The sequence below is a fragment of the Camelus ferus genome, chromosome 7, assembly GCF_009834535.1.
Source record: "Camelus ferus isolate YT-003-E chromosome 7, BCGSAC_Cfer_1.0, whole genome shotgun sequence".
Lineage (NCBI taxonomy): Eukaryota > Metazoa > Chordata > Mammalia > Artiodactyla > Camelidae > Camelus > Camelus ferus.
Window position 1 is genome coordinate 79,191,311 of NC_045702.1, and position 975,175 is coordinate 80,166,485.

General features: G+C 40.9%; 5 protein-coding genes, 2 long non-coding RNA genes and 3 other non-coding genes across 17 annotated transcripts in view; 7 read left to right on the forward strand and 3 right to left on the reverse strand.

Annotated features, from left to right (window-relative positions):
* Positions 1–52,844, reverse strand: part of AMPH (amphiphysin) — a 146,875-nt gene extending 94,031 nt beyond the window's left edge. The window contains exon 1 of one of the 2 annotated variants that reach the window (XM_032484251.1): positions 52,391–52,844. In XM_032484251.1, the coding sequence (XP_032340142.1) occupies positions 52,391–52,459 (69 nt within the window). In that variant the 5' untranslated portion in view covers positions 52,460–52,844. The remainder of the gene's footprint in view (positions 1–52,390) is intronic. The other variant, XM_032484252.1, reaches the window with a different exon arrangement.
* Positions 52,845–52,938: 94 nt separating this feature from the next.
* Positions 52,939–61,201, forward strand: LOC116665053. The gene is made up of 3 exons (XR_004321639.1): positions 52,939–53,792; positions 54,152–54,224; positions 60,960–61,201. It is a non-coding gene; the product is annotated as an uncharacterized LOC116665053 (long non-coding RNA).
* Positions 61,202–146,188: 84,987 nt separating this feature from the next.
* VPS41 (VPS41 subunit of HOPS complex) lies at positions 146,189–324,651 on the reverse strand. Of its 4 annotated transcripts, none has more exons than XM_014559811.2 (30): positions 324,600–324,651; positions 317,885–317,923; positions 289,200–289,307; positions 282,722–282,799; positions 251,511–251,585; positions 240,107–240,169; positions 238,294–238,359; positions 220,190–220,309; positions 218,905–219,051; positions 212,712–212,778; positions 196,654–196,751; positions 191,663–191,792; positions 190,087–190,202; positions 188,758–188,814; positions 186,262–186,323; positions 184,757–184,838; positions 181,962–182,054; positions 175,435–175,562; positions 173,786–173,930; positions 171,865–171,906; positions 171,667–171,717; positions 168,584–168,721; positions 163,162–163,216; positions 162,325–162,465; positions 160,885–161,021; positions 149,145–149,244; positions 148,997–149,041; positions 148,453–148,508; positions 147,471–147,550; positions 146,189–146,966 (listed from the first exon to the last, which is right to left on the reverse strand). In XM_014559811.2, coding segments are annotated over exons 1-30 (2,541 nt in total). In that variant the 5' UTR covers positions 324,621–324,651; the 3' UTR covers positions 146,189–146,965. The 4 variants fall into 4 exon arrangements, with proteins under 4 accessions (XP_014415297.1, XP_032340145.1, XP_032340144.1 ...); XM_032484254.1 differs by having other exon boundaries at positions 148,402–148,508; XM_032484253.1 differs by having other exon boundaries at positions 148,380–148,508.
* A 59,616-nt stretch (positions 324,652–384,267) lies between these two features.
* POU6F2 (POU class 6 homeobox 2) lies at positions 384,268–807,743 on the forward strand. 2 transcript variants are annotated; one of them, XM_014559834.2, is made up of 10 exons: positions 384,268–384,439; positions 466,306–466,477; positions 571,187–571,278; positions 574,422–574,650; positions 695,372–695,721; positions 756,764–756,910; positions 781,988–782,194; positions 792,479–792,647; positions 801,373–801,541; positions 805,095–807,743. In XM_014559834.2, the coding sequence occupies exons 1-10, from the start codon at positions 384,335–384,337 to the stop codon at positions 805,597–805,599; spliced, it is 2,145 nt and encodes a 714-aa protein (XP_014415320.2). In that variant the 5' UTR covers positions 384,268–384,334; the 3' UTR covers positions 805,600–807,743. The 2 variants fall into 2 exon arrangements, with proteins under 2 accessions (XP_014415320.2, XP_032340148.1); XM_032484257.1 differs by lacking the exon at positions 384,268–384,439 and having other exon boundaries at positions 466,144–466,477; positions 805,203–807,743.
* Positions 690,216–690,287, forward strand: TRNAA-AGC. The gene has a single exon. It is a non-coding gene; the product is annotated as a tRNA-Ala (tRNA).
* Positions 745,335–883,876, reverse strand: LOC116665054. 3 transcript variants are annotated; one of them, XR_004321640.1, is made up of 6 exons: positions 883,783–883,876; positions 881,837–881,899; positions 849,794–849,991; positions 759,128–759,209; positions 756,170–756,283; positions 745,335–748,762 (listed from the first exon to the last, which is right to left on the reverse strand). It is a non-coding gene; the product is annotated as an uncharacterized LOC116665054 (long non-coding RNA). The 3 variants fall into 3 exon arrangements; XR_004321642.1 differs by lacking the exon at positions 756,170–756,283; XR_004321641.1 differs by lacking the exons at positions 756,170–756,283; positions 759,128–759,209.
* Positions 786,809–786,880, forward strand: TRNAA-GGC. The gene has a single exon. It is a non-coding gene; the product is annotated as a tRNA-Ala (tRNA).
* A 3-nt stretch (positions 883,877–883,879) lies between the features above and the next one.
* YAE1 (YAE1 maturation factor of ABCE1) lies at positions 883,880–887,838 on the forward strand. The gene is made up of 3 exons (XM_006185293.1): positions 883,880–884,065; positions 885,496–885,617; positions 887,237–887,838. Exons 1-3 carry the CDS (start codon positions 883,937–883,939, stop codon positions 887,664–887,666), a joined length of 681 nt encoding a protein of 226 aa, XP_006185355.1. The 5' UTR covers positions 883,880–883,936; the 3' UTR covers positions 887,667–887,838.
* Positions 885,599–974,338, forward strand: RALA (RAS like proto-oncogene A). The gene is given in 7 exon segments (XM_006185292.3): positions 885,599–885,617; positions 946,457–946,531; positions 956,450–956,602; positions 958,906–958,950; positions 958,952–959,115; positions 964,848–965,022; positions 974,087–974,338. Coding segments are annotated over 5 exon segments (621 nt in total). The 5' UTR covers positions 885,599–885,617; positions 946,457–946,531; positions 956,450–956,488; the 3' UTR covers positions 974,210–974,338.
* Positions 938,508–938,614, forward strand: LOC116665134. The gene has a single exon (XR_004321697.1). It is a non-coding gene; the product is annotated as a U6 spliceosomal RNA (small nuclear RNA).
* Positions 974,339–975,175: the final 837 nt, after the last annotated feature.

A 975,175-nucleotide genomic window follows, 5' to 3' on the forward strand; every position in this document is an offset into this window, starting at 1 on the left:
AGAAAGGAGTAACCGATAAATGCTTTCAAATCTTCTTACTGCACAGCAAGCTTTCAAGAGTAAGTTAGTCCTACTGAGGAGTTTATCAAGCAATAAGTATAACCGATTGTTTATTTGATGGAATTCTTCCATCCTGTTCTCGTTTCTGTCTCTAAATCCTTGCCACTCAAAGTGGGTTCTCATGCCTCACCTGGCAGCTTGCTAGAAATGCAGAATTAAGGGCCTATCCCAGACCCACTGGGTTGGAATCTGCAATATACCACCATCCCCAGGCAACTCATGTGTACATCCAAGTTTGGAAAGAGATGCTTTAAAAATTACAAACTCCACGTCACACCCTACAGGATAAATGAAAAAATTACAAACAACATCACAGCCTACTGGTAAATGAAAAAAACAAAATCTTCACTCTGGGCATTTGTTGTAAACATAGGAAAAAAGCCAAGATGGTCAGATTGAAGTTGTAACAATCATAGGATACGCCACCTTGAATGCTGGCTATTTAAAACAAATGCATAATCTCTATTCAGTGCTTCCTTCATTCTCTTAAAGCAAACAGCTGAAAATTTTCCAAATGGTTAAACGTGCTGGATAGTTGACTGGATTTGGGTTGTTTGCAGTTTAATTTGCATTTTAATGAAGTCATCACAATTAGGTTTTTATAAAAAGGTGGTTCTGCAAACCACTCCATAGGAAGTGGACTCGTTTCGATTAATCACGTTTTTATCTGCAACATGTGAATTAAACGTTGAGTTTCTGTCTCAGTAACAGAGTGACTTCATATAAATGAAACAGGAATGCCCATGAAGGTTCTCCTGGCCATCCCCCCAAATGACAAGTAAGCATTGGCCGGCCCCGAACCCCTGATGGGTGCTCCTGTCTTTCACGTGGAAACAACTGAAATGACACGAGCAGCGTCTGGGTTTGGATCTCAGAACCAATGTTCCAGGCAACTCAACCTGCAAGCAGGGGATTTTAACATCAGACAATCACAAATGTAAATAAGCAAATCTATTTCTATGTCAAATGTTGCATGATGGGTTTTTTGATTAAACCGAAGTATAGCCAGTTTACAATGATGTAACTGCTGGTGTACAGCATAGTGATTCAGATATGTAGATAGATAGGTATATCTGTCTCTATATGTTCCTTTTCATATTCTTTTTCACTATAGGCTGTTACGAGGTACTGAATATAGTTCCCTGTGCTCTACAGTAGGTCCTTGCTGTTTATCTATTTTACATACAGTACTTAGGATCTGCAAATTGCAAAATCCCAATTTCTCTCTCTGCCACCATTTTTTCCCCCTGGTAACCATAAATTTGTTTTCTATGTCTGTGAGTCTGTTTCTGTTCTGTAAATAAGTTCATTTGTTCTTTTTTTTTTTTTTAAGATTCCACATATAAGTGATATCGTATGGTATTTTTCTTTCCCTTTCTGGCGTACTTCACTTAGTATGACGATCTCCAGATCCATCCATGTTGCTGCAAATGGCATTATTACATTTTTTTGTGGCTGAGTAGTATTCCACTATTTAAATATACCCCAATTTCTTTATCCAATCATCTGTTGATGGACATTTAGGTTATTTCCATGTCTTGACTATCATAAATTGTGCTGCTCTGAACGCTGGAATACGTGTATCTTTTCAAATTAGAATTTTCTCCAGATATATGCCCAGAAGTAGGATTGCTGGATCATAGGGTAACTCTGTTTTCAGTTTTCAGGGAATTTGCATACTGTTTTCCATAATGGCTACACCAAACTACAGTACTACCAACAGTGTAGGAGAGTTCCCTTTTCTCCACAGCCTCTCCAGCATTTATCATTTGTGGACTTTTGATTGATGGCCATTCTGACTGGTGTGAGGTGATACCTCATTGAAGTTTTGATTTGCATTTCTCTGGTAACTAGCGATATTGAGCATTTTTTTCATGTACCTATTGGCCATTTCTATGTCTTCACCGGATAAATGTTTGTTTAGGTCTTCTGCCCATTTTTGGATTGGATTGTATGTTTTTTGTTATTGAATTGTATAAGCTGTTTGTATATTCTGGAAATTAAGCCCTTGTCAGTAGCATCATTTGCAAATATTTTCTCCCTATTACATATGTTGTCTTTTTACTTTATTTATGGATTCCTTTGCTGTGCAAAAGCTTGTAAGTTTAATTAGGTCCCATTTGTTTATTTTTTATTTTACTTCTATTGCCTCAACAGTCTCTTCGACAAGGGGTGTTAGGAAAGCTGGACAGCTGCGTACAAATCAATGCAACCAGAACACCCCGTCAAACCATACACAAAAATAAACTTTAAATGGCTTAAAGACATAAACAAAGGCAAGAAACCATAAACCTCCTAGAAGAGAACATTGTCAAGTGCATTTTGACTCTTCAAGAAGGAGGTGCAGTATGGAGTGTTGTCCAAAATTTTCTTGACCAGAGAACCTTTTAGTCCAAGGAGTTTCTCTCGAGACTGATGCTCCACCAAATGTACCCGGCGGAACCCTGAGCCACACCACAGGGATCGAGACCCTGGGGAGCCCCACACCTCTAAAACAGAGTTCCTCAACCTGGCTGGCACCAGGATCACCTGGCAGGCGAGTGTTGTAGCAAGTCTGCAAAGATCATTTTGATGATCACAGATTTGCTCTGATTTGTCAAATGTGGGCAAAGCCTTGAGCTTAGTCCTAAGGAGTGATTATTTTAACGTAATATCAGATTGACATAACACGCTCAGAGCTAAAGCATCTGTCAGCAACAAAAACAAATCATTAGAAGTCCTGGTTCAGCCAGGTGTAAACTCCCTTAGCCTGCATAAGTCACTGGGGCGCTGGGAGTCTCCCTTCCCTGTTTCTAGCACCCCGAGGCCCCACACAGGGTCCTGAAGATCGCTTATTCCCAAACAGAATCCCTGCACTGTAACTCCTGCCAGGTGTAGCTCAGGTTACTGGGATACATACATCAGCACCATTAATTGCCCTGTATGAATAATTCACTGCAAACCAAGGCTGAAGTAACTGGGGGCAGAGGGTTGATAGGACTCTGAGGGATTTTCTGCAAAGCTGCTACATTATTCCCTTGAGTCACCAAGGGAAGCTAAAATTAAAATGAATGAAAAAGTTGCCAAATTTTGGTGAATCCTGGAAGTACTGACGGGGCCCGAAGAAGGCTGGCAGAAACCAGATGACGGTAAGCATCGTTACCAGAGTCAGCTCTCCCAGATCTCTGTGATAACCCATAGAAAGAGAAAAACAAAATATGTTTTGCACCCTTTTGAGGGATGCCTCTTGAGTCAAAGGGGTTGTTCAATACTGCCAAAAATATTTACTGTTTGTCCCTGCTAAAAGTAGCTCTGTGGTCAGAAACTGGCCAAACTGCAGAGCCTGATGGAAAAAAAATTTCAGGCCTCCCCCCTAAGCTAAAATAAAATGACGTACCCAGAGAAACAGAAAAACCTTCTAAAGCCCTTGTAAAAGGATTTACGGGTGGATCAACGTATGATGTCATTTAGGCGGACAATTCTCTGAGGAGTTAATTCTCTGAGGGAGCTGTCCTTATCTCAAAAATCTTTGAAAATCTTAGAAATGTCTCCAGATGCAATTCAAAGCTCGCCTATCCCTATTTATCAATCCCCAAGCCCCTCCCATTCATTTCATAAGGCGTGTAAAATACTGATCTTAGGAAACCAGTCCTTCTTCGAGAAACTTACACTCTTTGCCCGTTCTCGGAGGTGTAAATGTGAAAATACAAATTTCAAGGAGGTAGTTTTCAATCAGGAGGAAAACAAAATGAGGAAAAGGTCATTTGGAACTTGGGCAAAGGAGGAATCTTAAGCGTGTGTTCTGTTTGCATCTGTCTGTTCACGCGTATCTATGTGTTTGTGGTAGATGTGTGGTGTTTTCTACTTCTAGATGATAGGACCAGAATTAACTTGTAAAAGAGCTCTACTTAATTGTCCTGAAGAAAATAAAGATCTTACATAAATTATGTGCTCTAAAATTCTTGAAAATGTAATAGAAACTAACCCAAATGCTTTTCAGCTTCACATGACCTGAGATAATCTTTAGTAAATAAAACCTAGTCTAAATGTCTTGGTTTCATTAAGACAGACAGGTCTTTAAGGTTATCAACATTAAAATTACTGCAGACATATAACTTGTATTCTATCGAGGTTTACTAAAGGTCAAACAAGTTCATGGTATCTCTTCCAAAATCTGTCAGCAAGAAAAACGGTTTGGTTGATGAATGACTTTGTCAAATGTCTCATAAAGCTTTTATGGGTAACATAAACATAATTGTTAAGAACAAGTAAATTGAATCGATTTAAGTAGGATAAAAAAGTTTTTAGGTGAGCCTTCCAAATCTTTTCAGTAACCTGAGACCTTAAAGTTTGCAAATTAAATTAAATGGTGGATAGTCATTAAGTATCTAGATCATTTCCAAATGAGATGAAGTAGTGAAAAATTAATTACTGAACACAGGTTTATCCACTTTGAGCTTCCTTTTACAAAGAAATTAAAAGATATTTGGGTTTACTAGCAAACATATTTTGTGACACCCTAAAAAATTTACTATGAGAAAGCATATGTTTCTAGAACATATGAAAGATAATTGTAAATTTGTCAAGCCATGGAATAATGTAAAAAAACAGTTCACAGTTGTTCACCTCTTATTTTCACTAAAAATTCAGGTTTTTAGGGTTAAAAATTCTAATATTTATAATTAAAGCTACTATAAATAATAAGGAAAACATCTCCGTATACAAGGGAAGTAGAATATATGATTTCAATAAGAAATGATATGAGGAATGGAGGTACATTTTTTTAATGGAAAAGAAAGTTATTTTGTCCTAAACTACTTATTTCAGAATGAGGAAAAAAGATAATTTTTTAAAAATTGGGAAAAGATAAAGAGAGAGAGATTTTCACCTTGTGGGGTCAAGCTGGCTAAAATCAAATAAATTTATTATAGGGGTTATAAAATTAAGCTTTAAAACCAGTAATGTACTTATGTAAAAACTAAACCTTGTTTTTCTTTCATCTGCTGAAAAGACACATTTTATTGGATTGTTGATCTTCTCTTAGTGAGAAATTGTAAACGAAGGTTTTTCTTTACCTTTTAAATGATCTGCCTAGAAAGCAAAGACTGAGCTTCATCAAAATAATTTCCTGTGTTTACTATCATTATAAAGTCTTTCATTACTTAAGTAAAACTAGCCTTCTCCATGAAAAGAGTTAAGTTTTTCCTTTTTTTTTTTTTTTAACAATCATTTAACATTTAATCATTTGTTTTGCCTTCAAAGTCTCTAATTGTCATTATGGTTAAATAACTAATTATTTTTTTCACAGTGACCTGTGATCCTATTTGACCAAATGTTTTGCAAGTTTTTTTATATTTTAGACAAGCTTCTCAAAAGTCAAATTCTGAATGAAGTCTTTTTGACCTTGAACTAACATTGAGATTTTACAGAACATCTCAAACGATTTGTTCTCTCTCCTTATGAAAGAGCAATATTAAACTAAGCAGGCTTATTTGATATGTTAAATGACACAGGAAGCATTGTCAAATAAGGGATGATAAACATTCTTAGGTTATATCGTATGGGTGAATGTTATTAATATAAGTGTTCTAGAAATTATACAAAATTCCTAAAATTCTGGTACGTCTTGGTATAATGCTATCAGTCATAATTCTGGTTATTATCTTAAAATGTTGTATATCACAGAAATAACCAAATTTCCTTGTCAACTGCATTGTAAAAAATGCTAATCACATCTTTAGCCATGCAGTTTGTAAGTCTTTTATCATTTGCAGACAGTTATTGCTTTACTCTAACGGTTTTGCAGGACAGTTCCTGAAAAAGTACTTCATTAGAAAGATTCATGGAAAGAATTCTGACAAGTACTCTGGAATACAGGTTTCTGATCACGTTAATATCATAAAATTAAACTGCAGAAAAATTCCCAGAACTACCAGAAAAAAACTGGATTCAAGCAGAATGAGTATTTATTACATGGGACTGAAGAAAGTGAGGAGAATGACTATGATTCTTACAAAACATTCAGAAATTTTGAGTCCTCTTTTCATGACAGTACAGTCAGCTATTTGCATAAGTTCAGTAAGAACCTGTTCTCCTAACAGGCCTTAGAAAAACTGACCCGGCACCTTGCTTAAAAGGTTCCAGCACAGCAGTTTTAAAAAGAGCTTATAAGGTCAATCACTATTCTTGCTACATTTACGTAAATAATCAGGCCAAGTATAATGCAAATGAATTAGTTTTACTGTGACTATCCTTTTAAAAAATAAATGGGGATAATTGTAGAAAGAAAAAAATACGTTTGCACCTTTGTCTATATCAGAGTCTAATTCTGTTAATCATCTCTGAGGTTTGGTTATAAATCTGTAAACTGGACTAGATCCTCAATTCTTCCAGTTTCCTCAAGTATCTGGTCACAACTTTCCAAACTGATGTTTGCAGTTTTCTCCCACTCTTCTGATTGGGAATCACTAAGAACATAGACTGCCCTTGAATCTCCTTGGGAGGGAATACACCAGGTCCTCCTCCCTACCCAGGTGGGAGGCAAACTCTAAGGACTTCAACTTTGATGCACACCACACAGCTGAAGAAAGCTCCACCTGACACCTGGCTGTGTGCAAAAGCTGGAGACCCTTTCCAAATCAAACTGACGAGGAAGAGCAGAAGCCAACATCAAGGTAGACCGCTTCCTCCGACACATCAGACTGAGACTTCATACTTTAACTAAACATGAAATCTTTTTCTTTTTCTCTTTCTGTCCTTTACTCTGGCATTGGTCTGGAAAAAATGACACCACCATTCATATCTCTCAGGCCATTGCTAAGGGGGTAACCTTTCAGACAACTGGATTTGTCATTAAAATAAAAAACAACTGAACTGTCCATGATCCTAGAGACCCCCTGGCTCCCCCTGTGACCAATTTCTCCTCCATTCCCAATGTCACTACAAACTATGATTGGCCCCTCCCCCTTAGAAGTCTCTTACAGAGTTCAGCTTTTATAGCCAGAACATCCTGTGCATCATTCTTACCTTTCTCCAATTACAGCTGCATGTAACAATTTGATACAAATACCTACGTATAGCTTAGTACACTTGCACCCTCACATTCTTGTGATTATCTACACAAGATGTTCCCCTTTTCACTAAAAGATGCCACCGAGAGCACCCATCTTTGTAAGGTACTCAGAACAACTCCATTGCAGGCTAGGAGAACACTGGCTGATTGCTGGCTTGAACAGGCATCACTAACAGTACCATCTTGAAGGAAGTGGTCTGTGACCCCAACAAGGTTTGTCTTTGTGGTGGTTATCATTCTCCTTGGGCTTATGAATGCCTGGATGGCTGGCACGTAGCCAGGCAGTGCCTCTTACATTACCTAACTGAGCCCCTAACTTTCCACAAACAAAGACACCTCATTGGTTGACTCCCCTAGATTTACATCATTGAGTTAAAGAGGAATTACCAGAGAGGCATTCATGACTCAGGATCCACTTCCTTTGGTGGGGCTGTACTTCCCTGGTTAGGAGTAAACGTAAATGAGAATAAAGTCAGGAATCTCTCCTTAATTCTGTAAAGTACTGCAGAATCCGCTATTCAAGCAATAGCTGCCTGACAAAAATTCCTAGACTCTCTGGCCAAAGTTGTTCTTGATAATGCCCTTGATTCTCTTTCAACTGAGCAAGGAGGTGTCTGTGCTGTGGCCAACACCGCCTGCCGCACCTGGATGAACACTCCTGGGGAAACTGACGGTCAGTTATATAAAATCACTGAGCAAGCAAGCCACTTAGCTTGAAAAGGTGACTCCTTCCACAAGGTCTTTCTTTGACTAATTTGACTTTGATTGATTTGGGTCTTAGGGACCATGGATGTGAAGTGCACTCCTGATACTGGGAATTATCCTGTTTATAACAGTCATTATGAAAGTCTCCCTGGTGCACTATATTCTCTCAAAAATTTTAAATGCACGTTTACAGCCACTAACCACCAAGCAAATGATCTCCCGAAGACTAAAACATCAGAAAAGGAACGAAGAGAATGGCTAACTTAAAAATTATGAACCTGAAGTCATGGCCCATGAAAATCACAGAGATAAAGCAAAAAAAAAGTCACGACCTATGAATACCACACAAAGGATCACCAGAAGCTTCAAGAACTACAGAGCAGTAGCTGACAGCGGCACTAATGCCTTAAATTCTGGTCACATCTCTCAGTTGGGCTGAGAGTCTGATCGCAACGGAGGAATTGAGACAACAGGTCCAAAATGGAGTCACCTGTGCTAAGTCCCACAGCAGCAAACCAAGACCTAATCCCTAACGCAACTGCAGCTTCAACCACCCTCAGGAAGGTGATCTGAACTGGTTAGCACTAGTGAAGTGATCTGCCCTAGTGGAACCTTTCCATCCCCCTTAGGAATATGCTTTTCCTTGAAACGATGCATTCTTTGCTAACAATTTACTTTTTCTGCCCCCTTTCCACCTTTAAAAATCTTTCCTTTTCTACAGCTCAGAAGAATTTCTTTCTGTTTGCTAGATGGGATGCCGCCTGATTCATGAATCATTCAATAAAGCCAATGTTCTCAGTTAAATTTTGGTTATTTAACAGCAGAGAAGAGAAAGATTCATAAAACATTTAAGAGGCTAAAAATTGCAAGACAAGGTGACCACTAGGCTGCCTAGGGACATTCAGAATGCTCATTGTTGACTTCATTGACTGAAACAAATAATGTATTTCTTGAAACCTTTCTGAGCATAGATCCTAGAGAAAGCCCATCCAAACAAATGCTTGTGACAGATGGCCCAGAGAAAGGCTTCCACAACACACAGCTCAAGGGCAGTGAGCAGACAGGTATGGGCATTGGTGGTTTGGGGCTGTCGTATGATACCTGGGGCTCTGCACCACCCAAATGTGATAAATGCAGGTGGGGGACACTTGGCGAAAAAAACGCTAATTGGGACTCAAAGGAGAGATGCCAGCATTTTGTAAGCAGCTTTTGGCAGGAAAGAGCTCTCTGCAGGAGGCCCCTTCTGTCTTGTCACTTTAGCAAAGCAATATTGTCACTAACCTTAAACCAGGCACCCCTACCCTCTACTCACCCCAAGCACACATTTCAAATCTTTGGATCACATGACTTGGAACTTGCTTAACCTGCTAGTTCTCTCCATAGATCAAGGAAGTAAAGTAAGTAAGTAACAGACAACCAGATCTCTTCCCCAGCTTCCCCCTCAGTCCTCTTGCAAACAAACGTTGTGAACAAGACACCATCTAAAGAAAGATCACAAGAAGCCAACAAACCTGAACGCAGTGGGAGACGGCGATGGGTCTGATCCCCTCTCTCTACAATTAACTGATATTACTTCCCCTTTTCCCTTTAAAACCTTTCATGACTGGGTAGAATCTTGGGAGTTGGTTCTCAGGGACTTGAGTCTGCCTTCTCCCCAGACTGCCAGCTTTTCTGATTAAAGCAACTTTCCTTTCCACCAACACTTGCCTCTCAAGTATTTATTTTTGAGGATTGAGCAGCCGGCCCCGATTTCAGGAAAAATTTGACAATTTAGTCCCGCAACTAGGGGTCTAGTTTTAAATTTCTATCTTGGTTTATTCAGAGAACTGAAACTTTTCTGGACCTAAAAAGTGGTCTCCATCACCAAACTTTCCTCAGATTAAATCCGAGAAACCATTTTAAACACTTTGATTAATGGTATTTTTAGTCCTCGGGGTAGAATGAAAGGCAAAGTTTCACAAAAGGAGTGGGGAGGCTGGGTGGTAAGCACCTGGGTGAGAAAGACATAAAGCATTTCCTTTTAAAGGAACGTTTGTAGGCTAAGAGATGCGAAACCACATGTTATATAACAATTTTCACATCTCGAGGAGAGTTGCCTTAAAAAGATAATTGGTGAGTGATGGGTGTTAATCCTATGACACTTCACAGCCACACTGGGCTCCAGTCACCGCAGTAGTTCAACCTGGGAGCAGAAGACGAAACACAATAACAAGGCTCAATCTTCTTGTCACTGGCAATACATGACAAACAGACTTCCGCATCCAGAAGCTTATTCTGCCTTCTTCCATTTGTAGTCACTGCACTTAATTTATCGTGGAGTGACACGCCAAGCAGGGAACAGTGAGACAAAAGGAAAGTATATAGATTCTGAAACCAAGAGCAGTTTGTTTAATGAAAAACTAAAGTCACAGAGGAGATGCCCTTCACATGTTCACGTTGTCAAACTGTATAACTCATGTGCTTTCCAGCCTCCTTAAGTTCCTAGCGGGCACAGTATATGCAGCTCGCCAGCTGCCAGCATTTTGTAATCCGGCCCATGGGCAAACCCAGCAGGCATACTACTGGAATCACGATCAGGTACCCAACCATATTTCCTCAGCTCCTCTCTTGAGTATGAAAACAGCAAATGACAGAGCAGTCAAAGGCTTGCCGATTTTTCAGCTCACTCACGCAAGGTGAATACAGATGAAGGACAAAGAGATGCAAAGCTAATTTTCTGGCTGGGGAACGAGAGACAGTAGCTTCTACAGAATGTCCTGGAAGAAAGCCAGACCTGTAGTTTCAGCTGCACTGGGTTTCCAGTGCAATGGGGAGCCAGGGATCCTAGCAAGATGCTCAGTGGACCATCACTGACAACACGCTCAGGGGCCCAGCTGGAACCCTGAATCATATTAAATGGGAACTAACAGGGGTCTGGGTCTTTTACTCACGCTTCCGCCTTTGTGTGTCTCTGCTCTCATGCAGCTCAGAGGCATTCTCTCCCCAGTTCTCCCCTCTTGTGCAGACGAGTCACTTAGTGCCCAGTCCCTGCATCTGAGACACTCACAATGACAACGACTATTACTCTATTGCCACTAGGAGATAAGTGTTTTAACGTTACACTTTAAAAGGGAAATACGATTTAGGAATCCAACCCCCATCTATTTTGGCTGATAAATACAATCTGCATAATATGATCACTGAGAAATAATTTATATCACCTAAAGCAATGGTTTAAATCCCAACAATGACTTTATGCGCAGATATCTTCATCATCATGTTATTTGTAAAAAGAAAACAAAAATGCCCCCCAAGTGGGGAACTGCTAAACGAAGTTCAATGCAACATCATGCATTTTATAATCATACAAAATAATCTTTTAAAATCACCATACACTTAAACAATTTCTAATACTAGGTAACATTTTCATAACAGTGGCTTAAGTTTATATGTGTATTTGTGCCTACTTGTACTGCAAATACTGTATTTCTTTTTTTTTTAACATTTTTTATTGATTTATAATCACTTTACAATGTTGTGTTAAATTCCAGTGTTCAGCACAATTTTTCAGTTATACATGAACATATATATATTCATTGTCACATTTTTTTCTCTGTGAGCTACCATAAGATCTTGTGTATATTTCCCTGTGCTCTACAGTATAATCTTGTTTATCTATTCTACAATTTTGAAATCCCATCTATTCCTTCCCACACTCCAAGGGGGTGGAGGGTGGGAAGCAAATACTGTATTTCTGTGTTTATACATTTGTCCTAAAGAAAATAAATACCAGCTCACATTTTATGTAAAACAGAAGTGCCTGAGAGAAGCATCTGCCATTGGAGCAGAGCACACTTGAACTGCAGTGGGGCCAGGGGAGGGGAAGAACCAGGCACCATAAGGAATAGCAATGGTGATGACAGTTTCTTCCACTTTCTAATAAAGGAATATTGCTTATATATGAGGATTTAGAAAAGCTCTTTTTTTTTAAGATATTTGCAGGGAGGTCAGAATTCAGAAAGGCTTGGAATAAAAATCCAATCAAGGATTTGCAGATACTAACTACTATCTATAAAACAGATACACAACCAGCACCTACTGTACAGCACAGGGAACTACATTCAATACCTTGTAACAGCCTATAATGAAAAAGAATATGAAAAGGAATATATATATGTATAACTGAATCATTATGCTGTATACCAGAAATTAACACAACATTGTAAATCAACTATACTTCAAATTAAAAAATAATTAACTTAATTCAATTAAAATTTAAAAAGCAATCAGGCACAAGGGTCTGACAGATGGGGAGATATAAACAGATTAATCACTGTGAGAAGTGGGTTATGAGTGCCCATCCAAATGGGGAAACCACAGTATTCAAGGTAATAGAAAAGCTGCATCTATGTGTCTTTTGAGGTGTCCTTTATTTGTTCTTTTTTTTTATTATTAATATAGAGACGGAAGCAATTTTCAGAAAACCGAAAAACCAAATGTCCCAATTATGTTCCATTTGTAAGGCCATAAGTTTCCTGGAAATAAATTACTAAAACAAATGAAATACATTTCTTCAATCTAAATGGTAATTCTCCACGACAGCACATATTTTACATAACTCTGTGCCCAGTGCAAGTGGATGTCCAAGCAGATACACAGCAGCCTGGCTGGAAATTGCTCTAATGAGTCCTGGAGATTGGAGGTCCCGGACTTTGAGCCGGTTGGCAAGGCTGAATCAACCCGAGCAGCCCCTCGGTGAAGAGAGCATACTCACAGGAGTAACACAAAGAAGAGGTGATGAAGAGTAATGGAGCGCCTGTTAGCTGTGGGGACCAGGCTTCAAGCTTCTCGTTTGTTTTATTATGTTGATTAGTGAGACAGCATAGCATCATCCAGAATCCAGCCAGATCAGCTGAGACCTGATGTCTGTATGAGTCAGAAATCAGAAACTGCTTATTTACCACCAGGGGCTGCAGGAGCTGAGACGCCAAAGGGCACAGTGAGGTGTTCCACAGACTAGCAGCCGGGGGAGAATGCTCCCACACCCAAGCTGGAGAGAGCCCAGGGGATAAGGTCACATAGCAGAAGCCGGCACCATCGTCGGCCAGTCCCCGGGGAGCTGGACCCAGGAAGGACTCACAGCTGCAGCGCAAGTAACCACCCCAGGTGAAGTGGAAGGGTCAGAAATACCCTGGATGCTCCCTTCCACCCGCCCTCCAATCTCCCAGCAGTGCCTCCCCATGGCCAATCCCAGCTGGAAGCCAACTGACGGAGCCTGGGAAATACGGCCTGCAGGGTCCGGCCCCCTCCAACGCAGAGAGCAGGTGAGGGGCATCGCCTGCCCCAGAGAGAGGACAAGCAGGCCCAGGACCCTTGCAGCACCTGGACTGCATCACAGTATCACTGTCCTCAACTCCAAGAAGTGACTTTCCTCTAACCTGCTCTGCTGTGGTACCACCAGCTGACACCAGGACAATGAAGTGCATAGCCTACGGCGGCGGCAGCAGCAGTGCAGACAAAAGGGTCTTCAGATTGCTGTCCATTACATAACCAGTAAGCACGCTCTTTTGAAGACTCCAAAGAGAATTTTTTCCACTGTTCTCAGAATCAAAGTGATGTGGACGTCCCTTGAGCGATGATGTAGATTCAGACTGATGGACGCTGGATGGTGAAACTGCTCAGCCTCCCCACGTTGCCCTGTCAATCCCAGCTGCACTGTGACTCTCCCACATCCTTCTACACTGTTTCTACTTCTTCTTCTCTCTTATTTGTAATATTTGCTATTTTGCACCTTTTACAGTACTGTAAGCTGACATGTATCGTTTATGGAACAGGCAGGAAAGAAACACATACAAGTACACAAACACACACAATCCACTCATAGAAGTGTGTGTGTATAATTTTGAACATGGGCTAATGGCAATTATAACAGAACATAAACCCAAGGCATGAGCTTTGGTATCCTGCCGAATTGCGTTGGAAACCTATCACCTCTTCATTTGTCAGAAGTGTTGCAAATACTTGCCATCTACTAATTACCATCCCCATTTTACAGATGAGAAAGTGGAGGCAAAGAGAAGTGAGGGAACCTGACCAAAGTCTCTGAGCCAGGAAGTGGCAGAGCCGGGATCTGAACCCATGCAGGCTGGCTCTAGGCCCTCAGTGCTTCAATACAACACCGCACTGGCCCTGGGATGGACTGTGATGTGAAGTGTAAGGCAAGGATCTCAAGGTCTTTTGTTTTCTTTCCTGAGTAGTCAGCTAGCACCCTAGCAACATTACTGAATCAGCCTTACTTCCCACAGTTAGTAACGTCAACTTGATCACACATACTCTTATTTTCCTTGTCTTCACCAGGTGCCAGACGACAGGAACGAAGCAGGGCCTTGTTGTTCCCCTCATGCACTTGCAGATTCCATAAGGACAACAACTGAAAAGCTGAGTTATCAAAATTCCACGACTGGAGACTTCTGCCCCACGGCATCTGGCCAGCAGACACATCAGCCCCTGGTGAGGTCCACTCAGACAGCAGGATCTTCAAGACACCAGTGAACACTCCAAACAACACTAAAGATTAGAATTCCAGCCAGCCATCGCTCTCTCATTAGGATTCCTCTAATGACAAGATTCAGGAAACTGAAATGGGAGGCCCAGTCAGCAGCTGATCTCACACAGCCTCTGCCACTTACAACTGAGAGATGGCTGGCCTGAAAATTGTGACAAAGCCCAAAAGCCCACTCATTATGAACATAAATATTGATGGGACAGATAAAACAATGATAAGCAGCAATTACCAGCATTATCTTTACGTGATAGGCCTAGGGGAGAGTTTTTTTATTCTGTTTTTCTAGGCCTTCCAAATGTCTATAATTAGCATTCATTACTATTACCTAAATAAAAAATCATTATTAAAACACTCCCCAAAGGCTGAATAGTGTAAGTAAATCCAGACCCCGGGTGTTCTGCGGCATCCTTCATCTGTGGACAAAGGTGCTTTCGGCCCTACTCTGTGTGGACCCTCGATCGCGCACTGGGCACAGAAAACCAGAAAAATCTTTAGTCTTCTCTGTAATTGTTGGGTTTTTTTGACCTGGAAAATATAGTCATGAATATCCGTGTGGTTAAATGTTAGTTGTTTTAATGTTTATACATGTACGAAACGGAGAGTGAACATTGTGTGTCAGAGCCAGGATTCTAAGGGAAGCCCTCAAAAGGCAGTCTGATGCTCTTTCCACCTTGCCTGGCCATCACTTCTCCACTGCCCAGCCTCTACTACCCGCCCTCCCTCTGTTCTTATCTGACATTCACCTGGGATCAGAGCCAAAGAGGGGAGGTGGCTGCCCCACCAGTCCTCTCTGAAGCTGACAGGGCCACAGCAACAGAAGAATCACCAGTGACCTTCTCTAGCCACTGCTGTAGCTTTTATTCACCTTCCCTAAAAACCCCTTACAAAGGAACTTCTACAGTGATGAACATTTTAGAAGCGTCCGGTCCTGACTGCCACTCGAATTTCTAAACACCCTGAGATGTGGCACTGTGTAAGATCCCAGTTCTAAACCGATCACTGAGACACGCCTTCTCAGAAAGGCTGTGAGATGGCCACCCAGTGCTGGAGAACTCAAACATTCCAGACAAGCCCAGACCACTTTGGAAAAGTCTAATGGGAGGGAGGGAGGGAGGAAGGGAAACGGGGATGGGGAAGAGGGAGGAAGAAACCAAATAAAAACTTCTTAATACTGAGCTCCACAATTCATGCTTGTAATTTCTCTTTATTGGTTCTCCTAGTTCATTGCTTTAGGGCAGAACGAATCCCTTCGCGACATGACAGCCCTTCAAATGTTTGATTTAATATCCTCAGATATTAAATTAAGACAATTTTCCTTATAATGTGTTGCTGTTCTGTCTTCATTATTTTTCCTTGTTTTTATACTTATCCACCTGAGAATACCTAGCACGAACCATCTGAGGTCTTCCAGGAAATCACCTGGTTATGAGAATCAGACGCCCAGACAATGCTGCTCAACCCAGAGTCGTTTATCAACTCAGAGGACGTTAAGACAAAGGGCAAAAGAATGGGGCGCAGAGGGCTGTCCATTTTTCTTGCTCATTTGTATTTCTAAAGGAAAGGTTTAAGGATGGGACAGAACCCCTAGCCTCCTGCCTGAGGGGTCTTCACTTAACTCCTTCCTGGGTGTAAGCACAAGGAAAGTGAGGGGAGTAGAGAGAACACAGCAGTAAATAAGGACTTGGAGACAGAATCTGGATTCTGCCATGTAATGTGACCTGGAGCAAGTCACTGACCCTTTCTGGAATCTATCTCATCTATGAAATTGGAATGATCAACTCTCCCTGATAGGGCTGTTCTGAGGAACCAAATGAAATAACACATAAAGAAAGGGCTCACAATACACACTCCATAACTAGTCATTATTATTTCTTGGAGAAGATCTGTCTGGGGTTCTGGCTTATTCTCATTCTCGTCTGGTCTACATACAAATCACCTTTACCAGGGTACAAGGAAGTATGGAGATAGATGTTTAAGCAGAAGGAATAGGCAGAAGATATGCTGCTTGCAACATAAAACTTGGGTTCTGCCCAAGTCCCTGGACCACACACTTGGAGAACTATGACTCCAAGTCAACCAGGGACGAAAGGAAAGACTATGACACACCCAGCAGAGGCTGTGCGGGCACCCACTGCTCTGTCTGGCTGGTCCACAGTGTGCAGAGTGACTCATCAGTCACCGCCTCTGACAGGAGAGGCAGAAATGGCCATTCGTCTGCAGTCCGGCCACTCTCCCCTGGAACACTGGTTGCCACAAAAAAATTGGCCAGATCCTCGCACCACCTGTTGGCTTTACTTTCACCTGCAGCACCATTCTTCAGAGAACAGTGTTCTTAAGCCTCAAGGCAGGAACGGGTGACACCTTCACTCCCAAACCAACAATTCCTAAGGTGTCTCTTAATATAATGTACATCAAAGGTAGGCCTGTCTTGTACTGCACAGTGGTTACAATTGTTGGGGTGTATTATCTTGATTTATGTTCAGTGATCAGTGGGCAGTCGGTAGCTGCTGAGATATCAAAGGACAACTTAATAACCTAAGATTTAAGAAATCCCTGATCTAGAACTCTTCTTGCAAAGGAGCAAAAACTGTGTGATGAATATAATAACATTTGTCAATGGTTATACTCCCAGAATAATTCTTTACGGGAGAAAGGAATAATCAAAATCAATTAGGGGAAGACATGTTTTCTATTTATAGCCAAATCTGAAGTAATGACCTTAACACCTACACCTAAATTGAACTTCTGACTCCTCTGTCACCAAACCTTTTAAGTAAATTATGCATGACGAAAGAGAAGCACGAAGGACCCAGAAAAATGCACACACTGTAAACCAGCCCCTGAGTTACAAAAAAAGTTGATGCAAAAAGCTAGCCTAATGTGAACTTCCAAAAGGTTCAGCTGACTTTCGCTGCTCATACGCTTTTACAGATTCTCATCAGAGCACTGGTTTAGTGCTATGTGAATAAAACCCCCTCCTGGACTTTGTCCTCATTTTGGAAGAAACATTTAATTATAAGAACTTTCTACTTAATTTTTATGTCTTTCTCTTCCTAGCATTGGAGGCCAGAGGAAAGATGAAAAAATGTAACATATTCCAAACAGAAAAGGTCCCTTACTATGTTCACAAATTTCCCCCAGTGGGATGCTGCCCGAACAAAAGGGTTTGTATTCCAATACGTGTGAAACACAGGATCCTGTGTCGCCTTCTCAGAGTTTACCACATACAAGTGCAAAATAAAGGCCCTGGGAAAAGTAGAAAACTTAATGAGTTACTTCCCGAAGTTATTTTATCTTGAACCTTCCCTGTTTTTGCCAAACCCTCACAGCTGTCTGTATATCCTTCAGTATCAAACCTGGGGTTGCCAAATCCCAGGGGTGTCCTGCGTGGGGCCCTGGGGGGATGGACCAGACCTGCACCTGGGGTTGTTTTTCCTCAGCCCGTGTCCTAAGGAGCCTGAGATAGTCACCCTCCCGTTATTAACTAGTGTCACCTCTTGTTGTTACCTGTGCTATTATTATCTGAGTGCGAGAAGCTGCAAGATGAATGGAGTAAGGATGCTAATCATGCTGATTCGGCCCTGAGAATTCCCAACTAGCTGCACTTGTTTTCAAAGAAGAGGCCCACACCCAAGTTCCCTTAGGACACAGTCAGGTCATGCCCGAGGCACTAACCCGGGAGGTATGAGACTGCACTTAACCGCAACACAAATTTGGGCCTTCCTAGGATCAAAGTCATGGCTTATTCTAAAAGACATTTTTTTTTAATTACACATTAGCTGGGGAGGGTATAGCTCAAATGGTAGAGTGCATGCTTAGCATGCATGAGGTCCTGGGTTCAATCCCCAATACCTCCTCTGGAAACAAATAAATTAACCTAATTACCTCCCTCTGCCAAATAAAACTAAAAAATAATGGAAGACAAAAAAAGTTAACATACAGCATACCAAAAATTTTTTTAATTAAATTATATATTACCTTGAATACTCTGTGAAAATTTAGAGTTTAGAATTAGTTAATCCTACTTTATTTCTTTGATATTTCATGAATTCTTTCTCAACCTGAGGAGAGGAAACAGACTGTTTGGTTCCCACCCTTTCAATTATTTAACAAATGTTTCCTGAGAGTTGAGGATCAGCCAGGCACAATCTAGGCACTGAATTACAAGAGAAGAAACAGACAAATACACTGCAGCCTTAAGAGATTTTTCTGCCGTGGTTGGAGAGGAGAGACAGTTTTTTTTAAAGTAATAAATAAAACATATAGTATATTAAATGGTGCAACATGCCACGGAGAAGAATAAAGCAAGAAGTAGTGTTGACAAGAAACTTGAGAATGTGATATTTGAATAACGTCCAGCATTGTTTTGGGACAGCTTTATTGAGGTAGAGTGGATATACAAAGAACTGGACATATTTAGGGTGTACAATTTGATATTTGGACCCACGCAAACACTCTGGAGACCATCCACAATCAAGATCAGAGACATTTTCAACACCTCCCAAAGTTCTCTGGCGTTTTTCTGTTTTTTTGTCCTGTTCTGTTTTGATATGTTACAAGTGAACCTTGCAGACAAATGGGCGGCAGCGGGGCACTTTAGAAGGAGGATGCTGTGGGGCAAAAGCCCAGAGGTGCCCCAGGGACATCAGGGTGGGGGAATGGGAGTGAGCCAGGGAAAGAGGAAAGAGACAATGGAGCTTTGGGGGCTGTTTTTAAGGACTCTGGCTTTCTTTCAGAGAGATGAAAAGGCACTTGATCGCCAAGAATGCAAGAGAGGCATGTTCTGATTCACATTTTAACAGGAACAACCAGATCGCTGTGTGAAGACGACGTTACAGTGAAGCGAGGGAGGGGCCAGGGACAGCTCAGAGGCTTTGCAGTAACTTGGGCAGGACATTATGGGGGTGGAAACAGATGATGGGGTGAAAAGTAGCAGGATTCTAGATCTGTTTTAGAATTTGAGCCAGATGAGACTGGCTATGGGACCCAATGAGGAGTGTGCAAAAGAGGGGCTGAGAATGACTCAGTAAACAAAGAATGCTGAAGCCATCAAGTCATCAGCGGCTGCCGCCACCCCCCAGTGAGGACGGGCCTGCAGCCCAGCCTCTGCAGCCACTCACAGTGGTGTACCCTGAGGGGACTCAGAATAAGAAAGGACAGAATACTGGCCCCAGATAGCTATGTGCTTGTCAAAGGAATGAATTCAATGAGTCCAAATGTTTGCTTCCTTCTTTAACTTGAGATGCCTGGTTTTCTTCAGATAACAAGTAATCTTTTATTGTTCCGACTACCTGGTCTTTGCTGTAAAGCTCCTATATATCCTAGCTCCTCCCTACCTCTTTGGAGCAGTCCCTCAGAGCCATCTGAGAGGCTGTCATCCAGGCTTGAGTCCTCCCGCCAAATAAAACATAACTCAACTTTTAGCCTGTGCATTTATTTCAGTCAACAACTCCAAGTTTTTCGACTGAGCAACTCGAAAGATGGGCATTTGCTAAGATAAGGAAAACTAAGCAAGAATGTTTATGGAAGGAGCTGGAAAGCTCAGTTTTGCACATGTGAAGTCTGAGATGCTATCAGACTCCAAGGAGAGAGGTCACGTACACAGTTGGATATACGGATCTGGAGTTTAGGAGAGAGGTCGAGGCTGGAAATAATAGTTGGGAGCATCTGTACAATAAATGGTATTTTAAAATATGAGATTGGATGATGTCCACACCAAGTGAATAACATAGATTTTTTAAAAAAGAAGAAGTTCAAGGATTGAATCATGGGGAAAGCCCAGTGAAGGAAATGTTTCAAGGATGAGTGAAGGATAAACTGTGTCAAATGGTTCTGAGAGATCGAGCAAGGTGCTGACTGAGAACTGGCCACCGAATTAAGCATGTGGAGAAAACTGACGATCTTGACACAGCAGTGCAGGCAGCCTGGTCAGGGAGAAAGCCTGACTGGAGTGGCTTCAAGAAAGCAGAGGAGAAACAAAAAACACACAGATCAGAAATGACCAGTGTGCAGTCCAGGCACCCCTGAGGGGGTCCTCAAGACCTTTCAGTGGGTCCACAGGGTCAAAAACACCCTCACCCTTATTCTCTCGTGAGGGTGTAGTGAAGTTTTGCAGATTCCATGTTGTGTGACGACATCTTTGCTCTGACAGCTAATGGTACGTGTGCCTGTGTATTCTTATGCTTTTATAATTGTTCTGCTTCAATTTCTAATATGGGAAATATCAATGAACATAATCCAAATAAACCACAACTCTTTGGGGCCATCAGGTGTTTCTGAGAGCACAAAATGGTACTGAGACCAAACAGTTTGAGAACCTCAGACATAGACAGATAGATAGATAGATAGACAGACAGACAGATGATAATACACAGAGAGATGTAAACTAAAAGTGTGAGTGAGCGTCATGCTCCTCCAGATGGTGCCTCAGGCTGCACCTCCTCCCAGTCCCACCGTCTGAAGTTAAAAGTCACCCAAGTGCTTTTCTCAAACTACTCATCTGCCATCAGCTTGGGAGGACCCAGTGGCCCCAGGAGTCGGCACACGACACAGCTTCAGCCCAAGGGGTGGGATGAAGAGCACAAAGGGTGCCGTCAAAAGCAGACTGAGTGCAACCTGCTGACTGTCTGAAAGGCTGCATTCTGAAAAAACGAAAAAAATCTTGTTTATTCAGGGCCCTGATTTTAAAATGCATGTGATCATCCCACACTCAAGCACAATTTGGCACATGGATTCAAACTCTTTATCTTCATTACGTTTTTGTCTAAGGGGAAATTTACCTTTGAATGGTTCTCCATACATAATAGTAAACAATGCATTGGCAAGCTAGCGCTTTATTACCAACAGGAATAGGGAATTCTTGCCATAAAATGTCAGAGTGAAAAGAATCACCACTGTCCTGTTTGTTCATTCTCAAGGATGAAATTCAACAGCGCTTCCTTTCACTCAAAACATCCATGAGCCCAAAATTACCTTTCTGTATCTCAGTGTAGTAAAAAGAGTACAGACCTTGGAGGGCCACAGACCTGGGCTCCATACTTCCACGCTGAGTGACTCTGGCAAGTTACTTAACTTCTCTGAGGTTAATCTCCCATTTATAAAATAGAGATTTCAGAATGGTGGGAAGGTCAACAGAATGAAGCTTCACAAATTGCTAATTTAGAGCCTAGTAAATAGTAGATATTAAGTAAATGATAGATTTTTTTTTTTTTTTTTTTAGTATTTCAGTAAAAGAGCACAAGATATACCTTTAGGGGGGAGGGTATAGCTCAAGTGGTAGAGTTCATGCTTAGCATGCACGAGGTCCTGGGTTCAATCCCCAGTACCACCTCTAAAATAAGTAAGTAAACCTAATTACCTCCCCCACCAAGTAAATATATAAATAAATAAATTTTTTAAAAAAAGATATACTTTTAACACAGCAAAATCATAATAACAGGACACACTTATAAAAAACAAAATAAAATACAAGAAAGGACGTATGTAAATATTCCTATGAGGCTTCCTGGATTCTTTAAGGATGAGGGCGTATTCTATTAGGTCCTTACTCATTAGATACATGCTGACTGAGAGCTACAATACGCCAGGTACGTGGCAGACAACCAGAGGACTGAGGACAATAAATCAGAGCCCTTGCCCTTGGGAAGCTCATGGTCTAATAGGGAAATAGCCTTCAACACAAGTGCCAGCGCAGAGGGATATGGCTGTGAGGGCCATGCACCGGCACCCTGGAGACAGAGGATGGAGTAGCCAGGAGTCCCCACGCTGCTCGCTGCCCACCAAGCCCTGCCGTCTTCTTTACATGAGTAACAACCCTTGAAAGCTGTCCCTAAAGAACTCCCCTTCGCGCCATCACCACGGCCACACCCCTCGACGCACTGGGTTCTGCTCTGGAACAACCAAGTCAGAGAGAGCTGGGATTGTCCTTGTGTTTTGAGGGTTTAGGATTTGACTCTCATTGGCCTGAGTCCATGACAGATGAATGACTTGGTGACAACCAATTTAGTTTTATGTGTGCATTTGTTTGTAAGCATTTTTAGGATCATTATAAAAGCCCATTCGTTTTCACGTATTTGGTGTGTTTTAATTTATCAGAGTCAGTATCCTTTCGATGTTCTCATTGTGACGTCTCAGGTCACTGGGAGCTCTTCTGAGCCGGCATCTGTTTCCTTTGGAAGTGACCCGTGAGTCTTGAGAGGATGACAAGATAGTCCAGATTCATCTTGGACATTTGCTGCCTACATGTGGAATCAGGAATTTCTCCCAGCAGCCCTGGCAGTGGGACATTTTAGTAGGAAATGTTTCTTAGTAGTGGCATATGTTGCATGGATGTCCCTGCTTCGAGGCCCCTTCCTTGGACAGCAGTCTGTCTCTCTAGATGTGATCACATTCCTAAGGTGTCCCTGCGGGCAGGTGAGCCATTCACTAACACCTAGAACTTTCCTTTTCAGACAATACCGTTCATGAGGGACCCACTGCTGGAGGCAGTTATTCTGCAAAAATTAAAGCTCCCCTTAGAGATGCACTGTTCCTTCTCTGGTGGGTAAATCTTGTCATTCGACCATGAATCATGCCTTGGGGTAGAAGAGGAAAAGGCTCTCCTAGGAACTTGAAAGACAGGGCTTAGGAAGAGAGAACTGGAAAATTGACATTCACAGGCAGCAGGCTTCCTGGAAATTTTCTCTCTGAACTCTCTTGGGTGCACGGCCTGATTGCACGGCTGCTCCGGCAGAGACCTGAGCAGATGGAGCTGCGTCCTCACGACTTCTACTGAAATAAAGTGGCCATTATGTAAAGATCTGGGCTTGAATCCAGTGTGCAAGGGCATCTGGGGACTTTTGCCACCCAGCCACCAGGAATACCTTTTCCCTCTCGGGTTTTAGATCGACATCTCCTCTCCCTTCCAAGTAAGAATCACGAAATGCTCATCTTTGAATTCTCTGTGACAACCAAGAAAGATGACAATTTCCAACTCTGGGAAGCAGCAAGCTTCATGTTCAATCGCTCAGGCGTCTAAGCTCAATGATTCATAGTCATAATAATAACAACAGCTCACACAATTATTTATTGGGTGCCAGTTTAAGCAAGGATCTGTATCTTACTTCCTTTTACAACAGTACTATTCAGTAGACATCAATGTCCTTCCTATTTCACGATGAGGACCTGAGAATGATGACGCCACGTGGCACACAGCTACTAAGAGGCAGTACCAGATCTAAACCCAGGGCTGTCTGACTCCAACCTCCAGGCTCTAAACCATGACTTGGGGGAAGAGTGAGCAAACATCCTTCTCCCACGGAGCCTGTCAGAGGGTATAAGCTGACTGCTGGCTTTCAGCTAGAGGGAAGGAGAGATCATAAACCCTGCTAACTATAGGCACCTGCGAGGGCCTCAGTCAGGATGAGGATGCAGCTGATGGTGAAGGCGAGCCCTGAGGTCATCTGTGGCACCAGGTCCTGTAGACACACACCTGGCTTAAGAAAAACACGTTCTTTTTACACATAGGAATATGTGAAGAAGCAACGTGACAAACACACTTTATGCCAGGTTTTGATGTTGCTTTACACACCACGGACCCAAATGCAGCCTAAGCTTTTAATCCGTGGATCTATTAAGTAGTCCACTGTGCCAGTGGAATTTTCCTGTCTGCTCTAATATGCTATTTAAATGCAATGAGGGCTATTTTTGAACATCCTTCATCACTTAAGAGCCATATATGGCAGAGTTTCTAAATCTCAATAATGCTTCAGTACTGATTATTTCTCCTGATGGGAAAATTAAATATAAATGTATGCTTAACTACGGAATCTGGCCACAGAGGACTTCACTTATGTAATCCTTAAACCAGAGGACAGTGAGATTGCAGTCATCCAGAAAGACTTTCTTTCTAAGCTTCCTCTATTTGTACTGAGAGAACGTTCTCGCATTTCTTTTGGAATTAGATGTCCTCTTTTTTACCCTTTTAAATCATCTCATCCTCCAAATAATGACCCAATACATTAAGCAACACCTAAAAGATGGCTGTATCCAGACATGGGACTAGAACATGACTATTATTTCCAAATACAGGAAGGCAACCATCTCAGAATTTTTTAAATGTGGAAAATTTTTATTATGGGAAATTAACCACAGACATATAAGTAGACATAAGGATGTAATGTAATATGCCCTCCTGCACCCACCACCCAGCTCGGCCATTCTCGTCTCATGCGTCCATCTCGTTCTCAGCAGAAATTTTTTTAAAGGGCATCCTTTGAGCAAAACAAACCGTACATTAGCAGACGAGTGGAGTCAGAAATTTGGTGTCTTGTAGCAGCGTGATGTGAAGCGACAGTACCAGACGTCAGTCCTGTGGTACCAGTCATGGGGTGTCTCAAATCAAGAGCATCTGCTCAATTTCAAAACTACTCTAGACAGTAACTCACGCTCCCAGCAAATCAAGAAGTGGAAGTGCTAATTGCTAGTGAGTCAGCGCTCAGCAACACACACCGATCTCTTCTCGTACATTTACCGCACTCACGCGAAAACGCAAAGCCTAAGGTGGAAGACGTGGTCTGGAGCCACCGCGGCGTACAAGATGAAAGCACAGAACCCAAACCAGGAGAATAAATACATCAATGGTCTACATGCTACCACACCAGACTTGACACCACGGGTCCCAGTTTTGCTCATCCTCATCATTATCCCCGCCATTACCATTTACTGCCCACCTACCCTATCCTGCATCCTGTGCTAAGCGTTTCACACATCTCTTTAATCCCCAACAGAATAGGCAGGCACTTTAATCATCAACTTGCAGATGGAGAAATGGAAGCTCAGAGAGATGGGATTACTTGTGTGTGCAACAGAGTCTCCATTATAAACCAGGTCCTCTTGACTTCCAAGCCTACGTTTCTTTTCCCTGTAACACACTTTGGTCCCAAATAATATTGACCCAAGTATCATTAATTAAAATAAACAAATACCCACATATACATGCGCACACATAAGTAAAATCCACAGCTACTCTGAATCTCTAGGGTGTTAATGAATGGAACGATCGATACCTGTCTAACGTCTGGTTAAAATCTGAGTCTAGGACGTCCTTTACCAACTTTATAATTTTTTTTACGACTCCTTAAGGAACTAAATAAATCAAAGAGCTGAAGCCACACCCGTCTGTACGTCAGGCTCCACACCCTTTGTTGCAACTTCAGACCATCTTACCTATTGGGAAATTATTCTAGGTGCCCGCGTTTCCTAGAGCAGCTGGGACACCAGGTTGGGCAGTTGTGACTATTTAGTGCCATCAAAGAACAACCTTGACATCAACCTCGAAGTGCTTACAAGGAGGAAGTGCTTTCAGGGGAAACTGTCAAACTTCCTGAGTTATTGGCGGTGCTTAAGTCCAGGTAATAAAAGACCCTCTGATACCTAAATAACATTTTGTACTAAAATCAACTGAAAAGGGATTTGGAGAGACTCTGACAGTTAACTGATGGAAGCTTGCCAAAGAGAAAGCACTCTGTTATAACCCGAGATATTCACTGGGGGCTGGCAAATGCAAAGCAAGGTCCTCCGAGCTTAATTCTTTGAACAAAATATTTAATGAGCAATTTTTCTCAAACAATGAAAGAAACCTTCAAATGGCACAGAAAAAGTGGTGTGCAGGGATGACCCTGCTTTGATGGACTAAAACATCAGATCAGAGATACACACCTAGATATATGCCAGCGTCTTTGGCCCATTCCAAAAGAAAATTTTCTCAATTATCATGACTGCCAATCATGTTCTCTAAGCCACGAATCACAATTTTTACTCTAATATTAAGCCTCTATATAGTCTTGAGTAGTGAACTAGGGCTTCTCAGCTTCAAAATTCTGAACTTCAAAGCAGCTCATTAATGATCATTTTCTGTACTACTTTCCATCTTATCTCAAATAGTCCTTTCCTCCCACCTTCAAGCCCACACCACTCTCTCAGTCACCTACACATAATGGTGTCTCTTATTACCTTGAATCTTGTCCATTGAATTTAGTTTCCCTAGATATAAAAAAAAAAGCAAAGCAACTCCAGGACATGTTTAATCGTTATTCTGTTCTTCCCTCCTTGCTGAACTGATCTGGGTACGCAAAGGGCACTCTGATTTATGATTTTCTAAATGTTTGCTGTATGTTACAGGTCTGTTAATGCCCCCACATCAAAATGGACCTGTCAAAATGTAAAGTTCATTTTTTTTTTTTGCCAATCAGTATGCCCTACTCGCATTCCTGACTTTATTCTGTGCCCAATCGACTCTCAAATTATGCGGGGCTATGTTGGATTATTACAGGTATTTATTATTTCTATAATCAGGGGGAAAAAACCAGATACATATTTTCAGAAAACCTGTTGGAAGTGGCTTTAATTCTAAAGACTATTATTTCTTTGCTGCCAAGTCATCAGTATAAAGAACTCTTGTGATACTAAATTTAACACAAAATTTCCAGAGATGATTGGTGCAATTGTTAAAATTTAACTGAAGACTTCATGGACATCCTGAGTTCAAATACCAGTTGCAAATGACTCTGAAAGAGTGTTGAAATGCTCTGGGAAACTGAGGCAGAGAATTCAAAAGGTGGCTCCCTTGGGAACAAAGATGCTGAGGTCAGAAATGCATGGGAAAGGCTAAAAAATCGTTTCATAAAATGTAAGAGTAAAAAAAGCTGTGTATCTCTAAGGAAAGATCTGATTTCATATGAGATTTTTAAATATATGTTACCACCTTACTCACTAATCTTATAAGTTGACATTAACCTATTTCAACTACAGCCTTACATGTTTATATATATATATATATATATATATATATGGCAAAAAAATTTTTTTGAGAGTGAAATCTTCTCGCTGTTTGCCTTATATAAAGGAGAACATGATAAATATCACTCTCATCATTTTAGAGAGGGCAAAACCTACCACACGGCTACTTACTGACAGGGTGGGGGTCGACACCCAGGCTGATCTGGGTCCAAAGCCCAGGGAGGTCTTCCCACCAACCGCAAATGAGTTCTTCCAAAATGACGTCCCGTTCTCTTTCTCTCTCTTGTGTATCGGGCTAAGTCATCAGGTCTTCTGACTCCCATCAAGCCCTCTAGTTCCTAAAGCTAAGACAATTTCCAAGTAAAAATGACCCCAGCCGAGAGAGAGAACAGCATACAAATCTGGAAAGCCTGAAGTCCCCTTTCTCTCAGCTGTGCTCTCGTAAGTTTGAAAGGGTCCCCAAAGTAGGGAAATACTGCAAAGTCCCCCGAACCCTCGCCATCCTTCCCGGGCCCCGCCAACAATAAACTCATAGCCAAAGCCGGCATGCCCGCTCCCCTACTCCCGCCTGCTCACTACCCTGACACAGAGGTCCTTCTGAAGCCAGTCCCTCCCTTCCGCTTCCTCTGAGGTCTCTCCCCGCAGACATAATCTTCCCCCTTCATGAACTACAACATCTTCTCAGCTGTGTTTGAGCAGAAAGAGAAGTGACCTTAGGATCTAATGACCTTGGGGCCCAGCAACCTTGATTCAAATTCAGTATCTCGCACTACAGGATCCTGCCTGCACGCTCTCGAGCCCCTTACTAAGCGCTGTGCACCTCACTGCACTAACCGGTGAGCGGGACCAGCAGCACCTACCGGCAGCTGAGTAACTAAGGGCTCGTGCTCTGACCTACCCTGAGGGTGGTGTCTGGCAGAGTCTAAGTCCCCAGTGATGGTCAAAGCTGCATCTCTTTTCCTGTCCTTACACACCTGCTCTTGTAGCTGCCTGTGACTCTGCATTCTCTCTCCCCAACTGGATTGCAAGTTACTGAAGTGCAAGTGCAGACATCGGTTTGATCCTTCTCTTTATATCTTACAAAACACTTGGCACACAGCAGGGACATAACAGACATACCGGCTAAAAGATCTCAAGGAAGGGCTTTCTAGAGGAAGAAAACCATAAAGCAGCTTAATAGTGGGTCAAACATTTAATTATTTTTCTGTTGAAGGATCTATCTCACTCTAGTGAAATAGATTCTATTCTTTCAGTACAGGAACATATTCACTAAATTGCTTTGACATTCTTCCAAAAAAAGAGAAAAAGGAGCTGCCGGGACACCCTGGTGAACGTGTGTTCTGAGAGAGCAAGCACTGCTGAATTAACCACGGCCACATTCACAGCACCAAGGGATACACGCAGGCTCCTGGGCGGCGCCTACCTTTAATCAAAGAAGGATGTTCCAGGACCTATCATTTTCCCTCTATTTAGTTCTGTCCCAGGGGCTACCTGCCTCTATAAAAATAGCAGGTGTTCATTTGCTGTGTTACTTTGGACAGAAGAAGGTAACATGAGCTCCTCCATTAGCTTCTGTTCCTTCCTCGGCAGACATTTGGGGGGTACCCACCAAGCGCCAGGTCCTGCCCTTGACTCTGGAGTTCCAGCAGCGAACACACAGTCAAAAATAAAATCCCTGCCCAAAGCATACATGCAACTGGGGAAAGGAATCATAAGGTGAACACATTAAGTAGGTAGTGCGTTCAAGAGTAGGGATGCTCAAGATGCCGTGCAGAACCCAGAGAGGAGAGATACGGAGTGGAGAGAGCCGGGGAGGGTGGTTAAGAAATGAGGCCAGAGAGATAAGCAGGAGCCAGGTCACGAGGACCTGTGGGACGTGGCAACCACAGTGACATGGGGTACCGCCACTGGAGGGGAGTCCAGACTCACTCTGAGCTTAGCACTGGTGGTCTCGAGGAGAATCAGATGCGGGGGCCCAGGGCACAAGCGGGAAGCCAGTTAGCAGGCTGGTCCCATCCCCAAGTGAGAGAGGAGGGTGGTCTGGGGCAGAGGGAGAATCGAGGAGGCTCCGATTCCAGGTAGGTTCTGCAAGTCGAGCTGACATGACTTATTGATGGACTGGAAGTGGGGCAAGAAGGAGAGGAGCGTAGGGTGACACGGTTTGTGCCAGGTCTGCACACAAGAGGCCTGTGTGATCCCGGTGAACGCCAAGCCCCTTCCAACACCTCTTCCCAGGCCCCCAAAACACCTTCCCCAAACACACCATCTCCTCTTAAGCCCGTGAACTAGCTCTTTGGGGGGCGGTAACCCACAGAGCTGGTCTACTTCACATCAGACACTGTGCTTTGGATGCACAGACTCCACACTAAAAATGTGTGAGGTGGTGATTATGATCCCATTGTCTGGTAAAGAGACCTGAGGCTCAGCAGAGGGAGGTGATCCGCCAGACAAGAGAGGACACATCTAAAGGGCGGGGCAGCGAATCGATTCTGCTCCAGGAATTTGCTGCCTGGAGGCAAAGCCGGCCCAGCATTGCTCGTCTTCATATTTCTCTAGAGAAATCCGAAATCCAGAGCAGTATGTGGATTCTCCTGATATTTTAATGTGTTGTTTTAAAAAAAAAACAACACGACACGGGCTAAACAAACACACCTGTCTGCTAAATCTTCCCGAAGAGCAGTCCATCCCAGCCAGACAAAGAACGCAGTGTTGCCAATTCTCAACTATTTCTACACTTTCTTATCAGCCATATTTTTTCAAATGATCATCCTAGGTGATACAGAGGCAATTAAAGACTTTAAGAAAGAAGGGGTGGGTATAGCTCAGTGGTAGAGAGCATGCTTAGCATGCATGAGGTCCCAGGTTCAATCCCCAGTACCTCCATTAAAAAATTTTTTTTAAAGAATCTAAGAAACCTTTGAAAGAAATACAAGGCAGGGATGAGACTAGTCCAAAAAAAAAAAAAAAAAGAGTAAGAATATGAAGACTGATTTTCAGGCCACTGTGGTAGACTGTCCAAAAGAACAAGGACACAGATGGCCTCTGCCCTCCAGGAGAGACACTTGCCATGTCAAAGTGGGGCAAGGCGTCTGCTAGCAGCCGGCGCTCTGTGACTGCAGAGCGATTGGGGAGCAGCTTTCCAGCTACACCTCTGACATAGTGACTCTGACCCCAGCTTTCTTGTGGAAGAAGAGTGCTCCCCGGGGCTCCACACCCGCGTTTTCCTCCCCTCCCTCCATGCCTCCCTCTGCTTCCTGCCTACCCCTCCGCAGCAGGCAGACAGGGGGCTACAGGCACATGGTCTGTGCTGCTGTCCAGGGTGCGAAGCTCTAGGAACGACAAAGGTCATGTTAAAAAACAGGTTTATGAAAAGATCATAGCTGGAATCTGGGCTGGAGAACTCAGCGGCGATAGGACAGTCCCTGACGTGGTTCTCCTGCAGGTAGAAATGATATCAGACTGGCCAGTGAAGCCCAAACACAGAGCGGAGGCTACGGAGAAGAGCAAGAATCCTCCCGCATAATCAGGGTGTCCAGAAAGGTCCATCTGGAATTTGGATGTGAGCAAGTGGGGAAGAGGATCCCCTGACGTGCTAGGAAGGACGAGGGGGCACTTGGCTGTGGGAGACAAGGATGAGCAGACAGAAGGGCAAAACCTGTACACAAGCCTCCACCTTCCCCGAGCTGTCAGTGGGAGCGCCCTGTAGCCTCTTGCCTCAATTCCAGCTCCAGGTAGAGCATCCAGGACCAGCCATCTAGACATAAGGAGGGAGCCCAAGGATGTCTTAGGCCATCAGAAAGAGGGCCCAGGCAGGAAGTGTGGGAGGCAGGAGGTGACAGTGGGATCTGTGGACGTACTAACAAGGTGGGGGGACATACTGCCAAGAGTGAGGAGGGCACGTTCACCCCTGATCTTATGTTGGGACGCTGTGTTATCAACAGGCTCAGAGCGTGTCTTCATGTTGTGACTTCTGACTCACGATGCAGTCAAGCAGGATCAGATGAACTTGAAACCACTGACGGGAAGGGAAAGAGAAGGGATGGGAGTCCTGACTTCCTCCTTCTATATTTACTTTCTCAAGTCAGAAATCTGCAATTGCCCTTGATCATCCCTCTTGCCCACTCCCACATACCAAGTCCTGCCAATCCTACCTCCCAAAGGCCCCTCAATCCTGTCCACCCCTCTCCAGCCCCCCACCATTCCTCCTGGTGGATGGCCTCCACCCCCGGCCCCCTCCCCTGTGCACTCATCTGTCTGTCAAGTCCTCCTACCCCTCCAATCCATCCTCTACACCATGGTCCAATCGACCCTTTAAACACTCACATCTAATTGCTGCTGCTTCAACCATTTCCCATTGACTTTAAGATCAAGTCCAATGTTGCCTGGCCCAGGGCAAGAACACAACAAGTAATCACTGAGTAAGTGAAAAGTTCTATTTTAGATCATTTCTGTGCCTGCTACTCCTTTTTCAGTCTTAGTAAAACCTCCTTCCGACAGCTCTAAAGGAGAATCTGTTCAATTGCCTTCTCCAGCCTCAGGAGGCTGCCCACATCCCTTGGCTCAAGGTCCTGCGTCCTTCCAACCTCTGCATCCTTCGTCACATCTCCGTCTCTGACACTCTTGCCTCTCTCCTTCCTGTATCAGGACCCCTGCATTACACTGGGCCCACCTGGATATTCCAGGATAATCTCCCCACCTCAAGATAACCTCACTAAATCACATCTGTGAAGTCCCGTTTTCCAGGCAAGGTAAGATATTTACAGGTTCCAGGAATTAGGCTGTGGACATCTTGAGGGCGTATTGCTCTGCTTACTATGATCTCCAAGACACTGACGTGACGCATCATGACACTCCGAGAACACTGCATCACTTCTCTGCTATTCCTGCCAAAACCGTTGAATCATGAGAAACCGAGCCTGCCAAAACGGAGGGGCCTGCTGTAAAGTCACTGGCCTAGATTCTTCAAAACTGTCAATATCCTGATACGAAGAAAGGCTGAGCGTTGTCTGAGATCAAAGGAGACAAAAGTGATGTGCGCTATAAGGACACAACAGGCGAAAGCTGAACCAGGTCTGTAGACGGGATGATAGCACCGTATTGATTTCCTGATTTTGAATATTGCCTCACTTTACAACTTTTCTATAAATCTGAAATAATATCAAATAAAAAACTAAAATAAAATAAGGCAGAAAAACACGACATTTTTAAAAAATCACATTGAAAGACATAGTTTTCATTTCTGAGAATTCCAAAGCAAAAGAGCAAGCTACTCAAACCAGTTTTGAAATCCTTTTCTATTCTCTCAGCCTCCTTTGGACTCCACAGGAGCCAGATTCTTCCTAGTGCCTCCACCATTTTTGGCAGCAAGCTTGGCACAAGTTACAGCTACAAATGCACATGCCTAAAACGAGTGGCCTAAAACGAGCATAGTGGTTGGTTTCTAAAGCCCCTTGACTGTGTGCCATTGAGTAATTAAAGCCACCAGAAGAGCCAGGCCTCCATATCTATCCTCCACGCAGGCTCTGAAACCTGACGTGCCAAGAGACTCAACAAATCCAGGCTGACAGCTCCTCGCTAGTACCAAGCCTCGCACAACTCCAGCTTTCCCTGCGCATACAACCCGGTCACTTATGAGACACCACCCTGAGGACCAAGACTGTTCCTAGGCCCCAGAGCGAGAGAGCTACCAAAAACAACTCCAGCAGAATTGTATTCAAGCTCTGCTCCCATCCTAGAAACAAAAACAAGAAAAAAGATGCAGATTTTGACAAATCTCACAAAACACTGGAGTATGCAAAAAAAAAAAAAAAAAAAGAACATAAATACAAACCAGAAACAGGCTCATAGACATAGAATACAAACTTGTGGTTGCCAAGGAGGAGGGGGTGGGAAGGGACAGACTGGGATTTCAAAACGTGTAGATACTGACAGGCATATGCAGAATAGATAAACAAGATTATACTGTACAGCACAGGGAAATGTATACAAGATCTTGTGGTAGCTCACAGAGAAAAAAAACATGACAATGAATATATGTATGTTCACGTATAACTGAAAAATGGTGCTCTACACTGGAATTTGACACAACATTGTAAAATGACTATAACTCAATAAAACAATGTTAAAAAAAAAACACTTGGAGTATGCAATGCATGGAAGACATCGGTTATACAGCAGAAAGCATTAGCTCGATGTGAGAATTGCTTCCTGTGCTAATTAAGATGAGTTGAGGGAATTTCCAGAAAACTTCAAAACTAGGCAAATAAGTGCAATTGTACCTGTCTGGGCTGATGTGGGCATTTATGAAGACCACGGCTGACAGATGAAATTTCATTGATGGACCTCATTCACCTGTGCACTCAAAATCTTTCTAAATAAAAGAAGAGGTATCTGCACTGTCCCCAACACACAGGAAAAAACTACAGTAAAGAGATCCACAAAACCAAGAATAATCACCTAACAGGTGGCAGCCGAATCTGAACTCCCAAGACCTGAGAGACAAAGGTGGGGAACAAGTGGAAAGACCATACCCAGAAGCACAAGGGTGTGTGAGCCCCAAGAAGTCCTTGATAAACAAGGCCTTCTGTCGGTGCTGCTGGGCACCTTGCCAGGTGGTCCACAGCAAATGCCCCCAGCAGGTAGCCCTCCTGCTAAAGGCTCCAAGCAGAGCCTCAGAAGACAGGAGAAGCTGGTACAAAAGACAGCAAGACAGAAATTTCAACAAGAGCAAAGGATGCAGTAATAAACCTTCCAACCTCGCACAAAGCCTCTGCTCCTTCTGTGCGCCCACCATGTGTGCAGGGGAGCGTTCAGGGTGTGGGATGGAGAAAGTCATTTTCTTAATGATGAATTCCCTTGGAAATAAATTTCCAAAGCAGAACACCCTGGAATAATAAAATAGTTCGATGGACATTGGGTTATATATTGATACAGGTCCAGTTTTTGAAAGCAGAGTGTTTTTATGCAGTGTTTCGAGCGAACATCAGAGAGGCTATCGCGGTCCAAAGCGGGAGTGTGAGAAGGCCCCACCAGAAGCCACTAGGGCCTCCAGTGAAGCAAGAGCTACAGATCGACGGAGGAGGAGGTGATACAGAGGGTCCAGAAGGGCTTGTTTCTATTATTGGAGAATGGCCCCACGTCTGCTAAGCCGTCTAGTTTGCATGACTGCACAATAAAATGAAAGTGTAAAGGGTCTAGATGCTTCAAGGAGGAACGCCAGGAACTCGCACAGTCTTCCTGGTAACGGGCATTACTTTAAATGCATACACCGCTAGCGCTACTGGAAATAGGAACTAAGACTTCCAACATTCGGGCCTTTGGGGCACTAATTCTTGATGGTCCAAACACTGACTCTATTAAAAATTCCATTTATAAAGCATTATGGAAATTTACTTAAGAGATGAAACTTTCTTATATTTTCCCCTTTGGTGGAAAGTCTGCTATAAATCAGGGATTTTTTTGTGTCTATTCGTAAAATCCCTGTGGTCAGAGCTTCTGCGGGGGTTCGCTTGCATAAGACACGAGCTTTGATGGCGTTCAGGACTGTGGGCGTCTGAACATGAATCCGTGGGCCAGCTCCCCTCAATGCTGTCTCACGGCCACTGCCAGCTGTTCTGATTATCCTCCGCTTTCTCTCTCTGCATCCTTGATGCCCTCCTCTGAAAATAAGGGTAACGCTCTCTATCTCCAATCCTGTAGTGAAAATGAAATTAGATACATTTCCTCTCTGGCCCCCTTCTACTTCTCTTCTTCACTGAGTAGCTCCCCGCCTTCCTAATACAAGCCTGTGATCTCTGTCCAGGCTTTTTCAGCTCCACAGCAAAGGTGATTACCCTGATCAGCACCCCAAGAGCCCCCCCGCCTGAAAAGAAGAAAGGGTGACAGTTTTATCTCTGCCGTGGATCTCCCCAATCCCCTCAATATATTGATGCCACTAATTGTCACTACCGACACCAACGATCAACACTGACATCAAGCCAGAGAAGCAGAGCCCAGGGCCTCCTGGAGAGAGAAATCGGAGCGGGAGGTCCGCTCACCAGATGCTGTCATCGGTGGATTAAAGTCTTGTGCTCGCCTCTCTCTCATGCGTGAGGAAAATGCCTCGGCAGCAAATCATTTTAATCCATGCGTCCAGCCTCGGTCGGCAGTCAAAACCGTGCACTGACCATTTTCTTTCAACCTGTCCATTTCACTTCCCCTCCCCAGGCAAGCTAGGTCAGGAATGCTCCCACAAAAGAACAGGAGACAAAGAAGATGTGTGTGTTCTGAGCAACACAACGGGCAGCTTCCATGAGCTATAGCCTTTTTGTGATGGTATGGACCGTGCTTTAGCTAGTCAGTAATCAGCCATCATGAAGCAGGGGGCATTATTTTAAGCAAAAGCCAAGTTCTGGTATAAGACCAATGGGCTCTTGGCACCAACTCCATTTGCTAGGGATTTAAGTGGTGAGAGGAGGCTAACCATCAAATTACAAGGCTGCGGGAGAGGCAGGCTCCTGAAATCAGCCCTCTGCTTTCAGGCTTGACTTTTTTTTTTTAATTGTTTTATTATTATTATTATTATTTTGGTAGGGGGAGGTAATTAGGTTTGTTTATTTATTTATTTTATTGGAGGTACCGGGGCTGGAACCCAGGACCTTGTGCACACGCTCTACCACTGAGCTGTACCCTCCCCTCCGCAGGCTTGACTCTTAAATGAGAACTATCCTCAATGCCGATGAACAGCCTCAAAGTCGGCAGAACTAGTGACATGTGCACAGCACACGAGGACAAAGGCACAGCCTCCCCTGGAGGAACAAGGGTTCTGTTCTTTGATGGGGATTTTCTTTTATTTCTGTTTGACCCAGGTGCCAGTGAAGCCCCTCAAAGCCAACGTGAGAGGCATCCTGATGCGGGATGGGACCCAGACATCCTCCCATCTGAGCTCAGTTGCAGTGGCCACTGGCTCAGACTATGCATTTACCGTGCATTTTGTCAGAAATGCCACGCCTGGCGCACTGGAGCGCCCAAGGCCCTCCAGGGAATTCCATGAACACAATTGGTGCTGAATCTGGTTCAAACAATAGCACATCCTTACTGCAGCGAAAAAGCCACATTCTCCAAGTGCACTGAACCAAGAAATGGTGCTAAGCAAAAATCAAAACACACACACACAAAACCCCTCGAAACACTGGGTATAAAGCTATGGTCTGTATAATCTCAATTTTTTAAATTTCTCTTCTTTTGAAAACAAAATTGGGATCATATGGTAAAAAATATATACACATTTAGAGTGGTTATCCCTGGGGGATGGACTGTAGATGATCTCCAGCAATAAACACCTGTTACATTCATATTTGTAAAGTAACTACTTCTATAGAAGGAAACTTAGTTACAGATCAGATTGGAAATACTCTATAGATAATCATTAGTTCATCCATTCCATAGCCATTTTCTATTCTGCTCAACAAAACCAATGAAAGGGAGGAAAGAGCATAGCATAAAAGAAATCCAGGGACTCCAAAAAAAAGGGAAAACTCCTAGAAGGGCACATTCAAGTAAACACCAACTTAACTGAGATTTTATTCTAAGAACAATGTCAAATGTCCAGCTTACATCGATTATAAAAATAGCACCTGCCATGTATGGAAAACTTACTCCATCCCAGGCCCTGAGCCAGACATTTCACTTGCAATATCTACTAATCTTTTCAGTAATTATTTAGTGTAAGTGTTTTACAAATTTCACAAAGGAGGAAAGTGAAACTGAGGGAACCTAAGTGACTCTCCCTGGCCAAACAGCAAGCACCTGGAAGAGCCACGTTTTAAACATGGGTCTGTCCATCTCCACCTGCTTTATAAATAAATAAAAAGGGGACATAAAACATTCAGTAATAAACAACAAATAACATTTACCTTTGTATTATGTGCTCATACAGGAAAGATGCAAGGAGTATAAAGACACAGCGGGAGAATGAGAGAGGAGACGGAAATGAAACAGAAGTGAGGCAGATGATACCCAGATGTGAGGTCAAATATCAGGTTGTTTTTTTAACCGAAGTATAGTCAGTTTACAATCTAAAGAAAAAAAAAGACAAATATCAGGTTTGACCAATGATCCAGAAATCCTCCTTCTTAATCCCCAAAGGGCTGAAATCAGGATCTGGAAGAGGTCCCTGCACCCCCAGGGCTCACTGCGGCTCTATTCACAACAGTCAAGACGTGGAAACAACCTTAACATCCATGGGCAGGTGCCTGGATGAGGAAAATAAACACAATGGAATATCAGCCTTAAAAGAGAAGGGAATTCTGTACTACGAGACAGCACGGATGACCCGTGAGGACACGAGGCTAAGTGATGCTGAGTGAAATAAGCCACTCGCAGGACAAGTGCTGCATGATTCTACTCCTGTGAGGAATCGAAATAGTCAGGTTCACAGACTCAAAGAGTGGAACCCTGGCTGCCAGGGGCTGGCCGGGAGGCGAAAACAGGCAGTTGCTAACCAACAGGGGTAAAGTTTCAGGTCAACAAGATGAGTTAGTTCCAGAGACGTGCTGTACAACACTCCCCTCTACTTAACGGTACTGCATACCTAAAAATGTGTTAAGAGGTTAGATCTCACATGTATTGTGTTCTTACCACAATAAAATATGTTTTTTTAATGTTTAAATGAGGTAAGCTCTTACATGGGCCCCAGGATCATGTTTGTTCTACAAAATGATGATCATGCGACTAACCCCTGTGTACAGCTCTGATTCCTAGACCTCCAGCCTCCACCGTGGAAGGCATCAACACAACGGGAAGTATCCTTTTTACTCTGTACCCTGCCTGGTGCAAGGATTCTGCAGCTGAAATGAAATGAAGAGAGAAATGAAACCAGCAGCTGAATTCTACCTGCTGGCCCCAGGCTGTGTCACCTAAACGTGCCTGCTTAGATTAGCGCATCTTATCTACAGGTGTGCCAAGTCTACTTCCTATGCACGGGGCTGGAACAGAGGTTTAACTACTTCCTTATTCCAGAAATGTCAATAAGAAGAGTTAATTAGTAAAACCTTAATGATGCTGATGAGATAGCCAAATCACAGGAAGAGATGACCCTAAGTATTGTACATGAAATAGATCCCAAACAGATCCGCTACACAGCTGAGACCGAGCGCTAAGCCAATGACCTGGGGCCTGAGGACACACCTTCAGACGTGTCCCTTCAAGCTCTAAAATTCTGAGTCAAAGTTCAACGAAGACCCTAGTAGGACTGTTTTGTACCATTATCACCATGAAAAGATCTCTAGAGTTTCAAAGGGGGCTTCAAGAGTTTGCATAGAGGGCAAAGCGGATTAATCTTACACATGGGATCAAGTTCTTCCCTACAATCTGAACAGTTTTCTCAAAAGCACTGATATGCAGAGAGCTCCGAGAGAAAAGAAAGAGAGGTGTCTTTCTATCTTGGTTGTGCCAAAAGCTGCTTCTCTGCCTGGACCAGGATCAGGATTTTCAAAAGCTCCCATGGGTCTGTGGCCTCATGGCTGAGAAGAAGGGCCACCCTCTGCCTGAGAGGCACCCGAGGGTGGGCAGTGACAGCAAGCAGTCTGTCTCCACCTGGGGCTCTGGTCCACACCTCTTTAGCACACTTGCATGTGACCAAAGGATACATGCATTATGTACCAGGTTTTCTCAGTTCAAACAAAGCACTTCCCAATCTGGCCTGATGTGTGGAGTATATACTTAGATCCTCTTTTTGCCATCTATTCTAAAGGAGGGTTAGAGACCATATAAATAGAGCACTAACTTACCACCTCGAGAAAGACATCAAAATCCAAAGGAAATAAAAACAGCTACCATTTATATTCCATGGGACTACTACATACTGCCCAAATGTTTACAATATTAGCACAGATTCTAACCACAGTCTGAAAAATCAACATCATTATCTGCATTTTACTGAAGTGGAAATATAGGTTCGAGGAGACTTGCCCCAAGACTGCACAGCCACGAAGTGAGATCAGGATTCGAACCCACAACAGACTAATTCCAAAATCCCTTCTCAGCATTCCGAACTGCTTCCAAATCCTAACAAAATCTTCCTGTGGTCCTAGCAGTCTAGTTCATCTTTTACCAAAGACACACCAGCTCCAAATAGTCCAGAGAGCCTCACCAACGCCTGCCCTTCACAAAGGATCTGATACAGGCAGACCATTCACATCACAATTCAAGCAAAAACCACCACTCAGGGGTCAAGCCTTAAAGCCATCCATTGATACTCTCAGCTGCTGGGGTGGCTGCCTTCCAACTAATTAGAATTAAAATATCTTATGACGCTTTCAGGGAGGTCTTCACTAAAGAGATCAATGTTTTCATCAGATAGAATCAGGGTAATTTCTAAGTAATCAGGCACCTACTCATCATCACCTGTTCTGAACTGAGAGTCTGTCTCCACAGTGTCTGAGTCATCCGTGCACCTTCCATGAAACACTGTCTACTTTCACAGTATGTGTCCTCAGATGGTAGGTGCAAGATCCAAAGGAAAAAGAATGATTTAATGGATGTGTAGTCTTAAGTTGAAGTCTATGAAACTGATACCTGACAATTTTTTGATTCACAAAAAATGGCAATTTCAAACAGTTCAATCTAAACCTTAGGACAGAGGTTCAGCTGCAGGAATAAAAGCCAGAAAACACAGTAGCTTCTGCAGAGACAGAATTTTCTTGCCTTGCCGAGCAACTGTGCAGCCCTGTGCTAGGGTGTGCGTGGTGGACCTAGGCTCCTGCCATCTTATTTTCCTGCCACACTCAATGCTCGAGGTGGCAAGATGTGAAGTGTAAGGTCTCAGCTCCACCTCCCACCATTACATCCAAATTCCAGACAGCGGGGACTGAGAGGTGGCAATGGGACCCAAACCCCTACGCTTAAAATCAAGATCTAGAAGTTCTATGCACACTTTCTGTTCATCTCCCTCTGGTCAGAGCTTACTCCCAGGGCCACATCGAGCTGCAAATGAGAGTGGGAAATGCTATCTTTAGCTGGATAGCCAGGAAAAAGGAAAAATGGATACTCAGGGCAACCTGAAATGTCTACCACCTAATGGAAGAAGAAGTAGGAGCTGTCAGACAATGCTAGAGAGTTTCTATGATGGGTCATAAAAATTTTACTGACTGGAGAGGGTTTGGAAAAGCATCTGGAGAGATGAAAATGGAGTCATTCACATGAGCTTAAATTAAGAGGAGATCAACATTCTTAGCATATGCAAGTTCCTAAGAAGCAGACATGGAACACATATCAGTTCACTGATGGCTCAGGAAAAATCTGCCCTTTGTGGGAAGCTGCCTTTGTCAATCTGTGACAGCACACATGTTCAGGCTCTGTTTTGGTCCCCTTCTGTGAGGTCACATTTAGTGGTACATCTTTCTCTTACTTCTCCTGGTGCTCAACTTTAGGGTGAGCTGCAAAGATTTTACGGGATGTTCATCTTGTACGAAATGAACTTAGATATCTGATCATTTTCTGCAGTTTTTCCAAACCCATCTCTTGAGGCATTAAGACCCCAAGTTACCAGTACCTCCCTGCCAGGTCCTATAAGCCTGTGAGCACCATGTGTATTAAAGCAGTTTGAGCTGCTGAGATGAAACTGCCATGTCACCAAAAACAGGAGATTGTCGCCTTGGTTTGACTCACTCGAAGAAAATCCAACATATAAAATCCAAAAGTTAAGAAGAAGATAGCTGAGGTCCCAGGAATATGATCGCCACACATAAGGCAATGAAATGACTCATAAAGGAACAAAACCATCTTAGGTACCAGACTACATGGAATTTCCCCCCCACCCGGAGCCACTAGAAACCTGACATTATGGCATTCCAGCCAGATGGTAGAAAAACAGATAGGGTGAGAGGAATCCACGGTGAGTAGGAGTCAGCTGGAGCACAGCATGCCCCTGGGCCTCGTGTGAGCCAAGGGATGCAGGTCAAAAGTTACTGAACCAAATACACCTGCAGAGAAAGCCACTCATGTGGACCAGAGATGCTGATCCCAGCGGACAAGAGGCAGAATATAGCACCCTGAGACCGTTTGCTCCACAATCCTCCTGCCCCTCGCCCCGTCTACACCCGCACCCTCTGTACATTTCTTGCACACGTGTGAGTTGTAGTGTGATTTAAAAATGGTCACCACCCCTCCACCACCTAATTTAAATACTTTACACTGACTGGTTCTTGAGAGAGAAATGTTCCTATGACCATGTGTGAAACTAGAAGATAAGCTCAGTTGTTCATTAAACAAGGAGTCCTGTGCGGATGTAGCAGTGATCAAATACAACTCAGTTTGCAACGTCAAACTTACCATTTGAAGATCAGGCTTTCTGAATTCTCACAATTGCTGACAGGAGTGTAAATTGGATACACCACTTGGGAAAACTGGCCCTATCCCCTAAAGCTAGATAATGCCTACCCTAAAGAATCAGTAATTCTACTCCTAGGTGTTAACCCAAGAGAAATCAGTGGTTTTGCCCACTAGATGACATATATAAGAATGTGCTAGAGAACCAGAGAAGAACTCGCTGAACAGAGTGCAGGCAGGAAGTTGATATGTAGGTAAAAAAGGCAGGACTGTTTGTACAGATCTCGCAAATATTGAGGAATGATAGGGTCTGAGAGAGGTATCACACTGTTCTAGGCTGTGCTACTACAATGGGGGATCCTCCTAAGACTTGGGCCATCTCTGCTTTTCAACTGTTAACAACCATCCTTAGGGACAGGAATGCCTACAACATAACAAAGCCAGGTTGGTGCCAGCCTTACCCACGTGTGTTCCCTCTGTTCTCTCGCACGCGCCCATTAAAAGCTGAGATTCCAACTGCATTCAAACCTTTTAAAGACAAACTCATCTTTCCAGATGTGTGGTGTTTAAGAATTTTATAAGGGCTTTCATGTTTATTTTGAATTTCTGACGGTTTAAGATAAGAGACCAACAAATCTATGAAAGCCGATCGGGCTGGGATTTACTGCTGTTGTACAAATGGATCTTCGTTTGCCTGATAATTCAGAGGGCAAGTCAGCTCTGAACGAGGGTCCTGCCTCTGTATTAAGAGGGAACTCTGCCCTACAAGGACCCTTCAATGTGTGAAAGCAAAATCTGATCACACAAAAGAGGGATAGCTACCAGAATAGGACCACCACAATTAGGGTCCACTTTGCCACTTTGATAAATATTTAAATGGTACAAGAGATCATTTGTAAGGCCAAGGCCAATGCCAACAGTTGATATTTATATTCTACACCTTTTATTTTTATCTTATTTATCTTGAATAAGGGCAAAGGGTCTGATGTTTGGAATGCATACCGACTCCTATAATCTCCAGACCCTGGATAGCTGCAATTCATCCTTTAGCATCTTAGCTTAAAACCTACCTTCTTCAAGTAGGTGTCCCCATTCCTCTCACTCTAGATGAGTTCCCTAATTACATTTATTTTTTTTTTCTCCTCAAAGAATTGTTATGATTTTCCATTAACAGCGACGTAGTTATTAGTATGGTCAAGGTTTATCTCTCTACCAGCTCCTGCGGGTCTGTATGCTCCGCCAGGACATCTGTGTTGAACGCGATATTACAAGTATCTAGCGAGTGCCTTTTGGGCATTAGATTCTGAATAAATGACTCTAAATGAATAGCTGAATTTTACCAGATTGACTTCACAATGGAATACATAACTATTGGAGTACGTAAACGTAGCATCCTTTCACTCAACAAATGTTAGGTGCTATAATTAAAATGCATTTATGTGGGTCCATGAGTATTTTATTAAATCGTTATAAACACTTTAAGATAGAAAAAAGTATATATATGTTATATAACATATTATATATAATATATTTTTTCAGGTTCTTCCCACTTACGAACTAAACTTTCAGTTAAAAACTTTCAGTTAAATAATTACATGAGAATAAAATGAAAATGACCAAAATGGGTTTTTCTTTCTGATTTTTGTACGTCTGTTCTAAGTAGCTTAAGGGTAATCAAGATTGACATATAAGTATAGCATAGCAAATATTTTAAAACTAAGATCTTGTTAATGGCTTTATCCCACATTATTCCTAATTAGAGTTTCCCTCAATATGTACTCAGGAAGTACATCTACTTAAGCACTACACTTAAATTTAGATTGTGAATCAATAAGAATGCAGCCTCAGCATTACTATATTAAAAGTTGGCCCATGGAAGTATTCTCAGGAAATCATGATTACTCTCATGTTAATTTTGCACAATGCTGGGTATACAGTCTAACTATATACTTTCATGAGTGAATTCCTCGAACTCTGTGATGATGACACTTTCATTCTGTAAATATTAGCCATTATGGAGTCTATCTGGAAAATTTTATCTGCAACACCAGAAATCTTAACATCTGTCATCCCTTCACAGAAGCCCACGGGCCAACTGATTTCCCTAGGACCTCTACTCAGGTGGCCCCTAATTTAAATAGCTAGAAAAATAAAATAAGAAATTGTGTTTGAAGAGTCAAGTGGAAAACTCTCAGTGTTCAAAAAGTCAGAACACACCATTTCTTAAAATATTCTTTGCCTTCTCAACCCATCCTCCCCAAAGTGCTTCATGATACTTTTTGTTTGAAAGTTCACCACAGACACACACACACAGAGACGTCCACATAGCTTTGAATGGACTGAAGTGGCCCAAAAGAAAGTCAGCTTATAGGGAAGGATGCTGGAGGTCCTCTACAGTAGTATTTTCAAACTGCAGGGTTAAACTCAATTTGATATGTCCCCATGAGTTTGTTATTAAAAACAGAACAGAGTGGAGGGGAACAGAATGGGATGGATAGTCAGTGATGGCTGATATCAAGTATCCGAACTTAGGAACCCTGGCGTGATGGGAAATTGTGGAAAGAGAAGCTGTGAGTATATGTGCAAGTGTATTTGGAAATGATAAGCCCACTGATAAAGAGCTCAGACATTTGAAGCTCAGGCACCCTGTGGCACAGAGTGAGCACAGCTGAGTACAACCCTGCAGAGGAAGGCTTCCTGGCCCTGTCCTCACTGTGAGAACCATCAGTGGGGCCACCATGTTCCTCGTGCACTGCAGTGCTCACCCAGGGGACGAGAGTGACATCTGAACACTGGACTCCCTTTGGAACCCTTTTCCTCAGGCCAGAGTGAAAACCACAGACTCCCTTACAGAAGGGAAACTCCCCCCAGGGTTTCTGAACTGCTCACGAGATAGGGACCCCAGGGGGGGTGGGAGATTCTTATGATACGTTGGTTGTGATGTTGGAAGCATTTAACTTGAATATTCAAAAAAAAATGGGACCTAATTTCATACCCCAAGTAAAGCAGACCATTATTATTCATACAAGTATTTCATGTATCTTAGGTTGTATTGGTTCATAAACAAGCTGACTTTTAAACTATGATTTATGAGAGGGGAGGGTGTAGCTCAAGCGGTAGAGCGCATGCTTACTTAGCATGCTCGAGGTCCTGGGTTCGATCCCTGGCACTGCCTCTAAAATTAAATAAATAAACAAATAAACTTAATTACCTTGACCTGCCAAAAAAAAAAAAAACTGATTAAAGTATGACTTATGGAACACACACACAGTATGCTATGTTGTAAAGGATAATGGTAACTTGTACTAGTGTTAAAATCCTGGTTCCTACAGCTCTGATTCCCTATTGTACTCATTCCTGGAGAAAGAAGGGTGCATGGAGATATGTGTGTTTGTGTGTAAAAAAAAAAAAAAAAAAAAATTGAAGGGAAAAAACCTTACTCTGTCAGGAATGTCCTCACAATTATTTTTAATTTCGGCAGTTCCTAATGCAGCCAGTGGAAATGACCTTAGTGGAAGAGAAGGTATAAGCTTGTACAATGGAGAAGCAGACAACAAAGAAGTCTTCAGATGATCTTAAAAGGGAAATCCTGGATATGCCTCAGAGACTCAGTCTCCAAAGTGTCTTCAGATGTAAACATGGTCATAGAAGCTACTCTTCCATGGACAAGGCTCTGGGCCCCGTGGAAAGAGTCTCCTGGTCAGAGCAGAGTCTTTCTTCTCTCATTCAATTTACATACAAACATCCATAAATGCACACACGCACATGCACAGCAGCACATGTACACACAACCACCATCCACATGTTTCCTTTTGAGAACAAACCTAGATGTGGTCATCAGTAAGGCAACAATTAAACAAAACCCCACAAATGTCACATACTTAGGCAAGGAAGGAGACTACACTGTTTTTCTTGCCATATCACACAATCAACATTGGGTTGACCTACATGACTTTACCAGTATTTGACTGTTTGCTTACAAAATTAACAATTTGGCACAGTTCAACCTAATACTGACAGAGTCACTACCATCTGCAGGACCCATAAGGTTACATATACTTGATATGCTACCTCCACAAAATGACAGTTCAGGTGACAATGATACAAAGTGAAACTTTTATGATAATTTCACAAAAGTCTGAGAAAGAATAATGTTTAAGGATGCTTTAAGACCATGTGTTTGCAGGGGCAGGAAGTCAAATAATACATCAACACTGGATACACACAATTCAAAAGACATTTCTTCCTTGTCCTCAAGCACCTACAATTTACTTGGGAAGACATAATGCATGAAAAAACTCACACATAAGGCTGTTATATAATAATCACTTGGAGCAGATAAACTGGCACCAAAAATATCAAACAGCACGTGTCCTTAGAGTTTAAATAGTGTAACTCTCTTTTTTGGGGGGAAGGATTAGATTTATACATTTATTTATTTATTTATTTACTTATTTACTTATTTACTTATTTATTTTAATGGAGGTACCGGGGATTGAACCCAGGACCTCGTGCATGCTACGTATGCACTCTGCTACTGAGCTGTACCCTCCCCACCTTAAATAGTGTAACTCTCTTACTAAAACAAAAACCAAAAATCTCATGCTGAAAAAGGTTAGTATTATAACATACCAAAGGTTTCCCTCCTAACTAGAGTCATGTTAAAAAAAAGTTTAAATCTTCAAAAACGTTTAAAGTGCTCCACTAATTTAAATATTGCATAGAGGTCGAGGAGGGTTAAGGCCACATAAATGTCACTGGATTTCACAAATGAACAAAGATGGACCCCAAAAGTCCCAGAGGAATTAAATATTTAAGTAAAAAGGCCTCTGGATAAACAGACAGGCTGACAGTATGTGCTTATAATCATCTCCTCCCAAAACCCAACAAAAATGACAATAAAGGGGAAAAAAAGGTAGGAACATATTAGGACAAAAACAGGAGAGGTATTATTAATGAATGAGAGAGTTCAATACATTTTATAGAAGCAGAAGATAGAAGAATGGAAACAATTCAGCAGAATCAAGAGAAGTACATTTTAAAACTGCCTGACTCACAGACATAGAAAACAAAGTTATGGTTACCAGGGGGGAAGGGGGTGAGAAGGGATAAATTTGGAGTTCAAGATTTGCAGATACTGACTGGTATATATAAAATAGATAAATAAGTTTATACTGTATAGCACAGGGAACTATATTCAATATCTTGTAGCAGCTCATGGTGAAAAAGAATATGAAAATGAATATATGTATGTTCATGTATGACTGAAGCATTGTGCTGTACACCAGAAATAGACACAACATTGTAAACTGACTATATTCCAATAAGAAAAAAGTAAAATAAATAAATAAATAAAAGTGCCTGTACAGGGCAACCAATGAAAAAGCAGCCAATTCTCACTGCACAATCACACACACACACACACACACACACACACACACACTGTCTAGCTTAGAACCTGGTTCTACCAAGTACTGCAGAAAGTGAGGATAAAGCACAACACTGACAACAGGGGACAGTTTGAAAGCCTGGGATTATAGAATAGATGAGCCTTAAACATTGGCAAGGAAAGACCCAGGCTGACAGCTCTGTATCAGGCCTAGAAGAAAATCAGCCCAGATTACAGCAGAAGGGCAGAGGCTCCAAAGGTGGGGGAGGGGTCCTTCAGTTGGAGAAAATAATTACACTATATGATATACTGAACCTTTGACAATAATAGTAATAGGCATCTGACAGATCTGATAAAGCAGGAACAAACAATTCTAAACAGTTCATAGAAAAATAAGCAAATGGAAAAAAAAAGGCTATTATTAACTATAGGGAAACAAAAAGCAGTATGAAAAATGTAATCCTCAGATAAGACTTCAAAAATATTTTAAACTTCAGCTCGTCAAAGGGCACCATTAAGAATGTAAAAAGGCAAGCCACTTTCTGGGAGAAAATATTTGTAAAACATCTATCTGACAAAGGACACATATCCTGAATACATAAAGAACTTCTACAAACCAATAAGAAAATAAGCAACTCAAAAAAAAAAAAAACAGATAGGCAAGACACTTTGTTAGACACTTCGCAAAAGAAGATATCAAAATAACCAATAAATACATGAAAAGATGCTCATCAGGGGAATGATGGTAAAGGAATTAAAAACATATAAATATAAAACAGATGAACAGGAGAGGCACGAGGGATGACAATGTTCTATAACTTGATCCGAGCAGTAGCTATGCAGATATCCATACACACAAAAATTCACCAAGTTGAATACTTAAGATTTATGTACTTTAGTCAATAAAAATTACACTTTAATTTTTTAAAATATCATCCTTAGCGATCAGCAATTTTTGCTATAAATATTTTGCGGGATATAGAAGCAGAAGGGTGAATGCAAGAGAGCTAAATCTTTACCTGTATTTACCAAACATGAAAAGATAGATCAAGAAGTAGTTTTGAGGGGAGGAGGGTATAGCTCAAATGGTACAGTGCATGCCTAGCATTCACGAGGTCCTGGGTTCAATCCCCAGTATCTCCTCTAAATAATAAATAAGTAAAACCTAATTACCTCCCCCAATCAAAGAAAAAAAGAAGTACTTTTAGGTATATTTTTGAGAGACATTATGGTTAATAACAGCTGCCTCTGGAGAAACAAGACTGGAGGCTGAGGAGAACAGGGACAGGGGACTGCTATTTTTCATAAGCCTTTTACTAGTATTTGATTTTTAAAATCTCTGCATGTATTAATTTGATAGGAAATTTTATTGAATATTAAATTTTAAATTATTAACTATGTGATTATTTATGTAGACATGGGACAGAGAAGGCCATTTAAGTAAGCCTCAGTGGATGCCTTTTATTTGGCCAGCACGACACCCGTTCCCACCTTCACCATCAGTCCATATGGCCTGGGGAAATTTCTCCACCCCCAGCTTCAGCAGAGGCCTGTGATTCAGGCCCAAGCCAACCCACGGTCCTGGCCCTTGGCCAGAGATTGTTTTTCTTCCAGGGGTAGGCACAAGCCCCCATCTGGGCCAGTGAGGGCTGCACTGTGGAGTTCTCTGCAAATGGTGACATGCTCTTGGCTCAGCTGCTGGTGACCATCTTGCCACCGAAAGAGAAGAGCTTGCCCAGGAATGGGGCTGACAGGATGGGCAGCAGAGCCGAGAGCTAAGGAGAAGACACCTTGAGCCCTCATGTCTGGGGTTGGGCCGAAGTTTATCCACCCCTGCCCTTTTCATAATTAGAAGAGGCAGTATCAGGTCATGAAGAAGTACTGGACTGCTTGGGTTCAAACTTCGGCTTTACTACGTACTGTGTGACCTTGGGCATGTCACTTAACATCTTCTTCATCTATAAAATAGGGGTAATAATAGTACTGGCCTCATAGAATGAAATGAGTTAACACATATAACACACACACGTGCAAATATTTATGTATATATATATATATGAATGTATATGTTCATAGTTTAATTCAAATATATATACATATATTAAAATCGCATTTAAATTTACACTTGAAAGAGCCATATTTTTATTTTCAGTAATCAAATCCCTTTTTTGACTTAAGCCAGTGTGAACTGAGTCTTCTGGTAAGTGGCAGGATCCGAACTCATTCAACAACCAAAGGAGAAACCAGGCAAAACCAATCGATAGATTTAAGCGAATATATACATAACATAAACCTAATATAAACATGAATATGCCCTTTAGCAGAAAGAAACCCTCAAACAATTAAAAAGTAAACAGAAAAGGAAGAAATAATGTTTGTAACCTTTGGGATTGATGAAGTTTCTGCCCTTACAAATAGCAAGATGGAGATGCTACATAAAATGGGCAGAAATATAAACACACAATTTGCAGATGAAAAAAATAAGAGTGAAAAAAAATAATGTTCGGTTTTTAAAAACCATATCAGTGAGATAAATAGGAACTAATTTTTTTCCAATGATGTACCCCAAGAGTGTTTTAATTTTTATTAGCTGGTCTTGTCAAATGTCTCATGGACTGCTGGTGAGAATGTAAATTGATACAGCCTTTCCAAAAGGCAGTCTAGCTCTAATTAAAATAAGCTTACCTTTGACACCATCATTCTTCTAGGAATTTATCTAAGGAGATACTTAAAAGTGTGGGGGAACATTTTCCCTGTAAGTTTTCTTACTGATTTGCAGTTATATTCAGAAACAGTGGGAACTGAATGTCCAAAAATCAGGGATTCATTAAAATCCAGACATTCCAATACTGTTCAGTCACTAAAAATGGTGATGGAAAATATGTACACGTAGTGAGGAATCCTCATGATTATTATATGAAATAAACAGATTACAAAGCCACATAGGATAAGCCTGTTTTCATTGTATAAATATATACATACACATAAGGAAACAAAATCTAGCAGGATACACATCAAATGACTGTGAAAGCTCTAGGTGGTAGAATTTATGAGGGTCCAAATTTGTGAGTGGGTTTTCCCCCCTTATATGTGTATTTCATTCTTTCTCCAATGAATCTTTACAGGCTTTCAATAATAATACTATATTTTATAATAATAAATGTATTTTAAGTTCACAGAAAGCCATCAAGTTACCTCTACGAGTAGTTTCAGTCATGTGTTTGAAACCAAAATGCATGCACGCTGTTAGGTGGAGCACAGATGATGAGAAAGTCGAGGGAGTGGGCTCTCTTTTGAGAAAATTCGGTGGTAAAAACAAGGAACAAAGGGTCTCCAGAACATACGTGGCACAGAGTGACTGCAATGGAGTGTCTGGAGAAGAGGAAGAGATGGAAGATGCAGAGAGAAAGAATCATCAGGAGAGATGTCTAAACCTGCAACAGCAACACACTGCTTTCCATCCTCCACGGGCTCCTGCCCGGGCTCAGCTGGGCTGCCTTACCTGGATTCTTCTGTGTCCTTTTCCCGTAGTGCTGCGCAGGCTCAGGGAGGGCCCAGAACTTACCCGAGGGCAGAGCCCATGCTCTCAGCCTCTTGGTGTCTTAACCCCCTAAACTAGGTACAACAGACACTTTTCAGCAGCAGCTTTCCCCAGGGAAGAAAATAGGACCCCTGAAGCCCTGTACAAGCCTCCCCCCCGACGGCTGCTCCCACAGAAGAGTAACCACTATCCACAACTATCATCATAATACACCCTTGACCTTAATCATGAAAAAGTGAGTTTTCAACACTTCATAAGGGCTTGAATGCTCTGTAAGTCAGATTACATTTTCTTTTCATTTATTTTTGGCATATTAACAGCTGGTGACCTAGATTAAGAAATAATTTAATATGTCAAAAGGCTGACTTTATCACTATATTCCTTCACAGATGGAAAGTGGATTCAATGAAAAGCCTCAGACTGAAGATTCAAGTAATTACTTGGGAAGAGGGGGAGGAATACCTACAAGCGGGTACTGTGAAGTACGGAAAAATGATGACAAAACCTGGCCAGGATCCCAGCAGACCCTGACTACTTTCTGGACAAGTAGCCAGGAACTGGAAGAGGGGCAGGAAGCCTTGCTAATTTAGCTGCTGAAGGAGCAACAGGGGGAGGATCACGTTGGTCCAGGATGAGCTTGGGTAGATATTAAAAGAAATACAATCCTCTTACTGCAGTGTGGTGGGAGGGACTAGAGGCAGTCACAGAGCCTCTGGCCATGGGGACAGGCAAAAGGATCAGTGCCCCCTTCTGCTCAGTTGCTCAGGGTCAGTGGGAACTGGGGGGCAGCCTGAGTCTGGGTCCAAAGAGGGAAATTCACTGTCATGGCGAGCAACGCGCCAAACTGACTTCCAGTAAAACAAGAAAATGCTTAACATCCAGAATTCTAGGGATAGCAAATACTTCCACGTGAAAAAGAACACAGTTCAACTGACACAAACCACAGGGCACATTAGCTGGTGTTCTTTTTCAAGTGCAATGCTTAAGCGACAATATGAATGTCCTTTGCCCGGGACACAAATGAAGACCTCAGTGCTGGCAAGGTCTTGATGACAAGTATTTGTCAGGGAAGCCAGGCAAGCCCATTGCCTGGTACAGCACCTCTCCAACCGCTCCAGGCTGTGCTTTTATGGACCTAGGATTCATTTGTGCCCACCTCTGGGAGAGAAAAATAAATGGCAGTGACCAATTTACTGAGGGGCTTGTAAAACACCAGGGAACCCAATCCGTACAATATAATTCTTTTAATGCAATAAAACACCCTCCTTTGTGCAGAAATGTACAGAAAACTGTTAGGTTCAAGTCATATTTATCTTTGACCTTCCAGAGAAGGGCACTGGCGTCAAAAGGGACACACATACAAAGAGACCCCCCTCAAAAAAAGACTGGAAGAAAAGAGCGTGTATCTAGATTTCTGTTTTGAACTCCAGGATTCACTCCCCAGTACTGTATGAAAGCCGTTGGATTTTCTCCATCAGCCTTCTTGATCCAAAGAGATTTGTGGGGTAGCTTCTGTGCTAAATCTCTCATTTCTGCTGCACCCAAGTAGCCAGGAAATCCCGCCGGAGGAAGGAGAGCCGCCGCAACCTCCCGCCCGGACCCGCGGGCCGCGTCCCTGCCCGCCGCCTGCCCGCGCGCGGGGAGCGGGCGCCAGGAGGGAGATGCGCTCCTCCGCTTCGGGAGCCGCGGGCGACCCGCCGCACCTGCCACTCCTGGTGCCCGGCTCCCGCCCCGGAGAGCGGGGAGCGCGGCCGGCCGCGTGGGGGACCAGGGAGCGGGGAGACCCGGGCAGACCCTGAGGCGCTGGGGACACGGTCCGCGCGCCCCCGGCGCTCCCGCCTACCGGCCGGGTCCCCGCAGCGCGGGGTGCCGCTTTGCTGCAGTGGCTGCGGCGGAGAGGCAGGGCGTCCCCCGCGACCCCGGCCCCCTGCCCGGCCTCCTGCGCTCCCCGGGCCGGCTCGGCCCTCCCCGCCGCGGCCCCGCCACCTGCCCCGTCGCCCTCCGCCCGCTGCTGACCTTTTCCTGCGCGCGGTTGAGTCGCTTCTGGACGTTCTTGGCGAAGATGCCCGTCTTGATGTCAGCCATGGCTGCAGGTCCGCGGAGGCTGCGAGGAGCGGAGCGGGCGGCGGGCCGGTGGCGGTGAGGAGGAGCCCGAGAGGAGGAGGAGGAGGAGGAGGAGCGGGAGTCCAGGAGGAGGAGGAGCGGGAGACGAGGAGCGGGAGCAGTTTTAGTGGCGCGGAGCAGCCGAGCGCCGGGAGGGGTGAGGGGGTGCGCGGCGGCGGGGACCCGCTTAAAGCGACAGAGCGAAGGCGGGATGCACCAGGCCTGGCAGTGACACGAGGCGGGGTGGCGAGCACGAGAGAGGGAAGAAGCCAGAAGTCAAAATGCCCGGGTAGTGCCCACGGTGATGGAGAGGAGCCTGGAGGAGAAAGGGAACAGAACCGAGCAGCCAGCCCCAGGGCCCAAGGCGGCTCTGGGGTTCTTTTAGGGCGGAGTTTGGGCTGGGGGAGGGGGGGCCATTTCTTTCCCTCAAAACAGAGAAGATGGAGAGAGAGAAGGGGGAGTCCTGGGAATGTGGACTTGGAGCAGCGCTGAAGTGGAAAGGGGTGGGGCTGGTCTCCCAGGAGGACCTGCTGGACCATCCCCTGGGCAGAGAGCGCACCCCTAGATTATCTGTGGGTTCTGGAAGAACCCCTGGGCCTCGCCCTGCCCTCCGGAGGCTCGCAGCATCACGAGGAGGAAAGCTGACTGGAAAACTGAGCCCAGGCAGGGGTTAGAGCTGCGGCACAGGCAGTGAGAGAGGAGAGGAGGGAGGGCTCGATTCTGGCACTTGTATGAACTTAAAGACAAGACTTGGGGCGAGGGCGGGAGGCCCTTTGCCGAGAACCCTCGGCTCCTTTAAGGCAGGGGCTGTGCTTTGGCGATCTCCGTAATCCCTGCGCAGAGCGGAGACCCCGGGCACAGGCCCATCCAGGAAGCGGTGCAGGAAGAGCCGGGTCCTGCCTCACACCCACAGGGAGAGATCCAGGGCCTCCTAACCTGTTGCTTCTTCCCCACCTTATGGCAACTTTCACAGGCATGCACCATCCTCAGGATACTTAGCAGAAGTAAGAATAATAGGGATACATCAAACTGTTCATATTCAGTTCTCTCTGAGAGTTCGAGAAGAGTAAGGCGGGTGGCCCAGCAAACGGGCCAGAAGTGAAATCAGGCACCTGAATCCAGCATCTGAATCCTGTGAATCCGAGAGAGCATCTCACTGCATCTCTGGAGTAGACTGTCACCTTGGCAGCCCCCAGTGAACTGCCCCTTGGTATCCACTCCTAGCGTAGTCCCCTCACCTTGATTCTAGAAGGCGCTGTGACTGACTTTTACCAATAAGATACAGCGGAAGTACACCTACGCCTTGAGAAGCCAGGTAGGTTTTGCACTCACTCCGAGGAGCCCTGTGATACCTTGCAGAGAGGTTCAGCTACCCTGCTGTAAAGCCCCTTGGAGAGGCCATCTGAAAACGGAGAAGCACTAGATTATTTGGACCGGGAGCAAGGCCCGGTTATCCCTGAATCCCGGCTGAGACCAGCCTCCAGGCGACACACTGGCTGGATGCAGCCACACAAATAATTATCAGCAAAACCAGCAGAAGAACCGCCCAGCGCATCCTAGCCAAGAGAGTGGAATGATGGGCAAACAAAATGATACTTGTTTTGAGCCAGTAACTTTTGTGATGGTTCCGTTACCGAAATACCCAGTCTATTCACTTGGCTCTTATTTTCTTAGGATGACAATGCACCCCAGTATGCCCAGGAATGAAGGCATTTCCAGGACACAGGACTCTCAGTGCTAAAACCAGGTAAGTCCTGGGTCAACTACCTGAGTTGGTCACCCTACTTCCAACATCCCAGGTAAACAGTTTACTTCCGAGCAAAGAGAAACTTGATTCCTCTCTTGCTCAACATTCAGCAGAAAAGACTGTTCAGAAGCCAGGAATTTGAGTCAGTTCTGTAAAACAAAGGGCTTCTGAACCTTCACCCTGCTTCGCAATCTTCGCCATGAGAATACAAGCCTAAGAATGTTGGAATATACCAGAACATTCTGGAGCATATCAGTCCATGGTGACTCTTATACTGTGAGCTCCAGAGCCCCCTCTGTTCCCTTACTGGGCCTGGCTACAGCCCCCATTGCAGAGTCACTGCCCTCTTTCTGACAAACAAGAGACCGAGTTCCAAGCAGTGGGTTTACCTTTTCTCTGCTTCCTTAGAGCCCAAGCCATTCATTTCCTCTGTATCAGCTCTTCTCTCTCCTGGCAGTTACTCCCCCACCGATTTTTGGAACACAATGAATATTTTTTGAAAATGGTTAACTTTTCTTATCATCCAGATGCCCAAATCTAGAGCTGTAACGTGGGTGGAAAGGGAAGCTTGTCATTTCTTGATAATTCTATTTGGAATACATGCTGAGCATACTAAAAAGTTATGTGCAAACTATTATCAAATTCACCAATATCCATTTTCAGGTTGCCATGTGGCTCTCATTCTGGCCACTCTGGACTATTCATGAAGCACTTTAGCTGGTACTTATTAGGTGCTCTGTAAATATTTGTTGAAAAAAATGCAGCCATGCACGAGACTGCATTCTTAGCTCATAATTCTGCAACAATGCTAGTGGAAGAGGGATGGGAATAGGGGACCCCAACCAAAATGATGTTTTGTCCTTAGGATAATTTTTTATTGAAATGTAGTTGATTTACAATGTTGTGTTAGTTTCAGGTATACAGCAAAGTGATTCACTTACACATATATATTTATCTGTTCTTTTTTAGATTCTTTCTCATTATAGGTTATTACAAGATACTGAATATAGTTCCCTGTGCTATACAGTATGAACTTATTGTTTATCTATCATATATATATGTTAGTGTCTGCAAATCACGAACTCAAAATTTATCCCTTCCCACTTCCTTCCCTCCCTGGTAGCCATAAGTTTGTTTTCTATGCCTGTGAGTCTGTTTCTGTTTTGTAAATAAGATCATTTGGCTTTTTTTTTTTTTTTTTTTAGATTCCACATGTAAGTGATATCATATGGTATTTTTCTTTCTCTTTCTGGCTTACTTCTCCTAGAATGACAATCTCTGGGTCCATCCATGTTGTTGCAAACGGCATTTTTTATGGCTGAGTAGTATTCCATTGTATGTATTTACCACAACTTCTTTATCCAGTCATCTGTCAATGGACATTTAGGTTGTTTCCATGTCTTGGCTATTGTAAATTGTGCTGCTATGAGCATTAGGGTGCAGGTGTCTTTTCAAATTAGAGTTTTTTCCAGACATATGTCCAGGAGTCAGATTGCTGAATCATATGGTAAATCTATTTTAAATTTTTTTAAGGAATCTTCATTCTGTTTTCCACAATGGCTGCACCAAGGTACATTCCTACCAATAGTGTAGGACGGTTCCCTTTTCTCCACACCATTTTGTTTATTCATTTTATTTATTGTTTGTGGACTTTTAAATGATAGTCATTTGACTGGTATGAGGTGATATCTCATTGTAGTTTTGATTTGCATTTCTCTGATAATTAGCAATATTGAGCATTTTTTCACGTGCCTATTGGCCATTGGTATATCCTCATTGGAGAAGTGCCTGTTTAGGTCTTCTGCCCATTTTTGAGTTGGGTTGTTTGTTTTGGGTTTTGTTGTTGTTGCTGTTGTTAAGTTGTACGTAAGAACTGTTTGTATATTCTAGAAGTTAAGCCCTTGTCAGTCACATTTGCAAATATTTTCTCCCATTCCATTGGTTGTCTTTTGGGTTTTTTTTTTTAATAGTTTCCTTTGCTGTGCAAAAGCTTTGAGGTTTAATTAGGTCTCATTTGTTTATTTTTGCTTTTATTTGTATTGCTTGGGTAGACTTCCCTAGGAGAACATTACTAAGATTTATGTCAGAGAATGTTTTGCCTGTGTTTTCTTCTAAGAGGTTTATAATATCTTGTTTTATGTGCATGTATTTAAGCCATTTTGAGTTTATTTTTGTGTATGGTGTGAGGGAGTGTTCTAACTTCATTGATTTACACATGGCTATCCAGTTTTCCCAACACCACTTGCTGAAGAGACTGTCTTTCCTCCATTGTATATTCTTATCTTCTTTGTTGAAGATTAATTGACCGTATGTATGGGTTTATTTCTGGGCTCTCTATCCTGTTCCACTGATTCATCTGTCTGTTTTTGTGCCAATACCATGCTGTTTCGAATACTGTAACTTTATCTGAAGACTTCAAAGGTTATTCCTCCAGCTTCATTCTTTTTCTTCAATATTGCTTTGGCAGTTCTGGGTCTTTTGTGGTTCCATATAAATTTCAGAATTATTTGTTCTAGTTCTGTGAAAAATGTCATGGGTAATTTGACAGGGACAGGATCCATGCGTTTGTGTGTATTTCCTTCATGCCCAACACCACTGGGCCCTCCCACCAACATTCCTTGACTGTGTCTTTTCCATATAATGTCATCCGTTTTTCCCCTCAGTCAATCAAGGAATAACATGGCCTTTTCAGTTCCATGTAGATGTCACAATCAATGAAAAGTAACCCCAACTCTCTCATTTCAGGGACAAGCTTAGGTATCAAATTATATTTAATGATTATTCAGGTAAGGGTTACCCAACCTTAAAAAGCATTCTGACTCCAACCCCAGATCTTCATCTGAACGAGGCAGAATTCCTGAATTAATTCCTACTCCCAGCTCACCTTCCTTCCTTCTAAATAGCACTTCAAATTGGTTGATAAGTCAAAAATATCATTATGATAGGTTTTGGTAATTTGTAATAGTCCCAGAATTGTCACTATATTATCACAAAACTCATTTTCCAGATGTTTTAATGATACAGAAGTTTATTTTTGCCTATATTTATATCTTGTAAGTCCCATTTAGACCCGTAGGGAAGGAGATTTCTAGATCCAGTTTTTACCTGTCTACCTCTTTGCTAGCACTCATATGAGTTAAAGCATATACTATATACCCTCATTAGCTACAACTTCTTTGCATCATTATACAGATAATTAAGGAGCCATTCCATTTAAACACTTGGTGGAATCTAACTGGAATTTTGGTCCCATACAAATTATGACTAATGCTTATACTTGCCTCTTTGTTTAAAGACTCAGACAAAAATTTTATTGTTTCTCACAAATGTTGAAAGAACAGTGAAAGGAGGATGTGCTGTTAAAAAAATGTTTTTTGACTGATCATCTTGTACATTGCAGGTGAAAACATTCAACTTTTCCAAGCCAACTATTTACATTTTAGTTCCACATATATTTTTTACTAAATTGCATGGCTACCCTTTTCCTTTCCTAATTTAACCAAATCTAAAAATAAAAACCTCCTAACTCTATTAATAATGCATCACTAATGTATCCCAAAATACTGCACAGGAGGCAAGAGCTTTGTTTTAATAGTTTGAGCCATCGGCCACTAAGGAAAACAATAACATTGTATTAAATTGCCTAATAACTTCAAAGCATTTCAACACCATCTGTGATGCCTTTATGCAAAATAGATGCAAAACAACTTCTATACCCCACGACAAATTGCTTGAACATCATTTAATGGCTTACAAGCCAATTGAGAGGTCAGGGAGCAAAACAAAATAGAAACTCCAATTAGCCACAACTCTTTCTGAAGAAAGGGACAAGTCCCTGCAAATATTTTAAGTTATTTCCTATCCACAAACAAGCTATAAAAATTCCATGTGCAATGTGGGAAACAGCACATTTGTTGGGGCTACAGAGAGCACCCTCTTAATTGCTTGTATAGCTGAACTGTTTTATGGAGAAGTTTTCCAGCTTGGACAAACCCCAGCTTTGTCGCATTGTTCTACTTCAGAACCTCTTAACAAGTGCTTAACTTCGTCATGTGTTGACCCAAGACCCTTTTAGTTCAAGGAACTTATTTTTGATTAAATTTGTCCATGTTTATGTTTTACATGAATATAGCTGTGCACATGCGCCCGTCTTTGGCTGCATAACTGCTCCCCGACCTTCACCCCATCTTTTGCCACCCCCCACCTCTCTGCCGACATAGTAGAGGTATTCCCTTGGACCACGGGATCCCCCACCGCAGTGTCCCTCCACTCCAAGCCCACGCTTCCATCAAAGCCCCTGGCTAAAGAGGCCAGGCCAAGGTCCTGGTACAATTTTACACGCAAGAAGCCTAGACTCAGCACTGTATCCTCTTCCCTAGCAGTACAGCCTCCTTCTTCTCCAGAGACCACACCTTCTGCCTGTTCTTGCTACCTAGTCCAAGCCCATGCTGCTCACTGCACGACACGCCAAGAAATCAAGAGACGAGGCATTGGGGCAGGAATAGCGACTTCATTAGGAAAGCCAGCAGACCAGGAAGATGGTGTGCTAGTGTCCCAAAGAATCACCTTGCCCAGATTTCGATACTAGATTCTTTTATAGAACAAAGAGGGAGAGGTGAGGAGGTAAAGTAGAAAAGGTGATAAGTTGTTGCAAATATGTCCTGGTTCCGGCCAGAGTCCAGAGGGGATGTGTTAATTTCTTCTTTCCTGCAGCCGATCACAAATAGGCCTGGTCAGGGTGTTTCCTGTGAGCTTAAACAGAGGTATTTTAGCTTAACACTCAGGCATGGGAGGCAGGGTTCCCGTAGATGGGCCATCATGTCTACTTTAAGCTATAGGCAGCATCGCTTCAGTGATTAACGTGTAGCAAAAGCAATAGCATACAAAGGTTAAAGTAAAAGAAATAGATCCAATATGGAGTCAGACTGGTTCTTCCCCATTGCATTCTCAGATCTGAAATTCCCTCACTCTCTCTACTTTTCTTCACTAAGACCCCCAACAGGCTACTGCCTGGAGCCATCTCCAAGGAATTAAGTGAGTTGGGTGGTGATGTTAGAAACAGTGACTATCAGTCTGACTTTCCGCGTTACTGCAGTAGTTCAGCATTATTGGGCTTAGATCAGCTTCAGGAAGCTAGTCTGGGACACATCTGCCATAGACTGAATTGTGTCTCTGTGATATTGTGACTTATAATAAATACTGTTTGGTGTTTGTCCCTGTTCTTGCACAGAGCTCCCCAAACCATTGCAATTTCCCACGTGATTAGAACAATAAAGGTGCTTTTTTGCTATTTCTGAGAAAGCCCCTTTCAATCATACCTGAGTGTGTGTTAATGAGGTGAATTTTGGAAAGGTCTCAGGGATGAGGGTTCCTTGCCAGGGGAACCAACCTAGTGATTAAAAGGTTGGAACTTTCAACCCCACTCCTGTTTCACCCCCCTACTCCTCACATCCCTGACCTCTCTGGAGAGGAGAAATGCTGGAGATTGAGTTTAATCACGGATGGCCAATGATTGAATCAACCATGCCTATGCAATGAAGCCTCCATAAAAAAAAACAAAAGGATGAGATTCAGAGAACTTCCGGTTAGTGAACATGTGGTGACGTGGGGAGAGTGGTGCCTGGGGGCGGCACAGAAGCGCCTCATTCCTTCCCATACATCTTGCCCTATGCATCTCTTCCATCTGGCTATTCCTGAGTTATATCCTTATAATAGACCTGTAATCTAGTAAGTAGACTATTTCTCTGCATTCTGTGAGCTGCTCTAGCAAATTAATTAAATCCTCAGAGGGGGTCATGGGAACCTCCAGTTTATAGCCAGTTGGTCAGAAGCACAAGTGACAACCTGGACTTGCACTTGGCATCTGAAGTCGAGGCTGGGAGTGCAGTCTTGTGGGACTGAGCCTTAAATGATGGGCTCTGACACTGATTCCACGTAGGTAGTGTCAGGACTGAATTGAATTGTAGGACACCCAACTGGTGTTGTAGAATTGCTTGGTGTGCAGAAACCTAACCCTTCCCCCTTGGCATTTGGTGGCCAGAAGTATTGAGAGTGTAGAAGAAACACACAAGAGGAGTTTTTCTTTAAAGTCCCTGAAAGAGATCACTGAAGTCCTAAACCCTGGATCCTGTGAATATGACCTTATTTGGAAATAGGGTCTTTGCAGATGTGATTAAGATATAAATTAGGATGAGGTCACACTGCAGTAGGGCAGATCCTTAATCCAATAGGACTAGTTTCTTTACTAGTAAAGGAAGAAGAATTGGAAACAGACACACACCAAGGAGACTGCCATGTGAAGACCGACACAGGGAAGAGGGCCATGTGATCACGGAGGTGGGGCGTGGAGGTCCACAGCTGCACACCAAGGATGTGGCAACAGCCAGGGGTGGACAGCCACTGGAGAAGCTGGGAGAGTGAGCGTGGCCCCGCTGACACCTGGCTTTCAGATGTCCCACCTCAGAAGTGAGGGAATACATTTCTGTTGGTTTAAGCCACCCAGTTGGTGTTACTTCGTTACAGCAGGCCTCAGAAACGCGTAAGAATCCAACATCTTTCTTCAAAACAGCATGCATCTCAGAAAAATGTATCCCCCATTCCAAATCACTGACAAACAGATTTCCAAAAACAAGATTTTCATTAGCTGGAACAGCCTGGGTTCATCTGTTGCTTTGTTTTAAAACAATTGTATTTTTGTAAGTGTCTGATTTGTCCTTATTTTCCTTCTTAATTTAGTGAAAAAGCAGTAGCTTTTGAGCGAGCCTGTTGGAGGCTGGGTTCTAAGGAAGCAGAGGCTGAGTTTGGGGTGCAAGCTGATTCAAGATCCACGGTCATGGTTCTCCACTCCACGGCTACTATTTTAACACTTGTAATAAATAAGAAGTTTGTGGGTAGACACTCCAAGACTGCGTAAATACCCTGCTTCTTATCAAAATCACCCTCCCCCAATTTGGTGTGCATAATGGTTCTTGCCTAAATCTGTCTTACTGAGATGGTTTTTAAATGGTGATTTTCTGCAACAGTATTTTTTAATCAGCATTCTAGTGTTTAGAAGAGCTTTCTCTTTCTTCCCATGTATTTACTAATTTATTATCTATTGTCAGTATTGACTCATGGGTTCTTATTTTATTCATTCTTTTATTGTTTTCATTTACCTTGATGTTTAAACTATCCCAGACTTGGTCAGTGAAAGCCCCTTCATTTTTTAATATATCCTCATCATTTTTCAAGGCCTTCCTTATTTTCTGTCACAGTGAGATGTTCAAGGCTCATCTTCTATTTTCTCTGCCCCAACCTTTGAATAAACCATTTCTCTGTTCATTCTCTTCTTCATCTTTGCAGAGAATTGTATTTAGAAACCAAGGTCTAGATTCAGGCTTCATTCATTACAAATGAGTGACTGAACGTCTTTGAAACAATGCATTTATACTGATAACACTAAATGAAATCCAACCTAGGTTCTTGCTTGCTTTTCCCCATTCCATACTTGTATCTCCCATCTTCCATATTGCTCTGGCTCCCCAAAACCTTACTGTATTCACTCATTTGCTCAATTCCACAACACCCACAAAACAATTTCATAATATTCATACCACTATTGAGAAGAGTTCAAGATTTGTTTACCTTTTTTTCCTTTGGACTGAAGTCAAAGTACTATCTTCAAAACTTACTTGGGATACTGGCATAAAGACAGACCAATGGAATGGAACACAGAGTCCAAAAATAAACCCTCACAAATATGGTCGAATGGTTTTCAACAAAAGTACGAAGGCCATTTAACAAAGAAAGGACAGTCTTTTCAACAAATGGTGCTGGGGAAACTGGGTATTGCATGCAGATAAATGAAGCTGGACTCGTATTACACCATGTACAAAAATTAACTTGGAGTGGGTAAGGGACCTAAATGTAAGACCTGAAACTGTAACACTCATACAAAAACATAAAAGGAAAGCTTCACAATATTGGATTTGGCAATAATTTCTTGGATATCTCACCAAATGCACAGACTACAAAAGAAAAATAGGTAAGTTGTACCACATCAAAATTAAATTCTTTTGTATATCAAAGGAACCAGTCAGCAGAGTGAAAAGACAAACCATGGAATCAGAGAAAATATTTGCTTACCATATATCTTAAGGGTGTGATATCCAGAACATATATAAAGAATTCCTATAACAACAAAAACCAAACACTCTGATTAAAAAGTGGACAAAGGGCTTGAACAGACATTTCCCCAAAGAAGATACACAAATGGTCAATAAGCACATGGAAGGATGCTCAACATCATTCATCATCAGGAAAATCAAAATCAGAATCACGGTGCAATACCGTCTCATACCCATCGGGTAGCTACTCTCAAAACCAGAAAATAACAGGTGTTGGTGAGGATATAGTAAAATTGGAACACCTGTGTACCTTTGGCAGGGACTAGAAAATGGTACGGCCACTACAGAAAACAAGGTTGCAATTCCTCAAAAAATTTAAAATGTAACTACCATAGGATGCAGCAGTACCACTTCTGGATATATACCTCTTCAAAAATTGAAGCAAGGTCTCTACCAGTGGGGAGAGGGAAACGGGAGGGGAAGATGGAGGTGGAGGATTAAGAGGTACAAACTGTCAGGTATAAAATCAGCCAAAGGATGTATTGTACAACATGGGGAATACAGCTAATATTTTATAATAACTATAAATGGAGCATAACCTTAAAAAATTTGTGAATCACCATATTGTATACCTGTAACATATAATATTGTACATCAACTATACTTCAATTTAAAAAATATGATACTGTAAAATAAATGCATAAATAGATTTTTTAAAAATTAAAGCAAAATCTCAAAGACATATTTTTACACCCACCTGCACAGCAGCATTATTTGTAATAGCCAAGGGCAGAAGAAACTCTAGTGTCCATTGACTGATTAATGGATAAACAAGTGTGATATATTCATATAATGGAATATTATTCAGCCTTAAAAAGGAAGGAACTACTGACACATGCTACAACACAGATGACCCTTGAGGACATGATGCCACATGAAACAAGCCAATCACCAAATATTGTATGATTGTGTTTATATGAAGCACCTAGAGTAGGCAAATTCATAGAGACAAAGTAGAATGGTAGTTACCTAGGACTGGGAGCAACAAGATATTGTTTAATGGATATGGAGTTTCAGTTTTGCAAGATGAAGAGAGTTCTAGAGATGGATGGCAGTGATGATTGCACAGCAATGTGAATGCACTTAATCCCACAGAACTATACACGTAAAAATTTTGAAATGGTAAATTGTATGTTATGTATATTTTACCATAATTAAAAATGAGAAACGTCAGGCAGATCACCTTACTCATTGGAAACAGTTAGGTTTGTTACTGTTTTCATTTAGCTTAAGATTTTTCCCCATCCTTGTTAATTTTATTTTATTGGATATGTAAAATATTAATATGAATCAAAAAGTCAAAACTGTATAGAAAGGTCCACTGAGGGAAGTGTCACTCTTTCCCCTGTCCCTTCAACCTCATCCCTCATCTCCATTCCTTGTGGTTAACCAAGTGGATTGGGTTTTTGTATTATCAGTCTTGTGTTTCTTTTTCAAAATTGTGTAAGTGTGTATGTTTTCTTAGTTTCTCATATTTCTTACTAAAATAAGGTAGCATACTATATATATTATTCTGCATTTTTTTACTTAAAATATTTTCTAGAAATTACTCCCTTTCAGTTTGTAAAGATTTCCCTTTTTTTTTTTTTTTTTCCAATTTATAGTAATTCAGAGTGTATTCCAGGCCTTCCCATCAAACATGGCTGTCTTTTAAACTTTCCGGCCTTACGTAGTCAATCCAGCACGCCCACTTCCCTGGGTCCTCAAACCCCTTCCTCTGCTGTCTGCCACGGTACTTCTGGTATTTTTCCTCATTCAGTACAGGCCATTACTTTGCTCATGCTTCAGGGAGCCATCCTATTAGCTGGTTGGAGTCTTTAAAGTGTTAAACCCTTTATCTTGGAAAAGTGCAACTAATTTATAAACTTTGCATTATCCAGTCTAATGTTCTGGGCCCCGTTTATCAAGCACACTCAGATCTAGACCCACACAGACTCCCCCGGTCCTGCCCGTACCCGCCAGCTGGGACGGGCAGCCCTTTGTGGTACAGGCCTTCTCCTCCCTTTTCAGCCCCTGTGTGTTGCTGGTTGGGACATCCTGTGACTTCACCCAAGTTATGGGCCTCGTAGCCAGGAAGTGAGGGGACTTCCTGGCCTTGCAGGGGGAGAGGCCTTTAAATTGTCTTCAAGAGAACAGAGTGCTAGCTCTTGATGGGGAGGGAACTGCCACTTCTGAAGGCTCAGAAGTTTTAGGAAAATTTGTGGATCTAATATTTTCAGAATCCTCCAATAAATGCTGGAGATGCTGTGGAGAAAAGGGAACTCTCCTACACTGTTGGTGGGAATGTGGTTTGGTGCAGCCACTATGGAGAACAATGTAGAGGTTCCTTAAAAAACTAAAAACAGACTTACCGTATGATCCAGCAATCTCACCCCTGGGCATATATCTGGAGAAAACTAATTTGAAAAGACACACGCACTCCAATGATCACAGCAGCACTATTTACAATAGCCAAGGCAAGGAAACAACCTCAATGTCCATTAACGAAAGACTGGATAAAGAAGATGTGGTGTATATCTGTATGTATATATATATATAAAATAATGGAATATATATATAGTGGAATGTTACTCAGCCATAGAAAAGAATGAAAGAATGCCATTTGCAGCAACATGGATGGACCTAGAGATTATCATACTAAGTGAAGTAAGTCAGACAGAGAAAGACAAATATTATATGATATCACTTACATGTGGAGTCTAAGAAAAATGACACAAATGAACTTACTTACAAAACAGAAACAGACTCACAGATGTAGAAAACAAACTTACGGCTACCAGGAGAGAAAGTGGGTGGAGGAATAAATTAAGTGTTTGTGATTAGCAGATACGAACTACTGTGTCTAATGCAGATAAACAATAAGATCCTACTGTACAGCACAGGGAACTCTATACAATAGCTTATAAAAACCTATAATGGAAAAGATATAAAGAAGAATGTATATTTATAAATATTTAACTGAATCACTGTGCTCTACATCAGAAACTAACACAACATTGTAAATCAATAATACTTCAATTGAAAAAAAAGATTTTCAGGGTTTTCAACCCAGGTATCCTTATCCCATGTGTCACCGTCCTGTTCTTTCCATAACAAGGCTCTGATCTTGGCATCGAAGTCCTGCCGTGGCTGAGAGTTGAACGTTGAAACTACTCTGGTGGTTGAGTCCTGGGCCTCATGCTCAGATGTCTCTGCACCCTCACTGCAGATACTTTTCAGAGCCTCTTTGAAATCTAGCAGAAGGTACTCTGACTGCCACGCTGCTTGCTGGGCTTTCAACTGCCAGGTAGTTGCTTTTAGTTCCTTATCTTTTCCTAGAGTGTCAATATGTTTAGCAGTAGGCAGAAAACTCCATAATCTTTTTAGTTACTGTTTCTCCCATATTTTTCTTTTTTTAATCTTAATTTATTATGTTAAGAATACTTAAGGGGGAGGGTGTAGCTCAAGTTGTGGAGCACGTGCTTAGCATGCACAAAGGTCCTGGGTTCAATCCCCAGTACCTCCTCTAAACATAAATAAATAAATGAACATAATTACCTCTCCCCCCCCAAAAAAACCTAAAAAACAAACAAACAACAAACAAACAACATAAAATCTACCCACTTAACAGATTTTTAAATGTGCAATAGTGATGCTTGTACGATGTACAGCAGATGTCTAGAACTTACTCGTCTTACTTAACTGAAACTTTGTGCCCGTGGATTAGTAACTGCCCCCGCCTCCCTCCCGACCCCCACCTCCTGGCAACCACCATTACATTCTCTGATTCAATTAATTTTGCAGTGCCAGCGGCTGCCTGCCAAGGTCCTGCGACCCCCATTCCTGGGCTCTCAGGTGTCCACTTGCAATTCCTCCGAAAAAAAAAAAAGTACACCCTTTCCTAACGTGTTTGCCTTAGCAGAGTTAACAGCCCTGAGAAATGGCTAACGTCACTGCAGCTCAGGCTGACCTGTCTCAGCCCACGTTTCCTCCTTAGCAGAGCCATACATCCCACTGGCTTGCTCGTGTCGGCCCATGACTCCACCTTCCTGGAGTCGTAAATCCACTATCCTCCCATGTACCAAAGCCCCTTACCTCACTTACATCCAATCTGAAATCTGTTCCTCCATCCTTTTGTGTTCACAGCCCCTTCCCCAATAAAGGACCCTGCACATTCACGCTCAGTGCCTTTGTGGCCCGCTGTTGCCTGTGACAGTGAATCTATTAAACCTTCCTCTGTTCTTAAACTCTCCCTTGCCTTTGGTAAATTCTTACCAACCCATGTCACAGGCCCTGCCAAGTGTCCCCCAACAAATTTGACTGTTCAGATACTTCCTGTAAGGAGAATCATGCAGTATTTATCTCTCTGTGACTGGCTTATTTCCCTTAGCATGATGTCCTCAAGGTTTATCCATGTTGTACATATTGCAGAATTTCCGTACTTCTTTAAGGCCGACTGGAATTCCATGGTATGTATACGCCACATTTTCTCCATCCATTCCTCTGCTGATGGGCATTTAGGTGGTTTCCTTATTTTGGCTATTGTGAATAGGTGCTGCAGCGAACATGGGAGTGCTGATATGTCTTTGAGATTCTGATTTAAATTCTTCTGGTTAAATACCCAGAAGTGGAATTCCTGGATAATATGGTAGTTCTATTTTTACTTTTTTGAGGAATCTACATACTTTTCCCATAAGGCTGCTCCATTGTACATTCTCACCAACATTGTACAAGTGTTCCCTTTTCTCCACATCCTCATCAACATGTATTGTCTTTTATTTTTTTTATAATAACTGTCATTACAGATAGGAGATGATATCGGAGTTTTAATTTGTATTTCTCTGCTGATTAGTGAAGTTGAACTTTATTTTAATATAAGTATTCACCATTGTATGCTTTCTTGGAGAAATGCCAAGTCCTTAGTTCATTTTTAAATCAGGTTATTGGTTTTTTGGCTATTGAGTTGTTGGGGTTCCTTATATTTTAGAAATTAACCTCTTATCAGATGTATGGTTTGCAAATATTTTCTCTCATTCCTTAGGTTGCGTTTTGCCTCTATTGATTGTTTTCTTGGCTGTGCAGAAGGTTTTTAGTTTGATGTAGTCCTACTTGTTTATTTTTGTTTTTGTTGCCTGAGCTTTTGGTGTCATATTTGTGAAATCATTGCCGAGATCAATATCAAAAGGTTTTTCTCTGTTTTTTGCTAGTTTTATAGTTTCAGGTCTTATGTTTGACTTGTTAATCTATTTCAGTTGATTTTAGCATGAAGTGTAAGATAAAAGTCCAATTTCTTTCTTTGGCATATTACTATTCAGTTTTCTCAATGCCATTTTTTTTAAAGGACTGTTATTTTCCCACTGTGTATTCTTGACACCTTTTTCTAAGATCAGTTGTGTGTATATGCACGGATGTATTCCTGGGCTCTCTCTTCTACTCCATTGGTCTATGTCTGCCTTAAAATACCATACTCTTTTGATTATTGTAGCTTTGTAATATATTTCAAAATCAGGACATGCGATGCCTCCAACTTTGTTCTTCTTGCTCCTGATTGTTTTGGCTATTTGGAGTTTTGAGGGTTTCATATGAATTGTAGAATAATTTCTTCTCTTTGAGTTAAAAATGCCTTTGGGATTTTGATAGGGATTGCATTGACTCACTAGATCATTTTGGGTAGTATGAACAATTTTAACAATATTAAGTCTTTTGATACATGAACATGGAATATCTTTCCATTTGTTTATGTGTTTTATAGTCTTTAGTGTACAGGTCTTTCAACTCCTTGGTTAAGTTTATTCCTAAGTATTTTATTCATTTTTGTGCTCTTGCAAATGGAATTATTATCCTCATTTCCTTTTCAGATAATTTATTGTTAGTGCATAAAAATGCAGCTGATTTTTGTATGTTGAGTTTACTGAATTCATTTATTAGTTCTAACAGTCTTTTTGCAGGTACCATACTATTTTTCGCAGTCTTTTGGGTTTTCTATATATAAGATCTGTCATCTGCAGATAGAGACAATTTTACTTCTTTATTTTTGATTTGGGTCTCTTTTGTTTCTTTCTCTTACCTAATTGCTTTGCCTAGGACTTCCAGTACTATGTTGAATAGACGTGGCGAGAGTGGGCATCCTTACATTGTTCCTTATCTTAGAGGATAAGCTTTTAGTTTTTCACCATTGAATATGATACCAGCTGTGGGATTTTCATATTTGGCCTTTAATATATTGAGACACTTTCCACCCCATGCTTTTCAAACATTGACTGATACCTTTCACCAGCTAGTGCATTCTCTTTCACGTACACCATCAGCACTCATCACTGCTGAAAGTTTTAACAACTGTCTTTTTTCCACTTAGCACCAGTGATGAGGTCTTCAGTGGCAGCTGGGCAGAGAGTAATCTAGCTCCAAAACCCCAATTTAATGTTCACTTTTTTGGCCACTTCTGGCAGATCTGTCCATAGGTGGAGTTCTCCAGGCAGCAGTCTGAGATAGAGACAGTGTGTTTATTAGAAATCAACATCTATGGAAGAGAGAGAGGAAAGAAGCAAAGAGGTAAGTCACAGTTGTCCTGTGCTGAGCCTAAATGCCTCAATCAGGCAGCAGATATAAGCTACCCCCAGAAGGGTATGACTTTGGGTCGGTTGCTTTCTGTAGTTGAGGCAATCACTGATGGGTTTAAAAACCAAAGGCTGGCTTCTGGTACATTCCCAACACTGAGCCAACAAGTTTTTTCTTGACGTTTTTGAGTGGCACATCCATGCTTCCAGAGAGGACCATGACTCCCGCATGTAAAAATGGCTGCCAGTCATTCCTCACTTGGAAAGGGCTTGCCATGTTCTGCAATATAAATCATTTAGATTTTATGGTTTCCACAGGTCTTCAGTGTCATTTTAATGTCATTTTAAAATTTTTTTAATTTTTTCTTACTTTATCTGATATGTTGTTTGGGCAGGAGCAATGGTGTTTCACAACTTCAGCAGTCTAATCAGAAGTGAAACTCCTCCAATTTTGAATGCTAGGTATTTGTTTTTTGTTTTTTGGGTTTTGTGTGTGTGTGTGTGTGTGTGTGTGTGTGTGGTGGGGGAGGTAATTAGGTTTATCATCTATTTATTTTATTTATTTTTTAATGGAGGTACTGGGGACTGAACCCAGGACCTTGTGCATGCTAAGCATGCGCTCTACAGTGGAGCTGTACCCTCCTTACCTGCAACCTTTGAATTCTTAATTTCAGTTATTTATCTTTCATTTCAGGATAACCATTTGATTTTTCTCTATGACACCCAGTATATGCTGAAATCCACCATCTTGTCACTTAATTTCTTGAGCATATTAATCACAACTATGTTAGTGTTACCTGATTTTTGAATTTCGCATCCAAATATTTTCTTATCTTTTTTCTCTTTCTTTTCATTCATATAATTTTTCTTTCCTTTTTTCCCTTTTCTTTTCTTTCCTTTCCTTCCTTCCTTCTTTCCCTCCTTCCTTCCTTCCTTTGTGCAGGCCAGGGCAGGTTGTTTTGATTGAATGTCAGGCATTGTATGTGATATATTGTTAAGATAAGTTGAGGCTCTCAGTGATATCTTCCTCCAGGTAGGACTTACTTTTACTTTTGGTGGGAAGTTAGAGGAATGAGAATGAAGGTCATCTTAATCCCAATAGAGATTGAGTTCATTCAAACTTGTTTTTTGGTGAAGGTTGGGCAATTTATTTTTATTTTTATTTTTTTAATTTTTTAAGTTTTTTCATTGAGGTATAGTTGATATACAATATTATGTAAGTTTCAGGCATACAACAGTGATTCACAATTTTTTAAAGGTTATACTACATTTATTATTATTATTATAAAATGTTGGCTGTATTACCTGTGTTGTACAATATATCCTTATAGCTTTTTTATTTTATACATAATAGTTTGTACCTTTTAATCCCATAACCCTATTTTCCCCCTCTTTCTTCTCAATGCTAGTAATCACTAGTTTGTTCTGTATACTGTGTCTGTTTCTTTTTTGTTACGTTTACTAGTTTGTTTTATTTTTTAGATTCCACATATAAGTGATAACATACAGTATTTGTCTTTCTCTGACTTATTTATTTCACTAAGCCTAACACCCTCCAAGCCCAGCCATGTTTTCCTTCTTTTTTATGGCTAAACAGTATTCCATTGTACCTACACAAATGTACCACATGTTCTTTACCCACTCATCAGTTGATGAGCACTTAGGTTGCTTCCATATCTTGGCAATTGTAATTGATGTTGTTTTGAACACTGGGGTACACGTATCTTTTCAAATTAGTGTTTTTGTTTTTTTCAGATATATAACCAGGAGTGGAATTGCTGGGTCATATAGCAGTTATATTTTTAGTTTTTTGAGAAACCTCCATACTGATTTGCATAGTGGTTGCACCAATTTACACTTCCACCAACAGTGTACTAGGATTCCCTTTTTTCCACATCCTTGCCAACATTTGTTATTTGTGGTCTTTTTGATGATAAGGGCTGGGCAATTTATACTTCACTCTAATTTGGAATGTCTGTTTTTAATACCAACTGAATGCTTTTGCTACAGCTCTTCCTTTTTTGTGGGCTTGTACTCCAATTTTTATATCCAACCCTCATGAGACTTTCAGAAGTTCTATTTAATCTCTTCATAAGTCACAGTTTTCTCCTCAACTTCTTAGCCTTGCAGCTGTCTTTTAATCAGTAAAAGCTCCCAGGTAAGAGCTGGGAGTAAAAATGATGCCAGATGTCATTTTCAATTACCTGGCTTCCCTAATTTATGCAATTTTACCATCCTCAGGTCCTCACTGGCTTGGTAGCTCTCTGATGCCTTCAAATGGTGTATGTGTGTGTTTGTGTGTGTGCGTGTGTGTGTGTGTATTTAACTCTGTTCAACTTTTCTGCACATTCTCAGCCAGGAAGGTTGGTCTATTACAAGACAGTTCATCACTGTCAACAGCACAATTCTAAACTTCACTTTTATTGAGTGTATGTTTTTAGTAACTTGTTTTACAGTAAAAAGCAGCTCTGAGGACTCTCCCTCTGTTCTTTGAGTTATGTTTTTATCTGTGTTGGGGTCTGTCTTCTGTGTGGCACTTTTACCTTATCTTTCCTGTGTATGTTGACAGGTTGCTGTTCTGTTTCTTTTTATCTTAATTATGTTTCCTTGGCCCTTCCCTGACATCCTCTTTCCTTTTCTATTATGTGGGTGGATTCTTTCTCTTCTTCATATTGTATGCAACGCACTTGTATTCTCTTAAAATTTCAATTTGAGGGCTGAGCAATTCATGTTTTACTTGCTTTTCTAAAGCCAGAAGTAGCAAGGGTGAGAGGGTTTCGAGGAGGCGCTGTGAAGCCTTGGTTTAAGTGCTTGAGATCTTCACTCATTCATTCCTTTGATAAATACTTTTTTCATTGTCTATTATGTACCAGGCACTAATCTAAGTACGTGGGGTCCATTAGTGAACAAAACATACAAAAATCCCTGTTTTGTGCCTTGTATGTTAGTGGAGGATATCTTTATTTCAGGCTTTGTGGAAGTGTGATTTACAAATAAAATTATGTATATTTAAGGTACACAACTTGACGTTTTGATTTACATATACATTGTGACATGATCACCTCATTCAAGCTAATTGTTATATCCATCACCTCACATAGTTACCGTATTCTTTTTTTGTGGTGGGAACACCTAAGATCTACCGCAGAGCAAATTTCAAGTGTACAATACAGTATTGCTAATTGTAGTCACCATGCTGTACCTTGGATCTCTAAGGCTTGCTTATCTTACTTAAACTTTCTATACTTGACAAACATCTTCCTATTTGTCCCAATCCCCAACCCCTGGCAACCATCATTCTACTCCTCTGGTTCCATGAGTATGACTATTTTAGATTCCACATATAAGTGAAGTCATGCAGTATTTGTCTTTCTGTTTCTGGTTTATTTCACTTAGCATAATATCTCCACGGTTCAACTACATTGTCACAAATGGCAGGATTTCTTTCTTTTCTGTGGCTGAATAATATTCCAGTGTGTGTTTGTAACATCTTCATCATCTATTTATTCATAAATGGATATTTAGACTATTCCCATATCTTGGCTGTTGTGAATAATGCTACAGTAAACACAGGAGTACTACAGTAAACACAGGAGTGCAGATACCTTTTTTAAGATCTGGATCTTGTTTCCTTTGGCTGTATTCCCCAAAGTGGAACTGCTGTATAGAATGATCATTCTATTTTTAACTCTTTTAAAGGAATCTTTGCACCATTTTCCATAACGGCTGTACCAATTTACATTGCCACCAGCAGTGCACAAAAGTTTCCTTTTCTTCACATCCTTGCTAACACTTGCTATCTTTTGATTTTTTTGATAATAGCCCTCCTAATAGGCATGAGGTGATATTGTGGTTTTGATTTGCATTTCCCTGATGATTAGTGATGTTAAGTACCTTTTTATACACCTTGTTGGCAGTTTGTATGTCTTCTTTGGGGAGAAGCTTATTCAGGTCCTTAACACATTTTTATTTGGGTTATTTGTTCATGTATTATTTTTCTGATTTCATTGAATTATCTGTGTTCTCAGAACTTCTTTAAAACAATTACTTTGAATTTTTTGTAAAAGATCTCATAGATTTCCACTTCTCTTGTGTCAGTTGCTGGGAATTTATTGTCTTCCTTTTGTGGCATCATGTGTACCTGATTTTTTGTTTTCCTTGTAGCTTTGCATTGGTGTCTTCACGTTAGAAGCAGTCACTTCATCCAGACTTTATTGACTGGCTTCTGTAGGGAAAGATCTTGATTTCTGAGTGGGTATGAGGGCACTAGTGTTACCAAACTAAGTCTATTTGCCCAATGCACAGGAAGTCAAACTCTGATACACTGAGGTTTACAACCAAGATAAAGTTTATTCACAAGGCAGCCAAGTGAGAAGAGAACAAGTCTCCGATCCGCCTCCCTGAAGGCTACGGGGTTGGGGTACTTACTGGGATAAGCAGAATAGTCTTAGGTGTGGGCAAAGATGATTAGAAGTAGGGGGAAAGATGAGGTATTCAGTGTTCTGAACAGGTGCATCTGGATTACATGCTTCTGTGCATTCAAAATGGAGGCACTTAGCTTGATCTAAGGGTTGAATGTTCTGGCTCTGACATCAAAAAGTCACTCATCGGACATGCAAAGGCCCAGTTTTAGGGTGGGCGGTCCCAGCCAGCTCACATTGGCCAGGAGCTAACTCCACGTTCCTGTAAAATAGTTGGGCTGTGTGAAGCTGACAAGGTATGTGATTAAAAATAGGAAAAAAGAAAGAAAACTAAAGTGAACTTAACTCCACATAGGCAGTTTACAAGGAGGGGTTTGAGCAGCTGTTCGCTTATTTGTTGTTCTCTAAGACAGGTTCAAGCATTTCTATTAGTTATGAACTTTTGTTAAGTCTATGGGGAACAGTATCCCTGCCTCAGTGGGGTGCGCTGTTGCGGCAAGTCTGGTGCTGGGTCCAAAGTCATGTGGGGAGGGCAATTCCAGGTGCAGCGCATACAGTGTGTGCATGCGCAGTGGTGCCCCTGGGTAGGTAGAGGCCAGTTCCGGGTTCACTGGCTACAGGGTGTGCATGCGCAGTGGATACAGTGTGTGCATGCGCAGTGGTGCCCCTGCGTAGGGGGAGGCCAGTCCCGGGGTCACTGGCTGCAGGGTGCGCATGCGCAGTGGTGCCCGTGGTGGGTGGGAAGACGCCAGTTCCAGGTGTAGCGGATACAAGGTGTGCATGCGCAGTGGTGCCCCTGCGTAAGGGAAGGCCAGTTCCGGGTTCACTGGCTACAGGGTGTGCATGCGCAGTGATGTCCGTGGTGGGTGGGAAGACGCCAGTTCCAGGTGTAGCGGATACAAGGTGTGCATGCGCAGTGCTGCCCGTGCGTGGGTGGTGGGCGGTGCGTGGAGACGCTGGCTGCAGAGGAGCGCGGTGGTGTGAGCTCTGAGGAGCTCTGCGACTGTGGTCCACGCTGGTGAAGACACCTCGGATTCCCAGTGCCAGAGGCTGAGGGAGTCCACAGCAGCCGTGAGCACTTTTGGGGTCCTCAGTGGTGAAGGCTCCTGGGGTTCTCCCGCTCCCCGTTTCTCCTGTGGAAGGAACGCCTGAGCAACGGGATTTGCTGCGCTGGAGTGAGGCAGGTAAAATTCTACCCTTTCTTATGTGGCCTTCCTCTGTTTTTGTGCTCCACTGGGTTGTGGCAGTTTCTTAATTGGATTCTGGAGCTCTTTTCAGTGCTATTTCAGCCTGTGGATAGCTGTTAAATCATTGGTTTTCTGGAAAGACGCTTTCTGGGACTTATTTCCCTACCTTGCTGACATTGTTACCGACCTGGTCTCTGGGCTCTTTAATCAGTAGAAATTGGTAACAGGCCGGTGGAGAAACTCAGGCAAGGCCTTATTGGGACTCGTGCTACAGCAGGAGGGGGCGAGAACAAGTAACAGGTGCCCTGACTGGCTCTCCTAGGTGGGCGGGCTGATTCCTTAAATGGAGTGAGGGGTAGGCCCCTACTGTCAGGTCGGGCCTGAAGGGTGGCATAGGCGGTCTGCCCACCCCCTTGGTGGTGGGGTGGGGGGGGAATCATGTGCAGAACCCTGTTTTTGCTCCCGGCGCCTCAAAAGTGGCAGTTGGTTTCTGGCATTTTTGTATCTTACGGTTCGTAACTTGCCCCAACTGCCTTGCATGCAGTTATCTTTAGTCCCTTGTAGTTTGGTTGTATTCTGTTGCTCGAGGAGACGTTTGTCCAGGTGCAGGCACTCCAGTAAAGTGTCCTAGGTCCCAGCCTGTCTCGACATCACTCTACATATCTTTATCTTGATTTACACAGACGGTCACTACGTACACTGTCCTGCACCGGGCACTGTCCACTTCTGATACTGGAGAAACCTCCATAGAGGCGCATATACATCTTTCTCTTTTCCTTATTTCTCTCCTTTCCTTCTTGCTTCTCTCCAGCCCTCTCTTACCTTCTTTCTTCCTACCCAGAAAAATTAAGTCTGGTGTGTTTTTTTTCCCCCACTCATACTTTACAGAAAGTGAAGGAGAAAAGTTAGAAAGTGATGCAGTTTTTCTTTTTTTTAATTCAGAAAATTCTACTATAGCAACACCTGGGTTTGTTTCTTTAATGTCATTCAAAAACTTTCTGATAACATATGTGATACCTTCTCATTGCCACAAAATAAAGCAATGTGGGAACGTTTCATTAACAAGGACTTCTACGCTACTTGTTACCAAGTCCAAGCTCATACTGCTCGCCACAGGGCAGGCCAGCAAATAAGAGATGACTCGTTGGGGCAAGAAATATAGCAACTTTATTTGGAAAGCCAGCACACCCAGAAAATGGGAGACTAGTGTTCCAAAGAACCATCTTCTGGAGTTAGAATTCAGGCTGCTTTTATACTAAAAGGGAAGGGAGTAAAGTTAGTTGTTGCAAACTTCTTGGTGTCAGAATCCTTTGTTCTTGCAGTTGTCCATGTAGATCTGTTCAAGGTGTTCCTATAAACTTCCAGTAAGACAAGCATTATTCTCTGTTCTGCAACTTTTTCTCTATGTGAATGGAAAAGAGGTATACCTTTAGAGGTCAGGGCCTTGAAAATGGGCTATCCTGTATACTTCAGACTATAGGCAACATTCTTTTAGTTATTAACTTGTAGCAAAAGCAACAATACAAACGTTGAAGCAAAAGAAACAGATCCAATATGAAATCAGATTTGTTCTTCCCTATGACACTTACTGTGTGCCAAGCTCTGTTCTAGGTGCTTTAAATATTTTAACTTCTCATTTTATTTAATTCTTCTAACAAGTCTGTGTGTTAGGTATTAGAAATCCATTTGACAAATAAGGAGACTGAGGCACAAGGAGATTATGTGAATTTCATAGTTGCAAGCAGTGGTGGTGGACTTCAGATCCAGCCTGACTCCAGAGCCCAACCTCTCAGCTACCGTGTTCTGTGGCCTGTCCCCAGACTTAAATGACACTAGAGTCACTTTGAAACTTCATCAAACCACTTTGAAAGGTGACCGCAGTGACCTTCTGGAGACCATACTTTCATGATCCTTTTGTACATATATTTATGAACATAGACAATTTTTACATACGTAAACCACACAAACACGCAATACATACAGGTATGAAGTCAAAGTATGGGGCTGTATTTTATATATCCTCCGCTAGCATTCCTAGTTTAACAGCTTCAGGAATTCCTCCAAGTCAACTAGTGAAACTCTGGCTGATTCTTAACTGCAAGATATGCCTTGATTAGATACACCTCAGTTTATATAACCATTCTCTCCTTAATGTGTATTCACTTTGTTTCTGGGAGTTTTAGTACAGTGAAGAATGCTGAAGCAAACATCTGAGTACATGTTTCTTTTTGCATTGCTATTTTTATAGCTAAAGATTAGATTTCGTGGTTTTAGATTGCTTTTTATTTTCTGTAACAGATTTTGCTAGATTGATTTAACAAAAAGTTAAAACAATTCACATGTGAATCAGTGAATGAGCACCCACTTTTCCTGATGGTAACAGTAGGTGAAATTCCTTTTTCCTTTTGAATGTTTGCCAATGTCATTGGTGTACAGGAGTACTTCATAATTACTTTTATCTACTTTCCCCTGACTCCTAGGAAGCATAAAGACCTTTTGTTGTTGGTCTTGGAAGCCATTTGGAATTGCTCTTCTGTGACCTGCCTATTTCTAACCTCTGTCCATTTTTCTATTGAGTTGTCTTTTTAAAGATGTGTTTATAATTTGTTACAGTTGTATGTATGTAACCTATTCTTTAGCTGTTACATCCATTGCAAATGTTTTTTGTAATTATTGTTTATGTGACAAAATAATAGAAATGTTGTATATTAGTTATACTTTTTAAATGTCTTAATATTTGTAAAATCAAATATGACTAATTTTTTCATAGCTTATGAATTTCCTTCCTCCCCAGCCTCTAGCTTGCATCTGTGGTCTCCTATACTTTCTTTTAAAATGTATCATTTTATTCTTTACCTTTAAGATTTTACTCCATCTAGAATTTATTTTTGTATGAGAGACAGGAGTCTCATTTATTCTTTCCCAATGCATAGCCAATTTTGCCAGTATTATTTATTAAATAAAACACTGTTCCCTACTGAATTATAAAATATTTTCCTATATTAAATTCCCGAAGGCAATGGAATCCATTGTAGGGGACCCTATTCTAGATAGCTCCCACTTGTCTTTTTGCTTATTTCTATGCTAACATTATACTGCTTTTATTACAGAGGCTTCACCTGTTTTAATATCTTATAAGGCTTTCTTTTTCAAAAATTTCTTGACTGTTCTTGAACATTTATTTTTTCCATGTGAACTTTAAATTCATTTAATCAAAACAACAACAACAAAAAACCGTACAGACCACAGTTCTAATTTGGATCGCAGTGTTTTCTGCATGAATGGGACAGTTCACATTTTCATGATATTAAACTTGCTCATTTGGGAATGTGGTGCAGCTTTCTGTTTGTACATGCTTTATTTTATACCCTTATATGGAGCTGTCCTCTATATGCTCTCATATGAAGCCATGAAGGGTAGGCTTGTCAGAACTCTTTCCATCAGATTAACCCTGCAAAAGGCGGAACTCTCCACGTACTTTCTGCATCTGCCACGTGATGTCCCTAATGGCATGACTTAGCTGATCTCATCCAAGACCCTCTTGCCTCTTCTAAGACACTTTTATCCACTCTCATCTTTCGTTGTCTCTGAGTATGGCTCCCTTCCTGGCACATTCTAATCCTTAGGACTCATTCAGATCTCTCCTGGTCCTTGTCTTACAGCCACCACCCTGCACTCTTTCACAGCTCCCTCTAGTGTGTTCTGTAAAGCCCTGCAGGCGCTCAGACATCCACTCTTCCCAGGAAGTCCGTCAGGAGCCACAGCATTGTCCGAGTGAGCCGCTTTCAGTGGTCCCTACCCACATCCACAGGGAGCTTGGAGAGTGGAATGGCTCTGACCCTGCAGACCTTCAGAGGGATCCCCACATTTGCACATTATCCCTGCTGTTGTCCCACAGTGTTCTCTGGGAAGTTCTTATCTGGATCTCTGGCATCCTGTTTACTGAGCTGCCACAGGATCCTTCAGCTGTCATTCACTGATTCTGGGGGCTTGAGCATTTGTCCCCCAACTTTTCAGAACCTAATGCATTATATTCTGAGACTATGTCTGTTTTCACTAACACATAGAACTTTGTCCTCTTGTCAGTCCGCTTCAATTTTGTATCCTGTCACTTGATAAGTGACTCAAATTAAACTAAGAATGTCCTTTTTCTCTGTGCACCGTTTCTCTACAAAGAGGAGAACGGTCTGCAGTAGTGTCATGTTTTCTGAGACACACATAGCTGATGGTCCAAATGGTCCTTGAATCCAGTGGCCATATGGTCAGGATCCCTGTGTAGTACATCAAGGACCTATGATCACAATCTCTCGATACTCCCAGATTCCACCCTACCCCAATTTTTGAAAATAAAAAAGTTCAGTCCCACCAGGGTCCATCAGTCTCATCCTGGAGGCCAGCATGGATTTGGTTTATATCTCCAGTGTGTTCCGAAGAGTCTGCAGATTGTTAAGATGTAGACAGATGGATACACTCACCCAAAAAGTAAGCAACTTTCAAAGGAGACAGAGTTACAAACAGCAGTGGCCCCGTCCCATTAAGAGTCAATTCTTTGTTGTCCTTAAAAACAACAAAAAAAAGTCGATCTTAATTCTGGACCGGTTGGCCAGTTTCCTCCCCCCAGTATTATCTGTTCATTTTATGGAGTACAGGATGCTTTTTTCCCCATGTCTAAATGCATTTTCTGTTGAAAAAGCTTATAACCATGGCACAACATTGATCATCTTGGGCAAGATACTCAGCTCCTGCTGCCCCCGTTCCCTCATCTCTAAAATTGGGATAAAAATAGTACTTCTTTGATAAAACTGTGTGGAGGGTTAAAATAGTATATATTAAACCTTGGGAAAAGTGCCAGAATCATGGTCAGTGCCGTGTAAATGTGTGTTAGCATCACCCTGATCGTTACTGAGTTTCACTCCCTGTTCTGTCTGCTCAAGGTGGAATTCTTGACTTTGTCAGCCTCCTAACCTTGGCTTTAATCCACCTCTGTGACCGTTGCCAGGATGCTGCTTTTGTGGTCTTTCTGGGATCCTCTGGGAATGGACAGAAAAGAAAGATCAGTCTGCTTGTAAAAGCTGGGAACACTCTTGGGTTCCTCATGCGGTTGGTCCTTCATGTGCAGAAGAGTAAGCACTGCAACATGTAAAGCCTATCTCAGAGGAAGGGCCTTACACCCAAAGTTTACGTAGACTAAGCCCCTGTCTGCATTGTCGTGCCATCTTCTAAACCACCTCCCTGCCTCCTTGTTACCACAATAACGCATATTCAATAATATAATTTTAGCTTTTAGTGAGAGAGGCTTTTAAGCAAGAGAGGAAGGCCATGGAGGCTTTTGATGTTCCTTTTCAGAAGCAATGTTCTTAATGTTCTTCCTGTGGGCTCCTAGCATCTTATCCTGCAGAGTTATAACAATTCCAGGTGCGGCACAGTGTACAGTAGGCCACTGAAATCCACAACTCTCTGGACATTGTGTTTTATTTTGTTGTGTGGCCAAAGTAAAACAATACAGACCTTGAAATAAAATAAGCACCCAGATGACTTAACTCTAACTTAGGGGGTGAATTCTGTCATACTACATGCTGATCATTCATTTGTTTATGATTATACACCCACACTTTAAACATGTTATTGAATGCCTGCTCCATGGGTGTCCTAGACTGGACACCAGTGACATACTGGAGCGGTAACAAGGGTAGTTCTGTGAGGGAGGTGGTGAAGAGCCCAGTGGGACCCCTAAAGATTTACTGAATAATCCCGCTAATTAATAAGTGCAAACATTTGAATTTAGGTAAGTGCTCCAGTGAAAAGGAATCGAACATAGAAAGCTGACTTAGACTCATGGGACATGGAAGGTTTCTCTGAGGAAGAGACATTTGACATAAAAAATGTCTGCAGTTACCTAAGGCAGTAGAAGAACATTCCAGGCAGCTAGATGGAGATGTGCAGAGGTCCTGTGGTGGGACAGAAGATGGCCAAGAAAAGATGCCTGAGGCATCCACGAGAGAGGGATCACTGGCAGAATACAAGATGTGGCTGGGGGTGAGGAGGGAAGAGCCTGGTTTGGTCTTGGGCATAAGATGTCTGAAGATCCTTCGAGATATAACAATGAATGATATTAAATAGGCTGTTGGATATATGGATCTGGTACTCAAGGAAATGTGTGCAGCTAAGATACAATTGGAGGTAAATAGCTTAGCAATAGCAGTTAAAACTAATGATCTCAGATGGAGTTGCCTAGAAACAAAGCATCTATTAAAAAAAACCAAATACCTAGGCCTTGGCAAGCTTTGAATCTAACGCTGAGTAAAAGATGTGTCCACAAAGTAGGCTGAGAAGGGGCAGGAAGGGAAACCAGGAGGAGTTGCAAGAAACTGGGAGTGGTTAATAGCATTCAAGAACACTGCTGAATTGTGCAGTAAGGTAAGGTCTGAGCAGTGCCCGCTGTTTGAGGACAGGGAAGTCGTTGTTGACCTTATCAGAGCTGATTCAGAGGAGTGATTGGGGGACGGGGGAGAGCAAGGGACCAGAACACCCAGCCTGGAATAGATTGAGGAAAGGCTGGGAATTAGAACGCAGAGACGGAAAATACAGAAGTCGGGTTGTGAAAGAAAATAGCGATACATGGCGCAACAGTATGGTGGTGGGATTAAATGAGATTGCGAGGTTTGGTTTGGTTTTTCCTTTTCAATTGTGAAAAATCCATATATACAGAAGTGCCTATGTAATATGTGTGTATGTCTATACACCTACACACATACAGAGTTTAAAGCATAAAATAAACAAATGCACATGGACTCACAGTGAACTTCAGGAGAAGAGCATTACCAGAATTTTAGACTTCCCTGTGATACCTCCCCAGTCACATCCTGCTGAAGAAAGGTTGTTTTTCAAAGAGACTTAAGCATATTTAAATGGTGTTGGGAAGGGTCTAGTTTGGAAGGACTGGTTGAATATACAGAAAGAGAGAAGGGATATTTGATAGGAGTGATCATGATAGCAGAAGCAAATAGGGTCCAAGGCACAGGAGAAGGTGGGTGCTGTATCCAGGAAGAGGGACATCTGTGATGATGGGTGCAGATGTGGGTAGGTTGTATAGGTTTACTATCAGGAAGTTGAAGGAGCACCTGCTGATGGCTTCACAGTTCTCAGTAAAATGGGAAATGGTCTCATTTGCTGAAAACCAAAAGATTTCAAGAAAGGATAAGGCATGATTTTAAAGAGCCATTTTTGAGAGCAAGAGAATGAGTTGATCGGAGAAATAGTACTGCTGGTCAGCGTTGAGGGTGTATTCGAGGCTGATTACCATGTATTTTAAATATGTGCTCTGTTATTTTTCTCCAGGAGTATTTGGTCGTTAGAATGTAGGTGCAAAACAACCCAGAATCTCCCCCTCTCCTATAGTGGACACTTTTTTTTGTTTATCCTTTTTTTTAATTGAAGTATAGCTCATTTACTATGTTGTGTTAGTTTCTTGTATACGCAAAGTAATCCAATTATACATACACACACACACACACACACATATACACACACATTTTTAGTTATTTTCCATTATAGGTTATTACAAAATACTGGATACAGTTCCCTGTGCTATATGGCAGGTTCTTGCTGTTTATCTGTTTTGTATATAGTAGTGTGTATATGTTAATCCCAAACTCCTAATTTATCCCTCTCTACCCTCCCATCTGGTAACTGTAGTTTGTTTTCTATGTCTATGAGTCTGTTTCTGGTTGGTAAATAAGTTCATTTGTGTCATTTTTTAAAAGATTCTGTATATAAGTGATATCATATGATATTCTCCTTTCTCTGTATGACTTGCTTCAGTTAGTATGATAATCCCTGGGTCCATCCATGTTGCTGCAAATGGCATTACTTTATTTTTTATGGCTGAGTAGTATTCCATTATGTGAATATATTTATATATACTGGATCATCTTTATCCATTCATCTGTCCGTGGACATTTAGGTTGCTTCTGTGTCTTGGCTATGGTAAATAGTGCTGCTGTGAACATTGGGGTGCATGTATCTTTTTGAGTTATAATTTGATCCAGATACATACCCAGAAATGGGATTGCTGGGTCATATGGTAACACTGTTTTTAAGGAGCCTCCATACTATTCTCCATAGTGGCTTCACCAAATTACATTCCCACCAACAGTGCAGGAGGCTTCCTTTTTCTCTACACCCTCTCCAGCAGTTATTATTTTTAATGGTCATTCTGAGTCGTGTGGATTTGGATTTCTCTAATAATTAGCAGTATTGAGCATCTTTTCATGTGCCTGTTGGCCATCTGTATGTTGTCTTTGGACAAATGGCTATTTAGGTCTTCTGTCCATTTTTTGGTTGGGTTTTTTTTTTTTTATGTTAAACTGTATAAGCTGTTGGTATATTTTGGAGATTAATCCCTTGTCGGTCGCATCGTCTGCAGATATTTTCTTCCTTTCTGTAGGTTGTCTTTTTGTTTTGTTTATGGTTTCCTTTGCTGTGCAAAAGCTTTCAAGTTTAATTGGGTCCCATTTGCTTATTTTTGCTTTTTGTTTCTGTTACTCTAGGAGATGGATCCAAAAAAAATATTGCTGCAATTTACGTCAAAGAGTGTTCTCCTATTGTTTTCCTCTAGGAGTTTTATAGTAGCCAGTCTTACATTTAGGTCTTTAATCCATTTTGACTGTTTTTTACATGGAGTTAGATAATTTTATTCTTTTACATGTAGCTGTCCAGTTTTCCCAGCACCACTTGTCCTAATTGTGTGTTCTTACCTCCTTTGTCATAAATTAATTGATCATAAGTGTATGGGTTTATTTCTAGGCTCTCTATCCTATTTCATTGATCTGCATGTCTGTTTTTGTGCCAGTACCATACTGTTTTGATTATTGTATCTGGAATAGTCTGAAGCCAGGGAGTGTGATTCCTCCAGCTCTGTTCTTCTCTCTTAAGATTATTTTGGCTATTTGCGGTCTTTTGTGTTTCCATACAAATTTTAGAATTATTTCTTCTACTTCTGTGAAAAATGCTATCAGTATTTTGATAGGGATTGCATTCAATCTGTAGAGTGCCTTGGGTAGTATGGTCATTTTAACGGTATTGATATTTCCAATGCAAGAACCCAGTATATCTTCCCATCAATTTGTGTCATCTTCAGTTTCTTTCATTAGTACCTTAGTTTTCTCAGTACGGATCCTTTGCCTCCTTAGGTGGGTTTATTCCTAGCTATTTTATTCTTTCTGATGCAATTGTAAATGGTATTGTTTCCTTAATTTCTCTGATAGATTTTTGTTAGTGTATAGAAATGCAGGAGATTTCTGTATATTACTTTTGTATCCTGCGACTTTATTGAATTCATTGATGAGCTGTAGCTTTCTGGTGGCGCCTTCAGGATTCTCTATATAAAGTATCCTAGAGATACTGTGACAGTTTTACTTCTTCCTTTCCAATCTGGATTCCTTTTATTTCTTCTCTGATTGCTGTGGCTAGGACTTCAAAACTATGTTGAATGAAAGTAGCATGAGTGGTCATTCTTTCCTTGTCCCTGATCTCAGAGGAAATGCTTTCATCTTTTCACCAATAAGTATGTTAGCTGTGGGTTTGTCATAGACAGCCTTTATTATGTTGAGGTATGTTCCCTTTATGCCCACTTTCTGGGAACCCTTTTGTTATAAATGAATGTAGAATTTCATAAAAGCCTTTTCTGTATCTATTGAGATGATCATATGGTTTTTATTCTTCAATTTGTCGATGTGATGTATCACATGGATTGATTTACAGATACTGAAAAATCTTTGCATCCCTGGAGTAAATCCCACTTGATTACAGTGTATGGCCCTTTTAAGGTACTGTTGGATTAGGTTTGCTAGTATTTTGTTGAGTTTTGCATTTATCAGTGATACTGGCCTGTAATTTTCTTTTTTTGTGATGTCTTTGCCTGGTTTTGGTTTCAGGGTGATGCTGGCCTCAAAATGAAATTGGAAGTGTTCCTTCTTCTGAAATTTTTTGGAATAGTTTGAGAAGGATAGGTGTTAACTCTTCTCTAAATGTTTGGTAGCATTTACTTGAGAAGCCATCTGGTCCTGGGCTTTTGTTTGCTGGGAGTTTTAAAATTACTGATTCAATTTCAGTACTGGTAATTGGTCTGTTCACATTTTCTGTTTCTTCCTGGTTGATTTTACCTTTCTAATAATTTTTCCATTTCTTCTAGATCATCCATTTTATTGACATATAGTTGTTCATAGCAATCTCTTGTAATCCTTTGTATTTCTGTGGTGTTTGTAGTAACTTCTTTTTCATTTCTGATTTTATTGGTTTGGGCTCTCTTTTCTTGATGAGTCTGGCTAAAGGTTTATCAATTTTGTTCATCTTTTCAAAGAGCCATCTTTTAGTTTCATTGATCTTTTCTATTGTTTTTTAAGTCTCATTTACTTCTGCTCTGATCTTTATGATTTGTTTCCTTCTACTAAATTTGGATTTTGTTTTTTCTTCTTTCTCTCATTACTTTAGGTGTATTAAGGTTAGGTTGTTCATTTGAGATTTTTCTTGTTTCCTGAGGTAAACTTGTATGGCTGTAAGCTTTTCTCTGAAAACTGCTTTTGCTGTGTCCCAGAGGTTTTGGATCATTGTATTTTCATTTTCACTTGTCTCAAAGTATTTTTTATTTCCTCTTTGATTTCCAGTGATCCATTGGTTGTTTCGTAGCATATTGTTTAGCCTCAGTGTCTTTTTGATTTTTGCGGTTTATTATTCTTACAGTTGATTTCTAGTCTCATAGCGTACTGATGGGAAACGATGCTTAGGTGCTCCTGTGCTGGGTGCATATATATTTATAATTATGCTCTCTTCTTGGATTGAGCTGTTGATCGTTATGTAGTTTCCTTCATTGTCTCTTATAGCAGTTTTTATTTTAAAGTCTATTTTGTCTGATATAAGTATTGCTACTGTGACTTTTCTTCCGATTTCTTTTTGCATGAAACACCTTTTCCTATCCCCTGACTTTCAGTTTGTGTGTGTCTCTAGATCTGAAGTATCTTATAGGCAGCATATATGTGGGTCTTGTTTATTGTATCTATTCAGCCAGTCTATGTCTTTTGGTTGGAGCACTTAATCCATTTACATTTGAGGTAATTATCAGTTTGTTCTTATTGCCATTTTGTTAATTGTTTTGGATTTGTTTTTGTAGGTCTTTTTTCTCCTTTCTTCTTTTGCTCTCTTGTGATTTGATGGCTATCTTCAGTGTTATATTTGGATTCCTTTTTCTTTCTTGTGTGTATGTATTATAGATTTTTGGTTTGTGGTTACCATGAGATCTGTGTATTAAGTTGCTGATCTCTTAATTTCAAATGCATTTTTAAAACCCTGCTTTTGTACTCTCCTCCCTTCACAATTACTGTTGATACCGTATTTTACATCTAATTGTTTTGTGTATCCCTTAACTGCTTATTGTGGACATAGATGATTTTACTGCTTTTGTTTTTTGACGTCCCTACTGGCTCTGTGTGTGGATGATTTCCTGCCTTTACCAGTGAGCTTGTTCATTTCATAATTTTCTTGTTTTTTAATTATGGCTTTTTCTTTTTCAACTAGCAGAGTTCCTTTAACATTTGTTGTATAGCTGGTTTGGTGGCGCTGAACTCTTAACAGCTTTTGCTTGTCTGTAAAGCTTTTGATTTCTCCATCAAATCTGAATGAGAGCCTTGCTGGGTAGAATCTTTGGTTGTAGGTTTTTGCCTTTCATCACTTTAAATATATCGTGCCACTCCCTTCTGGCCTGCAGAGTTTCTTCCTAAAAAACAATCAGCTGATAGCCTTGTGGGAATTCTCTTGTATGTTATTTGTTGCTTTTCCCTGGTTGCTTTTGATAGTCTCTCTTTATTTTAAATTTTTGTCCTCTTAATTACAAGGTGTCTTGGTGTGTTCCTATGTGGGTTAATCCTGTTTGGGCCTCTCTGCATTTCCTAGACTTGGGTGACTGTTTCCTTTCCCAGGTCAGGGCAGTTTTCAGCCATTATGTCTTCAAATATGTTCTTGGGCCCCTTCTCTTTCTCTTCTCCTTCCAGGACCCCTATGATGTGAATATTCGTGCACTCGATGTTGTCCCAGAGATCTCATAAACTGTCCTCATTTCTTTTCATTCTTCTTTCTGTTCAGTGGCAGTGATTTCCACTACTCTGTCTTCCGGTTCATTGATCTGTTCCTCTGTGTCATTGAGTCTACTGTTGATTCCTTCTAGTGTGTTTTTCATATCAGTTCTTATATTCTTTATCTCCATTTGGTTGTTCTGTACATTTTCTAACTCTTTGTTAAAAACTTCCAGCTTCTTGCTCTGTGCATCCATTCTTCTCCCAAGTTCTTTGATCATCTTGACAAACATTACTCTGAACTCTTTCTCAGATAGATTGCCTGTCTCCACTTTGCTTAGTTCTTCTTCTGAGATTTTATCTTGTTTGTTTCTCTGGAACATGTTCCTCTGTCACCTCATTTTGTCTGAGATGCTATGTGTATTTTTATGCTTGTCATTGGCTAGTTATGTTTCTCCACCTTGGAGTAGTGGCCTTCTGTAGGTGACAGCCCATGCACTCCAGCGGTGCACTCCCCTCCCGTCACCCAAGCTGTGTGCTCTAGGGGTGACCCTTAAGGGCTGTGAGGGTCCTTCTCTTGTGGTGGGCTGACTTTGTGTGCTGCTGGCTTGCTTGGCCCTGGCCTAGTTGGTTGCTGGGACCCACCTTGTGTGGATGCTGCTGGTTAGTGAGGCCTGGTCATGAGGCAGTCGCCTGCAGAACCCTAGGAGGCCCTGGGCTAGTGCTGGCTCACTGGTGGGCAGAGTCAGGGTCCAGAAGACTCCAGGGCTGTTGCCCATCCACTGGTGGGTGAAGCCAGGTCCTGAGGTTAGTGCCAGCCTACTGGCAGCCAGAGCCAGGTCCTGGAGTCTGGGGCCAAGGGATCCCAGAGCTAGTGTCAGATCACTTGTCGGGGGACACCAGTTTCTGACACAGTTGAGCATAGGTTCTGGGGTGTCCTGAAGCTTACGTTGGCCTGCTAATGGCCAGCTGGTCCCAGCATAGGGTCTGGCCTGCTGTGGACAGGCTGGGTCCACAGGCTGTGGGATTATGGTTTTCTTGCATCTGGTGTCTGCCCCTGGTGGGTGAAGCTGGTCTAGAGGAAAATGCAGGCTTCCTGGAGGGCAGGGCCTGTGCTTTGTGCAGTGCCCAGCCACTGGTGGGTGGGGCTGGGTCTTGGCCCTCTGATGGGCAGGGCCCTGTCTAGAGGCATGTCTCTGGATGGCTTTGGAATCAGGAAGTCTTTAGGCAGCCTGTCCACTGATGGGTAGGGCTGTGTGCCATCTGCTTAGTTATTTAGCTTGATGCGTCCCAGCACTGGCACCTGCAGCCTGTTGGGTGGAGTCAGGTCTTGGTGCCAGTGAGCTAGAGGGAGGGTCCCAAGATGGCGGCCGCCATCAGCAGTGTTCACGTGGTAGAAAGCTCCCAAGTATGGCTGCCACCAGTGTGTCTACACAGGGTGAACCGCAGCCTCCCTCCCCTCCTGGCCACCTCGCCCCTCCAGGAGACTCTCCAAGGCCAGCAGGTAGGTCTGGCTCAGGCTTCTGTCAAATCACTGCTTTTGCCCTGAATCCTGGTGTGTATGAGATTTTGTGTGTGCCCTTTAAGAATGAAGTCTCTTTTATCCCCAGTCCTGCGGGACTCCCCACATTAAGCACCAGTGGTCTTTGAAGTCAAATGCTCTGGGGGTTTGTCTTCCTGATGCAGGACCGCTGGGGTGGGGAGCCTGATGTGGGTCTCCCAACTCTCTCTCCTGTAGAAGAAATTCTGCAATGTAATTATTCTCCAGTTTGGGGGTTGCCCACTTGGGGGTATGGGACTGATTATGAATCTACCCCTCTCATTGTGGTTCTTTCTTTATGTCTCAGTTGTAGAAGATCTTTTCTGGTAGGTTCTGGTCTTTTTGATCAATGGTTCTGCAGATAGTTGTGACTTGGTGTGCTCGTGAGAGGAGGTGGATCTCAGGGTCTTTCTACTCTGCCATCTTAGCCAGTCTCTGCCAAGGTCAGTACATTTTAAACATTACCCTCAAAGAAGATCTGGTTCATTTGAGGTTTCAACTCTTTCCTGCTGCCAAACTTGAAATATTGCAGGGAAACTTTTTCAAAGATATTGACCACCAAGCTGTTATTTTTGGGCAACCTTCTAGTCATTCCTGTTTTAAAACTTCATCTCACTCAGATAAATACTCAGCTGAAGTAAAGTATTACTTCAGTCAGAGCTCAGAGCTCCCTCTTTCGGGCTCTTTCCCATTCTAAGGTCTTCATGTCACCTCCTGTTGAGCCTGCTTCTCTTTCCGCAGACTTTCGGGTTCCCATCTCTGGGCAGTATCAGGAAGAAGAAAGAAGTGTGTGTTTCTGTGGGTAACACACTTAGGTGGAAATATGGGAAGGTCACGTATATCTTTGTTTTCATCATATGTGCTTGGCCCTGGTGCCCCACTGCAGCTGATGGTTGCTGTCAGCTCCGTTATGCTGGATGTACCCAATGTTGGCTTTTCTTGTGGCAGTTAGATGATCTTCAGGGACCTCGGTGGGCCCTCCTGCAGCCTCGTCGCTGAGTGATCCTCTGGAGACATGACTGCTTCCTCCCACACTCCGGTGCCGGGTCTGTCTGAGAGTTTTGAGGTCACTTAACCTTAGCAGCAAGGGCTGCCTGCAGAGTCTGCCTGTCAGCAAACCACAGCGAGAAGCCAGCACTCACTGGTCCTTTGTTGTCTTGCGTCAGATTCCCTAGAAACTAGACTTACTGGGGTGATCATTTCACAACATACACAAATATCAAATCATGTTGTGCACCTGAAGCTAATATAATGTATGTCAGTTACACCTTAAAAAATTCTCCAGGAAAAGGCTCTGAGATAAGAAAGAATTTGAGTGCAAGTGATTCGTTAAGGCAGTGCTTTCAGAAAAAGCCAGCAAGGGAGTAGCAGTGTGGACAGGGGTGAAGGGGAGGAAGGTAAGCGAGGGTGAGCTTCCAAACGGATTCTCAGGGAGGGTGGCTGCAGCCTGATGCCTCAGAACTCTGAGCCTCAGAGATGCCTGGACCTGAGCAAGGTCACCCCCACCCCCAACACACTTCCATGCATGCGTGCACATCAGTCCATCTGTGGTGAAGGGCCATGGGGGTGGGGCCACCTGGGCTCTGTGCTCCTGCAGACAGAGTCAGCTCCAGGAGGCTGAGGATGTCTTCTGGAAAAAATCACAGGTGCAGAGCTCTGGAGGCAAGAACAAAGGGAAGCAGGGGGGAAGGGTGCAGAGAAAACAGTTCCCGGGGCTGGGCAGAGCACAGATGATGACTGCTACATCTGTATTTAGAAGTGCTTTCAAACTTGAGGGGAGAATGTCTTTAGTTCCTTCTGGATCCTCTACAGAGGGCAGGAGCCGCACGCGATGCTCCTCCCTGCCCCACAACTCCTGTTCCCTAAGTGGTCCCTCTTCCTCTAGCTCCTCCAGCCTGTAGCTCAGCTCCAGCAGAGCCAGATGCGCAGTTCTCCTGGTCTGTGTACCCGCCACCCGCCAACCCTTTCATCTCACAACTGGCCGTTTGGCCGCTGCCATCCCTGTCATCTTTGTCATGTCAGTCCTCAGCTTTGTGTGTGTGTGTGTCCACATGTGTCTTTGTGCATGTTCATACACATGTGAAAGCACGAGTCATGGGGAAAAGGGAAGCAACTCACCATTTTGGTCTCAAATGATCAACTATTCATATCTTTCCATAAATTAGGTGTGTTGCCTTTTTGAAGCCCATCTAGTACTTTGCCTTCCTCATCCTGTGTCAGCTCGTTGTAGCCCAGACTGCTGGGCAGGGCCGCAGGCGGGGCTGGCACGTTCCCCTTAGGCTACTGGACCTTTCCTTCTGCTGTCCACACATCCTATTCTGCCTGTCACAGACACCCCCGCTGGCTCCCTGTTCCTTCTGGCTGCACGCTGGGTCTCTCTGGTTCCCTGCTTATTTCTTGGAAAACTGCCTGTAGAAATACCAGTCACTCCTGCTCACCCCTCTAATTGGTTGAGGGATAGTCAATTACATGCATGTTGTGAGTTAAGTGACCAGACATGAGATTCCTCAGATCTGCCCTACTGGTCACACCCTCCTCCCTTCAGAAACGCCAAGTGTACCCACGAGGTAGAGTAGCGGGAGGACAAGGGGAGTGCCACTGTGCTAGCAGATGTGGGGTGGGCATGAGAGGATTAGCCACGGAGTTTCCTCCGCCTCCCTGTGCTCTCTCGTCCCTGAGCCTTATCCGCCCACCAGATGGGGCCTCCAGGGCTGCAGGAGGACTTCTCACTGCAGAAACAGCAAAACAAGGCGTCAGTGTTTTTAACTAAGGTATACTTGTTTTATGCATTACAACAGAAACTAACATGACATTGCAGATCAACTGTACTTGAATTTAAAAATTCCAGTGGAAAGTAGTTGATTTACAATATTTTTTTGAGGTATAGCTGATTTGCAATATTGTGTAAGTTTCTGGTTTACAGCATAGTGATTCAGTCATGCATATATATATTATTTTTCATTATAGGTTATTACTAGATACTGAATGTAGTTCCTTGTGCTGTATGTCACAACCTTGTTGTTTACCTATTTCATATGTAGAAGTTTGTATCTGCTAATCCCAAACTCCTAATTTATGCTTTCCTCACCTCTAACCCCTTTAGTAGCCATAATTTTCTTTCCTATGTCTGTGGGTCTTTTTCTATTTTGTAAATAAGTTCATTTGTATCATCTTTTTAGATTACATATATCACTGATATCATGATATTTGTCCTTCTCTTATTTACTCCTTTTAGTATGAGAATCTCTAGGTCCATCCATGTTGCTGCAAATGGCATTATTTCATTCTTTTCTATGGCTGAGCAGTACGTCATCTTTATCATTCATTTGTCAGTAGACATTGAGTTTACTTCCATGTCTTGGCTATCGTAAATAGTGCTGCTATGAACATTGGGATGCATATATCTTTTCGAGTTACAGTTTGATTCAGATGTATACCCAGAGGTGGGATTGCTGGATCATATAATAACTATTTTTAGTTTTTTAAGTAGCCTCCATACTGTTCTCCATAGTGACTACACCAAATTACATTCCCACCAACAGTGTAGGAGGATTCCCTTTTCTCCACAGCCTCTCCAGCATTTATCATTTTTAATGATGGCCGTTCTGACTGGTGTGAGGTGATACCTCATTGTAGTTTTGATTTACGTGTCTCTGATAATTAGCAATACTGAGCATCTTTTCATATGCCTATTGGCCATATGTATGTCTTTGGAGAAATGTATATTTAGGTATTCTGCCCATTTTTTGACTGGGTTTTGCTTGTTTGTTTGTTTGTTACTGAGTTGTATGAGCTGTTTATATATTCTGGAAATTAAGCCCGTATCAATCACATCATTTGCAACTATTTTCTCCCATTCTGTGGGTTGTCTTTGTTTATGGTTTCCTTTGCTGTGCAAAAGCTTGTAAGTTTGATTAGGTCCCATTTGTTTATTTTTGCTTCTATTTCTGCTACCTTGGGAGACCGACCTAGGAAAACATTGCTATGATTTATGTCAGTTACCATTTATGTCAGGGAATGTTTTGCCTATGTTTTCTTCTAGGAAGTTTATGGTGTCTTGTTTCATATTTAAGTCTTTAAGCCATTTTGAGTTTATTTTTGTGCATGGTGTGAGGATGTGTTCTAACTTCATTAATTTACATACAGCTGTCCAGCTTTCCCAAAATCACTTGCCAAAGACACTGTCTTTTCTCCATTGTGTATTCTTGCCTCCTTTGTGGAAGATTAATTGATCTTAGGTATGTGGTTTTGTTTCTGGGCTCTATTCTATTTCAGTGATCTGTATGTCTGTTTTTGTGCCAATACCACACTGTTTTGATTACTGTAGCTCTGTAGTTTTTCCTGAAGTCTGGGAGGATTATGCCTCCGGCTTTGTTCTTTTTCTTCATTATTACTTTGGCAATTCTGGGTCTTTTGTGATTCTGTATTATTAGGATTATTCTAGTTCTGTGAAAAATGTCCTGTGTAATTTGATAGGAATCACATTAAATCTGTAGATTGCTTCGGGTATTATGGCCATTTTAACAATATTAATTTTTCTAATCCACAAGCATGAGATGTCTTTCCATTTCTTTAAATCATCTCTAATTTTATCAGTATTTTAAAGTTCTCTGCATATAAGTCTTTCACCTCCTTGGTCAGCTTTATTCCTAAGTGTTTTATTTTTATGTTTTTGATGTGATCTTAAAAGGGATTTCTCGTTTTACTTTCCTTTTCTGATATTTCACTGTTAGTGTAAAGAAATGCAACAGATTTCTGTATGTTAATCTTACATCCTTCTACCTCGCAGAATTCATTCATCAGCTGTAGCAGTTTTTGTGTGGAGTCTTCAGGGTTTTCTATATATGGTATCATGTCACCTGCATCTAGTGACAGTTTTACCTCTTCCCTTCCAATTTGGATCCCTTTTATCTTTTTATCTTGTCTGATTGTGGTGGCTAGGACTTCCAATACTATATTGAATAGAAGTGGTGAGAGTGGGCACCCTTGTCTTGGTCCAGATTTTACTGGAAAGTCTTTCAGCTTTTCACCGTTGAATATTATGCTGGCTGTGGGTTTGTCATAAATAGCTTGTATAATGTTGAGGTATGTTCCCTCTATATGCACTTTGGTAAGAGTTCTTATCATGAATGAATGTTGAATTTTATCAGATGCTTTTTTTTTTTGACGTCTACTGAGAAGATTGTGTGGTTTTGCTCTTTTGCTGATGTGGTATATTGCTTTGGTTGATTTGCATATGTTGAACCATCCTTGTGCACTGCAGTGAAACCAGCTTGATTGTGGTATATGATCTTTTATGTGTTGGTTGGTTTGCTAATATATTGAAAATTTTTGCATCTATATTCATGAAAGATACTGGCCTGTAATTTTCTTTTGGTAGTGTCTTCATCTGGTATTGGTATCAGGGTGATCGTGGCTTCTTAGAATGAGTTTGGAAGTGTCCCTTCCTCTTCAGTCTTTTGTAGCAGTTTGAGAAAGAGTGGTTTAAGTTCTTCTTTGTATGTTTGGTGAAATTTCCTAGTGAAGACATCTGGCCCTGGACTTTTGTTTGCAGGGAGGGTTTTTCTTTTTTAATTTTTAAATTAAAAATTTTTTATTATAAATTATAACTCTGTTCAAATATTCTGTTTCTTCTTGATTGAGTTTTGGTAGGCAGTGTGTTTTTAGAACTGTCCATTTCTTCTAGGTTGTCCAATTTGTTGGTACATAATTGTTCATAGTATTCTCTCTCTCTTTTTTTTGTATGTGTTTGTTATCAGTTGTTATTTATCCTCTTTCATTTCTTATTTTGTTTGTTTGGGTCCTTCTCTTCTTGCTGAGCCTGGCCAGAGCTTTGCTGATTTTGTTTACTCTTTCAAAAAAACAGCACTTGGTTTTACTGAGTTTTTCTTACTGTTTTTAATCTCTTATTTCCTCTCTGATGTTTATTATTTCCTTCTGATTTAGGTTCTGTTTTTACTTTTCTAATTCTTTTAGGTGGTAGGTTGGGTTGTTTATTTGAGATTTTTCTTGTTTTTTTGATGGGGGCCTGTATTGCTGTGGACTTCCTCTTAGGATTCCTTTTGCAGCACCCCACAGATTTTGTGTGGTTGTGATTTACAATATTGTGTTAGTTTCAGGTGTACAGCAAAGTGATTCAATTATACATACTCCATTTTTTCAGATTCTTCTCTATTATAGGTTATTATGAGATCCTGAATGTAGTTCCCTGTGGTATACAGTAAATCCTTGTTTATTTTTATTGATGTGTATGTGTTAATTCTGTACTCTGGATATACCCTCACCCTCCCCTTCCCCCTTTGGTAACCATAGGTTGTTTTCTATATGAGTGAGTCTGTTTCTGTTTTGTAAATAAATTCGCTTGTACTATTTTTTAGGTTCCACATATAAGTGATATGTAATTGTCTTTATCTGACTTACTTTATTCAGTATGATCATCTCTAGGTCTATCTGTGTTGCTGTAAATGGCATTATTTCATTCTCTTTTTTTTTTTTTCTTTTTGGCTGAATAGTATCCCATTGTATCATATATATATATATATATATATACAACACAACTTCTTTATCCAGTCATCTGTTGATGAACACTTAGGTTGCTTCGATGTCTTGGCTATTGTAAATAGTGCTGCTGTGAACATTGGGGTGCATGTATCTTTTCAAAGTAGAGTTTTCTCCAGATATATGCCCAGAAGTGGGATTACTGGATCATGTGGTAACTCTATTTTTCATTTTTTAAGGGCCCTCCATACTGTTTTCCATAGTGGCTGCACCAAATTGCATTCCCACCAGCAGTGTAGGAGGGTTCCCTTTTCTCCACACCCTCTTTAGCATTTATTGTTTGTGGGCTTTTTAGTGATGGCCGTTCTGACCAGTGTGAGGTGATACCTTGTTGTAGTTTTGATTTGCAGTTTTCTGGTAATTAGTGATACTGAACACCTTTCCACATGCCTGTTGGTCATCTGTATGTCTTCTTTGCAGAAATGTCTATTTAGATCCTCTGCCCATTTTTTTATTGGGTTTTTTTTTTTTTTGAGTTCTGTGAGCTATGTATCAAATTCTTAAATTCTAGTCTTAGAGTAACTTGTGTGCCTTCTGTAATAGTAGAAAGCTATGCTTTTTGATGCCTGTTTTCTTACAACATTGGGATTAACCTCTAGAGTCCAGATTCCTTCTACTGTTTTCCTACTCTCTTCAGGCAGACCCAGCTGAGTATAAAATCTAACCAGCTTGTACAGCAGTCCTGTTTCCTCTCTAGCACACGTAGAGCAAAAACTGTGCACTAGACCAGAGTACTTTTTATTCGTTTTCTTTTTGCTTCTGGGCTTAAACATTTGCTTTCTTAACCCAGTCATCTATAATCTATTTTCTGGGGTTCTCCACAATAAGAAATGTAAATGTACCAAGTGCTGAATCTATTACAACATTATTTCTAAAATCATGTCCACCTTTACTCTTCTGTCTGTCTAAAAGAGGCAGTTTTACCCAGGTAACATACTCTGATTACCCCAACATCTAACTCAGGCTAGGACTACATTGTTATGGTCCTGGCTGGTTTGTCTTTACGTGTTTTTCATCCCATTCTTCCCTGGGAATCCCATAACTGAAGTATACAAGCACCCCTAGATTTTATTTCTAGCCTTTGAGTTTATGATAATTATGTGTTAGTCAGAATAGGTTAAGTTATAGTGTAGTAACACACAACTCCAAATCTTAGTGACTTACAATGATAAAGGTTTATTTTTCACTCATACCTATTTATTGTGGTACATTACTATGGTTTTGCTCCATGTCATCTTCATTCTGAAACCAGGATAGCAGAGCAGCCTCTACCTGAAAAATTGCCAGTTGCTGTGGTGGAGAGAAAAGAGACATAGAGAATCACCTACTGGCTCTTAAAGCTTCTGCTTAGAAGTTTCTAACACATATTACTTCTGCCCTGTTTCATTGGTTACTGCAAATCACATGGCCACTTCTGTATCCAACTGTGTAAGAATGTGTAAAACTCTTGCAGAAGCATCTAAGGAAGGAAAGCTAGAATATTTGGCCAACAATAATACAATCTGTCAGAATCCACCTTAACTCAGGGTAACGTAGTCTTGTATAATAAGGTCCTCAGGCGTCTTCATCTATTTATTGGTAAAGTAAATTCCATCATCCACTGTGATTGAAACTGCAGTTTCGGTCATGAAATGCTGAACACAATTAAAGGGTGTATAATTAGGCATTCAAAGTTCAGTTGATACATAGTGAGGAGGAGGTGGTGCATCTAAGGAACTTCACAAGCTGCATGAATCCAAGAAATTAGTCACACCATGGTTCCCTTCATGGCTCTGATACACAGGGTGGGCATATGGAGCCAGAGCCAAGGCCTGTGCCTGGAGCTCGTGAACCAGAGGCCCTGAGCATGACACACGAGAGCCCTGAGGCGTACGTGGGACGGAGGTGCTTTCTGCGGTTTACCATAACTGTAGGCTATCCTGGCTGAGAAACAGGTGAAAGGGGAAAACAAGCTGTGACAGCAGAACAGCATTCTCCCCCAGCTGCCTGAAAGCCTGTCGGAAGCACTGTTTGGAAGTCAGCCTTAAGTGGAACTAAAAGAATCTCGTTTCCCAATAATCTTGTTCCAGCCTGAGCCACCCCATCGACTTGGCCAGTGGTAGGAGTGTATGTTTAGCATGCACAAGGTCCTGGGTTCAATCCCCAATACCTCCATTAAAAAAAAAAAAACAAACCTAATTACCTCCCTCCCAAAACAAGCAAACAAAAAAAGTAACAATAAAAATAAATAAAATTTAAAACGTAAAAAAAAACGTTCGGAGGGGAGGGTATAGCTTAAGTGGTAGAGCACATGCTTAGCATGCGTGAGGTACTGAATTCAATCCCCAGTAGCTCAATTAAAAAAATAATTAAATAGACCTAATAACCCCTCAAAAATACTTTTTTTACAAAATAAAGTAATAAACTTCCATATATATTAAAGTAAATTTTATTTTTAAAAAACCCTTCACATTGATTAAGCATTTGAAATAATATAAGTGAAATAATCATTCTTGGCACAGATTCATTTACTTTAATATGCTTCTCAGTCATAGCTTTTTCTGTCACTGTTATTTTTATTAAAATTTTTTTTCATTTTTCAATTGAAGTTTAGTTGATTTACAATATTGTGCTAATTTCTGGTGTACAGTGTAGTAATTTAGATATATATGTTTCCTTTTTATATTCTTTTTCATTATAGGTTATTACAAGCTATTAAATATAGTACTCTGTACTATACAGTAGAAACTTGTTATATATCTATTTTATAAATGGTAGGTAGTATCTGCAAATCCTAAACTCCCAATTTATCCCTCTCCATCTCCCTTCCCCCAGTAACCTTAACTTTGTTTTTCTGTGACTTTCTCTGTTTTATAAATAAGTTCATTTGTGTCCTTTGTTTCAGATTCCACATATAAGTGATACATGATATTTGAATTTTTCTATTTGACTTACTGCACTTAGTATGATGATCTCCAGATCCATCTATGTTGCTGCAAATGGCATTATTTTATTCTTTTTTATGGCAGAGTAATAGTCCAATGTGTGTGTGGGTGTGTACACATATATATACACCACAACTTCTTTATCCAGTCATCTGTTGATGGACACTTGGGTTGCTTCCATGTCTTGGCTATTATAAATAGTGCTGCTCTGAACATTCGGGTGCATATATCTTATTGAATTACAGTTTCTTCTGAATATATGTCCAGGAATGGGATTGCTGGATCATAAGGTCTTCACTTACTTTTTAAATGATTTAAATTTTTTTTCAAGAAATTGCCAGATATCTTCCTCAAATGTGCATTTTAAGGTTAAAAAATTTTAAATTGTTCACACCTTTCGTTTCTTGGCATACTATAATCTATATTTTCAATTGAGAAAATATGATCTTTACAGGTTCTAACATGCAAGTAAGTGCAAAACAAATTCTGCTCAATGGAGAATATGCTCAATTCTAATTTTCTTCGTTTTGAAATATGTAAACATTTCAGCCCAGATAGTCTCACAGATCTTGTCCTTTGCTTCCATTCAAAGTATCTTTCTGCAGTTTTTAAAAAATTGTGGTACAGTATACATAAAGTTCACCATCTTAACCATTTTATGTGCAAAGCTCAGTGGGATTAAGAACATTCATATTGTTGTCTGACCATCACCACCATCCACCTGCAAAACACATTTCATCTTGCAAAACTGAAATTCTGTACATGTGACACAATAGCTCCCCATTCTCTCATACCTCCAGTCTTTGGCAACTCCATTGTAATTTCTGGCTCTAAAAATTTGACTATTCTAGGTACGTAATACAAGTGGGATCATAGAGTATTTGTCCTTTTGTGACTGGCTTATTTCACTTAGCATAATATCCTCAAGGTTCATCTATGTTATAGCATGTATCATAATTTCCTACTTTTTTAAGCAAAATAATAATATTCATTGTATGTATATACCACTTATACTGGATATTTCGGTTGCTTCCACCTTTTGACTATTGTGCATAATGCTGCTGTGAACATGGGGGTGCAAATATCTTTTGGAGTCCCTACTGTAAATTCTTCTGAGCATATACCCAGAATGCAAGTTGCTGGATCATATGGTAGTTCTATTTTAATTTTTTGAGGAACTGACATGTTGTTTTCCATAGAGGCTGTACCATTTTATACTCCCACCAACAGTACGTATGTTTTCTAGTTTCACTACATCCTCACCAACACTTGTTATTTTCTGTCTTTGATAGTAGCTGTCTTCATGGATAATAAGGTGGTATCATTGTGATTTGGGTTTGCATTCATTGATTAGTTTTGTTGAGTATCTTTTCATGTGCTTTTTGGCCATGTTGTATATATTCTATCAAGAAATGTCTATTCAAGTCTTTTCTCCATTTTCAAATTGGTGTTTTTGTTATTCAGTGGTAAAAGTGCTTTATATATTCTGAATATTAACATGTTATCAGGTAGATGATTTGCAAATATTTTCTCCGATTCCCTGAGTTGCCTTTGTAGTATGTTTATTGTGTCCTTTAATGCATTGAAGTTTTAAATTGTGATGAAGTTCAGTTTATCTGTTTCTTAGATGCTGCAAAATTAATACTCTGTCTACAAATCAAGATATTCCAAAGTAGAATTACAGAATCTCAAAATTAAATCTTACACCCGCTTTGCACTCTCTTTGTTAGTTTGTTCAGTTTCTCTGTAGCTTTAGTAGAGATACATGTCAACAGCTTCCTTTCTACAAGTGTTGCTTTCAAACTGCAGTTAAGAAAAAAAAAAAAAAAACTTCAGATGTTGAGATTTTGAGGATTACATTTGTTTAACATTTTAAATACAATGCAGACAAGCTTTACTCAGTTACACAGACGTTCAATACCACTTGACCCTGAATTGGATTTACAAAGTAAGTCTTCAAAGACTCAGACATTTCTAAACTCCAGTTGATGCTAGGCACCAGAGGTAAAACCTTGCATTGCACTCCATGAGTGTTTTCAGTGTCTCCTCTCAGCTTCCACCCCCCCCCCCAAAAAAAGGGTTCAGTTTTACTGGTTTATATAAAAGTGTTTAAAAAATTTGACAAGCACAGCTGCTATTTTGATTGCAAGGTGTTTGTAGATACTGCAGAGGTTTCTTAATTTAGTAAGAACATTGTTTTTGTTTTTACCATGACTGTGCTGCATCAAAAGTTGTATTTTATATTAGTCTAGTCAAAAAAACAAAAACAAACAAAAAAACAACCCCAAATAATGCTGTCTCTTTCCTACTTGCATTTCCTCAGAAACAGACACTGAGGCTAGCACTGAGTGCACATCATTTATTTGGTGGTTCAGGAAACCATAAGGAGAGTGGGAAGGTGATATAGGACAAGGAAGGAATGCATTAATAGGTTTGTTCCTAAACCAGTTAACCTGGTGGCCTAGTCTGGTGGGGAGCTTTAAGGATCGCTGCAAAACACATGTCTCAGAATTACCCCAGCCAAGGGAGCTGGAGTATTCATACTGCTGTTCCCTTTAATTGTTGGTCATGTGATACCCCGAGGGTAGTGCCCCAGTCTTCTGGCCTTGTGTGTGTGGGCAGAGTGAGTTGGAACAGCCTGAAAGCAGTCTCCTGACAAATCTGCCCTTGTGGAGAGCACATGAACTGAGAATACGCCAGCAGAGCCCTGACAGCTTCTGCCTCAGTTGTCAGAGTTGAACCTGGGGCAGTCAGAAGACAGAAATCACACAGTAATTTGAAGAAGTTTAATATAGAAGTTGGCAAACTCTGCCCCATGGGCCACATTCAGGCCTGCTTTTATCCTGCCAGCTCTGTTGAGATACAGGTGACAGAAAACATAGTGTCAGTTTTAGGTATGCAGTGTGATGATGTGTGAAATGATTATCACAGTAAGGTTAGCTCTGTGAACGTTGTAGCCACTCCAGTTCACTGTGTATAACCTGTGGCTGCTTTGTGTTACAGCTGCGGGGGTGAGTAGTCACAGAGATTGTACGGTCTGCAAGAGTCTAAAATATTTACTCTTTGGCTCTTGACAGCAAAAGTTTGCCTGGTCATGATTTAATAAGGAATTATTAAGCTATGATAGGAGAATTAATTTGAAGGTATGAGACATCTAAAGGGCTGAGAAAAAATAGATAAGGAAGAACAAACTTGGAAAGGGCCCCATCTCTAAGACTAGGCTCAGAATTCATTGAAGAGGGTGTGGATGACATATAAGTGGCTGGATTGCCTGGGACAGAGCTGGTCCACAGTTGCTGGGCAGTTATGGACAACCTTCTGCAGGGAGGGTACAGCTCAGTGGTAGGGTGCATGCTTAGCATTCTGGGTTCATTCCCCAGTACCACCATTAAAAATGAAATAAAATAGAGTAGAATAAAATAAAATAAAATTTAATTTGAAAACCTAATTACCTCCTCCCACCAAAAAAAAAAAAATCCAAAACAACCGTCTGTGTGCACATGAGTCAAGGCAGGTCGACAAGTGGGCGGAGAGTGTGGACAAGTCTGCAGGAGCAAGACTTGGCCCAGGTGGTGTTTGAATCCAGAAGGCCACAGAAACAACTCTCCAGGGAAAAGCTGGGCCAAGGCTGATGTAAAACACCTGGAAGGAATCGGGGCACCTGCAGGGAGCTGAGGCAGCCACCCTCTGCAGGAGCCTGGTGCACCTGTGTGTATGGCTTGGGACGGGGGGGTTCCTGGCTGCATGGGTGGGATAGATGACCAGCTCCTTGGGACCACATGTGTATACAGAGTTGGGGCTGAGAGGAGGGTGCAGGGAGCAGCAGACTCGGCTGGGACACAGGTCCACACTGTGGCTACACTGCCACTGCCTGAGTTGAGAGATTCGGACAGCACATGGCAAACAAGTGCTAGAGAAAGTGATGTGGGGAGGGAAGAAAGTGCACTTTCCAGGAGGGAGTGAGCCACGCTGGGCCCAGGAAGGCAAACCCCTTCCTCCTGCCGTCTCCAAGGCAGTCTGCTTAAAATGCTTAACATCACATCACATCAGCTGGCAAAGCCCACATCCACTATCACAGAGCAGGCAGAAAGGGTGAATCCTGAGTGAGAGGCTAGAATCTGATAACCAGCACAAGGCTGATGCTTTTTCAGCCGACATGGCTTCTGGTTTCACTCCGTCAGGGATAGCACCACAGCCCACGTCAGCAACAGAATTTTGTGTAAACCACACGTTCACTGTCAATGTTCCTAAATGGAAATCCAGCACTTAATTTTTCATGGAATATGTACCTTTTGTTTTCTTAGGTTGGTGCCAATACTTTTTTGATTAAAAAGCATTACTAAATATTAAAGTTAATGAGATAAAATCACTGTAGCAAGACCACCCAGACTTGTTTCTATGGGTACTCTAGCAGGACTGCTAGCTTCTATTCCTACACATATTTCCCGCATTTTCCCCTACTTTGACAACTGGTCACCTGGGAGAGTTTGTGCGATGTACGCTTCAAACCATGGGCCAAGGCACAACTCGCTAGCACACCTAGAGACCAGCAGGGCCAGCAGCATCCAGTGCATCACCGTCTCTGAGAACGGAAGAAGTGGGAGCTGTCGCTCGCTGCTTATAGCCAGACACACTGTCTTATCAGTGAACACTGTACATACTGTCATCGAGAAGGGGTTGTATAACGAAGACATCCAGATGGCCAACAGGCACGTGAAAAGGTGCTCAGTGTTGCTGATTATCAGAGAAACGCAAATCAAAACTACAATGAGGTAACACCTGACACCAGTCAGAATGGCCATCGTTCAAAGTTCCACAAACGACAAATGCTGGAGAATGAATGAAACTGCTTACATACAGGCAGAACCTGCCCTGCCATGCTTCCTGTAAGTAGAGTGGCAGAGAGCTTAAGAGGAGTTGGGTGAAGGGAGAGAGAGAGAAACAAAGAAACAAGTTCATTTTCCTCTTCTAAACGCTGGGTGGGATAATTCCCCCTTAGCCTGGTTACCAGCGAAGGGGGAAGGAGATAGGTGGAGAAAAATCCTAGTGTTGTCTAATGGAAGTTCCTCATGAAAAAGTACGGATTTGGGAATAAATGCCCCCTTAGCAGTACTGTAACTATTTTTATATAATCATTTCTCATTCTGCCTCTCTAGACCCCTAAAATCCCAAAGATACTTTTGTTGATTTTTGCATTTCCCGTGGCTGGTACTAAGCTCAGTAAGTATTTGTTTGATGAATGCTTAATCCTGAAGTGGTTTTTGACACTTTAGATTTTACCGATAGTCATAGCTCAGATACGTCAGTAAGAGAGCTTCTAGTACTTTCTAGTTCCCAGCAGTCTCTTTAACATCATTATATGTTTTATTAGTCATGTGGACATGTCTACAAGTGTTATTTGTTGTATAATTTTCTTCCGCCAGTAGCTGAGACTTCATCTATTTTTAGTTGCTTAATTTAAATTCAAACAAGACAAAAGCTAGCATCCAATGTTACTGAGGTGTACAGAGTTTAAGAATGATTTCTAAATATTTGCTGGCCTCTGTAAGAAGAAAAAAAGACCTGTGAGGCATCACTGATCTAGCTTGATTGGAACCGGATGAGAATCATATGTTCCTTATTTCTAGAATTCTTCACATAGGAGATGGGATGACAGGTGACAGCTGAAAGATACCCTTCTGATAGAGGGAAACGATCCCCAAGGCAGACTGCAGATATGACTGTTTAGTCAAGCTGTGGAATAGTTTGGGCATCAGTAAAGGCAGAAAGAGGCTAAAACAGACCTTGGGCATTGAATGAAGTGGGAAGAGCAAAGGCATCAAAACCAGAGACCCTTGGGTTGGAACTTGGGTGGGTTGCTTGCATTTCAGTGCTACAGTTCCTTCATCTCTAAGGGAGGTTAATACCACTTTTGCTGGGCTGGCCGTAAGTTCTGAGTGAGGCCATGTGTGGTACATAGGGGAGCAGACATAGTCATTGTCATTTGTACATTAGGGAAACCTGTATCATGAGGCATCGCCCCACTTCTCTGTTAGCTCTGTGGACACAGTGCTGGAGGCATTTTCTGAGCAAATTTATTTTTCAGAAAACTCCTTCTGAGGCATCGCCTGTATGTTCCATGGTTGATTTTTTTCCTTCATTTGTGCAAATGTAAACACACATTCAAGTACTTTCACCACATTACCATCGCCGTATTGTTTACCTTTTTTGCTCGAACACAAGCTGTGAGTTTTAATGCTCATCTGGTTTACTTGGCTAAGAGGATCCAACTTTTATGCCACTTAGGAATGGTTGACATTTAAATCTTAGCAGTAATTCTTGGAACACTTCCAGGTTAATTTCAGAAAATTGATTTAAATCCAATTTTTTTCTCTTTCTGAAAGGAATCATAAGAAACTATTAACAGTGGTTACTTGGAGGCGAGAGGGTCCTGGGGGCATCCTCTAAGATGATCTGCCTCCTGGTATTCACACCCCTGTGTTATCCTCTCCTCTTGAGTGTGGGCTGAACTTACTGACTTCTAGTGGCTACAGTTCAGTGGAAGCGATGGTGTCACTGTCGTGATAAGGTTATAGAAAGATTGTGGCTTCCATCTTGGCTGTTTTCTCTGGCCATCTCGCTCCTCAGCTCACCAGGAGGGAAGCTGATGGCTGTGTTGTGAGCTGCCCTCTGCATAGGTGAGGCGGGAAGCCCCATAAAAAAACCGGCAGGACCCCTAGGCAGGGCCGCTGCTCTCCTCCCAGCACCGCCCGGTTCCCTGACCCGGAGGCTTTAATCTCACTTTTTGCCTCTAAAGTGGCTAACTTACACCTAGAATTCTATTGGTTCCCTGAGCTCACTTCTGATTGGTTATTACTCTCACTCCTGATTGGTTATTACTGTCACTTCTGATTGGTCCATTTGCAGTACTTCATTTGCATGGAGCTCACTCCTGATTGGTCTGTTTCTACAAAGCTTGTTCCTGGTTGGTCAACTTCCGTTGTACTTTATTTGCATATGATGTTGCAAAGTGTAAAACTGGCAGCCTATAAAAGGCCTGTGTAAACCTACAGATGGGGTCCAGAGCTTGAAGTATTAAGTCCTCTGTCCCCGCTGGCGTAATAAACCTGAGTTCTCCAACTCTCTGAGTGCTGCTTGGTCTCTCGCCCGGATCCAGGTTGCTGTCACAACTGAGCTGTAACACATTTTTCCGCAACATAGGCTCATGGGACAAGGAACCAAGGGAGGCCTGCAGCCAACAGTCAGTGAGGAACTGAGGCACTCAGTTCATGGCCTGGGGAAGGCTAAATGCCGTCAACAGCTATGTGAGTGAGTTGGAAGATCTTTCCCTAGTTGAGTGTGTAGATGAGACTGAAGCCCTGTCAGCAGCTTGACTGCAACATGAGAGACGTAGAGCCAGAGACAACCAGCTAAGCAGCACCTAGATTTCTGACCTGCAGAAACTGAGGTAAGAAATGTTTTGTTTTGTTAGATTGCTATATTTTGGGGTAATTTGTTACTCAGCAATAGATAACTAATACAGGAAGTGAGGATGGAAAAGCATTATAAGAAGCAGCTTTTACCTTTTAATTTCTATACTGTATGAATTTTCTATTTGTGTGTGTGTGTGTGTATATATACATATATAATTTGTACTCTTTAAAAGTACTGCCAACAGGTGCTATTTAGGTAGGTAGACTATGGCAAACTCTGCAAATTGGCTCACTCAACACAAATTTCGACACCCTCTACTGGCTTCCTGTAGTATAGAAGCTGGGAATCTATAAAAGAGAAGCACACTTACATTTGCCAGACTCTCTTGCTGCTGGGGACCCATATGTGACCCAGTTTTCACCAAGCAGACATACTGTTTGTATGTTGTAAAACTTAGAAGAAGGAAATTCACAGCTTGAGATGGTGATGTTTTCTGGCAGATAGGTGGAGATGCCTATTATTCTGCAGTAACTGTGGCAGAGGTTCTGTGGTCTAGATGCAGGTAAGACAATAATCCAGAAGTGTCAGTGTTTAGGGTTTGGAAGAATAGTTCTATAGAACAATTGGGTGGTGTTCATTTGGTGCCATTGTTCCTGGTGGGGCAACATTCCAAGATAAGGATTTAACTCAAGTTATTTATTTATTTATTTATTTATTTATTTATTTATTTATAATGAAATACAGTCAATTACAATGTATCAGTTTCTGGTATACAGCACATTGTCCCAGTCATGCATATACATACATATATTCATTTTTGTATTTTTTATTAATGGTTATTACAAGATAGTGAACATAGTTCCCTGTGCTATACAGAAGAAATTATTTTAAAAAATCTATTTTTATATATAGTGGCTAACATTTGTAAATCTCAAACTCCTACATTTATCCCTTCCCACCCCCTTTCTCCGCCAACCATAGATTGTTTACTATGTCTGCAAGTCTGTTTGTTTTCTAGATGATCTCATAGTGTCCTTTTTTTTTCTTTTCTTTTCTTTTTTTATGTTCCACATATGAGTGATATCATATGGTATTTTTCTTTCTCTTTCTGGCTTACTTCACTTAGAATGATGAACTTTAGATCCATCTGCATTGCTGCAAATGGTATTATTTTATTCTTTTTTATGGCTGAGTAGTATTCCATTATATAACTATACCACAGCTTCTTTATACAGTCATCTGTCAATGGACATTTAGGTTGCTTCTGTGTATTGGTTATTGTATACAGTGCTGCAGTGAACACTGGGGTGCATGTATCTTTTTGAATTAGAATTCCTCCAAATATATACCCAGAAGTGGGGTTGCTGGATCATATGATAGATCTATTTTTAGTTTTTGAGGAATCCCCATACTGTTTTCCACAGTGGCTGCACCAAACTACATTCACCACCACCAGCAGTGTAGGAGGGTTCCCTTTTCTCCACACCTTCTTCAGTATTTATCGTTTGTGGACTTTTGTATGATGGCCATTCTGACTGGTGTGAGGTGATACCTCATTGTAGTTTTGCGTTGCGTTTCTCTGATAATTAGTGATACTCAGCGTTTTTTCATGTGCCTATTGGCCATTTGTATGTCTTCACTGGAGAATTTCTTCTTTGGATCTTCTGCCCATTTTTGGATTGGGTTTTTTTTTTTTTGTTACTAAGTTGTATGAGCCATTTATAGATTCTGGAAATTAAACCTTTGTCAGTTGCATCATTTGCACATATTTTCTCCCATTCTGTAGGTTGTTGTGTTGTTTTGCTTTTGGTTTCCTTTGCTGTGCAAAAGCTTATAAGTGTAATTAAATCCCATTTGTTTATTTTTGCTCTTATTTCTACTGCCTGGGTAGACTGCCCTAGGAGAACATTGCTAAGATTTATGTCACAGAATGTTTTGCCTATGTTTTCTTCAAGGAGATGTATTGTGTCTTGTCTTATATTTAAGTCTTTAAGCCATTTTGAGGTTATTTTTGTGTATGGAGTGAGGAAGTGTTCTAACTTCATTGATGTACATGCTGCTATCCAGTTTTCCCACCAGCACTTGCTGAAGAAAGCGATTTTTTCCATTTTATCCATTATATATTCTTGCCTCCTTTGTTGAATATTAATTGACTACAGGTCTGTGGATTTACTTCTGGGCTCTCTATTCCTTTCCCTGATCATATGTCTCTTTTTATGCCAATACCATGCAGTTTTGATTACTGTAACTCTTTAGAATTTTCTGAAGTCTGGAGAGGTTATTCCACCAGCTTTGTTCTTTCTCTTCAGTATTGCTTTGGCCATTCTGGGTCTTTTGTGATTCCATATAAATTTTAGGATTGTTCTAGTTCTGTAAAAAGAAAAACAAAAAACAAAACATCCTGGGTAATTTGATAGGGATCACCTTAAATCTACAGATTGCCTTGGGCAGTATGGCCATTTTAACAAATTGATTCTTCCAATCCAAGAGCATGAGATAACTTTCCATTTCTTTAAGTCATCTTTAATTTCCTTAATCAGCGTTTTGTAGTTAGTGCTCCATGTATAAGTCTTTCACCTTCTTGGTCAGATTTATTCCTAAGTACTTTATTGTTTTGGATGCAATTTTGAAAGGGATTGTTCCTTTACTTTCTTTTCCTGCTAATTCATTGTTAGTGTAAAGAAATGCAACTGACTTTTGTATGTTAATCTTGTATCCTGCTACCTTGCCAAGTTCTTTTATCAGCTCTAATAGTTCTTGTGTGGAGTTAATCACTTTAACCCTTCGCTCTCCTCTCCCTCTACTCCTTCCAAAATTTTATAGTTAAGTTACGTTTAACTTTTCTTTTGCATCTTCAAACCTTAAATACTACACATAAAACTTTACTTTTATTGGTTCAAATTTTTTTGATTTCCTTTAACTGTTGGTCTCTACTTTTTCCTCCAACTTTTTCCCCCTTAACTTCCAGTAAAACATTTTTGAGTGTAAAAACAAACCGAAAAAAAGGAACTGTGAATAATTACACTGGAACAACAGGTGTGACCTAATAAACCTTTGGTCATGCCATATAAATAGAGTTGTATTCCTGCCAGATCTCTACACCTGACTTGGAACATGTAAAAATAACTTTCTGTGGAAAATGTAAGACCCAAATTGAATTATATAGGTTTTTCTCTCAACCAGTTAAAATAAATAAAAATATATGTAAAGGAATTGGACAGAAATGCAAGCATTGGTTACTTCCAGATGGTGAGATGGGGGGAAATTTTTATTTCCTATTTCCCTGTTTTCCATGCTCTTTTAATCTTCTCTGTTATACATGAGTTATTTTTAAACTAGGAAATAAAAATTTCCTGAAAAATTAAAGAAGTTAAGCCTTCCTTACAAACCACCTAAATGAACGAACATTTTAATGAATTGTTCAGAAAACTTTGTTGAGAAACCAAACATTTTCCATAACAGTGCCTAACAAAATATCAAAAAAAATTGCTAATAGATTATTTACTTTTGACTAAGTTGAAGGAGGAATCAAAACACAGTTCCACTATTTTAAGAGTGTGTTGTAGGCAGTGACAGGAAAAGAAGCACAGGAATTTTTGAAGGAAATTTTGAACTCCGAACAGGTCTGCTCAAGTGTGGTCTGCAGACTGGCAGCTTCAGCATTCCTTGGGATCTTGGTAGAAGATAAAATTCTGGACCATAGACAGTCTGATTTCAATTCTCTGCAGGTGGGCCCAGAAATCTGTGCTTCAGTAAGTCCTCTAGGTGATTCTGATGCTTGCTTAAGTTTGAGAAGCAGTCCTCCAGAGTTTTTTAATAAACTCAGGGCAACTCATAAATTCTCCACCATATTCAACTATCAGTTACATGCAAAAGTAACAGACAACCATCTCTTGTATGTAGAGACCCAGGAAATAAATTTGTCATGATTTTTTGAGACGGGGAGTTGAATGAAGAAAATCAGTTCTACAGTTGTAGGAGCTGATAAGGATCAGTGAGACACTTCAAGTTGGGCAACAGCAAGGTTCTTTGCAGGTAGAACAAAGGAACCCAGAGGCCAGAGTTACAGGAAGGAAGCTAATCCTGGCAGACCTGTCTAGCAGGAATGCAGATACAATAGGCATTCCTCCTCTCAAATCCACAGTTTCTTTTACCTGCAGTAAACAGCAATTCGAAAATAATGAATGAAGAGTTCCAGAAATAAACAGTTCATAAGTTTTAAACTGCTTGCTGTTTTGAGTAGCATGATGAAATCTCACACCATTTCACCTAGACCCACCCAGGACATGAAACATTCCTTTGTTCAGGATATCCCGCCTGATAAGTACTTAGTAGCGTCTCAGTTATCAGACTGACTGTCACAGTATGGTAGTGCTTGTGTTTTACTTAATAATGGCCCCAAAGCACAAGGGTAGTGATGCTGGCGATTCAGATATGCCAAAGAGAAGCTGTAGAGTGTTTTCCTTTAAGTGAAACGTCCTTGACTTAGTAAGGAAAGAAAAAAAATTGTGTGCTGAGGCTGCTAAGATCTATGTTAAGAACAAATTTTCTATCCCTGAACTTGTGAAGAAGGGAAAAGAAATTTGTGCTAGTTTTGCTGTCCCATCTTAAAATGCAAAAGTGAGAGCCACAGTGTGTGATAAGTGCTTAGTTAAAATGGAAAAGGCATTAAATTTTTAACAGTGAGACAGTTTGAGAGAGAAACCATATTCACATAACTCTTATTACAGTATGTTGTTATAATTCTATGTTATTATTCATGATCGTTTTTAGCCTCTTCCTGTGCCTAATTTACAAATTAAACTTCATCACAGGTATGTATGTAGAGGAAAAAAGTAGTATATATAGAATTTGGTACTTCAGTCTACCAAATGATAAAACAACTAACAGATGGGGAAGAGCTATGAAAAGAGTAAAGAGGACTGTCTTTATGGACTTTAATGTCTGTGCAGTCACCCCGAGCCTCATGCTTAAAACAGCCCCACGTGGTTTTACATTCTGCTCTCGCCGTCTTAAAATTCTTGATAATTTTAAACAGAGGGCTCTCCATTTTCATTTTGCACTGGGCCCTCCCTACAGATACGTAGCTGGCCCTGACTGATAGTAAACATTAAAATTTTAACAGATTAATCATATTCATGGTACACTGTGTTGATGCTACCCCAATTTACAGAGAAGCCCCATGATGTTAATAATCACTTAACAATGATAGACAAAACAAAAGTCCTAGGATACCCCTCCAAAAACTTGGAGCTGGTATCAGAAGGAAGTTGAGGTGGGCGAATTCCCTTTTCTTCCACAGGAAGAAGTGAATGGATTTTGTTTTGCTTATGAAGTTGAAATATCCACTTGAAGTATCCACATTTACTTAACATTGAAATAAGATTATTCTTAATAACTTGCAAATTACCCCAGGGAGAAGAGTGAAATAAACTCAAACAAAATAGCAAAGATAGGGAACAGGAAGGCACCGTCACACAAATGGGGCGGCGAAACTGCCTGTGATAATAACACACGTGAGTGGTGTTGACGCAAGTCTTGCATCACAAATCTAAACCAGTGAATTAACGTCTGTAAGAGATACAATTAAAACAGGAGGGCTACAGACATTAATGTCTACAAGACATACTCTTAAAACAAGAGCAATCCAAATTTTAAGATGAATACGATATAGAAAGGAAATGCAAACAAAATAGAACATGGGCCACACGATTACTATCAAGTTAAAGTCAAGCAAAGAGCATTAAATTTGCGTTGTGTCAATTTACAGAAATGATGAGTAAAGAAGTTCACGGCACTTATGAAAATGTAACGTGCCAAAGCTAGACAGTCCATTAGGTTACAAGGGGAATTACATTCCAGGAGAGCTAAAATGTGGAAAGATTCCTAGTTCGTTACCTTTTAGCTCTGCCTCACCCATTACGATAGCCACTGATCTGAAGTGAGACACTGCAAGTGTAAAATAAATACTAGCTTTCCAAGTCTTAGCCTGAAAAATATGTATATAAATCACTATATTAACAATTTTTATATTAGTATATGTTGAAATAATGTTTTGGGTATATGTATTGGGTTTAAGTAAAAATAATTATTAAATTAATTTTTTAAATTACTTTTTTAATGTAGCTACTGGAAATTTTTGAATTACCTATGTGGCTTGTATTCTGTTGGACACTACTCTTCAACATAATCTATATATATTACTACAGTTTTGATGTAATTCATCTAATTTAATTTTGCTTTATTTGCATAATAAATGCCTAGTTGATGCTGAGGATTTCCTCCTTTAGGTATATTTGATGAATTCCATCTTCACTTTAGTAGAATTAATTTATTTTTATCGTTAACACCAACCCACTTATCTTTCCATGTTTTTATTATTTTTATAAAATAATAAGGACAAAATACAATTAATATTCAGATACTTTCATAAGATAAATTTGTAACAATACCGAAAGTGGACAGTTGGCTTGCCAACAGGCCCCAGTCCCCACTACCGTAAAAAAAAAAACTCAAGAGCTTTTCGATCAACTCAAGGAGGCAAGTTTGAATCCAGTACATCAGAGCTGACGTGGAGGAATCAGCAGTCATTTAAAAATGAACAAAAGTTCGACTTCTATGAAACTCAAATGTAAAAAGTCAAAAATTACCTGTAAGAAAAACTAAAAAATATTAGAGACTGTGACAGAAATATAATAATGGAGACTTAAATCTCTTCCGGTCATTGGCAGATCATGTAGACAAAAATTATAGCTGAATAATATAACTAATATATATGTATATTCTATCCTTTGTTTTGAAAATACATCTCCTTGAAGAAAATTGTGAACATATCTTCTGATTGGAGCCAAAGATTCAACATTGTAGAGACATCAAATATCTTTCCAAATCTGTCAATGAATTAAATGCAGTTGCAAACAAACAAAAAAAAAAACTTTGTGATTTGGTCAAATGATTTAAAAGGTCATATAAAGAAATCCTCAGAATAATGAGGTCATTTTGCCCCATGCATGAGAATGTATGAAGCTATAGTAATAGTACAGGTAAAGAACTAGATAGAACTAGATAATGACTAAATCACGGGAAATTGGTCTGTGATAAGGATCATTAGTAATCAGTGTGGATGTTCAGTCAATGGCTAACTACTTGGGAAAAATAAAGGTTAATTCCCGCTTTACTCAGAGCAAATAAAATTCCAAAATGGATCAAAATTTGTATGATAAAAAACAAAATCATAGTATGTATAAGCACTGATCTGCATTATGTTGCATTACTTTTATGGTTTGTGTTCTATGGCTTGTTCATACTTACATCTTTAATCCATTTAAAATCTAACCTCTTCCAGTGATATAACTATTCCTGTCATTATAGCTTATTATAATGCATTTTAATTTCTGCTAGGGACAGTTCAACTTCATTACTTTCTTATTCAAACATTTTTCAAAAAGTTTCACTGATTTATTCTCTATATTAATTTTAGAATTAATTTTTATGAATTTTTTATAAGTAATCTTCTGGATTTCAGCTGGAATTATGCTAGCTACACAGATTCCTGTGTCTTTATAGTTTTGCTGTCTTTATAATTTTGAATGTTCCCATCCAGAAATCAGAGCTGTCTCTCCATTTGTTCAGTGATTCATGTCTCCATACATTTAGTTGTTTTATTTATATTGATCATTTACATTTCTTTTTTACATTTGCTTCTAAGTATCTTACAATTTAGGTTCTTATTATAGTTTCCTCCTGGCAGCTTAGTTGCTGAGGGTTGAGTTAATCATGCTCATCAGTCCATTGACCTGCACAAGGCTTCATACCCACTTGTATTTTTTGTTCTTTTGGTTATTCATCTGTTATCAGTTGCTGGACCATTTTGTGTGCATATATTTAATTAGACTAGGCAGTGCTGTCTAGAATGGCTGTGTGGGTGATGGTCTTCCTGGTGTCACACTCTGCAGTGTACACCGTTAGGGGTCATCAGATGCTCAGTGGTGAATTCAGTGCAGGTATGGAACCCCTTTCTCTGCAATTCCTTTCCTCCAGGATCTTGGTTCCTCAATTCCTGGCTGCCTGGGTAGACCTGAACTCCCGTTTAGGTCTCCCCAGTTGAGTGAGATCATGTCAACCCCTAGTCCACCTTTGATTCCGTTGAGCCTGTATTGCCTTGCGCTGTGAATCAGCAAATGTTCTGTGGCTTAAAGCTCTGAAAGAGGTCCAGCTCACCCCTGGGAGTCTCCTTTCTCTCTCCAAGGTGCTGACTACCTTGGTTGCCCTCTGAGACTTTTAGACGGGTTTGTTTTGTTTTTGTGGAGGTATTACTGTTTTCCATGTTTTTTTGTTGGGTAGGCCAGGTATCAGCCACTCTGCCATTGCCAAGTACAAGTCCTTCCAATTAGCTTTTGATTAGTTAAACTACACTGTATCTTTTCACTTGGAGTCATGGTTGTGATCCCATTTTTATCACTTGGGAAATTGAAGTTAAGGAAGTAGTCTTAAAACGTAAAACCTAGATAATGTGATCCAGATTGCATGACTAGGCAGACATCTGCTTTAAGGATTTGGGATTTTGGAGAATATTTATTAATTGAAAATCTAACCTTATGGGATAGGTCTCTACCCTCTTCTCCCCCGACCAAATCCACTTTTTCCCCATGGTCCTGACAGGTACTAAGGCTCATGTGACAGAAGCAGGCTTCTGATCTGAAACTCAAGATGTAGAAAGGGACACATACTCTTTTTCATGTGATAACACAGAAGATGTGCCTGGGAAATGACGAAGGCGAAGTGAAGGACTTAATTATCTATTAGGTAACCAGCCCTGCTCCATTCTCTGAATCTGGAGGGGTTCCTCTCCATTGTGGCCGAAGCAGTGGAGCTGAATTGCAGACAGCTTCTGTTCAGAAGCTGTGCTCAGGCCCCCATGGTGTGGGTGGTTAAATGAGCCCCACTGGGGCCTGGGAAGAGAGAGGTTGGAGGCGGCTTCCCTGCCTAGTGTGGTAGGTGGCCGTGTGTGACCCTGGAGGGATTAGCTTTAGCAAGTTTGCTGGAAATCAAACTATTGCAACCTAATTGTATGAACTAGGAAGACAAATTGGAGTAGAGAAGCATGTCCACATCTCATCACGGCAGGCTCTGCATGGCTGGAATAAGCCAGCTGAATTCTAAGTCAAGGATTGGGTACACCTTCTGTATTTCCTGCACACCTCACTGGCTTTAATGACCATGGGATTTGGACAGGACTATCCTGGGTCATAATCAAGCCATCTCATGAGTGCATCTAATTGGCAGGCTATGGCGTTTTTCAAAGTCTATCTTGGGAAGGCAGTCTTTCCCTTTCTATGGCAGGGAACTGTCCAAACGTGGAGAGGGTGCTCATGAGATTTGGAGCACTTGTGAATGACAGATTGCCCTTGGGTGGAGACCTCAGGGACAGAAAGCAGCGAAAAGCCGCTGCTCCTGGTCTTAAAAGAGAAAGGAAGGCAAAGAAAACGAATCTTAAAAACCTCCAGAAACACATAGGCCATGGGACTTACCTCCTATTGAAGAGTTATCCCGTGCTAAGCCCCGTAAAGCCTCACCACTACCTTTGAATGTGGGCATTACTGTCGTGGTTTATCAAGAGGTGAACTAGACTGTCCCATGTCCCACAGGTTGTGCATGGCAGAACCAGGTCCTCCTCCGAAATCAGGGCTCCTCAGCACCACACCAGACCTTCTGTCCTTCTTGATATGGACCTCAATGGCCTGAGACTTTCACTGTTCACTGCTAGTGTTTAGAATTATGACAAAGTTAAATGATGTCTAGTGATTCTGACAAAAATGGCCAGCAGATATACCATGTATGGGCAACTTTTCACTGAATGTTTTTTTTTTTTAGTTTTTGCACTTTTTAGAGAAAATGTATTTTTAAAAAATTCATGTATGTGGATAGCTTCATTTTTATGACAAATGAAAGCATGCCCCATGATTGTTTTATGAATGCACATGAGCTGTGATGTTTTATATAAGTTATATTGCAGCCGAGACTCTCACAAATAAGGGAGGGGAGGTGACTGGTGCCCATGGAAAATAAAAAGACCTTTATTTTGCTGCCCTAAAGCACTGGTCCCTGTATAAAATTTCATTCCATGTGGGTCATCATTAAGCAACAGCAGCATAGGAAACAGCTGGCAACAAGCCCAGACCTTAAGATGGCACATGAAATACATGAACTTTCTCAGGCTCTCTGCAAAATCTGCCCATTAGAAGCTAAAATGCCCCACTGGTCCAATTTTAGAACTTCTCTGAGGCTTTACAAAATGCCAGAAAGGGAGAAAGGGGGGGCTACAGGGAGCTCTGTCTGACCCACAAGTGGAGAGGCACTCAGTCTGGCCCTCATCTGGTGCTCGTTAGCCTCAAGGATTTTCTGGCCTCAGTTATTCCCCACTATTAAATAAAAGTTCATGTGACATAAATGTCTTACTGCCAGGCTGTCAGGACTTTCAATACGCTAATATGCTTTTTTAATATACGTGTGGCAGGGGCAAGAGTTTGTAATTTTTCCCAAACTTACCTCCCCAGAAAGGCCCTTGCTCTCTGAGCTTGAAGAGAGATTGGTGTTCCATGGAAGAATTTTGGGAAGCAGTGGGCTGCAGGGAGTTCTAAAGACAATTCGCATGGTCTACATTTGTTCTAGGGGTGATAGTGTCCTTCCCTTTTTTATATTCAGAACCATACATCCTGTACTGTGACATGCTGTGTCTGCTCCGGTAAGAAAAACCCAGTAGGAAGCAAAGGAAAATATTCACTCATTCATTCAACAAACATGCAGCCCGCTAAGAGCCATGTATCATGCCTGCTCTTGGAGTTAGACTATAGGGACATGAGTCACAAGACTGCAGTAGTTGCTTACCATCTGTGATTTCCGGGGAGTCCTGAGTGCCCAGTCTGTGAGATCCGTTACTGGGTTGAATAGGAAAGTGTGCTAGGGCAGTAATTCAGCAGTGTCACAATATTGCATGTTGAGGGAAAACTGGAAAACTTTATTCCAAGTTGTTAATAGTGGTTACCACAAAGTGTTGTAATTATGCATTGCTGTTAAGATTTTATTTTTTTAATTCTTTTCTTAAATGAACATGTATAGCTTTTGTAATAAGAGAAACATAAAATGGCTTTATTTCGTGTTTTGAAAATTATGGCGAGGACGTTGATCTAAGGGACAAATCCATTACAGCCTAATGAAGTTTCGAGGGAAAGCAGAGTTAGGGGAGAGGGGAAATGATGGCACATTTCATTTTTAAGTAGTGAGAAAAGAGCAGGGAGATAAAAGATTTGGTACTCTTACCTGAAATCCTACCAGAGTGTTTACCAGTGGTGCCCCAAAAGGGTAGGCTGTCATGATGGAAACTTTTTTTAAAATATATTTTTATTGAAGTATAGTCAGTTTACAGTGTATCAGTTTCTGGTGTACTGCACAGTACTTCAGTCATATAGGAACAAACATATATTCGTTTTCATGTTATTTTAAACCATAAGTTACTGCAAGGTACTCAGTATAGCTCCCTGTGCTGTACAGTATAAACTTGTTATTTATCTATTTTATATATAGTAATTAGTACCTGCGAATCTTGAACTCCCAATTTATCCCTTCCCACTCCCTTCCCCCCCGCCAGTAACCATAAGTTTGTTTTCTATGTCTGTCAGTCTGTTTCTGTTTTATAAGTAAGTCTGTATTTTTTTATCCCTTAGATTCCACATGTAAATAGTATCATATGGTATTTTTCTTTCTCTTTCTGGCTTACTTCACTTAGAATGACATTCTCCAGGTCCATCCATGTGGCTGCAGATGGCTTTATCATTTTTTATGGCTGAGTAGTATTCCATTGTATAAATATAGGAAAATTTCTTTATCCAGTCATCTCTTGATGGACATTTAGGTTGCTTCCATGTCTTGGCTGTTGTAAATAGTGCTGAATGAATAGAATGAATGGTGGAATGGTGGAATGGTAGAATAGACTAGAATGAATAGTATGAATATTGTGGTGCATGTATCTTTTTGAATTAAGGTTACCTTTGTATATATGCCCAGGAGTGGAATTGCTGGATTATATGGTAAGTATGTTTTCAGTCTTTTGAGGAATCTCCATTCTGTTCCCCATAATGGCTGCACCAAACTACATTCACACCAATGAGTGTAGGAGGGTTCCCTTTTCTGCACAGCCTCTCCAACATTTAGCATTTGTGGACTTTTGAATGATGGTCATTCTGACTGATGTGAGGTTGTAATTTTGATTTGCATTTCTGATAATGAGTGATATTGAGCATTTTTCCATGTGCCTATTGACCATTTGTATGTCTTCACTGGAGAATTGCTTGTTTAGGTCTTCTGCACATTTTTGAATTGGGTTGTTGTTTTCTTATTAAGTTGTGTGAGCTGTTTATATATTCTAGAGATGAAGCCCTAGTCAGTCTTCACTTTAGCAAATATTTTCCCCCATTCTGTAGGTTGTTGTTTTGCTTATGGTTTCCTTTGCTGTGCAAAAGCTTGTAAGTTTAATTAGGTCCCATTTGTTTATTTTTGCTCTTATTTCTGTTGTCTGGGTAGATTGCCCTAGGAGAACATTGCTGACATTTATATCAGATGTTTTGCCTGTGTTTTCTTCTAAGAGGTTTATTATGTCTTGTCATATGTTTAAGTCTTTAAGCCATTTTGAGTTTATTTTCGTGCATGGTGTGAGGGAGTGTTCTAACTTCACTGATTTACATGCAGCTGTCCAGCTTTCCCAACAGCATTTGCTGAAGAGACTGTCTTTACTCCATTGTATGTTCATGCCTCCTTTGTCAAAGATTGACCAGAAGTTTGTGGCTTTATTTCTGGGCTCTCTGTTCTGTTCCATTGATCCATATGTCTGTTTTTGTACCAATACCATGCTGTTTTGATTACTCAGCTCTATAGTATTATCTGAAGTCTGGGAGGTTGTTTTGCTCCAGCTTCATTCTTTTTCTTCAGTAATGCTTTGGCAATTCTGGGTCTTTTGTGATTCCATATAGATTTTAGGATTATTTGTTCTAATTCTGTGAAAAATATCCTGGGTAATTTGATAGGGATCACATTAAATCTGTAGATCGCTTTGGGCAGTATGGCCATTTTAACAATATTAATTCTTCCAATCCAAGAACATGGGATATCTTTCCATTTCTTTAAGTCACATAATGGAAACTTTACAAGGGCTTTCTCCCCGACATTGGCTGAATCCCCTAAAGGGACATATGTGCTTACAGATACGTCGGCATTTACAAGTTAGACAATTTTTTTTTTACTACTTTTCCCCCATTTTTGCTCATTCTGTGTGGTCTACTTCAGTTGATAGTTGCAACCATAGCAAGTTAGGGAGTTGTCTCCCACGTACCCTCTCATGAGCCACACCACCCACAATGTGGGTTTTGTTTCCTTTTCTGGCCTCTTTCCTTCACTTGGGTAAACAATACTTTTTTTTTTCAGTCAAAAATGTTCTTATTTTTTTGATTCTCTGTGGCCCTAGGAAATGAAACATATTCTTCCTACTGACTTACACCAGGAGAATCATCTCTCTGTGACTCTGCCGCCGCCCAGAGCACAGACACCCAGCACACCTACCCAGATAATGTTTAGTCATCCTCTGCCCCCCTGTCTCCTGAATCTTCCCTCTGGGCACTCTTGAACCCTGGTTCCATGACAACTACATTCCTCTACGTCCTAGAAGCAGTCCTTCCACGATCCAGCCACATCCTGGCCCATCCTCTCCCCGCCCACATTCCCAGGAGTCCTCACCAAGCAGGCAGCTGCTCTCAGCCAGCCCTCCCTCCATGCCAGGAGGAAGATCCCACGAGTTCTGTCCCCACCCACAGTGATGCCTGCTTCTCATCCTTCCTCAGTGTCCCAGTCAATGTCGAAAACCTCACACGCCCATCTCCCAAGACCATTCCCTCAGCTACCCACTGTCAAGGCCACAATGAAAACCTTGCAGTTACTTGGAGTTACTCATCTCAGAAGACTGTAACTCACACACCCTTCTCTGACCCCTCATCCTCCTCCCAGCCCAGCACTCCTCCTTTCTCTTCTCTTTGGCTTCATCACAGCCTCCATGTTTGGTCTTCCCCTTTGTCAGCTGTGCCCTAACCAAAGCCATCTTGCCCCTCACATTGGCTCCAATAGCCTAGACCTCTCTGTTAATAGTCCACCTCTCTCCTTCACTGTCCCAGTCTCCAGCCAGTCTACAGAGAAAGTCACACAGCCTCACGGAGTGGTGGGTTATAGACTCATGTTCTCTGACCTCAATGGGCCCCTCAGCCAGCCTTGCGTGGCAACTCCTCTTCCATTCCTTGGCAGAAATGTGAAATCCTCGCCACCTGAATAAAGCCATAAGCACTCCTTTACCCTACTTTGTTTCTAGCAAACAATGTCCTTTCCTCTTTTCAAAAAAAAAAAAAAAAAAGAAGAAGAAGAAGAAGAAAAAAAAAAATTAGCAGTCATTGGGCAGAATCACTCACCTTTTTGCGTCTCCCTCTTTTGGTTGATCTGAATCCCTCACCCTCACACCACCATCTCCTCTGCCCACCCTCCAGACCAATTCACTTACGCCTCCCCTCCACCTCACTGCATCTGTTTGTCTCTCATGTCTCCAGCCACTCCTTCCTGCAAGCATTAAAGATACTTCAGCTTTTCCCATCTGAAACAAATTCTCTTTTAAGTCCATGTCCTCTTCTGGTTATCACCTGTCTCTGTCCTTGTCCTATTCTTTGTGTTTTAGACACAGTTTGAGGTGACTGGGGAGGGGCAAATGGATCTGTTTAGTAGGCATTTGGATCTGTGAGTCTGAAGTTTCAGAGAGCTATCTGAGCTAAAGGCATGAATTAAAGTACGGAGTCTAGAGCAGATGGCAAACTGAAGAGCATCTTTGAAGCTACAAGGGTGGAGGTGATCGCCCAGAGATGGGGTTTAGAGAGAGACAGGGGGTCCAAGGTGGAGGAACCCCTCAGATGCTACAGTTTCTCTGCTGCTTGGGAGCCACGAATGCTGGGTAGTTTCTAAAAATGATAAGAACTAAGATATGTTGAGCAGTAAGTATTTGCCACTTGTCACTCTAAATGCTTTATAACCCTCACAACAACTCTAAGAGGAAGATGCTGTCAACATCGCCTTTTTACAGAGGATAAAACCATGGTTCATAGAGGTTGTGTAACTTTGAAAAAGTTGCAGCTAAGCAAATATTGGGACCGTGTCGTGACATTCTAAAATCTGAATATTTAATCATATCCTGTATCCTGACTTCTTTTTGACAGTGAGTAGAGAGATGATATGAGAGGTCGGGAGAGTTTGTATGTCTGTACAGACAAGAGTTAATGATAAAAAACTTAAAAAAATTTTTTTTTACTGAAGTACAGTCAATTACAATGTGTCAGTTTCTGGCGTACAGCACAACGTCCCAGTCATGCATATTATACATATATTCATTTTCATATTCTTTTTCATTAAAGGTTATTACAAGATATTGAACACAGTTCCCTGTGCTATACAGAAGAAACTTTAAGAAATGTTTTAAAATCTTTTTTGCTTGTTTGTTTTTTGGTTTGGTGGGGGGAGGTAATTAGGTTTATTTATTTATTTATTTATTCTTGGAGGCGGGTACTGGGGATTGAACCAGGACCTCATGCATGCTAAGCATGTGCTCTGCCACTTGAGCTATACCCTCCCCCTACAGAAGGAACTTTGTAATTGATTTTTGTATATAGTGGCTAACATTTGTAAATCTCAAACTCCCAAATTTACCCCTTCCCACCCCCTTTCCCTGGTAACCATAAGATTCTTTACTATGTCTGCAAGTCTGTTTCTGTTTTGTAAATGAGTTCATAGTGTCCTTTTTTTTTTAATTTTTTTTTTCAAGATTCCATGTATGAGTGATATATGGTATTTTGCTTTCTCTTTCTGGCTTACTTCACTTAGATTGATGATCTCTAGGTCCTTCCATCTTGCTGCAAATGGCATTATTTTATTTTTTTGGCTGAGTAGTATTCCATTGTATAAATATACCACAACTTCTTTATCTAGTCATCTGTCGATAGACATTTAGGTTGCTTCCATGACTTGGCTATTGTATGTAGTGCTGCTGTGAACATTGGGGTGGATGTATCTTTTCGAATTAGAGTTCCCTCCAGATATATACCCAGAAGTGGGATTGCTGGATCATATGGTAGGCCTATTTTTAGTTTTTTGAGGAATCTCCATACTGTTTTCCATAATGACTGTACCAAACTGCATTCCCACCAGCAGCGTGGGAGGGTTCCCTTTTCTCCACACCCTCTCCAGCATTTATCGTTCATGGACTTTTGCTTTGCATTTCTCTGATAATTAGTGATATTGAGCATTCTTTTCATGGGCCTATTGGCCATTTGTATGTCTCCACTGGAGAATTACTTGTTTAGTTCTGCCCATTTTTGGATTGGGTTGTTTGTTTTTTTGTTATTAAGTTGTATGAGCTGTTGATATATTCTGGAAATTAAGCCTTTGCCAGTTGCATCACTTGCACATATTTTCTCCCAATCCATGGGTTGTCGTTCTGTTTTGCTTATGGTTTCCTTTGCTGTGCAAAAGCTTGTAAGTTTGATTAGGTCCCATTTGTTCATTTTTGCTCTTATTTCTACTGCCTGGGTAGACTGCCCTAGGAGAACATTGCTAGGATTTATGTCAGAGAATGTTTTGCCTGTTTTCTTCTAGGAGGTTTATTGTGTCTTGTCTTATATTTAAGTCTAAGCCAGTTTGAGTTTATTTTTATGTATGGAGTGAGGGAGTGTTCTAACTTCATTGATGTACACGCTGCTGTCCAGTTTTCCCAACACCACTTGCTGAAGAGCCTGAGAAAAAACTTTTCATAATATAATCGCTTGTAAGAATTTATTTGCCAACGATCTCATTGATATGTGCACTACAAAGGGCCACACAGCTGTTTTTTAAATTGCTTACTAATTTATTCAGTAACCAGTGAGTCTCTTTCTTGTGTTAGGTCTGATGCTGGATGGCAGGAATGCAAACTTGGATGAAAGATGGCCCCAGATTTCCAGGGCTCACTGCTTTGTGACGGATACAGCTTGAATGCTCACTGCAGTGGGGAAAGGGCTGTAAAAGAAGTCACTGGAATCCTGTGTTTGGGCTTCACCGTCAGGTGGATTGAACCTTGGTTGCTTGATCCACAAAAGGGGGATACTGAGTCTCATTAGGACGTTGCAGCGAATCTGTGAGATGGTGCAGGCGGAACCCCCAGCACCGCCTGGGAGAGGACTGGCAGTCTGAGAGGTAGCTGCTGCTTTATGATGATGGTAAAAATAACGATCACTGTCATTCACCAGCTCTTCTTGGAGAGTGTCAGGTAGCTTTCTTGGAAGAGGTGATGTTTCAGATGCCACTAAAAAGTGGGAGGAACTTCACCCAGCAAAATCGGAGGCCAGCTAATTCTAAGCAACAGGGACAAAATTTACAGAAGTGCCAAAATGAGAAAGAATATTTCACATATAAGGAAAGTGCTTGGAGCAGAGGGGGTTGCAGAGAGGTGGGAGGAGAGCCCAATCATGAAAAAAATTCGTGAGGAATTTGGATTTTTATTCTTCAAATCGATGGATGCCAAAGTAAGGTACATGACCTCTTGGAAGTTACCCAAAATGACTCACAGGTTTGCTGGAAAATCCAATGAGAATTTGTCAGTATGTAAAAAAATTTCATCCTTTAAAATTTTTACTTTTTGCATGTTTTGAGATGAACATGCTGGTTTTGTATAGTAGTACATTTATGCAATTTATAAGTAAATATATTGGGGTGGGTTCTAAAATTTTTATGCAGACGGGTATGTGAACACAAATGAGAAGCTACTGAGGAGTTCTAAGCGGGAAAGCGATGTCAAGAGTTTTGGATTTCTGATGGATCTCTGTGATGAGAGGAGGAGCACAGAGAGAATGCAGCAAAAACAAAGGCAGAGGCAGTAAGAAGGGTTGCAAAAGCCCAAGTAGTGTTTCCAAACTCCCAATGATTAATTGTGGCATTTGTGAATGAAAAGGTGAAATTCCTAGAAATTTTCCTGAATTCCCCAAATCACAAGCTACTCGATATTTTTCAAAAAATTACATGCTTTTAAATAATAATGAGTGGCCATGATAATAATTGTAACTCATTTTTCTGTGATGTGGTTATATGTTTAAAGTTTCAATTTTATGCTTAAAAAAAGATACAGTAATAAGTGAACAGTTTTTCTACTGCTGACTAATATATTGTGACAGGATGACATATTTCAATAATGTGCAAAAATAATCCCTACCTGATAGAGATATCTGATAATAAAAACATTATAAGGTGGGAATATTAATATAAAATAAATGCCAGCTAAAATCATTTAAGCAGCTTGAAACACCATATTTAATATCTATCAGTTATCCATTCTTAACATGAAAATTTTAAACATACAAAGTACCATTGCCGTATCCTATAGCTTTGGTCTTTGTTTCAGGAAAAATATCCCAGATGTAAAAAAAAAAAAATTTCTTTCTTCTCACAGTGATTCCAGGCTGAATTGTTGACAGTGCACCCAAAAGCATCTTCATGTTGGGCATTAGGGTACTTGCTGCTTCATTATGAGCTTATCACTTTTTACTGATGAAATTATTTTGTCTAGTTGCCCTGATTTGGGCTTTGCTGTCAAAAATATACAATCTCTGTTGCTTTGCTTGTTCAAATATCTGTCAGTTTCTAATTTCCCATTGGAGTATTCCACAATAACATACATGTCTCCTCTTTGAATTCATTCTATTTAAGTATTTACAAAGAACTGTAGCTTAGATGTTTGCCAGAAAATGCATAGTATTCAACTAGCAAACATTTGGAAACCTTAGCAAGGCTTGACACCCCTAGGCAGAATCACGTGTTGAAATTGGTGATTTAAGGATTTATTTTGCTTCTAAAATTTGTTATTTCTTGGAATCCTGCATCTAGGATTTATATGAAGTACACCATATGTATAAATGTATTACTGTTTATTGTGTTTGCAAGAATGACTCATTGTTAGCAGCAGACAGAACCACAAACACACGCTTACAACATGGTGACAGTTATGAGCAAGGCTGTGTGGTTAGATGGCGAACTCTCCTCGGCTCCTGAAAATGTTGACTGTGGCCTTTGAGTCTCCTTTCAGGGCTTCCTGCCCTTGATGCCAGTGGATTTCCTTAAAACAGTAACATCTCTGTGACTCTTAAGCTTTAATCATCACAGAATTATAATACTTTTTCCATTTTCCCAATTTCTTAATGGATTTGTCTCCAGATTTGCAAAAACATAAAGAAGTTTTGCAATCAACACAAAGAAGGAATTCCTGCATGGAAACCCTAAATCCAACAGCCATAGTATGCTGGACAGTAGGGCTGAATTTGAGCTTACTTTTAAAGGAGGTAGAGGCAAGAACATTTAGCATCTGCTAGGAAATATGAAGCATAAGTGAGAGACTGTTCTAGAATGACTAGAATAATAATTTATCTGTGTACAGACAGGGCTGTCTGTCCTAGGCAATGCTCGGGAGAAATGTGATTAATTAATGTTCTGATTATATATTTCTGTGTAATTAATCATCCTAAAAGTTAGTAGCACTCATTAGGGTAATGCAGATCAAAACCACAGTAAGATACCACTTCACATCCATTCGGCTGGCTATCATAAAAACAAATAAACAAGCTTAATCAGAAATTAGCAATTGTTGTCAAAGATGTGTAGAAATTGGAACCCTTGTGCATTGTTGGTGGGAATGTAAAATGGTGCAACCATCGAGGAAACCATCTGGCAGTGCCTCAAAAAAAGCTATAAACATTAGATTAGCCTATGATCTAGAAATTCTGCTTCTAGATATATACCTAAGAGATTTGAAGGAGGGACTTGACCAGATACTTGTACACCAATGTTCATGGCAGCATTATGCCCGATAGCCAAAAGGTGGAAACAATGCAGGTGTCCACTGACATGAATGGGTAAAGAAAATGTGGTATACACACACAATAGAATGTTATTCAGTCTTAAAAAGGAGTAAAATGCTGACAGCATGGATGAACGTTGAGGACGTTATGCTAAGTGAAACAGGCTGCTCCCAAAAGGGCAAGTGCTGTGTGAATTTACTCACACGAGGTACTTGGAGTGGTCAGATTCAGAGAGACAGGAAGTAATATGGTGGGTGCCAGGGCTGGAGGTGGTGGGGGGATGAGTTACGTTTCCTGGGTACAGAGTTTCAGATGGGAAGGTGAAAAGTTCTGGACATGGATGGTGGGTGATGGTTGCAGAACAGTGCGGTTGTACTTAGTGCCACAGACTTGTACATTTAAAAATGGTTAAAATATACTCCTATCAGCTGTGTTTTAGACCATGAACATAACCCTCAATCATTAGTGGGCCTGGAATAGAAAACCAGTTGGTTTGAAGAGGTCGGGGAAGCCTTTTGGAATCTAGAGATGCTGTTTGTTTTACCACCCTCACACAAAGAAGACCAGAGCAAACTGATGTTCCTGACCAGGGTCAGGACCCAGCCATGAGCCGTACCTTGTGGCCTCCACCTGTACCCGGTGATGAACAGGGATTTAAACTTCTGTTGCCAGTGCGGCTTTCCCCCAGGGTGCTGGAGGGGAAAGTCTGTCCCTGGCTGGCTGTGTGGGCTGGGCAAGCTACTTCCAAACTCTGCCACAAAGCAGATGGACCAGACGGCCTCCCAGATCCCTCTGGGACCACACTGTGCCTTTTCCAAGGGACAGGCCACTGTGAGGTGGTGGAGAGAACAGGTTCTAGACTCACTTGGATTCGAACCAGCTGCATGACCCTGGCAGCATTACTTAAGCACTCTGCCTCACTGGCCTCACCTTTAATCATAGGATGGTTGTGAAATTTAAAAGACAAATGCATATATAATGCTTAACAGGGTGTGCCACATAATAATTGCTGAAGAAGTATCATTATTACTACTTAAAAAAAAAACAAACAATCCTAGTGGCTCAAAACAGTAATAGTCACTTTCCTGTCTCTCCTGGTACTGGGGGGTGGGTGATGGGGCTCAGCGAGGCAGTTCTCATTGGAGTTGCGCTCACAAGGTGGCTGGGGCTGGACTCACCTTGCAGCCTTCCTCACTCACATGTGTGATGGTTGATGCTGGCTGTCTGATGGGACCTGAACTGCAGCTGTCATCCGGACCACCTTACGCAGAGACTTTTTGCGCCTGTGCCTAGGGCTTTCTCAGAGCATGTGAGTGAGTTTTAAAAGAACAACATGGAAGTGCATGGCATTTTTATGACTAGTCTTGGTCACCTCTGCCAAACATACGCTAGAGGTCCCAGCAGTCACGGTGTAAGAAAAATATGTGAGTTACACTGAGGTGCCCTTTCAGTAATATTTGCTAGTAATTCTTTTTTCTTCCTCGGTTTTCTTTGATTAAATCCCCTGAGCCATGAAGTGCTTGAAAAAGGCAGGGAATAAGGGACTTTCCCAGATCATAAATTGTCCCAAGTATAATGCTCGTAGCCATTCCTACTTTGAATGTATTTCGGTGCGCCTGCAGTTTTGTTTACATAGCTGTCAATGGTAGCAATCTGTATCTAAGTATGAAACGTGCTCATCAAAGTCACTCAGAACTTCTGCAGTTGGAGCAAGCAAAAGAGCTTAGACACGTCCGTATCTTTTCATATGCAGAGACCAAAGAGCTGCCGTGAATCTTTTCCCCCCAAACCACTGCAAAACACTCTTTCATCCAACACTCGTATCTGTGGTCAACATATTGGAGTAGACCTTCTCTCCTCCACTCTCATCTTTAGAGATCTTCTGTAGATTTCTTTCAGGAAAATAAGATCCCTGTTCATATCATGATCTTGCCTGCCTGATGGCATTTTCTAGATTATCGTCTTTAAAAGACTACAGAAACATCTTGTAGTAACCTATAATGGAAAAGAATGTGAAAAGGAATATATGTATGTCTATGTATGACTGAAACATTACGCTGTACACCAGAAATTGACACATTGTAAACTGACTGTACTTCAGTAAGAAACCAAAAACCTCAAAAAAAAAAAAAAAAGACTACAGAAACATGATTTTGCCTTCTCTTTTAGTTTAGCTTAGAAGTAAAATAGTTTTTTTTACCATTGATCCTAGCAATTTTCTCAGCACTGGTCACAAGATGCAGAGACTGAGAAAATAAAATCACGCCTTTCAAAGGAAGGCAAGCCAAGATTTGCCGCCTTCTTAAAAAAAAATGCATCACCCACAAGCCTGATGATACAGCAGATCCACAGCTTGCGTTGGCTCTGAGAAAATGCTCTGGAAGATTCATTCTAAAAGTGTGTCTTGACCTTATTAAGCAAGACAACAAAGTCACAGAGGTACCTAAACACGTCAAAATGGTAGCTGATGTGAACATTTTCCTTCGGTGTCATTAAGAAATACACTTACCAGTGGCACTCAATATGAGTCTTTCCAGGTCAGGCTGAACTTGGAATGGAAGTGTTTTTGGAAGAACTGGTGACAGTGTTTGATTTCTTAGTCAAGTAAGATACTGAAGGACCTACTATAAATTAGAAGATGCAAAACCACAGGAAAACCCTCCTTTCAAGAGGAAGAGGTTCAAAGAGGTAGACCCTCCTTACTGATAGAAGGAGGCTCATGACTGTGAGAATCATATCCTGCTGCTGATCATTTTAAAATTTGGTATAAAGTACTTTTTAGTCACCCGAGTAATGAGTTAGTACATTCTTACAAAAACAGTACAGACAAAGCCAAAAAGATCCTCTTCCCAGTTCTTTCCCCAAGGCATCTCCCCATTCCAGAGGTAACTTAATGCTGTTAGTTCTGAGCATTTACCTGCTGATGGATGTACTGAAGAACATGTGCTTTGCTTTATTGTACGTTAGTGGAACTATTTTGTGCGTACTGTTTTGCAACTTTCCTACTTAAACGTTACAATGTGTCGCAGAGACACCACTGCACCGAGGCTGAGCTGTGGAATTCCAGTGTGAACCATGGCTTATGGAGGACTTTACTGACATTTACAGTGACCATCACTGGTCATGCTTTGTGTGCGCAGGTGTGAGAATTTCTCTAGGGTGGATGTCTGTAAGTTGAATTACCATCATGAGGCTATCGGTAGTTTTCATTTTATTTAATATTGTAAAATTACCTTCCAGAGAAAGGTGACTAATTTACACCTCCATCCTACAGTTTATAAAATGTGTCTACTCCCGGTACCCTTGCCAACAGGCTTGGCATCCTTCCCTGCCTTCCTCTCTGTCAGTTAACGTTGGACTTTCTCTCTTTTTTGCCAGTTGTCTTTGTCTTCAGTGAGTTGCTTCTTCCTATTTTTTGTCTGTTTCTTCCTTGGGTTGTTTGCCTCGTTTCTTTTTTCCTTCTTAAAACGGATCTTAGTTGATTATCTGCTCTAGATATTTAGAGGAATTTCTAAACTTCTGGAAGGCAGGAATCATGTCTTAATCTTTTTGTATTCCTTGGACCTACTGCTGTGCTAAATTATATTTCTGTGGCGTTGATGAAATTAAAGACTGTTTCTGGTTAAGCCTCAACCTCTTGTGACATTCCAAAAGCCACACCAAAACTAGACATAAAATAGTGACTAGACTCAAAGTTGATATCCTGACAAGGGCCCCCAGTGTGCAGAAAAATCCGGTCAGGAAATTTGAACACATTTTTATGAAGAAATTGGCACATCCTTTATTATTATTATTATTATTAGAAATTCAAGCAGGAACAAGGGGAAAAAATCCAAAAAAAGCTGTGTCCAAGGACAGGCTCGCAGTCTGATTTGAACCATCATGAAAGCTCCTGGTTCGATGGATGGGAGCTGCCTGGAACGGCTTTACTTCTCAGTTGTCAAGACAACTCTGTTCCAGCAGGCTGTGTCAGAAAATTTCTTCAACAGTCCTCAGCTTCCCAGTTTACAAAGGGCTCTGTCTGACTGTTAGTCTCTGTACTCAGTAGCCCACATTCTCTCATGGCTGTTCACTCGGAGTCCTGTGACAGGACAGCCGACCGTCTCCCTGACTCACCTACCTGCCCATCTCCCCCACCCCTCACCCCGTTCCCTCTGCCTGTCCCTCCGACATCTCAATTCCAAAGGCTTCCTTGACCTTTCCAAACCAATCGATTTTCTGTTCCAGGCCCACTAATCATTGACAATGCGGTTCCTGCTCTCAAACATTGCTGGTGAGCGTACAAATTGGTAATGTCTCTCTAGAAGGCAGTTTGGCAATATGTTTCAAAAATCTTAAAAATGGGCCTATCATGGGCTTAAAAGTGATTTCTGTCTTGATCAAGAGCCCACTGGTCTGCTAACGCCAAAAAATACTCCCCTTGGTGGGGCCTTGGGCCCTGCATCCACAGCTCCTTGAAGCTCACAGACAACCCTGACTGGGCAGGGACCATGCCCGCAGGGTCTGTGGCTTTAGCCCTGAAAGGGTGAAATCAGCATCTCTTGTCCAGGAATCCTGTCACCTTCTCCATTCGCTTGCTGTGTCGGTGTATGGCTAATCCATGTGTGTGTCACCATCCAGGGGAGACGTCCACCTTTTAAAGGTGAGCATTAGTTCATTGAAGACAAATAATTGTGGGCATGTGTTCCACCATCATCCATCCTCAGGAATCTCAGGGTTATCTCTCAGCCCCACATCCGCCCTTCTGTACATGTCTGGGTTGGAAGTCTGTCAGTTACATTTCCTCAGCTCTCTCCTTGGCCAGATTCTTATACGTCCCACCAACAGAAAACATCACGGAGAGATCAGAAGGCGGGAGGAAGAAGAAAAATCTTCCAGTGTCTGGCTCCAGCAGTGTGGGAGTTGCTGGCAGCAGCTGGCATTAGCCTGTGGCTGCAGGTGCTGCCCTAGTGATGCAGTGCAGTGCTGTCCGGACACAGCGCAGGGCCGGGGTGAGGCCAGCCTTCAGCGGCACCTGTCAGCAGCCTGCTGCTGGCCTGTGCAGCACCGTGTCAGCACATCCAGAACTGACTGTAATTTTCTCACAACAGACCGGCCCCTCTCACCTGCCTCAGGGACTGCAGCCCAGTGCTGTTAGTAGTTTATTTTTCACAGGGGAGTAGGGGATTAAGTGTATTATTTACTTACCTATTTTTAATGGCGGTACTGGGGATTGCACCCAGGACGTCGTGCCTGCTAGGCACCCACTCTGCCACTGAGCTCTGCCCTGCCCCATCAGCTCCTCATCTTTGGGTGCTCCTGCTTCCCGCTGGCTTCTTGAGACTCCTTTGTTCTTTTTGCTTTTTTAGTCTTTAGAGCATCCTTGTCAGTACTTCCCCACGTTACAGTTCCTCTGCTTGAAATACTTTACGGGGGCTTCTGTCTGAGAGACACTCTGACAAGTATTGTCACTTGAGGTCCGGCGCTGCCTTACCCATCTTTTCCTTTAGCCCTGCCGTCTGGTGCACCGCATCCCACACAGGAGTCTTGTAAGTGTGGGGATGTGGACTGTGGGAAGTTCTTGGGGAGTTTTTTGCTTTTGTTGTGTTGGTAAATGGGTTTATGCAGGTTATCTAAGTGTATTAATATATTCACTTTATTTTTCAAAATTGAAGTATACTCATATATATACCTACATTTATTCATTTTCATATTCTTTTGCATTATAGGTTACTACAAGGTATTAAATATAGGTCTCTGTGTTACACAGAAGAAACTTGTTGTTTAAAAAATATATTCACTTTAGTGCTTCCTCCTAAGCCAGCCCCCTTCCTACTCCCAGTCTTTGTGCTTTGGTTGGGAATGACCCCCATCCAGTGGCTCCAACTGAGTGCTCAGGAACCAATTTGGGCTGATCACAGTCAACAGAAAGAATTTTCTGGAACTATTGGAAGAGAGGCTCTTTTTCCTCCGAGTGGTGCCTCAGATGGACTCTAACTGCATTTCTGGAAAAACCCTTCGCTCAGTTCTCCTGAGACCAATATGTCTTTGCCATTCAGAAATGTCACCATTTGTTACTAAAAAAAAAAAAAATGAAGTTTCCATTATTTTTGTGGCCACAAAGATTATATTCATAAAATCTGAGCTGTGGATACTGTCAGTGACCAGCTGCTGAGATTATTAAAGTCATTTTTCTATATTAAATGAATATAAGAAACTGTAGGCACTTTGGGAAGAAAAGTACAATTCAGTATGTTTCCGTCAATCTTGAAGGAATGGCCGAACCATGTAGAAGAGTGCAGCCTTGAAAACAGGGTCATCTAAAGGCTATGTGGCAGGAAACTGAAGATGTTTCAGCCAGGGCTGGGTGTAGAGGAGAAAGTGAGAGAAAACCAAACAGTTTCGTTCCTTTGTGGGTCTTCTATACTGTGCATCAGACACAATGGCGCCCCTTGGGAAACTGCCAATTTCATGAACACGTTTTGAATGACCATGAGGTTGAACCGTTCTTCCACTGTCTGGCTGTGGTTCTGGATCTGGTTAGCAAGCTGAGAGGGCTAGAGAGGGACAGCCCTTAGCAAAGTTGGGTCAGCTCCTGTCGGGAGAATGTAAGCCAAAGAAGGTATATATTGAGAGCCTCCTCTGTTGAAGACACTTTGTCAGGAGCTGAAGCACAGAATACGCTTCATCTTTCATTCTTCATTGTTTTTTCCTGGGATAGGATGGCACATTGATGGAGATGAAAAGAGGCAAAAAGAAGGACCATATGAAAATGTAGAGCTTGCTTACAGCTTCTGACTCTGACACTTTCTGACTTGAGCAAGTCATTCTTACCTGTTTGGGTCTCAGTAAAGTGAGGAAAAGAGCATTTACCTCATGGGATTGTTATAATGATTACATGAGATAATATATGTGCCTGGAAGATGGAAGTGGATGTTAAGGGACATACTAATTATGCACTGAGGGGCCAGCCTTGAACAAAGGATCATCTACAGTCCAGCAGAATACACCCAGCTATCTTTGGTACCATTGACTTCTTTAGGGTGAGCTAGTCCATTTGCAGTGGACAGTTACATATAAATCACATATTTTTGGCTTTCAGAGTTCCCATCCCACTGGAGCAGAGGGATACTTGGATAACTGTGATGTCCTATGCCAAAGAAATGTGCCAGGTGCTAGGTGAGCACAGAAAGAGGAGAGGCAAATTCTGACTTGTTCTGGACCTAGAGAAGCCAGAGGTTCTGGAAAATGGCAATTTTAAGGAAAGTGAACCCCTTTATATAACTGCTCTACCATCAAAGTGTTACAGCTCACAAGATGCTGTTCTCTTCACTTACACTGTAGAAGTCCTTGACCTCCCTGTTCTCAGGCCAGTATTATTTTTCTCTGTTCCTTTTCCTTCTCCACGTTCTCCATCTTCCTCTCCCTTCCTCCTCCTCTACCTCCTGCTCCTTTTTTAACCTCCCCACAGCACAGGGGGTATCATGTCTGATTCTTTGGACTCTCTCAAAATCACAGTGGTGACGGTGCTACACTTGACCACTTGGAACAGAGGGGAAGGAGAGACTGAATGAAGATCGGTCCACGATTAGGTTCTGCAGAGGCTACCATGTCTGCCTTCAGCCGCTGGGTCTGGGCTAAGCAGGCTGAAATCAGTGCAGAGTTAACTTACCCCCTGGACAGTGAATTGGGGTGCCTTTCATATGAATCCCAGGCATGCAGCCAGGGACTGGGCATAGACATAGAATTAAGGATCCTCCTTCCTATCTAGGGATTTTAATAGTCTAGTGGGAATCCAATTAATAAATAATTTCAGGAGTTCAGAAGTCTTTGGAGAAGTCCAGGTTGCTCTGGAGGCACTGGAAAGGCAGAAGGGGCCTGTGGGTGCCACCTTCTCTGGAAAGTCAGCCTTTTCTCCTTGGGTTGCATGAGGGTTTCCTTTTCTGACAGAGCACTGGCCTTACCAGAGTCCCGGCAGCCTGGGCACACTTCTCCCACGTGTAGCTAAGAGTCTTGGCTAAGCCAGTCATGTCACTGGATGCTTGTATAGGTGAAAGTTTCTATTTTGAACCTAAATCTCTGCATCAACATTTATTAAATGGAAGCCAAAAAGAATCTTTCAAAAGCTCCCTATGCTATAATGAGCTTCAAATTACAGTAACATCATCTCCAGTTTACCGAGCTCTTAAGAGGACCTGATTTTTGGAATTAGAAGCTTTTGTTCTAGAGCTCCTTCTCACTGTTTCAGTAATCCATTCCTGCTGCACCTTCATGAGTACATTTTGGTGCAGAAGCCCGGCACTGAAGAATCAGAAAGGATGATAGTACCTGGAGAAATGATGATACACGCCACATTTTGAGGGGAGAGCCAGTGTGTGAGTGGGCTCGGTGGCAGGCCTGGGGTTTATCAGACACGCAGGGGCTGTTCCCTGGGGCGGGGGGTGGCCGCGTGTTCCCAGTGATGTCAAGGCAGAGTCCGTTTACAGAACAAGGAATTGTCCTGTTGCGTTCATTTGCTCAGGCTGCCGTAACAGAATACCACTTGACCGAATGGCTTGAACAATTGAAGTGTATTTTCTCACCATTCTAGAGACTGCAAGTCCAAAACCAAGGTGTCAGCAGGTTTGGTTCTTCTGAGACCTCTCTCCTTGGCTTGTAGGTGGCCACCTTCTCACTGTGTCCTCACATAGCCTTTCCTCTGTGTGTGCACATCTGTGTCCAAATGTCCCCTTATAAGGACACCAGTCATCTTGGATTAGGGTCCACCCATATGACTTCATTTTACCTTAATTACCTCTTGAAGGGCCCTCTCTCCAAATACAGTCACATTCTGGGGAACTGGGGGTTAGGACTTCAACACATACATTTTGTGAGGGACACAGTTCCACCCAGAACACACATCGAAACATACTGATACTCATTTTCCTTTTAGAAAAGTACAAGAAATATTAGCTGCTCTGTAAGAACTAGCATATTATAAACCAAAGACTATACGTTAAATTGGCAAAAAGTAAAAGGCAGCTGCAAAATGGTCAGATGGGAGAGACAAGTGGATCTTGCCTGGTGGGGAGGATGGGAGTATGGACCCGATAGTGACACTGAATTAATAAGCCAGCCAAAGACGTGGGTATTTAGACGCACGACAGATGGGCATGGGATGTGAGTATAAAAATAACAGCGTGAGAGAAACTGATAAAATGTGCTGTTTCTAGAGGGATTTAGATATGCTTAGTTAGAGTGGAAAGGGGCTTTACAGACCAGCTACTCTAACAGGCAGCCTGGAGGTCAGCCAGCAGCAACCTTGGTGGCACCAGCCCCTCTCCTCCAGGGCGTGGCCGCACAGGGACACAGGCATCCGGTGCTGACATCTCGGGCATTAGAATGTTCTCTAAGGTTGAGTTTACACCACTCTGGCTGTAACTTCCACTAACTAACCTCAGCACTTGGACTTCTGAAGCAACATGAATGTATCATCTCTTTCCCTTTGTGCGTGACATCCTTAGCTTCCAGATCAGTATGCACCTCAATTTTCATGTCTTTGAAATAAGGTACTCTCCAGTTCCTTCTCTTGTTCCTTAAATGGTACAGCTTCAGATTGTGTCACTCGTCTGGCTCCTCCTCCATACTCTGTCAAAATCACTGTTAAAAAATGTCCTAAACAAAGTGCTTGCATATGGAGAATGCTGCTTTCTGTGAGCAGGACAAATAGTCCCTGAAATTGTTGCATTAATTATTTTCAGTAGTCACTGATGGTCCATATCTGAGGGCAAGCAACAGCAAGCAGGCTAATGATTACTAAGCACTTGCTACATTAGCTATCTACTGCTGCATAACAAATGATCCCCAAGTTTAGCCACTTAAAACAACAAACATTTATTATCTAAGTTTCTGAGGACCAGGAATCCCAGAGTAGCTTAGGTACTGATACCAGCTCAGGGTCTCAAGAGTTTGCAGTCAGGTTGTTGGCTGGGGCTGTAGATTCCAAAGATCTGATGGGTGCTGGAAAATCACATCCAGGCTCCCTCACATGCTGTGGGCAGGGGCTTTGGTTCCTCACCAAGCATGCCTCTCTGTCCACTACCTGGCTTTCCCAGGCCAAGTGATGTCAAGCCAGCATCTTTTATGACCTAATCTTGGAAGTGAGGCACCATCGATTCCGCTGTGTTCTGTTGGACACAGACCAGCCCTGGTGGAGGTGGGGTCACGGGAGCCATCTCGGAGGCTGACTTTTACAAAGCATTTGCCTACGTACTAGTTACTTTTCTCATGTTTGTACTGGTTGACACTGTCCATGCATCACTTCACACTCTCAATGTCCTCCAAAGCAGATGCTCTTATCATCACCCCATTTTATGTGTGAGGTAACTGAGGCTTAGAAATGTTAATCTACCCAAAGTGTTTCTTAGTGACAGAGCATGGATTAAAACCGAGGTCTAACTTCAGAGCCAAACGTTCCTGTTTTTCACCTGAGGCCTCTTTTCATTTGGAGGAATACCCACGTCTCTCCTGACCCATCCTGGTACAGATCATTTTTCTGAGCATAACTGAGGACTTTGCATTCCACCCCTGTTCCACTGGGCATACCTCTTAAATATTAGAAGGGACTTTTCACTCTTGATTCTCTCATTCGTGACTTCCTTTCATGGCACCCGTACCATCTACAAATCCTCCTGTTTGCACAGAACATGGTGGATAACAACCTTGAAGAAACCAGAATGCACAGATGTGTCTATGAAACAGGACACGTGTTAGGATCAGAATAAAAGCCTGGTAACAAAAATGTACGTAGTTTTTGAAGTAAAATGATCGGAGAGATTGAAGGTTACATGTGCACTCCATACTTGAATTTTGTCCATACAGATATGAATATGGAACTCAACATGGCTCGGGTCCCCCAGTCTGTCCTGTGACATTTGTATCTATTGTCTCAAGGCCTTTAGCCATTTCCTTTGGGAAGGCCAGTCTTCTCCCAGCATTTCAGCATGTTGCGGGGTTTTAATATTCTTGTTGTCAGTTGAGGGTCTGAACTCCTGTCCCCAGTCAAGTTCAGCGTCTGCCTCCTGCCACTGTTCACATGCGTCTGCTCTTCCCAGTCCTGGGTGGAGAACACAGCTCCTCTGTTTTCCCTAAAAACTACCCACGGATGACACTACTTATGTACCAGAATTACCGAGCGTTTCGGGGAGATGGAAGGAGTCAGCACTGACACAACATAAAAATAAATGTTAGACTTTCCTTTTCTTAAAGGTCCATCGATCATCCAGGTTGCTTGGTTGCCTCGTTCCCTAACGCCTTCCCCTATCCGTCCCCCTCCCTTTAGAAAGCGGAGCAGCTTGGTGCTTCTTTCCTGCGACAGAGCGCTGGGCTGATTTCCTTATCTAACAATTCAGTGATGTGCTCTGCTTTGCAGCGGGGAATCTGAAGAGGATTGGAAGTTTCAGTGTCCCCTCTCTCCCTCTTGAGCCTCCATCTCTCTCATCTCACAAGTCTTTCTAAGTGGAAGTGAGCAGAACATTTATTAACGGGTATGACATACAATTTCCCTTCAAAGGCAGGACCTGGTATCGGTTTTGGCTCTAAGGGACATTATTTTCTTCCTCCGTTACAGGTAGGATGGAACTGTGGTACTGAGTCATCAAGAAGGTGACCTCATTCTTAGGTTGCCAGGCACCGTCCTGTTGGCTGGGAGTAGCTTTGAAGAGCACCCCATCGTGTTCTCAAAATGCCCTGGCTGGGAATTAGAAATTTTCTGATTACGTTCTGGTCAAAGAGAAGCTACTGGAATTTAGGAAATTATATCACTGATGTGCTAACACCAAAACAAAAGGGAAGACTGAGGCTCTTTGGAATAATGGGGGCCAAAAGCTACATTCGTTTTAGAAGAAAATACTTTCATTTATTTGAATACACTGACCTGTGATAACCTGACCTACTTCAGGCATTTATAGTGTCTGGAGCTGACTTCCCAGTGTGTCTGATGATTGACAGTGAATAAAGCTCATTTTTAGGAAGCCACAGCGTGAAAAGGGATCCCGAGAAAGTGCATGCACCCAGGGAACCATCAGGTTTCAAGGATACATGATAGGAGCTGCCCAAGCCAACAAGGCTCCCTCTGCTCGCTCCTTACCAAAGTGTTCCCAGCACTCCTTCCTGAAGACAGACTCCCACGTCCAGAGGGAGAATGAGGTCTCGCTCGGTCTGTCAGGGGACGTTTAATGAGTGCCCTTTCTGTAGTGTGCCTTTGGAGATTCCAAGAGATTTGTTTCCTTTGGGAAGCAGTTCACTTGAGGGGACAAGGCATGTACAGTGGATAACGTAGCACATAAATGGCTTTGTTATGTTTGTGCCACAGTAATGGGAGGTCGGAGTGAAATTGCTTGAGGTTGAGGGCAGAGTATGTTGAGAAAGACAAGGAGATGATACAAAATGAAGCTAGACTTTGAAGGCTGGATGGGCTTCAAATTGATGAGGAGGTGGAAGAAGGGACGTGAAGACTTGGGCAAATGTATCAGTGGAGATTCCAAGCACTGTGAAGAGCAGAGTATCTGGGAGCTTGATTGAATCAGTCTGGAAGGAAGATTAATGGAGAAGCTGGTTGCAGAATAAATCAGGGAAGTGTGGATACTGGAGGCAGGAAAACTGGGAAGAAATTGGTTATAACCCATCAAGGTGCTAGGTAATAAGACCTGGGCCCAAAACAGTGGCAGTGAGAATACAAAGGATAGTGTGACGGCGAGGAAAGGCGGTGGACTGAGTGGGGACCCAGAGGAGGAAGAGTGTTTGATGAAGAGCTTGCAGGTGGGATGGACTTGGGAAGTAAGAAGCCACACACGAGACTTCTTTGATGGTGTCGGGGAGGCTCCAAAGGGAGGAATGTGAGGAGGTGAAATGACAGTCTACGGATGAGAACACCCACCGGGAGAGGGGCGCATTTACAGGTCGCGTTACTGCTGCCACAGATGCCGCATGTATGAAGTGTACCTCTGTGTATCTTGAACAGGGGAGAAAGACTGGCTTACTTTCATTCATTCAGCAGACAATTTCAAGTGCCTCTTTTGTGTCACTCCACCTTGGGAAAGGTGAACACAGTCCGTTCCTTGTCTTTCCTGAGCTCATGGTCCCCAGGACAGGATGGACAGCGTAAGTGGAACTGGCAGGATGTTACTCTGATGTCGCATCCAAGGTGGGTGTTTCCCCCCTCAGGCTTTCTGCTGTCTCTCCCTTGTTCAGACGGGACAGCCACAAGGGCAGGGGTGGTGCAGCAGAGGGGGAAAGTTCCAAGACAGATGCTTAAAAATTTACAGTCAGTAGTCCGCAGGAGCTCAGCCTTTGCAGTACCAGCACCCAGAGTGGACGGCGAAGACAACATATGGTGCCGTGAAAGCCCGCTCTGCTGCCCCCGCAGGGAAGCAGGACGGGGGGACAGGCTCCCGGAGACGAGAGCTGAGGAGGAAGGGCTGAGCTCTCGGGTGGGGACGCGGTAGAGACAAACTCTGCAGGTAGGTTTGGAGTTGTGAGCACAGAAGGGTCTCCCTTTCTCTGTCCTTTGAGACACAGCAAGTCATAAACCAAATACCCACCTCCTCCAACCCTTCTCCCCTCCCCTGCCCCACACGCTCTCTTGGGCAGGGTGAGGAAGCCACAGAGAAAGGCCAGCTTGGTTGGCAAGTCTGATCCCCTCGTATGAGAACCACAAGGCAGACAGGTGTGGGGGTGCTGGGAGAGGCTCGGTGGAAGGAGCAGTAGGGTCAGTACGAGGACTGAGGACATCTGAGATGCCGGCAGCAGATGCAGGCAATGGAAGGCTGTGGGGATGATGGCATTTCAGCCAACGCCAGTATGAACAGAGGTCAGTGGATGACCCAGATGCCTCATTGATACTAGACATGAGACCATCCCTCCCTCCCACCCCAAACTCAGGCAATCTAGGAGAGGAGGTTTCCTTGAACAAATCCAGAAAAGCCTGATCTATCTGAGTTTACAGTGGACAGGGAGGGAATGCATGCCACTGGGTAGGATATGTACTCGGGGGAAGATGTAAGCGTTACTGTTCTGCAGACCTGAGTTTGTGGACTGAGATGGTAACTTGCTACACAGACAAGAGCAGTGTCGTGTGACAGGCAGATGGAGGGCTAGATGCGACGTGAGGACAAGTGAGGGATTTCCTCCCCCCAGTCTAAGGAGGTCAGAGCGAGTGGGGGGTTGCACCGAGCAGAGTATTGCAGGGTGCAGGACAGTGGCAGTGGGGTGACGGGCACCGTAAGTCAATTCGTGACGGCCAGAGAGGCTGAATGCGGTGGGTGGGACACGTCAGGCCAAAACCGAAAAGCCCTTTCATGCACGAGGCATGGGGATTCCTGAGGGTTGAGAGAGAAGTAACATGACCACGTTTCCACTTCAGAGCCACTGTTCTGGGTGCATGTAAAGAAAGGCTGATTGGCTGGCGCCGGGGTCCCTGCTTCGGGAGGCTTGAGCGTTTCATTCTCGCTCCTGGCTTCTCTTGGCGGCAAACATCACATTGAGTGTCATCACCCCCAAACCTGCACGGCATGAGACAAGAGGAGGCCGTTTCTTGCCAGATTTTATAATGTGCCAATCAGCTCCCTGTCCGGAGTAAGTGTTTGGGAAGGATAATTTACTGTTTAGTATCAAATCTGGTGCAGTCTGATGCTGTACACCAGGAAGTGACACGACATTGTAAACTGACTGTTAAACAATTTAAAAAAAAAAATAACAAACTGGTACAGTTTCAGTAGCCTAAGTCTTGATAAGAGAAGCCAGAAATAAACTGGTGTGTTATTTAGCACATAGAAATGTCTCTGACACAAAGCTGTATGTATATGTTCCTTATTTAGTGTTATTGAGCATGAACTTGAAAAGAAGCTGAGAATTGTGTATACTTTTATTTTCACAAAGTTTACTTAAAAATAACGATTCACACTGCTCTCTGCTGCCCATCCTGGGGTCCCTGGCAGCCCAGTTCTGGGGGGCTGGGTGAGACCCCGGGAACCTCCCACTGTGGTTTGTTTCTTCAGCCCTCTTGGTGATTCTGTAAGTCATTCGATACTTTATGATAAATGTCTTTCTGCTGCTGGATTTATTTCTGGGCTCTCTGTTCTGTTCCCTGATCCATACATCTGTTTTTATGCCAGTACCATGCTGTTTTGAACACTGTAGCTATGTAGTATTGTCTGAGAGGGTTATTCCTCCAGCTTCATTCTTTTTCTTCAATATTGTTTGGCTATTCTGGGTCTTTTGTGATTCCCCAAATAAATTTTAGGATTGTTTTAGTTCTGTGAAAAATGTCCTGAGTAATTTGATAAGGATCTCAATCTGTAGATTGCCTTGGGCAATATGGCCATTTTAATGATACTGATTCTTACAATCCAAGAGCATGAGATAGCTTTCTATTTCTTTAATTCATCTTGAATTTCCTTAATCAGTGTTTTTTATTTCTCCATGTGTAAATCTTTCAGCTCCTTGGTCAGATTTATTCCTGAGTATTGTTTTAGATGAGGTTTTAAAATCATCTTCCTTTTAAAAGGAAGGATTGTTTCCTTCCTTCCTTTTCCTGCTAATTCATTGTTAGTGTAAAGAAATGCAACTGACTTCTGTGTTAATCTTGTATCCTGCTACCTCGCCGAATTCTTTTATCTGTTCTAGTAGTTTTTGTGTGGCGTTTTTAGGGTTTTCTATATATAGTATCATGTCATCCACATACAGTGAAAATTTTACCTCTTCTTTTCCAATTTGGATCCCTTTTATTTCTTGCCTGATTATTGTGGCTAGGACTTCCAAGACTGTATTGAATAGAAGTGGTGAGAGTGGGCATCCTTGTCTTGTTTAAGATTTTAGTGGAAAGGCTTTCAGTTTTTCACCGTTGAGTATTATGCTAGCCGTGAGTTGGTCATAAATAGCTTTTATTATGTTCAGATATGTTCCCTCTATACCCACTTTACTGAGAGTCTTTATCATAAATGGGTGTTGGATTTTATCAAATGCTTTTTCTGCATCTGTTGAGATGATCATGTGATTTTTGTCCTTTCTTTTCTTGGTGTGGTATATCACACTGATTGATTTGCGTATGTAGAACAGTCCTTGTGTCCCTGGGATGAATCCAACTTGATCATTGTGTATGATCTTTTTTATGTGCTGTTTTTTTGCTAATATTTTGTTGAGGGTTTTTTCATCTATGTTCATCAGTGTTATTGGCCTGTGATTTTCTTTTTAGGTAGTGTCTGTCTGGTTTTGGTATCAGGGTGATGGTGGCTTCATAGAATGAGTTTGGGAGTACTCCCTCCTTTTCAGTCTTTTGGAAGAGTTTGAGAAAAACTGGTATGAGTTCTTTGTATGTTTGGTAGAATTCTCCCAGTGAAGTCTTCTGGTCCTGGACTTTTGTTTGCAGGGAGGTTTTTATTGCTAATTCTATTTCATTTCTACTTAATGGTCTGTTCAGGTGGTCTGTTTCTTCTTGATTCAGTCTTGGTGGATTGCATCTTTCCAGAAACTTGTTCATTTCTTCTAGGATGTCCAATTTGTTTCCATATAGTTGTTCATAGTATTCTCTTATGGCTTTTTGTAGTTCTGTGGTATTTGTAATTTCTCCATTTTCCTCGCTTGTTTTGTTTATTTGTGTTCTCTCTTCTTGGTGAGCCTGGCCAAAGGTTTGTCAATTTTGTTTACTCTTTTAAAAAAACAGCTCTTGAGTTGATTGATTTTTTTCTATGTTTTAAATCTATTTATTTCCTGTCTCATCTTTACTATTTCCTTCCTTCTGCTGACTTCAGGTTTTGTTTGCTCTTTTTCTAATTCTTTTAGGTAGAAGGTTAGGTTGTTTACTTGAGATTATTCTTTTTGAGGAAGGCCTGTATCATTATGAACTTCCCTCTTAGAACTGCTTTTGCTGCATCCCATAGATCTTGTGTGGTTGTGTTTTCATTGTCGTTTGTCTCAGAGTATTATTTTGTTTCTTCTTTGATTTCATCCTTGACCCATTGGTTTTTTAGTAGCATGTTGTTTAATCTCCATGCTGTCGGTCTTTTCTCCTTTGTTTTTCTGTGGTTGATTTCTAGTTTCACGGCATTGTGGTCAGAAAAAGGTGCTTTTAATAACTTGTATCCTCTTAGATTTGTTGAGGCTTCTTTTGTGCCTGAGTACATGTTTATCCTAGAGAATGTTTTTTGCACACTTGAGAAGAATATATATTCTGGTTTTTTTGGAATGTAATATCCTAAAAGTATGAAAGTCCAACTGTTCCGTTGTGTCATTTAGTTTCTCCATTGCCTGATTGATCTTCTGTCTGGAAGATCTGTTCGGTGATGTTAAGGGGGTGTTAAACTTTCCTATTATGATTATGTTCCCATCAGTTTCTCCCTTTATGCTTGTTAGTATTTGCTTTATGTATTTAGGTGCTCCTATATTGGATGCATATATGTTAACGAATTTAATATCCTCATCTTGTATTGCTCTTTTAATCATTATATAGTGTGCTGCTTTATCTTTCTTTATGGACTTTGTTTTAAAGTCTGTTTTGTCTGAAATCAGTATTGCTATTCCTGCTTCCTTGTCATTTCTATTTGCATGAAATATCTTTTTCCATCCTCTCACTTTCAACCTATGTGTGTCCTTCTCCCTAAAATGGGTCTCTTGTATGCAGCATATTGTAGGGTCTTGTTTTAGTATCCAGTCTGCCACTCTGTGTCTTTTGTTTGGAGCATTTAGTCCATTGACATTTATGGCAATTATTGATAGATACGTATTTATTGCCATTTTGAATTTAAGTTTTCCAGTTGATTTGGTATTTCCTCTTTGTTCTGTTCTTTTTCTTTTTATGATATAATTTTCTTTTGCATTATCTTGGTTTCTTTTTGGTTTTTGTGGCTCTATTGTATGCTTTTGACATGTGGTTACCCTATTTTTCAAGTATATTAACCCAATACTATATCTGTTTGCTTTAAACTGATAGTCACATAAACTCAAACACATCCTAAAAAGAACAAGAAAAAGGAAAAAAAAGTCTTATTTCCTTGCTCCCTTCTCTCACCTTTAGTGATTTTGATGTCCTCTTTTATATCTTCATGTTTATTCTGTCGCAACTCATTGTAGTTACTGCCTTTCCAATTATGGTTTTTCTCCTTTCTATAGTGTCCTGCTTCTTTTCTATTTAGAGTAGACCTTTCAATATTTCTTTTAGGATATGTTTAGTATTGCTGAATTCTTTGTTTTTGCTTGTCTGTGAAATTCTTTCTCTCTCTTATTCTAAAGGATAGCCTTGCTGGATAAAGTATCCTAGGTTGCAGCTTTTTTCTCATTCAGACCTTTGAATATATCTTGCCATTTCCTTCTGACCTGCAGTGTTTTTGTTGAGAAATCAGCTGAAAGCCTTATGGGGGTTGCCTTGTAACTAACTCTGTTTTCCTTTTGCTGTCTTTAGAATTGTTTCTTTACCTTTGGCCATCTTACCTTGGCCGTCTTAATTATAATGTCTTAGTGTAGATCTATTTGGGTTCTTTTTATTGGAGATCCTCTGTGCTCCCTGTACTTGGGTATTTTTTTTAGGTTTGGAAACTTTTGTCTTGATTTCTTCAAATACCTTTTCAATCCCCTTTGCTCTTTCTTCTCCTTCTGGGACCCCTATTATGCATAGTTTAGGACGCTTTATATTATCCCACAGGTCCCTTATTTGCATTCGTTGGTTTTTATTTGCTTTTCTGTCTGTTGTTCTGGTTGGATGACTTCTGTTTTCCTGTCTTCTAAGTCACTTACTTGTTCCTCTGCATTGTCTAGTTTGCTTTTGATTGCCTTTATTTCGGCTCACATCTCAACCATTGAGTTTTCTGTTTTTAATTGGCTCCTCTTAATAGTTTCAATTTCCTTTTTATAGTAGTCTCTGTCTCTGTTCATAGCCTCTTACTTCCTTCAGTGCTTTGATCACTCCCTTTTTGAAGTCATGGTCTAGTAGACTGTTGAGGTCTATTTCATTGATCATTCTTTCAGGGGACTTCTCTTGTTCTAATTGGGAGTGGATTCTCTGCTTCTTCATTTTACTTACATCTCTCTGGCACTGTGGATTATGGAGTATTAGTTATCTGCTATGGTCCTGATGGGATGTTTTGTTTTTTAGGAGGATGTGTTCCTGTGTAGTCTGTGTGCCCCTAATAATTGTGTTGTGAGGTCTGTCTTTAGTATTGATGGTTGCCAGGTCTTCCATGTGTGTTGGCTGTTATCCCTCTGATGGGGGGTGTGGCCAGTGTTCTGGTGATCAGAGCTGCCCTGGCTGTTGAGCAGGGGCCTCCTTTTTGTTCTGTGGTTGTAACAGCCCTGACAGGGGCTGGCTCTGTTCCCCTTTTATTGGAGACTTTTCATTGGAGGCTTCCAGACCCATTTCTGAGCTGCAGTGGATGGTAGGCAGGGTTGGAGAGCTTTGAGTACCCTGTTGACTCTGCCCTTGTCCCCACTTTAGCCATGGGAATGCCATTGCTCTGCTCTGGTGACCCCCAGGTTCTCTGCCCTCAGAGCTACCAGTGCATTTACTCCAACTTCTGGGTCGCACACCTGGATCGTGGTGTTGTCGGGTCAGCACCGTCCCCAGCACCAGGTGTTGCTCCTGCACTTGTCCTGCCGCACGAACTCCGCTCGTTTGTCCCAGAGGCCTGGTAGGGCCCCCAGCCCTGCAGCGACCATGTGGTGGCACCACCTGGTCAGCGCCGTCCTCAGCACAGTGTCCACATGGTAGGCAGGCTCACAGGAAACGGCCGCACCAGCCCTCACCCCTGCTCTGTGCCGGAACTCCGCTCCTTGCTCGTTTGTCTTAGAGGCGTGGGTCCACGGAGGCACCCATGGAGCAAAACGGCCCCCTCTGCCTGGTGCTGAAAACAAATCTCAGCCCTGCCTATGAATTTGTGGAGCCCCTGGGCATGGATCCAGGTTTCCACCCCACCTCTGCCTGGAGCCGTGCACACGCACCAGCAAATATGGTGGCTATGGCTACGACCCAGCCCCCGATGGGCACCACTGGTCTTCCTCCCTCCCTTCTTTCCTTCCTCCATCCCTCCCTGTTTTGCATACACTCCAGCCATGTGCACAGCACACTCCAGTCCCCTGACAGGCAGGCAGTCCTGGCCCACTCCCACAGTTTGCGTCTAGGGCTGGGGCTCGCAGGGTCCCTTTGTGCCTGTTTCACTTAATTCTGTCGGCCAAGGGCTGCTGTGCACAGATCCAAGCCTCAGAGGCTCCCCTCCGTCCCCACTGATCTCTCCATTGGAGGGGGAGACCCAGCGTACGAGCACTAGTCCTCATTTGCCACTCCTTCCCCACGAGACAGGCCCTGCACTAATTTCCTTTTTCTTTGTTTTTTCCTCCTACCAGATTTGTGATGAATTTTGTCTTTTGAAAAAGGCGATGTTCTGTCAAAGTTCAGCAGGTGCTGAGTGAATGGGTGGGTCTGTGGGTGTCTCTCTTGCTGTATTCATGGGGGAGGGAGGGTGAGCTCAGAGCTTCCTTCTGCTTCACCATCCTGCCTGCTCCCCTTTCCAGTTCCAAATATTTAAGAGTAACAGAAAATGTCTGTTGCCGGCTACCGAATTTTTTTTTAACTCCAGTGTGAAGAGATGTTCTTTGTATTTCCTCCGAACTCGGCCCTAGGCTTCTTTAAGGCAGAGCTCTGCTCTGAAGTGAGGCGGTCACACCCGAGCCTGTGGTAACATCTCTGCATTTTGGTTTCTCGGTCAGTAAACCCAGGGATATAATGTCTTCTCCCTTGGGGTCCGTGAGAATGAAACGAGATGTTGCTCAGGGGACTTACTGAGCCTCGTTCAGTGGTTGGTACGTCCTTGGTGCTCAGTTAGCATCCCACCCTCTCCCTCAAAAGACACATGCAGAACGCTGCATTTATTCCTTTATGGACAGTGAGAGTGGGGCCAGCAAGTATGCTTTTCACTGGTTAGAGGATGACGGTGCATCCCAAGGAGACAGGGCACGTGTCTGGTTCTCTTCCTCTATCCTGTGTGCTCTGTGCTCTGCGAGGACAGCGGAGCTTCCAGAGGCGGCGACAGGAGACGTCATTACGCCCTCCCTCTGCATCACAGTCCCCTAGTGTCACTTATTTCCTCCCTGCTAGCAAAACCTAACCATTGTCCCTCCCACTCTGGGTTCTAAGACTTTTCCATTCCTCTGAGGCCGCCAGAGTGTGTGATTAAAGAGCAACCCAAGAAAAGCGAGTCTTTCACAGTAGGAAGTGCTAACATTTATTCAATCAACAAACGTTGGGTGCTTGCCAGGGCCAGACACGGCTGGTTATTGGGACACACACAACCTGTAACTAGTTAACATAAAACTGCATGACGTCATCAGACTGCTCACATCATTCTCAAGACATCACTGAGTGAGTGACGGTAGTGTTTCACTCAGTGCCTGTTAAGGAGATAACCACAGTGGATGACATTAAAAAAAAAAATGCCAAACCCAGAATTCGACAACTGTTGCCAACAGAGAGGAGGGAAACAAGGTCCAGGGTGCGGCAGGGCTGGCTGGACAGCCACAGTGGTCATGCGCTCCGCCAGCTGGGATGACCCTCAGGGGTCCACGTTATGGCTGGACAGATTTCCTAGGACCTAAAAAGTCATTTCCGACTCTCAGACTGATGTTTCCACTCCTAAGGAAAGGAGCCAAACAAATAAATGATGAAATACTGACTGTGAACCCACATAGTTCAAGACATGGGTGGGGAAAACCCTAATTTCTTTATCAACTACAAGGAGAAACGTGGAGACAGGTGGAGATAAAGCAGCTTTTTTTTTTTTTGAGCAGAACATAAATATGGACAAATCTCTCAACAGCACTGCTGTCAACAAAAGCTTCGGTTGCTGCAAAAAGTCTCCCAAGAGCAGCGGCGAGGAAGAGGCGGACAATCGGAACGAGCTATTTCTTCATCTCCAGGATGGCGCTGCCTGGGCCCCGGTGCTTGGCGCTGCAGATGTTACAGAACTGTGCAGGCGAGTTCTAAACATGTAATGAGAAACGCAGATTGTAAGAGGACATCCTCTCTTTCTAATCCTGTCTTTGGAAATATGGGAGCACTGGCGGGGCTGGGGGCGGGGGGGAAGAAGCTATGAAGTGTCACTCATTTTCCTGGAGACGACCCCTGCTGCACACAGGAGTCCGTCTACACCAGCTGTTACTCTGTGACTTGAAGAAAGTGTCATACTGCAGAAATCAGGGTGAGAAAGTTATACAGAATTGAGGATGGTTTTCTCTGTGTGTCACATCTCTATAGCTCAACAGTCATCAAGTCTGCCTGAACAATTTCACTTGAGTCGATATGGGTTTACGATGTTTAGGACACTAAGCGTTTTTGCATCGGAGAAGTAGGCATGCTCACTTTTGCGATGTGACATCTAACTGTGAGGACCCGCAGAGCCGCAGGACCGTGGTTAGGATTTTGAGCACACCCCTCTGGACGTGCCAGGTTCTGTCTAGCTGGCGGTGGCCAAGCCGCGAACTCACCAGGCTGGGCACGGGCAGGCACTCCTTGTGGAACATGTGCCGGCAGTGGAAGACCACCACGCTGAAGGGCTTCGCCGCGTCTGGGGGGCAGGGCAGAAGAGGGAGGAGAGTTCAGCGCAACAGCAGCAGTTTAATTTTCCAGCAAATGAGCTGCCTTGGGGGATTGCTGATTTACACACGCACTCCTGCCAGGGGACGTGGTTGAACGCGGGGCAGGCATGACAGTCGTGTGGCTCTGGTTGTCCCAGCTCACCTGCCTGGCCCCCGAGTTAGTTACTGCAGCTACGCGCCGGGGACAGTTTCACGGCACAGGCGACAGCATTTGTTGTAAACACGTGCATCAGGGGTGTATGTGCCTGGCTTTCCCTCCCCCAGCCCCGCCCACACCATCATGATACACTCCACATACTCTAGTCGATTGTAGGATGCTTTCTGCCAGTTACCTGCTGCCTTTGCCAAGATCACCCACTGACGTCAGGGCAGAGCCGCTAAAACCCTAGGCTGCGGCCCGTCCTGGCTCAGTGTGGCCAGCTTGGTTCCGGTAAGACTGAGAATCCCTCACAGATTAGGAATCTGAGCCGACCACGCAGTGCGGGGCACGTGGGCTCTTTCAGTGAAAACGCTACAAAAGCTCACTGCTTCCTGCGCCCACTGCGGTTTTTAACCTCCAGCAAAGACCCGAAGTGGAATGACTTCTTGTGCTCCTGCCCTGCTGCATAACCCCTCAAAGCTCAGTAAATGGGCAGACAAGGTCTTTTGGTACTCCTCTAGGCAGCCCTTACGTGCAAGAGGCATTTTTTAGCATCCTGACGACAGTGCTTTAATTTCTGCTTTCAAATTATGAAATTTCCTCTTTTCATGTCTTATGATCCTTAACAAAAAATGCTTTGATTATGTGAAGATCTGTACCGAGAACTGTAAATAAACAAACGTGTATGTCTTTTTCAGGAGTCACCATTCCAGTGAGATGGCAAGTAATTACGTTTTCGTTGAAATGCGAGATAACTTGGATGCCTGGAACTACACAGCAGTGAGAAGCTGAAAGAAAAAGGACAGCTGCCTACAGAATTTCTCTCAGGTATGCACACGGTTCTTCTACCTTGGAATCTACATACGTCCATGGTAAGTTCTCTTTTTGTTTGGTTTTACACTCGGGAAACGGTCCTCAAAGACTGGCCCCTGAACTAGGTGCATCCTCGCCACCTGGGAACTTGTGGGAAATGCAGATTCTCAGTCCTGCTGTGGAACTACTGCACCGGCATGTCTGGGGGTGGGACCGGCAAGCTGAGCATTAACAAGCCTGCTCGTGGATGTTGGGCTCCCCCCGGGGATTGGGAACCTCAGCTCTAAGGCATGGGCACCGCCGGCATGCAGCTGACCAGGGGCGTGGGCTGGAATTCTTCTCTGAGCGGGATTATTCCAAAAGTTACATTATTTTCTAAATCGTAATTAGCTAACTTCAAAATCTTCGTTCCCCGCACCACTAACACATCTGGGGACCGTTCTGCCCCCGCCCCCGAGCTTACCTGACGGAAGAACAGGGGACAGGCACGACTCACAGATGTTCTCCTCTGCGGGGAAACACACGCTCGGGGTTACACAGCGCTGCTCTCTGCTCTGTCCCTTCTGAGAGCAGGGCGCGCGGCGCGAGTAGGACTCTTGAGTTTTACCCACCGTCGACCAGCACGCCTTTCATCTGAGTTCGGTGCATCTTCTTGAGTAAGGAGAGAGAGTCAGCTACGAGAATCTTCTTGCAGCCTTCACGAAGCAGAATCTAAGGCACACATTGTAAAAGCCACCTTAGAAAGGCTCAGGTGTGGGAGGAGGGGAGTCCCCTTACTGGGACATTCAGAAAATTGTTGTTTGAAATACTCCAAAGAGGCGCTCGCTGGTCCCCTGCCCTCAGTCCCTCCCTTCCAGCTACTGTCGGACCAGCCTTTCCAGCCACAATTCTGTATTTTTTGCTTATAAACATGTATACAACGTAGGTCTGGCCAGGAAGACCCTGTGCCAACTAACCCTGTCACTGCCGTATAGGGCTTCCTAGCACAGACTCTGGCAGAGTCTGGGCCCTGCGTGATCTGCTCATCCCAACCTCCAGATCTTTGCCCAGGATGGGAAACCTGCTGCTCCGAGATCACCCAATTGCTCCGTAAGTCCATGGATTTACCGCACAAATATATCCTGGGTCCCTGTCGTGTACAAAGCACAGGGCACAGACTGATAAGCTAAACAGACGTTGTCTCTGTCCTAAACCCCCTCCAGGGTGTGGTCTGTCTTCCTTTTCTTGCGATCTGATCCAGACCATGTAGCAGAGTGCCATGAATGTGGTGTGTAAAGTGTGGACTGACTACATGAACCCTCACATTTGGTGACTCTTAAGGGACCGATGACTGAAAAATGAGCAGATATTAAATATTCTCTCGCAAGATCCATCTTAGTCTTTATCCTAGAACTCTACTTTGCTCCTTTCCACATTCTCTCTGTTACTGTGCAGGCTGACTGATCCGCCCCCCCCACCCCCCGCCTGGAGGATCACTAGAGGGAGCGACACCTCAGCAAGTAGGGGTCACCTGAGGAGAACGGACGTGCCTCGTTGGGACGACGGCCCGTTGCAGGTTAGAACCACTTGGTGTCTCCCAGCTGAGAGCGTGACGGAGACAGAGGCTGCCTGCCTGTTCTCAGGTGGGGCACAGCAGGGAGCGGCAGCCCCCTTTACCTTTCACACCCATTCCTCTGGCCACAGTGTGCGTGTCCACCCTTTTCTGTTTTTGTTTGGTATTTTATTGGAAACTGGGAAAGGCTATGTGAGGTGTGCCAGACACACCTTTTTCACTAGAACGCGTTGCTGCTCTACAAAGAGGGAGACGCTCAAGGCAGGAAGGACCCACAGCTTCCGCTCCTGGTCCAGTGTGTCTCACTGCACGTGCAGCTCGTGGAGCTGCCGTGACACTCACACAATGAGGACACTGCAGCCTCACTGCCACTCGGCAGGACACAGCAAATGCTATCGGCGATGCCACATCCCACCTTTCTTCACACCAAAGTCACAACTCTAAAACCTACATGGACATTCTGCTTTCACATGGTGTCAATTCATGCCCCCAGGGGAGGGAAGTGGGTCCTCCATCCCTGACGTTTGTAACAACAAACGCTCCTTTCAAATCCCCACGAACCTGGGCGCTGGGTGAGGGCAGCCAGAGGGCTTCCCCCACTAGGTATATGAAGGCAAATAGCCAAGAAAACAGAACTGATAGCCAGAATAAAATTCTGTACCCACCATTTGTATTATTGATGATCAGGAAATTACATGATTTTACTGTTTCCACATTAATTGAGAAACAGTGAAGTTTTATTAAAATGCTGCTAGAAATTGAAATTTTCTGATTCATCTTAAGAAGATATTAAAACTTTAACAGACATCATGAAAGCATACAGGAAGAGAAAACAAATATAGTAAGAAAGATCTCTAAGAAATACTGATGTTGGTAAGAAAATTTGTAAGCAAACGTGTTAAGCTGCTCAGCCACTAATACTAAAATAGAAACTTAAATAGTGTCAATCAGCAAAAAGTTTCAAAAAGAGCTGGCTCTGGCCCTCAGTGGGTGTTCAAGGCCCACTGTGTGATTAATCCAGGAGACCTGTGGACCTGGCATTCCAGGCAGAAGCCACAGAGTCTGCAAATTTAAAAAAGAAAACAGGAAAAAAAAAAAAAAAAAAAAAAAGCAAACTAAGAAGGAACCGTTTCTTCACCAGGCTTAAACTTTTCTAAAAGAGGTACGACCTGTCTGCCCCCAGAAAGTACCTTCTAGGAAAACGTGAGTGCAGAGGCAACAAGAACAGCTTAGCATGTTACTCCCTACTTTATCTGAACACAGCGCAAGGCTCCAAATCAGAAAAATATGAAAGCGTTCTAACTTTCATTTACAGGATGCTGGGCAGGAGGCGATCACCTGCGCAGGAGTCACTTATCCTGTAAAATGTGCGGCAGTCCGGAGGCCCTCGGAGGTGGTGATCGGAGGGCTGTACCAGGACAACGCAGCGTTAGGTAGGTGCTGTGTTCGGCACCAGACACACGGTGAGGCATCGGGTAGCTGACTGTGGGTTCCCAGGAGCAGCTACATCAGTGACTCATCAGAAATGTGCTGTTCTGGACACCAGTTTCACCCTCAGCAGTTCATATAGTTGTCCCTCCATTTCTGTGAGTTCTGCATCCATGGATTCGACCAACTACAGATCCAAAATATTGGTGGGGGAAATTTCAGAAAGTTCAAAGCAGCAAAAGTTGAATTTGCCCCGCATGCGGGCAACTGTTTACACAGCAGTTACATTGTATTGGGTATTGTACGTAACCTAGAGATGATTTAAGGTATCCAGGAGGATGTGCATAGGTTATATGCGAACACTGCGTTGTTTTACATAAGGGATTGCGCATCCTTGGATTTGGGTATCCGTGGGAGGGTATCCATTCCCCCCCAGATAGAGGGATGACTGAGTGCATTTGGTATTTCCCACTAATGCCTTGACTAAAACACTTGACGCCTGGAAGTCAGACCCAATAGCAGTTGGGTAAGAGAGGTTTCCTCTGATGCTTTCTGACTTTCACACGTGATTTCCGACGTCTTCCATCTTCCAAGGTCATCCTGCCCAGCCTGTCTTTCCAGCTGTGGACTCTCACCTTCCACCTGTCTCCTTTCTTTTCTCGCAAACTTGATGTTATTCACACATTCCAGGGCACATGCACTCTCTTCTTCAAGGACCAGAATCACTGCGACTCACATCCTGAGTACCTTGTGCTGTTTTTCTTGTAAAAACATGAAATGCTCCAACCATGCAGAATAAAATAACATACTCAAGTCTTTACTACCTAGATTGGACATACCTTACTGTTTTGCCATGTGCTTCAGGTCTGTTTATTTTGGAAAATACAGTACTACAGATACAGCTGACACATTCTTGCACCTTTTCTCCTCCTCCTCTACAGACACAGCTCTGACTTTGTTTAGTGTGTGTCCAACTAAAATACACAGTGGGCTTGCACTCCTGGAACATAGATGTGGTCAGTGAGGTCAGCATGGAGCCTGAGAAGGCATCCCTTCCCAAATGAAGAAACAAAGCCTCATTAGGAAAAAGTCCTGCTTCCGCCATCTTCTGCCTGCAGTGTGGATGGGAGGCCTGGAGATGCAGCGTCTGCTTTGTGACCAAGAGGCAACTGTCAGAGGTACATTCTCCTGTTGATGGACATTTAGGCTGTTTCCACTGTAGGGCTATTAAAGATAAGGCCACAGAGGACACTCTTGTACAGGCAGACCTCATTTTATAGTGCTTTGCTTTACTGCACTTTGTAGATATTACTTTTCTTTTTTTTTTTACAAACTGAAGGTTTGTGGCAACCCTTCGTTGTCAGATGACACAGAGCAATTTTTTTTTAGCAATTAAGTATTTAAAAATTAAGGTGTGTACTTTTTCTAGACATAATGATACTGCAGACTTACATAACTGTTTTATGTGCTGGGAAACCAAAAACTTCGTGTTAGTTTTATTGAGGTACTTGGTTTATTTCGGTGCCACGAACACAGTATCACTGAGGTCTGCCTGCACAGATCCCTTTGTGGACCCACTCTTCATCTTTTGGGTAAATACCTGAGTAAAATTGCTGGGTTATGGAGTAGGTGTATGTTTAATTTTTTAAGTAACTGTCAATTTTCCAAAGTGGTTATACTATTGTACATTCTCACATATTAAGCTTTGATACCTGGTAAGTCTATCCTCTTTATTCTCCTTTGATAATCTTAGCCTTTTACTTTTGATATAAAATTCAGGATGATGAAAAATTCTTTTGGGACTTTGATTAGAATTTTATTGAATATATGGATGGTGGCCACTTTGGAGAGAACTGATAACATTTATGATGTGAGCCTCTGAATATAATTGGTCAGATTCAAGTTGCTAATGATTGATGTAGAATTTTTGCATTTGTGTTTAAAAAAAGGGGGGGGGGGTTATAATTGTTGCATATTGCCCTCCCGCGATCTGGCAAGGTTAGACCAGCATCCCATGAGAAATTGAGGAGCTTTTCCATTCTATTCTCTGGAAAAGTTTATACAAAACAGGGGTTGCCTGTTTTTTTAAGTTTTGATAAAACTTTTCTCTAAAAGTTGTGGAATAGTGCTTACAGGTCTGTTCTACTAGCTCTTGAATAAATTTGGTAAACAGTTTTCCAGGAAAACATGAATTGCTTGAGTTCTCACATACAGTGACAGAAAACTAGCATTCACTTAGTTTTTAGATCTTGTCTGCATTCCCCCTTGTTAGCTCCTAATATTTACTTGATTGACTTTGTGAGAGATTTTCCTAATTTATTGTTAGTTTTTTGATTCTTCTGGAGCTCCTTTGATGAGACACTTTTATTCTAACCTCCATGTCTCTGTTAACTACTCTTTTATATTTTCTGTCTCTTAAGTAGTCTGTGCTTCGTGCTGAACGACTTCATCAGCTCTGTCTTCTGGTTCTTTAATTCTCCCTGTTAGCTGTGTTTAATCTGCTGACTGTATCCACCGAATTGACCATTTGTATTGGACAGCCTCTGATAGCAGTTCCAGAAACTAAAATCAGCTTGAAACATCTCTGTCTCGTCCTCTATGAAACGTCTCCACTTGGTAAGGCAGAACCATGTTCATCTTTGCTCTGTGATCTCTATCACCGAGGTGAGTAAACCAGTGTCTGGTCTTTTCTTTCTTCAACTTCATGATGGTATTAGTTTTCATCTCACGAGGTATTTATAGATACACCTAGCAAGTACAATGCTACCTTGCAAAGATGAATTTTCCTAATGGGATGTTCCCTTATTTTTCCACGATTATTCAAATCAGTGGGCTAACTTCTTCCTAACATCCTTCTCAACCACTCTCATTTTCTTGATATTACGTTGTTTCCCTCCTTAGGTCTGTGTTTCTAAACTGTTTTTCATTAACATCACCTTTATTCTTTTCTTGTCATCATTTTCAAGACAATCAGTTCTAGCTTCCAGAACCACTTACAAGCACACTTTGTTCTATTATAAATTTAAATAAGAATGTATTTATAAGATAGCTGTTGAAAATTAACACAAGACTCTAGATTCTCCCTATTTTTCCTTCCAATTTCTCTGCAGTTCATCATTACTGATAATAATCTCAACCAGAAGCAAAGCACCAAACTCACAGATACAGATACGTTACAAAGCAGTAAAAGGACTGCACATCAGCAAAGTTATCATGGTTCGTTAGAAACAGCTGCTGTGGGAAAAAACGCCATACAGAACTGCCAAGTCCCTGAAATTTTTATTTTAAACGAGTCTTTGATGGAAGTATAGTCGGTTAACAGTGTGGTGTTGCTTTCTGGTGTGCAGCGTGGTGACGCAGTTATCTACACATGTAGTCCTTTTCATTCTTTTCCATTATAGATTACAAGGTACTGAATATAGTTCGCTGTGCTCTACAGTAGGCCCTTGTTTATTTTATACACAGCAGTTAGCACCTGCAGCATTGTAAACCAACTCTACTTCACTTTAAAAAGAGTCTTTGAATGTTGGAGTTTTGCTGACATGGCCTTGTTCCTACCACAGCGCGTATCATTAGCGCTGCAAATGGCGCGCAGCTACCTGGTTTTACCAGCCCCCCAGTGTGACACCAGGGTTAGCCTGGGAAGCCGTTTTACCTAATTTCTAATTCATCATTTAATTCAGCATGTTGTGGGATTTGAATTTTACCTGAAAAGGCTTTGCTTTTTGTTGCGAACATTACGGCCCTAAGGCCGGTGTTGGCACTCCAGCACACTGTTACCGGCACCATCATACTACATTCACAGCAGCACGAGGCCGCGTGCATGGCCCTGACCAAAGGGGCAACAGCTGCTTGTCACAGACCACCTGTGTTCGCCTAACAGCTGTGACGAGGCCAAACTGACAGTAATGTAAAAGGAGGAAAATAGGTTTTATCTTGAACGTATCTTTCAGCGGAAATGAAGCGCTTATATACTGTGGGTCAAAAAGAAATCCACGTGGGCCGAAAAAAGGGCAGGTGAAAAAGAAGTCCCTATTTCCTCTCATTTGTCTCTGGACTTCAGAGTGGAGGGAGATGAGGAAGGAATATGGGGATGGTAGCAAATGTAAATATGGGAAAAGAACTTTGAGAGACACAGAGATGTCTGGGGTCGGTTTACCTGTGTGTGTACACGTGTGAAGTTTAACAAGATGGAGATGTTAAAACTCTTTGCTTCTAGAAACAGTAATTCAGATGGTGAGCTGCTCGAGCACACGGCTGCATCCTCCTCAGCTCCTGCCCTCTGGGACAGTATGGGGAGGCCCTGTAAGTACCCAGCGCAGCATCTGACACAGTAAGCACCCAAATATTTAAATATATGTGTTTATAAACAAACGTATTGCATTAAAAAAGTTATACCTAAAAATCTAAGCTACTTTATAAACAGATGCCAAACTAAGTATTAGGAGCGATTTATACAGAAATACTAAATTAACACTAAGCAGCTGCATTCACTATAAAAAGGTGTTATTTATGAAAGGACTCTACTGAGAACTTACGAGAAGGAAGATACTTTAGACATCATCTAATCTCGAGGTTCCTAAATGTCAGTACCACGCAGAGTGTATAAGAAACACCACGGTAGTTTAAGGACATAGCCCCTCATCCTCTCCAGCAGATCTGGGGTGGTCCCTGAAACTAGGTAACTTCAAAAAGAACTCAGATAATTTCGGTGCAGCAGTCAGGCTGAACAAATGCTGATTTAATCTAATGGGAAATTGAGATCCAGAAAGTTTGTGTCCTCCCTATGATCAACAGGCTTGTTAATGGCAAAGCTAGGACTAGAATCTAGGTCTGCAAACATGATGTCCACAGCTCTTTAAACAGGCCCACCTGTTCATCTTCCAGGCCACTCCTCTCTATTCTTCTGTTGTAACCTGCCAGTACAATGAATGCACCTCCAGAGACCAAGGGGACAACCAGTGAAAAACATACAAGACAGAGCCAGAGGATCCAGATTCAAACCCAGTTCATCACCTTCCCAGACAGGCAAGTCATTAACTTCTTGAGACGCTGTCTTCTTCTATGTAAGATGGAGATGACAGTTCCTTAAGGACAGTTGTGAAGATGAAAATGACTGTCAAATAAGACTGTCAAAAATGCTAAAATTCTTAAGAGGAAAAAAAAAGCAATAGAAGTGTATACAAATGCTAAACTTATAAATAACCAATGTTTTACAAATATAAACAGCATAAAAATAATTTGGAAACTGGTCAGTGTAATGTAAAGATGGAAATATAATTTATATCAAAACAAATGCTATTTGTCCTTGAAATCATACCTAGAAACTGAAGTATGACATGGGCTGCTTTTTTCTTACTTATAAAGCTTTTGAGTTTTGTTACATTACACTAACAACGTAACAAGGTATAAAAACATACGAAAATAAGTTAAATTTGAAAAATTTTAACAGATAATGTGGCTGATTAATGGTGTCATAGACGTGTAACATGCCAAATGCTATACTTCAATTGAGAAAAGTTGCTGCATGAAACTTTAAAAGCAGAAGAGATGCTCATTTTAAGTTTCTTTCCCCCACAGCTCTCTCTCCGCCTTCTCTCTTTGCAATTAGCAATTCACTAACGAGTCATCTCTCAAAGCATTTTCCACGGCCAAGTAAGTTTTAAAATGCTGTGTCCGCTCCTGTAAATCTGCCCTTAGTTTCCCAGTGCAAATTGGCAAAATAAGGTGCTGAGAAGCCCTGTGATAACCTTTCTCTAACATTTGACTACAGATCCCTTTGTTTACTGAATGGTTTTTTAATGTCCCTCAGGGTCATTCCCCCTGCCCCCATGCACAGTAAGCTCCAGATTCTTGCAAATTCATGAACCTGCAAAATTTTCTCTAAATTTTGGGGGCTAAAAAACATATGAAAATCAACTAGTTTTATGAAAGGAACAAAAAAAGACTAAACAGGTTTTTCTTAAAAGGGTGGAGCCTTTCTGTAAACTTCAAGCTCCTCTATAAATCTCTATAAATAGAGTGGTTATTTTACAGTGATCCCTAGTAGGTTGCCTAGAGAAAGAATATAAATGATCACTAATGAAAAAAAGTAGCCTTTTTCAAGGAAAATAGTTCCAAGCTTTCTTCATATGTAAGGAGGAAGTACCTCCTGGAATTCTTTGAACCTGCCCCAGTGCAGCATTTTCTCTCTGCATCCGCCACCAAGGAGACTCCAGATCCAGCTGTTCCCACAGGCCGCGACGGGGTCCGGGATTTACAGGCAGCCGCCACTCCTCGGACCCACTGGCTAAATAACTCCTAGCCTCCTGAACACACCACCACTCTTGTACTGAGTCAGTACATCTTAAAAGTTACCCACTAAACAGCTGCTAAATCAATATTTTATCCTCTTAATTATATTTTATGTTGAATTCACTTGGCACCAAATAATTATTTTTACTCCTGGCTGACTCAGAACTATGCAAATATATTCATAAAAAATGAATGAGCAGTAAGACCCAGTGATGCCCCAGAGCTTGGTTCTCTGGAAAGAGCCTAGGAAGAGGGAGCTATTAGGTGTCTTTATAGGCACTGCAGAGGCTGAGAAAAAAGTAAGGCACATTTTTCAACCTAGAGGCTACGCTGCACGCACAACAGCGGGAGGAGAGAAGGGGTAGTTATTTCGTCACCTGCCCTGGGGTAGAGTTGTTCAGAGACACTTTGACTTCTCAACGAATTGGAATTTGCAACGTGGAGCACGTCCCTGGCAGACCCAACCTCACACCCAGAGCTTACAATGTCTGACACCGAAACCACTTTCCCGAAAGCCCAATTCAGGCTGCAGAAGTAAGTGACTCAGTGTCTGCCTGGACCACTTTCCCACATCCTGTGGGCGCCGCACAAAATGCAGGCCCCTCCTGTCACCTCTCCTTGGCCATTAACCCACTCCCACACTTCCCCTTCCTTCCTTGCCTTTCCCATCCCCCCTTCAGTAGCCTCCCCCTGGTGCACCTGTTTGTCTGGCACCACTGGGCAGAGCAGATCTTCCGCCTGCTTGTCTGAACCAGATTCCCGTTTCTCCTCCGCAAGCCTCCTGCGTGAAGGCTCTTGTTTTCTTCCCTCCCACCTTCAGGAAAACCTCTTCTTTCATGCTGTGTCACCCAGGGACACCGCAGTCGCCTGCTGAAGCTGACTGCCCAGTTCAAGGAGGATGCTGGAGCCAGGCTCACGGCCGCCTTCCCCTGCACGCCTCAGTGCCCTCTGCCTTCACCCCACTTTCTGAATGTGTTGACAGTAGCTCCTTTAGAGATTTAACGTAACGATGGCCCACTCCCTGGCCACCAGCTCTTGGCCCTCGAGCTCTGTCAACCCTTTATGACTCTCCTTCCCTTCTTGATACTATCTTCTGCAATCTGAGGCTGCCACCCCGGGTTCAGCAGGCAGCTGCTACCCTGCGCCCTTCAGGGGGTGACGGGGTGACGAGCCCACAAACCCTCATCACGTGCCCCTCCCCACAACCTTGTCTTTCAGCTCTACCTGCACAATCTCTGTTCCCATGAAAGCAGTTTTATCCACAAAAACTCATTTTCAAAAGATCAAAAAAGATCAAGAAGGAACCGTCTGAATATTTAAAGAAAGGCGCTTTAAATAGTTTCCAGTTCTATGAAAGCTACCAGCATTCTGAAATACCGTCATTGTTAGAGGCTTTTTAAGGAAAAGATCAGGATGCTTTGTGATTTACATATTCATTATTTACATGAAAATAATGACGTCCCCCCTAAAATCTGGAATAAGACAAGGCACTGTAAACCTCTTAGAAGAAAACACAGGCAGAACGTTCTCCGACATAAATCTCAGCAATGTTCTCCTAGGACAGTCTACCCAGGCAACAGAAATAAGAGAAAAAATAAACAAATGGGACCTAATTAAACTTAGGAGCTTTTGCACAGCAAAGGAAACCACAAGCAAAACAAGATGACAACCTATGGAATGGGAGGAAATATTTGCAAGTGATGCAACTGACAAAGGCATAATTTCCAGAATATATAAACAGCTCACACAAGAAGAAAACAACCCAATCCAAAAATGGGCAGAAAACCTAAACAAGCAATTCTCCAATGAAGACATACAAATGGCCAACAGACACGTGAAACAACGCTCAGTATTGCTAATTATCAGAGAAATGCAAAGCAGAACTACAATGAGGTATCACCTCACACCAGTCAGAATGGCCGTCATTCAAAAGTCCACAGACACTAAATGCTGGAGACGCTGTGCAGAAAAGGGACCCCCCTGCACTGCTGGTGGGAATGCAGTCTGGTGCAGGCGTTATGGAAGACCATAGTGCGACTCCTTAAAAGACTGAAAAATAGACTTAGCGTATGTTCCAGCACTCCCACTCCTGGGCATATATCGAGAGGGAACCTTAATTCAAAAAGACACCTGCACCCCAGTGTTCATAGCAGCACTATTACAGTAGCCAAGACATAGAAACCACTTAAATGTCCATCGACAGGGGACTGGATAAAGAAGTTGTGGTATATTTATACAGTGGGGGTATTACTTAGCCATAAGAAATAATGCCATTTGCAGCCACATGGATGAACCTGGAGAATGTCATTTGAACTGCAGTAAGCCAGAAAGAAAAATACCATATGATATCACTTATATGAAGGATCTTTAAAAGAACAAATGAACTTATTTACGAAATAGACTCAGACATAGGGAACAACCTTATGGTTACCAAAGGGGAAGGGGGGGGTTAGGAAGGGATATATTGGAAGCTCGAGATTTGCAGATACTAATATATAAACAAGTTTATACTGTATAGCACAGGGAACTATATTCAATATCTTGTACTGTCCACCAGAAATTGACACATTATAAATTGACTATACCTCAATAAAAATATATTTTTAAAAAATGAGTTCCATTGCTCCTATCACAAATTACTGGGAATTACTGTGTATAGGAAAGTTGTAATACTCTAGAAAACAGACACAAGCTGAAATAAAATCCTGGACAGTAGCATCTTTCAGCCTGTAGGTTATCGAGTGGCTTCAAGAAAATTACTGAATTATTTGAGAAACATTTTAATTCCTCCAAATGGACACAATGCTCATGCTACTTAAAAATGGCTTGGATGGCCTGAGCTAACAGCCCCTGTAATTAGTCATGTACCTCCCCGAGAACATGCTACACTTACCACAGTAAGAATGACTGCTCGTCAAGAAGAGGAAATCTGGGGAGGGTTAAAAACATGATGGCTTCCTTAAAAGGGCCTAAGTAAAATGTGACTATCGAATTGGTATCTAAAATAAACCCTGCCCTGGATAAACATGTCAGTCAGCTCACTCAGTAGGCTCAGTTGTCCAAGAAAGGAGACTTACTTGTAAGTTGTAGTCTTGCAGAATTTTAACCAAGGAGTCTCTCAAATTGGGAATCTCCATTCCTTCCTTAATGCGGTGAATCAGGAGAATGGGGTCAACATGCGTGCCAATGTTGTTGAGCAAGCCAGTGATAAACGCTGCAAGACAGCACGTAAAACAGCACATAAGCAGTGCAGGTGATGCAACCTCCAGCCAAAAGTAACTCAAAGAGAAAAGTTACTTCCTTTAAGGAAGTGTTAAAACCATCTGAATGTCTAAATCCTCCCAAGAGGAAATCTTCCTTTACTTTCCTCAACAGAGAAGCTAAAGAAGAAACAGTCGGAAAACAAATGATTGTTTCAGAATCCAGTCTGATGTCAAAGGTGCAACCACTATTTTACTGAGCACTGACCAGCTCAGCTGTCACATACTTTTCTCCAGTATTCTGCAAGGATAGGAGTGCTCCTTGTTCCCATTTTACAGGAAAGGAAAGGAAAGGAAAGGAAAGGAAAGTGGGGGTGGTTAACTAATTCATCCAGGGTCACAGCTAGCAGTTTTCGAACTCAAACACAAACCCAGGCCAGGCCCAGGTTCACAATATGTTTCATTATCCCCACTTTGTCTCCTTTTAGAGCCTTAAATGAAACTGTCATGCTGACCCAGATTTTTAAAGATACACGCGCGTGTATGTAAGTACCTTAATCTGAAATTGACTTGAATAACATTATCCTCTTGTATCTCTTACTAAAAAAGAAAACAGTCATACCAGCAGTTTCTAGAACTTGAAAATCCTGGCAGAGATAAGCCTTCCCAAAAAGGGAAGGGAAAGATCTGAAACCATGACTGCTAGTTTCTGAGTCATTCCTACATCTGTCTTCAGGAAGGACGTGCGTTACTCTTAGGTGACTGCTTTTCCTTCCAAAATGGGAGCCCCAAGGCAGATGGCCAAGAGGAGGCAGCAAATACACAGTCCTGGTGCTGCACTGATAGAACAGGGCAGGAAAGACACTGAACACGATGGGAGCAAACCTCCAAACATGGCCAATGGCCAGTGTCCAGTGCCGGGTAAGGAGTTCTGTACGGAGGCCTGGTGAGAGCTACACTGTATACACTTTGAAAATAACTGTCCCCTGTGTACAAACAAACCAAAATCAGCACTAAGCCAGTTCACGCTGATTCCATTTGGGTGCAGTAGGTAAAAAATACACTCCTCAGAGCACAGGTAATAGGCTCACGCCAATCACGTGCTCTCTGTCACCTCCGGGTAAGGTGACATGCTGAGGGGCCGGCCTCCCGGCACAGGAGAAGGGCTGGACATCGCTGCTGTGCACCTGGCCTACTTTCATTATAGATACTTCACCGTATTTTTAACTCGATGCACTTGAGATAATTCTTACTCTAGACACAACCGGCTAAATTGAGAGACAAAGGGTTACAATCGCAGATGGCTTTCCTGCTTACGTGGTTTGTCGATGGAATATAAAATCAGGTCTTCCCAGAGCTCCCCATCGTCCTGCTCCTTGGCAAATTCAATGGCTTTGTCAACATCGTGTAATTCCTCCATGATCATCTTCAGGGCACTTCGGCTATTCCCCATGCGGCCTAGCAAAGTGTGAAAAATCCTGTATTTAGAATACTTAAATAAAACACTTTCAGAGAAATAACATCTCTCTTCATTTGTTCACACAGCCGGACAGCTATGACAAAAGCGTATTTCCTTATATGATGCCCGTGTCTTGGTAAAATAAGTTTCTCCTACTTACCGGGTGTTTACTTTGTGCCCAGTACTCACGTGAAGTGATGACTAAGTGATGTAATTCACATGAACACGTAACACTCCTAGGAGGTATGTTATGTTCTACTAATGTTTCTGTTTTATAAAAGAGGACATAGAAATGCTGGTAATTTGCCAAGATCATACAGCTACTAAGTGGGCAGATATGGAATCCGAATCCAGGTCTATCAGAGTCTACCTTCCTTCTGATGATAATTTAAAAAAAAAGAATGAACTTCCCAACTCATCTATAATTTGTTTTGATTATGTTGTAAGGTGTGACTGTTAGTGTTGTTTATTACAAAATACTAGTATGTTACCTCAACAGCATTTATTAAATAATGCTTCCTTCTCTACTGAGCTGTGAAGTCTCCTCTTCCATATATTGAATTCTTATACAAAAGAGGCTGTCACCTCTGTGTTACTTTGGTCCACAGCCTGCGTCCAGTCTTAGACAATTTACATCACGTTGCCATCCCCATTTCTTAGTCTCTGGGGAACCAAAATGAATAAAAGCTACTTACTCAGAAGATAAACTGTCTCTTCCACAAAGTTTCTCTGTTGACAGATCTCAAGAGCCTTCAAGTAACACAGGGTAAACATGTTACTAAGGGTTACCAGACAAGAACAAATTATTAATAGAGTCACTTTTAAAGATACATGCTTGAAAGAATTTTTCCATTGCCTCCCTTTAAAAACAAAACAAAGCAAACCTCGGGTTGTGCCAGTATCCATCCTCATCCACCTCTCAGAGAGGTGAGGTGCTGGACCCTACACAGCTGAACTGCTAACTCAGAACATTCCACGAGCAAAGGCAGAAAAGCAAGATGCTGAGAGGCCTTTTTTCTTTATTCTATGTGATATTTCTTCATGTCACTGCCCCCACCTAATTCACAGCCACTGGTTTAAGCCCCTTTTCCCTCCAATGGATTGTAAGCTCCAGGAAAAGACTACTGTTCACTGCTGCACGGTCCCAGTATGGGGCGTCCCATAGCTCAGTGGACCTCTGTTACATAAACAAACACACACTGGGAATATTTCTATTGCTGGCTCACAGGGTCTAAGAGAGAACTCTGCTCAAGGATCTGTCAAAAGAGGAAAATCGAAAAGCTATGTGTACCCCAGTGTTCACTGCAGCACCATTTACAACAGCAAGACATGGAAGCAACCTAAGTTTCTATCAACAGATGACTGGATAAAAAAGATGGGGTACGCACAGGAATACCACTCAACCATAAAAGAATAGATTTTTGTCATTTGCAGCAACATGGATGGACTTGGAGGGAATTATGCTAAGTGAAGTAAGTCTGTACAGAGAAAGACAGATACTGTATGATATCACTTACATGTGGAATCTAAAAAATAGTATCAGTGAACTTATTTACAAAACAGACTCACAGACATAGGAAACCAACTTACGGCTACCGAAGGGGAGGGGGAGGGATAAATTAGGAATTTCAGATTAGCAGATACAAACTACTATATATAAAATAGATAAACAACAAGGACTTACTGTATAGCACAGGGAGCTACATAAAAAAAAGTAAAAGAGAAAAAAAATCTGACAATCAAGAAGAAAAAGGGGGAGATCAAGACATGAGGGACCACACAGATGACAGCATCTCCTTAAGTGTAAGAGAAAAGACATTCTGTGTATACAGAATTCAGTAACCCTGGATGAAATGGCGCACCCTGACTGCACCCAGAGGGCTGGGCTGGATGGAGATGCAAAGAGAGTAACAAAAACACTGCTGCCGCCCGTGTAAGAGGAGGACCACGGGGAGGAGGGGGAGGAGGAGGCTCAGGAGCAGAAGCATGCGCTCCCCCTAAGGGCGCAACGTCCAGGGAGGGTCACCGTGACGCGACAGCAGAGAATCCCATGGCCAGGGGAGCGTAAATGGAGGGTCATGTGCACGGATGGGGACATGGGCTCTGATGTGGCCTCTTGTAAAAAGTTTCGTAGAAGGGGTGGCACCCAAATTGGGTGTGGTATGGTGAGTAAGGGTTCACCAGGAAACCTCATCTCACACCCCGCCACGTGACCTTCCTGCACCACGTTCCTCTGACCTGAAGCCCAGAATCTTACCTGTGGCTTCTGCCATCTGGCCCCGCCTTTCGGTGCAGCTCGATCCATGCCCTGCCCATCCCTCTGCTGTGGTCCCTCGGCCTGGAATGCTGCCCCCGCTCCCCACTCCGGCAGGTCCTTCGGCAAGCACTCACTGGACCCCACTCGGGTCAGATCCCAGGTTCTTAGTCTTGTTGCACCCGGCACCCTTCACGGGTGCAACGAACTGCCCCCCTAACTGTCGTGGTTTCTGTTGGCTGGGGCCACGTGTGCTCTCAGCCCCGGGCTTCTGCCTGGCTCACAGTAAGTGTGCAATCAATGTTTTTAAATAGATGAGCAGCCAGAAAAGGTTTCGGAGGAAGATTCCTGAGTCACATAGTTAGCAGAGTCATTTAAAAACAACCAATCAAAAATATTTTAGAAACAAGAACCAAGGAGATGAAAAGAACAGTCCAAGTTCACTGGCTCTCTCAGCACCATGATCTGTCTTGGGAAATAACAGTTGGAACTAGTTTTGACATTTTTGATTTTGATTTTAAGTATTTGTGCAGAATATAACTTTAAATCTGTGTCTCTGGTTGGAGATTAACAGCTAAAAGGGAAGAAGAAAAAAACCCAAAGACTACAGAGATCAAGGGAAAGGGGAAAAACCCAAACTAAACATAAAGGGCAAAAATTACAATGCACCTTACTTTAGAATTGCAGTGAAGCTAAGATAATGTTTCAAAGTGCACAGTCATTTCAATGAGATGACCTGGTTGCAATGAGGAAGAAACTGCTAATTCGATTATTCACACGATTCCTTTAAAAATTACCTGGCAGAAATAGCTGGTTGTCTCCCAGTGTCCTTTACCCATTTCTTCTATAATAATAAGATTTTAGGTGGGGGTGTGACTGCCTAGAATTAAAACCTCCAGGTCACCCCCGTGGTATGAGAACCACGTGAGTACAGTCCACCAGGGAGATGACACAGAAGGGTGGGGCGGAAGCTTCTGGGAATGTCCTTGAAGAAGCAGTGCACATGAACCCCTTGCTTTCTTACTTTTAATTCTTTCATCCAGACCGCTCCTGGAAACACACGATACTCCTACATCATGAGGTTGAGGTCATACGAGGTGGGGGAACAAGAGAACAGAGCCCAGGTCCCTGATCCCATGGCCTGCCGCCACTAGCAGGGCCCCTCCAGTGTGACTTGTGTGTGACAGAACTGAACTGCTCCTCTGTTTAAGCCACTACTAGTCGGGGATTTTCTTTTTCTAAAATCACTCATACCAAACCTAATTCTAACTAATACTTGGGAAATTCTCACTCATTCTGATCTAAAAGATGGTTTCCCAATCTCTATATGGTCACACTTGTAAATCACCATCATAAAGAATGGAACTTTCTTACCAACTCTGAACTCTCCCAGAATGACACTAGAGCAGAGACAGGATGTACATGTGAGAAGTTTAGCAGTAACGGGAAAAGCAAAGTATCTGAAGTCAGAGGACCTGGGACTATTCCAAGAGGAAAATGATTGGGAAACCAGCTGAGGGCTTAGATGTGTGCTCACTGCTGGAGACACAGATGGGCGAAACAGTTTATGGTCTGGGAAGACCACATCATTCAGGACAAACAGCAAACAGTAACACAACTGGCCAGGTAGAACGTTTAGAGAAAGACAATGTGCACAGAGATGAGTGTAATGCTTACAGTGGTTTGTTATTAAATTTCCAGGCACAAAACTGCCTGCAAACTTACCCTTTAAAGTCCCACTTAGAAGTTTCAAACAGAGCCATCCTTTTCCTGAGCACACGAGGATGCTTGAAAACATGCGTGTCTCAAACCACAAAGAGGGTTTGTAGTCTGAAGGCTCACCTGAGCTGTGCAAGACCGTAGCCACTTGCTGTATGTGGCTATTTGCATTTAAATTAAATGGAAACTTCAGTTCCTCACCATCCATATGTCAGATGCTCAGTTGCCATGCTGTGGTTAGTGGCTACTTCGTTAGAGAAGCTGGTAGCCCATTTCCACCACTGCACCACATTCTACGGTATAACGTTGCTGGGAGCTGTTTAGGATGCTATCGAAAATGACGATTCATGTGGGAAGAAAAGTCTGCAGTCAAGAGTGGTCTGGAAGGCGAGCAGGTGTGGAACACCAAGCGCAAAGAGCACCTGAGTCTTTGAATTTCACAGATTTTTAAACATTTTATGAGTTGTTTCTAACAGTATCTTAAATTATCCTTTGCTCATATAAGAGAAAGTCGAGGAAGACCCTAGACTCTAGAAGTCTCTGGAAATTTTGAGTAAAATGTAAGAAGAAAGTATTTCTGGTACATAGGATTTTTCTATGATTGACAAAAGCACAAAAGCCTGTTTTCTTATTTTAGATTCTCGACTGTTCCTGGGCCACAGTGCTCCCTCTAGTGGAAAGAGTAGGGAAATTAAGATTTTTAAAGGCATATAGAGACACACATGTGTGCACAAGCAGAAAATTATAGTAGAAAACATTGAAGTGACAAGACAGAATAATAACAGGAGTTGAGTGGAAAATGATGCAAAAATAATATTTTAAGTTTCCTTTCCCTGATTTAATGTAAACGTAAGGAACAGAGTTAGAAATTTGGAGGGAAGTAACAGAAACCTGATCAACTATAAATTATGTAACAATTTCCACCTAGCCTTGACTCTGTAATCCTCGATCCAGTCTTGTTAAATTTTTTCAATGAAAAAAAAATCTATAAACTTTGCATCTCCTGGTTTTATTCCTCCAAATTCATAAACACTGCCACCTTGTGAATGCCATTTGATATGAGACAGGTCATAAATTCAGGTCTTAACTTGCTGGAGCTATAAAGCTGCTATTCTTAACTATTCTAGGCATAAGCAAATAAGATCTGCGAATGAAAACTAGTGCCCAATGACCACAGCTGGGAATTATGGAAGGACGGACAGTTTAAAGACTGATGCACAGTTCTTGCAGTACTAAGGAATATCTGTTATTATCATCATTATTATTATTATTTTAATTAACTTTGTAAACCTGAAAAATGATTCCTCACCATCGTGGAAAGAATATGAGACCGGAAATTAAGAGACCCGGGGTCCCGAGTCTTAGCCCTTTGACTTATTTATTAGCTCTATACTTTGGGTTGTTTCTTTCCACTCCTACAGACTCAGCTTGTCACGTATAAAATGACTTTATCCACCTCCCTGCACGTTTGTAGAGATTAAATAAAAATAAGGAACTTTCATGAAAGCACAGCACATCTGATAAAGCACAAGAAACACTTCCGGGAGACTGCTGTCTTTTTTAAAGACTATCGTCTTTTCAAATTGTGGTAGGTGTTATAAATTCTTACCAACCCTGTCTCTCTTTTAGAATGAACAATTTCATAAAAACTTGCGTTTAATTTTGGAATTTAAGAGTTGTGATTTTAAAGCCTGAACTCTGGTCTTCGAGAAGACTGAGGGATATCAATCAATTCAGCATAAGTCTGACCTGCATTCTTGAAGATTCCAAGCACCTGCCATTTGAGATGACCCCGTCTCTCAATGATTACCTAGTCCCAGCAAAGGCAGGTGACCAGAAATGATGACAGAGCTGTATTCTGGCAGAAGTGAAACTGTCAATGATAGTGAGTCAACGTGCTCTGAATGCCTTGAAACTTTAAACACTTTCCATTTAAAATAAAAACAAACACCAAAATATCTCCTAAGCATCTATCAGCCTAAACAATCCATAAACTCTTCTGAAGTAGAGACTTCTTGGGTGTGGATTAAGAAGCTGACTGGTTACACGATGGATGAGCAGAGACAGGAAGAGGGAAACCAAGAGCTCACCAACAAGGACAGCTCGGTCACCTGCAGTGTGTGGCCAGGGCGTCTGTGACTTACCTTCTCAAGGGGGCAATGGATGCTGTCTCGGAGAAATGGAAGCAGGTTTGGTCGATCGTATTCCGCGTAGAGGCTGATCTGCTTTTCATGGTAGGCCTGCCCCTTGTGATGGTCTCTTTTGAACAGCTTATGCAGATACTGAAAAGAACAAAGGAATAAACCATGAATATTGAAGTAAGAAAAGCAGTGCCTGTTTAACATTGCTATTTTCAGTTCGAAACAGCTTCCATGAAGAGGTTGAGGGAAAAAGTCTCTAGGTAAAGGGCAAGTAGAAAGGAGAATGTCCTCTCTAAAATGGCCCGAGTGAGCTGGCTCCGTCACTTGCCGACCACGTGACCTGGGGCAGATCACTAACCTCTCTGTGACTGAGTTTCTTTATCTGCAGAAATCTCATGGGGTGGTTGTGAGGAATGAGTGAGTTAGCACCTGTAGACCCCTCAGAACCACACCTGGCACATACTAAGAAGTGCAAAAATGTTACTGATGGGAGTTGTTAGTATCACCATCATCTGCTTCACCTCAGAGAATGAAATGCTTGATGAATTGTGTTTCTAGATGAGAAAATTCTCATCCTTCCTATTTATATAAAGGAGGCAGAATCATGGGGCAAGAATATGTTCTTAAAAACTCAAGCAGCAAGGGCTAAATTAATTCTCATACATTCTGCATCTCCTCTCTGCTAAGTCTTACTGAGATCTGTGTTTGCAATGAAATGCTGCCTGTAGTGGCAACAATGAAAACAAAAACAAAAAGTAAAAATCAAGAAGAGTACGGGTGTTCAGAACCCATTTTCAAAATCGATTCCTTTTTCTAACCTTCTGAAAAAGTTACTGGACCTCAAAGGAAGCCAGTAATTCCCTTTCTACTTAGGGGCAAGGTGAAGTCTGCAGATGACGCAGAAGTCACAAGTCGATGTTGGATGCTTTGTTGCTGTTAGATGGAAACAAACACCCGGTAACCCAACTGAGGCAGAAAGACTTACACACGGTGCCTTCGCACCTTGAGTGGCCTGGGTCTTCAGGAGCACAGAGCATTGGCCGGCCCCCGAAGCTGGACTGGGAATGAGTTCACTGAAGACGGACATGCGGGACTGTATGTGGTCGCTAAATAAGCCTAACCGGGACACCAGCACATTGGGAAACCACTCCTTGGGTTGGGTTAGCTGTTCCCCTCTCCCTCAGGTAAGAAGAGGGGAGAGCAGACAGACAGACAGACAGAAGTCCACACCAGGCTGATGAGGGCCCCGGCCAGTCCACTGGCGCGGGGCTCAGTGTGTGAGCTGGACACACACCACGCTTTCCCAGAGGCGGAGGCCCTGTCACTTCTGCGGGGGCAGATTTATGGAGACGTTACCTTGCCTGACGGGGGAGATGAGCCGCTTTAGTGTGAGTCCCGCCACCGCTGCCCCAATTACAGGGTCACTGGACGCCTCCCGCCTGTAATCCAGTCTTGTGGCTCAAGGAGGCCAGAAATCACTGCTTTATAAACAAATCCCAAGGAGGCCAGCGCAGAGGTACCCTGCTTGGATAAGCAGGTGATCTAGAGACTTCCAATCATCAACAATACAGCAAAAGCATCTGTACAACCTCTGAGCCAAAAAAAATCCCCCAAAATCCAAAAAAAAAAAAAACAACCCTAAAATACCTTCATACTCCTATCTTGGCGACAAAACTGACTTGAATAAAATACTCTGTTCCCTGGGCCTCCTCCTGGGGTGCAGAGGGGTGGACAGAGACACCAGAGTGCTCCCTGAGTCTGATGCCCAGAGCCCTACCGCAATATCCCATCTTTTCACTGAAGACTTTTGTGTAATTTTGAAAGGACATAGAAAACACCATCTGCTTTCCTCCCACGATGACAAAATGCAAAGTCAAAGCAGCCGCCCTCCCGGCAAAGGAAACCTAGACTAAGGGGCCTGCGAGACCACCACAGGACCATACGGAAGGAGTGGGCACAGCGAGCGTCCGGGTGGAGGACAGACAGACCGAGGGTCTGCTCTGTGATCAGTGTGGTCCTGGACACGGAACAGCTGCGTGGCGTTTCCTTGGCAGGAGTACCTGGTATGTGCAGCACCCAGGTCAGGGCACCGGCTCGCCTGTAATTTATGCCAGAACTCTACTGGATGGTAGCTACAGACGTGCAGACAAAAAATATTGCCAGCCGTTCTGGTTAACGATGAACATTTCCTGCCATCAAGCCTTCAGCCACTGCAGGCGTCCCCCTGATGGGGAATTCAGGATGGAGAAAAACGGGATACAAGCCCTAGACAGTTAAGATGCACATCAAAGGAATAATTTCCGTGCACCCAGACTCTCAAATCTTCCCATACACAGGAAGGTGCCAAAATCATTAACCTGAGATGTGTCTGGGGGTTGGTTTGTTTATTTTTTGTGTGTGTGGTTTTTTTTTTTTTTTTTGATTAACAGTAATCTTTGGATGTTTGACTACATGGTTTTGTTTTGTTTTGTTTTTTTCCCAGCAAAAACTCCTGTGTATCCTGGCTGCTCCTTTACCTCTTTAAACAGCCCCTCAGAGCTCTCTGAGAGGCTGCCTTCCCAGGCTACCGTCCTAAGTAACGTCCTTGAATAAAACATAATTTGCAACTTTTAGGTTCTGCATTTTTTTTTTTCAGTTGATGGAAGGTACTTACTCCCAAGCACAGTTTGAAAACACAAAAATGAATAACTTTTTTTTAAAAAAAGTCACAATTCAATTGTGGGTCAAAGTGCCTGATCTGTTATTAATCCCTAGGTTGGATTCAGAGCATAAACTGCATTATAATAATTTGAGAATATTATTTGTGGTCAAACCTCCAATCTGAATATTAACCTGAAATGTTCACTCCAGTATTCTCACACCAGCACTGGAAGGTGATTTGCCTCACTAATCAAAAGGCAAAATTGTGGTAGCTCACAGCAAAAAAAAAAAAAAAGTAACAATGAATGTATGTATGTTCATACGTAACTGAAAAATTGTGCTCTACACTGGAATTTGACACAGCATTGTAAAATGACTACAACTCAGTAAAAAAAAAAATGTTAAAAAAAAAAAAAAAAAAGGCAAAAGAAGCCTGTCATGCTTACCACGTGCTGCAACTCTGGTCTGTCTTCTAATTCTTCCACAACCTTTTTAATCTACAGAAAAAAAGAAACTTGAATGTTGCGTTACGTGGACACAAACACAGCTGCAAAATTATCTGATAAACATCTCTCTTCTTTACAGCGATAGTGGTCCCAGACACTCATCTGTTTTAACCCACATAAAAAACAAGAGACACTCACTGAAATTTTATCCTCATTGTCCAGAAGCATGTCAACAGCTTTCTGTAATATGAGAAAAAAAAAAAAAAACAAAAAACCACAGTCACTGAAATTTGCCAAAGAAAAAGAGAACAGAAAAAAACAAATGTATATGGTATTACCATTAAAGGTAGAGGCCTTTTTTTATGCACCTAAGGAGGTTCATAGCTTTACAGTGGTCCTTAGGTGAGATGTTTCTAAATGTGTTTGAAAATGGGCTTCAATCTGAGGTCTACGTGCTTTTGCATATGACTTAAAAGGACGCCTTGCTACCACTCACTAATACAAAACACCTTGACTGCATATATTCTAGGCTCCCCGATGTCCCAGGTGTCTTTGTAAGTTCTCGTGTGACTCTCAGTAGTTCCGGGGAGCGTACCGTGCACAGCACCACAAAAATGAGCGGTGCTTCTGGCCACCCGAATATTCAGTGTGTCCCCTACAGATTCAGAGTCCACAGATATAAGGAGCTGGTCTTACGTGGAGCAGAGGACAAACAAAAGGAAAAAAAAAAGATATTTTAAGTTTCATAATGATACAGTTTCTGGATTTTTAGAATTCACTTTCGCCACCTCTAACATAACCGGATGGCGTTTGTGACGAGAGGTGGGGGGGAAGAGAGCCCACAACACTGAGGCTCCTTCACACCCCTGAGTCTTGGTCTCGACTCTGCTCTGCCACTGCCTCCCTGTCTGCTTTTTTCTCTCTGAAGTATTAGGATGTTGAAAGAGATTATCCTTAAATTATTTCCTAATTATGAAGTACTATGATTCCTTAACTTTGGTTCATGCTCTTGAATAGCGGTTACTTTGAGCTCATTCATCTTCTATCTGTGGCTCCATATGCAGAACTAGGCTCGTGAGACACGTGGTGGGGGTGGAACAGATGTAAGGGGAGACTATATATGGAGAAATGTAATTAATTTTTACATAAACTTCTTATCCTCGTAATCATTTTCTGTCCTGTACCTGAACTTCCTCAGAACCGCACTAATTCTTTTTAGATCTGTGGTCCCTAAGGATTTGATTCTTCCAGTGCGAAAAGTAGGCTAAAAGCATCTTTCAGAAAAAAGAGGTAGATATAGCTCCTATTTACATTAAGTTTAAGTGCATGAAGTCTAATATATAGCACATAGTAGATATATAACATAGCACATAATACCCCCAAATATAGTAAAAATACAAATTTTAAAAAATCCAGGTAACTCTTTTGCAGCCTTAAGGGTGTTACTCTTAACCTAAACTTTCAGTTTTTGGAATAAGAACTGTTTTTATGCATCCCCCTCCATCATGAGCACTTGGCATTAGCTTTCTTTTTTGAGACACACACACAGTTTGTATCCCTTTACAAAGAGCCACTGTGAGCTGTGGAGGTTGGGTGCCCTCATCAGACAAGCAGTCCGCTATTCAAATCTGTCCTGTAATAAGATAACCTGGACCTGAAGTAAACTGTCCTGGACCTGAGCATCACCTGAGATCAATGGAAACTCCACATGCTAGAGCTGTGAATGCCAAGGGAAAAGAAGGCAACAAATGGATCAAAAGAGTTTACTTAAAATTTTAAATCTGAGACATACAGTTAACAGGGTTGATGAGCTAAAGCATATGGCTGGATTCTTTGTTTCTGTGAATCATATGAATTGTTTTACTAAAAAACTATTTCACACACACACAGCTTAAAAAGTTCCACATCAAATTATGATTGCTTTTACAGAATAACCGCGTAAGTAAAGGATTCCTGAGTGCCAGCTACTAACGTAACATCTAGTGGGGGTCAGGGTGTTCTGAACATCATCAGCCAAGTCACATGACTGATTAACGCCTCCAGCACATGGATAAATGTCTCATCAAAAATTTGGAATAGCACACATAATTGATCAGCATTCAATTAAGAAACACATTACCTCAGAATCAAAATCCATTAATAAGACAATTTTATCCTTGATAGAACTGAAAAGATTATGCTTGTGGATCAACTGGAAAACATCCTTATGTCTTAACGTCAAGTATATTTCCAGAGCGTTGCCATAGTTTTTGTCATAGGTGTACCTGGTAAGACAAAAACTTTCACATTAACGTTCACCCATGCTTCTGATTAAACACACACTATACACATGTACAGATCATGTTTTACCTTAATGAAAACTGAAAAACTTGCCTGGAGAGAAAAGTTCACTTTATTTAAGAAAACTGTTCTTTCAGATTTAACTATAACGCGACCAATAAGTATTTCTTTCTCAGAACCTTGCTTCCCATCTCACCAAAGTTTTAGAAAATTTTTAATACCCAACTAATAAAAATTTTCCTTTATAGAAATTCTCAAAAAAATTTTTATAGGAATTTGTATATCACATAAAGAATGACACAGAATGAAAGACATTCTTATTCTGGTAATTAAAAAAAAAAATCAGTAAAAATTCTTACAAGCATGACCCAGAATGAAAGACATTCTTATTCTGGTAATTAAAAAAAAAAAAAATCAGTAAAAATTCTTACAAGCAGGGTTCAGCTGACAAATGGGTGACATTCCAAAAGCTTATTCCTAAGGAGGTTATATAAAATGTAAATGTGCTTTTCTGTTGAAACAGCGTTTTTCACATTGCTTAATTCCCTAAGCCGGCTTCCTAAAAGCCAACTGAACCTAAATTGCACTGTGAGTCCATTATTAGCCCTACAGAACTATTATTAGTACAGTGTCAGTCCTACAGAGTCCAAGGGAAACCAGAACACTGTTTCCAGAAGAGATCAGTGCTCCACAAACATGACTCCTTTTGTGGAAAGCCTTAAACAGCCCTGAATTCCAGGCCATTCTGGTGTCGGAGGAAAGATGTTAAGAAGCTGATGGAGCGGGTTGCCTGAGGTTGGGGGTGGTGCAAGGAGGGGCCGAGGCAAGACGGTCTTGCTGAGATTTCCCACACGCAGTGTGCTTGTTCCACTAAACCAAAGCCCCTAGAGGGCCTGCGTGTGCCTTACCCGCTCCTGCACCACAGGCATGTAGCACAAAGCCCGGGACCCCGACAGTGCCCAATAAGAAAAGCATCAACCAAGCTTCCATTTTCTGAGCCCTGACTCGGTCTCAGGCATGGCACGTCGTTTTTGATTATGAAGTTTCATAATCGTTTTGGAATTATGAAATCCATCCCATGAAGAACTGTGTTATCACCTGGGATCTCATGGATGAGGAGTCTAAGGTTTGAGAAATTTACCGGCTTGCAGATCCAAGGATGACGGCACCCAGGGCCTCACTGGGAAACTGATCTGGGCGAGGATCTAAGACCCAGTCCCCTTCCCCCACCAGGCCACTGCCTCTACCCAGGGCTGCTGACAAGGGTTCCTCTCCTCTGGGATCACATTACCACTGTACCGTTTCATACTTTTTCCTTCCCTTCCCTGCCGGCTGTCCACTCAAGGTTTATGAAAGGTTTTTACTAAGAGTGAATGTGGGAAAATGGTATATAAACTTTGTCCTTCCCATTCAGTTTGCCAGATTTTAAATACGAACAACTTTTCATGTAGATTGATTTGGAAAAAGCAGCGCTAACAGGATACTCACAGTTCTGCCAGGGTTTTAAGTAAGGTCCTGTTCTGACTGTCTTTCTTCAGATGATCTCGGACTGCTTGAACCATCACCGAATTGTTGTACAGATCTCCGGGCCATTCCCGGATCAACGTGGCAAAGCCCTAACCCAGGCGGGGAAAACGGACGAAGAACACTCTTTAAACAGGAAAATAATCCAGAGAGTTCCAACAGTGCCTCAAAGTATTTGTGGAAAACAGACAAAACCATTTTACGATTAAAACACTGGTCCATGAACATATTGTCAGTTTTCAGACTGCGGGCCTGGGGATGGCGAGGGGAGGCAGAGAATGACTGCACATCTCCACTCGCCACTCCTGGGGAGCAGGCGGGGCCACCACTGCTCCACCTACTGGGTGAAATGCACAAGGAAGCAAGCCCCCCTGGTCCTTCCGTAAAGGGCCACTGCACAAAGTTCAGGTCTGATTCGCTCTTTCCTCATCCTGGACTGACTCTAACATTTGAGGTCGTCTTTAACATCTCACAGATACTGTCCAAGTCAGCTGCCCTCCCCACCACCATCTGTGCCCTTGAGGTCTGGGCTGCCATGTGCACTGGTCGTGAAGTCGTCACCGCGCTGCCAGCAATACGCACGTGGCGGCTTTGCTCCCACGGCGGAATCGCCCTGCATCCCACCTTCAACAAGTTATCATCTCTGTTCTTCTTCCGTTCCTGCCTCTAAATCTACTTTTCTTTGGGCATTTGGGACTTTGGTTCAAGTCTTATCCCCTGCTCCTAACCCTGGCTATCTAAGGATCTCAGATTTTGTGGTTCCGATAGAAAACTCCAGATCCCCTGACTGGATCCTCTTTTCCTCCATGGCTGATTCTTGGCCAGTGTCCTGGGCAGCCTCTGCCCTCCTGAATCCTAACTTTAGCTCTTGTAACTCAGAGTACTTGTAACTTTAGCCCCTGTAACTCAAAGCAGTTTCCTTACTGATCCTTGACAACTTTCAGCTAAAAAACTTAGATGTTTCCAAAAGATAGCAAATGTTTGAAGTAAATATTTTTCACATTTTTGAAAAAGATCGTATTACCAATATTAAATAACTCAACTAATGCTTTAATGAACTACTATGAATCGGTTTAAATGGTATTTAGAAATGAAAACAGTGTGGTAGAATTTGCTTCTGTAAAGTACCAGGATTTGGTAAGAAGAAAAATCACCAAAGAATCAGGAATATAGTTTCCATTCAGTTCCTACCCACTTTGTACTGAAGTAACCCCTACAAAGGGTGATGGCAAAAGACCAGAACAACACGCAAACACAACGCACATTCTCCAAACTGCAGCCTTCCTTCATATGAGCATGGCTGCAATTTGACTGGAGAGATTTGGGGAGAGGCTTCAATAAGTAAAGATGATATATTTTATATAATGACTGAATCAGAGCATTAAAATGTTCTCTGAATCAAAATGATACTTTGGATGATGTTTCTGTTTTCTTAAGACTCTGAAATTTATAAGATTAAAAAAAGTCTTGAAAAGATTTCCACTCCAACACTGGCAGCTCTCAGTAGCCTTGAGACCAGGAATAATACTGTTCAGGGAAAGAAGAAACCTTGGCTCCTTTCCCCCCTTTTTCTGATTCAGGCAACAGCCTTGCAGTACTGCCAACTTCTAACACAAAATAAGACAAAATGACCGGTCATATTGTGCGATAAGAACATGATGACTCCAGTGTAAACTGAAACAAACATTTATCACATTTCACGTTAGGCTTTTCTCTGCTTAACTGGCTTTGTGCACCCTTGAAATAAATGTGCTTAGAAAATACTGATGAGCTGCCACTTTGGAAAACAGTGTGGAGACACCTCAGAAAACTGAAAATGGAGTTACCATATGACCCAGCAATCTCACTCCTGGGCATATGTCTGGAGAAAACTCCAATTCAAAAAGATACATGCGCCCCAGTGTTCACAGCAGCACTATTTACAATAGCCAAGACATGGAAACAACCTAAATGTCCATCAACAAATGAATGAATGGATAAAGAAGTGTGGTGTATGTACACGTGTACACACACACACACACACACACACACACACACACACACACACAATGGAGTACTACTCAGCCATAAAAAGGAATGAAATAAGGCCATTTGCAGCAACATGGATGGACCTACAGATTATCATGCTAAATCAAGTAAGTCAGAGAAAGACAAACATATGATATCACTCATATGTGGAATCTAAAAAAATGACACAAATGAACTTACTTACAAAACAGAAACAATCTCACAGACATAGCAAACTTATGGTTACCAAAGGGGTTTGGAGTGAGGGATAAACTGGGAGTTTGCGATTAACAGATACACACTACTAGATATAAAATAGATAAACAACGAGGTCCTAATGTATAGCACAGGGAACTATATTCAATAGGTTGTAAAAACCTATAATGAAAAAGGTGTGTATATATATATATATGTGTGTGTGTATATATATATGTGTGTGTATATATACACACACACATATTCTTTTATGTATGTGTATGTGTGTGTGTGTGTGTGTGTGTATATATATATATATATATATATATATATATATATATTTGAATCACTATGCTGTACACCTGAAACAAACACAACATTGTAAATCAACTATACTTCAATTTCAAAAATACTGATGAAATCACCCATGGGGCCTTTATTATTAATTAGAGGACACAGTTATCAGGGGACTGTCATGATCAAGTGGGCAAAGTTACAGCACCCCTCAGTGCCCATCAGAGTAAGTAAAAGTTTAAAGAGTAACCAGTAGGATGAGGGGAGGGTGTAGCTCAAGGGGTAGAGCGCATGCTTAGCATGCTTGAGGTCCTGGGTTCAATCCCCAGTGCCACCTCTAAATAAATAAATGATAAACAAACCGAATTACCTCCCCCAACCACAAAAATTTTTTAAAAAAGTAGTTTTTGGATTTGGAGTTTATGAAGCCTTAAAAAAAAAAAATACGAACCAGTAAGTGAAATGCCACAGAAACCATCCCACTTTTAACATGCTTATACATTTGCCATTAATATTATGAAGCAAAGCTTAACTCTTTGCAGTAACTCTGCTGTTAGGGGAAGGGTATAGCTCAAGTGGTAGAGCTCATGCTTAGCATGCACAAGGTCCTGGGTTCAATCCCCAGTATCCCCTCCAAAAATAAATAAATAAATAAACCTAATTGCCTGACCCCACCTTAAAAAAAATAGGAAAAGTAATTCTGCTGTTATAAATTAAAAGGCAAGGTGATATCCATTTCAGTAGAAACCCCTTACAAATGAGTCATGAAACATCAGTACCTCCCAGGAAATACTGTGACTTCATGTCTTTTTAGGAAGAAGAGAAAATTCCTGAGAAATACAATTTCTACTTTTCTCCTGACCTTTAGTGCTATTTAGTGGCACAAAATTTTCATCTATTTTATATGTGATCAAACGTGTTGCTTTAGAACACTGCTTTCTGATCAATTATGTGACAATTTAATTCAAAGTTAAACATGACAGAGAATGACAGAAGCTAAAATATGAATTATTTATAAGAGCTTATGACAAAAACAAATTATTTATAACCTTTTTAATAGTACTGATCAGGCAGACACCTTCAAACATTCAGGAAAAACATCTACAAACTCTAAATTTAAGTCATGCTTATTTCTTTCAGTCTCAGGCAAAAAGCCTTCCAGATATGAAGTAGCTGGGTAACTTTAATGAAACAAGACTGAAAACAGTTTCTTGAAAAAGTAGGAGTTAAATCATGTGGAAGAATCGTAACAGAATCATAAAAATAACAAAATCGCTTTTCTTCCCCCACGGTTAAATTACATTACGTTAAAAAGAGGACAAGAATAACTAAGCTTAGGTATTTCTAAATAAAGGCCATACTCTCCCCATCATTTTTCACAGAACACTCATAAATCTCTTTCTTTTGGGAAGATGTACAAAGATGGATTATTTATGATAGCCGCTCCGTGTACTCAGAACATACTGGAAGGAAACAGAAGTCCATCACGAGTCTATTCACTCAAGAAACCTTTTCCAATAACTATGGCCAATAACTGCCTCTCACTAGATCTCTTATAACACATAGCTCTTCCTGTCTTAAGTTATTTTCTAGTTGCTTAAAACTTATTAATATGGTCTCCCCAGTCATTCTTAAACGCGTGTAAGCCTAGGGCTGTGTTTTGATTTCTCTTGGACCCAACTGAGTTCTCAGCCCAGTTCCAGACCATGGCAGGTTCTAAATGAAGATACACTGAATTGAACAGGATGGGAAATGAATCGGAACCATGCTTCCAGATGACATCAGTTGGTACCCAGCATTAAATGACAGAAACTATTACCATAAACTCGTCTGTACAGCCCTGGAAATGAACAGGCCCAGGCTGGCAGAGAAGACTAGATTATATTAGAACATGGGCTAAAAAGAGAGGACGATGAGGAAATGTTGCCTCCATTAGTATACACGATTATTAAAGAAATATTTTGTTCCAGTTTAATTCATGCTGAAGCACTTAATTCCTCCCTGCGAGAAGAACAGACTCTTTAACAGTAAAGGAACTGCGCAGGTCACGTGTGCATCAGGATGCTTGAGGCTGACGGATCCAGAACGGCTGACAGTAACTGACCAAACACTGGAGTTATCAGGGTAAACATTCACTATCTGAAAGGTCCCTTGAGATCTTAAGCTCTAAAAATAGTCTCAGGGTTAAAATGCAGTATTTGCGTTATTACCCCTCCTTAACTTGAATCAATTATCGGTATTAAAAAGTAGGCACCCCAAACATAAGGAGTTCCTTTTCTCATTCCCTCTTTAGTCTGATCGCCTCCTTCTGTTTCTTTAAAAAATATTTATAATTAATATAAAATTAATTAATATAATTATACTTTCTGCAAGACACCCCACATTCTTACAGGCAAGAGGAAAGTTGAAAATAAAGTCTTCCTTATTTTTAAAACATAACATCAGAATATACAGAGGCAGCGACACCTTGCAACAGACAAAGGAGGCACCAAAAATGAAAACGTATCACTGGGTTGGGCCCCTGAACTTTATAAGGAGCTGAAGACATTGCCCCTTTTATGAAAGGCTGTGAAGGCTGGGCAGAAACTGGAGAACAGCAGCCCGCGGCCCGAAGTCTCCTGGTTTATGGATCTTTCCAGCACCGGTTACGGCTCTGGAAAACAGCTTCCCACCCTCGTCCAGAACCTGCCTGCAGGAAATCTCATTTTTTCCTCTGGTCAGAAGTGGGAGGAGGCTGAGTCTTTACCACACTTCATTTGACAGCTTTATTAGAGCTCCCAGCATATTATGTAATAACATCTTTTTTCTGTCTTTCGTGTGTGTGTGTGTGTATGGGGTAATTAGGTTTATTTATTTACTTATTTTTTTTAATGGAGGTACCAGGGATTGAACCCAGGATCTTACGCACCCTAAGCACGCTCTCTACCACCGAGCTATACCCTCCCACTAACTTATCTTTTTATATTAGGGGTTCTCAACCTCAGTAGTGTTGACATTTGAGGACAGAAAATTCTTCAGCATTGGGGCTGCCCTGTGCCCTGTAGGATGTCCAGCAGTATCCCTGCTGGCGTCTACCTACTAAGTGCCAGGAGTGCCAATTCCTCAGTTGTAACAATCAAAAGTGCCCCCAGATACTGTCAGAGGCCCCCGGGGTGGGGCCAGAATCCGCCCCTGTTGAGAACCGCTGGTTTGCGTGCCCGGGGGTGACTGAGACGAAGAGCTGTCGCTGAATGAGCATCACTTTGTCCACGCTGGCGTGCCGAGTGCCTGGCATACTCCTAGAGCCTAGGAGGCACTAAACATTTTCTGAATAATGTTAAAAATTATAATCCATTTAGGGTGCATATAAACACCAAATTTAAAATCTACGCAGAACTATTTTTTAAATGGATGGCCTTGGGCAAGCTATTCAATTTCTATAACCGTCAGTTCCTCTGTAAAATTGGGTACTACTATTCATAGTGCTGTTGAGAGGATAACACTAGAGCACGCATGTTAAAAAACAAAACAAAACACAATGTAGGGCAGATGAGCAATTCAGGTACCACCTTCCTCCTTAATCAATAAACAAACAGATCACTTCCAATCCCCGTCCCCACTCCTGCCTCCTAATTTCTCTTTAATCCTCCTTTGGTGAACTTAGTTCTGAGACCCATGCTTTAGGAAGTTCTGAATTCTTTCGGGGTAACAACCATCAATGGCTGCTGCAATTCTATTTACGAAATTCCCCAAATGGCAGCTGGTCCTTTTCCTTCAGCTCTATCAAGGAGGCAGCTTTAAGGAGTCCGTCAAAACGTACATTTATTAGACATATTCACTAATAATGTCTACGTAACCATTAGCTGACATCAGAGTGCATCTACCCCAGTTTCCCCTACTGCGTACAAACTGTGAAGCTGTTTCCTTGAAACCAGTTGCTCCACTGTATGACTTCTAGATTTCTTAACATTTTCCCACTGGGAACAAGTAAATAGGATGATGCTAGAACGTCATACCTCATAATCGCTTTCCAAAAATTCGTGTAAGATCATTTCATAGATGAGTGGTTTCAGAACTGGATCCCCTCTTGGCAAATAAGGACTGATAGCCTAAAGTAGGAAAAGGAAACAAAAAAAATTTCTTTGCAAAGTAGCAAAACAGTTAAAATGGCCACACTACCCAAAGCAATCTACAGATTTAATGGGATCTCTGTCAAATTACCCAGGAGAGTTTTCACAGAACTAGAACAAATAATCCTAAAATTTACATGGACTCACAGAAGACCCAGAATTGCCAAAGCCATACTGAAGAAAAAGAAAGAGGCTGGAGGAATAAACCTCCCAGACTTCAGACAACACTACAAAGCTACAGTAATCAAAACAGCATGGTATTGGCATAAAAACAGACATATGGATCAATGGAACAGAAGAGAGCCCAGAAATAAAGCCACACACCTATGGTCAATTAATCTTTGACAAAGGAGACAAGAATATACAGTGGAGAGAAGACAGCCTCTTTGGCAAGTGGTGTTGGGAAAGCTGGGCAGCTGCATGTAAATTAATGAAGTTAGAACACTCCTTCAGACCATACACAAAAATAAACTCAAAATGGCTTAAAGACTTAAACTTAAGACACCATTAACCTCCTAGAAGAAAACATAGGCAAAGCCGTCTCATATAAATCGTAGCAATGTTCTCCTAAGGCAGTTTCCCAAGGCAACAGAAGTGAAAGCAAAGATAAACAAATGGGGGGGGAAAAAAGTAGCAAAACAAAACTCTACTCCAAACACGCAGAAAAGATAAAAGTATACATTTACTTTAAAAATTTAAGGCAACAAAATACTTTGGAAAATTAATAATCAAGAGAAAAGATTCAAATAAACTAGTTCCTTGTAACATATTACAATATATTCTAAAAAGTTATATGAGGTGTCTACATTGTATGAATGAATGAATAAAAAATTGCCTTGGTTAAGTTAAACTTTCTCTGGTCTTCCTTGATGAATGAATGAAAGTCTAAGTAATAGGAGGGAGAATGTTACAGACGATAAAAGTCAACTTAAGTGATCAAGGAGTTATAGGTCATCTACGCATCTCTTTTTCCCCCTTAAAATGGAACATGTCAACCTTTAAAAACTCATAGCCATTGTCTGAAATGGAGGGGAAATGCAGCTTGTGTATTAACACAGCTATTTCAGTGCTGTGTTAAGTGTCGAGTTTCCAACACTGTAATGACTCTGAGTCACCAATCACCACCCTCTGTCCTGGGGACCCAGAGCTCAAGGCACTACCCCCAGGGGCTCACAGCCTCAGAGGGAAGACACGCAGATTTCTAAACAGTGTCACACAGAAGGGTTAACGAGATGCTGTGGCGAAGAGAGGTGGATCCTGGGGACTGAAGCAGAAATGACAGACGCCAGGGGTTGGTCTATCAGGCAAAGAGAGAACGGGAAGGGCACCCCGGCAGAGGGAACAGCAGGAGCGAGGGCACAGAGCCATGGATGTTCACTCTGCATGCAGGGAGGTCAGAGTGGCTCCAAGATGAGGGACGGGGCCACAGAAGGGAGATAAGGCTGGAGAGGAAGCTGAGGTGGGGTCATGAAAGGAACTCGGATCTTATACTCTGAGTGGGAGGGAAATGAGAGGAGCATATTTATTTTTCAAACAGCTAACTCTGGGTTAGGGTTGAACACAGATCTACCAGGAGGCCCGTGCACTAGCTCAGGCGGGACCTGAGGCAGCGGTCCTGGCGGGGAGGAGAGGCTCAGCTGGTACTGCCAAAGTAAAACTGAAAAGCACTGGAGATAAAACAGTGTAAGGAGGTGAGTTCGATGATTTCATCAAGACAGTGGCTTTGAGCTATCAAGCAGGGAAGGAATGGGTATGATTATGAAGTCATACACATAGACTCAGAGGGGCGGGACCAAACTTGGGAAGGAAATGGATCCACGGTGATTTGAGTAATCATTATCAGTAGCATACACAAGGGAAAATGGCCATCCCACACTTCCAACACAGATAAGGAATTCAACATAGAGGTCTGGGTTCTAGAGCCATCGCGGTAAACATGGCCATAGGGCTGGGTAAGATTGTCCAAGGTCAGCCCAGTAAACATGGAGGGAAGTGTCCCCGAGGGTCTCCCGGGGGAGAAACATTTTTGGAGCAAGCACAAATGGAGTCATAGGGCGGGCCAGCTGAGTAACTGGGATTTTTACAAACATGTTCATAACTCCAGGACAGGACTGACAAGGCTCCCAAATACTGAAAAGATTACAAAAAAAAATATTTTAAACAGACCTGCAGACATACGAGTACCTTACTGATTAGTCGATATTGTACACTAAGTTGAAAGATGGAAAAAAAATGAAATACCAAAAGTATTTGTTGGAGCGACCTGGTCAAAATTTTCCATCTGTGTTCTGGCAAGTAAAATATTTGAAAATGCATGAATTTGCCAGTACATCTGGAAAAAAGCCTTGTGCTTTATAATCTACTGGATGAGACTATATCTTTGTTGTATATTCATTAAAAAGAACATGAAAACTTCGTCTGATCACAGAGAGAACTGGGGGCAGATAAGAAAGTCAGCACATCATACATGCAATATATATATGCATATATTTTATACACATAAAATACAAGCCAGATTTGTATTTTGTAACTAATTTCTAAAAGTTCGATTTTTCTTTCCAGCTGGGACAGTACTCGCATCCCAGTAAAGAACTGATTACTACTGTCTTAATTTTATTTCCATTTCAATATTAATATACTACATATAAAAATTTAAGACTTAAAAATAAAGTTATGCTCACCTTAAGCTGTCCAATTTCTTTAAATTTATAAACTTCGTATTCCCAGAGCGCTGCATTTTTCCCAAGAATTTTCTGGCATTTGCTGGAAGTAAAAACATCCCAGGGAGAAACAAAGTATAAATAAAGAAAATAAACAGAGACAGAATAAGCAGACATTTCCCCTAGTGGTTTAGATAAATCTCTTCTCCCAGAATTTTGACAAATTTCCATCTCAAGTGCCAATGAACATTAAAGGTATTTACTAGTACTCCCTTAATTGCATATATAAAGTTGATGGAAATCATGAAAATTAATACACAATACTTATAAAGATGAATCCGTTTGAGAAGACCTCAGTTAGGAGGTGTCCACAATGATTTTCCTGTTCTGAGTTTCCTGCTTAGCCAGATGAGCACTGCTAGTCTAGGGGACCCTTCTTGCCTTGAGGAAATGTCATCATACCCCAAAGTGCCAATTTAAACCACTTCCTGAACAGTTTTAGATAACAGAGTACAAAATCAGATTTCGGAAAATTAGAATCCTACCAGAGTCTATAATCTGGAGAAATATTTGTGTGTGAATACAACCTTACTTGATTTACACATCAAAGAAACACATTTCCCTAAAACAAGAGATAAAAAGCAGATGAAGACTAGCTTCCCGGGCTGCCATGTGGTCCTGCCGACCACGCTGCACAGCTCGAGGGGGAGCCACTCACAGACCCACACGACCACTGTGCACCGTTTATGTTTCCTGTCCACCACACACCCCTGCAAGCCATGAGCCTGGGGTCTGATCACTTAACTGCCATTCTCTTGCTGGGAGACAGTTCTTCTCGAATTGTGAGCAGATCCACTGGCTGCCTTTATTCTGGACTAGCCTTTCGAGGATGTCGAGTGAACAGCTCCGGAGGGCAGAGGACACAGATGGTGTCTCCCTCCAGAGCAAAGGGCAGGTCTGTTTACCGCCCAGTAAAATAAAAAGAATGTCTTCCTCTAGAGTCAAGGGCAGGCGGCCATACGGCCCATTATAAAAGAATCAGACGCCCTAAGCTCAGGGCCCCTCTCCTGTAACACAACCCACGGCCTGTGCAGGGCCGCCCCGCGCTCCCCGCATCGTGCTGTGAGAAGCGGGTCTGTGGGATCGGGCGCGGGGAGTGCTGGCACCAGGGCCACAAGTGCCGCCGCCGCAGACAGTCCTGTGTCTCTGACCCAGAGTGTCGCATCTTCTGCCAGCACCCTTGAAACTAGCAGGCTAATTTGTTAGCTCATTAAAAGGGGAAGATCGCAGTGTTTTTGACACTTTTTTCATTAAATAATGAGAAAAACATTTTGCATTTGATGAAAATGACACAGTAGGTGGGTAAATAACATATCAATCTGTTCTGTGGTTAAAACCATTAATATTAAAAAAACACTGTTAGAAAGATGTAACAAAAAAGTCCATCAGCTGCAGAGACTGATCTATCTTTATTGTTAACACGGCTTAATTCTAATAACAAATGATTGTGAAAACGTCTTGATTACCGTGCCGCTACGTCATACTCTCCTTTCTCCACCAGGTGGTTTACATACGCCAAGCCAATGTCCTAGGGAAAATTAAATGATGGTATTTCATAATTAACTGGAATGAATGGAAAGCCGAGTCTCAATTGCTGAGCCAAGCATGAGGGTCTTATTAACCCTGCTGCCTGAAAGCTGCTTATCCACCTTAGTTATTAGCTTTATGTAATTATGCTCATGTCTTTCTTGAGCATATCTAAATGTACTTATATTTTCACACATTTCAGAGTTCACAATTTTCAAAAAAGTTACTACTTGAAAGGCTCCTAACCTGCCCTCTTCTAGAACATCTTCTACAAAAGAAATCTCCGCTACTGGAAGCATGAGCCAACGATTTCACGTTGTCACTGGATATAAAATTGGACCTTGTGCTTTCCTCTAAAAAATGTGGGCTGTTAAGGAAAATGAAATGACAGCACATCACATTAAAGGGACATATTAAAAAATTAAAGCTAACGTTCAAGTGAAAATGAGCTCTGAAAAACAGGTCGTTCAAACCCATGGGTTTATAGGTGAGGAAACTGGGGCTCGAAGCAGTGAAGTGAGTGGCTTCACTGGTATCCGTGTCCATCCACTTATCCTACTTTGGTTCTGAAAGGATTCAAGGCGGTCTGTGTCACCAGAGACATGGGACCTCCTGCTTGATCCTGGCTCTTATGAAAGGTGATTTCACTTGAAAGCGTTTTCATGAGAAGCTTAAACTCAGTGTACAGAACAAAACTTGGACTTCAAGTTCTACTTTATGCGCAAAGAAATTTCTGTGGAACTTCTTCCTGGATGGCAGACATGTAGGAACCCATTTCTCTCTCTGCCTGCCTTGTCCTAGGAGAAAAAAGTCTAGGCATAATTAACACATAGGATGTGCCCATTTCAAGAGTAAAGGGAAATACTCTTTCTAAAAGAATTTTTTTTTTAATTTTCTTTTTTTTAAATGGAGGTGCTGGGGATTGAACCCTGGACCTCGTGCATGCTAAGCACGTGCTCTACCACTGAGCTACACCCTCCCCCAAGGGAAATACTCATCGTTCTTAGCTTATCAGGCTTCTTTACGCTAAGAAAGAAACTATTCTGTAGGAAATCATATTTCAAATCTACTGGAGCTATGGAGTGAAGAAAGGGTGCTTAACTTTATTTCTCTGAAAACAGATCGCATAGCACAGGATCTATGGTGAGTCTTTCTGTCCAGGTTCAGAGAAGTGATGCTTTGTGTGCAGAAGTCAGTTTCTCCGACCCTTCTCCCCAGGTCCATGCCCCTCCCCACTGTGGAGCTTACTTGCCCATGCATCCTCTTTCTCTGTGCTCCATTAACCTCCACCTGACTTTATCTCTTTTCTCTTAGCATGAGCACGTTAAGTCTCTCTCTTACACAAAACACCCACCATAACCCACAGTCCTCCCACGATGTCACGGTCCCCGGCCACAGTCTTCCTCCTTTCCACATCACAGCTAGCCTAACAGTCTATATTCAACTTGACCTCATCATCCCCTATTCACTTTGACTCCATCAAGCATGTTAAGAATAAATAAAACATATACGGAAAATGCACTCATCAGTTTCCTATCACCAAACCCAACGCACAACTGACTGGCTCAGCCTCTCGTTACTCCCGACCTGCTTGCTTCAACCATACTTTTCTACTGGTTGGAATGCCTTGTACTCCGTTTCTAGAGAATCCTTCCTTATTCTCTGCAATTTTGAATGAATAATTAAAAAAAAAACCCACAAGATGCTCTAGTTCTCTCCCTCTTTCTCTTCCTTTCAGTTCCTGGGTGATTTCACTTACATACTCTTTGGGAATGAGGCTTTTCTGAGGAATTTTAAAGAAAGGTCTACCTAGGTGGGGAAAGTGTAGGCAGAAGGGATTTGTGCTGAAACCTGAACAGCCGTAACGGACTAGGCTTCCATTTTTCATCTGTAAACCAGGGTCCTGGGCTAAATGATCTCTAAGGACCCTTCATGCTCAGAGGATAAAGTTTCTTTTCTGCTGTCCATCTGCACATTCACTGTTACAGTTAGCAAAGAAATGGGCTTCCACTCACTAAATTTTTCCAGAGTCCAAAATGTAATAGAAATGTATTCGATGTCCTAGATTAGCATCCGTAACAGAGTCAGCTGGGTCGTTATTACGGATTCACGGAAGCAATCTAGTTTTATGAAACCACTCTTTTGATAAGTTTCAGGATAATGTGATTTTACCCATGATTTAAAGAAACGTAACTGGAAAACTTTGTACTGAAAGTGTCCTTCACAAATCCAGTTTCCAAATTACCGAAATTTCCAATTTACAAGCAGAAACTGATTCAAGACAATGAAATATTTTGACCTCACAGGTTAGAGAATTAGTTTGAAATAAATTCTCCGAAAGTAGGAAGAATCTGTTCTTTTCAAATTCCTTTCAGTCTTACGATAACTTATTGAAAGGTAAAGTTATGTTTCAAATAATAAAATTACACACTTACCAGAATCTTATGTCTTTTAATGTTCTTCTGGCTAATTTCAGCTGCCATCAGAGCTTCCTGTATTTATGTATAAGCATCATAAAAGGAACAGAAGAGGAGGGAGGGAAAATGAGAGGGAGTGGGAGAGAAAGATACTGAGGTTATAAACACTGTATTTATTATGTTTGAAAGTTCTGAGCTTACATAAATAAAACCCCATTTTCCCATGGCTTTTACTTCAAGCACAGGAATTTTTAATGTTATGGTTGAGTGAACCTCACTGAATTCAAACTCAAACAAAAGCAGTCAACCAAAATGAAGACTTCTCTTATTTCCATTTGAATTCATTTCCACATTAGGATATTGGAATCGCATTTCAGACACAAATCAAAATAGAACAAAATCTCCTCGGTTCAAACAAACAAACAAACAAAAATCCATCTGCCATTCTAAATCTGTATGGTATATATTAACAAAGGGGTGCTTTGCCTTGATCAAACATAAAAAGTAAACTACATGTATACATTTAGGTGTATCTACAGTAAGATTTTAAAAAGCTCTAATTTTCTTTTTCCTTTTATTTTGGTAAGTTTACACTTATTACTCTAACACAAATGTTTGAAACACAAAATTATTTCTTTCAGAAGCTACTGGATCTAAAGCAATAATAATAACTGGGGTATGAACTTGGTATCAATGCCCGGTGTTTACACTTAAAGCACCACATAAATGGACTATTTTTTGTTTGTTTGTTTTGGGCTGATTAGCATTTAAGACTAGCCAGATAGTTTCTCTAACTAAACCAACACAATAATGACTTTGTAGCTGTTGAAGTTAAGCAATGCTCTGCTTTTTTAAAAAAAGCCATGATGGGACATTATCTACTCAAATTCGTCTGAACCAAGACTTAACGAAATGGATATCATTCTACCAGAGCAGGTAGTTCAAACCATCCTGAACGAGTATAAAGTGACAGCTTTACTTTTACACGTGAAATAAGCACAAATAAATGATTTCACTAAAATATCCAAAGAGATGATTCTGAAATATTAACTCTATTTTATTTTCCTTGAAGAACCACCGAATAAACATGGCTATTGTCTGGACCTAACCCACCTCCTTCCTCCATCAACAACTCCTCTTCCGTTGAACAGTAAAGTCAAACAAACTCCTTGGAATCCTTTCCCCCCCTAATTTCTGCAAAGAGTGTTGGAAAGTTGTTAGCCTCCTACATACTATTAGCTTAGAACATTCTAATTTACCTACAAGAAAGATTTATTACAAAACCCTTTTTATCTTCTCTATGTTATGGACATGTCAATACTTTAAAGAAAGTACGAGCAAAACTACTTCGTATTTCTTCTTTTCAAGGAGCCAGTCGATGTGGTCGTCTTGGTCCCGCTCCTTGGCTACGACGACATCTCTTGGGCTCACGATGTAGAAGAGTGACTCCCCTTCTGAGTACTCTAGAGACGAGGGAGGAGAGAGCAACTTGTGACTCAACAGTAAAAAGCTCAGCAGTGGTTTTGGGGGACCTGGTTAGGATGCTCAACTTAAGAGGGAACAGAAGACTCTCCTCCCTTTAGAACAAGTGTGTTTGCCTGTGTCTGGAGGGAGGAGAGAGAGACAGGGTAGAGAATGACAGGCTATAGTCCAGCGCTTAAAAAAACATTTGCATGTAAAATTATTTGAAAGAGAAAAGGAAGGGAAAGAGAAAGGGAGACAGAGAAGATGAGAAGGAAAAAAGGGAGAAAAACACCAAAAAACTTAAAAAAAAAATCAGGTAGGCTTAAACATTCTGTGTTTCATACATTAACATTCTGACCTCAGCTGAAAGATCGTGCACAAATTCTCCGTGTCTACTGCATATAATTCATCTACTGTATATAAACTTTATCTATGGCCATTTACAGTGCTGTTCTATTTTTACAGAACAATTACACCCCACAGTCGGCGATAAATGTTTCCTCCTCATCAAGGTCAAGGCCATCTAAAGCATAAATGACAGACGCCCCAAGCCCTGGGGACATCATCTGTCATCTCAGCATGTTGTACACAATGCTGATCGTAAGGGCTTCCTGCAGAATTCAATTATAAGCCCTGTTCTGAAGGGTTTCCAAGGGTGTAGCAGAGTTTGCTCTGAGCAAAACACCCCGACTGGCTGCTTTCACTGGTGAATCACATTTGCTTTTTGGTAAGTCCAGAATACCCACTCACATTTCTCAGCTGATAAAGGACTTCATATAAAACTGCTCAAACAGATGTAGAATATTTCTTCACTTCTTTTGACAAAATGAGAACGGAAAATATTCTCGAAACATGTCAATTGTTTTTAAAGCAGAAAGGAAATTCTGTTTTATTTTCATCAATATATTTTTCAAGGGTATGATGACACCCAAACACAGATGCCCCCGGTATGTCTATATAGCAATGGTTCTCCTCTTTTTTTCTGAGTGATGACTAACTATTCATTCATCTACTCAACAAATACTTAGTGAACTAGTTATGTACCAAGCACTTTTCCAAGCTCTGAGTATCTGGTCACAAACAGGAAGCCCACGTTTCTGTCATCCCAGAGTACACTTTCTAGGGACATCAAGTTGGGAGTGATGTGGTGACCACAGAATCAGGCTGCCTGACATCAGCATAAGTCAGGGGTCACATTAAACAGTTAGGACAGTAGACCACACAGCCCCCTCACCTCGGTCCTGGCCCCATCTCCACCCCTCCCTCCAGCTGCGGGAACCCAAGCAAGTTCTGTGGCGTCTCTGGGCCTTGATGCCCTCGTCATTTTCAACATATCAGGCTTGCCCAGAGAGTCTCGAAGAGCCTTTCAGCAACTCAGTTTACGCTCCTGGTTGTGCTGCTTGAGCGGAGGGGAGGAAACGTAAGAAATAATGCAAGTCAGGTCCCTGATCACTCTCACCTAAGTGATAATCTCTGCATTCATTCTCCTGAAAGCCTCTCACTGTCAGAGCATCAGAAGAGATCTCTTCACACGTCTCGGGAAGTGGCTGGATAATATCCAGTCTGGGCCTGGCGCAGTATTCTCTTTCCTGGTTGGGGAAAGAGAGGGAAAAGGCTTGTTTTAATTACATTTCTATAAATGATACAAATTAATTCTAGTTAGCCATGATTAAACGCTTTGGTTTTGTAAGTTTGTAAATCCTTCTAACCACCTGTCGTGGATGGCTTCACAGCAGTGGTTTATTTTGACCTTTTTTTGTTTTTAATTGAAGTATAGTTGGTTTACAATGTGAATTTCTGATGTACAGCATAGTAATTCATACACACATATATATATTATATATATATATAAAATATACATACCTTTTCATATTCTTTTTCATTAAAGGTCATTATAAGGTATTGAATATATTTCCCTATGCTGTACAGTAGGACCTTGTTGCTTATCTATTTTGTATACAGTAGTTAGTATCTGCAAATCCCAAACTCCCAACTTATCCCTCCATCCCCCTTTTCCCCACCAGTAACCATAAGTTTGTTTTCTATGTCTGTGAGTCTGTTTCTATTTTGTAAATTAAAAAAAAAAAAAAAAAAAAAAAAAGACACAGATGAACTTAAGATTCCACATGTAAGTGATATCATATGGTATTTTTCTTTCTCTTTCTGGCTTACTTCACTTTAGTATGACAATTTCCAGGTCCAACCATGTTGCTGCAAATGGCATTATTTTATTCTTTGCTATGACTAAGTAGTATTGCATTGTGTCTATGTGTGTGTCTATGTATTTATGTGTATCCAGTCATCTGTTGATGGACATTTAGGCTGTTTCCTTGTCTTGGCTTTTGTAAAGCAGTGCTGTTATGAACATTGGAGTGCACGTATCTTTTTGAATTAGAGTTTCCTCTGGATATATGCTCAGAAGTGGGAATGCTGGATCATATGGTAAGTCTAATTTTAGTTTTTTAAGGAATCTCCATACTATTTTTCATAATGGCTGCACCAAACTATATTCCCACCAACAGTGTAGGAGGGTTCCCTTTTACAGACAGAAAATCAGTAAGGCAATGAGATACTAAATAACACAACAGAACAGTTAGACTTCACTGATATTTTCAGGACATTACTTCCAAAAAACCCAGAATTTACATTCTTTTCAAGTGCCTGTGGAACATTCTCTAGGATAGACCACATACTTGAACACAAAATAAGCCTCAACAAATTTAAAAGGATAGAAACTATTGCAAGCATCTTTTCTGACCACAATGGTATGAAACTAGAAATCAACCACAGAAAGAAAAATGAAGAAAACACAAAAGCAAGGAGACTAAACATGCTATAAAAACCCCCAGTGGGTCAATGATGAAATCAAAGAAGAAATTAAAAAAATATCTTGAGACAAATGACAATGAAAACACAAAATCACACAAAATCTACGGGGTCCAGCAGAAGCAGTCTAAGAGGGAAATCCACAGCAATACAGACCTTCCTCAAAAAACAAGAACAATCTCAAATAGACAACCTAACATACAACCTAAAAGAATTAGAAAAAGAACAGACAAAACCTAAAGTTGGCAGGACAGACATAATAAAGATCAGGAAGAAAATAAAAAAAATAGATTAAAAAAAAAAAAAAAAAGTCAATCACACGTATGTAAGAGAGACGCCCCGGGCAGGCGCCTCTGCGCCAGGCCAGCAGCGCGTCACCGTAGCCCTTTCAGCTCCAAGGAGCGGCTGCTACATCCCTAGACACCTCTGCTACATCTTCCTACAAGTGTGGGAGTCAGAATTACATCACAGCCTGCTCCGTTCCCCAGACCACTGCCGCTACTAGTAATTCCACTGGTAACGCCGAACAGCCAGAGACGATGGGGATGGTCTCTGTCTGCACTGCCCAGCGTGACAGACGTGAGTCACAGGTGGCTACCGAACACCTGAGACGTGACTACTGTTTGACTGAGAAACTGAATTTTAAATTTTATTTGATTTTCATTAATGTAAATTTAGACAGTCACACATGGTTAGTGAATACAGTTCTGGACAATGCATTTCTAGATCAAGACAGAAGGGGCAAAGATGCTTTGCTGAGGGCCTATGACAGTTCCACCAACCTAGCAGGTGATTGTACACACATCATTCTGAGTCCTTAAACCACCCCTCAGTAAGTATTGTTGTTCCCAATTTTGCAGATGAAGGGAATTAAAGATCAGGGAGTTTACGAGGTCAAAGTTACGTAAGTAAACGGTGAGCCAGGAGTTTGTGGGAAAAGTGGGACTATGGATTGGAAATAAAATTTGTTTTAGCTTAGAGCTCATGCTTCTTGAGCACATGAAACATATACTCGACCCTTTTCCAAAGCAACAAACCTAAAGCAGCGTAACACTGGTGCAGAAAACACAGATGAAAGGAACAGAAAGAAAGAAGTCCAGAACTGTCCCCTACTCTCCAAAGTCCCTCAGCAGAACAGTAGGCTTCAAAGATTCCTTTGATCGATTTTGTTAGGTTAACGGAGAGACAGTTACGTTAGCTTTGCATCTCATAAATTGAAAACATTCCAAAAGAGCAACTATGGAGAAATGAGAACTGTCTCAATCTGAAAACAATGATAATAAAGAGAGGAAAAAAAAAAAACTGGAAGATTTGAACATTTAAAAAATCGACTGCTGTAACAATGACAAAAATTAGCAAAATTAGAATAGCAAAATAGAAAAAAAAAATTGAACCAAATAACGTTAAAAGAAAACCACCTCGCCAGACCAATATAACGAGCTCCCTCATATGTGTAAGAGCTCCACCAGCAGTGTGAGTCGGCTCAGTATTTACGACTTTTGCTCGCTGGGCAGACAGCCCTGCCTCTGTGTGAACCTCCCAGGAGCAGGAATTTGGTCCTGTTGGTCTCTGCTCCTCAACCCTCAGTGCAGCTCGTAACACACACGCTTTAGTGACGAACGAAGGGAAAACAAAACGTTAGGGGAACGGGCTCATCAGTTCGGTTCTATCAACCAGATGAAGTAGCTCACAACCACTCTATGCAAGGATGGGCGGCTGTACAGGCAGAGGGAGAGAGAATGGAAGATGCGCCTAAAAACACGGCAACGCAGGAGAGCTTGTAACTGTGGCTGCAACCGTGAGGAAACGTGCACGTACGGAAAAGGGATAATGGGGGCCATGTGCCGGGGGATAACATTATGACTGATAAAAAATGAATTTTGTTTATGTAAACTGTCTTTTTGATACAAAAAAAAAAAAAAAAAGAAAGAAGGGGGACATGGCTGACCCCAAGCTTGCTTCTTTATTCCTTCTGTCTTAGTTTTACCAGTTCATTCTGTGTTTAAGGATTTCAGCTGTACTTTATAGTGTGACAGAAAATGAATAGTTACATACGCTGGCACATGCATTTTTTCAGACATTCTGATAGCCTTCTTCTAATTTTTTTTTATTTTAATGGAGGTACTGGGGATTGAACCCAGGACCTCGTGCAAGCTAAGCATGCTCTGTACCACTGAGCTATGTACCCTCTCCCCCGACACATGCACTTTTAAGTCACCTTCAAGACCCTCACGTCTTCCTCGGAAAAAATTCCATTTTCTGATTTGCCCTATAAGGTTGGCCTTTCTTGGTGTGCGCTCCTTTGCAATACTCTCTTTTATTAACAAAGGTTTCCTTTCATTCATTCTCTTGCTGGTCAATTGCTTATTAGGCGTTCCCTTTTTCATTTCGCTGCTTCTTTCCTTCCGTCTTTCAATCACATTCTCAATCCCCTCCACATTCCTCATCAAAAAGCATTGTATTTACTCCCTCGGGAGCCAATGCTTGCCTTTATTTTCAAAAAAATAAATAAAATAATAATAAACTGATGTCCTGCAACAGGGCTAGAAGCCAGCCCTATTGATTTTAGCAGGTTGGAGTGTTCACTTATGTCTACAGCATCCCATTGCCTAGCAACATGGGCACCCAGAGCTCCAGGTTACTATAGCGATGGTTTCTTGATGCAAGTGCTCGCTCAGAGCAATGCTGGAGAGCAGCCACCTCCTCAAAACTGGGACTCCCTGGGTTTTATCTCCCCATTTTATTCCTTGCCACTTGAAAAGAAGGGGGTAAAAGAAGGAGAGGATACAGACAAGGAGAAGCTACTTACTATAAAGGGTAAGACAATCAATTGCATTTCTTTTGTACACAGCATCCCAAAGAAAATCCTTTACAAAAAGCTCTCCTTGTTTACGCCTTGAAGCCACCCCAAACCCTTTCCTGGCAGGACCCCTGGACTCCGACAGTAAAGATAAGCTGGGAGTGGGGCTGACCAAGGCTTCCAAGGAAGACTGAGTATGCAGGCCCCCCGCACCGGCCCGTAAAACAGGCTTCATTCCACAGTCACGTATAATGAAATTCCAATTCTCCCCTGCTTCCTATGAGCCACACGTTTCATACCATCATCTGCGTGGGTAAGTGAGACTTAGCAACGATCTCTTTCAAAGCAAGAATCAGGCTACACAGAATCACTGAGCCGCTGGGAAGTAAACAGATATGTCTGGACCACAGGAAATAATGGGCCGCCCTCTGTAATTCACTCTGACCACAGGGACCCCTGCTGTGACAGCAGATCAACTCCACTGCTGTCATTTCTGCTAATGCACAGAGTCAGCTCGGTTTATTCGCCTTTCAGCAAGAGGAATCCTTCATTTCTTTTGACTGAAATACCAAGAGAGATGGAAACAAAAAGAGGGGGAAAAAAAGACTCCCTTTTGCTCAGTGGAAGGTACAAAAGCAGCCAATGAGTGGAGCTTCTGAAAGATAAGTATGTCAGGGCTGCAAAGCAATCTCTGCCGACCTTGTTTTATAGATCAGGAAGTTCTGCTCAGACTGTAGCTGAGTCTTTTCATGGGCAACCTGACCTGGGTAAAAGGCTACAAATGAATCCACACCTCTCACTGTATGTGCGGTGGGAAAAATTACCGTTTTCTCTGAAACCTCCTTTACGTAGGAAAGCACAACGAGCTGATCGCAGAGAGGTGCCAGTCCGCTGACGTGGAATTCAGTTTCAAACTGAGACGCTGCAAACAAAAGGGACAGAAGATTCACCATTAAGAGCAGCAGAAAGCAGCACACACAGGACACACTGACTGCGTATGCTGGGCAGACTCATTTTAGAAATCTAACACAAAGATAAACATACGTTCTTGACAACAATCAGTGCTGGAAAAGAGTATCTGGGAACTTACACTGGAAAATTTCTATTACAGGGCATAGGGTAGAGCTCAAGTGGGAGAGCACAGGCTCAGCATGCGTGAGGTCCTGTGTTCAATCCCCAGTCCCTCCTCTAAAAATAAACAAACCTAATTACCTTCCCACCACCAAAATAAAATAACACAATAATAAATAAAATATTTTAACATTTTCTATTACGAACAAAAAGCAAACTTGACAATAGCAGTAGCATGAATGGTCAGGAGTGATACGACCTAGTTTAAAAATGACATCGTTAAATCCCACCAAGACACTCTGAAATCCAAAAAGCCCAATGCAAATACTCATTAGTAATGATAATAATTTTACATTTTTAAAAATTAAATATTTTAAATAAACAAGTTTTTCACAATTAGGACATTATGGTGGTATGATGGTCACAAAGAATGCTATTTGTAATTATGAAACTATTATTATTCCTTTTGTTGTAACATTTAATAAACATTTTCTCCAAAGACATTTATCTAAGTATTTTAATATTTTATCTAAAGTAAAAAAAAAAGTGTGTAAGTACAGATTACATTATGACGAAACACTGTTATTTCTTAAGTGAAATGCAGGTCAAAGTAAATAAGAAACTTCTCTTTCCTTATTAAAGATAGTCATTAAAGCTTAGAAGAACTATTGCATCACTTAAGACATATATACATTTAATTACAATGGACCGCAAAGATCTTATAGAAGGCTCAATGGTAGAAGAGAAAACATTGCTATAGTATAATTCTGATGATTAGCTGTTGTAAAATATTTTAAATAAGTGACTGTTGTTTTAAGCAGCTAAGTTTTGGGGTGGTTTGTTATGCAGCAAAGGTAACTGATACAGTAGTGGTGCCGGGAAAAGTCTCTTCCAGCAATCATACATGGCACTTACAGATTCATTTGGGAGTAAACTCTCATTTGGACCCACCACATTTTCTAAGAGTTTCTTGATTCAGTTCTTCTCCACCGTTCTGTGGTATCAGCTTAAGGTTTAGTTAACTTTTACCATACAATGACCATCTTTTCCAAACCAGGGGAAGTCAGTATAGCACATTACAAACAATGCTGAATGTGGAGTCAGGAAATCTGGGTTATAACTGCAATTAACTGAACATTGAACCATCCATTTCGATTTCTCTGGGTATAGCTTTTCCCATCTACAAAATAAAGGAATCAGAGTAGAAAGAAAACCCCTAACATGGATGAAATGAGGGGGGAATGAATTTTAATTCCTCCTCCTCTCCTTCTCCTTGCAGATCACTTAGTGTTACCTAACTCTGCCTATCTTTAACGGCTGCTCTTTATACAACTGTTTTTAAAACTTACTTTTCACACCAAGATGACACTGAGGATAATCAAAAGGATGCTAAACAGGCAATAACCTAAATGTTAAAAAGGGTAGTATTTCTTAAGCCTTGTCCCTGGTTGGATGGCACAGGTGGCCAAGGTGCTCTGGGCAGGACCACAGGATGGAAGTTCAGAAAGCGACACTGACACTTTCTCCTGAACCTCTGCTCAGCCTGAACTCCTCACTCAAGCACTGAAGAACAGTTTCGGTAAACTGGTGACATGATACATGTTCACAGGAATCACATGAGTAGAGAACTATTTCCACCACAACCACATGCTCAGAAATGAGCACTTCCAAAAAAAAAAAAAATGGATATATACAGTTTTATTGTGCCTTTTAATATACTTCTAAAAACCATTTTTTAATTGTAGTAAGATACACATACAAAGAATTTATCATCCTAACCATTTTTAAGTGGTATTAAATACATTCACATTGTTGTGCAACCATCACAACCCAAACCCATTCTCTTTTCATCTTGTAAAACTGAAAAATTTATTAAATTTATTAAAATTAAAATTAAAAAATTATTAAACTTACTAAAAATATTAAAAATTCTCCTCATACTCCCTCCCCCCAGCCCCTATCACCACTCCACTTCAACTTTAAGATTTTTGACTAAATACCTCATGTAGGTAGAATCACACCATATTTGTCTTTTGTGATTCGTTTATGTCACTGAACATAATATCCTCAAGGCTCACACATATTTAGTGTATTACAGAATTTCTTTCCTTTTAAGGATGAACAATATTCCATTGTATGAATGGACCACACTTTGCGTATCCACTCATCCATCACTCCTGGGATTGCTTAAACTCTGGACTTGAGTTCTGTTTTACTAAATCACATTCCATCATTGAAATGCTACACGTACAGTTCCCTTACCAGCAACGTGAATGAAGAACAATCAGTCAGGGAAGCCAGGGTCTGTTTCACGGGATTCACATGAGGCTTTGGTGTGTTTGTCCACAACAGGCACCCAAGGGAGAGCATCGCGCAAAAAGCAGTGGGGGAAGGACGTGCTTTCCCCGTTTGGGATGCCAGTGAGCTGCCTAGGCTCACTGACAAGGAGCATCAGACAGTCACCCCCTAAAGGTAACCAAATACACATCAAAGCCTTGGTTTACATGAATGAGCGATACAGAACAGAGAAGCTAGAAAATAATTCTTCGCAAATCTTTCCTCCTCTACACCCCAATTTCTGTCCTCAACAGCTTGCATTAACAACAGAAAAATTTTCATTCTTTAATTAGTAACGTGATAGAAAACCTAACGTGTTAAAGAAAACAAAGATGTGCAGAAGTATGTATCTATTTTCTCAATTCCACATCCTGTAATAGATGCTTTTTGGTTAAGTATTAAATCCTAGCACTTTCCTAACTGAAAATTAGTAATAATTTAGGTAGAAATTACATGAAGTGATTAAGCTACAAACAACAAAAAAAGCTTTTTATGAAGAAAAGATGTGATATATAAAAATAGCCCTGTCAAGACTTTCAGAGGCACAGTTAAGCAAGGTATCAACATTCAGATAAAGTTGCAATTAAATAATTCTTTTCATTTTATTGAAATGACTTAATATCAACAGAAATCTTCTTACAGGAAACAGAATTGCAATTGTAGTCATACCCAGTATGAGTCACAGATTAAGAGTTCTGAAATAATGACTGTTTCTCTTACCTCTGAATATTCTACCATTTAGAAATTCATCTCCATTAATACCTATCAGAAATGATGTCAGGTGAAGAAAGGACTCACTCCCTAATGTGAGTTCCTAGTTTAGGGAAATGTCTACAGTTATTCTGCATTTAAAAAAGGCATTTCACTAATCAGCCATAAGAAAGAATAGACTAATGCCATTTGCAGCAACATGGATGGAACTAGAGATCGTCATTCTAAGAGAAGACAGAAAGAGGAAGAAAAATACCGTATGATAATACTCACATGTGGAATCTAAAAAAAAAAAAAAGAAAGAAAAAAAGAGGACACTATGAACTCACCTACAAAACAGAAACAGACTTGCAGACATAGTAAACAATCTTACGGTTACTGAGGGAAAGGGGGTGGAAAGGAATAAATTTGGGAGTTTGAGATTTGTAAATATCAGCCACTACATATAAAATTAGATTTTAAACCCCAAGTTTCTTCTGTATAGCACAGGGAACTGTATTCAATATCTTATAATAACCTTTAATGAAAAAGAATATGAAAATGAATATATGTATGTATGTATATGCATGACTGGGACACTGTGCTGTACACCAGAAATTGACACATTGTAACTGATGGTACTTCAAAAGGCATTTCAGAATGAACGGTGCAGCTGTTTTTCCATTACTACTTTCTAATGCAACAAGATTGTTTTAAAATCTATGATGCCGTTTATTTCTTCCAATGCTGAATCCATGAAGGGCTGGTTGGAGACTGGTGTCAGAATGCCCATGAAAAGTATTAAGGAATATTCTTATGAACAGATAATAATGAAAAGATTTAAAGTAAGAAATGCTGAATGGTAATATTGATCCTTCTGAAGAACATACGCAAATTATGTAAAAGTTTATGAGCTGACTCTATATCTTCAAATAATTATTGCCTTTCTATTTCAAAATTTCAGTGAACCAGTTGAAGTTGCAGTTGATTTATTTTCCCTGAAATTCTAATTTTTTCCACATAACAAACATTTTTAATAATTTTAATGAAAAAAAATTTTGTCTAAAGGGAAACCAGTTGAATATAGGCAGTTTATATATACATCTCATATCACAGAAGCTCACCTTTCCATTATCTGGAAAAGCTAAATCAAAAAGAAAATAAAAACAAATTCTGTTGGAGAGCACTAAAACGAAACAGAAAGTGAAAGCTAGAGGCGAGGAACAAAGGAGAGAAAAATGCAGAATTTCTAGACGGAGTCACTAAAGACAGTAGCTACACATCAGATCAAAGGGTTCTGGAAAGTGAGTCAAAGGCCCTGGGATCCCTTAGGTTACAACAAGGTTAGCAAGGCTGCACGTCACAGCTGCAGCCCAGTCTTCATCCTGATGGAGAGGATAAAGCATTCCTAGACATGCTAAACAAAATAATTCAAGGAAAAAAGCGAGATTCTAAGCAGAGAAAGATTCTAAGCAAGTGAGAAAGCGGAAGCAAGTTCAGTAGGACTATTCACATCCAAATTCTACTCAGAGAGGTCCTTTGGATCCAGAAAGGGCAATTCAGTACACAGCCCTGATCCAAAAGGGAGGCTTGAGTTTCTCATCAGTGTGTCCAACAGAATATTACTGCAAGTCAAACACACAGCTTAACGTGTGTAGTTTCAAATTTTCTAGTAGCCACATTAAAGAGTAAAAAGAGGTGAAATTTTAAAATTTTATGCAATGCAACATATCCAAAATGTGATCATTTCAACATGTAACAACATAAAAAGTTATTAATAAGATACTCTATTTTAAATTTTCATAGTAAGACTCTGGAATCCCACATGCAGCCCCTCTCAGCCCCGACACACACCTGCCACATGTCACTCAGTGCTTACCAGTGGCAAAGTGGTTACTGCACTGGACAGGGTGGGGGTCGGTCTAGACGCCCTCCAATTTTTTTCCCCCATCTTTAAAGTCGAGTAATTTCACTCAAATACATTTTGATGACGTTCTTGGGTGATCATTTTCAGATACACACTGTACACTTCTAACTTACAGTCTCTAGTTTTGTTTCTCTGTACTTTCAGGAAATTTTTCTTGAATTACTGTTTTTGGTATTGATTCCATTCCCTCGTTTTGTCTTGTTTTGTTTTCCGGGACTCCTACTTGTCGGCGGAATCACCTTTGCCTGTCTTCAGTACTGAATCATACATTTTTTCCCCCTTATTTATTTGTCCTTCACACAGTGCTCCTCTTCTGTTTCTCTTACAGCATTATCTTTGTGTCTGTCTGCTCCTGCGTCCCTTCCAGTCTAACCTTCATTTCTGAAGTCATCTTTCATCTATCAATATTTCCTGAGTTCTGCCGCCTCATTTGAGATTTTTCAATCCTGATTTTTGCTGCTCTTCCAAGCCTCCCATCCCTCCTTTAAAATGTCTTGTAAGCTTGTTCTGAAACGGCTGTAAATTACAGCTGTGATCTATTCGGTGGGCATTTCTTTCTGGTGGGCTTTCATTGCGTTTTCTTAAACCTTAGTCTGGGATTTGACCTTGGTACTCTTCTGTGCTTGTTTTTCGGTGCAATCAGTCACCGATCTCTCAGGAGGAGGTAGGAACTGGGATAATCACTCTTCCAACCTTGCAGGATGCCCGCATCTGTAGTTTTCACTTGGTGTTAGAACAATCTGGTCCCTTGCTTCCTGAGACCTCCTGGCCCTGTCTCCTCCCCGCTTTCACCTGGGCCTTCTCTTTCTTTTGTTTCTATCATGCCCATCCTGCCCAGGATTCACTCTCCCGCATAAGCCCGGCCCTGTGTGAGTTCACGGGGACGGCAGCGCTGCCGAGCCCCTCACGCTAACCGCAGCCCTGCACCCGCCCCTCTCAGAGCGGCCTGTGGCCTCTTCCAGAAACACCCGCTGGCTGTTCTGGAGTTCTGGTCTCCAGGGCACCAGATGGCCCCTGTGCTTTCTCTCAGATGCTGGAACCACAGCGGGGCCTGTGGCCGTTGGTGGCTTCTGCCATTTGCTAGTACCTTGAGGCTCTTAGGACTCCTGTGTCACTGGTTTTGTTGTAAATGTTGTCTCTGGGCTTTCGGTTGTGTGATCGGGCTGTTCCATTTCGATGAGAGGACTCGGGAGGGTGGAACCATTACACAGTGGCTACCACCATCTTCCCAGGATCCTCCAAGCACAAAAAGGTAACGCATCAGGGCCATCCACCAACCTGATATAATCCAGGGACAAGATCACCATCACAAATACATAAATACTGTTGGGCTGTCAAAAGCATACACACTATCAGTTTCTCAATGACTCATGTGACTGAAATAAAAACGAACGAGAGAGAGCTTTCTTGGACCCTGGGACTTACATCCCTGAGGGTTATCAACAACTGAATCCAGTAAAGAATGACTGAGCACCAATTAGGCACAAGACATTCTTCTAGAAGCATCGGGATGACGAAGAGTCCACCTCTGACTTAAGAGAGATTGTGAGTCTCGATGCTAAAGAAATAAGTAAAATACCACAAGCTATGCAAGAACGGAAACGGGTACAAAGCAAGAAACAGCACAAAGTAGGAAAATTTACTCCTGGGGGTGGGGGTAGGGTGGAAACAGTGGGGACAACCATGACTATATGCCTGTTAAGGGCAGGACGGTGGTTACACATGACAGATGTTTCCTTAAACATCCAACATTCTTTCACAAAAAGACAAACTTCATTTTTAAAAAAGATTAAAAAAAAGAATGTAGCATAGATTGTAAAGATTTTATTTGGGCCTGGATAAAAAGACCATCTCCAAATAATTCAAAACTAGATTATCCTGCTTAATACCATTATATTCAGTCCTATACGATGAAATTTAAATCAATAATCTTGATTATTACTTGTACCTATGAAATGTATGATGTATTAACTTCTTCAGAATAATTTAGTAAATCCTTATTTATATCTTTCCCCCAATTCTCTTTCAATTGGTTTTATGGAACACAATGTTTTAGTCTACTGATGGTTAAAAGAAACCATTGTTTTTCTCTTTCACTGAGTAACAAAATATAATAGCAATATTAACAATAGGTCCCCTTTAATGAGCATTACTATGCTGACAAGCAGTGTGCTAATAAATATTTTACATACATGATCTTTTTTCAACTTACACTTATTTTAAAGGCTCAGTGATATAAAGTAACTTGACTAAGGTCACTAATGTAGAAGGCGGCAAGAGTAGGAATTTGAAGTTTGACTTTTCCCAGATAGAAGCCACGTTAGAAAACATAAATCAGAACACAGAGGGGCTCAGGGTAAAAGTGCACTACATTACTAGCAAGATGGCAAGTGAAGGGCTTGACAACTCTCCGGCAGCTCCGCTGCATGCAAGGCCCGGGGGCCTGGCTCTTCTCTTGCATTTCCCGCGGTGCTATGACAAGGTGAGAACACTTCAGTACACAGAAATTGTGCTGCTTTTTAATTTGGGGCCCTTGTTTTCCCTTTGCTGGTTGTAAAATGCCCATTAGCTAAGTGTGACCCACAAGGATTTGGTATCGTCACTGCAGCTAAATAAAGTGATACCCTACAGATTTTAGTTTCTATGATTCTTTTATAAAAAAAAGTTTGTTACGCAATTTATAAATAAGAACAAGTATCTTCCATTGTCTTATATTCATGTATGGAAAAGCATCGAGGTCCCTTTACGACCGTGCGTATTCTCAAGAGAATCTGACCCCTGAGTCATGACGTGTTAGTATTTCATAACCAACTGGGTATAACGTCCACAGCCTTTTTGAGAAGTCTGGACACTTTGTCAGCATGACCACTTACCTAGGAAAATATATTTGGAAATCACATTTCAACATCTTCAAAACTGCTATGGAGCAGATGCATTAAAGCATGTGACTTTACGATGCCTTACATCAGCAAGCTAAGGAGAAGACGTAATACACACGAATGAAATAGAAAAGAATGGCTACAATAGTAAATATATAATAAAATAATAAAAACATTCCAATCGGGAGCCAATATTACACGTAAGTCAAAGCCATTTAAAACAAGTTTAACCTGTAATTTAATTCCATGTTTGCTAATCAACAGTCAGCACAGAACTGTGAGCAATGACAAAGCTAAGTAGATGTGATTCTCTCATATACTAAACTCCAGCCCTCACGAAGCAGCACGGATGAAGAGAGACTGAATGAGAAGCTTACAGCACACACACTGCTGCTTACGTGACAGAAAAGGTAATGGTTATGGACCTCTGGGTCAAAAGGTTCAAATCAGTTATACTTTAAGTTGTAAACAGGCTATTTTTTTTTTAAAAGACAAGATGGTAAGTGTTGGTGAAGATGTGAAGAAGTTGGAACCCTAGCGCACCATTTGCTGGAACGCAAAGTGTGCAGCTGCTAAGGGAAACAATACGGAGTTTTCTCAAAAAATTTAAAATAGAACCACCATATGATCCAGAAACTCCCTTCTGGGTAAATTTATCCCAAAGAATTGAAATCAGGATCTTGAAGAGACTTCAGCACTCTCACATTCACTGTAGCATTCTTCACAACAGCCAGGAGACGGAAACAACCTAAATGCCCATCAGCAGAGTGATGGGTAAAGACAGTGTGGTGTATGCATAAAATGCAACGCTATTAAGCCGCACACACAAAAAATTCTGCAGTATGCAACAATATGCATGAACCCTGAGGATGCTACGCTCAGTGAAATAAGCCAGTCACAGAAAGACAAATACTGTGTGATTCCACTTATGTGAGAAAGCTAAAATAGTCAAACCCATAGAATCAAAGAGCAGAATGGTGGTTGTAAGAGCTGGGAGGAGGGGAAATGGGGTGTTGCTGTGGGCATGAAGTTTCAGTTAAGCAAGTTGGTAAGTGCCCGAGATCTGTCCTACGACATTACACGTATCATCAGTAACAGTGTATCACACACTTAAAAATGCATTAAGAGGGTAAATCTCATGTTCAGCATTCATTAACACAATAAAATTGAAAAACAAATAATTTCAGAGACCTAACTCCCCCCCCCAAAAAAACCCTCAAAACTACCTTGATACATCAACTAAACTTAGCTCAAACACTAAAAAGTAGCACAAAGACCTTTTCTTCTTTTTCAAAGGGCTGGATGAATCACATCACAGTCCGAGTTTGATTTCCTCTCCTTAGAAACAATTCTGATAGCTATCCAAGGCAACTGGGTTCTAGAGATTCCTAACCGTGTGGACAGCGAACAGTGAAGGGCCGTCAACCCCGGAATAAAACGCGGACGTCAAACCGCTACTTTCCTCAATGAGATATTTCACGGAGCCAAAATTGAAACCAAACTCGACTGCATTTCTATTTCATCTGGCTGTCTAAAGAACAGGTAAGCAGACATCATCCACGGCATGTTTAAAAGTCTTCAGGGTCTAGAGAATTTCTACCCCCATGGTTTTTATCTGCAAGCTCAGCTGCTTTTCTTCTCATGTTTTTTTTGGCGGCGCATGAGGGCCAGGGGTTAGGCAAAGGGAACGCAAGGGAAGAACACATGGTGTTAGGAGCAACAGCTCTGAAACCAGGCTCCTCTGAGTTCAAATGCTCCCTTCTTTGCTTTTGAATGCCATCGTCCTGCGCAGGTGACTTGACCCCTCTGAACCTCAGCTTCTTCACCTATAAAACGGGAGAACAGCCCCGACCTACTGGGATCACTGTGAAGATTAAATGAAATTCTGGTTGGAATGTATTTAGCACATGCCTGGTGGTGGTTGTTACAAAATGAACAAAATATATTTATTACTTCGGGTGCTTCAGATTTCTCACTACTTATTGTGCAGAAAATTTATTAACTCCACTTCCAACAAACATTTGAGTTTCCAGCACTGAGTGGGAAAGAGGAGGAGGAACAGACGTGTAATAAAAACAAGTACAGAGGAAGAGACATGTAATAAAACAAGTATAATAAAATCTGAATTGCAGAATCAAGGAGATGAGTAAACAGGTATTCACAGTAATATGAGTACACACACAGTATTATGAATAATTTTCATAATAAAATGTTGGGGAAAAAATTCAATGCAGAACAGAAGAATTAATAGATTATAGAGAATCAGACTGAAAACCATACATAGCAAAGCAAAAAAAAAAAAAACAAAAAAACAAAAAAACTAAAACCAAAAACATCTTGAATGCTATCAGAGCAGTTCTGATTCCTGCTGAGACTCAGACACTGAGATGAACTCCGTCACTCACATGCACAAGAGAACTGTCCCACTGCTAGAACCTGCGTGTCTGGGTCAGAATGCTAACAGGTGGGTGGAGAGAAAGACACTTAGATTCAAGAAAGGCATTGATTTCACAGCTCCCCTCCACCATGTAAACAGGTCATCAATTTCTAGGTCACTGTTTTCCCCAATCAAGTGGCTGAAAACAGCACAGTGTGTTCAATTCTAGGAGCCACAGCACAGCATCCACTGAAGATATGGACGCTGCTTAATTAAAGTGGAAAAGATGTCCCTTTTTTTCCCCCTCCTCCTGCTCTTTTTTCCTGGCTCCTCTGCCATTTGACACAGATTCCCGTATACCTTTCCTTTTGATTCTTCTTATTTTAAAACAAACTTCCATGGGAAATCCAAACTAGGAAGTCAATCATTAATTCCTTGCATGTAAGTTATCCACCCCCAGCAGTAGGTGCCCCCCAAAATGACACACAAATATCGGCTTCATTATCAGCTCCCAACTACCATTCCGTCAAGACCATGGAAGACTTTGGCATAAAGTGCCAGAGGGTTAGGGAGTCCTGTGAGAACAAGAAGCCCAAGTTAGGTTAAAATAAATACAGCAGGCACGCACCACAGCCTACTTTTAACACTGTAATCTGGAAGAAATGACATCCCCAGAGCCTTCTGCGACCTTATGTCATCATGGGTTAGAGATCGACAGTAAGCTTCATCTTTATTGCCCTGATTAGCTTTTATTTTCAAGAATAAATTAGTGTCCTATTAAGAGGAATAACTTTTGCATTGTTTGAGATTCTGAGTTAAAAGAAAGAGTTATAAACATGTGGCTTCTAAGAAATGTAGAGTCACAGACATTTCTTTCATCTCAGTGCCATTTTCACCTCATTTACTAAAGAACAATGGCTCACCTTCTAATATTTCTCTTTTCCTTTATCCTAGTCAAGGACTCTTTTCTAAACCACTTTGCCTCCTGCTGTGGAAATGGTTTGTATTTGTAAAGGTTTGCTCTCAAGAGGGGGAGAAATGGTACTTAACCACTAACCACAGTAGTAAAATGTCCGTAATGTGATATGTTAGTACCCACACGCGATCTATTTCAAGTAAATTGTAGTACAGATGAACTACACTTTAATAATGTGATCCCAGGGCTCCAAAGCCACGACTGGGCCAGTTACGAGCAGTCACGGAGCTGGGATGGAAGTTGGCGCGGTTACAAGAGCCACCAGTGAGCACCTGCGTTACAGCCCTTACTGACATTAAGTCTAATTCTCACCACCACCCAGAAAGGCAGGCATCATCGTCTCCATTTTACAGGTGAGAAAAGTCTGGCTCAGGAAGGTGATGCAACCTTATCGACATCAGACAGGAATTTGGCAAACAGCCTGATCTCCTTGAAGGCGAAATCTGGTGGTTCCGCGGAATTAAGAGTCTATCCAATTTAATGCCACGCCACTAAGACCTTGGGCAAGCTACTTCCCTCCCTAAGACTCAATTCTCTTCATCAATAGAATAAGAAAATATTCCTTGCCCTTCAAAGGTGACAGTAAAGCGAAATAAACCAGGTAATGTACATAGCGCAATGCCCCGCGCCTGGTACAGGAGCAATAACCACCAGCTAAGAAGATGACAACTGCTACATTTTTGTGCCTTTCTGGTAATTTTTACTTCCTAAAATTCCCAGAGTTTTGCTTTTTTCTTTTAACTCATCTGTATTTAAAATATTCTAATACTTATTTCTCAGGACACAACGCATTGAGATGTCAGGTTTGGTTTTTTTTTGGTTTTTTTTTTTGTTTTTTTGATTGAAGTGTAGCTGATTTACAATGTTGTGTGCTTTTCTGGTGTACAGCACAGTGACTCAGTTATACATATAAACACATATTCCTTTTCATACTTTTTCATTATAGGCTGTTACAAGGTATTGAATGTAGTTCCCTGTGCTGTACAGTAGGACCTGGCTGTTTATCTATTTTATATATATAGTAGTTGGTATCTGCAAATCTCAAATTATCCCTCCCTACCTCCTTTCCCCCCTGGTAACCATAAGTTTGTTCTCTATGTCTGTGAGTCTGTTTCTGTTTTATAAATAAGTTCATTTGTGTCATTTTTTTAGATTCCACATATAAGTGATATCACATGGTATTTTTCCTTCTCTCTCTGACCTCCTTCACTTAGTATGGCAATCTCCAGGGCCATCCATGTTGCTACAAATGGCATGATTTTATTCTTTTTTATGGCCTACTAGAAAAAACCTGAAGAGATATTCATGGTTTGGTTTTGTTTTTTTTTCTGGTAGGCAAGGGAGAGGCAGAAAAGAAAAGAGAGATACTCAAATTCTCATCTTTATCTCCCAGTTCTCAGTCTTAATATCTTGTTCCTCAGTTTTCTCAGTACCATTATATCCTGCGTAGACCAGTTTTGCCCATAGTCCATGCAATCTGAACTATTAATGTATGTATTTATTTATCCTTCTAAGGCAAAAAAAAAATTATTAAAATCCTACCACCAACTTCTCACTTCAAGTATAAAATAGCTCAGATTTCAACATTATAACCATATTAGCCTGGTGGGTAATTCTTTCTGTTTATAGAAATACAGTCATGTGCAAATGATTTATCTCAGCTTCACCTTGTTATAACAAGCTATCAAATTTATATTCCCTATCTGCCATCCAGATGGGTAAATAAACTTGTCAGCTGATTTATAATATAGCAGAGTTTATTTTGCCACAAAACACTGTCTCCTGTTGCTCCGTTCTAAATAATACAAAAAGAGCTTTTACTATGTCTGTTTAATTGACAAAGGTCAGTCAATTTTTTATCCTTTCTGTCTGAACAGCTTTTGTACCAGGTCATAAAACTAAGTTAGAAAATAGTGGCAAAACATTCTTGGCAAACTTTTCCTGAACAGTTGTTTCCCTGAGTCACTGATTCATTCAACACAATATTATTTAGCACCTACTCTGTGCTAGGTATTGTGCCAGATCCTTGAGATAAAAACACGGAGCAAAAACAGACCCAGTGTCACAAAAAAAAAACCCCTGATGCCAAAGAAATTCCATGGGAAAAGAACAAAGTTGGAGAAATAACCCTCCCAGACTTCAGACAATACTGCAGAGCTACGGTAATCAAACCAGTATGGTACTGACACAAAAACAGACATATGGATCAATGGAACAAAATAGAGCTCAGAAATAAACCCACACATCTACAGTCAATTAACCTTTGACAAAAGAGGCAAAAGTATACAAGGGAGAAAAGACAGTCTCTTTGGCAACTGGTTTTGGAAAAGCTGGACAGCTGCATGTAAACTGATGAAGTTAGAACACTCCCTTACTCCATACACGAAAGTAAACTCAAAATGCTTAGACTTAAACAAAAGACAGGACACCATAAAAATCATAGATGAGAACATAGGCAAAACTTTTTCTGACATAAACTGCAGCAGTATTTTCTTAGATCAGTCTCCCAAGACAAAAGAAATAAAAGCAAAAATAAATAAATGGGACCTAATCAAACTTACAACCTTTTGCACAGCAACCCATAAACAATGAAGGGACAACCCACAGACTGGGAGAAAACATCTGCATATGACGTGACCGACAAGGGCTTAATTTCCAAAATATACAAACAGCTCACACAAATCAGTATCAAAAAAAGCAAACAACCCAATCAAAAAATGGACAGAAGACCTATATATACATTTCTCTAAAGAAGACATCCAGATGGCCAACAGGCACATGAAAAGATGCTCAATATCACTAATTATTAGAGAGATGTAAATCAAAACTACAATGAGGTATCACCTCACGTTGGTCAGAATGGCCATCATCAGAAAGCCTACAAATAATACATTCTGGAGAAAAGGGGGAACCCTGCAACACTGTTGGTGGGAATGTAGTTTGGTGCAGCCATTATGGAGAACACAGAGGTTCCTTAAAAAAACGAAAATACAGTTACCATATGATCCAGAAATCCCACTCCTGGGCATGTATATGGAAAACATGAAAACGCTAATTCAAAAAGATAACATGTACCCCAATATTCATAGCAGCACTATTTACAGTAGCCAAGACATGGGCAACCTAGGTGTCCATCAACTGATGACTGGATAAAGAAGACACAATGGAATACTACTCAGCCATAAAAAAGAATGAAATAAAGCCATTTGCAGCAGCATGGATGGACCTGGAGATCATCATACTAAGTGAGGTAAGCCAGAGAAAGACAAATATTACATGATATCACTCATATGTGGAATCTAAAAAACAGCACAAGTGAACTTATTTACAAAACAGAAACAGACTCACAGACGTAGAAAACAAACTATGATTACCAAAGGAGAAGGAGGGAGAGGAATAAATTAGGAGAATGGGATTAACAGACACATGACTGTATATAAAATAGATAAACAAGCACACGGAGCTACATTCAATATTTTGTAGTAATGTATAATGGAAAAAAATTAAAAAAAAGAAAAAATATCTAACTGAATCACTTTGCTATACACCCAGAACTAACACAATATTGTAAATCAACTATACTTCAATGAAAAATGTTTTTAAAAAACCAAAAGACAAAACAAAAGGACAGATCCAGTGTGTGCTCTCATGGAGGTTATAGTCTGGTGGAAAAGACAGAAACACACTGAAGAATCACACGATCACTACAATTGAAACAAGAGTTAGGAAGAGGAGGCATGCACGCCTCGGCCAGGGCTAGAAAGGCGGGTATTCTGCAGGCCTAACATGGCACGACCCAACAAGCTCAGGGAGGCCAGTGGGCCTTCCCAGGAAAGCAACACGAGCTGAGGCATGATTAAAGATGCTCAGTGGTCGAGGAAGTGAAGAGAGGCACGAAGAACATTCTAGAGAGAGAGAAAGCATGCCACATGGAGGAGGCCAGTGTGGCAAGAGCTGAGAGACTGAAGAGAAGCTTGTCATCAGCTGAAGCTGGAAAGGCAGGTGAGCGCCGACGCAGATCCCTGTGGTCACGTTACGGAGACACATTTCTATCCTGAGACCAGTGGGACAGGACTGAAGGGTGGTGATTCGATCTGCCTTGTATCCTGTCTGCAGTGGGGAGACTCTACAGTAATTCACAGTGGAAAGAGATCAACCAATTAGGGAGCAGCTGCAGAAAGATTACGGCAGCCTGGACCAGACCAATGATGAGGGAAATAAATATTTGGAAGGCACAGGTTGACAGGACCAGGTATGAGTACCGCGCTCTGCACGTGAACCCTAGGAATCCTCATGAACACCTGTGGGGCAGATATTCTTTTCTGCATTTTACAGGTGAGGATACTGAGGCGTGCGGAAACCTGTCCAAAGTCCAGGTGGTAAATAACAGAACCAGAACCCAAAGCCAAGGTTATATGACTTCCAAGCCAACTTCAAAATTATTGTCTAATTGTCTAAAAAGTAGAAATACGTTTGAAAAAAAGAACCTCCACAGCAAAGTTTCAGAATTGAAAGCAAAAGCTTCTCGATCTAGTTCATCAAGGTACCAAGTGATGAGCCATGGCATCAGGTTGCCCCTCAGTGACGTGCATTCCCTCTGTAGGCTGACACCACAGAAGGCTTACCTATTTCAACGTATCGACTTGGCAAGTCCCTCATCTCACTGGCGTGCCGTTCCTTCACCGAGCAAATCTAGAAAAGAAATCCAAGGGTTATTTCACTCATTTGATGGAAAACTCTTCAGGACATTTCATCCACTGTCTGATACTTTTGTTAAATTCGCCGCATAGCACTGAAGGCAGAGGGCACAGATTCTACCCTATGACTTCAACGATAGAAATTAATTTCAATGACATACAGCAGCCACGCTTATATCCTCTGACATGATTCCTCAATAAAGTCTTACTCGAAGGCAAAGAAAGAAAGGAAACTATAATTTGGCTTTAACATCTTTCCAATGAACCATTCGCTGCAACTCGACTTGAAGACTACTTCCCCATTATCCAAATAAAGCTCCAGTGGAAGCACAAAGCCAGATGCCCGGCAGCTAATCTGGGCAACATTCACATTAGGTCTTTTCTTTCTGAAGATACATTATTGATTATTTCACGGCTGCTAAATAATACTTTGCAAAAGTGGCACATGCTCCTCTTCTCTCGAGTATATTAAAATCAATATATTATACAATTTAAATCAAGGTTGGCAAACTACAGTCCAGCTCCTGGTCTGTGTTTTTACGGCCTGTAAGCTAAAAATACTTTTTGTATATTTAAGGGCTTGAAGGGATGAAAAGGAAGAAGAAAGGAAGGAAGGGAGGGAGGGAAAAACAAAAACAGAAATTAAAAGAAAGAAAGAAAGATAGACAGATAGATAGATTCAGCAGAAATGGCACATAGCATGCAAAGTTTAAAATATTTACTGCCAGCCCTTTACAGAAAAAGTTTGCCAGCCCTGTTTTAAATTATATGTACACAACAAATTATATGTAATTTATCACATTATACACACACAGATAAATATATACACATACATGTATTTATCACTCATACAACACGTGTGTGTTAGCAATGGTTGTTGTAGAGCAATGACTATGAATACTTTCTACTTTCTCTTCTGTACTTTCTTTCTTTTTTTTTTTTTTACTTATTTTTTAAGTGGAGGCACTGGGGATTGAACCCAGGACCTTGTGTATGCTAAGCAGGCACTCTACCACTGAGCTATCTCCTCGCCCTCTGCTGTACTGTCTAAAGTAAGCATAGTCTATTTTGTATTGAGAAATAAGAAGAAATTCACAAATGCTCAGCCATCCAGGAAAGACTGAACCTCAAAGTTAAGTTCTGATCCTATACAATTTTCACCAGGGATCAAGTTTTTTTTTTTTTTCCATCTTGCTTGCAGATCGTACTGAATGTGTTATTTCACAACTGCAACCCTAAGTATAGTTAAAATATGAAAAATTCTAAAATACTGACAAATCCAAAGGAAAAAAACAAGTAATATTGGTTTTCCCAAAACAAAGTGAACATTACTAACAATCCTTTTTGGGGGGGAGAAGCTATTTTTATTAACCTAACAATACTACAGATAATATAATACATTACCTAAATATTCTTATATAATTCTTTAAAGTCCTTACAGTATTTCATTACATGAATGTACTAAAACTTATTTACTAAATCCTCTTTTGGACATTAGATTTTTTGCTTCTATCTCTAATACAAGCAATAGTGGGAACAGCACACTTGTGTATAAGACTTTTGGACTTCAGTTTCCTTGGCATGAATTCCTGAAGGAGGAGTGGCAGACCAATGGGGATGCACATTTTCACAAGGTTTGGTTTTGCCTGTTTTATACACATGTCCAAACTGCTGTCCAGAAATGCAGTGACTACATGACAGCACCGTCACCCCCGGTGTCCGGGGGACTGGTTCCAGAACCCTCACGGACACCCAAATCCACGGACGCTCAAGTCCCTCATATAAAATGCCACTGTATTTGCATATAACCCCCGCACATCCTCCAGTGCACTTCCAGTCATCTCTAGACTAGTTATAACACCGCATAGAGTGGAGGTGCTGTGTAAATAGTTGCCAGTGTGCAGCAAATTCAAGTTTTGCTTTTTGGAACTTCCTGGAATTTTTTTTTTTCTGAATATTTTCAATCTTGCTGATCAAGGCACACAAAGGGCAGGCTTTCAAAGGGTTTGAAGGAGAATAACAATAAAAAAAATAGCAATATTACTTAGCACTTTTGAGCAACTACTGGGCACCAGTCTTGAGTTAAGGGCTTTGTAAATCAGAATACAGCTCTGTGCTTAGGAAGATTATGGGCCAATTGGGGAGACACAATTTACAAGGCATTCTCCTCAAGTGCGAAGGGGAAGTGCAGAAGTATACAGCAGGGGCATCTGCAGCAGGGATGAAGGCTTCCTGGAAGAAGTGTCGTGTAAGTTAAAGTAGGAGATACAAGACAGGTGCAAAAGGGCCACTGGACCACATGGGGCTCTCAACTGCAAGGTACTCAGACAGAAGCAGAGTGTGTGGGGGAAGGAGGGGACAGAGTTGCAGATGGAGAGGGACACAGGGCAGTGGTGGTGGGGATCATGCAGAAGCTTGGAAGCCAGGTCAAGAAGGAGGATGTCACCCTATGAGCAATGAGGATCCCTGGAGGGGTTTAAAGAGGGGACTGACATCATCTGCTCTGCACTCTGGAAAGAGCATCCTGGCTGCACAGAATTAAGGTGGGGGCAAAACTAGAGCCAGGGGGACCTGACAGGGGGCTGGAGAGAAGTGCAGAGATCTGAGAGATGGTGACAGAACTTGAGGACGACCCAGGCCTCTTCTAATCCTCCGACAGCCCTGAAAGGTGATGCCATTCACCCTGATCTAGAGGCTCTGAGGGCTGCCCAGGGCCACAAAGCTGGAGGCCTGACGGTGTCTCTGGCCATGCCACAGCCTCTCTCAAGACAAGGACAAGTGACACTCCTGGCAGCCGGGTCATGGCCTGTTGTACCCCGCTCAGCGCTGTGGTCTGAGCGCTCATCCCAGGACCTGCCTCACAGACAGCTGGGAGCCCCTGCCGCTGGATGGGGTAAAGGACCACCCTCCGCTCACGTGCTGCGTGAGAGCAGATGGATGATTTCAGGATCCTTCACATCGACAGGTTCGTTCTCATCTGCGAACTCTCGTGTGCTTCGTCCAACTGTCTCCCCAGCTCCTCCCCTCCGTGTCTAACAGGAGCTCAAGTGCACACATACCAAACCACCTCTGCCCTTTCTCCTCGGACCATCTCCATCAGCAGCCTTTCCCATTTCAGCAGAAGGCAGCTCCGTTTTTCAGTGGCTCAGGTGAAAACAAAGCTGCCCCGGGCATCTTTCTTTTTCTTACATCCCACATCCCATCATCAGCAAGTATCGAGGGGTCAACTGGCAAAATAAATGCAGAACCCAGCCAGTCCTCACCAGCTGCACCGGGCTGAGCCAAGACGCTGTGATCTGTTTACCCGACGTTACTGCAGCAGCCTGCTGACCAGTCTCCCCTGTTTCCTGCCCCTCAGCTGCTGAGCTCCACATAGCAGCCAGAGTGATCCTTTCAAAATCCAGGTTAGGTCATTTGACTAACTCCGCTGCTCGAAACCCTCTGCGGGCTTCCCATCTCACCCGAATCAAAGCCAACGATTTCACAAAGCCCCGTGAGCCCCTACAAGACCTGCTCCACCACGACACCCCTCGCTACCTCCCTCCATCCCCCTCCTCCTCGTCCAGCCCTCTCCTTCACACCTGCTCCGCCTGCTCTGGCAGTACTGGCTCCCTTTATGCTCCACAAAGACTCACCCATCACACTCCTGCTTCAAGAATTTTTGCTGGCTGCTCCCTGTGCTGACACCCTCCTCCCCCAGAGCTGCATGGTGTCCGCCCTCCAGATCTCTGGCCAGATGACGTTAGTTACGAGAGATGCCTTCCCTGGAATGCCCTATATTAAACGGCACCTGCCCAGACCCCCTTTCCCTGTTTTACTGCCCTCCTTGGTATTTACCACCACCACCATGGCATATTTACTTGCTTGTCCGTCTTCCTTCACTAGAATGCAAATCTGCCCAGAGAGGGAAGCCGTCCATTGGTTTAATTATGTACCTGCAACAACAGAACCTTGCCTGGCACGCCAAAGGAACCCGGGTGGCACGGACGAGCAGGTGGAATGGCCAGCTCTCATCACACCTCACTACGCTGTTGTGGTCATTCCTCCCCAGGAACCCGCTCTCTGTGCCCTCTCTCCTCTTCCCTCAGCGGAACACTGTAACATTCTGAACTGAGAAGTGCTCAACGGTGCTACCAACTGAGTCTGAACAAAAGGAATTCCCAACATAATTAACATCTGGCGTGAAAAATTATACGTGAGTTGGACCGTGATTTGGGCACAGCAGAAGCGCATTCGTTTCCCATGGCCGCTAACAGATTACCCCAAACTTGGTGGTTTAGAGCAACAGACATCCATTCTGAGTTCTGGAGGCCAGATGTCTGAAACCAGCTTCCCTGGGCCAAGATCAGGGCATCGGCAGGGCCGCGCTCCCTCCAGAGGCTCTAGGGAAGAACTGCTTCTTACCTCCTCTAGCTTCTGCCGGCTGCCGGCATCCTTTGGCGGCATCGCTCCAGTGCCCGTGTCCGTGGTCACACTGCCTCCTCCTCCTCCGTAGCTCCCTCTTCTAAGGACACTGCGTTTAGTGCCCACTCAGAGCATGCAGGCTCATCTCCCCATCTCAAGGTGCTCGATTAGTCACATCTTTTGCCCTACTCTTTTGCCACACAGAGAGACACCTAAGGTTGCGGGAATTAAGACCTGCTATCTTTGGGGACCATTATGCAGCCTAATGGTAGCATTTCCGGTAGCAATCTGCAAACTTCTTACATGGTCCCTACAGGCTAATTTCCTTTGTCTTTCACCAAAAAAAAAAAAAAAAAAAAAAAAAAAGAAAATCACAAGTTTAAGACAAAGAAAAAAGCCACTTGGTCCATTTAAGAAATTTTTAAAATATCAAGAAAATAATAAGTTTATGGGGTCAGTAACTACACACATGGGATACAGAGACGGGGGATCTTTTTTTGTTTTTTAAATCCTAGACTATGGGGCACGGCCTCCTTCTTGACACCCTAAGCGTGAATCATGTTGTGTTCACTTAACCCAGGAAAACACTTACCACACGTTCAGTGAAGAAAGAGCCTGAATCATGTCAACGTGCAGGCCCGGAGGACCTGGCCTCAAACTAACAATGCTTATCTTGGTCATAACAATCACTGCATTAGTCCTTTTTAATGCTTTCTTCTCCCTAGAAGAATTTTAAATGGCCACATCTCGCTCATGACTTTTCTAGAATTTTACAGCACAATGGCAGCTGATGGCTATTGAGCACAATATGTCAGATTCTATGCTATGCTTTTCATTGAATCCCCCCAAGACGTGTGATGACACAATTAGTGTCCCCATTTTGCAGATGAGGCGAGTAAGGCTCAGAGTGGGTCCCACAGGCAGTAAGTGGATACGCTGGAATGGATCCCAGGTCTGTCTGACTCCAAAGCCTGAGCTCTTCCGTGAGACTACTGCTCGGATAGTTTCTCACACTGTTTTTAGCTCAGCTAAGTTTTAGCTGACTTTGTTTACATGAAGCTATATATTTTTTTAAAGGGACACAAACAACTTTTGGCTCTGAATTATCTCATGCAGACAGGCACTAGTAGGCATGAGATAAAGGTGAATGAACTTTGGGCCCCCTTTTGCAGAACAGCTACATTTCATTTACCCAGGCACATAAAAGGCAGATAATTATGCACGATTCAACAGCCCTAAATCTTATCATCAATAGTAAGTCTGGTCCTCTACTCTGCAAAACAATTAGCAAGCAGGCAGGATGACTTAGTGTCAACCTTCTTTCTCTACCATTAGGTACTAATGAAGAAGTTCGGGATCAAAGCTAAGGGAAGTGGACAGAACAAGAAAGCAAGGGACGCAGGTGAACCACAACACTAACCACATGCCCTATAAATTGCTAAGGCCAACCAGGTTATGGGGGAAAGAAAAGATAGAAAAGGCAGCACCATTCTGGACACAACAAAGTTCACGATGTGATCTGCATGGCATGGAAAAGGGCAGATCTTAAAAGTTACACCCATAAAAGAATTTGAATATTAAATGATTATCACAGGACGATAATACGCAGGCGAAAATATTCTGGCTCCGAGAAACCATTCGAGAACTCATGTTCCTCTGGACCACCTTCAGTAGATCTACAACCGCATGGACTTATGAAAAAGACGAGCAAAGCCACCTTGACAGACGTCCCCCAGCCGATAATCAGGGTCACGCTGTCCTTCCAGCAGAGGCTGCAGGGGTACATATCGGGGCGCAGACTTATATCATCCCGGGGCACGTTGGTGATTCTCTGTTTGGAGGTGATGTCAAAAATCTTCACACCCTGGAAAAGAAGACAGCATTCAGCAACCTCTACTCGGGAGGAGGACAGTAAAAGAGAAGTTATTAACGACCACCAGTCTTTCCGCCAATGATACCAGCACTGCAAAGCACTGACAGTATTTACTGAGCACTGCGGGGAGCTGTGCTGCTGGGAGCCGCGCAACGGGAACGTTCCTCCTCCACACGAACCTGGGAAAACCCAAAACAAAAGAAAACCTCCATCCTTCTTTCCAGGCAAACAAGACTTTACGAGTGGATGGCGCGGGCGACTCTAGTCCAACACACGTGTGATATGTACAGATATCAACAGCTGCATTTCCAAAATGACAGACAAGTGACGTTTCTAATCGTATTGTTCCACCACAACTGTGGGGTTTGGTGTTCAGAAAAGCTTTGAATCCAAAAAGTCACTATGGAAAAAAAAAAAACAACTCCACCTGACATTTTAAAGTACTCAGATGGAAACATCAAGCCGGCAGCGAAATGAAAATAAAGCAAGAGGCCACACGTCTTTACCTTGACTGCGACCCAGGAGAAGTAAGAAAAGTCCTGACTAGCACAGTAGATTCTGCGAGTTTCTAGCCTTTAAAACTGAAGAGAACTGATTTGCTAAATGATACCTCCAAATTCCAAAAGAGGGGCCAGACGTCCAAATGGAAATTTTTAAACTTTCAACTTGGCCGTGACTCAGACTTAGTAAACTTGAAATAAGTGAAGCACCAAAAATGAGGATCCACTTTTTGAAAGGCCTGGGAGTAAAAGAAAAGGCAGCAATATCCTGCCCTTGTTTCATATCAGCTGGCACTTGCCCTTGGCTAACAGGAAAATGGTATTTTCAAGACCACGTTCCCCATGCAGCCTTTCAATTATTAAGATGCCTTTTCATTTTCTGGGCTGTTCTCCATGCCTTGGGTTTCTTACTCTAAAATCGAGTCCAGAGTATGTTGGCAATTACTCTCTAATGAAAGCCCAAAGCAATCTCATTTCTCTCCCCTTCCGGGTATGATCTCCACCGCCACGTGTATCCTTCAGAAACGGCGGCGGCAGGGGTGGCAGCTCCTCCCTGGGTCACGGCCCTCTCGGGTCGCCCGCCCTCCCGGCTCTGACCCAGCACCAGGGAGACGGAGGCGCGGTTTTACCATATTATTGGCCCAGGCGATCAGATGGCCTCTCCACTTCACACTCCTGATGTTCCCTTCCCCTTCGTGCAGAACGGAAGACTTCCACCTGCTCATCCAAGAGCGCTCGAAGAGCAGCAACTGAGGGCAAATATCATGACACAGAACTTTAGAACCCGAGAATCATACATTAAACTCCTTATTACTTTTGTCTGCCCATACACCACATAACAAGTCATTCTCAACACTTGAAATGTAGACTTACAGTAGGACGTGATTTGCATTTTGGAAAGTATTTCCAGTCTCTCTTATCTCATCCAGGACACTGATTAAGAATGTGTGAGTGCTGCGGCTACTACCAGGTCCCGCCACAAGATGGCACCAAAATACCAAAATTCATGGAAAATAATGTCTATTAGATTTTTATCACAGAAGGTTCTTCAAATAATTGATCAAGAATTTATTTAGTAAATTGGGAAATCAAAGCCTTATCATTTTTCCCCTGAAAATAAGATATTAGCCACAGATTAACCTGCAGTAATTAGAAGTGGTCTGTCTTACACTTAACCCAAGAAAAGGAATTTAACAATGACTTTTGAGCAGTAATTCAAGTAAGTCATAGCGTAAGAAAATTTTGCTGTAGGATTAAACTTCTTTAAAAATTTGAGAATAGCTACTGTCTTTATTTTAAAAGAAAGAATCAATAATAAATCTGCTGGGGTGGGGAGGGCATAGCTCAAGTGGTGGAGCATATGCTAAGGTCCTGGGTTCAATCCCCAGTATTTTCTCTAAGAATAAATAAATATAAGTAAACCTAATTACTTCCCCCTACCAAAGGAAAAAGAAAAAAGAAAAAAGAAAAGAAAAGAAGTCTGCTAAATAAGTTTTACTACCAAAAATAACTGGTCGAAACCACTACATAAAGATATAGTTCTAATTCATGCATTATTAAGGATACAACAGAAATTTTTGTCTTGATCTATCCAATTTAAATCCTATAAGGAAAGACCTTAATACAATATATAAATTAATATATACAAGATATAGTTTATACAATGTATAACTTATAATATACAACTTTAGACATGTAGTCCTGAAATACAAGGTTATTTTTAAAGGTAAATACTGATGAGAGAGTCCATAACAGAACTTTTTACATTCCCATCCGAAGAGTCAATTTCCATGTACCTTGGTATATCCCACTCCCCCAAAAAAGGGGGAAAGCAGGTAATAGTAGAGACTAAATTCACATTTTATTTATATTTCTTTTATCTCTTTCTCAATAGTTAGGCTCCTACAGTCAGAAGGGGCAGAAAAAGGAGAAAAACACCCTAAAATTAATGAAGTGCCCATCTTCACAAATAAGCCAAGGTTAGTCACTTTAAAATGCCGGAAATGTTTCCAGTTCTCTGTTACCCATGCAAAAGCAAGGTGGCCTAACAACATGCACAGGGGAGACCGGAGGCAGAGCTTTTACTGAACAGAGGTGGTACTGGGTTCCCATCAGACAGTACTCCTCTACATACTCAAAGACCTTCTGACCATCTCACCCTCCCCTGACCTAGGAGCTAAGGAATCACCACCACCGCACCTCCCTGCCCCCCCGTGAGCAACGCTTCCGTACGGCCTCCATCCGTCACTCATCCTCTCCCTTGGTCATCACGCAGAGAACAGAGCCAAGGCGGCCGCTGACTGTGTGCGGTATCGTTGTGAAGGGATAGGTCTGAAATTGGGAACGGAGGTAAAAGCCTCAAAACATCACCCCTGCCACACACAAGATCACACTCCGTTAAAGACAGGTGCTAAAGACAATTGTACTAACCATGAGGAGGTGATCTGATCAAAATGTCATCTTCCATTTGGGTCAGGCCGAGGGGACTGGTCACCTGTTGGCAGGGATGGGTGGCTGCATGGCCAGGGGGAAAGTGGTGGAACATGGGGGGCATCAAACTCCCCGCCCTCACCGATACCCACCTAGAAATGACCAACGCAGCATTAAAAGGGGAATGATCTGCACCTGCGTGAGAAAAATGAACTCTACACCCAATTTTAAATTAGAAATTCTGTAAAATAGGAGAGAAAGAAGAGCCCAGGGGAGGCTGTGACCCAATTCATTACAAGATAAAGCTCGCCTCGGTCAGGTATACAGCAGAATGCCAAGATGCACCCACGCTCGGCACAGTGGGGGCTGGAGGTGACAGGAGGCTCAGGGAGAATCTTGGCCAGGGACTCACGGGCCTTGATCGGCAGTGACCACGTCACAGCTGAACAGCCCCTCCTGCCATCACTTGGAGACAGCTTGGAAGGAAAAAGCAGGCAGGCTGGCACAAGAGGGCACCTACCAGGGGCAGGTGTGCCAGTTATGTGAGGTGGAAACTGCAAACTGCCTTCATAAACACAGAAAGCAAGCTTTTTTTTTTTTTTAATATCATCAGTTTACAATGTTGTGTCAATTTCTGAAGTACAGCATAATGTTTCAGTCGTCCATATACATACATATATTTCTTCTCATTATAGGTCACTACAAGATATTGAATATAGTTCCCTGTGCAGAAAGCAAGCTTTAAAGAAAACACAGCACTTTTCTGCAGCACCAATGATTCCATTCTTTGGTAGCCATTTCCCCAACAGACAACTGTGTTCCAATTCAGCCGAAACAAAACATCAAACTTCCTTCTCCCACACTTGTCCAGAAGAAAAGATCTGGACAGATTCTCACCAAAATCTGCAGACAAATTCACAGCAACTTCCAGTAAATACTGAGCTAACAAGAAGAAACACTACTGAATGGAATGGAAAAATTTCAGTCCTTGAAAACAATAAAACTTATCTAGGGAATAAGAACAAATCTTCCCTCCCACTCCTGACTCCACATGAATGAGACCTTCCAGAAAGCAGAGAACTTAAAAAATAATTCTCCTTGGTCTCAGGTGATGAGAAAATTAAGCAAGAAATTAGTAACAAAGGATAAGAAAAGCAAAGCAAAACAAAAGACAGAAAAAAATAGTCTCTCACTGGGTAAAAGAGGAAATCAAACTTCAGCCAGAACATTTTGAAAATGCAAATACAAACCCCACAAACCTACACTTTAGGGGGCGCAATCAAAGTTGTAAACAAGGAAAGCCCGTAGCTCTAAAAGTCAATAATGAACAAGAACAGATGTGCACGTACTAGTTACACGGCGAAAACTAAAACACTTCACTGAGGGGTGTAAAAGGAGAACTAAATAAATGGAAAGATGCATTATATTCCTGGAGAAGACTCAAAATTCTCACTGAAAAGCTTAAGTCTTACTAATAAGTTCACTTCTGATTTGAACGCAAAGCCAAAGAAAATCTGAACGGAATTATTTCTAGAACTTCCAAAATGCTATGAATTCATTTGAAAACATGTGACAATCACCAGAGTATTTTTGTTTGTTTCCTGTGGGGGAGGGAGGTCATTAGGTTTATTATTTTATCTATTTTCGTTAACGGAGGTACTGGGAACTGAACCCAGGACCAACTGCACGCTAAGCACGTGCTCTACACCCTCCCCACAAAGAACATTTTTTAAATTAAGCAATCTGAAGGCTACGGTGTGGAGCTGCCCTGCCAGACAGTGAAACAGTTTATGAAATGAACACCCCAAACAGTAGAGCTGTGGTCCTAGAATTGACAGATAAAGGAAAAAGGAAAGAAAGAACTGACAAAGATGAATCAAAATGATAAGGTCAGACACTGGGAGTGGAGGTGTCTGTGCGTGTATGTGCACGCGTGTATATGCATGTGTGCCTGTGTGCCTATGTGTGTGTGTGTGTGTGCGTGCGTGTGTGCGCGCGCGCGCGCACGCGTGCGTGCGTGCAGGGAACAAGGTGTCCTCATGTTACCGAGCAGTACCGTCTTACCATCTTTCTGGAGGACCCTTCAGCATTATGGACTCAAAGCTTTAAAAATGACCCTAGAAGTCCACACCTAGAGATGTATGCTATGAAGTGATCGGATAGGTGAGTAAAGATTTATGTCAAGTTATTTACAACAGCCAGAAATGGGCTGAGTAAAATGTGGTGGCTTGGCAGCTGAAGAGTAGGCAGGCATCCGTCTTTAAGTGATTTTACATACGTACACTTTTTAACAGCGTATTAACTAAAAAAGCAGATTGCAAAACAGTATTCAACAGGATGACCTTTAAATAAAATGTGTATGTACATCATATTTTAAAAACCCAAAAGATACATTACAAAGTAATCACAATTCATTGCAGATAGAAGGGATAGGAGATTTTCTATTATTCCTATTTGATAATTACTCTGCACGGACCACATGAATTATTTTCATAATGTTAACAGATACGGGGATGAAAATCCATCCTCTGATTTTTCACAGTCAGGATAACTTAGGGGACTATCTGAAATAAGACAATAAAACTACCCAAGATTCACAGGAACTGAGAGAAAGAAGGAATGTCTGAGAGAGACTGACTATGCAGTAGAATTAATTCACGTAAACTCTTCCTACTTTTTAAATAAGACATTAACTTGTTCAGAAAATTGTTAGTAGGGTCTTGTTGCAATTCCAGTCACAAGAAAACTCACTCCAGTCCATCCTTTCTGCTGTGGTGAGTGTGCTTTTTGTCATGGGAGGAGGTGGAGGGCACTGGACCCTGGTTTCCCTTTGTCTCCTGCTCCAGCTCCAAGGAAACTTCCAGCAGAGGGCAGGAAGAAAAGGAGAGGATTCTGAATTCCATCTGAGTTTCCAGACTTCTATTACAATAAATCTCGTGTACCCTGCTCTGACATGAGTCAAAGGAGCAGAGAAGCTTCTCTCTTAATGTTATTTTTACAGTACAGACGGCACAGGACGTTCCACGCCACTGATGGATGCTCAAATGCAGGATGGAGGGGGGGATATACGAACTTCTGTAAGTGAAATAAATTTTAACTCATTTCCATTACAATTTTAGACGTGATTTATGTTATTTTCTCATAGTTTTCAAATAGCAGTAGTTTTGTCAACTTTAACTTTGTTTCTGAAAGATAAGAAATAATCTGTAACCAAACAGATATTTCTTTTAAATCTATTAGAGAAGATCGTCACCTTGGAGAATCCTTTCGTAAGTCAGATAATTTCCCCCTAATTTCCCAGTTCTATATACGTTTTCACGTCATGCTGGTTCTCAGCCATGGGATAATGAGGACCATAGTGTATCTAGTTCACTGAGATCCATGGATTTACTCCTCATCCCCCCAGCAGACTGTAAATCCATTGGGGAAAGAAACCACATCTTAAGTGGACTTTGTTAGACACACAAGGAATAACAAATATTAAGCAGAGTAGGCTTTCCTCGATCTGCTAGGCATGGCCCCATCCTTGTTGTCCAGACACATCACGTATTTGCTACAGGAGGAGCTACGTCATTCCCAAATCCTCAGCACACCTTTAGTTGCGTCCCTAAACTATTTTAGACATGTTGGAATCTGCCTTAATCTCACAAATCTAAAGGAAAGAACTGTGGGACTGACTCATCCACTGAATACATCCACACTGGGAGAAAGGGCTCATTTATACTGACGCCGTGTCCTACTCCTCAAACGTCAGTCTCTTTCCCTCTGCTCGATGCCAGAGGATGTAACTTGTGCACCACTTGTCAAAAATAACGTTAGTCCTTCCCTATTCGGTTTGGGTAACCGCAGCTCCTTGATTCCAAGGATGCCCACTGGCCTCTCGCATGGCCTGAGCAGTGAGTCCCTGGGATGGGTCTGGACTCCTGCATGAGGCTCTCTGGTTTGTCACAGTGCCTGCTTCTCCTAGTTGTCCCCCCACCACCACCACCGCCCCCACCCTGCCTTCTCTCCCCGATGTTACCTGCCTGGCCCCTTGGAGCATTTATTTCTGCCTTCCCTCTCCGCTTTATTGACTCACAAGTCCTACCTTCTAATACCTGCATAGTATAAAACCTTAAATGTCACCTGGTGATGATGGAATTATTCCCATTACTGTCCTTGGAAACTTTCTCAACACAACTCTGCTGTCCATGCAGGATTTGATGGATAACATTCTGCAGGATGTACAGTTTCACACAGAAGGGTTTAGGATTTTTGAATCCCAATCTATGAGAATTTCTGGTAGAAACACACTGTCTGGCAGGAATGCCAAGGAAAGTTCTGCTTCAGTGATTTAAAAAAAAATGCTGCTTTTCTTACAAACGTGCTACGTAAATCTAACTACCACCAAACTATCTGCCTGTATTTCGCTGACATTTAATAAAATCCATTTCTTTCTTCCAGCCATAAAACTGCCTGGAGACCTACTGAGCACGAATGTTCTACAAAGCATTTTAGAGGGTAAGCCATTGAGTGAACTGCCCTTAAAAGGAACTGGTTAAGTTACCTGGTTCGTCTTCCACCTCCTGGAATATTGAATTGTCATTATCACAATATTGAGAGCCATTTAAGCTCAATGGGAGCTAAGCACAGAGAGAGGAAAAACTGTTTCCAAGAGGTCTATTTTTTGTGGGAGAGAGTATTTCAGGGCTTTATTTCCCATAAATCCACATTCTGGCAGTCAGCACTCTCGGTACTTATATTTCAATAGGAGCCCTCACATCCTCAGCAATATACTTTTTTCTGCTACGTCCTGGGTGGATAAATCTATCTAGTACTTTTCCTACAGCAGAGTGGTTAGGATGTACATCCCAGAATCTTCCACCCATGGGGCAGGGCTCCGATCGGGCTATAACCCAGCTGATGACCTGGTGGTGTTAACACCCTCCTTGATGGAGGAAAGGGAGTGTGATGGGCCCCTTTTTAATCGTCTTGTGGTCTTTCAAGTACATAAATCACTTGAGTCAGTTGCCCTCAATACCAGCAACCCCGCCTGCTCTGAGGCTGGGGTATAAGCCCACGAGAGAGCAGGGTGGTGGCTGGCTGCTGGCAGCAGATAACAGCCTTGGATCTTGATGGAGACAAGAGCGATGAAGAAGAACCCCGCAGAGCAGGGAGGGCCTTTGATTTGCTTCCTTCTTTGGCTCAGTACCAATGTTTAAAACATAGCTTTTCTAAACGTACATGCACCCCAATGTTCATAGCAGCACTATATACAATAACCAAGATATTCAAACAACCTAAATGTCCATCATCAGAGGACTGGATAAAGGAGCCGGGGTATATATAAACAATGGAATACTACTCAGCCATAAAAAGGAATGAAATAGTGCCATTTGCAGCAACATGGATGGAACTGGAGATTGTCATTCTAAGAGAAGTAAGCCAGAAAGAGAAAGAAAAATACTATATGACATCACTTATATGTGGAATCTAAAAAAAAAAAAGAAATGAAAAGAAAAAGAAAAAGAAAAAAGAAGACACTAATGAACTTATCTACAAAACAGAAACAAACTCAGACATAGTAGACAAACTTACAGTTACTGGGGGGAAAGGGGATGGGAAGGGATAAATTGGGAGTTCAAGGTTTGCAAATATTAACTACTATAGATAAAAAAACAAATTTATTCTGTATAGCACAGGGAACTATGTTCAATATCTTGTAGACCTATAATGAAAAAGAATATGAAAACTAATGTATGTATGTATGACTGAAACATTCTGCTGTACACCAGAAACTGACACGTTGTAACTGACTGTATACTTCAATAAAAATAATAAAATAAAAAATTAAACACATGGCGTTTCTAAACACCACAGAGAACATAAACCACATAGGAAGAAATCAGGAATTTCTCAAATATGTTACATGGCTCTAAACTCGGTGGTTATTTTCTGGACAAGTTATAGTCCTTCCATCTCCTTTCCCTAAAGGTGATCTCACATGTTTCAAAGCAGGTAAATACAGGCCAAATACTGCTGCCACAGAAAGTGTCTGTACACAGATGGATTTCCAGAGCCCCCCTGAAACGCCATTTGCTTCCAAGCAATATCGGAATAAACATAACTGAAAGGCAACACAGGTTTTGAACAAATCCTTGAAATGAATGAATCCTGTGAAAACCATGAAGCCAGAACAATGCTTTGAAATTTACACAAGACCACATTAACATAAGGTACAGTCAATTTAGTGACCAAGAAATCCAAGCTACGGGTTCAATGTGAACCAAAGATGAATGCGGAGGTGCCACCCAGGAGCAGTCTCCTTTATAAATATATATAAACTAGCAATGACAGAGATACAGATCTATGGATCTACCCACCCAGCTCTATGGGTTTAGTGTCAACTCTAGCCAGCATGGGAGGTAGGCTCCTACTTAAACTAGCAATCTGCAGTTTCTGCATGTGTAACTCACAACTGCAAATGTGATTTCAGAAATGAATGGGGCATTGTAAAAATAATTTAACCACACACACACACCCCCCAAAAAAATAGAAAGAAAAAGAAAACCAAAACTTCCATTGTGGATCCTGCAGACTTAAGAGAGCTAGTTATTCATGATAAACACCTTGGGTCTGTTTTTCAGATTGCAGCTGTCTGAGGATGTATTTCCTGAGGCTGGGTTCAAGGTTAGACCCCTCCCCAGCAAATCAGAGAAAACACAACAGTCATCCTCCGGGTGATTAAACTTGAATTAATGTTCTGTGTGATGAACATATATCTCTAATTTTAACTATACCTAATCTTAATCGTAGACAACGGGTGGGAGGTGGTTTTAAGATCTTTGCATCATAAGGTGATTAAAAAAGAAATACAAAACTGCTAAGTCCTGAATAACAGTGTCACCTGAACACACAGGTTTATGTATCTGAAAAAGCACTTCACTCAAATTAAGATAGAGCAAAAAGGGGGAAGAGTAAAGATCAGGACACTGTCTGCAGAAGAAACCAGGTCAAATGAACTTGCCTTCAAGCGGGCACCTTGGCTTGTCTTTGAGAGCCTCCAAGGCAGCGGCTGGACTGACAGTCTGGGGAGACTCACATCTCCAGAGTACCACGTATTCGCCCTCTTTGTACACAGCTCAGTGTCTACTCTGAAGTCTCATTATGACTCCTCGATAATGCCTCCCTAGAACAAGAGTAATTACTTGAGGTTTAGCCAAAATTGGAGAAAAGGCTGCAGGCCATTCAGTAAGCAGCAGTAATTTGCGCTCAAACTGACAATAAACATCAGATGGACAAGCGTCACTGTTCTGGCTTCTATGGTAATATTAAAAGCTGCCGCAAGCAAAGAATACAAGCAGAGAAATCACAAACGAAGAGATGGAAGTGACTAGTAACTAAAAATGCTCCCAATCACTAATAATTCAAATAAGTTACAAAATAGATGGAATATCTTTCCACGTGTATCAAATTGGCAGGTAGATACAGTGAAACAGGTCCTCTACACAGCTGGTGTACGCGGGTTATGTTTTGTGGAATGCAGCTTTACTTGGCAGTATGTATCAAAAGCCTAAAAAAGAATCAGAATCTTTGACCCAGTAATTCCAATCTTAGGAATCAGTGCTAGGAAAACATTCAGAAGCACAGACAAAAATGTTCATGCCCAAAGATTTCTAGCTTCATCACTGCATGATTTATGATAACCCCAAACCGGATACAATCTCACGTTCCAATAACATGAGAATGATTAAGAAAATTAAACAGACCCACAGGACAGAATATTATGGAACCAGTAAGGAATATCTGAGCTAAGATTAGACTTTAATCACGTAGGGAATTTCGTATGATTTGTGATGCTAAGTTGAAAAGAGAACCAACATAGTTGAGATTACTTTATACATTCTTTTATTATTGCTTTTTCTTATTATAAAAGTAAGGCATGTTTCCAAATAAAAAAAAGCAGAAAATAAAAGCCAATGAAGGCCAGAAAGAACACTAATAATCCTGCCCAGATATTATTAAAAACATAACGTTAATATTACGAATATTTTGGTAGCTAGCCTTCTATGAATACTGCTACATCATACGTTATTATATTTCTACCCAAAAACCGAACTCAGACTATACATCTATTTTCATAAAATACCTCATTAGAAGCCATCTAGCAAATGTTGGGCACTTGTCATAATGGAGAAAGAAGAAAGCCGACATGCAGGAGCTGGCCTGGCACTCAGAGCTGGGCCTTGGTGCTCTCTGCATGAATACAAACGATTTCCCAGGACACCAGCATCAGACAAGGCCCCGTGACCACGAGGTGGAGGACAGAAACAGGACCACTCCATAATCATACGGGAACACAGGACAAAATGTGAGCATTTCTCCAAGCCACATAAATGTCCACCCCCCCCGCCCCAACCCCATCCTGGCTAAAACGAGAGACTGCTGCTGCTTTACTGATGATGTCTTCAGCCTTGATATGGTCCTTCCTCCTTCTGGTTATGATTTATTAAAATGCCCAGTGGTAGAATCGCTCTTGCTTCTTGATGGCGCCGGATCTAGAGGGAAGTTCTGCTTCCTCAAACCCTCCCAAACCACCTCTCGCCAGCTCAAACCCTGGAACATCTTCTTTCTAACACACCTGCTTCCTCCTACCCTACGGGTGTGTTCCTGGTGATCTTGGGCCACGGGGCACTGACACAGCCAGGTCACTACTGTTAGACACCGAGTTTGTCCAAATTTGCGCTGTTACCAACATCAATGCCAACGTTCATTGGCTAAAAATGAATTAGAAAACTGAAAGGGAAGCAAACAATGGGCTGGGGGGTAGGGGAAGCCCAAAATGCTTAAAGACGAAGGACTACGAAATTACCCCATGGTGATACATACATACATACAAATTTTTTTCCTCTCAAAAGACTTGGAATACTCATTTTCCTACCCAATCACCATTCTGATGAATGGTCTGATGGACTAACTACTTTCCACAGGCAGCATTCCACCTATCTGCTTTTGGAAACGTCCCACTGTTCCTGAAATCAGACACTACGTGTTCACAGCACCCGATGTGGACCCTCCTACAAAGCTGTGTTCAAGAGGCAGCACTATTCAAGCCACAAAGTCCCGTGAAATGACTATGATTTCGTCTGTACTGGTGACACCAACTCACAATTGCTGCAAGTGTGACCCCCTTGTATATAGAGCCTTATCTTAAAAAAAGAAAATGAAAGGGAAAAACTTAAAAGTTACTTATATAGCCTTATCTGAGACAGAGAGAGCGAGCAAGCGATCAAGCAGGAGAGAGAGAGAGAGAAAGAGCTTCCCAGTGTCCATGACAGTCCACTGGTATTAAACCCCACAAGAATACAGGATGAGCATTCTGAACTACACAATGATTTCTGCACAGGCAATAACTATTCAAAATACTTCAGAGCAATCACAGTGCTCTCAACGCACACAGGAAGATACTTTCAGCAAGAAGCAAAGGATGGTTTGATTGCTCTAGGAAGACAGATGATGCACTTCAGAATTCAGGGGGAAGTTGAAAACAGTGTGGAACTATTACACGGGGAAAAGTTAGGTGAACTCATTAAAAAAAAAAAAGGCTTCTATTCTCAACAGGTTTTGGATGGCAATGATAAACAAGGGGGATGACTATAGAAAATGCATCCATCTCAAGGACTTTGGGAGCTCTAGAAATTGACATCAAAAAGGCAATTAATGTTTGAGACAAATGAACTTCCTCTTGAAGATGACGAAGAAAACCCATTGTTGAGATTGAAAATGATTTCTGTTTTAAGCCCTGGATTTCTGTTTTTAGCTTCAACCAGCTAAGTCCACCGAGGTGACGAAGAAAACCCATTATTGAGATTGAAAATGATTTCTGTTTTAAGCCCTGGATTTCTGTTTTTAGCTTCAACCAGCTCAGTCCACTGTACCAAAATAAACTTGTACAGTACATCCATTTTACAACTTGGTTTTAAATACGTAAAAAACATTTGTAAAGGTTACATTGTGTTCTCCTTCTTACTGGTGGGTGGGTTTTAATCAATTTTGGTATGTTTACAGCATGAGATGAATTTCTAGGGATGGAAGGAACCACAATTTATAACACAGTGCCCCAAAGAAATGAGGGTGTTTATTTACACTAGGTCCTACAGGCAAGCACCAGGACATAAATTTGGTGGTTGCCTGGGGAGTAACGTGTGAGAATAGTTTGCATGTACAAAGATGCCTAAGAGCAAATACCTGAGTGCCTGCAGAAATACAGCACTCTGAAGATTCACTGGGCAGCAGAACGTGTCGGGTAACTGATGTCAAATTCTTTTTGATCCCAAGAACTCCCAGCTTCAATCTGACCGGCAGATAAACACATGAGGAAGCACCTCTCCATTTCACGTTTAGTGGTCACAGTGGCTCGCTGGGCTGTCTGGCTTCTAAAAAGATTTGCATTATTCCAGAAAAGCTGCTTTATTGCATCCTCTTCCAAAAAGAGGCTGGCTGTCAGAAAATGCAACGTGTTGTTCGCTGGAAACTGAGAAACTGGTTGATACTACTGCCTTTGTCCTTCAGGTAGAATCTGCCACAAAGCTTTCAGCCCTGAGCAGTCAGGCGCTTTTCCTCATTTCATGCACGCAGGTCCTTTCGTGGTTTGCTGACTGACACTTTCCCGCTTACAAAGCAACCTTTCTCCGCGGCCAGGGCCCCTCCTCCTCGCCCACCACAATGCCAAACAGCTGACTACCTCCTTTATAAAAATGAACTCCGTGGCAAACAGCATTGCGACAATTTAATAATTTGTCAGAGGAGGAGAACTAGTTATTATAAAGTGCATTTCAGAGTTCAAAGGTAAAGGTCGTAGGGAGCTAAAGTTTATCTGCTGACGGAGAAAGTTGTGCAATTTAGAAATAAAAAAAAAAAATCCAGAGCCAATCTGTTTGGCAGACTTGTTTCGAAAGCAGATACCTCATTGCTATGCTCTGGCATTAGAATTCTTCCTACACGGGGAGGTTACACTTAAAATAAACAAACAAAATCCATCGATTCATGTGTTTGAAAGCTCTCTCCATTGGTACTCTTAAGACAGGTGCTTTTTCTTTTCTTTTCTTTTCCATAAGGAAACAAAACAGAATTTAGAATAAGCTTTTTATGCTCATGTGTCAAGCAGCAGAATCCATAAATCCAGCGATGGCATTCAACTACTGCGAGGTTACCTTGAAAACCTAAAATAAAAGTTTATGCCAGACTGAACCATAGCCTCCTCTTCCTAGTCCCGCGTGGGTAAGGAGCTACCTCCAGAGTCCTAAGAAGCTTGAACCTTAAAAAGGAAATATCAACAAAAGTGTCCAACTACAGCTGGTTTTTTTCCGCTCCCCTGCTGTTCTGCAGGGCTATTCTGCAAGGTGTGTTCTGATTACTTGAAAAAAAGATGTATTTTTTTACAGGAATCAAAAGTTTTAATAAAATCAAATCAAGTAAAATATTAAGTTAGACATTTCTGTCAAATATCCTTATGAAATGACAGCATGAATATCTCCTTGTAGGACTTCCGTCTTTCCTATTTTGCTTTTGTAGTTGCTGTGCTGGTTCCATTGTTTACAGAAGGTGGCATGTAACTCCAAAATGCATCTGGCTGTCAGTCTAGGGAAAATCAGTGTTCTTAAGGGTTAAGAATGCCTTTTTCCCGTATTACACCTTCATCTGGCTAGTCTTTGCTCCAGTTTTTTTCTTTTCTTTTTTTGAGGGGGAAGATTAAATTAATTCTTAAAGGCAGAAGGTCATAACCTTTCAGTTACATGATATTTATCTTTGCTCTTTTCCCCCATATGATCTGCTATCTGCTCTAAACAGAGAGGTCTTGATATCTACAATATATGATTATTGCAAGGTTATCACCATTTGCTAAATATTGGACTCTTCAAATTTGTTCTGCTTTGTGGATGGTCTGAGTTGAAAACTGCAGTTGGAATGATCTGAGTTGTGATTGGGCCAATGCAGTATTTGTTCTTCTCATTTTTGCAAGGTACAAAAATGCCATAACTTGGTTATTCCAAAAAAAAAAAAAAAAAAAAAAAAGCTCCTAAAGATTTGCTAACACCTTAAAAATGAAAATAATATTTTCACAATAGTATCTTTCTTACTGTCACCTGAAATCAACATGAACTCAAAACAAACAAAAACATTTCCTGAAATACTTTCAACTAAATAAATCTATTTTAAAACAAACAAAACACAGTAATGTCAAAAACAGGCACATACAGAAGGAAGAAATCTCTCTAGAAATTTCTGCAAACCACACTAAGCCTGTGCACATTTTGGAAATCTCGTGCACATCTTGGAACTCTCTAGTTATTTAACTCTATACATAGAGGTCACTATAGTTTATTGAATAAACACTACTTTTTACTACTTGTTAAATACATATTTCCACAATAAACTTTAATGAATCCAGAGAAATCAGTCAATAGTTTGTGCATTAAGAGTCCCTGAAGAAAGGACACATTTACATACTAATGTTTCTTAAATCTCTAACTTAAGTAGGAGAAATTACAAGGGCTTTTGAAAGGGAAAGAACTCAACATCAAAATGCTGTAAAAGGAGTTAATTTGTTTGTCATCCCAGAAGTAACTGCAGTGAAATTAATGGCTCTGAAACCTAAAAGGGGTACTGGTACAGGGACAGATACACAGATCAACACAATTGAAAGTCCCGAGACAAATCCTGGCATTTATGGTTAACAGAGTTTTTAAAATTTGAAGTATAATATTGTGTTAGTTTCTGATGTAGGCACAGTGATTCAGTTATACATATATATACATTCTCTATCATTATAGGTTATTACAAGATATTGAAGGTAGTTCCCTGTGTTGTACAGTAGGTCCTTGTTGTTTACCTATTTTTATATATAGTAGTGTGTATCCCCTAATCCCAAACTCCTAATTCTTCCTGCCTCCCCCTTCCCCTTTGGTAACCACAAGTTTGCTTTCTATGTCTGAGTCTGGTTCTGTTTTGTAAATAGGTTCATGTGTCTCATTTTTTAAGGTTCCACATATAAATGATATAATATGTTATTTGTCTTTGTCTGATTTACTTCACTTAGTATGACAGTCTCTAGGTCCATCTATGTTCCTGCAAATGGCATTATTTTATTCTTTTTTATGGCTGATTAGTATTCCATTGTATAAATATATTACAACCTCTTTATCCAGTCATCTATTGATGGACATTTAGGTTGTTTCCATGTCCTGACTATTGGAAATACTGCTGCTGTGAACACTGGGGTGTGCGTATCTTTTTGAATTAGAGTTTTCTCCGGATATACGCGCAGGAGTGGGATTGCTGGATCATATGGCAACTCTATTTTCAGTTTTTATAGTGGCTGCACATGGTTAACTGATCTTTGACAAAGGGGCCAAGACAACAGGCACAGGAACAGACTCTTCATCAAACTGGTGCAGGAACAACTGGATATTCATATGTGAAAGAATGAATTTAGACCCCTACCTTACACCATACACAAACTTGAAGTAGATTTTAGAGCTAAATTTAAGAGTTAAAATTATAAAACTCTCAGAATAAAACACAGGCATAAATCTTCAATACCTTGGAATTGCCAAAAGCATAAGTGTCAAAAAAAAAAGAAAAAAAAGGAAAAAAATGGCACTTCACCAAAATTAAAAACTTTTGCACTTCAAATGACACCATCAATAAAGCGAAAAGTCAAGTCACAGGCTGGGAGAAATTATTTGCAAATCACAAATTGATAAAGACCAGAGTATATAAAACAATTTTACAATTGTGTAATAAAACGACAAACAGTCCCCATCAAACAAGGGGCCAAGAGTCTGAATAGACATTTCTCCAAAGATAGGCAAATGGCCAATAAGCACATGAAAAAATGTTCAACATCATTAGTCATTAGGGAAATGTAAATCAAAACAACGAGATGCCACTTCCCACTCAGCAGATGGCTGTAATCAAAAAGACAGACAAAAATGAGTGTTTGGGAGAATGCGGAGAGTGTCAAACTCTCACATATTGCTAGTGAGAATGCAAAATGGCGCACTCACTTTGGAAAACAGTTTGACAATTCTTCAAGGTGTTCAACACAGTTACTATATGATCCAACAGTTCTGCACCCAACAGGAATGAACGATCACGGCTGCACAGTTATACACGAATGTTCACGGCAGCATTATGCATAATACCAAAAGGTGGAAACAACCCAAATGCCCATCAGCTGATAAATGGCTAAGTAAAAGATGATACATCCATACAATGAAAAAGACTTAGGCCGTAAGAAGGAATGAAGGCCTGACACATGCTACAACACGGATGGATCCAGGAAACTCCTGAAAGAAACCAGACACAAAGGCCATGCACTTATTGTATGATTCTATTTACATGAAATACCCAGAACATATAAGAAGTAGCCAGAATAGGCAAATTTATAGAGAAATGAAACGTATTAGTGGTTACTTAGAGCTGGGAAGCAGGGGAAGGGGGAAAGGGGAGTGACTGCTAATAGGTACTGGGTTTCATTTCTGAGATGATGAAAATGCTCTAACCAAAGTGATTTATCAACATTTTAAACTATTGAGATTTTACGACGAATTCGTATTAAGAAGGCAGCAGACTTCTACGAATCAGATTCTCCACCCTAGCCCAGCCTTCAGATGAGTGCAGTCCTGACCACAATCTAGACTGAAGTCTCATGAGAGACCCTGAGTCAAGACTCATACAGGAAAGCCACTCTCTAATTTCTTGGAACTGTTAGATAAATAAAGTTCGTTGTTTTAGGCTACTTAAAAAACAAACAGAAAGTGACAGCATTCTAATATATCCCCACTGATTTTTACATAAAAATGCATGGATTTAAATTATGCTAAGTAAACTTATCTTATAGCTCACATAAAATTTCCTAACTAGAAAACTGTTTAGTACAGAAATACTTTAACAAGAGGAAGCTACTCTTTCCTGAAGACAAATACAATAAAGTAGCTATTTTTTTTCAGGAGTCAATCAGCTGCAGGTCTAAGATAGAGAATGTTACTTTGAAGCTGTAATTCCCACAGATTAATCCCACAGACATGTGTACGTGAGGCTAATGATGCTAGATTGTACGGATAATGGCGAGCTGTAGCGAGGGCGGGAAGGAGCTGGCCCTCAACCAGAAACCAGAGCTGGGGCGGTCTTGGCTTCGTGCCGTGGCGTGGAATTGGGATCTACAGGACCTGCCAGTCAACCATTGCACTGAGCTAAAACCAGTGCTTGAAAAACGCTGGGTGAGGTAATGGCCAGTGCGCTCTCCTGTTCCATCATTCTCAGAAGCAGCAGATCAAGGGAAAACGACACAGAGCTACAACAAAACATACGAAACTATTTGGTAGCTGGGCCTCAAAGTAGCCACTCCACAGCAATGCCCGGCTATAGAAATAACCATAGATACAGCCTCCTGTTCGCTGAGCCCTAAACTGAATGAGAAATATCTTCAGAGTTCCAGTACAGTGGTGGTGTTTTGTTGTAAAAATGGTTTTAAAAAATCACTGGTTAAAAGGATGGAAGGATGGATGGATGGATGATAGATAGATAGATAGATTTAAAAGAAAGGAAAACAACAACAACAAAAAAAACACTGGTTAATAAAAATAGAAAAAAATTTAACTCATTCTATAAAAAGAAAGATTCTTTCCTTTTGGAATTTACTGGGGGGGGGGGTGCAGCTCACTGGTAAGAGCATGTGCTTGGCATGCACGAGGTCGTGGGTTCAATCCCCAGTATCTCCATTAACAAAAGCGAAGAACAAACAAACAAAAAAAGAATTTACTGTATCTCCAAACATGTCAATGTACAAAAGGATTATTTTACCTTTTATTTTTTAAATAGCACTAAGATCATAAAATATGATGGGAACATGTCAGTTAAAAAAAAAAAAAAAAGCCGTAATTGTTCTAAACCTTTATCAAGGCCTGCAAGAGATTTTCCACAAGGAGAAAAAAAATGCTAGCTTAATCACTCTTTTGTTATTTTTAAATACTACCTCTTTTTTGTGGCAGGGACAGCATTTCCAAGCACTAGGTGACAGTTTGGGTCACATCTCTGTTTCTCCTGTCCTACGTCTATTCCAAAGGAATGGCAGGGAGAAGCACTGAGGCCACATCTCCCTCAAGAGATGATGGTCTTATAATTTCACTACATTGTGACTTTTGGCTTTCTCAAATTTTCTGCTAATAAGTAGTCAGAGATTAAGAATATTAAAGATAAATTAAAGAGCAAACTGAACCCCCTCAAAGGCCAGCGGTGACAGCAGACACACAGCCCCTACCTTCTTCCCTCCGGTCACAAACTGCTTGCAGCTGGATCTCAAGAAATGCGGGTGTACAGCGATGATCTGCAAGGGGACAAGGACCAGACTTGGTTTAGGGGTCACCGCTACAGCACAAAATGAAAGCCCTTTGTATGCATCAGGCAGTGTCATCTAAAAATTAGTATCTTGGTAGGAAGTAATCTATTTCAGGTAATATTTTGCACCGACTGAGGATGACTTTTGTTCTGGTGTGAAAAGATTTCTTCTACGAAGCCAGGGCAAGGCTAAAACATGAGCGTGAATAGTTCTAATTTCTGACTGAGGGGGACCCTCTGAGTGGGCACTTCTCTTTAGAGACAGCAAGCGAGTTCAATCAAGGCAGCAAGATGTCCCAAATGTTTGTAGCTGAATACATTTCGCAGAAGAAACCCTGAGAAAGAACCCGACTATCTCCTTGTCTGGGTGCCTTACTCAACTGTGGTTATCAGGCTTGTGTTTTTAGGGCCAGTCTCCATTCTGAGCTCCACATGCACTCAGACAAAAGCCTCCATGACATTTACACCAGATGTGCTCTGGTCGTCCAGACTCTAGACCAACGTCCTCACTAAAACCATCCCTCATTGCAGTTGGTGGCATCCCCACACACCACTGCCAAAGCAAGAACCTGGATTTACCATCAGCTCCTCTACTTTCCCCCTCCGCAGCCAATCCATCACGGAGGCTTATTAAGCCGACCTTCTAGAGGCTTTTCCAATTCATTTCTTCCACTCCCTGCTGAATCCTCACTACGGCCCTTTTTTTATTGAGCTCCTGTGACGACGCTGTGCCTAGACTACTGATTAGCCTTCTAAACTGTCTCCTGTCCCCAGTCACTCTCCTGCTTAAATCCCCCTCCATTCTGGCACGGTTGGCTTTGGAAAACACGCATTAGATCCTGTCTCTCCTTTACCTGTTGATCAATAAATGCCTGAATAAACATGTGGGGAAAAAAAAAAAAGAATGACCTCTTCCTTTAACAACTCTAACAGCCACTGTAACTACCGTTACTGTCACCTAAAACTGGTCCTCCTGCCTCGTGTCTATCAGCCTTCCAATCTGTACTGTGCAGAGTTGCCACGTTAATTTTCCTTAAGCTTAGCTCAGTTGATGTCACTTCTTTGCTCTTAAACAGTCAATAATTTCTCCTTATCTACCAGACGGAGTCCAAGTTCCTCAGCCTGAATATAAAGCCAGTCTCAGTCTGCCTGTACCGCTCTCCTGCCAAGTCAGTATTTCATGCACCGTCTACACTAGACCATTTGCCACTTCCTGAACACAGCCTGAACTTTCTACCCTCTCCGTTTATATTATACTGTTCTTCCACATGGAAAGTCAGCTTTCTCCGGCTGCCCTGTCCATTTATTAAAGTCCAATCACACATCACTCCATGTATGAAGCCATCACTACAAGAACAGCTGGAAGTAACTTCTCTCAGCTTTAGACTCCTTAATATTTTTTCTTTTTTACCTCTTTGGATCTTTAATCACAGATTGTGTGCATGCACGCATGTGTGTGTGTGTGTGTGTGTGTGTGTGTGTGTGTGTGTGTATCCCCTCACCCACTACAACAAAAGGTCCATCCTTTGGACGGGCTGAGGTCAGTCCCAAAACATACATTCTGTCCTTCACAGCATCAAACAGCACCTGGTACATTGTAAGGGTTGAATAGACGCTTACTGATGTAATTTCATCATTGGTAACTTATGCAAGACTGGTAGTGTTCAAAGCATTCTGATTCATACTGCCTTTGTTGAGAAAATCCTTAGAAAAATTAAAGCTTCCTGAATACTTACTTTAATGGGACAGTCAAAAGTCTCGTGAAATTCTTCTCCAGAATACAGTCCAAACACCTGCACCTAAAAAGTAAACGGAGCCTGTCAGTTCACCATGACAGTATCAAAGAAGGCTGCTGAGTCATACTATCAGTAAAAAATAGAATATTTAGTCATCTAAGGCCCCTGTAATCTCTATTAAACAGCCAATGAAAACAATTCTATCAGGGTGAGACTATGCCACTGCAATTAAGTTTTATAAGCATCTCATAGATAAATTCCCTTTGCACACCACAAATTTGTTTTATTAAATGGATGCCAACTTTTAAAAATGAAATAGATAATGAGTAGGTTATTAACACTCTTTTATGAACCTCCCAGAGGTAAAGGAATTTTTTTTCCTTTCTCTGAAGGAAAAAGGAGCTTCTTTTTTGAGTCATTCATACATAAATCGACGATGCAGATCAAAATGGCAAGAGATTAGGTGAATTTCACTTCATTTACAATTTTATCTTGAATCTCTTAAGAACGCATAAATGTAAGATTTCAGTTTCCACTTATCAGGGCCACCCTTATAGTTGTTTAACCCCTAATCTTTTTTCTGAGTGATTTACTTTTTAAATTAAATAATAACGCATATACAATTGAATAATGTGCATAAAAAGTACGTATCATAAATTTAGAGCTTGACAAATGTTTATGATATGAACGTATCAGTGCAACCAGCACCCAGATCAAGAAACAGAACCCAGGAAGCTCTGCAGTATCCTCCCACAGATGAACTGCTCCTCTGAAATGTACCACATAGAGAAATGGTGCTGATGTTTGGATTTTTATATAAATAGGATCATAAACTATTTCACTGGCTTCTTTCACTCAACATTTTCTTTCTGATGTTTATCCAAGCTGTTACGTACAGCAGTAGCTGTTTCTCTGCCGCTGTTGTATAGTATTTCAATGTATGAATACACCGCAATTTACGAAGCCATCTTCCACTGATCATCTGGGCTGTTTCCAGATTGGGGCTATTATAAATAATGCTGCAATGAACACTCCTTACAAATCTTTTGATGCACTTATATACCCATTTATGAAGGGTATATAAATGGGAATGGAATCGTTGAGTCGTGGCTTATGCACCTGTTCACATTTAATAGACAGCCAAACTATATCACCAAGTGGTTCTCATCAATTTACACTCACGCCAGCACATCATAAGAATTTCAGGAGCTCTCAAACGCTTGGAACTAGCTATTACGGGCACTTAGAACTATTTCCCAACACTTGGGATGTGTTCACTCTTCTAGTCTTTAGAAGAGTGGTATGAATTTTTCTTTAAATTTGGTAAGAATTCACTAGTGAAGCCATCTGGGTCTAATGGCTCTATGTGAGAAAGTTTTTCATTACAAATTTAATTTTTTAAATAGATATAAAACTACAATTTCAAAATTGTAGAACAGATAAACAAGATTATACTGTATAGCACAGGGAAATATACACAAGATCTTATGGTAGCTCACAGAAAAAAAATGTGACAATGAATATATATATGCTCATGTATAACTGAAAAATTGTGCTCTACACTGGAATTTGACACAACATTGTAAAATGATTATAAATCAATAAAAAATGTTAAATAGATAGATAGATAGATAGATAGATAGATAGATAGATAGATAGATAGATAGATAAAAACTACCTAGGCTTTTGATTTCTTCTTGTTTTCATCTTAGTAAGTTGTGAGTGGTTCATTTGTGCAAGTTCAGGGAGGAAAATTGACTCATGTGATGATATAATTTCGGGGGATAAATTCTCGCATTAAAATATAAAATCCTTAGAACATTTTCCGTTCATTTTGTGACTGCTGTTTTTATACCCTTGTGCCAAGTATGTTGTTTGGGTTCCAAGAACAGCACGTTGTACAACGTAAGACAGAGGGAATCTGACTGACCCCGAGGTAGTCTGTTAGAATGCATTCTTGACACAGCAAATACACGCAGGTCCCACTACCACCTTGCTTCTCATCAGTCAGAGGGCAGCACGTCACGGCTTTTACATAAATGTATAAGCATAGGATGCGCTGAATTTCTTATAAAATGGTGGCTGAAAAGCTCAAAAGAAAATCACTGCATTTGATCATACAAGAATATTATGAAAAACTATATGGAACCAAAATGGATAACCTAGAAGAGATGGACAAGTTTCTGGAAACATACTGTCCACCAAGACTGAACCAAGAAGAAACTAACCACTTGAACAAACCGATCACTAGAAATGAAATTGAAATAGCAACAAAAATCTCCCTACAAATAAAAGTCCAGGACCGGACGGCTTCACCAGGGAATTCTACCAAACATACGAAGAAGAACTCATACCAGTCCTTCTCAAACTCTTCCAGAAGACTGAAAAGGAGGGAGTACTCCGAAACTCATTCTATGAAGCCACCATCACCCTGATACCAAAACCAGGCAAAGACACCACCAAAAAAGAGAATTAAAGACCAGTATCACTGATGAACATAGGTGCAAAAATCCTTACCAAAATATTAGCAAATAGAATCCAAAAGCACATAAAAAAGATTATACATCATGCTCAAGTGGAGTTCATCCCAGGGACCCAAGGGTGGTTCAACTTACGCAAATCAATCAATGTAATACATCTCATCAACAAGAGAAAGGACAAAAACCACATGATCATCTCAATAGATGGAGAAAAAGCATTTGATAAAATTCAACACCCATTTATGATAAAAATCTCTCACCAAAGTGGGTATAGAGGAATCATATCTCAACATCATAAATGACAAACCTACAGCCAGCATAGTACTCAACAGTGAAAAACTCAAAAGCTTCCCACTAAAATCTGGGACAAGACAAGGCTGCCCACTGTCACTACTCCTATTCAACACAGTCTTGGAAGTCCTAGCCACAGCAATCAGGCAAGAGAGAGAAATAAAACGGATCCAAATTGGAAAAGAAGAGGTAAAAGTGTCACTATACACAGATGACATGATACTAGATATAAAAAACCCTAAAAGGTCCACACAAAAACTACTAGAGCTGATCGATTCAGCACGATAGCAGGTTCAAAAATCATTGCATTTCTTTACACTAATGATGAATCAACAGAAAAAGAAAGTAAAGAAACAATCCCCTTTAAAACAGCACCCAAAGTAATAAAATACCTAGGAATAAATCTAAGTAAGGAGGTGAGACTTATACAGTGGAAAACTATAAAACACTGATTAAGGAAATTAAAGAAGACTTTAAAAAATGGAAAGATATTCCATGCTCTTGGATTAGAAGAATCAATATTGTTAAAATGGTCATACTGCCCAAGGCAATCTACAGATTTAATGCAATCCCTATCAAATTACCCAGGACATATTTCACAGAACTAGAAAAAAATCATAATAAAATTTATATGGAACCATCAAAGACCTAGAATTGCCAAACCATTACTGAAGAAAAAGAAAGAGGCTGGAGGAATAACTCTCCCAGACTTCAGACAATACTATAGAGCTACAGTCATCAAGACAGCATGGTATTGGTACAAAAACAGGCATATAGACCAATGGAACAGAATAGAGAGCCCAGAAGCGAACCCACAAACTTTTGGTCAACTAATCTTCGACAAAGGAGGCAAGAATATACATTGGAATAGACAGTCTCTTCAGCAAATAGTGTTAGGAAAACTGGACAGAAGCATGTAAATCAATGAAGCTAGAACACTCCCTTATACCATACACAAAAATAAACTCAAAATGGATCAAAGACTTAAATATAAGGCAAGATACAATAAACCTCCTAGAAGAAAATATAGGCAAAGCATTATCTGACATACATCTCAAAAATGTTCTCCTAGGGCAGTCTACTCAAGCAATAGAAATAAAAGCAAGAATAAACAAATGGGACCTAATGAAACTTACAAGCTTCTGCACAGCAAAGGAAACCATAAGTGAAACAAAACGACAACCTACAGAATGGGAGAAAATTTTTGCAAATGAAACTGACAAAGGCTTGATCTCCAGAATATATAAGCAGCTCATACGACTTAATAAGAAAAAAATAAACAACCCAATCCAAAAATGGGCAGAAGACCTAAACAAGCAATTCTCCAAGGAAGACATACAAATGATCAACAGGCACATGAAAAAATGCTCAGTATCACTAATTATCAGAGAAATGCAAATCAAAACTACAATGAGGTATCACCTCACACCAGTCAGAATGGCCATCATTCAAAAATCCACAAATGACAAATGCTGGAGAGGCTGTGGAGAAAAAGGAACGCTCCTACACTGCTGGTGGGAATGCAGTTTAGTGCAGCCACTGTGGAAACCAGTATGGAGATTCCTCAAAAGACTAGGAATAGATTTACCATAGGACCCTGGAATCCCGCTCCTGGGCGTATATCCAGAAGGAACCCTACTTCAAAATGACACCTGCACCCAATGTTCATAGCAGCACTATTTGCAATAGCCAAGACATGGAAACAGCCTAAATGTCCAACAACAGATGACTGGATAAAGAAGAAGTGGTATATTTATACAATGGAATACTACTCAGCCATAAAAACTGACAGCATAAAGCCATTTACAGCAACATGGATGCTCCTGGAGAATGTCATTCTAAGTGAAGTAAGCCAGAAAGAAAAAGAAAAATACCATATGAGATCACTCACATGCGGAATCTAAAAACAAACAAACAAAACATAAATACAAAACAGAAACAGTCTCACAGACATAGAATACAAACTTGTGGTTGCCAAGGGGGCGGAGTGTGGGAAGGGATAGACTGGGAGTTCAAAATTTGTAGATACTGACAGGCATATGTAGAATAGATAAACAAGATTATACTGTATTGCACAGGGAAATGTATACAAGATCTTGTGGTAGCTCACAGTGAAAAACAATGTGACAATGAATATATGTATGTTCAAGTATAACTGAAAAATTGTGCTCTACACTGGAATTGTAAAACGACTATAACTCAATGAAAAAATGTTTAAAAAAAAAAAAAGAAAGAAGGAGGGAGGGTATAGCCTAGTAGTAGAGTGTGTGCCTAGCATGCACATCCTGGCATGCACAAGGTCCTGGGTTCAATCCTCAGCACCTCCACTGAAAAAATAAATAAATAAAACCCTAAATACCTCACGGAAAGGAAAGGAGAGGAGAGGAGAGGAGAGGAGAGGAGAGGAGAGGAGAGGAGAGAGAAAGGAAGAGAGAGAGAGAGAAAGAAAAAGAAAGAGAAAGAGAGAGAAAGAGAAAGAGAAAGAGAGAAGAGAGAGAGAGAAAGGGAGAGAGAGAAAGAAGAGGAAGGAAGGAAGGAAGGAAGGAAGGGAGGAAGGGAGGAAGGAGGAAGGGAGGAAGGGAGGAAGGGAGGAAGGGAGGAAGGGAGGAAGGGAGGAAGGGAGGAAGGGAGGAAAGCACTGCATTCGGAGTCTACCTCAGGGAAGTTTAACTTGGATGAGCTCAACAAATCCAAGACAATGGGGTGAAGGCAAGACAGGGACTGTATCACCTTAATCTTTTTTTTTTCCCATTAAACTATAGTTGATTTATAATGTTGTGTTAATTTCTGGTGTATAGCACAAGTGATTCAGTTATATATATGTAATACATATTCTTTTTCATTATAGGTTATTAGAAGCTATTGAATATAGTTCCCTGTGCTCTACAGTAGGACCTTGTGGTTTATCTGTTCTGTATATAGTAGTTTATATCTGCTCATCCCAAGCTCCCAATTTATCCCTCCCCACCCCTTTCCCCTTTGGTAACACTAAGTTTGTTTTCTATGTCTGTGAGTCTCTTTCTGGTTTTATAAATAAGTTCATTTGTGTCATTTTTTTTTTAGATTCCACATATAAGCAGTATCATATGATATATGTCTTTCTCTGACTTACTTCACTTAGTATGATAATCTCTAGGTCCATCCACATTGCTGCAAATAGCATTATTTCATTCTTTTTTATGGGTGAGTAGTATTCCATTGTATATATACACCACAACTTCTTTATCCAGTTATCTGTTGATGGACATTTAGGTTGTTTCCATGTCTTGGCTATTGTAAATAGTGCTGCTGTGAACACTGGGGTGCATGTATCTTTTCGATTTGGAGATTTCTCTAGATACATGCCCAAGAGTGGGATGGCTAGATCATATGGTAAGTCTATTTTAAGTTTTTAAAGAACTGTCCATACTGTTCTCCATAGTGGCTGCACCAAATTACATTCCCAGCAACAGCATAGGAGGGTTCCCTTTTCTCCACACCCTCTCCAGCATTTATCCTTTATGTATAACCTGAATCTTAACAGAGTAAATTAATAAGCAGGCAACTTACTAAAGTTACATTAGTACAAACTCACGCTAAACTAGAAGTTTAAATTCTTCTAATCTAAGCTACTTCTGTTTACTACAACAATGTCACAATGTGGTCCTGTGTCAAATCTTACACTACTACTACTAACATGTACCTCTAAATGCTTCCACATGCTTTACCTCAGTGGTTCTCAAATCTAATGGCACGGTTAATATCTCTGGACATTAATGGCCAGACTCCACCTTAGATAAATTAATGCTAATTTATTAAATGATAAAATGGTATTTCTAAAGGTTCACAATTGACAGCATGTCACCAGCACTGAAAACCACACCCTGCCTCATTTGGTCCTTGCAGCGGCACCGCTAGGTGTGGGAGCAGGTACCACTATGCTTAAACAGATGATTCTGCAGAAAAACAAATGACTTGCCTAAGGTTGTAAACATCAAGACTGAGTATTTCCAAGCCCTGCTGTTCTCCACAGTGTCATTACATAAGCTAGCCTAAAATGTGCAAATAAGAAAGATATCTTTCTATACAAAGCGTTAAGCAAAGTAGAAGAGGAAGAAATTCAAAAACCGCAAATATTTGCCAAACTGAAGGAAAGTGAATACAGACTGTGAATTAGGCAACTCTATCAGGGAAGTCGCAACTCAATGGAGCAGACTGTTCATTCAAATGGAGAAACTTCCTTCTGCCTATGAGACGATAAAGATGATTTTTGAGGATAAAAGTGACACGACTGTTGTTGTGGGGAGAAGTATATGAGATGTAAACAAACCAGTATGAGCCTGTTGAATAAGACTGAGGGAGCAGTGAGTGAGAAGATAAATATTAGAAATATTATGAATCTAATGGAGAAAATTAAATTATGAATTTCCAGGGATACGTGTGCCTTTAAAAATTATGAATCCATATAAAGACATAAGAGTAGGGTGTCATGAAGGAGTACATTGGAAAGAGAACAAATTGTAGTTCTTAAACAGGCCCACACTCATTACTGTCCTTGAGAACTAGTCAGATGCAAAACTGTCACTATTGTACCCGCAACAGGGGCTGCAGGAGTGTTTGCTGAAGGCCGCGGAGCAAGATGAGAACTCTCGGGTTAGTCTCCATCACTATGTTCAACGAACAACATTTTCCTCAGTTGTCTCGACTTTCTCCTTCAGGATGGAAAACACCGAAATTCACAAGACAAATCTGGTAAACTGCGTCAGGACGAGTAGGGCAAGTTGTAAAACCTCTGATATTTCGCTTCATTTCACTAATATGACACTTAAATTAGTTGCTCACAACTTAGACTACTAAAACTAATACAATCCAAAACAATTCTCATTCATTTTCTCTCTCTCCATCTTTATTTTGTCATTTTCTCAGTGAGTATCATACTTGTCTGTGAAAAGAATCTGTTGAGTGATTGCCTAGAGAATTTTGGCTTTGAGGAAGATCTCATCTGAGACAAGAATCATATATTTAAAGGTTAAAATAGAGAGGATGATTAACAGTTAACAATTACTAGGATTCTTCTGTTCCAGATAATATTCCAAACTATTTACATGAATTAACTAATTTATTTCTCCTAATGATGAATGACGCAGGTACTGCTACTATCCCCACTTTACAGAGGAGGAAATTTTGAGGCACAGAGAGGGATGGAAAACTAGGCTGACAACACACAGCTCAAACGTGGCGGGGTAGTTCCTCTCCCAATCACTATACCTCTAAGGCACTCTAAGACATGTAAGAAGTAGTAGTAATCTTAAAAAACAAATACACACACACACATATTAGGCTTATGTGAAAATAGAGCAGGAAGAGAAAAAATTTAGGAAAATTAAAAATGCAAAACAGACTAAAACTCTACCCCAGAAAGCAATATTGACATTGGCAGAAAAGTAAATCAGCAAAAGGACCAAACAAGAAGAAGTGAGAGGTTGAAGGCCAGCGAAAGCAAAGCGTGTGTGTGTGTTTATGTGTGTGTGTGTGTCTATCTGAGAGACACAACATGACCAATTTTTCTTATATTTTCGGAAGAGAAGAAGAGGGACTAGGGCTTATCCACTCATCCCCTTATCTTGAAAAGGTTACGTACAACAATATGGAACCGGGGGCTGGGGGGGAGAGGTAAGACTACAAGGGTTATGTGAAGGGTTAGCAATAAAGACAGTATGAAATGGAGTTTCCCACCCACCCAGCATCAGCCCTGCCACGTGCCCATCCGGGCCCCGCCCCGGGCCCACTGCCCCCCCCTGGGGAGGCACCGGGCGCCAGGTAACACTTCCTGACCCCACACCGCACAGTGGGGAAGCCGCCGGGGCAGGCGCAGTGCAGAGCGATGCTCTTGGCTTCTGCGAGATACCGCCTCCAGCCCAAGTATTATTGCGTCTCTTGGAAGAAATGAGAACACGTGGAACTGAAGCAATAATCAAAATCAGGACTGAAGGAAACTTTCCTGAAATGAAAACAATACTTCAGTAGATGGATCAAAAGGACTTACTCTGTTCCGGACAAAATGAATGAAGACAGACCCGAACAACACGTTAACTTAGCAAACTGAATTCCAAGGGCAGCTCACTGCTGCTCTGACTCCTGTTATTAGTATTAGTCTGAGCTCCCAGGCAGGACAAATAAACAAATAAGTGAAAAATAAAAAGGTTTTGTGAAAGAACTAAAGTAGGCTGGCCTCTGACAAGCCTGAAAAAATAAAGCCTGGACAAAAGAGAACCAGGTCGCCAAAAATTTTTAGGAGAAAATATTTCCCCCCAGAATTGTATACTAAATTGATCCTAGTTTCTGTATGGAGGCAACATATGCAAGAGATCAGAAAATAAATCTTGCATGTACTTATCCTGAGAGTTGCCTAAAAATGTATACCAGTAAACTGGTAAATTACCAGTAAACTACACACACGTGTACACACACACACACACACACACTATATATATGTGTGTGTGTATTTCAAAATCCAGAACTCAAGCTTAGGGAAGCCATAGAATAAAAAGAATTAGAAGTAAGCACCAGCTGAATGAACAGTCAATTTTATACAACTGTTAGAATTATGATTTTAAAACTGAATACAAGTATTAATGTTCATCTCGGAAACAAAAGATAATTATTTAATCCAGGAATCTTAATGCACGAAAGAAAGAAAAAGCACAGCAGCCACGTAAAGATGCATTAGATCTCGATACCTGGAGATTACCTTTGTAATCACCTTACTGCTACCTTCACTAACCACCTTCCAGATCATTCTATAGTAGCCTCTCAGTTTTCACAATACTGACTAGCCCATGGTAAGGGCTAGCTTACATAAATATGTGTGCTGAAATATTTATTTTCAATTCTGTCAATGCGGATAAAATATACAAGAAAATCTCTTTTTTTTAAATGCATTGTGGGTCCACAACAAAATACAGCAGTTATAAAATCTGACTAAAATTGGAAAACAGAGGGGTTTGCCAAGAAGTGTACCAGGAAGATACCTGAGGGTCATCACATAATCCACCAAGCATAGTATTTAAAGAGTCCCACTTTGCCACATCAAATAATAATTCTTCAAAATTGAAACTCTGAAAATTCCTAGATGAAGTATCTTAGTAAAAGTTCTTTTTCAGTTCAAAAAACAATATTCTGGGGTGAGGATATATACAGCTCAGTGGTGGAGCACATGCTTAGCATGCACAAGGTGCTGGGTTCAATCCCCAGTTCCTCCATTAACAAAATAAACAAACAAATAAATAAGTAAACCTAATTACCCCTTACAACCCCCCCCCAAAAAAACCCTTCCAAATTCTTTCAACAAATTAGTTCAATTAAACTGGCATTAGCCCAGAAGGAATTCCTCCTCACCTTTCAGAAAACAAAACCAAAAATGGTCTTTCTTTACAAATCCAAAATGCTTCAAGAGTTTGGCTAATTCTCCATTTCTGCACATACCAGCTCCTCCCTGATCTCTCCTTGACAGTCTGTTTCATCTCAGAATTTCAGAAAGTACTGTAAAATCTGACAGAGCTTTTTGAGAAGCATGAGTGTTCCAACGACTGTTTCAAAAGACTTTGGGCGACGTTAGGTTTAGATATATTAAAAAATGCATTCTTGTATGTCAAGAGGACTTCAGCTTTCTTTTGTTAACAGATTAAATGGGTATAAATCTTTAACACCGAGCACATTGTTTTTAATTTACTCATCCTAATGGCCCATTGAATTTAGATTGTGTTAAAAAAAAAAAAAACAACCCACAAAATTAGATTAGGAAAACCGCTCTTGAGTCAGTCAGGAATATGTAAGGTTTTGCAATGATTCTTAATGGACTCTCTTTTTAAAGTGTTATTTTAGAAGAGCAGCTTAAATACACTGCGCATTAGAATTTTATCATTGCAAACCAACACTAGAAAAGACTTCCATCGACTGAAAAACAAAAAAGACATTCTTGTAAGTGGAAAATCAATCACCACCACCATTAAATGTCACAGCTCAACATGCGCAAGCAGCAGCGATAACTGTTAGTTAAACACTGCACAAATGATGTATGTCCTCGGTCAAGGAAGTGGGTGCCAGGTTTTTAGAAAACTGTACATATATTGATTTTACATTCATTTAATGTGGCCACTGTAAGACACTTTATTCTTCTGATAAACTATGATCGCTTATCAAAAGATTCTACAATTCAAGAGAAACATTCATAACTTGTGTGTGAAAATGAAAACCACCGGCCCACAGAAATCATGCCCACAAAATCCAATTTTGTGGATTTATGGCAGAAAGGCAGGAAACCACTGTCTTGCACGAACTGTAGACCAGTCGCTGAAGTGTAAGTGGCAAGGCAGTAATGATTAAGGTGACACGTCCCCCCGCCACAGCTGTTAATCAGCTTAATACTAGTTATGTTATTGACATTCTTGTAATTACTTTTCCTAAGGCACATTTGGGCAAAATGTATTTTACTTTAATTATGTGCAATTGGAAGCAAGCCCGATACTCAAAAAGAATAATCAGGTTCTCCTAATGCAGGTATGCAGTCAGCAGAGCGCTGTTCTGAGCATCCGGAGTTGGGTACCATCACAGTCCTCGGGGCTGGAGCAGATGTGACCACGTCACCCCCCTACCTTGCCATCCTCTGAACACACGCCCATGTGTTCTCCACTTTCATCCAGGCTAATCTGATTTATCTTCACAGGACTCTGTTAAAAACAAACAAACAAACGTGTAAAACTTTAGGAATATATACATCAAAAATCAAACGCCTTGGCTCTTCGTAAAATATAAGTGATACAAGTTGCCTGTTAGTTTAGACACATGAGTTCAAGACAAATTTTGTTTTTGCAAATGAAAATGGTAAAAACATAGCTTAATGGTAAAACACAGCTTTGTTCCCAGACATGTAGTAAGCCCAGAAACCTAAGATTTCCCCCAGATCATCTATCTCACATCCTCAAAGCCCAGCCAAAATGTTATTTTTCTTACCTGTTACGTGCCTTTTTATTTATTCTCTTCTATTTACTCCACACTCCTAAAATTCTTTCCCAGCCAAGTTCATTAAAAGAACAAAGCAAAAAACCAAAATAAAAATCATGATGTCAAGAAAAATTTTAGTTGTTTGAATTCGGTTCATCAGCCAATCTACTTATTTTTCTCTTATTACTAAATCAACTGCTTATACTTTATGCTTAGTATTTTCTGGAGGAAATCCACGGGGTCTAGTTGATATTAACTAACTTTGTCAGCCTCCATTCTTCTGAGGAATCTCAAATTTAAGAATCTGTGAAGATAGGAATTAGGCATCCTACTTTGGACGTATTTTCCCAAGAGTAAACATACAATGGTACTTTTAAGACTTTTTAAGTTTCTCAGTTATCCAGGTAGTCAACCGTTTACTTACTAAAATATTCATACAGGTGGATTTTCTACTAGAAGTCAAAACTGATAACGGCTGACAACATTCAAAAATGGCAAACTCTTCTTTTTTTTCTTCTTAAATAATGACAATTCCCAACTATTTTACTCAAAACATAATAGAACAGATTAAACATGAAAAGAGAAATAAGTCTCCATCAGTTATAACATGAGCCTGCAGTTTAGTTTTTTTAAAATACTTAACCTTAAAATAATTTGGTTTGTGGCAAATAAAATAGAAAGACACAAAACTGAGTGTTCTGTGCCCAGTGCAAAGTATCTCCAAGCTAGTAAGCTAAGGCCAGGGCAGACCGAGACCCCCAGACAGAAAGCCACCCACCGACTGATGCTGCTAAGAGAAATTCCCATGTTCAACGTGGAGACAGCCGGCTACAGAACCCTTTCTAGGTCACACAGAACAACACTCCTGAAATGCAGCTCAGGAAGACCCAAGCTATCTGCTTAAAAGTTTGTAGACTGTTGGAAGAGGTAAGGACCTCGAAGAGAGAGATGTGAACCATTTACAGGAGCATAAACCAACACCCATGGATAAGACTCACAACAAAGGGCAGAGCCAGGGCTCTGACCTCGAGAGCAGTGAAGAGAACGTTGTGATGGGTGACAAGGAACATGCAAAAGCAAAACTGAACTGGGAAAGCACTGAGGCCGCTGTGCTGTGTCTGGACTCCTGGCTAAGTCTGAATGCTAAGTCTTCTTCGGATAAACGTTTTCTTCACTGAGTATCTTCTGTTACCAATTTCCTTATTCTGATCTTTGGTCCACCAAACAACATCTTAATACCCATCTAACTCTTGGCAAACGTAAACCCCGCACACCTCTGACTGTAATTGAATTGGCATTTGGTTATACGCAACCTCAGATGATAATTTAATAGACGTGTGTAGCCTGATCACTGCCAAGGTTTCCTGTATTGTCCAGTATGGTATGATCCACATGAGATTGTTTATGCAGAAAGTTAAATTAGTTTCAACTAATCACAATTAAAAACCCATTTCCTCAGTTGCACTCACACGTGCCAAATGTTCAATAGCCACGTGTGACCTTGACGAAGAGCTGCTGTATGAGGAAGCACATGGATCACGGAATGTTTTCATCATTCTAGAAAGTTCTAAGGGACAGTGCTGTTCCAGGCCTACAAAACTGAGCCCCAATGTCCAATAAAATCCTTCTTCACAAGGCTCTTCTGTCCAACTTACATTCAGAAGTGTATTTTCTCCCCATGTACACGTCAAATTGTACGTCATTTGTTCTCGGGCTCTGTGCTCGTGGCCTGCTGCTAAGATTCTCTGAATCACACTGTATCATTTCCAAAGACCTGGCATACATGTTAGCTGATCCTCACAACTCCAGGGGAAAGCAGTCAGCATGGGATTGTTATTTCCACCTCACAATGAGAAAACTGAGGCCTCAAGAGTTTACATGAGCTGCTGAGAGCCTCAATACTACTAAAAGGCTAGGCCACACCGTGGTTATTCTAAGCACAAATGAACCCAATGTTTCATTACAACATGTTTCTTCCTGAGTAGAAATTAATTGGTACCAGCACATTAGCAATAGTACGGTGAAAAAAAATAAAAATTACAACGTATAAGAATCCTTTTTTCCCCTCATAGCTCTGTTGGTAGTAGTTTGTAACCTTTTTTTTTTTTTTGGCCAATGATCAATATTCATTATTTACCCAACTACTAACAAGTTAAGCATTTTTCATAAGCCTGTTGGCCAATTAATTCATTCTTCTATATACTGCTTTGTTCACATCTCTTATTTTTTCTATTAATGTTTGTTATATTCTTGTCTATTTTCTTTCTTCTTTTTTTTTTTAAGGGTATGAGGTCTTGGTATAATACCTTACCCAGACATTGTATGTGAGGTCTCCTGTATTTTTTTTGCAAGACAGTTATTGCTTTATCTCTTATGTTCTAGTCTTTCATACTTTCAAGATTCATCTTATCTTCCTCCAAATGAATACCCATTTGGGCCAGCCCCATTCGACTAAATACCACACCCTTCTCCTTCTGAAGAAAACTATGTTTATTTTATAATAAATATTTATATACACTGAGACAACCTTCTGGGTTTTCAATTGCGGTCTCCTGGTTCATTGCTGCATTGTTTTGACATTGATTTAATCACAGAAGGTGCATATAGCATGTTCTGATATCTGGCAAGCCCCACTCACAATTCATCCCACTTTCCTTGGCTTTTCTCAAGTATTTATTCTTTCATGAGAATTACGAGATAAAATGACCCCCGTGTGGCCACATATAATGGTCATCGTTCAATCCTAACTTACATTACCTAATACAGGCCTGAACACCATTGACAACTCCCTCCCCCTGCTCTTGGCTTCCAACATATCATACTTGTCTGGTTTTGCTTCTGAATTTCTGGTTGCTCCTTCTCATTCTGTTTGGTTAGATACTTCTCATCTCCTGACCCCACACCTCACAGCTCGGTCCTGGCACCTCCTCTATTTCACATCTACACTAGCGCTCTCTCTTTCAGGCCATGGAATGACTCCTAAATCTCAGTCCCCAGACCAGACCCCTCCCTGCTCCAGACCAACACCTAAGACTGCCTATTTTACATATGTACTTGGGTGCTTAATAGGCATATCAACTAAAACATATCCCAAACTGAGAGCCTGATGTTCCCCGCCTGAAAGGGCTCTTCCTGACACCTTCTCCATCTGTAGCAGTTACTACATTTTTCTCGTAGCTCAGGACAAAAAACCCTGGAGCCATTCTTGACTCCTGTCTTGCTTCCACATTCTATATCCTATCTGTCAGCAATTCCTACCATCTCTTCCCACAAAATTCATGCAGACTTTCACCACCCCTATAGCTGCCATCCTGGTCCAAGCTACCATCATCTTTATCTGGATTATCTTAACAGTCTCCTAACTAGTAGACCTCCTTCTGCCCAACTCTCCTAGAAATCTAATCTCAATAAACCAGCAGACTATACTGGTAATACGTGGATCAGACAATGTTACTCCTTTGCTTAAAATCCTCCAATGTCCTCCCACCTCAGGATAAAACCCAAAGCGTTTACTATGACTTGACAGTCTTAAATGATGTGGCTACAGCCCTCCCTCCCTTACCTGCTCTCTGCCTTGTTCTCTCTCCTCCAGCCACAGTGACCTTTTTTGCTGTTTCTCCAGTCTTAGAGCCTTTGCCTTTGTTTGCTGGTGCCTGGAATGTCTTTCTGCCAGCTCTTTACCACAAGTCATCTGCTCAGTGACACCCTCTGGCCACTGGATTGGAAATTTCAACACTGCACCCAAACAGTTCATAGCTACCTCACTGCTAGGTGTATTTGTTCTCCTTAGCACATACCACTATCTTACTATGCATTTTACTTATTTATTGTCAAACTCACTCACTATGATATTAACTTCATGAGAGCTAGTTCAAGAACACAAACTTCCAATCACACACAAATTCTTTTAGCGAACAGCAATAAAAAAGAAATGCTCTTCAACTCATTTTACCAGGTCAGCATAACCTTATAGCAAAGAAAAATCCAACAAGTTATGATGTTAAGAGAAAGAAAAAGTACAAGTAAATCTCAATCATGAACAGATACAGAAAAATCCTAAAGAAAATATTAACAAAGTCAGCATATATAGAAAAGACAATTTTATTTCAGAAAGACAAGGCTGCTATAACACAGGGAAATTAATATATTATAATTTGTTGCATTAATAAAAGAGAAAAATCATAAGATCACTTCAAGAGGAAAGTCACAAGATCATCTCAACAGATGCAAAAAGTGTTGGATGAAACTCAACACTCATGGTAAAAATTCTTAGCATATTAGGAGAAAAATTCCTCAATCTCCCTTAAGGTGAAATGTTAAGAGCTTTCCCTTTGATATCTTTACAATATTGACTCTTCTAATCCATAAACATGGGGCATTTCTCCATCTATTAGGGCGTCTTTAATGTCTCTAAAGAAAGTTTTCTGCTTCTCCTTAGAGGTCTCATACTTTGTTTCATTCTGGGAGTAGCAAGGACAGTGAGCTGACTTCTATGATTTTAACTTACACAACCTACAAAAATAGGCCAAACTACACCATGGTGTACAGGGGGTGCATATAGAGAGCTATAAAATGAAAAGGCAAAGCTAGGCAGTTATTACTATAAAGGTCAGTACAGTGGCTCCCTCTAAGGGAACTATAAGTGAGAGGTAAGAGCGGGGGAGTCATACGGTCTATTCTTGCCAGAGTGCTAGTTACTATTTGTTTTATTACTATTTGTTCTACTGCACATTTTAAAATGTACTTTAAAAGTTATATTTCAAAATAAAAACAAACATTAAAGGTTTTTAAATAAAATTAAAAAAAAAAATTTGCCCATGAAAATGTCTGGGATCTATACCTTCAATGGGTTAATTCTTGGATTACGTTTTTTTACCCAACTGTCAAGCTACTCAAATGTCCTACTTCTATTCTGGTCATTTATATTTTCCCAGAAAATTATGCACTTCATATTTTTTAGTAATGAAATATTCTTATTTTGCTTTATATTCTTTTACTATTTTAATAATACTAATGATATTACTACTAATAATACTACTACTAATGATATTACTACTACTACTACTAACACTAATGATATTACTACTAATATTACTACTACTAATAATAATACTAATGATATTACTGCTAATAATAATACTAATATTACTACTACTAATACTAATGACATTACTACTAATACTAATGATACTACTACTAATACTAATACTAATGATATTACTGCTAATAATACTACTACTACTATTACTACTACTATTACTGCTAATAATAATACTAATGATATTACTAGTAGTAATACTACTACTAATAATACTAATGATATTATTGCTAATACTAATATTACTACTAATGCTAATGACATTACTACTAATACTAATGATACTACTGCTAATAATAATATTACTACTACTAATACTAATATTACTACTACTAATAATAATGATATTACTACTAATAATAATATTACTGCTAATAATACTACTAATGATATTACTAGTAGTAATAATATTACTACTAATAATACTAATATTACTACTACTACTAATACTAATGACATTACTACAAATAATACTAATGATACTACTGCTAATAATACTAATGCTATTACTGCTAATAATAGTATTACTAATAATAATAATGGTATTACTGCTAATAATAATACTGATATTACTAATACTAATACTAATGACATTACTACTAATGATACTACTGCTAATAATACTAATACTAATGATATTACTACTACTACTACTACTACTGATATTACTACCAGTAGTAGTACCAGTACTACAACTACTCCTACTAAGTTAACATTTACCATGGGCTTATCAGGCATCGGTCTCTATCCTAAGAGTTCCATACATACTATATAATTTAATCCATCACAGCAATTCTATGAGGTAGGTTCTATCCTTTTTCCTATTTGGAAATATGAAAATATACACATAACACTACCTCACATGTATATAGATATTTTATTTCCTTTTTTTCTTTGATTATCCTTATCAGACATTGATCAGTTGTGCTGGCCTTTTCAGAGATGCAATACTGCCACCAATCAACTTGCTGTATTTTTTTTAAATGTTTTCTATTTTATTAATTTCTACTTTTATTTCATATTAATTTTCCCCTTTTGCCTTAGAACAATTTCATTGACCTCACTCTAAATTCCTGGCATTAATATATTGCCTATTAGTTGTAACTGCTCATCTGTTAATCATAAAATTATCAAATGCTTTGCAGTTGCCTTTAGGTATACAAGTGCCCACAAACCAGAGACTAGAAAATACTGTGCGATCGGAATAATTACATTCCCTTTGAGAAAAGCAACAGTTTGTTTTGTTTCATTTCTACAGATGGGACAGATGGTGTTATTTGTTTATTTATCGAATTATTAATGAACTCTACTGAGACTACAATTGTGGTTAGAAATGTGGTTTTTTCCTATTTGTTAAGTTAACTGGTTGCTCTTTGAAACCTCAGATACCATGTTGAATTCATATTCTCTGTTTTGGGGTTCAAAATACATATATTTTTAAGCATATATATTATTTAATTTTGATATATTCTTGCTTACTTTTTTCTTCTTGATCTAGCAAGGATTTACAGAAACATACTTCAAAAACTTCCCACTACAATTGCAGTTTTGTCCATTTCTCCTTAATTTTCAAATACATTTTGGTCCAGAATTAGATGACCTATAATTGGCAAATCAAAGGATATAATTGCTGTATTTTCCTTTTAACTTCTACATGTCATCAATATAACATGCCTTCTGCTGGATAATGCTCTTTTGCCTTAAACTCTATTTTTTCTCAGATTTTTTTTTTTTTTACTGCCAACATGCTTAATTTTTGTTTGGCTTGTTATTATATTTTTTAAAGTATATTTTTGCTCACATCTTCATTTTTCACTGCCATCATTTTGTGGGATATGTGTCCTTCAAAATAGAGGCTATCTTTCTTTTAGTAACAGAACACGTTGTTCATTTAGCATTCTTAGTTGCTAAATTATTTTATACTTTTAAAAAGTTATGCTTCTCCATTTCATTATTATTCTTTTGCTATATTACTCAAATTCTTTTCTCTTGATCTAAGAAGAATTTAGATGTTGTTAATTCTATTTTTATTTTATAGTGATTATTCTTAAATTACTACAAATTATACTTGAATTATGTCTCTGCTCCCCGCCCCAAATCAATGCAATTGTATTAACTGATTCATTTGGAAGATGGGGTATTTAGCACATGTTTATTTACTACCTCCTTCCTTCCCTATTTTAAAATAAGAGCACAAATATTTTCTATTTCTAAGGTCACTTCAAATAGATTTGGAAAAGGGAATCCAGTTAATACATCAGTAAACATCGCAATCTTAAACTATAAGTTCTAAGCGTGAATCCAGAGGAAGAAATTGTTTTGCTAGCAGGGTGTCCATAATTTTAAAACTGATTCACAACAGGTCATTATAGATTAGAGATATTTACCCCTTATCATTAACACTGCTAACAACTTTGCAGCTTACCGAACATCTTAAAATATGCTTTAGTTTTTGAAGAAATTTGGATCTTTTTACTCTTGTAAATCAAATCAAGTAAACAGTCAACTCACAAAAGAAAGAAATTCTAGGTGAACAAAATAAAAGTCAACCACAGTAATAAGAAATACCTGAAAACTAAAGCAATGAGATGTTTCACCTATGGAGTCAACAAAGATTTTCAAATACCCAGTTTTAGTGAGGAAGCACAAAGGCAGACACTCCTCTTAAACTGCTGGTAGTAATTCAAATTTGGAGACACTTTCCAAAGGATCATTTGGCAATACATATCATAATTATTTAAAATATGCATTGCCTATCAAAACCAAGGAGAAGTAAGAAGATTATTTTGCAAAAAGATGCTTTCTACAGCAGGTCTCTTTTGTACGACACTGAGAAATGGAAATTACCTAATTTCTAAAAGCTAGGAATCTAAAGGAGAATTTTTTTAATTAAATTTAAAAAGAAATATTACATAGAAAAGAATCTGGCCTTGGCCAAAGAGAAGTCTAGCCTCTGCCCTCGGCTTCTGAGAAGTAACCTATGTCACATCTGCTCACCTGATAGAAATGTCTTATGGGGGGGGGGGGCGGGGGATTAACCCTGGGATTTAGGGTGCGGGCTTTGGGTCACAGGGCGATCAGCCGAAATGGAAGCTGAGATCAATCATGTAGACAACCCATCAACCAATCATGCCTCTGCAATAGAGACCCAGTAAAATTCTTAGCACGGGGCTGAGCTGCCCTGGTCAGTGCACATCAACGCCAGTGTGAGCAACACGTCCTGATGACGGTGACAGCTCCAGTTCTGAAACCACCCCAGGCCCTACCCTTCTCCTTTGGCTGAATTCGTGCCCCGTATCCTTTCCCTGAAATGAACCGTACTTGTGAGTATCACAGCTTCAGTGAGTTCTATGAGGACTTTAGCTAATTATCACACATGAGGGTGGATCTGGGAACCTCCAGAACTTGCCGTTGGTGTTAGAAGTCTTCAGCAGACTCGGCAGCCTGGAAGACTGTGCCCTCAAACCTCGTAATTTGGCTCCTCTGGGTAAGTGCCACCCAACGTATGTAACTCCTACTCTATTCACTTGTATGTACTGTCTGTAACCAGAGGTAGATACCCCAAGATCTTAGCATTGGTTAGATCGGGCTGCTGACACACAGTGATTGTTCAGGTTGTCCCACTGTAGGTTTTGCTGACTTTCTACAAGTATGTATTTTCTTTGTAATCAAAAGATAAGTATTCTTGAAATGACTATGTAGTAAATCCACAAATGGGAACACAAAAAGAAACCACGGTGAATCTTAACTCGGGGGACCTACAGCACATATTTTTCTCTAGAGTGACAAGAACTGAGTATCATCGCGGTGCATATCCGTTTCCGTAACAGTCCCACAGCATTTAATATAGAATATATAACAGTATTTCAATAGTGACAGCTGTCAGTAGGACACACTCATTTCTCTCAGAATCAAAAATAACCGCCCTACATACATCTGCCATTTCTATATACCAGAAATAAACAACAAAACCACAAAGAAAGAAAGGGTACAGGAGGGAAACGGAAGTGCAAGATTCTGTCTTTCTTCGGTACTGATTTTTCCAACTGCCTGTTTTACACACACAGTCCAGGGGGTACGATGTGAAGATGGGACACCGGAGCAGACGTCGACAAGGGTAAGGAACCAGAGGAGAGAGAGACCCGGGAAACATGGCCTCAGCTGTATTTTCCAGTAGCCACCATTTTATTCCTAATGGAGACACATTTGGAATTCTGGACAATATAAGTGAGTTTGTTCAAAAATCAATAATGTCAAGCTGACACTACAGAACATACAAAAATGTTTCCTTAATGGAACAAAACCAGAAGCCCGAGTAAGCAGGAGGGGTCAAGGACCAGCACATACCTTCCAAATCCAAGTCCACGACAGGCGGTCTCAAGGTCTTAAATGTAAAGAAAAGGCAAGAGCACCGATGCGTCCACCTCATGTGATAATCAATTGCCTAATGTACAGTGTTGGAAATAAATACACTTAGTATGGATTATGTCAGCTCTTCAATTAGGAATAAATTCACGGTCGTTGCAAAAGCTGCTTTTAATGGGGTTCTTTGCAGCGACTTCTTCTCCCCTGACACTCCTCATCATCCCACCTTATGCTATCGGTCCCCCCACGTGAACCTAAGAAATCAATCTGCTAATGTATAATTTGTAAGGCTCCTCTGACTAACAAATGGATAATTGATTCCTTCACAAATGCTGCATCCCCGTGGACCCAGGGCGGAATGAATAAGGAACAGAAGACGGGATTTCATTTTCGTTCTCTCGGAGATGGACCAGTTAGCAATCCTGACAACCACAGGGTGGGCTGTGCGTCTTTGTGCTCTGAGGTCACACGAGTGAGCAAGCCGGCTGCACTTCTCATCACACGTGTGAAAAGCAGACGCCTGTCTTTCCAGACCTGGGAAAAGCTCATGGTACTGCTTCTTGTACTCTCCCCTGGTGATACATCCTGAGATAGGCAAGAACTCCATCCGGAGTTAAGACACCTCTGAAAAAAAAAATTGTACCTAATTGTGGGTTTTCTACAAATCAACCAAACAAAACAAACATTTCGTGTCTCCTTGACTCATTCTCTGGCCAAAACGGCCTAAGCTTTAACAATAAACATTCAAATCTTCCAATTGCTTGAAGATTTCATCTCTAGGTGTGCACCAAGTCCGTCTCTAAATCAAGATTGAGTATAGATTTATCAACAGGAAAGCCTGAAGTTGGAGAACTTTTGTGGAGCTTTCTTGCCAGTCTCAGAATATGGTTTCAGTCAAAGCAAAAGAGATATGAAGGCTCCAGCCCATGCTCAGGAGTTCTTCTTAATGTCCCCACGGCCTCATACCCCTCTCTGTCACTTCTGAACACCATGGCAACCGGCCGTGACCATCTTCACTGCCGACCGCTCTCCCTTGGGCCACCAAGACCTTCCCGGGGCTGAAGCAGCGGGAACACCTCCAGCCTTACTCTGCTCGGCCACTTTGTGACAACTGACCCTACGCCCACTGCCTCCTTCCAACCTCCTCCGCCCTCAGCAGTGCTGACCGCATCCTCCATCACTGAACCTACCACCATGGGCTCTAAAAACACCGCTGAAAAACACAATAAACAAACAAAAAGGATAAGCACCCTTTTTGTTATGTATAGTCCTGGGACAAGAGCAAAATACGTCATTCTTACCTCAGACATCAGTTCCAAAAATAAAAGGCTATGGAAAACATGAACCCAATTGTCTGTTGTTTGGGAGAATACTAGCATATGTTTTCCTTTAAGAAAAGTGGGCAACCCCCCCCCCCCGCCAAAATCTTAAAATCTCAAGTGAATATGCATGACAAATACCAAAGGGAGAGACTGAAAAACATCCTGTAAGAAAAGATGAAGGATATACTTATAGTCTGACTGCGAAGCAATATTCAATTCTGGATATGTAATAAATGTTAAATGAAGTAAATGAAGATTTCAAAAATCTTCAACAACAGCAAAACATATAAACCACGATGAGTCAATACATGCTAAAAAGCTGGTTGAGGATTAAAACAAAATACTGCAAGATTGAACGCAACATTTAAAATAACAAGATCCAATGCCTTTTTCGGGAAGGCTCCTAACTCCCTTTTGGCTGGGTGGGATACCCCTCGTGTGTGTCCCAGCATCACCCACTATCAGAGCACATCTGTTTCAGGACAAGAACTCACTCTGTCGCCCGCCTCTGGCGCTGAACTTGAACTCCTAGAGAGCAGAAATCTACTTTAAACCCAGCAGCTGGCCCAGAAGAGCTCAGAGAAGCTGCTGGAAGAATGGAACCCCAGACTTTGAGTCTGAAGGCTCTGAGCCAGAAAACGGGTCAAGTAAATTAATAAATAAATTGTAAGCGGACAACTAACTAACAGCAGAATAGACAGAGTGAAGAGGAATTTTGTTACAATTTGTTATTTTCCTAACAATAAGACGTTTTAAAGGAGGGTAGAGCTTCCAAGTAAGTTGAATGGGAAGAGCTCAATTCTAGCACGCCCCTGCTCTTCTGGGACCCGAGGTTTTCAATACTCATTATCCGGCTTGAAAAACCAAAGGAGTTGATCATTCATGTGGCAAGCATCTCCCCAAGGTACTAACTATATTTCATAGTTCAAATGAATATAGAAGAACTGTGTCTTCTTTAAGTTCTTCAACCTGAGGTTTTAAAGACGACCCTGTGGGGAGGGTATAGCTCAAGTGGCAGAGCGCATGCTCAGCAAGCACGATTGGGTTCAGTCCCCAGTATCTCCGTGAAAGATAAATAAACCTAATTACCTCCCTACCACCAAAAAATAATAAAATAATACAGTAATAAGTAAATAAAGTATTTTAAAACAAGATGACCCTGCCTCGCTAAGATTTAATAACGACATTAATTTGAGGTTCTGGAAGTGATAATCCAGCTTTTAACAGAAGCTGTTTCAGCAGATGGGGGAAAATGCTTTCTTTATCAGTAGCAACGTATTCCAACTTGAGAAATAATCAGGACATTTAAAAAGCTGCCAAGTCACTTATTTTCCACTATGAATAAACAGAAGGCGTAGTGGTGAAATGTGGCAGAGCTGCGTGTAAGTTTCATTCAGAATTTTGCATAGTAATGTGGCTGAAATACCGCTCACTCCACCAACAACTAGTGATGACCTTTCGCAAATTTACACTTTCCAAAGTAAATTCCTTTGCACAGAAATAGAAAAAAAAAAATCCCTAAAATTCAAATAGAATCACAAAAGACCCTGAATAGATCAAAGTGATCTTGAGAAAGAGTAAGCATGACACTTCCTAGTTTCAAGCTATATTACAAACCAATATAATCAAAACAATATGGTATTGGCATAAAAACAGACAGACTAACGGAATAGAATCAGAAGCCCATAAATAAACCCACATATAGATGGTCATTAATATTAGATAAGGAAGCTAAAAGTATTCAATGGGTGAAAGGACAGTCTCCTCAATAAATGGTGGGAAAACTGGTTATTCACATGTGAAAGAATGAAACTGGACCTTTATCTTACACCCCTCACAAAAATTAAATGGCTTAAGGACTTAAAGATAGGATCTGAAACTGTGAAACTCTCAGAAGAAAACAAAGGGAAAAAGCTCCTTGACAATGATCTTGGCAATGAGTTTTTTGGATAAGACACCGAAAGCACAAAAGCATAACAAAATCAAAAATCAAACACGTGGACTACGTCAAACAAAAAAGCTTCAATGCAGCAAAACAAGCCAATCAACAAAATGAAAAGACAGCCTAAAGAATGGAAGAAAATACCTGAGAAACATGTATCTGATAAGAGGTTAACATCCAAAACATATAAGGAACTCATACAACTCAAAGCAAAAACAAACAATTTGGTTAAAAAAATGGGCAAAAGACTCGAATGACATTTCTCCAAAAAAGACATACAAATGGCCAACAGGTGCCTGAAAAGGTGCTTAACCACAACAGTCATCAGGGAAATGCAAATCAAAACCACAATGAGATACCACCCCTCTCCTGGGAGGATAGCTGTCTTCAAAAAGGTAAGAGATAAATGTTGATGAAGGTGGGAATATAAATTGGTACAGCTGCTAGGGAAAACAGTATGGAGATGCCTCAAAAACTTAAAACTAAAAGTACCATATGATCCAGCAATCTCACTTCTGGAGAAATATCCAAAGGAAATGAAATCAGGACATCGAAGAGCTATCTGCACTTCCATATTCCTTTCGGCACTATTCACAACAGCCAAGACATGGAAACGACCCAGGTGTTCACTGATGAGTGAATAAGGAAAAAGAAAGGAAAGGAAAAAGAAAGGGAAGGGAAGGAAAAAGAAAGGGAAAGGGGAAGGGAAGAAAAGAAAAGAAAACAAGAAAAGAAAACAAAAGAAAAGGAGGGGAGGGGAGGGGAGGGGAGGGGAGGGGAGGGGAGGAGAATGTTTTGGCCATAAAAATGAAGGTAATCCTGCCATTTGCAGTTAACATGGACGGACCTTCAGGGCATCGTGCTAAGTGAAGTAAGTCAGACAAAGATAAATACTGCATGATCTCACGTACATGTGGAATCTAAAAACACTGAACTCAGAAACAGTGGAGTGGTGGCTGCGGAGGCCAGCGGGTAGGGAAATGGGAAGATGTTGGTCAAAAGGTACAAACTTTCAATTACAAGTTAACTCAAGGGATCTCAAGCACAGCATGGTGACTGTAATTATTAATACTGTTCTCACCATCACAGTAACAGCAAAACGGTAATTATGTGATGTGACAGACGTGTTCACTAATATCATGTAATATGTCAATTATATCTCAATAAAGCCGGAAAAAATAAACTAAAAATGCCACATTTTTCTTAAAAAGTATAGTCTATTTATATAGGCAGAGCTGATTTCTAAGTGAAAAGGACTTATCTGAATGGCCTACATGTTAGTTAAATATTGACCATACCAATGTTGTGGTTTTAACAATATGAAACAATTGCATGTCTGTGATTTCAGGGGAGGTCTGCTGCACACCTTATACAGGAGCTCGAAATACTCCCCAAATACCACGTTATGTATCACAGTCTTTAGGTCCTTCATCCATTTTGAGTATGATTCTCCTCACAGTGATTTGAACCAGCACGGGGCTTCAAGTAGCTTTCTGGTTCATCACAGTTTTCCCCGGATGTTACAAAACTTATATGAATAAGATGAAATGATTACTTCAAGGTACAGAATCCACTGTCTCCATTTTTTATCAGACAGCCTTCATATTCTGTAACTTCCACCAGAATACTGTTTGTAGGAAAAAATAAATTTATTAAGCATCTCTAACTCCACACTTCAACTTCTCTTCCATTCTAACGCTCAAATCATCAAATTATCCTATTAGAAAATGAATTCTTTGATTTCAACTCTAACCAATATCCTGAAAATAATCCAAAGGAAATCAAAGTCATGTGGGAATGAGAAGAATGGAAAGAAGCTTTGAGGAAGAGTTACTTTGCTTGGAAGAAAATAGTTTTGTTTGTCCGCTGTCATCACTGTTTCAAGTCAACACTTGAGCTTACATTTTCTGTCTTTGTAAGACTGCTTATAAATCAGTCCACACTAGTCACTAAAACATTCCTAAATACTTTCTTTTTTTTAACTTTTAAAAAAATATCCCCCAACCAAGAGTTTTTAACCACCTGCCCCTTAGCACACTGGGTGTGACTTAGATGCTGGAAACTTACAAGGACCATCTGCAACCTCCTCTGACCCCTCACACCCTGCAGCTCTCCCTGCCTGGTGCCCACCCGCGTGCGCGGCAGACTGCTGAAAGGCTCAGACATCACCCGAGACTGCACCTGCCAGGACGCACAACCTCAGCAGAGGGAGGCTCGGAATGGCCTTTCAGCCTGCAGAAGACTTATTAGATAGATGTTCGTTTTCTAAATCCTAACAACCTTTAAAAGCACAAGGAGGATCTGGAAGGGATTGCCTCCTAAGAAGCGGGCACACTGCTGATTCCTAGAGCCGTTTTCCTTTTGTTAAATTTCCATCTTCTGTCGCTGTTTGTCACATCCCCCTGGACAATGCTCGTAGAAGGCTGGCTTGCACACGACATGTACTCAAGACAGCTAGTCACCATCTGGGCACCACTTAAACCGCTTACTTTGATAAGAGGCAAAAACTAGCCTTTTGGTCCACGTTCCCTATTTAATTTGTAAGCAAGGGGCTGTCCTGGATGTCAGGTGCACATGGTGAACATGTTAGATGCGGTCCTCGCCCTTAGGAAGCTTGCAAATCACTGGAACACTGTTCATGGTTCAGACAGTGGCCTTCTGGGGATGCAACAAACTGCAGTAGTTCTCTGCAGTGAGACAGATGAGCAGCAAATCAGAATTGGAGCTCACTCTCCCCATAGTTTGCAATGCCCGTTTGCTTAACAGTTCAGAGTGGACACCTTGCAGAAGCCTTCCTATGATGCCTTCGATGGTTGTCTACAAAATGAAATTTGGCAGGTGAGCGAGAAAAACTTTAGGAGAAACTTCTAAGTAAATCAATCTGAGCAACAACAGAAGGAGCCAGCAAGTTTTTCTTTCTAGTGTTCGTCCCAGAATTACAGCACACCTGCCACCTCCCAGACACTGTGCCAGCTGGTGAGGCCGCTGGAAAACAATCTGTTTTACTGGAAAAGCCATAAATAAAACAATTAACATTTGTTCCATACAGAAAGGACCTGAAAAGAAAGACAACTGACAGTTTTCAAAATGCTGAAATATAAGGTGTGAAGTTTGAGAAAATGATCTGTTCTTAAATGGATTCAGTATTTCCCTTGTTTATGCATGTATCCAACAAAGATACAAAAAGGAGGAGTGATAGGAAAAGGAAAGCAGAGTCATCAGAGGAACACAAAGTCACCCGATTATTTCCAGGACATAATGCAGCAGAATCATTTGCTAATAAATGCATTTCACAAATGAGTAACCAAGATCATCAAAACCTCTACGGGATGCACGGAGGATTAAACAAACAAGAAAGGCGGGAAAACAAAGCCTGCCTTCAAGGTGTTTGTGTGCAGGGTCTGTGAGCCCCGCCCTTTGTATAACCTCGATTTTATAATTTAACACATTCTGTTACAGATGGTGGTTTATGTGACTAGCCCTGAAATGCGTTCCAACTGGGAACAGGGACTGTGTTTTATCATCCTTTACATCCCTTGCACATCCTTACAGAATGCTGGCTAAAGGACTAAGATGCAGCCTCTGATGTCACCAGGAAGGTATCACAGAGAGGGAGAGGCCCCGAGCATTTCCACGGGCAGGGAGAGCTCGGTTCTGTTTTACAGGCATCAAGGAGGCCCTCGAATGTTCTCAGTGAGGGGAGTAACAAAATCCCACCACCCCTCTGGGAAGACCACGTGGGCAGCTGTGCAAAGGATGGACTAGGGGAGGCATGAGATGGGCAGATCCGGGGGGGTTCGCTGCAATAACCCAGGAGAGGTTCAGTGAAGACTTGAACAAGGGCGGTGGCGACATAAAGAACCAGCGAGGGGATGAGCTGAAAGACGCATCTAGGGGGATACACGGGGGATAATGGAGGCAGAGGACGGAGGATAAATGCCACAGGACAGCTGTCAGCCCCAATGAGTGGAAGGGATGTTATTCATCAGGGCCCTGGAAGAGCTGAGTCTCTGAAACTAGGCAAAAATCAGCTTTTTGTTGGTACCAGTATATAGATTCAAAACTAGATTTATCTTTGTCTGGCCTGCTAGACCCCAGTGATAAAGAAACCAGGACTCAGGAGAGATGCCTGGTATAATTCAAAGGCCGGACCTTGTTGAGATCAGTTTAGTGCTGCCAATCCAGGGAGCCCAGAGCTCAGCAGAGAAAGCAGAGTGCGGGCCCTTCTGTCCAATGGTAAGTCACAGCACAGACGTTTCCACACCTCACACAGCCCCACTTGCTAAATTATTTCAAATAATAATTGAGCTCAGAAATAAACACGGATGTTTTAACACCCAAATGGTTTTGACTGAAACGTGGTCTTTGTGAACAAGGTGTCCTCTGCAGCTGGCCACGTCCCCAGGATCCCCAGCCTACAAGGTCCTAACAACAATTCCAGAAAACAAAATCCCTTTTTTCCCAGAGAATACTGCCCTAACTGCACGTAATACATTTTTTTCTATACGAGTTAAGGCGACAGAAATGGAGTTGGCATCCCTGAGACCATGTAACTAGAAAATGAATAAGCATATTCTTCTTTTTTCTTATTAGTATTCATTAAAATAAAGCCCCGCACGCTCTCCAAGTCCTAAGGCCCTGCCACGCCACTGCTTGGCCACCTTGGAGAACAAACTTCTTCGAACTTGGAGAAAAGCGGCTCAAGAAAGCCGAACACAGCGCAAACCCACGATGGCTACAGAGTTACGTGAACATCCCAAGGTCCCCAGACACCCCTGATGAATTTCTCAGTGTAAAGTTAACGGCACCATCAGTGATAGAGGAGGAGTCTGTTAGGGATATTAAAGCTCTTACTTCCTCCTCTCACTGTTATTTATGACTTGATAGCAGCAGGGATGCTAATGCATCCTATTTATCTCAAACCAACTTCTGAGAAAGTGAAGTCTTTGTGTTTCCACAGGTTGGGGAGGAAAAAAAATCACTTATCTAAAAAGGGCACTACGAATAGTTTAAATAGCTGAGACCAAGTCATTAACCAAATGGAAAATGCCTCACTTACTTTTCCAGACATCAGATGAAGACAGACCACTTAAAACTTCACCAATTCAGCTCTATCTTCACTGCAGAAATTAATGTTATAATGCTCTCCGGTGTGAAATCACTGCATTATCAATTCTCCATTAAGTCATCTCCCAAGTAGGCTGAATTCTCTCAACAGTTCTCAAGAGAAGCATCTTGGAAACTGAGCTGCAATGTCTCTGCGCTGAAAAGAAATTCCTGAAGTCAACTAACTAGAGCTGCACTGAGATCCATTTCCAGAACCCAGTTACATAAGTAAACGTGTTCTTAAAACGCCAAGGAAGTAGAGCTGCTTGTGCCCTGTGAGAAAAGATACCCACTGCTCAACTAAACAAAGGGTCTGATGGAGCAGGGGGCGAACCGGTGGCGGACAACAGGTGTGTCACAGAAGCTTCTCTCTTCTTCCCTTCTTTCTCCTTTTTTCCTTCCTGCCACCCTCCCTCCCTCCCTAAGTTCATCTGCCCTGTACACAACATACATTATGAAAGCCAACCGCACAAATGAATTCAAAAATAACAGCTCCCCCTTGGGAAGCATCGTAAATGCCTGTGATCTGACTCGACTTGATTCCATTCCTCATAATGGCTATCAGTTACTGAGCCTTGCACTAAATATTTTATCATAAATTGAATTATTTTACAAATAATCTTTCAAATAAAACCACACAAATCAGGGATGTGACTGTGTTCGACATTTTATAAAGACAGAAAGTGAAAGAGAAGTTAAATAATGAATATAGGGCAAGGGCTGGAAGCCAGGAGCCTGATCTCGAGCCTGGCTCACAGCCACAGACACACTGCCCGACCCCCACCTCAGGACCACAGCCGGCCCACTCCAGAGCCTGGCCAGCCACCCCTCTGCTGGGCATCACTGCCCCTTCAGCCTTCATCTCCAATCATCCCATCAGCACTTCTCTTTCCACATCCCTTCTGGAACAGCTGGATTTCCAATAATGCAACTGAGTCAAGACCTGAAGTGGGGTCAAGGAAAGAAAATGGGAAATCAGTAGGTTCAGGAGGTTATAAATTTTGTGTCATTTTGTTTTTCTGGCAAGACGGGAACTTCAGACGCCATCATGATATCAAGGAATAAATCCTCCTCCTCGCAGTACAGTGTAGACTTTTTTTTCTTGAGTAAGAACGAAGACTTAAATGCAAAACGCAAAACTCTTAAAACTTTTGGAAGAAAATACAGAAGGATCTCTTTACAACTTCGTAGAAGCAAAAAAAATTTTCCCACAGAAGACAAAAAATATAAACCATAAATGAGAAGACTGATAAATGGTTACTGCATTTAAATTAAAAAAAAAAAACTTCTGAACAAATAAAAATATCATAAATGAAATATTAAAGGATAAATCATAGACCAGAAGACATCTGTCAGTCTTTCAACAAGAAGTGTCTGGGCTTTACACGCCCTCCACCACCGGAGGAGAACCCAGTTCTCTGGCCCACCACCAGGGTCTGCTCTCTGGCGCTGATCAGACTTTTAAACGTTTGTCCAACTGACGGGTGTGAAATGGCATCTCACTGTCGGGTTCACTTCATGTTTCCCTGACGACTCTGTCATTACTAGAGAAAGCGAGCATCTTTTTTATTGGACACATTTGGTGTTCTCCATCTGAGAACTTTCTGATCATACTGTTTGCCCAATTTCTTTCTGGGTTGCTTGCGTTCTCCTTATTCATCTGTATGAGTCTGTTATATAAGTAACATTTTAAAAAAATATGTGTTGTTAAAACTTGCTACAAACACCTTATGATTACAGCTTCCGTAGCACTTAAAGAATCAAAACAAATGAACAAACAAAAACAATAAAGTTCAGATTTAAAGTATTAAATTTAAAATGGATAATGAAAATGGATGTTGTCCTAAAAGTAAATCATCACTGTTTTATTTAACAGTATAAAGATTTATTTATAAGCATTAAATTTGACTTGCTGGTGACTTCTGATTTTGAGCCATCGCATGAGTCACCCAGACTAACGTTGTTATTTTTGCTTGTAAACAATGAACTTTTTAATTACAAATCAGTTTAGAGCTTTACACAACACTGACAAATTATTTGAGCTAACAATTCTCAAGAGTACACAGCCTCATTAGTCAACAACAACCACCAAAAAACCCCAAAACAAAAAAACCAAAATACACTGAATCCATAAATTCCCATTAGTAAGAAATCGAAGCGACAAAGAATTTTTGAATGCTAACAGCCAATGCTGCTGAAGAGATATAGTGACATATTCTCATACAGTGCTGGTGGGAATATAAATCGGTACCTAAGTGACGTGAAACACAGCAATATGGAACAAACTTGAAAATGTTCAGTGTCTGCCCTAGTGATTTCCCCTCCAAGGCTTTGTTTTAAAGAAATAGTCACAAGATGCCCCAGCCGACGCAAGGATGCTCATCCCTGAATCACTCCCAGGTTTCGCATCCTTCACTGGGTGTACAGGGCACTGGGAAGTTGGCTCCTGGACAGCTCCAGGCACTTACAGACCTGCTTTTTTCATTAAGAAACACATTCTATATGATTAGAGGAGGGGCTCGCACCCCTCCCCTAATCCCCACCTGCAACTCAGTACTGGCCAGAGCATCCTACCAAATGACCCAGAGCAACTGCTTCCAGTAGAAATACGTACCCCAACCAGGTTCATCACAGTCATCCCCGGCAGGCTCTTGGCAGAGTCACTGAAGGAGTCCTACCTTGTTTACGAGCATTATGGTCCTGTGGCACCACTCTCGAGCTGTGTGACCATCATGCCCACAGGACAAAAAGAGCCTATCCCAGAAATGGGCCCTCTAAGACCCTGTCTGGACCCCGAAGCCCCACTTGACTTACAAAGGAGCCAGGAAATCCCGCTGTTGGTTAAGCCCAGCTGAGATGGTCTGTCACTGAGCAACCAAAGTGCCTGGATTAATATATTCATTATTTTTACACTAAAGTAAAATGGAATCAAACTTTTATACCACCTCACAGGGCATTTAATTCTCTCCTTCTGAGATGAAACTCTTTTGGAAAATCTAACAAAATTCTGGTAGACTTTCTGCTACCAGGCAGATGTACCCAAACGAGATATTCTGCCCAGAAGTTATTGCAAACAAGTCCATTTTTCCTGCCTAAAATACAGTGCCCATATCCTTGGGAAACCTAAAAACAAATCTGAACCTATCCAGTTACTCCACTCCCAGTCATTATATCATTTCCATAAAAGGTGGAGCTTCCCCCAAAAGCGATATACAATACAGAACACGCATCACTCATGCAAATATAGAACCGAAACAGGAAAAAGATACTGATAATATTGGTAAAATCCTTCCACTCTCATGTAGGCTGCATTTTTGGTATGTTTCCCAACTATATTTCATCGGTCAGAAACAAGGAAAATGGTAAACAAAAAAATTTTAAATACAGATTTTTTTTTTTTCCTTTTGACTCACAACCTAAAGAAAGGCCAAAGAAATCAGCAACTAGATAATCCAATCCCATCCTGTACGGGTGTCATTTATAATGCCCAGTACCTTAAAGAATACACAGCAGTTTGGGCTTACACAGATGCAAATAATGTTAAGTATTTTGATGGGTAAACATCACCTCTGGGAACATGTTATTCTATTATTTCCGTAGCTTCTCATTTTTATTTTTTAAAAATTGCTTTATTGAGATATACTCGACATACCATAATGTGCAAATATTTAAAGTGTAAATTTGGCTAAGTTGTGACGCATGTATGCACTCATGAAACCTTTGCCACAACTGATATAATAAATACATCTATCAGCCCTGAAAGCTCCCTCATGCCGCTTTATAATCTCTGACCGTCTCCAAGCAACCAGTGATTCGCTGTCACTATAGATTTGTTTGCATCTTCTAGAATTTTATATAAATGCAGCCACATAATATGTAGCCTTTTGAGTCTGGCTTCTTTCATTTAGCATGGTAGATCTGAGATCCATTCATGTTGTGGCATATATCAAAAGTTTGTCCCTTTTTTTTTTTTTTTTTTTTTTACTGATGAGTAGAATGGCACCATAAGGATATATCACATTTTGTGTATCCATTCACCTGTAGATGGACCTATCCACTTTGGGGCTGTCATAATAAAAACGACGTGAACATTCATGTACCAAGTCTTCCTACGAGCATATGCTTTCATCTCCTAGGGGTGAAATGGCTGGACCACATGGTAGGTGCATGTTTAATGGTTTTAAAAAACTGCTGAACTGTTTTCCAAAGTGGTCACACCGTTTTACATTTCCACCAGTAGTGGACGAGTTCCGGTTTCTCTCTGCCTGTACAACACTTGCTATGGTCAGTCTTTAAGTGTAATTTTAGCTACTCTAAGAGGTGTTTAGCAGTATGCATCGTTCCATTTTACTTTCTTATGTTTTAATATGAATTTTCCCCCTTTCTATCAATTAAACTAACAAAAGCTAAAGTTTGCCTTCTAGCAAGTGCTAAGAGTTAACAGCTGCCCGGAGATAATGGATTACTTTTTACTAGAGGTTTAACTAAGGATCAAGTGACAGGAATACAACAGAGGAATTCCATGTCTTGGATGGATAGATGAACGAAATCTCCTTTAAGTTCTCATTTATCATAATATATCATGATTCTATCAAATCAAGAAAACTTGGTCATTATAGCCAAAGAAATAATTTCTAGAGAAGGCTAATAAAATAAAGCTATTCAAATCAAAAAACAGAGCTTGTTTAAGGAAGAAGTAATAATACTGTATTTTGAAACATACTCTGTCAGGGTTTCCAGAGACTAAAAAGGCTATTACTGACAAAACAAACTCAAGGTATAATTATTTGTTATTAAAATATATACAAACATTATGGAGATTCCTTAAAAAATTAAAAACAGTTACCATATGCTCCAGCAATCCGACTCCTGGGCATATATCCCAGGAAAATTCTAATTCAAAAAGATACACGCACTCCAATGTTCACAGCAGCACTATTTACAATAGCCAAGACACAAAAACAACCTAAATGTCCATCAACAGATGACTGGATAAAGAAGTTGTGGTGTATATGTACACAACAGACTAATATTCAGCCGTAAAAGAATGAAATAAAGCCATTTGCAGCAACATGGATGGACCTGGAGATGATCATACTAAGTGAAGTTCCAGAAAGAGAAAGACAAGTATCACATGTTATCACCTATATGTGGAATCTAAAAAATGATACAAATGAACTTATTTACAAAATAGAAACAAACTCACAGACACAGAAAACTTATGGTTACCAAAGGGGAAAGGGGTGGGGGAAAGATAAATCAGGTGGCTGGGATTACCAGACACAAACTACTATGCATAAAACAGATAAACAACAAGGCCCTGCAGTACAGCACATATATTCAATACCTTGTAATAACCTATAATGAAAAAGGATATGTGCGTGCGTGTGTGTGTGTGTGTGTGTGTGTGTGTGTGTGTGTATGTGACTGAATCACTATCCTGTACACCAGAAACTAATACAACACCATGCATCAACTATACTTCAACAGCAATAACAACAACAAAAATAAACAGACGCTCATACCCACATATAAAACTCCTACCTTCTGTTCCATGACATCTGATTCCCATCACTGTTCTGGTTTGACCTGCTTCCCTAAACACTCGGAACTCCAAAGTCGGTCACCATGAAGACACTCATGAAAACACTCCTTTTCTTTTTCCTTCGGTTCTTCTGCCAGACCTGCTGCTCACGTCCCCTCTCACTGCACCTCACTATCCATTCTCTCCTCTCCAGTCCCTTATTCTCAAGCAACTGGAGAAAAACCAAAAGGGATATGTAGATAAAAAGTCTATGATCAACATTCCTTGCCCTTTCTGATTCTCTGCTTCCCAGGAAGCTTGCATCACCCGACCCAGACTCATACCAACAATTGAAAAATGCTCATTCATCCGTCAAGATTCACCTCAGCTTTCGCTTTCTCCCTCTTGCAAAGCTAAGCACTCTGCCTCCGAGTCTCCACGGTGGTCCTAGTCCTTTGACTCTTCTTACTTTGTGACAAGCCCCTGACCCCCAAAGAAAGAAGCTCCAGCATCAGGCTCCCCTTCTACAGAATGAGTCCACAGGCTCTCTGGGAGTCAGGCCCCAGTCTACTACCCAGTTCAGAGTCAAGTTCCAAAAAGTTACCGACACTTCAACCTTGACATTGAGGTATGTGGAGCACCAAGGTAATTTCATTCAGTGAAGACATATTTTATTGTATTTTTCAGTTGAGTTATTTGATATCTTATTTCTAAAATGTGTTAACGCTGCAGCCACCTCGGGGAATTTTTTTAATTTTAGTTATATCAGAGATAGTTGCCCAAATGTAGTTACGACTTAAAGGCCAGGTATGACAACATTCTGTAAGCATGACGCTTTCGCTATTTTCAATGAGAGGAGCATCCTTAAAGCTGAACATGCTTCTTAGCCGCCTCCGTACATAGATGCTACCAAAGTTATCAAGCTACCTATAAACCACTTAATCCACACACTGGAGATTATTTCAGAAAAAGAGGCAGAACACTGGAAATACGACTTTCCTTGGCATCATTTATCAGAAGTTTGATTTCCACTTAAGTAATTCTCAGCTCATTTGACATATTTCTTATCACTCAAAATACTGAGTCCAAATATAGAAAACTGATTCTTTAAACACATAAGAATCTGAGGCCTGTCAATCAGCCTTAGACAGTACAGTACAGACAATGGCACATCTGAGCCAACAAGGTACCACTCGGATAATCTCAAAAGATACACGCCCTGCTTCCCAAGTGAGGATGCCACATCTGGATCTGCACACTGTCGATGGGATGATAAATAAGTACCACATGACCAAGAGTAGAGCAAAGTTTCTTAGTCCAGGATAGAGAGCTTAAGTTTTTAGATCTGCTCCGAGAATTCTTTGAATGAAGAGTAGTCACCCCACACGTTATCCTGGCTACATTATGAATGAGCCTAACAGAGCCGAGCTTTTCGGTAATAATGAAGGCCTGGTATCTCGGTTTTAATCTCAGAGATGGCCATGCCCATGTGATTCCCCAGAATGTGCACAATTATCTTGATGTAGGAAAGCAAGGTGCGAAACCCCAATTATCTGGAAGAGTCCAGATACACAGAACTTTACAGATTTGGAACTATGAGTTCAGCCAAGTTCTATCGATTTTTCACTATTTATGAGCTCTTGTGCTGAGCACCAAGGATGCAGAGAGCAATCACACACAGCAACTGCCTTCAGGAGGTGCACATTCTCTGGAGAGACTGACACAGATGCAAATAACCTCAACAAAAGTACATTTTTCTGGAAGTGGAGGTGACAGGCAGAAGGAAATGATTATACCATGTGAAGGACAGTAGAGGTGTTTGTGCAGATTAAAGATGCAATCAAGAAGCTTAAAGGAACACTCAATTTTCAGGATTATATTGGCAAAGAGGGAGATGAGAGAGAAGACAAGTATTTCTTTTGCTGAAACATAAAAATAAAAGACGGGCGATGCTATAAACAACACTTACATCTCAACACAAAAGGAAGAGAAAAGAAGAGCTGATTTATATTAGAGATGAATTCCTCTAAGCCAAAGAGAGCAGCCAAAGGCCAGGAATGCAATCCAAAAACGTGGCTGAGTCCCAAGGCCCAGAGAGAGAGAGAGAGATGAAACCATGGTCGCTCCCAGGTAGGCTCCAGTCACAAAAACATCTTTTTAAAACTTAGGTGAGGGCAATGTCTAGATACGTGAGGAAGGCCTAAATGAACCAGCAGAGGTGGGTAGAAGAGTAAGCAGGCAGGAAACACAGAACCAAAGCAGCTCAAGCCCAGTGTTCCTCAAGCTTACTGACTAAGCACCTTTTATATCTAGAGTGCTTTCTAACCTCTCCTCAGCTTCTACACTTTGATGACTTTATGAATCCCCATAGCAACTAGGAAAGGTCTAAGTATATCTTGAAAACCTGCTAAGTATCACAGAATTAAAGGCTTACTTTCCATAAGCAGGAGCTAAGGTTCTGAACTCCATATAAAAATCTCTAATTATCAATCCACTGGGGAGTTGAGGGTTGAATAATACACAGGAGAGCAGAGATTTGACTCCCAGGGACCTTCTTGAGAGACTAACAGATAAAGAACCAGCTTCATGGATATGATTCAAGATGATTTCAGCCAATATGCTTACTGGGTACCAAACAGCCCCAGAGAAAAAAGAGGGGGAGAAAAAGGGGGAGAGGTACAGCGGGAGATACGACCCAGACCTCCCAAACCTTGAACATGAATATGAATCGACATGATGAGGGACTAACACTGCAAGCGAAATAGCGATAATTCAGGAGTTCGGAGAAAGGAGAAGATATCTCAGGACAATAATCCAAGGGGAAGCACGTGAAGGAAAGAACACGGTTTCACGGAAGAAGGGCATTCTAGAAAAATGTGATTAAAAGGTTGGAAAAAGCATGTCCAAGTCAGTATCTGAAGACAGTGAATAGCTCAGAATGACCGCAGAGCTAAGAAACTAAAACTAAGATTGGGAAGGTAGGTTTCGGCCAGACAACAAGGGTCTTGAATGCTGAGCTGAAAACCAGGACCTGATCCAGGAAGTTGTGAGGAGCTGTCCAGGGTTCTCAGAGACACTGTGATTAGATAGATGGGTGGGGAGGACAGGTGGAAACAAAGAGACCTCTTAGGACGGTGCTTAAAAAACTGCACCGTGAGCTAACTTTCACACAAATCTGGGTTTTTAATACCATTCGACCATAAGGAAGCATCGAAGATCAGCAGTAAGGAACAGAGTGTACTTGTTTAAAACCAAATCAAAAACAGGAATAGAGTATTAACAAACTCTGCTATCTGGAATTCGAGGAGAGTCCTGAACCCATGGCTTCTTATAAGAGATTAATTTCCTAAATTTCATATTTATCTTAATATAAAATGCCCAGTAAGCCCTTGTTCTATTTTGTTTTCCTCTCTCTCTCTTTTTTTTTTTTTTTTTTGTAACTCTCCACTTTTCAGGTATTATCTAATGTCACCGTGATGGCCAATCCTTTTCGTTTTCTATTTTCAGCAAAGAAAGAAGACACACAGAGGTAAAGAACAGAAATCTGTCTGGTCAGTGGAATTCTCTGGTCTTCCTCCAGCACACTTAGAAAGAATAAAGGTTTAAAACATATGGAATAGTGCTCCAAAATAATTTGCTCAATGCTTCAAAGTAAGTACTCCCAATTAGTAAGCTGTAAATTACTATGCTTAAGGAAAGTGGAGGCTCTTAAACAGAGAGTACTACCGTGATTAATGACACTATATGGGCAGAGATGCCAAGCGGGAATTTAAAAGGAATTTGAGATCCTCTGAGGATTTTGAAGTCACATGTTACACACCGTGTTAAGGAATTAAGACAACCATTATCCAGGAGACTACGACCTGATATATATTCAAGGGGGCAATTTTCTTAGCAACTTGAGCCTCTTTACATGAGAAACTGGGCCTATTTTAATTTCAATCTGTGATTTAAGTAAAAGTGAACTGTATCAATTAAATCAGAATTAACAAAGTTCTATCCAGAAAAAAAAAAACTTTAAAAAATATACATGTGTGGCCAAAGCATTTTAATGAACATATATTCTGAGTATCCTTTCAGCTGTATTAAAATCTGAGTACCAACATGCAAAATAAATCATCACCCTAGTGGTTTTCACTTTTGATCAACAGAAGAACAGTCATAGATGGCTGAATAGCACAGAACCCTCTCTATCAACCTTTTCATGTAATTATAGAAGAATATACAACTGTAAGAATCATCTTAGTGGCATGATTCATTTAAACATAGATCCCTGAACAAGACACCAAGCCAGGGATGTGCTGGTATTTAGAGGTGAGCAGAAGAGACATAGGACAATCTGAGCATTGCTCAGGGTCAAAGACACACGTGTATTTCTGTACGTGTGTGTGCGTTATTGAGGTATAACTCACAAAGAATAAAGCTCACAAATCTCAAATGTGCAGTTCAGTGATTTTTACATACGTACATACCTGGGAAACCATCAAGACAGAGACTTCTCAGCACTTCAGAAGATTCTTCCTGTGCTCTCTCCCCGGTCATTATCTGACCTCCATCATCACAGTCTGACTGTGCCTTCTCTTGACCATCATACAAAAGGAATCATACAACATGTACATATTTGTGTCTAGCTTCTTTGGCTAAACACTAAGATAGTGAAATTCATTCCTGTCTGTTGCCTGTGTCAATAGTTTGTTCATTAATTCAACTTCTAAGAATATACCACCATTCATTTACCCATTCTACTACTGATGAACATTTGGGCTGTTTCCAGTTTGGAGCTATTACAAATTAAGCTGCTATTAAACACCCTTTCTACACATCTGTATTTTTGGTGGATATACGCACTGCATTCAGTTTTCTTGAATATATACCTAGAAGCGGAACTGCTGGGTTATTAGGCAGATATATGCTTGGCTTGTGTAGCATCTGCAAAACAGCATTTCTCCTGAAATATTAATGGGAAAACAAATAACTTTCTTCAACATACAGAATGATTTATTTAGTTATTTTTTCTTCTATATCATATATATTTAAAGAAAAGTTATACAATCTCTAATGCAATGATTCCGTTCCAACACAAATAGCAGAACCATCTGGGAAACCTTTTAAAAATGAAGATTCTTTACGCCCCCGCCTTCTGCCAAACAAAACCCTACTGACAGGTGAGAATTTTGAACTTCTGCTTCGTAACTTTACTACTACAATCAAAAACTTCAAATGCAATAAATGGGTTGAAGAGATATTTCTTAGGAAAATTTAAATGTTATGCAAATATAAGGTATTATTACTTTACCTAACTTTAATTTGTTTAAATTACTGTCATCTAGAAGTAAAAACCAAAGTCAGGGGTGTTTATTCACTAACTTTTTTTAATACTTGTTTCACTCCCACTGCACTTCTAATGAAGAAAACAGTTCTTGATTGAATACGACAATCATTAACATCCAAAGAAATTCTATAAATTCAAGTCATAACAATGATTTTTTAGATTTGAAAGAATCCTTTTTTAAGAGGAATGAGAGTCCCACAAAGCAACCACATCATCAGAAACAAGAAGATAAAATAAGAAAGGAAAAAACTCATCTGAGATGAGAAGCTGAAGGTTAGGGCTCCTTTCAAAAGATACTGGCATTCTGAAATTTGTCACCTGAAAATCACATGCTTAATATGGTAATGGTCATGCAGACCCAGGGCCTCACAAAAAACTTTTCCACCACAGACGATTAAATTCTTGTGTGAAGGAAACAAACAAAAAGAGCACCGAACCATCTTCTTCTCCTGCCAAAAAGTAAGTGCAAAGCTATAAAGAAGTTAATTTTCAAAGATGTCATAGAGGCAGGGCTGAAAAAAAACCAAAGAACCAGAAATTACCTGGGAAAGGATGTAGGATTTACCTAGCATAAAACTGACAGGAGAGAAGATGTAAGAAGGCTTATACTGAGAAGATTCAAGGACTGCATGAATGAATGAATGAATGAATGAGTGAGTGAGTGAGTGAGTGAGTGAGTGAGTGAACAAAAGCATGAATAAACTCCTACAGCATTTCCCTTGGCTTCTCTGTTGGCCACGGAACCAGCAGTGTATGCATGCCCTGTGAACCTTAGCAATCAAGCAATTTCTATACAATATTAAAAACAGTTACTTAGAAGCAGAGTGTAACAGAATCACTGAACTGGAGCTGGAAATTTAAGAGACTAACCAGGCAAGCTCTTTTTTCAAGGTGAGGAGACAGAGGTAACGCCACGAAAAAGAACTCTGTCCAGCACCAGCTCACGTTTTACTGGAGGGCAATGGAAAGACTAAATGCTTACTAAATCATCAAAATGGGTGTCCAGTGTCTAGGAGGGAGAAGAGGGAGGGGCAGAAGTGTATCACTCCTGTCTGAACGGGATGCTGAATCGAAACAAGAACCCACAATTTGCCGGACGGATCAGTGTGGTTACAGTGCGTAATTCCCTTCCTGGACTAGTCCAAAGAGTCTAAGGACTCTGTCATCATTCTGTGGTTCCATTTCTTTTCAGCAAAACAAAGCAACCAGTTTCCTTTCACAAACAATGTGTCAGCTTTAGAAACTGTGGTCTCCTTTATGAACTACACCAGGACCTTATGACAGATCTTTCAACAAGTGCTGATGCTTGCTTCAAAAAAGGAGTATCTGCTCCCAAAATGATCACCTTTCTCATCCCAAAGGTTCATATTCACACAACCACGGACACTTCTGATGCTTTCAAGGCACATCTTAAACACCAAAATCAAGCTTCAAATTCAACGTTTCCTTCATCTGTGGTGATTCCAAATCACAATTAAAGCAATGAAGAGCCTGGCTCTTCTCTTTCAGTCAATGTAATCCCCTAAGAGTCCAAGCCTCTAGACATTCACATAAAATATTAGCTTTATATATTTAGAAGAGATAAACTAACCCAGCAAGGTTATCAATCACTTTTCAATTTCATTTGGCATCTGGAGAAGATGATGGGGTACATACTAACAACTGACATTAGTCATCAAATGAGGAGGTTCACACTTAAAGGATTCCACAACCACCCCCCAAGTATGTAAGTTAGCACCAGTAATCACCAATAAAAGCAATTATTTTTTCATTTAATGACAATTCACCTAAACGTTCTACACCGTTACAATTTAAAATGAACACACATAGGAGTACTTTAAATGCTCCATTTAAAGCCAAATGGATGACTATAATTAGAGAATTGCAATTAAACAGATTTATAAAAATAAATTTTTAAAGGCGTTTACATATAAGACACCCACTGAAAATATATAATGTGTGTATATACATATATAGACCTTTTCCTTTAAAAGTTCACCATTAAAATTTTTAGCATAAGGTATAAAGTTCAGAGTTAATCGCTTAGCACTCTGCTTTAATTGGTAACGATCCTTTCTTTAGGCTATTAAAACCCATGGCTAAAACAAATACCCTAAAACATGAATTTCTACATGAAATTTAGCTCACACCTTATTTTGTACTATATACTTACCACATCGAACTTCTGAGTGATATTCCCCTGGACGTCAAGTAAATAAACCTTGCCATAATGTGTGCCCAGAGCCAGGAACTGTAAGAAGAACAGAGGGGTCAGTTTCTTAATGTACCATGAACACACAATTAGTAACCAAACCACCTTCGAAGTCAAGACCCTGAATGCCTGAGTGATCTGCGATGCCTCGGAAGATAACGCGTTCCTTCGAGAAGGCTTGTTTCCAGCTTTGAGGAAATAACAGAACAGGGCCTATTTTATTGCGATTGTGCAAGCTAGCTGTCAGAATGACTCATGGGGACCCTTGTCTACTGACAACTAATGGTGTGTATGCGGTCTGTACACAGTGCCCGATGGACTGAGGCAGCAAATTAAAACGCAGCCGGGAAAGCACGGTCAACCTACAGTTGCATTCGGTGTCTGAAGGGAACGATTAGGAAACTTCCCTTAATGTATGGCAAATAAATGTGCAAATCTGTGCTCTCATTTATGAAATACGCACACCCAGACGACAGAGTACTATTTTTTGGAAAGGAAACTCCATGCCATATTGAGATGAAAAAACTCTGCCATCATTAGAATGCCTCTATAAAAGTAAACGGATAATATTAAGTGTCAATGTTTTCTAATGGAAAAAAAACCCTCTTTTCTGTCACACAAAAAACTGCTGAGCTACATATTCATTTTACGACATGAAGCTAGTTCATAACTCCCACTCTTTCATTAATTCTTGGAAGTAACACGAGACAGACGAGAAGAAACTTTTTAGGACTACCTGACATGGAACAAGAGCTTTCTCTCCCTTTTCCTTTCTCTAAGCATCACTCAAATAGCTCCAAATTCTATTTCACTGCAGGTGAGCATGCTTCGTCGCAAACACTAATGAAATGCTCAAATCTACTGGTGCTACTGAGCGTTTCAGGCAAGCAGCACCATCTTTAAAATATACACATAAATAAATAACCTTACGGAAAGTCAAGATTTAAAAGGATTTAGGAAACTGGAATTGCTTAAAATGAAATTTCAGATCAAGCCCTTAAAATATGAAGCCACATAAAACAGGAGTCACAAAAAAAAAAAAAAAAATGGGGGGAGAGAAGGGGTTCATTAGAAATTCATCCCCTGCAATGCCTTTCACTCCTGCAAGGTTGCCTTTTTTCAAGAAGAAAAAAGTCCCCCGGGTGAGAAAATCAATACTAGTTAATAAAACATCAGGTGTGCAGACATAACTAGGTACGACCATCCCGCTGCACAGGCCTGCCTGAATGCACCAGGTGCCAGGCCGATTAGTCATCCAGGGCCAACAGCGAGCCGGGTGAAAACGGATGCCTGCGCCCTGCAAAGGGGAGGGGACGAGGTAATTCTAGGGGGAAATTAGTCGGAATATTTAAACCCAATGGGGAGGTCTCCTCTAAAGCAAAAGAACATTCTAATCAGAAATAGAGGACTCAGATGGTTGTGTTTTGTTTTTTTTCCACCCTCAGCATAGTGACACTCCAACATTATCTGCAAAGAAAAATACCACGGAATACTAGCTACAAACAATACTCCACTGCATTCGGGGGCTCTCTAGCCGAAAGAACGGGTCTTCAAAGTTCACTGCACCAGACCTGACTATTTGACGGTATTGATTCCCCTCATGAATACTGTATTTAGTTTGTAAGAAAACGAAGGGGGCTTGGATCCTTAAGATGCTTTCACTATTGGGTCATTCTCCAATACCTCTATGAAGGCCATTCTGGAACTTCCAAATCATACTTTATTTTATAAAAGTTTTAAAGGTTCTATGCAGACTATCTTATCAAAATATTAATTCCTTCCTCCCCTCCTTTTTTTCCCCCAAAATTACTAGTTTCTGTCATTTAATATTTAGATAGAAAGGAAACATAAATAATTACTTTGATTTTACAGTTTCAACCTAAAGCTAAAATTACTTTAGAACATCTTTGAAAAAAAAAGAATGCAGTGGTCTTTATGACAAGCTACCTTTTGTTTAGGAAAACATTTCATCCTTTGGATTAGATAAATTATTGCTGTTCCCTTTTAGAAACAAATAACTTCAAGTGCTCTTAAATCAAGTTTGATAAGGCAACCGTATAGATCTTAAAAAATTTATTTAACCGCCAAAACTATCAGTCATCCTTTCATTTGCTAATGCTTTCGATAAGTTAAAATATAAGAAAAAAATGCAAAATCACAAGCATACATATAAATCCTTTAAATATGACTATCCTTCCAGATGCTGAAGGCCTTGCGCTTTTTTTAACTTAATTTTTTTTTTTTCTTTTAACCTGAGAGCACTTAAAATCCAGGGTGGGCAAAGAATAAATATAATTTTATTAGCTGCTTTTATGTTTAAATACAGAAACTTGACTCATTTTATAAACTATCATTTGGGCAACCAATCCTTCTGAATCATCCACTCGCACAACTGCTTTTACTCTGAATAACTGGACGTTTTGTAAGGAGAGCAGAAGAAGCGATAAGCAGTGTTTTCGACCCCACGGAAGAAACAACAATTAGCATATTTCAAATGTGCTCAGCTGTACAGTGATACCCTCTGTTTCACACTGCACTTCATAGTATCCAAAGCATTAGAGCAAAGGAGGGCCTTCGATTACACACAGGAAATAAGTTCAGGGAGTTGATGTGACTTTCCTGGAGACAATCAATGAGTGGCCAGAGAGCTAGGGCCAGCTAAAATATTCTCAACCCGATCAGAAGCCTGGGACATAGAAACAAGGGCCTCAGATCAAGAGCGCATGTTTGAGAAGTTAGCACTGTTTACAGTTCCCACCGTCAGGTTCCTTGGCCAAGTTGGATTAAATATGTTGTTAATAAAGTTTGGTCTCTGGGGAGGCAAACTTTTTTCTCCAATTCATCCATTCAGTGGTTTATTCGGCAAACACACAAAAAAGCACCTATAATGTGCTTAGACAATAAGTAAGAGTGACTTAAAAGGCTGATGGTATAATGATGGAGACTGATACAAAAAATTGGCTAATTAAAATTAAATGTAAAGTGTGTGTTTAAATGTTAAGTACAAGCGACCCTCGAACAACACAGTTTTGAATTGTGAGGGTCCCTGATGCCTAGATTTTGTTCAATCGTAAATAGCTGGCCTTTGAACAATGTGGGGGTGAGGGGTACCAACCCTCCCTGCAGTTGAAAATATGCATAGAATTTACAGTCGGCCCTGGGGATCCACAGTTCTACAACTGGGAATTCAACCCACCAGGGACCACGGAGTACTGGAGTACTTACTATTGAAAAAAATTCACAAATAAGTGGACCTGCGCAGTTCAAATCTGCCTTGTTCTGGGATCAACAGGCCCCGTGGAACACCAGAGGTGTCAGCTGCACTGAAGGAGGAGGCAGGCAGTAGACCCTGGGGCAGATGGGGGAGGCTTGCGGTAAAGACCACTTTAGGCAGGGTGGATACAACTTGCATGAAGGCATGGAGTCACATAAAAAGCAGAACAAAGTCAAGAAATGACAAGTAGTTTTGCATGGTGGAAGCAGCCAAGGGAGAAGACAGGCAGTGAGACTGGAAAGGTTGGTTAAGAGGAGGCATTTGGATGTTTATGGATGAAAGGAAGCGAAGCACGGGAAGGCGGGGGAGGTGCCTGAATCATGGAGACATCAGGAAGCCAATAAAGAATTCCAGGCAGCGGGGAGTCCACCATCAGATGTGAATTCACGGAAGATTATTTCAGTACAAGGAAGTGTTATAAATGGACTAGAATGAAATCAAATCTGAAGGAAAACAGACTGGCTCACAGTGCATTCGTTAGTTCCTGAGAGAAATGATGAATGCCCCAACTAGAAGGTCTGTGGCGCAGGATGGGAGTGGATTTGAGCAGGCGACTGCGGGGAGAGGGGGGATCCAGGCAGAAGATGCTGTAAGAAGAGCCAGGGGTGGCTGCCAGGCCACCACACCTGCGGTAGAAAGTGGTCAGACATCGGGCCAATTACACAAGGAGACAAAATCTCAGAGGGCCTTAATCACCACACTGAGGAGCCCAGACTTCATTTTGCAGATGATGAAAATCAGACCAGGGTAGAGAAGATGAGTGCATTATGGACATGCTGAGTTTCAGGTAAAAACAGAACAAAAGGTACGGCTGTGTAGGAGCCCCTTGGATAAACAAGCATGCTATTCTGGGGAGAGCTGGGGTGTAGGTGGCCACAGAAATCATGAAATTTAAAATCAAGAGGAGTACAGATTGAGAAGACACATAGACAATGGGACAAATCTTGAGAAAATCAATATGGAAGGGAAGGTAGAGGTAAAAGAAAATGAAAGAACCAGAAGAGAGTAAAAGAAATGATCAAGAAAATGGTGTCAAGATAGAGAAATTTTGAGGTGAGGTCCCAAGTATCAAAAGCATCGAAATGTCTGTGAACTGGTGAATGAATAGACAAAGTGTGCCCTGTCCACAGAACGGAATACTACTCAGCAATGAAAAGGAATGAAGTACCGATATATGCCCCGTCATGAATGAACCTCAAAAACTTATCATAAGGGTAAGAAGCCAGACACCAGAGACCAAACAATGTATGATTCTGTTTATAGGAAATAACCAAAGTAGACTCATCTCTAGACACAGAAAGTAGATTGGTGGTTACGTGGGGCTAGAGTTATGTCCGCTCCGTGACAGAGCACAAATCACTGGAGAAAAGGGAGGAAATGAGGTGAGGTGAAGAACAAAAGTGAACAGAAAGGTCCTTAAACAGGAGGGAGAAACGCTCCCGTGGGTAAGGATGGGCATGGATTCAAATGAGCTGGGAAATGGCTCAAGGATGGAGGCTGATTCTGCCTGATAGTTTCAATTTCTTAATTAAACAGAAATGACATCGTCCTCTGAGAGTGAAGGGATCATGACTGAGGAGGCGGGCTGAAGACTAACGGAGCTGATGAAGGACAAATAAGTATCAGCCCTTGTAGTGACACGCGCACCACGGCACATGCGATGTCCCCGCACACGGCCGGTGGCCCTGGACGTTAGAGTGCTGACTCGGGGCTGAGAGTGTAGCTGGGGGCACAACGAGGGTCAAGGATGTGAGAGAACTGAAGCTACTGGCAAAGTTAAGTTAGGGTAGTTGACCACTCGACAGAGACAGAAAGGAAAAGAGAGAATGGATTAGTGATCAGGGCTCCAGAAAGTCACAAAACAGGGTTAATGGGAAGATGAACCCAAAAGCTTGAAGGATAAATGGGTAACAGAGAGCACATTGAGAGATTCTTAAGTTTCAGGGACGGACCCCTCCAGAAAGGGTCCTCCAGGGTGGAGAGATGAAACAGGGCAGAAGTGAAGTCGTTGGTATTCAATTAGGCTGAAAAACTGCAAGGTCAGTCTTCAGTGAGTGCAGGAAAGTGACAAGGAAGCTGATAGGTGGTGGCAATGGGGAAGGCTGACGGCAGGCACCTCCAAGGAGGAGGTTTCTGGTAAACCAGACGGAGAGCATGTGTTCCACCGGCACACTGAGCGAATGCAGGACAGTTTACCATGGAATGAAATCTGTAGCAAAGAGGAACCAGGTGGAGGCAAGGAGGCTGGGAACAATGAGATAAAGCCAGGAGATGGATCAGAGCTGGGAGTCTGCCCTTGGTGGAGGTACCAAGGTCACTCATAGGGCTCAGAGCAGAGAGAGAGCACCGGCTCAAACTGCCTGGCCTCCAACATTCCAATTATGAGACAGTTTTGCTCCAAGAACAGGCTAAGGGTCCCATACTCAGAAAACTGGTGGGGGTTTGTTACAGCAAAGACCCAGATGTGGAGTGTATTAATTCATTAACATAATAGATAATTAATTATTTGGGGCCTTTCAACTGATTCCAAGGCCTCTGACGTAATCTCTTCTACTCTTAGAAAAGCAATGAGCTCCACAATGTTGCTAGTCTTACCACTTTCCTTCTCTCCTACTCTTAAGATTTGAGGAATCAAGCGACAGAGTTTCCAAGAACCACTTGCTACAAACCTTTCACATCCATCGTCCTCTTTCACATCCATCGTCATCTAAACTCTACCTGATACACCCTTGCAGGGTGTGTGTGTGCACAAATACAGATATATGATATCTCTGGTGGTTGTTTTGATTTTTTGTTGGTGAGGAAGAAAAGAGAAAGAATGGTAGGGAGACACAATTACTGTTAAAAACAAAAACAAAAACAAAAACAAAAACCAAAACAAAAACAAAAACCAAAACAAAAACAAAAACACCACCACCAAAAGCACCTAGACTCCGAAGTATAAACAAACTTACAACAGAAACAATTTCTGGGGGGAGGGTACAGCTCAAGTGGTAGAACACATGCTCAGCATGCATGAGGTCCTGGGTTCAACCCCCAGCACCTCCTCTAAAAATAAATAAACCTAATTAATCACTTCCCCCCAAATAAAATTTAAATTTTTTTTTTTTAATTTTTAAAAAAAGAAATGATTTCCAGAAGCATCCTCTACAAGGGCGACCTTACCTTGTCATGGACTGTCATGCAGCTGGCGGCATCCTTCTGAAGGATTTCGGTCACCCCATTGGAGAGCCTTTCATACTTAAGTTTGGGCTCCTCTTCGCTCTCTTCTTCCTGCACAGAAAGCAGAAGGAACGACGGCCGTCAAAGACTGATCTGAAATAGTCAAAGACTGAAAACACACGTCTTAAGGGGGAACCAGAGACAATTTCCTCAATGACTGTCAACAAGCACAACTACAGTTAAAGGTGAAGATCCTCATGTTTCATTTTTCCAACTGGTGTGTCAACTGCTACAACTTCAACGGTAGAATAAATTCAAAAGCCGGAAACAGGACTATATAAACTTACTGTTGACAGCAATCAACTTTGGCATATTAAACACCAAATTGTACCCCTATGCAGACAAATGCCAACAAAAGGTGGGTGGGCAAAATGCTTGCCCGTGTGACCTCATGGGCATAAAACACAGCAGCAAGATAAGACTATAATAAACCTCTAAAAGATGTGAATTTTGCATTTCAAGAGTGTAAATATTTTTGTCAGACTGGACATCTCATTTTAATTAGAAAAAGATAGTTACAAAAAACAAATCAAAGTCAAAACAATTGGAAATTTGACATCAAGTGTATACTTACCTTTGAGATACAAATATTTTCGTATTTATCTTAAAGAGTGAATAAACTATGAACAGTCATTACTTAATTTATACTATACTATGCAGTTTACTTTCAACTGAATAAACCTACTTATGCATTAAAACTTTCTTAGTCATTTTGTCTGTACTATTACTAACTTCATGTGTGCAACCTCACTGTTGATACAGCATCATAAGACATCCTTAATCCTCAGAGTTATAAAATTAGGAATCTATATTGATTATAATGGGCATGAATTAATAAATCAAGGATAGCTATACAAGTTATTACAATGATTCAGAAAAATATTTCATTTTACTGCATCAATTTGTAATGAGAAAAGAGAAAACATGCATATACCAACCACTGTGATAGGATAAAGCTGCCAGAAGTTCACAAAAATAACTGACTCACTGACATTTCCTTCAGTGATAATTGTGGAGTCCTCATCTTCCAGCTAACATTTGGGTAGCTTGAGGCGCATCAATGCTCCCACCCAGAAAAACTAGAAAAGCTTAATGAAATATAGAGCAACACCAGAATAAGGCAACCTGAACTAGAACAGTCAGGATTCCAAGGTGATGGAGAAACCGTGGAGAGGCAAGCTGGCATTCCACAGCCTCCTCCCTGGAGAAATTTATCAACAAGAAGCTGAGAACCCAATCTCTGCCTGAAAAGATAGTCACTCCTGGGGGCAGGGAAAGCAACAAACCTTCTGGTACTTGTGGGGATAGCATAACAAAATTGGAGACTTGATGGGCTAAGGCTCTGGTCAAAGAGAGAGCCAAAGAAGTGAGATGGTTACACAGCCACTTTCCCCAAGGGACAACTGCCGATTTCCAAAGCAACATGAGGTACGAGGCAAAAAAGAAATCCTCAAAATTGCAGAATTGCTGCCTTGATGTGCTGGGAAGAGAAGAATGAGAGTTCAGGAGCCATCAGGAAATGAATGACTGAATAACTACAATGAATAACTACAGGCTCTCATTTGGGACTCCTGGTCCCCAGGCGACAGGACCAATAGCTTACCAAAACTTCCATCTAGCTCTGACTCAGCTCAATCCCCGACTGGAGTAAAGAACATATAATCTCTCTCTATAAAAATAAATAAAAAACAAATTTCTTCTCTATAGCACAGGGAACTATATTCAATATCATAATAACCTTTAATGAAAGAGTATAAAAACAAATACGTGTGTGTGTGTACACACACACACATACATATACATCACTGGGACATTATGCTGTGCACCAGAAATTGACACATTGTAACTGACTATGTGTCAATCAAAAAAAGAACATATAACCCCTATTCCATCTGTCCAGGGAAGGAAAAGGTGACTCCTTGGAGAAAGAGTACTACTGGGGCTTCTACAATTCCTCACTTATGATACTGAGAATTCAATAAAAAGTGACCAAGTACGCCACACGACAGGACCAAATGACTAAAAATCAAGGAGAAAAAAAGACTGTAAAAACAGACCCATGGGTGACCTCGATACTGGAGTTAGCAGAAAAGGACTTTAATACAAAACTATAACAGGAAGGAAGGGAGGAAGGGAGGAAAGAAGATGCATAAAATAGATGAAAAGATAGATATTTTTAACACAGATCTGTAAAAAAGAATTAAATGAAAACTTCAGAACTGAAAAATGTACCTGAAACTAAAAACTCAATAGCTGGCTCGACAGAAGATTAGTGAAGCAGAAGACAGGATTAGTGAAAAAGAAAACAGGTCAAAAGCTATCCAAAGGGAAGCCCCAGAGAAGAAAAATGGTCAGAAAATACAGAAAAATAATTACGTGGAACACGGTGAAAAGAGCTAACATACAACACAGTCCTGCAAGAATAGGGAGAATGGGAGGGAGAGGGGAGAGGAGCAACTTTTACAGAGGTAACAACTGAGAATTCTGCAAAACTGTTAAGACATCAAGCCACAAACTCAAGAACCTCTGCAAATCCAAGCAAGGGGCAGTAAGAAGAAATTCACACATACGCACATCACAGCAAAAAGAAAATGATGTAAAAGAAACCTGTAGAGTAGGAAGTACTGGGCCTACTGAAGACTGTAATACTGGTAAGCAACACAAATGGTCAGAGACCACAAACTTAGATGCTTACAGAAGTCTTTATCTCTGGGGCAAAGAACTACATCTTCACATGCAAAAGAGCTAATTTCTGGATAAACAGAAAGGATGAGCTACATCGAATATCCTACTATAGACTTAACATTATAGATCTCATTTCATCCTAACTAAAAAATTCTGATGAGTTGAATATAATTACCCCATTTTACAGATTTTCAGTAAAAACTGATGATCAGTTCAGAAACTGATTATTTTAGGTAATTTCATTAAGACAGTGCATAGAAGGTAAAGTCAAAATTCAAATTCAGCTATGAATCCTCTAACGTCAATGTCTTGTATAATATACTACCCCAAACTCCTACGGAAAGTACACCCCAAATCACAACAGATACATCTACAATTTTTATGCTTGCAAGAAACTATAAATTAGGTGTTCAATAGGAAATGTTTAAAAATGTGTTTATTTAGCAGGTACATTAGTTATTTATAGATGTATAACATAGGACTCCAACATTTACCAACTTAAAATAACAATAAATATGGATTATTTAACAGAGTTTCTGTAGTAGACAATACAGAAGTGGCTTAGTTGGGTGGTTCAAACTCAAGGTCTCTGATGGGGTTGCAGGCAAGATGTCAGCTGGGCATCTGAAGATGTGACTGGAGTTAAGAGTATTGGCTTCCAAGATGGCTCACTCCAATGCTCCAAGTTGATGCTGGCTGTTGGCAGGAGGCTTCAGTTCCTGGACTCCTGGACCTCTCCAAAGGGCTGCCTGACTGTCCTGTCCTCAGGACATGACAGAGGTGGCTTCCCCCAGAGTGAGTGATCCAAGAGAATGCATAGTGGAAACTCTACTGTTAGGTATGACCCACCCTCAGAGGTTACACACTGACATTTCCCCAATATTCCGCTGACCATACAGGCCAGCCACGACTCAGTGTGGGAGGGGAGGAATAATCAGAGGTGAGGATCACTGCGAGCCATCGTGTGGGCTAGCTACAAGAGAAGTAATAATATTTTAAGAGCAATAAACCTGGTTTAATAAAAAATCAGTATTACATGTCTACCAATGAGCTGTCTTAAATTTTCTTCTCCAAGTGTAAACAAACTATTAGTTGTTCATTTAGGAAAAGGGTGTTAAAATTAAAGATGGCATGCCTACTATTAACTTTCTAAGAATAACCCTAAGAACTAATAGCAACAAAAGGAAATAAAATGTGCCTGGTTATTTAAAAGAACTACCTTCCTTTAAAAAGGTACCTAACGGTAATCAGCCCAACCCAAGAAGCTGCTGCATGTCCACAAATGACCTGTTGTCAAAATCAAATATGAAATAGCTAATTAACCAAACCTAAAAAACGGAGAAAAAGGAAAATTACAAAAAGCAACAAATAAGCACTTCGGCTTACGTATCTACCAGCAAGAAACAGAAATCATTACAAAGTTAACACTAAATGTAGCCCAGATGATGTGTGCATTCTGAAGTAAATGTGTTAAATAAAAATTGAATCCTGAATGTTAGTCTTTATAATAAGCGCCACATGTTGTTCAAGTCTGGACATCAAATGTGCATCCAACGTGAAAAGTTAATTCTAGCCTCTTGACAATTTTGCATAAAAGCACTCATCCACAGACCATTAGATAAAGTTACTGTAAATAAGGTTCGCCTGTCCTATTTATAAGTGAAAACTAAATAATTTCTCTCACATAAATATATAAAAACAAATACTTTCACAACGCAGTTCACTGAAGCATCTGTGCTAGGCTTCGAAAACCAGAAATAAAATGAAAACTCCAACATTAGGCATTTGATGTAGTATTTCACGCTTTTCTGACAGGTATCTTTTATGTTAAGTTAAAAGCAGGCTAAAGGTGAATTTTTAAGGTGTTTCCTGCTTCCTGTAAACAAAGAAAATGGAAAGTGATTCAAAAATACAATTTGTGGAGGTTATCCCACTGCTGTAGACTATATATCACATTTTAAGTAGGAAAAAAAAACATTTCAAAAAATCAGGTTAGATTTAATATGGAGTTTCACTGTAGAAAAAAATTAAACAACAAAAAAAGACTTTTCATGCAATTTGAACTTCTATGGCAAACAAGCCAGTGTTAATAAAAAGCAAATCAATAATTTTTGTTAAATTTTAATAATCTTGCAAGCCTACAAATAAAACCATCAACAGTCTGAGTTGAGATGACAGTTAACTGCGTTTCTATGACAACCTAGAGGAATGGTACAAGTTCTGACTTGCAGCTAAGCGAAGATATGAAAAGAGTGACATTTACCCGTACAAGAAAAATTTGCAGCTTTCCTTTACAAAGAATCAATTCCTCAACTAACATGGATTTTCACTAAGTGTATAGCACGTTTAATTAAAGACAAGTCCTTCAGATCATCCTAGACAATTCTCAAACACTATCTGAAAATAAATTTTTTATCACAGTCATTTTTACTGAGTTTTAAACCTAAAAGTGAAAAACTTGCTTTTAGGGATAACAGATTAAGGGCAAATTAAAGACTCCTGTCTGGCGAACTAGCTAGTAATTTGTTACTAACACCATAAGGCAAATTTTCACAGCAGAAGTCCTGTCACCTCACTTAAGACTTACATCCCAAGAAGAATATTGTACTTTTCATATAATTTAAATTTTGTGTACAGAAAACAATTTTTGGTGTTTATAACCGATTTTTCACCCTGTTTTAGCTTTACCCACATCTTTCACACACCACTACATTTTAGGTACCACTCTGACAGTTCAAATGAAGACCTGAATTTTACTTAAAAAAAAAAAAAAAAAGTGTCATGTGAATTCAGGGGGTTAACAGAAACATCATTACATTTTCTATTGTTTCTATTAAGATAAAACTTAAATTTTTATTTCTGGATATCATTTATTAAAATACAGCTTTGTCTTATCTGGTTCCCCCCACCCCATATTTTCTACATATATGGAAGAAGTTGGGTGAGAGATTTACAAAGCCCACGTTAAGCCAGTGGAAAATACCACCAGTGGAGGGCTCCTCGGCAATGCACAGCCTCACTCTACAGAGATGCCCTTCATCTCATCCAGCCTCACCTACAACAAAGACCTCAGCTGAACCTCCAGGAATTTTAATAAGATGATAGGTTTAGTTGATTTCATGTCATCAACTATGTATGACCAGGGGCAAATCCTTTTAATAAATATCCAATGTTTTAAAGCTAGATACTATAGGGAACACTAACATTCCCAAAAACAAAACAAAATTCTGTTTTTTAAAAAATTGCAGTTTGAACTTCCATAGGAAAAAAAATCAAGTGTTTAAAAAAAAGCAAATCAATAATCAACCATTGATCTGAAGGTATGAAGTAAAGGCTTTTCTCCTCTAGAACACTGTCTCTAGAATTCTAATTACCTTAATAAGAACTGAAATACTCAAACTTGGTAGTCACCCTTATAAGTTTAAGATATTTTTAAAAAGCTATCAAAATCTAGTGTCAGAATTTCTGAATTTTAGAAAATGTGTATTTTACAACATTTTCTCTCTCAACAAATAATTCACTTCATAAGAATCTCCATGATATACTAAAATATTTTCTTTTGGATCACTATTTATCAGAGTAGATTGAGGAAGAAGAGGAAAATAAGATAAAACACAGTAGGTGCCAAATACAGATAAGAATTTTTTTAAAGCATGAATGAAATTACACTGCTAGTCAATCAAAACACATAATCTGACTCTCAAAAACATAACTAACAGTTTTTAAGGAACAGATCTATTCACTACAACAATGGTAGCTGTATCAACTTTATTATCAACAAAGGTAATACAAATAGTCAAGAACAACATATTATTATGCACATACATTTATTTGAAACTACGTTACCAGTAAACATACATGGACAACAAAGGGCATCTCCTATACCGTATCAGTCTTAAACTTTTCCATAGAACAGGAAACTGTACAAACGACTAAATGTAAGATTCAAAATTAATCAAGAACTAATGACTTTTATTAGCTTTGTATTTGCTCCCCGCCCCCACGAATGCCACCTCCTTAAAAGGGCAGGAGCAACTATTATAGGATAGATACAGCTCTATTACAGAAAGATGATTTTATTTACACACAAAGATGACTATCTGGTAGGAAAGATGGCTTCATACATCCTTCTAAAATGTCAAAACATATCAAGAAAACTACATAAACAAGCCAAGAGAGTAACTTCTGGTTTCCATTAATAACACAAGGTATTATAGCTGCCTCAGTGACCAAACTTTTTAAGAAAATGACATGGAGATAATGGAATTCATCTACAATAAAACAATGGTGGTCAAAGCTCCCAGGATGCCTTCCCATTGGACTGGTGACAGACAAGCAATTACATTCTTATATGAATGCAAATAATATTGTTACATTTCTTTGCTTTCAAGCAACACTGCCATTACTGAAAACATATATTAACCAAAGGAAAAAAAGAAAGAAAGAAAAATTAGAAGCTGATAAATGTAATCTAGATGACATGGATCTACTTTTTCACTTATGTAGAAAATTCAGATGAGTCCACTCAGATCCATATACTATTTTTAAAATCTTAAAATACCTATGGTTAAATAAGTGGTTCTCAACTGGAGGTAATTTTGTCCCCTCAGACATTTACTTGACAATTCTGGGGACATTTTTGTTGTCACAACTGAGTTGGGGGACAAGGTATCACTGATACCTAGTGGGTGGAGGCCAGGGGTGACATTAAACTTTTTTTTTAACTTTTTTTTATTGATTTATAGTCATTTTACAATGTTGTGTCAAATTCCAGTGTACAGCACAATTTTTCAGTCATACATGAACATATATATATTCACTGTCACATTTTTTTCTCTGTGAGCTACCATAAGCTCTTGTGTATATTTCCCTGTGCTATAAGGTATAATCTTGTTTATCTGCTCTACAATTTTGAAATCCCGTCTATCCCTTCCCACCCCTCACCCACTTGGCAACCACAAGTCTGTATTCTATGTCTATGAGTCTGTTTCTGTTTTGTATTTATGCTTTGTTTGTTTGTTTGTTTTTAGATTCCACATATGAGCGATCTCATATGGTATTTTTCTCTTTTTCTGGCTTACTTCACTTAGAATGACATTCTCCAGGGACATCCATGTGGCTGCAAATGGTGTTATGTTGTTGGTTTTTATGGCTGAGTAGTATTCCATTGTATAAATATACTACATCTGCTTTATCTAGTCATCCGTTGATGGACATTTAAGCTGTTTCCATGTCTTGGCTATTGTAAATAGTGCTGCTATGAGCATTGGGGTGCAGGTGTCATCCTGAAGTAGGGTTCCTTCTGGATATATGCCCAGGAGCGGGATTCCTGGGTCATACGGTAAGTCTATTCCTAGTCTTTTGAGGAATGGCCATACTGTTTTCCACAGTGGCTGCACCAAACTGCATTCCCACCAGCAGTGTAGGAGGGTTCCCCTTTCTCCACAGCCTCTCCAGCATTGTGACATTAAACACCTTACCACGGACAGGACAACCTCCCAGAGTGGAAAATTCTCCGGCCCAACACACCAATAGCGCCAAGGTCAAGAAACCCTGAGTTGGGGGAGGATATAACATGTTCAAGCGGTAGAGTGCATGCTTAGCGTGCACAAGGTCCTGGGTTCAATCCCCAGTACCTCCTCTAAAAATAAATAAGCCTAATTATCTCCATAAATAAATAATTAAAAAAGAAGCCCTGGGTTAAAGAAATTTCACGAGATTAAATATCACACAGCCCTTAAAATCCATTTTCAAAGACTATTTCATAACAAGGGAAAATGTTCTCAAAAACGTCTTTAGGTGAACAAGTGGGTCAAAAAACCTGCTTTGCATGATCCAAATGTTATTAAAGAAATTTATATACCCGTGTGGGGGAGGGGGGGGTGATGAGAAGAATAAACTCCACAACAGTAACCTTCCTGAGCTTCGGTTTCCTTTTCTCGCGGGTGGGAAGATAACAGGACCCGCATCGCAGGGCTGCTGCAACCATTACAGAAGAGAGCAAACAAAAATCACTACCCTGAGCTACTGCCAATATTTTCTAAGTTTTCTCAAATAAGCATGTGTTATATTTATTATAGCCATAAACGCTATTTTGAAAGCCATTGTTCAACATCCTCTCCAAAACTTCCTATCTACTGGACTAAGATGCTTATCTCTCAAAGCTGCTTTCCTTACCGTGTGTTTAACACTTGGACTAGAAAAGTGAGAAAAAGTTGAGCCTCTAATAATTGAGGAGCTCTACTTAAGATTCACAAGATATGCAGTCTTCATAAACCCTGCTCTCTCCTTTGCCCCGTAGTATCAGCATTTCATGTTCAATTCAAGGAGGGAAAAAATAAGGTGAGGGTTTCCATGCCCTGAGCCACACACCATAAACAGGATCAACTCCCATCATTTATTTTATATTGGGAAAGCGGTAAGAATATAGAGAGGAGGGGGAAAAAAATGAGAAAAGCAAATAAGCTTTTCATTTCCTTCCAGCCACATGGAATAACCTTACCAATCTTCAAGACATGCCATTCAGGTGGACAATTTCCGCCACTAAAGCCACCATAACCCTCTTTTTTGTGTCTTCCCAATATCCCCTGCTGATCACAAGATCCTAAGAAGCAGAGCTTATGCCTTTTCATTGTTCTGAACTTCACCTAACAAAACTGTGGGTACCTAATAAAGACCAGTGAAAACAAAAGTACATCGTAACGGCAGACCGAGTTTAGTAAGAAGCTTTTCCAAGACGTTCTCATTTAGACTTCCACGCAGGAAAATCCAAATCATAGAATAGGGGCTAAAAGGAACCTCAGAGACCATCTAAATCACGTGTGGTTTTACAGACACCGAAGTCGGGGAGGGAGAAGGGGCAGAGGGAGGGAGGTGGAGGTACCAAACATAGGAAAAAGCAAATAGAAGTAGTAGCAATAGAGGTCCTGCAAACTCAATTTTCATGAAACATTTTTATTTATTGATAATTTATATGTTTCTTGTTATATGAAAAAGTAAAGTGCTACAGCTCTTGAGATTATTTTGTTTTAGAGGAGATTAACTACCTCTTAAGCATCTTTCAATCATCTATTCCAGATTCCACGTGCAAAGAAGCACCTTGCTAGCTACTCCCCGCAAAGCCTGACGGCTTCATAACAATTTCCATGAAGAAACAGACACAGATAAAACCCCCAAATAGCAATCAAAATTAACATAAACTATTATCAAAGTCAAGGAGAAGCTGATACACACATTGAATACGAATTTGAACTCATGACACATCTTGATTTGTTTTAAGAAAACATAACCCACCCACACAAAATGTAGAAAGATGCTTTTAGCTCTTCCACCAAACTCCGTGTTGGTGACTTGGAGCCTGCCCCACTCAACAGAGCAGACACCTACCTCACCCATTAGGGATTGTTTTCTCCAGAAGGAGGCGACCATTTGCAGCTTCTGCCCACTGCTTTTCCACACCCGCACCCTCAGCCCTGGCCATCTGCCTCCATCTCCCTCCTACAGGCAGAGACCGTAAGCCCCCAACACCTGGGTAGCACATTACTGACAGGCTAGGAGTCCCGGCTGTAAGCACTGCAGTACCAAGAGAACGCTGGTACCCGGAAGGTGGGCAATGCAGCAAACCAGAGAACACGAATAAAAGCAAAAATGCATTCATAAACCAGAAAACTGAATAATTAATAAGTCCAAGGGTTAGCACTTTTTAAAAACAAACAGAATAAGATAACCACAGAATAAACACAGAAAACAAAAGTCATCAAAGTACAACATATCTCCTGCAGAAAGGTACCCAGGCTACACCGTTTTAGTAGCAAGTTCTACTAAAAACCCTCAAAGAGTAGAAAATTCCTAAGTTATTTAAATTATCCCATAATAGTGAAATGTCAAATACTTTCCAACTCATTTTGAAAAGGAGGCATAACCTTTAATATCAAAACTCCCGAGGAATACAAAGGGAAAAAAACACACAGTTAAGTCATCTGATGCAAGTATTTAATTGCAGAAATTCAAAACAGAATATTACAAAGCAAATCCTGCATACATTAACGGAAAACTCAGTGATCAAGCAGATCAAATATTGTAGAAATGCAAAGACTGGCTATTGAGAAATCTGATTTCATCATTTGATAGGTCAAAGAAAAAAATTCCACAGGCCCACACTGACAAACCAAAACAGCATTTATAAAATTAAATGCTCATTTCTGATTAAAAAAATTTTTTTTCAATAAATAAAAAGAGGTCTACTATCACTTTATTTTTCAAAACTGACTTAGAAATTTTAGCCAAGGTGAAAGACAAGAAAGTGAAAATAAAACATACAGTTGTCGGTTTGATCTTATTTGAAGATGACGTGTAGAAAGAATAAAAACACTTAAATAGCTTGTAATGATTAATTCTGTGTCAACTTGACTGGGCCTCGGAGTGCCCAGATATTTGGTCAATCATCATTCTGGGTGCCTCTGTGAGGAAGATTTTTAACATCCAAATTGGTAGAATGGGTAAAGCAGATAGCTCTCTCCAATGTGGGTGGGCCTCATCCCATCAGTTGAAGATCTAAATATATCAAAAAGGCTGACTATCCCCCTAGTAAGAGTTCTTCCTGCCTAAACAGCCTTCCAAGTGGGTGACTTTTTTCCTGTCTTAGCAGTTGAACTGAAACATCAGCTCCTTCTGGGTCTCCAGTTTGCTGTCCCTGAAGATCTCAGGACTTGTCTGTCCACATGAGCCAGTTCCTTACAAGAAATCTTTCTCTCTTTTTCTTTTAGATCCTTTTAGTCTCTGTCAGATCCTCTCTCAAATTCTATGGATCTCTCTGAGATCCTCTCTCTCAAATCTCTCCCCCTCTCTGCCTTTTCCCCACCCCACCCCTCTCTCTCACAGATCCTGTTGGTCCTAAATAGATGCCATTGGCTCTGTGTCTCTAGAGAACTCTAACTAAGACATAGCTCTTGCCAAGACAGAGAGAGCGTGCCTGGGTTGCTGGCCCCCTTCCCCAAAATCAACCCTGGAAGCAGTATAAAAATGTGTAAAGAGAGATTCCAGACTAATATCCCTGAGTGAGAAAGTTGAGGCAAGTGAAACCATCTCGAAGGGGGAGCTGTTTATAGACCCGGTACCCACCTCTCCCTGAAGGTGCCTAAGGTTTTGCTGCTCTGTTCAGCACAGGGAGCAGCAGGAACGATGTAGCCCTTGCAGGGGTGAGGACTGACCTGCATTCACTCCTCTGTCTTTTCTATTCCTCCCCCTACCACGTAGAGACGACCACCTCCCAGTGCTGCTTCCCTGCAGATCTGCCTCAAGGGCACTTTACAACGGCTCAGGAGACTTGTGGCACCAATTCCCATACTGAAACGTTATTTTTCGAGAAGTATTCAAATAGAAAGAAGAAAATCTAGGAGATGCTATAAGAGATATGAGAACTAAGGATGATCAAAAAGTCTTAGTGAAGTTTACTAACGTCATGTGTTAAAAAAAAGGACAGGGGAAGAAAGGAAAGAAATTTTTCAAAAACCTATTGGCATTCATAATCAAGCAGCCTGTCAGAAAATAAGCTAAAATAAAGTTTTCTTATGCCAGTTCCACCATACACAGTCCTAATATTTTGGGTAAGTTACTTAAAACCTCAGTCGCCTCATCTTCTGTGAAAGAAGGATGATAATGTGTACTGTATAGGATTGTTGTAAGAATTAAATGTAATAAATGTATGTATGTAAAGCACAAAGCACAGCATCACGTAAGTATCCGGTGAGTATCAGTTACTAAAGACATTACCATCATTTGCACTCCAGACCCCAAGTCTAAACTGTGCAACTCCTTTTCTCCCTTTTGAGTTGACTTCCAAACATAAAATTGAGTAAACATAGTATTTCTCATCTAACTATCTCTTTGTTTTATACTACTTACAAAAAATAAAGATATATTAGAGTTTGTTACATCACATAAAAAAAAATGTCGTCAAGCACATCTAAGTGTGAATCTTGTTATTAAAGAAAGTAAAAGGAAATGCTACAGTCCCCTACTCTTGAAGCCAAGTCTCTCCTGGACGCCTATGAAGACCAGAAGTAGCCCATCGCAGGCCAAGTATCTCAAAAATGCCCAGCCACTGATGGAAATGATGACAACAAGACTGAAGTCTTGAGCTTTATCAGAGGTTTCCCGACTCCCATTCCTTCTGATACTATTTTGGGAGATTTATAACCCACTGAGGTCTTGGAGAAGAGAGTCATATCCTAAAGTAAAGAATGATGACGACACAGATGCCTGTGAATCTCTGTATTTAAAACTAGTTGCACTAAAACTGAAATAGCTCATGGATGAAAAGAAATCTGTGTTATTCAGATTTGTTATAGCATTTCTCGAGTCTGCAGAGAAAGGAATGCCTTGAAACCTTCACAGGGTAAAATCAGGCCTGAACTGTCAAATAGAATTTTCCTTTAAATAACATTCTTGAGCAATTATCAGAAATGACAGACACGTTCTTATAAGTATAGCTCCCGACAGTATTAGCAATTTCATTACAATTATTTTCTGTATGTTTTAAAGACTCATGAAAAGTGCTAAGAAAACAAGACCATTTGATCACATTATTTACTGCATTAGTTTACAAATTACCATAAACTCAGTGGCTTCAAACAACACAAATTTGTTGTCTCAAAGTCCAATACAGATCTCACTGGGCTAAAATCAAGATGGCAGCAGGGCTGCCTCCTTCTGGAGGCTCTAGGGGAGAATGTGGCTCCTTGTCTTTCCCAGCTTCTAGAGGCCATCTGCATTCCTGGGCTGTGGGTCCCCTCCTCCCTCCTCCATCTTCAGAGCCAGCAAGAGTAGGTCAAGTCCTTCTCACATCACATGACTCTGATCTTCCCTACATCCACTGACCACTGGTAAAGACACTTGCGACCACACTGGTCCTATCTGGATAATCCAAGATAATCTTCCGATCCCCAAATCAGCTGATTAGCAACCTTAATTCCATCTGCAACTTTTTAATCTTCCTTGTCATGTAACAAAATATTCACAGCTTCCAGGGATAAGGATGTAGACATCCATGGCGGACCGTTACTCTGCCTACTATGGAGACTGGTATCAGGATCAGAGAGGATAAAGATGATGGTGGGTAATGAAGCTGGGTCCCCAAGCCAAACCTCAAACTAAAAGGTAGTTCTCACTGCTTGTCCCTAAATTAGATCATGATCCTTCTGAGGACACAGTTTGTGATAAAACAGTTCTCAGCTTGAGTCAGGAGGCCAGAGGTGGTCCTTGGGATATGGTTTTGACAAAGAGGTCTCTCAAGAGCCCTGGTTTCACCACTTCAAAATAAAGATATAATGCCAGCTTCATATAATTATTGTGAAGATCATGAAATCAATTCATTTATTCACTCATAAGCAGTTCTGCTAGTGAAAACCTAGTGACAGGGCTCCTGCCCTCTTGAAAGTACCTGGCATAACAGGAAACTATATTCACTATCTTATAGTAACCTATAATGGAAAAGAATCTGAAAAAAAAAATATATATATATATATATAAAGAGAACTGAATCACTTTGCTATATACCTGAAACATGGTAAATCAACTATACTTTATTTTTAAAAAAAAAGGAAAGAAAAAGAAAAAAAGGGAAAAGAAAGCACCTGGCATAGAACTGGACAACAACAGAGCAGCAGTAACGTGCTTACTGAACACCTTTTAATGACAAAGTGCTAAATACATATCATCTCCTTCAACAGTCACTAAGCAAATGTGTCCTTTATGAGCCTTCTGGATATCACCATTTTGTAATACATAGTACAAGAATTTCTGCAAGCATCAGAGACATTCTGCCAACTCAATCTCTCATGACTCCATTCCAGCCAGGTCCCACCACCACCACCACCATGACTGCTCTTATAAGGACCACCAATGGCCTTTATGGATCCAAGGGTGAAGCCCTAGACCTCATCTTGCCCCTCCTTCCAGCAGCAGTGTAACTGACCATGCCTCATTCCTCCTGAGATGCATTCCTGGCTTGGCCTCTGGGATACTGCTCTCTAGTGGTTCACTCCCTACTTCACTGGCATCAAGATGATGATTTCTCCAAAACTACATGAGGTATCACCTCACACCAGTCAGAATGGCCATCATTCAAAAATCCACAAATGACAAATGCTGGAGAGGTTGTGGAGAAAGGGGAACCCTCCTACACTGCTGGTGGGAATGCAGTTTGGTGCAGCCACTATGGAAAATAGTACAGAAATTCCTCAAAAGACTACGAATAGACTTACCGTATGACCGAGGAATCCCACTCCTGGGCTTATATCCAGAAGGAACCCTACTTCAGAAAGACACCTACACCCCAGTGTTCATAGCAGCACTGTTTACAATAGCCAAGACATGGAAACAGCCTAAGTGTCCATCAACAGATGACTGGATAAAGAAGATGTGGTATATTTATACAATGGAATACTATTCAGCCATAAAAACTGACAACATAACGCCATTTGCAGCAACATGGATGCTCCTGGAGAATGTCATTCTAAGTGAAGTAAGCCAGAAAGAGAAAGAAAAATACCATATGAGATTGCTCATATGTGGAATCTAAAAAACAAAAACAAAAAAAACAAAGCATAAATACAAAACAGAAATAGACTCATAGACATAGAATACAAACTTGTGGTTGCCAAGGAGGCAGAGGGTGGGAAGGGATAGACGGGATTTTAAAATTGTAGAATATATAAACAAGATTATACTGTATAGCACAGGGAAATATACACAAGATCTTATGGTAGCTCACAGAGAAAAAAACCTGACAATGAATATATATATGTTCATGTATAATTGAAAAATTGTGCTCTACACTGGAATTTGACACAACATTGTAAAATGACTATAAATCAATAAAAAAAATGTTAAAAAAAAAAAAAAGATGATGATTTCTCTTCACCCCTGGGCCCAGACATCAGGCCTCTTATGCATCATGCCCTAAATGATCTTATCCAGTTCCAAGGTTTTAAACACCATCTAAACGCTGACTGACTCACAAATTCTTATCTTCAGCCCAGACCTGCACTAGTCTTCTTCATCCAACTACCTACTTGATATTTCCACCTGGATGTCTTACCGACATCTCCAACTTAAAATACCCAAAATGGAATTTCTGATTTACCTCCCCCTCTCCAACTACCACCAACACCAGCTCTAGCCAGAGTCTCCCCCATCTCAGTTGACAACAACTCTTATCATTCCAGCTGCTCATCCTTGATTCCTCTCTCTCCCTCTTACCTCTGCATCCTAGTCAAGAAATCCATTGGGTCTACTTTTAAAAAAATACCCTTAATCTCCATCACCTTTAGCTAGAGCTTTTACCAAAGCCTCATAATTGTTCCCGCTGCTTCCTCCTTGGACTCCTTTCAAACATCATCCAAAGTGATCTTACTAAAGCAGCTTCACATCTTACTTACAGTAAACACCCAAGTTCATAAACTGACTCACAGGCTCTAGTTCTTGGCAACTCATTACTTTTCAGACATGATTTCTCACCACTGTGCTCCAGCCGTACTCGTATCCTCAAAGACATCTAGCATGGCCTCGCTTCAAGGTATTGGATTTGTTCTTCCTTTTACCTATGAGATCTTTCCCCTGGAAGTTTATTTAAATGTCATCTTATCAGAGAGGGCTTCCCTGACCACCCAGCGTCCCTTGGTGCACTCCACAGTCCCTTATCCAATGTGATTTTATTTTTATCCACAACATTTACTACCAACCGACATACACGTTTTTGTTTATTGTCTACCTCCTTCATCAAATGCTGGTGTTTCCTAGCACCAAAAACATAATAGTATTCAATAAATATTGGTTGAATAAATAATCAGTCCATCTTGGGCTGCCTAAAATAATTTTTCTCCTAGGTTAGTGAGATTATAAATTCTGTTCAGATGTATATCATACCAGAAAGAGTCATGTTCATCTTCTCAATCTCTAACAAGTGGCAGAAGTGCAGGTTCACAAATCCGGCATCCAGTAAGTTTCTATTAAGTTTCCAAACATATAATTTTTATAATATATGCTTCAAAGGGAATGTTTATCCTTGCCTGAATGATGCAATAATCAGCAGAACCTGTTAATATTAATAGCTCATTAAATGAAAAAGCAAAATTTTAATCCACGGGCTGCTTCGAAGGATATAATATTATAACCCCGTGCCCCACTCTTCTCAGCAATCAATCTCATGACAAGGTACATTACCATTTTAGTTACTGGTTGCTATAAATTTGTTTATTAAAATTAATAGATGTAAAGAATCCATTTAAGTTTCAATAAATGATTCACAATGTTCTACCCACCAGGTAAAATAAATTATTTTTGTGGGATGCATTTACTGATTTTAAAAAAGCTATCTCCTGATGTCCGCAAAGACTGGTTTTCATTTTAACAAAACTGGAAAAGAATTCTCCTTGTGGCTGATGCACCCAGGAGGTGCACTTTAAAATTAATTTCTCATTCAACATAAACTGCATATAGGTTTATTTTAAATAGGTTCAGCTATCTGTTAGTCCTCTTGGTTTATTAAAATTAATATAGCTAAGATATTCAAGGCCTCCTAAGTATGATATTTACAAGAATTAAGCCAGATCTGAACAGGCATCACTTAGGAGGCACGTTTATTAATAACGGAAACAAAAAGTATAAAGGTACGATTGACACCAGTTAACTTTCTGTTCTTACACGCCATGGACCAGGCAATGTGATTTACAGGAAATCCTTGCGGCAAAGGAACACCCTATCGGCAGAATAAGCCTTAGTTTAGCCAGTTACCTGCATTCGTGAATAACAAAAGGTCACTGGAACCCCTACCTGCAGAAAGCAGACCTCACTACCTGTCACTTCCCATTTGTTGCTCTTCTCTTTCCTTGCCGCCCCGCTTTAGCCTGATGGTTTTCCGCTTGTATTCTCCACTTTGCTGTGCAAATCTAATCTTGAAATGTCAGACTAACAATTTGATGCTTCTATTGCAAAGTTCTTTGTACAATCCACTAAACTCTAGAAAGGTAGAATATACTTCTAAATAAACAGTACACCAAGAACCTATTCAAAGCAGGGTTTAAAAAAAAAATACAAATCTCCATGAAGCAGAACTGCTTCAGTTTTCAGCTCTATGACCAAAGTATTCCACAGCACATTGTACCTGGTCCACAAATAGGAAAGACTTTATGGAAGACGATGACATTCCTGTATGGTTAAGGCCTTAACTTCCCCTCCCTGCACCACTGATTCTATTCAGAAATAAATCTGTGCTGTGTGAAGCCACTACAATTTTGGAATTGTCTGTAGTAACAAGCACTTACTACAGTAACTACAAACAGTTACATTAGGCAGACTTAATGGGACTGTGGTCCAAATTCAATTAAATAATCCATGTAAAGCACTGAGCACAACATATGGCAATAAGAAGTGAATCTGAAAAAATGGAAGTAATTGAGGATTCTTCATGATTTAAATCTGCCATTAAAATGTGTAAGAACAAAATGAATCAGATGTTGGAATTATCAGGCAAGGATTTTGGAACAGCCATCATGAAATTGCTTCAACAAGCAATTATAAATTCTCTTGAAACAAATGAAACAACAGGCTATTTTGGCAAAGGAACAGAAGCTATTTAACACATGGAAACTTTAGAAGTGGAAGGAAAAAACACCATCCAAAAGAAATATCTCATGGGTTGGACTCCACTGTAGAGAGGGTAAGGACAAAATCAATGAACTTAGGGACAGATCAATAGAATTTACCTATCTAAACAACAGAGAGAAAACAGACTGAAGAAAATGAACAGCCTCGGAGCTGTGGAACAGTAACAAAACAGCTAACATTCATAGTATCGAAGTCTCAGAAGGAGAAGAAAGTGGAACTGAAAAAGGATTTGAAGAAACAATGGTTGAAATGTTTCCAAATTTGATGACGGACATAAACCCACAGATTCAATCAGCTGAGCAAATTCCAAAGAAGAGAAACCAAAGAAATCCACACCAAGAGACATCATAATTAAACTTCAAAAAACAAAAGTAAAGAAAAAAAAATCTTGCACATAGCCAAGGAAACATGACACACTACTTATAGCGAAGCGCCAATTCAGATGACAATAGATTTCTCATTTTAAATGACGGAGGCTAAAAGGAAGCAGCACATAATTTCTCAGGTTCTGAAAAACAAGAACTGTCAACCACAAATGTTGTATCTGGGGAAAATATCCCTCAAGAATGAAAGGGAAATAAAGACCTTCTCAGATGAAGAAAACCTAAACGAATCTGTGGCTTGCAAATCTAACCCTAAAGAATGGGCTAAACAAAGTTTTCTAAACAAAAAAGAACAGAAGACAGAAGATAACAGAAAGGCTTAGAACTTTAAAAAGTAAACATAAAAGTGAATGAAAATAGCAATAAGTATAGTAACTCCCTTTTCATGAGTTTCTTAAGTCGTATTTGATGGCTGAATTAAAAAGTTTAATACCAACTGATGTGGTGCTCAATGAATGTAAAATAAATACGTAAGACAATTGTATTTAAAAAATGGGAAGGGTAAAGGGACATAAACAGAAGGCTTCCACATGTGACTAAAAGCAGTAAGATGTTGTGGATACCAGGAGACTGATCAGGTATGTACACATATTTTAACACCCAGAGCAACCATTCAGAAAAACATACAAAATAAGATACTCAAAAACACTACAAATAAATCAATATGGAATCCCAGAAAAATATTCAAGCAACTCACTGAAAGGGAAGAAAAGAAAAACAAGAGAAATTAAAAACAAAGGAAACAAACAGAAAACAAAAAAATGGCAGACTTAAGCCCTAATGTGTCAGTAAGTACCTTAAATGTGAATGGTCTGACCACACCAATTCAAAGACAAGCGTGGCAGAGTATAAAAAAGTCAATTTTTAAAGGTCAACGCACTCTATGGCTCCATCCATATAATATGCTTGAAATGACAAATGCCAGGGGGTGGGGATGGGGGAGGGAGTGGCTTTGACTATAAAGGGTAGCACAAGGGAATCTGTTCTTCATCTTGTGAGGAAACTGTTCTGTATCTTGACTGCACTGGTGGTCACACGAATCTTCATGTGATAAAAGTGCATATAACCAACTACACACACAGGAATGCAAAAGAATGCACACAAAACTGGTGAAATCTGAATAAGGTCCACAGATTATATCCATATCAATCCCATATCACTTCACATCCTGGTTGTGATGTATTAGAGTTATGCAAGATGTGACCCCTTGGGAACTAGGCAAAGGGTATCAAGAATCTCTCCGTGCTATTTCTTATAGCTGCATGTGGATTTATAATTATCTCAGAATGTTTAACTTTTTAAAAAATCTCAAGAAAAAAATGTTTATTAAAAACAATTTGGCTTTATATAAAATCTTAGATAAAATAAAGAGGCCAGGAAATAAACCAAAGCTTTTCCCTAACCCCCGTTAGAGTTTGAGGTAGGGAAGGAAGGACATGTAATTTCATTCTGGGTTCCACAGCCCTGCAACCCAAAAGCTCTGTAACATTGTAACATCAACTACTATAATATGTACAGAGATGAATGTTTTGTAAAAAAAAAAAAAAAAAAATAGTATTAACTGTATTATTTTGCTAAGTATATAAGTAATGCATACTTGTTATGAAAAATTTAGAAAATGAAAGCAGATGATAGTAAATAAAATAAGAATCACATGACCCAGTGATAACATGGTCTTAGAGTCTTTTTTTTTTTTCTGTGCTCATATGTGGACTTTGGAGTGTAATTCAGGATTACACTCTGAATCAGGAATCAGCAAGCTACAGCCCACGGCCAAATCCAGCCTGTTTTTGTACAACACACAAAGAAAGAAGGGTTTTTACATTTTTATACAGTTACATACCTACTTAATATCCTCAATATTACCTCTTTGATGGCAAAGCTTAAGTATTTACTATCTAGACATTTACAAAAAGAGCTTGCCAATCCCCGCTCTAAATAGCATTTTGTACAAAGCTTTTTTCAATTTAAAAGAGAATACAATTCCTTATTTCTAGATACTTAGCCTATTTCCAAATTTTTATATTATCAAAGTTGTAATGAACATTCTTGCAGCTCAATTTCTGCACAGACAAGGATATACTTTTCAATGATGTAACTTACAACTAATATAATTTTATAAGTATTTTGTAAATATGTTTATAATGATTAGTTTGTAAATAAATAACAGTATTTATTTTATGATAAAACAGAAGTTTTATCAGAATTATTGTCATATGTAAATTAGCTAGCAATCCTCTATTTCCCAGAACAGAAAGCAAGTCTGAAACTGGTATCTTATCCTACTAGTTGAATAAGCCACAATCTGTAACACCACCCAAAATATCATTTTATACATAGGCAGGAGTTTCAAGGAAGATTTTGTTTTTTAAGTCCTGTCCAGTTCTATAAAAGTACATAGAGGAAGAGTCTGGCATAAAGTTAGAGGTCACAGTGAAGTCAGAGGTAACACAACGAGGCTCCTAAGACCAGGCTTTGGAGTCAAACTGCTGATTCAAATCGATTTACGAGCCAGATGACCCTGGGCAAGTTAACTAAACATCTTAAGCCTTGTTTCTTCATCTTAAAAACAGAAGCAAAAGGGCTGATTAATATATCGAAGCATTGTTTCCTACACTGAATGTGTTTGCTTTTGTAATGATCCTCATTATCAAAATAAATTCCCAACACTGTGCTCATTTCACGACGCCATCTTTGCTCCACGGAGCACTCAGAACCTTCGTCTACAAGCAATGACCTGTAGGATTTTAAAAATAAGATAAAATCCCAGATATTAGTTTGCTCACTTGCTCTTGTTTAAAGATATACATTATATGAAAGTTTATTACTCGTTTCAGCCAGAACAAGCCCATTATAAAAGGAGTCACCAAAGGATGAAAAAGTACCACCTTTATTTGCAGGTACCAACTAATAGGTATAAAATAGATAAACAACAAGTTCATACTGTAGAGCACAGGGAACTATATTCAATATCTTGTAGTAACTTTTGGTGAAAAAGAATATGGAAACGAATATATGTATGTTCATGCATGACTGAAGCGCTGTGCTATACACCAGAAACTGACACAACATTGTAAACTGACTACATTTCAATAAACATATAGACGTACAAAAATAAATAAATAAAAGCACCACATTTGAGAAGAAAAAAAATCATCTGAATGTAGAGGTATTGACTTTTAGGCTTAGAATCCTTCCTCTCTAACTCTCTAACAGTGGAGTTTCCTGCTTCCTACAACACAGCTAAGCTAGATACTTCGGCAATCTTCTTGACTCTCCCATCTAGCTCATCTCCCACAAACCACCCCACACTTCCTGCTCCTTGAATTTGAGAAGTGTTTCCTCCTGGTCTTCTTCGCCCAGGCCCCTGTCCCTGTCTCTAATGGGGACTTCCACGGGAACTGCCTGCCATGGGTTTCTCCCTCCAGCTCATCGTCACCAGCCCCTATCCCAGCCCCTAACAATCAAGGCTTTGGCTGCCGACCCTCCGCCCCACTGCCATGTCCACAGGGTCAAGTCCAAACTGTCAGGTTAGGCACACGGGCAGTTTCACACTCTTACCCTGGTTTGCTAGTCTAACCTCACGTCCCCAGCTTCCTCCTGTGCTCCAGCCACACAGAGCACATCACAGCCGGCTGGGCGTGCATGCGCTTCCACGACCCAGCCTCTGCACGTACGTTCCCTCCCTCTGAGGGACCTGTCCAGCCTCTCTGTCCAGCTCCATCTTCCATAAGAAATCTTTTCTTAATTTTTATATAATTTTTAAAGATTCCTTTCCATTTACAGTTATTACAAAATATTAGCTAAATTCCGCATGTTGTACCATGTATCCCTCAGCTTATCTTACACCCAATAGATTTGAAAACTGCTAATGAAACTAATCCTGACTAACCATCCACTCTGTTCCCGCAGCACTCTGCTACACCTATACGCAGCAGCAGCAGCCAGCCCGAAGTGCTGACAAGGTAGATCTTAGAGCTTCAAAATGGGAATGAAACCCTTTTGAAGATGATACACTTCTTTGTTATGCTCTTCAAGAGAAACACCATCGAAGAAATAGTCTGGCTCATCATATCAAGGCAGGAAAAAAAAAAACAGTAGAAGCTATATTAAAAACAAAAATCCTAGGTTGGCGGTGGGTATAGCTCAGTGGAAGAGCACATGCCGAGCATGCATGAGGTCCTGGGTTCAAACCCCAGTACCTCAATTAACAAAAAGTCCTAGATATGATGACCAGTTTAGTTATCCTACAAAATTTGCCATGATTAATTAAGTACTAACAAAAATGCAAGATCCCTAACTATGGAGCTTATTAAATAACATTATTTACTATCTCGGGTGTCATATGGTTCTGAATTTCTACTTGAAATGCAAAGAACAAGTTACAATTCTTAAAGTTTTACATCCTGACATGAACACCATTTTCAAGCATTTAAATTATACTACTCACAGCAATTTCATTTCGTTTGGCTGCAGTATTCAAGATTAATGAAAAACATGGACAATTTTGAGCATTCAAAATTCTTTTCTCAAATACATATTAAAGTAAGAATTTTGAAGAAAACAAGGGGAAGCTTTGTGACATTGAACTTGGCAATGATTTCTTGGATATGATATCAAAAGTACAGGAAACAAAAGTAAAAGTAGATTAATTAGACTACATCAAAATTAAACACCTCTATCAAAAGATACACTCACAACAGCCAAGACATGGAAACAACCTCAATGCCCATCGACAGAGGACTAGATAAAGAAGCTGTGGTATATTTATACAATGGAATACTACTGAGCCATAAAAAAGAAAAAATGCCATTTGCAGCCACATGGATGGACCTGGAGATTGTCATTCTAAGTGAAGTAAGCCAGAAAGAGAAAGAAAAATACCACATGACATCACTCATATGTGGAATCTTAAAAAAAAGACAAACAAACTTATTTACAAAACAGACACAGACTCACAGACATAGAAAACAAACTTATGATTACGGGGGGGGAGGGGATGGGAAGGGATAAATTGGGAGTTTGAGATCTGCAGATACTATTATATATAAAATTGATAAACAACAAGTTTACACTGTAGAGCACAGGGAACTGTATTCAATATCTTGTAGTAACTTATGGTGAAAAATAAGAAAACAAGTATACGTATGTTCCTATATAACTGAAACATTGTGCTGTACACCAGAAATTGACACAACATTGTAAACTGACTAGACTTCAATAAAAATATTTCAAAAAATAAATTTTTAAAGTAAATTTATCTTTGAACCTTTAAAAAAAAGATACACTCAACGGAGTCAAAAAGCAATCTATGGAATGAGAAAAATTTTTTTAAATATTTGCTAATCACATAATTAAAAAAGGATACACAGATATAGATACATTAAAATATATTCTTTACACATATTATTTATATTCTTTATATAGAGAGATATGGATAAATAACATATAACTCTACTCTACAGACCTATATGTATTCATCTATCTATCCCTCTATCCATTCATCCTATCCACTGGTTGTTGGGTTGTACCTCTATCTACCTGATATAGATGAACGCTGGTTAACATCCAGATATCTATCTGATATTCATACCTATACCTGAGAAAGGGTTAATACCCAGAATATATAAAGAACTCAACTCAAAAAAAAAAAAGCCTTGATTAAAAAATGGGCAAAGTCTTAAACAGACACTTCTCCAAAGATATACAAATGGCAAAGAAGCAAATGAAAAGATGCGTAACATCACTAATCAGTAGGGAAATGCAAATTAAACCATAAGAAGATATCAGCTCACACTTGTCAGAATGGCTACTATCAAAAACAAAAAGGAAAATAACAAGTGCTGATGGGGATGTGGAGAAACTGGAACTCCTGTGCACAGCTGGTGGGAATGTAAACTGGTGTGACTACTATGAAAAACAGTAGAGTGGTTCCTCAGAAATATAAAAATAGAATTAGTATGTGATCCAGCAATTCTGCTTTTGGGTATAAATCCGAAAGAACTGGAAGCAGGGTCTCAAAGAGATATTTGTATAACCATGTTCACTTTAGCACTGTTCACAACAGCCATAAGGTGGAAGCAATCTGGGTGTTCATTGATGAACGAATGGATAAACAAAATGTGATAGGTACATGCAATGGAGTACTATTCAGTCTTTAAAAAAGGAAGGAAATTCTGACACGTGACAAAAGAGATGAACCTTGAAGACATTATGCTATGTGAAGCAAGCTAGTCATGAAAAGACAAATACTACATGATTCCACTTATATCACATACCCAGAATAGTCAAATTCTGAAACAGAAAGTAGAAAGGTGGTTGCCAGCCACTGAGGGGAAGGAGAATGGGTACAGTGTTTCAGTTCTGCAAAATGAAAAAGTTCTGGAGACAAGCTACCCAACAATGTGAATATACTTAACGATACTGAACTGTATACTTAAAAATGGTTACAATGGTACATTTTATGTTATGTATGTTTTACCACAATTAAAAATTAATCAAAGACACAGAATACAGACTTGTTTGTGGTTGCCGGGGGTAGGGAGGTGGAAGGGATAAACTGGGAGTTTGAGATTTGCAGATACTGGGAGGTATATATAAAACAGATAAACAAGTTTATAGCACAGGGAAATATATTCAATATCTTGCAGTAGCTCACAGTGAGAAAGAATATGAAGACGAATATATGTATGTTCATGTATGACTGAAGCATTGTGCTGTACACCAGAAATTGACACAACATTGTAAACTGACTATAACTGAATAAAAAAAAGGTGAAAAAAAAAAGCGCATCAAAGCAAATAAAGTAAGCCCTAATGAGCGCACACACACACACACACAAAAAGCCCCGTTTATATGAAATGCAGCATTTCATAAAGTGATACAAAAATAAACTTTTATAATACATGGTTGAAAACACTAAATATTGCTGTTCAAAGAAACAGAAATCATCTGAGCACCCGAATAAAGAAGAGGTGTATGTACATAAAGGAAATGCCTGCTCTGAGAAAGCTTAATTAACAGTTATAAAACCTAATGGGAAGAAGAGAGAAGGAAGAAGAAAGATTGTTTGGCAACCAAGTAGGGTCTCACAATATCTATCCTGGAAACCCAAGAAAAACTTCACCCAAGACTGGAATGTACACCAACTCATCATACCCAAGAGTCTAAACTCAGCTCTAGCACCAGCCTGACTACTTTCCTTGTCTTATCAACTCATCAGAATCAGTGACATCTGGGAGGGTAACCACTTTCCTAGAGCCACTGCGGAGCCTCTCCCAGCCCTCAGGTAGAAGCATCAGGCTGTAAAATTAGCTACCTGCATCGTATCTAAAATATAAGCAGAGCATCACTAATATTCAGAGTGCATCCCATGTGCAAGCCGCTGGACAAGATGATTTGAAAACATCAATCTTCTCTAATCGACATGAAGAAACTGAAGAATAGAAGGGCTGAGTGCTATGCCCCATGTCACAGCAGAGAAGGAACCCGAGGCACCATCCTGAGCAGACGGCACCAGGGCTGGAAGGCAAGATGACCGAAAGAGCCCAGAGTCTGGGGACTGGAGTCTGGACCCATTCCTCCCACGAAGCCGCTACGACACTGGACAGTCAGGCTACTTTTGGGGTCTCAGTTTTCTTCACTTCAAAGTATCTTTTCCTTCCGTTTCTTTCCTGAGTGTAGTCAACTCTTCTTCCTTAACTTCCCAGTTTTTTGTCCATTTCTATTTAGAGATTCTAAATTTCCAAGATAATTTAAGATGGTTTTTCATATCTGCAAATGCTGTTTAAGTCACGGTGGAGCGTTATGCTGAGTGTTCTCTTTGAAAAGGTTTGATTCTCACTTCAGGTTTTTTTCCTCTAGAAGTTTTGTATGGATGTTACCTGCCATTTGAGACCATTTTTAACTGTCTTAGATTTCCTCAATAGTTGCTCCCATGGAGGGGTGAGGTACTTGGGGGGGGGGGGTTACTAGGTTTCTTAGTTACAATGGTAAATGAAATGCATTTTCATTCATAAGTGGCATCCTTTGTTGGTGGTGAGGTGAGAAGATTAGGTCAATCTCCTGCTTTTAAGATACTGTTTGTTTCTAAGCACCCTTAATTTTCCAGTTTTTTTCTTTTTCCCTTCACCACCAGGCCTCTGGGGAATGCCTCCCCCTTATCTTCAGGAACAACCTCGTCCCAACACTGTCACCCCTGGTTTCATGCCTTTTCAAACCCCTTCCTTTCAATTCTCCAATAGCCAGTGCTCAGACCCACCAGTGTCAGATCTGTTCTTGCAACTTCCCCGTTTAGGGTGGGGCCCCCTCCTTCCTGAGAGTGAGTTTCCTCTGTGTTCTGCCAGCCCTGGGGCTCAGCTGCCAGCTGCACTGTCCTCATCCCCATCCATCTGACGCTCAGCTCCAAAGTCCCTCCGGAGCTGGCTCTGGTAATTTCGGATATTTATTTCCCCACTTACACTGAAGTGTACAGCACTCCTTGTTTCCTAATTATGCTGGAGGCGGGAGTTCACACATCCTTCTGTTTGCCTCTCCTGTGGATCCGTTTAGGATCTGAAGGATGTGTGGAAAGACTCAGATTCAGGTGGTTGTCAGCATCCTTCTCACTTCTGAAGTGCAATTTGTGGACGGGGCTCTCGCTGTGCGGGATTCTGAACCAGTGATCCCGAGAACACAGGGTTCTCAGTCAAGGGAAGCTTTCCAAAAATAAGAATGGTGATCTGAAATGCTTTCAACATTTTGTTAAAAATTAACAACTATTCTATCCTGTCTTTAAGCAAATTCAGTAAAGCCTTACCAGGGGCCCTAAAGCCTGATTCAGAGATCCTTAGCAGACAGAACATTAGGAACCACAACTCTATAGCCAAACTACAAATGCATGTTGACATAGTCTATAAGATGGTCTCCAGAGGAATATGTGTAAATGCAACATTTTCCCCCAAAAGCAAACTATAACTATCTGCAATATCAACCCAAATTTAATAGATCATATTAGCTACAGTCACATTGCTGTGGATTTCCAAAAGATTATCATAATCACTCTTACATTCCTCTAAGCCAAAGGAAGCACTAAAAGGAAAAAATGCAATTATTACTGAGTCCATCCATAACATTAATAAGCTAATTAATCAGTGTTATGCTTAAACTTATTTTTTAGGCACAACCTTGAGAAGAAATTTTTTAAAAAGCCTTCTCTTACATATTACTTTTTCTCCTTAAAATGCAATCTTTAAGACAAATGAGCTCCCTAAGAGTTTTTAAGGTACTTTCCTTTTTATTTTATGAAATAAGCTATACTTCCTTTTTTAAATTATATTTTGTATTGAAGTATAGTTGATTTACAATGTTAGTTTCAGGTGTACAGCAAAGTGATTCAGTCACACATATACACATACATATGTATTTTCTTTTCAGATTCTTTTCCATTATATCTTATTATAAGAAATTGAATATAGTTCCCTGTGCTGTACAGTAGGCCCTTGTTTGTCTGTTTTATGAAATAAACTATACTTTCAATGATTCAGATATTATACCAATGAGCATGCCATAGTTATTAAAAGAATAGAGTAAATACCGCAGACCTTACAGTGGTTATTTTTAAAAATAGGTTTTTAAAGTGTCCAGATCAGTTTGTAAACTTTGCATCAATTTCCTCACTGCCAACATGCTCCAGGTGAAAATATTGTTCAAAATGAGGAAAAACCTTTTTGTTCCTTTTCCTTTTATTTTTAAAGCTAATCCATTTTGTATTTTCAAAGACAACCAGTTCTTCCCCAAGGCTTGATCATATGGCTCTCCTTTACCCCCCGAGGACTGTTGCATTTAGCAAGGCACAACCAGCTTGAGATAATGTGGTTAGCTAGAAATCTCAAGGCTCCTGAATCACCACCTTACCTCAGACTCATCTGTAGATTCCTCGAGAGACCCGGTTTCCTACAAAGCATAGAGAAAAACTGTCAGAATATATGACACAAGAAGAAAAAATATCTTCAAGGAAAAAAAGTCCTCATGTCCCCACCACCAGAACCCATCTGCCCTTTTTGGAGGTAACTGGCAACTACACTTTAAAGAAATCCACACGGTCCAACTCCTGCAGGCTCCTACAACTTCTCCACACCCTGCAGGGCTGAGATGGCCACTCTAGGGCCACAGGGACCCACTGCTCCTGCTGACCTCGCTCGAGGGGTCAGCAGGTTAACAAATGACCCCAGGAACTTGCCATGTGAGTACACGGAAGGCTTTTCCATTACAAAAGACGGAAATCCGTCTGGCAAAGCAGGCTTACTGATCTCAGAAGGAAAGAGGAAAATACCATCTCAAATTATCTCTGAGCCAATGTTTATACTGCAAAGCTCTTGTGCTCTTAATTATTATGCTATTAATCTGGCTGAGTCAAAACGATCGTCTGGTTTAAACAGCTTTTACAAAAGAATTCCCCTAGGGTGGTACCTATCAGGCACCCTGCAAACGAGCGGTGTAATTTACATCCCCTCTTTAAACCATTAACCGGAAGACAAATTCTGCCATTTAACACAGTTCCCCTCTTGCTAGACGATGAATCTTGCTGCTCTGGAGAAAACAAAGCAAAAAGGGGGAGGGAAAAAAATGGACTTCATCCTGCTAATCTCTCACCTGTCCACTGAAAGAGAGAATCTGCTGATGCCATGCATCCTCAAAGAGGTCAGCAAAATGAAGATTTACTTAACGTGCGTATAGATATCAACAGCAATAAAAGGTTACAACTAATGTGCTGACACCGAATGGGGGCATTCTGCAACAATCCACGAGATGGAAAAAAAAAAAAAAAACCAAAACAATGGAGCAAGGACATTTTAGATACAACTAATATTTTTTCAGGACAAAAAACATGGAACATTGTTAAGAAAGCTGGGTGCATGTATCACCCAATACACAAAATGTACATTGGATTGCAGGATAAACACAAATCGGGTGTTTGAAAATGTTAATTTCATGCCTCGAAAATCAGAGGGGGGAGAAACTAAAAACTCAGGCTGCTTCCAGAACAGCCTTGTGGATAATAGTCACTGCTCTCAAAGTTCATCGGTAAAATGGGCATGTTACTTGTAACCAAGAATTTTATTATAGTTAAGTCATTAGCCACGATGAATATGAGGATCTCCTCTCCATCCCAAGGCAGCATGTTTAGTTTCATGGTAATCTAAGTATTAGAAAGTCTTTATTAATGTGGAGCTACAATCTCTCCACAGTAACTTTTTGTTCTTAGCCCTAATACGACCCCTAAAAAATCCAATTCTACTGCTTGACAGTTCTCCAGATAGTTAATGAAATGTAACATGCCAACCCTTCTAAATTGCGCTAACCATCCCCAGTTCCTGGTTTTGTCCATCTACCAACCTGATCTAACTATTTTGGACACGGACACAGTCTGCCTAATACTAATAGTCACTATTCCGACGTCTTTACTGAACGTCTATTATGTATTTCTCGTGACGCTGAACGTTTTACACGGAGCATCATGAAATTTCCCAAAGACCTGTGAGGAAAAACACTGAGGCTTAGAGGTTGAACTTAAATGACTTCTAGCATCCCTTCCGTCCCTGACAGCTCCTGCACTTTATTAGCTCAACGAAACAAGGCTTTGCCCACTGAGCCACTAAGCCACAGCTAGATTCCTATTTCCTCCTACCTCTCAAACTCTACAAGAACACTTGACTATTCTTTTCAAAAAATTACATTAAATCTAAGGAAAAATTTTTCCTACACCGGAATCCATTCACATAGGCACATGGTGGATAAGGGCAAATGTCCCACTTACATGCTTCATTAAAACAAAAATGTTAAGTCTCCCACTAGCAATTTCAATTCAAAAATTCAAAACCAAATCACACTTGCGTTCCCCACCAAAAATCATGCAGTAGTAGAATCTGATACCTCAAGGAATGCACATCTCAGAAACCTGGGACTCCCAGAAAAACCAGGCTCTCGGAGCAGCCTCCTGTGGCTACTGGTATCAATCGAGAACATTCACTCCAGGACATGCTGAGACTTCCTCTCAGCACCAGCACATACCTCCCAAGCCCAGCTGTGGCCTGAAAAAAATTACACTTCTGTCCACAAGGCTACCAAAGCAATGCATGGCTACCTTCAGGAATGAGCCTGGTCTCTTACCTCTTAACATCATTCACTCATCAAGCCCCTCTAGCGACATCAGCCTCTAGCCAACCAACTCGGAAGAAGACGAGAGGAAAAACTCACAAGGTAATAAGCACTCCCAGCTAAACTAATTTGTGACTATGCTTTAGTTACGTGATGTATAAAGAGTGGGCCATCTCAAAGTTTCTCTAATCCTGCAAGTTCTTGTTCAAGGCTTTGTTTTTCATTTAGTTATTTATTAGTAAAGTTGCTTTTAAAAGATCTGTCTTGACCAAACTTTATGAAAAGAGAACTGTGCACACTTAAGCAGAGTCCAAGGTTGAGTGATAAATCACTGTCCTATTTACAAGCCAACCACTTCGGCCCAGCACTCTAACATACTTTATCTCATCTCATACAACAGTCCTGGTGAATAAAATCCCCAACCTACAGGCAAGAAAACTGCAGCTCTCAAATATTTGTTGACTTGATTTTTACTTTATACACAGCGCATAATCACGTGGGGGTATACATGTTCATGAATGTACCTTCTGATAATCCTAAAATCCTCTCCGATACAGACAGAATGTCCCTAATTTCTCAGATGTAGGGGGAAATTCAAAGTAGGAACTCTCCTATCTGGTCAAGGAATAGATGGTCTGAGTGACCAAATCTTTTAATGGACCGGGTTCCCTGCTGGTTGGTAGGAAAGATGAAAAGGTTACCAAAAGGAGCTGGCCAAGGCAGGAATACAAGAAGTGTAATCTACAACTCATGTGAATTAGTAACTTTCAAAAGTTTCAAGTAAGATAAAACAAGTTAACACAAATTCTACCTAACCTAACGTAAAACAATTTGACATTTTCAATTCAGAAGGCTATTCTCCCCCTAATAAATCCATTTAAACGTTTTATTAAGCACCGAGTACCTGGAAAGCACTGGCGCTGTGAAAGATACAGACATAAGTAAGCTCTGTCCTTATTCCTGAGGACTCAGCAATCTGCAGGAGAAATAAGACGAATACAGAAACAACCAGACTTCTGCTGTTCAGAGAGAGGTATGGACAAATACTGTTGGGTATCTATCCATGATTATGAAGGTCAAGTATAAATCATTTTGGAGCTGGGTAAAAGGAATTGTTAGAAGATTTCCAGGCACAATGCCAAGTACTAGTTCTGGGAACTATATAATACATATGCAGTAATTTTCACTAAAAACCTTAATCATACTCAGCATAGACAAGGATTTCTCAATGACTTTTTAAAAAAAAGTTCATCCATGTCCAAAAAGTGATTTTCAGTTTGAGAGTCTGTGAATTGTTTTCTGCTATGTTAACTCAGTACAGAGCTCACTATTTTGGCTCTTCCTAAAATTAAGGAGGGTAAGAGGGCAATCACCAAAAATATGATGCTCAGAAAAGTCAAGAGGACATGTTTAGTTTTGTCTTGTTCATCTTGGAGGGCTGTTTGCATTGACGGTACACAGTGCCAAGGGAAAAAACTTTACTTTGCCCCAAGCTGTTCATCATAGTTACTGTTAATACCCATCTTGGTTCTTAAAGCATTCAGGGAGGCATAATGACGTCTAAATGGTTCAAAGAAGCAAAACGGAACAATTAGCACATTTATTTAACACGACTTTTGTGCACTTTTAGCTTTCAAAAAACTAAATAATAAAGGCCTACTACCTTGGTCATATTTTAATGGCTTCCTATGTGAAATGCAAAAATGCACAAATCAAGCAAAGGGAGAAAAGTCTAATCATTCTTCATCTATAATGTACTGATAACATAATGACAATTATTTACTAGCTTTCTTTAAAAAAGTAAAAAGAAAAAGAACAACTTGTTAGCTTCTTTCTGCTGTTGACAACAGACTACTGGTCTTTTTGAGAATGACACTGCCACCACTGGGGCACAAATGTTGGCTCTAACCATATACTGGCTGATAAGCATCACAGGCGAAATAATGACTTGGAGGAAACTCATTAAGGTGATAAGAACTAACTCCACTTTACAAAGTAAAAAATGATTTAGAATTCGGTTCTTAGGTATTTTTTAAAAAGCAGGGTGAACAAGGACCTACAGTATAGTACAGGGAATTATATTCAATTTCTCGTCATAACATATAATGGAAAAGAATCTGAAAAGAAAAAATATACATGTAGGTACATGTATAACTGAATCACCTTGCTGTACACCTGAAACCAACATTGTTAAATCAACTACATTTCAATAACATTTTTTAAGAAATAAACATAAATAAAAAGCTCTAGAGACAAAAGACTAGAGGTTTACTACAGACATCAGCCTGAGCAAGTTACTTAATTTGGCTGAATTTCAATTTGCTTATCTGTGAAATGTGATCATTTAACACATGTTGAGAGCCAAGCGCTTTTCTAGGCGTCAGGCATACAGCAGTGAACAAATCCTTGCCATTGTGGAGCTTACGTTCTACAGGAAAAAATATACAGAAATGAATACGGAAATATACAGAAAAAAGATTTTAAAATACAATATATTAGACAGCAATGAGCGCTAAGGAGAAAATAATGCAGGAAGGAGGTTTCAAAGAACAGTCAGGGAAGGTCTCACTCAAAAAGATAACACTTGGACACAGACAGGCAGGAATTGAGAGGGAAAGCCATGTTAATATCTGGGGTCAAAAAATGAAGCAGCATGTGCAAAGGGCCTGAGGCAGGTACATGTCTAGCTTGTTGAAAGAATAAGAAAGCCAAGATATCTGATGCAGAATGATAGAAAAGGAAGAGAGCAGCGGAAAATAAGGTCCAAGAACAGAGTTGGGGAGCAGTGTGGCAAAGTCCTGTAGGGCAACAAGACTGTTTATTGTAAGGACTCTGGCTTTTCCTCAGAGTGCAACAGAAAGCCACTGGAAGGCTGACAACACGAGAGGTGTCTGACTGAACTTACGTACCAGAATAAAATTTACCAACAGATTCTTTTGTGAGGACCAAATGCAAGGTGAAAGGGTTCTTTAAACTAGAAAGTGCTGTAAAAATGTAGAGCATTCTTATTATATCATTAATTTTCTAAGTCTCTTTTTATATCAGCTTTGCCAAACTCATCTGCACAAACAGTAGTAAATACGAAGAACAACTCTCCATTTCTACTACACTATTTCTAAGCACGTAGGAGCTTTGTTTTTTGCTTTTAAATCAAACCACCAAAAAATGATATTAACATAAAAGATGAACAGTGTGAAAACCAATCTCACCCTATCATTAAACCCAGCAGTGAGTCATGTGCTTAATGAGCATCTCCCTTTGCGCTGCTTGAAATGGAAAATGGAGGCTCCAGTAGTAGGTAGGAGATTCTCCTGTTACCACAATGATGACCCAAACAATTTCCCCCTGGGGAAGTTTCTTATTTATTGGCATACACCGAATGCACATGGGGCAAGTTTTCATTATGTAAGTGAAGTAGGTTGCAAATGTTACAAATTATTAAACTAAATAAATTTCTTATTATGATACCAAACAGCTCACCATCAAGTCACTGTTTGGAAGCAATTATGGAAAATGATGGCCCTGTTAATTTGTAAGGAAAAACAGTGCTAAGCTGAAAAGACACTGGAAACGCAAATTTAAGGTATTTCCCCCAATTCTGGCCTTCGTTTTTTTCAGGCTTCTTGGTGTTACTTTGTCATTTCAGCTACTGTCTGGCTATCACTATTAACCATATGAAAATAACTCTATTGCCATCCCTAACTTCTCTTAATCCCAGTGCCGCATGACCGAACATTGCCATCTGATGTCCTGCCAGCAACAAATAATCTCACGCAACTTTTACCGAGCCCAACTTTTCCTCAACACTTTAACTTTGTGTGCTAACTCGTCCCATCTTACACCACCCTGCGAGGACGGTACTATTATTACAGCCATCTTATATTTAAAAGTTAAGTAACTAGCCCAAAGTCACATACTAAGAAACACAACCAGCACTGCAGCCTAGACATTAACGCTCCGCAATTGACGCACTTAACCACTGCCGGTTGCAACAATGACTTAGCTTTGTAACTAACTGAAACAGACCCGAAACAAACTCATCCTCGGTTCTCTCCTAGCCCTCCGGCAAATCAGCTCTTCTGTCCTACCTCGAGAGGAAAGGAATGTAAATTACAGTCACCTGACTTCAAAACTCAAGTCCCTGACGCCTCTCACGGGCAGTCAGTCCCTAGGAGACCCCCCAAGCTGCCCTGAAGCCCAAATTTCTCGGAGCACAGGCCGCAAGGGCAGCGCCAAAGGAAGGGCCGCCCCGGGAACGCTGGGGGTGTGTCGGGGCGCCGTCCCAGCGTGTGGTCCTGGAGCCCCCATCCCTCCCGCCTCTCGGCTGCCCGAAACAGCCTTTCGCCGTCCGCCCGCCCCGCGCCGGCCCGCCTCGCCCCGCAGCAGCCCCCGACCTCCGCACGCAGCACTCCCCGCCCGCAGACGCCTCCCCCTTTCTCCCCTTCCCCAGCCTGGCAGTTGCAGGCTTTACCTGCTCCTCCGCTTCCGCCATGGTGCTGCCGGCGAGTCACGTGACACCCCCGGAAGTGAGAGAAAGAGAGACGCTGGGCCCGGTGCCTGCTGGGAAGTGTGGTTTTAGGAGCATCTGAATCGTGTTTTCTAGCTGATGAACCTATGGAGCCTCGTTTCAGCTGACTCTCCAACCTAAGTGGAATTGTGCTTTGGAGAATCCAAACATAACCGTTGTCAGTCTATGATTTATTTTATTGATGGTCTTATTGTTTCCGTTTTTACTATGTATTTATTTATATTCACTGTATATGAGACCCTGGATTTATAGCATTGCATGAATTATCTCATTTCATCCTCCCAGCAGCCCTTATTATTATTACCATTTATAGAGAAAAACATTTTGGCTCACAGGTCACAAAGCTAGTAGAATACATAACTAAGATTTGAATTTGCAGAAGACAGCAGTTACCAAATCCCGCTTAGTCTAAAAGTGTCTTTTTTTTTTTTTTAGTATATTATGTAAATATAAAGCAGTCTTTGAAACAGAAAACCGGAGACAATTTATACTTCAAAAATATTTAGCTCCTACTGTTTGATGCTACTTTGTTAGTTTCCTCTTCTGGCATCTGGACGTTGAAATTTTTTTTAATTGTTTAATCATTTGTTTAAATTTTTGTGGAGTATATCCCATAGGTAAATATTCAAGATAGAATATAAATTTATCCTCGGTAAAATCTGTGAAACTACTGTATTACTTCCATCCTTTAGCATGAATGATACCCTCTCCATGTTTGTGGGTGTCATGAACTCCCCTTCCTTATCCTTGGGAATCTGCAGTATCCTGTCAAAGGCAGGCATTTACTTCTTTCTACTCAGCTGCAGTAGATTGAAACTGGCAGAGGGCTTCACAAATGGCAGCACGTGGTGGGTACCTAGTACTTTATTGACCCCTGTGTTGCACGGACTCTGACCTAGTAGGAAGTCGTGGACTCGGGACTCTGTGCCTCCCAGGTCTGCAGCTGTAACCTGCTCAACTCGTGGTTCCTCAATGGCCAGGGTGACATCATCTGAGACACCTGTCTTCTCCCCAGGGCAGAAAGAGCCTTAGCTCCATCCTCTTCTTCCAAGTCTTGGTGGGGGGGTTCCATCTTCTAGTCTGCTGATCACTTAGTCACGGGGAAAAAGACAGACCAACTCCAAGGTATCTAGGTATACAGAGGCAAGCACACAATACTCAACCGTTCCAGTCCAAATTTCTAAGATCCTCTCTTGCATAACAGCTTGGGACCAAACGTTGCTCGTGACTGACTCCAAGTCCCACAGGGATCCTTATACCAACCAACAAGGCTATGGAAGCCCCCAGTCCAGTCTCCACAGGAAAAAGAAATAAGCCTGGCCCCTCTCCTTTTCTGACTTTCCTCACAAACACTATAATTTTCCCTTTTCCATTAGGAGCTAGCCCCAGCCATAAACTTCTAGGACTATACCTTCTGCAAAATGACAATCTCCTCTGCTTTGATAAAACACAGGCTCAGGATTAGGAAGGAAAACAGAGGATTATAATCAGTCTTCCCCGTCGGGAGTTTTTTATTGTTCAACCCTATTGTGATGAGAAGTCAGGCAACGCCTCTAGAGAAAGAGTGATTAAATACTGAGAAATAAGTAGGAAAGTCACCCTTGAAATTCATAACAAAATCCTGTTCTTGTTCTTCTCAAATTCTGCTTTTCTTTCCCAACAAACAAATGTGCACCCTCAAAATTCTGAGGACTTCACACCCTGGGGAGGTGCTAGCTTCTCTCTCTCTCCTTCTGGGCTGGAAGTCCTCCTTCTAAACCCTTCTGGCCTCCAAGGCCAGACCACTGTCACCTAACCCTGTGCTGATGGTAGAATTGTAAGTGGGGATCACTAAAAAGCCTTTATCGAAAGGGTCTTAGAGTCACAATCAGCTTCTTGCCGGGGCTGCTGCTCCCCGATTTCACGGCTGAACATGCTGTCTTTTCTTCTCTTGGAGGCTGGAGCTGCCTAAGTTTATATGATGGTTTAGTCTTCTCCACAAATTCTCCAAGGGACACGTTCCTTTCATCTGCCACACAGGTTCTGCTCTAGGGGCCCTCCTGGTGGAGGACAGGGGCCACCCAAGCAAGCAGAATTGGAAGCTGGCCATCCACTCTGAGGCTTCCTGATCTTTCTGCTTTTCTGGAATGCAGATTGTTCAGCCTCTTTCTCTTCAAAAAAAAAAAAAAAAAAGTGATATTGGCCTGATTGAAGATGTACTCAAAGTTTACTGCTGATTCTCCTCTGCTCCTCAACCTGCAAAACGCTGGATTCCCCAAATCTGTTCCCCATTCAGTATACTGTATTGACTCAATGAGTATTGGAGATATTACTGTTTCCTCTTGAACAGACTGGAAAGTGAAGTGACACAAATGTGGGAAGATGAATTCGAGGAAGAAAGCACGCTACAGGCTGCCAGGTTCAGACAGTGCCTGTGGGCAAGATGAAATTCACATGTGACCTCCGAGCCCTGAGTCTTCTCACGTGAAATGACAGTTAGGGGCTCTCTTATCCAGGAGGTCCTGCTCCTCAGAGCGTGGTCCGCAGACCAGCAGAATCATTACCTGGGAACTTGCTAGAAACAAAGAGCTTAGGGCCCTTCCAGAGACTTACTGAGGAAGCATCTGGATTCGGATAATACCCCCAGGTGATAAGTATGGACATTAAAGTTCGAGAAACATTCAGCCTAACAGTCTTTCATTTTATGACAAATCACCTGTTTCCTTTTTGTTCCTCATCATCAGTTCACGCTCTCCCACCTTCGGGCTATGGAGGTCAAGGTAAGAGTCAACGTCTCATTCTCAGTCTGTAGGATCTAGTTCCGTGAATAGTTTTCAGAAACCAGACCTAAGACCTTATAATATTTGTAGCAGGTTCACTGGTTTTAAGGCTCTGTCTCATAAGTTTGCTGTATAGGTCTGAAACTATTTACAAACTCAATAAATTTAGTCATTTTATTCATGTTAACAACCTATTTCATTGTTTAAACAATAATGAAGGGCTTCAGTATTTTCCAGTATAAGACAGTATTTCTAAATGTCAGAAACTTGAAAAATCATCATAGTGGAAAGATGAGTTAAAAAAAATTCACCCCTTTATCCCTTCTAATTAGATGGCGCTTTATAGATTATTTTCCCAATCTTTAGCTTCCATTCCTTCTTAGCTTGCTAATTTTTTCTGTCCAAAGGTCTTTCTTGACAGGAAGTGACAAGCCAACTTGTACCACATTATACTACTGACTGAGCCCTGATATTAATCTTTCTTTAATTAGCTTTCTCTCCCAATAGCTAAAATAATATTTATTTTATCATTAGCAATTTTGGCAAGCCTCATCTTATTTTGCAGTTTGGTTTTTCAGAACCTGTACCACTGAAACCTTCTAATATTTCAGATGCTATTTTAAGATATAGCTTATTGTAATTTTCCCTAAGCAAGCCATACTAGATTTTTTAAAGGAACATTTGTCTAATTACAAAAATAATACATGTATGACTGAAACATTATGCCGTGCACCAGAAACTGACAAAACATTGTAAACTGACTAGACTCCAATTAAAAAATGTATATTCATGATAATTGGAAAAATACAAAAAATTATAAAATAAATTCAACTGCTACTCATAACTTCTCCAGATCATTACTCTTGGATACATTTGCCCTCTCTCTCTCCCTCTCTTCCCTGTTTGCTTTCTGTGTTTAAAGTTTTTAAACAAATATCAAATTTTGTCATCTGCTTTCTTCACTTAGTTGTTTTCCAGTAACACTATAAAATGTTCTAAAATATGGTTTAATGGTGCACATTAAAATTGCATTCTGTGAAAATACCATAATTTATATAATTAACCCCTTTTTGATGCATACTTTGAGTATATCTAACTCACATCCCTGGGCATAATTTTGGCAGGTACTTTAATGAAAGGTATCCACTGTAGAAATGAGTAAAGCCAACCAAATGAAAAAAAAAAAAAAAAAAAAAAAAACCAGGGCTGTTTATTCAGAACCTGCTCCAGCATAGAAGTCAACCACCATCATCTTGACAGAGACTCAAAGGTGGGCAGAGGAGTGAGAAAGCTTTATGACGGGAAAAGGGGGAGGCTTTGGGAGCGCCCTGATGAGAGGCTGTTGGCGTGGGGAAGCATAGTGGGCAACTGGGGGCGGAGCATGCTGTGTGCTGGGCTGTGGGTGCATATTTTGCTTTCTCAGGTCCTAAGTTGGAAGCAAGGACAAAATTCAGAGAAGCTGTCAGTTATTAATCACATCCTAGCCACTCTGGGCCAACTGTTACAGAAGTTACTGTTTAGCTTCCCGATTGCTATTAAAGATGGCAGTCTGACTTCCTACAAGTCTGACTTATAGCAGCCTGGCTTCCTGGATGTTATTATAGATAAGGGGTTGATTTCCTGCGCAGGTTTGCTGCAGGTTGTGGGTCAGAGTTCTGTTTCTGTATCTAGTCTGGTCATTGTCTGTAGATCCCATCGCTCACAATTTATATTTCTAAGAGTTATGTATGTGATCTCTATACTTTTCTACCATAAAACATTAGATATTATAATTTTCTTAAACATTTCATCAATTTGGTTGGAGAAAAAATAGTATTTTACTTTTTGTCTTAACTTGTATGTTTTTTATTTCTGATGAGTTGATATTTTCCATACACTTACTCACCATTATTGATTGTTTTCTGCATTTTCCACTCTTGCTCTTTACTTATTTTCTACTGGGAAATTGATCTTTTTTTCTTATTGACTTGAAACAGAATGTCCAGCTGACATTTGGTTATTTGGTTTTGAAGCTAAGAGAAATCTGGTGCTGGAGATAAATATTCTGAGATCTTCAGCATGCAATGGATATTTATGGACATTTGAAGTCTGGGAGTACTAAACAATAAAGGGAAAATGCAACCTGAAATATAATCTTTGGGAATATGCAAATTTGAAGAAGCAATGAAGATGAGGTAGTTTAGATTCAGTATGGTAGTTCTCTGGCTCCTGCAAAATTAGTGTGCCCTGATTTGGATCAAAGGGTTTTATTGCTAAAATTAAATAGTCACAGCATTTCCCCAATTCACAGGAAAAAATTAATTAATGGGGAACATACACCATTTAAAACTCTTCTCTTAAATGTTTTCTTGGAATCTTTGATTTTGCTATTGCTTAGTGACAGACAAGCTAAGACCAAAAAAATACATTAAAAATTAGTAAATAAATCCTAGCAAAACAATCAGAAAGAGATGATCATGTTTGCTTTGACAGCTCCTTAGTTTTTACACAGTTTAATTTCTTTTCTACTGTTTGCTTTTTTTTATTGAAGTATAGTTGATTAACAATATTGTGTTAGTTTCTGGTATACAGCATAGTGATTCAGTTATACATATATATGTTCATTTTCATTATAGGTTATTATAAGATATTAAATATAGTTCCCAGTGCTATACAGTAAGACCTTGTCATGTATCTATTTTATATATAGTAGATTGTATCTGCTAATCCCACACTCCTAATTTATCCCTCCCCCACCACCACCACTTTCCCCTTTGGTAGCCATAAGTTTGTTTTCTATCCTTATTTTTAAATAAACATGTGCCCAGCACCTAGTGCACTACCCGGCACATATTTGGAACTCAATAATTATTTACTGACTGGATCAATGAATTAATTAGTGAATTACTTGCATATAGCTCCATTCCATTATGTTTTCCTAAGTAACAGACTTTGGTGTCCGGCCACCATCGGTTCAGTGAGAAAGTAAGGAGACATGGGTGGTTTAAGCAGAGCACGTTGGAATAGCATGATGAGGGTGGTGTTTGGGAAGTTTAAGTCAGAAGTCGTGGGAGGCTTCAAAGGTAGGAGCAATCTAAATTAGTTTGGAACTCTCAGAAGACTTCATGGAGGAAGCACCACTTCAGGTGGTCCTTTAAAGATGGATAAGAGGCTGATGATAGAAAGAAGAGGAAAGGGAAGAGATTCCATGTAAAGAGAATGGTATGAGAAGAGACATAAAGATGTGAAGTAGCATCCAAAGAGTCGGATATAATACTAAAGATGATGCTAGAGTCTGTCGATACCAGACATTAATTTGTGCATAATTTCACAGGCAGTGGTGGCAGATTGCTAATTTCCTGTCTGATATCCATTCACTTCTGCTTCCTTAGTAAAAGAACTCCTATAACACTGGGGACAGCAATTCTCTTAGATAAAGGACTACATTTCCTGGCCTTCAAAACTTAGGTGTGCCTCCATGATTAAGTTCTAGTCAATGATCTATAAATGGAAGTGTGATGTGCCTTCCAGCAGAGACTCCTACAGAGGGACAGACAGTTAGAGATACCCTCTTTCACCTCTTCTGCTACTAGATTCTGCAGCAACCATCTAGGTCCATGAGGTGGCCTTGAGGATGGAAACCACATGCTAAGGATGAAGTAGAAAGATAGAAGGAGCCGGGGTTCCTGATGACTTTCGGGAGCCACCATACCCCGCTAAACTGCCTGCTTCCACATTGATTTGGAATGAAAGAATCCACCCTGGTGATATTGTAGGTTGTCTACCACAGACAGCCAGACTGAATCCTGACTGATATGATGGTGGAGACACACTGAGGATTTCTGAGACTAGAAATGACATGGCCATAAAGACATCACCTCCTGCACAGGAGTGAATTATTATTTTCCTACTTGCACATTGGAGAAAGGGAGAAAAGGAGAGATCACACATACGTATGTGTGAGAAGGACAAACTTCTGTATTCTAAAGATTTCAGATCTTGGAACACAGGGCTAGGACAGTGTCCCCAGGAGCAAATTTGCCTTTGGCTCTTTCCAGCTCATTGGGATGTTTAAGAGCTTCAGCGATCAGGACTCAAATCCCATCTGTGCTATTTCCAGTGCAATTCAATAAAAGTACAAGTTAACTTTCCTAAGCTCCAGTATTCTCAACTGTCAAATGGGCTAATAGTAACTTCTTCCAAGGGTTATTGTGAAAAATAAATGAGGAAATGTATCTAAAGCTCTTATCAAAAAGCAGGGGCATAGTTGTTTTAATCATTGTCACGCTGCGATTGTGTTTCCTGCACTTGAGTATCCACATGACAAACAGGGCAATGTCCTCTCCAGGCTTCATTTCTCCTGATCCTCCCTTAGAAGCTCAAGACCATTCTCCAGCCTTACTTGTTTACAATGAGGAGAAGAAAAAGAATTCTGGGGATGTGCAGAACACACACACAACAAGTAACAAGCTGAACAAATGGAGAAATCAACACTCTTCTAGGAGCTGTAAGAGAGGAGGGCACATGGAAAACTCCTGTCCGCAAGATCAGAGAGACTGACAGGGGAATACAGGGAGTCCCAGCATCCCAGAGCAGAGACCCGAGACCCACAAGGAGAAACCACTGTGGAAACCAGTGCCAGGGTAGGAAAACCTCAACTGTACTTGACGCAATGCTGGAGGCTCAGTGTGGGCAAGCCTGAGATTTAGAAACTCGAGGGGCATCTGGATTGAGCCCCCTCAATATTGTGAGATTTACCTCCAGGAGCTCCACCAGGTTCCCATGGTAAATATTGGAGAAAAATCCCGATTTACTTCCAAGAGGAGGAGGGGAAAAGAAACTGTTGTGAAATTAGCCAGAGACCTTGTTCTTAAGGAAGCCTGCCCTCAGGGCAAAGTAGTTAACCAGAACCTAACTGACCTGGGAGGAGGGGAATGCCCAACTGCCGCCCACTCTAGCCATCTTGCTCCGTCTAAGAGGGAGAAAAAAAAATGAGAAATCCTTGTGAAGTTCATAGTCCAGTGGCCCAGGCTCACTAAAAGACTGAAAACATTTTTAAAAACACTATGCCTTATATGCTAAAAAAGGAGAGAAAATGGAATTCTATAAAATTTACAATTAAAATCACAAAAGGCAGGAAAAAAAAAAACAGGAAAGCAAAAATAGGAACGAAGAACAAGGACAACAAATAGAAAGTGGTCACAAATATGGTAAATATTAATCCAACTGTATCAATAATCACTTTGAATGTCAACAGCCTAAATGCATGTTGAAAAGACAAAAGCGTCAGGGTAGATCAAAAAGCACCACTCAACTATATGTTAATTATAAGAAACTCATTTTAAATCTAAAGATACATTAAAAGTGAATGGATGGAGAAAAACAAAGCAGGCTAACACTAGTCAAAAGAAAGCAGGAAGTAACTATATTAATTTCAGACAGAGCAGACTTCAAGATAAGGACAGTTATCAGGGATAAAGTGGGGCAATACATGATGATAAAGGGGTCAGTTCTCCAAGAAGACAAAACCATGCTTAATATGTATGTGCCTAACCACAGGGTGTCAAACTATATGAGGCAAAATCTGATAGAAATGCAAGGAGAAATAGATGAATGCATTATCTTAGTTGGAGACTTCAATTCCCCTCTATCAGAAATGGACAGATTGAACAGACAGAAAATCAGTAAGGGCGTAATTGAATTCAGCAGCACCATGAGTCAGTGGGTGTAGTGGGCACTCACAGACTACTTCATCCAACAAGAGAATACACATTTTTCTCAAGCTCACATGGAACATTCACAAAGACAGACCACATTCTGAGCCAGAAAATACACCTTAAAAAATTTAAAAGTTACACAGAGATTAAACAACACACTTCTAAATAACACATGGGTCAAAGAAGAAATCTCAAGAAAAATTTCGAAATATTTTGAACTAAATGAAGATGAAAACACAATTTATTACAATTTATAGGATGCAGTGAAGGCAGTGCAGAGAGGGAAATTTATAGCATCAAATGCATCTATTAGAAAAGGAGAAAAATCTAAATCCAATAATCTAATGTTTCTAATTTAGGAAACTAGAAAAAGATGAGCAAATTCAATCCAAAGTAATCCAGAAGAAAACAAATAATAAGAATTAGAGAAATCAATGACATTGAAAACAGGAAATTAATAGAAAAAAATCAACAAAACCTTAAACTGGTTCTTTGAAAGATCTGTAAAATTGATAAGCCTCTAGCCAGGCTAACTAAGAAAAAGAGAGGACACAAATGACTAATATCAGAAATAAAGTGGGGGGGCAGGGGCATCACTACAAATCCTATGAACATTGAAAAGATAATGAAAGAATGCTATGAACAGTTCTATGCTAGATGAAATGGAGCAATTTCTTGAAAGATCCAGTCTGCCAAAACTCACACAAGAAGAAACAATCTGAATAGGCCTAAATCTATTAAATAAATTGAATTAATCAATAATTAATAATCTTCCAAAACAGAAGGCACCGAGCCCAGACGGGCCCAGACTGGTGAATTCTACCCAAGCACTGAGGGAAGAAATTATACCAATTCTCACCAATCGTTTGGAGGATAGTCGCAGAGGGAATACTTCCTAATCCATTTTAGGAGGCCAGCACTGTCCTAATACAAAAACTAGTCAAAGAGATTACGAGAAAACTACAACAAAAACTACAGACCAATGTCTTTCATGAACATAGATTCAAAAACCCTAAACAGAATTTTATCAAATCAAATCTCCGAAAGTATAAAAAATAATTATACACTATGATCAAGTCGGATTTATCTCTGGCATGCAACATTTCAAAATCAATTAATATTAATTAATTAATTAATACATCTAATTAACAGATTAAAAAAGGAAAATCACATGATCATATCAATTGATGCATAAACACCTACACATGATAAAAAAAAATTCTCGGTAAACTAGAAATAGAGAGAAATGTCCTTAACTTGATAAAGACCGACTACAGAAAGCTAAAGCTATCATCATACTCAGTGGTGAGAAACTCAAAGCTTTTCACATACAAGGTAAGGATGTTCCATACAGTAAACAAGACAGTGTGGTGCTGGTGAAAGATCAGATAAATAGATCAGTGGAACAGAATAAGACATGATCCACAAAAGAAATAACAACCTGGATTTCATTAATATGAAAAACTTCAGCCCTACAAAAGACAATGTGGAGAGAATTAGAAGACAAGCCATACTCTGGGATAAAATATTTGCAAAAGACACATCTGATAAAGGATTTATGTAAAATATGCAAAGAACTCTTGAAACTCAACAATAAGAAAACAGCCTGATTGAAAATTGAGCCAAACTCTAGTTTGTTTACTACGTCTGTGAGTCAGTTTTTGGTTTGTAAATACCAAAGGGGAAAGGGCAGGGAGGGATAAATTAGGGGTTGGGGATTGACAGACACATTACTATACATACTCAATTTCTTATAATAATGTATAATGGAAAAGAATCTGAAAAGAAAAAATGTATGTGTATGTATATGTAACAAGTGAATCACTTTGCTGTACACCTGAAATGAACATTGTAAATCAACTATACTTCAATACAATTTTTTTTAAATAAATAACTTAAAAAAGACAGAATTAAAAAAAATTAAGCCGAAGACCTTAATAGACACCTCACCAGAGAAGATATGTAACTCACATATCAGCATAGAAAAAAGATGCTCCACATCATATGGCAGCAGGGATATGATGCAAAGCAAGTGAGATATCACTACACACCCATTAGCATGGCCATAACTGGGACACTGACAGCACCAAAGGCTGGCAAGGATGTGGGCGAATAGGAACTCATATATCGCTGGAAGGAATGCAAAATGGTACAGCCACTTTGAAAGACAGTTTGGTAGACAGTTTTGAAAGACAGTTTTCTCACAAAACTAACCATACTCTTATGGTACTATCCAGAAATCTTGCTGCTTGGTATTTACCCAAAGGAGTTGAAAACTTACGTTCATACAAAAACCTGCACGTGGATGTTTATGGCAGCTTGATTTACAACTGCCCAAGTTTGGAAGCAACCAAGATATCCTTCAGTAGGTGAATGGATAAATAAACTGTAGTACATTCAGCTAATAATTTATACAGCAACCCCCTACTTTTGAATATTTAAATTGCTTTCAATTTTTTGCTACTAAAACCATATGGTGATGAACACTGCAACTTTGTGTACTTGAACGATTTATAAATAGTTCCTTAGAAAAAAATTCAGAAATGGAATGGCTTGGTCAGAGGACCTTTAAAGTTGTCATAAAAGTTCATAAACTATCAAGAAATGCCTAAAAAAAAAAAAAACCCTACCTTTTGAATACTCTAATATGGTAGTTTTGAATGATTTAGGACATCTTTTATTCATTCTTTGGATTCCTGTTGTACGTCTTACTAACAAATATTTCAAAGACCATCTCTTTGGGTTTTCCCCAGACATAGGCTGTTTATGTTCAATCCATTTACTGAACTTCCTTCATATTTTTGACAGAAAAGCACAAAACTAATTTTTTTTAACTTAAAGCATGGATGCAATCTGTTCAGTATCCAGGTGTTTAGCTGTGCCAAGAAAACACTATTTTATAGAGAATCTTTTCATTTTCAATCAAAATTTTGAAACAAAATACTTAAACACATCCTGCCATTGGATCCAAATATCATTTGTGAAACAAGGTCCATTTGTCGGCAAGAATCCAATTTCAAGGTATGTTTGTGGAGCAAGAGACTTTCTCTTCTATATATTTGAGCCCTTCAAACACAAAGACATTACAAATTGAAGAAGAAGAGGAAGAGAAGAGAAAAGACGGAGGAGGATCGGTCTGCTGCACTAGGACAAAGCAATGGAACCTCAGTTAGGTTCCGAAATTTAACATAACCAGTATGTTAATTGGTTGAAACTTAATTGTCACTTTTCCGTATAAACAGTAACATAAATGTTTCTTAGCCAGAAAATTATTTAATCCACATTGAATCTGTGAATCTGCACACGTTACGACAAATAGAAAACGTTACTGTTGCATTACCAGTAATAAAATACAGTATGACGTTGGTTTAATGGTTTTGTACTGATGTTGAATATTGTTTTGTGAAGAAAACCAAACATAATCATCATGTGGTTTTATTTTTTCACTTTATTGTGTTTCTGCAGGACTCCGATCACTTATTGAAATGTGACAACCAAGGAGCTTATCTACCATTTAAGGCATCGTTATCATAGGATGGTACCACCTTCCTTATAGGTCCCTGACCCAGAAATGGGGCTTAGAGCCTTTTGATTGTTGTTTTAAGGAGAGAAATGACTTTAACCATCACTAGAGAAGCCTTATCTAACCCCACCCAAAAGACCTCTACCAAGGAGAATACAAGAAAGAAGGAGGTTTACAAGATGAACATGAAAGATAACATTGCATCCTAAGGTGAAGCCAGACCTGCATCTTTAGGTAATCCTTGTTAGATTTCCATGTGACATTTCTAGCCTGTTTAACAGCTACTGGAGAAAAATTATTCCCCGAGTCCCCACCACACCCAAGTAGCAGCACAAGACCCCAAGACCTGGCCTCTCTATTTGATGTATCGCTAATGTCTCCTTTGACATGTAAATGCCTGGAAAGTACTGAAGGAAACTCCCCTGCCCCATGTCCCCACCAGCCACCTCCCAAGACCATCTAGAGTGCTCTTCCCTTCAAGCCTTTCCCTCACTCTGCTTCCTGCAGATCCTACTTCTAACTGGGGTGTTCTAGTCTTGCTGTTCCCACAAGCCAGGTCCTATCCTGACTCCCTTATTCCATTCTAGGGACACTGCCCCCCCCCACCCCTTTTCACTGTGTCTCGATGTTTGACATTGGTGCAGGTGAGCGGAAAGGTCTTTCTGACAGGATTGGCCATGGGGAAGAAAACCATGTCTTACTATAAGTTGACATAAATGATGGCCTTCTCTCTACCAAAGCTGACCCTGGTTATCTCCATCTCTGGAGTCTTGGTTGCAGTTGAGAAGGCCTGATGGTACAGAAAGCCTGTTTCAAGTATTTACGGTATGTTGTGGTAGACATTTGCTGGAATGTCTGTCCAGCACCCTTTCCTAGGGGTTGCCTCCCTACCTCCGCATGCCCCTGGGCTGCCACCCACATGGTACTTCCAAAGCCCTTCCACTTCCTGGATATGGTTTACTGATCTCCATCCCTTCCCTGGGATTTTGGGAAGACTGAAAGTGGTCAAAAGGTTTTCCTGATTCTGTGAGATACCCCAGGAATCTTTTTTGTCGTTGAAATAAGTTTAAATGAGTTTTCTGATGCTGACAAGGAGTCCTAACTCTTTTATCTGAATATGTACCTACACACAAACACACACACATTCACATATGCGTGCATGCACACACGCACAGTTGGCTCTCCCCTCTAAGCAATCTTTATGTCATATCTTCCCTGCCCTTTGCTCTAGTAAATGGGCTTTGGTAACCAGGGAAACAGTCTCGATTCTTAGCCCTTAGGGATGAAGGAAACATCTCTCAGCATAAAGACAGGGCTCAATTTTCTGCTCTTTGGATGAGCATCCAGTCACCACTCCCATTTCTCCATGATATGTTCCCTCACTTGCCTGCAGGACTTTGGCATCCTCCTGATGCTAGCTGAATTTCAGCCAGTACCTGATTCTACCAGGCCTTCTTTGCTAGACTTCAGGTAAGCAATTGCAGATGAGCCAGATATAGGGCCAAGAGCCGTATTAAAAGACAGTTTCAAGTTCAGGAGAAACTATGATACTAAGCCCCTCAAAGATACTGGCTCAATTATCCGGTTCAGGGACTAAGTCAGTAAGAGTACTAGCCTTGGGTTCCCATTCCTGGCTGATCTGGAAGTAAGATGACCACGAAGGAGAGAGTGTTCAAGGAAATCCTCATGCCAACCAGGCAACCAGCCAAAATTGCCATAAGAGGGTGTTCCTATTGTAATAAGTATATTCTGAGTTCAAATGAACAGATCTCCTCTTATGTAAGTGGCATGTGGTTAGACCACAAGGCTCCTGCTTGTCAATGGGAAGGAATAAAGCACAGAACAACCATGACGGAGACATGCCTTTTTACAATACAACCCTTCCTACATAAGAACAGTCAACTCAGAGCATTGGATTTCTAAGATCCCCTTTCCCTCTCAGAAATATTAACTACATATTATTATATTTCGTTGTTTTGAATATAGTTCAAAAGAACTCTACCTTCTTTGAGTTCTCATCTTATCATTCTTAAAAATCTTTCCTCTTCCACAAACAAACTGAAATGAATGACGGGTTTTTGTCTTTCAAATGATGTAAAATATTGCTTAGTTTGCACTCTGGTCCACAGTTTGTAAATATTATCTAAGATGCTTCTTTTATGCTGAACTGAAGGATTGAAAAAAAATATTCGGACTTTAATAGTGATAGTGTTTGCAGATCTGGTGTAATGGCAGTGTAGTTTCACCCCTGGGAAAGGAGTCACCGGGAACAGTTACATCCTGTGCTCTAAGTGCTGTGTTGCTGCAAATGGCTGGAGGATCAATGCTTTGACTGCATCTACAAACCCCAAAGTCATTTCATCCTACAGCGGTGGCTCTTTTCTGTATTTGCTCATCCTGCATTCCATGAACTGGGCTAGCCTAGTGGAAACTCTTAGAGCCATGCCATAATGACTCCAGGTCCACTGGCCGCTCGCGATCTGTGCTACCTTGTGAATAACACGCATTGCAAATGGAAAGCTCTCCCCCAGCGTTATCAGGATGTAGACTCTTGCGAGGTAGAGGGCTGTTGGCTCCTCACTTGGCACCACCCCCACTTACGGTGCCAGGAGGTTCTCTTTCACCCCACGTGTGAGATACTGGCATTTATAATACGTGAAATCTGGTGACGTGCTGTTAACAGTGTCAGAGTAAAGCTTGCTTGAATGCGTTATCTCATTGTTTCCTGCAGGAAGGTTTCTGGGAGGATTTTTATTCAGTCTGTTCAAAGGATTTCATTGGGCAGCAACTGGTCTTAGAGCGTCCGTGAGTTTGTTCTTGAGCCCTTCACTGGACTCTTCCAACCATGAATTGTAGCTAAGATCCCCGTTTCCCTCTCAGAAATATTAACCACATATTATTGTATGTAAGTTGTTTTGAATATTGTTCAAGAGACAAGGTTTTTATTCTTCATTTATGTAGATGGTACTCAGTCATTTAACAATTAGCTTGTAGCAAGGGTGGACTTGTGAACTCAAAGATTAAGGGATGGTTCTTCCTAAGAGTAACTACCCCAGAGTGTAAGAATATTCAGTTAAATTTACAGAGACCCAACTGCATTGCAGGCATACGATATACTTATTACCAAGTCTTTCTCTTCTCCTCTCCCTTTTTTGAGGGTATGCCCCAAGCTGAATCGATTACCTCTTCTCCAAGACCTCCTCCTCCTGAATTTTCCTTCTCTGTAATTGGCACCACTGTACACACAGCTGCCCCCATCAGAAAGCTGGGTGTTCTCTCTGATTTATCTCCTTCACTTGTATTCCCAGATCTCAACAGGTCACCAAGTCTGTTAATTCAACCTGTCACCATCCCTCTCTGTACCCTTCTCTCCATCCCCATTATGTCTTTTCTAGTTCAATTCTCCACCAACCCTCCCCTAGATTGTTGTAACAACTTCCCAACTGGTCTCTCTGCCTCCATTCCTGTCTCTCTCTACTTCTGTATTCAAGTTGCAGCTACAGTGACATTTTAGAAAGAATACAGGATTATAAAACTCCTCTGCTTCAAGCCCTCCATCGGCTGTCTGTTGTGCTTGGGATAAAATCCAGCGGTGGTACATGCATCACCTCTCCAGCCTCACATGCCACCAGTTTCTCTCCCACCTCCTTCTCCAGCCATATAGCATCACTTGCAGTGCCTTATTTCTCATTTCCAAGCCTCTGCACGTGCTGATCTCTTTACTTAGAATAATCTCTCTGTTCCCCGTCCCTCTACCAACTTCCATTCTTGATTGCTAAAGCCTCAGTCTTCAGAACCGTCACTCCTTATTTCCTTAACAACAGCAATGAAAATTTTTAATCTTTTCTCAAGGAAACATACTTTCTATTTTTGGTTTGTACTTACAGAAAATTTCCCAGGATTTTAGATCACCTCCAGCTGCCATATTCTATGCCTGGTTATCATGAAACTATAACATTTTTTTGCAGCCATAGAGTGGTTCTTCTATCCCAGGCAGGTGAATTAGGGACCCATCAAAACTAAAGCTCATCTAAGCCACTAGGGTATTATTCCGTAAACAGATGACTACTTCAAGTTGAGTATGTTTCTTTCAGTGTCTGATATTGCCTATAACAACTTTTCTTCCTTCCAGGCTATCATTTGAAGATGAAAACAACTTATATTTACTATATGTCTTCCATCCAGTAAGTTATAAAATAACTTATAAAAGAGCTTAGCCCTCCAAACAAATCTCTGATTCTTGGAACCTTAGCTTAGGTTTTCTGAATCCTTGCAGATTGCTGTCCTGCTTTCTGAAAGACACCCAGTTCTGATGCTGCTTCCCCTCCAGCTCTTATAAAATATATTTGATAAATACATTTAATAAAATGTACTATTTGTGTTGTTCCACAGCCAGCTATGTGGAGGGCCTCTGAGGTTCTGAGTTTATAGTACCTGATCTAGAACATTCAAATCATGGGCAATATAGTTAGGGCTAAAAAAACTTTGTTTCATTGTTTCATGACCAAGGCTTTAGAAACATATTGGCATAAACTCATTAAAAAATGACAGCCTAAATGTCCATCAACAGATGACTGGATAAAGAAGGTGTGGTATATTTTTACAATGGAATACTATTCAGCCATTAAAAATGACAACATAACACCATTTGCAGCAACATGGATGTCCCTGGAGAATGTCATTCTAAGTGAAGTAAGCCAGAAAGAGGAAGAAAAATATAATATGAGATCGCTCATATGTGGAATCTAAAAAAAAAAAAAAAGAAGAGGAACATAAATACAAAACAGAAACAGACTCATAGACATAGAATACAAACCTGTGATTGCCAAGGGGGAGGAGGGTGGGCAGGGACAGACTGGGATTTCAAAATTTGTAGATACTGACAGGCATATGCAGAATAGATAAATAAGTTTATACTGTACAGCACAAGGAAATATATACAAGATCTTGTGGTAGCTCACAGCAAAAAAAAAAATGTGACAATGAATATATGTATGTTCATGCATAACTGAAAAATTGTGCTCTACACTGGAATTCGACACAACATTGTAAAATGACTATAACTCAGTTAAAAAATGTTAAAAAAATGAAAGCAACTTTGATTTCCTAATGGGAGTATTTAATCTTCCCAAGTGCTAAGTAGAATTAATTTTCATCTTTCAAGAAATTAAGAGTGTGCTTGAAAGTCTCACTGTGAGGTGGATTAGCTCACGGTATCTTAAAGGTTTTTATTTGTTTGACGTTTTGTTTGGTTTTTGTTTCATTTTCTTTGGTTTTCTGCCTACAGCATCCCATAGGAAGAAATTCATTTTAGTTTAGCTAGATATATTCTATATGTAATTAGATAGACAGATAGACAGACAGGTAACAGACACACACAGTTGAAACAAAATTTCCATGAAATATCCTTAGTTTATGTGCTCCGCATTGACATCATACATTTTTTCCATCCTATCTAATCCTATGCTATGCTACCTTACAATATTCTGATCACTACCCATTAAGTTGATTCCATTATCTGCAACTGAGGTGCAAGCTTGCAAATTGAAAAGCACTGGATTATAATTTTTGGCAAATAGAAAAAAGGCAAGTAAAGTAGACTGGATGAATGCTAGTCTCTGAATTTCTAGAATATTTTCCCATCCTTTCTCCTTTGATCTCTAGATGATCCTGGTGGGGTTCAGTCACACTAGCTTCTTCACCATTTCCAGCCTTTAAGGTGAGCAACTCGAGTTGGACCAATTATAATACATTTCCTCCTGAACACAGTAATCCCTCCAGGTAAGGAAAGATGTTTAACCCAAAGTGCATTGATCAAAACTTCTCTGTTGGAATGAATGTGGAGGATAGTCTCTTTCTTCTGGGGTTGCCGAGTCGTAGGGATGTGGGTGTGGGGTGCTGACAGACATCTTCATCTTGCTGGAGAAAGCCTGAATGAAAAAGGAAGCCACGTTCTATCGAGGGATGGCAAGAGACAGGGAGAGCCCTGGAGCAATGTTTGGGCAAGTGGATCAAGATGTTAGGAATTCTATCTGTTGCATTTCTTTACACTAACAATGAAATATCAGAAAAAGAAAGTAAAAAAAAAAAAAAAAAAAAAAACCTTTAAAAATCACATAAAAAATAAAAATACTTAGGAAAAAACCTGACCCAGGAGGTGAAAGACTTATATGTGGAGAACTATAAAACATTGATTAAGGAAATTAAAGATGATTTAAAGAAATGGGAAGACAGCCCATGCTCTTGGATTGGAAGAATTAATATTGTTAAAATGGCCATACTACCCAAAGCAATCTACAGATTTACTGTGATCCCTATCAAATTACCCAAGACATTTTTCACAGAACTAGAACAAATACTCCTAAAATTTATATGGAATCATAAAAGACCCAGAATTGCCAAAGCAATCCTGAGGAAAAAGAACGAAGCTGGAGGCATAACCCTTTGGACTTCAGACTATAGTACAAAGCTACAGTAATCAAAACAGCATTGTATTGGCACAAAGACAAATATATGGATCAATGGGACAGAATAGAGAACCCAGAAATAAACCCACATGCCTATGGTCAATTAATCTTTGCCAAAGGAGGCAAGAATATACAATGCAGAAAAGACTGTCTCTTCAACAAGTGGTGTTGGGAAAGCTGGACAGCTGCGTGTAAATCAATGAAGCTAGAACACTCCCTCAGACCATACACAAAAATAAACTCAAAATGGCTAAAAATTTAAACATAAGACAAGACACCATAAATCTCCTAGAAAAGAACATAGGCAACACATTCTCTGACATAAATCTTACCATGTTCTCCTACATCGGTCTACCAAGGCAATAAAAATAAGAGCAAAAAGAAACAAATGAGACCTAATTAAACATAAGCATTTGCACAGCAAAAGAAAACATAAATAAAAGGAAAAGATAACCTATGGACTGGGAGAAAATGTTTCCAAATGATGCAACTGACAATGATTTAATTTCCAGAATATATAAACAGTTCATATAGCTCAATAACAGAAAAAAAAAAAAAAAAACAAATAACCCAATCAAAAAATGGGCAGACGACTAAATAGATATTTCTCCAGTGAAGACATCCAGATGCCAACAGGCACGTAAAAAGATGCTCAATACAGCATATTATCAGAGAAATGAAAATCAAAATGAGGTATCACCTCACACTAAGTCAGGATGACCATCACTACAAAGTCCACAAATGATAAATGCTGGAGAGGGTGTGCAGAAAAGGAAACCCTCCTACACTGCTGGTGGGAATGTAGTTTGGTGCAGACATTATGGAAAACAGTATGGACATTCTTAAAAAACTGAAAGTAGAGTTACCATATGATCCAGCAATCCCACTCCTTGGCATATATCCAGAGGAAACTCTAATTGGAAAAGATGATGCACTCCAATGTTCACAGCAGCACGATTTACAATAGCCAAGACATGGAAACAGCCTAAATGTCCATCAACAGATGACTGGATAGAGAAGTTGTGGTGTATTTATACAAAGGGATACTATCAGCCATAAAAAAGAATAAAATAATGCCACTGCAGCAACATGGATGGACCTGGAGATCATCAAACTAAGTGAAGTAAGTCAGACGGAGAAAGACAAATATCAAATGTTATCACTTATATGTGGAATCTAAAAAAAAAAAAAAAAAGACACAAGTGAACTTATTTGCATAACAGAAATAGATTCACAGACATAGGGGAAAAAAAAAACTTATGGTTACCAAGGGGGAAAGGTAGGGTGGAGGGATAAACTGGGAGTTTGGGATTTGCAAATACTACTTTACATAAAATAAACAACAAGGTCCTACTGTACAGCACAGTGAACTACATTCAATACCTCGTAATAAACTATAATGAAAAAGAATATGAAAAAGAATGTATGTATAACTGAATCACTATGCTGTACACCAGAAACTAACACAACATTGTAAATCAATTATACTTCAATTAAAAAAAGATGTGAGGAATTCTAGATGTACTTCTCAAGTACATGAGATAATACAGTTTTCTTTTTCTTTAAGCTGTTACTGAGTTTTCTCACCTGCCAAGTGGAAGAAGTCCTGATAATAAGGTAAACCAGATGGATACAGAGGGCTTGCTATTTGTGATGTGAGTGCAAAGATCACATACTTGCCTGTGTCCATATTGGAAATATTAATAAAGGCTATTTCTGCCTCCCTTCTTACATCCACAGAGAAATGGGTGTTTTTTTTTTAATGACTTACGTGGCTGGATAATCTGTTTTTAGAGTATTTGAAGTGTTAATTCATATGTCCTTCTCCCCACCAGTTCTATCTTTTCTCCCATTCATTCAGCTTGGCATTCTTTATCCTCAGAAAAGGGATGACACAACAGAAACAGAGTCTTGGCTTTTAATTTTCCATTGCCTGGGCTTCAGGAGAACATAAAGGAGGTGTGATGAATAAGAAAAACGTTTTCTAACTGTAAGACCGATAAGGAATACCCAGGCTGAGGGGAGAGTGAAAAGAAGGGGACATGGGTGGGAGAAAGTTGGTGGAAACCCCAGGAAAATTCACCTAGTTCTGTTCTGGCAAGTAGTCCCAGGACCAGGGTCTACCGCCAACGCCTGGGGGGCTTCCTGGCTCCGTTTAGGTGAGGACCATGCATTCCCTGTGCTGAGGAGTTGTGTTAAGTAGTCATTCCTGCACCGAGGCACAGTGAGAATGTCCCTTCCCTTGCCATTACCAATGGCCTGCTGAGTGTCTGGTAGAAAGACTGCCCTTCTCTTGTCCCTATGCACCCATCCCTTCAACCCTGGTTTCATCTGGTAATTATTATTTTTTTACAATAATCATATATTATTTTACAATATATTATTTAATAATAATATAATAATTATTATATACCATTATATAATATTATGTATAATTATATAATAATATAATGATGATATATGATTAATTTTTTTGTCAAAAATGACCCTGAGTTGTCACCATTTTCGTTTCAGTTTAGCCATGAACATTCAACCTGTATAGTTCAATAAAGTTGTTTTCCTATAATACTTCTCGAGGGATAAAATTTGGCATTAATTACAGTTTAAATAACCCAGAGGACATGATGCACAGATGCGCCTCTGATAGATTGCTCTCCCCAGCTTTAATTGATAAATTCTGACAGAAATGGGTAGGGCCGGTTCCATCTGCTGCGAGTGCTTTCCACGGGGTCTGGCTCCTAATCATGGCCTTGCCAATGGGATGGCCTTCTTCAGTACAATTTCTACTCCAGTGCTGTATCAATTTTCTCCTCTTCATAGAAATAGGCTGCCCTTCCTATCCTGTCCCTTCCTCCCCACACCCTGTCAATAACAGGCTAACCCAGAGCCAGCACCTTTGGGCAGTCCTTGATTAAGAAGCCACTGAGTGGCCACGTGCCCCGTCAGAATCCTCGTCTCTGCAGGTCAGCTCCATGGCATTAAGTGGTGCTTGAAAGGGGCTGCTTAAGTACATGGCTTTGTGCTCCCCACTTCTTCTTGCCGGTGAGCTTTTCTAAAGAAATACATTTTGAGCTAAGAGCCTCTTCCAGGGAGGAGAGTATATCTGTAGGTTTCAAGGAATTAAAAATCAGCCTCCCCCCACCCCAAACCCCTGGCAGGATAGTTAAGGTGGAGACAAACAGCCCTCCTGCAGGAGGCGGCTGCCTCTTGTAAGGAAGTCGACCACCTTCCTAATCCATGGGAGAGAGGAATCTTTCAGAAATGGAAGACACATGCTTTTGAAAAGACTGCCTGGCGTTCCAAAGACAGACACTTGAAGTCAAACATTCTAATTGGGTGACTGTGTTACAGGAGAAGTCAATAACTGAACTGACTACATCTTAAGAATAGGCAAAGCGTTTCCTTGGAAAATGGTTTTTCTACATTCTTTTCATTTTGGAGACTCAGAGAAGGTCTTTTGATGGATCATAAGCCCCTTATGAACTCCTGACCCGGACTTGGAAAAGCTGTAATTACTGCATGCCGACTTTCATAATAAGCCCACCCCTTCCTGGCTTCCAGCCCCAAATGAACTCCAAAGGGTACACAATCCAGAAATCAGGAACCGTGTGCACTAGAAATTATGCCTTCAGGCAAGAAAGGTTTACCTCTGGCTCAGTTTCCAGTTTCTAATTTCCTGTTCTGATTCTTCCCAGTATGATGAACACGTAGGAATTTTCTTCTTCTAGTGGAAAATGTATTTCTGAACAACGGGGAGTAGTCTTTGTTTTATCCCCAAAGGCTATCAGTTATAACACCATAATCTGATATCACAATAAGAGATAGTGGTTGGGTCTTTTCTGCACATGATCACCTGTAATGAATCACCTATAATAAATAGAATCATGGTAATTTGCTGTTCACATAATATCCTGTTCACATATGGTTGCTTCTTAAATTCTCTCAACACACTGGTGAGTTAATCATGATCATGCCCTTCCCCTACTCAAATATTCCACTAACTCCCCTTACACTACAAGATAAAGTCTAAATTCTTCAGCATGACATTTAGCATCTGACAAGAAGTAGAATGAAAAATAAAGGAACAAAGCAGAACAGCCCTCTAGTGTTTTATTTGTGGCCAATTCCACTCTAGATTGTGGTCTTCAAGTGCATGATTACATTCCAATCCTGTCTCTGTCTATCCTTGTGACTCAAAGAAACAACTCAGCGTTTCTATGCAGGAGACTGGGTTTCAGAACCATTAACGATGGAATACTACTCAGCCATAAAAAATAATAAAATAATGCCATTTGCAACAACATAGATGGAACTGGAGAATGTCATTCTAATCGAGGAAAGCCAGAAAGAGAATGAAAAATACCATATGATATCAGTCATGTGTGGAAGCTAAAAAAAAGACAAGCAAACTTATTTATAAAACAGAAACAGACTCACAGATGTAGAAAACAAACTTACGGTTACCAGAGGGGAAGGGGTGGGAAGGGATAAATAGGAAGTTTGAGATTTGCAGGTGCTACAAAATAGATAAACAAGGTTGTACTGTATGGCACAGGGAACTATATTCAATATCTTGCAGTAACTTATGGTTAAAAAGAATATGAAAATGAATATATGTACGTTCCTATATGATTGAAGTATTGTGCTGTACACCAGAAATTGAAGACTAGTCAGTTTACAATATTGTGTCAATTTCTGGTGCGCAGCATCATGTTTCAGTTATACATAAAGGTACACATACTCATTTTCTTATTCTTTTTCATTAAAAGTTACTACAAGGTATTGAATACAGTTCCCTGTGCTACTGTATAGTTGTGCTACAATATAGCTACTATATTGTTTATCTGGTTCTGTGAGGATTCTCCTTGTATTTCCGATGCAAGAGATATTCTGCCAAAGTTCAGTAGGTATTCTGTGAGAACTGTTCCACATGTAGACATAGTTTCTGTTGTAGTTGTGGGAGCGGGTGAGCACCAGGCCCTTCTACTCTGCCATCATGACCAACCTCTCTCCCAAGTTCTTGGATTCTTATTCCACTGTTCTTACCATGCCACTCACCAATTACATATTTAAAGATACAATTAGGAAGAGGTATAATTAGAATAAAAGGATAAATATTTAAACTTTCTCAGAGAAGAGATTTCTGGGAGAAATCTTTACCTTATTCCTCTAGTGGCAGGATTGACAAAATATCTATTATTTTCAAAGTAACCCATTATTGTACTTTTAAAACAGAATTTTAAAGGAAAATCTATGCTCTGCCTATAGATGAGTAAAGCCAGATTTTAGCAGTTATGCTTGAAGGTGCCCAAAGCAGATTTATGATAAATAGAAAGGAAATCTATTTTTATTGACTCCATCCTTAGGATATCAGAAGGTGTATGTGTGTGCTTACCTATGATTCTTCTAATCATTTTTGCTTCCCTTCGATGCCCAGGTCATCCTACTTGAAAACAGAGCAGTGTGTGGGGGGCACGTTTCTAGCATTTACAGTAGATTTCTTAGCCTGTGACATGAATAGAATAAAGGCACCACCTAAAAAGTCAAATGTGGCCCTGGAAAAAGCAAATATATTTGTTAGGTTTTCTGTTCACTGCTCTTTTCAGAAACTCTTACCCATCTAACATTGAAAATGAAAATAGCTTTAAGCTTAAAAAAAAAAAAAAAAGAAAGGAAAATAAAAGAAAGAGAATATTCCCCTCCCTAGGGTTGAAACAGCCTATTAAGAGCTTGAGAGTAAAACTTCCTTCCCTATCAATGTTTTCCTTTTCTATTAAGCAAATATTGATTTCCCCTCCCCCGCTTTTGATACAGGAGTCCAAATGACCCCAGCCGGCGCTTCTGGTTTGCTCCCTTCTTTGTGTGCAGATGACTGACAAGGCTGTATGTTTATGACCTGCCTGCTGCCAGGCAGCCAACAGGGGGTGCTCACTGCATATTTGGATGAAGGGAAAAAAGATTTGATGCAAAGCAATCTCCGGTTTTATTTGCCTTCACATTCATTGCAAAAGTAAAGACTATAGTTCTCCCCACATACGAAGGTTTTGCAAATACATTCAGAAGCAAAGTGAAGAGAGGCAGCACTGGTCAGTGGAGGGGGCGTTATGAGAGCGACGTTTCTACATGAAGTGGCGATTGGGGTACTGAGGGGCTTGGGTCCCTGAAGGATTGGGGTCATTGGTCATCAATTACACCTGAATTTTCTCTGCTATAATGACTGACTTTATTGGATAATTTATCAACTTCTTACTTTGTGTTCATAGAAGCAGAGTGAGTAGAGAGAAAATATGTTCTAATTTTGCTTTTCCCCAGTTACTCTCAGCACATCACTCAGTCTCAGCTTCTCCATGTATCGAATGCAGATGGGCTTGTGGGTTCCTACAGGACAGTTTCTCCTATGAAAAAACTTCTTGATGTCTGAATGGCATATGAAAATAATAAAGACATTTTGGTATATAAAATGTTGAGGGCAACCGTGTATTATAAGATGAAGGAACTGGAGAGGTGCTAGTGATTCGAAGTCGTTCTTACCTACTGAGATTCATATTCAGTTTGAACTTATAAAAATCCCCCCAAAATAAAAATACACCTGGCCAATCCAAATACTGTCCGATTGTAGTGTTTAAAGGATCAAGCTTAAATTTGAAAGGAGATGAAAAAGAAGTTGCTTGAATAGCCAGACAAATGCTGATAGATACAAGTTCTTTTGAATCATTCACCTCTGAAGACAGACGAAAAAGATCAGAAGCAGCTCTCATTAGAAGAAAATAAAGCGTGTGGCAAGTCCCATAAAAATGATCCGGATCTATCGTCAAGAAATACCAAAAATCACAGGTATATTTTGAGATATTAAAAAACCATTAATAAATAACTTTTAATGAAAAAGAATATGAAAATGAATATATATGTATACAAATGACTGGGACATTGTGCTGTCCACCAGAAATTGACAGATTGTAACTGACTATACTTCAATTTAAAAAATTTTTAAAGTAATTAATATTGCTGACTTTTTAACCAGACTGGTAAATAAGGTTTCCAATCGAATTATTAAAGCCTTCATTTTGATTTACACAGCAAAGACTTCAGAAAGAGTGATGGCCTTGCTCATTATTCCACAAAAACCACCAGGAAAAAAATGTGCATCTTAGAAACCTACTTTGTTTTCTCTTTCTGGAGCCCAAACAACTTCTAGCTAAAAGACATATTTTGATTAAGATAATATTTTTCCCTAATCAATATTTTTTACCTCTGGGTTATTACTTCCTTGAAGGCTTCTCTGCCTTTTTTTTTTTTCCTTTCTAAATTAGTCTATGTGGTTTATGAGAAATCACCAGCACCCCCATATGCTGCCGTTTACATTAAATCTTTCCCTGCGTATTTACTGCTGGGTGGCAAGGCTTGTCTCTCGCCCTTACGGTTTGGCAGCAAATCCTGAAATGTGTAATTTATACTTAATTGGAATGGGGATAGGAGGGCAGGAGCAGAATGAACCATTAATGAAATAAGACTCCTCTCAACCAACATTCACCAGCTTCCAACTTGGTCAGTGAAACGCCTGAGCGCTCCTTGGTGCAAAGCCGTATCCAGTATCCAGTGTGATGCACTTGCTTTGCGCATGTGCCTAGAATCATATACCGGATCTGTACCAAATAGCTTAAAAAAAAAAAAAAAAGGTATCTCAATGCCTACTCTGGGTTTATGTACTTGTCTCATTGCAGACGGGCGACAGTGGTTTAGGGACCAGCGCTGGTCTGCGCGCCACGCTTGGAGACCACTGGTCTGGGTGTGAGGGGGGAAGGGGATCTTGTCATCCCCTCCAGTGCCTTTTGTTCCCCTAGACACTCAGTAGCCGCACAGCTCCACCCGACTCCTCACCCCAACATATCTAGGCACAGACGCACACACGGTGGTTTAAGGCGTGAAATTAAGGTTCGCATTATGTGCTGCCTTGACATCTGGTAAAACTGGAAGGGCCTTGAATGGCTTAACCAACAAGCTCCCCTCCTCACTCTGCTCCCGCAGATACAGTGACCTCTGAAATAACCCTCCTTCCCAGAGGGCCAGCACCATTCCTGGTGTTCCTCACTGGTGGGTTTCACTTCCCTGCCAGCGCATGGAATTATCCAAACAAGCCAATAGTGTGCTCTTGTAGGAACCAGGGGCACCTCACCCTTTTGATACGACTAAGACTGCTGCTCACAGCTGTTTTTTTGGGGGGGAGAGGTACAGAATGTAGATTTATTAGCTAATTACCCCAGTGTACCTTTTTCATGCTCTGGGTCACCCTCTAGGTTGTCCACTCTGTCCCTGAGCATAACCCCTACGTGGCCCTGCATGGAGTGTGGTGTTCTTCTGATTGTGAATTCATGTAACAAATAAACTCTAGTTGATCTCATTTGTCCAGAATTGGCATTATGTGTTCAACCAATGCCTGCAATCCTAGGGTTGGGGATCCCTTCCTCATCAGTGGGGTGAATAGGAGGAAATTAAAACACATGTGCACACACGTAGACACGCACACACACATGCACACACACAGCGCTCCTGTGAAGGAAGAGGTTTACTCTAAGCTGGATTTCTTAGGACAATACCTTCAATTACAGTCCTGTCCCTGGACTATTGCTCTATAATCAGGGTTTGCACTTTAAAATGAGGAGGGGGAAGAATTAGGAAGAGAAGGAAGTGGGTCACCAGGTTTGGAATCAGAAGATCTTAAGATGAAAACGAAAAGCATCAAAAATACCCCGCATATTAGCTTGAAAAAAATGTGCATTCTTTCCCATTCCTTCCCATTCCTTCCATGACATCACTGTGTGATCCAACGTGACACTGGATGTGTGTAGTTTTGTAAAACGTGGTATGTGTATTTTTAAAAGGGGAGGAACTGGTCTGAGGGGTTGTTTTGACCATGAAGAAAGAGAATTAAAGGAGTTGCATTTGTGAAATGCCCTGTGTGACTGTGTGCCTTTTTAGTTATCTCTGCCAATGTAACAAATTGTTCCAAAACCTGGTGGCTTTAAACAATGAACATTTATTTTATGGATCAGGAAATGTGGTTGCCAGTTAGCTCTGTGCCTCTGAATCACCCTGTCTCATGAGATGGCAGGCAGGGAGGCAGCCTACATTGTATCTAATCTGAAGGGTTGACCAGAGAAGGATCCACTTCCAAACTCGCATGGAGGTCCACAGGGTTCAGCTTCTCGTGGGCTGTTGAACTCAGGGTTTCTGTTTGGTGCTGGTTATTGGCTAAACCTCAGTTCCCTGCCACATGTGCCTCCCCACTAGAGCAGTTCACAACATGGTAGCTGACATCCCTCAGTGACTAAAAGCCAGTGTTTTGGTAACATAATCTTGTGACATTCATTCACTGCTGATGCATTCGATTCCCTGCCAGCAAGTCACAGAATCCTTCACATACACAAAAGAGGACACAAGAGAGTGAACAGCAGGAGGCAAGGATGGTGGGGACCATCTTAGAAGGTGCCTACCACACAGTCCAAGTAGACAACTGTGGGCCACACAGATTTGGGAGAGAGCCATTCCTTCCCCATGTCTGACACCACTGCAGGCCACAGAGGGCTCAGGGCAGTCTTCAGCAAGGGGATAATCATAGAAGTGCAAATAGCCCAAGAATTTGGGAAATTGCATATTAGTGGCAGTGGTTGCAACAGATGAAAGGATTCCATCAGGAAGAAAGCACCATTCATAAATGGGGAGACTTAGGGAAGAATGAATTCTAGGAGCTATATATATATAGTGTGTGTATACACACACACGTCTCCAAATCATCTGCCACCTCCTTGGTGAAGCTTCAGATAAAACGTGTACACATTCATATGAGTGTGTACAATTAGAACAAAAATTTTCACCGAGAACTATAAGCTTACAGGCTCTGGTTAGTTAGTCAAGAGATATGCTGTGAGTGACGAAGCTTATACCAGCCACCTTGCTTTGTGGAATCATCCATTCTCATTGTCAAGTTGAGTTGATAAGAGATCTCCAGGAACCCAGCCAGAGCAACAGGCGCTACCTGAGCAACTTCCCAGTTCATCGTTGTTGTTGACATTCAGCATGGCCAAAAGAAACAGAGCTGTAGTTAAAGACTTACACTGCTCATGCCCATCTCATTCTCCTCTCCTTCGTGCTCCTAGACATGTACCTTGTACTGCCACACCTCCTTGCCACGTGGGGAGTCTTGTGGCTAGGAAGCAGAAGTGACACCCCCACTGTCTGTCAGGATTCTTGAAGCAGAGGACGACTAGTTCCTTGCTATAAAACACCTTCCTTTATTTCAAACATGTGAGTCATCCAATAAATTCTTGTCTTAGGCTATAATTATATAAATCCTGTCCATACAAAAAATGTCCAGAGGTACCCAAAAAAGTGATCATTCTTTTATCATGGGATGAGATTACAAGTAATTACTTTTTCTCTTATTGCTCCCCAATACAAGCCATTCTCTTTGTAAAGGGTCTTCCACAGCACTAGATTTAATCAGATGCGAAAATAGGCTTTTTAATCATGAAGATAAAATTTACGATTCTCCTTTCAAAAGTTAATGTCTTTTTGACTAGAACATATACTCAGAGGTTTTAGAAAACCCGCGTACATAGCAATTTCTACATTTTATACCAGCTGGCTTTAGGAATAAAATCTAGTAGCTCATGTCTTTTGAAGTCAACCTGAAGATCAGAGGAACAATTTTGTATCATCTCAAAATAAAAATCACAAACTTTTCTGTTCAGAGACTGATAATGGCATTAAAACAGCAGTAGAATTACAGACATGCCAAGCCTCTCACCACTGATTTTCCTGTTTCCATGATGTAACTACGATTCTGGCTCAGCTGTTTTGCATTTAAGCTGTGGCATTTGCATCTCTGTCTCCTTGCACGGGCATACCTATGAGCACAACAAATGTGCACCATTTAGGATTCGTATGGCTCTAATTTTTAAGTGCCTGTGAAAGCTCATTACACCGTCTTCACAGAAGCCTATCAGACTAGTCTTGGTTTCAGTGACAAATATTTTAAGATAAATGTTGCCAGAAAAGGACCACATCGGTCCAAGAGACTGGCTTCCTTCTATATCCAAGGCTGAGTATTTGCCCGTAACTCTCTAGTTGTGCTGTATCTGAACCAAATTTTTCCAACTAAATTTAAGACTTCTCATGAGAAAGGATACAATTTTTGGGCTTCTTTTGAATAACCGTAAATCTTAACGGAATGCTTTCATGATGATGGGCACTGAAAAAAACGTGATGAATAGCACCACTTGGATGTATATGTCCAATAAAAAAAAAAGATCGCTTGAAACAGACTACCTTCAGACATCTTTTTAAACTTTGTGATTTAGATCACCATGGTTATGACAAGCTTTGTACAAAGTAATGGGTCATTTGTGAAGGGTCTTCAAACAGTGTTGTAATAAGTGCCATGCCTCCTTGACAATGAAGGGACATATTCACCAGCTGTGACACCAAGGCTAAGAGATGCCAAATATATGCAAACTGGAAGCATATCATTAGGGTCTACATAAAAAGTAATGCAAAAATCAGCTTAAAGTGACATAGGGGTCCAGACTTGCAAGATTCAATGGTGACCAAGTTTAAGGCATAATTTTTCCAGAGAAAGTCATAACTGCAAGACAATCAAAAGTTGTCAATGGAGAGAGGGAGCACTGGCTATCAACTTGTGTTCCATTGTCAACACTGTCCCTAAGGAACAGATAGATAAGATCAAACATTGTAACTTAGGGGTTAAATATTTCATTTGTTGATGCATCTACTTAACTACCCATGTTTACCAGATAACTTTCTTATTTTAACTTATCTTTCCATTAAGGCTCTTTTATGGGACTTTCCTTGGATACAATGATGCCAGAATTCTGGCTTACGTGACCTTTGTTTCTCATTATAAATCAACAAATCAGTAGTGATGGTGCCAAAACTTAGTTTTTCAAACACTTTAGTTTTGCAAAACAATTTCTTGGGCCTGATTACTGCTACATGATGACAAGAGTGTCGAATTCAGGTAACTCCTTGAAAAGCCTGTCCTGATCGACTCAGCCTCCTGATTTCACCTCTATCTTGTCCACATTCAAATTTCTACATGACACACCAAAGCGACACAGTGAAACAAATGTAATCCATTTTCTTCTTCATTCCCATCTCCCCAGTAGCCTAGTTAGATTTATGGCGTCCCCTCATTACTCATTCATTCAACAGTTATTAAGCACACAGCGCATGCCCAGCTCTGTGCAGCACGCTGCCAGAGCCCACACTGACCATGGCACACGGAGCTCTGGCTACTAGAGGGTTTCGAACCCACCTGAGTCATTTTGATCACGTGTCACTGTTGGGTTCTTTTTTGTAGATATTGGTAGCCACTGACAGCGAAACTCTGATCGTTAGCTAAATCTCCACAGTCTGGTTTTAATGAAAGCAGTATCTCAGAACACATTCTAACACACATACAAATATTTATCAGTAAATGTGTTTTAGCAAGCAGACACATAAACCATGATACAACTCAGTCTGCAAGTTCCAAGTTCTGGCTCTCTGTTCTTCGTGTGATCTGCAAACACATGGAAGGAAAGTTCATTTGGAGCAAATGTAGCCACGGTCCAAAAACAGAAGTTAATTGACCTGATAATCGGCAACAGAAAACCATTAGCCTTTAAAATAGAGACTGGAGTCATACCCAGGTGCCATCTTGAAGATTTGCCAGTTCATGCAAAGACAGGGCAAACGTAAGTCATTTGCTCAGTCTATGTATCACAAATGCCACTTGTTTAACTAACTTAACCATTTCTAAAATTCTCTGCCCTAATGATCAAGCCAGTAATTTTACCAATGCGAATCCATTTCAATCCTCAGTATGTAAATTAGCAAAGTGTCTGGTTTTGATTGAAGATAAAGATAGCTGTAGCCTCTGGATAGCTATGGCCTTTCGAATTAAATGCTGTCTGAACCCCTCCTTTGAGTGTAAATTCCTGATTAGGGTAAGTGCCAGCCCCTGGGGTGTGGATTAAAATTAACACACACATCCACTTACGTCATGCTGTCTCCGCTGAAGTATTTTTAAGCAAATTATAGGCATTACAACACAGGGTTTTAAGATACATACAGTTCTTACACCATTTTCAGTTTTTTCCAAATGGTATTTAAGCTAAGGAGGAACTTGAGAAGAATGGAGTTTTGGCTCCTTACCTGATATTATCTGTATTAAATATAGTCCTTAATGACTACACTACTAAGATAGGAAAAATGCTATTTTAAATTTATTTGTTTACTTGTCTGTTTTTTCAGTTTACATCTTCAGGTGCAAGAGAAAGGCAGAATTCCTCTTAGGGTAAAAACTTCTCTTTTCTAGAATAAACAGCTAACTTGACACTGAAAGTCTGTAAGGCAGAGTCTGGAAAGTTAAGACAGAGGCCAGCAGAGAACTGAATTACTCAGCGTTACAAAGTAATGGGATTTTTTTTCCCCTTGGATAAAAGGAGTCATTAGGAGGCTCCAAGCTTGAGTGGTAGTTGGGGGCAAAGAGAGACAGATGGAGAAGACATGTTATAGCTGAGAGTAGGGACCCAGGGATATGGAAGCAAGTAGAGTCTGGAGGGGAAGAAAGAACCACAAAAAATCATCTGCAGTAGAGATGACCTCTGGATCACAGTGACGTCTAATACTCAGTTTTATGTGGTTGCCAATTCTAACCCGTCTGTACGTAATTCACTTCTGTTAGCCTAAGCCTTCAATAAAATGTCTGCTACACAGAACAGCTGTGGTTACTGGTCCTCTGAGGAAATGAAAGAAAAGACGTGGGGTAGAGTATGGATTAACGGAGTTCAGAGAGAGGACAGCAACCCACGCATTGACCAATGAGTATTGGTCTCTCTCTGAACTCAGTTGACCAATTAAGAATTCAAAAAAGAGCCTACATTTAGAGTGGGAGGTGACCGTGAACTGTAAAATCTTGAGGAAGGCTCAAACTTCCTACAAGACCTGTAGCGTGAGTTGGTGCCATCCTGCTTCAGCTATTAAAGGAGAGGAGAGCCCCAGGAGACACCCAGACCAAGAAGCTGGTATTAAATACACGCAGAGTCAAAACTAGAATGCACTGCTTGATGTTTATTTGATGCACTTGTTACATTTAGCCATAGATGACTAAGTTGAACTTACAGTAGAATCATGAGAAAAGTTTCATCTGATATGGACCGTCCCCAAATGCAGGGAGTTTATCGAGGAATTTTTGTTTATTTAACTGTGAAAATGGAATTGGAAAACTTTTTTTAAGGCAGCAATATTCTTGATTCTGTGATTTAAAATATGTCTTTATTCAAAAACATTTTTTGATGCCACAATGACTTGGTGTTTAAAGCAAGATTGTAACATAAATCATAGCTTCTGTGCCTCTATGCCCTGCCCAGTATCACAGGTCTGGCATGATATGAAGGGTGGAAGGAACACAGAGAAAAACACGGTTGTGGCCATCTTCGAGCATCAGAAAAGTAAATACTACTGAATTTAAGGAAATCTGATTATTCTTTATTTAACCTGAGCAGCCTTTCAAAACTTAACATGCTGACTTTAAGATCCTAAATATACCTTCCTCTAAAATGTATACCAATGAGGTTGTTTTTTTTTGTTTTTGTTTTTGTTTTTTTAACACTGTGGATATTCAGGGAAGGCCCAACCCTAGATTCTGATTCTGAGGAAGCCAAGTTTGCCTCTGAGATGAAGATTTATTAGTAAACAAACCATTTCTGTGCATCACTCCCCACCCCTGTCCAAGGTGCTGCGATGGTTCTTTAGGCTAGTGATCGTTTTGGGCTTTCCATTGATCTTATTTGGGTTTTAACATGTCTACAAACATTAGGCTGACTGTGTTTGCCTGACTGCAAAAATCTTATTTTTTTTAATCTCACAGGCACACTCATGGTTGGTTCCAACACATCCAGCATTCAGGCTCATAGCGAAAGAGAATGCGACAATGAATATATGTATGTTCATGTGTAACTGAAAAATTGTACTCTACACTGGAATTTGACACAACATTGTAAAATGACTATAACTCAATAAAAAAAAAGTTACAAGAAAAAAGAGGTAATTGGAAACTTATTTGACTTTCTGAGATGTGAGTGATATAATCCAAAGGAAGTCAGAGGAGTTACTTTTGTGGTGTTGGGGCCCTGAGTGGGACAGGTGTTAGTCATGATGTGGAAGAACATTTAACACACTAAGTGTGAGTATTTAGAATGGTAACTTTTAGAATAGAGATGGGCAGACTGGGAATGATTAGATAAAAATGTATTTGTGGTTGGATATAAAGTATCTCTAACAGAGTACAAAAGAAGCATGGTACCAAGTGGTTTTTAATTAAAAACTCTTGTCTATTTGCCTTTCACATATATTAGTCAGGATATTTCACTAGGACTTCACATCACCAAATAGCTAAGTGTGTTCAGAAAACTAGTCTCCACAAATGAGACTGACAAGGGCTTGATCTCTAGAATATATAAACAGCTCATATGACTTAATAAGAAAAATAACAAACAACCCAATCCAAAAATGGAATGGGCAGAAGACCTAAACAAGCAATTATCCGGTAAATACATATGAGTGATCAATAGGCACATGAGAAAATCCTCAATATCACTAATTATCAGAGAAATGCAAATCAAAACTACAATGAGGTATCACCTCACACCAGTCAGAATGGCCACCATTCAAAAGTCGACAAATGACAAATGCAGGAGAGGATGTGGAGGAAAGAGAACCCTCCTACACTGTTGGTAGGAATGCAGTTTGGTGCAGCCATTATGGAAAACAGTATGGAGATTCCTCAAAAGACTAAAAATAGACTTACCACAGGAGCCAGCAATCCACTCCTGGACATATATCCAGGAGGAACCTCAATTCTAAAAGAAACCTGCACCCCAATGTTCACAGCAGCACTATTTACAACAGCCAAGACAAGGAAACAGCCTAAATGTCCATCAACAGATGACTGGATAAAGAAATTGTGGTGTATGTGTGCACAACAGAATATTACTCAGCCATGAAAGAGAATGAAATAATGCCATTTGCAGCCACATAGGTGTCCCTGGAGAATGTCACTCTAAGTGAAGTAAGCCAGAAAGAGAGAGAAAAATACCATATGAGATCACTCATATGTGGACTCTTTAAAAAAAATGAACTTATATATGAAACAGAAACAGACTCACATAGAATACAGACTTGTGGTTGCCAGTGGGGAGGGGGGTGGGAAAAGATAAACTGGGAGTTTGAGATTTGCAGATACTGACTGGTATATATAAAATAGATAAACAAGTTCATACTGTACAGCACAGGGAAATATATTCAATATCTTGTAGTAACCTACAGTGAAAAAGAATATGAAAATGAATATATGTATATCCATGTATGACATTATGCTGTACACCAGAAATTGACACATTGTAAATTGACTGTACCTCAAAAAAAAGAATGAAAAAAATTTTAAATAAATGTATATATGTAATAAACATAATTATAAATATAACCTAGAATAACATCAAATATGAGGTTCATGTTTGTTGAAACTGAAAATGACAAACTGCAAAACCCCATCAGTTGTGCAGAGTTGTTATTAATTATTATTATTATTATTGATTCCAAAATGGAAGAAAGGAAGTGGAAGGAGGGAAGTGTTAGGGGACTTGACCTGGGAGCATTCTTTCAAGCAAGTCTGACCTAAATACATGCCACCCATACTGTATGGCTCACCATTTCTTGCATGTGCTAGTCATCTTTATGTCTCTGTACATCGACCTGGGTTGCTCTTTCTAACATGTATGCTATTCCCTGCTTAATAAACGTTCCTCATCTTTGAGAAAGAAAGGAAAGAAAGAAAGGAAAGAAAGAGAAAGAAAGAAAGAAAGAAAGAAAGAAAGAAAGAAAGAAAGAAAGAAAGAAAGAAAGAAAAGAAAAGAAAAGACAAGACAAGACAAGACGGAAAGGAGGAAAGAAAAGAAAAGAAAGGAGGAAAGAAAGAAAAGAAAAGAAAAGAAAGAAAAGAAAGAAAGGAAAGAAAGAAAGAGGAAGAAAGGAAGGAAAGAAAAAGGAAGGAAGGAAGGAAAGAAAAAAGGAAGGAAGAGAAAAGAAAAGAAAACAAAACTAGTTTTCACAAGATCGAGGAATTCTCTAGTTGCTTTATCTGACCCCAACTATCACAAAACTCCTTTTTACAGCCTGGCCCATCGGGGAGGATAGAAAACAACTGCTTTCAGCATCAGATGAAGACACAGCGTGGTCTCACACTTCTCCCAGGTCAAGATTACAGCTTGAAGATGGGTTTTATAAAGCTTTTTTAGAGATTGGATCTTTTTGCCAAACTGTTGGCAGGGTTGCATCTGAGCAGTGAGTGGTGGAGGAGAGAGAAGTTGAAAGTGGGGAGCTTTGACATTTTGTTCTCTATTTTTAAACAATTCTTTATATTGAAAAACTACAACTTGTATGATTTCTTTTACAAAATTAATTTTTCCCTCATGAGTAAGTATGGAGCAAAAGTAGAAAAAAAAGTTTATAAAATATCTGTTGAAATGACAATCTCAGATGTGTATGCACTTGATAAGAAACACTTCAAAATACATAAAATAAAAAGACAGAACTGATCGATCCATAATTACAGATTTTAACGATCTCCCATAATTACAGTGATTTTAACAATCTCCTAATAGCATAACTTGACCAAAAAACTCCAGAAAGCTATAATATATGTGAATAATACTGTCAGCCAACTTAACCCAATTTTCATTTAAAGAACTCAATAGTCAACAATTGCAGAGTATATCATTTTCAAGGACACAGGGAATGCTCATCGAGAGAAACTATTCTGTGGACCATAGAACAAGTCTGAGTACACTGAAATCATGGAAGAATTGAAATGACTCAAGGTATCAACAGAATTAAATCAAAACTGGAAAAAGAAGATATCCAGGAAAACCTTCAAATATTTGGAAATTAAACAACATAGATGTTTTATTAGGGGAAAAAAAGGTTAAAACCAACGATCTAAACTCCCATTTTAAGAAGCTGAAAAACATCAAGTTAACCCCCAAATAGAAAATGGGAATTAAAGATAGTAGACATTTCAATTAAGTGGAAAATGAATAAATGGCAAAAAAAAAAAAAAAAAAAAGCAGTGAAACTGAAAGTTGGTTTTCTGAAACCCTTCTGATTCTGGGCGGCGCTAGCTCCCAGTCAGCCTCACCATCACCATGAGGGTCCACTCACACTTAGCACCGATACACTTACAACTACTCTGTACTCAGACAACCATTCTGTTTTTCACTTTCAGAAGTATTCAGTAAGTTACATGAGATATATTCAACACTTTATTATAAAATAGCGTTTGTGTGAAATGATTTTGCCCAACTGTGCACTAGTGCCAGTGCTCTGTGCACATTTAACAGTAGGCCAGTCTAAGTTACGATGTTCGGCAGTTTAGATGAATTAAATGCATTTTTGACTTATGATATTTTCAATTTACAGTGTGTTTATCAAGCTGCAACCCCGTCATAAGCTGAGTAAGGTCTGTAAACCTACTTTTAACTTGACTAAATAATGCCAAGTTGTTTTCCAAAGTGAGTGTATCAATTTGCACTCCCACCAGCTTTTAACTTTTTGTTTTCTAATGTGTTTAGAAATACTTTTTTTATTGATGAAGTAAGTACTGAGTTGTAAGTGCTTAGTTACCAACTCATACTTTAAATTTTTTCATATAAAGATTGAGATCAACCTTAAAAGTAATTTTTTTCCAAGGTAATTAGGACTTCAAATATTTACTCCAATTATTAGGAGTGCTTTCTAAATTAAATTAGATTAAAAAAATAAAAAATAAAAAAACCCAAGTCTATTCTTGGAGCAGATACATTCAGTTCTGCACATGAATACCCGCCAGCTTTTTAGAAGGTTTCCAGGTAGTTCACATCCTTGCTGAGACTTGGAGACAAAAAGCAATGGAAATTTGGGAACAGAGAGAGAGAGAGAGAGATGCAGAGGCAGTTTTTGGCTAGGTAGCAATCTGTGACCATATCTGAGGAAACGACTGAGACTGAGGACAGGTAGGACCCCTGGAAAGGAACAGGCAGAATAATCTTGAGCGCTCAGAGAAGGCCAGGGTGGGGGTTGTTTTCACCAGCCAGGATGCCAGAATAAAAAGACGCTTTATACGCAAGGTATCAAGTAAAGTTCTCAAAAGTGTATTTGTCAGCAGTAGGGCCAAAGTTTATCTAGTCTGAAGGCTGTTCCGCAGACAAAATGTAACACGGATGCTTGTGAGGATCAAGCTGATTCCAAGTAACTTAACTGAATTCCAGAACAAAAGCCAAAATTACTTAAAGGAATAACAAACATAATTTAAAAAAAAGTCATTAAAAAAATGAATACATGTTCAAGAGGGTAGAGGAAAGCATAAACATAAGAAAAAACAGCGAAGTCAAACTTTAGGAGATTAAAAAGTATAATATCGTAAAAAGTAAAATTTTAAAACTAAGAGAGAGGAGTATCAACAGGTTACATGCTACAAAAGAAAAGATTAGTGAACTTGTAGACATAGACATGGAAACTATCTCAAATTAAACCCACAGGTTAACAAGAACAGGAAAGAAAAAATGAATAGAGAACCTGAGAGAACTGTGTGATCATATCAGGTGCTCCGGTATACATGCAACTGAAGTCCCAGAAGATGAACAGAGAGAGCAGGAGGTATTAAAATATATTTAAAATATTAATATGGATAAAAATAATTTTTAATAATTGAAGAAATCATCTCCAAGCAGAACTATGAAGAAAACTACAGCAACACACACCAGAATCAACCTACTGAACACCAGTAATAAGCAGAAAACCTTAAAAAGCCACTGGAGGAAAGGACAGATCAGGCACAGAACACAGATGAGAACGAAAAGCAGATTTCTCACTGGAACCAGCAATGCAAAATAGAGGACAGGGAAGCATCATCTTTGGAGTACTGAAAGAAAAAGAAGCTATAAACTTAGAATTCTCTATCTAGCAAAAATGCTTTTTCAAAAAGTAAGGCTGAAGACTTTTTCAGACGTACGAAAGCTAAGAGAACCCAGCAGTGCTGCACTGTATGAAGTTTTAAAGGAAATCCTTCTGGGCGAAAGGAAAAATGATACCAGCTAAAAAAAATCGGGTCCACTTAAAAAGAATGAAGAGTACTAGACATGGAAAATATGTGGGCAAATTAAAAATGTACAAGACTTTTTTGATTGCTATTTAAAATCTCTGTGAGCTTAATTAAGGCAGGGAGCGTACGTGCCTTGATTACCGTACATGGTACCTGTTACGCATTTTATAAATATTATTGAATGACTTAAATGCTTATGCAAATGAGTGTTATCTATGCAAACTATGATTTGCACTATGAAATAAAAGTACAGAATACTATGAAAGAAGAGGAAAGCGTAATTCCTGACTTACAGGGGTAGAGACATTCAAGCTGAGACCTTGAAGACGGCAAGGCTGGGTGGGTAAAGCCATCCAGGAAGCTCCTGCAGAAAGGATCTCAGCACTTGTTAGTAACTGAGAGGAGACCAGTAAGACTGTAGATTAGTGAGCAAGAGGGAGAGTCACAAGGGAGGGGGAGAGAACAATCGGGGACAAAATTGTCCCCCACCCCAAATTCACATTTGGACGTCTTAACCCCCTCCACCTCAGGACGTGACTATATTTGGAGATAGGGCCTTTAAAGGGTAATTAATGTAAAATGAGGTCAAGAGGGTGAGCCCTAATCCAAAACGACTGGTGTCCTTATTAGAAGAGGAGATTAGGGAGGTTTTTTTAAATTACATACAGAGTCTATTCTGTTCTTCTAGTTAATTGGTCTATTCAAATCATCTATTTCTTCTTGATTCAGTTTTGGTGGACTGTGTGTTTCTAGAAACTGTACGCCAGAAAGTAATAACATTGTAAATCTACTATACTTCAGGAAAAGAAAAAAAAAAGGGAAAACAAATTACATGCAGGAAAAAAAAAAATGAGAAAATTAGGACACACACACCCTCAGAGGGAAGACCATGAGAAGACACTGGGGAGAAGACGGACTCCTGCAAACGGAGGAGAAGGGCCTCAGAAGAAACCAGCCCTGCTGACCCTCTGGTTATGGACTTACAGCCTCCAGAATTGTGAGAAGACACATTTCTGTCTTTTAAGCTATCCAGTGTGTGGCACTTTGTTACGGCAGCCCTAATTAATTCATACAGGAACTGACAAATTGTGATTTACTTTAAATCATTTAATGTTGATCCCCTCCTGGAAATCATGCTGGCATTCAAGTATGGGTCAGATAAACCTTCAGGGAGTTATTTGTTTGGAATAATAAACTGGTAAATAATCCAAAGTTGGTGTTTCAATCCTCATATTACCAGATATGTACCAAATAAAAATGTTTTCCTCTGACCTTAGTTATGGGTGAGATAGGTAACGAAAAAAGCCTCTATAGCATTAGCTTCTTCTACGCTGGGCTGTCTATTTAAAGTTTATTTCAGGATGCATTCAATAGTTGGTAAAGTTGCCCAATCAGGTGTTTTACTGGGTAGCTCATTTCCACTTGGTGTCTGTGGACTGGTTTCAGTCTGCTGTATTGGCTGACGCTCATATTTTAAAAGGCATACATGGATCACATCTATTCAGACTCTTCTGGAGGAGCTGGGCTGGATGGTCTATGAAATTTCAGATTTCTTTCACATGCAACATTAGAGGATTCTGCTGCTTCTTAATCTACTCTGTTTACCATGTTCAACATTAAGGCTCAGGATACTTGAAATTGCAAATACTTTCTCACGTAGGAATATTAACCTTCAGATACACGCGGTTATAAATAAAAACTATTGTCTGTTTAGCTGCTGCATAACTATGATTTCTTGACATCGACTTCACAGCATCGGACTGTTAAAACAGTCCTCTCTGATGCATTCTCAGCCAGCTGTTCAGTAAGACATAATTGTGCCCATAGAAGAAGATGTGTTGAAAATACTCATAGCAGGATATACTTAAAGTAACTCAAGTTGAATGGAATTACATTATTCAAACTGAAAACTCAGTGAAAAATTTGTTACAGGGTCTTTTAACAAGATAGATGTCTCATTTGCAGGGACATGATAATAATTTGCCATTTATCATGAAGTGTGCCTTTTATATCAGTAATTGAGTAAAATAAGACAGCAAGAGATGTTTTGGATCAGAGTTTTTCAGAATAGCAGTCAGCAACTTCAAACACGATGTTAGTCATTTGCTCTGGCTGGAATGCAAGAAATAACAAAATATCAAAGGCTTTATTTTGACATATGGTTTCCAGCTAGTTAACTAGCAAGCTTTAGATATTCAGGGTTTGGGAGTGGAGAATCAAAGGATGAAGTTAAGAAAAGGTAAACAGCCTAGTTTAGGAGGATTCAGAAAAATAGATTTGGAAGAAGAGTGCAATCTAGCCAGAAGGTCAAGATTTACATATCTCAAAAAAAATTCTACTCACAATAAAAACCTAAACCTACTCAGTGAGAAACTTAGCAAGAGTTGCGAGGAAGTTATAAGAAGAAAATTATGAAATTTTATTGAAACTTAAAAGTAGAAAAAGTGGGAGTCTTAGATGAGTAATTAAATATAGTAAATGATGTCAATTATTTGTAAATTAATACAATTCTAATAGATACATTAGGGATATATTTATAGTGATTTCTATTCTCTTAATTGTGCTTTTCAGGAGGTGCTAAACTTTATAACAGAAGTGTATGTGTGTGTATATATGTGTATATGTATTTTTTTTAATCAGCAAAGTTACTAAAATTTTACTCTGTACGTTTTAAGTGCCAAAAAGTACCTTTGCATGGTGAATGGCAGCATTTAATTGGTGATCTGGAGTGGGTTGTCTTTGCTTGACACTGCAGGGATGTGTATTGTGTATCTCTGGGAGTACAATTCTCATCAGTCTATGTGAACAGCACTCTCCGGAGTTACACAGTGCACAACCTAAGCTATTGTACAGAGCAACCCAACCCTGTATATTGAGAGATTTTGGTTCTTGCTTTTCCCCTAACTCCAAGGAAAATGTCCTATTCTTTTCCTTAAAAAATAAACAAACAAAAACCCATATATTTTTAGGAGTGTGAAAATAAAGGAAACCTCATTTGAGATGGGAGTTGGGAAGTCCTGAAGGGAGAGCTCTGAAGCATTACCACTCATGGCCACCAACACTCCCCAGCAGCAAGAAGCCTACATTTCACACCCCAGCAGGAAGATTGTCTCCTAGCTCAGCAACAGCCCAGCCTATGATAAGCCTCTACCACCCTGAACTTCCATTTTCGTCCATTGAACTTTCAATCCAAATCTCCTCTCCCGGCTTCCTCCTTTCTTCTGTAAAAGGATGCTCCTCTCAGTTCTCTGGACTGGCCCATGCTTTGCCATAGTTTGCATGTCCTGAATTGCAATTCCTCTGCTACTCCCTAATAAACTCATTTTGCTGGTAAAATAACTGTCTTTTTTTTTTTTTTTTTTTTTTTTTATGGTTGATAATAGAGAACTCAGCTCACCTGAGAGGTCACATCTTAGAAAACTTATTTAAGCATTCATATCATCAAGTTGCAGAAACGTCACCAGACTGAAAGCAGGATGTTCTTAAACCTCTGTAGATATTTTAAAGCTCTCTGCTGTTTTAATGAAAAAGCAGCACCCACCCATCAAGGAGTTTCTGAACCCTAGCCAAAACTCTTCATCTAAAAGGGGATTTCAGTGTTGGCATATTAAAAAGTTGGTTATTAACTGCCCATCACTCAGCTGACTGGTATAGCAATGATGCCAACGTTGATTAGAGCTTGTGCTATATAGAATGACAGATTTTAATTTTAAGAAACCCACCAAACCATTAACTTTTGTTATTTAATATATATTGCCACACTACTTTGCAAAATCTAAATATGCAACACAGTGCAAAATTTTTGGTTTTCGCTTATTAAGTTCGAAACAGTGCTGTTTCATATTTCTTCCAAATAGCAACAACAAATCCACCATCCACACTGAGCACTTTGCATAGATTTCAGCAGAGGCTGCACTTACGCTTTTTTTTTTTTTAAATAGGATCAGAGATTTAACTTAGCGAACACACTGTTACCTGAATAATTCTGTGAAGAAACAAACGGCATAGGAAGCAAGTATTATCCAGCAATGTGTTTCATGTCATCTCTAGAAGATGAGACTGAGTATAAAATGAAAAAAAAAAAAAAAACTTCACAAAAAAGAGATTTGGATTTCCCCTCTCAAGTTTTTCTATTGAACGTTTAGGTCTTCAAACAAAGATGAGGTTTTAAGAAAAAGATTTTACCACTTTAACATTTTAGCACCTTGTTGTCTAATTTGTAATTGAACTTGGGGTTTTGGTTCCAGTTCCCAGTACATATCTATTAATTTTAACTTTTTGACTCCGCCATAATTACACTAAATTCCTGTGCTGATTATTTGGAGAAAATTAAAAAATCCTTCCCCAGCTACAGTGAAATTATAATCTGAATTTTTTTTTTTTTAAAGAGGAACCTTAAGGGTGTCCCTCCCTCACTGGGGTCCCAGTTTGGTTCAGCTGTGGGCACTGCCAGTGGGCTTCAGGTGGACCTTTTGGGTCTGTTAGATGGAGCTGGTATGCTTCTTCCCCGGCCTTATCAGTGACCATTCTCCTTTCACGTTCTGTAAGCATCAGATTGAGAAGGATGTCTGTCTGCCCATGACGAGTGGTGGGTAGCAAAAAAAACAAAAACAAGTGAACAGTTCTGTTATTCGGAAAGGATCCTCCATATAAGGAGAGTTGCAATCTTTCCAAACAAGTCAGAGGTGGAGAAAGGACTATGCAGCCATAGAAACTCAGGCGGCTGGCCATTTGCATTTAGATGCCCCACAGGATAACCATGTAAGGAAAATTGCCCTGTCTCAGGAGTGGCTCTTGGCCCAAATCGGGTGCCTGTAGGGTCTTAGATGGAGACACCAGACCAAGTCCCTGTACCCCCAGGAACTAACATAGGATTTTCTAATTGATCCCTTGCAGGATGGGGAGCCAGTTCCAGTGTTGAGAGCCCCAGTGTTGGGAACTGGGGCTGGATAGGAATGGGAGGCAGTGGAAGGGTGGATACATTGGCCTTATGGCTGGGACAGCCAACTCGGCCAGGGCCAGAGGTTGGAGTAACGTATCCTCAGCCTCGTTCCCTTACTTTTCTTCCTGTAGGGCCCATTTCCCTTCAGGTTTCTCGCACCGTAAGGTGACAACTGTCTGACTTTTTCCCACCGTGATCTAATAGTGTAAATGCTTGTGCATATGGAATCTTATCATTTCCTCCTCCTCTTTCACAAAACAATTCCAGTCGCAAGATTGTATAGGAATTGAGCGAGCCATTCAGGGGTCATTGCTTCTCTGATCCTAACATGTGTTGGGGCCACACATTATTACAATGGAAAATCATCTCTCTTAGTCGTGGGCTCACAACTATATTTTGCCCATTTATTCAAGATACGCCCCCAAAGGGCTTTCCTTAGGGACAGATGGACTATTTCCCACGTTGATTTAGTCCAAGAACAAAATACCAAAAGCACAAACACATTCCAACATGAACACAGAACAGAAGCAAACAAACCAGCTCACAAATCGGGTCCAGCAACTATTTCCTCTCTCCCACAGGGTACCCCACTCAAATACAAGGCAAAGTGGCTTATTACCCAGAAAAACAAAGCCCCAAATGGAGGAAGGAGAGCTCCCGGCTGTGCACACCGGAGCGACTTACCCTACTTGTTCGGAGCCCGTCGCTTCCCAGATGCAGAGTTCTTGCTCTAACTGCCAAGCGCTGGGGCAGCCGGTGCCGCTTTGGGGAATTTTGGAGGGAAGATCCTCAAGACAAGTGGTCCTGGAAGCTACTGGGGTTTTACTCGAAAACTCCCCAGCCGGGGCCTGCAGGCCACGAGCCGAGCTGCGAGGCTCGCAGCTGACTTCACTTAAATTTGTTACCGGGTTAGCGAGCGAGCTCGTACTGCTCGGCTCACAACAGGCCAACAAATCGAGGGATGAGCTGTTGGGGCGAGGAATAGTGACTTTATTCTGAAAGCTAGCAATCCAAGAATGTAGCAGAATAATGTCCTAATGAGTCATCTTCCCCGAGGTAGAACCGAGGCTTCCTTTATGCTAAAAGCCCCGGTTCCAGACAGACTCTGGAGGGGAAGGGTCAGTTTCTTCCTTCCAGCAGCCATTCACAGGTGGTCGGGATGTCTCCTGTGAGCTAAACTAAGGTATTTTAACTTAATGCTCATTACCTGGGAGGCAAGGCTCCCAGAGATGGGCCATTAAGCATAATTACAGCTTGGAGGCAACATCGCTTTAGTGATTAACTTGTGATAGAACACAAAGGTTCTTCCCCATTACAAGATCTCAGCAAACTGTAGTCTGTGAACACGCTATGGTTTTACCAAGATTTATAAAAATTTTCAGAACCTTGCATTTATCCAAATTACCTATGGCTCTGAGTTCTGCCTTCCACTGAACTTTCAAATTTTATTTTATTTTTATTTTGCATTTTATATATTTTTATTGAAGTATAGTCAGTTTACAAGGTTGTGTCAGTTTCGGGTGTACAGCACAGTACTTCAGTCATACGTGAACATACATATATTCATTTTCATACTCTTTTTCACCATAGGTTACTACAAGGTATTGAATATGGTTCCCTGTGCTATACAGTATAAATTTGTTGTTTTATCTATTTTGTATACAGTAGTTAGTATCTGCAAATCTTGAACTCCCAATTTATCCCTTCCCAATCCCTTCCCCCTTTGCCCCATAACCACGTTTGTTTTCTATGTCTGAGTCTGTTTCTGTTTTGTAAATAAGTTTGTTTGTCTTTTTTTTTTAGATTCCACATATGAGTGATATCATACAAAGTGAAGTAACCCAGAAAGAGAAAAAAAAAAAACCATATGAACTTTCAAATTTTATTTGACATTTCTGTCTCAGTGTTTCCCCAAACATACAGCAGACCTCTTTCTCCTTAATTCTTTCATCCTTCAAAATGCTAGTCAGCAAAGGGGGAGTATGTGTTGGTTTCCTGAAGTTTTGGGCATGTAACCGTAAAAGGCGGTAGGTGGGAAGATGGGAGGTAGCGTTGGGTTCATTTCAGCATCACATAATAGAAAACAGAAAGCATCTTAACATTAAGACTGCATGTGTGTTCTTACGAAGCCTCAATTCTACCAACTCAGCTCCAGCTTCTTCTTACTGAGGTGCACAGCCCTGTTTCTCTCCTGTCCTCTCCTCTTATTCCTTATTTCCTGCCCCCCCATGCTTAAATTCCCACTCATTAATAAATATTATTAACCAGCACCAAGCACTGTGTACTTGGAGCTTTATATGTATTGTCCACTTAATGCTCTCACAACCCTGTGAGGTAGGTACTATTATCCCCATTTTACAAGTGAGAAAATTGAGGTAGAGAAACAACACTCAATATATTGTCCCCAAATATACATTTTATAATTGCCTTTACATGCCATCCAACACTGCTTATTAAGACATTGTTCTAAACAAACAGTTTCTACTTTAGAAGGAAATCTGGTGCTCGCTGGTAAAATATTACTATTTTATTCATTCACCATGTGTACGTTAGACGTTAACGTGTTGTTGGACGTTACCGTATGTTTTACAGGTTTAATTACTCTCTGCCGCTTCCTTTGGACCTCTTAGAGCCAATACTTGAATTCCTTACATTGGGTATTTTCATTGAGACTACTTCTTCAGGTCATTTTGTGTGTGTGTGTGTGTGTGTGTGTGTGTGTGTGTGTGTGTGTGTGTGTGTGTGTTGTTTAAGACTTTTTTAAAAGAGCACTTTAAGGATCACAGCAAAATTGAGAGATAAGTACAGAGATTGATCATATAACCTCTGCCCTCACCCATGCATAGCTTCCCCCATTATCAACATCCCCCACAAAGTGGTACTTGTTTACAATTGATGAACCTACATCGACACATCATGATCACCCAGAGTCCACAGTTTACATCGTGGGTCACTCTTGGTGTTTTCACTGCCCTAAAAATGCTCTATTTATCCCAACCTCTCCTCCCTCAACAACTGGCAACCACTGATCTTTTTATTGTTTTCAGAGTTTTGGCTTTTCCAGACTGTCTTAGTGGTTGGAATTATATAGTACGTAGCCTTTCCAGATTGGCTTCTTTCACTTAGTAACATACATTTAGGTTTCCTCTATGTCTTCTCATGGCTGGACAGCTCATTTCTTTTTACTGGTGATAAATTTTCCATCATCTGCAAGTACCACAGTTTATCCATTCACCTACTGAAGGACGTCTTGGTTGCTCCCAAGTTTTGTGCTCTCTCCTGAAACACAGCCCCATAAGTTGTCCAGCTGGACCTAACCCAACCAATGATGGAGAAAATCAGATAGAGGAAAAGAACTAGTAGATTTAAATGACTATATAATAGTTGTTAAATATGAATAATAGAAAAAGTAAGTTCAAATAATACATAATTGGTGATGAATGGAACCAAAAAATACTCAAAAATAGAATAAATTTAAACTTCCCACAAGTGAAAGACTGAATATATTCATGAAAATGGCTTCTCTTGTCTCTGGAAAATAAATAGACATAAAATAACCAAGAGTAAGTTTCATTTTATGAACTATTTTACATTTACCTTAGGATAAAACAAGCACATTGTTATGTTAATGTTATTTTGAACCAAAATATTTTTCATAGGCCAAAACAGTGACAAGATAGATGTCTAAAATAAGTCTAAGAAAAGTCTCTAATTTTAAATTTGGAATTGGAAATATCAACGTGAACTAATGATTGTTGGCCCTTAAATTTTTTTTGAGTTTTGATCTCTGAAACAATGTGTAATCAGTGTTTCTCAATACTATTCTTCTCTAAAAAGAGCCTAGGACTGGCGTAGGAAGTGTACAGGATGATCCTGGAACATCTTGTTGGCCCAGAAGGCAAGGAAGCTGTCAAAGGTTAATGGGATCATGTCAAAAGCACGTGCAGCCAGCTTGACGGGCTCCCATGGCAAAAGACGTGACAACGTGAGCATCAATGAGAGTGATGATTGCAATTGTTTAAAACTCCCTGAAAATATAAAAAAAACCTATGAGTTATTAGTGATATTAAAAGAGGAAATCAAACATAACTCATTGTACAATATTGGAGGTTGCTAGGGCACAAACTCACGTAGAAAACTGATAATGAAAGGAAAAGAACTGAGCGTTTATCCTGCCTTTGCAGTAGGAACTATGTTTCAGAGGAACCAAATGTCTTCAGTGGATGAAGGCAAGTTTTTATGTCCAAAAACTACTCATAAATACAGAAGCAATCGCAGAATGAGAAAAACCACCACTTGGCAACTTCTAAGGAATGACAACTTCAGACGGTGGTCATCAGTGGGCCATGAAACTGCTGATGAGATGTCAATGGGGATTTTTACAATGAAGGGAACAGCTTGTCAGCACCTGAACCCCAACCCTTAGCATCTCTAAGAGTGAGATAACCAGACTTAGTGCCTCCTGATAAAACTCAGTGTGACACCACAGCACCACCTGCGATGAAATTTGAACTTGAACATAAACAAGCCTCTAGATGTAACTCCCAGTCTGCAGGAAATACAGGAGCTAGAGAAACAATCAGCAAAATTCAGAATGTGGAACGGACTCAATTTCTTCAACATTTAAAGCATAAGAAACGAAATAAAGAGGGGATGTCTTATAGTAAGAGTTTTATGAGAAACTTAAGAGATATAAGAAAATACAAGCAAACTTATTTGAATCTTAATTCAATCAAATCAACAGTAAAAACTTTTTTTGACAATATGTAAATTCTGAGAGTTTGAAGGTGGACTCAGTATTATAGTATGAATATTACAATATGAATGTTGACTAGATGATATAAAAGTTATTAAATGGTTAATAGTATTAGGTAATCATGATGATGGCCTGTGGTCATGTAAAAAATGTTTGTTTTTTTAAAAATTTATATTGAAATGTTTAGAAGTAGAAAAATATAACATACGAATTTTACTCTGGAATACTCTAGCCAAGAAAATAGAAATGGGGAAATAAAGCGAGTCTGGTAGCGAGGATGGTTGTTGAAGATGGACGGTAATTACTAGAGGTTCCTTGAATTCTTTACTTTTGTGTATTTCTGCAAGTTTTCCCAGTAAAAAGTAACAAAAGAGAATGATTTGTCTGTTAGCAAAGCACCAAATTCAACGACTAAAGAGTAAAACTTTTCAAATATTTAAGCATATGAAACTGGTCACCTACCAAATTCTTCCTCTGAAATGTTAAATGGCAAGAAATCATGGAGAAAGGTCTATAAAGTTGGCAAAAACCTAACGTAACTCAAAGTTTATCCAAGAGGAATTTATTTACAGTTAAGGCAATAATAACTGCAATTACTCAGGATTCTAATAGCCTAAAAAATCTTATTTGAAAAAAATTCCATCCTCCTTGAATATTAATCAAAATCAGGAATCCATGAATGGAGAGTCTGTGTTGTTGAAGAGCTGGAGAAGAGCCTGAGTCCATTTACTGAGTCATGGAATAACTCCAAATAACTGCGCTAATTGTTTTTATAAAAACCGACAACATAACGCCATTTGCAGCAACATGGATGTTCCTGGAGAATGTCATTTTAAGTGAAGTAAGCCAGAAAAAGAAAGAAAAATACCATATGAGATTGCTCATATGTGGAATCTAAAAAACAAAAACAAAAACAAACAAACAAACAAAAAAACATAAACACAGGAGAGAAATAGACTCATAGACATAGAATACAGACTTGTGGTTGCCAGGGGGGCGGAGGGTGAGAAGGGGTAGACTGGGATTTCAAAACTGTAGAATAGATAAACAAGATTATACTGTATAGCACAGGGAAATATACACAAAATCTTATGGTAGCTCACAGAGAAGAAAATGTGACAATGAGTGTGTGTATGTCCATGTATGACTGAAAAATTGTGCTGAACACTGGAATTTGACACAACATTGTAAAATGATTATAAATCAATAAAAATGTTAAAAAAAGACATTTAAAAAAAACCATAATGTAATTTTAAAAGTTAATGATATAAAAAAACCTTATATTCTCTCATATCCCCTTGCCTATTTTCCTTTAAGGCATTTATCATGATTACTAATTTAGACATTTACATACAAGTTTAACTTGTTTAAGTTTTGATTCCAGTCATGAGTCTGTATGCTGGTTGAGAGCCAGGACCACATTTTTTTGTGTTTAATTCTCATCACAGAGTACACTCAACATCTAACTTATTGCCTACTGCATTATAGGCATCTAAGAATCGTTTTGAATAAATAAATAATAATGTGTAATTATTTATGAAGGTAAAATCCCCAAATGTGACCGTGTTATCTTAGGGCTTGAGAAATTTTATGTTTTAATAACTTTATTGATCTATAATTGGAACAGAAATTGCCATGTTTAAAGTGTATAATATGACCCATTCTGACACATGTATCCCATGAAACTCACTACAATCAAGATGGTGAACATATCCATCATCCCCGAAAGTTTGCTTGTGACTCTTTTAATCCTCTCCTTACCACCCCCTACACTGTACCCTGCTCCATAAATATATCAAAAGTTATCAAGCAGTACATTTAAAATATGGCAGCTTATTGTAGGTCAATTATACCTTCATCTGCTTTTTGTTGCTGTATATTAGTTTGCATTTTCTAGAATTTTGTGCAAAGGAATCATATCATCTGCCTTTTTTTTTCTTTTTTTTTGGTCTGGCTTCTTTCACTCAAGATAGTTATTCTGAGATTCATTCGTGTTGTCATGTGCATCCACAGTTCAATTCTTTTTTTACTGCTGAGTAGTATTCCATTGTGTGGATACCCACAACTTTTACATTCATCTATCAGTGAGCATTAGCAGTGTTTTCAGTTTTGGGTTGCTGTGAACATTTGTATACACGTCTTTGAATGAATATATGCTTTCACTGTCCATGGGTAAACACCTAGGAGTGGAATGACTGCATCATACGGTAGATACACGTAACTTTTTAAGGCATCCAAATTGTTTTACAAAGTGGTTGTTTTGCCAACCAGCATGGGGATTTGTCAGTGGCATGAAGGCGTTAGTGATAGAGACGGGAGTGGGACCAGACAATTATTCCCAGAAGTAAAATAGCTGGATCATATGGTAGTTCCATTTGTAATTTCTGAGGAACCTCCATACTGTTTTCCATAGTGGCTGTACCAATTTACATTCCCACCAACAGTGCATAAGGGTCTCCTTTTCTCCACATCTCACCAGCATTTATCATCCCTTCTTTTTGATGATAGCCATTCTATCAGACTTGGGGTGACATCTCTTTTTTTTTTTTTTTTGCATTTCCCTTATGAGTAGTGATGCTGAACACCTTTTCATGTACCTGTTGACCATTTGTATATCTTCTTAGGAAAAATGTCTATTTGGGTCCTTTGCTCATTTTCCATTGGATTATTTGGTTTTTTTGCTATTGAGTTGCAGTATTTTATTGACTATTATAAATGCAAAGAGTCTCAAAGGGCAACCTGCGGAATGGGAAAAATATTTGCAAATGATAGATCTAATAAGAGGTTAATATCCAAAATATATAAAGAACTTAGACCAAAAAATAAATAAATAAATAAAATGGGAATAGGGCTTGAATAGACGTTTATCCAAAGAAAGTATAATAAATACTGCAATCAGTCTTGTAAAATCATTTTTTTAAGTAATTGTAGAAATATTTTTTATCTTGTAAAATCATTTCGTGAAAGGGGAAGATGGAAATTAAGGGACACTGGCTGGATTTTTCTGTTTTTATCTAGGATGGTCACGCAGGTAGAAAAGATAATGACATTGAAGAGCTTGTAAAATCAAGATAAAAAATATTTACCTTCTAGGGTCAGTGTGAGGATTCAATGTGTTAATATACATAAAGAACTGAGGACAGTATAGAGCATATAGTGAATACTCTATTATGTCTACCATCTCAGACTTTTAAATCTTAGGATCTCTTGACGCCATTACAAAATTGCTTAGCACCACCATAAAGCTTCTGTGCTCAAGGATTACATTTATCAATATTTACTGTATTAGAAATTAAAACCAATAAACTTAAAAAAAATGAAAAAAAGCAAGAGTAAACAAATGGGACCTCATTAAAGTTATAAGCTTTTGCACAGCAAAGGAAACCATAAACAAAACAATAAGACAACCTACAGAATGGGAGAAAATGTTTGCAAATGATGCGACTGAATAGGGCCTCATCCCCAGAATATACAAACGGCTCATACAGCTTAATAACAAAAAATTAGCCCAATCCAAAAATGGCCCAAAGATCTAAATAAAAATGTTCATTCATGAAGTCATTTAAAATAACTACATGATAACATAATTTAAAAATTAAGAATAACTATACTTTCTCCAAAGAATTAGGAGGAAGAGTGGCATTGTTCTACGTTTGTGCAAATCTTGGTAGTATCTGGCTCACTAGAAGATGCTTGGAACCATACCTGCTTCTGCATTCAGTCTGCTATAAATCACACATCAGGAGGCCTGGGGGAAACTCCATTGTACTCTCCACAGAAAGTGAAAGTGAAAGAGGCAAATCCCATTTTATGATTATTTGAAAAAGTTTTGACCTCATGGACCCAGGTTTCAGGGACCCTCAAGAGTCCTCAAACTGATTACACCTTGAGAACGACCCCATATTTTCTATTATTATTATTGTTGTTGTTGTTATGGTTACTGATGATGATGATGATGATGATGATGATGGAGAAAACCAGGATAGAAATGGATTTTCCAAAGTTAGACTATGTGTGAAGTTCTCTTTATAAAACTGGTTCTATGCAGACATCCATTTAAAAGTGCTCGTCTTTCCCCAATGTTCACAGCAGCACTATTTACTGACAGCCAAGACATGGAAGCAACCTAAATGTCCATTGACCAATGACTGGATAAAGAAGCTGTGGTGTATTTATACAATGGAATACTACTCAGTCATAAAAATGATAAAATAATGTCATTTGCAGCAACATGGATGGACCTGGAGAATGTCATTTGAATGGAAGCAAGCCAGAAAGAGAAATCGTTCATGTGCGAAATCTAAAAAAAAAAAAAAAAAAGACAAATGAACTTATATATAAAACAGAAGCAGACTCACAGACATAGAATACAGACTTGTGGTTGCCAGGGGGGAGGGGGGTGAGAAGGGATAAACTGGGAGATTCGAGATTTGCAGATACTGACTGATATATATAAAATAGATAAATAAGTTTATGCTGTATAGCACAGGGAAATATATTCAGTATCTTGTAGTAGCTTATAGTGAAAAAGAATATGAAAATGAATATATGTATGTCCATGTATGACTGAAGCATTGTGCTGTACACCAGAAATTGACACAACATTGTAAACTGACTATAAACTCAATAAAGAAAAAGTGCTTGTCTTTGAAAGAGTGGAACTAGGTTTAGGTCAAAGTGCTGTGAACCTATTGATAGTCAGAATAAATGGATGGTGATATTTATCTTTTTCAGGCTTGTGGAGCTATAGGCATGAAATAAAGAGGAAAAAGTCCCCTAGTGCGCTGTTGCTGTAAGGAAACTGTGTGTGTGTGTTTGTACCACTGTAGAGAATTTTCATGAGAAGTTACGTGTTAGCCCTGTGCTCAGACACGAAAAATGCGGATCATACAGTGAAACCCAGGAGAAATTTTAATGCCTTTTCCCAAGGATATTCAGGCAGAAGAAATACATTCTGGAAGACCAAAATAAATAACTGTAACCAAAGCATTTCATGAAAAGGGAAAATGGAACTTAGGGGACATTTGTTCCCTCAGGCTGGATTTTTCTGTTTTTTATCCAGGATGGCCACCAGGTAGAAAAGATAACAATATTGAAGAGCTGATAATACAGTAGTATGTTCTCAGGCCATCCTTGTCCAGAATCAACAGGGTCTTGAATTTCTCAGCTATTCATTTTAAAGGCAAAATCTCGTCCTTGTGTCTCAGGGGGAATATCATGCTCCCAAACTATGTTGTAAGAGAAAACTGAATTACAGGTCCTCAAGACCAGCGATGCTGGTGGGGAGGGTGTGTTTCAAGTGGTAGAGCACATGCTTACATGCATGAGGTCCTGGGTTCACTCCCCAGTACCTCCCCTAAAAATAAATAAATAAACCTAATTACTTCCCTCCCTACCTCAAAAAAAAAAAAAAAAAAAAAAAAAAAAAAAAAGACCAATGATGCCAGGCTCAGCATTGCCGAGTCATTCTTGAAGCTGTGGTCTCTGGGTCTCCCAGTGTAGCAGTTTCCCTCCGCCCTCTGTTCTCTTTTAAAAATAACCATTCTGCTTTTGGCACTTTTCCTGTCCTCAGTTTCCCCAGAAGTATGAAAAACCAACAACAAAAGATCCCAGGGTACAGATTGGTTACACTGTCCAAGGGTCCATGGAAGTAAAATCCATCTAATGTGGCTTAGGGAAAATCAAAGTGGTTGAGAAAATGATCCACAGAAATGATCTACAGGACATGGAAGGGTAAGCAACAGTGTGGTATTGAGGGTGGGTGCAAAGAGAGAAGGCAATGGATCATTCCAGAGGCTGATGGTGCCAAATGAAACTAGGAAAAACTGACCTTGAAAAAGAGGGTAAGAGATGAGCCAAAGGGAAGTGAACTAAAGGCTGTAGAAAGTGAAGTCTTGACTGTGTAGCTCTGCTCTTCTGTGCTGTCTCTCATCCACCTGTTATCTGATCCCTCCTACATCAGCCTTGAAAATCATTCCCCAGCTGCAGGGTGAGCCATCCTCTGGAGGATGCTCTGCCGTGGTTCATACTCTAGGAAGAAGGCTGGGGTCATGTGGACGTGTAAGAAGAACAAGCGTTGCGAGATCTGGGGGAAAGATAAACTAGTGGAGGAATGGTGAGATTCATCTGTTAGAGACCAGAAAGCAGAGGATTCAAAAGCAAAGGAGTAGTAGAGAAATGAAAAAATTAAGGCTATAACAAAGGGAGAAACAATTCGCTAGAGAAAAGAACACATCTTAACAGAGAGAAAGGACAGCTGGTGTAGAATTAGTTTTTAAATTTTTGGGGAGAGATTAGTTAGTTTTTATTTATTTTTTAGTGGAGGTACTGGGGATTGAACCCAGGACCTCTTGCATGCTAAGCACATGCTCCACCACTGAGCTATACCCTCAACTGGTACAGAATTGAAGCAAACCTGCCTGCTGTGATAGCAGAGGAAATAGACTAAGCCTAAGTAGGAGTGGATTCTTCTTGGTGACCTGTTGAATGCCTTCTCTTGCTTCTTGCCTTCTAGAGGTGCTCAGCTATAGTATCTCTTCTCACTTGAAACACTGCAGAGGATTTTTTGAGTAACAGAGATGACCAACACCTCTAATTTATCTTGATTCCCTGTGCAGTATTTCTCTCTCAGGCTCCTTAGGGTTTTAGTCATTAAGGAATTAAGGACATCTTGGGGAATGTAGCCAATATTTTATAATAACTATAAACGGAGAATAACCTTTAAAAATTGTGAATCACTAGATTGTACACCTGTAACTTGTATAATATCAACTCCTTCAACTAAAATAAAGGAAATTAAGGATAGCTCTATCTCATTTCCTGAGAAGTTGGGGACTAGCTGTGATTTATGGGGGGGCCTGTTGCTGTCTTTTATACAAGGTGGTCAGCTTTGGGGAAATGGGCATGTCTAGCTAATCTGTGATGCAGGGAGAGGGCCGTAGAGCATTAGAAAAAAGCATCATTTAATGAAAATTTGGTGGAGAGAGGGGAGAGCGGAAGAGATGATGGTAATGGTGAATATTTCACTTAAGGAATTTTCTTTCCTCAATTCTTTTGTGAACATGGGAGTAAAAATTAGTTGAAATACTTTCTGCCCTTCTCCCTTTGTTTTCCATTGCTTTAACCGTAAACGTGTCTGCTGCCCACACCGACAGAGGAGCACCAGATGGTTTTGCGCATGCTGTTCCCTTCGCCTTGACTAGAAAATGCCCTCTGCTTATATCACAGTCAAAACCCTTCCACCATCTTGGTGGAGCTTTCCTCAGTTCCCCAGCAGTATTCATCTTTCCTGCCTCTCTATTGTCCTCCCATATAGGTAAATAACTTAACATTTGCTGGGTGCCTACACAGTATAACTCAGTATGCTCTCACAAGACATTATCTCCACATTACAGCACCCTTGAGGAGTTACGAGAACCTCACGGTGCAGAAAAGTGGCCGTTTTCTGAAGGCTACACCCAGTCAGAGGTAAGAGATGGAGGAGGGATGACTCAAGCCTGTATCTCATGGTGCCTAAAACTGTAAGCATCTTCTGGCAAATAGAATCAAACAATCCCCAGAGATAAATTTTGTAATGCATTTCATTTATTGTATAAAAAAGCAATCTGTGCTGCGTTTAAGTCATCTACACGTGTTTGTGTTTCCTACTAAATTATGAATCTTTGAATGTCAGGAAGCAGATCTTTATTCCAGTCTCTGTATTACCCAGAGTGCCTACCGGGAGATCTTACTATAGACGATAAATACAAGCTGCTAATTGAATAGCTCAAAACTACCTCTGGGTTTTTATCCTTCCATCTGTCCTGTTTTGCCACTCTTGACCTGGACCTCAGTCCTTCCATTTTTTTGGACCAGAGTCTGGGGTCTCAATCAAACTTTTACACCGAAGTGAGATGCCTTAACTCATGCCACCTGGAGACTTGTCATTATGGGGACTCCTAAGAGCAGTGGTGGTCACCAATTTTACCTCAGTTTCCTGGTAGGACAATTTTAATCAACTGGACATCCCAGAACAACAAATTCACCCCAAAGCATTCTAAAGCAGGGATCTGGAACCTGGATTTCCCCTTGGATGAAACTTCCCTGCTGCTGCCTGCCCTTGGGCAAGTTGCCTCATCCCTCAGATCCCTAGATTTTTCATCTGAGAAAGGGAGATGATCATTCTTACCCTGACGGTCATGAAAATAAATCTCAAAACTAAAATTATGACACGGACCTCCCTTCTCCAGCCTGGTCTTCCTCCTGTCGATGTACCACGTCTGTCTATGGCATCACCAACTGTACATTTTGTGCAACCCAGAAAGACACTTCCCTCTCCTTCAAGCTCTGCTATCAATCAGCTACCAAGTTCTGTGAGCTCATTCAGTTCCCTGCATCACCAGGACCACCACCCATAACTAACTGGTCTCACCAAATCTACTTCTATTACCGCCGTTCCCAGACCTAACTTTCCACACTATACCCAGAGACATCTTTCAGAATTTAAGTGGGAGTCACTGCCAAAATGTTCTCAGTGGCTTCACAGTACTCCTGGCTCAGCTAAAGAATCTCTGATACAGCCTGAGACCCTGTGTGCTCTGGGGTTATTTCCAGCCTCTCTCTCCCAGACTGTGCTCCACACAAGGCAGAAAGCTTCCGTCGATCTTCTCCAATAAGCCATGCACATTTCTGCTGCAGAGAATGTTTACCCATCATGCCCTTTCTCTTTTTGCCCCTAACATTCTTTCAGTTTTACTTTATTTCAAGTTAACTGCTTAACTCTCCTTTGCTCACCTACACACCCAAGACTAGGCCAATTCCTTTGATATAGATTCTCCTATCACTGTTTCACTTTCCTCCCCAGCTCTCAGAATAATTAAAAAATTTACATTTCTGTGAATCTTTGACAAACCTCTGTCCAAACATCCAGCATGTAAGACCCTTGAGGAACTATGTTTGGCTGTATCTCTAGCACTTAATACAACACCTGGCACAAGTACAGGCTTCATAAATATTTATTGAATGAGTCTGTACTTTATATATGGTAGCCTTTATTCTGAATGTTACCCAACTCTCCGGTTTCATAGGAAAAGCTCCATTTTTGGATTCCGAGCTGGTTCAAATCACGGTCCTGTTAATCTTGAGCAGTTATATCCTTTTGTAGCTCATCTGTAAAATGGGGATGACTGTCCCTGCCTCACTGAGTTGTTGTGAGGTTTTAGTGAGCTAATACAATGTCAAGTGTCTGAAACGGGCCTGACTCAGGGCTTCATCAGCGTTGGATAGTAAAATTATTGTGATTAACCTAGGCCAGAAAAAATTGTTGTAATTAACCTAGGCCAGAAGGTCATGTAAATAACCTGAGTGTAAGCAAACAGTTGTCCGTAGGTCAACCTTGACCACCTGGAGCGTCAAGGAGGGAGTCTCCGGCCTCATTCTGCAGTCCCGTCGCGTCCCCCCCGCCCACCCCCGCCGCAAAACTGTCCAGGAAGTTTCAATCCCAGGGGAGGTTGAGGCTGCAGGGAGGTGGCAGCGAGAGGACACCCGAGGGCGCTGCAGAGGTCGGGGCGGCAGTTCAGCCCCAGCCCGGCGGCCCCGCCGCCTCCTCCGCAACTGCTCGGCTCGCCGTCTGTGTCCGCAGCCCGGGCAGCATCCCAGGAAGGCGACGCCGGGAGCCACCGCGCCTCGCCTGCCCTCCGCGAACCCGCGTGCTTCCGGCAAGTTTGGCTCAGCCCTCGCAGGTCCCGCATCCACCCGGCCCGATTTTTCGGGTTCGGTCGGCTGCTCCCGCCTCCCTCCCCTGGCCCGAGGTGGCGACCGGACGCGCAAGCGGCGTCCCATCTGGGGTGGCTGCACAAACAGCGGGGGTGTCTGCGCCTCCAGGGGCAGGGACGGGGTGTCAGCGCGAACTTCGCATTTTAATCACGTTTAGGAGGACCTTTCGGTCGTCAGGTCCCAGGAGGGCTCCCCAGTTGATGTAGGTCCTTTTTGCTGGGGGATGCAGATTTAAGGGGGGGTGTGTGTGTGTGTGTGTGTTGTAAATCTTTACATTATGGGGCACCTTAATGAGAAGTCTATGAGACTTCAATTCTCAGTTCTTTCCTCCTAAAGCTTTCTTTAAACATGGAAGTAGTTTTTATTTCCTCACTTGAGGTTCCTTTCATTTAATTTTCAAGCGATGATATAATACAACGCTATAATATACAGAATAATACATATTCTAAATTAAACATTTCTCATAACTCCTCTACCCTTCAAACTGAGCGTTAATTTTGAACCTTGGAAAAGCATTCTCATTTTAATAACAAAGTTTTCCCATACATTTTTCTTTTGAAAAGTTAGAGTACACCAACCAATGAACTTAAATTTAAAAAGCGGACAAATGCAAACATTGAAAACTCCACAGAGACGCCAAATTAATGGATACTACTTATGGTTTTGGATTTTCAAAGAATGGCTTTGCGGTATCTGTCAGATTGTCTTGAAAATCAAGTTCTGATCTTAATCATGAAAGGGTTAAATAGCTTCTAGGTTATATTCATGTCACTCTTAGAATAGCTGACCCATAATACATCAGCAGTCTATCCTAGGGCGTGTGGGATCAAATACCTTAAATTAAATGAAAAAAAGTTGAAATATTTGTCGTCACGTTAGGTCAGTTTAGATGAGTTGCAAGTAAATCATTTCCTAACCTTTTAAAAGATGAAAAGTTTTGATGACTACTGTTTACACACTTTGAATATTTTATATTTGCGTGGTCATCACAGTTTACACAAATGATTGCTTATATCCATTTCCAATCGACAAATAGGAGAGTAGCTGTGATATTTGACAGTTAACATTTCATGCTTTTCCATAAAGGTGACGTTATATAAAACTGCAGAGATTACTGCCTATTATCAAAAGGTCATTTAGAGAATCTGGAGATAAACTCATTATGGACAGGTGAAGAGAAGTAGGGTAATTAATTAGAATTGAAAAAAACTGATATGGAGTCATAGAAATCAAAGTCATGATTAGCACATGAAATAGTTAATTTTGTTTTTGTTTTTGTTTTAAACACAGGTTTCCAGAGCCTTACCAAAAAAATCCTCTTACGTTTGTTAAACATTTAGTGGAAGATTACAGCCAATGTTTTGTCTTTGGTGAGTAGCTGTTTGTCTCACTTTATTTACTTGGTATTGGATATTTGTCAATGTCATTTCATATCTACAGAAAATTCTTACGCTCTATGGAGGTAGGGAATGTGTGTGTGCGTGTCTGCCGGAGGTCACGTGACGGTTTCATCCTATTTGGTGGAGCAGCCTGACTTTTTTTCCCCTTGTTTTTGGTGATGGTTGTGAGTGCAGAAGTTGATTGACAGATGCATGCCAGAAACCCCCATTCTCCTTTTCAAAGACAACATATGATGGATTGCGATCTCCCAGCCCAGCAGGACACGGGGACCATGCAAGCTGTAATTGGTCAGGTATGGAGTCAGCCATTTCTCAACTGCCCCTTTTTTTTCCACGAGGGTCTCACCATATGATTCACATAATTCATATTTACAGTACCATCTTTCTATCTGTAGCTTCAGCTACCTGCCAGCGTAGTGCTGCAAGTGCAAGGGGGAAAAGGCACCCATTAAATCCAGCCAGGAAAGCTCAGCTTAAAACTTCAATGCGATGCTTAAAAACCCAAACTAATCCAACCACAAAACAAAACAAAACCAAAAACCAAAAAAAAAAAAAAAAAAAAAAAAAAAAAAAATCCGAAGAACAAATTTAATTTATCATTTGACCTGAATGTTGAAATTTATGTCTATTTTTAAAGAATATATTTTCTGTTGAGATTGTGATCTCTGGAAGAAATCAAGTGGGAGACGAGACTAAAGTATTACATTTTCTAGGTGGTAGTTAAAATTTTTCTGTTCAATATTTTTATTTTGACTGTGTCCTGTCCCTCTTTCTCGCTCTCCCTCCCTTTCTCCACGGAAGATGTAAATATATAAATGCACGTGCCTTTACTTCTAACCCAGATGATGTGTGATCCAGCCTGGTAGATGTATGTAGTAGTGGTCCTGGCTGCTGCGGAGGGGCAGGCTGCAAATTAAACACTGCCACAATCTGAAAGGTCCAGGTGGTCCGCTCACGCCTCCTAATGCAATCCACACAACAGCTTTAATAAACAGCTCTATTTAGTTCCTCCTCCCTGTATCCAGGGAGGTGAACTGGTCTGGGGCTGCTGTGATGAAATGCCAGAAGAATCTCTCTCAGAGGCCTCACAAGCTGATTTTTAGAGCTTCCCCGTTCTGTCGTCTTTGTCTTCCAAATGGGTCAGTGAGTCTCGCTCTTTCGGTTCTCGGGCTTTCTGTTCAGTCGGTAGTTTCTGTGTGTGTTTGAATGTTTGTGTCGTCGAGCTAAATCAGAAGAGGAAAGGGTCATTGTATTTTCATTTGCCTTCAAATAACTGAAGTGGTGAGAGGAATGATCGCGCCCTGCTGCAAAGGAAGGGTGATTTTTCTGACTGTGATGGGGGTGGGGTGAAGAAAAAAGGAATATACGTGGCTTCTTTCTGGTTTTTTGGTGATGGATTATTGACCAAAATTTTTTCTGAGTTACCTCTGCTTACTTAGGAACTGTTAACTCATAAATCAGAATATGGTTACGAATATTGATGAACTCCTAAAAGTTTTTTTTTTCTCTTTCTTTCTTTCTTTCTTTTTTTTTTTGCACACTTTCCAATCAAGACAAGCTGGCAGGGTGATGACATAAAATTTGTTTGCTGTGTGTTAATGGCATGAAGGAAAATCTACCATCTTACTCTGTTTTCAGCCAAATTATAGGCAAACACTTTAGGGTTCTGAAAGCACATGCTTTATTAATACCAGCATGCTTCATAACGTATTTTTAGGTGAAAAATGTCAGATATATAATACCATGTTTCCACAGGCTCATATTATTTTAAAAGCAGTAGATAGCTACTTCAACAGAACAATGTATTTTTTTTAAAACTTTCAAGTTGGTTTTTGTTATACAGGCACATATAAAGTGAAGTCTCTGGGCATATATTTGTCAGGAAAAAAAAATCTGTGAAGACTTTTTATATACCGTTAATACCTATTTCAGTGTCAGTGTCACTAGATAAACAAGGAGGTGTATGAAATATAGTTAAAATAATTGTGCCAAATGGAATTAAATACATACCTGTTAAAATAGATGACCTTTTGGTGTATAGATAACAGTTTAGCTCCTGATATCTGTCTTGTCCTGTTTAATAAAACTTTTCTTAGTTGGCACCCATGTTCCCTTCTGTAGATCATAGGATGGCCTTAATATTGTGCAAAATTACTGTGTTTCAGTAGCAAATAAGCAGTAAGATTTTCTTTCGTATTTATTTCCCTTAGTTGGAAAAAGAAAGCTTGGCAAAAAAAAAAAAAAATAACAGGAGAGTTATTTCTAATTTGTTATTCAATATTGTTTATTGGAAATCATTGCTGAGGTATATACTTTGAAAAGGTTCAAGTACCTACTAAAAAAAGGAATTGGCATACACTTTACAGACCCCAGACTGAAACTTCTAATTTGTCAGAATTTAAAATTGGTTGTTATTATTACACTGCTCTGTGTTTTGTGTGTACTTTGAGTGATTTTTAAAGGCTCAGTGTGTCCAGGAACTATATATATTAATGATTAGTTATGAATACTTACTAAATAGTGCATCAAAGCAGCCAAGTTGTCCCTGAAGGTTTCATTTCTCATAAATGATTTGTTAAAAAAAAAAAGCCAGATCCTTATGATAGTCATGATCATAAATTACAAAAGCGGTTGCTCTGAAGGTTGTAAAATTTTTTGTACCAAAAATGTACAAAAACTGAAATGCTTATTTTTTTCGAAACTGAAAAACTAGTACTCAAAAGAAAAGAAAAATAGCATAGTGTCCCATATGCATACCACAAAAGTCAGAAAGCCTAATTGAACTCATATCTTTAAATATGGAAAGATGACACAGATTTGGAATGATTTCCTTTTAATTGGTATAGTATAGATAAGCATATTGACTCAAATGACTAATTCTAACAATAAGGACAAGAAGGTGAAAATAATTTTTCTTGCTTTTCAGTCACTTGTAACCAGAAAGAGATGGTTGGCTTTTTAGCTTTTGATTTCAGTATCATCTTATACCTTCCCAGCAGCTGTGAACAGTCCCCATTGATGATACAAATATTTTTGTGTTCCTTCTCAAATACATATTGGAATAGTAATTATTTTTGCCCCCCCCTTTTTTTTTCTGGTCTGAGTTCTGTTCCTACATGATTTGAGGTGGAGGAGAAAATCACCACTTTTCCCTGATATTTTGTATTCAGAATACTGAAAGATTCCCATGAAAATATGATCATCAGGGTTTTTTTTTTTTTTTCATTCATCTCTAGGATCAAATATCTAGTTGCTTCCACTGGAGGGGAGAGGGAATTTCTCTGCCTTGCTGGTCATGATTCAGCTCGGGAGGGTGCAGAAGCTTCAAGAAGCAGATAGTGCTTATAAATGCCTTTCCCCCAGGACTTTCCCTCCCTCAAGCAAGCAATTAAGCCATCTAGTACTTAAGTACAGACTCCTTGCCTAGTATCTCAAGACCAAGAAACTTAGTTCGTTCATAAAGTTTCTTAGAAATCGAACCAGATTTTAAATAGTTATCTGTAGCAAGCTTCCTGACCCTTGAAACCATAGGATGGATTTTACCTTCAGATGATTTTCTAATCAATTCAAACTAAACAGTTAAGCAGGTTCTGAACTGTGGGTTCGAATATTATTTAAGAATGAAAATGCACATTTCCATCACTCATGGTCATTAAATGTTTACTGCATCTTTCCTTTTTCTTCAAACCAGAGCTTGTGGCTTGTGAGTGACAGATGAGTTTATCAGTATTACGAATCTCCTGTTTTTTGTTTTTTTTTCATCTCATGCGGACGGGTCACAGTGTCCAATCCTCTTTCTAGCATTGCTGTCCCCAGAGGACCCTTGGCCAGCCTGCCATCTTGATGTGCCGGCCTGAGGGTCTGGCCTGGCTGCATGTCTCTGTAGACTGACTGCTGCAAATATTACAGGACAGATGATATTAAATTAGCTGTTAATAAAAACAACAGATGAGGCAAATTAGATAAAAATACTTAGCAGGCATATCTAAGAGTTTGGGAGGAATGGGAGAGACACAGCTGGCCAGAAGTGCTCCTATGTGCACCTCCCAGTGGGCATGGTTCAAGAACTCAAAGGAGAGTGAAGAAAACATATTTAATCACATTGGAAGTGCAGTCAAAGCTTTTGCAATTTTCCTAACCAGTAAAATGGGTCTTTTTAACTTTTTTCGAGGTAGATTTGGACTAATTTAAATTGTTTGAAAGTGGCCTATTATAAGGTGAATGCAGTTGTCTGAGACCATGCTCAGTGAGTGTGCTCATGGCTCAAAAGGGGAGTGAGTGTGGGTAACTGGGTGCATTTGTCCTAATGGTATCTCAGTGAGTGTTTTCTCATATGAAGGTTTTGAGACACAAATATTTCATTGTTCTAACATCAAAACAGTTTTATACATGGGTTTGTTTATACCCTCTGTGGTTCCAAAAAAGTATTTTAACGTTGCTTTAGGAACAATGTGCTTACCTAGAACATACTCAAGCTGATGCGAAATGGAGGTGGCCTGGGGAGAGGGGAACTGGGCAGGGTGTAAATAATACACTTGCAGACTGTTCTCAGTTCATGGAGACTGCTTTTCATGCCCCTTATAAAAAAATTGAATGTTGAGGCTAACCTAACCCTGTTTTATGTTTGCTAAACATAACTCTCATATATTTAAAAAGCCATTTTTGTAGGTGTGACTGCCCATGGTTTTTGAAACTGACATATTCACTTCAACAGATTTATGTATTTTGGGGATGTGTAATCATTAATGTCTGAATTTAACTGAGAATACTTTTTTCCAGAGTATTGTAGGTAAATAGTATACTAGAAAAATACAAATTAATTAAGGATTATTCTTTCTGAATACAAAATTGAATTTGTACTATGTACTTCTAATTGACCTTAAACACTTCACTCAATATTTCACTTATACTTAGAGGAAAGTTGATGTTAGCTTTTTACATTCTATCAGATGAACTCAATTTTTATTACCTTTAAAATATTTTAAAATTGAAATTCAGTATGTTACCTGAGCTAGTGTTTATATTGTAAAGCCAATTTTGTCCCTTAATGTAAAATTTGTCAGTATTTATTAATATTATTGTATAGTATTATAGAGTAACAATGTGTAATAATGTAATTAATACTATACAATAATAGTAATAATACTGAACAACCAGCACATGAAATCTGGTCTTGAAACTAAGTTTTCTTTTCTATTCCTAAGGTTAATTAATGAAACTCTTTCTAAATACTATTCAAATATCATTTTGATGCTTAAGAATTTAAAGCTTTTTGATTTGTATCTCCAGAATATGGAGAGAGATTGCTAAAGCACTTAAAAAAGTGAATGCTTATGAAAGTTTGAATGTCATATATTTCCTATATGTAAAATCTGTAGTATTTGTTCCATAGGTCAGTGAATGAAGGTATTCCTTCCTCCACCATGTCTTTGCTAGTAAATTGCATTTAATCAAACAGTTTACAGTATATTCTCTTTTCATCTTTATTATTTACACAAATTAGAATTTAACTGACATGTTCACAAATATTGAAAAACTCCACTTTTCAAATGCATTATGACATATAAGTGTTGCTTTTTAAAAAAACACTTGATTGGGTAGAAGAGAGTTGTGAAATAAAATGCAAATGTAAAAGGATCAGACCTGAATCTGAACAGTAAAACAAAATCCAAATCATGAAACTCTTAAATAATTTTTTATTTTGTAGCCACACTGTTCCTTGGGGGATAATAGCTGCTCTAAATAATGTTTCAAGCCTGCCTTCATATTCTTCTTTTTTCTTTTCCTCCCTGCTCCCCCCGCCTTTTTTTTTTTTTTTTTTGTGGGTGAAATGTGTGTCCAATAAAGTAAATTACTGAGTGAAGCCTTGTTCTGGGATCACATGTCAGTTAATCTGTTGAGCCGTAATGTCTTGGGCTGGTCCAAATTTGTAATCAAAATTTGTAGAAGGGGTTGTGAGAGATTGTCATTACACCTCAGTAAGATTCATTTTTCTTTCTACCTATTATTTTCTTGCTCTCCCCAGTTCTGTGATGTGAGCCAATTACGGTGAAAATTGACTAATTATTATTTGATAAATTCTTTCCTGGCTTGCCCTATGCTTGTATTATTTTCTTTACCCTGGCTATATTATTTTTATTTTCGGGCTGTCACCTCTCCTAAATACAGAACCATGGTAAATAAGTAGTAACAAAAAAATTGAAAACATTTCTGATTATTTATATAAAAGGCAACTCTCTAGATTTTAAAAAACACTTTATTTTTCAAGGTGGCTGGTTTCGGAAAATAGCTTTTTTGTTGTCACTAGCTTTAAAACCCCCATGATATGAAAGACCCTTTCTTCCAAAGAGAGGGATTAGCTGTTGATACTTGGTGCTGATTCCAGGTGAACTGTAACCCTGTTCCCTTGGCGGCATTTTTCTAACCATAGAACAAGAAAAAAAAATTGAGAATCAAAAGAATAGTTTAAATTTCACCTATTTTCAGTCTCCCCACTGGTGGATTATTCCAATGGGAAGAGATAGTCGCACAATTTCCAGCTCCCACCTCTTAAGGTCAGAGATGCAAATAAATATGTTGACACTTTGAAAAGGAAATAGTTACTCAAATACATTGCTGCGGTATTTTGCTCTCTTCCTTCACCGTCATCGCTCCATCAGTTTTTCTTCTCTTTTCTGCTGAAATCCAGAGTCAGTTTGATGAGTAATAAGTGAGAAGTGAATCCTTGTGAGCTGCCCAGGCAGCAAAAAAAAAAAAAAAGAGACAAGACCTGAAGCAAAACAAAGCCAAATGTTACCAGGAAACTCACCAACACACTTGATACTGTAGTTAGTATTTTGGGTAAATTATTTTGTGAGATTCCTTCAAGCACTCAGCAATAGTGTATCACACAAGAAAGCAGTGGAACAATGCTTTAGGACAGGACAAATACAATTTTAAAACAAAACCAAAAGGAAAAAAACAAAATAGCTTCACAGTGTTGGAGCCATGGAACACAGATTTCCAAATGAAGAAACACCTATTTTGGAGCTTTTCACAGGAGTTTAACCAACACTTGTGTGCTGTGAAATAGCAACCTTTTAAATAAAATCCATGTTTCCGGTGGTTAATATGATGCTGACTCTGTTGGCATATTTTACAACCCTGATTTTTCATGATTAATTAGAAACTGTTATAAGAAGAAAACATCTATCTCGAACACCTAAAAACTTAAAGAAACAGATATCCTTAAAAAAAAACAAATATACTTAAAAAAAAGATATACTTTTAAAACAAATATTAAATACCTGTTAAATGCTGTTTTTAACATTGATCAGAAGAACTCAGGTAAAGCCCTGTTTAAAAGAACAAAGTACATCTTTATAGAAAGCTTTGTTTTCAGAGCAAGATTTATACACAGATTTTTTTTAAATGAAATTATTTGATTGTTGAGAGTGAGAGGCAAATATTGCACCAATACAGAAGCCTGGGTACCAGAAACTGTAATGGATATTGAAGAGATATGATGAAAAAAAAGGTAGATATTTCTTAGATCTTCAGTTACGTTTGTCCCAGATCGAAGGCCAACGTGGGTGAGAATGGAGCCAGGAACACAGTCAGGCGATGGCAGGCCCAATTGTCTTCAGAGTTGGTTAATTCTGTAACCCTTAAATAACACTTGGAAACAGGGTTCTTTTAACCTTCTGGAGAAAAGGTTGAGAGTTGGGACAAATGTAAAATGCTGCTTAATGTGCACGAATAAAGCTGAGAACATCAGGTTCATTTCACTTGGTGTCAGCCCTGATGATTCACCGCGATGGTCAGGGCAAACTCTGGTCTCTGGGCTGAAACAATTTTATCCATTTTTTTTTTTTTCAAAAGACAGAATGTTCCAGCTTGGATCTTATATCCTTAGGGTTACAATATTGAATTCTGAATCGGGAAACTCAATCTTGCAGCCAGATTTGACAAGATGCTGGTTGAATGGTAGGCAGAAGTGATGATTGTGGGATGAAATGCCCGAGGTCAGAATTTGGGGAAATAAGAGATTTTTGTGGAAACGTGGCTGTGATATAAGAATCCCAAGTTTGAAAGTTTTCTCACCACTCCTATTAGCAGGTGGTGTTTGTTCAGGGGTCTGAAAAGTAGATCACTGCTGTATTCATTTTCTCTGCCTCAGATTTTTCTTAAACAGACTTGAGTTTTTACACATTCTTAGGTGTACTTCTAACGTTGCTAATATAAAAGGTGTTTGTAGTAATAGTCAAATATTTCTGGGATCAAAGAATAATGTTATCGCTCAAATCCAAGAAAGTCATACTTGGTTCCTGGCAAAATGTTAATACTTGATTCAAGAACTAAAGTTGTTTCTTTTTTTGAAAACTTTTTCCATTTGTAAACAAACCCATGTTTAGATTTCCAGAGACTAAGGAATTTGGAGTAGACATGAAAATGAGGCAGTTTAATTAGTGAAAACACCTACTTACACCCCTTTGAGATTGTAGGAATACTTAATTAGTTAGCCTCTAATAATCTAAACTTATTTTAACTCTATTTTGAATTTTAAGGCATGAAAAATTTATGGTAGGTGTTTACTTAAGATATTCCTCCCCTCAACCAAGTTGTTCAAGGCAATGGAAAAATATTTTGCAACCTCTATAAGTCAAGATTCTACACTACATTGTAAACTGACTGTAGCTAAATAAAATAAAATAAAAAAAAAATAAAATAAAATAAAATTAAAAGATTCTAATAGAAATTTGAATATGTAGTTGATCACTATACTGCAAAAGGATGATTATTGTGGTTATTTCCTTCCAAAAACAGGGGTGCTTGGTTTTTGCTGGGAACTTCCATTTTATAGCTGCTTTCTACAAGCACTGAAACATATCAGCTGGGATTGTTTCCTCTCTACCATTATCCATCAAATAGAATTTAAACAGCTAGTCCAGGCAGAGAGTGAAGCATTGAGTAAAGCCAGCAGAACATGAGCACAATTCTTATGTGCGAATAGTTGAGTCAAGTTACAGAGCACAATCCTACCAGGCTTTTAAAATTTTTTATTAAACAAATTATAAAAGCAATGCGTGCTTATGAGAAGCAGTTGCAACAACTGTATACAGTGAAAAGTAAAGTACCCCATCATTTCATTCCTCTCCAAGTATTCATTGTCAGTACTTTCTTATATATCCTTCCAGAAATTTTCTATCCATGGATAAGCATAGAAAATCTTTATACAACTGAAGCAGAGCCACACTGTACATAGAGTTTTGCGAATTACTTTTATGTTTTAAAAAAGTATTTTGCATGTTTCTCTCTCATATTCCCTTTTATGGATGTACACTGATTTATTTAACCAGTTCTCTTTTTTTAAAAAAAAATGGAGCTGTCATTGACATATAACATTATATTACTTTCAGGTGTGCAACATAATGATTCAATATTTGTATATGTTGCAAAATGATCGCCACAGTAAATAAGCAGTTATCTCTTGATGAGCATCTAGCTTCAAATGTAAATCTGTCTCTGCTCTCTGCAATGAGACTAACAAGCAGAGATGTTTCATTTCTCTTAGCATAAAAAATCCAGAATCTTCCAGATGGGGTTTTGCGTTACCAAAAGAACTCTAAGGAGTGACTTCCTAAAAGTAGGTGAGGTGTAATGTTAAAAGTGAAGGATAGCTTATGTTACAAGAATAGATCTTTATCATTTATGTATTGAACATTCAAACCAATTAAAGTAAAAATAAAGATCACGGGACTGTATTTAGTGACAAAGAAGTAAGAATAAGAGATGATCACATAATGAGACTGTTCTCATTCAGAAACATTGTGACTTTAAAAACCTCTGTGTCTGTTCCAAGGGGAACAAAATGCATAACTTACTTTCTTTCGTGGGGCTCGATGCTATTTATTACGATAATTGACAGAGATATATGCTTCCAATGCAGGATTCAGTTAGTGTACCTAGATTAGTGAAAAGGAGACCAGAAGAAATTCATGGTCATTAATGTCAGTTAAATTCCTGTTTTCTATATTTCATATTGTCAGAACAATCCTTCAACCACGATTTGTAGGTTAAATAATGCAGTCAGGAGAAGGGCAGAATCAAAACTAACCAGACATCGTGCTTGAATTCAGCTAACTTGGGGTTTTGGTAAAGTAGGCAAAATGCATACTTAAATATTTAAGGGAATATGAAAAGTTACATTTTACCTTTCTTTTAGGCTATGTCTCTCATTTGTCTCCGCCCCCTTTTTTTTTTAGTGAAGTCTAGTCAGTTTACAATGTTGTGTCAATTTGTGGTGTACAGCATAATATTTCAGTCATACATATACATACATATGTTCGTTTTCATATTCTTTTTCATTATAGGTCACTGCAAGGTATTGAATATAGTTCCCCGTGCTATGCAGTAGAAACTCGTTTATCCAGTTTTGTGAGGATTTCCTTCTATGTAAGAGATACTCTGCCAAAGTTCAGTAGGTTTTCTGTGTGATTTGTTCCGTGTGTAGATGTAGTTGTTGCTGTGTTCGTGGGAGAGGGTGAGCGAATCGTTTTCTACTCCGTCATCTTGGGCCAGCTGCCTCTCTCATTCATCTTCACCACGTCATTTCACATATGCTAAGAGGAGAAGCGGGGAATAATGAAATCGTACTTGTATGAGAGATGGAAGTGTGGGCTGATTGTGACATCTTTCACTGTACAGATTCCCTGAGCTGACTCTAGGACTGCCGGCTGGGTGGCTGTGTGCCTTCTCCTTCTCTGTCCTTCCCTACAGGTGCCGGGACAAGCAACCTGGACAGGAAATGATCACACTTCATTTACAGGTTCCAATGTAGCTGACTCCCTCACGAGAAGCTCAAGGCAGACTTTCAAGAACAAATTGCAGAGCATCTCTCTGATATTAATGCTCTCATTTGAAACCCACAACTCTGAGAATTAGATACAAACCATCACTCCCATTTTATGGAAGTGGAAACTGCTTAGAGAGGTCATAGCAATATTGCCAATTGCTAGTGAGTGGAAATGAACTTTGAATCTACATATTCTTTCTAAGGGTTCACTGTTTATCATCTATCCCAGTCCTTAACTCTGGCTGCCTTTTAGAACCACCTGGGGGCAACCGTGAAAAAAATCTGATATGCAGGACCCATCATCAGAAATTCTGATTCACTTTACTTGGGTAGGGTCTGCATACTGGTATTTTAAAAAAACTTTATAAGTGATTCTAATGCATTCTATCACAGTGCCTCTTAAATTGAATGGATGTTATTTTAAATAAAATGAGGTAATGAAGATTAAATAGCGTTGCCCCACCCGATACACACACACACACACACACACACACATCATTAATAATAACCTCCCAGTTAGTGCGCACTGACCAGATACCAGGCACATTACAAGCAAAATCTCATTCTCGCAGCAGCTCTGTGAGGTGGTTACTGTTATTGTCCCCATTTCACTAATTAGATGACAGAGGAAGTGGCACAAGTTCACATGGACATTAAGTGGCAAAGCTAGAATTTGACGTAAAGATGCTGGAAGCCAGGGTGTAAATGCTTAATCATGTACAAAATTCACAGAATTGAAACATGACACTAAATACTACCTGTGGAAAATATGGTTCTTAGTATCATCTCTTTTTAACAAATGATTTTTTAATTACTGCATTTACTTTATTCTTGTTTTTGTTTTTTGGGTTTTTTTTTGGGGGGGGGAGGGGGTTTTATTTATTTATTTATTTTTAGTGGAAGTACTGGGGATTGAACCCAGGACCTTGTGCATGCTAGGCACACACTCTGCACTGAGCTATGCCCTCCCCCAGTACCATCTGTTGATGAAGGCATATTTTATCACAGAAATATTTCATTTCCTTTCTCTCTCCTTCCTGCCCTCTTCCCTTTCCTCCTCCTTCTCCCCTCCTCCCTCCTCTTCCTCTTCACCTTCTTCCTCCTCCTTTTCCTGATTTTTAAGAATTATATTGTCATTAAGGATAACAGTGGTGGGGAATCAATGATTCTACCAAGGAATTATTTTTTAACTCAAAGTTTGGAAAACTTGTTAATAATTATTGTAGCATTTCACTTAATTTGATTCCATTTCTTTCTGAAGTCGAAGTAACTAAAGGATATCATTTATCTTGTTTAACTGTTTTCAATTACATTTCTTCCTGTCAAGTGGCATTTTTAACATTTGTGGCCTCAGAGGCAGGAGAGGGGTTGGAAAAGAGAAATGTCTCCCCACCCAGTTGTTTAAAATCTTCGCAAAACATTCGCTTTGTTTGCATCTGTGTGTTATGAATGTAGGACCACGTCGAGTTTACTTTTAAAGATACCCTTTAATTTTTTCCACACAATTCAGTTATGTCAGAACTCATGGATATATGGTTTGGAAATAAAATGATGATTTGGGGAAGTGAATCACCATGATCTTCGACAAAATACTTAATGCTTTGGAACATCAGAGGTGAACGTAACACTTGGTAAAGACAGTGTTTTTTCGCCTGGAGCTTGCAATCCATGGTAGTACAATACATCTTCTGTCTTGGCTTGCCACGGCTTCCGTACCTACATCCCTCCTCTCAGTGACACTGTGAAGCAGTGGGAGGAGACGTGCTCATTGCTCAGGTGGGTGAGCTGAACCTTGACAACGTCTCCTGCAGGAGCCCAGCAAGGGGGTGGGTTGGGCTGGAATTAGATGTAGCCTGTTGAGAGGGAGTACGAGCGAGGGGTATGCTAGAATTAAAGAAAGCAGACAAGGACGTGAGTTAGATTTTGTGCGTTGAGATCTTTGAAGGTTTTCTCATGTGTTCACACCTCTCTTCCTTTTTGCTCATTTGTTTTTGTTTTTAGGGGTTGCAGGTTTAGGTTTATGATTCCAGAACAACCTAAAGGAAAGTCTAGCTCACATCCAACATGAGTCTGAGCCACATAGAAATTTGGATATCAGGATTTTACACACACATACACACACATGCACAATTCAACCGTTTTTCCATTCAGGAGTTAATTTTTTTCATTTCACAAGAGGTCAAAGCTCGCAAAACCACTAAAGCACTTGGAGTTTGACCGATCGCTGTAGAATTCCACGGAAGAAGAAGCAAATGGTCCTCCAGTGTGTGTTTCAGAGCATCAGACTTCTGGTAGACAAGAGGTGCAGCGTGTTCTCAGGTTGTCACAGATGGCAAGATTTTCTTCTTTTTTTTTTATAGCTGAGTAGTATTCCATTGTATGGATATGCGTATGTGGGTATATACCTAAATATAGATATATGTGTGTGTATATAACACCTTTATCCATTTATCCATTGATAGCCACTTAGCTTTCTTTCATATCTGGGCTATTATAAATACTGCTGTAATAAAACATGGGGGTACAGATATCTTTTCAAATTAGTGTTTTCATTTTCTGCAGATAAATACCCAGCAGTGGAATTGCTGGATTATATGCTAGTTCTACTTTCAGTTTTTTTGAGGAATCTCCATATTGATTTCCTTAGTGGCTGCACCAATTTATGTTCCCACCAACAGTGCATGACGATTCCCTGAATTCTACCAAACATTTAAAGAAGAGTTAATACCTATTCTTGTCAAATTATTCCAAAAAAATCTGAAGAGGAAGAAATACTTCCATACTCATTTTTTGAGGCCGTCATTACCCTGATATCAAAACCAGACAAAGATACAACAACAAAAAAAGAAAATTACAGGCCAACATTCATTTTTGGGGGGCTCTACTACAGGTGGTTTTTCTACTTGGCTGAAAAAACTCTTTGTCCAGCTAGAATTCAAAGTATCTGAGACTAATTGAAAGGCAAAACCATCGATTTTGTTAATGCCATCTCTTCCCTGTTGTTCTCAGTTTTCCTGTATTAGTTGGTACTTGGATAAATGGCAAGTCTTCCCTTCCAAACCAGTGTGGACTCGATCTGCAGGACTGCTCCATGGGTGAGGCCGGGTGGGGCCACAACCTGGAAGTGGGAAAAGCCAGACAGGAGAGGAGGAGGGTCTGAAAACAGAAGTGTGGTGTCGTGGGGGTGTCACAATTGGCACCTGGCAGGTTCCAGGGGAGATAAGGGGGTAGAGCTGGGATTCAAAGTCAGGCAGTCTGAGTCCATGGTTACGCCCCTCCACCTGCTCACTTCTGCACAGGTCGTCGCAGCCTTTCATCCACCTCAGCTCCTTCCTCACCCTCACCTCCCACATTAAATGAATGGACAGAGCTCATGGGATCCACTTGGGTTGAAAAGCTCTCTGCCCGTTCTTGCTTCCAACCTCCTTTTCAGACTGTTGTTCCTCTCACCTGGGCTGTGGCACTAACCCATCTCCTTCTAGGCTTCCTGTTCCTGCTTCCTGTACATCAGCGACTTTCAAACAAATTTCACATAAAAGCCCCAAATGTAGAAAGACAGTGGGACTCTGACTGAAGATTCCCGCCTGCTCTGTGACGACTTGTCCCCCTGTGGTGGCCTTGGTGCTTCACTGGAAACTTTGGGGAGTAAAATCCACTATGAAGGATTATTGGATAATTTCCTTAAGGAACAGCTCTAGTGTGTTCTTCCTGGTTCCAAAATTTCCAGTGGTTCAAAGACTTGGTCCTGAGAGCCCCCACCTTAGCTTTCCCAGATTTGTTTATAATCCTTCATTCTTCCCACTCAGATGCTACACTCTAGACGAACTAGACTACTCACCTTCCTCCAACATCTGTTGTTTCTTTCCTCCATACGTTTGGATTCTCACCACAATTTCTGTTTACTTAAACCTTATCCATCCTTCTGAAACAACAGCTCCTTCAGCAGACTCTACCCATCAGCCTAACCATCTGAACCCTGAGAGCACGCTGCCCCTCTTTTTGGCATCAACCTTCTCTGTTTGTTTTAGGGTGGTTGTAACCTGTGTTCTGTTTCCCCTGGATGATAACCTCTCAAGGGTTATCCTCTCCAATTTCCCTTTGGTGCCAGAGCTAAGCACACGGCCTCCAGCCTAGACCCGGGGCCCACACACATCATGCAGATAGTGAAAGTAATTCTTTCCTTCAATAGTGGTTCTTGGGCAATTGTTAGGCAACTTTATTGGTCCTGGGGATACAAGGTCCCAGCTGTCATGGCACTGATAGCAGGTATGGGTACACGTGAGCAGATATGATAAGGTCCTCCTTCTCAGCTGAAGTAAGAATTTCATAAGTTAGAGAAGTTTTAGAGGAAAAAGGTTGTCAAGTCCAACTGACACAAGCCCCTTGTTTCACCCAAAGAGGTCAAATGATCCGACCAAGTTCAGTGACCAAAACTGGGTGAGAGGTACCCCATTCTCCGGGCTTTAGGTCATAACTCTTAGGCTATCCTCGACTGGTCCCTAAGCAGATATCTGGTTGGTTCAGAAAAATGTGCAAAACAGAGATTATTCTTTGCAAAATTACCCTTTTATCCTATTTTCTCTGACCATTGTAATAATGCTTGTCTTTTGTCTTTCCTTCCTTTCCTCTCCCTCCCCATTCCTGCCAGCAGCCCCCCTACCCCTCAACAATCACATGAACAAGGTATGCAGTAGTAGTATTCTGGTTAATAAATTAGCTGTGACATCGCCTAGACCCTGCAACTTCCTGAGGTTAGGAGTCGGGGAGGAAACCTCCTCCCATAGTCTTTAGTGGATACATCCTAGCTTGAGCTGTCTTGTGTGATTAAGGTGCACTTGAGTGAATTTTAACAGCTCAGGAAGATGGGGTTGCAGCCAGCTCCCAGTGGGAGAGAGAGTTTACACAGCATACAGTATGGCTCGTGTTTTAAAAGCATACCTGTATCTAGACTTAGGTATGTTTTGATATTTGTTGCGATTTCACGGGATACCTAGCAAGTCTGAACATTTGTAAATGAGCCTCCTCATGCTCTGTATTTTTAACACAAGGGGAATGTTAGGAAAATTTAAGCCATGACTTCTTTTTTGGGGTTAATTGTGTTGGTTGTTTTAAGGGTGAGCTGGAAGAAGACAAGAAAGAGTAGACCGCCACATCAAGCTTAAAGACGCCACCATGGGAAGCCCAGCAATGGGCGTTAGAGTGTGGGCTTGAGGAGTTAGATGCTGTGTTTGAAGTAGTGTGAGTTGGGGGGTAGATCTGAATAGCGTTTCCACTTCACAGACTTCTCATGTCATTTAAAGAGTATTATGGAAGGTTTCTGATCTTTGGCCCCAGAGGAAGGAATTCCCCATTCCGTGTGGAGCTGTAAGGTCCCAGTGGATTTATTTCCTCATAAGCTACGTGAGGCAGGCGCTGTATTTCCACCCAGCCTCTGAAACAATGCTTTATACATAGGAGGCACTCAGGAAGGGGTTGTCAAGTGTCTGAATGCACAGGGTTCCCATCGAGGTGTGGTCCAAGGCTGTTCAGGCAGGTGGTTCTTGCTGCATGTTTATTGCCATTCCCAACTTACAGCTCCCAAAGCGACAATAACTTGTACCCTACGAGCATGTGGAGTATTGAGTATTTCTGTATGTGGTGTCAACTTTCATGTCATAACATACTATAGATGTCAGTTACAGTTGTTTGGGGGAAACCACAGGCTTTTTCCCATCTAAAATAAGCCCTTGCCAGCCATCCTAGCCTATGCAGGGGTGACAGTCACCGAAAAACCGTCTCATGCCTAACTCCCTCCCCTCACCCTAGACCCCCAATTTGGTAGACACACCCAGTTACAAGCTTCAGTGCTGATTATAATGCCAATTCTGTGCTTAATAGTCTTTTGGCTAGTAACACTAGTGACATTAATATTTCTGAAGGCCACTTTTATATTTGCTGTTGGTGTGTTGGGGTTAGTTTATTACAGCTACACTTTGAAAAGGGGAATCAATTCAAGAGTTGGTCTGGCTCCATGAGATGTCCCTGGGGACAGTGACATAGAACACACGCATTGCCTCATCCAGCCTCCTGCAACCAAAGATGAAATGCAATGGCTTTGTTTTCTGAAGTAGATCCTGTAACTTTTCCTTTTCTGTTCATAATTAGAGACTGTTTAAAAGGGTGTTTCTTGAAGCTTTCGAAGAGGAACTAAACCTCATCTTAGTTCTTCTTGTAGTTAAGCTCCCTATATAGAAAGCCAAGGGAAGGAGGCAGCGTGCTGGTGATGGGCAGGCGGGGGATGTCCATGGAGTCAAATGCTCTCTTCTCCAGGCCTGGGCAGCTCAGTTCTCAGTGGATGCTGGAGCGCACTGTTTAAGCTGATTGGCCTTAAGCCATCAGATATTTCCATTTGTGTTACTTGAAGCTTAGAGATCTATGTGCTGTGCTCTCTAAGGGAAAACCACAGCGAATCTGTGTCTTTCTGAATTAAGAGCATCTTATTGTTAAGACTGATTTACTTATAAGGCCTTTACCCTTCTGGTGATCACTTAAACAGTTGATGAAGCAAGTCTGATATTTTACCAATGCATACTCCATCTCAGCAACTAGCATCATTCCTCGTCACTGTATTTCTTCTGCTAAAGGTCCTCTCTCTCTCTCTTTTGCATTCTCTTTTTTATTGAAGTCTAGTTAGTTTACAATGTTGTGTCAATTTCTAGTGTACAGCATAATGTTTCAATCATACATGTAGCTACATATATTCCTTTTCATATTCTTTTTCATTATAAGTTACTGTAAGATACTGAATATAGAGCCCTGTGCTATTACAGTAAAACTTGTTGTTTATCTGTTTTATATATAGTAGTTTGTATCTGCAAATCTTGAACTCTCAATTTATCCCTTTCCACCCCAAGGTTCTCTTAATCCCTTCTACATCTTCCATCTTCTCCATTCTCTCAACACACACACATACACACACACACACACACACACACACACACACACACCAGGCACATCGTCCCTTCCTTCCCAGCTTACAACTAGTAGATCTTAATCTCTGTCTTTTACCTTTGGAACCCTGGCCTCAAGACTGAACACTCAGGATCTTTGTTTCTCCTTTGGAAGTCATAAAACACATTTGTTGAAATGGAATAAAAATGCACCCAAGTTTTACTTACAGAATCTCTGGAAAAGGCTGGGGCTAAAGGACGCATTCCCACACTTTTGTCCATGAGTGTCTTCTTGGCCTCTGCGCACAGAGACTCCTGGCTCGGTGCCTGGTCCAGGCTTATCAACAACCCGACCTTTCCTTTCCTTGTATCTTCCAACACCTCAGTCCTTGGCAAGTCAACAACAACCCAGTCCAGTGTTCTCTGTTCAAATAGTCTAACAAGTGAATTCATACCTAAGTGTAAAAATGTGAACTACCAGTCTAATATTCATATTTTAAAAGGAGTTTCTTGGCCTTACAATATATTAGCCTTAAGATTAATTTAATAGGTGGGGATACTTGTTGGGGAGGTGAGAGGGGTGTTTCTGAGTGAACAGCTCACTTGACCTCTCAGCCCAAACCACTTAGAAGGCCGCTTTCTCTGCCTTTATGTGATGCCTGTTTAAAAAAGGCTTCTTACACGTATAGCAGCACTAAATTTCCATACTGAGACAAAGTACACTGGAAAGATCATTTTGCATCACAGGCAATGTGCGTGTGAGTGTGTGTGTGTGTGTGTGTGTGTGCGCGTGCATGCATTAGGTTAGAGTTGAGAACAGGTGATGATAATTAATTACTTCATATGCTTTTAATTGAGTGCCTGCTATGGGCCAGGTGCTATATAATGTCCTGAGGATAGAATGACAACCAAGAAAATTGTGGTCATTGTCCATACCTAGATTGTAGTGTAGATAAGGAAAGATGAAATATAAGTTTAAAAAAAAGACAAAAAATTCTAATTTGTGATAAGTACTGGGAAAGAAATAAAAAATATTGCTAAGATGGTGAATTACAATTGAGGGTGAGAAACCTACTTTAGATGGGGAAATAGAAGTCCATGTTTAAGCTAAGTCATGAAGGTTGAATGGTCAGATTGTGGAGAATGGGGCTGGTGATGGGATGCGGAGAGTTGATGATAATGGTGATGGTGGTGATGGTGATGCAGATGGTGGTGGTGATGATGCTGGAGATGGTGATGATGATGGCAATGGTGATGAAGATGGTGGTGGTGATGATGGTGGTGGTGGTGATGATGGTGGTGGTGATGGAGATGGTGGTGGTAATGGTAAGTATTACCCACAATGAAGTTTAAATCTACTCTATGGTTAAAAATAACAGAGCCATGTTAGTCTTTGACATTTTATCTAAGAAGACCCAGATAATAACAATTAGAATGATATTAAATTACTTGTTTAATCTTACCTTTGCCTGTGAATAGTTTACTCTTGAAAGTATGTTTAGTAGCAAAGGAACAAACTATTTCTACCGCTTATATATGTTCTTTTGTAGATGATGAATTCTAGAAAAAACAAAGTGACAGCTATTACTCTTTTCTTCTTCAGGCAACATCCAGGAGTTTTGAAACCAGGTTTTCAATATAGGACTGGTTTTGCCTTGAGGTCAATGATTTACAGGTATCACGGAGAAAAATAATATTTTAGGGCAATAGACTGATTACTGACCTGCTGTTTTGGTAATTTATTGATTTAGTCAATTTCATTGAAGGACTAAGCTTATTTTCATCTTCAGGGGGAGTTTCTGAGTATTTCCCGATGATTATCTCCCACTTCCCTGCCTTCCTCTTCCCACTCTTCTCCTCTTTCTCTTGCCAAAACATTCTTAGCATAGACATATGAAGGTTTTGCTAAAAATCAGGTATTATTCAGTAATGAACAGAGACAGAGTTTTAAAATTTGCTGATTTATTCATCATCCGTGGGAGAGCACTTGTGGAAAACCGACACAATTTAGTTATGCTTTGTTTTTGAGTTTGAAAGATTTACTGTCATGGAAAGAATCTGTTATTTTGTTAACAGTAAAAAACAAGGTATAATACATCATGTACTACATGCTTCAATTTTATAAATAATTCAAAAATATAAAAAGTGTATATAAATATTTATATCTGCATACAAAAGCCATCAAGGATATACTAATATGTCAGTCTCTTACTAGTGGGCTCTTTTGAGAAAATTTTATGGTTTTTCCTTCCCCAAGTTCTAAAATTTCAGCAATGAAAGGGATACTTTTGAAATAAACCACAAACCAAACAATAGCTTGTTTTGGCCTTTGACCTGGTAATTCTAGTAATTTAGAAAATAACCAGAGATCTGGGTGAACAAATTGTGTCCCTTTTGTCACTTATATCAGCACTCACATGACAAAGAAGGATCTGCTGTCTTAAAAGAGGGGAGTAGTTAAATATATGGAGGTAAATCCATAAATCATGTGAATTTAAAATTATGTTTTCAAAGAAGTTGAAGAACATTGGTGTATGTTTACAATATAATGTGTAATGTGAAGTGAAAAAAAAATTAGTTTATGGAGTAAGATACTAATTATGTAAAAAAGATACTGTATGTGTAGGAAAAAAGACCATAAATAAATAACCAAGCTTTTGGCAGTGGTAATTTCTAGGTTTGGGAAATCATGTTTCTCAATTTTTCAATTAACAGGCATTCCCTTTAAAATGAGATATATAAACACTTTTATAATTTTTAAAAAATCAGAAGATGACCCAGACAAGAATTCATTTAGCTGTTTTGGTGAAAATAATTAGGCCTAGAAAACATTGCTTCCTCTGTGTTCATTCAGTGACGTTAAGTCAACGGTAGCAAGCAGTAGCCTTGAATTTCTTGGACGCTTTTTATAGACTGTCTTAACTCCAGAGAAACACAAGAGAAATCTCAAGATTTAGCATTGAATTATTGGCTTATCTGAGCAGTTATAAGCTTGGACGTATTACTGCTAATATTATTATAAGAAACATTATCAACTCTTGTCAATTGATCAGGGGAGTCCAATCAGGTTAATGAGCACCAGAGGGTTTCCTATAGGTTTTCTTGCATGTTGGACATATGGGATAAGAATCAAATGTATTAACCTCAGGGTCCCTGTTAAGCTACAGGACAAACCCAGCATGTGAACTGAACCCATCACGCAGGCATCCCTGGACCTCGGGCTCAGGGAAAGGAGACCTGTGGATTAGCAGTGCCCTGTGCAGAAGCAGCCCTCAGTAAAGAAATGACTGATCGCAGGGCACCGAAAGCGCCTTCGATCTTGTCTATGTCTCATTCCACCGTTTTAACTGGAGAGAGGATACTTTATACATGATATTTATGCAGATGGTACCTGTCTAGGATAAAAATGTAAAAATGGGAGGAGTAATTGTATTAATAGTAATAAAAAGATACTGAAAATTACAGCGGCCAATTATTGTGCCCCTGTGTTGTGCCAGCCCCTGCTTGAGCTGCTGGCATGAGTCTTTTAGTTAATCAGTGATGCCCACCTCTGATTTGCTCTGGGACTTGACCTTTCCTGATGGTCGTAACATGTAAGAAGACACAACTTCCAGGCTCTCAGCATCTACGGTGTCGAATGCCCTTCACCCCCTGTCCACCTCGTGGACTCGGTCTTGGTCTGTGCCCTGATGGTGTTCCTCCATGTCTGTCTGAGGCGGATGAGATCCAAGGTGAGAGGAAGAACAAATCCTGTAGGGTAATTCTATCACTCACCTCATCTTCATAATCTTCCCTGAGCTTCCTCCGCTGCTCACCCGGGTATTGATCGTGTCACAGGCTATAGCTGACCGAGACAGGGGGCTTGAAAACCTCTCCTCGCCAGCCTGGCCAGTGCGCCTGTTTCAGCTCCGAGAAGAAAAGCCTGCTGTGAAAACAATCAGTGCATTTGCTTTAGATCTAAGTGATTCCAACTAGGTCGATGCTTCATGTTGACGTTTGAAAACATTTTAAAAATTTCTCAGAGCTTGATTTCCACGGGAACATTGTGGCGTGTGTCTGAGTGTCTGCCGCTGTTATTTTTTACTGACGTGGCCAACAACCGCTCCCTGCCACAGCATACAAAAGCAATACAAAAACGAAGGCTTTTGTCTGCGTGGATATTTACCACGAAGGCCTTAGGGGGAGAAGGGAAACCGTGTGCAGGTTTGGCTGAGAGTCGCGTGTTAGTTTGATCTGCAGTGGCGCGGTTTTGATCTTGCTTGTTTCACTCCGGAAGTGAATATGGTCCAACCTTGACTAAGTCCAGATGGGAAAGGATGGACCAGCCTCCAGTTTGGTTTCGATTTCTGAGATTTTTCTTTGTTTTGGCACAGACTTTCCTATAAGGCCAATCATGTGTAATAATACTGAGAGAGGCCTTTTTTTTCTGAAAGATCCATCGGATCTCTGCAATTGTATGTTTATATTCAGAAACCATCACATCTTGGCCTCAAATGACAAAATGGGCATTATAGAAAGGAGTTATCCTCACCCAAATTAATATTTACTCAATCTCTGGCCGGCACCCAGGACAATATGAATTAATTAATTTAATTAATAATTTAATATAATCTATTTATTAATATAAATATACTTTAATTGCAGAATGTACAATAACACATTTTCTTCCTGAAAAATAACCCCCAGAGGAAGGGAATTCTTCACTAGCATTTATGTGGTGTTGGGGGGCACGATATAGTGAGGGTCCAGTTTCAAAGTATGGGGGCGGGGGCATTCATAAAATTATTATCCCTGATCACATTTCTAGGCTCCTCATCCTGATTATTAATAGCAGAGCCCAGGATCTGTTAAAAACAAAACAAAGTTAATCGACAAGCTGCACCATCAAAATTACTGTTCCTTTATTTTGAGACGAAGTCAGAGGCCTGACATAAGGGTGCTTTGTATTTTTCTTGGGAGATCTATGGCTGAGTCAGAGTCAGAGCTCAGTTGGTTACTGTTTCATCTGCCATGTCCTGCAAAAACTGTGTGTGTCAGTTTGGCTGAATTTTCCTTGCAAGGCCATCATTTAAATCAAATGTTGGGGTTTTCCTCTGGGCGTGAACTTTCTGGGGTTGTCTTTCCCTGTTTGCTGTTTACTATCAGGATGCTAAGAGGATGTTCTTATAAAGATCCAAAAGGAAGTGGCAGAGTTCTCTTCTTCAGGTATTTTGTTGATTTTTCGGAATGCCTACCAATAGGAAAATCTCTACAAAACTCTAATGTGTGAGTTTATCGTGTAAAATCCGAGGGAAAGCATTGTCATGTCTCCTTTACTCAAATGAGTGAGATCTCCTTTTGCTCTGAATTGTTGCTTCTCCAAATGGTTAGATTTACTTTATGCCAGAGTTATTCCTTCTTTCATTAGCTGCTGCCACCTCTGGTTAGCTCTTTATCAGTGGGTGATATTATGGTTATTTTGCTGGACACCTACATTGAGTACATGTTGATTTCATACTTGACTATTAAAGCCTGTATTCTAAATACTCACTGCTCACAGATGAGTTTTTATTTGCTTTTTTTATATTTCATTTAAAAATAAGACAGATTTCCCTGTGCTATACAGTATAATCTTGTTTACCTATTCTACATTTTGAAATCCCAGTATATGCAAGATCTTATGGTAGCTCACAGAGAAAAAAATGTGACAATGAATACATTTATGTTCATGTATAACTGAAAAATTGTGCTCTACACTGGAATTTGACACAACATTGTAAAATGAGTATAACTCAATAAAAAAAAGAAAAAAGAAAAATTGCATATAAACTTAAAAAAAAATAAGATCGAGAGGGTGTGGCTTTTATGGGGTCTTGCTACTATGATACTAAGATACTGTGGGTCTTGCTGTATTATCTTACCCTTGTATTTTGAGCTGTCTGTCTGTCTGAAAAGCCCAAAGTGTTTCCAGGGTGTTAGGTCAGTGATTCTCATGGCTTCCAATGAAGAAGGTGGGAAGGAGATTTCAATTGAATGTACTTTGTCTTGAAGGCACAAAAGACATGTATTTAAAGGGGACCTAGGTCAACACTAATGGGTCTGGAGACAGATTGTGTGTCCAGCTTTCTAATTTTCTTCTCTTTCTATGAGATACACACTTCTCCAAAATGGGTCAACACTTCAGAATGTCTTGGACTATAGAGTTTTAGGACCGTGAGGATAATGTAATCAACCGACTTAGCCACGATGCTGGTATTTCAGTGTTCCATAGCTTAAAGAAGGCAGCATTTGTGGAACACTTTGTCCTTTCTTTTCCAATAGCAGCATTTGTTTCAAAACATCAAGAGAGTGGAGCTGCTGCAAGTCAACGAATGGGGAACGTAATTCTACAATGTCATCTTTCCAGGATCATTTCATTCATTTAAAAAGTGCACTCCTTGGGTGTGCTGCAGAACTGCGATTTGTACTTGAAATGTACTATCAAGAGCCCTATTTGTAAAGAATTTATGCACTTAATTTATGTACTTGGCTCGCCACGTTACTTTGTTTCTGGACTTTTCCCCCCACAGAGCAATGGGGAGATTCTCCATGAATTGCAGAAAGAGGCTTATAATAAGCTTATACCGGCTCATGCATGAAGGTTAGGCTACTACAGATTTTCCAGATAATCAAATATGGATATGGCAGAAATATCTTTTCTTGCCAGAAGAAGCAACTCATTATGGGACCATTAACTGATTATCTCTTGGGAGTGTCTTTACAGCAATTATTTGAAAGCCAGGGTTTACCAGGAGAACCTTCAGAGAAGCGCAGCCCAGTGCTGGCAGTTCAGTAAAGCTGCTTATAATGAACATTTCTCCCCCAGGAGATTATTTCAGATGGGCCTGTGGAAGTGGCAGGAGGCAGGGCGTTCTCTTCCAGCTAATTGGAAAAGCGTGTATTCACGAGAGAAGGTTCTATTAAGTATAAACATGAAGGTGAAAATAATGCATAAAATTAGTATAAAGACTAATATAATTCTAGACATTGTTTAGCAACTTTAAACGTTAAAAAAAAAACAACAACTCTTTCCTCTTTCTAGGCCTTAGGTACTGTGGAAACAACATTATGGAGTCTTATGTGTAGGGCAAGTCTTAATCCTCCTGATGAATCCTGTTAAAACATTGGGTTGAATTTTATGGATCCAGACAAAATTGAACTGTAGAGTATGCATCCTTTGACAGTTTGTTTTTATTCTTTGGTAACATTCTATTGTCACTATTGCTTAGTCCTTGGAAAGGAAACTGCAGGTTTCTGGGTTTTTTTTTTTTTTTTTTTCTGGTTCTTCTCCTGGCCTCTTCTCAACTTCGAGGGTCATGTGGAACGTCCTCTCATGAACACTGGAAAGCTCTTTTTCACAGCAGCCAATAAAAATATATTCCTGATTTAATAAATGATGGGCCCTCCGTGGTTCTTAGTTTCCTTTTGGTAAAAGCTGCATTATTTCCACAAAGCTGTTACTTCTTTCGTCCTAGTGCTATTGACCCTTCTTTTCCATTTCAAAAACCTTTTGGCAAAAGGGTGGCATATGAGAATAAATTTTTAAAAATTATTTATCTATTTATTTTAATTTGGGGGGGTAATTAGGGTTACTTATTTATTTATGTTTAGAGGAGGTACTGGGGATTGAACCCTGGACCTTGTGTGTGCTAAGCATGTGCTCTACCACTTGAGCTATACCTTCCCCCCCAAGACTAAATTATTGTCCCCCTCCTCATAGTTCCTATTCAGATGACCACTTAGAATATTTACTATCTACCTATGAATTAAAAAAACACACTGAATTTTAAAAAATCATATTAGGAATGGCACCGGAATATACTATTTTTCGATAGCAGAATTTAAAAAATATTTTGATGCCTAATAATTTTTTGTTCTTCAAATCTATTTTCTCCTTCTACTTTTTTAGAAAACAATTATGATGACTATTAATCATATTTGTATGTCTGATTGTACCCCTTTTCTCATGACATAAATTAGAAAGAGATTTCTTTCAGAAGTGGAGGTTGGTTTTAGGAAAAAGATTAATTTGCTTATTCATTTGTTTGTTCATTCACTCACTTTATTCATTTATTTAGTTATTCACCAGTTAATCAGCAAATATTTGTTCAGCTTTATAAATGATAGGCATTTTGTTGAATGCTTAAAAGTACAAACATACATGGTTTGTTCCCTCCAAGAGTTTATGATTTATCGTAACAATACATCAAGAAATAATCGCAATGTAATGACAATTGCCTTAATTTATCCAGCTAATGAATATTTGTTGAATGTCTACTGTGAGCCAAGCACAGTCCTAGGAAGTGGATATGATGAGTATGGTCCCTGCCTTCTGATAGTTGAGTAGATCACACCTCCTGCCACGTGCCCCTTGTCCGCCCAGATGTAGTCACATTAGGCATTTTTGTAGTTCCTCAAACATGCCAAGCATCCTCTCAACTCAGAGAACTTTCTGTTCTCTGCCTGGATGCCTTTCCTTCAAATAATTGCATGACTCCTTCTTTACGTAAGACATTCAAAATTTGTATTAAGCTTATTCCTAGATATTGTGTGTGTGTGTGTGTGATTTGAATGGAATTTTTTTTTTCAGAATTCTCTTACAAGTTTTCTTAATTTATTAAGTGATTATCCTGGATTTTCTTTATATTATTTGGAAATTATGTTAATTTATATTATCTTTTTATAATAGCTATACTTCTTATTTCTTTTTCATGTCTTGTTGCATCATCTATTATTTGCGTGTCAGTGTGGTGATGGCAGGCATCTCTGTTTTGGTCCCAGCCTGTTGAAAGTCTTTGTGACTTGCCTTAAATGTAGAATCAGTCTGAACTCATTCAGTTGCAAATGACGGAAACCCAAATCAAGCTGTTAAGCAAGCTGGCTCACCTAACTAATTGATAAGCCCCAGGACAGGACTGTTCTCAGGCAGAGGCGAACTTTGAGGTTCAAATACTTCTATCAGGTCTACATCTCTGTCTCTACCTCTCACCATTATTTTCCTTTGTACTGGTTTTTTTTTTTTTTTAGAAATACTTCCTCCCTGTAGTAGGAGATAACGGAATGATTCTGATTGGTCTTTCTGAGGTTACAAGCCCACCCTTTTGTTCAGCTTCTGTGTAGGGTGGCAAGATTAACCATGCTTGAAGCAATGTTCTGAATTCACTTGGTCACAAAACCTGACCTGAACTGACATGTCAAACATTTACACAATTTTTTCCCTTCAGAAATGTGTGATGTTCCAGAAATGTGCTGGGAGTGTTACTTAATATATACTCTAACATTGTATTATCCTTGTAAAATCTCAAAAATTCTGAGTTCTGATTCGTATCTTGCGCCAGTGAAATTATTCATGGGATTGTGAGCTCATATAATTAAGTTTTCCATATGTATCTGTAAGCTGAATCTAAAAATGGGGAAAAATTCCAGTATTTGAAATATTCATTATAAAACAAGGTACTTTCATAGGTTAAAACATATAGTCTTATGTGTTTAAAGCAGTACCACTAAAAAAGAAAATACCATGAATAAAAGTTGGAAATGGAGAGGGAAATGGAGCAGGATGTTTTTACTTCTAAATATTTTAATATGCTTTTACTTTTTCATCAAAAAGATTCACTTCCTCCACCAAGAAATTTATTACTTATAATTCATTTGCTTCTGGAAAGCACTCCTTTCAGAGTGACTTCAAGTTCTGTTGCAGCCTAGTTTTCCAGATCCAGTGCATAGCCATCTTCTGAAATTTCCTTTCATTTTTCTGCCTTATTTGGTCCATGGTTTCTTAAATCTCTTATTTTCCTCACCCTTGAATTCCATGTTTGGTGGTTGTTATTGCTGGAGTACATTTTTGAGTCATTCTTCAAGAACAAATGTGGATGGTGAATTTTGTGAGTCCCTTCATGTCTGAAAATGACTATTTTGTCTTCATAGTTGATTGAAAGCTAGAATTCTAGGTTCAAAATAATTTTCACTCAGAACTTTTGAAGGCCTTGCTTCGATGTTTTTTTTTTGATATCCAGCGTTGCTTAAGAAATGTCTGAAACCAATTTGGTCCTTCTTCCTTTGAAGATAAATGTTACGATCTCTTTGGAAGCTTTTAAGAGCTTTAGAATCCTGGTGTTCTGAAATTTTACAATAATGTGCTTAGATTTTATTCCCCAATTCTTTCTGCTCAGCACCAGACGGAATCTTTCAAAATGAAGACTTATTCTTTTTGTTGGTTTCTTTAAGCTTTGGGTAATTGCATTTTTTTTTTTTTATTCCTTTGATGAATTGATCATGTCCCTTTTCTTAGCTACTTCTTTCTGGAAATACTAGACAGATGTTTGTCTTCCTGGATTGATTGTCTGTGTTGAAATATTTTACATTTTCTGTTTATTTGTTTTCATATTCTTTCATGACTTTCTTTTGCAGTTTACCTATGTCAGATGTCACTCTGTGACATATAGGACTAAGAGCAGGTGAGCAGGTTGAGTGTGTCTTCCCAGACCCCAAAAGAAATTTGGCCTCTACTCTATGGCCTCATTCCTCACTCTGGAAACCAATGCCTCCATTTTGAAAGTGTTGATAAGCATCAGAGGAGGCGTCCTCATTCAGGCCCTAATTAAATAATGAAGGTTTCTTTTTTTTTTATAAGGCTGTGAGATGGAATATTCAGAACAGTAGGAGAAAAGGATAAATGATTTTAATCGGCTCAAGACACTCAATTTTCTACTCAGGATATTATTACATAAGATATTATTGCATAACAATCAGATAACACCCATATTGTTTTCTCAATCTACTACTGATGTGATTTCTTTCATTTCCAAAGTCTGTGAAGAAATGTTTATCTCTACAGTTATGACCTTGAGGTTAAAGTATGGGCTAACTGCTATTTCTGCCTTGAAAATTAGTTGAAATGGTCTTTGGCATCTCATTCACGACTCTTGTTCATTACCATTCCATGAAAATTTGAAAAGAATATATATTTTACAGCTGTAAGATACAGTATTCCTCTTTCTCTTCAATAAATCAAACTCCTTAATTGTGTTATTCAAGGACTCTAATTTTTTTTCTACTTGATCTGTCACATTCTGAAAGAGGTATGTTATCTCCCTTAAGATTGCAATTTCTGCCAATTTCTTGCTGTATTTCTAAAAGTTCTTCATCTAATGTATTTTGAGATTAGATTTTCTCTCATTGTATAAAGTTTCTTGACATATCTATTTGGCAGAATGTGCCTTTTATAAATACGAAATATCCCATTTAATGCATTTTGCTTGAGCTATATACTTCAACAGTAATATCGCACCTGCTTTCCTTTTGTTTCCATTTGCTTATCATATCATCAACGATTTTCAACCTTTCCTTATCATTTTACTTAAAATGCTCTTCTAAACAGCCGCAGGACTGGGTTTTGCCTTTCTTTTTTACCACTATTTTAGACATTGTCTTTTATAGCAAAATTTAGTCCATTCCATTTGTTATGTGAATTGATTTGTTTGATCTCGGTCTTATTCTTACTAGGTACCTTTTATGTTTGGTAGTTTTCTTTTTTTCTTTTTTTTTTTCTTTTGAAATTTTTCCTTGGAGTGATCAACTTTGTTTTTTCCGTACTGGTTTGAAAGTTCTACATCTCATTTCTCTTCTACCAGTGGGTATTATTAATTTTCGTAAGAAAAATACTTGACCAATTTTTTTTTTTTCCTAGCAGCAAGATCTAAACTGTATTTGTAGCCTCTCCCCATAATCCCAGGATAAGATAAGAATTTTGGTATTCGCTGACTCCACCTCAGTTTGCCATATTATATTGAAAGTATATGAAATTTTGGTTCTAGAATTTATTAAAAAGTAAGTTTATTTTTCTTTTCAGGAATCCCTTCTTCATAATTGATCTAAACTTCAAAACCATATTGCTAATTTCTTAGGCTTAATATCTACCTTATTGGTTTTATTCCCCAAATACTTCCTATATACTACAAATTCCCTTGATTTTATTACATTTATCTTGATTCATATCTTTCACCAATAATTCTTTTACAAAGGGCACATAGATGTCATGTTATTTCAATCCTTGCATTAACAAAAAATAAATATGATGATGTATATAAGAATAGAATTCTGGGAGAATAGTTTATTTCGCTAAGCATTATTACGTTTGTAGCGTTTATTTGGAGACTGTTCTATGAAAATACTTTGACTTCTCTGTAAGAAATGAGGACAAAAGAACAATGTGTATATTTGTGTGTGTATGTGTACATACTGTCATTTTTGAGGAATGCCTGCTTATAATTTTGACATATCCTTCCTGTTTATGTGTGGTGCTATAGATGAAGGTGGTAATAGATGATGAATTTTCAAGTTTTTTACTTGTACAAATAAAATTTGGCAACCATTTAAAAAACTTATATATACCTAAAATCCAATTCTGGCAACCCACAGTTCTAACATATTTTCTTTGAAAGTAATCTTTTTCTTTCTTCGTTTACGCTATTCAGGATTTTATCCTTATCCTTAAAATTCAGAAATTTGTCAGGGTATGTCAAGAGATAGGCCCTTAAGAAATAATCCTGCCTTGCTCTTAAGACCTTTGGCTATGAGACTTGTGACATTCTTCAACTTGGGAAAATTTCTCTTATTATATCTCTGATTAATGCTCATCTTCCATTTTCTCTGTTCTCTTTTCTTTTATGATATCCTTTATTTGTTTTTTTTTTCCTGCGTTCTTTTCTGTGGCTTTCCACTTCACTAATTTGCCTGTTTTCTCATTTGTCTATTGCTCATTTTATCTATTATCTATCTATCTATCTAGTGTATCTATCTATATCTATAATTTATATATATATATATATATGTATAGTCAGTTTACAATTTCTGGTGTACAGCACAATAGTTCAGTCATATAGGAACATACATATATTCATTTTCATATTCTTTTTCACCATAAGTCACTACAAGATATTGAATATAGTTCCTTGTGCTATACAGTATGAGCTTATTGTTTAATTGCTTATTTTTCATGCTTGGTTACTCTTTTTTTTTTTCTGGATAATATCTTCTCAAATTCACTAAAATGTCTTGAATATATAAGTATATGTATACTTCACGTTCTCCAGTTTCCTACAGTCATTCTTTTCTGTAAGTGTTACTAATTCTGATCGCTCAGTCTGGTTACACCCTCATGCCTCATTATTTTTTACAACAAAACACTCAGATATACATTTAAATCAGTTTTGATACATGTGTATACCTGAGCAACAACTACCTCAGCCAAAACATAGAGCACTCTCACAGGTACAGAAACCTCCCCAGCTCTTCAGAGAGAACTGCTATTTTTTTTTTAAATTGCAGTACAGTCAGTTACAACGTGTCAATTTCTGGTGTACAGCATAATGTCCCAGTCATATATATATATGTACGTTTTAATATTCTTTTTCATTATAGGTAGTACTACAAGATATTGAATATAGTTCCCTGTGCTATACACAAGAAATCTGGTTTTTTAATCTATTTTTATATATAGTAGTTAATATTTGCAAATTTCAAACTTCCTTTGTCATCATAAGTTATTTTTGTCTTTTCTGGAGCTTCATAGAAATAGAATCACACAGTGTGTACTCATTGTGTCTTGCTTCTTTCCCTCATAATGTCTGTGAAATTCATTCATGGTTTTGAATGTATCTTCCTTCCTTCCTTCCTTCCTTCCTTCCTTCCTTCCTTCCTTCCTTCCTTTCCTTCTTTCTTTCTTTCTCTTTCTGTTTCTTTGTTTCTTCCTTCCTTTTCTTTCTTTCTCTCTCTCTCTCTTCCTTTTTCTTTCTCCCTCCCTTCCTTCCTTCTATCCTGCCTTCCTCCCTTCCTCCTTCTCTCCCTCCCTCTTTTCTTTCCTTATTATTTTTTCCCTGAAGAAATATTCCACTGGATGATAAACCAACCTGTTCATCTAGTCATCTTTTAGACATTTAGTTTGTTTCCAGTTCTGAGCTACTATGAATAAGCTGCTGTGAACATTCTTGCATATGTCTTTGCAAAGACACATGTTTTCAGTAGCTATATGTTGGGCATCTTTTCATATGCCTATCAATCATTTAATAGGCATATTAAATAAAATCATTTAGTGCTTTTGGAAGTATTTATTCAAGTCTTTTGCCTAGTTTCTAAGATTAGTTTTTTTTTAATAATTGTTTTGCAGGAGTTTTAAAATGTATTATGTGTGCTGGCCTTTATCAAATACAAATAGTGTGCATTTCTCTGATAGTGATATCGAGCATTTTTTCATGTGCCTATTGATCATTTGTACGTCTTCCTTGGAGAATTGCTTGTTTAGGTCTTTTGCCCATTTTTGGATTGGGTTGCTTGTTTGTTTCTTATTAAGTCGTATGAACTGCGTATATATTCTGGAGATCAAGCCTTTGTCGGTTTCATTTGCAAAAATTTTCTCCCATTTCGTAGGTTGTCTTTTTGTTTTACTTATGGTTTCCTTTGCTGTGCAGAAGCTTGTAAGTTTCATTAGGTCCCATTTGTTTATTCTTGCTTTTATTTCTATTGCTTGAGTAGACTCTTCTAGGAGGACATTTTTGAGATGTATGTCAGATAATGTTTTGCCTATATTTTCTTCTAGGAGGTTTATTGTATCTTGTCTTATGTTTAAGTCTTTGATCCATTTTGAGTTTATTTTTGTGTATGGTATATGAGATTGCTCGTGTGGAATCTAAAAAAAAAAAACAAAAACAAACAAACAAAGCATAAATACAAAACAGAAATAGACTCACAGACATAGAATACAAACTTGTGGTTGCCAAGGGGGCAGAGGGTGGGAAGGTATAGAGATTTTAAAATTGTAGAATAGATATAAACAAGATTATACTGTATAGCACAGTGAAATATATGCTAGATCTTATGGTAGCTCACAGAGAAAAAAATGTGACAATGAATATATGTATGTTCATGTATAACTGAAAAATTGTGCTCTACACTGAAATTTGACACAACATTGTAAAATGATTATAAATCAATAAAAAATGTTAAAAAAATACAAATATTGTGAATTTTTTCTTTTAGTCTCTAGTTTGCCTTTTTATTTCTAAGCAAAGGCTTTTAAGAGCAGAAATTAAAAATTTTGATAAAGTCCAATTTACTATGCTTTTCTTTTGCACGTTGGTGTTTTCATATCTTGCGTAAGATCCTTTGTCCTCCAGTGGACGTTGGCAAATTCTGCAATGTCTGGAGACACTTTTGTTTGTTACAACTTGGGTGGGTGAGAGGCTGCTAGCATCCAGTGGGTAGAGGCCAGGGATGCTGCTAAGCCTCCTGCAAAGTACAGGACAGCTTCCTCACAGCACAGAATTAGCCAGTCCCAAATGTCAGTAGTGTCGAGGTTGAGAAATTCTGGTTTAAAGTGACACACAAATGTCCAAATAAGTTTTCCATATTCCTTACTGAAGATTTCTTATTAGGAAGATTTCCCCATCTGATTTATAAATTTATAAACTCTTACATTCTCCTATATCCCCATAGCCACCATTGTTGAGCCCTTCCTCTGATGCATATTCTATTCTATGGACTGTATTGTCTCACTGAAGTCTGAAAAGTAGGTATTCTCCCCATTTTACAGATGGAGAAACTGAGGCCAGGAAGGAAAAAGGCCCAGTGAGCCAAGATTTCTTTTTAGATCAGTGTGATAGTTTAGTCTAAGACCCTAAGAGTTCTTTTGTGTATATTTTCTTATAAAAGAAATTGTCGCTTAAATTGCTTATTTTACTTTAATATTATAACAATACAGTTACTCAAAAAATAGATGTGTTCTATTTGTCTTATGATGATAGGGCTCTTCAGGTTGAAAGGAAGGGCAGTAAGGAGATAGATATATTCATTTCTGTTTTAAAGACTGCCAAACTAGGAAACTGAGGGCAAGTGCCTCATCTGATACGCAGGAATGAATTTCGGTAATTGACTGCTCTTCCCTCTGGCTTTGTTTTTGCTTTCCATTTGACTGTCCAACTTTTTGATGATTGAAAGTAGTATCAAGTAGGTTTTTGCTAAGGATTAGTAAAAGACATAAGCAATTTGTCCTGACAACATGGAAAACAATGTAAGTAAACTCCTTATGAAGATTATAGTGTACTTCCAGAGTGCTTTGAGCAATTTGAATGAGTAATAGGAAATATATTTGTCTGCTTGAGACCTTTGAGGCTTCTTTCAAAAACATTGGGTATTAAACAAGATTATACTGTATAGCACAGGGAAATATATACAAGATCTTGTGGTAGCTCACAGTGAAAAAATGTGACAATGAATATATGTATGTTCATGTATAATTGAAAAATTGTGCTCTACACTGGAATTTGACACAACATTGTAAAATGACTATAACTCAATAAAAAATGTTAAAAACCAAAAACAAACATTGGATACCTTTGATATTACACTGGATATTTCCAGAAGTCCTACCCATTACTATGCATTGAGCAGGTGTTTGCTAAAAACGTTAGGCTTTCTGACACCATCCAATTGCACTGAGGTGTTATGATGCTTCTGTACCATAGATTAAGACTGGTACTGCAAAGCTCAAAGCCCCATAGCCCACAAGGGCTTTTTTTTATTTCAACCTGTGTCCGAGTCTTAGGAACATTACGGTATGTCCGAGAGCCCTCCAAGGGGAGCAAGGAGGGGCTGTGCCCGCCTGGACCAAATTCCTCTAAATTCAATTGGAGCAGCTCTACTATTGTGATGTTTCCCATTTTGGAAGTTTGATTTCAAGGGGTTTTGTGACTAAAGATGCTTGCAAATTTTTGATATGATACACAGGTCAAAGCACAGACATTTAACACTAGGGAAATGGGCAACTCTGAGTTGCCTGTTTCCAGCGTTGCTAATCACATGTCCTTCCCTTCCCGCATAAACATGCACCTTGTGCTCCATCCAGAGAAACTGTACAGTTCTCTGGACTTTTCTGAAGGTGTCTTACTATTTCATGCCTCCATCTATTCGTAATGCTAGGTTGCTTTGCTTCGCATTTTGTGACGTTCTTTTCTACTTGGGGTATGAGAATTTTCAAATTGAAAAGATAAGGGCAATTTGTATTTCATATAGATAGACCAGTTTATATTCCTACAAGGCAATATTTAGAAGTCTCCACTGATCCACGTCCTCTCCAATACTTGATGTAATCAAATTTATTAATTTTCCCCAAACTAAGGGGAGTAAAACTGTACCTCATTGTTCTTTAATTGCATTTCCCTGAGTATTAATGAGGTTAATCCTCTTTCCATATGCTTATTTGTCATTCTTATATTATCTTTGAAAAGTCTATTTGTAATTTTTATACTCATATATTCATTTTATATTCAGAATACTAAGATTTTGTCTGTAATTTACATTCTAAAAAGTCTCCCTATTTTTACTATATATATGTGTGTGTGTGTGTGTGTATATATATATATATATATTTTTTTTTTTTTTTTTAACCTGGAGGTACTGGGGATTGAACCCAGGACCTTGTGCATGCTAGGCAGGCACTCCACCACTGAGCTATCTCCTCCCCTTTTGCATTATATTTTTATTTTCTTTACATGTCTTTTGACAGGCAGAAGTTTTTAATTTTGATGCACATGAACTGAATGTTAAAACTATTTAATGTTTATTTCTGTTCGTGTCATGCTTAAGAAGTCTTCATTTGCCTCAGTGTTTTAAGGATATATTCTTTTATGTTTTTTACACGTTAAAGTTTTTTTTTTCCCGACATTTAAGCCTTCAATCTATGTGGAATTATTATTTGTTTGTTTGTTTGTTGAGAACAAGAACCCAGTTTCATCTTTTCTCTCTATGGATAACCCAGTGTCCCTGCAGTATTTATTAAATACTCAGTCTCTTCCCCAGTTTTCTGTAGTGTCACCTCTCTCATAGATTAAAATTCCATATATGTGAGGGTCTGTTTCCTTGGCTTTTAATTCATCCACTACCATTTTGTCTTGACTGCTGCTCCAAAAAGGTCTTGATATGTGGTAGGGTAAGTGTCTAAAACCTTGTTGAGATTTTAATTTGCATATCTTTTTTGAAAAAATTGGGGAGAGTTAACATCTTTATGCCGTAGAGTTTTGCAACCAATGATCATGGTATGGCTCCGCATTTATGTAGGTTTTCTTTGTATAATAAGAAAACTATAATAGTTCATACATATTTTTAGAAAATTTATAGTTTTCTTTCTTTTTTTTAAGTTTTATTTTATTGAGTTACAGTCAGTTTATCATGTTGTGCCAATTTCCAGTGTAGAGTACAATTTTTCAGTAATACATGAACATACATATATTCATTGTCACATTCTTTTTCGCTGTGAGCTACCACAAGATCTTGTATACATTTCCCTGTGCTGTACAGTATAGTCTTGTTTATATATTCCATATATACCTGTCAGTATCTTCAAATTTGCAAGTCTTGAATATGTTTTTAGATTTATTCCTGGATACCTTGTAGTTTTGTTGCTTTTCTTCTTAACAGAATCTTTTCAACTATCTGCAACCTTTTTAACTTAGATTTCTTATTATAGTTGCTGATATGAAGATCATAAATCAGTCATCTTGTCATGAATTAATCATTTTGTCTCCATTTATAATATTTTTTCATATTCTTTTGAGTCTTCTGTGAAGACAATTATATAGTAAGAAATTTGTTTCTTTCTTTTCTATCTTTTATGCCTTTGGTTTTACGTCCTATGGTAGTGGCTAAGATCTTGACTCCAATATTTAATAAAACGAGTGATAGAGAATGTTTGACTTGTTCTCATTTTAAAGGATGCTTGCCATTTTTCATGATCGGGAATAATGCTTCCCACAAGTTTGTTATAGATGTCCTTTAAAATGGTAAGGACATGGCTCTTCTGTTCCTAGTTTGCTAAAATTTTCATTGTATTTTTTATATCTATAGTGGAATTTTAATCATATACTTCTGAATACATTAAAATAATCATGTAATTGTTCACTTTAATCATTTAATATATTAAGTGCCCTTTATAGATTTCAAAATATTAGATCATCCTTGCATTTCTGGAATATATGTGACTTGCTCATGATGTATTATTTTTATACTTCACTAGATTCTGTTTGCTAATATTGTATAGATTTTTGCATCCTTTGTTCATGAACTGTATTTTGTCCCATATCCTAGTCTATATCCTTACTGCCGTCATAGATTGGGGAGTATTCCCTCCTTTTTTTTTTCCTTGAGAGATCTTTTAAAGATCAGATTGACTTTTTAAAAGTTTCATCTTTAGAATCATCTGAGTTAATCTGTGTGTGTGCGTGCATGCGTCTGTATGTAAACTTAAAATCTACTCATTAAATGTGCTTAACGATGGGAGAGGTTCATACTTTCTCTGTCTTCCTGAGTCTGGGGAAATTTTCTAGGAAATTTTCCATTTTTGAATAAGAATTTATATTCATGGACATACATTTTTCACTGAATTCTCTCATTATCTTTTACTTATTTATTTACATTATTTTATTATTTATTTATTTACTTTTTTATTGATTTATAATCATTTTACAATGTTGTATCAAATTCCAGTGTAGAGCACAATTTTTCAGTCATTCATGGACATGTATATATTCATTGTCACATTTTTTTCTCTGTGAGCTACCACAAGATCTTGTATATGTTTCCCTGTGGTATACAGTATAATCCTGTTTATCTGTTCTACAATTTTGAAATCCCAGTCTATCCCTTCCCACCCTCTGCCCCCTTGGCAACCACAAGTTTGTATTCTATGTCTATGAGTCTATTTCTGTTTTGTATTTATGCTTTGTTTGTGTGTGTGTTTTTTTTTTTTTTTTTTTTTTTTAGATTCCACATATGAGTGATCTCACGTGGTATTTTTCTTTCTCTTTTTGGCTTACTTCACTTAGAATGACATTCTCCAGGAGCATCCATGTTGCTGCAAATGGCGTTATATTGTTGGTTTTTATGGCTGAGTAGCATTCCATTGTATAAATATACCACATCTTCTTTATCTAGTCATCCATTGATGGACATTTAGGCTGTCGCCATGTCTTGGCTATTGTAAATAGTGCTGCTATGAACATTGGTGTGCAGGTTATCATTATCTTTTTAAGATCTATTTCATTTATAGTTATGTTTCTGTTTTTAATCCTAATATGGTTTACTTGTACATTCTCTTTTTTTTGTCTGAATCATTCTTCATTTATTTAGATCTGAGTGTTCATTAGCTTTTTCAAGGGAACAATTTTTGCTGTTCTTATCAACTGGATCTCTTTTTAATAGTTAAACATTATTATCATATTAGCTCTTTCCTTTGACTCTCTCAGAGTTCATTCTGTTGTTTTCTCTCCACTAACTATTGAGATTGATGTTTAGCTCATTGATATTTGGTCTTTATTCTTATCTAACATATGCATTTAAATCTGTAACTTTCCCTAGAAGAACTGCTTTCTCTGGATCCCACAAGCTTTACTCTATGGTGTATTCATCATAATTCAAGTCTAAGCATTTTACATTTCTGTTATGATTTCTTGAGTTACTTACTGGATTTTGTAAACATTTCCAAATATACAAAGATTTAAAAATGTGTATTTTGATATTGATGTCTAAAGTAATCACCTTAGTGAGATGATGTGATAAGCTTGAAGTTGTTTCTTTGAAATTTTTTGAGATTTACTTTATGACCTAGTTAGTTCATGTAACTTTTCCATATTTTTGAGAGGAATATTTATTTTATTATTATTAATATTATTATTAACAATAATATTTTATTAGTATTGGTAATATTATTAGTAGTAATAGTATTAATAATAATTTATTATAATTATTATTATTAATTACAGAATTCTATATAGGTCCATTCACTCATGCTAGTTAATTATATTGTTCACATTTTCTGTGGTTTTACTAATTTTTGTATATGTTTTCTAGTAAAAATAGAGATATATTAAAATCTGCTCTGGTGGTAAATTTTAAAAACATCTCCACAGTTCTATTATTTCTTTCTATATTTCTAAACTATATTGCCTAGATACATAGAAGTTTATTATTATTTTAGCTTCCAGGTGAGTCAAGTGTTTTATCATTTTCTAGTAATCATAGATTACTAGAATCAATAATTTTTGGATAGAGATGATCTGTCTAAATTAATATAGTTTGCATTGATTTCTTTTGATTGGTACATGTCTGGTGTATATTTTGCCAAACTTTTGTATCAGCCTTTCTATATTTTATGTCTTAATGTTTTATGTATGTCTTTTATAAACAGCATATAGCTGGTTTTAAAAATGCCTGAGAATGTCTTTATAAAATGATGAGTTAAAACTATTTCGGTTTATGAGGTTGTACATAAAATTGGACTTATTTATTTCCTATTCCTTTTTATTTATTCTATGTCCCATGTTTCTGTGCATTTTTTCTCTCTTTCTCTCTCTCTCTTGTTTTTTTTACCTTTCTCGAGGTAGTTTGAGTTTTTTAGGGAACCCTTTTGTTTCTTAACCCTACTTCATTGTTCTATTGATTTAGAACTTTTACACTATTTCAATTCCTTAAGTGGCTACATTTTTCTATTTCTATCAAATATATTTAACTTTTAAAAAACCTAAAGCTAATAAGCACTTGAACTTCCTTAAGAAATAATTAAGGAATATATAAAAAAAAAATCTAATTTCATTCACTTCCTCCCCTAATTTGCTTGTTACTGGTGTTCCATATTTTAATTCTGTCTTTTTTTAATACTCTGCAAGTGAGTCATCATTTTTTTGTATAGACAACATTTGCTTGAATTTATCTGAGAGTTTAGCATTTTAAGTGATTGCCATAATGTCTCTCATTTTAATTCGTTCTTCTCCCTAAAGTATATGTTTTTCAAAGTTCCATTAATGGAAATATGTTGATGGTAACTTTTCTGTTTGTACTTAACTAAAAGGTCTCTTTTTCACCCTTGTTCTTATAAGGTGATCTTTATAGATACATCATTCTGTTTGTCTTTAGTTTTCTGCAGTTTCACTAAAATATGCCCAGGTTTACATTTCTCCTTATGTATTTATTTATTTACTTATTTTGGGAAATGTTGCATTTCCTGAATATATAGATTTATACTTTCATGACTTCTGGAAACTTTTGATGTGTTATCTCTTCCCTGAATTCTCTCTTTTCTTTCCTTCTGGGACTCTGTTAAAGGTATCTGGATCTGTCATTACAAGTGCCATGTCTCTTAACTGCACTCTTTTGTTTGCTTTCTGCTAGTCTCTCTGTACTCCATCCTGGAAAACTTATTTATCTTCCAGTATGTGAGTGCTCTCTTTAGTTATGTTTAACTTGCTTTTATTCATTTATTCTTCTTAAAAAGTTTTTTATAAAAATTTGGAGGGTGGGTAATTAAATTCATTTACTTATCTATTTTAATGGAGGTACTGGGGATTGAACCCAGGACCTCATGCATGCTAAGCCTGTGCTCTGCCACTGAGCTACAGCCTCCTCCCTTAACTTGCTTCTTTGAAGAGAAGAGAAAAGGCACCATTTGGTTATTTAGCGAAGCATCGAGGCAGGGGGACAGCAGGTACCAAGACTTTGAGATGAGAGTGTGCTCGGTGCCTTAGAGGAACTGCAGAGCGAGCAGGATGGCTGCAGCAGAGGGAACAGGAGAAGCAGGAGAAGGTAGGGTGGAGGGCTGGTGGGCAGAGCTGTGTATGTCTTCTAGACCATTTTAAGAACTTTGTCCTTTTCTCTGAGTGAGCCCAGGAGCCATCAAAGTCTTTTATTTAGAGTGACGTGACATGAGCAAGGGGTCTTGTTGGCCATAGACTGACAAGGGTGACAGCAGAGAGACCAGTTAGAAAGCTATTGAGATAATCCTGGCCAGTGGTGGTGGCACAGTTTTGGGCGGAAGTGCTCGAGTTGGTGAGAAGTGGCTGGAGTCTGATGTATTTCGATGTATTGTTGGATTAGATGTGGGATGTGGGCAAAAGAAGAGTCAGACACAACCCCAAATGTGACCTGAGCTGCTGGAAGGATGAAACTGCCATTTGCGGAGCTGCAGACGCCCATGGGAGGAGCAGGCTTGGTGGGATGAGAAGCAGTCATTCGCTTTGGGACAAGTTTAAGACGCTCTTTGATATTCAAGTGAGAATACATTGGGTGAGTGGTTGTATGTTTGCGAATGGCACTTAGGAGCTGGGTCTAGGTTGGAATTAAGTATTTGGGGATGTCCCCATGGAGCTGGGCTTTCAAACCAAAAGCCTGGGAACTGTATCCAGAGGAGAGGGGGGTAGCGAGAGAAGCCACAGCCAGGGGACCAGGCTGGAGGGCACTTCTCTGCTCGGAAGGAGGGAAGTGAAGAGGAGCCCATGGGTACTGCTGAGACCTGGGAGGTAGAAGGGGTGCCTGACAAGCATCGTGTCCCAGAAGCCAAGCGGGCTGTAAGGAAAGGGGAGTGATGGATTGTGTCAAAGGCTGCTGAAAGGTCAAGTCATATGAGAGCTGAGAATGGACTCCTGGATTTAGAACCGTGGCGGACCTGGTGACCTTTAGTAGAGCAATATGTCGTAACCAGCACCCTCCTCCGTGGGCTGCTGAGAGGAGCACTGTCTGGTGGGAGCAGCCAGTAACAGACATTAGCTGCCATTGTCAATCTGACTGCTTGAACTCAGCTTCGACTTCACTTTGTAGGAAACAGCTGCCAAGAAGAACACACGGTGTTTTCACCCACCCATGGGCTGTGACCTCGGAGACACAGGGTCTCTCTGGGTGGCAGACAGGCTGGCCCTTCTGCTTTCCTGGTGACTTAATACCCTGGGGCTCCTGTCCACCAGGGCTGAGGTCATTGTGTTCCCTCTGCTTCAGTACCCAGTGTCACACCAGGCAGAGGACAGACAGCCTGGCACTGGAATTCAGTTCGGGACTGTCTACTTCAGGTGGTCCTCAAGATAAGAGAGGAGGGACTTGAAAAGCTCCGTGGGGCAGAGGAGAGATGCTGGTGCTGTTGGAGCAGAATTAAAAAATCTTCATTAGATGAAAAATAATGTTGACTCTGCCCCCTTCCAATAATTGGTATGGGCAGAGGATGAATTGAGCTCTCAAAGTATGAAAAGGATGATGCCAGGGGATGCGCTATGGAAGCAGAGAATATGAACTCAATCCTAACGTTACTCATATCCCTCAAGGAAGTTCTAAAATGTTCAGAAACAGCAGAGGAGATTGAGAAGGAGTGGCCAGTGAAGTAGGAGGGCCTGACAAGAGCGGCATCCAAGTGGGGTGTATCCGTGGTCTCTGTTCTAACAGAACATCTCTTTTCTGTGCAGCTGAAAGCCCGGAGTCTGCAGACCAAAGGGCTCACCAAGAACCATTATTCAACAGATTATCTATTTTTAAAAGCTTAGACCTTCGTCTCACATTGTACACCAAGATAAATTTCAGGTGGATTTAATAGTTACGTAGAAAATAAAATTCTTTTAAAAGGTAGAATGAAAAAATAGGGGGATATTTATCTGCTACTAGTTTAGGAAGAGATTTTCTCAGGTATAAACAAGCCTGGATGATAATACAAGAGTGAAAAACGAAGAGATTTGGCTAAATAAACACGAAAGTTCCAGAGGCCAAAAAATACTGTAAAAAAAGTCAAGGGGAAATTGAAGACTCAAAAATATTTGCATATGGTGATCATTTCACGATATATACAGATACCAAGTCATTATGTTGTACACCTGAAATGAACATAATGTTCCATGTCAATTAGATCTCACTTAAAAATTTGCACACATATGACAAAGGACTGGTATCATTCCTATAAAGAATATATCCAATTTAATGAAAGAAATAATACTACAGAGTAGAAAATACAAGAAATAATAAACATGAAATGATAAATATGTGCAGAAGTATCTAGGCACACCCAAAAATTAAAAGAAGAAAATTAATCTTTTAGATGCCCTTCTTTATGTGTGAAACTTACGGGAGTGAACACGATCGAGGATGCATAGAGATGTCAAGAGAGTGTTGAACTGCAAGGTGTTTTTTGGAAAATAGTTTGACATCATTTGTTTTAGTCAAAACAATTTGACTAAAATCCTTGAGATTAGAACTTTTGGCAAGGTAATTGTTCATATTAGAAACTATTATATGATTAGGGTGATCCAGACAAAATACGTAAAAAAAAATGTTCATGGTTTCCTTAAACATTAAAATATTGTAAATAGTTTAAATATCCAGCCATAACACAGTGATTACCTTAAATATGGATAGCCATTATGGTACTCTTGTTGAGGAATACTGAGTTTGGAAAATGGTAATAATATAACCTTAAGCTGAGTGAAATAGGATAGCAAATATAGCATATGATGCCAAATTTGTGTGGGTGTGTATTAAAGATACATGTCAAGTAGTGTGGCTGTGGAAGGTACCCATTTTCTTATATGTGTATTTTCCATATATTCCAAATTATCTTCAATAAGCATGTGCTTCTTTAAATATTATTATTTCAATTCTTATATATCATATTACTATTAATGCTTTTAATAATATATATTATGTTAATATAAAGAGGTCAGGAGAAAAAAGAAAAAGAGAAAACCAAGGAGTGATATTGCTAAGAGCTGCAGACTTTGTCTAGGACTGATTAGGGGGCAAAGGGACACTTTCTAAAGCTGATGCTTCTTCCATTCTTCTTAAAAAAAGCAGGAGTCGATTCTCCCCAAACTTTGAGGAAGTCGGTCCAGAGAGACCCATGGACTAATTTCCATTTTGCCTATGGCAGTTTGGATCACTGAGATCATTTCCTTGCACCAAGAAGGTGGCTCACAGTGTAAACAAAGTGGACAAAAAGAACCGCTCGGTTTACCAAAACCTTGGTGCACCAGCTGCACATAAGAATGTGGTGAGACAGTCCATTTCACATGGTTGGCACCTTCTCCTGTCTAATAAGCACCTGCCAATCTGCGTCATGGTCACCTTGTGATGTTGCCCAAGGAGTGATGCCTTTGGCCAGAACCCATGTTTATATTGACTTTAGAAAAATTATCTGCCAGCCATTTTATTAGAAGCTTAGTAAAGGACAATTATTAGAATCAGCAAAGTAAATGTTTGATACTAATAATACATTTTGAATATAGAATGCAAATTGGAACAGTGTCAGAGAAAGCATTCCATTGTAAGGTTTCCCTGTGGATATGAGCAAAACAAAACACCTGCTCTATAGCTCTATCTATTAGTATTTTGTTTACTATGAGGTCCTTACTTCTCCTTTGAAAAGGGGCTGAATTCTCCCCCCACCCCATCACGTAGCTTCCTTAGAATCGCATCTGTCATCGAATAGGTAAGACTCAAGACTCCGTGCCGTCACAGGCTCTGACTTGGAGGAATCTGAGTTTCCATATTTTAATAGTGGGTCCCACTGAGTGTGAATTGTGCATCACAGAGGATATTACTCATTGTTTCTAGATCCATGCTCTATTTTGGATGTTGGAATAGAAGACACATTTCCTCCGGATGGTTAGCGATACCAGGAGTTCTTGTTTCATTTGCTACCCCCACGGATTTCTCTGTCCCATTTGGTTGTCTAGTGGGCATTGGGTGATGACTTTACGTAGAAACTTCAAGCTTACTTCTTAGAACTCTTCTATTCTCTGCTCAGAAAACACTACAAAGGCCAGGTGGTGGGAGAGAATATAATCATATGCATTCTTCCACGAGAAATTGTGGTCACTCTCTATTGTACAGAATGAATTTCAATACAGCATTACTTAACGAAAAAAAAAAAGGAAAAGCGGCATTTAAGAAAAACTTTGGCACAGCCTCCATCCCTGAAAAGAGACTAGCAGATGTAATTCCTGTAGCATATGTGTCCATCCCTGAAAGAGACTAGCAGATGTAATTCCTGTAGCATATGTGTACACTCAATCCAATGAGATTCATTTCCAGTAATCACACCTATTTGACACGTCAATCCTCCCGCCTTTCTTTGTCCAAGGATGCTGTACGTGAACATAGTGCATCCCGTGGAAGAGCTTTTTATTCCCAAAGGCGCTATCCTGATGCTAATTCTGACACAAACTTGCACGAAGAACAGAGAAATTCAGATTGGAAGCTGCCAGGCTGAGAGTTTGCTTTGTCTTACCCAGGTAGTACAGGATATGGAATATTTAGCATGCTCCGAGGCTTCCGAAATACCTCGCTACCTCACAGGCCGTATCTTTTAATAACCACCTTTACACGGTGCGGGGGGAATCTCAGCCACACACAGCTCAGGATGCTGTAAGCCAAGAACCTCCTGGGAGCCGTCGGTCCACTCCTTGACTTGTTTTCTCATGACACACATCTTCTATCTAAATTCTTTAGCGAGGATTTTTGGCCCTGGAGTGGGTAGGGGCACGGACATCCCAGTTGTGTTAGCGGGGAGAGCTGTAACCACACCGGTTCAGGGTCAGAGAGTGTGTGTGATACGAGTAGAGTCTGAGGTTTCCTCGCTCTTTGCCTGGGGAGAGAAAGAGCTATTCCTGGAAGGTTGCACATCACCCCGTGATTCAAAGCATATCATACCCCAGTGTTGTTAGGCATTGTGACACTACACACTATGGTGATGAACTGGCAGCTAAAAGCCACGCAGGCATATTTGGCTGAGGAATACCGAAAGCGGATCACGTGGCTACCCAGAGAACTGATGTTGTTAGAAGCATATATGTGTGTTCGGCTGTAATGACATTTCCTTGTATCACATCTATCAGGTTACAAGCAGCTTATAATTTTCTTTTTCTAGTCACAGCCAAACATTATAATGGCACAAACCATAAATCAACATCAGCACAGAACATTGCTTAGCAAATATAAATGTACGTGCATGGCAGAGTGATCCGAGATTATAAAAATATATCAGAAGTCAAAAGGAGCTGATGGAGAAATGCTATGTCTTTACTTTATTGAGATTGTTTGGAGGATCCTAATGTACTGTCACTGAAAGAATAATTTTTCCTTTACAATCTACTTAGCAAAGATTTATCGATCCTTCCCCCTTCATAGAGAATTACTGATCCATTTTAGAAAATCAGATTTTCACACCTTTCATGAGAATGTGCCCGGCGTGGTTCTCAGGGGACGGCCAGGGAAGTTGACTTTGACACGCGGTCCCTTGGAACTTACACACCGCAGCCTAGAGTCTCATCCCTGATTTGCTGTACCAGGCAGGAAAATACTTTCATACATTTATAGAGAAATGATTGTACTGCAAGGACTTATTTTTCCATGCTGGTGGATGTACTCAGGGTACCGTTATTTGTGTAAATAGCATTTTTCAGATGTGGTGCTTTTTCTTTTTCTTTTTTTCCCCTGTCTTCTCAGCTGTGATGTTCAGAACAGTAAGGTAAGATAAAAGTTGTTGAAATTCATGCTGCAAAGCCGGGATGCTGTAGAATTTCTCAGTATGTGTGTAAATAACTTTCTTAGCAACGTTGCGTGTCTGCTCTCCCCTCATTATGGGAGTCTGCATGGTCACGAAGCAGCCGACGTGGTATATTGAGTATGCATCATAATGAAGGTGATTTATTATAATTAAAACAGCGTGGAGAGGAGCTTCGTATTAGACATATTTCACAGAAGAGCTTAATAAAGCGCATTATTATTAGTTATGGATTCGGGTGAAGGATATTGTTTACTGGGAGTTACGTGAGCACTAGTCAAAGTCTGAAGTTGTTCTGAGTTGTTCTGTATTGGGAGGGAAGAAACCCTCAGGAAATGAGGAATTTGAATACTGACGGGAGGCTAGCGGGGATGTGATTGCCAGGCAAGTAAGGAGAGAGCGCAGGGAGAAAGATAGAAAAGAAAGAAAATGACGTGCACCTGAACTGTCCTCGGCAGGAGCAGTTCTAGAATACTTTATTACATATCTATGGAGACAGTGGCATGGACTGTTAGTAGCTCCTGTCTCTTGATATAATAATGCACATAAAGTCGGGGTCAGACTGGGTTCGCTCTGGGCTTTGATGCTGCCGAAGGTCACTAGGGGAATCGATGGACCAATATGAGCCTTGAGTTTCGTGCAATCAATGCGATTTTTCTATTTAAAGTGGACACTGCTGGGTGTGAGTCTCCGGCTTCAAATGTGGTTCAGCTCAGCTTTTCAGATCAAGAGTAGGTTGCCATGCAAATAGGTTGTTTATTCTCATAACTGAGATGAGATGGTGAATGCAGAACGGAGAGGCCGTCTGCAAACGCTGCTTTCAAGTTTGGCGCCCTGTTATTTCAGCAACCAAATTAGCAGCCCCTTGATGGCCAGGGGTTACCGTGTTCTGTTTATTTTGTGATTTTTCATGAGTCAAGGATGAAGGGAATCCTATAAAAATGAAAAGCGAATTGTTACTAAAACCAAACTATTTCTAGATCTTTTCTATATTCCATCTATCCATCCATCCACCCATCTATCCATAATCTATTTATCATCGAGGTTTGCTGATTGGAAGATGGAAGGATTTGCTACTGTATTTTTTCCCATCAATACCATTTATAAAATTAATGTTTTGAAAGTTTTGTGCAGTCAGATGTGAACAGAAGGCTTCTGCTTATCCACAAATCTAGAAAACTTCTGATTTTGCATTGATTTTTCATGCTCTTATCCTCTACAGAGCCAAGCAGCTTCCTGTTTTTTTTTAATTTTAAAATTTTTATTTATTTTCTATTTTTAAAATTTTTATTTATTTATTTATTGGTGGGGAGGAGTAATTAGGTTTTTATTTGTTTATTTTTAACGGAGGTACTGGGGATTGAATCCGGGACCTTGTGCATGGCTAGGCATACACTCTACCACTGAGCTATATACCTCTCCCCCTAGATTCCTGTTGAAAAAGGACAAATTATAAATGCAATTTTCCCACCAGAATGAACGTTTCAGAGCTGCTGAAGGATCTTTTGTGGGTTTCTCTTAATCATGTCATGTGACCACGGAGATACGCTATGTGTCATTTAGGGAAACAAATTACAGAGGGAAGGACTGTTGTTTCCTGTGTTGGGGAGAAGGAATGTGAGAAAAGACTGGGGTTTATAAAAATATTGTGAGTCCGTCTAGGACGGACACCTCTTTTGCTCTCCCACAGGGAGGACTGCAGTGATGAAGACAGAGGGAACTGACAGATTCTGCCTTTTGCTTAGGGTGAAACTTTACTGCTTCCTGCCAATCAGGGTTCTTTCATCCACAGTGAGAAACGCCCAGTCTCCCAGTTACTAAAGGGCCAGGAAGCTGGAGGAATTCAGGAAAATTAACCTTCCATTACTTTGAAACACATTTGCCACTGAATTGCCACTTGATGTTTTTTTTCCTTCCACTCTAGAAGATAACATTGCTGCCTAGCTTTTAATGTAAACTTAATTTAATTTAAACTTCCAGGGTTTTAATTTAGTAAAAGAAGGCGAGAGGACATAGTTGAAACCCCTGTTGACCCATGGCAGAAAGCCAAGTTCACACCCCCCTCACCCAGACCCTAGCAGCCCTTGACATTCAAATAAATATGTATGTATTTTAACAAAGAGCTAATTGAGTATATTTGTAAAAGTACAGGTCAAGTACAAAGAAGTCTCCATCTATGTGCTGAAACTGGGAAAAATGCCCTCAGAAAATAAGAGGTGATAAGATTAAGGGGAGGAGAGGTGTACAGAGAACAAGTGAAGAACTTGGCCTGTAGGATGTCGTAACTGGGCACCTGCAGCTGGGACAGGGTGTCTTCATGCCCGCAGTGAGCGGGCTTTGTGTGTAGGGCCCCGCTGGAGTGACTTGGTTTGCATGATCATTCTCACCTCCCAAATATCTTCTTTTGATGATCTCTGGAGTTTTGTGCAGTAGGAATGGTTAGAGTCCTTAGCCAAAGCATTTTGAGTTTGTGGATTTAATGATCATAATCCCTCAGCAACTTAGAAAAAAACTACAGGAAGTGGCATTGTAGAGTGTGTTTCCAGTTAGGTAGAACCTTACATCTTTGGAATTTGAAATATGTACTTTGTAAATACCTGAAAGGTGTGGAGAGGATGATTTAATCAAAATTAATTGTCATGCACGATGCTGTATTGTTTGATTCTAGTCACTAAGTTCTTTTTTAAAAATTCTTATTTTTTATTGAAGTGGAGTCGATTTACAATGTTACTTTCAGGTGTACAGCAAAGCGATTCAGTTATACATATGCATACACACATATATACATTTTGTTTTCAGATTCTTTTCCATTACAGCTCATTACAAGAAATTGAATATAGCTCCCTGTGCTATACAGTAGGGTCTTGTTGTTTATCTATTTTGTGTATAGTAATGTGTATCTGTTAATCCCAAACTCCTAATCTTAAGTGAGTTATCAATATTTATTCTACATAATACTAAATGCAAAGTTTGACTTACAGCAGGATGATTTTTTTTCCCCTTTTTTTTTTACCAGTGATTCCATAAGACATGTGCTCTTTAAAAGTGAGAGGAAGGGGGAACTTTCAAATTTGTGAGTCTTTCTTTCCAGAATAAGTTTATTTGTGAAAGTAATAGGCTGCTTAAATTTTCTCTGACATAGACATTTTAAAAATTACATGTTTTATATTCCAAGCAAACTTGATAAATGGGAAAAAGGAAATGCACTTTGCATGGAACTTACAACAGATGTCATTTTATATTTTGTAATATATGATGTTTATCATTCCCGCTATATTTATATTTATTATTCCCTTTTTATATGTATTATATACTTATTAGTGCATTTAACTCACAGTGCCCTAGTATTTGAACTTGTAGGGTCCATGGGAAAATACAAGCATACCTCTCATTGATTATGATTCTGGAATCTTTCTTACACAGTCTTTCTTTGAAAAATGGATTTGAGCGACTCGGTCACTGCTTACAGACCCTGAGGCCTTTGGAGGAGGGTGAAATTAAGACTGCCACCGAGATGCTTCTTCCTACAAAATCGCTGCCCTTCAGATGAGGATACTGGGATAATGGAAAAATCCTTAATCTCAAAAGCATCCCTGAATGTGCCACCTTGAAAATTAACCTCATTCATCCCCTTCCCCCACCTTCATTTTTTCTTCTTTTTTGAGATCTCAGAAAAATTGAGCACATAAATTAAAGTGTCCCTTTAGCCGCCCTAACTTATGCAACCAGCATTTACTCAACAGCACCCCGGGTTTCAGAGACCTTCACAGCATTGCAGAGGGCATATTTCCACCCAGATGAACTGCTCATGAGCAGTTTTTTTGATGTCTTACACCCAAACAGGCTTTTCTTTGATTTCAGAGACAAAAGGCTGCCTTCTTTTTGGTCTTCATATTTTTTTTAAAGATGTTTATTGTGGCTACCGCTGGGAAAACCCCGCTTTCCTGTTACGCTTGCTTTCTGCTTGTGTATCTCCAGCATTATATTAGGCGTGTGAAGAGGCAAAGGACCTCATCCCGCACTTAGATGATTCCTATTTTACTTGGTGGCACTCCTTTCCTGTTTCCAGGACCACAGACCAACAAGTCATGTTTATTGATCTTTCTCAAAAAATTGGTCTCGTTCTGGGGAAAGGTCTTGATTGCTTATGCTCTCTGGAGAGATCCTTTTCCCCATCACCCTGATCGTTTAGAAGTACCATCAGCAGAAGTTAGGGTATCTTTCTAGTTTTCTGAAAGCCAAGAGTAAATAAAATCTGTCTTCACCATTTATCACCCCAAATTAGATTAGGCAAAGGGGGAATGTGCAGTAAGCGGTTCCCCATAAATCTCCCATAATGCAAACGTAGAGTCTATTTATGTCAACAGTCTTGAAGAGGGGATTCTTGTTGGAATGGTTTACTCTCCTGGGTAATCTACTGAAGGGACCCATTGAATGAAAGTGTGTTGTCCACAGACCTGTGACAATAGAAGTTGCAGCTAACTGAGCATTCAAAGATTAAGGAAGAAAGTGGCTGACGGATGTTGGGAAGAAATGTTCCTTTACCCTTCTAGGTTCTTCGGGATGGTCTAAGAATTAAATTGACATCAGGCAGATTAACAGGAGAAAATCAAACGTAAGTTTGATAACAGGAATACACGAGAGGCACCCAGGGAAACTGAGCAACTCTCCAGAATGGCTGACACTCATACCATCATCAGCTAAAGACAAAAGAGGGTATTGAGGGTGGTGGTTTGGGACCTCAAATGGGAGGAAGGCAACTGACATGGAGATGGAAAAAGAGATGTTTGGTAAACAGATGTGTGCTGTGCACAGACAATAGGACACAGGGAGGAATTTTAACAAAGAGACTTTGCTAGGTTGGTGCCGGTCTGCATGCCTGGTTTTCATTGTAGTTATCTGTGGGGATAACTCCCTTTCTAGAACAAGCCCAATATCTACATTCTTTAGGCAATTAGGGGAAGGTCTGTTCTTCCTGAGTCTTTTGTTTGCAGCTCAGAATAATTCATTTGCCAAAGAGATATTTTATTGTGGCAAATTTGGCCCCCTTACACCAACTCTGGGGTCCCTCTCTTGTAACATAAGATTGTTTTTTTCCACTTGGAAATAAACAGGACTCACTTTCCACAGGACTCACTCTGTTCCACCAAGATGTAGGTACGTCAGTTTTCCCCCCTCACATCCATTTCTTTCTTAGAGTGTACTTTTCCTTCCTTTAGGTCATCTAGTCCCTCTGGACACTGCAAATTTTGCCTTTGTTTCCGGGAAAAATTAAGCCGGCTCTTTCTAAGGAATTTGAATACTCCTATGAAGCTCTCTAGTATTCACAGGAAATGGTATCTTTATTTTGCCAAGGGTAAATGTATTTGAATCCCAAAAGGTTTAAGTTAGTTTAAAAGAAGAGAGCCAATAATAAAGGACCCACACACAAAAATTCACATCTCTAAAATTTAGCCTTAAGGCAACTTGAATCTTGGAGAAATGTCTTCCCATTTTACAATATGGCTTGACTTTGTTATAACCTTGGAATTAAGTGCAGTGTTTATTCTTTCTTGTAGATCCTTTTAAAAACCCCTTTAGCAATGCTGTCAGGCTCCTAAAAATCTTGCCTTATTATCTGTACTCACTTCGTTTTTTCCTGTTACCTTAATTTTCAGTTCTCTTAAGTCTCGACTGGCATAGAGTGTGCCCCATGAAAGTAACGCTGCTTGAGGGGACCTCAGTTATACCTTCCTGGTTTGTCCTGGGCAAATGAGAGAGCTTCCTCTCACCCTAGTCCCATCTTCTGTTGATGGAGAATGTTATGTCACCACAGAGACATCAGAGGGAAAGATGTGGGTGCTTAATCAGAGTGGAAGGAAAAACTGCTTATAAAATACTTCTACGTCCTTGGGAAGAAGTAATGTATAAATACACGGATTAAGGGATAGATTCAAGCCAGTTTGAATTCACATAACTTTGTTGGACGATTGTATCACAATATCAACTCAAGTCTAGATTATGGCCTCTGGGGTGTCCCTTTCTCTACTGATCTGCAGTTTATTGCTTCTGCGATTCCATTACCCTCTACCTGATTTTCTCAGCATTTCCCCAGCTATTTTACTGTGGTCAAAAGTTCTGTTTGGAAATGGCAGATACATGAGGTTACAGGATGCTGGCATCACATTTAATATCTTGATTCTGGGATGCTCACTTTGTTCTCTGTAATTTATTAAAAGAAGAAGAAGAATCGATAGTTGAGAAACCTTATTAGTTAATTTCCATTGAAATCTGACTTTTTTTTGTCATCTCTGTCCCCTGATGTCTACATCTTTAATTTTGCAACGTATAGATGAACCTTTTATGGGAACATCAGCTAATTGCATTCACTTAAAGAAAAAAAGAAGAGAGCGTACGTTTTCTTTATTCACTCACTGTAGACATTCTCCATCATTGCAAAAAGAGAAGAAAGGTACAAAAGTAACCCTAATTAGTTCAATGGATATTTGTGCTCGATCAATTACCTAAATAACTTAGGGGGTAGGCTATGTGGGGTAAGGAGCCATCGGCATGTGCGTTGGTAGTTCCCAGTAAAACAAATGGCTTGAAACACAGATCATGTCCCAGACTCTGGTCTTGAGATACCTCTGACTACAGCACCTGATGAAAGACATGTCTAAAAATTTGCATTTCTAGTTTTTGAGCAACGAGCGAAGGTGAGGTGAAGAGTAAATTTGGAAATTCAACTGTGAAGCCGGACGTTTGATTGGAGCTTGACTTGGTGAGGTGCCGGGTTAGGTACAGAGCTGGATTCGATGACTTCAAATCCCTGGTGAATGCACGTGTCTAGAATCCCGGGCTTAAGCGGTTGTACTGAATTCCATCACCTGCTTTTTATCAGCGGCTGTATTGACAAGATTTTCATTACTTCCTAAATGTCTGCACTGGCTTGCTTTATTTTTCTTGTTAAAGTTTGATATGTATACATATATAAAAGCCACTGGTAGCTCTACCATTTTAGTCGCCACCAATTTCATCTTGCTTTCCATTTATTAATGGTCCTACTTGCTCTCTAATACCTCTTTGCTTCCTGACATATCTGTGAAACCCTCATTCTTCCCTTTAAACGTCTTTATCTGGCATTAACCCAGTCAACTTCCGCTGTCTTTTATTTCTGTGGCAAGCATTACAGAGCCAACAGTTTCCTTCTTATAAAATAATGTGTATGTAGTACTATATGTATATATAACATGTATACATGTGTGTATATGCATATATGTATACAACACATATATATGTGGGTATGTGTATGAATGTATATGTGTATATATGCATGTATATATATAACAAATATATTAATAGCTTTTTTAATCTCTACTACTATAAAAACCTATCTATATGTTTTTAGTAAATTTAAGAAATAAAATTTGGTGACTTAGTATTAGCCTAAATTGCATTTAATAAAATCTGATCATCCTCTCCTTAAGATATATTTTGTAGTCTTACATTTAGTCAATAATTAATTCCACTTCTAAGATAATGAGCAAAATCATTTCCTGAGGAAATAATCAGAAGTGGAATCAAAATTTACTTACAGTTAATAATTACTTAAAAAATGTAAAACTTGTTTGAAAAACCTAAAGCTATGTTTTTCTAGGAAAAAGAACTGGAAAAAAATACACCAAAATACGAGATTATTCTGAAGTAGAAGAATTATGGGTAGTTTATATTTTCTCCTTTATCCTCTTTTATATTTTTTCAATTTTTCTATAGTAACAAGGTATTACTTTTCTAATTAAATACTTAAATCTTAATTTAAGAAAACTAATTAAGCAATGAAACAAATCCAGACAATACCAAAGTATGACAAAGGATGAAAAGTACAAGGTTGTACTTTAACTTTTGTCCTGCTGGGGCTCAGTTCCAGTTGCTGTTTATCTTTTCTGATATATTTTTCTGTGCCTCTACACTCACATGCAAATACGTGCTCACATACTTACATACTCACACACACACATATATACTTTTTAAAAAAGGAAAATTGTTGCATATTATAATGGCATGGAATTTTGTAAGCAGATTATTAGACTGTTGGTTGCTTGAATGCAGCCATGGCAAGAGTGTTTACCTCATGAAAATCAGCAAACACAAATCAAAGCTTCCTTTTAAAATGAGAGCTGTTTTCTCAGCACACCACAGACCCATACTGTGTATTTCATTCTGTAATTTCTTTTTTGCTTAGCAATGCAGGTCATATTCCATGTCAGGACTCTTAGCTCTTACCTGATTCTTTTTATGGTTGTGTGATCTTCTATTGTGTGGATGTAATGATCTCTCTATTGACAAACTTTTATACTTTTTTCAATTTTTGATATCACAAAAGAAATAGTGTGCATGTATCTCTCAATGTATTTATGCAAGTCATTCTTTAGGACAGATTCCTAGAAGTGGAGGTTCCTTGGTCATATAACACAAATTTAAAGTTTGATTATTTGCTGGCAAATTGCTCTCCAGATTAGCACATCAACTAATTCTTTCCCTCTAGCCACTACTTGAGATTGTCAACCTGTTAGAATTTTCTAATTTTAGATGCAAAAAAAATTTGATACTTTGTTTAATTATCAATGAAGCTAATCCTTAAAGTTTATTGTTCATGTATATTTCTTTTTAGTCCTTTATTATTGATTTGTAGGTGCTCTTTATATAGTAATGATACTACATTCTTGTTATATGTATAGTAAATATTTTCTTCCAATACATTATTTTTCTTTTATCTTATTTAAGGTTCCTTTTGCCTTATGGGAGTTAAAATCTTGCTTTATGACATGTAGGTTTCATGTGAGAATTATAAAATGTTCTTTAATCTAAGGCTATGAAATTATTAGGTCATGTCTTTAGACTTCTTCCACATGCTTCCATGGAAAAGAGTACTTCCATTCCCACTCAAAGACCCAAAGAGTGTTGGAATGATCTCTTCTCTGCTTCTGTAGTTGTCCTCATGAAGGGAGGAATTGCTAATATGATTGGTAAGAATTATGAGCATTTATTGGGCCAGATTTATAAATGTATGACCTGAGTATCTAAAGTCATAGTTTCCCATGGCACAGCCTCTTGGCTTCTTGGACATAGCCATTAAAGTATGGAGAGGGAGTGGACAGAGGAGGATGTGGGAGGAACAGAGAGAACATTTAGTTGTCCTGAATATATATTTTATTGATTGATTGATTGATTGTTGACGTATAGTTGATTTCCAACGTTGTGTTAGTCCTTGTGTTGTGTTAGTTTGTAATTTCCTTTTGGCTTAGCAATGCAGGTCATATTCCATGTCAGGACTTATAGCTCTTATTTGATTCTCTTTTATGATTGTGTGATCTTCGATTACGTGGATGTTATGATCTCTCTATTGACAAAATTTTATGCTTTTTAAAAAAATTTTTGATATCACAAAAGAAATACCATGCTTATATCTCTTAATGTATTTGTGCAAGTCATTCTTTAGGACAGATGTACAGCATAGTGATTCAGATATATATACATACTTTTTCATTATGTATTTTGTAGAAGTGTCTTTTCAATGCTTGTTAAGACAATGAAAATAAGACATTAGAGGAAGCAGAAGAGAACGGGCAATTAAAATTAAGTTATCAAGCTGTGAATCACATAGAAAGTAAAATGAATGGAGATTTTAAAAGGCTACTCCTCATTGTAGTGTGTATTCCCAGTGTCTCTAGTTTTCTGGTTTGTGGGAGGACTGTGCTCCTCTGTCTCTTTGAAGTTAGGAAGGGCCATTTAACAAGTTCTGGCCAGTGGATTGTGGCACGAAGTGATGTGTGTTACTGCCCAGGCAGAATATTCAGTTGAGGCTGTGAGAGCCTTAGCGCAGTGGTCACCAAAGCATGTGTTGAGAAGACATCTCTGTCAGCAGGGACTCTGAGTGACTTTGATGAGCAGAACCCCCTGTCAACCCATGTTTGAGCATGAGCATGAAAAAAAAATGCTGTTTTAAAGACCGTGAGATTTCAAAGTTGTTTGTTACTGCATCCTAACCTAGCCTGTGCTGACTGTCACATTCATCAACAAATTCTGTGGGCCCTACCGTTTGACTCAGTCTCTTCATCAGCCCCTTTAGTGGGGCTTGCTTTGCATCGTCTGTCTCCCAGTGGTAAGTGGATCTCATCAGTGCCTGCTGGAGACCCAGTGAGATGCCAGCCCTTTCTTTGTTTCAGCTTTTCCATCCCATGTGAATGGCGAAGTCATGCCTTCAGTGCACACTGATCTGTTTTTAATTGGGGCAGAGGAAATAGAAATCATCTTTCTGTCTCGGACTCTCATACTGCATCCTCCTATCAGGAGCCCTGCCTTTCAAGGGTCGGGGACACCCACCAGGATGTGGATGAAACTGGCACTTTGATCTGCGTTGGGCGAGTGATCTTGAGTGTAAATGTGTTCTCTGTAGGCTGGAACCCAGAGGGGATGATGGAGAGTGTTCGACTTCCTAATCCCCCACAGAAGACATTCTCCTCAATTTTATTCCTATAGGAATTTTATATTTATCATAGGAACAAAGTTTTAACAAGTTATATTTTGCACATTCTCGTGTTTACACATGACACATTTAATTCGGGAATGCAGTCCTCAACTCCACCACCTTTAAGTGTAAAAACGGCAAGAAAATACATTGGGGGAAAAAAATCTAACTCTGGGAAATTTCACTAACTGGCCTAGCAATGGACACCGGTACCGCAAAGTAGCAAGGACTATTTGTGAGAGCAATTTGTGTGACATTATTCTGCTGTCTATAAATATGCCCTAGATGGAAGAAGACCAAGGAGGGGGAAGCTCCCCCGTAATGCTCACTCAGGGAAGAGAAGGACTGCTTTCCAAACCAAGGCGAGTGCTGTTGCAGTAATGGGGCATCAAACAGGCAAAATTGTATGTGTTGTCAATGGCTACAATATAATTTTATTGATTTACAATGTTTAGAGTGAAGACATGATTTCTAGCTTATACAAGGTGTCACGTTGGAGTAATTGCACGCCGACTGGATTTTATGACCAGGAAAGAGCATGGTAATGCCCACGCAGATTCCTCAGGCTGCCTTGCATTTAGGGTTGGTCAGTAATCAGGGAGTTATTATTAGCAATTGTCCTGCTTGAATGCTCATGGAAGGCGCAGCTGTTGTGTGGTTTGGGTTTGGTTTTTGTCTACATATTTGAACCATCCAAAGGAAAGCATCTTCAAGTTGCTACCTTGGCTTAGTCTAGATCCATTGTGTCCTTTTGGTCTCCAATTGTCCAGATTTTCATGAACTTCTCCCCATAACGTTCTCTGATATGCACATTACATCTCATGCTCCCATACTTTGGGAAATACTGGAGTCTGGAGTGGTATCACTCAGTGCATGGTTCTCACACCACCTGCATCAGACCACAGGGTTGCTAGGCCATCTCAGATGTATCGAAGCAGAACCTCCAGGGGGTAAGGACTTGCAAAGTGCATTTTGAACAAGCACCCTAGTGGATTCTAATGCACAGTCGAGTCAGGAACCCTGGAAGTGAGGTAACACGTACACAAACTATGACTCATATGAAATTTCTAAAGGATATATGGGTTTTGTTTTCGTTATCATTTTGTTTTACATTTGAGTTGTATCTTTAGGCAGAGAAGCTCAGAAATCCAAGTTCATGTCAGCTTTCCAAAGAATTTCCATGCTGCTTTAAGGCGTGCCTCATTCAAGATTTGTTAGGAATACATGTCCATATATTTATACTTATACAGGAATTATAGTATATTTTATGTAAAGACCTTGCTTGGAGTTCACTGTGCCATTTTTGACAGTGAAATGCTTCAAGATATTTTGAGAAAATTGTTATCTAGTGGAGAAGCAGACTACAGCGCTTGTATCTGAAATTAAAACATGTTCGTTTTTCTGAGACTGATCCAAGTTTATAAAGTGATTTAAAAAATATTACCACCTCCGTTGTAAAATAATAAATGTTTCCTGAGACTGACCACTACTGTGATGTGATTAAATTAGAAACCCATTTCTGTTCTTACAAGTTGTTGTGGTCAACACGCGATGTCATTTCTCCCAGGCTAAAAATTGCTGAGCGAGCCCGTGAATGAGTTGATAAGTATGAGCATTTTTCTGCAGAAAAGAGATGTGCTCAAGTTAGCATTCAAAAGAAGAAAGGATATCTTTTCATACGATGTTTAATAAGAAGGCTGTGATTTTTTTTGCAATTGTAATTGGTTTTGGAAACAAACAGAGCAACTGGTAATTACTATGAGTCCTCTTTGAAGGCACCAAAGGTGAATTCCTACTTTGATCATCCCAGCGACATGGGTTTACCCCTTTCTGAGCCCTCACCAGTTGCAATTCTTATCTGATCTACTTTACAACACCGTGTAAAGGCAAGCGAGGGACACCTCGTTAATGACTTCCCTGGGCACACATGCACCCCACCCCTCTGTACCTTTTGACTGTCTGCATCCAAGTCCTTCCACCCTCACCTCCCACCTCTGGTAACAACAAATATGATCTCTTTTTATGAGTTTGTTTCTGAAGTATCATTGGCCTACAGTAGTTCCTGGTGCACAACATATTGACTTGATTTTTCCATACATTTCAAAATGATCGCCATGATAATTCTAGCTACCAAAAGGTAATTGTTGACTCTGTCCCCCATACTGTACGTTTCAGACCCGTGGTTCATCTATTGGTAACGGGAAGTTTGTACCTCTTAATCGCCCTCACCTATTTCTCTCATCTACTTTTACCTCTTTCCTCTCTGGCAACACCTGTTTGTTCTCTCTGAGTCTGTCTGTTTCTGCTTTGTTATGTTTGTTCATTTGCTTCGTTTTTTTTAGATTATACATAGAAGTGAGATCACGGCAGTATTGCTCTGTCTGACTTACTTCACTTATCATAATACCTTCTAGGGCCAGCTTAAGGTCAAACTGTAGAGCTGGCTAGTTTTCATGTTTTGTATCCTCGAGTGTATGTTTGAAAAGATTTGGTTAGAAAATGTCCTTGAGGGCATATGCTCAACAGTCTCCTTGTTAGTTTACATGCATGTAATACTCAGGGTGCCGAGGTACCCGATAGGAGACACCGGAACATTTGAGAAATGATCACATTTCTCTCCCTATGCTTTTCAGAGACACTGTGCAGAAATATTCATCTTGAAAAAGAAGGGGAAAGCTCTTGATGTATGAATACCAAAGAAGAAACGGTATTTCAATATGTGGCTCTTTGACTTTGTTTATTTGCTTTTAAGCTATTAATAAAGTAATAATAGCTGAATCAAATTATTACTAAATTACTAAGGCATTTAGTAATCGTCTTTGAGACTTTTATAGGGGAGGTTTTTTTTCACCGAAGTGTAGATATTCCTTTCATGTTGGTTCCTGTCCTCTCCAGAAGGAAGTGACTTCCGTTAAAACAGGTGATGAAGGCATATTCCCAGGAGCGGTGGGGAAGCCTCATATTTACACCACTGTTCACCGGAAATAATAATTAAAAAAAAATCTTCCTAATTTGAAAAAAATGATAGTTCATGGCTTTAATTTTAGTTTATTTAATTTGCATTTCCTTTAATATTAGTCATATTAGTCATTTGACTTTTAAATATTTTTTCTAATTCTTCTTATGTGCTTTGTTTTTATCCTTCACCCGTTTGAAAAAACTGAGTGTTTTTTTTTCAATTTACAAAAGAACACTTACCCATTGGTGGTCTGACAATAGTACGTAGCCAGAAACAGAAAGTAGAAAGTTGTCCCTTGCTATCAGCACAAAATAGAGTGGTGGTTCTCAAAATTTTGAACTCAGGACCTCATTACAATCTTTGAAAATGTTAAGAACTGCAAAGAGCTTTCACTTATGTGGATAACATCTATTGATACATATCAAATTAGAAATACAAATTGAGGAAATTTTGAAATACTATATACTAAGACACCTGGACAATAATCAACTGATAAATATTTTTTGTTAAAAAACATATTTTTGAAAATAAAAGAGTGGTATTGTCTTACATTTTGACAGATTTCTTTAATAATAATTTTTAAATTGAAGTACAGTCAGTTACAATATGTCAATTTCTGGTGTACAGCACAGTGTCCCAGTCATGCATATACATACATATATTCCTTTTCCATATTCTTTTTCATTAAAGGTTATTACAAGGTATTGAAATCAGTTCCCTGTGCTATACAGAAGAAATTTGTTTCTTTAATCTATTTTTATATATAGTGACTAACATTTGCAATCTTTAATAAATAATTTCATAGAAGACAGTTGGAGCCTTTTTTTCAGTATGCAATACATTTTTCTTTAAAAATTTTTATTTCTATATAATTTTTAAAGGTTGCTTTCCATTTACAGTTATAAAAAATATTGGTTGTATTCCTTTTTTGGACAATACATCCTTGAGTTTGTCAATAGTTTGTACCTCTCACTCCTTCACCCCTATATTGCTCCTCTCCCCCCACTGGTAACCACTAGTTTGTTCTCTGTATCTGTGAGTGATGGTTGGAGTCTTCTATCTACTTCTCTATTTATTCTGTTGTGATATGTTCCTTTGGTTGAAATTTCTGAGGAAATCAAGTGTCATGCAGATGTGATAGGAAGGAGAATTTAGTTGCCTTTTGATATAATTGTGGTCATTCTTTGACACCACACTGCAGTCTGACAAGTGGTAGTTTCATAAAGTTTCACTGCAATGTGGAACCAAAAGTTTTATTAACAATTTTTTTTTTGTACTTACTTTCAACTAAAATCCATTGATCTATCTATCTATTGCACTCTGAACTGATCGTTTACCAATGCATAAGTTTGCCACATTGTCCTCTGGTAACTTGGAAAATATTGATTCATTGTGTTACGCAGCTCTTCCGAATGTTGACACATTTCATTACACAATACAAAAAAAAAAATGTTTTTGTTAACATCACCACTTATTTCACCAAAAGAGTCATTAACGTGTTGGGAAGTTCTCAAACTTTTGGTGGCAAATGTAAGTTTTCCGAAATTCTAATTTTCTCTTGAGAGCGTGAATGTTATCATTGGCAACAAATACTTTCAGTTATTTTCTTTGAAGTGACAGGCTCATTTCACTCATTTCCCCCCAAAATGCCTGCCAAAAAAATCATATCTTTCATTGATTTTTCAAGGATGCAACTAAACAATCACACCAATGCTTTTTCTTGGAACAATCGTGGTATTTTGGTGTGCAGCCATGGTGCTTTGTGTTTGCTGCCCAGTCTAGCACACAGAATATGAAAAAAAAATGTACTCAGGGTTTGCAGTTTAATAAAATTAATAATTTGTGCCACTCCATCAAGGACATTTTAAAGAGAAACTGCTTTCTGCTTTAAAAAAAAAATTTAAGGCAAGTTCATGGAGACCACAGGTGTAGCTTGGTGCCACTGTTATGATTTATGCCAAGACACTAGCAGCTTATCCACTGTTGCTTTTGCATCATGAGTGTAAATGTCAACACAGTGAAAAGGCAACTAATGTTGAGGTATCACCATAAAATACTTCACACTATAATATTATAGCATTACTGTGAAATTAACGTTGCCCCTGCAGACTCCCTTAAAGGGCCTCAGGGGTCCTCAGGGATTTGCAGATCACACATGGAGAACGATGGAATAAAAGAACTCCTGGAGTATCACATGTTGAGGCAGTTTGAACACAGGTCAAACTGAATCTCCCATCACTTGTCTTCACCTTTTACGTGTGGTCAGACTTTATTATTGCCAAAAGTGATGACGTGGAAAGTAGAGGGTAGAGGCAATCTCCTGCTACATCCTGAGATGCACTTTTGCCCACATGAGCGCGGTGGGTGGGGACAGAGATACATGCAGAGCCAGAGGAGGACCACGGCTAGAGGCTGCACTTTCTCATGTACCGTCTCAGTGTCAGAAAGTCAGGCAGTGGGAAAAGAAGAAGATTCAGTGTCCATTTCCAACGAAGCCCTACTGCATAAAACTTTCATAGATGACATAATCTTTAATGTGGTCATTGGAGGGAAACGGTCATAGCTGGGACAAAAGACAAATCATAAGACTCTGCAAATGAGACCAGGAGTCATATGTAAGCCAACCCCTGGTCAGTGTAGAGCTAAGAAAGATTTGGTGATTCACTTAAGTGGGCTTCTGAAAATAGGGCCAAAATCACTTTTTAGCTTAGTAAATAACAGTCTGGATAGCTTTCTTTTGATGTACAGATAAATAAGAGAGAGGGGAAAAAAAAAAAAACAGTTCGGATGCATAAGAAGATGCTACAGAACGAGGAACATGAAAGATTATTATGAACACTATTAGTAACAAGCTCCCAAGTGTGATTCATAGCAAGAATCAGAAGAAGGTTTTAAAAAAGTCATTAGCACTGTTCAAAGTGTGTGGAACCCATTGTATAAACACACCACAGCTTCTTTATCCAGTCATCTGTTGATGGACACCTAGGTTGCTTCCATGTCTTGGCTGTTGTAAATAGTGGTGCTGTGAACACTGGGGTGCATGTATCTTTTTGAATTAGAGTTTTCATCTTTTCTGGATATATGCCCAGGTGTAGGATTGCTGGACCATATGGTAACTCTATTTTTAGTTTTCTAAGAAACCTCCATACTTCAAACAGACATTTCTGTTAAAAAATAAACAAACAAAAAACTCCGTAATGATCTGGGAGGTTCTTACATGCCAAAGCTGATCGTTAAGCCAACAGCAAAACTCGTAGAATACCTTCCGTATGTGAAACACCAGCAGCATCAAGGTCTCATACCACCATTATTATTCACTACTTTTCTTACAGTGTTATGAGATATGAAATGATCATAAATACAAAGGAGGAAACATCTATTTTTATTTGTTAAAGATATAAAGATATGTATACAGTCCTAATAGAATCAACCAAAAACTCAGTAGCTTTTCTAAATAAGAGCAGTAACCATGAATAACTTGATCCTAGAAAGGGAAATTGATTTTATTTATAAAAGGAACAAAAAGACCTTTGGAAATTTTTAAGCAAAATGTGTCTACAATCAATATAAAAATATACATCACTGATAATAATTTAAAAATTTAAATAAATGAAGAAGAGAGCAAAGTTTGTTGATGGTGACACTGAATATAATAAAGATGAAATTTATCTATTTGATTTTAAAATTAGACAAAATGATTTTAAAATTCATCTGGAAAAAAAGCAGAGAATATGTAGGAAAGTTTTTGAAAAAGAAGAATAGAATACAAAGAGGATTTTCACTCTATAGTATATATTACATAACAGAATACATATATAAATATATGCTGATATAATTTATATTTACAAATTATACTTATAATATCTAAAATGTATATTATATAACACATAAAATACAATAATATATAACATATAATAATATATAGGATATAAAGTATATAATATGTAACACATATAACATTATATACTTAATACATATATATCGTATTATGTATGGTCACATCTATATGGTACAAAAACAGACCTGAATTTCCATTAGAGCTTAGTTTTTGTTTTTTAAAAAAGCATAATATGCCAATGGGTATTCAACTATTTGTACTCTAAAAATTGACTATTTGGGAAACTGTAAGTTTGTCAGTTGATGCCATATACCCACATACATTCCAGCTAGATTCTAGAATTACCTTAAAAAAAAATCATAGAAAAAATTGATGAATATTTATGCTTTTTCATGAGTGATTTCTTATAATTAAAGGAATAGAATAAAACATAAAGCAAAGGATTGATAAATATGACTGGATAAGATTTTTTAAAATATATATTTTTAATCAACATTAATAAAAATCAAAAGGATAACAAATTCTAGAAAAAATATTTGGAATTCTTACGATTTGGAATCAGGAAGACTGCCAAATTATATATTATTTAACTTCATCTCAATTTCATCTTCAGTGAAATGGGGATCATAACACTCTTGGTTGTTTAGTCTGTTTATAGCACAGCCCAGTGCTCAACACGATGTGCCAGCCATCGTTTTTTTTTTTATAATTATTATCACTCCTGTATATCTATGCAAAGTTCAAGGAGAAAAATACTTAGACACCAACAGAAAGACAGGCAAAGGATGTGAGTAATTTATGAAAGAAGAAACTTAATTAGCTAATAAACTAGAGAAATTTAGCCTTGCTAATGAGATGCAAATTAAAACATTAATAAAACGCCAGGTTCCATGTAATAAATTAGAAAAAAAAATTTAAAGATAGTATGAAAGAGAAGCTTTCTCAGACACTGGGAGCATAAATTTTCCACCAACTGATCTAGAAGGCAATTTGGCACTGGTCCATGCTCTTTTACTTGTATTTCACTCCTGAGAATATGTTTAAAACCGTCAAAATTTTATTTTTGTGTGACTAATTGGACACATCTTAAATCAAGGGACTGCAACATTTTGTGATAACCTAGCTTTATCAATGAAAATAATTTTTACCATGCATTCATAATATATGTAAGTTTATGTATTTACTGGGCTTTTTTTTTTTTTTAGTATTGTATGTTTTTACCTCTAAAAATAATGCACCAAGTAGAACTGAAAAAACTGAAATAACAGTAGAAATTCTGATACTTTCTTCCTGCACCTCAATGCCTTGTGTTGTATATCTCCTTGTATGCACGTACCCCATTTTAAAGGTCACAGCCCAGAATGTTCTGCAATTAGAAAAGAGTTAAGCGATGGCACATCCATCAGAGTAAATATTATCTAGTTGTCTGAAATCACAATTTTGGATAATACTTAATTTTGAGAACGTGGTTACAATATAATATAATAACGTCTGTGATGGCAGATACAGTGCCCAGCTGGTTCTCCACGTGCTAGCTGGTGGCACTTGTGAGTTCTCTAACAGCTATTTATTGAGTGAAAAGTGAATTATAAAAGCAGCATACTAATTTGTATATGCAATGTGGATCTATGAGCATTAACAAAGATAACAAAGATTGTATATAGACATACTATATATTTATAGACAACCCCATACATATGTGTGTGTGTATACATACATAGGTATATACATGCGCAGAGATATATAATTTTCAAAGATTCCTACAATGAGTTCCATATTTCTAAACCAAAATTCAAGGTAGATATGGATGAAAAGATAGTGCTTAAGATATGAATGTCAAGATGAATGACAATGTTGAAAGGATAAAAGATAAAGTCTGATATATAGAGAACGTGAAATAAATAGTTCAAGACCCCAAATGTTATGACTCAGAGGACAGAATAAGAAGTTATAAAAACTGTTCTTTTACTTAAAATTATCATGAATCTGTGCATTGCTATGGCATGCTTCCCCCTAAAATGTTGGGGAAACTTGGTAACCCTTTCCTTTTTATTCCTCAGAATATACCTTTAGGGTAGGAATTCTCATACTTGAGTGTTCAGAAGAATTTTTTGAGGAACTGGTTAGAAGCACAGGTTTCTGAGCCCCTCCCTCTGAGATTCTGATTGGGCAGGATCAAGGAAGGATCCAGGAATCTGTATTTCACCCTGTCACCCCATCCCCTCCAGGTGGTTCTAATCCACAGGACTTGAGAATCACAGTTGGAGGCTGTAGAGAACAGGACTACACATTTGCCCTGAAACATACAGAACCCTGGCAACCGTGACCCACTGCGGGTCAGATGAATGACTATAGAGAGAAGGGGTAGGATTGAAGTGGACACTTAAAAAGCACAAGCTTCTTGCTAGGGCCACCCTGGATCCAAAAACTGCAGTAAGAAGGCTCTTAATGCCATTAACAGTTGGAAATGGGGCTTTTTGTCATGTGGGACTAGGTCAAAAAGTCCAGAATGCAAGTGACCCAGTGTGTTAGAAGAGACTTGTTTCTCTAGGTAAAGCAGAGACTCCTAAAACGATGCTCAGGGCAGGAAGGTGGGGTATTAATGCCTGAAAAGTCCTGTAGGCGATGTTCTTTTTATAGTACTTACAGTTACACCCATTGGGACGTAACATTTTATTTTAGCTGAAGGAAAACATTCAGAGAATTTAAAGTGACTTTTCTAAAACTGCGCTGGGAGCTAGTCAGGTGTCAGCAAAAACGGACTTCAGTGATGTTAGGGACCTCCTCCCTTCCTCACCTGGCCACAGGTGCCCAGGCTGACTTTGGCAATAATTGAATTAACCCTGAAAAGCAAGAAGGAAGCAGCCAAGGCAGCTTCTGCAAAGGCAAGTAAAGCTGAGAGATGATCCATTGAATTAATTTCTCATAAGAAATCAAGTTGATATAAAGACTGCTGAGGTAAGATAGCAAGAAAAAAATGTGACTTGAATTTGGGTTTTTATAAGATTCGAGATATTGAAATGTTTGCTGGTTCCATAGAAATAACATCTTTTATATGGTACAGTAGACATTTTGTAATCTTTTATTTGTAACTAAAAATTTAAAGGGGGAAGGAGGAAACTTTTGGAAGGTGATGGAATGTGTCATTGTGGTGATGGTTTCATGCACAGATGTGTATGTCCAAACTCACCAGGTTGTATACATTAAGTATGTGCCATTTTTGTGTAGCAATTAGATCTCAGTGAAGCTGTTAAGAAAAATTTTTTATTGAAGTATAGTTGATTTACAATGTTGTGTTAGTTTCTGGTGTACAGTACAGTGATTCATGTTCTTTTTCATGTTCTTTTCCATTGTAGGTTATTACAAGCTATAGAATATAATTCCCTGTGCTATACAGTAGCACCTTGTTGTTTGTCTATTTTATATATAGTAGTGTGTATCTGCTAATCCCGAACTCCTAATTTATTCCTCCCACCACCCATTCTCCTTTGGTAATCATCAATTTTTTTTTATGTCTATGAGTCTGTTTCTGTTATGTAATAAGTTCATTTTTATCATTTTTTAGATTCTACTAAGATATAAGCACTATCATATGATATTTGTCTTTCTCTGTCTGACTTAGTTTACTTGGTATGATAATCTCTTGGTCCATCCCTTTTGCTGCAAATGGCATGATTTTATTCTTTTGTATGGCTGAGTAATATTCCATTGTGTGTGTGTGTGTGTGTGTGTGTGTGTGTATCACAACTTCTCTTTTTTTGTATCTTTTAAAAATTGAAGTATAGTCAGTTACAATGTGTCAATTTCTAGTGTACAGCATAATGTCCCAGTCATGCATATAAATACATATATTTGTTTTCATATTCTTTTTCACTATAGGTTACTGCAAGATATTAAATATAGTTCCCTGTGCTATACAGAAGAAACTTGTATGTCTATTTTAGATATCACAACTTCTTTATCCAATCATCTCTTGATGCACATTTAGGTTGCTTCCATGTCTTGGCTATTGTAAATAGTGCTGCTATGAACACTGAGTTGCATGTATATTTTCAAGAAATGTTTTTATCTAGTACCCAAACTACAAGGCATTTCCCTCTATGCTTCACTCTTTCCTCCCCACAAAGCAGCCTTTTGGAAGACAAATCAGATCCTGTCACATGTTGCTCAAAACCGTCTCATAGTTTTCTCTCATGCTTGGAATTACAAATCCCTAAATGGCCCAGAAGACCCGACCTCGCCCTTGGCTACTTCCCTGGCATCCAATTCTCTTCTCCCACCAGGCCCACTCGCTCACTCACTCCCTCTCAGACTCTTCAGCCCACTGGTCCCTTGAGGGCACTGAACAGGCAGAATCTTTTCTCAGTGTCCCTTGTGATGCTCAAATGCCCCTCCCCTTGCTCATGGTGGCCTCTGCTCAAGGGTCCCCTATCTGCACAGCCTCTCTGATCATCTTCTGTGTTACCCACCCACACTTTCCCCACACTTAACTCTGCTTAAGTTCTCTTCCTAGCACTCATCACTACCAGCATCATGGTGTTTGCTGAATTGTTTATTTGGCTATTGTCAGTCTCCTCAAAGTTATTTCAGTTGCAGGATGGCCTGCACTTGACCTGTCTTGCTCAATGATGTGTTCCCATCACCTTGGAGAGTGGTTATAGCACTCACTCAATACACATTTGTTGAATAAATAAATAGTATTAAAAACACTCCTAGTATCAAAGTTAAATGAGGAGCAAAGAATCTCCAATACTCCTTGTGCAACAACGAATCCAACTGTTTTCCACTGGATTTAAAAAACTCATTCAATTTTTTAAAAAATCTATCCTAATTGACCAGACCTATTTTTATATCAAAAACTGGGGAATTTGTTAGTTGATTTCAGTGCTCATTTGAATTTACTTTTCTGCTTGTTTTTAATCCAAAAATGATTTCCTTCTGATTTTGTTAACTGAGTACTCTGCAGGTTTGATTAGAGTTTTGCTTGACATGCTCAGGAAATGAATGCCCCCAGGTGGCCCCTCTCAAGATCTGGAGGTCAAGGGCGAGCCTTGCAGGCAGAATACAGATCCCACACAGCTTCCCAGCAGGACCCATCTCTTGGTGGGCATGGAGAAAGGAAGAGACTTGGGCCCTTGTCGCCGAAATAGCAAGAAAGGAGGACGTGGCAATAGTCCATTTCTCACGTATTTTGTGCAGGAAACAGCCAACTTTTCAGGCAAAGTACATGTGCGTGGGGAGACATCATGCAGGAGCTCAGTGGAACGGAATGAAAGAGGACTGTGTAATGAGGCTGCATTCCAGCCATGGGTGATTGAACCGTCTCGAGGCACTGGTACCTTAACGTCAGTGGGATGGATCCACGTACATAGATTCAGGGTAATTCAGCCGGCATTGAGTTGAAATTGTTTATTTTTAATCTAGGAAACATTCTTCCAAGCAACTTAATGGTGGAGGGGTGGGAATGGGGCAAAGTGGAGGCTTCTAAACCCACTGAAAAGAGCCAGTTGTTTATGAAGACTTCAGCACATCCGTTTCTCTTTGTTTTTATGAGGGTGTGTTACAGATCTGTTGAAACAAGTCTGTTTCCCTCTTGACAGCACATTACCCATTTTTCACTACTGTAGGTGCTTAAGGATATTCAGGAAGCAATTCTTGAGAAACACTGAGTGATAAATTAGGAGTTTTGGATGAATAGATACACACTACTATATATAAAGTTGATAAACAACAAGGACCTACTGTATAGCACAGGGAACTATATTCAATATCTTGTTATTGAGATATTGAATGCCTCTAATGGAAAAGAATCTTAAGAAGAAAATATATATATATATAACTGAATAACTGAATCACTTTGCTGTACACCTGAAACTAACACAACATTGTAAATCAACTATACTTCGATAAAAAAATTTTTAAAAATTTATTGGAAAAGGAGATACTCAGTGACATACAGCAGTAGCTCAAATGCTTCCTCCCTTCCATTGGGTCATGCAGCCCTCGATTGCCTGTGATCCTGCAGATGGCTGTCTTGATACCTTGTGTTAGTGTGTGAGTCAAAAGATAGCTGGTCATTAGTTGCAGATCAGGGCCCTAAAATAAGGAATTAAGCCTAGAAAAGACTCCCTAGGTGGAGCAACATGTTTATTCATTAGCACCTGTAATGATGTTAAGACAGTGCTTCAGAGAAAGTCTGTTAAGTGTGTCTGTGTGCATGTACTGCCCACCTGCTTAGTATACACTGGCATTTTACAGAAAGGGAAGAGAAGGGATGCCAAGAAAATGTTGTATCTGTGAAAGAAAGTATATGATTCTCATAGAAGAGGCTGAGTACCATTCCTTTAGTGATGTCTGTAGACAGTGAAATTTCTGATGGTAGCAAATGTTTCTTGATCCGTACATTCCCCATAGTCCCTCGCCCAGCTGGTACATGACGAGCTATCAATAGATGTTTGTTGAATTGCATCACTTTTGTCTTAAGTAGACCCTGATTCTGAGCCATCCCCAATCACGCAAACTAAAGAGGACATAAATAAATATTAATAAAAGCCAGCCTTGCTTTAAAATTGCCCTCGATTTCAAAGGCTAGAGATTTAAAGAAATATTTACTTAAGTCTCCTTTTATGGTTGGGGTTGGAAACCAAAATATTTTTAATAGAGGTTAATAAGATAGCTGAGGAGGTGGGGAGAACCTATAAAAAAACAAACCTCCCAGTTCATGTATTTGTGAGTGTCCAGATCCCTAGGAATGAGAAGATTTAGCTAATCTTTCCAATCACATTCTCCCTCCCTCCCCACACCCCCCATCTCCTTGGAATTACGTTATCTCTGCTTGTCTTAAAAGCTCAGAAGCCTTTTGAATTGGAGTGGCATTCAAAGGACAGTCAAGGGTCACCCTTGGAATATTAAAGGAGAGTGGATTACAGGAGAGGGAGGGGAAGGGAGCAGCTGGGGCAAGGCAGAGCCCTGGATAGACCCAAGGCAGAAAAGGAGAGGAAAACTCCATAGGCACTGGTGTTGGCCGAGAGGAGGCTGCCCAGATTGCTAGGAAGGATGGGAAGTCGCGACAGAGCAGCCTACGTTATTAGTGTCCAGCCTGTGCTATTGAAAGGAGAGGAAAGGAAAACACATATTAGTGAAATCAATTAGACAATGGCCTTTTGCACAGAGATAGAATGGCTCCTTGAGAGACCGTGGCTACAGGAATCTTGGGAAATGAAAAGCCAGATACTGTTTGAATTCAGGGGTGCCATTCTAAAGAATTTACAGCCCCCTGACCATTCTTAAAGTGATAAGGCCTTAGGATTTATGAAGCAAATCGCTTCTCAAGAGACATCGAAGTAATTTAGTTTTCAAAAGTCTAACTAATTTTTGGTTTTTCTTCCATCATTTATAGATATCAGTTCTGTTTTTGTTTTTCAAATAAAATCAGTGGCTATTTAGTGAGGGCTGACCATGGCCAAACACTGTCCTATGATTTGGAGTAGGAGGAGGCAGCCATAGGCCCCTGCTCCTGGGCAATGGTCACTTACTGATTTTTTGTGCAGGGAGATGAGGAGGTGGGTCGTGAACCTCTTTGAAAATAGGGTGAAGGCTAAGGAGATTTTCCATGACAAAATACACGTGTATTCGTACTTTGCCAGCAAAGTTGCAGACATCGATTGAACAGTATATTCATCTCTTATTATTGTTTCTGAAACACAGCCTCCGTACCTCGCTTACTGAATTGAGACTCGAGGACAGAGTTTTGGATGAAGTAGGAAAGGCAGCTTTATTTCTTTGCCAGGCAAACAAGGTCACAGTGGGCTAATGCTTCAAAGACTGTGAGCCTCCTGGGGAGAGAAGGCAGGGGGTTTTACAGTAAAAGTTTAAGAGTTCGAAGGGCAGAGCTAGTTTCCATAGAGATCACATACAGGGTAACAAACTGCTGCAAAACTGTTCTTGTTTTTTTGCAGCTGCAACGGTCCCCTTCCCTCTGCTGGGTATGAAGTTCACCTCTGGCTTTGGGACTCTCTTAATATTCTTGTACCTAGAACAAAGGGTGCATACGGAGGGGCTCTGTGGAAAAGAGCTCTAGAGAAAAACTTGTGCAGTTTAAAGTCAGATGGATAAATGCTTTTAGTCTTTTAAGCAGGCTGAGGCCTGGGACCTCCTGCTGCAGGCTGAGGCCTGAGGCTTGAACAACAGGATGCAAGGAAACCATAAGGGGCCAAGAGGAGGGCACTGGGGGCAGGAGCAGGGCACTGAGTGATCCCTGTGCACAGAACCAGCACCCCAAGGGGACTGGGTAGACCACCTAAGCCTACCTCCTCTCCAGCCTAACCTTGGTCAGCACGAGCATGAGAAAGACCCTTTAAGACATCATACACGTAAGCAGTTACAAACACCATTGTAACTGCTTATATCAATGTTGTTTAGTTTGAGTTATGACCCATCGGTGTCATGGTCACTGATGACAGTAGGGTCCTGCTTGGTTGCATTATTACTATGCACTTGGCCTGCTCTAAGCACTCTTTGCAAATTATTAATGTAATCTGCAAGGTTATCCCATGAGGCATGTACTGTTACTACTCCCATTTCCTCTCAGGAAAACTGAGGCTCAGAGGAACATAGTAATGTCCTTGTCCCAGGCCTTTCAGTGAGTAGAAAGTGACCCTAGGCCCGAGCTTGGGCTCTCTGGCCCCAGTACCCAAGTTCTCACCCTGGCACTGTGGGCCTAGGGATGTCAGGTTCCCGGGGAGGGTGGTCACAGTCTGCCCACTGTGGGCCAAAGGGGGAGCATCTCCATGCAAATTAGACCAGGCAACCCCTGATACTTTATTGCCACCTGCCAGAAAAGCACCTTGATATGTTTACAATCATTATAAACATCTGAACAGAACATTCTGTGGCTGTACACTGCCTGTCCATCCTTGGCCTTAGAAAAGCTAGGCCCAGTCAAATGTGGAGGATCTGGTGTGTTAAGCAGGATTTGGACCCAACTCAGAAGGTACTGCCAAACCTTCAGGTTTCGAAATAGATTTTTAAGCATGTTAGTCCGTCAGCAGGGGGCAGAATGGAGTTTTCTACTTATTTATGGAAATTTGAACTGAGCAGGAACTGGCTAGTTTAAATAAAAAGTTTTTCTCCTCAACTGTCTGTCCTTTGCTATTCAGAATTCGATGTATCCACATATTGAACGTGGTATTTGTTTAAATGAATATTTGCCTCTGAGAAAAATGATAGAATTTTTGTAATAAAATTTTCTAATGCACAGCACAGTGCGTGTTTGATGATACTGTCTCTGGATGACCACGAGGGCACTGGGAGCGGGAGTGGATTGTGTAGGAGCAGAACCTTCCAGGCTGAATGAGAGGCGTGGACAGAGCTATGAGGCTGAGGCCCACGGTGGGCAGGCCGTGCCCTCCTCTGGGGCCACCTGAGTCCAGCACTGATGCTTTTGCTTGCTTGAGCTTATGCCCTGGACCAGGGGTAGCTTGTCTCCCATTCAACCTCAGTCCTAAGGAGAAAACAACAAAAAAAAGACTTTCCTTTTGCTTTTCAGTGTTGCGATTCAATTCTTCTATTTTGTCTTATGGTAAAACAAAGTAACACAATCACACAAAACCAAATGTACATTTCTGGAAGTGGAATGTGGGTCAGGGTTACGTGTGTGCAGTGCCAGACAGGGGAGACAGCCAAGTGAGGCCTTCGTTTCATATTGGGTAATTTCAGACAAGATTAAGTGTGTGTTGAAAATATTAAAAAATATTGACATTCCTCCCCTTAACTTTCCTTCCTTCGCACTTCCTTCCTCACAACAAAAATCAAAACACATTTACTGAGAGCTTGTTTGGTATGACACTGTATGGGCTCCCGGTACTGGGGATTCTGAGTTGTGTCTTCCCTGGGAAGGACTCAGACTTCTCAGCCGTAGAGTCTAATGCTGAAGTCTTTTGGAAAAGTAAGTGATTAACCAACCAAAAAACGGTCATGATTTTATTGCATCTGCGATGCATTGCAAATATGCAACATGGGCCGACCTGTGAAACCCTTTCTTCAGGTACACGGGGGACTCCATACAGAATAGATGAGAGAAGCCAATATGGTGTTAAAAACTGGGAATGCGCACTTGGGTCCTCCCCTGTCTCCTCTGAGGTCCTGGAGGTACTTCCCTAAAAACCTTAAGCCCTCTCAGTTCAGTGCTCAGTTTGAAAACTCTGAGACTAAAGACCGCGTCTTTCCATTCTGGGAACCACTGTATCATTCACTTTTGCAAAAGGATACAGATGTTTATATATATATACACACACACACACACATAGTACCTCTTAGAATTTCTAAGGTGCTAGAAGTTTAGCTCTTTGGGACAGGCAGAGGATGCTCTTTCTTTGTAGCTACTAAGTAACTGTCCCTTCAAGTCTCTAAATGCAAGTTCACTTTAATCTGAGTTGTTTTCTGATTAAATCCTGATACTTACTTGAAGCCATCAGATTATGAAGAGTGTATGAATGTAGGGTCATGTGTGCAATGTCGATACCACTGTATAACCCCATTACCAAAAGACCAGACCTAGATGAGCCTGGATTGAACTCTTATTGATGCCTTTTCACAAAGGCAGCAGGAAATTGAATTGATGGTGCTATTAGGTTGTCAATACCAGTGTCTCCCTTTCTTCCCAGATAAGTATACTCGAAGCATCACCCATACAGTCATTTGAACCTCCTGGGGGCAAAGGAGCTATAGATGTTCCAGGTTAGTGTGTCTAACTGCACACTAAGATGCTTTGTAGAAGTCCAGAACAGGAGACTACTGTTTGATTGCTTATGATGTTGTTTCTTTCATCCTATGTTTATTTGCTTGTTTGTGTTTAAACACAGCTGTGTCTGATGCTCTAATCTTTAATTGGAGTCATCTCTATAATATTAGCATCATTAAGAGGATGTGGCACTCATGGTGGGACTTGGAGAAAGATAGAGACCATACGTGGTGACTGACAGAGGAGAAGGAGGTTGTATACTTAACTGGTTCAACAAAAAGACCAAGAGACCGTGTGTATGGAATGAAACACCATCCTCTGACAGCGAAGCAAGTCAGATATTTTGCATTCTTATTTTATCCTTTCAAGATGATTCTGAACATCCACCCTAACTAAATATCCCCTAGATAAAGAGCTGGGGATTTGTGGGGGCAACAAATAGTGTAATTTGTCCAGGGAGCCTTGTGAACAAGGGTTCTGGACCCTATTTCACTCTGTAAATGACCTTGCCTGCCCCTGAGACACTGCGGGTCATCACCCAGTAGTGTGGGTTGTGTTGCAGTGGCTTAAGCCAGATTTTATTTGCACACTTACTGGGTTCTTTTTGGTAGATAATGGTAGTCAGGAATGATTAGAGATGGGGGAGGCATCTTTTTGAGACCAGAAGCTGCCACACATATAGATATTTATTAAATATCCCAAAATATTATCCCAGTTATTAATTATCCCCAAATAGTTTGTTCAACCTGTCTGTAAGCTTGATAAAGTCACAGTTCTCTGTCATTTGGGGTGAACTGAGCACACCTGGCATAGAAGGTTTATTAAAGCAGATATGGCAAGATTCTAGAAGTAAGATGTGTTTCTCTCATGGTCAGCATTCGGCAGCTAGAAGCCTCTGAGCCAAAGACTGGCCATGGGACATTTTGGGGATCTAGCCTTGGATCACTGGCCCCAGGAGCATAGGCGACAGGATGTGCTGGATTCTCAATACTATCTAGCTCCACACAAGCGAAGGTGGGGAACATCTCCAATATATTTTAGCCAATACATCCATCTTGAATATGACTAATTTAACCAAATAAGAACTCACTTCTAATCTCTATTAATGCCGATCAACAATTTCACTCAAAATTAATATAAATTATAGGAATTAGTAAAATGCAGGGTGAGGGAGTGGTGGACAGTGAACCGAAGTAGCTGGAGAATTTGTGGTGGCCAAACCCGGACTGGGGACTTTCTGATTAAATACCAGCCCTGGAGCATGAATATTGATTAAGGCAACTGACTGAACCCAGGGTAGAGCGCAAGGGTCTGGAAACCTTTTCTGTAAAGGGGCAGAAGGTACATATTTTAGGCTTTGAAGGCATGGAGAGGAGAGTAACCCACAGTCAACAGGATGTCTTAACGAGGGAAGTGGTGTGGTGAAAACTGGTCTCTCTGTGTAACACTTTCTGTTTCTCAAAACATATTCGTACACATTATCTGTACATTACTTCACTCAGGCCTCACATTTTACCCTTGAGATACATAAAGTCATGTTGGTATGGAATCCAAGATGGAAGACACGGTGATTCACTGACGGTCATGCAGGTGCTAACATCAGGGGACATTCCTGAAGTCTCCTGAAGTCTCTTCAGTACTTCACTCTCTAAACCCATCATTTGTTTTGAGTTTTGAATGATGTGTTTGATGTTCACAAAATACTCATCTTATTTCTTATAGGATAGGATTCAGCACAATGTTGGTTGGTCACATTAACTAAAAGTGGAGCAATGACAAATAAATAGTCATTGAGAATATTGGGCTGAAGAAGGCGATCTAGACTGGGAGCAACATATTGTTGTGAAAATCCATTCTAGGATAATCAAAGGGATATATGGTTGGGCTTCATAATTAAATTTGTTGTAATGCAAATTTTTGTTGAGTATTTGCGAAAAATGTGGAATTTTCTGCTTTTCTAAAAACAATTTTTGTTTGAAGTCTAGGAAGTGATATTTGAAATAAAATAATAACTAGTGGGTAAATTTGTGGTGTTTTAATGTCTCATGATCTTCACTGATTTTCAAAAATTTCAACTATATGTATGTCAATTAAAAAACTCATAAAAATAACTATGGTCTTATTTCCAAAAGTCAAATAGAATATCTTTTTAAAACTTACTGATAGAAGGAGAAAGTATTGAATGAAAAAAAATTAGAAATTCTTTGTAACTTTTGGGAAAAAACATTCTTTAGTATATTAAGTATGATACTGAGAACTAACTTCATTAACTAACCTTAATAATATTTGATCATTGGTTAAAGAAAACTAAAAAATGGTGGGTTTTTTTTTTTTCATGACTAAGGTAACAAAATCCGCACTTGAAATTCCTTTTCTCCAAACACACTAAGGTCTGCTTTCTTCTTCATTATTTGTGATTTTGATTTTTACTTCTTCTCAGTGGGAGAAATTAAACACAAAATATGATGCTGTCTTTGCATCTTAAACTGGCTGTAGGTAATTTGTTTCTACTGTTTCCTAAATTGAAATGTGGCATTTTAGGAGGGGGGAGGGAAATCCAATACATTTTTTTTCCTTTTTCTTTATAATGGATATAATTTTTCTATTGAATTGGAGAAATAGATCTGTTGAGCATAACTTTGCCATACTCTGGTGCTTCGCAGCGAAATGAATTGCATCCTTGGATTTTTGAAGCCTGCCTGCCTGTCTTATTTACATTTTCCTCAAAGCTGTTCTGATTGCCTGCTTCATAGTTGGTTTGTATGTACATAAAAATATGCTGGACTTAGTTCAAGCTCAGTTTAGAGGGGTGAGGGCATTTCCATCACGTGGCTGCGACCAGACACGGATGCTTTGCTGAGTTAATAATCTCGCTATCTTTAGTTTCTCTGACTATAAGATGAGAATGATTATGCTTGCAAAAACTCCATTGGTTGAATTATTGAAGACCTTTAGCTGAAGTATATCTTTGTTTATCTGGTATTATTTTTAACAGCCTGGTGATAGCCCAGATTGAATTCTTCCCCTTGCCTAGTGCCCTATATCTGCTCTTCAAATAAGGATTTTACAACAGAAATACATGGGGACATCCTTAGTTTTAAATTATGTTAAAGAGTATCAAAAATTAGCATATAAAGAAGAGTTTTTACAGTTAGTATATACTAAGCTGTGTATAACTGTGTGTGAATAAACTGTAAAGAATATTAATTAGATAAAAATGTGAAGCACTGGATAGATGTGAACTTGCTGAAGACTTCTAGCCTGCGTTTGTAGTATGGTTAAAAATTAGAGCTATAAGATACATTAGCTGTAAGCTAAGTGGGCACATTTTAAGGTGTTTCAAGAAGCACTAGATCCATTAGATTATATAATGAAGACTTAAAGGAAAAGGTCTTCCATGGTCAGATAATTTTGGGAAATGCTGGGTTAAGCAGAGTTGAATTGGTTTCTTTCCCCAGTAGACCTTTCTGCTGTATTTTCCGCGTGGGTATGATTGCAAAACTCCTTTATTGTAGAATCTCTTTTAGGACAAGTGTTCTGTGGAATGCACTTTGAAAAATACTGTTTCATTCCAACCTTTTCATTTTCCGGATGAGAAAACCAAGAGTGAAAGTGGTTAAGTGATTGCTAAGTTTGTGTAGAGCGTGAACCTGGGTACAAGCCCCAGATGTCTGACACTGTCTGGTGTCCTGTCTCCTACACCCTATCGCCCCCTGGATTCCACCCAAGCAGCAACAGACAGACAGGTGTTTTGTTTTTAGAGTCTGAAGGAAGAAAGATATTATACACAATATGCAGTGGGAATCGGTTATCCAGGCTTGAACACCTTTCTAGGTCCATAATTCAAGTTCTGGGAAACCTCATGGGTCACCTAGTCCATGAACCTCAGTTTTTCCACTGCAGTAGAGGGTGCTGTATAAAAGGTGCTCATCTTTGGAGATGAATCTACTAGGGTTCAATATAACAGCTTCACCACTTATTAGCTGTGTGGCTTTGGGTTAAGTCTCCTAATGTCTCTGAGTCTCAGTCCTTTATCCCTAAAATAGGGTTAATACCTTGCATACTTTGAGTGACATTAAATATATCTGAGGTGCCTACTTGGTAAAGGCATTCAATAAAAATGACCTATTCTTATTGTTAACATTTCCTGAAGGAGATTTTAAAAATTACTGTGTGATTCTGATGATGATTGCTGTCCTTTCATTGCAGGACATGGTGAAAATTTTTGTTGAGATTTTACTAATGGAATCTACATCCTCCTCATTTCTTCTTCTTCTTCTTCTTTTTTTTTTTTTTTTTTTTTTACTGTCTGGCTCTTAGGTCTCTTATGACCCTTGGGAGTGTCCTGTATTCGCACATGCATGTCCTATTCTTGTTCATACTTGACACCGTTCCATCTTGGATGAGTCACTTTCTTTGATCAGGGCCACCAAGAAACCAACTGCAGAGAAGTCCCAGCTTCTTTGACGCTAGTGGTGATAATTTCAGATTTTTCAAGTGAGAGGTCTTCACCAGCTCTATTTTTTTTTTTTTTTTTTTTGCCTGCCCTCGCTCTTTCTGTCCCTGTTTGCTGCTGCAGAGATCCTGGTACATGCTGAAGTTGTAGCTCTTACATTCCTGGAAGTACCCATCATAGGTGCGTGCATGTTGGAAAATTCCATCTTTTCTCTGGGAGAAAGGATTTTACAGACTGCCATCGCTTTGGGCAAAGAGAGAAGGACTTCCAAGCCAAATGCTGCTTGAAAGTACTCCCCCATCACTTATAAGACTGTGCGCAGTGTTTCCTGCTTGTGACACATTTTCAAATGGACCCCACCCCCCCAACCCACCCAGTGGCGGCAGCTGTGATTCAAAGCTGTCTGCTGTCTGTTTCACTGGGGATTTGCTGTTTAACCACGTCAGGCACATAGGGAGGTGGGCTATAGCTGCATCATGGAAAATGTAAAGGGTTTTATAAGATGAAAATCAAATGTGTCCTTGAATGACAAACTCTTGAACTGTCCAAGTTCAAGTCACTAACAGGCACTAGTTGGGAACCTAGACTTGGGTGAAGTTCATAAAAGGAATTTAAAGAAAAGCTAATGGTCGGTGAACAGACACCATCTGCCGGTACCTGCTTTGCCCACATCAGCCAGACTGAACATCATAAAGACTTAAGTGCCCTTGAACTTAGCAGCTGCATTCTGGCTCCTCTATATGATTCGGGGTTCAGTTTGAACATTTACAGATAAGGTGGGACTAGAATATTCTTTTCTTAAGTCTACCAAGATACTCCCGGACACATTAATATCCATGGTTGGCTTATCAGGAGGGTAGGGCATGTCACTCTAAACACAAGTTTACCTTTAACACCACCTTTAAAATTGCTCAAATGAGCAGTGTGGCCGCAGAAACTGGGTATCTCAAAGGTACAAGTCATGCCGCCTCCTTTAGATCAGAGAGATTGAGGGCTCAAGCTTTTATAAAGTAGAATGAATGCGCTAGAATTTAAACCTGAGCTCTTTACTTCACGTGATGCTCTGAGGTAAAGCCACGTTCCCTTTCCTTCCTCAGCCCACTCTGCTCACTGAATCAGAAGAATCCAAACATGTGTTCTTTCTTAGATACATATAGGAAAGAAATTTGGGGAGATTTGGAGAATTTTGCATCGTCTTTTCCCTCTGCCTGCCCCATTCCTCCCCCCCCCAACGACCCCCATTTTTAAACACTCCCAATCGCAGCTTCCAAACACAGTAAATGAAATGCTAATCTATCCCCTGCAAATTTAGGCTGACAATACTGTGGATCGACCGCATTGATTACATTGATTCCGTTGCAAATAATTTTACCATATGGTGAGACAAGCCTAATTTATTTTCTGAAGAGATCAAGGTAGGTCTCCCCTTTTCTGAGGGGGGAGACAATGGAGAGATGTTTGTGGTTGCTATCTGCAATAATCTGATGCTGACAGTGAGTAGTATTTTATTTAGTAATTAACAGCGTAAAGGGGAGAGAAGCTGTCATGTTGGTTCTTAAGCTGGAGAATGTGATGAAAGATGATATCTGGGATCTCATCCTTTCCACTTGTTTAGGATTGTCAGGATGAGAAATGTCAGCATTATGAAAGCTCGGCTCTGCTCTTGATATGATAAAACCCTTCAAAAGCCAGTCTTCCTCGCTCCCTCGTCCCCCCCCCCCCACCTCCTCGCTCTCTCTCTCTGCACTTGCTTTTTTTATTTATCCTGTTTTGTTAGATGGCAGAAATATAATTCTTTTCTTTCTTCCTATTATAAGCCACCATTTTTGTTTTATTATATGTTTCACAACCCCTAATGCCCCACCGAAAATTACCTTGTTAAATGACAGTGTTTCAAAGCCATGAATCCTTTCCACCATTCCCTCAGAGGTTTGAAACAGTCAACAGACTGTAAAGAATAAATAATAAAAAAGTATTGATTATTTTGATGACTGTGAGATTCAATTAAGTATTAATTTTGCCCTCCAGTGGACCTATCAAGGTATTCAAAAGGGAGGATTCGGCTTGGCTAAATGCGTGCTGAGTGCTTCAGCCTTAAATAGGGAGAAAATGTGTTTACCTACAGTATTTGAAGAAGAAGTGCATTGATGCACAGAGTCCAATATTTAAGACCTGTGCAAATTAAGCCCTGGTGACAGTGACATTGTTTTCTGTGGGATGAGTATTGACTAAAGAAGTGCATTTGATGACAGCTTAAACTATTTGTATTGATTAACATTTTCATAGATTATCATGTGTCATATCAAATTCACTTTTCAGGCATGAATACATTAAAAAAAAAACCCACAGGCATACTGCAACCCATGTAAATGATGGGACAAGAGAGCGTGCCGCCCCACCTGCTCCTGCGCTGGTCACCTGTTTCCTGCTCAGGAACCATTTAGGCATGAACTTGGCAATAAATAGCTCCCAGATAACGCAAAAAGGGCACTTCTGGCTTTTCTTTCCCTTCTGCATCCGGTATCGTGCCACAACAGTAGCACGCCTCTTAGTTTGCAAATGGGATAAAAGGCTACCCTTGGAAAATACTGCTGATCCTAAAGTGCCCTCCGTAATGAGCTGAAGATAAAGCAGATTTCAGTTGCTGGGGGGTTGAGTTTGCCTATTCGGATGTGATTTTTGTTTTGTTTTCTTTTTCTTTAACGCTCTGGGCATAGGATGCTCTAGGTATCCGAATTATTGAACACAGTTTGTAAGTATTTTTCCAATTCCTTTAAAAAAAAACCAACCTTCCTAGATTTTGCTGTGTCTTGTTTGCTTTAAAGTGTTCATTTGATTTGGGGTCAGCTTCTGTCCCGAATCTGGGACCCGCAAAGTCAACTTCTAAGGGTGCTTAGAGAATTTACATAAGAAATCTCTTTTATTCCATTGAAAGCCTTGGGAGGACCCCTTTCTCCGTCTCTCTTTTCTCTGCTCTCGGGATTGGGTTTAATTGCTTGTCCCCCAGGGAGAGGGCTTCCTAAAATAGCCCGTGGATCCCCCATAGGGTGCTCCGTTCTTTTTAGTGTGTTGCCGAAGTACAAACCCCGCACTTTCTTTCTTTCTTTCTTTTTTTTCCCCTGACTGCATTAAAGACAGCGCAAGGTGTAAAAACATTCGCACAAAAGCACATGCCACAATTAAAGCTGTGTTGGTTAGGTTGCTTTCAAAGAAGTTTTTTTTTTTTTTTTTCTTTTCTCCCCTCTCCTCTTTCTCCGAAGCCTCCTGAATCTCTCACATGCCAGTTGAGCTTTAATAGGGTGGGGAGTAATGGAGAACTCCTCGGATCTGTAATAGCTCTTCACTTGACTGCAGCCAGCAATAACAGCGGGCGCAGCCAGAGATAAGAGAGAGGAGAGAGGGAGAGGGGTGTGCGTGTGTGGGGAAGAGAGAGAGAGAGAGAAGAGGAGAGGGAGAGAGAGGACACGCACACTAAAGCTGCCACTTTTTTTTCCTCCCCTTCACTCTTTTCCCCCCATCCTAGGATCCAATGATAGCTGGACAAGTCAGTAAGCCCTTGCTGTCAGTGCGGAGTGAAATGAGTGCGGAGTTGAGAGGTGAGGACAAGGCTGCTACTTCAGACAGCGAGCTGAATGAGCCCCTGCTTGTGCCTGTGGAATCAAATGACAGCGAGGACACTCCCAGCAGGCTCTTCGGTAAGTCTGTCTAGGTATTTCATTTCACTCCTACCCTGTTGTCCGGAAGAGCAGTCCACCCCCCCACCCCTCCTCTTTTTTTTTTTTTTTTTCTTCTTCTTCTTGTTCATTCAATTTTCTTCTAAGTACCAAAGAGGATCTTGGCATCTTGGAGGGGCCAAGGCGCCGCGGCTGACTCCGGCCAGCTGGGAGGATGTCCTCCAAACTTTTCCCAACAAGGAACTTCCTCCTGCCCCCTTTGGACTGGTCAAAGACAGCTAGGGTCCCCAGGCTAGAAATCATTTGGAAAAAAAAAAAAAAAAAGAAGATGGTCCTAATCATCAGGAAATCAGTTCCATTGTGAGAATTGGTTAACGTTTATTGAATAAATATCGACTTGGTTTCGGGTGGCTTCGCAGCCTTTTGTTAAGGGGAAGGAGAGTAAAGTGTTATTATCTGTGGTCTAAAGGCAAGAGGGGGGGAACTGAAAAATATCAATACGGGTCATTCTCGGCCAGGTAAACAAAGGTGGCCACGGGGATTGCTCGAAGAAATAACGTTTTGTCATTGCAATTAGAATGAATCTCTCTTCTTTTACAAGGGTGATGGGGAGAGAAACTAGGTCCTTGGCCTCCCTTCCGTCCGCCTCTCCCCTTTAACAGATGTTTACAGCCTCATCCTAAACCTCATCTGGGCAAGCAGCCCAGAACCTTTTTAGAAATCTTTGTTTCGGTAAACAAAATCGGAACAAGCAGAGTGCCACTCCAGCAAAGACATCTGTCATTCAGACAGATGACACTCTGTAAGCCAACTCAAGCAACTGTGATCTCTAATCAGAAAGGGAAGCGGGCTGCTGAGGTGCGTGACTGAGTGATGGATGGTGATGGATGTCTCTGCTGGAGAAGCACTTTGTGGGATGGAGTGACGTTAGGTTTGCAGAACAGTTGCTCCTGAAGCACTTGCTTTTAATTATTTTCAAGTGTTTATGTACTTACAACATTAAATATATACTATATATACACACATATAGCACACACTAACCTGTTCATACATATATATATATTCTAACCTGATATATACGTGTGTGTGTGTGTATATGTGTGTGTGTATATATATATATATATATATCTATATCAGGCAGAGAACTACTTGGTCTCAGGTTAAAAAGTCACGAGCCTAAACTTCAAAAAAACACAACATCACTGTATAGACTGCTTTGTTAAGAAAGTCACTAAATCAGTTAAAAAGATAAGTTTTTTTTTTTTTAAACCTATAGAAAGAAAGCAGCTTAAGATAGTTTGGCAACTCTAGGCCAGCTTCAACAGGGGAGATTTCCTCTGGTTTTAAATACTCAATTGAACATCAGAGGGGTGTCACAGACAAACTTTCTGTCTCAGATTTTCTGTTGGTAAAATCCTGTCTTATAGTTAAGAGGGTAAGAGAGTCCAGTTTCAAGAAATTTTGTCATGTTACCCTTTCTTCGAAAAGCAACAGTTACCACCTCTGACATAAATTTTCCATACCTAGGCATTAAGGTTTTAGCATTTTTCACTCTAAAGAAATATTTTGCTGTGGTCTCAGTTTTTATCTGTGTGGGAAGAGTTATGTCCTGAAATACTCATTTCGTTTCAAGGGGTTAGTGAGAGAAGTCAGATGAAATTGTAAATTACAGGAATGTGAAAGCCATGCTCTAGCTTCTTTGATGTTGGATGTGCTACTAAGCACTTGGACTTTTAAAAAGTGATCAATTGTGAATTCAACACAACTGCAGATAATGGATTATGTGCTCCTAAACTTTGTGTGCACTTTTGAAAAGTAAATGCTATTTGTAAGACTTTGACTTAAAACCTCAACTTGTTTTGTTTTTTCCAAGTAAACCAATGGAGGGATAATTAATTTGACTTCTCAACATTTATTTAGATTTTCCAGTGTTCAAAATTGTCATAGATTTGTGATGTTACCTCTTACTGATTGGCATGTGTAGAGAAATCAGCTTAAAAAGGCTAGGAGGAGGGTCAAAGAAATTGGAATTAAAAGTTCTTTGAAAATATACCTTAAGTAACAGCTTTATGGGGTAAACTAAGGAATCACAGTGTAGTTTAGAAGTCTTAGTGGATCTGGGCATCTTTACTTTGGATGCTCATCTTCAGAGTTTGTGAGAGAGAACCCAGCAAAACCTACAACCTAACAGCTAAAACTTCTTGTTTATTCACTTAATTTTGTTTGGTCTCTAGAGTGCTTTTCAAACACAGTGTGAATATTTTCCAGTTTTCAATTCGGTAAGAAGAAAGCAAGAGATAAGCAGTTTTGAAAACTTAAAAAAAAAATTGGAGACCATACGAGATAGAAAAAATTAAAAAGTGCCTCAGAAGGAAGGCATCTCAATTTCCCTGAGGTTTCCTTAGCTGCCAGGTCTCCTGTGCTGTCACCTTTTAATATTATGGGAAATTAACATTAGGAATTCTAGTTTGTGTAACAGGGTGAAATTTTCTAGAATAATTCTCTCTCAGTATTTTCAGCAACTTCGGCCACACTGAATGGGTACTCATTCCATGCACCGTTCTTTTATCTCACAGGAGTATGTTCAAGTTTATTGTTTTTATATACCGTGAAAATTATACTCTTTACTTGGTAATGAAGAATTACATTCTTCTTGAATAACTGAGAGCATCCAGGTTTCTCACCACCCAACGCTTTTCTAACATCCTCTCTCAAACCATCGTTCTTACAGCACATTCCTTGTATTTTGGAAAACTGAGCTTCTGTAATGAAAGGAACAGGTTAGGACAAATCACGTGCATCCTGATAGGTTCCGTTTTGTGGAGAGACATTTGCCAACAACAGGAGACAAGAAGAGCCCCGTTTTCTCATTGTACCTGAAATTTCAGTACCAATGGGTTTCTTTGGGGCTCAGTGCCCCCTTCTGTGTCTTGCTGAAATTAGCAGTCCAGAGGACAAGTCTGTTTCTCTCCCAGTACGGCCCCTTCAGCCCAAAACTACAGCAGAAAGGCTCATACTGATGCCCTCTATGGATAAACAAAGGAAATTCCAGGAACCCTTGGGCCTTTTACGCCTCTCCTTAAATTGCCCCTCTGCACTTAGCAGCATTCAAAGGGAAACATACCGTGCAGAATCTTTCAGTGCTCTGAGCAGCTCAGAACACCAGAAGGAGAAACTGGGAGCCATATGCCAGCCTAAGGAGAAAGTTCAGAAAAGGGCCCTTGTGTTTTATAAAGTAATTACATCAGAGGTAATGTTTTGCTTAACGTGAACAGCCATGGAAACTAAAGTACACTTAGGAGAGATGAATCCACGTTTCATTGAGAAGCATGTGGTTAGCCCCGTTCTCTGTGATATCGTTAAGTGGTGCATTATTTATTCTCGCAAAGCCTGTGGAACAGCTATTCCTTTCTTCCGTTCACCACTGTATTATGCTAAGCTCTGAGCCATAGGAAACAGTGTGGAGGAGAGTAGACTTGCATGTCAGGGGGTATTATCAGAGAATCTGGCTCTGTGTCTGACTGTGTTTCAGCTGCGTGATCGGATGAGTGATGCCACGCTGGGCCGGTCATTTACTATGTGATGAGTGATGTACATATTCGAAGCCATTCCCGAAACTGGCCTTTGGCATACAATCTCCAAGGGAAGAGGTTGCTGTGTTTCTCTGGTGACATTTATAGCACGCGTGTCAATGTGGTGCTTCGTTTTTAGTTATGCCCATCAAGAATTCAGTGTTCCGCATTCAGTCAAGTTGGATGCTAAAATTCAAATGGGAGCATCAACAACTTGCTGAGGAAAATGGCCCCAGAAAAGGATAAAAATAATATATATCCCCAGAAAAATATCTGTACTAAAGTTTGCCTTGCAGTCTCAGCAGAAGAAGTGAGGCCATATAAAACATGCCCTAAATATTTTCTCTCCTATAGATTTGAAATTCGGAGGATGATTTATTAACAGTCTTCCTCCTGGGAATATTTTTATTGTTTCAAGTTAAACCTCATGATTGCTTTCTTCAAGTCCCAACTACCTTGGGTGGCTGGGTTAGTCTCTGTGGCTCACTGCTGCCTTGTACCACAGTGCAGGGGAACTGAGACATAAACCAAACCAAACCAAACCAAACCCCATTTATAAACATTGTCCCTGAAATAAAAATTGATGGTTGGTTTTCTCTCCTGATACTGTGTGTTTCTAGGTTAAAAGAAATTGCATGCAATGATACTTGTAAGGGTGGGTATTTTCAATGTCATTTATCTGTGAAGTATTGCAAAAGGGTTGAAAGTTGGGTCAGTGATTCTTCCTAGCGAGCAAATGTACTAGCTATTGGGTTTTCCTTTCCCTTTCCTTTCCGTTATCTTTCTCATAGAAACATGCATTAGAAGATTTTTTTTTTCGTTAAATTGCCATCCAGTTTGACTTGATTAGAATTTATGGCAGTGGAGTCGTTTCCAATGACAAAAGGATAAAGGACTAAATTGTCTGTCACCCCTTGAGACAGTGGTCTCTGCAGGTCAGCGTGGAGGTCACTACTAGGACGTGATGGGGACTGCGCTCTGTGGTGGAGCTGCCTCTCGCCTGTGCATAAGCGGAGGCCTTTATTATGGGATGATTGTCATTATTACTTTATTTAAGCATCTTTCAATGCCTTAATATTTATAATATTCTGGCAAAATATGCTGGGGCCGGTAATCAGTACATGGGGCTTAAGCCCAAGGGGGATTTAGCTGGGAGTTGATGAGAAATATTCCCTAGAGAAATATACTTATTTAAAACATACACCATGCTTCTGTATTTTTAAAAGTTTCGATATGATATCTATTGGAAATTCATCTTCTTTTTTTTTCACTGAAGAGAGTGTGTTTTGCTGGGAAAACATTAGAACAGTGTATTTTTAAGTCAACTGAATCATCTAAGGGATAGATTTGATGCTAAAACAGTTGTTTAAAAGAAACCAATAGAAACCTATATTTGCGTAAGTAAATGAGAGGCACGACAAGGTATTTGTCAAAAATCAATCATGGTTTAATAGTCAAACAAGCCCTTCCAGTCATTTCTCTGACTACTGAGAAGAAAAGGCACCTTAAGAGGCATTTCTTAACATTTAAGAAAATCTCTTGTGCTCAGGTATTTAAAAAAAAAATCCAGTGTGTGTGTTTAGACAAATTTAGTTTAGTGGCCCCCCCAAAAACCATTGTAATGTGACACTGATACATAATTCCACTTTAAACAGCATTCATGTGTAAGCTTTGAAATAGAAAGAAATCCATATAAAAGGGCACTGATGTTGAAACTTTTCACCATGCTCGTTCACTGAGCTGTGTTCATTTCCACCTGGGACGTTAATGGACAGAAGTGCACCCTACACTATGTAGGATTCAGCGGGGACTTCCTCAGTGCCTTCTTTTTCCATTTCTTTGCTATGCCTGGGGTTCTCAGGTCAGACCTCCGAACAGAAAAGAAAGTTCAGTACTGCAGTGTCTGAGGATGCTGCTAGGTGGTAACACTAGCAAATCAAGATGCTGCTAAAGATTTACACTTTTTCTTTTCTCTCGATTGCACAATGCTTATATTTTGTTGTTGTTATTAGATGGTCCTATAAACAAGACGAAGTATTAGAAATTCCATTAATCTGCACCGTCACCCCTTAAAATGATCCCAGTTTAGTCTTTTTCATGTCTGGGATGTTTTGACTTAAAGGTTGCATGATAGTAAGAGTGTTTTTGTAGTTCGCCCAGCTCAGTTTATGTCGTAATTAATATCTAGAGGCGCATTCCTGATTCCAGCTCCCAAGGCTCAACCCTTAAGTAGATTGCTTTCTTTCTCAATTACCTGATTTAATTACAGAGTTAGCATTATTCCTTCCAAGAATTGACCAAATAAATATTACCCCCTCCCAAAATGAGATGTAAGTGACTGTTGGAAGCGGACTTTGCTTGTTCTTAGACAGTAAACAGATAATTTGTGAGAGAGCTGGTGCTGTCTTTGATTGGCGACCTCGCTGGTTTATGTTTGGGGATTAATAATACATCAGACAGTCACACATTGAAAAGAAAGTAGATGTGAGGGAGGAAGAATGGAGGGTGTCGATCTGCTGTTGGGCAGCCTCTGATGATTCGGGCATCCCTGGGAACCCAGACCCTCAGAGGAGCCGCTGTCTTTGCCCAAATACGCACCTGGCTCCACTCCCCATGTTTCTTGAGTTTCTTATGCGAAAGAAAAAGATAGCAAAGTGTTTATACCAAACTGGCACCCTGTCAGGGGGCAATCTGTGTAAAGTTTCCTGCTGTCAGGTTAATAAATTTTTAAAAAATATCCAAAGGCAGAGGTAGCTGGAGGAAGCTCATAGTAACAGTTGCCATTCTCCAGGGTTTCTCTTTAATATCCAACGTGGCCCCGGAATTTTCTTGTTTGTTGTCTTCTAGGTTCTGTACTTTGCTGGTGATTTTGTCCAGGGTTCCTTTTACTAATGCCATTTTAATCTTACTTTTTAAATGTTTTTTTCCCCCTTTTACATTTCTGATGTCTTTTCTTTTAGAAGGAAATAAGGGAGCATGCTTTGTTTCAATATGGTATTTTACAGTTGCACATGGACCTTATGCTGCAAGCCTGACTGAGGTTCTAAATCTGTCAACACTGAGCTTTTCTTTGGGGACAGCTTCAACTAATGTTTATATTAAAATCTGCTCATAAAGGAGTATTTGGGCTTTGGCAATACGGGGGCTTCTGATGAGGTGTGTTTATTAAACCTATTGACTTGAGTCACTACATGTAAATACCCGCCTTCTGCTTCTCAAAGTCAGATTTCATACAAATACGAAACAAGAGCAGACTAGTTTGGCGACATCCCGTACTCGATGTCTTGACACTTTTGTGAGCCATCAAAAATGGTCTAAGCCTTTTAAATATGAACACAGAGGTCAGAAAAAAATAACACTGAACCACTTTTGGTTGAAGAAAGTTTGTCATTCTCAAAGAAACAGAAATTAACTTTTGGGGTAAGCGTTTGAAGATCATTTTTAAAAAAACCACCAAGTCCAGATGCCTGGCTTCTGATATCTCTTTTTAATAGTTGGCTGCTACTTTTTAAAAAATCCTGGGATGTTATATGAGTGCCTGTGTTTCATTTAAGAATTTAAAAAAAAATCCATGCTCCAACTTCTCTTAGTCTTTCCTTTCAAAGTGCTTTTAAGATCCTAGAGTGGCAGGAACATACTGGTTTTTATTTTAATTGAAAAAAAAATTAACTACCTGGAACAAGATAACTAACAGTCTGAATCACTTTTATTAGAGGACTGCAGTGCCATCAGTGCTGTTTCAAAGTCTGAGGAAAAACGATCAGATTACAATGAGAGAAGGCAGGTAATAGCCCAAAACTAAATACATTACATAAACTAAATGCATAAGAGGTTTGTCGTACTGAAAACCATCGGAAAATGGGATTCTGTCCTGAAACCTGTATTCATTAAGGTGGTGAAAAATATTCTCAGTGAATAATTCAAAATAAACCTGTTCATGCAGACTGAGAATGAGACAGATGACTAAGATATTTTTAAGACACTTACAGTGGACCAGTGATACCCAATGACAAATGATTCAACAACTTAATCAAAGTGTTTGTCCCGCTGTAGATCATGTGGCATTAGCAGTTTTCTTAGCATTTCATCTTTTTCTGTGAAATAGTGTTTTCCAGCTTGACGTACGTTTCAAATAGCCTGTGTTAGTTTAATTTCATCCTATTAACAAGGGGAAAACCCTCAATTGTGATGAAAGTTTGGGAAAGCCAAGAAACCCATATTTTAAAATTAACACAGTATTTTAAGATAACAATGCACATTTTCCACTTATCACTTCCATGCTTTATTTTTGTTTTCCTGTGTTTTCTCTCTTGGGCACTGAGAGTGCACAGTGAATAAACCTAATACTTTCGTATTTGTAAACCATTCGTGTGTGTCTACTGTGTGTCTTCAGTATTTTCTCCTGTGTTTATATGATACTTCAAATTGTCTTGCTAAATTTATAGCATGCATATATTTTCTCTATCGTAAAATTAAGAAAATCTAATTTATAATAGAAAGCTTTTCGTTCATGCTATCTATACATCGCTTCAGTGTACTTCTCCTCTACCTATGTATATTTAAAAAAAATAGTTTCCAGATTAACTGAACAAAATTAATAGTTTACCCATAAAGCACAACTTGTTATAGCATTGCTTCGGGCATAGTTGGGCTGTAATCCAAGTTCCAGTGTCTCCTTTGAAGCTGCTATTCACTGAGCAGAGGAGACAACGAGATTTCTCAGAATTTGTGCAGTTTAATTCACTAAAAAGATGTGGGAGTTTCTATGCAGTTTGATTTATATGGAATATATATACATTTTTAAGACATGCAAAACTTGCCCATTTTAAGGAAGACTCTAAATATTAGGAGCGTAAATATTTGTCTACTTGTGGGATATACATATATTACAATATAAACATTGATCTTTTTCTCTTTTTAAGTAAAAGGCATTTGTTCAACAGTCAGTAAGCACAATTTTTGTTACACTTTCCTATAAGAATCCATGTGCCTAAGCAAACATTTACATATACACATACCAAGGTAGACTGGGTGGTTGATGTATAATAAAAAAAAACACCCCACAATCTAAACATTTGCTATTAAAATAGTGTGGTGTAATTCATCTCCTTTTGCAGTTCTTGTTGGCCACGTATATGGTGATTTGTCCTTTAATATCAATATGGCAAAATTTATTTTTATAAATGAATGGTTTGGGGTTACATATTGCACGAGAGAATCATCACTGTTGAGTAGGAGAGAGGTTGGGGGATTAATTTGATTTAAAAATGCAAACATTTGAAGCTGTTTAAAAAGCATGAAAAATTATTATTGCAGACTGAATTTTTGCCAAAACCAACCAAGGGTAGAAGAGAGTAAAAAGTCAAACAGAAAAACCCATTTTCCTGTATTAAAAAAATGTAGAGATGCAGAAATGATGTGTGGGGTGAAATGCCCTTTTCCAAACCTGCATTTTTTTTTCTTTAGTATATCTAATTTCATTTAGCAAAATATTGCCAAATAGAAATGTGTCCAAATGGAAACATCCAATTTTCAAATTGAGAAGCATGAAAGAAATATTGAATAAAGCCAACGTTTTAATGGCTCCATTTAATTATATTTATATCCTGCACTATTATTTATGCATAGGTAAAAACTCAGAACAAGGATCATCTTGATCTGGTGGGAGGACTTTCATACACTTTTGAAAAGAAATATACATCATTGTTTTAGGTGTAGATTATTCTGATTCCTAAAATGCAGGCAGATTTTATACTTAAGAGTTACCTGAGAAATTGTTCACATTTTCAGATATGCTGGTCTGTTTTTTTGCTTTCAGTTTGGAATCTTCACTTCTCCCGTTATACCCCGTGTTCCTAGGAATTCCGTAACAGTCCAATAGGAATCTGCAGGCAATCAGAAAAGTGTTAAAATTAAATGTCGCTTTAAAAGGGATTAATGTCTACAGCTGCCTGCTTTAAAAAAGGAAAAGAGCCAGTCAGGTTGGAGATTGCTGATGGCATTGAGGTGGCTGCACTGGCCTAGAATTGTGGCTGTCCGACTTGTCATCTGTAGTGTATCAATATGTTTTTATAATGATACAATAACCTGAACCCTGTAACAGTTTATGGTCCTTTTGAGAATTCTTATGGATTCTTCGAGTGATGGAGGTCTGAGAAAAGATCTTGAAAGCTTTCACAAAATCTGGCTGGGTGACAGAAAGCTAGCATGACTGTGATTTAGCTGCTAAGGAACACTATTGACTGGGAATATTATTAAACTTTTAAGTTAAAACAAAAACCACCAGGCAAATGGTAGGTATGAAGGGTGAAGGGTACCCGAAAGGACGGCAGAAATTAAAAAGTGCTGAAGGATCTGAGATAAGAGGCTAAAATCCAGCAAGCCCAGTGTTCCTCATCTCCTACTTAGAAACAGGATTTTGTTTATATATTGTTCCCAGTATCGCCACGTACCCTGGAAATCTGTATGAGTGTGTATCCTTCATGGAATTTTTCCAACTTCGTGATTGCTTTTTCCTTTACCTGGGCAATTTTTAATCAATGATAAATAAAGACCTTGAATTTTGAATCTGGCACCAGTGAGATCTAAAACCAGAAACCGCAGGGAAGAGCCATGACAAGTCCCCTCCACATCCGTGTATGCCATGGCTATCAGTCTTCTTAACACTGGTAATTCTGCTAATTTCTGTGGGCTTTTAAAAACACACTTCCCCACCAGCTCTCCAAACCCATAAAAGTGTGGCGCGTAAAGGAAATTGTTTGTCACTTGCCAACGACCTGCCATATTTATTGTCAGGAGAAATGGACATTAGCGAGAAGAGCAGTTGTTAAAGGCCAAACAATTTTTTAAAGATGGCAAAGATGCGTGAGGGTTTTCCTTTTTCTAACAATGAGCCACCCCGTCAGACATCAAAAGACAAGATAATAAGACACTTCAAGCACAATTCAAGATTATATTCAACATCTAAAGGCTCATCTCTTGTCAGTTTGCATTTACTCTCCGTGGGATGTGACGCTTCCATCATCTTTCTGTCAAGAGGAGGCTGGCAGAAGAGGCGAGAGCTCTTATTTCGCACACTTAGGGTGGGGTTTTTTTTTTTTTTTGTCTTTTTTTTTTTTTTTTTTAATCAAATAGCCCACATGCATTCTGATTTGGCCAAGATGAGGGGGTGGGGATAATTTGAAGAAGGTCATGCACAAGCACAAAAATCTCCTATTGACTTGTGCGATTAGAAGGCATTAAAATTGCACGTTTATGTTAGTTGCTGAGATGTTTTGTCAGTTTATTTGGTAATACACTTTTGCTGCAGGAGAAAAAAAAAAAGACGACTGAAAATTTTTAAATAGATGGCTGAAAGCTGAAAGTGTTTCCTTTAATGTGACCGTATTTGAACACTGAACAAGTGAACATAAAAATAATTTAATGCCTTTCGTTTCACAATATTTGAAATTAGCTCCCATAATGAAATACTTCATGCGATGTGGAAGCAAAATGGCACGATCGTGCCTATCAGAGGGAAGAAGTATATATGTGAAATTATTTTTAAATACTTTTAAAATTGATTTCATATATTTAATATATAGATAAAAGGCGATGACATTTTCAATATAAATGTAATTATGAGGTTAGTTTACAACGGTTATCAAATTTTTAACATTGGGTACTCTTTGAAATTACAGTGTCATTATATTTGTCATTTTATGCCATTCTTAGTATGTATGCCCTTTTCCAGAGAGGGTACTAAAGAATACATAAAGGAGTTTTAAAATTATTATTATTATTCTCTGTCAAAATTCATCACATTTCCTCCTTTGCTCTTTGGCAGTCACAAAGCCATACAAAGAAACGTTCTATTTTTATCTTTTGGTTGGTGGGGGGGCACATCTATAGAAGTTAGATGAACCAGCTTTTCCTCTCAAAACAATTGATGAAAATAAAACCACGATATCCTGGGATCACTTCTATATTGAATCTTTGAATTACTTTTCCTAGGAGTTTTCATCAACTCTATGTGCCTCCATTTCTTATTTTTCTCTGCTTTGCAGTAAAGTCTCTTGAAACTGACTTTCTCGCTTTTGTGCGGCTTCTGCATATCAAAACAGAGGAGGTGTCCGTATATACAGTGTAATGACAGCGTGGTGTAACAGATGTGAAACCCATAATTTTCTCCTATTTATTATGTAGGTCTTTTCTATACTACACAGTTTATGCATTCCACATTCCACAGAGAATTCAGCCACTCAATAAATGTTTGTGAGTTCCCTCTTTGTGGCAGGAGCTGTGCTGTGTTCTGAGGACTCAGTGGAGAATACACCAGACAGAATCAATCACCCATTATCCTGGATACTAAGGATGCAAAAAATGAACAAGACATGGCCCCCCTACCCTCAGATAGCCCACAGCCAACCTTATACATCAATAATTCTGTTTACTTCCTCATGTCCTGTGTGACTCTTCAGGAAATCTTCATCCTCAGTGTCATGCATTTCAGTTGTTCATTGGTCACAGCTTAAACATTTAGAAAAACTATTAACTCCAAAAAATGAGGGAGAGGAAAGAATTATTAAGGGATTCGGGACAAATTACATTCATACATGCATTACATCATTACAAACATGACATTACATCATGACGGTTTCGTTAGTTTGGTGCTTCTGATGTAAAAGACAAATGTGATTCTTTAGCAGTCGTCTCTTAGTCATGTCCAAAGGGAGCAGGAGCTCGATTTATCTTTTCCTCTCCTGCCTTTATTCTCCTTCCAAGATTCTTGTGTGTTTCTCAAACAATATAATATACGTCAAGGCTCTGGAGTCAGGCTGTTTGGATTTGAGCCTGGCTCTGCCACCTCTCAGCTGGCTGGGCAAGGTAGGTCCTGTGTTTAAGCCTCCACTTCTCCGTCTCTAGGTGAGGTGCTGATGGTGCTTGCTTGGTAGGGAAGTCTTGAGGTTGAAATGAGGTGACACCTTGTGGAACCTTACTGAGCGCCTGGACTGTAACCAGCACTCCACAGATACCATTCGGACCACATAGTATTAAGAGTTGAAAATGAACTTGCCATTTGTAGAAGGAATTTGGTTAGTTTGATTTGATTAGCAGCAGATATCAGAAAACCAACCACAAAAATTCCAAGGTATTTGGAATTAACCATGCTTCTTGCTAAGGAAACATCAGCCCTCAGGGTTCTCTTGGCCAAAGTAAAGTTCTGGGGATCATTCCTCCCTCTGCCTGCTTTAGGAACATTTGTCACTGCTTTCTCCCAAAGTCCATTGAGGGAAGGATTCAGACTTATAAACACATGACAGGCAGGTTGTAGAGGGGATGGTAATTCACTGTCTTCGTCTCGGAGGGCACATGGGCTAGCAGTGAGCCAGGGTGGAAGGGCAGTGACTTATCTTACTCTTCTAAATTTGAGATGTTGGAGTGTGTGATTCTTTCAAATCATGGAGATTTTAAAAATAAGTTTGGCAGTGGGAAGTGATAGGAAACCATATGTCTGTGGGCGATAGCAAATGCTTCCCAAACTTGTGGTTCAGTCAAATACCCGGGTGGCAGCCTGCCTTTGGGCAGTGTTTCTCCAAGGTGGACAGCTGTCTCCACCAGGGAATCTGCCCGCTCTCAGACCAAGCGCTTACTTCTTTCCACCTTGACCACGCACACTTTGGTCAAAATTTGGAACATAGCATTTGCCTCCAATTAAATGCTCAGAGGTCTTTCAGAGGATGCTTTTGTGACCTAATCAAGGGGAACTCCACAAAATTTCAGAGAGAGAAACACCCTGTTGAAGTCACATGAAGCTAGACGTAAAGGATGAAGCAGGATTGTAACCAGGGTTCCCATCACTGTTCTTCATCTACGTACAGGGGTGTGACCTCTTGTGCCTCTGTTTCCTGTTCCGTAACATGAGACTTCGAATAACAGTTGGGTAGTGTGCTAAAGATTACACAAAGGAAAAGCAGTGAAGTGCCTGCACATAGGGGTGTTTAATAAATGTGAGTTCCTTTCCTCCACTTCTTAGACCAAGTGTATCTCTTCTTAGATCTTTGAAGTGACCCTTTAGGGAATGTGGATCAGATATTAATCACCAGATGAGACAGGGGTTTTGAATGATCAGATCTACTTTCTGAATCTTTCCTCCATAAAAGCCAAAACTCAAGCTAGAAATGGAGAGAATAATCTCTGCTCCAGAAATAAAGTGGATTCAATTTGGTTATGGGTCTTCTCTGTCCCAGTAGGGAGCTCTTTTCTGCCTCCCAAGTAAAGCACTTCTCTGGAAGTGTTAGATATGTGTTAGTTATGTGTTAGTGAGGTATGGGAACCTGGCTGCAACTAGAGATCCATGGTGTCTTTGTACTTTTCAGGATTTCTACAGCCAGTGTTTAATTAGGATTTTATAATCTTCAAGAATGAACCCTTCATATTTTTTAACAGGAATAAACCAAAAATAAGATGACAATCTCAAAAAATCGTTCAGTGTCCCACTTCTAAGAATTGACCATGCTGTACATATTTGAGCAGATTAAATTAACATTTGAAGACATGTTTGTGGGGGAAAATGTATTGTTACCTTTATTAAGGATATATAGAGGCTTTGGTTGAAATGACTAAAACCTACTTCCTTTTACAGAGATCAAAGCACTCAGGATGACTAAGGGAGCATCTTTCTGTTGTTGTCATTGTTACCATGGCAACCCCACACATTTTTAATTATATATTTACTCATGCCATATGCATGTTTATCAGAAATTATTGGCACTTCTAAAACTGTGTATTTAACCTGTGTCAATTGATGTCGATTAAATACACCGTGATATTGAAAAATACTAAATCATGCCTTTGGATTGAATTAATGTACATGTTTGTGTTAATATTAAGTAGAAGAGACAAATTCTCCTTGAAGCCGGTGGCAGTGACCATCGACTTCATATATAATGTGTCTACTTGACAGTTTTGACTTTCTTCTCGGAGTGTATAGGGCGTTTCGCCCCTTAGATGTCCAGTTTTTCTTGCTGTTCCCTTCATGGATTTATTACTGGGGGAACAAACAGACCTGTCTCCACTTGTCTGTGCCACTAGATAGCGGCAGCTTGGAAAAGACAACGTTGGGAAAACTAATACGAGATTGGGCTCCATTTGGGGGTTTACATTGCACAAAGGGAAGAAAACCCATCTCTTCATGCCTCACCGTGGGTTGGGTACTGGTTTATTTACTGAACCTCTCATCCAACTCTGACATGCCTCTCCCATGCTGTTCCCTTCTGGCCACCACCTAGAATATACTTCCATCAAGTCCTACACTCTACAGCTGAAGCTTGCAAATTTTCATTTTTTAAAAAATAGAAATTAAGTTGCATTCTTAATCTATCCTGACTGAAAGTCAGTTCTTAGGAGAAGAATTGCTGCTTCGAGGTAAGATTTTTTTTTTTTACGAATTTCTTTGCTTTTATGTTTCAGGGTGGTTCAGAAATCTTTCATTCCTCCAAATTCTCAAGACTTTAATGGTCTTAGACACTCCTAGGGATTTGTAACTTACCTTCTTATTTAAATGTTTAAATAGACTTGCTCACCATATGGCTTTTTTTTTTTTTTTTAAGGTGACTTGCCCCCGTGAAAATGGCTATGCTTTTATGCTACCCTTTGAAAGGACATCTTAGTTCCTGGTCTCCTTTTACTTTAGAGATGCATTTTTTTTTCTATCACATATCAGCGTTTTAGAGAAAAATCTATAGACTCTACACAGCAGCACAATGTTAACTAATACCGCTTCATTTCAATTAGGTGAGAAGGACCAGATGCAAATAACCATTTGCTGCCCTGATGTGTTCTCTACGTTGCTTATAATGAACTTACTGAGGGGTTAATTTATTTGAAAACATTGATTGTGTCCCAGTCTGTTGCTCCCCCCTCCTTTTTTGTGATCGAAATATTTGGGCTAATCTTCCTGCTTTCCCACATTACGATGAATCTTGCCTTCTCTTGCTTTCTGACTATTCTCTCATTTTTTAACCTCCTTTGCAGCCATTCCCAGTATTTGCCTTGTATTATAATGCCTTGTGAATTTGCCTGCCTCCTTTGCTGGGTAGCAAGCCCCAGAGGACAGATAATAGATCTTGCATATATTAAGAGCCAGATAAATGTTTTTTGAGTTGAACTGCTTCTGAATTGGATGTTTCTGGACCTCATCCACACTTGGTAAATACTTACTGAATATTAAGGGGAAATAGACTCTACCCACAGGAGTCTACTATTCAACCAAAGTAAGAAAATGTGTGTGCGCGCGCGTGCGTGTGCATGCACGCATTAACAAAAATGAATAACAAAACAAAGATAAAGGAGTGTTCACATATTCAACAAATATTTATTGAGCACCTTTGTGCTAAGTATCATACTAGGTGCTGAGAATACAGTAATGAATTAGACAGGACTGAATTGTTTTCCCCCCATGGAGTTTACAGATGGTAGGGAACTCAGCTATTAAACAATAATTGCCAAGAAATTTAATAATTTACTATTGTGAGAAATGCTGTGCAAAAGAAGTACTGGATGCTATAGGAATGGATAATAAAGGGTGTAACTCGGGTTGAGGGGTCAGGTGTTACGGTGGACATCGAATGGACAACATGCGAATATTACTTTGACACAATGCTCCTCTCCAATTGGGTGCTGTCTGGGAGCAACTATCAAACAAGATGCTCCACCTTCTCCTGACAAAGGGATTGTATATGCCCCAAAGTGGACAATCAGGCGCTCTCTCCAATTCTTGAACTAAGTGACCCAAGGACTGCTAGAGTGTGTCTAGGTGGTGACCCCAGAGACTGCCACTAGTTTTTGCCACGTTGATTCCTGGAAGAGTCTTTATGACAGTCTTTGCAGAGATCTTCGATCATTAGCTGTTTCCTTTGACTCTGTGAGCTACCCCCAAGCTCTCACAACAACTTCTTTTCTCTCCTTTACTCTTTTCTGTTTAAGTCAGCCAGACTAGGTTCATGTCCCTGGCAGCTAAAGAACTCTTGTACTGGAATGCTCATGATCTCCAGAGCTGCATTTAGACAAGACATTTTTCTAAAATGGGTATCTCAAAGTTAGAACAGAGAGGACATTCCCAGCTGGGCGAAGGATCAGAGTGAGAGAGCTGTGTTCAGCTACAACCTTATCGGGTGGGAAGTACAGAATTAGGCCTCCGTGGTAGAGAAAGGGGTAGGGCCAAGTGGAGTGTTAGTTACAAATACTGAAATCTGCCTTTGGAATTAGCAAAGCTGGGACATCCTAGGGGAAATTACGTAGGCTGAAATTCTGCCTCCCATGCCTCTTGCCTAGCCTGAGACCCAGCCAAAGCCCACCACCAGCCCTGTGTCTTCTACTAAATTTTGATTTAAAGCGCCACTGATTCTTTAGTACAAATACTCTAGTTACAATGGTATGTTTGTCCTCATTATCTTTTGCTGCATTACAACCTTCATCAAAACTTCGTGGCTTAAACAATGATAACATTAATTTTGCTCACAAATCTTCAGTTTGGGAAGGGGGTTGGTAGAAACAGTGCATTTCTCTTTCACTTGGTTTCTTTCAACGGAGGCAGTTCGAAGTTGGGGTTGGAATCATCTGAAGGTTCGTTTTCTCATACGTCTGGTGGCTGAGGGTGCTGACTTGGTTGCGACCTTATCAGGGGTTGTTGACTGGAATACCTACATGTGCTTTTCCACGTGACCTGGGCTTCCTCACAATATGGTGGCTGAGTTCCAAGGGCAAGCATTGACAGAGAGAGGGAGATAGACAGATGATGGATAGATAGATAGATAGATAGATAGATAGATAGATAGATAGGTAGATAGATAGATAGACAGACAGATAGATACCAGGCAGAATCTGGCTTTCATAGACCAAACTTTCCTCACCTGTCTTTGGAAGTCAACAGTATTACTTCTATCACTTTCTGTTGATTAAAATTGAGTCATTAAGATGTTCTCCTTTTTAAGAAGAGGGGAATTAAACTCTACTTGTTTTTTTGATGAGAAGAATGTCAACAAATCTGTGGGCAAGTTATAAAACACCACAAAGGCAATATTTCTTCTACACCTCTGTTCCTCTTCTCTCTGATGAAATAAATAAATACATTTTGGAGGCAGTGTCTTCTTATTTAGTGAGCAGATATTCCTAATGAATCAGAAGATCTTGTCTGAGGCAAAGTTAAAAAGGGAGGTAACTTCTACACCATTTAATGAACATAGCACAATATCTTCTAGATAATTTTGTGTTTAGTTCTACTGAAGGTTACCTTACTTTTACCACTTTGGTTTTTCTCTTAGAGATTAAGAGGTTTAGTTTAGATTTTGGAAACTAGGTCTTTACTCTATAAACATGAAAAAATAAAGGTAGTCTCATCTTAGGGTGTCAGGGGCAGATGGAAGATAGAATCTGAGAGTCCACTATGTCCACGCTTATGACAGACCACTGGTTATAGCAAATGAAAATAGGTTTCCCAAACCTAACATATTAGGTCCAATACATTTCTCTTTGGTAATAACAGACAGAAATTTCAGTTATAATAAACCATTTCTGAGCCTTTATGTCTACCGCTAGACATTCCAAAGAAGGATGAGCTGATGAAAGTTGGTATGTTGTGGGCATTTCATGTAATCATTGTTGTTTATAAGAAAATCATCTGCACCAAAATTTTCTAAAAACATTTAGAAATTAAATACATTCTACATTTGAGGAGTTTTTAACCTCAGTTTTTTCCTGCCTCTATCTAGGACACTCCCTCTTCAGGCATCTTGAAATCTTATAAAAGTTGATTCCATATTTTCTGTCTCATGATTTCTGTAAAAAAAAGAGTCACCAGGAGTAAGAATGAGTATTCTGTGTTTTAGACAGATGGATATATAAATGAAGGATAATGTTCTTTCTGGTTCTTTTGTTAGCTGAAAAAAGTCATGAACTGAATTCTGAATTCACTGTTATAAGCATTCAAGCCCAGAATCTTGTTTTCCTTGGATCAATAACTTCCAGTCCTCCTTTCCCCATGAGGATTCATGAGAAGCCAGGACAGAATTTTGCTGGGCACCAGCCTTCACACCCAGTGCCAGCAGTGAATGCACCTGGATGGGAAGGGCAGGAGGGCTCTGTGTGAAAGGGAACTTGGTGCTTGTAACCGTTCTCACGTGGTCATGGCATGTGGGAGAAATATGCAGTGTGAGATGCCGGTCTACAAAACTCCTTACAAAGACACTTCCTTTAAATACAGTTAGAAGAGATTCATGATAGAGTGGAATTCTAGGTGTGTCTAAAAACTAAACCTCTACTACTCCCAGGCTTTCTTTAATAATCATGATGATGATGACGATGACGATGAGATGATGACGATGATGAAGGTGATGATGGTGATGGTGGTGGTGGTGGTGATGATGGTGATGGTGATGATGAAGGTGGTGATGGTGATGATGGTGATGGTGATGATGGTGATGATGATGGTGATGATGGTGATGATGGTGATAATGGTGATGATGGTGGTGGCTGCACAGATGAGCATTTTCAAAGTATTTCTACTTGCGGAAATTCCAGGTAGATGTTTAACAGGATTTGGCTGTTAGACTTCAAGTAATACGGAGTTTCTAGGGTTAAGAGCATTGTTTTTCTCAGCCTGGAGTGGAAACCACCAGGGGCCAATCCTATTTCTTTCTTCAGCCCTCAGCTGGGTAGGTCATGGCAATGGACCCACCCACCATCCAGACCGACCTGCACATCTCACTGTTGATCCTCTGACCACTGATCCAGGGGAGGTTCTAGGGTACCAGGTCCACAAATATTTTATCATCTTCTTCCAGCCTAGGCACTTCCCAGTTGGGACACATACACCCAGGAAGGCTTCCCTGGATATACTTTGTTATTCAGAGAAATTATGAAATAAAATAAATACAGCCCCCCAAAGAAAGTTTTTTCTTATCCTCACACTAACCATGTGAGATGAGTCTTTGGTAGCTATCCACAGACTTTTGTTTCAATGTTTGCTTTGATAAAAATAAAGATAAAAATAAAACAAAATCATCAAACCCACAGATTATATATGGGGAGAGGTTTGTGAATTGAGTATGCATTAACACATAGAATTATATACATAGTCCAGATTTTCTGGATATTAATTTGCATCAAAAGTATATCTGCTATTAAAACTTTACTTGAAGAACTTCCCAATCAAAACTAGAAGAAAATTTCAAGAAAACAATTATAAGCGAAAATTACTTCCTGGAAGCCTTTAGTTTGTGTGTGTGTTTGGTTTCCTAATTTTACTGTGGATTATTACTTTCTGAATGAAGTAACAACAATTCTATATACAATTACTACCATTTTAATACTCACGGATAGGTGTGAAATTGCCACATTCGTGTTTATTGGTATTAATCCAAGGCATTGATAGCTGGCCTAAATTGGCATTTGAACAGAATAAATTTTGCCTGATGAATATCAGCATAGTGTGACCATGCACGTGATGAGATATTCTCGTTGTCTGCAGAGAAGCAATTTTAGTTCCTGTGTATATGAGCTCCAGTATTTTTATAGGATTGGTAAAAAGAATTGTTAAGGTTGGTAGAGTAATTTATATCATATTCTATTGCCTTAGAATAACTATTAGAGATGTAGTTCCGGTGTGTCAGTTACACAGTATGAAGTGCGAATCATATGGGTGGCATTACTGATTAAGTTATTTTGGCTTTAAATTTTGAATAAAGTTTCCAGGTTGAGTCAATGATTTCAGAACTCAGAGAGGGGTCGAGTTGATCAAAGTAGATTTTGAAAAATTGAGTATCTATCCAGATCTGTCCCTAGTGGTGTACTGGAGTCACCTCATGCTGGCTTGTGAGAGACAACTGTTAATATTTTCAGGAATTTTGTAAGCTAGTTGTTAAACAAAGTTGCTGTTAAGAATTAAATTATATAATCCTATAATTATATAAATTATATTAAAGAATAGAGGTAATAAGTATTCAAAACTCATAACTTCCTAAATATTTTGCTGTGCTTTTATTATCTATTCTCTTGGGGTTATTTAAATCTCTCTTCATGGTGGAAATACTATATAACAATACCGTGTTATCTTTTCCCAACTCTACATTCAGAGACATCATGTTGAAATTGGCCATAGAGAGAGTTTTTATCCAGTGGCATTAGCAGTTGCTAAAAATCTGGAATTCATTTATTGTCTTGTTGATTGTCTAGACTTGAGAAAGTGATTTGAAGTTTAATGTAGATGTTTAAGTTTAATCTACATATTAAACTTAAAAGTGTATTGCCTCTATGGGTATTATTTTGTGAACAGTGCAAAGAAATGAAGAGATACTCTTCCAAGATGCAAAAAATATTACATGATGCTGCAAGGAAGTCACTTATACTGTTGACAAACAAGTGAAGTTCCAACACAACGTCTTCATTATTTGACTTTCATCTTACTTTTTAACAGAAATGAAAATAGCAACCAACATTTAGTCAGCATGTGTGTCAACGGCCTGAGTGACTTTTTTGATGAATCAGAGAGTAATGGAACATTTACTTGTAGTCTGATTTTGTAACACCATTGTGGTAATAAAAAAAACTTACAGTGGATTTTGTAAGAAATAGTAAATCACACAATTATAGCTTTATAGAATTTTAAAGAAATAGTATTGCATACTTTGTTATTATTTGTTTTAGAGTTCTTTACACTGGTTTATAATAAATGTATGTACGCGTGTGTAGGCATATGTATTTTTCCCCCAGAGAGTGGCTGCTAAACAGTTACCAGCTCACTGTTGGTCAGCTGTTATTCTAAAAACAAGTCTAGGAAACTCTGGCATCTTGATACCAACATATTAGCTTTAGGTTCGTGGGGACCACAAAGAGATGAAGAAGTTTTACTAAGAATTATTTGACTCCAGAAACATCATGCAGATTTTTAGAAAACATTACTGTCGTAGCATTTTGGCTCGCATACCAATCTATTTGTTTTCTTAAGAGAAAAAGTTGTTTATGAATTCTTAGTATTTTGATTTCTCTGGATAGTGAAATTAAAATGAAGTTATAACAGATTTAGACAGCCTTTCTGCCTAACCATTTGGCATTTCTGGTTAATGTTTCTCTGCAAAAAGAATTTAAGAAATACTAAAATCGTGGATGTTCCCTATTAGATTCCTCAGCTGCATTATAGTCATATATTCTTAAATAGATTCGATATAGGTAGTTTTAAATATAGATGTGTAGACACATGTAGACCAAAATGACATGATATGCTCTTAAAAGTGAAGAACAGTCTGTTTTAGATACCACCCTGTTTAGAAAGTGAAGGGCTTCAGCATGTTCAGGTAAGAGTGATTTCTCCCCGAGGAGAAAAAATTCACAATTAATTCACACTGGAACTGAATAATGAAATAAAACAGTCAACCTGCAGTAGTGAAAACTTAGAAGTCTATGGGACAGGTCTGCAAATATTGGAAGTTTTTTTTTTTTAATGTTGGAGAAAGATTGGCTTATTTTGGGTAGTTTCAGAGGGTTTAACAAATCCCAATGGATGGAACTGTAGGGAGATAGATTTGGCACAATGTAAGAACAATTATCTAATAGCAAGAACTGTCTAAAATTAAAATGTATCTCCCTAAAAAAGGTGATGATTTCTTTATCAGTAGAAATGCTCAAGCAGAGTTAAGGGTTGTTATAGATGGGATTTAGATGATCTTTGTGGTCACTTTTCCAAATCTGTAATTCTGTCAGTCACCTGACTCCTCACTTGTATATTAAAACCAAAGCAGGAGTCAGCCCTTGTCAATGTGTTGGCTCATTTGAAAACTGGCTGAACATGTTGATTTGGAAACTTAAAAATTGAAATTAATATTTCAATTGTGATAGGTGAAATATACACATGATCATATTCTACTTTTAAATAAATGAGTTCTGGGAAAAATCACATTGGAACAAAACCCTCTACAAAGAAGTATTCTCTATAACAAAAATGTTTCTGTGTGTTGGAGATAGCACATAGCACACAAACACTGACATCTATTAATAGATGATACATTATATGCTTGTATTATTGGTATCATGCTTAATCAAATATTCCTTCTTTGCCCACTCTTTTTCAATACTGTTACTTTATACCAAAAAAGGGGGGCAGGCAGAGAAGAAACATTCAAAATTACTGTTTAAATTTAGTTGCCACTGGCAAGCTATTTCAATAAGTATCCACATAGAATTGCATATGGTGTAAGAATACAGTGGTTTTTTTTTTTCCTTCTACTTTTAAAATACATTATATCCTCCAGGGGCCAATTATCTCCCTCAAATCAGTGTTTTACTTGAAAAAGTTCATAGATCAAATGAACAGAAATGAATCTTGACTGGCAATCTGGAATATTAATTATACTTGGCATGTAGCTATATAATAGCTCTGCACTGAAGGGCTCTGTGTTGATTAGCAATGCTAATCAGAATTCTAAAGTTCCTCTTCCCCAGAGAACAGATACTGCCATCTTAAACTATTATAGATTAGATGTTTATATTTTTAACCCCCTAATTAACTATTCTTGATTTTTACAAGATAGTTCGAATTTTAAAATTTTGATTCTATTCTTATAGGGAAAAAAATCATTTCTAGGGATCAGAAAACTCACATGAATATCCTAGTTTTATCCTCGAGCCAGCTTGGAATATAAATTACAAAGAAACACAAGGTATAAAAAGAAACACGGGAAAAACTTTTGAAGGATATCATTGTCTTGAATTTAAATTCAGGAAAGTGTCTCTTGGTATCCATTGTCTGAAACTATAGCACCATTGTTTGCAAAACAATGAAAGCAGAGAGAAGGTGCTTTTGGTTTAGTTTAGATTTAATTTAATTTAATTTAATTTTGGAAGCATGAGGAATAGAAAAGACGAACACTCTGAGTGAAATGAATGAATAAAATTTGCTAGAATTTTTTTTCTTTTTTAAAAAAATTTTTATTGAAATGCAGTTGATTTACACTGTTGTGTTAATTTCTGGTGTACAGCATATGATTCAGTCATACATATATATATGTATATGTGTGTGTGTATATATATATATATATATATATATATATATATATATATATATTCTTTTTCATTACAGGTTATTACAAGATATTGACTATAGTTCCCTATGCTGTACAGCAGGGCCTTGTTGTTTATTTTGTATACAGTAGTTTGTATCTGCTAATCCCAAACTCTTAACTTATCCTCTCCCCCCTTTCCCTCCCCTTCCTTTTCCTCCTCCTCTCCTCCTTATAACTTTAAAACACCACCACCAAACAGTCTTTTCCAGGTGTAAGAGTTGCTGTCTCAGACGATCATGGCTGCACTGGCCCAAGCTATTACTTGAGACAGCCCATACTAACCTCACGCTTTCTTTCTCCTCAATCAGAATAAAAAGAGAGGAGACTATTCAAGGAGAGAAAATAGTTGAGGAACTAGAAGATTTTTCTGAAAGTTCTATAAAGGAAACAAAAGAGCTTGAGTCAAGGTAAAATCAGGGCTCTTGACGCGGCTGTCTCCTTAGTCATCTCACAAATGAAGGGGAAGTTGAGAGTGAGCTTGAGGGTGTGATAGTCCTGCATCTTTTATCCTAGGTTTGTTTCTTTTCATTGCAAATTGGCTCTTCAGGTACTGGGCCTCAGAAATAGTTCCTCTCTAATTTCTGTGCACTAGGAAAGTGCCTCATTTCAATAAAATCCACCCTAGATCAAAATCATCCATGAACCACGCTTACAGAGGAGATTCACCAAAGCACGTTGGCTTCCGACATGGTGGGAGCATGGTGCATCACAGTTGGTCACAGGTTGACTGAAGGTGAACAAGTGTAGAGAATGGAACACAAGTACCCATTACCAGGAAAGAGAATTCCAAAAAAACACCCCTTTGGCTAGGACCACAGCGTAATTTTGATATGGAGTGGTCAGTGGGTCATAACTCTTAAGAAACAGTTTAATAGAATGCTAATTTGGGGTTCACCAGGATGCTAGACTGTAAGTTCTACAAAAAATGCATGAATGCCTCAGTATGTAGGTAAACATATATTGAATATGGACATGGAATTGCACAGAAAAATGCCTGTCTCTCTTACACACACACACACACACACACACACACACACACACACACACACACACACATTACAAAGGAAGTGATTGGGTGAAGCCAGATTTCTTTGCACTTTTGTCGTCATGAACAGCCAAGTGATGGTGATGGTGATGGTGGTCATGATGATCACCTTTCATCTGATAGTAAAAATCTTATCCATCTTCGACTAATTTAAATAAGAGGCAAGCTCATTCATCTATCCTGAAGGGTTGGAATGAATATTTGACTCTAGGCATTTAGCATTTACCCTTCATGGGTCAATGGGTAGGTGAGTCTTAAAACCTCTTTAGGTGGAGATTATTCTAATAGAAACTTCCTCCAGCCCCCTGCCTTTCAAAGGCCCAGAGCAATATTCCATATTTCTGAGAAGAAAGAAGGTCAAACGTGGGGAAAGTGCAGATAAACAATATCATTCACATGGAAATCATCACCTCAAGTTAATGAAAAGGTAATTATTTTGGGAAAAAAAAAAAAAAGAGATGGAACTGATTTTTGATGGTATTAAAGGCAAAGAATTTCATTTTAAAAAAATTGTTGTTGGCAAGATGCCAAATTACGGTTGTTATGCTGTTCAAGTGAAGTTGTTAAGCCTTACACCAAAAGAAGATTCTTGTCTTTTAATGTTTAAAAATAGTATTTTTTTTTTGTGCTCTGAACCCTGTGCTTGCTGCTAATTGGAGAAATTACCAATGTATCTTAGCTGAAGAGGAATTTTAAATTTTATAAAAGATGCATAACAAATTATTTAAATACTTATGTTAGTACATATGCAGAAATATAGATAGATGGATAGACAGACAGCGTGTGTGTGTGTGTTTGCGTTATTTGCCTGTACGCCTTTGATTTACACAGGTATGAACCACAGTGATTCAGGTAGCTGACATCCATATTAACAGTTAAAATACATATAATTAGCAATTCCTGTTCTCTGTTGTGAAAAGAGAGAAGAGACACCCCCAATATCGGGCAGACATGGAAAGCAAACCATTGGGATTACTGGCCTCGCTCTTCATTCGCAGACAAGTACTCTGAGGCCCAGATTGGAGCCCACGATCATGATTGGACCACAGAGGGGAAGCCAGACCCAACTGAGGTGTTGACTTTCTGTCTAACATTCTTCAGATCTCTTTTAGTTGTTATGTGATAAGGTGTTGGGAGGTGTGATAACCATTCCTGTCTTTCTCCTTCTTCTCTTTTTTGTTGCTGCTTTCTTTTTTCCTTTGTTCTTTTTTTACATTTTTTAAACATTTTTTATTGATTTTTTAACATTTTTTATTGGTTTATAATCATTTTACAGTGTTGTGTCAAATTCCAGTGTAGAGCACAATTTTTCAGTTATACATGAACATATATATATTCATTGTCACATTTTTTTCTCTGTGAGCTACCATAAGATCTTGTGTCTATTTCCCTGTGCTGTACAGTATAATCTTGTTTATCTATTCTATTCTTTGTTCTTAATAAACTTCAACTTCTTTTCATCCTCAGTATATCTCAGCATCCCTCAAAACTGTCAAAGCTTTTTCAGTGTGCCTTCAACTAGCTTACATTTCTTTTCTTCTCCTTTGCCCCTTGTTTTCCAATACATGAGGCTCCAAAGAGGCAGCTCCAGGCAGAAGTCCCTCCTTCCCCCTCTGTAGAGCCTGCTCCTCCACCTGCAACCGAGATTTCACGTCTGTAACAGCCAGGGCCAGGATTTGCCTAATCTGTAGGGACTTCTTTGATTACATGGAAATCTTGGAAGTGAGAGCATTAACTTTTCTGTATTGACTGAGATGGAAATCAGTTGTTTTCTGAGGAAAGGTGGGAGTTGATCAGGTTAAAGCTCTCTGAACTCAGGTGTTAGGCTGATTTGTTTTCTGCATGCTGCAATTTTTTTTTTTATTGAAGTCTAGTCAGTTTACAATGTTGTGTTAATTTCTGGTGTACAGCATAATGTTTCAGTCACCCATATAGATACATGTATTCATTTTCATATTCTTTTTCATTATAGGCTGTTCCAAGGTATTGAGTGTAGTTCCCAGTGCTGTACAGTAGGACCTTGTTGTTTATCTATTTTATATATAGTAGTTAATATCTGCAAATCCCAAACTCCCAGTTTATCCCTCCACTGACCCCCTACCCCCCAGGTAATCACAAGTTTGTTTTCTATGTTTGTGAGTCTCTTTCTGTTTTGTAAGAGAGTTCATTTGTGTCAGTTTTTTAGATTCCATATATAAGTGGTATCACACAGTATTTTTCTTTCTCTATCTGGCTTACTTCACATACTATGACAATCTCCAGGTTCATCCATGTTGCTGCAAATGGCATTATTTTATTCTTTTTTATGGCTGTGTGGTATTCCATTGTATAAATATACCACAACTTCTTTATCCATTCATCTGTTGATGGACATTTAGATTGCTTCCATGTAAATAGTGCTTCTGTGAGCACTGGGGTGCACATATCTTTTCGAATTAGAATTTCCCCTGAATAGATGCTCAGGAGAGGGATTGCTGGATTATAGGCTATCACCATGTTTAACAAGGAGAAGAATGAGAGCATTTGGGGAAAATAAAATGAAGAAAGATCTCCTTTTTAAAAAGGCATCTTCTCTTTGCATAATGCAGGTATGTAGCTCTGGCAGTGGCTGTTCTTACCTGGATTATGGAAGCATTTATTTGATTAGAGGCCACGTTCAACTCTGAGCTCTTGTTCTCGTTTGCAGATGAGAAAGTAGGAGATGGTTCTGAGGTTAAGTATCTCCTTCACTGCCTTATAGCACATCTGCTCAGCAGACCTGCACCTGGATATTATCTTTGGCACTAAGACACTCAGAACTGGCTCTAGTTAAATAAGGGAAGCTGGTTATCATGGCCACTGTCATTATTATCTATCGAGCATTTGCCATTGGGCATTTACGAGGGGTCAGGCGCTTTGCTAAGCACTTGACATATGTAACCTCATGTGATGCCACGGCTCCTTGAAATGGATGTCATCGCTGCTTTGCAGATGAGAGAATGAAGAGATGGCTAACTGTTTTAACGTTACACAGCCAATAAATGAGGAAAGTGGGGTTTGAACCCACGTCCCTCTGGTCCCCAAAGCCCCTCTCTTAGCCACTGAGTTGCTGATCTGAGTAAGCACTTTAGCAGAATGTTTGGCACCTTTCAGTCTCCTCAAGGTCAAGATCTTCCCCTTTCTCCTGGTTGTCTTTCTCTCTTCCCTCCAGTGTCAGGTACCGTGATAAGCTCCCTCCAAATAAAAATCATCAGATTTTTCAGTTACACCAAGGTTTTTTCTATGACACCTCCTAAGGGTACTTGCACATCAAGGAGAAGAAGTCTTAGGCGAAAGGAAGGAAGAAAACTTAAAACTAAAAATAGAATTTTAGGTAGGAATTGTAGAGGTTCAGGGTTCAATTAGGAGCCTATTCTGATTTCTCTGAAATGACATAACGTTGTGGGTACCTTGCTATTTGTAGGGTGAACTTGAGAAAACTCCCTTTTCAAAGTGAATTGCAGCCAGAAGGGCCATGTATTTGGCTGCATATCAATTGTGTGCATTTTGAAAGATAGGTTAGTTTCAAGAGAATTCAGCAGTGTGTGCCCAGAAAATTACTTAATAGCAAATGAATGATTGCTTCACTTGTTATATAATAAATTATTATGATAATGAATCCGTGTGTTTGCTGACAGCTTGGGCTTGGGGACGCGGAGCAGCGGAGAAGTAAACATAAATGACTCATAAGAAAGGACAAATTTGAGTTACCAGATTACCCTCCCTAGGAGACCAAGTACCAAATCGATACCCCTAGAGGATAGATAAAACAAACAAACAAAAAACCAATAAAAACACCACAGTAGACTTTCGGTTAGACATGAGGGATTGAGCACATGCCTTTCTCTCTACTTGCTACTCAAACACAGTAATCATGACCACAAAGGAATTTTGAAAGGTATAAAACTATAAGGACAAAGAGGAGCAGGGAGGAGATGGTCCTGAACAGGATGTACAACAGGCTTTTAGAAGAAGGGAAATGAATGAGTAATAACTGACGTGACTGATCAGAGAGAGGTAAGCCCTTACTGCCTGCAGGGGGAGAAACCAACGAGAGGGCAGCCAGTCCACACACCAGAGCTCCTGGTCCTCTCTGGAACTGGGGATCCCTAGTCCCTCTGCACAGATCATGTCAGGGAAACAAAAGGATTAGTTGAAATCCTATAAAGAGCAGTTAGAGCTCATGACCTTCTCTGTATCCGCCTTAGAAGGTGAGTGATTCTCCTCCACCCAGGGGAGACAGCAGTCTTACTCTCTGGAGGGGATTGAAACAGAGAGGGTCCAGAGTCAGTGACACCCAAGCCAACAAGGGAGAAACCCACAGGTCTGAGAACAAAGGCATCGAGTGAGAGCTAGAATACAGGAGTTGGACCCTCAATTCTCCTTTCCTGCTCAGCCTTTAGAATATCAGTAGTCTTACCCTCTGATACTATGACCACCACCACCACGTCCCCCCTTCAACAGAAGATTAGAGGAATCTTGTCTGGAGAAATGACATGGTCCAAAGGAAAAGACCTATGGGTGTGTTGCTGAGTGTTCTCCAGCAAAATGACTGGTTCTCAGCCTAATAAGTCATCAGTTGATAATGCACCAATGCGTAGAGGGTCCAATCAGTGTTTTATTGCCCTACTTTTTAATAACTACTGATAGTCAAGGATTACCTAATATTCGAGGGAAACCTTCAACATGAAAGATAATAAAGAAACAGGCAGAACTCTGAAAAAATAGAAGCAATGCATATAATAAGATAAAACTCGAAGAAAAGAATAATCCTCTCAGTCATCTAAGATGCTACAATTAAGAAACAAGAAAAGGATGCTGCAGAAAAGGGACACTCAGAGATCAAGGGAGAGCTCTTAGAGATTAAAAGAAATGACAGCAGAAATAAAAAATTTAATAGAAGGTTTGGAACAGATTACTGAAATCTACCAGTTGCTTTTGGAAAAATATATTGATTGAACATAGGATAGAAAAGATTGAAAATTAGAAGACAGAAACAGGAAATTCATTATCTAGTTAACAGGAGTAGCTGAAGAAGAATGCGGAAAATGGAGGGGAGGAAATGATCCAAAAAACAGCACAAAACAATTTCCCATAAATGAAAGATATGAGCTTCCAGATCAAAAGATCAAAAAGCCAACACTGTACCTTGAATACAATGAAGGACCAAAAGATCACAGCATTATGAAATTTTAAATCAGTCTAGATATTTTCAGAAATAACAAAAGGGCACATATCAAGAGTTGAGATGGTATGAGTTTTTGCAATGTTACTTGAGAAGTTAGAAGACAAGAAAGGAATGCTTAGAATTCTGCGAGGCAGGTGATAGTTTTTCATTCTCTTGTGTTCAACTTAAAACAAACAAAAAAGCATCTCCCATACACTGCTTCTTGGGAAGCTACTGGAGGTTGTGCTCCACCAAAATGAGAAGATAAACCAAGAAAGAAGACCTGAGAGCCTTAAGGCTTGAGACCTAGGAGAGAGGTGGAAGGAATTCCCAGGAAGACGGTAAGCAAGGGCTGGAGAACAGGCAGCTCTCTTTGGAACAGGAGGACCCTGGGGTGTCCAGGGCTATCTCTAGAGTTTAAAGGGCACTGGTAGATGCCTCATGTACCCAACGATGTTGAGGGCATTTTACAGACTTTGGGAGAAGAAACAATAATTCGCAGATAGAGAATTACCAAATAAATAGACAACGTGTTTATTAATTACCTAACATTTTAAAGAAATAACTGAGCATAATAATTGCACATTGTCTCAACTGTGAACAAGTACATAATAATAATAATGTAAACATCAAAGACTGATTTATTCAAAGGCAGTGATGTCATTATTTTCAGAGGAGGGGAACAAGAATGATGGGAGGAGGAGAGAGAATATGGGGTAGAGAACTGAGTTCTCATCTTCCAAATGAGAAAGCTATGAATAATGGCTAAAATAGGAAAATCAAGAAACAGAATGGTGAGCCGATTATTTAGAAATAATGAGTGTGGAGGGAAACCAAGAGGTAAAGAAGAAGGGGGCAGGATAAGCAGTTTTTCCTATAAGCTATGTACTACTTGACTTTTAAAAAATGTGCTGATGTATTACTTTGGTAAAAATTAAAAGTGAGTTAAAACACCTGAAAATCTGACCTGTGGGGAAAAAAGTACTCTTATTTAAGACCTAAAATAAATTAATGGTGGCATTGGTTCCTTTTGCACCATAATTTCTCCAGGCTGATAAAAATAAATGTCGTAAGTGGTTCAGATACTTCATATATCTGATTTTATAATGTCCTGTACACTTAAAACAATTCTCTATAACACAGGAATAATGTGTAACAACCAGTGCCACAGACCTCTGAAAATTCATACTTTTAATAAAAAGCAGCACAATATTATATAAATATTTCTGATGATTATGTCCATCTATTGAACAATAAAATGTACTTTTTTGGGTAGCTATGATAGAAATCATGTTCCATGGTAGAAATAGCTGAAAAGCCCAAATTTTCTCATTTATTGACTCCACTCAACAAGGTGATCTTTATATTAAAAATATTTCCATTCCATTCTTCCCTGTTTCATTTTTAAAATGTCCCTATTTCAGTTTTAAAACGTTGAAACATCAAAATGTTTAAAATGATTTCTACCCAGTGGCATGAAATCAATCCAGTGGGTTAAAACCGCATTTATTATTAAAAAAAAAAAAAGGGAATAAAATAGAATATTGCAGAACATTATGGAATGGAGTAGAGTCTTTGTGATCCATAATTTGAAAAATGCCGCACAATTCCCTATTGCTTCCTTAATAGAAACCGTGTCCCTTTCAGGGTACTTTTCAAAAGCCCTCGTCCTCATTGGAATCTGATACAGGAGTGCCAGGTGAGAGCTGCAGCAACCAGAGACATTGGTGAACCAGGAGTTTTGGTGCTTGACAGAAATTCTAGCCGACTTGCAAGATTCTTCTAGGCTACTTGGCTTTTTTTTTTTTAAATCATGATCCATAATGGAAAAATTGTCAGTAGGCAAAGAATGTGAGTAAGGGCAGTTACTGTTCTGTAAAACTTTTGTTTCTGTGATAGACAGATAGTTGATAGGTAGATGGATAGATAGATAGATAGATAGATAGATAGATAGATAGATAGATAGATAGATAAACTTGGGCAAATTACTTATCCTGTGTGAACCTCAATTCCTCATATGTAAAGTGGAAATGATATCTTCTTCATATGATTCTTCCAGGATTAAAGTTAATAATCCCTATTAGACTTTTCCCAATTCATGGCAGAGAAGACCCTCAGTAGAGGCTGGCTTTCATTGTCAAACGTTTTCTCTCGCCCAGACTTGTCTCTCACTGGATTTCTTTGCTGACTGGTTAAGACTGGCAATTTAGAAATGACTTTCCCAACTGCTTAGCAAAGGCTGGTCAACGTTTCTCTGTCAAAACGTGTGCTTCTTATTATTCCTCCTCACTCATGACCTTATAATGGGCACATAATATGTTTGCTATTTTCTTATTTAATTTATGCATTTGGCCAGTGTATCTTTGTTCAAAAGTTTGCATGTCCACCCAAAAGGAAAAGATTAATATGCATTAACTTAGCTTATATGGTGCCATATAGATAAATATTTAATAATCAGGTATAAATAGTGATGGTGATCACTGATGACAAGCTGAGAGTAAGCGATCTGATTCCTTTCCCATTTTCATACTGAATTTGTAATGTGATCTTAAGCCTATCATTTGAGCCTTTTGGCAAATAATCTGTTTTATGAAATGTAGATAGTGTATACACTTTGCAGAGCGATTCTACACTTCCTGCAAGTTGTACAGCAACTTTTTTTTGAGTCATGAACTTCCCTTGTGTGTTTAGAATGTGGCTAATTGATAAATGAATAAATAAATCACATGATTTGCATGCATTGGAATTTGGGTGTAGCACTGCGAATGGAGGAGCAGAATGACCTAGTGGAAAAAGCACACCCTCTGGGGCGGGCAGACCTCCACTCGAAATCTAGCTCATCTGCCTAGAGTAGGTACAAGCTAACCTCTAAGGAGACTCAGTTTCCCCAGCAGTTGAATGGGCATGTTCAGAGTCCCATGCAGAACTAGCAGGCAGAGTATCTTTAATAAGCGAGTTTGAAATGTACATGTCACTGGGAGAGGGGAGGGAGTCTAAGGGAGCAGAAATACTGCCTTTCCCTGATGCTTGATTTTCTTTTTTCTTTATTTTAAACTTCTGTCTCCATTTGCTTGTTAATGGGGGTCACCTAGAAGCCTCAGCTGGGGAGGTCGTAGATACAGATGCCTCTCAATATTCCACTAGTTATGAGCTGTGTGATTTGGGCAAGTTAGGTACTTAATTTCTGTATGTTTCCTCATATGTAAATACTGAACCAGGTTCTGTTTTTATGCAGATTAGAGCTGATGTGCATAAATCAGCTGTAACAGCAGACAAAAATAGTAGGTCCTCAGTAAATGCTAAAATTTTGCAAATGAATTATCCGGATGATAGAAGCCATTGTTTGGTCGTTCTGAATGTCATGTTCACTTGCTGTTTCTTCTATGTTCAACCTGCCTTCCTGTGGCAGGGATACACTTTCCCCAGCCTCTGGGGACAGCTGGATGGTTGATTCCTTCGTCAGAGAAATAGGAAAATCCCAAACACACACCTAAGTTAATATCCAAGGTTCAAGTGTTCAGAAAGTTGGTAGGAAATAGAACACTTGTTTGATTAGTTACTTGTGGGGGAAAAAAAAAACTTTCATATTCTTTGCTTTGGGCTTGAGTTAAAACATCCACTCCTAAAATATAGCTCTTTGTAGTTAAGCACAATTTTCTCAATTATTAGAAAAGCAATTGCTTGCGAATTTGGGGCCATTTTCAAAACTTTTGTGGATTTTCCTCTATTGTCCTTTTTGGCTTGGCCAGGATTTGAACTACAGTAACATTTCTCTTATCTCTCGCTCATTTTCAAAATATCTTGGGTATTTTTAAGGCATTTATTTTGATTGTACTGCCTCCTAGCAATGACTGCTCAGTTTCTTGGAGAGGGAGTTTTAACGTTCCTTGATCGTTATTCTATTTCGTATGCTTTTTAAAAGTTTGCAGTATACATACTGACATTTCAAGTTTCACCTTTGCAAGAAGAAAAAAATCAAGTAACTCGTTTTAGAATCTGTAAATTAATAGTTAAGTATTTGCACACACACCTGGGATATAGATTTCGTTGCATCTGTGCACACCTGTGTGATTATCCATGAGAAAGAAACCAAAAATGGTCTTCAGCGCGACATAGCCTTGCTGCACCTTCATTTCCTCACCTGTAGAGTAGGCTTTTCCGGACTTACACTTGCGCAGATCTGCAGCAAGTTAATGAGTTAACATCTCTGGAACGTTTTAGCTGAACACTTCAGGAAACAAAGGCAGTGAAAAAGAACACTTCAGTTCCTGGCTAGTTTGCTACAAAATTCAGTTTGCTAGTAAATTTACACCAAGGTAGAAATTCCATTCATCTTTTCAGAAATGAAACTGCACCATGCAAATACAATGTTTGGTGATCAGAGGCTATACTTTCAATGAAATGGCTAGTTTTGAAATAAACAAGAATAGCTTCCCAGACAGCATGAAGACTCCTGCTCGCATCTCTCTGGTGACAAAAGTAGTAGCTTCTAAGACATACTGGAGAGTGTAATTCTCCAGCGTTCTCCTACACAAGACTGGGGGCTCGTTTCACAGAAGCAGATTAAAAATAAACAGCAGCAACGATCTCAACAACCAAAAACCCATCGGTGCGGGCTGAGTCGTGTGGCAAAACCACTGCCAACATTCAGTGGATTCAAATCACGTGACTCATCAAATCACTCAGTAGTGGCCAAGGTTCATCTAATGAGTTTTCCTAGGTCCGTAAAGCCAGCTCTCTCTTCAGAAGTTGAATGTCCCTACATTTTGTTGGGACGATTAGCTGAGGTATGGATACATCCTTAGGCTTCTGGTCAGGTTTTATTTTTCTTTTTGTCCCTTCTTTATATTTTGTGTGTGTGTGTGCATAGAAGAAGGCAGGCATTGCCTCTGGAAACACCGATAGATTTACCAGAGTAATCCAAGTGTGTGTGAAATCCCTAATGTTAAATGTCTATTACAATGTCTATGCATTCTATAGTTTATATGATCTACAGCAGTACAGCTCTTGGGCCCTTGCATGAAAATAATGATCACAGTCCTCTTTATTTTTCCTTTCTTTCTTTCTAATTGTACTTTAACTCCCATAGAAAATCCTGTGATTCGCTCTACAAATGAAAACAAAAAAGCTCCGTGCCTTTAGACTTGAAATCATGTACCTACCTCGAAACTCGGGAAGCATGTCTATGAGAAGTAGGCATTAATGTATCTGTGGCCGTGTGTTAGCAGAAAGATTCCGATGCAGTTGGAATTCAATGTTGGATGGTATTTTTAAAGCTGAAATTAGATTCTCTGCTTTGATTATTCCATTGTGGGTCCCCAGTTATATTTTAGTGTCCTTCACCCTTCCCTCCTTTATTATTTATAACCCGCTCTCTTTGAGCAATGACCAGTACTAATCTGTAACCTTCTGTCCTTCTGCCTGATTCGCTGCCTTTTTTGAAACTCCAAGATTGAAGCATATATTCTGAGACTTTCTGTTAAAAAATATATTACATTTTTTTCATATTTCTGAGCCTGAAATGAGAGTCAGTATGGGCTTTGCTTGTCTTATTCATTTTCAGCTGGCCAGCTTCAAAAAAGGGAAAGAAAGAGCGGAGAGGTGGGAGAGAGAGAAAGTATAAAGAAGTCACACTTTTATATTCATTACATTATAATATCTCTCACATGAACACACAAACATACATTTGTTTAAAAATTTCATATACATACTTGTGTTAAGATTTTTTTGGTTTTTGCCACCTTGATTGCTAGATGAATGCACTGGGACTTTCTTGCTTCCTCTGCCTTGCTTTTTTCCCCTCCATCTGGAGTAGCTGGACCTAAATAATAATAAAAACAAAGAATTGCAATTCATTTGTAGTTGCTGTGCATTAAAAAGAAGTGGGGCATAAAGCAGCATTAGTGGCAAGTTCCCTGAGGACCCGAGATTCCCACTGGTTCCAGTCTCCTGAATGGTGCCTCTCCCTCCCAGGCAGCTAATGACTGAAATGGAATCCATTGCCACCGGGAGCTTTTAATTTCTTTACATTGTTTGGGTCGCTCTGATGCGATGCAAAGTGACAGCTTCCATTTCAGTCCAGCTCATTGTCAGCTCTTACGCCAGACAGCTGGGACATACATCTTTATCCGCACGTGGGAACTAACCCTCATCGCCTTGTAAACTGACTTTGGCCTTGGCAAAGGTAGGGGGTCTAAAGTCATGTGGGCACATGTGCACACCGTGTCGTAGCCAAAGGGATCAGAAGAAAGGAAAGAATAGTGGAGACAAGACATGGATTCCTCAGGACTCCCTAACAGACAGACTGCTGCTTGGTTAAGGACCCACCGTTTAGAGGGCAGAAAAACGTCTGTGGAAGGTCCAACTGTGAGAGGGTGAAGGCAAATTTAAGATGTGCATCTGGAAATGGGTGCAGGGATCCTTGGCTCTCTTTAGTGTCTACTGTTGACTATCACATTTGGCCATGAGGATTCAGTCATTAAGCTGGATATTAACCCTAACCCTAACCCTAACCTTAACTTTAGTGCCAGATAAATATGTGTTCTGAGTTTCTTCTTCTTGGAATGGCTGCATGAACTCTGGCATGGTTAATGGCTTTCTGCCACGTTCAGGCTTTCTTTAGAAATAAAGGTTATTAAATCTGGCCTCAGCTTTTCCTAAGCAGGCCTCAGTCAACAATTAAAAGAGAGTCCAAATTTCCAGTATTTTTTTTCATTATTGTACAGTCGTTTATACTATGTCAATCTCTGGTGTACAGCATAATGTCCCAGTCATGCATATCCACATACGTATATTCATTTTCATATTCTTTTTCATTAGAGGTTATTACAAAATATAGAATATAGTTCCCTGTGCTACACAGAAGAAACTTTGGTTTTTTTTCCAATGTATTTTTATATATGGCAGCTAACATTTGCAAATCTCAAACTCTCAAATTTATCCCTTCCCACCCCTTTTCCCCGGTAACCATAAAATTGTTTACTATGTCTGCGAGTCTGTTTCTGTTTTGTAGATGAGTTCATAGTGTCTTTTTCTCTTTTTTTAGATTCCACATATGAGTGATATCATATGGTATTTTTCTTGCTCTTTCTGGCTTACTTCGCTTAGAATGACGATCTCTAGGTCCATGCATGTTGCTGCAAATGGCATTATTTTATTCTTTTTTACGGCTGAGTAGCAAATTCCCAGTATTTTGATGATCTAGTTCCCTTCACTTGAAAGCTCACCCTCTCTAACCCTCACAGGAGAAAGCTGAAACCATTTGAGTGTATACTTTTTCTTAAACTTACACAGAGATATGTACACATAGGTATTTATAATCTATTACTTATCTGCAAGGTGCTTATTGGAGTTGAGTGTAGGTAGGGTAAGTTAGATCAGTGGGCTAAAGAAATAAATGAAAGGCTAAAAAAAGTGGGTGAAATATGTTCTAGATATGCTTTACAAGCACCGCCCAGTAGAAATTAAATGTGAGCCACATGTGGACCAGTAACCACATTTAAGATGTAAAAAGAAATAGGTGAAGTGAATTTTAATAATACTTTATTTAACTTAATATATAAAAGACTACCATTTCAACATGCACATTAAAATTATTTATGGGATAATATGAAAATTATTGGGCTATTTTATATTCTTCTATGTTTGTATTTAGTGTTTGAAATCCAGCGTGTCATTTACACTTACTGCACATTTCATTCAGATTGGCAGATTTTAATTGCTCAGTATCCACATGTGGCTTGTGGCTGGCGTAATGGCAGAGCTTCAGACAAACATAGTGACTCATAATAAGTTACGGTTCCTTACTAAAATATGGCTATTTGAGAAATAGTGAAGAGGGATTATATTAGTCTATTCTGGCTACTATATATATCACAACTGGGTGCCTTAAAAAATCAACAGATTCCACATATAAGTGATATCCTACAGTATTTGTATTTGTCTTTCTCTGTCTAATTTATTTAACTTCGCATAATGTCCTCCAAGTCCATCCACATTTGCAAATGGCAAAATTTCATTCTTTTTTATGGCTGAGTAGTATTCCATTGTACATATATACCACATCTTCTTCGTCCATTCATCTGTTGATAGACACTTCCATATCTTGTCAATTACAAATAGTGCTGCTATGAACATTAGGGTGCATGTATCTTTTTGAATTAGTCTTTTTGTGTTTTTTCGGATATATATCCAGGAATGGAATTGATGGCTCATACAGTAGTTCTAGTTTTAGTTTTTTCAGAAACCTCCATACTGCTTTCCACAGTGGCTTCACTATTTCACAACAAACTAGTGAATATAACAACAAAAAAAGAAGCAGACTGCAAGCCAGGAAGAGCTCTCACCAGACCTGATCATGCTGATGTACTGAATGCAGACTTCCAGCCTGCAGAACTATGAAAAAATTAATGTCTATTTAGAAAAAAAAAATCACAGATATAGAGAACAAGCTAGTGGTTTACCAGTGGGGAGAGGGGGTGGAGGAGCAAGGTAGAAGTGGGGAGTGGGAGGTACAAACTATTGGGTGCAAGATGGGCTCAAGGATGTATTGTGCAACACAGGGAATATGGCCAATATTTTGTAATAACTGTAAATGGAAAGTAACCTTTAAATATTGTATAAAATAGTTATTAAAATTTTTTTAAAAGCCAGCAAAAAGAAGCAGGAATATTATTTCTCACAGTTCTTGGAAGTCCAAGATCAGGGTGCCAGCCTGGCTGGGTTCTGGTGTAAGCCCTCTTCTGGGATGCACACTGACAAATTCTCGATGGGTCCTGGCATGGTGGAAGGAATGAGGGATTAACATTAACAAGGACCCCACCTTGATGACCTTAGCACCTCCCCAGTGCCCTACCTCCTAGTACCATCATGTAGGGCATTAGCATGTCTTGGGAAAGATGCAAACATTCAGACCATAGCAGGGGTCTTCATAGCATCTTGGTTTAGGCAAGCAGCAGTCAATCATTTATTTGTTCATTCAACTAATATCCAGTGCCTATCATGTACTGAGCATGTGAGGAATGCAGGGTACTTACCTTGTAGGAATGGAGATGGTGTATAGAAGTGAAAAAGACCTGCAAGGTCTCTTCTGTCATGGAGCTGACATTCCAGTGAGGGGTACAGGAAGAGAGAGAGGCAGAAGAATATGTAATCCATCATGGACAAGGGCGGGGAACAAAATAAAACAGGGGAGGGAACTAGAGAGTGATGGGGATGCCATGCTGGGTGGGAGGAGGCTACAGAAGTGTCTGGCAAGGGGACATTTGAGCAAGAGACCTAAATGAAGGGGGACATTGAGTCCTGTGGATCTCTGGGGAAGGACTGTTTCAGGGGGCTGCTACAAAGGCCCTGAGGTAGGAGGATAAATTTTCTGTGGTCCTACAGGCCATTGTAAGGTCTCTGGCTTTAAATGAAAGTTTTGAGCCAAGGTATGACAAGACCTATTTGGATTCTCCATGGAGAATAGACAGTTTAGACATTCTGTTTAAACAGTTCAGTGTTATTTAATGTGTATATGCACTTATATTTGTATTACTTTGTGTTGATTCACTTGCCTTTTAAGCACATCATGGCTCCAAGATTAAATTTAACAGGGAGCAAAGTGACATTTCTGAATTCTACTCAAACAAACTTTTATTAGTCAAGAAACTAGTGATGAGTGTTGGTGGGAATGCAAATTGGTGCAGCCACTATGGAGAACAGTATGGAGGTTCCTTGAAAAACTAAAAATAGTTACCATATGACCCAGGAATCCCACTCCTGGGCATATATCCAGAGAAAACTCTAATTCGAAAAGATACATGCACCCCAATGTTCATAACAGCACTTATTTACAATAGCCAAGATGTGGAAGCAACCTAAATATCCATTGACAGATGACTGGATGAAGAAAATGTGGTATATGTATACAATGGAATACTACTCAGCCACTAAAAGGAAAGAGATAATGTCACTGACAGCAACATTAATGGACCTAGAGATTATTATACTAAGTGAATTAAGTCAGTCAGAGAAAGACAAATATTGTATGATATCACTTGTATGTGGAATCTAAAAAAATGACACAAACATTTATAAAATGAAGACATTCACAGACATAGAAAATAAACTGATTATAGAGAAGGGGAAAGAGGGAAGGGGGGATAAATTGGGAGTTTGGAATTAGCAGATACAAACTACTATGTACAGAATAGATAAACAACAGGGCCCTACTGTATAGCACAGGGAGCTACAACCAATGGCTGTAGTAACCTGTAATGAAAAAGAATAGGAAAAAGAATCACTGTGCTGTACAGCAGAAACTAATACAACATTGTGAATCAACTATACTTCAAATTTTAAAATGTGGGGAGGGGAAGGAATTAGTGATGAGATCTGCCTTCCAAGTATAGAAGAGCTGAATCCTAGACATCAGGTGAATGTTAAGGGGGAGGATATAGCTCAATGGTAGAGCACATGCTTAGCAAGCACAGGGTCCTGAGTTCAATTCCCAGTACTTACGTTAAAAATGAATAAACCTAATTACCTCCCTGCCACCGCCAAAGAAATAATAAAATAATACAACAATAAATTGCATGTTAGGGCAGAGATCAGGCAGCTCATCTGAACGTTAGCAAAAAATGAGATGTGTGGATTACTGTATATAAATGGGTTATGATAGATGTGTATCTTAATTTGATAATTATTAATGGGAAATATTCCAGCATAAGGACGGTATGTTTGGTCTTTTTGGTGTGTAAATGTAAAATTCTAGTCTTCTGCCAGTCTTTACACAAAATTCTGATTCTCATCAGTGATGAGTGTGCACCGGATGGAACTGGGGGTATTTTAGTCTCATTCAAAGTGTGTATCACCGGGAAACAAGAAAACCAAAGGTATCCAGTTGCTTGGATCTATGATCACCATGTGTTCTCAGGCAGCCCGGCAGCCGGATATAAGCCATTTCTTATCTCCTATTAGAATCACAAGTTATTCCTGCTCTCTGATTTAAGTTTTCTGTAGAGCGAAAAAAGTGCATTTACCTCTAAAAAGGAATTCAGCTGAAATTCCGTGAGAGTATATTGAACTCGAAGAACAAATCTCTTGCCAGCATCCTTATTTAGTAAAAGACTCTAAATGCAGTTAGGATGAAATCCAGGATCAGGGTAAGAGTGGATATTGCTTTTGGAATATCATGGTGAAAATAAACATACCTGAAAAGACATGACGGCCCCTCAGGAGTTCCGACTGAATAAAAGGCTGGCGAAGTATTCAAATGGGAGACTCTTTATCTTGGTAATTGGTTCTTTTTTAGTGTGGTCAGAAAAATTGTTTTTAAGTTGTGCCAGGCCATTCTATCTGGGCTTCCTTAGGAGAGTAACTTTCTCCTTAGAAATCTCAAGATCCAGTCACACCAAAGCAGTCAGTTAGAATCCAGGCTCCATGAGAACAGAAATTGCTCATCTTGTTCAGCATCGTGTTCTTAACATCCAGAAGGACCCGTAGCATACAACAGATGCTCTATAAATACCAGTTAGATGAAATTGGACCTGAATGGACTTAAATACAAACTATTCTTTAGGAAAAGCTTCAGGACTACAACTGATTCCCTTCCCCTACACCCCCTCCTTCAGTTTAACTAACAGTGGACTTATAATTTGATTTTGAAGTAATGGATAGTCGTTGGCATTCAGTCCTAATGGCTGTTTGTCAATCGTAGTATCACACTCAAACTACTAACAGAATGTTCTTTGTGTGTTCAGATGGCTGATGGATAGTTGATAAATAGGTAGTCAAACTGCTGTCTCCTTACTCATTATTTTTCACACAATTTGAGGAATTTTTTTTCCCATCAGATAGCAATTCAAACTTTAACTAGCATTATTATAATTATTTAAATTTTTTCACAGCATAAGGAAAAATCACTTTTAAAAAAACTAAAGAAAGGTGTGTGTGCTTTTTAAAAAATAATTGAAGTAGTCAGTTATAATGTGTCAATTTCTGGTGAACAGCATATGTGCATTTTAATGTCTTTAAGTCTCTGGGAACATTATAGGCTACATCAGACAAGACAAAATGAATGAAGGTAATCGAATTCAAGTGACTTCCCACTACTGGAAGGCAGAGAAACACTGCATCTATAGAATATGAGATTTGCATTTTTCCTTAAGACTTTTACTCTTTAAAAATAGGATGCCTGATTTAGATATACAGGGGCCATCCTCTTTGACTTTGTTGACAACATATGAAACTGCATCAGAGCTGTAAAAAAAATTCACTTGAGAGAAGTTATGTAGGTACAAGTGACATGCTGAGCTAAGCACACTGCAGGCTTGGAATTTTCTGATTTAAAGTGTTTCCTTATCCACACTTACTTACTCCACAAAAGTAAAATGAAGCTACATCTAACAAATGAGGGGATCCTTCAAAGATTTTTTTAAGAAAGAAAACTGTCAAATATATGTGGAAAGGGCACTTAATGGCAATGAAGTTTATTACTCAGAAGAACAACCGAAAAATATGTATCTTTGTCAAATAGGAAGAAAAGAATTTGTTTAAAAAACAATCCTTCAAATGCGTCTGAAATTTTAGATGCTAAGTAGGATTTGGGTGGGATCACCAGGCCCCCCCATTGATGAACAAGTGGTAGCTTAAAAGGCACTATTTAGTGAGAAGCGTGCACTTGGGATTTCCTTCCTGGGCGTTTGGGAGGCACTGGGGCCGTCAGCGCGCCCACCTGCTGCCTGGCGCGGTGCGGGCGCTGTCACTGCGGCTCCGGATGCAGGTGAACCTAGTACTGAACCACTTTCACAGTCCAGAAAGCATGACATTCCCTGTTACCAGTGGGAGGAAAGGCTAATTGAGAAGTGTGTATAAAGGCTGTAATGAGTAGCATTTACATGTATTGATTAGAAGTAGGGCCACCGTTTCTCATTTATCACCACCAGCAGCTGTGAAATTTTCCCCACGTCGATTGGCACGGCTCATATTCCCGCTCCTCTGGTTTTTTATTGCTTTTTTTTTTCTCTTCCCTTCCCCTCCTGAACCAGAGTGCTGATCCACCAGCTGGAATGGTCCGGTAATTACTCCGGCTCCTCCACCAGCTGCCACAATTGCCAAACCGCTGGAGTGAAAAATTCCATCCCGCATTTCCGATTTTTTACATTACCATTGCATAATCATATTTGACGAATAATTAACCTGGGTTAATACTTCGGGGAGCCATTTGCAAGTAAATTGATAAGCTGAGTGCTGTAACGACGCACGGGGGCCGAGAACTCTGGCGGTGGCGTGCTGATGCAGGGACTGGCAGCGTTCGGGGGACTGAGCATGCCTTCTGACCATCCCGGCTGACCAGGGCTGCCAGCTTTTAAAAAGAGCCCTTGACCATGACTCAGTTGAATCAGAGAGGTGCAGAGGCTCTAAACCTAAGGTCACCTCGAATGACTGGGGTCTCCTCTTTCTTAAAGGGCGACCCCCATTGCCTCTATCCTGGATGTAGAGTGCTAGAAGCCCGTTTGGAGAAATTTACTAACTCAGGGGACTGTGGGTTGGTATTTAAGAAATTACTCAGTTTATTCTGCTGCCTCTTCTGATCCTACGCCGAAACAATGGAGAGGCTCCTGGGGCTGGCTGGAGGGCAGTGAACTCCACCTTCACATGAGTGCAGCCATTCTGGGAGGAAAGGCAAGAGGTTCTAAAGCATCTACAAGTGGTGTGCTAATGTGTGACCGAGTGAACGCGTGGCCGCAGTACATAATAACCGTATTTCCAGATCAAAAATAATTTGTCTGGCCATCTTGGAAAACTGTCTGTAGGACGGAAGTCATAGACAAGTACCGGAGTCCAACCATCTGAATTCAACGCGTTGTTCATAAGCCTGTCTTTACTGATCAGCTGGGATACTGATTTTTTTTTTTTTTTTCAGTTGCTCAGTTCTGATACCTCTTGATTTCTTATCTCTTCGCTTGTTCCTTTTGGGCCGTGCTCTCTTTCAAGGCTAGTCAAGGGGGCAAATTGGTAACCCTCTGAATTCAGAAATATTTGTATCGTGTGGATGGGCTTTGATATGTGAGCTGACTGTTCTGAAAGTGGGACCGGTACGCACCAGCCAGACAGAGAGTCAGCACTCGGCATTTGTCACCGTGTGAGGCACTGCAAGGAAAAGCAGTTCCTTTCAGACCCAACTGAAGCACTAAGTGAAATCAATGGCCAAACAATCTAACACAATTGGTCACATATTGATAGAATTAAACACTGCTGTTAACGTGGCTTGTCATTGATCTGACAAAAATGGAGCTCAGGGTAAAAGTAGCCCGAAGCCTTTACACTCTGTGTTTATGGGGAAAGGGAAACAGAAAAGAGAATTCTTTGGCGCCATCTGCTTAAAACGTGACTTCTGTTTCCTCCAGTCGCTCGACTTCACTCTGGAACACACTTTCGGAATCTCATTTTTTTCCATTGGTGACGTAGAAGAGGGAATAGAGGGAACTCATTTAAAGTTCAGATTTGATGTTATGCTCAGGGAATATCTTCTCAATGGTGTGTGAGATTACCTCTTTGACAGAAGTCCTGTAGTTTCCTGTGGACGATGAAACAAACCGACCTAGTTCATAAAACATCACGTTCTCCTATTTCTTGTAACTCTGACTGTGAACAGGAATCTTCCCTTCGAATACAAATCATGAAATCATGCCATTTGCAGCAACATGGATGGACCTTGAGATTATCATACTAAATGAAGTAATTCAGATAGAGACAAATATTATATGATGTCACATATGTGGAATCTAAAAAAATGACACAAATGAACTTATTTATAAACCAGTAATAGACTTATAGACATAGAAAACAAACTATGGTTACCAAAGGGAATGGGGGGAGGGCAGGTAAATTAGGAGTTTGGGATTAACAGAAACACACTACTATATATAAAATAGATAAATGACAAGGACCTACTGTACAGCACAGGGAACTATATTCAATATCTTGTAACAACTTATAATGGAAAATAATATGAAAAGAAATATATACATATATAAAACTGAATCACTTTGCTGTACACCTGAAACTAACACAACATTGTAAACCAACTACACTTCAGTAAAACATTTTATATGAAAAAAACCCCAAATTCTAAAAGCATTTTCTATCCTTTTCATGCATTCAAATAATATGGCTAACTACTGTGGTCAAGAGAGCCAGGCCGTATCATTCCTCATGGTGCCCCTGAACATCGTCGTCAGCTGTTTCTGGGCTCCATCTGCCACAAGCACACATATGACTAACAAGAGACGGTCCCTGTCAGAGGAAGTCAGCGGCTGCCTGTAGCCTGTGTGTGTGGTTTGAGTCACGAGTAGCCACGTCCATTGTGGTGATTTCGGAAATGCTGTCTTAAGAGGGACCAGGGCTGTGTCAGTGCCTTGTCTCTGCAATGAGTAAAGTCAAGAGATGGGATGTGTTTGAATGGAGGGCTCTCTTTCCTTACTATGTTTCAAAATGATTGTGTGTGCGTTGGTGAACATACTCAAGGATTTGAATATGAAATCTTTTTCTCCAAGATATAGCCTATTCCATTTCTGCAAAGTCCTCTCACAGTCTAGAATTATCTTATGCATTTAGTTTACCAGCTTGATGTCTCCCCCAATAGAATGTAGACGCCATGAGAACCTTAATACTGTCTGTCTTGTTCTCCATAATATCGTCCTAGTGCAAAGCCAGGGGCAGAGCAGCAGCCTGCAGTTTGGTGGATTGTGTTGTGCACTGCACAACTCCAGGGGGTGCTATTAACATAGGTGACAATGTACAAGTTGTACAAGCTTGACATGGTAGCCCTGAGGGGCTAGAACACAGGAGGTAATCTCTCTGCAATGAATGAATGAATTTTTTTCTTACGTTACTCTGGACATACAAAATCCTATTTTCTTTCTTGCTAAATGATGAATGACTATAAGGCAGTGGTTCTTTAACATGCGTGAGAGTCATCTAGAAGTTCTTCTAAAACACACATTGCTGAACGTCACCCCCAGGATCCCTGATGTAGCAGATCTGGAGTGTAGGCCCAAGAACCTGCACTTTAACCCTTTCCCGGGTGGGGCTAATGCTGCCGGTCCAGGACCACAGTTTGAGGACCACTGCTATGGGGCCCACAGGTAGTGAGGATGCTAAAGGTGATGAGAGGTGATGCCAACGACAATTCCTCTTTCTCCTTCTTCATTCTGACTTTCACTTTGGAACTCCATGGTTATTATCATAAAGAACTGATCGAATTTAAACTTTAACCCTGCTATCAACTTTTGGTGACCCTTTGTATCTCTAGCACAAAGCCTAAATCCTTTCACACGGTGCTTAAAGCCATCTACCATCATTGACAGTCACAAGCATTCTCCTCTACCCCAAACCCTCTGTGTGAGCTCCAGGCACAACAGAACCATGTGTCTCTACTCTTTCAAAATCATCCATGGAACTCTTCCAAAACACAGATGTTTGAACCCTGTTCCACAGATTCTGATTCAATAGGTCCCAGGTGAACCCTGCCTTTTAAAAATCCTTCAGAGATGATTCTGACGTACAATTGCACCAAGCTACTGATTCATGAGATGTCGGCAAGGTTATAGTCAAAGGCCAGTTCATAATTTGATAATCTTTCATATTAAAAAGAATGAATAAAAAATGAAATAGGCAATAATCTTAATTTATGTAGAGAACGGTAAAAGAAAATGTATAGACTGACATAAGAAAGAAGACAAGGGAATTTGGTAAATTAGAAAACTTAAAAACAAATAGAAAGGAAAATGAAATCCAGGCAGTAAATCTTGAAGAAAATAAGATACACAAGCCTCTGATAAATACACAAAGAAATATACTCCAAAGAAACTGGAAAAAAAATGTATGTATGTATATTTATAACTGGATTGCTTTGCTGTACACCTGAAAGTAATATTGTAAATCAACTACACTTAAAAATAAGAATAAAAAAAGAAATTTGAAAAAAATGGATGAAATAGATGATTTTATGGGAAAGCAATTATGAACGTGGCTTAAGAACTTAAAAAAATACCAAATGTATTTGATTAACTCAACAAGTATTTATCAAGTACTTACAATGTACCAGGCACTGTCATGGGCAGAGGGACAAAAGTCTCAGCCCTTGTGGAGTTTGCTTCTAATGAACCCAAGCATCAAACGCCAATATCCCATGCACAGAAGGCAGTAGACCAATCACGTATATAAATAAAGATGGGAAGATGTAAGTAAAAGACTGTAAAACTGGGTTCAACAGCACATTAAACAATACTCATCTATACTCATTCCAGGATTATAATGATGACCTTAATATTAACAAATGGATTAACATAATGCATCAAACCAATAAGTCCACTAATTTTAAGAATGTTGATCTCAGTAGATGTGAAATGGTATTCAATAAAATTAATTATATTCCTGATTTTAAAAAAATCCCTTGGAACACTAAGAATAGGAGGATATTTCCTTAACCTGATAAAGAGTATATGAAGGCAAGAGCCAGCATCATACTTCATGTTGAGACAGTGGAGGGATTTCCATTTAAACCAGTGACAAGAGATGAATTCTTACTGTCACCATTGTTATTTAGCATTGTCTGGAAGTTCAGGCAAATACAATAAACCATGACTGTAAGAAGAATAACTATAGAAATGGAAGATAAAATTATGGTTTTATAATGACAGCATGATTAGACACATCTAGGCAATCCAAGGCAACCGCTAAATAATATTTTGAATTAATAAGTAAGTTCATCAAGAGTGGATAGCTGCAGGAGAAATATATAAGAATCAATGACATTTCTATATAACAGCAGTAAACACGTTAGAAGAGATAGTGGCAACTAGAACTATGAATTATCAGGGAATGTGTGACGCCTGTATGAAGAAAGCCAAAGTGTTGTTGAGCAATATAAACGCAAATTTGAACAGAAGTACATATGCATTCTTGGATGGAAATACTATAAAATAAAATGATCTTACTTTTTGCCTAATTAACAGTTTTCATGTAACTCCAATCAAAACCCAAATGAGATTGTTCACTTGGCTTGACAAAACCTAAATATTAGAAAATTAGAATTCTAAAAATATGAAGAAAAAAATGGAAAAGTAAATGATTGGGAGCATGTGGTAGAACTTGCCCTACTAGATATGAAAATGCATTATAATGGTGTAAACACTGTAACCACAAGGTACTGCCCCGAGAATTAAAGGTCAAAACAAAGAACAGCTAGAGATACCTCTGAGACAGATCCTAGGATATGGGAATGTTCCAGCAGTATGAATAGAAGAGGATGTGCAAAAGTCCTGGGGTCGAAAGGGGCTGACATGTTGAAGAACTGATGTCTAATGTGGCTGGGGTGCAAATAAGTTTAGTACACATTGGAACAAATTTTTTAAGAAAGCAATTTGCATATGCTTATAAAATAAGCAATTTTAAGGATAAGAATAAAGAGTCTTTGGCCCAATTATTCTTTCTCAAAGAACCTCAGAAATGAATAATTAAAGGTGCAGAAAAGTTTTTAAAATGAGAGGTAGTCTTTGCAACATTGCTAATAGTAACATTGAAACTCAAAATAACTTCGGTGACTAGGAACAAAGAACATATTCAGTAAATTATGGCACTTCCATAAATCAAAATACTTTGAAAGTATTACAAAAATGTGATTTGAATGACCCCATATCATTAAGTGAAAAAGCAGGATTCAAACTACATTCACTGTACAATCCCAACTGTATTCAATAGGCAAACATACAAAATATAAAACTATATTGTTAGCAGTGATTACTCTTGGGATGGTGAGCTTGTAGATTTTTTGTTACAAGACCTTTTAATTTTTCAAATCTGCCAGTTAATTATCACAAAAATATACACTAATAAACATAACATAAACCTAAAATAAACATAAAATAAAACTTCTTATGTGATTTCATGCCCAGCTCAACTATCACCTCTTGTGTGAATTCTTCGCAGATTTCCCAACTGGGCAGAGATTTCCCGATCAGAATTAATCTCCCCTCTCCTGAACTCTCATAAACTCCATGGATTTCTTTGTAAGCCTATGTGTGACACTCCCGGGTGAGTTAAATATGTCCACCTCCTCCACTTAATTGATCTCTGTTTAATTCTAAGCTTCTCAGGGTTGCCTACCTTCACCAAGGATTTCCTGTAGGAATCATTATGAAACCCTGAAGAGAGGTGTCCACAAGCATATGATTATGTACATAGATGCTAGAACTAACATGGGGACTGAGGAACATGAATGCAAGGTTGGTTGTCCTGGCCAATGGATGTCTTCATGTATGTTACAGGAATTGGGGATCCGCAATATTTTGCTATTAATTTAGGTGGTGGTAGTTTTCTAGACACTTGTTGAATATAAGGAAATAAGATAATGAAATAATTACAAACAAGACACCTTGTAATAGACCTTGGAAATATTAACCCCTATGACCCTCAGTTTCCTCATCTATAGAATTTGGAGAGCAGTATTACTTACTGGCGGGTGGTGGTAAAAATTAAACAAGAGAATGCAAGTTTACAGGCAAAATGTCTGGCCCACAGTGAGTCTTTTCTGTACCAGATACATCATCAGTAGTCTGACTGGGATGCCCCGTGTCTTTTTCTTTCACCTCGTAAAGTCACAGTTTGAGAGTCTTCCTCTCCCACCTCCTGGTGCCTCAACGCAGTCAGCTTTAATTTATCACCTGTCTGGAGGGGGAGCCATTATTCACTGCTGGGTCAGCTTCATGGGCATGAGATCAGTGCAGTCACACAGGACCCCAACCACAGAAGGACCCACACTTGGTTTAACACTCTACCATCACCATCTTGAAACTTGTAATAATTTTGAACAAGAGGTGCCACGTTTTCATTTTGCACCGGGCTCCGCAAACTTTGTTGGCAGCCCTGCCCAGTAAGCTCTCCCATCTTACTGATGCTGCGGTTGCTGAAAGGTGATGCTTACCCATGGACTGTCACAGTTCCTAGATTATTGAGGCTTTAGGGGCGTATGGCTTGTCTAACTCCTCTTATATATTATACAAGAGACAGTCTTTGCCTGAGGAAGGCAGCATCCCAGGAAACCGGGCTTTGGGGATCCCTGCAGGGCTCATGCCCTGACTTTTTGCTGCTCATCTTAGGAATCCAGGTTTCGATCTCTGTTCTCCCTGTGCTGTCTGTCTCCTGAGTTATTTGGAAGACTGACCACTACTCTTTGGCCATGAATGTTAACTGCTGTCTGTTTTACCTTATTTTTATGTATTACTGAAAGCGCCTTGCTTCTGCTGTTTTGAATTACCAAGTCCATATTTTCTGTCTAGGGTGTTAGACATATTGCAGGGGCACAACTTTGAAGATTTGGAGGGTTCTCCTGGCTTCTTCTCCCCAAGATATCTTTGGCTGTGTGGCCTCCTTTCTCCAATAGAGGTAGGCAGCCTGGACCTTTATTCACTCACAGGCAGGATGTTGCCGGCTTTCTGTGATGGAGGCTTGATTCTCCCACAATGCAACACTTTCGGTCACTTCAAGTGGACGTGCCGGGCCAGGTTCCCATCTGCACCTGCTTCAGCGTTCTCTCTCCACTGGCATATGATATTTTAGGGGAAAAGAAATAAAAAGTGAGCCAATTGTTGCTACTCTATAATATCTTTTAAAAAGTTTACAAAATATCAAAACAAATAATTTATTCCCTCGACACGTGGACAGATCAATACATTCTTTGAGAAATCCACAGTGATAAAAGGTGTTAGACTTACATAAAAATAGATTCTGAAGTCACTTACATTGTCATTTTAGATTGTACTTGAAATTGGTGGGTCTATGACGTATATGAGAGGGTGACAGACCATATTACATAGTTTCGATCAGCATAGGTCATTTATTATAAGCAGTCAAGTAAAAGCTGCCCCAGCAGAGACAAGTAAGTCTTTAGGGGCATTTGTCGGGTCCATTTGCAAATGTGTATAGTGGACATACCTGAATTCCAACCTTTCTGCTTCTATCTGGCGATGGTTTTAACAGGTCCTCACACGTGTGGAATGACTTTGAAAAGGTTTGCCAAGTGTTTCATTAGCTCTGGAAGATTCTTTCCATTTGGCTGCAGGTTAGGTGGGTGGGTCTGGGGCATTTTCATCCCATTGGTCAATTTTGGGAGGAAGTTTTCCCTCTGCAGGGCAGTTGCCCCTGCTCCCTGCCCCTGTCCTTGGAAGCTACTTTGTATATTTCTATGGGAGTGGGACTGTGAATGGTTCTTACTTTATTTTTGATGTTTTCTGTAAGAGAGAGAAAGAAAAACATAATTCAGTCTACACTTGTTTTTATCGGTTGACTTTTCTGTGCCTGATACCAGAAAGAACGTGAGAAAGCTGACTTAACAAGGGACTACGTGAGGCAAAATGCCATTTAAACAATTTGAAGGAGGAAATAGACAAAGATAAATTTATTCATTTTTTTAAAACAAATATGTATTAAGTGCCCACTATGTGCTCAGAATACAGTGACGGACCAAACAGTCCTGCTTGCATGGAGTTTCTAGTCCAAAGGGGAAGCCAGAGATTTATCGAATAACCACACACACACAAACACACACATACACACAGTGATAAATGTTATGGGACTGGAGCATAAGAAATTCTGATCTCAATAACTCCAGGGAAGGAGGGTGGATATTTTTAGTGTTCCCCAAAGACTAAATAAGGATGAACTACTTTTGGAGGGTGAGTTGGGTGGCGATGGGGGGGATGGTGCATGAAGGGAGAAGGCAGGCCAAGGCAGAGGGAGCGCGGGTGAGAAATGAGGCTGGGAGGGGTGGGGGTGGTCCCTGGGGGTCAGTGCAGGCAAAGGCTTTGTAAGAGCAATCATGGGCCATTGACGGGTATTATCCAGAGAGTGATGTGTTAGATTTGTTTTTACAGTGAAAGCAGGAGAGATAAAATGAAGTTGGGGTACAATGAATGCACCAAATCCAAACTGTAAAGTTCCATAATTGGATATCTAGGGTCATGGTTCAAAGGTAGAAAAGAAGGGCTGTGTCTAGGAGCAGGCAGGGGCGGTGTAGACAAGTCTGGGGAAGGAAATTTCCCCCAGGCTCCCTGAGGCTGGAAGTTCAAGTCATGACCCTCCTCGACAGAGTTGGCAGTGATGGGTTGGTAGAAATTACTTTATTCCTATCTTTCAATCACAGCATGGGAAACTGAGACCCAGAGAAGTACGGTGACTTGCCTGAGCAGACTATTTCCAAACGAAGGGTCTTTCCACCAGTCTGTTTCCTATGCCCCAAATTATTGGGTCATATCATTTAACGTCACTCTATAAAGACTTCAGTAGCGTGAATATTTCTAAAACTCTACAATGTTATGTAAAAAAAAATAAGTTACAAAACACTAGATACAAAGGAAAGTTTAACTATGTAAATACGTTTCCATGTATTTCTAAGTATATCTACATATAGAGAGAAACGAATGGAAGAATGTATATTAAAACGTTATTTTATCTGAGGGGTGGGATTATGGATAGGTTTTATTAACTTCTTTATACATATTTATTTACATTTTCTAAATGCTCTACAATAAGAATATATTCTTTTTAAATTATTAAAAATAATTTTAGGTTGTAAATATTTTCCTCTCTGATAAAATTTTCAGGAACACTAAATGTAACATAATCAAGTCAATCCTACGGCAAATGCCGCACACACGTGTGTGTATTTAATTGTAGGAGGCAATATGTGAGCTGCTTGGACCTGAGCGTACAGAACACAAACATTCTGGAGAAAATACAAATTTAACCTATGTGTGAGCTGAGGTTGCTTGTAAACTAATAAAGACCGAACAAGGAAACAAGTTTTCATTTGTAAAGATTGATTTTATGAAACATCCTGTGAAATGAACGGGAAATTTGCCCCACCTGGGCTACCCGTGTCTCCACACCATACATTTCTCTCCAATCCCTTGCTCTCTTTCCTCTCCCTCGTTGGAGAAGGCTCCAGGGTGTTCGCATTTCTATTTTCCTTTCCATCCTTTACATCGCAGCTTAGATTGGCGAGAAGGGCTGGGTTCTTGGGAGAACTTGGGATGCCCCAGGAAATGACAGTGGGAAATAAATTACACTTCTCTCAAGCCAGTGGATGAACAGATCACCAGGGCTAGGCCGTAGCTGGTCTACAGTTACCTCATCTGCACTTCATTTTGGAAAGAACACCTTACCACAGAAGCCTCACGTCCCTAGAAAAGATAGAAATCTGCACCCCACTCCCACTTTATGCTGTAAATCACACACACACACACACACACACACACACACACACACAGAGCCCTCAACTCTCCAAAAGCAATTTTTAAGTATTCCAAATGTTTTCCAAAGGAGACATTGTTCCTTTCCACCTCTGGCACCAGCCTCCAGCCATGCCCCTTTAAATCACCTTCACCGTACCATGAACTTGGAAGGAGCGCTCCCAGGGACGTAGAGCTATTTCCATAACTGGGACAGGTCCCTCAGCCAACAACAGAAAGGCTGGCACAACACAGAGAGGAGTTTCCATCTTGACTAGGTATGATCTGCCTCTTCGCCCACCGGCACTTCCCTCTGGACGGGCGTCTCCAGGGTCAAGTTGATACCCTTAAGAACTGAGAGGGTGAGACCAGGGGTCAGTCACCTCCTGACTCTGTTCTGATCTCTGCCTGCTCCTTGTTCCCTGCTCCCCGAGTTCCACATTTTCTCCTCAGTCTCTGGCTTGACCCCTTGCTTGTCACAGCTTCTGCTCCTGGGGTCAGTGCCGGTCTTGGGTGCCCTCCCCGAGAACAGTGTGAACTATGATGATGTGGATAATTATCAGCTTCTTCCATGCTGTCTGTGGACCCAGCGTGGACTCTGTTAGGGACCTCGGCTGTCATCCCGTTCATTTACAGAAGAGACACAGATGAAGAGTTTCAGGCACTTGCTCACTTCCACATAGCCGGTGAAATGCAGCTCCAAGCCTTCCAACCATGCATCTGACTCCAAAGATCCTGCTCTATCCAGATGCTTGTTGGTAAACCTGGATGGTGGGGTTGCGTAGGACGGCGATGTTGTGGATACTGTGAGTGATAACATCCAGTTTCATCCGTGCAGTGGGAGGAGGGGGAGGGATGCCTTGGGAAGGATGCAGGGCTTGTGTTTTGGTGGTAGAGCCTTCAGTAGATTTATTTGCGGAGGAGAAAGCACTGGTAGGGAAGCTGAGGATGCAGGAGAGAGAGGGGATTGTCGATGAAGAGGGACCGGAAGCAAGCAGGGGAGAATGAGTGCGGGAGGGACCGGACTCTCACGGAGGCGTCCCGGAGTTGGCCTTCTGGAGGCTGTGGTGCATTTGCTTCGTTCCATCCACCACTGTTTCTTTCAGTCCCTCAGGCAAGTCCTTACACCACCGGACAAGATGTGGGCTTGTCATGTATTAATGACGGCAGAATCTCCATTCATGAGCCCATGTGAAATTTGAGTCTGTATCCAGCCATGTCCCTTCTTGTAGGGAATTTTACAGCAAAATCGCATCAGCATACCTTTGCTGAGGTAACTTACAGAACTGAGGGAAGGGCCTTCATTCAGGGAAAAAAAAAGAGCTTTTTCTGATACTACGGTTTATTCCTTAGGGACTCAGTGAAACTGACTCTTCTTGCTTCTTATTGTCTCAGAAATCTCCTGTCCTTTGGGACGTGGGAGCTCTGCCCTCTGAGGACTCATGATCTCAAATACATGCTGAAGTGGCGTTGTTTTCTTTGCTATTAAACATGGACTTTTTTTTGTTTGTTTTGTTTTGCCTCTTCTAGAAGATTCTTTTCCTGATGGAGGTCAGCAAGCTGCGAGGTCTAGCCTGTGATCGATCCGGCCCCGGGTGGCATTTTACAAAGCTGAAGTAACAACGGCCTGCACCACTGCACAGTCAAAGTGGTTTTATGTTTCCAATGCCTGTCCTAAAGTAGTTTCAGAGGTCAGCATTGATCGATAAATCATTCAGACCGCATGGACCCTCCCTGGAGGCCCATTAGCTGGTGGTGATGACTCAGTCATCTCACCACCAGCTTCCTGAGACCAGGAGTCCTTGGGACCCTACGTTCAAATCCCTGTTGAGCTGATGTGGCTCTTGGCTCTTCAGAGGCAGATGAATGGAACTTGCCATAGTTTGTTGTACAGAGATTTCTGTGACGCATCACCTGCTGTCCAGTGGCAGTATGTTATCTATGACCCTTAAAAAAAAGGAGAGAGAGAAATAATGCCTATTCCTATTCTTGTACCTTCTCTTTTCATCTAACTGTCAAATAAGGAGTATATATGGCTTCTGAAATGGCCGGATTCATTTGATTCTTGCAAACAGAATGTCATGACAATAATCCCACACCCTTAACTGCACAGATGCTGGGAGGGTTTAGGAGAGAGATGGTTTCAAATCCAGGGGTTCCCAAACGACAGCACGGGATCAGAGGCAGGAAATAATAACGAGTGGGACAGTTGGAAACCCTCCTGAAAGACAGGAAGCTGGCTTTCTACCACATCCTGCCATGTGCAATCCCAGGGCAGTGATAGAAATGATGATGCAAAGATCCCACAGCCTGGGGCTCGAATGTCAGGCCATCGCAGAGGTTCCTGTCAATATTTGTCCTCCTGTGCCTTGTGGCTGGTGAGAGTATCAGGATGAGAGTAACATTCGGGGTGCCTTTTCTTCCTCCTGTAGCCAGGAGGGCCCATGACGGAGGAAGAAGTGATCCACAGGCCCAGAGACGTGGTCCACCCTGTGGATCTGCATAGTATATGCCTGCAATGTAGGAAGATGCAGCTATGAGTTGTAGTTGGGGACGGTTATGTCAAAAACTGGAGTCCAAAAGTATCATTGAGATGCTCAGCATCCTTCAAAAAAATCCTAAGCAGTCAGTACCTCTTCAAGTAAGTCCCTGGGAAATTAACCAAGGGCCAGTATTGTCTTCTGGGCTTGTGGATGGAGAAGTGGTGCCCGCCGCTGGTCTTTAGGGACTGACACTGGCAACTGTTTATTTCATTGGGCTGAAAATGCCACGACAACCCTTCTGTCCCAGAGGCCCTGCCTGTCATCCTGGCCACTGGAGAGAGATGTGCAGAAAGTGACCAGGGCTGCAGTTTTCTTTGGGGTCCAAACCTCACCTCCCTTGTCCCTGTACCAAGAGGTTTCCCATTCCTGTTGGCACAGGCGCCCCCCCCCCCATAAAAAATGATGGGTGGGCAAGCAGTGAGAGGTGTGAGCGTCAGTGCTCAGTCTCCCTGTGGCTGCCTGAGATTCCCAAGGTCACTTAGCAATTTGCTGTCAGAGGGGAAACCAGTTCCTAGGTCCCCTGATTCTGCATCTTATTCTCCACCCATTAGACCATGTAGCCTACACCACCAGCGAGACATACTCGGAGCACTTTAATTTCAGAGTTTGATTCTCTGTCTATTTTTCAGCTATTTGCTACAACATTCCGGGAAAGCCAGGTTTAAATTTCCTACAATCCAAATCATTTTCTAGTTTACTTATACGTGATTCTGAAACAGTTGGCCCCGGAAAGCTGACAACTTGATAAAATGTATCTTTCAAATCAACCTAGTGCTGCCTTTATATATAGTTAAATCATCCAAATCCAGGGTGCCGAGTTAAGAAACGGAGATCTTCTGTTCTCAGGCTGCCTGTCACTTTGGGTAAGAAAACACACAGAGTTATGCTCACTTACTCTTACTCAAGGGCGGTCTCTTGGGAAAGAAATAAGCACTGGCTTTTGGCAGGTTTATCTGCTTTGAGCCAATAAGAAACGGTTCCCGCAGTGATGTGCGTTGGACAAAGGTGGTTAGGGGGGACTTAGTGTCAAAACCAGCAGCCAGTGAAGTGTTGATGGAGAAAAGATTTTATATATCTATAAATATCTATATATTTATTATTATTATTATTATTATTATTATTATTATTATTATTATTACTAAGGTTCGGAGGGTTGAAGAGCAATCCTGAGCCTTCAACACCAACGACAGCAGTTCCTATTGCTTAAAAAAAAAATAGATGTCTCTGTATCTGAACTGACAGGGCAGCTGTGCGTGAGACTAAGCTGAGACTGACCTGTCACACCTAACCCTGTCCTCGCACCAGTCAAGTCTCCCAGACACGGTGGCTTCTCTTATTTTGCTGCAATCTCTTATTCCGCACCCCATCCTTTGAGAAAAAAGGGGGCCAAGAGCATGAAAAAAATTAAGAATCATCTCCAAACATCTCAGCTTGTGAGATGCTGGATTCCGGATTTCAACAAAAGGGTTTTGATGCGTTTCTATTCAGAGTAAGTCAGTGAAATGAAATCAGTGAGTCTTCCCATCACTGCGCTTGACAATTAATTTTAAAAATTAATTAAAAGAATGGAACGGGTACAGTGATTAATCAGATGGTCTTTTTTTCTTCTTTTTTTATTGAAGTATAGTCAATGGACAGTATTATGTAAGTTACAGGTGTATAATATAGTGAGTCACAATTTTTAAAGGTTACACTCCGTGTATATTTATCATAAAATAGTGGCTATATTCCCTGTGTTGTACAGTATAACCTGGTGGTTTGTTTTATATATAATAGTTTCTACCTCTTAGCTCCCTTCTCCTAAGTCGCTCCCCACCCTTTCCCTCTCCTCACTGGTAACTACTAGCTTGCTCTCTATACCTGTGAGTCAAGGTCTTTAGATTAAGTTAAAAGCCTTAATAAAATTGCAGTGTTACTTGTTCAGTCTTTTTCTTTCATCTTTGTATGATGCTCTTTTTTTCCAAAGAGTAGGAACATCGCGGTCAGCAGTTGAGGGCTTGACCATCCTGCCAAGAGACTGCAGTACCGCGATTGGCCTCTGGGGCGAAGAGGCTGCGCTTTGACAAATGCATTCATCCAAGTGTCTGGAGGGCAAGAGACCAGACTGGTCACCCTTGCCTCTGGCGGTAGGGACAAGTGAAAGCTCATTTAGTATTCTCTGACACATAATGTTGCAAGTCAGTAGTAAGTACACATACACATGAACAGTGTCCATTAGGAACCTGCCTATTCTGTCGCTGACTTCACCAAGTTTATTAATCTAATTAGTGCCCTGGTTATACATACTATATAGTATATATATTTTATTGAAATTAATTGGATTAGAAGTTGCATCTATGGGCAGAGCCGCTTGCAAATGTTGACGGACCCTGAGTGAAATATGAACTCATACCCTTCTTTTGTACAGTTTCTGTGGGTGAGGTTGGGCCTCCTGGCTAAGTTGAAATGAAGATGACGACTGAGGAAGAGAATGCCTCTGTTGAAACAGATGTGCCCCATGAGGGTCCCGGTTCAAGGCATGGTAATCATTCCATCTGTTTGCTGCAAATCTAGAGAGAACCAGAATGATGGAGAAATTGGCTCTGTTCCTATTGTGATCTCAGGACACAGAAACAGGAAGAGTTCAACCCCATCCAATGGATGCTCCTTGCTGATGCGTGCTCCCACGTTGTAGGGCAGCTGGAATTTTATCCCACAGGTGGACCTGTTGGATAAAATGACTCCAGTACATAGGTCCAAACACACACACACACACACACACACACACAAAACCTTGCCTGAAGGGTCTTGTTCATAAGTCAGAAGGTTTAACGGTGGTTCTCCTCGTTGACTGATGCAGTGCAGAGAGCAACAGGCAAACCCACCCCTAAGGCAACAAGGCAACATCACACTGATAATAAAGCATTTGATTTGGGGGTTTGAAGGGGTTTGAACAATTTCAGAAAGAACGATCATTCCAAATCAATATTTCTGTTGCATCTATTGATTTTTTTGAGGACGTCAGTATGTAAGTTTTTTATTTTTAAGTTGTGAGATAGAGCATCTTTTTGTGAGAAGAAGGGGATGAAGAGGGTGAGAAGGAAAGAACATTCAGTACTCTCTTTCACTAGAGTCAAGATGTCTTGCTTTCCAAAGTTCTGCGAAATTGGCGAAAAACTGGTTTTTGTTTTGGGGGAAAGGAGGAAGAGAATAAAAGCGTGATTTGGGGGGAGGTCTTTCTGGAAGGGCAAAATTTCCATTTAGAAAACCTCAACTTGCAGATTGTCAGCTCTGAAGTGGCAAATATCTTTGAAAAACTTTGCTTGCCGATTCAAATCAAACGTATTCTGTAGTATTTGCCTTAAACTGCTTTCACGTTTCCTGTTAATGTTTTCCATGTGGGGCAACCCCACGTTGTATCAGAGAGTGAACTCAACACGGGACAAACACCCAATTGTATAATTCACGTTCTGATTCGGTGGTCTTCATCTTTGTCCCCTGAATTTTCAGAAAGGAAGACAGGCTTGAGAGGAGAAAATTGATTTTGAAGATTAACGTATTATTTAATTTTTAGTCTGAAATGTTGATTTATGTATTTAAGATCACATTTGTAAATAACAATATGGCAAACACTATTCTTCCCCCTACGCAGTCAGATGAAACCATAGAACACTACCCATCACTGAAGCCCCTGAGCCACCCTCCTTAAACAAATTCTCCTCCTGACTTCCCAAATGTAACAATTGATCCTGCCTTTGGCCGGAGGATCAAGTAAAATCCCGCCTATTGCTTCTTGCCTGGCACAGGCATTTACATAAATAGCGGAGGGGTGTATCTGCTGTGACTAAGATTACTAACATGATAGCTAGTAATCTTGATAGCTAAACATGCATTTTGCAAAAGGCCATCTTAACCACAGACCCCCCGTCAGGTCATTTAGTAGGCTGGACGATTGTGAGAACGTAGGTGTGTAGTCATTGACTTTTGGGGCTTTTCTGTTATTCAGTCAGTATTTTGCAGTTTCCTGTGGTTTTTGCCCTTTTAGACTTATCTCTAGTCTTCATCGCAGCCACATAGTTTATGTCCAGTACTGTGCTTTAGATTAATTGGGATTATTTATAAAAAGGGTTTAGGAAATTGTACAGCATGAGATGAATGTCATTGTAATTGCTCTGTTCCTGAGAAAGGAGCCAGAAATTTCAGAGGTACTAGTTAGAGGATAATGGGGAGGGGGGAATCTCAGCGCTGGCCGTGCAAATTTGTTATTACACTTGAAGGATGTAGTCCCAGGTTTTTAGAATTTTGTAGCAGGAAGGAATCTTCAAGACAGTCTAGTGCAGCCTGTTTCTTTAAAGAAGAGAAATTGAGTAGAGAGTTAATAACCTGCTCAGAATCATTCAGGACCTTTCAGAAAAGAAGATTCAGGACTGAAACCAGCTCTGCCCACTTCTCTTCCCTGCTTACCTCATCAGGAAAAGAAAACCAGGAAGGATATCTAGATTTTAACCATGGACCACTTAGGTGCAAACACCTCCGCCTGGTGTCAGAATAGCGCCTTTGTGTCACGAGGCAGCACCAAACAGAACAGCTTTCTTCATCATTAAACGTTTTTAAGGACCTTACCATTTTCCATTGACCATCTTACTCCAAGCAGACATACTGCCTTCTAACAATCTTGCATTCATTTTTACTGCTTTATGACAGTTTAGAGTTTTCTTTTTCTCTGTCCAGAACTTTAAGGTTCTTATATTTTATTTATCCATTTTTTTTTACTGACATATAATTGATTTATAATGTGTTAGTTTCAAATGTACAGCAAAGTGATTCAGTTATACATAGATATATATATATATATGTATGTATAGTTTTCCAGATTCTTTTCCATTGTAGGTTATTATAAAATATTGAATATAGTTCCCTGTGCTATACAGTAAGTCCTTGTTGTTTATCTGTTTTATATATAGTAGCGTGTATCTGTTAATCCCAAACTCCTAATTTATCCCTCCTCCCATTCCACCTTTCCCCTTTGGTAACCATAAATTTGTTTTCTGTTTTCTTTTGTTTCTACATTAAAGAAAGTGACCTCTCTCAGCCTAGTCACCACCAGGTATGTCTTTAGAACGTCTTTGTATTTATTGTAATCCGTGAATATTGTGTTTTACAGCTTGTAAATTAGATACAGAATTGAATGCCGAGGCAGAGCCCAGAGTGTTCAAAAGTGTTCAATTCCAGGGGGGGACCAACGAGCGGTTCAGGCCTGCTGCATATAATGTTCATATTACATTAAGTACTATGTTATTGCACGAGATGCTTATTGTTAACGTCTGTGGGGAGGATCCGTTCCAAAGATTTCAATTTCAATAAACAGATTACGCAGTTCCACCATATACAGTTAGGAGGGTGGTAATGAAATGGTTATAAAGTCCCTTGTGGGTCTGTCATCTTTTTTTTAATTTTGTAAATAACATCAGAAGCATTCTAGGGGGAAGTGCTTGTGCATTTATTTATTATTGATTTTTTAAAAATACATTTAACATTACTAGTTACTGCAAATCTAGTCTCAGTGAGTTGAAGAAGATAAGCTGTTTCTACATTATTAAATGCTGAATGTAAAGGGAATTGCGAAGTGGTATCCTTCATATAAATACATTAAATATTAATGAGTGATGATTGCAAGAAATTAATTTACAGCTACATTTACTTGGCAAATAAAACCTTTCCAAGGTTTTACCCTTTTGCTGTGCATAACGTGTGTGTATAATACAGCCCTTCGGTGAATGGTTTCAAGGACTATCACTGATTCTGTCCTACAGTCAGATCTTGCTCAACTGCCAAGAATCAAGTTGGCTTAAATGTACACTTTCCACAGGCAACTAATTGTTGGAGGGGTGACTTCAAAAAACTACCAAAGATTTGAGGTACCCCTAAACAGTTAAACTCCCCACTCTGCTGGGGAATGTCATAAAGCAGTAAAAATGAATGCGAGATGGTTAGAAGGCAGTATGTCTCCTTGGAGTAAGATGGTTAATACAGCAGACAAAAATTTAGCTTGCCGGCCATCACCCAGGAAGCCCCACCTTCCTGGGGAAAAGCAGGCTATCTGGATCCCATTTTTCCAACCTGGGCAAGTCGTGTAACTTCTCTGAGCTTCAGTATCTTCATCTGTAAAATGGGAGGGATAATAATATATTCCTCCTGGGGTGTTATGGAGATTAAAAGGATAATGCACATTAAGCACTGTATACACTCTTGCTCGTGGTGTTCAGTCATTGTTAGCTAGCTTTTAAAAGTGTTTTTCATTCACTCACGCATTCAGTAAGTCATGATTAAATAGCCCATTTGGCAGGACTGAAGGTACAGTGATAAATAGCAGTGCTTGAGTTCCGTGGATTTTGCCAAATTTCTGGACCTGATTGAGGACAAGCAGGGAGCTTAAATCCGCTCCTCCAGTGCTCTTAGAGGATTATGTTCATGGAGGCTTCCTCATATCTTTCACTGACACATAATTACCCAAAGATATAACAACTACTTTTCTTTTCTCTGTTTCTTCCCCAATTCATTCTTCAAAACTCATCCAAGGAGTGGTCTTGAACAGAAGACTCCTCAAAATCTAAGCACTGTGGAGCATCTGAATATAATGAACCCACTCAGGATTTGTTGTCCGAAGACTTACAGTTTTATAGCCTTGGCCACCATCTTTAATTGCTATGTAGTCTTTCTTGAGGGCTGAAATGTACATGTTTTCCCATTCTATAGACACATAAGCATATTTAGCTCGATCTAGAGAATTTTTGCACTCCTACTCTGTGCATGGCCCTGCAAGAAAAAAAAAGTATAGAGTGTGTATTAAAAGGGGTGTAGGCTGTATATGTCCATGAATGACTGAAAAATTGTGCTGAACACTGGAATTTGACACAACATTGTAAAATGATTATAAATCAATAAAAAATGTTAAAAAATAAATAAAATGGGTGTATATTAGGTACTGTAGTGGAAATAGGTAACAAAAAGAAGGGAAGGGAGGGAGGGAGGGAGGGAAGGAGGAAGGAAGAGAAGAAAGGAAAAAAGATGGAAGGGAGAGAAACAGAAGACAAAGCAAAATATGTTGTTTGTTATCCAGAGAGTTGAAACTGGAATTTTGGTGATAAGTGAAGAAATGGGGCAGAGGGGGAGTGGAGAAGAGGAAGAGATAGGAGGGGAGAGGTGAGGAGGGAGGAGAGAGAAAAAGAATCTACTTCAACTAGTCAACAAGGAGAGACAACCAGAAAGGCACGCCTTCTCAGAATCTTTGGATGGCGTGGGCAGTTGATACAAGCCACCCCCACCCCCACTCCTGAGATTCTGATATGACATGAGAGGACCGCCATTCTGATTCAGTGTCTCTGACAGAAGTGGACTCAGAAAGGGAGGGTGGGACATAGCAGTCAGGGGGATATCAGGAGACACAGGAGAGGACAGTGTCCCAGAAGTTGAGAGCGTTTGGAGTAGAGTACGTGTCATGGCTCCTGGCACATGGGAAACACTGAACAAATGCTAGTGATTAAAATCATTCATAAATTCTATACAGAGCATCCAGTCAGATGACAACTGAGAAAAAGCAAGTGGATTTTATGTCAGTAAGCTGGGGATGGAAGGCTTATTTTAGAGCTTAGGTGAGAGTAGTTTAAGAGAAAAGTCACTCGAGCCAGTCCCTTACTGTTCTGTGCCACTGTCACCCTCCTGTTCCCTTCTGCCTTCCAATCTCCAGCTGTTCTCTTGGTTTGTTCAAAAACCTTCATGGATTCTCCCCTGTTCCCACTAATTCATGACAAACTCCTCCACTACCTACAAGAGAAGGCCCATCTGTGGTCCGCCTCGTGGGATATTGTGTCTTGATTTGTGCCTGGCATTCGTCTAAAACTCAGCCTTATGTCTTCCTCCTCTGCGTCTTTTCTCAAGCCCATCTTTATCTCCATTAGTCGAAATCCTGCCTCTATTTTAAACTCTATTTAAAAATCTGCGTATTTCTTGATTTCTTGGCTGATTAAGTCTTCGGAATTGATTTCCTCCTCTTATTTGTCTCCGTGTTCTTAAAGCACTTACAATATTCTGACTTCTGTGATCATTGTAAACGTGTAAAATTCTCCCTGCTAGATTTAAGCCCCTTGAGTGTTGTAAGTACCCAGAGGATAACTTTTGTCAGAGAATTTTTTTTTGTGCCTCTTCTAGTGACTTAAACAGTGTCTTGTGCATAATAGTTGCTTGTTAAACAGATTTTGGATTGAATTCCTGGCAATCACTGATGTCTTTATTAACCCTTGTGTCTCTACCCCTTGTCCACAAAGTAGGAATACATTTTGATGAAAATTCTGGGTCAGATTGTCAGAACTGCTAGATCTTGGGAGAAGCAAATGCTAAGGGGTAACTAAGGGGTAAGTACCAGAAAGAACATTCACCACATCTCAGTTATCTGTTCTAGTCTATCTGCTGTGCTAGTCACCATCTAGTCCTAACTACAATCTCTGAGACTCTTCTTTTTTTTTTTTTCTATACTGAGATTTATCATCACAGATCTTTTGATGGGGAGATGGTTTAACACCTTCCAATTCATGTAGTACTTTGTCTTTTCAAAAGAATATCACCTGCATCTCATTGAAACTGATATGCCACCTGCATCGTCTCGGTCTGCCTTGAGTATATTTCTTTGTGCCGACTTGGTCTCATTTCTGCAAAGGTCGGTAGAATTGTAGTACTAAAATTTAGTATTTCCTCAGTTTTCAATCTGCTAAAGACAGCTGTATGACAGATATGTTGGTGTAAGTATTAACCCTGCCAGGCAGATCTGTATTGGTGTCTTTGTTTTATAGATGAGAAAATGGGAGCCCAGAGAGGTCAAGCGATTTGTTCAAGGTAGCTGGCTTCAGAATGGCTTGTGTAGACTGATGAGGTATCTTGCAAGTTCTGAGAGCAAAGCCATGTGGGTATTCTTGGCTCAGGGCCCTATTCGTTGGTGATAGGTCCCTCGTCCCCCCCCCCCACCCCCCCATAATTTCATGATGCAAAAGCAATGCTATGGTAATCAGGGAATATCAGGGAAAAATGGATCAAGAACAGGGGAAAAGATAAATAGATCATGAGTGACAGGTGATAGACTGTCCTGCTCTTGCTCAAGTCCATGTTGCTGTGATATTTAGGACCCAGGATTTTGGTGTCTTGTGTATCGTCATCCTCTGTGGTCTACTGGTCATCTTCAATATTCACTTAACCCTCATGGTGGATGCTGTCCTTGGATCAGAAGGTAATGCACCTGACCCACCATTCATCATGGCATAAGCTTTGGATGATTTTTTTTCTATCTGTGGGGATGCCTTTCTGCTGATCCATTTATACCCTCTCACCAAGTTTCCATGGTGACCAGGATGCATTTTTATCAGACACATGCTTAGTGGCTGTGGGTACAGTCTGAGGCTGTAGAATGTGGAGAAGCTAAGCGCATGTAACAATGGAGAAACTTGGTAAATGCAGACATGTAATATTATGGAAAGAATGTAAGGGGAGGAGACCAGAAATGTGCACATGAGATTTAGTGAGAAGTATTTAAAGGCCTTTTTTTTTTTTTCATTTGATTTCTGGAAACTCTCTCGATGAGTGGTACACATTTCCTCAGCAGGTCTGGTTGCATGCAACTTGAGAAGATTTTATTACTGGTACCTCTCATGTTGTCCAAGATCAGATAATGTCCATTTAGAAAGCCAGATAAATTCCCACGATGCAAGCCACTATCACTGCTATGACACTGTGTTTCCCAAACTGTGTCCCATGGGGTACCACTTTGGCAAGATGTTCAGAGGTGTAATGCAAAACTGTATCTCTGTGGCAAGCAAGTTTGATGCAAACAGAGTTAAACTGTGTGACATTGTCAGAGCCATTATGCCCTTCTGCTGGTAAATTTCTAAGTGGGGGGAGGGGGTTAGTATTCAGCGTTTCCCAGACTTTTTCATAAGTAAAACACTTTAGCTCTGTGCCTGCTAAGTCTGGCTGAGAGCTGAGTGCAGTGTCGGGTGAGAGGGGGAGTGTGGAGGGGCTCACTGTCCTAAGCTGCTTCTGGTCACCAGGTTTGCACTGACGTCAGCCCAGAGCCCACAAGTCGCGTTACATGTAGGTGTAGTTCAGTGGAAGGGAAGGGAGGGACAGGGCATATGGGCCTTACAACGAAAGTGAGCAAAGATAGAAGGAAAAGCTCGAGTCCACTCTTGGAGTTAAAGGTGGACTCCTCTCAAGGATTTTGTGTCTGCCAGTTATTTCTTTATAGGAAGCTTTGCAAAGAGATGCCGGTCCTACCGTGAGCCAGGTAAGGCTCTGCACCCTTAAGGAGCTCAATTTCCAACTCTGCATTAGATATTCTTCCTTCCCATTAATATTAACCACAGTACCACCCATTATTTCTGTTTCTTTGAAGTCATCCTTGGCCTATTTATTTAAATTATGCCAAGAGTTTGTATTTCCTAAGATTACAACTTCACTAGGATCAATTATGATGTTGTGCCTCCCAGGGGGTTGCATCCCACTCTGACTGGCAGCCCACTCAGTGTTTTTCTAGCCTATAATCTAATGCACTTAATGAAAAGGCAGCCACGCTCCCCGAACCCCTCAGTAAGTGGTGCCCCACGTGGGACTAATGCCTCCTTCACAGGTTAACCCTTTTAAGCCAGGCTTTGGCTGTATGCTGATTGTGTTTGATGGGATGGAAATGCATCAAACTTGAGGGCCCAGGGAGATCTCAGAGGTCATATAATCTACTCCATCCCACCCCATTTCATGCGAGACTGGAGAGGCGTGACTTGCCAAAGATGAGGAGAAAGGTAAAGCAGACATTTCTAAACCTTTGCAACGTGCCAGGCACAGTCCAAGCGCTGTGTCTATTACCGTGTTTAGTATCCACGTGCTGCCAGGATGGGGTGAGTGGCCTTACTTGGCAAATGAGAAAGTTGAGGGCCGTAGAGCTCAGATAATTTGGCCGAGTTCATGAGTCTGCACAGTCATTTACGACTGGCTGGGTTTGCCTGAAGGTGTTGGCTCAGAACGTATTCCTGCCCGATGGTCCCACCATCCACCACCCTGGGCCCATTCCGGTGCCAGGAGCTGTCGTGCTCAGCCTTTTTGGTTTTTTTTTTTCTGTTCTTGCCACCTTTTGGTATACTAGAGTTTTTGATGGCTCACCAATTTTTTAAAAATAAGACTTTAAAATTATATGAATAAATACTTTGATTTCTAAAGAAAAGTTTTTTTAATTTAAAAAGGACAAAAAAAAAAAAAAAAAAAAAGCAAAAGAAAGCGATCTTCCTATGGTGATTACTCTATCCCCCTGGCAAATTGTGTTGCTGCCCTGGACCCAAAAGGTGCTCTCTCCTCTGGATCAGTTTTATTCTTGAATATTCTATTAGACCGGAATCCGGTTTTACCTTTGATTAGCTGCCCTTACTCACAGTGATCCCATTTGACTTTAAGTCTCTGAACTTCTCTGCTCAGGGTTCTGTCTAACGGATGTCACAATAAATATCTCATCAACTGTAGGACAAGTAAGTGATACACATTCATCAAAGCTTGGCAGCCTCCCCCCCACCGCCCCCACTAAGGGTTTGCAGGGCACCCGTGGACCACAGTACACCTGTTGAGAACTGGGTATAGATTAAAGGCCAAGTTCCTGAACTCCGGTTGAGCAGTCTTTGTATTATATTTTTTGTGCTGCATTTTGTATTATATATTTGTGCTGGAATCCACACGTCTTATAGTTTCACTTCTCTTCTGTGTCAGAAAGATTAATTCTTGTCTTCTTGTATTTCCAGCACCAAGACAATGTTCCTGCATTACTTATTAATTTTAAAAAGCCTTTTATTTATTAGTAACAGTATTGTGAGCTAGCTGCCAATAAAACTATTATTAAATTGCATTTAGCAGTTTCAAAATTGTATTTCATTTCAGTAAGTATTTATCAAGCACTTGAAATGTATCCAGGACTATTCTAAGTGTCACGGAAGGGAGCAAAGAGGTTATAATACATGGTCTTAACCCTCAAGGAGCTTATAGTCTGCAAAAAATAAAATCTCTTCCCATGAAAGAGTTTAACAAATGAAATGCAAACATAATCATCATGAACAGTACATTTTCCTGGACTTGTTAAGAGAAAAACAATCTATGAGTTTCAGGAGCTTGAATTGGACCTCCATTTGTAGGTTAGGGGATGATGACTGGAAGGAGAATGTTCCAGGTCTGGAGATGACAGCGTAGAGGCACAAAGCCACAAATAGCCTTCATTGGTGATTCAGTAAGATGAGGTTGGAAAGGCTGTGGCTAGCTTGGCTCTGCAGTAAAGCACTGCTCCCCCAGCCCACCTTCCAGCTCCACCACGAACTCTACTGTCTTCTCATCCCCAGCTGAGTGGGGGGATGTGGGCTGGGAGTGGCCTGGACGTGGGCAAGTCCACATCCTCCTTGGCAGCAGATGCCCATTGATGGAGACCCAGCCAACCTCCCCTCATTTTTTTAACTGGAATATTTTGGGTGTTGAAATTCAAAAAGAAAAAAATATACATCAATCTTTTCTCAAAAAAAAAAAAAAAAAAAAACCCAAAGCCAACAAACTTGAGCAGTCTTGGGAGGGAAGGGTCATCTTGAAAGACAGGTCCAGAGCCTGGGGTAGGGGGACTCAGAAACTACCTTGAAGATGTGTACTTTATCCTGAGGGTGGTGAGGACCACTGAAGGGCTGTGAGCCTGGGAGAAGCTTCATGACAGTGATGCCAGATGGACAGCAGTGAGAGGACAATGGGTGGGAGACACTGGAGCAAGGGGAGACTCGAACCAGCAGAGAGAGCAGTCAGGAGCCTGCTACGGTAATTCAGGCATGAGTTACTGAAAATCTGGAATAGCTGGTAACTGGAATAGGCTATGAGAAGAGCTGCTAAAACAGATAAAGGTGGATGAGTAATTAGACATGTGAAATGAAGGGAGTGAGTTGAAACTGATTTCAAGGTTTCAAACGTTGGTGTTGGAAGGGATTCTGTTTTGCGAGAGAAACCCAACATTTGTTGAGAATCTACTTGGTAAACATTGTCTCACAGAATAATACAAGCTTTACATGCATTCATGTATGTTTATTCATTCCACAGGCTACCTCGAAAGTCAGGTTTAAATGCAGAGCTTTCATTCTGTACACGAGGGTTCTCACATTCAGGGAGGTTCAGTCGCTAGTTCAAGTTCGCTCAGCAGACAGAGCTGAGACCCTGGCAAGGATGTCTCCAGCTCCAAAGCCCACACTCCCCGAGCTTTGCCTTACTTACCATATTGGGTTACTATGAGATGATCCCCTGTTGCCAGATCCAGTGGACCCAATGGATCAGTCTTCTTGTTGGCTCTCGGACACAGTGTGCTCTCTTAACCGTTTCTGCCTCTCCTTCCTTGGCCTTGTGACAGTGTCTGTTCTAGTTTTTCTGGGGTTTTTTGATAGTTTTTTTTTTTTTTTTTCTGTCTCCACTGGTTTTCCTTCCTCCACCTGCCGCTTAAGTGCTGGTGTTTGTGAGGGTTCTGTCTTCACATTCTTTGTGGGTTTCATTCTTGCATCCCAAGGTTTCATTATTATATATGCCAATGAGTCCATCATTGGTTTTTCTATCTCAAACCTCTTTCTGGAATGTGGGACTCACAGCTATCCACCTGGGCCCAGACCCTCCAGCTGGATGTCTCAGAGACACTTCAAACCCAGCATGACCGTCATCTTGCCGCACAACCTCCTTTTCCTCCTGTTGGTTTTCTGATTGCTGCCCTTCCTGTTTCACAAGAGGCACCACCATGTACCAAACTTAGAGGACAATTAGTCTGACCCATCATTTTACCTTCCCGCCTACTTTGTTAAGTCCTCCCCTGTCATAACCTCGAGAACCTGAGGAGATGAAACCTACTTGCTACCCCCATCTCAACCACAAGCAGAAACTTCTTTAAATTAGAAGCTCCTAACTTACTTCATTTACGTTTTTCATATTACAGAGAAGTGAGGGCCAGGCAGATGGTGAGTGTTAAAACTCTGGGATGGTAGAAACAGCCATGTTTGTGTTTCCCAGCCTGAGATAAAAGGATGATGGTGATGGCTAAATGTCAGTGCTTCTTAAACTGTCCCACGTCTGTTATACGTGCTTCCTAGAACCTTTGTTTGCAACTGTTTCCCCACTTAGATTGTATTGTAAAAACAAACAAACAACTCTACTAATTCAGACAATGGTAAGAGTTTTAAGAAATAAATAGAACTTGCAAGCCATTATCTTTCCCCATCATGCAAAGAATTCTCGGTAATATTAGTGATTATGGAATGTGAGACTTGTGTTGGAGAGCTATAAAAGATTCAGACCCTTTCCCCCAATACATTATTGGATACAGAGAAAAGAAGCCCAGAAAATAAGTTACCTAAGGATCTCCTTTTAATATAAATATGTTCACCTGCCCAAAGTTGCTTATTTTTTGCCCTTAGTCCAAAATGAACGCCAGACAAGAGAATTTATTTCCACTAAAATATGAACAATTGAAGTTACACCAGTTATAAGACTAATTGCCTAAAATGGTGATACTTTACATGAGTTAGGTGGGCTCCTAGAGACTCTGAAGGCAACAATGGCAGTTCATTGACCATTTTTTATTGTTTCAAAAGCCAAATAAGAATTACATATTTACTCACAATAAACAACTGACATATCTGATTTCCTTAGACTAAAATTGCATTATTTTTATAGATTAACATGCTGCTCTGTAACTCTGGAGGATAGTCATATGTGTTTGGGTAAATAAAAATGAGATGAAAATATTAATATTATGAAATAAGTGCACTTAATTTGGCATAAGAGCTTTCTAATACCTGAATACCCATGAGAGAAGAGTAATTGAGTTCTTGATGGTGGAAACATCCAGGAACCTAAGAGAAAGAAGAGGGAGGACGCAGTGAGAATTCTCCAAATAGGGATCCAGGTGAATAAAGATGAGGAGGCGAAAAATAGTAATGAGCCAGTAAGTATAATAAAAAGCAGGAATTGACCAACTGTGAAAGAGTAAGACTCTTCTCAAACCCAACTCACCAAATCCATGTAAAATGTTGCAGCCCCTGGGTGACAGCTCTTGGCTTGTGATGCACAATCAGATCCTCCAGAGAACCTCTTCCCATTCATTCCTTCCCTCCCTCTTGGACACCCTCTGTCACCACTCTGCTCTCCTGCCACGTCTCTGTCACATCTCCACCTAACTACCCACCCGTGCAAATATCTATCTATCTTTATCTCATCCCGTATTCTGTGTCATATCTTTTGATTTTTTTCAATACTCAGCAAATTGTCAAACACAAGGTATTTTATCAACGACAGCCATGACCTAAGACATTTTATCCTTTTAGTTCCCATTTTCCAAACTACTATGCTACAGACAGTGTGGAAAACTTGGTTGGTCCCACAATTAAAAAGAACTGTGAAAAATGCTCTATACTCTAACCTCTTGGAGATATTTACAGTACACTTTACATTTTAAAGGCAGTTAGACATTCTCAGCAAGTTAAACTGGGCTTGATATAGAATTTCCCAAACTTACTCCATCATGGAAACTTTATTTTCCTACTAAATGGTTATTCCCAGGGAACTGATATTCTGCAAGATGCTGGTTGGAACAGAGGTCTTTGTAGAAGGAGGACGTGCTTGGGAAGAGGTGCAGTGGATTGTATTTCTGGCAGAGCCCACCGTCAGCCTATCATCTGCGAAAGCTGGATCACATCACTATTGACTAGAAAAATCACATCCAAGTGAACTTGGACCTTATCCCTACCCACTCCCAATCCTGGGTCCTCTAGAGCTTTTTCCTTCCCCTGTGGTCTTTGTTTACGCTAAATGATCCTTGTTTATGACTGCAAACTGTTAGCCCTACCTGTGGACTGTACCTCTTTTCAAGTGGGTTTACTTCTTAGGGGATACAGGAGACATTGCCGTGACCACTAGGGTCCTAACCTCGAGTGGGGTTTCCCTACAGTCTAATGTTAGCTCAGTATGCTTTACAGAGAGAGATCTCCATCTTGGGAAATTTCCCAAGACTTAAGATCTTGGGAAATTTTTGTGGTTTTGCTGTTGACTTATGAAAAAGACATGCTCTTTGTAGCATATTTAAATGCTATGGTATCATCCCTCACTGCTTCATTCCATTCTCCGGTAAATATTTTGAATAGTTTGGTTTAAATTCTCCAAGACTTTCTGCATATTCAGCTTTGATACATATGAAGGTAAAGAGACAAAATATATATACATATATATATAAAACTATATATATATATATATATAAATACAGCTGTTTTGTTACCTAATAAGCCCATCCTATGAATATCATTCAGAACTTTTCTTTTTTACCCCACAAAACACCATCAATATCTTTCTAGCAGTGCTTACTTTTTAACATCTGCATAGTATCCTAGTATCTTGGGTCATAGATAAGTCATAATTTATTTAGTCTCCTATTGATTGATTTATCGTTGAGTCATTTGCAAAATATTTACCTGTAAAGATAACGTCTCCATGAATATCCTGCGAACATCTTTGTATTAGTGTGGCTGTTACTTTAGGAAGGATATCTAGAAATGGAATTGCTGTATTTCATGTAGGAGAATCTTTCACTTTAAACAGATACTACAAACTTTCCCTGATTCAGAATCACCGTACCTTTGTACACACTTCTCCAATTACTAGTGATGCTAAGCAGTTTTTTTTTTCCTTTGTTAGCTATTTGCATTCCTTTTATGAATTGTTTATTCATATCTTTGGCTTATTTTTCTATTCGATTGTTTGTCTTTTTATTGTTGATTTATAGGCAGTGTTATATTATATGGATGTGAATGCTCTGTTATATTTGTGGACATATTTTACACCAGTTCTTCATTGTCTTCAAAATTCATTTGTGCCTCCGAGAAGTTATATATTTTTATGTAGTCACAAGTGTTACACTTTTTCTCTTGGCTTTTAGATTTTTCTCTTCATGCCAGTAAGGCTTTTGCTAACTATAAAACTACTCTCATATTTTCATCTGGTACTTTCTCAAATTTATTCTTTTTTTTACAAATAGGTATTTAGTCTATCTGGAATTTATTTTTGTGGATGGCATGTGTTAGGAATTTTCAAGCTGAGGAGTATGCTATAGAAAACACATCTATGATTGTAACACTATTGCATTTTATAAAATATTTTTTAAAGTCTTAGTAAAAAATAAAATTAGGTATTTTGGCCACACAACAATTAAAGTTATGTTTATTTTCTCAATGACATGACAAAATGTTTTGCATTTGCATAGCACCCTAAAATTGTCAAAACATGTTTGTTTCTGAGCTCTCTTCATCTGCATCCTAGCCACCTTTTGAGGTGCAGATGCTATTATCTATTTTAAATGACTTGTCTAAGGTCTCTAAGATGGTTTTACTGAAGCGTTACTTCCCAGTACTCTTTCTACTATTAGAATGGTTATAACCTGTGCAGCGGGCATTATACTGCATTAGGAGAAAAAAAAATCCCAAGGCAGAAAGTCTTGACTATAATAAAAGTGAAAGACTTAAGTTAACCAATATAGATTTGTTAAAACCATTGGTCACGAGCCCTTTCTCGCCATCTCTGGCCCAATATAAATGGTGGTGACTGAGTTACAAACCTGCTGGAGACGGGACCGGCGTGGGTGCCCGGTGCAGGCTTCACTGGAGAGGGGCAAATTTTGCTGGTGTCATTCCTGCTACAAGGCAGTGGGAAATTGCTGGCATAATTGAGAGTTGTTAACACAATAGAAAGGACTCTGAAGGAAAACCTGATGTGTCTCTCCTGCATCTTTTTTTGTCCCCACTGTCATTTTCCGAGGGGATAAAATGAGATGACATTGGGGAGAAAACTACCACACCAGAGCCAGCGGTGATTGCTGCTTTGAATGCTGTGCGGCTGCGCCAGGGTGGCCAGATTGATCCATTTCAAAGCGATGGTCATTATATCGCATTTTACTCTGAAAAGGCAGTGCTTTTCTGTTTCCCGAGTTGTCTGTTGTGATGGATGGCGTGGTGCGCTACCTCAGTACATTATTTTATGTTTAACAATCTTGCGTCGTGAAATTAACTGAGGTGTACATTTCAGTAGTGTCCCCAAAGAAAGCCTGGACTGCAGAAAGAATGCAGATTAGGGGAGTGGAGGTTTGAACAGTGGGGAAGAGTTTTAATCTTGGTCAAGTGTTCTTTTAAATCAGTTTTTCTTTAAATCTGATTAGATCCTGATTATCTAATTTCTCTACCACGATCTTAATGCCCACTGATTTTTATTCTTAGAGAAAATTCTGATTCTTAGGAGAATTGACTGATACCCTCTTTAATTTCTTTCCCTTAGTACCTTAATTTTTTTATTTGATAAGTTGTAATTTATTGTTATTCATGCCTTAATTTTTTTAAGTCATTATGTTTTGGGAGGAGAATTATTGAGTTTGTTAAGCAGAAAGATGAGCTGAGACATGGGCCTCCCAACAAAATGAACAAATAACGACAAAAACAGAATAAAAACCTGTCTGAACAGAATAGAGTTATCATGTAATAGGTATCTCCCCCACTGCAATGAGTAAGTTGCCATCACATTATACAATGTTTAGAACTTTTCATCTTGAAGGTATAACTTCTATGTTCATCTTGGGCCTGTTTTAGACACCTGGTCAGTTGCAATTAAATATACCAGGACCCTCCACCACACCCACTTGCGGTCTGACCTGTAATAGCACAGAGAATAGTGTCCAGCATGGTACAACAATTGTTTGTTGAATAACTAGATAAATTAATGAAATAAAGTGAAGGCTCCACAAAAATATTTGTGTTTGGCAATGAAATTATTTTTCATAAAGTATTACATCACATTTTGTGAATGTAAAATTGAATTGTTGGTTGTTGCGATGCTTTCTGCTCAGGTTCTGCTTATTTCTGTCTCTCACTATATTTTTAACTTTGCATACTGGGGAGCTGGCTTGGTAAAAATGCACATTCTTGTATTTTTTTCTATCTTCTACAAAAGAAAAAATGAAATAAAACTCAAAAGACAACCAGAATCTTTTGCAGAATACATACTTTATGTAGACTGTAATAATAGTTTTACTAAAATGGTTAGGTCTGTGTACTGTGGGTGAGTTCATGTGGCCAGGAGAACTAAAAATTTCCAATATCCTGGTCTTTGAACAGCATAACCACATAATTCCAACGTTGCAATATCCTGATATGTATTTAATCATAAACTAGGAACAAAAGAGACAGAAGATATATTAAGACCTTCCTAATTTTCATTTACTCAATCCAAAAACTGACAAGAGTTCCATAAAATGATTAACCATTTAAACGACTTTTCAGCAAATGTGGAACAAAAATCAGAATTGAAATGGAGTTCACATGTATCTTGGATGTGTTTTATAATATATTTTATCCTATAAGTTCCCCTACAAAATATTGCTATGAGTTCTGCTATAATTACCTAAAAATTAAACAATCTTCCTTAGTCAAATGATTCAGTAGTCATATTTAAAGACAGACTATCTGACTTTTAAATATCAGGGCACATTTTAATTTGGGAAACAATTTGCAAATTATTAGATTTCTATTATTTAGGGTTGGATTTTTTTCTGACATGTTTTTAGTAAGCATCTATCTTTTAGCATTGTCTTTGTTCCAAAAAAAAAAAATTGACTACAAAAGATAGAAAAAGAGACTTTTGGGTTTTTAAAAAATGTTCAACTGTAAAACGAAAATAATCCTTCAATTGGTTAATGGCCGTCCTTAATAGACTCCAGCAAGAAATCCAAATTTCAGAGTATTTAGCCCTAGGATACCCATTATTGTTTCTTTTCATGCAGTCTTAGAAAGGAGGAGATGGTACCCTGTCCTTGGCCCTGTCTTAGGCAGCGGTACCATCTACTCAATCTTCTCTTTGAAAATCACTTTAGTCTCTTAACACATTCAAGGGTTAGAAACTTTTAAAGTCAGGAGAGACTTCCTTATATTTGACTTACTTCCTTCATACTCAGCAGTTTGATGATCGTTCAAGAATAGGACCATCAGACAGTTTTGCAGGGTTTTTTTTTTTGTTGTTGGATTGTTTGTTTTGACTTGAGGTACAGAAGGGGAGCAAAGAGAGTCTGGAAAAGGAAAAGCGACTGGCTTCACAAAAGCATCACTTTTATCAGAGAAATGCTATTCCCTTCAGAGAAATCAGAGAGGTGTGAAGAGATTGGTGTTTTTTTTTTTAAATCACCCCAAATCTCATCATTTCTAAGAGATCGGCATCGTTAACATTTTGCTGCATTCTCTTCGACTTTTTCTTTGCGCGTATGTGTTCACATGTTTCAGATAATATTGGACACTTTACATTAGATCAAAAACACTTTTCAGTACTGTTGTAACCTTTGCAGAAGCATCATTTTTAATAGTTTACTTAACATCTCATCTCAGGTATAGTCTATAATGTACACAACCATGCTCTACTGTTGGACATCAGACCGTTACCAATTGTTCACGAAACATTGCTTTAGATCTAAACTTCTACATCAGTTTAATTCCTCGTTCACATGGCCAGAAGCAGCTCACTCCATAGAATTTACTGGGTTACCCTGTAAGACTTAACATACTGAACATGATTCTTAACCAGGATATTATTATTTTCAAGACATTTGAACCCAGGAAGCATAGGAAAATAATACTTGAGAATCAGTTGCTCCAGAACTCCCCTCCATGTTCCAGAAAATTGAAGATGAGAATTACCAAAGGCTTGTTCTTTCAAGTCTCTTTTCAAAGCTCCAGGGAAATGGAAAGATGATATAAGCCACAAATGCGAGCCACAGATGTAATTTAAAATTTTCCAGTTGCCACATTAAAAAAGTAAAAAAGAAAGAGAGGAAATTAATTTTAATAATATACTTAATCCAGTATATCCAAAATATTATTTCAAACTTCAGGCAAGACAGAAAATTGCTAATGGGATATTTTATTTTTTTTTATATTAAGTGTTAGAAATCTGGGGTGTGTTTTATACTTACAGCACACCTCTGTTCAGTCTCGCTACATTTCAAGAGCTCTACAGTTACATGTAGCTACTGGCTACCATGTTGAACAGCACAGGTGTAGAGACATGATCTGGGCCGAACGTGAGAAAGTGGATTCCATCTGGAGTTTGAGCTAGCTCTGTCTCTTATTATCTAACCTCAGGCAACTGACTTAACTTCTGTGCTTCATTTTGCCTATCTGTAGAATGGGAATAATAATAGTAACTACTGGGTAGAGTTAGCATAAAGATTCATGAGATAATTCATGAAGGAACTACTCAATAAGGGTTCCATATAGGAATCTTGGAGAACTGTGCTAGTATCCTCTTCTAACTTAAAAAATTAGTTTCAGTGTCCTTTGATCTTCCCCCTTAATCTTGTCACACTTTTTCCTAAGAATGAAGAATTACTTAGAAGCTAATCACTGCTCTTCCGCTCTGGGAAAGGGACTAGTGCGTCACCCGTAGCCTTGATGAGCAAGGCAACGTGGAGCCATGTGCCTCTTCGTTATGTTCAGTCTGGACTGATGATGGTGGTCCTCCATGTCTGCACTATTTCCTTGTGACCTGTTGGATCATATGTTCCAAACATAGTTCCTCCAGTTGGTGGGTGGGACTCACAGGTTCTCTCTCAGCAGGGCTCCCTACGCTGCCTGGTGGCGGCCACGATACTCAGAGAAACATTAGGCCAATTGTCCCTCTCTTCTCAGCCTCTACTGTTCAGCTCCAGCATGGAGTGGGGACAGAGACAACTGGAAAGTGTTTGGCAGAGGTTTCTGAGCCAGAGAGCTTGCTTCTCATGCCGGTTCAGGTGTCCGTGCATCAGTGCTTCTGCCAGAGGAAAGGAGAGACCCAAGTGATCATTCCTCTCTCCTGAGTCTTCTACCCCCATAACTCTCAGCTGGCTCCTTCATGTCTATTCTTCTATCTACTCAAGTCCTTCCCATCTTAAAAAAAAACAAAGCCTTCCTGGACCCAGCATCCTCTCCAGGTACTGCCTGATCTCACTCTTCCTGTCATCGCCCCCATATTTGGAAGAGCTGGTCTTACCTGCTGCAGCCATCCCTCCCTCCACGTGCCCCTGTAGTCACATACTCTGGGTCTCGTTTGACCACTGTGATCACGCTTCTGTCGCCTGGGTCAGGGATGTGCTCCTGGTAGCTAAATCCAGCAAACACTTTTTATTCCTCTTCTCATGTGACCTCTCTTCAGTGTGTGGTGCTGTTGGCAGTCCCTCCATTGCCAAGTCATTTTTCCCTTGGTTTGTGATGATCCCATACTATCTTTTTAAAAAATTATTTTCTATATTTGTTTTTTGTTTGTTTCTTTGTTTGTTTTGGAGGAGGTAATTAGGTTTATTTATTTACCCATTTATTTTGATGGAGGTACTGGGGATTGAACCCAGGACCTCGTGCATGCTAAGCATGCTCTCTACCACTGAGCTGTACCTGCCCCTTGCCCCACTATCTTGTGGGTTTTTTTCCTCCTACCTGTTTCATGTACTAGACCCTCTTCCTCTGTCCATCCCTGGAATGGGGTTTCCCGAGATGCTGTCTTCCATCCTCTATTTTTCTCATTCATTCTATGACTTCAGTGGAGTTTAAATACTGATAACTCTTCCCCCTGTATTTTGACTCCGTCTTTCTTGTGAACTTCTAACCCACAGTCCAATTTTCTACTAGACACTTTCACTCAGATGTCCCAATGGGCACCTCAAACTAAGCATGTCCACAACCTAGTGCATCATTGTAGGATAACCATATATTTTATTGTCCAAATTAGGTATTTTTTTTAAAACATTTTTTATTGATTTATAATCATTTTACAATGTTGTGTCAAATTCCAGTGTTCAACACAATTTTTCAGTCATACATGGACATATACACACTCATTGTCACATTTTTTTCTCTATGAGCTACCATAACATTTTGTGTATATTTCACTGTGCTATACAGTATAATCTTGTTTCTCTATTCTACAATTCTGAAATCCCAGTCTATCCCTTCCCACCCTCCACCCCCCTGGCAACCACAAGTCTGTATTCTCTGTCTATGAGTCTATTTCTGTCCTGTATTTACACTTTGTTTTGTTTGTTTGCTTGTTTTTGTTTTTGTTTTTTAGATTCCACATATAAGCAATCTCATATGGTATTTTTCTTTCTCTTTCTGGCTTACTTCACTTAGAATGACATTCTCCAGGAACATCCATGTTGCTGCAAATGGCGTTATGTTGTCGGTTTTTATGGCTGAGTAGTATTCCATTGTATAAATATACCAAATTAGGTCTTTTTTGACTGTGAAAAGAGCGTACTAGTAATAATTAAGCCACAATAACCAGCATAAACAGAGACTGTTCCAGGCAAGTCAGGACACGTCTTGGGCTGACTTCTCTATTAGGCACAGCAGGCACAGTGCCAGGGACCACTGTTTTAATTTTAATTTTGTCTGATATCAGAAGAAAAACATTTAATGAATATATTTACAAATATAATTATAAATATAATATTAATAAAGGTATAATAATAAATACAAATGTACTTATATGTTATAATGAACCTAGCCTGGAGTATGTCTATCTTTATACCAACATAGTCATAAAATACCATTTTGATTTTTTTTTTTAATGGAGTAAGGGGCTTCATAGACAAAGGCAAACATATCTAAGGGGCCACAAAAATCATAATGCAGTCTTGCTTCCTTCCCTGGTTTCTCCATCTCACAGACTGGCATCCTCAGTGTCCACTCAAAGACCCCTGTCTGGAAACCTGGGTATCAGCCTGCCCTCCACCGCCATCTTTTCAGTGCCCACACCACTTACCAAAGGATGACCTGTGACTTAGCAATTCCCAAAGTTCAGTTTCCATGTAGGAAATCTGTCCCACTGCTGCCTTTATCTTAGATCAATCAGCAAATCAAAGCACACACTTCTGCTCAAAGTTTTCTGATGTTTCTTCTCTTCTTCCTTGAGCATCCTCTAATTGGGTAGAAATGAAGTGCTTACCCCTGCTGCACCACCACCCCTGGCCTGCGTCCCTTCCCCATGTGGGACCCAGCCTCCTCTCTCATCTGGGGTGTAAGAAAGAACATCTCACTCAACCTCAAGATTCCTGCTATGGTATTTGAGGCTGGAGGGTTTATCCCTAAGCCTACAAATTCTCTGTCAGAGTATGAGTGTGGCTTAACCGCCAAAGTAGCCCTACATTTTTCTAGATAATCCTTAATGTTTGATTTTGAGAGAAACTGCCACTGTAGAGGAAGTTAATTTTATCTCTAATGTTACAAATTATGAGAATGAGAATTCTGTACAGTCCTGGACATGGCCTGCGTGGATGGTTACTCAACACCCTCATGGAGTCCCCTCTGTTGTCACATTTGCCTGGTGAATTATCCTCTGCTCCATAGATTGGACCAAGAGGCAACACTAGAGGAGACAGGAAAATAGGGAAAGCCTTCTTAAAATATACTTCCTCAGTCACCACTGCTGGACAGAAATCTAACTGATAATAATTTTGCTCTCCTGGTTTGGAAATGTTCTGTCATCCACAAACAAGCATAGACCCAAAGAAAAGTTAAAAATAAAACAGACACAAACGTATACCCCATGTCTTGGGTTGGCAACAAATACCATATTTTAAAATTCTGGAACTTTGCAGTTTTCCAAATTCCATCTAAAACATAATCATATAAGAGTCCATAATATTAAGTGTAAGAAATAAGTGAACAGGCTCTTAGTCTATTAAAACCCAGGAACACATTGGTGTCCACCAGGATAAAAGTCAATGTGCATAATTAAAACATCAATTTCATTAACGTTAGAAGGATGGACCTTATTCAGAAAAAAAAAAATGACCATAGGAAGCCACGAAAATTCGTCTACAGGCTCATGATTTATTCTTTAACCAGCCTAACCTTTCTATACCATGTCTGTTTGCCTTTACCATGCCTGTTACACCCTTGCCATTCTTCAAATACAAAGTTCAGTTACCTGCATTTGCTTATAAAATAGTTTATTTTATAAGGATAATTGGGCAGCAGAGGAGGATACGCATGTATAACTCAGTGTCCATCACTCAATGTATTCATCGTCAGGATGCTGGCTTTTGCTGGCTTTCTCCCCAGCTCTACCCCCAATTTTAGATGATTTGGAAACTACAAGAATCTCCTCAGGACTTCCCAAGTCCTGTCCACATCCAGACCTCAAGGCAGAGATGGAAAATCTCTTTCAACTCTCATACCACCCATGATCAATCAGGAGTGCCTATGTTGGAAGAAGTCTGAGGGAGGGTCTTGGAATTGACTAGTAATGTCTGCCGTGGAAGTCATGGGGAGGTGGAGGCTTGAGCGCTGCTTTTTTGCAGTCTCTAGGATCAGAACATCTGGTGAGACAATCCAAAATTTTGGAAAGAGGAGAAATAAGAATGCCTTCTGAAATGTGTCGTTTAAAAACAACGCAGAATAGACAAAACAAACTGGTGGCAAAGTCACTTTCAACCGACTTCGCCTCCTGGTTTAATCAGAAGTAGGGTTGCTCAGTCATGGAACAGCAGAAGTTGGCAGTGTTCCTCCAAGTACTTTGCAGGGGAGGGTCGGCACGCCCTGAGAACTCGGTCTGAAGGAGCCTGTATGTCTCTGTAAGCTTACGCTCTCACAGCCTGATGTCATCAAATATGAGATTCCTAGTTTTTCTTTCTACTAAGCTTTTTAACATTCTCAGATTAGGGAGCGTTTCACAATCAATTACCGTTTCGATATAGCATTTTTATTGAAGAAGTTATTACACGGATGCTATATTTTAAAATCAATGATCTCTCTGAATAGATGAATCTAAGACGCGTCTTATGCTCCTTGCTGTAAATTTATGTTTACAAACATATAATTATAATTGTAAATTGTATGCCATGTAGCTCTGCATGGATCAGTTTTTTGTCAAGCTTTAAAACTCCTTCTCTAAATATAAAAATGTTACTATCCCTAATTTTTTTCTTTTCTATTATAGTTTCTTACAAGATATTGAATATAGTTTCCTGTGCTATACAGAAAGACCTTGTTGTTTATCTATCTTATGTATAATAATTTGTACCTGCTCATCTCAAACTCCTAATTTATCTCTCCCTGCCTTTCCCCTTTGGTAGCCATAAGTTTGTGTTCTATGTCTCAGTAGGTTTCTGTTTTGTAAATAAATTCATTTGTATCATTTTTTTAGATTCAACATATAAGTGATATCATATGACTATCCCTCATTTTTATCCCTGCTTCTCCCACTGTGAGAGTCTCTCCTCGAATATCTCCACTGAGAAAGAAGAATTTATGGAGTTTTACATTCCACAGATTACAAAAAGTAACCTTTACATTTTATTTTCTAAACATTATGCTTTAGAAGTATAGTAAAACTTGTATTAAAATTATGATGTTTTAATATAATTTTTACTTCTGAAAGAGACAAATAGCATATGATCTCACTTATATGTGGAATCTAAAAAAAAAAAAATAACACAAATGAACTTATTTACAAACCAGAAATAGACTCACAGACATAGAAAACAAACTATTGGTTACCAACGGAGAAGAGGGGTGGAGATGAATTAGGAGTCTGGGATGAGCAGATACACACTACTGTATACAAAATAGATAAACAACAAGGTCCTACTGTATAGCACAGGGAACTATATTCAATGTCATAATAACCCATGATGGAAAAGAATCTGAAAAAGAATATATGTATCTGTAGGTATACATGTATAACTGAATCACTTTGCTGTACACCTGACCACACTGTGGGGGTCTAGAGCAGATGAAAAACAGTGCCTACAGAAACTATTATTAAGAGTGGAAAGTTAACATGGCCCCGATTACAATCATCCTTGTCTCCCGGGCAGTTCCAGAGCTGATGGGGCACAGGGAGGATTCGGTTCTGGCCCCACCGCTGCCACTGCCCGCTGCCACTGTCGGATCACTTAGGGGCAGCCACTTAAGTGCCTTGGATTTCATTTTCCCCATCTTCCAAATGGGGATAATAATACTTGCTTTGCCTACTTTCCAGGATTGTTGTAAGGGTCAAATGAGAAAATGTACGTGAAAGCTCTTTGAAAAATTAAAAGCACTGCCCAATTGTAAAGGGATCAATAGGAGCAGGGGGAGGGCGGGCTGAGGGATGCTGGGCTGGTCATGAAGAGCCCCCCTAAGAGTAGATGGTGAGCTTTGGCTCAAAGGCACTGAGAGAGGCAGACTGGCTGTGATTCCAACGGACAGGCAACGGCTCACGGAGGAATCGGCACAAAGACAGAAGCAGGTGAATCCGGTGAGCCTGGTCGTGCACGAGACCAACCACAAACCAACGTGCTTCCTCAGCCAAGGCTCCGTCCTGAGGAATTGATGTGCTGTTAGATTTACAGAATAGTACTACAAACTACTCTGTCCAGAATAGATAAACGAGTTTCTTCTGTACAGCACAGGGAACTATATTCAATATCTTGTAGTAACTTATAATGAAAAAGAATATGAAAAGGAATATATGTATGTATATGTATGACTGAAACATTATGTTGCACACCAGAAACTGACACAACAGTGTAAGCTGACTATACTTCAATTTAAAAAATGGTTTAAAAAAAGCATATATATATATATATATATATATAACTGAATCACTATGCTGTACACCAGAAACTAACACAACATTGTAAATCAACTATACATCAATTAAAAAAAAAAAAAAAGAGAGAGAGAGACAGAGAAAGACCATAAAAGGAAAGGTAGAACAGTGTGCCTGAAATCTCAATGAAAACCTCCTGATGCAAAGGCGAAAAAGGAAGCTCTTCCACAAAATGCTCCCAGTGTTGCTCGTTCAGCAAATAAGCCCCCTCCATTTGCAGACATGTGGTCCAGATCAGACCTCCGCATGCCTGGCCGGTAATACAGTCACCACCAGGCCCTGATGCTACTGAGGACTAGCGTGTGTCTGCACCAAAGGCGTGATCCCAAAGAGTTGTATGGGAAAGTCCTGCCTTCCATCTTTGCTGTCTTGGTCACTGGCCTCGGCCAGGGCCAGCTTCATGGATGTCCGTGTGGTTGCACACGGCCCTTCATTCAGAGGGCATGTGTTTCATTCAACGCTCAGTCACGGTCTTGAAATTCCTAATAATTCTGAACAATGCTGCACTTTCATTTTGCATTGGGCCCCAGTGCTGGCTTTGCTTTCCCGCCTTCTCCTCACAAAGCACCTACCACTGACCGTCCTGACCACCCGTCCTCCCTTTTGCCTTCTAGAAACACCTTTTAATGATAATTTGTCGTATGTCCGGTTCTCCGTTGGCTGTACATGGGTATCACCTGAGACACTTTAAATACTACTGAGATCTCAGTTGTCCCCAAACAATTAGACCAGAATTGCTGGGGCCGGGTCCCAGGCAAGCACGTTTACGTTGAGATACTCATGTGATTCTAATGTGTGTCCATTCCAGGAAGTAAGCCCAAGGTGAGAATGACATTCCAGCTGAGAATAACTGTCCCCTTGGCAGAAAGCGTTCTCCACCTCTTGGCTGTCCCCGAAACTCGGCTGTCCCCTATGGACATGGCATTTTTTGTGGTCCTTTCAATTAGGGACTGTTCATTCTTGCCCATTCTATGCACCGTGGCGTCAGGGGGTTGGTGTTGCCGTGTTCCCCAAATGTTGCTACCATATCGTTTCTTGTTTCTCTATTCTGTTCCTTGGAGAAGCTTGCTTTTCTGCAGTATGCTGTGTATGTCACTCCTGTTACTGAAGGCAACATTCACTGGCCAGCTCGACTCCGATGGTCTTCACCTTCTCTCCAAGGCCATGTACTCTCCATGGTACAACTCTGTCGACACCCAGAACTCTCCATTTGACTCACTGTACAAACTTAATGCAACTCTGCAGATGGGAGCCACAAAAAATCTCCAGCGTCCTTAACCACTGCTGTTACTTGTTCACAAACATCTCGCGTTCCCACTCCTTTCAATGGCTTTCTGAAACGTCACCAGCCGTGCCTCTCAAATCAATCCATTCCTCTCTCTCTCAGCAGATGAGCTGATACTTCTCCACTTAGAAAATGGAAGTCATCAAATTTCTTTTCCATCAGCTTCTTCTGTACACACTCTCCTTTCTTACAGTCCCAAAGGGTGATGTTCTTTCCTCTTACTCAAAACCAGATCCTCACCGTCGTTCTGAGCCCACCCCACCCCCACTTCCTGGGGGGACCTCACTCCATCAAGAGGACCAGGTTTTCTCACTAATGTGTTTGATCTTTCCTTAACTGTCTCCTTCTACTTACATTGTAAAGGGCTCCAATGTCTCCTCCTTTAAACGAACAAACAAGAACTTCATTCCAGACTTTCTTTGTTGCTTTCAAATCCAAAGGACTTCAAACTTCAATTTACAGTACAAAATACATTTTCTATTGGGACTCAGGATACACATAAATATATAACTGAAACGAAAATTTCTTGCAATAATACTTGCCTTTCGTGTGTGCCGAGGACTCGATTGCAATCTGATTCTCCTCTCTTCTGTTACATTCTTTACTCTTCTGTTGTTTCTGAAATGCTTGCAACTCACTAAACATTTCACATCCCACTGATAGACGACAACCCACTGTTTGAAAATCATGGATCTAACCTGTCCTGTCTCTTTAAACACAGAGTATACAGTTCTTCCCTTGCTGTGTATTCCCCTGCTCACTGGAATGCAGCCTCACTCTGTTATTCCAATAAAACCGCTCATATTAACATTTCTTCCTCCAACAGTATTTTAATTAGCTGGTGTGTGTCAACATAATAAGTCTAGCAGATATCTTTCTCTCCTTCTCTTACTTGGTCCCGCTAAAGCATTTGGGGTGACCAGCTGTACTGTCCTCCTGCAAAATCTCTTCTTCCTGGGCTGCTAGTCGATATTGAACTCTGAGCTCCTGTCTCACTCATTGCATGCTTTCCCCTCGGTTAATTCCTGGGCTCCTCTTTTCTGCTGCGATTGTGAACTATTGAAGTTCCCCTGAATTCCATCTTTAGGTCATTGCTCTCCCAAAGCACTTCTCCTGGGAGTTCATCCACTCAATGGTTTTAAATATCACCTGATGGTTCCCGTGTCTGTGTCTGCACTTACCTCCTCTTCCTTAAGCATCCGGCAGAATCAACCTCTCCACTGGATGTGGAGGCACTTTACATGTATTATATCCAAACCTGAACTCTTTGTTCCAGGAAAAATACAATGAGGAGAATCGTGGGTTCTGTAACCTGGGTTGGCAGCAATTGACAGCATCCTCTAGACCAATAATGCTCCCGTCTTCTTTTTCCTGATGCTACCAAGAGACCACCTTCTCCTATAGCTTCCATCCACCAAAGAGTGAATTTTTAAATTGGCGTTACTATGCATGATCCACGATGATGAATATAATTCCTTATTATTAAAATACAGAAGGTGCTATGCAGATCTGAATTATTGGTTCATGCTCTTAAGTGTGAACATGACCATATTCTCAACATAAAACCACTAAGAATCCAGTGTTCCAGCTACCTGATTAAAGGCCAAGACGACACCTGGGTTCCCCCATCAAGTCTCGTAAATGTCGGGGACTTCCTTTCCCAAAAGCGGTCCTGTTCTGATAAATAACAAAGAGGAACGATTTCACGCATCTGTCTAGCCCACGGGAGAGGACAAACTAGTCCATGTGGGTGGACCATTAAATCACAGCCTTATTTGCACAGCAGCAGAACCATCATGAAGATTAGAGTGACCTAATCTATTAATTTTTCTTCTTCTCTATGTTGGTTATCTTCCCCACCCTTCAGGTGCAGAAAGTTTGGATAGATGCCAGTTCGTTTAATTGGATTTTTTTCATAAGCACAAAAAATATCAAGCAGTTCTTTTAAGCTCTTTGGGTGAGCTCAACAAGGGCCAAATCAATTAAGTAAATTGCTTAAAAAAAAAAAAACCAACCCTACCAATCCCAAAGAAACTGCATCCCTGCTTCAGAGATGGTATATGCCAAGGTTTATACAGAGCAGATCTTTCCAGCTGAATTACCAACTTCTTAAAATTGGGGATTTAAAAGGGAAATGCTGACAGGATCTCAGCTGTGGTGGTGAAAGGGTGCAGCTCTCGTCCGTCCGGCAGGGCTGTTCTGACAGCAGTTAGGGGACAAGGCAAACTGACTGGCCTGGGGACACTTACCACGTCTGTGGCTGTGACCTGATTTACTCGTACCTTCGATGGGGCACTCATAGTAAAAGTATCTGCACTCTGACTTATGAAACAAGACATCTCCCTCTCCTCTTTTGTTGCCTTAAAGAAACTACACATGACATTTGCAACACCACCCGGTTGGAAGGTTTCACGATTTTCTTTTTCCCTCTGCCACCTTCCCTCTCTCCTACCATTTAAGAAACAGAAGCCCAGAGCTGGGTTTTCGTGTGAGTGGTACCATGTAACCAGAACAAACAGAGGACACGGGAAAGGTGGAGAAAAGTTAGATATATAAGCAAGAAAAAGTGAGTTATTGATTTTATTGACTGGTCTGTTAACTTCTGACATTGCAATAAAGTCTTATTTATTTGTATACAGAAGACTCAATTACATAGATACATATCATTTTAACAGCTGGGTTATTTACAGGAGAATTGCAGCTTCATAAATAATAGAGACCTGGGATTTCTCAAGCTGATGCTTATCCATTGTTACCCAAGGAAGTCGTGATGGCTGCGTATATACCTCCGAGCAGTCATTAGAACAGCATTACGATAGGCTGAGGGTAAGAAAGGAGAGGGGCCAAGGATTAAGCGGGAAATAGGACAAGGGTCTCAGCTCAGCTAAAATATACAGTAAATAACCCTGGGGTAATCGTAGCAGGTGGAGCTCAGTTCTCCTCCCTCCTGCCAGCACAGGAGAGCTGTCAGTGGAGATTGTGGGGTTAAGCATTCTAGGTCTTTAAACTTCCATTTAAATTGTACAAGCCATTAAGATTACATTACAGATTTTGTTTTTTTAAACACCAGAGATGTGTCTCCAAGGAAGTTTTATAACAATAGGGTCAAGTACTCTGAAACATCTTCTCTCTCTCTCTCTTTTTTTTTTTTTTTGATTGAAGTTTAATCAATTTACAGTGTGTCAATTTCCAGTGTACAGCATAATGTTTCAGTTGTACGTATACATACATAATTTTGTTTTCAAACCAAACGTTTTCTCTTGATGCAGCAACTGGTGGAGATGGAGGTGGACATCCTGGTGCTGCCCCTGGTTCTCTAGGGTTCCCTGCAGCCTTGGTCAGGGGGAGTCCTGAAACAATTCTCTGTTTGTCTGTTAGTTTAATGTGTAGCTTCCCTGCTAGGCTGTAAGCCCCAAAGGCCCATGAACCATATCTGGTCATTACTCAGTAAATATTTGTTAGGAATGAGTGAATTAATTAAGTAGCGAGGAGAAGTGAGACAACAGAGTATTATTTTTATGTGTCCCTAGCATCTTGTAAAATACCCTCCACCTGGCAAGAACTTAATAATACTATGAAGAATGAATGATCCAAGAACAGTATTAGGACCCCAATTTCCAGATGAGGTGGCTAGAGCTCACGGTTGGTCATGGATTTGGAGCTCAGATCCAGACTTTAGGACTCAGAATCCCACAAGAATAACTCTTCTACAGAGCAGGGACCGGAGAGCTCCTGGAAGCAAGTAGAGAGGGCAGCTGTAAGAAAATACATTTCTTGGCTACTGTGAAGGATGCTGCAGTGAATGTGGGAGTGCAAAATCTCTCTGAAATCCTGATTTCATCTCCTTTGGGTACATACCCTGAAGTGAGACCCCCGGTCTCGTGATAGTTCTATTTTTAATTTTTTGAGGAACCTCCATACCGTTTTCCACGGCAGCTGTACCATTTTACATTCCCACCCATGGTGCCAACTTCTCCACAACTTTGCCAGTACTTGTTGTCTTTGCATTTTTGAGTTATCCTAACAGGTGTAAGATGATATCTCATTGTCCACAATAGCAGCCGTGAATGAAAACTACTGCCAGCAGTGTCAGTAAACAAAGGATGCTGTGGCCATCAAGTCACCAGCCGCTGCTGCCACCTCCTTAAAGTGAGCAGAGGGAACTCAGGCTGCAGACAAGCAGGCAGCCTGGCCTCTGCAGCCACCCCTAGGGGTGCCCCCTGAGGGAACTCAGGATGTGGGAGCAAAGGATACAGACAAGCAGGCAGCCTGGCCTCTGCAGCCACCCCTAGGGGTGCCCCCTGAGGGAACTCAGGATGTGGGAGCAAAGGATACAGGCCCTAGAGAGCTAGGTGCATATCAAAGGAATGATTTCAATGAGCCCAGACCTTTGCAACTTCCATTACATAGAAAAGTGTGAAATCCCTTAAGATACCTGGTTTTCTTTAATTAACAGTGATCTTTTGATGTTCTGACTACCTGATTTTTGTTGCAAAAACTCATATATCCTGGCTTCTACCTTGCCACATTGGAACAGCCTCTTAGAGTGATCTGAGGTGCTGCGTCCTGGGCTTGAGCCCTCAGGAAATCCACTGAATAAAACATAACTCTCAACATTTAGGTTGTGCATTATATGTCAGTCGACACAATGATATGGAAACAACTTAAATGTCCATTGAGGGGATGAATGTATAAAGAAAATGTGGTGTAGACATAGAATGGAACACTATTTAGCTTTAAAAAAGAAAGAAATCTTGCCATACGTGACATGGATGAACCCGGCGTACATTATGCTTATGTGAAATAAGCCAGACACAGGACAGATACTTCAGGATTCCACTTAGAGTCAGACTCATAGAAACAGGTGAATGGTGGTCACCAGGAGTTGAGGGGAGTGGGGAAGAGGGGAGTTGCTGCTCAGTGGGTATAACATTTCAGTTATTCAAGATGAGTTAAGTTCCACGGGTACAACATTGTGCCTACAGTTAACAATACACCACTGTGCACTTAAAAATGTGTTGAGGGCAGAACTCATGTTTAGTGTTCTTACCATGATAAAAGTAAAATAGAATGAAATAAAATAAAGTGAAAAGAAAATAGAAAATCCTAACAGAATTCAGGCTGGGCTGTGAGTACTCATTTGCTGTTCACTCACCCATGAGGGCTGAGGGCCATCACTACCTCCTTTGCGGCTGTTGTCTCTCTGGTCCTCATTTTAAGAGTCCACCGATATATACATCTGTGCTTATGATCCACTCAGGAGCCGAGTTCTTTTTCGGACTCACGTTCAGATGTCACCCAGCCCATGTATAGATTCCTAGATATCAATGGTGCCATTTTGGCCAAAGCCATCACTGCCAGACGCTGCCCTGAAAAACCACACCTTCCACTTGGGAATCATTGGTTCTTTCATTGTTTTCCACCGTCGCTCACATTTCCCTGCATGCATGTCTGTCCTGAGCTCTCCCTCCCCTGTGTCTGAGCCGTGAGCTGTGCCTGTCATCGCCCCCCGACCCAGTGAGCCTTTGGAAACCTCTTGGGGAGGCTGTTGTCAGGTCCTTCTCCATCCTGTCTCTGAGTTCCTCTCCAGACTCACCTGTGGATGCTACCCTGCCCTCGAGGCATTGACAGTGTTGGAGGCTAATGCTCAGCCTATTGTCTGATTAAACAGCTGGGGCCACGTTTCCCAGGCCTGCTGCCTGGAGCGCTGCTCTCTCTGTGTACGTGAGCCCCACTGGGTGGCACGCCTAGCGGTGCAGACCCAAGGGTGGGGCTCTGTCTCTTTGAAATATTATGATGATGATAAGAAAGCTCACATGATGGAGTGTTTACTTTGATTACACCATTTGCTGATGTGGATTAGTGGACTTAATCCTCACTTTATGAAGAGGTACCACTTTTATTTCATTTTTACGGATGATGCAATTGAGCAGAGAAAGATTAAGCCACTTGCTTAAGGTCCTGCATCTGGTAAGTGGTGGAGACGGGCAATCCGGCTTCAGAGCCGGTGCTCCTCCCCGCAGATAAGGCTCTACTGCTCCCGTTAGAGCTCTCCCCGGGGCTGGTCTGTACCACCGGCAGGTCTCCTGATGGAGGTGTCACTTTGCCCATTTACTCTACCCTGAGCCCTTCACACCACCCCATCTGCAGACTCAACTTTCTGTCTGAGAGGCAGAGGCAGAGACGGGGCATCTCCAGTGTTGTTCTTGCTGCCATCGGAATGTTGGATGGACAGGAGACCGGATGGACCAGACGTGTGGTGACTATGCCCACGGTCTGGGTGACAATGAAGACAGCTGAAGCAGAGAAGGGGACAGTTGTCAGCAACACTAGAGTGCAAGATTTGGCGTTTGGTAGTTGGCTATCTCTGGGGGTGAAGCAGAGAGACCAGGCAAGGGGAACTTAGAGATTCACTTCTGGAGGATGTGTGATTAGAAGGACAGACATGAATGGAAATTGTGCAGTTAGAAGGAGTTGGAGTTTTGGAAGGGGAGATGCTGAGGTTTTGTTTTGCTTTGTTTTTCTTTTTGGCTTGTGGGAAATGTGCTGTTTAGAAATACTGTCAGGAGCTCAGAGCAGTTTTTAGATGTGGTAATTTAGATCCAGACATCATCTGCGTTCTCCAGTCTCCTGCATTTTTTTCCTATACCTGAATTCATTCTTGGATATTGGTTGCATGTGTCTGATTTTACAGGATCCTCTAAAAGGTGTCCTCTGTGGTCACATGCCTTCCTCTCTCCTTTTTTACCAAGATCATTTGTGATTGGATAATCATACTTCAGTGTCATTTGCAATAATGCTCCATGAGTAACTGATAGTGAGGGCCAACTTTGTTGAGCATTTATTATGTGCCAGGCATGATGGCTGGGCTCTTTTCCCTCTGTAATCTGTGTCCCTACCGCAACTATAATTCAGGTGCTATTACTACCTCCATTTTGCAGTTTAGGAAACTTAAGATCAGAGAGGTTGAGTAATTCATCCAGAGTCACACAGACAGCCTATGTGAAGCAAAGATGAAAACACAAGTCATTCTGTTGTCAGAATATATGGTCTGGCACTCGGGGGCTTGTTCTCCTGCTCCTGAGCACAGTTGCACAGAGCAGCATCAGACAAGGTCACCCTGACCATGATCGATCAGGACAAAACCAAGATCACCCCATAGTTATGTTGGAAGACGGACGAAAGCACGAACATTGCCCAGACCACAAAATGACCAAATATTCAGCCATCCTGGCTAATATGACTCTTGTTCTTTCACCAATTATAGCTTCAGCCTCACACCCTCTTTCCTATCATGTACTCAGAATTGTTAAAATATTCAATCATGAGATTGCTCTGACTTCCAGATAGAGTCCAATCCAGAGCAAAGCCCCCCTTTTCTGGAACCTTCTCCAAAATCACTCAACACAAGCCTACATCTATGTCCTCTCTTCTTCCTTCTTAACGCCTCCTGGTCCCGCATGGTGCGCATTCTCCCTTCTGTCAATGAGACTACAAATCAAAATTAGTTCAACTGCATGGTGGTCTTTGGCTGAAGCACGCTGACACACTGAAACACTCCCAGTTATCCACATTCTTAGATTTGCATACAACCCATAGATGTGCTTATAATACGGTTGAACCCCAAACTTGACCAGATGTGGGTTTGAATCCCAGCTCCTCTTCCTCCTCCTCCTTCAAAAAAAAAAAGTTGTGGATATGTGTCTCTTACTTAAATTTTCTGAACCCGAATTCTAATATCATGGGGTTGGTATGACGATTAAATGAGGTGACGTATGTAGAATATTCTAGTATATTTTCAGACTCTACAACTGTTAGTTTCTTTCCCTGATCCCTTCTTGATTAAGCCTGTTTCTTCCTAAATAAAGCATTTTGTCCAACGATCATATTCTAGTGATACAGTCTAACCCACCAAATTTTGAGGGTGTTTAGACATTATATGTAAAATTTCCAGTGTATTCTATTGCCTAATCTCTGTGCCATAATTTATAGCTATATAAAGGCCAGTGAGTACTAATGTATTTTATGCATTCTGAGATACACAGCTTCTCCCCCTCATAGTTTACCGTGACATCTTAAAAGGAAGATTTTAAGATAACAGTTGGGATGTGTCTTGTAATCGGTGTTATGTCACAGTTTAATTGGCAGCTTTTTTTCTTTCTTAGTGGGACATAAACTATGCATGAATTTTACATCCGCAGCATCCTAGGTTTGATGAAATGTGGGATATAGTTTTAAATGACTGGACAGCTCCCCTTCCACTGTTTCACCTTTTCACCATGGTAGTCAGCAGCTTGCTCTGTTTTCAACTTCGATGCTGACACTACCATTCGAAAGTCAAGTGGAAACTCAAGGAGATTTTTAAAAGTAGTTGGACGTAAAACCTGACTGTTATCATCTGAGTCCAAGTCATGTTTAGCAGGCATGTTTTTATAATACAAGCTCTGACATGGATCCCAAAATAAGTTCATACGACAAATGGAAATTGCTCCGCATTGTAGCCTGTCATGTCATGGAGTGAGAATGATGATCCAAAACCATCTGAACAAGTTCTGTGAAGCTTTTGTTCTATTTGACTTTAAGTGGAACAAAATCTTCAGAACAAGAGGACAACAAAATAATGCTTTGCTAAGAGGATAAAAGAATATGACCTAAGTCTATTAGTGACAGAACACTCTATGAATGCACTCAAGTTAATAGCAATCTTCTAGCAACAGATACTTTTTCAATTACAGTAATGCTAAGAAATAAATAGGCTAAGTGAGAGAAAAATGGTCAGAGACACATGAATTGGATGAGTTGTTTGGCTGTTTGGTTCTTTATAACCAACTCTCATGGGGGGAGAAAAAATCTAACCAACAATCTATTGATGGGGCATTAAGCTGCATTTTCATACTCCAGATCTACTTAATCTTATTACAGATGCAATGCTGTGTTACCCCCATCTCCGAAGAAGGTTTTGCAGCACTTGGTGACTGTACATAGTGAGTCATGCCACATCCTTCTCTTCCTGCACAATTTTGTGTTGTCTGCTGTCACAGAAGCGCTGCTGCTGTAAGGGGTTGCTAACTAGGTATGATGCTACAGTTTCATGCGATGTAATTCCTCTGGGGACATCTCCTCTTGGTCCTTTGCTGAGTTCTAAATGACCCCACTTTCACCAATCTTCAGTTGCACGCAAGAGTGATTGCAAATGCTACCCCTTCCGAGTATCTGTGTAGAAATGCAGTTTTATTTCAGCTTTAAGGGGTTTAAAATTTTTATTCCCCCTTTTTAAAGTGGTGCGCTGGCTACTTTTGGGAAGAATGTGGTGTTCTGAGAGTGAATAACGGGAATGGATAGGCCAGAGTCTTATCTTCATGGACCCTCACAAATGGAAAAGCAAAGATAGGGATATGGAAGGGGAAAGTGTCAGGAAAATTGCCGTAAATCACAGAGCAAGGATACTGGGCTACATTTGGCATCAGTTTTGTTGTGTTTTAAAAAGGATAAATATGCTTTGCCTTTAAGAACGTAGGAGCCACTCTGCCTACTGTGAACCTCTTGGCGGAGAGTCCTCCCACCAGGCTGCACAGGGTGAGACGTGGTCCAGGGTTATTACTGGGACTGAGAACGCACCTCTTGGACGTTTTCTTTTTCTGCATTCTCACGTGCCCATGCCCGATTTTTGTGAGATGGAGTGTAACAGTCCACTGCAAATGTCTGAAAAAAGTTGGGCATTTTAGGTGTATTTACATTTTAAATGCCACCCAAGGAAAGGAAGAAAGAAGGAAGGGAGGGAGGGAAGGATGAGGAAAGAAGAAGGAAGGAAGGAAGGAAGGAAGGAAGGAAGGAAGGAAGGAAGGAAGGAAGGAAGGAAGGAAGGAAGGAGATTTAATGAGAAAAATGTATGCAAAATACTAAGCAAAGTGTCTGGCCCATAGTAATACTTGGTAAATGCTAGAGATCATAAAATATTTGAGCAGCGGAGTTGTCTAGCTGATACAGATGTGGACCTTCCATCCATCAGATAATCTGGGATGTAGTCGTCTCTCTGTTACTAACCAGGTTTGTAATAGTGAAATAGTGAGTTACCTGCTATAGAGCTTAGTATAAATGGATGTAACAGTGATAAACACCTTGTAGGGCTATTATAAGGGTTGATAACACATGAGAGGTAATTAACGTATCACTTGGCACCTAGAACTTTATCTATAAAGAAAATCATATTGATGTCTCTACAGTGGGGTCAAGGGAAAAGAGAAATTATTGATTCAAAAGAGGAAACATTTTAGGAGTGTCTGGTCAGACATTTCTTTCTCCTGGAGGAGTGAAAGGAAAGGCTGGCTGTGATTTCTCAAATCCTGCCAGGTCCACCAGCAGCTCCTGAAAGCTCTGTGGTAGACCAGTGTCCCTCTGCAACAAAGCAGACACTGGGCAAAGGAAGAATGGGGGTGGTGGGGAGTCCAGTGCAATGAGTTTTGCATCAGTCTGCATGCTTCAGTTTAAAGGTTTTTCCTTTAAACAGAGAACACATCCTTGTCCTGCATCTAATTGGGTGGGAGAAAGGCTTAAAAATACCTTTATGGTATGATAATGAGAGCACACGGCAGTTTGAAAAATGTTTTTACTGGCAAAACGCAGTGTCGAGATCTTTCTATTTACACGATCATTAATGTGCTCCGGTAATTTGACTGCCCTGGGAACTCTCCAAGTCTGGGAAATTCAACAATCTGTGATGATCTAATCACCTGCTCTTTGCAGTCACAAGCGCAGCCCCGGCGGACGGAGGACCACGCGCTTTCCGCGCTGAGGGTCTCCGAGATCTTGTACCACGCGCATTATCAGAAGCGACTGCGCCCAGAGGCCATCATTTCCAATTGAAATAATGATTTCTTCTGTTGTGGCTTATGGTTAAATCATATTCCGAATGTCAGATCATCAGCCTCCTTGCCGCTGAAAGGTTGTGCAGAGTTCAGACCTCTGGAAGGCATGTAGGTCTTGGAGAAGAGGGGAATCATACATCACTGTGGTTTCTACCTGACTTCGGTCTGAGCCAGGAGTTTGGGCTTGTGTCACCATGACGTAGCTCTCCGTTTCACCCTCTCCTCCTTCTCAGACCTGGGGTTGCCGGTATCCACAGGCATACCTCCCTTCATTAGGCTTTGCTTTAACACGCTTTTTAAAAAACATATCCACAGATACTGCCTTAAAAAAAAAAACAAATTGGAGGTTTGTGGCAGCCCTGTAATGTCAGATGATGGTTAGCATTTTTTAGAAGTTCTTTTTTTAAATTACAGTATGTACTTTTTTTTGGTAATAAAAATATTATTACATATTACTAAATAAGAATATTAAAAAATAATGCTATTGCACACTTAATAAACTACAGGCTAGTATTTTTTAAATTGAAGTACAGTCAGTTACAATGTGTCAATTTCTGGTGTACAGCACAATGTCCCGGTCATGCATACACATACACATATTTGTTTTCATATTTTTTCATTAAAGGTTATTATAAGATATTGAACATAGTTCCCTGTGCTGTACAGAAGAAACTTCAGGCCAGCTTTAACATAACTTTTCTATGCACTGGGAAACCAAAACGTTTGTGGAACTCACTTCATTGCCATATTCGTTTGGTGGTGGTGGTCTGGAACCAGACCCACGGTATCTCTGAGGTCTGTCTGTACTGGGGGCTGCTCAGCTAAGCATCTCAATAAACTGACAGTTTAAAAGCTTATAATGAAACAAAGTTATGGTTACCAGGAGGGGAAGGGGGTGGGAAGGGACAAATTGGGAGTTCAAGGTTTGCAGATACTAGTATATATAAAATAGATAAACAACAAGTTCATACTGTATAGCATAGGGAACCATATTCAATATCTTGTAGTAACTTATGATGAAGAAGAATATGAGAACGAATGTATGTATGTTCCTATGGACTGAAGCGTTATGCTGTACACCAGAAACTGACACATTGTAAACCAACTGTACTTCAATAAAAATATATTTAAAAAAATAAAATAAAATTAGCAGTCTTGAAACAAAAAACAAAACAAAACAAAAACAAAACAAACAAAAAAAGCTCCTAGTGAGACTTTTGATGGGGCAGCCCTGTAGGTCTGTGAGGCTGCAAAGAAAGCCTTGTAGATATAAATAAACCTGAGTGTTGCTGGAAGAGGCTGGACGATGGGCTATTGCAAGAAGAACTACGGTGACCTCTGACCCTACCGCTTGTCCCCACCGTCCTATAATGAAGGTGTTAGGTAAAAAAACAAACCGAAAAAAAGCCCTAGCTAGCTCCCTTCCCTTCTGCCTCATCCCCTGACCCCAACACACACACACACACACACATACACACATCACCTAAGCTTGTACTGAAATTTTAAAGCAGATTATTTATGAGCTTTGACCATTTTCCAAGCATAAGTAAAGGCAGTTCCTAGTCATTCTTGCATGTTTTGCAATGGGTAGGTCACGTGGGAGAACTTTAAAACAAGGTTTTGGAGTATCTAGGTTTTATTCCCTTGTTTTCAAGCTGGGCTGCCAGTCCAGGGGGAAAAAATCTGTGGTTTTTTGTTAGTGAAAGTGTAACACTGTTAGAAAGATGGGTCTACAACCGAGAAAAGACATCTTCACTATGATTTCTCTTTTAAGGAATTCGTGACCCGTCTCCCCATTTTAGGGATAGGTAACACAGTTTATAGAGAGAAAAACAAAACTTTACTGTAATTTCCCACCACATGCTATATTTATGTGGTCACTAATAATGACGTATAATAGTTGGTATTGAGGATTTGTAAGTTTGGTTTCTTACTGAGGGAAAAAAGCCATGTCCAGATTCCTCTGTGGACAGAACACTCATCAGAATTTGCACTGATTTGGAAAAGGGCGGTCAAAGCAGTTGTGGGTTTATGTGCAATTTTCAAAATTTGAGGTCCCCTGGGCAGGGACTGCTTCATGGGCTGGTGACCACCGCACACGCACTGGGCTCACCGCTCAGCAGGGGCCCATGTTTGGAGTTTAATGCTCTGAGGTCACCGTCTTGAAATTCTTAATAATTTATCTTTGAATCTGTGTTTGGTGAGTCAAATCCAGTGGGACAACAAGAGCATGAGGTCGGTGGCGGTCCAGTCACTGCCTCCTCAGTTCCCCAGGATGGGGTGGTTCTCAGCCACCTGCTCCCTGCCCCTGGTGCCCCAGGACACCCAGAAGCCTGCGTGTCGCTCTTGCCTTCTCCCTTCTACCCTTCTTGGGGGTCTGGGCTCAGGTGCTGGGAGGGACACCTGATCAGTGTGCAAGTCAGAGGGGGTTTCTTGCCCACCCCGATCCAGGTGTCCAGCGCATCCCAGCGGGGAAGTTGCAGTCACTTGAGTTCACCCATCTGCGGTGGATTAATGCAGGCAGCCCCAGGGAAGGGGGAGATTGACTTCCCAGCCTCAGTCCAGGGACTTGTATTTTCATTTGTCACCAAGCCCCATAAATTATGTAGTCGGCCCTCACGGAGGGTTGAGCATGGATGAATCGTGGGAGCAAGCTCCCTCGGTGGGCAAAAAAACCCCAGGATCTACATGACTTCCGTGTCCAGGGGACCGTGCCAGAGTCCCATCAGTCCGTTCAGAGCCAGGACTTCATCCCTGGGTAGAGTGCAGTGTGGAGCGTGGCTCCTCGCAGTGACCTTGGCAGAGGACGTGTCCACTTCCTGGGAGCGGTGGGTCGAAATCAGCAAAGCTTCTTCGATTAAAAAAAAATGCCTTTAAAAAATCAGACACATCATTTTCAGGTGGTTGAAAATCTGTGTCTAAATGGTTTCAGCACACCTTGACACACACACCTCCATCATTTGAAGAGTGCCAGCTCACTGCAACCTGCCTAGCCACCGACATGCAGGCTACGTAGACACACGCGTAAAGACACACGTACACTTGTGCACACATGCATGCCGAGGCCCAGAGCTGGCCTGCAGGGGCTACAAAGGTGAGTGAGAAGGCGTCTTTGCCCTGAAAGAATTTACACTCTTGTAGAGAGAGTCGTACTCAAGGGATATTCCGCACCCAAGGCGCTCCACATGCCAACGGTGGCTCGTGGAATTTTGCTCAAATATATTTGATGACTGTCTCTTCTTTTTCATGTCTTTTCTGAGAGGAAGCATTTTACAGAAATGGAGAACTTTATTGGCCTGGATAGCACAGGAGTTCAGCTCTGCTTTTATGAGATGGATGTGAAAACAAATGATAAAAAATTGTTGCAGGAAGACCAAAGGGAGATTTAGGAAATTTTGAGAGGAGAAAAAAAAAATGTCTTTAAAGTCTTCCAGAGCCCATATAGACTAGGCTCTGGAAGCAATTATTCAGTAAGCTGGAAGACTTGAGCAATTTATTGAATAAATTTCGTAGATGGTACAAAACGTCCTCAGATCGTCGAGCCTGCATACTGGATTGGTGGGGTTTCTTGTTCTGCTTTATTTAGGCCTCAAATCCCCCTTTGACTTTTCATGCTTATGTACAGCCTTTAAATAAAGATCAGCATTTAAAACCACTGGGGACCTGGACCCCTCACTCAAAGATAACTGGATTTCCTTCCACCAAAGGCCAGAGGAGTCACCTGCTAAAAGAAGCAAGCAATCCATTCTGCCTATTAATGCCTTCAGACTGGTCTCCAGGCCTCGATGGGTGAAGTTGCAAGTCCGGGACAACAGAACTTGCAGAAACGCACAAGCCATGTGTGAATTAAGGAATGTCTGATTTCCAAGTGGGGCTTATTACTTTAGAGTCTCCAGTTCCACCGGGGGTCCGTGTGGTGTTCTGTACATAAATACGTGTGTGGCCAGAATCATAAAGAAATCTCGACAGGCAATAAAAAAAATGGCAAACAGTGGCAGTGGCTCTGAAAAGATTTTTATAGACACCTCCACTCCCTCCTTGGCATTTAGTAATCTGGAAGAAATTGAAAGAAAGGAAAGTTTAATTTAGAGGGGACTTCTGCCCCGCTTTGCTGGGTTCACAGGCCTGGCATTAAATAATAATGCATTCAACTGTCCAGCTGATAATAAGGAACCTTTGCATCACCTCACTCCCTGGTGAAAACTGCAAACCGTGGGTAAGAAAGGTATAAATACCAGAAAAAGCTGAGGGATCCCTGTGACCTTCATCTGATTATGTTTGTGCTAATGCAGAGAGGACAGAAACCCAAACTCTCCCTCTGAAGAACCTGATTCATTAAAAATGCATCGCTCATTAACGAGCAAGTCTCATGCACTTGAACGCCCGCAGGTTGGCTGACACGTGGGAGAAAGGGGAACTGGTGTGTTTGCAAGAGCTGCTCATAAGTGCAATTCTGTTTTCTTCTCTGTCTGCCCTGGCCATCGTATCCTGTTGGCTAAGATAATGGGGTAAGACTCCAGAAAGACTCCAAACCCGCTCAGGATTAAAAATGTTAATTTAAGAAATATTTGTTTCCCAAAATGACTTACATGGAAGACCCAACTCCAAGACAGGCAGGCAGGGGCTGGCGGGGGTGGAGGGGGTCAGATTTGAAGCTGTATACTGGAGCACACTGTTCTACTTTTTAGAGTTGCTAAGAGATGCTGTGTCTTGTTTGCCTTAGTTAATAAAAATTCTTACACACAGACCAATTTTTTTTTTTTAATTTGCAAAAGAAAAATGAACTTGCTATGAGGAATGCAGTGACGGTTGTTCAGGAACTCTGACCTTGAGCTGGGTGGGGAGGGCGGGGGAGGGTGGAACTTGCGAGGTTCCCTCGGTCAGGAGGCTACTGAAGGGAGGACCACAGGACCTGGGCTGCCAGCCCCACCCCCAGTTCTACGGATGGTCCAGTCCCTCCAGAGGCAGCAGCCAGCTTTATAAGCCTGGGATACAGGTCAACACTGGGAAGGTGGTGTTGCATGAACCAGTGCCCTGACAAGCAGGCATTTTAACAATGAACTAGGTTATATCCCGGTGTGCCAGCCAGACTCCTAATCCGTCTCTCAGTGTCTCAGACCATTTACGAGTTATCCTTTCCTTAACAGACTTGTATCAGGGGGTTCCCACTATTTAGAGCATGACTGCTATGGCTATTTTAAATTTTATATTATGATCCCTTTAGAATCAGTTTTTACACTCCTTGAATTACCTGTGACAATTGCAAACTAGATGCATCTGAGATGATTCTGCTCCTTGCTAAGCTAGGCTGCCGCCAGGATTACGACGGAAGAAAACTCCAGGTGGAAGGAACTTAGAAGGCCAAGGGCGTAATGCTGGCTGAGGGCCATCCTCTATTCATAAAACTATCAGTGTGTGGCATCCTCAGTGCAGAGGAGATTCAGACCTGCCCGGGTGGCATCCAAGCCACTGTTTTCTCCCCATGGTTTTCAGTCACCCGTGGAGCTTTATAAAATGTGCATGTGAAACACCCTGGAGATGCTCTGACCGTAGCTTCATGAGGGATGTGACTCTCGATGTGCTCAGGAAGCTCCACAGACAACTCTGATTCACAGGCCTGGGGAAGAACCACTGGTCTGAGCTCTGGTCTGTGTGAGAATCTGGGAGCTGATTGCCAGCATCTTTGTGCCCCGTCACCTGGTCATGCTACTGTGGACGGAAGGAAGCGTTCTACGTGAACATCTCGATTCATAGGCTCTTAAAGGCCATTTAGTTCAGTTCTAAACATTCATCAGATGGTACCGAGCACACAGTTGGGGTGGTGTGTGAGGACATACCAGCACTCATAAGCATGGTAGAATGTATTCAGCTGACTTGGGGCAGGTAAATATTATGGGTAAATTAAATGATATTAAGTACTGTATTAAATACAAATTAAATCTTATTAAATAATACTAGACAAGAGGCCTAGCACTCATGTGGCAGGCATGAACTGTTCCAAGGCATCTGCAAATATTTTGGCTCATTTAATCCTCAGCACAGCAACCCCATGAATGATGTATCATTATTTCCCTGGGCTTTTGCAAGAGGAAGCTGGTGTATAAGGAAACTGGAAAACCAGCCCACGTTCACATGCCTGGTTAAGTGGCAGAGCTAAATCGCAACCCAAGTGGAGTTTAAAATTTGAGTCTTTGCCTTTAACCTGTACATCAAACTACTTTTAATGTCGAAATCGGAATAGAGGTAGAATTTGCCAAGAAGCTAATCATTTCAAGATATTTCCAAGGCAGATGCTGAACAACAGTAACGAGCCAAGTGGATCCCAATGCCTATCCTAAAGGAGCTACGTACCAGTCCCAGGATAAAAGCCAAACCTTTATTTCCACGTGGGAATATTCCATCACCATGAATGATGCCAACTTTGAGGGCTGAGTGTAAAGCAATGAACCAGAGAACACGGGCCCCACCCTGTTGGAACTCACAGTTGCTGCCTGAAAAACCCAGGCTATTAAATTCAGAACAGGTCACAGAGAGCTTTCTGGATTTCCTTGATCTCCAGAGAGGAAGCATGTTTCCAGGATTCCGATCGGAAGGAAACTGCCCGACCTACTTAAGTTGATGTTTTCACATTTGTGCCCGTGGAAATAATCTAACCTCAAATTCTCTGCTAACTTCTGGCTGAGCACCGCTTCAAATCGCTCTGAAACCCTCAGCCAAAGTCATGTATTCATTCTTATTGCTGGATCCTGGCCCCTGGCACCGAGAGGGCCCCTGACTTGGGAGCTGCCTTACGACCAAACAGATTAGTTTATGGTCCTACAAGATCAAGTGTAATACATGTGTTGGGGGAAATGGAAATGTGCATTAAGAAGAAACACTACTTTTTGATCCACGCAGGAGAGCATACAAAATCTCCTTGAAAGCCTGTGAAAGACTTTATTTTACCCATGAAATTGTGTGGAATTACCCTGTCCTGCACTGAACACAGTTTTTGAGACTAACCAGCCTCAGAAAAAGCGGTTGGGCCCTGGTGAGAGCCTCCAGGAACAGAGAATAAAATGTAAGCAGATGTAATCTGTGCCCAGCTACGGGTAACAAAGACACAATCTTGTTGACACAGTGCTTGTATGGGACAGATCCCAAACATTGCTGTGCTGTGCCATTAGAGACAGAATCAAAATGTTGTCCCAGTTACAGATTTATGAGACAGAAGGCCCTGGCCTGGTAGAGAAACATTTTAGAATTAAGACACGTTTTTAAAAAACTGTGTGAAAAAGGTTTCTCTCTTCTTCTGTGCGTCATGAAACTTTCTTTTCATAGTCTGGTGGAAAAATCCATCCCTGGTGAGTCTAAAGAACAACTAAATTTTTCAAAACATCTTCATAAACTAAACCAAAGTAGATTTTTAACCATTTGAGGATTGACCTAATTGACCAAAAGCATCACTTTCGGACCTGGTTAGCTCCATAAAGGTCTATAAAACTTTACTGAGAATTCTAAGGCAAAAGAGGACTTGGGTATAGAAGAATGGAAGTTGTGAGATTTACAACGGCGTAAGGCACCATCCAGTTTCAAGTGCCCTGTTACTCAAGCATAATAAATAAACCACACTTAGAAAATTTAGAAGAAAGCTCCCCAGCACATGATGGGGAAATTGTTGGCATCTTATGATAGGTCATCTTACCCTTGTTATTAAATGACAGCGATCATTAAAATGCTAAACATATTTTGACAGAATTCACTTTATAAAATGTCAGCAAGTCTGTGTTTTTATTAGTTTGCTCCAAATCAATTTAGAAATTTCAATAGAATGCTTGTAAGTATTCCCCAAGCAATGTCCATTCCTGACTTTCTGCACACACACAAAATATTACAAATTAGTCAGATTTTCAGATTTCTGCATAATGGCTTTGCACATTTATTGCTTCGTCCTATTATAAAATGCTGTTATGATTGACACACGGCTGTGGAGATAGAAGTCAATTGAATAATATGTAGCAGTCAATTTTATTTGTAGCTTAATGTGCTGAAGTATTTTTTTTCCCTACATTTCCATTATTTATAAGTCTGTCCCTTTGGAGAATATATAGAAGAATTTGTCTTAAATGAGCCAATAATGCCTTCTTTAAAATTTATAAGTGTGACAGAATTGTATCTTTTTTTCTTGGTCATCCATGGCTTGCCAGTAACGCGGTTTGAAATGTCCCCCACTTGCCATTCATAGGACAAACATCAGGAAAGAGATCTCGTTAAGGGTGGCTTGGAATCGGATTTCAGCCACCGAGAAAACAAAAGCTACCAACTGAGAACCCTGAAAAGTTGCTGCTAGCTTTATGTTTGTTTGTTTGTTTATGTATTTATTGTTACTGCCACTCTCTCACCTTCTGTGGGTTGTCCTAAAACAAAACACAGAAACACACACACAGAAAAACTATCGTGTTTTAGAAGATTTCAAAGATTTGCGGGTTTTGGTGGGATTTCATTTTTCATGCTTTGGCGTCCAACAGGATTCTAGCAAAGGAACGGCACTGAGTTCTCTGCCTACCCTCGTGGGAATCCCTGGAGGTGGTGTGGGGGTCCTCCTGTTTCAGTTAGCACCCAGGAAATTTGCTTAAGGAGCCCCATGTGCTTTTTAGGACATAAGGTGGCACTGCAAAAGGCTTTGCTTTTTGGAAAACACATCCATAACATTCAGTGTCTGAAGCACAGATGGAGACAGGGCTTAAGGGTACGAAGCCATATTAAGGGATAACATAGATGTGCTTGGTCATGTCTGATCACGCTTTATCTGGCTTTGGAAAATGAGATTAGCCATTGCCCGCCTAGGCATAAAGGTTGCAGTTTCCCACACGTGCGACAACGCATCGGCACACGCCATGCAAACTGATGTATAATGCAAGCCTATTAGCGCGACCAGTGACGGTGTCACTTTCCCTGCCGTCGCAGCCTTCTCTCTGATGGAGTGACTTTGTCCATCCCGAATGTCCGTTAGCATAATGTATGCAGTTGACAAGTGATTTGAGCAGCGGAGCTATTGATAAAGCACTCTGGCATGTCATCTGTGCCTTAATGTTATGTGACATCACAGGAAAATGGGGTCATGTGCAGTTCCCAGGCTGGAGCTTATATTAAGGGAGAACTTCTCTTTTGAATTCCAGGGGCCAGAGGAAACCCGGCACTGTCAGAGCCAGGCACTCCTGAACAACACCAGGCCAGTCAGACCCACCCCCCGTTCCCGGTTGGGCCACAGGTCAGTATCTCTCAACTGCTGTGTTTAGGCTGCACTGAGGATGGTTTAACCATATAAATAACCAAATAAATAATAATGAGTTAAAAGCAATTAACTCCAACAGAGCAAAGATGGTGATAAATTTCAGTATGAGAAGCTATATGACTACATTATTTATAAATGCTGTCAAGAAAAAAAAATGCATTAGCAGAACTCTTCTCTCTTTTTAAAGGGAATGTTGATCTTGATCATTTGGAAACTTTTCTTTTTTTCTTGTTAAAACCCGCTACAATTGTGCTGTTGGTTACCACGCAGTTTTCGGCAAAGTAAAACTTTAATGACTGCAGTGTGAAGGAAATTAAGTTATTTCAACCCTACTATAGCCATTTCTGAAATACAAGAGGTGATTTAATATAAAAAAGTTAATGCAATTTTAATGCAAGTTCAGCTTATTGGGTTTGACAATACTGTACATCACCTACAGCTCCTGCATTAATAAAGAAATACATTCATTATTTTTTAAAGTCCAATATTTGTTGTTTTTTTTTCTGAGCCTGGTACGGTTATATGGAGATGTAGAACACAATTATAAAAGACTGAGCCTTTTTTTTTTTTTAACCTCTGTCATTTAGTGTGAAACTCACAGAGTTCACCTGCTTTTATAGAAAAAGAAGCTGATTCTTGAGCCTGTCTCTTTTGCTGTCATTGTTCCTGGAAATGAATCACTTTGAGCACTTTGGGGCTCAAGACTTCAAGGCTTGAAAACCCAAGTTTAGAGTCTGGGTTGGTCTTGACTTTCTTGTTCCAGCCTCCGCCACGTCTCCCTCTGGCCTCAGATCCTAAAAGGTATCTCAGAGCATGAATGCCTCCGTGCTCGGGGCAGAGAGCTGGGCAGACCTGGGGAGACGCCTCATCTCCTGTGGGACCCAAAGAGGGTTTTACCGGGCATCACGGAAAGCGGCTTCTTCCGGCCACGCCCTGTCTGATTTCATGCTTGTGACATTGTGTGTGTATGCGTGTGTGTCTGCGTGCACGTGTGTGTATGTGTATGTCTGTGAACACACCATGGATGATAAACTTAACGCCTCCAGGTTTGAAAAGTTGCACGACAGACCCAGACAGTGAGAAGCAGTGGGCCCTGGGACAAACTGGAGAGTGCGTGCCCTGCTTTAAGCCCATGAATTTCAGTTAAAAAAAAAAAAAATGCCACGAGTCCCAACTCCCAGCTCTGTGGCCTGTATGCCATGTGAGGACTGCCCCGTTGCCTTCCCCTCTTACCCTGATGTTACTATTGGCAGCGAAGTAACACCAGCAATCTGGGGAGCAGCTTGTCATTTTGTACTTATTCCTAAAAAATCGTTATTTTGTTCTTTAGTGTAACTTTTTTTTTTTAAGGAAGCACAGTTATTTGTGTGAATTTAGTGACGTTTGGCAGATACCTCGGGAGCTCGGCTCACAGAGTCCAGGGCGGTGGTTCTAAAAAGCAGGGTGCATGGAATCCCAGGGCTTCTTCACAGGGCTCCCCAGCCTTGAGGGGCGACAACCGGCCGTGAGGGCTGACCGTAGGGAATGGCTAGAAAGTGGACTCAGCCCTCTCCCACATCCTTCAAATAACGCAGCCCCACTTCTCCAAATCTGTTCTGTGTGTTGAGAGCGGGTGACAAGAAGGGGCGAAACATGGGCTCTGGAGCAGCCTGGCTGGACTTGAAACCACCCCCCCGCCCCCGGATTTGTGACTTTGGACAAGTTAACAACTCTCAGTATGTCACTGGTGGGACGGGGGAGTTCATACACGTTAGAACAGGGCTCGGCTGTGGTGTAGTGGGCTTTGTACTCTGCGTATGCTGAGTACTGCATAGAATCCTGCTGCGTTATTAACCCAAAAGTTGCAACTCCCCAAAGAGAGTTTTGTTTCGTTTCCTCTAGAAGGAAAATGGGCGTTGGATTAGGTCTTACGTGACTCCCACGGGGTGGTAGTGAAAATGCCAGCTCGGGGACTCTAAGATCGGTGACCCTTTGGTCATCTGGCCTGGCCAGGTCAGGACTCCTTCCTACATCGCCCTGGTGAAGAGCCCGTACCTGAGCTCAGATACGTCCAGGACACCCCTCTGCGGCTGCCTTTCCGTGTCAAACAATGGCCATCGGATGAGGAGTGGACAAAAGCGTGTGTTTTCAAGGTTGTTTTAACCAGGCAAAGAATGCTAGCATGATAACAAAAGAAAAAATGTAAGATTTTAACATTTACTCACAGGAAATATTTATGTTTTTCTGTATTCCTTTTTAGACCTTGTCATTATATATGTATCATTTTACCATTTGGGTAATGACTCCATTACCATTTGCGTAATTATTATCCAATTAAATTTAGATATTCTCAGGCATTTTCTATTTTTCTAAAGAGGTGTCAGAATGATCCATTTTAAACACTATGCAATATTTTACCAAGTTCAGTACTGTAACAAACTATTTTCCAACATTTGTGTATTTTAAAATGTAATGCGTATTTTCATTCATTAATCTTTTTAAAAAAATTACATCTTCAGGCTATATCCCAGGAATATATTGAGTCAAAAGGGGATGAATATTTTGGAACCTCTTTATATGGGTTTTCAAACTGCTTTCCAAAAGGCTTATGACAATGCACATGTCCTAAATCCATATAATGTTGTCACTACAGACTTACCAGCATTGAGTAAATCCTTCACATTATTGTTTTGCAAATTTAATAGATGAAAGTAGTATGTCATTGCTATTTTTGAATCAAAAAACTTCCACTGTTCTTGGTGAATTCTTTCTGGAACTACAGAGTAAACTAGCAGAGTTTCAAATACGTAAGAGTCAGATCAAGTGAAAATTCATTGGAAAAATAATACGTAAGTGTAGGGTATTACTTTGAAAGGCATTCAAGTGCCTTAGAGGAAGTCCAAACCAAATGAAATTTTCTCTCTAAAATCTCACAGAATACAATTTCCCTTTTTGTTTTTTGTTTTTTTGTTTTTTTGGGTTTTTTTGCTGCAAGTCAGTCTTCTTTTCTGGAATAGAACATGTTTCTGTGCAACTGGTTCAGGAAATTTCTGACCCTGCTTAAGAGGAAGAAAAATGCTGTGAAAGTCCACATCTTGGTTCCACTGGAAAGTGAGCTGGGATTGTCTGTTTCCTTGCAGTCGCTTCTGACGGCACAGCAGTTAGCCTCTGCTGTCGCCGGTGTAATGCCGGGAGGCACGCCAGCCCTCAACCAGCCCATCCTCATCCCCTTCAACATGGCCGGACAGCTAGGAGGGCAGCAAGGACTGGTCCTCACACTGCCTACTGCGAACCTCACCAACATCCAAGGGCTGGTGGCAGCAGCTGCAGCCGGAGGCATTATGACCCTGCCATTGCAAAATCTACAAGGTAACCAACCGACCCACTGTGTCCCTGTGCCACATAGGGCTCTAGCCACTGGCCAGAGTTCTCTGAAGTGGACAAGTGTCCTGAAGGTTGAATTTGGTTCAGAGTTGCTTCCACCACAAAGGCTGTGGAAGGCTGATGTAGGAAGCAAAATTTCAAGTTGTCTGTCTGAGTTTGCTCAAGACATGGGCTTTATCAATCCTCATTTCTTAAAATTGATTTGAAACCTTTCGGGTCTTCTGGAAGCACTTATGAGCAATCATTGTAGGATATGTCAAAAACTTAGATGTAAAAGTATTGTGCTGTAATTTGAGGACCTGATTCATAATCTCATGAGTACTTCAATTTAGCCGTCTGTGAAGAAAGGTTAGTCTGTTAGTTTGTTTGTCTGTGAAGTGTTCGGAACATTCAACTATAAGGTATCATTTGGAATAATTAACTTATTATTTTTCTTACTGAGTGTATTTTAGTTATAATTATTAAACAAAACATGTCATTTGAGGTCATATAGGTCATATTCTGTATTGAGAAAAAGAGACATATATCGAGCTTTTATATGGGCATATAATAAGAGTTGGACTCTAATTTTACTCAGGAAGGGTAGTTCTCTTGATATTATGAAGGTTTTGACTTTTCTCTAAAAGATTTGGTAACAATGACTAATAGTTCAACTTACAAAAGGTCAGAGGAAGAACTATTATGGTGGAAAATGGCTCAAATATGATTAGAATACCAAACAGGGGAAAACAAATTTATTTTGGACTGGTCAAAGGTGGTCGCTTTTCCATTGATATAAATGTTCGCAATTACGTTCCTTTTTTACAGAATGAGAGTTTGGTTGGGCACGTTGTCAGAAAAGCAATTTAAAGTACTTCTTTAGTTGGTCAAAAGTCAGGGCTCCTTATAATCTGCTAAACTGGTCAGAGTGTCAGCCCGTAGATTAAGAAATAGACCCAAGTCAGACCTGGTTAACTCTTGACCCAAACTTCTTTGCACATTCTGTGTCCTAATCTCTCACTCATTGTTGCCACTTCCTGACTTTCACTTTAATGTTTTAAAACAAAGTCTCTCATATACCATTAAATTGTGCCAAGAAACCTGCCTTTCATAAATCATGCATGCCCGGGACACGCTAATGCACAAACTTTGCTTGTTTCAAATTTGAGAGTGCCTGGGAAGGCAGGATCTCAAGATTAAGCAAATAAGGCAGGAATAAACAAGGTGAAAGCAAAAGCAACAGAGTGTAGGGAGAGGCTTTTTAATGTAGGTGGATGATGAAATCTTAATGAAGAAACGGGCATTATCAAAATGCAACCTTCCATTTGGAACATTTGTGCTTATGGGAATATTGAATATTATAAATAAACATAAGCTCGTGGAGCTCCTAGGTCATGAATTAATCCCCTGCTTGGTTAAAAGGGATCCCAAAGACAGAGTCCACAAAACCAGGCTTGTTCTGTCTTTCTTATGGTTTGGTGTTAGGATTTTAGGTCCTGGTTATTTTTAAGTGTTTCAAATGAGTGACTGGTCCAATGTGGACTTCCAACAAGATTTTTTCTCTCTCTCTTTTTTTCAATATCAAATTTTGTATTAGCTTATAGTTGGGAATTTGGTTCTTTGGGGCACCATTGGTTGCAGAAGATGAATCCTAAGTTTTGTGTCCTGATTAAGTGGTTTCAGCAAGAATGCTGGCTGTTTGTATCCGTTGGTGCTTCTCACACAATTTCCCTATCGGCCTCGTTTTGAGAAGAATATTGGAGTTACGGTCTTGTCTACTATACAAGTGCAAGGGGACACGTCTCCTCTTGTCTCCTTTGAAATTTCGGTAATGCTGGAGGGGAGGCAAGGAGATCATTAAATAATCACCTCCTGGTTGCAAGTCAGCCAGATATAGGAAGAGCTTCCTAGACACTTTTCACACTCAAGCATCTCCTCCCACACTTTTTTCTTTGATATCCTTATGAATGAATCTCAACTCCTAAATCACTGTTCGGATCCAGGAAAGTTCTACCTTCTGGTTTCCTTGGGCTTTTTGTTCGTTTCGTATCTTCTTATAAAGTTCTTCACTACCCAGACCTCACTCTTCTGAGAAGAAACCAACCACGCTGTTTGGCCGGGAACTGGAGGTTTTCCCAGGACATGGGACTTTCTCTGTTGAAACCAGGAAAGTCCCAGACCAACCAGAAAGGGTCAGTGTCCGTGCAAGAAGTCCAAGGGCAGTAGGGTAATCAGGGAAATGTCTCATCTCTCCCAGGTGACCAAGATCGGTGCTCACCACCTGAAGGGCAATGCCAGTCGGCCACCTTGTTGGCCAGCAGCCAACCCAAGGATGCTCTCACCACCTTTAGGAAACCAGCTGTAGCCCTTAGCAATCCCTAGGCAGTGGCTAAGGCCTGTGTGGCTTCCCAGGTTATGTCACGGAAGGTCGTGGGGCTTGGAATGGTGGGTGGATGGCTGGTGACCACCGAGAGTCGTCTGCAGGGGTCCTGGTTGACTTTGAGCCAGTTCTCAGTGTCCTTGAGTCTCATCCTTTTTCAAGGGTGGCTGTCTTGTAAATGTACCTCCGAATGAGTCCTTGTGCACATTTATACAGTCAGCAGGGTAGAATGCTCCGTGCCCTCCCCATGTCTGGCTTCTGGACAGTGAGCGTGGTAACTTCAGCCCAAGGCTTTTAAGAGTCTTTTAAAACAACCAGTAAATCTGCCCACTTATAATAGAAAGCCCGCCTTCTCTTGGGGTGGTTTTTATAAGACAGGTTTGATTAGCGAGTGTGAGGGGAACGGACTGAAGTGTTAAACGCCTGGTCAGAAGTGGGGCTTGTTTCCATACGATGAACTTAGTTCCGGTTGGTTCCTCTTTTCCTCACTGTAAAGCATTAAGATCTTACTCATGAAATAAGTCTGCCAACTGGAATTGTCTCTTGATTATACCCCAACTTTCCTGCCCAGCCCTTCAACCTGTCCTTTCTTTGAGCTCAAAAAGTTACAAACTGGCTAAGGAAAAAAAAAAAAAAGACCAACATCAGTTTCTTAATGGTTTGGAATTCAGGGATGAGTTTTCAAGTATTTTCCTCTTTACTAAAGGGATTGATAGCCGGTTCATTTGCATTCCTTACCAAGTGACATGGAATAGCTCTCAGAGCCTCTGAGGCCGTGATTCATGCATGGATTTTAATGAGCACTAATGACATGTTACACTGAGAGTGGCTTTTCTCTGCTGAGGCAGCGAGGGTCCTATCACTCTCTCCTCTGCTACGTGTGGTCCCCAGACCAGCGGCATCGGCATCTTACCAGGCTCTGCCCCAGACGCCCTGAACAGAATCTGCATTCTTAACAGGAGATTCTTACGCTCACTAAAGTTTAAGAAAAGCCTGATCTCAGGAGCTTTTTCCAAACTCCTTTGGCTCCTGCCCCACCATCCCCAGCAGCCGCCTCCGGATTCTGAGCATCTTAGGGTCGTGGGGAGTCATGTGGCCGTGATAAGCACCTTCATTAATTCTGCTCTCTCTTGCCCCCCAGGCCTCTCAATGAGGATGATAACCAAAAGGAATAATGTATCTGAGAACATTTTCACTCCTGTTGGGACAGTTATATCCCCAAGACCAAGAGGCGTTCTTTTGAATAAAACATATGGAAGCTCTTGCTTGGAGATTTTATTCAGCAAAAGCTTTGCATTGCTGACAAAGAGACCACGTTGCCCTGCAGAAAACCCGTCTGCACAGCCTGGGGATCATTTTCCCTTTCTCCTCAGATCCTTCCGTGGGAGAAAGAGCCCACTTCTGTCTCATCAATGATGGGGTCTTCCTTAAGAACACGGACGGGCGTAAGGAGTGAGAAATCTTGTGGACCAGCCCTGCAGCCCTGGGGATCCTGGGGATCCTGGGCTGAGGTTTGGGGACTAGAGAGTCCAGTGGACCACTACTAGGAGGCATCATTCCCCGCTCTGAGCAGGCAGGCGTCTATCCCCACTCCCAGGGTGACTGATAACCTCTCCTCTCTCCCCCAGCTCCTCCTCATGACTCTCTTTACTGCATCGGTTGACTTTCCACTAACCCCTAGTTTTGGTTCACTCGTGTTGCATTTTGTCTCCTTGGAGTACGTGCATCTTCCAGCTCATGTACCTCTCAGGATCTCTCCATTACTCTCTCTCTCTCTCCATCATCTCTATCTTCATCCCTATCTCCAAGTCGATCTAAAATTCAAACTCCTCGAAAGTCAAATTCCTGTTGAGCTGAGACTTTTCATTCTAGGCTACCTACCTGGTCAGACTAGAGGTGACTGCTTGCTTTGAAGTGTTCGTTCCTGTCCAATCAGCTGTAATCTGGGGAGGAGGGGAGAAATCAGAATGACATGGTCTGGAATGCAGCAACATGCTTAAGAAAGCACTAGGACCTCCTATGGTCTGAACTTGGAGATGCCAAAGCTGGGGTCTGGGTTCTGGGTATTTGAAAGAAAGTTTTGGGAAATCCTGGTTGGGATGGAAGACCAGAAATGCTCTAAATTCAGATACGAACTAGAAATTACTAATTCCTCAACATCCCATGTCCTTACATGAAGTAGGTGTCGTTTTGTGTTCTCACTTACCTTTGAGAGCCCTTCCCCCTTCCAGACACTTTCCACCATCACTGCTCAGGGTCCCTCCACTCCTGTGACCTTTGTCTATCCTGTGCTCGTAGGAATTTGGTTGCAGGTGCCTGTCTGCAAACACATACCTGTGAAATAAGACTAATCATGACTATTAACCTCAAAGAAAGAAAATGTCAAAGTTGCTGTTGCATACTTTATAAACTCCTTTAAATCACTGTCTGCCATTTTCCTTATTAGTTTGAAACCCAGATATCTATACTAAAAACATACTTTGCAGTTGTCCTAGGGTGGGAACTAGATTATTATTTGATGTGGCAAAATAAAGTCCCCACTCTGGAACTCATGTGAATGTGTTAGACTGATTGCTTTTTTTTTTTTTTTTTTTTTAAGATTTAGGCAGAAAAGGTAGGTTAAAAACAACCTCAACATGAGTGACAACAACAGCAAAGGGGCTAATGGAGCAGCAGAGGTGGGTCAGCTTCTAGGACAGATGATTCAGGTTAGTGACCTGGACCCATCGCACAGGCTGAGATGACCCACTAATCACCTGTGGGCAACTTAAATGGAGAATATAAATGTGCTACGTAGGAGATTTACATCAAAGTGTGAACATTGCAGTTAAGTCAAGCATCACTTTTAAATTAATGACCAGAAATACATTAGAAATTGCCGCTTACCCTGAACACGGAAAAGCAATTAGGTTCAAGGCGAGCTGAAAAAATCAAGACTAAGGTTGGTTTTCCTGCCCTTGCCGCTGGCCAGGGGAAGTCTGGTCTGGGTCTCTCCAGCTCTCCAAATTAAAGTCTGTAGAGGGTGAAGGATGTGGGAAGGGTTTGGGGGTTAGGAATTTCATGTGATAAGTGACACTGCATTTCCTCTTTGTTTTGTTGTTGTTGTTTTAACTGAGGTATCATTTACACGTAATAATCGTGGATCTTAAGTGCACAGTCCAATGAGTTTTGGTAATTGTTTACACCCAAGCAAACTCCATCCACCACGATCAATAACAGAGAACATTTCATTATCCCCAAATGTTCCCTCGTGTCCCTTTGTAGTCAGTCTCCTCCGTCCAACCAGGCAAGCCTGATCTGCTTTGTGTTGTTACCCATTAGCTTTGTTCTAGAGTGTCGTATAAATGGATTCATCACCGTACGCATTCTTTTGTATCTGGCTTTTCTTGCCAGATAATGTTTCTGAGATGCACCCGTATTGTTGTGTGTGTCAAGAGTTCCTTTATTTTCATTTCCCAGTAGTTTCCATCATGAGAATATGCCCCAGTTGGTTTATCCATAGCCGTTCCCACATCCCAGTAGGAAGACAAGGAGAAAGTCTCCACCCCGGGGGGAGCGGGTGGAGTTCCTCCAGTGGGCATTTCTTGGAATTCACCTTTGGCCACTCTTCCCTTTGGCCCTTGGGAGAGTCTTCTCTGTCCATTGTCTTCCTTGGCTACATTTGAAGAGAAAGTTGAGGCATATACCTTTCTTTGGGGGCTTCCTCAATCTGTGTATGGCTTATGGAAGCTTGAGTGCTGAAGGTTGCTTGAAGTTTCCAACATTAAAGATTTGTAGCTACTTGGCGAATCCAGCCCCCTCAGAAACCAAGAATACTTCTGACCTTTTTGCTTTCAGTCTGTTCCTTGGGCTGAAGTGTTTTCTAAGACATATATCTTCAGTCTGATTTATTTTGCTTTCTCACCCCAATGCACCCCTCTTTCAATTCAGTCAGCCTCTGTGAGGGCCCTCTGGCCTCCTCAGTGTTCTTTAAACATACTCCTACCCAAGGGCCTTTGCACAGGCTGTTTCCTCGGCCTGTAAAACTGTCCCCAGGAAGCATCAAGCCTACTTCCTTGTCCCAGCCCCAGTACTCCTGTTCCTCCCACCTGGCTTTACTTTATCACCTCTGTCCATAATACTTATTACCTTCTTTCTTTCTATTACCCTAAAAATCTCAAAAAATGGTTGTCTTGTTTTTTCCTTTCTTTCTTTTTAAGCACTTTGGGTCCTGTCTGTCTTAGCATGTAGAGTGGTGGAGACAGATGCTTGGCTCTGGTGCTGTAGAGGTTATCTGCATATGATGTGTTTAGAATATGTATTGTTTGTGTCTGGCTCTGTCCTGGGATAAGCATCTTTGTTTGGTTCACTGATGCGGTGCAAGATACTCAAGAATGAATGATGGATGAATGCATGAATGAAGAAACATGCACCCAAATATTCATAGCAGACTGTTTATAGTAGCCAAGACATGGAATCAACCCAAGTGCTCATCAACAGATGATTGAATTAAAAAGATGTGATATATATGTATATATACACAATGGAATATTACTAAGCCATAAAAAATGAAATCCTGCCATTTGCAGCAACATGGATGGACCTAGAGAATATTATGTTTAGCAAAATAAGTCAGAAAAAGACCAATACTATAGGATATCACTTACGTGTGGAATCTAAAAGATAATACAAGTAAATGTACATGCAAAACAGAAACAGACTCACAGATATTGAAAACAAACTTGTGGTTACCAAAGAATGGGGGCAGGGGGAGGGACAAATTAGGGGTATGGGATTAACAGATACAAACTGCTGTATATAAAATAGATAAGCAACAAGGATATACTGTATAGCACAGGGAATTATAGCCATTATCTTAAAATAGCCTATAAGGGAGCATAATCTGCAAAAATGCTGAATCATTAAAAAAACCCGCTACACACCTGAAACTAGCATCATAGCGTAAATCAACTATATGTCAATTTAAAAAATTAGTAGGAGTTAGTCAATTAAAGAGAAGTTAAGAGGGTTTTCAGTGTAGAGGAGGGAGGAACAGGGGATCTACACAGTTCTGTGGACGGTTTTGGCTGTTGTTGAAGCAAAGATTAGGAGTCTGACATGGCAAGAAATCAGACTGGATGAGCAGGAAGCACGGGTGACCCTGGAGGGTCTTACATGCCTTTCCTGTGCACATTGAGTGGCCATCATAAGACCTGACATGTTAGAGACACATACTTAAAGGTAATGCAATTATGCCATGATATTTGCATGGATTCAGGGTTGTGTTTACTTAGGGATGCCTGTGTAATTCCAAGGATTCAAAGCAGCTTGTAATACAGGAAACATGAAAGACAAAAGCTGTTTATTAGAAAAGGAGGAAACCTAGACGAAGGTTTGGAACGAGAGGATGAGTCAAAGGGGAGGCACATCCCATTACACAGTTTTAATTATTTGATAGTAAAAAGAATCACACCAGCTTACTAAGAAATAGGCTTATTTATTTTTGTTTTGGTTTTTTTTTTTTTTTACTAAGTTTGTTTGTTTGCTCAACAAACACTTAGTGAGCTTTCGTAGTATTCTAGGCCTTGACCTTGACTTGGGATATAGCAGTAAACAAAGCAAAGAGGATCCCTGAAGTCCCTTCTGTGCCTGTGTGGGGAGAAGAGTGATGGAAGGATGGAGGGTGTCAGGAGTGGGGATGTGATGTATTTCTATCAGTGTCGGTCCCCCCACTGGACAAAGCCCCAAAGGACATGAAGGGCTAAGCTGTACTATATGATGTTTAGGGGAAGCGTGTCCCAGAGTGAACTCCTAGGTGCTTAGAAAACTTAATCATATAGTTTTTTAGTGAAGAAACATCAAACAGCCTGATGGGTAGGGCATTTACCTTTTAGCTTTCACTAGGTTAACGCTTCAGGAACAAACTGGCACCAAATCTCAGCCAGGGACAACAAAGGTTTACTTTTTCTGGGAATCTCACCAGCCATGTTGGCTGCAGGTGGGCAGTGGCTCTGTTGCACATCTTCTGTCTGGGATCCAGGCTGAAGGACCAGCCTCTCTCTGTGGCGGGACCACAATGGCTCTTAAAACTTTGGCTCAGAAGTGGCACACGTTACTTCTGCTCACATCCTATTGGCCAAGCAGGTCATCTGGTTAACTCACTGCCAGTGGGAATGAAAATACTTCTAAGGGGAGGCGGGAAGAGCACATAATGGAAGCTGTATTACAAGGGGCCATGGTGCTCAGTGGCCATGGCATTAAAGATACACTGCATGAATATTGACTTAGGTGACCTTTAATATTCCTTCTGACACTGGGATTCCGACACCCATTAGGATACATGGACTCTCCGTGTAATTCCTTAGAACACAACGCATGAACAATTTCTCAGAGTAATAAAATTCCAACAATAAATACAAAAATAAATAACAAATATATGGAACAATTGGAGACTATTTAATACAGCGAATGAGCACATATAAGCGTACAACTCCATTTATGTAACATTCAGGGAAAGGCACAATTATAGGGACAGAGAGGAGATCAGTGGTGACCAGTGACGGGGGTGGTAGGAGCTGAGTGTCAAGGAGCACAGGGAGTTTGGGTGGCTGGTGCAACTCTTCTCTAACTTGACCACCGTGGTGGGTACATGACCGTGGGTGTTCGTCAAAGTTGGACAACTGTCCGCTAGAAAGGGTGAATTTCACTGTGTGGAGAATATACCTCAATATTACTTTTTTAAAAAGGTAAGTGGGTGCTGTGGTGCTTATGAAATACCACTAAAATACCAATTTATTTTAAAACATTTAAAAATGTGTGTGAGTACAAAACTGCTAATGGAGTGAAAGCTCGAAAAAGCTTCCCAGAAATGAGACTCAAGTTCTCCCATTAAAGAAAGCGTTAATGGCTCTGTTTCTCAGATGCAGAAGCTAATGCTAAAATAATAAAGATTTCAAATGTACACAGTTCGATCCTAATCATTTATAAAAGAAGCCCAAACACACATGCCCCACAGAGAGAGGGAAAGAAAAATACTGTATACAACACAGTGCCACTGGTAGACTGGTAGACTCTAGACAATGAGAGATGATGGGTGATTGCTTGCTTTCTTAAAGTTTCCATGTTAAATATTATTTCAGAATATTCTGTATTAATCAGGGCGCAAGATCGTATTCAAAACATCATTACTAGCGTTGGCAAAGTTAGGTCTATGGGTCTGTTATCTTGACTTCAAACTACGTTTTTAAAAAGCATCTCTCGGTTGAGAGGGTGTAGTACAAGTGGTAGAGCACGTGGTTAGCATGCACAAGGTCCTGGGTTCAATCCCCAGCACCTCCTCCAAAAATAACTAAACAAATGAACCTAATCCATCCCCCCCCAAAAAAGGTAGAAAATAATAATTAAAAAATAATTTTTAAAAAATTTAAAAATTAAAAAAGCATCTCTCAACTCAAAGTGGATTAACTCATAAACTAAAAGCAACACAACCAAAAGCAACCCTATGCATTCATTACAGATGAGCAGTAGTTAATATAATGGCATTGCCTTTACATGTGCTCGATTTTATTGATCAAAGGAGAAAGTGTGATTTGGTTGGGGGGAGGCATGGGAATGTGTCCTGAGCATTCTGGTAGCATTTCCAAAGGACAAAAGAATTAGGTGGCCAGGTGTGCTGTCTTTCCTTGTGATTTACTTTGGTGCTAGTCTAGTGATGCCCACAGAAGGAAGTCACATCCCCAGGAGCGTGATGTCCTTGAGAACAGAGGTCTAATGCCACTCCCAGAACGGGCAGGGCAGTACCTGCCACAGACCAGAGATTATGGGCCCTGGCTTTGAGTGAGCAGTGATTTCTCAGCCTCTGGGATGTGGCTTGCAGTCTGAAAGTCCAGTATTAAAAATACCTAGAGCATAAATTCATATTCGCAACATTATTCAGAAGGGCCCATACCATACAATAATACCAAATCCACCATCAAGAAGTTAAGAAAAGTTGTTTCAATGTGTCTTACTTTGGCAGTTTTTCAAACCGTCAGCCTTTTTATTTCAAATACCTGAAGAGCCCTTTCTGCAGTACATTATCCTTGATGCAGGCGTCACTGAGGCACCAGGGCATGGATTAAACTGGAAGCACGCGAATGAAAAGTATGACTAGTATAGTGTGTATTTAAGAGATACTGTCAATGGAATAAAGCATTGTCAAAGGATAATGGGTTCCAGCTGCCACATAAATGTCAAAGCAAAGCCAAAGCGTTTATTTTCAAAGCAAAAGGCAGGGAAGTAATGTGATCCCCAGTTTGCACATAATGAGGCTGTAAATCCATCAGGGCTCTTGATGGCATCTATTGACGTGTGTACACCCAGATGTGCAAACTGGGTTAGATTCCAAGCCGATCATAAGAACTCTTTTCCAAGATGGCTGCCGAGAGAATGGTACCCACGTCTGAAAAGGGAGAAGACTGCTTGAAATGCTTCTCAGTGTCACTCCATTACCAAGGATGAGGGGGAACTGGGATTGTTCGTTCCAAAGTCCTCTGGCACCACAATAAAGAGGACTTCTGTGTCCAAGGGAAGTGTGTGGGAGCAAGAAATGGGGAGGTATTGAAAACAGAGAAATGAGAGAGGGTCCCCAATTCCCCTCTGCCCATTGTTTAGAGCATGGAGCACCAGTGCTCTCCAAGAAAGCCCTGTCTTCTCTTATGTGTGTAATACTTGCAGGACAGATTCCCAGTGAGAGGTCACAGCTGTTATTTCTCAGGGAAAAGCTAAACCTCACTTCCTCCAATGACCTGTGCACAAAGATTGATTGATCAATTTCACAAATACTTACTACGCATCTCCTATTTCCCAGGCACTTTGGTAGGCACTTCAGTCTAGTTAGGAAGGAGGCTATCACAGTAATCCAGGAGGGAAAGGGTCCTGCTGGCAGTGACAAAAAGCAGAGGGCTGATTTAGGAGATGTTAACGAAGTGGGACTTGGTGATGGATTAAATGTAGAGGGATCAGAGGAAAGAGAGAGAGACCGTTAGTTCAGCTGGATGTGATTAGCTCCAGTTTCCTGTGGAAAATCTAAACGGAGATACCAGTAGCCAGTTGGAAATACATGGAACTAAAATTCAGAATGGGGTTAGTGCTAGAAATCCCGGTGTAGACACCATCGATGAATATGACGGAAGTCATGGAGGGAAGAAATTTCTGAGGGAGAAGAGATTAGGGAAGGAATATAACAGTTCAAGGCATTGGAAGAGGAAGAAGGAAGAGTTCCTGACATGCGGGTTGTTCTCCTTCAGGTTTGGCAGGGGCTCCCTTCACTCTCTGTGTTTGGATTCCTTTCATTGGACATAATCTACACGTTCACATTGGCGCTTCTGATTGTTGCTCATCCTGTATAGCCAGAGTGCAATAAGAAGGAGACAAAAAAGAAAAAAGTACCCTCTAAGATATGCCAAGTTTCCATGTATAAAGAAGTTATTTTAAGAGTTTCTACATAAAAGCTTTAACAGTTTTGTTCTTTTGCTGAAAGGTTACTCAACTGATTTAAATCTAGTATTTTAAAATGTAGCTGTAGCCTTAAAATTCTCAAAATGAAAATGTCGGAATCCTTTTTTTCCCCCTTCCTTTCTTCTTTTTTTAAAGCACTTTGGGTCATGCCTATGGCAGCTAGATAATATAGTTTTAATTTTTGACAATGAGAGGGGTGGGGTATAGCTCAGTGGTAAAGCATACAAAAGGTCCTGGATTTAATCCCCAGTACCTCTATTAAAAAATTAAAAATAAAACTTTCCAAAACAAAAAAACCCAGAGAAAAAATTGGCAATGATTTATCTTGGAAAATGATGTCTTATTGTAAGCAAAAGTAATCTCTGAAAACATTATGGTTCCACATTCACTTTTTCCTTGGGTTTCATGTCATCTTCTCCCAAATGATATTAATCAACAGGGCTCACCAAGTTTATAGCCTAAACTAGGAAAAGAAAAGAAAAAAAAAAAAAAAACAGAACTGACTATGGTTGCCATTTGTCACTAGATTAGGATACGCACAAATACACGGGTCCATTAACACGTCCTTATGCATCTCTGTTCCCCTGTGTGCCATTATTTCAGAAATTCTTAGCAAAACATATATATATTCAACATTTGACATAAGATAATTTGGGTTTGCTGTGTTTGGAAAATAACTCACGTGGGAGAAAGTTGCGTTAAATAAATAATAGAGATAAAATTTATCCTTCCATATATTTCAAAGCTAATGTCGCTAACTTACGATGGAATGGTAACATGAAGACACAGTGCTATAATTTGATTGATTTGTTTTGACAGCAGCCAAATAATTGAGAGTGAAAGGTGTCAGCACAGATGAAATATTGTATAAGCCACGTTCAGAAGGCAACCCCGGCAGCTGCAGCAACTGGAGGTTTATTTTCTTTGATTCGGAACTGGTACTCACCTCCAGTTTATTATGAAACCATGAAAGGTGCATGACTTCCCCAACTAGGGAGACTTTTATGGAGAGGCTGGAAATAGAAGTTTGTCAAGTCGTTGAACAATGGATGTGGACAAAAGGACAGGATGGCTGAGCTGAGTGATAGCAGCTGGTCCCTTTCTTTTGCAAGTTGCTGCTCTCTGGCATTTTACCTCATTTGGAAGTGGTTCTGAGTCAGAGCAAATATTAGATCCTATTTTCCAGCTCCTTGACAGGAGATGGACAAAAGACACAGCTGTGCATAGCACCATTTCTGAGCGCAGATCAGGGGCACTTACACCCAAATGAAAATCCAAATGCCTGCTAAGAATCAGATTTGAGGTGCTTGGTTAATATAGTAGCTAAATGGTCAGGGGAAGATTAATTAGGAGAAAGTCTCTGTCCGTAGGCAACCCTGGAGCACGGTGGTTAGCAGAGTGAGCCTTGAGCTGCACTGGCCTGGTTTAATTCCACCTCTGCAGCTTGTTACCAATGTGTGTGTCCTGACTTCTGAGATTTGTTTTCCTCAGATATTTTATGGGGTGGTTTTAAGGATTAAATGTGATACTGTATGGAACATGCCTCAGGTAATGCCTGACGCTTAGTAAGTGCAAAATGAATGAGAACCCCTATTATTACTTAGAGCTGCAAAATCCAGTATGGTAGCCGTGAGCCACGTGTGGCTGTTGGGCATTTCAAACATGGCTACTCCAGATTGATGTCTGCTGTGAATGTAAAACCCATACAACTGCAAACTGTCTCTTTAATATTTTTATCTCGACAACATGTTGAAATGATATTTTGGATACATTAGTTCAAATATAATATATTATTAAAATTAATGTCACCTGTTCCTTTTTAACTTTTTTCTTGGGGATACAAGAACATTTTAAATTATGTATGTGGCTCACTTTTGTGGCTCAAATTATATTTCTCTTGGATTGCACTGGCCTGGCCTGGAGGATCTTGCTAAACCTTATACACATGTGGCACTGATTGAAAGTGGTGTTCATTCAAAAATAATTATAACACATTTAAATTTTGGGCCCCCAGGCAGAAAAATCACACAAAGAACCCTATTTGGTTATCAAAAACTAGAGAGAACACACTTTGTAGATTCTCTCCTATAGTTTATGAACTACTTGGGATTTTTACCAATAGAGAGAGAAAAAGGATACAATTTTTATAAGCAAATTCCACTGATCAGATCTAACATTCTTCTTTTTCAAAAATTATTATACTTTGTACTTTGAAATATAGAAGAAATATATATATTATATATAATAAAATGATCTAGAATTAACAACTACTAACATTTTGCCACATTTGCTTAAGATCTTTTATCTTAAAAAAGGAAACATTATAAATAATGCTAAGATCCTCACCTCCTCTCTCCACAGTCAGTCCATGGCATTCCTTCCCTCCTAGAAGTAACCACTCCCTCTCCAGTGCATTGGTTTATAAATTTCCTACATACACACATATAAACATATACATGAAATACATAGTATTATTTTGAATGTATTAAAATTTTCATAATGGTAGCGCATTCTAAATATATATATTTTTACCTTGCCTTTTTCCTTCAAATTTTGCATTTGAGAGTTATTCCTGTTGAAACATGTAGATAGGGATATATCAGAATTTATTTTGATCAGCTTACTTTGTGTTTTTTTTAGCCATACTTTTCCACCTTTCTTGCCTTGTAATGAATATATCATGTTTTCTTTTTTGTTTTCACTGAAGTATGATTGACTTACAGTATTGTATTAGTTGCAAGTGTACAACATAGTGATTTGATGCTTTATACATTATGAAGTGATCACTATGATAAATGTAGTTACTATCTGTCCCATACAGAGTTATTATAACATTATTGACTATATTCCTTATGCTGTATGTTACACCATTATAGCAGGATTTTGGTTTTTTTCCCACCTACTGGATGAGAAGTTCAACATTTATTTTTATTATTTTCGTTGTTTGTTTTGAACATGTGTTTGCTTGAAGGATTTTCAGTATTTTCACTTTTCTTCCTAAATGGTAGTCCCAACTTTTGATCATTTCTTCCATCTTCTTTTTTTATTATTGCCCAGCATTAGTTATTTCACATATTGCTGTGTTTACAAGCTCACTTAGCTTTCATTACATTTGCTTTTTTTTCACTTATCATTATGTCTCGTATCCTGTTCCCTCCAGAACTTTCTGATTCTATTAGTGAAGGTCTCTAAATGATAAATTGAGTTTAATTTGTTTGAAAATGCTTCTTTGTCCTTATTTTTCCTGTTTAGCTAGACTTCGCATTATTAGTTAGTAGTTAGAGTGTTTTCAATGAATCAATTATCTCCTAGGTTCTATTTTTGCTGATAATAAATACATTGTCAGTTTCATCGTTATCCTTTCATAGATCAAATGTCTTTTCCAGACGTGCTTGGTATTAAGATTTTTCTCTTTGTCTCTGGGATTCACCAATTTTGCTATGGAAGACTTTGGAATGGAATTATTTTTATGTATCCTGCTTGGAGCTTGTGATTCCTGACATGACAGTCATTATTCTTGATTCTCTCAATTTTTTCCTCCAGGAACTCCTATTACATGCACAGTCTTCCATGTCTCTTAACCTCCTTCACATGTTTTCTATCTCTTTATATTCTGTGCTGCTTTTTTGTGTGATTTCCTTAGACCTGTCATCCAGTTTCCTAATTCTCTCTGCAATTATATTTAATCTCATGTTTAACCTTAACTTTTTCATCTTAAGGACTATGTTATTCACTTCTAGAAGTTGTATTTTTTTTTTAATGGTTTCTATTTTTTCTTGGTTCTCTTTAATCACTATAAATACGTTTATTTTACAATCTTCAGACTGCCTTTTAGCTTAAGTACATGAGGAACTAATTAATTATTGCTGTCTCTTCCTCATAGTAAAATATTTCATTATGTTATAAGTAATCTTTTATCTTGACCTCACTATAAGCAGTGAAATTCATTTTTCTAAGAAATCCTTTAAACTTTGGGTTACATAAGTATTGCTAATAAGAGGCTTTGCACTTGCATCTGCCAAATGCCCAGCGAATTTCACAAATGATCTCTCTGCTTGGGGATATTTGCACCATGTACATAGCATACATTTAGACTGTAAACTATGAAATATGCAGACCCGGGTTTTGATTTCTCATATATATTTGCCCCTACCCAGAGCTTTTAATAGGAATAAACGTCTTTGTTAATTCCCTTGGCTAGTGAACAGGGTTTGCCTCATCTCTTTTCAATGTTGGAGCAGCCCTAAATAACTTCACATTGTTGTGCAATCATCACCACCATCATCTCTAGAACTTTTTCATCTTTCAGAACTGTAACGTGTAAACAATAACTTCTCCATTACCTCCTGGCAACCACCATTCTACTTCCTGTCTCTATGAATTTGACTACTCAAGGTACTTCACTTAAGTGGAATTATACAGTATTTGTTTGTGATTGGCTTATTTCACTCCGGTAAATGTCTTCAAGATTCATCCATATTGTAGCATTTGACAGAATATCCTTTTTAAAGACTGAATAATATTCCATTGTATGTGTATACGTCCTTTTGTTTATTCATTCATCAGCAAATAGATACATGGGTTGCTTCCATCTTTTGACTACTGTGAATAATGCTGCTGTGAATATTGGTGTATAAATAGTGTTTGTCCCTGCTTTTAATTATTTGGGCTATATACCCAGAAATAGAATTGCTGGAGCATATGGTAATTCTAGGCTTAACTGCTTGAGGAAATGTTGTACCATTTTTCATAACAACAGCACCATTTTACATTTCTACCAGCAAAGCATAGGGTTTCAATTTTCCACATCCTCACCAGTACTCATTGGTTTCTGTCTTGTTGCTTGTGTTTTGATAATAGTCATTCTAACAGGTGTGAAATGGTACCTCATTGTGGTTGAAGGAGCATTTTTGAGAGAACACTTGATTACTTAATAACAGTTCCCTTATATTTTTTAGTCACATTTAGGTATGATTCCAAATTTTAAAATAACCCTAAGGAGAATATATACTTTAAAAGTTGCCTTACTTCAGCTTCGTGCCCTTCAAATGGTAAATATTATAGTTATAGTATTTGTATAATTGTAGTTGGATTCACATTTCAGGTATATACAAATATGTATATATGCTGGTGAATACTAGCAATATTTACCAGGAGAGAAATTCCTGCAATACAAATGTTCTTTTTCTGTTGACTTCCATTACAATTCAATATTTCAATGGACAAAAATAATATGTTTACCTATAAATAAAATGAAAATTTTCCTTAAAGAAGATTTTCAGGTAGTGTTCTGCTCAGTAGAAACACTGTTGGAATTCAACGGAAGTATTCTGTGAAGAGATTTGAGAACTAGACAATAATTCTCTTTTTCTAGGCAGTGTTTGTTTTTTTTTTCCAATCTTGAAATCTTACCTACCTTTGAGTGCTAGCTAAGCTCCTTCCTAAGTCAGAAGAATTTCTTCCATGCCAGGGTATTGCTTTATTTAGTGCTTTGAATGCCATGAATATGTCTACCATATTCAAGCTTTGGTCCTGAATATAGTAGACATATAGTAGACATTTGGGAACCACCCTCTAATCAACTGGAGATTTTGTTTACTTTTCTGGTAAATGCTAAGCTCTAGGTTCTGGTTTTATTGTAGCCTAAACTTGTTGTTACTGAAAGCTTCAAGTTATATTTTAAAAAGTAACATGAACATTTCTATCCAATCCTACATGCCTCGTATATTTTTAGACATTTCTGGTGCATTTTCATATGCAAGAGATGGTACTGTTTAAGTCAAGTGATAACTGCAGTTAGTAGAGCTACACTTTACCAGCAAGTTTGGGGGTTTTTTGCATTTTCATAATATACAGTCTGCTCTGTACTCTGGCAGAGAACAGAATGCAGAATAAGGTAAGCAGGTCACATCAAAGGAGAGAGGTGGTGTACAGAAGCCCCTCAAAATCATAAAGTCATTGGTGCTCATAAACTACATTGCACTTTTTTCCAGGAGATAAATGAGTGGGTTGTAAAATAGCATTAATTGTTGGCCAAGTTCCAGTCTGAAAGTTGTATTTCCTAGGCGGTGCTTTTCCAGCTGGAAAAGCCTTGCTCTGAGAATATTTGCAGCTCAAAACACAAATGCTATCACGTTTCTTCAATTTAAAAAAAAAAAAATAAGAAACTTCTAACTAATCTACCCTTCCCACCCATTTAGGTCTTCTGCCAAACTCCCCGCTTCATGGGGGTGAAGATGAGGTGCTTGGGGCCGAAAGCTAAGGGGAAATGACAAGATTTCATTTCAGGCTCTCCCCATCACACACATTTTACAGTCACAGAAAGGTGCCTTACCTGATCCCAACTAGCAACTTGACAATATAATTTATTGGTTATAAGATTGATAATCTTATAAAATACAAAACAAAACAACCAACCAAAAAACACTTCTGCTGGAAAAACCAGTAACAGTTGATCAGCCCCCAGAATCTTCGTAATTGCACTCACATAGTACAGGAAAAGGACCTCCCCAACCACCATCACAACTTTTCAGAAATTCTGGGAGTCCCTGAGGAAATGCGACAGAGTCTAGAAGTGCAATTTCCCATCTGAACCTAGGACAGCCTTCCGTGCTGGTTCTTGCCTCCTGAATTTTCCAGGATATTATGTGACCATGGGATTGACGAATTTACAGTCATCTGTCAACTGTATTTTAAAAATGTGAACTCTAATCACTTCTTACCTGAAATATTTCGGTAGTGTTCACATAAAAAATACCACTTATGGATTTAAAAGAAAAACCTTTAAACTACTTTGAATTTCACAGGCTCTTGGAATACATCAGGAATATTATCAAATGTAAAAACCTATTCAATTCAGAATACCAATAAAATAATAAACTTTTAATTAAGGAGTTAAAACCCAAAGAGCCCTGTTTTATGATGATTTGGGGGTCCATCATTGCCCAACCCTCTCCCATGTTATTTTTAGTCAGGATATTTTACATTCTCATAACAAAAGCAAAAGATGGCCTTTGCAGTCTGAATATTTCTGAGAAAAGTCTCTATGTACTGAGGTTGAATTTGTTCTCCACCTAAGGAGACATCTGGATTCCCAAAGTGTGTTCCCATCAAGGCAAAATTTCCACCTCCAGAATAGTCACAGAATGAATCATAGTCACAGAATGAATTTGTACCCCATCAGGTATAAAAGAGACTGGATCTAAAACGTGATCTAGAATTTTATTTTTAAAAACTCGACCATATAGCCACGTGCCTGTGTATATAATAGGTGTGTGTACCTGCGTGTGTTCTTTAGCGAATAGTGCTGCACTCTTTGCTGGTGCAAAGTGAGGCCGTATTTGTTCATTTCGTCATGACAAATGTTTGACTACACGTGGTTTCATGCCTTAAAAATACATCCGCATTTTAGGGAGCAATATAGGATGCCTCGGGTCTCATGCCAGATTTTAATGTAAAATTAACTCCTTAAAAAATAGAAGATTTTAAAAAACACAACATTTTTCTAATGTACGTTAAGGATGTGGGAGAAGTTCACTGAAGCATATGCCCTGAGCTTTCAGGAGCAATCTGTACTCAGGCATTTTAAATGAAAATTGATTTGTGATTTACATGGTCAGTGGAAAGAAAATTAACTTATGGAAGGTTGTAATGAAATATTAGACAAGTAAAAAAGTAGATGGTGATCTAGTGGAACTAAAAGTCCCATCTGGAAGAATTCTGTGACATTTTTACATTTATCTGTGTTCTGCATGAGTTGTAATGTTAGTGGTAATTTTATGGGACTGAACTGAAATGAAAAGGGTGTTATCACAGATTGCCTACAATATAGGATTGTGTTCAGTGGAGAGGCCTGTATCCTTTTCTCCATTTTCCTATAATATGACTCATTGCACTTTTTTCAGCTACTGTTGTTGAATGCATTCAGCCTTTTACTTGAGGTTATTAAAGAACATCAAACGCTCACAGATACAATCTTACCGCACATTTAAAAGCAACACGGCAGCTTCCCGAGTTCTGCATTGTTTAGGTAATGTCCAAGAAAGAACCTTCAAGATGTACACGAAAAAAAGCAAGTGCACTGAATGTAGAGCTTTTACCTTAACCTGTTTTTTTTTATTGTCTCAAAAATATGATTAACACCTCACCAAAACCTAGAACACATTGGCAAAATGGAGAATTCTATCTTCCTAGAAATGGGTCCTGGAGAATTTGTCCATGTTCTCCCATTTTATTCCAATTTTATAAAAGTGATCACAGTTGTTTCTATGATAAGAAAAGGGAGTTTGAGGAAAGAAAGAGGAAGACTGTTCTGTTTGATAAGGAATGTTCATTGTATTTCAGTATTAATTAGCTGATATGAATATTAAAAGGCAGAAAGTGTCGTGAGCTTAATTCCATGTTAGTCTTTTCCCTTTTACATTTCTTCTATTTGGCAGGTGATCATGATTTTTTGAAAGTACCTAATGTCTGAGTTCCTGTACCTTAAACATTTGATATAATTTAAATGCTTTGACCCTACGCTAAAGCATCAGCCATGAAATTATTTGCCTTAGAATTTCAAAATCCATTTTCTGTCTGTTTTCTTTCCCTCCCTTTATCTCTTCCTCTATGAACCGCAGCTGAATATCGGTAGAAATTCTTTAAAAATCCTAAAGATTAAGGTCTTTGGCTAACTTGATACTCACTTGTACTAGATCTAAACAAATCCACTAAATGTGGGACATAATGCTTTTAGGATTGGCAGTTTGATGTGTCCTCTTCGGTTTTAAATTATTTCACCAAGTACTTTTCATTTGTGAAGTTTTTCGTTTTTACTTTTCTTACAATTTTCTCTAAGAAGGAAATAGCCGATTATTTCAGTAGATTACAACTGTATCATATTTATTTCAGCCAGAATGGTACCTTTCTCTCCCTCTAACTACAGTGGTGGCTTTCAAGCAGGACTGTGTATTGGAATCACCTGGAAGCTTTGTAGAATGTTTGAATTCTTAGGCCCACCACAGAGTTCTGATTTAGTGGGTCCAGGGTACCTCCTGGCACTGGGAGCTTTTAAAATCTTCCTGGTTGAGTTTAATGCAGCCTGGCTTCAGCCTACAGTTCGGTAAGGACAGGACAGGGACACTGTGTGTGGAGTTACTCTGTGGTAGGCGAAGGGGAGGAGGAGGTGGGAACTGGGGGAAACTGGGCTGGATTCATTCCTCCTTTAACAAGGGACACAACTCCACCTTGTTCGGTGTACCATTCTTGTATTTCAGAAATCATTATTTGACCCACAATATTTGGATTTGTGCATTGGACCTAAAGATACATGCAACCAGAATATAAGAGAATTCTGCATTGCTCATTGAATTGTGTTTTCAATTGTATGCTCAAAATAGACTTTGAGTCTTATTTTTTGTCATTGTCATTGACTTAAATGGAGACTGCTGTTCTGATTTAAAATGAAATTGTAAAAAACTAAACCTTACTCCTGGGAGCTGGCTAGAAGGGTCTGTTCCTGTAGGCAGAGGGTGGCCCACTGCTGGCTTCCTTTAAGCTTTATTCTTTAAGTTATTTCATTCAAATGGAAGGCAAGCAGCCCCCCGCCCCAACCATGTCCTCTAACGTCAGAATCCAGGACTGTCGCTGTGGGTACTGACGTAGCATTTAAACAGCCATTTGGCACCCATCCCTCCCCTCGTTTCTGCTGGGCCTTCGGTTCATAACATTTCTAGGGAAAAGGTCACGGATCTGTCACCAGCAGTGTTTGTGGCAGTCAGAAAATAAAACGGGGTGGTTAATGATAGCTGGGGCAGCCCGAGTAATCACAGGATGCCGCTGGGGTCAATATTCCGTATTGGCTTTCCGTCCTGTCCATCTGAAACAATATACTACAGTAAATGTAATCAGTAAGTGGTTGTAAATGAATCTTTTAGGAACATCAGCATTACAGAAACAAGAGATTCAAGACGAGATGCTAAGTGGATCTTTGGGTTTGTAATTGCAGCCCTGGGAATCATTCCCCTAATTAATAGCTGCTAAACCTGCACCCTTGCTCCTGGGCACATGGGTGACTTTGAAATTGCTGCTCTGGGAATGTCTTCTGGGCTCTGCAAAAAGCGTTGCTGGGGTAAACAGACCCGGGGGACCGGGCTCAGGCATTGGGAAGCCCCCATCTTTTCCTAACCACAAGAACACCCCTGGCCATCAGATAGCTCTCTCCACAGACCACAAAGTGGTGAGTGGTGGGGATGGAAAAAGATGACGAGATCCATTTAGGTACTAAGTTCCTGTCGAGTAAAGAGAGCCTTACGTGTGTGCTGCCTCCGCGGGGTTGCTAACTCTGGTTGCCTGTGACTGTACATCCTCCAGCCCTACTTCAGTGCACCATCTTTAAGAGACAAACTCTTGTTTGAAGGGTGTGGCTTAGGCAAAACCAAATCAGGCCAGGTTTGTTTCCCAGCGCTAAGTTTTCCTTTGCCCTCTTCAGTGATGCTCGCTCTCTCCCCTCCTCCCCGGCCATCAGCAATCCAGGCCACTAGGTCTTCTCTTCTGCCTCCTCTTCTGGTCCAAACCTCCCCTCGGAACAGGTCCCAATGAACATGCACGTTCTGAGGTATCATTTCCCAGTAATGCTCCCAAAACCTTTACAGGCAAGCAAAGACACAAGCCAGGCATCAGTGAACTGGATTTAGGAATTATTTTGGAAGGGAGAAAAAGAAATCTTTCATGTTAGATCCTCATCCTCTCTTGGAGCCTGACTGACTTCCCTGAGGAGATAGTAGTTACTGAGGACTGGATGTCATCACCGATTCGTGGATCTACTCATTGCATAAGCTGATGCGTGCATGATGTATGAAGAACCACGGCTGATCAAAGTTTTCTCAGCAATGATCCGAATATACTCATGCAAAAGACGTCATCCACATCCACGCTTTCCAAGTGTATACAGGGAAACAGGTGGGTGTTGTATGATAGCAGTAAGCCTCCCTGTTTTCCTTGCAATCTTTCCCCTAAACAACCCGTGTGATTCTGGACGTCGTGAGGAAAGGGGAGATGGTAACTCAAATGTTTTGAGGGTCTTAACACTGGGGTTCTGATTCAAATCCGGCTCACCTTTACTGAGCGTGTGCTAAATGCTAAGCACTCTGAATGCTCGTCTTACTTTGCTGTCCCAGGTCCTCTGTGAACCAGGCAGGATTCTCCTCACCGTGCACAAGTGTTAGTCAAGGCACACATGTGAGTCAGAGACCTTCCCACAACTAGGAAGCAGCAGAATCCCAACTTGAACTTGAGCTTTCTGGCTGGGGCTCCCTGGTTCCTTCCACTGTAAGGCAACAGTGACTTGGGGAGTCATGATTACCTGCCATCGATTGGGGAGATTTAAAATGGCTCCTACAAGCTCTCGTTCAGGATAGCCTGGTTGGATGGTGTAATTCTGGGATGACGGTGCTAGGTGTTCAATAAAATGATGCACAGAATTGAATAACCGGAACTACCAGCATTTCTCCTTCCCACAGCGGTGGAAGAATTTATAAGTAAATCCAGACAGGGAAAAACAATCATTAGGGGTCCAACAGAAGTATCAGAACTCATTCAAATAGTTTGTGCCATTAAAATTAATAAGCAAAGGGAGAATGTCAGGCAGTACTGGTCCAGGATACTTAACGTGGCTTTTTTGTGTGTCTGGTGAATGTTATTGCCAAAATTTTCAAACTAGCATTCAGACCTCCCCCAAGTTGATCTGTATGCTAACGGGGTAAGAGGATGCCCCACCAACGATGAGAGCAGTGGTTCTCAACCAGGACTGGTTCTCCCCACAGCTCCAAGGGACATTTGACAATGTCCAGGAGCATTTTTAGTTGTTTCACATGAGGGTGGTGATGCTACTGGCATCCAGAGAGTAGAGACCAGAGATGCTGCTAAACATCCCTTAAGACACAGGACAGCCCCCGCGACAGAGAATTGTCTGGCCCGAAATACTGGTTGTGCTAAGATTGAGAAATCCTGGAGAATTGATGTGAGGGGACAAAATGAAAAAGGGTAAAGAATTTATCATCTCAAAGGGGGGGGGGGTGTTTTGGCTAGAAGCTGCAATAAGGAATGAGTGTTAATATTGTCAATTTGACTGAAAAATTATGTCAGTATCTTTCATAGTTTAACAGAGTTAGCCTCATAAAAAATGTCAATCTGAAATGGAGGTAAATTCCTGGAAAACAGCAATGATAGTAAGCAGCATTTTCTGCACCTACTGCCTGTTAGCCACTCACTTTATGCATTATCAGCATCTTATATAATCATCACAACCCTACGAACGATGTATAATTATACCTTTTATATAAGATGGAAGTTTGGCTGTAAGAGACTGAGTGGTGTGGCAGAGGTATTTTTTCCTGTGTTCATTGGATCCGTTTTCTTTTCCTCCTGGACACATAAACCATATTTTCCTTCCTCTCTTGCCCTTACGTGGAGCTCTGTGACTGATCCTGGCCAAAGGAATGTGAGTGAAGTGAAATATGCTTTTTAAATATCTTTTTAAAACAAGTATAAATTATTTTCAAGAAATAGATATAAAAAGATTATAATTTTCTCAGTGTTTCTTTTGGATAGAAAAGTCAAAGTATACAATTATCATTGAATTTTTCTCTTTATGAAGATTTTATAAATCGATATAAACAAATGTCTGGCGTGTATAAATGTTCAACAGTTTTAGAAGCAGGTAAAAATATGTGGCTTTATGGTGTGGCATGAGTTCCCATGGTATTAATCTTAAAATTAAGGACTTGCCTATGAACTGTATTTCGAAAAGATTCCTGCACTCCAATGTGCATAGCAACACTGTTTACAACAGCCAAGACATGGAAGCAACCTAAATGTTCATCAGCAGATGACTGGATAAAGAAGTTGTGGTATATATATATATATATATAATGGAATGCTATTCAGCCATAAAAAAGAATAAAATAATGCCATTTGCAGCAACATGGATGGACTTGGAGATTGTCATACTAAATGAAGTAAGCCAGAAAGAGAAAGAAAACTACCATATGATATCATTTATATGTGGAATCTTAAAAAAAAAATGACACAAATGAACTTATTAGAAAAACAGAGACAGATTCACAGACATAGAAAACAAACTTTTGGTTACCTGGTGGAGGAAAAGGGGATGTGGAGAGGGATAAATTGGGAGTTCAGGATTTGTAGATACTAACTACTATCTATAAAATAGATAAACAGCAAGTTTCTGATGTATGGCACAGGGAACTATATGCAATATCTTACAGTAACCTATAATGAAAAAGAATATGAAAATGAATATATGTATGTATATGGATGACTGAAACATTATGCTATACCCCAGAAATTGACAAATATTGTAAACTGACTATATTTCAATTAAAAAAACACGAAATAATACAATAAAAGAGATGAATAGCAAAGTCCTACTGTATAACATTCCACAGGGAGCTATATTCAGTACCTTGTAATAGCCTATAACGAAAAAGAATGGGAAGAAGAATATATATTTATATAGTTATATATAACTGAATCACTATGCTGTACACCACAAACTAACACATTATAAATTGACTATACTCCAATTAAAATTTAAAGAAAGAGTATTGCCAATAATTGAATTACTAATATTTTTAGAAATCTGTTCCTGCAAAGCTTCTTGCACTGCTCTTTGTTCTCCTTCTCTGGGATTGTAGAGAGGGTCTGTCCCAAGGATGGTGTCCGTCCCCTCCCTCACTGCCCGGAAGACAGGTATGTCTAGTGGTCTGGGCGCTGAGCTGGGTTACGGAAAGCCAGGCCTAGGACCTGGGTCCCTTGGTCCTTTCCCGGGCTCCCCCGACACTACCACGCCGCTAATGCCAACGGCCAGGGTTCTGCAAACACCAGCCTTCCCCTAGAAGACAGCGAGTCGGCATCACCTCCCCCGCTACGGTTGCGTTGTTACTAAACCTCCTGATGACTCATTTTCTCCCGCATAGCCGCGTCTTTAAAAAAAATAAAATAAAATAAAACCCGATCACTTTAATTATATCAATCCATCTGCTTAGTTGTCCTCCCCTTGTGTTTTCCAGGCTCCGGCTTGTGAAATCAGAGCGTGCGAATACGTCCTGTGAGGCTTTTCATTAAATGGTTTTCAGCACAGAGAGAGGCAGTGTTGAATCTTTAATGTTCGGCTCCCCGTATGTAGGTGGGCCTCCAGTCCCGCTTGTTTTCGTATAAATTTTATGGAAACGACATCCCTGGTAGTCATATATGCTAAGCATCCAGCGCCGTAAGAACCCCACCTTGTGGAAAGTAATTCGAGGATATTGTCATTTCTCTGTTAGATAAAAACGCCTGTTTCCCCGGCAGAGATAAATTGGCCCTGTTCCGATATTGACTAGGATGGCACGCTAAGGATTTCTTATGATTAAAATTAGATTATTGAGGGGAAACAGAGTCTGAATGGAACTATTTTGTGGGCCTCTGATTAGTGCTTGGCGGCTCTCAGCGCTGCCCCGTTGAGCAATGTCCTCACTGTATTTAAGTGAACGCCCCCATCCCAGAAAACACAGTCTGAACGGCGCCCCCTGGTGGTACGCGTGCCCTTGAGCCTTTGTCTCTAGGAGTTTTGCTGTGCAGAGGGTTATCTCCATCCGTCTTTGGACTTACTGATACTTCCTGGTGAGCACAAAAGGTGGCCACGTGGTTGCGCATTTATTTCCGGGAAGGAGGCCGAGAGAAGAGGAACAAAATCACATTGTTATGCTTTTGGAAACACTTTTCTTGGTGTTTTTTTTGCTTCTCTCTTGGCAGCCTCGTAGGCAACCTCTCTGTAGATGCAGAAGCATCTTTGGTTCCAATGATACCGTTCACTTCTTTTTCATATGAGCAAAACTACTATTTGATCAAGACTTATCCAGAAATTCGTTCTCCGCTAATGTCAATTTTCTTGCCAACACATTGAATTTTCCATGCATCATTAATGTCATTGAGCCCTGTCTATTTCTATTACATGTAACATTTTTCTAGAAGTAAAATCATCCAGATAGGGCATCACCTAACAAAATAACTTTTTTTTTTTTTGCCAGACTGCTGACTGAATACCAGCTGCCTTGTGCATGACTCCCTGGCCTTGGCTTCTCACTGTGTTCAGAAGCCAGTCCTTTCACATTCATCCAACAAAGCTTCTGTCTGCCTGCTTTTAATTCATGCATTTCTAATGCCTTGTAGAGCCCTACTCTGCTGTCGTTTTGAGGCTACGCTCTGTCCCACGAAGGTGGCGATTCTGGTTCTGCCTTTTATATTCCATGACTGCTACTTTTATGTTCCTAATTAATTTTACACCATCTTCGCCTTCCCTCACTATTAATACCTGCTGTGCTCACCTCTCTTAGCAGCCCACCTTTATCGGACCCAATTCTGTAGCCACTCAGTTTTATAAAAGGAGGAAGCAATCAAAGCAACACAATAGATGTATCTAGGTAGATCGTAAGTTTTTATTATGTAGGGCTCAACGTGGGGGAGGGATAAATTAGGAGTTCAGGATAGCAGATACACACGACTGTACATAAAATAGATAAACAACAAGGACCTACTGTACAGCACCTGTATTCAATAGCTTGTAATAACCTATAATGAAAAAGAATATATATATATAACTGAATCACTATGCTGTACACCTGAAACTAAGACAACATTGTAAATCAACTATGCTTCAGTTAAAAAAGAGAGACAGAGAGCTCCCAGGTACCATGTACTGTGCTCAGGACTTCCAGCGGTATCTCATTTATCCACGTAATGATCTTGCAAAGTCCTTATTATCATCTCCATTTCACTTGCTCAAGGTCACAGAGCTAGAAGTGGTGGTGCTAAGATGAAAAACCAGAGCCTCTCTCTGCCTTAACCACTGCACCTCACTGCCCCTTCTCCTTCCTGTTCCCTGAGTGTTCTCCCCCCCAGAGTCAAAGTTTCAGCCTGGCTCCTCTTTGAGGTCCTTGGTGTTGGCAACACCCGAGTCAGATTTCACTGTATCCCTTTATCCCTTGTGCATTGTCTCCACTGAGTGTTTTAAGGTACAGGGAGCCTTTCCTTAGGGCAGCTGTCACCTATTGTAACTTACACCTATTGACACTTCCCTGCAGATAATTCACCCTTGCGAACTGTCGCTTTCCACTGTCACCAGAAGTAGCTAGCAAAGGGAAACTGTATGCATGATGCCGATCAACAGAGAGCCTCGGTGTCACCTGATGCCAGCATACACAGGGCAAGATGGGCCTGGACCTCTTGGACTGCATAGATGTCTTGTTTCCAAGAAAGAGCATCACTTGATGGCTGTGGGAAACCCAAAAGGGAGGATTAACCCCTCACATGTGGTCATTATTGAACTTAAATACTGGACAGATGCATCTGCACCTTCGGGAACTTCCATCTAGTAGATTTTTTATTCTGGTGTTCAGTAGCAAAATGCAATTGCATTTTTCTCCTAAGAAAGTGTTAATATAATATGTATGAAAAAGCAAATGGCACTGACCATTTCCTTTTGGGTGCTCAAAGATAAGAATCAGGGAATCACAGAATTTTCTTTAAACAGAAGAGAAATTCTTTGTCCCCACCTTTTATTAAGCAACTGAAAAAATCAAGGTGCACAAATATTAAGGGATGTGTTCAAGGTTAACTATGGTGAAGACTCCTCAGAGAATGTAACGAAAAGTGTCTCTCTCCCTCTTTCAAATTAATATCATGGCGGTAAGATACATTTCTGGACCCCTTACTTTTCTCTGCTTCAGTGGTGCTTCTGATAAGAACAATTTGTACCTTCAGGACTAATGGAAACTTATTCCTGCCTTTGGATGGTGTTTGCATTATTTTTGGTGTCATCCATGTGGTTTGAAACAGTTAAAACATCAGCTCCAACCCATATGCAGTTGAATTTGAAATGTACCGTATGATGCTTCTGCTTTTCATTTTTTACCATTTCACACCTTGTCCGCATCTTGAGCAAGCTTGTAAGTTTCCAGCGCATCCATTTCTTGTGATGATATATTGTCCTGGTGGAAAATTTCATTTACTGGCTGTGCCCTTTGCTGAACCTGTTGCTAGTCAGGGAACATGATAAGCGTATAAGTAGCATGCTACTTCATTCATCATACATCGTTTTAGACACTCAAATATCTCATATACAATTCTGCATTCCGCACAGAGGGGAACTGCCCAACTCACACACACACAGTGGCACACACACATTCACGGAAGATCGTCAAATAAATCGTCAGTTTATGATATATAAATGTATCCTCTTAATAAAAATTAATCACAGTTTATACTAAATCTGTAAGTACCTTTTATTTATTTCTTATAACCCAGCTAACCACATGCTATCAAACACTAAAGGAAAGGATCTGGCTTTTGTGATTTAATGTGTAAGAGAATTAGAAGATAAAAAAAAAAACAAAACACAGTCTTAAGTGACAAAAACTAGCTTGGTCAGTTTATCCCACCCATAGGGAAGCTTCTTAGAAATTAACCCAACCTCTGGCTTAGGTGTTAATCATAGCAATATTCTATAAGTTAGTTGCTTTAACAAGTGTTAATTAATGACCTCACACTCTTCACAATAGAATCTTTTGAATAAACAAACATCTTCTAATTTATAAATAAGGAAATAGTACCTAAAGCCGAGACCATTAAGCCATTGTAAATATAAAGTACTGGTTCTCTGCATTGATGGATGGCATCAAGATAGAGTCCAGAAGATAACCTAGACATGGCAGATTAATGTAAAAAAAAAACCACAATTATAAAAAGAATTTCAATAATATAAACAGAATAAAATATGTCTCAAAATTTTCTGATTACTAAAAGTAGATACAATAAGCTCACAGAGGTGAGATAATATTAATTTTGTTGTAATTGCTTTCTTCCTGGCTAAAGTTAATAAAAATAGAAGAACAATTATAATAACCTTAAAATAAAAGTGGTTCTGAACTGGGGGAAAAAAAAAAAAAACACAGTCTGTTTTCAGTCACTGGATTACATTGTGAAACAAATCAGGGCGTCTGGAATCTCCACAGTGTTTCCAGGGTTCTCTGGTGCCAACTTCTCATCAAGGGAAGTCCTTCAACATTTTCCTTCTGTTACCTGAAGTCAGAACCAACATCTTCAGAAGTCTGAATTAGGCTGGAGAGAGAAGATGTGCATCAGTGAAAGGAAAGCAAGAAAAACAAAGCTCCAAGCCTTTACCCTTAGAAAGTGTTTTTTTTTTCCCCCAAGGGTTCTTTTCCGAGGCTGCTTCAGGAGGTCAGAACCACCTAATTTCAGTAACTTTTCATGTATCGATTTCTCCTCTTCCCCTGCCTGTCATTACAGTCTTTTACTAGCCCCATGTTTTATGTGGAGCATAAAAAAATCTACATTCTGTCAGAAGAGGGCCCTTGAAATTTTGAAAGTGAAACTTGATTTACATTAAACACTGCTTAGACTAATTAGGACCTTTCTCAAAGGAATTGTGAGCCTGAAATACAGCTGACAGTTACGCAGTCGCTGTCTCCCTGTTCTTTATGGTGTAGGAGGTACTTTGGCTGAACAGAACCCAGGCGGACAGGAGGACAGTGGGCAGGTGTATAAAGATACAGATACAGATAGAGGCCCATGCGGTCCTGTTTATACATGATGGTCGTCCTTCAGAAACAACAGTGGTGCCATGATGTGTTCCAGCAGCACATTCCTTACCTGCATGCCAACATGCTCAGGCGGGCCTGCCTGGAAGGAGGTGCTCCTGCACAGGGGGGGATGCCTTTCAAATCAACACTCACTTATTGTTTGCTTGTTTGTTTTATCTGTGACATTACCTCTTGCCTTTTTGTTTATTCTTATATTTTACTGAAGCGCAGTCAATTTACAATGTTAGTTTGAGGGGTACAGAAAAGTGATTCAGTTATACATATGCCTACATATATATTTTTTTCATCGTATTTTCCATTACAGCTCATTACAAGAAATTGAATATAGTTCCCTGTGCTATAAGTAGGTCCTTGTTGTTTATCTCTTTTATTTATTTGTTTTTATTGAAATACGGTTGATTTAGAATATTGTGTTAGTTTTGGGTGTACAGCAAAGTGATTCAGTGATACTTATACATATATTCTTTTCCAAATTCTTTTCTGTTATAAGTTATTACAAGCTATTGAATATCGTTCCCTGTGCTATACAGTAGGTCCTCGACGTTTATCTCTTCTATATATAACAGTGTGTATCTGTTAATCCCAAACTCTTAACTATCCCTTCTCTCCCTTCCCCTCTGGTAACCACCATTTGTTAAAACTCACTTATTGTTTTATAAGGAAGAATGTCCCTTTCTGGAACACAGGATTCGGATGCAGGATTTAAATGGCACATCATCACTCCTGGCCACGGAGAAACACCTTGACTAGACAAATGGCAACAAACCACTTGCTTTTCTCCATTTCTCATGTTGCTGCAACTCTAGGCTGTGGTCCTTCCTGCTCTCTGGATCACAGAGTCTGGGCCATGCTGATGAAAGCATGGAGCTTCTCCACAGAAAGATCCCCATGCCTTGGGACACACCGAGGTCTGCTTAGAATTCAGGGGGTACAAATGCTCTGAGGCTCACCCAGGGATGCCTGCATGCGGCAGGAAGAGCACTGGATTCAAATCACGAGCTCTACACTGGAGCAGATGATTTGGTCCCTCAGAATTTGGTCTGGGCATATGTAAAATCAGCACAAAGATAGTACCTGCCTGAGCGGGTTGTCGTGGAGATGAGACCAAACAGTAAGCGAGTGAGGACCAGTTCGGCGAGGCAGCTGGTAGCTGCTTGGCGAGTGTTAGATTTCTTTCCTTTCTCCGACGGAGTTGCTGGCAAGCAGTCATCCACTGGAAAGCAGGGCAGGGCCAAATCTCACCCAGCGCCTGTTTTTCCAAATGATGCAATCATATAAATACACATATCATACCCATTTGTTTCCGTATTGTCTCTGACTGTTTTTGTACCACAATGGCAGAGTTGAGTAGGGATTATATGGCTCTCAAAACCAAGACATTTACTATCACGTTCTTTACAGAAAAAGTCTGCAAACCTGCTACCCTGGAGCTATCAACACAAGTCAAGGTCATTTGCGGCTGATTCCCTTCATTCTGATTGGAGGACTCTGTTGACTCCTATTGTGACCTTGCCCTGTGAGGGGTGGGATCTGGGTAGGGAATGGCATTGGATGGCAGTAAGTTCTGAGAGTGAAGACCCCAGCTCCCAACTGGAATCAGTTCCCATGTCCATCAAGAAGGAAATGGATGAATACATCATGGTACATTTGCACAGCGAAATAGGACGCAACAGTGAGAAAAAACATGGATTTAACAAAGGAAGCTGGTGGAGAAGAGCACATGCCGTAAGGCTGCATCTCCTGAAGTTCTAGAGCCTGCAAAACTGATTCATGGCGATGAATCAGAGTAGTGGAGGAGGACGTGGTCCCTGGGAAGGGGTGCAAAGGAAACCTTCTGAGCTGCTGGATGTTCTAAATCTTGATCACTTAGCTCAAGATGATAGTTACATATGTAAAAATTTGTTAAGCTGTATGTTTAAGATTAGTGCACTTTTCACGCTCAATATTGATAATTATCAGAAAAAGGCAAATGAAGACTACAATGAGGTATCACCTCACACTGGTCAGAGTGGCCATCATTAAAAAGTCCACAAATGATAAATCCTGGAGAGGGTGTGGAGAAAAGGGAACCCTCCTACACTGTTAGTAGGAATGTAATTTAGCTGCAGCCACTATGGAAAACAGAATGGAGATTCCTTAAAAAACTAAAAATAGAGTTGCCATATGATCCAGCAATCCCACTCTTGGGCATATATCTGGAGAAGACTCTAATTTGAAAAGATACATGCACCCCAACGTGCATAGCAGGACTATTGCATTAGCCGAGACATGAAAGAATCTTAATGTCCATCAACAGATGACTAGATAAAGAAGTTGTGACATATAGAGACAATGGAATACTACACAGCCATAAAAAATGAAATAATGCCATTTGCAGCAACATGGATGGACCTAGAGATTATCATACTAAGTGAAGTAAGACAGAAAGAGAAAGACAAATATTGTATTACTTATATGTGGAATCTAAAAAACAATGATATAAATGAACTTATTTACAAACCAGGAAGAGACTCACAGACATAGAAAATAAACTCACAGTTACCAAAGGGGGAAGGGGTGGGGGGTGGTAAATGTGGTTGATTATGGATTGGCTGCTCTAGATTGTACTGAGGGTGTTATGTTATATATGGTAGATATTTTTCACATTAACTTTATAATTTTAAAAAATTCTGAATTCTAATACATCTGCCTGAAGGGTTTTTTTTTTTGTTTGTTTGTTTGTTTCATAAGGGATTGTGGGCTTATACCTGCCTCATGGAGTTTATGAGAATTAGATAAATTAGCACCTGAAGAGCCCTTAGAACAATGCTTGTCCCATGCAAACACTCAACAAAAATTAGTGTTATTATTAACTGTGGTCTCAGCTCCCATTCCAAGAAAGCTTGTGACTGTTGTTTTCAATAGCAGCAGTTGACACCATCTGTCCAACTGTGAAAAACCATCACGAGCACAGTCTCTATGGACCGTAGTCTGTAAAATTTCTCTGGAGCAAACTTTATGGGAAAGAGGTGAAAAATTCACAGAGCGGCCAAGCCTGAATTGTCACCAGGAAAACTTTGCAGATGGGACTCTCTTTAAAAGAGGCTGTTTTCTGTCACGTCTCCAAGTGGCTACTTCTCCCACTAAAACAGAAATTGCTAAGTGCCCTTGAACGGGGTATGAGGGTTTCTCTGAAGGACAAGAGAGGGGTTTTATCTAGTGCTGATTCTACCTGAGTTTATAAACTACACCATTTCTAGCGATCTTGTTGGGCTGTGCATCTTTGAAGCATTCCACTGAAGGGACTCCACCGTCAACTGACATCCTTCCTCTTTCTGGGATTAAGGTGGCAGTGAGCAGGGAAATTCTCCCAAATCTGAACAAGGGAAGGAAAAATTATCAAAAGAAGCAAATTGCATAAAGATCCTTCAGAAGGATTTTCAGTCCCTGGAAATCATCAAAAGAAGAGGCCCCTCCCTGCTTTTATGAAAAGGATGATGGCTCTGGGCACCAAATGGCAGTTCTGACTGCTGCCACTACTAGCTGGACAACCATGGATGTGCCTCAGTTTCCTCATTTGTAAATTGATGGGACCTTGTAGATTTGAAGTTAATTTCTAACACTCCTCCCAATTCTGTGACTTCTGACTGTCTCAATTTTGGAAGGCTGGAGACCATTTATTAACATTCATTTCAAAATCCTATATCTGACATGACCTGGAGACCTACAGACAGGAGGAACTTTACAAAATAATTGTTTTATAATACAGCTTTGTTTAGTTTACTGTGGTAAAATACTGCCTGGCACGGAGTGGGTGCTCCAAAAGTATTGCTGAATAGATAAGTGATGATTACTTTAGGGATAGATCTGATACTGAGGTAGCAATAGACTCTTTGATAAATACATCCTAGTAAAGTTTATGTTATTTAATGATTCTTGCAAATCCTGGGTAGGGTATTTTCAGCCATACAGAAAACCACAATTCAAAATGACTTACAAGAAAAGTCTTTTTTATTGAAGTGTAGTTGATTTATAATGTTAGTTTCAGGTGTATACCAAAGCGATTCAGTTATACATATACATACATATCTATTTTTTTCAGATTCTTTTCCATTATATGTTATTATAAGAAACTGAATATAGTTCTCTGTGCTATACAGGAGGTCCTTGTTGTTTATCTATTTTATATATAGTAGTGTGTATATGTTAATCCCAAACTCCTAATTTATCCCTCCCCCCCTCCCCCTTTGGTAGCCATAGTTTGTTTTCTATGTCTGTGAGTCTGTTTCTGGTTGATAAATAGATTCATTTGTGTCATTTTTTTTAGATTCCACATATAAGTAATATCATACGATATTTGTCTTTATCTGTCTAACTTGCTTCAATTAGTATAATAATCTCCAGGTCCATCTATGTTGCTGCAGATGGCATTATTACATTCTTTTTAATGGCTGAGTAGTGTTCCATTGTCTATATATACCACATCTTCTTTATCCAGTCATCTGTTGATGGACATTTAGGTTGTTTCCCTGTCTTGGCTATTGTAAATAGTGCTGCTATGAGCATTGGGGTACATGTATCTTTTTGAATTATAGTTTTCTCTGGGTATATGCCCAGGAGGCATTCAAGAAGAATTAAGGAAGAATTCAAGAGATAGACAGGATTTTTATTGGCTTATGTGAAGCTCAAGAGGGTCATTCAAGACCCAGGTTTCTTTCGTGTTCTGCTCTACTGTCTTTGGCATGTTAGTTTTCTCGAAGCTGTCTCACCTGTGGTTGCAAAATAGCTGTTGCATTTCCAGATGTCACTCTTCCCAGAAGATCCCAGCAGCTTTCATCTCATTTCTTACTGGCCGAAATTAGGTCACATGCCCACCCTGAATTTATTCACTGGCAAGAGGGCCGATGTACATGCTGTCTTAGGTAATTTAGGGGATATGGTTGAACCCTGGACGAAATTAGAGTTCTCCTAGATGGGAGGAGGAACAGGAATAGATTTATGTAGTCAACCAATACTGATCGCCCGGGCATTAACAACCAATAATGATCGCCCAGTATTAAATATCTGTTTAGTAAATATCTGATCAATAGCAAAAGAATAAATGAAAAGGGAAATAAATGATGTCAAGATAAAAGGCCAAGAGTTAAAAGGCCAAATGAGTGATCCAAAGCATAAGTGCCAGGAGGCATCACTGTGGACAAGTGTGAACTGGAAAGGACCACTGAAATGGCCTGAACGTGGATGGTTTGGTGTGGCTCAGGGGCTGGTGAAGTTGTTTCATTTGTGGGGACAGTTTGATCCAGTGTGGGGAAATAGAAACATATATAATGTGTGTTCATAGCAAAGGGGACATTGAATGAGTAAAGGAGGGGTCGACGGGAACAGTAATTAAGGATCAATTTGGATGAACAGATTTTATCACTCAGCTAATTGGCTAGACTGCCTTCAGTTGATAAAGAGAAGGATTTTTTTTTTCAATCAGGTTTATTGAGCTATGCTTTACATAAAGTAAAATTCACCCTTTTTAGTGTACCGTTCTGTGAGTTTTAACAGACAGACAGCCCATGTTAACTACCACCACAGTCAAGATAGAGAATAATTACAAAAATGTCCCCTCATGTCCCTTTGTAATTAACCTCTCCTCGACCTCCAGCCCCTGGCAACCACTGATCTGTTTTCTGTCTGATAGTTTTGCCTTTTCCTGAATGTCACATGTGGCCTTTTGAGTCTGGCTCCTCTCACTGAACACATACATCTGAGATTCACACATGCTGTGTGTAGCAGTCATTAGCTCCCTTTTTGTTTGAGTGAGATGTCACTGTATGGATGTACCACAGTTTATTTATCCATTCATCAGTTGAAAGATATTTGGATGGTTTCTCAGGGTTTGTTTGTTTTGTTTTGCTTTGGCAATTATAAATAAAGCCACCATAAACATTTGCATACAGATGCTCCTGTAAATACAAGTCTTCATTTCTCTTTGGTGTATATTTAGGAGTGAGATTGCTGGATTGCGTAGTAAGTGTACATTTAACTTTGTAAGAAATTGACAAGCTGTTTTCTGAAGTTGCTTTGCCCCTTTATAATCCCACCAGCAATGCATCAACATTCTAGTTACTCCACATCCTCATCAGCCCTTGGAATTGAGTTTTTCCCTTTCTTTTCCTTTTTTTTTTTTTTAAACTTCAGCCATTCTAACAGGTGTGTAGTGGTGTCTTGTTGTGGTTGTAATTTTTCCTTTCTCTAATAACATCTCTAATAATCATAATGATGTTGAACAGCTTTTCATCTGCTTACTTGCCTCCCATATATCTTCTTCAGTGAAGTGTCTAAAGAGAAAGGTTTTATTATTTTTTTCTTTTTTGGATCATAACATGATCAAAGCAAAACTTGAGAATGGTGAATCTGAGATTGGAAGCAAGGTATCGGTGATGCGGGAATCAGATGGGGGCTATTGCACTGGTCAGATCAGAGGTGATGGACGGGGCAGTATAGCCCTAACTAACTAGTATATTTGCCCTCACAAAGGGATGCCGCACACTGAAAGCACTTTGCTCCGTGACTGACTGCTGTTTATGGGGCACCAGACACGTGGAGGCACACGTGTACACTTTACAGGGGTGAACCATTCCGTCTTCACACCACCATGGGATTCTAGCTCTGTCCTTTGTTTTAAACCTGAGGAAACTGAGATACAGAGAGCAAAATCACTCACGTAAGATCACACAGCCACTAAGTGGCTGCCGGGGGATTTGAACGCGGGTCATCTGCCTCTGTGCCCATCACACGATACCGCTCTCCAAGAAGCACCTCCGATAATGTTTGTTGAATTCACCAAAGTAATAAACTATAAGAAATCACTAGTCACGTCTACTTAGGATTAAAACTGGTTTGGCAAAGACAATAAATGTAACTCATCTCGATGATGCACAACACGTATACCCTATTGTGTGAGCAATCATAATGACAATGTTCTTCCGTACTTATCCCACTGGGTATAGAGTGGTGGTCCCCAAACTTAGCAGGCTGGAGGGTTCTTTAGCAGTTTTCTGTGGTTCTGTCTCAAATCTGCCCTGCTGACAGAAAGGAGAAACACGCCACCCTACCCCGACCCCAGCCCCACTTTGCCAGTGTGTATTCGAGCCATTTCCTCGCTGGCCAGATGCCCCCCTCTCCACGCCAGGCTCCGGTAGAAGAGCAGCATCACTGTTTGGGAGCCCTTATGCCCCTCAAGGGCAGGGCAGCACCCACCTTTGAAAGCACTTCTACAGAGCCAGGAGGATGAGGGAAAACAAACAGAAAACACAACAAAAAGCCCTTCTATCCTTTCTCATTTCGTGGCTCAGCTGTAGGACGGTTATTTCATTGAGTGCCCCAAGAAGAGATAAAAGTGCTAATTGTAGTATCAATAATTTAGTCTAGGGACCAGGGCAATTTGTGCTGTTACATCAAAACAGACACATTTTTAGAGATTTTAGACCGTGAGAGTGCAAAAAGCCCAGCTTTGTCAGGATAGGACGTTAATCCCCAGAAATGAAGTCCCCAGAATCCATCTGGTTTGTCTCTCAGTCAATCAGGAAATTGAGAATTTGCTTTTTTTTTTTTTTTTTAAACTGGGAACCTTCTTTGAAACAGGTATTTGATACTGGGCTCTAGCAAAGATTCATATGTAGACAGTGACAGGGTGGAAGGTAATAGAGAAGAGTCAGGCCTATTTTTGGTGCCAGAAAGTTTTCAGTCCATTGATAGTTTCAAGCATGTGCCTTCAACATCTTAAAATGAGATGCTTGTGGAGAAAAGAGACTCAAGGAAGTTTTTAATCAAAAAGGCAACAGCAGTTGATGAATTTCTATTAATTGACTTGATCTTTTCATAGTAACGTCCATTACGAGATCAGAGACAGCTTGTCCCAAGGGGAAATTTGTTACTCTATTTCCAGACGCAGTAGGACTACAAAGTGGAAAGCAGAAACTCCCTAAAGCCTCCGACTGAAAAAAAAAAAACAATTTCGTGATGAGACATTATAATAAGTCTTAACTATTATCACTAACTTTCTATTGTGTTGTGTCTTTCTGAGGCATCACTGTATTTTGAGGTGCTTCTAAAGAGAAGACAGAAAACATTTTACCCCCCAGTAGACATTCACACTGCAGAAACCCCACAAATCCACCTCTGGGTTAACTGTGGGGAAGTCTGATTCTGTGGGGAAGTCTGATTCTGTGGCAAGTCTGATTCTGTGGGAAAGTCTGATTCTATGGCAAGTACTGCCTCACTCACTGCCTATGTGGCCATGATGAATTTCCTTCTCTGAGACCAAATCTCATCCTCTATTAAGTGGGCATAAGAATATTTTATATTTCAGGGTTTTGTGATGATTAAATACATTAGTGTGTGAAATTAATCTGTGTGGAGCAGAATAGTCACTAAATTGTTGATAATTTCTTTCTCCTAAAATGTATTGTAAAATCTCAAGGAATTTCTTGTAACCACTCACTCCTACATGTACACAAATACACACACACACACACACACACACACACATACACCTCTCAAACAAGCCATATAATGTTAATATAGAAGAGATCATAGCCTAAGATGACCTACCATATAAAGACCCCAAACACAAGCCAGGTGTTTCAAATCATGGTTCCCACTGACACTTACCATTAACAGAATCACCATCTCTAACTCAGAAGACCTAACGGTACCATCAGTTCTGGCATAGCACTGCCTTACAGTGGCCGCTTGCCCAGAAATAACTCTTCCATTGAAAAGGATTTGATTTATAAAAATTCTGTGTTTTAATGAGCCAGAAATTAGAAGCAGCCACAAACACTCCAAATATTTTCTTTAATATTGCCAAAGAAATATTAGGACTCTCTGAACTTCACAGCAGCCCATGAAAAAAAAAAGGGTGTCCTGAAGATGCCCAAACACTATAACCTCATAGGTACTTCAGAGAAAGAATGTAGGGCTTAGATAATGAATTGCCGAAGTTAAGGATTTTGTTGAGTGAATTACTATCCAGCAAAGATAAGACTGCTTTGGTTCTATAAATCATGGAAATAAATATCTTTAAGGTTAGACTTGCTTGGGGAAAATATCTGGCCCTACTTTAGGATCCTGAGTTGAAGATACTATCAAAATTAATTTGTTCAATAGCAAGAAGACAGTTTCATAAAATGACTCATGTGGAATTTTCTCGAGGACTGCCCAGTTCTCCTTCAGTCCCGAATTCTGAAAAGTGCAAATGACGTGCGATTTACTTTCCCCCCAACTTCTGCACTGAGTCAACAGAGTCTGTCCTTTCTGTCTATTATTTAGAGCCATTAGGAGAATATCAGCAAAGTCATTAGGCCAAAATATTGCTCAGTAGCAATGTCCACCCCCTTGAAAGAAAATCTTTCCTTATGATTTGGTTTTCGATCAATTTTTCACCTCCCCCTTAAACCTATTAGCAAGAGATTGCTGTCCCTGACATATCCTTCTGTATCTGGCAGTCTCTTAATTCTACGTGCTGGATTAGGACTGAACACAAGTGTCAGTCCCTTTCGATCTTAGTTTTTGCGGGAAAACATGTCATCATCCCTAGAGAAAACCTTGGTTGTCCCCAATATGACATAGGGACCATGCATAGTTCCAGCTAGATTTTCAGTGGGGGCCACTGATGGGGAAAGAAACAATCCTTAAAAACTAGAAGGAAGACCGGACCATTCAACCAATCATTTCTTGGCTCTGACGGCCTTTGTTGCTGCCTTCGCCACCATTTCAACCCTTTTTCTGCAAACATGTTAAAGGGCACAAAGATGGCGTTTGGAGATAAGCAAAAGGGATATAGAGGAAGAACTCCAATATTATTCATAATTCAGTTTCTTCCCTTTCCCCGCACTTGCAGTTCCAGGAATTGCATATCCCTATGTCTTGGGGTAAGTCTGCTAAGAGAGAAAGAAACAAATAAGTCTTTACCATGATGAAAACTGAATCCAAGCCTTTTTTTTTTTTTTTTTTTTTGCCACCTGCTACCACCCTTTAAAATTGACTCATTGGATTCATGTTGGTCAGCCTTAGGAATGCAATCAGTGAAATCCTGTTTTCCTTCCATCAGCAGATAAATGCTGAGTCCCTCCTGTGTCCCAGGCACTGAGGCGGGCACTAGGACTCCAACAGGGGACCCAAAAGGCTTGGTTTCCCAGGAGACATTCTACTGCAGGGCCAGTCATTTAGCCACAGAAGTGCATGGACAGCTAAGTACTTCTTAGTAGCGCCAAGAAGGAAAACACAGCATCGGAGAGAGAAATCAAGAGGGATGTCATTTAGATTGAAATGGTTCAGGCTGACCCCCTGTGGAAAGTGACATTTAAGGAACGTTAATGGAAGGCAGCGTGATGGAGTAGCTAAGCCAGGCTGCTGGGTGTTGAGTCTCAATTCCAACCCTAGTTATGTGACTTTGGAGAAGTTGCTTAACGAGTCTGAGACTTGGTTCCTTCGTGTAAAATTGGGGAGACAAAATAACCTGTCTCGTGCCAGTGGTGGAATGGCTCTCTGAGAATGAACTAATTCCTATCCATGGTTTAATAAACACCATCTCCCATCACCATCGCCATCAGCATCATGGTGCAGTTGCCAGCAGTAACAGTAGGAGGAACAGGCTGACACCCAAAGAATCCCATGAATGGAGACAATCTTTTGCACTCGATTTTTCCTTAGCCATTTGTCCCATGGATGTTTCTAGCCAAAAAGAGAGATTGAAAGTCATCTTTCTACTCACTTTTAAGACACATTCCAGCTCACCTCAAATCCAGGGTGACTTTTTATTTTAGCCAGTTAACACAAGTTAAAGAACAAACATTACCTCAGTGCCTCCTAGCAGTCCAAGCTCTGTGTTCGGTGTTTTCTCTTAGAGTGTTACCATTTATTCACAACTGGTGTGGGTCAGGGATTATTTCCATTGTACAGATAAGGAAATGAAGGCCCAAAGAGACTCAAGAAGTTTATTTGGTGTCACACAGCTACTAAATGCCAGAGAAGGATTTAGATCAAGGATATCCAACCACAGATCCAATGCCCTTTCTACTGTAACATAATCACTGAGACATCCATTTATTCATTGATGTACCAAGTACTCATCAACACCTGTTTAAAGACCAACCTCACTCCCATTAGAGACCATGAAGGCATTTCAGAAATCACCCACTGCCCCTAGGCTAGCATGTGCTTCGACCAAAACCAAGAGGTTTGGACTTTCGAATTCATGGTCACTTACGATACAATATTCCAGGTCATCGAGAAGATACTAACCCTGTCAGAGCCTGGAAGTCCTCTGCTGTTTTCTGAGCACCTCTAGAATCTTTTCATTTTCCATGGCCATTTCTGGGTAAAGGTTAGGTCTCTCCTGGAAGTCTGAGGGGGAGCCTTTCCCCAGAGAGATTATAAGGTACATTTAATTCTTTCATATGTATCCCACATGAAAACCTCAGAATATACCCAATATTAAAGATAGGATTTAGCGTGTTGATTCTGAGAGAACTCACAGTAGATGTTCTCTTTTCCAGGACAGAAAAACAAAGTGGCACGACCACTGTGGGAGAGGTGGACACACTGACACATTAAGAGAGATTTTTGACATTTCAAGTGCCAGAAAAACGCCTAATGGATTATGGGATTAGAAGAGTATTTCTGGCCAGTGAGCTCACATTCAGACTGAACATCAACAAAGGGAAGAGTATCTTCCCAATTGAAAACAAAACAAAACGTAGGAACGAGTCCTTAGCAAGGAGCTAATGGAACGGTGTTTCAAAACGACCAGGTGTGTTCAGGAAAGCACAGAGGGTCATCCACGCTGTGGTTCTTGCCTCTCCCATCTTCAGCCCAACACAGAGCTCCAGTGTGAGGATGCTCCTAAGGATTGCCTGATTGTCTGTGCCTCTCTGCTGCGACATGGTGGCCCTGCAATCATGGAAATCCTGTCTGCATTGAGTTGCAAGCCCCAAAGGCCCTTCTCGATGCGCACATGGATAAGATTCTTTGGTGGATAATTTTTGTGAAATGCGCCCATGTACATGCCATACCCATGTTTTAAATCTTCATCATCAGAATAACCATTGTGCTTCCAGCAGCTTTCGCTAACCTGTTGTTTATTTTTGAAACACAGACACAACGCCACCTTCATACCATTAATTTAGAGGCTCAACTCACTCGCCTCCGCTGCCGTGGTGTGGTGGTGGGTCACGTGGTGTGGCGGTGGGTCACGTGGTGAGAGACGGTCCAGCTCTGTCAGTTACCTCACAGGAGCTCTCCCATCCCCACCAAGCTGCTGCCCATCTTGCTGGAGGGTTTTCAAAGTTGAAAGCAATAGTATTTCCCACCCTCCCTTGGGACAAAAACACATAAACATAGTTTTTCATGGCTCACCAACAAAGCGCTCTCCCTTCTGCTACGGTTTAACCTCCAGATCCCTGTTAGGATGACTCATTTTGGTCCATGACTTTTTTTCTATCTGGTTCCCCGTGCCAGTCGACGTATTCCCCCCCTCCCACCCCTCTGACATCTGGGTCCCAGTGTAGCTGTAAAATCTTCATTGCAGCAAGTTTTGAAAAATAAGAGAAAAATCTGACTCGTGTTGTTGCTGACTGCTTAATGTGCTGTCACAACATGTCTCTGAGTTCCTTTCTGACGGAATTAATTTCAAGGATTGTGGGTTTGTTTTTTTTTGTTTTTTTTTTTTTTGGCTTCCTCATTAAATTCCAACTTGTAAGCCTTTCTGAACCTCCACTTAACAGACACTATTAGCATTTTAAACCAGGGTTTGGACCAGGTCTCCCTCTCCATCTCTGCCTCACCCCGGGAGTGTACGTGCTTCCCTTGGAACCACAGACCCTGAGATGTGTCTCTTTCAAAACGCACGGAACCCACTCCACTTCCCCGCTTTCTAAAAACCATGTCTGGGGAAACCGAGAAGCTCCTTTTGAAGGATTACATTATGGCTTTGATTTTTATTTATAAAACATAAAGGACTAATATATATCAGTTAGGACATTTTGCTTCCAAAGTGCATTGTAGCAAAATAATTGGAAGGCAGTTGCGCCGTGAAATATATGACAGCTTTACAGGACATAAAAAGCAGCTTTTTCTTTGTAATAGTGTAATTGCCTTAAACCCCACAATCATAATTGTTATCAAAAAATAATCCCAAGGAAAGGCTAATATAAGGTGAGCAGACTATTATAAGAGCTCTAATACACTCGATTCCTTGAACAGCAAATGCAGCGCTCAATCTCCCGGTGCTTTTAGTGTCAGTCAGAGAGCACTCAGTCATTTCTGTGCATCAAGCCCGCAGTATTGATTTTTCCACTGACTGAAACAGCCGTATAAGCATAAATTTTGCATGAGCCTTTCACTTTGTAGACTCTCCTTTGGTCAGATGACACATGATGTGAACACGAAGACGGTATAATAACAATGCATGGTCAACCTGCAGGCATTAACGCGTGGGCTCTCGCAGCTCTGAAGGACAAAAGCTGGGCTGGGGCGAGAGCCGCCTCGCCGTGCAGGGCCAGAGCAAACAAATATCATCTCCATCTTGGCAGCCGGAGTGCAATTGTATTTTCTACTTCCCTCCCGTGTTTTCACGTCTCCTGTTCTAAAAGCCCCTGCAAAACACACACACACACACACACACACACACACACACACACACACGCTCACACACACACACACACACACACACACACACACACACACACACACACGCTCACCCACACGCATTTTACGGCTCCAGACCCTCCAGGTGAGGCTCGGCTTTATGGAGAGTCACTGGGGTGATGACTGAACCCGCTTCCTTGCACCTCCCTCTGGTTCCCTCCACGTTGTTTGGTGGGGCTCTGTCCTCGATGTCATTTCTTTTGTGTCGACCCTCGAGACTAAACAGTGTGTAACAACATCGGATAAGATCTGGGATCGGGCTGGAAAAAAGCCTTATCTAAAGATGTGGCTCATTGATACACAGGTGCAAGAAAAACCAGCCCGTCTTAATAGTCACATTCTATTCAACCTGCCTTGACCCTGTTAGAGATCTCCTGATTCATTAATAGTTCTTTAGCTCATGTCTCTATGATTTAAAATGTTCAGTGGGAAAAGCAATCCTTCTGTTAGGAAATTTTGCCGGTGAAGCAAGGGGCAAATATAATCCTCCCCCCGCGTCTGCTCCCACCTCATTCCAAGTGGCATCATTGTTCACGCCATTCAGTTACACCTGCCCTGCCCAGCCACACTCACTTGGGCCATTTGATGTGATTATTTTATATTATGATGCAAAGAATTCTCAAGCTTAAGTTCAACTGGCCTGGAGGGAAAATTATCTGCTAAAACTAAAAATTCCTGTTAGTCAGATAGAGTCAATTAGAAGGAGGGTACCATTTTCATTTAAATAAAAATCAGGGTGCGTATACATATATTTTTTTTCTTTTTAGATTCTTTTCCATTATGTATTATTACAAGAAATTGAATACAGTTCCTGGTGCTCTACAGCAGATCCTTGTTGTTTCTCTATTTTATATATAGTAATGTGTGTCTGTTAATCCCCAACGCCTAATTTATCCCTCCCTGCCCTTTCCTGAATCACTTTGCTGTAGACCTGAAACTAACATTGTAAATCAACTACACTTCAATAAAAATTTTTTTAAAAAAATCAGGGTGCAAACAGGGACTTGCTCTAATAAATAATTACAAATGCATTCACTCTTCCCCTTCGTGGAATATTAAGAATAGCAGTTAATAACAGCCACCTTGAAGCTCGCTCACCTGGCATAAAGTGCAAACTGAAGTTCGCTTCAGTATCTTACAAAGGGTGTAAACTTCACACGTTGGCAGTGTTAGCTTCCGGTGAATGTAAACGGGACCTGATTTATTTTGAAAGAGAAGGGGACTGCCTTCCCCAGGAATCTCTCCACTGCTCGGAAAGGAGATATGGACTCTGGCATCATTTTTAATTCGTTGAATATTTCCCCTTTCCAGAGGCAGCTGCCTCCTTTTTTTTTTTGTGATCGGCTTCATCAGCGCTGCTGGTGGTTCGAAAAGAGTTTAGAAAATTATTCTTTTTATTTCCAGTTGATGGCATCACAGGAGATATTTCTACTTAAAACCAAAGTTATAATAGCACGCAGTGTTCTCTGAAATGAGTTTCGGCCAAGGCGAATGAGCAGAATGACACTTGTGAGTCTAAGCCTGCTCTCCAGGCGGGAGTGTGCGGGCAAGGCCTGGTTTGTTTATTCTTATCGGAAACGAAAATTCCGTGGAGAAAATAGAGCCAAGGCTCCAGCTCATGCTTTATTGGACAGCCTCTTCCCCTTAAAACTGGCTCCGATGCCAACGGGTCACAATAAGGGTATTTTCGTGCTAAATAAAAAGCAACAAAAATGAGAAGCTGAGCTCCCACTTCTGAGGCTGCTTCCCTCATTTAGAAAATTTAGGAAATGTGTTCTCAGCTCTGATACCCCGGGACCTGTGAGATGTGCTCAGATGGAGCTCCCAGAAACCAGAATCTGCTTACGAAACCACCAGCACAGAGGTGGTTTCTTTTTCTTTTTCTTTTTAAAATTTTTATTGACGTGTAGTTGATTTACAATGTTAGTTTTGGGTGTACAGCAAAGTGATTCAGTTACACATATATACATATATATTTTTTTTCTTTTCAGATTCTTTCCCATTATGTGTTATTACAAGAAATTGAATATAGTTCCCTGTGCTGTACAGTAGGTCCTTGTTGTTTATTTTATATATAGTAATGTGTGTCTGTTAATTCCCAGCCCCTAATTTATCCCACCCTGCCCTTTCCCCTTTGGTAACCAGAGTTTGTTTTCTATGTCTATGAGTCTGTTTTTGGTCTGTAAATAGAATTTATATCTTTATTTTTTTAGATTCCACATGTAAGTGTTATCCTATGACATTTGTCTTTTCTCTTCTTTTTTTCTTTTCTTTTTTTTTTTTTTTTTGTCCTTTCTCTGCCCACCGCCCCCCAACAGCCCCACAAAGTTTGATTATCCCCAAGGGGAGAAAATAAAGAGACTCATAGATTTGAAAGAGCTGGTAGAGGGTCTTCAGTGGTTACTCCAGTGCCTGTTGCCTCTAATCCATCCCCGTGGCCACTGAACAGCTCTGCATCCTTCTGGACATGTGGCTGTCCTTGACTTTCCTCTCATTCTCCTCAAGTCTCTGTGGAGAGATGAACACATGATGGGAAAGGGAGCCAGACTACTGGATGGCCAGAGTCCATCCCGTGAGCTCCAGGGGGATGTCTCATCGTGGGACAGATACCCCCGCGGGCTGCCCTTTACCTGATCCTCAGTCTGAACGTGGGTCCGCTTCCCCAGAGCCAGAGAGGCCCCTGAGGGGCATAGGACTACCCTAGAGACCAGCTGCAGAGTTTAGGTCCTAGGTTTTATAGACTCTCCACAGTCACCAAACACACACACACACATACACACACATGTGTACATGCACACACACCTCTGAGCAGCCCTGAAGCTTTCCTAGCTCCTGTGGGTATGTCAGAATGAGCATTGTGGGATGCTGACAACACAGCTTCCTGGAGCCCCTGCAGATCCCAGATCTGGCTGGATGTGGTAGTGATAGCACTGTGTGTGTGTGTGTGTGTGTGTGTGTGTGTGTGTATTAAGAGACAGAAAGAGAGACAGTCTGGGGCGGGGGTGTCTAAAGGAAGCCAGGTATTTACAAAGGCTATATGATTTCATCTTCATAACAGTCTTTCTGAGTAAGTAGCACTCTTTTTATTTAAAAATAAGATAAAATTTTGGCAGGGAGGGTATAGCTCAGTGGTAGAGCACATGCTTACATGCACGAGGTCCTGGGTTCAATCCCCAGTACCTCTATTAAAATAAATAAATCCCCCCCCAAAATTTTAAAATAAAATAAAGTTTTATGGAAAAACTAAGGTTTGGAGGAAGGAGGAAAGTCACTTGGCAAGGTCTCTCAGCCATTAAATGATAAATGACCTGTTCAGGATTTGCGTTTGGGTCTCTCTAACTTCAAAACTCATGCTCTTTTCACTATATAATCAAGGCCTGTCCATGCACGTTGAGATGGGGGCGTGGCTGGTTAAGTTGACCCTGGTTCAAGTGTAGGTTTTGCAGATTGTGAAAAAAGAAAATCCAACTGACTGGCAGCTTGAAATAGAAGTGTTTTTATTTTTTTCTTACCAGTATGAAATGAAAAGCATTAAACCAAACCAAGTTTTGGCATTCACACAGCTTTCACTCCCATGGAAATGGTTCTCACACCAAGTTATGAATGAGCATCCTGTGTCCAGAGGTCGGACAGTTGTGTTTGGAGAAACATGCAACCTCTGCTTTTGTTCACACGTGCTCAGAGTCTTTGCAGTTGCTGTTCCCTTCCCTTAGAATGCTTTTCCCTCTGATGTCCATATGGTTCGCTTGCTCCCTGCCTCCTGCTCGTGGCATTTTGTCAGCGAAACCTTCTGGAACCACTCTATAGAAAACAGATCACTCCACCTCCCATCCCATTGGCACATCTTATGCCCTTCTGCTGCTTCATTTTAGCCACGGCTCTTAAAACCATGTGCCAAGCCATATATTTTCCTGAGTATCTGTCCATTTCCTGCCTCTCCCATGGAAGGTAAGCTCCAACAGGGCAGTGACCGCGTGTGCTCGCTGCTGGCCTCCCAGCCCCAGGTACCCTGCCCTCTGTGGGCATTCCATCAACATCCGTGCACTGATGGGACCCTAAATGGCAGTCTCTGTCTCCTCATCCAATAGAGGAGAGACACCATCTAGAAACAGAGATGTCCCTTTGTCCCCAGGATTTCACTCAGCACAAAGCCCCCAGTGTTTGAGCTCAGCAGCAAGACCCCACCTGGGGACCTGGCACCCACTTGGAGAGATGGTTTGGTGGCTGGAGAATTTCCTAGAAAATGCAAGGCTCTAGACCTGTCTGTCACCATTTTTTGCCTCAGATGGGGAGGCCCCGTGTGCTGACAGAGGCCGGAAGCAGGGTAGGTACCAAGTTTGCTGACTGAGGTGCCGGGGAGCACGTGGTTAACAGAGCTTCTGTTCTATAAAGGTACACGGTGGCTTGTGATAGACAAGCTTTATCAAATAACAGCAATAATAGCCTTTATTTAATTTTGATATTTCTATATATTTTTTTGTACATCGCCTTTGGGCACAGTGCAGCTTTAATAAATAAACACACATCTTCTAATGAGGGAATGAAATTACAGAATTGCTACCAACCCCCAGAACAACAGCGGATCTCTAATCCCCATTGCCTCAATGAGAAGCATACAGTGCAGGTCACAATATTGAGAAGCCAGGGACCCCAGTGTCACGCAGAGTGTTGGAGCAGATACAGGAAGGCGTGGAGGAGGGGGGGAGGCATAGAGATGCTTAAAGCAACCACTGAAAATGGGGCACTTCAAAGAAGCCTCTATTTCCTTTCTCTCCTAAGTTTAGGATGAAGTTATTTAACTGTTTGTCTCCTATTACGCTTCACTTGACGATAACCAAACTGTTACTGTTTCTCTTAGAATTTACTTATTATCAAAATTCTGCCCCTTACTATATGGATTCATCTCCATCGATTTGCTAAAATTTATCTTGCCTAGAATATTGTTAAGTGCTTTACAGGGAGCTACACTGAGTTGGCATGAGCCCGTTCGAAAGCCAGAGCACACTTTAGGGTCATGGGAAAATCAGTGCAAGAGAAATGTTTATCAATCGATGCCTTCTTTGGCCATAGTACATGTTACTTTGCATCATAATTTTCTCACTGGGCAGTCTCCCCAACCCCTTCCCAGAGGCTGCACATCTCCAGGGCAGGCATTGCCTTATTTGTCTGTTTCTGGATTTGTGACTCCTGCACAAATATTTGCAGAAAAGATGGAAGACTGAATAATTTGAAAGCCAATGACGATGAGACTGCTTCTTTATTTTTCTGCTAAAATATTTCCAACAGCCTAATCTTCATCAGGCTCCCATCTTCTTTGTGCCCTTCCTTCAAAAAAATAAGGCAGCTCTGGCATTACCAAAAGCTGTCAAGTGGGAGACTCAAGGTTTGTAAAATGAATGGGCTCCCACTGCTAGTCTGGCTCTTCTAGTGTGAGAAGCAGAGGCTCACTCTAGTTGCTTCAAGTCAGAGGGAGTCTATTATAAATATAATATTATGAATATTAATGAGGCTTTCTCGAGAAGCTGAGGAACTGCCAAGCAATTGAATCTCAAGGAACCAGCTTTGTGCTCCCAGTGGCTGTTTCTCATAACATCTTGTCTTCTCTCCATACGTCTTCTTCTTCCCCTCCATCTATAAATTGCAGGACTCCGATTATCCATAATTCTCCTAAGCTTTTGGCTTCTACAGCCACTTTGACCATCTTTCAGCTGGTTTCTGGCTCCTTTTTGTAACTTCAGCTGCAGTACTCATGACTAAAGATGTCTTAGTTCCTAATTTCACATTTCAGAGAGAAATATGATTGGCCCTGCTCACTTGCATGAGCCGTAACACATGTATCTTCCAAGAGGAATTAATTGTGAGCTACAGTACTGTGGAAGCTTCATCAAGAAAGTGGGACCAGCCCAGAGCCTCAGCAGGGGTATAAACTTTAGACATGGAATGTTTCAAAATATTGTAATTTTACTCAACCCACTCAGGTCATTATGCAGCCAGAGAACAACTACATTAATCTACAGAGGATGCAAATAATATAGGAAATTTATAAAATGTCTAGACAATTTTGAGAGTGTGATTTTATCATTTGATTAATAATTGAATATAGAAGTAGAAAAAAAATGGTTTGAAACGCTCCTTAAAAAATGATACTTTGGTTTTTAAAGACATCATTACAACTTTTGAAAATTAACTTGGATTCTTTAAACTGAAATCCAAGTGGCCTTCTCATTGAATGATAAACATTTACTGTTGTGTCCACTGGGAATGATATTTTGGGAATCAGTAAGTCCCAGCTACTAGGTTAGAAGAAAATCTGAAAAGATCTAAATAGAAAAAGTTAAGTTATAAAAGAAGTAGATGAGAAGATACCGCACTGAATTATTAGGAATGCCTAATGGAAAGAAAACGTTTTATTCTCATGTTATAATTCAGGACAAAGAATCATGCTTTTTTCATGTTTGTGTGTCTGGTGTCTAGCTCAGAACCTGACACATACTCGGTGGTCAATAATGTTTGGAAAATTAATAATAAATGAATATGGCTTTAATATTTCGGGAAATGGAGCAGAATGTAAACTACTTTGGGAAGTCAAAAGGTTTTAGTTCAAGTTATTTAAAAATTAAACCAGCTGAATGCCTCGTTTGAATGAACCAATCAATCACCAGCTACATCATTGTTAGCCTGTAACCTGCCGAACTTTAAAAGTGACAGTGACAGTCGTAGAAAGGAAAGACATTTCAGGCAGGCTGTCCATCCAAAGCTGAGGGCACTCTGGGAGATTCTAGATGATTTCAGTTTAAGGAGGTTGGTATGTGTGTATATGTGTCCCCTCCATCCCTTTATGTTATGTTATGTGTTACATGGAAAAGAGGAATCCAGGTTGAATTAAGATAGACTTAAGGTTGTTAATCTGCCGCCGACTTTAACATAGGACAATTATCCTGGATTATTGGGTGAATGCAATCAAAAAGTAAAGAAGGAGATGTGATGACAGAAGCAGGTCAAAGTGTTGTGATTTAAGAAAGACAGACCAGCCAATGCTGGCTTTGAAGGTGGAGGAAAGAACCACGAGCCAAGGAATGCGGGCACTCCTAGAAGCTGGAAAAAGCTAGAAAACAGACTCTCCCATAGGACAGAAGAAGGAAGGATGCCTCCAGAAGGAATGCAACTCTGCCATCACCTTGATTTTAGCCCAGTCATCTAAGATAACAAGTTCATATCGTTTACACTGCTAAATTTCTGGTAATTTGTTAGAGCAGCAAATAGGAAACTAATACACACTTTGTGAGGCTATCATGAAATGGCATGTGTGTGCCTAAAAGTTTACCAGCTCTCTTAGGAGGAACCCCCATCAGACCCTCTCATATGAAGGTTGTCACACTTGTTTGTTCCCACAAACAAAACTAAGGTCACCAATCACATATGTTTATATTTTGGGAAACTGAGCCTGGATAACAAAGGAGAATAGGTACCCAAGGGAAGGAATAGATGGAGATTCCCCACTTTCTCATATCACGAGCGACATACTTCCTAACACTTCAGGGAAAATACAAGTGCCTGGAGTCAAGAATAAGTCAAGTTCTAAAAGACCGAGGTAATCCTAGCCATTGTAAAGCCCAAAATCAGAATTTCAAATCATTTAAGAGGCTCAGATAGAATTTTCATCTTTTGAAGGGGAAACAGCATCTTACTAACGCAGTGAACTTTTACATTCCTATTTGTGTCAGTTTTTCTTTTTCCTGCTGCCCACCTGAAAATCATTACGCACTAGCCAGTAACAAAAACCATGATTGGCCTTCTTTAAACCGTCTACATACAATAATACACACACAAACCAGCCACGGGTGGTGTGGAAGACACAGCCTTGGGCTCCAGACATACTGATCAAGCTTTGAGGAGAGACCTGCCGGGGAATGAAGAACAAAACTAAGAAAGTGAGAGAAATAAGCTTAAAATAGAGACAAAAACCCCAACCCCAAGCCTAAAATAAAAAGGCAGTATTTATGCATCTGAATAAAAATCACACACAGCATCACAGACTCCACTCAGAAAAGACACCTCCTGAAAGGGAGTGTCAGCATGGAGGGGATTTATACATGACCCACAACCCCACACACTTATTCTATTTTTTTTTCTCCTTAGATATATTTTCACACATATGAAAGCTTTCAGACATCTATAACTTTTATGCAAAGGCAACAAAAAATTCCCAAAAGAAAGTATCGGTGCTTAATACTATTTATATCCATAATTTTGTCACTAAATTATTGGGTCTGTCAGTGTACCCCTCATTTCATATTGATGCCAGATTTGCTACGAAGAAGAAATTTAATGTAAACTGAGACTAACCATGGGTAAGGACATCTAATATCCTTAGCTCTCATATCCTTGGGTGGTGGAATTAAGTTTCAGGTAATACCGCGTAGATGTCTGTGTTATGATTGTAACCCAGAATAGAAACAATAGTTCTGTAGTTTTATTTTTTTCATTTATTTGTCTTGCAAAATAGAAAAATACTCTGAGGCAACGGCAGTACACTGTGCTCTGAGACACTGAAGGAGGCAGATCTGCCTTTTGCTTTTTGAAAACATTTGCTGGGTGGAGATGAGAAAAACAGGAGGGAACATTAATAATGTCTATTCTGGAGTTTGGGGTTTTGTCCAGTAGATTTACACTCTGGTTTTACACGGCGCTTCACGTCCTCAGTCCTCATCTGTAGCTGGCATGAGCCCCAAGTTTCACATTTTAAGAATCTCAGGTCTAAACCTTGTATATAATAAGTTAATCAGCCCATCTTTTTCCTGGTCATGGTGTTCAAGAGACTCTTCCGGAACAGTCTGGAGTGCGGTAACACAGTTGGTGCTTGCTAACTTCTTGCTGGGCTCAAATTATGTTTAATAGCTTTTTGACAGCTCAGGTGTAAAAATCACAAAAAGTCACAAGTTATTTTCTGGCTGCTTTGTGTATTTTTACACTATGTGGCAAAAAAAAAAAAAAAAAAAAGCAGTGGAGGGGGTGGATGGAGAGAAGGGACAGGATTTGTGATGTTAAGTTGTCCAGGTGGACAGAGAATCACAGTGGCGGCTATAAACCACCTCACTCACTTCACATGACAAAGAATGTGAAGCATAAATGGAAAGGAAGGAAACCAAACAGAAAGAAGGCTAATTGTAGGGCATTTGTAACTGCTTAGAGTGGGTAAACACATTACCCTTCTCCCGGTATAACGTACTGTTCTGGGTGAATTGCATCTAATTTTTTTCTTATTATTGCCATCTGAAGGACAAACCCATTCTTCACAGAAATTGCTTCGGGGCCCGAGGGCTCATGTAACGTGTTTAATCACGACTGTTATTTGATAGCAATACCTGGTAATCACTCTAGCAAAAGTTGGATGATTACCCCGAAGCCGTGTTAAGCAGAGACATGTAAAGACCACAACTTGATACAAACAAAGAGCTCTGCCTTCGTAACAGTACATACAGTCCGTGAACTTCAGAGCCGCTGATTTTTGTTTTCAGTCTCACTGTTGTGCTGGAGTGAGAAACAGCTACACCAGTGGACAGTGTTTTCAGCCAATTAGCTATTTCTCCAGGTGTAACCCTACATGAGTTCTTCAGCTTGATTTCTGGGTTGAGAAGCTTCCCAGCCCTTGAAAATAGGCCATCCTTCTAAAATGCTCCCAGACCACCACTTGCCCTTGAGGAGAGAGGGAGCAGAAAGGCCCGCTGGGCCTTGTCCTAGGGAGGTGACAAGGCCGTGCAGGTTGTGCGGGGCGGTTCAAGGGCAAGAGGCCACCCCAGACTGCAGGCAGAGGGGTGCACCCAGCTCCGAGCTCCTGGGGCCAAACTCCTTGAGGACTTCCCGAGGGCGGTGTGGCCCTTCTGAAGTTGATGGGGACCACGTGGCCCACAGGAGCAGCCTGGTCTGAGTGGTCCTAGCCTTCCCAGGCCTCGGAAGCAGCTGTGGGGTCTGTCGAAGCCCACCTGAGCACCACACTGGCTCCCACACGTGCCTCTGGCTTCTCTGGATGGCGCCTTTCTCTTCTCCAACCGTGACCTTCCCTCCCTCCACCTCAACACCAAGCCCTTGGGGCCTTTTCCTGCCATGGGCATCCTTGTGTACGCACTAGAAAATTCTGTCTCAAAGCCTTGCACCAGGCTGCGTCAGATTGTTTCTCTCTCTTTGTCTCCTTTAACTGTCTGACAGTCTCCCCTATTCCTGAGGGATATTTGTGGGGGGCTCATGTCAGCCCATTCGCCCACCCACAGCTCCCAGCTTTGCTGTGAACCGTGCAGAGCCCAGATGCCCAGGGCTGCCCCAGCCTGTGAGGGGAACTGCAGCCTTCGGACCTGGGGGTCTGGGAGCCCGTGTGCAGGCATGTGCACTAGAGTGGATGCACACACACACATACACACACACGTCTGTCTCCTGCCTCCTTCAGCCAGCAATTAAAACTGCCATGGAGACAATCCCAGGCAAATGTTCTGGGGCCACTAATTCCACAGCCAGCCAAGTCTCAACCAAGCTGTCTGTCCTGCAGGCCCTTCCTGCTTCACCAGCGTCTCTCCCTTCAGCTGAGCCTCCCCAAAACGTCTGGTTCCTCCCTAATGCCGTCTCTGCCAACAACTTATGGCAGTTTATTATTCAAGTACCTACTTCAGATGATTACCGTTTAATACTCATGCAGGCCTTGGTATGTATTTCTCAATTTGCTTGGAACTGACTTCTCATTTTTGACTGTCTTGCAGAATTATCTTTCCTTTTTTTTTTTTTATTAAAGAATAGTTGATTTACAATATTATATGAGTTTCAAGTGTGCAACATGGAGATTCAATATTTTTATAGATTATACTCCATTTAAGGTTATTATGAAATAATGGCCATATTTCCCTGTGCTGTACAATTTATCTTTGTAGCTTATTTATTTTATACATAGTACTTTGTACCCCTTAATCCCCTACCTGTCTCTTACCCTTTCCCCCTCACCTCTCCCCACTGGTAACCACTAGTTTGTTCTCTATATCTGTGAGTCTGTTTCTGTTTTGTTATATTCATTCGTTTTATTTTTTAGATTCCACGTATAATTGATAACATACAGCATTTGTCTTTCTCTGTCTGACTTCTGTCACTAAGCATCATACCCTCTAGGTCCATCCATGTTGTAAATGGCAGACTTTCATTGTTTTTTATGGCTGAGTAGTATTCCATTGTGTATTTACCATGTCTTCTTTATCCACTCATCTGTTGATGAACACTTAGGTTGCTTCCATACCTTGGCTATTGCAAATAATGCTGCTGTGAACATCAGAGTGCATTTTGAATAAATGTTTTTCATGTATCTTTTCGAATTAGTGTTTTTCATTTTCTTTGGATATATCCCCAGGAGTGGAATTGCTCAATTATACGGCAGTTCTATTTTTAGTTTTTTGAGGATCTTCCATACTGTTTCCCATAGTGGCTGCACCAGTTTACTCTCCCACCAACAGTGTACTAGGGTTCCCTTTTCTCTACATCCTCACCAACGTTCGTTTTTTTTTGATACTGAGTTGTATGGGCTGTTTATGTATTTTGGATATTAACCCCTTATTGATCATATCATTTAAGAGTTAGCTTTTCTAGGTGGGGGCCAGCATAGCTCAGTGGTAGAGCACACGCTCAGCATACACAAAGTCCTGGGTTCAATCCTCAGGACCTCTACTTAAAAAAAAATTTTTTTTAAAGAAAGGATTAGCTTTTCTGGGCATCACCTTTGTCAAACATTGTGCATATCCATTTGCTTAAATTCTCTCACTGAATCCTCCTGATAGTCCTCAGCGAGGTGCTATTATTAACCCCGTTTGACAGATGAGAAAACTGTAGCACAGAATGTTTGTTTCACTCATTCAAGACCACTCAGCTAGTAAGTGGCAGAGACAGGACTTGAACTTGGTCCTGACCATGCTATACTATGTGTCATTTCTCATCTGAGAAATGGCTAAATGGAGCTAGTAATCCCAACAGTCCTCTTCGTTTCTAAAGTTCTGTGATCTGTTTCATACTATGCTGTTCGGGTAAATGAGTTTTTATTTTTGTCATATTTATGCAGATTGGCTTAACCAGAAAATCCATTAGAGCTTATGTCTTTAAGAAGTCAGAGTAGATATAAAATAAATGAGCCAGTAAATCTAAAACGCCTTCAGTATTTTCTCTCATCTTGACGTTAGGCTTCATGGGAATTGGAAGGGGAGGGAGAACTTGACATGGGTTTCCTGAGTTGGCTGCTGCAGAAGTTCGTGCAGGAGGGTGGAGCAACCCTGGAAAGAGGCTCTGGGATGCAGAAAGCTCGTTCCACAAGTATCAGTTTGGGGACACCTCTAAAGGTTCAAAATCTTTCACCTTAAATAAGTTTATAGGCAAGTATGAATTTCATTCATTACACAGCTAAGTTAAAAACAGTGTCTCAGAAGATTCCCATTTGTGGTCAGGAAATAGGGTTGTTTTTAGGTCTCAGGAGGACATTAAGAGGAAGAGACCCAACTGCCAACAGTCAAACTTGGGGAAAGGGCAGCCTAATAGAAAGGAGTGAGTGGCCCCTGAACTGTCCCAAGGTACCTGTGTACAAAATTAGTCACCGTGGCCGGAGACCCCAACAAGCTCAAGTCCTAACAGATGCTTGTTTGACCTCAATTTTGGACCCATTTTCTTTTCCCAGTGTGCCTCGAGATTAGTAAAAGCTCACTGATGGAATTCACATTGCATCATCACTCGACTCTTCATCCTGTAAATGCCAAACCCACACCCAGCTGCTCTGCAGCTGCACAGAGCAAGTTTGTGCTTCTTTTCATAAAAAACTAGGTTTTATTTTAATACTTATGAGAAGCGTGATAATACACTGATCAAGACCACACTGGGAAAACTTTCACGTTAGCTCAGAAATGTGAGAATTCTCACATCAGAACATAAACTTCTTGACTTTCGAGTCTTACAGTATGCATTTTATTGATAGCATAGTTGTCTTTTTTTCCCCTCAACCTACATGAATCATGGACTCAGACTTTTTTTTTTTAATATAAAATGCATTGGAGCCTATAACATATACTTAACAAAATTACCCAGTGCATTTTCTGTGAATAGTACCCAACTCCCTACCCCTTCTCTTCCAACAACAAGAGTGCTATTGCTTAGAAAATCACCATTTCCCTTCACTTTTATTTGACTGAAAACAGCCAAGTTTCTATGGGCTTCCTAAGGTGGGGTGTTCAGCTGCTCAGATATGAGATCACGTTAAGGATGATTGTGGCAATTTGTTTTCTCATGTTGTGAAACCACTTGCTGTCGCCAGAAATTCAATCACATTTTTAGAGACCTCTTTTGTGTGCTTTTCATTATTATAAAGACATACATGCACAACTTGAAAATTCCGAAAAATGCAGGCACATATTATAGACAAGACTACAATCCACCTCTAATTTGTCATGAGATTTAAGGAAAATCTTGTTTCCTTTTTTCTCTTTTCAGTATTATTAAAATTAAAAATTCATTTTGAAACCACTCAGAATCTTAGAATGCCATTAACACCTGGAGATGTTTTGGTGGCTTTCCTTTCGTTGCTTTAGCTAACCATATATATCAGGTCTGTATTTTTAAAAGTTTAAATCGCACCTTCTGTAGTACTCAGGGTTTTTTATTTAGCACCTTATTTTGAATGTATTCTTTGAGCAGTACCTTTAGCTTTGAACTGCAGTGGATCTGTGTATCAGAGGACTAATGTATGTTTCATTAAGATACACACAGTTATAGAATGCGGCTATCGAACACAATCTAGAAATAAAATAGAGTCAAAAACAGAGATTCTGATATAAATTTATATTGGCCTTTGATTTGTGAAATCTACTAGATATGCATCCAATCACACACACACACACACACACACACACACACATACACAGACACACGATGTACTGGGACCGTAGCACACCATTCCCTCTGCCTGGAAGTTTCTTCTTGTGTATATTCACACAGCTCACCCTTCACTTTTCTCAGGTCAAGTTTCACCCCCTCAGAAATGTCTTGTCTACCCTTCCTAAAATAGCGAAGTCCCTCCGACCTCCCTGCAACACACACACGCGCACACACACACACACACACAGCCACCTGCCCAGCTCCACATTCCTGATCGCCCTCATCACAGCTTGACAGGATATTACATACCACTGGTTACAGTCTAATGCTTCCCCCACCACCCCTGTCAGCACCACCCACACCCAAATGTAACCTCCCTGAAGACAGGGACTTTGTTTGCGTCACTGCTGTATCTCCAGTACCTAGAACAGTGCCTGGGCACATCGTAGGCCCTCAGCAAGTGCTTGTGGGGTAAAGACATGCACAGGACCACCTTCTGTCCTGCCTTCCACCCCTCAGTCTGGCACCTGGGGCCAGTTTGCTGACGTCCTGCTCCCTGCAGGAAGGACTGACTTTGGGAGGTACCTATAGACAGTCTCACAGTCTCTAGGAAATTGAAACTGAAGTCCAGGCTGCTCAAGTCATGGTCAGGAGTGTGGGTTCCAAGGCTGACTTCCTGGGTCTAACCCCAGCCTGTCCACCTTCTACCTGTGCGGCCGTGGGCGATTCATCGGCCTCTCGGCTGCTGTGAGCTGTCAGTGATTTAACGTCCATAAGGCTCTTAGAATAAGGCCAGGCACATAGCAAGTGCTCTGCTAGAGTCAGTGGTTGCTGATAGAAATCAGAGCACCAGGAAGTAGAAGGGTGGATGGATGCCTTTTCCCGGTGGACTCAGACACCCAGCCACCCAACTGGCCTCTACTTTTGTCTTCACCCCCACTCACTTTAGCCTTTCTCTTCCAGAAAAATGGTATTGGACTAGAGAGGGAATTTGAAGTGTGCGTCCCCTGGAGGGTGGGTAACAAATGGGTGATCGAAGCCTGGACATAGGAAAGCGGTCATTTTTCAGAGAGTGAATTGCCTGGTTAGAGAATTTAATCTCTGGGTTATAAGGGAAATCTGAGAATACCATTTGGGCCCCAAGATTGGGCTTGTGGCCCATAAAACTATTCCCTGAGGGTGTTGTTTTGGATGTGGTGAGGGTTCCATTTTGTGCCTTTACTACACAACTCTGTGATTCTGCCAAGCATGGATGGCCGTGTCTGGGGGACCGATGGGTAAGGTCATCTGTCTATATCTCCATCCCCATTACCTAGCTTAGTACCTGCTACATGCTTAGTATTCAATAAATGTTAAGTGGATGGATAGGTCACTAAACAATGCATTCAGTAAGTAATCTAGGTGTTCAGAGTGTGTATGTGTATATTACACGTATGTGTGTATAGACTTATGTGTGTATGTGTGTGTGTGTATATATGTGTGTGTGTGTTATATATATATACACATACTCCGTATATACCACAAAGAATTGTTCCAAAGAATAAATACAAGAAGTTACCTAAATCTAATTGAAAAAACTGCAGGTGTCTCTACAACAAAACAATCATTTGCTTTTATAATCTGTTGTGGTCAGAAAAGGATTATTAGAGAAGTTGTTAGGCCTCCAGGTGAGCTTTGAAGGAAAGGCGAGGTGTGGCCAGGTAGAGAAAAGCTGGCCTGGTGAAGTAGATGGAAAAGGTCAGAATGGAGACTTCAAGCACTTCTTGATATGCTGTTTTTTTTGAAAAATAAATACAACCCCGGCTCCCTAGCCAGCCTGGTAAAAACCCTGGGACCCGCTAGTTCTGAGTATTTGGGGTAGAAAGGAAGTCCGGGCCTTTGGGGTGTGCCCCAGACCTGGGGTCAGGGTGTCAACTGCATCTGGAACTACCTGCCCAGAGCCAGCCCGGCCTGTCGGGCGTCTGAGAGCCGGGAGGCTCTGGGGAGGGCTCAGTGGGGTGTCATGGCCTTTGTACCCTGACTTCCTTCCGGGAGAAAACCAGGGCTCCGCAAAAATGCCAGACCCAAGGCTTTTCTCCATAACATCTCACCCGTGTTATTAATTCTTACGCCTAGCGATTTAGTTCATTTGAAAGTAAAGCGCAGACATTTACAGGTGTCTGCAGTGTGTGTTTCATGAGGAGCATGCCACTTTAGTGAAGCCATCCATACTGTTACAACCCAAATACAACCCAGTTTGGAACCTAGCATCAGGATTCAAATGATAACTTACTTTAATCGGCAGTGTTTTCTGTTCGACTCGGTGCTCCCAGAGCTGGGCTTGAGGTGGTAAGGCACCATCTCAGGCTGGCAGGCGAGATTTCCATCTCACTTTGACTCCATTAAAGTAAGCTTCTATAAACAGACATCAATTACAACCAGTTTTAAGGGCTTTAAAATGTAATCCAACAGTGCTGCTTAACTAAATGAGTACCAGGAAGTGATCTCCAGTGAATTAACAGAGCCGTGTGTGGACGACTCACTATAGGCCTGAGTTAATGACTGAAGAAGATCAAATTAATTACACGTGTCTCCAAGGAGTTTCCAGGAAGAATTCTCCCTTATCAGTTAAAGTCTGCTTAAAGCTTCGTGTTCAAAGTCTGTGCGTCTTCTAATTGTTAATATATCAAGTCATAACAGGGAAAGAAAGCTGGTCTGCCCTCTTTTTCGAAGTGTGGGTTTTCAGATGTATCAAAGCATCCCACCCCACTGGGAAGGAAGAATTCCCGTGATGGACACTGTGATTCTCCAGGTCTTTTCATGGATGGGAATCCAGCTGGGCTTGTGTTTGACCCATCAGTGGAGTTCCCTTGGCAAATATCCACAGGAGACTTTAATGAAGTTTTTATAGTTAAAAAGTGTCCAAAAGATAACTTTAATTGGGGGCAGGGGGTATCCGTGTAGGCAGGGTCAGTTCAAAGCCTGTGCTGACCAGGAGGAAGAGTTCAAGGTCATCAGACATCATTTTGCAGACCTCAGGGTCATCAGCCAGGACCTCCTGGGTGAGCTAATTTCCCCAGGAAATCACAGAGAGGCAACACTCAGGCCCTCCTCCTCTGCACGGTTTTCCTGGCTTTCAGGAATAGCCCTCAACCCAGCTCTGCATTTTGGCCCTTGCATTTCCCTGCATAGTGATTCTGAAATGAGGGTTCCATCTTCTGAACACAAGCTGCCTTGTATTTTATTACTGTCATGACCAAGCATTGTTTTGGTGGATGCTGGGAGTGGAGTGCTTGCTTGAATAGCATAATCAGAGAGCAAAGCGGCAGACCTATAGCAATCTGAAAAAGAGGCAGGTTGAAAATGGGATGAGTAACAGTGTTTGAGGAGGATGGGGAATAAGAAAGAGAACACATGTGCAAAAATTCTGTTTTGCTTGGAAGCAACCAAGACGTTCTTAGGTAGGTCAATGGATAAATAAATGTGGTACACCTGACTATGGAATATTATTCAGCACCGAAAAAGAAACGAGCTGTCAAGCCATGAAAAGACATGGAGGACAATTCAGTGCACATTTCTAAGTGAAAAAAGCCAGTCTGAAAAGATTACACACTGTATGAGTCCAACTAATGGCATCCTTGAAAAGGCAAAATTATGAAAATAGTTAAAAGATTGGTAGTTGTCAGGGGTTAGGGGGAAAGGAGGGATGAATAGGTGGATGACAGAGGATTTTTAGGGCAGTGAAAATAGTCTGTAAGAGACTATAGTGATGGATATATGTTATTATAAATTTGTCCAAACCCACAGAATGTAAAACATCAAGAGTGAACCCTAATGTAAACCACGATGGTTAGGGTGGTGATGGTATGTCCATGCAGGTTCACCAGCTGTAACAGCTGTGCCCGTCTGGTGGGGGATGCTGGTGGAGGTAGGGCACGCATGGGGGCAGGGGTATGTGGGAAAGCCCTGTACCTTCTGCTATGAACCTAAAACTGCTCTGAAAAATGAAGTCTATTTAAAAAATTATATCGTAAAAGAAAGCAAAGGGAATTGGGCCCCTGGATTCTCTACTCTTCAGATGTACATAGTGATTTTCTGTAGTTTCATATCCTTCGAGCCCGCCTCCGCCTTATTTTCACATGTTCATGAACCAATTCATTTATGTCTTCAATAAACGTTTGCTGAGCACCTCTTCGGAGTGAGGTGTGAGCTGGGCCCTGGGGAGACAGCACTGGCTGCCACATCTGTTGCCTGTCGTGGCGTATCATGCCAAGGTCTGGTCTGTGACCAGCCTGACACAGGGAGAATCCCAATGACTTTCTGTAATTGGGTGATCTGGGAAAGATCTGCTTCTGTAAAATAATATTCCTAAATAGCACTCACTTTGACTTCTCATAAAATGTTTGAAGTTTCATTGAGCACATACTATTAACCATAAATAGCCAGTCTCCTGACCCTCTAATTCCTCTTGTCAGATTTTTTTTTCAATATTTATAATGAGGTTTACCCTGCCCAAGCCCTTTGTCCATCTGTCAGGTCTTTAAATAAGGTGACTGACACACAGCTGGCTTGTAAGTAGAGTTTGAATAAAAGGGGTTCCTGATGTTTATCCTTAAGGTACACCCTACAGCAAGGCTTCTTTTTAAAATATATAAATTCCAGACAAGTATTAGCACTTGGAATTAGACTTTCTCCATTTCAGCCTCTGAGATAATATGCCACATTTTTATGTGTTGTCTGCATAGGGAGATGTGCCAACCAACTGTGAAAGTCACGGAGTCATGTGCCAGACCGTCTGTGATTCTGTTACCGCTGTAAAGTCCATCAAAGATAATGGAAAGTAGATAAAATAAAATCACAGGCGGGTCCCGTACCCGCCCGAGCTGGAATTTCAGTGCCGAGACACTGATTGGTGCCAGTTTAGATCTGCCTGATGGTATCTTTATGAGCGTTCGTACTTGCGGGACGATCAAAGAAGATGTCGGGGTGATGGCTCACCCCAGCGAAGGGAGGGAAGTACATTAAAAAAAAAAGGCAAAAGATGCTTGATGACTTTTAGCGGATGTTTTTAAGCCAAAAGGTAGAGCTGTTGTTAAGTTGCTCAAGCAGAAGTGTCTAACAGGGCACTTCAGATGGCAGTTAATAAACAGCTCCTTTGTTGCCTCATATTCCATAGAATATTAGAGGGACAGAGAAGTGAACATCCTACGACACACGGGCCAGCCTTGCACAGTCAAGGGTCACCCTGACCCAGCACGACTCTCACATGTCCTGCCAGACATTCCGGACATTCACCTTTGTGAAACAAAAGCCTTCTTACCGTGATCTGAGCCGATAAACTCAAATCCCCTCTACCTCTAAATCCCCATACTTTTTTGTACAGTTAATACACGTTGGATTTTCCGTGGATGCAACAACTTGATGTTGACGCCAAGGAGGAACTGATTTGCCACCAAATTCACCAAGAGTTTTCACTGCTTTGAGAGAGGCTCCAATGCCGATGTTCCCGGTGGTATTCAGATTGCTAATTTCATGCTCTTGTGTCATTCTACTAATAGTGTGATCTTCATGGATTTTTGTACCTACCTATAGGTACAAAAATCAGACTACTTCACTTTGTCTTTTAGTATAGTTTTTTCCTTATAAATCAGCTTCTCTTTATTTCTCCTGTGTGCTATAGTTGAGAGATTATTTTTTTTTCAAAGTACGTGCATAGGTAGGTTATAGTGCTTCATTTCAGCCTCCTGAAGGGACGTTACAAAATATTCATTATGAAGAAGTGGGCATGGGTCTGATGTGATGGCTCAGCACAAGGGAAGGAAGGACTGAAATTCATTGTGTGTAGCTTTCACGGGGAGCCCCGCGTGGTCCTGGCCACCCTGGAGCACAGGGGTTATCTCATTTCCACGTGATGTGGACTTTTCCTGAAGGACTCCTCCCAGTGTGGGGATGCATTTGCTTCAGGGATCTGGGGGGAGGCCTTGACCTTCCCGAGGTTCCTTCTGGGTCGCTCCCAGCCCCGGGACCCAGCCCTCCTGCAGGTGGTCCACCCCAGCTTGGCTAAGACAGGCCAGCCATCCAGGGGCAAGCTGTTCCCTTTCGTTCATCATGCCTTCTCGCCCCCTTCACATGGTTCTTCTTTGTTCATCAGCTCCTTTTAACTCAGGCCACCCCAGGATGTCTCATCTTCTAGACAATGAGACAGGACTTGGTTGCCTGGAGAGTCTCCCCCCACCCCCGAGGCTGTTGGAGCACAATGTTCCATTCTTGATGCAAACTCAGGACTTGTGATGTTCAACTTCATGTATTGTTTACGTGGAAAAATGAGGCAACAGAGGGTGAGAGTCTCATAGTCACGGGCCATATTGACAATATTTTTGTTGCGGCTGTAAAGTCCCTCAAAGATAAAGGAAAGCAGATAAAATGAAATCACGCAGCCCGTTCCAGGCTCACCAAAGCTGGGCTCTCAATGTCAGGACAAAGTCAAGATGAGATCGCAATACATTTTTACAAACAGAGAGTCGGCATATCGCTGTTATAGCTGAAGCAGTAATCGTGGGGTGAGGAGCCACACAGACTGCAGGAAAGCACTTGGAATATCCCACGGCCACCCCTGCTTGGTTCTCTCCAGGGGAGAGAGAGTGGCCGCACAGTTAAGAGAATGAGCAGATCTGTCTGGCTTCAAATTCCAGTGGCGGAGGAGGGGGGCCTTGAACAAGTCACCCGCCCAAGTCTTGGTGTCCTTGTATATATGTGACACCTGATTAGTACCTGCCTTTAAGGGTCCTTCTGAGGATGATGAGAGTGTAAACACCTACAACGTACCAAATACTATCTTAAGTACTTTGTGAGTACAACCTCAGGACACACAAAGAGGATGGAGAAGTTGCCAAGTTTCCGTAGGGAGCACGCGGTAGAGATGGAACTTGAACCCGGGCAGTCTGACTTTGAAGATCATGCCTTTAACACGTACACCACATCAGCTCTAGGAAATGTATGCAATAAGTGGTAGCTGTTATTATTGTTACTGTTTTTTTCCTTCGCTTTCCTTCTGAGGTAGAAGGACGTGAAGATACACAAGCCTTTGCAGGTACTGGATGAAGTATCAGTGGGGCTTTGGTCCCACAGCCCACACTGCCCAGACCGGAATCTTCTCATGGTAATCAATTAGGCTACAATGCAACATTCATCCTTGCAGGTCACTGGGAGGCTGGCTTGGTGGGTCACGGTGCCACTCAAACTTTATTTTCCTATCCATTATCTTACATCCCCTAAAATGTGGAACAATACAAAAGACTTCTAGATCAGAGAGTCTATTCTGTTCCAACTGGTCACCTAGCTTCATTCAGATCAGCCAGTTACCCTTCCTAAGACGTGCTTTCTTCACCTGGAAAAAGAGGCTGTTTCATTTCCATGATGTCCGAGACCCCTACCCCTCTTGAGGAGTCTAGAATTCTCTTTCAGCGTCCTGGCCCAAGCCCCGCCCACTCCCAGCTTTTGTCCACCTGTGAGCTCAGAATGATTTTTACATCTTTTAATGGTTGGAAAAAAAAAATCAAAAGGTGAATAATCTTCCGTGACACATGAAAATTACATGAAATTCAAATTCAGGTCCATAAATAAAATTTTATGGAATGCAGCCTTGCTCATTCGTTTGCATCTGACTGTTCTTGTAGTCAACGACAGCACTGAGGAGTTGGAACAGAGACCACGTAGCCACAAAAATCTGGCACTTTACTGAAAACTTTGCCCACCCTGGATCTCAACAAACAAGAGTAAATTTGTCCAGGTTTGGCTTTGTTTTGCTTTTTGTCACAAAGGGAATCCAACTGGTGTCCTCTGTTCAGTTGGTGAAACAAATAACCCTAATGACCAGGGAGCAGTCCCCATAGTCAGGAAATTACAGAAAGCCCCGTGCTGGCAGCGAGCCGGCAGAAGTGGCCGGGGCGGCGGCGTGCATGGTGGGGAGTGGCAGATTATCTCAGCAGCGGGAGCCTGTCGAGTGCCCTTCTCGTGGCTCAGGAAACCAGCTAGATGTGCCCCAACTCTCCATCAGTAACGTGCCTCCACACTCATTTTCAAACATTATCTCCACCAGGAGGGATAATTCGCCGTAATGTGGGGTAAGAAATCCAGGAGTAGTTCAGCCAGTCATTCGATTTATTTCACTCTTTAGAACAAATACAAAAACAACTAAAAAATCCTGCAAATGGAAATGTTTTCAGGAAAACTGATTTGAGGTGGAAGAAGAAAACTGAGAGATCTTATTATTTCTGATCAGGTAGGAGGCTGGGAGGATTTGATCCAGAAGGATATGAAGAGGATGAGGGATCGGTCGTTGTGAGCTTGTGTGTGTGGTGGTGGTTGTGATTAGACCAGGTTCCAAAAAAGCTGGTGCTTCTGAAAAACATTAGGTGGTCGACGTGAAGATAAATATAAACATGATGATGACTACACAGACAATTCGGGGGAGGTCCAGAGATAACCCACGGTTATGGGGAAGAAACTGTTCTGTGGTTTCTAAGAAAACACAGTACTTAGTAGTTGGGTGGATAAAGATGAGTTACAAATACCAAACTGTTCAAGTCTTCATCCTCTCAGCTACCCCAGAGAGGTACAGAGTCCAGGCTGGCTCCTGCCTCACTTCCATCACAGCCAGCTGCTGGAGTTTTCCCAGCAGCCTTGTCCAGCCTCCTCCCTCTGGACCAAGGGACCCTCTCCTGTGCTCCCGTAGCACACAGGGCACGCTCTGTCCAGCACTTGTCACATTGTGTTGAATATCTCTGTTGATGTGTCTCCCTTCCCTACCAATCCAGAAGTTCCCGGGGGTCAGGCTCATGATTTATACTTCAGTGAATCCAAGGATTGCCCTCTAGCCCAGAGTCATACCAGTGACCCGATAAATAAAACGTTTCCTGGACAAAGCCAAATAATCTAGTGTGGTGGGGAGGGAGAAAGAAATTTTTTGTTGCGTTTGGAGCTCTCTGAAAATAATTAAACTAAGTATTACAGCACCAAATGTTCCTTCAACCTAAATTTCAAGATTTGAGTTCCTTAAACATTGGTGAAATGCACATCGACAAACCATTTGAGCCAATTTGCTATGTTTTCCTTTTGGATTGATAATTATTTGTTTTTAGAAAGATCTGTTTTTAAGAAGAAGAGACAATGTTTCAAAAAGTGATTTATCTAGTGGCAAAATATTTCTCCTTCCCCAAATTCTTCCCTTCTAAAGGCGAGCAGGAGAGGAATTAGTGAGCACTTAAAATGCCTTACTAAACAAGCAGTTAACGCAACACTAGTTAAACAATAAGCAGTGAGAAAGTTAGAGCTACTGGCTTCCTTTGGGAATTCCTTGATAATGAGGCTGAAAGAAGACTTTAAACAAATTATACACATTTTAGAGCATGAAAGAATGGATGATGATGGAGGAAAGTGTGAGAAGATGATACTTTGCAGGATGTGAACCAAGAACCCTTCAATACTGACCCAGGCAAGTCAGAGATAAGACGAGGACCCAAAGGAGTCTTAAGTCTTCCTGAAAGAAGATTTCAAAGTAACTTACACAGATATACGCCACCCCCCAGGAGATGGAGCTTTTTTCTGCCCTTTTCCCGACCCCACCTCCAGGATGGGCCGGACTTTGTGACTCACTTCCATAGAACAGAGTATGAAAAGGGAAAAATAGAACTTTACAGTGACCAAACCTAGCAAACAGATCTTAACCAAGTGATGAAGGTTCACATCCCCAGTAATGCCTTGCGGATGTCATGAACCTCCTGATGGGTTGTGATGTGAAGGGCACTTCACCCCTATGAGATTCTCTCCCCAGACCTGTCACTCTTGAATCAAGATCAAAAAGCAGGCAAACCTAGACTGGGGGACAGTCTATGGGTTACTCAGCCAGTAATCCTCTAGACTTTAAGGTCATGAAAAACATGGAAAGGAAGAGAAACTGTCACAGACCAGAGCAGACTGAGGAGACACGACCATTAAATGTAACATGGTCCCCTGGATTGGATCCCGAAACAGAAAGATGACATCAGTGGAAAAGCTAGTGAAAGCCAAATAGGGTCTAGTGTTTACTTAAAAGGAGGGGGCAAAGGAGTGACAGAGCAACTGCTAGCCAGTTCTCTCCGTCCTTTATCCCGGAAGATTACAGCTTGTCAGCTACTTCCTCGGTGTAACCCTTCTGCTGCTTCTCAAAAGTTATAGAAGATTCCAGTTTATAAAGGTCTGAGGATCTAATGTGGAACATGGTGACTATAGTTGATAACACTGTATTGTGTAATTGAAATCCGCTTAAAAAGTAGAACTTAAATGATCTCACAAAAACAAAAGAAGAAGAAGAAGGTGATGATACATTAATTAACTAGGTGGGAGGAGTCCTCTCACAATGTGTACCAAAAAAAAAAAAAAAAAAAGAGAGAGAGAGATCTACATTGGCAACACAATTATAGTGATAAACAATGAAAAAATTTAAATGAGTAAAAGATGATATAGTTAAATTACTTTTTGGAAATTCATTTATAAAATGTAAAGGGTAAAGAGAAAAATAACGAAGGAAAAATGAATAAGAACCATATGGATGTGACAATTTGCTTCCTTACTCCCCCCAAAATTCAGTCTGCTTCACGTAAATAACAACTGTATTCAAGAATTTGGAGAACCCTTCACTTCACCTTCAAACTACCCACCGAAATATTTATTTTTGCCCACTGGCATTTAATTTATATAAAATTCTCTTTCACAACATAGCTGGCAGCATTGTGCTTCTGGAGAAACTGTGTCTTTCAATTGGAAAAACAATAACTAAGTTTCAAGAAACAGTACAATTCCAAGTAAACAAAGATAGATAGGAAGGTCTCTGTTTTTCAAATCCCCTAACTAATAGATCAACATAATCAGAAAAACACACAGGATTGGGTCTCCAGGCACCAGAGCTCTGATTTCAGCCCTGGAGAAGTAAGGCATGTCTAGGATCTCAGAATCTTTTCCATCATCAGTTGAGCCAGACAGACTCAGAGAAAAGAAGAAGACGGATGCCCTGGTTGGCTCTCCCTTCAGAAACATTCGAGGTGAGGGAGGACCAACATGGTTGGGGAGAAATCTCCATAGGGAAGCTGTTGACACCAAGTTGCTTTATAGGGCACCATGGGTGAGGAACAGTTCCTCTAGGTCACGTGTAAGAAGAACTCGGGGAAAAGGCAGAGTAGGGTGTTTTGGAAAAGCACCTGAGACAGGAGTCTGGAGTCGTCAGCATTGGAGTCTGGTCAGACCCGCAGGTCAGCTCCGTAAATGTAGGTCCAGGGAGCATGAGCCAATGGCACTGAGCTTGCTTGCAGCCGCCTTCTGTGTGGTACTGGGAGGTTAGGGAAGTTTGCTCACCCCATTTTTCTCATTCTCCACAGAGGTCAAACAGGGTCTTTTCCCAATATTTTTCAGAGAAGTTAGTGGAGAAGGGCTGAGCCCACACTTCCTGATGAGAATGTTCACGACTTCCAGGGCGATGCAGTAAACAAAGGCTGTTCAGTGGCTTCTGATACTGGTTTCCAGATCTTCGTAACTGTGACCACACTGCAGGTGGCTCGATCTGGGTACCCACCTTGCCCTTGTCCCACGCTGTTCCAGGTGGCAGAATCCCCATGACTGCTTTGTGGCCCTTCTTTCTGATCCCTGATAATCCTTTGCTTGTTCACTGACTCTGGAAAGCCCCTTCACTGAAGGGCTCCATGTCTGGGTCTTTCTTCACACCAGTGTCCAGGAGAGGCTCTCCGGGCGTGAACAATGTGCTATGTGCCCATCACCAAGTCAAGCAAGGGACTCAGCTGAGGAGCATTTTTGTACATTTCTCCCTCCATGTTACCTTTTTCAGTCAAGGCATCACCATCCATCCTCAGGCTGGAGACTGTCTCAAGTCTCCTTCCTTCTTACTAACCACTTCCAACCCATGAACCCGCACATTCTAGAATCTGACTGAAATAGCACCTAAATTCACTTCCTTCTCCCTAACCCCTTCTCATAGCCTTAATCCCAACCCTCATTGTTTCTAACTGGAATTAGGAACCGCCCAGCCTCCCAACTCCTCCCCACCCCACCCCTGACCCAGGCTCTTGTATCTCCAAACTGCCCAGCACGACACACATGGCCGTGCAGAATCGGGCTCCAACCGCCCTTTCCCATCTCATCTCACACCCCTTTGTGCCAGACGTCCTGTATCCAGTCATCCGGCACTGCTCTTCACCCCCCGCATCCTCTTTCTTCACATCACCTGGAACGTACTCCAGTAGCCACCAAGCAAAGTCTTCTCCTATTACGAGCCCAACTCAAATGCCACGAGCCAGCTTTTCCAGACAGCCCAAGCAGCTCCTGCCCGGAGGTCCCCACAATACTCGTATGACTTTTATCCCATTCCTGACCTTTCCGAGCTTCAGTTTCCACATCTGTCTAAAAGGAGAGAAAAATGTTAACACCTGCCCCAGGGGTTGTAGGTCCCATATGATAAATGGTGGTAGAAATGAAATGAAATAGTGTGTGGGTCCCCTCACCAAGGGCTGCCATCACAAAGCAGCACAAACCGGGTAGCTTGAAACAATGAGGATTTCATTGTCTTGCATTTCTAGAGTCTGAAAGTCCACAATCAAGATGTTGACAGGGTCTTGTCCCCTCCGAAAACTTGCCTTTTCCTTCCCTTGCCTCTGCTGAGCTTTTGATGGTTTGTTGGTGATCTTTGGCATTCCTTGCTGATAGATGGACCACCCCAATCCTCCACCTTCACGTGGCCATCTTCCCTCTGTGTGTGTCCGTGTATGTGTCCAGATGTCCCCTTTGGTTAGGACACCAGTCACATTGGGTTATAGGGTCCCTTAATGACCTCATTTTCATTTGTTTACTCTTGTAAAGACATTATCTCTAAGTAAGATCACATTCTGAGGTACTGATGGTTAGGATTTCAAAGTCTCTTTGGAGGGGAGACTTAATTTAATCCATGAACTAAGTTTCTATAGGTGCCAATAAGCCTGTGCTTTCCCACAGTGTGTTCAAACAACTCGCTCCCTCCACTTTCAGGGAGAATCCCCCGATCCAGAACAGGCAACTAAGTGACTAAGGGTGGATGCATCTTCAACAAGGGAATGACAGCTGGTGTTGCTTTCTGTCCCTCCCTCTCCTCCAAGCGTGTATTCACAGCGGACCTTTAAGGAACCCCCAAATCTGAAACTCTGCCCCTAAGATAGAACACCAGCCCAAAGATAAAGATTCACATAGACCTTGTCTCTGGAACTTTCCTTTCAATTGCTTCTGAAAATTGCTGAAGAGGCAATTACAGCTGCGTATTGGTAATGGAAAGAGTTATGACTCCCTTCTGAAATTATGTATTTGTTGTATTTCTCATAGGTAATTTAAGGGGGCAGTGAAGTGGGATGGGTGAGTTCTTTCACTGAAAGCTCACATTCGATAATTGAACAACATAATGGAGGAAGAAAATGATCTAAGTGAGCATGAGATAACGCGACCAAGAGAAAATAAGGTGATGGCTGATTGCTTTGGGATTTCACTAGACTCTGACAATAGAAGCCCTGGGAAAGATCTGAGAGTTAAGACATCTTCTGCCTGCTAAACGATCAACAAATACCATCTTAGGTCCCTAAAATGTGGTGATCCTCATAAACTGGCAGACACTAGTGATTTCCCAGACAACGACGACCTTGCTAGAATCCAGAGCACCGTGATGCAAAATCTCTTAGGCTGGCACTAAAGGACACTTTGCAAGTTAAACACACCTTCTAAAAGTTTTAGTATTTACTAACAGAAAATATCATGGAAATAAATAGAGACTGCAAGACACATGAAAGCAGTTACAACTTACAAATCATGGCTTTTTCATTTTCAGTTTCTTTAAAAGTGTGGTAACACATACGTAACATAAAATTGACCATTTTAACCATTTTTTAAGTGAACAATTCAGCCAAAAGTTTAGCCATTCAAGCACGCATCTAGTAAGTGATGGAACCAGGATTCCAATCTGTCTGGGTACCTCTTGGTCTGAGCCTTTTCCCTACACCGCCATCTAAGCTCTAACCATGTTATCGAGATCCTACAGTCTTGAGAAGCCAGGAAATTTCTTTGTAAAGGAGACTTGGCGGTGGGGTCCATTCTCTCTACATATACACAATTCAGATAGATCCGCAGTGTGAGTGTTGGAGATCTGTTTGATTCCGTGTGGGGCTGGTACAGCTGTCTCTATAAATGCTTATGTAACCCAACGTCTTCACAGTGGGGAGCAAACTTACAAAGCGAGGATACAATAGGGCCTTGTGAGCCTGGGGCTTTCTGTGGGTTTTGCAGCCATGGTGGTAGCTGTTCACAAAATAAAGGGATCTGGTGACGTTTAAAAAGGCAGCCACGCTTACCCGTATTTTCTCCAGTGAATGTGCTGCAGGAAATTTCTCCTGACAGGTTATTATGACTCCTTTAACGTACATATGACCAGCTGTCTGGAAAACAGTTCCAATTATAAATTGTTCATAAATATACGGACATAACTTGGCGCCAGAACATGGTGGCACTGAACATTTAATTTGATCTTTGTTCTTTGAAATAGTGATACCGCCTTCTGAGTGGCAGTAAGATGCTATATCCTTTGGAGAAATACACATCTCTTTTCTGTGTCCTAGCTTTCAAATGCTTTCCATCTGAGAAGTGCTCAGTATTACAATCATAACAGGTTTGGGTTTCTCCCTGCCATTTAAGGAATAAGAAATGAATTTTTTTCCCCCTAAGTTAAATGCAGTCAAGATTGGCAAGAATGTGATATTAGTCATTTTAGGGGATGTCTTCCCCTCTGACCAGATAAGATCCCTGTGTAAATGTAGCCCTCAACACCTGGATGGCCTGGGTCCTCAGCTGGGGGTGTTCTCAAAGCTGTTGCTTCCTGGCTAGGCCTGTGGGACCCACTCCAAGTGAAGGCTGAAGACTTCACTCCCTCTGCGCCAAGTTCATCCATTGGCTCCTGAGCGCACAGTGCTTGGGGTGGGGCCCTCATAGGGGATAATCGTCCATCCTACACACAAGGAAACTCAGCTTTTTCAGTGGCTGGCCTTGGTCATCTAGAACGTGCCACAACCTGGATTTCCGCTCCCAGGTCTTCAGATCCCAAACCAACAACTCTTTCAAGTTTGTCACAGCTCTATTTGTTGGGGGTTTTTTCCCTCCTGCCAGGTTTGTAACTCGTTACCTTTGACCTCTCATGATGCACCCCCTCACTTCAGATGTCTTTTATCCCTCTGAACACTCTGATGCTGTGGTTGGTTATGTGTGTGATGTATAGACTGACAATGAGACAGTAGATTTTTCAAGACTGCCCCCAGAAACCCAGGATGTCTGGCCGCTATATTCGTTGTACTTGTGTGTTAGTCACCATGTTTTTTGGACCAACTGAGCAACTAGCAAAAGGGCTTTTTGAATGTGAGATTTGTTTCCATTGCCAGTAGCAAAGATTCAGGAATTCCTACTTGGGAATATAGGCAGAGTCACCAGCTTACTTCAGAAAATGATATTTGTGCAGGACCCATTTGCTATGCAGTGTTCAGATGTCAAATTTGGATATCAAATGTATGGATTTTAACATTTTGCAAAACTAAACAACCCCCCCCCCCCCCGTGAAGGAACTGTAACCTTTTTTTTTTTCATTGTGCAGGTTAGGTTTTGAAAAATATATCTATTTTAGCCATAGAAGAATGAAATCTGAAATTATATAAAATGCCTTCATCGGACTGGCCCTGATCTACTTGATGCACATGCTTCTCAGGGCTACCCCAGGGACTCCGTGTACCCGCTCTGTACCGCTCCTCTGACTCCTGTCCCACCCAGAGCCCTCTCCCCATCCTCATAGCTAAGCCTGTTTTCAGGAAACCACATGCTCTCAGCATCTGCTCCCTGAGGGGAGGAGGCCTGGGGCTCTGTACTTCCAGCACATGGTTCCCGTGGATTCCCATAAACACAGATGGATGGAGTGAATTCGGGAGTGAATGGGTGCATAGGAGTCAATGAGTTCCTAATCCTACCAACATTTGTACTTGAAGCTTCATCTCTACTTGTTGACTGTACAGCATTCCTCCTATTAAAGGAACTTTAACCCCCAGGGATCCCTGGAGAGAGTTACCTGAGAAGTGAGGAGGTGGGGTGAGGACCTCTGAAATCATGGCGGATATGGGCACACACCTGTCCTACTTACTTACAAGATGGGTCTTTGTGCCACATTAGACAAGTTCAAAGACTCTAAAGCTGTCATCCAGGTCAAGGATTACAAAAGTGTTTCTTGAGGAGGGTATAGCTCAGTGGTAGGGCGTGTGACTAGCATGCATGAGATCCTGGGTTCAATCCCCAGTACCTCCTACCAAAAATAAATAAATAAATAAATAGATAAACCTAATTACCCCCCACAAAAAAAATTAAAAGTAAAAGTGTTTCTAGAAGAGTGTGGCTGGGGCACATATGGGTGATCAGTAGAAAACACCCTGATTCAACAGTAAATGTAAAATAATTTAATTATCTACAGCCTTTCTATAACATTATTTCCTACTGTGATTGGTTTGGCACCATAGCATGGTTTAATCCTACTATTAAACTGCAAGGCAAACTCAACAAGACCACCCAAAACACAAATGGTATCATAATACCAACCACATGTTGCTTAAAATGGCATGTCTTTCCAGACGTGTTCAACTTTCTCTCAAAGTCAGCCTTCTAGCCACTCCTTGAGCACTACTGGTGATGGGAGTTTATTACTTTGGACAGGTCAGATTTTTAGAAAGTTCTCCTTTATGCTACTCTGATATCGGCTTCCCTGAAACGTTCACTCATTGGCCTTAACTCATCTGTTGACATCCGCATTCTCCAAGTGAGTCCTAAGGATATTAATTAGTTCCATGGTATGTTAAGAAATATTACTTTTTTAAAATTTTTTATTGAAGTGTAGTTGATTTATAATGTTAGTTTCAGATGTACAGCAAAGAAATCCAGTGATACATATACATACATATATTTTCTTTTCAGATTCTTTTCCATTATATGTTATTATAAGAAATAGTTGGTTTGCAATGTTAGTTTCAGGTGTGCAGCAAAGCGATTCAGTTACATATAAACACACATATGTATTTTCTTTTCAGATTATTTTCCATTATATGTTATAAAAAATCAAATATATTCCCTGTGCTATACAATAGGTCCTTGTTGTTTTATCTATTTTATATCGAGTATATATATAAATACATATATATATATAAACTCCTAATTTATCCCTCCCTCGCCTTTTCCCTTTTGGTAACCATAGTTTGTTTTCTATGTCCAAGAAGTATTATTTTTTTTAAAGGGGCAGAGGGTGTTGTGGTCAAATAAGAAGGAAAATCTTAACTTTAAAGATGTCAAAAGAGTTTGCCTCTCTGGGGACTTCTCTGAGCCTTGAATAGACAATAGACCAACGGATGCCATGAATCTCTGTGCAGAGTGGGTGCAGGGCTGTCCCACGACCAAGGCATCACTTTTCCCTGCAGAGCATCTCTCAAGATTAATAATCCAACAAGTGATGTTTGCAAATGGTTATCCAAATAAACATTAACTAAATCTACTTTTCCTTTCATCAAATATCTAAAGAAAATTATGAGGAAGACAAGCTCTAAATCCAGGCTAAACATCCTACTTCCCTAGAGGACTGTGCCTGTGGGAAGGTTTTTAGACCTCCTTGATATCCTGGACCCTCTCCCCAGAGTCTTCTTGCAATATGCCCTACCTCTTCTAATGCACAGCATGGTAAATTAGCACCCCAAGTCTGCATCACTCATCCTTCTGTGTCTTAACTTCCTCATCAAAAAGTGGGGAAAGTCTTAGTCTATTAACCTCTCCGAGTCATTTTGAAGATTAATTAGGTTCATGTATGTAAAGTGCTGTATCAGTGTTAGCTATGTGCTATTTTTCTCTCTTTTCTGCCAGTTTTAGGGCCAGTTCCCCCCCCCCTCCTTTTTTTTTTAAGTATAGTCAGTTTACGGTGTTGTTTCAATTTATGGAAAACAAATCAAATTAGTTCATTAACAGATGACTAGATAAAGAAGTTGCAGTACATATATATAATGAAATACTACTCAGCCATAAAAAATAAATAAAATAATGCCATTTGCTGCAACATGGATAGACCTGGAGATCATCATTCTAAGTGAAGTTAGCCAGAAAGAGAAAGACAAATGCCGTATGATATCACTCATATGTGGAATCCAAGAAAAGACACAAATGAACTTACTTACCAAACAGGGCCTGTTTCCTCTTCAGCATGTTTTGTTCTTGCCTTTCACATTCAGATTTCAGAAGGTACACACAGAGAAAACATTGGGTCAGTCATCTAAGGATCTAAATCTCACTAATCTGTGGTTATTCTTTGGTTCCCAAGAGTCCTGCTACTCCAGAATCACCTGGAAACTGGTGAGAAATAGAGCGTCTCAGACCCCAGCCCAGATCCACCAAATCTGAACCTGCATTTTCTCAAGATCTTCAGGTGATTCATGGGCGCGTGAATTGAGAAGCGCTGGCCTGGAGGGTGCACACAGCACCGAGCGTCCCCACCCCCCACAGCACCCAGCCCAGGGCTCTGCACACAGCAGAGGCCCAATGGGGCTTTCTAGCATCAGTGTTTATTAACTGAACCTGATGAAACCTGTTTGCAAGAAGGATTGCTGACTAGGAAATTCTGGAGTCGAAGGCATTCACAGGGTAAACAGAAAGGGGCTTGCCTCACAGCAATTACTGCAGTTTGCCTAAATAAGATCAAAGAGCAGATGCGGTTTAAGCACTGTGAAATCAAGACCCAGCTTCTGAATTACCTTTTCATTGTTTTTTAATTACTTAATCTTCTTTTAATGTGATCAAAGCTTTAAATTGTGAGAGATAATGAGAACAGTTTCAGCAGACTATCTATCCTTAGAGGCAATAAGATGTATTGTCAAGACCATGGTCTTTGCATTGAGACAGTCTCGCGTTCAAAGCTTAGCGCCATCTCTTGTCAGCTCTGTGACACTGAGCAGATCACCTCACCTGTGAGCTTCAGTGTCCTTATCTATAACAAGGGCATAAGGTTGCCCATCTAACAGGGCAGAGGAGGATAAAGGAATATGATGCATGTAGAGCATCCAGCACAGTGACTCACATGGAACAAGCACTCAACAAACATTGAGTCCTCCCTTCTTTACCACCTACTGACGTTCTCTTCAAGAAAACCATGATGAAGGGGAAAATCAAAATGCTTTGTAAATGTACAACCACAGAGTTCATTGGTTTGCAAGCCCGTTGGTGGCGCACGGATCATGACCCATTGACAGTGTGGCAGTCGTTGCAGTGAGCCAAGGGGCAATTTTCAGTCCAGTCTTCAATTACCCACAATAGAGACCATGTGGTAAAAAAGCAGTCGAGTCAGCATATCATGTGGATGCTAACAACAGCAAATGCATCATAGGTTTATAGTGTCTGGTGCACTGAAGATGCTCAGTCAGTGTTTTCAAGTTTATTCATCAATCGGTGCATAAAATTGACAGTTATGTATGGTCTTGGAGGACACCTAGTCCAAGCCCCCATCCAATTTGGGTGCCATCCAGTTTGGGCACCATCCAGTTTGGGTGTCTCCCAGTCTCTGCCTTCAGCGTCCCAGCAATGGGGGCTTAGTGCTTCTCAAGCAAGCACATTCCATCCTTATAATCAAATTATAAGGACTTCATTTTGATCCCAAATTTCACTCTCCCCCAGCCCTGGAAACTAGACAACCAAGCCCAGAAGGGCTGATGCGTCCTTGACTTAGACGCCTCTCCAGCCCTTAAACCGCCCACCGAATTGTTGCATCAGATCCTTGGGTTATAGTCAACCAAAAACCCTTTTGTTGGTTCATATGTGCTGCTATTAAGCTAAGTTTTTCTGGTCTTATATTTGTAGAGCTTGTTTTTTTTTTTTTAAACCTAAAAAGCAGGACTTGACATTTTTTCTGTTGATGCCCACTTTAAAAACTATCAAAGTCCTCTAGCATTTTGATTCAATTGTGGGAAATGTTAGCTATCATCTTTCACTGATAATGTCTATCAGTGATCTGGTGCCTAGCTGTTTGCAATTCTAGTAAGGCCATCGATGATTCAACATCATTCCAATGGTCTTTCAGAGGAAAATGGATACAGGTTTTAACCGTTTTCCCCAGTAATCTGAATTTATGGTTCAAAATAGTTGGACTTGCTTTTGATAGTCCATTAGAACAGACACCCTAGCCTCACAAGATAGAAGCCAGATCATCTACAGTAAGAGAGGCTGCATTTCCATTATTGTCTATGGTTTGGGACAGTCCTCAGGGGGCTTGTTACCTCACCTCTGGACCATGGTCCTCAGATTCGCCATCAGCCATGTGAGCAGTTTTGCTGTTAAGGCATCTCAGCTCAACAACATAGACTTCAGTCTTCAGACTGACCACCAGGAAGTCCCAATGACTCTCACAAAGAATGAGTGTAACTGTCATAATAACGAAATATAAAGCCCCCCCCCTTTTTTTTTACTGTAAATTGTCGAATACAACACCACCCTTGGTTTCAAATTCTATCAAAATTCATCAAATTGTACATCCAAAATATGTGTCATTTACTGTACAGGAATCATACCACAAGAAAGGTGTTTAAAAAAAACAAATTTAGAAAAAAAAAGACTTAAGGAAAAGTAGATATTTTTTACGTAACGTGTTAACAAGTTTACTTTAGGTTCTTTCTTGTATATATGGATTTTGAGGCTTCTAATCCATTTCATAGTTTGGGTTTTGAACTTCTTCTTTCATATTGGCCTGTCTCCTCGTTAGAGAACTATCTGAGTTGCTGTCCAAGACCCGCACCCCCAGGGCTGCCCAGCCCACGCCCATCCCCTTCCAGAATCCAGATCTCACGCCCAGATTCCCGTTGCTGCAGCTGGCTCGGCTCCACCTGAAGCATCTCCCTGAACTCAGGTTAACAGCTTCAGGCTGCCGGGCAAGTCTCTCCACTATGCTATTCCATCTAGAATTTCCTTTTGAGCTTTTTGCTCCTCTATTGCAGATGCTGAACAGTGTTGGGCCATATTCCTTTTAACTAATATCTTCAAGCTGAACCTGGCAAATGGCTTTACAAGTGCCATATTTTCAAGGACCAAACATACTGTGCTACAAAAGTCAATAGATGCTACATTCAAAGTTAATCATAATTTCTGGTAAATTGAAATGAGCCTCGAATTTCACTGAAGGTTTTTGTTTGCTATCATTATTCTTTTTCCTCCCTCAGGGGATCATATGTTGATCTTACACTGATCCAGCCCTGCCTGTCTCTTTCCGGCCTCCGGAGATACACTGCAGGACTTTCTGGGGGTGACTGCAGGTCCATGATCATGAATAGAAACAAAGCAAAACTCACCAGCCCATCTTAAGTCTTAAGGAATGAGCAGAGCTAATGAAATTACAAATACTTGTAGAGACAACTCAGTGACTGGTCCAAATGATGTCATTACTATAAAGCACATTCTAAACTAGATTTTATCAACTCACAATTCCAGGTCTCCGTAACGATCTTTAGGGGCAAAGAGGATGGAAAACAAAACAGCATAGGGTCACACAGTAAAGAACTCCTCCTATTGGTTAACGTTTCAACTTTAGGCCGTTATTTAGCTACAAATAGAAATTTATGATTCATGAGTTACCTCTCTTTGCTGATAACATAACATTCAGCAGATCTATGCTTAAAAATTCACAAATTAATCCTCACCTAACTAATCATCATTCTCTTTCACTTTAGGAAAATTAAACATGAGCTAGTTAAACGAGTCTCTTGGAGGTGGGGTTATTGGATAGCGTTAACCTCCATTCGACCTGCCATGGTTGGCTTGTGAGGCTCCCAGCAAAATCAATGCATTATTTTAGGTTCCTCATTATGTTGTTGTGACCAGCCGTAATTATAATGGGGAGAATTTTTTTCCCTTATGTATGACACATAATTTTAGGTGGCTTCCGGATACCACATCTCATTCTGGTCTCCTCTTTATGAGATGCAGATATCGCCACCATCCAATTACATTGGCTCACGAGTTTTACACCTGCTAAGATTTAATTACATTTTCGCGCATTCGAACATTTATGCCTCGCGTGTGTTTTCCAATCATTCTCCCTCCGGTGGCAATTTCCCAGGGTGGCTGTGGGAGAAAATGGCCTTTGAAACAGTGCTTTCTCTGTCGTGCTTAAGAAAGGAAGGGCGCACAGGCAGAAGAACTTCAGAAGATGAGGGCCGGGCTTGAAGCACGGTTTCATTAATACTGGATGGCAGAAAAGGAGCCAAGTCTCAGATAATGAGGAAGGAGTTGCAATTTTTTTTAAAGCTATCTGGTGACAGGGAAAACAAAAATGACATTCAGCTGACGAATGAGCAGAGTTTGACCTAGCCTTTTGACCCTTGACAATCAATCTTACCTGCTACTTCATAAAGAATTATAGCTCTGCCACTCACATTTGACTCTGGATTTTTACTATTCCCTTTACCTTTTTTTTTTTTTGAATACATGGTCCAAGAAGATAAATGTTTATGTTGTATATAGCAAAGAGGAGGAAATATGGGTTACTCGGAAGGGGGAAGAGAACTGAGAGAGGAGAGGCTAGCAGGACCAACAGCCATAAAATGGTTTATACATGCAATTCAGAATTGTCAGGGAGATTCTTTATGTGACTGACCAAAATGGGAACGGGAAATAACTGATGACCCTAGACACCTGGTCTAGGGAGGGGGTGAGCTCAAAGCCCGTCTCCCCGCCCTGCCTGCTGCCACCCCGCCCCCCTCCACCCGCCTCCAAAAGGCATCCGATGAATTTTGATGAATCCATTTCCCCGTCTGCGGGCTCTGATTGCAGTGCGTGCTGTGAAGGGTTTCGGTGTCATCATTACAGGAAAGAAAGGGCGTTGGGACCAGGCTACGAGCTGTGTTGACGATGCGTTAACACACCAGTGCAAGCACTAGATACTTGGTGCTTTGTCCACCCAGGGCGCATAAATCGGGGAGCAGCCGGGCAAAGTAGCCCACTGGGGCGGGAGAGGGGACACTTCAGGAATGAGAGATAAGGTCCTCTTTGGCATCGGAGGTGCTTTGGTTTTATACAGAGTTTGATGCAGTTTGTCTCGAGACACGCAAACCCAGGCTCGTCAGCGAAAGCGAACTTTATGGAGCTGGTTCGGTGCATAAGCTGGCCGTGGGGACTTCTTGCCTTTATAGAGTCGAGATGCTGTTTCATGACTGTGCTGGAGGCTTCAGCACAAACTCCGTCTCGGAGAAGCAGAATGCAATTTCTGACCATTTAATCCATCCTGGATTGGGAGCACAGAGCTGTTTTCCTCATCCAATCTGAAATGAGACAGCCAGCTTGGGCGGTGGGGAGGCAGATGGAGTCTTGCAGCAGCTCTCAAAACCAAAAATGCACCATCAGAGGGGGTGATGTACACAGATTGGCCCTGAACCATGCCCTCCGGCTGCCTCCTTGTTACTGAAGAGAGAAAGCATTCAGGCAAATAAAAAGAATCCTGGTTATGATGTGAAAAGCCACCAGACTGTGGCTACCCTTCCTCGGGAAACAGGGATGAGCATTTGCCCTTAGCTGCTGCCCAAACCTGGTCCCATGCCTGCGCATCCTGCCACCCCAGCTCACTGGTCAGTTGGTCCCCGACGTGTCACCCTCCCTCTCCTCCACCTGGACTTTGTTCCTTCCATAATCACAAGGCTGACAAGCTGTTTATGAGGTGTTTCTGGGCTGTACGTTCGTAAGGAATCCCCCCCTCACTATAGGGCGCGCTCGTTAATGGAGGAAGTGAGGTCAGTGGTCTGACAGTCCTAACGAGATGACAGAATTTATGAAGCGCGGCAGTGGGAGGATGGAGTTATCTGCAGTCTATTCATATAATAAGGCCACTGGGGGCCCGTTGTTACTCCCCCTGAATTTGCTGTTCTTTCTTCATTCCTTTTTTTGTGGACCAGCTCATCCTTGGCCTCCCTTTCTGATCCACATAAAACCGTGCTTACTTCGGATGCCATTGTAGCTGGGCCAAGTGGGCTGCTCTCGGGGCTGTGTGTGAACCATGGTGACAAGGGACAGTTGTGCGCACCAAGTCCTCAGGTCAAATTCTGTGTCACTTCTAAATATAGAATCAAATCACTGGCCTCTTAAGACCAAGTTAAAATTCTCATCTTAAAAGAAGAAACTTGCAATTTCTTTTTCAAGCCCGACATCCTTTTAATTCCAATGTACGACAGCATCCTTTTTTTCTTAACTCTATGAGGTGGGGGTGAATTGCACTGTCCCTGGTATAGAATGGTCATGGCCCAAATCATCAGGGAAGACTTGATGGAGATGTCCAGCTTGGGCTAAACAGGCATGGAGCAAAGGATTTGAAAAGTGAAAGGGAAGAAGGGAAAAAAAAATAAGCCAAACCATCCCTGGTATTGAAATGAGGAGACAGTTTGCTAATAGAATTTATTAGTTGTAAAAACTAGTAACAGGATAAGTTGATTAGTAACAGGGAACAAAGTCTTGCCTGTTTTTAGATTTTGAGAATTAGGTCTAATGAGATCATTTCACTGCAGGAGAATCAGTAGTCTGTCCAGAGACCCACCACCATGATGGAGACAGCTGTCTCCGTTTTCACTCTGACTCTATATTACTTGTCAGTCACAAGTATTAAAAGTCGGTTTTCCCAGCCAAATTATTAACAAGATGCATTGTGTGTAATTTTTCCTGCTAACAGTCCTTCACAATTCACTGGGGAAAGGGAAAAAGAAAAAGAGTTAGAGAAGTAATAATAATAAAACACTCTACTGTTTCTCTACCTTTCTAGACCCAAAGAGCTCTGAAGTAGCAAGTGACCCAATTCCATCTGACTCCAGAACAAAGTTTACAGCAGTTTGATTTTCAGGGGGGAAAAAAGGTCCATCTTCCCATGTTGGTTGTTTGACTAGTTGCTATACCACTGGGGTCCACCAAGTTCATCCTCATTCATTCCAGAGCTTAAGAAATGGACCAGCTGATCTTGGTAAAGCCAGTTCGCCTAGAGACGGCAGCAACCTGTAGTCTGCTCCACGTGGGCGACTGATACTTATCCTGCTGGCTTGGCGTGTGACAGCTGTGTTATTTGACCTCCAGCCCCCCGCAGGCTGGCTTGCATTTGACCCCGGAAAAGACCTCTTGCAGGACACCTGCTGAACTGAGCCCGTGGCTTGAGAGCATCCCAGAGTCGGATCTGGGACTTGCATCTGTGGCTGCTCCGCAGTGAGATGAGGGATGGGTCCAGGGAGAGAGAGCCCTTAAGTCTGGCAGGCGCGTCGGGTCTCCCCAGCAGGGATGCTGAGGGAAGGATGGCCACATTCTCATCTGTGGCTCATTCTCATCCAGGGTCCAAAGACTCCTTTTCTGGGTTTCAATTCTTATAGCCCTTCAGCAAGATTATTTGAAAAGCTTTCATTTGTTTTTCTCCCCAAACACTTACTCCAGATTGTCATCTGCGTGAGTCCAGTACAGTATACAGTTGCCAGATTCCTGAAAGGGACACCTGAAGGCTGTGTGCAATTCAGTTCTGTAAGCAGCACAGGAAGTTCAGCCTCACTGCTTTCTTGGGACAAAAGGGAGAATTGAGGTGACACTAAGAAATTGGACAGGAGAAAGACAAGTGACCGCCCGAGCTTAGTCCTGTGCACTGTTGTGTCTTGATAAATATTAGGAAGGCTGTGTTACTTAAAATGATCTCCACAATCTTTATGCCAAACTGTCTAAAATTCATCCCTTAGAAATTCCTTCCATTATATAATTAAACATATTTTATTCCCAATACGGAAGCAACTTGGGACAATTAACTCAGTTTCATTCCATATCAACGACTCTGCACCAGACACGACAAGACCAGACCAGAGGGAGGGACCCCGGCCCCTGCCTCCACAGAGCGGCATCTCACTGCTATCAGCCCTGCACACCTTAGTGGAGATTAGCTGGGAGCTAGTGATGCTGTTATCAACCCTTCTTACCTTAATGTGAATTAATTTGTCACATAACTGTCTTCTGTAATAGCTTAATGAGAACAAAGGCCCTATCATAGATTTAAGAGAATCGAAACCTAGAGATATTAAACTTACAGTTTTCTACTTAGTGATTTCAGAATGCAGGCCAATTTTCCCACATAAATTTCCTGCTGAGAATTCTCTGGATTTTTATCTTTTGTGGGAATGCAAGAAAATGAGAGTTAGCTGAGGCTCATTCTCATGATAAGAACTCTAAAATGAATCATTTTCCCCTTTATTTTCCAAAATTAATTTTAGATCTTTTAAAGTATATTTATATTGAAGTATAGGCAGTTTACAATGTTGTGTCAATTTCTGGTGTACAACACAGTGCTTCAGTCATACATGAACATACATATATTCGTTTTCATATTCTTTTTAACCGTAAGTTACTACAAGATATTGAATATAGTTCCCTGTGCTCTACAGTATGAACTTACTGTTTATCTATTTTATATATATTAGTCAGTATCTGCAAATCTCAAACTCCCAATTTATCCCTTCCCACCCTCTTCTCCATGCGCCCCCGCCCGATAGCCATAAGTTTGTTTTCTATGTCTGTGAGTCTGTTTCTGTTTTGTAAATAGGTATTTTTTCTTTCTCTTTTTGGCTTACTTCACTTAGAATGACATTCTCCAGGTCCATCCATGTTGCTGCAAATGGCATTATTTTGTTATTTTTATGGCTGAGTAGTATTCCATTGTATAAATATACCACAACTTCTTTATCCAGTCATCTGTCAATGGACATTTAGGTTGTTCCCATGTCTTGGCTATTGTAAATAGTGCTGCTGTGAACATTGGGGCACATGTGTCTTTTTGGATTAAGGTTCCCTCTGGATATATGCCCAGGAGTGGGATTGCTGGAGTAAGTCTATTTTTAGTCTTTTGAGGAATCTCCATACTATTTTCCACAGTGGCTGCACCAAACTACATTTCCATCAGCAGTGTAGGAGGGTTCCCTTTTCTCCACAGCCTCTCCAGCATTTATTGTTTGTGGATTTTTGAATGATGGCCATTAATTTCAGATCTTAATTTTTACCTCCCCTATGAAGCACCCTGGAGAGCCAGATACCATGTCTTAGTCATAAATGCACTTAAATAAGTCACCATCCTCTCTCTTCTCCCCCTCCCCAGACCCAGTCTGTTCATCACATTGCAACTGGAGTGATCTTCCCAAAACGCAAATCTGAGCACATGGCTCCCCTCTATCTCTGGGAATAAAATCCCAGTCCTTAAACACAGCCCCAAGGGCTCCTCCTCCAGTTTCATCCTCCAGCTTTGTCCACTCTGTCCTGTTCAGAGCCTTTGCAGGTGTTGTTCCCTCTGCCTAGAAGCGCCTTTCCTCCCTACCTTACTGACCCAGACTCATCCTCAGGGCAGCTCCCCCTCCTGCCTGCTCAGCTCCCAGAAGACAAGGTGTCAGTTTGTATTCATATGTGTGATTATGGAGCTAATGTGCGGTTTCCCATTTTGAAAATCAGAACCCTGTAACTCTGTGACAGCAGGCTCCGTGCCTGGTTTTGTCCACTGTTCCCTGTGCGTGGCCAATGTCTGGCAATGAATAAATGAATGAATAGATAAATGAATGAATGAATGAGTTTAACTGCTCAATAAAGGCTCAGTGAATGGATCTGATTGAAGGACACAAGAGTTTTAACCCTGATGTGCTCTGAAACCCTAAGCTATTACAACAATACGCAAAGCTCAGAGAGCTTTTGATTCTAAAGTAATTTTGAGAGTCTAGGTCTGTTTATGCCTGGGAGAAAAAAAGTTAAATTAAAGAGGAATTAAGGGGAATTAATGATTAGGATAAAATCTCTAGTAAGAATCCTCTTTAAATTGTACTCTTTCATTTTTGTGCTTAATTATTTTAATAGGGTTTGTACACACACACACACACACACACACACACACACACACACACATTCTTTCCCCGGAATGAGTGAAGCATGCCTGCAGGAAGGCTGGAAATTTGCACCGTGACCCCATAACCATCACCAGTTTCCTGCTGTCCTGTTACTTTCACTATGAAACTCACATGTAGCAAGTGATGACATGGGCCACACTATTATCATAAAAGAAAAAGTTGGTTAAGTATAGGGATCTGCCTCAGATCAATCACTTAGCTTGACTGTTCCCAGAACCAGAAAGGAGGGGGTCCCGAAACCCATCGCTTTAACATATATTATCATAGCCTGAATTCACTGGGGAGACCATTGTGACATACGTTATTCCCCGCTCTGAATTGCACTCTGAAATAAAAGTAGGTGTCCTGGCTACAAAACTGCTGCACACTGGGGCCTGCCCTCTTTGTGACACGTCCCTGGCGGTGCGGGCTGGGATCCAGTGGGGTCAAATTAAACTACCCCTCACCTACTTTCTACGTCTGGCCTGTCAGATACTTGCGGTTTTATTTTTCATCGCTTACTTCACATATCTCTTTTCATCTTTTTTGAATAAACAGGCAATCTTTTCGGTGGACTCTTTTGGCTCCTGCTGTGTGTTTCATCCATCTCATAAAGATCTGTGTGGGTTCACTTAGAGAGGGAGCCCAAATAATTAATAAACCCCCTTCCCTGAATTGTGCCCACAGCATTGGTACTTCTGAAAGACACTGAAAATAAACAAAACAAAAGCAGCTAGAAATGTGTCAATTTCACAGCGGGCCATGAAAATCACCCTCCCTGCCCGACAGAAAACTACTAGTAAATAGGTAATGAGGAGCTGGAATTTGTTTCAAATGTGGTCCAGGCATCATTCATAATTGAAGGTTGAAATCTAGAAATTGTGAGAAGTAAAGACACTGGATTGAAGGAGTATTTGCTCAAAACCTGCACAATGCTCAGAGGCCCCCAGCTCGTGGGCATCCATGCTGTCTCTGCACGTGGGTCCTCATTCGACTCCAAAGGGCCTTTGCGGATGTCAGGGTCCCCCAGGCAGGAAAGGCTCGGGAGAATTCGCAGCCCAGGAGAAGGTGTGGAGCTCGACTTAATTAACTAGCATGCAGGCGTCCGCCCTGGGCAGCTTCCTTCAGGCCATGCTTTTGGCTCTGTTATTCCCCAGCCAGCAGGCAAGGCTCCGTCGCAGCCTCCTGCCTGCCTTTCCCAGCAGTCCCAGAGAGGCTCCCCGACTTCTGCCTGGAGGGCTGGAGCACTTGGTTCCCTCCCGAGGCCAACCAGACAAGGAAGACCTGTGACCTTGAACGTTCCCCTTAGCAGATGCCCTTCCATCACCCACGAAACCCTCAAACCCAGTGTAGAAAAGTATGTCCTTCCCTAAAAGCTGCAGGAAAAAAAGATGAATAAATTCGATTTTGCAGAAGTGTAACACTCCTACGTGACTCAACCAAGCCTTGGAACAAATAACCAGAAATAAAGTGGAGGCCAGAATTCAGGGAAATGTAGAAGGGAGATGTCCCAAATAACAGGGGGCATGCCAGGGCTCCCTGAAGACCAGGGAGGGAACAGAAGGCTGGGAGAGGGAACTTAGGAATGTGTTTCAAGGCTCTGAGAGCCACAGGAGCAATGGTACGTGCTTGGGGGAGGGTCCCCATGGCAGGTGACAAACACTAGAACCAGAGGACAGCCACCATCTTCAGCCCTCCCTGAACCCCTGTGTCGGTCTGCTCAGGCTGCAGGAACAGAGAACCACAGACCGAGTGGCTTACACAAGGGAAATATATTTTCTCACAGCTCTGGAGGCTGGAAGTTCAAGATCAAGGTGTCAGCAAGGTCGGTTCTTTCTAAGAGCCTTTGGGGAAGGATCTGTCCCAGGCCTCTCTCCTTGCTTGTAGCCGGCCTGTCTTCTTCCTGTGACTTCACATGGTCTTTTCTGTGTCTATATCCAACCTTCCTCTTCTCCTAAGGACGCCAGTCATGTTGGATCAGGGCCCACGTAATGAGTTCGTTTTAACTGGGTGTCCTCTTTAAAGACCGTATCTCTGATACAGTCACATTCTGAGGACTTCAACATATGAATTTAGGGGGAGACACAGTTCCGCCCACCGTTCCGGAAGACAGCCTTCTTTCTGGGAAGTCTACCACTCAGTCTTTTGAAGAGTCATGTTCCTGGGAAGGCTACCTTTAACATTACAGGGAGAATTGGTATCTTGACGAAATACTGTTGAGTAATTTTGCCCTTTTTATTCTCAAGAATTTTACATTTCAGTCCTCTAGGGTGGAAAAGTTCTATATAGAAGATCAAACGTGTTTTTCATTGTTATTTAGTTAGTTTTTCTACTCCTTCTCTTGGCCATGCTAGGAAATTAGAATGGACACATTTCCAGAAGTTTCCATTTTATTTATTTCAGGGTCTTCCAGCAGCATCACAAAAGGATAGAATTCTTCTCAGTGCCCCTTAAAAAATCACAGCACCTAGAACTGAACACAACACTCCCCAGTGGGATCTACCGGCCCTTGTGTGCAGGGGATTTCACGGCTTTTGTTCCAAGCTCTGTCCTTTGATCCATCACGTCAGCTTTGAGCAGCTACATCAGTCTGTTGCATGTTGCTGCTTATTGTCATCCAGGACCTGGAAGGCTTTTTAACATGGGCCGCCGTTACCCGTGGGCGCCCCCCTCTGGAGCACTTCCGCAGAGGCGTGTGTGTGTGTGTGTGTGTGTGTGTGTGTGTGTGTGTGTGTGTGTGTGTGTGTGTGTGTGTGTGTGTGTGTGTGTGTGTGTGTGTGTGTGTGTGTGTGTGCATGCCTGTGTGTCTGTTGTGTGTATTTTAAACTGTCACATAGATCGTTAACTTACCTTCATGATATTTTATTTTGTTAGGTCTGTTTCATCGTTCCAACCTGTCATGAACTTTTTGGACTCTCATTCTGCCAGTCGTTGCCTTGGCAGTCATCTCTATCCCTTATTCTAGTCACTAAAGAAAATGTTAAACAGAACAACAAGGTCCTTCTGTGCAGCACAGGGAATCATATTCGATCCCTTGTAATGGCCAATAATGAAAAATATGAAAAGGAACGTATGTATGTATATGTATGACTGAATCACTCTGCTGTACACCAGAAATTAACCCAACATTGTAAATCGACTATACCTCAATTTAAAAAAAAAACAAAAAAAACCAAAAACAGAAAAAGAAAGAAAAGAAGGAAGTGTTTAACAGGAAAGGGCCAAGGACAGATCTTTGAGGCAGTGCATCAGAGAACTGTATCTGGGTTGACACTAACCCATTAAAAAGTCCTCTGGGTTTGCTTGCTCTGTGGTTTATGAAATTTATGAAGACACATAGCCTACATTTTCCGAGCTTACTCACATAGACATGTGAGAGACTCTGTGGACTGTTCTGCCTAAATCCAAATAATAATAGTAATTTGTCTACAGCTTCCTCCAAATCCACAAAGCTAAGTTTTTTGGAGGGGAAAAGCAAAGAATTCTTCCATTTAATTTGTTCACGGTTAATGTGCGCCAGCTTTTGGGTGTCAACACTGCCCCTTTTAAGCAGTTACAAATCACTTATTTAATACATCAGCTGTGAGTTTTGCATGAGAATAAAGTCAATTTCTCCAGTGGACAGTTTCCAGAAACCATCCTCTTTCCTCTCTTGGAAATTAACACATTTTCTCAATTTCACACTCCTATTCTCCTATGCAAAATTCAGCAGTTATAAGGCAAGTTTTGTTCAAATAAGCTTTGAACTAGTGACTGAAGAACTCACCAAAAAGGGGGATAAAGGACCATAGGTGGTCTGACCCCCACCAAGAATAAAGATCAAAACAGACAGACCCAATATCAAAAATACAGGCTTCTAGGGGCGGTATTTATTCCCTCTTATGGATTTTTTCCAAAGCCAAAACCTTGGGTAAAACAGTCATTTGAAGATTAGTACAGAGGAAAAGGAGAAACTCTTAAGTATTCCAAATTTATACTCTTGAACTGAGTATTTAACCCACACCTTATCTTGACCTCACTTCTTTCCTGCGTGTTCAGTTGGTCCCACTGAAATTCGAAGTTCCTGGAGGACAGGGGTTATGTCTGTTCTTTCTTTAGGAACCTCTACCATGACTAGCACAGCACAAAACTTAGAGAATTTTGATACATACTAGTTGTCTGGACTTGAAAGAAACACTCAGTGAGAGCCAGGAAATTGATAGTAAAATCCAAATTATGTTTTTTGTGACATATACACCTGCATCTTTTCCTTCTTTGTAGCTTGAGCATCCATCATATGGCTGGTTACAGGAGGAGCATAATGAGTGCTTGCAGAAATGAACACATAGTAGGCATTTGATGTTTACTGAGTGATGCGTGACTGTCGGAGATCTAGACCTGAGGGCTAATCTAGTCCAGTGGTTCTCAAACTTGAATGTAGAGCAGAATCACCTGCAGGGCTTGTTAAAAACAGATTGTTGATTGACACAACATTGTAAACTGACTATAACTCAATCAAATAAAACAATAAAATAAAAACAGATGGCTGGGCTCCTCCCAGTGTTTTCTATCAGGTGGTCTAGGCTGTAGCCTGAGAATCTGCATTTCCAACAAGTTCCTAAGTGATGCCAATGCTGCTGGATGGAGGACCACACTGGCGGAACTGCTGGTCTTGCCAATGAGTTTGAAAAGGCAACTGTTGTTGTAACACGGTGACTGCCTTTACTACTGATACGGCTTTATGTTTTCATTCCTCTGCTTGGATATCTTATGTGGATGTGTAGAAATAGCTCACATTCTCAGAATATGATGGTTTTTATCCTTTATCTTTTCCCAGTATTCTCATTCCCGTTGACTGCTGGAAGATGCAAGAGGAGTTGGCCCTGTGGGCTGGATTGGGTGGGTGACAGTCTGGAGCTGATGTAGCTGGAGAATATAGGTTCTGGTCTCACTCAGGAAAAAGTTCAAGAGCCAGAAATAGTAAAGAGAAAGTGGATTTATTCAGGGAGACACACACTCCATAGACAGAGTGTGGGCCATCAGCTGAAGGCAAGAGAGGCGGCCCCAGGGTATGGGGTTGCTAGTTTTTGTGGGCTGGGTAATTTCATATGCTACCAAATGGAAAGATTATTCCAACTGTTTCGAGAAAGGGGCAAGGGATTTCCAGGAATTGGGCCCGTGCCTACTTTTTGGCCTTTTATGGCCAGCCTGGGAACCGTCGTGCCTCCTGTGGGTGTGTCATTTAGCACGCTAGCGGATCACAGTGAGCCTCTACTGAGTGAGGCTCAAGGTCTACTGGGAGTCAACTCTTCTGCCATCTTGGGCCAAGTTGGTTCTAACCAATGTGTGTCCTATCCTCAATTGCTGTGTCATTCTTTTCATGGTTGTGCCCTGCCCTCTTCCCTCCTGTCTCACTTAGACTGACTTCCCTTCCTTCAGTAAACATGGAAGCAAAGCGTTGGTACCAACTTTGTCCTAGACAATGATGTGCACAGCACACCCAGCCATGGCCAGTCCCCGTCAAGCTGCAGCTTACGGAATGACCGTGCCATCTGTTTGTTTGCAGAAAAGGAAAGGAGGGAGGGAGACAGGAATGCACATAAGTCCTAAGAAGTAATCTCATTAATTCTTCTTAGAGAAAAAAACATGGTTAGGAAATATAATTCATGGAGGACCTAATTCAGACCTTTATTATTTCTTCCCAAAATCGTTAAACTGAACACCTGCCCCCTCTTACCCTTCAATCCACTTCAAACTATCCCAAATATGTTGTCAGACTATTTCACTAAACCACAGTCCTGATAATGTCACCCCTTTGCTCATACACCTTTCAGTGATATTTATCTTATCGCAAATGGGATTAGGCATTCCTAAAAATAAAAGCAAAGGGGAAAAAAATCCATTAAGGAAAATCTTCAAAGATTTGATATATAATAATGTAGATGATCTTTATATTAAAAAAAAAAACCCAAAATGAAAAAATTAATGACAGCCTGAGGAAAAAAATAATCATGACATATATGACAGAAGGAAGTACTTTTAAAATATAAAGATTTTATAAATCAATAATAAAAGGATGAATGCATTACAGGAAAAAATGGGCAAGGACCCAAAAGAGAAAATATACAAACTATAGATACGGTCTTTGGAGAGCTTTAGAGAATTCAAGTTAACATCTCTTGAATGAACATTTGTGGGGTCTCTTGGACTTCGGAACAATCCAATTATCTCAGTCTTTTGACCATGACTGACTCCTGCTAAACCTCTTTTCACTAGTCTTTATACAAGAAGTACATGTATCATATGATTTCCCCAACTTCTCATCCCAGATTAGAGCCTGGAGTTTCAGTAAAATAAAGCCAATTAAAGACAAGAGCAAAGAAATCAAGGCACAATCTTCATCCCAATCCCAACAGAAACAGCCAATAAACAGGGTCCCCTGGCATAAGAAATGGAAACCATCACCTCAGGTTTAGACAGAAATCCCCTTCCAAAGATGACCATAGATCTGATGCTCCCTGTCAGCTGAAGATAGACACAAATGGTAATCCATTCTTTTGGAAAGGAATCCCCAGGTTTTGGATATTCTACAGGAAATTCTAAATTCCTGGACGGTGTTCCTGGAACTCAGCCAGACACTTAGATTAGGTAGGGACCCCAAATGTGAGCCTAGGGCCAAAATCCCTGAGACAATAATTACTGTGGATGCCAGAGTGTGATAATAAATTCTAGAAAGTGGAATCATACAGACCATCATTGAGCTGAAAGTCTTTCAGTTAAGTTAAGAAAGTTAAAAGAGGCAAGATTTATACCTTCAGGCCAATCCTTGCCCAGCCAAGTTCATAGCCTATCTTTTTTTTTTCTTTAAAGAAATCTTTCCTTAAATTAGGAGCTTGGAATTGGCAAATACAAACTACTATGTACAGAATAAACAACAAGGTCCTACTGTAGAGCACAGGGAACTACATTCAACAGCTTGTAGTAACCTATACTGAAAAAGAATATATATGTGTGTATATGTGTATATATATATCTGAATCACTATGTTGTACACCAGAAACTAACACAACATTGTAAATCAACTCTACTTCAATTTTTAAAAAATATTAAAAAAAGAAATCTGTCTTCAACTATGTGTAATGTACAAATCCACAAGTTAGCATGTTTGATTCCGAAAGTCAGTATGAGTCTTATAGGACAAAATAATAATAATTATTATTGTTGAGCATTTAGTGCTGAGATAAGGTCTTTACATGCTTTGCTTCATTTCATCTTCACAGTAATTTTTATTAAGAAGATATTTTCCCCCCAGTTTACTCTTGAAGAAGCTAATGCTTCACGAAATCGAGTAACTTGCCCAAAGGCGTACAATTAGTAATAATAACGTCACTAATTTTGCATTTCTTACTCTGTCATCGACAACAGATGCCTGTCTAGTTGTTTTCCAAAGTGTGTTCAACTACAAATGTGTATGACTTAAAAGTGCCTTTCTCACAACTCTTCACAGGAGCAGAAATCAGAACAGCACCCTAACGTCTTTGGGGTGTATTAACATAGGACCAGAGCAAACGGGTTGGTCACCAGTGCTCATGCTGCATTGGGATGTTTAGACAGATGTGTGGGTAGGGTTGGTGGCTTTTATTCGTAGTTACAGTCCTCAGGGTAGAATTCTGAGAAGGCTTTCTGGCATCATATTTACATGTGGGGACTCCTGTAAAGGCTTTTCCCAGCTGTGCAATTCCAGTGAGAATACACAAGTACAACCCAAAGTGGAAAGACTGGCTTAAACTGGCAATATTATACCTCCAGGAAAATGTAAGATGGTAAACAGGAGTTTGCTGGTGTTCTTCAATGTGCTAAGGATGTCCTGATGCGTGATACCTTGAATTGTCATGTACGTGTTTCCCGCTAAATATTTGTAAAAGAGATGAGCTAAATTTACTCCTAGAAAGTGTCAATAGACGATTTTCATTATTGGAATAGAATAGTCAATCCTTTAACCACCCTGGAAGATGACTCAATTTCCTTTCCTTTAAGAATAACCCTCATTACTGTTTCTTTCTTTCTTTTTCCTTTTATCAGTAATTACTTAACTGTAGAGAGAGACATTATATTTGCAAATTCAGTCCATGAAATCTTAGATACACGAACAATATTGAAAATTTCTGGGCTTCTAACAGATGGAAACTAAGTTTGCAAATCAAGAAAGCCCAACCCATGAAATCAACCAGAACTGCCAGCCTGTCAGTAGCCAATGAATTAGCATCGTTGAAAATAAAGCCATGCTTATAAAAGCTGCTGTTAGGGGTGAGTCAAAGAACTTTGACCTTCGAGCGGCAGTGGTGGTGCAAATCGAAAAGGCAATCATAGCTATCATTCATTGACCAGGGTCCAGACACCCCACCCACAGCTCTGTCATTACATCCTTGCAGTGGGTGTCGTTAAGCTAGCATCATGGAAGAGGAAACTGAGGTTCAGAGAAGTTAATTAACATAGCCGGGGCCAGTTAGTAAGTACGAGAGACTTAAACCCATGGTCCCCCTAGATCACTACAAAGGTGCCAACTGAGACTCTCCTGTACGATTCCTCTTTCTAGAGTGTATTATTATACTCTGGCATCCGTTGTAATCAGTGTCTCGGGGTTTTTGGCTCCAGCATTACTTTCGGGGTCACTACCTAATCTGAATCTTTTAACTAAATTCTGCAAAACTGGCCATGAATTTTAGAATTTTCTGCAGAACCCCCAAAGCTTACAGTCTTTCTTCCAAATAGAGAGGCAAGCTATTTGTGTATATTCTCAGTGTGCAGGGGGCATCATTTTTTATGTTAATGCTTGAATCAGGGACTTCTGTCCAAACTGCAGTTGATGGTTTCTATTTCCTGTGCCAGAAGGACCAGTTTATTGGTCGTTTCCATCAGAGTTAGGATTTCAATTGTTCCTGGACTTCTTTGCTACTGTTTTTAATCAGCTTGGACAGTGGAGCCTTCCAGTTCTGACTTGGGGTCAGGACTTTGGAAGATACATTAGAAGAGGCTCAGAAGGAGTCCGCCATGAATGAGATGTCTGAGGGCATTGGACTGTTCAGGCGTCCAAGAGACCCACCAAATAATGGATCAAAAGTGTAGATTTGAATTCTACAAAGCTCTCAGAAGACTCTTTTTTTTGCAGTTATTGCTGTACATTTAAAATAATTGATAGTTAGCCATGCCTTTAGAAAAGCAACTATCTTTTTCCTAGGTCAATATTCAACAAATCAGAATATTCTTTCTTCAAGGGAAGTTCTCGGGTTTTAAAGCCTGAAGCTCTCTTTAAGTGAAAGTATATAAAATTAAGAATATAAAGTTGTATTACATCTCAATAGGAGTGGATCTGACTATTTCCCTGTCCACCCCTCATCATGTCAGCTCAAGGTTGGTTGTTTTATTTATTTTATTTTATTTTAATGGAGATACTGGGGATTGAACCCAGGCCCTCGTGTATGCTAAGCATGCGCTCTACCCCTGAGCTATTTCTCCCCTCCTTATTTTTTAATTGAAGTACAGTTGATTTACAATGTTGTGTTAGTTTCAGGTGTACAGCATACTGATTTAGTTATACATACATATATATTCCTTTTCAGATTCTTTTTCATTATAGGTTATTACAAGACCCTGAATATAGTTCACTGTGCTATACAATAGGATTTTGTTGTTTATTTTCTATATAGTGGTGTGTTATCTCTTAATCCCAAACTCCTAATTTATCCCTCCCCCACGTTCTTTGGTAACCATAAGTTTGTTTTCTGTCTGTGAGTTCACTTGTATCATTATTTAGATTCCATGTATAAGTGATACCATGTGATATTTGTCTTTCTCTGTCTGGTTTACTTCACTTGGTTTGATCATCTCTAGGTTCATCCATGTTGCTGCAAGTTTTCAGCCCAAGATTTTTTGTTTTTTGCAGGGAGGAGGGGGAGAGAAGGTAATTAGGTTTATTTATTTAAATTTTTTTTTCTTTAATGGAGGTACTGGGGATTGAACCCAGGACCTCATGCATGCTAAGCACATGCTGTACCCCTGAGCTCTACCCTCCCTGCCTCAGTTCAAGCTTTTGAGAGCCAGTTTGGAAGCTATGGCACAGCTTCTCCCCTTGTGTCCTGTGGCTGAGACACACACCTATACACACACTACCTTTATGAGGTCTATCTAAGAGGACTCTGCTGTTTGCAAGCAGCCATGAAAAGGCCCCCTTTCGTGTCACCCACATCCTGTTTGGTTTTCCCCTCTGTAGATAAAAAGAAGGCCCTCCTGGTTATAGGTCAGAACGAAGAGCCAGGAGTAGGCACAGAACAGAGAACTGAAAAAAGACTCACTGCCTTTCAGGAAAATCAGGACTTGGAGAGTGTTCAAGGGGCTCTCTCTCAGGACCCACCCCGGACCCTCCGTAGTGAGAAGCTGGTGCCCACGCCGGGGAGGACAAGGTGGATGGAAGGGTCTTCGTTGCGCCCTCCCCTGGGCCTCTGGTGAACAGCAGAGGAGGCAGGATAGGGCAAGACAGGAAAGTTCTTGGAAGGAATGCGGGGGTGATGATGATGATGATGATGATGATGATGATGATGATGATGATGATGATGATGATGATGATGATGATGATGATGATGATGGAAACGCCAAACAGCGACCGTGACCACAGCTGGGACACCCATCCCCATGGCTCTCCGTAAAGAGAGGAGAGTGCAGGCAGGGAGGAGACTGTCCCGCCATAGACAGTCCACGCTGGTTTTTTAAAAATTTTTTCTCAGATTCACAGACTGAAGGACAGTTGAAAACTGAAGGGCTCGTATGATGTCAAGGTTAACATTTTAATTGCATAAAACACCGAGAAAGCCTACGCTCGTCATTTTTACAAGGTTACCTTTCCTGGACAATGGAAGCTTTTTATCCAACTGCATACGAGTTGGCGGCATGACACGGAGTGTGACTTACAGAAATGGAAGCGCTCACCCTCCCCTTTTTCCATAGAGCTCCTCCAGAAGGCACCATCAAGGAGCTAAATGGTGGCCTTTTAAACCTTTCCTCACAGATAAGAAATGCACATATATGTGTCATTTTGTAGTTTTGAATGCACAGGACCTAATTCTCCTGTAGTATGTCTGCCCCGCCCCCCACCCATGCCCAGAGCCCCCACCGACTTCAAAGAGGGGTTTGCAGGTGGAATAGCAGATAAGCGGTGGAGAATTTAGCTCTTTTGGATGATGTGATCACATAACAAAAGGCAGCTGTAACCCTGCGAGAAGGCAATGTTAAGGTTACTGTTGGAGCCTTAACTCTGAATTCCCTGAATCTAGGGCAATCCGGAGTATATGGCAATACTTCACAGTGTTTTACAATGAGCAGAAAAAAGAAAAAGAAAAAGAAAAATCTTGTAAAGGATGGGGAGCCTTTCAGATCTGGGCACTGGATTTTTTTTTTTTTTTTGAAAAATAACTTTCCAACGTTGAAAAGTAGCTGAAGTAAGTTTCAACATATTAAACACGCTTAGGGAAATAGCAGCTTTATATATAAGGTGCAGAAGGGATAAGTGTCCTTATTGGTTGATACACGAATGCCAATTTATGTTGTCGCTTCATCAGACTCAGGAACACAAAGGAGATTGTCACCTACAAGCACAGACTTATTCATAAAAGACCCTCATTCCCACAGCCAGCCTTGAGATGGAAATCTAAATCCTCAAGAGTTGATGAAAAGCACCTGTCAATGCCTTAATTCTCAAAATGAAGGTGACGTTCCCTTAAAACAGGACCGATTCTTTTTTTAATTAAGAGAATATCACCACTTGTTAGCTTATACATGGTGATGCTGAAGGATACGGTCCAATGACTTGAGTACAGCACACTTGTTTTGTTCTTCCAGCCAGGAGGAAGGCAGGACCATTTGTGATCACCTAGAGTTAAAAACATGGATTTGCAGGGAAGAGTATATATATATATATATATATATATATATATATATATATATATATATATATATATATATATATATATATATCTCAGTGGTACAGCATGTGCTTAGCATGCATGAGGTCCTGGGTTCAATCCCCAGTACCTCCACTAAAAAAATTAGTAAATAAATAAATAGACCTAATTACCTCGCCTCACAAAACAAAAATTATGGATTTGGTTGAATGAAAGACAAAAGAGAGAAACAGACAGGGGGCCCTAGTGTAAGCCCCCCACCCCACTGCAGACAGGGGCCCCTCCATCCCCTCCTTTCCCCATCTTCTAAGAGAGGAGGGAGGAGAGATGCTTGGGAAGGGAGAGTGAAGGCAGGAAGCAGAGAAATGACACCTGGAGTTGACCTGCTTTGTTCCTAGTGAAAAAGACTCCATCCTGAAGGGAGGTACAGTCAGGAGGGAAGCCTCCAGGGAAGCAGGCTACATCTTGCTTCGGGAAGAGTCTCCCTGATGCTCCATTTTTAACAGTATCTCAGGAAAGGAGAGCAGGGGTTTATTACCGAGTGGCTGTCCAAGGTTCCTGCTGACCTCTCTCCTCCTCCTCACTCCCTGCAACAGAGCAGAGCCTCAGCCCACAGCTGAAGCTCCGAGGACCCTCTGATAGGAAAGAAAAGGGTTGAGGAAAATCCACTCCACTCAGAGTCAAAGCCGAAGTTCTTATGATGGTTTATGAGATCCCACACCTCCTGCTTTTCCTGGCTTTCCTTTCTAACCCCGTTCCCCACTGCCTCCCCTCTCGTCCCATGCACCCCAGCCTCACTCACCTCCTGACTTATCACCAAGCACACTGACCGCACTGCTGGCCCAGCACCACGCCCTCTGCCTGGAGGGCTCCTCACCACACGTCTGAATGCCTTGTCCCCTCACCTCTGTGGTGATGCCTTTCTCATTGCCCTATCTAAAGTGTTGATGCCCCTGACACCCCCTTTTTCTCTTCTCCACTTGATTTTCCTCCTTAGAAATGATCACCATCTAACATACTCTACTCTGTTCAGATATCTTGTTTCCTGTCTGTCCCCTCAACTAGAATATAAGTTCTCTAAGGACACAAATTATTATCTGTTTTGCCTATTTCTTTATCCCTAGAACAGTGCCTGGAACATAGTAGGCATTCAGATATTTATTAAATGAATGCGTAAATCCCCAGAAGCACAAATCCATCCCTTACCATCCATCTCCTTAAGATTGTGGACTCAGAGTGAACCCAGGAGGTGACGAGCAAGCTGTCTTGTTAGGGCAAGCTAATGAATACTTAGCCTTTGTGTTAATTGACCCTAAATGTGTTAGAAGGAATGTCAAGGAAATCTCATATGGTTTCTTTGGTATTGCTGCAGAAATAGAATTTGGACAATTTCAGTTCTCCAAGAAAAGCACCTTACAGTCAGAATTAATGATGGAACTGACCTCCTGATGAAGTGCAGAGGAGGTTTCCTGGCGATAGAGATTGTGAAACAGGTGTTAGGTGTTTGCTGACCGAAACCCCATGGGAGAAATTCCCACTGGGTAAGAGAGTTTAGTCTGACTCCTTTAGAGAGATCGCCGGAGTTCCTCTCCGGCTGTGATATTCCAGGATGCTCTACCCACGTGGTCACGTGGTCCACACAGTTCCCATCGTTCCATTGTGTGCGACGGTGTTCTGCAGACAGTCACACTCGGGGACTGGAGCTCTCCTGACTGCAGGTCCCCAGGCTGCTTCCCCCAGTTTCTCCTGGCTGTGCTTTGAATCACAGCACTGCCGGTGGGTAGGATCCCAGCAGAGCTGGCTGACTGGCCTATCTTGAAGAGATTTACTATTCAGCAAGTAATGCCAAGAGGAAGAAATCTGTTCACTGTAATTGAGGAAGCAGGCCACCTCATATTTCTTTTGAAAATCCTGACTTCATTAATACGACCTCCGGGCAACTTCTCCAAGCTAGACGTAGGCCTTGGTTAAAGCAAGATGCTACATTTCTCTGCGGTAGCGATAAAAGACCTTATGAGAAGAAACTAAAGATTCTAAAGAGAGTTGAGTTCGTTCCAGGCATATCGGGGAGAGGGCACATTCTTGCTGGGGAGTCCAAGGAAGAGGGTGAAACAAATGTTTTTATTTGTTTGCATGTCAATTTTGTTGTTATCATTTTCCTAATAATCAGATCTTGTTGTGTGGCTATTGCTGTTTCTGAGTCCAGTTGACAAGATGTGGAATTCATAGTAACGTTCATTGCAACTGTCAAAACTTAAAAGTTTTATTCCTATATAAAAAACAAAACAAAACAAAAGCTTATTGGAACTAGAAAGTTGGAAGCTAAATTAATCATGGCTTTATTTTATAGGATACTTAAAACAAACTGTAGCAAAGACATTAGAAAGATTTGAGGCTCTGAAGGAAAAAAAAAAGATTATTTCCAATAGGTCTCTAGAAATGTACCATATTAAGCCCGAATGATGACAATCAGCCTTCTGAACTTTAAAGTAGGCAACTTTTTAAAACATCTTTTGACCATGAAACCACGGCAGTGATAACCTTCCAAAAGATGGTCCAGATCAAACTTTAGGTGATCAAAATAAAAAAGAAAAACATAACAAAACTCTAAACCTCTGTGGTCTTAAGTACAATTCTTCACTGTTTCGTACCATTTCCGTGGCTGAGATTTATGGTACTGTTGGTTTGAGCCTCCTGCTCTACAGCCACGGCGAGAAAGCTTTGTGTTTCCCAGTTATCACTGACTGGGGATAGCTGTGTACAGGTTAGGACTTTGGAAGGAGGCTCACTGTTCTAATTGTGTAAACCATCTGAAAGAATCTTCTTTCCGTTCGGTAACGTTTCCACTGTGATTTACGATGCTAATTTCTTCCAGAGCTGCATACAGACCTAGGTCACTTTGAGAAGGACTTTCCCAGCTTGATTTGCGACTAGACATTGCACAGGTCCTTAAGCCATCGGTGCAAGTTAACCACCGGGTTTTTTTACAAGGGTTGTAAGAGGTTGAGTGTGGCACGTAGTAAGTACTCAGTGAATGCTCAGTAAGCTTTCTGATTGTGTTAGTTGGTGTTTTCAGGCTGATTACTCTGTATTGTTGGAAAAATAAATGCCCACTAGCTCATGGACAGTTTCCATTCTCCTCCATCCCTCCAGGAGGCTGCCTCCCTGTACCAACGGCCTCTCATCATAGCTCCTGGAGCAATGCAACCCTGCTTTCCTAGGAAAGCACCTTCCCTTTATCCCTTTTTATTCCAATCCTCTCTCTCCTTCCATCTCCCCCTTCTAACCTCGCAGATCTCTTAACTTCCATCCAGGTTGGAGCCTCCAGTAGCAGGAAGAGTGGTGGGTTGGGGAGAAAGGAACAGAACAAGCGATCAGTTTGGGTGGTCCTACATCGTGGATGACTGTGCTAGGGGCTTTACATGCACTGTCATTTTAGCTTTATGACATCCACGTGGAGGCCCTCATTTTTCTAATTTTATAGACCGAAGACCTAAGATTGGGTGAAGCAATTCGCCCCACATTTGTTACTTCATCCTTCGGCTGTGCTTGTCCTGTGAGGAAGCCCTGCCACTTAAGGTGGGAGAAGTTGGTTGAGAGCAGACTGAGGAGGACCTCCCTGAACTCAAGTTCTGTTTAACCCTGTGTTAATAATAATAATAGTGGTAACAATGCAAGTTAACAGCAGTGAGGGTAGTAATGGTAGTAACTGTAATAATACTAGAAATTTTAGATGTCTCTTGATCTGTTGACAGGGTTCAATATTCAATTTTCTATCTTTTCAATATTCCTGTTTTAGATGTTCAGGCAGTACCAATCAGGTCCCTGGGTTTACGGGTTTGAATTTATCTTGTAGCCAGGGACCCTCTGGGCACCAGTAGAAATACAGTGTTTTGATTTCCATTTTTAATGCTACCATTAACAAAGCGACTGTGATCTTATTTGGGGCTTCCTTTGACACTTATCCCTGTGGATCCAGGAACTCAAATAAGAAGATCTGATGACAAAGGGTTGTAACCTCAGGCCTGTGGCTGAGATACCTGGGAAGAGCTAGCCCCAAGGCCCCACGGGGCTCCCGGCCAGCGCCCGCTGGTTGTGGTGTGAGTCACACAACCGTGGTGCAGGGAGAATCCGGGGTGGGAACTGGGGTGGGAAGCACCAAACAGTTCCCACATCTGCAGAGTTCGCTGTGTTCTATTCCATGAACACTTAAGACTTGGGAGCATCTCAGTCAGTCCAGCACACAGTGCTCTGTGTATGGTACCATCTTAAGAAAGGCTTTCCCTTTCTTAATCACCTTCCCAAGTTTGGATCCGCATACTTTCCAAGAATATATTTCTAAGACAGACAGCAGTGTCCTCCACCTCGCTGCTCCATTTTGCTGTGGCTGAAGGAAGAGGAAATGTCTCGATGGACTTTCAGAGGAGAAATAAATTTTATTAATTGCCTACTAGAAAAAGAGAAGAAACTTACTAATGTGGATATGAGTCTTTTCAAATATCCATTCTCTGTTTAAATTCTTTCACGTGAAAAGGGAGGGGCAAAACCAGAGGATACCCGTGCCAGCACGGCCCAAGATTATGAAAGTTTCCAGGTGACATGGGGTTGTCTCAATCTGAGTGGGATGCCTCTGAAATCCTCCCAAGGGAAATATCAGGGCTAAGCAAGATGTTCTATTTCAGAGCAGGAATTTCTCCTTATGAAATTTCCCCTTCCTCTGCAGGAAGCCATCCTTTAGGCTAGAAGGAAGTAGATGTCACCAAGGTACTCTACCTGTCCTTGAATGCATTGGGGTGACAGCAGTTTCTGGAGGGCCCCCTAATTCAGTAACATGTAAGAGTGACTGCTAGTCAGCTGGACCTAGAAACTGGCTGCCCATATGGCCGGCACTCACTGATGGTTTGTGGAAAGTCAGCATACACCCAGAGGAAGTGGCAGCCCTTCCTAATGAGAATTTCTCCTTCTTTAATATTCCAGAGTTGCTTGGGAGCAACACTGCCTGGAACACAGCAGGCACTCAGTAAATATGTGTTGCCTGAACAAATAAAGATGTATACCCAGCTCAGTTTTTGTACCAATGATATTTTTCAGGTTTAATAATTTACGATCAAAAGCTAAGCGATAATAAATTACCATTGGGATTTTTTTTCACTTGCTTGTATTAGCATCGGTAAAATCGCTCTTTAAAAAGAAAGCTTTGGAGGCCTAATTATTTCACCCATTTAATCACACTTGGACAAGGAAATTAACCATTAGATTAGAACTGCCTTGGAATTCAAAGCCAATGGAAGACTCTTCTTGGTATAAGTGGTTATTGGTTCAAGATAGATCCAAAATATCCAGATAAGCAATCCTACCTTTTCCTCTATGTGCCCTTGAGCAAATCACTTGAGGTCTCATTTTCCTTATTTCTCAAGGGTGAGGTTGGGCTTGATGAGTTCCAAGGACCCAGCCAACCCTGATTCGTATGCATTTGGCAGAATCGTGGTTGAAGAATCCTCAAATTACAAGTCACACTTTCACTGTGGGTGGCGCCTTCAAGAATTCACACTTCATCTTCCCGTTCTCGTCAAACCCAACTCTCACACCAGCAGGAACACCTTTCTCTCTTGGCACTATCTTGGCCACTGTAGTGGGTTTTCTCTCTCTTTTCGTATCCAGTTGCTGTCCCATGGTTTGCATATCCCTCTAGAGCAATCCATGTCCATATATGTCAACAGTTTGCAGGCTCTCTGCCTATGCAACCCAGCTTTTAGATTTTTGAGGGTAAGAATATGCCTGGTTGGCTGTGGCATCATAGACACCCAGCACAGTGCCTGGAACCCAGTAGAAACCAGAGCTGCTCACATAGGGACCAGCCACCTCCTGCATCAGAAGCTAATCTAAAAGGTGCCAGCTCCTCATTCCCTGGAGATCTGTGTCCTCAAAATCCATGTGTGTAGGAGGGTTGGGGGGAAGATGAGGGGGCCTGGAATCAGCATTTTAACAAGCACCTTAGGTAAGTCCTCTGCACCCTGAAGTTTGACAGCCTTTGCAGGATACAGTCAATAATTATGAATGCTGAATGAGTATTTCTAATGAAAAGGAAAGCTTACCCTTTCCCCCATCAAAGGTCTTCAACTCACAAGGGCAACAGCAAGGAGAAAAGACACAGGGGGGAATAAACACCTGCACTTAAGCCAGTAGTTAGCAAGTGTCCCCTGCAAAGTAACCTGTCTGCTCTCAGGAAAAAGCAAATCCAGGCTCTGTTCCTCTAAGGTTAGTGTAACCATATACTGAACAGGCAAGACTCGTACAATTTGATTTTGATCCCACTGGCACTTTAAATTTTTTGATTTAGGATGGTTCTTCCCCTGCTCCCAAATGACAACTCAAGGAGGTCCCACAGCTCCTGTGGGCTCTTCTAGTGATACAGACACCACTCCACTTCAATAAAGAAACATACAGACGGAGGTAATGGTCAAAACTCCAGCTTGATTTGAAGTTTCGGCCCGCCTCATCTTCCATATCCTCTCTCTCAACCCAAAGGAGAGCAGAAAGCCTACATTTGGGAAACGGAGTCGACCAGTTCTCCCTCTTTGTTCCTCGCCTGGAGTTCTGGCTCCTTCTCCTCTGTCTTGAGTTTCTGACCCCTTCAGAGGTGAGGAAAATGGGCACAGTCTGACTGGCACTCAGCCAGCTGGCCTCATGCTCACTGGACTGGGGGATACTAACAGTTGACTGTTTCTGAGAGTGATTTTGTGGTTTTTTGGAAACCTGCCAATCCTGGCCTCTCAAATATAGACCCCTTGGTGTGAGTGGTGCCCTGTCTCTACAGAGGTATGCTGAGATCCATTTGCTCCTCCACGGGGCTCTGTCAGGCAGGATCTAGGATGGTCCACGCCAGCGCTCTCTCGTGCATGTGGCCCTCACCTGGCCTTGCCCCTGGGAAATCCTCACTCAACCCTGAAGTGCCAGCCACTAGGGCCACCATCTCTCGTTCGCTTCCTTTTTGAGTCAGCTAACCAGCCTGCCTCTCTCTTTTTGCATGTTCCAAGCAAAAGCCTGACACAAGTCTGACGTGTCCCCCAATTCAGGGACATAAGCTTTCTGTGTCACTCCATGGAAGCCCTTCTTTCTTGACATCAGATTAAGGGGAAAAGAGCCCCTACCCCCTGGAGGGAGTGGGACTCACGGCGCACCAATAGCTCTTTCCAAAAATGCTATTTAAAATCATATGCCTTTATAACATAGATGAAGAGTTAAGAGGTGTCCACTTAATTCTCAGACAACCTCTTTAAAAATCTGCACCTTGGTCCAGCAACGCACTGCAATGCCTGCCACCTGCCACCATTGGATCGCCTTGAGCCCCCATTACAGAATGAGATGGCACTAGAATATTTAAACATGACTTTAAGTGAAGCTCGGAGAGTAACTGAGCTCTCTCAGAATGTCTCCCTGTGGGAGAGAGAGCCGTTAAGTCTTCCTAACTGGGACATCATTGCACAGCTGAGAATTATCAAGACCTTACCTGAGACAACAAAAACCATCAAAGAGCCAGAGTTCCCTCAAACGCCTGTGGCCCACCTTTGAACTTCCACATCTCTGTCTAAGGACTTACCTCTCTCCATCAACAGACACCATCCAGGGCTGTGTATTTCAGAGAAAACCAGTTGCCCTTCCCTCAATCTGTACCCTGACCCCCCAGCAGAAGTTCTTAGCCTTGAAGAGGTATCTATGGATGGGCTTCAGAGGGGTCTGAAATCCCCTGAAAAGTTATGCTAAATTTACAAATAGAAGCATGTCTCTCGGAAAAGGGTAGATATTTTTATCAGAATCTGAATGAGGTTCATGATCAAGCGAGGCATATCTCAGCCTTCAAGTCTCAACATGATCTCAACGAAGACAACACTGCACGGCTAACAAGTGTAAAAGAGGCTTACGTACCATAACCAGGTATTTCTTTGGCACCAGTGATGTGCTAAGTGGGAGCAGAAGCGGCTGCACCGAAAGATGTGCTGGGTTTTGAGAGAAGTACAAGGTTGTGATAGAGAAGGATAGGGGGGGAAAGGCCATCTCAGGAAGTGGGACAAGCATGCGCCAAGGCAGGGAACACAAAAAGCCAAGCGTGTGTGGGAAATGACACGCAGGCGGTCCGAGGGGAGTGGAGGTGACACGTGGGAGAATGGCGGAGCCCACGCCAGGAAGTGGGATTGGGACTAGATTGTGAATGGCTTTAACGTAAAGGGTAAGGACTTCTTTTGCAGACGTAGGGAAATGGTGGAAATCACTCCTTAAGAAGAAATGTTAACATACTGCACTGTATCATGATTGGGCGTTTGCGTGTCTGTTTTCCCAGGTGGAACATGAATGGACTTTGGGAAAACAGAATCAGAGTCTAGTTTATGTTCATACTTCCTGCACATCCCCTAGCACGTGGTAGGGGCTTCTCAGAGGAAGGAGGGAAGGTGGAGAGAAAGAAAGGAGGAGGACACAGAGGGAGCAGGAGGAGAGGCAGGTGGGAGGAGTGGGAGGGGTGCTTTAAAAATAGGCGTATTGGAAGAGAAAATAGGAGATGATTGCGTGGGTCCAGGCAAGAGGCAATAAGGGCGTTCACGAAGGGAGAGAGTAACATATTTACAAGGTGCTTTGTTGCCATAAAATTTTTTGGGATGTGTTAGGTAATTACCATTTTAAATATATTTTTATTGAAGTATGGTTAGTTTACAATGTTGTGTCAATTTCTGGTGCACAGCACAATACTTCAGTCACATAGGAATGTACATACATTCCTTCTCATATTCTTTTCCACCATAAGTTACTACAAGATATTGAATATGGTTCCCTGTGCTCTACAGTATGAACGTGTTGTTTGTCTATTTTATATATATGGTAGTTAGTATGTTGCCATAAAATTTGAATTCACATCTTCCTCTAAACAGCTTTTCTATAACCTGTTTAAGATTTGTCTTTAATGATTTCACTCACGGGAAGTAGAAAGGACCTGTAAGTGTTGTTTTACCAACAGCATTAGTGAATTTGTGCTCAACCATCCTACACTTCTGCCCAGTTTCCGTAATGAACGGAGCACACATTTGCTGACGGCGAGGCTTAGAGAGCAGCCATGGAACGAGGACGCAGTAACTGACCCGGGAGCCCCCACATCTCCACTGCGATGCTGCCAGCTCCCTTAGCAGGGCAGCGCTTGTTATGCCTGGCTGGCTTTCACATCCTGCTAGCCCGGACATACTAAGAACCTGACCTTCAGCTCAAACCCTCTTAATCCATATGCTTTGTGATGTTTCCTCCCCAGATCGGGTGGAATCTGGGTCAGCCTGGGTTGTGATGACATTTTTCACTCTTCTAAGATTATGATTTAATCTGTCCATCTCAGACCCACCTGAAGCTCTTTTCTGTTTTTCCAGATAACCTTTCAGGGCATTCTAAGCTTGTCATTTCCTTTTTGACCACATTTTATACACGTATTTCATGTTGGATTTCTACAGCACGCTTTCAGATCCTGAATCCTTAAATAGTAATTCACTTCCTTTAGGAACTTTCTAGCTCATAAACAAAATTATTCCACAGGATTTTAAAACATGATTCCAGATGTGTCAGGATGGCTACCTTTGCCCATGCAGTTATAAAGAAGGAATGTAGGAATTTGCCGTATTTTTTTATATAAATGCATGACATTCTCCAGAGTTAACGGAAGATCCTCATATGCTCAGAAGTCACATAACTTGCATGTAGTCACCTAGAAACATGAGCAGTGGATCTTTTTACCCTCAAGAATTCTGCCGTTAAATCTCCTCTTTCGTGAGCCAAGCCAGAGCAAGCACATGACACAGTTAGGGTAAAAAGAATTAGATGAAATCAACACGTGGCAAATCAAATTACAATTCCCTGCAATTATTATTCCTCAATTATTGAGTGAACATCTACTATATGCAAATTGCTGAGAGGAGACAGGAAGATTAAGAGAAAAAAAAAAAAAAAAAGAACTGACTAGAACATAGTTCCCTTCCGTAGGAAGCTATTTGGTAAAAGAGGCCACAGGTGCATTTTTTCACTGATGTACGGGGCACCCCACGAATGTCCCTTTATCAGGGTGCAAAGGACAGCAATTCATCCTGGCTGCTGTGGGCACCAGCCCTACCTCACAGGGCGGCTGCTACTCAGCTCCAGTTTCCCTATGGGAACAAGAGTCATGTGGCCAGACCTTCTGGATAATTTTTAAGAAAAATGGACAATGCATATTTTATGTAAACTCTTCCAATCTTATTAACCAATTCAAACTTTTGAAAAGCTCTGTTTCTCTTTTTTTTTTTTTACTGAAGTATAGTCAATTTACAATGTTGTACTAATTTCCAGTGGTTCAGTTATACATATACATATGTATATATATATATAAAATTCCTTTTCATATTCTTTTTCATTAGAGGTTACTACAAGATATTGAATATAGTTCCCTGTGCCATACAGTAGAAACTTGTTGTTTATTTATTTTGTATCTAGTAGTTAGTATCTGCAAATCCCAAACTCCCATTTTATCCTTCCCCCACTTTCCCCTCTGGTAACCCTGGTTTGTTTTCTGCTTTTGTGAGTCTGTTTCTGTTTTCTAAATAAGTCCACTTGTATCATTTTTTAGATTTCACATATAAATGATATCATATCGGTCTGACTTACTTCACTTAGTATTGTAATCTCTAGGTTCATCCATGTTGCTGCAAACGGTGTGATTTCATTCTTTCTTACGGCTGAGTAGTATTCCATTGTATATATCTACCACATTTGCTTTATTCAGTCATCTGTCAATGGACATTTAGGTTGCTTCATGTCTTTGCTATTGTAAATAGTGCTAAAAGCCCTCTTTCTGTGTGTGTGGGAGTGGGGCACCCCATCTTCATCTCTGTCCAGACATGTACCACCAGCTTCTACCTCTGAACTAGAAGTGAGTGTTCTCAGAGGGGGTTAGAATGAGTCTGGAAAGGTGGGCTGCAGCCAGAGTGCAGTCATTCTCCAATATGGGCTGAGCACTATCATTTCATTCTCTGATGAATGGAAACTATCATACAGTCTCCTTTTTACTTTTTAATTAGTGGTATCATGCCATCTATGTCTTAGAAAATTAACTCTGCTGGCAGAAGGGCACTTGCCACATGACTTGAGAACATTTGTTGAAATAATGAATGAGAGAAAGAGGGAGCAGGGAAAGTAAGAGTTTAAGAGGCCAGTTAATAGGCTCTTTCTATGATCCAGACAAGGCATAATGAGGTTAAACTTAGGAAGATGAAAATGAGAAGAAAATAATATATACAGAAACTGCCTGAGAGGTAGAGTGATGCCTTTGTGGAGATCACAGATGATGTTCACCAAATTTTTCTGACTCTCCCCTTCTCTGGGACTTGAGAGTATGCCACTTGCATTTTGGGGGTGCTCTGTAACTAGTGTTGGCCGGTGAGTTGTGAGAGAGAGTGATGGGGTTACTTCTGAGCCAGTGCATTTAATTCCCAGCCTAAAAAGCTCTCTGTCCTTCTCATACCATCCTGTTCAAGATAGTGACTGGGTACCTAAGTGACTACTCAGCTAAGACACCCTGCCAACTTGTGATGGCGTGAAAAGAAGTAAACTTTGTTGGGTTAAGCCAATGAGATTTGGGGGCTGCTTGTTACCACAATATAACATGTCTATTCTGACTGCTACATTTTTGTTTGCCTGTTTTGTCCATACTACATTAATGAAGTAAAAAGAATGCCACTTTCCTTCCCATAGCAAGATCAACAGAAATCCGTGAGAGATCTGTAAAAGCATTTGTACCCACATGGGTGATATGACCACATTACCTTCTACCCCGTTTGATATTCCAGCATCTCTTGCTTTTTAAGAAGTTTCCCAGGATCCTTCTTTTGATGACTCTTTCCTTCCAGTAGGGTTAGCATGAGTGTAATGAATTATTTCACTAAAACTATTTGTTGTCTTCTTGTTTCACTTATTACAGATGAAAGTCTAAAATAAACTCTGTGAATTGCATGGCTAATTTGCACATCAATACAAAAATAACCCAATGACTCATATAATATATTAATTATCCTGCTAAAGAATTCTACTGTAGAGCTGGACAGAGGAAATAAGAATGAGAATAGCAGTAATATTTCTGATGTAATAGGAGGAACTTTTAAATGGTAAACATTTTGCCACACAATTAAAGTCAATTGTTACAGGTTCCTTGTGTAACCACTCTAGAGCAGAGTTGCACATCTGGCAAGGGTATATTTTCTATTTCTGTGTCTCGAAATATAAAAATAGACGTAGCTTAAGGGGAGTTTTGCCATTTATTGTGCAGGCCAAGCAAAGCTGGAATACGTATGGTCCTAGAATCATGTCTGAGTTTAGATTTCTTCATCTGTAAAGTGAGGGGAGTTGTCCGCTATCTCCTCTTCCCGAAAAATAAGCAAAACCAATAAGGTAAGATCGATATGGCTTTTTGGCAACCCAGAAGTTGTAGAAGGAACAAAGTTGAATCCCCTGTTTATGGAGTTTAAAGTTCAGCCTAGGTAAGGAAGCTGTGTGATGATCTGGGGGAAATTTAAAAAATAGAACATAGTCAGATGCTTAGAAAGAAATCTCTTGCTGTCCAGCCTCGCATCCCACAGCCTCCTAAAGGACCCAACCACCGCATCTTTGTCACTTAACTTTTTTTAATTCGAACTGACAGATCACTGGAGAATAACTGTAGGGAATAATCCCCACACTGGCAGAGGGGATGGATTAAATCAACCATGAAAATAAGCACTGGGCCATGTGTCTATAGCCTAAAAGAAATTTGAGTGAACACAGTGCTGTGTTTAAACCAGGCACAGGGTCCATTGAACGGCCTGTAACATTTTCTCCTGCAAATGTCCATCGGAAGGGAAAGGCAAACGCTGATGCTTTGAAAGCCAGGGTACATCTTGCTTTCTCCACTAAGTTTGCAAAATTATGTTATTATTTCCTTAGCCTGGGAAGATAAAATGAGCACATATCTCCCTTTCTCCTACATCCACATCTTCATTTTCGTGAATAAGGCTTCACTTCTACTCATTTTAAAATATCGCTCGAAAAACCACGCTCAGTAAATGTTAGCTGTAGTTTTAAACCTTCTAACCTCCAGTTAGAAGGTATGGATTGGCCTTCAAGAAGAGGTCACCAAGAATGTAAATAACTGTTTTTCACATTTAAGAAGAGAAAAAAGGGGGGAATCGAGTATTATGCGAGCACTTCTTTGAGTTACTTCCTATTTCATCCAAATGCATTTTCCTGTCATGAAACGAATACGGTCTTAAGAAGGGAGGGTGGCCTAGTCAGTGATGTACAATTCATCTCAGACCTCTAAAAAACAAACAAACATCCCTTGATTGTTTTTGGAGAGCAGGCAGAGGAGGGGAACTGGCACCCAGGGAGAATCTCACGTTTCAGCCGTATTCTTCACCAAGCCTCTGCCAAGCTCCTTGAGAGAAGGAAGCCAGTTATTATGAGAGGGTTGGGATGCTCTGATGAATACATTTGATCTCATCCGTTGAGCAAATGGGATTTCAAATCAAGAGCGAATGTTTCCAGTATCCAGTCAATGATGCCCTGCAGGTTATGGGGGAAAAAAAAACAATCAAGCAAAATCAAGAAACATGGGGGATTTAGTCAAAAGGCACTTTCAGACCCTACAAGTTCTAATCTGATATTATCTCCTGAAGACGACTTGAAAAATCTGATTACATTAGGCAGGAAGATTATATAAATCTTTTTTTTTTCTGAAGAAAAATCTCAATTTAAAAGTTTCATATTTGATGGAGCTGCATTTTCCTCCTCTGCTCATGCTAGACGCTCATTTGAGGAGAGGATGTCCAAGCCAGGTTCCTCAGAGCTAAAAACCATCACAATGATGCTTCTCCAGTGCTTGGGGAGAGTTCAGCTGGGCCCCAGGTTGTCCTAGCCAGTCATAGAAAGTTCCAGCTCTGTGGGTTTCCCATCTTTCAACCTTTCAAGAACATTTTTTGTATTTCTTTCTCCTTTCCTACTCGATTATCTGAAAGACTTTGCCTTCAAGAAAACTGCATTTTTTTAATAGAGGTACTGGGGATTGAACCCAGGACCTCGTGCATGCTAAGCACGCGCTCTGCCTCTGAGCTCCACCCACCCCTACCCACCCCCCTGGAAATGGCATTCTTTAAGAAATTCGTATGTACATGCCCTCTTAACACCTGTTTACATTTTTAATCAACCAAGGATGTTTATTATACTCAAATATTTCTCTTTAGCATGAATTAACCAGTTTCACAACCCTGGATAAGCTTGGTTATGGATTAATCCACACAGCAGTAATAGGGGAGAAGAATTTCATTAAGCTTATTTTACACTGAAAATAGCTCCTTGCTTCCTCCAAAGACCCTGATATATCACATATATATCATGTATATATTATTATATGTGTGTATATGCATTTTTATATGTGCATTGTGCATATATGCACGTTGTATGTATGCAAATTATATGTATATACTTAATATGTACATATACATTGGGTATATATATCACATATATACATTGGGTGTATGTATACATTGCATATATGTACATTATCCATATACCTGCATTGTATATGCATACACTGTATATGTGTACATTATTCATTGTGTGTATGTATATATACATCATATATATATACAATGTATGTACATATATGTATACACATTGTGTGTGTGTGTGTGTATTTCCTTCGTGCATAAAATGGTCACGTCTGTCTACGCCTTCAGGTTACTCCTGAACGAAGATCCCTTGCCATATTAGTTCCACACACACGTGTAAGTTTGAGTCAAAAAAAAAAAAAAAAAAGCAAGATGATGGGGTTTCGAGGTCAAATGAGTCTGGTCAGTGCTAGATGAAAACGGTTTATCAGTTTCGTTGAGTACTGAAATTCTAAGTCATTAAGATTTTAATGCTCACTGTGGATTTCCAGAAATAGGATACAACATGCTGTGTCTCACTTCCCTTTCGTGGGATATATCTGGTGACAAGCATCCAATGGAATGATCTCTGGGAGCATTTCTCAGACTCTCAGGAACAAACGTTTATTGTGGACTTTTCAAAAGAAGTTTTATGCCACAGTTGCTGTCATCAGCAAAGCCCAATGTGAACTGAGTCCCATTTAAGGTCTAGAGAGCAGTGTAAGGACCTCAAGAAATTCAATCTAAATAGTGTCCTGGAATGGATCTGACTATCACCATAGCTCAGCTAGACTCTCCACCCCCGGGATTACTCCCCCAAGGCCATCCTAGCTGCAGACCTTATAGGTTTATTGCATATTTCTAAATACTTTCCACTTACCTCTGACTCTTGATTTCCTAGCCTTATGTATCATCTGTTCATTTCTGCTATGGTGCATCTGGGTTTCGCTCACTTACCCCGCCTCCTACTTTCTCCCCCTCCCTCCTCCTAATAGAAATGTGGAGTTATTTTTAGTTAACTTTGTAACATTAACTAGCATATTTAAATCCCCATTTGTTCTGTCAGCTCTTGACTCCTCGCTCAGTGCTCTGGTCCTCACTTCCCCTCCTCCTTCCCACCACCATGGCTGGGCAGGCGTAGCTCCCGCTGGGATGAACCACCCCACCACTTCTCGCCTTCGCTTTACAGTGGGAAGTTGCTCTCCACTTCCCATCCTCCCTACTGAATGGGGCATCTACAAGCTAACATTATGTCTCAGACCTAAGATACTCAGTATCTTGTAATAACCTTTAATGAAAAAGGAATATGAAAACACATATATGTATGTATATGCATGACCGGGACATTGTGCTGCACACCAGAAACTGACACATTGTAACTGACTATACTTCAATTTAAAAAAAAAAAAGAGTGCTCCCCAGAACAAAGCCAGTGATGGGTGGTGAATTGCTCTACCATCTGAAAGAAGGTGCTAATGAACACCAGAATATTCCCAAGTGTCTGTTTTCTCTTCTCTCCAACCAGTGATTTCATTTCGATATTTTTTTCTGCTAATGGAAGAACAAATTCATTTTTTGAAAAGAAATATTCTCAAAGTTATGGAGATGGATAAACAAGCCACTCAGGTTGAAGGCCAAGGGAAGAGCCTTCCCCTCTCTGATGGGCTGCTAGGCGCCCCCAGGCCAGTGGCTCCTGATCCCATGGGCAGGATGCTTTCGAACGCAGACTGTGTCCTAGTCTCGGAATCCACTTGTCTAACAAGCTCCCCAGGTGATTCTGGTCCATCATTTGAGATAGAGTTGGTCAAAACATCTGACCTAAGAAAGAGGCTTGTGTGGTTCAGGCGATACTTGGAAATTTGTGGGAATGTTTTCATTAGAAGAATTTCTCTCTCTGTTTTCCCCTGACATCTGAAGAGATACTTAGGTCTCTGCCTTAAATGGAAAAGAAGCAAATGACAGATGAAAGATACATTTAGCAATATTTCTGGAGCTGATAATGGACCACATGTGAGATGGTTATACATTGTAATCTTTGAGACAGCACTGGCTTTGCTTGTTTGGGCATGGTTGCCAAAAATAAAGGCAAATTTTCCAGAAAGTTTTCACCTTCTGCCCTTTTTCAAAATCCCAAGTCCCCAACATGCTGTTTCTATCTACTTTGCAAAACTTCCCTCCCCCAGTGCAGGCTGAGGGTGCCCTTAATGAGGGCACTGGGGAGGGGTCCTGACCTACATCCTTGCTTCAGGTACTTTAGATGGTATTACTTGGGGGTTTGGGAGGAGGGAAGATGTCCAATTTATCAACTCAAATTCCTCTGGTTGGGTTGTTCTAGATTCCATTTTTTTTCCTTCTTCTGGGGATTTTAGTGGGCGAAAAAAGGCAACAATAAATACAGAGTTAGGGAGGGAAAGGCTACGTACATCAGGGACTTTGGGTTTCCTTTTCAGTGACCCATGAGCCCACTGATTTGTAAGACAGGGGCTGATCTGGGAGTCACTGTCCCCAGTTAACGGACAGATCCATTTGGAGAACTCTCCGCTACCACCTGACAATACTCAAGAGATAACACATCACAGAGTTCTATGGACAATGTAAGCTCATGTTAACTCTCCTTAAAATGCCACCAGCTGAGCACAGACAGTGTTGCTGCCGTCTAATGTCTAAGTGCAGAGCGAACATTCTCTCACCATCGAGGCAAACCTGTGACACAAATAAAGTATGCTGTGGTCCTTCCCCACCTCCCATCCCCGCTCAAACCTCTCCCCTCCTTTCCTGCTGCCCCGTGTCCCTGTTCTTATAATAACTCATGGCGCCCACTCAAAGTAGCATCTTTATCCTCAAAATGCACATTTACATTTCATATCAGCAGCCTTTAAAAAATGTGTTGCCTGCAGGAGGACAGAGGTACAACCGTACACACTTTCCCAGGAGCAGAATGATTCATCACTGAGCAGACACCTTCAAATCAGCCTCTGTCGCTGGGAAGCTGTGTCACCTCCTCTCAAGAGCAAGGTCATGGAGGGCAGCCCTCTGTGAGGTAAACAGGTTGCCCCATCTGTACAAGTGATTCTGTTAAGAGGCTTTGGCCAAGGTGGGTGGGTATAGCTCAGTGGTAGAGTGCATGCTTAGCATGCATGAGGTCCTGGGTTCAATTCCCAGTATCTCCACCAAAAGCAAAACAAAACAAAACAAAAAAAGACGTTTCGGGAGTGACAGACCAGAGACTGAGCATCCAGAGTGCTCATTAGCTGTGTAAACTTGGGAAGCTCGCTGACCCTTTCTGAGCCCCAGATCTGCACGTATGCCATGGCAATGGTAACATCTATCCATGCGGTTGTCCTGAAACATTAATATCATCATTTTAAAGGAAAGTGCTTTCTATGAAGCACAGTCTTATCTTGAACCCCAACTGCCATCACTGGCCTCCCACCTGCAAACAGAGTCCAGCTTCCAAGTCTTCGGAAGGATTTCTAGAGGGGTGTCTCGTGGGTGCTCAGGACTAAGTCCACAGTCCACTTGGACAGCAACCCATTGCTCTCACTGCCGGACCTGTGCCTCCCCCTCTCCCGTGGACACAGCATTTTCCTGCCTGGATCCCGGGCCCCGGCCATCTCTCTCCCTCTGCTCCGCCAGGCACAGCCCTAGCCCTGGGAACTACATAGCCACGCAGAGTCGGGAAGGATTACTCTCTCCCCTCATGGCGACCCAAGGCAGTGTGGCTTGGTCTCCAGTGTGCGAATATGGAGGAAGAGCTGTTATTTATTATCATTACTAATTATTATTATAAAATGCACATAGCATAAAATTTGTCACTTTAACCATTTTCAAGTGTACAGTTCAGTGGCATTCAGTACATTCACAATGTTGTCCAACCATCACCACTATCTAGTTCTAGAACTTTTCCATCACCCCCACCCAGGAACGCCATACCCACTACCCCTCCCTCCCCTCCGCCCCTGGCAACCACTGATCTGTTCTCTGTCTCTGTCGATTCGCCTGTTTCTGCACATTCCATAGAAACGGAACTGTGCAGTATGTGGTCTTTGGCATCTGGCTTCTTGCAATTAGCATCATACTTCCAAGATTGCCCTTTGTGGTCTTGCTCAGTGGTCCTCCCCGTGCCAGGCCCAGACTTGCCCCAGAGGACTGGGCTTAAGTAGGGATTTGAACAGCCGTTCCCATCATGCTCTTGGCAGGATTCCTGGTCACTTTCAATGATAAACCCTGGCCGCTGCCTTCCTCCTAAGCGCGGGACTGTCCCCTCTGTACATCCATTCTGATGAGGTGACTCAGGTCCCAGACACGCCCCCAGCTTGTGCTCTTCCCCAGCAGACTCTCAAACCCAAGCCACCACTTTGCCAACCAGGCCCACATCTGCCTGAATCTGGAAAGTCCCAGAAAATGCTAATGCCCATCCCCCAAGTAGAGTGATTATAATAGTCTGATGTCGTATTTCGTGTGAACAAAGGTGAGCATGTTTCTAAGACTCACACTTCCTTTCGTGTTTGAGCCCCATTTGGCATTCTGTGACTCCCTGGGTGTTTCAGTGCCTCACTGAGTACAAGACACGTTTGTATTTCTCCAGAATCGTCCATGGACTTGCTCTCCATGTGCGGGTATATAGGGTGTATTTCCTTTCCATTTCCCTGTCTTGGAAGCAATTTTATGTAAATCCCATCCAATATAGTTCTGATACTTCTTTGCTGTGACTCTGTTTATATGGGTGGTTTCCTGAGAACACCTTTAACAAAGAACCCAAAGAAGAAAAATTTTTTTCCTAATTTACTGTTGATACAGAGAAACTGAACCAATGGAGAAATGCAAGCTTCTTGACTCTTCCTTTGTCATATTAAATAATTTATTCAGCGAGTTCCAACCCACTGGTTTTGCACTACTGCTCTCTTCTCTCTAGGAAATTCAAAGTTTGACAGAATTTTGTTGTGTTTCTTTTTCAAAATTGTAAGTTTTTAACATTTCAAACATTCTAATGTAAATTCTGGGCATCTCTTTTAAGTTCTTTCATACCTACTTTATTGCAGTTAAGTTTTACATGGAACACTGGTCCATGGAGTATGGAGTAACCAGACATAGAGGAAATAATCATAAAAGGAAATAAATACAAAGGAAGAAAGTAAAATCTTTAATCTTCTATGCACAGGATCAAAGTGTTAGCCCCAACAATCATCATTTTATCTGTAAACGTTCTCTGTCATTTAATTATGTCCTTGGACCCTCCTAACTTGTGCCCATATCTCAGTATTCTCTATACAAAGAGCCATTTAGAGGCTCCATATTTTTGCAGTTCTTTACTTTTATTTTCATATTATTGTGTGGGTGCCTTTGGTATTTTTTAGACCAGAGTTACATTCTTGTACAACCCCCTCCTGCTTTTCACTGCATCCAGTACCTGCCTGAAAATATTTTACTTGCCCATCATTTCTTGCTTGCAGATGTCAAATTAGTTCCTGCAACTCAAAGAGGTTTAGCGTAGGTTAATGCCTTTCCAGGCAAGATGCATTTAGGGGAAAGACACAGCCAAGCAATATGAACTCACCAACGGAAAGGAACAAAGACATATTTGGGGCCACGTCTCATTAGTAGGTTAGGGTCTGCTGCACCTACCCGTCTGCCAATATCTATCTGCCAATATGCCTAGTCTTATTTTCTGTTTTCAAATGCCGATTTTAGATAAATGCTTTTCTAACCAAAATGAAACAGTATGGTATTTAAGTCAACCATGACAATAAAGCACTGACATAGGTGCCCCCCGCCCACCACCTGAAAGGAATCAGGACAGGCTTGATTTGAATCAGGCAGGAGGCCAGATGCAATCAGGTTCCCAAGTCCATAACTCCACCAAAAAGACAGATCAAGCCCCATTACCCGAGGACCCTCTGGATTGCAGGAGATTCTGGAAGGTCAGAATTGAGCTGGGCCCCCTTATCTTCAATAAAATGTGGTTTTGTACAACAGAATCAGGGAGGGGGGAAATGCCAAAACCAGATCATTTCTTTAAGTTCTAATAAATAGTATAATAACTGGGTATTTTTTAAAATATGGACTTTATTTCTTTAGAGAATTTTTAGGTTTGCAGCAAAATTGAGCAGAAAGTTCAGAGAGTTCCCATTGACCGGGTATTTTCCAGCCCTCTCTCACACACACTGTCTCTACCTGTAGAGGGTCCCAGAGCACTCTGGATTTACGTGCAAGGCAGGAAACACACTGGACTGAGTGTTTGAACAGACCAAGAGTAATTCACTGACTTAATCAGGACTTGCCATCCCAAATGGTCCAACATGGAAGCCGTTAGTGAGCCTGAGAGCACAGAACTGGTGTTCGGTGCCCCTGGGAAGTGTCAAACGATCATTTCACCAATACAGCTCTCCCTTGCTTTAGACAAACCTGATTATATGTTTAAAATCTGAGTTACACCAGATGTGAACTGGGAGTGATCCATCTTCCTATCACTTTCAAAGCCAGGCTCTCCACCTTCACTAGGTTCTAAAGCCATCAGAACTGCCCGGCGCCTCTTTTCTAGGCAGTCCATTCTCCACGTTGTCCTTCAGAAATATCACCTAAACCATGCTGTCATCTGAGTGTCTCTCCAGCCTGGAATGTCTTCTCTTCCTTCCTGCTGGGTAGACACCTCACTCTCTCGACTCTCTGTTCTGGTTCCACATCCTCCGTGAACATTGTCTTGGCCTCTGTAGACCACAGAGGAACCTCTGTCCTGATTCTCCTGGCTCTTTTGATCAGTTTCCACACTGTGGACCATTTAGGCAATTAACTGATATGTATCAAGCATCTACCATTAGCAGGACTCTGTAACAGGCACCCCAAGCCTGATTATTTCTAATGAGTTAATCTTATCTCTACAAATAGACTATAAACTCCTTAAAGGTAGGTCTACGCTCCTTGTTAAAACCTGCCTATTACGAGACACAGTACTAGAGCCTAGCCGGTGTTCAACGTATTTCACAAAATGACTCTTCGTTTTACAAAAATAATCACTGGTTGATTTCCTTACAAAGAAATTTCTTCACTCATGATTTAATGTACATGTATTTTTCAAGAACATTTTTTGTTGCATGAAGGCGGGTATATGATATATCACTGTACAGAACCATTAGAATTTTCTTTAGGAGCATTTTTTTAAAAATTGAGACTAGTGTCATCTTGCAAACAGAACTTACTATCTTTGGAGACCTTGATCAGTTCTAGGCAGCGAAGGAGCAAGATAACATAGCAGCCAAAGCCTGTGGGTTCAACACTGACCTTTGTATTTATTTGCAGGCTTATTAGAAAGCGTTTAAACTGATATTCAGGCAAAGAAGGAAGCGAGCTTATAGTAGCAATTTTCTCTAGATCATTCTTTGGCCAAACTGTTTTCCTGCTGCAGAAAATGTTCAGGGGTAGGTGGGCACATGAGAACAAATTTAGTGAGCTCGGTTTTAAGACAAGCTTATCCCACCAACTCTTACTTTTCATGGAACATGGAAATCTGGAAAGATGATTTCATCCTCTCAGTTCTGGCCTGCCCTTGAGGTGCCAATGTGTCCAGTCACCACAGTGTACAGGGCACAATCACCGACTATAACCCTTCCCATCTGGAGGCCTCTGTTCCTTTGAAGAATGGGCAAAAAATTCAGACTCAGCCTTTTTGACTCTGCACAACTGAGAAGCATGTACTACCTTTAAATTGTTTTAAAATCTGTAGAAACTTGAGACTCACATGTCTAAGCAAACTGGCAGAGGTCTGAAGCCGCAAGTGGAAATGACACCATTAGCGGTACTGATGATGAAAAGGAGATTACAGACACTTTAGCTTTCTCCTCTTAACGCCGTACGAGCATTTGCCAAAAGAAATTAAGTGGGTTGAACTTTAAAAATCTAAATCAAATCTTGAAAGTCGAAGTGTATTTCCCAAGCAGTGTGGGGTTCGAAGAGAGGGGGCAAGTCCTTGCAAACTGCCTCTGTGCCTCGTATGCACGCCGCTGGCTTGCATGGCTCACTACCTTTGAAAGTAATGCCTCGTGTTTTACATTCTGATCCTCCCTGGATTTTAAAATTTTCCCCAAGAAAGGCCCACAATCCTCTGAAGTACGAAGGGGTCTCAAGGCGAGGGGGTAAACTTTTTACAAAGGAAAGCCTTGTCGGGACAGGCTGTCAAAGCCGCAGCAAGCTGTTGGGTCGTGTATGTTTCAACTGCACGTGTCGGTTTCAGCTCCACGTTCCCTTTCTCTCCTTGTAGCTACCTCATCCCTGAACTCCCAGCTCCAGCAGCTCCAGCAGCTCCAGCAGCTCCAGCAGCAGCCGCCGCCGCCCGCCCCGCCCGGCAGCCAGCACCCGCAGCCCGCCCCGCAGGCGCCCCCGCAGCCCCAGCAGCCGCCGCCGCCCCAGTCCGCCCCGCAGGCCCAGCAGCCGCCGCCCGCCTCCCAGCCGCTGCCGGCTCCTCCCGCGCAGCCCCCGCAGCCGCCAGCCCACCCCCAGAACCAGAACCAACCGTCTCCCACTCAGCAGAGCGCCAGCCCCCCTCAGAAAGCCAGCCAGTCTCCAGGACACGGCCTCCCGTCGCCGCTCACGCCACCCAATCCTCTGCAGGTAACGCTCCCCGCCGCGCGCAGGGCACAGAGGGCCTGGCCGCCGGGGGGCGCCCTCCCCCGAGGCCCCGCCAAACTTAGCATCATTCACTCCCGCGGCGTCTGATTCAAATTGATCTCTCAGGCGGAGGGAAGAGGGAGCCATAGCAGGCAACTGGGGACGCATGTAAACGAAACAAATAGAAGCCCATTGCCGTTGCCCTCCAAAGGATAAATGTTATCTGTTTTCTCCTGTGAGAGGCCAGCGCTGTAAGTGCACTCGTAGCCTGTAATAACTCCACTTTATGATACTTTTTGAAGGCAGCAAAAATAGCATCCAATTAAAATTATTACTAGCAGAGTTTTGTAGCCCCGTGGAGAACCGCTTCTCCTGTCCATGAGGCATGGTGGTTATTTCTCTCTATTATGAATACAGCAGGGTCTTACCTTAAGTACTTGGTGCTCTTTTGTTTCTATTTATCTAAAGACTCTCTGAGGTTAGGAGGGTCAAGAAATGAAAGCTTCGGTTTACGTCCCAGATTCCAACCATGACTCCACGGACTAACAAGTACTCTAAATCCATGCCGAGAACCACAGCAAATATGCATCTTTATAAAAATCATAAAACTTCTGTAGATTTACTTCATTGCTGTGAAGCTGAGGGCATCCAAAATAGATATTTCAAGCTAATCATGAAATGTCATCTTTAATCTACTATCACTGAGGAGCAATGAGGAGGAGCATTCAGGAATATATAGCCTTAAAGTTCGGAAACTCGTCCTTCACTTAGATGCCTTTAAGATAAATTAGCTTCAAAGGATAACTGTGATGATGTCAACCCATCAGATCCAGAAATTAATAGCTCCGTTTTTTATTTACATAATGATGTTTTCGCCCTGTGAGATTTCAGATGGGTTAGTATGTTTGTAGGACAGTCACAAATTTCCACAGGGTGAGCAGCCCACGCACTTATTTCAAATGCTAACTCAGCTCCCTCCTTGATGGTGGGGCACTCGTGGCATCAGTCCTGCCCTCCCCTACCCGATGAGGACCACAGCACTGTTACCCCTGGGTCCTAACCAGCAAAGTACACAGAGTCAAGATACATGGGTCCGCAAACAGAAAGGCAGGTCCCTTAACTTTGTTTCTATGAACTTGGCTTCTCAGGGGTGGCCCAAAATTTTCCTGGAAATGAAAACATTTGGGTGAGATGAGTAATACTGTTTTCTTTGGCACTTGGATCATGGCTATTTTCAATTTGAACAGTTTCCCAAGTTGGGTTTGAAGGTGTGTGGTTTTTTGTTTTTTTTTTTTCAATCTTATCATTATGAGACAACATAATACCTTTGACAGAAGACAGATGAACACAGGCTAGAAAAGTCTTCACTGTCCACCTGATATCTGCAGGGAGAGTAGGTATAATCAGATTTACCAAATGCATGATGACAGCAATCCAAATGTTTTCAGCATTTGGAATTCTACTCTTGTTATCCCAAAGAATGGGTTTAATGCTTTTTTAAGAGCAGTTAAATTAGATATGCCTTGGTACCATGTGATTAAACACTTCCTCTATCAGAGTCATCAGAATAGGTGAAATTAGCAAAGAAAAACACTCGTTCTGCTGCCAAGGGTGAGATTACTTCACTCTGTCCCCAGTTACCCTGCATAGTCTAGTATTCCGTACGGTTGAGTGAAAGCTTTGAGTTCTGTGGATATCAGGCTTTTCTGAACACTGTCAACAGCTTATAAATCTCTGTCAGCCTGTGAAACACAAGTACAGACAACCCATTTGAATGGCCGATGACAAGACTTTAGATGAGCTGACCACTCAGCCTCATGGAAATAAATTCTATGAAGAGACTTTTGAAAAGTTCTCCTGATGATTTCCCGTGGAAATCCAGGAGCCTCCTTGTTTTGTTTTTGCAATGAATGAAGACTCAGAGCCATATTTAGTTCTTTATAACCCTGAGAAAATATTCTAATTTTTCACTGCTGGATTTTTAATTTATAAACATAATAAGTCCATTAATGAAGTAATTACCTTCTGTGTATCTAATGGGGGACCACTGAAGGAGTGATTTGATGAAATTTATAGAAATATTACTGGCTAGATAGAGAACTGATTTTGAATAAATCTACCTCAGTAGGGATAAAAGGATTTTTTCTTTTACCTTAGGCATGTGTAAAGGAAATGGAGAATGCCTTGGTTTTGAAATATTGTTTTTCCCTACATTAGCTGAAGGGTTTTTGAGTTGATGGAACATCGAATGTTTGAACTTTTGAGAGAAAAAAAAAAACTATTTAAAAGAAACTGCAAAGATATTTAACTCTCAGAGGTAGTGATCTTTGTGAACTAGAATAAAGTGGTTTTGTCTGAAGTTAGTAAGAGTGAAAATCGACAAACTTCATATATGACAGCTTAAATTCTATTTTGCAATTCTTTATTTTCATGTGGGCTTTGTCTTTTCATGGTCTTCAAACTCTGTCTGAGAGACATTAATTTAGAACATGCAACCTAGATTGTCAGAGGAAGCCAGTAATTCAGAAGGTTTTTTTGTTTAAAAAAATTTTTTGAAGGATGATCATCATTTCTAAAACTGTACAGATGCTATCCTATCTTAAAAAATAATAATAAATGAAAGTGGTTTCATTGTGTAGGTTTATTTGACAAGATCATTTCTCAGGATAAAAAAAAAGAATTATTAGTGCCGGTGGGTAGTAACACCCTAGATTAAATTCTCCAGATAGTCCTGGTCAGGTTTTTCTCTAATATTGCAATATATACAACATAATTTTTTTTCACTCTTTTACTCAGTTCCAGGAAATGGATTGTATTTACAAAACCAGGTTGTTCTTTCAAGACAGATCTAAGTCTGAAGTTTCATCACTTCCAAGAACTAATTTGGATTGCTCAGGGTTATAGGAGGACTGGCGATCCAGCTGGATCCCAGAAGCCTGGCCCCTGGAAACCTGTCTTTAAAATCTTCTAGGAGACCCCAGACCCACCCACGACTTTATTCTCAGGAGGGATGAGGAGAGAAGTTCTAAACAGGGATTATAAGTGCAAAGGTCGTCAGGGGCCAGGCAGTCGCTATAAATAAGTAAAGCGGACTTCGGTATAAAACCCAAAGAGAAATTTTGGAAACAGTGTGTGGGAAAACCAAATGCATCTGTGAATTGAATTGAATTTTTAGGTTCTAGGATGGATATCCATCCATACTCCTTATTTTTGCTCTAAGCCACCTGCCCCAAGCTGCACCAGAATCTAAAACTAGAAATGTAGAGTGTATTGGGTAGAAGCAGATGAGAAACATAAGTGGAAGCAACGTTTTTGGAGAAAAGACATGGGCAGAAAAATTCCTGGGGAGAAAAAAACAATACACAGTTTTAATTTCAATATCTCATATCGATCTGGATAAAGACCCCAAAAGCCTAAGAATGGGGAAATACCTCCCTTCTATGACCTTTAAGATGGTTTTTCTCAAGACTGTTCCTTGGGAGTTTTTAACTTGCCCAAAGGAAATTCCAAACATGGTATAAGAGCCCTAGTATGTTCATTCATGAGTGATCTGGGTGAGCCGGGCACGGTGGGAGCCTAGTCGTGGTACCATGGGAAGAGAGATCTTGAGAATTTCAGGCTTGTTCTCATTCTGACCCTGCTTCTAAGTAACTCACAACTCTGGACAAGTTCTTTGGACTTCATTTTCTTCATCTATTAAACGTCTGGTGTGTATGATCTTTAAGATCCATTTCAGGTCTTCGAGTCTATGATCTAAATGCTGGTTGGCCTCTAGAATTTTATTGACTATTAAAAACCCGACTGTCCTGAAAATTCTCTGAGTATTCTTCAAGGTCAGGTTACTTTCTTTCCCCCCAGCTGGGTGGCAGAGTAGAAAGACAGGGAGGACAAACATAAGTGGGATAATGATAGCCGAAGCAGATTTTATCTTAGCCAGGAGAGTCCAAATTAAAGTCAAGTTTTTATCCTCAGTAGAGTCACCGCTGTAAACTCTGGTTCCAGATTGCTCTTTCACACCTATGCATTAGAGAAGCTTAAGAAACCAAATGCTGCATTTAACCTTGGCCTTCTGCATACTGTCTTGCATGGCAGGAAGCAGGATAATCTTTTTCCTTTTCTTGTGGTACTGCACATTTTAATAATAAAAAAAAAAAACCGGAGCAGTGGGGAGGTGGTGGGGAGAGATAAGTGGAAGCAGTTAGGGGAGAGAGAGCTGTCCGTGCTTATATGAGGAATGAGGGGCCTGGTCACCTTCTCAGAGGTGAAGCTGCTTGAGAGATAGCGTCAAATTGCTCTCAACCATGTGTGTTTGTGAAGGGAAAGGTCTTGTTACCACTCAGGCATCCAGGAGTAAGACTGCATTCAAATTCCACCTCGGCTATCCAGCGGGCCGGGCCTCCTGACTTCTCATTTGGGATGTTTTCCCGCTGGCAAACTTTCAGTACTACAGTCCAAAGTGTGTGAATGATGGAGAGAGTGATCCATTATCCCTTTTTTGTAATTGAAGTACAGTCAGTTACAATGTGTCAATTTCAGATGTACAGCACAATGTCCCAGTCATGCATATACATACATATATTTGTTATCATATTCTTTTTTATTAAAGGTTATTACAAGATATTGAATATAGTTCCCTGTGCTATACAGAAAAAATCTGTTTTTTTTAAATCTATTTTTATATATAGCGGCTAGCATTTGCAAATCTCAAACTCCCAAATTTATCCCTTTTAAAACTAAGAGCCCAAGCCCTCCGGAAGTGGTTAGACCTACATGATTTCCATTCTTTTTCAAGCAAATGGTCTCCAATCACGGCTCCTTCCTATAGAAAAGTTCCGGGGCCTGCGGCCACCCCCTCTCTCCTCGGCAGTTCATCTTAATCATTTTAATCCGATGTTAGTCAAAGCTCTGTGGGTCTAAGTTTTTTCACCTATAAATGGAGGGAGTAAAATTAAATACTTTCCAGAACTCCTACCCTTCTATTTGGAGTTTTGTGTCACCCACCTAAACTCAGGTGGGTGACTGATACAGGTGCAGGGGTCACCTGCTCATCCTAGGTTCTCCAACTGAGGGCCTGAAAATTAGCCTAACAAAAGACAGACTAACAAGAGACAAACAAACAGAAGTTTAGGACATGCACATCACACATACACGTGGGAGCACCCAGTGATGAGTAACTCAACAGGGTGGTTAGAACTTGGGCTTCTGTAGCGTCTTAACAAAATAACAATACATTTTTAGAGACGTGACAAGACAAAGGAAAGGACTGTGAGCTTTTAGGGGTGGCAAATTGTGGGAAAGTAAATAGATGGGGAAATTAATAGGGGAGAAGCGCCCCTCTGGTGTCATCTCTGGGCTGATAAGGGTCTAGACTTACCTCCAGGAATTAACCACTGTCCTTCCTGGTTGGGGGGAGTGGCGACGCTTTTACAAATTGATGTCCTGCTTTTAGGCAAAATAGGAGGATGGCAGAGAGCTTCTCTTGCATCTGTTGATTCTCAGTTGCCTTCAGCCCAGAAGAATCCTCATGCCAAGGTCGCATGTTGTGGGGTGGCATATTCTGCTGCCTTTGGCAAGCATATTTACATAACCCCTTTGTGACCACTGTAAATTCTAATAGAACTTGGTCTACTCAAGGCTGGATCATTGTGTAGGCTTCTCTTTGCCGGGACCAAGACTAAGATAAGACAAGTGAGGCATTCATTTCAGATGCAGAATTCAAGGTGCACCCCCAAACCCAGTCATCGAGATAGGTACTATTTTAACACAATGATTTTAAAGCATCAAAATGAATGCCAAAAATCTATGATGAATTAAGTATCACCTTATAAAATATAGGCTCAGGAACAGTATTGAGCCATACAGGGGTCTCAAGCAAAAGAAAAAGCCAGCCAACACTGATTTTGTTGATCATGAATTTTTTGCATTCATTTTGATTTTTTAAATCTCACATTAGATGTTAGTCATCTTGATTAGCATGTTTGGGGCACCCCCTTAAATTTTGTGCCTGAGATGAGTGCCTCTCCTGCCTCACCCTATTCCCTCCCCCCACCACCAGCTTGGCTACCAGCTGTGTAAATGATTTACTTAGCAAATATTCTCCAAGGCCAATGGCATTCTGTCCACTGGAAATCTCAGCCCAGTCTTGGATGCCACTTTCTAGTTGAACTTGAAAATCGCACCAGATTTTGCACAGTAGGAAAACAGGTGCATGTTGGCTAACGGATTGGGGCAGAGAGGTGGGGTGGAAACCCATCCTCACTGTGTAATGCACAGGCTTAACAAACCGATCGCTTTTATTGACGTGGAATGTTTTGACAATCAAATAACTTCTTTGGCTGATATTTTTCACTGAACTAATTTATGCTTTTATGAAATTAAGTACATTTGGTGAAAATGATAGTAGTATCTCTATGTAGAGAACCTTCTCCCAGAGCAACCCAGGGCCTGAGGACCTTTTAAAAACTGGAATTGTCCACAAGGAGTAAGGCTTCCTCTTGGGCTAAAGAACCCCAGAAACTTCACTATTATGGATGGGAAAACCCATCCAAGCCCAGAGAGTTCTCATGAAGATTAAATATAACATACTAATGAAAATGCTTTGTATGCTATAAATTTGTTAAGCACCTGTTGATTATAGTACAGGTATGACAGAGTATGAATTTATTTCTGTTTAAATGACCATCCAGTAAATTGAGGGCTTCATTCATGATTCACTCATTCAGCAAGAGGTCAGGGGGGGAAATGGGAGTCCCTTTACTCAACCATATTCAGTGCTGAATAAAATAAACAAAACATCTTTCGCTACATTCTCTGGAAGGGACAATTTTTCCTTTCATGAAAGAAAGAAAATCTCCTTACCCCAAAAAAAAAAAAAAAAACAAAAACAACCCTCAGTTCAACATTACTGACATTTCAAAGAATTTATTACAAGCATTTGAGATCCAGGAGGAACAACAAAGTTTATATTGCTTTGAGAGTGGCAGGGGGAAAAATTAGTTTACTGAGAATATACTTATATACTGGGGTGCTTCTTTGTCATTGTCTAGATTTACTATTCCCGGGTACTGCTCTGTAGATTAGTCAAATCCTGCAGAGAGGGGTTTAACAAAGCCGATGGTTCGTTCACATCACTGACTCTGGAAGCTCATGTCATCTAGCAATAAATGCGGAGGGACCCACACTCAAAGAGGGGTGGGAAGGGGTGGGAAGATTCCTGCAATGTGGCAAGTAGTATCTTCTCAAGGAGACAGCCCCGCTCTGATCATGACCGCAGGCCAGCTCTGTGGCCAGTCTGCAGGGAGTCCAGCAGTGAGCCTGGAGCCACACAAACAGCCCAGTCCATCCCCGTCTGTTGGATGTGGCTATAAGCTAATCCCAAAGTCGAGTTCAGGATGCTTCTGAAACAGTTTTGCCCCCATATGCATACATGCAGGTTTTAGTGGCGATCTGAGCTGCCCCAAGTGTGCTAGCTGGCATTTCGCTCTGAATAAGCAAGCCACAGGCAGGACTTCTGTTAACTTAAGACAATACTTTTGTGCTTTCATGATCAAGTGTTATTCTTCATGGTTTTGCCTCAGTTCATTTCCCATAGGTTTGGGGTCAGTTTTTCATAGGCTTTTCAATTGATTTCCAATGTTTGCAAGTGAGTATTCTCCAAGTCATAAAGAAAGCACATTCATCATTATCTGCATTTGTTAAGCACCTATGGTGTGCACTATGGCCGTAAGGAAGGTTTGCTCTCCCGTCTTCTGAATGAGGAATTTGCTGTGATCAGGAGATTCCCTCATACCCCGACAACCTCCAACTCTATGTTTTAAGAGGAGTTGGATTCCAAACAGGTCAAGTCAGTCTAAAATCTGTAACACCTCTAGAGTACCAGGCTGTCAAAACTCCGTATCTGGGAGGCATTCTCATAGTTCGAAGGCTCTTATCCTGGCTCTTTTTCTGTTTCCTGGTTTAAGAAGCAAACCAAGAAAAAGACCCTCCAAGGCACTGTTTTTTTCCTTCTCTTTCAACTTCCACTGTTAAGAACTAAATTGGGCATTCTGGCTTCAAACGCCAACTCTGGTGCCCTATCGGTGCAGAGACAAAACAGAGAAAGGCTGCCCTGTTGAGAGTACCAGTTCCAGACCCCCATCTTTCATGCGTAAGGGGAACCCCCATGGCAAAGGTTCAGATGCCCGCTCGGAATAGCCATCAATGGGGAAGAGCAATTCCGTGTCCTCAGCCACTTGGCGGGGATGCTTGCAAGGCCACAGAGGGACTCAGTGGTGGAGGGAGCGCCCTGCATTTGTATGTGACAGCTCTCTTCTGGGAACTTGTGGCTCTGCGTCTGAAGGCCCAGTTGGGCTCCAATCAATGCAGCCTTTCCAGCCCAATACATTTTGTCTGACCTATCATTTGTCAGGGAGCCACCTGGTGCCACCACTTCGTTTTCTTCACCAGAAGATATTTAAGTAACACAAAAAAGAAACCAAGTTAGGGGTCTCCTTCTTTTTCCCAGCTGGATGCCATCCCTTCCCAGAGGCTGGCCACTCTTTCCAGAGCTGAACTCTTTGTCCTGGCTTTGGGAGGTTAGGAATGTGGCATTTAAAGCAATGTTGAAGGGTTCAGTGTGGATATGATATCAGAGAAGCCCACTCACTTCCCCCAAGGAAAGCTCTCCTAAGTCTGGCTGGCTTGGGAACTTTATAAATAAATAAATATATATATTTATATTTATAATAGTATTTTAAATCAGAGGGAAAATAATCTTGTCCTCTTGTCTACGGTTCTAAAAGGTGACATTCCTTAAAATAGTTACCACCTCCAGTATTCTGCACCCCATGGAGGGAATTTAAACAATTTAGAGCTAAAACGAAATGGTCATTTTAGTCTTTTCATTGTGGGATTTCCATCTTTTAAACGAGATCTCACTACAATCACATAACGATTTCTCTCCTTGCAGATGAGAACAGAGGTAGAGGCACTCTTGGCAGAAAGACTCTCCCTTTCCTCTCTCGGTCTTTCTCCCTGATCTCAATCTTGATCTGATCCTGGCCCAAGAACCAGTAGCTCTGAGGTTGGGATTGAGGATTTGGCCACACCTTCTTTTCTTTACTTAGGAAATATCCTAGTTTTGTGGAAACTGTTTCTACTTCAAGCACAAAGAGATGAGAGTGATCTGCGACCACTGACTACATTAGCACTGAGACTGCCGACAGGCTCTGTGTGAGAAGTCAGAGGGTCTCATCTCAATTTTTAGGCTGGAGATCGCCTAGCTACACGATGAGGTACAAAGGCCACACCTACCTCCTTTCTCACCGCCATCTTTCACTGCGGTCATGAAAGCGCATTTGAGACTGTCTGCCTCAGTCGCCGGGGAGGGCGGCTTCTCTTGCATCATCATTTCAATACATGTTTTCAAGAGCAAAAGCCAAGCTACAGGCAAAACATGTAGCAAAATTCATTCAGACACTGAGTCAGAATGTAGTTCCATTCATTGATTTATTTATTTTTATCAAAGTATATTTGATTTACAATATTATGTTAATTCTGATGTACAGCATAGTGATCCAGTTTTATATATGTATATATATATTCCTTTTGTAGTTCTTTTTATTCGTTATTTTAATTGAAGTATAGCTGATTTACAATGTGTTAATTTCTGGTGTGCAGCACAGTGATTCAGTTACATATATATATGGGTGTAATTGAATATATATATATATTCTAAACTGAACTGAATAATATATATAATATATTTTATATGTATAAAATATATATAACTGAATAATATATATATATTTCTTTTATAGTTCTCTTTAGCTGATGAAAGATCCTATAGTGCAGCTTGTGAAAATGCTTGACCCTTTTAATCAGCGGTGTGGGAGCTGTGTACACCATGACATTCAAATTAAGCGTCTTCACTCCAGTCTCTTTTGTTTTCCAAAATGGCCATTCCTGTGAGCATGGAGAATTTGCTTTATGGGAACTGGGAGCCATGCCTTCATTGTGAAGCAATGTTTTCTTCATAAACAGCAAGAAACATCTTCAAAAACGTCCCCCCCCTTTGAAGTTCTTGCCTGTCATTTTGTCTTTCTGGTGAGTGGGCATGAAAACCCAGTAACCCAGGCACCTCCTTGACACAAGCCCAGTGTCTGCCTATGCCGGCTTGGACAGCAGGTCCTGCTAATTAAACAGTTTTGGGGGAGAATAAAATCTCATTAATACTTTTATCTTCAAAGCACAGAGACCTAACTGAACTTGTACAAATATCAGCCACTAGCCTTAGGATACATAAGTGAATACATGGGTTGACCTAAAAGAAAACAAATTGGGGAAGTATACCAGTAACCCCTGCCAAGGCAAATCCAACACGTGGCTGGCTTGTGCTTGCCTTAAGGAGTTAGACTATATGTGTGTATGTAGACTTGAAGTCTTCGTAGGTACATGTAGGTGCATAGCATATTTGTGTGTATACAGATGAATGTTTATTTGCTACCTCCATATGCACATATACATTTAAAATCTTTTCCAGAAACATTCTGTCAAGGGTCCACTTACGGGGTTATCCATTTAGCCCCGGCAAGTCAGTGGAGGGTGAGCACAGGGGGAGAAGTGACATTGTCTGGGCCTTTCCTTTCTTCCTTTTCCTGCCTGGGACGTTTGGAGAGAATGACTAAGCAGGGCTGGAGACTGTGAATTTGCTTAAGTGCGAATGGCTGATGGCTGAGTGCAGCACCGGCCCTCCCCAAAGGTGATTGACTGGGGCTGCGGATCTTCAAACTTGATGCCTGGATTTGACTCGGAAAGTCTGCCAAGTCTTTTACTCGGAAATTTATCTTAATTAGATCTGAAAGACCTGCCACAGCAGAATAGTCACACCGATTAAAATGAAAAACAGGAGAAATTACTGATCAAATTAATCATAATGTCGGGTTACAGCTGTAGGTCTGATGTAATTTGCCACTCCAGTGAGTTACATCGGCCCCGGCCCAGGAAAGGGAGCTGGCTTTACGCTGATCCGTAACACCCGCCCGCTCCAGGCGGCCCGACAGGAGGCTGATTCCATTCATTTTCCCGGCTTGCTCTGACCTCCCTGCTGCAACTAGAAACAAATCAGGCACCAAACAAATGAGGGGTGGGGGGGAGGTAAACGAGAAATATTTTCTTGCCCAAGTGATCGGACTATGTCTAAAGGGTGAGTCTCTAAAACTTGGCCTGCAGGCTTAGGGCTTTGTGCTTGTTGGGGTTTTTGCTGTGGGTTTTTCCACTTAACCTCCTTTTAGTTTTACTTGCAGTGACCTGACGTTGATTAGATGCAGAACGGGAATCAAAAGGTCAGAGGACAAAACCTTTGGCTCTCGGCCATGAAAAGAAAACCTTCAGACAAATCTCCTTGCCAACCTGTCTCTACAACTCGGGCGTGGGTTGAAATAATCTAAAGTGTCACAGCAGAGGAGGAAGAAACCTAACCTCTGAGAACTGATTGTTCCCATGAGGGCACGGTCCTTGTATTCCAATTTTAAAGTAAATTCCTCTTTGCCCCTCCCCGTGCCCTGTGTTGGGGGTAGGGGTGGAATATGCTACCTTTTTTAAGAAAACAAATCGGGGTCCGGCTTCTTTTCAATTTCTAGCCCTGATTCTGAGCTGTGATTCAATCCGTGTCTACAAAATACCTCTCCCCATTAGCAATACAAAAAAGGGGCCCTAAGGCGCACCTCAGTCTAGACATTCCATGGGAATTCCCAGAATTTAGACTCTAGGAGCAGTGTTAAGACCTCGCTCCAACCAGTTCCGCTTGCTCAGGGAACTTGACAAGCCTACGGTGGTGGGGGGGAGCTTGGGGGTCCGTCCTAAAACAGAGGTGATTAGTCAGGACGGAACAGGGGAGAGAAGTGACATCCTCCCCAGTCAGCAGTCATCAGTAAGACCTTTCTCGGTGACCATAGGATGGGTTGTCCAAATCCCGTTTACTCATCCCTGGACCCGATGCTTATGCCCTATTACTTCCAGTCTGAAAAGGCCCCGGTCCTTTCTCCATTGCACCAGGAGTGAATCTGGTACATTTTGTGAACGAGGGAGAGAGGCAGTCATAGAAGACAAGGTGGCCTTGACACTCAAGAGGCTATATTTTCTGGACCTTTCTATGGTTCCTTATGAAGATTCAGATGGGACCACATGCCCAGATGTGGGAAGGAGCTAATAACCACATTGTGAGTGGTTATTATATTGGTTTAGTAGTTTGTAACTAGAATTTTGTAAAGAAAAAAAAACCCAAAATCTTCCATTTAAGTTATAGGCATATACACATGTATAGAGTTGTATATGTTTAAGTTATATACATATATAGTGATATATACATACATATAGGCATATATAGTTACATATAGATATATGCATGTGTATATATATGTGTGTGTACATATGTATATATATAGAGAGAGTTTTTTTCTTACCTATATTTTTCTATGTATGTGCTGGCTTGAGTTGCAAAATGTATTTCTTACTTGACAACATCAGAAGAATTTAAAAACTCTTCTTTAAAAGAGTTAGCTATTCAGTGGGGCAGAGGCAGGAATTCTTTAACATATAACAGGTCAGGAAGCAGATGTATCAGTAGCCTGACCTGCTGAATGGGTTGATGAGCTCCTAGACACTAAACATCCTCCCCAGCTGTCAAAAAAAAGGCCCAAACAGAAATGCCAGCCTCTCCCCCCACCCCCACCCCCACCACCCCCCACACACACATACATGCACACACTGCAGGGAAATTCAGGATTCAACTTTATACCACTACCCAGACAGCTGAACACTCACATACAATCAATAGTTTCACAAACTTATTACACTGAGAAGCTAAATGATGTATTAAAGGCTGACTAAGTTATCCCCCCCAAAATGAAGAGATAATTCTAAAGAGAAAGTGAAAGGGGGGACAGAGAAAATGGTTGGAAGGAAGCCCAGGGCCCCACACTGATTCACCGACTGACTTGGGTTCCTGGAAGACGTACCGTGGGGAAAAGCCTTGTTCCCTGAGAGTTGCAGGCCCGGAGCCAGGTCCCTGGGCCCTGGTGGGAGGAACCGTGGGCTGTAGAGCTGAACAGCCAGGGTGCCTGGAACGCTCCTCAGTGCTCCCACCTGGTCTGGCCCCCTCCTCCCTGGTATTCGTATGTCTGGTTTCTCCCCAGTCCGATCCACCTTGCAAACCACCACCAAGCGAACACTCTGCTCCCATCACCCCTATGTTCAAAGCCCTCTTTGGGCCTCTGAGCCTGGGTGCTCAGCCCTGCTGTCCACCCTGCCTCCCTCCTCCCTCCACTGCCCTCAGCCTCTCCCTGTGCCTGGCCCCTGTGCAGCCACCCCCTGCCCCACCCGGGCCGCGCCCGTTGCCAGGAACGCCCGCTCTTCTCCTCACCCTGGGTCCCTCCTGCCCCCATCACCTCCTGCTCCATCCACGAAGTGCCCACACTCGCCCGGCTCCCGGCGATCACCCTCTTCTCTGAACTCACATGATGGGCACGTAGCCTGTGCAATTGCAGTCAGTTTTGGTTTTCTTTTCTTTTTTATGTAAATGGACAAATCTGTTATCTTGCTTGAATTATAAGCCCCTTAAGAACAGACACCAACTCTCACACCTCTGTACATCCCAGGACTGTCAGGAATTGATGTAAGTGATGGTTCCTCATTTAACAGTTACCCACTGGATGGACCTAAGGACTATGGTAGTAAGTGAAGTAAGTCAGACAGAGAAAGGCAAACATTATATGCTATCACTTATATGTGAAACCTAAAAAACGGTCCAAATGAACTTGTTTACAAAGCAGAAACAGACTCACAGAAAATAAACTTATGATTACCAAAGGGAAAAGTGGGTGAGAGGGATAAATTAGGAGTTTGGGATGAGCAGATACAAACTACTGTATGTCAAATAGATAAACAACAAGGCCCTACTGTACAGCACAGGGAACTATATTCAATAGCTCCTAATAACCTATAATGGAAAAGAATATGAAAAAGAGCATATATATGTATAACTGAATCACTATGCTGTACATCAGAAACTAACACAACTTTGTGAATCAATTATGCTTTAACTTTTTTAATTAAAAAAATAACAATTATCCATTTCACAAATATGTAGGTGCCTGTGACCTATCTTAAATTTATTTGCAAAATTACTCAATGAAGGCAGCAGTTACTAATGAAAGAAATGTTACCTATTTAACTTTGTGTTTAGAACAATGCCTGGCACACATGGTAAGGGCCATAAAATCGTAGATCTTATTGTGACTATGGTTCCTTTGAAATTGTTTTAACCCTCTTTTTCTTTGCCTGATCTTCTCAACGGGCTTTGGGAGGTACCGACTTCATTTAGACTGTTTTAAATGAGCTGCTTTCATTTGGGTGGAAATGCGCGTGAGAGCCAGGGCCACCATTTGCTAATTAATCTTCTGTTTCCTTTCCCCCGTCATTTCAACAACACATGGTATCCTTGATACTCAGAATATAACAGAGGAGCAGGCCTTCTTAATATTTAATAGATCTGATTGATCTGTGAGTTAAATCATATTTTTCAAAGCATAGCAGTATTATAAAGCAGGTGGAAAAGCCCCAGGACAATGAAGGTGGGTCTCCCACCATGGGTGCACCTGGGCCCCCCACCCCTGGAGACCAGAGACTCTTACGTGACACACTGGCTGCCCCAGACCCCACTGCTAAAGTGGACAAACTACAGACTCTCCCAGCTGAAAAATGACCGTTTGGCTTAAACAATTCAAAACGCTGTTGAGCAGTCAGCACGTGCGAGGCATGGTGCTGGGTGTTTTGTTTGTATTTTCCTACTCTGTGCAGCAACCACTTACAGGAGTCAGGAAACCAAGGCTCAGAGAAGCTAGGACCTGCCGCTTGTCAGAGGTGACGCTGGGGTGTGAGCCCAGTCTGTCTGGCTCCAACCTGGGAGACCACACATGCCATTTTATTTATTTATTTTTTTAAAACCTTGCCACCAGCTTTTTGTGGGGAAGAGGGGAGTAATTTGATTGACTGATTGATTGATTTTAATGGAGGTACTGGGGATTGAACCCAGGACCTCGTGCATGCCAAGCGTGTGCTCTACCACTGAGCTGTACCCTCCCCCCCATGCCATTTTAATCAAGACAATCCTGTGTCCATCTGCTGTCCAGTGTAATTACTAACAGCACCCATTTCACTCTCAGAACTGTCCTGTTTAGGACAGTAGATTATTTGGGCACCTTATCCCAGGTCATGCTCACTCTGCCACCTCCACCTGATTTCATGCCACCAGATACCACAAAAGCTAAGACATTTAGATGTCTTCTGAGAAGACAGAAATAGTAGTTCTTATAAATATATTGTCTTCTTGCTACCTGACAACTTAACTGATAATTTTTCAAAATGTGATCCTTCCTGAGACAAGAAAATCCATGGAGGAAGGGCTATAGGAGATGCCTTCTTCTTCCAAATGTTTTGGAAAAGGGGAGGGTAGAGCTCAAGGGTAGAGCACATGCTTAGCATGTACGAGGTCCTGGGTTCAATCCCCAGTACCTCCATTAAATACATAAATAAACTTAACTACCTCCCTGCTCCAAAGAAAAGTATAAATGATTTGGAAAAACCTAATAGGGATAGTTCTTGGATCATGGCTGAGATGCCCAACACTATGCTAGCAGAATTATAATTTAGAACAGAGAGGTTCCCCAACCCCCAAAAGATGGTGTTCAGTAAAGATAAATATATATGTCATAAGGAGAGGAAAAGAAATCACACATACATATGAAAGTAGAACTAATGATTTTTTAAAAAATCTCAGGGTGAACAAGAGCCAAAAATGCAATATTATTAAACAGTTTGCAGGCAGTGGGGAGGGGAGGGTTACAAGGCTTCATAAACAAAGGTGGAGTCTCCAGAACACTGACTGCTCCAGCCTCTCCCCTTCTAGGGGGCCCCCTGGGGGTGCTTCAGAGCCGTCATGATTCCCAGATTGGCCCACACATCAAAACCACATGAGGATTTCAACAAATAAATTGTAAGAAAAAGAGAGACAAAGAGAGTAGGGTCTGGAGGATTGGACCCGTAGATCAAAAGACACAGCAACCGATTCCATTATGTGGACTTTGTTTAGATTACGATTCAGGCAAACTGTAAAAAGAAAAAAAGAGTGACATTTATGATTCAATTGAAAATGTGACCACTGACTGGAAATCTAATGATGTTAAGGGGTTACTTTTAATATTTTTTGGTGTGATGGCAGCATGTGGTTATATTTTTAAGAGTGTCTTTGGACGGTGCGTACTGAAATACAAATGAAATAGTAGGATGTCTGGAATTTTTTCTAAATAGATATGAGAGAGAAAATAATATATAGGTGGGGGTTGTCAGGTGAGGTATAGAGGGGAAAAAAAATTGACCATGAGTTGGTAATTATTAAAGCTAGATGATGGGGCCATGGGAGTTAATTACACTATCATGTCTTCTTTTATATGTGTTTAATTTTTTCCACAAGGAAAAAATTAAAGAAAAATGTTTTAATCACCTGAAGATTCTTTAATAATTAGATTTCCCTCACTTAACCTAAGAACTATAAAATCAGAGTCTCTGGGGTTGGAGTCAGTGATTTTGATGATCAGTGAAGTTTCAGAACCCCTGCTCCATAAAATTGTGAACTATTTATTAGATCAGGATACGTCAGTTAAGGCTCAGGGACAGTACACAAAAAAAGGTTGATGGGTTAAGACACAGTGTCTTAAGAAACAGATTTTTCAACTGAAAGACTATATAACTGAAGATGGTGGCTAATATCTGAGGGCTTATAAAGACTGGAAAAGGTACTAGGAAAGGAAAAATAGAAAAGGTCTTTCCAATTCTCAAGAAGGGAAAAATGGGAGAACTTCCTCTTTAATGGGGTAGGTTGAAAACCTGAACACATTTATTTATACTCTCCTGAAACCCCACTAAAATGATATCAAAAGAAAAATTTTTTTTAATTGTATACATCCAAAAGGGCAAAGGGAAGTGGAGAAAAGACAACAGTGGGCAAGCAGTGTCAACAAAATTCTGGAAAAGCAGGTGGCAGACTTAAGCAGAGAAAGCTAAATTCCGAGGGCCAGAGGGAGACACACAATGAGAAGAAAGGCAGCTCCGGAACCGGCCAGAAGTCTTGGGGGTTAGAGACACTAGCTGCTGTGAACAATGGGGATGGAAGGCGAGTTGCTGAAAACAAGGTGATTGGCCAATAATTGGAGAATGGACACTGAGATGCTCAGCTCCCACCCTAATCCGAGCAGACAGGCAACTATCTCTCCAGCAGCTTTAAGCATGAGAAACTGATGAGACACTCTAGACGTGGAGACGTGGACATGGCTGTGTGATGTCATTTTGATTGCCAGGGCATCGAGGGAAAGTCTACATCCTGAATGAGGGGACCTGGCCTCGTCGGGCCACTCAGATCTATACACAGATGCTCAAATGTGCAGGCGTCTCACCACCTCCCTACTTCACCACCACCTCAAGTAATTCATGGATTCTTCTTGGGAGAAATTACTTAGCTAATTAGAGAGGAATCCAAAGGAATCTCCAAAAACATAGCCAGGTCCTTGCCTCATTCTCATATATGAAAAGACAACAGAGACTGACTAAGTCTTTCCAAAATGCTTTTGTCTGAACCCAGAAACCGAACTAAAACAGACTGAGGGGAAAAAGAATTTATAGGAAATAGAGACAACACGGGAAGGAGAAAACCTTTATAAAAACTTAAAAAATAGTATCTTAGAGAATATTCATAGAGAAGATAATGCATCTACAAAACACATTAAAGGTCCTACAGACAAGGAACTTTTAGAAAACAATTAATTCAGAGAACATTTAGATAACAGTTAAAATAATTATAGCAGACACTTAGAAGTTCAATAGAAGGTTTAGAAAATGAAGAAAATCTCTCAGAATGCAGAACAGAAGGACAGAGAAGTGGGAAAAAGGAAAGAACAAATAAGTAAAACAGGGAGGGAACAGGAGGGGGAAAGAGGAGGTCCAACTTCTAACTAACAGAACAGAAAAAAAATTGAGATGAAATACCAAAAAAAAAAAAAAAAAAAAAAATTTCTAGAAAATTTCCCATGATTTGAAGCATGCTATCTCATTGAAAGTTCTGCTGAATGCGTAACTTAATAAAAGGGAAAAAATCTTTTCAAACACATCACTGTAAACATTTGCCAAAGAGAAAAAATCATAGATAAAACACAAGGCATGAGGAATCAGAATAGCATTGCGTTTCAACAGCCAGACTTGAAGCTGGAAGATAATGGAGGAACAACCTCAAAATTCTGAAGGAAAATCACTTTCAACTCAGATTGTATATACTGCCAAGCTAGCTAGCAAATATGAGGGTCAACTAAAGACTCAGATGCAGAATCTTTGGAAAATGTATCTCAAGTCGATCTGTCACGCATCCTTCATCAACTCTACTGGAGGAGGTGTTCCTCATAACAAGAGAGGAAACCCAAAATGATGAAGACTGGAGATTTGCCAAAAGAAAGGGGCAAAAAGGAATCCATAGCTAATAGCTACACAGTGGGCTTAGGGAGCAACCAGTCCATCTTGGGACAGGAATATACAGGATTCCAGGAGGGGTGTCCCTGGAGAAGAGGCTCAGGAGGAGGAGGGAAGGGAGCAGAAGAGAAACTAAGAGAGGTTTTATCATTGTGGAAAACCGCATTCAGAGAGGTTTTATCATTCTTGCGATGTGTTTGGGGAGAATCATGGGTAGAAACAAAGAAAACTCAGCAGACAAATGAAAAAGCTATGATTAACTTTGGTAAGAACAAAACCTTTTGTAAGGAAGGACGTGTAATTGCAGGATACTGATAGGCACCGCAGTAACCAGGACTTTTGTCGTCACAAAAGGAAATGAATTAAATCAGAAACTGTGTGGGGAGCAAAGAGGGGAGGGGAAACGGGATATAGGTGGTGAGAATGTTCCGTCCTCACTGTCCACATTGCAAGCTGATAGTTAATGCCCCAAACTGCCCAGTCACTGGAAGATAATCCAGGCAGATTATTTAGAAATATGGAAGTAACTACCAAAAGAGACATCTAAAAGAATTTGGAGAGTTTGGAGAGGAGTTTTAGGCGTGGAGAGGCTTGAGTCATACAAGTTGATGCTACGTCAGGGTTTGGCTTTCTGTGCTCACCGCTCCTTCTGCCTGCACACTTCTCCCTCAGATGTCTAGTTTGTTCTCTCACTTCATTCGGGCTTAAATTTTGCCTCATCCGACAGTCCTTTCCTCTCTGTGTTGTATAAGATGGCACATCTGGCATTTCTCTTCCTTGATCTCTAAGACAAAGGAACACGACCTTCCTCCATCTTTCGTTAGAGGGCTGATCACTCCCCTACGTATGTATTTGCTGTTATTTTCTTCTCCCAACTAGAATGTGAATTTCATAATCACAGGGACAGTGTCCTGTGCGAAGCTGTATCCCAGCAACAATAAAATGCCTACAGTAGTAGAACTAGGACCAGGGGTACAAACCCTGTAAGTCGGGGCTTCGAAGAGATGAGTGCAGAGATGGGGTGTGTGGTCAGGTGAGCCGGCAAGATGCCCCTCAGAGAGAATCAGTAACCACTTGAGTGGTTCTCCAGGAGTGCAGAGATGTTGGACCAGATGAGCTACATGGTCCTGTCCGACTCTGAGATTCTAGTCAATGCTGAGAAGAGAATGAAAGAAAATGTGGTACTTCTGTCTAAAACCTAGGTATGAGAGGAGGGCGCTTTTATCAAAGGTTTTTAAACTTTGGAATAGACGATGGAGGAAAGTTAAAATATCTTCCTGGTGGCGCTTTCAATGCAGGCTGAAGTCTAAGTGCGTGAGGCTCGGTTAAATGCATCTGTGAGTCTTATTCGCCTCTGTGTTAACCTAAAACATGGTCCATATTTAATGTGGCTAATTGAATGCTGTGAAGTTCTCAGATTGGTTGGCTCCTTGAGATGACTCCCATGAGGAAATGGATGAGATTTTTCCTGGGCTTACTGTGAGAGGAGAGAGAAGGAAGCCAACAGGGAGGGAATAGGTATCCAACAATGTGTCAGGCGCTATGTAAGGGATTGTCCCCATCTGTACTATTTGGTTTTAGAAAGGGAGGTACCGCTTCCAAGTCTCTCTGATGTTTGACCTTCTTGTTGACCCCAAGGATTAGGCATGTACGTGTAGAGAGAAGAAATGCCATCTAACCCAACAAGATGCTCCTATATTTTTAAACATTCTGTGGATTTATATAGAAAAATCTTGGACTATAAAAGTTTGCAGCCTCTGGTTTTCCTGATTAGAACTCTAAAAAGTCTTTGTATTAAGATTTTTAATGTAAAGCATCTGCTCTCAGCCTTAACTTATGGAACTAGGAAAACAGTTATACTTCAGGCTTTAATTGCTTAGATTATCACATTCTTAGACTGAAGAGACAGAAAGAAATAGGAAAAAAAAAAACCCTACAGAAATGAAGTCTTGTTTTATCATTTGAACGCTCAGTACTTTCTGTAACATCTGATCAGTGTGCTGTCAAACGCACTGATGAGAGGTTGCCCAAAGTTAATTTTTCTCCTAATACAATAACTAAATTTGCTTTAACACTTGAAAAGGCCCATCCATACTAAACAGAATCAGTTGCCTAATCCTAAAATTAAAGGTTATTGCATGCAAGAGAAAATAATTACATGCTCAAAGTATGGAAAAAAGAAAACTTTTTTTAATATGTAGGTATTTGTATAATTAAAGACTAATCAAGCATGAAGGGCTGCTGACTAAACCAGAAAATGAGATTGTTGGCAAGCAATATGGTAATGTAAATGCCATTTTTGTTTAACTACTAAGAAGCTGGAGAAGTGATATCCTGAACAGATTAAAAGCAAACAGCATTGATAATAAATATTTATCAGATTTCAAATGCAACACAGCGGATTTTTAGGTTTTACGTGCAAGGTCTGTTTGCAATGAAGTATTCAGGTACTTTTCAAGGGGTTCGTTAACATCCTTATTTAGAATTGCGTTTTCAGAGAGGATCTTCCTACTGTTAAAGTACGTGTGAAATATTAACCAAGAGAAAGTGTCCCTTTTGAGATCTACTGCCCACAAAGTAGTTCCCTATTAATTAGGATTTTGTTAATTAATATGAGTTACTCAGTATTAGGCAAAGATGTTCGAATAAATATAGACACACCTTGGGGATATTGTGGGTTCAGTTCCAGACCACTGCAGGTAGTGAGTGTCTCAATAAGGCGAGTCACACACATTCTTTGGTTTCCCAGTGCATATAAAAGTTATATTTATACTATCCTGTAGCCTATTAAGTGTACAATAGCAACAGGTCTAAAAAAAATCAATGTACAATCCTTAAATATTGCTAAAAATGCTACCCATCCTCTGAGCCTTCAGCAAGTCATAGTGGTAATATCAAAGGTCGCTGATCATGGGGGGAGGGTATAGCTCAAGCGGTAGAGCGCATGCTTAGCATGCACGAGGTCCTGGGTTCAATCCTTGGTACCTCCCATAAAGAAAAAAGAAAAAAATCATTAAAAATATTTATTAAAAAAAAAGGTCACTGATCACAAATCACCATAACAAATGCAATAATAATGAAAAGGGTTTAAATTTGGGGAAATTGCCCCCAAAATGTGACACACAGACACAAAGTGAGCAAATGCTGTTGGAAAAAATGGTGCCGATAGACTTGCTTGACACACGGTTGCCACTTTAATTTGTAAAAAGTGGCAATAAAACGAGGTCTGCCTGAATGTATACTTTTAGAGAGAGATGAGACACAAGCCCCACACAGTTGTTAAGACACAGGAAATAGAAGCATTAACTGTAAATAGCTTCTGTAAGTTTCAGGCATATGGTTTAAAGTAGAAGAAGAACTTTGAAGTCATGCATAAAAATTCTGAGACTTTCTGCAACTATAAAATACTGCATGGTGTTCTCATTTGTCTTAAATGAGACTTATTTGTTTAAATAGTGTACAGAAAGCACCTGTAAGCACCTAGGATGTAATAGTCACTCAGTGAATCTCGGTCCTTCTCCAGTCCTCCCCTCTTCTCTGCTGACTGAATTCAGGGACCACTCACATGTCTGTTCTCATGGAGACGAGGTTGCCGTTGGAGACCCTGCTAAGGCATCCAGTTCTGCATTCTGGGTAAACACAGAGACCCTTACCACCTGGGACCCCTCAGCCTGCCTGAGATGCAAGAGAAATCTGAGGGATTGCGAGAGTCTAGAGTTTTCTCTTGATCTGAAGGAACTTAGAAATTCAACAGCAAAAAAAAAAAAGCATACCGCAGAGAGGCCAAAGACGTTAATCTAATGAAGCCCTCACTGCAAAACTGACTTTCTGTTTGTATGTGGTGATTTCCCTGTGTTCAGCCCTGATTTGTCTTATAAACCAAGACTGGCTGCATAAATGTGGGTGTGAGCTCTGAAAACAGACCTCTGGCCCTACTGATAAAAAATATGAATGAATTCATCAAAAGTGGCTTTCAAAACTCAAGTGTTGTGCCCAGAAAGTATACTGTTTTCTTTCCTCCACAAAGCATGATTGTAGATAGGTTTTCAGGAGAAGCAGCAAGACTTTTTTTTTTTTTTTTTTTTTTTTACCTTCAGAAACAATACAAGATTCTCTTTTCAGTTTCTAAATTAGAATCTGTCAGTTTGACTGCCTCTGTTTCTTTTGGGTGGACTGCGTCTGGTATGTGATCCAGAAAGTTGAAAGCCTGCAGACCTACTAAAATGCACTTGGGGATTGTGCAGAAACAGATTCTTGAGTGACAATATGATAGCCTTCAGGCTTGCTGCTGGAAATTTTTATTTAACTTCTTTTCTCCCTAATGTGGTAGTAACATGTACCTATTTTCTGAAGATTGCAGAACACATCATCAAATGACAGTTCCAAAAACATTTTATAGTGTATTCTTTCCCTTTTCACGTAACTTACTTTGAGAGCCAGGAAACAGCGAGGACAGATGGATTTCTCCCCCTACTCCTGCCCGCTTCGCCCCACTCACACAGTGTGAAGAGGTCAAGGGGAACTGCAAATTCTGGCGTCTGAAGGAAAAAAACCCCACGCGTGTTTGAGCGCTGGTTTGAGAGAGGACCCGAGGTTATTTGCAAAAGCGAGTGGGTCAGACAAGGAGGAGGAGCCCACAGAAAGAGTCTCTGCCACCTAGCAACAGTGTACCCTTCCCACGGTACCGGTGGACAAAGCACCCAGCCACACAGGACAGGTGCCCTGACTCCCTTCGGGTGTCAACACCTGGTGGCGATGTCTGAGAGTGTGGTTGGGACTCAGCTCATTCAGCCCACATACCTACAGCAATCTTTGCTGTCCCTTGTCTGGAGATTTGGAGCTGCTGTTTCTGTAAACCCCAATCAAATTATAATTTAGCCTTAAATTGCTCAGAAACACCTTCCACTAAAATACATCGTGAAGTTTCCAGTCCAGTCTAAAATTCAGAGAGCATGCATTTAGGCAATGCATCTTTACTTCCTCTTGAAAGCCATCGACTTCCAGGGGGAAAAAAGGAGGGAGCAGAGAAAGGAAGAAATGAAAACATTTATTCCAATGCATTTAAGGGTTGAGGGCCCAAGAGCGAACCTGCTGGGGTTCCTTTGGTCGATCTTCCTTTCTGGGCACATCTGCTTAGAAGATGAGCAAAATCAGAACCACTGGTGCCATCCTGACATTCACAGAGGATTCAGTGGAAGTGGACCCAAACCGTATCATCCAGGGACTTTTTTTCCAGGTTCCATGTTGGAATTCTGATGCCATTTTAATCCTTTAAGTCATGCATTCATTCATTCAACACCTAGGTATTGAGTGTCTGCAGACGCTGAGCACTATTCTTAGAGCTAGAGCAGGAATTGGGGGTACATACAAATGAAAAAATCAAATAGACACTTAAACATATAGTAGATCAAACATTGATAACTGCTATGGGATTATAATAATATAATATAATATAATATAATATAATAATAAAAATAAATGGGGTCAAAGGGAAAGAAAGTGTTGGGGGGATCCTATTGGACACAGCTTGATCAGAAAAGGCATGTCTATTGGAACAGAGACTTGTCAGGGCGATAACTTGCCAAGAAATGGAGAACGCGCACTCCAGGGGAGGGGACAAGTGCAGAGCCCTGAGGTAGGAGGATGCTGGGCAGGTTCAGGGAAGAACAGAAGGAGCCACAAGGCTCAAGCCAGGTGGGCAAAGGGCAGAGCACCAGCGGCCGGGGTCACAGAAGACATGGGAGCCAGCTCATCTTGGGTCTTGTAGGCACGGTCAGGACGTCGGCCGTCACCCTGAGTGAAACAGGAAGCCCCAGAGATGCTGTAAAGGGAATAGACTGTGTGGGTCAAGAGCAGAAACAGGTCAGGAAGTGGTGGCGATGGTGAGAAGTAGTCAGATTCTGTGTATGTTTTGAAGGACGAGCTGAAAGGCTTTGGGGTGCAAGTAAAAGATGTGTCTCGGTTGTCCCCGGTGATTTTGACCAGCATTCTGAAGTTCCCCATTTATTGAGATAGGAAGACTGTACAAAGAGCAAGTTTGGGTAAATGTTTTGTCTTCTGCATGTCAGTTTTGGACAGGTTATATGTAAGAAACCACAGAACGTGGGAGAGGAAATGTGAGGAAGGAGCTGGGTTATCAAGTTCTGGAGAAAGGCCCATGCTGGAGATAACGAACGTGAGGGTTCACCGTGTATGGCTGGTATTGAAGTCATAAGCCTGGTAAGATCATCTAGAAGTGGCCAGAGATAGAAAAGAGGTTCGAGCACTGGGCTCTGGAGCACCCCAAGATTAAGAATTCCTCTGGAGGAAGAGAAATTGGCATGGAAGTCTAGGAGGAGGGGCCAGTGAGGAGGGACAAGGAGGCACCCAGAAGCCGAGGTAAATCAGGCGCTCCAAGGAGGGAGTGACCGCCGTGTCCACCAGTTCTGATAAGTCAAGTAAGAGGAGGGCTGAGAACTGACACTGCAGCGAGCACCTACAGGTAATTAGTGCCCATGACAGGAGCTTGAATGGAGTGGTGTTCATGAATTGGAGTGATGGGAGTGGATTCAAAAGAAGAATTGGAGGCATCCAGGATAGACAACTCTTTCTGAGAATTTCCCTCAGAAACGACGCAGACAAAGGCTTACTAGCCGGAGGGGGTGTGGGGTCAAGACAGTTTTGTTTTTTCAAGACGGAAACTGAGTCTTCATATTTTTAGTGCAGATGGTAGTGATCCAGTGGAGGGGGAAGGTTTGATGAAACAAACCAGGGCTGTTCTTGAGCAGGCAAGAGGCACAGGCTCTGCTGCATTAGTGGAGGGTTGGTTATCTGTGGAAAGGAGCTCAGTGTGCTCCATTCACAGGGACAGACCACACGTAGACGGAACACAGACATAGGTGCAGGGTGCTCTGGGTGGGTGTTCGCAGGGCTGGAGAGGTGCAGAAGTTCTCTCTTGACTGATTCTTTTCTTCTCAGTGAAGTCAGGATCGAGGGCAACGGCTGAGAATGAGAGTGGGAAGGGGGTGCTGGAGGGCTAAAGAGACCTGAGAAGATGTAAAATGGCCCTTTAGCGGGTGGAAGAGTCATCTGACCCGGGAAATGTCATGGGGTTGCTAGGCAGTCCCAAGGGTCTGTCTAATGGTTAATGGTTACGTATTTAAAGTGAGGCCCGTCAGCACCGTTGTGAGGTTTTCTCCAGCCGGGTTCAGCCGTGCGGGTGCCGGCACAGAGGAGGTGGAGCTGGCCCGTGAAATCTAAGCTTGGTGAAGAAGGAAGGACTCAAGGCAGGGAAGTGAGGGACAGTAGAACACCAGTAACATTCACGGAGATTCCAGTGAGATTAAAGAGCTGTTGAAGTTTGAAGTACTAGAAATATATGAGAGAGAAGCTGGAGAGTGAGATGCTTGTAATGGAGGTGATGGAGGAGGGGTGGTTATTGACAGTCGTCGACCATGACCTTCGGAGGGTGGTTGAGGTGGGATGAAGAATATGCTCATGAGAGGAGAGCAAGGCGAACACCAAAGAGGCCAGGGTATCAGAGGATATAAAAGTTACACACACACACACACACACACACACACACACAGAGTAGTTTTAATTCCACAGAGAATGACAAAGATCCAGGAGCAAAAGGTTCAAGGAATGAGGTAGGGTGATTTAAGGATCTATAGATTATTGCAACAAAGAGTAGCAAGTGGAATAGTCCACTTGCTTTGAAGAATAAGCTTCAGAGCTAAGGTTTTCAAGGAGATGGGAAGGAGAATGGCCTGAGACTACCAATGCCAGGCAGTTATCCACCCCACCTCCAGGCCCAGAGACACTCAGAATGGGCAGATCACAGTCATCACACATGAGGTCTTCAGAGAAGCAGTGTCTCAGGGGAGAACCAGATTTCTGTTAGTGCAAAAGGTGCCAAGAATATTCCAAGAAGGTGTTGAGGAGGTTGGCGATTTGGATGATGAAGGACCACAGTGGAAGGGTCTCAGGGAATAGGAAAGGTGAGAGAGATGGGGTATGCAGAGCCGCATAAGGAAGGCTGTTCAGAGGCTGAGGGCTGGCTGGGGTTCTTGGGCTTCTTAAAGTGACCTTCACAAACAGGGATACAGGACACAATGGCTTACTCCCGGTGACCTCCAAGACAGACCATGGTGGGAGCTTTGAAAGCCCAGAGGACAGAGAGGTGGAGATTTTCCCACAAGTATGAAGTTTGGGGGCTTATCTTCAACCCCAAAGATATAGATGGAGATTAAAAGAGGTTCAATATTTTGAGAATAACGAAGAGGCTCTCGGGTCTCTATTCACGCCAAACTCTTATTTGATACAAGTCATTTATTTAAACACTTTGATGAGTTAGAAAATGCAGATACATTTAAATTTGAATCTTTAAATGTAAAGATCCAAATATATAATGAAGCTGGTAAGCCATTTTTTATCCAGTAGACACCCATGCCATGAAAATAAATGTTATTTTTAAATCAGAGAGAGCATGTACTTTTAAAAACACAGAATGGAAGAATATCAAAATAGCACAGGAAAATCTTGGCTATCCATCACCCGCAAAGAAATAAGATCCTCTTGATAGCTGAGTTTTCCCAGAAGAGTGAAGGGTTAAACCTTTTAGTGTAGAACTACAAAACTTGTAAAATGTAAATCATTTAAAAGCATTTGAGTCCCAGCTCCTGCCTTCTTAAATACAGTATCATAGTAATAAAACTCTTCTATTTGTATCATACCTTGAGGTTTACAAAGTACTTTCACAAACATTATCTCATATTATCCTCCAACATCCTGCTAAAGTAGGTATTTCAAAGATTTGACAGATTGGCGAGACAGACAGTCACAGGGGGGTGAATTGCCCAGTGTAGATGAAAGGGAACAGAACTGCAACTTCCTGATGACTTTGGGTGGATATTGTTGGTATTAGATCATAAGGATGTTCCCAGCAGGCAAGACCAACATGCAATATAAGAGGGCATGATGAAGGATCCAACCATGTGAGCAGACAGCAAGTGCTCTCAGAGACCCAAAGAAGAGCAAGCCGAGGACTGGAATGTCTGGGAGGACTTCCTGGAGGTGGTGGAACTTGAGCAGGGCTCTCGAGTCCTAATAGAATCTAGAAGGGCAAGAAGAGCCAGAGGAAGACATATTCGATGTGCTCTTGGATGTTGGAGCATCAGTAGTAGTTATTCACTTGGATGCTTTCTATTTTGCTTGCAGATGGGTACCACTGCCTTGGTCAATTGTCCCCACCTCCCCACTGCTCCCCCTACCACCTAAATTATTCCCTGTGATGCCTGATTTTATGTGTCAGCTTGGCTGGGCTGTGATGCCCAGACATGTGGTCAAACATTATTCTGCATGTGTCTGTGAGGGTGTTTTGGGATGAGATTTACATTTAAACCAGTGGACTTTGAATAAAACAGTGGACTTTGACTCCATCATGTTTGTGGGCTGCATTCAATCAGTTGAAGGTCTGAGTCAAACAAAAGGCAGACCTCCCCTGAGTAAGAGGGAATTCTGCAGCAGACTGCCTTCACCCTTGAACTTCAACAACAGTTCGTCCCTGGGTCTCCAGCCTGCCAGCCCACCATGCAGATTTTGGACTCGCCAGCCTCCGTATTCACATGAACCAATTCCTTGAAATAAATGCATGTGTAAAACCAATATCCTATTGGTTCTGTTTTTCTGGAGAACCCTGACTAATACTGTCCCTTTCTCATAAATTATATGAATTTCCTGAAAGACAAAGAGATACAATTCTCCTCTGGAGAGTATGGATGTAAGCAGTGGGTGGAAGGAAGAGTGCTTACCTACCCATGAAGCCCATAGGATCAAGGATGTTCCTGGGTTTATCAGGGCAATAGAAGCCAGACTCCAGGAAGTGGTTCTTAAAGTTCATTCTAGGAGAAACGCAGACCCAGAGCATTACAGACCCTCACTGCTCTGCTCAGCGCCAGGTCACCATTTATCATGTCACTTACGGGTGTTCCTCTAGAGCCAGCTCTGGCTTTCCCCAACACCACCCAAGGGAGAATTGTGCTGGGGACACTGCGGTTACTCTGTCATTTGATTCCACTGTTAATTCTGCCAAACACTCAATCAAGATGGACAACCGGTCACACTAACTGGCAGCTCAGATTCAACCACAGGCTCATTGCCATAGGGCAGGAGTTGAGAAGCATTTTATGTAGAGGGTCAAATAGTGAATATTTGGGGCTTTGTAGGTTGAGAGAGATTTAAGAATATTCTCCCTGTACTTCTATAGCAAGAGACAACAAATTTCCACAAAAATTTTTATTTGAAATTCAAAATATAAGAATAGTGACTGAGTAGAATTTTTTGTAATACAGGTTACTAATGAGAAGAATGGAATTCTTTGGGAAGAAATGTATTAGTCAGGGTTCTGCAGAAAAACAGAACCAAGAGATTCAATGCACATATATATGCATGTATATATGTGTGTAAATATATATATATACATCTACATGTGTATGTAGATACACAAATATATGTATATATATTAAATATATATAATTGACCCTTGAACAACACAGGTTTGAATTGTGCAGGCCCATTTATACTTGGATTTTTAAATACATAAATATGGTCTACACAATTTTGTGGTTGTTTGAATGCATGAATATGGAACCATGGATACAGAGGCTGGATAAGCAGACTTTCAACTGCATGGGGGTCGGCACCCCTCCCCCACATTGCATTGTTCAAGGAGTAACTAAAATATATATATATATATATATACACACACACATATGATTTTTAAATTTATGTAAATTCTCTTAAAACACTCTCGCAGAAACGTCCAGAATGTTTGACCAAATATCTGGGCATTCCTTGGCCTACTCAAGTTGACACGTAAAATTAGTCATCAGAGGCGGTAACATTTCACTTTATTAAAGTTCAAAACTAGTGGTCCTCCTCACCACATCAATTGCAAATCTTCATCTGTGAAAAACCATCCTTAGCTTGCAAGCTACAAAAACCAAGCTGTGGGCCAGATGTGGCTGGTGAGAAGCAGCTTGTCAATCCTTGCTATAGAGTAATAGTTTAATGGCAATAATGATAGTAATGCCCCTGAGAATAAAGATAATCAGAGTCAGTGTAGAGTATAGTTAGCAGAGGGGGCTGAACCCTGCCTGCCGGGGTTAGAATTCTGACTTTCACTCAGTAGCTGCATGATCTTAGCCGTGTTGTTTAGTCCTTCTGTGCTTCAGTTGTCTTCTTTTTAAAATGCACATAAAAGAATCAACCCTCTCAGCTACTCATGGAGATTAAATTAGTACCTGTAAAGTTTTTAGACGTCTGCCACACGGTGAGTGCTGTATAAGTACTAGATGTGATGATGGTGATGCTGATGAGAGAAGGTGAAAGAAAAGAGAGAAGCACAAAGAAATGGGAAAGTTCTTATGAAGCCCAGATGCTGAGTGGTTTCTACCGGTTGGGGGCGCTACTGAGCAATCTGATGTATTGACCTCCGAGACTGGCCAATCCTACTAACTCAAATGTGCGATGTACTCTTGTATTCCAAGCACCAAGAGCTATGGTCTTGGGTTGTAACCTGATCATCAAGGTCATTAGTGTTTATTTCCCTCTGAAGACCCGACAGCCTAGGAAGGATATGGGCTGGGGGAGAATGAATGGTGGGAGAATTTGGGTGCTTACCTTCATAAATTATTCTAGAACCCGGCACACAGGAGGTGGAGATCTACCTATCTAGTCCTAGCTAACTGTGAGTTTACTGGAGAAGCAATAATTTTACAAAGAGGCTGCGAATTGGTGTCCTTATTGAATAAAAAATAAGGTCCCAGATTTACATTCATTGATTTTCTATCCAGTTTCTATCTGTGTTCATCATGTTGAATTTCTTAGCATCCAAAAATCAAGCCATTGAGAAAGCAAATGTATCTATACCCCTAGAATACCCACTTCCTTTGTCATGTGGCCAACTTTTTATAGATCTTAACTCTTAATTGTACTCACTCCAAACAGAAGATTTTTCTTTAAAAAAAAAAGGGGGGGGGTGGGAATAATGGATTCCAAAAAATAGAAAGATCTAGCCTTACTGCTTTGATGAAGATTCGCCACCCATGACCCCTGAAATATTGAAGTCAGACTATAAAAATATCACGTCTTATTGATCACATGGTTATTAAAGTCAGTCAGAGGCTGAATTTATATGTCAAACACTTGTAATATTTCCTGTAAATATTAGGGCAAAAGGAAAAGATGATCATACCGCCCATGAAGAATCACATCAGATTTGTTCAACTTGACGTAACTGAGAAACGATAAGACTGTCATTAGGAATTTCGTTACCTATGCCAGGCACTCGTCAAACACCGCTGTGCATCGCTTTTGCGTGTGTCTGTGCCCGGGCTGAGCCCAGAAAGCACGCATGCGCATGTGACGAAGGAGCCGGGGTGAAGCGGTCCCCTGGGCCTCTCCACCTGCACCCACTCGGCTGCGCGCCGCGTGATTTTTCACCAGCCTCTGTACGCACACTCATTCAAGGTTCACTGGTTCCCGAACTCTGCTCTATTAGAGGATGCTGACCAACCATCTAAGTCTGGGAAAAAGCCTTGGAACTCAGTAAGTCAACGAATCTGGGGACCCCCAGACTCCAGTCCCCACCTGACGCTTATTCAGGAGTGCTTCTGGGGAGAGGTCAGCATTAGATCTCCCGTTTTCCCCAAGACAACTTTGCATCTAAGCAGATGCTCTCAAAGGAGTAACAGAAAGGACCCATTAGTCAATCACGGGCGTCTTGACTGGGAGGCTGGGATTGGAGGCCCAGGGCAGGCTGTGAACAGGGGAACGTGGAGGCATTTCTAATGGCATTTTGATGTACATGCACGAAATTGATGTCGGGAGGATCATTGTGAAGTCCCAAACAGTGGAATATTGAGGACATTTTCAGGTGGCAGTCAGATTCTGGCTGGGTGAGCCCAGTATATTTTCTCATGTCACAGTTGATTAAGTTCACAGGGAAGTGGAAAGAGTAAAAAATTCTCTTATTACGGCGGCAATGCCATCTCAGCCTCTTTTCCCTTTGAATGCAACATTAGTTTTTGTCCAGAAGTCTAACTGCTTTCCACAGTTTGGGGAATTGTAAAGCAGAAACAATTTTCCCAGCCAGGCTGACCTTCAGAGTAATGAGAAATGACTAGAATTTCTCCCTATTTCTCTCACATTTGGGGAGGTTGGGGGAGACGGGGGGAGGAAAGAATATGCTTGTTTTACCTGATATTATGTTGTGGGCGTCCATTTGGCACTTGGAGCCTAATTTTTTTCCATTCGGGGGATTACATGGACGGTTGCCCCCTCTGACCCGGGAGCCAGACCACAAGTGCACTGAGAAACGACAGTTCTGCCCTTTAAACCTTCTGTTATCACAACAGAGTTGGCATTTTGTTTCAGCCCCTAAATGAATAAATATTTTTCTCCTGGGGATGGCTTTTTTCATTTACTCTCCAGCCCTTACTCAGGTGATGAGCGGAGGAAATTCACCCTTCATTTAGGCCATGCCGCTGAGTCTCTGGTGCCCTTGGAGTCCCCCCCGCAGCCCCCGCTCCCGGCCTCTGGACCTGCCAGTGGGGTTCCCCCAGGAACCAGCCAAATGGCAGTCCTTTCTGGTTACGGCTACCGGCCTCTCGCTCAACCACACCTTTAACTTTGCGGGGACGGTGGGACAGATGAACTCCGGCCAAGGCTGATGCTTATTCCTTGATTTTTTCAAATATTCAAGATTCCTATTTAACTGCAGAAACTTAAAGACTCCCCAGAAGAGAGTGCAGAAGATGAAGTTTAACACAGCCCCCGACCCCCAACCCCTAGGAGAAGCAACCAGCCCTAAAGAAGAAACTTAATCCCCAGAGACACACCCTGAGCTGTCATCTAAGTGTTCAGGGCAGCTTCACCCACCTAGAGACACACTGACAGCAAGAGTAATTTATTGGGAGAGGGGTTGCTCTGTAGCCCCTCTCACCCCATCTCAAACTCCATCCCTGCCCCCATTCAGGTACGCAGCAAAGCATCACGACTGTACTGAATTTAAATCCTACTCTGCCACTCACAAGCTATGCGACCTTGGGCAAGTGACTTAAACTCTCTGAGCCTCAGTTTCCTCACCTGTAAAATGGGGCTATAATAGTACTTCCCTCATGAGGCTTCTAATGAATTTGAAGAAAAAAAAAAATAGCGTGTTTCCCCCTGGGTGCCCTCAATAAACTGTAGTTTGTTATTAACTCAATTCTGTCCTTTTAAAGTATATTGTAAGCTGGTGATTAATTTGCCTTATGGTATCATACAGGCCTCTACTATTAATTGGTGGCAAGTGTGCTATGTGGGATGCCCGCTGTAAGATGGCAAATGAAGAGAGATGTGGTTTGGGACTGAAACTTTCTTTTTTGCTGGGTTCAGTAGTGCCTTAACCTTACAAGAGATGTCAGAGTGAGGGCTAAAACTGTATGTTAAAATGAACGAACGAACGAACGTGTTGGAGGAGTGGGTATTTGAGAAGGAAACCTCCAGGAGGGGGCGCCGTGGAGGGGATCACCGCAGCTAGTGAGTTATGGGTAATGGACACAGCCTGGTCTCTGGGTCCCCAGACGGGCATTTTAGTGCCTGCTCTGTCACCAGCTCAATATTGAGCTTTCTGCTCAGGGCCTTGACCTCATGTGAAACCTACACCTGCATAACATCCTCAGGGTCTCTCATTTCCCATATAAGAAAGTGAGACCCAGAGTGTTTACGAAGCCTAGGTCCACCTGTACCCCGGACCCAAGGCTACATGTGCCCTGTAGGCAGATGATCGCTAAGGACTTTTCCAACTCCACATTTACAATCTACTTAAATACCATTTGCTATTTAGCCTAGCCACAATCACAGTCCAAGAAGCCTCCAATTCCTGGAATGGATGTACAGATCTCGAAACAACACTGTAAATCTATGACTATCTATAGTGGACGTAGCTTTTTAATTTCCTTTTAGCATTATCCTTTATTTTATTTTCATAGTATTTCAGTCACTTTAACAGTATGATTTTATATTTTTATATTTATTCTGCATATATATACTTACATTTTAATTATATATATAAATACATAGATATTTATACATTATATATAAATACACATACACTTATATATTCATTATCTATAAACATATAATTTTTTTAGTAAATTTCAATGTTTACCAAACTTAAGAGATTAATTTGAGGATTCTGTTCCTGGGCCCACATCTCCAAGATGCTCCAAGGCACATAAATGTTGGTAGCTTTACAGGAAGGATTTTCAGAGCTTCATTTAATGGCTCCAGTTTAAGGTTCACATGACAGTAACCAGCTCCCTGTCCCCACCTTGCTGCATCAGCCTTGAGGCAAAAGTATGTTGCCATCACCACGTGTTTCCAAAGATGGCTTCAAGATTGAACAATGTGGGTGTGACCCCAGCAATTCCCCGAAGAACCAGGGGCAGACGTGGGAGGAGGGCTTGGCAGAAAGGTGGAGGTTTGTAGAAAAGCAGGCAAAGACACAAAAATTTTATTAACGTAGAACAGGAGTTAATATCTTAACCTGCATTAAAGCTGTGAAAGGTCATTACCTCTAAGAAAAGCAGGTTTAGGAGAGGGACTTCCCTTCTCCTCAAATGCTTCCTTCTCCCTCTTGCTTGGAGTCAAATCTCTTGGCTAAATTTCTGCCAGCAATACATCCCTCAAGGAATCTGAGCCCCTCAAGTCATTTTTGTGCCACTAATTGGTCCAGTGATACGAGTGAGTGCACAGGGCCCATCCCCTGACCCAGGGTTGCTGGCATCTCACGAGTGACTTACTACTATCTTGGATGACAGTCACCTCTCATAATGATGAGAATGTATTTCGAGAGAATCTCTGTCCCAGGAACATCTTTGAGCAAAAACAGGATTAGGGTGCGGACTCATGTTCTCCTTCTCAAGTTCATTCCCTTCTGTCTACCCTCGCTGCCTCCATCCTAGGTTACATGTAGGATGAGATAGCTTTGGACCTTCTTCCCAGACTCCCTGACTCCATGCTTCCCTGAGGCACCTCCCAACCCACCTACAAGCTAACCTTCCTGAAACTTGGACGATGACCCATTCACTCTGGTGGCATGACGTGCTGTGGTGTGGCATGACGTGCTGTGGTGTGGCATACGTGATGTGAAGTGAATGGCGTGGCACAGTGTGGCACGGAAGGGCCTGAACCCAAAGTGTCGGAGGACAGAGTTCAAGCAGATCTTGACTCTGACACTCACCCTATGCCGTGAAAGTCTTACTACCATCACTGAGCCTCAGTTTCCACTTCTGAAAAGTGAGCCCATCCATTGCTCTTCTGTAGATCCCTTCTTTCTTCAACATTGTAACACATATCCAGGGAAATGTGGGTTCTCATCCTTGCAACTTGGGTCCTTCAAAAAGTCCTTCAAATTAGGAGAAACTTCTAATTCTAGGAGGACCAATGAGAGAGCCTTCTTAGATGCTTTCTGCTCCTTTGAAAGACTAAAGAAGCTATTCTTAGCATGTGAGCCCAGAAATGTCTGGTGTTCACACTGTGACTGAAATGTGGAGCTATTCAAGGTTCTCTGCTGAGGGGAAGATTAATTAAACATACAAGATGCTGGCGGCAGTTCCAAGTGGATGATGGTGCAATCACCCAAATGAGAAGAGATGGGGACCTTAACCTGGCCACAGCAGAGGAAAGGAGGAGAAGTGGACCATCTTCAAGGTCAAAGTGATAAGATTTAGTCTTTGACTGAATCTTAGAAGTGAGGAAGGAGCAGAGCCAGGGAAGAATGACCCAGGAATTGAGGAAGTTGGGCTCTGGGGGAGGAAATTGAGTTCTGAGTGCTTTGCATCCTCTCATGGAAACACACAACATACCGCTGGGATTTGTCTGGAGATAGACCAGAGTTGGAGCTAGAACCATATTTCATATGGAATCATAGCCACTAAAATCTCTCCTGGGGTGAACATGGCCTTTGACACCCTGCTCTCCCTCCAGAAACCACTCCCTTGCTTCTAACCCTCTTGGCTTTATAGTCAGCGTTGCACTTTAAAGGACATGTCTCCCCTGAATTCCATCCCCAGTACCTGCACTAAAAATAAATAGATAAATAAACCTAATTACCTACCCCCACCAAAAAAAAAAAAAAAAAACCAAAACACCCCACAAACAAACAAAATGTGATGAAATTCCATGTAACCACTTATCTAGCCACTTTCCCATTCTTCTCCCAAACCACCATCCCTGTTCACCCCACACTCTCTCGCTTTCAGTATCCTATCAGCTCATATCCTCACGTTCCAGCCCTCCTAACTTAGATGTCAAGGAAAGTGTATCAGCTGTTTATTTTTTCCTTTTGCACAAATCATCAGTAAATGCTCTTCAGTTAAAATTGTACCCAATTCGTCTTCTCCTGCAGCGGAGCCAGACAGCATCCAAGCTCTGCTGTTTCCCCACAATGGTTACTATTGTTCTCTTTCTATGTTTCAAAAAAGAAAATGTTTAAGCAGAAAGAAATCCAGGGCCAGTGTCTCCTCCTTGGTTCTACCATCTGGCCTCCGCTCCGTACCAACGACACCAGCTCCTCTGGTTTTCAGAGCGAACCGTTCCCTTGGGTCAGCGCATGAGAGGATGTTCTGTCTCGGAATGAAAGCTCTCGTCATTTTGAGGCAAAGCGCCCTTCTAGACAGAGCTGTGTGACTTTCTGAAAGAGGGCATTTATAGAGCCTCACATAGATGAATCGTTTTCCTTCAAGCAGGGAAATGTATTTCACTCTTTTTGCTTCAACTGGGATTGAGCCCATTCATTTCATTTTTTTTTTATGCTCTCCTGTTTTATTTAGAAATGATCTATTCATCCCAGCCCAATTGAAGAAATATAGATAACTCAGAAAAAAATGGCCATATTATTCACATGAGGAGTATAGATGTTCCCACTGAATATTTTCATAGCTCCATTTAATTTGTGCTGTATAAACCTGGCCTGCAAAACTCTCTTTTATTTGTTCTTCTCCAAGAAGGCAGCATAACCCCTGGAGTGAGTGAGACCCAGATTCTAATTGCAGCGGCTTTCATGCCCCTTGGATAAGTTATTTAACTTCAAGGGTGATAGAACCGATTTTTCAGGGGGTTGTGCGATTGAGATGCTCAGCACCTGGCATGTACTCCATTACGTGGCAAATATTCTCACATGGGTGAGGTCATATTTTGCGGGAATCTTTTTGCATCTCCAGTACCGCCGATGTCCCAGGACTCTGCTAGCCTATGGGGAGAAGGCTGTTTCACACCTTTATTCTCAGCTAGGCACGGCTTGTATTGCATATTGTAGGAGATTCTTAAATTATAATGAAAAAAAAAAAAAAAAGAAGAGCATTGTGTGAGAGTGAGAGAAAGATGCTGACATTAAAAAAAAAATCACTTCGTTAAACTAAATTGAATCCTCTTTTACGTAACTGTTTCTGATGATCATGTTCCCATTCATCCGCCTCTGTGATAACTATCTGCACAGAGACAAAGCAATTAGAATTTCCTAAAGCACCGTCTCTTACCGTTTTGCTCCTAGAAGGCTTCTTTCTTGGGGTCCCCTCACTGTCTAGTAATGTCTTTGGTAAGATAGATTTCACAACAGGTCCCCAAATCCTGCCCCGTGGTGCCAGGTCCACCAGAAAGTCTACTCATTTTCAGACGACTGCTCTCTCCTTGGTTCCCAGTAGAAGTTCATTTAGGGGGAGAGTGGTGCATCCTCCAATTACTCATCCTCCAGATGAGGGCGCGATTCACCCCCGCGAGAGCCCAGGGCACGTATGTGATGTAGAGAAAAAGCGGTGCAATCCAGCCTCTCCTGTGTCTTCCCATCTGTACGGACCTGGTGGGCTCTCCCTTTGCCCTCCCTAAGCACGAGGCGTTTCACCTTGACTCGCCTCTCACCAGCCCATCCAAAGTCGCTTCCAAGAGAACCCCAGTGAGGTCTTCATTCTGGGTTGCAAAAGGCTGATTTGTATGTAAAGATGTTTCTCTCCCTCGGGATATTTGCATGATTGCAGGGGACCCGGCCCCGCTGTTCCAATTTAAACAGAAAAACGACCTAATTATGAAATGGATTCTCATAATCAGTTGATTAGTTTACTGATTTCCGTCTATTAACCCAGGTTATGTCTTGAGGAAGGTTATACAAACTCTCCTAGAACCTGTTTACATTTTTTAGAAATCTCTTGAACTAATAGCTACATAATTTCAGTCGAAGTGTGAGAAAACAAACTTTTCTCTCGTATTGGAAACTCCTCAGTCCAGTTACCTGACTCTTTGAAACGGTTATGAACCAAGAGATAAATTAATAATAGTATATACAAATTGTAAAGTCTTTGTCAAAACATCCACACGTATTATGCAGAGGAGAGGAAAAAACACTAGCGTTCGCACCCTAGCCCAACCAGATTGGCTATTTTTTTCAATTTTTTATTCAAAAAAATGTGAATAAAAAGGATCCTAAAAGCTACAGTGGATTATAAGCAACAAGTTACAAGGGAAAGAGGGACTTTTAGAAGCAAGCCCCAGGACAGCTGAGAAAAAGGGCCTCGCCCATCAGGACGGGAAGATACAGAAACATACAAGTCAAAAAGCGCAGGCCTCCAGGTCTGTGTGGGGTGGAGGCAGGGGGGCCAGAAGCCAAGAGGGCAGGACCAGCTCCCAGCCCCAGGTCTGGGCCAGCAGGGGGAGCCAAGGAGAGGAGATGGGTGAGGCAGGGTCTGGAGCAGACCCCGGGCACAGACCCCAGGCGGAGGAGACAGCACTGCACCCAGGAATTTCCTGACAGATATGCAGGTCCTACAGGACGAGGCGGGAGTTCAGGACAGAGCCCGCTCTCTTGGGAGGCTGGGAAGATGAAGTGGCCCTAGACTGGAAGGAAGTCTCAGGGGAAGAACTAAGGCAAGAGGAAGCGTGACCATGACCTGGGAGAAGAGCTTGGAAGGGGGCCAAGTCAGAGCGGCTCCAAGTCTACAGTGGTTCTGTGAGGGCTGAGTTCCCCTAACCGAGATCCTTAAACTTTGCGTGAGGACTGGACCGGGGACGGACAGCCAGGTAGGGCACTCGATACTAACTGATCTTCATAACAGTGCCCTGGAGTCATCAAGAAAGAGAAGTTTCTCTAGTCAGCCCTAAAAAGAACAGAATGTTGCCATTTGCAGCAACATGGATGGACCTGGAGGGCTTTAAGCTAAATGAAATAAGTCAGACAGAGAAAGACAAATACTGCATGATCTCACTTATATGCAGAATCTAAAAAATATAACAAACTAGTGAATAGAACAAAAAAAGAAGCAGATTCAGACTCAGAGAACAAACTAGTGGCTGTCAGTGGGGAGAAGGAAGCAGGGAGGGGCAAGATAGGGAAAAAGAAATAAGAGGTACAAACTGTTAGGTATAAAATAATTTACAAGGACATATTGTGCAACACGGGGAATATGGCCAATATTTTATAATACCTCTAAATGGAATATACCTTTAAAAATTGTGAACCACAATACTGTAAACCTATAACTTATGATATTGTACAGCAAACATAGCTCAATAAAAAAAAATATACTGAAAAAAAAGAAACTTCATTAAACTTAGAAAGGCACAAAAAATATATTGGCATGGAAAGATATGAACTCTATATATTACACTTTTTTTAAAGTGAATAAAAAGGATTACCTACACCCCAAAAGCAATGCAAATGACAACATACTGTACTCTTATTATTGGGGATTTGCAGGGGGAGGTACTTAGGACTTCCAGCTGGTGATCTGATGTGATTCATACTTCTAGGAACCCCAAACAGCGGAGCTTTTCCTTTAGCTATGAAATGAGAATCTAAACCAGTAGATAACAGAAACTTTCTACACTGTTATCTCCTGCAATATTTTAGCTTGTTCTTATAAGGAAAATGTTAAATTTCCTTTGATCAGGAGATCGAAGAGCCCTAATTAGATGAATCCAATGGTGTAAACTCTTCAGCATTAAAAGCTATGTCTTTGACCTCTTTTGTCTTTACCAGTAGGGTATCCAAATCAGCACTGAGTCCATAGAAGTCACTCAGGGATGTTTATCCTTTGACCAATTTCAGAAGGGTTACATGAAGCCACAGCAATGATCCAACAGCAGGGAAAGCTACACATGTTTTAAGCAGTCAGAACTTTCTAGACCTGTAAGAATCAAGGCAACTTCTCTGAGCTTCAGTTTCTTCGTTTGTCAGTTGCTCACCTTTCAGCATCCCTGCTGCATGAGATCACATGGAGATGCAGCTTCAGTTTTGGCTGTCCTCTCTCATCCATTTCTGCAAGAACAGGATATTTTAATTTTGTCATCCTTGCCAAAAATGCGAAATTTGAAAATGACAAATGAGCACCCACCCTAGATAGGAGTCTTAAAATATGTGGTAAATAACAAATCATTCAAACATAAGGAACTCAAAAGATTTTTAATCCAAAGGCTGATTCAGTCATCCAAAGCACTGCCCAGTTAGGGGTCAGAGAGTGGGGGATAAATCCAAACTAGCCCCAGTGGTGCTCATTTGTTCCACTGAACGTCTGGAGAAAGGAATTTTATTGGCTGTGGCTCGTAAAATAATAGATACTCCATCCTTAGAAATACTTGCAATTGGTTCAGATCAAATGCTCCAGGGCTCGGACCAGACGTGATGGCTGGGCTGTTTCCTTTTTGCAATAGCAGTGACAGATCGCCATGTTAAAAACCTTGTAAAGTTTTTAAAGTTTTAACAGAATACACTGCAACTCAAAAGTGTGCTGCTCATATCAGGTTATGGTATCTGAAGTCTATAGAAATGGAGGGCAACAAAGGAGTTGAACACTGAAGAGTCAGTTGTCATCTGCAGTTGTTTTGTGAAGTTTTAAGTAAAAAAACTTCCACATATATTGGATATAAACTAAAATAACCAATGTCCAAATAATTACAAATATTTTTCAAACAGCCTTTCTTGTTTCTGCCTCAGGGCCTTTGCATATGCTGCCCATCCCCCACCCAGTTGTTTGTCTGGCTATTTACATACTGGCTTTCTCTCATCTCTAAACTCTCTCCTTGAATCCCATCTTCTCAGAGAGAGATCTTCTAACCATGCTATCTAAAGTATCTTTTCCCTCTGCCCCACCTCTATCGTATTTTCCTGTTTTTATTTCTTTCCAGCACTTCCTACTGCCTAAAATTATCTCGTCCATTACTTACCCATTTACTTCTGTCTCCTCCAACTAGACTGCAAGCACTTTATCCCTCATGTCAGTCTTGCTCTCTCTCTAATGTACTGTTGTACCCATCATACTTAGAATAGTGCCAGGCATGTGACAGGCAGTCAGTAAATACATGCTGAATGAATGATTCCACTTCCTTTCCCCTTTGTTCTAGCGTCTATATTTCTGCTCTGTGGACCATGTCTAGGCAAGATCCCTCCCACATCTTAGCTATATCCCTGGAAACAAAGAAAGGGGGCAAACTATACTGGCTCAAGTTGATACAGGACACAACTGGAAGCTTTGCATGCTATAAATAAATCCTTTTACATAGAAGGGTGAATTGTGATCAGAGAGCAATACCTAAGGCCAGAATTTTAGATGTTGTTATTTGCATCTATGTAATTTACAACCTGCCAACTTCCAAAAGTGATCTGAGCGGGCTTACAATCGAAAACAGAATATTCGTAAACAGAGTCCATAAAACAAACACCCAAAGCCATGCAGAGTAAAAGGAAAATCAGACACCAAATACCTTGGCTAATATCATTTCTATAATTGCTCATTAAACTTAACCCCGGACTTCCTTAGGGTGAAAGCAGAAAAGGAAACAATAGGTTCTGTAAATCTCAAATCCTTGCAGTAGGAAGAGTATCAGTGTGTTACAAACGACTCTCTGTTTCCTGTGTTCATTCAACAGACACACAGTGCTTGTCTCACAAGGCACCGTGCTCAGTGCCAGGAGCACAGGGAATAAAGAGTAAAACGTGTCTCTGCTTTGAGAGGCTCGTGGTCCTGGGGGGAAGGGAGGGGCTCAGACTTGGTGAGAAGGCGAATGCTTTTCTTACTCCTCATGGACGCTGGAGGAAACGGCGGCTTGGGGAGACCAGGCGTGGTGGACACTGCGATGCCCCCAGATCTCCCTTCAGTGGAGGGGATGTCGAGGGCATGTCGCCCCAGCTGCCTGGAATTGCACTGGTCACACAGCCGCCCACTGCCAGCAGCCCCTCCACAATGGCCTCCACTGCAGAGAAACCTTCTCATCTAAAGCCTTGCCCAAGGCCATGCCTCCTTCCAGAATGGCCCATATCCAATGGCCTACCCCTGTGGGAGTTTAAAGGCCCAACTCTGGTCACTCTTATGGGCCATTCTAGCTCCAAAGCTTCCTCATGGGCTTAGCAGAGATGTCAAGGCCACATCGCAGCTGGGCTTCCCTGCTCACTCTCTTATTTTTTTTAATTTAATAAAGGCACTGGGGATTGAACCCAGGACCTTGTGCATGCTAAGCCTGCACTCTAGCACTGAGCTCTACCCTCTCCCTCTCTGCTCTCTCTTGCTTCCACTGCTGCCCTCCCTCAGGGGTCAATCTCAAGGCAGTCCTTCTTCAGCAGCTAAACTCTCAGAGCCGGCTTCCTGGGGGTCCCACCTGTAACTCAGTCACAGTGATGGAGCCTCGTTTGGAACCCAGGCAGCATGACTCCAGAGCTCAGCCATTTTAGTCTAGCTCTCTGAGCCATGATGCAGGGTGCAGATGAGGCTCAAATTGTACATTTGGGCCAGGCTGTGAATGCCCTTTTGTTCCATCCCAGAGAGGTGAGATGTTATTCCAAGTCCAAGGGAGAACCGGCAAGGATCTGAAGTGGGAGGCTGATCTCAGCAAATGGTTTAGGATGGTCACTCTGGCATCAGCGCAGGGCCTGGACTGAGTTGGGAGAGGTCACTTTATCTCCATAATGGCTATGGTTGAGTCTCACCTCCTTCATCATCCCTATTTTAACTTCCTGAATGTAATGCAAAAGAGAGCAAGACTAAGTTGGACCAGTGGTGGTGGGACGCCATTAGGAGCACTCACACTTGTCCTGCGAGTAGCCCTTAGATGGTTGACTTCCGGGTTAACTTCAGCACAAAAAGGTCTTTGAATACACCGCCCACGGGCCAGTTAGAAGATGATGCTAGTACTCAGTGCTGTGCTCCCTCTGCTTCTCGACTCTTTTATTGGGCTCACAACATAGAAACAGTCTAAGCTTGAGTCCCAGCTGTTCAGAGGCGCTGTGTACCAGCTGGGAGCACTGGCTGCCCAGGGCCAGTCGTAATGAGAGGCCCTGGGACTGGTCGAGCCCACATGGAGCGCCTCCTGCTGGGAGAGCCATTGGACCCAACCAACTAACTCATCACCAGGAGCTGAGGAGGGAGCAGCTTGGGAGTCATTGCAGACTCCCAGTCAGTAAAAGTCATCTCCTTACTTCTGCTGTTTGAGTGTCCTGTTGGTACCCTTCTTTGATAATCAAAATGATTTCTAAGCAAAGAAAACTTGGCTGTGGAACGGCTCTCTTAATGGTGAATTGAATTTCCTGAACTTAGTCTTGTAAGAAAAATGAAAATCAGAAAAGAGGGGGAAAGACCTTATCTGGCTGCCAACTTCATCTTCTAACTGTTCTGTTAAGTTAGTGGCTAGGATATGAACCTTGTTTTATATTTGAAATCATTTCTACTTGAGATAACCTATTTTCCAATCAATGTAGTCCATGGTTGCAAGTTGAATACTAGGGGACAAAGTTCATGAGATGGAAATGCATTTTAAAATGTTTATAAAATTATAGGATCATTTCCAAAATTTTTATAAATAGAATGCAGTTTTCACTATGCATGCCTTGCCTTTATTGTAATTGTGAGGTAATATAACTGATCTATAGTTAGAAATTAATTTAGCTGCCAGTATTTCTAAGGTTAAAAAAAAAAGCTATGGTTGCAGAAACTAATGAAAATAGAGAATGAAATGTAAATTGGTAAACTGGCTTCTTAATACAAAAAAAAATTTTTCTTAACTGAAATATCTTAGATACACGAAAATAGGTGTTTCATGGTTTTATTAAGATTGAGGATTTAAAAACAAAATGAAAGCACTTGTGGCCATTTTTTTCCCTGTCTGTTTAGCAATTATCTACTAAGGTACATACAATAGAAAATCAGAGTATTGTTCTCAAGCTAGGCTTAGGCAAGTCAGCCACAGATCAAGTTCAAAACCTATAGCCTTTAAAATAGACACACATGGACACACATGGCCTCTTCCAAGTCCGCAAGTACCAGTGCAGAGAACCGCCTTCCAGTTTTCTGCTCTTGAGGGTTGATAACACATGAGCTTGCTTTGTGGCTCCATTCCATTCTGAACTCTTCTCTTTCTGGCTTGTAAAAGGTGCCAGGTCAGGCGGCAGTAATGAGGACACCATCAGACAGCACTGTGCTGACTTAATGGTGATGGTTCACCTAACAGCGATTCAAAAATATTACCATCCTGCTCACTTAATCGTAATGCAGCTGTGTCTGTGAATGCTCAAAGTTCGTGTGGTCTCCAGGGTTCTTTTTAAATCAATAAATTTTATCTTGGCCAATTTGCATGGACATTAACAAAAGCACCGGGGGAATTCAGTTCAGGCCCAGATGGTGGTTGGTGGAGCATCTACATCTTTTGGAATATAAAGTCCTTCTGTTACCAAACGGCAGGTCTGGCTGCTCACCACTTGGAAGCCAATACAAAGAGAGGCAAGTGTTGGTACAAAGGAAAGTTTGCTTAATTCCGGAGGCCAGTATCTGAGGGGGAGAGTGGGAGGTGGTTCTGTCCAAAGGCCAACTTCCCTCACCCCCGACAGTCAGTGGACGAGAGCTTTTAAAGGGGAGTTTCAGGGTCAGCTCTGACTTGAAGTTAGCCATGCGGTGCTCTGATCAGTGTCATCTTGATGGTTTTAAGTACAGTTCATCTTCAATTCCAGGGTCGGTTTGTTTCTCTGAAGCCAGTTCTTGGAATTGAGGCAGCTTAGGTCATGGCTACAGTCTGGACATCACATAGTTAGCGTCTTCCACTTGGTGGAGATTTCAGGATCTATAAGGCAGCTCAGAGAGCGTGGCTCAGAATATTACCTATCGCCCTTAGGAGGAACTAGAGGTCCTTGACTTTGCTTAACTACTAAACTATATTATTACTATTATTTTGTTTTTCTTGGCTATTTCCCTTTGTTTCTGTATTTTCTTATTTCTCTGATTAAACCTGTTCTTTAACTTAAGCTTTTCTATGGACAAGAGGCAGGCAGAGGACATGGAGGGTGGGGGGACTGTCCTGGGAAGGCTCCGTAGGGTCCTGCTCTGTTTCACTTCTTTTAAAACTAGTAGGTGAAAAGCGAAAGGGTAGAGCTCAGTGGTAGAGTGCATACTTACCACAGGCAAGGTCCTGGGTTCAATCCCCACTACCGCCATTAAAAATAAATCAACAAATAAACCTATTACCCACCCCCAAAAAGTAGTTGATGAGAACAGCCGAAGTGGAGTATAAGTGTATTCCATTAGCTTGTTGGTTAAATCTGTGAATAACAAAGTAATACATCTTCCGACTTTTCTCAGAGTGCGTGACATAGAACGCAAGTTCTAGGGGTCTTAGTGGTTTCACAGACGAAGGGGACACTATGATCAAGTCTTACGGGGAAATACGGAGTTAATCAGGCTGAATGGGTTCTCAAATGAAGATCACCAAGGCGTAGATGCTTCCCGCAGTTTCCCAAACATTGGATTCCAGAGCAAATCCAGGACCAGGGTTCCACTAGACACATTTTTGGAATTACTCTAATTTTCGAGTGTTCTGCCAACATATCATTGCTTGCTAGCATGTAGGGCTACAAGCTAAAAATACGTTGTTCTAAAGACATTATGAACTTCCAATGTATTTTGATAAATTCTCAGAAATTACATTTTCCCTTGTTACTTGATGGCTTTTTCTTAAAAAGCCATGTGACTATCTTGGTCAATTTTGTCCAAAGTTACTGAAACCAAAGTTTTGGAAAAGTAAACCTGTTTATTTAATAGGTTTTTTTTTTCATTTTCTATTTATACATTTATTTTATTTAAGTGATGTTTTCTATAAAATGATTATATAATCACCCCTAAAGCTATATATTTTCTTTTCTTCCTTTTTTTTTTTTTACACTTGGTCATTTTGCTTTATTTTTGCCCTCATGTACTGCAGTGGAGAAACACCAGGAATTTTAAAATGTGCTCTTATTTTTTTTTAAATGATATACCAGACAAGAAGTATAAACAGTTATAGAAAACACTTTTATTTAACGTATTTATTTTGTAACTTAACAGGAAGAGAGCTCGAAAAATTACAGCACTGTTTCCAGTTTTCTCCCACCATTTTAGCATCATTGTGGGGTTTTACTGTTTGAAGGCACTGTACAGACCGTCCAGTTTGGGGTTCTCAGGCATTTGTGTGTGTCAGCATCACCGGATGAGCTATTGAAACCCAGATTACTGCTCCCACCCCACAACCCCTGATGCAGCAGGTCCCACTGAAGGCTGAGTGATCTGCATTTTTAACAGTTCCCAGGTGATGCCAAGGTGGCTAGTCCCAGAGAGAGAACCAACATGTGGTAGAAAGCCCTTTCTTCCAGCCCATCCAGAAACCCTGAATGTTCCTGGAGCTGGCCTGCCACCCAAAGCCCGCAGGGCTATCAGGGAAGGGAGGAAATCATGATTTCTCCAGGCCTTGGAGCAGCGCAAGGGATGATGGATTGGAGGGTCTCAGTGTTTATCAGGGACATTCATCAGGGGAGGCTGACTCTGGAACACGCATCCCTAAAACTACAGGGGCTTAACAGCCCATCGGGGACCGCATTTTGAGAACCACTGATCTAGTTCAACCTTCTCATTTTACATACAAGGAAGTGGAGCGGGGTAGGGCAAAACACCATGCCTAATCAGCTGCTGACTCAGGAAGAGAACCCCCGGTGCCCTGACCCCCAGCAATTTCTCATCCCCTCCTCCATCACTTGTTACCTATAAATGCACAGCCAGCCTTTTCTCAGTAGTTACCAGTATTGGCAAGAAGATTTTAAACATATCTTTCTCTGTGCTGATTGGTGTAGAACTGCTTTCTTCAGTCAGCGATGTCTTGCCCTTTTCTCCCTAAGTGCAGAAAATTCCGACACAGCTTTGCTTTTGCTCTTGGTGAGATTAAGCTTTATGTTTTTTAACCTATGTTCAGTTTTATTAATGAAAACTTCCCAAACGATCTCTACAACTTTTTATGTTTTCTTGGCTCAGGGCTCCTACAGGTAGTGGTTCAACTGTTAGCTTAATGTCTTTAGAACAACCTATAACCAATATATTTTGTGAGCACAGAAGGATTTTATTTACCTCTGAGCATTCTGGTCGTGTTGTTGTTTTTTTTTTCCCCCTCTGTTTTGTGTGCTTATCTTTTCTCTTTCTGCAGAGTCGTATTTTCTCTAATAATTCAGACCACTTGTTTTTCCTAATGGCAAAGTTCTTTTCTGGGCACTGAGGCTCTAGCACATCTGATGTGGGTGTGGTAACTACACTCTGCACCCCTGTGCTCTTGACAAGAAAGGAACCACCACGGGCCACTAAGAGCATCACTTAGCAATGGGTGTGACATGACCAGAGATGCGTTTTCTTTTCCCGGTAGGCTAAATGGTAAAATTGATTTTATTGTAAATTCAAGTTCATGTATAACTGAAAAATGGTGCTCTACCCTGGGATTTGACACAACATTGTAAAATGATTATAACTCAATAAAGAAATATTTAATAAATAAATAAATAAAGACAAATGGAGTAACAGCAAAAAAAAAAAAAAAAAAAAAAAAAAAAATGCATGACCCAAATGCAGTATTGTTTTGTGGGAATAACAGCATATCTTTTGACTAAGTTTCTTCTACAACATCTGTTCCATGAATAAATTTTATGAAGCAAGAAGGCCATTATGCATAATAATAAAATTCTGTAATAGCTTAGACAAGGCACTGCCTATGGGTGGATAAAACCAAGATAGCACATGTAACATTTGTTACAACATGTTTTAATAACCAATGTAGTGATCAGGATGGAAGAAAGAGGAAGCAAATATTTGTTCTTTATAAGTGATAGGTTGAACTAGTTTGGACTTATAAAAAATTTCTTGAGTTTCAGTGCTAAAATTAGTATCTCCAGAAAATATATTCAGGAGTAAAATAGCCCTAAAGTAAATAAAAGACTTCCATCTTCTCTGGGCTGACTCTTGGCGACCTGAAATCTTATCAATAAACTAATACAACCTTTATAATTAATTTATAAAATTACAGCTTAATCATAAATTAATACAACCCTTATAATTAGTTTATAAAATTATAATTTATAAAATCCCAGCTTAATCTTCACAAGCGCACCCAGCCATGGATATGATGGTTGGATACCTGGATACAATTTATTACTTATAGTCCATCTCTGTAATTTTTTGTAACAGAGAACATTTTGTATTTTAAAGGACGATGGGCCTGTTTTTATTATGCAAAATTTGGGTCAGTCAGCAGTTTAGATTTCCCTTGATATAAAATAAATGAAAGTATTTTATGATTTAATGACTATCAATTAGTGTTGCTTCCCAAGCTGCAGAGCTGCTAAGGCTGTCTCCATTATATTGCAAAAGGATATGAATATTTAGGTGCTTTCATAGCGACAGCTCAGAGGGGTATCTCTCAGGAGATGCTCTATTCCAGATGAACAAATGCGTGCCAATCACACGTGTGCTTGCTAATTTCTATTTTCCCACCTTCTTTCTCTGCCTCCAGCACTCAACTCAGAATTTTCCTAGCCCCCTCTCCTGCTCTGGCCATTCAGAAAACAACAGGCATTCTGATGTTCCTGTAATTTTGTACTTGCTCTTTCTTCAGTTCTTTTTTTGTTTGTTTTTTTTATTGAGTTATAGTCATTTTACAATGTTGTGTCAAATTCCAGTGTAGAGCACAATTTTCGGTCATACATGAACATACATATATTCATTGTCACATTCTTTTTCGCCATGAGCTACCACAAGATCTTGTATATATTTCCCTGTGCTATACAGCATTAACTTGTTTATCTATTCTAGATATACACCTGTCAGTACCTACAAATTTCGAACTCCTAGTCTGTCCCTTCCCATCCCCCCCCCCCGTAACCACAAGTCTTTCTTCAGTTCTAAGGGCCCCTCTTCTCCTGTCTGCTCAGTTGATCTGCTGCTTTTTCAGGATTGAGCGCCTATCAATTACTTCCTGAAACTTCCCTCACATCCTCTCTTCCCCTAGTGAGCTAGCCAGCTCCCCAGTGTTCCCACAGTTCACCCATCACCCTGCTACCCTGCTTGTGCCCACTGGCTCTTTTTATTTTTGTATTTGTATTTTTGTATTTTATTACAAGGATGATTCGGTATTTGTACATATCAAGACATAATCACTACAATAAGCCTAATTAACATTTGTCACCATACATAGTTAGAAAATTTTCCTCTTGTGATGAGAACTGTTAAGATCTACTCTTTTAGCAACAATACAGGTATTATTAACTATAGTCCCCATGCGGTACATGACATCCTCCATGACCTTTATTCCTGGAAGTTTATGCCTTTTGACCCTCTTCGTCCATTTGGCCCACCTCTCACCCCCCCCTGCTGGCCACCACCAGTCTGTTCTCTGTGTCTATGAGCCTTGGTTGCTGCTGTTCACATATAAGTGAGATCACACAGTATTGGTCTTTCTCTGTCTGACTTATTTCACTTAGCATAATGCCCTGGAGGTCCATCCACGTTGTGCAAATGGCAAGATTTCATTCCTTTTTATGGCTGAATAATATTCCATTATAGATTTTATATATATATAGACACATTTTCTTTATTCATTCATCCATTGAAGGACATTTAGGCTGCTTCCTTGCCTGGCCTATCATAAATAATGCTGCAATGAACATGCAGGTGTAGATATCTTTTCAAGTTCGTGTTTTTGTTTTCTTCAGATAAATAAATATACAGAAGTGGAATTGATGCATCATAGGGTAATTCTATTTTTAATTTTTTGAGGACCCCCCGTACAGTTTCCCATAGTGGTTGCACCAATTTACATTCACTCACAACAGTGCATCAGGGAGGGACCCCTTTTCTCCACATCCCCGCCCACACTTGTTATTTCTTCTCTGCTTGGTGATAGCCATTCTAACAAGCATGAGGTAATCTCTCATTGTGATTTAGATTTGTACCATTGGCTCTTAATTTATCTATGTGTCTGTCTTTCCCATGCCCTGGAAGCTGTTTGGGGGAGAGACATAGTTGTCGAATCAGTGGATGGTGACCTAGATGGTATTCTGTGTGCAAAGTTGCCCCAAGCCACACCCCTTTTACTGAAGGGCAGCCCTTGTCTTTGCTCCGGTGACCTCCTGATCTTTGCCTCCAGGCTGACCCACCCCCACCTCAGTCCAACTCAGTCTTCAAAGCCACCATTCTAAACCTCAGATCTGATCCTGTCCCTCCACCTTTGCCTAGAGAATGAAGGACAAGCCCTGTAAAGTGACATACGAAGTGCTCGCTCCATAATCTCATCACCTGCCACTCCCCACCCTGACTTTATTCCCGAAGTATCCAAGCCCCAATGCAGTGGCTCCACACCCACAAAACACTGTCTCTGGCCTCCACGCTGCCACCATGCTATTCCCAGGGGGTGGGAAGGCTTTTTTCCCCCTTCCCAATTCCTTCCCAATCAACTCCTAATCATCCTTTTTGATTCTAAGGTCCTAAGTGGTCTGCATGCCTGAGGTCTAGTGAGGGCCCCTCATGTGGGCTCCAGGAACCCTGTTCCCACAGCACCAGCTACGTGGGGTAGAAATCAGCAATCCATCAATTACACTGGGAGCACATCAAGGCTGGAGACTCTTCCCTGGGATGTAGACACATCTTTGATGAAGAGCTGCTTGACTCCCATCCTCACACATGTATCCCAGCATCCACATTACTTATCATAAATGTGCTTATATGTACATATAGAAACACATTTGTGTGTATATATGTTCCTAAAACTGTGTTCAAAGGCACATTCCAAATGGATGGATAGATGCATTCATATACATATACAAATCCAACAGATTCCCAGAGGAAATGCAGAATGCATTGTTAAAATGTCTGTCATCCATGAAGGAGAAACAGGAATGAGCTGGGCATTGAGTTTGCATACAGCTCCCCCACCCCAACCACCACCAAAAAAAGGCAAGACTCTGGATACAGAGTCCACCTCTGTATCCCTGGGGCCTGGCTCCGAGCCTGCACCATGGTTACAGGGGAAATATCTGAGGAACAGAACTGTCCTGAGGCTCCACGGGGCAGACCGTGCCTCGTCTTCCTTTGAGCGCCCCGTCCTTTCTTGTCTCTCTTCTGCCCTCAGGAGCACCTGTGTTCCCTGCAGGAATACAAGTGTTGGGGAGTAACTTAGGTAAATCAGATGTGGGTGGGGCCAGACTGTGCTGTGCGCTCCCAATGCTTGAAACTAGAATAACACCAACTAATGTACCATGGAAGCAATTTATTCTTTTTATTTATTTATTCTTCAAGGAAGTGCTAGGGATTGAACCCAGGACCTCATGCATGCTAAGCATGCGCTCTACCACTTGAGCTCTATCCTCCCCATTGGAAGTAATTTATTCTTAAAAAAAAAAAAAAATAGCCTTTTTTCTTTCATCACAGGAGTGCTCCCAACCACTTGTTTAAACTGGTTGATAGAATAAAAAATACAGAAAGAGTAATTTTGAAATATCAACAAATTCACCTAACTAATGTGCCATGACACTAGGCAATTGGTAAGAGGAACGCGATTGTATGTAAGTAAGAAAATAGCATGAAACTCAATAAAAAGATAGATTTTCAGGTTATTAAATGGAGGACTAGACAGAAAAGGAAATGAGATGTGTAAGCTTGTGGTAATACAGTGACAGTCTCCATATAACTTGTGTAAAATCTGATTGAGGGTTGGTGGGTTTCCATAATGCTGACCTCAAAATCTCTACCTCAGAATCAGATGTATTGGGCTAAGTTAAAAGCTGGTTTTCCCCTTCAACTCTGGGCTTGACAATTTTATCAGTACATTTAAAAATAAAAAAGAAATGCATCCTTTGGAAGGCTTCCTAATAGCGTGCCACCCAATCCCAGTGTGCTGGCCAGGCTCGTGTATCTCCTTCCCCTCCCTCGAGGGGTCCCTGTGTCCTCGGTGCACATCTCATCAAGCGTCCCGCAGGATCCACCTCTCTCCAGTGCTCTTCTAGAACCCTCTTCAGGGCATCCACATGTGTTCGTGGAGTCCCCTCTGTCCACCTACAATGATGTGCAGGGCTTCTTAAGCCATCTGAGTACAACCTCATTTATTTTGTTTTTCGTTTTTGTTTTTGTGGTGGGGGAAGGTAATTAGGTTTATTTATTTATTCATTCTTGGAGGAGGTGCTGGTGATTGAACCCAGGACCTCATGCATGCTAACCATGCGCTCTACCACTTGAGCTATATCCCCCTCCCCCCTGTACCCTCACTTTTGACTCTGCATCCACAGGAGCCACAAACCATCTAAATGCCCAAATGGCCAACACCTCCTGAAGTCCCACCACCACAGTGAGGCTGCACGCAGGGAGAGCATGCCCCCTCCTTCACCAATGTCACACTCTGTCACCTGGCCTCCAAGGGGCACACAGATCCATCCTTATCTGGGGAAAGCAGCCCCTTCTGCTCCCACCCATGCCGCTGCTCGTAGGGGCTTTGCTCTAGTCCACAAGGCTGGGCTAGATACGTAGACTCCATAACCCAACTCCATCTCCTCCACCACAGCCCGAGGGTAAAAAGTAAATCCCTCACCCACTACCACCTGATCCTTCAGCTCCCAAAAAACAAAATCTAGAGCTTCAGCCCTCCCTCCAGCCCTGTCCCCACTCAGTTCCAGGCATGCCATTTCCAGGGATGCTTTTGGTCGAGGATGTTCAGGGAAGAGCTGGGCCTTTATCCTTAGATGCCATCACTGAGTTTCACATCCTGGGATATTCCCAGGATTCCTTTTGGGGATCTCCCTGGGAGGCTGAGAGGAAGGCTCCAAGAGCTGGTGCTGACTCCCACGAGGGACTGACACATCAGGGATCATTCATGAACCCTTGGGATCAGCTCACCCATGTTCAAGGCTCTGGCCAGTCAGTCCAACGTGCCGTGAGAGACTATAAAGTGCCGTGCTTTTAAAGAGATGAGTTTAGACGAAGTTGCCTCCAAAATTTTTACTCTTTTCTGTAAATTGAAAGGTCAGTCTCCCACCAAGTTCCCAGTCAGGCCTTGATATCTTCTACCCACTCCTTCATATGTTCATTCCATCAGCGTTAACAGAGGACTTACTGGGTGCCCGGTGCTATTCGAGGAGCTGGAGCTGCAGCAGTGAACTCAAATCTACATCCTAGAGAGAGGGGTGAACAGAATAAACAGATGAGAAATGTAATATTAGGTTCTACAAGTGCTGTGAAATACGTGAGAAGACTAGATGGAGAGGGAAAGGAAATTTTTTTTAAACTATGTATTATAGAAAATTGCGAATAAAAGTAGAAAAAAAAGTGTAATGAACTGTATATATCCCCCACCCAGCTTCTACAGAGATCAACACGTGCAAGATCCTCTTCCGTATCCCCACCCGCTCTCTGCACCCCACCAACGATTATTTCAAAATGAATCTCCAACCTTGTATCATTTTCTTATACATGCTTTGGCATGAATCTCTGAAAGAAAGGAAGAGCTCTTTAAATAAAGTAGTCAAGGAAGGTGTCTCTAAGGAGGCGACCTGAGAGAAAAGAGATGCGAATGGGAAAGAGAGTTGCAGACGTAGAAACAGCAAGTGCGAACCCCCGGGGTAGTTGAGGATCTGCAAAAAGCCCAGTGTGACTCCCCTGGAGGGAGTGAGGGGCAGAGGGGACTCGAGCCTAAGACAACAGTATGGCCCTAAGTTCCTGGAAGGAATAAAAATTATTATAGCAAAATTTGCATAGTGCTTACCATAGGCCAGGAATTCTTCCAGTATTTTGCATATATCAACTCATGTATTTTTCACACCACCCCTCTGATGTTGTTACCTCTATTATTATTCCCATTTTACTAAAATTGAAGAAACTGAGATACAGAAAGTGTTTTAGTCTACTCAGGCTGCTGTCACAAAAGAGCACAGACTGAAATTTCTTTCTCACAGTTCCGGAGGCTGGGAGGTCCAAGATCAGCGCAGCCCTCGCATGGTCGAGATCAGTTGAGAGCCCTCCTCCGGGTTCACGGGGCCCTGTCAGTGTGTCTTCATGTGGTGGAAGGGGCCAGGGATCGCTGCAGGGGCTGTTTCATAAGGGCACTAATCCAATTCATGAGGGCTCCACCTCCGTGACTTAAGAACCTCCCAGAGGTCCCCCCATCACCTTTGGGGGTTAAGATTTCAACATTTATGATTTTTACAAAGAATGAAATAATGCCATTTGCAACAACATGGATGGACCTAGAGATTATCATACTAAGTGAAGTAAGTCAGACAGCGACAAATACCCTAGGATATCACTTATAAGTGGAATCTAAATTTAAAATGATGCAAATGGACATATTTACGAAACAGAAACAGACTCACAGACATAGAAAACAAACTTACGATAACCAAAGGGGAAAGGGGGAGGGAGGGATAAATTAGGAGTTTGGGATTCGCAGATTCTAACTACTATACACAAAATAGATAAACACCAAGGTCCTACTGTACAGCACAGGGAACTGTGTTAGCTTGTAATAACCTATAGTGAAAAAGAATATGAGTCACTGTGCTGTACACCAAGAACTAACACAACATTGTAGGCCGACTATACTTCAATTAAAAAAAGAAAGATTTCAACATATGAATCGGAGGATTTATGAACTGGAGGCCATAGCACCCAGGTACAGCGGGTTACTGGCAGCCTCAGAATGGGAACCCAAGCAATCTCGCTCCAGAATGCAAGCTCTTAATCCTTATACTGTGCTGCTTCCCCTTCCTTTTCAGATAGAAGGGCTCATTCCTGGCCAGTCACGTTTCTGTGCAACCCAGAGCAAGCACGGGGTACACAGACTCAGAGCTGCCCTCCCAGGTCTCTTTGAACCCACCACCTCCTCTCTCATGACCCCGCCCCAGCCTGCCACCCAGCTCCCTGGCCCGTTCATCTTTTCCCACTTCTTCTCTCTTCCCGCCAGATCTCTTTACGGGGAAGCCCCACGAAGGTGGGGAACATGTCACTCTGTCATTCGCACCGTCTCCCTCACACAGTGCCCAAAACACAGTGGGTACTGGGTAAATCTTTGCGGGATGAAGACTTTAGTGAGTGAAAAGGAATGACGTTTGAATTGTAGCAATGCATGTTTGTGTTCCACCCAGATCCCCCAGAATCTCTCTTTTCTGTGAGTTCCCCCTACTCCTTGGAGTTGGGGGGCGGATTTCAACAACAGCATTTATAGCTCTTCTTCCAAGGACTCCACTTTGCCCCAAAATCAAAAAGCTAACAGTGCCCAGAGATTGGATTTCCAAGCCTCTCCTCCACCTCCAGGGCTATTAACTGGGACTGTCAGGTGCAGAGTGTGGACACCCAGCTTCCTTGCCTGGCGATGGGATAGCTCTGAGGTCCATCTCCCACTCCAGGGCCCCTACCAGACCGGAACTCCTCCCTTCCCCATTCATCTTGCTTCTGAGGAACTCAACCTCAGACTTTAGGTCATTTAAAAAATTCCTGTTAGCCAGGATGGCTGGGTGTTAATGGAAAGTTACTGGAGCATTAATGGAAAGTTACTGTACTTATCGTTCTGCTACAAACTTAAAATAAAAGAAATGAAATTCTTTCCAAGACCAGACAGAAGTCAGTGTGGTTTTACACTGATGACTCAGAGGTATTTCAGGATGTTGCAGTGCCGAGGAACCATCACTGCAAATCCCAGGCTCTCCAGGCTGAGGCTTCTCAGCAATGCTCATGCAGGCTTCCAGTTGGCGGAAAGTTGGATGGTCAGCGTCTGGCATGTGGTCATCTCTCCAGGGAAGTGGGCAGAGAGCAAGCAGCAAAGCTTGGCTCAATATTAAAACTCACAAGACTGATTTCTAACTGTTACGAGGGTTTTATAACCCAACAATCATGGGACCCAAGGGAAAAGCTTAGTTGGATAAAACACACATCAGATGGGTCGTTGAGATGACCACCCTCTTGCTATTTGTCTACTGGTATCTCCTTGACCTTTAAAAGCAGACTTGAGGGTAAGAAGTGAAAATACTCATTTGGTTAAAAGAGTCCCAGGGAGCCAAGACACATGTTTTTTCACATGTGCAGGATAAGAAAAGTCAAAGCCCTGATGTATGTAAATGCACCTGTTTCCAGGCAGCCACTGCTGGTCATTTCAGAGCTTAAACGGGGAGTGAATTGTGATGCATGAGTTTATGAACATCCTCGTTTAGAAACAAATGGCACCACAGTTTCAGAGTTTTAAATTGAAAAGTTAGTAGCAAAAAGAGCTGCTCTAAAATCCATACTCTATAAAATTCACATAGCTCACGAGGGGAATGATAAAACTATAGATCGTGGGCAGCTCTGCTCCCCAGAAAGGTCTGAGCCTGCTGCATTCATAAGGGCCTCTTGGAATAAAGCTACAGACATAGAATATCATCCTAGAGCCAGAGTTTTGTAAATAAGATTTATAATAATAGAATTACGTCCTCGGCAAATTGTCATGCAGACTACTGTGACAACTAATGCTCAGATTCAAGAAACCTGAATTCTTTACCAGGCTGGAGGTTGTGAGCCTTTCAGAGAAAGAGAAGATGGGGCCAGCCTTGAAGGAAGACACCCCCTCTGTCAGGTAGTGCCATCATCCACGATGACATGTACATGACATCACACGTAGGACATCGTCCAAGAGCCCTCCCTGAAGAGGCGATATCAAAGCTTTTCTTTTCATCACCCACTTAGTGTCCACAGATGACAAGAACGTGCAGAAAGCACTACAGATTTAGGGATGTGGATTTATTCTCATTACATGAGTACCCAATATCCCTACTGATATGTGAATGTAGAAATCAACCATTGCCAATCCCAAGGGAAATTTTTTTTTTTATAAATCTTCTTCCTGCATGCCTTCACTATCAAATCAGAAACTGTGGAATAGACTCATTCACAATATTTTGACATAAGGCAGGGATTAAACTGCAGGATGGCTGTCCTTATGGAAACCTAACAAACGTTGTAAACCAAGTGTGTGATAACGGACCAAAAGAAAAAGCCTTTTGCTGGTCTGCTACCTACCTACCCTGACCTTGGAATCAAAACCCTGCTTTCTCTGTAAATTTCTCTATAAATGATTGAATCTGAGAAGTCCAGGATAAGCAGGTGGAGGCATGAATTAACTACTTCTTTCTGGTGTCCTCCAGTCTGAAATATTTTTAAACAGCATCTTTATCTTTTAAATCATGCGAGTCACCTCATCTAACAATCCTATGAGTTAACCAACAGCTTCCTTCAAGCTACTCTTTAGAGAATACAGTTAAAATAGAAAAACAGAGAATATGGTTACCTGAGTTCACATGATTTCCAGAGAAAGAAGATAGTTATGGAGGTGAGTTCCAGTTCTGATAAATTTTTTGGCTCAAAATCCTGGTGTGCTGTGAACTGTGAGACTAACAGCTCGCATGATTTAGAACACGGTATATACCAGGTTCTGTCCTACAACTTTTTTGTGTATTTATTTAATTCTCATCATGACCCTGTGAGCAGTAGCGCCATCTTTTCACCCATTTTATCTGTAAGACTCTGAGGCATGGTTTACTTGAAGCCACAAGCCAAGGCAGGGTGGTTTCAGAGCTGATGCCCTCAACTGCATGACGGATGGGCTCTGTGAGGTTTGCAGCCCTTCCCAACTGATGCAAAACTACTTTTGTTCTTTCATTCTGTTATTTTACTCTCCCAAATTCGCAGGCAGGGGGCTGTCAAGAAGTTAGTGGTTCTGGTAGTGGGTTTTTAGACTGAGAATCAGAGAACTACCACTTGATGTTTTCAAGGCCCAGCATCCATTTGGATGTGACGTGAGGACACTTATCTCTCAGCAGATCCTTGCTCTCAGAGCTTCCACATTTACAAACAAGCATGCACCAAAATGTAGCATGTCGTTCAAGCTGGCCCATTGAAAACACAAGTACGTAATCCAGTCAGACCTCGTTTGGGCCATCCTTTAATGGTTCGGTACATTGGCCATGAAATCTGAAGGCACACACTTGGCAGCAACTTCAAAATGTCCAGTTGATCGCAGAATGTTAACATGCTCATTATGTGCATTTATTGTGCCTGGGCCTCCCCACTGTCTAAATCTACCCTGAGTCTCCAATCAGGAAGAAGTATTGAGAGGAACACTACTAATATGACATGACGGGGGACAATACAGAGTGACATGACCCGAGGTGATGAAGAGAACACGTATGGTTTCCTGACCATCCCCTCCGCCATCCCTGCCACATATCTTAATGTACATTACATCCCTGCCTTGACAGTCACAGATAGAAAAGCCAAAAGATATTTACGAAGCTGCACCCATCAACAATACCCAGGGTCCACCTGAAATGCTGTCAGCTTACAGATTGACTTGTACCCGCTGTCTGCATGTACCCCTCACTCCCCCGCCTTCACTTCCGACTCTGCTTCCCGGGGCCAGCAAAGCATCTCCCCAGAGCCCCTGCGCCCTTCACAAAGACCTAGGGATGCAAGCCAGGCAATAAGAAGGTCATCGAATTGGCGTTTGCTCCGTTAAGAGGGAAAGGCAGCTAAAAGAGGAACAAATTGGAATTCAACCTAGCACCAGGATATAGAGGAAATAAACATTAAAAAAGATACAAACCAAATCTGGACGTCTGTGGTTGCTGAAGCAATCTCCCAAAGCAGTAGAAGTGTACCCATTCCTGGCCCCGTAACACAAAGGCTCAGAGCCCACTTTTAAGTAGCTGCTTTGTTTTATATGCAGAACAACAGTATATCCTTTATATAGTGCCCGAATTTATCACACATACATGGGACAATAGCTGAACAACACACTAGTGTCCTACACGTCAGGAATTCTCATCTACACTATTGCATTGTATCCAGAGAGTAATTCTAAAATTTCCTATATGAGTTTTTGATTGACCAAGATGTTAGGGAAATGTCTTACAATTCTTTTAAATAGTCTCTCTTCCTTAAATTGGAATCACTGCCTATCTTGGAAAGCATTGTGTACGTAATGATTTGAATTTTTCACCCAAAATTCATGGACAAAATTGCATTTTCAACATTCAAACCAAATTGCACATAATTTAATCTTTCTCTGAGATTAAGAAGCTTATTGTGAGATCCCCCTGAAACTCAGGAATTTCATGATGATTTCAATTTGTATTGCGTGAAAGAAATGGAAACACAGCAGTTGGCAGATGGCCTGAGAACGGTGTACCGCCATGCAGTGTCTGTCCGGACCCTCTGGGGAAGGTGTTCCTCCTGGGGCTTCTCACTTTTGTAGTGAAAAAAAGAACACACAATGAACTCTTTCCCTTCAGGTAGGACCAAGCCGAAAAACAAGGAGCGTTTCCATTCAGCATATACCATTACCTGCCTCAAGCACACTGTACAAACATACTCAGAAAACCAAGATCAAGGCCCAGTGAAGGTGGGGAAGTGAGCGATACATGCAGACAGTGGGTGCAGTCAGGCTGAATTTTAAATCCCATGGTGGTAATCTGGGATAAGGCAGGGTTTCTCCTTACTCAGGCTGAGAAATGAGAATTTTTCTTCTCTTCTTAAAAAGAAAAGCATCATTATCTCTTAGGAGAGAGATAAAGGCAAAAGATATATAAAGTAATGAGCTGAAAATGGATTTTCATTTCTAAAACAATATGCTGCGTCAATGGAATTACTGTAGAACTAGTTATGTGAAATTTGGTTATAAGTGAATAAAGAAACCAGTAAGATAAGGATACCACATTGATGGGGGGAGAAATAATTATTAAATTCCTGTCCTTCTTGATATGTTATACTGACAATTAGTATTTCTGTTCTCATCAGATGATATAAACTCTAGGCAAATTTCAAAAGGAATTAAGTAATAAAATTTGTTTTGAAGGAAAGAAAAAGGGAAAGAGAGAAACTGAGACAGCAAAGAGAAAGTAAAGAAGAAAGTTTAAAAAAAAAAAAAAAGAGGCATCTTTAAAAGAGTTTCCAGGACTTGAATTAAGTATGGCATTAATTTTTTTCTGCCAAGTCTTAGTCTTGGCAGGTTTCTGCTAAATGCAGGAATTTCATGGATGTGGGAACTGGTGATGGAAAATGCATTATTATACACAACAATTGTTGTACTTGAGAGGAACTATATGGGAAAAATAACACCCTGGAATAAATACAAATGAAATTCATGTATCAAAACCAATACTGTGAAAATAGTTTAAATGTTTCTTGAATTTATATCTAGTCATTAACCTAAATGCAGATTTTTAGCTCAAGCTACACTTCTGCCTCATGGTCAGAAGGCCTGAAAACCTGTGACGTGGAAAATTGGCAGGATAAAGAATATTGAACTGGTCTCCATGGAAAGACAAAATTTGGCAGCCATGACCTCCTCCTTGGACGGCTCCCCATCCTTCATCCGCAGTCAAATTCTCCTCCCAGTTTCACTCTTGTCCCAGGAAAGAGGCCAAGGGAAGGCCATATACTAGCTAAAAACAGCAAACTGCTATCAATCTGACCATTCACCAAAGGACTTTTCTCACTGGCCATGAATCCCATGATTTGGGCAAGCCCCCCAAAAATCCTAACCCTAGACTCACCTTCTGAGAGCAAGGAGGCTGGAGGTTTCCAACTCTGCTGACTTTGGTCTCCTTCCTCCTTGGAGAAGGAGGTGGAGGGGAGGCCCCTGCCTTACTGGATGACCCTAAAAGAAACTGCAATTCACACACGAAAATGACAGATCTATTTGCAGAAATCCTTCAACTCCATTCCTTTCCCCCACTCCTACTCCCATCCTGTTTTAATGCCACATTGTGCCTGGTTACTTCCAGGAAAGTAGGCATTTCCTCCGAGCTTCATTTCATCTAGAGAACAAAATCCAGGGACTTCGCAAAATCATTTTTCTCCATCTAGGAAGGTCTTAACAGCTCCCGCCCCTTGCCCTAGGGGTCCACCTCCCTCTTTCCCGGGGCTAGTCCCAAACCCAGGCTCCACTAAGCAGCCCGGTGTTGGTGGAGACTGTTTTCCCTTCCAGCCTCATCTCCAAGCTCCCCTAACTCCCCAGCCCCCTCCGGTGGGTTCCTCTGCATGAGCCGCTGGGAGCGAGGACTCCCTCTGCCAAGTGAATGTTGTTTCCGTGTGCTGTGCCTGTGCCTGTCTCAGTGGTTTCACCCTGATCTTTTCTCTCTTTGCAGCTGGTTAATAATCCACTAGCAAGTCAGGCTGCAGCCGCTGCGGCAGTAGCAGCCATGGGCTCCGTAGCAAGCTCACAGGCCTTTGGCAATGCCCTCTCCAGCCTTCAGGGGGTCACGGGTCAACTAGTTACTAATGCACAAGGACAGGTGAGTGGGAGATGGGACCAAGAGTGAATTTGTCTGGCAGCTTGAACTTGGAAAAGGAAATGAATTGCTTTTGCATGACAGTGATATGTAACCGCCTCCACTGGAGGCCAATAAATAATGTTCACCAGCCACGTCAAGAATAGGAGAAGGGTTGGGAGGTGTCTGTCTCTTTTAGAAGCAAGGTTTTCTTTTTGCCTTCCCCCTGGAATGTCTTAAGTTTTATTTTGGTTTGATTTCTATATGATGCCTCATGGTTATGCCCTTCATTGAAGAAATTACTTTTCATGACTAAGGAATTCTTTAAAAAAAAAAAGTTAAATTTTAAAAATAAAATTTCAGTTTTACTCTTTTCTTTTTCTTTTTTTTTTTCTTTTTTTTTTTTTGTGAAACCAGGGTAACGGAGGAAACTGATAAGTTCCCTTCCCTAATGGCTCTAAGATTTCGAAATTAGCCTTAATAAAGCCAATTTCTGGATGTATGGGAAGGTGATGGGAAATGATTCAAAATGTCCTGGAAAAGTAATAAAGAAAAAAAAAATGTGAGTTAGAGAGAAGCCCAGTGCCAGTTCGCTGCCCGTGCCTGGCCTCCTGCTGATTCTCACAGAAGCTCAGTGGTCTCTGGCCTGCTTGTAGGTTTTCTTCAACCTGCCAGGACCAGTAAACCTCCCTCAGGTCTCGAGCAAGCACATCCGATCCCTTACACCACTGGTGTTCTTGCGTCTTGGCCACCAAGTTGCTGACAGAGCTTCAGACAAGGGTGGCCCCTCTTCAAGACCCCCAGTAAACCAAAACACTGCGCACAACACCAAAGAGGTTGAAGCTGACGGTGTCGGGGACGCCCTCCATTCAAAGGCCTGACACAGAGCCCAGCCTTGCAGGGCAGGGCACCTTGTTCTCAAATGTTTCTGTTTCTGATGATGAAACACAAGAGAGAAGTCGCTTCCCTCCTCGCCAAGATTTTTACCCCCAGGGTTATTCACCCAGTGAGTGAGTTTATTCCTCTCTGCTTGGCCTGCTCTGCAGAGAACAGGAATTGCCATGTCTTGAACCCTGTTTTTATTTTACATAAAGAGTAAACAGAGATGCATTATAAGCTAAACCGTCTCCATCCATGTCCTAGGGAAAAAAAAAAAAAGAAAAAAAAAGCTGACCTTGTTATATTTCCTGGGCGGGTGCAGGGTTGTCCCGTCAGAACCCAGGGGCCTGAACGATGGAGCTTGTCAAAGAGCGGCCCCAGGTAATGAATCGTTTTATCTCAGGTGCACAGCACACAAGTTAAAGGAGGGCTGTGTGAACGCCAGTGCCCTCCACACTCACCTCTCAGTGTCGGCTTTAACCCTTGTTCCAATCCCTTTTCATCAAAGGATCATCTTATGCAGCCGGCTCTAAATTGGAGGCTCTCAAAAGCCTATTAAGGTTTCTGGAGGGACGGGGTACTGGTGTGGAGGAAAAGTTGGTTATAATATCTCTAACTCATACTCAGATCAGGTCAGTCCTGGAAGCTGTCTCCTAGAACTGTACCTAAAAAACACCACCCTGATTCTTTCCTGCCGGGTGGCTGGCCCTTGAGATGTAAATTTTAAGAGTTCAAGAGGGGAGGGAATAGCTCAGTGGCAGAGTGTGTGCTTAGCATGCAGGAGGTCCTAGGTTCAATCACCAGTACTTCCACTAAAAAATAAGTAAGTATATAAATATATTTAATTACCTCTCCCTCACAAAAAAATTAAATTAAAAAAATTACATAGTTGGACAAAAAAATTTTTTTAACTGTTCAAGATAGACACCATAACCACTGATGTGTATTTATTTCCCTCTAAGTTTTTTTGTTCTGATATCTAAGTAAAACGTACCACTCTGCCCCACCACTTGAGTATTTGTAATGGGGAAAATGCCTTATGGTTTAGAACGAATTATTAGGAGTTTTTCTTCTGATGATTTAGTGGCTGATCATTTTGCCAGGCACAAATCCACCTCCTTCTCAGGGGCTAGAGTGACAGCTTTGGCTTCGTGTGGCCTTTGCCAGTCCCCATCCCAGGGGTAGCTCTCCCAGCCCACAGGTACCCGTGAGAAAACAGGCTTCAGAGTAGAAACTTGACTGGCATCCGCATATATTGCACAAGAGTTGATTTTAACGTTAATTTTTCTATTGTAGAAATCAGTTATGGTAGCTGATTTGCTGTGAAACACAAACCTCTCCAGAAGTAAGAAAACAACTTACATTTACAGAGAAATCAATCATGCCCACTTGCAAAATCTTGTCTGGGAGTTTGAAACACGTCCCAAGAGCATCACGTCCCCTCCTAGTGCAAGAAGAGACCAAGATAGTCACTTTTCCAAAGTAGAGGAAGTGGCTATGTTCATTGCAGCACTATGTTTTTTTCTTTTTTTAATCTTTGTAATATAAACACCATCATCTTCCCAGAGAAAGGTGTCTGCTCTGCATCTCTTAGCACAAAGATACTTGTCTAAGCTTTACAAAATAGTCAAATTATACCCCCCAAAAGGGCAAGTATTCTTTTGTGTGTGTGTGTGTATGTGTGTGTATGTGTACTCCTTTGGCTTGTATTAATGTGGTACAAAAAGTAAGAATACATTGGAATTAAGTTAATGCTCAAAATACCGTGTACACTAGGATTACTATATATCCAGCCGATTTTCAGTTCCTTACAAATCTCCACAGAGCTTTTCCAGAAGAGACACAATGAAAATATTCACTATATTTCAAGATTCTTTTATTTGAACTCCTGACATCAACTATTTTTTGCAATTTAAAGTTCATCTGGAAGAAATAACATTAAAATCTAAACCCAAGTTTGAGAAGGATGCTTCACTCGCCTGAGGATTGGGTGAAGTAGGTCTGTTGAGAAGGCATCAAGCAGGAGCGTTCTGTTATCGGAAATGCCCTGATCCTTGGTCCCCACGGCTAAGATTCTCTTGGCTACGTGGAAACCAAGGAGGGATTACTCAGTAGTTAAGAGCCCTGACTGAATTCAGACCTGCCTGGGATTGAGTTTAGGCTCCCCCTCTATTTTATGACATTGGGGCAGTGACTTAGCTTTCCTCAACCAGAGTCTCATCCTCAAAATTCTAATGCAACCGCTGTGAGGCAGCCTGGCCAGTGGTTCATGCTCAGAGGGCAGGTGGTCCTAGGTCTGCCTCCTTGGCTGAGCAGATGCTCCCCACACAGAGGGAGATATGCCTTCCTTCAGGCTCCAGGACTTAGAAGCTCAACAGGAAGAAATTTTACCACCTGGGACTTGCTGTTTGACTTCCCTATCTTAGAATCTGACTACGCTTCTGTTTACTGGATCTCAGTACATTTAAAGGGATGGGAAATCTCAATATAAGTTAAGGATTTTTTTCTGTTTTTTTTTCCAACTAATAGTTATGATCAAATATGGAGGAAAATTTTCAGACATTTTATACCTTTCTGAACCTGCCATTCATTTGCAGTTAATTCAGAAGTCAGACGTTGATCCAAAGAGTGAATAATTCTAACAAAGCACTACATTCTAAAGTCACAGAGCACATACCTTACCTAGGGATGTTAAAGTATTTTAAAACCATGTCACACACAAGTTCAGTCTGAGGTGGGAAGGTAGCCCGTGTCCTACTGGTAATTAGTGTAATGAAATTGATAATGGCGATTGCAGTGCTGAGAACATTTTGGTTCTCTTTGCTCACTGAATCAGGAACCCTCGCAAGCATGGAAACCAGAAAATGGGCACTACCCATACAGACTTATTTGAATCCCAGGTCAGCCAATAATTAGCTCTGTGACGTTAAGCAAATATCTGAGCTCTCTGAGCTTCAGTTTCATTGTAAAATAAAGCTAAGCAAATCTAAGCCCCTAGATTATGAAGATGAAATGAGACAGTGTGTTGGAAAGAAGTACCTACCATAGCATCTGAGTACACAATTAAAGACTCAATACGTCACTGTCACAATCATCATCATCGTGGTTTAGAGCTGGTCTAGCATTTTGTGGAAACCTTTCTTTGGTTTGGATATACAGCAGAGGCAGTACAGGCAAAGAGAATGGGCTCTGGAACCAGGCTGCCAGTCACCAGCTGTGAGACCTCGGGCAACTGACTAACCCTCTCTGTGCCTCAATTTCTCTATCTGAGAAATGGGGATTACTATAGCATCAGCTTCTCGGACTAAAGTGTTTAGAACAGAGTCAGGCACATAGTTATCACTTAATAATGCTATCACTCAATGTTACGTGTTATTATTCATCAAGAAGCTATTTTGAGGGGAGGGTATAGCTCGGTGGTAGAGCGCATGCTTACCATGCCCGAGGTCCTGGCTTCAATCCCCCGTACCTCCATTTAATAAATAGATAAAATAAATAAACCTAATTACATCCCTGCCCACAAAAAAATTTTTTAAATAATTTTTAAAAAGATCTTTTAAAAAAGAAGCTATGTGTTTTCAGTTTATAACTGTGCACAGAAACCTGCTGTGTGAGGATTTGAGAATGTGAGAATCTTAATAGTAAAATATTAATTTACTTCAGGGAAATCTCATCCTTGCTTTGGATAGTTCAATAGGGGTGTGTGGGTGTGTGTGTGTGTGTTCCTAGCGCTTATTCAGTGGGTATGGTCAGGATTTGGCAAGTAGCTTTACCATCGATTTGTTCAGCTAAAGAATTAGCTTCCCTCGTGCCCCTGGCAATATCTCCTTATTGGCATTATTGCAGAAAAGTAAAAGCAAATGAAATTTTATTTTATCCTGGGGCTAAAGAAAGCATTTTACATTTTAACTGAAGCTCAGAATGCTTCCTGGTGAAATTAGTTCTCGACCACTGTGAAATTTTCTTAAGTGGCAGCAAGTCAAAAGCCCTCCCTTCAGTCTTTAAAGAGCCAGTCAAGTGAAAAAAAAAATCAGCTAAACAACATTACTTTTTATATATAACAAGAAGGAAAAATTAAAGGGACTTCCCCATTCACATGACCCAAGAATCCACACACCATGAAACGAATAAAGCATAGCTGAGCAGAGCTGGTTTGGTGAGAAGGAAGGGTTTGTTGCAGGATAGGACTGCTTCCTAAATGACCACAAGGCCATGGTCAAAGCAGAACAATCTGCTGATACTAAGAGCAGCCTGGGCTGGAGAGAGGTGGAGGAGAGGCAGGAAGACATTCCAATGCCGTAACTTTCAAAAGTGGTGAAAATACATGTCTTAGAATTGAAGAACCTTGATGCTGGCATTGAGATGTTCCTCTGAATTATAATAATAGGTAAATAACATCTGTAGAAAGCAACAGAGTGACTAAGAACATAGGCTTTTGAAGGACAGAGGTCTGGTGTGTGTCTGAGAACACGTCTCTACCTCTGTGGCCTTGGATAAGTTACAGGACTTTCCTCGTCAGCACAATGTGTGTAATAAGACTTGTCGTGCACTTTTGTTGTGGGGTTAGATGTGCTAATAGCAGGAAGAGGGTTCAGCACAGTGCCTGATACGTCATAAGCATTTAATAAATTACATTAACTTATCAATAAATTAATATTGTAGCTATTCCTTTTAGGATGAAAAAGCAGCAATTGACCCGGAATTATGGGTTGCTAAAGTAATCCAACACATACTTTAAATAGAAATATGGGAATCTTTTAGAGAGAATCACTATAAGATGAATGAAGACCAAGTTATAAGAAATGCAAGTCTCAGCCAAAGGATTGAGATATAATGAACTTATTCAATGTGTCCATTGAGCCCCTCTGTGGGTTTTATTAGGTCTGTCTGCATAGGGGAACTAACAAAGCCACAGCTGCCCATGTTTGTAAAACTAACTTTAAACTTTACGCAAAGGAGACCAAGTGTGGAGTGTTGACAGTGGGCCTGGAGCCGATGAGATGCATGAGACTCATCCAGCTAAAGCCTGCTGATCAGGAATTTAGGGAGTTTCACATGTACACCTGTATTTCACTTTTTATAATGAAACACTTTGAAAGCATCGAAAAATAAAAGGCAATTTTTTTCCATAAAAAATAGCACCAAAAAAAATCCTTGTTCAACCACCTGGATATTCACTTTTTTTCCATGTAAGCTTCCATTCTCTTACTTATTTTTAAAAGAAAGAAAACATGACTGATTCGACCTAACACCTTTAACACTCTCTCCACCCATTTCTCTCCTTCCCTTCCCAAGGTGATTACTATGATAAAATTGGTGATTTCAAAAAAAATTTGACTTTTTTTAAAAAGCTACCAAATCATATTACAGAATACAATTTTAATACAAAAACTAGAATACATTATTTAGATCTTTCGCATAAATAAGAATCAAACATGTTTTGTTGAAAATCAGAGTAGGTATCTAAAAATTCAGAGTTGGCATATGTAGATTCGCCCCCACCCCCAAATATGACAAACATAGCAATCTATCTATGTAATATGCTCAACAAATGGGTTTGGCCATGTTTTCTAAACCAAAACTCAAAAACAGCCTGACAAAAGATTTTATTTTCTCATTTCCAATCACTGTGTTGTGCACCTGGAACTTACAGCCTTGTCGGCAATTATATTTTAATTTTTTGAAAAAAAAGATTTTGTTTTCTCATTGGCAAATATCACTCTATGAAGTTTTAAAAAGGGGTGAAGATTCAATCACATTCAGTGAAATACTTACCAAGTAGCGTTTTTAAAATAGAACATTTTTAAAATCAGCTCATTCTAGAGACTGGGAAATATATGTTTACGGGGTTAGCAACATTATAAGAATTTTACCCTGGCTTCATCCGCGTAATAAAGATAAAACAATAACCACAATAAACAACCTCAATCTTCCCACTAACGTATCAGATTTCCCCTTTGAGCCCAGTTGCGAGCTCTAGTTCCTCATTTCAGGAGAGGCTGTTGCATTAAAGTACTGTCTCCCTAAGTGTGAGCCTCGGGGGGAAAAAAAACCAGCCCAAGAGTCGCACAAATGGTGAGGCGCGCGGGGAAGCGTAGCGCCCTGCGTCGCGTGCGTGTCCCCGCCCGGCGGTCTGGGGACTCGGTCCGCTCGGGGCGACCCCGCGGATGATGAATATGGATGAGGACGGGCAGGGGCCCCGCCCCTCCGAGCTGACACGCCACATACCCCTTTAAATTATTCACCCCGCTTTTCCCAGAATCCCTGTCCACCCCATTTACACTTTGGGAAATGCTGCAAGAAGTAATTCAGGAGCATCCCTGTCCACGTTTTTGAATGTGAAATAACGACTCCAATCTAAAAGGAACCACTTCCAGGGAAGGTCCGCTCTGCCCCCGGGGCTTTGAGGCGGTTTCCGCGCTGCTGCTTTGGGTGCACACTTGCATAGCACGTGTGCGGAAAGGGGACCCCACACCTCTCCGAGGAACTCCCGGGGACTGCAATCCCAACACCGAGGGCAGACAAACGGGTGGCCTTCCTGAGGCGCCCCGTTGCGGTGCGCTGGCTGGAGCTTTGTCACCTGCAGTGACACCGCCAAGGGTAGAGCGGAGGGGGCGGAGCGCGACGGGGCCTGGCCTCTGGTCCTTCCCCGTCCTGAGGAGTGGGGCGCCCTTCACGGTGAATGTGGCTAATGCTCCCCGAAGACCCGCCGCGATTACGGGAGATGGACTTGATGGGAGGCCTCGCTTCTGCAGGGGCTCAGCTGCTGACACGCAGGGCGTCATCGGCTCTCAGAGCTGCTCAGAGCCACCAGCAGAAGCGAGGCTCCGTCCCTCGTGATGACAGCGGATTGTTCTGCTCTACCTTTGCAGCTGGCAGAAGGTCGCCACTGCTCCCGCTCCCTCCTTACCTCCTCCAGTCCTGAAATGAAAGGGTTAAGCCCATTCATGTCACTCGCCCAGAGAGCTGGCCAACTTAAAGAACTGGAACATTAAGCACCCTCTGAAATCCTTCTTTCTACCTTTCTCCCCTAGCAAAAGTCAGCAGAGCAGCCTGTCCTGCAAAATTAGAGGAGTGGGCAGAAACAGAATTAAAAATCCAGTTTCGGGGATTCCCTCTGACGATGAGCCAGAGAGAATCAGGATCCCTCTTACCTAAAGCAGAACTTTGGATTGTTGTGCTGACACATTTTTTTCCTGGCTATTGCTTTTTTTTTTTTTTTTTTAATTCTTCCTCTGTGAGTATTTCATGTCCCTGGAATTGGAGAAATGTGTTCTTGTGTGGGATCCTGGATCAAGACTGTTGGCACAACTTTCTGGCTAAAGAATAGGAAAGGGGCCAATTAGCTAACGGGGCAACCTAATTTACATCTGTAATTCTAAACAGGCAATAAGTAACAAGACACCAAGTGCCATCAAAGCTGGTCTGAACTTTGGAAACTGTTTCACTAGCGTAGTTTGCGTTTCAATTAGTGCCCCCTTTTGGCAAAATAATATCCCTAAATAATGTCCATGTGGCTTATTTCAGTGTGCAAAACTCTTTAACCATCTTATTTCTCAGAGCGGAGCTATTTTGCTGAATGTTCCTTCAGGCTAAGCGATGTCTAGAAAAGAATAAAAGAAATAATAGCTCCCACACACGGAGGCTTCACCATGGGGCAGGCATCATCTATGACCCCTCTGATCACGGTCGGTTTGATTATCCCAGCTGTGCAGATGAACAAATTCTTAGGAGAGTTAAGGCAGCTCCCTGCGATGATACCTTCAGTAAACAGCAAAACTGAGGTGTCAGCCCAAAGTCCACACCCATCCCCCTGCACCTTCCCCAGGGTCTGGGGTTCAAAGACCTCGGTTCGTTTCCTGGATCCGCCATAGATTTGTCACAAATCTGGAAATCTGACTGTTCCATCTACAGACGGGAACTGTAATTCTTGCCCTATCAGCCTCACAAATTTCTCTTGAAGATACATAAACACACACACACACTTGAAAATTCTAATGAGCTATAAACCTTGCCAAAATAAATAGAGAGCATTTTCATCAATATTCTCACCATTATTATTTTTGTGGATCAGAGGGACTAGAGAAGCAGTTTCAGGGAAGTCCCTAAAGCCACGAGATAACCTTGAAAAGTGAACCTCAGATCTCCACTTCATCTTGCCAGAGAAAATCAACCTCAAGGCATCTGGGTCTGAGGGACTCGAGGTCCCCTGCCTTTCACGAGGCATCCTAGCCATGTGGACAACCATGAAGAAAGAAGTATGTGCTTCCTGTGGGCGCTCAGCTGTGAGCCTTACAGAGCAAAGTAGGACACTCTATCCCAGTGAACCCTTGACTGGGGCTTCTGTAAAAGGATCTCAGAATTGAATAAGCTCCCAAAGTGGCAAGGCCCTGTACACTTCTAGAGCCTTCCCTTTGGAAGCTGCTCCTCATCTAATGAGGTAAACCATTGGGCAGAAAAAGAGAAAAATCTAATTCTGCATTATGAGTCTAAGAAAACTACTGATCTAAGTTACACCATCAACCTCATAATAGCTTTTTTGTAGAAAGAAAATATTATTCTTAGGGGCCTAATTCCACAAACACTAAACTTGTAAAAAATGTGGGGGGTCTTATAATTTTGGAAGTGTTATTTACTTGATAAATAATCTTAATCAAATCCAGTATCTAGTGTATAGTGTATAGTATCTAGTGTATAGTCTTTCTGTAGGGCTGTTGATGATGGCTCCTTTTTAGCAGTATTTAGTAAAAAGTCAGGGATGGGAGTAGAAGCTATTTATATCTCAGTTTTTCCAACTGAAGAATGAAAGTTGAACTTGACTTGGGTCAGGCGGCAAGGAAAGAGAGGAAGTGCTGAATTTTGACTTAGCACCCCTAAAGCAACATTCTGCAAACAATTTTTATGGTTAAGCATAATACTATCAAAGGGGGGAAAACATCAAATTCACATATGAAATGCATCCAGCCTTTCAATAAATGTTCATTGTATCATTCATGACACTGTAGCACTGTAACTTTCTTGCTGGCCCACAAGTTGTTGGCATGATGCAATCTTCTCAAAGACGTGGGTAGCATATCATCAACTTATGGCCAATAAGAAAGAAATGAGAAACAGATCAGAGATAGATAGGAAGATGTCATAAGGTGAAGAGCTTAGAAAATGACAGTAAAGTTAAGATGTGATGCAGCTTTATACTTGCAAGTAAATGGCATCAATCGGGCAGCACACAGACACACGAAGAAAAACACACTACACGCCCCCTGATCTGACTCTTGTCAATAGATAGCCACAATAACCCAGTCTCAGAGTAACAGAGGTGGGACGTGCTCACATGGAAGGCAGCCCGCTTTCAGATTAGACTCGCTCCCCGAACAGCTCTGCAACCCCGGGCGAGGCACCTAATCTTACTCAGCTGCAGTTCTCCCTTCCTTGCCATGAAAACAGTATCTTCCGCTCAGGGTCATTGGGGGATTCGTAATAACAATGATAAAATTAATCAATTGCCTCCATTTATTGAGCACTTTCTGCGTACCAAAGAGTGATTAGCATTCAGTATATTATTTCACTTCATCTCGAGCACAACTGCAGAATATGGTTTATCCCCATTGTACAGATTAAGAAACTTCTAAGATCATCCAGCTGGATGTAGCAAGATTCAAACCCAGTTTTGTCTGAGATCAGAGACCGCTCTTATTCACTGTGCTCTAATACTCATTGAAAACCTTTTGTTCTGTTCCCCAATGTAGCCCAGTGGCTAGAATACCACCTGGCACACAGTAAGCATTAACATAGTAATAAAATCTGTAGACTGAATGAATAGAGTATTTTATATAAGCTAATGCGCTATTCAGAGAAGCATGTTGCTTAGATTCATTGTTTCATTTCATTCCCACAATGATCTTGCACTATTATCTCTAATTTACCGCTGAGGAAACAGAGGTTCAGACAAGTTAACCAGATTCCCAGGGCCACAGAGTTAGAACGTGGAAGAGCCTGGATTTGAGCCCAGATCTGGCTGCTTCAAAGGACTGCTCTCCTCTGAGTGACGCTGCTTTCAGCATCACAGGCAGCCCAATATCATGCCTCGCACACAGTAGTCACTCCATAAATATCACCCTCTCCTCACCTGTATATATTTTAATCCACTTAGGGTGGCTGATCTAAAGTAGGGACTATTTAGTATATTGAAGTTTTATATGGAAACGCTTTTAAGCATAATGCCATCCAGCATTACCAGATCTGATGAAAATGACATTTGTCTATTTACTTCAATTTCTTCAATTTTTTTAAACTACTGTACTAACATTTCAGGGTTGTTGTCAGGAGTAAAAGCAATAAAGGATGTTAAGTGCTTGGCCCAGCGCCAGGTACATAGCAAGAACCACGTGACACCTGCCTTCCCACTTCGGTCCCTAGACCACCTGGGTCTTGAAACTCGTGGTTGCCCCAGCATGCAGAGAGGGCCAGTTCAATGACTTTAAGTCCACTGCTCACATCAGTAGTAACAGGGTGAGCTGACCACCTTGCTTTCTCCAGATGATCAGCAATAGAAGGCTAGGGGATGTCTAGCTCGCCTCCACAACATGACAGTGTAGCTACTGGACATGACACCATCCACTTTTCCCTATGACAAAATGTGGTACTTTATTTAATCAAACTGCAGGACCACGAGGGTTTTACCTGCTAGGTTCATTTAACTACCGTTGGTTTTCTCTTATGCTCTAGAATAAAAAACATTTCCATCTACCTTCAGTAAATCTGCAGGTGATGTGAGCAAGCTCTCCCAGACAACCAAAAGGAGGACATTCAGTGACATGCACAGCTAGAAAGACAAAAATCTGTTTTAAATTCACATGGACTTTGAGGATTTGTTTGCAAGCTGGAAATTGATTTTAATGCAAGGATCTTCTCAGTATCATTGGCTCTAAAGGAAAGACTTAAGTTTTTAATATAAAAGACAACATCTTTAAGAAGAAATATACTTAAATCATTTACATTTAAAAGGTGATATATAAATCATTTAGATGAACACAGAAGGGAGTGCTACTCAGGATTTTGATTTTCTGAGATCACACAATCATATGTGTTTTAAAATATTAAAAAGCAGGGTTTCTGCTCCCTCTCAGCTCACACAGAGATAACACAGTAGAAATGGGGATAATGTCGGTGGTTTTACACACCTCAACTGTTCCTGCAATCTGAAACTAGTGGAATCAGAAAGTACCCTTCTCAGAAACCAAATCTGGTACCACAAACACTGCGAGAAATACTCCCAAATTTTTAGAGAAGTTAAGCAGATTACTTTTTAATTCTCAGTTGTGGATTAAGTTAATAGTTTTGTGACTAAATATCCATTGCTCTTCAATGTAAGCATCACTACGTCAACTTCTACGTTATTTTACGACATACAAATGAATTCATCTTGGCATGACTGTGAAACACAGTCATGATAAGACTGTACTTCAAAAGCAGCTTTGAAGTTAAAAATTTCAAAATTCATACTATTGGCATAAGTTTTAAAATACTGAGCCTAGAACCGGACAGTTGGAAAACCATTACATTAGTGGTTTATTTGTAATGATAAATTAACTTTTTCCCAGGACCAAATCAGATATATATAAATATAATATATACCATATATAGTATAGTATGTATTTTATATGTTATATATCATTATATATATATATTATATATATGTGTGTATATATATTATATGTACATACTTTAAAGGACATTTAAAATACGAACCAGAAAACTATGAGAAACCACAACTAGAATTCAGTGGCTCTCTCTACTTACATCTATCAAAACCTGCCTAATGGTTAAGGGTAAGAGTGCAGATTTGTCACCTTTGAAAATGCAGATGCAATTTTATGAGAAAAACTCATCAGCATAATTCTAATGAGTTATGGTCTCTGTTGTAAGCAATGAGAAATTCAGTGGTCTCACCCTGAAGAACATTAAAAAAAAAAATTACTAAGAGGAAATTGAAAAAGTAATCTATGGTAGAGTGATGAGGACAACTTTTTTTTCTGATTGAACAGATAGATAAATATTGCATGCAAGTATCAAAATACATTTAATTTTGCCCCAACAATAGATATTCTTTTCACAAAAAGCATATTAATCATCTTGGACTCATGAAACTGGGTGGTGATAAACTGATGCTTCTTTAATGACACCTGGCGTGGCTTCATTCCACAACCCCCTTTTTTTTTTTCCCCCTTAGAGGCTTGTTGTTTATACTAATTTAAATTCAGCTTCACAGCCTGAATGAACTCACAGCACTAGCTGATGCTAAATGCATGTAACACCTTCTTGAGCAAAGTGCCCAACATTTCCTTCACTGATTCCCACTGCTCCAAAGAATTTGAAATAGTGGCGATCACAGGTCCCTGCTTTAGGTTGTCTGCTACCATTGTTGTAGCTCTTTTTTTTTTCTCTCATTTAGGAAGAAATACCATAATAAACAGTCCATAGGTCCAGGGCTTCATTTAGGAATGTTTACTAAAGCATCTAAGGACCAAGGCTGAGTCAAGCTGAAAAGTGTTCTCCAAGCAATAAATAACTAATCTGATTTAATCATTTAACTCTGGCATCAGCAGGCAGAAGCAGAAATACTTCCCACATTCTGGGTACTTTTTGCTGACGTTAAAAACCTAAAGTCTTAGACAAAGCCATGTAAAGGCTTACAAAGCTCATCTTTCCACAAAATGATGGCTTCCCCACAGTTGTGATTCTCTTTTGCAGGGGAAAAAAAAAAATGTTTTAGCAATTCCACAGTGTTGGCAGCTGGGAAGAAAATGAAAAGTACCCATAGTTTGATTTGTAGTCATTGGGGAAAGGGGGAAAGAGGTGATGAAAAGAAATATTTCCAGTTCCTCCTTAAGAGTTTGCATTTGTTTTCTGGTACATGGAACATCACACTGGACAAATATAATGAGTTAAATTATGATGAAAATGTAAAAATTTCTAAAGAGAACTGGAAATTGAAGCATTAGATCCTATTTATAAATATTTTCATTTCTTCCCATTGAAAATAACATGAAAAGCCACACATTGAAACCAAGGCTATGACGGTTTGAAGGCATTTGCTTTGGTGTGAGGTGTCACACTCCCCATCTTATAAATAACCACAGATTGAAATATACATTTGTTTTTATTCCAATTAGGACTCATAAAAAAATTATAATATATTCACAGATAAAGTGGGGAGCTTTGTGAGAGCGTGGTAGAACCCAGTAATTAATTCACACGGATCCCTGTGGAGGAATCAAGACAGCAGAGGTTATCACTGTGGGGTGGCCTCTAGGGAGGAACATTGTTCTGTGAAAACTGAAGTGCATTCCCTACTGTGTGCCTGTCATTTCTACTCTTCGGTGAGAGATGGGTAGTTTCAATTACGTTTTGGGGGACCAGAGGTCTCAAGGGCTCTACCCCCCATAAATAACCCAAACCTTATTGCTCTCTGACTTCTGCAAGCCTTTTAGCCATCTTCTTTTGCACCATGAAAGTGATTTAATAACAACATTTAAGATCATCGGCTATTTCTCAGACTCCCCAAATCTAGAACAGTGCCTGGCACATAGTGGGAACTCAATAAATGGAAGGCAGAAATCAAATTTTAATAATATTGGTCTTATTCAAAAATTTTTTTAAAATCTGAGGGGGAGGGTATAGCTCAGTGGTAGAGTGTGTGCCTAGCATGCACAAGGTCCTGGGTTCAATCCCCAGTACCTCATTAAAATAAATAAATAAATACATAAATAAATACATAAAGAAAGAAAGAAAGAAACCTGATTACCTCGCCCACACACACACAGTTTTTTTTAATCTAACCCTTTTCAAGAGAGTGTAAGAACCTATTTCAGTGAAGGGTAAATCCAGCCACATCTTACTATGCAGTCAGTCCTCAAAAGGAAGGACCTTGAGGGCCTCAAGGAGATCCCTTCAAGCCCTTGACTATTACCGCAGTTTCCCTGGAGGAGAAAAGAGCCGGCAGGATTCTTGTCAACAGAAAGGCTTTTAGTTTTGTGTCAACTTCTGCCATCTTGACCATCTTAACTCCTGGGAGTCCAGGCTTTCTTTTTCATTGGCAGGTTCCTGATGCCATACTTGGCAAGATTTACAGGACGCTCCTATTAATCCCAAAGAGCAGATTTTCATGGATAACTTCCCAGTCTTCTACAGTGGGAATGAGGGCAACGGGGTGTGGTCCAGTTCTGGGCACTGGGATTTGCTGAGTGAGTGGGTAGGTGAGGTGAGCATGTGAGTGATCAGTTTGTGTGTGAGTAAACGCATAGGAAAAAAACCCAAATACTCTTAATTTTGAAACTATTTAGAATAAAGCAGAGAGATTTAGACAATTGCCTGACTTTTCCAGACAAAGAGTTTTTTTCCCCCTTTGCTAGAATTATCTACATAGTTACCTCAATCCTCCACTCTTGACATGGAAAATGCTCTCAGTATGTCTGTATTATCTATTCACATAAGCATACTTTTAAAATGCAAAGTATTAATATTTGTATAAAAAACCAAACTCTTACACTCCAAGCCTTTGGATATAGGCTAATCATAAGCTCTAAGTTTCCAAAGAGAAGATGGGCATAGAACAAAATGGCAAGCTCTCTGTCCGTTTCCAAAAGGATCTCTCCAAATTCCACTCCCCAGGCCCGAGGAGAATTGCGTCAGTGGTGAGAGTCTTGCTTAGTTGGCCTTTGCTGGGAGAACCTACTCTGTATCGCTGAGTATTTCTTCCCAGTCACAGATGAAGCCAGTCAACCTTTGGTTCCAACATCATGCCCAACCAAACCTTGAGCTAACATTTTGCAAAATTTACTCTCCCCTCCTCTGTCTTCCTCATCCTACCTTCTAGTTGAATAAGCAGAGCAGGAGACGAAAAACAACACCATAGAGAAATCAAGAACCCTTAAATAATCCAGAGCTGGCCAATGTGCTGTTCAGTATGGTAAATATATAACTCAGATATCATTTTAAAACGTGGGTTGATGGTGGGTATCTATACTGTGTTCAAGAAAAGGATTCATCTCCTGGGCACTGAGCCCTGCCCACCTGTAACCCCAGGAGTAAGTCAGGCGGGCAGTTACAACGACGCCTCACTTCATCCTCATCTCAATGGAATATCGTCTTGTGTAAATTTCATCTAATCTTCTGAGTATCTACTGGATCAAAACTTTATTCTATCAACATCTCCTAACATTGAGTGGGAACCCAAATAAAAAGAGAAAATAACAAATCTCACAAATACAGGGAAATATTTAAGAACAGAGATGATGTATCTTAAAATTTAAAAAATTAAAACAAACAAACAAAATAAAATGAATACATGAAAAGCCCCTGCCCGGAGAGGGTAGAGTCCGCCAGATTTAGCTGCTGTATTGTGGAGGTAGGAACTGTCCCCCGTTCAGAACCGGGCGGCGGCTGCTAACTTTGTTTTGCCAAAGGACTCGAGAAAGATTCAGATCCAGTAAGAATGAAAAATGTGTCAATTGCATTGACTCTTACCTGGCCGGCCTGTCAGTTCCCTGAGATGTGGCGTTTCTTCCATGATGTTTCCTGCTAATGGGCGGCATGCCTAGGGTTCAGCCCCTGCTCTGTAAGCAAACTGTTCCCGTGAAACACCTTGGGAACTGACACTATTCTTCCCGTCCTACATCACTGAGATCTAGTGGGGCCCTTTCACCCCTCCTCATCGTTTGTAAGTGGAAAACAAAGACACACGCATTAGATTGCTTCTTTGTCAACAATTAAACAAAAGACTGTTCAACAGTGTGTTTGGGAATTTGGAATTGGTTTAATTAAAGATGAGAGAGGAAATGAAGACTCATAAAGGCACATCATTACTATACTTTAGGAATATTGCTGATTACTAATGTGAATGATCTTGCTAACATAGCTGTCAGATGACCAGGTCAAGGTTCCCTGGTGCTTCTGACCGTCCCTTTTCCCCAGCATCTCACTGTTTTCTCCTTTGGTGTGCACTGGCTGTCCCAGCTGGAGCTCTCAGGTTTTTAAAAGCATCAGAAGAACTTCAGCAACTAAGGCATTTGACTAGTACCCATTTTCTAAGTCCCGAAACGTCAACAGTGTTATAAATTTTAGCAGCAACTACTTCTCAGAAATAAACCAAATTCCTAGTTTATGGGAAAATGTATACCCTGCTCACAATTTTGAATTCTCTACTTCTGGCCGCTTGCCAAATTCTCTCTTTTCCTCGGTGCCACGTTCTGGCCGACCTTTCTCCTCTATTTTCCAGCCACTGTTGGTTAACAGAGTCCTTGTAGTGTGATCCACAAACTCTCCTTTTTCAGTGTAATTGACTGACCTTCATAGTTAAGGTAAAGACAGTCCCCATTTTTACCTGTTTTTAAAATCACAGATGGCAGTGACTTAGAAAATATTCTCTAATGTTTATGAATAAGTCATATTGAATTTAGACAAGCTACTTAATTATAGACCCCAAATGCTAAAATTAAATTAAAAAGTAAAAAGATAATTCCTTATTCTCTCACCTGGCTCCCTAGTGCACACACAAAGGTGAGTTAGCCCAGAGCGGGTGGGAGACCAGGAGAGACTTACAAGTTTAAATTTCTTTATCTAGCAATTTATGATTATCAAAACCCCCCTTCATATAAGTGAGGGGAAAGGACAGCGCTGGTATTCAGGGGGTAATCATCAAAGCTTCCCACTGTCCTTTTCAACTTTCTCAGAGGCCGTGGGCCTTCCCCTCTCCCTAGATAAAAGCCAGGGATCTTGCCCCATGACTTCTTTTACGGGAATACAGTCTTCTCTGGTCACTTTAAATTGCAAATGCGATGCCCGGTTCCCTGACAATAATCAAAACTTTGAAATTAACAGATTTCCCACCACCACCACCAGCAGTAGCCCCAGCTGCTCTTGGTCCCTCTTTCTCTCCCTGTTGGAATGACTCTCCCTTCTGCAGCTTGCTGACTCTGTTTCTGCAGGTCAGGTGGAGATGGGGAGAGGACAGGTGGTGGGGAAGAGTGGCCCCATTTTGCCCAACTGTCCTAGGGTGGCTTCTGCTCTCCGGGCAAGCAGATGGCTCAAACTAACTCTGGGGAGCCCTTTCACCAGGTCTCCTGAGGCCCCGCTGGGCCCTTCCAATGGCACGTTGCTGTGGCACATTGGTTTCTTCCAGCTGCCCACTCCCCTCCCTGGGCTTGGTTTTCTCCGGGTCCACTCCTCCAGGCTCTCTTGGTGATGTGGTCCCGGTGCCCATTGCTCAGGGTCCTCTGGGACAGGGATTTTGAATAACTCAGACCCATGATAATGAGTCCAGGGCAACACTCTTATCAGTGGGAGCGTAGCTGTGCTGAAACACTGACGCTGCACCCCCGCGGTCTCCCTCTCCCTCTCCTCCTCTCTCTCTCTCTTTTCCTCCCTCCCTCCCCTTCTTCCTCTCCCTGCCCTTTTTCCCTCCTTCCTAGTCAGCTCTTAAAGCCACAGCTTCTCCCCTCTAGATTCTTTGGGTGTATGTCCCCCAAACTGAGGGAATAATATTTATTTCACCACTTTCCCTAATGTTGAGGAGAGGAAAAAGCGCCCTGTGCCCCATCCCTGAGTGAGGAAGGCACGCAGAATTTCAGAAATTCTCTGTATCTACCCGCACTGTGAGCGGCTGAGCTCTGGGACTGTCTGACTGGTTTTCAGAAACCTCTTCTGTAAAAACACAAAGATCTAGTCCCTCCTGTGGAATACAGCACCTATTGAATTTGGGAACCTCCACAGAAACTCCCAGCTTTGCCCTCTATGACAAGACCAGGAAAATTTAATTATTTTTCATGGTAAACTACTGTTTTCTGTTCTTCCTAGTAAACTCTTTTCATAGGGAAATTACAGCATTCAGGAAAATTCAGAAAAGCTTTTGTAACTTTGTGTAAGAGCCCAGGAATTACCATAAAAGCATGTAAGCAAAATGAAGTTATGAACGAACATTCACTGAACACTTTTCTTGGTTGTTAGAACACTGTGTTGGGTGCTTGGCATATGTGAACTTACTCGGTCTTCACAATAATCTTATGAAGTATACATTAGTCCCATCTTACAGATGAGCAGACTGAGGTTCTAAGAGGTGAAATAATTCACCAAAAATCTCCCACTAGTTAGTGGCAAAGCCTGGGCTTGAACGCAGCCAGTGGGGAATTCTCACTCCCTCTCTCTCTCTTTACATGTGTATACACACACACACACACACACACACACACACACACACACACACACACACACACACACACACACACATATATATCCCCTAAACTCTATTAAGAAAAATTACTTTTAATGGCTTTTAAGAAGCTTTGAGGGGAGAGGATTTTTTACTGTTGTTATTATTGTTTTTACAACATCAGTTTTCATGCAAATTATTCTTCCCATAATGTGAGTGAAAGTGACATTCTAAAGATCGTGACATTTCCAATTCTTTACTCTTGTGTTTGAGTTTGTTTCTAAAGTTGAAGCCAAATAGTAGAGCACCCAGCAGGGATCCTAATTCTGACAGTGAAAAAACAGAGTAGGTAGGTATTCCCAGAGGAAGAGTACCTATCAATAGCCATAATACAAGCATGAAAATGTAAAAAGCCCTTTCTCACAGTCACTCATTAAGAAAATGGGTGTCATCCATTTCTTGCAAGTTGGTCTGAGATCATTTGTCTCATGTCCTGGGCTTCAGTTATGCCACCTTCGGGCACACTGCCATTCACTATGACCATGCCCGTACCAGACACTGTTAATCGATCATGGCACTATTTCTTCCTGAACACTGCAATGTCCAGGAAGCCATGGCCAACTGACTGGCATTGCCTACAAGCTTAAATCTATTTGTCCTTAGTTGAGTGTCTTCTTCTAATTGAACTTCTACAAGATAAAGACTTATCTTCATACCTTCACTACTTCTAGTTCAGAGTCTTTGCCAGAGACCCTCTAAATATTCATACTTCTCATGTTCTCCATCTTGGACATAGCTGTATGCAAGAAGGCACCAGATTGCATGTTGCAAAAATGTATTTTGTTTAGGAAATAACTGTATTCTCCTAGTCTTCCTGGCTCAACATCCTAATCAGAGCTGCCAAAAGAACTCTAAGTGAGCTTAGCCTTAAACCTGGGAGCACAATGAGACTAAAATGAATGTATAATACCAAGAAGACAAAATCAGCCCTTGGAGGAAGCGAGCACAGTGGCTGTGACCGACCAGAAAGGAAGGGGAAGGAGAGTGGCTGTTTCCATTCTGGTGACCTCGCACCATGACCCCGTCGGCTCTCGAGTGCTAGAAGCTTGATGTTCAAGAAAGGACAAAGTGATGCCAGGTGTTAACCAAAGCCTCTTGACCAAAAAGCGCCGAGGTTACACAACTATTTGGCAAAGAACTGTCTCTGCTGATGGGTTGAAAGACCTGAAAAGTCACCAACTGACAGCATTGGCGGGTTTCCTTTTCTTAAAGACGTGCGCAAAAGAATGACTTGTCAAACTGACATCTGCAATCGCATTCTGCGTAGCAGAGTTTAACAGTGTGTCATAGACTGTTACGACATGTGGCCCATCAGACGACTTGTCTGGATGCCCTGGGCTTCTGTGATACCACCAGCTGCTCCTGATGAGACCTACGTGTTGGCAGTGAATAAAGTCAGGGCCCGTTATCCTCCATCAGCCATAATTCATCTCTACGGAATACCTCAACTAGATTGAGGTCTGTAAGGGCATCGTAACAGTAACCTGGTAACCCAAAGGTGTCACACGGCCCTGAATTGCTGGGGTCTGCTACAGTCACACGATAATCTTCATGGCGGCTTACATTATAGTTGCTGCTGAATAGTGACTGTCACACTTCTGTGTAAGCCACCCAGGTTCATTTTAGTTTGTTTTCTTTTTTTAAGTTGCTCATACAACATAGACTTTATCCTCAGTTGCGGTTTATGCTCTTAACGCCTGTAAGCAAAGAGACAGATGAAAATGAACAGCAACAACCAAATAAGTTCCCTGGTAGAGAGGCTGGAACTCCTTTAGGTCACAGATTATCATTACAATACAAGCATGCGCCTCGTCCTGGTTAAAGCATCCATCACGACCACCAGAGTCAGGGCGAAGACAGAGAGGGTCATCGCAAACGATGCCTGAGCTATTTGCTGGTGGATGGATGAGGCAATAACTTCACTCAAAAATTTCTAATGTTGCAACCTAGGCATAAAGTAGGCCACGCTTTTGGAATTGAAGTGGAAGGGGCCACGAATCAAGCAACCCCTACATCAAGGATGCATGGCAGCCTTTTGCTTCACACGCGGATGACTATGATAGCATCCTAGCGACCGGTCTCCTGGTCTGTAGGCTCCCGACACCCCCGTCTATTCTCTCCACGTGGTCACATTCCCATCCGAAGTAGCTCCATTTCAGTACCCTTCCCCATGCCCCCATCAAAGACCATTCACGGAAACCTCTTGCCTGGATGCAATTTGACCATTCCAGGCCAACCAATCGCTGCTCAATGCCTGAGCCGTCTTTTGCATGCAAGTTAGTGAACTCACCACTCCCACATTTCTCATCTCTTGTTTGGAATGGTTTCTCTGCCTTGCCCAATCCCACCCAACTTCCAAGACTCTGTTCTCTTCTGCCCCATTTCCCCTATGAAGTCTTCCCAACCATCAATCCTCATCTTTCTTCCTCTGAAATCACACATTCGTTCCCAATATTCTTTTGGGCACTAACCACGAGAGTATAGAGATTTTTATCAGATGGTCCTGGCCACTCATTTGGGGTATATCATTGGTCTGTGGGACTGTTGGAATCTTTGCGTGCAGTGTGCCTGTCTTATCGCCCCCTCCCCTGCCCAGCTTGTGTATCCTCAACGTGTTCCGTGGCAGATTACACTGTGCCTGACATAGAGGAGGGTCTGCTGGTGCTAGGCTGCTCCGCCAGCATCCTCAGCATCTCAGGAGAGTTGAAGTTGACCTGTGTGTCCAATGCTTGGATCCAGAGTCCCAGGCTAGTGGCCTTGTTTGCTCAGTGACACGTCCTTCCATCAGGACGCCTAGCAATAAATCCCTAGTTCTGGGAACCAGAAAATCACACTCCAAAAGCTAGTCCTAGGACTACAAGTGTCTCAAAGGCTGCCTCTTTCTATCTTTGTTCTCAAGTCAGTTGCCCTGATGCCTTTTCAAACCTCTGTTTTGATTTCCTGATTTAGTTGAAATGTGTGTAGGTGCAAAACACTTCCCTTGACTACTGAAAGGCCTTTAATTAAAAATGCGAGTTTCCCAGGTGAAGGAGCCTCACAGCTTGCTGCCTCGGTTCCTCTGATTTCCTGGTTGTGGTCTTTTGGAAGTCTGAGCTAGCCGAGGAGGAGGAATTTCAGTGAGATCCGTGTAAGTGCTGAGGGGGGATCGGAGCCGGCCTGAGCTACACAGGCACATGGAGAGGCTCTACGCAGCACGTGTGTGACCAGCTCCACCCTGGATGCAGGGGAGCAAATTGAAATGAGCGAGTCGTGAGACATTGGGGAACAGTGGAAAATTCCCCACAACGCACTGCCAAGTGTGTGACATGCTGAGATGGTGATCCCCAACTCCTCTGAGAGGGGAACACAAATGGGAAACGCTGCGCTTCACAGATGCCTTCCTGACTTTAGAAGCGCCCAGGCCCCGCCCCCACCTCTTGGGCAAACCCTCCTGTTAAAGGATCCCCTCCGTTGTGCCACTGCAGGTCCCTCTGGCTCTGACACTAGTGCCGTCCTACCCTCCAACAGTGATGCTAGGGTCCAGGAAAGAAAAGGGAGCCAGGGAACGGAAGTGGTGCCATGTTTTAGTAATGTCGCCCTGCAGTGCTGGGAAGTGAGGCGGCACTGGGGGAAGAGGCTGATGAGACGTTTGCGTTTGCCTTTCTTCTTCTTTCCACCCAGAATGTAGGCAGAGCTTCTCATTACCGCCAGGGGAGCACAGACGCATGTCAATCTTCTGGGAGCAGAATGCCTCTCTCTGCATCGCAGTGTGTTCTGTAGCTGTCAGGCACTCTGCCTCCCTCTGAAGCCTTCTCCCAGGCTAAACACACTGACATCCTGCCCAAAATAGAACCCGCAACCCTGCCACCTAAAGGCATCCAGCTCCCATAGGCTTTCAACTCAGGCCAATCAGGGGGAGCGGAGCTTTCAGGGCTAAGACACCAGGAAACCAGAGTGGATGGGCCAGCCACTGGGTTTGCACCATTTCACGATGCACGTGAGGAAAGGGGAGGAAGCCAGCATCGGCGCAGGACAAGGAGTCTGCTCTCCGGACATCTCCACGCTGCCTGGGGGGTCATAGGAACAGCCTTTGAATCCTGAGCTGCTTAACGCAAGATCACATACCAATAAAGTACTTAGGTGCCCTGATCTACTGATGTGGACTCCTTCTGACCTTGCTGGCACTGATGGGACACGCTTGTCACTGATGCCACTGGGGGCCTCGCTCAGTTAGGCTGTGGAGCTGCAAACTCCCTGAGAGTGCTGACCACTCTTACAGTAATTACTTGACCTTTATCAGTAGCCATTGACAACTGCCATTGATACATGATATTCGCACAGACCCTCCTTCACCACCATCCCACAGGGTGGCTTCTCTGTCCTGATCTTTGTCACTGAGTCACGTGGTCATGAAGGTCCTCTGCGGTGCCAGTTGCACCCAGAATCCCAGCGATAGCTGAGTCTAGAGACCATTCACTCAGAAGACAGTTATTGAGAAACCACGTTCAAAGCCCTGTTTGGAGGACTGAAGGGAAAAGAAAACAGAATCATTCATGAACTCAGCCCACGGGCAGCTTAGCATCTGCAGGGAAACTGCAGACAGGACGCAGGGCCTTTTGCAAGAGCAGCTGCCCTCCCACATGCTCCCAGCGGTGGGAGCCAGGTGACATGCAGCATTGAGCATTTGGGGGTCCCCGCCCTGGACTCCAGCTCCGCCACTTACAGATGCCTCCCCGAGCCTCCACCGTTTCACTGACTAACGCAGGCGGGACGAGTGCCCACCGGGCTGAGCCGCTGTGAGAATGTGGAGTGAAATGAAACCATCCACACGGAAGCCCTACCTGAGACAGTATCATTAATGCGTCACGGTGGCCCCCAGGCCGCGTCACCACAGATCAGGTCTGGGAGGAGGCCCCAGAAGACGACAGCAGAGCGGCGTGGCCATCCTGCTGTACCTGGAGGGGAAGCAGCCCACACACCCTCCTCGACTCCCCCCAGGAGAGTCCGTGACATCAGGAACCATAGCTCATGTTTTCTTTTTTTACCAGATTAGCTCTGTCCCTGACAACATTTGAATGCGGTCTGTGTTTCCAGATCTTACAAACACCCAGTCCCTTGGCTCATGCTCCCTTTCTCCCTAACACAGTGACTGGATCCAGCCAGGCCCCTCCTCCGTGCTCCACAGGATCCCTTCATGGGGCCAGAGGCTACCAGGTGCAAAGAAAGGCCTTTGCCCCGCCTACCATAGAAGCTCTGGTCCTCTAACCTCTAGGGCCCAGTTTAAAACGCATCATTTAAAATACACTTTTAAAAATGCTCAGTCCTCAGTAGTCATTGCACCTCTATTTTGAGTTTCAAATACAGGTGACCCCAGTTCTCTCAAGCCTTCAGAAAGCTCAGGCTCCCTGACAACGTTGTAGAGCTAGCAGGCGGCCCCTCTGGGAATGGAATTCGGTTTCCCTGACTCCAGAACCCAGACTCTCAGCCACCGTGGGCACCAGGATGCTAGCTGACCGCTGACCCAGAGAGAGGAGCAGGATGCCGGGGAAAGGGAAGGAGGTGGAGAGAGCAGAGGAGAGGATGTGAGGGAGCACACCGTATCTGGGGAGCCCTGTCGGGAAGGGGTGCGGCTCCCCGGCCAGACAAGGGCCTTGAGTGCATGAGTCTGTCCTCCACCTGGTTCTGAGATGGAGCAGGTGTCTGTGCTGCCCTGGCAGAAATCACATGTGGCTTGATTTTATTTTTAAATACGATGTTGTCCCCTTTCCTCCATGCACTCGGTCCATGTGTGTTTCTCTCTCCTTCAGATGCTCACCCTCGGCCACTTTCCTCCACACCCGCATCTCCAGATCTGTTCATGGATTTGGAATTGGATCTCAGGGAGCCTCCGACAGAGACTAGGGCATGAGTCATCTACAGTTGCATGTGCGGACCCTGAGCAGAGCCCTGAGCCTCACCTCTGGGCCTGTCTCTTGCAGATTATTGGGACCATTCCTCTGATGCCGAACCTGGGGCCGTCGAGCCAAGCAGCGAGCGGCACTCAGGGCCTTCAAGTGCAGCCCATCACCCCCCAGCTCCTGACAAATGCCCAGGGCCAGATCATCGCCACGGTCATCGGGAACCAGATCCTGCCAGTGATCAACACCCAGGGCATCACGCTGTCACCCATCAAGCCCGGCCAGCAGGTAAAGGTGCCAGGGCCAGGACGCCACGGCTACCTGGGCACCTCTCCTTACCACCCTTCTTCTTGGGCTCCGTCAATGGGAAGTAATTTTTAAATTAGAAAATATTTAATCCCACTAATCCTGACATATCAATACTCATAAAATAGCAAGTCACTCTATTTTTCTTTCTTAGTGAATACGGGTGATAACTAAATAGCTCTCAATCTAAAAATATGAAGTTATTCAATTATAAACAGAGACAATGTCCTAAAATTCAACGGGGATGTGTTCTTATTTATCTTTGCTTATGATACTTAATTTTCAGTCAATTTTAAAAGGGGTGAAGAAGAAACCAAGATCACTTATGTCTTAACTGTAAATGAAAAAAAGAAAGTATTAAACACTAAGAGATCCCAACTGGATGCGGCTGAGGGTGCTACCTACAAATTAGGGAATGAAAAACAGGAAGCTCTGCTGAATGGAATTTCATTAAAACCGCACAGTTCATTTTCTTCCATTCAAATATCAGTCGAGCACTTTCTGTGGGTTATGCTGGAGTCTGGGTACCCAGCACTAAAGAGGAAAGACACAGTCCCTGACCTCATGCAGCTTCTGGTTGATTGGTTTCTTCACACATTTTTCGGTAACCCTCTATACAGCAGGCACCTGATTAATAATAAGAAACAGGGATGAAAGAGTGACTCTTCCTGGTTTTATGGAGCTTGTGGTCTTGCAGAGAATGCAGACACATAAGCAGAACCCCGCTGTGCAATAATACCAAAGGTCCTGTAACAGGACGGGTGTGCACAAAGTTTACTATCATTGCAGAGACGAGAGGGACCAATTTTGTCCAGAGCATTTAGAATCCTCACAGAGAGAATGGTTTGGGAACTGAGTCTTAACAGATGAGGAAGAGTCAACCAGGTGATAGATGAGGCAGCAACACTCCAGGCAGTGGGAACAGCAGGCACAGAGGCAGGGAAACGCGAAGGAGGCTGGAGTGTCGAGAAACAGGAGGAAGGTTCTTGTGATTGGAACATAGAGGGAGTCTGAGGACAGTCATGGACAGGGCTGCAGAATCGAACAGAAAAGGATGACTTTTGTGTGATCCTAAACACATTATGCATCATCTTTGTGCTTTGGTTTTCTCATCTGTAAAATGGGGATGCGTCAGAACCTACCTCAGAGAGCAGCTGGGAGGATTAAGTGAGCTAATATACACAAAGTGGTTAGAATAGTGCACACAGTAAGCACTTATATAGTCATGATGATGGAGCTGATGGTAATGATTTACCCACCAGCCCAGGGAACCTGTGAGAGGTATTGAAAGAGGAAAATGGTACTCTCGGCTTTATTGTTCAAGAAGGTAAGTCTGGTAGCAAATGGAGGCTGAAGCATCCACTGTATACAAACCATTTAGGAGATGATAGCAAAACACAAATAGGAATTCACGAAAATGCACTGAAACTAAGGAATGGGGACTGTAAGTACAGCTCGGCTCAGGGGAGCAGGATCTGAGAGTCAGGAGGATGTATATTGCAGCTGAAAACAAATGAGACATTCAAAGAAAGCACAAAGAACAAAAGAAGAAAGGAAGATCAGAAGCAGCGGGAAGAGAAAGAGAAGGAAGGGAGACGAAGGGAAGCTCAAGCTTTGAAGGAACAGAGAGGGAAGGGAGAGAGAGAAGAAATGGTGACATAGGAGGGGAAGCCAGAGAGGGATGATCTCACATCCAAGAGTTTTTAAAAAGCAGGACGTGGACACAGTGTCAAAGGCCACAGAGATGCAATCCGGTAAAGCCATCAATTCTTCTGTTTCTTTGTTGTAATGTTTTAAAGTCTGGATCGTCTCTGACACATTTGGAAACAAGCAGTCCTGTTAGCTGGATCACTTAAGAAGCAAGAGGTAGGCAAGGCTAAGATCCAGATTGCCAGCTGGGAGGTGCCCAACAAAGGAAGGCGGTGGGAGAGAAAGATGAAGACGGGCAGTGAGTGTGTGATCCAGAATATGGTTTTCTGAGCTGTTGGGAAACTGTATTATGGAAAGCACTTCGCAAGGAAATAAAATACACAGGAAGCAGGAAGAAGATAAAAATCGATACATCATTCATCTGCAACAAAGCAGAAGCCTCCTTCCAGGGACCTCAGCCACCGCCTCCGTTTGGCTTCTGACCCAACCATGTAAACAGCTCATTCTTGGTGGCACTCAAAGGCTGTGCTTGGAAAATCCATTTGCCTGTTGGATACATATTTTGAAATATACTTAATAGAAATATTTGTCACTGACCACCTATTTGTCAGGCACTGGACCTAGAAGCTAGACTGGTGGACAAGACAGGTACCGGGAGCCCTTTCTTCGTGGAGTTTACAGTCTAGCCAGGGAGATGCACCTTCATCAGATTTGTGCACATAAGTACCTAAGACCTACAGTGACTGCTGTGAGTGCCCGGCAAGGGGCCCTCCTCTCCAGTGCGGGTCAACACCAGGAAAAACCAAGCCAGGTCTGAACACACTTCCCATCCAGAAACAGAGACCTTTGTCTTACTCTCCGGGTCTCACTCTAAATCAAAACCATGGCCTGAGATGCCACGGTTCCCAGCCATCCTCTTCTTCGTCAGCTTTCTCGCAGTCGGGGGACAGTCCCTGCCAAAAATATCATGAGGACTTCCACCCTCGCCCCCTGCCCCAATCTCTCAGCTATGTTATTTCTTTTTCTAATTACAAGATCCCATTGGATTCTCTACCTTCTAAATAATTCTAAGCAATAAGGCAAGATTCTCTATGTTTCATTGGCTTTTTAATCTGTATAGTTCCATCAGCCTCTTTTTCGTACAATCTGTAAAAACCTATTTCTGTCAGCAAAGGCAGGTTGTAAATTGCCCAAAAGGTGATGAGTTAATTAGAAATCGTCAACATTTAATACAAAGTAGCTCTCCCTCTCACCTTGAATTTCTAAGGAGGGTGTGGGGGTGATAGACTCTTGCTGTTACATAAAATGACAGCTGCGTATTTGAGGGAGAACAGTTTCCATCCAGTAGAAGGGCCTAACCAAGAAACGGCACCTAAGAGGCAGGTGTGGTGCCGCTTCTCAAACCCTCGCCCACAGTCGATATTGTTAATCCATTTCCACAGTCTCCCTCCTGAGCACAGACGCAGAAGTGTTCTCACACCGCACCTGTTGGCCCCTGGCATGAAACCTCATTACCACGGCGGGAACATCTGGCCCTCTGCTGGTCTGACCACTGCCAGCATCCTCTTCACTGTGGAATCAGAGGTCTAGCAACTAGGAAGAAACAGCCAGCCTCAAGGGGATGTGCTTTGCAAATCCAGCTCCTGTCGGTTACAACCAGCATCCCAGAGAGCAGGACTCTCCCAGCATATGTGCATGCTGAGAGGTCACGCGCGCGCAGCTGAAAGAGTGACCTTCGAACCTTCCTGCGTCCCCAAGTCACGGCAGGCCCTGATAAGCCTGTTGTTCAAGGCATGTACCAGTGGTCTGTCCAAGTCCCAGAAAGATCAAGGAAACCGACGACGAACATGGTGAGAAATATCAGGAAAACAGTGGCAACAGATGAATGACTATTACTATTTCTTGGCACCAGCTCTGATGGAAACAACTTGGAACGTGTAGTAAAGTTAACAAGTTGGGTGAATCGACAGGAAGTGCTCAAGTCTTGAGCCCCAGATATAAAAGCTGGGATTCTGAAGATGGCAGGTCATAAAATGCCCAGAGACCAAAAGTAAAAAGCTCAGAGCTGGAGGTATAAGGATAGTGGTCTTCAATTTTTTCCTTTAAATATTACCCTCTACATTGAAGAAATATAATATGGACAACCAGTAAAAAATAAAGGATTTCTATCGCACAGTAAGGAGTTTCTCGATTTATTTTTTCGTGTGATTTATGACAAACGCTTGATCTCACAAGAGCATAGTTCCAACAGCAAAATACGTCATAAATTATAGGAGCAGAGAGTTCCCTAACTCACACTCAGAAAGAAGTCCAATTTTATGGAGTAACACACAGAGCTCTCGGACCAAATGACCTGGGATGATTTGTTTTAATTTAACAAAAAAAATAATTACATCCTTAATCGTTTACATCTGTCTACTGTTAATTATTAAAAGAGCCTGAATAAAATCTAAGAGTGCAGAGCCCACTATTCTTGATGATGATTTATTCCAATGATGAAAGATTGAGAACCTGCAAATTTATCATCAGAAATACAAACAATATATTTTTTTTAATATATACCAGGATCCAATAGCCCTAGATATCACTTCCACAGTTATCACATCAGAGATCCTTGGTGAGCAATGCAAGAAAATAAAAGTCGGGAAAGAGCTAGATATGAGAGAGAGAGAAAGATAAATATCTTTCTGTGCATGAAACAAATTATGTAATACAAAAATATCTGATGGAGCTCGAAAGTAAACTTTTGTTCCTTCCATGGGATCCTACAGCTACAGTGGATTATGGCGAACTCCCTCCAAAAGTCGGAGTGACCCAGATGCCCATGTTTGTCTTACTCTCCTGTGACTGGGAATGAATGATTCCTTCATAAGCAGCACAGACATCATTTTTGCAACAGTTTGTTCTCCATCTGACTAAGTCCCAACAAAAGTTAATGAGAGTTTGGGGTGTATAGCTCAGTGGTTGAGTGCATGCCTGGCATGCATGAGGTCCTGGGTTCAATCCCCAGTGCTTCCATTAATGGGGAAAAAAGTTAATGGGAGTTTTTAGCATCATTAAGGAAATAGACATTCGAAAGGAAAGATGTTGCAATTTATAAAATCAAAGCACTGAAATTTTTCAAAAATTAATACCATCGCTACAATACTTGGAGACTGCCAATCAGGAAGACTGCCCTCTGTTTCAGAATGTAATCTTGGTGCTGATAGGAAGCCAAAGGAAAGTGGTTCATTTAAATTAGCTCTCTAAAATGCCATTTGATTATCCTGATTCATCCATTTTTTTCAAATTAAAAAAAATGTACTTTCTTACTTTTTTTTCCCCCAGCCCTTGCCTGAATCAGTTCCTGATTTTTTTCTTGGAGCCACCCAGAATAAGATATAAATTTCCACCCACAAGGGATCTCAAATAGTACAGGGGTTTTCCTAGATGAATGAAATGTGTGTCAGTGACCTCGGTACAAAACAGACCTTTGAACTTGCGGCCACACATTTGGGCATCTCACCTCTCTGGTCTCCCCTGTCACTCCCAGCCGAGCCCAGCTGATGAGGGGTCCCCTGGCCAGGAGTGCCTTTTCTACCTTCTCTGTCTGGCAGACTCCCGCCACTGGCCCCCTGCCCAGGATCCCTCCTTTGTGAAGCTTCCCTGTGTTACCCTCATCTCTGCTTTCCCCTTGCTCCAGTCATGGTCATCAAACTGTGCCACCTCTATGAGTCCACACCTGAAAGGCAGGACTGATTCAGCCCTGCTTAGGACCCAGCCCACGGTGGGTGTTCCATCCCCTGTGTTCAATTTAATTGCTGCTGATTTACAGTGTTTCCCTGTCCAGGGTCTCAGATCCTACAGCCATGCTCCCAGAGGAGCCCAGTGCAGACCCTTCTGTGGCTTCCCAATTCTGTGTCTTCTGCCATTTTCCAGTATGTTCCAAATGAGCCACCTGCTGGGCTGGCAGCTTGGGAAGACTTTCTACACAGCACTGTCTTCGATTTCTCTTTTTTTCTCTGTCAGCCCCTTCCTCTTGCCACACTCTCCCACCTCATTATCTCAGCTACATTTAATCCCTCCCCATTTCTGCAGAATGTGTTAAACAACTCTGGTGGCTCCAACCAGTGCAAACAAACCAGCGAAGCCAGGCTGTGAGAGGCAGCAGGAAGGATAAGGCTTTCCAGACTCTGAATCCTGTTTTTCCCTGTTTCTCATTCACCTGTGGGGTGGACAGTTGCCCTTTTCTCTAGATGAAGCCAAGCCCAGGCCAACGTGAGCTGCCCCTTCCCTCTCCTCCTTTGCTGTTGGCGCTCCATGCTCTCAGCCTGTGTTAATCTGCTAGAAATGCCATAACCAAGGGCTGTACACTGGGTGGCTTAAGCAACAGAAATTCATGGTCTCACAGCTCTGGAGGCCAGAAGTTCAAGATCAAGGTGTCGGCAGGGTTGGTTTCTTTCGAGGCCTCCCTCCTTGGTTTGCAGACGGCCGCCTCCTCCCTCTGTCCCCTCATGGTCTTCCCTCTGTTCTTGTCTGTGTCCTAATCTCCTCTTCTTATAAGGACACCAGTCATATCGGATGGCAGCCCACCTTAATAACCTCATTTTAAAACCCTAATTATCTCTCTGAAGACCCTAGCTCCAAGTACAGTCACACACTGAGATACTAGACTTAACGTATGAATTTGCGGCGGGACACAATTCAGTCCACAACACAGCCTATTTACACCTGACCTGCAGCTCAGAGAAAAAGGCAAGAAAGTGATTATCTCAACTTGGGTGGAGATCAGTGTCAGCTCTTTTAGGCAGTCTAATGGGAGTATATTGAATAAATAAAAGACATGATCATATAAACAGGATGCTGTACTAAGAAAAGTACATTTGGGGTGTTACAGGTAACCAGCATTAGTTATACTAAGCAAAGGGCAATCTATAAGCAACTCCATCGGAGACCTGTCCCCGACGACATCAAAAGCGTAATATTTTTGGATGATGCCCTAGCCTCTAAGAGTACCATGCTTTCCTAAAAACATTATATTTTAAATACTTTGGAACTTGTAAAGAATAATCCTAAATTTGAAAAATATTTAAATTTTTACGTTTAGAAAAATAGATGAGATGTGTTCAAATTGATGAGCTACAGTCGTGCTAATCTGCTCTGAAGGGCAGCTTGCCATCATCAGTTTGAAGACATCGCATTGCTTCCCACGCCTCCCAGCCAGAGGGCCCTGCTGTTTCTCTGATTAGTAACCGCTCATCTCCAATGGTGGACAGGAGCTGAGAGGCTCCTGGGGAAGCACTGACTGACTTCTGAGTCAGTCTCACCTGAAGTCAAAGCTCACTTACACCAGCTGTGCGATCCCAGGTAAACCATTTCGGCTTTAAAGTTTCTATTTCCTCTTCTGTAATGGTATCACCAATACCTAACAAAGAGGACTATTGCCAGGATTAATTTTTATTGGTTGTTCTGAACTGTCTGGTTGAATTCTGGAGGGTAAGCAGGACCCCAGTGTCCTAAAAAAAAAAAATGTTTAATTCCTTTGGAAGAAATATATCTTTCTTAGATTCTTAGACATCTGAGATTCGTCTCTCTCTTTATATAGTCATAGAACAAACTCTTAAAAGAACTATTTTATTTTCCTCTAGAATTAAGCCCTGGTTTGCTTTAGTGACTCCTAAGTGAGATTGCAGCCTACTAATTTTTTTTTCTTTAGTGAGTTGTGTCTGAGGAAGAAAAATTTAAATTGATTATTATCTTATCCATTTCCTTGAAGGTACTTTACCACACCCAGGACAGATAAAATATTGATGAAATGGTAAAACGGACGACTATCTCATGATTCAGTGACTCAAAACTGTAAAAAGCTTTTGTCAAGTAACAATATTTAGAAGGACAACTCAATAGGTTAGAGGGGGGTAGACTGACATGCAGATATCCATCACCTTTTATTAAGCAAATTAAAAATAGATTTAGTTTTTAGTGTGTGTTCCTACAGAATAAAATTTACTGGATTCAGTTGTTGATTATGTGCTCAGCAGGTTGGCTAATTACTTTAGGCAGATGCTCGATGCATATTAATTTGGGTTCCATGTCAATTATAACTATCTTCAGTTCATAACCTAGCCTCTACTTAGCACAGATGAGTAACAGTAAGGATGTTCACTCGAGATGTAACTGCAGGCAATTCTGGAGCGGGACAGCCGGGCATCCCAGAGAGATCCCTAAACTGTGGGGTGGGAACCTGGGTTCCGACGTGCAGCCGACTCCCAGTCTTGGGAGTCCCATAATCATACCAGGTGTACATGCCACATTGGGGTATCATGTGAACCCGGCAGGCAAAAGCATTACCACGGGGGACCAGAGAGGAAACAGCTCCTGAAGCACATTTCCAAAGAAGTACTTTGCTAACAATTGAAAGTAAAATGCTAATTGATGGTTAAAAACTTTTCAGGGAATTTAAAAGACTGACAATCTAGGTGCTGGTGACAATGTGCAGCACTTGGAATTCTCACACACTGCTGGTGACAATATCAAATGTTACCACTACTTTGGAAATCAGTTGGTAGTTTCTTTAAAAGTGAAATGTGCATTTACGGTTATGACCCAGTAATGTCCACAATTCCACTCCTAGGTATTTACATATAAGACATGAAAACTCAGGTACACACAGAGACTTGCACATAAATGTTTACAACAGCTTTGTTCATAATAGCTTCAAACTGGAAATAGTCCAAATGTCCATCAACAGACATTTGGATAAACAATCTGGGGCAGAGATACACATATGGAGATAGACTATATATACTATTCAGCAATAAAAAGGAATAAATGCAACAAAATGGGGGAACCTCAAAAACAGTATCTGAGCAAAAGAATCCAGATACAAAGAGAGTATATACCATGTGATTCCATTTTTAGAATCGTGCCGAATGGGTCCATTGTGGCAGAAAACAGAGCAGTGTTGTCCGGCGCCAGGAGTTGAGGGGGAAAGGATTTCAAAGCGGGTGAAGGAGCTCTGTAGATTGATGGGCAATTTCTGTATCTTGATTATATGGTGGTTTCACAGATGCATACCTTTGACAAAACTCATCAAACTGTATGCATAAAACGGGTGTATTTTAGTATCTGTAAATTATATCTTGGTAGAGTTGAATGAAAAAACTGAACATAAACACACACGCATGCACGCACGCACGCACGCACGCACGCACACATGCATTGGGAAAGTGGTGACAAGTGGGAAGTCAGAGCCTCCCACGCTGGCTCTTAGATCCCAAGGAGGTGGGAAAAGTGCAGTGCCTGTTTTTGTAGGTGGCTCTCCCACCAAAGATCAGGGCCTGGGCCTGGCCTGATTCTACTCCCAGCCTGACTTCCTATTATAAAAACCTTTTACAAAAAACCTCCCTACGTCTCTGGGAGTGTGATGATGGCTATGAAACACTTTGGAAAGTCCACTGTCTAATCAACAAAGGTGGCCACTGCTGAGGCTGTCTGTGTACCTGAGCCAGGTCCGGGGCTGCCCTTCATGTGGGCTGGCTTCCTAGGGAGTCAACACGTGGATGGAGAGAGACCCTTCCCGGGACTCTGAGTGGACCTGGTGCCTGCATCCATTTCTCTCCCCTCCCTCCTTCCTCCCTCCCCTCAGTCAGCTCCTGTCCCCTCTCAGAACAACAGCGCTTTGATCATCTGTAAAGGAGTCATGAATGCCCGGGCATAAAGACAGCCTTCCTTACAGCACACAACATTTAAAAAGCTAAGTCCATTCTTCCTTGGGGTGCTGTGACCAAGAGCCAGAGCCCCAAGGTCAGATTTCGTGTGTCCAGAGGCCAGCTCCTCCACACCTGCCGAGTGAACCTTCAGAATCCTTTAACTCCCTGTACCTCAGCTTCCTGGTTGGTGAGAGAGGCGTCAGAATGATACCCACTGCCCAGGCCGATCTGACAGTTAAGTGAGAGAGGGCATGGAAGTCCCAAACAAAGTGCTGGCATAGCGTAAGAAAGTGACAACCCAGAGCTACAAATCTGAATCGATACTTTTGTCCTGACTGCCTCAATTTCTCTGATTTCTACAGGATCTTAGAGAGCATTTTCCCCCTGACTCCACAGTGATACACCTAGACTCTTTGGTCTGGGAGAGCAGAAATTTCCCATATACACTCAGTCTAAATTGGCACTTTCCTCAAAACACCAGTTACATATGACAAAATGGCTGGGCGCAGCCTGTCTTTGATACTGAGTTTTGCATTCTGAGTTGATGGCAGGCGTTATATTTTATCCACATGTACTTGAGAAGTCCGTCAAGTGCGCTGTAATTGCACGAACAGGCGGAAAGCGTCCAGTCACACACCGTGGTCAAGAAATGTAGAAAATGGGGTGCTCTAGCAAGCTAAGGAGGAAATTAATAATACATTTAGAATTACTAATAAAATACCTGTCAAGGCAGCAAACATATTATATACAAAAAACAACAACTACAAAAAAAAAACCCCTCTGTGTTGTGTAGAGTGTACGCTCTTTCTGAGAAGTATGTATTCTTGGAAATAAAATGATTCAACCCCAGATGAAACTTCTGTTCCCTGGCATTTTCCTCCTAATTTTTCACACCTTTGTGTATTTTTTACATCCCCCTATGTAGCTCCACCAACCCTCCCAGACGTCAGTGGGTCAAGCAGCCTCCCAAAGCAGCCTTCTGCACCTGACTCACAGCCAAGCATCCATGTCTCAAAGCCCCGTCCGGCAGGCTTCCTCTTCTTCCTCCTCATCCTCTTCCTCTTCAGCTTTGAGCGTGGGCCAGTTAGTCAGCAGTAAGTATCCTTTCTGGCTCGGTTAAATCATGGTGGCCTTCTTGTTGCCTGATTGCAATGCCTCTCTCTGTCTCTCTCCCCCATCCTCTTTATCTCTCTCTCTCTCTCTCTCTCTCTCTCTCTCTCTTTCTCTCTCTCTCTCTCTCTCTCTCTCATTCTTTCAAGTCGAAGAGGAATTTCCTGGCCCTGCTAGGCCAATATTGGGATGAGGTCACACCCAGGGCCTGACAGTTCCTTGGGGAAGCAGGAACCCCCCAGCACACATCACGAGTGCGTGTCGGCGCCAGTTTCCATCCCAAGCACTCTCTGATGTGCTGAGTCAGTCCCACCACTTTAGAAGGTAGAAACTGATCAGTTTTCAGGGCATGAGCCACACAGCTCAGAAGTGGAATAACCAACAACAGGCACTCAGCCGGCGGGTCAAGCTGCTTTTCTGTGTGTTTGAAGTCCCCTGACATTCTATTAGGTGTCAGAGGAAAGAAAAGAGCGTGTGCCTGTGGGCTGGTGGGTGTGTGCACGCAGGGTGAGCTGCCTCCAGTGGTGGGAGGAGGAAGCCGTGCCGGCTGGAAATGATGAGAAACCTCTGAACAACCATCCACAAAACAACACAAGCTAGCAAGTCGGCCTCCCTGAGGAGGCCACGTATACATTTTAGAAATGGTATTTGGCCCGAGTCAAGTCTCGTGAAGACAGCATATGTATCACATGCAAATAGAGACGTGTTGAGATGAATGTGACGATGGTCTAATTTAAGGTTAGTTATTCACCTTTAGTGTCATTTTTACTTACATATAAAATCACAGAATGTGTGTATAGATTATAATTCTCCAGCCACTAAAAATCCAACAGTTGTGGTTTAAAGAGCCAAAGCACGGGGTAGGCACCTGTGTCACGAATCAAGGACACACGTGAGTATCTGTGTTTGGCTGAGTGTCATGAGTGACCTGTTAAAGCAGGAACAGTAGGGAGTCTCCCATATCATGGGCCAAGTCTGGAAATGCCAGGCCAAATGGAGGGTTGCTGCGTCTTCACCCCACAAGCAGCCTCCCTAAAAAAGAATATTTATGTACATACATGCATATGCATATATACTCAACTATATGATAACTCAGGCAAGAAAGACGCATGTGAAACGGCGAAGAGAATCAGAGATAATGGAAAGATTAAGATGCCCATGTACTTTAGTGAATGAGTCTGGATGCTCTTGATCGTAACAAAATATGTCAACACCAAAAGAGTTTCAGGGTTCATATGGAGTCTGCCATCAACCTATTACTTTAAGTTGTTTAGATACACAAATCCTCTCATCTGGGCAAAAAACTAGTCTTACTTCAGTAAATTTATATATAAAATTAATTTACTTATAGCCAGATTTTCCCCCAATAAAGAAACTCCTTATAGGGTTGTTGTGGGGAAAGATTCAAATTTTGTTCCAATTTGATTTTGTGTGTAACTTTCCACAAAACACTCTATTTCTAAATGCCAGCAAGGTCCTAAATTTACAATAGGCTGTTCAGCTTTGTTCCTGAAAGAAAAGGAACTGATATCAACAATCGTATAGAGAGGAAATAAGTTAAATATGAAATATTTAAATGTGAAAAGTACAAACCACCCCACGAGTACTGTATTTTACGTAAGCTGAAGACTCAGTACATGCTGGATGGATAGAGAGATGAATGAATGGAGGAGACAGAGATGGATGGATGGTACTGGCTGCTCTCTTGCCACTTGTCTCAAGCTGGGCAGGGAAGGATTAGCCTTTCTCAGAAGTCAGGAACAGAGCTACTTAATGGGCCAAATGAAATTTCAATTGCACAGCGGCCAATGGAACATCTAAGATCTAGCTGTATAATGAGTGAACCATATTGCATATCCTTAATAAGAAATATAAAGAATTGGGGAAAAGAGACTCCTTTACCGCATGCACTTGAAACAGGAAACTCCAAGCTCATGCAGAGCCTTGAATGAGGAGCCTTCTCTGGCGGATATGAGAGGGCCAAGCAGCACCAACACAGGGGCTCAGACTTTACACAAACCCACTGCTGCGCTTACAATTGCTCCAGATTTGAACATGTTGTTTAGTTAATTTCCTTCTGTCTCAAAACCCAACTGCAGAACGATTACTATACAGAGCATTTCCTGATTTTGATTACCCCCAACAAACTTGTTTAAGCCTTCGTTTGTAAAGGAGGGTTTTCAAAGCACTTTCAATACTTTACTGATTTTCTTACTCACAAGACGGTCATATAAATCTTCATTTTCAGATATTGAAGCTGGCATCCAATAGATCTTGAAAAGTACAACTTATCTTGACCATCTAATGTCGGAGAGACCAGATTCAGTCTTAGATGAGAGGCTGTGACACTGTGTGTGACAAATCCCCTGGGGGACAAAGCCAGGATGATAACCCAGGTGGTCTGATTTCATTCTGCACAGCCTTCAAAGGCAGGATACTTTCACATGAATTTTATCCAGTGAAATTTGAATGACAAAATACATCAAATCACCTAAATATTCTTCAAATAATTTTAAAATCCTGAACTCACATTTTATAATTAAAGCACAGGCTCTTTCCCTGAGCCAATATGAAAAGGAAAAACTAGACTAGACACCTTGCATGTTTTGAAATTTATATTCAAGCATGAAAGATGCATTTTAAATTACTTTTGTCTGAGATTAAACTTTACCAAATTTGCAGATAGGCTAACGTAGGAAGACCCAACCCAGTCCTTCAAATGTAGTTTTTAACACAGGTTAAATTATAGGAAGAAAAAAGCGTGCTTTAGTCAGAGAATGTTGACTTTAAAATAAAAAAATAAAAAACACTTTTTGAACACCATACACATGCAGGCACAAGACTAGAAATTAAGAAAGTAAAAGTAAGCAAGATGTGGTCCCCGTCCTGGGGGAGGTAATGAACTGATAACAAAGAAACACAGTTACAATAAAGGGAAATAAATGCTAGGTTCAACATAAGAATAAAGACTATGCAAATATAGTAGACAGTTATCTCAGTTTTAGAGACTGAGACAGAACAGAAAGACTTGCTGGAGTAAATAATCCTTGAATTAAGCTGGATGGTTAATGAATCAACAAATTCCTCCATTAGGCCAAGGCCATAGTTTGAACCAGGTCAAACTGGATTTGAACCTGTGATCAAAATCTTGGTGAATGGACCCTCCCAGGTCACGGTCAAGGTTGCCTCGGGTTGGGCGACCTGCCATTGCTCCAGATGAACTGGAGTGGGTGGATCATCTGTAATCTGCCCTACTCTGGGCAAAAGAACACAGTTACTACCAATATGCCTACTCCTTAAGACCTCTGCCCATTACCTGTTCACAGTACCTACACAGCTTGTCCTGTGTCAAACCTGGCTCCATCTCCACAGTCACCAGAGATAAAGATCGTTTCCAGAAAAAGGGCTTTTGGAAAGTCTAAAAGAGTCAAACAAAGGACTTGACCAAGTCCCAAACTGGCTTAAGATTTACACAGTACTGTTTAAATTTAGGTAGGCATGGGACTTTTTATTCTTTGCTGGGTTTGGTTTTTCAAGACACTTTTTTTTAAACCCCTGGCCTATGAACGTGATTCTTAGACAGCAAAAGGACTGACAGTCCATACCAGAAAACCCAAACCACAAAGTGAGCGTGAGCATGCATGGTAGTCCTTTATGGCACAACGGAACCCCTGATCCACTTGATCACATTTCACACCATTTCCCACAACGCAGTGAAGTCACCACATTGTAAGCAAGCTGTTCTCCCAAATCACACTGCACATCCCCAAATGGTTTCTCCTTTCTTAGAAATATTTGGTAAATATGCCCATTAGTTGCCGTAAGAATATCACTAAAAAGCCGATGGATGTTTCAGAGGCAGTTAATCCATCCTTGGCACCTTCTTTAAAGATGCATATTTCTCCTGTAACGATCCCACCAGCAGAAGCTGCAGAAGGATGATGTTGGTGGATGGTGGATGATAACACCTTACATGAATGCCCAGGCACACAGTTGGAAGGAGCTGACTTTTTAAAACGAGACAAAAGAAAACATCGGTCCTGGTCCATCCTGAGTGCTCAGTTCAGGATGGGCCCAGTGACTATGCACCCAGATTTGCACAGGCACAGAATGTGCCTTTAGTCCCCATGAAAATCTTTTCTTTTTCAGCCCATGTGTTCCAGATTTGATTTGGAAAGCGCCATCATTACACGTATGAATCGCTGCCCATGTTAAATGCCAGTGTATTGTAAATCTCCAGGCCAGCCGATCCGGACATGGGTTGATCTCCTGGATCCTTTAGCAAGGCTCAGATTAAGGGCAAACCAAGGAAGTCACAGCTTTCTGACTCTGTGTTTAATACATTGGGCCGACTTAATCTGGCACAAACTTTTATAAAAGGTGCCACTTCCTCCTCAGGGCAGAGAACTCCCGGACTGGGTGCCCAGGAGCTGGTTAAAGGGATTTGAAGCCTCCCTTGGAGCTTCCCATCAAGGTGGCCTCAGATACATCCTAAGAGTTAACGCAACCTCCCCAGAGTCAGGAGAATGGAAAGCCAGGCTGACTGATCCCAGGGTGAACAGTCAACCTCTGAGCTACACTGAGAGCTAACGTGACTTTCCAGGGAAGATTCCATTCATTACCTTCACCCCATTTCCCCTCCTCAAACAGAAAAGCATAAATCCCCTAGGGAAAGGGAACTGTCCAACAGTGCAGGAAAAAACCTCAAGAGTTTAAGACAGAAATTTAGGGATCAAAAAAAAAAAAAAGCATTACTTTTTTTTTTAATTAATTCAAAACATCTTATAGACATCATCCAATTCCTTCTCCCAATGTGTGAAGACAAACAAGTTCCACATCTTGTAATCAGAATAAAATTAATATTTGTCCATGGGTGGGCCCCTTCTTTGGATGTGGAGACTTTGGTAGTCCTGGGACCCATGGAGTGAAACCATAATAATACGTTTTCCCCTCTGATTTTATGGCCGAGAACAATAATATAAAGAAAGCCAGGAAGCTCATCTCCAGCAAACAACAAACTGCACAAACAATGAGATACAGATTTCCTCTCCCCAGGCCTTTGCCCAATAGACCATCACCCTGTTTAAATTTCACCAGAACGCCTATCTTATCAGGTCCATAAGTAGAACCAGGAAAAAGACAAGAGCAGGAAAGGGGTGAGAGGAGGAAGACGGAATTCAGCTTCCTGGTGTAAGAAGTATTTGTCTGTGGGCTCAGTTGCGCAGGCACCTGCCTCTCGGAGCTTTAGAGTCGAAGTTTTGCGAATCCACACAACACTGCTCAGTTCAAGAGGGTAAGAGGCCATAGCTTTCTTTTCAACTCTGGTTATCATCAGTGATCTGGCTAAAAGCAACCTGCACAATCACACACGTGGATTTGGTGGCTGGTCTCAAAGAACCAGTAAGGAGACAATAAAGGCAGCAGGGGAAGGGAAGGCACAAGATAGAATGGACTTACATAGACTTGTATCCCAAGTCATATACCTGCCCGGTACTGCACTGCCAAGGCACGGGCCCTTGGAAACCCTTCCAGATCAACTCAGTTGATTCCTGTTGATCTAGAGGTGAGGCTACTATACGGCAACAAAGTTACTTCCCACGGGAACTACTTAGCTTTGCTCAGAGAAAAACTCTCCCTGCAATTCCAGACTCCACTGGCCACCCCAGCCCGGTGACACCCAGATGTCTGCCACTTGCCATAAATGGTGGACCTGGAGTGGAGGAGGGGCGAGGATGGGGTCTCACACAGGTGGTAGAGAAGCTCTCTGTGTAGTGGGAACTGGTGAATAATGACGGTAAAGGGTCAAGTGAAGACATGCAGAGGAGGCCACGCCCAGACTCCATCAGGCCAGAGCCACAGAGAAAGCCCCTGTCAGGGGGTCAGCGGGTCCCCTGCACCACAATCACCTGTGGCACTTGTTAAAAATACATGTCCCGGGTCCTATCCAATGACTCCTAAAGACCTACCGAATTAGAAAAACCACCGTCCTAAAAGCCACACTGTTACAAGGAAGATCTCTGGCTTCCATTTCTCACCCTCGGTTTTGAACCTCCACTGCCCACGCTTGCAGGGCCAAGCTCCTCCTCCTTCTCTCTTGGAGAGAGGCCAGGCCCCCCTCCCTGTGCCCGTCTCTACCAAGCTTCCCGACTACTGTTTTATTTTTGCCTCCTCCCCTAACCAGGAGCCCACTTAGACTTTTCTGTCCTAGCTGCCCTCCTTCCCCAGGGAAATGTTAACACCACAGGTATATGGCACATTGGTTCTGTTTATGGACTTTGGTTTTTTGGGGGGACCACAGCCATCGTGCTATCTAAGACCTTTCCACCTTCCCTTCCACCACCTCAGCACCAACTCCCCCTCTAGGGAATGGATGTTCTAACTGCAGGGTCCCAAAACGGTCCCAGCAAGGCAGCCGGCCTGAGGAGGGCTGGGGTTGAGGATGAGGAGGAGCTGAAGGGACACCCAGCATCGGTTCCAGCTGACTGATTGTCCCCACGTGCCAATGGGGACCTGGTGCTGCCAAACCTAACATTTCAAAAGAACACAGGGGAAAAAAGGAAAAAAAGAACAACATGGAAAAATCTTAATTTTTCTTTAGAAATCTCCCAAAGTTTCATGTTGGCAAGTAATTCTCCCATATCGTAAGCACTAGAAAAGCTGTTTTGCCAGCTCCTCACTTGCAACTTCAGCTCTAGGAATTTTTAAATGAAAAAAAATGGAGAAGAGTCTCAAAGCTGCTGTGTGCGTGGATGTAACCTCCCTAGATCCTTAGCAAACCCTCCAAGCTGCCCCAGGCTGCTGTGCTGGTAGGAATTCAGATCCAGAGGGCAGCCCCCACCAAGCACCACTGGAAACAAGGCTTCATTAACCTTGCTGCCAGGCTTCTGGGGTGAACTGGGGGAGACAAAGCAGGATTTTAATTCATCTTAACAGCCAAATCAGTTGTATAGTCACCCTCTGCCCTTGTCCATGGACGTAGATTCTCAACATCCTACCCTGAAATAGTCACCACTCCCAGCACGAGCCCTCCCCTCCCCCCACCAAAGCACTTACAGGCCCCCCCCACCCGCTCCCACCTCCTGCATCTGGGCCTCTCTGCACCCTGCTCCCACTGACCCGAACAAGGCCCCTCCATTCTCCAAAAGCTGCCCACTGGGTAAGACCCAGGTGAATCCTCCCTCCTGTCACCTCTCCCTTCGCTATAAATCCCAGCGTGCCTGCCACCCCATCAGTTCTTGATTATACTCAACCTGGAACTTTTCTCTAATGGTTTCTCACTCCTAACGTTGAGCCCCGACGCCCTGGAGACAATACACTCCACAGAGGCCGGAACTGCCCCGTCTCTTTCTCCTGCTCCGTCTTCCAGCTCATTCGGACTCCCAGGAGTCACTTAAGAAATACTTATCGACTAACTGCAGTGATTACACCCCCTTTTTCACCCATCTTTCTGCAATGAAATTATGCTTAGCGACATGTAAAAATTCTACAGGACTTTGTTTTTCACGAGAAGGTAAGGGTACAGTGTAAACCGCCATGGCTGATTCTGCAGACAGAGCCCATTTCCCCTGTAATGAGAGAATCCAGACAGGAAGCACCATGCCCCCCACCCCTCCCCAGAAGTTAACATCTTTATTTAAAAGTCCGTGAAAAAGTGGTCCTTGGGATGCAAATGTTTGTCTCTTTTCGTGGTAACAGAAGTATCTCTAGCCCTAAGCCCAGAAGACCCCGGTTCCTTAGCCAGGTTGTGGAATGGACTGAAACTGGTGGGTTATCATGCAGAAAGAGGACGAGAGAAACTTTTCACCTACGTCTGAGGGTGAGGTGAAGAACAATAGAGTCAGCGCGCAGGGAGAACGGCTTCGCTCCCAGCAGGACGGAGCAGCACTTTGAAATCTTCCACCGTCCCCAGCCCATGCTGTCTCCAGCGTGGTGCACGCTTTCATTTACCCAGGGCTCAGCAGCCAGGGGTGGGGGAGTTTCATTTTCCAGCTGTTGTGTCATTTCCCTTGATAAGTCCTAAATTGACCACGTTATCTGGCACCAAAGGGGCCTTCCTGCGGTCGGCATTTTTTATTATGTGCCCTTTCAGGGGACAAAGGCAGCTGCGTCAGTAAATTGCTTACGGTGGGGCGGGGGGACAATGTTATTCTCACAGCTTCATAAGCATGTTCTTCTGAGGAGCTAATGTGAACATAAGAAATTAGACAGCATCACCATCTATTAGCCTGGCTGCGGTGGTGCTCAGGTGAAGGAAAATACAAATTACTAGTTTTTAAGGGCAATTTTTAGCACTAAAGAGTCCAGTTAAGACATTTCAAATGGAAACCTCTTCATCTTTATATTTTCACACAATATTTGGACATATTTATGGGCAAAATGGAGATACATCCCCCACAGCTAGTGCCCCCCTGCGCTGGCTGTGGTTTGTCAAGCCCTAAGGAACACGTTCTGGTTTTGTGGAGTGTTAGCGTGGGCAAGCTGTGGTTTTATCCGAGACAGAACTATCTCGAAGGATGATTCTTGGAGGTGTAACGTGTTCAGGACGGGGGCTTGGGTGCCTCACCTGAGAAACAAAGAACATTCTGCAATGTGGCTTCCCCACTGCTCTGAGATTTTTAACCAAGCCACTTTCTTTACCAATCATAACAAACACAAACGACTCGGGTGGGTGTTGACGTATTGATCCTATTTTTAAAAACATCTCCACAGATCCTCAAACGGCAGCGGGTGAGGTGGATGGGGTTAATCTGGAGGAGATCCGAGAATTTGCCAAAGCTTTTAAAATCCGGCGCCTGTCCCTTGGCCTGACCCAGACTCAGGTGGGACAGGCTCTCAGTGCCACAGAGGGCCCCGCGTACAGCCAGTCGGCCATCTGCAGGTAACCCGTGCCCGCATGCTGTCACCTCTCCTGGCCGGCCTGGGCCTCGTTTGTCCTCTCGGCTCAGCTTTTCTTCTTCGGGTGGGCAAAGCTGGAGGGTTAGCGTGTGGGAAGGAAGTTTGGGGTAGCTAGATGTTGGAATTGGTGAAATGGATGGAAATGGAGTTACAAAGGCAGATTTGGGGGGCCTGGCTTGATAACTCTTGTCAACTCACAAAGAACTTCCAAGGCGGTTTCGTTGGAAATACATCACCCCGGGGCCAGAAGCTTCCTTCTGGACCCACTGTCCTACGCAGCTGAGAGCCACTGCCTCCTGTCTGCAGATAGGTGCTGTAAAGCTACCAGTCCCACCTGGTATTAACATACCCACCGTATCTGCTCAGGGATGGCTAGTAGGGTTTTCCATGAAAACACGCCTTTCCAAATTAAAAAAAAAAAAAAATTAACCATTTTGTGACTATGAAGGAATTGTTTTTTGACCTTGCCATGCCAGACACAATTTCCGAAGCATATTTTTTAAAAAGAAGATGCTGCTTTACAAAGTTCAGAAAAAGGGAGCCGAACCTTGCCCATTCCCTCCCCAAATTAAATAAATAAATGACAGAAGCCAGCCTTGGCTGTGTTCGAGTTGATCTGGGTCAAGCCGCCAGCAGCGGCCCCCGCACATGCATGTGTGTTGCACTAATCCCATGTTTATGCATGAGGTAACAAAGGCACTTCGGTAAGAGCTTTTTCCTCTTGGGCAATGTCTTATGAGTCCTCCTCCATCAGGAAAAGCCAAGAAACCAACTCTAAACTCATTTAAGTGGATTTTGTTCTTGGTGATCCATGAAATGCTGTCTTTTTATCTGCTCTTTATACTTTTAATGTATTCCCCAAAGGACGGGAGTGTACTTTTCCTGCAGTTTAAGACTAAGGTTATAAATAACATCAGTATGGGGTAGTAGCTTGCAGCTCACATTTTGCTCAATGATTTTCCATAAAACCCATTGATTGTTGTTAAATACAAAAAGCACCATAGGATCCTCTCACTTCTATGGTCTCCCCTACTGTTTTTTCTTATAAGATACCTCCCTGTAGAAAATAACCTTTATTCAGTCTATACAAGGATACTACTGCTGGGAAATTTGTTTCAAGGCTTGTATATGTTATTCCAAACCACATGTACAGAAGCATCAACACTAACAAGCAGCATCAAATGATATGAATACTGTTGCTCCCTGTTGGGAAACATTAATTTTGTTTCATCTTGACAGCCTTGTGATAAAGGCAGCCACAGGTTTTTAAGTTGTTGCCAATTTGCTTTTGTTGCTAAAGCCTTCTTCGGCTTATCTTTAGTCCTAAAATGTGCTTTCCCTTTAGTGGCTTCAGAACTATCTAATGTTGTCACTAACACACGTCGTGTTTCTTGGGCAGTCCCAATCAAATATGTTGATTTCTAAAGTCTTCCCCAGGGGCAGCCAAAAAAGCTAGGGCTGAAATGAAAAGGGACTTTGGGAATTCACTGCATAATAGAATATGTCAGATGCCTTGACTTGTCAGCCTTCTCTAGCTTCTAGTGTTTCAGTAGGGTAGTTTGAGGGGCTAACTACCAAGAAAAAAAAAAAAAGGAGGTCTTGAAAGAGGCCAAAATCTGACTGTGAAACAATTCCAGTTAATTTAAAGAGTGGGGAAGGGTCTGCATTTGAGCCCACACACACTCTAGGGTCACTCCTCCCTTATTAGCTACAGTGACTCCCAGGTGCTGCTTACACAGGTCCCTTCTTATCAGAGACACAGAGATAAAGATACCACCAATACACTGGGCACCCCTATCAGAAGCTTTGTCCCGGTGCCATGTAAAGCCAGGCAGGTTAAAGCCTTTTGTCATGCTAGCAAGACTTTAGCTTTGGGGCTTTTACAGTGAATGAAAGTAAAATGTGGTATGTGGCAAATTAACACAATAATGAGGGCTCTGGGGGAGCCTGCCACGAGAGAGAAGCTCGTTAAATGACATTAAATAATGAGTTCATTTTATATCGAGAGCAAAAAGTACTTCTTTCCTCTTTGACCAGTATCGAAAGTTGGGTTTTAAAAAATAAGTAAATAAAATAAACAAATAACTCCTTGAACTATACGTGGAAGGGAATGCTATGGGAGTGCCATTAAAACTTGATACTATTTGCACTGCTTATCACAACATATCTAAAATGCAGTGCCAAAAATAAGATTAAGGCACATAAAGGAAGCCTATCCTTTTGTGTCCGTTTGCAAGCATCCTTATAAGGCATACTGTGACTAAAGCAGGTTCATTTTAGCTCTGTGAACAGTCCATTGTAATAAGATGCACTCTGCAGTCAGAGGGCTATTTTTCAACAGCGCTGAAGTTTGAAAGATAGAGGAGAATTCTGCGTATCCAAAGTTCTCATCCTGGAGGGTTGTGAATTTGGATTTAGATGAAACAAACAAACAAAAGGCATTGGCACTTTTTTGTATTTTCATTGAGAGTGCGTGTGATTTTCAAACCAGGGTGACCCTTTAAAACGTTGTGTATCATTTTGTCCAAGAGGCTTCATATTTTTTTAAGTCACTGTAGCAAAGAATTGCTGATGGCAATTGATATATAGAAGACCTCATTTACAGAAAATGATATCATTCAAGTACAGTTTGCAGATATAGCACATTAAACACAGCTGGATACCCCGGTGCCAAAGGACCCCATTACACTGGCCGGTGTCGAAGGCATGAGGTGGCCCTAGCACATCCAGGGAGGGGTGTTCATAGTAATTACAATGCGTCCAGCTGTTTGAGTCCAACAGTAAAGAGGCAAGGGGTTGTGTTTTACCTGAAAAGGGAGCATGTTGTTAACTTACACATGGTGAAAATTGTTACCAGAGAGAGACGGAGATGGGAAGGGGGTGGAGAGGGGCGGAGAAAGAGATTAAAATGAGATACAAAACAGAGATGAAAAGAAAACCATAAAAGAAACTTGTCCCGGTTGCCATCACTGACTATTATAATAGAGATAACATTTTTATAACCAAGTCAATGGGGGACATTTCAGGAAACCAAATGTAAAACGGAAAAAAAGAATCATTTGAAACGAAAGAACATGACAGCTCTAGTCTTTGATGTCACTTCCTGGTGTTAATTTTTGCCTTCAGGATTCTTTAGTTCGGGGAGGCGGGGGGGGGGGGGGGGGCGGTCGTGGGTGTGGAATGGCGCTGGGTCGATTCAAATAAAAGCTTAGCTCTCAAGCACTCCCAGGAAAAAGGTCTGCGAGTTGTTTTTGTTTCCATCGTGATGGATGCTGTGTCATGCGTTCTCCCCCCTTGCTCGCCTGGTCAGCGCGGGTGCGCGGGCTGCATGCGGGGCATGAGCATGCGGGAGGGTGGGCGCTGGCTTGCGCGGGGACGGCTACCTTGCAGCTGGCTGCGTATCCGGAGTGAATTCGCTCTGCCAGGCAGGCAGGCAGGCAGGCAGGCAGGCAGGCAGGCAGGCAGGCAGGCAGGCAGGAGGCCCACCCTGGCAGAGGACTCAGTGTAAGACTGTTCTTTCTCAATTTTCCCCCCAGACACACCATCCTGAGAAGCCACTTTTTCCTACCACAGGAAGCCCAAGAGAACACTATAGCTAGCAGTCTGACAGCCAAACTGAACCCTGGCCTTTTGTATCCTGCCAGGTTTGAAAAGCTGGACATCACCCCTAAAAGTGCCCAGAAGATCAAGCCGGTGCTTGAGCGGTGGATGGCTGAGGCTGAGGCCCGCCACCGAGCAGGTATGCAGAACCTGACCGAGTTTATCGGGAGTGAACCGTCCAAAAAGCGCAAGAGGCGCACCTCCTTCACGCCCCAGGCCCTTGAGATCCTCAATGCCCACTTTGAGAAGAACACCCACCCCTCTGGGCAGGAAATGACCGAAATTGCCGAGAAGCTGAACTATGACCGGGAAGTAGTTAGAGTTTGGTTCTGCAATAAGAGGCAAGCCCTGAAGAACACGATCAAACGCTTAAAACAGCACGAGCCGGCCACGGCCGTCCCCCTGGAGCCCTTAACAGACTCGCTAGAAGAAAATTCCTAAAGAGACACCCTCCAGGAATCGGGGGGGAAAAAAAATCCACAGAAACTAAACTCCACCCTTGGGACTTCATCCCCTCACCCCTCCAAAAGAGAGGGAAAAAATTAAATTAAAAGTAAATAAATTTTAAAACAGCCCCCGTCATCACCCTTGTAAGTAACAGACTAAGAAAATTACCAAGTGGACTGGCTGGTTTATACATGTCCATTGGATTTTCCAAAAAAAGAAAAAGAAATTGTTTTTGAAAATTTTTAAACGAGGAATACACCACAGCGCAGGTGTGTGTGTGTGCTGGGATCATTCCTGCCCCCACCTGTCTCCCCAAAGCCAGTTTTTTAATGGACTTAAAGAAAACCAAATAACCACGTACTTTTTTTCTGTATATGATGAACATATGAACACATTTTAAGGAAAAAGAAAAACAACTAAACCAAAAAAAGAAATACACCCAAAACAAAACAACACAAAAACCCCACTAACAACAAACAAAAACTTTTCTCTGTTCAAAGCAAATACAAGCCTGCCACCTGGAGGAGGGACTGCGGACGGCATTCTTTCAGGGTCTAAGTGCTGATTCACTTATGAAACCTATTAACCAAAGTCAGAAACATGGCATTGCAAACGCGACCACGAGTCAACTCTGCTCTGCGTGTCAAGTTGTGTTCGGAATTTTTACATTTGTACTTAACGGAAAGATAGCAAGCCTGATTTCTCCCATCTTTCCCATCTGCTGTCACCACCTCCGGGGTGGGTGCTATTGCTGAAGCCATTCCGTGAGGCTCACTAGTGTTTTATTTGGGGGGCTGGGGAGGTCTTTTTCCGTTTCTCTTTGTTTTGAGGGGGGTTGGGCATCCTGGATCGTGTGCCAAAGCATCCGTTGCTTTCTTCTCACTATGACTTGTGGGTTTGAGAAAAGAAAATGGAGCTCTCGTTGTTCATCTTCCTCCATGTCTCCATCTACATCGTGCGTGGCCTCCAGGGTCTGCTGGAAGGCCACGGAGTGGGAACGATGTCTTTTCCACTCAGATCCCGGTGAAATGCAGGAGAGACTCCAAAATTACTAGGGCTTTGCTCGATGAGCTGTCAACACTGGCGTAAGCTGTAATTCTGCTCACTGTCCACACCAGAGCTTGGGATTTTTCTCAGTCTGCTGGCCACGTACATGGAGAGCTGACCAAAACTAATTTTGTAATATAAACATAAGCTGCACATTTGGTTCAATACTTACATCTATGTTATGCTTCTGTGCAAAGCAATTTCTCTCAGAAGTCTGATAGCCAAAGAAATGTCTCAAGATTTCAGTCGAATACACATATAGCATGCAAACACCCATATACACACAAAGAAAAGAGTCCAAAGAGAGAGGGCGAGTGACTGGATCGTTCAAGGCCATCATGCATCCTGTAAAGCCCACCTTTTCCACTACCATTTTCATTCCAACAGGGATGGGGGGGCGGGGGAGGGGAGCAAGTATTCTTGGGATCTGTTAATGGAGCAGAAAGTTGGCAGACAAATTAAACAATTGGAATTGCAGCTGGGTTCTTGAGGGGAAAGGAAGTTTTAATAAGGAAGCGCCTCCACTGAAAGGAAAAATGTAGCAGTCAGAAGAGCCTCCACTCTCAGAACGAGGGGATTATTTCACTTTTCAGAATAATTTACGTCCAAGAACTGTGGGCCCAAATAACCTACTAAGCCAGAAGGAGAAGGTAAGAGGGGAGGATGGCTGTGCAGGTGGGACCTACAGCTGATGTTTTCTGTAGAGACAGGCAAAAAGTGTTCCATCATAAGCACAGGCAAAAAGGAGCGTCCGAGATGTAAATATTCTGGAATAATTAATTCATAATCAATACTGCCTAGAAGTAAATTGTGAAAGGGAAAAAAAAAGTGGCCCAACTGACTAGAAATACCATCTTCTTCCCCTAACACAGTCCCTCCCCCCGTAGGGATCTGAGTTTCTTCTTCGTTTGGCCCTTGTGCTGGTGGTGTCAATGCAATGGTATAACTGTCCCCACCCTACCCCCCTCCCCAGATGACTCATGCAGGAAACAGGAGGCCACCCAGCAAGGAAACTCTAAAAGAAATCCTGGAAGTGGAACCAGCTGCTTGTACAGGTGTTTCCATTTCGCCAGTCTGATGCTGAGCGGACCACCGCGAACCTGATCCTCAGTGCCGGCGACATCGTGGTACCCGTTTGGCCACCTCAAAAACTGCTTGAATAGCAACAACCCAGAAATCCAAAAATGCATTGATTAAACAGATTTTGTATTCTCCCAGGACCTGCTCCAAATTCCATCAAGAAAAACTCCCCAAGAAGAGAAGTTAACAAGATAACATGATGGATGCTAAATGTTTAAACATATGCCAGCAGCAGTTACATAAGGCCTGCTCAGTTTGGAGATCTATAATTGGGAGGGTATAACTAAGACAGTGAAAATAAAAAAGAAAAGTAATCTTCCAGAGTGGAATAAAAAAGTATATTCATCCCACAGTCGTAAAACCATTCATGTGCAGTGATTTTTTTTATAGTTTTATAATTTTGTATTGTTTTATAAATTATTTATAAGGTGTTGTAATGCTTCTTATATTAATTTTTTACAGATAAATTTTTTGCTACAAGGCATTAAAAGGTGCCTGAACAGATTCTTAGGAATATAAATTATACTATGTAACTCGTAAGTCTTTGGGACCACACCTGTTGCTTAATTTTATTACGTTTCTTATTTCCACTTGTAAACAACTTCACATGCCAGTAACATTTAAGTGTCTTTTATGTTTCCATGAACTGAAGGTTAAGGTTGCCACTAACAAAAAATAAAAGCCGCTTCAGGCATATGTGATTGTATTTCAAGCTTTAATATTTTCTTTTATGTTTTTAAATTATTGTCATCTTCATTTTCTTCATTGTTTAACAACAACAAAAAAAGACTGATGTTATATTTTACACTTGTTTGTGGGGTGGTTTTTTTCTTTTTAAATCAAAAAAAACATTGTGAACAGTTGAGAATTTTAATTGCATTGCAAGGTTTTGGGTTTCTTTATGTTGAAATCACACGATATACAACACACGCGCGCGCACACACCCACACACACACTCCACAAAAGAGAGAACAAAAAACAGCAAAAGGAGCTAGGGGAAAAAAACAAAAAACAAAAAACAAGTAGAGGCGTATCAAAGAACTCAAGCTATAACCAAAAAGAAATTGTAAAATGCCTTTGCTCATCTTCTCTTCGCTGGACCAAAGCTCAATATTTGTAGGTATATGCACATTGTATAGATAATGGCTAAATGTTGCTGACAATCTTGCAATACTAAACTGTTCCTATTTTAAGAAAAAAAAAAAAGAAATACAAACTGTTCATCAGTGTTTTACCTCAGCACTCTACTTGTACCCAGTTAATGACCAAGCTTAAAAAAAAAATGGAGAAAAAGGAAATTGATTTTCATGTCAATGTGACTGTAAAATCTGTTTGGATACCATTTTGTAATGAGCTTTTTGTCACGTGATTTGCTTGTCTTCAACTTGAAATTATGCGAGGCACACTTGTTTCTTTGTTGTTGAGAGTGATTTTTTTTTTTTTTTTTTGTCCTACGTGCTGTGATCCAGACTGGTCACCAGGGTCACTGATGAGGCACGGAAGAGAGCTGCTTCTCCGTGCCTGGAGCAGGCAGCAGGAAGGAGGGCAGCAAACAGACTGGGTTGTTTGGGAAAAAAAAAAGCATCATGACGAGAAGTTGACATGATGGACTTGTGACCAAGAAGCCAAACTGGATATTTAAAAGCTCCTTACTTGCTCTGACATTGAAACCAAAGCTGATTTATCTGCACAGGTTGCTTAATGTTTAAAAAAAAAAAATGACAAAACTGTACTTAATCTAGAGCAATATCTGTATGGTCGGTAAAGCTGCACTTTGTGTATTTCTTAACAGCTTCAGATCTGTCACTTTTAATTTGTACCATAAAAAATAAAGAATTGTTTGACATGAGCTTCTAGGCTAAATGTGTCTTGAACTCAGATGTGTCATTTAAATTTGGTAAACATGTAAATAAGTGTATGTTACAAACCCAAATGTTAAGAAAGGGAAGGGGTTCACAGCAGACTGATTAATATCATGATTATTTTAACTTTTCAAATGAAATACTCTATGAATTAGGATTCGTTTGGTTGCAAATGACAGAAAAGCAACTTGAATTTATTTAAGAAAAAAGAGACTAAGATGTTTGACTTGACTCTGGGAAGTCTGGCTGTGGACCCCAAGCACAGTCGGATGCAGTGGTTCCAAGGATGCCATCAGACTGTCCTCCCTGGCTTCCTTCTCAGACGAAGACCCTAGACACTGAGTCACACTCCTGTCTCTAAACGAGGCACTGTGTTGGGGTTGATGGACTTGAATCGGCCTCTCAGGGTCACACACCCACCCCTATCTGTGGTAGGGAGATGGGGCCTCGTGATAACAACCCCGAAGGACCACAAGGATGAAGGAGGAAGTCTCCACAAGATTCAGAAGACAAGAAACCAAAGCAGGCAAACATAACCCAGAGCCACCAGTCTGTTATGAACACCCAGCTGTGTGCCAGGTGTTGTGGTGAATTCTGCCTGGAAGGTGTTCTTGCTGCTCTTAAACAATGCCTGTCATTGGATGTTCTGCAAAATTCAGGCATTTCAGAATATGCTCCTGCTTGAAGTTTAATGTGGGTAGTAGATGGGATGAGTTAATGTGGTCATGTAATTTACTAATTCAAAAGGAAAATGGGAACATCTTGCTAAAAATACCAGTAACTTTTTTTAAATGAGAATCACAATCTCCATACTTTTAGCAACCCTTAGCAAACATTTCTTATGCTACATAGAGATCCATATGTCAACTTGGTGTTATGATTGATGAGAAGTGCTTTGGGGGAAGCAACAGAACCAAAAATCCAAGTGCCCAGACGTTATGAAGGGACTGGGAAAGTGGTGGGAAATCCCAAGGCTGACTGGACTTTAAGAGGAGCAAAAAAATACAGATTCTTCAGCCCTCACAGGGTGGGGGTTGAGGGGGAGACAAAATAGTCATTTTTCAAGCTTTCTTTCCACCTAAAATACTCTAAAAATATTCTGGGCTAAGGTCCTGCTTGTGATTATACCTATTATTATGAAATATGTTTGACTTAGGAAACTGGGAAATGTCTTCTTTAAAAAGATAGCCATCATTGACATTCAATCATTTCATATTCCACAAATATCTGCTAAGCGCTTCGTATGTGCCAGAAAGTTCTATGTGCTGGGGACTCAGAAATAAACAAAACGAATCTTGCCTTCGAGAAACTCACATTCATTCTGTAAAAGTGGTAACATTCCTCCAGAAATGAAAATCATCCCATGTTTCTTGTGCTACAATATTTTACAAAGAAAATAAATTTCAGAATTAAAATGATGAAAAGCAGTACGGAAGCTGTGGCTTCGTAACAGCAAATGAACGGATAGAAATAGCCTTGGCTTACAAGACAATCTTCCGTATCTTTCTTAAATGGTTTCAAAAGCTGTTCCAATAAGAATTTTCCACTAAGCCAACCATATACACATAATCTATTCGGTGTCAGGTGCAGCAGGTTGATGACTTTAACCAAAAATCCATAGTTGGAAAGAATTCAGAAGCAGTCTGTCACAAAGCAGTTGAAACCGGCTCCGCACTAACACACACAGGTCCAGACTCCTCACCCATTGTTCTGCCCTTTGAAAGGAGTCCGAGCACACAGCATTTCTGACCCATCTGGCTTATCTACTGAACCATGCGGAAAGTCATGGTCAAGGGACAAAGATGACACCTAAAGAAGATTTTTAATATATTAGATAAAACTCTGTCTAAAACATATGGCACATTTCTATGTTTTCTTAAAGCAGATTATGGACATAATATACCTTCTTCTTGATGGACTTTCTCCTTCTGTTTGCTCTATCTTTTTAATGGCTCCATCTGCCAGCCATCTGAAGCAGAAGTCTGGGAGTCATCCTGATCCCTGTACACACACACACACACACACACACACACACGCACACACACACACACATACACACGCATAAAACCCAAATCACTGGAAGTCTGGTAGTTCTGCCCCGTGACTTCCTTTTGCCTCTGTCTCCTGGTCTCCATCACCACGCGCCACCCCACCTGCCACTATTTAGTCCAAACCTACCCACTTCTCACCTGGACCATCATGAGATGCTCCTCCTGGTCTCTCTACTCATCATATACTTGCTACCAGAGAAATTATTCTAAAAGGCCAATATGAACATCTCTCTCTTTTATTTAAAATCTTTCCCACATTTACCTTTGCCTTCAGAATGAAAAACAAATTCCTGCATAACGTACAGTGCCCTTCATGATCCGGCCCTTGTTTACTCTACAGCCTCATCTCTCATCAGTCCCCAGTTCATCCTAGCCTTGCCAGATTTCTTAAAATTTCTCCAATGTCCAAAGCACTTTTGGTGCTGTACCTCCTGCTCAGAATGTCATCCACTACACAGTTGACCTATCCAATTTCTACTCATCCTTTGAGACTCAATTCTGCTCAATTCCACAGACAGTTATTGGACTTCTACTATGTGCCAGGCACTGTGCTGCCTCCATCACATCACGTATTGGGTTTGCATATTTATCAGCCACCAATTACATGTTACAGCATCACTGCCTGACACCGCTGAATGACCTAGGGACTTGGTTTATAGATAAGTGTTGTGTGGCAACATAGTTTTTTAGCCAGTTGTCACTTGCATGTGATAGATCTTCCTTGTCTAGTAAGAGTAACAATAACCTCATATTTGTATAGTCTTCAAAGGTCTTTCATGTACAGTTTTATTTGCTCCTCACGTAAGACCTTGGACGTGTGATGATTTCTACTTTATAGATGAGAACTGAGAATCAGAAAAGTCAATAGGCTTGACCGAGACGCCAAAGTGCAAGAGAAAAGCTGGCATTTGAATACATTAGGCATTAGAGTACTGGCCAAGATGAATACCCATGAAACCCCAGTGAAACGGTATCTGACACCACCATGTCTTTGAATCACCAGTGCAGAGTGCAGTATCCGATGTATGTACGGTATACAGCTCAGGGAAGGCTCACTGCTGTTGATGATAAATTCCAATTATCTAATTACAAAGCCCACTAGGTGGACTTAGCCTGAATGATGAGTAATCGACAGAAATAGTTTAAAAAATATACATAAAGGGAAATTAGAAATGCCTCTACATGTGGTGAGGCTTCACCATCACTGAAAGGGGCTCCAAATAAGAATGCAGAGAGTTCTAATCATTCCAAAGGCAAATGAGTGGAAACCAGTGCGAAAATGAAAGAGAAAGTCAGTGAATCCTACAGGTTGTTTGACTAATCCCATCAGCAGGGGAAGACCATGCAACATGTGCAGAAACAGGAAGCTGGACCAGGACCTAGACTGGCGGGTCCACTCCAGAACCTTCTTTGATAGTCTCACGTCACTTTTAAGAATTGCAGTTGTGCTCCTTGCCAGACCTGCTGAGGTGTCATTTAGGAGCAAGTCACACCCTTCCCATTGCTTTATTTGTACCGCGTGGCTGCCTCGGTATGTGTTAACGGGCCTTATTACTGAGGTCACGGGGGCATCATCTCTGAAAGTGGGCATGCTCCCAGGGTCTTTGGCCATGCGGACCTATGCAATGGGAGGAGAGCCACTGTGACCACACAAACCCAGAACTGGAGTTGCTCCAGAAACTGAACTTCAGTCAAAGAGCAAGGGGCCCGTATGCAAGGACGACATTTGTGGTAAACTGTAATACTGAAGTCTTCTGCAGATGCTCTAATAAGATGCTGGATAAAAGCAAAAAAGAGACCGGCATGTCTTAGCTCCCTACTATATATGGGTATTCCTGTTCTCGTCTCCAAATCTTGCACCCTCACCTAAGACTTAAGACCGGCTTAGCTACTAATAAATGTTCTCATAGAGGAAGATCTACCAAGAATTACTTGCATCGAGAACAACTAAACTCCTTAACTGACCCAACACTGAAGTAGATCACTGGGCCTGAGACGAGCCCACTTTGGATCCCATGGTTCTGGTCACCACTTGGGCCACATCTATGACTATAAATGAAGGAAAAGATATTAATTTTTGCTTGTTTTTCCTTCCAGTTTTTGGTGGTGGTGGTGTCTTTTATAATACAAGTCATCTATGTTTGTTGTAGAAAAGTTAAAAAATACAAAGAAACAAAGATATTGCCATTGTAAGAATATCGTAGTGCAACTGTGTTTCTTACATTGCTCTATGTTAGCATTTACGGTGTATTCTAAATGATAGTCTTGAACTGCAGAGACAGAGTGTAAATTAGAAAAGCAAACATGGAACTCATGTGTCTTGGAATCCCATCCCTATGAAATACCTCAGCTGCATGAGTGGCCCCAGCTCAGTAATTATTTACCCAGAATCCCAGCTAGACCCACCATGCAGCTCATCGTAGAGGGAGACACAGCTTCTGGTTGGCTGGGAGGAGACGTGATGCCTGAGGCTGTTTCCACACAGGCTTTGCTAACCCACCAAAAGGCACTAGTGAGGAAAAGTGGGTTTCAGTCATGGAGATGTGCATTCCCAAGGACGGGCAGGAGGGTGGGGGCTGACATCATGAACTCTTTCTCAAGGTGAGAGCCTCCGCCTTACATTAAAAGAACGCTTTTGTCTTCCAAAGATGTCAACATGTCATCTTTGCCTTCCAAACCACATCAGCAACTCCTATGACCACATCATGCGCACGCTTGGCATTACACACATGCCCCAAATGGGGAGCCAGTCTAGGGTATAACAGCGTGGGAAGAGAACTGAAGCCTGTCAAAACCATTCTCTGCTGTCTAATACGGCAATACACACACACACATAAATATAGTTCACTGTTTCTTTCCAACAACACAAGCTGCACGCCTTCTAAGACCCTCCCACTGTGCCATCAATGTTCAAATTCCTACTTTTGCTTTGAATAGAGGGGGAGCGTCCCCACAGGCCCCTGGCTCTGCTCCTGGGAGGTTACAGTCCAACCCATCTTTCCAGAAAGTGATGTGGGCTCAAGCATTTGCCATGCATGTATTCTTTACTTCTGCTTATGAAACTATCAGACTCCTCAGGAGCAACAAAAAGAGGAAAAGTGAATGCACGTGAAGGCTTCCAAGGGGATAAGAACAGAAGACTTCTCCAGCATTCTCTTTCACGGGAGGCATTAACCTCCGAAGGGGACAACTTACGCTTCCAGCAGAGAGCAAAAAACTGGGAGGGATGTTCATGCCACCAGCCCTCCTCTTGGCAGAGTGGCCAGTGGACCCTGCTCCTTCACTCTCCCAAGTCCTCTGCTTCCCCCAAAACTGACAGGGGGAGAAGCATCCCCTGTTTAGGCCGACAAGACAATTCGCTGTTTCTTGCACACACACCTCAACTCTCTCAGCCAGGGGCCTCTCCCTACATTCGGGGTTCTCTTGGCCCGTTGCTCCTCCCCCAACCTCACATCCCAAACCCGATCCACCTCCATGGTCCAAAGATGATCAGGAGAAGATAATGAGAGTGTAACTGACTATTTGGAGCTGAGGTCAAGATGACGATCTATTCCAGGGGCTGGCAAACTTTGCCGTAAAGAGTCAAAGACAGCAAATACTTTAGGCTTTGAGGGCTGTACTCTGGGGTTATAGCATAGAAGCGGCCTTAGTCGATGTGGAAACAGGTGAATCTTTATTAACCAAAACAGGCAGCTGACTGGATTTAGCCCCAGCCTATTAGGTGAAGAGGGTTTGAGGGCCCCAGAGTCCCCATAAGTCATCCACGGGCTCTGGGCATGCACCCACTTGCTGCTCCACTCAGACCCTCGGGGACTTTTTTACCTGGTTTCTATGCACCCCTCCAGCTGCTTCAAAAACCTCTGCCCTTAAACCTGTGCACCTGTGACTCTCCTGGAAGACCTCCTCAGGCTACAGGAGTCACTTTTGTTTACAGGAGCACAGAGCCGCAGCTGCCTGGGAATATACGCCCCAGCCCCCTCCTCTGGGCAGCCCTTAACGTATGACTGATGACTGCAGTAGGATGACTGCTGGCCTCCTGCCTCTGGTCTAGACACCTCTGAGGCTCCTCCTGCACGTTCCAGACTCACAGAGACTGAAGGATCCGGCTGCAGCCTCCCTCCCCCCGGGATCTGCCTGAAATTGCTCCCTGCCTGTCCTGCTTCTCTGCTCCCTCCTCAGTTTTTCCTGGAAGCCGTTTCTTGATAAATCACTTGCACCCAAATCCTCATCTCCGGGGGACCCGGCCTCAGGCACTATTTCACCTTCTTGTCTCCATGAAATATTTGCCGACCCTGGAATAGCTGCTCGGACTCATCCCTAGATTTTGCATGGGGCCCAGGAGCCCTGTGGGAAAGACCTGAAACCCAGCCCACAGCTGAGGTTCAAACACATGCAGAACACTTGAGAGACTGGGGTTCCCACGAGGACCCAGCTCAGAGGCAGAGAGAGCAGGGCCCTCGTGAGAAGATGGCTGTGAAGGACCCAGCCTGAGTTAGCACTAGTCCCGAGCAGTGGCTCCCAGTTTGGGGGAAGGTCGTATCCTGTGTGCAAGGGAAGCAAAGAGGCATTGAGGGTTAAAGCTCCCCACCTCAAGAAGCAGGGCCAGGACTAGGGTGATGCACAGGAGGTTCCTAGGGCACAGACTTTAAGCAGTCAGTCAGGGCATCACCCTCCCACCCCCGCTGGCCAGGAGTGGGCATTTCCTGAAATTTTACATCCTAGCACATCACTCTCAACCTGGCCCTTTTAGATGGGCTGCTCCCAAGAAGCAGGAGAGCTCCCACTGGCCAAAGAAGAGCTTTGGAGGTCAGCTGCTGGTGGAAACCGGCAACTGTGAAGTCCCGGCAAAGGCAGCCGTTCAAGCTTGCAGGCCGTGCTCCACACGGACGCAAGTAGTCTCAGCCTCTTTGTTTTTCCTGGAAGGTGCCAGGCCCTCTCCCTGGCTCGGCAGCTTTACCTCACCTACACGTGCTGAACAAGCTCCCACCCCTGCACCTTCTTCTGGTCTTTGCTCCAATTTCATCTTTCAAGCGGCCTGTAAGGGCCACCTGGCTGAGTAGCGCTACCTGTGCCACTATCTCCCAGCCCTCTCTAAACCTTCTCCTCTGTCTTTTTTTCCCTATTGCACTTCGAATCATCTCATACACTGTATAGCTTATTTAGTATGCCTGCTGTGTGTCACCTGTCTCTTCCTGCTAGAATGCCACCTCCTCAAAGTCAGCAGTCCTTGTTTGATTTACTTCTTGTCCACCAGAGTACCCGGCAGATAGTAGGTGCTCAGTACACATGTGCTGCCTGAATTAGGGAATGATGAATGAGGTTTGGAAGCAGACCAGCTGGGGGTTGCCAGATATAACTAATAATATCCAGGACATTCAGTTAAATTTGAATTTCAGATAAACAACAAAAGCATAAACAAACAAAAATTTAGGATATCACAAATACTGCATGGGACATCCTTGTTCTTAAATATATATTGCCTATCTGACATTTGAATTTAACTGGGCAGCCTACACTTTGTCTGATAAGTCTATACTGGATATAACTACAACAATAATAATTACCATTTGTTGATTGAACTATTGCAATGTTCCAGGCACTGTGCTAAGGGCTTTACTCATGTTGAATCTTTACAACAACCCTGTAAGATACCACAGGCAGACCTCAGAGATATTGTGGTTTTGGTTCCAGATCACCACAGTAAAGCAAATACTGCAATAAAGCGAGTCGCACAGATTATTTGGTTTCCCATTCCACATAAGTTATGTTTACACCATACTGTTGTCTATTAAGTGTGCAATAACATTATGTCATAAAAACAATATATGTACCTTAACTTAAAACTTCTTTACCATGAAAAATGATAACCATCATCTGAGCCTTTGGGAAGTTGTCATCTTCTTGCAATAGTTGACATGAAAGAACACTGATCACAGATCACCATAACAAATAAAATAATAATGAAAAAGTGTGAAATATTAAGAGAATTACCAAAATATGATACAGAGACACAAAGTGAGCAAACGCTGTTGGAAAAATGTCTTCGATGGGCTTACTGAACGAAGGGTTGCCACAAACCTTCAGTGTGTAAAATGCACATTATCTCTGAAGCACAATAATACGAGGTCTGCCTGTATGTAGTTTCTTCTTTTTGCCAAAGAGGAAACTAAAGCAGAGAGAAGCTAAATCTATAGCCCAGTCTTAAAATCAGTCAGTGGGAAAATGAGCTACGAGACCGGTCTGTCTGGATTCAAGGCCTACTTACCAAACCAAGGCCAAACTGCCTCGCCCCCACCCCCATGCCCACCAACAAAAAGCAGGCTCCCCCAACCCAGATGCCCACGGCATTGCACAAGCACAAGCACTCCTCTTCTGACTCTTCTGCTTTGTTTCTTCCCAGCGCCTGCCACTGTGCCTTTTTCCCCTTCCGATCTCATCCTGGCAGAAGAACACATCATCACCCAAACTGCAGGTGGAAACCCCGTAGCCAACACCATGCTCCCTCCAGCTACAGATGCCCACCACCGGTGCCCACCCTGGACCCGTGAGGAAAAGAAGGCACGTGGCCAGCTTGAGAGATGGTGAATGTCCAGAATCTAAAGCATGTTGAACTTCTGCAGCAAAACTGCGACAAATCATACGAAAATGTTCCAGCCTTCCTTTCCAGACCAGCAGAGAGAGAGCTGGAAAGGCTGATCCCCTGTCTGTGATCTGGAAGCCCTCTGATAAATGTCTACTTTGGTCATACATCATCAGGACACTTTGGAGGGAGTGCTGTTAAAGACAACAGGCATAAACTGAGACTTCCCTTAAATATTGGTAATTAAATAAAATACTACTCATTTGGCTCTTATTTATAGATTGCTTTCCATGAGAATTAAACTTGGAACAGAGGTCATAAGTTTAAATGCTTACAGGGCGGGGAAATAATGTATGTGAGTCAAATGGACCCAAGAGAAGAGTATAAACACAAGGATAAAAAGCCACTGACACTGCGCCTCAGTGTCAGGGACGATGGGGAGTGGCAAGGAGTGTGGTGAGCTGGAGAACACACGCCTTGTCTAACGGACATAACCCTGCCTCCACTGTGGCCTATCGTCGCTGCGCGAGGGCCGTCAGGGCCAGTGTCGTTAGATCTTCTAGTTCTTCCTCAAAAGGTGAAAATCTTATCTTTGTGTGAATGCTCCTAATTTATAAATACTGGCAACAATTTTTAAAAATCAAAATATAGCAGACCAAACAAAATCTATCTAAACGCTACTGTTTTTGACCTCTGACGATAAACGCTGGACAATCCATAAATCGCGAGGTCCAGCAACTTGCTGCTTATCCTGTAAGTAATTTGTTTATATCTCCATCTGCTCAGTGCTGTGATTGGAGGGACTGTGTCTCATTCATTTTTGAGTGTCCAGCACCTACCCTGGGCATGTACTAAGCGATCAACAAATGTTGACTATATGAAATAGATAAACAACAAGGCCCTACTGTATTTTAAAAATTTTTATTTATTTATTTTATTATTTGGTGGAGGTCGTTAGGTCTATTTATTTACTATTGGGCTTTTTTTAAATTGAGGTACTGGGGATTGAACCTAGGACCTCATGCATGCTAAACATGTGCTCTACCACTTGGGCTATACCCTGCCCTGCAAGGCCCTACTGTATTGCACAGGGAACTATATTCAATAGCTTGTAATAACCTGTAATGAAAAAGAATATATATATGTATAACTGAATCACTATGCTGTACACCAGAAACTAACACAACATTGTCAATCAACTATACCTCAATTAAAAAAAAATTGAGTTGAAATACAATATCACCGCTGGGGTTGATCCTTTAGTGGCTGTGGTCCTTGGGGGCCCCTGGGAAACATGGGAAAAATAGATGGGCCTGGACGCCAGACATATGGGAATATCTATTGACCCTGTGATGGACACCAGCACCCTGAGAGTAGCCCAAGTGGCACCTCACGCCCAGCTCAATATCTTCTCCAATTCTCTTGCAATTCAGTCCCTGTGCCCCCAACTTCTAATACCATTGCCATTGGTGTTACATAATAATCAGAGTCTTTATCAAGAAAAGGAGGACGTAGGATCTAGATACTCTATTTATTGATGGATTAAAAATACTTATTAATGTATTTTTTTGTGTATTTAGACCATTCACATGTAAAATGATTATTAATATAGATTAATATTTCCCACATTTGTAACTGTTTTATTCATTGCCCTTGCTCTTTGTTTCTTTTCTTGTTTTCCACTCTTTCTCTGTCTTTGGTTTTAATTGAGCATTTCATATGATTCCATTTTCTCTCCTGTCTTATCATATCAATTATACTTCTTTGTTTAATTTTTTTATGGGTTGCCCTCGAATTTGCAATACATATTTACAACTAATCCAAGCCCACTTTCAAATAACACTATCCTGCTTCACAGACAGTCCAAGCACCCTCTAATGGAATATTCCCAGTCCTTCCCTTCTGTCCCTTATAATACTGCTGTCATTCATTTCACTTATACATAAGCCATAATGACCAAATGCATTGTTTTCATCATTATTTTGAACAAACTTGCCTGTTAGATCAATTAAGAATAAGAAAAATGAAAGGTTTTATTTTACCATCATTTGTTTCTTCTCTAATGTTCTTTACATAGATCTGAGCTTCTGACCTATATTAATATTCCTTCTCTCTAAAGAATTATTTCAACATTTCTTGCAGGGCAGACCTACCGGCAACAAATTCCCTCAATTTTTGTTTGTCTGAAAAAGTCTGTATTCCTTCTCCACTTTTGAGGGATAATTTTGCTGGATACAGAACTCAAGTTTGGTGCTTTTTAAAAACAATTTTAATATGTCGTTTCACTCTCTTCCTGCTTACATCATCTCTGAAGAAAAGTTCAATATAATTCTGATCTTTGCTTCTCTATAACTCAGGTATGTTTTTCTTCTGGCTTCTTTCAGGATTTTCTCTTGGACTTTGATTTTCTGCAGTTTGAACATGATAATGCCCTCAATGTCAAGAGTGATTTTTGTGTGTGTGTATGCATAGGTGTAGATTTCTTGGTATTTTTTCCTGCTTATTCTCTGAGCTTCCTGGAATAGTGGTTTTGTGTCTGTCATTAATTTCAAAAATTCTCAATCACTATTGTTTCTGTTCCTTTCTCTTTCCTTCTGATATTCCCATTACACATGTTCTACCTTTTGTAATTGCCCCACAGGGCTTGGATATTCTGTTCTGTCTTTTTCATTCCTTTTTCTCTTTGCTTTTCAACTTAGGAGGTCTTTATTGACATGTCTTCAAGTTCACTGATTCTTCCCTTAGCTGTGCCCATTCCATTGATGAGCCCATTAAAGCTATTTTTCACTTCTGTTACAATATTTTTATTTCTACTATTTTCTTTTGATTCTTAATGTTTCCATCTCTCTGCTTACATAATCCATCTCTTCTTACATAATTTTTCCATTAACGCCTTCAGCATATTATTTATAGTGATTTTACATTCTGCGTCTGTTGACTTCAAAATACCCACCATTTCTGAGCCTCATTCTGATGTTTGTTCTGCCCCTTCAGACTGCGTTTTCTGTTTCGTTATGTTTTGTGCCATTTAGCATGTTTTGTAATCTTTTGTTGAAAGCTGACATGATGTAGCAAGTAAAAGGAACTGAGGTCAATAGGCCTCCTGTGTGAGATCTTATGTCTCTCTGGCTCTGAGTAAGTCAGTGTTTACTATTTGCTGTAGCTGTGGTGTCGGAGGCTAAAGTTTCCTCTAGTGTCCTTGTTCTCGTCTCCTCTGCTGTCTTTGAGATTCCCTAGAGGTTTCTTGTTAAATAAGTCCTGAGACATGAAGTTTTTTCCATTGTAATCCCCCGTTATTATATAGGAGCCCTACCGTGGTGCTAAAGTGTGGGATGAGGGGACGCGTTCTATAATTCTGTAATCCTATAGGTCTCAGTCTTTCAGTGAGCCTGAATTGAGTGTTTTTCTTCTCCCACATCAAAGACTTGAGTTGGGTATTTCCCTTCCTCCAGATTGGTTAGGCTCTGGCAAAACACCATCAGACACCACTGCCATCATCCAGGACACTGACGCTGCCTCCATCTGGAATGAATACTAAAACACCTTTGCCTTGTTTGTATTTTCTCAAGAGAGTACCTGATTGGCCGAGACTCTGTCACATGCCTGGAAGCCAGGGAGTGGGGAGAGGAAAGCCTCGGGCCTTTTACCATCAGGAGCGACAGGCCAGGCACTGCTCACTATAACACAAAGACCACACCCAATGGGAATTCCCCCAGTGGAGCAGCTAGGATTGGGCACTGGAAAGTCAAAAACTATCAAAGTTCATCATATGTGGGGTATTTTTATTTTTAAAGTGTTTTAGAATATGATAAGGCAGAATGATATTCAGAGGACATGTATCACTAAGGGTATAACTGTTGGTTACAACCAGCAACTGTTCTGATTAGCTTGTGTTGTCAAATATTTGTAATATCATCCTGTGAATAAAGCCATATGAAACAGATTTAATTAAATTAGTCGGGTGACAATGCTGGGTAATATAAATTTAGGTCAAATAAAAAGATGTGATTAATAAGCAGTAAGACCACCGTTCTGGTGAGATTTACAGCTGAGCTCTAAGAGCAGTTCCAAAACAGGGGTCCAGAAGTTTGCTCACCTTGGCAGTAGCATTGGAATAAGAAGGCTACGGTGAGGGATAGTATTTTGTTTTTGTTGCTTATGTTTTTGTATGCAAATGCTGATATATTTGTTTAGGAATCAGTTTTTCATCTCACAGTCCCACGATAAATGTACCCACGTACGAAAAACCACCCTGTGTGTACAAAGACAATATGACTGACCAGCTGTCTCCATCAAGAGCTCTGCAAACAGCAGCAATAGGCAACTTGGGCTAAGAAAGTGAGTGAAAGAAAGATTTTTAAGGGTAGTCATTGTGTTCAAACAGCCCAGCATCCACGCCAGCAAGAGAGAGTTGCAAGGAAAAACATCAGGATGAATCACATGGGCCTGCATTCAGTAAACCAAAAGGATCGGCACAAAGAGGAAAGCAAACTGGACTCACAAGATAAAATTTTTTAAAGAGACAACCACAGGCACAGGAGGGCAAGGGGAGGGAAGAAATGGAGGACTCAAAATGAGTCAACACAAAATCTACAAAGAAAAACAGAATTATAGGACATAGGCTTAAAAAAAAAAAAACAAAAACTAGAGTCAGATAAAGTCCCTGATGAAGGCAGTGGTGTTGCCTGCACTAAAACCCTTTCGTTTTTCATCCGCTTGGCCCCAAGTACCCAGAGAGGGGCTTCTGTCTTCGAACCTCTCCCCACTCCGCCTTGTTAGAGAGCTGGATCCTTACAGCTGAAAAGTTTCTCCTTCTGATGAGGTCCATTACTCTGTGCTATACTTTTAACCACAGTCAATAACCTGTCCCTTTTCCTTCCATTATTATTCCTCGGTATTTATAGATGCATCAGTGGTTTCTTTCCTTCAAAATGTGCGTATTCAATTCCCTCGATCCCAGCTGCCTTCAAAAGGCATGATTTTGAAAAGAGTGGGAAGGAGAGACAAGGGTCATCTTTATGATCCTTTGCATATCCCCACTTTATCAAAGTCTCTGCAATGATAAGAAAGGCCAAGCTGGACCAGGCATTCGGTGGTCTAAGTGGGCACGTCTACTAGCCCTCCCTACATATTGATCAGTTGATTGATTTTTAAGATTTATAGAAATGCACTCACTGCCAAGGTCTCTGGGCACCTCTATGACAGTAACATTAAGCAATATAAAGAGGTGGATTTCCTTGTCCCAAAGGCTCCTTGCATTCAAGAGTGTTTTGTTTTTTTTTTTAATGTACATTAAAAGATAGACTTTATGCCATGCATTGGAGGTCATCCAAACAAAATTTGCTCAGGGATCAAAAGGAATAAGTTTGCAATGCCAACAACAAACCTAGACAAAAATTCCCCTCTCCAGCTTTCAGAAATTCAAAGAATCATAATCTTGGCAGAGCCATTAAGGCTGATGGTTCCCAAACACTAACCCATAGTGTACAGCCAGTCTTTTACAGATCCAAGTGAAGTTTGGAAAAAGAAAAGAAAAAAAAAAAACCAACATAAGTAAGTTTTTCTAAAAGCTCACTTAATTTAAAGAACTAATCAGTATTCTGAGACGATGTCCTTCTTAATTTTTAGTATTAAAATATACTTCATTTTGTAAGATGATGATGATGGTGATAGTAATGGACCACTGTTTCAAGCAGTATCTTTACTTGACGAAGCAAGAAAATGGCAAGATGTCTATGTTCATCCCCAAAATTCCCTTTGAAATTTTACTAGTCAGTGAAATTCAAAATCTTGGAACCATTGATTTTGCAGATAAGAAAACTGAAGCTCAATGAGGCTGAGTGACTGCTAAGGGCCCCAGCCAGTTAATGGTGTGAGATAGATGAAGAGACAGCCCTCCTGACTCCTCCCACAACTTCCATGCCAAGTCCACCTCAGCCCTCAATAGTGGATGTTTGCCATTTCTTGCTACCCCAATGTAAAATTTTTTTCTCTTCCCTCTGTGTAGTTTTTGGTGGGAGGCAGACTAGGAATCCTAGAGGTTACTTCCTCTCCCACTCCCTGGCAGCCAGAGCTCAGATGCTCCCACCTGGCACTTTGAAACTTGAACTTACAGGTCCAGAGACTAGGAGAGACTTTGATGGAGGCAGAGCTAAAACCCAGCAAAGGACAGGCAAAGAGTCAGTGGCCCCAGAGGCACCTCCCCAAGCAGACCTACTGCAGCATGACCTTGGCTGTGCCCTTGGCTCCCCAGCCCCCTTGGTTCCTACCTTTCCTTGGCCTGGTTCTGCATCCGTCCCAGTACAGTATACTATCTATACTTCCAACAAATTTCTTTTCTGCTTAAATTAGCCAAAGTAGGTTTCTGCTATTTGCAGCCAGCAAGCCTGTCTGGAAACCCCTCCCTAATTAGCACTGACCAGCATTTGGGTGTTTCAACAGGGCCTCTCAAACATTCTGCAGTGAAGGACTGGTTATTTTATTTCCCCAACCCCCCATGCCACCAGATTGCTAGATTTAGAAAATAAAAATATGGAAGCGCAGTTAAGTTTGAATTCCAGATAAACAATGAATAATGTTTTAGTATTAAGTATGCCTGCTGCAATAGCATTAACATTTATAGTATTAACAACATAATAAACAACACTATTTGTAAAACCCATTTAACTGGGTCTTTCTGTATTTTATCTGGCAACCCTACCCCTGGGCCAACATATAGTCCTATGATTCATGACCAGAAAACAACTCACCGCACATAAGATTTATCACACAAGCTTGACAAGACCTGAAATGGTCTATACTCTTTTCAAAGTGATGAGTAATGATACTCCTAGATTCTACCTCCAGGTCTTGAGTGGACCCACGTCATGGATATTTTTTTAAAAACTCCCTACATGATCTTAATGTGTAACCAGGATTAAGAAACAAGCAACATAGAGAAGTCTCTAGTTAAAATGCACAGGCTGGACCTAATTAATTTCAGACATGGAACAAACATAGACAGCCAAGGCTCCCTGAGTAGCCCGTAGTAGAATTAGGCTGAAAGCCAGGGACTCCCTTTATCTAACCCATCTCAGGTCAATGACTAACAAACATTATGGATGACCCAAGCCCAGCTCTAAGTGAGAGAGCATCTCGGCTCTTACAATAATCAAAACAGCGTCTCCTTCTTGGTGGAAATCTCGCCCAGGCATGGGCTGCCACAGCCAAAGATAAAACCAACTGTGACTATAATACAAATAAGAAGAGTCTAATGCAGGGAGTAGGGTATAGCTCAAGTGGTAGAGTGCATGCTTAGCACGCACTAGGTCCTGGGTTCAATCCCCAGTATCTCCTCTAAAATAAAAATAAATAAATAAATAAATCTAATTACCTCTCCTGCCACCAAAAAAAAAAGAGTTTAACACATAGAAAACAAACTCTGCTTACCAAAGGGGAAAGGGATGGTGGAGAGGGATAAATTAGGAGTTGGGATTAACACACTCCTATACAAAAAATAGATAAACAACAAACATCTACACAGGGAACTATATTCAATAGCTTGTAATAACCTATCATGGAAAAGAATCTGAAAAAGAATATATATATGCATATGCATAACTGAATCACTTTGCTATCTACCTGAAACTAACACAACAATCACTATACTTCAATTAAAAAAAAAGAAGAGTCTAAGGAATTAGGGGAACAATTCACTCATTCATTCATTCATTCTGGAAATGTTTATTACCTACCACTTTCTGCACATCACATTTGCTGAGAATATTGTGTTATGCAAGAAAGTCCAGCTCTCTGTTCTCATAGGGCTCACGTTTTAGTAGGAGCATTACGACGTTAAAGAAAAGAGTCACCGGGATGGTGAACAAGTACTATTTGTGATTAGCACAACCTCACCCCCACTGCCACTGGGCACAGTCTCCCTCTGCATGCCAGAGGCCCCCTGAATTTCTAGTCCTATGGGGCAACTGCCCGATGATCACTTCACACTGGAAACACAGTCTCAATTCAGTAAATGACTTAGCATGAAATCTTCTCCCTCCCCCAGCTCAGGACCTCCTCAGTCTGGAAGGAAGACGGGCCCCAGGGTCGCTTCTCCCCTCCCTGCTAGTTGCTGTATTGCTCCCTGTCTGGGGCGGGGTGGGGAAGGGAGGAGAAGTGAGAGACAGGGTATTTATTCTCACTGGGCTGCATGGCTTTGGGCCTGGTGAGGTTAGAGCCGGCTCTCTTGGTTGGTCCAACCTCATGGCCCTGTGGGAAATTCCCCTCGGAGACACCCTCTCTCTGCAGTTCTCCTGACCAAGGTGATGCAGCTCAATTCCAGCAGGGTGTTTTGTCTCCTTTATCAGCCCACGGCAGCAACTGTTCACCACCAGTTCTTCTTGTTTAGGCCTCATTGTCCTTTCTGGATGTCTAATGACAGGACTCAGGGCCACCCCACACAAGTGACCACTGCTTCCTTACCAATGACAACCCTAGTCCCACTGTGTTCCTGCCATCTCCTAGATTAACAAAATAGGGAGATTTCCAGTCACCAAATGGCCCCAATTCCTGAAAGCACCCAATCTGGAATGAGCCCTCACTTCCTTAAACCCTCCCTGACATCACCCAGCACAAGCCAAGTCCTATGACAAGTCACTCCTGACTCCACTTCCCAAGACACCCACCTGTGGCTCCTCTTGGGTGCAGTTTCCTTTGCTACAGCAAGTTAGTATATCAAATTTTATTTGACTATGGAGTGTTTCTGGTGGCTTTTGATAAACAGGCTTCAACGGTCCCAGAAGTGAGGTGCAACCATAATAAATGTCTATAATATGTGGTATTGGCTAAGTAGACAATTAGTGCCTTGAGGAATCAGTTATTGGAAGGTGGGAAGGTGGTGATACACACCATGAAGTGGTGAAACGTGGGTAAAATTGCCCCCTTAGGTTACTTGGAAGGTAAATAATGTACTTAATGAACTTGCAGCTCTAGGGAAAGGGGTGGAAAACAACATTAGTAGATGTGTTGGCTGTTGTTGACAGGATACCACACAAAAAGGATAAGTTCAGAAAAGTATCCGCAGGTGTACAAGTAAGAATGAGAAAGAAAGGAAAGTCTGGAAATTCAGAGACTTGCAGGCTGAAAGAAGAAAGCTATTCAACCCCAACTGGGAAAAGATAAAACTGAGAAGGCCTCTGAGCAACGAGGGCCAAATAAAACTCAGCCTTGAGATAAGGGTCAATTCAAGACCGCTGCTTTTGAGTTGTCAAAAGCTTGGAATAGATTTAGATGCCTCAGAGTTAAGGTTCAACTAAGGATGTGATGCCCAGAAGGTCTTTTGCATTGGAAGAAACATTTCAGTCAATAGAGAAAGTGTGGAACTTCCATTCAAATCTGGAGCTCAAGGAGTGGACAATTAGGGTGAGAGAAAGAAAGAGCTGGCATGCAAAGAATTACAGAAAATCCAGGTATGACTAGAAAAGAATTGCGGGTGTGACCACGTGGAGCTGAAAGGAAATCAACCAGTTCAAGGGCCAGCAAACATTTTTTTGTAAATGGACATACAGTAAATATTTCAGGTTCTTACAGGCCATATTAAGTCTGTTGCAACTACTCGATTCTGCTGTGGTAGAGCCAAAGTAGCCACAGACAACATGTGAACGAACGGATGTCTCTGTGTTCCAATAAAACTTTATTTGCAAAAATAAGTGGTGGCCTGGACTTGGTCCATGGGTCAGAGTTTGCTGACCTCTGAACTAAATTAAAAGCCCAGTAAGCTTTGAAATGACTTGTACAGCCAAGGAAACCACAGGCTAGATTAGAAAAAGTCTGTGACTATTTGAATTGTGAAACAACTCTACGCATATTGCTGTTCCACGGAGCCCTGTCCTAGACCCTTTCCTCTCATCTCATATACTCTCCTTGGTGAGCCTAGTCAGAGCTCCTTTAGTTGCAAGAAACAGTAACCCACTTGAGCTGGACTGAGTCCCAAAAAGGAGAATTAAGGGCACAGACTGTTATTAATTATAAGCTCCTGAAAACCCAGGAAGCTAGCTACTCAATCTCAGTCTCTCTTGTCTCCCTCTCTCTCTCTCTCTCCATTCTGATTTATTTCGATGACTCTGTAACCAGCTTCCTATGCTCCTCTGTTAATATGCTGGACTATGAGCCTCGGGTATCCATCCTGATCACCAGCTATGACGGGAGGAACCCAGTCAGCATGACACAAACTTGCATTCTGGACTCTGCCCTTGATTGTGAGGCAGTTTAGTGGTGGTCCAAGGGAAGGAAAAGGGACTTAGCTGCGGAGATAGCCCTGAGAGTATCTTACAAGGCTCCACGATCCTTCCTGATGTGGTCCTTGACTACCTCTCAACGTCACCCCTCCTGACTCTTCTGTAGCTCCCGTGCCCCAGCCATCCGGCACTGGTCTTGCCATCCCATCCTCTTTCTCTTTCCCCAAGCCTTCACCCAGGCCAGTCCATCTGCCTAGGAGCATACTTCCCTCTCTCTCCCGGCTAACCCCTTCTTGTCTACCATAGTGGTCATTCCATGTAGGCAGAATTTCCTCCAACCAATCTATCAAGACAAGGTTAGATACCCCTGCTCTGTACTCCTTCAGCTCCCAGATCACTGTAACAGTGGTAACAGGTACTTATCTACCTCTCCAACAAGGCCAGAAGCTTTCCCCAAACTTGTGCCTCTGTCTGCCTGGCACGTAGTCAGTGATCGATAAATGCTTGCTAAACAAATGGCTCCATCAACTCCCCAGATTCCCCTTCCTTCTCTGCTCCACTCAGCTGAGCTTCTCAGTCAATATTCCAGCAACAATTTTTACAAACGTTTTCAATCCTCTCACACTCTGCATTACCACGAGCCCTGCTCATCCTCTATCCTGATTCAGTTCAAACTTCTCTTTTCTTCCTGGGCTGCTCAACACTGCTGGAAAAACGACAGGCAGATGCTGGATGCTGCCATTTCAGTCGGAGATCTCCAGTCTCCATGGAGCAGCGAGTAGAATTCAGCACTTTTGTAACTTTTGCTAGTCTGACACATTTTCCATCCCCTGGGTAGCTGCTCTAGAATCTCTCTGGCATGGACTCTAACTTAAGTCTTGGTCTGCTGCTGTCACACTCTGGCCTGTCTGGGTATATTGAGAGAGCAATTTGTGGGAGAAGGTGAGCTCCACCTCCTTCTATTCTGCCATCTTGAAGCCCCTCTTGGGGGAGCTGTGAAGAGAGGGTTCTCTGAAGTCTGAGGACATGGGGACTTGGGTTGCATCCATAGCTGGGTTTTAGACTACATGGTGAGGTGAAGCAGGGGATGATGGAATCTGCAGATGCCTTCAAGACAGAACTCTTGTAAAGCGCGGTGATTTTGTTCTAGCCGCAGAGCCTAGTCATTGGAGCACAGCAGGGAATCTGAGGACAGCAAGGTGGCTGTTATTCAAATGCATGCCTCAGCCAGCCCTTGGGCACCTGCCTGTACACACAGGAGAAAGAAGCAAAAACTGCAAGAACTGTGTCTCTGCAAATTGAAGCCCATGAAGGCCTAGATAACACAGCTTTGGAGCATGATAACAGAGAACACTTAGAGGGGCCAACAGCAGGAAATTTCCAGGTCAGAAGAAACAGTGAGCAGGACCACGGCCCAGAGGAGTGATGGAGGGCCAAAGAAGTGACCTCTGTAACCGGCCATGCGGCAGCAGCCACCCACGGGGGCCACCAGCAGGAAACCCATGGTGCCCAGTGGGCATTACGGAGGCCTGGACACCACAGAGTGAATGTGTCCCTGAGCATATGAAAGACACTCTGGTAACTCCTGAAATACTTAAACGGCTCATTGAGGGGCTGCTGGACCTAGAGAAAAACGAGATGCAGAGCTCGAGTGACCAGGGTTCCACTTGACTACCCTTCCTAATCTTTACCCTGCCTCTGGGCACTGAATTTGCTCCCGCTTCACAGAGAAAATAAGGGCCATGAGATATAGGCTTCCATCATTTCTTACCTCATCTCCAGTTACTGAAGCCAAATTCTTGACCTGCATTCCAGTGACAGGAATGACAGGAATGAGAGAGAAAGGACATGCTAGAGCATCCATCAGGGGCTGGAGGGAGCGCTGACGAGAAGGAACAAAGGGGCGTGAGCAAGTCAGAGTCTGAGGTGCGTGAACTCGGGGCTTTATCTTATAGGGAAATTGAACGAAAACCTAAGCTTCATTCTCCTGTTAGAGGAGGCACCACTGTCCTCCTCTAACAACAGTCCCTTTTTAATTATCTTTGGATTTTCAACGACAGGTACAAGTGCTTGGCATCTGGTAAAAGCAAGACAAGTAAGTGAATGAGCAACTACATGAATGAAAGAATCTCCTAACTATGATGGCTTGATGTCTCCTAGAAAAAAGAGATTTGAGAAAGAGTGGTTTGATAGCTGAAACACAGTTGGCCCAGGGACCTTATTTAGATCCATGAATGTGGATACAGTGCAGAGGCTCAGACTCTGGGCTAAGAGGGAAAACTCACTCAAATCCAGACCATGTCTACATCAATACTTTACAGTATTTTTTAATTGCATGACCCACCTGGAAAAAGCCTTACTTACCATGAGGGTTGAGGGCTAGGAGGGAGTGGTCTGCAAAGGGCAGTGGACAGGGCTTTGTAAGGACATTTATAAAGCAAGCAACGTGAAGAGAAGAAGCGAGGAAAACAGAAGAAACAGCAGGCTTCCTACACACAGAACCAAGCCACTGTGGCAGCTTCAGTCTGGGAGAGTTTGGAAGGGACAGACGCCTTCATCTGAGGAGGGGTCCGACTCTGGAAGGGTGAGGGAGTTCCACCTGCTGTGATCTTGTCTGAATCCCTTTACAGGTGAACTGTTGGATCAAAATGCCCTCCCAGGGAATGGCTTGCTTGGATCTGCAGGTAAGATGAACCAGGGTTCTTCTTCAGCCTTGGCCAAAAAAAATTTGGCTTCTTATAGAAATGCAATAAACTTAAAAGCAGTAGGTCCATTATTTTTGCTCTCAAGATTGACATTTATCAATAAATATCAGTTTATGCCTAGCCTAGACATGTGATATATTGTCACACATGTCACATTTGCAGTAAAAGAAAAAACTTCACTGACCAAAAAATAAAATAAAAAATAAAGCAAATCATTTAAATTAAATATTTTCTTTATTTGATTTCATTTTCCAGTTGTTTTAACTTAATAGAATTTTTTTCCTTGATTTCAAACTATATAAATGCCTTTTGGCTGAATGATGATTAGCTTTCCAGCCCGATAGCCCTTTTCTGTCAATGGCAATTAAATCCATAAAGATGATTTGCTTTCTAACTGTTTGAGATTCTTATTTTCCCTTTGCACATCAGAAATTTTGCTCAAGTCAACTAAATTTTGCTAGGAAGATTGTATTTGATAAGACAGGATCCAAAACCCCCAAATTAAAATGCACATCCTAGGAGCACGCCAACTGCAAGGTGTTTTATTGTGTAATTATTATAGGACTTTGTACATACTGATAAGCTGAAAACCAGATCTACTCGTCTTTTGTCTTCATAAAGTGCATTTCCTAGCATCACACCTCTCCTTGTTCTGATACAAAACTCCACAAAATTTTTAAATGTTCTTTACTATTGAGTGGCTACATCTTTTTATGTGGGATTTTAAATCTCATTATTTCAAATGATCATTATCCACTACTCAGTGAGTATAGGTAAATCTTTTAGGTAAAAGTGAACAAAGTAGACCCCAAGGCTATTTAAAAAAAAAACAACTCTGCATTTTAAAGTTCTTTTCAAACCATAAAAACAAATAACCAAATCAGAATCAAATACAAAGCTTTGATTCTTCCTTTTTTCCCTGTTTCTACACCATGCAAATCAATTTTATGTGTTAATGTCCTTTTAAAAATGGCCTTTAAGGTCTTGAAATCCAAACTTAAACCCTTCATTCATTTCTCTGACAATGAAACACAATCTAGTTGATCTCAAAGTTTCATGCAGAACGTCATTTTTTTTCTACCTGGCTTTATTCAACAGTCTAAATGCAGCTAGATTCTACCAATGATCAGTGAGAAGTACTTAATGCAGATATTCAGAAAGAAAAATATACATTAAAAAAATTCTCTATTCTAGAGAATAGGGAGAAATTATTCCCAAATTGTCTCTGTCCTAAATTCTCAGATAGGAAAGACAAACCAGCCTGCACTCCCTTATGCCCACAGAAGGTACCTGGTCAAGAAAATCTGAAACTGTTTTTCTCCATTTCACATTAGCTGAGGACTAGACCTTAGGCAATCTTATTCATCTGGATTCTTTTCTTTTATCTGAGTATAACACTTGCTTCTGTGCGCCATCATAGAGGTGTGGGCAACGTTATTTAATTGTAATAAGAACAAAAACTGCTAATTACAAAACTTTTTCTGCCAGGAACTGAACTAAGCACTTCACCAAAAAATTGTGTGTCCGCGTGCCCATGAACACACACGTGTGTACACGCTTGCGTGCAAAATCAGACATGTGTGCGCCTCTGTGTATTTAATTTTCACAACCCCAATAAGGAGATCTTACTACCTCCTGTTATTAGTGTGAGAAAAATAAAGTTTGGAAAGTTTAAGTAACTTGCCCAAGAAAATGCCAGCGGTATAAATTAAACCCATGCCTCTCTGATTAATAGTCCATGCCCTACCCTCTCCCCCGAAAGCCGTACCGTATTTGTTGTACACTCCTCATTTCTAAAGCGTTTCTCAACAAGAACATGGGCCTCCAGCCCCAGAGTCATTAGGGTAAGGTCTCCATTTTACTGGAAACCCAGAGCAAAACTCCAACTTTCAAGCTTTCAGGGGCTTCTGAAATTTCCCAACATGAAAGCCTGCGTGGCAATGAAGATGACACGTCAGTTGTGTTCTCTGACAATCACTCATACCGGGAGTCAGAGGGAAAGAAATAAAATAACATAACCGCTGTTTACCTCCCTGACAACTTCCCCCACCTTGTAGACTCAGAGGAATAATTAGCTGCTCTCGCTACTCTGAAGACAGGTTCCAAAACACAACTCAAACCACAAATGTAATAAACTGTCAGCTTCTTCGGAGAATCAGAAAGCGGTTTCACGCAAATCTAAATATCTTTACGGCAGTAGAATCACTGATGTATTTTTAAGAGGAGTAAAGTCGGAAATTTACTGTCGTGAAAAGTGCCTTTTCCCTCCATGGCACCTGCATATAATAAAACACTTTGTGATCAAGCCTAAGATCATTAAAGTGCATCACGAATGTACAGACCCACTTTGATTTTTTAAAAAAATTTTAAAGGAAGAAGAAGGTGGCACTCTTTCAACTGAACAGAAGTTTTTCTTTAATTCATACGAAAGAAAAAAAGAGCTCTTCTATAAAGCAACATCTGTGCAATGCTGCTGAAAAGTGCTGTTCCGATCACTGTTTCAAACACAAGGGATTTTGTATGACTATTTCTTACAACCTATAGTTTAACTTCCTCAAAACTCCTTCTCTACTGTTCACTTGTTCAAATGACATTTGATCTATTTTTCTTAGTTTAATATTTTGTGACTACAGTGAAATTTAAAAAACAACGCAGGGGTGAAAGAGATGAACAGTCCCCCACCCTGGAGGCACTACGACAGGAAGATGGAATCTCTGAGAATTTCCAAAACACTACTTGATGTATTTTGCCCATTTTCGAAAATTCGTAATTTCCAAGAAGTTATTAAAAACCTGAATTAGTAAATTCATTTCTCATTTGCAGAAGACATGGAAACAACTTCCTTAACTTTGATGATAGGGAAAAAAAAGCAAAAAGCAAAGAAAGTGAATTGTTAAAAGCCACAAATATTAGTAATAGCTTTGTTCTCAACAGTTTGGAACTTCGGATTTTCAACAGGACAAATAAACATGACCTGAAATTGTTTAAGACAAGGTGAATTTTCATTTTTTATCACCAAGCAAAAGTGCTTTCTCAGTGAGGACAAATGCATTCTGACTTGATGAAAGCAATAGACTGGTAATAAGAAATGTTATCTATGATTAAGAATCTACCATATGCCAATACTTTACTAAACGCATTACATAAGTTACTTCATTTAATTTAATTCTCACTTAACATATAAAGAAACTAATGCTCATGAGGGTCACAGCACCAGGAAGCAACACAATATACTGGTTAGGCCAATGTTTTGGGTTTGTTTAAAACGGGTAGTTGGTCTAATGGAGTCATTTTATGGCTGTCACAGGCAATGACAACCTCATGCATAATCAATGGAGGGAAAGAAAGCTCAGTCTACTAGGCAGGATAGCCACTCTCCAAAGTGTAGCATGGTCACGGCCAACCGTGTGTCATGAGATCTCCAGGGCAGCAAGAAACACTTAATGCTGGGAAAACATTGGAAGGGAGAGTTTCCCACTCTTCCCTTCCTTGGACCCATGCCTTCCTCTTTGATGAGGACATTTGGATTTGCTTTCACACAAACTCTCCATTTCTTTCCATCAGCCCTTCAGTCCCTCATTCACTCCAGTGGGACTATCTGTTCACATCCTCCCCACCAATCTATAACTCCCACTTCCTCTGCACCCAGCTCTCAGCTTCCAAAAGCCCTTCTCTGACCTGCTGCTCTCCAGGGCTGATCACCACTCACTGCTTTCTTTCATCCTTCGCTATGGTGCTTGGAATCTTGCTTTCCCAACCAGACTGTAAGTTCTTCCAAGGCCAGAATTCTGCTTCTGCGTCTCCTGTCTCTCCAGGTGCCTGTTAAATTAATGCACTAATGATAATTGGATTCTTCTTTATGGCCAAAATGTTGACTGCAGAGGGTATGACTTCCAAAGCACACGAATCTATCAGGATACCTATGACCCAGGGACTCACTAAGACTGCTTTAATGCATTATTCACCCGGTTTATTGATTCAATTTTCCATCTGTAATAAATGTACATGCCGTCTTCCCAAACAATATCTCAGCACATAGAAGGTAATTCAACTTCACTTAAAACCTGCCACTGGTTTCTGCGAGCCACTACTGCACTTAACTTTTTATGAGCTCAGAGCTCTTGGGTCCATGCAAATTTTTGTCTGTGAATGAACCTTCTTAATTACATCACTCTGGATTTTGATCATATCTCATTAAGTAACCCTACCCATCTGTATTAGTTCAGCTAACTTGTGCTGTGATATCATCAAACCCAGACTTCTTGGTGGTTTGGTAACATAAAAGTTTAGGTTTGGCTCACACAAGTCCTTGCTTTGAAGAGCAAGGCTCTCCTCCATCCAGTCACTACAGCGGGAGAAGAGATTAGATTACCTCCACCTAAGAGTAACTCATGTCTCTTTCACTTTTAGTCCATTGGCCAGAACTGGTCACATGGTCACAAACCACTTGCAAGGGAAGCTGGGAAATGCAAGGAGGCACAGAGACATTCAGGAAGCATTTATTAACAGTCTATGACACAGCATTCTTCAAGGCCCAATCAAATGTCTTTTCCTCAACAAGGTTCTCTCCAATCTTCCCCAAACAGGTATGATCTCATCTTCGCTGCAAACTCCGAACACCCCACTGGCCCACGTCCATGATTTCCATAGTTTATATTCTCTGCCATACATGGAATGTGCTTGTCTTATCCACACTTTTCAGACCCTAAATTCCTTGAAGGAGGCACTGTGTCATACTCAGCTCTTTAAGGCCCCTTTCAAAACCTAGCACAGCTCAAGGATCTTTGCTAAGTTCACAAGAATCAGATAGGGACCCAAGAATGTAAGAATCCAAAAGCACCTTTGAGAAAACTGAATGGAAAAAAAGAGCCAGTAAACTTTATTGAAATTCAAAAGCAAAAGCCTCCCCTCACAAAATGCTTTCTCATTTTCTCATGTTTGGTGGGCACAGCAAGATGGCATCATTTGAAAACACCAGCCATGACCGAACGATATATTAGAGATTTGTTGAATATTGGCAGTTTATAAAAAAAATGTTGCTTTGAACAGTCTCAGCCAGGCAGAGCTCCCTCTCTCCCAGCACTGCTTTAAAAGTTAGAAGGCAGCTTTCTGCCCATTCCAAATCACCAGAAGTGAAGTATCAAGTCGTAAGTACCCCCCAGTGACTGACTGGGCTAGCTGGTGAGGGTTTTTTCCCTTCTACTTTGCAGAAAGAAAAGACAGTAAAAGTTCCTTCAGCGAGCTGCCAAGGTGCTCCCAGGCCATTGTGCAGAATCATTGTCAGGTTAAATTAGGGAGTACAGACTCCATGAGTGTAAAAAAATCAATACTTGATGGAAGATTGCTCCCCGGAAAATCTGTTTTGATTCCAGGATTAATTTGCGACCAAAGGCTTCTGCACAATGACATGCCATTAGTCAGAAAATGAACACATTCTATCCTTGAAACTGGATGGAAATATGTCAGCTGATTGACCCACTCAGTCTCCTCACTCTCTGGGTAGAAAGGAGTGGGTGTGGTAGCTATGTGAACTAGTGCCCCAAACCTGGTCCATTTTCAAAACAGGATAAAAAAAAATTTTTTTTAAGTCCAGTGTGAATTGGGAGTAGTCTCCAGGCCATTGTTGGAAAGCTACTGCAAATGTGTTTCGTCAAGGCAAATGCATTTGTCTGGAAGGCCCGACTCTCCTGAGTTTTCTAAGCCTCAGAATAAACCCTACTAAAAATCTTAAAATAAAACAAGGAGTTTGCCCCCAAAGCAGTGACCTGCAATATTAATGACAATGTGATGTCTTTGTCATATATAAAGTAACACTCCTCCCACTCTTGTCTCTTAGGTTTCTTCAGCTAAAAACTTTGGCAAGAGACAAGTTCCAGCTCTTCGTTTGCGCTAATGTCACTGGTCTGCAGGGGCTTTTCCCAACTAGTGCCGTGAGATCGGCAGCAGGGATGAAACTCGTTCCACAGACCCTCACACACAGAAGTATCACTTGGCTTTATTTCCTTTATATCAAATTAAGTCTGATTCTGAGGTCACCAGTCATTAGTAGGAACGTTTCTCTCCTCCCGAAAAGTGAGGAAAGGGGTCCAGGAGCTTTGACAGAGCATACGTTCAAGGACATCCCTTCTGTTCTTCTGTCCAAACTGGTCACCACCAATAGCCTCAGGGTCCAAGCCTGCACGATCCCTTAAGGGCAGATGGTCCTTTTCCATTCAGGCCTGGAAAACCTTGCCAACCTTGGAGTTCCAGTGCCAAGAATGAGGCTTCTCTCTCCTCTCTGCTTTCTGCCATCTTCCCTAAAATACACGCACCTCTCTCTCCTCCTTCCTGAGTCTTCCTCGATCAGCTCACCATTGCCAAAACCAACAAGGAAAGGGGGTTGTTTTCAAACCACCCAGGTTTCCATTTTGTTTGGCAAGACAGCACAAACTCCTGGTGAGCTTGTGGGAATGGGAGAGGGAAATTAAGGGGCCACAAAATCCACTGAGTATGTCAGTAATTCACGCAGCCACAGACACACCCTGAAGGATGCTTCTGCCGCATCTCCCCCGAAGCTTCCTGCCCCTGCCTGCCAACACACAGACCTCATCTCCCGGTGCAAAAGGACATTCTAATCTACTTGCTGATGTGCTCTGGGCCCGCACTGTGGCTGCTAACAGCGTCAAGCATGCTGACTGTGTGGAACAAAAAGGGGGGGTCATGACATCAGATGTTTGTATTCATTTCACTGGGAGAGGAATCGCCAAGGTGAAGCTCACCTCCTTCTCTGAGCGCCTTTCCCTGCAGATACCAAAGATAAAGACAGCAGCCGTACAGCTAACAACCAGGCAGCAGAAACAGTCCCTGCAGGAGCGGGCCGCGGGGCTGAGCCTCGTCACCCACGGTGACTTCATTAGACTCCTCTTACACAGGAGTAAATTGAGATGGCAGGAGATTGTCTTGAAACCTGCATTTAAAAAAGAAAAGCTTCAAAATTGCCATGTTGGCGCTGCTGCTTGGGATGCTCCCAAGAGTTCCCTGTGATCTCAGCTTAACAGCTCGGCCTCCCGACTCTAGCTCCTGTTGACAATAGTCGGCGTTCAGAAGAGAAAAGGACCTTCGAGGAGAAAACAGATGTCGACACCCAACGGATAGCACGCCAGCCCGCAGTCCCACATAAAGCAGCTAATTCCCATATTTCAATTTGCTTGGGCAGGCTGAGCCCCGCAGGCACCCAAATTAGTGACCCCGGGGTTCAATTACGATAGTGTGAATCTTCACACTTTAAAAACGTGTGGATTGTTGTAAAACTAAATAAATAAACCAGATGACTAAACAAAGTTATATGAGGTTCCTTCACTCTTGCTTGCAAATGGGAAGAGAAAAGCCACATCAAACACCAATATGGTCCAGTCACACATAATAATCATGTTTATTCTTTCGCACAGTTGCTGATCTGCTAGGACTATCCAAAAATAAAAATAAGATTTCTGAGCAAATGGAAAGAGAGCTGTCAAAATCCAGTCCCACTAGACATAAAAGAACCATTTCAATGAAATTAAGACCACTATCTCTGAAATCTTACCCCGAGTAAATGAAGATTGAAGAAGGTGGCGTTACAATTGACAACACCAAAATATTTCCACTTTCTCGTAAGGATGTTAAACATTAGGGCTCAGTTACTGAAAGCCTCTCTTTTATTTCCTCTTTAGAACATCACCCTCCATACTTGCCACAGCTTAAGGTAGGGACTGGAATCTTAAGAAGGAATCTGGAAACATGGACCATTTGGCTAAGTGGTCCACTAGCACTAGAAATCTAGGGTCTTCTACAAAGTACCAGACTTTTCTAAACCACAGAAAACTGGGAAGATTTTTAGATCATGTCTTCAGAACTCCTGGTATTTCCTTTCGCAGACAAATTGAAGAAGAGGTGTTTCCATACAAAATGCATTGAAGATATGCTATTTGAACATGCACTGAGGAAGAGCTATTTTGAAATAAGTTCTGCTGGGTCTCCAAATGTGACCAGTCTTGAATGGTAAATGATGACCCCAAACACTGATTCCCTCTGATTCTGTCAGATCTAAGGCAACTTAATGCCAAAATTCTCAATAGACTAATAACGTTTATTGACAGAGTTTAAATAACAATACCTGTGTAAATTCTTTGTTTATATTTAGACAACCTAAACAAATCAGCCTTGAAACCATGTTGAAAGAGAAAGAAGATATTCAACATTTATCTGTAGCTAATTCAAAAGAGTCTTCTTGAAATTTTAAAATAAAAGAATTCTTGGTTATTCTCCCCAAGCTATGTAGTAAGAATGGGCAAGTTTTAGGGCCAGCAAGGTGGAAACATGTTTCTTGAAAAAGCCCTTGTCTGCTCTTAAATAATGTCTACACGTATGGCCTCTGAAAAAGCCACAGATTTGTTCAAATCACGTTTTCTGGTCTGAAATGTTTCATCTTAAGCATTGTTTTATGAGGGGTTACAGGGATGTAACCCCTACAAGGTGAGCACAGACAGAGGACCAAAGAACCCAGAACTCCAGAGGAGAACCCGACCACCTGCCCACATTGCCTTTGTCTTCACCACACTCAGATGGCTGGGGTCATAGAAGCCACCAGAGAGCTCTGAAGCGGGGCTGCCACAGAGTCCAGTCTAGGTGCACCAGTCACTACCACCACACACACACACACACACACACACACACACACACACACACACACACACACTGATTCCAAGATGCTTTCTCAGCTGTGGAAACCAGAGTCATGCCACTGGCATCAGAGCTGAATTCCAGGCTGTCCCACCACCACCACCACATCACTCCCACCCCTACTTTGGCTCACACAGTTCTACCATTCCCAACTAGCTCAGCTCCCAGTGCCCTTTCCCTTCCGTCCAGCTCAACAGCATTTACCAGGCACACTGACATGTGTTGTTCCTTAACAGTATTTTTTGGAGGTCTTTGCTCTAAGTGGAAACATGAAGCACTAGGAAGGCGTAAGATTTGGAAGCCAAACGAAGTGGGATCCAGATCTGATTGGGAGACCCTTAGGGAAATTACCTAAGCTTGGTTAGCCTAACTTCCTGGTCCATTAACCATCTGAGAGGTCTTGATTAAAAAAAAATGGACTTGAGCCCTGGTTCGAGGAAGATGCTCAAAACATCTTTACCCCTCCCCCTGCACTTTAGACCCTTCACCATGTGCATACTCCTTGTCTTTCCAACCACACTGTGAGCCCCTCAGATGGACTGACCACGCCCTTACTAGGCACTTTGAAGGCAGCATGCTGTGATTCGAAGTTAAAGACAATGGGTTCAAACCCAGGCTCCCACCATCTACCAATCCCCTCTCTACTTGTGAAAGTTTCAACAAGTTACTGGGTCTCTTGAAATCCTAACTTCCTCCTCATGTGGGGCTGAAATAATAATCATCTCACAGGGTTGGTGTGACAACCAATGACATAAGTACCTAGCATATTATAGGCACCTAGTAGATATTCCATAAAAGGATCATCTCTTTCCTAATTCATGTTCTTTCATCTTGATAGCCTATATCTAGATAAGGCATCTGCCTGGCACTCAATACCAAAAGGGATGGGATTTGGTCTTCAAAAATTCTCCCAAAGTATCACGTCTCCTCACTCATCGAACACCGAAGGTCCCTAACCCAGAGGAGAGCAACTTGACAAGGTGTACGGCAGTCCCAACCAAACTGCTGGAGCAACTCGTTGAATCAAAAAACAGTTAATTTCAGGATTTAGCATTAATCCCAGTTTCTCTTTCTCTTCTCCCCACACTCATCCTCCTTAAAGACGCAGCAAAAAAGTCAACCCTAAGAAAAACTTCCCAGAACGATCATTCGTCTATTCACTGTCCTAAGTACCGAGAGGGTTATAGGGATAAATTTACAAAAGCAAAAAAAGATTGGCTGGATTATGAGAGAAAAACTTGACAAAGATCTTAGAACCAAACTAAATTTCCCCACAGAAGCCAGGACAATGAGCCTTTGAACAACAATCAGATTTCAGTTGTGAAGTTCATTTAGGCATTTCTTAAAAGAATTAGTCTGTGGGCGTTTCTCTTTTGTCTGATAAAGCACAGTGAACTTTACGTGTGACTTTCTACCAGAGTTTACAGATGTAGTTCACAGGAGTTAATGACTTTTTTTCTCTTCAATTTCACCTAGTAATATAAAACCGAGCTGCACTAGAGCTTTCCTATAGCAGGGTGACTGGTCAATACTTTGCTCCTTGCTCTGTCAATGCCATCAAAATACTGTTTAATAATTTAGGAACAACCTTGTAATTTTCTTCCCTAGCAAGAGCAAATTAGGCACTTACTAAATAATTGACAAAATACTTAATTCTAGGGATGTCTTGAGGGGGTGCTATTATTCAAAAAAGAATTTAAAATAACATTTCCCTGCAGTCTTTAACACATTTACTTCTATTTTCATGCCTGGTCATGAAAACTCCCAGGGCTTGCTCCCCTCCAGTCCCCATTTCCCTACTCAACAGCGGTCTTCCACTGTCTGAACAGGGTGTGCACGTGCCGTCGCAGGCCAGGATGACTTGGAAAGGTAGGCTCAGGCTTAAGCGGGTGAGACAAAGTTCTTCTTCTGTAGGGCTGTCCTAACCAGGAACACCAACAAGAGCAACAGGAAGTTTTGGTTTTTAGAGTTTTAATCTCAAATAATGGAATGCTGTCATCGAGGACACTCAGACTTGGAACCCTCTTCTCCTGACCGTCTGCCAAAGCTCCCTCATCATCAGGCTGTTGGGCTGAGATCCACCTACTCAGTCAGATCCTCTCTTAAACATCCCATTTGCAGGCCATCGGGGCATTTTTCTTGACACTTAACTTCTGAAATGCCCCGAGTAGACTCACACACAATTTGTGGGCCAGCACATTAACCCATGACTTTACGAGTTCAGAGGATAGGGAAAGAGTAGTACCAAGTCTTCCATCCCTAGTTCAACAGTCACTTTCTAGAATGTTCTCTTCTCACTGTTATTTCCCAAAAGGACAAGTCCAATAATAACACTTTAGATTATTCAAATAAGCTCTCTCTCTCTCTCATCACGGGGACAGAGGGGAGCACCAGTCCACCTCTCTGACACCACCTGCCCCCTACCTGCCTTATGACCACTGCAGCTTCCCCAGGAGCTGACACTTGAAGAAATGACCCATCATGTGCCAAGTACTGTTCTGGCCCCACTGGCAGCATGAGTGAGAGGTTGTTTCAGAATCCTCGAACCCTGCCCCAGTTACAGAGACCCAGAACTCCAGAACTGTGAGAAATGAGCTTCCGTTGTTTAAGCCATCCAGTGTATGGCATTTTGGTATCGGCACAAGCTGATGAACAGTCATTTCCTACAATCAGTCTCTTACAGGTCTAATTCCCTCTTGGCATCTGCTTCTCAAAGGACCCAGCTAAACCATCAGGCAAGAGGTAACATCATTTGTCTAAGATCACAAAACTAATTATTGATTAGACTAAATCAAAACCTTTATTACCAGAATTTCTGTTTTAATCAGAGAATAAATAGTATTTTATTATAACTAACTAGAAGAATGGTAGTTCTGTTATCAAAAATAAGAGAATCAGGGAAAGAAGCAGTTTGTAATTGAGTAAGAAAGGATCATGAATTCCAGGAGGTGATGTAATTATATTTGTTTATATGTCACAATGGTCTAGACATAAACAAACAATAAACAGTGCTGACTGACTATAAACAATATCCTTTGCAACTGAAAACAGGCAATTATATAAAGAACTGAGTATCATTTTTATTTCTTCAGGCCAGAAAGGGAAACTATCTTCATCTTTCTCACTATTGGCTTATTTGCTTGAAGAAAACCAAGATTTGACAAAATTCAACATCCGTTCTTGGTTTAAAAAAAAATACAAACACACAAAAACACATCAGCAAAGCAGGAATAGAAAGGAACTGCCTTATCCTGATAAAAGACATCCATGAAAATCCTACAGCTAACACCATACTCAATGATGAGACTGAACGCTTTCCCCCTAACTCAGAAACAAGACAAGAACGCCCACTCTCACCACTTCTATTCAGCATTGTACTGCAGGTTCTTCCCAAACAAGGGGGGAAACAGGCATGCAATTTGGAAAAGAGTAAAATCTTTTATTTACAGATAGCAGGGTCATGTATGTAGAAAATCCTATGGAGTCTACAAAAAAGCTACTAGAATAAATAAATGAGTTTAGCAAGATGGCAGGATACCATATCAATATACAAAACTCAGTTGTATTTCTGTATTACTAACCATGAATAATCAGAAGTTGAAATTCAAAAATTACATCTTTTATAATAACTTCAATAGACATGAAATACTTAGGGGTAAATCTGAAAAAAGTGAAAGACTAATACACTGAGAACTATGAAGTACTACTAGGAGAAATTAAAGATGACCTAAATAAATGGAGAGTTATGTTACGTTCATGGATCAGAAGATGAAATATTATTAAGATACCAATTCTCCCCAACTAGATCTATGATTCTATGGATTTCCAATGAAAATCTCAACAGTCTTTTTTTTTTTGTAGAAATAGTCAAACTAATTCTGACATTTACATAGACGTGCAAAGAATTATCTAGAATCACCAAAATAATTTTGAAAGAGGTGAACAATTTGGAAGACGAATACTAGCTGATTTCAAGACTTACTATAAAGCTACAGTAAAAAAAAGACAATGTAGCATGGTATTAAGATCAATAAATTGGTCAATGCGACAGAATAAAGAAGGAAGAAATAGACCCTCACATAAAGGGACAATTTATTTTTTTACAAACATACAAAGGTAATTGGTGGAAAAACAATAGCTTTTCAACAAATGGTTCTGAAACAACTGGATATCCATATGCCAAAAAAGGAAAAGAAAAAATGAATCTAGATCCATGCCTCATATTATATTTAAAAATTAACTCAAAATGGATCATAGACTTAAATGTATATTTTAAAGCAATAAAACCTGTGGAAAGAAAATACAGGAGAAAACCTTTGTGACGTTGAATTAGGTATAACACCAAAGGCACATACAAAAAAAAAAAATAACTAAATTGGGTTTCATCAAAATATAAAATTTCTGCTCCTTGGAGGACACTGTTGAGAGAATGAAAAGACAAACAACAAGCTGATGGAAAATATCTGCAAATCACATATCTAATAAAGGACTTGTATCCAGAAAATATGTCAATAGATAAAACTAATACCTAATAGTTGTTGAGACTTTCTAGGGACAGACATTATGCTACATGCTGTCTGGCATTTAATCCTCACAACCCTGTGAGTTAGGGAATATTTGCCACATTTTACAAAGGGGACAATAAGTCTTGGAAAAGTTCACCTGGATTATCCCATAATTTAATTTCAAAATAACTCATGACAGGCAGTAACACAAACCCACAAAGCTTGTTGGTTTTACACAACAAAAAGTGTGATTCCCATTCACACCGTGTCAGCTGTGGACCCAGATGACTCTCCAGAGCCACTGTCCTCCACACGGAGACTATGTTCCAGGCATAGTCTAGAACATAAAGCCTCAAAAGACACAGCAGAAAAGAAAGAGAGCTGGAAGTTTTCATACCAGCAATTAAAAGCTTTGCCTGGAAAATTACACATTACTTCTACTCACAGTTCTTTGGCCAGAATTAGTCATGTGGACCCATCTAACTGCAAGGAGAGAAATATCCAAGTGTGTGCCCTGAAAGAAGAGAACTGAATCTGGGTGAGCATCAGAATCCCTGTTACAGGTAATGTTTAGATTGTATTTTATGTAACAGTTTAGAGACACTGCTTTCTTCCCCAACTAAAATGTGCTTCCTTGGTTTATACAATGGTCTTTATAATTTCTTATAATGCTCTTATTTAGCATGGTAGGATAGCATTTGATAGCAAAGATCCAGCTTTCCAGGAATAATCTATTTTTTTGGAATATTCTACTCATCCATTAATTGATGGAGCCTGAAAACATTGCTAAAAACTGAAGTCAAGGAAAGCTTGGAAGGGTGAAGTGAGAACAGGAACAGTCACTATTAATGTATGTTTTAGATATTTTCACTCTTGTGAAAATGTAAATTAGCCCTCGTGCCTGTGGTCCTCAGAATCATCTAGAGACAACCAGAGGAAAAACACTAGATTGTAAGCCTAAACCAGGAAAGGTTGGGTAACCCGTCGAACATCTGTAGGTTTTCTTGCAGTACAAATCAACTAAGAGCAAAGGCATTTTTGTGGTCAAATAAGTGTAGTGACTGGTCAATTAAACAAAATAATTAGGTTTCCATTCTGCAGAATTTTGACTAGATTCATCAGTAAGCCAATATGCATTAAGAATTTCATCATAGGAGCATTACACAAAGTGTTTATCAAATTTACTTGGTCTTGACAAAGCCTTGACACCTTGAGAAACCCTAATGTTGAGCAAAACACAGTTCAGGAAATCGTGCCCTGGAGAGATTAAAATGAGAGACCAGTTCTCCTACAAAGTCTTCTCCCCACACTCTAATCAGTGCCGTTAGCACCCCTGTGGGCTAAGCTGAAACCCCAAGCTGGTTTCATGAAGTTAAATCTCCCTCCCTGCAGCAGTCTGCATTCTGGATACCAACATCTCTCTCCTCTTAGTTTCGGCTGATTGGCCCAGGCTAGATCACATCCATCTCCACCTAGGAACCACTGAGCTGGCCTGTTCCACTCCACATCAACAAATACTCATTCCAAAAGAGCTCACATACTCCAGATGGTGCATGTCTCTGGGCTGAACCCCAGCCAAGTCAATGCAGTCTTCTCACAAGGAAATTCTTAAAGCTATTCTTGAGTAAGTGTTCCAAGATACTTAACATCAGGCTTAAGGTCAAAAACAGGATGTGCCCATGGATAAATGGACCATTTATAAGATTAACAAATAGACTCAAACATCACAAACTTGAGATCCAGGTTCCAAAGCCAACTCATAATTTAGGTATCCTAATATCCTTCTTAGCCAGTGGATAATATATTTCCAATCGCAACAGTTTGACGAGATCAGAGCTATGCTGACAAGGAGCTATTGTCAGAGAAGTTACTCCTACACAGACTACATCTGCTACATCTTGGATTTACCAGAACCCAAAACATGTTTTTTTAATTGAAGTATAGTCTGTTTACAATGTTGTGTTAATTTCTGGTATACAGCATAGTGATTCAGTTATACATACATGTATATGTATATATCCTTTTCATATTCCTTTTCGTTATAGGCTATTACAAGGTACTGGATACAGTTCACTGTGCTATACAGTAGGACATTTCTGTTAATCTATTTTATATATAGTAGTTAGTATCTGCAAATCCTGAACTCCCAATTTATCCCTCCACTCCCCTCTTATCCTCCCAGTAACCACAAGTTAGTTTGTTTTCTATGTCTGTGAGTCTATTTTGTAAATAAGTTCATTAGGCTCATTTTTTTTAGATTCCACATATAAGTGTTATCATACAGTATTTTTGTTTCTCTTTCTGGCTTACTTCATTTGGTATGACAATCTCCGGGTTCATCCATGTTGCTGCAAATGGCATTATTTTATTTTTTATGGCTAAGTAGTATTCCATTGTGTATATATACCACAGCCTCTTTATCCATTCATCTGTTGATGGACATTTAGGTTGTTTCCATGTCTTGGCTATTGTAAATAGTGCTGCTATGAACATTGGGGAGCTTGTATCTTTTCGAATGAGAGCTTCTTCTGGATATATGCCCAGGAGTGGGATTGCTGGATCATATGTTAAGTCTATTCTTAGTTTTTTAAGGAATCTCCATACTGTTTTCCATAATGGCTGCACCAAAATACACTCCCACTAACAGTATAGGAGGGTCAGAACCCAAAACTTCTCAAGAGTTTATAATCTCTACTAACCACTGCCAATGGCTCTAACACTACTTGCCTTCAAATCACCACTGTTAAATGAATTTGTTAGGACACAATAAATATTCTCAAAGTCAAATATAGATTTTCTAGATAAATTTCACTGTCAAAGAGCATGATTATTAAGAGCCTATAATTGCTCCAGAATGGAAACGGAATTCGGCTGCCCACTTTTGAGATTTCTTAAGCCATAAATATCAGGCTAAGTCTTTCACTCCCTATGTTTATTTGGGTTATAATTTTGTCTAAAGTGGATGCATGTCTGCAGGCTGGAGGTGTGGACCACAGGCTCCATTACCAACTTGGGAAGCTGACAAGCCCTCTCTATCTCCTCTTCCTCATCTACAAAACAGAGCGCATCACAAGCACTCCAGCCACCTTACAAGGTCTACATGTAAGAATCATATGAAATTTTGACCACTATTTTACCTAAAGGAGGGTGAAGGGATCCTGGGTGGTAAAAATAATAGCTGTCTTCTACTTTGAAGTTAAAAAAAAAAAGAAAGAAAGAATCATACATGTTTGACAAGTTTGTATATGATTCCCCAGTCTTTAGGAGTTGTCCCAAACATAAGATTTGTATTTGTCTATAATGATTTACAAATGGGGAGAGGATAGTGAAAGTTAAAATACAAGGAAGATATATAAGGTTTCTTTCTTCCCTACCTCCTATCTTACCCAGAAAAAATAAAATTCAATTTTTAGCCTAACACAGAGACTAAGACACGTGGCTCTGAAAAGGCAGCTGGTGCATGGAGAGTCTCATTTCTTCATGAAAAGAATCCAGCCTAGGGTGCCACAGTGGGGTTGAAGGTTTGGACACTCTCACCTTCTGGCTGGCGTCTGAGCCACAGAAAAGAATCTGCGTATCTCCAAGAAGAAAAAAGTTAACGAAAAATAAAGCTACCTTTGCAAGAGGGCTGAACAAAATCTCCTAACTGGGTAACCTGCCTCTGGCTCTGAATAAAAGGAGGCGACGTCTATCTGAGAAGTAGAAATGAGTCCATGGTGCTGCTCGGGCCCTAAGGTCCCAGTGCACAGGATCACTGTTCCCCTCCATCCCGCCCACCACACACTCACACTCGCACTCCCATTTCCTACTCCAACAGACCTAGGCAGGGCAGTCATCACACCAAGGCAACATTCAAAATAACTTCAAAATCAGGTTTCATATTTTTCTCCCTGGAGTCCCTTGGCATGGCTATAAAACATCTTACGATACAGAAATGCCTGGGGAGAGCAGAGGCTTCATATTTGGGTGATAGGCACAGTATTAAATAAAACAACAACAACAATCCAAATGGTTCGGCTAATAGAGTCACAGCAGTCAGCCGGTATTACACCAGGGGGGACTGAGATCACTCAGAGAGCAGTAAAACGCCTCAGGATTAAGCAAGGCTCTGGCTGTTTTCTACCAGGAAGACCTCGATGGAGCTGAATGCTCTTAACTTCAAAAATTACTCAACAAAAACAAGTGAAGATGAGGAGAGAGACGGGGAGCGGGAGGGTGGGGGAGAATTTGGTCAAGAAAGAGTTGGAAAGCAGTTGATGATAGCTGACACACAGAGTTAGAGACACTGAATCCATCTTTCTACCTACTAAGGAGGTGCGCTTGTTACCCACACATACTGTGCAACGTGGGAGAATCTGCCGATATTTGGGATAATTTTAAAAGGGTGCCTCATCTTTCATACTCTCTTTCGTGGTGAAAATTGGAAAGCTTATGAGATGTTATAAATCTTCACTTAATTTTTAACATTTTTTTAATTGAGTTATACTCACTTTACAATGTTGTGTCAAATTCCAGTGTAGAGCACAATTTTTCAGTTATACGTGAACAAACATATATTCATTGTCACATTTTCACTTAATTTGTAATTGAGGTAAACAACAAGGTCCTACTGTGTAGCACAGGGAACTATATTCAATATCTTGTAATAACTTATAATGGACAAGAATATATATATTTTATATATATATATATATATAATAATACTGAATCACTGTGCTGTACACCAGAAACTAACACAACATTGTAAATCAACTATACTTCAGTTAAAAAAAATTTTAATTGAGGTCTAGTCAGAACATGGAGTTTAATCATAAGCAATACACTTTAATTCTCAAAAAGAGAAACAAGAGCTAATAGTTTAGTGTCTCTTGCCACACAGGTGTGAATTAATAGTGATGTTTGCATTTTGCATGCCAACCTCACAGCTCACTTTGTATGGCTTTTCCCACTCTCACTTCTTAACCCCTGAATCTAATTGCTCTTCTAATATTGTATTTCGCATTTATTATTGTTGACCACATTTAAAGTATTTTTAAAGGCTTAAGCCATACTGCAGATATTTATTTGTGTCTGAAAACACACTTATAAATCCCTTTGTTATAGTCCAGAAGTGCACAGAGAGTGTCAATTCATGGCATCATTAATAAAAGCAACTGCCAGGGGTTCTCAAAGAATGGCTCCGGGGGTAGAGGTCCGGGCATCACCTGAGAGCTTATTACAAACGTGCATTCTCAGCTATCCTCCCCTCAAACTCTCCCAGAACTATTGTTTTAGTTTTCCAGTTCTGCATAACAAGTTACCACAAATTCAGCAGCTCAAACCCACACACGTGTATTCACCTCACAGACTTCACTGATCAGAAGTCAAGGACAGGTTAGCTGGGTCCTCTGTCCAGGATGTCACCAGATTGAGAATCAAGGTGTTATCAAGGGCTGTGATCTCACCTGAAGCTTGGAGTCCTCTTCCAAGGTCACTAGTTAGAAAAACTCGGTTCCTCACAGCTATAGGACTGACGTTACTTTCACGCTACTGTCAGCTCCTAGAGGCCGCCTACATGGACCCTGCCACATAGCGTTCTCCACACCGTGACAGTTTGCTTCTTTGAGGCCAGCAAGATAGCTCTTGCTTTGAAGCTCTCCATTCTGCGAAGACAAAGCCATAGGGAATGCAATGGAGTACAGCATAATGATGATTATCGCTTCTGCCAGATGACATAATCTAGCCAAGGGAGTGACATCCCATCATGTCCACTGCCCCTGCCCACACCCAAGGGCTGGGGACTACACAGAGGGGTGGGAATCCTGGGGGCCGTCTCAGGATTCTACCTGGCACACCTATTGACTCAGAGAAAACAATCTAAGATCCCAGATGACCCCCATACCTCCCGACTCTTCAGCATAAATTGAGAAATGTAAGGAGATGGAATAATTTGAGGATTCTGTTAAATGAATACTTGCTTAGTCCCTCAAAAGAAACTTTCCCCCACAAAAATATTCAGCTACCTTGAGATTCAAGGGGACATCCCGCTCTACATGGGAAATCAGAATTTCCCTGGCAGCCGAAAAGACCAGATCAATCAGGGGGTTAATTACACAGCTCATTTTCATGGCCCCCACGGGGCATAAAGGTTATAGACGGCCATGTATTCATGCTGCCACTGTTAAAAATTCAACTGCAGCATTTATTTCAATGAACTCCTTTGACTACATGTTAAACAGATGCACTAAGGGAATACATAAAACATTATCTCTATTAGTCCAAATTTTCTGAGGCTTTAAAAGCTTCTAGTGACTGAAGGAAAAATGCATCTGTAATATACCCCCTGCCGTTACAAATACATTCCCTAAAATATAAGCAGCTTGATGATAAGTGAGCGTTAAGCATGTGCACACACAAACACACACACACACAAACACACAGAGTAGCTTGAATGTGGAGATTTTTTTAATAGCACATTATGTTTAAGACTTCACATTTATTAACAGACCAGATTAGTTATACAAACTGTCAAAGTGCTCCTTTATTTATTTATTTTTTAGTTTTTGTTGTTGTTGTTTTTTGGGGGGAGGTAATTAGATTTATTTATTTTTAACGGAGGATACTGGGGACTGAACCCTAGGACCTCGTGCCTGCTAAGCATGCGCTCTACCACTGAGCTATACCCTCCCCTCTCAAGGTGCTGCTTTAAATTGTAATGATCCCTTCAATGTCTCAGATGTTTTCTAAGTACTGCTGTAATCCTAAACGCACAGTGCTGCCTGGTGCAGTCCACCAGGAACAGTGGGGCTTCTGCTTCTGTTGGACTCTGAGTGGACGGAAGGGAGGCTGATGTTCCTGGGGTCTTTGGTATGTCTCTGCTCAATTTCCAGCCCCAAATCTCCACCCAGGCAGAGGTGGTTTCATAGTACAATATCAGTTCATGTGGTATGTTCCACATCTTCACTGAAATCTACCCATGGAGAAGTCCCCCAAAGCATGAAGCCTTCATTTATTGATACAAAAGGAAGTCGCCTTTGAAAGGAGCATAAAAGATGTGTCTTTCAACGCTGTCTCGCAGTGGCTTCGCCTGGGCACCACACAAGTCGGAATCATGTCGCCTTTCCTGACTGCCAGTGCAGGTGTGCCACATCTTGCTTACATAGCCAAGTGGACTTAGTGAAGGTGGCTGACCAGAACCTCCTCAGGGTAACACACACTCGGTGCTTTTTCTGCCCTGCCACCTGATGGAATGGTGTCTCCCTGTAATTACCAAACAGTAAGCTGCAGCAGCAGAAACCACTTTGCAAAAGCATGAGAGGACTGACTCTGCTGAGAACAGCAACCTGAGGTGGCCTGGCCACCACGAGAGCAGTGGCTCTGCCTATTGTCATGGCAGCTAGGGAAGGATGCCCCTACAAGAGATTCAGGCCCCACGGGCACTAAGAATTACTGTTTGTTCTGGAAAATTCACTCCAAGAGGAGACCCACCGCACAGCCCCAGGCACCCTTGTGAAGAAACAGGGACTCTGCTGTGCAGAACAATTGGACAACACCAGCCCCAGTGAGTCTGGGTAACACATCCCAAACTGTGAGACTCCCTGTCCTATTAGAAAAGCTGGACTGAGGACAGAGAAATAAGGGGCTGTTAGTAAGAAGGGGGTTATCCCTCGTTCCTACTGCCGACTAGGGTAGGGCGGTGCCTCCCTTGGATTACACGCATTTTGAGGATGAGAAACTGACACCTAAAGAGCATCACAAAAAGTTATTGATGATGCCAAGACTCATACTTCGGTCTACAAACACCGTGCTCATCTTTCAATATTATTTTCCCTTCTTACACCTGTCATTAACAAAACTTAAGTACAGTCATCACTGGCAACATATGCATGTATCAGATCATTATGTTGTACACCCTAAGCTTATACAATCTTATCTGTCAATTATATCTCAATAAAACTGGGGATACCATATGCTCCAGCAACCCCATTCCTGGGCATATATCCAGAGGAAACTCTAATTTGAAAAGATACATGCACCCAATGTTCATAGCAGCATTATTTACAATAGCCAAGACATGGGAGCAACCTAAATGTCCATCAACAGATGAATGGATAAAGCAGATGTGGTATATATATATATATATACCACACACACACACACACACACACACACACACACACACACACACACAAAATGGAATTCTATTCAGCCATAAAAAAGAATGAAATAATGCCATTTGCAGCAACATGGTTGAACCTAGAGGTTATCATACTAAGTGAAGTAAGTCAGAAAGAGAAAGAAACATGTGACATCACTTACATGTGAAATCTAAAAAAATTAGACAAGTGAACTTATTTACAAAACAGAAACAGACTCACAGACATAGAAAACAAACTTATGGTTATCAAAGGGGGAAGAAGGGGAGGGATAAATTAGAGTCTGGGATTAACATATGCACACTACTATATATAATAAAACAGATAAACAACAAGGTCCTACTGTATAGTGCAGGGAATTATATTCAGTATCTTGTAATAACCTATAATGGAAAAGAATCTGAAAGAATAAATATATACATCTGTATGTATGTATAATTGAATCACTTTGCTATACATCTGAAACACTGTAAATTAACTATACTTCAATTTTAAGAAAAAGAAAAAGAAAAAAGTAAAATAAAACTGGGGGAGAATAAAACCCCGTCTACAGCTCCACATGAGCAAACGTTTCCAGAATCCTTTCAAGGCCTTAAAGGAAAGATATCAGAGACGTGTGGAGTAATGTACGCTTTCCTGTGGAACCACTGGCTCTCTGAGGGAGAAGATTATCCTAATCACATTCTAACCTGAGACTCAGCTCTTGCAAAAGCTAATCATACCCCTTCTTTGGTCCCTCTGCTCTCGTGGGCTGAAGGAGTGTCAATCAGCAGCAAAGTGTCTAAATAATGATTCCAAAAGAGAGAGCTGGAACCAATGGGACAAACACAGAAGACCTAGGAGAAAAGGTTGTTCCCTGTCGGCCAAGGCATGACCTGCTGTCCAGGTTAGGCCAAGCCGACAGATCAGAACCAAGCTAGACACAGCAAGACAGTTAACCCACCCCATCACGTCCTCCTCTCCCTCGTCTCAGAGAGGACCTCGAGGCAGGGAGGGAATCGGGGGAGAGACAGAGGAATAAGTCATTTCAGCTTTAAGTCAGCAACCCAGTTCCTGGTGCTACTGTGTCTGGGGCTGACCCCGCTCAGGAGGCTCCATGCACAGTCTCCCTCCGATGGCAGGAGAATAATCTGTGCACAGATGCCAGGGTCAGATCAGGTTAGATGAGATGGTGAATTACTGGCACAGGATGCTTGACTTGGTTCAAAACTTGTCCCCAAAATGTCCCTTGGTGATGTGTCCTGTTCCTCTAAAGGAGTGCCTACAACCGCTCCGCAAGAGATTCATGTAAATCAAGCAATCAGCAAGATACTTGGCCTGCTCCTGTATTAAACTTGACTTCAGAAAAGAAAAAAGCCAACGGTAGAAATTTCAGTCATTTTAAAAACATCCCTCCTTCCGCATCCCACCCCAAGAGTCACTTCCCACAGACCTGCCCTCTCAATGTTCCAGTACCTCTGCCACCACCTCCCCAGGAAGCAGCTTCCGCGTGCCCGACTCCCTCTGGGAATACCTGCCCTTCTTTAACTTGGTAGCCTCCGTTTTTCAGGCTCCTTGTAGCAGACCTCCCGCTCTTCCCTCTTCTGTCCTCTTGGAGGCCTAAAGGAAGGACTTTATTTTCATTTTTAAATCTCCGATCTCTCTTTTGAGATTTTATTTTCCTGGTAACAGCCCTGGAGAAAAACACTGCTGAGCACGTTGGAGACTTCTAGGAAAGGGGGGATTGGGTTAAACAAGAAAACCGAGATGGCGGGAACTCTGGCCCCATCACCCCACAGGGCCTGGGTCCGGTGATGAAAACTGCTTTTGCACAGCTCCTCCTGGAGAAGGAATCTCAGGGGGTGCTATTCTCGTCCCCTTTACCCTTGTCCAGTTTACACGCCTGGGAACCTACAGTGACGAGAGCAAGAGTGTGCACTCCAAAAAGGAACTTCGTGTGAGATTTGTTTTCATGTTCCTTTAGAAAAACTGTGAATATTTGTTTGCCCTTTGAGACCTCAGTAAAGGTCTATACCTTCAGGAGTGTCACCTCTCCAGAGAAGAGATCTAGACAATTTGACAGGGGAAATCCTTAGCGTCGGCTGAATAACAGGGCACAGTAGGGGCAATGCTTACCTTTCTTTCCTTTAACCCACCGGCCACACAACGAGCAACACCCAGCTTGTCCCAGTCTGCAGGGGAGAGCGCCAAGAGCCTATTTCCAAGTTCAGTCCTTTAGCGCCACCTGCCGCTAACTACTCCACAATCACCCCTGTAGCTAACAAAATGAAAAGTACAAATTCCTTTTTGAAAGTCCCAGCTACGCAAAAGTCTGATGGACACAGTGCCAAGCTCACACAGGAAGGAAATGTTCAGATTAAAGGACAGTGTTAGCATTGCCATTCATACGTGAATCACGGGGCGTGGAACATGGTCAGCACAATCTTAGTTGTTTTTACTGTTATCATTTTTGTTGTCAGTAGAATTCAAAAGATGGTGATTTAAGAGAATTTGTAGTGTTTGAGATATGGTTGGGTTTTTTTTTTTCAAATTATCAATGAATTGCATTTTATGAAGCACAAACAGTAATTTAAAATCCAACAAGTATATACAGTGTTTATTATTAAAGAGACAATACCTCGAGTAATTAAAATAGTTAAGGAAAGGCAAAATCTCCCTAACTGAATTTTATCAATAACAGAGAGTTACATTTCTTTTTCAGTTTCTTCCCATACTTTAGAATATTCCTATAAAATAAGGACGTTGGTGCCCATACCTCCTTGAGAAAAATACAATAATAGATGTTTTGAAGGTTTCAGAATTACCTCGGGGGTCTGGAAGCTACCATCCTGAAAATAAAAGTGTTTATATCACAGGCAAGCACCCATTCAGAACTCGAGGTGTACATTGGTGTAACAACCTCTTAGTTATTCCTCACTACTTTCCGTGTGGGTAGTGTCAGTATTCTCCCTGCGTTTTAGAGAAGAGGAAACTGGATGTTGAGAGAGGTTAAGTGCCTTGCCCAAAGTGTCACTACCAGTTGATGGCAAAGTGAACCCACTTCTATCAAAAGAAACATAGTGACCCTCTAGCAGCATGTGTACGGCTGTCCCAGCACCTCTCCCAGGAAAGACCCATGTTGTGGGCAGCATGACGCTGCTCCCCTGCCCCAGAAAGTTTGGGGACCTGGACCAGGTCAGCCTTGAGTTCCCCAGCTGGCAAGGACTCTGTCTCACTGACGGTAACTATCATGGCATCAATAATTCAAAGCCACAGGCACTGACAGGCTGTAAATAATTTTTTTAAAGTATAATCCATATCCATCCTTATTAGTGGGCATCACTGGAACTCTAATTCCTCTCGTATTTATTAAAATGGAGACATGACTTTACATAAAGGCTATGACTAACATGAATAAAAATAATACCTCAGGTAATATTTTTTTTTTCAAAACCACCCATGCACTGTGGCCCTTGAGGTAGAAGCCCAAAGACAGGGAGGTGAGGGTTTGGTGGGGGTTTCCGGCACTAGTATTTCCCCCCCCGTTTTTGCTAATGTGAAGGAAGCTGGCAATGGTTTGGAGATAGAAGAAAAGGAAACAACAGTACTTTTAAATGGCAGGCTCTGAAATTCTGTCTGTGGGAATATTCCACAGAAGATCGGAGCCTCATTAAGCCATTAGAAAACATTACATAATGGTTTCCAGTAAAAAGGAGACCAAGAAATAGACTTTTCTCAGAGCTCACAGGAACGTGGAACAGGAATATGAGTCAAAGAAAAATCGAGGTGCGTTCTCCCAAGCAGCCCTCATTCTGGATGAAAAGCAAAGCAAAATGAGAAGGAAGGAGAAGGCTGGTGAAAGCAAACAAAGCAGAGCTGGGATGTGCAGGGAGGGAAATAGGTTGGGGGAGAGTCTGAACCAAGATCAAGGGACTGAAGTAAAGAGAGGAGGAAGGACTGGGGGGGGGGGGGGTGCGGTGGGGATGGCAGTCCTCCTGGAACTCCCCGAGAGCCCCTCACAAGGAAGAAAGAGAGCCTTACTCAAAGGAGACTTTACACTTTTTCTCTTATATTCCCGTTTCCCAAAAGGGATTTCTGAGAGGGGAGATGCCTCCAGTCTTCAATGAACACCAAAAGTTTAAGGACTCTCGTAATGCATTTCTTAACCTCCAGAGTGAATAGCAAGTCTTGGCACTATACGGAGACCTTCTCCCTCTGACGGCGCACGCACACACACTCACATGCACACCTACAAACGTGAACACTCACTCTGGCACACACACTGAATGCACAGTCACACCATGCACACACACATACCCACACCAGTGCCCACTTACACACACACACAAATACACACTCACTCACACCTCTCCGCTGGGCACCCCCCACAACCCAGCCCTGGAAGCGTCTATGGCCCTGGGCTTTGCCCTACAGTGGTCCACCCGGGGCCTCATCTCCCCTGGGATCTGTGCCCAGGGCCTTGGGATTCTAATACCAGCCTCCTGCAAAAAAGTATTTTTGTCCCATATACTCTCCACGGAGAGCAGTTTAAGATCTGACCAACGCTAAGAGAAAAATCAAATTGATTTTAATCACTTTTCAGAAGAAAATCTGAGGAAGGAAAGATGGGAGGAGAAACAGAAGGGACGGAGGCCTCACCAAGGGCCTGCAAGGTGCAAGGGCTACGCTAAGCATCTTAACCTGTTCAGGCCATTATGACAGAAATCCCATGAACTGAGTGAACTTACAAATAACAAATCTATTTCTCACAGTTCTGGAGGCTGGGAAGGGCTGACGATCTCTCTGGGGTCCCTTTCATCAGGGTACTAATCCCATTAGTAAGCGCTCCACTCGCATGACCTAGTCACCTCCCAAGGCCCCACCACCACTCCCCCAAGCCCAACCCCACTTCTGAACGCCACCACCTTGGGGGTTAGGGATTCAACGTGTGAATTGTCGGGGGGGATGCGAACATTCAGTCCACTGCACTGTGTTCCACATGTGTCCTCTCACTCATTCCTCAAAACAATTTCAGGAGGTGGATCTTACGATTCTCTTTTGAAGATAAAGAAATTGAGACTAAGAAATGTTAGCTTACTTGTCCAAAGGCACACAGTTAACTCAGAACCAGATCTGACTCAGATCTGCCTGGCTCTGGGTATGGAATTGAGAAGTGTGTGTGTTGTGTGTGTGTTGGTAGTGGAGACCTGCCCGCACCTCCCCACCTCATCAATGTTTGGTTTTGCCTCCTTGCAGACCCCCTCAGTTCCCTACTCTTGTTTCACTTCTTTCTTATGCTCCTATGCTATCCAGTCGCATTTTGAGTATTCTTTGAAACCTCTGTAAATCTAGGTTTAAAAAAAAACAAAACTCCTTAAAAAAACAAACAACACATAAACCAATTAATTAAAAAGAAATGTGCAGACAGTGTAGATTCCAAATCCCCTAAGGCCAGGGTGGCCCAGTGGTGACACCTAGGGAGGACTGGTTTGGGTCTGGGCGGTGGGAGGGGCCTAACAGGGGGCCCCCTGTCTCCAAATCAGACTTGATCCGCGGTTGGTTTCCTGAATGAGTGTGGTGCCTGTTACCCTGCGTGTGTGAAAACAGCAGTTTCCCACCAGGTCTTTCAGAAAGGGTTTGAAGCACTTGAGTGAAAAGCACCGTAGTAATACAGTTTCTCTCTCTCTTCTGAATGTCAATATCTCACATCTACTTTCCAGTCACCTTTTAAGGGCAGCTGAAGTGTGCTGTGCTCCAAAGCTGCTGACTCGGAATGAGGAATTGGTCACGGAAAGTACTTGGTGGCTTTTGAAAAACGGGGAAAGGAGCCCTCCAGGCCCCAGATTTTCTCGTCCCGGATAGAGCTTCCTCATCCCGCAACCGCAGCCAAGCCCTCAGGTCACAAACAGGCCTCAAGCAGTCAGACAGCCCTGGGATCGAATCCTGCCTTCACCACTAACTGAAGGCCAGGCTCCGTGCAGCTGGACATCAGGAAGCCATGCCATCTATGCTGAAGAAGACAGAAGAATTACACACTCAGAACTTCCCCTTCTACCTCTTTGTTTCTGCTCTTTATAGAATCTGGGTTCTTATAATGGGATTTAAGAAACAGCAGCATTAGGAGGAAAACTGGGGGAAGAGATTGACATTTGCCCGAGCACTTAATTAGGTCTGTTTGTAGGCTGTGTGGAGCCCAGGCAAATATTTTTTATGGAGCCTCTGTCTGTATAAACAATTTGAGTCACCGAAACTCTGTGTTATCAGCTCACCTGGTGGCCCAGTTTCTTGTGAGCCCAAGAAAGAAGTACTGATCAGCCAACAGGAGCTATCTACCCTCTCCCCGGGCAGCCCGCCGGGAACTGGGCCCCTGGTTGCAGAATGACATCGCAGGCATGAGCCTCGGATCTCCTGAGGCATCTGGTCAGCCCTACCCAGCAGCAGAGGGTAAGAGAATGCCCTAGAGGATAGGGTCCAGATACAGGCCACCAAGGAGTCCTCACTGGGTGGCACTGCTGATTCTGGCCTGTCTCCACCATCAGACCGGAAATGAGAAAAGTTCCAGGCAGGCGTGCCTAAGACCAGAGTCCCCTGAGGTCCAGGGCTGGGCACAGGGCCCCCTTGGCCTAAGTTTCAGGACAGTCCTGCATTCGATTCCAAAGCACCTGTGAAAGCGTCCCGCTCTGACTCAGGCCCAGAAGGAACACTGCTTCCTTCTTCTCATAGAGTGTGGACATCACGGGATCCTCCTAAATTTTAGACCAGACAATCTTCTCTCTTTTAAGTCACTCTAGTATTTCAAGGACCAGAGCTGTGGATTAGAAGGTCCTAGTGCTATTACGATGAACTATTTGCCCTATTGGTGATATGGCAGATAAAGATAAAAACAGTTAGGGCTGAATGTAGGACAAGGGCCAGCCAGTTTAATTCCATCAGGAACTATTCACAATTTCCCTGTTTCTGCTTAAAGAGTTACAAACCTAGACTCCAGCACAGGCCTGCCCCCAGCATTTGCAGACCTAGGGTAATAATATGAATGCAGGGACCTGGCCCACAGCTGGCTCCTTTCCCTATTTCCTCCTTAGGCTCTGCCCAGATATTAAAGACCTTTTCCATATGCATATAGGCATCCGAGTTCACCCAGCCAATCTCTATCTCCCCGATCTCTACCAAACAGCCATCCTTGGCCACTCTTTGGGTGCATGGGAGGCACCATTAGCCCTCGAAAAGACAGACCTAGGGAAGATACTCATGAAAGCCTTGGTGTTTAGGCAGGGGGTTCCAGTGTCCCTGGTACTTAGGGAATGGTTTAGAAGTAGTGGGGCATTGTCTGTGGGTGGGCACATTCTTTGACCTCCAGAACTTCTCACCCGATGGGGAAGGCACAGCTAGAGGAAAGCCAGAGCTGGCCCTGGAAAGCACGGGACCAGAGCAGAGGCCCATCTGCCTGGGCCCAAGGGTAGCACACCCCACCGCATGACTCCAAACCCACTCGCCAAGCCCTGCTTCACTTTTCAGCTTCTACTTCTTAGTCACCTTCAGCCCCAACTGCTCCTTTTCTCTCACGTATAAGAATTTCTAGTTCCTATTTTTGAGTCATCCTGAATGTGACCTTGCAGCTAGTGTTACACAAAAAAGGAGATATTATATCTTCTTTAAAAGTCTACAGAACCTGAATATTTATGATATGCCACATCAAGATGTCCTGGTAAAGAAATGTAATTCTCGTCACCTATGGCTACTGAAAAGTGACTTTCTGGATACACTGGTGCCACTTTTTATCTTTCTTAGGCTGACAGATAATGGGATTGCAAGTTTCAAACAGTAATCTTCCCATCTTATTGTGGTTTCTGGAAAAGAAAAAGGCAACGAAATTAAGCCTCTATAGAAGACTGAGCAAACAAAGTAACACTCTGGGCAAGAAGTCCCTATCCTGTAAGAGAGCTGAGGTAACATACTCTTTCTAGGGGAACTGACATTGTTATACTTTGTGATGAAGAGGGAGAAGTCAAACCCAGGGCTGGCAGACTCCAGAGTTATGTGATACTGCAATTTGAGATCTTAAAAACGGATCTGATTTTTCTTTTCTCTGGAGTCATGCAACACTTTCCTTGTAATTTCCTTATGGTGGTTATAATATAATTACATATATATATATATATATATTTGGTCTTTGTCCCCAGATCCTGGGGTACAGCTTCTAAAACCTCTGGAATCTCCCGAGTGATGAGTGTCTTTTGTATGTTAATAAGGTGACTGGTGAGAGAGGGGAGTGTGGTAGTGGGTAGACAGCTTCAGGATGGGGTCTGGTCTCTAGAAAAACCAAGCGTTGATTAGAAGCTTTGAAATTCCAGCCCCACCGTCCAACCTCCAGGGAGGGGAGATGGGCTGGAGACTGAGTCCAATCGCCAATGATTTAATCAGTCATTCTTATGTAATGAAACCCCTGAGCAATGGGATTCAGAGAACTTCTGGGTTGGTGACCGTATCCATGAGCTGGAAGGGTGGGGCACCCCACCTCTGCAAGACAGAAGCTCCTGTGCTCGAGACCCCTCCAGACCTCATCCTATACATCTCTTCACCTGGTCTTCATTTGTACCCTTTATTATATCTTTATAATAAACCAGTAAATATAAATAAAGTGTGTTCCTCAGTTCTGTGAGCTATTTTAGCAAATTACAGTAACTAAGGAGTGGGTCATGATTTTTAACTGGTAGATCAGAAGTATGGGAGAGTAACACTGATATGATATACAAATGATATACATGAAATAGGACACACATGCACACACCATTGAATATTACTCAGCCATAATTAAGAATAAAATCTTGCCATTTGCAACAACATAGATGGAACTTGAGGACATTATGCTAAGTGAAATAAGTCAGACAGAGAAAGACAAATAGCATATGATCTAATTTGTGGAATCTAAAAAACCAAAACAAACAAAAACAAAAACAAACAAAAACCCTAGGCTTATGGATATAGAGAACAGATTGGTGGTTGCTAGAGACTGGGGCTGGGGGGGCCAGAGGCTGGGGCTCCATGGGGAGAGGGGTGGGCAATGGGTGAAGGGAGATAAAAAGTACAAACTTCCAGCTATAAAATACCTACATTAAATCACGTGGATGCAATGTCTAGTATGGGGACCATAGTTAATAGTACTGTATTGCATATTTGAAAGTTGTTAAGATTAGATCTTGAAATTTTTCATCAAGAAAAAGAAATTGTAACTCTGTGTAGTGATGGATGTTAACTAAACTCATTGTGATCATTTCACAATATATACCAGTATCAAATCATTATGTTGTACACCTGAAACTAATATAATTTTATATGTCAATTATATGTAAATTTAGAAGAAAAAAAAAAAAGAGGCCAAGAAGGGCTTGTAAGTCAGTTCTTGGGGAGTTTTCCCCTCATTAGTTCAGTTTATTTCACTTTCCCAGTTGTCTGGGATGTGCAGCAATTTTCCCACAGAGAAGACCTTGGCCATTTATTGTTGTAACATTCACAGTTTAAGTCACTTGAGCATGATCTGGAAGTCCATTCTATAAGATGAAGCAAAATGTTGCTGAGGCATGAATTTGAATCACCGAATGGCAAGGAAGCTGTGGCTGAGAGCCAGTTACCTAGCGACCAGACCCAGCTTGTTGCCCAGTCTCTACCTCTTACAGTAGCCCTTTCCCGTCTCTCTTCATTGTTCTGTGTGAGGAGGTTTGGAAATGCATCAGTGAATGCCAGGATTCTTAAATGCCTTGTGACTACAAGCCAGAGCCCAGCCTAGCCCAGCCCAGCCTTCCTAAACATGCACAATTGTAAAGACAACCGAAGGAGCAGCCCACAGAACAAATCTGAACTTGTTCAACAATATTTATTCATCTTTTATTGTGAGCCAGGCCCTGTGCGAGGTGTCATGAGAATTACAAAGATGAGTATGTTCCAGGTTCTGCCCGCAAAGACAATACAACCAATAGGAGGAAAAAATAGCACAAGTGACCGCAATATAGGACAGTGCCGGATAACCACCGTGGTGTGTTTTCCACAACAACAACCAGTTCTCTGCTTCTCCAGACACCAGCCTGGTGTTAATGTTTCAATTCAATTGACACTACTTGGAGTTAGTGCATGTCCCACAGTTTAAGGGCTCAAACAAGACTGCCTCTTGCTTCAGATGCCAGTCACAAATTCTGGGCCTCCCATACTCAGTCTTCAACTCTTTCTTTGGAAAAAAAAAATCTATTCGGGTCTTTTGTCCATTTTTTAATTGGATCATTTGGGGAGTTTTTACTGAGTTGTATGAGTTCTTCATATATTTTGGATATTAATCAGATATAAAATGGCAAATATTTTCTCCCATTCAGTAGGTTGCTTTTTTCATTTGTTGATAGTTTCCTTTGCTGTGCAGAAGTTTTTTAGTTTGATGTAGTCCTACTTGGTGATTTTTGCTTTTGTTGCCTTTGCTTATGGTGTTAAGTTCAATTGACATTGTCAAGACCAATGTCAAGGAGCTTACTGACTATATTTGTTTCTAGGAGTTTTATGGCTTCAGGTCTTACACTCAAGTCTTTGATCCATTTTAAGTTAGTTTTTGTGTACAGTGTAAGATAGTGGTCCAGTTTCATTCTTTTGCATGTGACCGTCCAGTTTCCCAAAACCATTTATTGAAGATACTGTCCTTTCCCCATTGTATATTCTCAGCTGCTTTGTTGTAAATTAATTGACCATATGTGCGTGGGTTTATTTCTGTGTTCTCTAACCTGTTCCATTGATCTATGTGTCTGTTCTTATAATTCCAAACTGTTTTGACTACTATATCATTTTTTGTAATACAGTTTGAAATCAGGGACCATAATGTCTACAGCTTTGTTCTTCTTTCTCAAGATTGCTTTGGCTATTCGGGGTCTTTTATGGTTCCATATACAATTAGGATTGTTCTATATCTGTGAAAAATGACTTCTCAGCCTCTTGACTTGCCGTGGCCCCTGCGCTTGCCTCAGACCCAGTTCTGTGACCGTATCAGTAACGTGAGCCAGCTCCAGCTTCAGAGACTTTCCCCACATATGTGTACTTTTAGATCAGTTGCAATTAATGAGGAAAAGAAACAAGACTGAGCAGCTGGCCTTCTACACTTTACTCTGGAGTCTCTTAGAGCTGAACTTGACTGACAGGTTTGGTCTGTCCTTAAGGAATTAAAACTTTCCTCCTCTCCCTCCCCTACCCCCCGTCAAATCATTAACAACAGCTGTAAAACAGAAAAGACCCAAAACCCCAGCAGACCTGTGGGGCAGGAGCAGAGAGAAGATTTTAATGGCGACTCTACAGGCTTTGCAGGGCTCATCCATTGTAGAATGACTGGCCAGCAGACCTCAGTGGGTCCCACGTCTCACGTTGACTCTGGTGGGCTTAGACCCATATTGTCCTCCAAATGTCAAACCACAGGTGCAGTGAGCAGCAGACAGCAGGCATCCAGCAGGCACACCAGGATGCCTGGTACTCAGAGGAATGGTCTCCAGGCCTTTGCAACCCCATATCTCTTTCCTTCACTGAGGAGGAGAGGAAGAGAAGGGAGGAGAGGGGAGGAAGGGAGAGCAGGGAAGAAGTGAGGGGAGAAGAAGAGAAGGGAAGGGAGGAGGGGGGATCCCACCACCAATCAGTGCAATGTGTACGAGAGGCACCCCACGGAATAGCCTTTTAACTGGGCAGCCGTGGGCATGCGTGCCCACCAAGGCTCAAACTCTAAGATGCGGTTCTTCAGTTCAGCCTGGGGAAATTCATATTGGTTGTAGCAAAGGAGTCAATAAAGCAAGATCTAACTGGGCTCCCAGAATCTTAACCACGGAAGACCATTTTGTGAGTTTCCCGTCTATTTTAGTTCACTCCTGAGACCAGCGTACATTTGACTCCCTGCTGGATAATCTCCAGTACACCATGCAGCCTATTCTCAAATGCCTCAAGTAGCAGGATTTTCATAGTGTCCCTCGGGAAGTCATTCTTAAAGTCAAACAGCCAGGGTATTTTTCCTGATACCGAACATCCATCTTTCCTTTTCTTAACTTCATCTCTGTTATCCTGTGGAATAAGCCCGCGCCCTCAGCACAGTCTTCTCTCTTCGTGTTTATGGGTGCATTTCCCGGTACTTAGGTAACACTTCGGCATCTACGCACTCGAGCCTCAGAGATCAAGAAACGGCTGACAAATGCGGTGACAGACAAAGGCTCTTCCGCCCGGCAGGCATAAGCATAAATGAGACATGAGCCCCAAACCTCAGTAAAGAAGGGATCATCATCCATCCGCACTCCATGCAGAGCCCCGCCTCGGCAGCAGAATTCCTCCGCGGTGAGTGATACTCTGCCAACCGGGCCCTGTTCTCACTGTGATTTGTTTTCACTGCCTAATGAGTTCTCCCTTCCCCCAAACGATTTTATGAAACACCAAACTTATCCTGCCACATGTACCTTTGATTCCATTCACCCCGCTTGCTGCACTTTTTATCTTACTGCACTGTTGTCCGGAAATTCTCATTGTACAAAGTTCTGAGAGTCAAGAGCTGATCAGCTCCTTGCTTTGGGTAGAGGGGTCAAAGTGGGCTCTGAGAGTGGGCTGCCCAAGTGCACATTAGCATTGTTTCCATTCTGATGAATGGCGGTGTAGGGGGAAGGGATGGCCGCTTTCTCCCTGCATTTAGAACCTTATTTCACAATCCAGAAAAACACCAGTAATTAAAAATGGCTATTGAACCACCTACCCCAATCAAGCAAGTCTCCCTTTATCTTCTCTCCACACCCCATCTCCAGCACATACACACCCTGTTCACCCCTCTCTCCTTCAGACCTCTCATTGTGATGCCTCGTAGAAAATGCCCTTCCTCCTCCACCAAATATGGTTTACAGAATTTGACAGCTGGACAGTTCCTTGGTTGAGGCATTTTTTTAAGATTGGAGAACCAGAGAGTTAGAAAAAGTTGGATCTGGTACTCAACGCAGTGTACTTTTTTTCATTTTGTAAAAAAATACTTTCATCGAATCCTTACCATGTGGCATTGAGATAAAAGAGACAATCCCTACTCTGAAGGATCTCCTGGACTGGTGGGGACAATTGACAAGTAAATAAAAAACTGTGATCATGGTTAATAAGTGCTCAAATAAACACCAGGTGCTGGCAGAGTACCTAGCCAGGACTCCAACCCAGAGTGGGGCACATCACTCTTGACATCCCTCCAAGCCATACTGCAGATTGTAGTCAGAGTGATCTTTTTACAACACGAATGGAATCCGGTCATTCCTCTGCTTAGAAAATTCAGGGACTGCCTATGCATTCAAATAAATTCCAAACTTCCTACTAGGACACACAGTCAAGCAAGACTTGGCCTTGCCCACCTCTGCATCTCTACCTCCCATCACTCTCTCTGTGACACATCAAATCCAGCTCCATAACCTGCTTCCAATTCCTAGACTTTGTAAAAGAGGCCCCCACAGAGCTCGCTTGCCCCTACAGAGGACACAGTGAAAAGTCAGAAATTGCAACCTGGAAATGGGCCCTTGCCAGAACCTGATGAGGCTGGCACCCTGATCTGGGACTTCCAGCCTCCAGCACGGTGATACAGTTCTGTTGTTTATAAGCCACCCAGTCTGTGGTGTTTTGTTGTAGCAGCCCAAAAAGACTAAGACTGATCCTAAGGTTGATTCCTCAAAGTGTTCAAGGATGTCACACATCCTCTTAGCTGTTTAGTAGAGGAAAGGAAAAAGTTAAACTTCAGTTTTTGTGGAGTCCTGAGTCAGTCTCTTTATTTCACTGTTAGGACCATTCAGCTAAGTTCTTGCCTGCAAGGATTCCTCTGCCAGCAGCAAAGAGAAAAGTGTGAATATTTTAAATGATTCAAGCCAGCTTGTCAGCATGTTCTTCAAGTCTTTCTACACATGTATTTACTTTCTGACTGTTAAACAAGACAGATCATCCTCAACCAGGCAGAGAAAGTAATTACTCTGGATGATTATCCCAGAACTGACGCTGACTTGGGCTTGGTTTCCCTTCTCTGTGAGAGCATTACTCCAACAATAGAAATTATCTGTTTAAAAGAACAAAATAGAAATGTAAGATAAAGTCATTTTCTTTTCTAACTTGCCCTAAGTTAGAGCCCAGAAATCTCTAGACAGAGCCAACAGTATCAGCATTTGTAAAAGTTTTCAGGAAGGTCTGATCAGGCCCTGCCCATCTCATCCAACCATGGCCTAAGCTCTCAACCTGTTCTAGAACAGCCACCAGGACATTCAACCTTGATCCAAATTGTACTATTTGTTGTGACCTCAGTGTTCCATGCTACTCCCACCTCCACCACCCAAGACTGCTCTAGGTTCATCCTCCTGGGCAAGATCATGAGTGAATGATCTCTGCCTCCATGGTATAAAAAAAAAAAATTTGGTCTTTGTCCCTGGTTCCTGGCACACAGCTCTTCAAGTCCTTGTAATTTACTGCCTTTTGTATTCTCATGAGGTGAGTCATGGTGGGGACTGGTCATTAGAAAAGCCAACTACACGATTAGAGGTCTAGGACTTTCAGCCCCACCACCCACCTCCAGGGAGGAGAGGATCGAAGATTGGGTTGAAGTACCCATGGTCAATGATTTAATCAGGCATGCCTGTGTAATGAAACTTCCATAAAAACTGTACATGACGGAGCTCAGGGAGCTTTGGGGCTGCTGAACACATCCAGGTGCTGGGAGGGTGATGCACTTGGAGAGGGCAGGGAAGCTCCGCAGTGTCCCCCCTCCCCATACCATGCCCTGTGCATCTCTCCCGTTTGGCTGTTCCGAAGCTGTATCCTTTATTTGGGGGTGGGGGTGGGGGAACTGTAATATTAAGGGGACCACTTTCCTGAGTTCTGAGAGTCATTCCAGCGAATTATCGAACCTGGGGTGGGGTGTCATGGGACTCCTCACACATGCAGTCAGCCAGGCAGAGGTGTGGGTCACCTGGGGACTCCACTTGCAGCTGGCATCTGCAGTGGGGCCGGTCTTGCGCCTTTAACTTGTGCCTGACACTATCTCCAGGAAAATAGTGTCTAAGTTAAATTGAATTAGACACCCAGTTGCAGTCAGAGAATTGGAGAATTGGTGTGGAAAAACGACACATTTTTGTCGTCAGAAGAAAACACCACACAGCCCCAGACCCCCTAACCCCACCCTCTGCCCCTCAAGTACCATCTACCTTTACTATGCTCCTTGGATTCCCTGGAGGTGCTCCACAAACCCCATAAAGCCTAAATCCAGAACAGGTTCCAGCTCAGAATTGTCCCTTTCTCCTTCTCTTATCTCCCCTGCCCACCACCACAAGAGATGTCTGCATTCTATGTCCTGTGCTTGCCTGTGCCTTTGACCACCTGGAATGCATTTGCCTTCTTTTCCCATAAATTTGAAGTCCAGCTCAAATGCCTTCTTAAAGTCCTTCCTCATCTCTCCAGCAAATATCATCTTTCCCTACTTGGAACAATTCATCTCAACCTCTTTCTCTAGCTTTAACAGCATCTCACTTTCTATCTTATACTATGGTTTTCTGACATTCGTAATTTACTTTCCCTGCTAGACTATAAGCTCTTTGCTGGCAAGGAGCTCACAGTCAAGTCAGAGAGGTATGGTGTGATCTATGTTTGAATTATCTCTGTAAACACAAATGGTGTTTGGCACTTAGTATTCACAGAATGAATACATGGAAGTTAGTCAATCTCAATTTAGTGAAACCCACCACACTCAAGAGAGTAATTAATCCCTAAAGTGAACAGATGCAAAATCTGCTAAAGTGGAGTAGACGGTTTGATCTGTTCCTTCCAACACATGGTGCTTATATTAGTCAGAGAAACAGAAACAGAGGGATACATATATAGAGATATACCAGGAGATTTGTTCTAGGAACAGGCTCATGTGATTACAGAGGCCAAGAAGGTCCAAGATCTGCTGTCTGAAAGCTAGAGAATTAAGAAAGCACTTGGTGTAATTTCAGCCCCAGTTAAAAGGCCTGAGAATCAGGGAGTGCCAGTGGGGTAAGTTCCACCTATCAAAAAGACAGAGAACCAGGAGCACCAGGGGCAGGAGAAGACGGGTGTTCCAGCTCAAGCAGAGAGAGAGAATTCGTCCACCTTTTTTTGTGCTATTCAGGCCCTCAACAGATTGAAGGATGCCCCGCCTCATGGGTGAGGGCAATATTCTTTATTCAGTCTACTGATTCAAAATGCTAATCTCTTCCTGACACACCCTCACAGGCACACCCCAAAATAATATTTTACCTGATTCTGGACATCTCTTCAGCCCAGTCAAGTTGACACATAAAGTTAACCATGACAGCGTCCAGGGCGAAATCAAACCTATTTGGCGGTTCTTACCACTCAATTTATTTTTTGCCCAGAATCCCAGTTTATAGAACCATGGAAACTTTTGAACCTGAATCAACCCACAAAGAATAAAAGAAGCAGCCAAAGTCTTTCCTCCTAATGAGATAACTATTGCTTAAATCTGCTTTTCTGTCATTTGCTCCCAAACCCTGAAAGCTTGTAAGAGCAGTTTTGAAGTGCTTTTTTGAACCTGCAGACCACAAACCAACTTCTATGGCCAGGCAAACTCCACTAACGATTATCTGATGATTTGGGAAGAAGTGAAAACTTTGCCTTGCCAATATTCACACTTCCCAAGAGGACTCGAAAAAAAGAAAATGTGGACATTTTCAGACCATAAAAGTTGGCAAATTCCAGGAGAGTGGGAAGGGATAGACTGGGAGTTCAAAATTTGTAGATACTGACAGGCATATGCAGAATAGATAAACAAGATTATACTGTATAGCACAGGGAAATACATACAAGATTTTGTGGTAGCTCACAGCAAAAAAAAAAAATGTCACAATGAATATATGTATGTTCATGTATAATTGAAAAACTGTGCTCCACACTGGAATTTGACACAACATTGTAAAATGACTATAACTCAATAGAAAATGTTTTTTTAAAAAGTTGGTAAATCCCACTCACACCTCTCATCCCTGAAGACTGAATGTGATCCCCTCTCTCCACATGGAGAACTGTCACAGCTCCAGGGGAAAATTATTAATTATTAATTTTCCCCTGGACTCAACAGCTGATGAGATGCTCTAGAGAAGAAAAACAAGAAAGAAACCAAAAGACGACCTGAACACTGATCTAAATAAATAGCAAAACTCAACTGCTACATTTTACGATACAGAGGGGATGCTTCCATTTTATTGCTATAGTAAATTCCGACCAGAAAGTGACAGAATATTGGCATTTCAATTAAGGTAGCTTCATACAGACACACGTGTACACGTGCACACGCATGCAAGCACACACTCTCCCATATGCATTTCCTGCCCAGCCCACTCAGCTCTGTGGGTTGAAAGCTTTATGGAAAGAAAGCCTGGAGGATGTCCAGACATCACTGACAAGATTCAGAGGGGTGGAATTTTACAAATCTTTATAAAAGACCCAGGAGCCCTTGCCAATGGGAATTTGAAATATGTCCCTCCACTCCTCTGTCTGTACAGCAGAAAAAAATCATAAACAACTGGCAGAGAACATACATTCCCACAGAACACATCACCCTCAAGCTAAGCGCTCACTGTCCTTTCTTCTTCGTTAAGAACTGGGAATCAGAGACGTTACCGGGGTAATACGGATTTGCCTGGCACCTTCCATCACTTGGCAAATTATAAAACAGGGCTGTGCCACTTCAGCTGCTGAAATAAGGAGGCAAGCCGACATTACCAAATAAGCACATGCAGTGCAGGGGTATAAGAAATGGGGCAATAATTCAAGTGCTTGGGAAGTGACAAATTTTATGTTGAGCCACATCCACTGCAGGGCACCAATATGATATTTCTTCAGGCGCAGACATTGCATGAGGGTAAACTGTTCTGTGCACATTTGTAAAGTATTTATATTCCGTCAGCTTTCTTGCCTGTAGGAAAATAATAGTGGTTCTTTGCACATATGCCAGATGAGTTTTACAATGGAAGCCACGGCCTGTTTCTAAGTAAATTATTAAATCACCAGCTCTTTAATGAAACGGAATTATCAGCACTGATCTTCCAGATAAAAGATGCTCTTCTGTAGAAAATGACTGTCCCAGAATAGAAGAATTAATTCAACCACATGCTTGAGAAGACTGTGGAAAGTGAAGTAAACCTAGCGTTTATTGAGCAAAATGCCAGACACTGAGTAGGCACCTAGTATCAGCCGACAAGGAAAGAACAATTACCCGCTTACCAGAGATGAGACTGTCAGAGAGGCTAGACCACTTGCCCAGAAACACAATGCTCAGAAAAGGTAGAAATGAGATTTGAAAATCTAGGTCTTACCAAAACCTAACCTCATGCAAATGTTGTATGCTAACTCCTGACCTGAACAAAGATGGCCTAGATAATCTTGCCCTGGCTTTTCAAGCCAAAATTAAATATAGTCTTAGTAAGTCAGTCACTGGTCAACCAATGTGCGCTAATGCCCGTATGTATTTAGTAATGGGTGGCAGGCACTGTAATACATCCCTTCCATATAGACTATATGCCCTCAAATAATTGCTGTTAGTTATCACAAGTATGACCAGAAAAAATTTTTAAAAGAATTGAGTGGAGTGAGACGCTAAGGATCATCTAATCCATCCTTCCATTTTTTTCATTTATTCATTCAACAAATATTTATTGAGTGTCTATGGGTCATGCACTGTTCTAGACACTGAGGATTAGCAATAAACAAAACATATAGCATCTCTACCCTCATAGATCTTATATTCTAAAGGTGAAGACGAATATTAAATAATATCTTTACCAAGGTGAAATCTGGAAAACACTACGTTAACCAAGTGATGATGGTTAACTTTACCAGTACGTCATGTGGATGTCATTTACCCCCTGATATGATGTGATAAAAAGGGTACTTCACCTCTCTAGTATTCTTTCAAAAAAAGAAAACATAACTTTAGTCTAATTACAAGAAAAATATAAGGCAAACTCATTGGGGACATTCTACAGGATACCTTGCCAGTACTCCACAGGGTTGTCGAGATCATGAAAAATCATAAAATACATAAATGTGTAAACATGTGGAAACTAAACAACACACTCCTTAACAACCAAAAGGTCAAAGAATAAATCAAAAGGGAAATTTTTAAATATCTCAAAACTTATGAAGATAGAAATACAACATACTAAAACCTATGGGATGCTGCAAAAGTAGTCTTAGAGGGAAGTTTACAGCAATAAATGCATATATTAAGAAAAAAGAAAGAACTCAAAAACAACCCAACTTTACACCTCAAGGGACTGGAAAAAGAAGAACAAACTAAGCCCAAGGTAACCAGAAAAAGGAAATAATAAAAAGCAGAGCAGAAAATAGAGACCAGAAAAATAAGAGAAAATATCTAAAAGCTGTTTTTTAAAATTTTAAAAATTGACAAATCTTTAGCTAAACTAAGAAAAAAGAGAATACTCAAACAAAATCAGATGAAAGAGGAGAAATTATAACTGATACCACAGAAATACACAGAATCATAAGAGACTCCTAATCATAAGAGGCAATTATATGCCAACAAAGTGGATAACCTAGAAGAAATGGATAAATTCCCAGAAACACACAGCTTAGCAAGACTGAATCATAAGGAAATGGCAAATCTAAACAGCCCAGTATGAGTAAGAAGACTAAATCCATAATCAACACAGAAAAGCCCAGGACCAGATGGCTTCACTGGCAAATTCAATTAAACATTTTAAAAAGAACCAATGCCAATCCTTCTCAAACTTTTCTAAAAAAAAAAAAAAACTGAAATGGAGGAAACACTCCTAAATTCATTTTACAAAGCCAGCATTATCCTGATACCAAAGGCAGATAAAGACACTACAAGAAAAGAAAATCATAGACCAATATCCTTGATGACTATAAATACAAAAAGTTCTCAAAATATTAGCAAACTAAATAACAGTACACTAAAAGGATCACACACCATGATCAAGAGGGGTTTATCTCTGGGATGCAAGAATAGTTCAACGTATAAAATCAATAAATACGATACACTACATTAACAGAAAGATAAAAATTGTATGATGATTTAAATAGGTGCAAAAAAGCATTTGACAAAACACAACATCTTTTCGTGATAAAAACTGCTTAACAAAGTGGGTATAGAAGTGACATACCTCAACGTAATAAAGGCCATATACAACAAAGTCACAGCTAACATCATACCCAATGGTGAAAGGCTGAAAGCTTTTCATCTAAGATCAGAAAAAAACAGGGGTGCCCACTACCACCACTCTTACAGGTGGAATCTAAAAAAGCTGAACTTGTAGAAACAGAGCAGAATGTGTTTACCAGGGTCTGGTGCAGGGGAAGGTGATGAGGATTGGGGTGATGTTGGTCAAAGGGTAGAAACCTGCAGTTAGAAGATAAATAGTTTCTAGAGATCTAATGCAGAGCATTAGCCAAAAAACAATTGATAAAAGCACTCCTGAACTAATAAGCAATTATGGTAAGGTTTCAGAATACAAGATTCTTACAAAAATCAATCACTTTCCTATACACTAGCAATAAAAGAAGGAATCTGAAATAAAAACACAGTAACATTTACATTAGAACCTCAGAAAACAAAGTACTCAGGTATAAATCTAACAAAGTATGTATGTGACCTATATGATGAAAACTACATCAAAGCTCTAATCAAAGATACCATAGAAGAACTAAATGAAGAGATAGTTCAGAGATATTTCCAGATTTCAGGTATTAGAAATAATCCTGCTATGAATATTCTACTACTCATTTACTAACTCTGTAGACTCATTTCTGTTCATACCCGGGAGCGGAATTGCTGAGCTATATTTAGCTCTATGCTATGTGTATGTTCAGATATTGCCAGGGTTTTTTTTTATTATTAAAAAGATATTGCCAGCTTTTTAAAGTGATTTTACAAACTTACACTCCCACCAGAGTGTCTGAGAATTCTGGTTGCTCCACATTCTCACAATCCTAACCCTAACCCTAATCAATTCGGGCAAGGTCAACATCTTCACAATATTGAGTCTTTCAATCCATGACAAAACTCTTCTTTAATTTTTCCTAATATTTTATAATGTTTAACATAGAAGTTTTACACATTTTTGTTAGACTTACTCCTAACATTTGATAAATAAATGTTTCATTTTTAATTTTATTTTTCTACTTGTTACCGATTTGCCTTGTTCAGTTATTAGTTTGCCTTGCTTGCTAAGATAATTTGAATTGGTGGTGAATATTCTCAAGTACTTGTGTTGCATCCATGGTGATGATCATCTAATTTTTATCCTTTTTTCCTCCAGGCATGCACATTTTTAAGGTGTTCAATTTGACGTTGACACATTTGTATGCCTGCGAAGTCATCACCACACTCAAGATAATGAACATATCCACGTAATCCTTTTGTCCCCTTTTATCCTGCCTCTCCTCACCCCTCCAACTGCCCATCCCTAGGCAATCGTTAACCTACTTGCTGTCACTAGGGGTTAGTTTTTATTTTCTAGAGTTTTACATAAGTTGATTCATCAAGTATCATTTTTGGATGGCTTCTTTCACTCAGCATAACTATTTTGAAATTTATCTACATTGTTGTACGTATCAATAGGCATTCCTGGGAGTAGGGGGTATAGCTCAGTGGCAGAGCAATGTGCTTGGCGTGCACAAGGTCCTGGGTTCAATCAAAAAAAAAATAGTCTTTCCTTTTTATCGCTGAGTAGTGGTATCCATGGTATAGATAAACTACAACTGGATGTTACAAAAAAAAAAAAAACCCTGCTATAATCATTCACATATAAGTCGTTGTATGGACATATGCTTTCATTTCTCTTGGGCAAGTATCTTAGAGTGGAATGGCTGGGTCACATGGCAGTTTTTAAGGGACTACCAGGCTGTTTTACTAGGTGGCTGTACCATTTAGCAGCATGTAATATCACGAGGCAGTATTTGAGAGTTCCAGTTCTTCATATCTTCACAAGCAATTGGTATGGTCAGTGTTTTTAATATCAGCCATTCTAATAGATATGTAGTAGTGTCACTTTGTGTTTGATTTGCATTTCCTTAATGACTAATGATTTTGAATTTCTTTTCATCTGTATATCTTTGATGAAGTGTCTGTCCTAATCTTCTGTACTGCATGTGTCTATAAGGGCCAACAAAAGTTGAGGCATAGAGTCATATCAGGAGGAAAACTTTTTACCTCATTTTCTCCCTGCAGCCTCCCTCCCACTCACTTATAAAACTCAAATCTTTTTGTAAGAAGCTGCTTGGCATTTTTTTAATAATACTCTATTTTTTAGAGCAGCTTTAGGTTCATACCAAAGTTGAGCAAAAGGTACAGAGATTTCCCATATAATTCCTGCCTCTCTCCAGCCTCCCCTACTAACAACATCTTGAACTATACTAGACCATTGCTTACAACTGATGAACTTACAAGGACACATCATTACCACCCAGAGTCCATATTTAGATTTCACTCTTGGTGTTGTACATTCTGTGGTTTGGACTAATTTATAATGGTGTCTATTCACCATGATAAAATATCATACAGGGTAGTTTCACTGCCCTAAGAATCCTCCATGGTTTGCTTATTCATCCCTCTCTCCCCACTAAACCCTTGCAACCACTGGTCTCTACTGTCTCCGTCATCTTGCCTTTCCCAGAATGTCATATAACTGGAATCTGAAAAGAAGCCTTTTCAGAATGGCTTCTTTCATGTAGAAATATGCATTCAAGTTTCCTCCATGTCTTTTCATGGCTTAATAATTCATTTCTTTTTATCACGGAATAATATTCCATTGTTTGGATGTACCACAGTTAATTTGCCAATTCCCCTACTGCAGGACATCTTGTTTGCTTCTAAGTGGGGGTCCTCCGCTTGGGCCTCCAGGAATCTGTCAACTACAGTTCAGGATTTCCTACCCTGGCACTGGTGTCTGCAAGGTTTCTGCTTTGGGGTTTGTGCTCTAGTAAGTTTTGATTCTCTGTGTCTACTTTCTGTCTCCCCAGTTTGGGAGACAGAAGTTTGTCCTGTAACCTCATTTCTCTAATGGATCTAAGAGGAGCTGTTGATTTTTTCCATTTGTTCAGTTTTTTAATTGTTATTACAATAGACTAGCAACTTCTAAACTCCTGTGTGCCAGCCCTAAAATCAGTCTGTTACTTGTTGATTAAAGACCTCTAGTGAGAATGAAGCGGTATCTCACTGTAGTTCTGATTGCAGCATTTTTTTTTTTTTTTTTAGTGGTACACAATAAAATGGTACATCTTACAATTTATGGCATGCTCTCCATTTTAGGGCTAAGAAACCCTAAGCCTAGGAAAGTTAAGTCCAAGGCCACATAGCTAGAAACTGAAAGGGCTAAATTTTGACTGAACCCAGGCAGTCTAACACCAGAGCCCATATTCTTTTTTTTTTTTTTTAACAAATCTACTTTAATTACATGATAAATAACTATGCAAGTGAATATAACTTAAACTGACATTCCACAAGACATTTTTTTCCAGATTTGTATGATGTAATTTTTAATCTTACACTTGCATATGCTCCAACTTAACACATTTGTTTTTAAAGCTTTTTTCTTTTCTCCATTTTCATTCTGCTAGTCATCTTGAAGTAACATTGTTTAGTATAAATTGTACTGTTGAGTTTGGCTTTATGGTGCAAAACTGATGTTATATCATTATTAGAGACACCATGCTCTCCAAACACTGATGGTGCACTGTATTCTTTCAATGACACCTGGGCAATAAATAGACTGTCTTCAAAACTACCCTTCAATCTTCTGTTTTATCCAGAAGTATAAGCTATTGATTTTTTTTAAATTTCATTCCTCTCTACTGGTAATTTTTTAAAATTGAGATATAATTCCCATGCCATAAAATTCACCTATTAAAGTATGCAATTCAGTGGGTTTTAGTATATTCACAAAGTTGTCTGACTATCAACATTATCTAAGTCCTGAACATTTTCATTATTCTACAAAAAACCTTGGACCCATTAGCAGTCACTCTCCACCTTCACCCTCCTCCTAACCCTTGACAAACATTAATCTATTTTATGCTCCATGGATTTGCCCATTCTGCACATTTCATGTAATGGAATCACACAATATGTAGCCTTTTGACTGGCTTCTTTCACTTAGCATAATGTCTCCCGTGTTCACTCATGGTACAGCATGTATCAGTACTCCATTCTCTCTGTGGCTGAATGATATTCCATTGTGGAGATGAATACAATCTATTTTCTTTATCTATTCATTGCCCATATTCAATCAACGTCTCTGCTATATTGCCTGTCAAAACACGGAGGGCACAGTCATGCGACTATCTGATGTTGCGAGAGTAACTCTTTTCCTCATGAAAGGAGGAAACAAAGCTCTCCTCCACACAGCTTCATCCTTCTAATATATGGTCAAAGTGTAACTAACACTTATACGTTAAATGTCACCATTGAAAGACTCTCAGATCATACCAAAACACAGACACATACCTATAGAGGATATGTGTGAGTGTGTGTGCATATATACGTATATTACATATATGATACCTATTTGTTCAAGGGGCAAGCAGGCAATAAAGTGACCCAAAAATTAAAAGTAACAGGATAGATAATGAAATATCAGACAAATACAACTGAAAAAGAAACAGGGATAATACTGACACCAGATATACATGGATTCAGGAAACATATCCTTCAAAAATCATCACTGGGAAAACCTGAAGACCTCAAAGCTAAGAGGTAAATTTAAACCAGAAACGCAAGTGTGGGAAAGACCAGGAAGCCCAAGATTCACTGTGCATGCTAAGATCAATTAACTATTTATACCTTGAAATCAATAACTATGTCAACCATGGCTACAAAATCGAAAGGAAAAGTTTTTCTAAATTCATGAAATACAATTTTTCACTATAACTTTCTGTATCTTTCTGTATCTTCCCTTCCCCTGTAACATCCGAATGTTAGAAAGTTCTTAGTTTAATCTGAATTTATAGACACAGTTTATTGGTACATAATTATAACTGGAACATGGAATTGCTTAGAATATAGGTTCGAAGAATTTTTAAAGGAATTCATTCATCTATTTAATAAATATTTATCGGGGATTATACCAGGCAATAAGGATAAAATAGTTAACTAGGACACACAGTCCCTGCCTCAAAGAGCTTATAGTCTAGCAGGGAATGAAGACAATTAGGCATTTATAATACAAGGTGGTGAAGACCATAACATACATAAGAGCGACTACTAACTTAGAGAAAGCTTCCAAAGAAAAGTGACATCTAAGTTAAGACTTGACATATAAGTAACCTTTGGCAGAGGGAGAGGCTACATTTCTAGGCAGAGGAAAATATAATGTGGCAAAGGCCTAAAAATTGATGCGTGCAAGTGAAGGTGATAAGAAGTGAGGCCAGAAAGGTGATCAGGGGCAAGATCACACATGGTATTTTTAAGCAAGTAAAGGCATTTGGACTTTATCTTGAGAGTAATCAGAAAGTATTGAAGAAAATTAAGCAAGGGATGGCCCTATCAGATTTTGCTTTAGAAATACTGCTCCAGCTGAGCTGGGGAAATGGACTGGAAGGGAGAGAGGATGTGAGGCAGCTGTTAAAATATTCAGGTAAAGCAGGACGGTAGCCTGAACCAGGGAAGGGGCAGTGGGAAAAAATGGGAAAATGGGAGATATTTAGGATACAGAGAATGAGCTGATGTGGGGACCATTCAATGAACTGCAGTGCTGTTCAAACTTGACTGTGAATGTGAATCACCTGAAGCTGCAGATTCTGACTCAAGGTCTGGGATTGGGACCAGGAGCTCCACATTTCTAACCAATGCCAACGTGATGCTGATGCTACCAGTGTCTGCACCACAGTTTGAGCAGCAAGGAGCTAGAGAACATAAGAGGAGGAAGAGCACTGAAAGAAAAAAAAAAAGATAAATTCAGATGTGATACATTAAAATCCATATGGTAAATCTAAGCAGAGATATCCTGTAGACAGTTAGATACATGAATCTGATGAACAGAGATCACTGGGCTGGAGGCAAAGATTTGCAAGTCATCAGCAAAAATACTGTAGAAATTGCTCCCACCCCCTGACTCCCATTACAAATAAAGTAGTGGGGTTGGAAGCCAGATTGCAGGGGGTTGACAAGTGAGAGGTGCAGAAGTGGAGACACTGACTCTTTCAAGAAGTTTAGTTGTAAAGGGAAAGAGACACATCGAGCAATAGCTAGAGGCGAGCTTGGAGTTGAGGAATGATTTTTTTGTTTTTTTACATTAGATGGACTTGAACATGCTTAAATGCTACTAGACAGAGCTGTCCATCAGTAGGCCATTAGAAAGATCAATCAGGCTTCCTGTCTGACATTCTACCTCATCCTTTCAAATAGCCAACAAACATTCTATATTGGACTCATAATTTCCTTCTTACCTTTGACAGCTATATTATAACTGGGTCTCCTATAGACACACTTTAAAATAAAGGTGGCAACTCTGCCCGGGGTCTACCTGTTAACTACTGTCCTTATTCTAAGGCCCTCTCTTTAGAAGCCGTATTCTGAATGCTCTCCTGTTCTTTTCACCACTAGCAGCAATTTTATTATTCCAATACATATTTTACAGCCTTAGAGAAAACCTGAGATAAGCAATTAAAAGACAGCACCCAAAGACTTAGTCACTAGATACCCCAGAGGTTCGCTGAATGTATGGAAGTTTAGAAGGGACATGGAAATGTGGAAAACAATTTCCCTTGGCATAAAGAAATCTGGGGTTCTGCTGGCTCATTGCCAGAGACTTCATGATTAAAGCCAGTGTGCTAGGAACTTTGAAGAGGAATTGAGAAAAGGTCTGCGCCCTCTCAGAGTTTATTATACCAACTGCAAAATAGCACTTTGCAAACGGCACAAATAAAGTGTGGGAAGGCGGAGATAAAGAATGAAACTTAGCAGGAGATGGGAAATGGAAAGACATAAAAAAGAATTGTTGAAGGCTCTGAAAGAAAAGACAAGGATCCACGATAAGCAGAAGAACAAGAAAAGAAGAGAGTGAATCCCAAAGGTTGACCTCATCAGAGAGTATTTATGTAAGAGACACAGCGCTGCAAGATAAGTTTACTAAATATTTTGAGTAAGTTCACATTGTGACACCAAAATTTATGCAGGAGATGTCACTGTTATTTACAGCTCATTTAAAAAAGAAAAGGAAAGTTATTTTGGAAAAAAAAAAATAGAATCACACACTTGAAAGGACCTTGAAAGACCATCATCACGTTCTTGACAAAGGAGAATAGCAGTCAGCCTCCAGCTGGTAGTACCTACAGGATCCCCCTCAGATTTCCAGACATGGTTATCCTCCTCCAGGGCATCCCCCAGCCAATACTGGGCGTGGCAGTGGTACCAAGGCCTGGCCATGTGAACCTAATGCAGGACTCCTCTTTGCCCTTTGCTCTAGAGCCCCCTTTTATGTTGGCCAAGACTCTGCAAGATCTGCATACCAATCTGAAGCCCCCTCTGCCCAGTCCCACATCCTCCTCCTTCCCTTTCCTATTTACAGGGATCAGACCTGCACAACTCTATACTGGTTTTCCCTGCCTATTCATGCTTCTCTTCTTTTTATCTTCCACAGGCATTATGCTCCCTCTCCCAACAAAAACTTCATCAACTCCTATCTCCACAACTCTCTGATGGATACAACTAATGCAAAGAACTTATCTACAATTTATGTATCTGACAGAGGACTTATAGCCAGAATATACGAAGAAACTTTAAAATACAATAACAAGACAACCTGATTTTTTTAAAGGGCAAAGACTTCATTTTTAAAATATGCAAATGACAAATAAGCACATGAACAGATTTTCTATGTCATAAATCATCTGGAAAATGAACATTAAAACCACAGTAAGATTCCACTACACACCTATCAGAACAGCTATTATTAAAAAGACTGTTAGCAGATACAAACTACTGTATACAGAACAGATAAACAATTAGGTCCCACTGTATAGCACAGGGAACTATGTTCAACACCTTGTAATAATCTGTAATGAAAAAGAATATATATATATGTACAATTGAATCACTATGCTGAACACCAGAAATTAACACATTGTAAATCAACTATACTTCAATTGAAAAAAATGAAAAAAAAAAAAAAAAAAAAAAAAAAAGACTGACATTCCAAGTGAGAAAAAGGATGTGGAGCAACTAACACTCACATACAATGCTGGTGGGAGTGTAAAATGGTACAATCACTTGGGAAAAAGGCTTGGCACTTTCTTATAAAGTTAAATTTATACTTATCAAAAGAATCAACAAATCCACTTCTAGACATTTACTTAAGAGAAATGAAAACATGTGTACACAAAACGACCTGTATAATAAGAATGTTCATAGCAGCTTTATTCACAATAGCCAAAAACTGAAAATAATCCCCATGTCCAACAACAACTGAATGGACAAGCCATGGTACAGCCATACAATGAAAAGAGGACTTAGCAATAAAAAAAGACCAACTTACTTTACATGCAATCACATGAATGAATCTCAAAAACATTCTGTTGAGTCAAAGAAGCCAAATACATAAAAGGACATATGTGATTCCATTTTTATGAAGTTCTAAAGCTGGCAAAACTAATCTTAAGTGATAGAAGTCAGATCAGGGGTCGCCTCTGTGAGGCATTGGTGATTGACTGCAAGTGGAATATTTATCTCATTTACCTTTCTAGTTGGGTATTGATAGAAAATAGGCTATTGGTCTGTTTATTTTTCTTATATCCAGAGACCGTATCAAGTTCCCTTATTCAGTTGTTTTTAACCAAAGTCCTTTGATTTTCTAGATGTACAATCATATAAACAGAAAAAAAAAACCTATTTCATCTCTTATCATCCAACATTCATACATATTATACTGATTACTTTATCTCTCTTTTGCATTCACTGGTCTCCAACAGAGTGTTGAATAATAATGGTGATCACCATGACCTCTTTACCCTACTATAAAGGAAATATCTTAACATCTGAGTGTTTAGAATGCTACTTGCTGTTGTACTTTTTTATAAAGTCATTATCAATTAGTAATTTCTTTCTATTCTATTTTGTGAAGAATGATGTTTTTAAATTTTTCAAGTGACTTCACATTTATTAGGACAATATATGTTTTTTCTCTTTTAAATCATTGATTCAACAAAGTATAGATTTCCTAATATTGCAACACTTTGCTTTCATGAAATAAAACTTCTTGAATTATTCCTTTGATAAGGTACTGGATTCTCCTTTGAGTACATATTTTAAGCTAACTTGAACTTCGGGTTTAGGTTGGTTTTTTTTTTTTTTCATATTACCTTTATCAGGTTACAGTAAAGCTGGTTCCATGAAATGATTTAGAGAGTTTCTTTTTCTGTGCCCTAGAAGAGTAAAAAAATAATATTGAATTATCCATCATTCTTTAAAGATTAAAAAGGACTTAAAAGATTTAACCATGAAATTATCATCTCCATGCTATTTTTTAGAGTAGGTATTTAATCTCCAATTTTCAATGGTAATTAGTCCCTTCATGTTTTCTACTTGTTGCATCAATTTTATTAGGAAATCATGTCTCCTAAGTTTTCAAATGTGTTCCTCTTGAGTTTTTTGAGTAATTTATAACATTTGAATTTTCTTTTCCATCATTACCTCCATTCTCATTTCTATCTTATATAATTTTGTCCTCTTTTTTAAACAATCAGGGTCAAAAGAGGATTATGTTTTATTGGTGTTTTCAGAGAACCAGCTTTTGGATTTACTTCTGCAAATTTTGGGGTTTTCCATTTTATTAATTTCAATTGTTTTCTTTATTGCTTCCTTTACCACCATTTTGTTTCTAATTAAGATACATAGTTACTTTGTCTCTTTTTCCTTTCTTCTTTAATAATAAAGACATTAAAGCCTACAGAATTGCCTCTAAGGATAGGTTTTACTTGTTACCAAGTTCTTTGGTAGGAAACATTCTTATTTTCTTTATTAAATAATTGTTTTAATATTTATTTCCTTTTTTGATCTAAATGTTATTTGGGAAGGTGTTTCTAATGTCCAATATTGTATTTATAGTTAAAGTTACTGGGGCCACTTTTATTATTACCAATTTTGTTGGATTATGATCAGAAAATACGACCTGTAAAAATCTCTGTTCATGGTAGGGGGGAGTATAGCTCAGTTGTATAGCACCTGCCTAGCATGCATGAGGTCTTGGGTTCAATCCTCAGTGCCTCCATTAAGACAATAAAACTAATTACCTCCCCCCACCAAAAATATCGCTCTTTTTAGCTTATTAAGGTATTTTTTTGTGGCGACGTATAAAATGTTTTTATACATACGAGGTATATCATTTTTTTTTCATATATACAAAAAATATATACAAAGAAAATTCCCTCAACACTTAAAATTATAACGTGTACCACGGACCCGCCCTCACTCCCACATATACTTATGGCTCTCAGTTTGTTATAATTTACTTATATAGTGCTTACTGTTTACCCTCTGTCAATTCTATATGAATATAAAAGTCTACCAGGTCTGGGACTTATGTCTGTGTCGTTCACTTATGCATTCCAAAAGCCTACATCGGTGCCTGGCACAAGGTAGGCATTCAAGAAAATATGCTAGCTAAATGAATCATTACCACATGACCAGGCAAAGGGCAAAACAGGAATACTGCTAGTCTCCATTCATTCACTAACATCTGTTTCAACATCTACTACGGGGCAGAACAGTGCTGGCGCTCACTACATATAGATAAACAAGCCCCGATCCTCACCGAGCAATGGTCTGCTTTCCTAGCATTTGAGAGGGATTGGGAGTCGGTGAAGGACACTGTGAATCAATAAGAAATGTATTTCACTTTATACTAATGTAACCTATATTTAGTGATCTCACAGTGGCCGTAGGATTTAAGCTTTTGATCTTACTGTCCTTTGCTCCACACTCCTAACAATTAAAAAAAAGGCGGTCTGTCAATCCCTTAAATGCACTGAGGGAGGTTCTAAAACAGACGGAGTCCCTCAACCTAACTATCTTGAAAGCTTTCGCCAACGTGCGCGTCTCCAAATCCCAGATCACTGAAGAGACCATGGCGGGAACGGACAGTGTTTCACTGAGGGTCGGCGCTGCCTTCCGCAGAGGTCAAGGTCGGACCGGTCCCACGCGGGAGGAGTCCGCCTCGCCCACAGCAAGCGCTCGCCCACACTGAGTCAAGTGAGGAAGCCTCCAAGTCACCAGGGAGCGAAAAGCTCCGGCCAGAGCCGAGACCCACCTGCAATTCCCCGCCCAATGTCCTGCCGCCGCGCACACCCACGAGCACGCGCAGCCGTCCCGCGAGCCCCGGCCCTCAGCCTTCTCCCCGCCCCTTAGACCGGAAGGAGTTGCCGGCGCTTCCGGCGCACGGCGGCCCCGTGGTTGCCTCGGTGATGTCGTGGGTTCAAGCTGCTGCTTCGGTCCGGGGTCTTGCTGAGGAGGGGGACGTATTTGACGAGGAAGCGGACGAGTCGCTCTTGGTGCAGCGAGAATGGCGGAGCCACATGCAGAGACGAATCAAAGTAAAGCTGCGTGGAGGGGGCTGGGGTCCCTTGCTGTGGCGGGTTGTGGAAAGAGGAGCGCGGAATTGTGAAGAAGCGTGGTCCTAAGAGCGGAGGCCGGAGTGGTCCCGGCGTGGCCCGACGCTGCCCTCCCTGCCCCTTGGCCACTCAGTCCGGGCCGCATCCTTCCAGGGTTTCGCAGAGGGTTACTTGAAAGTGTGTGACACCACAGGACACGTTCCTCAGTCACCCGCGGAGTGCTTTAGACGCCGGGGACAGACCAGAATAAACTTTGTCTGGGCTTTGAAGAGATTGTAGTTTGATGCGGAGCACAGGGAAGGGGTTGGAGAAGAAACGTATAGAGTGACTGTACTAATTACGACTGTCAAAGGACATTGGCGCAGTTTACATGGATTGCTTGAATAGGTGGGGAGCCTAAAGTTAGGAATGGACTTAATCAGTTCATATGGAAAAAGTGAGCTTAAGAATGTTGTCGAAGGGCAATAAGGGAAAGCTAGGATAGAATACTGGCGGCTAGGTAAAGGAATATTAATTTTTTAAATCTGTTTTTATTGAAGTATAGTCAGTTTACAATGTTGTGTCAATTTTTCAGTCATATAGGATTTTTTTTTAATTTATTGGCTGTGAATTATCCATTTGTAATTCGTCTCACCATTTATTCATTGAGACTCAGCTTAATATCATACACCCAGTTTTCCAGGTGGTGCAGTCAGAGCTTAGTTCAAGGTGAGGTCCATTTCACCTGATACCCTTGCCAACCACTAAATTACCACTAAATCTGCCCTTGTTTAATATTTCAGTGAAGTAATATTCACTCAACACAATAACCACGTTGTCAGTTTCAGAAATGTTTTACCTGAAGCTAAGGCTAGACCCAGTAAGTACTGAGCATCTTTTGAGTGCTGTGACAGAGCAAAATACCTGCCCACAGAGAATGTGCTGTTTACTTGAATTTAGATATCAAGCAAAATTTCTAAAATCAGACCGCTCATCTTCCTTTTGCTAAACCAATTTTCGCTTTCCCTGCCTCACTTCCAAGACCATGGTAACCCTGCTTAGGGCCCTGCATCACCAACCCACACCAGTCCAGTTGATAAAGAGACCAGACACCTAATTCTCCATGTTTCCTTCTTGTGGCGCTATTGCTAACACAAGGCTTTTAAAAACTATATAGAATCAGTGTTTGAAAATGTATCCAATAAGTCTGGACTTCAAAAACGGGATAAACCAATAATAAACTTTTTATTAGAAGCATAGTCTACTTTGGTTGTGTGGTTATACCATGTGTTAAACCATGATGGTAAATAGTACAGGAAAGACCTGTTTTCATCAGTTTTCTAAATTGGTTCTACGACTTTTCTAGAAGAACCTACAGTGGTTTACTTGGTATTAGTTACAGTTGCGATTCTTCATTACTTTCTCATTTTTAGGAAGGTTATAGAGATGGAATAGATGCTGGCAAAGCAGTCACTCTTCAACAAGGCTTCAATCAAGGTTATAAGGAAGGTGCAGAAGTCATCATAAACTATGGACAACTCAGAGGAACATTAAGGTAATTTTGAAAACTTAAATGCTGAATCATTTTAACCTTAATACTACTAGAGGACTTTTATAAGACTAATATGTAGAAATAAAGTGTTTAAACAGAAGTGCTTTCCCTAGTGTTAAATCCACAAAAGAATGCTGCAGAGCATAGAATAATGTTGCCTTCAAAAAGTAAAAAGTTTGTCCACTTTAATATGTGAGCCATGTCTTGTCTTCATTGCAAAGAAATGATAGGAAGGTGTATATTTTTTGCTACCTGAACTATCACCAATCTGTATTTAAAAGTTATTAAAAAGATCTCCAGGTTTTGAATCAAACTTTTAGTCTTGCACATGTGGCAGAACACAGTATAACAGACACATAGACCAGAAGTACATGATGAAAATTATAGCTGGTAATAGAAAAATGATTCCATTTACTTTAGTCCTGAACTTCGAATACCTGTGAAGAGTCCATGTCAACAATGGCATGTATCAGAGCCAAGTGATCAAATGGCACATGGAGCTAGGAACGTGACAGGCTGGTCCTCTTTGATGCTTTGTACCTTTTAAACTGTCCCCTGTAGAGAAAAACATAAAATGCTTCAAAGAATTGCTGATTTTTAACAGGTATAAAACAAAGGTATCAGAACAAAAATTCATTGTATTTTAGGTTTTAGAAAATTCAACCATCAGGAATCAGCATCTGCAGTGTACTGCAGTAGGAAGATGATCACATGTTCATCTTCACATCAAGTTAAAAATGACTCTTAGAAGCTTAGAAAGCTTATTGCTAAATCTTATCTCATTTGATTCCATTTTTAAAAACATCATTACTTTTCACAACAACGATTATTTCATGATGTAATTATCTGAACAATCCAAAATGTCAAAAAAAAAAAGGACTGTCTATAATACAAAAGTAAAGAAAAATATTTATTAGGACTAGAAGAATTCTAACCTTCTTCAGGAAAATTGTTAGTTAGCTCAGCAAAATGTCTGCTCTATAACAAAGTTGGAAAAGTGAAGTTGTCTCAAAACTTTTTTTTCATAATCACCAATTTTGATGGCAAGCAGCTACAGGGTTAGAACAATGGTTTTCAGCCTTGGCTGCACCTGGTAATCAGCAGGAAGCTTTAAAAAATAATACCCCCAGAGATGCTGATTTAACTGGTCTCGGGTGTGACCTGGGCCTTGATAAGTTTAAAAGTCTCCCAGTAGATTCTAATGTGCATCTAAAATTGAGAATCACTAATTTAGAAGCTGGTTGATGTCCTTAAGGGAGAAACTAAGTTTTCTGACCTTTCTTTTCTGTGAGTTGTTTCCCTCTTCAACAGAAGCTGCACAGTCATAAGGGGAATATCTAAAACCAGGAAATGTGGATGTGGAACTATGAAGGAGGGGTTATGAATTATAAGCAGTTTATGTGATTAAGTCTAGTTGATTAATTCCTATTCAAAGATAATTCCCTTATATTTTTAATGCTAGTTTTACTATCATTACTTTCATGATTGTGACTTGCATTATTATTAATAATTTTTGTGTGGTGTTATCTGGAAGAGAAACCTGTATGCCTTAGCATCAAAAATTTTAAAAGCCTTTGTTTAGGTTTTTTTCCTGTTTAACTCTTGTTTATATTTTTGTTCAGTGCTTTGCTTTCCTGGTGTCACCTTCATGATAATAGTTCGGCTTTGATCAGTAAAATAAATAAGCTTCTGGATGCAGTTGGCCAGTGTGAAGAGTGTGTACTCAGACATCTGAAATCAATCACTTCACAGCCCCATGTTGTAGATTTATTGGACTCTATTCAGGATATGGACCTTTGTCATGTAGCTCCAGCTGAGGAAAAGATTGATGAAGCCAAAGACGAAAGACTCTGTGAAAATAATGCTGAGTTTAACAAAAACTGTAGCAAGAGTCTTACAAGGGTAGATTCTTCATCTTTAGAATGTTGTAGTTCACAGGAGCATGCACATTCCAAAAACCCAAGCCTCACTTGGATTTTAGAACAGACAGCTAGTTTGGTAAAACAGCTGGGAATATCAGTAGACATATTACAGCACCTCAAACAAGTATAAAAATTATCCTCACTTTAATAATGAAAATAATGTTCAGAACATTTCTTAGAGTATTTTGCTTCCTAACAAGCTAACCAAAATTTGTACTGGTTTCTACTTCACTTGTAAGGTTATCCTTCAAAGAAGTTTGAAATGTCTTCATAATTAACACTATTAAATGTAATATAAGCCTATATTCTTTGTTACTGGTAATTTTTTTTAATTGAAGTATAGTTGATTTTCAGTGTTGTGTTAGTTTCTGGTGTACAGCATAGTGATTTATTATACATATATACATATTCTTTTTCATTACAGGTTATTATAAGGTATTGAATATAGTTCCTTGTGCTATACAGTAGAAACTTGTTTATTTTATATATAGTAGTTTGTATCTGCTAATCTCTTAAATCCCAATTTACCCCTCCCTCACTTTCCCCTTTGGTAACCATAGGTTTGTTTTCTGTGTGTAAGTCTATTTCTGTTTTGTAAATAAGTTTATTTATATCATTTTTAATTCCACATAGAAGTGTTATTATATGATATTTGTCTTTGTCTGACTTACGTCACTTAGTATGATAATCTCTAGGTTCATCCATGTTGCTGCAAATGGCATTATTTTTATGGCTGAGTAGTATTCAACTGTGTGTGTGTGTGTGTGTGTGTTTACATGTGTGTACCACAACTTTTTCATTCAATCATCTGTCAGTGGACATTTAGGTTGCTTCCATATCTTGGCTATTGTATATAGTGCTGGTATGAACAGGTGTCTTTTCAAATTAGAGCGTCCTCTTGATATATGCCCAGGACTGGGATTTCTGGATCATATGGTAAGTCTATTTTTAGTTTTTTAAGGAATCTCCTTGTCTTCCATAATGGCTGCACCAAATTACATTCCCACCAACAATGTAGGAGGGTTCCTTTTTCTCCACACCCTCTCCAGCATTTATTGTTTGTGGACTTTCGAATGATGGCCAGTCTGACTCGTGTGAGGTGATACCTCATTGTAGTTTTGATTTGCATTTCTCTGATAATTAGTGATATTGAGCATCTTTTCATATGCCTATTGGCCATCTCTATGTCTTCACTGGAGAAATGTCTATCTAGGTCTTCTGCCCATTTTTGGATTGGGTTGTTTGTTTTTTTGTTATTGAGTTGTATGAGCTTGTATATTCTGGAAATTAAGCGCTTGTCAGTTGCATCGTTTGCAAATATTTTCTCCCAGTCAGTAGGTTGTCTTTTCATTTTGTTTATGGTTTCCTTTGCTATGCAAAAGCTTGTAAGTTTAATTAGGTCCCATTTCTTTACTTTTGCTTTTATTTCTTGTGCCTTGTTATACTGACCTAAGAGAACATTGCTGTGATTTGTGTCAGAGAATGTTTTGCCTATGTTCTCTTCTAGGAGATTTATAGTATCCTATCTTACATTTAAGTCTTTATGCCATTTTGAGTTTATTTTGTGTATGGTGTAAGGGGTGTTCTCACTTCATTAATTTTTACATGCATCTCTCCAGTCTTTCCACCACCACTTGCTGAAAAAACTCTCTTTTCTCCATTGTATGCTCTTGCCTCCTTTGTCGAAGATTAATTGACAGGTGTGTAGGTGTGTGGGTTTATTTCTAGGCTGTCTATTTTGTTCCATTGATCCATATGTCTCTTTTTGTGCCAGTACCATGCTATTTTAATTACTGTAGCTCTTTAATATTGTCTGAAGTCTGGGAGGGTTATTCCTCCAGCTTCATTCTTTTTCCTCAGTATTACTTTGGCAATTCTGGGTCTTTGTGATTCCATAAAAATTTTAGGATTATTTGTTCTAGTTCTATGAAAAATGTCTTGGGTAATTTGATAAGGAGCACATAAAGTTTGTAGGTTGCTTTCAGTTGTCACTGGTAATATTTATGTAGTTTAAGATACGCTCAGAAATTCCAGTTGTCATCATTTTCAAATTTCTGATCAAAATTAAGCATTTTCAGACTCAGAAATGAACAAGAATCAGACTACAGTTGATCCTTGAATAACACAGAGGCTGGGGTGCCCACCCACCATGCAGTGGAAAATCTGCATATGACTTACAACCAGCCTTCCATACCCGCAGATTGAGCCAACCTCAGACCAGGTAGTACTCTCGTATTTACTACTGAAAAACATCAGAGTGTAAGTGGACCCTCACAGTTCAAACCTGTGTGGTTCAAGCAGCAACTGTTATTTTGTAATGACCTAACCCTACTTTCTGCTCTTGTCACACTGTCCTGTGGTTAGGACCTCATAAACTAATGAGACCAACGTTACAAAAAATAACCTAAAGGCTAAAGTTGTAAATAAACAGACATAGCGATAGATAGATACATAGATACTGAAATTAAGAGGCTAATAAGTGTAAGAAATTGAAGAACTGTTTATACTGATGATTAAAAACAAGATACTAAAGTTGGTTTTAGTTTTGTGTTAATTGAAAGTAAGGACACACAATTCAGTGAAAAATACAGAAAATACATTTCATTCTCCAGTACTTACTTAGCTTTTTCCAAGTTTTAACCAGTTAGCAGTGTTGCCTGACAGTGTGCCACATTAGTCCTAAACTTCAGTTTTACTTCATATCCACTTAGGAATAAAACACTGAAGCCGCTGACATCTGTGTTACCTTGTAACAATACTCTTATCTAGCATAAACAAAACCAGATTCAAACTTTTGCTCCAGGGCCTATGGATATAAGACCAGGAAAGGATTTTTCATCACTTTTTTGCCTGAAACACAAATTTGTGTAACATACTTGACTTCAGAGACACCCAAAATTATTGCCCCTCGTTGATAATCTTAACTGCTTTTTCACTGGCATTTATAGCTATCATCTACTCTAAAAGACAGATATACTAAGATTAGAAAATCTGATAAAATAGGTCTTTCAAGAGATTAAGAGAATGTACTACTATGATCTTAACCTCCTCAAATTCACAGAACATTAAGAAATTGAAGCAACAAATTTGATACTGGAAGACCATATAATATTTCAGGATTTACTAAAATGTGCTAAAGATATTAAGTGACATTTGACAGCAGTTTTTAAGAAGTGTCTGATTATATCTGTCTAGGCATAAACACTATTTCAGAGATGTACTAATTAGTCTTGTTATGTAGATACTTTTTCCATATTTATGAATGCAGCAAAAACTTCAAATCCACAAGGAATATTATAAGCAGTCTCTGAAGTCTTCATGTTGGTCTTCCCTGCATATTAGATATGAAATATACCCATTTTTATTGATACATCTCAAGAAAGTCACCCTGAGGAAAAATTTCATAAGAGTGCAGCAAATCTGGAGATTTTTATCTGGGCTCTGACAAAATTCCCTGAAGATAACACCCTTTGCCACCATCGAAGATAAGGTGTCTTTGCGTAGATGTTCAAAGAAAAGAAGTCAAGAGAAGTAGCTGAGCTGAGAAAGGCTGTTGGATTGAAAACATCTCTTAAACTTACATTGCCTTTTACAAAACACGGAAGTTCCTAGACTGCAGAGGAAAATTGATGGAATACTTGTTATACCTGTGTTTCATGAACATGAGCTTTTGTACTAGAACCAAAAGTGAAGGAAGGAAACCCTCGCCTGTGTCTTCTACCTTGCGTCGTATATCGTAGGCCTGCCATGTCTTGCCATGAAGAGGCCTTAGAGGAACGTAAGTGTAAAGCAAGATTTCCCAGAGCAGATACAGCCAGAGTTTCAAGATGCAGGACCCAGACATTAGGCTTGGGTGATGTGGCTTTCTTAAAAACAGAATTCTCACCTTAAATAAATTTTTGTTTGTTTTTTTAAGCCCACAATACTATGCTTTTCTGACATTTCAGTTGCTAGAGCTATTGAGGCCACCACAAGCCTCAAAATTTTTATGATAACAAAACAAGATTGGAAGTGGGCAGCTGAATTCACCTACCTGTATCCTTATCTCATTTATATTCTTAACACTGTTCATTAACTGCTTTCTTGGTAAACCAAAATAAAAGCCTTGAGCCAGGTCCAACTTGTGAGTTTCACCTATCCTCAAACTAAAAGTCAACCTTTGTGTTCCAGCCCAAGATATAGAGAAATAGATAAATATAGAGAGACATTCTTAATTTCAGACCAGTGGATGAAGTAAATATCGTATATTGTGTTAATAAACTACCAGTTAGACTTCTTGCTCTATAGAAATTCTCAGATCTCCATCATGAAGATACTGCACCATCATAGTTGCTTTTCCTGCTTCCGCTCTCAGTTTTCCCAACAAACTTACTGGAAAAAGAGTCTGCTGTCAGACTCAGCGTCTCAAATTGCTTTCTCCACACTCAGTCCTCAGCTTCAAGCTCCTTTTTCGCTAAGGTCACTGGTGGCTGCTAAATCATACAACCACCCTGAGTGGCTGACAGTCTCTGCCTGCCTTCCACAGCAACACTTCTTATCCTACTCATTACTACTTCTACTAGGTAAATTATAAACTGGTGTTTCATTTCCAGGCCCTAGCAGCACTGTCAGTCTGATTTCCCATCCTGCCTCCTTCTGTCCCACCATGCACATACCCTCCACTTGATGAATAACAGTTCAGTGCTTTCTCGGCAATCCCCGACTTCCAGTTTTACTCACTGATGACTCTTCTGCCCAGAATACTTTTATTCCACATCCATCCTTCCTAGCAAATTCCTATTAATACCAGCTTAAATGTCAACTTTCTCAGGCAGATATAGTTGCTCTTCCTAGTGTTCCCTCTGTGTCATTTTGAGTACCTCAAACTTCAAATTTATTCAGGAAGGTACCTTATTCATCATTATATCCCCAGCCCTTAGCATCACGCCCTGTATATAGATATATGTATATGTGGTGCTTGATGAGAAAAAATAAGTGAATCTACTAGCCAAAAAGAAAATGAAACCAGAAATTTAGGATTCCAAAATACATCATGTTACATTCTTTTGTTTTCAGAAGAGAAAACAAACCTTTATGTTTGCCTTTTAAAAAATTTTTTTTTCATTTTCATTTTACATCTTAAAAAAAATCCACATACACAGATTCTGTCCTCATCTTGTATTAGGCCAAATAGTAACACTAAGGTAATAGTATTTACCAGTCATTAAAAATCACACTTATGAATGAATAACATTACAATATAATTTTTAGTGATATAAATATTTATACAAATATAGTACAATTTCAACTATTAAAGGACAGAGGGGAGAGGGGAAGGGGACAAAAAAAAAAAGGACAGAAACTACAAAAGAAAAAACTGGAAGGACATAAAAATGTTAGTTTCTAGCAGGATGTCTGGTGCATAGTATCTAATAACAGTAAGAAGGAGTTGGAGGAAATAGAAAAGTGGGAACGTAATAGCTAACAGGGTGTTTATGACATACAGGCCCTATTCTGAAAACTCCACTGTGTATCCATTATTTAATCCTCACAAGGCCCAGAGCAGCAGAACTATTCATTATCCCCATCCTAGACATCAGGAAACCAGGGCACCAAGAAGGCTGAGTAACTTGTCCAAGTCACAGCTACCCCATGACCCACTTGAAATTTAGAGCAAGGCAGATCTAGCTCCAGAGTTGGTGCTCAGGGTCGATGTGTACGAAATAGTAACACAGAAGCGGTGATTGTATTTAGTGGAGGGACTGTGAACTGTGTTTTCCCCTTGCTGTTAATTTTGACTTCTGCATTTTTCAAATCTTTCCCCCTACTCAGCAATATTATTGTTATAATGTGCGTAATAATCAGCAGGCACAAGAAACAAAAAATTGTTTGCTATTCGTCTAGAAAAAGAAACCGCATTCCTTACTGGGAGAAGGGACTGTCATCCAGGAGGTGCTATGGAATGCATACGCAGAAACTAAATGCTCCTTGGACTCCGTAGACTTTTTACACTGCTCATGGAGAGGGTAATTTATGTCACTCATTGTGGTAATTTTTTTAGCTTTTATAAATTCCTACTCAACTTTCAAAAACCAGGTGTTAGTTCAAAGTATATGTATTGCTACAGATCTGCCAAAAAGAGCCAGCATACGCCAGACTCCGTTTTCTTGCCCTATAAATAGTCTTATCTTTCTATTTAAAAAAAAGGTTAACAAAGTAAAAGCAGGACTACGTAAAGTGGATTTACTTCTGCGGAAGTTGAACCTGGTGTTTTTCTGCATGTGTGTGCAATTCATTGCGAGAGAGGCCCTGAACTTCTGGGTCCTGTTTTATTTCCAAGGAGCTGTTGAATCAGTTTAAGGCCACTAGGTGGTGCTGGTGAACCCTGATACGTATTATGCTCGCAAGAAAAAGAAGCCAATGATTATCCCTACAGCCATCGATGCCAAGCAGATTGAGTCGTTTTTAAGACTGGGTGGGTGGGAAGTTTCTGGGGTACATCAAAAAAAAAAAAATAAAAAAGTTAGGGTGTACTCCCTTTTTAAAAATCTAGGCTGAGAACTTTTCTAAATCAAAATAACCAATCGTAAGGAAACCTCTTCACAGAAAAAAGGCACTATTTGTTCTCTAAATCCCTGATGCCTAAAAACACCTAGAAGCCAAAGCATACAGCCTGCAGTCAGAAGTGATATAAAATTATGATTTTAGGTACTTAAAGCATTTCTATTTTGTCAGGAAGGACTGTGCCTAAACTGTTTCAAGTATCAGTCTCTCTCCCTGTCTCTGTCTCTTTCTCTCGCGCGCGCTTGCACGCGCGCACACACACACACACACACACACACACACACACACAACTCAGGATTTAGGGATAGGATGATGAGAGACAAGAACTTACTTTGTTAACCTATCAAATACATAACAACCCTTTTTTAGTCAACAAATCTACAACTGGATAAGCTTTCCTCACATCAAATACAACTCATTCCAGCTAATAAGCCTGTTTCCTTATGAAGTGCAGAGTCACCATTATGTAATATTACTTTTTTATTTATAAAATAAGTATAAGGTTTTAAAAAGAATTTTTAACATAAAAACCTACATGATTTGTTAGATCCCTTGTAATAATAATAGGAGTGATTTGACAATGATAGTACTGACAGTCCTTGCCAATAAAGTAAAGCTGGACTGAAATGAGGATATAATGTAATTAAGCTGAAAATAAAATATCTTTCATTTTCTTATTTGGAGATATTGCAAAACACCTTTCTTCAAATAACAGATCCTAAAATAGCCAGGGAGTCTAATTTGTGATTATAAACTACAGTGGAACATCAAATCATATTTTTGGGAACTTTCAGCACAAAGATAATAAAATTTATTGCCTGTGTAGAGTAGAGAATAATTAGTAACAACCTAAATGACCAACCAGAAAAGAACTGCTAAGTAAATTTTGTTACATCCACTCAAAGGAATGTTACATACCCATTACAAATTATCATTATAAGATCTATAGAAACAGGGAAAATAATTACATTATTAAGTGAAAGTCACTGTAAAGTGTTATGTACATATGTGTACAAATTATATTAAAGTTTTTTGCAGATAAAATCTGGAAAGTTATTCTCAGATAGGGTAACGTTTTAATATGGTAGGATTAGAGGGTTTTTTTTTTCTTTTTCAGAACTGTTATGTTGTGCTATTTCACGATAAGAAAAGGAAAATATTTGGAGAAGTATTAGTTTTCAAGAAAAAGAACTATGTGTACTTTATCCTGAAAAATCAAAATCTGGGAAAAAAGAAAATACACTTAATTCAAAACAGTAGTAGTAGAAAAAGAGCCGCAGACTAGTATCTGGTAAGGGAGAATACTACAAGAAATCAGAAAAAGTTGATTATATAATTTTTCCCAACTATATAAAAAAAAAAAAGCCATTCCTATTTGCCCTTAGTGCATTTTCTGACAGCCTTTGTAAGGTTTTACTTCAGCTGATGCTCACAATTACACCAACTGTAATTGGGCTGGTGCTCCAAGAATGTGGGTACTCCTTGGCAGCATGAGGAGACTGACTTTCTTAAAAATCTCTGAGACTGCCTCCTCTTAAAATTGGGACTGCTGTTAGCCCAAGTGAGTTATTTTGCACTCACCCTTGGAGAAAACCAGTATCATACATAGAAATCACTTCTACACGATACATCTTATCCAATAATAAGACACTCAGACAGAACCTCAGAAGATTCAATGAGAAGTGACTGGCTACTATCCTTAAAGAGATTTGAAATAGAATCTATATTCATACAATTTCTTTGGTCCTTGATACTGATTTGATTGTGGCAATATCTTTCTTTGCCATTATTTTGTACAATTAATAAAACTATATTCACGTAAGCAGTCTAGTCTACTTTTCAAAAGAGATTCGAGCCTCTTAGTTTCTAGATCTGTAAAACTGAGATAATGACAGCAGTTTCACTGTTTCTGTGAGATCGCATGCCATAATGTACGCTGGGCACCCAGGAAGCACGCAGTAAGGAGAGCTAGTATCCTGCGGTGGCTGAGCATGGCAGCCCTGAAGCTGGACAGAATGCTTCTGAAGCACAGCTCCATCAGTTGCAAGTCCTGAACCGAACTGTGCCTGTTTCTTCATCTGTCAAATAGTAAGACCTAGGATAGGGTTATTGTAAAGAATAAATGAATTTCCCTATGTAAAGCACTTAGGACAGCGCCTAGCACACATTCAGTGCTCATGACACATTAGCTATTCTTACGGTTTTTTCCTGAGCATCATGCCTGCAATTTGGAGAAACTGCAGTGAGAGGCTTAACTGTCTTTGGACAACTTTAGCTATCATGGTACTACTCTGCCATGACTCAGACACAGCCAGGCTTCCCACTGACATAGCTAAAAGAAATTATGATTTCTCCCTATGTTATTTTAAAAGAAAAAGGGAGAAAGAAGAAAACGCTTTTAAACATTTGCAAATATTCGTGTAAAATTATACTTTCACATAGTGGTGATGATCAATGGGGGAGTTTTTAGAAACAGGGAGAAGGAGCATTTTCTGGTTGCCAGAGTGACAGAGGAAGGATGCTACTGGCATTGGTTGTGGGGTGTGGGGTGTGCTGTACATCCTGCAAGGCCCAGGTCAGTCCTACAACGAGGAATTATCCTTACATCCCTCACCACTTTCAAATGCCCCAGGAAACATTCACATAAATGAAGACTCTGTTTGGAATCATCTAAGCCCAGAATCTAACTATATTTTAATTACAAATGCAAAATATTTCTGTTTTGTTCTAACATTATTACTTTCCAAACTATAAAATAGTTAGGCCCCTTGTAAAATATTTAAACGTCACAGAAACACCTTAGAAAATATTATTTAGAAAAAGTAAATCATATTGCCATCAACTGTGGACTGAATTGAGTCCCCCCAAAATTCATATTGAAATCTTAGCCCCCAGGACCTGAGAATGTGACTGTATTTAGAGACAGGGCCTTTAAAGAGAAGATGAAGTTAAAATGAGGCTCTTAGGGTGGGCTTTAATCCAATCTGACTAGTACCCTCACAAGAAGAAGAAATTTGGACACACAAAGAAACATCAGACGTACAAGTGCACCAAGTGAATACACAGCAAGAAGGCAGCCATCTGCAAGCCAAGGAGTGACACCTCAGAAGGAACGATGCCTGCTGGTGTCTTGAGCTCTGCTGTCTGATCTCCAGAACTAAGAGAAAATGAATTTCTGTTGTTTAAGCCATCCAGTCTGTGATATCTTGTTATGGCAGCCCTGGCAAGCTAATAAACCACTCCTCCAGATTATTTCAGAATCTTTCTGTGTACATGCTAGCAAATGATAGTTTTTTATTTTATAGAAATTCATTTCAACAGCTCTTTATAAAGTACCTACTATATTCAGAGAGGGTACATTGGTGTACAAAGCAAATCCCTACTGAACCCAGATCATACCAAATATAAAAAAAGCAGCTTTATCTTTTAAAAATATGTCTTAGGTATCAGTCTGTGTCAGTAATGAAGACTCATTTATTGAGGGCTTGTACGCTCCAGGCACTGGAATACTTTGCTTACAAAGTCTTAAGAGTACTCCTAATTCTTAAACTCAAGCTGCATATAAAGGATTTACCCCCAGCACTGGCCTTCGTAGATTCACTGACTGCTAGCCATCAAGCCTGGAAGGAGCTTTAATAAGCCAGGAATTCTAATCATTGTGCATGTAAGGAAACTGAGGCTCAGAGAAAATGAGACCTATCGGGGCTCATGGCTGCAGTCAACAAATTGATTCTGATCAACAGAAGCCAAGAAAATAATTTCTTGCAGGATCTTGGGGAACCGAGGGAGAACCAAGCTCAGAAAGTTAAGGGAGGCGGGCAGGAGCTCTTCCAGACACTACTAGTCATTTTGACTCTCGACAGCACCACCACCACTGCAATTATCTGTAGCTACTCCACGGTTTTGTCTGATCTCTTCTGATGCTAAGTCCCAGGCAGGGACTCCCTAAGTCAGGGACAGGGAGAGGGACTGTCTGGTACTTTACACTGGGAGGAAGAGTCGTATCTCCCAGCAAACCTCACACTATGGTAGGAGGCGTATTCCCAAGTCAAGGAAGGAGACTCAGACACTGGGCACCCAAAAGGGCCAATGTTCACTACAGGGGAAAATTCAGGGCTTGAAGTCGGGTGTGCTAACTTTTAGTTTCATCTTTTTTCTACAACCCTTTTCTTTACCTTCCTTGTACCTTGGTTTCTTTAAAAACATGAAATATCTTTAATTGAGTAGGGGGAGGAGAGGGAGTACAGTTTATTATGCACTGAGTTTTCTGGGATTATGATTTCTGTCTTAACAGAGGGGATGTTGTACTATGTTGTGTTTGGAACTTTGCCAACCGATACCGCTGCTGCTGGTATCAAGTCACCAATGCAGCTCCCCTGCCAGGCTGCCCCTTCCCTGCATCGGACTCCTCTGCTCTGCCTCAGTGGAGCTGTGCCCAAGCATTTACATATCAAAATGCAGATTCTTTTGCTGTTAATATTCTTCCTTTTATTTCTCCTTTATATTTTAATTAGGGCTCTATCATAATTTTAAAAATTATATGTGTAGGTAAGTTACCTGTCAATTCCACTTCAAGGTACTAACGGAAGCATTACAACATACTAGTTCTGGAAAAGGCCATTCTGTCTAACAATCACTTCTCTAAAGATAAAAACTTAGAATAAAATTTAGAAAACACAAACTTTTGTGTATCTCTTCCTCACTATTTTTTAAATCATTACTTAGTTTCATTATTTCATTTTTTTGGCTAATTGGCTCCAATTTATCTTAGTCTCTACTAGTTTCCAGGACTTTTTAAAGCTCCAGACTGCTATACTTATCTCTTAGAGGTGTTAAAATTTCTCCAGTCTTTCCTTTACTCCAGCCTAGATTTAATTTACACATTACTGTGGACTTCTTGGTTTTGAAAAGCTAGTGTTACTTAGTCCTTTGTACATATAAGGAGCTTGTAAACTTGGCAAAGCTTGGAAGAAGGAGAAATTATAGCTACCCCTCCTACTGCACAGCCCTGGCAGGAATTTCCACAGTGTTTCTTTTCTAATAATGACAGACTCCTCTCAAAGGAGACTTCCCCACTTTTATCAAGTATGTGGCTGTTTGGTTAGAAGTCGTTCAGTGATTACATCCACTCACTTGGTCTAATGAACAGATTAAACAAGGCTTCCTGTCCCTTGCCGGCATCTGATTTTTAAAGAAATCACACTACATTTTTAGAATTTACTTTAAAAATTTAAATATTATACAGTTTTAGTTGTAGTTTAGTTTAAAATAAAGGACTATTATTATAAAAACAAGTCACTTGTAATTTTAGAAGCAATAGAAACTAATTTGCCTTATAAATTGATGAATATTGAAAAGTCATAGCAGTAGATAAAAATTCCTGCTATGTAGCTAGTTCAGTGGCCTCAAGGGCACATGTAGGTTAGAACTGGAAATCTAAAACTGAAGCTATTTGTTGATTGTTGATTGAACACTCTTAAACACATACAGAGGCGTGCTGGTGTTCCGAATCTGAAACGTGTCCTCCTGCTGGGACATCACTTTTGCAGTACCTGGGTTGCTTAACTAGAATCAGCAGTGTTCAAACTTGTTGATGTGTGTAAAAATACTTACAGATAAATTATCTTTTTTTATGTAATTGGGGACCCCAAATCCTGTTGGGTCTTAGTAAAAAATCCCAATACTCTTCAGAGTGCATAGCTGAAACCAGGTTCTTAGCTGTGTAAGAAATCCTGATTTCTTCTTCATAGTGTTTAACTACCATAGTCCATATCCCCCGAACCCTGCCCCGCACTCCTGACTCCATCCCCACTCCCGGAGTACTCCCCACGGCTCCCACACTCCTGAGGGGTCCTGGTGTAACAAAAGGCCTGTCTCCTACCTGTATAGTAAGGGGATTGTTAGACTTCAATACACAGTAAGTAGTGTTGGTATTATTACAGCCCGCTCTCTCTTAAAATCTTGTCAGTGATTTGTTATCTCCTGAGCTCTGTGGAGAGACAGAAACATAGTCTAATAAAAGATAAACATATGGAGTTAATTGTTTGCTTATTGTTTGGGTGGATTTGAGAAAAATTAGGATCAGTGCAGATATATTTGTTGGTGTGTATCCAACACTGTCCTGGGGGAAAAACATTTCCTTTAGCTGGACACTCAGTCATGCTCAGAGGCAGCTGTAAAATCCATGGATTTTAACTGCCTTACAATTTTCCCCTGGGCTGTTGGAATACCCTTAACTTCCCTCCTGACTTCCCGTACCCACCCTGTCCTCCACAGCATTGCCAGAAAGATCTTTCTAAAACATAAGGTTGATCTAATTTTTCTCTTCCATGTCTCTTCCTGACTGAAACAACAGGTCCCAGCCTTCATCTCCAATGTCATCATCTGTCAGATGACCTCACACATGTGATAGTAACACATGCTGTTTCCTAAATACTCTGTGTCCTTGTATTTGTTGCTGTGGCTGGACTGAATTTTTTCCATTGACTCCTCCTTTCAATTCTACTAAAGTATCATCTCCACTAGGAAACCATTACTCATTCTCCCAAGGCTAAGGTAATAACCTCCTCTGTGTTTCCCTAGTATGTCCTTCATACCACGTAGTGTGCAATAGTTATTCCTCCATGTTGCCCCATTAGCTCTTTGAAGGACTGGACAGGTTTTATTAAAATCTGGATCCTCAGTTTTAGTACCATGCTGGACACAGAGTAAATGCTCAGTATACATGTATTGAGGGAACTGTATTCCACAAGGTAATTCTTTTAGCTCTTCCATAGTCTAAAGGAGACATCCTTAAATTCATCCAAGAGCCTTTTTTTTTTTTTTTTCTGGGGATGGTTGTCTTGAATACCTATGAGGCTTTTGTCCTCTGTAAAGGTATTAATGAATAAACTGACATAATCAGTCTGGCTTGTTTAGGTCTCTTGAATTTAGTTTATACGGGTCAATTGGCCAGAACTTGATTACTCTGAACAGAAGAAATAGATTTCCTGAACACACAGTAAGGGCCTAAAAAGCATCAAAGGGAACTCACCAAAATATAGACTTTGTGTGGACATTCAGATAACTTTGATATTTTTCTCTTATCGCAACGTTTATTTTATTCTATGCCTCGAATCTTTTCTCATTGGAACTGATAGATATATAGTTATATTTGGAATTGCTTGTTGGTGCATGGTTTCAAAGTTTTTAAGGGGTGAGGGTCTAGCTCAGTAGAAGAGCACATGCTTAGCATGCACAAGGTCCTGGGTTCAATCCCCACTACCTCTGCTAAAAAAAAAAATCATTAAAAATAAAAATAAAAGATTTTAAATGGCCACCATCCTTTAAGTATTCTGTTCAGTTATTGCCTCCGCCATTTTCATGGTAGTTTTCCTAGTTATCTATAATGTGATTGTTTCTATTTTTATTTTGGTTTTGGTTTTGGTAAATCATTTTCCAAGTTGGAAATAATTTGGAATTGAAATTGGAAATAATAATCGTGGGCTTATCATCTGGGGTTTAATTGACTGTTTCTTTGACATTTGCTGACATAAGGAACTGTTTTAAGTCATCATTCTTTCATAATTTTTTCTGGATATTTTGTTTATCAAAAAATTTTTTTCAAATGTAAGGATAGTAATTTTTTCTTTCTTTTTTTTTTAGTGTATTTTTTCATAGTTGTGACTATAACACCTAGATTAATGCTTAGTAATATTTACTGCTTAATAAATATCTTGTCCGTGAATGAGTGAACATTTAAATCAAATCCTGTTTTTTCAATCTCCCAATTCCTAGTAGCAGTTCTAATACACATATAAATTGATTTTTTTCTTTTATTGAACAAAAAATGCTTATCATGCTTTTAATAAAAATAAAACTATTAAAAGTGTGTTTTCAACATTCTCTTAAAAAATACATTTTTAAAGTAAATTGCTCTTTCAGTCTGAGTTTTATGACCTGAAATTTTTTTAAATATGAAGATTGAACTTCTGCATTTAAATTTTTATTCCTCTTAACTACTGCTAATAAAAGGATAATCTATTTTGATCACTAATCCTGCTATGAGCCTTTGTGGTTTTCATAATTAAAGGTAATTTACTTAAGTACCTGACATCTCTGTTACAAAGTACTCTCCTGCTTGCCAGGAAGCCCCACGAGGCCTATCAAAGGTAATTCCAGGAATGCTGTGGCAGCATCCACGCAAAAACAAAGTCGCCACAACCAATCAGCATTTAGGGAACCGAAGCCTTATTTCAGGAAGCCATGCTTGGAGGCGGTAGACAGACGAAAAAGTCACTCGTCACCACCAGACACCAAGACGATGACTCACCAAAAGTCCCTTTTCAAATCATGGGACTTAGAGGAAGAAAACACCTGACATATGTCACCAATAAAATATGTATGTATTATACTATACATAATGTGATTATGGAAGCCGGAAACTCAGAGCACAAAGGAATATAATTTCAGTAGGGCCCAGATCCTCCAATATGAAAATCATGCATATGTAGATGAATTATTATTGAATATATACTAAATGTTTATGTATTTAGTATATGAAGTATTTACTAAGACACTGTAGTAAACACTATAAATCACAATACTGTTAAGATTCCCAACATGACTTAAATTTTAATTATTTTAATTACTGAAAATGCCCCAAAAGAAATTACCGGCATGTACACCAATCTTACAGCATCATCGTGGACTCAAATAATGAAAGCATGATACTAACTGAGCACTAAAAATATGTGAAATACTGACCAGGAGTTTTACGTGGACTGTATTTATTCTCATTATGTGGTGACATCATCCCTATTTCACAGATAGAGTTAGTAAGATTGAACTCACATCTGTGGGGCTCCAAACCTGGTCCCCTTAATTCCTGTGATCCCACAGGAGTGCCCACAGCTTAACAAGGCACCCTCTACTGGCTGCCTTTTCCACCTACCTTCCCACTGTGCTTCCTGGGATCACCTGGTAGTTGAGTTTGCTAGGGCTGCCTGGGTGACTTAAACAGCAGAAACTTAATTTTCACAGCTCGGAAGACTAGAAATCTGAGCTCAAGGGGGCAGCAGGTTGAGCTCCTCCTGAGGCCGCCCTCTGCTTGGTTTGCAAATGGCCACCTCCTTGCTGTGTCCTCACAGGGTCACCTCTCTGTGCATACCCATTCCTGCCATCTGTCCAGGTGTCCAGATGTCCTCTTCTTATAAACACATCTGTCATGGATTAGGGCCCACCCTAAAGACCCCATTTTTATGAAAACAAATGTATGTATGTATACGCATGACTGGGACATTGTGCTGTGCTCCAGAAAGTGACACATTGTAACTTCAGTTTTTTAAAAAAAGACCTCATTTTAACTTAATCACCTCTTTAAAAACTCTTACCTCCAAGCAGGTTACATTTTGAGGTGCTAGGGATTAGGACTTCAGCACATAAATTTGGCGGGGGCACACAGTTCAGCCTGTAACATCTACCAAATAAACTACTTCAGTTGAAACTTTGGTCTAGGCTGGGCTTCTTGGCAAACACAAACTACTACCTAAAACATGGAGAATACTGCTAAGCACATAGTACTAAATATTTCTTTAGCATTTTTTATGGTCCTGGTCTGCTGGCAGTGAGTTCTCTTAATTTTCATTTATATTAAAATTCCTATATTTCACTTTTCATTCATGAATGGTATTTTTGCCAAAATTCTGGTTACTTTTACAAGATATAAAATAAAGTTCTAGTGCTTTTTCCTTTCAGGGCCTTAAATATGCCATTCAATTGCCTTCCTACTTCTGATTAGTAGTCAGCTGCCATTACGTATCTTTGTTGCCCTGTTCACAATGTACTGTTTTTCTCTGGCTGCTTTAAAAGTTTTGTCTTTAATTTTGGATTTCAGTGCTTTGATTATGATGTGCCTATATATGGTTCTCTTTGTACTTACCCTGCTTGATGTTTGCCAAGTGTCTTGGCTATTTCACCAAATTTGGAAACACTTTGACCATTGATTCTTCAAATTCCCTTCCTTACTTCCTCCCTTCCTCCCTTCCTTCCTTCCCTCTTTCTTTTCTTTCTTCCTTTCCTTCCTTTCTTTCCTTTCTTTCCTTTCTCACTCTCGCTTATGGAACTCCAATTATACCTAATGTTGGACCTATCAATATTGTTCAAAAAGTCACTGGGGCTCTGCTCATTTTTTTCTCCAGGCTTTCTACTGTTTTTTTGTTTGTTTGTTTGTTTTGTTTTGTTTTTTTCAGATTGGATCATTTCTTATTAACCGATTTAAGGGTACTCATTCTTCTGCAATGTCCATCTGCAGTTAAGCCCATCCAGTCAGTTTTTGTATCAGTTATTTTAATATCTAGTTCTAGAATTTGCATTTGGTTATTTCTCTTTAGCTTCTGTTTCTCTGTTGAAAATTAAATTTTCTTTTACATCCTTAAGTATAGTTAATAAAACTAATAATTACCTTAAAATCCTTGTGTGCTAATTATAATATGTGAGGCAGGCATGGGGTTCATCTCTTGATTGTCTTTTCCTTAGAGCACTGGTCACATTTTCCTGTTTCTTCTTCTGTATAGTAATTTAGGGTTGTATCCTGGACTTGGTGAATAATACATTATAGAGACTCTAAACTCTGTTATGTTCTTCTCAAGAATATTGATTTTTGTTTTAGTTAACAATTAATTTGGCAGAACTCAAACTCCAAACTTTATCTTTCCTTGCTGAGCAGCAGCTGAAAACCCTGTTCAATTCTTTTCAGTATACATAGGCTGTTTGGATTCTGCCCTGCACATACAGAGTACAGGGCTGAGCCAGATTTTCAGGCAGAGTTTATACGCCTAAATTGGGGGCCTCTCTGTGGCTCTCTTTCCTGGAATATTCTCCACGTTTCAGCTGTGGTTGCTCCAAGCATTGTCTCTGAATACTTAACCTGTAAGATTACAAGTTTTTGAGCTTTAGCTTTCTGTGTGATGCTGCCTGAAGCCTGCCCCCAGGTAAAGAGTTATTAAAAAATGGGAAACCTACCCAATGTTCTTCCTTCCTTCCAAGTGTTGACTCTCCTCTAATTTCTGCCTGCTTTGGTCACTTTCCAATGCCTTCATATAGTTGTTTTCTGATATTTTGTCCAGACTTTATAAGTGTTACTTATGGAATGGTTGGTCTGGTAGAAGCTACTCAACCATTAATGGAAGTGGAACCTCATTTTTCTCTTTAACCAAGAAAAATCTGTTTCATATCTAGACATCTGTATTTTATTTATTTACACCAACCCCAATGCTCCCCATCAAGACATGCTTTGAATTGTTTTTACCTTTTAGAGATAAACCTTTTGAAAAGAGGACTGCCTCCCTTCTCATCTTCTGATGAGACAGGTGCTCCTACCTCGTTTCTCTGCTGGAAATAAGCTGCCAAGATACTTCTTCTCCAGATCCTCCCTACCAATAGGCCTTTTGCTTGTCCTGATTTACTCTTCCAACTCTGTTCCTGTGGATTAGTGAGTACAAACATAGCAGACTGGGGATTTTTTTTCTAAGGTTGAGGAAGTACCTTGGAACATTTCCAAACATTCCATTCAGTTATTCTCTTTTTTTGGAAGAGGATATTTATATACAATTTTTCTGGAGGGTTGCACAGGAAATTTCTGAATGAAGGGGATTTGAGTTCACAGCCAGTAGCATAACCATGAAAGGAGACAGGATTATCACTCCAGGACATGGGCCAGGGGAGATGGGGAACTCTGCAGAGGGACACAGTGAGGCCACAGTCAGTGCAAGAGAATTTACGTGCCAGACTCTGCTGGTCTCTTGGGAGAAAAGACATTGGTGTACACTGTAAATGTCTTGTTTTCAAGCAGCTTTATTAAGATACTATTTCTATACCACACTGTAAGTTTTTAAGAATGAACAGTATCTGAATAAATAACTAGTCCCTAAACAACTTTCTTGGTACCACTACTGTGTCACAGGCAAAGGGGGAAAGCATGCCTTCCCTCCTACTCCCAAGTACAGTTCCTGGATTTTTTAGACAATCTGTTCCTGGAAGATAAGCTCTTCCTCTCACTTCACTTTGTATCCTTGGCCCTGATGTCAGTACTTGGAATAAAATAGATACTCAGTACATGTTTGTTGAATAAATGAATAATGAATAATGGTGCCCAAGACACAGCTCATGCAGGAACATTAACAATAGTTAAGTAAACAGACCATGTCTATAAAAATTTCAAGAGAAAGATTTTTTAGAAACAAATAAGATTCTGCATCTCTGGAATTTACCCTATTTAAGTTTGTACTTCCAATGACAATTTGTATGAAGACTTTTGAAAGATATTTCTGGAATGATTCGTGGTAACTGTGGTATTTGCTGTCATTTAACAGATTGGAAATGCAAGGCTTGTCGCTAAAATGGAGTCACTTTTGAACTGTGGCTTCTTCACAGTGGAAAGGCTCCTATTAAAGTCTTTAGAAATATTTTTGAAATATTTAGTCTAGATACCCGCTCTATAATTACTCATGGGACACTACTTAATCAAACACAAAAGTTTCACCCTCAGAATCTTGTCACTATTAGGAAAGGGACTGTAAGGTATGACTGGAGACTGATTTATTCTGGAGTTAATTTTGGAGACGCATCAGCTCTGAGAACTAGCTAGCCTCAGTTTATCACATCTCACTTTTCCTCACAAAGGTGTCTTTCGCTGACATACTTTTGCCTTAAATCCTGAAGAAAAAATGTACCACTGATCCACCCTTACCTCCTGTCACCATGTCAATGGGAAACCAGTGTCCAAAGCCCCACAGATGCTGGGGTTGTGATAGGGGAAGGGGCGGCATCAATAGATAAGGTCTGAAAATAGGATTGTTTTGTCTTCTGGAAAAACCTTAGCCCCACCCCTTCACTTTCCAAATTTCCAAAAGGTTTATCCCTAAAAGGTGAGATGTTTTCTGTTCTTCGACCTACAATAGTTGGCCAACCACCATTCCACTCAATTAATTCCCCAGTAAAGAACCTGGAATTAGCATACTTTCTGGTGGAAATTCAGTTTCTGGGTAGAAAAGAAAGCCCTCTAAGGAAAGGGGGAGTGAAGGAGATGTGAGATACATAGGAAGACGTGCTGATGGAAGAAACAACGCTGATGGGCGTGTGAATGTCGGCCAGCCGAAAAGAAAGCAGCAAAGAGAAAGAGAAGAAATGATAACTCTACCCTGGGACTGGCCATAGGTATTGCTGTGCATCCTTGTTCAAAAACAGAGCAAGGACATTCTTTCAATTCTTCCCACCATTAGAAGACGTACAACATGAGGCTTATATAGCAGGGGAAGCCAGCTCAGGTGCCAGACCATTTAGGTTTAAATCCTCACTCTGCCATTTGATAGGCTTCTCTGAACTTGAGTTTCCTCATCTGTAAACAGAGGTGATAGTAACAGTTCCTACCTTGTACTGTTTAGGATTAAGTGAGATAATTGGCATGATGATGTTTTGTAGTGTCCGACAAATATTGGTCAGTATTATTGTTTTTAACTACCTTGCGCTATAGTCTTTAATTATTTACGGTCCCTTTTTATTTCATTTTCTTGAAAGTGAAAAAGCTATAGATGAAGAGGAACAAATCTATGAACTGAACTTTCTTGAAGATAAGGATGGTATCTGATTTATTATCACATTCCCAGTACCTAGCACAGTGTTTGGCACATAGACTATAAATATTTGCTGAAGGAATGGAAGGATAACTATTATAAAACATAATTTAAATCACAAGTGTTATGCATTAAATTACATACACCCCAAATGTATGTGCTGATGTCCTAACCACCAGTAATGCAGAATGTGACCTTCTCTGGAAATAAGGTTGGTGCGAATGTGATGAAGATGAGGTCATACTGGAGAAGGGTGAGACCCTAACCCAGTATTACCGGTGTCCTCATTAAAGGGGAAATTTGGGGACAGACCTACAGCAGGGAGAACACCATGTGAAGATGAAGACATATATTGGGGTGATATATCTATAAGCGAACGAACACCAAAGATTGCCAACAAACCATCAGAAGCCGGGAGAGAGGCCTGGAACAGATTCTTTCCAATAAACCCTCAGACAGAACCAGCCCTGCCAGCACCTTGATCTTGGACTTCTAACCTCCAGAACTGAGACAACATATTTCCATTGTTTGGGCAACTCAGTTCATGGTACTTTGTTACAGTGGCCTCAGGAAACTGATCCAAAAGTTAGTTGCATCATCATCTTGAAAACAACTGTATATGCCAATATATAGGTGTAGTTTTTCATGGTTCAAATCTATTCTGAAAGAGGGGCTTTAGTTAGTATTATTTTGTATGAGAAAGCACTATTCAAACCACACATGATCAAGTGCAAAATGAAATTGCTTTTTGGGTAGGCTTATTTCTAAAAAGTTATCTAAGTCAGTTCCTCGGAACCAGCATCATATGACTAAATTCTAAGCCAGGAGCATGTTTAATTTCTGTCATTACAGCTAAATTGGTAGATACAGTAAGTAGACTGAGATCAGAAACAGAATAATTCTTGTGTAATGTTAAGTCAAAGTTCACACCTTTAACATTTTTATAAAACCACCCTAAAAGGTTTACAGGGCCAAGAACACTAGTGAAGAAATCTTCTGCTTACAGTAGTATTTCTTTTGAATCCTCAAGAATAACTGACAGTAAGTGCAACAATAGACTAAAAAACAGTCCAACTTCCCTTGACTTAACTGGTCTTGGTGGCATTGAATCCCGTTGTAAGTTAGGCAGGCACACAGGGGGAGCATTCTATAGATTTGACATTGATAGGAAATAAGAGTTGAGAGTATGTTCATGAATATCCTAACTTCAAGGAGAGTAAAGACGAAGAGCACTCAGCAAGGAGCTCGACACAGAAGACAATAAATACTACATCAACCGATGGAGAAAAGAAAATGAATGGGTTAAGAGAGCACATTACTTTTGAAAACTGAACCACAGAAGAGTAATTAACAGGAGTTTTTGTGGAGTAGCAGTTGTCCTCGGATCATGTTTGCCACCTCCGTCCTTTTTAGGAGCAGACTAGAAGGACTCAAAGAGACAGCCAGTCAGCAATGACCTCAGACACCTAGTTAAGAACATCTGGTTAGAGATGCATGATTAAATTTAGTGCTACGCCTACATGGTCTCTCCCTAAAAATGCATCAGTCTGCTAGTGCCAGAAAGACACCACATTCCTGCCCAATCCAGCCAGTGGCCACTGAAGCACAGACAGCAACACAGCTTGGCTCCCTTAATACCTAGGAGACTTGCAGTGCTAGGGAGACAGTACATTTCTGAGATGTTTTAAAAGTAGAATTTTATTTTATTCAAAGTTCTACCATGAGTAGAAACTGGTGAAATGAGGAATTCCCATGTTGCAGAGCTCTTTAGCCACACACACACACACACACACACACACACACACACACACACACACACAAATCCAAAGTTTCTAAGAGGATTCATTTTGCAAATACTCTAGCACAATTACTCATTATATTAGCATTCTTGTGTATCACAGGAAAAAATATTATTTAAAACTCAGAGTGATTACAGCTGCTTCTTTTGTCCAAGGTGAAGTGGCAGAATCCTTATCAGTGGGAAAATTATACTATGTTGCTTCCTTCCTTTTGCAGAGGCTGGCAGAAGAGGAGGAAATGTGAGACTGAAATTTTTAAGTATTTGCCAATTTTTCTATGCCCCCCAAAAGCCTACCTACCTTAAATGTGCTCAAACACTTACATTACAGTTGGGCAAAATCATCTAACACAAAACCTATTTTATAGTAAAGTGTTGAATATCTCATGTAATTAATTGAACACTGTACTAAAAATGAAAAACTGAATGGTTGTCTTGGTACAGGATGGTTGGGAGCATATACGTTGTTCACCCTCGTGGCCATGTGGCTGACTGGGAGCTGCCGTGACCCAGCATCACGAGAGAGAGGACTGTACCCATGTGGCTAGTGCAGGAAAAGTTCAAAATCCAAAATTCGAAGTGTGGTTTCTACCAAATGCGTATGGCTTTCGCAGCATCATGAAGTCAGGGACCATCTGTACAGGTGATTCTGGTGAGCAGCTACACTTGGGGACCGTTGATCTGGAAGTCTCATCCTCTAATCCTAATAGGAAAAGTGTGGAAATATGCGGTCCACAAGGGTGGACATGAAAGGGAGGATTATAAAGCTTAAAATGTCAGACCTCCGTTCTTTATGCATTCTCACTACAGTGGCCACAACTAGAGGGCCATCTAGAATAAGTCTAAACAGAAACATTAGGAATGTTATCATACAAGTGACTATCACTTACAGCTCCTGTGTATACCTACCCCTAAGCCTCATGTCAGTAAGAGTGAAGCAGGAAACTGAGGCAATGGTCTCACTATTTACATTATAAACCAAACCAAAACAAATGATCTTTACCTGCACAAGCGCACTCACACACACACACCCCGAAAAGTTTCCAATGTGATTACATGTTTTTCCCTTATAGTACTCAACTAAGCATCATAATATACTTTTTATTTTCATCCCTAAAATATTTTGAGTACTTAATGCTTGACACTACGAAGATGAATAAAAATGCCTGTCTTCAAGATGGCAAAACATAGCCATAAACATAAGAACAGCAGTTTTAAGTTTTAAAAATTTAAGTCTGGCTGAATTTTAGAGATTCTATGAGCAATCAATCATAAAGCCAGAAATGCCCATGTTATAAATATGTTCTGGCATAACCATCATACCAAAGCCGGGAACCATGGTGTAAAGCACTAGAAGGAACAGTAATTTGAGAGGCTCAGGATAAGAGATTGTGTTTGCTTCTGCTACCTGACAATTTGCAGCAAATCTTTCAGCCCTTCAGCAAGTCTTTTAGCCCTCTGAGTCTATTCTTTGAACACTGCATGTCTTTTTGTTGTGAAAACAAAATGAAACAATGCAAATGTTAGGTACCATGGGTATTACAGACAATGCTTATAACTCTACTAATAATAAAACATGTATTTTGAGTTGTTTTTCCATCAATAGTGATACCTTGCTAATAACCAACTACTTGCTCATCTGATCCCCAACACATCTAGGAGACTTGTTAACAGTTATTACTATATGTACAGTTAATGTTCGTTGATATAATGTTTTTATAAATTGGTATATAATAAGCATGTATATAAAATAAATATGCACATTATATAGCCATGAATATATTTAAATATGTGTGTTTATATATGCATACACCTTTCAAAAGAGAGATACTGAAGACACCAATCTAAGGAGCAAAATTTCATCTACATTGGACAGAACCACAGGACTATATCTTATTTTGTATTTCCAATGAAACGATGAGAATGACAGAAGATTTACAGGAACGCTCACCTTCGTGCTTCAGACAAACATGTAACTACATGTAAATTCTTATTACTCTATGGGGACGTGACTAATGCTTTAATAGAAAATTCCACTTAAATGACTGCAGTAGACTAATCATTAATTCTAAAACGTGATTCTGACAAAAACATACCTAACTTCCCCCAAAAGCACACAGTAGCTGTAAATAGCAGCAAACATAAGAATTGTAGTTACCAAAACTGTCTCCTTTCACTTTTTACTCATATTTGTTAATATATAAGGTTTGATCATAAATAATAAAAATTAAATTCACAAGTCAAGAAGAAATCTAAGTATATTTTAACAGAATCCTTCACATTCTTTGATTTTCCCAGGCAGCAAATCTAGGAGTGCTTATGAGTTCTACTGGATATTAGTGCTAATTATTAATATATACTTACAATTATGCCCTTTCATCCAAGCACCTCAAAGGGTTTTTAGAGCATTAATTTGTTATTTCTTACAATATTTCTGAGAGGCAGGCTGGTAGAAAGTTACTATTATCTCTGTTTTATAGTCAAAGAAACTAGGGCATAGAGAGGTTAAATGACTTTACTAGGGTCATATGGTGAACAAAGAAGTTTGGAACTTCAGATCATTGTTCTCATTTCTAATTCAGTATTTTATCCATTATGTAGTTGCTTAATGTACCTAAATGTATTTCTATTCTAGGAATATTGAGAATAATGTATTTGAATAATCTAAGAATTAAAGGTGAGAGTTCCTCATTTTTTGGTTAAAAACTAGTTATTAGTCTTTGGTTTGCTGGTGTAGCTATTTAGACAGCTTTTGCTATTTGTGGTTTTCTGAAGTCTCTGCTCAAAAATGATCCATTCTATTTCTGACTCTTTTAAGCTAGGTTAGCATGGCTGTGAACAACCAAGAAGCAGCTGAGACAGGTGACTAATGCACTTGAGGCTGTCTTTCATTGTGTTCTCATTGCTCACTCTTGAAGTTCTCTGTTTAACACTCTTCTAGTTCTCCCTTCAACAGGTGTTTATGCAATCTACCATCCTCAATCTTCTGTCTGTGGCCAGTTTAACTAATCTGCCCTGTCAATTACTAACTTAAATATTTTAAAATTACAATAACAATGATACTAAATTTTACGAGTTTATGATGCTATACTAGTTATACTGTTGCCACATTCAGTTTCTTGTAAGCCTGACCTTTACCATCCTTAGGAAAAATATGGTCCTTAGAAGACCATTAAGTTTATATTACCACATGGGGATTTTTAAAAATGTAGTATTTCAGTATTTTCCGAAGCAAAATAAGGGAGAAAGAAGAAGTGGTTTTGAATCTGTGTTCAATGACGTGAGACTGCACTGTTGGCTTTTGGATGTGGTAATACAAGTCTGTGGTGTTTGTAGCTTAGTATCACATCTTACCCAGAAGTCCAGACCGGTACTGAAACTGCCATGAGACAGCTCCATCAGTACTTAAAACTCATCAGGTCCAAAATGGTACTCATTTTCTGCACTCCCTGTCCTATCCCATCAGACCCTCCCTATCTCATTTGGTAAGATCCACCTTTATCCTCCCGCAAAAGCAGGACAAATCTTCATTATTGTCACTTCCATTCTCTTAACCAGGAAGCACCTGCCCCCTGGGAATCAATTATCATAATCAGTTGATTTAGCATCCTGAATATTTTAGGAATCCATCTTCTTTGGTTGCTCTCTGCCATTCACATTATGGGTCTTATCTTTTCTCTTGATTCCTGTAACGACCCCTTGTATACAAGCTCTCTGCTTGCCCTGTTCCTCCCCTCAACTAATCTGCCCTCCACCAACAGCTCAAACTGTAAATCTGCCCAGGGTCCGTCCTCTCTTCATTGCCTCACCAAGGCAAGAACGATAGTTAATGTTTGGCTCCTGTCTCCTTCTTCAGATTCTTTTTCAGCAACCCAGACTTCTCAACACTCATTATTTATCCCTTTGCTACATGTCCTTTCTGTCAGGACCTGGACTTGCCATTCCACCCCTATTTTTGTGCTATAAAATCCATACTTACCTTTAAAATCTAACGCAATTTTACTAAAGTCATCCATTCTTTCCTCCTCCTCCGTATACCTTGATATACCATAATTCCAACCATAATTATTTGCTTTCACTAGGCTGGACATCCCTTGAATGGACTGTATTGAACCATGGAGTTGATACTCAATTTTGTGGGGTGAGGTGGGGAGGAGGATGAGGGAATAAATAAATGTCAAGAGATGACTATAGCTGCTAACGGATGTTAGTCTAACGATCTATTTCGAATCTGCGGAAGGGTTAATTAAATAAAAGCAAACGATTTAGTGGAACTACTTCCAACTTAGGCTACCAAATCACAGGATGGGGCCGCGGGATGATCTCAATGCCACGCCAGGCATCAGACCTGCAGTGTTGCAAGGGGCTTGAGAATCCTTAGAAAAGGATCCCAGACTATCCAAGGATGCCAGAGTATCCAAGGATGCGAGTTCTCCAGGGATCAGCAGTCAAGTATGAGTCTCAGGGCAGCTACCGAGACCCTCCAGCCGGGGCAGCCGACTGGCCCATCTCCAGGGATTTAGTCCGCGACGAGCTACGTGGCTGGCTCCACTCTGTAAAACCCCGGCCACAGGACAGAGCGGCCTCCATCCTAGGACGCCCCGGGATAAGGGGCTGCCCCCTAGAAGCAAGATGGCGGCCTCCGCCCTCCCCTCCTCCCCGCAAGAACCCCCTCCTGGTCCCCAGAAGAGAGACAAGAACGTCGTGGCGCCGGCGCCGAGATCCGGGAAACTCCGAGGCCCGCGGCCACTCCCGGACCCCCGGGAGGTGACTTCACCTCGCCGAGCACAGAGAGCCGGGGGTGGGGCTGCCCGAAAGTCAGTGCAGCCCGCCCTCAGAGCGGAGAGGGTGGACATCGGCTAGCCGGCGCCCTGCGGGGCATTGTTCTCCATCTCTGACCTGCAACACCCTCCTCTCCGCCCGCGGACAGGAAGTTGCTTCCCAGCTGGCCCCGCCCCGCTCCCCAGCGCCCCGGAAGTGATCTGTATTGACTGCTGCAGAGCGGCCAGGAGGAGGGTGGATCTCCCGAGAGCGGAGCTCCGTAAGTCCTCCTCCACCTCCTCCTGCCGCCCAGGCTCCGCCGCCGGCCGTCGGACTCTGTCCATCTGTCGCTCCCAGCGCGGAGCCTCCCGGACTACAAGGGCCGAGCACTTTCCGGCCGGAGTGAGCTTAGCCGCGGCTTCGGAAGCCTGCGGGGCCGCGGACCGGCTTGCGGTGCAGGTGAGCGATGCCCGCCCGGGTCGCCCCGGGAGGGGTTGGGGCCGCCGGGGTTGGCGGCGGGGGTGTGTCCGGGCGGCGGCGGGCCGAGGCCCAGGCGCAGGGCCCGGACGCCGAGATTGCACCTACCGCGTTCTGCCCGGGAACCAGCTGCGGGACGAGCCCGGGCTGGAATCCGGGGCGCCGTGCTCGCCGCTGTGCGGGCGAGTGCACTCCCTAGAGCGGGCGGTTGCGGCGGGATCCCCGAGCCGGGCAGCCCCTCGAGCTGGCCTCGTCGGAAGGTCACCCCGTATCTCTGGCCCGCCGCGCCGAGGTCCCCGCCTGGGCGGTGCCCGCGACCTGGGGAACCCGTCGCCGCAGTCCCCGCGCCTCACTCCGCCCCTCTCTCCTCCTTCCCTTTCTTCCACTCCGTGTCTATATGGGAGCAGTTGCTTTTTAAGCATCTCCGCCAGGGTTTTGTACCAGATAAAGGAATGGCTTTTTCAGACTGAAGTCATTAGATGCTCTGCACTGAGCTGAATAGCTGGTCCTGAGCTCTCGCACAGGTTTAGCCAATATTCGGGAATTCGGCTTCTGAAACGAGGAAGATAACATGGATATTTTGAGTGAGGTGGTTCCGTGGAACCTCCGTGGTTCGTTCCTAAATGTTTTTCAGAAGTGGAAGGTGTGACTTGTATGCTTTAGCCTGGGTAGATGTGTGTTAGTGGGTGGGGGTGACGGCACAGAGAGGTGGCAGTGTTGTTTCAAGGTTTAAGGAGAATGAGGGAGTTGACTGGCCTTTGCTCGGGAACCTGAATGTCCAGACTTGTGAGAGCTCCTCCAAGTGTCATTGAGGTTGTGTGAGAACTCCAGAGCCACGCCCTGCCTGTCAAGCTGAGAAGCACTTAATTTGCAAATTGTGTGTGTGTGGGAGGGGGTCGTTATAAAATATATGTCATAAGTTAATTCTTGTCCAGGAAGCACATTATGGCTTTTTTCATGCTGCAGAAATTGGATAACATTTCGTTAGTAAACTCACTGCAAGGGCTTCCTTTTAGCTTACGTTTATTAATGTACTGAAATATGTCTTAGTAGCTTACGTTTTTGTCTCTTTTAATACAATATTATTATAAAATGACTCTTGTGACTCTTAAAACATTGTTTTTAGACTTTGAATTTCTTCGGGGCAGGAGCCATGTCTTACTCATCTCTATGTTTCCATGCAGTGTGCCCAGAACATAGAAGTTATTCACACAGTTCTTCACTGAATGAATCTGTAGGTGATCTCACAGTTGCCTTCCAGTAGTCATTTATTTTGTTGGGCTAAGGTTTGCTTGTGGGTTTGTTTCGGTTTGGCGGCACATACAGACTTTGCTTTGTCTTTCTGTTTTTAGCATGGTCAAAGGACAAATCAAAAAGAATTCTTTGCCCTCCTTCTAAAACTATTCTCCCTTAAAAGGTTAAAATTATATTTAGGGTATTGGGAATAGGCATTATAATAATTTGTATTCCAGTATTAAATGCTTACTACTTGAGCATTATTGCCCATCGTTATCAAGAAGAGATTTCCTGGTGATAGGAAGTTTATGTTTGGAGTGATAACTATACCCCATCTTAATCAAAAAAGAAACTGGGAGTTATCACTGTTGGGATAATGTGGTACATTGCAGAATTGTTTACAGTGGCTCCTTTTTTCCCATGGATACATGAAGTCCTCTGACCTCCTCTGATGACCTTAACATGATTTACCAATAGCTACTTTTACCATTTTTTCCAGAGATCCAGATGCTGTTCTCCAGGGTTTCTGCTGACTCTACAGTCATCTGTATCATTTATTTTGAAGTAATTCTTCCTGTAACACTTTCTTTGCAGGGCTTTCGGGGAAAAGGGCTAATTATAGGAAAGAATTTTGTCTACCATTTGTGTGGGGAGATAATTTTTGTCTATAGATGGTTGGGTTATTTTCACTGTAGGGAGGTTCAAATAAAAAAGTGCTGATACCTTCTTTCCGCTCCAAATGTCTGGTCCTGCACTGGTTTTCCAAGCTCAGCTACTACAGAACATAAACAAATGTACCAGTATCATTCTTGTGTATGTGTGTTTCAGTGTAATATGCAGTTGTAATCCTTAGTACGTGGGTTGCTGAGACAATCACTTAAAATACTGGGATATGGGGCTGTGAATATTCATGGGGAAAAAGATTATGATTTTGAAGAAGTAGGGAAGTTCATGGTTTTCATTGTTTTATGAAATGTTTTAATTTTAGACACTGGGGAGAGGGAAGCCTGCAATTTCTTATCTCAGTTACCACTATACAGAGATCAGATCTCTCTTTTATTTCAACAACCCTCTCGGTAATAACAGCCCTCCTACATTGATTGCCTGACAAGCACTGTTATTAGAGCTGTACTTATATTATTTTTAATCTCCACAGTATTTCTGCAAGATAGATAGTTTTTCCATACTTTACTAAGGCTAAGTGAAGTTATTTGCCGGAAGCTGAGCTGCTAGTGTGTAATAGAATCTGGATTTTAAATGATTTCTGAGAGCATTGGCTATTGCAGTTAATCCAAAAAGGTTGAGAAAAAACTCGATTCTGATTAAGCTGAGCTGTAAGAAAGCAAAGATACTGAGCCCCTCAGCACTCTTGGCCATCAGATGGGACCTGGGGTAACCAGTGACCCTGGCCAGGTGGCCTCAGACAGCAGCCAGTCTTCTTTCTATGACCTTCAATGTGTTATCACCTTCTGCGTGTGCCGTGATGAAAAACTGGTTGGGCATTGTTCATAAAAGTGTCCTGGGAGAGTAGAGTATTAGGCACTCAACTTTGGTGTTTGATGATTACTTTTTACCTTTTAAGTATCTGAAGAGTACCTATATGAAAGGACAGTTGGAAACCTATTGGTCATGACCTTTCCTGCAATCCTGTTGTTTTTTAGTTCTTTCTTGGACTAAAGGAGATGGGGGAGAGGTTGTGGGAGAATGGGAAGAATGGTGAAAAAGCAAAGGTGTACAGAGGCTGTTTTTAGCATTTCAGACAGTTTATCATTTTCTCTCTCGGTTTAATATGGAGGCTTCAAGGTGACAGAACTCTTAGAAGGGTCTAATTGCTCTTTGGTGCCAGTAGAATTCTCTTCACTCTCCTCAAGCCTCTGTACTTTTTTTTTTTTTTTTAAATTTTGTTGGGGGGTAATTTATTTATTTTTGGAGGAAGTACAGGGGATTGAACCCAGGACCTTATGTATGATAGGCATCTGCTCTACCACTTGAACTATACCTTCCCCACAAGCCTCTGTACTTAAAAAAAAAAACAAAACACCCTTTTAAATGGGCTTAATTTGAAGGATGTGTTCATCTCTTGGTTTAATAAAAAAAAAAAAGCGTATAGCTGTAAGTAAAAAACAGCTTATTCTCCAGCCCCTGTTAGTAACAGTTATTCTTTGTTTTTATTTTTGTTTCTTTAGCTCTAAAACACTTTTCTTACTACTGTGTAACACTCATAAAGATTTGGTTACAACGTAGGGAAAAAATGAAATTAAAGCTCTGTGAGTTCTTAAAAGATGATTGAGTACATTTTGGAAGAGAATTTGCATCTTTGATTTAATTATATCTGAAGGTAAAAACTTAATTCCTCAACATCAAGAGAGTATTCTGTACAAGCCAAAAAGCAAGTTTCCAGAAAATATGATAGTATTCTTAAAGGCTTTCCCAGCTAGAGTCCTGTTATTAGATTCAGTAGATATAAAGCTTGACACACATCATCTCCTTGAAGTCTGGGATCCAATTTCGTTTCAGAATTCACTTACTGAAACTAAATATTAGGGTTTGACAGTGTCATCTTGGAGAATAAAATACAGTAAGATTATAAACTGACTTCTTCGACTCCCAGATACATTGTGAAGATGGGGCAGAGATCTCCAGTTTCCACAAAGATTGTGATTGTTGTCTTCTAAGCCTCAAGATCCCTGCTTTCTTACGCAGTTGAGTAGCTAGCATAGTAATCCATTGAAGTAATCCATTGAACTATTGAGTGGTTGCAAACGCTTTAGTTCAGCTGCCCTGTCTAGGCCTATTCTGCATGACTGTAGCAGCCTTTTCGCCTCTGGTTGGGTCACCTCCTTCTAATCTTTTCTCTGCACTTGGTTAGAACATTCATGTTATTCCCCTGCTTCAAAACGCTTTCACAGCTCCTTCTTGCTATTGATGAAATCTGAATTCCTTTTATCCTTAATTTCATATACAAAACTTTTAACATAAGGTAAGGAGCACCTTACCTAACTCTGTAGCTTTATTTATTTTTTTCTGGGTATTCAGTTCCAGCAATCCAGGCTTCTGGAATGCTAGCATTTTTTCAGTCTCTCATTTCCTCTTCCTGCAATTCTAGCCACTCCTTCACCCAATCTAATGTATCCCTGCTTGTCCTTTAGAACTCAGTTTAGCTTATACCGCTCCAAAAATTTTATCTTGATTCGATTCTTTCTCTCAATCCCATCCCTTCAAAAATAAAAATAAAAAACCTTTCAAGACTGGGCTAGTTGCTCCTTTCATGTGTTGCCATAAAATCTCCCATCGCACTTACTACTATGGACTGTGCCTTCATTAGCCTATTGTAAATGTTGTTGACCACAGTCTACAGTTACCTCCTAACTACATGTACACATACACTCCTACAAGCCTTCGCGGGCCTCTATTAGAAGTTCCCCAGCGTAAATACAGGACAGAAATAGACTCACAGACAGAGAATACAGACTTGTGGTTGCCAGGGGGGTGGAGGGTGGGAAGGGATAGACTGGGATTTCAAAATTGTAGAATAGAAAAACAAGATTACACTGTATAGCACAGGGAAACATACACAAAATGTTATGATAACTCAGAAAAAAAATGTGACAATGAGTGTGTATATGTCCATGAATGACTGAAAAATTGTGCTGAACACTGGAATTTGACACAACATTGTAAAATGATTATAAATCAATAAAAAATGTTAAAAAAAAAAAAAAAGAAGTTCCCCAGACTTTCTCAGTTCATGCATGACATCCTTATTATGTAGGTAATTTTTCACAGCATCCCTAAGTAAGAAGAAACACCTAATGGTTTAATTTAAATAGTTAGGTCCAAACAACTTAAGAAGTATTTATGTACTAACAATTTAGAAACTATTTGAAAAAAGTAATACACATACATTAAAATAAACAACTTTAATTTTTAACTGCATAGCACTCCATGGTTTATTCATCCAGTTATCCTGTACTTGGACATTTAAGTAATTGACAGTATTTTTCAATTACATGATGTAATGAAAATCTTTGTGTACATGTTTCTTTGTATTGTTTGAGGTGTATCTTCAGGATAGATGCATATATAGGTTTTGTTAGGTATTGCCAAATTCTTCTTCTTGGGTTGAACTATTTTGAATTCCCACCAGTAGTCTCACCAACAGTATATTATCAACCTTTTGAATTTCTTCTGATCTGATAGGTGAGAAATGGTATCTCAGTGTAGTTTTAATTTGCATTTCCCTTATTACAAGTGAATTGAACATTTTTTCATATGTTAAAGGGCCATTTTTTACATTTTTAAAATTGTTCGTGTGATTTGCTCACTTTCTAAATAATTTTTGGTCTTTTCCCCTCAGATTCTAAAAGTTCTTTATATTTAAGAACATCGGTCATTTAATTTTAACATATATTGCAAATATTTCGCCCAGTTATCTTTTGGCATTGCTTGTGGTGTTTTTTCTGACGTGCAAAAGTTTGTTTTTGTGTAGTCGAATATATTAATCCTAAATTTATTGCACCTGGATTTTCAGTCGTAGTTAGCCTTTTTGCTACCCACAGTCTATAGAGGAATTCAACTACGCTTTTTTCTAGTACCAGTATGGTTTCACTTATAATACGGAGAACATTCAATTCTTTGATTCATTTGGAGTACATTTCTATATATGGTGTGAGGAATGGATCTGATTTTATCTTTTCCACATGGCTGACCAGTTGTCCCAATACCATTTAAAAAAAAAAAATCTTTGTTCCCTTATCATATGTAACATTTCTGTATGTAGTTGGGGTATTTTATTCTTTTGGATTGTCTATGTACTGGTACTGCACTATTTTAATCAGTCCCTCCTGTTGTTTCCCTTACTAGTCTTGTGTATTGTATTTTTTCGTATGAACTTTAGTATCAATTTGTCTAAGTCCATTAAAAAGCTCACTGCTATTTTTATTGAGATTGCATTAAACTTACATTTTAACTTAGAACTGATCTCTTTGATGGTGTTGAAACATCTTAATCTAGAACAAGCCATGTCTTTTCATTTTCTTAAATCTCCTTTTATGTCTCTGGTTTATGGTTTTTATTTACTGCATATAAGTTTTGTGCATTTCTTGTTAAGTTTATTCCTTCTTGTATTTTTGTATTTTATCTTTTGTTGTTACTATTATAAATAGAATTTTCTAATCCATTATATCTACTAACTGATTGTTACCTTGCTAAATTCTTATTGTCGAGTTACTTTTATCAGTGTTTCTCTTAGACCCAGGTGTACTATCATATCACCTGTAAACAGAGATTTTATCTTCTTTTCTAATGTTTATCTGTCTCTAAGTGTTTATCTTACCTAATTGCATTGATTAATATCTCCAGAACAATGTCAAATAGTGGTGTAAGTCTTTAATAGAGATGCTGATTGCTTTATTGTATTATCTTCTCTTTGGATATACAAAGATGTACATTGTACTAGATATTAATTTAACTACAGAAATACCTTTCAAAGACTGCAGTCTTCCTCTGTAAGAGATACTTAATGGAGATAGATGTGGTAAGAGGCAGGAGAGTGGCTTACCTAGTAGGCAGCAGCAAAGTACAGTCATAAGCAAGGTCAGGGACTGATGCTGTTTCCCAGTTCATTCAGTCACTCTCAGTTTTATTCCTGCCTCTCCATACAGTTCTTCTGAACCTCATTGTAATCTTCACTCAGCCAGTCACAGGTGCCACAGGGTGACCTCCATGTCTCCTCTAGGCTAAAGCAGCCACAGGACTTTGAAAATCAAAGGGTTTCCTTCCTTGTAGGCTTTCCCACTCTTACATGGTTTCTGTGCTTTGCAGATGGATTAGGCTCACCTAGTATTGATGTCGTTATGGCTTAAGTCCTTGTGTTTATAGGTCATATGGCAAGTCAGGCTGGTAATTAGATGAGTTTATCTGTGGGATGGCCCAGAGTACATAGATGTGGGGTAGTTCTAGACAGGTTTGTAGGACCTGGGTCCATCTGGGCGGAGAAGCAAGATGGCAGAGTATAAGGATGCTTGTAGCTCACCCTCTCCCACAAATACACCAAAACTCACATCTGCAGACCCACTCAGCCAACCAGGGCACCTGCCGAACTCCAACAGAACATCGCCCTCTTTGAAAGACAAAGACGCCAAAAATCTGGTAGGAGAAAAGGAAAAAAGAAAGAAGAAAATTAGATAGATAAATAAATAAACTCCTTAAGGACCACAATAAATAACTGATACTCCTTAAGCCACAGTACCAGAGAGATATGAGCAATATGAAGAAGCAGAGAAACCACTCCCAATTAAAAGAGCAAGAGAAATCCCCTGAAAGCACGATCAATGAAATAGACATTGAGGGCCTACTAGATCAAGATTTCAAAAAAGGAGTGATCAAAGTACTGAAGGAACTAAAGGAGATAGTGTTTAGGGCCTGGGTCCATCTGGCTTTGAGGCAATTCTTTCTCCAGAATTCATTTGTAAAGATCTAGTCCTCTGGCTGGAAGTAACAAGTTGGTGTGGAATCAGGTGTTGGCCCAGCATCTTGCACACATTCCATCCACTTGGCAATTATGGACCCACACCATGGCTCAGCCTCCCATCTTCTGGAGAGTGTTCTCATTTCACTGCCATCTAATTCATCCAGAAAATTCAAGTAGCATATTTTCTGTAGATTCTTATCATTTTAAGATTATTTAGGTCCATTTTGTGAACTCCCAGTCCACATCCTGTTTTCTATCTCAGTCATTCTAAATACTTCCTCTCCCAGGAGTGCTAGGTGGTAGGATATTGATTAATTTCTTGTCCCTTACGCTGAGGAACTCCTCCCTAGCAGTCCCTGCAGCTCTTAGTCTGTGACCTGTAGTCTGTCTTTGCTGTCTTAGAAGTGCTGCTAGGTCTCCAGGTTGAGGAGCTCCCACTCAGCAGGTGAGCACTCTTGTCCATGGGCAGTTGTCCATCTCCACTTTCTAGGGACCCACGTGGCCTTTTTCTCTCTGGGTCCTGTTGCCTTCCTGTCTTGCAGTGCAGCCTTTGAGGTTGGTGCTTGTGGGCTCTCCTGTCTTTGAGATCCTCGGGTCTCACCCTGTGCTACATGCCGCCACCCTGATGGCAGGGCTTGCAGGAGGCTGATCTTTTCTCTTCCCTCATTCTTGCCTTACTTCCCCTACTGCCCATCAACAGATGGATGAATGGATAAAGAAGATGTAGTGTACGTATATGTACAACAGAATACTACTCAGCCATAAAAAAGATGAAATCCTGCCATTTGTGACCACATGGACCTTGAGGGTATTATGCTAAGTGAAATAAGTCAGATAGAGAAAGATAAATACCTTTTGATTTTACTCATAGGTGGAACATGAAAAACAAACAAACAAAAATAAATGAACAAACCAAAACCAAACAAAAACACACAGATATAGAGTACGCAGTAGCGGTTATCAGAGGGGAAGGGACAGGGTGGAGGACAAGACGGCTAAAGGGAATCAACTATATGGTGACAGGTGAGAACTAAATTTTTGGTGGGGAGCCCACTGTAGGATATACAGAAGGAGGAACAGAATGTTGTACACATGGAACTTATGTAATGTTATAAACCAGTGCTACCTCAATTAAAATACAAATTTTTTTAAAGAAAGAAAATGAGTGCTCTTCCCCCCCCAATTTTGTGTTTTGAAACATTTCAAACCTACAAAAAAGTTGAGTATTGTACTGAATACCAGTATTTGCTAATCATCCTGGCTCAGCAATTATGATTATTGTTTTTGCCACATCTGCTTTATCTTTCTAGGTGTAGGTGCTTTTATATTTTTCTGAGCTATTTGAAGGAAGGTTGGAGACATGAAACTTCACCTCTGTGTACTTGAGCTTACATCTCCTGAGAATGAAGACATTTTCTTGTATAACCATATTATTGTAACACCTTAGAAAATTAGCAGTAATTCCATAACATCATCTAATATCTAGTCCAAATCCAGATTTCTGTAATTGTTTCCTCTTGTCTTTAATAGCTGGTTTTTCCCCTGATCCAGGATCCAGCCAAGGCTCATCATTTCTGCTTGCTTATTATGTCTTCTTTAGTCTCTCTTATTTCATTTTTTCCAGTTAACTTTCTTGAGACATAATTTACATATAATGAAAGTCACCCATTTTAGGTTTACATTGATTTTTATTAACTTAACTGAGTTGTGTAAATCATTACCATAATCCAGTTTTAAAACATTTTCATCACTTCAGCATAAAATCTCTTATGATCCTTTGTAGTTAATTTCCATTCCCAACCATTAGTTTATATTTTGTCCCTACAGATTTGCCTTTTCTAGACATTACATATAAATAGAAATATACAATATGTAGTCCTTTTGAGTTTCTTTTACTTAGCATAATATTTTTCTGGTTCTCATGTTGTAGCATGTGTCAGTAGTTCTTTTCTTCTTACTGATAAACAGTAGCTAGATAGTCCATTCTATGCATGTATCACATTTTGCTTATCCGCCTATCAGTTGATGGACATTTGGATTGCTTCCCCTTTTTGGCTGTAATGAATAATCCTGCTATGAACACTCATACTAGTCTTTGTGTGGACATATGTTTTCATTTCTCATGTGTATGATAGAGGGAAATCTCTAGGTTTCTGGTAGATTCATGCTTAACCTTTTAAGAAACTGCCAAACCGTTTTCCAGAGTGGCTGTTCATAATTTTGCATTCCTACCAGCAATGTTTGAGAGCTTCCATTTCTCTCCATCTTTACCAGCAGTTGTTACAGTCTTTAAAAAAACTTTTTATAGCCATTCTAGTCAGTATAGAATAGTATCTCATTGTGGTCTTCATTTGCTTTTCTCTGATGAATAATGGTGTTGAGCATCTTTCCATGTGCTTATTATCCTTCCATGTATTTTCTTTAGTGGCAAGTGTACTGAAATCTTTTGCCCATTTTTTAAAAAATTGGGTTGGTTATCTTCTCGTTATTGAGTTGTAAGAGTTCTTTGTGTATTCTGGATGCAAATCCACCAGATATGTGATATGCAAAGATATTCTCCGAGTGCTATGGGTTTTTTGTTTTCGGTTTTTGCTTTTTTTGTGTGTGTGGTTATGTTAACCACAGGTCTTGCTTAAGTTTTCTGGTTTGCCATAGGGCTTTTTGGAGGGTTGGAATAAAAGCTAAATCTTCTGTTCATAATGCTTCCACATGTCTAGTACTGAAGTGCTAGATTAATTAAAGACAGTGTAGTCGTCTTCATCCTGCAGTTCAGCAGTGAGAAACTTCCCTTCTGACCCACAGGAGGATCAGAAGACCCTATAGGTATTAGCATTCTTTCAGTTGTCAGAGCTAGAAGTCTAATTCAGGCTATTTTAGGCAAAACAGAAATTTGCTGGGTTTCTCTCCTTCCCCAGCTCTGCTTCTTTCTTCGTTATACTGGCAGACTGTTCATGTGGTAGCCACTTTCGTTTCCAGATTCATTTCTTCCCAGCTCAGCAGAAAGGGCCAGTCTTTCTCACTAGCTTACAAAATAGAGCACTCTGGCCAGCCTGAGTCTCATCCTGCTTGTGAGGGAGGTGGAGCATCCTGAGTTATAGTCCCGTTCTGACACAGTAAGGAGAGGGTGGTTCCCACTAGAGAAAGGGGTGCTGGGCAGACAGATCATATGTATGCTGCTTTAGCGGCATCCGGTCTTTTTTTTTTTTTTTTTTTTTTTCCCCACTTTCATGAGATTAAACCAAAAGTAATGAATAGAAGGTTAATATCTGGAGTTTTGGGGGTAAAAAAGTCCCATTTGTTATCTGATTATTTTAAACTCTAAATTAGCCTTTCCTAGTAGCACTTTTTCTTATCTAAACAAATGCACGTGATACTTGGTTTAAGCTAAAACATTCCACGTACCTCTCCCCACCTCCTATAAAACTGAGGGGAGGACCGGCGTCAACAGTGATGGCTTGATCATTGTGGCTGTACTTCTCTGGAGCATTCTTTTATGTAGTTTTCTTTAGCTCTGAGAACAGGGTTATATCCAGGCTGTCTTGGAGTTCCTGCATTCCTACAGATTGCTGAAACCCATGTTTATAATTAGTTTCCTTCCTCTCTTCTTTCATCTCCTTAGATTCTCAAGCTCTGTCAGTGTCCATATGTTGTATGATTCATCTTTGAAGTGATTTTTTTTTTGAAGTAAGGCTAGTTCCCAGCTCCTTTTCATAACATTGCATGTATGGTGATGGTGACGATGATGCTGATGTAGTTGTGACTGTCCTGCTCAAAAAAGAAAATACTTTTTATCACTTGAAGCGTTTCTAATCAAACTCTTAATAGACAAATACAACTGATATGTAAATACTATCGTGACATTGGACAAATAACTTTGGATGCTATGTGGCTTTTGCCTTGCTTCCATACTCTTCTGGCACTCTTCAGGATTTATTTTTAGTGTGAAAATTAAATGCAGAAACAAGTACTTGGTTTTGGACTGTCTGCATAAAGTGTATCATCTCATGTAGAGTTAACACGGACCTTAAAAGGACATCTAATTTATTCTTCCACCCTTTACAAAAATCCCCTAAAAACTACCTGGCCACTAGCCCTTGCTTAAACACTTGTGGTGATATTGTGGAAATCTGTATTGTTTTTGAATGTTTTAATTTAAAAATCCATTCTTGTTTTGAACTGAAGTCTGTTATCCTGTGACTTCTCTTTGTTCCTGTTTTGTTCTCTGGAGAAACACTTAGTACGAAAACATGTTTTTGAGCCCTTGTTAAACAGTGCATCTGATGACAGAGTTAAGAATAGGCCTTTTTACATATACTTTTCTTCGAATAATTGAAGATGGCAGTCATACAGTTCCCTTGCGAGCTTCCCAAGTGTCTTCATGTTCAGACACATCCCTCACGTCTTTAGTTAGTTCCCTAACCATCCTGATCACAAGCTTCTAAAAATAATACAGTAACATTCATTTATTTGGAGGTCAAATTTTTTATAGCTTGAAATATGAAACACACTTAAAGAGGGAGGAGGAAGTCACTGGAATCTGTAGATTTCCTTCTGTGGCCAGGCAATTTCAGGCTCATTGTTTCCATGTAATCATCCAGACACAACTCAATGAGGTAAAAGATGAGGAAACTTAAGGCTTCACCACTAAGAATTAGGAATTAAAGTTTAAAATCAAGCAAATAGAAGAAAACAACATACCTTCAAACACCCAGAGTAGAAATGCAAGGTCCTAACACTAAGGCATATCATGCATCCAATGTTCAAAAGAATAATAAATCATTCGGAACCTACTTGCTCTTACTTTGTATCTAATTTTAATAAGCCTGGTAATTTGCTTCCAGTTTTTAGGGATGAAGGGATGCTCTGAAGGCACAGAGGCAGTAGTGATCAGGGAGGGACAACTATCAAAGGAAGGAAAGAGGCAGAAAAGACTATAAAATGACAATGGGAGAATTCCACCTTCTAGGGCTATTAAATCCAGGGAAAACTGCCCTGAATTCATAATAGTCTCTGAGAACAGGATAATAGTTGATCATTATGATTCTAGGTTATCAAATTATTCAGTTAAGTTGAGGAATTTGTGAGACATGAAATTCTGAACTCAAAATCTTTGTCACATACATTTTTATATTAAAGTTTAAACTGTGTTTCACTTAGCCTAATAACAGCATTCCCTAAAAGTTCTAACTGCATAGATTACCTCCCAAAATCAACCATTGAGTGATACCTACTGTTTACCTAGTATTTTATTATACTTAATGCATGACATACACACATTAAAAAAATAATACTCATAGAAATTTCTCAACAAGACAATAATCAATGAGAAATAAGCAATTTAGCTACCAGAAGCAGTATTTAAATAGGGTAATATTTTAATGTTTGAATTGTATTTGACAATGTTTTGTCGTTTTATGTAAAGTTCTCTGTAGTTGCCATCCTCTAAAATGCCCGCCAGAGATCTTTGCTTTCTTGGTATTTCCACCCTTTGTATGTGGTTCTCTTGCACACTGAATAAGGCTGACCATATGACATTGTGTGACTTCCAAGACTAGATCATAAAAGACGTTACAGCTTCAGCCTTGCTCTCTTGGATCTCTCGTCTGGAGGAAGCCAGCTGTCACATTGTGAGGACATTCAGGCAGCCCAATGAGGAGGCCCAGATGGTGAGGAACTCTGAGGCCTCCTGCCAACAGCCGTGTGAGTGAGACTTCTTGGAAGCAGATCCGCCAGCTCTGTTTAAACCTTCGGATGACTGCAGTTGGCCAACATCTTGACTGCAGCCCCATGAGAGTCCCTGAGCTAGCACTGCCTAGCTAAGCTGCTCAAACTCTAACATAATGCTTGCTCTTTTAAGCCACTGAGTTTTAGAGTAATTTGTTATGCAGCAATAGATAACTAATACAGATATGTACATTTTTTTAAACTTTTTAATTCTGCTTATTTGTTGTTTCTACTTTTTGTGGTAAGATGCACGTAATATTTACCATTATGTAAGTGGTAATTAACCATTGTTAAGTGTACAGTTTAGTGGTGTTAAATACATTCACATTGTTGTGCAACCATCACCACCATCCGTCCCATAACTCTTTTCATCTTGTAAAAGTAAAACTCTACACTCATTAAACAATAGCTCTCCTTTCTCCCCTCCCCCTCCCACTCATAACCACTATTCAACTTTCTGTCTTTATGATCTAGAGTAGCAGAGGTACTCCTCTAAGTACTTCATGTAAGTGGAATCATACAGTATTCGTCTTTACGTGTCTAGCTTATTTCACTTAGCCTCAAGGTTCATCCATGCTGGAGCATACTGCAGAATTTCCTTGCTCTTCATGTTGAATAATATTCCGTTGTATGTATATACCACATTTTGCTTATCCATTCATCCATCAGTGAACACTTCCATGCTTTAGCTTCCATGCTTTAGCTGTTTTGAATAATGCTGCTTTAAACATGGGTGTATAAGTATCTCTTTGAGACCCTGCTTTTAATTCTTTTGGGTATATACATATATGTATATGTATGTATACTCACGGGTGGAATTGTTGGATCATATTGTAATTCTGTTTTTAATTTTTTGAGGAACCACCATACTGTTTTTCACAGTAGCTGTACCATTTTACATTCCCAACAAGAGTGCACAAGGGTTCCAGTCTCTTCACATCCTCACCAACACTTGTTATTTTCTGGGTTGGTTTGTTTGGTTTTGTTTGTTTGTTTGTTTGTTTTTAGTTTTTGTTTTGGTTTTTTTGTAATAGCAGCCATCCTAACAGATGTGAAGTTACTCAGTTATTCTTGAGTCTGAGTGGATGACAATGCCATTCATTGAACTGAGGAGCGTAGGAGAAGGAACAGATTATTTTAATCATTTTGAGCTTGAGTTCTCTGAATATCCATGTAGGTATGAGCCACAGCAGTTGGAAACAGATGGGCTCTATCACATCTCTTCTCATCTGATTGATACTGAAGATGCATGATCCCTTGCAGTCTTGAGTCTTGTTTTTTTAATCTGTCTAATTGCCTGCCGTATAGAATCATTTTGATAAATACCATAAACTATTAGGATAGAGTAAGCATTCATCCACAAGTTTTAGCATCTTTTCCTTTAAAAATAAGCAGGAGTAACTATTAGTTTGTATTCAGAAATACAACAGAGTATTCCTGTTGGCTTATGAGCAGATTCTTTCTAGCAGGAAATCTACATAGTCTTCTACCTTTATGGGGCTTATTCTGTGAATTCTGACACTGTCTTTCATAATGACCTATTACTCAGCTATGAAGATGATTTTTGTAAATATACTAGAGGTAGAGCCCAGCGAATTGTCTGTCTATCTAATCAAGATTCTTTTAATATCTGTGGTTATTCCAGATACAGTGTCCTTGAATTAAAATTTTTTATATATGGTACGTTGGACATAGTGTAGGTTTGGAGTTTCATAGGCCTCCATTTGAATTCTCGCTCAGTCATTTATTAGCTGTGTGACCTTGCACATGTTACATAACTTTTGGGGTCTCATGTAAATGGGAAAAAGGATGGAAATTCCTACCTCTTTTCCATTGTAATTATTGGAGACCAGAAGATAACTTTTTTGATACCTCACATAACGTCTTGGACATTTTAAGCCCTTTCTGAATAAGTGTTTTACTTCTGTGTCACCAGCTTATCAGCTGGTGTGACACTTCGCCTATACAGCATGACATTTTTTCCAGGAAGTCAGACTTTTACTTCCTTGTCAACACACCTTTATAGAAGTTGTGGTCAGATCCCTGTGGGTTTGGGGAGCATCTGTCATCTTTTAAGCCTCTGAAGTTATATGTAAAATTTTGCAAGTTTGTAGGTTTTAATGGGGTCCAAAGCTCCTGCTTCAGTCACCATTTCACAAATCTGAAAACCATGGTCGTCAGAGATTGGTAAGTGTCAGAAAAACTGATGTCTTTAGAGGCTAGTATGTGGCAAAACCTAGGTGCACTGACTCATATTCTGGTCTTCTTTCTGCTGTAAGTTATCAGGGGCTTTGATTATGTTTTAAAAACACTATGAAAATGAAAACTGAGGGGGAAAGTTAATATACATAATTTGTTTTGCCAACAAGTTTTCCATCGATTTAGAAACTGGGGTGGTTTTTGGGGGGAGAAATTGGATGGTTTTCGTTTGTTTGTTTTTCAGTCTCTTCACAATTAACTCATTTGTTCAACAAATACTTCTTGAGGATCCACTGTGTGTCAGGCACTATCTGAGGTACTGGATATGTAACAGTGAACAAAGAATAATTCTCTGCCCTCATGAATCTTATATTCTACAGAGGAGAGTCCTCAAGGATAAAGGAGTGAGCCATGTGTTTCTCTTCTAGTAGGAGGAATGGCAAGATAATATAGGACCTTATAGACCATTGTAAGGATTTTATTCCGAGTAACATGGGAAGTTCTCAGGAGTGAATACATTTTGCTGATGGAGCCTACAGATTTGCCAGAAGATTAGACGTGGGCTGAAAAAGAGGGGTCAAGAATGATTCCAGTGGGTTTCTCCTGAGCAGCTCGAAGACTGGAGCTGCCGTTTACTGATAAAGGGAAAAGTGAGGGAGGCAGGTTGAGGCAGGTGAAATTAGGTAGGAGTAGAGTTTTGCATAGTTTGGAGTTTGGACAGTTAAGTTTGGATTACCTGTTAGACAACCACTTGAAGAAGTTGAATTGGCAGTTGAATATGAGTCTGGTGTTCAGGGGAGAGATGAAATCTGGAGGTAGAAATTTGTGTATCTTCCTATATAGAAGTATATTGACTGAAAGCATGAAAGGAATGACTATAGGTAGAAAAGAGAGGTCCACTCTGAACCCTGAGATCTACCAACACTTAGAATGAGGATAATGGAAAAGGAGCAGCAAGCAGTAGAGATTTAAAAAAAGAAAAAAGAAAAAACCAAAGTGATTAAGGTATCTTGGAAGTCAAACAAAAAATGTATTTTAAGAAAGAAACATTGAAAATTAGCTATACTTCAATTAAAATATGGTTTTAAAAAATTGGGCAAAAGACCTGAAGAGACATTTCTCCAAAGAAGACATATAGATGGCCAACAAGCACATGCAAAGATGTTCAGTATTGTTAGAGAAATACAAATCAAAACTACAGTGTGGTATCACCTCACACCAGTCAGAATGGCCATCATTAAGAAGTTTATATATAATAGATGCTGGAGAGGGTGTGGGAAAAAAGGAACCTTCCTGCTCTGTTGGTGGGAATGTAAACTGGTGTGGCAACTACGGAAAACAGTATGGAGGTTCCTCAAAAAACTAAAAACAGAGTTACCATATGATCAAGCAATCCTACTCCTGGGTGTATATCCAGAGAAAACTCTAACTCAAAAAGATACATGCACCTCAATGTCCATAGCAGTACTATTTATAATAGCCAGGACATGGAAGCAACCTAAATGTCCATCAGCAGAGGAATTAATCAAGAAGTTGTGGTGTGTATATGTATGCGCACACATGTGCGCACACACGCGCGCACACACACACTCACTCAGTGAAATACTACTCAACCATAAAAAGAATGAAATAATGCCATTTGCAGTAACATTGATAGACCTAGAGATTATCATACTAAGTGAAGTCAGACAGAGAAACACAAATATCATATGATATCACTTAATGTGGAATCTTAAAAAAAAAAAAACACCAAAACTTATTTACAAACCAGAAATAAACTCAAAGACATAGAAAATAAACTGGTTACCAAAGGGGAAAAGGGAGGGAGGAATAATTTGGGAGTATGGGATTAACATATACACACCACTGTTATAAAATAGATAAACAGCAAGGATCTACTGTATAACACAGGGGACTATATTCAGTATCTTGTAATAATCTATAATGGAAAAGAATCTGAAAAAGAATATATGTATCTGTATAACTGAATCACTTTGCTGTACAACTGAAACTAACACAGCATTGTGAATCACCTATAGTTCAATAGAAAAACAAATGGAAGCACAGTTGAAAATTCTAATTTAGTTTTCTAAGATAGGGAATAACATGTTTGCATCCAGTAGAGGGGGACAAATTGATGCAGGAGGGCTGGAGGATTGCAGGAGCAATAACTGTTGAGTCAACTAGAGGATACGGGATCTACTGCATGAGCGGGAGATTCGGTCTTAACTAGGATCCAGAGCAGTTAGTTCCACTTATAGTAGAGGTTGGCAAAACTGCGGTTCTGGGGCTAAATTCAGTCTACTGCCTGTTTGTGAAATAAAATTTTCTTGGAACCCAGCCACACCCAGTTATTTAGATATTGTCTATTGCTACTTTTGAACTTCAGCAACAGGGTTGGGTAGTTGCTCCAGAAAAGCCTAAAATATTTACTGTCTGGCTCCTTACAGAGGAGTTTGCTGACTCTAGATTTATAGTAACTAAAAGAGATGGGATGAAATATAAGTGGGAGAGGGGAAGAAGTAGAAGGCAGGTCTAGAAACTGAACATTTTGAAAAGGTATTCAAATACCTTTCCTGGTTTGGGTGAGACCAGGTAGGAAATCAGAACCTAGAATGTGAGCAAAATGAGTTGTAGCCTGGGTGTTCTTTTCCTAAGGTCAGTCCTTTGAAGGTCTCTCGTCTCCAAAGCTGTAAGCTAACTGTATATAGTCAGCTAGTGCTGTGTGACAAATGACCTCAATCTTACTGTCTTAAAACAGCAAACATTTATTATCTCAGTTTCTGTGGGTCAGGAATCAGAAGTAGCTCAGCTGTATGGTTCTGACTCAGTCTCTCATGAGGGTGTCAGCCGGGAGGGAGGGTGTAGCTCAAGTGGTGGAGCTCATGCTTAGCATGTACAAGGCCCTGAGTTCAATCCCCAGCACCTCCTCTAAACATAAATGAATAAATTGCCTTCCCTCTCCCCCCAAAATATTTTTTTAAAAGGAATCAACCAGGACCACGGGCACCTGAGGCTTGTCTAGGTCTAGAGGGTCGGCTTCCTATCCTGCTCACATGGTTGTCAGCAGGAGGCTTCAGTTCTTTGCCACACAGGCTTCTCACATAGGACTGCTCACAGCATGGTTTCGCCTGTAGAGAGCAATGAGAGAGTGTCCAGGACAGAGACCTCAGCCTCTTATTACCTCGTCTAGGAAGTGACAGACCTTCATTTCTGCTGTATTTCATTGGTCATGCAGATCAAGGCTGGTACGGTGTATAGGAAGAGACCACATAAGGGTGTGAATATGGGGAGGCGGGGCTTGTCGGGACTCATCTTGGAGGCTGACAGACCCTCTTGATTATCCACGGAATTCTGTGCATTACGTTGTCTACTTCCAGCTTGGCTCTGTGTCACCAGTGTCTTCACAGGTGCCCACAGCAGCTTGCAACATTTTGATGCTGTTAAAGCCCAACCACAAACACTGGTTTAAATAATTTTTCTTTTTTACTAAAGCTTTTTTTTTCTGATTACAAAAGTAATATTCTTGGTAGAAAACTGAAATAGAGACAAATGAAAAGCCCTGGAAATTAAACATTTTTCATGTTCCCCTGTTTAGATTACTCTGACTGAAATTTTATTTTGCTGTCTGATGTTTTTCCTGTCTGTACTAATTCATATCTATTTAAAAAGCTGATATGTAAATACTATTTGTAAGCTACTTTCATGTATTTTGTGAACGTTTTTCTGTGTCGTTCAGTACTCCATGTCATTTTTCCCCCTTTTTTCCCATGTCATTTTTAAATGATTGTTTTATAATTCTATTATATGGCTATTCGTAATCTAATCTTCATTTTTTTATTATTCTGGATGTTACAGTAAATATCCTTGTCATTAATTCTTTATGACAGCCATGATTATGATAACTGCTTTTTAAAACAAATACCTGTTCCTACTCATAATTCACAAAAAAATTCAGCAAAAGCAGTAACTCTAGGTGTATGCTTTGTGGCATTTATATTAGTTTTTAACTAGAACCATGGTGGGACTTCTGTGTTGAAGGTCTGTAGACTTTATTGGGTTCTGAAAGGGGACTGGGATATTCACATCCTCAGTTAATCTGTAAAAATTGTTCAATCACTATAAATATAGCTTACATAAATAAACCTATCGTGTTGGATATAAGAATGGAGGTACATTGAATGTCCCTCAAGCTCCCAAACCTCATAATATATAAGGTAAGAAGCAAAAAAGTTTTATAGAGGTTTGCAACTTGGCTGCGGTGGTTTTAGTAAATGACCTTATTATCAGGAGATTGAATTTCTTTGTAGTCAAATGTTACATAACATTTTCATGGTTGTATTAATTTATTAAGAAAATTACATGAAGTATCAGTTCAGCTCAGCAGAATTATCTCTGACAATTCCATTTTAGTTTTTCAGGTTTTTTTTTTTCAACATTCATCTCATAAAAGCTAACTTAGCCTCTGAGACCAGTGTCCCATTTGTCCATCATGCATAATACATTGTAATTCCAGGTACTACAACAAAGCGTTACCAGATGTGGGAGCAGTCTACCTGTCTCCTTTGCTGGCTCTCCTTTCCATGCGCATCCCCTCAATCAGCAGTTCTTAACTGGGGTTCCTGTTCTTCCTAGGGGAGTGTCTCAGAATCAGTACTGATTATGTATTCTCCAAAGACATTTTCAAGAGCTTAATTTCTTTGTCAAATGTGTTATGTATGTACTAGTTGTTTGCTAGATCCTGTGCTAAGTGGTGGGAGTACAGAACTGGGAAAGAAACTCTTTCCTACTGAAAGCTCTCAATAATTAATGTGATGAGAAGCACTTGGAGGAGTTTGTCCAAAATGCTCTGGAACCACCGAGGAATTAGCCACCTAGACCGAGAGAGCAGTCGGAAGGCGGGGAATGCTTCACAGAAGAGGCTCTGTTTAGACAGCGTTCTTTACCTTTACGTACACATTTACATCACCCTATTAAGCAAAAATATTTCAACTAAAACATTTTTATCAAGTTGTATAAATCAAGGACTTCCTTTGCCCTTGATTTAATATGATATCAAATATGCATTAAATTGGTCATCTTAGAAGTAGCTAAAATGTGTGCCGATAGAGTGAGGAGTTTAAATTTAATCAGCTCCGTCTCCACCACCTACCTCCCTTTCTTTCTCAGTTTGAGTTCTTTGATGAGAGCTCACACACAGTTCATTCCATTTTTGAGATCCTGCCAGTAAGCCAAAATCTGTCTTTCTTTCTCTTTTCCTCAGTAATTTTAGTTTTAAATTCTAAAAACTTTCTCCCAGTCTGTGGCTTATCCTTCCATTTTCTGTTTGACAAGGAAGTTTTTAAAAAATTATTAACTGAATCTATCTAGTGTGTTTCAAAAAAATGTGACAGTTTTCTTCTTTTATCAGTGAAAGAAGTTAGAAATTACTTTAAAAAGATGAGCAAATGGCAAACAAATTTCTTTGAAAGCCGCATATAGAGGGCATCCTAAAAAAGAGGCAGGTCAGGTTCCACCAACTTCTGTGAGTTTCATCAACTCCTGGACCTTCTCTAGGGTGGGGGGAAAGGCAGCTTTCAAAAAGGACAGTGTTACAGCGTTTTGTGTACTCCTTCAGCGCCAGGTGGGAACATTTTTTTCCTAGACTAAATCTAGGAAGTGGAAAGTGGAATCAGTCTGTCCTTCCCCATAAGGGCTGTCCGATGGTTTAAAAAAAGAATAAAAACAAACTCCATACATACTTCTTCCCAAAAAAAGAAAAGGAAAAAAAAACCCACTACTTTCCAGAGCGGAACCAGCTCCAGCAATTCAAATTAGTCTGTTACAGTCTTCACAAGCATGTTTTGCTTTTAAACATACAAGAAACATTTTTTAAACAACAGAACAAAAACTAGCACTAATCCAAATGATCCAGACGGGAGGAAAAAAAAAAACTAGCTTTTGATGTAGTACAAGTTAGTATTTGTACTTCTGTGGATTTTTCTTTTGGTATTATATTGAAGAAAATTGCCAAACTCAAGGTCACATGCCTAACCCTAGGCTTTCTTCTTGGAGTTTTGTAGTTTTCGGTTTTATATTTACAAATGGTCCATTTTGACTTAATTTTTGTATATGTTGGAAGATGTGGATCTTCAGTTCATTTTTTGGCACATGGATATCTAATTGTTCTAGTGTCATTGTCAACACTGTTCTTCACTGCATTGCCTTTTGCACCTTTGTCAGCAGGTGTCAAAAACTGAACTCACGTGTCCATCAACAGGTAAATGGATAAACAAATTGTAATGTATCCATACAATACAATACTGTGCAGCAATCAAAGAAACGAGCTGTCGATACAAGCAGCAACAGGGATGCATCTCAAAATTATGGTGAGCAGAAGAAGCCACAGAGAGTACATAAATTCATAGTTACAGAAAGCAGATTGATGTATGGGGGGGTGGGTGGAAGGGAGGGATTATAATGGAGCAAACTGTTTATTATATTATACGTCAGTAAAGCCGTTACAAAATAAAATTCTAAAAATTAGATAGACTAACACAGTAGTTAGACAAACTTTTGATAGCCAGAGTTTTTCTTTTCCTCTTCCTTAATTCTTTTCCTCATACTGCAACTCTACTTCAGTATTCCTATTAAAGAAAGATGTGGGTCTAAACATAGCATCCTGAACATGTTGTGATTATTGTAAACTCACTTCAAAAATACCTTTTATATCTTTATTCAAGTCATTAATATGTCATGCTAGTCCCTATTGGGTCTGTTACCTTCCTTGGTACCACATTGTTCAAATACCTACAAATTCATTTTACTTTGTTGTCATGCAATTCAAATCTCCCCCAAAATATCTCCACATACTTCATTAGTAGCAGTTGAGAAAGCATCAGGATTGAGGTATTTAAGGTTTAGAGGAGAAGAGTAGAAAAGGGACAGATAATGCAGGGAGATGGTATTAAGGAATTTAAATTTTAACCCAAGAGCAATATGGAATCTGAAGAACTTTAAGTGAACCATGTCAAACTGATTTCACCTTTTATTGTGATAGGGTGTACTTATATAAAAGGCAGGCAGGATTAATAATAAGGGGGTTTGTATCAGTCCCTTTGGTATTTCAGTTCTGTACATAGCTTTTTGGGGTGGCAGGATCATAACCCCTATTCTGATATCTTAAATTTGTTCCCATGCTTTGTACATCATAGTTGCATCCTATCCATCGAAATATAACTGACAATTCAAAGTTTAGAACTACCTGAATTCTCTTGCTTCTGACTACTTCTTGGATTTATGAGCATGACAACTATATTTAAGCCTGAGAATTTAGTCTGCTGGAATTAAACAAATCTAGGCTTCATCTGTTCATGCTGGCTGTTTCTCAATATGAAATCTTAAAAGTAGCATATAAGAGCTTTAATTTTTTTTTTCCCTTCAAACCTTTAGAGTCGAATTTCACTGATTTGGTTAGTTACGATTCTCTGTGAGGCCACTTCTGATTCTTGAATACAGCAAGAACCCAAAAAGGAAAAAAGGTGATTTATGAGCAGCAGCCAATTATCTGGCAACCAGAATGCTTTGTTGTTCAAGAGCCTTTCGTCACAAGTCTCTTTGTCTTCGTTCAGCACCTGTCACTGTGTAACCAAGACCATGTTTTTGAACACCTGGCATAACATAAAACCACTAGAGCACATTGAAGCCAGTCCCTCAGGAGATTGCTTCAACTCAGACTCCATTAGCTGAACTCGGTCCTCCAGGATGATGGATTGGTGAATGTGGAGACCTCTGAGTGGGTGCCGGTTACTAAGTAGAACAAACGTTCTCAGCCCATCCCTTGAACTGAACCCTGAACTTGGGGATAGAGCAAAAAAATTGAGAGAGGGTAAGGAATATTTGCTTCAGAAGTCATTTCGAGTACATAGTGACTTCACATCCAATCTAACTACACTGGCACAGATAAGTAGAATCTGCTGGATCGTCCCATCCAGGCTCAATTCCAGTTTTAACTCTGCCACAACTTTCTGGTGAATTTCTTGAAAGCAACTTAACTCTTTTTGAGCCCTTGTTTCCTCACATGGAAAATGTGAGGACTGGATTATATTTAAGACTTCCTTCTGTGGTTCTTCAGTTGAATTTTATATTTATCTGACTTTAAAAAATATCTTGGTGCTCGCTTCGGCAGCACATATACTAAAATTGGAACGATACAGAGAAGATTAGCATGGCCCCTGCGCAAGGATGACACGCAAATTCGTGAAGCGTTCCATATTTTAAAAAAAAAAATGTATCTTGCAGCGAAACTTTTAGGTAAGAATGAAAGTAACTTGTTAAAATCACACCGCATGTACAATTGGAAGAAATAGACTAGTACACCGAAGGATGTTGTATTGGGTGAGGTCTTCCCCAGGAAAATCTCTCTTTGTCTGGAGCCTGCACCTTCCAGATGTTGTATCTCTTTGATCATCAGATTGTCCTCTATATTAGCTGAAGCCTGTAGCCTTAAATGATAATGAGATATTACAGCTTTACTTCTGACTACTGGTTTGAATTTAGGTACGCATGTTTAGTGATTTTATTTTAAAGGTATGATTGGGTTTTAGTGATACGGTTTGAAAAGACTGGAGGTTTACTGTGCATGGAGCTGCTGCTCAGCCTGAGGTTCCCAACCATTCCTGATGAGCCATGGCTGTACCCAGTAAACTCCTTAAAGAGAGAGCACACTCTCAGATCACTTGCTCTCTCCCCTGCACACACACCTCTTCCCCTTTCTCTCCCATAGAGTAATAGGGCATGCTTTTCAGTCCATGTTCTTGCTGTTAAAGGCATGTTGGAAACAACTGAGTAGGGTGGCCCTTTCTTGACCCCCATAGATGGTTGCTAAATGTGGGACTTGTTTTAATTGAATGTTCTCCCGTCTCTACTGCCACCATCAATCTGTCTGTAGCCGCAGTGGTCTTTATCCGAAACAGAACAAGTCGTTTGCCCTGTAGCATCATCCCAGACTCACTCCTTCTTTCTCAAGTCCATCTTCTCTATCCCGCTTACCTCCGTGTACAAAATCTAGGTATGTTTTTGCCCATCTGTGGCCTGGTGTTATCAGACTTTCAACAAGTATAAAGAATTTAGTGCCTGGTACAATGTCATACGTTCAGTCAATGTTAGCTGTTTTTAATCCTTCGCCACTTTCTATTAGATGAATCATATGAAATTGCTATTTTTGTGTATAAAAAAAGAAAGCTCATGTAGGCAATTTCATAGGGTCCAACTTTCGAGATACATAGAGTGATGGTGCTTAACCAGGATGCAGTTAGAATTACCTAGGTAGCTTTTTACAAAATGTATATACACTGTCCGCATTTAGACCAGTGAGTCGAGATCTTCACGCGTGGGTCATGGATAAATACATTTTTAAGAAGCTTCCCAGATTATTCTAATCTGAATTCCTGCTTAAAAACACCTGTGAGAGAATCTTCCCTGCAGGTTATTTTTCTTTTAATGTAAAGTTTTTTTGTTTCTTTGAAGTGTTTTTTTTTTTTTGTGCAGACCTGTATGTTTTTGATGTAGCCAGTTGTCTGGTCATGAACTAAAACTATTTTTATGGCTCTACAAATCACTGTCATTTTAAATTTTAAGATATGATCAAATCTCAAATTAAGATTTATCAGTAGTCAGTCTTGGGAAGGAATAACCAGGTGCTATAGGATGTTTTCATGATTTTCAGGGAACTCCTGAGTCTTTCTCCCCACCCCTGCCCCCCAATTTGTAAAGTCACATTATCTTTCCTGTAATTTAAACTTAGAATTTTGTACTTTTCATATACACTTTTGCCTTTCTGTGAAAAAGAGAATTAACAGTAGTAACAGGCTACAGTTCAGTATTAACTTTCTTGGCTCACAGTGCAGCTTACCTACATGATTCATAATTTAATGTAGCCAAGAGAAAAGTGGGGTGAGTTTCTTTGAACAGTGGCTGTCTCCTTTCTGATGGTAATTTGTGTGCTGTGCTCTTATTATCAACCAGTGTTTTGAAATCTCTGGGCAAGTGGGCTCTAGATAAGCCCAAAGTTATGAGGAAGATTTTTCGCTTAGTTCATTGTCAACTGTAGACAAAATATTAAAACCCAGAAAAGAGAATTCAGAGCTATTTTTCTACCTCCCACTACCATGTTCTCTCTAATGTGCATTCCCTGCACATGAAAGGTGCTTGCGTTAGTGGCATATGTGTGTATATATATATATTTTTAATATGTATGTATATATATATATATATATAATCTTTAATACAAAGAAGTTTAGTGTGGCTCCTGTACAAAAATGGCTCTCAAACTTGTGTGTGAAGCATTTCATTAGAAATACATATATACACTACCATTCCATTGATGTACGCTAATGATCAGCCTCTGGTGTTTAACTCAGAAAAATTTTCATCAGGAATATTGAATCCTTTCTAGTGTCTTTTCTTTTGTGTTAATTATACGGCTTTCCTCATTGGGCCTAACCACGTGATTGTACTATTTTATAACATTCTTAATATTAAGCCATTGTTATATTTCTGGGATAAAGCACATTTAATTCTAGTGGATTATTCCTTTATTAAAAGGTGAAATTCCGGTGTTTGTATGTTATGAAATTTCTGTGTTCATAAATGCCATTGTAATATGACTTTTGTGGGGATGATTATCGCTCTTTCAGTACCACTGACTTATTATCCAAATAAAATGACTTGGTTTGCTTTTCTCCGCTACCCATGAGAGTGATCTTTTTATGTTTAAAAGAAATTGCAACTAAAACTGTCTGTGCCCCAAGCCTTGTAAAAAGGTCAGTCTTAGTATTTTCTTTCATAGTGGTAGTAAAGTTTAGATGGTAAACACTTAGGGTCTAGATTTTTTAAAATCCTGGCTCCGCTGCAACAGTGTGATTTGGGACATTTGTTTTTTTGTTTGTTTGTTTTTTTAATGCTCTGTGTGGCTCAATTTTCTCACCTGTAAAATGTGGGTAATAGTTATGAAATCTTTTGAGAGTCTCATGATATAATCAAGTAGTTGAAAAAGTATCTGATATAAACACTCAATAAATGAAAATGAAAATGAAAATACTATTTATTTTCTTCCAATGCTGCAGTCTCATCTCCAGGTATTGTGATTTTTTAAATCTTTTTTCTCTTCTTTTCTGCTTTCCCTGTAATTTTTTTCCCAGCTTCTTGAACCATATGACTGAGTGTTTTGTATGAGATAATCCTTAGAACAAGATAAAAGTTGAAAAATATGAACACTAGGTGATAGGAACACACAAGTGACTTTTCCCCTCTTCTCTTTACTCTCTCTGTTATATATGATGAGCACATGTTACTTTTATGATCATGAAAAATTGCTGAGGGAGGGGGAGCTCAGGTCCCCCACGTGCATGGCGGGTGACCCACACTAATGGTAAGAATAGAAGTACTCAGCAGCATTTAGGATAGCCCTTGGAGGTGAACCTGTAATAAACAAATTTGCAAAGGAGAATTTAATCGATAATATTCAAGTTGTCATTAAATATAAGTTGAGATAATATATTTCTTGAATTCATTGTCAGGAGGTTTTTAATTTAAAAAGTGACATTTCCTATGTATCTGCTGTGCCGTCCTTGACAGTGAGCATCTTGTAGGCGTACCAAGAGGGTGGCCTGGCTGGAGAGTGCATGGTGCCATGCATAGCAAGTCAGAATTTCAAAGGTTATTAGTTTGTATTTTCTTTCTTTCCGGTTTTTTAGCGGCTCCTTGTTATTCCTTAAAAAGAACTGGCTATTTAACCACTCTTCGGCAAAGAAACTCAGCAGGTGATCTAAAGAGCTGCAGTAAAGGTTAGTTGGCACAAAGGGGATTTTCTTTGTTGCTGTAGTTAATCGTTAGCCTTAAGTTCCTGGTTTGTTAAAACAGTTTCAGTACTTAATTTGCAGGGCCATGACCGATTGATATGTTCCCTTATAAATTTTGAGTTCCAGCTAACCTGTCCCAGTGCTATAAAGAAGACCTTAAGAATAAATCATTTCAACCCTTCTCTATGGCAGTGAACACTGCTGGCTCTCCCTTCGCTTCTCTCCGCCTTGTGCCTCACTCCCACTCCTTTTTATGCCAGTTACTGCCTAATCCTAATTTCTTCCTTATAGACGATTCTTTGATTACGTGTATCAGTGCAGACAAAAGAATGTTGCCTGTCATTGCAGTAAACAGCAAAGGTCAGGAAGCCATCAGCCACCGTGTGCCCTGAGGGGGATTCTGGGATTCCTGGATGGAGAAGAACTAGATACTGGCCCTAGAGAGTTAAGATGCATATCTAAGGAGTTAATTTCCAACAGCCCAGACTCTTGCATTTTCCTATACATAGAAAAGCACTAAAATCATTAACTTGAGGTGTCTATTTTTTGTGATTGGCAAGGTTTTTGTTGTTGTTTTTTCCCAGCAAAAGCTCCTATTTATCCTGGCTCCTCCCTTACCTCTGGAACAGTTCCTCAGAGCCCTTTGAGAGGCCAGATCCTGTGCTGTCGTCCTCAGTAAGGTTCCCCGAATAAAAAATAACTCACAACTTTAGCTGGTACATTTTTGTTCAGTGGACATCAGAAAACTGATTTATTCTTATAACTAGTACCGAATAAATTGTATTCTTTAAAATGCAGGCTAAGTTTTTAAATTGAAATTTAATTTAATTTAATTTAATTTATTGAAATTATTATATAAGTTACAGGTGTGCAGTATAATGATTCATAATTTTTAAAGGTTATACTCCCTTTATAATTATTAGAAAATATTTACTATATTCCCCATGTTGTATAATACATCCCTGTAGCTTATTTTATACATAATAGTTTGTACCTCTTATTTTCCTACCCCTATCTTGTCCCTTTTCGCTTCCCTCTCCCCACTGGTAACCACTAGTTCTCAATATCTGTGAGTCTGCTTCTTTTTTGTTATATTCTCTAGTTGTATTTTTTTAGATTCCACATATAAGTGATATCATACAGTATTTGTCTTTCTCTGTCCAACTTACTTCACTTTACATAATGCCCCCAAGTCCATCCATGTTGTTCCTTTTTTATGACTGAGTAGTATTCCTATATATATTCACATATATTCATATTGTGAATTCATATATATATATATACACACAGACACAGACACACACCCCCCCCCACATCTTTATCCATTCATCTGTTGATGGACACTTAGGTTGTTTCTACATCTTGGCTGTTGTAAATAATGTTGTGTGAACATTGGGGTGTATGTATCTTTTTGAATTAGTGTTTTCATTTTTTTCAGATATATATCCAGTGGAATTGCTGGGTCATACGGTAGTTCTAATTTTGCTTTTTTGAGGAACTTCCATATTGTTTTCCACAATGGCTGCACCATTTTACCTTCCCACCAGTGGCGTACAAGTGTTTCCTTTTCTCCACATCCTCACCAACATTTATTATTTGTGTTCTTTTTGATGCTAGCCATTCTGACAGGTGTGAGGTAATATCAGTGTGGTTTTGATTTGCATTTCCTTGATGATAGTGACGTTGAGCATCTTTTCATGTGCCTGTTGGCCATCTGCATTTCCTCTTTGGCAAAATGTCTGTTCAGTTCTTCTGCCCATTTTTTAATCAGATTGTTTGCTTGATGTTGAGTTGTGTGAGCTATTTATATATGTTGTATATTAATCTCTTATTGGTCATCATTTGCAAGTATTTTCTCCAATTCTGTGGGTTGTCTTTTTTGTTTTGTCGATGGTTTTCTTTGCTGTACAAAAAACTTAGGCTCATTTTAATCAGATGTGTTTAATAGAGATTTTCATAATTTCTAAATTTGAAATATTTGGAGATTCCAAGTCAAGTCAGCTCTGGATTGTAACTCATTTACTGTGAAAGCCAGTAGAATAAATTAATGTGTCCTGTTCCTCTATAGCCCCAACTCCCTGTGAAATGACAGGGGGGAAAATTTTACAGGCAGAAATTTGTAAATTCATAACTGAGAATGGGAACAGATGGAGTGACCATCAGCAAAGCAGAGACTTTCCAGGAGACAGAAAACAGATGGCGCTGATGGGTGAACCAGAGTGGAGGAAGCCCCAGCCCAGCATACCCATGAGGGAGGCTGCACGTGGAATCTCTTTTTCTCCATAGAGTCCTGAAGAGACTTTAGACTCGAGTCAGTAGGAACAGAGCGCAGAGAGTGGAAAGGACATGGTATTAATTAAGGGAGGATATATTAAGAGCTAACTGGCTGTCCAGCCCACTCACTCAACCCATACAAAGATTGCAGCACGTTGGTTACCCTGCTAATTTTGAAAATCTGCTTTCAAAAAAAACCTTTTTATACTCTCAGCCTGAGGACTAGGAGTTCTAATGTAAAAGTTAGTGTCCCAGGGAAGACTCTCCTCATTTTGATATTTGAAGAAAGATCCTACCTACCTGTCAACCTGTTCTTGCCCATGAACCCTGAAGTGAAGTATGTCCATTAAAATGCCAAGAGCGTAGAGTCTATGACCTCTCCTGATCAGCTGTGAGAAGCAGATCTACCCAGCAACAGAAGAAACCTGCTACAGTGGACTGGGAAAGCAGGAGGAAAGAGAGCCTAGCCAGTAGCGACTTGAAAATATCAAAAATGTAATATGATATACTATTGCCAGGTTAGTAAAGGATACGAATTCCCAAAATAAATAAATACATGGAAAAAATGTTCACCCTCATCATGTAATCAGAGATGTAGTTAGAAATAATGAAATCTTCTTTCCAGTATATAATTAGCAGGGTTTTTTTTTTTTTAAAGAGTGCCCTGTTGCTAATAGGAATGTTGTGAACAGGCTTTTGAAAAGCATTCGGACAATATGTCTGATAAACCTTAAACCATTCATTCATTTTCCCTCCTTAAAATCTACCTCATGAAAAGCATTTTAAATGTAGAAATAGATGGTTACTCATTATAATATTGAAGAATTCTAAACAGCTGTAATGTCTTTAATTACCAGATTTGGTAAGTAAACTCTACATCTCCAGGATGATAGCATTAAACATCGCAGCTATGACGTCAACAAAGCAAGGTAGAAAAAGCAAGTGTGACTCAAGTGGAAAGGGGTGCAGAAGGAGAACTTGTGGGTTACAACTTAATAACCTCCTCCCCCACATCTTTGTCCTGGACTGTAAGATCTTAAAGTCAGGGATTCTGACTTGTTCATCTGTGTACCCACCCACCACCTCCTCCCAAAGCCTAGCACAGTATCTGACTCTTAATAAATGTATGTTGACTCAGAAAATGGGTACAGGGGGGAAAAAAAACAGAAAGGAAATCCAAAAGCAAACCGAAGACCAGGGAGGCCACTGTGCAAAGAGGGCGCTAAGTTAATGAAACTTGCATCCAGAAGAGGAATTTAACAGATGTCTTCATGTAAACCAGAAACCATACTGAGATTCTTTAAAAGATTTTGTTTGCTAATCACTGTTTACTGTGAAACTTTTTGTCAGTATTTCTCCTAATATGTTGTTTGATATAAGGCTTGTTCAGTTAATCAAATATCCTATTCATTTTTAAATGTTGGATCATTCAGGCATGGTTAATTCAATTATTTTTTTTTCTGGTTCCACTTTTTAAAATCAGCACAGTTTTCATAGATAATGTCAGGTTTATAAATATATCAATAAGAGAAACTGAAAATAACAAAGTATATAAACACCTAATTTATAGCTCAGATGCAGTAGAATCTAAAGCAGGTGTAAATTACATAAATTATACTTTTTATTAGATCTCTTAAGCATTCAGGCTTTGAATATCACTTCTTCCAATTTTGTAGCTGGTAAGTTTAATAAATAACATATATTGAATTTTCAAATTTAAAACATTCACATGGTTCAGAATGCAAAAGATTATTATGTATCTTGCCAGAGTCAGCATAGGAATATAGAAGCAAAATGTATATTCTTTACCATTAATAAGTATTCAGTGTTTTTCTTTTTTTCTTTTGTTTTATACTTTTATTTCTTTTATTAAATGTTTTTCTAAACTACATAATCTTATTTTAAAAGCACATTTAGGGTTCAAAGACAAATGTTAAAATAGCTGTAAATAGTAGTTTATCAGTTCTTTTCTCTTCCACCTTTCAGGTTCCGCCCTGTTACTTATTTCTCAACGTTGCTGAAGTCAAGTCATAGTGTGGTAGTCAAACCTCTGGGACTGGGGTAAGAAAACTGCTTATAATTAGGCTTTCCTTAGATTCTTTTAAAATATTCTGATCTATTAGAAGACCAGTATGTATTTCCATCATTTCTTTGCACCAGCTCTTTTCACCTCCCATCCCCCTAAAAAGGCTGCCTGTTCCTCTTCCTTTCCTTACTTCACATCCACGCGAGCCAGGAAGTTGAGTAGTTTGGCTTGAACTGTCCCTTCACCCCAGCACATCTAATCTATCCCCAGATTTGGTTGGCGCTTTTTTCTTGTCTCCAATCCATCCCCAGTCTTCTCCCTTCCTCCAGACTCGAGTCATGGTTGCCCTCTAGCCTTCCACCTGCGCTTCCTACCTTCTGAGTCTTAGTCTCTCACTTAAAAACTCCTGGTGGCTCTCTTTGCTCTATGGATAAGAAAATCTAAATTGCTGGTATGTAAACTTCTGTTTCTGGCCCTTTTCCCTTCTTACAGCTTCGTCTCTCACCAGTCACCCACAGGGTCCCCAGGTCTGCTGATGCTTTGTCTTTCAAGTCTCAGCTTAGCCATGACTTCCTCCTGAGTTCTGGGAATTTTTTATTAGTTTTAACTGCGGTGAGGGCTTTACCTTTGTGCTGCTGATACTAATTTTATACTGACTGGTGGCTGAATATATGCCGCATATGAAGGCAGGCTCTTCTAAAAAGATGCCTAAATGTTTACGTTACACATACTTTGTGTATTTAAACATCTTACATGTGCTGTTTTATTCATCCTAACCTTAGTTTTTACAAACAGGCTGAGACCCAAGGAGATAAGTAGTTTGAGCCTCCCCATGATTTTAAGAGTCTATGCTTTGATGTCTGACAGCATGTCTGGCAAGTCATAAAAATAAATTTTATTATGCAGACAAGGCAAATTGTTAAGCCATCTTTAAGCAGTTTTCAACTGTACCTTAAAACAATATGATTTTCTTTAGTTCAGTCTTCATTATAATTTTGTGTTCTTACTCAGTGCAGTTTGGGTAATTGGAAAATATTAAGTTATAATAGTATATAGTATATAGTATATATTATATATTATGTTTTAGAAGGAAGACATTGCCTCAGGGACTTTCTGACTTTGATTGTTTCTCCTTTTGAGCTGATTGCATACCTTCAAATGAAGGAGGCCCTTCTAAGAATTTAGGGTGTCACTTACTACTTACTATGTTTCTCCTGGACTGACTTCAATTTTCTCTTTTTAATAATTAATAAATAAATATTAAGATTTTGTTTATAAATATTCAAAGTGAAGTAGCTTCTTTGTCATTTAAAATTTGTCAAACATTAGGACCCGAAAAGCATGAAACGTAAAGAAAAAATTGATAAATTGGACTTCGTCAAAATTAAAAGCTTCTGTTCTTCAAAAAACGTGTTAAGAAAGTGGAAACATAAACCACAGACTGGGAGAAAATATTTTCAAAATATGTCTCTGGTAAAGGATTTGATTCCACAATATGTAAAGAACTCTTAAAACTCACTTAAAAACCCAATTTTTTAAAAAATGAGTAAAAGAGTTGAACTCCAAAGACATAGATGGCAAATAACCACATTAAAAGATGCCCAGCATGATTAGTCATTAGGAGAATGCAAATTAAACTCACAGTGTAGTATCACTACACGTCCAATAGACTGCCTAAAATTAAAAGACCGTGGCTGTGACTACTAGGATGTGGAGCAACTGTAAACCTCATACCTGGTGGATATGCAGAAAGGTGCAGCCAGCTTTGAAAAGCTGTTTAAACGCATACTTATCATTACAAGTTAGCAGTCCCACTCCTAGGTATTTATCCGAGAGAAATGAGGACATATATATATATATACAGAGACCTGTGCACACACGTTTGTAGCTTCTTTATTCATAAAATTTTAAAAATCGAAACAGTCCAAATAAATGTGAATGGTTAAATTATGCTACCTCCAGATAACAGAATACTAGCCAACAGTTAAAAAAAGAGAGAGAGCGATGCATGTGCTACTGCTACGTGTTACAATACGAATATATCTCTAAAGCCTTAGCTAGGTGAAAGAACAGGCACAAAAGGTAGCCTTTGCATTTTGATGTAAATATGAGCCATTCATATAACATTCTGGAAAAGGCAGAACCATAAAAACTGAAACCAGATCAGTGGCTGCCTCTGGATGGGGTGAGGGGAGGAGACTGACTACGGAGGGGTAAGAGGAAACCCTTTGGGGGTGCTGGAAATGTTCTGTGTCTTGATTGTGGTGGTGGTAACGTGACTGTATACATTGATCAAAACTCAGTAAAAGGGTGATTTTATTGTATGTAAATCAACGTGCCTTTAAGGAAAAAGTTAAAGCCAGTTTTCAACACCAGAAATTACCTTCATAAATTTAAGGGTCATTAGGAGATAGATCAGATGATGTAAGTCAGGTCCTTTATCTTTTGACTCAATCAGGGGTCAAAAATGTTTTACTGTGAAGAAGCTTTTATATATTAGAAATTAATAGGTGTTTTTTATTATCAGAGTTTTGTGCCTTTACCAATATATAATCTTCTTGTCCTGAGAACAGGGTCTACTTTCATTTATTCACGTCACCCTTTATGTTACCTAAGTATCATTATTAAATTGTCTTCATGTGTATCTTACATAGTTCATGTCATTTTATTCTTAGTTATGTACTCTTGCTGAGTCTTGTCAAATGAGTCTTTTCTTCCATTATATATTCTGACTGGTTATTTGAAAAGAAATTTTTTTTTTAATATAACATATCGATTATATAATCATTTCCCTTTGAAATCTCTTGTTTATAGTAATTTTTCAGTTGATTCCTTTGGTCTGAAATCACAAGCAGTGGACTTTGATTTCTATCAAATATCATTCCAGATCATGTAGAGATAATCGATGAGTTTTGTCATCTATTAATATGAAGACTTACACTGACTTCTAAAAAAGAAAGCCATCCTTGCATTCCTAGTTGAATCCCACCTGATCACTTTGGCTTATTCTTTTAACGTGCTGGATTCTAACATTTTTTATTCAGATTTTTTTTTTAATTGAGGTATAGTCAGTTTACAGTGTTGTGTCAGTTTTATTCAGAATGTTCACACCATATTTACACAATAGGTTGGTCAGTCTGTTTTTCCTTTAGTCTGTCTTTGTTAGGAACTTTGCGTCAGTGTTAAACTAGCTCCCAAAAAAGAATTTGGAGACTTTCCGTATGCTGTGAAACATTAAACAGTATTAATACCTGTTCTTTAAATGGTTGGGAAAATATGCCAGTGATATTATCTGTGCCTGATAATTAACCTAAATAGTCTCAGATCCCTTTAAAAATAGAATTGTGTGTCTTGCTTTCTTCGTCAAGCATATTCTAACTCTTCTAAAATTGTTACATTTTATACTAACTTCCTTTATCGAGCAGGTATTGACCCTGTACCTACTTATGCTTAGTAATGGTTTGTAATGATTTGATAGAAACTGAACTTTCATGATCATAACCTTTAATGCACCGTACAGATTGGAGGGGAGGCAGATGCTTCTTTATTTACAAGGAATCTCTCAGTAAGAACTTTCACCAGCTTATAGTTTGATTAAACTAAAGTCTAATAATGAGCATCTTTATTATGAAAGTCTAAAAAAGGTAATAATGAGTTCTGGAAATACAAAGATCATTGGGGTTTTTTTTGTTTTAGTGGGCAAAGAGTGTTTGATATCTTACTTGGTAGTATTCCTTATTGAGTATTGGACAACTAGATTGAAGTTTCTTAGAAATTTTCATAAAGTTTAAAATAGAGAGCTTAGAGTTTGGGGTGGAGATTTGGGGTCTGAAGCACCTCGACCCACTTCCTCCTGTGTGTTGTAGGCTGAACAGTGGCCCGACAAGATACTCATAGTCCTGGTCCCCATAATCTGTGAATATTACCTTCTGCGGCAAAGGGGACTTTGCAGGTGGATTTGAGGAGGATTTTTCTGGATTATCCTTGTCAGATAAATGTAACCACTAGTCTCCTTATAAGAGGGAGGCGGAGCGAGGTTGGACTGCAGGAGGGGAGAAGGCTGGATGACCACAGAAACAGAGGTTGCAGTGACGCAGCCAGGAGCCCAGGGAAGCTGCTCACACAGGTTCTTCCTGAGCCTCCATAAGGGGCCCGCCCTGCTGACACCGTGATTTTAGCCCCTTAAGATTCATTTTGGACTTCCGACAACACGAACTGTAAGATGATAAACTTTGTCTTAAGCCCCTATAAATGTGTGGTATTTGTTATAGCAGCAATAGGAAACTTAATATTGTATGGGTACCTGTTAACTGAACATATGAGGGCAGGGATCTAGGCCTATGGAATTCAAGTCCAGTATCCCCAGCATCTAGAACTGTCCCTTACATAATAAGGTGGACACTCAATATATTTGTTAATAGAGGAAGGGGAGGACAAAGGGAGGGAGGGAGAGAGGGCGGGAAAGCCAGGTAATTTATAATTTAAATCAACATTGTGAGTATGGTGTAGGTGTCTGGTTTCTGGATGACACAGAGAAAACCAGTAAGGTTGAAAACTTGAAGCCCACCCATAATGAAGTAGATTCTATACTATTATTCTAGGACACCACTTTTGAAAAATAGAGCTACTATATGATCTAGTAGCTCCACTTCTGGGCATTAACCCAAAGAAAATGAAAACAGTAACTCAAAAAGATACATACACCATGTCCATTGCAGCATTATTTACAGTAGCCAAGACATGGAAGCAACCTTAGTCCATCAGTAGATGAATGGATAAAGAAAATGTGGCACATATATACAGTGGAATATTATTCAGCCATTAAAAATGAAATCCTGCCATTTATGACATGGATGGACCTTGAGAGCATTATGCTAAGTGAAATGAGTCAGACAGAGAAATACAAATACCATATCATTTCACTTATGTGTGGACTCTAAAAAGAGGAGAAGAGCTTATCAATACAGAGAACAGGTTGGTCGTTGCCAGGATAGGGGTTGGGAAGCAGAATGGATGGAGAGGGTCAAAAGGTACTCACTTCCACACTTCCAGTTATAAAATAAGTAAGTCATGGGGATGTAATGTTACCCAAAAAGGGGTGAGGGCATTGTGTAATTTAAAAGATTTTTTTGAACTGTAAAAGGTGGAGAATAATTGAGGAACCAAATAAGCCAAACAAGTTAGAATTCAAGGATCCCTATCTTGTTATTTGAAGGGGAAAACATAAACATACACATGCGTGGAGAAGTCATATTTCAATTAAAATTCAGGTTCAGTCCTCCAGTTCCTTAAGGTGCCAAGAAAGTAGTTAATTGCACTTTTGCCAAGTGAGTGCAGGAAAGAAACCAGCTTATGTTATTCATTTATTTTATGACTAGTTTTAAAAACAAGTTACATGTTCACATAATACAAAAATCAAAATGGTAATTAGCAAAAAAGCCATAATCTCACTTCTGTCCACCAGTGACTTCATTTCCATCCTCATAGGCAACCCTGTGTTACCATTTGTTATAGTGTTTCAGATTTATAAACAAGTAAGCTTCTAAATAATCCTTTTTTTCTCATCTTTTTGTGTAGTTCATAGCATACAAGGTTCAGTGTTCTATATTTTGTTTTTTCCGCTTTAACAGTATCTTTGCCACCCTCCCCCATATCAGTAGGTAAAGAGCATTGGGTTTTATTGCTCCTTATTCAGTGTTTCCAGTTCACACTTCCCCTGCAGTAAATGAGTATGTTTGTTTGTCTACAGCTGGGAGGGACACACTTTTTCTGTACAGGGCAGAAAGTGCACATTTTAGACTTGTGGGCCACATACATTCTCCGTTGCATATTCTTCTTGGTTTTGTTTTGTTTATAACCCTTCAAAAACATAACACCATTTTTAGCCACGGACCGTACGTCAAAGCAGGCCAAGGGGGCTTTGGTTTGCTGGCCCTGAAAGACATGCTGTTATCAATCTGATGGGTTAAAACAAGGGTGCCCCAGTCTAGGGTTGAGCATGTCAGAACCACTTGTATTTCCCTTTCTGTGGCGAGTCGTATTTTTTGCCCATTTTTCTTAAGGTTGTTGATCTTAAAGTAACTTTTTATATAGGGAAGTTATCTCTTACCTTAGAATTGCAAATATTTTCCTCAATTAATCTTTATCTTTTTACTTTGCTTATAGAAGATTTCACCATGTAGAAATTGTTTGCAGTAGTAAAATATAACAGAGTTACTTTATGACTTGAGTGTTATGTAATACTTTATCCCTTTCCCATTCTAAAATTATAAAACAAAATTTTTTGTGGGTTTTTTTTTTTTTCTGGTCCTTCGTGATTTCATTTTATCATTTAAATCTTCGATCCATTTACTTTACACTGGTGTGAGGAGAATGGATCCCACTTTCTGTTTTCCGGGCGGCTCACCGGTTGTCCCAGTACCATTCATTGAATTATCCTCCCTGCTTCCCTCCCCCACCCTCCATTTGAAATGCCACCTTTATTACACACTATAGTGTGCATTTGGATCTCTTTCTGTATATTGTTCCCTTCATCTATCTAGACAGTTTTTTTCCTCTGAATCCCAACTCCCTCACTGGATTGCTGTGTGAATCATATTTCATTGAGGAAATACGGATGCAGTTAAAGGAAGAAACAGTCGAGCCTGTCTGCAGCACCTGTACCCCTGTTCTTTACTTTCCCTCACCTCCTATTACCGAGAAAGAGCTGCGCCTGCTCCGCTGTGCCCTGGGTCTCAGCTCCTCTGCTCTGCTCCTAGAGGCACCTTCAGCTCATCATTCTTTCCTGCCTCTTTGAGATGATTATCATATAAACATCCCATAGCAATTAATTCAGAAGCAACCCAGACAGAAACCGTGTCCATCTGTGGCCCCATTTCTCCGTTTGTCTTCAGAGTGAAAAAAAATGTCCACTTCCACACCTCCTGTTTTCTCCCAGCCCGCCCCCTCAGGCCGAGGGCCCTGCCGCGCTGGGGGGATGACTCTCCCCGAGGCCCTGCCAGGCCCGGTCATGGGCTGCGGGGCAGACTCCGGGCTCTCAGCTCTTGCACCTCTACCGTTCATTCTCCACACACTGGCCGGGCTAATCTTTCTAAAAACAGAAATGAAATTATGTTGGGGTCCTGCTTGAATACCCTGCCGAGGCTTCCCATTTCAATTATAATAGAATCCAAACACCTTTCCATGGCCTTCAAGGCTTTTCATGATTTGGCCTCTCCAGCCTCTTAAGCTCCCTGTCACTAACTGGGCTCCATCCGCTCTGGGCTTCCTCTGGCCCCTAGAACATGGCAGCCCCTCTCCCGTCTTGGGTCTTCATACTTGCCGTTCCCTGTGTGTGGGATGCTGTTCCCTCGGAGCTGGCTGGCTCCTTTATAAAACTCAGGTCTCTGCTCAAACGCTGCCTCTTTAAGGGCTTCACCGTTGACTGTCCTGGATAAAGTAGCCCCTCCCCGCCATCTTCATTCCAGTGCCCCTTGCTTTCTTCATTGCTCTTAGCAGAAATGGAATTTTCCTTTTTATGTGTAAGTTGTCTCAAGTTCCAGCATAGATGTCTAGAGACCAGGGGTTGGGAGCTAAGGTGTGGAAAGCCGGGTTTTGAGGTGGGGGAGAGGAGGTCTTTTCCTGGACAGCCTCTTGAAGGCTGGGATGTGCAGCTCGTGGTTCTTGAGGAGTATGTGCACTTTGGAAAAATGTCTTTAGGAATCTTCCTTTTCTAAGCCACAGACTATATTTTAAATTGTTCCGGAAGGAAAAGTGTTGTACCCTAGTTGGTGTAACTGCTAACGTTTTGCCCTAAAACACACACAATTCTTAGAGTATTAATTGATATGGTAACACCCTGGGCTCATGTGATATGACTGTTCTAAAAATAAAACAGTAGTTACATAGCCATGAAAAGATTCCAGTTAGGGTCATAATAGTGAGAAAGAAGTCATTTCCTGGCCTGTTTGGGAGCCCCGGCGTCAGCATGCTCCGTACGCTTGCTTACACATCGTGTCTGTAGACTTTTAGTTACTCATCTGAAAGATACTATTAATTTTCACTGTTTCTGAGCAGTGACAATCATTCAGAATCCAGTGATCATGTCCTTGGTGTGTAGAAAGAAATGGGACTCAGTCCTTGTTTATCGAGATAAATCGAACTTTTCAGCCTCCAAATGTGGATTCTCCGCCATATGCTTCACAGTTCAAGCTGCCTGTGCTAAAATGTTCATGATGTAACATAAGAGTAACAGGATCAAAAACTGCGTATAGGGCGTGATCCCAGTCATGCTCCATGCACATTGAAGCGGTCTCAAACGAAGTGTAACACACCCGTGTTGTTAAATGGATAGCAAGGTTATGGGGTTGGCTTGTTTGTTTTTTCCTTAAGACTTTTCCGTATTGGGCATGATTTCTGGGGCGGCCTGAGTGCACCCTGCACAGCCCGCACATGAGGCACCAGCCCACAGCGGACTCTCCTTGTCATTGCATCTCTGACAGCAATAGCTGCTTCGTACCAGTGCAGATAAAGCGCTTCCCAAGGCTGGGTCACACTCCGGCATTTATCCGCTCATCCGACACAGATGTGCAGAATGGCTGATTTTGCCGAGCCCTGTTAGTAATGTTAAGCATGAAGTGAACCAGGTGGACATGGCGCCTGCGCTCAAGTTGCTTCTGGTGTATCAGGGAAGAAGAGCCCTGTGAAACAGCTCACACACTCAGCAATGTCACCCTGTGCGAATGGCTGTGGAGGAAAAGTATCAGGCGCTATATGAGCCCCGGGCAGGGGAGAGCCTCACTGAGAGTTCCAGGTGAGGCTGAGACCCCAGAACTGAGAGCAGTTAGCCAGGTTGAAGACAAGTATTGGAGGAAGCTGCATGGCGGAGGCCAAGAGGCAGAGAGGAGCGTGTGAAGAATCGGAAGCGATCGGTGTGGCTCGGATGCAGCCGAGCCATAAGGTAGACAAGTAGGCAGGGCTGGGGGTGGACCTGTGAGACGCAGCTTGGAAAAGCTGTGCTGTGACCAAAACAAGTCAGAGAGATGCTGAGAAGGAAGGCGCAACCCCCGGCTCCGCTAGTAACGAGAAGCCTCCTGGCGCGGGCCTCCGCGGTGCTTGTGACCTCTCCGCCTCTTCTTCTAAGGCCTGCCCCGGGGCCAGGGGCCACCGGGGGCCGGCATTGCCCATCACCACCCGCTCTTCCCACCCTGGGCACATGGATGTGGTTAACACGTGTGTGTGCTAAGGGAAGGGAGGGCATACTCGATCCAGGTATGTCAGTCAGATTTTCCATCCCTCTCCAGATATGCAGATGTTGCCCTAATGGTGCTTGGGAGTTGGGGTATACAATCTAAGAGTAGTCTTAGATTCTATTTTTTTTAACATTTTTTTTATTGAGTTACAGTTATTTTACAATATTGTGTCAAATTCCAGTGTAGAGCACAACTTTTCAATTTCTTAGATTCTATTTTTACCTTTACTGCCAACTTGTTAGGATGAGGGTTTTTTGGGATTTGTTTTTGTTTTGGGTTTTGTTTTTTTTTTTTTTAGTCAGTTGTTTCTCACCGAAATTAGAAAAGGCATCTCTTCAGTTAACTGCTGATAGAGGTTAATGTGAAAACAAAGTGATCATGCAGCCTGTTTTTATTATCTGTGTGACTATATTCTGATACAGCTAATACTCTGTTATTGTCAGCATCTGACTGCAATGGGAAATTTTCGCTTTCAGTCACCGAGCTCATCACTGAAAACTATTATCAGAGAAATGCCCTTGAGTCATATACTTGTCTTACTACCACGGTGTTCTCTGATAAGTGGCTCTTCCCCTAACTGAGCATACTTCATTTGCCATCTGTTTAAAATCACTGCAGAATGAAAACTGGTATCTTGAAGCCTAAGGATGTCATCTCTCTTTCCTACACTGGAATTCTGAAGAAGAGCGTGCTGAGCATTGCTTGTTCTTTCATTCTTTTTAGATTCCTCTTAATCAGTTGGTGACAACTCTGTGACACAGGATGGCTGCAAATAAGCCCAAGGGTCAGAACTCTTTGGCCTTACACAAAGTCATCATGGTGGGCAGCGGCGGCGTGGGCAAGTCCGCTCTGACGCTGCAGTTCATGTATGATGAGGTAGGTGCTGGCTGTGTCCCGGATATCAAAGGTTGGGCTTTCAGAGTATTTCTCCGGCTTGGTTTTGATGCTATTTCAGATGGATGCCTTGCATCCTTGAAAGCTACTAGTTTGTTTTTTTTTTTTCCTGTTTTTAAATTCAGAGCCAACATTTGTATACAACTTAACTTAACAAGTCAGAGGGGGAGGGTGTCTCTCAAGCAGTAGAGCGCATGCTTGGCATGCATGAGGTCCTGGGTTCAGTCCCCAGTACTTCTTCCAAAAATAAATAAACCTAATTACAACCCCCAGCCCACCTCCTCCCAAAAACAGTCAAGAACTCAAGGTCCTTAAAATCCTTATGCTTTTAAAAAACAAAACAAAATGGGAAACAGTACCTATTTCTGAGCAATCTAACTGTGGCTTTTTTATTTTTAGTGTTTAAATGGTGAGTTCCACCTTGAATTAATAGTACTGGTGGATATAGTACCTAATTGAGACTTGAGGTTAATATACATAAGGCATCTTTTAATAATAACGTTAGTGAAAAAGTCAGTTAGTTATTGTGTCTCTGATGACTGACTGAGTGTATTTGGCATGGCACCACACTCTCCACTAGACAGGTAAAGGCTGTGTCCTTAAAATAAAAATTACTGGACAGGTTACAGATTTGTGTGCCTGATAAAGTATATCAGACTTTATCACCCCAGAATTAAAGTCTCAGCCTGTAGACAGCAATATGTTCCTTCCTTAGAAGACTGTTATCTAGGCTAAATGATTGAAGAGTTCATAATCAAATTTAAATTATTTATCCTCAATTCTCCTTCCTCCCAAATAGAAGCAAGGATTTATGGTTGCTCTTTCTTACCTAATCCTGAGAACAGTCCTGTGTGGTAGGTCGTGGCATCGCCCGTTTTACAGATGAGAAAACAGAACCTCAGAGAGGCTACCCAGCCTGCCCAAGAAGAGTGGTCTCTGATGAGCAACTAAATGTCAAACCTGGTCTGACAAAAACTCCTGCAGATTTTTACACCCAGTGTCTGTCTCTTTTCATCGCTTCCCCACCAGCATTTCTTTCACACACAGAACTCTTAAATCCATTCACTTGTCGTGTTGTTGGTGATGATAATAAAAAGTTTGAACAAGGGAGACTGAAATGATACTTGAAATTACCAATTTGCCTATTCTGTTTTTCATTCTGTTCATCTTAATAGCTCCTCTTCTTTCAAACTAAATCTTAAAGCAGCCCCCTTCTTGATAATAAGGAGGTCAAAAGTAAGAATATTCACAGGCCTGACATTTGATGAATGGTTAAACTTGCATTTGATATTCATAAATATTTAATATTTACTTAATATTCATAATATTATCTGATATATCTGGATATTTCTGGTCATCAAATATAAATGGTTGTAAATATTTAATATTCATAAAATATTAGCATGTAGTTATGGTAGAATATTCTATAGCTTTTACAATTAAAAATACACAGTTTGAGTTTTTAATAATTATTTGTCGCATGTCTGCCATGTACCAGGCACTATTCTAGGCTTTGGAGATGCAGTGACAAGTAGAATAGTCAAGGTCCCTGCCTCCCGGGGTGAAGTTCTAGTCAGGGAATACAGACGCTGAGCAAATAAATAAGAAAATCTCAGATAATGAAAGTATTTATAAGAATAAAAGCCATGAAAGTATGTTTTATATACATACACACACACCAACAATGAGACACTGATCCAAAATATCAAGGTGAGATTTAGGGGGTTAAAGATAGAATGTGAAGTTGTTTAATTGTACCATTTAAAAAATCGGAAGTTTAGGGAGAAATCTCGGAGTTCCAGGTTTAGCATTCTACAGAGTAGTCTAAGCTGCTCTTTTGACTTGATTCATTTTGGAGAAAGAAAAGATTTAACCATGCTTTCAATGCTTACCTAAATATTGACTTAGTTTAAAGTAACTTCCACAATTCTGGCATGAAAACGTATTTTAGAGTCCCATAGGAAAGGTTCTCAAACGTTAGACAAAACCTAAGTGTAGTAGTTTTTGCAAGTATAGTGTTTCAAGGAAGAAAAAAGGCACAATTTTCAAGCTGTAAACAGCCTAGAGCTAATAGTTCAACCCCACTGTTTGTAACAGAGGAAGCCGCCAAATGGTCTAACATGAAAATTTTCAATGAATGTAGTTTTTACCGTTGGGGAAAACTGAATGAAGGTCACAGGCGACCTCTCTGTACCATTTTGGCAACTTCGTGGGAATCTGTATTTCAAAGTAAGTTTTGAAAGTAGAGCTAATGTCAAAACCGGCGCGCTTTCCGTCCTTCGCAGTTTGTGGAGGACTATGAGCCTACCAAGGCGGACAGCTATCGCAAGAAAGGTGGTGCTGGACGGGGAGGAGGTGCAGATCGACATCCTGGACACAGCTGGGCAGGAGGACTACGCCGCCATCCGAGACAACTACTTCCGCAGCGGCGAGGGCTTCCTCTGCGTCTTCTCTATCACCGAGATGGAGTCCTTTGCAGCCACGGCCGACTTCAGGTGGGTCAGGGACAGCTTCTTCCCCAGAAGCAGGTGGCCGACCAGGGGCCCTGACGCGGTAGCCTTTCCCTCGGTGTCCACTCGTGTCTGCTCCCTCCCTGACTGACAGCCTGCCTGCTTGTGCTCGGGTGTTCGGTGCACCCCGCACAGCCTGACCACAGGCTCTCCCAGGGCCGGCTGTGCAGGCGCTTGAGTGTGTGATGGCCTCAGCACCCAGGGTCCCTCTGTGCACTGCAAGTCCTCCCCTCGAGCACAGTACCGCGACACTGGGATCCCACGCTGGAACTCTGACCCAGTTTCAGGTCTGGTTTCTCCGCACCTGTGTCATGCTCCACAGGCACCTCGCCGTCGTCCTCACACCATGGATGCGCTGATGGCACGGACTGAATTTCTAGTAGAAATAATAATACCATAGATCGGCACACTAGGTTTTGGTACACAGTATTTTTTATATCTTATTGATAATCAGAATCTGTCATCCATTTGGCTCTGAGGGGGGTGTTGGTGAAGGAGAGATACCTAAGTACATATAGCAAAATTAAGTGCATGAATACACGCATAATCACAAGCATTCTTCGTATGTATTTTTACTTCTGCGTTGTCCGCTTTGGTGTAGGGGACACAAAAGAAGCATGTAATAGGTCCTCTGTTTTCAGAATTCACACAGCCTAGTTGAATAAGGCATGTACCAAGAGCAAGTTAGTGACAAAAGTAGGAGATATGGAGGGGAACCAGGAGAGGAGGGAAGCTGGGAGGCCTCCACGAGACAGATAACCTCGAAGGGTAAGAAGGATTTCCACAGATGAGGAAAGACGCCAATTCAAGTAGTTAAGCAAAAAACCAAACCTGGGCTCAGTACAAAGCACTCCTTTTTCTGCTTTTTCTGTACACTTGAAGGTCTCAAGGACTTACAGGATTCTTTGCAAAAAAGCATGTCATTGAGAAACTTTATAGCTTTGTGTGTAAAATTAAGTTTGTTGGCTTCTATAGGAAAGGAGTTTTGTATGTGATTAAGTGCGAAGGATGACAGATTCTGGTAACTCATAATCCTTGGAGACATGTTGAAAGTTACATAAGTGTCAGTGTTTTTCATTCATTCAGAAAAGATTTGAGTGCTTATTATGTAGCAGGTCCTGTTCTAGGTAATGGAATAAATTTTGTCACCATAGTCACCAAAGTCAAAGTGGTATCTCGAGGGAATGTTAGGTATTTTTATACCAAGAGAGAAAGATCTTGGGCTGTTGCTATTACAGAAAATAAGTGAATCATTCATCACCCTTCCAGTGTACCTCCAGTGTGTTTGGCCTTCTCATAAATAAAAAGTGGTCCTAGTAACTGACTGGCAGTAGGAAAGCCATCTTTGAGGTGGTCTGAATGGTCACAGGGGGCACTGCACATGGTCTAACCTGCCAAGTACAGCACGATGTCAACTCCTCTCTTTAGCTTCCTGGGCCTCCCATCACCAAGGCAGAGTCATTGTCTCCTCACCTGTGAGAGCGACGGACCCGCCACAGCTCCAGCAGCACAGTCACCACACTTCTAGGCTGAGACTGATTTATAGGTGTTTTTCCTGACAAGGTAACAGCTCTGGAGAGCAGCTCCCATTTCTGTCCGTTTCAGCCTCCCGAGGGCCCATATCTAGCACGGTTGCTAGCATGTAACGTATAGTGCTTAGTAGATGTTTGATAGAAATATTAGAAGACCTAGAAAACTCTCTTCCCTTTTGGTTCTCACTCTCCTGATGTCAGAAATGAAGAAGTTGGACCAGTTTGTCCAGGTGCATTTCCTATTCTAAAATTCTATACTAGCGTCTAAAACTCTTATTTGAAGGGAGCACCACATTAAGTAAAATGTCTGTGAAGGTTATAGACAGAGCATCGCCTTTCTCTGACATCCAGGAAAGTAGCTCATAAAACCAACTTGTTAACTCTAAAGAATATTGTCTTCTCACCTCTGAACTCAGTGGGCCAGGTGTTCTATGACCATGTTTCTGACGGCAGTCATCACACTGTCATTTCAGTATCAGACTTCCGTGAGCACCTGACTCAGAGTAGCTTAGTGGGTATTGAAATAAATGTATATAGTCACTAATTAATTTCAATAAATATACCATATATATTATATATGAATGGACAAAAGTGCTAGAATCACAAACACCAGGGGCAGGCTCACATTGCTGACGGTTAGCGAGTCTGAGTGGAGAGTCACTTGTTAACATCTTAGTTCCAGCTGTTGATCACGAAGGAAACTGGTTAAGAAAGTCACAGCAAATTTGTTGTTACCAGCACTGGAAAAGGATTGTGATTGACCAAAATCCTCTTCACAAATACCTCATAAATTTAACAAGCAGCAGTGGTGAGTGTTGACAAGCTTTTTGCAAGAAATCACATGACTGGTGGGAAATAGCACGGTGCTCTGTAGCAAACCCCAGCTAAGCGTGTGTCGCTCGGTTACCAGGCGCAGTTAACATTTTTACTTCCTGAAAGGATGTTCAAGGTAAGTTCAAATCAGTGAAGGATGGAAGTGACTGTGTGGTTCGCAGTTTATTCACATCAGAAAACGTAAGAATTCAGGTCCAAAGAACTTCCTGCAAGCATTGAATCTGTTAGAACTTTTGCTACTTCATCAGTAGTCAGGTGAATAAAATGATAATATAAATAATAAATATCTAATTCTCATAAAGTTCTTACTGTGTACTGGACACTGTTCTGAGCCTTAACACAGATGAGGTAGATACTCTTACCATGTTTCATAAATTCCGAGACACATGTTTTCACATTTTCTCATCTCTTAAAGTCAGAGCTGTGTTTTATAGTCTTGACATCTTATAGTGGTAATTGGCAGCCATTTTTCTTAGTAGTGTATACAATAGTGCTTACAATTAGTGGCTTCTTAAATCTGATTTTTTAAATAAAGTCTCCAAATTTATAAATGAAGAAACTGAAGCACAGAGAGGCTCAGTGACTTGCCCCCAGTCATGCAGTCAGGATGGCAAAGCCATTAAAATCCGGAAGGTCTGCCTCCAGATTCTTGCTTTTAACAACCCTGCTGTACCGGCTGTCACTGAATGAATGATGGCTCTTTTCAACATCACATGGTCGCCACATTCCATGTTGTTAAAATGGAATATGGGAAGTTTCCTTTTAAAAATACAGCTTCGTTCCCTACTGTGTATTTTTTAAAAATGTATTAAGCATTTTTATATATGGCATTTTTTAAAATTATATAAAGTGTTCTGTGACATTGCATTATAATCTCTCTGGTTGCTTTGTTAGTATCAATGCCAACCCTCCACTGAAACAAGTAATTGAAAACATTTTTTCAGAAAGGTGAAATTATCATTATATGATCCACGCTTTCCTCTCCCATTCATTTACCTCATCTCTCCCACTGGTTTGATCTGATTACTTGTGTGTAATAAAGAAGGGTCCCTCTTCCACGCAGGGGACATGTCATACGACACAGGGAACCTCACCCCAGTGCTCAGTGGACACCTCGGTGTCCATTTCTGTGTCAGAGGGAGAGGTCTCTCAGTGATGAAGAACTTTTGGAAACTAAACAGTCGGGAACAGGGTTTGTTCCCTTAGATATTCCCTCCTGGGGAGGCCCTGTGGTGTCCAGCATGGAAACTGTGTGCGCTCTGGCGTTAGACGTCGCAGATTCAGATCCTGGTTCTGCTTAGCCAGGACTCTGAGTGAGCTGCATAATTTTCTGGGCCTTGGTTTCCTTACTGTAGTGGGATGACTACATCCCACTACAGTAATAATTGTAGTAACTCTGTGGGTTTGGGCTGAGGATTAAACGAGATAGTGTACGTAAAGTACTTGGAACAGTTAAAGCACCGGGCGCGTCGTGAGCGTTAGGCCGCTGCTAGCAGCAGTGCAGGTGGTGGTGGCAGCGTTCAGGAGACGTCTTCTAAGCAGCACAGAATAGACTAATGTGAGTGAACTGTGGCCACGCTTTATACCCGGCCTCAGACATCACTGCAGGACCCCTGCAAAGTCAAGTGTGCTGTGCTGATCTGTCATACTAACAACCCCTGTGAGTTTCTCATTTCTCTCTTAGTCTGCAATGTTTGTGTTCCTATAAGCTTCAGCATCTCTAAATAATTTCAAAGGAGAGGCATCTGTAAGATAGCAAGAGAATAAACCTAAGTCTTACATATTTCTTTCATCTGCTGATTTTATAAGAAAACATCTTTTTCCAGTAGGTTAATAATAATCATTTAGAACAACTAACATTTATTGAATATTTACTGAGTGCCAGTCACAATTCTACACACTTCACATTGAATCCTTAGAGCAATCACATATGTAAGGTTTTCTTGTCAGCTCTATTTTACAGGCGAGGAAACTGAGGCAAAGAAGTACTTTGCTCAAAGTCACATGATTAGGAAGGGCAGAGCCCTGACACCTTTAAAATTGATGACACTTCACCACATATAATTTATCTCTAAATACAAAAATCTATGCTCAGCAGCTGACTTCCAGATATTTCTGGCATGCGTGGGGCTTTAAAAACATGTAGTGGTACCCTTGATATGACATGATAAAAATGGCATTCTCTCCCTCCTGTGGTCTCCTCCGCAAATCCCATGACCCCAGCTGATCATGAGAAGAACATCCGACAAATCCCAACTGAGAGATTTTCTGCAGATTACCTGACCAGTACTCCTCAAAACTGTCAAGGTCATTAAAAACAAGAAAAGTCTGAAAACTGCCACAGCTAAGTGGCATCTAAGGAGAAATGATGACTAAATGTCACGTGGTGTCCCAGGTGGGATCTTGGAACAGAAGAAGGACACCAGGTAGAAACTAAGAACATCTGAATAACGTGTGGACTTTAGTTAATAACAATGTACAGACTCCCCTGGGAGAGACTGTGGGTTGGTTCCAGACCACCACAATAAAGCAAATATCCCAACAAAGTGAGTCATATGAATTTTTTGGTTTCCCAGTGCATATGAAAGTTATGTTTACACTATAGTCTGTTAAGTGTTCAACAGCACACTTTTTTAATGTCCCCCCAAAAACAACATTCGTACCTTAAAGTAATTTATTGCCAAAAAAAAAAAAAAAAAGCTAAATGTCACCAGAACCTTCAGCTGGTCATATTAATAACATCTGAGATTACTGACCACAGATCACCATAACAAATATAATAATGGAGAAGTTTGAAATATTTCAAGAATTACCAAAATGTGACATGCAGACATAAGCGAGCTGATGCAGGGCCGCTCCAAACATTCAGTTTGTGAGCGCAGTAAGGCACACCGGAGCACACTCGTATCAGTATTGTTCCATAAATTGTGATAAATGTACCACACTAACGTGCAGCGTTAACAGCCGGGGAAACTCAGTGTGGGGCGTGTGAGAACTCTGAACTACCTTCACAGCTTCTCTGCAAATCTGAAACCATTCTAACATAAAAGTTTAATTTTTTAAAAAGCATTTAGCAGGTAGTTGCATTTGTTACTTGGATTTGGTGCCTCTCCTGCCATAGTGATCATCTCTTCTTTGGTGTATTTCTCCTTCATCAGTGAAGTGAGTGCGTAACTCAGATGACTGATAGAAAAAGGAAGCTGTGCTGCGTGTTTCCTCTGTGTAATAAATGAGCTAATTGTTATTGTATAGAAACAGAACTAAATGCTAACTGCATATGGTATTTGTTATTTTGTTATTTTAACATGTAGAGATAATGTTACTATTTCTTGCTCATTTTCTCTTATCCAGGGAGCAGATTTTAAGAGTAAAAGAAGATGAGAACGTTCCATTTCTGCTCGTTGGAAACAAATCAGATTTAGAAGATAAAAGGCAGGTTTCTGTAGAAGAGGCAAAAACCAGAGCCGATCAGTGGAATGTTAACTACGTGGAAACATCTGCTAAAACGCGAGCTAATGTTGACAAGGTAAGAGGTGGCTCTCCGGACCACTACCTCATGTTAAAAATCGGTGGATCTGTTCTAACTCGGCTCCATTCTGTCTCGCGATTCTGAGACTTTCAGGTAGAGATTTACTACGTGTTGGTTTTTATCAGCCCTGAATGCTCAAGTCTAACGTGTTGGGAGTTTCCTGCTTCACCGTGTCCTTTGGTTCCCAGGAGGCACTAAAACACGACACACCGCAGCTACGTGTACTTTTCTTTTTTCCCTTTTTTTTCAAAGCATTGACAGGATTTCCTGACCTGAATCCCTGCCTTTTCTTTTTCTTCTCCCCGTCCTTATTGGCTGGCGAACCTAGAAGGACCTGTGCGAGTCCTCGGGGCTCACACCTGCCCAGCCCCCTTTGCGTTCTCCCAAGTGCAGGTGCCTCCCAGCGGGGAGGATTTGGAAACCTCCTTCACCACAGCTGCCCTCCCCACCCTCATCCTCTGTTCCCTCCCGAGTCCCTTATCTTCACCCTTTGTTCACACTGGCCCTTCCTGGAGGCCAGGGGAGGAGCACCCTTACCTTGTTTCCGGGAGCCCCCCCAGGCGCCTGTCATCCCACCGGGAGACCACTCAGTCCTGAGGAGTGCCGTTGGGCTGCGGACACCGGCTCTGGGAGCCTTCAGGGTGGGGCCTTTTTCAGCCCCCAAGTATCTAGGCTCTTCCAGGCACCCCTCAAGAACGAACGTGCAGAAGAATTGCCTTGTTATAAACACAGATTCCTGGGTCTTCCGCCAGAGATTTTGATTTGTTTGGTCTGGGATGGGGCCTGAGAATTTGCACATCTGGCCAGATCCCTGTGCTCAGACTGGGGACAGTGGCACACACTTGGGGTCACACTGCTCTGGGTGGCCACAGGGTTAGTGGACTGGTCTTCTGTGCCTGTGGATTTATAATCCTGGTCCAGACATCATTATGTTAAGAAAATTAGAGATTCTTTCTGTTCATTTACTGTAGGTCTTAAAAGTGTCATTACTGTCTTCAGCTGATTTTATTTTCCAGTCACATGGTCACACTCCTATAGGTCCAAGATAGCTGTACAAAATGAGTGCCACCTGCCTTCTCAGTGTACCAGTTCTCTCTAAGGTTATGACAAATGTTTTTTAAATTACTAATGAGAATAGTGTGTTTGGGGTTTTGAAAGGCAACAGTGAACATTATCATGGCACATATATACTTTGCTTCCTCCTGTTTGATGTTTTGAGCAGTTTGTAGAACACACTCTAAAACTGACTTGAACCAAGGGGAGTGGGGAGAGGGGGCAAACAGAAACTGGCCGGGCTCTGGGGCTTGCAGTAAGTAGTCCTGGGGTGTCACCTGCTGGCGTCAGAGGCCCTGGGAAAGCACCATCGTGTGCCTCATCAGAGCTGTCACAGGACAGGAGGAAGACCAACAGCCCGGTGGGAAAGTGGTCAAAAAACATAAACAGGCATGTCACAGAAAAGAAATGCTAATCTCTTTTAAACTTGAAAAGAGGCTTAGTCTCACTTATAAAAAGGGAAGTGCAGGTTGAAAATACGACTTTTTTTTTTTTTCCCACCCATCACATAGGAAAAAAGCAAGAGGAACTCTCGTGTTCATGGAAGGGCAATTTGGCAATCATCTATCAAAATTATGACCCCAACAATTCAAGTTCTAAAAGCTCTTTATACAGTTCAAAATCATACATCCACACATAAGTGTATTTCAGTAGTAGTCCTTGAAGCTTTGTCTGTAGAAGCAAAAGACTGGAAATATCCAAGCGTCCAGTAACAGACTGGTTTAAACTATGGTGCATCCGTATAATGGAATATTATATAATCATTAAAAAGAAATGAAGGTTTAAAAAAAGAAATGAAGGTGGAACTAAATGTTCTGCTGATACAGAATGATCTTCAACATTAGTAAATGAAAAAGCACAGAACAGTGCTTGTAGTTTGCTGCCATCTGTGTTTGACACACACACACACACACACACGCACACAAGCACACATGCAAGCCTACATCAGGGGGATGTGTAAGAACCTGGTACCTGTGGTTGCCACCGGAGAACTAATGCATCACAGGTAGATGCATTTTTCAGTGCTCTATCCTGAAGAGTGGCTACCAGATAAAGTACCTTAGTGGCTAAATAAAAGTAACTTGCAGCCACTCTTCAGTGTCTAAAGTTAGGTTACATTTTGGGTTTTTTGCAGAGGAAATAATGTAATACATAGTTACAAGAGCTAACATTCATTCCTGCTTATAAGAGACAGGCACAGTGGTGAGTACTCATTTTCATTTTTAACCCTACACGGCATGGATACTCTTCTCAGGCTGGCTTTTTAGATGAGGAAACTGAGGTGTGGAGAGGTTACGCACCTGGCTCAAGGTCACAGGGTTGGTAGTGGCACCTGCTGGCTCTGGGTGTGGCCAGCTCGGGTACCCAGGTTCTTTCCTGTTTTACTCAAAACAATGGTTGGAATACCTGTGGCATCACCCATATTGTATGTCATCTACTACTGGAAGTCTGATCACAGATTTTTCTGGGGTATCAAGTTTTAATATTGTCCCCTGTTAAACTGGGAAGTATCCTGTGTTGTCACAAAAACAGACACTAGCTCCCTATAAGATCTTAAATGCCCATGTCTTGCCCTTATCTGGATTCCAAACAGACCATTGGGTGGGAGTTTCTAAGAGGCAGATTTTAACACTACTCTGTGAAATAGCTTCATGACCATCAGAACTGTCGAGCTGGGGCCTGGCCTGTCACAGAGGAATCGCCATCTGGCAAACCTGCCTGTGTGCTCACTGGGTGCCAGGTCATCGGATGACCTTGTACCCCTCTAGCTGAATGCTCTGGCTTTTTAAATTCATAATTTTAAGAACCATCTTGGGGGAAATAAATGGAAAGAAATTAGGCTAGTAGATGTCAAAAAGGAGAGTATGATTTATTGTGTCAAGAGAGCTAATTTTATGTTGGGGAAAGAATTTTAAGAAAAATGTAGTGTATTCTTTTTGAATTTTTTTTCTTTATACAAGTAATTCAGGACACACGGACATTGTATGAACAAAAATTCATAGTACAAAGGGAAAAGTGTAACTTGTTATACATGGACTTTTGTTTGTTGGGAGTGTTTTAATTACCGATTCAATTTCAGTCCTGTGATTGGTCTTTTCGTGTTTTCTGGTTCTTCCTAGTTCAGTCTTGGCAAATTGTACCTTTCTGAGAAATTGCCCATTTCTTCTGGGTCGTCCTTTTTGTTGGCTTATAGTTGTTCATATTAGCCTTTTATGATCCTTTGTATTTCTGTGGTGTCGGTTGTAACTTCTCCTTTTTCATTTCTGGTTTTATTAATTTGAGCCCTCTCCCTTTTTTTCTTTACGAATCTGACTAAAAGTTTATCAATTCTGTTTATCTTTTCAGAGAACCAGCTTTTAGTTTCATTAGTTTTTTGTTGTTGTTGTCTCTATTTCATTTATCTCTGCTCTAATCTTTATGATTTCTTTTCTTCCACCAACTTTGGGTTTTGTTTGTTCTTTCTCTAGCTGCTTTAGGTGTGAGGTGAGGTGGTATATTTGAGACTGTTCTTGTTCCCTGAGGTAGGCATGTATCGCTGTAAACTTCCCTCTTAGCACTGCTTTTGCTGCGTCCCAGAGGTTCTGGATCATTGTGTTTTAATTTTCATTTGTCTCAAAGTATTTTTTTATTTCTTCTTTGATTTCTTCAGGGACTCATTGGTTGTTTAGTAGCATATAGTTTAGCCTCCATATGTTTGCAGTTTTTGCAGTGGTTTTTTTTTTTTTTTCTTTTCTTTTTTTCTTTTTTCTTTTTTTTCCTTATAGTTGATTTTGAACCTTATAGTGTTGTGGTCAGAAAAGATGCTTGGTGAGATTTCTGTTTTCTTAGATTTACTGAGGTTTGCTTTGTGGGCCAGCATGTGGTTGATTCTAGAGAGTGTTCCGTGTGCACTTCAGATGTGTATTCTGATGCCTGTGGATGGGCTGCGCTGTAGATGTCAGTTAAGTCCACCTGGTCTGATGTGTCCTTTTGGGCCTGTATTTCCTTACTGACTTTCCGTCTGGATGATCTTTCTATTAAGGAAAGTGGGCTGTTAAGGTCCCCACTATTACTGTGTTATTGTCCGTTTCCCCTTTTATGTCTGTTAACAATTGCCTTATATATTGAGGTGCTCCTATGTTGGGTGCATATATATTTACAATTGTTAATATCCTCCTCTTGGATTGATCCCTGAAGCTTTATGTAGTGCCCTTCTTTTTCTCCTGTAACAGTCTTTATTTTAAAATCTATTTTTTATGATATAAGTATTGCTACTCCAGCTTTCTTTTGGTTTCCATTTGCATGGAGTATCTTTTTCCATCTCCTCACTTTGAGCCTGCATGTGTCTCTAGCTCTGAAGTGGGTCTCTTGTAGACAGCGTATATATGTGGGCCTTGTTTTTGTATCCATTCAGCCAGTCTGTGTCTTTTGGTTGGAGCATTTAATCCATTGACATTTAAGGTAATTATCGATACATATGTTCTTATTGCCATTTTGTTAATCATTTTGGGTTTGTTTTTATTCCTCAACTCTGTTTGGGTTATTCTTTATAGTTTCCAGTTCTTTGTTAAAAACTTCACTCTGTGCCTTTGTATTCCTCTTGAGTTCTCTGAACATCTTCGCCATCATTACTCTAAATTCTCAGATAAATTGCATATTTCATCATCACTTATTTCTTCTTCTGGAAGTTTATGTTGTGCCTTGACCTAGAAGATATTCCTCTGCTGCCTTGTGTTGTCTACTATTTGTATTTTTAGGTAGGTTAGTTACTTTCTTGACCTTGGAGTAGTGGCTCTCCATGGGAGACGTCCTGTACATCCCAGTAGCACAATTCCCTCTTGTCACCCAAGGGCCAGGGTCCATCGGGTCCCAGGGTAGAGCCTGGCTTGTGTCTGTAGATTCCTTCCACAGGCTGTGGTATCTGCCTCTGGTAGATGAAGCTGGACTAGAGGCATGTGTGGGTTTCCTGGTAGGAGGAGTCGGTGCCTGTCCACTGCTGGTCCTGGACCTCTGGCGGGTAGGGCGGTGTCTGGTTTGTGGCTCAGGAAGTCTGCTGATGGGTGGGGCTGTGTTCCCACCCAGTACGTTGTTTGGCCTGAAGGTTCCCAGCCCTTAAGCCTACAGGCTGTTGGGTGGAGCTAGGTCTTGGTGATGGTGATCCAGTCAAGATGTCAGCCTCCAGGAAAGCTCATGTAGATGAATGACCCCTGAATGTCCCACACCAGCTTTCATGTCCCCAGGGTGAGCCGCAGCCATCCCTTACTTCCCCAGGAGACCTCCCCAAACCAGCAGGCAGGTCTGGCCCAGGTTCCTGTGAAATCACTGCCTCTGCCCTTGGACCTAGTGCACACGAGATTCTGTGTGCACTTCCCAAGAGAATTAGGTCTCTGTTTCCCCCAGTCCCATTGGGGCTCCTGGAGTTAAGCCCCACTGGCCTTCAAAACTAGATGTTCTGGGGTCTCCTCCTAATGCCGGAACCGCAGGCTGGGAGCCTGACATGGGGCTCAGAATTGTCACCCCTGTGGGAGGGCTTCAGCTTGAGTCCCCCACTCGGGGGATATGGGGCCCAGTTATATCATGAGCACACCCCCCGTACCATCCCATTGTGGTTCCCTCTTTGTATTTCCAGTTGAAGAAAATTTTTTGCTGGGTTCCAGTCTTTTTTTTTTTTCCTCTATTATTGTTCAGCGGTCAGTTGTGGTTGTGTTGTAGTCAGAGGGCAGGTGAGCTCATGGTCCTACTGCTCCACCGTCTTGGCCAGAAATCCCAAAGGTGCATTTTAAATTTTAATGACAGGTCATCCCCTGGAGGTAGTTAGTGCCTTCCATTCCCACCAGCGGTATATGAGGAAACCCTTTCCCCACGACTGCCTTAAAAGTCGCCAGTACTGTGGGGAGATTATTTGTTTTAATTTGTGTTTCCTGATTGCGACATCATGTAGCTGATTCATTGGCCATTTGTAGATCCTCTGTGAACTCAAGATTCTTTTTTCCTGCCCCTTGATCTAATGGGAGGTTTATCTTTTTGATTCATAAAGCCCACTTTATATTAAGGACATCAACCCTTTGTCCATTTATATCTGTTGTGAATACTGTCTCCGAGTCCATACCATGTCTTTTAACTTTGCTGACTTGTAGCTTTTGCTATGGAAAGACATTAAAAGATTATGTTGTCAGATTTGTCTTTGTTTTTCCTTTGTGACTTCTGATTTCGGTGGCTTCATTAGAAAAACTCTCCCATCCTAAGCTGAAAAACTTAGCTATAATTTTTACTTGCTTGTTGTCTTGGCTTTTATAATAGGTCTTTAATCCATTTGAAAGTTTAATATTGTCTACATCATGAACTAGGGGCTGCTACGTACTTAAAATGAAGAAACTGGTGAAGGCAAAGGTTTAGATTTAAAACTAACAGCTCTTCATGCTTTAAGAGTGATGTTGGTTGTTTCTAATAACTTTTATATGTTTTTTTCAACTGTAAGTATTCTGGGCTCAGCATTTTCAGCCTGTGTCTGTCTAGTTTTGTTTTATTTTGATTTATGTGAGGATTTCCTATGATCTCTAGTCTGGAATCAGAAGAGTCAAATTTCATACACACCGGGTTGCCCTAAAGCCGGGGAAAGAGAAGGGAAAGGACAGGAAGAGAAGAGGGTGGGAGGAAACGAGGGAGAGAGGAAATCTTTGAAAGTGTCTTGGAAGTCGCAAGAAGCCCTGTGCTGTGGGGATTATCAGTTGCCTGAGTTCATCAAAACCAATTCTTCATTCTCACTCCGGATCACTCATTTCCTTCCACTTGGCAGTGGGAACAGGGCCTCCTCTGGCTTTCATTCGTTAAGTTAGCTGATGTAGACTTAAAAGGTTCCCACGGCGCTCGCTGGTAGGGTGACCTTGGTGGTCTCCCACGGGGGTTTGTTGGAAGCGTATTGCAGATACTCATGTAAAATTGCATTAGCCATTCCATGGTGATGTACTCGCATCGCAGAGCAGCACTGGGAGTGCTCTGCTCATCACACATCCTTGCACGTCGTTAGTTTGGAGGCCTCTGCCCTGGCTGGCCTGGGCGGCTGTGGACTCGAAGCGGAAATGCCCCGAGATCCCCAACCTGCAGGGAGTACGAGCTGCAGCAGCAGGGCAAGCACTCAAGGGGTTCATGTCACCGCGTTTCGGTCCACTGCGTTCTTCCTGGGGTTCTGTGCCCAGTTTTTCCCTTGTTTAACTCTCCGTGTCCTTTCGTGGTGGTGCTCTGTGTGTCTGACTCAGCCCGTCAGTCTGACAGGCCTTGCTTTGTTTCTCACTCCAGCTCAGGGACCAGCCACTCAGCTGAGGAACCCTGGCTCCCTGGCAGGAACCGACTTAGCGGCCACAGCCTGGGGACCAGTGTGCTCCTTGCTGTGGGCTGTCATTGCTTCGTGGCCTTTCAGCGAATAGTGCTAAGACATAAGACACATGGATTATTGAAAGAAAAAAATCAAGAGACCATACTGTTATTTCTGATTCATCCTGTTATTTCCAGTTCACTTTTAGCACTCAGGATATGTACGTCTTTGATTTTGTGTTTATCTCTTTTCTCTCCCACTGGAAGTCTTGGTTTCTAAACTACAGTAACATAATTGTGTTATCCTGATAAATATGTTCGTTGTAAAAGAGCAATACCACTGTTACTAACAAGGAAACTACAAAGCAAAGTTTAGGATTTGTCTTTTTTCATTCTTAGCATCTATTCTAAGATGAATATTCCATATGTTGTCTTTTAAAGTCCCTTGAAATAATTGTTTCCTCTGTATGATTATGTCACCAACTTGACATACAGTTTTGTTTTAGTTTGATTTTCAGTTTTTAAGCAGTTGCTTTCGTGTTTTTAAATTTCATTTTTGAATCTGTAAAACATTTACTTTTCCAAAGTAGAATTCATACATTATAACAAAGTATCTCCGGAGAGGCACCTCACTATTCTATCCTGCTCCCCTCTCCTGAAAATAAAGTTACTGGAGTCTATCATTTCGTTGTTCCTTTTTGAAAATGCACGGAAAAAAAAAAAAAAAAGAAGGAAAATGCAGGCAGATACACACGACTTCTCTCTGCACACACAGGTGCGCTCCACCTGTGTACACTACTTGGCACCTCGCTTTTCAGTTAAAGTCTCCATCCGAGCGCTGTGGACGTGCTTGAGAAGGCACTTACATAACATACCTCTGTTTACTTACAGCATTCTTTTAAATTTGTTTTTAATCTTACTTGTTTTTATCTTATTCCAGAATACTAACTGAATTTTTTAAATCCAGAATGCAGAAGTGTGACCCATAAAAGTAATTCATGCATGTACATTCCACACAGTCCTAACTGTTTGTGTCCACTGAGTCCACATCCTTCCCGGCCCTTCTCCGCATGCGCTCAGACGTTTGTTACTGATATTTAACTTTTGAATTGTTACACTAGTAATTTTTAATTTATTCTCGTATGTCCCCTTATTTGTCAATTTCTAGACATCAAACAAGAATTGATAAATTTTCAAATACAGTGCAAGAAACAAATTTGTTTTCTAGTGTCTGGTATCAGAATGATAAAGGAAGCAGTCATTTTCCACAGTTCTGTTTTTTTTTTTAATGGAGCTGAAGAAAAAAACAGGTTATTAAATGTAAATTTTAGTAAGCACAAATTACTTTAAAATAGTAATTGATAAACTATATCTACTAATTATAAATTACTCAAATGGTAATGCATTGAGTTTTATCTTTGGAGCTTTCATCACTTGTGCTTTTTTTCATTCTTATCTGGAAAATTCAGATGGAAAGATTAGGTTGTATTATGTAAACAAATTTTACCAAAAAGTGTAATTCAGAAAATACTCCTATTTTCCCAGTTTCTCAAATATATTTGGAGAAGCAGACTTCAATTTTGTGCTTTGCTCTCCTTCTGCTTGTCACACAAGAGCTCTTGACATTCATATAATTTTCCCCAGGTATACTGCTGTGATTCGGGGAAAGTACCAAACACATACTATCTCTCTGTTTATCCTGTTTTCTCCTTTTCAGGTATTTTTTGACTTAATGAGGGAAATTCGAGCCAGAAAGATGGAAGACAGCAAAGAAAAAAATGGAAAAAAGAAGAGGAAAAGTTTAGCCAAGAGAATCAGAGAAAGATGCTGCATTTTATAATCAAAGCCCAAACTCCTTTCTTACCTTGACCATACTAATAAATATAATTTATAAGCTTTGCCATCGAAGGCTCAATTGACTGAAATTACTTTAACATTTTGGAAATTGTTATGTATCTAAAAGCATGAATTGGAGCTGCACTGAAAGTCAAATTCACTTAAAAAAGAAATTAATGTGGCTTCACCAAGAAGCAGAGTTCAACTTATTTCATGATTGCCTACATTTATCACGGTCCTGAATGTAGCGTGGGAGCTTGCGTTTTGCCGGTGGTCTGTCTTGAACTGTTCAAGAGGTGAGGTGGGGGTGGGCAACGGGAGGAAAGGCTACTTCCTCTGGTTGATTATAAAGCTTCAGTTTTATATCATTTTAAAATGTCTTGGTCTTCTACTGCCTTGAAAAATGACAATTGTGAACATGATAGTTAAACTGTACCACTTTTTTAACCATTGTTATGCAAAATATAGAAGAAAAAGTTACTGGCATGGTTGTTGCGTATAGTTAAATTGAGAGTGATTCATCTGTGAACCTGCATTAATTACCTGGTGATTAACTTGGAAAAGTGGTGTAAACTTGTACATGGAAATGTTTTAATATGCCTTAATTTAGAAGCCGAAAACTACCCGGTTCCATCATTCTGGGTGTGTCCTCACTGCGTGGGCCCACTGCCCGCGTGTCCTGGTGAGGGGATGTGTGTCTAGAATGGAGGACAACTTTTGTATAGAAGATTCTCAAGAAACAGCTCTGCTAGGAGTCTGTCCCAATTGAAAATGTGTGCCATACTCTGGTTCTTGCAAGTAAGGTTCCAGAGCTCCTTGTTTGCTTTTGATTAACTGTAAGGGAGTTTCACGTGAAGGGCCAGCATATACTTGTAACATAATTGTAGACTGTGAGGATTCATTACCAGCTGTGGTTCAGTGAACCCTCTTTCTTTAAGATGCTGGTCCCTGGAAATCCCCTTCTGCAAGC

Excerpts from the sequence above, each read along its gene's own strand:
- YAE1 (XM_006185293.1), top strand. The coding sequence starts at position 883,937 with ATGTCGTGGGTTCAAGCTGCTGCTTCGGTCCGGGGTCTTGCTGAGGAG. Across the intron at positions 884,066-885,495 it reads ACATGCAGAGACGAATCAAA|GAAGGTTATAGAGATGGAAT; the intron begins GTAAAGCTGCGT and ends TCTCATTTTTAG. Across the intron at positions 885,618-887,236 it reads CAACTCAGAGGAACATTAAG|TGCTTTGCTTTCCTGGTGTC; the intron begins GTAATTTTGAAA and ends ATTTTTGTTCAG.
- POU6F2 (XM_014559834.2), top strand. The coding sequence starts at position 384,335 with ATGCATGCCAGAAACCCCCATTCTCCTTTTCAAAGACAACATATGATG. Across the intron at positions 384,440-466,305 it reads TGCAAGCTGTAATTGGTCAG|GATCCAATGATAGCTGGACA; the intron begins GTATGGAGTCAG and ends CCCCCATCCTAG. Across the intron at positions 782,195-792,478 it reads CCATCAAGCCCGGCCAGCAG|CTCCACCAACCCTCCCAGAC; the intron begins GTAAAGGTGCCA and ends CCCCCTATGTAG.
- VPS41 (XM_032484253.1), bottom strand. The coding sequence starts at position 324,620 with ATGGCGGAAGCGGAGGAGCAG. Across the intron at positions 162,466-163,161 it reads AGAGACAGTTTATCTTCTGA|GCCGCATGGGGAATAGCCGA; the intron begins GTAAGTAGCTTT and ends ACACTTTGCTAG. Across the intron at positions 149,245-160,884 it reads TGCAAGACTACAACTTACAA|ATTCTGCTTCGTGAAGGCTG; the intron begins GTAAGTCTCCTT and ends TGTGTGCCTTAG.